Source organism: Microcebus murinus, chromosome X (assembly GCF_040939455.1).
Source record: "Microcebus murinus isolate Inina chromosome X, M.murinus_Inina_mat1.0, whole genome shotgun sequence".
Classification (NCBI taxonomy): domain Eukaryota; kingdom Metazoa; phylum Chordata; class Mammalia; order Primates; family Cheirogaleidae; genus Microcebus; species Microcebus murinus.
The window spans coordinates 21,619,344-22,772,776 of record NC_134136.1 but is presented as its reverse complement, the minus strand read 5'-3'; the positions used below and the strand labels follow the sequence as shown (position 1 = coordinate 22,772,776).

The following is a 1,153,433-nucleotide window of genomic DNA, read 5'->3' as shown; positions in this document are numbered from 1 at the left end:
GCTGGGGAGGAGAAAGAAGAGGGAAACCAGCTCCTGACAGCCAGATCGTAAATCTCAGGTGGCCCACCCCCATAAGCAGATATTCTGGCTTGATGGGACCACTTCAGCCCCTCCCAGGTGACTTTCCCCAGAAGCCTAGGAGCAGACCTTTGACCCCTGTCAAAACAGTTACCTTCCTAGGTTTGTGGAGCCTGAGGGCAGGCTCATTCAACACAGTCCCACCCTGCCTCACTCTCCCAACTGTCTCTGCTGTGGTGGAGAATGTGGAAACACCTGGAAGTTAGAGGACCCCACCCACAACCTAGGACATTTGAGTGCTTCTCCTAAACAGCACTATTGAGTTTTGTGAGTTTCTTATATATTTTGTATACTGACCCCTTTTCAGATACATGGTTTGAAAATACTTTTTTTTTCATACCATTCTTTCTTTTCATTCCAATGTCAAAAATGACATTTTGTTTTATTGATTATTTCCTTTGGTGTGCAGAAGCTTTTTAGTTTGATATAGTCCCACTTGTTTGTTCTTGTTTTTGTTGTCTGTGCTTTTGGTGCTATATAAAAAAAAAAATTGTTAAGACCAATGTCAAGTAGCTTTTCCCCTATATTTTCCTCTAGGAGTTTAATAGTTTCAATTGCTACATTTAAGCCTTTAATCCAATAAACCAGGCACAAAAAGACAAATACTACATGATCTCATACGTGAAACCTAAAACAGTTAAACAGTTGAACTCACTGAAGCAGAGAGAAGAACAGTGGTTGCAAGGACTCGGGGGTTGGGAAGAAGAATTTAACTGTTTTCAAAACACACACACACACACACATACACAAACACACAGGGTAACTATGGGTGGTGATGGATGTGTTAATTAATTTGATTGTGGCAATCAGTACACAATATATACATATATAAAATCATCATGCTGTACACCTTGAATATATAAAATTATATTTGTTAATTCAATATTTTAAAATAAAGAAATAAAAAGAGAAAAGAAATAGGCAATGTGAGACCAGAGTTGTATTTTTTTTAATAGTGTCATCAGGAAAAGCCTTACTAAGAAAGTAGAATTTAGAGCAAAATATCTGAGGGGTAAGCATTTTATCTAAAAGAAAAAGAAAGTACAAGGCAATAGTATGCTTGGTGTATTTAAAAGATCAGTCTGCCTGGAAAGCATGAACAAACCAAAAAGAAGATGAATTTAGAGAGGGGACATAGAATCAAATCTATAGGAGAGAAAGCTTTTGAAGTATGACATGATCTGAATTATATTTTCAACAGATCACTGTATTGATCAAAACTGTATATTGTATTTTAGTAACAAATAATCACTTAGTTTAAACTTATGAAGGAGCTCAGGAAATTTCGCCCCAAAATATGACTCCTTGGTATAAAGAGTATTTGAATTACAGGCCCTTCAAGATAAAAAAGACATCAGAAGGGGCTTTCCCTCTATCTGTGTAAGCCTATCAAAAGAACAATTTACTTTCCTTTCTCTCCCTGGTATGTTAATATACTGTATGAAAGAACTTCAAGAATGCAACCAGACCTAGTCCAAATTATTTTAAATACAATAGGTGACCCTCAAGCTAATTTACAAGTCAATCTGTTTCCCCTACCCATCCACTCTCCCAAGTATCTATTCATCCTCCCTAGTAACTATGTATTGCCCCTAAACAGAATTACCTATCATCTTCATATTCCTCCTCCCTTCTAAAAGGCATGTATAAAAATATCTGGATCCCACTGGGATACTGAGTAATCACTTTGTGATTCTCCCCCCATGTGCATGTGTCCCGGCCCTCGGGACCTTCTGTTACTCGTGGGGTCAAGGGGTACCGTGCCTGAAAGAGATGGACAAGAGAAAGGAAAGAGACTAAGCAAAGGGTTGTCAAGGTCTGCTTTACTTAGATCCTTTGCTGGTTTTATAAGCATACAGAAACAATGAAGTAGGGAGGGGCAGCGGGGGTTAGGGTTGATCAATTACAAACAGCCTCAGGCAGCAAGCCTGGAGTATCTTGCAGTTTTTTCCTGGAATGGTCGTTAAGCACTTTTTGGCAACTCAGGGTATTTTCTGCTCAGGGTATTTCCGGGTTAAGAACTTCAAAGACCTCGGTTCCCAACATGCATGGTAAATAAATTTTCTCCTATTAATCTGTCTTAATTGTGAATTGATCTTTCAGTGAATTTTCAAGGGAAAGGACAAGTTTTCCCTCACCCCTACACCAACATCACACATTTATTGAAAGTCAGCTGAGGACTCTGTTCCACATTGTCCTCACTTCGGGCCCCAGGCCCTGACTGGTGTAGTAGTACTGGTTCCCATGACAGCAAGAGAAGGACTATTCAAACGTGTCAGCCTTTAGAGCTTCCAGTCTGGGAGTTATTGTATCGCTCCCATTAACATTTCATTGGCCAACATAAATGACATGGCTATTTAGGCTTTGACAGGGTGGGGAAGTACAACCTTACCATATGCTGGAAGCAGAACTGGAAGTATCTGGTGGACAACTTTAATGTCTTCCACAATCTCTCTGGCTGCTGCATTGAGAACACACTGGCATCAATGGGCAGGGGCAGATGCAGGAAGTACAATCTATAAGAAGACAAAGGCTTAAATCATAGAGGGAGCAGAAGATGTGGTGATAATTGGTTGGACTCTGAGCCAGCAGGTATCTTTTGATAGATTTGATGTGAGGTGTGAAAGAAAGAAAGGAGGCAAGGATGACTCTGAGGATTTTGGACTGAGCAGCTGGGTAATTAGATGTCATTTACTGTTAAGAACAATGCTGTGGTGGGGTAATCACAAGTTCAGAATTAGACTCTTTTGGCCCTTATAAAATATTTGGAAGCTTCTGTTCATGTCCTTTGCCCATTTATTGACACGGTTGTTTGATTTTTTCTTGTTGATTTTTTTGAGTTCTACTTTCCTATATTAAATCTCTCTTTGAAAACAAACAAAAACCAAAACAATAGGAGATTTGACTTTATCTGTATTTCAGGAGTGTGAAGAGAATCATATGTATCTGATTTCCTATGACAATATTGTATGAAAAGAGAACTCTCTACCAAATTCTAAAATAGACAGTAAAAACAAATTAAAAAACAAAAAACACTAAGGCCACACCTCATAAATATGGAAATTATATTTGTCTTAGTTTGGGTTCCCTAAAAGCAGATCCTGAAATGGGATTCTTTTTAAAGGGAGTGTTAGCAGGAGATGCCTGTAAGGTAGTGAGAGAGGGAGGACAGGGAAGAAAAAGGCTAACACAAAGACGAGGTTTCAGAAGAAGTCCAGCCTTAGTATGATCCCTGCAGCGCTCTGGAATGCAAATTTTACCTCTATGTCAGTCCCACTCTGCCCTGAGGCAAGGGAGTAGATATTTTCAAGTCCTGTGACATAAAATAATGGCTGGCCTGGGGCAAGATATTATCCAGGAGCTGGCTCAAATATTTCAAAGCCAATCTTCCAGTTAAGGTTGTAGATAAGATCTGTTAGCAGCACTGGCAGTAGCTAGGAAAAGGGATTCCCAGGCTATCAACATAGCCTAATACAAAAGTTAGGATAACTTAGTAAAGAGAAAATATATAGAAAAAATGTCTAACTTTATAAGAAAAGAAAGAAAAAAAAAAGGAAATTAACATGATAATATGGTATCGCTGCTTTTCACTAATTACATTAGCATGCATTTGATAATGATAATTTGCATTACTGGAGTGTGAAAAATCAGATATATGCATGCATTGCTGACATAAATTATTAGAAACATTTTGAAACCATATGTATTGTGAATCTTTGAATGTTTAAAACTTTCAACTTGATAATACCACCTTTGGCAAAATATAGACAAGATCATGTGCATGAGGTTGTTCATCACAGTATTATTTATAATAAGGAAAAATGGAAAACACTTTAAGTCTTCAACAACAACAGAGGAATCACTACACGATTTTTTTGTATATTTACTGGGTAGCCTATTTTTAACTGTTAAAAATGCATTTTGTAGATTATTTGGAAAATGGCATGGTGCTTATTCTGCAAAATGAAGTTAAAGAAGCACATAAAATCACAAGTGCATTTTGATTTCCATAATATCAATGATCATGTTGGGTGATTTTATTATGAGTGATCTGTTTTTGTTTCTCAAATTGTCTAAGTAATTCTATTTCTATCATTAAAATAAATTTATTGTAAAATGAAACAAGAATTCTCTTTTAAAAATAAACTAGAGTTCCTAGATGTTTAACTACCTGCACCTTCCAGTGAGAGAGTAAAGATTTGTTTATAAAACATTCCAAGAATGAGTATTCAAAGTAGTTCTTTTGTAAGCACTGTGCTGAGTGATGATGAGAAATAGGATGCTTTCTAGGTCCAATCTAGCACTTAAGGAGTTCCCCCTTCTCTCAATGTTCACATTACTCTTTAGAGCACTTTCATTCATTTAACTATTGAAGCACACTTTTATAGGTCTACTACATGCAATGCATGATGCTCACTGTTAGAAATATAAAGCAAAAATAACAAGAACTTTACCTTGAGGAACTCATTGCTTAGTAGAGTAGAAACAACTAAAATGGGGTAAGTTCTAGAAGAGAATTAGGACTAATTACTACTGAAACAAAGGGAAAAGAAAAAAGGATACACAGATATCATCTCGCTGAATCTCTCCAATTCTATTACCCAGTGTCTCTATCATTGCATGTGTCTGGTACAATGGTACTTTTGGGTGCTCTATCACTTGACAACTGGGGAGGTGAGGGTAAACTTCCCCTTTCCTCACAAAATTCACTGAAAGATCAACTCACAATTAAGGCTGATTAATAAGAGGAATAGGTTTATTTAACATACACACAGGGAGAATCACAGAGTTATTACCCAATATTCCAGTGGGATCCAGATATTTTCATATACTTTTTTTAGAATACAAGGGGCGATGAAGAATATACACTTTGTTTTATTTTGTTTAGGGGCAATAAATGGTTGTTAGGGAGGATGAATGTACCAGGGAAACAGATTGACTTGTAAATTAACCTAAGAGACAGGTATTATGTTAAAAATGATTTGTGCTAATCTGGTTGCATTCTTAATTTATTTTACTGCAATATAGTGAGATAACAGGCAGGGGAAGGGAAGGGAAGGGAAGGGAAGGGAAGGGAAGGGAAGGGAAGGGAAGGGAAGGGAAGGGAAGGGAAGGGAAGGGAAGGGAAGGGAAGGGAAGGGAAGGGAAGGGAAGGGAAGGGAAGGGAAGGGAAGGGAAGGGAAGGGAAGGGAAGGGAAGGGAAGGGAAGGGAAGGGAAAGTCTATTTTTCTTTTGATGGGTCTGTCTGGTTATGCAGATACAGAGAAAGCCCTTTCCAAGGGCCTGTTGATCTCTAAGGGTCTTTAATACAAAATACTCTTTATACCAATGAGTCATACTTTGGGGTTAAATTTCCTGAGCTCCTTCACAACTCTCTGTGTGCATGACTTAATAAATAAGTTTTGTAACCTGAGAGTATTATAATTCTTTCACTTCATAATTTTCATATTAAATTAAGTCCATTTTTTCAATATTCTGTAACTGCTATCAGATGATTCTGACTCTCTATTTAGATTTCTTAAAAATACTTGTGTTTCTATTCACATCTCCCAAAGAAACATGAAATGGCATAAAGATACTGTTACATTAATAGCAATTGAAAGTCTGAGAAACAAAGAGAACAGCTATATAACAGATAGAGTCTTTGGTTTACAAGTAATGGAAAATGCAATTTAAAATTATTTTAAAATTATATTCAAAAATGTCCACTGTGAATGTCAGATTATATTCTTAAGTATTTTATACCTAATTGTAAACTTTTTTTCAGAAGTCTTGTTTTATACTTGTTAAACTGAATATAATTTTTGGATGATGTTTTAACAATACTTTTCATACCTGAAATAAACATTTATTTTTTAAAAATTTTTTTTAAAAAATATATGGTATATGTGGGGTTAGAATTAGCATGGGCTGCATGGTTGGTTAGGTCCACAGATTGATGATTTTATCAGGATTTCATCTAGGTTTTTCTGTAATTCTGTAGACTCTTCCCTGATCTTGGCTTTATTCAGGCTGACTTCTCTCATTACAGTGAGTTAGCTGACAGTAGCTCCCAGGTCTCATGCTTTCTTATTTACATCAAGGGGGAAAGGGAGGAGTTTCACACTTCCAAATATTGAACAAAACTCTTAGATTTCCTTCTCTTTAGACTTTCCCAGTCATGTGCCAACATTGAAAAAATAACATCACAAAGTAACTTACTTAAAAAAAATCAATGCCCATTGTTGGGACTAGTTATAGGGTTAATCCCTCCTAAATAAAATAGCTGTGAAAAAATGAAAAGCGGTAAAACAATACAAATACAAAACCAGCCAAATACAAACTGTCTGTGTGGTAATTGGAGATCCTGGCCCCAATCCCACTCAGGGAGGCTGAAAAAGTTAAACAAACAAATCCATAGGGGACAGGCCACCACCACCACCACCACAACCCCACCCCCAGGAGCCTGGCAGAGAGCATGCTGACCTTTATGGAAAACTGCCCTACCATACCCAGTAGCACACACCATATACCCAAGTTACTGTTTCTTTGTTTCTGTTTGCCTGTATAATCACTTGCTGTTCCTGGGTGTGGTGTGGAGAATCTCATCTGGCCAACTACCACTGGAGCACATAAACCCACTGAATAAACTCATGTCTCTTTTCTATTGTTCTCTCGGTTTATTCTTCCTATCAGTTCATACTTAGATGGAGGCTTTAAAGTCCCTTATCAGCAAAGTACTGACACAGTATGTGATAGGTGCTCAATAAACAGTTGTTTTACTTTGTTTAGTTTCCTTTACATATCTAATGCTTCCAACACTAAGGGGAAAAAAATCCACATGGTTGTTTTGATGCCAAAAAAGAAAAGAAAAATCATCAAGGCAATAAAATCCATTATAATTATACAATAGTGCATAAATAAAAAGTATTAGTTAAAATTCTGTAACTTGATTGATAAATTTAGTGTTCACTTTGTATTCTGAAGCAAATGCATTTTAAGTTCAAGAGAAAAAGATTCTGAAGAAGTGTGGTAAAATAGTGGGTGTCATAGTGTTTCCCAAATGGAACATATTTTTAGTCTCTGCTTTCCACCAGTGTGGAGTGTCTATTTCTGAGCAGTATTTTTCAATTTTCTTTTCAATTTGTGCATTTAACTAATATCTTTTTTACCTTACTACATGAAATCGAAATTTTACATGTTGAAGATTCTGTGTGAAATTTTTCATATTATATCATGGTCCATATAATCATGAACTCTCTGATGATGCACCATAGAAATTTCTGACAACTCTGTATATATGTGAGAATGCTTGTAATACCACATTATAACTCAACAACCATTCCCTTGGAGTTTCCTGCTAATTTACTCTCAAATCATTAAGAAAAGAGTAGTCATCAGTTAGATTGTACTTTTATTTTCTCATTATAATTGCTTAAATGTGTCACTTATGATTTGCTTAAGGGTAAGATCAAATGAAGTAATTTTTTTCACTTTTCCTGATGACACATCTGAAACTTCAAGTCTATGCAAATGTAGCATTTATAACAAATTATTTTAGGTAAGCACCTTCTGAAGAAGATGCAATGAATTTCAGCCTTTGGGAATTTTGAGCTATTAGGAAGTCTAGCATAGCACTAATAAAATACAAACACTTATAGTCAAATCTTATTTCTGATACTGCTAAATGGGAACTTACAGCTTAACATAATAGGCAATTTAGCACATAAATGTGTTCCATAAAAGCAAGATGTTGGCAGTTCAAAACAATAAATGTTAACCTTCAGGCAAGCTGTTACTGAGGTGTTAAAGGACCCTGAAATTTTAATGAACTTGTTTATACTAAGAATTTCCTATACTAAATATCTCGCCTGATTTTATCCACTCCCATTCCCTTGCCCAACTATAAGACATTCAAAAAGTTAAACCTGAGTATCTGACCTTTTCATTAGATTCTTTTTCCAAAAGTTTTAATTCAACCTTTTCCTTATCTTTTATGTTTGCACCTGTCATCTATTCCAATAACTCTCTAAGTACATTCTAGTAGCACTCTATTCCCTAGGACCAAGAGGAGAAATGAAATGTCTTTCTGAACTTGGAGGGCCATTTTCAGTGCAAGCACATCACAGCATTTTTTATAATCCAAATAATACAAGGATGGCTTTATTTCTTTCTCATTCTTCTAAGCAGATATAGATCATGGTCACATCTACCCAAGAGACCTCTTCTAGTTGCTCTAACCCTGGGGAAGATAAAACTATCTTGACAGTAGACTTCATTGAAAGGGAACCCAGTTTAAAATAGATTAAATCAGGTCTCCAGAGGAGATTCTTCCATGTGGATAGAAACTGAAAATTCAAGGGCTTCTGTAATATCAAGCAAAGAATGTCCAGGCTCTTTGCAGCTCTTCATACTGTTGACCAACTCTTTCTTGTAAAACTTTTGTCTTCTTTGTCTAAGTCTACACCATCCTATTAGTTCTCTTAAAAATTTTACTGACATTTTTCTATATCTTCAGCTGTCTCCTTTCTGTGGTCTTCTACTTTGTAAATTTAGATATTCTCCCAATTTCAACCTTATCCCTTTTCCCCTCTCTTTGATTTTTCTTTCTTTTCCTGTGGCTATTCCATTCACTCTCAGAGTGCATCTGTTATCACTATGAAATTGACCTCCAAATGAGTGTATCAAACCACTTTTATAATTCAAGCCTTGGGTACACAACTGTCTGTTGATTCTCATTACCTGGATAGGTAATTACTAAACTCAAAATTTTGAAAACTTAGTATGTTGTCTTTCTTTCATTTTCTTTTTTAAATAGACTTTACTTTTTAGACAAGTTTTAGATTCACAACAAAATTGAGAGGAAAGTACAGAGATTCCCCATATCCCCTCTGCCCCTACACATGCACAGTCTCCTATTATTATCAATATCCTCTACCATAGTGGTACATTTTTTACAATTGATGAACCTACATTGACACATCATTATCACTTAGGATCCACAGTTTACATTAGGGTTCATTTTTGGTTTTGTACATTCTATGAGTTTTAATTAACCTATAATGACATGTATTCATCATTATAGTATTACATAGTTTCACTGCCCTAAAAATTATTTGCACTCTACTTACTCATCTCTCTTTCCCCTCCAAGTTCTGGAAACCACTAAATTGCTTTACTATCTCTGTGATTTTGTCTTTTCCATAATGTCATTTAGTTGAAATCATACAATATGCACACTTTTCATATAGGATTCTTCCACTTAGTACTTTGCATTTAAATTTCTTCCATGTCTCTCTATGGCTTGATGGCTCAACTCGTTTTAGCCCTGGATAATGTGCCAAAGTTTACCTGTCCCACAGTTTATTTATCCATTCACCTACTGCAGGACATCTTGATTGCTTCCAAGTTTTGGCAGTTATGAATAAAGCTGCTATAAGCATTCATGTGCAGGTTTTTGTGTAGACATAAATTTACAGCTCCTTTGGAAAAAATAACAAAGAATGTGATTGCTAGATTGTATTGAAAGAGTATATTTATAGTTTTGTAAGAAATAGCTAAACTGTCTTCCAAAATGGCTTTATCTTTTCACATTTGTGCCAGCAATGAATGAGAGTTCCTGTTGCTCCACATCCTTGCCAACATTTGTTGTTGTCAGTGTTCTGGATTTTGGCTATCTGGTATGTGTCTAGCAGTATCTCATTATTGTTTTAATTTGCCTTTCCTTGATGGTGTATAACATGGAACATCTTTTCATATGTTTATTGGCTATCTGTACATCTTCTTTAGTAAGGTGTCTGTTAAGGTTTTCCTCCATTTTTAATTGAGTCATCTTACTTTTAAAACCAGTAAATAGCTTGGTACAGTGGCTTGTGCCTGTGACCAGCTACTCTGGAGGCTGAGGCAGGAAGATCACTTGAGACCAGGAGTTGGAGAACAGCCTGGGCAACATTGTGAGACCATATCTCAAAAAATAAACAAACAAAAATTTTAACAAAATAATACTGGTAAATAAGAATAAAGTGCCAGGCACTGTTCTAGGTGTTTTACATAAATTCTCACAACAACGTTTTGAGGTTGGTAAGGTACTATTTGTTAACATATTTCCCATTTTAGAGATAAGGAAACTGAGATACAGAAAGTTTTAGTGACTTCCATGATCATGCAGCTAGCTGGTAAATAATAGAGACAGGATTTTAGCTTAAGCAATCTAGCAGAAGAATCCTTAACTACATTTTTTTTGCTGTATCACATGGTTTCCCTTATAATTTTCTATGTATTTTATTGTCATTCTCCTCACATTAACCCTTATAATCATTTTTTTTTTTTTTACTTTTTCCTTTTACCTCTCACTCCACTCCTCACATAAAATCAGTTGTTACATTATCAAGTCTTGTACTTCTACTACTCCAGGGCTTGCTATTTATTTATTTGTTTGTTTGTTTATTGTGAGTTGAGGGACTCAAACTATTTCCTGACTTCATCCTTTCACTATTCTAATTCAAGAATGGGAGGATTAATTATTTTCCTATACACAGCACTACTGGACTTCCTACTTTTTATTTACTCCCTACCCAAAAATACACTTTCAAACTGGAATCCATGGCTCTCCACTATATGGCCCAACCAAGTTTACTTATTATATTTCTAATACATGAGATCCGTATATGAGCCATATTAAACTATTCATTTCTGTGTCACAACTTCCTCATCTAAATCTATCTCTAATCCCATAGCTGTTCATTTTCTAGTTCTTATGCACATAAATATGATCTCTGTTAGTCCCTGACTTTTCTAATTACAATTTAGCCACTAGCACTGGTGGTCTTCAGTGTGCACTCTCAATCTTTATCAGTAAAAGGCAACTATATTCTTCCAGTTGCTCAGATCAAAACCCTAGAGGTCATCTTTGATTTTTTTCCCTCTTTCACATACCACATTCAATTATTCAGCTCTACTTTTGTAATAATCTGACCATACTCATCATCTACAGGTATGCTATGGGCCAAGTCACCATTATTATCTTTTACCTGGATAATATTTTAATGACCTCCCCTAATGCTTCTCTCTGCATCCACACTTGCCCTGCTGCAGTCTATCCACCATATAGCAGCAAGAAGGATCCTTTACAAATATAGGTTAGTCACCTTCTAAAAATCCCCCCTCTCATTCAGCGTAAGAACCAAATTCCTTACAGTGGCTTAAGAGCTCTATAAAGATGTGGCCCTCATTTGCTTTTCAGATCGCATCTCCTATCACTGTCGCTCTTGGCCAGTCCATTCTACCCAAAATATCTTCCATGTTTTATCTCCCCAAATCCCAATTATGTTCATAAAGCAAGGCCTTTCCACTCTCCAATTCTTTTTCCTAAAGATACCTTTATGGCTCACTCTCATTTCCCTCAGGATCCTTCTCAAATACCCTGTCAGAGTGGCCTTCTCTAACCTCCCTATATAAAATAACACCACCTTCACCATATTCTCTATTCCTTTTCCCTGCTTTATTTTTTTTCACCACACTCATCACTTCTTGGAATATATTATTATATATATTTCAGATATTTCATGGGATATTACATATTTATTTTATAAACATATACATGACTTTTCTTTCTAGGATATGGAACACTATAAATAACATATATATTTGTATAATTTCTTGAAAAAAATGTGTGAAAGTGTACATGAAATGATCTCTTCCTGCAATGTGGGAAGAGATCATACACTGATCTTGTTATGTGTATTTCTTTGTTTAGGAACATTATATCTAATGACACTGTGAACACTATATGTCTTCTGGTACACACAGATATGTATTTCTATTGGTTATATACCTCGGTCCACTCATTTACTTTTATAGTGTGGCCCTCTATTCACAGGCTTTAATATTTTTTCCCAGACCAAGTAGTAGTAGATAAGGGTATATTTATTGTTTCAATATGTATTTGATCTTACTTATATCATTTAAATTTGTTCTCTATTCTTATTCTTTCTTGATGTTTTCTGTGGGTTCTCTGTGTTAATATTTGTTCTCATTCTTAAATTTTTAACTTTTCTCAAAACTATAAAATTTGTTTTAAGTGTTGATAATTATATCAGTTACTTTTGTTGGCTACATGCAACAGAAACTGTCTCTTACTAATATGATCAGAATAAGCAATTTGGGGGAAGAGTATCAATGGGATCATAGAACTGATAGGAAGGCTACAGAACCAGAATCTGTTATAACTTCTACTCAAGATAGTACTGAAAGTCCCAGGCAGAGCAATCAGGCATGAGAAAGAGATAAAGGACATCCAAATATGAGAAGAGGAGGCCAAATTATCCTGTTTGCTGACAAGATAATCTTGTATCTGGAAAACCCTAAATATTTCTCCAAAAGACTCCCTGAATTGATAAATAAATTCAGTAAAATCTCAGATGACAAAACTAATGTACACAAATCAGTAGTATTTCTATACACTAACAACAACCAACATGAGAATCAAATCAAGAATTTGACACTATTTACAGTGCCAGGAAAATTGGATAGCCACATGTAGAAAACTGAAACAGGATCTGCACCTCTCACCTGTCAACAAAAATCAACTCATGATGGATAACAAACTTAAACCTAAGGCATGCAACCATAAGAATTCTGGAAGAAAATCCTGGAAAAATTCTTACAGACATTGGCTTAGGGAAAGACTTTATGAAGAAGACCCCAAGGCAATCACAGCAATAAGAAAAATAAATAAATGGGATTTGATAAAATCAAAAAGCTTTCCACAGCCAAGAAATCTATCATGAAAGCAAATAGACAACCTACACAATGGGAGAAAATATTTGCATTCTACACAGCTGACAAAGGGCTGATAACTTCAATGTATACAAGACACAGGAAAATAAGAAAGAAATAATCAAATAATCCCATTAAAAAGTGGGCAAAGTATATGAACAGAAGCTTTTCAAAAAGACAGACTAATGACCAACAAACATATTAAAAAATTCTCAGCATTTCTAATCATCAGAGAAATGCAAATCAAAACCACAGTGAGATATAACTTAACTCCAATGAAGATGGCTTTTATCAAAAAGTCCCAGAACAAATGTCAGCATGGCTGAAGAGAGATAGAAACACTCTTACACTGCTAGTGGGACTATAGACTAGTACAACCTCTATGGAATGTAATATGGAGATACTACAAAGAGCTAAAGGTAGAACTACCGTTTGACCCAACAATCCCATTACTGGGCATCTACCCAAAGAAAAAAAAAAGAAATTCTATGAAAAAGACATCTGCACTCAAATGTTTATAGCAGCACAATTCATTTTCATTATCATCCATTACCCCTCCAACATGTTTCTCTCCACTCTCACCTTACTTCCTGTACAACTGTTTATAAAACTCTCCCCTACACCTCTTCCCTCTGTCCGGACAGTATTCATAGATGGCTCAGAACTCTCATCTAAAGCAGGAATTGCACGGAAAGGCAGTAATTGGAAATATTTATCCACCTTTGGTTTTCCCTCCATTCAACAAGCAGTATTAGGGGAGCTTATATTAGCTTTAAAAACATTTCCATTAGAACCTCTGAACATCATCACTGACTCTCATTATGTATTCTATTCCATTCTCCATATCAAAAATGCTATCATTAAGGATATACCTAATCAAACTTTACTTCAACAATTTCTTGTTCTACAGCACTTATTAGATATCTGACGACACCCCCTCTTTATTTCTCATATTCATGCTCATACCCCTTTACCTGGACCTCCGACAGAAGGAAATAATGCCACTGGCCATCTCGTTTCTGGATAATGAAAAACTGTTTAGTAAGCATTCGAGCATTTTGGTGAAAGAACTGATGGTACATTATGGCAGTTTTAAAGACATTTGTAGAATATACATGGTAGGAAAGAAGCTCGTCACTTAGTACCCGCCTGCTCAGCTTGTCAGGCTATGCAAGGTGTGCCTTTATCACCTGGGGTTAACCCTCACGGCTTAACTACTAACTCTGGCAAATGGATGTTACTCATTTTCCTGCCTTCTGGAGCCTTCATTATCTACATGTAACTGTTGACACTTACTCAGGAATGATCCATGCCACTGCATTATCAGGTGACCATGTCTCCCATGCTATCAATCATTTGTTAAACTCCATTGCTTATCTAGGGCTTCCTCATACTGGAAAGACTGTTACACCACAGATGCCTTTCAGCCCACTTTACAGGACTGAAATATTCACCATATCACTGGCATTCCACATAACCCCACAGGACAAGCAATTTTTGAGCGGACCAACAGTACATTAAAAAGTTATTAGAAAAACAAAAGGGGGAGTCTCGTGCCCACATCCACACAGCAAAGAGTAGCAAAAGTATTATGCACTCTTACTTGTACAGTCTCTAGCTGCCCTCCACCACATTCCTTCATCATTACATCTCCCCTTTCTAGACCTCAACCTAACCCCCTACGGAAGGTATGGGTGCAATCATGGGATTCTGTGGGAACTTAGAATGGCCCGTTTGGTGTATTAACATGGGGAAGAGGATATGTTTGTGTTCAAACCTCTACAGGTCCCAAGTGGATCCCATCCTGATGAATTTGTCTATTTGTAGTTGATCACAATTGCCCATTTTGACAGCGACCAGTTTGTATTATACCATTAACATTACCCCTCCTGTCTGGTTTGTAAATTGTCTTTCCTACCACAATGTGACAACCCGTAATTTGACCTCTGTGCTGCCATTAAGATGACAGGCTCAAATATGGCTTCCAGTTAATCTTACCAGACCCTGGCAGGATTCCTCTGCCATTTATGCCACTCAGCAGGCTTTTGGAAAGCTTCGTGCTCCCCAGTTTCTTGTTTTTCTTTTTCTGTTGTTTGTTTTTTGAGACAGAGACTCACTTTGTTGCCCAGGATAGAGAGAGTGTCATGGCATCAGCCTAGCTCACAGCAACCTCAAACTCCAGGGCTCAAGCAATCTTGCTGCCACAGTCTCCCAAGTAGCTGGGGCTACAGGCATGCGCCACCATGCCCGGCTTACTTTTTCTATATATATTAGTTGGCCAATTGATTTCTTTCTATTTATAGTAGAGACGGAGTCTCACTCTTGCTCAGGCTGGTTTCAAACTCCTGACCTTGAGCAATCATACCCGCCTCAGCCTCCCAGAGTGTTAGGATTATAGGCGTGAGCCACCACGCCCAGGTCCCAGTTTCTGTTTACCTTTATTGCCTTCCTCATTTCAGCTATTGTGATTATAGTCACTGCCACCATTACCTCAGTCTCTTTAGAAGCTGGTATCCATACAGCTAAAGTTGTTAATGAAGTAATGACTAATGTTTACAAAAGAAATGATTCAACAAACAGCCATTGACAAAGGTATTCCCACAGGGCCCCAAGCGCTGGAGGCAGCAGTAGAGTGGTTAGGTGACCAATAGCAAGCTTTGTCTCTCCCACAAACATTGCAATGAGTGATTGAGAACACTCCCACCTTTGTGTAACTCACCAGTCTCAACATTCTAGGGAAAAAATAAAGCTACATCTACATGGTGTTTTCAACACTTTAAAAAATGAGTGTTACTGACTTAACTTCTGAATTATAAAGACAATTAATTACCAATCAAGAGGAAAACCAAGTGTCATATCTTCAGGATCTACAAAGGAATATTTTTAAATTTATTTTTATTTCAGGATACTAGGAGGGTACAAATATTTTGGTTTCATTTTATGATCTTGCCTCACCTGCGCAAGGATTAGAGGCATGCCCTTCCCCTCTACAATGCTCACCACGTCCATTAGTTGTGAGTTTACCATCCATCCCATAATCCCTGAAGAATATTACTACCATGTGAGCACCATAGTGTTGATCAGTTAGTGCCAATTTGATTTCGAGTACACGTGGAGCCTATTCTTCCATTCTTGTGATACCTCACTCAGGAGGATGGGCTCAAGCTCCACTCAGGAAAATATAAAAGGTGCTAGATCACTGTGATTTCTTATAATTGAGTAATATTCCATTGTAAACATATACCAAATTTTAATAATCCACTCATGAATTGACAGGCACTTGGGTTTCTTACACATCTTTGCAATAGTGAATTGTGCTGCCATAAACATTTGGGTGCAGATGTCTTTATTACAGAATGACTTTTGCTCTTTGGGTTCATGCCTAATAGTGCTATTGTGGGATTGAATGGTATTTCTATTTTTAGCTCTTTTAAGGTATCTCCAAATTCTTTTCCACAGAAGTTGCACTAATTTGCAGTCCCACTAGCAGTGTATGAGTGTTTCTGTCTCTCCACATCCTTGCCAGCATTTGTTGTTTTGGGATTTTTTGATAGAGGCCAATGTCACTGGGTTTAGGTGATATCTCACTGTGGTTTGATTTGCATTTTTCTGATGATTAGAGATGTGAGCATTTTTTATATGTTTTCTGGCCATTATTATATCTTCTTTTGAAAAGTTTCTGTTAATTTCTTTTGCCCATTTATTGATAGGGTTGTTTGATTTTTTCTTGTTGATTTTTTTAAGTTCTATACAGATTCTTGTTATCAGCCCTTTATCGGATATGTAGAGAGCAGATATTTTCTCCCATTCTGTTGGCTGTTTATTCGTTCTGATGATAGTTTCTTTGGCTGTACAAAGCTTTTTAATTTGATGAGATCCCATTTATTTATTTTTGTTGCTACTGTAATTGCTTTGGTGATCTTTTTCAAAAATTCTTTGCCTAGGTCAATGTCTGCCAGGGTCTTCCCAACATCTTTCTTCTAGAATTCATAAGGTTTCATGTCTTAGGTTTAAGTCTGTCCTCCATCTTGAATTGATTTTTGTGAGAGGTGAAAAGTGGGGATCCAGTTTCAATCTCCTGCATGTAGCTATCCAGTTTTCCCAGCACCATTTATTGAAAAGAAATTATTTTCCCCAGTGTATATTTTTGTCTGCCTCATCAAAGATTAGAGTACCACATGCAGATGGTTTCAACACTGCATTCTCAGTCCTGTTCCAAAGGTCTGTTTGTCTATTCTTGTGCAAGTGAAATGGTGTTTTAGTTACTGTAGCCTTGTAGTACAGCTTGAACTCTGGTAGACTGATACCTCCCAGTATGTTCTTTTTACTTAAGATTGTTTTGGCTATATGAGGTCTTCTCTGGTTCCATACGAAGTGTAGAATTATTTTTTCTAGATCTGTATAGAATGATCATGGTATTTTGATAAGGATTGCATTAATTCTGTAGATCACTTTAGGTAGTATGGACACTTTAACAATGTTGATTCTACCAATCCATGAGCAAGGTAGATTTTTTCATCTGTTTACATGTTCTACAATTTCTTTTCTTAGTGTTTAAAAGTTATCCCTGTATATGTCTCTCACATCTTTTGTTAAATATATTCCTAAATATTTAATTTTCTTTGAGGCTATTGTAAAAGTTATTTAATTTTTGATTAGAATTTTGACTTTAGTGTTATTTATCAAAAGAATTTTTCCTGGCTAAATCCTAATAATTGGTTTTCAGGCCTCAGTTTACATATGTGGTTTATTGTCCTGGCTGGTCTTGTCACCTTCTGTTTCTTTTGCTTTCTAGAATAAGGGATCTGTCAAATAATACCCCCCCAACACCATCATAGAAACACTCTGGCTGAAGCTTATATCTCTCTTTCTCCTTCTCACACTCTGTCTCTACTTTTAAATAAACAAAAAGGAGGACATGTGTGGGCTGGGCCTAGAAGAAAGAATGGATGGATGGAAATAATGTGAGCAGAGTGAATGAAGGGACAGGCTAAAATGCCTATCTGAAGCTGCTTGCTTGCTGTGTTCAAAGGTCAGCTGAAAACAGCTAACTATGTACAAATGTTGTTAAGGAAATTAGAAAATGGCCCAAGCCTTTGTCCCCTAGCTAAGTCTTTGTTCTAAGAATTATCAGCTGATATGTACGCATCTTGTTCCTTATCTGCAAAGAGCTGTGCTTGCTTGAGTTTCCACATTTTTGTGTACTCTCTGACCCTCTACACTTATCCTTGCTAATAAATATTGGAAAGAACTTAGCTGAGGAGGCCATTTTCTCCTTCAGACTTTGGTCTCTCCCCTTCTCTCTAAACATTATGTGTTTCGAGTATTTATTCTTCCCCTACCAAGCTCCAGAGTGAAGAGCTGCCACTACAGTACTCACCATCAAACTGGTATTAATTGATCAACACTTATGTGAACATATGGTAGTAACATTCATTGGGTGTCAGGAAGGTGGGAGAGGAGAGGGGATGGGTATATTCACACCTAATGGGTGTGGTGCGCACTGTCTGGGGGATGGATGCTCTTGTAGCTCTGACTTGGGCAGGGCAAACGTAATATGTGTAACTTAAACATTTGTACCCCTGTAATATTCTCAGGTAAAAACAAAAAAAGAAGTATATGTTTCTAGAAATTATTAAATGTATATTTATAAAATGTTATATAAAAGACAACTCAAAATTGTTTACTTCCTAAGTTTTTACTAGAAACTACAGTTACTACAAGTTAAAACAATCTAATTAAAATATAAAATAAAAACAGAAGCAATTGTATCCAAAATATAAAAGGAAAGTAAGATTTTATGTGGTGTGAGGATGGGTGTTTTGTTGTTTTTAAGAAAAAGAATAATTTTTGTTGGAGACTAAGACCCTCCACATTCCAACGACTTGTCCTGACTTGTCCTGACTTGTCCTACGCAAGAAAAATAGCCTAAGATGAAAATAGCACCCAGCCCTCCAGCTATAGTTCCGAGAAGAATGCATTACAGCTTTTGGTGCCATTGAGATGCTGATTGGGGCTGATTAGCCCACACCCAAGCCTCATCATCCCCCCCACTCTATTTTTCTGCTTCTACTTCCTTGTTTTCTGTATATAAAACCTACTAAAAATCCAAGTAAAGTAGACCTTGACAACCCTTTGCTTGGTCTCGTTTCTTTCTCTCGCGCCCATCTCTTTCAGGCACAGTCCCCCTCGCCCCTGCGAGTAACAGAAGGTCCCGCGGGCTGGGACAAATTTTGGCTAGTTTAGAGGTTGTTTGATTTCCTTGTGGAATTTCAATATTAGTCCTTTGTCAGATATATAGTTTGTAAATATTTTGTACCATTCTGTAGGTTGCCAGTTTACTCTGTTGATTATTTCTTTTGCTATGTAGAAACTTTTTAGTTTAATTAGGTCCAATTTATTATTTTTTTTGTTGTTGTATTTACTTTGGGAGTCTTAGTCAGAAATTCTTTGCCTAGCCCAATGTCCAGACGAGTTTTTCCTAAATTTTCTTCTAAAATATTTATAGTTTCAGGTCTTAAATTTAAGTCTTTAATGTACCTTCAGTTTAATTTTGTATGTGTTGAGAGATTGGGATACAGTTTCATTTTTCTGCATGTGGCTATCTAGGTTTTCTAGCAGCATTTATGAACTAGGGTATTTTTCCCTAGTGTATATTTTTGTCTGCTTTGTTGAAGATAAGTTTATTGTAGCTGTATGGTTTTAGTTCTGGCTTCTCAATTCTTTCCCATTGGTCTATGTGTCTCCCTTTATACCAGTACCATGTTGTTTGGATTATTTTAGCCTTGTAGTATAATTTGAAGTCAGATAAAGTAAAGCCCCAAGATTTGTTCTTTTTGTTTAGGATTGCTTTGGCTATTTGGGTTCTTCAATACATGAAATATGTCGATATTTTTTTCCCACGAAGACTTTTTTCCACATGGATTACACATCTTAATTCCATGTATGTCCAAGTAATTCTTTGAATATCTTCACATGTGAATGAAAGCTCAACGGGGCTAAAGTTTGTGGGTGACAACTTTTAATCATCAACATTCTCTAATTTTGTACTATGCATAAAATACCTTTACTGTTTTAAAATAACCTATCCGTTTAATGTTATAACCATCCAGCACTATTTTGATGTTAGTGGCTTTATGATACATTTTATATTAAATAGCTACTGAAGCTAGTCCTCACTATTTGCTTTTTCTATTATTTTACTGAATATACTCAGGAATTTATTATCTTATATAAACTTTTAACTAATTTAAATAATTCTAGCCCTAAATAGTTCTACTGAAATGAAAATACATTAAATTTATAAATTAATTTTAGACTTTAGCTAATTTTAGCCTTTAATGAGCATTTGGGCTGTTTCCACTTTTTGGCTGTTGGAAATGTTATGAACATATATGAACATACAAACTGTTGTGAGAAAATATGTTTTTTATTTCTCTTGAGTAAATACCTCAGAGTAGAATTGCTGGGTCATACATGTTTAAGATTATGAGGAACTTTGGACTATTTTCCAAAGTGACTGCATCATTTTACATTCCTACCAACAGTGCATGAGGCTTCTGACTTTTCCAGATGCTACTCAACACTTATCTTTTTTCATTTTTTAAATTATTTATTTTGGCATATTATGGGGGTACAGATTTTAAGGATTCAATAAATGCCCTTTCCCCCCCCCCTTCCCCACAAGTCTGAGTTTCCAGCATGACCATCCCCCAGATGGTGCACATCTCACTCATTATATATATATATATATATATATATATATATATATATATACCCGCCCCCTCCCCCCTGCCCAATACCATATTACTGTAGTATCTATGTGTCCACTTAGGTGCTACTAAGTTAATACCAGTTTGCTGGTGAATATATGTGGTGCTTGTTTTTCCATTCTTGGGATACTTCACTTAGTAGTATGGGTTCCAGCTCTAACCAGGAAAATATAAGATGTGCTATATCACCATTGTTTCTTAGAGCTTAATAGTACTCCATGGTATACATATACCACATTTTATTAATCCATTCTTGGATTGATGGGCACTTGGGCTGTAACCACAGACTTGCAATTATGAATTGTGCTGCTATAAGCATTCGAGTGCAGGTATCTTTTTTGGAGAGACTCATTGGATCTTTTGGGTAGATGTCCAGCAATGGGATTGCTGGATCAAATGGTAGATTCACTTGTATCGCTTTAAGGTATCTCCATATTGCTTTCCACAGAGGTTGAACTAGTTTGCAGTCCCACCAGCAGTGTAGGAGTGATCCTCTCTCTCCACATACAAGCCAGCATTTGTTATTTGGAGACTTTTGGATAAAGGTCATTCTCATTGGAGTTAAGTGATATCTCATTGTAGTTTTGATTTGCAATTCCCTGATGATTAGAGATTATGAGCATTTTTTCATATGTTTGTTGGCCATTCTTATGTCTTCCTGAGAAAAGTTTCTGTTCAAGTCCTTTTTCCACTTTTTAATAGGGTTATTTGATTTTATCTTGCTGATTTTCGTGAGTTCTAAGTATATTCTAGTTATCAGCCCTTTATCGGATGTGTAGGATGCAAAAATTTTCTCCCATTCTGTAGGTTTTCTGTTTATATTCATGACTGTTTCTTTGGCTGTGCAGAAGCTTTGTAGTTTGATCATGTCCCATTTATTTATTTTTGTTGCTGCTGTGATTGCCTTTGGGGACTTCTTCATAAACTCTTTGCCTAGGCCAATGTCTAGGAGTGTGTTTCCAACATTTTCCTCTAGAATTCTAACAGTTTCATACCTTAGGTTTAAGTCTGTTATCCAGCGTGAGTTGATTTTTGTGAGAAGTGAAAGGTGTGGGTCCTGTTTTAGCCTTCTACAGGTGGCTATCCAGTTTTTCCCGCACCATTTATTGAAAAGGGATTCTTTTCCCCAGCGTATGTTTTTGTCTGCTTTGTCAAAGATTAGATGACAACATGAGGATGGTTTTATATCAGGATTCTCAGATCTGTTCCACTGGCCAATATTCCTATTTTTGTGCCAATACCAGATTGTTTTAATTACTACAGCTTTGTAGTATAGATTGATATCTGGTATATTAATACCTCTCATTTTGTTTTTGTTGCCTAGAATTGCTCTTGATATTCGGGGTCTTGTTTGGTTCCATACGAAGCATAAAATTATTTTTTCTATATCTGTGACGAATGCTGATGGGATTTTAATAGGTATTGCATTGAATCTGTAGATCAGTTTGGGTAGTATAGACATTTTAATGATGTTGAGTCTGCCGATCCACAAGCATGGGATGGATTTCCATCTGTTTACATCCTCTGCTATTTCCTTCCTCAGTGTTTCATAGTTCTCCCTGTAGAGGTCTTTTACCTCCTTGGTTAAATATACTCCTAGATACTTTAATTTCTTTGTTGCTATTGTAAAGGGTATTGAGTCTTTAATTTGGTTCTCAATTTGGTTGTTGTTGGCGTATACGAATGCCTCTGATTTCTGTGTATTGATTTTGTATCCTGAGACGTTACTAAATTTATTTATCAGTTCCAGGAGTTTCTTGGTTGAATCTTTGGGGTTTTCTAAATATAATATCATATCATGAGCAAACAGTGAAAGTTTGATATCTTCTGCCCCAATTCGAATACCTTTAATTCCACTTTGCTGTCTGATTACTGAAGCCAGGACTTCCAGCACTATGTTGAATAGAAGTGGAGATAGTGGGCAGCCTTGTCTGGTTTCAGTTTTAAGTGGGAATGCTTTCAGTTTTTCTCCATTCAGTATGATGTTGACTATGGGTCTGTCACATATGGCTTATATCATTTTTAGGTATGTCTCTTCTATGCCTGTTTTCTTAAGTGTTCGTATCATGAAAGGGTGTTGAATTTTGTCAAAAGCTTTTTCTGCATCTATTGAAAGAAACATGTGGTCTTTGTCTTTGCTTCTGTTTATGTGGTGAAATGCATTTATAGATTTACGTATGTTGAACCATCCCTGCATCCCTGGGATGTAGCCCACTTGGTCCTGATGGATTATTTTTTTGATAAGCGTCTGGATTTGGTTAGCTAAGATTTTGTTGAAAATTTTTGATTCTATATTTATTAGGGATATTGGTCTGTAGTTTTCTTTTTTTGTTGCATCCTTTCCTGGTCTTGGTATCAGAGTAATATTCACTTCATAAAAGGTGTCAGGGAGGTTTCCGTTCTTCTCAATGTTGTGGAATAGTTTCTGCAATAGTTTCTTCTACTAGTTATTCTTTGTAAGTGTGGTAAAATTTGGGTGTGAAGCTATCTGGACCAGGACTTTTCTTTTTAGGGAGATTTTTAATTGCTGTTTCTAATTCAGCTGTTGAGATCGGTCTGTTCAGGGAATTTATTTCTTCCTGATTGAGCCTAGGGAGGCTGTGTGTTTCTAGAAATTTGTCCATTTCCTCCACATTTTCCAATTTGTGTGAATAAAGATTTTTGAAGTACTCATAAATTATATCTTGTATCTCTTTGGGATCAGTTGTGCTATCTCCTTTTTGTTCCTCATGGAGCTTATTAGAGATTTCTCTTTTCTGTTTTTCATTAGCTTAGCCAGTGGCATGTCAATTTTGTTTATTTTTTCAAAGAACCAACTTTTTGTTTTATTAATCTCCTGAATAGCTTCCCTGATTTCAATTTCATTTAGTTCTGATTTGATCTTGTTGATTTCACTCCTTCTGCTGGGTTTGGGGCTGGTCTGTTCTTCTTTTTCCAGCTCTTTGAGTCGTTTCATTAGATTGTCTATGTGTGATCTTTTTGACTTTTGGTTATAGGCATTTATGGAGATAAACTTTCCTCTCAGAACTGCTTTAGCTGTGTCCCAGAGGATTTGATAACTTGTCTCTCCATTGTCATTTTCTTCATCAAATTTTTTTTATTTCCATCTTGATTTCTTCATTTATGAAGTAATCATTTAGTAGGAGGTTGTTTAATTTCCACGTTTTTTTGTAGAAATGTGAGGTTATGTTATGGTTGATTTCTACTTTTATTCCACTGTGATCAGAGAAGATACATGGTATGATTTATATTTTTCTAAATTTCTTGAGATTTTCTTTGTGTCCTAGGATATGGTCAATCTTAGAGAATGTCCCGTGAGCTGATGAGAAGAACGTATATTCAGTGGGTTTTGGGTAGAATGTTCTGTAAATGTCAGTCAGACCTAATTTTTCTAGAGTTTTGTTTAAGTCCATTATTTCTTTATTAATTTTCTGTTTGGAGGATCTGTCTTGTGCCATCAGTGGGGTGTTGAAATCTCCGGTGATTATGGAGTTGCTATAAATCCATTTGCTTAGCTCCAGTAAGGTTTGCTTTATGAATCTGGGTGCACCTAAGTTGGGTGCATATATATTTAAAATTGTTATCTCTTCTTGTTGAATTGTGCCCTTCACCATTATATAATGACCCTCTTTGTCTTTTACTACTTTTGTTGGTTTAAAAACTAAATCGTCTGAAATTAGAACCGCCACACCAGCCTCTTTTGGCTTCCATTTGCTTGGAATACTGATCTCCACACTTTTATTTTTAGTGTACATGCATCCTTGCAGGTTAGATGTATTTCCTGAAGACAGCATAGACTTGGCCTGTATTTTCTTATCCATTCAGCCAGCCTATGTCTCTTGAGTGGAGAGTTTAAGCCATTCACATTTATTGAGAGAACTGATAGGTAAGGTAGATTACTGTTCATTTTGTTGGGTTGGGTGTTGTTGCTATAATTTCTGTCTTGAGCCATTGTAATATCTCGTCTTTAATCTTTGGGTTTTGGTTGTTTTTATATTCGTGGGTTATTACTATGATGTTCCGTGCGTAATGCTGTTTTGAGTACTTCTTGTAGGGCTGGTCTTGTCTTGGTGAATTCTCTGAGACTTTTCTTGTCTGAGAATGTCTTTATTTCTCCTTCATATACGATGCTTAGTTTTGCAGGGAATAAGATTCTAGGCTGGGCATTGTTTTGTTTCAAAAGAGTGAAAATGTGGCCCCAGTGTCTCCTTGCTTGTAATGTCTCATTAGAGAAGTCTGGCGTTATTCAAATTGGCTTTCTCTTGTAAGTTACTTGCTTCTTTCTTGTTACACCTCTTAGAAGGGCCTCTTTAGTTGATATTTTGGTCAGTCTGATGACTGGATATCGTGAAGTCTTCCTGTTTACAATGAATCTCCCAGGGGTCCTCTGAGCTTCTTGAACTTGTATATTGAGATTTTTGGCAAGGCCTGGGAAATTTTCCTCTATAATATCTTCAAATAGCTTGTCCAACCCTTGAGTGTTGTCTTCTTCCCCTTCTGGTAACCCTATGATCCTCACTTTAGGTTTCTTCATGTAATCCCACATCTCTTGTAGGCTTTGCTCTTTTCTCTTGTTTCTCTGCTCTATCTGTGACTCTTTTATTTAGTTGGAGGGTGTTATCTTCAATCTCTGAGATTCTTTCTTCTGTTTGATCTACCCTGTTCTTGAGACTTTTCACTGCATTTTGTAGTTCCGTGAATTGATTCTTCATTTCCAGGAGTTCGGTTAAACTTTTCTTCATTGTGTCTATTTCCTTAGTCAACTTTTGTTCTAGGTACTGGAGGCTTTTTGTGGTTTCTTTGTGTTGGTTATTGAGTTGTTCTTGCAGGTCGGTGAGTGTTCTTATGATCCACATATGAAATTCCCCTTCTGTCATTTTGGTTGCCTGTATTTGGTTGGTGTCCGTTTCTAGGGGGCTGGTGCTCCTTTTTGGGGGTGTGTTTTTCGTTTGGTTCTTCATATTTCCTTAGTTCCTTCACTGATTTCTTCCCATGTCGATAAGTTGTTGTTTCTTTTCTTTAGGTTTTTGTTTATGTATTCACATGCCTTGTTTAGTTTCTGAGCCGGTAGGTGGTGTCTGTGTGTAAGATGTGACCACTCCCTATATAATGAGTCAGTAGGTGCCTTGAAAAGGGTGTGCCAGGTACCCTTCCTGTCAGTAGGTGGCACTTGCTTGGAGGGACAGACTACACTGTTGTTTTTGTGTCCTGTTATCAGCTTTCTTCCTGTAGAGAGGCACTCTATTGCCTCAGGTGGTCGATGGGGCCCTGGGACTTCCAAATTGTCCTTTTCTCCCCCTCAGTGAGGGCTGGTCTAGGAGAGAGTCTGGGAAGAGCTAGGTTGGGTAAGCCTGCCCTCAGGCACCACCAATGCCGTTAGCAGGGGTCAAAGTTCTGTTCTATGCTTCCAGGAAAAGCTGTCAGGGAGGGGCTGGAATGGCCCCACTCAATCAGAAAATCTGTGTGTGGGCGTGGGGCTGTCTGATATCCGCTTTCTGGAGCGGGCCTCGCTTCTTTCCACCCTCCCCAACTCTGCAGCTACTCCTGGGCCTCTGCCAGCAGGCCAGATCGCATGGCACTAGGCCTCCCCAGACTATGATGCCGGCGGGGAGGTTCCCTGTGCAGGAACACCATCTGGGTTGGTCATATGGCCTCCTTTTGGGAAGAGGGTTGCCCTCTAGGATGCTGCTCTGCCCCTGGAGGCACACACCCCTCAGTAGGCTGTTCATGTATATCCCTTCTGTGCCCCGGGCAATGTGACACCTTGGTGCAAGGGATCTGGTCTGTAGGTCTGACCTCTGGGTCTCAGAGTTCGAACTGTATCCCCACCAGGGAGAGGAGTGCCAGTTCCAATTCACCCACAGGGAGCTTAAGCTGAGTGTATGTCTCTCAGCCTCAGGGTCTGCACCGTTCTCCTGGGAGGGCTGGCAGGTAGGGAGCTCACAGTCTGAGTCCCCCTTAGTCAGCCGTGGGTTCCCAAAAGGGAAGATCCTGTTCCCTCGAGGTGCCTCTGGCTGGTGGCTATATTGTCTCTTTGGCAGCCACGGGTAGGGTTGGCGGAGGGGAGAAGGAAGTAATATGGCGCCTGCCACGTGGCTCGTGTCTGTGCACACAGAGGTGCCCAGTGGGATTTGGGAGCCTGGTGCCGTGTCTGCTACAGGCTTACCGCTGGCTGGCAGTGGCTGTCTCTGGGCTGATGTCCACAGGTCTCTCCACCTGCTGTGGAGCCCACCAGCAGTCCCAGATGCAGGGGAGGGGAAAGGTGACGAGCCACCTACCCTTCCCGCTGGTCTCTGGGCTGTTTCCACGGTCTAAGCTTCCAGTTCTCCTCCGCAACCTCCTCCCGTGGAGTCTCCCGTGGTCTCAGGTACCCCTCCTTCCGACCCTCGTCTGCTGTATGCTCGTCTTCTTGCTTATTTTTTCTAATTTCTGCTAGAATCTGTCTTTTCTGCAGAGACACTCTGTCTGGCGGTGTTTCTCATCCGCCATCTTGATCCTCCCCCCCCCCATAAATCAGTTTTGATTAAAATTAATTCTGAAAAAAATAGATCATTTTAAATCTGAAATATTAGCTGTTGAATTAAATATATCACCTTCTGTAACAGATACATCATGCATTGATAAGGTATATCATCTTCTGAATTATTAATAAATGTCCTGCATAAATCCGATATATCATCTCTCGAACCAGAAACATAATCTTGTGAATCAAATATATAACCTGCTGAATCTAATATACTATAAACTAAATCAAAGCTACCACCCACTAATTCATGAGTATTGAAATGACTCTATTCTCAGGTTGCATATATCTTTAAAGAACTATATATTTAAAAATGCAGGTCCAGCATCATTCTTATTTCAGATTTTATTGGAGTAAGCCCCTAGATACTTTCATTTTGTTTTATAGCTTTAAGAATTTGATCAATTTTCTTCTACTTGGTGTATCTAATGCCACCAGTTAGAAGAGAGAGGCGATATATCTCTGCATGAATTATGGAAATATATATATATATACTAGATATATAATCATAATATATAATAAATATATGTATATATTCAGTTAAGAAATCTAAACAACTATAATATTTACTGAGTTGTATTTACTGCTGCTGCTCCTATACTATACAAAGGCCATGCCTACAGTGTAGTAAAAAAGGTAGAAATTTGTCAGTTACCTGTTTAATGAGATCTATTTAGACTAGTTTTATTCTGGTGGTCTGTAAAGATCCCCTATATAGGCTTGTCACTGGTGTAAAACTCAGATTGAGTGAAAATGTTGCTATTATTTGATCAATATATTTACATTTATAAATACATTTTAATGTGGTAAAAATAATAATATTTTAAGTAAATTAGGTTGTAAATTAAGACCTACTGCATATGGACAGAATACAATCTATACAATCACACATGATGATCTCTCTGGGTTACTCTTAATGGTCTTCCAATTACATAGACTATTTAGGCTTAGCATGAATCTCAATAACATCCTGTTGTTCTTGTGTGATTTTGGGTAATATATAGGAATTCATTAGAGTATTTAAATAAAATGATTGTGATAAGTGTTTTCCCAAATATATCACCTCATACAATTATTCTGTTGCAGTTTATGTTTTCATGATTTGAGGAGGTTATTTGTAAACTATTTTATATATGATTAACTTTATGGTAAAAATAATTTTAACTCCATTGAAATAATTTTCCCTTCATGTACTGCGTTTTTATTTTTTCTATAAAATTTACTTTTCTATAAAAATAACAATACAAATAAGACACTTTAAAATTAAAATCACCAAAAATCTAGCGACTCAGACATTATCATTGTCATTACCGTTTCCTATACAAATATATGCATTGAATGCATATTCTTAAAGTCATTTTAACAGACATCATTATCTGAGGTTGATTTAAAGAATTAAAACTTTGCATGTTTATATTATTTAGCTTAATTACTTCTCTCAGCAATCTTGTGAGTTAAGATAGGAAGGTCTGCTATTATCTTTTCCATTTTATAGATGAGGAAAAACAGAAACATAGCTTCATGTTGGCATGTTTGCAATATTTTAAGTAGATCATTTGATCTGTTAAAAATAAAACTTTCATAAATGATCAAGGTATAAGAAGTCAAAATGTATCACTCCTATTTCTTTTGTCAAGGTAAATACTGTTTTCCTTAATCAAGTTTTGTGCCTTTTAAAAATATTCTATTTCATTTATTTCTTTACAACAATTGGAAGAATAATGACTTTCCCCTCATCTTTCTTGAATTAATTCAATAGATCAACCTTAATGTTACCATGGCTCTATCTTATCTTCTAATATTCTCCTCAAGTCTATGGGTTCTCTGAACCCTTTTTATATTACTTGAGAAATATAGTACTGGGTTTATATCATGATTAGTGAAAGCCAGTGGCATGAACTATAAGGATATAAAGCACTAGTGGAAATGTTCATCCACTCTTGTAGTGAATTTTTTCCAGGAATGGCAAGAGTAGATAGTAAATAATCTACCTAGAGAAGATATAAATTACAGAAGAGGGCCAATGTAGAAAGAGGTGAATCAGTCAAACTGAAGACAAAAGCAAAATCGGATCCATTACTGGCAATCATCTCTCTCTGTTAACCTTTCTCTTGGAAAAAAAAATCACTGATTTTGATTGAATCAGTTTAATTTATTTTCCCATTATTTAATCTTCAAAGTTAACATTGAAATTGCACATCAACTGGGTGCTTGGAATGTCCTTGAATTCCCAGAATATGAAATAATACAGAATACTTAAACATAATGATGGGTCAGCTGAGAAGGGTATGCAAATAAGAGTAAGAAAACTTGGTTCCCAATGTGGAACTCATAACTATATAGCCTCAAGGATTTCATGTACCTTTTCTGGCATCATCTATTAAATAGAGTTACACATCTATGCATCACAAGCATTGTATAATATAATGAAGATTAATTACTTTCCATTAGTAAAGATTTTGAAGTTCTTAGAAGGGAAGGGGGAGGTATATAAACACAAGGTCTACTTTTAAAAGTCACATGGCAAAAAAAAATAAACAGCATCACAAAGCTACAGTTGAAAATCAAATTTTCATAAATTCTATTCTTCTGTTTTCCGGAACTGTCATAAAAGTCCTCATTTTAATTTGTAAAGGGAGGGAGCATTGATTGAGGGACTGAAAAAACACCTGTGTGAGTAGTGCTCTGAGTTCTAGAAAGGAGGTGAGTGGTAAAAGACAAGGCTGAAGAAATAAGGAGAGATCAATCAAACCGGATATTGGAAACCATACTAAAGTATTTTTCTTTAGATTAGGACACAACTGAAAAGTCATTGAAAAGTTTTAAGCCAAAAAATAAAATGATCAGACTTTTATCTTATAAAGCTCACTCTGTTTGCAGTGTGGAAAGTTTATTTGTGGTAGACAAGAGCAGATACAGTGAAATTAATGAGGACACTACTACAGTAGTTCAGGTAAGAGATGATGGGAAATCTGTCTTGGAGTTTGTTAATGGAAATGAGAGAAGTGGGCCAAATAGTAGTTTCTCTGAATCAAATGAGTCAGAGTGATGAGACAGAGAAGGAATACAAAGAGAGATCAAATGTCAATGTTCTTATATTAGTGTGGGTAGCTGGTTCATATGTGTATTCATGACATTATAAATAAGCAAATAAATTAAAAAGGAATAATACTTAGAACAATGTTGAGAGCTTTTCATGAAACAAAGACTGTGACTAATCTAATACTAAGCAACTGATACCCATAAGAAATAAAAATGTTATTAAATGGAAAATGTGAAATTAAATGACAGAAATATATCCTAATATAACAGCAATTTCAATAAATATAAATGCAATGCTTACTGATGAAAAAACATACAGCTTAGAAAAAAGGAGAAAAAAAGATCCAATTAAGTGTTGTTCAAAGGTACACAGTATAATTGGAAATAAAGGAAAAGGAATGGGAAACACCAACCAATATGAACTAAGGAAAGCTTGAAGACAGGTATTTTATGTCTAGGAAAAAAATAGAATTTAGGCCAAAAATGTAAAGGAAAAAGAAAAATGTTGTGGTAAAAAGAATCAGTGAACAAGAAGCTACATTTATTATAAATATATACTTCTAACAATGCAAACTGTAATTTATTAATTAAAAAGTTACATAGCTTCAAAGAAATGTAGATAAATAAGCAATTTTAATTGGTGAATTTAACATACCATTCTAGAGAATCTAAAAATAAAGCTGTTTTGTATATACTCTGTGTGTGCACATATATCTTTACAAACAACAGAAAATTATTTTCACACATAGAACATTTATAATAAACCATATGTTTTGTCATATAGAAAGCCTCTGTAAATTCTAAAAGATCAGTAAAATAAAATAACATTAGAAATCAATAATAATGAAAGAATAGCTTAAAATTATTGGAAAATGAAATAACATATTCATAAATAACCCATAGTTTTCAGAGAGAAACATAAAAATCATAATAAAGAAATATTCTTAATTGATAGTGAAGACACTAATTGTCAGAATTTGTGGGTCACAGACAAACAATAAAGGTAGATTTTCATTATTTATATTTTATAGGAAAACAAGAATTATTTTAAAATTGCTAAGCATTCAGCTCAGTATTTTGGAAAAATTCCAAGTAACTAAAACCAAAGAAACTAATAGAATAAAAGTGATAATGTGCAGAAATAATACAAACAATAATGAGATAATAAAACATAGATACAATGATTTCTTTAAAAAGCTTAATGAAATTGACAGACATCTCTTAAAACTGTTCAATAAACCAGGAAAAAATAAATAAATAAAATCATGATTTTAAAAAAGCAAGTAGCTACAGATCCAATAGAAGCCTAATAAATAATAAAGACCACAGTTAAAAACTATAACTCATTAATTTGAAAATCTAGATAAAAATATTAAATTTATAAAATAATACAAAATGGCAAAATTGGAAAAATGAGAAAAAGAACTTGAGTATATCTATGGGCATCACAAAATAGAAATAATAGTCAAAAATTTTGTTCTCAAAATCCTAGCGCAGATACTTTTACAGGGGGCTTCTATTCAATTTTCAAGAAACAGTTAATCTAAATGTGAACAAGTATTCCTGAAAATATAAAAAATAATCATAATTTCCCAGCTTTTTCCATATTTCAAGTGTAGCATTTGTTCCTAAAACAGATGTGGACAATTCAAGATTGAAAATATATTGATGATTTAACTTATGCAAAAATTCAAATAAAAGCTTACTGAATCCCATAGTAATAATAATAACAATAATAAAATACATTATTTTTAAATCTTCAATATAATAATAAAATACATTAATGATAATAAATGCATTATTATTAATTCTCAGAAATGCAAGGATATTTTACAGCAGGACATTAATAAATGCTAGGGATGTCAAAATGACAAAATAGACTGAGCCTGGGTATCCAATAGAATGTAGCAACCATCCTGGAATACTTTTGCTCAGACTGTTATTGGAGAGAAAATTAAACCTCTATTTAGTTAATCCACTACATTTTCGTTGTTTGTTACAGAAGCTTAACCTGTATTTCAAACAGCTCCATTTTCTCCAAAATCCTTTTCAATCTGCCTTTAGTGCCAGCTGGCTTCCACTAGCTATATTAATTAGGTTACCCAGACAGATTCTGATCTGGGAATTAGCATGCAGAAAATTTATGGAGGAGTGTTTCATTTATACTGAAGTGAGAAATTCAGAATTGGGTAGGAAGAAAAAGAAAAAATGAGCACAATGCTCTCAAACTGAGTCTTTAACTGATATTTAGGTGGTATACTCAACAGATAGTAGCTCTTTAGCTGGGATGGCCCTTCAGGGTTGCTCCAATTGAAACAAAGGCCTACACTTTTGTATCCCTGCATTGGTCAGTCATTGCCTGCAGGCTGCTTCCTTATAGGAGGCATAACTTTGTGTGAGGCAGTTCCTTATGGACAATTGTAATTCTCCGTGAGAAATGCACCTGAGGCTTGTCAGTATGCAATTTATAAGCAGCTGGGGGATGGGTGCAACAGCCCAGCAGAGGAGATCTGGGCAGAACATCATAATATTCACTACAATGCTCTACCATAACTACCAGGTTCCCATTTAATTATCTTCCCAACTACAAAATATCTCAGTATTGATACACACACACACACACACACACACACACACACACACACATATACAAACATATTCATAACAAAATAAGGAGGAAATATTTGTAACAATTACTGTCCTCATTTCTGTAACTGTTCAAGTGGTCATGATGCAGGGAGTGTCTCAATGAAGGGAGGAAAGCTCCCTGAACTCACCAAGTGGGTTCTTGGCTTCACACAAGAAAGAATTCAAGAGGGAGCCAGCTAGCAACAGGAAGGTTTATTGAAACAGAGACAGACAACAGACCCTACCCCACAGACAGTGGGTATCCTCTCCCAAGCAGGAGGAGAACCCCTTATGGGCCAATGTTAATATTTTTAAATGTTCAAAAGCCCCATAGGGAAACAGCCATATGTGACCAGCATTGTCTTGTTGTCAGGACATAAAGGTTAATCATGAACTGCTATCATAGAAAGGTAATGATAAACAGTTTGTAAGGCCTCCAGTTTAGTAATTCATCCATCTGCAGGGGATCATGGTCCGGCAACTCGCTGGTAACTTCCTTGTTCATGGTTATTAGGGTCTGATATCGGTCAAAATGGCTGCAATTTCTCAACCTTCCTTTTCCGCATTGTCCCTACATTAATCAGAGCATGTATTTATAACTACCTTCTTATACTACCCAGTCTATATTTCCTTTGATTTCAGCAAGTATCTCAGCTGGTCATGGACCTTTACCTGGCGGAGAATGACCCAAACCTTCTTTCCTGCAGAATCTGGGCCGTTAGTAGCTTTGTATGAATTGGGCTGTTGTAGTTTTCCGCTGAACTTAATCACCAGGCACATTATGACTAAGAGATACCGTAAGGGGCTACTGTATTCCAGACATACTCTCCCTTACCTCCATTGTTGAGTAGTAGTCCAATTTCCATTTGATAATCAAGATCAATCACCCTAGCTAGCATAGTAACTCTCTCTTTGCCTGATGATTCAGAGGCATTAAGTGCCCAGCATAGCCAGGCAAAAGTCTTAACTTCCAGTTCAATGGAATCATTGTGTCTCCTAGTGGAAGCATTTCTCCCTCTAGAACTAAGAACTCTAGGCCAGAAAAGGATAAAGTCATGGGAACAAGAATCAAAGCTTTTGTGAGTGGGTCACTATGGGAAATAATGAGTGGTGCTACTTCTGTTTCTACTCCTTGATCCTTGGACCCATGAATCTTGGCTATGGGAGAAATAGCACCATATACTGAACTCTGATTAAGAGCATATACAACTTTCTGGGGGAACCCTGCCTCAGCCCTGAAAGGTATTGCCACCTAGCTGGCACTAAAACTGAATTTTCAAAAGACCATTCCACTTTTCCATCAAGTCATCTAACTTAGGATGGTAGGGAACATGGTAAGACCAGTGAATTTTATGAGAATGGGCCCATTGTCACACTTCTTTGGCTGTGAAGCGAGTTCCTTGATTAGAAACAATGCTCTGTGGAATGCCATAGTGATGAATAAAGCATTCTATAAATCCATCAATAGTAGTTTTGGCAGAAGCATTGTGTGTATAGAAAGCAAATCAGGACTAAGAATCTTCCAGTAAAAACAAAACACTTCTCCTTCCATGATGGAGAGGATCCAATGTAATCAACCTGCCACCAGGAAGCTGGCTGATCACCAAGGGCAATGGTGCTATATCAGGGGCTCAGTGCTGATCTCTGCTGCTGCCAGATTGGGCACTCAGCAGTGGCAATAGTCAAGTTGGCCTTAGTAAGTGAAAGTCCACAGTGCTGAGCCCCTGCATAACCTCCATCCCTGACACCATGGCTATTATTCATGAGCCATTAGATGATGACAGGGGTTGTTGAGAAGAGTAACTCAAATTAAAATAAAAATGAATATAAAGTATGTAGGGCAATAAATAACAGCTTAGTTCTAAGGTAAAAGTTATCTAAAAAAAATTTTAATTTTTTCTTGAGTATGACTATATTTTAAGAGACTCCAATGTACTAGATCTAGAGTAAACCAACTGACTGTAGCCCAATAGGCCAATCCAGCCTACCGTCTGTTTTTGTAATTAAAATTTATTGGAAAACAACCACATCTATTCCTTTATGTATGATTTATGATTTCCTTTTGTTACAGAAGCAGAGTTAGCAGAGTTGTTTAGTTGCTACAGAAACGTACTCTGTGTTTTGAAAGGCTTCAAGTATTTACTATTTGGCTTTGTACAGAAAAAGTTTGCCAAGATTTGTACTAAAATCATCAAGATCTCTAAGGAAGAAATCTTATTCTTGTTGGGAAATCTTGGAAAACCTCTATACTAATAGTTGTTTGGCTTCTTTCTATTCATAGGCAGAAAAATAATTTGCTCAAAGATGCAATGGAATAAAATAGAAAATAAGATATCAGCATGCATCTTCATAAGTTTCTGCTCTGCATAAAATATCTGCATACAATGATTAAGTGAAACCTACAAATAAATATTATCAAACATACATTAAAAGCCATTTATGTACCTATGTATTTTTTGAAACAATAACTTACCTGTGTGTGTTGGTTATTAAAAGATAACTGTAGAGGATATTGCAAGTTGGTCTGAATAGTATTTTTTATGGTCTAGCATCCTTATTATTAGTGTCAAATTTTGAATCTAAATAGAAATTGAACATTCTGTCAATTCTCATAGCCTCCTCAAGAAACTCCCAAGGGATACTCTCAGCATTTTGTCAGAAAACTGTGGTTACATATCAGAACTTTATGTAATATCTATTTCTCCTATTTTTCTTTTCTAAATTTATTTTGGCCTAAGATTGCTTGTTTTTAATTATTTCCACTAAGCTGAACATCAAAATTTATATCTTTTCTTTGGCTTTAGGAGCATACTTTGATACTTCCCATGCTTTTTGAAACTTATTCTGAGGAATCATGTTCTTTGTTTACATACAAATTCAATAAAAATTATGTGCACCAAATTTACTCCTCAAAACAAGCACTACCAGTTTGTCTTTGAGCAATCTAAACCTCCTTATTAAGGAATATAGACCTGAATCTTAGGGTTTCTGGCAACCTGTTTAGCCTTAGTTTCTACCACACTCATATAAAACTTATATTCTAGGCATTCTAAATTATTTGAAGTTTTTGCTCTCACATAAACTCTTTCACATGATTCTACAGTTTTCACTGCCTAGAAAGCATTCTTTTTTGTGCTACTCTTACCCCTTATGAAACTCCTATTCATCCTTCAAACCACAATTCAAGCTTTACTTCCTTCTTCATGAAACTCCCTTTAACCAGGATCCCACTATCCCCAAGTCAGAGTTCGGTGAGTATCTCTATTATGTTCCCATATTTCATGGCACTAATTAATTCATATTTTAAATACCATGATGTCTAATATTTACTTAGTATTAATATACTAGGCTCTACTCTAAATTATTTACATATGGTAATTCATTTATCTTCACAGATCCACAGGGACTAGGTATTATTTATTATCATTTTTTTTTTTTCAGATGACACTGGGTCACAGAGGGCTTAAGAAACTTTCCCAAGAAAATGGAGCTAATTAGTTAGTGACTACACCTCAGTTGGAACCAAAAGAGCCTGCAGTTTGAGTCCATGTTTTTAACTGCTTTTCTATACTGCTGTACTTACTTATCTTTCCCTTTAAAATCTGAGGATAAAGGTATTGTATCTTTTATTCCCAACACACTATAAAGACTGGTACGTAATAGACTTTATATAATTTTATAATTGATCAATGAATGAATGGATAATTGTGAGACTAAGGAAATATCTGGTTTGAGCCTTATGTTATTATAAATTTACACATGCTGAAAAGAAGGTAAAATTTGGCATTGCCTACAAAAGTCATAGGTAGGCCTCACTTGTCTCCTGATTTTAACATCAGAAAAAATGATGAGAGTCCTTAAAAGATATATTTGTAATCTCATGGGAGTAAAATTCTGTTATGCTAGTTTTCTAATTATATCACCAATAAATCTTAAACCCAATATATAAACATAATAACCTCAAGAGCTTTTTAAAAATGAATAGATTCCTAAATCATGATATTGGATTCAGCAATGATGTCTTGGGTATGACACCAAAAGCACAGACAACAAAAGAAAAACTCAATTAGACTTCATCAAACGTAAAAAAAAAAAAAAAAAAAAAATTGTGCCTCAAAACACACTACCAATAGAGTGGAAAGGCAACCCAAAGAATAGAAAAAAATATTTTCAAATCACATATGTGATAAGTGATTAATATCCAGAATATATAAGGAACACCTATAACTCAACAACAGAAAAGCAAACAACTGAATTGAAAAATAGGCAAAGGACTTGAACAAATATTTCTCCAAAGAAGATATACAGGTGGCTATACAGATGGCCATCAAATACACAAAAAAGATGTTCGAAAATCACTGATCCTTAGAAAATCCAATCAAAGCTACAATGATATTCTACTTTACGCCTATTAGGGTAGCTATTATCCAAAAAATAGAAAATAGCAAGTGTGGGTGAGGATGTGAAAAAATTAGATGTCTTGTGCATTTCTGGTGGGAATGTAGAATAATGCAGCTATTGTAGAAAACAGTATGGTGGTTCCTCAAAAAATTCAATTAGTATTACTATATGATCAAGCAATTATACTTCTAGGTATATACCCACAAAATTTGAAAGCAAGGATGAGAACAGATATTTTTACACCCATGCACAGCATTGCCATTCATATTACAGATTATCATTTAAAAATATCTCTATCTTATTTATTAGTAGTCCATCAAATTTCTTTTTTCATTTATTGAGTGCATTGTTATTCAGATGGATCCACATATTTACTTTATTTATTTATTTTTTGGTTAACATTCTTTCTCATCTCTTTTCTTTCTCTGTTCAACTTTCTTTTTCCAGAGGTACGTTTGTCAGTAGGTCTTTAACCAAGGGTCTGTCTCAGTTTTTGTTTAGCTGGGTTTAGAATTCTAAGTCAAACTTATTTCCCCTATAGATACTGTTTTATTGTTATCTGTCCTCTACTTTTGCAGTTGAAAAGGTTATTCTTATTATAGTTGTCCCAGTGTAGTCAATCTTTTATCTATTTTGCTTTTAAGATTTTCCTTTTTTTAAATGTCTCATGGTTTTACTGTGGCATCACATAGCATGGATTTTTAAAAATTTCTCTTGCCTAGAAAGTTGTATGCTTTATTAACCAGAACATTTGTGTACTTCATTATATCTTAAAAAATTCTTGGCCGGGCGCTGTGGCTCACGCCTGTAATCCTAGCTCTTGGGAGGCCGAGGCGGGCGGATTGCTCAAGGTCAGGAGTTCAAAACCAGCCTGAGCAAGAGCGAGACCCCGTCTCTACTATAAATAGAAAGAAATTAATTGGCCAACTGATATATATATAAAAAAAAAAATTAGCCGGGCATGGTGGCGCATGCCTGTAGTCCCAGCTACCCGGGAGGCTGAGGCAGAAGGATCACTCGAGCCCAGGAGTTTGAGGTTGCTGTGAGCTAGGTTGACGCCACGGCACTCACTCAAGCCTGGGCAACAAAGCGAGACTCTGTCTCAAAAAAAAAAAAAAAAATTCTTATCCATTACATTTTTAAATATTACCTATTCTTGCTCAAAAATGATTGTAAATAATAGATCTGTTTATTGGATTCCTATTTGATTCCTCTTTGATTCCCTGGTCAAAGAATGGTTGAAAAAAATGTAGTACATACATAAAATTTAATATTATTCAGCATTGAAAAAGAAGGGAATACTGACACATGCAACAACGTGGATGAATCCTGAAGACATTAGGATTAATGAAGTAAAAAAAATAAAAATTAAAAAAAAGTATAAGTGAAAAAAGCCAGTCACAGGAAGACAAATACTGTGTGATTCCACTCATATGAAGTACCAATAACAGTCAAATTCATACAGACAAAAGTAGAATGGTGGGGTTTCTATGTGTTGGGTGGAAGAAGTAATGGGGATTTAGTGTTTAATAGATACATTGTGTTTGGATTTCTTTATCCTGCCTTATGGGTAATTTTCTTAAATCCATCTTTCAGTTTACTAATTTATCTTTAGCTGTGGCTATCATGCTATATTGATCACCATTAATTTTTCCATAACAACAATTTCCTCTTTTAATGAGTGAGATGTGCACCGTCTGGGGGAGGGTCATGCTGGAGACTCAGACTTGTGGGGGGAGGGGGGAAAGGGCATTTATTGAAACCTTAAAATCTGTACCCCCATCATATGCCAAAATAAAAAAAAAGTAATATTTAGCTTCAATCCTTATTTTTGTTTTATTTTTATTTTATATTACATACAGTGAGATAAGTTTACTGTCTATGTCTATGGTTTTATGAGTTTTAACAAATGCATAGAGTCATGTAACCACCACCACAATCAAGGTATAGAGCAGTCTCATCACTCCAAAAATATCTATTTAGCTGTCCCTTTATAATCAAACACTGTTCTCTCTCACCCCAAACCGATAGTAACCACTAACCTATTCTCTATCTATATCTCTGTTACTTTATCCAGAATATGCTTCTCTTCGCATAAAATTTTTGAGGTTTATCCACATTGTTGAGTGAATCAATAATTTGCAATTCTAGTATATTAGGTGCATCCAGCTTTGATAGTTATATATGAAGCTGATATAAAAATTGTTTTACCTTTGTTTTGCGAACATGTTTTCATTTCTTTTGTGTAAATACTACAAGAGCGGGATTGTTGGGTTTTAAGATGAGTATATGTTTACCTTTATAAAAAAAACTGCCACACTGTTTTCTGTATTGGCTATATGCATTCACATAAGGAATACATGAGAGCCAGTTCTACATCATTGCCAGCAGTAGGTGTTGTCAGTTTTTTTTTTTCCATTCTATTGGATGTATAGTGGTACTTCATTGTGGTTTTAATTTGATTTTACCTAATAAACCACTTTTAAAAAACTGCTATTTAGGCCAGGCGCGGTGGCTCATGCCTGTAATCCTAGCCCTCTGGGAGGCCGAGGCAGGTGGATCGTTTGAGTTTAGGAGTTTGAGACCAGCCTGAGCAAGAGCGAGACCCTATCTCTACAAAAAAACAAAAAACAAAACAAAACAAAAAAACAGAAAGAACTTAACTGGACAACTAAAAATATATAGAGAAAAAATTAGCCAGGCATGGTGGTGTATGCCTGTAATCACAGCTACTTGGGAGGCTGAGGCAGAAGGATTGCTTGAGTTCAGGAGTTTGAGGTTCTGTGAACTAGGCTGATGCCACAGCACTCTAGCCCGGGCAACAGAGTGAGAATCTGTCTCAGAAAAAAAATATGTTATTTATTATGTAATATTTGATACATAAAAATAAACATACGTAACAGAGGTACAATTATAATATACTCAATTTAGAACTTCAAATATTCCCAATATCATTGCACTTTCCTGTGCTGTTTCCTTCATCTGTTTAGTCATACTGAAATTGGTGATTATAATTGCCTCAATTTTTAAATCTTTTTGCCGTCTTTTTTTTTTTTTTTTGGCATATTATGGGGGTACAGATTTTAAGGTTTCAATAAATGCCCATTTCCCCCCCTCCCCCCAAAAGTCTGAGTCTCCATCATGACCATCCCCCAGATGGTGCACATCTCACTCATTATGTATGTATATACCCGCCCCCCTCCCCCCTCCCACCTCCCAAATACCCTATTACTGTAGCACCTGTGTGTCCACTTAGGTGCTACTCAGTTAATACCAGTTTGCTGGAGAATATATCTGGTGCTTGTTTTTCCATTCTTGGGATACTTCACTTAGTAGTATGGGTTCCAGCTCTAACCAGGAAAATATAAGATGTGCTATATCACCGTTGTTTCTTAGAGCTGAATAGTACTCCATGGTATACATATACCACATTTTATTAATCCATTCTTGGATTGATGGGCACTTGGGCTGTTTCCACAGCCTTGCAATTATGAATTGTGCTGCTATAAACATTCGAGTGCAGGTGTCTTTTTTGTAGAGTGTCACTGGATCATTTGGGTAGATGCCCAGCAATGGGATTGCTGGATCAAATGGTAGATTCACTTGTATCGCTTTAAGGTATCTCCATATTGCTTTCCACAGAGGTTGAACTAGTTTGCAGTCCCACCGGCAGTGTAGGAGTGTTCCTCTCTCTCCACAACCACGCCAGCATTTGTTATTTGGAGACTTTTTGATAAAGGCCATTCTCACTGGAGTTAAGTGATATCTCATTGTAGTTTTGATTTGCATTTCCCTGATGATTAGGGATGGTGAGCATTTTTTCATATAGATTCCCTGAACAGACCAATCTCAACAGCTGAAATAGAAACAGCAATTAAAAATCTCCCTAAAAAGAAAAGTCCTGGTCCAGATGGCTTCACACCCGAATTTTACCACACTTACAAAGAAGAACTAGTACCTATCTTGCAGAAACTATTCCACAACATCGAGAAGAATGGAAACCTCCCTGACACCTTTTATGAAGCGAATATTACTCTGATACCAAAACCAGGAAAGAATCCAACAAAAAAAGAAAACTACAGACCAATATCCCTAATGAATATAGATGCAAAAATTTTCAACAAAATCTTAGCTAACCGAATCCAGACGCTTATCAAAAAAATAATCCATCATGACCAAGTGGGCTTCATCCCAGGAATGCAGGGATGGTTCAACATACGTAAATCTATAAATGCAATTCACCACATAAACAGAAGCAAAAACAAAGACCACATGATTCTCTCAATAGATGCAGAAAAAGCTTTTGACAAAATTCAACACCCTTTCATGATACGAACACTCAAGAAAATAGGCATAGAAGGGACATATCTAAAAATGATACAAGCCATTTATGACAGACCCATAGCTAACATCATACTGAATGGGGAAAAACTGAAAGCATTCCCACTTAGAACCGGAACCAGACAAGGCTGCCCACTATCTCCACTTCTATTCAACATAGTACTGGAAGTCCTGGCTACAGCAATCAGACAGGAAAGTGGAATTAAAGGTATCCAAATAGGGGCAGAAGAGATCAAACTTTCACTGTTTGCTGATGATATGATTTTATATCTAGAAAACCCCAAAGATTCAACCAGGAAACTTCTGGAACTGATCAATGAATTTAGCAAAGTCTCAGGATACAAAATCAATACACAGAAATCAGAGGCATTCGTATATGCCAACAACAATCAAATCGAAAACCAAATTAAAGACTCAATACCCTTCACAATAGCAACAAAGAAATTAAAGTACCTAGGAGTATACTTAACCAAGGAGGTAAAAGACCTCTATAGGGAGAACTATGAAACACTGAGGAAGGAAATAGCAGAGGATGTAAACAGATGGAAATCCATTCCATGCTCGTGGATCGGCAGACTCAACATCATTAAAATGTCTATACTACCCAAACTGATCTACAGATTCAATGCAATACCTATTAAAATCCCATCAGCATTCTTCACAGATATAGAAAAAATAATTTTACGCTTTGTATGGAACCAAAGAAGACCCCGAATATCAAGAGCAATTCTAGGCAACAAAAACAAAATGGGAGGCATTAATATGCCAGATATCAAACTATACTACAAAGCTGTAGTAATTAAAACAATCTGGTATTGGCACAAAAATAGGATTATTGACCAGTGGAACAGATGTGAGAATCCTGATATAAAACCATCCTCATATAGCCATCTAATCTTTGACAAAGTAGACAAAAACATACGCTGGGGAAAAGAATCCCTTTTCAATAAATGGTGCTGGGAAAACTGGATAGCCACTTGTAGAAGGTTAAAACAGGACCCACACCTTTCACCTCTCACAAAAATCAACTCACGCTGGATAACAGACTTAAATCTCAGGTATGAAACCATTAGAATTCTAGAGGAAAATGTTGGAATCACTCTCCTAGACATCGGCCTAGGCAAAGAGTTTATGAAGAAATCCCCAAAGGCAACCAAAGCAGCAACAAAAATAAATAAATGGGACATGATGAAACTACAAAGCTTCTGCACAGCCAAAGAAACAGTCATGAAAGTAAACAGACAACCTACAGAATGGGAGAAAATTTTTGCCGTCTTTTAAAAAATAGTTTTAACAGATTTATGTATAGTTTGCTTATACTTGTTTTTAATTACAATTTGTAATTGGTAAAATACACATCACATAAAATCTACCATGTAAACCATTTTAAGTGTATAGTTCAATAGTACTAAGTGCATTCGCATTATTGTGCAACAATCACACTATCAGTCTCCAGAGCCCTTTTTTGTCTTGCAAAACTGAAACTCTGTATCAATTAAACACTAAATTCTCATTACTTCCTCCACCCAGCTCATAGAAACCCCACAATTCTACTTTTCATCTCTATGAATTTGACTATTATTGGTACCTCATATGAGTGAAATCATACAGTACTTTTCTTTTTGTAACTGGCTTATTTCACTAATCCTAATGTCCTCAAGATTCATCCATGTTGTTGCATGTGTCAACATTCCCTTCCTTTTAAATGCTGAATAATATTCCATTTTATGTATGTACTACATTTTGTTTAACCAGTCATTGATCATCGACACAGGTAGCTTCCATCTTTTGGCTATTGTGAATAATGTTGCTATGAAAATAGGAGTACACATATCTCTTTTGGACCCTGCTCTCAATTGTTTTGGATATATAATCAGAAGTGAAATTCCTAGATCATACGGTAATTCTATTTTAATTTTTTGAGGAAATGCCATATTGTTTTTTACAGTGTCTGCACAATATTACATTCTGACCAACAGTGCATGAGTGGTTCAAATTTCCTTACATCCTCTGCAAACCTTATTGTATCTATTTCTTTTTAAAAGTAGCCATCTTAGTGGGTGTGAGTGTGAGGTGGTTTCTCATTATGAGTTTGATTTACATTTACCTAAGGATAAGTGATTTTGAATTTCTTATCATACATTTATTTATGATTTATATATCTTCTTTAGAGAAATCTATTCAAGTCTTTTGCCCATATTTTAAATTGGGTTGTTTGTTTTATTGTTGAGTTATAGAATTTCCTTTTAGGTACTGAATACCAATGTCTTATCAGATACATAATTTGCAACTATTTTCTCTCATTCTACTGGTGGCCTTTTCACTTGTTTTATTTATTCAGAAGGTTTTAATTCTGATGTAATTCAATGTAATTTTTGTCATTTCTAAGATCATTGCCAAATTTGATATCATGAAACTTTTTCCCTATGTTTATTTCTAAGAAATTTATAATTTTAGTTCTTACATTTAAGTATTTGATACATTTTGAGTCAATTTTTGCACATGGTAACTATTAAGGTTCCAACTTTATTCTTTTGCATGAGGATATTCAGTTTTATTAACATTTCATTGAAAAGACTACCCTTTCTCTATTGATTGGCCTTGACATGCTTGTCAAAAATTATTTAACTATGTGTGTGGATATATATATATATATATATATCCTATATATATTGTATCTATTGTATTGTATTGTGTATATATATTTATATACATACAGCATATATATATATATATATATATATATATATATATATATATATCCCTGGGCTTTCTATTCTATTGCATTGGTCCATATGTCTATCTTTGTGCCACTACAACACTATTTCAGTACTATAGCTTTGTAGTAATTTTGAAATCAGGAGGTGTGAGAATTCAACTTTTCTCTTCTTTGTTAAGATTTTTTTTTTTGTATTCAGTGTCCCTTGAGATTCCTTGTGAATTTATGATAGATTTTTCTATTTCTGCAAATAAGAAAATCATTGTAATTTTGATAGGGTTTTAATTGACTGTCTAGATCACTTTGGATAATATTTACATCTTAACAATATTAAGCCTTCCAATATGAGAACATGGACTGTCTTTCCATTTATATGTGTCTACTTAAATATTTTAAGGAACATTTTGTAGAATATAATGTGCAAGTCTTTCACTTCAGTGGCAAAGTTTATTCCTAAGTAGTATATTTTGATGTTATTGAAAGGGGCAATATATTCATAATTTCTTTTTCTGATAGTTCATTGTTAGTTAATAGAAACAACTGCCTTTTATGTGTTTATCTTGTGTTTGCAACTTTGCTAATTTTTTTTATTAGTTCTAACAAGTTTTTTGGTTTTGATGGAATCTTTAGAGTTTTCTATTTATTAGATTGTGTCATCTGTGGACAGAGATAATTTTACCTCTTTTTCCCCCCAATTTCAATCCCCTTTATTTCTTTTTCTTGCCTGATTGTGCTGGCCAGGACTTTCAGTATTTTTTAAAGGAAAATTGAGACACAGTCTTACTCTAGCAACCAGGATGGTCACAAACTCCTGGCCTCAGGTGATTCTCTTTTCTCAGCCTACTGAGTAGCTAGGATTGCAGGTACAAGCCATCACTTCTAACATTCAGTACTATGTCAATGGGATGAAATTAGGCATCCTTGTCTCATTCTTGATATTGGAAGAAATTATTTCATTCTTTCACTATTGAGCATGATATTAGCCCTGGGCTTTCAATATATGGCTTTTATTATATTGAGGTATTTTTCTTCTACTCTTGGTTTGTTGCATGTTTTTTATCATGAAAGGGAGCTGAATTTTGTGAAAATACTTTATTAAATCAATTGAGATGATTATTTTTTCTTCATTCTGTTTATGTCATGTAAAGCAATGATTGATTTTTTGAAAGTTGAACCATCTATGCATAACTAAATTAATCCCACTTGATCACATTGTATAATTCTTCACCTTTGCAACTGAATTTCTATTTGCTTATATTTTGTTGAGGATTTTTGAATCAATAGTTATTTATCAGATATTGGTCTGTAGTTTTTAATTTTTTTTCCTTGTAGTGTCTTTGGCTTAGGTTTCAGGTTAAGGCTGGCCTCATAGAATGAAGTTAGCAATTGCTATAGAATGAATGTTGATGGCCCCCCAAAATTCACATTTTTAAATCAAGTTCCCAACGGGTTTATATTTGGACAAGAGATCTTTGGAAGGTGATTAGAACATGAAGGTGAAGTTCTCATGATTGAAATTGCTTCCCTTATAAAAGAGCTCCAGAAAGCTCTCTTGCCCTTGCTGTCATGCAAAAACACAGCACAATGATGGCTGTGTATGAACCAGGAGGAAGGTCCTCACAAGATATCAATTCTTCAGGTGCTTATATCTTGGCCTTCCCAGCCTCCAGAACTATAAGAAATAAATTTTTGTTGTTTGTAAACCACCCAGTCTATGGTATTCTCTTATAGCAGTCTGAATGGACTAAGACAGAAATGTTTCCTCTTCTTCAATTTTGGGAAGAAGTTGAGAAGGAATAGTGTTAATTCTTCTTAAATGTTGTATAGAATTCACCAATTAAGCAATCTGGTACTGGGTTTTCTTTATTGGAAGTTTGTTATTTTTGCTTAGTTTTGATTATTAATTCAGTCTCTTTACTAATTATAAATCTGTTCAGATTTTCTATTAGTTCATGACTCAGTTTTAAAAGGTTGTGTGTTCTAGGAATTTGTCCATTTAATCTAGAATTTTTGTTGTTGTATAATTATTTATAGTACTCTCTTGTAATTCTTTGTATTTCTGTTGAATCATTTGTAATATTTCTTTCATTTCTCATATTATTTATCTGAGTCTGCTCTTCTATCATAGTCAATCTAACTAAAGGTATGTCAACCTTGCTACTCTTTCTGAAGAACAAATTATTGGTTTTATTTATTATCTCTATTGCTTTTCTGTGCTCTATTTTTATTTAACACTTCTGTCATTTTTATCATTTCTTACCTTTGGCTATTTTTTGATTTAGTTTCTCTAATTTTTCTACTTAATTAAGGTTTGAATTTAGGCTATTCCATTTAAACCTTTCTTCTTTTAAAATATATTTACAAGTGTAAATTTTCTACTTAGCATTGCTCTTGTGCCATCCCATACATTTTGGTATATTGTGTTTTCTTTTTCCACTTGCATCAAAGTATTTTTTAATTTCCTTGTAATTTCTTCTTTGACCCATTGCTTAAGAGTGTGGTTTAATTTCCACAAATATGTGTGGGTTTTCCGGTTTTCCTTTTACTATTGATTTGTAGTTTTACTTCATGTGTTCTTTTCTTGTTAGGTGCAGTGTTCTATATATATCTGGTAGATCCAATTTGTATAGTGTTGTTCAAGTCCTCTTTATTCTTATTGATCTTCTGTCTCATCTTCTATCTATTATTGATAGTAGGATATTAAAGTCTTCTCTTATTATTGTAGAGCTTTCTATTTCTCTGTTTTATTCTTTCAATGTTTGCTTCACATATTTCAGAGCTCTGATGTTTGGTGCCTATGTTTATAATAATTATATCTTGGTGAATTGATTTTTTTATGATTATTTAAAATCCTTCTTTGTATTTTGTAACAGTTTTTGACTTAAAGTATACTTTTTTCTGATGTTTGTATAGATTCCCCTGCTTTAATTTGGTTACAATTCACATAGTATATCTTTTTATGTTATTTACCAATAAAAGTTATCAGATCAAAAGTGAGTCCCCTATAGACAGCATGTATTTGGATTCTGGGTTTTTTGTTTGCTTTCATCTATTCTCCTAATATGTCTTTTGGTTGGCATTGAAAGTAATTTACATTTATGTTTAATGTATATTTAAAGTAATTACTAGTACAAAAGTACTTACATTTAAAATAATTACTAATAGGGAAGGACTTTATTGCCATTTGTTAATTATTTTCTGTATGTCTTATAGCTTTTTTTGTCCCTCATTTTGTCCCTTACTATTTTTCTGTGGGTTTTTTTTTTTATTTTTTGTAGTGCCACATTTTAATTCCCTTCTCATATCTTTTCATGTATATTCTGTAGATATTTTCTCTTTGGTTACCATACGGATTACATAAAACATTTAAAAGTTATAGCAATCAATTTTAAACTGATAATACCTTCACTTCAATTGCATACAAAAAATCTGCTCCTTTACAGCTCCATTTTCCATTTCATTATTTTTTAAATTTACATTTCATTATTGATATCATAAATTACATCTTCATATATCTTCCACCAATTAACACAGTTTCATAGATACTTTATAGTCTTGTGTTTTAAATTCTATACAAGTTTGAAAAGTGGAGTTATAAATCAAAATTATAACATTACTAGTTTCAATATTTGTTTATACATTTACCTTTAATGGGTAACTTTATATTTTTGTATTGCTTCAAGTTGCTCTTTTGTGTTTTGTTTCATTCCAAGTTGAAGGATATCCTTTAGCATTTCTTGTAGAGTAGGTCTAATGGTAATAAACTCTCTTTTTTTGCTTACCTAGAAATGTCTTAAAATCTCTAACAGTTTTGAAGGGCAGTTTTGCAAGATATAGACTTTTCATTTGACTTATTTTGTTTTTAATTTTACCACTTTAAATTTATCATCCCATTGCTTTCTGGCCTGAAAGATTGCTGCTGAGAAATCTACTGATAATCTTATTGATGATCTTGTATGTGATGAGTCTCTTTTCTCTTGCTCCTTTCAAGATGTACTCACCATTAAACTGGTGCTGACTGATCAACACTAAGGTGGTGACACAGTAGTAATATTCTTTAGGGCTAGGGGGATTGGGGGTGGGTAAACTCACAACTAATGGATGTGGTGAACCTTGTAAGGGGGGCAGGTCACGTCTCAAATCATGGTTCAGATATGGCAAAGTCATAACATGTAACCAAAATGTTTGTATCCCTTTTATTTCCTGAAATAAAAAAAGAAGAACAAACCAAACCCCAAACTAGCAGAAAAAAAGGAAATAACAAAGCTCACAGCAGAATTAAACAAATGTAAACAAAAAAACGCAAAGGATCAATGAAACAAAAAGTTTGTTCTTTGAAAAGATAAAGTAAGTTCTAGGGCTATGTTTCTTACGATTGTTTTCTGGATATTTGTTTCTTTCATGAAACATAATTCCCTTTTTATTTTATGCCTTGGGATCTTTCATTGAAAATTGGGCTTTCTAAAAAACATCCATCCTCACAGTGCTTGTGGATTGGCTTGTGGATCTATATAGCAGACACCTTCACCAATAACCCCTACTGTACTGAGGTACAGAATGTTAATGCCTGCTTGGGGTAATATAAGCTTATGGGGCTCAAGGTATGCACCCATTCCATGGAGAAGTTGGCTACTTCTTGAGGGAATGGGAATTGATAGCTCTGAGCTATGTGCCTAGGAATGTTTATCTTAGACTGTCTAGGAATGTTTATTCTGGGCTATCTGAGATAGCCCTATACTTTATCCTAGTTTATCCTAGACTCATGCCCATAGCTGTTAGGTGAGATCAGTGACATACAGGCCCCGACTTCTGGCCAGATCTGGGACCATGCGTGACCAGAGCATACGCCTTTTTTGGCACTGAGCCTTCTTTCTTTGTTCAGATCACTATATAAACAGCATAAGAAGTCCCTGAGCCCCTGTCACTTCTGTCTAACATCTCCGTACACAACCACCTGCCTGCTTGATATCCCAGCATGTTGTTGCCTTTACTGCTGCCTGAGACTTGCCCATAATGATTGACTCCTGGTGCTGATGATGATGAGGTCCTAGTGGTATGATTGATGCTTGTTCTTTGCTTATTTTTCATATTATACTCCGGGTAATCTCCTTACTTTTCCTTGCTCTTTTCCTAATAAATAAACCTAAAACTGATGTGGCTTGTGGTGGTGTGTCCTGCTTAAATTGCAAAAAGTCTGTGCACAGTAATTGATAAAATTAATTATCAATACACCTGCATGAAGGTTCAAGGTCTTCTCCAGTCTCTTCTAATGATATGTCTTCCCTTGGTCTCTGCATATTCTCTATTCCCCAATTCCCCATGGATATGGCTAATTTTAAATGTCTTCATTTCTGTAAAAGCCTCATCTCAGTTTCTTCTCTGGTCCTTAGAGGTTCTATTCTATTCCTCTTCTTGTAATCTCTTGCCATCAGGTATCCACAAGTCCACACTTGCCATGTAGCTTTCACATACTGCTGTGCCTACCACTGCTTTCAGTGCCCCTCAACCTGATATCCAAACTATATCACTGTTTCCTTTCTGTCCTGAAAGAGAAACCAGAAATTAGAGATGCTTCCTTCCAACGATGTCATACCACACCAGAGAGGGGCTAAGGCATGAGAAAGTAAAAGTGGCACAAATTTTACTACTATTTTCAATGAGGCTTTTTCTTGGTTAAAGTTTGATTGATGGTTGCAGCTTCTTAACTGGTTTCTGGAGTTTCAAAGAAGTGACTTTGGTCCATATGTTACTGTATACTTGGTGTTTCCATGGGATAGTGAGCACCTGGATCCTCTTAGTACATCATTTTCTGATATCACTTGCTTGTGCTCATTTTTGAATTACAAAATTGACATATTTGTAGAAGTTGTTTTGAGTGTTTTTCTTTTCAAATTCAAAAGTATGTCTCTAAAATTTATTATTCCTTTGAGGTGTAGTTGTAGTTCCTTACTTGTCACTATTGGATAATATTTTTATTTAGGCTGAATATACCAACACATATATCCGTTATACCATTAAGACATTTATGTTAGTCTGTGTTTTTGCTATTTTAAAATTGGTGCTATACACTTTGTATTCTAGGATTATCTGAGAAATATCTCCTGGTGTAATTTTTTTATGTTATGAACATTTTATAATGGAATTGCTATGTCAAAAATAATGTCAATGTTGAACTTTGGAAGATAATGACCAATTGCTTTTCAAAATGAATTTGCTTACTTAAATACTTCCCAACAGAATATAATATGAGAGTTCCCATGGATCTACATTTCCACTAACATTCCTTTAATTTTTGCTAAATTAATGAATATAAAATGGCATCAGTTTGTATTCTTAATATACATTTCTTTGATTAATGAAATTGAGCACATTTTTCTAATCACATTTGCTTTTGTTGTGTTAAGTGTATTGTGGTGTCAGTCTATTGTTTTATCTTATAGTATATGTTGTTGATTTGTTTTGCAAAGACAAGCATCTCATTCTTGACATCAATAATTTTTTCCTGCATGTCAGATTTTCTTTGTGAAAATGCTAATTAGGAGCCATTCTTTATAATCAGAAACTTTGCAATTCAATACAAATCAATTTTGAAACACAAATTAAATACAGCGAAACATCTATTTTTGGGTAAAAATTTATCTTGTTAAAATGTAAAATTATTTAAACATCATTTACTTTTTACTAAACAATTAATATAGTTTTTAGCAATGGTTGCTAAATGTTGTCCCTCTTAGTGCCCAAAACACTCTCTAGCATTCCATTAACATTATTTAGAATGTAATTTGATATTTTCCATGTGTATTATTCTGTTTACAAATATGTATTTAGGAACATTAATGTAAATTATTTTCTGTATGTGTATTGTCCAAAAAGTATTATATTGATACATATATTCTATATGTTCAAAAAGTTTTAGTATTGGGAAAAAAACATGATATATTTTCTTAGAGAATGTTAAGCAGGGCTAGCATCCTACTGGCTATTTTTCTTTTTTTAGTATTTTTGAAATCTTTCTTCAGATTTTTATAGGAATATGGTACAATTCTATTTCATTTTTAGTTTATTTATCTTTTCAGTGTGATTGTTTTAAAATCTTATCTTTATATTTCTATAGCTTCACTATGACTTTAAGAAAGAAATTATTTTTTTACTGTGTTCACTTTTCCTCTAAATTTGCAGGCTTAAGTCATTTATTCAACAGACATTTATTAATAATTATTACATTTAATGTCAGGCAGACTTTTACATACTGGCAATACAGTAATAAACAAAACACACAAAAACTCCTTATTTTTTGTAGTTTAAATCCTTCCATTCTTTCATCATTTCTGGAAAATTCTCAATTATAGTATCTTTAATTCTCTCATTCATTCTCTCAGTTTTATTTTTGAGATTCTGGTTAGTTATATTTTAGACCTTGTCATTCTATCTTCCACATGTATTTTCTCAAATTTTTCAATTCTTTGAGTTTCTGTACTGCATTCTATGTCTTTAAATCTATCTTTCAGCAAGAAAAAAATCAAACAACCCTATCAAAAAGTGGGCAAAGAACATGAACAGAAACTTTTCAAAAGAATATAGACTAATGGCTAACAAACATATGAAAAAATGCTCAAAATCTCTAATCATCAGGGAAATGCAAATCAAAAGCACGATAAGATATTACTTATAATCTCCAATGAGAATCGCCTTTAACAAAAACTCCCAAAACAATAAATGTTGGCATGGATGCAGAGAGATAGGAACACTCATACACTGCTGGTGGGACTGCAAACTAATTCAACCTCTGTGGAAAGCTACCATGGAGTTCTACTCAGCCACGAAAACAATGGTGATATAGTACATCTTGTATTTTCCTGGATAGAGCTGGAACTCATTCTACTAAGTGAAGTATCCCAATAATGGAAAAACAAGCACCACATGTACTCACCGTCAGATTGGTTTTAACTGATCAACACTTAAGTGCACATATAGTGATAACATTCATCAGGTGTTGGGCATACGGGAAGGGGGAAGAGAGGATGGGTGTGCTGCACAACATCTAGGGGATGGACATGCTCGAGGCTCTGACTCGGGTGGTGCAAGGTCAATATATATAACCTGAACATTTGTACACCCATAATATGCTGAAATAAAAAATAAAAATAAAATAAATCTATCAATTCACCAATTTTCTAGTCAACTGTGTTTAATCTACTTTTTAATAGATCTTTTGGTTTGGTAATTTTTAGTTTTTATTATTATTTATTGAAATAAAACTTAGATAAAATAAATGCATTAATCATAGTTTTTCATTCAGATAAATTTTGACAATTGTATACACATGTGTAACCCCCTCCAAAGGTCAGTTGTACAACATTTCCATGCTTCAGAAAGTTTTGTTACACATCTTCCCAATCAAGTCCCTCCTGAGAAGCATTACCAAAGATAAGTCTTACTTATTCTTATATTTTATAAAACTAGAATAATACAGGGTGTATTTGAGAGAAGGGAGTTTGGGAGTGGTGAGTGTACTTTGGATATGGTAGAATATAAATAATTTATAATTCAAGTGTAGAAAATGGCAAATTAAAAGTGGTCACAGATACATTTTTCACATCTTCCATTATGAGACATAGCCTACTATACCTCCATTTCTATGATCCAGTTCTGGAACTTATTTGACCAATAGACTGAAGAAGAAGAGACATGGCATATCTTAAGAGGCCAAGTGATAAGAAACTTTTGATATGTCAACTTGGCTAAACTGAACTACAGTGCCAATAATTTCCATTTTAGTTTACTTTTGTTTATGGAAAAATATGTTTTTCCATAAATCCATTAGGATTTCTCTTGTGAGGTTTGGAGAATTGAGGGAAAGCAATGGCTATGTCTTAGAATACATGTATCTTCTCTCAGTTCTTCTATGAAACATTATTCCAGGTATTACTATGAAGAGATTGTTTCAGATATGATCAATATTCCTAATCTGTTTGACTTTAACTTCAACAAAAGAGAGATTATCATGGATGGAATTGACTTCATCAGTTGGGAATCCTTTAAAAGTGATCATAGACCTCCTGTTTATGTAAGATTTTAGACACAGAGTCCGAAAGTTCTCTCCTTTCCCCTAAATCTTGCTTTTTGACTGTTACCTGTGAACAAAAATCTTAGCCCATGCCCATGGAGTTCCATCCTGAACATGATCTTCCCTTCTTGATTGTCTGTTCAATTAACTTGAGGCTTGCTTAGCAAATTCCACAGTTGTATGAGATTTTTAGCAAAAATGAATGTGTGTGTGTGTGTGTGTATAATCTACCAATTCTACTTCTCTGGTAGAAGTTTGACTAATGTAGAGTTTAGGGTGCAATAGATAGCTAATATATATTTTGATATCTTTAGTGGGCTGATGCTGTAACAAGGACCTAAAAATATGGAAACAGTTCTAAACAGTGCATTGGGCAGAAGCAAGAAGACTTTTTAAGGGCATGAAAGAAAAAGCTTAAGTCACCATTAACAGTTAGAAATTTAGACTTGGAGGATGTTACTGGTGAGGGCTCAAAAAGTAGGGAGGAACATGTTAATGGAAACTGGAGGAAGGAGGACTACTGTTGCATAGTGGCAGAGAATTCTGCAGAATTGTGAGTTTTAGTAATGTAGAAATAATTTTTAGGTAATAAACTTAGATAATGAAGTGAGGATCTTTTCAAACAAAGTGTTGAATGTATGACATGGTTCTTGTTACTTATAGTAAAATGTGAGATAAAAGAGATAAATTAAAAAGAAGTGTTATATAAAAAGGAAGCAGATTTGATAATTTTGGAAATTCTTAGCCTATCAAGGTGGCAAAAGGCACTAAATTAGGAGATTATCTGTTAGGAAAGAATGTTCATGAGAAAAGTCTGAGCGTGACACTACAACCATTTCTTGAAACTTCAGAAAGATCAAAACATCAGAGTATTCAGTCACACAAAAGATTCTTTTGAACAGATTAAGGGTGTGTCTGACAAATCCTTTCAACCAAATCAGAGGACCACTTGGAAGTTTGAGGGCATTGTCCCTCATCCAACTAGCAGGAGCCAGAATTAGAGAAACGATTATTTCTAAAAGATCAGTGAGTTTTTCTTTTGTCTAATGGAATGAATTTCTATGAAATACATGAAAGGCTCACAAAGATCTTGAGAAATTTATTTTAGCAGAAACTCTGGCAGCTTGTACTAAAAACGAGACAGAGAATTGAAAATAAAAGGTGTCTCTTGGACCCTCAAAATTCTACTGGCAGGAAGCAGACTGAGCAGCAAACACATACTACTTTCCAAGAAAAAGGAAGAATGATTCAGAAGGCAGAAAGAAAAAAACCCAGAGGACAGAGTTAAGAGCCACAAAGTATTATTCCTAGTCTTGGAAACTTGATCTAAGAACTTGGGAGAGTTTTCCAGTCTGTATTTAGTATCTTGTGTGAAGCAGTAACTAGTTTACATCTTTCATTTTCTCCATCATTTGAACTGGAATGTCTATAGCTGTTGTCTTATACCAGTCCCATCATTGTATGTTGGGTGTTGTATTACTCTGGGTTGGCTCACAAGATTATGGAGGGTGAGAAATCCAAGACCTGCAGTTTGTAAGGAGATCTGATTGATATAGTTCCAATCAGAGTCCAAATAGCTCAGAACTAGGAGAACTGATGGTGAAAATTCTAGTCTGAGTTCAAGTCCAAAGATAGAAGAAGTCTGATTTCCCAGGTTGAAGACAGTCAAGCAGAGAGAAAGAATTCTTTCTTATTCAGCTTTTTCTTTTATTCAGGCCTTCAACAGATTTAATGAGGCTCACCCACATTAGGAGGGCTATCTGGTTAACTCAGTCTACCAACTCAAATGTTAATCTGATCCAGAAACACCAACTCAAACACACCCAGAAATAATTTTTAACTAAATATTTGAGTTCCCAAGGTCCAGTTAAGTCAACACATAAATTTAACAATCATAGTTATATCACAGGCAGATAATTTGTGTCTTTACTTTCACAAATCCACAAGATGGAGAGGAAATTTGCCTCAGGAGAAAAATAGATTAAACACATGAACCTGACCTGCACCTGGTCCAGATTTAAATGATAAGAGTTGAAATTTGAGCTGATGTTATAATAGTATAAGAATTTGGGGGATATTTTGATGGGGTGAATATATTTTGCATGTGGGAGAGACATAGATCACTGGAGACCAAAGGAACCTTAGGAAGTTCTTATCAGGCTTTGATAAGAACTTCCTAAGATTATTCTCCCTACCAAAAATTCACGCCTTTTATAATTCCCTCCTATGAAGTATGGCAAAATTTCTGACTTTTTTCTAGCCAATAAAATATGACAAAGTTGATATGGCCGTCATTCACATAATTATGGCATATTATATATGACTCTGTCTTAGCTGAGTGGAAAGATTCTCCTGCTGGCTTTTTATTATAGGAGTAGGTTGGTACATAGCAAAATATTACTGATACTTAGATAGATATAGATAAAGATGTAGATACAGATACTTTTTTAAACACTTGCATTTATCCTGATAGTTCAATTTTTCCACAATTCCTTCCTGAAGATCTGGATTTCTATCTGTTTCCATCTAGTGTCTTTAGAGTGAAAAACTTTAACATTTCCTATAGGGCAGACCACCTGGAGACAAATTGTCTTATATTTTATCTGACTCAAAATGTCTTTAGTTTCTTTTTTATTTTATAAACTGTAGTAACATATAGTATTTATATAATAAAATTCATATATTTAGTTTATAGTTTAATTATTTTGAATATATATACAACCATGTAATGTTTTTCCATAATCAAGATATATAATAATTTGCCATTGTCCCCAAAGTTTCCTATATATCATTTCCCAGTATATATCTGCTCCCTATTCCAGGAAGTAGACAACATCGATCTATTTTCTATCACTGGATTACAGTCATATTTCTTGGAGTTTCACATAAATGAAACCTTATAGCATATTCTCTTTTGTGCTTGGTGTATAGTGATCCTGAGAGTTGTACATGTTGTGTTTATCAAGAGTTTGTTCATTTTTACTACTATGTAGTGTCCTTTGTTTAGATATACCACAATTTTGTATCTATTCTCTTACTGATGAATGTTTGAGTGGTTTCTAGTTTTTATGTGTTATGAATACAACTACTATTAACATTGGTGAACAGGTGTTTGTGACAAAATGGTGGCCCAGATACATCAGCTGCCAGATCATGTCAGAAAGAAGGAAAAATTTTAGAAGAAAAAGGAAAAAATAAAATATATCAGGTGTAATTCCAAGGAAAAAGTGCCAAAACCTACCAGAGATTCCATGGTAAGAAGTTGTGATGGAGAACATGAAGGAGCAAGATATTGGCAGACATCAACCTGCAATAGGCTTGGAGCCTGCTGAATAATGTAGCTGAAGGGGTCTGTTTCTCTTTCCCTCACACCTCTGGCAGTCAGCAAGCTCCCGAGCTTCTGGAGAGCATTCTGCCCTCACAAACCCAAAATCAGCTACTGCTAGTGGATGGGGAGCTTCTTGAGGACAAAGAATCAGGGTGCCAGCCTCCTTAAGGTCACTTCCCAACATCACACACCCAAGCTGAGATGACAGGAAGTATTAGAGCTTCTTCACCCACTGTGCACCTTTGTTGTCCCCATGGAGCTTCAGCTTCCTAATTTTTATCTTGTTCATCCCTACACAAACATTTCCCAACTCTGGCCCAGAATGCAGGAGCCATAGGAGGCCAGTGGCTCCCAGTTAGACAAGTATGACCCCAGAAGTGGACATTCCGGGGTTGCCTTCTGGAGAGAGGGATAGAGACAACCAGAGTGTTACCTTCCTTCCATTCAGACTCTTTCTTCTCTGCCTCTCCATAATCCATGACTGCCAAGAGAGAATTGAGCCAGAGCTCTCAGGATTGGCTACTTCCTCTCTGTGTGTACACTACACCAAGGTATCCACAGAAAGTGGGGCTCAAATCATTCCTCTTAAAAACCTACAGAGGACTAATGGATGCTCAGACTGTGAGCTCTCAGCTTTCTATCTCTTCCTGCTGCTGATGGCCCAGCTCTTACATCAGAGGAGAGCACACCTCAAAGCGGAGGGACATCAAACCTGCTTGAGCTACCAGGACCAGCAACACCTCTTCCTGGCACAGTCAGGGATTGAACTTTGGGAACCCTACAACAGTCGACAGGCTAGATACATGCCCCCAGGACTCAATTCTGTTGCTCTGGGATCCAGAGGGGAAATTTGTGAACTAATCTTGAGAGATAAGAGTGTCCACATAGGCAGAACTGAGATGACAGTGCAGTGGAAATCTGAGCTGCAGCACACTCCTGGAGCACCCTCCTCCACAAGAAAGCCACACTGTCAGACCGGGGTGGGATCCTGGATGGGGAGGCTCCCAGCCCACAGCACCATTGCTGGGGAACTTGACTTGTCTAGGCTCTTACATGTCAGCAGACACTAGAGGAAAACTGTGGAGCAGAGGAAGAGGGAGAAGAGTGAAACCCACTCTAGACAGAGAGATTGATAATCACAGATGGCCCACCCCCACAAGCAGACTATATGGCTTGGTGGGGCACTTCAGCCCTTCCCTAGTGGCTTTTCCCAACAGCCTAGGAGGGACTTTCAACCCCTGCTGAGATAGTTACCTTAGCTTTTGTGGAGCCTGAGTTTCGGCTTACCTGATTCAGTCCCACCCAGCCTCACTCCTCAAGGCACCTCTGTAGTGGTGGAGTATAATAATTCATCTGGAAGTGCCAGGGCCCCACCCACCACCTGGGACATCCAAGTGTTTCTTCTGAGGAGCTACAGCTGGTCACAGGTCTCTAAAACAACACTGTAGCTGGTTCTTTCTGGCAAGTACCACCTACTGGCAGGGAAGTCAATTTGTAAAGCCCTTTCCAACATTTGCTGACATATACAGAATATGGTTGAGCCCTATACATGAGCATCACCTACTGTATCAGAGATCAAACTGGGCATATCAATACAATTCACCCTGTTAAGAAGACCACAGGGCTGAAAAAGAAAGAGGATTTCAAGACCGCTATGCTTCATCATCAACAAGAGACAAGGAATCTGCCCACACACATAGCTCAACACTGCTACAGCTTACAAACCACTAGCATCTGAGAAAACCACAGCACTAAAGATATCTATAACCAAGGCATGCATCCAGAACCTAGACCCCTGTCAAAGCACCCAGAAACAAAGCCAAGGTTCTTACCCAACATATGCTACAGACACTTCCTTTCAAGTGTGTGTGGGGGGATAAGCCCTATCTAAGCAACAGCAAAAAAATCCAAAAATAAGAACTGATAGCTGTACCAGATGAGAAGGAATCTCCCAGGTGTTTCAGAGAAACACAGAGAAAAAAAACTCTGGAAGTATGAAAAATCAGAGTGAAAAGAAACCCCAAAAAAGTCACATGAACTATGTAGCAATGAATCCCAACACAAATGAAAATATTGAAATTACAGATAAAGAATTCCAAATATGGATTGTAAGGAAGCTCGATGAAATTAAAAACCAACTCAAAGAAATAAAAAAAAAATCAGGAAATGAATGAGAAATTGAAAAGGAGGTAGACATATATTAAGAAAACAAAAACGAATAGAACTCTGGAAATGAAAAATTTATTTAAGGAAATAGAAAACACAATGGAAAGCTTTAGGAAGAGATTAGACCAGGCAGAAGGAGGAATTTCAGAGCTTAAAGACAATTCTTTCAAATAACTCAGTTTGTAAAAATAAAGAAGAAAGAATCAAGAGGGATGAACAGAGCCTGTAACATTATGGGATTATGTAAAATGACCAAATATAAGAATCATAGGTATCTCTGATGGCGAAGAAGAAAATACAGAAGGGCTGGAAATATATTTGAGGGAATAATTGAGAAAAAAATTCCCAGGTCTTTCTAGAGATATAGATATCCAGGTACAAGCATCTTAATGAACACCTGGGAGATTCATTGCAAAGAGGCAATCACCAAGACATATAGTCATCAGGCTAGCCTAAGTCAACATGAAAGAGACACTCCTGCAAGCCATGAGGCAAAAATATCAAGTAACTTACAAAGGAAAACCCACCAGGTTATTGGCAAAATTTTCAAAAAAGACCATACAAGCCAGAAAGAATTAGGGCCCCATATTAATCTTCTTAGACAGAACAACTGCCAGCCTAGAATTTTGTATCCTGAAAAATTAACTTTCATATATAAAGGAGAAATAAAGACTTTTACAGACAAGCAAATGCTGAGGGGATTTGTCAAGACCAGTCCTGCTCTGCAGAAAATACTCACAACTGCATTATATTGATACAGACATAAACACAATAGATACCCACCAGTGTAAAACCACCTAAAAGCTAAAGCTCAGAGATCATAGAGAACAATAGCATAAAATGGTAAATAAAACAATAAGGTACCACCCAACAGGGTGAATAGAACAGCATCCCACATATTGATCAACATGATGACCGTAATGCCCCACTCAAGAAACATAGTATGTCTCAATGGATAAAAAAATACATCCTGAGTATCTGCTATCTCTAGGAAACACATGCAACCCACAAAGACTCATCCAGACTCAATGTAAAAGGATGTAAAATAATATTCTATGCAATAAAATACTGTCTAACACGATGAACAGAAAAGAATACCACATATCAATCCTATCAATCAACATGAGTGGTCCAAATGCCCTTCTCAAGAGACATAGGTTAGCAGAATGGATGAAAAAATATAATGACAGTATCTACTGTCTCCATGAAACACATCTAACAAAGACTCATACAGACTCAAGGAGACAGAATGGAAAAATATATTCCACACAAATGAAAACCAAAAGAAATCAGATATAGCGAAATAAGATAAAATTGACATTAAATCAACAATGGTAAATAAAGATAGAGATGCCCCTTACATAATGGAAAAGGGAGCAATGCAACAAGAAGACATAACAATCCTAAATAGTTATGGACCTAACACAGGAGTGCCCAAATGCATAAAGCAAACCATACCAGATCTAAGCAAAGAGATAAACAACAGCATCATAATTTCTGGTGACTGAAACACACAAATTACAGACCTAGGCAGATCTTCCAAGCAGAAAATAAACACTGTATTTAAATGGGACTCTAGCACAAATAGGCCTAAAAGACATTTAACAGAGCATTTTGTCCCAAATGTACTGCAATTACATTCTTTTCATCAGCACATGAAACATTCTCCAAGATTTATCAAATCTTGGCCAAAAAACATGTCTGAACAAATTCAAAAAATAAAAGAAACATACCATATATCTTCTCAGACCACAGTTGAATAAAACTGGAAAACAATTCAAAGAGAAACATTCAATACTACACAAAGTCATGGAAATTAAACAACCAGCTACTGAACAACTATTTGGCAAATAATGAAATTAAGATGGAAATCAATAGATTCCTTAAAGTGAACCACAAAAAGGACAAAATCTACCAAAATGTATGGGATTCAGCAAAAGCAGTCCTAAGGGCAGTTTGAAATGCCTACATAAAAAAGACAGAAAGGTCACAAACTAAAAATCTATTTACACACCTCAACAAAATAGAAAAGAAGACCAAACCAAAACCAAAGCAAGGTGAAGAAAATAAATAAGGTCAGAAAAGAACTAAACAAAATGGAAAACAAACAAACAAAAATATACAAAGAATCAATGAAAGAAAACGTTGGTTCCTTGGAAAGATAAACAAAATTGATAGGCTTCTTGCTAGATTAAATATGAAAAGAATAGAAAGGACCCAAATAAGCTCAATCAGAAATAAAAAAGGGAATATTACAACTGATACCACAGAAATACAAATTATCATTTGGAATATTATGAAAATCTCTATGCATATAAATTAGAAAATGTTGAGGAAATGGACAAATTTCTAGAAATCTATAACTTCCCAAGACTCAAACAGGAAGATACAGAACTCCTGAACAGACCAATAATGTAAATAAAGATAGAAATGGTAATGAACAATTGTTCAACAAAAATAAGACACAGACCAGATAGATTCACAGAATTTTACCAGATATACTAAGAACAGCTGGTATCTATTTTGCAGACATTATTCCATAACATCAAGAAGGAGGGAATCCTCCCCAACTCATTTTTCAAAGCCAATATCACCTTGATATCAAAAGCAGGAAATGACACACCAAAAAGAAAACTACAGACCAATATCCCTTATGAATGTAGATGCAAAAATCCTCATTAAAATACTACCAAACCAAATTCAACATAACAGCAAAAAAGTAATCCACCAAGATCAAGTGGATATGATTCCAGGAATGCAAGGATGGTTCAACATATGTAGTCCATAAATTTAATTCACCACATAAACAGAAGCAAAAACAAAGACCATATGATCATCTTGATAAATGCAAAAAAGCATTTGGCAATATCCAGCACCTTTTCATGATAAAAACCCTCACCAAACTAGGCATAGAAGAAACATATCTCAAAATTATAAAAAAATATACTAGAAACCCACAGCTAATATCATACTGAATGGGGAAAATTTGAAAGAATTCCCCCTAAGAATTGGAATAAGACATGGGTGACCACTGTCTCCACTTCTAATCAGCCTAGCGCTGGAAGTCCAAGCACAAGCAATTAGACAGGAGAAAGAATTAAAGTGCATCCAAACTATTGCTTTTTGTTGATGATATTGTCTTAGATCTAGAAAACCCCCAAAGATCCCACCAAAGTATTCCTAGAATTTATAAATAGATTCAGAAAAGTCTTAGATTACAAAATCAATGTACACAAATCTGTAGCATTCCTACATTCCAACAATAGTCAAGCTGAAAATCAAATCAAACATTCAATACCTTTCACAATAGCAACAAAGAAAATAAAATACCCAGGAATATATTTTACCAATGAGGTGAAAAACCTGAACAAGGAGAACTATGAAACACTGAGGAAGGAAATCACAGAGGATGTAAACAATTGGAAAAATATATCATATCACGCTCCTGAATTGGCAGAATCAACATTGTTAAAATGTTTATACTGTCCAAAGTGATTTATAAATTTAATGTAATCCCCTTTAAAATAACAATGCCATTTATCACAGATCCAGGAAAAAATTTTTATCCTATGTATAGAACAAGAAAAGAGCCTGAATAGCCAAGGCAACCTTAAGCAAGAAGAACAAATCAGGAAGCAGCACTTTGTCAGACTTCAAGGTATGCTAAAAAGCTATAGTAACAGATGTGCTTGCACAAGAACAGAGACATAGACCAGTGGATCAGAACTGAGAACACAAATATAAAACCATACTCATATTACCATCTGATCCGTGACAAAAAAGACAAAAACATACACTGGGGAAAAGAATCCATATTCAATAAATAGTGCTGGGAAAATTGGATAGTCACATGTAGAAAACTAAAACAAGATCCACGCCTCTCACCACTCACAAAAATTAATTCACAATGAATAAAAAGCTTAAACCTAAGGTATGAAACTATGAGAATTATGGAAGAAAATGTTAGAAAAGCACTTTTACATATTGATCTAGGAAAGGAATTTATGAAGAAGGCTTCAAAAGTAGTCATAGCAACAACAAAAAGTAAATAAATGGAGGCATGGGGCCATGACCCAAGGAATGTGAAAGTTATTTAGAAGCTTGAAAATGAGACAAAAATGATTCTTTCTCAGATCTTCTCAAAAAGAATGTATTTCTGCAGACATCCTAATTTTAGCCCAGGTAAACTCATGTCAATTTTTAGTCTACAGAACTGTGAGATAATAAATTTCTGTTTCTTTAAACCACTAAATTTCTGGTAATTTGGTACATAAATAATGAAATCTTAATGTGAGCATATTTCATTTTGCTTGCCATCTATATATCTTTTTTGGTAAAGTGTCTATTAAAATCTTTTATACAAAGATTGAGTTGTTTGAATTTTTATAATTGATTTTTGAACTTGCTAATAATTTGTGAATATATATTCTCTCTCAAATATTTTGCATTTATTTCCTATTGCTGGATAACAAGATGTCACAAACTTAGCAATTTAAATCAATATCGTACAACAGAATGTTATTATCTTACAATAAGCCAGAAATCTATGAATGGTTTAAATGGGTCCTCTGTTCAGGCTGTAATTAAGATGTTGTATGGGACTGTGTTTCTCATATGAGGCTTGATGTTATCTTCCATGTTCATTGGTTGTTGGAAGAATTCATTTCTTTGCAACTATATGACTGAGGTCCCTGATTTATTGCTATATGTTTGCTGAGGATCACACTCTGTGCCTTGAGGCCACCTATAGTCCCTTGCCATACAGCATCCATAGGCAGTTACAAACATATATGTTTGTTTTTTTCTTCCAGGCCAGCAGGAGCACTTCTGCTACTGCTTCTTGTTTCTTATTAGGCCAGACCAATCAAGGTAACCTCCTTTTTGTTTAACTCAAAATTAACAGATTAGTAATGTAATCATGGCCATGATGGCTCATTTTATTTACTTGTCTTTCATACACTTAAGAGGAGGGGATAGTACAAGTTGTGTACACCAGAGAGCAGGAATCTAGGGAATGCATTTTAGAATTCTGCCTATCACACATATACACTGCAAAAACTTACTCCCAATCTATTTCTTCTTTTTTCATTTTAAAATGGTGTCCCTCTAAGAGAGACTATTCTAATTTTATAGTCTATTTTTTCATGTAAGGTTTATATTTTTGTGTACAATCTATAAAATGATTACCTATCCAATGTCATCATTTTTATATTTTTCTCCTAGAAATTTTAGAATGTTAATATTTAGTTTAGATCTGTAAATTATATTGGGCTGACTTTTTTATGGTGCAAGGGAAAGATTGAGGACATGTTTAAAATATGGTTAAGTAGTTATTTCAGCACCATTTATTGAAAAATAAATCATTTCCTCACTTAATTACCTTTATTACTTTGTGGAAAATCAATTGATGTTATATTAATATAAATACTAAACAAAAGAAGACAATATGAAAACACTACATATATTTCAACCATGTGACTTTCTGAATAAGGCAAAACTAGGGGGCCAAAAAATGAATACCAGGGGCTTAGGAGGACTATGTAAGGAGGAACGAGTAGGTCCAGCACAGGGTATTTTTAGGGCATTGAAACTATCCTCTTCTGTATGATAGTGTAATGATGAATATATATATATTAACCATGCATATCTTATGCTTTGATATGTGGGCCTTTGATGACACTGGAGAGACTACCCAACTCAGAACTAGCCAATTACTAGACATAGTAAATGACTCACCTGTGAGCACACCTTCCATATGCAAACTAATCAGTCCAGAGCCTGTACCCCAGCATTACCATTATCAATCCCTCACAGAACCCTCAATCTCTTGGTCATTCTGTACCTACCCCAATCATCTCAGAACTGGGTACCAAAAAACTAGGGACAGCCACTTCACCCCAGAACCTACTGAAGTTATTAAAATTACTCAATACTAAACCTCCTTACCCTGCCTCACCTGTTGCCTCCCATGGAAACCACAATAAAGTCTCTTGCCCATGTTTTCCTCCACTGTCTTCCTCCTAACTGAACCTAGTGCTTCCTGGAGTGGTAACTCTGTGATGTAACATGTCGCCTCTTTTTGGAAACAATGAATCACAAACTATTTTTCAATGGCCGAAAATTACCTCCAGAACTGTTGATCTCACTATACCTGTGTAGTAATAAAATCTACATTTTAAAACAACAGCATGATACATTTGTTAAAGCCCATAGAATGTGAACACAGGGTGAACATTAATGTAGAGACTTTATTAAATAATATTGTGTCAGTATGAACTTATCAATGTAATAAATATATTAATTTAACATTTAAATAATAGGGGAAACTAGGGGGAAGGGGATGAAGGAGTACATAGGAACTGTGTTTTTCAACTCAATTTTTCTGTACATCTAAAATGGCTCTAAAAATAAAATTTATTAATTTTTAAAAATGAGTCCATTTCAGGGCACTTGTATTTGATTATATATATATATATATATATATATATATATATATATATACATATATATATATATATAAAAGAGTATATATATATATACTCTTAAGCTAATACTACATTGGCTTTGCTAGGTAGGTTTATAATAATTCTTGTAATTCATTATTCTATGTATTTTAATTTTGTTCTTCCTTTTCAAAATAGGTCTAGCTAATGTCGCTCCTTAGAATAAAATTTTACAATCAGGAATATCAGTCTTTGGGGAGTGTTGTGCCACTCCAAGGGGTTCCTTGAGCCCTGTTACTTATTTAGATTGGGTGAGATAAGCAGTAAATATCAGGAAGCCTAAGAGAGTATACTTCAGAGGTTGTTTGACCTGTAGTTTGGATCATCTGATAAAATCAGAATACCAGGGCTTGCCCTTGGTAGCCAGGCAGTTGCCAAATTAGATGCTTATGTTCTGGGAAGGAATATCTCAACCAGAATCCCTAGAAATTGCACAAAAAGACACCTCCAACCAGTAACTGCCCCACATAAGCAGTGAAAGATCTTTGAATAACTTTTTAGCATCTCCTCCCAGCCGCATATCAAGCAACATCAGAAATATACTCTCTTAGGCTTGCTGATACCTGTTGCTTATCTTACCCCATCTAAATAAGTAACAGGGCTCAAGGAACCACTGGGAGTGGAATGACACTCCCCAAATACTGAGATTCCTGTTTACCACATTTAGGGGTTTAGAGCTCATTTCAAAGGTATTGGAATAGCTTGATAACTTACCCCCACACACAAGCAACAAAAAAAGAGAATAACCTCATAGCTCATCACAGTGCTTCCCATCTCATACTAGTAGTTTTTAGGGGAGTCGAACACACAAGAGTGGTACAACTCCTGAGAGTCTAAGCAAGGTATCAAACTCACTAATCTCTATTAAAGGATGGTGAAGACAACAGGTTAAAGATAACCCAACAGGCTCAACCTCCTCTAAGACAATACAGAACCAGAGCACATATCCCAAGATCTGCAAAGGACCATCACTCCAGAATCCCAGAGTTTAGCTCATAATCCAGTCCCTGCACCTCTTGTCATCAATAAAGCACCCAGATGAGAAAGAATCAGTGAAAAATCACAGGAAACATGAAAGAGCAGAGAGAAAAGTCACCTCCAAAAGAAAATACTCGATCTTCATCAACTGACACCAACTTACCTGATATGATTAAACTGACGGACGAAGAATTCTGAATATGGATTGTTAGAAAACTCAATGGAATTGAAGAAAAAAGAGAATCCCAACATAGAGAAACCACAAGGACATTTAAGGAAATGAGTGAAAAATTCTCCAAAGAAATTGAAATAACTCAGAAAAAACAAACAGAAATTCTGTCAATGAAGGAAACAATCAAGGAATTTCATAATACAGTGGAAAGCATAAAGAATCGAATGGACCATGCAGAGGAAAGAATCTCAGAGCTTGAAAATTATGTATATGCATTAAACAAATCAGATGAAGAAAGGGAACAGAGAAAACAAGAGACAAGACCAAAGTTTACAGAAGTGTGGGATTATGTAAAAAAGCTGCATCTCATATTGATCGGGATCCCGGAAGGGGAAGAAGAACATTCACAAGGGCTGGAAAACTTATTTGATGGAATACTGGATGGAAATATGCTGGGCCAGACTAGAAATCTTGATATCCAAATACAAGAAGCACACAGAAAGCTGGGGAGACTCAACATGAAAAGGCAATCACCTCAACACATGGTTATTAGGCTGACCAAAGTAGATATGAAAGAAACAATACTCCATGCAGTGATAAAAAAGTAGCAAATAACCTATAAAGGAAAGCCTATCAGATTAACAGCAGACTTCTCTTCTGTAATCTTACAAGCCAGGAGGGATTGGGTGCCTGTCTTTAATCTTCTAAAACAGAATAAAGCCCAACCTAGAATTCTTTATCCAGCAAAATTAAGTTTCATCTATGAGGGATAAATAAAGTCCTTCTCAGACAAGGAATCACTGAAGGAATTTGCAAAGGCCAGACCAGCCCTATATTAAGTTATCAGATCTGCCTTCCACACCAAACAGGGCAATAGACATTCCTCAAAGTAAAATCTTCAAAGAATTTAAGGCTGGAACTTGAACTGCATGATGGCTCAAGGAGTAAGACAAAGCAACAGGACTTCACCCAACAATATAAATGGAAATATTCCTCCAATTTCAATCCTCTCAATAAATGTAAATGGTTTAAACTGTCCTATGGAGAGGCACATACTGGCAGAGTGGATAAAAGTCCATAACCCTAATATGTGCTGTCTACAGGAAACACATCTAACCCACAAAGATGCCTTCTGGCTGAAGGTCAAGGGATTGAAAACTAATATCCAGGAAAACAGAAGTCAAAAGAAGGCAGGAGTAGCTATACTATTTGCAGATAGCATATGCTTTAAAGTAGCAAAAGTAAAAAAGGATAAAGATGGCCACTTAATAATGGTGAAAGGGAAGATCAAACAAGAATATTTAACAATTGTTAATATTTATGCACTCAAGGCTGGAGCACCCAATTACATAAAGCGAAACTTGTATGATCAAAATAGCATGTCAAACAATACTGCCATAGTAGCAGAGGACTTCAACCCTCCACTGAATGAACTGTATAGATAGCTCCTAACAGAAAATAAGCAAAGGAATAATAGGCTTAAACATAACTCTTGTTCAAAAAGGTCTCATAGATCTCTAAAGAACATTCCACCCAAATAATGTGGAATTTACATTCCTCTCAGCTGCCCATGGATCCTTATCACAAATTCACCACATACTAGGCTGCAAATCAGATCTCAAAATATTCAAAAAAATAAAAATTATACTATGTGTCTTCTCTGACCATATGGTATAAAATTAGAGTCAAATCCTATAGAAACACTCAATGCTTCACAAAACCATGGAAACTAAAAAATCTATTATTGAAGAATTATTGGGTCAAGGAGTAAATTCAGATGGAAATCAAGAGTTTTTTTTTTTTGAACAAAATGATAATGAAGATTCATGTTACCAAAACCTGTGGTATACAGCTAAAGTATACCTGAGAAGAAAACTAATAGCATAAATGGTCAACATCCAAAAAACAGAAAGATTAGATACTGACAACCTAATGAATAGACTCAAGGAATTGGAAAAAGAAGAGCGAACCAATTCCAATCCTAGTAGAAGAAAAGTAATAACTAAGATCAAAACAGAACTAAATTAAGTGGAGAACAAGAGAACTATACTAAAGATCAACAGAATCAGAAGCTAGTTTTCAAAAAGATAGACAAAATTGATAGCCCTCTTGCTAGATTGACAAGAACTCAATGGGAAAGGACTCTAATAAACTCAATAAGAAATGAAAAAGGAGAGGTCACAACAGACACCACAGAAATACAAAACATTATCTTGGACTACTGCCCCAAAACTACATAACAAGGAAGAAATGGACAAATTCCTGGATTTATATAACCTCTTTAATTTCACCCAGGAGGTAACAGAATTCCTGAATAGATCAATCTCAAGTGTAGAAATTGGAGCAATAATTAACAAACTCTCCACACAGTAAAGTCCCAGACCAGATGGCTACACGTCAGAGTTTAACCAAACATACAAAGATAAACTCATACATATACTACAGAAATTCATCCACAACATTGAGAAGGATGGTAACCTTTCTAATTCATTGTACGAATCCAATATCACCTTGATACCAAAGCCAGGAAAGGATGCAACAAAAAAATAAAATTACAGACCAATATCCCTCATGAATATAAATGCAAAAATCCTCAACAAAAATTTAGCAAACAGAATTGAACAGCACATACAAAAATAATTCACTATGACCATATGAGCTTTATTGCAGGGATGCAAGGCTGGTTCAACATATGCAAGTCTATAAATGCAATTTGCCTCATAAACAAAAACAAGAACAAAGACCATATGATTCTCTCAATAAATACAGAAAAAGCATTTGACAAAGTCCAACACACCCTTATGATAAAAATTCTTAACAAAATAGGCATAAGCAGCTCATACTTTAAAATGATCAAATCCATTTATGACAAACCCATGGCCGATATCATACTGAATGGGGAAAAACTGAAACCATTCCCACTTTGAACTGGAACTAGACAAGGATTCCCACTATCTCCTCTTCTATTCAACATAGTGCTCGAAGTCCTAGCCACAGCAATCAGGCAAGAGAGGTATTTTAAGGGCATCCAAGTGGGTGCAGATGAGATCAAACACTTGCTCTTCGCTGATGGTATGACATTATACCTAGAAATCTCCATGGAGTCATCCAAGGGACTCCTAGACTTGATAAATTAATTCAGTAAAGTCTCAGGTTACAAAATCAATATACACAAATCAGAGGCATTCATATATGCCAAGAACCATCAAGCCGAAACTCAAATGAAAAATGCAATAAGTTTTATGATAGCTCCCCCAAAATTAAATATATAGAAATATATTTAATGAAAGATACAAAAGACTTATACAAGGAGAACTACCAAACTCTTAAAAAATAAATTGTAGAAGATGTAAACAGATGGAAAAATCTATCTTATTCATGGATTGGTAGAATCAATATGGTTAAAATGTCAGTATTACCTAAAGTCATCTACAGAATTAATACAATCCCTTTCAGAGTACCACCATCATTCTTTACAAATCTAGAAAAAATAATTCTTCACTTTGTATGGAACCAGAAAAAACCTTGTATAGCCAAAGTAATCTTAAGTAAAAAGAACAAACTGGGAGTCATCAGTCTTCCTGACTTCATGCTGTACTATAAAGCAATAATAATTACATAAGCCTGGTATTGGCAGAAGAACAGAAGCATTGATATGTGAAATAGGAATGAGATTCCAGAGATGAAACCATCTGCATATGGTAACCTAATTTTCATAAAGCAAACAAAAATATACAATGGGGAAAAGAATCTCTCTTCAATTAATGATGCTGGGAAAACTGGTTAGCTACATGCAGAAGAATAAATCAGGATCCCTACCTCTAACTTCTCACAAAAATCCAATCAAGATGGATAACAAATTTAAACCTAAGCATGAAACCTTAAGAATTGTAGATGAAGAGGTTGGGAAAACCCTCTCAGACATTTGTCTAGGGAATTAATTCTTAAAGACTTCCAAAGCAATCACCACAGCAACAAAAATAAACAAATAGGATCTGATCAAATTAAAAAGCTCTGTGTAATGAAGGAAACTATCATTAGAGCAAATAGACAACCTACAGAATGGGAGAAAATATTTGCTCTCTACCCTTTCGATAAAAGTCTGATAACAAGAATCTATCTAGAACTCAAAAGAATTAACAAGAAAAAAATCAAGCAATCCCATCAAGAAATGGGCAACGGAAATTAACAGAAACATTTATGAAGAAGACAGAATAATGGCCAGCAAACATATAAAAAATGCTCAACATCACTAATTATTAGAGAAAGGTAAATCAAAACCACAAGGTGATATCACCTAACCCCAGTGAGATTGGCCTGTATCAAGAAATCCCAAAACAATAAATGCTGGTGAGGATATGAAGAGACAGGAACACTTACACTGCTGGTAGGACTGAAAATTAGTGCAAACCTTGTGGAAAAGAATTTGGAGATATCTCAAAGAGCTAAAAATAGAAATAACATTGGACCCAGCAATAGCATTATTAGGCATCTACCCACAAGAGCATAAGACATTCTATAATAAAGATATCTGCACCCAAATGTTTATGGCAACACAATTCAGTATTGCAAGGACATGGAAACAACCCAAGTGTCCATCAATTCATGAATGGATTATTAAAATTTGGTATATGTTCACAATGGAATACTACTCAATTCTAAGAAATGACAGCGAGCTAGCACTGCTTATATTATCCTGGATTGAGCTTAAGCCCATTATCCAAAGGGAGATGACACAAGATCAGAAGAATGGGCTCCACATATGCTCGCCATCAATTTGGTACTGACTGATTAACACTATGGTGCTCAAATGGTGGCGGTGTTCACCAGGGATTCAGGGGTTGTGGGTGTAGTTACACATCTTAGGGATGTGGTGGGCATTGTGAAGGGAAAGGGTGCACCTCTAACCCTTGCTTGGGAGAGGCAAAAATACAAAATGTTACCAAAATGTTAAACAAACAAACAAACAAACAAATATTTATCAGGGGTCGGGTATGTGGGAGGGGGGTGGGGATGAGTATTTACAAATATAGTGAGTGTGATACACCATCTGTGGGATGCACATGCTTGAAGCTCTGACTCGAGGTGGGAGGGGAGGCAAGAACAGTGTACGTAACCTTAACGTTTGTACTCCCCTAATATGCTGAAACAAAAAAATGCAATCATCTTGATGATTAAAAAATGACATCTAAAACTTTTGGAATGTATTAAATGTATAGTTTAACATGGAAAGAATGGATATTGTAAAAAAATACTCAGCTTCTAAGCAATGAAAATAGCATGCCTGCCCATATATATAGGTCACTCTACTCATGGAATTTATTTAGGTTTCTTTGTTTTCTGAGCAATATAATAGGTCAAAAAAGTAAAATTTTTATTTTGTACCTTATCTGAATTTTTCGTATTGTTTTTTGGAACCATAATCTCTCAACTTCACGCTCAGTAACAGAAGTGGAAGAGTCTATTCAGTTAAAAATTTTAAAAAATATACATGGGCGCTTGTGTGTGTATACATACATTTCTAAAATTTTTATTTGATTGTTTTCTAAATATCACGGTATTTTTAAAATTTGTTTTATTTCAAGAAATTATGGGAATACAAACATTTTTTTTACATGTTGTGACTTTGCCACATCCAAACCATGATTTGAGATGTGCCATTTACCCACGACAATGCTCACCACGTCCAATAGGTGTGAATTGACCCACTCCCAAACCCCCTACCCCCAAAGAATATTACTACTGTGTGAGCACCTTAGTGCTGATCAGTCAGTCTCAGTTTGAAGGTGAGTACATGCAGTGCCTATTCTTCCATTCTTGTGATACTTCACCTTGGAGGATATGCTCAAGCTCTATCTAGGAAAATATAAAAGGCACTAGATCACCATCATTTCTTATATTTAAGTAGTATTACATTGTATACATATACCATGTTTTATTAATCCACTCATGGATTTACAGGCACTTCACTTTGATTATTTCCACATCCTTGCTATAGTGAATTGTGCTGCCATAAAAATTCAAGTGCAGAGCAGAGCTTTTCACAAGATGGCGCTGAAGGCAAAGAAGGAAGCTCCTGCCCCTCCCAAAGCCGAAGCTTAAGCAAAGGCTTTGAAGGCCAAGAAGGCAGTGCTAAAAGGCATCCACAGCCACTAAAAAAAGAAGATCCATACATCACCCACCTTCCAGCGGCCAAAGACACTGTGGCTCTTGAGGAAGCCCAAATATCCTCAGAAGAGTGCCCCCAGGAGAAACAAGCTTGACCACTATGCCATCATCAAGTTCCCCTTGACCACTGAGTCTGCCATGAAGAAGATAGAAGACAACAACTCACCTGTGTTCATTGTGGATGTCAAAGCCAATAAGCACCAGATCAAACAGGCTATGACATTGATGTGGCCATGGTCAACACCCTGATCAGGCCTGATGGAGAGAAGAAGGCATATGTTCAACTGGCTCCTGATTATGATGCTTTGGACGTTGCCAACAAAATTGGGATCATCTAAACCGAGTCCAGCTGGCTAATTCTAAATATATATATATTCTCACCTTAAAAAAAATTCAAGTGCAGGTGTCTTTATTATAGAATGACTTTTGTTCCTTTGGATAGATGCCTAATAGTGGCATTGCTGGATAAAATAGTAGTTCTACTTGTAGCTCTTTGAGGTATCTCCAAATTATTTTCCACAGAGGAAACTGGATCCCCACCTCTCAACTCTTACAAAAATCAATTCTAGATGGATAATAGACTTAAACGTAAAGCATGAAACCTTAAGAATCCCACAAGAAAATGTAGGGAAGACTCTTTCAGAAATTGGCCTAAGCAAAGAATTTATGAAGAAGACCCCCAAAACAATCATAGCAGCAACAAAAATAAAAAAATGGGAGCTGATCAAATTAAAAAGCTTTTGTACAGCCAAGGAATCTATCATTAGAGAGAATAGGCAACCTGCAGAATGGGAGAAAATATTTGCTTTCTACACATCCAATATAGAAATTATAACAAGAATCTTCTAGAACTCAAAAAAAATCCACAACAACAACAACAAAATCAAACAGCCCCATCAATAAATGGACAAAGGACATGAACAGAAACTTTTCAAAAGAAGACAGAGTAATGGCCAGAAAACATATATAAAATTGTTCAACATCTCTAATCATTAGGTAAATGCAAATCAAAAGCACAGTGTGATATCCTCTAACTCCAGTAAGATTAGCCTGTATCAGAAAATCCCAAAGCAATAAATGCTGGCGAGGATGTGGAGAGATAGGAACATTGTTACACTGCTTGTGAGACTGTAAATATCACAGTATTTTTGATAGTCTTGTACTGATTTTTTATATTTTGTGTCCATGTCTTATTTTCTTTAACATTTAATAAATAATTTACAGACTGTTTCAGATAATTCCAAGTTTTAGGTATGTAAATCCCTTGTTATTTTGTGATGACTCTCACTTCTGTCAATTTACTTTCTTCATTGTTTAGTAATATTTAATAGTAAATTCATATGTATCTCTGATCTTTTTTTTTTTTTTTTTCAAGACAGAGTCTCACTCTGTTTCCTGGGCTACAGTGCCATAGCATGAGCCTAGCTCACGGGAACCTCAAACTCCTGTACTCAAGCCATATTTCTGCCTCAGCCTCCGAAGTAGCTGGGACTACAGGCATCTGCCACCATGCCTGGCTAATTTTTTTCCACTTTTTTTGGCAGAAATGAGGTCTCGCTCTTGCTCAGACTGGTCTCAAACTCCTGAGCTCAAATGATCTGCCCACCTTGGCCTACCAGAGTGCTAGGATTACAGGCGTGAGCCACTTCATCTGGCCACATCCCTGATCTTTATCTGTGGTAATATAAAGTTCTATATATGGCATGCTTTAATTTTCAGTTGCCTCTCCCTGAGGCCGAAGACACTAATGATCTAGGACTACTTTAAACTCCTTTCAATGCTCTTGACAAAAATGTGATTTCCTCAGGTTCATCTCCCTCCTTTAAGACTCTTTCACATCATAATCTCTAGAATACAGTGCTGATTTTGGCAATTGCTTTTAGAGTAACTCTGCTACTTTGCTTTCAGTGGCTGCTCAGAACTCCGTATTCTGGTTTCACTGCAAGCTCATTCCTTTTTAATTGTCATTGGCGGGGGTGGTAGTAGTTCTTTGAGATTTCTTTCTTTTGCTCATCTAGAAACATATTTTAGTGGGCATGGAGACATGTACTGGTCTAGCCAGCTACTCAGGAAACTGAGGTGGGAGGATCACTTGAGCCCAGGAGTTCAAGTCTACAGTGAGCTATGACTGTGCCGCTGTAATCCAGTTGGATGAAGAGGAAGAGCAGAATCCCATGTCTCTAAAAAGTATTCTTCAGTTTTATTGGTCTTTTGAAGTATCTATTGGAGGTCTATTGAAAGTATTTTGAAGTGTATATTCTCTCCTACTCCTCAAGAATGCATTTTTTCCCATTTCTGCAGAAGGCCTCAGAAATCTCTCATGCCAATAAGATTATAAGACCATTGGTGTCTTATCCCAGTGTCTTAGTCTACTTTCTATTTCTTATAACAGAATATCCAAAAGTGAGTAATATACTTTTAAAAAGGAATTAATGTATTATAGCTATGAAAGATGAGAAGTCCAAGGTCAAGGAGCTGCGTGTGGTGAGAGTTTTATTGCTGCTGGGGACTCTCACAAGTGTCTCAAGGTGGTTCAGGTTACTATGGCAAGGGAGCTGTGTGTGCTCACTCAGGTTTATCTTCTTCCATTTATAAAGCTACTAGTCACACTTCCATGATAACCCATTACTTCTTTAACCCATTAGTTTATTAATTCATTCATGTTTTACCTCTTAAAAGCTCCACCTCTTGATATACCACATTGGAGACCATAAGTTTTCACTAGGAGATATTTTCTTCTTTTTTTCAGGAACTAAAAATACAGAGATGTAGAGTTCCTCAAGGCTTCCCTCTTTAATATTAATACTTTTTCCAATGGTAATTGTGTCTGCCCATTTTAGGAGAAAGAAATGTGAGCTTTGTGGGCTTCCAGTAAATTTAAGCCAATTAAGTGAATGAGAGATGAAGGAACTAATAGAAACCAATGATAGCCCTGGAGTTCCCCATATTGAAAGATTATGGGGAAACAGCCCCTCTCACTGAGGTTTGGAACCCATCCCACTGGTGCAGAGATCTGCTGAGATACACGCCCATCTGAGCCACTGGCACAGTTGTCTGAACTTTGTTCCCTGGGCAGTGCTCCCACACAGTCCCAATGCTTCCCTTGGGTCTTCCTTAGGTCCATCTGATCTAGAAAGTCAGATTAACTTATAAGCCCTCGTAAGACTTGTGGCAAGACTTATGACAGGCCTGGCCATAGAGTTTTCTCTAATGCTGGGGCAGCTGCAGTGATCATAGCCTTAGAGAACACATCAGTCAGTCTGCTTAGAATCCCTAAGAAAGCCCCCTGAGGAAGGACAGGCACAGACAAAAGCGGATTGTGAAGACTAAAATAAATACCTAATCCCTCAATGTGCATATATTATCACATGTCCACAAGCATCAAGAACATTCAGGCAAATATGACTTCACTAAACAGACAAAATAAGGCACTAGAGACTAAACCTAAAGTGATAGAGATGTGTGATCTCTCAGACAAAGAATTCAAAATAAATATTTTAAGGAAACTTAACAAACTTCAATAAAACAGAGAGAATCAATTCAGAAACTTATCAGAGAAATTTAAGAGAGATGGAAATAATAAAAAAATCAAAAAGAAAGTCTCGAGGTTGTCAAGGAAAAAAAATGGTGGAGTAGGGGTGCCCTCCTGGCTCTCTGTTCCCAGAGCGAAAAGTGAAGAAAGCGGATAGCCACACACGAGCGATCTGCACGTCCATGGGACCAGCTTCACAAGCCTGCAGACATCCACCAGGAAATGGAGGGATAAGACCATTTACAGCCTAAAGCAAAGGTGAATCGATTATTCTTCCGCAAAAATCGGGGATTCGGAGGCACACAACAGGGAGGGAGCGAGGTGTGGTCTAAGCTGCTGCCGGCTGGCAGTGGCACCAGCCCTACCCGGTGCTGAGAAACACCCCCTCCTACATCGAGCTCCACTTCCACGTAGGCCGGGAGGTGCCTGAAGTTGGTGAGAAGTGGCAGCACAGGACAAAGCCGTGTGGAGAGGAGACTAGAGCAGGGAACACTCTGAGCTCTCCAGAGCACACAGCAGTGGCAGTATAAGGAGGGGGAGGGTCCGAGCCCAGCAACCACTCTCTGCGCAGCAGGAACCAGAGCCCACTCGGGCATCTCCCTAAAGAACACTCTCAGGTTAGGGTTAAGGGGAGTTTACACAGAAGGAGACTTTGACTTTGGATATAGAGGAGGTTTGGGATAGCACTGAGAGGTCAGAGTGCGCAAAGTTAGACTCCTTGATCCATTAGGACCCCCCTCCCTCTGCCCCTCTGGCACCATTCCTGCCTCCTTATCCCAGTGCTGACTTGGCATTCCAGCGCTGACTTGGGCTTGGGGTTTGGAGGGGAGGCACAGAGAGAGTGCTGGTATGCACCCCTGCTCCACCAATTTGATATTGGACTGTCACTTGATGCACAAGTGGCACTGACTCTGTGCTCAGAGAGTGGACCCTGCCTGGATGGGGCAGTACCACATGGGAGATTGCCCTCGGTGGATTTAAGGCAGAGAAACATTGTCTTCCACACTCTCCTGTGACCCAGAGCCCCTCCCTGGGCTCCAAAGTCTCTGTCCCAGCCTTGGGGGCGGAGCTGAGATAGGAACTGTTCCCATTCCTGCTGCTTATCTCCACCTGTGTAATTAAGGAGACAGAAGACAGGGATTGGTGGGTCCCATTGCCTGCCTGCCCGCTTCTGGTCAGTCTCTCCCTGCACAGGTCTCCCGCAATCTGTGTCCAGAGTGTGGAGCCCACCAGGGCAGAGCCTAACCTCATAGGAGGCTGCCTTTAGTGTTTATAAGGCAGAGATATTTTATGACCCCCACATCTGGGGATTTGGGGCTAGGCCTTTGGCCCCAAAGTTTGTATCCCCACCTTGGGGGCAGAGCCGAGATAGAAACTGTTCCAGTTCCTGCCACTTATCTCCACCTGTGGAAGTAAAGAGACAGAAGACAGGGATGGGTGGGTCTGGCTGCCGGCCTGCCGGCTTCAGGACAATCTCTCCCTGCACAGATCTCCTGTGCTCTGTGTCCAGAGTGCGGAGCCCGCCTGGGCAGGGCTTAGCCTCATAGGAGGCTGTCCTTGGTTGTTATAAGGCAGAGAAACTTTACGTCCACCACGCTCTGGTGTCTTGTGGCTGAGCCTTTGGCTTCAAAGTCTCTGTCCCCACCTTGGGGGAAGAGATAAGATAGAAACTGTTCCCATTGTTGCCGCTTATCTTCACCTGTGTAATTAAAGAGACAGGAGATGGGGATAGGTGGGCATGGCTAACGGCCTGCTGGCTTCAGGACAGTCTCTCCCTGCACAGGTCTCCTGCGCTTGGTATCCAGGCCCTGGAGTTTGCCTGGGCAGGGCCTAGCTTCGTATGAGGATGCCCTTGGTGGTTATAAGGCAAAGAGACTTTACGTTCACCACACTCCGGTGTCTTTTGGCTGAGCCTTTGGCTCCAAAGTCTCTGTCCCCGCCTTGGGGGCAGAGCTGAATAGGAACTGTTCCTATTTCTACCGCTTATCTCCACCTGTGTAATTAAAGAGACAGAAGTTGGGGATAGTTGGGTCTGGCTACTGGCTTGCCAGCTTCAGGACAGTCTCTCCTTGCACAGGTCTACTGCGCTCGGTGTCCAGGCCCTGGAGTTTTCCTGGGCAGGGCCTAGCATCGTAAGAAGCTGCATTAGGTGGATATAAGGCAGAGAGATTTTACGACCCACACACTCTGATGACTTGGGGCTTGGCCTTTGGTGCCAAAGTTTATAGCCCCGCCTTGGGGGTAGAGCTGAGATAGGAACTGTTACCGTTCCTGCCATCTATCTCCATCTGTGTAATTAAGGAGGTAGAAGACAGGAGGCCACCAGAGCAGCCCGTAGACCAGCGGGAAGGGTAGGTGAATTGGCCGTTTCCCCTCCACTGCATCTTGGACTGCTGGTAGGCTCCCCACTGGGTAGAGAGACCTGCAGACACCAGCCCAGTGATGGCCACCGCCAGTGAACAACACCACCTACTGGCTCAGAACTAAACAAGACGTGTGAATACCCAAACAAAAACATAAAGGAGAGAAACAACAACTGAGTGAAATGGGAAGAAATCAGTGAAGGAACTCCAGAAATATGAAGAAACAAACGGAAAACACACCCCCAAAGAGGAGCACCAGCCCCTTAGAAAGAGACAACAACCAAAACCTGGCAACCAAAATGACAAAAGACGAATTTCATATGTGGATCATAAGAACACTCACCGATCTGCAAGAACAACTCAATAACCAACACAAAGAAACCACAAAAAGCCTCAAGGATATGGAACAAAAGGTCACTAAAGAGATCGACACAGTGAAGAAAACTTTAACTGAATTCCTAGAGATGAAGAATAAACTCAGGGAACTACAAAATACAGTGGAAAGTCTCAAGAACAGGATGGATCAAACAGAAGAAACAATCTCAGAGATTGAAGATAACACCTTTCAATTAAATAAATCAGTCACAGAGATAGAGAAGAGAAACAAGAGAAAAGAGAAAAGCCTATAAGAGAAGAGGGATTATGTGAAGAAACCTAATGTGAGGGTCATAGGGTTACCATAAAGGGAAGAAGACATCACTCAAGGGTTGGACACGCTTTTTGAAGATATAATAGAGGAAAATTTCCCAGGCCTTGCTCATAATCTCAATATAAAAGTTCAAGAATCTCAGAGGAACCTTGGGAGATTCAAGGCAAACAGGAAGACGTCACGTCATGCAGTCATCAGAATGATGAAAATATCAACTAAAGAGGTTATTGTAAGAGCTGTAAGAAGAAAGAAGCAAGTAACTTACAAGGGAAAGCCAATTCGAATAACACCAGACTTCTCTAATGAGACTTTACAAGCAAGGAGAGACTGGGGCCCCATTCTCACTCTTCTAAAACAAAACAATGCCGAGCCTAGAATCTTATTCCCTGCAAAACTTGCTTCATATATGAAGGAGAAATAAAGACATTCCCAGACAAGCAAAGCCTCAGAGATTTCACCAGGACAATACCAGCCCTACAAGAAGTACTCCAAACAGTGTTACACACGGAACAACATAATAAAAACTCACGAATATAAAAACAACCAAAACCCAAAGATTAAAGGCCAGATATTACTATGGCTCAAGAGAGAAATCAAAGCAACAACATCCAACCCAACAGAATGAACATTAATCTATCTTACCTATCAGTTTTCTCAATAAACATGAATGGCTTAAACTCTCCACTCAAGAGACATAGGCTGGCTGAATGGATAAGAAAATACAGGCCAAGTATATGCTGTCTTCAGGAAACACATCTAACCTTCAAGGATGCATATAGACTAAAAGTAAAAGGGTGGAGATCAGTATTCCAAGCAAGTGCAAGCCAAAAGAAGGCTGGCATGGCAGTTCTAATTTCAGACGATTTAGTTTTTAAAGCAACAAAAGTAGTGAAAGACAAAGAGGGTCATTATATAATGGTGAAGGGCACAGTTCAACAAGAAGAGATAACAATTTTAAATATATATGCACCAAACTTAGGTGCACCAGGATTCATAAAGCAAACCTTACTGGATCTAAACAAATTGATTAATAGCAATACCATAATCACCAGAGATTTCAACACCCCACTGATAGCATGAGACAGATCCTTCAATCAGAAAATTAACAAAGAAATAATGGACTTAAAAAAAACTCTAGAACAATTGGGACTGACTGACATTTACAGAACATTCTACCCCAAATCCACTGAATATACATTCTTCTCATCAGCTCACGGGACATTCTCTAATATAGACCATATCCTAGGACACAAAGTAAACCTCAAGAAATTTAAAAACATAGAAATCATACCATGTATCTTCTCAGATCACAGTGTAATAAAAGTAGAAATCAAACGTAACAGAAACTAACATTTCCACACAAAAATGTCGAAATTAAAAACCTCCTATTAAATGATTACTTCAAAAATGAGGAAATCAAGATGGAAATAAGAAAATTCTATGAAGAAAATGACATGGAGAGACAAGTTATCAAATCCTCTGGGACACAGCTAAAGCAGTTCTGAGAGGAAAGTTTATCTCCATAAATGCCTATAACCAAAAGTCAAAAAGATCACAAATAGACAATCTAATGAAATGACTCAAAGAGCTGGAAAAAGAAGAACAGACCAGCCCCAAACCCAGCAGAAGGAGTGAAATCAACAAGATCAAATCAGAACTAAACGAAATTGAAAAAAGGGAAGCTATTCAGGAGATTAATAAAACAAAAATTTGGTTCTTTGAAAAAATAAACAAAATAGAGAAGTCATTGGCTAAGTTAATGAAAAACAGAAAAGAGAAATCTCTAATAAGCTCCACCAGGAACAAAAAAGGAGATATAACAGTTGATCCCAAAGAGATACAAGATATAATTTATGAATACTACAAAAATCTTTATGCACACAAACTGAAAAATGTGGAGGAAATGGATAAATTTCTAGAAACACACAGCCTCCCTAGGCTCAAGCAGGAAGAAATAGATTTCCTGAACAGACCAATGTCAACAGCTGAAATATAAATAGCAATTAAAAATCTCCCTAAAAAGAAAATCCTGGTCCAGATGGCTTCACACCCGAATTTTACCACACTTAAAAAGAAGAACTAGTACCTATCTTGCAGAAACTATTCCACAACATCGAGAAGAACGGAAACCTCCCCGACACCTTTTATGAAGTGAATATTACCCTATTACCAAAACCAGGAAAGGATGCAACAAAAAAAGAAAACTACAGACCAATATCCCTAATAAATATAGAATCAAAAATTTTCAACAAAATCTTAGCCAACTGAATCCAGATGCTTTTCAAAAATTAATCCATCACGACCTAGAGGGCTCCATCCCAGGGATGCAGGGATGCTTCAACATAAGTAAATCTATAATGCAATTCACCACATAAACAGAAACAAAAACACAGACCACATGATCATTTCAATAGATGCAGAAAAAGCTTTTGACAAAATTCAACACCCTTTCATGATACGAACACTTAAGAAAATAGCCATAGAAGGGACATACCTAAAAATGATACAAGCCATATATGACAGACCCATGGCCAACATCATACCGAATGGGGAAAAACTGAAAGCATTCCCACTTAGAACTGGAACCAGACAAGGCTGCCCACTATCTCCACTTCTATTCAACATAGTGCTGGAAGTCCACGCTACAGCAATCAGACAGGAAAGTGGAATTAAATGTATACAAATAGGGGCAGAAAAGATCAAACTTTCACTCTTTGCTGATGACATGATATTATATTTAGAAAATGCTAAAGATTCAACCAAGAAACTCCTGTAACTGATAAAAGAATTTAGTAAAGTCTCAGGATACAAAATCAATACACAGAAATCAGAGGCATTCATATATGCCAACAACAATCAAATTGAGAACCAAATCAAAGACTCAATTCCCTTCACAATAGCAACAAAGAAATTAAAGTACCTAGGAATATACTTAACAAAGGAGGTAAAAGACCTCTACAGGGAGAACTATGAAACACTAAATAAGGAAATAGCAGAGGATGTAAACAGATGGAAATCCATTCCAACTTGTGGATTGGCAGACTCAACATCATTAAAATGTCTATACTATCCAAACTGATCTACAGATTCAATGCAATACCTATTAAAATCCCATCAGCATTCTTCACAGATATAGAAAAAATAATTTTACACTTCTTATGGAACCAAAGAAGACCCCGAATATCAAAAGCAATTCTAGGCAACAAAAACAAAGTTGGAGGCATTAATATGCCAGATATCAAACTATACTACAAAGCTGTAGTAATTAAAACAATCTGGTATTGGCACAAAAATAGGAATATTGACCAGTGGAACAGGTCTGAGAATCCTGATATAAAACCATCCTCATATAGCCATCTAATCTTTGACAAAGCAGACAAAAACATACGCTGGGGAAAAGAATCCCTTTTCAATAAATGGTGCTAGGAAAACTGGATAGCCACTTGTAGAAGGCTTAAAGCAGGACCCACACCTTTCACCTCTCACAAAAATCAACTCACGCTGGATAACAGACTTAATCCTAAGGTATGAAATTATTAGAATTCTAGAGAAAAATGTTGAGAACACTCTCCTAGACATCGGCCTAGGCAAAGAGTTTATGAAGAAGTCCCCAAAGGCAATCACAGCAGTAACAAATATAAATAAATGGGACATGATCAAACTAAAAAGCTTCTGCACAGCCAAAGAAACAGTCATGAGAGCAAGCAGACAACCTATAGAGTGTGAGAATATTTTTGCATCCTACGCTTCTAATAAGGGACTGATAACTAGAATATACTTAGAACTCCTGAAAATCAGCGAGAAAAAATCAAATAACTCTACTAAAAAATGGGCAAAAGACTTGAATTGAAACTTTTCTAAAGAAGACATAAGAATGGCCAACAAACATATGAAAAAATGCTCAACATCTCTAATCATCAGATAAATGCAAATGAAAACCTCAATGAGATATCACTTAACTCCAGTGAGCATCGCCTTTATCAAAAAGACCCCGAACAACAAATGACTGGCATGGATGCGGAGAGAGAGGAACACTCCTACACTGCTGGTGGGACTGCAAACTAGTTCAACCTCTGTGGAAAGCAATATGGAGATACCTTAAAGTGATACAAGTGAATCTACCATTTGATCCAGCAATCCCATTACTGGGCATCTACCCAAAATATCCAATGACACTCTACAAAAAAGACACCTGCACTCAAATGTTTATAGCAGCACAATTTATAATTGCAAGGCTGTGGAAACAGCCCAAGTGCCCATCAAACCAAGAATGGATTAATAAAATATGGTATATGTATACCATGAATACTATTCAGCTCTAAGAAACAACGGTGATATAGCACATCTTATATTTTCCTAGTTAGAGCTGGAACTCATACTACTAAGTGAAGTTTCCCAAGAATGGAAAAACAAGAACCACATATACTCACCCGCAAACTGGTATTAAATGAGCAGCACCTAAGTGGACACATAGGTACTACAGTAATAGGGTATTGGGTATGGGGCGGGGTGTGGGTATATACATAGATAATGAGTGAGATGTGCACCATCTGGGGGATGGTAATGCTGGAGACTCAGACTTGTGGGGGGAGGGGGGAAAAGGGAATTTATTGAAACCTTAAAATCTGTACCCCTATCATATGCTGAAATAAAAATAAAAATAATAATAATAATAAAATAGACATTCTCAAGCAGAAAAATAAATGAATGAAATGAAAAATGCAATAGAGAGTATCAACAGAAGAGTTGATTAAACAGAAGAAAGATTCAGTGAGCTTCAAGATAGAATATTTGAAAATAGTCAGGCAAGAGGAAAGAATAAAAAGTGATTACCAAAGTTTATGGGATCTATGAGACAACATCAACATTTTCCAGAATTCTTTGGTTGTAGTTTGGCCCAGTTCAAGAGTTCAAGGCAGGGTTTGTTTTGGGGAGGTTTTCTTTTTTTGGTAAGGTTGCAGGACATTCAGTCAGTTCTTCTCAGAATGGCTTCCCAACTCCATTTTAGAGCTCTGAACATGAGTGATGTCAGTTTTTATATCTCATTTCATAAGCCAAAGTACATAAATTCACATCCCATTACCTTTTCTAATGAATATCTAACTGCTTTGCACAACTGTATTGTGTAATGAAACAAGCACATGTTTGGGATTCAGAAGGTGGACCATTAACAAATCATTTCACCTTTCCAATTGGCTTCCTCATCTGTGAAAGAGGAGTGATAGTAATATATCATAGATTCTGATGAGGATTAAACAAGACAAGATGTGTGAAAGTACTGAGGTTATTAAAAGTTATACAAGTGTTAATTACATATATGTTATATAAAATAGATAAAAGTTATATAAAATAGTTACAATATGACCACTTATATGTAAAATAATGAAAATTATAAAGTTCACATATGTTTAATAAATTATAAACATATGTTAAAAGAGTATATATATTTTCTTTACACAAGTTTTTCAATTCATGCTTGATAATATATACAATAATTTATATTTCAATAAAACACACAAAAAAATTTTAATGTGATTTTTGGAGGAAAAAAATTCAAACAATAGCACCTAGCATTCCATAGCTTACTTGGATACACACACATATAACATTAAATCTTCATCATGATTCTTGTTTATCTATCTATCTATATATATATATACACACACACATATGTGTGTGATACTAAGTTTTGTTAGATTTTACTCTTAAATCACCATATTTCACATAATCATTACCAATTTTTAAAGTTAAAATGTCATAGAAATAGTTTCTTTACAGTCCTCCCCCCAAAGATTTTTAGCAGTATAAACTAAACAATAAAATGAAAACAGAAAGACCCAAAGAATAGTAGTAATTCAATTGTAAATTTGCTGAATTTGGCCCAAATCTTTGTGTGAAATAAAGCAGATTACAAATACAGCAGGTTTAAAATAACTGGTATAATGGATGTAGAACTGAAAAAGTTCGTCCTACATATTTATATCTTATTAAAAGAAATTAAATGTAATTATATTGGTATGCATGTCTCTGTGTTATTGCATGATTAACATGCATCCCTATTATATCAGAAAACACATCAATATAAATACGTTCATTGGCTCAATCTGGTACAAAGCTATGGAAGACAAGAACAAACTAGGATTTAAAGCTCATAAATAACAGAAGTAATATATTAAGTACTTTACCCATAGTCTCTGTTGATTTCTCTTTTCTGTCTAGTTACTTGCTAGAGCCGTCTTCCACAAGCATCATCACTATTTCCTCACACAGATATCTTTCTCAGAAGGAATTCATATTAGAATTTATAGAAGCCAATGATATCTGCCATGGTTCTTTCTACTCATTTTACACTTTCAAGAAATTGAAATTGAGAAAGAATTGAAAGAGAAAGAGACTTATTTCTTGCTATTAGGAGTTCCCAACTTCATACGTTTATTCTTTTTGGAAATGTAACTTCACATTGATGTAATTTCCAATTAAGTAAGATTGTACTTCTTTGAAAACTTTTCAGAGCAGTTCTAAGATATACATTCTTCATATATGGCACAAGTTGTAGAAAAAAATTAAGTAAAATTTTATTAGCACACCATGTTCAGTGAAACTAAATACCTAGAAATAATTAGGAATGGTTGAGATAGTTCTAATACAATAAGGATAGATAAATGGATTATATTATCCAAGCAGAAATATTTCAGCACCATGAAATAATGCAACTTATAAATTTAGAAATAAGGTTATTAAATTCTTTACATAATTAGCAATGTGAAGAAATATGAATTATTAGTAAATAACATTGCATTTTCTTCAAAAGTATAAATAAACACACTTAAAGAAGCACTGAAATAAAAATATATTGGATGACATTTGTTTAAGCCTTTTTTAAGGATATAAAATGCTATATTAAGTATATACTCCTTAATAAATTAAAAAGTGAGAACAACTTTTAGAAATGTAGACAGTTTGAACATAAAATATGATAAATCTGTTTTTTTTACAGACTTCATAACAAAGAACTCACACTTTCTGTGTGGATAGGAGTCTTCTCCACAAACCCAGTTCCTGTCCTGGGGCAGAACTGAGATTTGGGACAGATTTGGGACAGAAATTGATTGCTGAAAGCCAGCAATTAATTTATCTCAAAGACACTGGAAAAGGATACTGTATCTTGACATTAGGGACTTTTCTTTTTTCCAAAGGGGGAAACATTACCCCTGTGTTAGTTGTAGGAAATTAGATGAGAGAAGGTACAAGGAGGAAACAAATTAATCCTATTCCTGTATTAGACACATAGAGAATAGTCTGCACATTTCTCTCAGTCTAATCTGATTCATACTGTCTTCCATGCACTTTATTCTAATAATATGAAATGTAATAAAGTTAAAGGTAATGATTTGTGCTCACTCCAGCCCAAATGACAAACCAAACATATAATGAAATGAATAAATTTATTCATAAAAATTGATTTTATAACAAATTTATAACATTCTCAAAAAGTGCACAAAGATTTACCTTTAACCTTTTCTCTCATATTCATATATATATATATATATATATAACTTCATCTCAACCTTATATAGAGTTACCTTTAGTTAATGTCTCTCTTACCATGACTTCTGGCTATTTACTTAGCTAAGATTTACATTTGCTTCATTTTCTGGTTTTTGGTTTTTATTCTGTTTCAGCCTTTTCTTTAGTACACTATAGCTCTGCACAGACTCTAGAACTCTACTGAATTCTTATTGACTTTACATGTAAAAATAGAAACCAAAACAAACAAAAAACCTATAATGACTGCTTTCGAAATTACGAAGGCATATTATATAAACAAGTGTCTTTACTGGTGTTGCATAACTACGGGATAGTTTTGGAGTCAGATTGAACTGAGAACCACTACTAGATACTACAGAGTGGTAAATTTTGATGTGATCTATAACTAGATGAAATGTCTCAAGAATTAGTAACTATATTCTATCAAAATCCCAGTGGCATTCTTTGCAGAAATAGAAAAAAACATTCTTAAACATGTGGAACCACAATGGACAAAGAAATCTTGAGTAAGAAAAACAAAGTGAGAGGCATCACACTTTCTGCTTTCAAAATAGATTACAAAGATACAGTAACCCAAACAGTATTGTATTGGCATAAAACATAGACATAAGATGAAGGGAACAGAATAGAAAGCCCAGAAATAAATTTACACCAGTATGGTCAATTGATCATCAATAAGGATGCCAGGAACACACAATGGGGAAATATAGTCTCTTAAATTAAAAAGGTGGTACTGGGAAAACTAGACAACCACCTGCAGAAGAATAATATTGGACCTTTCCACTGTATACAAGAATAACTCAAAATCAATTATAGAACTTAATTGTAAAACCTGAAACCATAAAACTACTAGAAGAAAACATAGGAAAAATCCTCCTTGACATTGGTCTGAATGATGATTTTTTTGCATATGACACGAAACACAGGTAACAAAAGTAAAAATAGACAAGTGTGATTGCATCAAATTAAAAAGCTGCTGCACAGTAAAGAAAATAACCAACACAATGAAAAAAAATCTATAGAATGGGAGAAAATATTTGCAAACCACATATTTAGTAAGGGGTTAATATACAAAATAAATAAAGGACTTATGCAAATCAATAGTACAAAAAACATATAACAGAATTTAAAAGTGTGTAAAGGACCTGAATAGACAATTCTCAAAGAAGACATACAAATGGACAATGGGTATATCTAAAAATTTTCAAAATCACTAATTATCATGGAAATGCAAATCAAAACCACAATGAGATATCACATCACACTTATTACAATAGATATTATCAAAAAGTAAAGTGATAATAGGTGTTATTGATTGTGTGGAAAAAGGGGAACCTTTGTACACTGTTACTGAGAATATAAATTGGCACAGGCATTTTGGAAAACAGTATGGAGGTTCCTTAAAAAATTAAAAAATAAAATACCATATCATGTACCAATCCCACTTCTGGGCATATATACAAAGGACATTAAATTAGTATGAAGAAGAAATATCTTCCCTCCCATGGCAATGGCATCATTATTCATAATAGCCATAATATGGAAACAACCTATATGTCCACCAGCAAGTGAATTGATAAAATAAATGTGGGGTGTGTGTGTGTATACGTGTGTGTGTGTGTGTGTGTGTGTGTGTGTGTGGTTGAGGATTATTTAGGCTTATAAAAAGAAGGAAAGCCTGCCATTTGAAACAGCATGAATGAACCCAGAGGACATTATTGTAGATGAAATAAGCCAGATACAGAAAGAAATATTGCATGATTTCACTTATATATGGAATTTAAAATAGTCAAACTCATAGAAGTGGAGTAGAATTGTGATTTTCAGGGGCTCAGAGGGGTGGGGAAAATTGAGAGTTGTTTTTCAGTGGGTACAAAGTTTCAAATATGCAAGATGAATAAGTTCTGGAGATCTGATGTACAGCATTGCAACTATAGTTAACAGTACTGTATTCTATATTTGAAATTTGCAAAGATGGTAGATCTTAAGTGTTCTCACCACACACACACACACATACACACACACTCACACACATAAATGGTATCCTTGTGAGGTGATTGTTATGTTAATTAACTTGATTGTGGTGCTCATTTTACAATGTATACGCATATCAAAATATCAAATTGTACAACTTAAATATATACAATTTTGTCAATTATATAAAAACTAAAAATGAATTAGTTAATATCATTTGATGATAATAACATATAATTAAAGCATCATGTAGATATTAAGACTTGAAGGTTTCTTTCAACCTTGAGATTTCTTGCTATACTTTAAAGTAAACTTCCTCAAGTAAACATTAGTGTGCATACACTATCTGAATACTTACTTTGCAGAACAAATAATAGACAGGTTGGCCAGAAGTCTTGAGATTAGGTGTGGAAGATGAGGTTAAGAAAGGATTTAAGTTTTGGGCAAGCAGAAAGGAGGTAAATCTAGCAAAGTCAACCTTGCCAAGGCAATTGTCATAGAAGATAGTAAAGAACAGAAATGAACAGATGCAAACAACAAACCCAAACGACAGCAACAGAATCAATGCAAATGAGAGATTAGTCCAATTGCGATCAACCAGAATGAAACTGATTCAAAAGTCAGACAGTTCAAAAATAAGTGTAATCATTTTGAGATAATTGCTGTAATCATCATGCGACTTCTCTTGCTTATGTTTATGGAAAGGGGTTGTTCAAATCTCTTAAATTAACAGAAGTGTCCAAGAAGGGCTATATTCTCATATTCTTTAATATGCTTTTTACAAAAACATTGTTATAGAGAAGAGTCTGCTATTACAGCAGTGAATACTGATTATTCACCAATTCCCCTTCTCTTCCTTTAACAAATAGAACTCTCAAGTTTTATCTTAATGCATGACCACATAGCTATTAATAAGAATACATTTCCTAGCCTCCTTTGTGTCTTGGTGTTTTCGTGTGGCCAAGGTGTGTCACTTCTGAGTCATGCACTTGAAAGGAAAATGATTTGCTTCCTTCACCCTTTATTCTTTCTGCAGACTTGAGTACAGGCATAATGGGGATGATTGGAGCAATCATATTAAATAACAGGTTGGAATCCACAATTTTCCACACTTAAGGATGACAGAATAAAAAGATGGAATGATACTTGTTCTCTGTACAAATTTCAGGAAGAAAACTGTGTTACCATATCGAGACTATATATTTCAGAACTATTACATGGGATAACCAATTTTTAAATCTTTTTTCTTTTCTTCACTGATTTTGACCAGGTGTCTTCAAACTACAGCCCGTGGGCCACATGCGGGTGTTTTTGCCCGTTTGTGTTTTTACTTCAAAATAAGATATGTGAGGTGTGCATAGGAATTTGTTCACAGTTTTTTTAAAACTATAGTCCAGCCCTCCAACGGTCTAAGGGACAGTGAACTGGCCCCCTGTTTAAAAAGTTTGAGGGCCCTTGATTTAGACTCTATGCCAATTAATACACTAGGATAATTTTTGTAAAAGAAAAGTTCAATCATGAAAGAAATTTGGAAAGTGTTGGCTGAAAAACAGATAAACATTATATAGACACATACAACAGCCAACATCATACTGAATAGGGAAAAGGTGAAAGCATTCCCACTTAGAACTGGAACCAGGCAAGGTTGCCCACTATCTCCACTTCTATTCAACATAGTGCTGGAAGTCCTGGCTATAACAATTATATAAGAGAGTGAATTTAAGGACATCCATATGGGGACAGAAGAGATCAAACTCTCACTGGTTGCTGATGATATGATATTATATCTAGAAAACCCTAATGATTCAACCAAAAGACTCATGGAAATGATAAATGAATTCAGGAAAGTCTCAGGATACAAAATCAATACACACAAATAGGAGGCATACATATATGCCAATAACAGTCAAACTGAGAATCAAATAAAAGACTCAATATCTTTCACAATAGCAACAAAGAAAATAAAGTACATAGGAATATATTTAACTAAGGAGCTAAAAGACCTCTATAGGGAGAACTATGAAACACTGAGGAGGGTAATAGCAGAGGACATAAACAGGTGGAAAACCATGCCATGTTCATGGGTTGGCAGAATCAACATTGTTAAAATGTGTATACTACTCAAAGTGATCTACAGATTCAATGTAATCCCTATTAAAATACCAACATCATTTTTCATAGATATAGAAAAAACAGTTTTACACTTCCTATGGAACCAGAGAAGACCTCGTATAGCAAAAGCAATCCTAGGCAATAAAATCAAACTGGGAGGTATCAATTTACCAGACTTCAAACTATATTACAAGGCTCCAGTAATTAAAACAGCTTGGGATTAGCACAAGAATAGGGACATTGACCAGTGGAAAAGACCAGAGACCCCAGATAAAAATCATCCTCATATAGGAATCTAATCTTTGAGAAAGCAGACAAAAATATACACTGGGGGAAAAATCCTTATTTAATAAATGATTCTGGGAAAACTGGATAGCCACATGTAGAAGACTGAAACAGGATCCACCGCTTTCACCTCTCAAAAAAATCAACTCATGCTGGTAACAGACTTAAACCTAAGGTGTGAAACTATTAGAATTCTAGGGGAAAACATTGAAAATACACCTCTAGACATTGGCCTAGGCAAAGAATTAATGAAGAAAACCCCAAAGACAATCACAGTAACAATCAAAATAAATAAATGCCACCTGATCAAATTAAAAAAGCTTCTGCAGAGCCAAGGAAACTGTCAAGATAGCAAACAGACAACCTAAAGAATGGGAGAACATTTTCGCATGCTACACCTCTCATAAAGGACTGATAACTATAAACCATTTAGAACTCAGCATAATCAGCAAGAAAAAAATCAAACAACCCCATAAAAAGTGGGCTAAAGACATGAACAGAAACTTTTCAAGAAAAGACAGAATAATGGTCAGCAAACATATGAAAAGATGCTCAACATCTCTAATGATCAGGGAAATGTAAATAAAAACCACAATAAGATATCACTTATCTCCAGTGTGAATGGCCTTTATCAAAAAGTCCCAAAACAATAAATGTTGGCATGATGTGGAGAGATAGGAGCACTCATACACTGCTGGTGGGACTGCACACTAGTACAACCTCTGTGGAAACCAATATGGAGATACCTTAAAGAGATACAAGTAGATCTACCATTTGATTCAGCAATCCCATTACTGGGCATCTACCCAAAAGAACAAAAGACATTTTATAAAAAAGACACCTGCACTCTAATGTTTACAGCAGCACAATTCACAATTGCAAAAATGTTGAAACAACTCAAGTGCCCATCAATACATGAGTGGATTAATAAAATGTGGTGTATGTATAACATGGAATATTATTTAGCTATAAGAAACAACAGTGTATTTTCCTGGATAGAGCTGGAACCCATTCTACTAAGTGAAGTATCCAAAGAATGGAAAAATAAGTACCACATGTACTCACCATCAAATTGGTTTCACTGATCAACACCTAAGTGCACATATAAGAATACTATTTATCGGGCATTGGGCGGAGTGGATGGAGGAGGAGGGGATGGGTATATACATACATAATGAGTGTGATGTGCACCATCTGGGGGATGGACACCCTTGAAGCTTTGACTTGGGGACGGCAAGGAGGGCAAGAGCAATGTACATAACTAAATATTTGTATCCCCATAATATGCTGAAATAAATTGAAAAATTAAAAAATAGATAAAACATTATATATACAAATGCAAAGACATTTTTTATTATGTTAATATGTGCATTCTAATTCTACAATAAAGGAATATAATATGCTGCACCTTTAATATTTCATGAAACACGTAACCCTGTTTTTAACAAATTTTAAAATTTGTTCCATGGAACAGACAAGCAAGTACTGCTCCAGAAAAGGTACATAGCAGAGCCATTCCACTTGACAGGCACATTCAATCTGTCCAGCACAGAAATGGAGAGTAAATTTTTATGGTATAGCAAGGATAGAAAGAGCCACATAAGTATTTACAAAGTGGCTTCAGTGACATTCTACTAAATAACTAAATATTCAGTTTATTGCAGGAAGGAGAAATGGTACTTTCAATTCACTAGACCCTGTGCAAAGGTATATACAGCGGATTCTGCATCCATGGATTCAACCAATTAAGCATCAAAAATATTCAAAAATATGGATGGTTGCATTTGCATTTAACATGTGCAGACTTGTCTCTTGTCATTATTTCATAAACAATACAACTATTTGCATAGCATTTACATTATAATAGGTATTATAAGTAATCTAGAGATGATTTAAAGTATATGGAAGGATGTACATTTGTTAAATGCAAATACTATACCATTTTATATAAAGAACTTGAGTATCCATGGTCCTAAAACCAATCTGGCAAGGATACCAAGGGATAACTATGTGAATATATATAAACACATACGTACATATATACACACACATATATAATCTCATTTTCACAAAACTTATTCCAAGTAGACATTATTGAACCTATTTTACAATTGAGAAAAAAGATTTTTATCTAATTATATGTTAAAAGAATCTTGGGTAACACTACTAGTACAAGTGATAACAATATAATGTATCTACTTGTCGAAGTCATTACATAAAACTCTTAAATATATGTGGCCTGCCTTCCTCTGAAAGAATTATATAAAATTGTGAGCTCCTGAAACCTGACAATAGATATCCTCTTGGATCACCACTCTAATTGATAAAAAAAAAAAAAAAAACAGGAACATAAAGGAATAAAAATAGGCAGCACAATTTTGAGGGAGCACCACTACCACAGGTGGAGTTGGTAGAATGGTCTTGGGAAGCAAGGAAGTGAAGATAGCCCTGGGGTCTTGGAAGATGAGAAAGTAGGAAGTGAGAGGTCAGAGAATATTGTTGCTCTAAAAAGACTAATATCTTCGTCACAATTTTCTTTGACTCAGTCAGAATAGTTACTGGGCTCTATGTACAAATAAAATGCCAGCTATCTGTTAATCCTATTTTTTAGTGTTTTTTGTACTGACTTATTTTAAGAATATAAATTTATACAAAAATAGGTTGTGTCTTTAATATATTGATTTGTTAATTTAAGCACATTGATGTGTTCTCTAACTTACCTGTTTGTGAAAAATTGATTTGCGTGATAAATACATGGACTCCTTCAGGAGTTTGATTTTTTTTTTTTTTGTATAAAACCTATTGGTTGATGATTAGGGAATATTGCTCAGAGTATGTATTCATCTGTGAATACATTTTGTAGGCAGTATCTTATTTATTTATTTTATTTTTTATTTTTTTATTTCAGCATATTATGGGGGTACAAATGTTAAGGTTACATATATTGCCCATGCCCCCCTCTCCCCTCGAGTCAGAGCTTCAAGCGTGACCATCCCCCAAATGTTGTGTATCGCACTCATTATGTTTGTATATACCCATCCCCTCCTCCCCTCTCCCACCCCCGACACCTGATAAATGTTTTTCCTATATGTCCACTGAGGTGTTGATCCATTAATACCAATTTGCTGGTGAGTACATATAATATGTAGGCAATATCTTGTAACTTGCCTTATACATTGGTGCAAAGTACACGAATATTCACATAAACACACATATATCCACCCATGTTTCAGTTTAAATTAATCCATCCATTCAGAAATCACCTGCTACGTTTTTATGCACTGAGATTACAAAATTAAGGTCCAATCCCTGCCTTTACAGTATAGCTGGGGAGTAAATATATAAACACACAACTATATAATGAATAAAACCTGCCATAATAGAAGCATATCCTATGTGATATACTTCTATTTAAGAAAGAGGTAATATTTAAACTGGACCTTAAGAATGACTAAAGAATGACTAAGATTTCAACAAACTTTAAAGTTCATGTAGGTGGAGGAAACAATACTGTTGAACGTCTATATTTATAAAATCACACAAAAAAATCTGATGAACTTAATAACATAAAGAAACTTTGCATTCTTAAAGACAAATAAAATTCTTTAATCGCAAAAATCTTTAGATCACAGTAGGGCCTGCTGATTTTTTTCTTCATAATGTGTTGACTTCTTGGTTAAAATATAGCATCAAATAATGAAACAATAGAAATTGTATACACATTTTAATATAGCGTGATACCCATTATACAATTCTTCAAGTATGATATCTAGAAATAATGGCATATATGTTTACAGTTGTGTCTAATCAAATAAAAATATTTATTGTGCTCTGTTATGCACTCAGAAGTGTGATGGGCATAATGAGGAATTTATAAAGAAAGAAAATTTAAGGAATGGTCTTAGCATCAATAATATGAAAGTTGATTTGCATAATATATATAAAATAATAAAAGAAGATGAATGTCCTAATCCAGTAGTTAGGATTGACTACTATTAGCACTAAGGCTTAGATTCAATTTCAAGACATTTTGAGCAAGAAGAATTATGACATAATAGAAACAGCACCAGATCATATGAAAAGCTTGAGTATAGCCTCAGTTTGTCTGTCGCTACCTATGTGACCTTGGTAAATCATTTGCTATTTCTAGATGTCAGTTCCATCATCTGTAAAGTTCAGAAGCTTCCTTAAATAATTTTTAATTCTCTTTCATATCTAATATAGAAAAGATTTAATGTAGTTATTCTATAAATATATAAAAATAAACAACAATTGATTGTTGTTAAAGTCAGTGTTATATAGTACTAAATCATAATGGGTACTGGCCAACTGAGGAAATAAACTAAACCATGAGAATAGGGAATCCATGATTGGTGTGATGCACAATGGAGTTTGTGTTAGGATCAAAGGTAAGATGAAGTCAGAGGGATGAGTTAAACCCCCAAAATAGAAAAGTATGCTACTTCAAGTAGGGTAGTATTTACCTTGGATTTAAGGTAGAGAGACTGACACAGAGAAACTAGCTAGAATGATATTGTGTGAATCTAGGAATGAGCAATTGAGAGCCTGGACTAGATCACTAGCAGCGGAAGTAGAGAAAAAGGGGTAAATTTGAGACATTTTGAGGGAGAATGAACCGGACAAGACATAAAGGTAAATGAAAAGACAGTCTGCATCCTAAGGTTTTTAGTTTGAGATATTAGGGGAAGAAAGTCACTGCTGACAGAAATAGAATAATTAATGAAGAGTGAAAGTGGAGATTGTCTGCTTTTATACTTATGGATTTTGTTGTAAAAGTGACACAAAACAAAATTCCTGTAGGCAGTTTAAAACATGGACATGGTACACAGATAAGAGAGAAATTAGGGCTATAGATAGATTGAAGAGCTATAAAATAATCAGAATAAAAGTTCTTCTTAAAGCCATAAATTATTAAATTCATTGTGAATAATAATAGCAACTATATATTGAACATACTGCTTTAAGTCTCTTACATGTATTAGTTCATTTAAATGTTACAAAAATGGGGGGAACTATTATCATGACCCACATTATAGAAGAATAAACTAAAGACACGAGGGGTTGAATAACTTGCCCCAGGTCACAAAGAGGCCATCTGGCTCCAGAATCTACACTTTTAAACATGTGGGAGTGATTAAAGTTAGAAAAAAGAAGGAAAGTAAGGAATACTTTAAGGGGGAAGAAAATGAGATACTAAGAAAAAGAGAAAGAATAGTTAAGGGCATAGAAAGTGATCTGCAAAAAATACCATATCACAAAACTGTATCTAGTTGCTAAGAACTTATTATTGCAGGGTCACATGAGATATAAAGAAATCCTTATTTTCAAGAATGTTGCAAAATAATTGAGTATAGACAATTAATACATACATACATATATATGGTAAGTGATATTTCCCAAAGGAGTGATATAGATAGAGCTAAAGGATAACAGTTGTCAAAATCATTTTTTCTATTTTTTTTTGTGATGTTTATTTTACTCAAGGAGAACAATTAACTGCAGGTGAAATTGATCTTTTGGAGGATACTATTGAAAAAATATATTTTTTTATTTCTAATTTTAAAATATTTAATTGACAAAGATTAATCATATTCAAGGTGAACAATGTGAAGATTTTATGTATATAAATATTGTATAATGATTATTAAAAAGGGGGAAATTCTTTATTAGTTGAAGTGATGATAGAAAAGTTCCTAAAGGAGTGGACATTAGTTTGAGTCTTATAAAATGAGTAGATATTTAAGAGATATTTAAATGACTAATGAAATATGAAAAAGAAGACTGTGAATAAAAGTATGGATGTAATATATCAGTTAACTATTGATATAAAAATGGTATGTAACAAAACACCCCAAACCACAGTGGCTTAAAATGGCAATAATTTATTTTCATTCAAGTGTCTGGGGATGAACTGGGGATTGGCTGAAATTAGGCTGAGCTTGACTGGGCTTGGCTTAGTTTAGCTTTGCTGGTCTTGCCCACAAGTTGCATCTTCTTTACATAAGCAGGAAAACTATGGGTCATTAAATATGAAATGCCTGATTTCAAATCAAAAGTATACTTTATTATATTTCAAACAAGAAGTAGTACAATTAGAAGAATAAGTATGCACATAAACTATAGACACAGTTTTGTCATCTTAATGGTAGCTTGCTTATGCCAGCAGCAAAGAAGCTGGAACAGCAAGTGGTGATGAAACCCCAAAAGGCCTTTTCCACAGCTTGTTGAGAATTGAGTATTTTTCCTTGCAATAAGTGGTCCAAAACCTAGAAGACATGGTAGTCAGTTGGTGTAAGGTCTAATGAATACAGTGGATGACAGATAGTTTTGAAATCAAACTTTTGGTAGTTTGAGGAGCATTGTTTGTGCAACATAGGGTCGAACATTGTCTTGCAAGAGGATTGGCCTATCTCTGTTGACCAATCTCGGCTTCTTAATCACAAGCATCTTCGTCATTTCATCTAGTTGGTTGCAAAAATATCCACTGCAATCAATTGACTAGGTTTCATGAAACTGTGGTGGATAATACCATCTCTGGACCACCAAATAGGCACCATTAGCATTTTTGATGAAAATTTGGTTTTGGACTGTGTTTTGGCACTTCATCTTTATCCAGCCATCCTGCCAAATGCTTGAAATGGGCAGAAAGAATCCAATTTTCATCACATGTAACAATACAGTGTAGAAATGGTTCGCTTTTATATTGTGAGAACAAAGAAAGTCAAGTTTCAACATGATTTCTCATCTGATGCTCATTTAATTCATGTGGAACCCATATATCCAGCTTCTTTACCTTGCCGATTTTTTTCAAATGATCCAATATTGTTGAAATAATAATGTCCGACCTTGTGGCTAATTCACACATAGATTGCAATGGATTCACTTCCACTGCAGTGTTTAGCTGATCATTATCCACCTTGGTCTCAGGTAGCCCACGTGTCTCATTTTCAAGAGTAAAATAACCAGAATGGAACTTCTCACATCACCCATGTACTGTACATTCATTACCAACATCCTTCCCAAAAGCTTCATTGATATTTTGAGCTGCATTTGTACCACAACAGAACTCATATTTGAAAATAAAATAAATTTTTGACTAACTATGCTTTCACAAAAATTGCTCTAAAATGAAATTTGAAAGATAATCACAAGCCAAAACATGCATTTGAAATACTGAGGGTGTACCTTCACAATAAACATAAAACAAGAAGTGTTAAAGTGAAATGTCAGATATATCAACTGTCACATTTAGTACTTAAGGAAATTAGACATTTCATCCTTGATAACCTATAACATATCATGGTGATTGTGGATTCACAAGAAGAAATTCCCAGTCTCAGAAGCACATTTCAAGTCCCCAAACAGCAAATGTTTGCTTGGATGCAGACAGATAGAAACACTCATACACTGCCAGTGGGCCTGCAAACTATTGCAACCTCTATGGAAAGTAGTATGGATATACCTTACAGAACTAAAAGTGGAATTATCACTTGATTCAGCAATCCCATTACTGGGTATTTACCTCAAGGAAAAAAGGACAATGTATAAAAAAGACACCTGTACACCAGTAGTTTATAGCAGCACGATTCACATTTGCAAAGATGTGGAAACAACCCAAGTGTCCATCGATACATGAGTAGATTAATAAAATGTGGTATATCTATACCATGGAGCTCTATTCAACCACAGAAAAACAATGGTGATATAGCACCTTATCCTGGATAGAGCTGGAGCCCATTCTATTAAGTGAAATATCCCAAAAATGGAAAAACAAGCACTACATGTACCCACCATCAAATTGGTATTAACTGATCAACACTTAAGTTCACATATAGAAATAACATTCACTGGGTGTAGGGCAGACAGGAGGGGAGAGGAAGGTACACACTTAATGTGTGCAATGCATACCATCTAAGGAATGGACACGCTTGAACCTCAAACTTGGGTGGGGCAAGGACAATATACATAACCTAAATATTTATACCCCCATAATATGTTGAAATAAAAAATAAAATAAATTGAAGAGGACGCAAAAATGAAAAGCCCTCCAATCTCATCACAGTTAAAATGACTTTTATCCAAAGGAAAGGCAATAATGAATGATGGTGAGGATATGGAGAAAGGGAAATTTTTGTATGCTGTTGATGGAAATATATTAATACAACCACTATGGAGAACAGTACAGAGGTTTCTCAAAAAACTAAAAATAGAACTACCATAGGATCCCACAATCCCACCACTATATCCAAAAGAAAGTAAATCAATATTAAAAATATCTGCACTCCTATTTTTATTGTGACACTATTCACAATAGCCAAGATTTGGAATCCACCTGAGTGTCCATCATCAGATGAATGGATAAAAAACTTGTTGCACATATAGACAATGAAATATTATATAGCTATAAGAAAGAATAAAATTCTGCCATTTGCAACAACATGGATGGAACTGAAGAACATTATGCTAAGTGAAATAAGTCAGGCACAGAAAGACAAATTTCGCACATTCTCACTTAGATGTGGGAGCTAAAAAAACAATTGATCTCATGGAGATGGGGAGTTATAATAGGCTGGGAAGGGTACCAGAGCAAGGGGATAAAATGGGGATGGTTAATGGATGCAAAAATATAGTTAGATAAAATGAACAAGATCTAATATTTTATAGCACAACAGGGTAACTATAGTCAACAATAAGTTATTGTATATTTTTAAACAACTAAATTAGTTAAATATAAATGTTCCAAACACAAAAAATGATAAATGCTTGAGGTGGCGGATACCCCAATTACTCTGATTTGATTATTACATGTTGTTTATCTGTACCAACAAATTATTACATGCACCCCATAAATATATACAGCTACTATGTACCCATAATTAAAAATATAAATTAGAAAAACAATACTTTAAAAATGGTTGAAAAAAATCTCTGTTAGATAGGTTATCTTTGAAAAAATGACAGTGAGTCACAGAAATAAAGTCAGGAGTATAACAAATTTGGGTTATGCAACAGTTTCAAGTCATCACCAAATACACACACTAGATTAAAAGGTCCATGAGGGCAGAATTTTGTATTAGTTTTGTTTCTCTTGACTCTGGAACAGAGCCTGACATATATAGTCATTGCTCAACCAATATCTGTTGAATGAATGAATATCACCAAAGTTGAAGCAGAGAAGATATAAGAAAGTCACTGGATTTTCATGGGTGGTCACCAGTGAATTTTGAATCAGTAGTTTAAATTGAATAATGAGTTTGAAATAAATCTATTTTTTATTAAACGATCTTTGAATATTGAATCTACATGGAAAGGAAAGATATGCGTAACATGGATTTCAAGTAGCATGGAGTAAAATGTTCTATATTTTAAGATATCTAATTGGTAAAAAAAAAAAATTAACCTCAAGTGTTGAATAAGAGAAGAACAATTTTTGTCTTCCATATGAAGTTACAGAATGAGTGAAGAAAATTATATGTTCACACTTATAATTACTGTCATAGATTATGAATGCAGTTTGGATTGCAATTATGACAGCTGCAAACCTATGGTTACAAAATTGGTTCCACTGAAAAGACCTTGTAGAGATCCTTTTGTTTAATGCTAAATTGTTTCTAAAACAAGAATTTGTGACACCAAATTTCAGCAGGGCCATATCTGAAGGAAGAGGCAGTTGTGAGTTTTCTATGTGTCTGTAAGTATAGAGAAAATATTACTTAAACAAAACTATAGATTTTAGAAGATTTTACAATTCCAACTGGATTATATATGTAAAGAAAGAAGAAAAGATGAAACAAATAGCAAATGAGGCAGTTTACCTAATTGATGCTTACAGACCTGAAAAAAAAGGGAGGTAGGAAGGGTTATCAGGAGAGATGGTTAAAATCAAGGCTTAAAGACAATTGAATATTTCAATTATCTAAAGTATCTTTGGAACATAGTGAGCTATCAATAAATGTTTCTTTAAGTAAAGAATCAATCAATCAATCTCCAGTATTCCATTCTGGGGGTGGGGGGAACAGAATTGGATGTTGTAAAACAAGAAAAAACACCCTTCTCACTCAACCAAAAAAAGTCATGGTTGTGGGAAATTGTCAATGGTTTAAACTGCAGTACCCAGAAAAATGATCATAAGCCATCAGACAGCTCTTATTTGTTAAAGTCTGAGTTACACTGAAAATAGTGAAAGGGATAGTGGGGTGGTAGGGATTGAGAAAATGTTTCTTCAAAACTAAATTCAGTTTTGTGGGCCTGAATTGACAAATCATGAAAAAGTAAATATTTACATCTTATCAGAAAGAACAGGAAAATAGGAGTAGTATTACTATGAATGAAACACATTAAAATTTATTTACATTTTCAAGTGATATGACAATATTATTAAGATATAAAAATATTGATTTCCTACGGGAATAAAAATATGGATATGATCTCCAAATATTTTAATATAATAAAAACAGTCCCCTACCTGCAAAAGGCCTTTTTTTGTTTGAAAAATAATTTGCTTATTATCATTGCATTTTATGAGCACTAGGCATAATTAGTAAGATACATACTCTGTATGCACAAAGTTCTTGATGTACCCTTTCACATGCTAGGTTAATGTTATTCACATACATTGGAACTATAAAGGTTGCCTTTGCAGAGATGGAATAAAACTTAAAGTAGGTACTTTCATTCCTTTCACAAATTGCTGGAAAATTCCAGGTTCATCTCACCATTTACTATTTTAAGGCAGTGACAAGATAAATGGCACATTCCTGGAGAAATATGTCATCAGTGATAAACAACACCAAACTCAGTCAAGCAAGTAATGCATTGCAGGTCAAAAACTACACCCCTGACAATACTGCACATGAAGGTAATACACCACATGTCATCTTCAAAAGAGAAAATATTTTCTCTACCACTATATCCTCAACAAATTTTACTTACTGACATAGAGATATGAAGGATTTGCAGAGGCAGAGGAGTGCATTTACAAATTTCATGAAATGTAGCACAGCAAAACAGGCATGCAATTAGCAACTGAAACTCATCAGGAATATTAGCCAAACAATAAATCATGATATAATTTAATTATAAACAAGAGAAATGTTCACTATAACTGAAGATAAGGTCTTATGGACAAAAAGACTGAAAATTCAATGTCTATAAAATTGTGCTTATATTAGTTGAAATGGCAGGGAGAGGAGAATCTTCATTCTTGATTTAAGGTTATTCCATTGTCCCTCTATCTATTCAACTGTAGATGAATTAATCATGAATATAATAATATACTTCTACTCCCATCCCATTCAACTAATACAGCTGCAGAAGCAGTGGAGAGGATACTATCTTCTGTGTTTAATTAAGTATTTAAACAAATAGAGCTAAATTACTTGAATAAAAAACCTATTACTAGATATGGAAATTATCTATAACTATTCTTTCCTTTCCAAGCAAAAATCATGGCATTTTACTGAATAGATTGGTGAACTAGATGATGCTATTATTATTTTTTTCATGCAAAGGCCAGGATGCAGCCATATGGAATAATTTCACAGGTTTGGGGCACACCAGATGTTTCCACCTAGCCTCTTTTGGCAGAGTTGCCTTGTAAATTGTCAATCGTGTTCCCATGTTTTTAGAGGCCATACTATTGGTAGGTTTTATCATCCAAAATCTATAAATAAATAGGAAAGATGGCTTCTGCAGAGTTTATGCACGTTTCTTGCAGGAAACTGTGCAACATCCAGGAAATTTTTAGAGCCAACTGCAGGACCAAGAGCAACTTAGAATTAAATGTTAAATTAAGCTTGCATATTATTGCTTGAAGACTCATATTAGAAACAACAGGAGATCAGAATTGTTATACTAATCAGACGATTTGCAAAATTCACCATATTGTAGATATGTTTTAAATGTGCTACATAACTAATTCCTACCTTAAAATGAGACTATGAAATAAATACTATGACTATCCCCAATTTACACTTGAGGGGTCTGAAGCATAGAGAGGTTAAGTATCTTGTTCAAAGTCAAAAGCCCAGTTAATGATGGAGTAATGATTAAAAGCCAGAAAGCTTGATTCCAGAGTCTGCAATTTTAACCATTATGCCATACTGTTAGAAATTAAAATACAGAGGAATGATAGGAAACAGTAGCAGAAAAACAGCAGCATGCAACAGATTCACCACTATAAGAGCAGTTAACTCTACACAGCACAAAAAAATAAACCCTAAGAGTTTCATTGTGTGACCACATGGAAATAATAATAGAGGCAACAGTAGCAGTGTTTTGTTGCACACAAACTACACGTTTTATGCTTTCACAATGTTATTTATCTAATTAATCCTCACAATGGCCACAAAGTGGATTAACACCTTGGTTTTGAAGCTAGGACTGTCTGAATTCTAAAGACATTTTTTATGACTTTTAATAGCTAATGCTGGCCAGTGAAACATAACACTTTAGATTAGGATGGCCATTTGTTTTCAAAAAGAAATAAACTCTTTCTAATCTGTTAATGAAGACAGGATAAGTATAAATGCAGTTTAAATATTGGTTTTCCTAAAATTCTTAAAATGTAATTTAACCTAATTTAGTTCAAAAAGTATTTGCTGGTGCCATGTATACAGATGATCACTGATTTATGATATCTGGACTTATTATTTTTCACCTTTACAATGGTACAGAAGCAGTACACATTCTGTAGAAATTATTAGAAATCATACTTTGAATTTAGACCTTTCCCAGGTTAGCAATGTGTGGGATGAAACTCTGGCAGATATGGGATCACGAGGGTAAGCAATGGATACTCTGCGGCGATGGTCCCCCAAGGGACTGGTTTCATAGAAGACAATTTTTCTAACTGGGAGGAGAGTGTTTTCGGGATGATTCAAGCACATTACATTTATTGTGCACTTTATTTATATTATTATTACATTGTAATATATAACAAAATAATTATATAACTCATCATAATGCAGAATCTAATGCTGTGCCTGATCTGACAGGAGAAGGGGCTCAGACAGTGATGTCGGTGATGCAGAGCAGCTGTAAATACAGATGAAGCTTAGCTCACTTGCCCGCTGCTCTCCTCCTGCTGTGCAGCCTGGTTCCTAACAGGCCACAGACCAGTACTTGTCCACAGCCAGGGGCTTGGGGACTGCAGCTCTACAGTGTACTGTGCAGTGTTGCCATAAGATTTTGCCCAGCTGTAGGCTAATGGTAAGAGTTCTGAGCACCTTTGAGGTAGGCTGGGCTAAAAACTACAATGTTTGTTAGGTTAAGTGTATTAAATGCATTTGCAATTTAGGATAATTTTAACTTGCAAGGGGTTTATCAGGACATAACCCAATCATAAATCATGGATCACCTATATTTAAGGCAGGAGATTGGATTCTCCAAAGGAAACAAAAATAAGTAAGCTATAAGACAACCTATTTTCATAGGACTTATGGTCTACTGAAGGAGCTAGGACACCTGCACACACACCCAAAGAATGCTGCATAAGAGAAGAGCATACACATTTTGAAGAAGGTACAGAATGTAATTAAGGCACATCTAGATTTAGGATGGCAAAACAAAAAGATTTCTACATCTTTATCTTCTGAGAATCACTCCTAAATATTAATAAGAGGAAAAAAGTAACAAAGTGAAAACAAACTCTACATTTGATGAAACCAGGATGTTGCTAAAACAAAAACTCCATTATAGAAGACAGAAAGTAGATGGATGGATTATAATTGACTCAGCATCCTAATAAAAAATCACACACTTGTCTTCTGGGTGGAAAACAGTTCCAGAGGTGGGAAAAGAAATGAGGTAGGCTATGGGGTTATAAGCCTCCATTTGTATTAATGCTTTTGCCTTTGGCCTGCAAATTCTAGGGATAAGTGTGACCTTATGCATATGGAATATTATATTTTGGACACATTAAAAGCTGAGTAATGACTTAATAATAGATACAAAGAAAACTAATTAAAGGAAATGTCATAATTTACTGTTTGAGTCAGTAGTAAATATTTCTTAGTCATAAAAATTTTATTTTTGTATTGTGCAGCCAAGAAGTAAGAAGGGAAAAATACAAAAATAAATTGAGGATTAGCCAAAATGCAGTCTTAAATTGTTAGCTTAAATGACACATTTAATGTGCACATTTTATTGCACACAATTTTTTTCTTATCATCATTATTTTTGTGGTTTATATCAGTAAAGAAACTGAATATAATTCATTTTTATTAACATACTCTTATTATATGCCTTAATGTATTTTGAATATTTTCTCATATAATTAAATATCATTCTTGTGTGTTAAAATATAATTTACATACAAAAATACACAGATCTTACATATTTTGAGTATTGACAATTGTATAAACCACATAACCACTAACCACAAGAAATTATAGAATAGTAGCATTGCCTCAGAAAGTTTTTGCCTGTCCCTTTTCATCTCACCAAACTGACTTCCACCTGGGCAACCACTTTCTTATTTTTGGGGCCATCAGTCAGTTATGCCAATTCCTGTATTTCATATTACTGGAACAATCGTGTATACTCTTAAGTCTGACATCTTTTACTCAGCATAAGGTTTCTAAGTGTCACCATATATTGTTGTATCTGTAATTTGTTCCTTTTAATTGATGAGTGGTATTATTTTATATGAATATATACCAGTCTGTGCATTCACATCTCTTGGAAATATGTACACAATTCAATTGTATGTATTATTTTATTTTCCTTCAAGATCAGAAAGAATCAGTATTATTGTGTTTCCAAGTAACCTCTCAGGCTTACTTCCATATTAACCACTATTATATATTTTTTTTCTTTTTCTATAGTATGGAAATATTACTGATTACAAAGCCTTTAAATTAACTGCTAAAATTATTAAAATAAAATCTGTACCATGCATTCAGTTAAATCAACAAACAGTATCCAGTTCTGATAAAAATATCTATAAAGCAAATATTCCATTATAATCTCCTGTATTAAAATGCATTTTGCTTTGTTCAGAAACTAAACTGAAAGAACTATACCAAAATAAATTAGTATATTTTTTACTCTTCTTAAAATTTTATTTTAAAATTATAACATCACATAGTAAAACTGACTTTGTTTTTCTTTTGATGCACATTTCTATGAATTTTAAGACATATAATGATCTATGTAATTGCCACCACAGTCAGTATACAGATACTTCTATCCTTCAAAAAAACTTCCTTTCTCCCCAGCACTCTAACTTTGTCATCAGTATGACATATAAACAGAATAATACAGTATGTAACCTTTGGAGACTGACTTTTTTCACTTAGCATAATCTCTTTGAGATTCATCCATTTGTTCTGTGTATCAGTAGTTTTGCCCTTTCTATTGCTGAGTAATATTGTGTTATATGAACCCCTGTTTATCCATTAACTGGTAATAGTGCATTTGAGTTGTTTCAGTTTTTGGTCATTATGAATAAACCTATAAAATGTGCTAGGAACTTAGGACAGTTCTTTAACATGTCTGAGTTTCAGATTCCTCATCCATAAGAGAGAAAATGCTAGTAGTCACCTCATAATGCTCTTGAGATAATTAAATTAGAATGTGTTTAAAATATAACATAGTATGTATCCCAAAAAATTCAAATAATTACTAATGTAAGAGAAATAAAATGACAATGTAAATTTCACTGCAAATAAAGTGTCCCCCATATTCTACTTTTGCAGCTGATTTTAAAAAATGACAATTTCAGAATATTCTGTTTATCCCTACATTATATTCATATTATTTCATTAGATTTTGTCTATCAGGCAATTTTGGTTTTCTCATCTGACAACATTAATTATCCATTCATAAGTTAGACTATCTAAAAAATTTGGTAAGTATGCTCTTCATACTTTCAATAATATGCTACACAAGGCACAAATGTAGTAAGGAATGTGGAAATGCATGTAAGAGTTTGAGAGAAATTGCTAAGAAGAATTAAAAAAGACTTGGCAAGGTTTTGCATATAAGGAGTGACAGTCAAAATGGAATAAGTTGAAGCTTTGGGTTTGAGCTCGAAGGTAAGAAATGAAGGAGGGATAATATTCAATTTCAGGCATAAAATTCTCAATGGCCAGATAAATATAGTACTTACTCACATAAGGAGAAAATGTCCTAATGAAGATGAAGGGTTATCAGATTTAGCAAATCAAAATTACATAATCCTCAATTAAATTAGAGATTCAGATAAATAATAAATATTTTATTTAGTATGTGACATACTTTTACTAATATTACATATGGCATATAGTTATACTACAAATTATTCATTGTTTATAAACCTCAAATTTAATAGCATCTCGTATTTAATCTATAAACCTTTGAGTGTTAAGACATTTGTTGAGCTCTGGGTGTCTCTAAAAGATTAAGCAATATCACTGACAAATCTACAACAAAGTAAGAACAAAAGAGAAGTAGAACAGAAGAAAGGAGAAAAGCAAATGGATTTGGAAAAAAAAGAGAAAAATAAAAAAAAACAGAGATTGAAATAAAGTGATATATATATGAGAGTGCTAAAGCATTATGAACCTGGGAGAGGCTTTTCTGGGATCCATTCAGCAAATGTTAAGTAGTCATGAGATGGCTGGTACTTAGCCAATTCTCAGTTGAATTTTATGGGGCTGATCCTTGTAGAGAATTACTTAAAATTTTCAGGCTGCAGATACCAAACTAATTGAATGACTCTATAATGTATTGGCCTCAGTTGGAGTAAATGTCCCCATGGAGTCAATGTCCTGAAGGTCAATGCAGAAGATGAAGAAACTGAGTAGCTGAGACATTCCTAAACTCATATAGTGGATTAAAAAATTAACTAAAACTAGAGTCTAGATTTCCTGATTGCTACCTTTAATTTTTTTTAGCTTAGACTTTGATAACTCAATAGTTTATGAAGGAAAAAAAAACAAAACAATAACAAATAAACAAAAAAACAGAAAGAGAAAATTTGAAATCTCCATCACGTAGATGAGATATAATATAAACCTCAAAGTTTACTTTCTAGTGGCAGGCTATAAATAGTATGGAAAAAAACAAACAAATAAACATTGAGCCAAGATAATGACAAAGTAGAAACCTCTGAAAGAGTAGAAATCATGTTTCAATTCAATTTTGTAGCAAGAGAACTGAGCACATAATCTTGCACTTACTAAGTGCTCAATAACTAATTATTGAAAAAACAAGTAAGTTTTTTTTTTACAGTAGACATTAAAGTTTTCATCAACTTAATAAGACATTTTTACAATAATGGAGACTAACTCAATATATACCACATAAAGGCTCTGAAAGATAAATTTAAATACATAGAGAGAGGATGAAAAAATCAGGGTCCTTATAACATGAGGCTGAACTCTGCCAATTTAACAAGACCTTTGGAAGCTAAGGTGAAAAATATGTCACTGTGAAGCTAAACATGTTTAAAACATTTTTAAAAGATTTAAAATCCAAAATAAAGTGTACAGATTTTTGAGTTATGAACACATGCATTCTTTTTTTTTTCATTTTTTTTATTTTGGTATATTATGGGGGTACAGATTTTAAGGTTTCAATAAATGCCCATTCCCCTCCTCCCCCCACAAGTCTGAGTCTCCAGCATGACCATCCCCCAGATGGTGCACATCTCACTCATTATCTATGTATATACCCGCCCCGCTCCCCCCCCCACGTGCCCAATACCCTATTACTGTAGTACCTATGTGTCCACTTAGGTGCTGCTCGGTTAATACCAGTTTGCTGGTGAGTATATGTGGTGCATGTTTTTCCATTCTTGGGAAACTTCACTTAATAGTATGTGTTCCAGCTCTAACAAGGAAAATATAAGATGTGCTATATCACCATTGTTTCTTAGAGCTGAATAGTACTCCATGGTATACATATACCACATTTTATTAATCCATTCTTGGATTTATGGGCACTTGGGCTGTTTCCACAGCCTTGCAATTATGAATTGTGCAGCTATAAACATTCGAGTGCAGGTGTCTTTTTTGTAGAGTGTCATTGGATCTTTTGGGTAGATGCCCAGCAATGGGATTGCTGGATCAAATGGTAGATTCACTTGTATCGCTTGAGAACCAAATCAAAGACTCAATTCCCTTCACAATAGCAACAAAGAAATTAAAGTACCTAGGAATATACTTAACCAAGGAGGTAAAACACCTCTACAGGGAGAACTATGAAACACTGAGGAAAGAAATAGCAGAGGATGTAAACAGATGAAAATCCATACCATGCACGTGGATCGGCAGACTCAACATCATTAAAATGTCTATACTACCCAAAGTGATCTACATATTCAATGCAATACCTATTAAAATCCCATCAGAATTCTTTACAGATATAGAAAAAATAATTTTACGCTTTGTATGGAACCAAAGAAGACCCTGAATATCAAAAACACATGCATTCTTTCTCACCCATTATCTCTTGTTTTATCCCTGAGACACACAAGATTTTATCCAAAATGGGAACGATTATGAATACTTTGGAAAGAATGGCAGGTCCATTTACAATAATGAACGACTATTTGAAAAACTAAGTATGTCCTTATTATGTCTGAAGCCAAAGACAGACCTGGAGGCATTCTGAAACCTCATTTGTCATACTCAGAAGGTAGTTCTATAAATGAATTTAAGTCCAAATTTCATGCAGTGTGTTTTAAGTGTGTGTTTAAGAATAACTTGGTCAGACAATTCCCTGAAGACAACATGGTAAAAGAAATGGCTGATTTCCACTGAAAATGACATTCAGTTAGCATCCCTTCTCCTCCATAATGGAGTTGGCAATAACCTTTCTGGGTGAACTGTTTATTTGGGGAACATTAAGTGATCAGATGCTATCTCAAAAAAGTAGGTTCACTTGTTAGCACAAGTGAATCTAGTCTAAAAGAGGAAAAATGGCTAAAGGTGCCAATTGGAAAACTTCTTGCTTACTGCTTTTGTAATGCAGCCTTTGGTTTACTTCAGCAACTAAACCAAAAGCGTTTTATCACATTGGAAGTATGAAAAAGCTTGGATCATTTTTTATGGCAGAAACCTAGAAGACTCTTAAGCCAGAATGAGGCAGATGTTGCTTTTATAAAAGCCATATAATCCCATTTATATGAAAAATATAATTGCTGTTCCAAAGATCAAATACTGATTGTTTTACTTCACAGATATATTATGTATATGATATTGAAGATACAGATGCATCTAGTTACTAAAATGTTTCCCACATTCCACATAGGAGAAGGAAATATACATGTCATTGGGAATATGCTTTACCACTAGTGTTATTGACATGGGACAGGCTAGTCAACAAATGGCCATCAAGAAACTCCATACTTAGCAGAGAACTAATTAATACAATGATGCTTTAATACTAGGCAAAGCTATTTGTTAGAAACACCTGTTCAGTATAGCATTTCTCATGCAGAAGTTAGGGCTGTACTACACTGTCAACAGTGAAGCTCGTCAATTATGACTTCTTCACTGCCACATGAGAAAGATAAGGAACTGAATTAGAATGCAATGTTTGAAGGTGTATATCTGTTGATAGCCAAGTTTCGAATCCCAGCCTCACTACTTACTAGCTGCATGAGCTTGGGCCTCATATTCTCTCCATTTCTTCATCTATAAAATACAGAGAATATTGGAATAAATCCATCATGAGGACTATGTGAGGTAGTGCAAGGTAGTACAAGTGAACTATTCAGTACTTTTACGTTCAATTCTTGTTAGTTAATATTAATATTAATAGACACTCATGTGCCATACAATATGCTAGGTATTTTACATTCCTTACCTTATTTTGACACTCACAAGCACCTTGTCAGGACAATATTATAAGTCAGTTTGTTATTTAAACTCTTTGCTTGCAAGCAAAATAAATTGACTTTGGATAACTGAAAGATGTATCCATCTAATCTGCTGATCTGACTACATAAATGACAATGCATAGCCCTCAAAATCAAAAGAACAGCTGAATTACTAGGCACAAAAAGGATAGGAACAAAGACAATTCTAGTGATACACATAGCAGGTATATTATGCTGCTTCTTCTGGGATGAATCAAGTCTAACCATTTTTGTCATTCTTTTCTCATTCTACTCAAGAGAGACCCTAATTAATTAAGCTTGAATTTTTAACCACAATTTGGTTAAATAAGGGAGGGATGTCCTGATTAACTGTCCCCAAAAGATTGATCACAATGGAGAAGAGGCAATCCTATAAAAGAAAATCAAAGTGCTATTACTTTAAAAAGACAATGAATGATAGATAACCAAAGACAGAAAGAATCTCTGTATAAAGCCTCTTTATTATAGAATTAAAAGGAGTCCTTTTGTGATTTTAGTTTTTAAGGAGTAGAAAAGGTTTTGAATGAAGAAATATGGCCCAACTGATCGTGTGGAAGTCCAGAATAGTATCGCTGGTGATACATAAGAACCATTGTAAGAGACTTCCCTGGGGAATTCATTTTCTGAAATTCCTGATAAATTCCTTTAACATTTCCTCTGGATAATGAAGCATCATCCCTAGCAAAAACTTTATGATTATTATGTTGCATACATATAAATACTATTGATATAGGCTCCTCACAACATTTTAGAGTCTGTGAGAACAGAAATCTTGATAGGATAAATTTTATATGGAAATGACAGATGAAGTTTCTTATCCAAAAAAACATTAATTTCATTACTACTCTCAGACTGTAATTGTTCTTGTAACTAATCATGAACCTAATATAGCAAGCTATCAAATTACTGTAAATTTCCTAAAATACCTTCTAAAATCATTAGTGATAGTGATAGTAAGAGAAATTGTCCAAATATACTAACACCTCATAATGTTTTAAAATCTATTGAAGGCATTAATTGGTAAATATGATAATATTACATATGTATTGACATATGTGGAAACATGTAAAGTAAAATTCCTTTAGGGAAATTATTTCAGTTATTTCTATTTTCTCTTGCAAGTAAAGATTATCTTATTAAACATTTGTTTTGAGATTTAGTCAATTTACATAAATACTATCTTAAACACTCATTTTGACAGTAGAATCAGACTAGGCAACTGGACTATAACACTTTCATAGAATAATCAGAGTTTCTGTAGGAACTGGCTTTGGAGACTTTTTTGGTATTCCTTTTTTTCATTTGTTTTGTAGTAAAATAACTGAAGCATGTTTATTGTCTAAGCTATATTCTTTGACTATTGAAACATTCTAAAGTATCAATTTTGATTCTGAGGTTTGCTTATTGCTTGGATTACCTTCCAACCTTTTAGAATGTGTTGTAGTACCCACTTTGCATTTATGGCACATCTATCGCAGTAGGAAGTTTTATGACAAAATTTAGTTCCAACAAACTCTAAGACTGCTGTAACTGTATCTTTTGCACCTGCTTGGAGAGAAATGGAAGGAATCTTCATTCAACTCTGAGGAAGGGAGAAGTTCCTCTAAAGGAAAGTTTCATCCATTTCAATAGTACTTACTCTAAATAGTTATAAAGGAGGAATGATTTTTACAGTTACGTAATATAGTATTACTTTAAATCAGACACAGAGGTTTCAAATTAAAGTGGTCCGTTTATAGAAGCATAAAACCAAAGAAAAATTTTAAATGGTAGAATGACAGACAGCCTACTTATCAATAAGCCTGTTTCAAATGCCCTAGGTGCTCTCCCAGTACAAAAGATAAATCCTTTTCAAATGTATGCACATCATAATATTTCTAAAGATGTAGGGTTCAACACTGCTGTCACTTAATACCACTTGCTTCCAGAAACAAATTCCTGGTTATGCAATAAACCTCCTCTGAGCAATACATTTCAGCTATGCACATAATTAAGATTTAAAGACATTAGATATTCATAAAAATACAAAAATCATGGCATAGTACCATTATCAGTATACTAAAATAGCCCTGTAAGAGAAAACACATTTACACATCTTTAATTGAAGAAGTCAGGCAGCTTCTATAGCCAATAATATTTATCTAACTAGCCCTGCCAGAAATTTTCTCCATTAGTCAATTCTTTGTGTGAAAGCACTATTACACCCGACCACATCAGGCTGCATATTTTATCTGAGAGGGAGTAAAACATTAAGCTATTAAAGGTAAAGATCAGATTGATTCGATTTAAGGAAATGGGACACAGCTAGTTTTTTTTAATTGAGGCAAATTTCACATAAAATAAAATTAACCATTGTAAAATGTATAATTCAGTATCCTTTAGTACATTTACAATGTTGTGCAACTACCATCTCTATCTAATCCTAAACGTTTTCATCACCCTAAAATAATATCATATACTCATTAAGCAATTATTCTCCATTCTTCCTTTCTCCCAGCTCCTTAAAGCCATCAAACTACTTTTTATCTCCATGGATTTAACCCTTCATGATATTCCATATAAAGGGCATCATATAACATGTGACCTTTTGTGTTTTAGCAAATATGTTTTCCAGGTTACAGTATGTATCAGTACTTTATTTCTTTTTATGGCTTAACATTTTTCATTTTATGTATATAATACAATTTGTTTATCCATTCAGCTATGTATGGACATGTGGGCATTTCTACCTTTTGTCAATTGTGAATATGCTACTATGAACAATTTGCGTGAAAGTATTTCTTGAGTACCAGTATTTAATTCTTTTGAGTATATACCTAGAAAAAAATCGCTGGGTCATATGGTAATTTTGTGTTTAACTTTTTAAGGAACTGTTATGCTTCCATAGCAACCTACCAATTTTACATTCTCATTAGCAATATATAAGGATTCCAATTTCTTCACATCCTTGCCAACACTAGTTATTTTTCTATTTTTTTAGTAGCCATCCTAGTGGTAATGAAGTGATATCTCATTGTGACTTTGATTTGCATTGACCTAATGATTCATGATGTTTAACATTCTTTCATGTGCTAGTAGTCCATTTGCGTATCTTTGGAGAAAAATCAATTCAAGTCCTGGGGGGGGGTGTTGTTTGGGGTTGGTTTTTGGATGTTGTTGAAGATGACTTGTGAGAGCTGAATTTGATTGTCATTTTGTTGTTGAGTCATAAGAATTCATTATATATTCTGGATACTAGATTCTTATTAGATATATGATTTGAAAATATTTTCTCTCATTCTGTAAGTTTCTTTTCTCTTCCTTGATAATGTCCTTTGATATGCAAAAGGTTTCTAATTTTGACAATGTCCAATTTATCTGTTTTTTTTTTCTTTCGTTGCTTGTACTTTTGGTGTCAGATCTAAATATCCATTGCTGAATCCAAAATTATGAAGTCAAGAAAAATCCTATTTTCTTCTGAGAGTTTTAGAGTTTTACCTCTTATAATTAGGTCTTTGTTAAAATTTTTAGTTAATTTTTGTATATCTTGTGTGAGGTATAGCTTCAACTTTATTCTCTTACACAATGATATCAAGTTGTATGAGAGCACCATTTGTTGAAGAGAGGAATCTTTATCCATTGAATGATCTTGGCAACCTTGTTTAAAATCAATTGGCCATAGGTATATATAATTATTCCTAGACTCTCAATCTTATTCCAGTGGTGCATATGTCTATTTGTGTGCCAGTGTGACATTGTTTCAAATACTATAGCTTTGTAGTAAGTTTTTAAATCAGAACATGTCAGTCCTCCAATTTTATTCTTCTTTTTCATGATTTTTTTAGATTCATGTACTAAAATTTAATACAATTGTTGAGATGATAAAAAGATAGGTCCACATCATATAGATATGATGATAATTTAAATTCAAATGTTGAATCTAAAAAAAAATCTTATACAGCAATAATAGTTAATTAACACTTATGACTACCAACAAGAATGCTAAGCACTTTTTAGTTATATTTCATGTAATTCTCTTAAAAATGTACAAGGCAGATATTATTGTTATCCTCAATGTACAAATTTAAAAATTGAGGCAAAAAAATTATGTGATCTTTACAAATCTTTTAGCCAGTAAGTGGAAGTAATAGGCTTAAAATCTGGATCTGTCTGACTTGAAAGTCTGTGATTTTAATCTCTATACTGTACTGCCTCCTCCATTGGATATTACACTGGATGAGAAGATCTCAGGTCATACAATTTAACTGATTATAAAGAATTGAGGTCTTACATGATAGCACAATAACCTGCCTCTTCCAGTATCTAATCTACTCAATATTTTTTTCACAGCACTGAAGCAACAGCAGCTTATTAAATAGTTTTCTAATAAATAGTGACCATAATTTAGTATCTTACTAAAACAATACCTAAGTGGTATAAGAAAAGGAATAAAATTTCCTCAGAACTCTATGATCTAAGGGTCAGCTTTAGCCATGAGGAAACATAGCTCAATAATATCCTTTGCTAGTCTGAATTTCCTGTGTGCAAACCCTGCCACATTAATTGCATTGTTTTTTAGATTACATCTTCAGAAACTTGACATTTGTTTCCCTGTGGCGGCATATAATTTTTTTTCTGTGTTCATATAAACAATTGGAAGCAGGGAATAAATTATCCCAGAGAGTACAAGCTGCAATTGAAGCAGTGACATCTGTAGGAATATGTGATACAAAGTTAACTCTGTGATTACCCATTAGGATGTTATAATTTTATTACTATCATTTACTTTCAAAGGTTTTCCTACACAATAATTGTAAATACATTTTTGACAAACTGTTGCTAATGCTGATGAGTGAATTCCAAAGAACATGAGGGACATTTCAAATTTAAGGTATTAACATGATTTCTACTGTAAAGTGTGGCCCAATTAAATGGAAATACAATTTTAATACATATGTAAAGAGTTAACTTGAATATTCTTTTGGTTTTGTTCATATAACAACTCCATGCTTATCTTACATATCTACACAATTTTTTAAAAATATTTTATTGGCTAAAACAAGCAACTGTAGGATTTACAGATAGTGTTCAATGCTAGTACTAGGATTTTATAATTTAGCTAAAACCAAAAGTAACAGAAAATAAAGATATGAAAGCTTGATAGAGACAAGCTAAATTCTCTTAAATAATATATGTAGGTAGATTCACTGGAAAGTAGTACTGTTCATGAGAAGGTTGAGGAATAACTAAGTAGTCAATGGGTAGTTGACCAAAAAAGCTTGTGTTGGGAAGGAAGTGAAGGTGGGAATGGTATATGAACCAGAGGAAACAGATCAGGGTTCTGATATCATATTCTGATGTTGTTAATTAAATCCATTATGAGAATAAGTATAAGCTAACTGATGCCAAAACAATTAGGCAACTCTTGAAAGAAATCATATTCTAGGGTAAAATTTTAAAATACTATTATTGTCACACCTTTAAGCAGTAGTGCTACACAATTCTTTAAGTTATAATGCCATACTGCCGGATATGCTATTATTATTAATATAACATTGGTATTATAATATTGCCATGTTGGTTAGGGTAGAAACAGTTTATTATAATTATAGGAACTGGTTGACATTTCTCAAGTTTAAAATACAGTCAATCGTATTTGCTTGACACATTTGCAAGGCCACTTTATCGGACAGAGGTAATAATAAGATTTGAGGCTATGTGGCCTGTAAAGACTTACAAATCATATTAAGTATCACAATCCAGAGTGTTTTCATTCCAAAAGTAGTCCATATGATCATACAGCCATCAAATTCTAAACCATATGTGAATACTAAGAGTAACTAGTGACCAGAGGAGACTCTCCCATGGACACTACAAACTGGTAGGTGGTGAGGCTGAATGGTATAGAGCAGAAGAAAGGGTAATGGGAAGAAGATATGATCAGGAGAATCACGTGAATGACAGCAATTAAAAGCAATATGAGGCCATTGTCTTGATACTAAAAATTTGAATAGAAGAAAAAATATAGAGATAAAATGTTTGCTCCATGTGGTAAAAAAACCTGTTTATAAAATTTTGGAATATAAGTAAAGATATTTTACAAGGCTGCTAGACAGATGCCTTTATAAGTTCTTTTATAAGGAAGCATGAAAATGGGATGAAGCAGGTAGATTGATCCTGTTCCATTGGTTGTTCAGAGACAGCACAGAAAAAAAAAAATGCCACCCATATTCTACCTTCTCCATATACACAATGGCTTTCTTGAATATTGTTTTATCTAATAACTTCTCAGCAAAATCTTAGGAGTCATTTAACATATTTTAAAATTGTAGACAATTTAGTCACTGGGAATGATCATATTCTTCCTCCTTCCAGCTACATATGTACTGCCAAAGTTTTGGAAGTTCCAGCTATCTATGAGATCCAGAAATATAAATATCCTCTCAGATAAATAAGCCAGGCCTGTATGATACATGGGATTTGGATCTTCCACCAGGAACTACAGAACTCTATAATAGCTGAGGAGTTTACCCAGATCCTTTAATTAACTTTGAAATAATGTGACCCCACAATGTTATTGTGTGTATATATATATATATATATATATATATATATATATATATATATATAAATTTGAGAATATTATGGGGATACAAATGTCTTGGTTATGTCGATTATTTTTGTACTGCTTGAGTCCAAGTTATAAGTGACCCCTTTACACTGATAGTCATACCTCTAAGGTATGATTTTACTCATCCCCTTATGGACCTTCAACTGCTTGATTTCTGCTGTGTTTCACTTTCATCTATGCACAGGAGTGCTGATTGGTTAGTTCTAATTTAATAGTGAGTACATGGAGTGTTTGTTTATCCATTCTTGTAATATTTCACTTAGCAGAATGGTCTCCAGTTCCATCCAGGTTGCTGCAAAAGGTATCAATTCATTTTTTATAGCTTAATAGTACTCCATGGCATACATATACCACATTTTATTAATCTACTCGTGAATTAATGGGCCCTTGGGTTGATTCAACATTTTTGTGATTGTGAACTGGGCTACAATAAACATTCTAGTGCAAGTTTCTTTTTTTTATTAAATTACATTTTTTTTTCCTTTGGGTTAATACTCAGTAGTGGGATTGCTAGAGCAAATGGTAGTTCTACTTTTAATTCTTTGAGGAACCTCCATACTCTTTTCTGTAAAGATTGTAGTAGTTTGCAGTCACACCAAGAATGTAAGTGTTCCTTCCTGTTCACATCCATGCCAGTGTGTTGATTTTCTGGAAACTTTTTAATGAAAACCATTCTCATTGGGATTAAGTGATATCTCTTTAGGGTTTTGTTTTGCATTTCCATGATTATTAGTGATGTTAAGTATTTTCTCAGATGTTTGTTGGCCTTTAGTCTATCTTCTTTTAAAAAGTTACCATTCATGGTTTTTGGTCACTTTCTAATGAGTTGTTTGATTTTTTTTTTCTTGCTGATTTGTTTGAGTTCTTTGTAGATTCTGGTTATTAGCCCTTTATCAGATGTATGTATAACATGTAGATATTTTCTCCCATTCTGTTGGTTGTCTGTTTGCTCTGTTAATGGTTTCCTTAGCTCTGCAGGAGCTTTTTAAATTTATTTAATCAAGTCCCATTTATTATTTCTTTGTTGTTGTTGCTGTAATTGCTTTTGGGGACTTCTTCATAAATTCTTTCCCTAGGCTGGCATCTGGAAGAGTCTTTTCCAATATTTTTTTCAAGGATTCTTATGGTTTCATGTCTTAGATTTAAGTCTGTTACACTTATCTTGGATTAAATTTTGTGAGTGGTGAGAGATTAGAATCCTTTTTCTATGTTCCACATGTGGTTATCCAATTTTTCCTAAGCCATTTATTGAATACGGATTATTTTCCCCAGTGTATACTGCTGCATGCTTTGTCAAAGATCAGCTAGCAATATGTGGATGGTTTTATATCTGGATTCTCTATTCTGTTCCATAGGTCTAAGATTCTATTTTAGTACCATTACCATGGTGTTTTGGTTACTAAAGCCTTGTCGTATAGCTCAAAGTCCGGTATAGGGGTGCCTCTAGATTTACAACTTTTGCTTAAAGTTGTCTTGGCTATTTGGGGTGTCTCCTGGTTCCAAATGAAGTATAGATTATTTTTTTTCTAGATCTTCAAAAATGGTATAATCATTTTGATGGGGACTTCAATGAATCTGTAAATCCCTTTGGGTAGTATGGACATTATAACAATGATGATTTTGGCAATCTAAGAGCATGATATTATTTTCCATTTGTTTACAGAATCAGCAATTTTCTTCCTCAGTGATTTATAGTTCTCTTTGTAGAGATCTTTCACCTCCTTGGTTAAATATATTGCTAGGTATTTTATTTTCTTTGTTGCTATTGTGAAAGGTATTGAGTATTTGATTTTATTCTCAGCTTGACTGTTGCTCGTGTATAGAAATGCTACGGAATTGTGTCCATAGATTTTGTCATCTGAGATTTTTCTGAATTTGTCAATTCCAGGAGTCTCTTCATTAAATTTTTAGGGTTTTCTAGATACATGATCATATCAGAAAAGAGCAATAGCTTCACCTTCTCTTTCCTGACTTGGATATCCTTAATTTCCTTCTCTTGCATGATTTCTCTGGCTAGGACTTCCAGCACTATGTTGAATATAAGTGGTGATGGCAGGTATCCTTGTCTTGTTCCAGTTTTAAGGAACAATGCTTTAAATTTGTGTCCATTCAGTATGATGTTGACTTTGGATTTTTCATATATGGCTTTTATAATTTTGAGATACAATCCCTCGATGTTGATTTTGTTAAGAATTTTTCTCCTAAAAGTGTACCTAATTTAGTGGAATGTTTTTTCTGCATCTGTCGAGATGATCATATGATCAGTGATGTTGCTTTTGTTTATGTTGTGAATTACATTTATGTAATTATATATGTTGTACCATTTTTGCATACTCTGGATGAAGCCAACTTGGTCATTGATGATTAGTTTTTGGATGTGTTGCTGAATTTGGTTTGCTGGAATTTTATTGAGACTTTTTACAGCTATATGCATAAGTGATATTAGTCTATAGTTTACTGTTTTTTGTTTTATGTTGTGTCTTTCCTGGTTTTGACATCAATTTGATACTGGCTTCATAGAACGATTTGGGAAGGATTTCTTCCTTCTCAGTGTTATGAAATAATTTCTGCAGTATAGGTGCTAATTCTCTGTCAGTCTGATAAATTTTGGCTGTGAAACCATCTGATCTAGGGCTTTTTTTATTGGAAGAATTTTTATCGCTGATTCAATTTTGTCGCAATTTATTGGTATGCTCAGAAGTTCTAATTCTTTGTGACTGAGCCTGAGGAGATTATGTGTTTCCAGAATTTTTTTCATATCATCAATATTTTTGAGTTTATGTGCCTAAAGTTATTTATACTATTCACAGATGATATTTTGTATTTCTGTGGTATCAGTTTTAATACATCCTTTTTCTTTTCTGATTGAGCTTTTCTTGGTCCCATTTTCCAATTATAGTTAATCTAGTGACAAGTCTATCAATTTTTTTTATCGTGTCAACTTTTTGTTTTATTAACATTCTTATTTTATTTGTTTCTGATTTCACTTACTTCTGCTCTGGCATAAGTTATTTCTTTTTTTCTGCTGTGTTTATGTTTTCTTTGTTCTTCTATTTCTAGTTCTTTGAGGTGATCCAATATATTCTTGATTTGTGATCTTTCTGATGTATGCATTTAAGGCTATGTATTTTTTCCTTAGTGCTGCTTTTGCTAAATCCCATAGATTTTTGTAACTTGTGACCCCTTTGCCATTTAGTTGAAGGAATTGTTTTATTTCCGTCTCGATTTCTTCTTTGACCCCATAATAATTCAGCAGTAGGTTGTTTAATTGGCATGATTTTATGTAGAATTGAGTGAAACTGTTGGAGTTGATTTTTAGTTTTATTCCACTGTGGTCTGAGAATATACATGGCATTATTTCTATTTTTTTAAAATTTGTTGAGACATGTTTTGTGGCCTAAGATGTGATCAATGTTAGAGAATGTTCCATGTTCTGATGTGAAAAATGTATATTCAGTAGTTTGGGGATAGACTGTTCTGTAAATGTCTGTTAGACTGATTTGCTCTAGAGTCCCATTTACATCCAGTGTTCTTCTGTTTATTTTCTTCTTAGAGGATCTGCCAGTTCTGTCTGTGTGGTTTTGAAATCCCTTACTATGAAGATGCCCCAGTTTATGACTTTGTTTAGCTCTAGTAGGGTTTGCTTTATGAATCCGTGTACACCTCTGTTAGGTACATAAACACTTAGGATTTTTATGTCTTCTTGTCCTCCTTTATTATAATGTAATGACCATCTTCATCTTTTTTTCCTATTGTTGAAGTCTATGTTATATGATATGAGAATGGCTATACCAGCTTTCTTTTGATTTCCATTTGAATGGAATATTTTATCCATCCCTTCACCTTGAGTCTGAATGAGTCTTTGTGTGTTAGGTGTGTTTCCTGGAAATAGCTGATAATTTTTTTTTATCCATTCTGCCACCCATGTTTTTGAGTGGGATATTCAAGGTATTAATATCTATTGAAAGAATTGATAGTGCTATGCATTTCTGTTCATCCTGTTGAGTAGAACCTTATTGCTTTGCTTTACTTTTTGAACCATTATTTTATATGGACCCTGAGCTTTAGCTTTTGGGTGAGTTTACACTGGTCATTGTCTATTGTGCTGATTGATGTAAGATGTAGGTCTGATTACTTCCTGTTGGGCAGGTCTGGTCTTGGCACATTCCTTTAGTGTTTCCTTGTCTGAAAATGTTTTTATTTCTCTCTCATGTAAGAAAATTTGTTTAGCAGGATACAAAATTCTATGCTGGCCATTATTCTGTTTAAGAAAGCTGAGGATGTGGCCACAATCCCTTCTGGCTTGTATGGTCTCAATTGAGAAGTCTGCAGTTAGCCTGATGAGTTTTCCTTTGTACATTACCTGATATTTTTGCCTTAGAGCTCACAGGAGTTCCTAATTCATGTTGATTTTGGCCAATCTGATGACTATGTGTCATAGTGATTGCCTCCTTGGAAAGAATTGTCCAGATGTTGATTGAGCTTCTTGTACCTGGATATCTGAATTTCTAGCAAGACCAGGGAAATTTTCCTCAATTATTTCTCCAGATATTCCTAAATTATTTCCTTCATATATTCTAAGCCTTGTGTGTTTTCTTCTTCACAACAGGTAAACTAAAAAGGAAAACCTATCAGACTAACTGCAGACTTCTCAACTGAAGCCTTACAAGCCAGAAGGGAATGGAGACCCATCCTCAATCTTCTAAAAGAAAATTATGGCCAATCTATAATTCTTGGCAAAATTAAGCTTAATCTAGAAGGTAAAAATGAATACTTTCACAGCCAAGCAATCACTGATGGAATTTGTGAAGACCAGACCTGACCTGAAGGAAGTACTCAGATCTGCATTACACACTGAACAGTGCAATAAACACCCAAGTAAAATAACTCAACAATTAAAGTCAAGGACCTGTATTTCATAATAGCTTGAGAAGTAAAACGAAATAATAAGAATTGATTCAACAATATTAACAGAAATCTACCCAAAATATCAATTCTCTGAATAAATGTGAATGGCTGGAATTGTCCACTGAAGAGAAATAGACTGGCTGAGTGGATAAAATAAATCACAAGCCTAGTATCTTCTGTCTCCAGGAAAAGTATCTAAAGCAAAAACATGATTTTAGACTCAAGGTCAAGGGTTGGAAAACAAACTTTCAGGCAAATGAAAGCCAAAAGAAAGTGGGGGTAACTATTCTTATTTCAGATTACATAAACTTTAAAATATCAAAAGGAAAGAAAGACAAAGATGGTCACTATATAATGCTAAAAGGAATAATCCAACAAGAAGACTTAACAATTCTTGATATTTATGCACCCAACACAATAGCACTCTGATACATAAACCAAACCCTGTTTGATCTAAATAACATGATAAATAGTAATGCTGTGATACCTAGGGATTTAAACACCCCACTGAATGAACTGGACAGATTCTCCAAGCAGAAATAAGCAAAGAAAAAAATGGACATAAACAGAGCTCTAGAACAAATGGGTCTAGCAGACATCTACAGAACATTCCACACAAATAAAGCTGAATATACTTTCTTATCATCAGCTCATGGAATTTTCTCTAAAATTGATCACATCCTAAGTCACAAATCACATCTCAACAAATTCAAAAATATAGAAATTATACCAAGTAACTTCTCAGACCACAATGGTATAAAATTAGAGATCAGTTACAACAGAAACACACCACTTCACAAAGTCATGAAAATTAAACAATCTACTGCTGAATGGCTATTGGGTCAAGGAAGAGATCCAGATGGAAATCAAAAGATTATTTTAACTAAATGATAATGGGGACACAAGTTATCAAAATCCATGGGATACAGCAAAATCATTCCTGAGAAGAAAAATTAATAGCATCAGTACTCACATCCAAAAGATAGAAAGCTCACACATCAACCAACTAATAAGCCATCTCAAGGAACTGGAATAGGAAAAACAAATTGATTCTGAACCTAGGAGAACAAAAGAAATAATTAATATGAGAACTAAATAACAGAACTAAATAACATTTAGAACAAAAGAATTATGTGGAAGATTAATAAAACCAAGGGTTGGTTTTTTAAAAAGATTAAAAAAAAAATTGGCAGCCCTCTTACTTACTTGACAAGAACTGGAAATGACAGGACTGTAATAAACTCAATAAAAAATGAAAAAGGAGAGGTCACTACAGGCATCACAAAAATGTAAAACATTATCTTTGAATACTATAAAAATCTGTATGACCAACACCAACAAAACATGGAGAAATTGGACAAACACTTAAAAACACACAACTTTCCTAGGCTCAATCAGGAAGCAATAGAATTAGTGAACAGACTAATATAAAGCACAGAAATTGAAGCAGCAATTAAAAATCTTCCAACCAAAAAAAGCACTGGATGAGATGGGTTCACGCCTGATTTTTACTAAGCTTACAAAGAAGAACTCATATCTATATGGTAGAAATTATTTCACAACATTGAGAAGGATGGTATCCTTCCAAACTCATTCTATGAAGCCAACATCACTTTGACACCAAAGCCATGAAAGGACACAAACAAAAAAGAAAACTAGAGGCCAATATCCCTCACAAATATATATGCAAAAATCCTCAACAAAATCTTAGCAAATTGAATCCAACAGCACATAAAAAAATAATTCATCATGACCAGGTAGTCTTTACCTCAGAGATGCTAGACAGGTACAACATATGCAAATCTATAAATGAAATTCACCACATAAATAAAAGCAAGAACAAAGACCATATGATTTCCTCAATAGATGAAGAAAAACATTTGACAAAATCCAGTACACCTTTATGATAAAAACTCTTAACAAAATAGGAATAGATGGGACATACCTTAAAATTATTAAGGCCATATACGATAAACCTACAGTCAATATCATACTGAATAGGGAAAAATTGAAAACATTCCCACTTAGAACTGGGACCAGACAAAATTGCCCGCTGTCTCCACTTTTATTCAACATAGAGCTGGAATTCTTTTCCAGAGCAAACAGAAAAGAGAGGAGTGTCCAAATGAGGGCAGAAGAGGTCAAACTCTCACTCTTAGCTGATGATATGCTATTATATCTAGAAAATCCCAAGGATTCAACCAAGAGACTCGTGTAATTGATAAATAAATTCAGTAAGGTCTCAAGACACAAAATTAATGTATACAAATTAGAGACATTCATATACACCAATAACATTCAAGTTGAAAATAAAAGCAAAGGCACAACAGGTTTCACAAGAGCATTGAAGAAAATTAAATATTTAAGAATATATGTAACAAAGGTGAAGAGAGACCAATATTGGTACAACCCCGAAACACTGAGAAAAGAAATTGTAGAGGACATAAAGACGGAAAACACTACCATGCTCATGGATTGGCAGAATCAATATTGTTAAAATGGCAATACTATCTAAAGTGATCTATAGAATTAACAGAATCCCTATCAAAATACCATAATCATTCTTCACAGATCTATAAAAAATAATTCTACACTTTGTATGTAACCATACAAGACCTCAGATAGACAAAGCAATCTTAAGATAAAATAACAAATCGGGAGCCATCAGTCTCCCAGACTCCAAGCTTTACTACAAGGCTATAGTAACTAAAGCACCATGGTACTGGCACAAGAACAGAAATATGGACCTTTGGGACAGGACTGAGAACCTGGATATAAAACCAACCTCATATTGTCCTCTAATATTTGACACAGCAGACAGAAGCATACATTGGAGAAAAAAATCTCTATTCAATAAGTGTTGTTGGGAAAACAGGATAACCATATGCAGAGGATTGAAAGTGGATCCCCACCTCTCACCTCTCACAAAGATCAACCTCTCACAAAGATCAATCATGTGATTAATAACAGAGTTAACCTAAGGCATGAAACCTTAAAAATTTAGAAGAAAATGTTGGGGAAACTCTTATAGACATCAGCCTAGGCAAAGGATTTATGAATAAGACCCTGAAAGCAATTACAGCAGAAACAAAAATAAAGAAATGAGACCTAATGAAATTAAAAGGATTCTGCACAGCCAAGGAAACTATCATTACAGAAAATGGACAGCTTACAGAGTGGGAGCAAATATTTTTATGCTACACATCTGGTAATGGGCTGATAACAAGAATCTACATAGATCTTAAGAAAATTAGCAAGAAAAAAATCAACCAATCCTATCAATAAATGGGCAAAGACTTGAACAGAAACTTTTCAAAAGAAGACATAATAATGGCTAGAAAACATACAAAAAGTGCTTGATATCTCTAATCATTAGAGAAATACAAACAAAAACCACAATGAGATATCACCTGACTGCTGTGAGAATGGCCTTTATCAAAAACTCCCAAAACAACAAAATCTAGTGTGAATGCAGAGAGATAGGAACACTCTAACATTACTGGTGTGACTGAAAATTAGTACAACTTCTGTGGAAATTAATTTGGACATATCTCCAAGAGCTAAAAATAGAAACACCATTTGATCCAACAATCCCAATATTAGGAATCTACCCAAAGGAAAAAAAATTATACTAAAAATATCTACACTTGAATGTTTATAGCAGCACAATTCACAATTGCAAAGATGTGGAAACAACCCAAGTGACCATCAATACATCAGTGGATTAATAAAATGTGGTATATGTTTACCATAGAATATTGCTCAACTACAAAAAAAACAATGGTGAACTATCACCTCTTATATTATCCTGGATAGAATGTTAGCCCATCCTTTAAAATGAAGTATCAAAATGTTGGAAAAATATGCAGCACATGTACTCACCATCAAATTGGTACTAAGTGATCAACACTAAGTTGCTCACATGGTAGTAATATTCATTGGGTGCTGGTCAGGTGGTAGGGGGATGTGGTAAACTCTCAACTAATGGATGCAGAGCACACTGTATAGGGGAAGGACATGCTTGCAGTTCTGGCTTGGGCAAGACAAAGACATTATATGTAAACAAAATATTTGTACCTCCATAATAAACTGAAATAAAAAAAAATGGAAGAGAATATTTCCAAATCATAAAAAAAATAAAAATATATTAGAAAACCTTAACAACAGACAAGATCAAGTATAATAAAGATTTTCAGAGCTTGAAGACAAAGATTTTGAAGTAAAGAATTCAGTAAAAAATGTAGAAAAATATTAATAACAAAGAAGAATGGACAATCACTGTGAGAAATATGGGATTCTTCACAAAAAAACTAATAAATAACTGTAGTTATTCCTGAGAAAGAAGACCTTTTCAGCCAGAAAGGATTGGGGTCCCAATTTTAGTCCTCTTAAAGTGAATAACTGATAGTGAAAAATTTCATATTCTACAAACTTTTTCATAAAAAAAAAACTTTTTCATCAATAGATGCAGAAAAAGCATTTGACAAAGTCCAACACACCTTTATAATAAAAACTCTTAACAAAATAGGCATAGACGGCTCATGCCTTAAATTTATCAAATCCATCTATGACAAACCCACTGCTAATATCATTCTAAACGGGGAAAAATTGAAATCTTTCCTCCTTCGATCCAGAACTAGACGAGGATGCCCACTATCTCCTCTCCTATTGAACATAGTACTTGAAGTCCTAGAGATAGCAATCAGGAAGGAGAAGGGTAATAAGGGCATTCAAGTGGGGGCAGATGAAATCAAACTCTAGCTCTTTGCTGATGACATGATGTTATACCTAGAAAACCCCATGGACTATTCCAAGAGACTCCTAGACTTGATAACTGAATTTGGTAAAGTTTCAGGTTATAAAATCAATAATAAACAAATCAGAAGAATTCATATATGCCAAGAACCATCAAGCAGAAACTCAAATCAAAAATGAATTACCCTTTACTATAGCCCCAAAGAAAATTAAATATCTAGGAGTATACTTAATGAAAGTTACAAAAGATTTATACAAGGAGAACTATGAAATACTAAAAAAAAAGAAATTGCAGAAGATTTAAACAGATGGAAAAATCTACCTTGTTCATGGATTTGTAGAATCAATACAGTTAAAATGTCAACATTACCTAAAGTGAGCTACAGAATCAATGCAATCCCTATCAAAATACCATTAGCGTTCTTTACAGATCTAGAAAAATAATTCTTCATTTCGCATGGAACCAGAAAAAAACCTCGTATAGACAAAGCAATCTTAAATAAAAAGAAAAAACTTGGGGGCATCAGTCTTCCTGACTTCAAGCTGTACTATAAAGCAATAAAGTCAAACCAGCATGGTACTGGCACAAGAACAGAAGCATGGATATCTGGAATAGGTCTGAGACCAGAGATGAAACTATCAGTATACAGTAATATAATCTTTGATAAAGCTGACAAAAATATACAATGGGGAAAAGAATCTCTCTTCAATAAATGTTGCTGGGGAAACTGGTTAGCTACATGCAGAAGAGTGAATCAGCATCCCTACCTCTCACCTCTCACAAAAATTCACTCAAGATGGATAACAGACCTAAACTTAAGGCATGAAACCTTAAGAAGCCTAGAAGAAGATGTTGGGAAAACCCTCTCAGACATTGGTCTAGGCAAAGAATTTTTGAGAAAGACCCCCAAAGCAATCACTGCAGCATCAAAAATAAACAAATGGGATCCGATCAAATTAAAAAGTTTCTGCACAGCCAAGGAAACCATCAGTAGAGCAAATAGACAACCCACAGAGTGGGAGAAAATATTTGCTCTCTACACCTCTGATAAAGGTCTAATGACAAGAATCTATCTAGAACTTAAAAGAATTAACAAGAAAAAATCAAACAATCCCATCAAGAAATGGGCGACGGAAATGAAAAGAAGCTTCTCCAAAGAAGACAGGATAATGGCCTGCAAACATATAAAAAAAATACTCAACATCTCTAATCATCAGAGAAATGCAAATTAAAACCACAATGAGATACCACCTAACCCCAGTAAGAATGGCCTATATCAAGAAATCACAAACAACGAATGCTGGCAAGGATGTGGAGAGACAGGAACACTCTAACACTGCTGGTGGGACTAAAAATTAGTACAACCTTTGTGGAAAAGAATTTGGAGATACCTCAAACAGGTAGAAATAGAAATACCATTCGACCCAGCAATAGCATTATTTGGCATCTACCCAAAAGAGCATAAGTCATTCTATGATAAAGACATCTGCACCCAAATGTTTATGACAGCACAATTCGCTATTTCATGGTCATGGAAACACCCTAAGAGCCCATCAATTCATGAGTGGATAATTAGAATTCGGTATATGCTCATAATGGAATATTACTAACTCCTAAGAAATGACAGTGAGCTAGCACCATTTATGCTATCCTGGATTAAGCTTAAACCCTATATCCAAAGTGAGGTGACACAAGACATGGAAAATGGGCCCCACATCTACTCGCCATCAAATTGGTACTGACTGATTAAAACTATGGTTCTCAAATGGTGGTAATGTTCACCAGCGATTTGGCGGGTAGGGGAGTGGGGACACCCAATCTTAAGGATGTGGTGAGCATTTTGGAGGGGAAGGGCATAACTCTAACCCTCCTTAGGTAGAGGCAAAAATATACAATATCAGAAACAAACAAACAACAAACAAAAAAGAAAAAAAAACTTTTTATCAGGTGGTGGGCAGGTGGGAGGGGGAGGAGGAGAAGGGTGTATATCTACAGATTCAATGCAATACCTATTAAAATCCCATCAGCATTCTTCACAGATGTAGAAAAAATAATTTTACGTTTCGTATGGAACCAAAGAAGACCCCGAATATCAAGAGCAATTCTAGGCAACAAAAATAAAATGGGAGGCATTAATATGCCAGATATCAAACTATACTACAAAGCTGTAGTAATTAAAACAATATGGTATTGGCACAAAAACAGGAATATTGACCAGTGGAACAGATGTGAGAATCCTGATATAAAACCATCCTCATATAGCCATCTAATCTTTGACAAAGCAGACAAAAACATACGCTGGGGAAAAGAATCCCTCTTCAATAAATGGTGCTGGAAAAACTGGATAGCCACCTGTAGAAGGCTAAAACAGGACCCACACCTTTCACCTCTCACAAAAACCAACTCACGCCGGATAACAGACTTAAACCTAAGGTATGAAACTATTAGAACTCTAGAGGAAAAAGTTGGAAACACTCTCCTAGACATCGGCCTAGGCAAAGAGTTTATGAAGAAGTCCCCAAAGGCAATCACAGCAGCAACAAAAATAAATAAATGGGACATGATGAAACTACAAAGCTTCTTCACAGCCAAAGAAATAGTCATGAAAGTAAACAGACAACCTACAGAATGGGAGAAAATTTTTGCATGCTATGCATCCGATAAGGGACTGATAACTAGAATATACTTAGAACTCACGAAAATCAGGAAGAAAACATCAAATAACCCTATTAAAAAGTGGGCAAAGGACTTGAACAGAAACTTTTCTAAAGAAGACAGAAGAATGGCCAACAAACATACGAAAAAATGCTCATCATCTCTAATCATCAGGGAAATGCAAATCAAAACCACAATGAGATATCACTTAACTCCAGTGAGAATGGCCTTTATCAAAAAATCTCCAAACAATAAATGCTGGCGTGGATGCGGAGAGAGAGGGACACTCCTACACTGCTGGTGGGACTGCAAACTATTTCAACCTCTGTGGAAAGCAATATGGAGATACCTTAAAGTGATACAAGTGAATCTACCATTTGATCCAGCAATCCCATTGCTGGGCATCTACCCAAATGATCCAATGACACTCTACAAAAAAGACACCTGCACTCGAATGTTTATAGCAGCACAATTCACAATTGCAAGGCTGTGGAAACAGCCCAAGTGCCCATCAATCCAAGAATGGATTAATAAAATGTGGTATATGTATACCATGGAGTACTATTCAGCTCTAAGAAACAATGGTGATATAGCACATCTTATATTTTCCTTGTTAGAGCTGGAACCCATACTACTAAGTGAAGTATCCCAAGAATGGAAAAACAAGCACCAGATATATTCTCCAGCAAACTGGTATTAACTGAGTAGCACCTAAGTGGACACATAGGTGCTACAGTAATAGGGTATTGGGCAGGTGGGAGGGGGGAGGGGGGCGGGTATATACATACATAGTGAGTGAGATGTGCACCATCTGGGGGATGGTCATGATGGAGACTCAGACTTTTGGGGGGAGGGGGGGAAATGGGCATTTATTGAAACCTTAAAATCTGTACCCCCATAATATGCCAAAATAAAAAAATAATTAAAAAAAAATAAAAAAAAAAACAGCACATTTGCTTAACTATCCTTTTAGATGCTCAGAGTACTCATTACTTCAGAACTATTTTTTCTACAAACAAGATTCAGTATGTTTCTTTTCTCTAAAGTAGGCATTCAGTAATTTTGGCATGGTATTATAAAAATTTACTTTTGAGTTACCTAGCTTCAGAAATCATCTGAAAAAATTTACATCTGAAAAACACATTGAAACTATTGAAGAGAGTCAGCAAAGCATTTCTACTAGCTTTATTTTCTAAAATCAAGCAATAAATTGAAGTTGACAACATGATTAAAAAGCTGCATATAACACTTGTGCTAAGGAAATCACATAGCAGACTTTCGATTACCCATGATAATAGGGTCCAAGGGAGCACACAATTAAACAACACAGATAATCATTGCAGCCATGAGCTTCAACCATCTGAGCTATTAGTAATTAGCCAATTTTTATTTCACTACCACCCCAGTTTTCCTCCCAGAAGCATTGCAAGAAATAGTCAATGTTGAGGAAAAACAGTGAGTTATTAACAACCCCAAATATTCCATAAACTGAATGAATAATCAATATTCATTCCTCTTCAGTGAGAAAGATTTTTCCATTGATAACAAGAGGTAGGAATTGTTGAGAGGACCAAGTTAATACTAACACTTTGCTTGAGAGACAGAGAGGGACTTATGTGAGACTGGCCAGCACACTCATGTAACAAATAGCTAAACATGCCCTTAATGTTTCCCCCAATGAAAACATGCAAATCATTTATAAACATACAGTATTTCCAATGATTGTATAGCCTACAAACATTGTTTTAAATTGTCATTGACCTCTGAAGATTTATAAATAATGACAATTATTATACTTTATGATAAATCTTAAGTGGACAGCCAGTTTTTAGAAATTTTATGTTTTTGTGATATGTACTATAAGGTTATCTTGAAAATTAACAATTTATTCTTGTACATTTATTTTTTGCTTATTAAAACTTCAAATTGGTTATTTTTCTAGTATTTGGTTCATCCCCCAAATTATTACTTAACTTTCATCAGTAGTTTAATTGGTTCATAATAATATGAACCAATTGGCATCTTAATTGGTTTATGATACTATGACAAAAGGTGATTTAAAAATCTTACCTTCTGTGTAAGAAATGGAATAAGGACTGAGGAAGATTATGATAAACTAGATTTTACTTCAAAGATTATGGTTTCATCCCCCAAATGCAACTGCCAATCTACTCCAGTTAATTATTCCCATTCACAAATGTAAGGCCAGGGTTATCATATTTTTTAATATTTCAAGAGAAGTCACTGTAGTATAATTATCATAGTTAAATTTATTCATATTTTTATCATATTTGCGTTCTTTATACTTAAGAAATAAAAGCACATAGCACAGGTAATCTATTCTTTAAATAAGTAATAAAATTTTTCATGCAGACATATAGTTTTCATACCCAGATTCATTAAATAATTGTGTATTTTGAAATGCCCATTCTCATTGTCAATGCCACATTCTGACCACAAAAATAACACCTGTTTATCTTGTTCTGATATACAATTTCTCATTGTTCTGCTATATTCTTCTTTTTGCACAATCTTGACGAGAACTAATGATTAAACATAGAGCAGAAATTTCAAGTTCAGATGAAGCCATGACTTATCTTTCAAATTCTTGCACTTACTCCAAAAATATGCTAGAGAATGTATTTTAACATATTAAAAATACATAGCAGTGTTCAATTTTAGTTGAAAATCCCATGGAACGGAAATAATAATAATTAGCTGCTACACACATACACACCCACAGACACACACACACACATACTCAGTGAATAGTAGGGGCTGATACTACAGGCTAACTGCATGGCAAGACCAGTAGAAAGAAGAAAAGTCTGAAAACTAAACTCCCATGTGTTAATAAGGAACTAAATCATGCCACACATTTTAAAAGACAATACCAGGCTCATTGTATGGGGCTTTGGGTTAAGCAGACCAACTGTACTAATAAATGAAGGCCCAATTCTATCATTATCCGTACTTTCAGATAATATCAAACTTCTCTCTAGAGATGTAGGAGACAGAGAGAGCCCAGAATTGGGACAATGGGCCCACTGTCTTGTGCTTACCATTTATGTCATTCATAGGAAATTAACCTTGGCTCTGTCAATATGTAACTTATTTCTGTGTACCCTCATGAACCTGGTGCATTCAACTATAAAACTGTGAGCTAGGAAGGTATCTCCACTATTTAACAAAAATAACAATACACAAAAGCAAAACTAACAGTGTGAGCAATAGCCAGAAAACACAATAAGTAGATTTTACTTTTGAGAAAGTAGAAATAACAAAGCAATCTGAAAGTGACTTTGAAATGAGTATGTTTGTTATCTGTCATGGAAAATGGAAGGAATACTATTTAAAAATAAATCATTAAACAAAACTCAAATCTCCCTATGACTCATCAGTCCTCTCCTTTATTTAAACCTTTGCTTTTTATGATCCCCTGTGAAAAGCAAATTGAATGTATTTGGGTAACTGTTTTAGCCTTCTACCATTTCCATAACAGGACACCACAGAATAGGTGGCTTAAATAACAGTATTATGGTGTGAATACATACATCCTTCAAAATTCATATGTTAGAAACTAATGCCCAATGTGATAGTATTAAGAGGTGGCGCCATTTAGGAAGGGATTAATTCAAGATTGCTCAACCTTCATGAATGGAATTCATGCTCTTATGAAAGAAATTTAAGGAAGCACCCTACCCACTTTTTGCCTTTCCTTCTTTTATGCCATGTGAGGGCACAGTGTTCAGCCATTTTTACACATCTGCTTCTTTCATCATGTGAGGATATTGAATTCACACCTTTTCAACCATGTGGGGAAGCAACAGCTATGAGGAATGAGTCTTCATCAGACACCAAAACTGCTAGTTACTTAATTTTGGATGTCTCAGCCTCCAGAACTGTGAGAAAGAAGTTTAATAAATGTTGGCATGGATGTGGAGAAATAGGAACACTCATACACTGCTGGTGGGACTGCAAATTAGTGTAACCTCTGTGGAAAGCAATACGGAGATACCTTAAAGTGATACAGGTAGATCTACGGTTTGATTCAGCAATCCCATTATTAGGCATCGACCCAAAAGAACAAAAGACATTCTATAAAAAAAAAAAAATCTGCACTTGAATGTTTATAGCAGCACAATTCACAATTGCAAATATGTGGAAACAACCCAGGTGTTCATCAATACATGAGTGGATTAATAAAATGTAGTATATGTGTACCATGGAGTACTTACTATTCAGCTATAAGAAACAATAGTGACATAGCACCTCTTGTATTTTCCTGGATAGAGCTGGAACTCATTCTACTAAGTGAAGTATCCCAAGAATGGAAAAATAAACACCACATGTTCTTACTATCAGATTCATTTCACTGATCAACACTTAAATGCACATATAGGAATAACATTTATTAGGCGTCAGGCAGATGGGAGGTGGGAGGAGGGCCTGGGTGTGTATGTGTGTGTGTGTGTATGTGTATATATATATATATATATATATATATATATATATATATATATATATATATATTAAGTTCGATGAGCACCATCTGGGGGATGGACATGCTTGAAGTTCTGACTCAGTAAGGCAAGGTATATATACATAACCTAAACATTTGTACCCCCATAATATGTTGAAATTTTTTAAAAAATTCATAATTTACAAATTACCCAGTCGAATTGACTAAGGCAAATAGAAATTTATTTCTTACAGTTTTGGAGGCTAGAAGTCCAAGATCATGGTGCTGGCAGGGTTGATTTCTCCTCAGGCCTCTTTCTTTAGCTAGTAAATGGACATATTTTTCCCTGTATCTTCACATGGACTTAGTGTGTGTGCATTCTATTCCTCTTCTTACAAGAACACTGGTCCTATTGGATTAAAGCCCCACCCTTAGGCCATCATTGAATCTTAATTATCTTTTTTAAGGTCCTATCTCAAAGCATAGTCACATTGAGAATTAGGATTTCAACTTATGAATTTGAGGACAGGGGGCACAATTCAGTTCATAACAATAACTGAGTAACTTGATTGTGTTTCTCACTTAGATTTGTGCCAGTTTCTTTGTCCTGGAATGATGATTGTCATTTTCATAGACATAATTAACTTTGGTCAATGCCAAAATCAATTTTAAAATAATTGTTAGCTATTTTAAATTAATTATTTAATGTACAGGTATAAGTGCTGTTATGGGCTGAATTGGGTCTCTCCAAAATTCATATGTTGAAGTCCTAACCCCCAGTACCTCAGAATGTGACTACATTTGGAGACAGAGCCTAGATAGATGTAACTGAGGTTAAATTATTAATAGGTCATTTGGAAGGGCCATAATCCAATATGACTGGTGCCCCTGTAAGAAGAGGAAATTAGAGAACCTTAGGGAAGATGGCTGACTAGAGACATTGGCTACTAGGTGGCCCCAGAGGGAAAGATGTGTTTCAGATAAGGGAGGAGGGTAAAGGACATAGCCCTGGTGTAGTCCAGGGGAAAGGTACTGGAACCTGCCAGAGATTTCACAGGAAGAGGTTGCAAAGCAAAATAGAAAGAGAAAAAAAAAAAAGATATCAGCAGAGATTAAGCCTGGAGAAGCTTGGAGCCCAGTAAGGAGGGTAGGTGGGGGTTTCGTTTCTCCTTCCCTCACACCTCTGGTAGTCAGTGGGCCTCTGGGCTGCTTAAGACTTTTTCCACTCTCATAAGCCCAATAACTTCTGCAACCACTGAACTGGGAATTTCTTGAAAATAAAATAAGAGGCTTCCAGCCGCTTCATAGTCATTCCCTGTAGCCATGGTCCAGAGCCAATACAGCAGATGCCATACTGGTCCTCCACCCCTAGCATCTCTTTGTCTACCCCAGGGAGATCCATCTCTTCACTTTTTTCATTACCTGTTCTCACACAGACAGTGCCCAATTCCTGCCCACACTGTGGTGGGCCCCAGAAAATTTGTGTGATCCCCGAACTTGGACATTTTGTGGGAGTTTCCTGCCAGGGATAGGGACCAGAAGGGCTAGAGTGCTGGCTCTCTTCCATTCACACTCTTACTTCCCCTACCCCTTCTCTGCCCTCTGTAGCCAAGAGGGACAATAGAGATGAGACTCACAAAAGTAGCTGTCTCTTCTATGTTGGTGTGTGGATAAGTCTGAGGTTTTCACAGAGAGTGGGGCCTACACCTTTCCCCCTGAGGACATGCAATGGACCTAGGGGTGCTCAGTCTGGGTGTTTCCTGTCCACTGGAACTTTTCAAAGACACCTGCTGGTGGGACAGGCATGTAGGCTGGACCACGTACTCCCAGAACTCAATTATGTTGCTTGGGGGCACAGAGGGGAGATTTGAGAACTAAACTTCAGAGGCAAGAGAGCCCACATGGGCAGAACTGACAGGAGAGTACAGTGTGAGTCCAAACCACAGCAATCTGGTGGAGCACCCCTCCCCCCACATGAAAGCTGTGCTTTTAGATTGGGGTGGGTTCTCAGGGAAGTTCCCAATCCCTGGCGACATTGCTGGTGAGCTTAGCAAGTATGAGAACCCATTTGCAAGCAAACACTGGAAGGAGACTTGTAGGGCAGGGGAGGATGGAGAGGAGTGACATACACTCTGGACAGCCAGTCTGTGAAATGCAGACGGCTCCTTCCCCAGGAGCAGACTTTCCCACTTGGAGAGGCCATTTTAGCCTCTTCCCAGTGGCTTTCCCCAGCAGCCTGAGCGCCGACATTGGATCCCTGCTGAGTCAGTTCTAGGGCTTACCTCTGTGGAGGCTAAAGGCAGTCTTGTCTGACCTAGCCCTGCTCAGCCTTGCTCCTCCACCCACTTCTGCTGTGATGGAGAACTAGGAATCCTGTGGGAGCTCCAGGGTGTTTCTCACTGCCTGGAGCATGAAGGTGCTTCTCCTAAGGGGCTAGATCTTGTCACAGGCACCAAAGTACAACACCACAGCTGGCTCTTCCCTGCAAGAACCAATTACTGACAAGGAGAATAAATTGTTTAGCCCGTTACAGCATCTACTGACTCAATCATCACAGTGTGTGGCTGATTCTTATAAGTACCAACTACTATCTCCAAGATGAAGCTTGGTGTCCTAATATAATTCACACTGCTGGTGGGGGGAGGGGAAGACAGCAGAACATAAGCAGCTGGAAAAAAGGGTGCTCCTTTTAAGGAGACAAGTAAAAGTTGCAGGCAGCTCAAGCTGTGAGGGATTCCCTCCACCACTGCTGACCTCTGAACTGATCAGGGAGCTGCTCAGAGTCTGTGCAGAGACATTGCACTGTAGAGCAGGTAAATCAGAGATCTAGTTTCTGCAGCTGATGCCATTCTGAACACTTATATGCATGGCAACAGATCTACTCAGAACTCAGCTTTAGAGCAGTAGCCTTTACATCATTCCTTCCAGGCTGGGGAGGGACCAGAAAGAACAGAGCCCCCCCCTATGCTGTGCCTTGTGCCTGGCAGTTGAGCACCTCTTCCCCCCTGTGGGTGATCTCAGCAGAGGAGGAGCCTCAGCTGCAGGCACCAGCTGGGAAGCCTTGCATTATTGCACCAGTGGGACCTACGCAGGGGGAGAACTTCAGCCCACCAGTGACCTCTGCAGTCACTAAGCAGCTGGGACAAACCCATGCCTGCACAAATTGGCCATCAGCAGTCTCTGTACTAGTGGAACAGCCCGCCATCTGTGTGGCTCTGCCTGCATAATCCCCAGATCAAGCTCTGAGGTTCTTGCTGTGCTGGAGACTGAGGCTCTACCCCTAAAGCTTCAGGCCCCCATCCAGGCCTGTAACACCAACTCCAAGATTCCAGAGTTGTGCCTGGGTGCCATGATCCCAGCCCTGAGGCTACACCACTGCTGTTGGGCTAGCAGGACCACCTCCCCAGCCTTGAGCAGCCATTGCTCCCTCCTAGACCTGATTCATACAAATGCTCACAGCCCAGTCACCCAAAAACATTACCTAGATAGACTCACTCAGATTCTAGTGTCAACTCTGCTGTGTGGCCCTGGGCAGAGAAATCCCCCACAACAACAACCTCAGTGGAAAGGGTCACATCCAGACCCCAACTTGAACTCCCAGCAATAATCTGGGGAACAACCACCACCATGCATGAAGATCATCCAGCACTGGCTCGAATTGAGGCAATCACACAGGCAGAGATCAAAACAGAAAAGCTGTTCTACAGGCTCTCAGTGCACCTGCCACTCCCTTGATAGGTCAACACTATGAAGTAGGACACAAAAGCTCCATCTAGGGCCTTTCCCATACCCTAACTAAATAGCAGAGTTCCCAGCGAAGGATAACAGGTGCCCTGCAATCCTAGTAGCCCAGATCTAAGAGAAGAGGAGTCAGATGAGAAGAAACTACCAAAAGAACCCTGGGAGCATAAAAAAGAAAGAAACAATTCAACATCCCCGAGAAATCACAATGGAGCTATAGTAGTGGACTCCAACTTGAAGGAAATTGCCAAAATGAAAGAAAAGAAATTCAGAATATGGATGAAAAGTGGGAGTAATGGGATTGCAGATAAATTTGAAAACCAACAATAAAAAGGCAAAAATAATTTGGGAGATCAATAAAAAAATGAAAAAGTTGCTAAGATATAGGCAACATAAGAAAAGACATAATATAACTTAAAGAAATGAAAGAGCCATTTAGGTAATTTTAAAACATAGCAAAAACTTTAGGAACAGACTAAATCAAGGATAAAAAAGAATCTATGAGCTTGAAGACTAGGCCCTTGAGCTAACCTCTGCTCAAAGAAGCAGAGAAGAGAATGAAAAAGACTGAACAACCACTGAGAAAAATATGGGACTATGCAAAGTAAACTAACATATGAATTATAGGTATCCCTTAGGAAAAGAAAAGAAGAGTTAAAGCATGGAAAATCTATTTGATGGAATTATTGAGGAAAACTTCCCTGGTATCAACAGAGATTCAGACATCCAGAAACAAGATGATCATTGAACACAAGGAAGATTCGTAGCAAATAGGACATCTACAAGACACATATTAATCAACCTGGCCAAAGTCAAAATGCATGGGAAATTCTGCAAGCATCAAGACAAAAACAGTAACTAAAATAAAAAGGAAAACTTATCAGGCTAACTGCAAATTTCTCTGATGAGACCTTATAAGCCAGAAGGAATTGGGGTCCCATATTTAATCTCCTTAAACAGAACAGCTGCCAGCCTTGATTTTGTACCTTGCAAAACTAAGTTTAGCAATTAATGGGTAAATGTTTTCCAGACAAGCAAATGCAGAAAATCTGTCATAAACAGATATACCCTGACATAAAATACTCAGAACTGCATTATATATGAATCAGCACAATAGATTCCCACCAGTGCAAAGTCACTCAAAAAACCATAAAATTCACAAATATCACAAAAAGGAAAAAAAATCAATAAGATAGCAAACAACATGATGAACAGATCCATATCCCACATATCAATTCTATCACTAAATGTTAATGGTCTGAATGCTCCACTCAGAAAACATACACTGGCTGAATGAATGAAAAAACAAAACCCAAGTATTTTCTATCTCCAGGAAACACATCTAACCCAAGGGGACACACACAGATTCAATGTGAAAGGAGGGAAGAAAATACTCCACACAAATGGAAACTGAAAGAAAGCAGGCATAACCATACATATATCAGATATAGTTGACTTTATATCTACAAAGGTAAAGAAAGACAAAGATGGTCATTATATAATGATAAAGAAATAAATTAAATGACAATACATATCATTCATAATTATATATGCATCTAACACAAGAGTTCCTAGATACATGAAGCAAATTTTACTACAGCTAAGCAAAGAAATAAATAGCACCATCAAAATTGCCAAGGATATCAACATCGTGCTGTCAGAGCTTGAGAAATCATCAAAGCAGAATGTCAATAAAGAAACACTGGACTTAAACAGGACTCTAAATCAAATGCACCTAATAGACATTTACGGAACATTCTACCCCAAACCTACTGAATATACATTCTTCTCAGAAGCACATGGGACATTCTCCAAGATTGATTATATCGTATGACACAAAACAGGTCTCAAGAAATTCAAAAAAATCAAAATCATACCATGTATCTTCTCAGACCACAGTGGAATAAAACTAGAAATAAACCACAAGAGAAACACTCAAATCTACAAAGAGTCATGGAAATTAAACAACCTGCTGCTGAACAATTATTGGGCTAAGGATGGAATTAAGATGTAAATCATAATCAAAATATTTCTTGAACTGAATGACAAAAGGGATAAAAGCTATCAAAATCTATGGGATTCAGCAAAAGCATTTCTTAGTGGACAATTCAAAGCCTTAAATGCCTACATTAAAATGCCCACATAAAAAATGATAAAAAAATTAACAACTTAATGTCACATCTCAAGGAACTAGGAAAGGAAGAACAAATCAAACCCAAACCCAGAAGAAACAAAAAATAACAAAGGTCAGAGCAGAACTAAATGAAACATGAAACAAACAAAAAAATATAAAATATCAATGAAACAAATTGTTGGTTCTATGAAAAGATAAAAAAAGTAAATAGTTCTCTTGTTATATTAACCAAAAATAGAATATAAATGACCCAAATAAGCTCAATCAGAAATGAAAACATAGATATTACCACTGATATTAGAGTAATACAAAATACCATCAGTGAATACTACAAAAATCTTTATGCACATAAACTAGAAAATGTAGAGGAAATGGATAAAAACCTGGAAACACACAATCTCCCAAGAATAAGTCAGGAGGAAATAGAACTCCTGAACAGAAAAATCACCAACACTGAGATTGAAGCAGTAATAAAAAGTTTTCCTACAGCAAAAAGCCCCAGACCAGATGGTTGCACAGCCAAATTCTACCAGACCTACAAAGAAGCAGTGTGCTCATACTACAGAAATTATTCCATAATACTGAGAAGTAGGAAATACTCTGCAATTCATTCTATGAAACCAGTATCACCTTGATGCCAAAGCCAGGAAAAGAAACAATAAAAAAAGAAAACTACAGACCAATATGGTTTAGGGATATAAATGCAAAAACTCTCAATAAAATACTAGCAAACTGCAACCAGCAGCATATCAAAGAATATTTCAACATATCCAAGGGACCTTCAACCCAGGGCTGTAAGGATGGTCAACATAATTAAATCAATAAATGTCATTCACCACATAAACAGAAGCAGAAACAAAGGCCATTTGATTATATAAACATATGTCAAAAAATATTTGACAATATTCAACACACTTTCATGATAAAAACTCTCAGCAAAATATGCATAGAAGGATCATGTTTCAAAATTATAAAAGCCATACATGACAAACCCACAGCCAACCTCATAGTGATTGGGGGAAAGTTGGAAGTATTCTCTCTAAGAACTGGAACAAGACAAGGGTGCCCACTGTCACCACTTCTATTCAACATAGTGATAGAAGTCCTAGCCAGAGAAATCAGGCAAAGGAAAGAAATTAAGAGTATTCAAATCAGGAAAGAGGAGGTCAAACTATTACTTTTCACTGATGATATAATCTTTTATCCAAAAAAATTCCAAAGATTGCACCAAGAGACTCCTGGAATTTATAAATAAATTCAGCAAAATCTCAGGGTACAAATTCAGCGTACACAAATCTGTAGTATTTCCATACACCAACAACAGTCAAGCTGAGGGTCAAATCAAACACTCCACACCATTCACATTAGCTACAAAGAAAATAAAATATTTAGGCATATACCTACCCAAGGAGGTGAGCAATCTCTACAAGGAAAACTACAAAACACTGAGGAAAGAAATCATGGATGACACAAACAAATGGAGAAATATATTATGCTCATGGATTGGTAGAATCAATATAATTAAAATGCCCATGCTACCCAAAGTGATTTACAGATTGAATGTAATTCCAATCCAAATATCAACATCATATTTCCTAGATATAGAAAAAATAAGTATATGCTTTATTTCTAACAAGAAATATGTCCAAATCACCAAAGCGATCTTAAGCAAAGAGATTAAATATGGAGGCATCACATTACCAGAATTCAAACTATACTACAAGGCTATAGTAACCAAAACAGCATGGCATAGGCACAAAAATGGGGACATAGACCAGTGGAACACAATAGAAATGCCAGATATAAAACCATCTACGTACACCCAACTGGTCTTTGACAAAGTTGACAAGAACATACGCTAGGTGAAGAAGCTGGGAAAATTGGATAGCCACATGCAGGAGAATGAATCAGGATTCCTATCTCTCACCACTCACAAAAATTAGTTCGAGATGGATAAAAGATTTAAATGGAAGACATGAAACCTTAAATTTCTAGAAGCAGATGTAGGATACACTTTTCTAGATATGGGCCTAGGCAAAGAATTTATGACTAAAACCCCAAAGGGACTTACAGCAACAACAATAATAAATAAGTGGAACTTGATTAAATTAACAGGCTTCTGCAAACTCAAGGAAATAATCAACAGAACAAATAGATAACCCACAGAGTAGAGGAAACTATTCACAAACTATACATTCAGTAAAAGGCTAATATCCAGAATACACCAAAGAACACAAACGAATCGGCAAGAAAAATATTAATAGTGGACAAAAGACATGAACAGAGGTTTTTCAAAAGAAGATAAATAAATGGCCAAGAAACACATGAAAAAATACTCAATGTCACTAATCATTAGGGAAATGCAAGTTAAAACCACATGAGATATCATCTTATCCTAGTGAGAATGGCTTGTAGAACGAAGTCCCAAAACACTAGATGCCAGCATGGATGCAGAGCAAAAGGAATGCTTATATGCTGTTGTTGGGACTGCAAATTAGTACAACCTCTACGGAAAATAGTATGGGTATTACTGAAAGCACTAATCATAGCCCTACTATTTGATACAGTAATTCAACTACTATTTAATTACCTGAAGGAACAGAAGTCATTTTATCAAAAGGACACCTGCACTCAAATGTTTCTTGTAGCACAATTCACAATTGCAAAGTTGTAGAATCAACCCAAATAATCATAATTTTATTTTTTTATTTATTTTTTTAAGTGAATGAACAGAATTAGATATATGTATACTACAGAGTACTACTCAGCCATAAAAAGGGTGAATTATTGCCTTTTGCAGCAATTTGAATGGAACTGGAGACCATTATCCTAAGTGAAGTATCTCAAGAATGGAAAAACACTACATGTGCTCTCTAATAAATTGGAACTAATTGATGGTCACACATATGCACAGAAGGAAGTAAAAGTCTTTGGGAATCAAACAGGAGGGAGGAAGGGAGTGGGTAAAAACTACCTAATGGATATAATGAACACTATCCTCATGATGGGCAAACTTATAGCCCTGAATCAAGCATTACAAAAGCTATTTTGTAACAATAACATTTGTACAACCTTAATATTTTGAAATAAAATTAAAAATGAAGAAATTAGGACACAGAGACACACAGAGGGTAGAATGTGTGAAGATACAAGAAGATGGCAATTGACAAATCAGAGAGGTACTAAAACAACCCACAACCCTGCCAACATCTTGACCTCAGACTTCTAGCCTTCAGAACTGTAAGATAATACATTTCTATTGTTTATGCCACCCAGTTTGTTATGCTTTGTTATGATCATCCTAGCAAACAAATATAGGTACTCAATTTTAACACTTTTTTCACATCTTACCTAGGCCCCTGTCCTTTTCCTGACCAAAGCTATTAAACATTACCTACAAATTTACCTACTAAGGGATTGGGATTCATATATATTAATCAATCATAAATGATGTTAATCAACTACTCATCTGAGGTGGTTTTCCCACCTTTCAAAACCCCAACTCAAGCATGCTATATTACGTGCAAAATTTAGTGAAATCCTTTCCAATGTATTCCTTTAATACACTGCCCATGCACCCAAAATGTTCTAGTGACGCAGCAACAACTGAAAAATCTCCCAGAAAAACCTCGATTCCACTGTCACTTCCCAGATAGACCTTCTCATTTAAAGTCTTGTTTTGTATTATTGACAATGAAAAGAAACTGTAAAATACATTTTAGAAACTGAAAATCTGCCTCAGTTTTATGCTCACTGAAGTTTTAGCCATTTCCTTTGTACTAGAGTTGTGAATTGCCTCCTCTCTATGTCTAACTGTCCTTTTCCTTTTTAAAATGAGTGTGTATGTGTGCGTGTGTGTGTGTGTGTGTGTGTACATAAAGAACAACCTAGAGACAGTAATGTTAGCAAATTATAAGTGTGTAGATAGATGATTTGGCCATTTACTCATACACACTGTATTGCTTCCAGTACCTAAGCTCTCTTTGTGCCCTATACCTATCACTATTCCCATCCTCCGTTCTAATACTATAAGTTACTTTAACCTGTTTTTCAAATTTGTATCAATTTAATAGTATAGCATAGAGTCTTTTGTGACTGGCTTGTTTTATCATTTACTGTTAAAGTTGTGAAATTTATCCATTCTGTTGCATGTATTAGCATTTCATCCTCTTTAAATTCTTCACAGCATTCCATTGTACGAAACCTCTTGCAAATGAACTTACTCTTTGGCTCATTTCACTGTTAATGGCCATTAGGGCCATTTCTACTCCCTAGATATTAGAAACAGTTGTGGCATAGACAGTTTTATACTTGCTTTCTGGTGCGCATATGTACCCATTTCTGTTGGTCATATAACCATAATTGGAAGTGCTGGTGGTTCAAAGGCTATGCATATGTTCAGTTTTTAAAAGAAGCTCATGGACAATTTTACAAAGTAATTTTGCCAATTTTAGCAATGTAGATATCTTCTTTACAAATTGTCTCAACAAGTCTGTTTCACATTTTCCTATTTGTTTTTCTGTCTTTAATAATTTAAATGTATATATTTATATATTTGGGGGCAGTGTTATTTGATGCATATAGGTTTATAATTACTATATCTTCTTGGAATATTTAACCTTTTTTCTATATATTCTTTTTGTATTTTATAATCTATTTTTAAGTCTATTTTATCTGATAATAATATAGCCACCTCAGATCTCTTTCGATTATCATTGCATGAAAAAATATTTTTCCATTATTTTACTTTCAACCTCTTCTTGCCTTTGTATTCAAAGTGGATCTCTTATAGCTGTAGTATAGATAAATCATGTTTCTTCATCTATTATGTCAATTTCTCCTTTTAATTGGAGAGCTTAATCCATTAGTATTTAAAATAATGATTGATATAGAAGGACTTATCTCTGCCATCTAGTTATTTGTTTTCTGTATGTCATGTGTTTTTGTTCCTTCATTATTGCTTTTTTTAACTTTGTTAATTTTGATAGTAAATTATTATGATGCTCTTCTTTCTTTTTTATACTTTTTAAACTTTTTTATTCATTATTTTGGGAATTGCAATTAGCATCTTGAACTTATAGCAATTTAGTGTGAATAATATCAACTTAATTTCAATAGTATAGAAACACTCTGCTCCTATACATTTCCTTCCCTCTTCCTTTACAATTTACTGTCACAGATTACATTTTTATACATTGTGTGCCCTTTAACATAAGTTTTATAATTAACATTTTATGGGCTTAGTTTTTAAATTGTATAGAAAAAAGTGTCACAAACTAAAAGTATGATAATATTGCCTTTTATATTTACCTATATAGTTATTTTACTAGTGTTTTTTTGTATTATTTCTTCATATGTCTTGAAGTTATTGTCTAGCATCCTTTTATTTCATCCTGAAGGACTCCCTCTAGTATTCTGGTAGGGAAGTTCTACTATTTAACAGACTTCCTCAGCTTTTGCTTATTTGGATATGTCTTAATTCTTCTTCATCCTTGAAGGATAGTTTTATAAGATATACTGTAGAATTCTTTGTTAGCATTTTTTTTCTTTCAGCATTTTAGATACATCATCTTACTTCCTGCTGACCTCTATAGATTATAATCAGAAATTAGTTATAATTCTTATTGAGGATATTTTGTATGTGATTAATCATTGATGTCCTGCCACTTTCAAGAGTTTGCCTTTAGTCTTCAACAATTTGTTTGTGATGTGTCTCAGTATAGATCTCTTTTTGTTTATCATATTTGAAGTTTATTGAGCTTCTTGGATGTGAAGATATTCTTTAAATATTTTCTTTTCTTGTTTCTGCCTTTCTTCTCTTTTTGGGATTCCCATAATGTGTATGTTGATACACAGATGATGTTCAACAGTTCCCTCAGTTTTTGTTTATTTCTTTCATTATATTTTCCTCCTACTCCTCAAACTAGTTAACTTCAATTGCCATATCTTCAATCTTGCAATTTCATTTTTCTGTTTACTCAAATCGGTTGAATGCCTTTAGTGAATTTTTCAGTTCAGCTACTGGACTTTTCATTTCCTGAATTCCTATTTTGCTTATTTTTATAATTTCTCTATTTTTCAAATTTACCACTTTATATAAAGAATATGACATATGATTCAGATGAAAAGATGCATAAGGCAAGAAGATGCATGTAGTTTCCATGCCCTCATCAGGTGTGCCATTCTCCAGGAACCACCATGTGTTCAGCTATCTGGAAGCTCTCAGAATTCTGTCCTTTTGGGTTTTATGGAGGCTTCATTATACAGGTATGATTTATTAAACAATTATCCATTTGTGATCAACTTAATATTTAGTCCCTCTGCCCTTCCTAGAGGTTTGGATTGGGCTTAAATTCACAACCTTCTAATACTGCCTTGGTCTTTTCTGTGATCAGCCCCCATTCTGGAGCTACCTAGGGGCTTCCAGCCATCAATAAACTCATTAGCATTCACAAAGACATGATTTGTATTTTCTAAAGATCTTAGGACTTTAGATGTCAGGAAACAAGGTCAAAGGCCAAATATGTATTTCCTGTCATCACAGTCCAATCCCAGTCTTTGAACCATGATCCCTTTCATCAAAAGGACATACATCTCGGGATATTCCCACATTACTAGAATCCCATTTGATCATTCTTAGTTTAGTTCCATTAAATATTTCATCATTTGTTCAGTGCATCATATTGTATAAATATCTCCCAGGGTGAGGCCACTCAGGTTTGCAGACTTCCATTCAATCTTACAGGTTCCAAAAGCAACAGCAGTCTCAACAAACATAGGTTCACCCTCTCAGGCATCTGGTAGAATTGAGCCAATGAAACCACCTTTTACGAATAAAGGAGTGCAAGATGAGAACTGAGGCAAAGGCCTAGCTAAAAATAATGATAATAATTAGCCACTGTCCCCTTGTTTACTTCCTTATAATTGTCACTCTGGAGTCACAGAGCGAGTGGTCATAAAGATTCTTAGCTTTTTCCATAGATAACATCACCTTTTTGAAACCCAGTGGTCTTTTCTGAGATATCTTTCAGGTCCTGCCTTTTGGTGAAATGGCTTAAGGTGAGAACTATGGTAAGGGCAGTTTTGCAGCCCCTCACAAGTGGTATGGACTTAAAGACATACTCTAGCTGCCACTCAGTTCTCTTGGACTGTAGGCCATCTCCGGTGCCATCCCTACTGGTGGAATTTTGTTGACCCATGGTGCTTGGACCTGTTTATAGCAGAGAAACAGGTTCTGGAACTTGACTTCCTGGTGAGTATTCAAAGTGTGTACAGGATCTTCCTCCTTTTCCAGATTGTTTATGTTCTCTGGAGGCATTTTTGGTTCCTCTGTGAGTCTTGGTTGGCTTTCCTTATATTATTGAAAAAGTCTTCTTTTGGGGAGACTTCTCCCTGTTGGATGGAGACTAGGGAGCCTGTTTATAAGTATACTCTTGAAATTTTTGGAAGGCCTTTTTTGCTTTGATATCCACTTTAAAATAAATACTTCATTAAAAATAAATTCCCAAAATGTATCCTTTAAATTAAAATCTCCTCAATTTAAAAATAGATTTTAGAGATCTCTTATTCTAAATAATTGTCTTATTTGTATTTATGAAAAGATTAGGAGTAAAAGACATGTAACAATTTCATGACTACCCTTAAGTATTCTCTTGACAAAACTGAAGAGCAAATATCTCTTTTGAAACAAAGATAAAAATCCTTTGAACACTGCCCTTGAGGGAAGAATGGCAGAGCCCAATTTATCTTGTAGTCTAATGGTTTAAATTCTATGCATTCACCTCAGAACTTTTGCAGCTTAGGTTTGATTCTTGAGCAGATAATGAACTTGTTCTGGTTTACTATTTGTGTAACATGTGCTGTTTGTTGATGCTAGTGAAATTTCCTCTCTTTGAGCTGTTTCTGTGGCATTTTGGATCTCACAAAAACTGTTTTCTATCCCTCTTGGTTCCTTGATCAAGTTCTAACCTGGGTTAAGGCTCATTGGTTCTACTTAGAAGGGTACTTTAGTTAAAATGTTTGAAAGCAGAAATGTTAGCTATTTTTCCTGGCTAAAGTTGGCTCCATTTACTTTTATTCCTCTCTATTCCATCCTCTTTGCCAATCCACTGAATCTTGGCCAAGGAAAGGCAGCCAGTTGTTCAAGGCAAATGCTGAACTGTATTGTCTATGGATCTTCTCTAACCACATGGCATGGTCTCTCTGAACTTGTTCTAGTCCAGCTGTCCAGTTTGTGGATTGTTCTTTGCCCAATTAAATTCTGTTCAATTTAATTTGTTAGAATAGAGTTCCAAATGAAAGCTTCCAGAGACCCTGCAGGAGCACCAAGTGGACAAGTGAGGTATCAGCCAAGTAATGCCCATTACTAGGGGTTTGTAGATAAGTTCTCTCTCATATTCTGAAGTCGCACAGATTTATGTTTTGAGACCTCCAAGTTTGTTTGAGCCAATTTTTGATTCTGACTGGCTCAAAAGTTGCAATAGAAACTGTCCTGGGTCAGAGATCATATTAGATCTGATTCTTAATGAGCCTAGTGATCCTCCTGCCTCAGCCTCCCAGGTGTCTGGGACTATAGGTATACACCAAAATAGCTGCCTTATTTTTCCCTCTTTTTATTTATTTATTTTTTTTTGTGGAGACATAGGTCCTGCTTTGTTGCTCCAATTGGTCTTGAATTCCTGAGCTTAGATGGTGCTCCCACCTTAGCCTCCAAAGTGCTGGGATTACAGGCATGAACCACTAATCCTGGCCCTTAATGGGATATATTGAAACCCTTTTATATACATAAAAAATCTATATAAAAGAAAATTTCTGTTACTAAAATATCTAAGAGGGAGGACTGAGTCATTAGAAACTCTTACCACTGTCCTAAATTTATATGACAAGTCTTACCTTTGTTTAGGGTACTTATTCTGGCTATTTATCTTAATTGAAACTTTACATACAATCTGTTTTCCTTGATATGAACCAATGATGGTACAATATTTAGGCTAAATTCCTACCTTTGTGCTTTTGAAATATAAATTTTCTGTCTTGTTTCATCTAGAAGTCATCTTTTTAGAAGGAAGATTGTTCCCTAGCTAAAAATTGCATAGAGTGATAAAATAAGCAATTAAGTTATTAATAGCCTGAATAATATATATATTTAAAAGTTGGCAAATAAAATTCTGCTTCTGTCTGTATGTCTATATGCTTGTGTGACTATATATGTTATGCATATGTGATATTTCACTGCCAAAATATATAATAGAGGTCTAATTAATTGGTTTTAATAAAGGGAAGAAATAAATGCTTAAATAAAATAACAGGAAAACAGGAGTGACTTCAAATGCCTTTTAGTTCATGTGACTTTGGTAATTGTTGATTAAAAAAACTAATTTACAAATTGTTATTAAAGTTTAAGTATTTTAAGGTCAAAAAACTTCTGCTTCTGTAATATTTTTAAATTTTGTGGGATTTGATAGTGAGCTTTTGTTTTTGGTTTTGAGCCTCTGAATTCTGGGGTCTGGGTAGGTGACCATGGTGAGCCTTGTGGACATGTTGTCAGTGCCTAGACCAGCAGCTACAAGGCACAACCTAGTCCAAAATGGACCCTTCTTCCTTGCCCCAGCTTTGTCCCCTAGATATTCTGGGAGGAATTAGATATTCTACTAATCCTGTTTTCTATCTTGAATGCTGCACCTGGTAAATGAATTGAGGACACAGAGAGGCCCTGTGCATGATAGGCATCTTTGATCCCACATGGCTACATGAGACCTAGGAGGACCAGGAAAGAAATTAGGGTTGATACCTATGTTTTGTTTTCAAAATTCTTTTCAGTAATTTAAAATCTTAAAGTCATGTTAAGTTAAAGAGAATAATCATAAAATGTCTGAGTGATTCATAAGTTAAAATACTAGAACATTAATTGTTACACATAAGTTTAAATTTATATATTTTGATGTCTTGTTTTATGTGATATAGAAAACTAAATATATTTAGGTGTGTTAATACAAATTGGGAACTGATAGCAGTTCAAAGTTACTTTAACTTCCCAGGTATTTTCTATATGTTGACCTTATGATTAATATATGTAATTAAAACTGCTAGATAGAAGATAAACCATTCTATATAAAATAACATATTTCTTTATAAAAATGGTTATAAAACAGAAATATAGTTATTAAAAATAATAATTTTGTCTATTGGTTTTAAAGTTGCTTTAAATAAAATAAATAAATGATAATTAAAAACTAAGTGAATATAAAAGTAAAAATATAAAAGTTATAAAATGTTTATAAAAATCTTTGCCCCTGGTCATGGTGATTACTTTTTTGAGGTGCTGTTGGATTTGATTTGTTATTGGATTTTATTTGCTAAGATTTTGTGGAGGATTTTTGCATTTATATCCATGAGGGATATCTAAATTTTCAGTTCTGTTCCATTGGTTTATGTCTCTCTTCTTGTGCCAGTCTATGCTGTTTCAGTTACTATAGCCTTGTAATATAGATTGAAGTCTGGTAAATTGATGCCTCTCAATTTGTTCTTTTTGGTTATGATTGCTTTTTCTATACAGGGTCTTCTCTCATTCCAGATGAAGTGTAGAATTGTTTTTTCTAAATCTGCAAAAAATGATGTTGGTATTTTAATAGGGATTGCATTGAATCTCTAGATAATTTTGAGTGTTACACACATTTTAACAATATTTATTCTGCTGACCTATGAGCCTGGTATGGTTTTCTGCGTGTTTACATTTTTTGCCATTTCCTTACTCAGTGTTTTATAGCTCTCCCTGTTGAAGTCTTTTATCTCCTTAGTTAAATATATTCCTAGGTATTTGATTTTATTTGTTGCTATTGTTAAGGGTATTGAGTCTTTGATTTGGTGCTCAGTTTGACTGTTGTTGGCATATAGGAATGCTACTGATTTCTGTACATTGATTTTGTAACCTGAGACTTTGCTGAGTTTGTTTATCAATTCCAGTAGTCTCATGGCCAAATCTTTGGGGTCTAATGTTGTAAAATATTGATACATATTGGTATGTGTTATCAGTAATAATTATGGTTACAATGTTAAATTGTTGTATACCACAAATTAATCAACTTCCTTTGTCAATTATATCTTTAACCATGGCTATTATAAGATTTTTGTCATCTGTAGATAATTATCATCTTAGATGATGATAATTATCATCTCAGATAGTGTTTTGTTTTTTTTTAACTGGCTAAGTCCAAAGTTTGCTTCTTAAAGGAAATTCATGGAAAGGATTGACAAGTTTTCTTGAATATAGACTTCTGATAACTTTGGAGATTATATATCATTGGACTAAAACAAAACAAATGTCTAGGACTTTAATTAGAAAGTTACTGTGTCCATGAGTATAGCTAAGTTGACTTCAAACAGAACAGAAATTAATTGCATGGGATTGAACTAATTTTTTATAACTTTTTGTTTAAAGCATCACTGATTCTTTTGTGTTTTGTTTTTTAGAATTCAAGAAAAACTTTTTTCCTTCTTTTGAGCTATTTATATCTTACAACAAAGTATATATTTGTAATCAAAATTTAAAGCATTTATTTTTCTCTCTACTTGATTTATCCAGAATTTGAAAACTATTTGTAAGTATTTTTAATTTATGGAAATATTGTTATTTGCATAAGTTCAATAAGAGTCTGGTTTTTTCTATAATAGGACACAACGGAAGACACTGGTTATTTTACCAAAGCTTTGACTGTAATGGCCTATTTTCAGAGGAACCCTGACTGCATTAAGAAATGAATGTTGACTTTATAAGGTCAATAAAAAGACCTTTGAAAAAAATGGCCAGGTACCTCATCAATAACGTTTCCTGACCTGTGGGGCTTAAAGAATGTCACTTTCTGTCAGGTCTAGGCCCCCCAAGTTACTTTGGAACCTGGAGAAAAGAAGAATTTACCCATTTCATACAGCTATATAATGACACAGATAAATCGTTGGCTTGAATAGAGAGGCTTTCAAATCTAACCTGAGATTCCTTATGAAAAAGTTCAAGCAAAGCCAATTTTATTAATAAAAGGAAGAATAACCAATATGGCTAACAATTATTCTTGTTGCACTTTATGCAAATAATCAGGCCAAGTATAATAAGAGTAAAGTTTATTTTGGCAAGTAATTTTATCCTACTGTGATTCATCTTTAATAAAAATGGGAAACTAGAGGGAGTAAAATATGGTACAAAAACAAGAAACTATGCTTCACTTGTATTATATTCTAGCCTTGTCTGCCATGCCAACTCATGAAATGAGACACAGCTGTTTAACTAAACTAATCTGTTCACAGAACTAAGAGAATGGTCAACAAGATATTGAATGATATAATTAGATTTGCTCCAATGTTTATTCTTCCTGCTTCTTAGTCCTAAGATAATATCTTGGGTTTTAATATGTAAAACCTTTTAATTTCAAAGTGGGGACTGGAAAAAGTTAGAAATACTTTACCACAAAATACATTTCTTTGACATTTTTGGGATGGCTGCCACAGCATTAACACTGCCAAGCTGTCTTTTATGTGTATTTTGGGGAAGCAGATTTACATTTGTAGAGAATCTCCATTAATACAGCCAGGTCTTTTCATACCTGAGTTAGGAAAGATTGACCAAGAGTCCCCACTCCTATCCCTATAAACCTCTTAAGAGAGGGTTGCTAGAAAGATACCAGGATGCCTGGTAGTAAAAATTGCTGGGAATAATAGTCCCTATCTATGGAATATATGCCAACAGAGACATGATTAGAAATCTATCTGTGACTCCAGGACTGATCACAGAAGAAACTGCACAAAGCCTTACGGCTCAACAAAGCTGCCTCAAATCACTAGCTCAGGTAGTCTTAGAAAATATTGCAGTGCTAGATTTCCTGTTGACTAAGCAATGGGGAGTTTGTGCAGTATTAAACATTACCTGCTGTGTCGATATAAATACCTCAGGAGAAGTTGAAATTCAAATAGAAAAGAATCTCAACAAGCTGTGTGGCTACAAAAGGGCTCTACAAGTGACTCCATATATGATTGGTTTTCAGGGATATTCACTTGGATTCCTCAGAACTTCAGATCAGTTCTACAGGGATCTTTGAAGCTACGACTCACACTCCTCATTCTAGGGCCCATTATGTATTTTATAGTCCACTGTTCACTTAAGTGCTGTGCTAAGGCTGTGAATAAGGGTACTAATATTCTTGTCATGAAAACCTCAGGTCTGAAACCCAGCACCCATACCATCAGTATTTGCAGATGACTGCAAACCAGTTTTTCTCCCCTTCCCCAGGACTGAACACCAACTCCATCCCTTCTCAGCCAGAAGAAGCCAGAGTGGTTGTCTGCCCTTTCCCTTCTCATTTGCCCACACGTCTGGTATGAGATTGGGAAAAAGCCAAGGGAGGAATTGAAAACACCCTTGCTAATTAATAAAGGGGTGCGAGAGGAGGACTATGGTAAATGCCTAGCTAAAAGTAAGGCAAAAGCGCAGCTAAAAATAATAATAATTAGCTACTATCCCGTGTCTGCTACTCTGGAGTCTCATAGCTGGTGGTTATAAAGATTATTTGCTTTCTTAATAGATAACATCAACTTTTTGAAACCTAGGATAGTTTCTGAGATACCTTACAGATCCTGCATTCCAGTGGATTGACTAACACACCCAGACCAGTGGCCCATACCAAGGAGCTGACTCAACTGGTTTTGTGATGGCCATCCAAGAACCTGGTCCTGCATTCCAGTGGATTGGCTGACCCACCCAGGTTAGTTGCCCATAGTAAGGGACTGATGGTTCCACCCCAACCCAGCCAATTAGCACACCTAATTGCCTAATCCTTTGTCAGCCAAACTATCCTTAAAAATTCTGCTTCTCAAATTCTCAGGGAGGTGGATTTGAGAAATTTCTCCCATTTCCCACCTTAGCACTATGTGGATTAAACTTTGCTGCAAATCCTGCTGTCTCAGTGCATTAGCTTCCTCTTGGACAGCAAGAAAATGAGCCTGGTTTGGCAGCAACACTAAGAAACAATACAATCTACTGCTATGAGCCTTTTTCAAGATGTAAAGGTAATATAATATTAGATTTTTCTCAGTTCATAACCCATATATTTATTCCTATATCCTCAGCTACTATGTCTCCTTGTTTCCATTAATACCCAAACTTTTCCATCTCTGGAAAGTACATTAGAACTAGCCATTGTGCTGGTCTAGATTGCAGGCAGCAATACTAATCTAGCAAATACCTCCTTCTCAGTTCATTCCCATAGCTAGGAAATATAGCTGCATTAACTCTTAACACCACCACTCCACACCTGACTGGCACCCAATGAATATTACTAACATATGAGGACCTTAGTGTTAATCAGTTAGTGCCAATTTGATGCCAAGTACATGTGGTACTTATTTTTACATAATTGTGATGCCTCACTTTGAAAGATTGGCTCAAGCTCTATCCAGGATCATATAAGAGGTGTTAGCACACCGTTGTTTTTTGTAGTTGAGCAGTATTGCATAGTATACATATATGATATTTTATTAATCCACTCATGAATTGGTGGACACTTGGGCAGTTTCCACACTTTTACAACTGTGAACTGTGCTGCTATAAACATTTGAGTGCAGATGTTTTTATTATACAATGTTCTTTTTTTTCATTTGGGTAGATGCCTAGTAGTAGGTTTGCTGGATCAAATGATATTTCTGTTTTAAGCTCTTTGAGGTATCTCCAAATTACTTTCCATAAAGGTTGTACTAATTTGCAGTCCCACCAGCAGTGTAAGAGTGTTCCTATCTCTCCATATCCACACCAGCATTTGTTGTTTTGGGACTTTTGACACAGGGCATACTCACTGGAGTATGTTCCAGTTCCTTGAGACAATTTATTAGTTTGTTGATTTCTGAACTTTCTGTCTTTTGGGTATGAGCATTTGATGCTATTAGTTCTCCTCTCAGGAATTCTTTTATTGTTTCCCATATATTTTGATAACTTGTATCCTCATTATCATTTAGTTCGAGGGGTCTTTTGATTTCCATCTGATCTCCTTCTTGACCCAATAGTTGTTCAGCAATAGATTGTTTAATTTCCATGACTTTGTGAAGTGGTGTTTCTGTTGGAATAGATCTCTAATTTTATACTCCTGTGGTCTGAGAAGATACATGGTATAATTTGTATATTTTTTAATTTGTTGATGTCTGATTTGTGACCTAGGATGTGATCAATTTTGGAGAAAGTTCCATGATCTGATGAGAAGAGTATATGTTTGGCTTTATTTGGGTGGAATATTCTGTAGATGTCTGTTAGACCCATTCGTTAGAGAGCTCTGTTTAGTCCATTGTTTCTTTGATTATTTTTTGCTTGGTGGATCTGTCCAGTTCAGTTAATGTGGTGTTGAAATCCCTAGCTACTATAGCATTACTGTAAATTGTGTAATTTAGATCAAACAAGATTTGTTCAATGTATTTGGGCATTCCTGGGTTGGCTGCATAAATATAAGAAATTCTTAAGTATTCTTGTTGGATTTTTCCTTTCACCATTAAATAGTGACCGTTTTTTGTCTTTTTTTTTCCTTTTTTTATTTCAGCATATTATGGGGATACAAATTTTAAGGTTGTGTATAATGCCCTTGTGCCCCCCTCAAGTCTGAGCTTCAAGCGTGACCATCCCTCAGATGGTGCACATCTCACTCATTATGTATGTATATTTTGTCTTTCTTTACATTTGCTGTTTTAAACTTTAGGTAATAAAAAATAATAATAGCTACCCCTGCTTTATTTTGGCTTCCATTTGCTTGAAAGTTTGTTTTCCAACCCTTGACCTTGAATTTGAAATCATCTTTGTGGGTTAGATGAATTTCATGGAGATAGCAGTTACTGGGATTTTTAATTTTTTTACACTCAGCCAGTCTATGTGACTTCATAGGAACATTTAAAGCCATTCACATTTACTGAGAGAATTGATATTTTGAGGTAGATTTCTGTTCATGTTGTTGGGTAAATTCATATTGTTTTGTTTTATCTCTTGAGCCATTGTAGAATTCAGGTTCTGGACTCTAATACTTCAGTTATTTTACTTTGGTGGGTGTCTATTGGGCTGTTCAGTATGCAATACAGGTCTGAGTACTTCCTTCAGGTCAGGTCTAGTCTTCACAAATTCCATCAGTGATTGCTTGTCTGGGAAAGTGTTTATTTCTCCCTCATAGATGAAGCTTAGTTTTGCTGGATAAAGAATTCTAGGTTGGTAATTATTCTGTTTTAGAAGATTGAGGATAGGTGCCCAGGCCCTCGTTTCTGGTAAGGTTTCAGATGACAAGTCTGCAGTTAGTCTGATAGGTTTTCCTTTGTAAGTTATCTGCTGTTTTAATCTTACGGCTCAAAGGATTGCTTTTTTCATGTTTACTTTGGCCAGCCTAATAACTATGTCATGTGGTGATTGCCTTTTTGCATTGAGTCTCCCAGGAGTTTTGTGTGATTCTTGTACCTGCATATCTAGATTTTTTCCCAGGTCAGGCATGTTTTTCTCCAGTAGTCCATGAAATAGTTTTTCCAGCCCTTGTGTATTTTCTTCTTCTCTCTCTAGATGCCTATTGTTTTTATATTTGGTTTCTTTTTACATAATCCCACATTTCTTGTATGTTTTGTTCTTTTCTCTTGCTTCTGTGTTCTTTTTCTCATCTGATTTGTTTAGAACATAGGCATTATCTTCAAGGTCTGAGATTATTTTCTCTACATGATCCATTCTATCCTTAAGGCTTCCCACTGTGTTTTGTAGTTCCTTAAATGCTTCCTTCATTTCCAGTATTTCTGTTTGGTTCTTTCATAATATTTCAATTTATTTAGAGAAATTTTCATTCATTTCCTGTATTTTTCTTGTGGTTTCTTTGTGTTGTATTTCTATTTTCTCTTTAATTCCCTTGAGTTTTCTTACAATCCATATTCAGAATTCTTCCTACATCATTTTAATCATTTTGTTTAAATTGGTATCTGTTGTTGAGGGTCTAATGATTTATTTTGGGGATGACTTTTCTCTCTGATCTTTCATGTTTTGTGCATTCTTTCATTGATTCTTTCTCATCAGGCTACTTGGCCAAGAACTGGGGGTGCCAGAACTGGTTTATGGCCCTACCTCTAGGTCCCAAATATTTTTCTCAACACCCATGATGCTAATGACTGGATTCAGAAATGGTAGTCAAATCACTATTATTGTTGAAACTGCCACTTTCATTAGCAAAACTAAAATTGGGAGGGAGAGGAGGGAATGGATATATACACACCTGGTGGGTGCGATATGCACCATCTGAGGGATGGATACTCTTGAAGATCTGACTCAGGTGGAGTAAGGGCAATACATGTAACCTAAACATATATACTCCTGTAATATGCTGAAATTAAAAAAAATATTTAAAAAGTATAAAAAAGCTAAAAATTGAACAATGATACATCTACAGATATTGTTTGCCAGCCAAAAAACTGCAAAAGTCATCATAGAGGATCTATGTGTAATTTCTGCCTTCCAAATATTATGTGAGTATAACTCACTAGCAAAATTTAGTTTAGCTGTAGTTTTTCATCAATGCATAACAAGTTACCACAAACTTAGTAGTTTAAAACAATGTCCAATTATTAGATCACAGACAATTAGCTCAGAAATCTGGCATATCATGGTTGAGTTCTCTGCTCAACATATCGCAAGACTGACACCAAAGTATTAGGCTGAGTTCTGGTTGGGAAGGTCTGGAAAACTAACTGCTTCTAGTTCATTCAGGTTGTTGGCAAAACTTGGCTCCATCAGGTTGTGGGACTGAGGTCTACATTTCCTTAATGGTCATCAGTCAGGAGTCATTCTTAGCTCCTAGAAGCAAATGTATGGTTCTTCCACATGCTGCTCTTTATCTTCAAAGTCTTCCATAGCAGTCCCAATAAAACTTAGTTAGCTTCAAAGCCTTTTAATATCTCTTTCTGCTATCAGCTAAAGAAAATTTTTGACTTTATGCTAAGTAAAAAATAAGCCAGACACACAAAAAAAATAAATATCGTATGATCTAATCTATATGTGGAATATAAAAAAGTCAAACCTGGAGAGTAGAATAGTGTTTGCCAGGGACTGGTGGTGAGTGAGGGATATGGGAACATCTTGGTCAAAGGGTATAGACTTTCAATTTCAGATGGGCAGGTTCTGGGAATATAATGGACAGAATTGGTGGTGATAGATGTGTTAATTATGATAATCATTACATGATATATACATACATCAAATCATTATGTTTTGTATCTTAAATATATGTTCTCTTTCTCAATTAAATATTTTAAAATAAAAAATAAAGAGCTCACTTGATTTGGTCAGGTTCATCCAGATAATTTCTATGTATTAAAGTCAACTGAATTGAGACTTAAATTATATGTATAAAATATTTCCACAGCCATACCTAAATTAATATTTGATTGAATTACCAGTGATGGGAATCTTTAGGCTAAAGAGAGCAGCTGGAATTCTGTCTACTACAGTCTCCATAACTGCAGCTACAAGGGATTTCTAGATACTGCAGTACTCAAAACCACACATTCATTGGGTATTGGGCAGATGGGAGGGGGGAGGAGGGGATGTGTACATTCACACCTAATGGGTGCAGTGGCCACCGTCTTAGGGATGGACACACTTGAAGCTCTGACTTGGGTGGGGGAAAGGCAATATATGTAACCTAAACATGTGTACCCCTGTAATATTCTGAAAGTAAAGAAAAAGCAAATAAAAATAAAAACACACTAGGAGGAACTTTGAATTGTGTCATTTGAACATATCTAGCCTAGGATTCTAGAAATTAAAAAAAAAGATATTTTTAAAAAGACATACTTAGAAAACTACAAGAAGATCAGTATAGTTACATTAAAGGGCAGGCACATACTGAAAGAATTAGGGAAGAAATTAACCTCTACATGTGGATTGGGGTAAATTGTGAAGAACTATGTATAACTATATAGGGGATTTGGAACTTGTTTTGCAAGGAATGAAAAGTTGTGTAGGATAGAGTTTAAAATAATAAACATTAAAGTAGTATCAAAATCAATAAATATTGGCTCACATCCTGGTTTCACCACTTACTAATGTTAATCTGCTCAAATAACTTGGCTTTTCTATCAGTACCCTTTTACGTAAAAGAGAGTAATAATAGTAATGTATTGTTTGAAATGGATAAAAAATACTACATATGTTAAGTGAATGAGATCCAGGCAAGACTGTAACATGCTAGCTTATATTACCATTAAATATACTGAAAAAGAGAGTTATGTGATCTATTACATGTTTAGAAATAAAACTCCAAAATCAATATGGACAATAGTTTAGATTGGAGAAGGGGTCAGAGGCAGTGAGATAAGTTAGCAAAGGTCCAGATAAGGTATGATAAAAATGACTGTGGGAAGATGATGGACTAGAAGCAGACTGCATGCAACATTCCAAAGGAGCGGATTGAAAGTTGAAGGCAGATGCCAACATAAAGATGGCTCTTCTTGGAAACAATATTGTAAAACTCTGAAGAATCAATGGGGGATATTCAGAGTGAAGGAGAAGGTAAAGGGGTAATTCATTCAGCAAAATCGAAGAGATCTGTGGGGAGGCATATACACATGAAGAATGTCAGAAGGATAGAGACCTGAGGCTCCATGGTCAATATGCAGGCAGTGTAGCCCTAGTGTGAGGGTCCCCCCTCCACCAACATAGACCTCTGTACTGATTTGGGAAGCTGCTTAGATTCTGCATAGGACTTGGGTTCGCAGCAGCAGCCTTTGCATTACCATCCCCGGGCCAAGGAGGAAGTCAGCAGAGTGGACACTCCCCTGTGATGTCTGTACCCTGAGACTGGGAGCTGAGCACCTCTCCCCTCCAGTGCAGGATCTCAGCAGACACCACAGGCACCATGTAGGAAGCCTTGAGTGACTGCCTAAGTGATATCTAGGTAGGGGGAGAACCCCAGTTATCCTACCCATCTCCATGGTACCTAGGCCACTACAATTGACACCCATACACATGTCTTGGCATCCACAGTCCCTATGCCACTGGAACACCTCCCTGATCAAGAGGCTCTTCCTCCACAGTCCCTGATTCTAGCTCCAAGTCTCTTGCTGAATCCGGGCCTGATGCTCAGCTGCTATGGGTCCAGAGCTACTGCTTGGCCTGGAACACTGCCCTTGAGATTCCAGCATTGTGACTATACCCCAAAACACTAACCCCGAGTCTCTGCCACTGCCACCAGGCCTGCACAGTACCCTTGATGTATAACATTCTGCCATGGCTCCCCAGCCTCAAGCTGCCATCACACCTGGACCTAGTTTTATCAAACTCCCACAGCCTGGATACCCATGACTAATGTGTATATAACCTCACTCACCTGCCACTGTCACCTCTGTGGAGACATCTGAGCAGGACAATCCCCCATAGTGCCAGCCACTGCAGACAGGGTCCTACATAAGACAGAAGGGAATGGGACTCCTTCTGTCTTCCTAAACATAACAATTGCCAGTATAGAATTTTGTATCCTGAAAAACTAAGTTGCATAATTGACAGAGAAATAAAGACTTTTCCAGACAAGCAAACACTGAGGGACTTTCACAACCAGACCTGCCCTGCAGGAAATACTCAAAACTGCATTATATATGCAACAACAAAATAGATAACCACCAGCATAAAATCACTCAATAACTAAAGCTCACATATCATATAAAACAATACCACAAGAGGGAAAACAAAACAATAAGGTTATACCCAACGTGATGACTAGATCAGAATCCCATATATCAATACTACCACTCAATGTTAATAGTCTGAATGCTCCACTCAAAATACATAAACTGGCTGAATGGATGAAAAAATACAATCCAGGTATCTTATGTCTACAGGAAACACAACTAACCAAAAAGGAATCAAACAGACTCAATGTTAAAGGATGGACAAAATATTCCATGAAAACAGAAATCAAAAGAGAGCAGGTGCAGCCTTTCTCATATCAGATAAAATTGACGTCAAATTAATAATGGTAAAAAAGGCAAACTAAGTCACTACAATATTAAAGGGAGCAATTCAACAAGAAGACAAAATAATCCTAAATATATATGCAAGTAAGAGAAGAGCTCATAGATTAAATAAATCAAATTCTACTAGATCTAGCAAAGATAAATAGTAGCATCATAATAGCCAGGAACATCAACATCTCAGTGACAAAGCTGGAAATTAATCAAAGCAAAAAAATGAGAAACGAAACACTAAACTTAAACAGAACTTTAGAACAACAGTAACTAATGGACAGTTACAGAATATTTTACCCTCAAACTACCAAGTACACATTCTCATAAGCCCATGGAACATTCTTCAAAATTGATCATATATTAGGCCACAAAATGTGTCTCAAGAAATCCACAAAAAATCTAACTTATACCATGTATCTTCTCAGATCAAAGTGTGATAAAACTAGAAATAAATTGCAAGAGAAAAACTGAAACATACACAAAGTCATGGAAATTAAACAACCTGCTGCTGAACAATTCTTAGGTCAATGATGAAATTAAGATGGAAATCAAAAGATACCTTGAATGACAAAGGGTACACAAGCAATCTAAATCTGTGGATTCAGCAAAAGCACTACTAAGAACAAGATTCATAACCTTAAATGCCTACATCAAAATGACAAAAAATCACAAATTAGCAAACTAAAGTCACATCTCACAAAAATAGAAAGGGAAGAATAAACCAAACATAAAACCAGAAAGAAAGAAATAAAAAAGTTCAGACCAGAACTAAATAAAATGGAATCCATAAAAAAACAAAGGATTAACTAAACAAGAAGTTGGTTATTTGAAATGATAAACAAAATAATAGACCACTTGCTACATTAACCAGATATAGAAGAGAAAGGACTAAAATAAGCTCAATCAGAAATAAAAAAGATGTTACAACTGATACCAGAGAAATACAAAATATTATCCATGTATACTACCCAAATCTCTATCCATATAAACTAGGAAATGTAGAGAAAATGGACAAATTCCTGGAAATACACAATCTTCCAAGACCCAGTCAGGAAGTAATAGAACTCCTGAACAGACCAAAAATTAGTAGCAAGATTGAAGCAATATTATTGGAAAACTCTCAAGAAAAAAAAAAGCCCCAGACTAGATGGATTCGCAGCAGAATAATACCAGACCTACAAAGAGGAGCTGGTACCCATCCTATACAAATCATTTCATAATATTGAGAAGAAGGGAATCTTCATTAACTCATTCTATGAAGCCAGTATCACCTTGATACCAAAGTCAGGAAAGGACAAAAACAAAAACAATAAACCTACAGATCAATATCCATCATGAATATAGATGCAAAAATCCTCAACAAAATACTAGCAAACCAAATTCAACAGCTCATCAAAAAAAAAAAAAATCAATCCATCATTACCAAGTGGGCTTCATTTCAGCAATGCAAAGTTAGTTCAACATGCATAAATCAATAATCATGATTCAACGCATAAACATAAGGAAAAACAAAGATTATATAATCATCTGAATAGATGTAACAAATGCATTTGACAAAATCCAGCACTCACTCATGATAAAAAAACTTCACCACACTAGGCATAAAAGGAACATATCTCAAGAGCATAAAAGCTATATATGACAAAACCACAGCCAACCTCATACTGAATGGGGAAAAGTTGAAAGTATTCCTGCTAAGAACTGGAGCAAGACAAGGGTGTCCACTGTCACCACTTCTATCAGTCCTAGCCAGAGCAATCAGGAAAGAGAAAGAAATAAAGTGTATCCAAATTGGAAAATAACTGGTCAAACTGTCACTCTTTGCTCATGATATGATTTTGTATCTAAAAAATTCCTAAGATTCCACCAAAAGACTTCTAGAATTGATAAATAAATTCAGTCAAATCTCAGGTTACAAAATCAATCTACACAATCGGTAGCATTTCTATACACCAAGAAGAGTCAAGCTGAGAGTCAAATCAAATACTCAATGTCATTTGCTATACATACAAAGAAAATAAAATGCCTAGGAATATACTTAACCAAGCAATTTCAAGATCTCTGTAAGAAGAGTTACTAAACACTGGAAGAAGAAACTGCGGATGACACAAACAAATGGAAAAAACATATCATGCTCATGGATTGTTAGGATAAACATTGTTAAAATGTCCATACTGCCCAAAGTGATTTACAGATTCAATGCAATCCCCATCAAACTAACAACATTACAGTTTTCATATCTCAAAAAAAAAAAACCCACAAAAAACAAAAACAAAACAATTCTATGCTTCATTAGGAATTATAAAGGAGCCTGAATTGCTAAAGCAAGGTTCAGAAAAAAAAAGAACAAATCTGGAGGCATCACCTTACCATACTTCCAACTATAATACAAGGATATAGTAACCAAAACAACATGGTATGGGTACAAAAATAGAGAAATAGACCAAGGAAACAGAAAACAGAACCAAGATGTAAAACCATCTTCCTAAAACCAACTGATATTCAACAAAGCAGACAACACACACTGTGGAAAGGAAGCCCTATGTAATAAATAGTACTTGGAAAATTGAATAGCCACATGTAGAAGAATGAAACACGAACCTTATCACTCACCATTTACAAAAAGTATTTCAATACAGATAAAAAATCAAATATAAGGCACAAAACCCTAAAAAATTCTAGAAGAGAACTATGGAAAAATTCTTCTAGAAATCAGTATAAAGAATGAATTTATGACTAAGACCCCAAAGCCAATTACAGTAACAAAAAAATAAATAAATGGAATTGATTAAATTAAAAGGATTCTACACAGCAAAGGAAACAATAGAGTAAATAGACAACCTACAGAATGGGTAGGTAGATCCAATAAAGGGCTAAAGTCCAGAATCCACAAAGACCTAAAAAAATCAGCAATAATAAAACAACTCCATGAAGAATTGGGCAAAAGACGTGATCAAAAGTGACAAAAACATACACTGGGGAAAATAATTCTTATTCAATAAATGGTGCTGAGAAAACTGAATAGTCACAGGCAGAAGACTGAAATAGGACCCACACCTTTCACCTCTCACACAAATTAACTCACGCTTGGTAATAGACTTGAACATTAGGTGTGCAACTATTAGAATTCTAAAGAAAAATGTTGGAAATACTCTTCTAGACATTGGCCTAGGCAAAGAATTTATGACGAAGACCCCAAATGCAATTACAGCAGTAACAAAAATAAATAAATGGGACCTGATCAAATTAAAAAGCTTCTGCACAGCCAAGAAACTGTCAAGAGAGCAAACAGACAACCCACAGAATAGGAGAAAATTTTCACAAGCTAAACATCCAATAAAGGGCTGATAACCAGAATCTATTTAGAACTCAGGAAAATCAGCAAGAAAAAATCAAGCAACCCTGTCAAAAAATAGGCAAAGGACATGAACAGAAACTTTTCAAAAGAAGACAGAATAATGGCCAACAAACATATGAAGAAATGCTCAACATCTCTAATCATGATGGAAATGCAAATCAAAACCACAATGAGATACCACTTAACTCCAATAAGAATGGCCTTTATCAAAAAGTCCCCAAATAATAAATGTTGGCATGTATGCGGAGAGATAGGAATGATCCTACACTGCTGGTGGGACTTCAAACTAGTTCAACCTCTATGGAAAGCAATATGGAGATACCTTAAAGTGATACAAGTAGATCTACCATTTGATCCAGCAATGCCACTACTGGGCATCTACCCAAAAGATTAAAAGTCACTTTATGAAAAAGACACCTGCAGTCCAATGTTTATAGCAACACAATTCACAATTGCAAAGTTGTAGAAACAACCCAAGTGCCCATCAATTCATGAGTGGATTAACAAAATGTGGTATATGTGTACCATGAAGTACTACTCAGCTTTAAGAAACAATGGGGATATAGCACCTCTTGTATATTCCTGGATAAAGCTTTAACCCATTCTACTAAGTGAAGTATCTCAAGAATGGAAAAACAAGCAGCACATGTACTCACCAGCAAATTGGTATTAACTGATCAACACCTAAGTGGACATATAGGAATAACTTTTATCGCGTGCCAGGCAGGTGGGAGGGGGAGGAGGGGATGAGTGTATACAAACACAACCAGTAAGATGTGCAACTTTTGGGGAATGGTCACGCTTGAGGCTCTGACTCAAGGGGGGTGGGGCGGCATGGGCAATATACATAACCTTAACATATACTCCCATAAATACTAAAATAAAAAAAATAAATTTAAAAAGTGTTTCGAAGAAACGTAGACAACTCACATGGTAGTATTATTCTCCAAGGAGTAGGAGGTTGGGGAGTGGTAAACTCATAACTAATGGACACAGTGAGCATTGTAGAAGGCAAGGGCATGCCTCTAATCCTTGCTTGGGTGAAGCAAAGACATAAAAGGTAACCAAAATGTTTGTCTCCTTATAATATCCTGAAATAAAAATAAATAAGAAAAAAAAGAAAGTAGACAAATGGCCAACGAACATATGAAACATGCTCAACAGCTCAACATCACTAATCATCAGGGAAATGCAAATTAAAACTATAATGAGATGACACTTTACACATTTAGGAATGACTATTATCATAAAGTTAAAAAATATATAGGAAAGGAATGTTTATACACTGTTGGTGGGCCTGCAAATTAGTATAACCTCTATGGAATACAATGTGGAGATTCCTCAAAGAAATAAATAGAGAATTACCATTCTACACAGCAATCCCACTACTAGGTGTCTAACCAGAGGAAAAGAAGTAATTTTATCAAAAAGACACCACATTGAAATGTTTATTGCAATACAATTCACAACACACACATACACACACACACACACACACATACATCATGGAATACTACTCAGCCATAAAAAGTAATGAATTAATGTCTTTTGCAGCAATTTGGATGAAACTGGAGACCACTATCCTAATTAAAATGTCCCAGGAATGGGCAAAATAACACCACGTGTACTCTCTAATAATTTGATACAAATAGATGGGCACACATGTGCACAGAGAGATGTAAAAGTTATAGGCAATTTAGAAGGGAGAGGGGAGAGGAAGAGGAGTACAAACCTTCCTAACAGGTACAATCAACACTATTTTTGTGAGGGACACACAAACATCCCTGACTTATGCATTATAAAAGCTATAGATGTAACCAAACATTTGTACCACCTTAATATTTTGGGGAAAAAAAAAGAAAGAATAAGAAAGTGTAAAGTAAGATACTATTGATGAAAATGAAGAGGAAAAAAACTGAGAATAATTTCAGAGATAGATTTGGTTTGTCTGTGTTAATTAATTTAATTCACATATGTCTTTTTTTTTTTTTTTTTTTTTTTTTTTTTTTTTTTTTTGAGACAGAGTCTCGCTTTGTTGCCCAGGCTAGAGTGAGTGCCGTGGCGTCAGCCTCGCTCACAGCAACCTCAAACTCCTGGGCTCGAGTGATCCTTCTGCCTCAGCCTCCCGAGTAGCTGGGACTACAGGCATGCGCCACCATGCCCGGCTAATTTTTTTATATATATATCAGTTGGCCAATTAATTTATTTCTATTTTATAGTAGAGACGGGGTCTCGCTCTTGCTCAGGCTGGTTTTGAACTCCTGACCTTGAGCAATCCGCCCGCCTCGGCCTCCCAAGAGCTAGGATTACAGGCGTGAGCCACAGCGCCCGGCCCACATATGTCTTAAATTGGCCAATCTACTAAGTCAAAGTCCATTTTATGGATGATTACCCTTACTAAGACCCCTACTGGGTGGCATGACCCCTGGTTGTTTTTTTCATGTTCTATGCATGTGATCTTTTGCTTCATGCTTCTCTACAACCAGTAGTCAAATACAGGGGATTAGAATATGAACCATCACTTGACCAAGAGAATTCAACCCCTAATTTGATCAGCAGGCAAAGGAAGGAAGGAAGGAAGGAAGGAAGGAAGGAAGGAAGGAAGGAAGGAAGGAAGGAAGGAAGGAAGGAAGGAAGGAAGGAAGGAAGGAAGGAAGGAAGGAAGGAAGGAAGGAAGGAAGGAAGGAAGGAAGAAAGAAAGAAAGAAAGAAAGAAAGAAAGAAAGAAAGAAAGAAAGAAAGAAAGAAAGAAAGAAAGAAAGAAAGAAAGAAAGAAAGAAGGGAGGGAGGGAGGGAGGGAGGGAGGGAGGGAGGGAGGGAGGGAGGGAGGGAGGGAGGGAAGGAAGGAAGGAAGGAAGGAAGGAAGGAAGGAAGGAAGGAAGGAAGGAAGGAAGGAAAAGAAAGAAAGAAGGAAAGAAGGAAGGAAAGAAAGAAAGAAAGAAAGAAAGAAAGAAAGAAAGAAAGAAAGAAAGAAAGAAAGAAAGAAAGAAAGAAAGAAAGAGGGAGGGAAGGGAGGGAGGGAGGGAAAACAGTATTTCTGGCCTATAATATATAAAGTGAAACAATCAGTTTCCTTCTTAAGAATCTGAAACCAGGATTTCCAAGAGAATGTTATATTAATAGTTAATAGGGATAGCTGAAGCTGAATGCATACACAGAAAGGTGTAAAAAGGCAAGAAGGACTAGGGGGAACAATGAATGAAGTTCAAAGGTCAGTCAAAATTACAAGCAAGCAAAATATTTGAGTGAATTAGGGTGAATTTTAGAAGACATCACTGTTACAAATAAAGGAAATGAATGATAACATAAATTTTGAGATATTGGGATATAGTGACTTATGCAGAGTAAATGTCATCCACATCAGGTCAGAGAAAAAAAATACACTGAATGGGGCAAAATAGTCAATGCGTGGAAGAAGGAAAATAAATAGACACAAATAAAACATACAAAAATAGAATAGTAGATGAATTATATTAATGGTTAAACACTAAAGTGAAAATTCATGAAAACTGCTACATAGGTTTTTATGACAGTTTTTATAATGTCATGACAGTACATGACATAGTCTCAGAACTATGTTATAGTTCTTGCCTCTGTGAAATATGCCCAGAGCAATGCTTATTTTTTAGGATTTCCATGAAAGTCCTACCACATATTTTTTCCATATGTTTTCTTACATTATGCATATAACTTGAACTAGTTAGTTAGAGACTCTGTTCAGAAGAGACGTATGAAATAAGGAAGCTCTTATTAGCCTCTGTTCTTTGTATGATGTTCCATTTATTAGCCTATTGCTTGAAAATTCTTAACAATACTTGCTAATTGTTTCCTTTGCTGTATAGTAGCATTTTTTTTTAATTTCAGCATATTATAAGGGTACAAATGTTCAGGTTATGTGTGTTGCCTTCCCTCCCTTGCACCCCCACCCGGGAGTCAGAGCTTCAACCGTGTTCATCCCCCAGACGGTGTGCATCACACTCATTATGTATGTATATACCCATTCCCACCTCCCCCCTTCCGTCTGCCCCGTACCCGATAAATGTTATTCCTATATGTGCACTTAGGTGTTGATCAGTGAAACCAGTTTGCTGGTGAGTACATGTGGTGCTTATTTTTCTATTCTTGGGATAATTCACTTAGTAGAATGGGTTACAGCTCTATCCAGGTTATAGCATCCAAGAGATGCTATATCACCATTGTTTCTTAGAGCTGAATATGTACAGTAGCTTTTTAGCTTGATGTGATCCCATTTGTCCAAGTTTGCTTTGGTTGGCTGTGCTTTGGCGGTATTACTCAAGAAATCATTGTCCAGACCAACGTCCTGAAGTGTTTTCTCAGCTTTTGTTTAGTAGTTTCATACTTTCAGGTCTGAAATTTAAGTATTCAATAGATTTTGATTTTTTTTTTTTTGTATATGGAAAGAGATAAGGGTCTCTTTATTGTTCTGCATGTGGATATCCTGTTTTCCCAGCTCCATTTATTGGAGAGGCTGTCCTTTCCCTGCTTTATCTTCTTGGAAACTTTGTCAAAGATAAATTCACTGTAGATGTGTAGATTTATTTCTGAGTTCTCTATCCTGTTTCATTGGGCTATTTGTCTGTTTTTATGTCAGTACTGTACTGTTTTGATTACAACAATTATGTAGTACACATTAAAGTCAGGTAATATGATTCCTCAAATTTTGTTCTTTTTGATCAGGATGGCTTTGGCTATTCTGTGTCTTTTGAGACTCCATATAAATTTTAGGATTATTTTCTCTATTTCTGTGAAGAATGTCATCATTACTTTGATAGGGATGCATTATATATGTTCATTCCTTTGGGTACTATGAATATTTTAACAATATTGATTCATAAATTTCATGAGTATGAAGTATCTTTTCATTTTTTTGTGGTATTCAATTTCTTTCATCAATGTTTTACAGTTTTCATCATAGAAATGTTTCACTTTTTTGGTTAAGTTTATTAATAGGTATTTTATTTTATTTGTAGCTATTGTAAATGGGATTAATTTCTTGGTTTCTTTTTCAGATTGTTTACTGTTGGCATATAAAAATCCCACTGATTCAGTATGTTGATTTTGTATATTGCAACTTTACTAAATTTGTTTATCAGTTCTAATAATTTTTGTGAATTCTTTATGGTTCTCTAGATATATAGTTCTCTAGATATATGGTTCTCTTATCATCTTCAAACAAAGATAATTTGACTTCTTGCTTTCCAATTTGGATGCCCTTTATTTCTTTTTCTTGTCTGGTTGCTCTACCTATAACTTAGAGTGCTATGTTGAATAATAATAGTAGTAAATGTCAGCATCCGTGGCTGGTTCAGATCTTAGAGGAAAATCTTTCACTTTTTGTGTTTTTAGTATAATACTAGCTGTGGGTCTTTCACATATGGCTTTTATCATGTTGAAGTAAATTTCTTCTATACTCAGTTTTTTGAGAGTTTTTATCATGAAGGGATGTTAAATTTTATTGAATGCTTTTTCTGCATCAATTGAAATGATGATATGATTTTTGCCCTTCATTCTATTGATATGGTGTATCACATCAATTGTTTCACAGATATTGAACAATTATTGCAACACTGGGATGAATCCCAATTGATCATAATGAATAATATATAATTTTTAAATGTGTTTTTGAATTCATTTCCCTAGTATTTTGTTGGGAATTTTTGCATCTATGTTCATCAGAGATAATGGCCTATAGTGTTCCTTTATTGTTTTGTCTTTAATTTTGCTATCAAGGTGATAAAGGCCTCATAGAATGAAAATGGGAGTATTGTCTCCTCCTTGGTTTTTTAAAATAGTTTAAGTAGGATTGGTGTTAGTTCTTCTTTGAATCCTTTGTAAAATTCAGCAGTGAAACCATTTGGTCCTGTGCTTTTCTTTGATGGGAGACTTTTTATTACTGCTTCTATCTTGTTTCTTATTGGTGCTTTCAGGATTTGTATTTTTTTCTAATTCAATCTTTTTTTTACTTAATCCTAGTAGAATTTATTACTTTTTGTTTGTTTGTTTGTTTGTTTTGTTTTTTATTTTATTTTATTTTTATTTCAGCATATTATGAGGGTACAGATTTTAAGGTTTCAATAAATGCCCTCCCGCCCCACAAGTCTGAGTTTCCAGCATGACCATCCCTCAGATGGTGCACATCTCACTCATTATGTATGTATATACCAGCCTCCTCCCACCTGCCCAATACCCTAGTACTGCAGTACCTATGTGTCCACTTAGGTGCTACTCAGTTAATACTAGTTTGCTGGAGAATATATCTGGTGCTTGTTTTTCCATTCTTGGGATACTTCACTTAGTAGTATGGGTTCCAGCTCTAACCAGGAAAATATAAGATGTGCTATATCACCATTGTTTCTTGGAGCTGAATAGTACCCCATGGTATACATATACCACATTTTATTAATCCATTCTTGGATTGATGGGCACTTGGGCTGTTACCACAGCCTTGCAATTATGAATTGTGCTGCTATAAACATTCGAGTGCAGGTGTCTTTTTTGTAGAGTGTCATTGGATCTTTTGGGTAGATGCCCAGCAATGGGATTGCTGGATCAAATGGTAGATTCACTTGTATCGCTTTAAGGTATCTCCATATTGCTTTCCACAGAGGTTGAACTAGTTTGAAGTCCCACCAGCAGTGTAGGAGTGTTCCTCTCTCTCCACATCCACACCAGCATTTGTTATTTGGAGACTTTTTGATAAAGGCCATTCTCACTGGAGTTAAGTGATATCTCATTGTAGTTTAGATTTGCATTTCCCTGATGATTAGAGATGATGAGCATTTTTTCATATGTTTGTTGGCCATTATTCTGCCTTCTTGAGAAAAGTTTCTGTTCAAGTCCTTTGCCCACTTTTTAATAGGGTTATTTGATTTTTTCTTCCTGATTTTTGTGAGTTCTAAGTATATTCTAGTTATCAGCCCTTTATCGGATACTTAGGATGCAAAACTTTTCTCCCATTCTGTAGGTTGTCTGTTTACTTTCATGACTATTTCTTTGGCTGTGCAGAAGCTTTGTAGTTTCATCATGTCCCATTTATTTATTTTTGTTGCTGCTTTGATTGCCTTTGGGGACTTCTTCATAAACTCTTTGCCTAGGCCGATGTCTAGAGAGTGTTTCCAACTTTTTCCTCTAGAATTCTAATAGTTTCAAACGTTAGGTTTAAGTCTGTTATCCAGCGTGAGTTGATTTTTGTGAGAGGTGAAAGGTGTGGGTCCGGCTTTAGCCTTCTACAAGTGGCTATCCAGTTTTCCCAGCACCGTTTATTGAAAAGGGATTCTTTTCCCCAGCGTATGTTTTTGTCTGCCTTGTCAAAGATTAGATAGCTATATGAGGATGGTTTTATATCAGGATTCTCAGAGCTGTTCCATTGGTCAATATTCCTATTTTTGTGCCAATACCAGATTGTTTTAATTACTACAGCTTTGAGGTATAGTTTGATATCTGGCATATTAATACCTCCCATTTTTTTTTTTGTTGCCTAGAATTGCTCTTGATATTCGGGGTCTTCTTTGTTCCATATAAAGCGTAAAATAATATTTTCTATCTCTGTGAAGAATGCTGATGGGATTTTAATAGGTATTGCATTGAATCTGTAGATCAGTTTGGGTAGTATAGATATTTTAATGATGTTGAGTCTGCCGATCCATGAGCATGGAATGGATTTCCATCTGTTTACATCCTCTGCTATTTCCTTCCTCAGTGTTTCATAGTTCTCTCTGTAGAGGTCTTTTACCTCCTTGGTTAAGTATACTCCTAGATACTTTAATTTCTTTGTTGCTATTGTGAAGGGTATTGAGTCTTTAATTTGGCTCTTAATTTGATTGTTGTTGGTGTATACGAATGCCTCTGATTTCTGTGTATTGATTTTGTATCCTGAGACATTACTAAATTCATTGATCAGTTCCAGGAGTTTCTTGGTTGAATCTTTGGGGTTTTCTAAATATAATATCATATCATCAGCAAACAGTGAAAGTTTGATCTCTTCTGCCCCTATTTGGATACTTTGATTCCACTTTCCTGTCTCATTGCTGTAGCCAGGACCTCCAGCACTATGTTGAACAGAAGTGGAGATAGTGGGCAGCCTTGTCTGGTTCCAGTTCTGAGTGGGAATGCTTTCAGTTTTTCCCCATTCAGTATAATGTTAGCTATGGGTCTGTCATATATGGCTTGTATCATTTTTAGGTATGTCCCTTCTATACCTATTTTCTTAAGTGTTTGTATCATGAAAGGGTGTTGAATTTTGTCAAAAGCTTTTTCTGCATCTATGGAAAGAATCATGTGGTCTTTGTTTTTGCTTCTGTTTATGTGGTGAATTGCATTTATAGATTTACGTATGTTGAACCATCCATGCATCCCTGGGATGAAGCCCAATTGGTCATGATGGATTATTTTTTTAATAAGCGTCTGGATTCGGTTAGCTAAGATTTTGTTGAAAATTTTTGCATCTATATTCATTAGGGATATTGGTCTTTAGTTTTCTTTTTTTGGTGCATCCTTTCCTGGTTTTGGTATCCGAGTAATATTCGCTTCATAAAAGGTGTCGGGGAGGTTTCCGTTCTTCTCAATGTTGTGGAATAGTTTCTGCAAGATAGGTACTAGTTCTTCTTTGTAAGTGTGGTAAAATTCGGGTGTGAAGCCATCTGGACCGGGACTTTTCTTTTTAGGGAGATTTTTAATTGCTGTTTCTATTTCAGCTGTTGAGATTGGTCTGTTCAGGGAATCTATTTCTTTCTGGTTGAGCCTAGGGAGGCTATGTGTTTCTGGAAATTTGTCCATTTCCTCCACATTTTCTAGTTTGTGTGCATAAAGGTTTTTGTAGTATTCATAAATTGTATCTTGTATCTCTTTGGGATCAGTTGTGATATCTCCTTTTTTATTCCTGACAGAGCTTATTAGAGATTTCTCTTTTCTGCTTTTCATTAGCTTAGCCAATGGTGTGTCTATTTTGTTTATTTTTTCAAAGAACCAACTTTTTGTTTTATTAATCTCCTGAATAGCTTCCCTGTTTTCAATTTCGTTTAGTTCTGATTTGATCTTGTTGATTTCACTCCTTCTGCTGGGTTTGGGGCTGGTCTGTTCTTCTTTGTCGAGCTCTCTGAGTCATTTCATTAGATTGTCTATTTGTGATCGTTTTGACTTTTGGTTATAGGCATTTATGGAGATAAACTTTCCTCGCAGAACTGCTTTAGCTGTGTCCCAGAGGAGTTGATAACTTGTCTCTTCATAGTCATTTTATTCATATTATTTTTTTGTTTCCATCTTGATTTCTTCATTTATGAAGTAATCATTTAGTAGGAGGTTGTTTAATTTCCACGGTTTTGCATAGAAATGTGAGTTTCTGTTATGGTTGATTTCTACTTTTATTCCACTGTGATCTGAGAATATACATGGCATGATTTCTATTTTTTTTAATTTCTTGAGGTTTACTTTGAATCCTAGGATATGGACAATCTTAGAGAATGTCCCATGTGCTGACGAGAAGAACGTATATTCAGTGGGTTTTGGGTAGAATGTTCTGTAAATGTCAGTCAGACCCAATTGTTCCAGAGTTTTGTTTAAGTCCATTATTTCTTTATTAATTTTCTGTTTGGAGGATCTGTCTCGTGCCGTCAGTGGGGTGTTGAAATCTCTGGTGCTTATGGAGTTGCTATTAATCCATTTGCTTAGCTCCAGTAAGGTTTGCTTTATGAATCTGGGAGCACCTAAGTTGGGTGCATATATATTTAAAATTGTTATCTCTTCTTGTTGGGCTGTGCCCTTCACCATTATATAATGACCCTCTTTGTCTTTCACTACTTTTGTTGGTTTAAAAACTAAATCATCTGAAATTAGAACTGCCACACCAGCCTTCCTTTGGCTTCTATTTGCTTGGAATAATCATCTCCACCCTTTTATTTTTAGTCTATATGCATCCTTGCAGGTTAGATGTGTTTCCTGAAGACAGCATATACTTGGCCTGTATTTTCTTATCCATTCAGCCAGCCTATGTCTCTTGAGTGGAGAGTTTAAGCCATTCACATTTACTGAGAGAACTGATAGGTAAGGTAGATTACTGTTCATTCTGTTGGGTTGGATGTTGTTGCCATGATTTCTGTCTTGAGCCATTGTAATATCTGGCCTTTAATATCTTTGGGTTTTGGTTGTTTTTATATTCGTGGGTTATTATTATGATGTTCCGTGCGTAACTCTGTTTTAAGTACTTCTTGTAGGGCTGGTCTTGTCTTGGTGAATTCTCTGAGCCTTTGCTTGTCTGAGAATGTCTTTATTTCTCCTTCATATATGCAGCTTAGTTTTGTAGGGTTAAGGATTCTAGGCTGGGCATTGTTTTGTTTCAAAAGAGTGAGAATGGGGCCCCAGTCTCTCCTTGCTTGTAAAGTCTCATTAGAGAAGTCTGGTGTTATTTGAATTGGCTTTCCTTTGTGTGTTACTTTCTTCTTTTGTCTTACAGCTTTTAGAAGGGCCTGTTTAGTTGATACTTTGGTCAGTCTGATGACTGCATGTCCTGACGTCTTCCTGTTTGCATTGAATCTCTCAGGGGTCCTCTGAGCTTCTTGAACTTGTATATCAAGATTTTGAGCAAGGCCTGGGAAATTTTCCTCTATTATATCTTCAAACAGCTTGCCCAACCCTTGGGTGGTATCTTCTTCCCCTTCTGGTAAGCCTATGACCCTCACGTTAGGTTTCTTCTCATAATCCCACAGCTCTTGTAGCCTTTGCTCTTTTCTCTTGTTTCTCTGCTCTATTTCTGTGACTGATTTATTTAATTGGAAGGTGTTATCTTCAAGCTCTGAGATTCTTTCTTCTGTTTCATCTACCCTGTTCTTGAGACTTTCCACTGTATTTTGTAGTTCCTTGAATTGATTCTTCATTTCCAGGAGTTCAGTTAAACTTTTCTTCATTGTGTCCATTTCTTTTTCCAGATCCTGGAGGCTTTTTGTGGTTTCTTTGTATTGGTTATTGAGTTGTTGTTGCAGCTGGGTGAGTGTTCTTATGATCCACATACGAAATTCCTCTTCTGTCATTTTGGTTGCCTGATTTTGGTTGGTGCCCGTTTCTAGGGGGCTGGGGCTCCTCTTTAGGGGAGAGTTTTCTATTTGGTTCTTCATATTTCCTGAGTTCTTTCGCTGATTTCTTCCCATATCGATCAGTTATTCTTTCTTTTCTTTAGGTTTTTGTTTGGGTATTCACACACCTTGTTTAGTTTCTGAGCCGGAAGGTGGTGTCTGTGGGTGAGATTCGTCCACTCCCTGTCCTGATAAGGGTTTGCAGGATGCTCTCCCTGTCAGTAGGTGGCGCTTGTTTGGAGGAACAGGCTATACTGTTGTTTTTATGCCCTGTTATGAGCTCTTATTCCTGTAGAGAGAACTCTAGTGCCTCAGGTGGTGGGTGGGGCCCTGGGACTTCCAGATATGTCCTTTTCTCCCCTTCAGTGAGGGCTAGTCTAGGATAGAGTCTGGGCAGAGCTGGGTTGAGTAAGCCTGCCCTCAGGCAGCACCAATGTCGTTAGCAGGGGTCACAGTTCTGTTCTCTGCTTCCAGGCAAAGCTTTCAGGAGGGGGCTGGAATGGCCCGGCTCAGTCAGAGAGTCTGTGTGTGGGGATGGGGCTGTCTGAGACTCGCTGTCTGGAGTGGGCCTGGCTTCTTTCCACCGTCCCCAACTCCGCAGCTACTGCTGGGCCTCTGCCCCCAGGCCAGACCACACGCCACCAAACCTCCCCTGGCTGTGCTACCTGCGTGGAGGTTCCCAAGGCAACCTGGGCTGGGTGCAGGGCCTCCCTTTGGGGGGAGGGTGGCCCTCTAGGAGGCTGATCTGCCCCTGAAGGCACACACACCGCAGTAGGCTGTTCACAAATATCCCTTCTGTGCCCCAGGCAATGCGAGGCCTTGGTGCACAGGGATGTGGTCTGCAGGTCTGACCTCTGGGTCCCAGAGTTCAAACTGTATCCCCACCAGGGAGAGGAGTTCCGGTCCCAATTCACCCACAGGGAGCCCAAGCTGCATCTGTGTCTCTCAACCTCAGAGTCTGCCCCGTTCTCCTGGGATCATCGTGCCAGCAGCACCTGGGAGGGCTGGCAGGTAGGGAGCTCACCACCTGAGTTCCCCTTAGTCATCTGTAGGGCCCCAAAAGGGAAGGTCCCGTTGCCTGTAGGTGCCTCTGGCTGGTGGCTATATTGTCTCTCTGTCTCTCTGGGCAGCCGCGGGTAGGGTTGGGGGAGAGGAGGATGAGGCAATATGGCGCCTGCTGCGCGGCTCGGGTCTGTGCACATGGAGGTGCCCTGAGGGAGTTGGGAGCCCGGTGCTGTGTCCACCACTGGCTTACTGCTCACTGGCAGTGGCCATCACTGGGCTGGTGTCCGCAGGTTTCTCCACTCACTGGGGAGTCCACCAGCAGTCTGGGATGCAGGGGAGGGGAAACGGCTGATACTTCCCGCTGGTCTCCGGGCTGCTCTGGCTGTCCCAGCTTCCAATTCTCCTCCGTGACCTCCTCCTGTGGAGTCTCCCGTGGTCTCAGGTACTCCTCCTTCTGACCTTCATCTGATGTAGGCTCGTCTTCTTGCTTCTTTCTTCTGATTTCTGCTAGAATCTATCTTTTCTGCAGAGACACTCTGTCTGGCGGTGTTTCTCATCCGCCATCTTTTTTCGGCCTCAATTTATTACTTTTTTTGTTTCAGCATATTACAAGGGTACAAATGTTTAGGTTACATATATTGCCCTTGCCACACCCGAATAAGAGCTTCAAGCATGTCCATCCCCCAGACGGTGTACATTATATGCCTAATTCAAACTTGCTTGGTTTTATGTATCTAGGAATTCATCCATTTCTAGGTTTTTCAATTTATTGGCATATAGTTGACCATTGTGGTCTCTAACAATCCTGTGAATTTCTGCAGTATCAGTTGCGTTGTGTCCTTTTTTTATTAGCTCTGATTTATGTATTTGGGTCTTCTCTCTTTTGGTCTTGTTTATACTGGCTAAATGTGTGCCAATTTTGTTTATCTTTTCAAAAACCCATTTTTTTTGGTTTAATGATCTTTTGTATTGGTGTGTTTCAATTTCCTTTGTTTCTGTTCTTAACATTATTATTATTCATTTTCTTATGCTAATTTTGGATTTGGTTCACTCTTGTTTTGCTAGTTTGTTTTTTATTTGTTGTATTTTATTTCAAGAAAATATGAGAGTACAAACACTTTGGTTGCATTTTATATCTTTGCCTCTCCCTAGCATGAGTTAGAGGTATGCCCTTCCCCTCCACAATGCTTACCACATCCCTCAGATGTGGGTCTACCCTCTAAGCCCCAAATCCCTGGTGAACACCACCACCACTTGAGCACCATAGTGTTAATCAGTCAATACCAATTTGATGGCAAGTACATGTGGAGCCCATTTTTCTGATCTTGTATCACCTCACTTTGGATAATGGACTTAAGCTTAATCCAGGATGATATAAGCGGTGTTAGCTCACTGTTGTTTCTTAGAATTGAGTAATATTACACTGTAAACATATACCAAATTTTAATAATCCACTCATGAATTAATGGGCACTTGGGTTGTTTCCATGTCCTTGTAATAGTGAAATGTGCTGCCATAAACATTTGGGTGCAGATGTCTTTATAATAGAATGTCTTATGCTCTCTTGGGTAGATACCTAATCATACTATTGCTAGATCAAATGGTATTTATATTTTTAGCTATTTGAGGTATCTCCAAATTCTTTTCCACAAAGGTTGCACTAATTTGCAGTCCCACCAGCAGTGTAAGAGTGTTCCTGTCTCTCCACATCCTTGCCAGCATTTATTGTTTTGTGATTTCTTGATACAGGGCAATCTCACTGGGGTTAGGTTATATCTCATTGTGGTTTTGATTTGCATTTCTGTAATGATTAGAGATGTTGAGTATTTTTTAATATGTTTGCTGGTCATTATTCTGTCTTCTTTGGAAAAGTTTCTATTCATTTCTGTTGTTTTGCTAGTTTTTTGAGATGCATCATTACAGTGTTTTTAAAAAGATTTTCTGCTTTTTGATGTAGGCACTTACTAGAATAAATTTTCTTCCTATTACTGATTTTTTTCCTGTATCCCATAGGTTTTGATATTTGGAGTTTTCATTTTCATTTGTTCCAAACATTTTTTAAATTTCCTTATTATCTTCATTGACCCACTTGTCATTCAGGGGCATATTGCTTAATTTCCATGGGTTTGTATATTTTCCAATGTTTCTCTCTTTATTGATTTCTAGTTTTATTCCATTGTGGTCCTATAAAATACTTGGTATAATTTCATATTTTTTTTTGAATTTTTTGAGACTTGTTATGTGACCTAACATATGCTTTACCCTTGAGAATGATCCAAGAAAAGAGGAGAAGTATGTGAATTCTGCAGCTGTTGGAAGTGACATTCTGTAAATACCTGTTAGGTCCATTTGTTCTAAAGTGCCCATTAAGTCCAATGTTCTATGTTGGTTTTCTGTCTGGATGATCTGTCCAATGCTGAAAATGGAGTTTTGAGGTCTCCAGTGGTTATTCATTGCAGTTTATCTCTTTCTTTATCTCTGATAATGTTTTCTTTAAATATCTGTGTGCTCTAGTGTTGAGAGCATATATATTTGCTATTGTTATATCCTCTTGCTTAATTGACCATTTTATCATTATATGACTTCTTTGTCTTCTTTTATTGTTTTTGTCTTAATATCTCTTTTATCTGATAAAAGTATAGCTACTCTGGCTCTTTTTTATTTTTGTTTTTGCTGTCCATTTGCATAGGATATCTTTTTACATCCCTTTTTTTTTTTTCAGACTATGTGTGTCTTTATAGGTGAGGTATGTTTCTTGCAGAGGACATATGGTTGGCTCCTATTTTTTAAATCCATTCAGTTACTCTATGTCTTTTGATTATAGAGTTTAGTTTATTTACATTCAATGTTATTAATAACAGGTAAGGACTTATTGTTATTTGATTTGTTGTTATTAGTTAATTTTGGGTTGTTTTCTGGGCCTGTCTTTCTTATTCCTTTTCTGTATTCCTTTTTTAAAAGTGATTTTCTCTGGTAGTGTATTTTAATTTTCCACTTTTTATTGTTTTGTGTATCTGTTGTATTTTATTTTTATTTCTCATTACCATGAGGCTTGCAAAATACATTTTATAACCAAATATTTTAAGCATAAGACAACTCTGCTTACAATCAAACAAACAAATAAGTGAACAAAGGGAAATATAACAGAAATTCTGTCTTTAACTCCATCCTACCCCTTTAAAATTTTTGTTGTTTTCATGCATATCTTCTTATACTATCTATGTCTCAAAAATTGTTCTAGTTATTTTGATAGGTTTGTCTTTTAGTCTTCCTACTCATGATATAAGTGGTTTATACACTGCAGTTAGCAAAGCAGAATGTTCTATATTTGTGTACTTACTGTACTTAGTCATTTTTATAATCTGAGATGATTTCTTATTGTTTGTTAACTTCCTTTTCTTTCAGATTAAAAAACTGCATTTATCATGTCTTATAATACAACTCTGGTGTTGATGAAATCCTGAGAATACTTTTGTCCAAGAAGGTCTTTATAAATAACATAATTTTATAATAAATAGGAATATTTTCCAATATAAAATAGTGAGAAGAATGTATTTCCTTAATATTTGATTCAATTAAAGACAAATGGTTTCTGATCTGCTTCTGCACTCAATTGATTGAAATATGGTATTTCTCTTAAAGTGTATGAAGAATGTCTAATCTCACATAGATATGTCATTGAAAAGGGAATATTTCATAGACTTTCTGAAAGGGCATCAGGGACCCCAGTTGTCCTGACATCATCATCATTCTTTAAAAATTGCTGCTGTATAGGAGTTTGCATACATGGCCCCTAAGATATTCAGTTAAGATTGTTCATACCACTGGAGTATGTTCTAGTCAAAATTGAAACCAATCCAAATCTAAGACAAATATGAGAGCAGAATGAATATTCAAATGCCATATAATGACAAACATAGCATAAAGCCTTTTTTTTTTTTTTTTTTTTTTTTTTTTTTTGAGACAGAGTCTCACTTTGTTGCCCAGGCTAGAGTGAGTGCCATGGCGTCAGCCTGGCTCACAGCAACCTCACCGGGGCTCAGCGATCCTTCTGCCTCAGCCTCCCGAGTAGCTGGGACTACAGGCATGCGCCACCATGCCCGGCTAATTTTTTTTTGTATATATATTTTTAGTTGGTCAATTAATTTATTTCTATTTTTGGTAGAGACGGGGTCTCGCTCAGGCTGGTTTCTAACTCCTGACCTTGAGCAATCTGCCCGCCTCGGCCTCCCAAAGTGCTAGGATTACAGGCATGAGCCACCACGCCCAGCCATAAAGCCTTTTTTAATTTCAATGAATTTAGGGGGTACAAGTGGTTTTTGTTACATGGATGAATTATACAGTGCTTAAGTCAGGGCATTTAGTATAGCCATAACCTAAATAGTGTACATTGTACTCAATAGACAGATTTTGACTCCTTTCTCTCCTTCTACACTTCTCCTTTCTGAGTCTTCAAAGTCTATGATACCACTTTGTATTACTATATATACTCATTATTTTGCTCAGACTTATATGTGGGTGTATATGGTATTGTTTTTCCATTCATAATATACTTTACTTAGGATAATGGCTTCCAGTTCCATGAAAGTTGCTGCAAAAGACATTATTTCATTCTTCTTTATGGCTAAGTAGTTTTCTACGGTGTGTATATAATACATTATTTATATACAATCATCAGTTGATGAGCACTTTAGGTTGAATTCATACCTTGCCAATTGTGAATTATTTGTGATAAATATATGAGTGCATGTGTCTTTTGACATAATGACTTATTTTTCTTTGTGTATATACCCACTAGTGAGATCACTGGATTGAATGGTAGGTCTACTTTTAGTTCTTCTAGGTATCTTCATCCTGTTTTCCATAGAGGTTGTACTAATTTACATTCCCACCAACAGTGTATAAATGCTCTATTTTCAACGCTTCCATGCAAACATCTATTGTTTTTTGACTTATTCATAATGATCATTCTAACGTGTAAGGTGATATCTCACTGTGGTTTTAATTTGCATTTCCTTGATGAATAATGATATTGAGCAAATTTTTAATGTTTGTTGGCCATTTGTATATCTTCTTTTGAAAAATGTCTATTCACATCTTTTGCCCACTTTTAGTTGGGGCTATATTTTTTCTTGCTGATTTGTATGAGTTTCTTGTAGATTATGGATATTAGTTCTTTGTTGGATTGTATAATTTGCAAATACTTTTTCCTACTCTTTAGATTGTCTATTAACTCTGTTGTTTTTTGTTTGTTTGTTTGCTTTGCAGAAAGTTTTTAGTTTGCTTAAGTCCCATTTATTTTTTTTTATTTTTTTGTTGTTTTTTTTTTTTGAGACAGAGTCTCGCTTTCTTGCCTAGGCTAGAGTGAGTGCCGTGGCGTCAGCCTAGCTCACAGCAACCTCAGACTCCTGGGCTCAAGCGATCCTCCTGCCTCAGCCTCCCGAGTAGCTGGGACTACAGGCACGAGCCACCATGCCCGGCTGATTTTTTTATATTATATATATTAGTTGGCCAATTAATTTCTTTCTATTTTTTATGGTAGAGACGGGGTCTCACTGAGGCTGGTTTTGAACTCCTGACCTTCAGCAATCCGCCCGCCTCGGCCTCCCAGAGTGCTAGGATTACAGGCGTGAGCCACCGCGCCCAGCCTATTTTTGGTTTTTATAAATTTGTTTTTGGTGTTTTAATCATTAATTCTTTGCCTAAACCAATGTAAAGAAGAGTTTTTACAAAGTTTCCTTATACAATTTTTATGGTTTCAGGTCTTACATTTAAATCTTTAATCCACCTTGAATTAATTTTTGTGTATGATAAGACATAGGGATCCAATTTCATTCTTATGCATGTGACTCTTAAATTTTCCCAGAATCATTTATTATATAGGGCATCCTTTTCCTGATGTATAGTTTTGTCTGCTTAGTAAAAAAAAAAAAAAACCTTCACCTTAGCTGTTGGAATTGCCCATGGCAACTTGGACTGATAGCTATTGGAGATAAGGAGGTCTTGGTGTTCATGGGCACTTTCCTGGTTTTTTTTGTTTTTGTTTTATTCTGGAGTGAAGTAAGGATATAATAAATAAATAATATTAAATAAAAAAAATAGTTGGTTGTAGGAATATGATTTATTTCTAGGTCCTATAGCCTGTTCCATTGGTCTATGTGTCTATTTATACCAATGTTGTGGTGTCTTGGTTGCTATAGCCTTCTAGTATAGTTTGAGATCAGGTAGTGAGCTCCTTCCAGATTTATTCTTTTGTCTTAAAATTTCTTTGGCTATGTGGATTCTTTTTTGGTTCCATGTGAAATTTAGGATTGTTTTTTTCTAGATATGTGAAAAATGCTGGTGTTTTGATAGGAGTTGAATTGAATCTTCAAATGACTTGGGGAAGTATAGACACCTTATCAATATTTATTCTTCCAATCTATGAGAATGGGATATTTTTCCATATGTATGTGCCCTCAGCAATTTCTTTCATCAGTGATGTGTAGACTTTGGAGAGATCTTTTGCCTCCTTGGTTCTTTATAGTTCTAAGCATTTTTTTTTATTTTAGCATATTATGGGGGTACAAGTGTTAAGGTTACTTATATTGCCCATACCCCCCTCCCCTCTCGAGTAAGAGCTTCAAGCATGTCCATCTCCCCATTTTTTGAAGATATTTTAAATGATATTGAGCTCTTGATTTGATTCTCAGACCAGTTCTTATTGTATAGAAATGCTAATGATTTGTGTATATTAATTTAGTAACATCAGAATTTACTGAATTTATTTAACAATTGTAGGAATCTTTTGGTGGAATCTTTAGGTTTTTCTAGATACAAGCTCATATCACTGGAAAACAGGGAAAGTTTGACCTCTTTTCCAATTTGGATGCTCTTTATTTCTTTCTCTTGCCTGATTGTTCTGGCTAGGTCTTCCAGTACCATATACAGTGGAGGCTATGAAAGTGGGCATCCTTGACTTGTTGAAGATCTTAGAGAGAATGCTTTCAACTTCACTCCATTCAGTATAATGTTGACTGTGGGTTTTATTAATATATGGCTTTTATTATTTTGCAGCATGTTCCTTCTCTGTCTAGTTCATTAAGGGCTTTTATTATGAATGGGGCATTAGATTTTATTCAGTGCATTTTTTTGCATCTATTGAGATGATCATATGGTGTTTCTTTTTAAACCTGTGTATATGGTGAATCACATTTATTTATTTGCATATATTGAACCATCCTTGCATCCTTGGGATGAACCCCATGTGATTCATTGTGCTTCTTATTTTTTTTCTTTTCATATACCATTGGATTCATTTGCTAGCATTTTGTTTAGAATTTTTGCACATATATTCATGAGGGATATTGGCCTGTGGTTTTCTTTTTCTGTGTGTTTTGTTCTTCCCTGACCTTAGTATCAGAGTGGTACTGGCTTTGTAGAGTGAATTAGTGATAATTATCTCTTTATCAAGTGGATAAGTGGGCAAAATGGCCAACTAGAGTCATCAGTCACCATATTGTCCCAAATAGAGGAAAAGGTTTGAAGCATAAAAGCATAGCCCAGGTTAAATCCTCATGGAAAGGTGCCAGAACCTACCCCTTCCAGAGATCCCACTGGAATAAGTGGAGAACAAAAAAGAGCAAAATTTTGGCAGAGACAAACCACTGAGGGATTCAGAGCCTGGTAGAAAGTGTAGCTGGAAGTCTTTACTTTTCCTCTCCTCATACCTGTGGCAGTCTAAAAGTTCCTAATCTCTCAGAGAGCACTTCTACTCTGAGAAATCCAGGCACTGCAATCATTGGTGAACTACTAATAAGAGCTTCTTAGAAGCAGAGCTCAAGGCTGTATGCCCATGTAGAGTCATTTGCCCCCACCACAGACTCAAGCCATATTGCCTTTTCACATGCCAGGTGCCTCTATTATGCTGGGGAAGTCACAGCCTCTCAATCTCTCTGCCACTGGATCCCACACGAATATTCTCTAGCATCCACTTGGACTGTGATAAATACAAAGAAGCAGGGAGACACAAGACAGCAAGAGAGCAGCAGTATTCCTGGAGTTCTGACCTCTAGGGTGGGGTTTTCCAAAGGGACTGAGAACTGTCATGAATGTTCTTTAGAACAGAACAGGGTGGATAGCACATTTTCCTACACCAGAAAGCCCCAGCTCATGATCTGAAGTTTTATGCATCCCTCCCAGTGGAGACATGTGTGCAGAGAGGAGGCCCTAGGGTAGGAGAGTATCTCCACCCTGGAGCAGAAGCAGAAGCAGAGCCCAGGAATGATGTGGATATGGGAACCTCCCCTCCCCAAACCACCCAATGCTGTGAACATAGCCACGTCTCTCCCAAGCATGAACATTTTTTTTTATCTTTGAGATCTACTTTATATTTATTTATTTTTATTTCAGCATATAATAAGGGTACAAATGTTTAGGTTATGTGTGTTGCCTTTCCCCCCTCCCTCCCAGAGTCAGAGCTTCAAACATGTTCAACCCCCAGATGGTGCACATCGCACTCATTACCAAGCATAAACTTTTGTCACAGGTGAACTGTGGGCCAGCCAGTTCTAGGATTGTGGGGAAGGAATACACCCCCAATAGTACTCTGCTGATAGAGCCCAGGTTCTACACATAGGGTGTAGTTCATTTCCCTCCCTTCATGAACAGGTAGTGTTTGTGTAGCTATACAGATACAGGAATCTCAGTCCCTGCTCTCTATATCACTGAACCCACAGCCAATGCCCCCTAGCACCCACTCAGACTATAGTAGCCATAGGAAACTCATGGGTCTTGGGGAAACAGTGGTTCTCTCAGAGCTTAGACATTCAGGGATGGCTGCTTCCAGCTAAGAGGAGAGTATAGCATACCATAAAGACCTTTAGGATAAAGAGGATCTGAGCACCCCCCCCCCCAATTTGGGGCCTTCTTCTTCTCCTTGGCTTCCTCCACCCACAGCTGCTAAGGCAGCCACAGCTGAAAGACTGTTTCTGCTAATAACTTACAGGGGATCCACTGGGGACAATTAAGGTAGGGCACTTGGGAGCAACTGCTCAATCTCTGACAAAGTGCCTATCACACCCAGTCTTTCACAAAGCTTGGGGCTCACTCCTTTACCTCTAAAAAGATGCAGCAAGTGCTTTCACATGTCCCAAGTACAAAAGCTACAAAAGTGTCCCCTCAGGGAGATCAGGGATAGCAGTCTTCCCAGAGCTGCTTGTCTTGTCAGGGATGAGCCTATCCTCCCTCAAGTCAAGTCCCTGGAACAACTAGACCTACTTCACTGTATCATTTTAGCCACAGCTCACAGCTAGTGTAGTATGCCTGCATACTACAGGTTGAGCTACCTCTATCATCTCTGCTGCAACTGGGGCAGGGTGGAAGCTGGGAAGTTGGGTGCTTTTGAGCACACAAAATACAAAGCTGTAGTCACTGCCAAGAGAGGAAGGTGTGAGCAACTTGTGCATCCCACAGCTGCTTGTCTCTGATAATCTCATCAAGAGGGGCCTGCCCCTCCAGTTGCAGGCTCTCAATGTATGTGTTCTTCTCTGGCCTGAGCATTCTTCCAGAACAGGAGATCATCCTACCCTTCATTAATTATCACAGCCAGTGCCTGTATTCAGGGAGGCTTGTGGGCAAGTTTGCCATCCTGGTCTCAGTCTGGTTCCCCCAGAATTCAAGCACACCCTCCAGGGACTGGGGAACTAGGTACTACTAAACCTAGTCCAACAATGCTGGCACCTAAACACTCTCCCAGGGGTCTAAGGTCCAGCCAACTTAAGTTGCCAGCAACTTGCTGTGGGTATCTACCTGCATGAGGCAAAAGGCAGTGTACCTCTTCCTCTCTACACTTAGCAGAAGACTTGCCAGCAAAGGAGAAAAGGTGAACTTCAAAGCTATCTTTTTTAATCTGAGAAAAGAGGTTCCATATGAGATGAAATGAGCATAAGAACTCTGACAATATGAAAGAGTAGGCTATTTCATAACTCCCAAAGAATCACGTTAGCTCTCCTGTAATGGACTCCAATCAAAATGAAATTTTGAATGATCAGATATGGAATTCAAAATATAAGTCACACGTAGGCACAATGAAATTTATGAGAAAGATGTATCCCAACACAATGAAACCAAAAAATAATTCAGGACATGAGTGAAAAATTCATAAAGAGATAGAATTTTTAAAGAACATAACAGAACTTCTGGAAATGAAAGAGTCATTTAGGGAATTTCTAATAGAATGGAAAATTTTAACAACAGACTAGACCAAGCAGAATAAAGAATCTTAGAGCTTAAAAGCAAGGTTTTCAAATTAACGCAGTTAAAAGTAAAGAAAAAAGAATAAAAATATAAGACAAAAATTTATGAGAAATATGGAATTGTGTAACATGGCCAAACATAAGAATTATAGATATACATGAGGGAGAAGAAGGAAAAGCAAGAAGCATTCAAACTTAGATGAGGTAAAAATGAAAGCTAAAAACTTACCTGTTTTATTAAAGATTTAGACATGATCAAAGAATACAGGAAAATATAAGATACAAGAAGATCAGTAAACACCTGGAAGATTCATTGCAAATAGGATATCACCAAGGCACACTCTTATCTGTGTGGTTAAAGTAAAAGGGAAGGAGAAAATCCTACAAGCTGCAAGATGAAACCATCAAGTAATTTACAAAGGAACACACATCAGAGTAACAGCAGACTTCTCAGCAGAAACCTCACAAGCCAGAAGGGATTGGGGTCCCATTATTAGTTTTTTTTTCTTTTTTCTTTTTATTTCAGCATATTATGCGGTTACAAATTTTAAGGTTTTGAATAATGCCCTTGCCCCCTCCCCCCACAAATCTGATCTTCAAGTGTGACCATCCCCTAGACAGTGCACATCTTGCTCATTATTTATGTATATGCCCTCCCCCTCATCCCCCCTCACACCTGCTCAATACCCATTTAATGTAATTCCTATGTGTCCACTTAGGTGCTGATCAGTTAATACCAATTTGCTGGTGAGTATATGTGGTGCTTGTTTTTCCATTCATGGGATACTTCACTTCTCTTAAATAGAATAACTGTCAGCCAAAAATCTTGTATCCTGAAAATCTATATTTTATAAATGATAGAGAAATAAAATCTTCCCCACACAAGCAAACACTAAGGGAATTTGTCACCACTATATCTGCCCTTCAAAAAAAATGCTCAAAAGTGTTCTAAACACTGAAAAGAATGGTCTCTACTTACCAGTGTAAAAACACTCAAAAATAAACTTTTCATAGCTCTTATAAAACAGTAGCAAAAGAAGGAATACAAAGCAAGCAACAAGGTAACAATCAACATGATGACTGGAACAATATCTAATTGATCATTAACAATGAATGTATTATATATGGTCTAAATGCCCCACTTAAAAGATGTATATTGACAGAATAGATTGAAAAAACACCATCCAAATATTTGCTGTCCTCCAAAAACCCGCTAGAATTATAGAGTCTCAGACTCAAGGTAAAGGGGTGGAAAAAAAATTCAGTACAAATGGAAAACAAAGCAAGCAAGAGTAGCTATTCTTATGCCAGATAAAATAGGCTTTAAATCAATAATGGTAAAAACAGACAAAGACAATCATTATATAATGATAAAGGAATCAATTGAACAAGAAGATATAATACTTCTTGATATACATTCACATACCACCAGATTTATAAAACAAATACTATACTACTAGATCTAAAAAATAAAATCAATAGCAACATTATAATAGTGAAGGACTTCAACACTCTATTGGCAGAATTAGATCATCAAGGCAAAAAATCAACAAATATACACTGAACTTAAATTGTACTCTAGAACAAATGGACCTAACAGACATTTACAGAACATTCTACCCCCAAAATACAGAAAATACATTCTTCTCATTAGCACATGGATCATTTTTCAAGATAGGCCCTATGATAGGCCACAAGACAAGTTTCAGCAAGTTTCTAAAACTGGAAATAATACCATGTATCTTCTCAGACTACTGTGTAATAAAACTAGTATCAATTACAAGAGGAACTCTCAAAACTATGGAAATTAAACAACCTGCTGTGAATAATCATTGAGTTAATGAAGAAATAAAGATAGAAATAAAAACTATTTGAATTGAATGGCAATGGGGACACAAGCGACCAAAATCTCTATGATAAAGGAAAACTAATGCTAAGAGGGAAGTTCATAGCACTAAAAGTCTGCATCAAAAAGACAGAAAACTCACAAATTAACAACCTAATGTCAGAGTTCAGGGAACTAACAAAATAAGAACAAACCAAACCCCAGCTAGCAGAAGACAATAAAAACAAATATCAGAGCAAAGCTAATTTAAAATGAAACAAAAAGTACAAAGAATCAATGAGGATTCTGAAAAAATGGCAGAGTAGGGATGTCCTCCTGGCTCTCTTTCCCCAGATCGGAAAGTGAAGAAAGCAGACAACCACATGCGAGCGATCTGCACTTCCACAGGACCAGCTTCACAAGCCTGCAGATATTCACCGGGAAACGGAGGGATAAGACAGTCTACAGCAGCAATCAAAGGTGAATCGAATATTCTTCTGCAAAACCAGGGATATCGGAAATATACAACAGGGAGGGAGGCATGGTTTGAGTGGCTGCCTGCCAGCAGTGGCATCAGCTCTACCTGGCATTGGGAGACGCCCCCCCCCCGCCACCGAGCTCCACACCCACACAGGCCGGAAAGTGCTGGAAGTTTGTGGGAAAGGGTAGTGCTGGGAAAGCTTCGTAGAGAGGAGACAAGAGCAGGGAACACTTTGAATTCTCCTTAGTGCCCAACTGAGGCAGTTTCAGGTGGGGGAGGGTCCAAACCCAGCAGTAGCTCCCCCACTCAGCAGGAATGAGAGCCCACTCCAGCATCTTGCTGCAGGATGCTTCCAGGTCCAGGTTGAGGGGAGTATATCCGAAAGGAGGCTTTGACCTTGGATATAGTAGAGGTTTTGACTGACGCTGAGTGGACAGAGAGCACAAAGCTAGGTTCCTTGATCTGTTGGGACTTCGTGAGTTGGGAGAAGTTCCTCTGCACCTCCAACACCACTCCAGTATCCTCATTCCTGTGGTTTGACTTGGACTTGGTGTTTGTAGGAGGGCTGGGGAGAGAGTGGCGATACACACTGCTGCCCCACCAGACTGATATTGGACGGTCTGTCACTACACAAGTAGCACGCTCTCTGTGTTCAGAGAGCAGAGCCTGCCTGGGCAAGGCCGAGTTGCCAATGACCCTGCTTTTCTAGATATAACCTAGAGAGACATTTTCAACCACACCCTCCTGCAACATGGGACCAGGCACTTCATGCCAAATGTTCCAACTCCACCTTGGGGCGGAGCTGAGAAAAAGACAGCTACCATTCCTGCCACTTGTCTTCAATTCTGTATTTAGAAGGCAGAGATTGGTGGGTCCAGTTGTCCCGTCAGTCTGATATTGGACAGTCTCTTGCTGCACAAGTCACCTGTGTTCTGTGTGCAGAGAGCAAAGCCCACCTGCAGAGAGCAAAGCCCACCTGCGCAAGGCCGAGATGTGAAGGAGGCTGCTTTTCTAGATATAACCTGGAGAGGCATTTTCACCCACACCCTCCTGCGACTTGGGACCAGGCGATTCGAGCCAAAGGTTCCAACTCCACCTTGGGGTAGAGCTGAGAAACAGACTGCTCCCATTCCTGCCGCTTGTCTCCAATTCTGTATTTAGGGAGTCAAAAGGTGAAGATTGGCAGGTCCGGTTGTCCCGCCAGTCTGATATTGGACAGTCTCTCACTGCACAAGTCAACCGTGCTCTGTGTGCAGACAGCAAAGCCAGCCTGGGCAAGAAATAGCTGTGAAGGAGGCTGCTTTTCAAGATATAACCTGGAGAGACATTTTCAACCACACCCTCCTGTAACTTGGGACTAGGCGCTTCATGCCAAAGGTTCCAACCCCACCTTGGGATGGAGCTGAGAAAGAGACTGCTCCCATTCCTGCCATTAGTCATGAATTCTGTGTCTAAAGGGGTAGAAGGTGGAGAGTGGTGGCTTGTGTGGCTGAATCTCCAGATTGATCTTGGGCGACCTCTCACTGCACAAGCCACCTGTGCCCTGTGTTCAGAGAGCAGAGCCGGTCTTGGCAAGGTGGGGTGGCAAAGGAGACTACTTTTCCAGATATAAACTGGGGTGACACCAACACCCACACTCTCTTATGACTTGGGTCTGGATGTTTCGAACTAAAGGGTCTGACTCTGTCTCTGGGCAGCGTTGAGAAATGGGCTGTTCAACACAAAACCTGGGTTGTAAGACTGTCACCTCTGCTTCACTTCTACCTCCCTGTTGGTGCTGGCCACAGAAAAGCGGCTCTAACAGCCTATCAGGATAGCCTATCAAACTGTTCCCTTCTTTACCTCTTTACTGTGGCCTGTTATCTGGTGCCTACAGCCAAAGGGGAAGCTCCATTCCCGGGTAATATAGAGGGGTGAGGAAATCTGTTGTCTGGGCTGAGATTTGATTGGGCTGAAGAATAAATACCCTTAGTGGCAACCAACCTACTTGGATTTTGTGCGGAAGGAATTGGCCTCATCCCAGCAGGAGATAAATGATGTGGCAGGTCTCTGTCTGGTTTGGGATTCTCAGATGCCACTGAAAACAAAAGACAGAGTAATCTCAGAGCTTATCATAGTGCCTACCTCTTCAACCTAGGGGTTGAGAGGAAACTCACGATCACAAGAGTTATCTAACCCCTGAATCCCTAATCAAGAGGCCTAAACCTATTAATCTCAATAGACATAAGGAAAGTAAATTAGATAAAAGATTACCCAACAGAATAAAACTCCTCTAAGATGCTACAGGATCAGACGACATACTCCCAGCCCTGCCATAGATCAATCCTTAGGAATCCAAGAATTTAGTTTATATCCCAGTCCCAACACCTCTGGTCCTCAACAAAGCATGCAAATGAGAAAGAGCCAGCAGAAGATCATGTAAAATATGAAGAAGTAGTGAGAAAAGTCACCACCAAAAGATAATACTCGACCTCCATCAACTGACAACTTACATGATATGATTTAACTGACGGAGAAAGAATTTCGAATATGGATTGTCAGAAAACTCAAGGGAATTGAAAAGAAAATAGAATCACAACATAGAGAAAACACAAGAACAATCCAGGAAATGAATGAAAAATTCTCCAAAGATATTGAAATTATACAAAAGAACAAATCATAAGTCTTGGCAATAAAGGAAACAATTAAGGATCTCCGTAATACAGTAGAAAGCATCAAGAACAGGATAGACCATGCAGAGGAAAGAATCTCAGAGCTCAAAGATTATACCTATGTGCTAAACAAATAAGAGGAACAAAGGGAACACAGAAACAAGAGACAAGACCAAAGCTTACCAGAAGTATGAGATTATGTAAAAAAGCTGAATCTCAGAGCAAGCGAGATTCTGGAAGGGGAAGAGGAACAATCACAAAGGTTGGAAAACTTATTTCATGAAATACTCAAGGAAAATATGTCTGGCCTGGCCAGAAATCTTGATTTCCAAATACAAGAATCTCACAGAAATCATGGGAGACTCAACATGAAAAGGCAATCACCTAATCACATGGTCCTTAGGTTGACCAAAGTAAAGGTGAAAGAAGCAATACTCCATTCAGCGAGGTGAAAACAACAATTAATTTATAAAGGAAAACCTATCAGACTAGCAGCAGATTTCTCATCTGAAACCTTGCAATCCAGGAGGGATTGGGTGCCTATCATTAATCTTCTAAAACAGAACAAAGCCAAACCTATAATTCTTTATCCAACAAAATTAAGTTTCATCTATGAGAGAGAAATAAAGTCCTTCTCAGACATCCAATCATTGAAGGAATTTGTAAGGCCAGACCAACCCTACAGGAAGTTCTCAGACCCACATTTCTAACTCAACAGGGCAATAAACACTCAACAAAGTAAAATCATCAAACAATTAAAGTTAAGACCTCAAACCACATGATGGCTAAAGGAGTAAGACAAAGCAACAAGTCTTCACCCAACAATATGAATGATAATCTTCCTCCAATTTCAATCCTCTCAATAAATGTAAATGGCTTAAACTGTCCTCTGGAGAGACATAGACTGGCATAGTGGATAAAAAATCCATAAGCCTAGTATATGCTGTCTACAGAAAACACATCAAACCCACAAAGACACCTTTGGGCTGAAGGTCAAGGGATGGAAAACTATTATCCAGTCAAATGGTAGTCAAAGGAAAGTTGGGGAGCTATACTATTTGTAGATAACATAAGCTTTAAAATAGCAAAAGTAGAAAAGGATAAATAATGCCATTGTGAAATGGTGAAAGGGAAGATCCAACAAGAAGATTGAACAATTCTTAATATCTATGCACCCAATACAGGAGCACCCAATTACATAAAGCAAACCTTATCCAATCTAAATGCCATGTTACACGACACTGCCATAGTAGCAGGGGACTTCAACACTCCACTGATTGATCTGGACAAATCCTCCAAACAGAAAATAAACAAAGAAATAAAGGACCTGAACAGAGCCCTTGTTCAAAGAGGTATGACAGATCTCTATAGAACATTCCATCCAAGTAAAGTTGAATTTACATTCTTCACAGAAACCCATGGATCCTTTTCCAAAATTGATCACATCCTCAGCCACAAATCAGATCTCAAAAAATTCAAGAAAATAGAAGTTATACCTTGTATCTTTTCTGATCATAGTGGTATACAATTACAGTTCAATTCCTAGAGAAGCACTCAATGCCACACAAAATTATGGAAATTAAACAATCTATTATTGAAAAATTATTGGGTCAAAGAAGAAATTCAGAGGGAAATCAAGAGTTTCTTCGAACAAAATGATAACAGTGATACTTGTTACCAAAACCTGTGGGATACAGCAAAAGCTTGCCTGAGAGGAAAACTAATAGCAATTAACGCTCACATCTAAAAAACAGAAAGCTTAGATACTGACATCCTAATGAATAGGCTCAAAGAATTGGAAAAAAGAAGAGCAAACAATTTCCAATCCTAATAGAAATAACAAAGATCAAAGTAGAACTTAATGAAATGGAGAATAAGAGAACTATACTAAAGATTAACAAAACCAGAAGCTGGTTTTTCAAAAAGATAAACAAAATTGATGGCCCTCTGGCTAGATTTACAAGGACTCAAAGGGAAAGGACTCTAATAAACTCAATAAGAAATAAAAAAGGAGAGATCACAATAGACACCACAGAAATACAAAACATTATATTTGACTACAATAAAAAAACTATATCCCCAAAAACTACAGAACGAAGACAAAATGGACAAATTCCTGGATTCATACAACCTCCATAAGTTCACCCAGGAGGTAACAGAATTCCTGAATAGACCAATCTCAAGCTCAGAAATTGGAACAGTGATTAAAAAGCTCCCCAAACGGAAATGTCCTGGGCCAGAAGGCTACACTTCAGAGTTCTACCAAACGTGCAAAATGAACTCATACCTATACTTCAGAAACTATTCCACACCATTGAGAAGGATGGTATCCTTCCAAACTCATTTTATGAAGCCAATATCACCTTGATACCAAAGCCAGAAAACGACATAAAAAAAAAGAAAATCTCAGACAAATATCCCTCATGAATATATATGCGAAAATCCTGAATAAAATTTTACCAAATGTAATTTAGCAGCACACCAAAAAAATAATTCACCATGATGAGATGGGCTTTATTACAGGGATGCAAGTCTATAAATGCAGGGTGCAAGTCTATAAATGCAATTGACTTTGTAAATAAAATCAAGAACAAAGACAATATGATTCTGTCAATAGATGCAGAAATAGCATTTGACAAAGTCCAACATGCCTTTATGATAAAGATTCTTAATAAAATAGGCATAGATGGCTCATACCTTAAATTTATCAAATCTATTTATCACAAACCCACTGCTAATATCATTCTAAATGGGAAAACATTGAAATAATTCCTTCTTCAAACTGGAACTATATAAGAATGTCCACTACCTCCTCTTCTATTCAACATAGTGCTAGAAGTCCTAGCTATAGCAATCAGGCAAGAGAGGGGTATTAAGGGCATCCAGGTGTGGGCAGATGAGGTCAAACTCTCGTTCTTTGCCAACAATATGATATTATACCTAGAAAACCCCATGGATTCATCCAAGAGACTCCTATATTTAATTAATGAATTTGGTAAAGTTTCAGATTATAAAATCAATATACACAAATAAGAAGCATTAAGCATTCATATATGCCAAGAGCCATAAAACAGAAACTCAAATCAAAAATTCAATACCCTTTACTATAGCCCCAAAGAAAATTAAATATCTAGGAATATACTTAACGAAAGATATGAAAAATTTATACAAGGAGAATTATGAAACACTAAAAATATATTGCAGATAATTTATACAGATGGAAAAATCTACCTTGTTCATGGATTGGTAGAATCAATATCATTAAAATGACAATATTACTTAAAGTGGTCTACAGAATTAATACAATCCCCATCAAAGTACCACCAGCATTCTTTACAGATCTAGAAAATATAATTCTTCACTTTGTATGGAACCAGAAAAAACCTCGAATAGCCAAAGCAGTCTTAAGTAAAAACAACAAACTGGGAGGCATCAGTCTTCCTAACTTCAAGTTGTACTAAAACCAATAATACTTAAATCAGCCTGGTACTGGCACAAGAACAGAAGTATCGATATCTGAAATAGACCTGAGATACCAGAGATGAAACCATCAGTACATGGCAACCTAATCTATGATAAAGCAGACAAAAATATACAATGGGGAAAAGAATCTCTCTTCAATAAATGGTGCTGAAAATACTGGTTAAGTACATGCAGGTTTTATCAGGATCCCTACCTCTCACCTCTCACAAAAATTCACTGACGATGGATAACAGATTTAAACCAAAAGCATGAAACCTAAAGAATCCTAGAAGAAGATGTTGAGAAAACCCTATCAGACATTGGTCTAGGCAAAGAATTTTTTTTTTCATAGTACTACGTATCAGTGTAAAGGCAAAGAATTTTTGAGGAGGACCCACAAGGGAATCGCTGAAGCAACAAAAATAAACACATGGGATCTCATCAAATTAAAAAGTTTCTGCACAGCCAAGAAAACTATCATTAGAGCAAATGGACAACACACATAATGGGAGAATATATTTTGTCTCTACACTTATCATAAAGGTATGATAACAAGAATCTATCTAGAACTGAAAAGAATTAACAAGAAAAAATCCAACAACCCCATCAAGAAATGGGCAATGGAAATGAACAGAAACTTCTTGAAGGAAGACAGAATAATGGCCTGCAAACATATAAAAAATGCTCAATATCTCTAATCATCAGAGAAATGCAAATCAAAACCACAATGAGATACCATCTAACCCCAGTGAGAATGGCCTGTATCAAGAAATCCCAAAACAACAAATGCCGGCAAGGATGTGGAGAGACAGGAACACTCTTACACTGTTGGTGGGACTGCAAATTAGTGCAACCTTTTTTGAAAAGAATTTGGAGATACCTCAAACAGCTAGAAATAGAAATTCCATTCGACCCTGCAATAGCTTTGTTGGGCATCTACCCAAAAGAGCATAAGACATTCTATTATAAAGACATCTGCACCCGAATGTTTATGGCAGCACAATTCACTATTTCAAGGTCATGGAAACACCCCAAGTGCCCGTTAATTCAGGAGTAGATAGTTGAAATTTGGTATATGCTCACAATGGAATATTACTCAATTCTAAGAAATGACAGTGAGCTAGCCCCATTTGTGCTAACCTGGATTAAGCTTAAGCCCATTATTCAAAGTGAGGCCACACAAGATCAGGAAAATTGGCTCTACATCTACTCACCATCAAACTGGTACTGACTGATTAAAACTATAGTGCTCAATTGGTGGTAGTATTCACCAGGGATTGGGGGGGGTGGTAAAGTAAATACCTCTAACCCTTCTTAGGGAGAGGCAATGTTATACAATGTAACCAAAATATCAAACACAAACAAAAACTTTTATTGGATGTTAGGCAGGTTGGAGGGGGGAGGAGGGGAATGGAGTATACTTACATAATGGGTGTGATGTGCACCACCTTGGGGGTTGGACATGCTTGAAGCTCTGGCATGGCAGGGGGATGGGTGGCAGGGGCAGTATGTGTAACCCTAACAATATTTGTACCCCCATAATAAAATAACATAAAAGGAAAAAAAGAATCAATTAAACAAAAAGTTAAATCTTTGAAAAGATAAACAAAATCAACATACCACTAGTTATATTAGCCAAAAAAAGAAGATAAACTATTCAAATAAGCTCAATCAAAAATGAAATAGGAGACATTACAACTTATACCAAATAAATACAAAAGATCATCTGATAGTACTATGAAAATTTTTATGCACACAACTAGAAAATCTAGAAGAAATGAATAATTTGTGGAAACACACAACCTCCCAAGCTTGAATCAGGAAGAAATAAAAATCCTGAGCAGACTACTAATGAATAGTGAGATTGAATCAGTAATTTAAAAAAACTCACGTCCCCCCAAAATAAACCCAGAACCAGATGGATTCATAGCTGAATTCTATCAGACCTGCAAATAAGAACCGGCACCTCTTGCTTGAATTTTTAATATCTCCTTGTGTCAGACTTTCCTTCTCTGTCTATAAACATTGTTCAGCTCTCTGTAAACAATAATAATAATAATAATAATAATAATTTACTCACTCCTATTATCAAGATGCTATCTTATCTTATTTTCTTCCACATTTCCACCAGAGAAAATTTCACACCAATTTTCTTCACTTCTTCATCACTCATTCACAATTTTACTTCTTACACTCAGTCTCAACACCACTGCTCTATTGAAACTGCTTTACAAGATACTACATATGGAGTTCTGGTTTCCAAATTCAATCATCTTTGTCACTATTCATTCTTCTTGACATTTTTGCAGTATTTGATGCAATTGATGACTCCATACTCCTAAGAATTCCTCTTTTTTGGTTTCTGTAAAAGTATCTTCTCCTCATTTCTACATGACTTATTCTTCTGTCTACATTATAATTTTTTTTAATTCCAGCCTGCTAAGTATATACAACCCTCTTTTAATACCTAGTTATCACATTTGCTGACAGAATTTACCCCAGTTCTCCTACAATGTCTTCCCTGATGATTTATCACAGAATCTGGGAGGAATAGCTTATGAGTGCTCTATGCCCAATGGATCTTCATTGTGGTATTAGGTGTTATAGTCACCCCTCCCATTCAGCGAGGTACGGTAGTTCTCTATTATGATGGCTGCTGCTCTGCATAGTAAAGCAGGCATTGCTGAAATACCATATATCAGACTGTTGCCACTGATATATCCCTGTTTTTCAGTATACTATAATCTTTCTACTTGATCTGCTAGGCACAACATTTATCTCTTTTAGTTGTCAAAGCCAAAAAGGTTTAGGGGACAGTGTAATGGAGAGTAACTCCCTCTCCTTTATTTTATAATGTGTAATATGAATCCCAAATAATTTTTTATGCATCCATATCTTAAAGAATATTCAGTAAAATACCTCTCCATAGGTCTCAGACAATCCAACTGGAGTAGGACCAGGAGACTAAACATGATATTATAATAGCAAACATTTGTTGAGAACTTGCCAAGTCTCAAGAACTGTTCTATATTAGTGTATTTTAAATTCTTTAATCACTGTAAGAAACTTATGTTGTAGTATTATTTTGGTAATTATACATTTAAAAATACCAAGAAGAAGAGAAGCCACCCAGCCTGTAAGCAGCAGGACAAGAATTCAAACCCTCACACTCTGGCACTAGTGACTGTGTCTTAACCAGTAGGCTTTAAGCACCTTTCAAAGCTCATGCTGTCTACATAATATTTGTCTTAGAGTTTCCTTCTCTAAATTAACTAAACTTTGTTACTGGGTCAAGCACAGTGTTTTTAAGCCTCCCCACCAGGAAACGTATTTTAGAAGAGCTCACCAGTTTGTTGAGCATGCCTAGCTACATCTGAATTGTTTCCTCAAATTCTCCTCACACAAATATACTTTGTGGACCCATAACGTGAATTACTTAGACATTTTCAGATATGGCCTATTGACATTTATCTTCAAGCTGGATCCCACTGTTTTCATATATTCTTTAAGATTTTATTCACATTCATCTGGTCATTTTTTTTTTAAAGAATCTATTCCTCAGAAAATGCATCTACATCCATAGCTTCAAATACTACCTTTATGTAAATGACCCTTACATCCATATCCTCTGCCTTAATATCTCTCTAGGGCAGGAGACTTGCACAACCAACTGCTTCCCTGATTATTTCCACCTTACTGCCACCACAGATTCAAAATTTTCAGAACTGAATTCCTCATTTTTTTTCTTAAGACAATTAATTTTTCTGACATTTAATTTATCACAACAGCCATAATCAGGCTTGAAATCTTTCTATCATCTTTGATTTCTCCCTCTTTCCTATGCCCAAACAGTTGCTAAATTGTACTAAATTTTGTTTCCATTGGATACATTCTATCCACTTTTCCATCTGTTTCCTCTGCTACCACTTAAATTTGTGCTTGATTGACTCAATCTTGTGCTATTGTAAGAGCTTCTTAACTGGTCTCCATGTCTTCAGCCTCCCTACTTACAAATTATCCTACCCTTCTCTCAGAATAATCTTCCTTCAATAAAGCTTTCTATATTTTATTGTCCTAGTCAAAAACATTCATTGCTGCTCACAAGCTAACTATCAAATTAACTTGAAACTACTCAACTATTCATTCAAGACTCTTATCATTTTGTTTCATAATATCTTTTCAGGCTTTTATTTGTTTAATCTGCTAGATCCTCTACAAAATATCACTCCACAGACATGCTAGGCTGCTTACTCTTTCGTGCTTTGCTTCCTTGTTCCCATACCATTTTGTATCTATTTTAATGCCACCTGTCCCACCTTGATTTTTATCTTAGATATTTTTTTACTTATCTACCTTCCACCCCCACCTTACACACCAACCTCCAACTTCATTCCAGCTAGTGTCTGTGCAATTTAAGAACATAGATGATCTTACTTACATTTGTGTTCCCCGTAGTAATTAATGTATTGCTTATACATAGAAACTAGTCAGTAAAATAATTCAGTTGAATTAATTTTTTTTCTTTTCTTTTTTTATTTCAGCATATTATGGGGGTACAAACGTTAAAGTTACATACATTGCCCTTATCTCTCCTCCCCCCTCGAGTCAGAGCTTCAAGTGTGTCCATCCCCCAGACACTGTGCATCACACTATGTATGTATATACCCATCCCTTCCTCCCCCTCCCACTTGCCCCACAGCCAATAAATGTTTTTTTTTCTTTTTTTCTTAACATTTTGGTTACAATTTATCTTTGCCTCTCCCTAGCAAGGGTCAGAAGTATGCCTTTCCCCTCCACAATGTTCACCACATCCCTCAGATGTGGGACTACCCCTCCAACCCCTGAATCCAGGGGTCCTCAAAGTATGATCTGTGGGCCACATGCGACCCACCAAGGACATTTATCCAGTCCACCAGGTGTCTTTGCCACCACTGCCTGTCCTGCTTAGCAGCCGACTCATCCTGGGCCCACAGTGCTCATGGGTGGAATGTGCGCTGCACTCTCCAATGACCCTCCAATGGTCTGAGAGGCAGTGAACTAGCCCCCTGTTTAAAAAGTTTGAGGGCTCTTGCCTGAATCCCTGGTGTGAACAGCACCACCCTTTGAGCACCATAGTGTTAATGAGTCAGTACCAATTTGATGGTGAGTATATGTGGAGCCCATTATTCTAATCTTGTATCACTTCATTTTGGATAATGGGCTTAAGCTCAATCCAGAATAATATAAGCAGTGCTAGCTTGCTATTGTTTTAAATATGTTAGACTTCCTTATGTATGGGCTGGAGGTGTAAAACATCTGTTACTGCACATGGAGGAAGAAGGAAGTCTATTAGTTTCTTAAATAGGGCCAAAGTGGCAACAAATAGAGGTACACCATGGACTACCTTCTAATGCTTATCACAGGACCCCCCAAAAATGCATCAGTGTCTTAGTCAGGGTTCTACAGAGGAACAGAACCAATAGGGGAGATTATAAACATACATGTGTGTGTATAGATATAGATATAAATATAAATAAACAGATACAGTTGGTAATCCCTACTCAAATAAATTCTATACCTAAATACAAAATTGTATTTAAAACTATCACAATTGCAAAAATGTGGCTATTTTAAAATTTTCATTTCACCAAATGTAGAAAAATGGAAAGAGACTCTCTGTGCCAAAGATATCAAAAAAACAAATCAGTGAAACTTTCTAAACAACAGACAAAATAGGAGTTTTGCCTTAGACCATTTATAATTTTCAATGTCATTTATACATTAGCTTTTCTAATGGCATTGAGGAATACACTATATTTTAAAATAAATTTGGAACCTCTAAAATGTACTTTTCAAATATTACAGACAAAAGACATAAACGAATCAAATGTATTCCTTCTATAGAAGACACAAAAATGGTATATCTAAGTTTAAACATGGCATAACCAGGAAATATTACACTATTTTTTGTCAATGGCATCGCTAGACAACTCTTCAGTCAGGGGGAAATGAGTAAGTATATAAATATGTTTAATCCTTTTCATTCTGTGTTGCAAACTATCATTTCAATTTATGTGGATTACTCAAGAGGCAATTTAAATACAAAGTAAAATATGAAGACTCAGAAGTTTTTCTTCCTGAGCAGTCTTTCTAGTTCACATCATGGCTGCTGATGCCACTCTAGAGATGGTGGCACCTATGGGTGCCCTGTGGCACCTTGGGCATGACTTTGTCATGAGTCAGCAGGAGTGCCCTGCTCATTAGGTGTCTGTAGATATGGCAGATGGCACCGCACGGCTTCTGCATGGGGACTGAAGGAAAGAGTTGAAGTTAAAAAGAAAAGAGAGAAGGAGAAGAAGAAAGAAGAATAAAGAAGAAGAAAAGTTGTTTTCATCAAAGATTGAATCTCAGTAATACTGTGACGCAAACTACTTGTTCTTTAGATAAATCAAAGACATATGGAAATATCAGGTTTAAAAAATATCTTTTGGTTTGTTTTAAATAATAAGTGTATTAGTTGTAGGTCAATGGAGAACAGAGAGTAAGAGTAAAGAGTAAAAAAGTAAAAGAACTGATTATTATTTATTTCTTTATTTTCCTTTGTACTTTATCATTTTTATGTTACTATGTAAACACCAATCAACACTATAAATTGAGATTTCTTTGACCTAGGAATTCAGTAGCCATTGCTTTTCCTTTCTGCAAAGAATAAAATAAGCTATGAAAGGCAGCTTTTTATGGTTTATCATAGGCTAGGAAATTATCTAAGTAAAGATATCTTCAGGAACTTTTTTTTTCTATAAAGATGTACCTGGGCAAAAACAAAATTGCCAGTATCATTTTGCCATTATACATGAAAACAAACATCTATGAATACATATCCCCAATAAGGTTTTGATCAAAGAAAGAAGATGAAAATTTCTCAGCTATAGATATCCATTACAACTGAAATGAAGAAAATACAAGAATAAAAATTGCATTTATATTGTATTGAGTATAACTGAATTCCTTTACTTTACCAACTTGCTACGGTAAAACTCTAATATACTTTAAAAATATACTTTAGTTTTTTTCTTCATTACTCCAGGATTTGGCATTAGTATTAATACATGATTTAAAATAGGGAAATTATGTTTTCAGTTTTGCTTTGATTTGAGAGGGCTGTCAAGTCACAGTGAACTCTGTTTTGTTGTATAAATTTAGGGCACACAAAATGTTTTTATATACATATATATATAGTGAAATTATTACCACAGTTAAGAAATTGAACATATCCATCATCTCACAGTTGCCTTTTGTGTGTGAGCAGTAAGAGCACCTAAATTACACTCTCTTAGAAAATTTCTGGTATGCAACATTATTAACTATATTCTTCATATGCATTCCTCTGTTAACTCCTCCCAAAACACCCCCACCTCTGGTAACCACAGTTTTATTGGTTTATCAGAGAATCTGATTCTCTGATTCTATGCATTGGACTTCTTTTATTTTTAGATTCTACATGTAAGTGAGGTTTTGCACTATTTTTCTTTCTGTGCCTGGCTTATTTCAGGTAAATAGTTTCATCCAAGTTGTCTCAAAGGGCAGGATTCCTTCTATTATAAAAGTATATATATGTGTGTGTGTGTGTGTGTGTGTGTGTGTCTGTATGCCACAATTTCTTTATCTATTCAGCCCTCTCTGGCATTAATTTAGTTCCATATATTGGCTATTCTGACTAACACAATGAACAGAATGAACATGGGGGTGCAGATATTTCTATTAGGTGCTGATTTCATTTCCTTTGGATATATACACAGAAGAGGTAATGCTGGATCAGATGTTACTTCTATTTTTAATATTTTGATGAGCCTCCATACTGTTTTCAGTAATGACTCTACCAATTTACATTCTTATAAACAATATACAAGAGTTTCCTTTTCTCCACATCCTCAGCAGCACTTATTACCTCTTGTATATTTTATAATAGCTATCCAAACAGATGTGCTAGCTCATGGTGTTGATTTGCATTTCCCTGATGAAGAATTATGTTGAGCACCTTTTTATGTAGCCAATGGCCATTTGCATGTCTTCTTTGGACAAATGTCCATTCAGGTTCTTTACTCATTTTTTAATCAGGCCATCCATTTTTCGCTATTGAGTTGTGTGAATTTCTTATATATTTTGGATATTAAGCTCTTACCAGATATATGATTTACAAATATTTCTTCCGTTATGTAGGCTGTCTTTCCATTTTATTGATTCTTTCTTTTATTGTGCAATAGCTTTTAGTTTGATGTAGTCCCACCTATTTATTTTTGCTTTTGTTGTGAGTGTTTTTGGTATCCTATTTAAAAAATCATTGCCATGACTAAAGTTAAGATGTTTTTGCCCAAGAGAGGGTGGAGCAAGATGGTGGATGAGAAAAACCGCCAGTCAGCCTGTCTCTGCAAAATAAGACAGATTTTAGAAGAAAGTGGAAGAAATAAGCAAGCAGACAAGCATACATTGGACGAGGGTCAGAAGAAGGGGTACCTGAGACTATGGGAGATTCCAGGGGAGAAGCTTGCAGAGAAGAACTGGAAGAAGAGAGCCCCTGAGAAGCCTGGAGGCCAGTGAAAAGGGTAGCTGAAGTGGTTAACTTTTCCCTCCCTTGCATCTTGGACTGCTGGTGGGATCTCCAGTGGTTGGAGAGACCTAGGGACACCAGCCCAGAGATGGCTGCCGCCAATGAACGGTGAGCTTCTTGTAGATATGGCACCAACCTCCCAATTCCCTCAGGGCATCTCTCTGCACACATACCTGAGCCAATCAGCAGGCGCCACATTGCTCCATTCTCCCCTCCATCTTTGCTATCCCCAGCTACTGAGAGAGACAATTTACCTACCACCCAGAGGCATCTCCAGGGAATGGGATCTTTTCTTTTGTGGCTCTACAGAAAATGAGGGGTACTCAGACTGTGAGGTCCCTACCTACCAGCCATCCCAGGTGCTACTGATCTGGTGACTCCAGGAGAACAGGGCAGACCCTGAGGCTGAGAGACATTGACCCAGCTTGGGCACCCTGTGGATGACTTAGGACCAGTACTCCTCTCCCTGATGTGGTCAGGGATTGAATTCTGGGGCCCAGGGATCAGATCTGCAGACCAGATCCCATGCATCAAGAGTTTGCCCTTGGGCACAGAAGGGATATTTGTGAACAAGCCTAATAAGGTGTGTGTGCCTTCAGGTGTGGATCATCATGTTTAAAGGGCAACCCTCCTACAATGGGAGGGCCGTGTGTCCATCCCAGGCTGCGATCATGTGCAGGGAACCTCCCGGCCCACATCACAGCCAGGGGAGACCCCATGGCATGAGCTCTTGCCTACTGGTAGAAGCACAGGAGAAGCCACAGAGTGGGGGAGGGTGGAAAGGAGAGAACGCCTGCTCCATACTGCAGGTCTTGGAAAGCCCAACCCCACACGCAGATGATTCTGCTGATTGGAGCCATTCCAGTCCCTCCCGGACAGCTTTTCCCAGAAGCAGAGAACAGACCTTTGACTCCTGCAGACAGCATTTGTGGTACTTGAGGGCAGGCTTACCCAACCCAGCTTCACCCACACTCACTCCCAGACCTGCCCTCCATGAGGTGGAGAATAAGGACACACCTGGAAATCCCAGGTCACCACCCAGCACAAGAATGCCTCTCCAGAGGAACAAGAGCTGGTTACAGGACCCAAAAACATCACAGTGACCTGCTCCTCCCAGTTAGTGCTATCTACTAACAGGGAGGTCATTCTTCATATGCTTTTACTGTATCTACTGACTTATCATATAGGGTGTGGTTGAATCTCACCAATAAATACCACCTACTGGCTCAGAAACTAAACAGGGCATGCCATTATCCAAAAGAAAATCTAAAGGCAACAAGCAACAACTGATCCAGATGGGAAGGAATCAGCAAAAGAATTCTGGAAATATGAAGAATCAAATGGAAAGCACATCCCAAAGAGGAACACCAGGTCGTTAGAAATGGACATTAACCAAAGTCAGAACACTAAGGTGACATAAAAAGAATTTTGAACATGGATTGTAAGAAAACTCAATGACATGCACAAAAAAATGGATAACCAACACAGAGAAACCACAAAAAAATCAAGGATCTGGAAGAAAATTTCACTAAAGAAGTGGGAATATTAAAGAAAAATCAAACCAAACCCCTGGAAATGAAGAATTTACTCAGGAAACTACAAAACACAGTGGAAAGTCTCAATAACAGAGTAGAGCAAACAGAAGAAAGAGTCTCAGAGATTGAAAATAACACCTTCCAATTAAATAAGTCAGTCACAGTGATAGAACAGAGAAATAAGAGAAAAGAGCAAAGCCTACAAGACATGTGGGATTATATGAAGAAACCTAATAAGAGGATCATGTGGAATCTGGAACGGGAAGAAGAAAACACAGAAGGGTTAGATAAGCTATTTGAAGATATAATAGAGGAAAATTTACCAGGCAGGCCTCGCTAAAAATCTAGAAATCCAAGAACAAGAAGCTCAAAGACCCCTGGGAGATTTGATGCAAACAGGAAGACACCATGACATGCAGTCATCAGACTGATCAAAATATCAACTAAAGAGGCCCTTCACGAGCTGTAAGGCAAAAGAAGAAAGTAACATACAAAGGAAAGCCAATCTGAATAATGCTAGACTTCTCTACTGAAACCTTACAAGCAAGGAGAGACTGGGGCCCCATTCTCACACTTTTGAAACAGAGCAAAACCCAGCCTAGAATCTTATTCCCTGCAGAAATAAGTTTTGTATATGAAGGAGAAATCAAGACATTCTCAGATAAGCAAAGACCGAGGGAATTCACCAAGACAAGACCAGCCCTTCGAGAAGTACTCAAAACAGTGTTACCCATGGATCAGCACAATCAACACTCACAAATGTAAATCTACTCAAAGCTAAAGATCAAAGCCCAGATACCACAATGGTTCAAGAGATAAAACAAAGCAATAAAGTTCAACCCAACATAATGAACAGAAATCTGCCCCACCTATCAGTTATCTCAATAAATGTGAATGGCTTGAACTCCCCACTCAAGAGACATAGGCTGGCCGAATGGATAAAAAAACACAAGCCAAGTATCTTCTGCCTTCAGCAAACACATCTAACCTGCAAGGATGTGATTAGACTGAAGGTAAAGGGGTGGAGAATGATATTTCAAGCAAAGGGAAGCCAAAAGAAAGCTGGCATGGTGGTGCTGATTACAGATAACTTAGTTTTTAAATCAACAAAAGTAATAAAAGACAAAGAAGGTCACTATATAATGATAAAGGGTACAGTTCAACAAGAAGACATAAAAATTTCAAATATGTATGCACCCAACCTAGGTGCACTCAGATTCATAATGCAAACTCTACTTGATCTATACAAACTGATAATCAACAACACCATAGTAGCCAGAGACATCAACATCCCTCTGAGAGCACAGAACAGATCCTCCAAACAGAAAATTAACAAAGAAATAATGGACTTAAACAGAACGCTATAACAAATGGTCCTCACAGATATTTACAGGACATATTACCCATAAACTACTGAATATATGTTCTTCTCATAAGCTCATGAGACATTCTCTAAGATTGACCATATCCTAGTACACAAAGCATGTCTGAAAGAATTTTTAAAACATAGAAATTATACCATGTGTCTTTTCAGATCACAGTGGAATAAAAGTAGAAATCAACCATAAGAGAAACTTTCATTTCTACACAAAGTTGTGGACACTGAACAACCTTCTGCTGAATGATTATATCATAAATGAGGTAATCAAGATGGAAATCAAAAGATTCTTTGAATTAAATGAAAAAGGAGATACAAGTTATCAAAATCTGTGGGATACAGCTAAAGCAGTCCTGAGAGGAATGTTTATTTCCATAAATACCAATTTCAAAAGTCAGAATGATCACAATTAGACAACCTAATGAACTGACTCAAAGAGCTGGAAAAAGAAGAACAGACTGACCCCAAACCCAGAGGAAAAAGTGAGATCAATCAGATAAAATCAGAACTAAATGAAATTGACAAGAGGAAAACTGTATGGAAGATTAATAAAACAAAAAGTTGCTTCTTTGAAAAAATAAACAAAATTGACACACTTTTGGCTATACTAACAAAAAGAAGAAAAGAAAAAATTCTAATAAGCTCCATCAGGAACAATAAAGGAGAAATCACAACAGATGCCATAAAGATACAAGATATAATTCATGAATACTACAAAAATCTTTATGCACACAAACTGGAAAATGTGGAGGAAATGGAAAAATTCTTAGAAATTTTTGCAAACTACACATCTGATAAAGGGCTGTTAACTAGAATCTGTTTAGAACATGGGAAAATCAGCAAAAAAAAAAAAATCAAACAATCCTATCAAAAATTGGGCAAAGCACATGAACAGAAACTTTCCAAAAGAAGACAGAGTAATATCCAACAAACATATGAAAACATGCTCAACATCTCTAATTATGAGGGCAATGCAAATCAAAACCACAATGAGATATCACTTGTCTCCAGTGAGAATGACCTTTATTAACAAGTCCCAAAACACTAAATGTTGGTGTGGATGTTGAGAGATAGGAACACACCTACATTGCTGATGGGACTGCAAACTAGTTCAATCTCTGTGGAAAGCAATATGGAGATACCTCAAAGCAATACAAGTAGATCTACCATTTGATCCAGCAATCCCATTACTAGGCGTCTACCCCAAAGAACAAAAGATACTCTATAAAAAGACAGCTGCACTTGAATATTTATAGCAGCACAATTCACAATTGCAAAGATGTGGAAACAACCGAAGTGCCTATCAATATATGAGTGGATTAATAAAATATGGTATATGTATACCATGGAGTACCATTCAGTTATAAGAAACATGGTGCTATAGCACCTCTTGTATTTTCATGGATAGAGCTGGAACCCATTCTACTAAGTGAAGTATCCAGCTCATAAGCAGCACACAAACAAGTAGCACATGTACCCACCAGCAAATTGGTTTCACTTATCAACACCTAAGTGGACACATAGGAATAACATTTATTGGGTATTGGTCAAGTGGGGGTGGAGGAGGGGATGGGTATAAACATGCATAATAAGTGTGATGCTTACTGTCTGGGGGATGGACACACTTGAAGCTCTGACCTGAGAGAGGAGGGGGAACAAGGGCAATATATGTAACCTCAACATTTGTACCCCCATAATTGCTTAAATAAAAAAAATATTTTTCCTCAATGTTTTCATCTAGATGTTTTAAAAATTCCAGTATTATATTTAAGTCTTTAATTCATTTCAAGTTAATTTTTCTGTATGGTTTAAGATGAGGATGCAGTTTTATTCTTTTACATGTGGATATTCAGTTTTTCCAAAAAAAATTATTGAAGAGAGTGTCCTCTCCTTTTTGTGTTTTCTTGGGGGCTTTGTTGAAAATTAGTGTACAATATAAGTTTTGGTTTATTTATTTTTAATTATTTTTATTTCAGCATATTATGGGGGTAAAATGGTTTAGGTTATGTATATTGCCTTTGCTCTGCCCAAGTCAGAACTTCAAGCATGTCCATCCCCCAAATGGTGCACACCACACCTTTTAGCTGTACATATACCCATCCACTCTTCCACCCTCCATGTACCCAACTCCTGCTGAATTATTTTGGGGCAACAAAAACTGCACACATATAAGATGGCAAACTTTATCAAAAATGTTGTGTGTTTTCTGAAGTTTTTATTTTTGTATTGCCTTTCATTATCTTGGATAAATATATCAATTTTGTAGCTATTGTGAATAGGATTGCTTTCTTGATTTGTTTTTCAGATAAATTGTGATTAGTGTATAGAAATGCAACTAATTCTGTTTACTTTGCATTCAGAAAATTACTAAATTCATTATTAGGTCTAATCTACTTTTTTCGTGGAGTTTTTGGAGTTTTCTATGTACAAGATTATGTCATCTGCAAATGGGGACCATTTTCCTTTTATTTTATTTTTTTCTAATTAGATACCTTTTAGTTCTTTTTCTTATCTAATTGCTCTTGCTAGTACTTCCTGTACTATATTGAATAGAGATTATGAGAGAGGGCATTTTTTGCTTGTACTGGATCCCAGAAGAAATTGCTTTCCATTTTTTTCCCTATACATTATGATGTTATCTGTGGGCTTCTCATAAATGGTCTTTATTATTTTGAGTTAATTTCCTGCTGTATCTCAATTGTTGAGAGCTTTTATCATCAAAGTCTGTTGAACGGTGTCAAACACTTTTTCTGCATCTTTTGAGATGATCATGAATGTCTGTCTTTCATTCTGTTAATGTCATATATCACAATGATTGATTTCCATATGTTAAACTAAACTTGCATCTCAGAGATAAATCCCAACTGGCCATGATATAAACACTTTTTTATGTATTGTAGAATTAAGTTTGCTAGTATTTCATTGATGATTTTTGGATATATTATCGTCAGAGATATTGGCTGTAGTTTTCTTTTCTTTTGGTGTCTTTGTCTGGCTTTGTTATCAGAGTGATAGTGGCCTCATATAATGAGTTTTGAAATATTACCTCAACTTTTGTATTTCAGAACAGTTTAAGGAAGATTGATATTCCTTCTTTTTAAAATGTTTGGTAGAATTCAGCCATAAATCCATTAGGTCCTTTTTTTTTTAAGAATAATTATTCATTCAATATCATTACTTATTATTACATGATTAAGATTTTTTTATTTTGCTATAATTCAGTCTGTGTAGATTATATGTGCCTAGAAATGTATCAATTTTCTCTAGGTTATCCAATTTGTGGGTATATACTTGTTCATAGTGGTTTCTTATGATCCTTTGTATATCTGTGGTGTTAGTTGTAATGTCTCCACTTTCATCTCTGATATTGTCTTCTCATTTTTTATCTTGGTATAATTAAGGGTTTGCCAATTTTATTTACTTTTTAAAAATAAACTCAGTTTTTTTTTGCTTTTTCTATGTTTTTCTATTCTCTAGTAGATTTACTTCTGCCCTGAGAGTTACAGACATGACTTATTTTATTGTGCTTCACTTTATTGCACTTTACATATTTTGTACATTTTTATAAATTGAAAATTTGTTACAACACTATGTCAAGCAAGTCTCCTAATGCAATTTTTTCAAAAAGTATGTGCTCATTGCAGGTCGCTGTGTCACATTTTGGTAATTCTCACATTATTTCGACCTCTTGAGCATTATTTTATCTGTTATGGTGATCTATTATCAGTGATCTTTGACCGTACTATTGTACGTTGTGTTATTTTGGGACATCACAAACTGCACCCATATAAGATGGCAAACTTTATCACAAATGTTGTGTGTGTTCTGAATGCTCCAATAACCAGCCATCCTCCATCTCTCTCCTACTCCTTGGGCCTTCCTATTCCCTGAGACACACAATATTCAAATAAGGCCAAATAACCCTATAAATGCCTCTAAGTGTTCAAGTGAAAGAAGGGTTGCATGTTTCTCACTTTAAATGAAAAACCAGAAATGATCAAGCTTAGTGACTAAGACATGTTAAAAGCCAAGATAGGCTGAAAATTAGACCTCTTTCAGTGAACAGATAACGAAGTTGTGAAAAAGTTCTTGGAGGAAATTAAAAGTGTTACTCCAGTGAACACAGTAATAACACAAATGCAAAACAGCCTTATTGCTGATATGAAAAAATTTTAGTGGTCTGGATAGAAGACGAAAGCAGCCACAAAACTCACTTAAGACAAAGTCTAGTGCAGAACAAGGCTCTAACTCTCTTCAGTTCTATGAAGGATGAAAGAGGTGAGTAAGCTGCAGAAAGAAGAAAAGTTTGAAGCTAGCAGAATTTGGTTCAAGAGGTTTAAAGAAAGTAGCTGTCTCCATTAAAAAAAGTATAAGATGAAAGAGCAAGTCCTTGTGCAAAAGCTGCAGCAAACTCTCCAGAAGATATAGCTATCTCCAGAAGATAATTGATGAATATGGCTGTACTGAACAACAGGTTTCCAATGTAGAAGGCACAGCCATATATTAAAAGATACCATCTAGAACTTTCATAGCCATAAGGAAATCAACACCTGGCTTCAAAGCTTCAAAGAATAAACTGACTCTTTTGTTCAGGGCTAACGTTAACTGGCCACTTTCAGTTGAAGCCAATGTTCATTTACCATTCTGAAAATCCTAGAACCCTCACAAAATGAAGTTATATCTACTTTGCCTGTGTTCTATAAATAGAACAAAGATTGGATTACAGCACATTTGTTTATGGCATGGTATACTGAATTCTAAGCCCAATTTTGAGACATACTACTCAGAAACAAAATACTTTTTTCAAAATATTACTGCTCTTTGAAAATGCACCTAGTCACCCAAGAGCTCTGGTGGAGATGTACAAGGAGATTAATTTTGTTTTCATGCCTGTTAACACAACATCCATTCTTCAGCCCATGGATCAAGGAATAATTTTAAATTTCAAGTTTTATTTTTTAAGAATCACATTTCAAAAAGGCTTAATAGTTGCCTTAGATAGTGATTCCTCTGATGGATCTGGGAAAAATTGAAAACCTTCTGGAAGAGATTCACCACTCTAGATGCTATTAAGAACATTCGTGATTCATGGGAGGAGGTAAAAATATCATCATTAATAGGAGTTTGGAAGAAGTTGATTCCAATCCTCATGGATGGATTTGAGACTTTCAAAACTTCAGTGGAAAAAGTAACTGCAGACATGTTGGAAATAGCAAGAGAATTAGGAGTGGAGTCTAAAGATGTGACTGAATTGCTGAAATCTCATGATAAAATTTTAATTTAATTTTAATTTTTTCTTATGAATGAACATAGAAAGTGTTTTCTTGAGATTCAATCTACTCCTGGTGAATACATTATGAACATTGTTGAAATAACAGCAGATGATTTAAAATATTACATAAACTTAGTTGATGAAGTAGTGGTAGGGTTTGAGATTATTGACTCCAATTTTGAAAGAAGTTTTACTGTGGATAAAGTCCTATCAAATAGAATTTCAGGCTACAAATAAACTTTTTATGAAAGAAATCAAATAATCAATGTGGCAAACTTTATTTTTTTTTTATTTTAAGGAATTGATACAGCCACTTCAATCGTCAGCAGCAACCACTCTGATTAGTCGTTAGGCATCAACACTGTGGCAAGACCCTTCATGAGCAAAAAGATTGCATTGTTTTGAAGTCTCAGATAATTGTTAGCATTTTTTAGTAATAAAGTACTTTTAATTAAGCTATGTAAAGTGTTTTTAAGACATAATGATTTTCACATTTAGACTACAGTATTGTGTAAACATAACTTTCATATGCACCAGGAAATTTAAAAAAATATAGTGTGACTTGCTTTATTGCAATAGGTACTTATAGGTACTTTATTTCGGTGGTTGGGAATGGAACCCCCAATATCTCTGATGCATGCCTGTATTATTTTTCTTCTGCTACTAATTTTAGATTTACATTTTTCTTTGTATCCTATTTTTTTAAGATGTAATGCTATTTTATTTATTTGAGATCTTTCTTCTTTTTTAATGTTGTCATTTATTGCTATAAACCTTCATCACAGAACTGCTTTTGATGCATGCCAAAGGTTTTTTGTATGTGTTCTCATTTTCCTGTTTTTGAAGATTTTTAAAAACTTCCTTCTTATATCTTCTTTGGCCCATTGGTTGTGAAATTTCCACTCATATGTGATTTCGTTTTGTTTTGTTTTTGTAGCTTTTTTTTTTTTTTTGAGACAGTGTCTCACTCTGTTGCCCAGGCTGGAGTTGAGTGGTATGATCATATTTCACTGTAACCTTGAACTCCTTGATAGAGACAGTCTTTCTATGTTTCCCAGGCTGTTCTTGAACTCCTGGCCTCAAGTAATCCTCCCACATCAGCCTCCCAAAGTGCTAGGATTACAGGTGTGAACCACCACACCTGACTTGATTTATAGTTTTATATTTTTGTGTTTGAAAAAGATACTTGATATTATTTTAATCTTCTTAAATTTATTAAGGTTTGTTTGTGGCCCCACATATGAGTCAGAGTAAACTCTTAACATGTTTAAATCCCTGCTTCACCACTTTCTAAGTTTCTGACTTTGGATGTATTACTTAACCTCTGTAAGCTTCAGTTCCATCATTGATAATAATAGAATCTATTTTTTGAGTTGGTGTGAGTATAAAATGGGATAAATAAATTATATTTATGTACATAGATATTAAACAATCATAAAGATGCCCCATCAGTTGACTTTAATTCCTGATGGCTGAAATTTACATAAAAAGTATTAAAAGTAATCTTCTTCATTAAGAGTTTTTTTTTAAGAAAGTTTATATATTCTAGGTAGTTATATGTTTTTTCTTCTCTGTAAGTATTATTTCTTAGAATGTATAATATTAGACAAGAGATTAATTTAAAGTCTTAAAGTCTCCAACACCCCCATCTATGTATAATATTCATGTTTATCTTCATGAAACACAAATTATTTCACAAGACTTGCCTTTGGAACCCAGCAAAATAGATACATGTCTCCCAGTAATGCTGAATTTAGGCTTTTGTCTCAACAGATTTCAGTTAACTCAAACAGTATATATAGTTCACAATTGTAAAAAGCATAACAGAAAAGAGAAAACACTCATCCTGCCCCAACATGGGAAGATAAAAAACAAAATGATGAAAAATAGTACAAACATAACAAAGATGACCATCAGAATAGTCATTCCTATTTCAAAAGAAGATAGAGATGAATCACAAAATTCAGCAATATGTTGCTACATATAAGAAATACTTTTAGAAAAAAAGGTTAGGTAGACATAATAAAATGTAAGTTTAATATTTATTAAGTAAAATAAGAATCACAGAACAAATTATGATATTTACAAAACAATTTAAAATAAGAAATCATAAACAAGGTGAATAATTTAGTGACACAAAGATAAAAGCCATAGTAAATATTAGTTTTAAATTTTATGTATTTCTTAAACAATACAGCAATACAACATATAAAAAGCTATAGAAATATATGGAGAAAACAATATTAAATAATTCAGTCAGGCATATTTGTATCCCACTAATGACTAGCTAGAGAATATACTTATGTTAAGATAAATAGGAAATTAATAGATAACACAGAGATGTGGTGTGTATGAAATATAAAATAATAAACTTTATTTCTTAGAAAGTAGATCTATATATTTCATTGAAATTATCATGAAATAGGCTGTCATTAGAAGATGTAATTTTTTTAAAAAAATGAGAACTTTACATATAACATTTACAGACTGCTACACAATAAACAAAATAAAACATATTCAAATCATTTAAATATGTGGGCATTTAATCATACTTTTTTTTAATTTCAGCATATTATGGGGGTACAAATGTTTCGGTCACGCATATTGCCCTTGCTCCCTCCCCAGGAGTCAGAGCTTAAAGCGTGTCCATCTCCCAGAAGGTGCTCATCATACTCATTATGTATGTATATACCCATCCCATTTTTGCCCCTCCAATTTGCCTTATGCCTGATGAATGTTATTCCTATATGTGCAATTAGGTGTTGATAAGTGAAACCAATTTGCTGCTGAGTACATGTGGTGCTTATTTTTCCATTCTGGGGATATTTCACTTAGTAGAATGGGTTCCAGCTCTATCCAGGATAGTACTCCATGGTATACATACCATATTTTATTAATCCACTCACATATTGCTGGACACTTGGGTTGTTTCCACATCTTTGCAATTGTGAATTGTGCTGCTATAATTGAATAAACATACTCTCTTAATAATAGTGGCATCAGAAATAAAATCATAATACATTAAAAACATGTTTGTAAATTAAACATTTTGAGAGCCAGTCTTTTTTTAATTTTTTTTTTTATTTTGGCATATTATGGGGGTACAGATGTTAAGGTTTCAATAAATGCCCATTTCCCTCCCCTCCCTCCAAAAGTCTGAGTCTCCATCATGACCATCCCCCAGATGGTGCACATCTCACTCATTATGTATGTATATACCCGCCCCCCTCCCACCTGCCCAATACCCTATTACTGTGGTACCTATGTGTCCACTTAGTTGCTACTCAGTTAATACCAGTTTTCTGGAGAATATATCTGGTGCTTGTTTTTCCATTCTTGGGATACTTCACTTAGTAGTATGGGTTCCAGCTCTAACCAGGAAAATATAAGATGTGCTATATCACCATTGTTTCTTAGAGCTGAATAGTACTCCATGGTATACATATACCACATTTTATTAATCCATTCTTGGATTGATGGGCACTTGGGCTGTTTCCACAGCCTTGCAATTATGAATTGTGCTGCTATAAACATTCGAGTGCAGGTGTCTTTTTTGTAGAGTGTCACTGGATCATTTGGGTAGATGCCCAGCAATGGGATTGCTGGATCAAATGGTAGATTCACTTGTATCGCTTTAAGGTATCTCCATATTGCTTTCCACAGAGGTTGAACTAGTTTGCAGTCCCACCAGCACTGTAGGAGTGTTCCTCTCTCTCCGCAACCACGCCAGCATTTATTGTTTGGAGATTTTTTGATAAAGGCCATTCTCACTGGGGTTAAGTGATATCTCATTGTGGTTTTGATTTGCATTTCCCTGATGATTAGAGATGTTGAGCATTTCTTCATATGTTTGTTGGCCATTCTTCTGTCTTCTTTAGAAAAATTTCTGTTCAAGTCCTTTGCCCACTTTTTAATGGGGTTATTTGATTTTTTCTTCCTGATTTTCGTGAGTTCTAAGTATATTCTAGTTATCAGTCCCTTATCGGATGCATATGATGCAAAAATTTTCTCACATTCTGTAGGTTGTCTGTTTACTTTCATGACTATTTCTTTGGCTGTGCAGAAGCTTTGTAGTTTGATCATGTCCCATTTATTTATTTTTGTTGCTGCTGTGATTGCCTTTGGGGACTTCTTCATAAACTCTTTGCCCAGGCCGATGTCTAGGAGAGTGTTTCCAACTTTTTCCTCTAGAGTTCTAATAGTTTCATATCTTAGGTTTAAGTCTGTTATCCAGCGTGAGTTGGTTTTTGTGAGAGGTGAAAGGTGTGGGTCCTGTTTTAGCCTTCTACAGGTGGCTATCCAGTTTTCCCAGCACCATTTATTGAAGAGAGATTCTTTTCCCCAGCGTATGTTTTTGTCTGCTTTGTCAAAGATGAGATGGCTATATGAGGATGGTTTTATATCAGGATTCTCACATCTGTTCCACTGGTCAATATTCCTGTTTTTGTGCCAATACCATATTGTTTTAATTACTACAGCTTTGTAGTATAGTTTGATATCTGGCATATTAATGCCTCCCATTTTGTTTTTGTTGCCTAGAATTGCTCTTGATATTCGGGGTCTTCTTTGGTTCCATACGAAGCGTAAAATTATTTTTTCTATATCTGTGAAGAATGCTGATGGGATTTTAATAGGTATTGCATTGAATCTGTAGATCAGTTTGGGTAGTATAGACATTTTGATGATGTTGAGTCTGCCGATCCACGAGTATGGTATGGATTTCAATCTGTTTACATCCTCTGCTATTTCCTTCCTCAGTGTTTCATAGTTCTCCCTGTAGAGGTCTTTTACCTCTTTGGTTAAATATATTGCTAGGTACTTTAATTTCTTTGTTGCTATTGTGAAGGGAATTGAGTCTTGGATTTATTTCTCAATTAGATTGTTGTTGGCGTATATGAATGCCTCTGATTTCTGTGTATTGATTTTGTATCCTGAGACTTTACTAAATTCATTGATCAGTTCCAGGAGTTTCTTGGTTGAATCCTTGGGGTTTTCTAGATACAATATCATATCATCAGCAAACAGTGAAAGTTTGATCTCTTCTGCCCCTATTTGGATACCTTTGATTCCATTTTCCTGTCTGATTGCTGTAGCCAAGACTTCCAGCACTATGTTGAACAGAAGTGGAGATAGTGGGCAGCCTTGTCTGGTTCCAGTTCTAAGTGGGAATGATTTCAATCTTTCCCCATTCAGTATGATGTTGGCTATGGGTCTGTCACATATGGCTTGTATCATTTTTAGGTATGTCCCTTCTATGCCTATTTTCTTAAGTGTTCTTATCATGAAAGGGTGTTGAATTTTGTCAAAAGCTTTTTGTGCATCTATTGAAAGAATCATGTGGTCTTTGTTTTTGCTTCTGTTTATGTGGTGAATTCCATTTATAGATTTACGTATGTTGAATCATCCCTGCATCCCTGGGATGAAGCCCACTTGATCGTGGTTGGATTATTTTTTTGATAAGTGTCTGGATTCGGTTAGCTAAGATTTTGTTAAAAACTTTTGCATCTATATTCATTAAGGATATTGGTCTGTAGTTTTCTTTTTTGTTGCATCCTTTCCTGGTTTTGGTATCAGAGTAATATTCGCTTCATAAAAGGTGTCGGGGAGGTTTCCGTTCTTCTCGATGTTGTGGAATAGTTTCTGCAAGATAGGTACTAGTTCTTTTTGTAAGTATGGTAAAATTCAGGTGTGAAGCCATCTGGACCGGGACTTTTCTTTTTAGGGAGATTTTTAATTGCTGTTTCTATTTCAGCTGTTGAGATTGGTCTGTTCAGGGAATCTATTTCTTCCTGGTTGAGCCTAGGGAGGCTGTGTGTTTCTAGAAATTTGTCCATTTCCTCCACATTTTCCAGTTTGTGTGCATAAAGTTTTTTGTAGTATTCATAAATTGTATCTTGTATCTCTTTGGGATCAGTTGTGATATCTCCTTTTTTATTCCTGATGGAGCTTATTAGAGATTTCTCTTTTCTGCTTTACGTTAGCTTAGCCAATGGCGTGTCAATTTTGTTTATTTTTTCAAAGAACCAGCTTTTTGTTTTATTAATCTCCTGAATAGCTTTCCTGTTTTCAATTTCGTTTAGTTCTGATTTGATCTTGTTGATTTCACTTCTTCTGCTGGGTTTGGGGTTGGTCTGTTCTTCTTTTTCCAGCTCGTTGAGTCGTTTCATTAGATTGTCTATTTGTGATCTTCTTGTCTTTTGGTTATAGGCATTTATGGAGATAAACTTTCCTCTCAGAACTGCTTTAGCTGTGTCCCAGAGGAGTTGATAACTTGTCTCTCCATTGTCGTTTTCTTCATAGAATATTTTTATTTCCGTCTTGATTTCTTCATTTACGAAGTAATCATTTAGTAGGAGGTTGTTTAATTTCCACGTTTTTGTGTAGAAATGTGAGTTTCTGTTAGGGTTGATTTCTAGTTTTATTCCACTGTGATCTGAGAAGGTACATGGTATGATTTCTATTTTTTTAAATTTCTTGAGATTTTCTTTGTGTCCTAGGATATGGTCAATCTTAGAGAATGTCCCGTGAGCTGATGAGAAGAACGTATATTCAGTGGATTTTGGGTAGAATATTCTGTAGATGTCTGTCAGACCCAATTGTTCTAGAGTTTTGTTTAAGTCCATTATTTCTTTATTAATTTTCTGTTTGGAGGATCTGTCTCGTGCTGTCAGTGGGGTGTTGAAATCTCCGGCGATTATGGAGTTGCTATTAATCCATTTGCTTAGCTCCAGTAAGGTTTGCTTTATGAATCTGGGTGCACCTAAGTTGGGTGCATATATATGTAAAATTGTTATCTCTTCTTGTTGGGCTGTGCCCTTCACCATTATATAATGACCCTCTTTGTCTTTCACTACTTTTGTTGGTTTAAAAACTAAATCATCTGAAATTAGAACTGCCACACCAGCCTTCTTTTGACTTCTATTTGCTTGGAATATTGATCTCCACCCTTTTATTTTTAGTCTATATGCATCCTTGCAGGTTAGATGTGTTTCCTGAAGACAGCATATACTTGGCCTGTATTTTCTTATCCATTCAGCCAGCCTATGTCTCTTGAGTGGAGAGTTTAAGCCATTCACATTTATTGAGAGAACTGATAGGTAAGGTAAATTACTGATCATGCTGTTGGGTTGGATGTTGTTGCTATGATTTCTGTCCTGAGCCATTGTAATATCTGGCCTTTAATATCTTTGGGTTTTGGTTGTTTTTATATTCGTGGGTTATTATTATGATGTTCCGTGCATAACGCTGTTTTAAGTACTTCTTGTAGGGCTGGTCTTGTCTTGGTGAATTCTCTGAGCCTTTGCTTGTGTGAGAATGTTTTTATTTCTCCTTCATATACGAAGCTTAGTTTTGCAGGGAATAAGATTCTAGGCTGGGCATTGTTTTGTTTCAAAAGAGTGAGAATGGGGCCCCAGTCTCTCCTTGCTTGTAAAGTCTCATTAGAGAAGTCTGATGTTATTCGAATTGGCTTTGCCTTGTATGTTACTTGCTTCTTTTGTCTTACAGCTCTTAGAAGGGCCTCTTTAGTTGATACTTTGGTCAGTCTGATGACTGCATGTCGTGACGTCTTCCTGTTTGCGTTGAATCTCCCAGGGGTCCTCTGAGCTTCTTGAACTTGTATATCAAGATTTTGAGCAAGGCCTGGGAAATTTTCCTCTATTATATCTTCAAACAGCTTGTCCAACCCTTGAGTGTTGTCTTCTTCCCCTTCTGGTAACCCTATGACCCTCACATTAGGTTTCTTCACATAATCCCACAGCTCTTGTAGGCTTTGGTCTTTTCTCTTGTTTCTCTGCTCTATTTCTGTGACTGATTTATTTAATTGGAGGGTGTTATCTTCAAGCTCTGAGATTCTTTCTTCTTTTTGATCTACCCTGTTCTTGAGACTTTCCACTGTATTTTGTAGTTCTTTAAATTGATCCTTCATTTCCAGGAGTTTGGTTACACTTTTCTTCAATGTGTCTATTTCTTTTCCCATATCCTGGAGACTTTTTGTGGTTTCTTTGTATTGGTTATTGAGTTGTTGTTGCAGCTGGGTGAGTGTTCTTATGTTCCACATACGAAATTCCTCTTCTGTCATATTGGTTGCCTGATTTTGGTCGGTGTCCGTTTCTAGGGGGCTGGTACTCCTCTTTGGGGGTTTGTATTCCATTTGGTTCTTCATATTTCCTGAGTTCTTTCGCTGATTTCTTCCCATGTCGATCAGTTGTTGTTTCTTTCCTTAGGTTATTGTTTGGGTATTCACACACCTTGTTTAGTTTCTGAGGCGTTAGGTGGTGTCTGTAGGTGAAATTGGACCACTCCCTGTATATTGAGTCAGTGGGTGCCATGGAAAGGCTGTGCAAGATGCCGTCCCTGTCAGTAGGTGGCGTTTGCTTGGAGGAACAGGCTATGGTGTTGATTTTGAGTCCTGTTATCAGCTCTTGTTCTGGGCGGAGCTGGGTTGGGTAAGCCTGCCCTCAGGCAGTTAGCAGGGGTCAAAGTTCTGTTCTCTGCTTCTACAGAAAGCTGTCAGGGCGGGGCTGGAATGGTCTAGCTCAGCCAGAAAGTCTGGGTGTGGTGGTGGGGCTGTCTGAGACCCGCAGTCCGCAGCAGGCCTCGCTGCTTTCCACCCTCCCCGACTCCACAGCTACTCCTGGGCCTCTGCCAGCAGGCCAGACCACAAGCCACCAGGCCTCCCCAGACTGTGATGCCGGCAGGGAGGTTCCCTGCACAGGAACGCCACCTGGGTTGGGCACATGGCCTCCTCCTGGGAGGAGGGTTTCCCTCTAGGACAACGATCTGCCCCTGGAGGCACACAGACCTCAGTAGGCTGTTCATGTATAACCCTTCTGTGCCCCGGGCAATGCTAGCCCTCGTGCAGGGGATCTGGTCTGCAGGTCCGACCTCTGGGTCCCAGAGTTCAAACTGTATTCCCACCAGGGAGAGGATTTCCGGTCCTAATTCACCCACAGGGAGCCCAAGCTGGGTCTATGTCTCTCAGCCTCTGAGTCGGCACCGTTTTCTTGGGAACACGGTGCCAGCAGTACCTGGGAGGGTGGGCGGTGTCCCAAACGGGAAGGTCCTGTTCCCTTGAGGTGCCTCCGGCTGGTGGCTGTATTGTCTCTCTGGGCAGCCGCGGGTAGGGTCGGCGGAGGGGAGGGGGAGGCAATATGGCGCCTGCCGCGCGGCTCGGGTCCGTGCACACGGAGGTGCCCGGAGGAATTTGGGAACCTGGTGCCACGTCTGCTACAGGCTCACCGTTGTCAGGCGGCGGCAGTCTCTGGGCTGGTGTCCGCAGGTCTCTCCACCCGCTGGGGAGCCCACCAGCAGTCCTGAATGCAGGGGAGGGGAAACAGCAATTCCACCTACCCTTCCCGCTGGTCTCCGGGCTGCTCCGGTGGTCTCAGCCTCCAGTTCTCCTCTGCAACCTCCTCCCGTGGAGTCTCCCGGGGTCTCAGGTACCCCTCCTTCCGGCCCTTGTCCGCTGTATGCTCGTCTTCTTGCTTCTTTCCTCTAGTTTCTGCTAGAATCTGTCTTTTCTGCTGAGACCCTCTGTCTGGCGGTGTTATTCGTCCGCCATCTTGCTCCGCCCCCTGCCAGTCTTTTTTGATTAATCCAGTACATATTTATTCATCAACTTTTTGGTATACTTCCAAGGCTTATTTTGTTGCTATAATTTTAAATATGGAGCTGTAAATTGGGTCTCTTTCACATCACATCACCTGTCTAATCACAGTCATAATACAACCATTACAATTTCTTGTTTGAATTTTCTTAAACTGAAGCAATTTATATTTCTTTGTGAATCATTCTGAATGACCATTCTGAATCATTCTTGTTGGTTTGTTTAATTTGTTTCCCAGCCTTTTCATGTTGTCTCAAATGCACATAATTGATAGCACTTACTTTAGTGTTTTTCTGATATTACCTTTCCAAAGCATTTATCTTAGTTTCTACAGAAAATAATATTTTTGTTTACATAATTTCAATAACAAATGTAAGTAGCATAAATAAGTCAGAAAATAAATTCAATTCACTCTATGGAAAAATATAATTTAAATCCTAATGTGGTCTCAGCCACTTCTGCTCTCCTTCTAAAAGAATCCAGAAAATCTTGCTTGCTGGCAGGGTGGGGGGTTGGTGTGAATTCTGGAGAATGAAAGCCTGAGAACTAAGAGCTCTAATATCCAAGGGCATAAGATAAATGCCCCAGCTCAAGGAAAAAGAATGAATTCACCGTTTTTCCAAGGTCCATTGGCACAGGATCTCTGGACAGGCATACTACAGATAGACTGACACAAACAAAACCAGATAGCAAACACTGAAAAAATACATAATTCTTCAATGTGTAGATATCAACATACACCCATAAAAATCAAGAGTAATCAGGGAACTATGACCTCACCAAATGGAAAAAACAAGATGTCAGTGAGTGACAAAGATGCTAATTACATAAATCCTAGAAATGAAAAATATAGTGAACACAGGGGAAAATGCTATAGAGTGGCTCAAAAGAAGATTTGATCAAGCAAAGGAAAGAAACAGCGAGATTGAAGATAGTCTACTTGAAAATACACAGAGGAGAAAAAATGAAAAAAGAATAAATAGGAATGAAGAAAGCTTATGAGATCTATGGGACAGCAGCAAAAGAGCAAATGTACGAATCATTGGCATTTAAGAGGTAATAAACATGACATATAGAAAGCTTATTAAAAGAAATAACACTACAATTAGCAAATGAAAACAAATAATAAAAATCAGAGCATAGAGACTGGAAATATACACAATATCAAAAAATGAGGAGTTGGTTTTTGAAAAGATAAAAAAATTAGCAAACCTTAATCTAGACTAACTAAAAAATAAATGGAGGATGTAAATAAGGAAAATAAGATGAAAAAGAGTACTATGTGTCCACTTAGGTACTACTCAGTTAATACCAGTTTCTGGTGAATATATGTGGTGCTTGTTTTTCCATTCTTGGGATACTTCACTTAAAAGTATTGGTTCCAGCTCTAACCAGGAAAATATAAGATGTGTTATATCACCATTGTTTCTTACAGCTGAATAGTACTTCATGGTATATATATACCACATTTTATTAATCCATTCTTGTATTCATGGGCACTTGGGCTGTTTCCACAGACTTGCAATTGTGAATTGTGCTGCTATAAACATTCGAGTGCAGGTGTCTTTTTAGTAGAGTGTCATTGGATCTTTTGGGTAGATGCCCAGTAATGGGATTGCTGGATCAAATGGTAGATTCACTTGTATCGCTTTAAGGTATCTCCATAATGCTTTCCACAGGGGTTGAACTAGTTTGCAGTCCCACCAGCAGTGTAGGAGTGTTCCTCTCTCTCCACATCCACACCAGCATTTGTTATTTGGAGACTTTTTGATAAAGGCCATTCTCACTGAGTTAAGTGATATCTCATTGTAGTTTTGATTTGCATTTCCCTGATGATTAGAGATGTTGAGCATTTTTTCATATGTTTGTTGGCCATTCTTCTGTCTTCTTTAGAAAAGTTTCTGTTCAAGTCCTTTGTCCACTTTTTAATAGGGTTATTTGATTTTTTACTTGCTGATTTTCGTGAGTCCTAAGTATATTCTAGTTATCAGCCCTTTCTTGGATACGTAGGATGCAAAAAATTTTCCCATTCTGCAGGTTGTCTGTTTACTTTCATGACTGTTTCTTTGGCTGTGCAGAAGCTTTTTAGTTTCATCATGTCCAATTTATTTGTTTTGTTGCTGCTTTGATTACCTTTGGGGACTTCTTCATAAACTCTTTGCCTAGGCTGATGTCTAGGAGAGTGTTTCCAACATTTTCCTCTAGAATTCTAATAGTTTCATACCTTAATTTAAGTCTGTTATCCAGCGTGAGTTGATTTTTGTGAGAGGTGAAAGGTGTGGGTCCTGCTTTAGCCTTCTACAAGTGGCTATCCAGTTTTCCCAACACCATTTATTGAAGGCAATTCTTTTCCCCATCGTATGTTTCTGTCTTCTTTGTCAAAGATTAGATGGCTATATGAGGATGGTTTTATATCAGGATTCTCAGATCTGTTCCACTGGTCAATATTCCTATTTTTGTGCCAATACAGATTGTTTTAATTACTACAACATTGTATTATAGTTTGATAGCTGGCATATTAATACCTCCAATTTTGTTTTTGTTGCCTAGAATTGCTCTTGATATCTGGGGTCTTCTTTGGTTCCATACAAAGCGTAAAATTATTTTTTCTATAACTGTGAAGAATGCTGATGGGATTTTAATAGGTATGCCATTGAATCTGTAGATCAGTTGGGGTAGTATAGACATTTTAATGATGTTGAGTCTGCCGATCCATCAGCATAGAATGGATTTCCATCTGTTTACATTACATCCTCTGCTATTTCCTTCCTCAGTGTTTCATAGTTCTCCCTGTGGAGGACTTTTACCTCCTTGGTTAAGTATACTCCTAGGTACTTTAATTTCTTTGTTGCTATTGTGAATGGTATTGAGTCTTTAATTTGGTTCTCAATTTGATTGGTGTTGGCGTATACGACTGCCTCTGATTCCTGTGTATTGTTTGTATCCTGAGACTTTACTAAATTCTTTTATCAGTTCCAGGATTTTATTGGTTGAATCTTTGGGGTTTTCTAAATATAATATCATATAATCAGCAAACAGTGAAAGTTTGATATCTTTTGCCCCTATTTGGATACCTTTAATTCCACTTTCCTGTCTCATTGCTGTAGCCAGGACTTCCAGCACTATGTTGAACAGAAGTGGAGATAGTGGGCAGCCTTGTCTGGTTCCAGTTCTAAGTGGGAATGCTTTCAGTTTTTCCCCATTCAGTATGTTGTTGGCTATGGGTCTGTCATATATGGCTTGTATCATTTTTAGGTATGTCCCTTCTATGCCTATTTTCTTAAGTGTTTGTATCATGAAAGGGTGTTGAATTTTGTCAAAACCTTTTTCTGCATCTATTGAAATAGTCATGTGGTGTTTGTTTTTGCTTCTATTTATGTGGTGCATTTATAGATTTACGTATGTTGAACCATACCTGCATCCCTGGGATGAAGCACTTTTGGTCGTGATGGATTACTTTTTTGATAAGCATCTGGATTCGGGTAGCTAAGATTTTGTTGAAAATTTTTGCATCTATATTCATTAAGGATATTGGTCTGTAGTTTTCTTTTTTTGGTGCATCCTTTCCTGGTTTTGGTATCAGAGTAATATTCGCCTCATAAAAGGTGTCGGGGAGGTTTGGGTTCTTCTGGATGTTGTCGAATAGTTTCTGCAAAATAAGTACTAGTTCTTCTTTGTAAGTGTGGTAAAATTCGGGTGTGAAGCCATCTGGACCAGGACTTTTCTTTTTAGGGAGATTTTTAATTGCTGTTTCTATTTCAGCTGTTCAGATTGGTCTGTTCAGGAAATCTATTTCTTCCTGGTTGACCCTAGGGAGGCTGTGTGTTTCTAGAAATTTGTCCATTTCCTCCCCATTTTCCAATTTGTGTGAATAAAGATTTTTGTAGTACTCATAAATTATATCTTGTATCTCTTTGGGATCAGTTGTGATATCTCCTTTTTTGTTCCTGATGGAGCTTATTAGAGATTTCTCTTTTCTGCTTTTCATTAGCTTAGCCAGTGGCATGTCAATTTTGTTTATTTTTTCAAAGAACCAACTTTTTGTATTGTTAATCTTCTGAATAGCTTCCCTGTTTTCAATTTCATTTAGTTCTGATTTGATCTTGTTGATTTCACTTCTTCTGCTGGGTTTGTGGCTGGTCTGTTCTTCTTTTTCCAGCTCTTTGAGTCGTTTCATTAGATTGTCTATTTGTAATCTTTTTGGCTTTTGGTTATAGGCTTTTATGGAGATAAACGTTCCTCTCAGAACTGCTTTAACTGTGTCCCAGAGGATTTGATAACTTGTCTCTCCATTGTCATTTTGTTTATAGATTTTTTTTATTTCCATCTAGATTTCTTCATTTATGAAGCAATCATTTAGTAGGAGGTTGTTTAATTTCCACGTTTTCGTCTAGAAATGTGAGTTTCTGTTAGGGTTGATTTCTACTTTTATTCCACTGTGATCTGAGAATATACATGGTATGATTTCTATTTTTTTAAATTTCTTGAGGTTTACTTTGTGTCCCAGGATATGGTCAATCTTAGAGAATGTCCAGTGTGCTGATGAGAAGAATGTATATTCAGTGGATTTGGGGTAGAATGTTCTTTAAATGTCAGTCAGACCCAATTGTTCTCGAGTTTTGTTTAAGTCCGTTATTTATTAATTTTCTGTTTGGGGGATCTGTCTTGTGCCGTCAGTTGGGTGATGAAATCTCCGGTGATTATGGGGTGGCTATTGATCCATTTGCTTAGCTCCAGTAAGGTTTGTTTTATGAATCTGAGTGCACCTAAGTTGTGTGCATATATATTTAAAATTGTTATCTCTTCTTATTGAACTGTGCCCTTCACCATTATATAATGACCCTCTTTGTCTTTCACTACTTTTGTTCCTTTATAAACTAAATCGTGTGAAATTAGAACTGCCATGCCAGCCTTCTTTTGGCTTCTATTTGCTTGGAATACTGATCTCCACTCTTTTATTTTTAGTCTATATGCATCCTTGCAAGTTAGATGTGTTTCCTGAAGACAGCATATACTTGGCCTGTATTTTCTTTTCCATTCAGCCAGCCTATGACTCTTGAGTGGAGAGTTTAAACCATTCACATTTATTGAGAGAACTGATAGTTAAGGTAGATTACTGTTCATTGTGTTGGGTTGGATGTTGTTCCTTTGATTTCTCTCTTGAGCAATAGTATTATCTGACCTTTAATCCTTGCGTTTTGGTTGTTTTTATATTTGTTTGTTTTTATTATGATGTTCCGTGTGTAACAGTGTTTTGAGTACTTCTTGCAGGGCTGGTCTTGTCTTGGTGAATTCTCTGAGGCTTTGCATGTCCGGGTGTGTCTTTATTTCTCCTTCATATACAAAGTTTAGTTTTGCAGGGAATAAGATTCTAAGCTGGGCATTGTTTTTTTTCAGAAGAGGCAGAATGGGGCCCCAGTCTCTCCTTGCTTGTAAAGTCTCATTAGGGAAGTCTGGTGTTATTCAAATTGGCTTTCCCTTGTAAGTTACTTGCTTCTTTCTTCCTACAGCTCTTAGAATGGCCTCTTTAATTTATATTTTGGTCAGTCTGATGACTGCATGTTGTGACGTCTTCCTGTTTGCATTGAGTCACCCAGGGGTCCTCTGAGCTTCTTGAACTTGTATATTGAGATTTTGAGCAAGGCCTGGGAAATTTTCCTCTATTATATCTTCAAACAGCTTGTCCAACCCTTGAGTGTTGTCTTCTTCCCCTTCTGGTAACCCTATGACCCTCACATTAGGTTTCTTCACATAATCCCACAGCTCTTGTAGGCTTTGCTCTTTTCTCTTGTATCTCTGCTCTATTTCTGTGAGTGATTTATTTAATTGGAGGGTGTTATCTTCAAGCTCTGAGATTCTTTCTTCTTTTTGATCTACCCTGTTCTTGAGACTTTCCACTGTATTTTGTAGTTCCCTGAGTTGATTCTTCATCTCCAGAAGTTCAGTTAAACTTTTCTTCATTGTGTTTGTTTCTTTAGTGAACTTTTTTCCAGATCCTGGAGGCTTTTTTTTGGTTTCTTTGTGTTGGTTATTGAGTTGTTCTTGCAGGTCAGTGAGTGTTCTTATGATCCACATACGAAATTCCTCTTCTGTCTTTTTGGTTGCCTGATTTTTTTTGTGCCCGTTTCTAGGGGGCTGGGCTCCTCTTTGGGGGTTTGTTTTCCGCTTGGTTCTTCATATTTCCTGAGTTCCTTCGCTGATTTCTTCCCATGTTGATCAGTTTTTGTTTCTTTTCTTTAGGTTTTTGTTTGGGTATTCACCCGCTTTCTTTAGTTTCTGGGCCGGTAGGTGGTATCTGTGGGTGAGATTCGACCACTCCCTGTATAATGAGTCAGTAGGTGTCGTGAAAAGGGTGTGCAGGATGCTCTCCCTGTGAGTAGGTGGCGCTTGCTTGGAGGAACAGGCTACGCTGTTGTTTTTATGTCCTGTTATCAGCTCTTTTTCCTGTAGAGAGAACTCTAGTGCCTCAGGTAGTGGGTGGGGACCTGGGACTTCCAGGTGTGTCCTTTTCTCCCCTTCGGTGAGGGTTAGTCTAGGAGAGAGTCTGGGCAGAGCTGGGTTGGCTAAGCCTTCCCTCAGGCACCACCAATGTCGTTGGTGGGGGGGGTGTCAAAGTTCTGTTCTCTGCTTCTAGGCAAAGCTGACAGGTAGGAGCTGGAAGGGCCCTGCTCAGTCAGGGAGTCTGCATGTAGGGTGAGACTATCTGAGACCCGCAGTCTGGAGCTGGCCTGGCTTCCTTCCACTGTCCCCAACTCCACAGCTACTCCTAGGCCTCTGCCAGCAGGCCATACCACAAGCCACCAGGCCTCCCCTGGCTGTGCTGCCAGTGGGGAGGTTCCCTGCACAGGAACGCCACCTGGGCTGGGCACTCGGCCTCCCTTTGGGGGGAGGGTTGCCCTCTAGGACGTTGATCTGCCCCTGAAGGCACACACATCTCAGTAGGCTGTTCACAAATATTCCTTCTGTGCCCCAGGCAATGCGAGGCCTGGGTACACAGGATGTGGTCTGCAGATCTGACCTCTGGGTCCCAGAGTTCAAACTATATCCCTACCAGGGAGAGCAGTGCCAGTCCCAATTCACCCACAGGAAGCTCACGCTAGGTCTATGTTTCTCAACCTCAGGGTCTGCCCCATTCTCCTTGGATCACCTTGCCAACAGCACTTGGGAGGGCTGGCGGGTAGGGAGCTCACAGTCTGAGTTCCCCTTAATCAGCTGTAGGGCCCCAAAAGGGAAGGTCCTGTTCCCTGTAGGTGCCTCCTGCTGGTGGCTATAGTGTCTCTCTATCTCTCTGGGCAGCCGCCGGGGGAGGGGAGGAGGAGGCAATATGGCGTCTGCCGCACAGCTTGGGTCTGTGCACACGGAGGTGCCCTGAGGTAGTTGGGAGCCTGGTGCCGTGTCCACTACTGGCTTACCACTCACCGGCGGTGGCCGTCACTGGGCTGGTGTCCTCAGGTCTCTCCACTTGCTGGGGAGCCCACCATCAGTCTGGGATGCAGGGGAGGGGAAAAGGCTGATCCACCTACACTTCCTGCTGGTCTCTAGGCTGCTCCCGGGGACCCAGCTTCCAGTTCTCCTCTGTGACCTGTCTCCCGTGGTCTCAGGTACTCCTCCTTCCAACCCTCATCTGATGTAGGCTCCTCTTCTTGCTTCTTTCTTCTAATTTCTGCTAGAATCTGTCTTTTCTGCAGAGACACTCTGTGTGGCGGTGTTTCTCATCTACCATCTTCTCTGGATCATTTCTACATAAAATTTTTTTATCAATTAAATCTTAATAAAGTTGAAAAATAAAACAAATAATAAATTAAAGTATATTAAAGGAAAAAAATGGTAATTCACCATGATCAAGTGAAATTCATCCTAGAAATTCAAAGATGGTTCAGCATACAAAAATCAATAAATGTGATATATCACATTAACAAAATAAAGAACAAAATCACATAATCATTTCAATAGATTCAGAAAAAGCATTTGATAAAATTTATTATTCCTTCATGATAAAAAATATTTCAATAGCCATGTATAGGAGAAACACATATTAATATAATAAAATATCATACCGGATGGGGAAAAGCTAAAAGCTTTTTGTCCAAGATCTGGGACAAGGCTAAGATGCCCATTTTCATCATTTACATAGCACTGGATGTTCTCACCAGAACAATTAGGGAAAGAAATAAAGGGCATACAAATTAAAAACAAAACAAAACAAAACAGAAAGTCAATTTGTTCCTGTTTACAGATGGCATAATCTTCTATATAGAAAACCTGACAGACTCCACCAAAAAACTATTAAAACTAATAAATTGAGTAAAGTTGCATAATATAAAATCAACATACAAAATCAGTGGTATTTTTATACTCTAATAACAAATTATCTAAAAAAGAAATTTGAAAATCTCTCATTTATAGTATGTAAAAATATAAAGTAAAATACCTAGGAATAAATTTGATCATGGAGTTAAGAAATGTCTATAATGCAAGCTATAAAACATTGATGAAAGAAATTGAAGAGGACACAAATAAAAGTGATGATAACCCATGTTCACTGAATATAAGAATTTATATTTAAAATGTTTATAATTCCCAAAGAAATCTACAAATTCAATGCCATCTATCTCAAAATACCAATGATATTCTTTACAGACATAGAAAAAATAATCCTAAAATTTATATAGAAGCACAAAAGACCCAGAATAGCTAAAGCTATCCTGAGCAAAAAAAAAAAAAAAAAAAAAAAAAAAAAAAAAACAACTGAAGTAATTACACTACCAGACTCAAAAATATAATATAAAGATATAGCAATTGAAACAGCATGAAACTGGCCTTAAAACAGACACATAGACCAATAGAACAAAACAGAAAGCCCAGAAATAAATTCATACATTTTCATCATGCTTATTATGCTTATTTTTGAGAAAGGCACCAAGAACACACATTGTGGAAAGAACAGTCTCTTCAATAAATAGTCTTAGCAAACCTGGTTATTCACATGAAAAAGAATGAATCTAGACTCCTATTTCTCACCATCTACAAAAATCAGCTCAAAATGGATTAAAGGCTTAAATATAAGATCCCAAACTCCAAAACTACTAGAAGAAAACAGAGGGAAAACACTTCATGACATTGGTCTGGGCAAGATTTTTTTTTTTTTTTTTTGGATATTACCTAAAATACACAGGCAACAGAAGCAACAATAGACAAATGGAATTTTATCAAATTAAAAAGCTTCTGCATAACAAAAGAAACAATCAATAGAGAGACAACCTACACAATGGGAGAAAATATTTATGAACTGTATGCAACAGATAAAAGTTTAATATTTAGAATATTTAAGAAACTCAAGTAAATCAATAACAAAAATCCAAATAAAATGGGAAAAATACATGAATACACATTTCTCAAAAGAAGACACATATATGGCCAGTAAGTATATGAAAAAATGTTCAACATTACTAATGTCATGGAAATGCTAATCAAAATCATAAGGAAGTAATATCTCACCACAGTTAGAAATGCTATTACCAAAAAGACAAAAAAATAACAAGTGCTGATGAGGATTTGGAGAAAAGGGAACTCATACTATTGGTGTGGATATAAATTAGTACAGACATTATGGTCAACAGTATGGAGATTCCTCCAAAAATTAAAACTAGAATCACCATATGACTCAGCAATCTCACTACTGGGTATATATTCAGAGTAAATGCAATCGTTATGTCCAAGAGATAGCTGTAGTCCCAGTTTATTGCAGCACTATTCACAATAGCCAAGATATGGAAGCAACCTAAGTATGCATCAATAGTAGAATGGATAGAAAAGTAGTATATATGCACAATACAATACTATTATGTCTTAAAGAAAGAAATTCTGTCACTTGTGACAGTTGAACCTGGAGGACATCATGTTAAGTGAAACAAGTCAGTCACAGAAGGACAAATAGTGCTTGACTCCACTCATACATAGAATCTAAAAAAGTTGATCTCATTGAAGTAGAGAGTGAAATAGTGATCACCAGAGGCTACAGAAGGTAGGAGGCAGAGGGGATGGAAAAAGATTGGTTAATGGGTACTATGTTACAATTAGGTAGAAGGAATAAGTTCTGGTATTCTATTGCATACAAATGTATCCTATATTTCAAAATAGCTGGAAGAGAGGATTTTGAGTGTTGTTACTATAATGAAATGATAAATGTTTGAGATGATGAATATTCTAATTATCCTGATTTGATCACTACACTATATATATATATATATATATATATATATATATATATGTAGCAAAACATTACAATGCATCTCTATAAATACACATAACTATTACATTCCAATTAAAAATAAAATAGCAAAGAATTGGGCACTGCTTCTAACTAGAGCAATTTAAATTTAAATAATTAAAAAAATTATCCTTGATTCTGCTGTAATAACACTGGGGTTATATAACAAAGAGAAGTGGATCCTACTTCTTTTAAGAGGAGTAGAGGAGAGAGTGGGGAGATAGCCTAAAAAGACTGGCGTTTAGTGATGTGGCAGGATAATTTTAAGACACGTATCCTGCTAGATTGCATGATGCATGGAGACTTAAGTGAAGCTCTCAGATTCTCCTGTATGAGGAATTAAAGATGAGGGCCCAGCTATAGCCAAGGCATTCTTCAAGATGATTTAATATCATAAGTAGGGGCTGCCAGGTGTCTTCAAACTACGGCTCGAGGGCCACATGTGGCCCACTAATGATATTTATCCAGCCTGCCGGTTGTTTTTGCCACCACTGCCTGTCCTGCTTAGCAGCCAACTCATCCCGGGCCCACTGTGCACATGTGTGGAATGTGCACCACACTCTCCAATGGCCCTCTGACGGTCTGAGGGACAGTGAACTGGCCCTTGTTTAAAAAGTTTGAGGACCCTTGGGCTAGACAAATCTATCCAAGAGAAGAAAGCATAAATCATAAGTTTATCTTGCTTGAGGTCAAAGGTGAGAGAATAAGAAGCAGAGGGCTTTGGTTGAATTTCATCCCTTTGCCTAAATGGCTGACATTATTTTAATAGCCTGGTATTGCATGCTTATTTTGAAGTGCCCAGTTAGATGAGTTAGGAATGACTACTTGCTTCTCTCTTTAATCCTTCTAAATAACTATAAAGCCAACTAAAATGGTTAGTAATCAGCATTCTATATAATCTCACATAGATCAGGATTGATTCATATGTACATCTCTGTTTTGACTGAGTAGATAAATTATCTTTGAAATGGAACAATTTTAGCATATCTAATAAGATAAACATGACATTAATTAACATAGTAAGTATCATTCCAAAAAAATGAAAACACAACTACAGATGGATCAGAGAATACCAGAATTCAAGAAATTCTTAGTTTTTGCTGAAACTCTACCATTAACATCAGGTAGGATTATTTTCATCCTAGAAGATGAGAAAGCAGCATTCTGTGGAACAAAGCAAATGATTTAAATTTTGACACCACCAAAGTCACCAGTTTAATCTACAAAACTAAGTTGATTCTTTATATGTTCTTCCTTTTGTCCCTCAGAGATACAGCCTGTTTTTGTGTGATAGTTACACAAATTAATTATATTAAAATTGACTATTTAATGCATTTAAAGATCTTTCCTTTTTCTCTCTCATCTCCACACCAAACCCATCCTTGCCCCAAGAAAATTTCTGTTTGTCTACACCGCTAAGTTCTTGGGACACTGGAAGCAGAATAATGGGTGAATAAAACATGTGAATGAAGTTCAGAAGTGCTACGGTCATCTGTAAAATAATGTGTGAAGGTACAATTGAGAGGGAGAAGAGGAGATAGGAGTTCAAGAGCCTGCAGTAATTCCTGTAATAATTCAAGTGGTAGTGGGTATAGAGGAGTTTGGGAAGAAGCTTTGTGAAAAGTGAGATTTTAAGATAAGAGATGGAACATTTTAGCATATTTGGATGTCTGTAATGTACATTCATGCATCTGAATTATTCAATGATGATATAAATTACTTTTCAAGATCTTGTAGTGACTGATCCTGGGTTCTTACATAATATAACACCATAATAGGGTTGACGAGTGACTCAGAGAAATTATGCATATTTTTATTTGTTATAGTTTTTTATTTCAATCCTTACACTTTCTTTTATTTAATTTTCTTTATTTTTATTATTATTATTTTTTAGTGTATTATGGGGGTACAAGTGTTAAGGTTACATATATTGCCCATGTTCCCCTCCCCCCTAGAGTAAGAGCTTCAAGCGTGTCTATCCCCCAAACGTTGCACATCTTACTAGTTCTGGTTGTATATATTCATCCCTTCCTCCTCACTCCCACCCTCCCAGCACATGATAAACATCACTCCTATATGTCCACTTAGGTTTTGATCTGTTAATACCAATTTGCTGGTGAGTACAAGTGGTGCTGGTTTCTCCATTCTTGAGATACTTCACTTAATAGAATGGGTTCCAGTTCTATCCAGGAAAATACAAGAGGTGCTATATCACCATTGTTTCTCAAAGCTTAATAGTATTCCATGGTGTACATATACCACATTTTATTAATCCACTCATGAATTCATGGGCACTTGGATTGTTTCCACAGCTTTGCAATTGTGAATTGTGCTGCTATAAATATTGGAGTGCAGGTGTCTTTTTCATAAAGTGACTTGGGATCTTTTGGATAGATGCCCAGTAGTGGAATTGCTGGATCAAATGGTAGATCTATTTGTATCGCTTTGAGGTATCTCCATATTGCTTTCCACAGAGGTTGAACTAGTTTGTGGTCCCACCAGCAGTGTAGGAGTGTTCCTCTCTCTCCACATCCATGCCAGCGTTTGTTGTTTGGGGACTTTTTGATAAAGGCCACTTTCACTGGAGTTAAGTGACATCCCATTGTGGTTTTGATTTGCATTTCCCTGATGATTAGAGATGTTGAACATTTTTTCATATGTTTGTTGGCCATTATTCTGTCTTCTTTTGAGAAGTTTCTGTTCATGTCCTTTGCTCATTTTTTGATAGGGTTGTTTGACTTTTTCTTGCTCATTTACCTGAGTTCTAAATAGATTCTAGTTATCAGCCCTTTATCAGATGTGTGGCTTGCAAAAATTTTGTCCCATTCTATGAGTTGTCTGTTTGCTCTCTTGACTGTTTCTTTGGCTGTGCAGAAGCTTTTTAATTTGATCAGGTCCCATTTGTTTATTTTTGTTGCTGTTGTGATTGCCTTTGGAGTCTTCTTCATAAATTCTTTGCTTAGGCCAATGTCTAGAAGAGTATTTCCAATATTTTCCTCTAGAATTCTAATAGTTTCACACCTAAGGTTCAAGTCTGTTACCCAGAGTGAATTGATTTTTGTGAGAGGTGAAAGGTGTGGGGCTTGTTTCAGTCTTCTACATGTGGCTATTCAGTCTTCCCAGCACCATTTATTGAATAAAGATTCTTTTCCCCTGTGTATGTTTTTGTTTGCTTTGTCGAAGATTAGTTGGCTATATGAGGATGGTTTTATATCTTGGTTCTCTGTTCTGTTCCACTGGTCAATATCCTTGTTCTTGTACCAATAAAAAGCTGTTTTTATGACTATAGCCTTATAGTATAGTTTGAAGTCTGGTAAATTGATACCTCCTAATTTTTTTTTTTTTTTTTTTTTTTTGCCTAGGATTGATTTTGCTATACGGGGTCTTCTCTGGTTCCATAAGAAGCATAACATTATTTTTTCTATATCTGTGAAAAATGATGATGGTATTTTGATAGGGACTGCGTTGACTCTGTAGGTCACTTTGGGTAGTATAGACATTTTAACAATGTTGATTCTGCCGACCCATGAGCATGGTATATTCTTCCATCTGTTTACGTCATTTCTTTGTTTTTGTTGCAATCTTTCCTGGTTTTGGTATCAGGGTGATGTTGGCTTCATAAAATATGTTGGGGAGAATTCCATCCTTCTCGATGTTGTGAAATAATTTCTGCAGGATAGGCTCCAGTTCTTCTTTGTAGGTGTGCTAAAATTGTGGTGTGAAATCATCTGGTCTAGGACTTTTCTTTTTAGAAAGGTTTTTGATTGCTGTTTCAATTTCAGTACTTGATATTGGTCTGTTCAGGAATTCTCTTTCTTCCTGGTTGAGCCTAGGGAGGATGTGTGTTTCTAAGAAATTGTCCATTTCCTTCACATTTTCCAATTTGTGTGCATAGAGGTTTTTGTATTATTCATAAATTATATCTTGTATCTCCGTGGCGTAAGTTGTGATTTCGCCTTTATTGTTCCTGACGGAGCTTATTAAAAATTTTTCTTTTCTGCTTCTTGTTAGTCTAGCCAATGGTGTGTCAATATTGTTTATTTTTTTCAAAGAATCAACTTTATTTTATTAATATTCTGTATAGTTTTCCTGTTGTCAATTTCATTTAGTTCTGATTTGACCTTAATGATTTCACTTCTTCTGCTGGGTTTGGGGTCAGTCTGTTCTTCTTTTTACAGCTCTTTGAGAAGATTCATTAAGTTGTCTATTTGTGATATTTTCAACTTTTGGATATAGGCATTTATGAAAATAAACTTTCTTCTCAGGACTGCTTTAGCTGTGTCCCACAGATTTTGGTAACTTGTGTCACCTTTGTCGTTTAGTTCAAAGAATCTTTTGATTTACATCTTGATTTCCTCCTTTATGAAATGATCATTCAGCAGAAGGTTGCTTAGTTGCCATGACTTTGTGTACAAATGAGGACTCCTGTTAAGATCTATTTCTACCTTTATTCCATTGTGGTCTGAAAAGATACATGGTATAATTTCTATTTTTTTAAATTGTGTGAGACCTGCTTTGTGTCCTAGGATATGGTCAATCTTAGAGAATGACCCATGAGCTGATGAGAAGAATGTATATTCAGTGGTTTGGGGGTAGAATGTCCTGTAAATGTCAGTCAGGCCCATTTGTTCTAGGGTTCTGTTTAAGTCCATTATATCTTTGTTGATTTTCTGTTTGAAGGATCTGTCCTGTGCTGTCAGTGGGGTGTTAATGTCTTCAACTATTATGATGTTGTTGTTTGTCCATTTGTTTAGATCAAGTAGAGTTTGCTTTATGAAGCAGAGTGCACCAAGTTTGGGTGCATATATATTTAGAATTGTTATGTCTTCTTGTTGAACTGTACCCTTCACCATTATATAGTGACCTTCTTTGTCTTTTATTACTTTTGTTGATTTAAAAACTAAGTTATCTGTAATCAGCACCGCCACGCCAGCTTTCTTTTGGCTTCCGTTTGCTTGAAATATCGTTCTCCACCCCTTTACCTTCAGTCTAATCGCATCCTTGCAGGTTAGATGTGTTTGCTGAAGGCAGAAGATACTTGGCTTGTGTTTTTTTATCCATTCGGCCAGCCTATGTCTCTTGAGTGGGGAGTTCAAGCCATTCACATTTATTGAGATAACTGATAGGTGGGGCAGATTTCTGTTCATTATGTTGGGTTGAACTTTATTGCTTTGTTTTATCTCTTGAACCATTGTGGTATCTGGGCTTTGATCTTTAGCTTTGAGTAGATTTACATTTGTGAGTGTTGATTGTGCTGATCCATGGGTAACACTGTTTTGAGTACTTCTCAAAGGGCTGGTCTTGTCTTGGTGAATTCCCTCGGTCTTTGCTTATCTGAGAATGTCTTGATTTCTCCTTCATATACAAAACTTATTTATGCAGGGAATAAGATTCTAGGCTGGGTTTTGCTCTGTTTCAAAAGTGTGAGAATGGGGCCCCAGTCTCTACTTGCTTGTTAAGTCTCAGTAGAGATGTACGGTGTTATTCAGATTGGCTTACCCTTGTATGTCACTTGCTTCTTTCATCTTACAGCTCTTAAAAGGTCCTCTCTAGTTGATATTTTGGTCATTCTGATGACTGCATGTCTTGATGTCTTCCTGTTTGCATTGAATCTCCCAGGGGTCCTCTGAGTTTCTTGAACTTGTATATTGAGATTTTTTAGGAAGGCCTGCTAAATTTTCCTCTATTATATCTTCAAATAGCTTGTCCAACCCTTGAGTATTTTCTTCTTCCACTTCTGGTAACCCTATGACCCTCACATTAGGTTTCTTCACATAATCCCACATCTCTTGTAGGCTTTGCTCTTTTCTCTTGTTTCTCTGCTCTATCTCTGTGACTGATTTATTTAATTGGAAGGTGTTATCTTCAGTCTCTGATATTCTTTCTTCTCTTTGATCTACCCTGTTCTTGAGGCTTTCCACTGTATTTTGTAGTTCCCTGAATTGATTCTTCATTTCCAGGAGTTCAGTTAAACTCTTTGTCATTGTATCAATTTCTTTAGTTAATTTTTTTCCAGGTTCTGGAGGCTTTTCATGATTTCTTTGTGTTGGTTATCAAGTTGTTCTTGCAGGTCATTGAATTTTCTTATCATCCAGATTCGAAATTCCTCTTCTGTCATTTTCATTGCCTGATTTTGGTTGGTGTCCGTTTCTAAGGGGCTGGTGCTCCTCTTTAGGGGTGTGTTTTCCGCTTGGTTCTTCATATTTCCAGAATTCCTTCACTGATTTCTTCTCATGTCGATCAGTTGTTGCTTCTTTCCTTTAGGTTTTCGTTTGGGTATTCACTTGCCTTGTTTAGTTTCTGCGCTGGTAGGTGGTGTCTGTGGGTGAGATTTTACCACTTCCTGTATTATGAGTCAGTAGGTGCTGTGAAAAGGGTGCGCAGAATGTCCTCCCTGTCAGTAGGTGGTGCTTTCTTGAAGGAACAGGCTACACTATTGTGTTTGTGACCTGTAACCAGCTCTTGTTCTTGTTGAGAGGCACTCTAGTGCCTCAGGTGGTCGGTGGGGCCCTGGGACTTCCAGGTGTGTCCTTTTCTCCCCCTCAGTGAGGGCTGGTCTGGCAGTGTGTCTGGGTGGAGCTGGGTTGGATAAGCCTTCCCTCAGGCACCACCAATGCTGTTAGCAGGGGTCAAAGTTCTGTTGTCTGCTTCTGTCCTAAGCTGCCAGGGAAGGGTTGGAATGGCCCTGCTCAGTCAGAATATCTACATGTGGTGTGGGGCTGTCTGAGACCTCTAGTCTGGAGCAGGCCTCTCTTCTTTCCACCCTCTCCAACTTAGCAGCTACTCCTTGGCCTCTGCCAGCAGACCAGACCTCATGCCACCGGGCCTCCCCTGGCTGTGATGCTGGCAGGGAGGTTCCCTGCACAGGAGCTCCTCCTGGGCTGGGCACATGGCCTCCTTTTGGGAGGAGGGTTGCCCTCTAGGATGCTGATCTGCCCCTGAAGGCACACACACCTCAATAGGCTATTGGCGTATATCCCTTCTGTGCCCCGGGCAATATGATACCTGGGTGCACAGGATCTGGTCTGTAGGTCGGACATCTGGTCCTCAGAGTTCAAACTATATCCCCATCAGGGAGAGGAGTGCCAGTCCCAATTCACCCACAGGAAGCCCAAGCTGGGTCTATGTCTCTAAGCCTCAGGGTCTGCCCCGTTCTCCTGGGATCATCGTGCTAGCAGCACCTGGGAGGGCTGGTGGGTAAGGAGCTCACTGTCTGTGTTCCCCTCAGTCAGCTGTAGGGCCCCAAAAGAGAAGGTCCTATTTCCAGCTAGTGACTATATTGTCTCTCTAGGCAGCCATTGATAGGGTCGGGGGAGGGGAGAATGAGGCAATATGGCGCCTGCTGCGTGGCTCGGGTCTGTGCACAGCGAAGTACCCTGTGGGAGTTGGGAGCCTGGTGCCGCATCCACTTCAGGCTTACCACTCACTGGCAGTGGCTGTCTCTGGGCTGGTGTCTGTAGGTCTCTACCTGCTGGGGACCCCACCAGCAGTCCAAGATGCAAGGGAGGGAAAAGTTAACTGCTCTACCTACCCTTTCCACTGGTCTCCAGGCTGCTCTGGAGGTCTTTGCTTCCAGTTCTCCTCTGCAACCTCCTCCTGTGGAGTCTTCCGTGGTCTCAGGTACCTCTCCTTCCAACCCTCATCTGATGTATGCTCGTCTGCTTGCTTCTTTCTTCTAATTTCTGCTAGAATCTGTCTTTTCTGCAGAGACACTGTCTGTATGTGTTTCTCATCCGCCATCTTGATTCCTATCTATTTGTTATAGTTTTTTTTAATCTTTTTGTCAGTATGGAAATCATACCTGCTGATTTGTCTAAATGAAAATAATACATAAATTTAGAAAGTCAGAGTTGAAAGAAGTATGTGTTCTTATACAATTCTGATAGGAGTATAAAATGTTAAGAATACCTTATAAATCTTCCTAGCATAATGGAAATGGCTACATAAATTGTACTATACAATTCTTAAAATGATTAAATGATATATTGACATATATAAATCAATAGAGCATGATGTAGAACTTAAAAGGTTGCAAAAATTGTGTAACTGTGATAAACAGCCAGTGAGATGGCCTCTAATGATTCTCACTTCCTAGCATTTATGTCCGTGAATAATCCCTCCCCTTGAGTGTAGTCTGAATCTAGTGACTTGCTTCAAATGAATAGAATATGGCAAAATTAATGAGATATTACTTCTCAGAGCAGATTACAAAATATCTCTGGCTTTAGTTTTTCTCACCTGATAAAAGTCAGCTGCCACGTAGTGAGCTATTCTGTAGAGAAGCCAATGTGGCAAAAATCTTAGGGAGGCTGCTGGTTAACAAGCAGTAAAGAACTAAGTTCCTTAGTTCAACAACTCACAAAGAGTAAGATCTTGCTAACAACCATGTGAGTGAGATTGGAAGAAGATTTTTCCTCTGTTGAACCTTCAGATTAAACTGCAGGTTTAATCAGTATCTTGATTGAAGCTTGGTGAGAGGCTTTGAGTAAAACTCACCCATTCAAACCACACCTGGATTCTTGCCCCAGACAAAGTGTGAGATAATAAATATTTGTTCTTTTAAGTCACTATGTTTTGAGATACTTTGGGAACAACTTGATATACAGCAATAGATAACCAATGCACAATATAGTATTATACAATTTTATACAATGCCATTTGTGTAAAATTTAAAGGCAAATTAGATTATATTGTTTATGGAAAGATATGTATGACACGTGAGAAAAAAACATCAATAGGAATGATAATACCAACTTTTGGATAAGGTTTATTTTGTGGAAGAGAGAAAAGAAAAAGTGATTTGTGGGGTCATTGGCAAGATGTGAGTTTCAACTGTGCCTTTACCTTTTATTACTTAAAAAGTGTTATCCTCGATAGAGCTGGAACCCATTCTACTAAGTGAAGTATCCCAAGAATGGAAAAACAAGCACCACATGTACTCACCATCAAATTGGTTTTAACTGATCAACACTTAAGTGCACATATAATAATAGCATTCATCAGGTGTTGGGCAGACAGGAGGGAGAAGAGGGGATGGGTATAGTCACACCTACTGGGGGATGAACATACCTGAAGCTCTGACTTGGGTGGGGCAAAGGCAATATATGTAACCTAAATATTTGTACTCCCATAATATGCTGAAATTAAAAAAAAATTAAAAAGTGTTAGAAGCAGATATATTAAATCTGAGTGATAGGTAATTGGGTATTATCACATTCTCTGTTTTTCTACATTTTGGAAATATTTTGTAAGTTAAAGTAACAATAGCAATAATAATAATGCAAAAATTATATTTATTAGTTTTTGATTAACATATTATATGCACTACCCTTTTGTCTGACACATATATTTATAAATGTATTTCCCTGTTTACTTGTTCTCTAAATTTGTTTATAATGTCTTTTGTCACACAGATTAAAAAAATCTGGTTTCAAACCTGCCTGAATTTCCTTTTTAAATGTTTAAACTTTGAATCATGTTTATGTTCATATTTTCTTTTAAGACCATTTCTGTTTTTATGACTCTTGCTTTACCCTTAAATCTTTCCCCTATCTGAAATCTATTTATGTTAATGGCAGTGTGAGCTAAACATCTAGCTGTATTCTTACTTTAGGAATAATTATTCTCACACAATTTATTGAATAATTCATTCTTTCCAATTACTTGAAACACTGTGTATTCCATATAAATGCTCACATATATTTTTTTCTGTTTCTGGATGCTATTTCAATAATCGATTTGTCTCCATCAGTTCAACACTCTTGAATTGTATGGCTTTAAAATAAATTTTGACATATTTTAGTATAAGTCCTAAAAAATTTTCCCCCAAATTAATTATTTATTAATACCTTTTCATTAAGCAATTAATTCAATAAATATTCTAGTACCTAATATGTAACAGGCACTGTGTTAGATATTGGAAATAAAATATAGAAAATGCTACATTTGGAAATTTTAATATAGTTCTTTGTTTAACATAGCATTAGCTAATAATTTATTTTGGATTTTGGTACTAGCACAGTGCCTTACACATAGTAGAGAGTGAAGTACTCATAAAGTAAAGATGGAATTTCTATTCATACATGAGGCAAAGCTATTGTCAATTATTTTTTTCCAAATATATCATGTTTTATTACCAGTGTTATTTTAGATCAATAAATTAACTCAGGTGGTTTCCCTCTATGTCTATGCTATGCACTGGTTTAAATAACATGAATTATGTGTTACTCGAAAGTTTGTGATATATTATACACTATATTGAAAATAATCTGGCCTTTGGGTAGAATGCTCTGTGAATGTCTGTCAGGTCCATTTGTGCTAGAGTTCTGTTTAAGTCCATTGTGTCTTTGTTTATTTTCTGTTTGGAGGATCTGTCCTATTCTTTCAGAGGGATGTTGAAGTCCCTGGCTATAATGGTGCTCCTGTTTATCATTCTGTTTAGATCAATCAGAATTCCCTTTCTGAATCTGGGTGCACCTGATTTAGGTGAATAAATATTTACACTTGTTATGTCTTCTTGTTGAATTGTGCTCTTCACCATTATACAGTGACCGTCTTTGTCTTTCATTATATTTGTTGATTTGAAGACTCAGTTAAATTCAACTTCATATAAATTAATACAAAATTTCTGTTTCAAAGGACATCTTTAAGAAAATGAAAGGCAACCCAGAAAAAATAATTGCAAATTACATGTCTCATAATGATTTCGTATCTAGAGTATATTAGTAACTCTTACAACTCAACAATAAAAATTCAAATAATCCAATTAAAATCAGCAGAGAATTTGAACAGAAATGTATCCACAGAAAATGTACAAATAGCCAATAAGCACATAAAAGTATGCTCAGTACTATTAGTAGGGAAATGAAAATCAAAACCACAGTGAGGTATTACTTCACACCCACTAGAATGGCTAAAACTCAAGAAGAGTGATAATAACATGTTAGTGAGGATGTGGAAAAATTAGAACCCTTGTTCATTGTTGGTTAGAATGTATAATGACACAGCCATTTGAGAAAACAATGTTTGGCAGTTCTTCAAAGAATAAACCTGAAATTACTATTTGAGCCAGCTATTGTACTCCTAGGCATGCACCTAAGAGAATTAAATATATATGTCCACACAAAAAACTTATACTTGGATATTCATAGCAGTATTATTGATGATGAACAAAAAGTGGAAATAAACCAAATTTTCTCCAAGAGATGAATGGGTAAACAAAATGCTGTTAATTCACGCAATGAAATATTATTTAGCCATAATAATGATGGAATACTAATACATACTACAATATGAATTAACCTTGTAAACATTACAGTAAGTGAAATAAGTTAATCACAAAAGACCACATATTATATGATTACATTTATCTGAAATATCATCAATAGGTAAATCTATGGATACAGAAAGATTATTGGTTGCCTAGGGCTTAATACAGGGGGATGGGAGGTAATGAGTGCTTATTGGCATGCAGTTTCTTTTTGAGATGAAAAAAATGTTCCGGAATTATATAGTAGTAATGGTTGTATAAGTTTTTGAAAACACTAAAACCACTGAGTTGTTTACCTTAAACAGGTAAATTTTATGGTATGCGAATTATATCTCAAAAAAATCAAATTGTATGAAACAAAAAAAGCAAGCTTGGGGACAGCTAGAACAGTAGGAAAAGTAATATGATATGGTTGTAGGGCAGCATTAAGTTTCACTTGAGGTGAGAAAACATTAACTCACAGTTCTGAAATTTAAAAGAATCAAATATTCACATTTTGTTGAGATTATGTCCTTTAAATCCTATAAAATTATTCTTACTATTTCCTCTATCTATATCCTTTCCTTCTCCCTCTCAAGTCATCATATTGTTGCCTCTTTTTTATCATCCATATCTCATCTTATCTCAAATGTCTTCTTAAAAAGTCCTTTTAAAGTGGATATTCCATTTGATTACATCAAATCTATTCAATTAGCATAAAAATGTGCAATTATTTTTGCTAATTAAAAATTATTAATGGCACTCAATTCACTTTAACAGTAATTGGTTTTGATAAGGGCATGTGACCTCATTATGGCCAATAAATTAGTCAGCTGGAAGACTCCTGAGAAATATATTTTTCATTTTTAAAAAGTGTTATCGTCTCTTCTTTACAAGGATGTTGTTGTGTCTAGGTGCCACAATGAAACTGCAGCAGTATTCTTACTACCAGCCTTACGATAAAGTCAACAAAAAACAATAGGTAAAACCAATGACAATACAGAAAAACAAAGTCAGAGCCTGTATGTACCATGCCTGAAACTTCTTTACCTCAGGATATTGTGTAAAATAAAATAATGATATTTCTCATTTTGAAGCTATGTGAGTCACTGTTTTTCTGTTATTTGGAGATAAATCCATTGCAATTGATATACATCTTAGATCAAATAGCCTCTATCACATTGTCTTGTATTATTTTCCTCACTCATTTGTCACTATCAGATATTCTCTTACAAGTGTATGTGCATTCTTGTTTGTTGTATTCTATCCTCTTCGTATCATTAGATCATAAGCTCCACAAGAAAAGAGATTCTGTTTTTATTGTTATTATATTTTCAATGCCTATTACAGTGCTTGCCTTATCATAGGCATTTGTTAAATACTCATCAAATACATGAATATTCTCTTTCAGGCTTCTCTTATTTCCTTCCTTCCCTCACTAGCTCACCCCTGAAATATTTCCCTATGTTCATTCCTTGACAGCATCCTTTGTGGCTAATAATGTGAAAGCTATGGTCAGGTAAGGTATTTATTATTATTATTATTATTTCAGGAAATTATGAGGGTACAAACATTTTGATTACATGTTGTGACTTTGCCACATGTCAACCATTATTTGAGATGCGCTCTTTCCTCTCCTAAGACGCTCATTGCGTCCATTAGTTGTGAGTTTACCCACCCCCAACCCCCCCTACTCCCAAAGAATATTACTACTGTATGAGCACCTGAGTGTTGTTGAACAGTGAGTGCCAGTTTGATGGCCAGTACATGTGGTGCTTATTCTTCCATTCTTGTGATACCTCACTTTGGAGGATAGACTCAAGCTTTATCCAGGAAAATATAAGAGGTGCTAGATCACTGTTTTTTTATAATTGAGTAGTATTCCATTGTGTGTATATATATATATATATATATATATATATATATATATATATATATATCATATTTTATTAATCCACTCATGGATTGACAGGCACTTGGGTTGTTTCCACATCCTTGCTATAGTGAATTGTGCTGCCATAAATATTTGAGTGCAGATGTCTTTATTATAGAATAACTTTAGTTCCTTTAGATGGATGCCTAATAGTGATATTGCTATATCAAATGGTAGTTCTACTTGTATCTCTTTGAGTTATCTCCATATTGCTTTCCAAAGAGGTTGTACTAATTTGCAGTCCCACCAGCAGTGTAAGAGTGTTCCTATCTCTCCACATCCTCGCCAGCATTTGTTGCTTTGGGATTTTTTGATAAAGGCCAGTCTTACTGGAGTTAGGTGATAGCTCATTGTGGTTTTGATTTGTATTTCTCTAATGATTAGAGATGTTGAGCATTTTCTTATATGTTTGCTGGCCATTATTCTGTCTTCTTTTGACCAGTTTCTGTTCATGTCCTTTGCCCATTTATTGGTGGGGTTGTTTGATTTTTTTCTTGTTAATTTTTTTGAGTTCTAGATAGATTCTTGTTATCAGGCCTGTATCGGATATGCAAAGAGCCAATATTTTATCCCATTCTGTAGGCTGTCTATTTGCTATAATGACAGTTTCCTTGGCTCTACAAACGCTTTTTAATTTGTTCAGGTCTCATTTATTTATTTTTGTAGCTATTTGAACATGCTCATAAGCATTGCTTCAAGGCTCATGGGATGAGAAATGCTTTTGATTTTTAGGCGAGTGGTATGATCTTAATGGTTGTGTACCCCCAAAAAATATATGTTAAAAACTAACCATCAATGCTATGGTTTTAAAATCTGAGGCCTTTAGGAAGTAATTAGGTCATGAAGGCTCGGCTCTCATGAATGAGATTAATGACCTTATAAAAGGTGTCTGAGGGAGGCTTTTTGCCCCTTCTGCCATGACACACAGAAGGTGTCATTCATGAGGAACAGATTCTCACCGGACACAGAATCTGATAGTGCCTTGATTTTGGACCCTGTAGCCTTCAGAACTATGAGCAATAAATTTTTGTTCTTTATAAATTACATAATCTAAGATATTTTGTTATAGCAGCCCAAACAAAGACAGGTGACCAGCACAGCTTATCAGATGGTTACATTTCAGGTATCTCGGGCCCAAGGCAACCTCTCCAAGGACAGAGTAAGGAGGACTAGTTTGTTTTCTTCATCTCACTCCTCATTTAATGGCGAAAGGTGATATCCTAATGAGGTCAATTATATATAGATCTCACTCCAGAGGAAAGCTTTTCTCACTTTCTTCTTCAACACAAATTCCACCCCTCTCCAACCAAGGTTCAAAAATCACACATTGCCATTATTCCTCACAGTATACTGAATATCAGCCTTATTTTATACATGAGAAAAAGGAGTCTCAAAAGTTAAAAATTGTCCCATGGTAATCTAGCTTCAAGTGAAAGAACTGGAATTTGAATCGATCCATATGATTTTAGAGCCTTAGAACTTAATCACTAAGTGAAACTGGAATTCTAGTTAAACCACTATATACTGAAAGAATACACCTCTCAGAAGTAGAATACTAGATGGAACAGTACCTCATTAGGCCTGATATTGTTTGAAAAATATCTGTTAAGACATTTCACTATTTTTTTATTGATACCTATATTAGTTAGGGTTTGAGAGAAAGAGAGATTTTAAAGAATTGTTTCACAATTGTTGAGGCTGGCAAGTCCATAATTTAAAGGGTAGGCCAGCAGGCTGGAGACCCAGGAAAAAGTTGTTGTCTGAAGGCAATCTGCTGGCAAACTTTTCTTTTTCTTGTAGGAGGTCAGTCTTTTTTCTCTTAAGGCCTTTAATTGATTAGATGAGGCTCACCCACATTATAGAGGGTGATATGCTTTACTCAAAGACTATTGATTTAAAAGTTAATGTCATCTAAAAAATACTTTGACAATGACATCCAGACCAGTGGTTGAGCAAGTATCTGACACTGTGGCCTACCTCAGTGGACACATAAAATTACCCATCACAGAATCTCAATAGCCTTCCTTAGTTATCTATCAATTCTAATTGCTGCAGTTGACTCTACTATGAATGCTAGTGAATTTTTAATCCCAGATAGAGATAGTAAGATTTTGCTAATAAACAGTATATTTCCTGGACTTCTCCATTTATTCAGTAGTATACACAGATAAGCATTATTAGGCTGATTGGATGTTTCCTTCATTTGGAGGCTGGCAAGGCAAGTACTTTGTATCCTTACTCTTTATGGTTAAAATCCAACTTATTTCAGTTTCACTCCTGGGCAAGAAACAGGCCTGTGTGTACTAAAATTTTTCTTGACACCTTACTGAATACAACTGGGTGAAATAAAGTTTTCCTGGCAGTTAATGGCTGAACCATTATACACTTTCTCCCTTCTAGGTATTTAAATGAACTGTAATCTGTAGAAAGATGACTTTTGCTAGTGAGAAATGAGCAGCATATGACTTAGGGTTTTAGTTTTGTTGTTTCTGACCACATGAATGCTTTCTCAAGAAAATATACAGTGACGTGCATTATTATATTTGCACCTAAAAGGCATTTACCTGTGTCATTCAGAAATTAATTTTTTCTATTCTTATCAACAAGGAATGCAGTGGAAAAAAATTTACATTAGCTTTTTTCAGTGTAATTTGCTCTATAAGTTTGAACTGTTCTTATAGAAGCATTCTAAACTGAAGGCCACGACTATTTTTTTTTTTTTTTTAGTTCATGAAAAAATCAATTCTCCCTCCCACCTTCAGTGTATTATTTGGTAATAAGTGTGTGTAACTTTCATATGTGTTGTGCCAAATAGCCAATTGGTTTAGGTGTAAAATTAAAAAAAATTAATTAAGGATCAGGCCAATGGTTTCTCTCATTAGACACATCTTCAACAGCATTTCTTTCTTGAAGATATCTCGCAAATATACCCCTGAACTTGAAGATATCAGTCTATCATATAATAATTTTTGCACAACTCTGAAACAAGTAGAACATAAGAATCCATTGGTTTTTGTGCCCAATCACAGAAATAATAAAAATTTACTTCTTGGATTATATTTATCTTCTGTGTCACTAGGTTCTCTGAATCTCTCTCTAGTTGTCATGATTTCAGAAATTTTCATCATTAGTGAGATACTACCATAGCACTCATTTCCTAGGAAATGTAGGAAGGGAAGTACAGTGCAGATATTGATTCTCAGATACTTGAAATGGCTCTGGAGTTTGTTACCCAAAATACAGAAATAAAACTCTGAACCTAATTGCCTGCTTTAGGGTTGTTTTTATTTTGATTTTTGTTTTGAAGCAATTGCCATTCCACTATCAACAATTTATATTATAAATCAATGTGACAAGTTCTGACAATAAGAGCAATAACTTCAATGTTTTTAATCAAACTAAATGTTATCTCACTCATTTTTCCATTTGTTGAAATGTTAGAAGAAATTTTCAACACTCTTTTCCAGAGGTGTATTTTTCTCCCACTCAGAGTATGTTTTCATCATATTCACTTTCTCAGGTTTCTAGAGTTCTTGGCAAAGTTATCACAATAATGTTCATAGGTAACCTGGTGATTCTTAATCTGCTTCACAAATTAGTCACAACAGCTTTTTGTTTTTCCCAAAAGGGCTACAGGCAGGATTAGAAATAACAAAAATTACCGTTCATTTTTAAAATTCAACATATTAACACAATATGATATTGTCCCTGTAGAGTTTCACTTCACATGATAAAAGAACCAAGACGTGTCTGATCAATAAACAGAAAATCAAGTTAAAAAAAGAAATAAATATACTCCTAGATATTTAATTTTCTTTGGAGCTATGGTAAAAAGGTATTGCGTTTTTGATTGGCTTGATGGTTCCTAGCATATATGAATGCTTCTTATTTCTGTATATTGATTTTATAACCTGAAACTTTACCAAATGAATTTATCAAATCTAGGAGTCTCTTGGATGAATCCATGGGGTTTTCTAGATATAATATCATGTCATCTGCGAACAGTGAGAGGTTGATCTCATCTGCCCCCACTTGGATGCCCTTAATACCCCTCTCTTGCCTGATTGCTATAGCTAGGACTTCGAGCACTATGTTGAATAGAAGAGGAGATAGTGGGCATACTTGTATAGTTCCAGTTTGAAGAGGGAATGGTTTCAATTTTTCCCCATTCAGTATGATATTGGCAGTGGGTTTGTCATAAATGGATTTGAAAAATTTAAGGTATGAGCCACCTATGCCTATTTGTTAAGAGTTTTTATCATAAAGGTGTGTTGTACTTTGTCAAATGCCTTTCCTGCATCTATTGAGAGAAACATATGGTCTTTGTTCTTGTTTTTATTTATGAAGTGAACTGCATTTATAGACTTGCGGTATGTTGTACCAGCCCTGCATCCCTGGAATAAAGCCCACCTGGTCATGATGAATTATTTTTTTGATGTGCTGTTGAATTCTATTTGCTAAAATTTTGTTGAGGATTTTTGCATCTATATTCATTAGGGATATTGGTCTATAATTTTCTTTTTTTGTTGCGTCCTTTCCTAGCTTTGGTATAAAGGTGATATTGACTTCATAGAATGAGTTAGGAAGGTTACCATCCTTCTCACTGTTGTGGAATAACATCTATGGTATAGGCATGAGTTCACCTTTGTATGTTTGGTAAAGCTCTGAAGTGTAGCCATTTGGTCCGGGACTTCTCTGATTGGGGAGGTTATTAATTACTGCTCCAATTTCTGAGCTTGACATAGGTCTTCTCAGGAACTCTGTTACCTCCAAGACTTATACAAGGAGAACCTCAAAATGCTAAAAAAAGAAACTGTAGAAGATGTAAACAGATGGAAAAATCTACCTTGTTCATGGATTGGTAGAATCAATATTGTTAAAATGTCAATATTACCTAAAGTGATCTACAGAATTAATGCAATCCCCATCAAAGTACCACCATCATTATTTACAGATCTAGAAAAAATAATACTTAATTGTATATGGAACCAGAAAAAAACTTGTATAGCCAAAGCAATCTTAAGTAAAAAGAACAAAATGGGAGGCATCAGTCTTCCTGACTTCATGCTGTACTATAAAGCAATAATATTTAAATCAGCCTGGTATTGGCACAAGAACAGAAGCATCGATATTTGGAATCGAACTGAGATTCCAGAGATGAAATCATTTGCATATGGTAAACTAATCTTTGATAAAGCAGACAAAAATAGACAATGGAGAAAAGAATGGTGCTGGGAAAACTGCATAGCTACATGCAGAAGACTGAATCAGGATCCCTCCCTCTCACCTCTCACAAAAATCCACTCAAGATGGATAACAGGTTTAAACCTAAGGCATGAAACCTTAAGAATCCTAGAAGATGTTGGGAAAACCCTATCAGACATTAACCACATTAACCTAGGCAAGAAATTCTTGAAGAAGACCCCCAAAGCAATCACTGCAGCAACAAAAATAAACAAGTGGGATCTGATCAAATTAAAAAGTTTCTTCGCAGCCAAGGAAACTATCATTAGAGCCAATGGATAACCTACAGAATGGGAGAAAATATTTGCTCTCTACATTTCTGATAAAGGTCTAATAATAAGAATCTATCTAGAACTCAAAAGAATTAACAGGAAAAAATCAAACAACCCCATCAAGAAATGGGCAACATAAATGAACAGAAACTTCTCCAAAGAAGACAGAATACTGGCCAGCAAACATATAAAAAATGCTCAATATCTCTAATCATTAGAGAAATACAAATCAAAACCATAATGAGATACCACCTAACCCCAGTGAGAATGGCCTGTATCAAGAATTCCCCAAACAACAAATGCTGGTGAGGATGTGGAGAGACAGGAACACTCTTACACTGCTGGTGGGACTGCAAATTAGTGCAACCTTTGTGGAAAAGAATTTGGAGATATCTCAAACAGCTAAAAATAGAAATACCATTTGACCCAGTAATAGCATTATTAGGCATCTACCCAAAAGAGCATAAGACATTCTATTATAAAGACATCTGCACCAAAATGTTTATGGCAACACAATTCACTATTGCAAGGACATGGGAACACCCCAAGTCAATTCATGAGTGGATAATTAAAATTTGGTATATGTTCACAATGGAATATTACTGAATTCTAAGAAATGACAGCAAGCTAGCACCACTTATACTATCCTGGATTAAGCTTAAGCCCATTATCCAAAGTGAGGCAACAGAAGATCAGGAAAATGGGCTCCACATGTACTCGCCATCAAATTGGTACTGACTGATTTAAACTATGGTGCTCAAATGGTGGTAGTGTTCACCAGGGATTCAGGGGTTGAGGAAGGAGACCTACATCTTAGGGATGTGGTGAGCATTGCAGAGGGGAAGGGCATACCTCTAACCCTTGCTAGGGAGAGGCAAAGATATAAAATGTAACCAAAATGTCAAAAAAAAAAATAAAACATTTATTGAGTGTCGAGCAGGTGGGAGGAGGTGATCGGTGTATACTTACATAATGAGTGCGATGTGCATCACCTGGAGGATGGACACGCTTGGAGCTCTGACTTGAGTGAGGAGGGGTGGCAAGGGCAATCAATATATGTAACCTTAACAACATTTGTACCCCTATAATATGATGAATTAGAAAAAAATTTATAAAAGGAAATAACACAAATCAACATCCACATATATTATAATTCTTCTAAAACTCCAATCTTCTTTTGCCAGAGGTTAAAATGTTGTTTGATTTAAATTTTCTTTTTTTGTTCCTTCTCCAGCTAACCCTTAGTGAGAATGAATAAATTATAATAATATCACAATGAACAAAGATAGGTGAGAAAAGAAAAAATGATGTAAAGCACTAGACTATGCACTCTGTAATTCTTAATCAAACTTTTGGGCTAATAAAAATGCCAAATACAATTACATAGTTAGTGATACTGTGCAGTTTGAGAGGTTTCAGTGTACTGGAATTGTTTTTATTTAATCTAAGTGAAAGTGAAGCCAGAAATAAGGTAACTGTGTTTCATAAGTGTTAGCAACAACCTCGAGAAACTTATTTCACTGAGATTTCCTACAGTTGTACAGAAAAATCCTTATGTGGCTTTTACCTTAAATGATGTAATAGGCATAATCTAATGTAAATATCTATTAAGTTTGTCTTAAAAGATGCAACATAAATGTTCAGAAACACTACAATATTGTTCACCAGCTTTGAAAAGTGATTGGAATTATGTTTAATTCAAAGAATTATATTGAAGGAGCTATCAGAGTAAACAAGAAAGTAAGCTAATTCATAGAACTGTACCACCAAAAAAGTGTATTTTACTCTATATAAATTTTAAAATCAATTTAAAATTAAATAAAAAATCTGACTTTTGAATTAACACACAATAAAAATGCATTTTTATTTTTCATAACTACTTTATTAATATCTATATTAATGAATAATAAAACATGCAATACAGACCCTGAAATAGAGCAATTAATACACATTTGCCACTGGACTACATACTGCCATCCTGGGCCATACAATATCCAACCTTCTCACTTCCAAAGCATGGCTAGAACTGCTTTGGGTACTGTTCACTTTCAGATGCTGTATGATGTCACAGAGGAGGAAACTTTCCAAAATACAAACATAAATACATATTTCATAAAATTCCAAATATTTTAAGCAGGGGTAGCATAAATTTCACACATTTTATTTCTAAAAATATCACATAAAATCACTAAACAATTGCCTTCATTTTTTTCATTTGTGCACACACATTTTCCTGAGCAGCATTTTCATTAATACTCTTGCTGTTATCAACTTGTGCTGCTTTTAAAAATCATTTACTGAAAGCACATTGGATGGTTAGTGTAAGAAAGCTACTGTGAATCAATATTTTAAGGCCTCTGCATAAAATTCCTCTGGTGTGGTAATTGGCAAATGATATAGAAAGGTTCCTGTCCACATATATTTCAGCTTCTCTTGCTCCCATATTTTCCAGGCCAATTGGGCCGGGTAGAAATAGTCAAAATACTGCCTAATAATTGTGATGAAAAGTTTATCTAAGCATGACTATAAATTTGTTTTGTAAAAAATATGAAAGAAGAAAGACAAAATGGTAACTAATAGGGAAGATATAAATAAGAATGTAAATAAACCAAAGCCTAAACAAGTACAGTTTCCTAAATGTATATTAGGAGATATACGCACCTTCAGCCTTAATATAGAAAACAAAAACAGTAATGTTGAAATATGCATGTGAGTAAAACTCACTTAATTTTTCAAGGATTGAAAAGGATTTCTTTTGCTGTGAAATGATTACATTTTAAGGACTATACAATTTGAGATTGTTTTAAATGTATTTTTCCTATTTTAATTAAAGTGTGTGACAAATATTAGTTTGGAAGGCAGAGGCTCTTCATAACTGTCACCATTACACAATAGCACTAACCATTTAACAATCATTTTTTTCTAACCAAATTTACTTAATTAAACATAAAACATTAAATAACTAAATGAGACTACACAAAATGTACTCTCTAAATATATTACATTGGTGGTATCATAGGTAAAAGCTAGCTTTTAATACACTGACACAGTATTAGTTAAAATTTGAAGATAAAGCTCAAGAAAATGATGTGTATGTACTTAGCATATAAGATACACAGTGTTTTAATACATACTTACAAATGTGATATATGAACACTATAGCTAGAAAATTAATAATCACAATATAATTCAATATGGCCACAGAATAGAATAACCCATCAGATTGAACATGTTATTATCATACAAATCATTCAATTTGAAGTTCTCATTTCAAACATAATCAAATCTTTCCTTTTTCAAGGGAAACATTTTTTAGTAAAGTAAGACATTTTGCAGTTCCAGGACTACAATTTTTTCACATCAAAAGAGCCACCTGTGAGGTTTGTCATCCTATAGCTCTCTTCATCCATTCCAAGAAAGATTTTGTAATGTGATGAGAAAGATCTCATCGAATCTGAAACCCTGGAAGTTACAGGTTTCCAAGGCCAGACCTAATGGAAGCTTAGAAAGAGAATGCATAGGGGAGAATAACTGGGCTCACACCCCTTGCCTCTTTGGCTACTCCAAGCCTGCTTCCAGTCCAAGCCTCTCTGGTACAAACCCAGAAGAGGGTGCCCAGTCATTTTATATTCTAAACACAGTCTAAATCTGATTATAAAATCAGAGTTAGAAAGGGCAATAAAAGCGTATTTGTTCATTCCTATGTCTCTAGGAAAGGTATCAAAACTTTGCCAATTTTTAGATATCAGGATTTAAGAGCCTCCCTAATAACTCAATAAATCATACTATCAGAAAAAAATCCCTAAACATCTAATTTTGGTTCCTAGTCTGATTTTCCATTAACATAGATAATAACCATTCAGATTATTGACAAATTATTTAATAATCTTTTACTTTCTCCTTTTTATCTCCTTTAAATTTGTGCATGTGTGTTTATGTGTGTAGATCATAACTAAAGGTGTGGAAAGGAAAAATGTTGAAATAATTTAAATAGAAGAAAAAATTCTCGCTCACATAATCTTTGCAAGTTTTTTGAGAACAAAAACATTCACAAGCTACTGGAAGCACTGATTTTGTCATTCTGGGTTTCTTTGTCATCCCCAGGTTTAAAATCTTCATCAACAACAATAATAGCAACAATAGCAATACATATACATAATCATATTTCAATAAACTGTCAAACATCATCAGTCCTTCAAGATTCACATGCACCTGGAAAACCAGTGTGCTCCAAATCCCTTATAATATTAACAACATTAACAAACAAAAAAGATTTTTAAAAAACATTAATTAATTTGAAATTTCACAAATTAAACAGTAGTAGTAAAAAGTTAAGAATTTATTCTACACACCAAATGAAATATGATTTAAAGAGCTTTACAATGAATGGGAACAATATCTTCTCAAAACGCTACTTAACCTGCTGGGCACATGAAGAGAAGCTTTCTTAACATTCAGTGGAAACCTTCACCAATGAAATTATACAATTACCACAGTGTATATTACAACATTTATACACAATTTAATCATAAATTACATATCTTCAAGTTACACATTGCAAAGTCTACATCTAATTTAATCGATAAGAAATATTCACCCCCCCAACCCCAAAACATCAATGGTCTCTTGGTTTAGTGTAATACTGAAACAAGACATTTTTTTTTTTAGTTTTCCTATGGAGGAAACTTAAGTTGGTGGTGTTTTATAAATTTATGAAATGTGCACATAGAAAATAATGGCCAGTTGAGAGGATAAAAGCAGAAAATGAACAGACAACAGAAGGAAACTAATGTTTCCTATGAATACTATTGTATTCTTTTCTTAGAAGGACATATTTTGTTTCATATGTGAGATTTTATTGGTTTTTTTTTGCTGTGTGGTATTGGAGTATTTCTTATTAACCCCAAGAAGCAGTCATGAACCTTATTTCTCCCTCTACACATCTCCTTGAAATTCAACACTATAATACATTTGATGTACATTATAATTATGTCTCTTGAAAAGTTTCTTCCTGACTTTAATCTTGTTATAAGTGGTTTTCTTCAGTAAGTTTTCTTCAGTAAGCTACAATGACAAAAATCCCTTAGTCTTATAGGTTAGGTATATGGTTTATTTACAGTTATATTTATTTGTTTGTTCTTTTACTGAACGTCTTTCAGTAACAGCCTATTGAACTATCAAATCAACATTAAAATATTCTTGATTTTCTCTAGAAAATAGCAGTTTACAGTCATAGCTGTAAATGAGCCATGTGTTGAATGCATCCACATTCCTTGTGATTTTCTAGGCTATTACATACAAATTCTAGAAGATAAAGCCCTGATAAATAGTGGAATATAGGCTTAAAATGGCACATACAATTTTATTTCTGATGTACTTTATAATAAACTACAAAGATTTTTTTTTTTTTAAAAAAAGAGGCCCTTTTTAGCAAATAGTTGACTAATTTGGGCACAGCTATTGCACATCAGTGTCTCGAACTCTACTAAAGAGTAGAGAAATAGGTTATAGACCTTGATCTGTACAGTTTATATATGTTTTTATTGAAATGCATATATAAATAATATGAACAATATATTCTTAGAATAAAGGTAGAAAACATAAAAAATAGGAACAGAGACAGAAACTGTAAGAGTTATTTACACTTCCTACTGTGCAGTTTTGAAGGCAAAAACGCTAACAACAAAAATACTAGAGACAAATAATAAACAAAAATGAAACAAAAAGACAAAAAAATGCTACAGTACTTATGTCTTCTAATGTTATCTGAACAAAAGTGTAGATAAACTAAAGGTAAATCTGGAAAATCAGATATCTATATGCTTTCCATTTGCTATGGACTGGGTCCACAAAAATCAAAATGGAAAAATAATCAGTAATATTGCACATGGTCATACAAACATAAAATAAATGTATAGTACATCAGAAATAGTATATACTACATGCTAATTTCTGCCATGATAAGCCTTTCTGTACAAGGGAATGTGATTTTTAAAATTTCTTTTCTTTTTTAATATATATTCTGAATTAAACCAAATTGTAAATCTATTTTTAACCTTTGACTAAGGATTTAGCTCTAGAATTATTCTGGTATCTGTTTCTATTTACATAACTATTTACAAACCTAACAATTTGGAATATTCACTGAAATTGGATCTTACAGTTTGACTATATACATAGTGTGTGAAAATGTGAAATAGCCATTTTAGCTTTACAAGGGATGTTCTTCCATAATGGGGGAATCACCCCTAGAGGATCTAGCCTTTTGGCCCGGTTTGAAGGTTGTCAAGGGAATGACTTTAATTGAATCATTACTGGAATGAAGTCTTTCAGACATGGTGTAAAACTGGGATCTTGCACTACCTTGCACCCCCTGATCAACAGAGCATAGTTCATCAGCTCCAACACTTTGCATCCAACCTTGCTGCAAACCCATTGGTGGCTGGGCCTGGCTGCGATGGAGGGCAGCAGCCTGTGCCAAGGGAGGGCTATACTGGAGAGGTGAGGCCTGTGCTGGTGGTGGGCTGTGGCAAAGTGCGGTAGCCTGTACTAGAGGAGGACTGTGGTGGAGAACAGAGGCCTGCACCGGTGGAGGGCTGTGGCACAGTGCAATAGCATGGGTCACTGGAGGGCTGTGGCAGAGAGCAATGGTCTGTGTCACTGGCGGGCTGCGGCGGCGAACAGAGGTCTGTGTCAGGGGTGGACTGTGGCATAGAATGGAGGCCTGTGCCTGAGGAGGGCTAGAGTGGGTCAGAGATGCTGGCATCCAGCAGGCATCAGAATGGCCCAAGATGAGACATTCTTGAGTGCAGTTGTCAGAGGCCTCTTCCACAGTTGGTTGAATAGTTATTTCTGCAGCTGTTGGGGTGGAGAAACAAATAATAAAATTTATATTCTAAAGGTATAATTCATTATCTACTTAAAATAAATCATATGATTACAAGAAAAGTTAACAATCTATATATAATAGAGACTTCCTGTATTCTCACAGTTGGTATTTGATTTGTTAAGAAATAATTCCTAGGAAAGCATAAACAACCAGGAGCAGGTGGATGAGGTCTCATTTTTATAATAAAGATAGTATGGCCTAGTATCCCAAATGTAGATATTTTTAATTGTATTTTTGACTATAAATGGAAACTATGGTTATTGATCTATACATCCAAGTCAGTTGAAATATGGCTCCTAACTAGCACAGAGAGAGGACATAAAAGTAAAATGAATGGGAAAACAAATCATAGGAACATATAATGAACTAACCAATTACAGCTAACAAAATGGTTAGCTATGAACAAATTACATAAATTTGGAAATATAGTTTATTGGACTCTAGGATATGTTTCTTAGTTTCAAAACTGAAATATAGACATTTCAAAGATAATTGATTTCTGTACTATTCATTTTCTGCAATCATGATAAATTAGGTATTAGCAACATAACAAACTACAGATCCAAAGTACTTATCTGTAAACTATAGTAGTTTCTAAAACTCTTTTATAAGATTTCTTTAAAGTCTTCAAATATCAGTAGATATTAAATATCAATATGTATGCCATACAAAGTCTAGCAAAATAATAGAGTTACTATATCTATATAAAAGTTGACTTCAGAGCAAGGAATGTTATGGATATAAATAAGAACATTATATAATGATAGAAAGATCAGTTCTCCAAGAAGACATATCAACCCAGAGTGTATATGCACCTAACAGAGCTTCAAAACACAAGAAGTAAAAACAGCTAGAAAAGAAAGAAGTAGATATACCTATAATTGTATTTTGAGACTACAATCCTCCTCAGAACTTGATGAAGCAAATCAAAAATCAGTAAGCAGAGGGTGGAGCAAGATGACAGACAAATAACACCGCCAGACAGAGTGTCTCTGCAGAAAAGACAGATTCTAGCAGAAATTAGAGGAAAGAAGCAAGAAGACGAGCATACAGCGGACAAGGGCCGGAAAGAGGGGTACCTGAGACCCCAGGAGACTCCACGGGAGGAGGCTGTGGAGGAGAACTAGAGGCTGAGACCACCGGACCTGCCCAGAGACCAGCGGCAAGGTTAGGTGGATTTGCTGTTTCCCCTCCCCTGCATTTGGGACTGCTGGTGGGCTCCCCAGCGGGTGGAGAGACCTGCGGACACCAGCCAAGAGACCGCCGCCGCCAACCAGCAGTGAACCTGTAGCAGACGTGGCACCAGGTTCCCAACTTCCTCCGGGCAACTCCGTGTGCACAGATCCGAGCCTCGCAGCAGGCGCCATATTGCCTCCCCCTCCCCTCCGCCGACCATACCCGTGGCTGCCCAGAGAGACAATACAGCCACCAGCCAGACGCACCTCCAGGGAAAGGGACCTTCCTGTTAGGGACCCTACAGCTGACTCAGGGGAACTCAGACTGTGAGCTCCCTACCCGCCCGCCCTCCCAGGTGCTGCTGGCACGGTGTTCCCAAGAGAACGGTACCGACTCAGAGGCTGAGAGACATAGACCCAGCTTGGGCTTCCTGTGGGTGAATTGGGACCGGAACTCCTCTTCCTGGTGGAGATACAGTTTGAACTCTGGGACCCAGAGGTCGGACCTGCAGACCAGATCCCCTGCACCGAGGGCTAGCATTGCCTAGGGCACAGAAGAGTTATACGTGAACAGCCTACTGAGGTGTGTGTGCCTCCAGGGGCGGATCGGTGCCCTAGAGAGCAACCCTCCTCCCAGGAGGAGGCCGTGCACCCAACCCAGGTGGCATTCCTGTGCAGTGAACATCCCCGCCGGCATCACAGTCCGGGGAGGCCTGGTGGCTTGTGGTCTGGCCTGCTGGCAGAGGTCCAGGAGTAGCTGTGGGGTTGGGGAGGGTGGAAAGAAGCAAGGCCCGCTCCAGACTGCTGGTCTCAGACAGCCCCACCCCCACACGCAGACTTTCTGGCTGAGCGGGGCCATTCCAGCCCCGCCCTGACAGCTTTCTGTAGAAGCAGAGAACAGAACTTTGACCCCTGCTAACGGCCTGAGGGCAGGCTTACCCAACCCAGCTCCGCCCAGAACAAAAGCAGATAACAGGACACAAAATCAACAGCATAGCCTGTTCCTCCAAGCAAACGCCACCTACTGACAGGGACAGCATCTTGCACAGCCTTTCAACGGCACCCACTGACTCAATATACAGGGAGTGGTCCAATTTCACCCACAGACACCACCTAACGACTCAGAAACTAAACAAGGTATGTGAATACCCAAACAATAACTTAAGGAAAGAAACAACAACTGATCGACATGAGAAGAAATCAGCGAAAGAACTCAGGAAATATGAAGAACCAAATGGAAAACAAACCCCCAAAGAGGAGCACCAGCCCCCTAGAAACAGACACCAACCAAAATCAGGCAACCAATATGACAGAAGAGGAATTTCCTATGTGGATCATAAGAACACTCACCCAGCTGCAACAACAACTCAATAACCAATACAAAGAAACCACAAAAAGCCTCCAGGATATGGGAAAAGAAATAGACACAATGAAGAAAAGTGTAACTGAACTCCTGGAAATGAAGAATCAATTCAAGGAACTACAAAATACAGTGGAAAGTCTCAAGAACAGGGTAGATCAAACAGAAGAAAGAATCTCAGAGCTTGAAGATAACACCCTCCAATTAAATAAATCAGTCACAGAAATAGAGCAGAGAAACAAGAGAAAAGAGCAAAGCCTACAAGAGCTGTGGGATTATGTGAAGAAACCTAATGTGAGGGTCATAGGCTTACAAGAAGGGGAAGAAGACAACACTCAAGGGTTGGACAAGCTATTTGAAGATATAATAGAGGAAAATTTCCCAGGCCTTGCTCAAAATCTTGATATACAAGTTCAAGAAGCTCAGAGGACCCCTGGGAGATTCAACGCAAACAGGAAGACGTCACGACATGCAGTCATCAGACTGACCAAAGTATCAACTAAAGAGGCCCTTCTAAGAGCTGTAAGACAAAAGAAGCAAGTAACATACAAGGGAAAGCCAATTCGAATAACATCAGACTTCTCTAGTGAGACTTTACAAGCAAGGAGAGACTGGGGCCCCATTCTCACTCTTTTGAAACAAAACAATGCCCAGCCAAGAATATTATTCCCTGCAAAACTAAGCTTCGTGTATGTAGGAGAAATGAACATTCTCAGACAAGCAAAGACTCAGAGAATTCACCAAGACAAGACTAGCCCTACAAGAAGTACTTAAAACAGCGTTACACACGGAATATCATAATAATAACCCACGAATATAAAAACAACCCAAACCCAAAGATATTAAAGGCCAGATATTACAATGGCTCAAGACAGATATCATAGCAACAACATCCAACCCAACAGAATGATCAGTAATCTACCTTACCTATCAGTTCTCTCAATAAATGTGAATGGCTTAAACTCTCCACTCAAGAGACATAGGCTGGCTGAATGGATAAGAAAATACAGGCCAAGTATATGCTGTCTTCAGGAAACACATCTAATGCAAGGATGCATGTAGACTAAAAATAAAAGGGTGGAGATCAATATTCCAAGCAAATAGGAGCCAAAGGAAGGCTGGTGTGGCAGTTCTAATTTCAGACAATTTAGTTTTTAAACTAACAAAAGTAGTGAAAGACAAAGAGGGTCATTATATAATGGTGAAGGGCACAGTTCAACAAGAAGAGATAATAGTTTTAAATATATATGCACCCAAATCAGGTGCACCCAGATTCATAAAGCAAACCTTACTGGAGCTAAGCAAATGGATTAATAGCAACTCCATAATCGCCGGAGATTTCAACACCCCACTGATGGCACGAGACAGATCCTCCAAACAGAAAATTAATAAAGAAAGTATGGACTTAAACAAAACTCTAGAACAATTGGGTCTGACTGACATTTACAGAACATTCTACCCAAAATCCACTGAATATACGTTCTTCTCATCAGCTCCCGGGACATCCTCTAAGATTGACCATATCCTAGGACACAAAGAAAATCTCAAGAAATTTAAAAAAATAGAAATCATACCATGTACCTTCTCAGATCACAGTGGAATAAAAGTAGAAGTCAACCATAACAGAAACTCACATTTCTACACAAAAACGTGGAAATTAAACAACCTCCTACTAAATGATTACTTCGTAAATGAAGAAATTAAGACGGAAATAAAAATATTCTATGAAGAAAACGACAATGGAGAGACAAGTTATCAACTCCTCTGGGACACAGCTAAAGCAGTTCTGAGAGGAAAGTTTATCTCCATAAATGCCTATAACCAAAAGACAAGAAGATCACAAATAGACAATCTAATGAAACGACTCAAAGAGCTGGAAAAAGAAGAACAGACCAACCCCAAACCCAGCAGAAGAAGTGAAATCAACAAGATCAAATCAGAACTAAACGAAATCGAAAACAGGGAAGCTATTCAGGAGATTAATAAAACAAAAAGTTGGTTCTTTGAAAAAATAAACAAAACTGACACACCATTGGCTAAGCTAACGAAAAGCAGAAAAGATAAATCTCTAATAAGCTCCATCAGGAATAAAAAAGGATATATCACAACTGATCCCAAAGAGATACAAGATATAATTTATGAATACTACAAAAATGTTTATGCACACAAACTGGAAAATGTGGAGGAAAGGGACAAATTTCTAGAAACACACAGCCTCCCTAGGCTCAACCAGGAAGAAATAGATTCCCTGAACAGACCAATCTCAACAGCTGAAATAGGAACAGCAATTAAAAATCTCCCTAAAAAGAAAAGTCCCGGTCCAGATGGCTTCACACCTGAATTTTACCATACTTACAAAGAAGAACTAGTACCTATCTTGCAGAAACTATTCCACAACATCGAGAAGAACGGAAACCTCCCCGACACCTTTTATGAAGCGAATATTACTCTGATACCAAAACCAGGAAAGGATGCAACAACAAAAAAAAAAACTACAGACCAATATCCCTAATGAATATAGATGCAAAAATTCTCAACAAAATCTTAGCTAACCGAATCCAGACACTTCTCAAAAAATAATCCACCACGACCAAGTGGGCTTCATCCCAGGGATGCAGGGATGGTTCAACATACGTAAATCTATAAATGCAATTCACCACATAAACAGAGGCAAAAACAAAGACCACATGATTCTTTCCATAGATGCAGAAAAAGCTTTTGGCAAAATTCATCACCCTTTCATGATACGAACACTTAAGAAAATAGGCATAGAAGGGACATACCTAAAAATGATACAAGCCATATATGACAGACCCATAGCCAACATCATACTGAATGGGGAAAGATTGAAATCATTCCCACTTAGAACTGGAACCAGACAAGGCTGCCCACTATCTCCACTTCTGTTCAACATAGTGCTGGAAGTCTTGGCTACAGCAATCAGACAGGAAAATGGAATCAAAGTATCCAAATAGGGGCAGAAGAGATCAAACTTTCACTGTTTGCTGATGATATGATATTGTATTTAGAAAACCCCAAGTATTCAACCAAGAACTCCTGGAACTGATCAATGAATTTAGTAAAGTCTCAGGATACAAAATCAGTACACAGATCAGAGGCATTCGTATACGCCAACAACAATCTAATTGAGAACCAAATCAAAGACTCAATTCCCTTCACAATAGCAACAAAGAAATTAAAGTACCTAGGAATATAGTTAACCAATGAAGTAAAAGACCTCTACAGGGAGAACTATGAAACACTGAGAAAGGAAATAGCAGAGGATGTAAACAGATGGAAATCCATACCATGCTCGTGGATCGGCAGACTCAATATCATCAAAATGTCTATACTACCCAAACTGATCTACAGATTCAATGCAATACCTATTAAAATCCCATCAGCATTCTTCACAAATATAGAAAAAATAATTTTATGCTTCGTATGGAACCAAAGAATACCCCAAATATCAAGAGCAATTCTAGGCAACAAAAACAAAATGGGAGGCATTAATATGCCAGATATCAAACTATACTACAAAGCTGTAGTAATTAAAACAATATTGTATTGGCACAAAAATAGGAATATGGACCAGTGGAACAGATGTGACAATCCTGATATAAAACCATCCTCATATAGCCATCTAATCTTTGATAAAGCAGACAAAAACATACGCTGGGGAAAAGAATCCCTTTTCAATAAATGGTGCTGGGAAAACTGGATAGCCACCTGCAGAAGGCTAAAACAGGACCCACACCTTTCACCTCTCACAAAAACCAACTCACGCTGGATAACAGACTTAAACCTAAGGTATGAAACTTTTAGAACTCTAGAGGAAAAAGTTGGAAACACTCTCCTAGACATCGGCCTGGGAAAAGAGTTTATGAAGAAGTCCCCAAAGGCAATCACAGCAGCAGCAAAAATAAATAAATGTGACATGATCAAACTACAAAACTTCTGCACAGCCAAAGAAATAGTCATGAAAGTAAACAGACAACCTACAGAATGGGAGATAATTTTTGCATCCTATGCATCCAATAAGGGACTGATAACTAGAATATACTTAGAACTCACGAAAATCTGGAAGAAAAAATCAAATAACCCCATTAAAAAGTGGGCAAAGGACTTGAACAGAAACTTTTCTAAAGAAGACAGAAGAATGGCCAACAAACATATGAAAAAATGCTCATCATCTCTAATCATCAGGGAAATGCAAATCAAAACCACAATGAGATATCACTTAACCCCAGTGAGAATGGCCTTTATCAAAAAATCTCCAAACAATAAATGCTGGCGTGGTTGCGGAGAGAGAGGAACACTCCTACACTGCTGGTGGGACTGCAAACTAGTTCAACCTCTGTGGAAAGCAATATGTAGATACCTTAAAGCGATACAAGTGATTCTACCATTTGATCCAGCAATCCCATTGCTGGGCATCTACCCAAATGATCCAATGATACTCTACAAAAAAGACACCTGCACTCGAATGTTTATAGCAGCACAATTCGTAATTGCAAGGCTGTGGAAACAGCCCAAGTGCCCATCAATCCAAGAATGGATTAATAAAATGTGGTATATGTATACCATGGAGTACTATTCAGCTCTAAGAAACAATGGTGATATAGCACATCTTATATTTTCCTGGTTAGAGCTGGAACCCATACTACTAAGTGAAGTATCCCAAGAATGGAAAAACAAGCACCAGATATATTCTCCAGCAAACTGGTATTAACTGAGTAGCACCTAAGTGGACACATAGGTACTACAGTAATAGGGTATTGGGCAGGTGGGAGGGAGGAGGGGGGCTGGTATATACATACATAATAAGTGAGATGTGCATCATCTGGGGGATGGGCATGATGGAGACTCAGACTTTTGGGGGGTGGGGGGAAATGGGCATTTATTGAAACCTTAAAATCTGTACCCCCATAATATGCTGAAATAAAAAATATCAGTAAGCACACAGAAGACTTGAACACTATCATCAATCAATTAGATCAAAATTGACATTTGTAGAACATTTCACTCTCAGAAAACTGGAAATAAGAGAACATCCTCAACTTGACATAGAGCATCTACAAAAAGATAACAGCTAAAAGGTGTGAAATTGAATACTTTCCCCCTAAAATCAGGTACACAGGAAAGTTGACACAACTCCTGTTCAACATAGTATTATAGAGTCTAGCTAATGCAATAAAGTAAGAAAAAGAAATGAAATGCATACAAATTTGGAAGAAAGAAACTAAAATCTCTATTCCCATACCTAAGTATTAATCTAACAAAATGTGTGCAACATCTATGTGCTGAAAATAAAATACAGAAGAAAGAAATTAAGGAAGATCTAAATGGAGAAACACATCATGTTCATGGTTTTTATTTATTTTTGGTAGATATCAACAAGTTGATACTATAATTTGTATGGGAAGGCAAAGAAATTATAATAGCCAAACAATTTTGAGAATGGAGAAAGAATTTTGCAGATTCATATGATCTGGTTTCAATATTTGCTATAAAGTAGTCCAATCATGACAGTATAATATTAGCAAAATGATAGACACATAGATCAATAAAAAAATACTCAGTCCAGAAATAGATCCACACAAATATACTCAAGTGATTTTTGACTAAGTTATTAATTCAATGAATAAAATATAGGCTTTTCAACAAATGGTGATGACACAATCATAGGTCATAAGCAAAAAATTTTAACGTGACCCACACTTTTCATCCTATAAAAGAATTAACTCAGAATCAATGAAAGATCTAAATGTAAAATGTAAAACTGTAAAACTTCTATTAGAAAATATTGAAGAAAATCTTTGTGACTTTGGGTTAGAAAGCATTCTTATTTATGACATCAAAAGCACAATATATTTAAAAATGATTAATTGGGGTTTTTGTAAATTAAAAATTTTGTTCTCCAAAAGGCTATGTAAGGCCAGGCACGGCGGCTCACGCCTGTAATCCTAGCACTCTGGGAGGCCGAGGCAGGCGGATTGCTCGAGGTCAGGAGTTTGAAACCAGCCTGAGCAAGAGCGAGACTCCATCTCTACTATAAATAGAAAGAAATTAATTGGCCAACTAATACATATAGAAAAAATTAGCCGGGCATGGTGGTGCGTGCCTGTAATCCCAGCTACTCAGGAGGCTGAGGCAGCAGGATTGCTTGAGCCCAGGAGATTGAGGTTGCTGTGAGCTAGGCTGATGCTATGGCACTCACTCTAGCCTGGGCGACAAAGCCAGCGACTCTGTCTCAAAAAAAAAAAAAAAAAAAAAAGGCAATGTAAAAGAATGAAAAAGCAAGCTGCAGACTGGGTGAAAATATTTGCAAATCACATTTGTGAGAATGGAGTTGTATATATAAAGGACTCAAAAACTCAACAATAAGAAAACAAAGGATTATCAATGTGCAAAAGATCTGAAAAGACACTTCACCTGGAAATAAGCAAATATGTTAAATAAGCATATAAAAAGAAGCTAAGCACTATCAGACATCAAGGAAATGCAAATTTAAACTACAAAAAAAAATACCATTCTATTAGAGTGATTAAAAGAAGAAACCCAAAATACCAAGTGCTCACAAGTATTCCTATCAACTGGAATCTTCAAAGAATGCTTGTGATAATCCAGAATAGCATAGGGAGTTTGGAGAACAGCTTATCAGTTTCTTATAAAGGTAAAGATACACTTGCCAAAAAACCCAGCAGTCCCAGTCCTGCATATTTGCCCCAAATAATCAAAAGCTTATGTTAACATATAAATCTATTTGTGCAAGTTTAAACAGCTTGATTAATTAATAATCACCCAAAACTAGAAACAATCCTGACTGTCCTTTAACTGATAAAGGGCTAAATTGTGGCAAACCCGTACAATAAAATACTACTCAACAATAAAAAGAAACGTATTAATGATTCCCAGAAAAGCATAGTTGAATCTCAAATAAATTTTGTTAAGTAAAAGAAGCTAGAACCAACAGTTTGCATTACATATGGTTCCTTTTATATTACATTCTGGAAATGGCAAAACAAGGATTAAAAACAGATCAGTGTTTACTGGAAGTTAGGAATGGAGGAAGTATTGACTAACAGGAGGAGTAAAAGGAAATTTTGGAGGTGATGAAAGTGATTTGATCATGAAAATGGTGGTGGATACATGATTGTATGCATTTGTCAAAACTGATAGCACTGTACAATATGAATGAATTTTATTGTATGTAAATATAAAAAGCAGTGAGTGCTTGGGAAATTATATATTTTATATATCATCTCTTACCTTCTATATTCAGTTCAGAATTTTTTACAAAAAAGTATTCTGATCAAATTAAATAGTATTGAGTACAAATATTATATATTCCTTTCATGGATTCACTGTTAGGAATATTTTTAATGCATAATTATGAAATTATAATATAATTTTTGAAAATAATGGGTAGAAATATAATACTAAAAAGGTAAACAACATGAGATTTGTTTATACGCAAAAAGTATAGCAAAAGAACTATAATTCAAAGGTTTTATAAGACATTTAGCCTGATATATTTTCTACTTTCACAAAGCTAAAAAAATGACATAGTGATTTTGTTTTTGTGCATGTTATTGAGAGACAAGTAGTAGGGCAGGAAGGATGAATTTCTTTTAGAGAAAGAAACTGTCTATTTAGATCTCTTTCTTTTCTTTTTTTTTTTTTTACTTTACAAGGATTTATTAAGAATAACAATTTTTTACCACCTTTGTGAGGTATTAAATATTTATTTATTTTTATTTCAGAATATCATGGGGATACAAACTTAAGGGATACAATGCACACTATCTGGGCGATGTACACACTTATAACTTGACTCAAATGATACAAAAGATCTCATTTTCTTAATTTTTAGTTACAACTAACAGTTAGCTATATTTGGATAGTAATACTTATATAATAATAATTAGATAGTAATAGTTAATTACATTCAACTAATAGTTAATTATAAATAACTATTATTAAAATTATAATAGTTAATTATAAGTAATATTAGAAACTATTGGTATAATTTGCATTCAAACTTAGGTTTCCAGAAAAAAAATCCTTATTCTCTTTTTCTCTCTTTGAACATGTGTACTTGCCGAGTCATAATGGCAATTCAGGTTTTGTGCACAGTTTTAAAAATCAAATTGGTATTAACTGATCAACACCTAAGTGGACATATGGGAATAACATTTATTGGGTGTCTGGCAGGTGAGGGGGGAGGGAATGGGTATATACATACATAATGAATGCTATGTGTACCAACTGGGGGATGGACACGCTTGAAGCTCTGACTCGAGGGGGGAGGGGGACAAGGGCAATATATGTAACCTTAACATTTGTACCCCCGCAATATGCTGGAAAAAAATTTTAAAAAAAGATTAAAAAAAATTTTAAAATAGAGGTTCAAATTCTCCTAAATCTTCAACAGAATATAGAGTCCAGGTAATGTCATTGTCCCATAGTGCTTAAAACCAAAAAATAGGACATAAAAGAACTGACTTTCATTAAGGCTAATACTAAGTGAAGTATCACAAGAATGGAAAAACAAGCACCACATGTACTCACGAGCAAATTGGTATTAATGGATCAACACCGCAGTGGACATATAGGAATAACATTTATCGGGTGTCAGGCAGGTAGGAGGAGGGAGGAGGGGATGGATATATACATACATAATGAGAGAGATGTGCAATGTTTGGGGGATGGTCACACTTGAGGTTCTGTCTCGAGGGGGAAGGAGGGCATGAGCAATATACGTAACCTTAACACTTGTACCCCCATAAAATACGCTAAAATAAAAAAAAAATAAAATGAAAAAATAAAAAAAAAATTTTAAAAAGACTATGTTGTCTGTTATATTATAACCATTTATTTTTCTTCATTCAGAGCAACTTAAAAAAGTGTCCCTATGAGATTCACATTTAAAATGTCCTATATGTTCTGTACAATTATTTTTAGAAATAGTTGGTAAGGTAGAGTTTTATATTTTAATGATTAATTATAAAAGCAGACATAGAAATATGAATATATGAACACACATGTAACTATGCTTTAAAACAAAATTAATGTCCTGGTGATCAATCAGAAAGTAATTCATATGGTAGCCTTAAATTTCACAACAAAATAACACATCATAGTGTGAACATTCAGCTACTTGCCTATTTATGATAAGGAAGTTGATACAAAGTCATTTTCACTGGAAAAGGATATGAGTTAGAGTCATTCTTTTTTAACGACTTTATTGAGATAAAATTCAGACCTTAAAATTCATTCATTTAAAGTGAACAATTCAATGGTTTTTAGTATATTCACAGAGTTGTGCAACCATCACCACAGTCAATTTTGGGACGTCATCAGTACCTTAAAAAGAAACCTGGTATCCGTTTACAGTCACTACCTATTTCCCTCCAAACTCCACACCCCTAAGCAACCACTAATCTACTGTTTATCTCTATAGATTTGCCTATACTGGACATGTAATACAAATGGAATCTTTTATACACTCTCTCTGGTGACTGGCATCTTGTATTTAACGTAATGTTTTCAAGGCTCATCCATGTTGTAGTATGTATCAGAATTTCAGTTCTTTTTTATTGCCCAAGGTTATTCTTTATATGGATATGTGACATTTCATTTATAAGTGATGGACATTTGGGTTGGTTTCATTCATCAGTTGATGGACATTTGGGTGATTTTCACTTTTTGGCTATCATGAATAATGCTGCTATGAACATTTGTGTGAAAACTTTTGTTCTGGGTCATATGATACTGTTTAACTTTTGAGGAACTGCCAAACTATTTTCAAAGTTGGCTGTGTCACTTTACATAAGCACTAGAAATGCATGAATGTTAAAACTCATCTACATACTTGGCAAAACTTGTCATTATCTTTTTTAATATAGACATCCTAGTGAGTAAGAAATGATATATCATTGTGATTTTGCTTTGTATTTCTCTAACTGCTAATGAAACTGATTAGCTTTTCATGTGCTGATTGGTAATCTATTTATCTTCTTTGAGAAAATGTCTATTTATATCCTTTACCCATTTTAAATTAGGTTGTATGTGTTTTTATTGTTGAGTTGTATAATTTCTTTATATGGTCTATATATAAGTCCTTTATAAGATATGTGATTTACAAATATTTTCTCCCATTCTCTGGTTTGTTTCACTTTCTTGATGATGTTCCTTGAAGCAGAAAAGTTTTGAAGTTGACAAAGCCTAATTTATCTATTGTTTTTGTTTTTGCTTGTACTTTTAGTATCAGATCTAAAATAATTTGCTTATTTTTTTATTTCAACATATTATGGAGGTACAAATTTTAAGATTATGTATAATGCCCTTGCCCCTCCTCACCCCTCAAATCAGAGCTTCAAGAGTGACCATCCCCCAGACAGTGCACATCTCACTCATTATGTATGTATATACCCATCCTCTCCTCCCCCCCTCCCACCTGCCCAACACCCAATAAATGTTATTCCTATATGTCCACTTAGGTGTTGATCAGTTAATATCAATTTGCTGGTGAGTGTATGTGGTGCTTGTTTTTCCATTCTTGGGATACTTCACTTAATAGAATGGGTTCCAGCTCTATCCAGGAAAATACAAGAGGTGCTATATCACCATTGTTTCTTACAGCTGAATAGTACTCCATGGTATAAATATACCACATTTTATTAATCCACTCATGTATTGATGGGCACTTGGGTTGTTTCCACAACTTTGCAATTGTGAATTGTGCTGCTATAAACATTTGTGTGCAGGTGTCTCTTTGTAGTATCATTTGATATTTTGGGTAGATGTCCGTAGTGGGATTGCTGGATCAAATGGTAGATCCATTTGTATCGCTTCAAGGTATCTCAATGCCAAGGCTATAAAAATTTACTCCTATGTTTTCTTCTAATAGTTTTATAGTTTCAGTTCTTATATTAAGGTTAATGATCCATTTGGAGTGATTTTTTTTTTTCAGCATGCTCTAAGGAAGGGCTCTAAAATCATTCTTTTGCATGTGGATATCCATTTATCCCAGTGCCATTTGTTGAAAGACTATTCATTCTCCATTGACTTTAATCAGCATGCTTGTTGAAAATCAATTGATCATAAATATGAGGGCTGATGTTTGGATTGTTAATTCTATTACACTTATATCCTTAGATTAGTATCACACTTAGTTGCTATAACTTTGCAGCAAGTTTTGAAATCTCAAAGGCTCAGTCATCCTACTTTGTTATTTTTCATATTATTTTGGCTATTCTAGTTCCCATGAATTCCCATGGTTTTAGGATCAGCTTTTCACTTTCTGCAAAAATCCAGATGGAATTTTGATAGAGATTGTTTTCAATTTAAAAATCAATTTGTAAAGTATTGCATCTTATAATATTGTCTTCCAACCTATGAACATGGGATGTCTTTCCACTTATTTAGACCATTAATTTCTTCAAGGTTTCAAAATTTCAGAGTACAAGATTTGCACATCTTTTGTTAAATTTATTGCTAATTATTTCATTCTATTGCAAATTGGTTAGTTTCTTTATAGGAATGTTTATTGCTACAGTATATAAATTTTTTTAATATATTGTTCTTATATACTGCAACCCTGCTGAAATAATTTAGTAGTTTTAATAGGATTTTAGTGGATTTCTTAAGATTTTCTGTATACAGGATCATATAAGCCATATGCAGTGGTTTACACCAGCTCCTCTGGAGACTGAAGTGGGAAGATCACTTGAGCTCAGGTGTTTAAGGCTGCAGGGAACTATGATTGTACCACACTGCTCTCCAGCCTGGGCAGCAGAGCAAGACTCTGCCTCTGATAAATAAAAAAATTAAAAAATCATATTATCTGCAAATGCAAACAGTTTTACTCCTTTCTTTGCAATCTGGATAGTTTTTATATATTTTTCTTGCCTAATTACCTGGCCAAGACCTCCAGGAAAATGTTTAATAGAAGTGGTGAGAGTGGACATCCTATGTCTTGTTCCTGATCTTAGGGGAATACCATTGAATATTTCTTCATTAAATATTTTCAAATTTCTCTTGTGATTTTTTTTCTTTGAGCAATTTACTATTCAGGACCATCTTGTTTAATTTCCACATACTTGTTAATTTTCCAAATTTCTCTTTGTTACTCATTTCTAATTTCCTTTTATTGTAGTCAAAGAACACATTATGGATGATTTCAATTTTTTCAATATATTGAGGCTTGTTTTATAGCCTCGCATATAGTCTAGCCTGGAAAATCTTGCATGGGTACTTGCAGAAAATACCTATTCTTCTCTAGTTGGATAGATATCTGTTAGGTATAGTTGGTTTAGAGTGATGTTCAAGTCTTCTATTTCTGTACTGATTTACTGCCTAGTTGTTCTATCTATTAATGAAAGTGATATAGAAATCTCCAACTATTATTTGTCTATTTCTCTCTTCAATTTTGCCAGTTTTTGCTTTATAATTTTTGGGGCATTGGTGTTAGCTGCATATATCTTGATAATTGTTATACCTTCCCAATATTTTGACCCTTTTATCAGGATAAAATGTTTTTCTTTATCTCTAGTAATATTTTTTAAAGTCCTTTTTTTGTACAATATTAGTGTAGTCACTTCAGCTTTCTCATGGTTGCACAGTATACCTTTTTCTATAATTTTACATTCAATTCATTTGTATCTTTGACTCTAAGGTGTATGTCCAATGGGCATATATTTGGATCTTATTTTTTTATTCAGGATGGCAATTTCTTCCTTTTTTTTTTTAATCCATTCATTTTTAATGTTATTATTGATATAGTGAACATGTCTGCCAGGTTTCTTTTGCATTAGGTGAATACATTCCAAGGTAATATCTTAATTCTTTTAATGATCTTTTACTATATATGTGTTAGTATATATGTGTGTGTGCAGGTGTGCACGTGCATGTATTATTCTCTTATTGGTTTCTAGTGCTTGCAATCTTAATTTATTGGAATTGCTTTACATTGATCATAAGTTAATTTAAGGTAGATATGGAAATATTACTCCTACATATATGTATTCCCTCTTTTGTTCCTTGTAACATATATATGCCCAAACTTCAACAATACATTGTTATTATTATTACTTTATGTATTATTTGTGTTAATGAACCTGAGAGAGGAAATGGGAAGTAGTACATAATTACAGATTTTATTAACCTTTCTATTTGTCATTTCTGGTTGTTTTCATTTGTTCCTGTGCATTTGATTTACCTTCTGTTGTCATTTCCTTACTCTAATACTTTGCTTCTACCCAACTTTTGTGTAATTATTGTTATTATATTAAATATAATAATCATTATTATATATGATATTATATATGTTATAGACACAATAATGAAATTATGTATATATATTATATATATAGAAGAGGGAATACAGATATGTAGGATTTTAAAAACTGTATATAAGCTGGAACCCATACTATTAAGTGAAGTTTCCCAAGAATGGAAAAACAAGCACCACATATACTCACCAGCAAATTGGTATTAACTGAGCAGCACCTAAGTGGACACATAGGTACTACAGTAATAGGGTATTGGGCAGGTGGGAGGGGAGCGGGGGCGGCTATATACATATATAATGAGTGAGATGTGCACCATCTAGGGGATGGTCATGCTGGAGACTCAGACTTGTGGGGGGAGGGGGGAAATGGGAATTTATTGAAACCTTAAAATCTGTACCCCCATAATATGCCAAATTAAAAATAAAAACTGTATATATACAGTTTTTTAAAAAAATCCATTAAGAGAAGAAAGGAGAAAAAGGTTGAAATAACACTCTCTTAAAATTACTTACATAATTACTTTTACTGCCAATCTTTTTTTTTTATTATTATTATTATAGATTAAAGCTACTGTCTTGGGTCTCTTGCTTTTAGCCTAAAGAATTTTCTTTAGTATTTCATGTAACATAGATATGCTAGCAATAAATTTTCTCAATTTTTATTTTATCCAGGAAGGTTTCATTTTCATTTTTTACATATAGTATTACTGGATACAAAATTATTGTTTAACATATTTCCCTTTCTTATATTGCTTTGAATATATCATTCCACTGCCTTCTGGTATCCATTGGTAGTCATTATTTTCTTGCTCACTCCAAAATTTTATCTTTGTCTTTGTCTTTAAGTATTTTTACTAGGATATGTCTATGTGTTGACCTGTATGTTTATCATATTTGGAATTTGTTGAATTTATTATGTGAGATATTATTTTTCATCAAACTCGGGAGATTTTAAATCATTATTTCTCCTGACATTATTTTTTCTGTTTTGCCTTTCCTTCTGATACTCCCTTTCTTCATAAATCAGTGTATCTAATGGTGTCCCATCTTTCTCATTTTTCTTTTTTTCCCTTGTCTTTTCTTTAGACTGTATTATGTCTATAAGCATAAATTCAAGTTTTCTGATTCTTTCTTCTACTGGTTAAAATCTCCTGTTGATCTCTGTTAGTCATTTTTTGTTCATTTTGGTTTTGTACTTTTCAACTCCAGAGTTTCTATTTGATATTTATTTTTATGTGATTCATTTATTTATTGATATTCTATATTTGATGGGATATTGGCATGTTACCATCCTTCACCCATTTAAGCACAGTTTCCTTTAGATCTTTGAACATATTTCTAATGGCTTCTTTGAAGTTTTTGTAAAATCTGACATAAGTGCCTTCTCACAGCCTTTGTCACTTGCTTTTTCCATGAATGTGTCACAGTTTTTGTTTCTTAGCATACTATATAATTTTGTCAATCCTAGCCATTTTACATAATATATCACATCAACTGTGGATACTGATACTCCTTCCTTCCCTGGGACTTGATTTAATTGTTGTTTACTTACTTTTTATTGTTGTTGTTATTGTTACTTGGCTGGACTATTTTAGTGATATCTATTTGTGAAGCTTCTGATATCACAACTCAGAGGGTGCAACCTTAGACATGCACATACCCTAAGATATTGGTAGGTTTATCTTGGCTCCCTTTGACAGTCTCTTTCCATGATCTCTCAGTTAAAGTATCTACTTCATTTGGTATCATACTCAGCCTGTTAAGCTCCACTCATTACTGGCTGATTGTAAAATTGTTTTTGTCAATGTCCCAGGGCACAAATTGCTCAGTAGTCGGATCCAATTAATCCCTTTACAGGGATATTCTTTGAGGCAGGACTTTAATATTTGTTCTGACACCAGAACACTTTTTCTGTATGTATTTTTTTCCTGGTTCTCTCTGCTAAACTTAGAGCTGCTCTACAGTCATCTCTTTTTTCCTTGATTTTTAAATTTTTGTTCTCATGGAGCTACTGGCCTCTTCTTAATGGCTTATACCAAAATCTTCATTGTTTTTGACAATTCTCTTAGCTTGAAGTTCCCATGCTTTGTTCCAAATAAAGTCCCTTCTCTTGATGACAGTTTTGGAGCTCTCTGTTTTTATGGCCTACCTCTCTACTCTCGGCAAAATCTGTGAGCCACTCCCTTGGAGCTAGAATGGGGACAGCAGCCAGTTTCTTCTAGATTGACACTCCTAATTTTGAGCAGGGTTCTGGACAGGTAAAGTAACCTCTGGTCTTCTTAGCTTGTCTCACCCAGAATAAGATTTTCACTCTATAAGTGAATTGGAGTATGGGCATTTGGGGTACAGTATTATTAACCACTCTTGTCAGTAATAGAGCTTCTGCAACATAGGGATGGGAGGGATAAGAAATCCTGGAAGCCTGTCCTTCCCTGTAGACACCTTAACCCTAGACTGGAAGTTGAACAGAGAAAGAGACTTGTGTTCTTGGATGTCCTTGCTAAGGACACACTCAACTATGAGTAGCAATATGGATCATGGCTCAAATGCCACAGCATCTCATTATTTTTGCAGATTATTAGATTTTCTTGAATAAGTACTTCTCCATTTGTTGTTTACTCTTAAGATAATTTCTAAAAACTTTAAACTGTTGTTTTTTAAAAGTAATTTTCACCTATTATGGTTATTTTCTTGGGGGAAAAAAGAGCCATACAGTTACTCATGCCACCATTCCTGAAACTGTATCTTGCCTATAGTTTCTTTTTTTTTTTCTATTGTGGTAAAATACACATAGCATAAAATTTTCCATTTTTAAATGTATAGTTTTAGTTGTACGTCAAATGTATTCACATTGTTGTGCAATGATCATCACCATACATTTCCAGAATTTTTATCTTCCCCAACCAAAACTCTTTATCAATTTGAAACTAACTCACCCTTCCCTCAAACCCCTGGCAACTACCATTCCTCGTTATGTTTCTATGAATTTGACAACTCTAGTAACCCATTGGAAACCTCTAGGAATCATACAATATTTGTCTTTGTGTGACTGGCTTATTTCACTTAGTATAAAGTCTTTGAAGTTCATCCATGTGGTAGCATGTGTCAGAATTGTTTTACTTCTTGAGGCTGAATAATATTCCTTGTTATGTTTATCCATTTTGTTTATCTTTTCCATCAATTGACACTTAGGTAGCTTCCACCTTTTGGCTATTGTAAATAATGCTGCTATGAACATGGGTATAGATATCTATTTGAGTCTCTTTTTATACTTCTTTTGGTTACATACCCAGAGGTGGAACTGCTGAGTTTCTTTCTTCTTTTCTAATTCCTTTCTTGATAGTAGTCATCCTAATGGGTGTGAAGTGATATCTCATGGTCTCATGGTGGTTTTCATTAGCATTTCTGTAAGTATGAGCGTTATGTAGCATCTTTTCATGTGTTTGCTGGTCATTTGCATATCTTCCTTGAAGAAATCTCTCTTTAAGTCCTTTGCCCATTTTTTAATCATTTTGTGTGTCTTTTTTTTTTTTATTGGTGAGTTGCAGGAGTTGTATATATATTCTGGATATCAATCCCTTATCAGATGTATGATTTGCTAATGTTTTCTCCCATGTTGTAGATTGCATTTTCACTCTATTGATCAACAAATTTTTAAATTTTGATGCAGTCCAAATTATGTATTTTTCCTTTATTGCTTGTGCTTTTGGTGTCATATCCAAGAAATCATTACCAAATCCAATATCATGAAGTTTTTTTCCATAAGTTTTCTTCTATGAATTTTATAGTTTTAACTCTTAAATTTAGGTATTTGATCTATTGTTAGCTGATTATTGTATACAGTGTGTGTAGTAAAGGCCTAACTTCAGCCTTTTTCATGTGGATATCCAGTTTTCCCAGTACCATTTGGGTTTTTTTGTTTGTTTTAACTTCTATGAAAATTTTATTAACCATCCATCTGGGCATATGGACACATACTTAAATATATGCAATTTTGCATACATGGCAATGTATAGTGTATATACTCCCCTATAGTCTTCTTTTCCACTCAATAACCACTATGGACATCTTTATAGTTCAACAAATATTGGTCTAATTTAATAATTAGTTTTAATGCCTACATAATATTCTTTTGCATGTAACTACCATGTCCCTACTGGTAAGCAACTGGTGTCCTAAATTTTCACTATCATAAATAATACTGTAATTAACATTTGAATATACACCTTTACAAAGCTCAACATTGATATTGTCTCAAAGGTGTATATTCAATATTTCCTATGTAATGACAGCTTTCTTAGGCACCAGAGCTTCACAGAGTACATTACACATAGATCTACCTGTGGGAAGAGTGTGAACAGAAAATAGAATAAAATATGATTGTCATGGAAATACGAGGTGGAAATGATGGCAAAAGATGGAGAAATAACTGATTGGAAGAGGTCAGGGATGTCTTCACAAACATGGGCCTAGAAAGAGGCAGAATAACAGTTGGCCTCAGCTCCTCCTTCTTCAACTATAGTACTTATAACAATCATTAGTTTAAGTGCCTATTTCCCTGTGTCTCCTGCTCCCTGTGTGTAGGCCAGGGCAAGGTTTACCTCTTCTTCTTTTTTATTTCATTTGTTTCACAATGTTATAGGGGTACAAACATTTTTGTTACATAAATTTCTTTTGTACAATTTGTATAAAAGTTGTGAGTATGCATATACACTGGATAGGGTGCCCTGTACCCAGTGGTGTGAATTTACTCATCTCCTCCTTTCCCTTCCCACCTATTTAATTTCCCATGAATGTTATAATCATATGTGCACATTAAGTGTTGATCAATTAGTTCCAATTTAATGGTGAGTACATATGATGGTTGTTTTTCCACTTTTATGACATTTGACTTAGAAGAATGAGATGCAGCTGTGTATTAGTTCACCATTTTTTTATGGTTGAGTAATACCCTATGGAATACATATACCACATTTTATTAATCCACTTATGTATTGATGGGCACTTGGGTTGTTTCCACATCTTTGGAGTTATAAATTGTGCTGTTATAAATATTAGAGTTTTTTTTTTTTTTTTTTTTTTTTATAGAATGTCTTTTTCTCCCCCTCCCCCTTTTGGTAAATACCCAGTAATGGGATTGCTGGATCCAATGACAGATCTAATTTTAGTTCTTTGAGGTATCTCTATACTACTTACCACAGAGGTGTTACTAGTTTGAAGTGCTATCAACAGTGTATGAGTGTTCCTATTTCTCCACATCCACGGCCCCATTTGCGGTTTTGAGACTTTTTCGTGACGGCCATTTTCACTGGAGTTAAGTGATATCTCATTGTGGTTTTGATTTGCATTTCCCTGATTATTAAAGATGTTGAGCATTTTTTCATATGTTTGTTGGCCATTAATCTATCTTCTTTTGAAAATTTCTGTTCATGCCTTTTGCCCAGTTTTTAATGGGGATGTTGGATTTTTTCTTGCCAATGTGCTTGAGTTCTTTATAGATTCTAAAGTGCTTTATAGATTCTATAGTTCTTTATAGATCAGCCCTTTATCAGATGTATAGCAGGCAAATATTTTCTCCCATTCTGTAGGTTGTCTAATCACTCTAATTATTGTTTCCTTGGCTGTGGAGAAACTTTTTTAATTTGATCAGGTACCATTTATTTATTTTCATTTTTGCTGTGATTGCTTTTAAAGTCTTCTTCATAAATTATTTGCCTAGGCTGATGCATATAAGATTTTTCCAAGATTTTCTTCTAGAATTCTTATAGTTTCATGCCTTAGGTTTAAGTCTGTTATCCATCATGAGTTAATTTTTGAGAGTGGTGAGAAGTGCGGGTCCTTACTAAGTCTTCTACATGTGGCTATCCAACTTCCCCAGCACCATTTATTGAATAGGGATTCTTTTCCCTAGTGTATGTTTTTGTCTGTTTTGTCAAAAATCTGATGGCTATATGAGAATGGTATTATATCTAGGTTCTTTGCTCTGATCCATTGGTCTAGGTATGTGTTCTTGCTCCAGTACCATGCTTTTGTGGTTACTATTGCCTTGTAGTATAGCTTAAAGTTTGATAAATTGATGCCTCCCAATTTTTTTTTCTTTTTTAGCCTTATGTTGCTTTTGCTATACAGGATCTTCTCTGGTTCCATACAAAGCAAATAATTTTTTCTAAATCTGCATAAATTATGTTGGTATTTCAATAAGGATTGCATTGAATCTGTAGATCACTTTGGGTAGTATAGACATTTTAACAATATTGAATAATATAAAAATTCTGATGATCCCTGACCATGATATGTTTTTCCATGTGTTTGTGTCCTCTGTTATTTCCTTCCTCAATATTTCATAGTTCTTCCTATAGAAGTCTTACACTTCCTTAGTTATAGTCCTAGATTTTTTTTATTTTCTTTGCTGCTATTGTGAAAGGTGTTGAGTCTTTCATTTGGTTCTCAGTTTGAATGTTGTTGGTGTATATGAATGCTACTGATATGTGTATGTTGGATTTGTAACCTGAGGCTTTTCTGAATATATTTACTCATTTGAGGAGTATCTTGGCAAAATATCAGGAGTTTTCTAAATAGAAGTATGAAATCGTATCATCAGCACTTCTTCCCCAATTGGATACCATCAATTTCCTTCTCTTCTCTTATTTCTCTGGCTAGGATTTCCAGCACTATGTTGAATAGAACTGGTAATAGTGGGAAACCTTGTCTGGTTCAAGTTCTAAGTGGGAATGTTTTCATTTTTTCCCCATTTAGTATGATGTTGGCTGTGGGTTTGTTATGCATGGCTTTTATAACTTTGAGGTATCTCCCATCTATGCCTATTTTGTTAAGAGTTTTTGTCATAAAGGGTGCCAAATTTTGTCAAATGCTTTTTTTGTATACATTGAGAGAATTCTATGGTCTTTGTTTTTACTTCTATTTATGTAGTGAATTACATTTATAGATTTGTGTGTGTTGAACCATCCTTGCATCTCAGGAATGAAGCCTACTTGGTCATGATGGATTGTTTTTTTTTTATGTGAAGGTGAATTTGGTTTGCTAGAATTTTATTGAGAATTTTTGCATATATTTTTCTAATGGATGTTGGTCTGTAGTTTTCTTTTTATTTTGTTGTTGTTGTTGTTGTTGAATCCTTTCCTGGCTTTGCTATCAGGGTGATATTGGCTTCATAAAATGTGTTGTGCAGGATTCCTTCCTTTTCTATGTTCTGGAATAATTTCTACAAGATATGTATTAGTTATTTGTAGATCTGGTAAAATTCAGGAGTATAACCATCTTGTGCAGAACATTTTTTGGTTGGAAAAATTTTTTATTGGTGCTTCAATTTCAGTAATTGATATTGGTCTGTTTAGGAATTGTATTTCTTCCTTATTAAGCCTAGGAAGCCTGTGTGTTTCTAAAAATTTGACCATTTCTTCCACTTTTTCAAGTTTATGTGCATTGAGATTTTTGTAGTATTGAGAGATGATGTTTTGTATTTCCATGATATCAGCTGAAATTTCTCTTTTTTCATTCCTGATTGAGTTTATTAGGGTCCTTTCTTTTCTGCTTCCAGTTAATCTAGTTAGAGGCTTGCCATTTTTGTGTATCTTTCAAAGAAAGATAAGAACCAACTTTTTGTTTCAATATAATCTTCGGTGTAGTTCTTTTATTATCAATTTCATTTAGTACTGCTTTGATCTTGTTTATTACTTTTATTTTCCTGGGTTTGGAATTGTTTTTCTCTTCTCTTTCCTGTTCCTTGAGAGAATTCATTAGATTAGTTATCTGTGATCTTTCTGTCTTTTGGATGTGGCCATTTATGGCTATTAAAATTATGTCCCCTCCATCATTTAGTTTGAGTATCTTTTTATTTCCATCTTAATTTCCTCCTTGACTGAACTATCATTCATCAATAGGTTGTTTAGTTTTCATGACTTTGTGTAATAACTAGTATTTCTGTTGAAGTTTTCTAATTTATTTCCACTGTGTTCTGAGAAGATGAATGTTATGATTTCTATTTTTTTTAATTTTTTGAGACATGTTTTGTTGTCTATGATGTTATCAACTTTAGAATATGTTCTATGAGTTGATGACCTATTTGTTAATAGCAGTTAATCTTATTTCACTTCTTTTCATAATTATTTCTATGTATTTATATAAGCATCTGGCAAGTTTTGTAAGTCTGATTAATTAGGAACCATGCATCTTTTGACTTCACTTGCTGTCACTCCATCTCTTTTTAAGCAGTAGTATTACCAAGTGACATCAGTAATTTCCTACTATATAGTGTTAGTCTTTAAAGAATAAAGTAAAACATGCAAAGGAATGAATTAAAATACTAATTTATGTATTATCAATGTTATAGACATCTTGAAGACTTGGTAAATTAAGTAATAAACACACACTGAATTAAAGAAAAACAAACCTAGAAGCTATGCTATAAAATTTCATGCTACATGCAACATATTGTAATGATTTTCATAATTTTACATGTTTTCTTGTAAAATTTGAAACTAGTTGATGCACAATATTTTAGATGGACAGATGACACTTCACACATAAGTAGTAATTAAATATAACCTCTATCAGTTTGATAGCAAAGTTTTGATAATAAATAAGCTGAATCTTATTGATATTATTTGTCCTAAAATCCTCTTATCCTTAAATAATAAGTATTAATTAGTAAAATTTGTGATTTTAAAATAAATCCTATTCACCAGCTATCAGAAGATAAAATCATATGTCTAGAGATACTAAATGTGATTCTCATACCTAGATTGGTGGAGGTGAGATTGTCCACAACATATATTTACATCTTTAACTTGTATAAAAATCATGTCTTTAGCTAAATGTGTTTAATCTCAGTAATTCAGAATACTTAGGTGAAAATCCTAGTTTTAATTACAATTATTTTTATAATAAATTACTGCTGTGTGTGCGTGTGTGTATCCACCAACTGCTAGTAAATCAATTTTAAAAGAATGCATAAAAGACAGAAGTATAATTAACATTCTAAGGACTTCTATGTGAATTAATGCTGCTAAAATATTCTTTTAAACATATTTTCTTTAGTGGACTGTACTATCTATCTTAATAATGTTGACACCATTAAATTAGCCTAAAAAATGATTTCTCAAAGAGAAAGTATGAGACTAGCACATATTAACACAGTGCAAGTTCAAAATAACTTGCATTGTGTTGGGCCAGGCACGATGGCTCACACCTGTAATTCTAGCACTCTAGGATGCTGATGCAGGAGGATTGCTCGAGGTGAAGAGTTGGAGATCAGCCTGAGCAAGAGCAAGACCCTGTCTCTACTAAAAATAGAAAGAAATTAGCTGAACAAGTAAAAATATATAGAAAAAATTAGCTGGGCATGGTGGTGCATGCCTGTAGTCCCAGCTACTCAGGAGGCTGAGGCAGAAAGGATTGCTTAAGCCTAGGAGTTTGAGGTTGCTGTAATCTAGGCTGACTCCACAGCGCTCTAGCCTGAGCAACAGAGAGAGATTCTGTCTCAAAAAATAATTAAATAAAATAACTTACATTGTAAATTAGTAGAGTTCAAATTAATTATACTTAAAACAACATTCTCTGAGGGATTCTGTAACTTATTAATAACAGTTAACATTGATGAAACAAATATTCTTCTTAGGGAATTATATTATCCTTATATGGCACCAAATGGCCTCTGGACATCACAGTAGTTCTTCTATAGAGAAACTGTAATGTAGTCAGATATTTGATCATTTTATCATGTTGAAAAGAAAACTTGAACTAAAGTTATGATTTAATTATTCCAACATGCACATCAATGGAGTATACTGGGAAGATGGAGTATACAGCAGGGTAATAAAAATAGCTCTCCACAAAGAATTTATTGCAGAGAAGACTGCCCTAATATCTCTCCTTGGAAACCATTTACAAGTGAACTGTTACCATCTGCAGTTTTTGAGAAGGAGTGAGGAAAAATGACAGTATTTGAAATGTAATTTTAGCACAATGAAATGAATATCACTGTCAGAGTATAATTTATCTGTTTTCTCTCAGAGAGAAAATATGTTCTTATGATGTTAAACAAATTCATTTGGATGAAGCTTTTCCTTCATTTGAAATGAATACACTTATTTGAACTCTAAATTGATTTTGATAACTATTAAGTCATATCTTTAATTAGCTGTTATAGAATATGTATTTTAAGAAATAGAGGAGCATATTTGAGGATTTAAAAATCCACATATTAAATTCATAGACCAGATTAAATGTACTCTGGTGATGCTCCCTATCATTCTCTAACCTGTATCAATTTGAGAAAAAGTATATATTTTATTTACATTTTCCTTAGTGTTATCCCAAAGGAGAATTCAGTTTTCATTATACAGATATTTCCAAACTATTCCATTTACCACTTAACGTATCTGTTAATCTCTGATAGCAAATTTCACATGATAGGGGTCTTATACAGACCATTTGATTAATGTTCAAAGCTGAACTCACATGAGTAGGAATAAGATATTGTTGTAAATTTGCTTTTGATCCCTCTTTTTGATCTCTCTTTCTCTTGCTCATTCAGTAGCTTCCCAATTGCACCAGTGAAGATTTTCAAAGTTGTGTTTCAGGGCAACATCAAGTTGCAACTGTAACTAATGTTACAAAAAAAAAAAAAATTACTTCCCTTAAGAGTTTATCATCTGGTCTTTCCAATCCAATCACAGAAATAAATGATTTGCCTAATGAATTCACACATCAGACTTTGGTTTAATGTAGTCCAAATGAATGGAGGCATTTGAAACAGTGTAGACTTTAACTTTTTATTTATTAATATATATCTATGTGACTCAAAATTGCGCTAATATGGTTGAGGATAATATGTGCAAGTTGATAACTTCAACCTATTCATGTAAACCAGCCATAGAAGCCAAAGGATACACTAGAAAAAAAAAACTACTATAGGATGGATGACCCTATTTTCATCTAATATTTCCCCAATATATACTGGGATTTTCTTGGAATAATTTGAATGAAGTGACCCTCACTAAGTTAGTAATTTTGAACCTACATGTGTAGTCAAACATCAGGAATTTAATGGGTTGGAGGTTTTCAAAGAAAATATAAAATCCCACATAGCTATAATTACAACTATAGTTGATGTTAATAAAGAAGGCTTATTCCATACTAGGCCTTTAACCAAGGCATGGTTGAAAATCATATTTTAGGATCAATTGTTAAAGTCTCCAAAGTTTTATTTCTATATAACATAAAGTCTAAATTAAACAAGTTACCTAGCTTAACGAATATCAGCTTTGAGCACATTCTAAGTTTTAACAATCTGGGATGTTAATGATGAAAGAAGCACACTTCTCACACAATATAAAAACTGTCCATATTGCAGTGGGATATTTTTCATGTTTCAAAACACTGCCCATACATGAATGCAAAGGTTATGATATCTTTCATTTGCTGTAGCATTTCTAAAAAACCAACAAGTGTAGTATTTTCTCTATTATCAGATTATTGGAACTTCAGTAAAATAATGGCGATGACAACCTTACACTGGTTCAGTTAGCAATAGCTACTAAGAAAAGTCTCTTTTTCCCTTTAAAGGTAGTATTTGATGATAATAGCAATTAAGCCCTGGTATTTTTAAAAAGCCTCTGAATTACTTCCACAACCAAAAATAACCCCATGGATAACATTATTGAATATCCTCTGACATATTTTTTTGTATCATGTGACTGTAAAATATTTTTAAACACTCAAATCTATCCAAAATTAAAACACATAATGACAAAATTTTAATTCCTTTATCATTTTATATTTTATGATATTATGAGTATTGTTGAAACAGCACACACAACTTTGATGAAGAGACAATGGAAATATGGTGCAAAATACTATCATGATGTATTTTTCTGAGTGGAGCTGGAGCCCATTCTTGTAAGTGAGCTGTCACAAGAATGGAAAAACAAACACCACATGTACTCACTAAACTGGCACTAATCCATCAACACTTACATGCACATATGGAAGTAACATTCATCGGGTGTCAGGCATGTGGGAGTGGGAGGAGGGGATGGGTAAATTCACACCTTATGGGTGTAGTGCTCACTGTGTGGGTGATGGGTACACTTGTAACTTTGACTCAGGTGGTGCAAAGGCAATTTATGTAACAAAAGCATTTATGCCATAATATTCTCAAATAAAAAATAAATAAAAATAAATAAAAATGCCAATGATCACTATCAATACAAAGAAAAACAAAGCCATTGTTAAAGGTATTAAGTTATGAAGGTTTTACCCTTCTTCCTCAAAAAAAAAAAACAAAAAACAATTATCATGCTAAGTGTATAGTGATTCAAAGTATTCTCCAGAATGTATTACTTGTGTTTGCCTTTTGAAATTGGAAAGGACAATGTTTTTCTTCTTTGTGGTGGGGGCACACACATTTTTAAAATATCTTTGGAAAGTTTGATTTATAGGCTGTACATAACATTTACTGATCTCCAAAGCAGAACAGAGCCATTTCCTTTGTTATATCTTTCAACTTCTATATTTTTGTAATTGGAGAGTCTATCAGAATGAAGTCTTCTTTTGGGAGATGAAGAAAGTGTTTTGGCATTGGTTGCAAATACTATAAAAACATATAGAGTTATTAATGACCAATAAATGTAGCCAATGCCATTTTTCCAATAATCCTGGCCACTTTGTGCTAATGAGGTAGGTTAGGTAATAATTATTGATACTCTGTGAAGCAGGAAATGGTATTTTATTTACATTGGAAAACTGGTACATAGCTGCCTTAGGCAAGAGATCATTTGACTACATCTCCACACTTAAGTTTTAACCCACTCCCCTCTTTTGAACATACTTTATGAGAAATAAATTATTCTCTCCACTTAAAAATTAAGAATTCTACATTTTTAAACTTGTCATTTTATAAATCCTTGGAGTCTCTTGCAAGCATATTAGGTTTTAAATAATGAGTTGTTTTAGAACCCCTACATCATCAATAAGAAATATTCAGCTACAAGAAATAATGGTGATACAGAACCTCTTGTATTATCCTGGATAGAACTGGAACCCATTAAACTAAGTGAAGTATCCCAAGAATGGAAAAATAAGCATCACATGTACTCACCATTAAATTGTTTTTAACTGATCAACACCTAAGTGCACATATAGGAATAACATTCATCGGGTGTTGGGCAGATGGGTGGGGGAGGAGGGGATGGCTATATACATATATAATGAGTGCAATGCGCATCGTCTGGGGGATGGACATACTTGAAGCTCTGACTGGGGGGGTGGCAAGGGCAATATACTCTACTGGGAGGGCAAGAGCAATATATGCAACCTAAATATTTGTACCCCCATAATGTGCTGAAATAAAATAAAGAAAGTCGCCATCAACACCCTGAACCTAATTCATATTTATAGAGAGCTACACCCATCAGCATCAGAATATATATTCTTTTCATATACATATATATTATATGGTTGATCATAAAACAATTATTAATAAATTATAAGGGATTGAGAAATAAAAAGAAATATGTCCAGTTTATATATTAGAAAAGGCTATTCCAGTTAAAACATGTTAATGCATGTTATTTCAGAAACTCATAGGTGACTATAAATATAAAATCATTCATATTTAAGTTATTCTTTTAGGAAAACATTTATTCACTAGTTTACTATCAGTTACTTACAAGAGAACTATATTTGGCAAAAGCAAGAGTTAATTTTCATGAATATGGAACCAGAGAAGACCCCGTATAGCAAAAGCAATCTTAAGCAAAAAGAACAAATTGGATGACATCAATTTACCAGAATTCAATTTATACTGTAAAGCTAGTGACTAAAACAGCATGATACTGGCACAAGAAGACAGAAATGGACCAATGGAAGACAACTGAAAACTCAGATATAAAACCATCCTCATATAACCATCTAATCTTTGACAAGGCAGACAAAAACATACACTGGGGAAGAGAATCCTTATTCAATAAATGGTGCTGGGAAAACTAGATAGCCACATGTAGAAGACTGAAATGGAATCTGCACCTTTCATCTCTCACAAAAATCAACTCACGGTGGAAAACAGACTTAAACCTAAGGCATGAAACCATAAGAATTCTAGAAGAAAATGTTGGAAAGACTCTTATAGACATTGGCCTGGGCAAAGAATTTATGAAGAAAACCCCAAAGGCAATCACAGCAACAACAAAAATAAGTAAATGGGACCTGATCAAATTAAAAAGCTTCTCCACAGCCAAGGAAACTATCATGAGAGCAAACAGATAGCCTACAGAATGGGAGAAAATATTTGCATGTTACACATCCAATAAATGGCTGATAAATAGAATCTATATAGAACTCAGGGAAATCAGTAAGAAAAAAATCAAACCACCCCATAAAAAAATGGACAAAGGAACAAAAATACTTGGGAATTTAGAAAGTAGTATTTCCCCATAGTACTGGCAAGAGTAATATCAATAAGATAGGAATTATTACCATGAAGAGCAGGACACAAATCTTGGACCTCAATGCTGGAATTGAAATGCCGGGTGAGTCTACTCTGTCACAAACAATATAGAAATAAATATACTTACTAGAGACTCAGAAGTACAAGACCCAGGGTTTCCATTAAAAGAAATTAACTCCCTCATTGCAAATCTACACACACACACACACACACACACACACACACACACAAATACATACATATTCACATGGACTGATCTCAAAGAAATAATATTGAGCATGAAAAGCATGTAACAGAAAAATATGTAGCATGATTTCATGTACATAAATATATACTATATTTTGCTTATGGATATATACATGTATATAAGAAAATTAAAAGGGGATTGAAAAAATACCAAAAAAAGTGGGCAAAGGACATGAACAGAAACTTTTTGAAACAAGACAGACTAATGGCCAATAAACATCTGAAAAAATTCTCAACATCTTTAATCATCATAAAAATACAAATCAAAAAGACAATGAGATGTCACTTAACACCACTAAGAATGGCCTTTGTTAACAAGTCCCAAAACACTAAATGTTGGCATGGATGCAGTGAAATAGGAACATTCATACACTGCTGGTGAGACTGCAAACTAGTACAACCTCTTTGGAAAGCAATATGGAGATACCTCAAAGAGATACAAGTAGAACCGCCATTTGATCCAGCAATCCTATTACTGTGCATCTACCCAAAGAAACAAAAGACATTCTATAAAAAAGACATCTGCACTCCAATTGTTTATAGCAGCACAATTCACAATTGCAAAGTTGTGGAAACAACCCAACTATCCATCAATATGTGAGTGGATTAATAAAATGTGGTATATGTATACCATGGAGTTATCTTTAATAATATCTTTAAAAAATCAGTGGTGCTCTAGCACCTCCTGTATTATCCTGGATAGAGCTGGAACCCATTCTACTAAGTGAAGTATCCCAAGAATGGAAAAAAAAACACCACATGTACTCACCATCAAATTGGCATTAACTAATCAACACTTAAGTACATATATAGTAATAACATTCATCGGGGGTTGGGCAGATGGGAGGGGGGAGGATGGGATGGGTATATACACACGTAATGGGTGCAGTGCACACCATCTGGGTGATGGACATGCTTGAAGCTCTGACTTAAGGTGGGGCAAGGACAGTATATACAACCTAAACATTTGTACCCCTGCAATATGCTGAAATGAAAAAAAATTTAAAAAAGAATAAATGAATAAAGAGATCCATAATTAATTAAATTTATTTTGTAATTTTAAATATATGCCATTTAATTGTGTCTTTCAACATAATATACATTATGAGAATCTTTGAGTGTGACATAAAAAATAAGAATTATAAAATATTCATTCAAAGATTCTGAAAATGTAGCATTTGATATTTATGAAAATATATGAAGTATATCATATAAATACTGTGAAATGTTAGAAAAGAAATACATAAAAAATATATATCTAAATTACTTTGGACCTTCCATTTAAATAATTTTATTTAGATAAAATTGATTTTATTCTAAAATATATATGACATATGCATCGAAGAAAGTATTAGCTATCACAATGTTCATTGCTAACTACTTATGAAGTTAAGAAAGAGAAAAAAATATTTCCTCTAAGGATACACTCTGAAAAGGGCACCAGTAAGAAAAAGGTTAAACAGGAGGGGCATAAGATATTCCCATCACTAGGGTTAACAGTAAGTTTCTCAAAGCTAGGATTTGGAGGTGCAAAAGGATACAATGAAACAAATATGAAAGCATTTATTCCAAAGTGACTTAGAATTGGTCCAGTTGTGAGAGAAGTAATGAAAATTCTCTTCAATGGCAATATTCTTCTTCCCATTGCAATATTTGTGAACTATATTCCAGACCACATGTGTATAGGACTTAACCATTTGGTTTTAAGTGTTTTATATTGTTTGAATTCAGTATGTAATAAATTCTGATTGAATTTAGCCAAACATCATGTACACGAGCTTTTCTTCACTATTTAGTATTTTAATTAGTCAAACTAATTATGCTCCTGGTCTCAATAGGCTGGTTGCCTTGAAAGAAGAGAGAAAAAATAATATTGTTTTTTCTTTTTTAATCAGGGAATGCCTAGTACTTGTTTGCTTACTTGTATTGATTTGCATACATTTTAGGGATATTTAATTCAAAAAATAATATTTTATATAATTTTATACTAGTAAGTACATTTTAATTGGTCAAAAGATCAAGCTAGTTGCTTGCATTTATTAATGCAGACCTCATATGTGGATATAAATGTCACATGAAGTTTTTTTTCTTTCAAATTAGTTTTTCAGAAATGACAGTATGTGTTCTGAGCGTATTAGTCATATTATGTATTCAATATGCTATCTGAAGTTTTGTAATGAGGAGATATTAGAGTGTCTGAACATATATAAGATGGACAAGAAATGAATCAAGTTCAGCCTAAACCCATAACTTTGATGCTTGCACTGAAGACAACTTTTATTGTAATTATCCTATATAAGATATCAACAGCAAGTGTGTGCCATAAAAGTAGAGAGAATTATGGAGTACAGTCTTCACTGAAACAAACTCTTTCTTCATACAAAGCTAAAATGTTAATTAATTATCTAGATAAACTGTCACATTGTAATTGACAAATCATATGTTACTTAAAAATGGATGAAGAGAAGTTTAAGAAAAAATGTGATTTCTTAAAAATTTGCTCAATTCAAAGATTTGTTTGCAACTTATGAATAACAACAAAGTTAACTACTCCACACAAGAAAATGATGGTGAATGAGGCATTGGTATGTGCTAACAAAAGTAAAAGACTGTGTGTGTGTGTCTGTGTGTGTGTTTGTGTGTGTACCTGTGCGTAAAGATAGAGAGGATGTAATTTTAGTGGGCATGATAGAGAGAGTGCAACATCCACAGAGGACTGGAAATAATGGAAAAAAGTGAGAGAAAGGAGAGAAATAGTTATGGGGAGATTTGTGCAAGCTAGTGTGAACAGTCTTTTGGACAGTTAATTGGGACCTTAACCGAAGAGAAAGTCCCAGAGGCAGTATTCATTCTCAATTGAGGGAAATGAACCAAATATGATTTTTGATAAATGTGCACAGAAATAGATGAAACGTGAATTGTGGCCTGGCAGATTAAAATAGAATATAAGGAAACTTCCCCTAAATTGAGCAGAATACTTTTTTAATACATCTTTTTCCTTAAGGTGTCTTTTCTCATTATTAAAATGTATCTTCCTTCCCGATAATGAATTTTATTATATATACACACATACATATGCAACTTAAGTGCAAGTTAGTACAGACACAATTTGGAGATACTGTAGGTTTGATTCCAGACCACAACATAAAGCAAATATCACAATGGAGAGAGTCACATAAAATGTTCAGTTTCCCAGTACATATAAAAGTTTTGTTTATAATATACTATAGTCTATTAAGTATACAATAACATCATGTCTAGAAAAATGATATATTACTTAAAAATACTTTATTACTAAAACTTGCTAACAATAATCTGAGACTTCAGTGAGTCATAATTTTTTTGCCAGTAGAAGGTCTTGCCTAGATGTTGATGACTGCTGACTGATCAGGATGGTGGTTGCTGAAGATGGTGGGGCGGGACTATAGCAATTTCTTAAAACAAGACAACAATGAAGTTTGCTGCATATACCAACTCTTCCTTTTAAGAAAGATTTCTCTACAGCATGCAGTGTCATTTGATAGCATTTTACCCATTTTACCCTTCAAAATTGAAGTCAATCCTTTCAAACTCTGTCACTGCTTTGTTAATTAAGTTTATGTAATATTTTAAATCCTTTGTTGTCATTTTAACAGTGTTCACAGCATCTTCACCAGGCATAAATTCCATCTCAAGAACCACTTTCTTTGCTCATCCATAAGAAAAAAAATCTCCTCATCTCTTCAAATTTTATCCTGAGATTACAGCAATTCAGTCACATTATCAGGCCCCACTTCTAATTCTAGTCCTCTTGCTATTTCCAGAATATCTGGAATTATTTCCTCCACTGATTGGTGAACTCCTCAAAGTCATCCATGAAGGTTGGAATCAACTTCTTACAAACTCCTATTAATGGTGATATTTTGACTTCCTCTCATGAGTCACAAATACTCTTAATGACATTCAGAATGGTAAACTCCTTCCAGAAGGTTTCAATTCACTTTGCCCAGATACATCAGAGGAATCATTATCTATGGTAGCTATAGCCTTATGAAATGTCTTTCTTAAATAATAATATTTGAAAGTAAAAATTACTCCTTGATCTATGGGCTGAATAATGTTTTTTTGTGTGTGTTAGTAGGTATGAAAGTAACTTTAATAACCTTGTACATTTCCATCAGAGCTTTTGGATGACTAGGCACAAAATAAACAAGTAGTAATATTTTGAAAGAAAATTTTTCCTGAGCAGCAGGTTGCTACAGTGGACTTAAAATATTTAGTAAACCACATTGCAAACAGATGTTCTGCCAGCCAGGCTTTGTTGTTTCACTTTAGAGCACCAATGTAGCCAATTTAACATAATTCTTAAGGGCCCTAGGATTTTTGGAATGGTCTGAGCATTGGCTTCAACTTAAAGTCATCAGCTGCTTTGGCTTGTAACAAGAATGTCAGCCTGTCCTTTTAAGCTTGGAAACCAGGCATTAACTTCTCTTTAGCTATGTTAAGTCTTAGCTGGCATCTTCTAATATATGGTTGTTTCTTCTACATTGAAAATTTGTCTAGTGTAGCCACCTTCATCAATTATCTTAGATAGATCTTCTGGACACCTTCCTGAAGGTTCTCCATTAGCACTTTCTATTTCACCTTGTACTGTTATGTTATGGAGGTGACTACTTTCCTTAAACCTCATAAAGAGGAATTTGTCAACCTCTGCCAGCCTCAAACTTTTCTTCTGCAGCTTCCTCAACCATCTCAGCCTTCATAGAATTGAAGAGAATTGGGACCTTTCTCTGTGTTAGGCTTTGGCTGAAGGAAATGTGGCTAGTTTGATATTCTATCCAGACCACTAAACATTTCTCTGTATCAGCAATAGGGTGTTTTGCTTTCTCATCATTTGTGTGATCATTGAAGCAGCACTAATTTTCTTCAAGAACTTTTCCTTTGTATATACAACTTGGATATCTGTTTGGCACAAGAGGCGTAGTTTTTAGCCTATCTCAGCCTTCAACATTTCTTCTTCACTAAACTTAATTACTTCTAGCTTATGATTTAACATGAGAGATGTGAGTTTTCCTTTCACTTGAACACTTAGAGGCCATCTTCGTGTTATTAATTGGCCTAATACTAATATTGTTGATTCTCAGGTAATAAGGAGGTCCAAGGAGAGAGAGGGAGAGATGTGAGAGCAGCCAGTCAGTGGAGCAGTCAGAACACACACATTTACCAATTAACTTTGCCATCTAATTTGAGAATGCAAAATATGTTCATCAATTTTAATGGAATTAAATTGTAAATGATAATAAGATGTACAGGAAAAAAATACAATATTTGGAAATCAAGCAACATATTTCTGTGAGCTGAAGAAGAAATCAAAAAGCAAGAAAATATTTTAAACTGAATTGTAATGAAAATACCCTATATCAAAATTTATGAGATGCAACTAACTGAAACTGTGCTCAGAGGAAAACTTACAGCACAATTCCTGGTGCCTCCTAACAATTACAATAGTAATAACAAAGATCACTCTACATTAATTCCTAATATTGGTGATTTTTGTTTCCATATCTTTTTTTGATTTTGATCAGTCTAGATAGGGATATATCAGTTTTATTAAAGATTATAAGGGAAGAACATTTGGATAGTTAAATTTATAAAATATTTATTTTCTATTTTGTTCAGTTATGCTTTTGTCTTTATAATTTCTTTCTCTTTGCTTTGGGTTTACTTTGCACTTATTTTTCTAGCTTCTTAAGGTAGAATCTTAGAGCATTAATTTTAGACTTCCTCTTTTTGCTAACAGAAGCATCTAAAGCAGGGGGCCTCAAACTTTTTAAACAGGGGGTCAGTTCACTGTCCCTCAGACCGTTGGAGGGCCGTTGGAGAGTGCGGCACACATTCCACACATGTGCACTGTGGGTCTTGGACTGGTCGGCTGCTAAGCAGGACAGGCAATGGCGGCAAAAACACCTAGGGGTCAGATAAATGTCCTTGGTGGGCCACATGTGGCCTGTGGGCTGTAGTTTGAGGACCTTTGATCTAAAGCTACAGTTTTTCCTCTGAGCACAGCTTTAGCTAGTTGAATCCCATAAGATCTGATATACTGTATTTTCATTACAATTCAGTTTAAAATATTTTCTTACTTTTTGATTTCTTCACTGTCTTATGGAAACATGTTATGTTGGGAGCTGTCCCAAACATGGGAGAGTTAAAGTGTGGTTGCTGCCCGGAACACTGAGGTCCTTGAGACACAGCACCTGGCGCCTTAACTCATAGCTCTGACATTCTTGGCCTTTCTTCTAGCTCACGGAGGGTGCTGGAGATAGCAGTAGCAGTTATAAAAGGTCACTGAAGTAATCCTGTGCACACAGCCCTCGTAGCTTATAGTCCCCCCAAGGCCCTGCACACTCCTTTCTCAGAATTGTTAATTACACTTGGGTGCTCTTTCCTTGAACTGTCTGAGTGATCATAGTTGAGTATTTGTAGCTTTTTTGATATCAGAAGAAAGTTAAGTTGTAGATTAGAAAACTGCTTAAGCGAGAGAAAGGGCTATCAAAGTGACGTAAGGTTGAAAGAAACAAGAACTGTTTTGTTTTCTGGTTTAATGAAGATATGTACCACCTGTTCCTTTGCATTTTGCTTCTCCTTTGTTCTTATCTGTATAAATACAGCAACTGAAATAAATGAGGCGCGGCAGTCACCAAGGACTCCATCCTCCCGTCCCCATCTTTTTGTTGTCTCTTCATTTCTCAGCCTCGCCCCCTAACTCCAGGTGCCACCCGTCGCCAGCTGGCTCCGGCAATGTTAATTTCCAAATGCTGTGATTTTTTTTCCTAGACATCTTATTGTTAATATAAAATAATTTCATTAAGGGCAATGGACCTTTATGAATTAAAGGTACTTACAAGCCTTTGAATTCATTGAGATTTGTTTTATGGCCCAACAAATAGTCTATCTTGGTGAATGTACCATGTCCACCTGAAAAATAATGCATATCCTGCAGCTTTGAGATGTAGTGCTCTATATGGGGGTATCAAGTAGGTCAGGGTGGGTGATTATATTGTTTGTATCCTCTATTTCTTACCAATTTTTTTGTCTAATTATTCTATCATTTTCAAAGTGAATCATGTTAAAAATTTCCTATTATTTGTGGAATTGTCCATTTATCACTTTAATTCTGTCAGTTTTGATTTGTGTATTTTGAAGCCATCAGCTGCATACACATTTATGATTGATATGTCTTCTTAATGGATTCACATCTGTATCATTATTAAATATTTCTCTTTACCTTTTGTAATACTATTTATAGTGAACTCTATTTTCATAACACTATGTAGTCACTCTGGCCCTTTTAATATTTATTGTTGGATATATTAATATCTTTTTTCATTCATTCATATTCAAGCTGTGTCTTTATATTTAAACTGCATCTCAAATCAAAACCACAATGAGATATCACTTAACTCCAGTGAGAATGGCTTTTATCAAAAAGTCCCAAAACAACAGATATCAGTGTGGATGCAGAGTGATAGGAACTCTCATACACTGCTGTTGGAATTGCAAACTAGTACAACCTCTATGGAAAGTAATATGGAAATACCCCAAAGAACTAAAAGTATAACTACCATTTCATCCAGCAATCTTGCTACTGGGCATCTACCCAACGGAATAAAAGATATTCTATAATAAACATCTGCACTTGAATGTTTATAGCAGCACTATTCACAGTTGTAAAGATGTGAAAACAACCCAAGTGCCCATCAATACATGAGTGGATGAATAAAATGTGCTATATGTACACCATGGAGTACTACTCGGCCACAAAAAACAGTGGTAATCTAGCACTTATTGTATTATCCAGGATGGAGCTAGAGCTAGGTGGAGTTGGGGCCAAGCAGGTGGCAGGCTGTTCCGCAGGCTCAAGGACTAGATGCCAGGTTAAGTGGGCAGAGGTCAGTTCCAGCAGCCAGGGACTTCAGAGTTCTCCCACATACACCCCTAGGACACACTGAAGCAGTCACCTAAAGCCTCCCAGGTTGAAGACCGTGTGCTCAGATCCTGTCTTGCTATTGGGGAGGGACACTTGGCTTCCAGTCTCCAAGTACAGCTTAGAGGAGGCTCCCACTGGTCCACTCCCCCCAGCCCAGTGGGGCAATATGAAGGCTATAGCCACAAAGCTGAGTCCTGTTCCAACCTGGCTTTGTGCGCCTGATAGCTCAGGATGGTTTTAGCTTCTGCTCAATCCACACCACATCTGTTGTCTGGTGCAATGACTGCACAGACTCCAGGCAGGTCCCCTTCTGTGACAGCAGAAAGATTGCTCTTGCAACTATGCATAGGACCTGCAGGGTGAGCACAGTGCCCCAGCTCTCTATCCCACTAATCTTCCCCACATGTACTTTGATATTATCAAATATATTTCCCCGTCACTTTTTTCCCCCTACACTGAGAGTGCCGTGCTGCTTCTCTGTGGTTTCACTATGTTCCTTCTGAGAATGGTTGTCCAGAGGTAGGCATCTGCTTCCTATTTACTCTTCTTTCCTTGGGAGATGTGGGATCGCAGAATGCTTCTAATCCACCATTTTCCTGATGTCTCCTTCTGATGGTGCCCTCAGGATAAATTCCTCTAGTGGTGGTGGCTAGTGTTTGGGAATCTGCAGTATAAACTGGCTGCAGCAGCGCTTGCTCAGGGGTGAGGCTGGGGTTAGGGCTTGGGCTCAGGTGGCCTCACATGGCTTTGCTCTGGATTGCTGGGAGGCTCCACTGTGGGTCGCTGGGCGCTGGATTCGTCCTGCAGGCTGGAGACCCCCCCCCCATACCAGCAGCAGCTTTTCTGCCAAACTCCGAGCCTCCTAGGGATTGATTTCTAGCGAGATCTTGCTCCTTCTTGTTCTACTCCACAAGTTCTTCCTGTGGAATCTGTGGTAGGCTCTGGAAATTTTCCCCCAGAGTTACATCTGGGTTATTTTTTTTTTTTTTTCCCAACTAAAACTTTTTCTTCTTTCTGAGACAATTTGGTGACTGGTATCTCTAGTCAGCCATATTGTCTCTCTCCCCACTCCGTCTCATTAGAACTACCTTGTTAATATTAAATCCTTTAAATTCTCATGCCTTGACAAACATTGTCTTATTTTTTAACTTATCAAATTGGACTAGCCCCCTTCTCTATCCTCAGAAATATGCTGTGCGTTTCCTGGGAGATATATTATTTTAGCAAAGACATATTGAGTAAGTAATATTTATTTGGTTCTAATATTTCTGATATTTGTGTAGGCTATACCTTACAGACAAATTTTGGTAAATCTGTTGCTTTTTATTTTGTGGTCCAATATACTTCAGGTCTTCTCTGAGATAAGGTGTTTTAGAACATTAAGTTACTCTGGTCATCTTAAACCCAACAAATAAATTATTCTTCATTTATGAAAATTATTCTACTGATTCAAAGTTAACAGGGAGATAATTTAAGAGCTTTTCTGAGAGCAATCATGAATTATACTGAGATATTCACACTTTCTTGCTTGGCCTTGCCTATGACCAAGAATCCAAATTTGCAAGAAAAGATTGACTAAATTTTGAGTGTTTATTCATTGTATGTTAATAAACTGCAGGAAGATTTTAGAGCTTTTGCACAATGAAATGTATTTTAGACACAAGTGATAGTATATTCCTATATCATTTTTTCTTACCAAAGCCATTAAAAGTAAAATTGCATCTAAACAAGTCAATACATATAAAGTTTGTCTATGGTTTTGTATTTATTCCTAAAGTGTTTCAATTTCAACCAATAATATATTTTTCCTGAGGTTTGAATCATCTGTCAATTTCACAGAGCAATCATTACATAATTTAAATATGCAGATTTTTGAATTAGACATTTCATGATATTGTGTAGGTTTCACAAGCTGTAAAATGAAATTCACTATTAAACTACTTAAAATATTTTATCAAATCAATTTAAGACATAGGCAATATAGTACTCTTTTTGAAAATATTCTTTATACCCCAATGATAGCATATTAAGAAGTTTATTATAGTTTTGTGGTAATGCATGCTGTTTACTAAGATAAAAAATATATATGTTTTTCAAAGTCTAAATTGCCCTGATAATACTGTACCTCTAGGAGGAATATAAAGCAGACAGTTTTCAGTACTCAAATATTATGTTTATTCCCAGCTAATCTTGCCAATTATTTATAATATTGTAGAGTTAGTAAAATATAATTGAAATCTATTTTGTGTTTCATAACTGAGTACATTTTGGATACCATATAATTTAGAAAATTTTATTAGATTCCATTATTTTCCAAAGAATATAAGCACAACTAACATAAAACATGAATACTTAGCACTTACACCACCAGTGCATGACATTTATACCATTCAAAATAATGATGGGATGGATATCATACATACACATTTGCGTACATGCATATGTGTGCCCACAATATTTTATAGTTAACATATGATTATCATGGGCTTCTTAAAGTCTGTTTTATATGCATTTTAAATGTTAGCTACCCATATTATCAACTATAGGAATAACTTCTTTGCATTTAAAACAAATACACTTTGTTTTTCACAAAAATTAAATCATTCTGTTCTAAATTATGAGCAAATCATCAAAGTTTATTTATTATTTATATAGGAATATAAGTATAAATAGGTGTAAGTAGGTATAAATACTGCCTTTATTAATATAGCAGTGTGAGTATAAATGGGAATAGGTAGGTATGAATGTTTTAAAATGTATGGTAATGACTTATACAATAAAAAAGTAAAAAGCGATGACATATTTCTCTTATTAGGTAGTGGCACCAGAAATTATTAACGTAAAATAAAACAGTCTTTGAAACAGCTATGTAGTATTTTATTTTTTTACTTATTTTTAATGTTTTTTATTTCAGCATATTATGGGGGTACAAATGTTTAGGTTGCGTTCATTGCCCTTGGCCCACCCGAGTCAGAGCTTCAAGCATGTCCAACCCCCACACAGTGCACACTGCACCCATTAGGTGTTTATATACCCATCCCCTCCTCCCCTTCCCACCTGCCTGACACTTGATGAATATTATTACTATATGTGCACTTAAGTGTTGATCAGTTAATACCATTTTGATGGTGAGTACGTGTGGTGCTTGTTTTTCCATTCTTGGGATACTTCACTTAGAATAGGCTACAGCTCTATCCATGACAATATAAGAGGTGCTAGATCACCATTGCTTTTTGTGGCTGAGTAGAACTCCATGGTATACATATTTATTTATTTATTTTAGAGATAATGTCTCACTCTGTTGCCCAGGCTGGAATACACTGGCACAATCATAGCTCACTGCAGCCTCCAGCTCCTAGGCTCAAGTATGGCTCCTGCCTGAGCCTCCCAAGTAGCTGGGACTGCACCACCATGCTAGCTAATTTTTAAATTTTATTAGAGACAAAGTCTCGCTATTTTGTCCAGGCTGGTCTTGATCTCCTGTGCTCAAGCAATCCTCCCAGCTCATTTTCCCAAAGTGCTAGTATTATAGATGTGTTCCACCACACCCAGCCATGATTTAGCATTTTAAATGAAGGAAAATTTTCTAGTCAAATTGACAAATGAAAATAATATGAGCACTACAATTTTCATCAATTTGAGTTATAGTCATTTTGACCCTATTTGATAAGGAAAATTATTTCACACATGTAATAATTTTGAATTGTGTAATCTAGATTTTCTTATTCACCTATCAAATGCAATGATGTAAAAGTAGGTTTCCAAGTAATATATATCATCTAGCATTTCTACATAACAGTTTAAATGTTTTGTTTTAGAACAGTGGATCATGGCATATTTTTATTTGATTGCTTACTTGCAACCTTATAATCAAGCTCTAAAGAGTAAAAATAACTTTTTACAAGATAGTTACCACTTAACACTTCAAACATATTTTGTCAGGTATAAGGGGTAAACAGTTTGGTCCTACAATAATACATATGCTACAGAATAAGCAGTAATAACAAATGCATAAGTTTAACATACCTCTGTTCTTGTAAAATGTATAAACAGAGATTCTGCTTATGTATGTAATGGCAGAAGTTGACCAAAAGTTATTATATGGTCTCCCAAGGCAATCTACAAAATTCTATTCTAAGGAGATCAACTAGTTCATGTCAGTGCATGATACTAGGAGTCACAACTTTCAATATATTGATTGAAATGATGGGACAAGATTAAGAACTATAAATCAGGTTCAATAAGAGGACATATAATTTACCTGTGGGGATTGTTTCTTTTTCATACAGATACTAGCAAATCACTCAGAGGAGGCTTATTTCTTAATTGTGTTCTGAAAATATGTATGTAGGAATTTGGGGAGTAGGACGAGGTAGAGTTATTAAGTGAATATGGTAACAATTTAAATTGTATTTAGGTTGGAGATGCAAGATTATCAATCATTTCAGTCATAACTACATAAACAAATAGTAGACATCAGTTTTCTGAATAGTAAGCACATAATCTAGTCATGAATGTATGCTAATGTGTTATTCTATAAAGTCAACTGTAGCCTAAGGTAAAAGAATAAAATGTAAAAGATTACAATGTCTAATTTTTGTAGATCACCTTATTTTCAATAATTTATAATATTTTTTCATCTTATAAAATAATTAGAAATTTAAAATAAACCCTAAAAAGTGTTAAAATGTTTTGGTGGAAGTATAGAATTTAATTTATAACAAAGAGAAATAAAATATAGCCCATGATATTAATTAGTTAATGGATATAGATAAGATAGTTTATATAAACTAGGTATGAAATATTCAAACTATGCATTCATTTACTTACATACATATATATCATAATGTATTCCTGGAAAATTATTTTCTACATACATATGCCCAAATTTATGTAACCTAAATTTATATAGTATGCTTGATTATTTATAAATAAAATAATGTATCAAATTAAATAAAATGATGCAGTGATGACAAATTATATATCTTCCTTTGAATATTTTAAGCATTCTAGAATATTTAAGTTAGGTAAAATGTGAAAAAAACTTTTGCAGTAATATTAGTGGTGTTACCATATGCTTGAAGACATTTTTCTCAATACTTCACCAGTTGTGAAGTAAGTAATTATTAATATGTTAGCCTGCTAAACCAAACTTCCAAGGGTTAAGCAAAATAACTACCAAATACTGGGTAATCTTATAATAATCTTCAAATATAGAAAATCTGCCTATCATGGTATCTAATATAATAGACTACATGTCAAAAACAAACTTTTGTGAATTTATATACAATCACTGAAATCATACAACTATTTAGACTAGTAGTAAATCTAATCACTTCATGCCTGTGCACTTGATATGAGGGAAGAACAATTAAATCAATTCCATCAGATGATGATATTAAAAAGTCTTGAAGAGCATTTCAATAATTTAAAATTAATTGAGGAGTTTACTATATTAGTTTAAGAAGATGGGTTAATACTCTCCTGTCTCCTATATATCCTGTTCATGAGTTGAGGGAAATATAAGAGGATCCTAAAAACTTAATTTAAATTTTGGCTAAGGATTTTCATATCCCCACTCCATGCAACCCCAATAACTACATTAATTAACTTGGCACTAGGGTATTATCAGGCTGAGGTAATATGACATAATGAAGACATTTCATATTTATTCATCTTGATAAATTGAATATAAATCATCACAGTAAGGAACTTCTATATTATATAAAGGGAATGTAACTATTTCTCCCCAAAATAACTTGGAGATGAGTTAGTCAGATCATCATTCACTAATTTCACTGAAACTTTCATAACTGAATTTAAGAAAAAGTAGCCTCTCCACTTTCAGCATAATAGGGTACTTAATAGCATTGGAAATTTACTTCCCAGGGCATGACAAGAATGTTTTTAGCACTTAAAAGTGAACCATTTTACCAAAGAAAAGAGAACTCTATTTACCTAACTCCCCACATTGTGATGGAAATAATTTAGAAGTTATTCCTATCCTACAAAGTTGGTATGGATTACACTGTATTTGCAATGTGGAAAAAGATTTATACACCTTAAATACTATGATTTTGTAAGGAACATGTATTTAAACTGTAGTTTTCTCTTTGGAATACGGAATGCTCAATTCTAACTAAGACAATCTGCATAAAAAGGACATATATGTATTATCGTGACTATTTCTGTTATTCTCTTCTTAAGCACATATTTATAATCATGGAAAGCCTACATAATTTCCTTTGTATTAGAATCCTGCAAAACTTTACCTTAGTCCCATATTACACTTTATTATTATTTGAAATTGACAAAATTTAAAGACAAAATTGGGCATTTGTAAAATAGTTATGGTGGTTTCTATGTAATTGAATTTATTTAAAGGATCTTGGTGAAAATGTCTTTTTTATTTCTTTACAAGAATAACTAAAAATATCAGAGTTCCTTTTCGACTGCATTGTGTTGCAAATTTATACCATTATCATACCGTAGATACTGCATGTGATTCACACACATTGAATAAATGCCTTTCCAGAGCTGAAAGATGAGTTTGTCAATTTTTAGTTGACACTATAGAGGGAGTTACACTGAATAATGACTTTTTTTTGGTATTGTTTTGCTTTATTGTGAATTGTTCAATAAATGTCAGGTCAATTTCCTTCCTCCAACACCCATTCCCTTAAACAGAATGGTGGGTTTTTCTTTTTTGTAAAGAATTAAAGACACATTAAAGATCATCTAGTCATATTACTGAATAGAAACTAAAGCAAATTCAAGACAACTCCCCAATTGCACAAAGCTAGTTAGTGATAGAGGTAGGCCTAGAACCTCATTCTCCTCATTCCCAATTCAATGTTTTTCTAACTACCCTTTGTTCTTGTGGAGTAATAAACATAACATGCACTGTGCTATATTCTCCATCTAAAACCATTCAATTTACATTTGAAAGGGAGAATGATTTTTAGGATCCACATTAGAATATAGTGTTTCAGAATTGCATCACAGGTTGCATTCAAATCATTTCTGGAAAACAATGTGAATTCATTCTCTATATTTCTGAACTTTTTGTTTAAAAATTGCATTTCACTTTTCTAATTTACTTTTTACTATTTGATGAGATTAAATGATAATTAAGATACTGTAAAAATAATAATAATAATATTTAAGTTGCCAAAAAAATGCACTCCTATATTTTAGATACAAATTCATAAAATGTAAACAGTCTTGAAGTTGGTAATCAGCAATCTGACTGTAAAGCAGCTTATTGCCTCTTTTCCTTTTCTTTAGAATATAAGCCCTAGTCAGTCAATTTTCAGTTGTATTTGCTAGTTCTCTCCTGATCATGTCCACTATGCAAGAGGTATCTACTAAGAACTGATCTCAACTCTCATAATATCAAGAAATATGGCACACAAACTTCTCATTTATAATTTGAAATAAGATGTTTAATAGTGAGATGACTTAGTTTTTAAGCTTATTTCTAATACCAGTACACAGTGACCAAAAGCTGATTTGCATCAGAATGTGGAGGATGGCATTTTAAGTCACATTTCAAAGTATTATTTACATATTCACTCTGAATTTTATCTACACTTATAAAGCCAAGTTTAATTTGAAATCTTAATTTAGTTTCTTTTTTCACATGATATCAAATGCTATTTGACATAGAATTTTATTGTTTCATGTTTCATTTGTTTGTTATCATGGTTTTCAAATATTCTATTTAACCCAACCTATTTAATATTGGCCCCATCCCACATTTTCCATTTCTCTATACTTCCTGCTGAACATATTAAGGTGGTGGTGGTGGTGGATAAGAGGTTAAGCCTGCAATATATACAGGCAATTTCTCAATAGGAATTCTTACTAAACTTAGCCTAAATCAAATAAAATTGCTAGATCATATACAGTGCCATTTTTTCTTCTAAAATAGTAATTGTTCTGACTCATCATGGCAATTTTTATATCTAGAACCTTAAGTAAGTCCACAGTATTTATAACACCAAGTAGTTAATGAAGAACACAGACTACTTTTTTTTTCATACGATTTTGAGTTATGGTCCAACAGACTCCACACAATTTCATTATATCTTATTTTAATACCAAATATCAACTCTATGCTTTTCCACCAAATAATTTCCCTTAATACTAACTTAATATTTAATTACTAAATATTATTTTATATTTTAGTTTTATTTTAAATTTATGATTGAATTTAAATTTAATAAAATAGTAATGCAATAGCATTTCAATATTTAATGGGGAATAATACTAAGTTTGTGTATCCTGGCCAAAGTCACAGACAAAAACTAAACAGATCAGTCATACATTGCTCCTTACAATATGTCAATTGAAATTGTGAGCATGTGATTAAACTCTCCCAAAAAGAACCACCATGGGAACAAATAGAAGCTAATTTACAACATTTATTCTGTGCTTCAGTCACCATATGTGCCCAGGAAGTAAGTAAAGTAAAGATGAATTCTTTTTTTACAAAACCTTTAAATTAAGTCTGATCAATCTGAAAAAATGTGAGATAATTCCCATAATTCTGAAAATTTGTCAGAGATAGTCTTTGTTATCTTTACTATTCAACTTAAAAATGCCAATTTTTAAAAAGGACACCTTTGAAGGAATGTTATCTACCTGTTTATTATTCGTTCTCTCCTCTTATTTACTTTCTATATAACTTCTCCCCAAAATACCACTCATCCATCTACAATCAATTAATTATAGCCCAGTGCTTCCATTCAAGCTCAAGTTAGCAGAATATATTCATCAAAAATGATCAAATTTGAAAGATAGATTTAGACTCTGACAGGGAATAATTTATCATGGTTATGAACAAGTTTCTTACAAACAAGACTGTTGATAGTTGGCAGATTAAAATGTTACACTGGAGTACTATGGGGTAGTGGCAATTAGAAAATGAGGCAGAAATGAGGTTAAAATATAGAGGTTTTCTAATATTTAATATAATCACCTTAAAAAAATTCTCCTCTTTCTCCCTCTGCCCATAAGGCTATAATGATCAGTAAGGTCACTGAATTACTTTTGCATACAGTGAAGAATTATAGTTTTGTAATGACACCTCAAATAAGTAACTTAATTGACAATGAGTCATTTAGCTATTCAAGAATACCACTGATTCATAGAGAAGTACAAGTTGTTAATCAATATACTAACATAGTCAAGTGATTCATGTTAGACAGTACGTCTTTTGTTCTCTTGATATATAATCTATAATTGTATTTCATAAAATATAGACTAACATAGTTCCAAAATATAGCAATTATGACTATTAAGTTTTCCAGCAAGACACGCACATAAAAATGTACATGTACATTTCTGTGGAGAAAATAATTTTATTGCATGTGGTAAATCTTAAACTCCATCATTTAAAAACAACAGAGTGCATAAATGTAAGTTCATTGATGTACTATACTTCTTGCAAATCTTAAATGATTACCACTAGAGTTAAACTGATGTTGAACATGTGAAAATACCACAACCTATTGTAACATATTTCAATGAATACACAACTTCAATTGTTAATTACTCAAAAAGAATCAAAATACAATGGAGGGCATACAATGAAATAGACAACTAAAACTAAGAATTTCAAAGAATAATAATGAAATTAAATGAGCTCATGGTATTATGTTTAATTTTTTAAAAAATGAACACATGAAATATAACCAAACCAAAGAAAGTATATATTCTGAGCTTTTAAATTATTGTAAGAAATCATAGTATCATACCAATATTTTAATGGTAATTATGCCTAAGTGATTTTTATATTTAATGTTTTCTAAAGGTTTAATAATTTCTATAATTTTACCTATGAGCATGCATTAATTCATGTACAAAATAAATAAAATTTTAGTACACATATGTGTTTTATGAAGTGTGGCACAGTATTCAACATGCAATTGGCCCTCAATAAAAGATTAATAACATTTATTAAGAACCAATGAAATGTCAAACACAGTGTCTGGTACATTTCTTGCAAAATTTTATTTAATTATTACAGCAAGTAGGTATTGTATTTTTCAATGTATTGGATGAGGAAACTAAAAGTCAAAAGGTTAAATAAATTTCCAAGGCCAAACAGCTAATTAAGTGACAGAAAAAGGACTTAAAATTCATTGCCTATGACTCAAAATCTTGTACTCTTTACATTTTAGCACAATGCCTCCCAATAATTACTGAGTGAATTGTTTTATGACTATATGGCATTTCATCAATCCTTTCCTTCAAAATTAAAGATCAATAATGAACCAGGAAGACAAATTTTAGCTAGTGGAGACTCCTTGAGCACAGTTGAGGGAAAGGTTAAAATACTCTATTTTGTATTTTCATTACCTTCCAACATGACAGAGTGAGCAAATCACTGAAAATCTTATATAAATCTAAACTTTTATTTATTTATTTATTTTTATTTCAGCATATTATGGGGGTACAAATGTTAAGGTTATGTATATTGCCTTGCGCCCCCTCCCCCCACGATTCAGAGCTTCAAGCCTGTCTATCCCCTAGATAGTGCACATTGCACTCATTATGTATGTATATACCCACCCTTTGCTCCCCCCTCCCACCTGCCTGACACCCGATAAATGTTATTCCTATATGTCCACTTAGGTGTTGACCAGTGAAACCAATTTGCTGGTGAGTACACGTGCTGCTTATTTTTTCATTCTTGGGATACTTCACTTTGCACAATGGGTTCCAGTTCTATTAAGGAAAATACAAGAGGTGCTATATCCCCGTTGTTTCTTATAGCTGAATAGTACTCCATGGTATACATATACCACATTTTATTAATCCACTCATGTTTTGATGGCCACTTCAGCTGTTTCCACATCTTTGCAATTGTGAATTGTGCTGCTATAAACATTCAAGTGCAGGTGTCTTTTTATAGAGTGTCTTTTGTTCTTTTGGGTAGATGCCCAGTAATGGAATTTCTGGATCAAATAAATATTGCTATTACATAGTCATTTAAAATGATAAATAAGTTTGTAAATTATTATCGGATTGGGAATTCGGAAATTGATTACCAGCCAGGAACATATTTAAAAGACTGATAAAATAACATTTCCTATAACTTGCCAGGTTTCTTTGAAGAGTTAATTATTTACTCTTTCTCAGTTTTGTTATAAAATATTTTGCACAATTATGATGCTTTAGTTTGTGTGCTACTTCCAGAATTCATAATAAAATAGTACTTGCAGTGAAGAAATCATATTCAAAGATTCTGGGTATTTGAATATAGCCTTTAAATAGTTTTGGAGATATTTAAATATCAGTATATCACTCAGAAAGGCAAGATTCTTTCTGGAACTGACCTATGGTTTGCTCTATTATTCTTAATGGATACTTCTTAGCCCTGGTAAATGTGGATTTCCAAGTTTGCCTTTGGATACTCTACAGTAACTCTACTCATTTTTAAAATATTGTTGAAATTTATCAAATATATGACATTTTGAGAAACATCAGGAAATCCAATATTAGTGGGGTATGACAAGTCAAAAAAAAAGTTGAAATCAATTTTTTTAAATAGTAAGAAGGGGAATATTTAAGGTTAAATAGAAATTAAATTCACAGTTACATTCATATATTTAGTACTTTTAAAATATACAACAATAAAGTGAAAGTAGTTGTTTAACAGTTGAAATGTAGGCACATTTTGGAGAGTATAAAACAGTTTCATCAAGCACTAGTTTTACCACATTCCTCTATTTAACAATGCATGTTTTAAAGTGTAGAAAAACATTCATTCAGGTTGCTCTTCAGAGCCTGGCTTTCTAAATTTGGATTTAATTCATTTAAATATGCTTAGACAGATGTGTATGCATATGCTTGCTTAATAACTAAGTATTTATTTGTAATTGTATTTTCCCATTTCTTTCTGTATTAATTAAAATTCTAAAAGAGATCAAGGTAACTCACTTTTTTCCAATGAAATATCAGTAATACAAATTCATTTATCATGCTTTAATATTGATATTTGGTCCTTACACAATATATTTGTCCCTCAAATATATTTCATCTCACCATCTAATATTTCAATGATACAAAATTATAGTTATAGTTTAATATTCTACTTTCTTATATCTATTAGAGTTTAAATAAATTTATTAGATTAATATGGTTTGGTGGATTAATTTGAATTTTATATAGCTGACTATTTGGTAATGTTTAAGCCATAACAAAAAGAACCACAAAATGTCCACTTGCGTTTTCAATTGGACATTTCCTGTGGAATCCTGTTGATATTATTTGGATATAGACTTTGTGTACAAAGTCACATTCATCAGGTTAGCTTTTTCAAAGATACTTGATATATCTAAAATTTATGTCCATCCTTGGTTAATATGACGAAGTGAATTCTTTGTATTTTTTAAATGACACATTTAACAAGGAACACTATTTGATTAGTCATAAACATTTAAGAACATAGATCATATTATGGGGCATTTCAATTCTTGTTTCTTTGTCCTGCATAGGATATTTTTCATAAATTTATCAATGCACTTATCCCAATAAACAAGAGTGTAGTTGTCAGACATTTTGTTGATATCTCTTTTTTCATGCAAAAACTTTTGAGTTCGTAGCAAAATACCCAATGTCCTCTCATACATCTCCTAAGTAGCTGCTCATTAATTAAATCAATGACAACCAAAATAAACTACATGCCTAGTGGAAAATTTGACAAAGATTATTCAATTTGGATTTTACTTGGGACCTTAAATATTAAATTTAAAAGGTATTCATATAGCCTAGATTTTAAAGTAAATTTAATTATTTGATATAGTTGCTCAAAAATTTAATGCTTGAAATAAATTTCAAAACCCAGCAAAGATAATTATGTGTGACTGTTATTTGACATGGCAATGAATAACTAAAACATAAACATAATTACATAATCAAGAACTATTAATTAAGTTAAGCTATCACCAAATTCTCCTGAAGCTATCTATAGTTTTTTAATCACTAAAACACATACAAAGAAAACACAGGTCTATGGAAAAGCAAACAAATGTTTTCATAGGAAGTTAATCATCTCGAATTGGTTCCCATCTTTTCCAATTATACTTTGAAACAATATTTTTCTCATGAGTGTTCAGTATGGTTTCTAAAACTTTAAAAGTCATTGATCTTATCTGCTTAGTCCTGTAAAGCATGCCAAGTCACTCATAAGTTAAGTGCAATGATAAATGGCTTTAATTTTTTTTTCCTGTTTCTATACAGTACTTCAAGTACCTTAAGCCTTGGCAAGGCGTAGTGACTCACACCTGTAATCCTAGCACTCAGGGATGCCAAGGTGGGAAGGATTGCTTGAGGCCAGGAGTTTGAGACCAGTCTCAGCAAGACCCTGTCTCTACAAAAAATAGATAAATTAGCCTGGGGCATGGTGGTACACACCTGTGGTACTATTTAGGTAAGAAGACCTTCCAGGAGCCTCTAACATAATAGCTTATGAATTAAAATATCTTATTAATAATTATTTTAACTATTAGAAGAAACTTGCTAAAACTGAATAAAAGTTATGGTAATTAAAATGGTGTGCAAATACCAAGCAGCTGTTTAGTAAGGGAAATTATGGCTTTGGAAATTCAGTAGTACTACTTATCTAAAGTCATAAATATTTTAGTTTAAAACCTCAGACTTCTCCAAACATCAAGCGCTGCCTAGAGTGGATTCTAAAATATTCTATTGAAGTCTCTAATCTGTACAATTAATATTTCCTTTGGTTGTATCAGAATTATAGTACTATCATATTCACAAAAATATTAGGCATTTATCTTTCAAAATTTCAAGTCACTTGGGAAATGGGTAAAGTTAAAAAATAATTTCCTCATCATAAACCTAACGTTTTCATCTGAATGTTTAGATGCAATCATGATAGATCCTATGTAAGTATCTAAAACAGATGCTGAAAGTAAAATATTTACTCTATATTTTAGACTATACACTTGAATTAAAGGCTCTCTTCCAGTCTAAACAAGGTCTTAATCTTAAAAACTTGGCAAATCACTGCTGCTGTTTAGGCCGCAATTTTCTTTTCTTTCAAAATGAAGATGTAGAACTGGATGATCTACAAGTTCCTTTCCAATATTAACATTATGGATTTATTATATATTATATAATATATATTTATTATATTATGGATTTTAAAAGTTATGAGGCTCCTATCTTGAGTTAGGTATTGTGCTAAGCATTGCAGAAACAAATATAAGCATGCCATGAACCCTGCTTATTAAGGCTCTGATATCCTTACGGAGAATACACATATGTGAACAAGTAATTACATTAGAAAGTGCTATTTTGAGAATGAGATACTTTTGAGAGCTAAGAGAACAAAGGATGTTCTACAGTATGGAAGGTTTAGTGGAAAGTGAGATGGCAGTGGGAAGGACTAGCCTGTATAAAACACACAGGCAAGAAAGCAAGGCTCCTTTGCAGGACTATTCCTAGTTTACAGTGGGAAGAGAATAGGGCACCATGGGAGAGACAAGGAAAGTTGGAAATCACAGAGCACAGGGAACAGATTATCAAACCCATGAAGGTACTTCAATAATTTCTTGTAAGTATTAAGGAATAAATAAAAAATTAAGAGCAGAAAAATATTTAATTGAAAAATTAGTGAAATAATATATTAATTTAAAAATTAAGAGCAACGATGTGCAATAGGGTAAAAAATAGTCAATTTATCTGAAATAAAGGGTTATTGAATAGATGATAGTTAGATATATATGTTTGAACTGTGTAATTGATATAGTGGCTCTAATTCTAAAGGTTTATAAGGCTTTAAGTAGTCCAGGCTCAGATCTTAGAGGTCCTGGAATGTAGGCTAAATTTTAGTATTTAGTTGTAAATAATGAAAGGACTTTAATGGATTCTAATTTAAGGAATGGCATGCATAAAATATGACATAAAATATATGGCATTAAAAAATTGTATTTATTCTTCTTAATGTATATAAAATAAAACATTGAAGAGTAGAATTTAGAATGTCTTTTTCAACAATTAAAACACGATACTTGAATATTATGTTTTGGAGAATTTCTAGGTCATTAGAGAGGCCAGTTCCCTCTCCTCTGTTGATGGGTTGCTTTGTTGCAAAATGTTGAGAAGAATCAAGGTAGCTGATGTCTAAGGTATATTCTACCTTTAGCATAGATTGCTCTATGATTACAGGACTCCTTTGTAGTTTAACAGTACAGATATACTGCTCTTCCCAGTGGGGTAAAAATCCTTTCTAGTAATGGCGGAATGAGATATTAAATTTCCCAAACTCATACTATTTATTCTTTGTCACTTCTGAAACACATTCATAATCTCTACTCTGAGTAACGTTGTTTTAGAAGTTTATATAGAATTAAAAAAAATATATTCTATTTATTGTATTCAAAAAATACTAAAGTAGTCATGCACCTTCTTTATAACTATAAATCAGAGAAAGCTTAGATAGTCAAGAAAGATATTTATTATGTTACAATAGGAAAAATGCCAACCTCTTATTTAATAGCACATTTAATATGCTTTTTAAAAATATATATCCTCACTTGGATGAGCCTGGAGGATATTATATTAAGTGAAATAAGCCAGGCACAGAAAGACAAATACTACATGTCTACATGTCTAACTTATATGTGGAAACTAAAAAAGTTGATCCCATATAAGTAGAAAGTAGAATAGTGGTTACTAGAGGCTGGGAAGGGGAGAAGGTTAGGAGGGGAAGGAAAAGATTGGTTAAGGGATACAAAATTACAGCTAGATAGTAGGAATAAGTTCTAGCATTCTATAGCACTGTAGGATGACTATAGTTAACAATAATTTGTTATTTATTTTCAAATATCTAAAAGATAAGATTTTGAATGTTCCCATTACAAAAAGTAATAAATGTTTGAAGTGATGGAATGCCAAATATTTGGATTTGATCACTGTACATTGTATGTATTGAAACATCACTATGTATCTCATAAATATGTACAATTGTATATGTTGTATTAGTAATAGTATCCTTGGGTGGGTCCCTTTTCATTGATATTTCAGTGAGATGATTTTATTTTATTTATTCTAAAGCACAGATATTCTTTGTCTCTTTTGTTATCATAAGAAGAATTTCAGGGAAAAATTGAATGAATCAAGTTGGATTTAGAATAGATACACCACAGGAAAAAAAGGCACCAAGTGTGAGGAATACGTTTTTTCTTAAAGAGCATTTTATAAAGGAACTCAAAGAATGTGAATTTAGTTATCACAAATTTGAAAATGTTCATCATTTTACATGAAATTTCTCCTTTTATCTATCATTTCAGAACTCATTTGCACACATCAAGAAACTAGGTAGAAGGACAATATAAGCACTGGACAGAGACACTGAATTTCAGATAGAACAGTATTGATCCCGAACCATGATACTAAGTAAGCAGCAGGAAATGAAAATTAATTTTATGTTCAAGATAAAATAAGATAATATACACAAGTATCTTTATAAACTATAAATAATTTATCTAAAATAAAGTAATGCAAAGTATTAAATTAAAACTAATTAGAAAAAAATAAAATCAAACATATGTAAACACATATATGTACATATTATATATATGTAATTTCTGAATTGCATATTACTGTGAGATTTAGCAATTATAGCTTTGCAACCCTCATAAAGTACTTAAAGCAATATTTTGTACCTTTATAATGTGCCTTGTAGAAATAAATAATGAGTCTTTTCTTAGTATAGTATCTAATTATATTGGGGTCAGATGTACCTGGTGTATGCTTTAAAATACTTAATAGAACACTTTCAGCCTGATTTTAATAAATGACAATTGAACTTTGTTTTTCCACAAATTAATGAAATGTATTATACATTTCTTAAAAATCTGCTGATCTTTTGGTTTATATTTTGACTATTTCATCTAACATGGTCTTAATAACCCTAGTAATATTTATAATATTATCTAATAATGGATTGAGCAAGTCACAGAAAAGGAGTGTACATTTTTTATTTAATCCTACTAGCAAATATTTTCAATAGAATTTATGTTATTTGACGTTGGCTCTGTCGTCTTTTAAGGTGACTACTGACAGCATTCTGGGAGACAAGGGAAAAATAGTTGAAAGCGAAACTTGACATTGCAGTATTGAATTTGGCTTACAATCAGGTAGATACTAGTGTCAAGTGAAATTAATTTGGGGATGCTCATTGTGTTATCACAAATCTGACAATATCAGAAAGCATCATTTCAGACTCTGATGATAAGATGCCAGAAGGCTAGATAAAAGGATTTTTTTTAAGTTTGCTGCATTTTTTTTTAATTTCAGGAAAATTATGAGAGTACAAACATTTTGGTTACATTTTATATCTTTGCCTCACCCTAGCAAAGGTTAGAAGCATGCCTTTCCCTTCTACAATGCTCACCGTGTCCTTTAGTTGTGAGTTTACCCTCCAACCCCCTAATCCCTGGAGAATATTACTACCATGTGAGCATGCTAGTGTTAATCAGTCAGTACCAATTTGATGGCAAGTAAATGTGGAGCCTATTCTTCCAATCTTGTGTTACCTCACTTTGGATAATGGGCTCAAGCTCAATCCAGGAAAATATGAGCAGTGCTAGATCACTGTCATTTCTTATAATGAGTAATATTCCATTGTTAGATAAAATAATTTTAAAAATGAAACTGCAGGAAGGGACCGAACTTTTTCCTTTAAGAGTATTTTATAGGTGGCACTGCACAATTTAAACTTAATTGAGTAAGGAGGAAAAAAGCAGATCGTCTTCTTTTAACAAAGACTTTTGGTTTTTATCACCTTTTACATATACTGAAACTACTGGCACTATATACAAATAGAATGGATGTTAATGTAATTTCTGCATTGCCAAAATGACATTTTGAAAGATGCTTAAAATCTTGCAAACAGTACACTGTCTATACAATTATGGTGAAATAGAATATTTTTACAAGGTCCCATGTAATTTTTCTCATTATTTGTAGATGGAAATGATAAAACCATACAGCAAAAGATGATCCATTTGTTAATAATATTAAGAAAAAGTTCATTAGAAATAAAATGACCAACTATCTTTTTACTCAAGGTAAGTGTGTACCTTCTAAAAACATTGATAGGAAACAGCAATGCTAAATATGAATCTTCATAATAGTATAAGGAAAGTAACTGGCAACATTCACAATGTTAAGAGAGAAAGGAAGAAAGAAGGAGATAGAGAAGGAGGGACAGAGGAAGACAGGAAGAGAGGGAGAGAGATTTTCATTCACATTTATTACCAAGATTACAACTTAATCTTCTAGAAACCCTAGTAGAATCTACATTTAAATAGCATTTTTCCAAATGACAAATAATGCCTTAAGCAACATTAATAAAAAAAGATCTGTTGTTATTTTACCATGTTTTATTTTATAACCAATTCCTTTTATCACTAATCTCTCACCTTTTATGTCATGTTCTAAACAGTTTATCCAGGAATCTTGACAGTTATGAGCCAATAAAGAAATCAATCATCAATTTTCACAGCTCTTGCTAAATCACCACGATGCTACTCTAATTTACAGAAAGAGTTAACCCTTCCTTAAAAGGGTATTTATGTAGAATTTCTGGTGATAATAGTGTTTTCTAACAGGACTATCCAGAAGCTACTTCTTTTTGCTAGTCTTCCCTATAGGTGCTATAAATATGTTCACCCTGAGGAGGAAAATTTTTCCTCCCACAGCAGTGAGTGATTTTAGTGCACCAGGGAGGACAATAAGACATTGCACTGAGGAGCGTTGCAAAGACACAGTGAAGACAGCAGCAGATCAGCATTTTGAGCAACATGCTCCTGTAATATACCAAATGATGACTAAATTAGGTGTGGTTTGTGTGCCTCTGCAGGCACAGGTCCAATATTAAGGGCAGTATCTAAAGCCCACATTCAGATATTCTAATTTGATATTCTAATTATGATAAAAGAATATACTCGTTCAAATGGCGAGCAGAGAAAATAATTGTGTGGTTTGAAATGCCATGAGGAAATGCACAATTTCATCAGTCACCTACACATTTATTAATATATAGTTCCTACTATGAACATAAACTTGGCTTTTTTTCTCCATTTAAATGGATTATTACTACAGAGCAAGTTAATTTAGACTTAAGTAGCATCTGTAATTTGTAAGAAAGAAAAATGGGGAATTGGCGTTACCTTATTTTTTTCCTTATGTAACATGTAACTATTATTTTCCAATTGTTTGCCATCAACTCTCAAAATAAGAACTGATAACAAGGAAAAAATGTAACTAATATAATTTAAAAAATTCATTGAAAAAAACAGTTCTCATATGTACAGGGGGATGAGAATTCTAATATTCCTCCTACATGTGTGTTGATGGAAAATAACATTATTTTTTTATTTTAAAACAATGCAGTCTTCTCTGATAGTACGTGGTTTTCTGATTTTAACCCCATTCCAGTCAGACTCAAATAGCTGTTTATTATTTGTCCAATAATTCTTCTTTCAAGTTCTATTCTTTGTTCTACAACTAAACAAGCGTGTGATCCTGCATCCACTCTAGGACTCAGTTTTTTCATCTATAAAGTAAAGAATTTGAACTCTATGATCCTTAAGTCTCTTTCAGATGTAAAATTCACTGATTTTTCTTAAGAAAGGAGAAAGGCTTTCAGTTGTGTAAGGATCTGCCTAGAGCATAATAACTTAAATTGAATATTCAGAAGTTCGTCATCTGGTGCATACTTTTAAAATAAAAGGAGCAGATACACATCAATAGTACCTGAAGGCTAATGCTAATACTTCCTCTACTCTCTATCATATAATTTAGGAGAAAATGATATCAGAGAAAATGCTATATTTAAACCAAAGGCATTAAATGTGACTGTAATTTCATATTCTTAACCTAAAATGTTGGATCTAAACTCATCCTACCAATGTTTCTATGAGATTCTGATGCAAGAGCCTTATTTAAATTTATATTCATGAATAGTGAACCATAAGGATAGCAGTGGATTAATTATCAATTCAGGAATTTAACTCTTAAAGTCAGTGAAAGATACTAAAAACACAGTTTTATAAATCTCCTTATCTGATAGACTGCATATCTCTGGCGTAGTAAGTTATTATTGGTCTTTGGAACCAATAAAGGCTCTAAATTATAAATCACTCTGGTAAAAATTGAAAAATATGCACTAAAGTAAATTCTTATAGGTCCCTTTAATGGTCATACCAATAACAAAAGTCTAAGAAATCCTATTTTCATTTTAGTTGAACATATAAAATCATATGATTGGGTTAAATGTTAGGATGTCTCCAGTGGTACCTGTTCATGAAGGCAAGATAAAGGGGAGTAAGACAAAACAAAATAAAACAGAAGCAAAAAAAAAAAAAAAATCAAAGCAAAATCCACCTCATACTGACTTCTCAATGTACTTTATTGGCTAACTAAATCTAACTTATCTGCAAACGTTTTTCTAGTTCCACTATTTAAAGAAAAAATTAAAGGGCAAAATACTTTGTTACACTTTTTGTTAAATATAATGAGTAATTTCTCTTCTATACTCCAAAAGCTGTGTTCATCATAAAACCTATTTTGGAAAAAAATATAATTATATTTTCTCCAAGAGTAAATTATGACCCTAAGAAAAAACCTAGTTCCTTAAAATGGTGCACTCCTTTAAGGCATTTTTGCTGTCCTACTTAACTTGTTTATGGGCAAATGTGAAGTATGTAGAATCATTCTGAAGAAGATAAATTCAATAAAGAAATTTTACCTGCTTTAAACTTATGATTTTATTCCAATTACTTATAGAATCCACAGTGAGGAAGGTGTTTAACAACTGCCCCACATTAACCATGGAACATACCAGTTTTATCCAATAGGGAAACTAAAATGTCTAAAGGCCACTGATTTTTTAATTTCCTCCCTTCTATTCTTCCTTCTGTTATCTATTACCCGTGTTGCTTACAAAGTTTTGTGGATTTTTAAAAAAATATGTTAGCATCTCTATATTCTTATTTTTCTTTCACATGCTTGGAAAATAAAACTGGCTTTTGATGACTTCCTTTAGGTGATTTCAGTATAACTTCTCCTTCTGTTCTCCTAGACTATGTGCTATGACAAAACTTCTTTTCTAAATAATGACCTGACTCTGATTTATGAACTCAGATGACAGCTTATAGCATATTTTAAAAGTTTTAAAAATAAGTTAGCTAGAGAATTCTTTCTACTTTCTGATTAGCAGGGACTATGAGAAAGGTAGGATTGAAAACAATGTCTTGTACCATGTGTATTCTTAACATGTCTATTCTCTTAGAATAGTTGGGCCAAAAATGTTGATTTGAGTAATAATTTAATGTCATGTTAAAAACTATAAATCATCTTGATATTATGCAAGTGAACTTCGTGTAATAACTGCCTTCAATCAGGATTTGAGAATTTACATGTATCTGTAGGAAATCATGATAATATTTAAAAACATACTTTCAAGAGTTATTAAAAGCCAACTTTTTATTTTATTTATTTATTTATTTTTTTTTGAGACAGAGTCTCACTTTATTGCCCAGGCTAGAGTAAGTGCCGTGGCGTCAGTCTAGCTCACAGCAACCTCAAACTCCTGGCTCAAGCAATCCTCCTGCCTCAGCCTCCCAAGTAGCTGGGACTACAGGCATTCACCACCATGCCCGGCTAATTTTTTGTATATATATATTAGTTGGCCAATTAATTTCTTTCTATTTATAGTAGAGACGGGGTCTCGCTCTTGCTCAGGCTGGTTTCGAACTCCTGACCTCGAGCAATCGGCCCGCCTCGGCCTCCCAGAGAGCTAGGATTACAGGCGTGAGCCACCACGCCCGGCCCAAAAGCCAACTTTTTAAAGATTGCATATTATTGTCGATGGATCAAGTATTGCAGTGTGTCCTGATATTCAGGAGACATTACACTGAGTAGTGATTTTAGAATATTGTTTTAAAAAAGAAACATAACCCTTTTAAATAGTTGTAGAAATAAGATAATCTCACGAGTTCCTTGAATTCTAAATGGAGAGGTGGAAGTGAGTAGTTTTATAATCCAGATAAAGAAGCACTTTTTTTGAAAGATGAAATTGTGTGCTGAGGAATCTTGATGTCTTATGATGAATAATCCTGTTCAGGATCATTAATAAGAGAATTGGTTGAAACATTTCATTTTTCTTCTATACTATGAAATATCTAGAAAATGGCTCTCAAGAGACTAAAATGATATTTTCTTTATTGTATTTTTTAAAAAGATCATGTATTCTTTTTATTAGAACTGCATTGAACTTTGTAGATTTCTCCCACTAGAGAGGCTTTAGATTTTTCATAGTACACGAGTCACCAGAAAAGAAATGACAATCTTTTTTTAATGGTAAAAAATATTTCATTTTTTGAAGTTATTTTGCCTACTTTCACAGAAAATAATGTTTTATTCTTTCTTCTAAAAGGAGAATTTTATGTATCTCATATATTAGTTGAATTCAAATCATTCTCTTCTTCTAGATTCGTTTTTAAGAAACATACATTGATAATGTAGTACTGTTACTCCCACAAAACTTTGTCTTTTATTGTAAGCTCTAAATAAATAAAAATATTATAAAAACATTTGTATTGTAATTTTATTGTAATTCATGGACATTTTGAAAGACCTATCATTCCAACAATGTAATATATAATATGATAATACAGAAAACTTTTAAAGTCAAAATAAAAGTTTATAAATTATTGGAATTAAGATTTGTATTTGTAGGCAGAACTGCAGGCAACTCACAGAGCTTCTTTATCTCCTAATGAGCAATGATATATTCAGAGGTCCTAATATCGATGCAAAATTGATATTAATGAATTCTTTCAAATGGGGGATTTATCTCTGCAATGCTAAAATAGTCATTAGAAAAAGGACAATTACATGGAATAGGTGTTGAATTTCACTTTATTCAATTATTTTAAGCTAAATTTAATTACATTTACATATGTCATCATAATTATGTAGTATGGTAATACACTATACAATATAATTATGTAAAACACATTTAAAATAAACTTATATCTCTCTAAGGAAGAGGTAAATACATGAGAATTGTGTGAACTAGAAAACGTATGTATTAGCAATATGGAGATACCCTAAAGAGATACAAGTATATCTACCATTTGATGCAGCAATCCCATTACTGTGCATCTACCCAAAAGAACAAAAGACATTCTATAAAAAAGACATCTGCACTCGAATGTTTATAGCAACACAATTCACAATTGCAAAGTTGTGGAAACAACCCAAATGTTGAATTACATGAGTGGATTAATAAAATGTATATGTATACCATGGAGTACTATTCAGCTATAATAAACAACGGGGATATAGCTCCTCTTGTATTTTCCTGGATAGAGCTGGAACCTGTTCTACTAAGTGAAGTATCCCAAGAATGGAAAAATAAACACCATATGTAATCACCAGTGAATCGATTTCACTGCTTAACACCTAAGTGTGCATATAGAAATAACATTTATCGGGCGTCGGGCAGATGGGAAGGGGGAAGAGGGTATGGGTATACACATACCTAATGAGTGTGATGTGTACCATCTGGGGGATGGACACACTTGAAGCTCTAACTCGAGAGGGGAGGGACGCAAGGAAAATATATGTAACCTTAACATTTGTACCCCCATAGTATGCTGAAATTAAAAAAATAAAATAAAAAAGAAAACGTATGTATTAAAATAATTTTAAGTGTAACATTATATAACCTTTTCATGGTGAAAAGGGGTAGTTATTCTTTTTTTTAACTCATTCCTTTTTAAAAATCTTTTTTAAAAGAAGTAAAAAGCTTAGAAAAAATCTGAGAAAAAAGCTCTGGCAGAGCGGGGTGGGGAGGGGGGCAGGGGCAAGATATGTAACCCTAACAATATTTGTACCCACAGAATTTGGGAAAAAATAAATAAATTAATTTTAAAAAATCTGAGAAACAATGAAACACTGAAGGTTTCATATTTAAAAACGGCTTTGCATGTGAATAATAAGCACCATCACAAGAATGACAAGAAGACCTACAAATGTATCTGACACCAAGCCACATATTATTTTTACTACAGATGTTCAGTACAAGTCTGACTGTGTTCAAATAAAATTGCAATGGGAATTATACATGTGCCACAAAATTTTGTCTTGTATTGTTGGTGTATAATTCCCATAGGGTAATTTAGTTTCAATAAATAAAAATATGAAGATGTAAATTAAATTAGATTGTAGAATAAGATATTAGTTAATTAGAAATTGAGGCAAAGATAGGAATAGAATAACAGGATACACATTTGAGAACATTACATTAATTTAAATAGAATGACCTTAAGTTCACAAAAATATCTTCTCAATTCTTTTCTAGCACAAAACTGTTGTGTATGGAACTGAAAAAGGATTTTAATAGGCTCACTTTCTTTCTCAAGGCTTTTGCATTGGCTGAGTGAATAAGATACTTTCCAGAGTTTGTCTTTTTAACTTGATATTCAGTTACTATAAAGTAGTTTGTTTTATAGGGTTTGATATGTTCTTTCTCTAGTGAGCTTTTGCTCCTCATAATCCTTATGTTAATGTTAATTCTCCCAGAAAAGTTTCATCTCAATGGATCTCATTAGTAGTAAAGTTAAAGCAGCTGTGTCGCATTTTTTAAAAATTTTCTTTTATTTCAGCATTTTATGGGGGTACAAATGTTTAGGTTACGTGTGTTGCCTTTCCTCCCTTTCCCCCCAGAGTCAGAGCTTCAGGCGTGTCCATTCCCCAAATGGTGTGCATCACACATTTTTAAAAATATAGAAAAATAGAATGTGATTGTTTACTAGTTTCAACAAAGAATTTCGATAGTCCCACCAATTCACCTCAATAGCAGTACTTAATTTTTTTCTCAAATTATCTGAACAAATAAAAATATTCACATAACACTATTTAACAAAGATTCCTAACACAGTCTGTTGTTAATATAAATAAATCACACTCCTTCTATAATCCAACTAATACGAATGTGGAAACTATGATAGCTATCATAATATAAATCTTTATCTTCACAAAATTGCAAGGCGTCATATTAGTATTATTCACTATAAATCTCAAGAGTTGTCATCATTTTTGTATATCTTAATATTTTTGCTTAACAGGAATTTGACATTTGCTACACAGCTTAATAATGAAAAGATATCTGCACTGTAGTCTTTTGACCAAAGATTCAATTAACAATTAATAATAAATTTCTCATAAAGGAATACCTACTTAAACTAGCTAAAGTTTTTCTCTTTAAACATTACTGTCCTACAAAATAGCTTCTAAGAAGCATGTACAATCTTTATAATTATATTATGTAAACTATTACACTATTTGTCTTAAGGAGCTTCTAAAAAGTTCAGGAAAGTTTGGAAATATAGTATTAGCATCTTTGTTTGCAAATCAGTTATAAAAGTTCTAACATCAGAATCTGATGACGGAGACATAATTTCCTTTTGCCTACTACAGATGATAAAGGTTCTAAAACAAGATAATTTATTTCCAGTTACATAGACCAAAGAAATATCAAATTTATATAGTGCAATTAGTAAATATGGTCACCAACCTCAGGTCTTGCAAAATTATCACCTTTTTAAGAGGCCTACCCCAGCAAGATAACACTATTTACAATTATGATCTGATGTGCTCCTAAAAAATTCAAAGCACAATCCCCCTACCTCTGCACAAATATTTTCCATAGCACTTAATGCCTTCTAATGTATTATAAAATTTACTTATTTCTTTTATTTATTATCTCCTTTTCACTATTAAAATGTAAGTTCATAGAGGGCAGTGCATTTTTTTTTCTGGTGTGTCCTCCGATAGAACTCAACAACCTAGATCAGGGCCTGGTATACAGCATTCAATAAACATTTATCAAGGAAATTTTTATTAGACATATAAAAGTATTTGATAGCATCACAAATATTATAGTTATATTTTACTATTATTTATCTTTTTTCTTTTCCCTCTCAAAGGCATTTCATTTGCATTTTATCTTGACTATGATATAGTTCTGAAGGCTTCTGAACACCCTGTTCTGTTTTAATTGGTTCTCAATGTTTAAAATTTTTAAAAATGAAGAAATTGAACTTTATTCTTATTAGATACATTACTCCTCAACTTATCCTGAGTTCCCTTTAATATATTCTTTTTTTTTGTAATTTTCTTCTCAGATTGTTCATTGTCAGTGAATAGAAACATAGAAACATAGAAACACAGAACATAGAAACACAACTGAGTTTTATATGTTGATTTTCATATTCTGCAACTTTGCTGAATTTTTTAATTAGATCTTATTTTTTTCCTGGAATCTGTACAATTTTCTGCATATAAGACATTACTTCTTCCTTTCTTATTTGGGTACCTTTTATTTCTTGCTTAATTGTTCTAGCCAGGAATTCCAGCACTATGTGAAATAGAAGTTGTGAAAGTAGGCAACCTTATCTTGTTCTTGATCTTAGAGGAAAGGAGTTCAGCCTTTCACCATTGGGTATGATGTTAGCTGTGGGTTTTTCATATATTGAATTTATGATGTTGAGGTAGTTTTTTTATCTAGTTAATTGAGTGTTTAATCACGAAAGTGTATTGAATTGTGTCAGATTTTTTTTGCAGCAGTTGAGATGGTTATGTGGATATATTTAATATATATTACATTATATTAATATATAATATATTCTTAAACCTCACTGCATCCAATTCTGAACATCTTTTCACTTTTTAATGTTTTTTTTTACTTAAACCTAATATGCATACTTTCTTCCATTTTTCTTCCCTAATTTATTCTTATCAATCCAACTAAACACATCTTGTCTCTACTGTCTTGTTTCTTGTATGCTTAAGTGTAGTATAAACTTAGTTGATGATAATGATAGTATAGTGTCCATTTGTATACTGCATTTAGTAAAGACAATTTTCATTAGGAATTAGAGGTGAGTTAGAGCTACTCCTAGTATTTGAATAATAAAGATACAATTATATATCTAATTTCTTAGGGAGAAAATAAGTGTAATAGAAATTTAGGTTAATTTGATAATCTCAGTCTTAAAAGAGTTTCTTACTGATATCCTCCCTCTACTTCTCTTGCCCACTCTGGGAGAATGAGCACTGTACTCATCAGCAGCCAATCTTTATATATTAGCTAAATAATGAAATAGAAATAAAACTTGAAATAGAAAAATGCAGACCAGATCCTCTCAAGGCACCATAGATTCTACTACAATTAAAACATATATCTATTGGAAGGAGGCAAGATGGCAGATGAGAAAAACCACCAGCCACAGTGTGTCGGCAAGAAAGATAGATTTTAGATGAAAGTGAAAAAAAAAAAAAAAAACAGTCATACAAACTTAAATTGGATGAAGGTCAGAATAAAGGGTGCCTGAAACTACATGGGAAGAAGTCGTGGAGTAGAACTGGAAGGAGAAAGGCATCAGCAGGGTTGAAACCCCAAGAGGCTTGAAGAACAGTGACAAAGGTGGGTGGAGTGGTTAAATTTCCCTTCCCTGCCATCTCAGGCTGCTGGTGGCCTCCTGAGATGCTAGAGAGACTTGCCAATGACAGCTCAGAGAAGGCTGCTGCCAGTGAGCCATGAGCTTCTTGCAGACAGGAAACCAGGCTCCCAACTCACTCAGGGCACATCCTGCCTAACAGACCCGAGTGAATCACAGGTGCCATATTGCTTCATTCTCCCCTTTCCTACCCATGGCTGCTGAGAGAGACAATTTAGCTACCACCCAGAGGCATCTGTAGGAACAAGACCTTTCCTTTTAGGGCCACACAGCAGACTGAGGGGTACTCGAACTGTGAGCTCCCTACCCACCAGCCCTCCCAGGTGTTGCTTGCTTGGCTACTCCAGCAGACCTGGGCAAATCCTGAGGTGGAGAGACATTGATCTAGATTGGGCACCCCATGGGTGACTGGAGACCAGGACTCTTCTCCCTGGCAGGGTCAGGGATTGATCTCTGGGGCCCCAGGGGACAGGCTTGCAGGCCAGATCCCATACACCCAGGTCTCAATTGCATTGCCCAGTGGCACAGAAGGGATATTTGTGATCGAGTCTAGTGAGGCGTGTGTACCTTCAGGGACAGATCAGAGTGGGTACTAGATACAGCGTGCTTGAGGGGCAACCCTCCTCCCAGAGTGGGGCTGTGCTCTGAGCACAGGCTGTGATCCTGGGAAGGGAACCTACCAGCTTGCATCACAGTCAGGGGAGATGTGCTTGCTTGAGGTCTTGCCTGCTGGCAGAGGCCTGGGAGAAACTGCAGAATAGGGAAAGCTGGAAAGGAGTGAGACCTGCACCAGACTGCAAGGCTCAGACAGCCCCACTCCCACACACAGATTTTTGGCTGAGTGGGGCCATTTCAGCCCCTCCCTGGCTGTTTTGGCCAGAAGCAGAGAATAGAACTTTGACCCTTGCTAACAGCATTTGTGGATCTTGAGGGCAGGCTCACCTAACCCAGCTTCACCCAACCTCACTCCCCAACCTGCCCCCACTTAGATGGAGAATAAGGACACACTTGGAAGTCCCAGGGCCCCACCAGAACCTGAGACACTAGGGTACCTCTCCAGAGGAATGAGAGCTGATTACAGGACCCAAAAACAATACTGCATCTTGCTCCTTCCAACAAATGCCACCTACTGACAGAGAGATCAATTTGCACACCCTTTTACTGCATCTACTGACTCATCGTACAGGTTATGGTCGAATCTCACCTACAAACATCACCTACTGTCTGAGAGACTAAACTGGGGCTGTCATTAGCTAAATGAAACTCTAAAGGTAAGAAGCAACAGCTGCCCCAGATGGGAAGGAATCAGCAAAAGAACTCTGGAAGTATCAAGCATCAAACAGAAACAAACCCCTAAAGGGAACACAAGTTGTCTACAATTGATATCAACCAAACTCAGAGCACTAAAATGACAGATAAATTTTGAACATGGATTGTAAGAAAACTCAATGAAATGCAAGAGATAATGCATACCCAACACAAAGAAACCACACATACATACACACAAAAAAAATCCAGAATGTGGAAGAACAATTCACTAAATAAATTGAATTATTAAAGAGAAATCAAACAGAACTTCTGAAAATGAAGAATTTATTCAAGTAATTATAAAACACAGTCGAAAGCCTCAAGAATAGGGTAGATCAAACAGAAGAAAGAATCTCTGGGATTGAAGATAACAACTTTCGATTAAATAAGTCAGTTGGAGAGATAAAGCAGAGAAATAGGAGAAAAGAGCAAAGCCTACAAGAAATGTAGAATTATGTGAAGAGGCCTAAAATGATAATTATAGGCATCCCTGAGGGAAAAGAAGAAAATACGCAAGGGTGGGATAAACTATTTGAGGATATAATGGAGAAAAATTTATCTGGCCTTGCTAAAAATCTAACATCCAGGTACAAGAAGCTCAAAGGATTCCTAGGAGATTCCTTGCAAACAGGAAGACACCATGGCACATAGTCATCTGACTGGCCAAAATAATCACAGAAGAGGCCCTTCTACAAGCTTTAAGGTGAAGGAATCAGGTAATCTACAAAAAAACACAAACAAACAAACAAACAAAAAAACCCACAGGGCTAATTATGGATTTCTCAGCTGAGATCTTGCAAGCCAGTAGGGACTGGGGCCCTATTATCACTCTTCTCAAACAGAATTATGCCCATCCTAGAATCTTGCACCCTACAAAATTAAGTTTCCTATACAAAAGAGAAATAAACACCTTCTCGGACAAGCAAAGACTGAGGAAATTCATGTCAAGACCAGCCCTCTAAGAAGTACTCAGACCAGTGTTACACATGGATCAGCACACTAAACAATCACCAATGTAAAATCATCCCAAAAATAAAGATCAAAGACTACATATCACAATGGCTCAAGAGAAAAACAAAGCAACAAAGTTCAAATCAACAGGATGAACAGAAATCTGCCCCACTTATCAATTATTTCAATAAATGTGAATAGCCTGAACTACCCACTAAAGAGACATATGCTGGCCAAATGGATAAATATACACAAGCCAACTATTTTCTGGCTTCAAGAAACACATATAACCCACAATGATACATTCAGACTCAAGGACAAGGGTTTAAAAACAATATTTTATGCAAATGGAAGACAAAAGAGAGTTGGTATAGCAATTTTGATTTCAGATAACTTAGCTTTCAAATGAACTAAAGTAATGAAAGACAAAGATGGTCACTATATAATGGTGAAAGGTACAATTTAACAAGAAGACATAACAATTCTAAATATTTATGCACCTAACTCAGATGTACCTAGATTCATAAAGCAAATCCAACTTGATCTAAACAAAATGATAAACAACAGCACCATAATAGCCAGGGACTTAAACACCCATCTGACAGAACAGAACAGATCCTCCAAACAGAAAATAAATAAAGAACCAATGGATTTAAACAGAACTCTAGAAAAAATGGACATCACAGATATTTACAGAACAGTCTACTCCCAAACAACTGAATATATGTTTTTCTCATAGCTCATGGGACATTCTCTAAGATTGACCATATCCTAGGCCACAAAACATGTCTCAATTAATTTAAAAAAATAAATATTGCACCATACATCTTCTCAGCCTACAGTGGAAGAAAATTAGAAATCAACTCCAATAGAAACACTTGTCTATAAACAAAGTCATGGAAACTAAACAACATTCTGCTGAATGATTCTTGCATTAAGGAGGAAATCAAGATGGAAATCAAAAGATTTTTTGAACTAAATGATAAAGGAGACATAAGTTATCAAAATCTGTGGGACACAGCTAATGCAGTTCTGAGAAGAAAATTAGTTTACATAAATGCCTACATCCAAAAGACCAAAAATACACAAATCAACAATCTAATGAATCATCTGAAGAACTGAAAAAGAATGAGCAAACCAAGAAGAAGAAGAAATGAGCAAACCCAGAAGAAGAAAAGAAATAACAAAGATCAGAGCAGAAATAAATAAAATCAATATAAAAAAAACCATCAGGAAAATAAATAAAAGAAATGTTGGACCTTTGAAAAAATAAACAAAATTGACATGCCTCTTGCTAGATTAATGAGAAGCAGAAAAGAAAGAACTCTAATAAGCTCCACCTAGAATAAAAAAGGAGAAATTGCAACTAATACAACAGAAACACAAAATATCATCCATAAATACCACAATAACTTCTATGCACATAAACTTGAAAAAGTGGAGAAAATGGACAAATCCTTAGAAACACACAGCCTCCCTGTTCTCTAACAGGAAGAAATAGAATTCATGAACAGAGCAATATCAAGTACCAAAATTAAAGCAGCAGTAATAAAAAGCCTTCCTAACCTGAAAAGTCCCAGACCAGATGGTTTCACACCCAAATTTTACCAGATCTACAAAGAAGAATTGGTACCTATTCTGCAGAAATTATTCCACAACATCATTTAGTAGGAAGGAATCATTCCCAATACATTTTATGAAGCCAACATCATCCTGATACCAAAACCAGGAAAGGACACAACAAGAAAAGAAAACTACAGACCAATATCCATTACGAATATAGATACAAAAATTCTCAACAAAATTTTAGCAAACTGAATTCAGGTACTTATCAAAAAAATAATCCATAATGAGGAACTAGACTTTGTCTCAGAGATGCAGGGATGGTTCAAATTATGCAAATCAATAAATGGAATTCATGACACAGATAGAAGTAGAAACAAATACCATATGATCCTCTCCATAGATGCAGAAAAAGCATTCGACAAAATTCAGCATGCTTTTATTATAAGGACACTTAACAAAATAGGCATATATGAGACTTACCTAAAAATGACAAAAGCCATATATGACAAAGCCAAAGCCAACATCATACTGAATAGGTAAAAATTGAAAGCATTCCCACTTAGAACTGTAACCATAAGGTGCCCGTTGTCACTGCTTCTATATCAAGTACCAAAATTAAAGCAGCAGTAATAAAAAGCCTTCCTAACCTGAAAAGTCCCAGACTAGATGGTTTCACACCCAAATTTTACCAGACCTACTTAGTGCTGAAAGTCCTAGCAGAATAATCAGACAAAAGAAGGAAATCAAGGGCATCCGAATGGAGGCAAAAGAGGTAAAATTTTGCTCTTTGCTGATAATATGATCTTATATATAGAAAACCCCAAAGATTCTTCCATGATACTACTGGAATTAATAAACAAATTCAGCAAAGTCTCAGGTTACAAAATCAATATACAGAAAATAAATAGCATTCCTATATGCAACTGACACTCAAATTGAAAACCAAATCAAAGACTCAATACCCTTCACAATAGCAACAAAGAAGATAAAATATCTAGTAATATATTTAACTAAGGAGGTAAAAGACCTCTCCAGGGAGAACTATGATACTCTAAAGAAGGAAATACCAGAGGATGTAAACAGGTGGAAAACCATATCACACTCAAGGGTTGGCAGAATCAACATTGTTGAATGTCTGTACTATCCAAAGTGATTTACAGATTCGATGGAATCCCTATTAAAATATAAACATCATTTTTTGCTGATCTAAAAAAAATAATTCTTTCCCTCATATGGCACCAGAAAAGATCCCATATAACAAAAGCAATCTTAAGCAAAAAGAAAAAATTGTGAGGCATCAATTTACCAGACTTCAAGCTACACTATAAGGCTATAATAACTAAAACAGCATTTCACAGGCACAAGAACAGAGACATAGACCAATGGAACAGAACTGAAAACCCAGATATAAAACCATCCTCATATAGCCATCTAATCTTTGACAAGGCAGACAAAAGCATACACTGGGGAATAGAATCCTTATTCAATAAATGGTGCTGGGAAAATCAGATAGTCACAAGTAGAAGACTGAAACATTATCCACACCTTTCATGTCTCACAAAACTCAACTCACAGTGGTTAAAATACTTAAATCTAAGGCATGAAACTATAAGAATTCTAGAAGAAAATGTTGGAAAAACTCTTATAGACATTGACCTAGGCAAAGAATTTATAAAGAATACTACAAAGGCAATGACAGCAACAACAAAAATAAGTAAATGGAACCTGAAAATATTAAATAGCTTCTGCACAGCAAAAGAAACTATTACAAGAGCAAACAGACAGCACACAGAATGGGAGAAAATATTTGCATGCTACACATTCAGTAAAGTTCTAATAACTAGAATCTTTATAAAATACAAGAATATTAGCAAGAAAAAATCAACCCTATGAACAAGTGACAACAGGACATGAACAGAAATGTTTCAGAAGATAGAATAATGGCCAACAAACATATGAAAATATGCTCAACATCTCCAATCATCAGGGAAATGCAAATCTAAACCACAATGAGACATCACTTATCTCCCATGAGAATGGCCTTTATCAAAAAGGCCCAAATAGATACAATATCATATCATCAGCAAACAGTGAAAGTTTGATCTCTTCTGCCCCTATTTGGATACCTTTGATTCCATTTTCCTGTCTGATTGCTGTAGCCAAGAATTCCAGCACTATGTTGAACAGAAGTGGAGATAGTGGGCAGCCTTGTCTGGTTCCAGTTCTAAGTGGGAATGATTTCAATCTTTCCCCATTCAGTATGATGTTGGCTATGGGTCTGTCATATATGGCTTGTATCATTTTTAGGTATGTCCCTTCTATGCCTATTTTCTTCAGTGTTCGTATCATGAAAGGGTGTTGAATTTTGTCAAAAGCTTTTTCTGCATCTATTGAAAGAATCATGTGGTCTTTGTTTTTGCTTCTGTTTATGTTATGAATTGCATTTATAGATTTATGTATGTTGAACCATCCCTGCATCCCTGGGATGAAGCCCACTTGGTCGTGGTGGATTATTTTTTTGAGAAGTGTCTGGATTCGGTTAGCTAAGATTATGTTGAGAATTTTTGCATCTATATTCATTAGGAATATTGGTCTTTAGTTTTCTTTTTTTGTTGCATCCTTTTCTGGTTTTGGTATCAGAGTAATATTTGCTTCATAAAAGGTGTCGGGGAGGTTTCCGTTCTTCTCGATGTTGTGGAATAGTTTCTGCAAGATAGGTACTAGTTCTTCTTTGTAAGTATGGTAAAATTCAGGTGTGAAGCCATCTGGACCGGGACTTTTCTTTTTAGGGAGATTTTTAATTGCTGTTTCTATTTCAGCTGTTGAGATTGGTCTGTTCAGGGAATCTATTTCTTCCTGGTTGAGCCTAGGGAGGCTGTGTGTTTCTAGAAATTTGTCCATTTCCTCCACATTTTCCAGTTTGTGTGCATAAAGATTTTTGTAGTATTCATAAATTGTATCTTGTATCTCTTTGGGATCAGTTGTGATATCTCCTTTTTTGTTCCTGATGGAGCTTATTAGAGATTTCTCTTTTCTGCTTTTTGTTAGCTTAGCCAATGGTGTGTCAATTTTGTTTATTTTTTCAAAGAACCAACTTTTTGTTTTATTAATCTCCTGAATAGCTTCCCTGTTTTAAAGATTCAACCAAGAAACTCCTGGAATTGATCAATGAATTTAGTAAAGTCTCAGGATACAAAATCAATACACAGAAATCAGAGGCATTCATATATGCCAACAACAATCTAATTGAGAACAAAATCAAAGACTCAATTCCCTTCACAATAGCAACAAAGAAATTAAAGTACCTAGGAATATACTTAACCAAGGAGGTAAAAGACCTCTACAGGGAGAACTATGAAACACTGAGGAAGGAAATAGCAGAGGATGTAAACAGATGGAAATCCATACCATGCTCGTGGATAGGTAGACTGAATATCATCAAAATGTCTATACTACCCAAACTGATCTACAGATTCAATGCAATACTTATTAAAATCCCATCAGCATTCTTTACAGATATAGAAAAAATAATTTTATGCTTCGTATGGAACCAAAGAAGACCCCGAATATCAAGAGCAATTCTAGGCAACAAAAACAAAATGGGAGGTATTAATATGCCAGATATCAAACTGTACTACGAAGCTGTAGTGATTAAATCAATATGGTACTGGCACAAAAATAGGAATATTGACCAGTGGAACAGATGTGAGAATCCTGATATAAAACTATCCTCATATACCCATCTAATCTTTGACAAAGCAGACAAAAATATATGCTGGGGAAAAGAATCTCTTTTCAATAAATGGTGCTGGGAAAACTGGATAGCCACCTGTAGAAGGCTAAAACAGGACCCACACCTTTCACCTCTCACAAAAACCAACTCATGCTGGATAACAGACTTAAACCTAGTATGAAACTATTAGAACTCTAGAGGCAAAAGTTGGAAACACTCTCCTAGACATTGGCCTGGACAAAGAGTTTATGAAGAGGTCCCCAAAGGCAATCACAGCAGGAACAAAAATAAATAAATGGGACATGATCAAACTACAAAGCTTCTGCACAGCCAAAGAAATAGTCATGAAAGTAAACAGACAACCTACAGAATGGGAGAAAATTTTTGCATCCTATGCATCCGAAAAGGGACTGATAACTAGAATATACTTAGAACTCACGAAAATCAGGAAGAAAAAATCAAATAACCCCATTAAAAAGTGGGCCAAGGACTTGAACAGAAACTTTTCTAAAGAAGACAGAAGAATGGCCAACAAACATATGAAAAAATGCTCAACATCTCTAATCATCAGGGAAATGCAAATCAAAACCACAATGAGGTCTATGGCCACACCACCCTGAACGCGCCCGATCTCGTCTGATCTCGGAAGCTAAGCAGGGTCGGGCCTGGTTAGTACTTGGATGGGAGACCGCCTGGGAATACCGGGTGCTGTAGGCTTGCCTGTAATCCTAGCTCTTGGGAGGCCGAGGCGGGCGGATTGCTCAAGGTCAGGAGTTCAAAACCAGCCTGAGCAAGAGTGAGACCCCGTCTCTACTATAAATAGAAAGAAATTAATTGGTCAACTGATATATATATAAAAAATTAGCCGGGCATGGTGGCGCATGCCTGTAGTCCCAGCTACCCGGGAGGCTGAGGCAGAAGGATCACTCGAGCCCAGGAGTTTGAGGTTGCTGTGAGCTAGACTGACGCCACGGCACTCACTCTAGCCTGGGCAACAAAGCGAGACTCTGTCTCAAAAAAAAAAAAAAAAAAAAAAAACCACAATGAGATATCACTTAACCCCAGTGAGAATGGCCTTTATCCAAAAATCTCTAAACAATAAGTGCTGTCGTGGTTGCGGAGAGAGAGGAACACTCCTACACTGCTGGTGGGACTGCAAACTAGTTCAACCTCTTTGGAAAGCAATATGGAGATATCTTAAAGTGATACAAGTGATTCTACCATTTGATCCAGCAATCCCATTGCTGGGCATCTACCCAAAAGATCCAATGACACTCTACAAAAAAGACACCTGCACTCTAATGTTTATAGCAGCACAATTCATAATTGCAAGTCTGTGGAGACAGCCCAAGTGTCCATCAATCCAAGAATGGATTAATAAAATGTGGTATATGTATACCATGGAGTACTATTCAGCTCTAAGAAACAATGGTGACATAGCACATCTTATATTTTCCTGGTTAGAGCTGGAACCCATACTATTAAGTGAAGTTTCCCAAGAATGGAAAAACAAGCACCAGCAAATTGGTATTAACTGAACAGCACCTAAGTGGTCACATAGGTACTACAGTAATAGGGTATTGGGCAGGTGGGAGGGGGAGGGGGGCGGGTATATACATACATAATGAGTGAGATGTGCACCATCTGGGGGATGGTAATGATGGAGACTCAGACTTGTGGGGGGAGTGGGGAATTGGGCATTTATTGAAACCTTAATACCTGTACCCCCATAATATGCCGAAATAATAAAAAAAAAAGTCCCAAATAATAAATGTTGTGTAGATGCAGACAGGTAGGAACAGTCATACACTGTGGTGGGGCTGCAAACTAGTACAATCTCTGTTGAGTGTAATATGGAGATACTTTGTAGAGCTACAAGTAGAACTACCATTTGATCCAGTAATCCCAATTGCTGGGCATCTACCCAAAGGAAAAAAAGATATTCTATAAAAAAGACACCTGCACTCAAATGTTTATAGCAGCAAAATTCAGAATTGCAAAGATGTGGAAACGACCCAAGTGCCTATCAATGCATGCATGGATTAATAAAATGGGCTACATGTATACCATGGAATTCTAATGAGCCACAAAAAACAATGGTGATCTAGCGCTTCTTGTATTATCCTGCATAAAGCTGGAGCCCATTCTACTAAGTGAAGTATCACAAAAATGGAAAAACAAGCACCAATTGTAGTCACCATCAAATTGGTATTAACTGATCAACACTTAAGTGCACATATAGTAGTAACATTCATTGGGTGTCAGGCAGATGGGGGGGAGGAGGAGATGGGTATATACACACATAATGGGTGTGGTGAGCACTGTCTGGGTGATGTACATGCTTGAATCTCTGACATGGGTGGGCAAAGGCAATATTTATATGTAACCTAAGCATTTGTACCCCCATAATATGCTGAAATAAAAAATAAAAATAACAAAAAATATATATTGTCATATCTTTCTTTCAGAAATTCCATTTATTAGATTTTATTTTCTCCAGTGTCAGCTTTGTCTCTGTGATATAGTATCATGATTTTTGAGGTGGTTGTGTGGTATCATTACTAATACATTACAGCAATGTTACATAAAATCTCATTTTTCCTCATAACACCAACGAAACATAGGCATTATATTATCCACATTAATGAAATTAATGAACTCAAAAAATCTTTTCATTTCCAGTCCCTCAGGCACACTGTTAGGCCATGATCTTTCATGATTTCCTGTCTGAAAAAGATAATTTGCTATACTTTTTCAACAATATAAGATACACTCTAAACTCAGGAAAGCTCAGAGCAAAGGAAGACTATGTAAATAGGTCTATCACTCAAAATTAATGTTTTCATGTCAAGTTCTCTGATATAGCAAATATTGTCTGAATTATATTTTTTCAGTCTTAGAATAAACATTTACTTGCTTATTTAATATATTCATAAAAACCTTCCCATGTCACTTTTTCATAAAATCTGATTGAGCAAATTTTCAGAGCATGATATATAATGCTAATGACCAATATGATGGCTTAAGCAAATAATATGTGGAATATATTTATGAATTAAACAAGTAAATTCTCTAAGGGTATGTACACAGAGTTCAAATCTTCAAAAAAACAGTACACTTCAGCTAATGGTTTACATTAGAGGAAATTTAATTCACTTATGGGGCAAATAACTTTCACGTCTAAAACTTTAAAAAAAAAATTGGGACACTGACATTCTCCTGAAAGGGATAGCTTTGGCATTTTTGATAGTACCTATGTATGCCTTACCCTTTGTTCTTGGTACACTGGGGATAGAGTTTTATTTATAGAGTTAATGTTAATTTAAGACATTTCATTTATTCTTAAATCCTTAGAAGAAACCTAAGAGGTGTTGATATGACTTTATGTGTGCAGACACACATGTACTTTTTAATTAATGCTTTACTCTTACTAAATTTATTTTTTGTTCAGCTTAAGGAAGCCTTTTCATTTTTAATGTTTTTCTCACATGTAGGAGTACCACAGAAGTGTTTCTCCCAATAAAGAGAAATAGTTTTGGAGATTATGCTTGACAATTTTTTAAAAACCACCACATTCCAATAACTTGGAAATTTAAAACACACACATTCTGTATTTGCCACCAATATACTTTAAGCCCAACTAAAATTGTCTTCATTTATATTAGTTTCCATCTATGAAAAGAGGATTTTAAATGCTTGGAATTTTGTGACCAACCTGATGACTAAGTCAGATGACTTCATGACTAATAAAGTTGTTCCTATGGTAAGCAGTTTTAAGAGAGATGGTGAAAAAAAAAACAACACAAAATTTGAGCTAAAAACAGGTGATTCAGATATTCATCACCCAAGTGATATCATATTCTATCGTTGGAATATTTGTGGCTGAGGCATTCCTTGTACACCTTTTTAAAGATCTGCAATCTTTTTCTTAAAGCACAGAACTATTGCAAAGCATTACTGTAACATACTAAGAGGCCAGAGGATATTTGAAAGGGGCACGCATGACAAGGTATTAGGAAAATGCTAACCATGCTGGTAGCATCATTAGAACCTATCTCTTGGATTTCTCCTGCCTGAGCTGTAGATTAGATCTATCACTGGGAAAAAGCTTTATGCTCTTTATAATTGGTACAACCACCTTACAAGGCCTCTTTTGGTGAGGGTGAATGCTTTCCCGCATCCTTTCATAGACATCTTGCATTTGTACAGTTTATAGGTAAAAGGGGAAGTGATACTCAAGCTAAGTTTGCAAAATAGTCAATATGCAAATGATTTTGAATATTGTTGGAACAATTTTTACTCCCTATACAGATGAAGACTATTTAGAAAGGCTATGGCACACCTTGAATTTTGGAGTTAAAGAACAATAAAGAAAAGAAAAACACTAATCTCTTTAAAATAGTTTTTCTCTTTTTATCACCATTTAAACTAAAAGCTAATTTTTAGGTTCAAAGGTTTATTTTCTTTTTAAAAATATTTTCTTTTTAAAAGTGTTTATAAGAATACATTGTTTCAGAGTATTTTCAATCACTTGTTTTAATATCCATAAATCTATTACATATTTTTGTGACAAAACTCTGTCACAAAAAAAGAGGTCAGTGGTTTTTAAGGAATGATATCTTATAGACAAGGCCTTTGAGTGTATATTCCCAGTAAATACTTACATAAGGTAACTTTCAATCATTATTTCCACCAAACCCAGAAAATACTAATCATCAATGATAAGCCAAATTTTTGACTCAAGGTATAGATAATTCTAGTTTTCTGTTTTAAGTCCCCAACATAATGGACCATAGCATTTTTATTTATTTATTTTTGCTTTTAAAAGTATTTCTCTATATTAATGTTTCTTAGAATATATATTAGGAAATGCTTGTCTAGGCTTACCAGACTTCGAGTGAGCTAATCATTTTTTGTTTGTTTGTTTTCCTTCAGCCAGTGAAATCTATCAAACAGATGTGTGATCCGTTCTTGACTATTTATATCTAACTATTCACAATTTTAAATTCCTTAATCCTCTGCACATTCACTGCCATCCCAATGCCACTCTGGGCTAGATTGAATATTGCTCCTGTATTTTCTCTTTATCTTCATAGTGTAAAGGCTATAATGCTTAATCAAGATCTATGAATACAAATAAATAACAGAAAAATAAAAATGTAGAAAGCTCTAGGAGTGGTGATGGCACTAAATAATACCTATAGATTCCATGGACTGTGATTAGCATTTCTCTGAAAGGTATCACAGACACATTGTTAGAAAACAATTTCAGTGGTGGAATAAATCTAAATTAACACTGGAAACCTTGACTTATGCATCTAGCATTCATAACCCATCCAGAAACAAGTAATAGTGTTTTGCTTGTTACATCAACACAGATTGCACAGTAATCACTACATATTCTGTAAACATCAATCCTACTGTGTTTTTCCCCTGATCTTCTTTTAAAAAAGGTTCATTCTCCAAACTCATAAAAAGGGTAGCTTTCCACAATGTAAAATATAATGCTTCAGGAAAAAGTGGTGAATTAAAAAGTTCTACCCTTTAGTTCAGCCAAAAATCTAAATCTAACATAGGGTTGGATTTTTGTGAAGGTATGTGGATCTGATTATCTCATCTAGTGATTGATTCCCTGTGTCACCCTTATCATTCCTACACTTATCTTTCACCAATTAATAATGCACCAAATCCCAGGGCTTAAATTAGACTTGATTTCCTAGGTCTCAATGCTGATACTCTTATTTTACCATGAGAGCTATAGTATACATTTGTAGGTAGCGTTTTATGGCTAAAGACAACTGAATGATCTTTCTTTGACCCTCTAAACGTTTGTAAAAACATCGACTTTTCTTTTCTCAGAAATTTTGACATAATAATTCAAATTCTTATCAAAACAGAGAGAACTATAGACTTTTTAAGGTTATATGGAAATGGGTTTAACTGGAATTTTTCTAAGGATTCCTGTTTCAACTTATGACTCACTAAATACATGTGGAGTGTGCATGTGTGTGTGTGTGCATATAAACGTTTAATTTCCTTAAAGGAAAACTTCTCTTTAACATTATGTAACTTCCTCTTCCTGAAAAACTAATCAAATTCTTTTAACTAACCAAAGAGACCACTTTTACCACTAGTTTCCCAGTTATCAATTTCATTTTGCTTTTGATTAGTGTCTAGGGCTAGAAATTTATTTACAGATAGTTCTAACAATTCATCTAAAAATGGAGAATGCCTGTCACAGTAAAAGAACTACCTGGAAATCTGCCAAATCATAGTCTATTTTATTCACTCATGTACTCTTTCATTCATAATAAATCAGTAATTTGTTTTAAAATATATTTGATATTGGTGAGTGAAAGAAAGGAAGCTAGTTCTATAACTTAAGTACAATTCAGATATTTAGGTTAAACAATTTAATTGGGTCTTAAAAGAATGAATGAATGTCCTTCCCAGGAAGAGTTAATTATATTAGATACCTTCTCATAGGCAGGAATCTTGAGTAGGGGAATATATTTTATGTATCATTCTTTTCAAAAGAGTGTTCTTTTAAGTTTAGGGTCTGATAATTTTTTTTAAGTAAATTGATTTAGGGCTGATTTTTCAGCTTATATTAAATAAACCTAGTCCATTTGTGAAAGTTCCCATAGCTTAAAAATATGTTATAAACTTTCAAAAGATATAATAATACTACTATGTGTAATTAAAAAAAAGAAAGATAATGTGTCCAGTAATTTCAAATATCCTTCATGGGACTTGTACTCAAAATACTTTTAAATAGAGATACCGATTTAACTTTTTATATATTATATTAGTTTTTAAAATGGCATCTTTATGTCACTGTGAGAGATATTTCTATGATTTATAATTATGACAGAAATACTTCAATCTTGTATTCTGTCACTAAATGAAACACTAAATGAAATCCCTTTCTAAGCTTTACACTCATCAAAGACATTACATCAGATATTAACACTGCTTGTTTAGGTAAATACACAAAGATTTCAATAATAATACTGTAAATATTTAGAAATTTTGTTTGTCAAATTAGTCGCAACCAAAAATTAAAAAGTTCATTTTCTACTAGTATAATAAAACATACTTTGTTTTTACTCTGAATCTAAATATACATGTGCATTGATTTTCTCTCTGTGTAAAATCAACTCAACTTGAATTTTTGTCATATGACTTCAGGATTTTCCAGTAAAAATGTTTTCCACTCTCTCACCAATTTCATAGAATAAAAGGTCTAGTTTTCAGGAAATGAAAGCTTTGTTTTGAAGGGTTACTGTATATGTTCATGAACTAGAATAAGGAAGAATAGACCAAAACAATGACTTTTCCATGTAAGCATAAGCTATCAAGAAAGCAAGTGGAGCAGAGCTCATAAAAACTCAATTCACCTAAAGTTTTAGTTTTGTGGAAAAATTACAGACTTCTTCTTTTCCTCATTTTTCCTCACTTGGCTTCTTCCATCTACAGTGCAAAAGCTGGTAATGATCATAGAACTGGAACCATATTTCAAAAGTTGTACGTGGTAAATGAAGAAAGAAGGAAATGCTAAAGTCAGCCTATAAGGACCTAAACCTCCTGTGATGAATTAAGAATGACATTTATTTCAAGGACAGATACTCTATTCAAAGTTCATATGTTGACCTATTGTATCGTGACACTGGAGAAATATTTCACTACAGAAAACAGCAGGGAATCTGCAACCCAAGTACTGAGTTCTATTTCTTAGTCTTGTATCCCAATTAATTCTTAGGTTACTTTGTAGCACTCTGTGCTTTACCTACTCATTTTAAAAAAATGGAACAAAAAATTTGGAAATTACCTAATGAATGAATTCTATGCCCTCCCTAAAGTTGAATTATCATTGAAATATTTTTCTTTTAAATAGTTATCAATTAAAACTTAACAGAATAGCTTCAAGAAAGGATGTCATTATGATGTTTGTAAGGGCAGATTGATAAAGGAGGCATTAACTTTTTGACTAGAGCCAAGATGGCGGGCTAGAAGCAGCCCACACTCGCTGCTCCCAAGGAGAGGGTAGAAAGTTGCAGGTAGATGTTCACCTACAAATGGACTGTCTTGGAGAGTGCATTGTGAATCAACAGAGAAGCAACTGGAGACATTCAAAGTAAAGTAGGGGGAGGCAGGATGAGCCACAGAGCAAGATCAGAATGTGCCTGGCAAAAGAGCCCATATGTGGGGAAGTGTCAGGGGAGAGACCCCTAGGGGTCCATGCTCACGAGTGCAGACACTGCAACACAAGCTTTGAGGGGAGCCCACCACCACCACCACAACAGGCTTCCAGACTGGTCAGAGAGCTGCTTGGAAACTGTGCAGTATCAGTGCACCAGAAAACAGGCACAGCTGGGTCCCACTGGCTTCTGATCTTGGATGGCTGCAACTGACACCATTCTGAGCTATCAGCCCCATAGCACCTGGTATATGTAAGGGCTGACTCCACTGCAGCCACCTTCCCATTGACTCTGCCAGGCCAAGGAAGGACAAGGGATGACAGGTGCTCTCACACACACCATCACTGGAACTTGCCACCTCATTCGCTTCCCTCCACCAGCAACAAGGGATATAAGCAGAGCAGGAGCTCATGGACCCCTGAATCTGGCAGTGCCGTCTGGATAGCACCATCACTGCCATCTTACTAACACTGCAGCTGCTTTCACAGTCAGACCTGGTAAGAAGGAGAGCTTCAGCCACTGCAACTCACCTGCTATGCACCATATATCTCCCCAGCCACACAAGTTTTAGGCCACCCAACTACTGAGGCCCAGTGAGCCATTGAGCTACCAGCCAAAGTTGCATGACTTCACCCAGCAGTCAGCCAAGGTCCCACAAACTGCCCAGATGCCTCCATACCCACATGCCATAGAAGCCCTGCTTGCACTGTGCACCTTGGCAATCCCACCCACAATGTGCACCACCCAGCTGTCACAGCACTGCCCCTCAACACTGCCTCAGACCTCCTCACCAGGAGCTGCCTTTTGCTACATTCTTCCACTGCTTCTGGACCTGGGTGGAGCAAATGACCACAGCCCTGACACCTGTGACCACTGTCTAAATAGCCTCAACTAGTTGCCACTGCCACTGCTGTGGGGAGGCACAAGCATAGCAAATTCCCACACTAACTACCTCCATGAAGAGGTACTGATGAACTCTGCCTTAGCTTCTAAAAGTGGCCTGGTGGCCAACCTACCACTCTGCCTGAATATCCCCAGCACTAGTTCAGACTATGACAACTGCAAGAGAATGGGATGACACAGGAGAACAGCTACAATATAGGCTTATAGTACATTAACCCCTCTTCTGCTGGGACAACCCGCTGGAGTAAGACACAAGTGCACCATCCAGTGACCACTCCTCCTTTTCACTAAGTGGGAGAGTTCCCAGCAGAGAATAGGTATACCACACACTTTTCTGCCTTGAGCTGAAATAAGAGGTTTCACATGAGAAGGAAGCAGCATAAGAACTCTGGCAACATAAAAAACAAGCTGTTTTGACATCCCAAATGAATCACAATAGGTCTCCAGCAATGGGCCCCAACCTAAAGGAAGTTGTCAAAATGTCAGATACGGAATTCAGAAAATGGATAGCAAATAAGATGAATAGGATTGATGAGAAAATTGAAAACTGACATGAATGAAATATTCTCTAAAGAGAGAGATAACATAAAAAAGACATAACAGAACTTAAAGAAAATAATCATTTAGAGAATTTCAAAATACAGTAGAAAACTTTAACAATAGACTAGACCATGCTGAAGAAAAAATCTCAGATCTTCAAGACAAGGTTTTCAAATTAATCCCGTCAGTCAAAAATGGATAAAAAAGAAGGGGACAGAGAAAGATGGCTAAATAGAAATCTACAATGTTAATCTCTCTAAATAAACAACAAATTCAAAAACTATCCATATAAGCAAAGGAACCAAATATCAAGTCAGTTACCATATATAGTTTTAACATTAAAGCAAGGAATGAGGCATTGAAGACAGCAGAAAAGACAATATTGCATTGTCTATACTACTCCTCCCCCATCTTCCAGCAGTGTCACACCACAATACCCAGTGAAGAGAGAATCTGTGTGCTCAGGGAGTGGATAATAAAGTAACTGTGGGAGTACATTGACACTCAGACCTACCCTGGCACAGAGGAACACAGCACAGGGCAGAATTATACTGGGGCCCCCTGAGGGAACATTTAGACTAGGACAGCCAGAGGGAAATCCTCTGCCCCAAAACCCAAGTTCCACCTATACCCACCATCAGCTGACAAAAAGCAACCTGGAGCATAGACTAAATTCATAAATCAGTAAGACCATAAAGGCTGCAGCCATTGGGTAATTCCTGTGGCTGTACTGGCTTGGAAATAGTGCATTTGAGGTGCACATGACCCAGTGAGACACTAGTGGCAATGGCCAAGTCAGTGCCTGTGTCAACCCTCTCCTAACTACAAGCAGCATAGCTCAGGGAGAGTCTTTTTCCACTTGAGGAAAGGAAAATGAAGAGCTCAGATGACTTTGTTTTGCAAAATGAGTAGCAGTTCAGCCACAGTAAAATGAAGTACCAAGCAGATGCCTGAAGCCCCTGAATCCAGGTCTTAGTTTCTGGACAAGACTTCTGGATGCACCTTGGGCCAGAAAGAAACATGCTACCCTGAAGGAAAAAAACTCAATCCTGGCAGGATTCACTACCTGCTGAACAAATAGCCCTAGGGCTTTGAATAAACATCGTAGGTAGCCAGAGATAAGTCACCACAAGCTTCAGGTGAGACTGGGCTGCCTTCAGGTATGACCTGACATTGGCCATGAGGGAGTACCCACATCACTCCTCCCCTCATTTCAGCAGCACAGCACAGAAAGCAAGGGAAGAGAATAAGAGCCTTTGCCTGGTAATACAGGGAATTCTCCCATATCTTATCCAAGGTGGTACAACTAGGAGTCTGCAACAGTCACAACATAGCTGAGGTGGGAGCAACCCCAGTGCTGATATAGCTACAGTCAGCAAACCCTTAGAACACAACACTCAATTCATTTTGAATATCTGGAAAAGCATTTAAAGAACTATGGGTTCAAAGAAGCTCAGATTGCAAAGATTAAAATAAATACCTACTCTTCAATGCCCAGACATTGATGAACATCTAATACAATCAAAAACACCCTGAAACACACAACTTCACCAGGTAAATTAAATAAGGTAGCAGTGTTCAATTCTGGAGCAATGGAGATATGTGACTTTTCAGGTAAAGAATTCAAAATAGTAGTTCTGAAAAAGGTCAATGAACTTCAAGACAGCACAGAGAAGGAATTCAGAAGTCCAATCAGAGAAATTTAACAGATATTGAAATAGTAAAAACAAATCAAACAAAAATTCTGGAGCTTAAGGATTCAATTCACAAACTGAGAAAAGCATCAAAGACTCTCTACGGCAGAATTGACCAAGCAGAAGAGACAATTTGTGAGATTGAAGACAGGATATTTGAAAACACACAGTCAGGAGAGAAAAAAGAAAAGGAATGAAAAGAATGAAGCATGCTTACAAGATCTAGAAAATAGCCTCAAACAGGAGAATCTAAGAGTTATTGGCTATAAAGAAGAGGTAGAGAGACTGGGATATAAAGTATATTAAAAGAAATAATAACAGAGAACTATCCAAACCTAGAAAAAGACATCAATATTCAGGTACAAGAACATCATAGCAAACCAAGTATTTGAGGAACCTCCATACTGTTTTCCATAATGGCTATACTAATTTACATTCACACCAACAGTGTATAAGGGTTCGACTCATTTTACATCCTTACCAGCATTTGTCATTTTTTGTCTTCTTTATAACAGCCATTCTAACTGGAGTGAGATGATATATCATTGTGGATTTGATTTGCATTTACCTGATGATTAGTGATGTTGAGCATTTTTTCATATTCCTGTTGGCCATTTGTATGTCTTCTTTTTTTATTCTATCATATTATGGGGCTACAAATATTGTTAGGGTTACATATATTGCCCCTGTGTATGTCTTCTTTTGAGAGATGTCTTTTCAGTTCATTTGCCTATTTATTAAATTGGATTATTATTATTACTATTTTGCTACTGAGTTGTGTTAGTACCTTGTATAGTCTGGATATTAATCCCTTGTCAAATGAATGGTTTGAAAATATTTTCTGCCATTCTGCAGAATTATCATATGATACAGCAATCCCACTACTGGATATATATCCCAAAATAAATTAAATCAGTACATCAAAGGGATATCTGTATTTTTATGTTTATTACATCACTATTCACAATGGCCAAGATATGGAATCAACCCAAGTGTCAATCAACAGATGAATGGATGAAGAAAATATAATATATTAATATATGCACAATGGAATACTATTTGGCTATGAAAAGAACAAAATATTGTCATTCATAGCAACATGCATGAGCTTGGAGAACATTATGTTAAGTGAAATAAGCTAAGCACAGAGAGATAAATACTGCATATTCTCACTCATACATGGACGCTATTTAATAAAAACTATGATGTCATAGATATAGAGAGTAGAATAGTGGTTACTAGAAGTTACTGGATTGCTTAATGGATACAAAAGTACAGCTAGACAGGAGGAATAGGTTCTAGTGTTCTGTAGCACTGCAGGGTGACTATAACTAAAAACGATTTTGTATATTTGCAAATAGCTAGAAGAGTGGAGTTTGAATGCTTCCAGCACAAAGAAATGATAAATGTTAGAGGTGATAAATATGCTGATTACCTTAATTTGATTATTACACATTGCATGCATGTATTGAAATATCAAATGTATCCCATAAATATGTACTATTAAAAATTTGTGATCAGATTCAAAAAAAATAAAAAATAAAATCTAGTAGAATTAACCCAAACAAGACTACCTCAAGGCATTTAATAATCAAGCTCTTAAAGGTCACAGATAAAGAAAAGTTATTAGGAGAAGCAAGACAAAAAAGACTAGCATATAAAGGAGCTCCAATATATTTGGTAGCATATTTCTCAGTGGAAACTTTTCAGGCCACAAGAGGGAGGCATAACATATTCAAAGCTGAAGGAAAAATAGCCTTAACCTAAGAATATTATATCCTGCAAAAATATGCTTTAAGCATGAAAGAGAAATAAAGACTTTTTAGACAAACAAAAGCTGAGGGATTTCATCAACACCAGATCTGTCCTAAAAGAAATGCTAAAAGGTATATACCATCTGAAAGAAAATAATATTAATGAACAGTAACAAATCATCTGAAGGTGCACAAATCACCTGTAATAGTAAGTACACAAACACATTATACTCTACTGCTGTAATTTCATTGTATAAACCACTTATACCTTGAGTTGGAAGATCAAAAGTCAAACCTATGAAAGCTAACTACAAGGACTTTTTCAGAGATAGATACTACAAAAATATATGGATGGAAAGAAAAAAAATAAAAAGCAGAGGTGATGGAATTAAAAGGTGGGATTTCTGTTAGGTTTCTCTATGGTGGTATATTTGTTTGTTTGTTCAGGAGCAGAGTTGCCATATGTTTAAAAATTTGCTTAAAATATTTCTTACATGTCTCATTATAACATCAAATGAAATAACAGCATGGCTGTAGTAAGTCCTTACCTATCAGTAATAACATTGAATGAGAATAGATTAAACTCTCCAATCAAAATACAAAGTGACTGAACGGATTAGGAAAAGAAAAAAGTATGGAAAAATGGATTATAAAAAGTATGCTGTCTGCAAGAAACTCACTTCACTTGTAAAGACACATATAGATTAAAAATAAAGGGATAGAAAAAGATATTCCATGCAAATGACAACCATAAAAGAGTGGAAGAGGCTATACTTCTATCAGATGAAATAGATCTCAAGAAAAATCTGTAAAAAGAGAAAAAGAAGGTCATTATATATTTATAAAGGTATTAATTCAGCAAGAGGATATAACAAATCTAAATATGCACCCCAAACTGAAGCACCCAGACATATAAAATATTATCAGAGACTGAAGAGAGTGATAGGTTCCAATAAAATAATATTTGGAGACCTGAAAATTCTACATTCACCGTTAGACAGATCATAAAGTCATAAAATGAGCAAGTAAACATTGGACTTAGTATGTACTGTAGACCAAATGGAATGAATAGATGTTTATGCAACATTTTATACAACTGCTGTGGAATATAGAGTCTTCTCCTCAACCCCTATATCATTATCAAGGATAAACCAAATGTTAGGTCACAGAAAAAGTCCTAAAATATTAAAAAAATTGAGAACATAGCAAGTATTTTCTCTGATCATAATGGAATAAAACTAGATATCAATAACAAGAGGAATATGGAAAAATATACAAATGCAGAGACATTAAACAATATGCTCCTGAATTACCAGTGGGTTAATAAAGTAATTAAGAAAGAGTTTAAAAAATTCTCAAAACAAATGAAAATGGAAACACAACATCAAAACTTGTGGGATACATGGTAGCAGTAATGAGAAGAATGTTTGTAGTAATAAGTGCCTACATCAAAAAAGTAGAAGAGCTTCAAATAAAAAACATAATGATATGTCCCAAATAGAGAAACAAAAGCAAACCAAACCCAAAATTAGGAGTAGAAAATAAATAATAAAAATCAGAGCATAAATAAATGAAATTGAAATATAAAAATGAAAACTACAAAAGATCAATGAAACAAAAGTTCAGATTTTTAAAAGTTAAACAAAATTGACACACCTTTAGCCACACAATATAAGAAAAAATGAGAGTAGACTCAAATAAAATTAGGTTTAAAAAAGAAGACATTATAACTGATACTATGGAAATCAAAAGGATCATTAAAGATTACTATGAACAGCCATTTGTCAATAAATTGGAAAATCTAGAAGAAATGGATAAATTCTTACACATATACAATCTACCAAGATTGAACTGGGAAGAAATCCAAAATCCAAATAAACAAAAAACAAGTAATGAGAAAGAAGCATTAATAAAGAGTCTCCCATCAAAGAAAAGCCCAGGACTTGATGGCTTCACTGCTATATTCTACCAAGCATTTACAGAACAAGTAACACCAATCCTCTTGAACTATTCCTAAAAAATGAGAATTATTTCAAACTCATTCCACAAGGCTTGTACAATCTTGATACCAAAACCAGACAAAGACAGAACAAAAAAAGAAAACTATAGGCCAATATCTCCAATGAACATCAGTGCAAAAATCCACAGCAAAATACAAACTGAGTTCAATAACACATTAAAAGATTATTCAACATAATAAAATGGTATCCATCCCAGGGATGACAGAATGATTCCACAACACGCAAATCTATAGATGTGATACATCATATCAATAAAACAAAGCACAAAAGCCTTATGATCATTTAAATAGATGCTGAAAAACCATTTGATATAATTCAATATCACTTCATGACAAAAATTCTCAAAAAAACTGGGTATAGAAGAAATGTACCTCAACACAATAAATGCCATATGTGAAAGACAGCTAGTATTATACTGAAAAGGGAACAACTGAAAGCTTTTTCTCTAAAATTTAGAACAAGACAAGGATGTTGACATTCACTACTGTTATTCAACTTAGGAGCTTCTAGCTAGTGCAATCAGACAAAAGAAAGAAATAAAAGGTATCCAATTGGAAAGGAAGAAGTCAAATTATCCTTGTCTACAGGTGATGTGATATTATATCTAAAGAAACCTAATAACAACCCCAAATCTTTTAGAACTGATAAACAAATTCAGCAAAGTTGTAGGACACAAAATCAACATACAAAAATCAGTAGCATTTCTATATGCCAATAGTAAGCAATCTGGAAAAGAAGCCAAGAAAGTAATTCCACTTACAATAGCTACAAATAAAATAAAATACCTAGGAATAAACTTAACCAAATAATTGAAAGGTCTCTATAATGAAAGCTATAAAACATTGATGAAAGAAATTGAAAAGGACACAAAAGTGTGGAAAGATATTCCATGCTCCTGGATTGGAAGAATCAATACCATTAAAATATCCATACTACCCATAGCAATCTACAGATTCAATGCAATCCCCATAAAATCATTAAATACATTCTTCACAGAAATATAAAAAAATATTAAAATTTATATGGAACCACAAAAGACCCAGAATAGCCAAAGCCATCCTGAGCAAAAAGAACAAAACTGAAGGAATCACATTACCTGATTTCAAATTATACTACAGAGCTATACTAACCAGAACATCAAGATATTGGCATAAAACCAGACATATAGTCCAATGGAACAGAATAGACATCCCAGAAATAAATCCACATATCTATGGTGAATTTATCTTGACAAAGATTTCAAGAACATACAGTGAGAAAAGGACAGTCTCTTCACTAAATGGTTCTGGGAAAACTGGATATCCATATACGGAAGGATGAAGGTAGACCTTATTTCACACCACATACAAAAATCAAATAAAAATAGATGAAAGATTTACATCTAATACTGAAACTATGAAACTATTAAAATAAAACATTGGGGAAATGATTCTGGGCATTGCTGTGGGCAGTGATTTCTTGAGTAATAATGTCAAAGTACAAGCAACCAAAGCAAAATTGGACAAATGGGATCACATCAAGATAAAAATCTTCTGCCAAGCAAAGGAAACAATCAACAAAGTGAAGAAATAACCAACAGAATGGGAGAAAATATTTGCAAGCTACTCATATGGCAAGGGATTAATAACTAGTATATTTAAGGAGCCACAGTTGTTCAATAGGAAAATATAAAATAACACGATTAAAAAACAGGCAAAGCATCTGAATACACATTTCTCAAAAGAAGACATACACATGGCAAACAGATATGTGAAAAAATGCTCAACATCATTAGTCAGCGAAGAAATACAAATCAAAACTACAGTGAAATATCATCTCACTCCAGTTAAAAGGATTTTTATAAAAATGACAGGCAATAATGAATGCTTACCAGAATGTGGTGAAAAAGGAATGATCACACATTGTTGGAGTACATATAAATAAGTGAAACCATTATGGAGAACAGAATGATGACTACTCAAAAACTAAAAATAGAAATACTATATGATCCAGGAACCCCTCTGCTGGTTATGTATCCAAAGGAGAGGAATTCAGTATATTGAAAAGTTATCTGCACTCCCACATGTAATGTAGCACTATTCACAATAGCCAAGATTTGGAATCAACCTAAATGTCCATCAGTGGGTGAACGGATTAAGAAATTGTGGTACATGGAAGAAAAATAATGGTAGATTAGTGGTGACCTCCTAGCTCTCTTCTCCCAGAGAAGGAGGTGAAGAACTCCTACAGCTACATATGAGTGGATTGCTCCCCATCAAAAACAGTGTTGTGAATCTGCATAGAAACAGCATGAGACATGCAGGGTAGGAAAAAAAAAAGTGACTGGGAGATACTATCCTAAAGATAAAAGAGTGCAAGATACACAATAGGGAATAGAGCAGGGGATGGCTGTGCCCATCCAGCCAGCCAGCATAGTGTGATCTGACCTACAGGAGGATTCCCGGCTCCTCCACTGACCTCCACACCCACCTCAGACAGGGAGGCTCCTGAGGTCAGTGCAGTTGTGGCATGGAACAACAGGCTCTGTGGAGAGGAGAAAAGAGCGGAAAAGATTTTGAACTCCACTGTACTCTGTGCTGGGACTGCACTGGGTGGAGAAGGGGCTGGTCTGAGTGGTTACTTCCCATGACTGCGTGAGGGAGTTTGGAGACAGGCACCACAGAACAAAGGAGATGAACACTGAAAAGGGGGCAATGCCCTTGGAAACTGGTGGCGATTTGGCCAGCTCAGAACAGGACAGAAAGAGCAAGATTCTCTGATAGGCAGAAATAAGACCATGGGACTGTGATGCAGAGGGGATGACTGGCAACCTGTTGACTCAGCCTGCCAAACTGGCATCTGCCAAATAGTGAATGATCACCTCCAGTGCTAGCTGCTGGGATTTGGGGAAGCAGCCCTCCCACAGCCCAGGGACTTTGATGCTGGATGTGAAGAGAAGTGAGTAAAACTGCTTTTGCTGTGTGTCTGGAATGAATTTGTGCAAAAATAGTCTGGGACCTGTTGATTCAGCTAGCAGGGCTGGTGACAGTGGGAGAATATTGAGTGCCACCCCCCCAATGCTAGTTCTCCAGGAGGAGCAAAAGACCATCTATGGGATTCACAGCCTTGAGACACTGGGGTGGATGGCGGTGGTCTTGGGCAACAACCTTTCCAGCCTGGGGACTTTTGCCCAAGCACAATGGGCTCTATCTTTGGAAGTGATAAGAACCGAGAAAAGCTGAATTCTCTGTATGACTGGCACTAATCTTCAGGGCCTTGGTGCTGAATAATCATTCACAGCCTGTTGATTTGGCCTGCTGTACTGGCTAAGGTCATCTAATAAGATCATAAATATAGAGCTTGCTCTTCCCATCTGGGCAGCTGCCAGCATTGGGGTTTGTGGATAGGGAAGGAAATACCTGGCTAGATACCTCAGCAATTGCACCAATTAACCCCTCCCATTAGGAGCAGGCTCCAAAGTGTAGTGAAAGAGCCCTGAATTACATATTACTGGCTACACCTAGCAGCAGATAAAGCAACCATAGAAGCACACACACACAGACTTGCAGGCACCAGCTGTGATCTGCCTTGCCCTTATTTCTACCTTAAGGGGTAACAGGGTCCAAGTAACCCTCAGGAGTAGCAAGACCTTTCCCAAAGGTAAGGGCATTCATATACCCCATTTGGGGGGCCAGAGCCTAACACAGAGAGGACAGATTACCTTGATATCTGGCTCCTCCAAGCAAACTACAATCAACAACAGAGAGGGTAAAACATAGCTTAACACAGTGCCTTCCATCTGAAACTTTTAGAGGGCATTGGAATCATACACACAAGTGTGATTCACCACCTGGGAGCTTAAGCTAGGGAACCAAACTCACTAATCTACACTGGCAAGAGGTGAAGACAACAGGTCAGAGATAACAGAACTTGTTAAATACCTCTAAGGCAATACTAGACTAGGGCACCTCTCCATAACACTATCAAGGAACTACTTTTGAGGACTTAGAGCTAGGGCCGTGAACCAGTCCTAGCAACCCCAGATCTTATACAAGTAGCTTGATGAGAAAGAACCAGTGAAAGAACGAAGGAAACATGAAAGATCAGAGAGAAAAATCACCCCCAAAAGAAATTAGATCCTCAAAAACAGATACCAAATTAAACAAAATTATTAAAATAACAAAGGAAGAATTCTGAATATGGATTGTAAGAAAACTCAATGGAATTGAAGAGAAAATAGAAGCCCAGCAAAAAGAAGCCAGGAGAACAATATAGGAAATGAATAAAAAATTCTCTAAAGAAATTGAAACATTGCAAAAGAACCAAACAGAAATACTGGAAATGAAAGAGGCATTCAAGGAACTACAAAACACAGTGGAAAGCCTTAATTATAGTATGATGACACAAAGGAAAGAATCTCAAAGTGGGAAAATAATGCCTATGTGCTAAACAAATCAGATGAAGAAAAAGCACACAGAAGCAAGATACAAGAACAAAACATACAAAAAATGTGGGATTATGTAAGGAAATCAAATATAAGTATTATAGGCATCCTGGAGAGAAAAGAAGAAAATACATAAGGAATAATTCAATCAAATCTAACCAATAAATAAACAATAGCATTGTAATACTCAGGTACTTAAACATTCCACAGACAAAATAGGACTAATCATCAAGGTAGAAAATGAAGAAGTAATGGACTTAATCTGGACTTTAGTTCTAATTGACATGACAGACACTTACAGAACAATCTATCCCAAATTGTAAAATAAACATTTTTCTAATTAGCTCGTGGAATATATTTCAAGATAGATCATATGTTAGGACACAAAAGAAGTCCCAGCAAATATTTAAAAAGTCAAAATCATACCATGTATCTTTTCAGAACACAGTAGAATAAAACTAGAAATAAATTACAACAGAAAGTCTCAAATCTACACAAAGTCATGAAAATGATCCAACCTACTGCAGAAAGACCTTTGGGTCAATGACAAAATGAAGGTGGAAATCAAAAGATTTTTCAAACTGAACAATAAAAATGATGGAAGCTTCCAAAATCTATGTGATATTTTTAATTGCATAGATTAGGGGGAAGTACATAGTCTTAAATGCTTACCTCAAAAATACAGAAATATCACAAATTAACACCATCATGTTACACCTAAAGGAACTATAAAAAAGAAAGAATAAACCAAACCCACAGCAGGCAGAAAAAAGTTGTTAATATGAAATGTACTAAGTTTGATAGTTGATATCTTTGATATTTTACTTTGACACTTCTTGTTTTATTTTTATTATGAAGGTACATCATTAGTCTTTCTTTTTCTTTTTTTTCTTTCTTTTTTTAAGACAGAGTCTCACTTTGTTGCCCTGGCTAGAGTGCCCTGGCATCAGCTTAGCTCACAGCAACCTCAAACTCCTGGGCTCAATTGATCCTTCTGCCTCAGCCTCTCGAGTAGCTGGGACTACCGGCATATGCCACCATGCCCGGCTAATATTTTCTTCTTTTTTATATGTATTTTGAGTTGACCAATTAATTTCTTTCTATTTTTAGTAGAGACTGGGCCTTGCTCTTGCTCAGGCTGGTTTCCAATTCCTGACCTTGAGTGATCCGCCCGCCTAGGCCTCCCAGAGTGCTAGGATTACAGGTGTGAGCCACCGCACCTGGCCCATTCTCAGTCTTTCAAATGCATATTTTGGCTTATAATTATCTTTCAAAATATTTTAGAGCAATTTTTGTGAAACCATGGCTATGTCAAAAATTCTTTTGTGAGAGGTGAAAGGTGTGGGTCCTGTTTCAGTCTTCTAAATATGGCTATCCAGTTTTCCCAGCACCATTAATTGAATAAGGATTCTTTTCCCCAGTGTATGTTTTTGTCTGCTTTCTGAAAGATTAGATGGCTATATGAGGATGGTTTCATATCTGGGTTCTCTGTTCTCTTCCACTAGTCAATGTCCTTGTTCTTGTGCCAGTCCCAAGCTATTTTTAATTACTATAGCCTTATAGTATAGTTTGAAGTCTGGTAAATTGATACCTCCCATTTTCTTTTTATTGTCTAGAATTGCTTTTGCTATACAGGGTCTTCTCTGGTTCCATACGAAGTGTAAAATTATTTTTTCTATATCTGTGAAAAATGATGATGGTATTTTAATAGGGATTGCATTGACTCTGTAGATCATTTTGAGTAGTATAAGACATTTTAACAATGTTGATTCTGCTGACCCATGAGCATGGTATGGTTCTTCTGCCTGTTTACATACTCCACTATTTCCTTCTTCAGTGTTTCATAGTTCTCCCTGTAGAGGTCTTTTACCTCCTTAGTTAAATATATTCTTAGGTACTTTATTCTCTTTGTTGCTATTTTGAAGGGAATTAAGTCTTTTATTTGGTTCTCACTTTGACTGTTGTTGGTGTATATGAATACCTCTGATTTGTGTGTATTGATTTTGTATCCTGAGACTTTACTGAATTCATTTATCAATTCAAGGAGGCCCTTGGTTGAATTTTTGGTGTTTGAAACTATTAGAATTGTAGAGGAAAACATTGGAAATACTCTTCCAGACATTGGTCTCGGCAAAGAATTTAGGAAGAAGATCCCAAAGGCAATCACAGAATCAACAACAACAAAAAAATAAATGGAACTTGATCAAATTAAAAAGCTTCTGCATAGCCAAAGAAACTGTCAAGAGAGCAAACAGACAACACACAGAATGGGAGAGAATTTTCACAAGCTACATATGGAATACAGGGCTGATAACTAGAATCTATTTAGAACTCAGGAAAATCAGCAAGGAAAAATCAAACAACCCTATCAAAAGTAGGCAAAGAACATGAACAGAAACTTTTCAAAAGAAGACAAAATAATGACCAACAAACATATGAAGAAATACTCAACATTTCTAATCATGAGGGAAATGCAAATCAAAACCACAAAGAGATATTACTTATCTCCAGTGATAATGACCTTTATTAACAAGTCCCAAAACAATAAATATTGGTGTGGATGTGGAGAGATAGGAACACTCTTATATTGCTGGTGGGACTTCAAACTAGTTTAGCCTCTGTGGAAAGCAATATGGATATACCCCAAATTGATATAATTGCATCTACCATTTGATCCAGTAATCCCATTACTGGGCATCTATCCAAAAGTACAAAAGTCACTCTATGAAAAAGACATCTACACTCGAAGATGTTTATAGCAGCACAATTCACAATTGCAAAGATGTGGAAACAATCCAAGTGTCCATCAATACATGAGTGGATTAATAAAATGTGGTATATTTATACCATGGAGTACTATTCAAGTATAAGAAACAATGGTGATATAGCACCTCTTGTATTTTCTTGGATAGAGCTGGAACCCATTCTACTAAGTGAAGTATCCCAAGAATGAAACAAACAAGCACCACATGTACTCACCAGCAAATTGTTATTAATGGATCATCACCTAAGTGGACATACAGGAATACCATTTATCAGGTGTCGGGCAGGTGGGAGGGGGAGGAGAGGATGGGTATACACAAACATAATGAGTGAGATTTCCAACATTTGGGGGATGGTCACGCTTGAAGCTCTTACTCGAGGGGGGAGGCAGGCATGGGCAATATACGTAACTTTAATATTTGTACCCCTATAATATGATGAAATAAAAAATAAGTGATCCATATAACCTAAAACATTTGTATCCCCTCAATATTTTGAAATAAAAAAGATTCTGCACAGGAAGTGAAATAACCAGCAGAGTGAATAGACAAAATACAAAATGGGAGAAAATATTCACAAACTATAGATCTGACAAAGAATTAACATCCAGAACCTCAAAGAACTCAAACTAATCACCATAAAAGACAATTAACTTCATTAAAAAATGGCAAAAGTCCTGAATTGAGTATTTTCAAAAGAAGATAGACAAATGGCCAACAAACACATGAAAAAATGTTCAACATCGCTAATCATCAAGGAAATGTAAATTAAAACCACAATAAGATGTCACCTTACCCCTATCAGAATGACCATTTTTAAAAAATTAAAAAACAATAGATTTTAGTGTGGATGCAGTGAAGAAGGACCACTTATACACTGTTGTTGGGATGTAAATTAGTACAACCTCTATGGAAAGCAGTATGAAGATTCCCCAAAGAAATAAAAATAAACCCACCACAATTCACAATTGCATAGATATTGAATCAACATAAGTGTCCATCAACTTATGAGTGGTTAAAAAAATATAGTATATATTTACCATAGAATGCTACTCAGCCACAAAAAGCAGTGAAATATTGTATTTTGCAGCAACTTGGATGGAACTGGAGAAAATTATCCTTAGTGGAATATCTCAGGAATGGGAAAACAAACACCTCATGTTCTCACTAATAAGTTGGAACTAAATAATGGGTATATATACTCATATAGTGGTGTAAATAACACTAGAAATTATGAAAAGGGGAGAATATGAGATAAAAATATATCTATGTGGTACAATGATACAATGTAATGGTGATGGGCACACTCAAAGCCCTTAGTTCAGTATTATACTCTCCAACTATGTAGGAAAAACACATGTACTCTTTTAATACTTCAAAATTGAAAAGAAATGCATTAGCTTTTTAATAAACAGTTGGCTACCTCATTGGCCAAGAATTGATAAGATAATGACTCTATGTTCAAAAACAAAATCAGTCTTATTTTGGCAATTTCATGCAGAACCGCTTGTGTGAATTCACTGAATTATTTTTACCTTTTTCTTGACATTATGCCTATGTCTATAAAGTATAAAAACAGGTAGCTTCTAATAAAATTGCAATGGTAGACCTAATTCAGGAAGAAAAAGTCAGCAGTTATCAACAGACTTTAAAATGTATAATAAGGATATGCTAATATTAATCATAACATCACATAGGTACTAAGTTTAAGTTTATTTTTATGGGTTGATTGAAGACATGTAATAGTTTATAAATATTCTCCTAAATTTCCATTTAAGGACTCTTTTCTGGCACTGTTTTATACTAACTGAGTAAGAAAAAACTTTAGAGGGTTGTTTCCCACTGTCAGCTTTATTTTTTGAGTAGGTTGAGTATTAACTATCAGATGCCATAGAATTCCTCATAGCAAAAAAAGAAGGTCCTGGTTAGAGATATGAGCACAAATCCTGTACTGCATTCCAGGCATTTCTATATGCACTTGTAAAGATGATGATGCTCTCTGAACTTTTTATCCTGCCATTAAGTTAACTTTAGTCAGTTATTGGATCCCAGGGGAAGAGTAAGCCAAAAAATATCAAGAGATTGAAGCAAGTGTCTGATGCAGGATAGAAAATGGAATACCAGAGGATAAATTTAATGAGTATTTAGTTCTAAAAAAGAAAGGATCAAATTCACCCTGAAAACTACTGCTCCAATGAAAACTAAACACAAATATTTTTGTAGCAGTACAAAAACATCCAGAATGAGGTAACTGGTAGCTGGAAATGGATAGCAATGAAAAGATAACATCAGAGGATAAACCAGAAATATATTATTTTCTCATCAGTTTTATCATAACTTGCATTTACATGAGCCCCTTTTGAAAAATGAATAGAGAAATAATTTAGATTTGGGATAAAAGACATAGAGCAGGATTTGGACATCTGGATTTACCCCTATTAATTCAACCTGATCTATGGTTTGATGTGTTTGCTTCATATTATAAAACCTGATTCACAACTTCAGAGCAACTTAGAGAAGATGGGAAAGATATCTTAAGAGGGTAAAAATTGGTTAAAATCAAGGAAAATAAAGGGAGAAGCTGGGTACTGAAGTATCATGGTATTTAAAATATAACTCCATATAATATCTAAAAAATGAGATTTTTACCCAATATGTTTGTATTTGAAGCCCTCTTAAAAATGTCATAGAACACCAAACCGTTGTTGTCTTCTGTGCTGTTTACTCACATGCTTTCTATTCTCCCTAGCACTGAACACTAAAAAATATCTGATATGTTGTCTGAAAGAACTCACCTTAATTGGAAAACTGGTCCATAAAAAAAGAATAACAAAAAAGGGCCCATTTCACTTGAAAAACACTAATTTAAAAAATCACGAAAAATAAATGTACAATGAATTGTGAGGTGAAGGATAATAAAAAGAAAACAACCAAAAAGGGGAAAGCATCGAAAGCAGTGGAAGTAAGAAAAGTGATTGTGAGTAAATAAAAGAAAGAACTTCATGACAATATGAGCTGTTAAGTATCAGACAGGCTTACTAATTCACTGGTGCAAAATCTCTGTCTCTGGAATTTTTTAAAAGGGAAGGTAAATGTTCATTAGGGTGTCAGATTCCTACCTTAGGAAGGCCCAATGAACTATATGGGGGAGAGTGACCAACGTAGAGAAGGAGAGCTATGGAGAAGATCTGAGCCTGGAAATTAATTTTGGTGATCACATAGTTAAGACTGCAATAGCACTAGTTAATGTCAAATTTAAATCTTCATACAATATATCTGAGATATAGGAAATGTCTAACATTACTCTTTCTATTTATAGAAAGAAAATGTAGCTCACAGCTATCTAGCACATTATGAGGAAAAATAATGAGGAGATGTGTAGATAAAAAATTTTTGGACCAATTTAATACTATGAAATTTTAGAGCTAAACCAAGTGTAATTCCATGTATATCTAGAAAGGGATTCAAAAGAGCCTGTGGGCAGAGTAGTAAGCAAAAGAGGTGACTCTTCCAAATTAATAAATATCATCATTTTGGTCGAAAAGCAGTGTATCATTGAGGAAAGTTGATATGACATTGGACAGCAACAACAAAATGAATTGCCGGTTGCTGTGATGTTATTCTGGGGGAAAAGACTTTAAAATGAATCACTTTTTAAATGGTGTACATATTTATACAATGTATACATGAACTGAACAATACTGCAAATCAAATCATCTCCAACCAAATTTACAGTTTTCTAAAACAGTATGAGAAGTTTTGTTTCACTACTTTCAGCAGTTTTGCCCCAAACACAACATTTAATTGGTAATCATTAAAATAGTTCAGAAGGCCTGGCCTCTTATTTCTTTTCCCTTATATTTAGCTCACACTCTGAATGGCCTATCTATGGCTAATAATAATAAGTCTTATTTTCCAAATGGCCAAATCTTAACTCCTGAGAATAACTCTTGGATACATTTCATCTAAGTGGTGTCAAGTTCTGGGAAAAGCATTAGTATTAGTGTCAAACAGACTTGGGTTTGATTCTGTGTTTTGGGACTTTACAATTTTTTGATCTTGGGAAAGTTAATTAGCTCTCTCGGAGTCTTTTACCCCTTATTTCCTTTTTCTTAAGCTACAGAGTGAGTTTGCAACTCCTATTCCACAGAAAATTTGGAAAATTAGCTTATAAATTACTCAACACAGAACCTTATAAATATAATAAAATAACATTTTATGATGCTTTGCTTTATTGTGAGCCCCAGATATTCTGATTTTTTTTTATAATTTGAAGGTTTGTGGCAACCCTGCATCAAGCAATTCTATTGACATCATTTTTTGTAACATCTTGTGCTCGCTTCATGTCTCTGTGTCACATTTTGGTATATCTCACAATATCCCAATTTTTTTTCATTATTATTATATCTGTTATGTTTATCTGTGATTAGTGATCTTTGATGTTACTATTGTGATTGCTTTGGGGTTAATGAATCTTGCCCACATAAGATAGAAAATTTAAGTGTTGTGTGTGTTCTGATTATTCCACCAACTGGCCATTTCCCCATCTCTCTCCCTGTCCTCGGGTCTCACTATTCCCTGATACATAACAATATTGAAATTAGGCCAGGTAATAACCCTACAATGGCTCTAAATGTTCAAATGAAAGAAAAGTTGATTAAGCTTGGTAAGGAAGGCAGGTCCAAAGCTGAGATAGGCAGAAAGCTAGGCCTTTTGTGCCAAGCAATTAGCTAAGCTGTGAATGCAAAGGAAAAATTTTTGAAGGAAATTAAAAGCTAGTCCTATGAACACAGGAAAGATATGAAAGCAAAACAGCCTTATTACTGATATGGTGAAAGTATTTGTAATCTACATAGAGGATCAAATCAGCTACAGCATTCCCTAAGCGAAAGCCTAATACAGAGCAAGGCCCTAACTCTCTTTAATGTTGTGAAGCCTAAGAGAGACAAAAAAGCTGCAGAAGAAAAGTTTGAAGCTGGCAGAAGTTGGATCATGGTGTTGAAGAAAAGAAGCTGCCTCTATAACATAAAAGTGGAAGGTGAAGCAGCAAGTGCCAATGGAAAAGCTTCTGAAAGTTATCCAGAAGATCTAGCTAAGATCACTGATAATGCCTATACTCAATAACAGATTTTCAATGTATGCAAAACAGCCACATATTAAAAGATATCATTGAATTTTCATAGCTAGAGAGAAGTCAATGTCTGGCTTCAAAGCTTTAAAGGACAGGCTGACTCTCTTGTTAGGGGCTAATGCAGCTGGTGACTTTAAGTTGAAGGCAACACTTGCTGACCATTCCAAAAATCCTAGGACTCTTAAGAGTTGCCCTATGTCTACTCAGCCAATGATCTATAATTGGAAAAACAAAGCCTGGGTGACAGCACATAGGTTTACAGCATGGTTCACTGAATATTTTAAGCCCACTGTGGAGCCCTACTGCTCAGAAAAAAATATTCTTTTCAAAATATTTTTGCTCATTGACAATGCAGGTTGTCACCCAAGAGCACTTATGGAAATGCACAAGGGGATTAATGTTGATTTTATGCCTGCTAACAGATCCCTTCTGCAGCACATGGATCAAGGAGTAATTTAGAATTTCAAATCTTATTATTTAAGTAATACATTTCATAAGGCTGTAGCTGCCATAAATAGTGCTTCCTCTGACGCATATGGGCAAAGTAAATTGAAAACCTTCTGGAAAGGATTCACCATGGTATCCTCCATGAAGAACATTCGTGATTCATGGCAGGAGGTCAAAGTATCAACATTAACAGAAGTTTGGAACAAGTTGGTTCCAATCCTTATGGATAACTTTGAGGGATTTAATACTTAAGTGAAGTGAGTAACTGCAGATGTGTTGGAAATAGGAAGAGAACTATTAATAGAATTAGAGGTAGAGCCTGAAGATATGACTGAATTGCTGCAATCTCTTGATAAAACTTTAATAGATGAGGAGTTGCTTCTGATGGATGACCAAAGAAAGTGGTTTCTTGAGATGGAATCTATGTCTAGGGAAGATGCTGTGAACACTGTTGAAATGACAACAAAGGATGTAGAATATTACCTAGACTTAGTTGATACATCAGGTTTAGAGAAAATTAACCCCAATTTCAAAAGAAGTTATACTGGGGATAAAATGCTATCAAACAGCACCATATGTTACAGAGAAATCTTTTATGAAAGGAATAGTCAATTGATGCAGCAAACTTCATTGTTGTCATATTTAAGAAATTACTATAGCCACCCCAACATTCAGTAACCACCACTCTGATCAGTCAGTAGCCATAAAAACTAAGGCAAAATCATCACTTTTGTGATTGTAGATAGCAAAAAGATTACAATTCACTGAAATATCAGATTACCATTAGCAATTTTAGTAAGAAAGTATTTTTAATTAAGGCATGTATGTACATTTTTATTATAGACATAATGTTATTGCATATTTAATACACTACAGTATAGTGTAAACATAACTTTCATGTGCACTGTGAAACCAAAAATTTGTGTCGCTCACATTATTATCATATTCACTTTACTGCAATGGTCTGAAAATGAACTCACAATATATATGAAGTATGCCTATACTAAAAATGCCATAAATGTTAATGTTGATTCCTTTTCATTTCTCTTCCTCATCCCCAAGACATTTGTATTCATTAGCATTTTTTCTATACTTAGCATCATTTTTACAAATGATGTCCACTTATCCTATCTCCTCTGTAACTCATAGAATTAGAAGCCAATCAATTGTTTTTTTTCCCCCACTCTATTGCAGAAGGCAAATAAAGAAATGCTTAGTACTTGTAAGTATCATTCCCCAACAATTATGGTATAAATGCAATATGCAATACCTATAAAGGCATAGCTATTGATATTGTCTTCTCTGGTCAGTAACCCTCAAAATCCCCCTCAAAATGCAAAGGAACAAGCATTTACTATTAAAAGGTACCTTAAGGTGTCATATGAAAGCAAAAAGAAAGCATGAGAGGGATAGAGCGAAAGTATATCATTGTAAATATGACGTGCTGAAGAAAAGAGGTATATATTTGAATGTACTGGGACTATTAAAAATTAAAAAATGATAAAATATATACTTCTGATTTATTTCCCTGTCACAAATCAAAAAACAAAGAATGTGATGTCACTATGGTATTTCTGCTTCCCAATCCCTACAATAAATTGAACTAATTGCAGCTCATACGTTAATACTCCTTTGGATAGATGAGTCTACAGTCACTAATGATATATTTTTATCTCTAGTGATGAAAGAGTAATAATTAATTATACTTAAACATCTTGCAAGGCAGAGAATGGTACTAGATTAATCATAAAGTAAGATAAAGACAAGGCACATATTAACTGAAATTAGGGGGAAGGAGAAGGCCAATATTTTTATCGTGTTTTGATGAAGATGATAAAGAAATCTATTTCAACTATAATAGGGGGATAAATACAGTTTGGTTTCAATTATTAATGAGCTAACTCCCACTTCCACTATTCCCTATCTGTGTTAGCTTGAGTGAGTTACCCAACTTCTCTGTATATATATCTTCATCTGCCAATATATTGTATGAAGTACTAGACATGTGCCATTTTATGTATTATCACAAAAAATTAAGTAGTTACCATTCTGGTCCTCATTTTACATCTGATAAATGGGGTTCACAGTGTCTAATAACTTGTCAAAGGCCACATAGTTCATAGGCAGCAGAACCAGAACTTGAAAGATTTTTATCAGTGACCCATACTGCATGTTACTTGCAAGATTTGCTTTGTATCTAGCAAAGTCTTCTAAGTTATTAATAAGATGCTAACAGAAGGTCTTCAATATGCCAAGTTAGAATATAATCCTAAAGGCTCTGATTATTCTAGCTTTTGTGAAATTGAAGAAATAGACCTTATACAAGCAAGTCAAGTAGGTGTTTGGACCAAGTGGAGAATATAAAACATAAGCTCCTTTTCGTAGTTATGAAGGGTACATTGTGATGTCCTCTCAAAAAGAGGATTGGCTCTTTTGAATTGGCTCTTTTAAATTGGCTCAATTGAATTGATCCAAATTAGACTCCATAGCAAATACTGGACTGAGTTTATAGAGTATGTGCATACTTTTCATATACATGTGCATGAATGCAAACACACAGAGTTGTGATTATTGTTGCTAAGGAAACTGTAATAATAATACCCACATGGTAGGTAAAGAGAAAATAAACAAAAGTCATTTGAAGCTTTTGACAAACATAGAAAGGAAGGCATTTCAAAAAGATACAATATATCAGTGCATTTTATTTCTCAATTTGGATAAAATTTTTCAAGATAAAAATGTCCAGTTAAACTCAAAGATTTACAACAAACAGCATTAGGAAAGAAATTCATCTTTGTTTTCTGAAAATATTGAAATGATGTGACAGCTTTCACATACTAGTTTGTTTAAAACAATCAGTACCATGAAAGAGAGAGAGAGAGAGAGAGAGAGAGAGAGAGAGAGAGAGAGAGAGAAACATAGGATTAGCTTGTCATTTTAGTTCAAGCAATTTTCATAAAAAGAAGATAGATCTGAGCCCCAGATAATAGAAACGTTGTCATTGCACTATAACATCTTCTTAAAAATAATCATAGAAATCAATGATGTTAAAGTGTAGTTTAATGGATTTAGTATAAGAAAAGAATAACATTTTTTACAAATAGAGAAGGAACTCCATGCAATCAAGTATCATTTCTCTAAGTTGTTTGTCCAAAGTTTCATGGCTGTAACCTTTCATGGTGGAAAGTGGAGATGGGAAGAAAAGATGGAAGGAGAAGCATGTTTCAAAGAAATGTCTGAATTAAGTGAATACTTTGGAAAGTAAATTTAGTTTTATTAATTTTCATATATATATATATATTCAGGCATTAGAAATAAAAGTCCTATAGATGTAATTTAATAAAGACACAAATTAACACTTACAATGAGCAGTTCTTTTTATACAGTTAGTTATTTTCTAATGTTATATATTTGGGACTAGTGTGCTGGAGCACTGCATTTTCCTTGAAAGCTAGTTTGCATTATTAATTTTCTTGTCTCAAATTTTTTTTTTCATTGAGCATAAAGCAACTCATGTTTAAATTATCACAAAGTCTATGGAAAGTTTATACCACTACTAGCTTTAAAAAAGATGGTAATAATGTAGTGTATCTATGTCATGACTAACTGTCTACTTTTTTCTCAAGGGCCTCAATTAATCTTCACAGAGATCTCTGATGCTATTCCAATTCACTTTTGAAATTTGGCTCACACACACATGCACTCACACACATATGCACTCTAACTCTCTTGTTTTAATTTTGTAGGTTGTTTTTGAAATATAGGGATAATTAAAAGCAGGGAGGAGAAAAGTTGTGGGATAGACAGGGTAAGAATAAGAAAGTTCAAATCATTCCAATGACTGTTATTGGTTCTCCAATTTTCCCTCAATAGGAAACACAGTTAATAGAATCTTGGATATTATGAGACGTTATTTACTTCATACTCAGCTTGGACAATACCTCACATAAATCAATCTCAGCTTAGGTTCCATTCTCCCCTCTTCCGTGAAAGGTCATTCACTTATTCAGCAAGAGACATTGTCAGAAAACATCTAGTCATGCCTAACATAGATCACCTTATCTTTCATTTATCTTGCAAGGTCATCCCCTTTTCTCTCCATTGATCCTGAAGGTAGCAGCTGCCAAATGTTAGAAATTGCCATTCTCTGAAATGAACCTTCATATCTAGATGGTTGTGTTTCTGGTTTAGTTTATTGTCATCATTTGATGTTGTTGTATGTTTTATTTATACCATAGGAGGGAATTAAGAAAAGAGTTGGAAAATATAAGTGTTTATAAGACAGATTAATAATCTCTATAAATAGAATGCAAATGCATACTTTGGAAAATGAAACTAATAAAATTTGAAATACTAAATTATTTGTAATTAACCTGTATATAAATCATAGTTTAATTAAATGATTCAGTAATGTTTTTGTCCCCTCGGATTTTTTTTTTACCAATATCAGCATTGTTTATTTAAAAAAATCTGTTGTTAAACTATGTGAACTAGAAGACATTTTTCAAAATACTTTTCTCCCTTAGAAGATAAATCTTATTCTCTTGTGTTCCGTTTCTGTTACCAAAAACAAACAAAAACCAACCAAACAAAAAAATCCTCATAAGTCAAACTCCAATCAAGTTGAAAAATCTTAATTTTATTTCTTCATCTCCCCTAGGGTGCACCAGTACATTTCACAGAATCTTTTATTTTCTAAGCTTCTCATATCAAACCTTTTGTTTAGTCCTGTTCTTTTTTCATTTGGAATCACCATCTTCTCCCTGTTCCTTTTCTAAAATCCACATGCTTTTTCATCCTCTTGTGACTGTAAATATTCTGAGCTCAGCAATCAAGCTGGCACAAACATGATTGCCAGGGATTAACAACCCCTCAATTCAATAGACAGAATTATGTTCACACAGCTGAGAAGATATGAATCAGTCACTTCTGTACTTATGCTATAAGGCTTAAGGAATTCTTAAGACTTCATCTAGTAAAAAGATAAATTTACAGGGAGATATAGGCCTATGAGTCCTTCCGCTTTATTTGAACATGATGTAAGCTATACACATTTAGTGAATGATGAACAGTACAACATTGCAAGACAACAATTAACAATTCTTTTTTCATTTAGTCTGTTGCTTCCCTAGATATATTTGCAAGTGAAACGAATATTCCAATGGAAATTATCAGACCTATCTATACAAGCACTTGTTAATAATGCTAAATTTATAATATTTACTAGGAACAAAGGATTATTATTATTGCTGTTGTACAGAAAAATTGTCATTGCTTTCAACATGGTGGGTAACTTCTTCAAGTAAGGAGATTTCAATTTAACTACTCTTTCTTTGAATTTACATTAGAACATTTGCACATTGAATTGTGGATTTATTAACTTATGGTATTTGCAAAGATCTTCTTTATGAAATAGTAAGAAGTGAGGACTAAAATAGTAAAAATATTTTAAAAATATGTTCATTATGTGTTTCAAGGAAACACATAATGGATGGATTTTTTCATTAATTGATAAGATTGGTCTGATAATATCATTTGAAAACTCATTTTTTTCCTGTAAGATAAAACTATGTCTGTGGCAAGAGTTAAAATTAATTTTGAAGAACAAGGGTGATTTATAAGTGTTAATTTTTGTCACCTCAAACTGTTAAAGCAAATGGTCTTAAATAATTATAACTAAAACTGATTTGATAATACTAAAGCTTATCTGATCTTATTCAAACTCTTTACTCACAAAACGCTGGTGGGAATGTAAAATGGTACAACGACTTGGAAAGCAGTTTGGCAGTTCCTCAAAATACTAACCAAAGAGTTATGATATGACCCAGGCATTTCACCAAAGTATATACCAAAGAGAAAAAAAATCATATGTTTCTGTACACAAAAACTTGTTCATGAATGATTATACCAGCGTTACTCATAATAACCAAGAAGTGGAAACAATTCAAAAATCAATCAACTGATGAATAGATAAACCAAATGTGATATGACCATACAATGGGATATCTCTCTAAGATAAAAAAAATGAAGTACTGCTACAGGATACATCATAGATGACCCTTAGAAACATTATGCCAGGTGAAGCTAGATCATATATTGGTTGATTTCAATTATATTAATTGTCCACAATTGAACTATACAGACAGAAAGCTACTTAGTGGTTGCCCAGATAGGAGTGCACAAAAAGAATCATTTGAGGGTAATGAAAATGTTCTATAATTGGATCATGGGAAAGGGAGATGCCAAGATGGCCAACTAGAGAAATTGCTTCTTGGACCCTGCCAGCAGGAAGATAGGAACTCTAAAAAATGAGAGAAGAGAAGAGACACAGAGTGGGTGTGGATCATAGAGAGAAGTGCCAGAACCTGCCAGGGATCTCACAGAGGAAAATTGCAAAGCAGAAAGGATAGAAAATAAAGGAGAAAATATATCAGTGAGGATCAAACCCAGAGAAGCTCCAAGCCCAGTGAAAGGGTAAGGGGGTATTCCTCTCAGCCTTCCACAGGCATTTGGCAGCCAGTGGGCTACCAAATTTCTTGGAGGTTTCTCCACCCCCACTAGCCCTTATGTGGTGGCAGACTCAGTACAATGGGGAGCACGTGTGAGTCCAGAGCCTGGATACTCCGTGTGGGGCTCCGCATCAAGAAAAGTGTCACAAGAAGCCAGAGAGCTAGCTTTCTTCATTCGGATGCTTCCTTTCCCACCCCTACCCCACCCACTGCAACAGGGAAAGCAGTTTGGGCTAAAAATTTGGTGAGTGGATGCCTCCCCAGTGGAAGTGTGCTACAGGTTGAGGCTCCCATGGAAAGTGGGACCCACATCTTTCTTTTTTGCCACCTGAAGAGGATCCAGAGTGCCCGATTGGGGACCTCCTTGCCCAAAGGCATTTCCCAGAGTTGCACACCAGCATGTCAGAGAACCAAGCCAGACCCCATTTACCTGGACTCAAGTGAGTTGCTAGAGACACAGGGGGTGGTCTATGAGTTTGACTCAGGTGATGAGGAAGCCCATGCGCAGAGGTCTGACTATAGAGTACTGTGGGGTTCTGAGATGTATCAAGCCAAGAGAGCGTCCACCCCACCCCCCGACACACACACACACACACAGAGAGAGAGAGAGAGAGAGAGAGAGAGAGAGAGAGAGAGAGAGAGAGAGAGAGAGAGAGAAACCTCCCTGTTTGATTAGAGCAGATTTGATGCAGATCTGAGTGAGTGCCATGGCAACCAGATGTGGCTCATTCAGGCACTGAGGTTGACCATGAATGGTGGCCCCTCCCCTACCCATTCCAGCAGGAAGAGCAGTTTTCATTGAGAAGTAGGTGAGCAGCTCCCAATCTCCAGTGGGTGCACATTCCAGGCTGAGGGATCCACAGAGAGTGGGGCCCATGCCTCTTTCCCTGTGGACTTGTTGTGGACCCAGGGTACCCAATTTGGGAGGTCCTTCCCACTGGTGTTTCACAGAGATGCATGCTAGCAGGACAGATACAGAGACTGGGGGGAGATGTAAGATACTGACAGTCAGATTGTGAATCTCAGATGACCCTATCACCACAAGCAAACTTCCTGACTCGGGGGGGGGGGATATTTCAGCTCCTCCTGGGTGGCTTTCCCCAAAGCTGAGAGCAGACCTTTCAACCCTGCCAAAACACCTACCTTACCAGCTTTTGTGGAGCCTGAGGACAAGCCCACGCAACCCAGCCCTGCCCAGCCTCACTCCCCACCAGCCTCTGTCTTCACTGAGGCAGAGAATAAGAACACAATGAAATATCCAGGGCACAATCCACTACATAGAGTATTTGAATGCTCCACCTCAGGGACTAGAGACAGTCACTGAAAGAACACTAAAACCTGTTCATTCTAGCAAATGCAACCTACTGACAGGGAGGTCAATTTGCACAACCCTTTCAACATTTACAGACTCAGTCTTACAAGGGGAGGTTGTTTCTCACCCACAAGCACCACCTACTGTCTTAGAGATTAAACTGCATGTGCCAATACAATTCACATTGCTAAGAAGACCACAAGGCCGGGGAGAGAGAAATGATTTCAAATGCCTTCATCCTCTCTCATCAAAGAGAGACAGAGAATCTGCCCCAACAAATAGTTTACCACTGCCGCAGCATGCAAACAACCAGCAACTGAGAAAGCATCACAGTAACGATATCCATTACTAAGGCATCTATCTGAAACCTAGATCACCATCAAGCACCCACAAACTAAGCCAAAAGTTTTACTCAACATAAGATACAAACACCCTTGGATGAGTGAGTGAGGAAAAAAAGCCCCAACAAAGCTAAAGAAAATCCAAAATTAAGAAGCCACAGCAGCTCCAGATGAGAAGGAATTGGCAAAAGAACCCTGGAAGTATGAAAAATCAAAACAAAAGGTCTCCCCCAAAGGGAAACACCAGCACTCTAGCAAGGAATACTAACCAAAATGACAATACTAAATGACAGATAAAGAATTCCAAATACGGATTATAAGAAAGCTCAACAAAATCCAAGAGAAAATGTAAAATCAACTCAAAGGAATCAGAAAAACAATTCAGGATCAATGCAAAATTCACTAAAGCAATTGACATATTAAAACATATTGAAGAAAAATCAGATATAACTTCTGGAAATGAAAAATTCATTTCTGGAAATACAAAACATAGTGAAAAGTTTTTAGAATAGACCAGGCAGAGGAAAGAATCTCAGTGCTTGAAGACAACTATTTCAAATTAAATCAGTCAAAAGTAATGAAAAGAGTATTGAGAGGAATGAACAAAGCTTATGAGAAATATGAGATTATGTAAAAATTCCCTAATATAAGAATCATAAGCCTCACAGAGGGAGACAAAGAAAATGCATAAGAGCTGTAAAACCTATCTGAGGGAATAATTGAGGAAAACTTCCTTGGTCTTGTTAGAGATTTAGATATCCAGGTACAAGAAGCTCAACAAACACCTGGGGAATTCATCACAAAGAGGCAATCAGCAAGACATATAGTCATCAGATGGCCAAAGTAAACATAAGGAGGAACTCCTGTGAGCCAATAGAATAAAATGCCAAGTAACCTACAAAGAGAAACTCATCAGGCTACTACAGACTTCTCAACTAAGAGATTACAAGACAGAAGGGATTGAAGACCCACCTTCAGTCTTCATAAACAGAACAACTGCCAGCCTAGAATTTTGAATCCTGCAAAACTAAGTTACATAAACAAAGGAGAAATAAAGACCTTTCCAGAGAAGCAAACACTAAGTGAATTTATCAAGACCAAATCTGCCCTGCAGGAAATACTCAGAACTGCATTATACACAGAGCAACACAGTGGTCATCCTCCAGTGTAAAATCACCCATCACCCAAAAGCTCAAGCTCAGAGCTCAAACATGCAATAATACAAAAAGTAAAACAAAGCAAAGAGGTGCTAACCAAAAGGATGAACAGAAAAGCATCCCACATATCAATTCTATCAATCAACATAAATGGTTTGAAATCCCCACTCAATAGACACAGGCTGGCTGAATAGATTAAAAAATATATGAGCCAAGTATTTTCTATCTCCAGGAAATACATATTACCCACAAGGACTCTTACAGACTAAAGGTCAAGGGGTAGAAAAAGTATTCCATGCAAATGGAAACCAGAAGAAAGTAAGTTTAGACATTCTAGTATCAGGCAAAATTGATGTTAAATCAACAATAGTAAAGAAAGACAAAGATGGCCATTATATAATGGTAAAGAGAACAATTACCAAGAAGACAAAACATTCCTAAATATCTATGCACCCAACTCAGGAGCACCCAGATTCATAAAGCAAACCCTACTATTAATAGACTTAAGTAGAGAGATAAACAGCAACATTGTAATTTCTGGGGACCACAACACCTCACTGACAGAACTGGAGAGATGAATCAAGCAGAAAATAGAGAAGCACCAGACTGAAATTGGACTATAGAACAATTGGGTCCAACAGACCCAGAACATTTTACCCAAAAGCTACTGAGGGTACATTCTATCTCATAAACACATCGAATATTATCTAAGATTGATCATATTTTAGGCCATAAAATGTGTCTCAACAAATTAAAAAAAATGAAATCATACTATGTATCTTCTCAAACCACAGTGGAATAAAACTAGAAATCAATTCCAAGACAAACACCCAATTCTATACAAAGTCATGGGAAAAAAAACAACCTGCTGCTGAATGATTACTGGATCAAAGATGAAATTAATATGGGAAATAAAAGATTCTTTAAACTGAATGACAAAGAGGACACAAACTATCAAAATCTATGAGATACAACAAAAGTAGTCCTAAGGGGAAATTCATAGCCTTAAATTTCCCTAAGGGGAAATTCATAGCCTTAAATGCCTACGAAAAATACAGAAAAATTACAAATTAACAATCTAATGACACATTTCAAGGAACTAAAAAAGGAAGAGCAAACCAAGTCCAAATCCAGCAGAATAAAATAAATAACTGAGGTCAGAGCTGAACTAAATGAAATCAAAACCAGGAAAATTACATAGAAAATCAGTGAAACAAAAAGTTGCTTCTTTGAAAATATAAACAGAGTTGATAGATCTCTTGCTAGATTAACCAGGAATAGAAGAGAAAGGACTCAAAGAAGCTCAATTAGAAATGAAAAAGGAGATATTACAACTGATACCATTGAAATACAATATATTACCTGTGAATACTATGAAAATCTCTATGTACATAAACTTAAAAAGATAGAGAAAATGGATGAATTTCTTGAAACACATAACTCAGTCTGGAAGAAATAGAACTCCTCAACAGAGCAATAAGAGCAATGTTAGAAGCATCAGTAAAATGGCTTCCAACAACAACAACAAAAAGCCTCAGACCAAATGGTGTCACAGATGAATTTTATCAGGCCTACAAAGAAGACTTGATTCCCAGTCAACCAGAAATTATTCCATAATATCCAGAAAGAGTGAATACTTTTAATCACATCTACAAAGGCAGTATCACTTTGATACCAAAGCCAGGAAAGGACACTACAAAATAAGAAAACTGCAGACCAATCTCCCTTATGCATATAGATGCAAAAATCCTCAATAAAATACTAGCAAACTGAATTCAACAGCATATCAAAAAATAATAATAATAATCCACAATGACCAAATGGGCTTCATCCCAGGGATGCAAGAATGGTTCAACATATGCAAATCAATAAATGTGATTCACCACATAAACAGAAACAAATAAAAAGTTCATATAATCATCTCTAAGAATGCAGAAAAAGCATTCAACAAAATTCAGTATCCTTTCATGATAAAAAGCACTCAACAAACTAGGCATAGAAGGAACATATCTCACAATTATAAAAGCTGCATATGACAACCCCACAGCCAGTATCATATTTAATAGGGAAAAAATGAAATTATTCCACTAAGAACTGGAATATGAAAAGGATGTCCACTATCACCATGTCTATTTAACATAGTGCTGGAAGTCCTAGCTAGAGCAATCTGGCAAGAGAATGAAATTAAAGGTATCCAAATAGAGAGAGAAGAGGTCAAACTGTCACTTTTTACAGATGATATGATTTTATACCTAGAAAATACCAAATATTTCACCAAGAGACTCCTAGAATTGATAAATAAATTTAGCAAAGTCTCAGATTATAAAATGAAGGTACACAAATCAGTAGCATTCCTATACTACAATAATAGTCAAGCTGAGAATCAAATCAGAGACTCAATAACCTTCACAATATGTAGAAAAAATAAAATACCTAGGGACGTATTGAAATAAGGAAGTGAAATATGTCTATGAGAAGAATTATGAAACGCTGAGGAAATAAATTTCAGATGATACAAACAAATGGAAAAAATTTATCATGGTTATGGATCAGTAGAATCACGATTGTTACAATGTCCATACTACCCAACGTTATTTGCAGATTCACTGCAATTCCCATGAAAATACCAATATTGTATTTCACAGATCTAGAAAAAAATAATTCTATGCTTTTTTTGGAACCAGAAAAGAACACAAATAGCCAAAGAATCTTAAGCAAAAGGAACAAATCGGGAGGCATCACATCCCCAGACTTCAAACTATATTACAAGACTATATTATTTAAATAAGCATGGTGTTGGCACAAAAATAGAGACAGAGACCAATGGGACAGAACAGACAACCCAAATATAAAACAATCCACATACAACCATCTGATGTTTGACAAAGCATACCTCAAATTACACTGGGGAAAAGAATCCCCATTCAATAAATGGTGCTGGGAAAATTGGATGGTCACATGCAGAAGAATGTAAGAGTATCCATATCTCTCACCACTTAAAATTAATTCAAAATTGATAAAGGACTTAAATGTAAGACATGAAACCATAAAAATTCTAGAGGAAAATATTGGAAAAATTCTTCTAGATATCAACCTAGGCAAAGAATTTATGAAGAAGACCCTAAAGGCAAACACAGCAACAACAAAAATAAATAAATAAGACTTGATTAAATTAAAAAGCTTTTGCACAGCCAAGTGAACAATTTACAGAGAAAATAGATAACCTACAATATGTGAGAAAATATTCACAAGCTATAAATCTGATAAAGAACTAATAACCAGAAACTATGAAGAACTCAAGCAAATCAGCAAGAAAAAAATCTAACAACTCCATTAAAAAGTGGTCAAAAGACATGAATAGAAGCTTATAACCCCATTAAAAAGTGGGCAAAAGGCATGAACAGAAGCTTATAAAAAATAGACAGATGGCCAATAAACATATGAAAAAATGCTCAACATCAGTAATCATCACGGAAATGCAAATTAAAAACACAATGAGATATTATCTTACTCAAGTCAGATTGGCTTTTATTAAAATGTCCAAAAACAAAAGATGCTGGTATGACTGCAGAGAGAAAGGAATTCTTATACACTGTTGGTGGGACTGCAAATTAGTGCAACCTTTTTGGAAAACAGTATGAAGATTCTGGAAAGAACTCAAAGTTGGCCTATCACTTGATGCTGCAATCCCACTACAGGTATTTACCAAAATGAAAAGAAGTCATTTTATAAAAAAGACACCTGCACCCAAATGTTTACTGTAGCTCAATTCACAATTGCAAAGATTTGGAATCAACCCATGTGCCCATCAATTCATGAGTAGACTAACAAAATGTGCTATATGTATACCATGGAGAACTATTCAGCTATAAAAAAGCAGTAATTAATGCCTTTTGCAACAATTTCAATGGAACTGAAGACCATCATCCTAAGTGAAGTATCTACAAAATGAAGAAACAAATACTACATGCACTCACTACTAAATTGGAACTAACCGGTGAGCACACATGTGCATAAATGGAATTAAAACTCAATGGAAATCAACCGGGAGGGGGGGCGAGGAGAGGACCAATGAAAACCTACCTAATGAGTACAATGAACAATATCTGGATGATGGACACTTTTATAACCATGACTCAAGCATTATAAAAGCAATTCATGTAATCAAAATTATTTGTGTCCCATAATACTTAGAAATTTAAAAAATGGAAAACCAAAATAAAATAAAATAAACAAAACAAACTTGGATCCTGGTGATTGTCGCACAACTTTGTAAATTTGCTAAAAATCATTGTACACTTAAAATGAATGAATTTCCTCATATGTGAATTACACTTTAATGAATCTCTACAAAATATAGAGTAAATTATTAAAAAGTAAACATGAAGAACTTTATGAAATAACAATACAAAGGAGAAAAAAGTGCTTTTCAAATTGAAAAGCTCAAGTGAAAAAATTAAAATGTTGAAATAGATGAATCTTCAGAAGCTTAAGTTTATTCTCATTTCAAGTTTGAATGTTTAAGATCTTCAACAGAAATAATAATTATATATTGAAATATTTATGTCCACATAAATCCTTATGAAATTTTACATTATGTGGTGGCCAGATTTCTAATATTCTCATTCTGTGTAATGCAAAACATTGAGTCTCCACTTTTTTTTATTTTCTTGAAGTTTAATAATAGTAAATATGGGCATATAGCACTTGTATATTTTACAACTATAAGAGAACTAACATACTGAAAAAACACCATCCTAAGTGCTTTATAATCATTCTCTCTCAATTAATATTCATAGTAAATATAGCTGACACTTACTGAAGACAATATATGCCACACACTTTTCTAAACATGTTACATATGTCATCCCTCATTTAGTCCTCAAAGTATTCCCTTGAAGTAGGTTCTCCACTTGACCGATGAGAAAACTGCGGCACAATTAAATACCTTGCCCATGACCACACAGCTAATAATTTTAGAGCTGAGAGTAAAAATTCAGTAGTCTGACTGCAGAATTATGGACTTAACCACTACACAATGTTGCCTCCCACTTTGTATGAAATTTTCAAGCTCACATTTCAAAATAATCCAAAATGCTTTAATTTAATAAATTTACTAAAAAAATCATTATTCCCATTGTGCTTCAGCACTCCGTATACTGACTGTGAGGTACTGTCTCAGTTTTATGGCCTATAGATACAAAGATACTAACTATGGAGTTAATTAATCATCTTTCTTTTTTTCATATATCATCCTTTAAACATTCTCCTAGTAATATCATCCTGGCTAAATAATTTAGATTTTAGGAGAAACTCATTTCAGTTTCATAGTTCATAAACCCTGTCTCCTCAACACATTTTAGTTGTCTTTCTAAAAATGTTTTAACTTGAGGAAGAGCATTCTGATGAATTTATTATAGCTATATTTAGTATCCACATAGTTCCCACTGTTAATACGCAAGCTACCATCTACTGATCTTGGAAATGTTGCAGTCAGCAAAAGCTGTTGCACTTCTAGTGCTGTGTCTATCTTTTCAGAAGAGGAAGCAGTGATTCAATTCAATGAACCATATAGATAATATTATTTTGCTTTCTGAAGCACAGATTTAAGTATAGGTATCTGCAAGAATGTGCTGATGCCTTAGAGAAATAGACTATTATGTCAGTATATCCTTCATATGGTATGTGAAATCAGCTTCTTAGATGAGGAGGCTTCTAAATCTTCTGATTTGTAATCCATTGCTTTAACACCAAGTAACAACACACATTTGAGGAAAAGGTTCTCCATAGAATCATTTCTAAATGATCCATATTTCAAGGAATATCATTAAGCAGAAGCATAGACAAGCAATAGGCATTACTATGTGATGCAACAGGTAAAGGCTTTGTTGAATTTCTGCTAAGTTTGCCATCAAGAAGCTAGAACTGTCATACTTGTAGGCACCTCCTCATCTTCTGGGAGTGTGTAAGTTCCTTTATAGCTTTTGATAACAGTATGCATACATCACAAAGCAAAGAATGTAATGTGGAATTTCAGGGCTTTTCCTTCTATGCTAAGTTATTTGCTAGAATATAGGGAAATCTGATCATAAAAAGTGTCTTGCCTCTATTCTCTAAAATCCACCAAGGTAGAAATGTACTGAATTATGACTGAGTTTTCAACTCATCTATTGCAGTTAACTTCTCTGTGCATCATTTTGTCTATCCACAGAATAATAACACTAACAGCAACAATAACAACAACAGTTAAAATAAATTTAGAAAACTGTCTTTGACAGGCACAGCACTTAGTGTATTAATGCACATTATTTCATTAAGGTTGATATAATAGAATTACATTCATTTTAGAATACAATAATCAAACTCAGACTCACTCTTCCAAAGCTGCACTTTCCCAACCACATTAATATTCCCTATTTGTTCCTCTTAACTACCTACGAATTGGATTGTGAGGTTTAAAGAGTCTCTGTTGTCCCTTGTGATGTAAGTAATTGCCAGCCATGTGTTTTAATGATACCATGCAACTGTCTCTTCCTGGGATCAATATAGTTTACTGGGAATCCTAAAATTACACAACTGTCATAGAAATGCCTCTCAAAACTATATCACAGATAGCAGAAATTTTCAGGTGTACTCATCTCTCTTATGAGATTGCACAGGAATGTGTATTGCCCACATACAAAGACACAACATCCAGTGAGAAATGGGAATCACTACAGACCACCCTTTTCTGCTTCTAAATTACATCTGGGAAAACTACAGGTGGCTACAGCAACATCAACCACATTTAGTGTTGCTGTCTACAGTCTAAACATTCAGCAACTCTAAGAAGTATTGCTAAATGTATATTTCCCAGAGATAAACACTTAAGATAATTGAATGCCTGAGAATAGATTTCCATAATTTAAGAAGACTTTTTATGCACAGTAACTGAAAAGCAGAGTGAATCTGATGTGTTTGTGAAAGCTGAACCTAAAAAATCCAGAGATGAGTAAGGATAATACTAACTGAATTTCTTAATAACATAATAAAATGCACCAGCAGAAGCAGTCTATTAAGAGCATATGTACCTTATAGAACTACCTACCAAGATACATTCCGTTAATACAGGGAGGCTTTGTTAGGAATACTAAGTTAGATCCACCTCAAAACCTGAATCATTCCCAGGTAAGAAGTTAGGCTTATCTGGCAATTTAGCCCACTTTTCAAGGCCTCTTTGGAACAATTTAGTGCTTTGGAAACTGGCAGTAATGCACTAAATGACCTCAGGTTGCATCTTCATAGGTTAAGCAGAGTAGAGATTTGAAGCAATTATTACATCAGAACAATTCAAACAAAAACACTTTCCCCAAATTTATAGGGACAGTTACTTTAAGAGATTTGGAGGCTGGCATTTGCAAGATTGCTGCCCTTTTATTTGTGATAATTCTTTTAACCATGTTGACACAGCTCAAGTGCTTATCTTATCTCGAAGTTGTTATTCAGAAGAGGAGAGAACACACTTCATTATACATCACTAAAGGGATGAAATACAATACTCAGCTTAGGATACCTCTGTAGACAAGATGTTATAGCCTGGTGATGGTCCCTGTCAGTTAAATATTTCAGTGTTGCCCTTAATAAGTTATTAATTCTGATTATATCAAAATTTAGGTTTGTTCTTAATCAAGGAAATATTAATTATTCATTTCACCCACCCTCAAATTATATAATACATGTTTATTTTCACACAAGCATTACAATTATAACCTTACAAATTAAAATGCCTAAAAGGAAAACATATTGTCACATTATTAAATATGCTATAATTTTGAAGCTATAACTTTCTGAGCACACCATTATTTATTTTAAATGTTGGTATATTTCAATATGAGTCTCAAAAATAAAAAGGAAGAGATTGTAAATCTCCAGTGAATATATGAATATAGAAAATTAACAGTCTATTTCAAAGATCAGTAGTTATTTTTTTCCTACTAATGTTTTCCTATGTTGCACAAAACAAGATTTTATAAACTTTATCTTTGGTTAGCCAAATGATTCTTTACCCAGAAGGGAGGAGGAAAACTAAGAGCTATTAAGCAACTCCTATATACCAGGATTTAGGCTACAAACCATGTCACCTAACTCCCAGCACTGTGTTTTCCCCCTATATGTCATGTTACCATTCATGAATCAAGGACGAAACAAATAAGCATATGGATGGAACTGGCGACCATTATCCTAAGTGAAGTGTCTAAAGCATAGAAAAACAAATACCACATGTACTCACTATTAAATTGGAACTAACCAATGAACAGACACGTGCACAGAGGGAAGTATAACTCAATGGAAATCAATTGGGGATGAGGGAGAAGGAGATGGCCAAAAACCTACCTAACTGGTACAAGGAACACTGTCTGGGTGACAGGCATACTTATAACCCTGACTTGAGCATTACAAAAGCATTCCTTGTAACCAAAAACATTTGTACCCCTGTAATACTTTGAAATAAAATTTTAAAAAGAACACACACAAAATATTGCTGAGGCAATATTAGCTCTTATAATGAACAACTGGGAAGCTGTCATCAATAAGAATGTAGACTGCTCTCAAATAATACTTATTTCAAAAAAGATGAGAATGTGAAACAGAAATCATTTTATAGAATTATAATAAAATGTCTCAAAAACAGGAAAAGTAAATATTTCTTGTCAATATTAATAGCACCTTCTTTGTATCTGACCTTTTTGTCCTTAAAGAATCAGAATATCCAGACTCTCAAGTTATAATTTATTTGAAGAAGCTCTATGTCTAGTGTCAAATTGTCAAGTATTGTAGGGCTTAACACATGGGCCAATCTGATATACCCATTCTTCCCCACTCCCACCCAAATCTCATATACACTGCACAATTTCCATCCCATCATATCAGCTAAGAAGCAAATCTGACAATTTATTACAGCCCTTCTGCACCAGATAATAGTCCAATTGATGGTATGTGACAGAGCAGCTTAACTTCAAGAGCTACTGCCTCTTTCTATAACTGCTGTCACTTTTGCTTTCCTCAGCTTCACTTTCATAAACAATTTCCTTGTTGCTGTTTTAATTTTGAGATATCTTGCTTCTCTGGGAAATTTCTATTAAAGTGAGTAAAGATAGGTGGCTGTGAAGTACTTTTTTCCAATATGAACACTAATTTTGTCTAACATTATCATAATAGCAAAGCAGTGGCTAACACTGGATCTATTTTTTCTAGCCAATATGAATAAATGACCAATGTCTCATCTTGGCAAAACTCTTTACTTTTCCAATGATATATAATAATCCATTGAAGCAGGAAGAAAGTTTAAAAAAATTCACTGCTTTGATCTTAATATCAAATAAGAAAATTATATGTGCTTCATGCAATTTAGAAATGTTCTGTTTCAATTCCTTTTTCTATACAAAATTATTTTCAGGCACATGTTAAAATTACAGGTGAATTTCTGTTCCAAATGCTATTTTTAATTTTACTATCACTCTAGTTACTTTACTCTTATATTGATTTATAATAATGGGTTTTAAGTCTTAGCTTTTTATATTTTGTAAAATATCACTCAAGTATTATGCATTCTGAGAGAGGTGATATGTGTTGGTGGGGAAGGAAGTCCTGTAGTTCAATGTTAGTATTCATGTTTCTTTTGGAAGTTCTCTTCCTGTTTAGTTTCTTTTGAATACACATGTTCTTAGGAACATGCTAGCTCAAGGCAGTGCTCCCTCAGAAATGTTTTTGAAGTCTTGCCTATTCACTGCAAGGCCATCAGTTATATATCAATTTACATGTAAGAATTTTTCTGTAGGCACCAATCAAATATTTAATATCTACATATAAAGCTAGATGATTCAGCTGAATTTTATACTGGGTATTTTGATTTTAAATAAATAAAATGCCAGTTTCTAAAGAATGTATCATGGTTAAAACTGCATGTTTTCCAGGTTGTTACAAAAGGCATTCTCCTAAGTGAAATATTGCAAGAATGGAAAAACCACTACACATGTACTCACTATTAATATGTTGTCACAAGTTTCTGACATTGCCTCTTCTACTTGTTGGATCTCACTTTAGATCATTCCTGATGGTAAACAAAAGGTTTTTGCTATGTTTCTTAAAAGAAAACCAAGTAGCAATATATTCACTCTTTCCATTATATTTTGTACCTTTACGGATAATGGATAGAAATTGATGTTGTGGAAAATATAATAAAAAATAGGGAAAATCACTTGCTTTTTATAGATACAGGTCCTTTTTCTCAAAATTAAATAACCATTAACAAGGGATATATACAATAGAATCCTGATTCCTGGAGTATAATCCTTTGAAAAATAAATTGATAGACTATGAAAAAGTGGAATGCAAGCACTTTAAAACATTTTATAACTTGATTGCATTTTAAAATTAATTTTTACTCCATGTCTGAAAATGTGTCAGGTGAGTATCAATTGTAAGAACAGTTGCACATGCCAAAGAAATTTTTATCAGTAAATAATCTCTATGAAGATATATCTGCATTAGACATGTGTTACAAAGGAAATACAATGAAGAGCTGGATTCACAGTTGAAGAAAAGTATACACATTAGAGTGACCAGAACTAGCATTAGAAAGGCCAGAGGAAAATTGGAATTACTTGTTGCCTGTTTTTGAAGTTATTTCTAAAGTACCTTACTGATGGTGGTGGCAATAACTATCCACTGGCTTTTGAAACTACAAATGATGAGAGGTATTAATACTTTCATTTATTTTTGTTCTTGCCTTTATTTTAATCTACAACCTCTGCCCAGGCAAATATTACTACAAAAATTGTATGAATTCAGAGTAAGACATTCTATCATTTTATATTTCTTTGTATAAACTAAAGAGAAACAAATCTAAATTAATTTAGGTATCATATTAATTTAGGTATAATATTGATAATGACTAAATTTTTCTTATAGGTAAATGGCTATCGACATTGAGACAAAAATCAGAGAACTTCTATATTCTAATTTCTAAAAAGTTTGTTTTTCAGTGTATTGAAGTTATTTATATTTTACTGAAAAGATAAGATACAGAAAGAAATAGAGTGAATATTAGGAGATATAATAGATTTAGGAATTATTTTCAATGTAGTAAAGAAATGTGTCTGTGGACTTCTTTTCAGGAAGATTTTAAAAAATCAGCCAAATAATTATGCTGATTTGCAACTTCTCAAGTTATCTAAGAATATATTTCAAGTTTTTCTACAATTATCTAACATATTGCTGATGATAATATAAGCAAAATAATAAATAGGCTTATGTTCAAGTTAAGGAATTTATCGTCCATTGAAAATTTTTGAAGCACTACATCATGTTATATTTGTCATTGCTTATTTTAAAGTTACATTTTATATATGAGTGTGATCTTTACTTTTAAACATTTTATAAGTTTTAAGTGTTATATATTTTACAAGATACAATATACTTACAGTTTACAATAGCTTCATAATTGCTACATTGATGGATTGACTTAACAATATGTCAAGTCAATTTAACACTATATGTTAGTCACATATATTAAGGTGAACTATATAGCTAATGTAATAAACTGGCTTGAAGCTTCATTCTTGCTCCATAGCTTTTTTATTTTTAACAAACTGGAAAGCAGGATATTTGAAGAAAAAAAAAAACCTCTACTATAAAAATGCAGCATATTTGTTTTAAAGTATCAAATGTCTGTATATTTAGTGATAATCCAGCACATTCTGTTAGTAAACCACAGGTGTCTATAAAGAATGAGTAATTTGGCATACCATATGTGATGCCATGCTGTTTCAATAGGACAGCATCTTTGCTATAGAAACTTTGTAATTCATCATTATGCATTTGTTACTTCTGTAGGTGGACTAATTTTACTCAACTTAAGGCAAGCTAGATTCTCTCATTTAAAGAACACACATTCATAACATAACTTTAAAAGAGATAAAAGGAAAAGTTGCAGGGTATGTTTAATTGTGGATATCTGAAATAATGGTATAATTATGGGATTGCCATTGTACTCTATGCAAATGCTTGCTATATTTTATAGTTTAAACCAACAAAGAATGTGTCTTTACATATTAAAAAAACAATAAACATATTTTAAAAATTAATCTACTGGGTATCTGACTTTCCACCTACTAAACAAATTAATCAGACATTTTGTCATCATATAGATATTATTCTTAAATGTAGCAACATTGACAATAGCATATCAGACAAAATTTTGATAACTTGAATATTAATATATTTGACAAATAACTTGAGACATCTGTTTCATCTATATTAGCCTTGTTTCTAATGTAAACAGGACTTTTTTATTATGATGATTATTTGAAACAAAGCAATACTAAATGTTTTAGTGATAGATCAGTCAATTAAATTAAGCAGTTTATTTTTGTAGTTACTATATATAAACACTTCAATCAAAGATTTGTACATTTGAAGGATTTATCATTTGATTGTAGACTTTCAGTGTCTAATTCCCAATGAATATGTCACACTAAAGAATAATTTTTTAAAATAGTAGCTTACAGTTATGCTCTGTGCTTTAAAAGTTAATTTCAATTAAGGAAACATTTATTAATTGCATTGCCAAGAATTGTACTATTTGTGAGCAATATGATATTCAATACAGACTGATCTCTATCTTTCTAAAGCTTACAGTCTAGTGGAGAACATGTAAAAAACTTCTTAAAAAGATATTTTAGTGCAGTGTGATGAATGTTGTGATAGTTAACAAAGACTCTTAACTTGACCAAACTTTAACCAGGCTCCTTTTAAGTCCTTTTCTCCATTAGACCTTGACATTAGGCCTTGTTTTCAAGCCTGCTTGAAGAGTACATATCTCTGAATAAAAAAACTTGCACAGCCCCCTTGACCAATTTGGTTGCTGGCTTCCATCCATGATACAACCTATGGTTTATTAATTGATGCTCTGAATCTTACAAATTGATTTTCTTTAAATAGTTAATTCCTAGATGACCTAATGACAAGGATCGTTTGATGTTCACCACCACATTTTCATATTACAAAGTTATTGTATAATTAACGAAATTCCATTCTAAGTCTGTTTAAAAAACACTAAACTTCAGCTAAGACTAAACTGCTGAGTGGAATTTTGAAGGAATTACCAGTTCTTAAATGTAGGAGAAATAAGTGAACAATTTGCCTCCTATGTGTCCTAATTTTTAGAGATTCTCATATAAATTTTCTATTTTTAAGTATTAAAACCAATCTAACCTATATCATCAACAATGAAACTCTATATTATATATATTACAAAATTATTTTGCCTATAGAAGTTATTTTAGTCAACATATATTTACTAATTAACTGCTAGAATCTAAGATGGCAGTCAAAGCAGTAGGTGCTGGTAGCATGAAGAAACTACTAGGGATAATAAATATATTTGCTATTTTGATTGTGGGGATGATTTTGATTATGTACAGGTATGTCAAAACTTACCAAATTGCAGGCTTTACATATGGACAATTTGTAATTTTTCAATTATTTCTCAACAAAGTTGTTAAAATACGCAATAAATAATCTTAGCTGTTGTGACAGGAGTTCATGTATAGCAGGGTCACAGAGGAGAGAGTGCTCAATTCTACCTACAGGAGGGGTCATGGAAAGCATTACAAAGAAATTGACTCCTACTGTTTGTTGAAAAATGAGAAATATTCTCAAAGCAGACATTCAAACAGAGTGGTATATAAGCAAATTCATGAAGCTTAGTGAATCATTAAGTGTGAACTTCAAATTATTTGGATCGTTTAAAGTATTGGCATTGTGGGGCAAGTGTAGAAACATGTATGGAGAAGCAGCCACAGATTCATGGAGGATTTGTTATGCTAAGCAGTTTTCATAGGTTGATGAAAGAGAATAGCAACTCAAGTAAAGGGTTGCATCAGGCTGGGCGCGGTGGCTCCCGCCTGTAATCCTAGCTCTCTGGGAGGCCGAGGCGGGCGGATTGTTGGAGGTCAGGAGTTCGAAACCAGCCTGAGCAAGAGCGAGACCCCGTCTCTACTATAAATAGAAAGAAATTAATTGGCCAACTAATATATATAGAAAAAATTATCCAGGCATGGTGGCGCATGCCTGTAGTCCCAGCTACTTGGGAGACTGAGGCAGAAGGATTGCTTGAGCCCAGGAGTTTGAGGTTGCTGTGAGCTAGGCTGACGTCACGGCACTCACTCTAGCCTAGGCAACAAAGTGAGACTCTGTCTCAAAAAAAAAAAAAAAAAGGGTTGCGCATCACTTCTGATGCTGAATGAGCTCTTTGTAAAAAAATTAAAATATAGAATAAAATAATTTAAAAGATTTTTAAAATAAAGAAAAAAATTAAAAAAGGGTTGCATCACTATATAAAGATTTTATACAAATATTGAAGAAACTCACCATTAAATGCAATGTGGTGTAATGAAAAAAGTACTGAAATAGAAATTGACAAATCAAGGTTTAAATATCAATTCTTCTGTTTAATAACTATGTGACTTATGAGGAAGTTATTTAACATCTTTCACCCTCAGTTTATATAATATGAAGTTAAATTACTTAGTTATAGGGGACAGAATACCAGTGTAATGGTATTTTTAATCTGGAGCAGAGTCATCTACTGAAGAATGGTACCCTGTATTCTGTAAAATTAGCACACAGCAATGCAAATGATTATGATCAGTTGTACAGACAATACTGGTAAACCATTCATAAGTCTTATGCATTTACTGATATCCAAGTTAGAGAAAAAAGCTCCCACCATTATTCAGCCACTGTTGCCTTATTCCAAAAAGAGGGCAGAGCTGCAGATCAATGCATTTTTCTTGAATGCATTATGTAAATTTGGTATTGTCAGTGAGAAATGATGGATTACAGTGTTGCTGGTCTATAATATTCACTGGAGAAAACAAGGCTGAGTAAAAAAAGAAAATCAAATGTCAGCCTCTCTTTCCTGAAACAAAGTGAAAGGTGAACAGTTTATACATTTGGCATGACAGCCTTACTAACATACACTTCATTTTTCATAGGATAAACTGACAGTGACATTTAATACTCCTAACAGGGGCTAGATGTTCTGATCTGTGAAACTGCTTGGCAGTTCATGTGGAGAAGACTAAAGTGCACTGATATCCTATTGAGAGGCCAGGGCAAAATACATCTCTTGAATCACAAATGACATGAAAAGGACCTAGGAACAACCATATTTGTATGATTTTCAGGTTGTTTTATAATACAAGGTTCTGAACAAACTCTTTACTCTTCTATGTCCAATACTTTGACCCCAATTTTGTTTAAGGGAATTATTGAATTGTGTATGAGTTCAGGATGTGGCTGTCTAAACTCCCTTTAGAATAGATAATGTGTAAAATAGCAAATGTTAAGGGTATATGTTTAACTCTTCAGCAGATGCTTCTCATTTTTCTTTATGTTACATTACTTAGCCTTGTGAAGGGAAAGAAAATACCCTTTTTTAAAAAAAATCTATTGGTAAAACAGGGTAATATAAATCAAGAGAGAATACATTGTGTAAGTTGTATTATATTTAACACTATTTAAGTTCTCTAGTTATATATTTCATAGAATCTAAGTTTTGGATAAAAGTTTCTCATCTTTTTGGTCCTAAAAATAAATTTTGTATTGGAAATGAGCACATTACAGTATTATTGGCTTCTAATGCGACTAAAACAGATAGATGTATGAACTGCCTTATTTATTACATTGGAATGCCAATGATATCACTTATTTATGACAGTTTTTTAAAAAATAATTTTATTATATTGAGAACACTTAACATGAAATCTACCTTCTTAACAAATTTTATGCATGCAATGTGGTATAATTGATTATAGGTACAATGTTGTACAGCAGATAAAGTTTATTTATCTTGCTTTGATGTTCTTACTAAAATGAGACTTTAGAGGTTTTTTTTTAAATTAATTTTGCAACCAAAGTAAAATATCTCCCTTGAACTCTATTTCAGTCTCATCCATATAGCTACACCACAAAAATATTTTAAATAGATGCTTAGAAAGTATTTGTTTGTTTCACATTCTGATTTTAAAAGATGAGAACATTACAAATCAATTATTTGCTTACATTTAGAGAAATCACACACTATTGAATATCAAATAATGGGCTCTCCAGTGTGTTTTACAAATATATTTATGTATTCTAGAACTTTTTCTCAGTTTTAAACTATGGCTCAGTAATATGGTAGATAAGTATAAAAAATGCACAGCAGGCCTGTTGGAAAAGGAAAGAAGAGATTGTCATAAGAAATAGAAATAGGAAGCATAGGAAATTTTATTCTGATTATTTATGCAAATTAGTCCCCCTAAGACTTGTCTCAAAATTTAATTTATAACCCAGCACCTATGCCTTCTGGATTTTTGTGTTCAATCTTTAAAAAATTGTATACAGAGAAGCTCCAAGATGGCAGAACAGAGACACCAACAGCCAGAGCATCTCGGTAAGAAGAAGTTTTAAATGAAAGAGAAAAAACAGACAAAAAAACATAGATCAGATGAGGGTCTGAAGGAAGGGTGCCAGAGCCTTTAGGAGACTCCACAGGAAGAGGTTGAAGGGTAGAACTGCTAGGAGGCCTCAGAGACCAATTAGAAGGATAGATGGAGCAGTTAGTTTCTCCCTCCCTCACATCTTGAACAATTGGTGGGCTCCTGAGCTGCTGGAGAGACCTTCTTCCCACAGGAGCCCAGAGACTACTGCTGCTAATGAGCTGGGAGCTTCTTGCAGACAGGGCACCAGGCTCCCAGCACCCCCGGGCATTTCCTATCCCACAGATCAGAGCCCAGATGGCAGGCACCATATTGCTTCTCTAACCACCATGCACTTTTGTCCTCTCCAGGGGGGCTTCAATTCCTCAGGTTTCATTTTATTTGTCCCCACACAGATATTTCTCAACTCCAGCCCAGACTATAGGAGCCACAGGGGTTCAGGGGGTCCTGGGTGATCTGCATGACTCCAGAGCCCTGTCTTTCTGGGCAGACTGCTTCCAGAGAGAGGGTCAGAGATTACCAGAGTGCTGGCTTTCCTACACCCAAACTCTTTTTCTCCCCTTCCACTCCCCCATCTGTGGCTACTGAGAAAGGCAATTGAGCCACCACAGGTAGGCTCCTACAGAGAACAGGACTCAGACATCTCCTTTTGGGGTCCTGAGGACTGAGGGGTTCTCAGATTGTGAGCTCCCTGCCCAGCAGCCCCCATCAGAGCAGAGCATACTGCAAGCCAGAGGGACATTGAACCAGCTTGGGCACCCTGTGGGTGACTCAAGACCAGCAAGCTTCTCAGTGGAATGGTCAGGAATTGATCTTCAGAAACCTGGGGATGGCTCTGTAAGCCAGACCCTGTAGCCCCAGATCTCGATTGCATTGCCCAGAGCTATAGAGGGGGTATTTGTAAGTTAATCTCAGGGTGTGTGGGTGCCTGTGGGGGTGGATCTGGAGGTAGGGATCAGAGTGGATCCTAGCTGCAGCATGCTTGTGGGACACCCCTTCTCCCACAGGTGGGCCATGCTCCTAGCTGTAGCTAGGATCCTGGGCAGGGAACCTACTAGCCTTCATCATAGTTGTAGAGGAGCTCAGCTGGTTTGAGGTCCTGCCTGCAAGCATAAGCCTGAGAGAAACCACAGAAAAGGGAGGGTGGAAAGGAGCAATGCCTGCTCCAGATCTGCCTGTGACTCACAGACAGTACCACCTCTACTCACAAACTTTCTGGTTGAGTGGGGCCACATTGGCCCCTCCATGGCAGCTTTGCCCAGAGTCTGAGAGCAAACCATTGACCCCAGCAGAAGTAGTTCCGTTGCCAGCATTTGTGGAGCTGGAGGGCAGGCTCACCCAACGCAGCCCTGCCCAGCTTCACTCTTCCACATGTCTTTATTGTGGTCAGGAATAAGTTCTCATCTTGAAGTTCCGGGGCCCCACCCACCATCTGGGCCATTTGAGTACTTCTCCTGAGGAACTAAAGCTGGTCACAGGACCCAAAAACAGCATTGCAACTTGTTCCTTTTGGGAAGTGCTACCTACTGTCAGGGGGGGTCAATTTGCACTCCCATTATAACATTTACTTAATCTTACAGCATGTGTTTGATTCTTACCCACAAGCACCGGCAACTGACTCAGAGAGTAAATTGGGCACGTCATTATCTAAACAAATAAAAGAAAATCCAAAGGTAAGAAGAAACAGCTGCTCCAGATGAGAAAGAATCAGTGAAATAACTCTCAAAGTATGAAAAATCAGAGCGAAAGGACAACCCCAAAAGGGCACACCAGATCTCTAGCAATGGATACCAAACAAAGCACCTTATTGAAATAACAGAAAAAGAAGTTCAAACATGGATTGTAAGGAAACTCAATGAAATACAAGAGAAAATAGAAACACAACACACACAAAAAATACAAAAACTATGCAGAAAATGAGTGAAAATTTCCCTAAATAAAATTAATATTAAAGGAAAATCAAACAGAACTTCTAGAAATGAAAAATTCATTCAAAGAAACACAATACATAGTGGAAAGAATATGTTAGGTCAGGCAGAAGAAAGAATCTCAGAGTTTGAATATAACACCTTCAAGTTAAACAAGTCAGTCAAAGAGATAGAGCAGAGACATAAGAAGATGAACAAAGCCTAAAAGAAATACAAGATTATGTAAAGACGTCTAATGTAAGAATCATAAGCATCTCTGAAGGCAAAGAAGAAACTACACAAGGGTTGGAATAATTGAGGAAAATTTCCCTGGCCTTGCTAGACATCTAGATATCTACGTATTAAAAGCTCAAAGACTACTGGGGGATTCATTGCAAACATGCAAACACCATAACACATAGTCATCAGACTGGCCAAAATAAAAAGGAAAGAGGCACTCCTTTAAAAGGCATAAGGAAAAAGCTTCAGATAACCTACCAAATAAAAACCCATCAAAAGTGGGTTTTTATTCTGAAATAAAGATTTCTCAACTGAGACCATATAAGCCAGAAGGGATTGGGGCCCCATTCTCAGTCTTTTCAAACACAATAATGGCCAGCCTAGAATTATGTATATTGCAAAACTAAGCTTCTTACATGAGGGGAAATGAAGACTTTCTCAGACAAGCAAACGCTGAGGAAATTTGTCAAGATAAGACTTCCTCTGCAGGAAGTACTCAGAACTACATTATATTCAGATCAGCACAATAGATACCCACCAGTGTAAACTCACCCAAAAGCTAAAGGCCAAAGTGTCAACACATAAAAGACTCAACACATAAAACAAAGCAACAATGTTCTACTCAACAGGATAAACAGAAATCCACTCCACTTATTAATTCTTTCAATAAATGTGAATGGCTTGAACTTGCCACAGAAGACACAGAGGCTGGCTAAACAGATAGAATAACTATAAGACAAGTATCAGCTATCTCCAGGAAACACATCTGCCTCACAAGGATGCATTCAGACTCAAGTAAGGGATTCAAAAAAATATTCTGTACAAATGGAAACTAAATAAAAGCTGGTGTAGCAATTCTGATATCTGATAACATAGACTTCAAATCAGCAAAAGTAATGCAAGATAAAGAAGAAGAAAAAAATCAGGAAGAAAAAAATCAAAGAACCCCATTAAAATGTGAGTGGAAGATATGAATAGAAGCTTTTCAAAAGAAGATAGACTAATAGCCAACAAACATATGAAAAATGCTCACCATCTCTAGTCATCAAGGAAATGCAAACCAAAACCATAATGAGATATCACTTAACTCCAGTGAGAATGGCTTTTATCCAATAGTCTCAAAACAACAAATGCTGATGTAGCTGTAGAGAGATAGGAACACTCATACACTATTGGTGTTACTGCAATATAGTACAACCTCTATAGAAATTTGTATGGAGATACCTCAAAGAACTGAAAGTAGGATACCATCTGATCCAGCAATCCCACTACTGGATATTTACCCAGAGAGGGGGGGGAAACATTTGTACTCTAATGTTTATAATAGCACAATTCAAAACTGCAAAGTAGTGGAAACAAACCAAGTGCCCATCAATACATGAGTGAATGAATAAAATGTGATATATGTATACCATGGAGTACAACTCAGCCATTAAAAATATGGTGAACTAATACCTCTTGTATTAACCTGTATGGGATTGAGACCATTATCCTAAGTGAAGTATCACAAGAATGGAAAAACAAACTCCACATGTACTTACCATTAAATTGGAACTAACTGATCAATGCTTATCTGCACATATGGAAATAACATTAATCAGAAATCAAGCAGGAGTGAGAGAGGAGAAGTGGATGGGTAATTTCACACCTACTGCGTACAATGCACAGTAGCTAGAGGTTGGAAACACAACTTTGACTCAAGTGCCATGAAAGTAATTTATGTAACTAAAATATTTGTACCCCTCTATTATTCTGAAATTTAAAAAAACAATTTATAAGTTGATAAATGCATATTCTGTGATTTATATCTACACATGTACATGGTGATATGATGTATAAAATGTTATTGTTAAGTTCCTTAATTAATGAAATCCTGCAGGTTCATTTTCCAGGTGAAACTCAACAAGGTTAAGGACCTTACATAAGAGCACACATACACATTCTAATACTTGGGATTTAAATATTTAAATTCTGCTTAGCCCACTAAGCTATGCTGGCTCCCCAGGAAGCAACTTCTGGAATACTATTAATACTTGTTGAAGGACTCAAGGTAGATATATGCAGATGATTTTCAGAAGGCATAGCTGTATTCTGAGTATGTTGAAACCTAGTGGTTGGTCCCTATCTTTGTGTTAATGAACCAGCTCCTGTACTCCTATGGTGTGCCAATGTATAAAGTGAGCTGAAAATCCAAAAATGTGAGGAGTTAGAAACAGCCTGAATAACTATATAGCTGAGTCATCTGTGAAATACAGCTAAGTTTATAATGCTTTAAACTTCCCTAATGAGTCTCATACTTCCGATCTGAGTCTCATAACAACAATCTAGAAAATGAGGCAGGGTAAGGGGTGATACTCCCCATCTAACAGAAGAGCAGTTTAATTGTATACAATCTGTAACACTTTTCTCAAAGTAATTGTCAGAAAAAGAGCTAGAACTAGAATGCATATCTCTAGGTTCCCAGCCCCAGGCACATTGAAGATTCTGAAAAGCTGATGTAGTGATCTTGACAATCTGTTACTAGGGCTAAAAGAAGAAATTAACTTAAATTATATAGTTACTTTCAATCATCAAAACATATTTGTTTACTTTCACCAGAACTGCTGAATGGATGTTAAACAAGAGTAAAGTTCATAGTTAAATTAAAACACTGATTGATTGATTTGGTCATTATCTGTTACGTTTTCGGTGGAAAGGATTTAAAAGAAGGTGTGATGTCTCCCTAGCAGTGTTAGCTTGTGCAGCTCACTCTAATGATCTGAACAAAGTGCTTTCTCTTCCTTTTTAAGCACAGAGTTAGATCTGAAACACACTTTCCCTCAATTATGCACCCAGTTGGGAAATATTGCTACCTGAATTTGCAATCATTGACACAATGATAGTTTGGATTCAGCTCACCAATGCACAGAAAAGGCAGTTTTCTGCAAAAAATATGTTTTACTCTGAAAAATTGTGAGAGAGAGCAAAATAAAATGATTATCTGAAGTGAAAAAATATACATAGAAATTCGTTTGGTTACTTGGAATCTAGCCATTCTGAAGGGAAGATAATATCACAATAAAGGTTATTATGCTTGCAAATGGAAATTCAAAGTAATTGAATTATAGCAACTTGTTTGTGTTGCAACTGCCAATGTAAAAGTACTGTGTCCTAATATGTTATGTTGCCTTAATGTTTAAGTGCTTATTATTTTATTGTAGAAATGTAAGTAGTTTCTAATCCTTTGAGTTGTACTCAGAGGCTTAGAAGCAATTAGCAAAGAAAAAATTAATAAATACAGAACATTAAAAAATTTAAACTTTTATTCATCACAGCTCATGTAATTCTTACAAGCAGCTAAAATAATGTGAATTTGAAGATAAAACATAAACTTAGAGCATGACTTGTCACTGTTAAAGAACACAATTTTCCAATTGCTGCATATTTTCCTATACTAAATTCAAAACTGGTAAGTTTCCTGACATATGGGTACAGAAACGGCCAGCCTAAGCCATATTTTTGCTCTACATTCCCAGCAGTCTGATTATTAATAAGTAATTAAGACATTTAATGTTATTCTATAGTATTATTCAGCCTTATAAAAAGATATACTGCCATTGTGACAACAGGGATGAGCTGGAAGGCATTATCCTAAATGAAAAAAAGCCAGATACAAAAAGAAAAATGCTGCATGATCTCATTTATATGTGAATTCTAAAAATAAGTCAAGTACTTACAAAGAAAGAGTAGAACAGTTGTTTCCAAAGTTGGGGAGTGGGAGGAAATGGGGGGAGGTAGGTCACAGGATACAAAGTGCCGTTGTGTAGTGTGACTAAGTCTAGTGATATAATGCAGCATTCCCTAACATTTTTGACACCAGGGATGGGTTTCATGGGAGACAGTTTTTCCATGAACAGTGGGTGGGGAATGGGTGGACAGCATACAAGCCTAGGACAGCATACAGCATACTGAAAATTTGCTAAGAGAGTAGATTTTAGGTACACACACAATGAAAGGTAACTATCGTATGTGATGGATAAGTTATTTTTTTTGACTCACTATAGTAATCATTTCACTACATATGTGTATATCAGAACATCATGTTGTACACGTTAAATACATACAAAAATAAATAAATAAATACAGACTACAAGAGAATAGATAAATCACATATCTTGTGTTAAGTCATTTGAACTATACAACATAGTCCTAGAAATGCAACACTTGGAAGAATGCCCAATACTTGCTCCATTTCATTTCTTGATAATATTAAGCTAGAAGGACCCTGGAATTTTCAACGTGCAATTTATTATGTAGCATGCATTCCTGTTGCTCTCTTTTTACTCTTGCTTACTTTTCTTAATTTTTAATTTTTTTTCAGCATATTATGGGGGTACAAAGGTTAAGGCTATGTATATTGCCCTTGCCCCCCCCCTCAAGCCAGAGCTTCAAGCCTATCTATCCCCTAGATGGTGCACATTGCACTCATTTCCATCCTGTTTCCTTTTATAAGAGTTTCAATGAAATTGGAATTAGGATTCTGGAAATAACTGATATGTCAAATTTTAAATTAATTTGAATAGACAAAATATGCTCCCTTATACTTTACTCAACCCTTTCTTCCTTCTGAAAGTAAGACCTGTTTCAGTTCATGCAAAAATTGATCACAAAAAAAGCTTCACAAGAACCTCCTGAAGCCTTTGCTTGTTTTCTCAATTGATATTTTTGTAATGATAGTCATTCAGTGTCAAAATTCCCAGCTTATAATTCCCTAAGACTGTGCCTCAAAAATTACAGTTGTCATTAATTTCTCTCTTAGTTGTCATTTCAGTAAATGTGCCAAAGACCAAATGTGTCAACAAAGACCTAATTTCTTTCTTTCTCCTAGAGGGGGTCTCCAGGACAAGTATGGTAGTGAGACAGGGCACAGAAGTTCAGTGTCACAGTACATGCCATACTGTGTATTAAGTAGAGAACCATGGTCTCTGGGCTCCCTCTCTCTGACATCTGGCTTAAGTTCTATTAATGAAGGGCTCATTATAAATACATGAATCTTTAATAATCATTGATAAAGAATGTAGCATTTTACTTCCTAGAAGCGGGTAATTTCAACCTGCATTAAGCTTCACACTGGAGGTTTTATTAATTGCTGATACCTCTTTCTGACATAGACCTAACAGGTTCATCACAACAAATGCACGGAGGAAGAATATTCCAGAATATATGAGATAAAAGTATATGGGGGGAAATCTACAGAAGTTTAGGAAATACAAATTATATTTAAAGTTCTATTGCTATAAATTATGTGATTCACTGATCTACTCCAAAGATAATCCTGTCCTTTCCTTTCTACTAATTTGTCTTTGGTGTTCTTAGAGGACAAGGATCTCTCCTATCTCTTTTGTACAAGTTCTTTGCACTAGAAGTACTAGGAATGTATTGACTAATCTTTTATCTATTAACATGTTATTTTTATTTATTTATTTTGCTTCATTCATTTTTCTTTATTTCTGCATATCATGGGGATGCAAATGTTTTGGTTCCATGGATTGCTTTTGTACTTCTTGAGTCAAAGTTACAAGTGTGCCCATCACCCACATAGTGTACATTGTATATGCTAGGTATTATTTCACCCATCCCTTCTCAACCCTCTTATCTGTATATGATTTCCAATGAATTTTACTTCCATCTGTGTACATGAATGCTGATTGGTTAGTCCCAACTTAATCATGAGTACACGTGGTATTTGTTTTTCTATTCCTTAGATATTTTACTTAGGATAATGGTCTCCATTGTCATCCAGATTGTTGCAAAAGGTGTTAATTCATTTTTTATGGCTGAGTAGTACTCCAGTGTATATACATCTCCAGTATATATATGTATATATATATATATATATATATATATATATATACTACATTTTATTAATCCACTTATGAATTGGTATGCACTTGGGTTGATTTCACTTCTTTGCGATTGTGAATTGTGCTGCCATAAACATTCTAGTGCCGTTTTCCTGATTAAGTGACTTTTTTTCCTTTGGGTAAATACCCAGTAGTGGAATTACTGGATCAAATGCTATGTTTACTTTTAGTTCTTTGATGAATCTCTATACTATTTTCCATAGAGGTTGCACTAGTTTATAGTCCCACTAGCAGTGTATGAGTGTTCCTGTCTCTCTGTATCTATGCCAAAATTTGTTGTTTGGGAACTTTTGGATAAAAGCCATTCTCACTGGGGTTAGATAATACCTCATTGTGGTTTTAATTTGCATTTTTCTGATGATTAGTGAAGTTGAGCATTTTCTCATATGTTTATGGGCCATTAATCTATCTTCTTTTGAAAAATTGCTGTTCATGTCTTTTGCCCACTTTTTAATGGGGTTGTTGGATTTTTTTCTTGCTGATTTGCTTGAGTTCTTTGTAGATCCTGGTTATTAGCCCTTTGTAAGATGTATAGCATGCAAATATTTTCTCCCATTCTGTAGATTGACTGTTTGCTCTGTTGATTGTTTCCTTGGCTATGCAGAAACTTTTTAATTTAGTCAGTACCATTCATAAAAATTTTATTATGTTTATGTATCAGGAAAACCTTTTTATGCATTTGTGTGAGTCCCAGGATAATGTCACTTTACCATGCTCACAAAGTTGTTTTATATCTGCCTTGAAATCAATTTTACTTAAAAGCTATTATATTATTATTCTTATAACATTACTAGTGCTTTTCTTATTATTACAGAATTATAGATGTTAAAAAATAGCATGCCAAAATTAATACTTATTGGGTCCAAGTAATATCATGTTGTTTAGTACAGCAACTTTTGTGATAATATTAGCAATTGGAAGGATTAGATAATATATAAAATCTTGCAGCATAATTCCTATTTCAGTAAATGAAATGGGCCAGAGTAGAGATTAAAAGGGTGGAGATATAGATGGTATAGGAATATTTTTGATAGTAAGAACAGAAGGGAGTCAAAAAAAAGAGGTATATTATTCTGTCTTCAGTTTATCTGCAAGAGGATCACAAGAAAAAAAAAAGGAGTAGAGATACATGCAGAAATTGCCTAACTCACAAAATTCCACGTAACAAGAAAAATAAAGGATTATCATGGCAGAAGAGATAAGGGACAAATAAATTCTGTGTTAATTCAACATGCAGGTGTAAATCTTTCAGGTTTTCTGGATGGAGGTCTCTGAGAAGCCATCTTCTTTCTCAAGCATAACTACTCATTTAAGCCTGTGGCAACCATTCTTTGGCTCAGAGATGATGGTAGGTGCTTTTCTTCTGCCTCTCATGCCAGAAACATCTCATCTTCATGCCTTTTTTCTCAGACATAGGAATAAACCAGCAGAGGCCAAAAATGAGTGAAATATCTCATTCACATTTAGATTTCCAGTAGTATGATACCACCATCTCTTTACTGAAAAACAGGTATTTTATTATGATGCTAAAATTAAATTAACATAGCTCTGGTGCTTATAGGCTAGAAGCCTGAGTCAAATCATCAGTTTGGATATAAAACTATGCCATTGGACAGTATATGTAAAAATGCTCAGTGAATGTGGGTATGTACCCACATTCAGGGTATGGATGCATCTGGCCATTTGGAACAGGTACAAATTGTTTGTGTATGGAACCACCCCCACAGAGCTGCAGGTGTCACTTTTTGGAAAGTTGAGCTCGAATAAGTGATTCCAAATCACCATCTTAAAAGTCGGTTATATCATCCTGGCTTATTCTTTCTTCTCTTCCCATTCTTGTAATGATAGAATCCAGAGGAACTCATATTTCATGGCTTTTGAAAGAACTGGAATTCCTGCAGATCAGATTTTGCATGGTATAAACCTACTCTTTGGCAAAAAGGGTTTTGTTGTACCTAAATTTAGACTGATTTGGCCTTTTCTTCAGACCAGATTGAAAGTAATCTGAATATAAAATTTAAAAGACAAACAACAGCTTTCTCAAGCCTGCCTGAGTCTAATAGATGCAGATATAGATATATGTATATACAAATATATAATATAGAGTTATATAATAAAAATATATATAATTTTCTGTTGTTTTTGTTTTGTCATCTCCCTCTGATCAGTAAGTCTTCACTACCCTGCTCTTTTCCTCTACAACAGCATTGTCCAATAAAAATATAATGAGCACCACATATGCAAGCAACATATGCAATTTAAAATTCTGTTGTAACTGAATCAAATAAAGTAAAATAAGCAGGCAAAATTATTTTTAATATTAGGCTTTATTTAACATACTCTATCCAAAATATTATCATTACATTTAATCATATAAAATTACTAATAATATGTTTTAAATTCTTATTTTAGAACTAAGTCTTTTAAATCCCATATGTATTTTATACTTAAAGAACATATCAATTTGGGCTAGCCATATTTTAAGGAATAAGTAGCTGCATATGGCTAGTGGTTATTACACAGGACAGGCAGACCTGTATAATGAAACCTGACTTAAATTTGCCTATGAAGGCCAGGAGAAAGAGAGAGGGGAAAACCAGAAATCATCGTGGTATTGTCACTATTAACAAGTTTTAGTGGTTCCTTCCTAACCTGTTTTCTGTGACTCTTTTATAAGTGCTATACCTAGAAACATAAGTTTTTTTTCTTAGGGCGTTTTTAGGTAAATAGTGTAATATTATGAAATAATCTGGAATTTTTTTGTTGTAGAATTTGAAGAAAGTTAGAACTGGCACAATTATACAGAACGATCTTTCAAGACATCTTTAGGTAATGGAAGCCAGAGATATTAACTAAACAAACAGGATCTGAGTCTTAGGTCTGTAAAGGCCATAAAGTAACAACATTGACTACTATCTCTGCAATCCTTTTTTTTTTCTTACATCCTTTTTGAAATGTTTCATAGTCTAACCCAATCGGGAAGTTGCATGTGTGTTTTGTTTTTAAGTTCAAGTTAAATATAAAAGTAGAAAACATATTTCTCAGAGTTGTAAAACTAAATATTTGTCATGTCACTGAAGCTTTGCTAAGTAAGGAAAGTACTTTATCTACAATCATGGAGCTCTGCAGCTTCACAATGTAATATGTCAATTTACAATTTAACACAGTATTATATGACATTCGGAAAACTGCAATACAGTATCTCTGAGGAGATATAGTAAAATCTTTCTTTGACAAGATGATGATCTTACCACTGTTTAAAGACATGACAAAAATGTTGTTGTCAATTATACACTTTATTGGGTGAATGATGATAAAAAGATCAGCAATTTTTGGTAAGTTTATTTGCTCATATCAATACTTTTTCATAGCAAAATAGTTCCCCTGGAAAAAATGAAATGGATACAACAGAGAAAAATAATGAATTATTAATTATTATGCAATTGTGCTTAGAGCGTACTGCCTAAAATTAATATATTTTCTTCTAAAAATAAATTTGAATATAGCAGCATATAGATATTTTAACTTGAGATTTGTGAAAGTAAGTTTACTTTTTAATGGCTTTGTATTGTATGTCCATGATCTGTACTTTTTATGATTCTGCATACATTTATTGCAATAAACAACTAATATATATTGAACTTTTATGATATGAATGTTTTATAAGTATTAGTTCTAGCATACTACTATACCACATTTTCAGATGAGCAAATCAAAACTATTAGAGTTTCAAACTATAAAGACTAATAAGAAATAACTAAGAGTCACAAATGTCCTACTTATTATTCGATATGGTATTATTTTGATGAAACCCTTATGTTTCAATCACAGTGCAGATGTTTATAAATAATATTTTAATAAATTTACAATGCTTGCAATGTTAAATATAATGCACCTTGCATCATTTATCAATGAATATTGTCCACCTCCACAGTCTAGTTTAGTTAACAGCTAAAATAGGTAATTTATGTTTTCTTATACTTTGAGTATTTTGGGAAGTTAATGTCACTTCACATAGTGTTAATATCAATTAAAATACTTCATTTTCCTTACTGTCAAATGGGTGAAAATGCATCTAGATAGTTAGCACTTGATGTCTGTACTCTGTTCTGCATTCTGACAGTATTCTTCAATCAAGTAATCTGGTACAAGGAAAGGCAGTGCCAGAAGGCAAGCTTTGGCCTGTGTTCTACTATTAATTCATAAGAATTAACCCACAGCCTTCCCATTGAAACCAGCTTTAATCAAGCTACTTAAATCCTTTTGGCTGACTCTTTGGCAGGGTGGTATCAATCAAAATACCCGATTTTGTATTTGTGAATTCAATAGGCAGCCTGAAAAGGCTTTTGACTCTGCATTTAATGAGATAAAAATGCTTTTCACATATTTTCGATTTTTGCTGTGTTGACAGAAAAAAATGAGTTTTGAGAAATACCAGACTTTCTTTTCTCATAATAAATGCTCTTCTATGTTTAATATAACTTATCATTTCATCGATCTTTCTATTATTATGCAAGTTTATATTTTAGGGGAAAATATCACCTTTATTATCAAAAGTAATTGAAACGTCATTGATTATTAAAAATAATAGATCAAATCAGGTAGATAGCATGTGTTTTCAGGCCTTAAAAATAGCTTCTAATTGTGAAGACTAATTATGTCATCCTGTTACCTTATTAAAACTTCTCTTATTATTAAAGACACAATTCTTAATTTTAAATATGCTCTCATGATATGTTAAAAAAAGCACATTTTTATATAATAGATGAAACCTTCCTGATCTTTTTCAAAATAATTATATGAATCACTAATTTTTCTAGGGTAAATGTACTTCTATATACTTATGTCACTTATCTTTTTAAATATTCTTAACAATTTAAACATATGACCAATGAAAAATTGCTCGAATATGATTGTCTATAATATCTATAATTTACTCTATAATAATTATAAAATAACTATGAAAATTTATTTTTATTTGAAAAATCTCAGCCATAATTTCATAAATAAATACATATTAAGAATTTTTTTTAAAAAATTTTGAAAATTTATATTGGCCTTTGATGAAAATCAGGTGGTTTTAATATAGTTCAAGGGTGATCATTTAAAATATTAAATTATGCTTTTTAAATAAGATGTTCCCACTTCATTTTATAAAGCAACTTCTTTTTAAAGTACTAAGTTATGAAAATTTATGAAATTTCTCTATATATACTATTTATATATGTATCAAAACAAACAACACTTTCAAAATTTTAAACTTCACTAATCTTAGAAGTTTGGTCCAAAATTGAACTTTATTAGTAAATAAAAATAAAAAGTGTACCATGGAGTACTATTCAGCTATAAGAAACAATGGTGATAATAGTACCTCTTGTATTTTCCTGGCTAGAGCTGGAACCCATTCTATTAAGTGAAGTATCCCAAGAATGGAAAAATAAGCACCACATGTACTCACCAACAAATTGGTATTAAGTGATCAACACCTAAGTGGACATATAGAAATAGCATTTATCATGTGTCGGGCAGGTGGGGGGGATGGTTATATACATACATAATGAATGCAATGCACACCAACTGAGGGATGGACACACTTGAGGCTCTGACTCGAAAGGGGAAGGGGGCAAGGGCAATATACGTAACCTTAACATTTTTACCCTCACAGTATGCTGAGAAAAAAAAAAGATAAAGATCCACATTCTTATCGTAGTTAAAAAAAAAAAAAGTGTATGAAAACTGTACTATAGTGTTATAGCTAAACATATCTATGAATTTGACTGTGATGGCCAAGGTAAAAGTCAACTATTAAATAAAACTGATATCCATTACCTTAACACCAGTTACTTATAGTATGAAATACAGATTTGGCATCATGTAGACACAGCTTATAAGTGAATCAAGATAAATATCACCAATTCAGATTATCACCAAAGAACTAATCCTTCTGGTTTTAAGAAAAACTGGTTATTACCATGCAATATATATGGAAAAAAATTAAAAACAAAACAAAACAAAAAACAAAGGGATTATTCTAATATCAAAATACTGCTCTACCTTACTTGGACATGGTAAAAACTTGTCTAACAAAATATTAATACTTTTAAATCAGTAATCTTTAATTCGATACATTGAAATGGTGCTTTGTGGTACAAATGCATGCTCAGATAATTCAAATGTCTTAATTTTGCACATAGCCACAATCTCTGAGGTCAAGTTTAGTATTCTTTTGATTTAACCATGCTCCTTTCTTAGAAGCAATGTTTATACTGCTTCCTTAGCAGTTCACATTCTCTAGCAGAAATAATATAAAATCAGAAACAATATCATACTGAAATAGATGTGTCAAATGCAAAATGTTGCTTAAATGTTTAAACCGATTATCTATAAAGATGTAGTTTCTCTTATGGAGAAGATTATGAAAAAATAAAACAACAGATAAGCTTGGAGGGGCTGAGCTAAAGTGGCAGACTAGAGACATGGCTTGTCAGACTGTCCTGTCTGAAGGGTATAAGGTTGGGCTGAGGAGAGCAAAGAACAATTGTGGCTCAGATGTGTACCACAAGGAGAGATAGCAGAGGCATCTGGGAACCCCCTTAAGAAGGGCTGCAAAGCTGAGAAAGAAGAAGGAGAGAGAGGACAATGGTGCAGACTGAATCCAGAGAGGCCCAGAGACCAGTGAAAAGGTAAGGGGGCTCCTCTCCCCAACTTGGGTTACTCTGGCCAGCAGCAGAATGCACAATCCTCACCCCCAAGAGAATGCAATGAGAGACCAGAAAGCTGGCATTCTTAAACCTAGACATCTCCACCCCTGCACCTCCTCCATTCCTGGCACCACAGAAAGTAATTTTTGCTCAAGCTGGCTTGTAGCCGTGACCCTCCCACACCTATAGCGACCACAAGAAGGCTTGGTGCTGATAGGGGCCTATTTCATTGCATAGGGGGCACATTCACAGCAGAACCCACTACTGAGAGCAGAGCTGTCATAAGGGGTAACTCAAGAGGTTCATAAAAGCTGCTAGAATACCCTGAAGATAATTCAAGAGCAGCACTCCTCTGTCTTGCATGATCAAGGACACATCTTTGGGGACTCAGAGACAGATCCATAAGCCAGCCCTAGCACCCTGAGCTCTTGATTGAGAGGCCAAATGAGAAGGAACCAGTAAAAGAACTCCAGAAATATGAAAAATCAAAGTTAAAGATACCCCCAAAAGAAACGATAACTCTGTGTGAAAGGATACCAACCCTAACAAAAAAAAGTAAGATAAAGAATTTTGAATATGGATTGTAAGGAAGCTCAATAAAATATAAGAGAAAATGGAAACCCAACACAAAGAAGTCACAAACACAATGTAGGAACTGAATGAAAAATTATATAAAGAAATAGAATTAGAATAGAATTACTAAAGAAAAACCAAACAGAACTTCTAGAAATGAAAAATTCATTCAAGGAATTTAAAAACATAATGAAAAGCCTGAAGAGTAGGCTGTATCAGGCAGAAGAAAGAATCTCAGAGCTTGAAGATAAAAAGTCAAATAAACAACTCAGTCAAAGAGAAAGAACAGAGAAACAAGAGGAACAAAGTCTACAAGAAATGTAGTATTATGTAAAGAGGCCAAATAGAATAAACATAAGAATCTCTGAGGGCAAAGAAGAAAATATACAGGGGTTGGAAAATCTATTTGAAGGCATAATTGAAAAAACTTTCCCTGGCATTCCTAGAAATCTAGATAACCTGATAAAAGAAGCCCAAAGGACTCCAGGGAGAATCATCACAAAGAGGCAATCACCATAACACATAGTCATCAGATTGGCCAAAGTAAATACAAAGGAGGCACTCCTATAAGCAGTGAGGTGAAAAAATCAGATAACTTACAAAGGAAAATCCATAAAACTAACGATAGACTTCTCAACCGAGACCGTAAAAGCCAGAATGGACTGGGGCCCCATTCTCAGTCTGGTCAAACAGAATAATAACCAGCCTAGAATTTTGAATCCTGAAAAACTAAGTTTTTTATGTGAGGAAGAAATAAAGACTTTCTCAGACAAGCAAACACTGAGAGAGTGTGTTGAGACCAGACCTGCCCTGCAAGAAGTACTCAGAACTTTGACTCAAACTGCACAAAAGCAAAACATGTAATCAAATCATTTGTACCCTTAAATATTCTGAAATAAATAATAAAAATAAAAGCTTGCTCTTTCTTCTCACAGGGATTTAAACTTAACTGATGCTTATTGCACACAGGGCTAAGGATAATGCAACAAGGAGTTTGAACTTCCAACTAATTGCACATTTCCAAGATTTTACTATGCATGCCTACTCGATTTTAACAAGAACATTTAGAGGTAGGCAAACAATGCAGATCAATTTCACAAAAATATTTAAATGTCAGTTCTCTGACAGATCTCATATACAAATATAACAACTTTTTACACAAATCATGACATATAATACTATAACTGAAAAGAGAGGTTATTAAGACATTATCTGCATAACCAGTAAACTTTTAACAAGAGACATTATTTTCCCAATAAACAAAAAGAAGTTATTGCCTGTTAGGCTCATTCAGGCACCCTAAGTTAAATTCTGATACTACTGATATTCTGAAAATATTAAATAAAAACCTCTCAAGGGGTGGAGAAAACTCTACCTTCCTCTAAATAAAAAATAAAATTAGCGTTACATGGAAAGAAACTCTTTTAAGTTAAAAGCTGTGTTCTCCATCTATGTCAAAGTTTCAAAAGAACATAAGATTTTCAGAGATATTCTTTAAAGTTCATGTTACCAAGTGAAAATAAAATGAATAAAAATATGTGTATAAATATGTATTGAATTATATTGTGATAAAGTGGAAGTGAAATATCTAAATATTTTATGACAAATTCTTGTTTGAAATATGCTGTTGTAAAATGTGAGTAGCATTGAACTCATAAAAAATTTAGATTCTTAGTCTAAATCATCTATAGGTGAAGCTTTCATGCAATCACTAACATATTCATTTTTAAAACTATTAAATGCAAATTTTAATGTTAGTGATAACCTGTGATTACAACAAAGAACTACTTCTAACTGTATATTAGCTTTCATACCTACTCTTCTCTATACCCAGTCCTAGATTTCTAGTGCAGTTCCTGGAAGAGACTTGTTTCAGATATTCTCATTATTTGTCCAAAGAACTGTGGTGCTACTTTAAAGTCAGAATATATTCAGTTGTCACCCACTTATAATATGGCTTCACAGTAGTATAGTCATCTAACCAACTCTTCTAACTCTTACTCAGAATTTCCACTTGGCATGTGAGTTCAGAGGAAATCATAAATTAGAAACAGTAAAAATAACTCATTCTTTTTTATCTCAAACTACAGGCAATGATAAAATGCATATATCAAATGTATTTGTAACATTGCATGTGATAACTGTATTTATTCAAAGAAGTTCTTGTGTGATATAACAGAATCCATAATTTCTCAGTTTCAAACTGATTAAAATTATGTGAAATAATTTTAAAATCATGTGTTTATATTTTTTAGAAAATGGCATTGTAAATTATTACATTATTTACATTCCATCTGTCTTTTGGTGTTATCTTTGTATCTTTTGGGCAGAGTATAATAGAATGGGAAAGGGAGTTATAATAAAGGAGACTGAGTTTGAACTAGGAGACTGCCACTTAAAGGCTGGAGGCATAGAGTGATTAAGTGAGTCATCCCCAGAAAAAAAACTGTAAGTAGCATTATCTATTAATTATCATTGCTAATAACCTCTACAAGTCACAGAATTGTATTTTTACTATTAATATATGATTGATCTAGTGAAAATTAATAGATAATATGTCATTCTCTGTAAAATGTCTAATATCTACCTCACACTTTGAAAAACATTATATTCATGTATTCAGAATATGAAATTATGCAAACCATACAGCAAAGTACCTGGAAGATAGAAAGAGTTAAAAAATGCTAGATACTATGGTATTGTATAGAAAGTTGGACTATATTAAGATTTCTGATCTGTAAGTAAAGAATAGAGCAAAAGGAAATGAGTGCAATTCTTGATTTGGGGGTTGGTTAGGTTATAGGGTAAAATCATTTGCTCCTAATGTCACTGCAAGATAACAGATGAAAATCTCACTAAAATTTACTGGGCCCTCCCCTGCATAATGCCCCAGAGTAACAGGTACAATAATTGTTCAGTCCTGATTGTTTTTAAAGCAAGAACCCACTCTTATGTATATATTTTCATGGCCCTTTCCAACTCAATTACCATTCAAATCCAGTATTATCAGCCTCAAATTTCTACAACTGACCAATAATATTAATAAAACTTGAAATAGAATGCAGAAGATTTTGTAAAAAATTAATCTATAAGTATATTTTAAAGCATAATGTTATGCCAATACAATTCAATTGGCTAATGAATAATAGTCTTCAACAAATTCTGCTGGGACAACTAGACATACACATAGAAAAGAATGAAAATGGACCCCTACCTTACACCATATACAAAATGAACTCAAAGTATATCACAGACCTAAATGTAAAATCTAAAACAATAAATCCCTTAGAAGAAAACATAGGAGCAAATTGTCATGTTAGGTTTTGTGTATATAAAATGCCAAAATCACAAAAGAAAAAAGATAAAAAGGATTGGACTTCATCAAATTTAAGTACTTTTATCTGAGAAAAGATCTATTAAGAGAATAAAAAAGATAAACTACAGACTTGGAGAAAATATTTGCAATCATATACCTGATAAGGGAATGTATCTAGAATATAGAGAAAAATCTTGCAACTCAAAAATAAAAAGACAACCCAATTAACCATGAACAAAGGATTTAAGTAGATATTTATCCAAGAAAATATGCAAATGGCTAGACATACATAAAAGATGCTCAACATCATGAATCATTAGGAAAATTGAAATTAAAATTTCAATGAGATCCCACTTCACATCCACTATCAAGGTTATAATAAAGAAGACAAAAGTAAGTGTTGGTTAGGATGTTGAGCAACTGGAACCCTCACGCAGTGCTGGTGGAAATGTAAAATGTAAAATGCTGCTTTCGAAAACAGTTTGGCATTCCTCAAAAAGTTAAGCATAGAGTTACCATGTGATCCAATAATTCCACTCATGGATATATATCAAAGATGGTTGACAATATATGCCCACACAAAAACATGTACAATTGCTAATAGCAGTGCTATTCATACTAGCCAAAAAATGGTAAAAAACTCATATCTATCAATTGACCACTGGCTAAACAATATGTGGTATATACTATTCATCAACAAAAAATACCACTCAATTGTATACTTAAAAATGACTAAGGAAGTTTATTTTACGTTATGTTTTTTACCACAATTAAAAAGAAAAAACTATGGAATCTAAATACTGATAAATGCTACAAGAGGGAGGAACCTTGAAAGCATTGTGTTAATTGAAAGAGGACATGCGCACACATTTCAAATGAATGATTTCATTTATATTACATGTCCAGAGTTGGAAATCAATAGTCACAGAAGGTAGATTAATAGTTGCCTGCAGCAGTAGTTGGGGGAAGTGGAGAAACCGGTGGTAACTAGTTTCTCTAGTGGGTATGTAGTTTATTTAGGGGGTGACAAAAATGTCCTAAAATTAGATTGTGGTAATGATTGCACAACTCCGTGAATATACTAATAGCTACTGAATTGTGTACACTAAATGGGTACATTTTACAGTGTGCAAATTATATCCCAGTGAAACTGCTAATTATCTATCTACCTATCTATGTGTCATTTGTCTATATATCACATTTAGAAACTTGCTTCCAAATAATTGAGAAAAGAAAGGGAAAAATGGCAACTTTGTAGGGTAGATACCTGGCAGAAATTACCTGAACCAAGCATGCGAAAGTAACATTACCAGTGATGTCATATGGACATTGTCTTTCTCAAATATAATGTGCCAAGAAAAGCATTTCCCTCTCTGTTACACTTCCCCAAAATTCATAACCCCAGTCTAATCATGAGACAAACATCAGACAAACACAAACTGAGAGATGTTTTAGAATATACCCAACCAGTAATCTTCAAAAGTACCAAGTTCATGAGAAATTGTCACAGATTAGAAAAGACAAAGGAAATATGACAAACAACTAAATGCAATGTGGTATCATGGATTGGATTCTGGAACACAGAAAGAACATTATTAGAAAAACTGGTTTAATTTGAATAGAGTTTGTAGTTAAGTTTGCAGTGTTAATTTCTTAGTTATGATAAATATACCATAGCTTAATTCTAGGGGAATCTGGGTTAACAGGAACTCTGTACCATCTTTACAGATATTCTTTAAATCTAAAATTGTTCCAAAATAATAAAAAAAGGTTAACTATATAATATTAAATACAGTGCATGTGACCCTCACATTTCCAATTTACAAATCATTTAATTAAACAAAACCAAAATGAATCCGATTTCAATGGTAAAATTATAGATAGTAAAATATGACTTTTGATATTAAAATAAAATGTGCATAAATGACAAAATTATTTTTTTCTTTTATGTTTTCCCTTTTCCATAATGAAACATATTTATGTTAAATTAATGGGATCTCAGAGTACCAAATCTAGAAGAAACAATATTGTTTTTTTTATAATTGGTATAATGAATTTTAGCAATATGTTGGACATAATTTTATGAATAAAATAAATTGTATAATTTACAACGTTGCAATATATAACTTATGTAAATTAAGTGAAAGACTGTAGACCTTATTCAGAGTGTATTATTGGCTCTCCAGTGTTTTTAGGCTACATAAACTAACTGTAGGTACAGATATTATGATCTTAAAGAACTACTTCCCTATTTATGTTCTCTCATTCTCCCTTTCAATGCAAAACTATTCATGTGTATAGTAATCATTAAAAAAAACAATACCTGAATCACATATGGAAAAGCTGACGTGCTTTTCCTATGCCAAGGTACAGTCTGTTTGTCAAGTGGTAATACACCCACATTCCCCACTACAAGAATTGCGTCTTTGAGTAATAATTCAAATTCCAAAGCATGGAGAAAATGCATTTTCCCAGCAATCCTTCACTACCTCTGACTACAGTCTATGTAAAAGGTAATAAATTCTTTAGCTGCAAGGAGTGTCAAATAAGCCATGTGCTGCAATTGTAAGGCTTCTCTTTGTCTTCATGAAATTATGGTAATACATGTCTCTGTTAATTTATAAATTCATCCCATCACTTTTTCTGAAGAACAGAATATGGATTATCATAATGTCATACATAAAGCCTACATGAACCAGAGAATTTAGTTTAACTTTAGCTGTGTGTCATATGGCTTCAGGGAATTTAATAAATACCCTAATTATCACTGACGGGTAAAAAAGACAAATCATTTACGTGTTTCACATCTTTCCTCAAAATACCTAATAGACTAAAAATTATCAAAGGATCAGATAAGAAAGGAAATGTTATTTTTAGTGTTTGGTGTCAAATACTTAAATTAGACACGATATACTGCTCCCACGAATGTTAAAATGCAAATACTATTGCCTGATTCTTAAAATGATATTCTCTCTTTATTACTAACAATCAGGTTGAGACTATTTATGAGGAGTGTACACATAAAAGCTTAAAGACTAAAACAAGACAGAGTTAAGGAAGAATGTGCCCAATTATTTTAATAAAACATATGATTAAGAGATACTATAACCATAGATTGATGTGCATATATCTATTTACATCAAGACTTTGTTTAGATTTAAAAATATGTTAAAATTTCCAAATTAAATATTGCTACCTGGCTTATCATCCTTATGCTTAGACATTAATTAACAGAGAAGTTAGCTTAAAGGTAAAGGCCAAACTGGACTTAGTTATGAGAATAGAGGGCTCAAAACATTTTTAACAATTATAAGCTTCTTTGATAAATTCATAAAAAAGTATATCCTGTTTCTTAAGATATAGACTGATGAAAATACTAATGATAATAAGAGAATAGAATTACATACACAGCTTTATTTTTTAAATTCATAGAAAAATATTTCACAGGTAAATGAAAACAAGTAGCACTCCTCTTACTTATATTTGGAATAAAAATAAAATAAAATTGGCTTTGCCTAAAGGCTAATTAAACATCCAGTAAAATTTCTATCTAGATAAATAATAATAACGGGAAAATAATAATGCTATTAATATATATTGCATAATGTTGTACATCTACAATGTCTGAAGGACAATGCTAAATTCTTTCCATGTATTAATCCCTCAATTCTTCACTATGCTCTATGAGATAGCTGCTATTGGTATATATGTTTTACAAATGAGGAACTGAGACTTTAAGAGGTTAAATGAGTCCTTGCTAAAGGTGAGTATATATCTATAATTAGAAATGCAAAAGCAAGGAAATATTTTTACAGCAAGTCAGACTGTAACTTGTTCTAAAGAGTCATTTAAATTTGACCAGGGTTTGATAGCCTAAAACCTTGAAGAAACTGAAATGTCAGAAAGCACAGTAATCTGTAAGGTCGTTCTGGGTTTCTTGGCTATATCTCAAAAATCAAAGCTATTTAAATTCCTCAATAAACATATGTTTAGAAAACTTTTAAGCATGGTTACAGTATTAAGAGTTGATTTTTCAAAGAGTAAAAGATGGTGTGGTAGGTAGAATTCCCCCTCTCCCAAAGAGTCTAAATCTTATCCCTGGAATCTTTAAATATGTTGTTACAACATGCCAAGGTGAAATTAAGAAGGTGGATGAAATTAAGACTGCTAATCAGATCTTATAAAAAGGAAATTACTTTGAATTGCCTCAGTGGATCAAATGCCGTCAAAATGGTCCTTAAATGGGAAAGGGAGGGGAAGAAGAGTCACAACCAAATAGATGCAGAAAAGTGAAAGTGGATCCTTACCTCACACCAAATACAAAAATTAACTCAACATGGATCAATGACCTAAGTGTAGAACTAAAACTATACAATTCTTAGAAGAAAACATGAGTGTGAATCTTGATAACCTTATACTAGACAATTATTTCTTGATATGAAGCCTAAAACATAGGCAACCAAATTAAAAATAGATGAATTAGAAATAATCAAAATAAAATCAAAATAAAAATTTTTGTACTTCATAGGACACTATCAAGAAAGTAAAAAGACAATGTGCAGAATGAGAGAAATTATTTCCAAATCATATAAGGAACTAGTATGCAGACTATACAAAGAACTCCTGCAACTCAATAATAATAAAAAAATAACCCAAATAAGAAATGAGCAAAGTATTTACATGAACTTTTTCTCTAAAGAAGATATACAAATAGCCATTAAGCATATATAAAGCTGCTCAACATTGTTATATAGGGAAATACAAATCAAAGCCACAATGATATAACACTTCATACCAACTTGGGTGGCTACAATTAAAAAGATAGATATTAGTGAATGTTGGTGAAAATGAGGAGAAATTGTAAGCCTCATACAGTGCTGATGGGAATGTAAAGCAGTGTAGTCACTTTGAAAAGCAATTTGACCATTCCTCAAAATATTAAACATAATGTTACCATAGTCCCCAACAGTTCTACTCTTAAACATACTCTGAAGAGAATTGAAAATATATGCCCTCACAAAAATGTGTACATGAATGATCATAGCATTATTACTTGTAATAGCCAAAAGGCGGAAACACTCAAATCTTTATCAATTGATAAATGGGTAAACAAAATGTGGCATATCATGAAATAGTATGTGAAGTTTGCACAAATTTTTGAATATTCTAAAAACCAATGAACCGAACATTTTAAAAGGGTGAATTGTGTAGTATGTGAAGTATATCTCAATAAAACACTAAATAAAAATATTATAGTTCTACTATATAAGCTTTCAAAGAGAAAAACATTTAAAAGGATTGTATTGAAGGAAAAACAGAGAAAAGTTGAATAAATTGCAATTAACACTATAGATAAATCACACGAGAACACAACAAACCCTAAAAAAGTTAAGAGTTTTAAATTAATTAGTAGAAAAGAATTTCACAACATCCAGTAAAGGGTAAAGTGTCTTTTTAAGTATTACTTAACTCAATTAATTGGACAGTATTTGTTAATTAAATCTGAAAAGCGAGCAAATGTTTCATGGTATAATTTTAAATTACCATTTGACTGAAAATAAGAATTATTACATTATTATCATAAGTAAAATGCAAATCCAGAGTTCTTATATGGAAACCCAAGGGAACATATGGGATAAATAAAAGAAAGTATTTTCCCTTCATAGCTATGCTGCTTGGGGGAGCATTAAGTAACTATAGTAAAATATTAAGTTTAGGAGAGTCATAGCACTAACTTCAAAAAATAAATTAGACAGAACAGTTACTGATGACTAAGGAAAGTAAATGCTTTTATACTTAAGTGATTAGATTATCAGGTTAAGTAGTTCTATTATCTGACTCTCAAATCCTGATGGTTTTAGGGACCTGAAAACTATGAAAGGATACACTAGAGTATATATGATTAAAAAGTACTTGTGTTTCTACAGTGTTAAATAAATTGCAATAATATTATTTTCCATGAAGGAGCTACTTATATGCTATTTTTAGTTTTTAACTGAGTATATAATCTTAGGCATGCAAGAGTGCATTCTCAAAGTGGCCCACTTAAGCAGACTCTAATATACCTTCTGCCTCTGAATGTTTTGAGGGAATGTTGAAAATGATGATGTAGTTTTGCTAGAAATCCTGTTCAAGATTTCTCTCTATGTTATCCTGAAGCAAGGTCATAATATATCAAATCTTCCTACACAGAATATTATGGAACAATAATATTAAAATTTTATTTTCACCTATTTATGAAAAATATCTCTAACTCTACCTTACTTTCACCTCCACTACTATTTTATCCCTGTTATCCCTTTCCTATGTGGAGAGATTAGAGGATGAAGGATGGGAACTTCATGTAGCAGGTACTCAGCAAACATTGTTGAATAAAAGGAAGTGAAGGGAAGAAGAGATGTTAAGAGGCCTGTAAGAGTGAGGGCTGGGGAGGGAAAGGCCTGTGGAAACTCTTTACACTCTTTACAAGCCAATTTGATCAAATATTGTTAGAAGAAATCATGCAAACACCTATTTAAAAATAACCTGCTGTTGAAAGTGACTGATTTGCCCTGTTGATGCTTTATGTGAACAATGAGTAATGTTTTATACCTGCTCATTGAAAGGTGATAATGGTTATTATCATCATCAATACAAACTAAATAAAATAAATATTACTCAATTCAATATATCTAGACATTTTTAGTCATCTTCTTTCAAGAGCTATATCTAAATTAATGACATAAGAACCACTCTAGAATTTAAACTTTTGGCAAAACCAGAGCAGTAATTTCCATAGTGCTACCATGAGAACTAATTTTAGTAATTCACTTCAATTCAATATTTTTATTAGAAGTGTTCTTGAATAGTTTTGGCACTTATTATGTTGATTTTCAAAAAGTAAAATTAAAATGTGGCATAGCCTTTTGATTGGTTAATATTCACTTCTAAATCATATGCTCACAGGTCTATAGTCAGTTCTTTAATTTACTATATTTTTCTTGGATCTGTATTTTGGAGTGATGATCTTTTTCCAAATATTTTGTCAACCTTCCCAACTCTATTTGTCTAATAATTCATAATGTTATCTTGTGTTTTGATTATTCTAAAAACATGTATTTTTAGTTTTTAGTTTGGTGATATTTTGGACCAGTAATAAATAATTAATGAGTGAAAAGTAAATACTTAGTTGTCTCTGACACACAGCACTATTTAGAATCATTGTTAGTAGGTCTATGAAATACACGCTGTGAGCATGAGCATATATAGACATCTATTACGTAAATATTTTAGATTTAAGATGTTATAGGCCCTCATTTAATATTCTTAGAAATTCACATTCTTAACATGTTAAGTTATATTGCTAACCTTTTAAAATTGAGGTAGCATATTTCATATAAACTGGAGGATAGAAATTTTCCAGTCTTCTGGCTCCAGTTCTGGTAATGATACATATAGACTATTATAAAACATTTACACAGCACACTTTCTAAAATCATCCATGCTTGTGTAGCTTCCAGATTAAATACTGCCAATCAGTGTTGTCTACTGAGAGCTCCTCTTGAAAACTACACAAGAATTTCAAGGATAGCAAAATGCAATGAACTATAGTCCTTAAGAGCTCAAACATATGACATAAAGTCTGCAACTGAAAGCGTCAACTTTGATCTATACAGCAGGCAATTTGCTACATCACATTCAACATTTTTTCACCATCAACCATGGCAGTAAAAATAAACCACAGTAATTTTCCCAAATGTTTCCCCCCCACCTTTGGACTTTGGTGAAACAGAGGGAAAATGTTCTGAGAAAAGCAAGCATAAATTCAAGGGTTTCAGGGGATTTTTTGTGTTTATTTTTCTTCAAGGTATACTATCAAACTAATATATATGTAGCCCAAACTCACTAGTTAACCATTAGTCTTTGAGAAGGCTCTAAGGTTGATACAGTAGCCAGTAGCCACCAGCCACACATAGCTATTTGAGCAGTTGAAATGCGGCTACTTGTAATTGAGATGTGCAGTATATATAAAATATATACTAGATTTCAAGGCCCACTATGAAAAGATATGTGAACTATCTCGTTAATAATTTTCATATTAATTACATATTGTAATAATAATATTTTGGATGTATTGTGTTAAATAAAATATATTACTAAACTTAATTTCACCTGTTTCTTTTTTTTTAAAAAAATATGGCAACTGGACAATTTAAAATTACATACATAGCTCTCATCATATTTTTATTTGAAAGTGCTGATCAAAATCAGTGATAATAAATGAAGAAGGAAGGTTAGAATTAGATTGATAAGTAAGCACTGAATTATTTTCCAATTACAAAAAATTTAAATATTCTTGAAAAGCAATTTATGCACAACTTTACCATGAATGCAGACAATCCAATTAAGTCTTTAGGAAAGCTCAAGGTGGATATTTGTTTTTGTTGTTTTGTTTTAGTTCATTAGTTTTGATTATATAGATACAGCCAAAATTCAGAACTTATGATTTATCTCTTGATTTTTGTCCAGGTTTTGTGCTCTTGTTTGTGACTATATTTGACTTTAATGCTTTAATTTTATAAGAACAAAAAGTATCATTATAAAATAGAATTATAAGTCTCTAAAGCCATCCATGGAAAAACTTTCAAAAAGAGTAAACAAATATAGCCAGGCAAAGTGATGTGTGCCTGTAGTCCTAGCTACTCAAGAGGCTGAGGTGGAAGATGGCTTGAGCCCAGAAGTTTGAGTTCAGCATGGGCAAAATAGCAATATTCCATCTCTAAAATAATGATAATAATAATAATGTGAAAATTTTTAAACAAAGAATAAAAAAATATAGTAACTAAATATGTCTCACAATTGCATTAGTTTATTGAAATGTCTCAAATTAAGACTTGTATGTGGAAGCAAAATGGCAGATTAGCGGTGACCTCCTGGCTCTCTGTTCCCAGAAAGGGAGATGAAGAACTCAGATGGATACACAGGGTGGATCGCTTCCCCACAAAAACAGTGTTGTTAAACTGCAGGGAAATAGCATGAGACAAACAATGCAGAGAAAAAAAGGTGAATGGGAGATACAAACACATAGTCTGAAGAGTGCAAGATAAACAATAGAGAATAGAGCATGGGACAGCCATGCACTCCCAGCCAGCCAGGGCAATGGGATCTGACCTTCAAGAGGATGTCCAGCTCCTCCATTGACCTCCACACCCACTCAGACAAGGATATGCCTAAAATTGGTACAAAGCCGTGGCACGAGACCACAGGCTCTGTGGAGAGGGAAAAAAGTAAGAAATATTTTGAACTCCCTAGTACTCTGTGCTAGGACTGCACTGGGCAGGGGAGGGACTGATCTGAGTGGTCACTTCTTGTGACCCTGGGAGGGAGTTTGGAGACAGGCGCCTCACCTCTGGTGATCAGCGGGACCAAAACAAAGAAGGTGAATGCTGAAAAGGGGACTCTGCCTCTGGAAACCGCTGATGATTCAGCCTGCTCAGGGTAGTACAGAAAGAGCAGGACCCTCTGCCAGATAGACATGAGACTGCAGGACTGTGATGTACAGGGGACAGCTGGCAGCCTGTGATGTACAGGGGACAGCTGGCAGCCTGCTCAACCGGCTTCTGCTGACTCCTGAGGGGTTGCCCCCAGCACTAGCTCTCCATGGGTGGGCGGCTGCCACTTTGGGGGTCCACAGCCCGGAGATGCTGCTGCACACTATGAATTAGGGAAGCTCCCCTCCCCTAGCCTGGAGATTTTTGGGCTGGGTGCAGCAGGCTCCACCCTTGGAGGTGGTGAGAAGTGAATAAAGACACTTTCTCTGTGTGGAGGGCGTGAATCTGCAGGACTTTGGTGCTGAAAATAGTAAGGGACCTGTTGATTTGGCTAGTTGGGCCTCTCTGTGGGTGGGCAAATCTTGAATGCTTTCCCCCAACACTAGTTCTCCAGAGGTGGGCGGCCACCATCTGTGGGATCCACAGCCGGGAGATGCTGGGGCATGTGGCCGTCTCAGGCAACACCCCTCTCTCAGTCCAGCGACTTTCATTCTGGGTGTGGTGGGCTCTGCCCTTGGAGGTAGGGAGAAGCTATAAAAGCCACTTCCTCTGTGTAACTGGTGTGAATCTGCAGGGCCTTGGTGCTGAACAATAATTGACAGCCTGTTGATTTGGCCTGCCAGGCCAGCTTAAGTCATCTAATAAGAACATAACTTTAGGGCTTGCTCTCTGCACCCCGGAGGCTGCTAGCGGTGGGGTTTGTGTACAGGGAAGGAAAATCCTGGCCAGAGACCTCAGTGATTGCAACAATTGCCCCTCCCATCAGGAGAAGACTCCCAAGTGTGGTAAAAAAAAGCCCAGAATAACATATTAGAGGCTCCTCCTAGTGGCAGATCAAGCCCATAGAAGCACACACACCCAGACTTGCAGGCACAGCTGCGCTCTATCTTGCCCTTACCCCCACCTTGTTTAGTATTTAGACTTTCTTGTTTGATATTATATAATGTGATGAAACTAATATCAGTAGCAAACTGTGATTGTGTCTCCATAGTAGTGGATCTTCTTTTATGGACTTGACTAGTTAATTTTTCTGGGAACATTTATTCACTCCACAAATATTTATTGAGTGCTTAAGAGAAATAAACAAGTGTAAGGAATGGTCTCCAATTTAGTTTTGCATCTTGAATGTACACAAATAAATAATATGAAATCATATATGAAATACAACATATAAGTTGGAAATATAGTACATGTAATTTACACTTACAGCTAGATATCACTTCAGCTGGGTAATCATGGATGTTTTCCTGGACTAGGCCATGAAAACTGTGCAGGATTTCAATGGGGATGGAGAAACAAGATGTCAATACATGGAGAGGTATAATGATCAGTAAACGTAACTTCTTATAGTGAACAAAGCGCTTAGACTATCCATGGGTCAGCAGATAGGCCAGATTTTTAAAATTTATCTGCTTTATTGTACTTTATTTTGGTATATTACAAATACGGATACATACTAGTTGATTCAAAAAAATCATGTTGATTTTTTGTTTACTCTACTTCACTGCTTATATTATTAACATAGATTGTCATGTAATAATACTAAGAGTACTATTTAACTAGTCTAAACAAATTTTATGAGGATGTATGTATCTTATAATAAATTATATCAGAAGTATTTCTTTATGTTAAAGGCTGTCATTCAGTAATGACACTTCAATATTTTTCTCACATAGGTGATATATTGAGATATAATACACAATTTTTCTTGCTATTTGTAATTGAATAAACATATTTTTATGTAATATCTAATAATAAAACTAAAAAAAATAATATTTGTTCTTTCTGCTCTGTCAGTCAAATAGAGGCAATATAATGATAATGTAAGAGGAAAAGAGAATCCTAGTACACTGTTGGTGGGAATGTAAATTAGTGCAATCACTATGAAAAATGACATGGAGTTTCCTCAAAAACCTAAAAATAGAACTATCATATGGCCCAGAAATTCCACTGCTAGGTATATAGCCAAAGGAGAGGAATTCAGTATATCAAAAAGATCTGCTTTCCCATGTTTATTGCAGCAGTATTCACACTAACCAAGATATGGAATCAACCTAAGTGTCCATCAATGGATGAATGCATAAAGAAATTGTGGTACATATACATAATGGAATATTATATAGCCCAAAAAAGAATGAAATCCTGCCATTTGCAATAACGTGTGAAACTGGAGAACATTATGTTAAGTGAAATAAGCTAAGCAGAGAAAGACAAATCTTGCATATTCTCATTCATATATGGGAGCTAAATATTAAAAACAATTGATCTTATGCAGACAGAGAGTAGAATGAAGGTTTCCAGAGGGTAGGAAGTATAGTGGGGAGGGGGAATAATGTGAGGATCTTATGTGGGTGCAAAAATATAGTTAGATAGAATGCACAACATTTGATAGCTCAACAAAGTGACTATAATCAACAAGTTAGGGTATAATTTAAAATAACCCAAAGATTGGAACTGGAATGTTCCTAACACAGAGAAAAAATGTTAAATACCTGAGGTAATGGATATCCCAATTACTCTGATTTGATTAATTTACATTGTATGCCTGAATCAAACACCCCATGTACCCTATAAAGATATACAATTATGTACCTATAATAATTAAAAATATGTACTTAAACATTATGCTTTTTGAAATGAGGATTATCATTCTAATTAGCTATAGCAAAAATAAGTACTTGAACTTTCATAATGTTTATGACTCATTTAAACTTTTGTGTCACATTTTGCTAATAAGTAGTTGAGTAATATGTCACTTAGCAATGCCATTTATTTCACCTACATGTATTAAAAAATAAATAATGTAAACCTAGAACATGAAGTTTAAAGAATGCATTTTCTTTTCACAGATTATATATTGTTCTAAGGCTATTAATATACCAAAAGTTCATAACAGAATGGCAGCATTGCAGTACTATAGTCATTTTCTAACTCTAACAACACTATTTTGCCTCAAAAACATACTGATTTTACTTCTATAGTCTATTTTTGCATGATAAATAATATCAATTTTGCTTATTTTTTCCTTGATTGTGAAGAAAACATTGAAAAGCAATAAATTACATTTTATTTTAAGGCACATTTTTTCTAGCTCCATGTGTCATCACTTAATATATAATGAGTATGGCAAAATAAATTTGTCATGTTACCTGAAGAAGACAATTTTAGATGCTAAAATATCCAAATGATAATGCTTCATAAGACAATCCTTTCCACAAATATTTTTCTATGACATGTTAGAGTCTATTAGTAATCTAAAACAAAACTAACAAAACCTCATATTGATTTAATCCTTTGGTCTGAGAATTTAGGGAGATATTAAATTAGCATAAAGGGATTAATGTTGTGCCCTGTGCCATAAATTTGTCACTTGGTACTAAACACATGCATTTTCATTAACTTCTGCCTATGAAAAAATATATGCTGTGAGAATACATTACTTTTCTCACTAATTGACACATGAAAAATTCCACATCTCTCACGCATAACGATGAATTATGTTTTATATCCACAAACTCTTATTAACTAAGTAGTAGGTGAGGTGATTCATTTGGCTGAGAGAGAACCCATTTCCCAAGTCTTTCCTAGATACTTCTGCCTTAACCTAATTCTCCCCTATATCCTCGTCCCTAAATAGTTATCCCTGGCTCATATTCAACATTTCAAGTCTAAAGTATGAATTCCTAAATTATTATAGCTAATCTTTGAATACTAACAAGAACTATGGAAGCCCAGCTCAAGAATGTACCCTTGAATGTTATTAATTAAGGACCAAAAGGGTAAACGTTGCCTTATAAAATACTGTAAGCATGTGCCGAGAGACAGCTTGTATAACTGAAGCATTACTATAGACAACTGACAAATAACTACACATAAACAAACGAGTTGACATTCTACTGGTTACAAACCCTAGACTTCAATGACAGCAGAAAATGTAATTGATGCAGCTGAGACTTGTGCTTTTATATTAATATTAAAACATATTCAAAAAAGAAGGAAGTGCACTTGCAAACAAATACAATGAAAAGTATTAATTTATCAATGTGTATTTTCCTCAGGAGTAAGTACAGAAGAATTTGACCTGAATGGATCTACAAGCATATATTTGCAATTTCTTTTTTGATGACAAGTAGGGCATCTCCAGAAGTAGAAATAATTTTCTTACTACTAAGTTCTTGCCTGCATATATCTAATTTACCATGAGAGGAAAAGCCTACATATTTTAGAAAATGCCATCCATGGAAATCAGTCAGCCCTCAATAGAAAAGTTGACTGAATGAAATGATCCTAGTTTCATTAATTTATTATTAGAGTAACAGAGAGCTATTTCTTCGTATGCAGGAACATTTAATTATGTGAAATATGCCCAAGAATGTATACCATGTGAGGTAAATAATAGTAAGTATACTCAAATGAGCTGGTAATGGAAAGTGGACATACAAAATGTGATATGAACATTGTCATAAAATATAATAAAAGGTACTATGATTTTTCAGTGTAGTTTAGAGTCAGATCCCAACTGCATTATGAATATACTAAATAAATATTTAATAAGACCAAAATTTCAAATATGAATCTAATTGCAATTATCCTTACTTAACGGTGCTCTAATGAAGGTTCAAATAATCTAAGGAATGGTAATGTCTAACAAAGGCATAGTGCTTTAGAGTTTATCAAATGAATTCCTGTATTATTTAACTTTTATTTGCCTCAGTTTCCACCACTGATAAAAGGGGAATAATAATAGATCCTACACATAGAAGTGTTGTAAATATTTAAAAACTTGCAAATTAATCATAAGGAAAAGTGTCTAGAACACAATACATACTCAAATACTAGCTATTGTTGGGTTTTGTTATTGTTATATTATCATGCTTCAGAAATGCTCAATTATTGCAATTTTTAAATGAGGAAAACAAAGAAAGTGGAGATTCTATGAGATTAAATGACTTGGCTAAGTATATACATATAGTCAAGTATAGGACTGTCATCAGATCTCAAGATACCATGACTCATATTCAAATACTCTTTTCACTATACTTCTGAAGAGTTATGATCAAAACACCTTGACTTTGTATGACAAACACAAAATGAGTACCCACAATTATTAGATATTTGTAATTCCTTAATACTATCAGGGGATACCTAAAAACCAACAAGAAGGAAAGAGACAAAATGAAAAGCACCTGCAATGCATCTACTTTTACCTAAATTACCCAGTTAAAAGTTGAATACTCAAGACTTTCAAGGGGGATAAATCATTCAACTTGAAATTCTATTATTTAGATGATGGTAAAATATGTATCATGAATATTAGAACTAATTATATAAGATCACAAGAGAACTACTCCAGTGCAATGTAAAAAGTCCAAAGTAACATATGACAACATTTGCAAAACAAAAAATAATGAAGTATATGCTGTTAGTGTTGCTGATATGTCAAAATTAAAGATTAAATCTTTTTATATAACAATATAGATTTATGGCTAATTGCAAAAATATTTATTCTTTAAGTGCTATTTCTATTTCATCAAAGTTTTAATGGATTATAAATTATAGTTTAAAATAAAAATGTATGAAGTGAAATAAATTATTATTATAAATAGCAATGAAGCAATATGACAGAGCCATCCCCAAGTATATAGTAAACAACAAAGAAAAGTGTGCAAATACACAATGAGTGCAAATATGTTTTGAAAATTAAAATATTCTGTAGCATTTTAAAATTTTACCAACACAAAAAAATTATACATTTTAACTGATTGCTTATACAAAAAGAAATTTGTTGTCTATCAACCTTAACATAGTATATTCACATGTAGTACATACAATGTAATTTGCCAAAGAAAATGCATCTTACATATTATTTTCAAAGCATGTAAACTTGGATTATTTTGTTAGAAATTTATATAGCATATATGGTTTATAGAATAAATTGAAATAAAAGTACAGAAAAGTACAATTATATCTTTAATGTCTCCTCAGACAAAATGTTGAAAATGCTTACACTGTCAGAGGAAAAAAATAGACAATTAAATTCATAAGTAATTTGAAAACAACTACTATAAGCCAAATAAATTATTTTAGGGTCATATTAATTTTTCTGTCTAAAGATTGATGATACACAATTTAGAAAAAGCAGCTGTGTATAAAAGATATCTAACTAACTGAATGTCCTTTCTAGATACTAGTTCATTTTAAACATATTAAAAATGTATTCAAAGCAAACAGTTGAAATTTCGATGTTTGATGAGAAGCAAAATGGGAAAAAATTTCTTAAAATAAACACAAATCAGCAATTCATTTTAAGATGGAACATGCATCATGGTTATGATTTGTGTTGATTTTTACTGTACCTTTCTTTAGTCCAGGAATGAAAGCTAAAAAGAGATTTTAATAAAGTTAAACACAATAAATATTTTCTCTTATTTCCAATATATTATATTAGCATCTTTAAATAAACGTAAATTACAATGCATTTTCAACTTCATTTTATAGAGAATGTGATGAACGAGATGCATAAGGACTGAAAGTCCATAAACTTGTCTTCTGTAACATGTTTTTCTAGAATCAGACCATGCCTATGCAATATGTTGGCCTCTTAGGAAGTCATGATTGGTCCATTCCATATAGGCAATGTGTTTTTGAATTCAGCATTTTGCAAGAACTCAGATTTTCTAGCTTCATTGACTGTGATGGCAAAGTACAGTCCTCTACTGAAAACCCAGTTGCTCTCATGGAACCTCTTACTGGAAATGTACTATAAGGAAAAATATTGTTTTTGTGTTAACAGCTTGCTCTGCCCCTGAATTCTGATGTGAAAATAGTAATGGGAAAGACAAAAAATCAATAGACTCTAGCATGAGAATAGTCCAATAGGATTATTCTTACCAATGTTTAAGAAACTTTTTCTATGCTACAACTGTCTTCACAACTAAAATTTCTTATTTTTTCATACAATTAGAACATGGGGGATTAGAGACCATTATCAACATTTTCTAAATAAATTTAGGCCTTACATTATTAACTGACATCCTTCACAACACTATGAAATCATGATTAATCTGGAACAAGTAGTAAAGTCTATATTTAATCAAAATAATTATGTTTACTATAAAAGCCTAAATATGTATTGATCTTGATAAATGACTTTCAAGTTTATTTTTGTTAAATTTTAAAGCCAACAGGAAAATAATTTTCTGGTCACTAGTGTATTTTAAGATATATTTAATAATATGCATTAAAGATAAAAGATTAAAAAATAAACATATTGAACTTGTTTAAAAATCTATTTTGAATAAAACTAGAATATAAAAAAACAAAGACATAATGGGAGGCATTAACATGCCAGATATCAAACTATACTACAAAGCTGTAGTAATTAAATCAATATGGTATTGGCACAAAAATAGGAATATTGACCAGTGGAACAGATGTGAGAATCCCGATATAAAACCATCCTCATATAGCCATCTAATCTTTGACAAAGCAGACAAAAACATACGCTGGGGAAAAGAATCCCTCTTCAATAAATGGTGCTGGGAAAACTGGATAGCCACCTGTAGAAGGCTAAAATAGGACCCACACCTTTCACCTCTCACAAAAATCAACTCACGCTGGATAACAGACTTAAACCTAAGGTATGAAACTATTAGAAATCTAGAGGGAAAAGTTGGAAACACTCTCCTAGACATCGGCCTGGGAAAAGAGTTTATGAAGAAGTCCCCAAAGGCAATCACAGCAGCAACAAAAATAAATAAATGGGCCATGATCAAACTACAAAGCTTCTGCACAGCCAAAGAAATAGTCATGAAAGTAAACAGACAACCTACAGAATGGGAGAAAATTTTTGCATCCTATGCATCCGATAAGGGACTGATAACTAGAATATACTTAGAACTCACGAAAATCAGGAAGAAAAAATCAAATAACCCCATTAAAAATTGGGCAAAGGACTTGAACAGAAACTTTTCTAAAGAATACAGAAGAATGGCCAACAAACATATGAAAAAATGCTCAACATCTCTAATCATCGGGGAAATGCAAATCAAAACCACAATGAGATATCACTTAACCCCAGTGAGAATGGCCTTTATCAAAAAATCTCCAAACAATAAGTGCTGTCGTGGTTGCGGAGAGAGAGGAACACTCCTACACTGCTGGTGGGACTGCAAACTAGTTCAACCTCTGTGGAAAGCAATATGGAGATAAGTTAAAGAGATAAAAGTAGACCTACCATTTGATCCAGCAATCCCATTGCTGGGCATCTACCCAAAAGATCCAATGACACTCTACAAAAAAGACTCCTGCACTTGAATATTTATAGCAGCATAATTCATAATTGCAAGGCTGTGGAAACAGCCCAAGTGCTCATCAATCCAAGAATGGATTAATAAAATATTCAGCTCTAAGAAACAATGGTGACATAGCACATCTTATATTTTCCTGGTTAGAGCTGGAACCCATACTATTAAGTGAAGTTTCCCAAGAATGGAAAAACAAGCACCACATATACTCACCAGCAAATTGGTATTAACTGAACAGCACCTAAGTGGTCACATAGGTACTACAGTAATAGGGTATTGGGCAGGTGGGAGGGGGAGGGGGACGTGTATATACATACATAATGAGTGAGATGTGCACCATCTGGGGGATGGTCATGATGGAGACTCAGACTTGTGGGGGGAGGGGGGGAAATGGGCATTTATTGAAACCTTAAAATCTGTACCCCCATAATATGCCGAAATAAAAAAAAAATTTAACAATGACATGCTCACTTAGAAGAACAAAATGACCCTCATAATCTGGGGTAGATGGTAGCGCCCAAAACAACTGGGTAAAGTCTCTGTGTGACAGACCTCATGGCACAGCTTACAGCTAGCTAAAAATCTGTCCCAACAGAGCTCAGAAAGAGCATATTTTTAAAGAGGTCTCTCACAACTGAACCTCGAGCAGGCCCAACTGGCAGAGTTTTAAAAAAAAAAAAAACAAAGACATGAAATGCTTAGAGAGAAGTAGTGGGTGAGAAATAAACAGAAAAATGGAGGTGAAAGTAATGTTTCTATGCAGTAATAAGGATTAATGAGAGAGCATTGTGCAATATTTTTGTGTCATTGACATATACACAGGACATTTATTTTTCATCATAAGGAACTTCATCTATAAGCAATGTAATTTAATGGTAATACAAGCTGAAGTATAAAATATGAAAAAAACAGTGCTTTTACAAGATACTTTATGTAGGATTGATCTTCTAAATAGAATTCTATAACTCTCCACCCCTCAAATGATGATTCTACTTCAATGATAAGAATCACATACACACAAAATATTCTAATTTATTATTAAAATAAATAATAAACTTGTAATATTTAAATGCAGCATTTTGAAACATACCAAGTGAAAAGAGTAAGATTGTGTTAGGAAGAGAAGTAATAAAATACTTGCTTTGCATCTTAAAGAACTGCAATTTCAGTGTGATCTAGACCTTCATGATCAAATTTCTTTCTAATTTGGTTACTGAAAAGGTAAAAAAAAAAAAAAAAAGAAACATGATGGGTGGGGGCTTATTTGTAAGGGTATGGAAGTGAACGTAAAAGTAGAAAAACAAGTGACAAGTGGTATGACAACAATAAAAAAGAAAACAAATACACTTTAACAATCAATTGGAGACCTTCAGTTCCCAAACTGAAAAGTGAAAATTGTTTTATAAACAACCAAGGTCAAAAATTGATCAATTTTAGTTAAAATTCAGGACAATAAGCAGATTCTGCACAATATTTAAAGACTGACTCTAAAGGAACTCTTGAATTCATCACATAAAATATAGTCAAAAAAGGGAAACATTTTTCCATTCTGAGGCAGTATATATATTATTAAATGTTAACAGCAATTAAGAGATACATTCAATATAATTATTAGGATTTGTGATAAGATAAGGGATCATCTCCAAATGTTTCTCTAAATTTCAATGTTTCTTAATTAAGGCTTAAATGTTTATTGACATTTTTAAGCATCCACATTGCTCAAGATTTTTGCAGTATCAAGATAAACACAGTCCTTATCCTTTGAGGTACTAGAGTGTATGTGAATCATTACGACTGAAATGAAGTTTTTACTAATTAATACAACAAAATATTATATTATTAATGATTATGTACATAATATGATTTATGTGTACCTTAAAACATACTTTTAATAATATAGAAGAATGCATCTAACAAGTTAAATTAATTTTTAACAAGAAAATTATTTACATGTTATTAAATATGCTGTGATTAAATTTACTAATTAATACATTTAAACACAATTAATAGCCCTGATATCATTATGTACAATATATTCAATAATAATATAGAAATTTATGTTTGCATAAATGCTTATTTTGAGTATAATTGAGTTTTTAAGATTAATTTTCTAAATTTATGACCTCAGAAAATATCTAAATTGATAAATTCAAACAATAGAAATAACTGGGTATCTTTTACTACAAAATGAAGGAAACACATATTTTAAGGTATAAAACTATTTGGATTGCATAGATATTACTGAAATGTATCATGAGAACAATATAAAACATGTTATATTATCCCATACACACATATTTCAATATCTCCATTATAATCCCAACGCAAATATTTAACTACTCAATATGCATTAGAAATACATGGTTAAGAGAATTACCAATAAATACATAATGCTTGAAGAGCTTAAAGATCAACAGAGTTCACCACAACATAGAGAGTGTTGGCATAATGTATGTTGATTAAGTATCATACACCAATCTATAATTGCCATTTACTTCAATAAAGAAGTAAGAGTTGCAGTTGTTTTATCATGTATGATTTTTAAAGTCATATAATAAAGCTACTTTAATGAAGCCATTATGAAATAAAAGTCATAATTTCTTAGGGCAAATAAGAATTGAAAACATTTTAAAGACATTTGTTTAGAAATAACCAATTATGTGATCCATCAATCCCATTACTGGGCATCTACCGAAAAGAACAAAAGTCACTCTATGAAAAAGACACCTGCACTCGAATGTTTATAGCAGCACAATTCACAATTGCAAAGATGTGGAAACAACCCAAGTGCTCGTCAATATACGAGTGGATTAATAAAATGTGGTATATGTATAGCATCAAGTACTATTCAACTACAAAAGACAATGGTGATGTAGCACCTCTTGTATTATCCTGGATGGAGCTGGAGCTCATTCTATTAAGTGAAGTATCCCAAGAATGGAAAAATAAGCACCACATGTACTCACCAGTAAACTGGTTTGAACTGATCAACACCTAAGTACACATATAGGAATAACATTCATCTGGTGTTGGGCAGATGGGGACAAGGGGATGGGTATATAACATACATAATGAGTGTAATGCACACCGTCAGGGGGATGGACATGCTTGAAGCTCTGACTCAGGGTGCGGAGGGCAAGGCCAATATACACAACCTAAACATTTGTACCTCCATAAATATGCTGAAATAAAAAAAGATAAAAATAAAAAAACAAAATAAAAAATAACCAAATATCTTTGCCATTAGAGTCAATTGAAAGTTAATAATTATATAAACATTTATCACTATACATATATCTCTTCCTTAATGATATACATTAAAATGTTTATAACACTTCCTAATATGGAGAAAAATCTAAGAAATCAAGGTTCAATTAATCTAAAACCTGACACATATTCTAAGTTATTATTGGCTAACTGTTGAGAACAAGTTCCTCATTTATTTTCTTGTGCCAAGCCACACAGCAGTTTATACTGAAGGTCACAGAATATAGCAGAATTGGTATGAAAAAAAATAAAAGCAATGCACTTGAAGACTGTAATGCCAAATTAATAGACCAATACCTAGTTTTCTTTGAGTAATGCTAATTTTAAAACATTCTACAAAATATGTCAAAAAATCTAATTCTTCTTGTTGTATAATTCAAATCACCCTAGTGCATCTCCTATTGATTGCAAAAGTAATAAGCTGTGGTGTTATTGTACTTACGTAGATTGCATAGAGTCTGAATCACAAAAATAGTGAAGCTCAAATTAAATTTTCTATTCAAATTTTGTGAAAGGTTAAGACTACAAACACAAAAGCTGCAAGGTGATTAATATAATGAGCATCTTATTTACAGTGAAAGAAATGTTCCAAATATAAAATAAATTCTTCATCCCAGTATATTAAATTTTCCATCTATATTCCTCTGTGTCTTGAGTTTCAATAAAAGTTAGGCTACTACTATGTCAAAGAAATATTCACATCAAAACTGAGAACAGCTAAAGTCATAGGGTTGGCTTTATTATAGAAATACCTAAAACCTTAAAAATTAAAACATTTTCATTCAATATCAAATCGCCATTTTCTACATTAACAGAATTTATTTTAACCAAACTCAGGCTGTGCCATAATACCAAATGGCTCATTTTCCTTCATAGTCTGGAATTGTATATCTTCTTCAATTTCTGAAATTAATTCATTTTTCCAATTCATCATAAAATCTTTCTATTTTACAAGCCATTGGCTGTATTTTCTGCCCTTTTATTTAGAGGAAATATTTGGGAGCACTATAATAAATAGCACTTTCATAGGTCATTTTTTGTTAATAGTGTCCATGCACTTCAAAGAGCATGGAGGCACAATGTAAATTTTATCTAGGATAAAATAAATGGACAGGCCAATGACCAGGGCTCTTAGAAAATCATCTGATTCAATATCCTCAGTATACATATGCAGAAATGAGGTCAAGAGAAATGGAACGACTTGCCTAAGGCTCACACAACTTGTTAGAGGAAGAAGTAGAATTAGAATTCATGTTTTTATTACCAAATAATTCATACACTATGAAATGCTACCATTTATTGATTATTTCCAAGATATGGAAACAGTACGTGTACCCAAAGCTGTGTGCTCAAGGAAAAGTGTTATTGCAGGGAGTATCAAAAGATCAGTGTTTTTAGAATATAATTTTGGAAAATTCCAACTTAGATATATCAAATGTAATTTGCCTCTTCATGTACACACTAACTGACAAGGGCAGAATAATAAAAAAGATTAAATTTTAAAACTTAAAATCTTGCTTTGGCTGGTCTAAAAAAATACCTATTGAAAATAGTAATTAGTAATTTAGCTTTTTTTATGAAGAGAAAAAGGCAAAAATTTCCATCTCACAATCTATTCTTACTGTTTTAAATGGTTCAAAACAATACAAAGCAAATGTAGCCAATCATAATAATTATTTTGCCAGATACAATTAAGAGAAGAAAAACTCTGATATGTACAGAACTGGATATCTTAGACAAAATGACTTACATGATTACATTATTTTGTACCTGTTTTTCTCCAGACAATCTGAACTCACTAATCACATTGTCCAACTGTTCTAAGAACACAAATGTTAATTTCAAATCCTTCTGAGTTAGTTTCGGTATTAAAGAGAAAAGATATATTTATTTTTACTTTAAAATATTACAGGTGTACAAAAGTTTTTGGCTACAAGAATCACTTTTGTAAGGCTTCAGTCAAGGATAAAAGTGTGCCTGTCACCCAGATAGTGTTCATTGTCACTATTCATTAGGCAGGTTTTCATCCATCCCCTCCTCTGCCCGATCCCCTGCTTAATGTCCATTGAGTATTACTCCCCTGTATGTAGATGCGTACTCATCAGTAAGTTCCAATTTAATTGTGAGTGCATGTGGTGTTTGTTTTTCCATTCTTTAGATACTTCTCTTAGGATAAGGGTCTCCAGTTCCATCCAAATTGTTGCAAAAGGCATTAAGCCATCATTCTTCATGGCTAGGTAGTATTCCATGGTACACATATAGCACATTGTGTTAGTCCACTCATAAATTGATGGACATTTGGTTAGATTGCACATTTGTAATTATGAATTGTGCTTCAATAAACATTTGAATGCAGGTATATTCTTGGTAAAATGACTTATTTTCCTTTGGATAAATATCTAGTAGTGGGATTGCTATATCAAATGGCAGGTCAACTTTTAGTTATTTGAGGAATCTCCATACTGTTTTTCATAGAGGTTGTACTAATTTGAAGTCCCACCAACAGCGTTTAGGCATTCTTTTCTCTCTGTATCCACATAAGCATGTATTATTTTTCAAATTTTTCATAAAGGCCATTCTGACTGGGGTAAAGTGATATTACATTTTAGTTTTGATTTGCATCTCCCTGATGATTAGTGACATTGAGCGATTTCTCATATGTTTATTGACCATTTGTCTATCTTCTTATTTATTTATTTATTTATTTTTTATTTCAGCATATGGGGGTACACATGTTTAAGTTACATATGTTGCCCTTGCCCCCTATCTCTCTATTTTCTTTTGAGAAGCTTTTGTTCGTATTTTTCCCCATTTCTTAATGGGACTATTTGATTTTTTCTTGCTGATTTGCTTGAGTTCTTTATAGATTCTCGGTATTAGTCTTTTATTGGTTGTATAACTTGTGAATATTTTCTCCCATTCTGTAGGTTTTCTATTTTCTCTGTTGATTATTTTCTTAGCTGCACAGAAGCTTTTTAATTCAATCAAGTCCCACTTATTTATTTTTGTTGTTGCTATGATTGCCATTGGGGTCTTCTTCATAAATTCTTTGCCTAGGAGAATATATAGAAGAGTTTTTACAACATTTTCTTCTAGAATTCTTTTTTTTTTCAACTTTTTATTAGTAATTTTATATAAGCAAAGATAGAGAAAGCAGTATCAAGAACCCATTTGCTCATGAAACAACTTTGAATAATGAATCCACCCATGACTGAAATAAATTTCAGATAATCATATTTCTTCCATAAATATTTCAACATGTATTTCTAAAACATAAAGTTTATTTTTGATATACAACCACAATTACATTATTATATCTATAAATTAAAGATTCCTTAGTATCATTAAATATCTAATCAGTTCTTAAAGTTTTCCCAACTATCTCATAAATTATTTTTTACACTTCATTTATTAAATTAAAATAGAAATCAGGCCCATACAGTAAAATTAGTTGACATATCTCATAAATGTCTATTAATTTCTTCTAGAATTCTTATGGCTTCATGCCTTACATTTAGGTCTTTAATCCATTTTGAATTAATTTTCATGAAGGGTGAGAGATATAGATGCTATATCATTCTTCTGCATGTGGCTATCCAATTTTCCCAGCACCATTTATTGAATAAGGATTTTTCCCCAGTGTATATAATTGTCTACTTTATCAATGATCAGTTGGTTGTATATGGGTGGTTTTAGATGTGGGTTTTCTATCCTGTTCCATTGGTCTATGTATCCATTTTTGTGCCAATACTATACTGTTATTGTTACCATAGCCTTGTAGTATAATTTGAAGTCTGTTAATATGATTCCTCCCAATGTGTTCCTTTTGCTTAAGTTTGCTGTGGCTCTTCAGGCTTTATTCTGGTTCCAAACAAAGCATAGAATTATTTCTTCTAGATCTGTGAAATATGACGTTGGTATTTTGATGAGGATTCTCTTGAATCTGTAAATCACTTTGGGTAGTATGCACGTTTTTAACAATGCTAATTTTACCAATCCATCAGCATGATATGTTTATTCCACTTGTTTGTATCATCAGTAATTTCTTTCTCCAGTGTTTTGTAATTCTTTTTGTAGAGATCTTTCACCTTCTTGATTGAGTATATTCCTAGGTATTTTCGTTTCTTTACAGGTATTGTAAATAGCATTGAGTTTTTTTATTTGACTCTCAGCTTGGCTGTTAGTGGTATATAGGAATGCTACTGGTTTGTGTACATTGATTTTATAACCTGATATTTTGCTGAATTTATTTATCAATTCCAAGAATCTCTTGAAGGACACTTTGAGGTTTTCTAGACATAAGATCATAATGTCTGCAAATAGTGATAATTTGACCTCATACTTCCAAATTTGGATTCCCTTTATTTCTTTCTCTTGCCTGATTGCTCTGGCTGGACTTCCAGCACTATGTTGAATAGAAATGGTGATAGTGAGCATCCTTTTCACTGTCTTGCTCCAGTTCTTAGTGGGAATGCTTCCAACTTTACCCCATTCAGTATGATGCTGGCTGTGGTTTTGCCATATATGGCTTTTATAATTTTGAGATATGTTTCTTCTATGCCTTGTTTGTTGAGGGTTTTTATTAGGAAAGATTATGACTGTCAAATGCTTTTTCTTCATCTATTGAGGTGATCATATGATGTTTGTTTTTACTTCTGCTTATGTGACGAATCACATTTATTGATTTACATATGTTGTACCATACTTGCATCCCTGGGATGAAGCCTATATGGTCAGGGTGGATTATCTTTTTGATATACTGTTAAATTCAGTTTGCTACTATTTAATTCAGGATGTTTTCAACTATATTCATGCAGAATATTGGTCTATACTTTTCTTCTTTTCTTGTATCTTTTCCTGGCTTTGGTATCAAGGTGATACTGGCTTTGTAGAATGAATTAGGGAGGATTTCCTCCTTCTCAATGTTATAGAATTATTTCTTCAGAATAGGTATCAACTCTCATGTATACGTCTGGTAAAATTTGGCTGTGAATCCATCTGTTCCATGGCTATTTTTTTGTTGGAATATTTTTTTATTGCTGCTTCAATTTCATTGCTGATTATTGGTTTGTTCAGGAGTTCTATTTCTTCCTAATTGAATCTTGGGAGACTGTGTGTTTCAAGAAATTTGTCCATTTCCTCTGTGTTTTAAAACTTATGTGCATATAGATTTTCATAGTATTCACAGATGAGATTTTCATAGTATTCACAGATGATATTTTGTCTTTCTGTGGTACTAGTTGTACCTTCCTTTGTATCTTCCTTTTCATTTCTGATTGAGCTTATTTGGCCTTTATCTTCCAAATCCTAGTTTATCTTGCAAGATGTTTATCAATTTTGTTTATGTTTTCAAAAAACAACTTTCTCTTTATTAACTTTCTTTTTTATTATTATTTTCTTATTTTCAATTTCATTTAGTTTTGCTCTGACCTTAGTTTTTCTTTTCTTCTGCTGGCTTTCAATTTGGTTTGCTCTTCCTTTTCTAGTTCCTTGAGACACGTCATTAGATTGTTAGTTAGTGAACTTTCTATCTTTTTGATGTAGGCATTTAAGAATATGAATTTTCCCCATAGGACTGCTTTTGTTCAATCCTATAGATTTTGATGGCTCGTGTCTCCTTTGTCATTCAGGTCAAAAAATCTTTTAATTCCCATCTTAATTTCCTTATTGATCCAATAATCATTGAGCAGCAGTTGTTTAATTTTTATGACTTTGTCTAGAACTGTTTCTCCTGGAGTTGATTTTTAATTTTATTCCACTATTGTCTGAGATGATACATGGTATGATTTCAATTTTTTTGCATTTGTTGAGCCATTTTTTCTGGCCTAAAATATGATCAATCTTGGAGAATGTTCCATGTGCTAATGAGAAGAATGTATATTTGGTAGTTTCTGGGTAATGTTCTGTACATGTCTCTTAGACCCATTTGTTCTCGAGGTTCATTTAAGGTCAGTGTTTCTTTCTTTATTTTTTGCTTGGATGATCTGTCCAGTTCTGTCAGTGGAGTGTTGAAATCCCTAGTAATTACAATGTTGCTGTTTATCTGTTTGCTTAGATCTAGTAGAATTTGCTTTATGAATTTGGGTGCTCCTGTGTTCGGTGCATAAATATTTATTATTTTATATTATCTTGTTGAATTGTTCCCTTTATCATTATATAATGACTATCCTTTCCTTTCTGTACTGTTACTGATTTAAAGTCAATTTTATCTGATATGATAATGGCTACACCTGCTTTCCTTTGCTTTTCATTTGCATGGAATATATTTTCCATTCCTTCATTTTGAGTCTGTATGAGTCCTTGTGCATTAGATGTTTTTCTTTGAGACAGCATATAATTGGCTTGTATTTTTTTTATCCATTAATCCAGCCTGTCTTTCCTGAGTGGGAAATTCAAACCATTGTTATTATTTGATAGAATTGATATATGGGATGCTGTTCTTTTCATCCTGTTGGGTAGTACCTTATTGCTTTGTTTTAACTCTTGTGCTGTTGATTTATATCATCTCTGAGCATTAGCTTTTGGGTGGCTTTACTCGGGTGGGTGACTATTATGCTGATCCATGTATAATGAAGTTCTGAGTATTTCCTGCAGGGCACATCTGGTTTTGACAAATTCCTTCAGTGTTTGCTTGTCTGTAAGTCTTTATTTCTCCTTCATTTATGAAACTTAGTTTTACAGGATACAAAATCCTAGGCTCTAGGTTGTTCTGGTTAAGAAGACTTCAGATGGGACCCCAATACTTTCTGGCTTGTAAGGTCTCAGTTGAGAAGTCTGCAGTTAGCCTACTGTTACAAAGTAACTTCCTTTGCAAGTTACTTGATGTTTTCACCTTGTGGCTCACAGAAGTTCCTCCTTCATGTTGAGTTTGGCCATTCAGATGTGTCTTATTGATTGCCTCTTTGTGATGAATCTGCAAGTTATTCTTTGAGCTTCTTGTACCTGAATGTCTATATCTCTAGCAAAACCAGGGAAGTTTTCCTCAATTAGTTCCTCAAATAGGTTTTCCAACCCTTGTGCATTTCCTTCTTCACCACCAGGGATGCCTATGATTCTTATATTTGTCCATTTTACATAATCCTATATTTCGTGTAGATTTTGATCATTGTTCTTCATTCTCTATCCTTTATTTTTGAGTGCCTGACAACTCAAAAGAGTTGTTTTCAAGCTCGGAGACTCTTTCTTCTGCCTGGTCTAGTTTATTTTCAAAACTTTCCACTGTGATTTGCATTATCTTAAATGAATTTTTCATTTCCAGAAGTTCCATTTTTTTTAATGTTTATCTCTTTTGTGAATTTTTCATTCATTTCCTGAATTGTTTTTCCAGTTTCTTTCAGTTGGTTTTCCATTTTTGATTGTATTTTTTTGAGATTCTTTAACATCTATATTTGAAATTCTTTATCTGTCATTTCAATATTTTCATTTTAGTTGGTGCCCATTACTAGAGAGATGGTGTTCCCTTTTGGGGTGTCCTTTTGCTCTGATCCTTCATATTTTCATAGCTCTTTTACTAATTCCTTCTCATCTGGAGCAGCTGTTGCTTCTTATTTGGGGGTTTTCTTTTGTTTAGATTGGACTTCCCTCCCCGACACACTCCTATGAGTGTGTTTGTAGCATATGTTTCTTAAGAACCTTTGGCTTTTGTTATGAGTGCCTTTATGGCAATCTGGGTTCTGGATGGATTCCTTGGTTATGGATACCCTTACTGTGCTGTTTTTTTTAATTGTTACTAATAGCTGTTTGTAGGTTGTAGCAGTGGTGAGCTATGTGAGTGGACAGATTGCCTGTCTCTCTTTGATGAGGGAGGGTGGAGGTCTTTCAAATCCTTTCTCTATCCCCAGACCTGGGGCCTTCTTAACAGTATGAATTGTATTGACATGCCCAATGTAATCTCTGAGATAGTAGGTGCTGCTTATGGGTGATAATCAATCATGCCTTGTATGACTGAGTCAGTAAATGCCATAAAACTCATGGAAATTGGCCTCCCTTTCAGTAGGTGTCACTTGCCAGAAGGAATAAGCGGCAATGTCATTTTTGGGACCTGTGACCAGCTCTGGTCCCTCAAGAGGAGCCCTCAAATGCTCCGGGTGGTGGGTAAGGCCCTGGGACTTCCAGTTGAGACTTTATTCTCTCCCACAGCAATGGCAGGTGGGGGAGTGAGAATGGGCATGGCAAGGTTGTGTGAGCTTGCCCTCAGGCTCCACAAAAGCTGTTAAGGTAGCTGTTTTGCTCAGGTCAAAGGTCTGCTCCTAGTTTCTATATAAAGCTGTCAGGGGAGGAGCTGAAGTGGCCCCACCCAACCAGAAAGTCTCCTTGTGGAGGCATGACTGGCTGTCAGGAGTGTGTTGTGTTCTTCTTCCCACTCCTCTACTCTGTTGTTTCCCTCTGACAACTCCTGGAAGGTGGGAGCTCAAACTACCTGAGCTCCCCCACAATTGTGCTATGTACTAAGGAGCTTCCCTGCCCACAATCCCAGACTGGGCTGCAAGTGTGGCTTTCCTATGGGAGGAAGGGTGCTCCACCAGTGTGCAGGGGCTAGGACTCACACTGCAATCTCCACTCAGTCCTGCTATAGGGTGGGGTCCCTTACCTACAGAAGTTATTCACAAATCTCTCCTCTGTGCACCCAAGCAACATGAGTAAAACCTGAGGGTACAGGATCTGGCCTGTGGTCCCGTTCCCAGGTCCCTAAAGTTCAATCCCTGACCAGGCCAGGCAGAAGCATGCTGGTCCCAGTTGTCTATGAGGTGCTTAATCAGGTTTAATGCCCCTCCACTTCAGGGTATGCCCTGCTCTGATGGAGGTGCTGTGCAAGCAGCACGAGGGAGGGATGGTGAGCAGGGATCTCATAGTCTCAGCAACCTTCAGTCTGCTGTAGGACCTTAAGAGGTAAGGTTTGAGCCCCACTATCTGTGGAAGCCTTGGTGTGGTGATTCAATCGTCTGTCTGAGCATCTGTAGGTGGAGGGAGGGGAAAGAGAGGAAAAGAGTCTGGATGGAAGCAAGCTAGCACTCTGGACATCTCTGTCCTTCCTGTCATAAGGCAGCCTGCCTGGAATGTCTAGGCTCTGGAATCACTCAGATTCCCTGGGACCCACTGGACTCCTATGGCTCCCACAGTCTGGCCCAGACTTGGGAAATGTTTGTATGGGAATAAGCAAGACAAAACCTGGGGAACTGAAACCTGCTGGGGAGAACAAAGGCTCACAGTGGGCAGAAAAGCAATATGGCACCCACCATCCTGGCTCACATCTGTGATGATAGGAAGCACCACAGGGGGGCTGGGATCCTGGTGCTTTGTCCTCAAGAAACTCTCAGTTCACTGGTGGCAGCAGGCTTTAGGCTCAGGAGGGTAGAAAGTCTCTCCAGGAGCTCAGGAACTTGCTGTCAGAGATGTGAGGGAGGGAGAAACAAACTGCTCCTCCTACCATTTTTGTTGGACTCCAAACCTCTCAGGGGTTGATCTTTGCTGATATTTTGTTCTTTCTTATTCTGCTCTGCAACTTCTTCCCATGGAGTGTCTTATAGGTTCTGGTACCCTTTCCTCAGAATTACATCCAATCTATATGTGTTTGTTTGTTTGTTCTCTTTCATCTAAAACTTTTCCTTCTTACTGAGACAATCTGGCAGCTGGTATCTCTGGTCAGCCATCTTGAATCCTCACAAGAGAGAAGATTACTTTTTAAAAATTATGCTGACTCCCAAAGGGTAATTCAAATTAGTGAATCATGAAGGACTGTGAACTTTTCGCAAGAGTAAACATGGCAATAAAAATGGTTTTATGGTCCATTGAAAATTCATACTATGGCCCTTATGACAGTGCTTTGAGAGGTACATGAAGCATATATGATAATATACAAATTTAATGACATTGAGAAATTCCAAAAGCAAAATCTTGAGGGCTGACTCCATTATTTTTTTCAGTTTGGCAAAGAAAATACTAAGAAATCAATATTTCTGAAATCTGCTTCTGAGCTATCCAAAATGTTTAAAACAATTGCAGATCTCAAATATTTCACACCATTTAATACTCAACCTGTTCTTGAGTGGATGAATTCTAAATTCAGTCCATTTTGAAATAGGACTTCATGGTGTATCTAGTCTTGGATTTATAGAGCAATTGATTTTTAAAGCATGTCCTTTTACATGATTTAATGCAGACGAAATACATGCCTTCAAGATAATAGTGTACAATCCTTACTATTAAAAGATTTAAATGTTTTAATCTCTTCTTTGTGAAGTTTAATATGAGTTTCTTTTAATAAGTTTACTCCATTTTTTTTTTTAGTCAGGGTTTCGCTCTGTCACCTGGGCTATGATGCAGTGGCATGATCATAGCTCCCTGCAACCTTTAACTCTTAGGCACAAGTGATCCTACTAGCTTCAGCCTCCAGAGTAGATACGACTACAAGCCTGTGCCACTACGACTGGCTAAGTGCAGTTTATTCAATTTTCTAAGCTTTGGCTGCCTTGTCAGCAAAACTTTTTGAGCTGTGCACATAGAAAAATAATAGATATAAAACTTAATTATATCTAGAGACATGGACTATGATATAATAAAACTTTCTTTCAAAAAGACTTTTTTCTTTTTCTTTTCTTTTGTTTTTTTTTTTTTTTTTTTTTTTTTTGAGATGAAGTCTTACTCTGTTGCCTTGGCTAGAGTGCCATGGCATCAGCCTAGCTCACAGCAACCTCAAACTCCTGGGCTCAAGCAATCCTTCTGCCTCAGCCTTTCAAGTAGTTGGGACTACAAGCATGTACCACCATGCCTGGCTAATTTTTTCTATATATTTTTAGTTGGCCAATTAATTTCTTTCTATTTTTAGTGGATATGGGTCTTGCTCTTGCTCAGGCTGGTTTGGAACTCCGGACCTTGAGCTATCTGCCCTCCTCTGCCTCCCAGAGTCCTAGGATTACAGGCGTGAACCACTGCGCCCAGCCAAGAAGATTCTTTATAGAATAAAAATCTTTTGATTTTTCCCTCACATTTTCACCAACCTGTTGGCTCTACTATAAATTAATTTAAAAATCCACTACAGTGTAAAGAAAAGCAAAGGTAATTAAATTCTCTGTATAGCATAAGTTGACATGATATCAGGAAATGATTGTTACTGAAACACTTGAAATTATTATTTCATGAGTGTAAATCAGTTTTGTGAGTGTCATAGGGTATTTTTTTCTTGTGTATATTTATATGCCTTGATAAAAATATTAGTCTTTGCATGCAACTTGGGGCATATCCTGGAGACAAGGAGATTTCATTTGAGAATGATTAATATGTATAATATATTATATGCGTATCTATATTTATATTAAAACTGCATTATATGAGGTGTCTTCAGAAAGTTTATGAAAAATGTCTATTATATGAAAAAACTATACGAGTATTTCAAATTTTTATACCAAAATAAATCATACTAACTTGTTATAAAATGTTTGAACAGGATCTACTTTGAGACACTAAGAAGAAAATGATATCAGTTTGAAAAGAGCTACTCTCAAAGTAACTTGAATTCTGTTAAAATTAAAGCAAGGACAAACATGAAATTTACGGTGAACCTTCAGAAGAATGGTGAAATCACTGATGTTTTAAGGAAACTTTATGGGAACAATGCCCCAAAGAAATCAGCAGTTTACAAATGTATAACTTGTTTTCAGAGATTATGTTGATGGTAAAGCTCACAGAGGCAGACTCTTCACATTAGTTTGCAAGGAAAAAATTAACCTTGTTTGTACCCTCATTGAAGAGGACTGATGATTAGCAATAGAAACAGTAGCCAACACCACAGGCATCTCAATTGGTTCAGCTTACACAATTCTGACTGAAAAATCAAAGCTGAGCAAACTTTCCACTCAATGAGTGCCAAACCATTGTACCCAGATCAGTTGCAGACAAGATCAGAGCTTTCAATAGAAATTATAAACAAATAGGAACACGACCTGGAAGCATTTCTTCAAAGGATTGTAACAGGAGATGAAACATGGTTTTATCAGTACAATCCTGAAAACAAAACACAATGCAAGCAATGACTACCAAGAGGAGGAAGTGGTCCAGTCAAAACAAAAGTGGACTGAGAACAAAGACAGTTTTTTTGGATGCTCAAGTCATTTTGCTTGTTAACTTTCTGAAGGGCCTAGGAACGATGACATCTGCTTATTATGAGTGTTTTTAAAATGTCAGTCAAAGACTTAGCAGAAAATTGCCCTGGAAAGCTTCACCAGAGAGTACTTCACCACGACAATGCTTCTACTTTATTCTTCTCATCAAACAAAGACAATTTTGTGAGAGTTTTTATGAGAAATTATTAGGCATCCACCTTACAGTCCTGATTTGGGTCATACTCACTTCTTTTTGTTTGCTAATCTTTAAAAACCTGGAAAGGTATCCATCGTTCTTCAGCTAATAATGTAAAAAAAGTCTACATTGACATAGTTAAATTCCTAGGCCCTTAAGTTCTTTGGAGATGAACTAAATGGCTGGTATCATTGTGTACAAAAGTGTCTTGAACTTCATGGAGCTTATGTTGAGAAATAAAATTTATTTATTTATTTTTATCTTTTATGCCATCTATCCATGAACTTTTCTGAAGTCCCCTCATTTATATTTCCTATTACAAGTAGTATATGTAATAGGAATCCAGAAAAGGAAGTAGACCATATCATAACCGTTTCAAAAATATCTTTCTCAAGTTTATTTTGGGCAGAGGTTGATATGTTTTTCTACATGAAAGAATATTTTTCTAAAAAAATCCAAGAAATATAAACTAATTTCAATAACTTTCACTATCATAAATATTATATAGATCTCCAAAAGCAATGCTGTATTAATTTCACTTTAAAATTCTCTACAGAATGATAAAAATAGTGAAGTTTATTTATTGACAGTATTTTTTCTCTTATTGTTTCAATTTAGAGAGATGCATCTGGATGGACAACTCATAAAATTCCAAATAATTTGATTGTTTTATAATATACATATTAATATTTATATATCACATGTTTTTGTAGATAAAATATTTGAAAGAGAATGTATGTTGTTGGAAATGCAATCTGACTTGATAATTTTCTTTACGAATATGTTTTCATATTTTCATATGCTATGCTAATGCCTGCTAAAGTTGTGATTCCTTATAATCACAGTGAATTGATGCCAGTTTAATGGTAGTACCACACTAGCAATTTGAAAGGATTGGAGACTTGATTTAACTTCTATATTTTATATTCTGTCTCTAATGTATTTTTATTGGGACTTTTGTGACAAAGAATGAACACAAGTTTTGGCAGAAATTTTCATTCTTAGAACCAACTAGTTATTAATATGTTGTACTTTAATATTTGGGGAAAGGAATGAACTTTGAAATTATAGGCCATATCTAAAAACAATAGTCCCAAGACAATGTTATTCTTTTAAGTATTTAGGACATAATATTGAAGAAAAATGAAAAAATAACTGTATCTGAACACCTATTTTTCCATTATGACAAAAGAATGAAATAAAACCCAAATCCATGTTTGCTTGATATGGAATGAACTATGATTACTTTTTAGTTTAGATTATTTTAAAATTTAGTATTTAATGGCAGCATCCATACATAATTGCTACCCACAGAAATATTTAGTTTTACATTTCAAATATCAATAGATAAACCTGACATATGGGAATCTGGCTATAGAGTTTAGGAATAAACAAGAAGAGACATTTTCCATGTGGTGCAACATATTGGGTATCTGCTGTGGAGAACCAATCTTCTTAGATGATATGTTGATAAATATTTTATGTCAGCAAAGAACAAAGCATGAAAGGCAGTACCACAAATATGAAGAGGAAATGCAAAGCAGAAGCAAGCTATTTCAAATTTAATTAAATAAAAGCTTATATGTACAGGAAGAGGAGCAGGAGTATGAGGGACTTATTTTATCAGTGTGACAGATTAACTCACTGCACAAGACATGTTAAAAGGTTTTTTGAATAAACCGAATGCTGTCTGCCTTAGAAATCATTTGTGCTTCATGATTAGAAGACACAGATTCAAGGTAATGGCTCTTTGGATACTCAAAATATAAATATTACATTTTGAGTATAAAGGAGAACATACCACTAAGAGATGAAATATTACCTAAGTTCTACTTTTTACATAACAAGAAAGGAAATATAAATCTTTAATACACTATAAATTTGATTCTGCATTTTCTTGAAGTCCTAAGTATTAATCTCTTCCTTTACTTCCTTAGTTTCTTCAAATATAAAATGATAATATTTTTGCTAGTCAGGTTGGGGAATCCATACAGAAATTAGTTCAAATATTCAGATTAGCTTAAGAGAATTTAAACCATGATCAACCAAGACATTTATTGAAAATGTATGTCAGTCCTATCCGGTGCTCTAATGCTCATTGCACTCAGATGAAACATTCTGACTTGAGGATGTGTCCCCTGATCCCTAAGTAGCAATATTTTCATATTCTGTTTCAATCTTAGTACAATATGTATCATGCAAAGAAGTGATAAGTGTTCATTTATTTTACATGGTCATAAGTCACTGAAAAACTTTCCCAAGTGATTCTATATTTTTAAGTAGAATTAAGTTCAAGTCTATAAGTACTTTTGTTTGTGAAAATTGAAGGACATTTTTAATAATTGACTTAAATTCCCAAAACTCAATGTGAGTTTCCTAAAATACAAAAATCAATTATTCTGATCTTTCCCCTGTAATTTGAAATCTTATTCGAGGATTTGAAGTCAAGAGAGAGAGAAATATATTCATATTGGCAATAATGAATATTCTTTGGTTAAATAATATCTAAGAATAGTGGATTGTTTTTCCTATTAGATGAGATTTTTTTTAGAATATAAATTATCCCCATAAATTGACTAAGTTAAAAGAAGAATTGTTTTCCTGGTTAGAGCTGGAACCCATACTACTAAGTGAAGTATCCCAAGAATGGAAAAACAAGTACCACATATACTCACCAGCAAACTGGTATTAACTGAGCAGCACCTAAGTGAACACATAGGAACTACAGTAATAGGTATTGGCAGGTGGGAGGGGGGAGGGGGCGGCTATACATATACATAATGAGCGAGATATGCACCATCTAGGGGATGGTCACGCTGGAAACTCAGACTTGTGGGGGGAGGGGGGAAAGGGCATTATTTGAAACCTTAAAATTTGTACCCCCATAATATGCTGAAATAAAAAAAAATAAAGTCAGAAAAATCTGAAAAAAAAGATTGACTATGTAGTTTTGAACTAGATATGAATGAACTTGCTAATTATTTTTTCATTAAATTTTTGATATTTCCTATAAACAGTTATTTGAATGACATCAAACAGCACCAAAGCCAATGTATTATTATTCTTTCAACATAAAACTATACAAAAGTATCACTAAACTCTGAGGACCTATCATAAAATCCCTTCATTTTGAAAAATGGGCACCATCATGAAGGGACAAATAATATTGCCTTTGGTTCAAATAATTTGAATGAGATAGGAAAGAAGATATTATTTACAGTTAATTGTATAATATAAATCATGGATTTAGGATCATAAAGATATAATAGAATGTAGCATTAATACTAATCAAGAAACATGGTACCACTAAAACTAAAAATGTTAATATGTGAAACTCCCTGGCAAGAAAAGTCACTAATAACACATTCTTTACATAGGGAAAACTATTCAGGCCATATATAATCAAATTTTGACCATGTATAATCAAATTTTGATCATGTATAATCAAAACTTGGTCATAGTATGGGGATAATAGACACACTACATACAGGAGCATACAATTCATTAATAAATTCTCTTACAATAATTTTGCCATAATTTTTTTCAAGATCAATATAGTCTAATATATTTAGGAAAAGTTTACATAAAAAATAAGATAAATATATTTACCAATTCCTGGATTCTCTTGGTGGAGTCTTTGGAGTTTTCTAGATATAATATCATATCATCAGAAAAGCAATAGTTTGACCTTCTGTTTCCTGATTTGGATACGCGTATTTCTTTCTCTTGCCTGATTGCTCTGGTTAGAACTTCCAGCACTATGTTGAATAGAAGTGGTGACAGTGGGCACCCTTGTCTTGTTCCACTTCTTAGTGGGAATGCTTTCAACTTTTCCCCATTCAGTATGATGTTGGCTGGGAGTTTGTCATATATGGTTTTTATAATTTTGAGATATATTTTTATTAAAAAGTCCAAAAACAATAGATGCTGGCATGGATGCAGAGAGAAAGGAATGCTTATACACTGTTAGAAGGACTGCAAATTAGTACAACTTCTATAGAAAATAGTATGGAGATTCCTCAAAGAACTAAAAGTAGATCTACCATTTAATTCAGCTATCCCACTACTGGATATTAACCCAAAGGAAAATACATGATTTTATCAAAAAGACACCTGCACTCAAATGTTTATTGTAAAACAATTCACAATTGCAAGGTGTGGAATCAACCCAAGTGCCAAGCAATTCATGAGCGAATTAACAAAATGTGGTATATGTACACTAACTAAAGAATACTACTCCACCATGGAAAAGGATGAATTAAGGCCTTTTGCAAGAATTAGGATGGAACTGGAGACCATTATCCTAAGTGAAGTATCTAAAGAATGGAAAAACAAACAGCACATGTACTTGCTGTTAAATTGGAACTAACCAATAAGCACAGATGTTCATAAAGGGAAGCAAAACTGAGTGGAAATCAAGTGGGAAGTGGGCTGAGGAGGGAATGGTACAAAACCTACCAAACAGGTATAATGCACACTATCTGGGTGATGGGCACACTTATAACCCTGACTTAAGCATAGCAAAAGCAATTTCATGTAACCAAAAACATTTGTACCCTCATATTTTGAAATAATAAAAAAAAGAATAACCTAAAATTATGTCTGGCACTATTCAACACTTGATAAATATGTGTTGAGTAAATGAAAACATGTTGAATATTTGAAGATCAATATGCCACAATTACCCTGTGACATTCATTCCAGCTCAGTGAAAAGGAACAAAACCAAAACTAAGGATCAAAGGAAAAAAGTCTTTAATGCATGCCCATATCTAATCTATTTCTCATCCTTTTAAGACAAATTTCCTAAATGGATTTTTTGTCAGACTTTTGTGCAACCCATTTATTTTATAATGACATCATTACTTTGGTCTGCCAAGCCATGAATTCTCTACCAATAAGAGCTTCTTGGACCCTGTACTGTTCATGTCTTCTAAAGTTAAAAGAAGAATGAATACTTTTGCTAACTATATCTTGTTTGGGTAGAATTCCCAAATCTAAAACACCAAAAGAAAACATTTCTGACATTCATTGAACCAAACCATCTTTATTGGATATTTATTGTGTTTCAGGTCTTACTATGTACTAAGATCACTGTGGTGAATAAAGGACATATTCCTAGACCCCACTTGACACTATACTATAGATAGACAGACTGATATAGACATAGAAACAGATATATGGACTTATAGATATGAAGGCATGCTAATTTACATTCCTCTATTTAGCAATTTTGAACAGTCTTGTTATTCTGTCATTACTATTCTGTTTAAATGGTGTTCCTTCAGTGAATCAATTCTTTAAAATCAGCAGATGAGGAGCCATTTTCCTATAGGTGGTTGATCCAAGCTAATTATCTCTATACAAGTCCAGATACAGATTATGGAACATCAGCCCAGTGGAACTATTACTGATATTTTATATTTTAGAATATGATCAAACAGTTTACTTATGCGCACACGCGCACACACACACACATGCAAAAAGCAATTAGGTAAATCTGTCATTGAAAATGTCATTAATATAATAAGGGTCAAAAGACCATACAAATTTCACTGGATTTGCAGATATCCACAATCACTTTATAAACCCTAACTTTAAGAATGCAAATATTTTAAAGACTATTACAAATTGAAGAAATGCCTTCTTTGGTTTTCAAAAGACAAATTGATCATAGACTGTTTCAGCAGAAAGAATTATTTTTCAAAATTTATTAGATAATAGAGAAAAGGCTAAAACACAACACTATACAGTACCATAAAATCGAAAAAGAATTTCATTTTGTTCCCCAAATAGTTGGGGAGAATTCCATTTATACGGTTTTTGAATTTGATAGTATTTTTGTATTTTTTAGTTATTTAAATAGATTTAAAGAGTACAGGTGATTTTTTGTTACATGACTGAATTGCATAGCAGAGAAGTCAAATATTTTAATATACCTATGATTTGAATAGTGTATGTTGTACCAAATTGGTAGTTTTTTATCCAACACCTCCCCCCCATCTTCCTTCTTCTGAGTCCCCAATGTCCATTAAGTCACTCTGTATGGTCATAGATACCCATTGCTTAGCTCCCACTTGTGAGAATATGTGATATTTGGTTTTTGGTTCCTGGTTTACTTCATTCAGAATAATGGCCTCCAGTTCCATCCAAGTTGCTACGAAAGACATTATTTCATTCTTTTTGATGCCTGAGTAGTATTTAATGGTATATATGTACCACATTTTCTTTACCCATTCATCCGTTGGTGGATACTTAGGTTGGTTCCATATCTTTGCAATTGTGAATTATGCTACAATAAACACATAGGTGTAGGTATCTTTTATTAAATGACTTCTTCTCCTTTGGATAGATCCCCAGTAGTGAGGTTGCTGGATTGAATAGCCAATCTACTTTTAGTTTTTGAGAAATTTCCATACTATTTTCCATAGAGGTTATAGTAACATTCCCATCAACAGTGTATAAGCATTCTCTTTTCACCACATGCACACCAGCATCTATTGTTTTTTGACTTTATGATAATGGCTATCTGACAGGGTTAAGGTGGTATCTCTTTATAATTTTAATTTGCATTTCCCCAGTGATTAGTGATGTGGAACAATTTTTCATATGTTTGTTGGCCATTTGCTTCTCTTGGGTTGAAAAACGTCTGTTCATAACTTTTGCCCACTTTTTAATGGGGTTAATTTTTTTATTGCTGATTTGTTTGAGTTCCATATATTGTATTAATAGATTCTGGTTATTAGGTCTTTGTCAGATTTATAGATTGTGAGAATTTTCTCCCATTCTGTAGGTTGTCTATTTACTTTGTTTATTATATCTTTTTTGTTATATAGTTTTTTCTGATTCATATTATTTATTTTCTTTTTATTCTTTTTTATTTATTTCAGCATATTATGGGGGTACAAATGTTTAGGTTACATATATTACCTTTGCCTCACCCAAGTCAGAACTTCAAGCATGGCCATCCCCCATTGCACCCATTAGGTGTGAATATACACATCCTCTTCTCCCTCCTCCCACCTGCCCAACACCCAATGAATGTTACTACTACATGTGCACATAAGTGTTGATCAGTTAATACAAATTTGATAGTGAGTACATGTTGTGCTTGTTCTTATGATACTTCACTTAGTAGAATGGGCTCCAGTTTTATCCAGGATAATACAAATAGTGCTAGATCACCACTGATTTTTGTGGCTGAGTAGAACTCCATGGTATACGTATATATACCACATTTTATTGATCCACTCATATATCGATGGGCACTTGGGTTGTACAGAATGTTTATTATACCTTATGCTATGCAGAAGCTCTTTAGCTTACTTAAGTCCCATTTATTTATTATTGCTTTTGTTGTATTTGCTTTTGGGGTCTTATTCATAAATTATTTACCTAGGCCAATATCAAGGATAGTTTTTCCAAAGTTTTCTTCTAATATTTTTATGGTTTCAGATCTTAAATTTAAGTCTTTTTTGTTTTTATTTTTTATGTGGTGAGAGATAGAGATACAATTTCATTGTTCTGCATGATGCTATTCCATTTTCCCAGTACCATTTATTGAATAGGGTGTCTTTTCTTTAGTGTATTCTTTTGTCTGTGATACCATTTTTTTAAGTGTCTTGATTTGCCTACTAATTAGAAAGATAACTGACAGTTTTCAAATCTCTACCATTACATTGCTAACTTGGTATGTAGCTTCCATTGACTTATGTACTTTGCAATATCAGTGCATGTTTATATTTCATATATTTAAGACAGAAATTCAATTCACTTTTTTGTATTTTTATAAGGTGATATTAATTAGGATCAAATTCAGAATAGATACTTATGACCATAATATTTTCTATACTCTTCTACATTGTCATTCTATGTGATGTGGGGGTTAAAATGAAATATTTATCATAGGGTAAAATAACAAAATAAACCACATCACTAGTTCACATTGACTTAGCAATCAAGGAAGTCACTTGGCATATATCATTAATATATAATCCCAAATTAATATTTAATAGTGCATAAATTGTATCATTACCGGTCACATTTATAAGATAGATTTCGGAGAGGAACTTGTCTACCTCAAACACTGTTATAAATATTGACATATCCATAAAAAGGCAACGTAATTATAATTCTATACGGGTCATTGACTAAGTATGTAAGGGAACTTTTAGAGAAGGACAGAAGAAAATATAACAAAAAATAAGAGTATAGAAGTTAAAGAAGGAAGACATACTCTAACTTTTGTATCATATCATATTTAATATTAAGTAATAATGTATATACTATTATATATGTAATTTTTCTTTGGTTTTTAGATCATTTCAGGTTTCCACCATAGTGCTCAAATATCATTTCTATACTCATGCTTCAGGATGGGTTCATCCTCTTTCTTAAAGGGAGTTCAAAATTCTTTTTACTCTTACAGGAAGTTTTCATTGTAGATGGTAGAAAACTCAGAAAACGAGTGGGTAAACTTTCTTAAGTTTACAAAGCTAATAATATTTGGATTCAGACCATCTAGCTCTTATGACTATATTTTTTCTTTTGATAATTATTTTGTTTTGATAAATGAGTCTATACATGTATAAATACAGAAAGCATTTATTCTAAATATATGTATATCTATCTCTATCATCTATCTAATGTATCTATCCACATCCATGTACAGATAATATTAAATACAACAAAAATCACACATTCATATGCACTAAAATATCACTTCTAACAGTTCTTCAGTTTTTATATAAGTTCTGTGAGTACTCTCAGATTAATAAAATATTATGACATAACTCACAAATGAAACTTTAATCTCTGTTTGAATAATTACCAATCACCTTCCTGTTTCCCACATTTTGATCATTAAAAATTACTAAATTTAGCCTAAGAAGAATTTGAAATGATTAAAGGACATTTTTCATTTCTATCTATCTACTGAAGTATTTTCTTATCATCAAAGAAATACTGTTAAATCATCAACTACAAAGTGGAATGCCAGAAGTCCGTGGCTCTTTACTAAATCAGCTGCTATTAATCAGTTTTCTTTGCTTGTCTTATCATGAAGCCTTTTCTGTGTTACATTCAGCCGAAGGAAGTTTTGAGAATTTGTCTACTTAGCAAACACGTTTTCTTCCCCTGTGACAAAAACAATTGATAGAATTAAAGATACAACTTTACTTTTGCTTTCATCAGAACTCATGGGGAATGACTGGAAGATATTTTAAATCTTTCCACTTAAATCAGTGGTTCTCTAATTTGCTTACACATAGAATCAACTGAATAACTTTATAAAAATATAATTGCCAGGTTCCACTCCCAGAGTGAATGATCATATTGGTAGGACATGTCATTAATATATCTTTTTGCCTTTTTATTGTGGCAAAATATACATACCATAAAGTTTACTGAGTCACAATCTACATTTTAATAAGATCCCAGAGATGATAAATATGCACATTAAAGTTTGAGGTGTACTTATTTTAATTATTTTTAATAATCAAGCATATGTACTTCTTGTATTCAAAAATTTGTGTCCATTTTATATTATATAGAATAAGATGCACACCATAACCAAGTGTCTTTTTGCACCCTTCCTTTTGCTCTCCCTTTGCTGCAACTATGGATCTGGTCATTATCCTTGGCATATGTATCATGCTCTGTAAACCTATATCTTGCTCTTCCACTACAATCCTATCTTTCTATCCTCAATAAACTTCATTTTCCTGCGTGTCTAAAAAAAGAAAAAAAATTGTGTCCATGATTTAAGGCTGGTGCTTCTGTCATGTCAGTTAACTATGAAGGTATGTGTAAACTACAAACTTCTTGAGATAATTAGAATGATCACAAATTCAGTTTAGGTTTATAAATAGAGTGCTAAGTTAGTGAAATTTTCCACAATTGGATGTGCTACTTTGACGTAGCAAATGCCTATCGATAAATTGAAAACTTTTTCAATAGACCTCTACTTAACCAACTCATTAGAGTAAACAAAGCTCATTATTCTCACAATGAATAAAACATATTTTTTTTATTTCGGCATATTATGGGGGTACAGATTTTAAGGTTTCAATAAATGCCCATTTCCCCCCCTCCCCCCAAAAGTCTGAGTCTCCATCATGACCATCCCCTAGATGGTGCACATCTCACTCATTATGTAAGTATATAGCCGCCCCCTCCCTACTCCCACCTGCCCAATACCCTATTACTGTAGTACCTATGTGTCCACTTAGGTGCTACTCAGTTAATACCAGTTTGCTGGAGAATATATCTGGTGCTTGTTTTTCCATTCTTGGGATACTTCACTTAGTAGTATGGGTTCCAGCTCTAACCAGGAAAATATAAGATGTGCTATATCACCACTGTTTCTTAGAGCTGAATAGTACTCCATGGTATACATATATCACATTTTATTAATCCATTCTTGGATTGATGGGCACTTGGGCTGTTTCCACAGCCTTGCAATTACGAATTGTGCTGCTATAAACATTCGAGTGCAGGTGTCTTTTTTGTAGAGTGTCATTGGATCATTTGGGTAGATGCCCAGCAAAGGGATTGCTGGATCAAATGGTAGATTCACTTGTATCGCTTTAAGGTATCTCCATATTGCTTTCCACAGAGGTTGAACTAGTTTGCAGTCCCACCAGCAGTGTAGGAGTGTTCCTCTCTCTCTCCGCAACCACGACAGCACTTATTGTTTGGAGATTTTTTGATAAAGGCCATTCTCACTGAGGTTAAGTGATATCTCATTGTGGTTTTGATTTGCATTTCCCTGATGATTAGAGATGTTGAGCATTTTTTCATATGTTTGTTGGCCATTCTTCTGTCTTCTTTAGAAAAATTTCTGTTCAAGTCCTTTGCCCACTTTTTAATGGGGTTATTTGATTTTTTCTTCCTGATTTTCGTGAGTTCTAAGTATATTCTAGTTATCAGTCCCTTATCGGATGCATAGGATGCAAAAATTTTCTCCCATTCTGTAGGTTGTCTGTTTACTTTCATGACTATTTCTTTGGCTGTGCAGAAGCTTTGTAGTTTGATCATGGCCCATTTATTTATTTTTATTGCTGCTGTGATTGCCTTTGGGGACTTCTTCATAAACTCTTTGCCCAGGCCAATGTCTAGGAGAGTGTTTCCAACTTTTTCCTCTAGAGTTCTAATAGCTTCAAACCTTAGGTTATCCAGCGTGAGTTAGTTTTTGTGAGAGGTGAAAGGTGTGGGTACTGCTTTAGCCTTCTACAGGTGGCTATCCAGTTTTCCCAGCACGATTTATTGAAGAAGGATTCTGAACCCCAGCGTATGTTTTTGTCTGCTTTGTCAAAGATTAGATGGCTATATGAGGATGGATTTATATCAGGATTCTCACATCTGTTCCACTGGTCAATATTCCTGTTTTTGTGCCAATACCATATTGTTTTAATTACTACAGCTTTGTAGTATAGTTTGATATCTGGCATATTAATGCCTCCCATTTTGTTTTGGTTGCCTAGAATTGCTCTTGATATTCGGGGTCTTCTTTGGTTCCATACGAAGCGTAAAATTATTTTTTCTATATCTGTGAAGAATGCTGATGGGATTTTAATAGGTATTGCATTGAATCTGTAGATCAGTTTGGGTAGTATAGACATTTTGATGATGTTGAGTCTGCCGATCCATGAGCATGGTATGGATTTCCATCTGTTTACATCCTCTGCTATTTCCTTCCTCAGTGTTTCATAGTTCTCCCTGTAGAGGTCTTTCACGTCCTTGGTTAAGTATATTCCTAGGTACTTTAATTTCTTTGTTGCTATTGTGAAGGGAATTGAGTCTTTGATTTGGTTCTCAATTAGATTGTTGTTGGCGTATATGAATGCCTCTGATTTCTGTGTATTAATTTTGTATCCTGAGACTTTACTAAATTCATTGATCAGTTCCGGGAGTTTCTTGGTTGAATCCTTGGGATTTTCTAGATACAATATCATATCATCAGCAAATAGTGAAAGTTTGATCTCTTCTGCCCCTATTTGGATACCTTTGATTCCATTTTCCTGTCTGATTGCTGTAGCCAAGACTTCTAGTACTATGTTGAACAGAAGTGGAGATAGTGGGCAGCCTTGTCTGGTTCCACCTCTAAGTGGGAATGATTTCAATTTTTCCCCATTCAGTATGATGTTGGCTATGGGTCTGTCATATATGGCTTGTATCATTTTTAGGTATGTCCCTTCTATGCTTATTTTCTTAAGTGTTCGTATCATGACAGGGTGTTGCATTTTGTCAAAAGCTTTTTCTGCATCTATTGAAAGAATCATGTGGTCTTTGTTTTTGCTTCTGTTTATGTGGTGAATTGCATTTATAGATTTACGTATGTTGAACCATCCCTGCATCCCTGGGATGAAGCCCACTTGGTCGTGGTGGATTATTTTTTTGATAAGTGTCTGGATTCGCTTAGCTAAGATTTTGTTGAAAATTTTTGCATCTATATTCATTAGGGATATTGGTCTTTAGTTTTCTTTTTTAGTTGCATCCTTTCCTGGTTTGGGTATCAGAGTAATATTCACTTCATAAAAGGAGTTGGGGAGGTTTCCATTCTTCTCGATGTTGTGGAATAGTTTCTGCAAGATAGGTACTAGTTCTTCTTGGTAAGTATGGTAAAATTCAGGTGTGAAGCCATCTGGACTGGGACTTTTCTTTTTAGGGAGATTTTTAATTGCTGTTTCTATTTCAGCTGTTGAGATTGGTCTGTTCAGGGAATCTATTTCTTCCTGGTTGAGCCTAGGGAAGCTGTGTGTTTCTAGAAATTTGTCCATTTCCTCCACATTTTCTAGTTTGCATGCATAAAGATTTTTGTAGTATTCATAAATTGTATCTTGTATCTCTTTGGGATCAGTTGTGATATCTCCTTTTTTATTCCTGATGGAGCTTATTAGAGATTTCTCTTTTCTGCTTTTCGTTAGCTTAGCCAATGGTGTGTCAATTTTGTTTATTTTTTCAAAGAACCAACTTTTTGTTTTATTAATCTCCTGAATAGCTTCCCTGTTTTCAATTTCATTTAGTTCTGATTTGATCTTGTTGATTTCACTTCTTCTGCTGCGTTTGGGGTTGGTCTGTTCTTTTTTTCCAGCTCTTTGAGTCGTTTCATTAGATTGTCTATTTGTGATCTTCTTGTCTTTTGGTTATAGGCATTTATGGAGATAAACTTTCCTCTCAGAACTGCTTTAGCTGTGTCCCAGAGGAGTGGATAACTTGTCTCTCCATTGTCGTTTTCTTCATAGAACTTTTTTATTTCCGTCTTGATTTCTTCATTTACGAAGTAATCGTTTAGTAGGAGGTGTTTAATTTCCACGTTTTTGTGTAGAAATGTGAGTTTCTGTTAGGGTTGATTTCTAGTTTTATTCCACTGTGATCTGAGAAGGTACATGGTATGATTTCTATTTTTTTAAATTTCTTGAGATTTTCTTTGTGTCTTAGGATATGGTCAATCTTAGAGAATGTCCCGTGAGCTGATGAGAAGAACGTATATTCAGTGGATTTTGGGTAGAATGTTCTGTAAATGTCAGTCAGACCCAATTGTTCTAGAGTTTTGTTTAAGTCCATTATTTCTTTATTAATTTTCTGTTTGGAGGATCTGTCTCGTGCCGTCAGTGGGGTGTTGAAATCTCCGGCGATTATGGAGTTGCTATTAATCCATTTGCTTAGCTCCAGTAAGGTTTGCTTTATGAATCTGGGTGCACCTAAGTTGGGTGCATATATATTTAAAATTGTTATCTCTTCTTTTTGGACTGTGCCCTTCACCATTATATAATGACCCTCTTTGTCTTTTACTACTTTTGTTGGTTTAAAAACTAAATCGACTGAAATTAGAACTGCCACACCAACCTTCTTTTGGCTTCTATTTGCTTGGAATATTGATCTCCACCCTTTTATTTTTAGTCTATATGCATCCTTGCAGGTTAGATGTGTTTCCTGAAGACAGCATATACTTGGCCTGTATTTTCTTATCCATTCAGCCAGCCTATGTCTCTTGAGTGGAGAGTTTAAGTCATTCACATTTATTGAGAGAACTGATCGGTAAGGTAGATTACTGATCATTCTGTTGGGTTGGATGTTGTTGCTATGATTTCTGTCTTGAGCCATTGTAATATCTGGCCTTTAATATCTTTTGGTTTTTGTTGTTTTTATATTCGTGGGTTATTATTATGTTGTTCCGTGCGTAACGCTGTTTTAAGTACTTCTTGTAGTGCTGGTCTTGTCTTGGTGAATTCTCTGAGCCTTTGCTTGTCTGAGAATGTTTTTATTTCTCCTTCATATATGAAGCTTAGTTTTGCAGGGAATAATATTCTAGGCTGGGCATTGTTTTGTTTCAAAAGAGTGAGAATGGGGCCCCAGTCTCTCCTTGCTTGTAAAGTCTCATTAGAGAAGTCTGATGTTATTCAAATTGGCTTTCCCTTGTATGTTACTTGCTTCTTTTGTCTTACAGCTCTTAGAAGGGCCTCTTTAGTTGATACTTTGGTCAATCTGATGACTGCATGTCGTGACGTCTTCCTGTTTGTGTTGAATCTCCCAGGGCTCCTCTGAGCTTCTTGAACTTGTATATCAAGATTTTGAGCAAGGCCTGGGAAATTTTCCTCTATTATATCTTCAAACAGCTTGTCCAACCCTTGAATGTTGTCTTCTCCCCCTTCTTGTAACCCTATGACCCTCACATTAGGTTTCTTCACATAATCCCACAGGTCTTGTAGGCTTTGCTCTTTTCTCTTATTTCTCTGCTCTATTTCTGTGACTGATTTATTTAATTGGAGGGTGTTATCTTCAAGCTCTGAGATTCTTTCTTCTGTTTGATCTACCCTGTTCTTCAGACTTTCCACTGTATTTTGCAGTTCCTTGTATTGATTCTTCATTTCTAGGAGTTCGGTTACACTTTTCTTCATTGTGTCTATTTCTTTTCCCATATCCTGGAGGCTTTTTGTGGTTTCTTTGTGTTGGTTATTGAGTTGTTGTTTCAGCTCGGTGAGTGTTCTTATGATCCACATACGAAATTCCTCTTCTGTCATATTGGTTGCCTGATTTTGGTTGGTGTCCGTTTCTAGGCGGCTGGTGCTCCTCTTTGGGGGTGTGTTTTCCGTTTGGTTCTTCATATTTCCTGAGTTCTTTCGCTGATTTCTTCTCATGTCGATCAGTTGTTGTTTCTTTCCTTAAGTTATTGTTTGGGTATTCACACATCTTGTTTAGTTTCTGAGTCGTTAGGTGGTGTCTGTGGGTGAAATTGGACCACTCCCTGTATATTGAGTCAGTGGGTGCCGTGGAAAGGCTGTGCAAGATGCCGTCCCTGTCAGTAAGTGGCGTTTGCTTGGAGGAACAGGCTATGCTGTTGATTTTGTGTCCTGTTGTCAGCTCTTGTTCTGTTCGGAGATGGTTTGGGTAAGCCTGCCCTCAGGCCGTTAGCAGGGGTCAAAGTTCTGTTCTCTGCTTCTAAGGAAAGCTGTCAGGGCGGGGCTGGAATGGTCCCGCTCAGCCAGAAAGTCTGTGTGTGGGCGTGGGGCTGTCTGAGACCAGCAGTCTGGAGCGGGCTTCGCTTCTTTCCACCCTCCCCAACCCCACAGCTACTCCTGGGCCTCTGCCAGCAGGCCAGACCACAAGCCACCAGGCCTCCCCGGACTGTGATGCCGGCGGGGAGTTTCACTGCACAGGAATGCCACCTGGGTTGGGCGCACGGCCTCCTCCTGGGAGGAGGGTTGCCCTCTAGGAGGCCGATCCGGCCCTGGAGGCACACACACCTCTGTAGGCTGTTCACGTATAACCCTTCTGTGCCCCGGGCAATGCTAGCCCTCGGTGCAGGGGATCTGGTCTGCAGGTCCGACCTCTTGGTCCCAGAGTTCAAACTGTATCCCCACCAGGGAGAGGAGTTCCGGTCCCAATTCACCCACAGGGAGCCCAAGCTGGGTCTTTGTCTCTCAGCCTCTTAGTCGGCACCGTTCTCCTGGGAACACCGTGCCAGCAGCACCTGGGAGGGCGGGTGGGTAGGGAACTCACAGTCTGAGTTCCCCTGAGTCAGCTGTAGGGTCCCAAAAGGGAAGGTCCCTTTCCCTGGAGTTGCCTCTGGCTGGTGGCTGTATTGTCTCTCTGGGCAGCCACGGGTATGGTCGGCAGAGGGGAGGGGGAAGTAATATGGCGCCTGCTGCGCGGCTCGGGTCTGTGCACATGGAGGTGCCCGGAGGAAGTTGGGAACCTGGTGCCATGTCTGCTACAGGCTCACTGCTGGCTGGTGGTGGCGGTCTCTGGGCTGGTGTCCGCAGGTCTCTCCACCCGCTGGGGAGCCCACCTGCAGTCCCAAATGCAGGGGAGGGGAAACAGCAAATCCACCTACCCTTGCCGCTGGTCTCCGGGCTGCTCCGGTGGTCTCAGCCTCCAGTTCTCCTCCGCAGCATCCTCCCGTGGAGTCTCCCAGGGTCTCAGGTACCCCTCCTTCCGGCCCTTGTCCGCTGTATGCTCGTCTTCTTGCTTCTTTCCTCTAATTTCTGCTAGAATCTGTCTTTTTTGCAGAGACACTCTGTCTGGCGGTGTTATTCATCCGCCATCTTGCTCTGCCCCCCCCCCAAAACATATTGATTCATTGACCTCAGTAAGCCATTTTCCTGAGCTAGTATGGTACTTTACAGTATGCCTACTCACTTTTGCTAACAAAATAAATTTTATGCTTAGGAAAAGTCAAGTGTATATCATGGATATATTTATATCAGCTGCACTTGCTATGGCAACTATTTAATTTACTCAAAATCTTATGTGAGCCAATGAAATATGAATATAAAATAATTGCTTCAAACAAGATGAAATTGAACTTTTCAGAAAACTTGTAAAGGACAAGGTGATGTAAAGATATCATAGAATTATGTCTGAACAAGAGAACTACAGAAGATTTAGGTAAAGCATCTTATAAATCAGGAAACATTCCATGCCCAAAAGCTTTTCAAAAGTGTTTAAATACACACTCCATCTTATGGGAACCAAAACTGGAAATAACAGGCTATGTATTTTGGGTGTGGTTTGTGTAATAAAGATAGTGTATGGTGCTAATCAGTTAACATATATTCAAAAGAAAGGCAAAGGCCCTACATTAAATAATGGAAGATAAATATACACTTCTTATTTTTGTGCACTTCTTTGTTTCAAGTATTTATGTGTCATATATATTATATATAAGGTATGTATAAATTTTTTAATGATTTACTTCTTCATCTTATATCTTTGATGAACCATCCTATTACTTGTTCTGACTGTATGTGTTAAAAGGGAACCTATTAAAATTGTATGGGGTTATATGCTTATGGATAAAATCCTGATGTCCTATAACCTTCTAACCAAAGATATGTTAGTCTTAGGGGTAAAATTCACTTCCAATATCTGGTCTCTGAGGATACACTTTTAGTGTGTATGTATGAGTGCATATTTGTATGAGGAAAATTTTCCCAATGATATGGGATAGATACACTTAAATAGACTTTATCTTTGCCATTTCATGAACTCTATAATAAATATTATTTTATTCAATATGATATGAAATGTTAAGTTTTAAAATTCACAATTTTTGCTCCAAATATTTTAAAGGAAAACATTAAATGCACTAATATTTGTTACACATACCATGTGTCAAAAACTGTCTTTTGGCATGCATTTTATCTTTTCAACAATTCTCTGACATAAATATTATTTGCATTCCTATTTAATAGATGAGGAGACTGAGGTTCATATAGAAAGGTAAGGGACAGAGCTGATTCATACAAGAAGCTCTTACCCTAGAGCTTTTTGTGTGCTTACCTGCCACATGACAATGACCCTCTAGAAGGTTCCCTGGCAGAATGGGCAGAGCACAAGGTAAACTGAGCTCTCATGTAAGATTCAAACATAATTTTGAGACCGTGAGTTTCAATCCATGCTCTATCATTATATTTTTGTGTAAATTTGTGCAAATAATCTATCCTTCTTCAGCCTCAATTTACACATCTGTAAAATAGTGTATTTGTGAATATTATTCTAAATGTGCAATTTAGCATTGAAAGATTTTTTTACACTCTCATACAGAGGCTAAATTTTGAAATAGTAGGTTGACTAGAAATCCAGTTTCTCTTTCACCTCTTACTTGATGCGATGAGAATGAATAGCTACCCAAGGACAGTATAGAAACAAGCAAAAACTATTCAATTTAATAGTTTAGAAAAATCTGTAGTAGAGAAGATTGAAGCTACTGTATCAGAAGTTAAACTGAAAGTGCATACTTTAAAAATATCTGCTTCGCCATAATTCTGTTTAGTTGATTCTGATCTTGTGTTCATACAATCTACACAATAAAAATGCTACACTATTTGCTGAGACTTTTCTACACCCTACTTGTAGGTTAATGTTTGTAGTCCATCAAGAATGAGCAAAATGCTTCTGTTCATTTCCGTTGCCCATTTCTTGATGGGGTTATTTGATATTTTTCTTGTTAATTCTTTTGAGTTCTAGATAGATTTTTTTTAAAATATATTTCATCATATTATGGAGGTACAAATATTGTTAGGGTTACAAATATAGCCCCTTTCCCCCTTCATCCCCCCCGACGTGTCCAATCCCATGGTGGTGTGCATCACACACGTTATGGAAGCATACACCCCTTTCCTCTCCCCCCTCCCGCCTGCCCACCACCCAATAAAAAGTTTCGTTTTGTTTTGTTGACATTTTGGTTACATTGTATATCTTTGCCTCTCCCTAAGAAGGGTTAGAGTTATGCTCTTCCCCTCCAAAATACTCGCCACCTCCCTAAGATTGGGTCCCCCCCCCCCGAATCCCTGGTAGCATTGCCACCATTTGAAAACCATAGTTTTAATCAGTCAGTACCAATTTGATGGTGAGTAGATGTAGAGCCCATTTTCCATGTCTTGTGTCGCCTCACTTTGGATAACGGGCTTAAGCTTAATCCAGGATAGCATAAACGGTGCTAGCTCACCGTCATTTAGGATTGAGTAATATTCCATTGTGAGGATATACCACATTTTAATTATCCACTCATGAATTGATGGGCTCTTGGGTTGTTTCTATGACCGTGCAATAGTGAATTGTGCTGCTATAAACATTTGGGTGCAGATGTCTTTATAATAGAATGTCTTATGCTCCTTTGGGTAGATGCCCAACAATGCTATTGCAGGGTCGAACGGTATTTCTATTTCTAGCTGTTTGAAGTATCTCCAAATTCTTTTCAACAAAGGTTGAACTAATTTGCAGTCCCACCAGCAGTATAGGAGTGTTCCTGTCTCTCCGCATCCTCGCCAGCATTTGTTGTTTTGGGATTTCTTGATATAGGCCATTCTTACTGGGGTTAGGTGGTATCTCATTGTGGTTTTGATTTGCGTTTCTCTAATAATTAGAGAAGTTGAGCATTTCTTTATATGTTTGCATGCCATTCTGTCTTCTTTGGAGAAGTTTCTTTTCATTTCTGTTGCCCATTTCTTGATGGGGCTGTTGGATTTTTTCTTGTTAATTATTTTAAGTTCTAGATAAATTCTTGTTATTAGACCTTTATCAGAGGTGTAGAGAGGAAATATTTTCTCCCACTCTGTGGGTTGTCTATTTGCTCTACTGATGATTTCCTTGGCTGTGCAGAAACTTTTTAATTTGATCAGATCCCATTTGTTTATTTTTGATGCTGCAGTGATTGCCTTGAGGGTCTTCTTCAAGAACTCTTTGCCTAGGCCAATGTCTAATAGGGTTTTACCAACATCTTCTTCTAGGATTCTTAAGGTTTCATGCCTTAGGTTTAAATCTGTTATCCATCTTGAGTGGATTTTTGTGAGAGGTGAGAGGTAGGGATCCTGATTCATTCTTCTGCATATAGCTATCCAGTTTTCCCAGCACCATTTACTGAAGACAGATTCTTTTGCCAATTGTATATTTTTGTCTGCTTTATCAAACAACCACATCAAGAAATGGGCAATGGAAATGAACAGAAACTTCTCCAAAGAAAACAGAATAATGGCCTGCAAACATATAAAAAAACTGCTCAACATCTCTAATCATTAGAGAAATGCAAATCAAAACCACAATGAGATGCCTCTTAACCCCAGTGAGAATTGCCTGTATCAAGAAATCTCAAAACAACAAATGCTGGCGTGGATGTGGAGAGACAGGAACACTCTTACACTGCTGGTGGGACTGCAAAGTAGTGCAACCTTTGTGAAAAAGAATTTGGAGATACCTCAAAGAACTAAAAATATAAATACCATTTGACCCAGCAATAGCATTATTGGGCATCTACCCAAAAGAACATAAGACATTCTATTATAAAGACATCTGCACCCAAATGTTTATGGCAGCACAATTCACTATTGCAAAGACATGGAAACAACCCACGTGCCTGTCAATTCATGACTGGATTATTAAAATTTTGTACATGTTTACAATGGAATATTACTCAATTCTAGGAAATGACAGTGAGCTAGCACCATTTATACTATTCTGGATTAAGCTTAAGTCCATTATCCAAAGTGAGGTGACACAAGATCAAGAAAACGGGCTCCACAAGTACTCGCCATCAAATTGGTACCTACTGATTAAAACTATGGTGCTCAAATGGTGGTAGTGTTCACCAGGGATCTGGGGGTGGGGGAAGTAGACTCACATCTTAGGGATGTGGTGAACATTGTGGAGAGGAAGGGCATACCTCTAACCCTTGCCAGAGAGAGGCAAAGATATAAAATGTAACCAAAATGTCAAAAAAAAAAATTATCGGGTGGGAGGGGGTAGGAGGGAAAGGGTGTATACTTACATAATGAGTGTGATGCGCACCACCTGGGGGATGGACGTGCTTGAAGCGCTGACTCGAGGGGGAGAGGGGAGGCAAGGGCAATATGTGTAACTTTAACAACATTTGTATCCCCATAATATGATGAAATAAAAAAATAAAAATAAATTTAAAAAAAGAATGAGCAAAAAATTCTGACTATGCCTATGTTGATCTTTCTGTTCTCAATCAATTTAGGAGCTGACTAACATGAAACATTTATTTGTTAAGCTTGGCAAATAGAAGTAATGACTTATGTTTCATTTGAAGAGGAGTTTACAAAAGCCTTATCTACTACATCGCATTTACTTATGTGAGTAATTAAAAAATATATGAAAATCTGCTGCTATATATTTTGAACAACAAAATTTAGGCTATAAGAAGTTACAAAAACTATCAAAATTACTTAAGCCAATACTATATACACTATGCAGAAACAAAATTTTCAAATTGTAAACAGTTAAATTCCTCCTCGCCCCTCTCCCCGGCCAAACACACATATTTTTGTGACTGATATGCCCGGTCTCTTTAGTTCTCATTTTAAAAGTATAAATTGAGTATGATAAATTCAAGGCAATGTTATATAATATTCTAGATTGTACCTACTCCCTGCTGAGTCTATTTAATCTGAAAAGAAATTCATTATTTGCACACTACATAGAAAAGAGGCTGCAATTGATCTAGAGTCATTTAAATGGTTGATATTCAGGAAGATAAAAATTATTCTTTCATGTACTTACTTTTGTTAATTATGCTTCATGATGCCTTGAAGATTAAAATATAAGTGTTACTAAGTAATAATAAGGAATTTAAAATCTGATCTGGCTTTGGTGAAATACTGAGCTATGACAAAAAAAAGATAATATGAGGTTAAATTAAGAACTTCACTTAAGTTGAAGGCATTTGATATTTAATAACATGTTTTACCCTTTCAGATCATCATGGAATCAAAGAGTAGGAACAAAAGAATAATTTTCCTAATCCAGTCTGCTTCTTCATTGCAAGACAGAATTTTAGTCATTTGTGACAGTGCTTCAAATCCTACTCTAAATTATATTCAAGAGAGATGACTATAATTTCTCAATTTTTTTTTTACTGGTCTGTCTTACTATAAAGAAAAGATTTCTTAGATCTAGCATGATCTTTAATTATAATTTATTTCAACTTCCTCTCCTACATTTAGTGAAAATAAAGAACACTTGATCTTTAAATGCTCGTTTCATTAAATACTTACAATATTGAAAATAGTTTTTAAATCACATTTCTGTCTTTTCTTCTCTGGATTCCTTTAAACTTTTCTCATGGGTTATTTTTCCTCACTGTAGTTGTTTTCTTGACCTCCTCTGAATACTAGTTTTTGGTGTTTTTTTTAAAACAGAACTTATAATTTATGATGCCAAAAACTCATGAGTAGTAATATTCTAAGATTCGTAATAGTCTCATGATAAAGGATGATGTCAAAGCTTTTCTGTTTCCCATGTACTGTTATTTATAAGGTTTATACTTTTCTAACTTGATCCAAGGAATATCTTACTTCTTGTTGAAAATTGAATTTTGGGCATCATTCAAATCTGTGCTGTAAATTGGTGATACTTAAATCATTTTTTTCTAAAAAATTGTTGATTTTATCACATAATGAAATAGAAATTAGATTTATTATATGACTAGTGGATGAGAAAATCACATTAGTTGCTGTCTCTTATATTGTGCTTAAAAATAAAAATTCCCTGAATTGCATCATATCTAACTTCACCTTTTTCTTTATGTAAGTTTCTTATGTAAGTTTCTGAATAGTCAGTATGTTAAAGACACCTTTAATGATAAGTACTTTGAAAAACTCTATCCAAGATCTGAATATTATATCTTTCATTTTAGTATTCTCTAAAATGTCACCTAGTAAATCTACCACTAAAAATTAATTCCTTTAGAATGCATATTATCCAACTTTATAAATGGCTTCCAAACAATTCTTTCATTGAAACACCTTGAAGTGAAAGCTCAGAATCATTCCTGATGTGAATTATTGAAATCCATGTCAGAATTAATTTGTATTTTGTATCATTATTTTTCAAGCAAGTTGTGATACTTAAAAATATAAGATCTCACAAATTATAAGAGATCTTTGGAAAAATAGTTTATGAAAGAAAAGTTAATCTTTAACATTTAATATTAAAAATGAGACTTGCACTAAGGAATCCAAAGGGGAAAAGAATGTTAGCACTGTATAATAAAAGAGAATGAAATTATTTTTTTAAAAAAACTAGCTATCACAGTATTGTGATTAAGTATAATTACTAAGTAGAAATGGCTCTGAAAGGTAACTTTATACTACATACTCATGTGTAGTATCCTGTAATTTGCAACATCTTTTGGCTTATTGTTTTTAAAAAGTCTTTAGTCTTCCAAGATAGTGAGTGTAGTGTTCTCTTGGTTATCATTTTTGCTTAAAATGTCTCTAATGTATATGCAGTTTTACATTGATACCTCTTTACATACCTAAACTTGGACCCTAAAGAGATTCACAAAATGTTTAAAATTATTCAAAGAGTGATCAGTTAAATAGCGTGTGTCTTTAGATTTAGATAAGAAAAACCTTTTTTATCAAGTTTTTATTTTTAAACTCAAGCATTTTTTAAATAGTTTTCCAGATATATGCTTCTAAACTATGATGGTTTTTATACTACATGTAAACTGACTTGATCCACAGCCATCCAGAAAAGATGCATTTTTGGTCATCAGATGGAGGAAGATCCTATGGTTGTGATTCAGTCCATTATCTGGCCATACTCTTAAAAGGTTAGGCCACATATTATTGTCCTTTTAAACTCTGGCCTCCTACTTCAAAATAATAGAAGTGCCCACAGTCCAAGGTGATTGCTAGGACAATACACAAGCTAAACTGGTTTTATTATTGCAGCCCACTTGGTATTATTCCCTTCAAAAGTGTGATCTCAGAGACATTCCTCTTTCCTTCCTCATTTTTATGACAGTTCATAACCTCAATTTAATCACATAAGTGCCATTAATCCCCAATAGCACTAAAGAAGCCCGTATGAATTCTGGGTTATATATTTATGCATAGTCTGATATTCATTGAAATGCCAGGTATCTCCTGTGTATTTTACTAACACAAAACTATTAAAAATCTCATGCCTGTATACTTGTAGTGTCATGACATATTAAGTCCAAGTGTATGAAGTTTACCCTATATAGGAGGAGAAATCTTTTTCTCACTCATCCTAAGATTATGGCTGAGGCACATGTAACAAAAGACTAAAAAGAGAAAAGCATACAAATTTATTTAATAAAAGTTTTATGTGACATGGGAACCTTTATAAACAAATGAAGACCCATAGAAACAGGTAAACTTGTATATTTTGATACTTATGTTTGATGAAGAGCAGACAGTCATGGAGAAATATGATTGGGCAAAGGGGATAGATCTAATGGTAATAAATTAGAGGAAAGTTAGCAAGTCATGTTTGTTCAGATTCTTTTCTGTGATGCTTCATCTTCAGAAATAAGGATGTTATTTTCTTCTGGGTATAAGAAGGACAATTCTCTAATGAGTGTCTTATGACCTGCTTCAGGGAAAGGTCAGAAAACCCTTCCTGGTTTTATGGCCTGCTTCAGGGAACACAAGGGGGGAGGGGAGGAGGGGAGAATGACCTTCCTGCTTCTGCTGTTTTCTCAAATTTCTTCAGTTTAAAATATTCAGTATGCCAAAGTACCATATTTTGGAGTAGAATGTCCTTCATCAACCCCAAAGAATATTTGATAAGTAATTCACTTTTAAAACTTCAATACAGCAAAATTGTCATTCCCCTTAACAATAACTGCATTAGGTGAAAGTAATAGCACTTCGGTACAGTTTATAAGATATTGTGTATCATAAGTTTTTTAAAATATGTGCTTAGCAGTATACATGCAATTTTTAAGGCAATGATTTTTAAGGTTGTGATTCAACTAGTTTTGTCATTAGAGTAGAATTATGGAAAGGACAATACGTAGGCTAGGTTGCTTGACTAAGTATGAAGATGGAATATATGACTCTAAATTTACATACAACACCACATTTCTATAGACTCTAACATGTTGACTTTTGCTTATGTATGTCTCACTACCTATCAGATTAAGTTCAAACCACACAGGGCACTATTCATGGTGACACCCAATTTTCTATGAAATCTATCTTCCATTACTTAGCAGTAGTTCCCTTATTGTTTCCAATACACTTAAATCATACTACCATACAACCTGTTACCTATACCTGTAATTTATACCTTTCTAATCCTTTTTTCTGTAAGCTAAACTTTAAAGCTTAGAACAGGGTCCTTTACCACTTATGAGATCTTTCAGACTAATTCTAATTTCTGTAGTACAGGAATCCCTTAAGAGGGAAATATATATTACATAGCACCTATGAAAAATTCTCTACGTGTTGCAGGACTTCTGTTTCCATTTAAAACTGTGGGACATTCCATGTGAGAAATCTTCTCTTTTGCTTCTTTAAAAGACTTAAAGGCAATAATAGCACAGTGCCAGAACACATGATACATTTAATAGAAGCCAGTGAAATTAATTAATCAGCAGATGCTCAGTTTAAAGAGAGAAAGGAAGGCACACATGGACAATTAACAAATTAATTATAGTCATATTTATACCTATATTATAAGATCAATTATGTTTTTAAGTAAGGTGATTTATCCTTAATTATCAGTATCTGACTTTCCAAACTTACTTTTACCTTTCAAATACATTTTGCTTTTCTTAGTAGAGATTCATAAAAGCTCAGACTACAAAATTTTACTGGCACCGCTAGAAAAAAGTATGACATTTTATGAAAATCATTATGTGATTATCTTTAATTAGAATTATGAACAAAATCTTGACTTACTATTTTGCTAACTACTGATTCCTACCGTTGATGTTAATCTTCAGCCATAATACAAAACATATACATAACCACTATATTTGCCTCTTTTTGTTTTTAAATGTGATGTATGTATTTTAGGTTACTTGGTGCTTTATTTATAAGGGCATTATAAATTTTTCAAAGTCCATCTTTGAAGTCTAAAGATTCTCATCTAAAGCCTCATATTTTCAACCCATACTGCCTACTTATTCCTAACAATGGTCAAGTTATTAATTTTACTCAACACCTTTTTTTAGGTGGGCTGGCTTTACACTCAATCTCATGTGCACATACTCTATGGAAGTTAAATGTAACTATGGGTCCTAAATGTTAATATATTAACAACCTGAATAAAACACTTGCCAACACATATCACCCCATTTGATGATTGCCCTCTTCTCAATCAGAAAATGGTAGGTTCAGGATCAAATTATTTTACACTTAAAAAGAGAAGATATAAAGTCTCATGTCTCAGTCATTTTAACCAGATCCAATGATTTTAACATTAATTTTTAATAGGTAAACAGTTGATGCTTCCCTCAGAGACTAAAAGTTCACAGTATTCAGATTTTTCTTTGTTAAAAATATCTACACTGGGATAGCTGGGTCATATGGTAGCTCCATTTTTAGTTTTCTTGAGGAACCAGTATACCATTCTCCTAGTGGTTGAACTAATTTATATTCTCATCAACAATGTACGAGGGTTCTCCTTTCTCCATATCCTCATCAGCATTGATTATTATGTGTCTTTTTGATGAAAGCCATTTTAACTGGGATGAGGTATCTCATTTTAGTTTTGATTTGCATTTCTCTGATGACTAATGATGTTGAGCATTTTTTCATATACATGTTGGCCATTTGCATATCTTCTTTTGAGAAATGTCTATTTTGACCCTTTGCCCATTTTAAATTGGACTATCTGATTTATTTCTATTGAATTTATGGAGATTCTTATACATTCTAGTTATTGATCCCTTATCAGACAGGTAGTTTGCAAATATTCTCTCCCATTCTGTGAGTTGTCTGTTCACTTTTTTGATGGTTTCCTTTGCTGGGCAGAAACATTTTAGCTTGATGTGATTCTCTTTGTCCAATTTTGCTTTGCTTGCCTGTGCTTTGGGGGTATTATTCAAGAAATCATTGTCCAGACCAATGTCCTGAAGCATTTCTCCAACCTTTTCTTTTAGTACCTTCATACTTTCAGGTCTTAGATTTAAGATGGGTATATATACAAATCAGGGGAAATCAGCATATGGAAAAGATATTTGCACTCCCATGTTTACTGCAGCACTGTTCACAATAACTAAGATTTGGAATCAATCTAAGTATTTATCAACAGAGGAATGAATAAAGAAATTGTGGTACATATACAATGAAGTATTATATAGCCACAAGAATGAAATCCTGCCATTTGCAACAACATGAATGGAACTGTAGAACATTATGTTAAGTGAAATAAGCCAAGCACAGAAATACAAATCTCACATATTCTACTCATATGTGGGAGTTAAATATTAATATTAAAAAATTGATCTCATGGACAGAGAGTATATTGATGGTTACCAGAGGTTGGGAAGGGTAGCAGAAAGGGAGGATAAAGTGAGGATGGCTAATTGGTGCAAAAGTATATATAGTTAGATAAAATGAACAATATTTGACAGCACCACAAAATGACTATAATCAACAATAAATTAGGGTATACTTTAAAATAACTAAAAGAGTGGAATTGGAATGTTCCTAATACAAAGAAATGATAAATGCCTGAGATGATGTATACCTCAATTACCCTGACTTGATTAATTTACACTGTATGCCTATATCAAAACATCACAGGTACCCTATAAAGATATACAACTATTATGTACTAATAATAATTAAAAATAAAAATAATATTTTAAATTAAAAAATGCCTACATGTAGACTCTTCATACTCATAGGTAGGCAACAATAAATGCGCCAAGATGCAATTTTGAAAAAAATCAGAGTATATTATACCCTGTGCCTCTTTAGTTTTCCTATGATGAGATACTACTATGAAGGGCCACAGTGGACAAACACACTGTTGCTGGTAGCTTCTAAGTTGGTCAACATGGATACATTGTTGATTTTTTTATAATTATGGAAAAAGATAAAAGACTACACTTAGTGCTTATACTTTAACTCCCTGAATAGTGTACTCACAAGTCTGTGGAAGCAAGGTGATTGATTGTAAGATATAACCATATAGACATACCAGATATTTAATCAGGAGAAAGGATTCTATGTGTATTTCTAGTTTCTGGAACTATTAATTTTTGTCTAACTTTTTTAAAAATACATTAAATTCATATTTTGTAAAGGATAGTTTTCAACTACATTTATATACTCTACTGGACAATATGTCAGCTATATATCTACTATAGTTTCTATTTTCTTTTGCTCATTTGTTTAAAATTTATACATTTTCTGTCATTCAGCTTTCTCCATGCAGATTTCATCTGAATTAACATTGGAGGTTTTCTTTATGCATTGCTTTAAATTACCTACAATTTAAAATTTCAAACAGCTTTACTTCTTTGATGTAAAGAAGTAAAAAATTAACTGATACTGTTAATTTTTTTCAAATTGTTGAAGATCCTTTAATTTTGCCTTCAAGTGAGCATCTAAGTTACTTTCACTCTGAATTAATGAATTTTCATGTGAGTCTTAAATGATGCTGATCATTTTTCCTAAATTAGCACTAGATAACCTATTGAAAACTAAGGAAATTTAAGTTTTGAGTATGAATGTACACCAATATAGTATCCATTAAGTGAATATATGTTTTTAAAAATTCACTCTAATTTTTTATCATTTAAATTTCCTTCACTGGGGTAAAGATATATTTAACATAAACATAGTCTGCTAAAGACTGATACTTATGTTTTGTGTTTTTTTTTCCTCTTAAGCTATGCTAATGAAAAAAGTAGTGTCATCTAATTATGGAATCTTGCTATGAGTTTTAAAAAATAGATATGAAATATGTTGTAGATATGAAATATGGTTCATTCATGTTCTTTCATTCAGCTTCTTTTTGTTAAACCAAGTGAAGCAGCATACAGGAAAATTACAAGTCTTTACACATCATGGCATGAATATATAAATGGAAAAATAGATCAGATAAAGAAAAGATAGATAGTAAAAACTTTACATTAAAATACATGTAGAAGAATCCTTTCCTTATGCAGTGTGATCTTAGAAAAGGAAATATAAATGATGTAACAGATTCTCCTTGGATCCCAAACATGAAGCAAACTCTAGACAAAATGAGTTTGTTTTGGGTATTCTCTGGCTTCCAGGAAGCTTTCTTTTCTCTCTGTTTTACCACAACTCACATCACTAATGCTATTTGATCATGAAAGGACTTGTACATGTTAAGTTGACCTATATTCCTAAGTCTTGATATATCAACAAAAATGAAGACAAAAACAATGTTATAATTTTTGTTCAGCTAAAGAGTTTCAAGCACTGTTCTAGGAGCTTTACATACATTATGTCCTTTACATACATTATGTCCTTTGATCTGCATATCTATCCTCTGAGGTAGGCATCATTATATCCATTTCACTTTCAAGACTGGTTCCAAAATTCATGTTTTCTTCACTATTCTACACTGAAGATCATGTTTGGAATCAATTACAAATTTCCATAAAACTGACATTTTGGCAATACTGTGTGAACTCTACTCTTAACATAGATGTTCTCAAAGTATAAAATCTAAGTAAAATGAAGAACGCATATGGGACATCTTCCAGCTGCTGTGCATCTCCTTAATATGTTCATAAGACTTTATGTTAATCATGCTAAAGGGTGAGTGTTCTACAGTGTGAATGTACGCCTCTAAAAATGCGCCTCAAAAATGTAGGAGCAATTAAGAAAGAAGGTTGAATATTATTCATTGTTATATTACTATAAATAATACGTATTATTTATATGCTGAATAGTAATTTTCTCACTATTTTTGTTTTCTGTGTCAGGCCAACTGCGGGAAGGAGATATTGAAAGTTCAAAACAGGAAATGATTTATAAAACTTTGTTCAAATAAGTTTGTTGTTGGCTTATAGTCCCTAGTAGCAATTATGATGACAGCTTTTTAAAAACAAAGAAACAAAAAGCAAAACAAACAACAAAAATACCACTACAAATCCCTCCCTCACCATTTTCTACTGAGAAAATTAAGGTAGTTCATTTATTGTCTATTCTTTATTAAACTAAACTATATTTGCCATATCCAAATCCATATTAATAATTTACAATATGCTTGGGAGTAATATAACATGCGTTATTATATTTCAGTCAAAATTGTGTTGAGGATGATTTAATTCAAAACTAAGTTTTAATTGACTTAAAGCATAAAAAATGAAAAATATAAATTTTGAAAACTTATTAAAGTTTGCTCAGCAGGTTTTCCTGTGGATTTCCCTATGATGCAGAGCTATAATTATAAAACTTCGTAGCCAGTAATAATAGAACAACTGTAATGATTATGTCAATATAGTGAGTAGTTATTTTTGTTAAATAATTATAACTTTACTTAGCTATCACATTTCTGGATAAATAAATATCTACCTCTCCCCTTTTTAGCATGAAATGTCCATAACAATCACAGTTCTTTTATGGCAACATTTCTTTAGCATATTCTACAAGTATTTATTCACTTCTATTTGACATCAAGTATTAAAATATGTACCAAGGGAAATGCAGAAAAATATGGAAAAGAAAGTATTTTGAGCTATATTACTTTTATTAACCCATCTGATAGAATTTTTCAGTTCTAAACAAGTGGTTTTGATGCCACTCATATCTAGTAATACTGCATCCTGGGGAATAAAAATATTTATAAATAATATAATAAAATAAATAATATAATAAAAATATCACCTATTTTCTATATAGGTGATACACAAAGAGATAATATGCAGCTTCCCAAATGCTTGCCTTTACTTTATATTGTAAGGTACTGATTTTCAAGTCAAGAAGGAGATGGAAAGATTGGTAATTTTTTCTCACACCATGTGAAGATAATGTGATTAAGATTACTGAGTGTTGTATTACTACATATTAATACATATCTTAGACATGTTAGACAATAATAGCTTGATGATAATGCCCCCATCTCTTCCTGCTCCCCAAAACATATATATATACATACATATATATACATATGTATGTATGTATATATATATATACCTTTAGGTTCTGTACATTTCCAAATACTTTGGTTACTTGTAACTACATTATTTTCCCCTTACCTCCTTATGAGTGTTAGTAAACCTGTCAAAAACAGAGACTGAATTCTCTTTTAAGTCTTAAACTCAGGTGAAATTCTGCTAAATGATTAATAATATTGTCTTTTAGAAATAAAATTGAAAGTATAGGATTTCCCTGAAGAAAACTGATAGAAATCCTACACTTTCAATTTTATTTCTAAAAGACAATATTATTATATATTATTACATATAATAAAGTTGAGGTTGGCTTTTTATTACATTATAAAAGAAAAGAAATAATGTATCATGCAGGTAAATCTACACTTTTTAAACTCAGTAGACTAAGTACAAGGGAATTCACTTAAGCTTGCACATAATAACTTAAGCATTAATTTCTATCAGCAATGAGATTTTGAAGTCAAAATTTTGAGAATAAAAAGATGTATTATCTTAATAGCACTATAAATCATATGCTATCATATATTACAGATGAATGCAAACAAAGTTGTAAACCTGACTTATTTTGATTTAAGATACCTCATTCTTGGACATAATTAGTGTAAAAATATTGACATTTTCCCAGAAAATGAACACTCTAAAATATAATGAATAAATGGCTCAATTGACATTGGAAAATTAAAATTTTAGTTAAGCAACTGTGCCAAACTGAATAAACATGTAGTCAATTGCCATGGGAAATTATATAGTATTAATTCTTAACTGTTATTTTTTATATTTAATACTTTTCTTCTGAATATTAGTTGGCATTTTTTGCATCCTGAAGATAAAAATAGAGCACAAAAGTTCAAAAACAGAATCAGAACAGAAATATTATGCATATTAGGATGAACTGTCACAAAATTTCACTAGAAAGCCTAAAATTTGGCAGAATGCCATTTAGAAGATATTTTCACAATAGCTGAAATCCTAAAGATTCTTGCAGTACAATGGGCTCAAGTCTATTAATATTAACCCTGGGAGATAGTCATTGATAACTGTTCTCCAAAGACATTAAAGCAGATGGTAAGTCTCATATTCCCATATGAAACACACTTTATGCTTCTAAACAGAAGCTCCTAAAATTTTACTTCTTTCTCTCGTTTAACAATATAATGGAAGTCTGAAGAAAACTTCCTGTGTTGGAAAAAAAGTTATCAATTACTTCTCATTCTTTCTTCCACATCAACAAACCTGAGCATGTTATTTGTCAGCCAGGCTCACTAGGCAGTGATTCTCATCAAGGTTATGCACTGCACCATTAGGGCTTCAGAGAATCTGGGCAACGAGGAGCTATAAGAGCATCCCCACCCATTCACCCTCCTTTAAAATCACTCTTCTCTTTTCCTCCTATAAGGCATAGAATACTACAACAAAGGGCCCGAATCCAAAGCATTTAAAACACTACCTAATCTAATTTTTGATTAGCCAAGTATATTGTTTCAAAATTTCATTAATTCTCTGACCTTGGCTTTCAAAAATGGCCTATTTAATTTCTAAAGGGGGTATATGGCAGATACAACTAAAAGACAATAAAGTAATCTGTAACATTGATGATCAGACTGCTAGCTGCAACATCTGTGCTATCTGGTCAGGGTGATTCTGTAGGTGGGTCTCTGCCTTTCTAGGTTTGACAGACTTCTCAAGCTGTTCCTTTTTTATATGGTGATTGATATTATAACAACTGTTACTTGCAGGTCTTAGTTTGCTTCCTATGCCCTAGGAGTTTCTTTTCAAATACTGTAGGATTTCTCATTGGTTATTGTAAGCTTTATCACATAGGTAAAAGGGGGAAACCATATGACATTCTGAATTACCTTCTCCTAAATACATGCAAAAGGCTATTTGTGCTAGTTCAAATCACTGATCATTGCTAAGAAAATTATTTATTATTTTCCATCTAAGTTAACATCTTTATTTTCATTATAAAATGCAGGACCAAATAAAAACAGCTTTGAGGCACTTAAAATGAATTTGTTCACACCCAGGTGTCACATCTCGTGCAGGATACATTCAATTCAGTACTTTGGATACAGTGGTACCTGGGCTTTATGCAGTATTATCCCCTCTTGCCTTATTGCAAACCAGAGTATATGAGTCCATCTGCTCCAGATTGACCTTACCATATGTGTTATGAAAGCTTTTCTGCCTCAGAAGAGAGGGTGAAACTATAAATACCCAGGTGCCTTGACAGCTGTGGTACAAGCTGGATTTATTTAGTTCGTGTTAATTATACTATTAAAGAAGCTAAAAGGCTAAATTTTCAAATGGCACAACAGTATCAGCATGATCACTGAAAGAAAATAAATAAGTAAATGTATGAGAGCTCGCAATACTGAAAAAAATAAAGAAAAAAAAAAGAAAAAGAAATGGTATGTTAATAAACTTATATGAAAAAAAGATCATGGTGTGCTAGGCTTTCAACCTCATGTACTATCTGTAGGTTGGGAGGGGCATACCATGAAGTGTTGTAAAAGAGTTTGGCCTAGAGTATCAAAGGCAAAGAAAGTAATAAAGAGGGACACGAGAAAAGGGCAACTATGAAAAAAGGAATAATACTTTTGCCTTGCACATGCTCCTGCCTTCCTCCATTATCTACAAACAGGAAAGTGGGGAAAGGAAGACTTCATTTTCACCTGGGTGGGCTGGAAGAGAGAATAACACACAGCAGGACAAACCAAAGGAAAAGCAAAGGAATGTGTACAAAGCAATCCACATCATTCAGCCAGTTATGGACACAGATGTACAATTCCATTCATTCTAATAAAGGCTATCAGTTCCCAGAGAAAAATCATTGTCATATTCTTTATATTCTACAAGAGTTTTGTAATGAATCTGAATGTAGCACCTGCAAGAGATGCTGCTGTATCATTTGTATGCGTGTATGAGAAATTATAATGACATCAGTAAATGCTCATTTGAGGCTCAGAAATAAAATTTTCCATATCACTTTTAGTCAACTCATTTCAATAATACAGTTAATCTAATAACAAGTTCGATTCAATTACAATTATTAGAATTAGATTTCTTAGGATGGAATATGGACATATTTCAAAAGTCTCAAAGCAAAGATAATATTAATATTAATTCAGATTATATATCATGTTTTTATTTATTGATGATATCACCAACTGAATTTTAAGTGGACTAGCACCATAATACTTTATAGGTTCAACTTGTGACTAATTTCTGAAACAGTGACTATTAATATGTTTATGAGTTTTCAGACAGATCTTTTTCCAATAAGAGAGTGATATTAATAGTAATAATATAAATAATAATAACAAAATAATTAACACTTAACACTAGACCAGACATACCATTTATAACTAGCGAAAGCTTTATAAAATAGGCATTATTATTATCCCTATTTTCTGGATTAGCAAAGTGAGTATCAGAGGTGTCAAATTGTTTGCAAACTTTAAAAAAATGGTAACTATGAAAAGTGGAGTTCAAAACCATGCCTGTCGGCACTCATAAACCACTAACTTTGGGCTATATTAGTCAATAGCTCAGAGAAAAGAGAAATCTCAGAACATGACTAATCATGAAATAAATCCTTAGGGTTACTGTAATTTCTTTCTGTCCCTGGATATATGGGCTATTATAGTCTATGAAATATTAGGGGTTATTTTTAAACTGCAAAGAATTTTAAATCTTAGAGCTTTTAGGATTATGTCTTTCAAATGGCTTTAGGGATGCACGTGTGCATTTGTGTGCATGTGTACATGCACAAAGGTGAAGAATTATAGTGGAGAGTACTAAAATAATTATTCTTGTTTCTCAATCTTCTCCCACTTCATTAAACACTTGTCTTCCTTTATTAAAGGAGAGGAATAATTTCAAAAATAAAAGCTAAAAGGGAGCAGAGAGAAAAGAAGGAGAGAAGAAAAGTAAAAAAGCAAATAGTGAAGGAGCAGAGAGAGGAAAGAAGAGAAGGTAACGTTTTCCTAATATGTTTCAATTGCTTCTCCAGTGTGATTCTGAACAGTAAAATGACAAGAGTACTGAAAACTACAGAATACCATTTTCCACATTAGCTGTCTTACCTTGGACAAATGACTGTATACCCTGTAACTAAATTTATATATCTGAGTGTATCTAAATGCAGAACCTTGGATTAGATCACCTCCCAGGCCCATTTCAAATAACATTATATTATTTTCCCTAATATTTTCAACTTAGAATATGAGATAAAATATTGATAAAAGGCATGTTAAAGATAAACAATATCCTGTTTTCACCATTTCATATTTTCAACTTCACTAATGTAAATGAATTTTTTTTTTTTGTATTTTTTTGGAGACAGAGTCTTGCTCTGTTTCCTGGGCTACCATGTTGAGGTGTCAGCCTAGCTCACAGCAACCTCAAAGTCATGGGCTCAAGCTATCCTTCTGCTTCAGCCTCCCAAGTAGCTGGCACTACAGGCATGCACCACCATGCCCTGCTAATTTTTTTGTTTCTATTTTCTGTTACTCAGCTAATTTTATCTATTTTTAGTAGAGACGGAGTCTTGCTCTTGCTCATGCTGGTCTCAAACTCCTGACCTAAAGTAATCCCCCCATCTCGGCCTCCCAGGCTGCTAGGATTATAGGCCTCCCACTGCGCCCAGCCTGTAAATGAATCATATTTTGCTGGGGAATAGTTGAGGCAGGTCCATGAGGAGATTAGCTACTTCTCCCCACAGAGCCAAGTCCCTAAGATAGCGGTCGCCACAGAGGATAAGGAAATTGATAGGCATCAGAGAGAAATAAAAGAATACACAAAGACTAAGGTATAGTTTATAGTTTCATATATATAAAAAGATCAGATATAACCCAGCGGAGGTACTTAGGAGACTGGCGTATCTCCATAAATGCCAGAAATATGGTTACATTCATACAGGTTTTTTTTTTTTACATTTATTTATTTATTTATTTCTATTTCAGCATATTATGGGTGTACAAATGTTAAGGTTACATATATTGCCCCTGACCCCCCCCCTCGAGTCAGAGCTTCAAACATGACCATCCCCCAAACATTGCACATCTCACTCATTGTGTTTGTATATACCCATTCCCTTGCCCGCCCTCTCACCTGCCCGACACCCAATGTTATTCTTATATCACAGACATCGATTACCAGTTGTCAGGGTAACATATTTGCATATCAGGGAATTCAGTTGCTAGGGGATACAGGTAGTGGGTTAGAGTCAAAAGTCCTCTCCAGGGGCTTCTAATCTATCTAGGTGAACAAACAGGTACAAAGTCTTTCAGGGGCTAACTTCTCAGTTATAAGAAGTAGTTGTCAATTAACAAAGGTATAACAAAAGAGGTATAGTGACTCTATATTTCTTTGATTAGTTATGGTAGATTTAAAGGTAGACAGTCAGGAGTGAGCAGGAAGCCCATCACTAATAAACAGGTTGTCTATAACCACCAGGGAGCATCTCTGGGCAAAGTGCACTCATTGTCTCTGGCTCCCATCCTGTGGGCCATATTTGCCCTGTCTTGTCTTTCAAGACACAGGGAAGCTCACAGATTTTGAGATACCAGGAAGCTTTCCTGGAAAATATCCCCATCGGAGATTAGAGAACTTCCCATGATAGCAGCCTCTAATAAGTGAACCATTGAGTCCACACATTCCTTCAGGGCAAAACCCTGCAAACTCCTGTTTCTTTCTTTAATATAGTAATATTGGGTTATACAATAGAAGAATGATCTTATGAGCCACATTTCATTAATTCCTCAATCATATTTTCCCAACAATATTTAATAATTTTCCAAAATAGTATTATTTTATGTAATAATAAGTATTGATATTAGGTATGATAGTGCTACAATTGAGCTTTTAATTCATTCATTATTCATATTTTTGTCATCTACATGAAAATATATTTTGATGCAAATTTTTCCTCATTTTGAAACATACATATCAGTACTAAATATATAATCCAAAAATAATGCAAGCCAAATTATAACTACAATATTCATGAAATTGATGAAAATTCATCTTTTAGTCAATTACAGTTACTCTCTTTCTCCACTTTACATTGTCCTTTTATGACAGGACAGTACTGTTTCAAATTGCTTGTAGCAATGCCTGAAGTCTAGAACTACTGAAATGTCCTTCTAGCTCTATAAATACTACTTACGCTCTATTTATGAGGAGTAAAACATTTTGGTCAATTCCATTATACTTTGAGGCTAATAAGTATTTATTGATTATCTAATAGCTTAATATTAAAAATGCAACAGCTGAAAGAAGCAACATATTAATAAAATATTTTATCAAAATAAAAACATTCTACATTTGTTCTTTGAAAATTCCTTCCCTGAGCCCATGCAATTTCTGTGATTCCCTTTGTGCTAACTCTTCAAAATAATTGTTTATCCTGGCTGAATCCAATTTCTCTCCTCTCATTCTATCTTAGACCTACTCAATCCAGACTTTCACTCCTATTACTACATTGAAAATTCTCTGATCAAGGTCACAAATAGCCTTCATGGTGCCTAAGTGAAATAGTTATCTCTCACATCTATTTTATTTGACAAATCTCATTTTCTTGACTTTACATTTGACATTGTTGATTATGCTTTCCATTTCTTGAAATATTTTTTCACATAGCTTCCGGTCTGCCACTGATTCTTAGTTTTTCACTTATATCATGCTAACCTTTTCTCAGTCTACTTTGCTGATTTCTTCTTACCTTTGCCACCTCTAAAGGTTGGAATATTTCAACCTTCAGATTTCACTTCTTCTCCATGTATACTCCTTCCCTAGGTGATCTCATCCATTCTTATGTTTTTAAATCCCAAATACATACTCTTAATCCAAAACCAATACATCTTTTTGAAATCCATCCTTGTATATCTAGGTGCCTGCATAATATCTCTATTTGCATGTGAAAGAGGCAGTATAAACTGAATGTGCTTTCCAAAAACTTTTACTTTTAACCCCAAACTTTCATCTCAGATGGTCTTTACTATCTCAATTTAAAAAATGCAAATTCTATTTTCGGGTCAAAATATTGGAGTCACCCTTGTTCTCTCCATTATTCTCAAACTGTGTGTCTAATATATTAGGAAACCTTGCTGACTGTATCTTCAGAATACATTTATAATCTGATAACTATTCTCCATATCTACTGCTACTATGCTGATATAAAAATGGTCTCCTTTTTGCTACAGTCCCATTCATTATTTTCCAAATAGCAAGCAAAGTGATCATCCTAAAGAGTACATTAGATCATGCCACTTCTCTGCTTAAAATTCTCCTATAGGAGTCATCCCAGCCCAGACTCTTTTCATCATGCTGGCAACAATAGTTTGTCCTAGGAGCCACTGCTGAAACCAGCTTGCAGTTTTGCAACACTTATAAAACCAGCCAGATGATAGCCCCCCCACAGATACCAATAACAATTGACCAGCATCCCCTTCTCAGAGGTCTGTGTCTCAGGCCCAGAGAATTGCCCTCTGTGCTTGTAGATATAAGCAGCAGCTAGGATGTACCTCCTTTTCAGAGGGTTCCAGTTCTATCCAAAATGTAGTAAGCCCAGAATAGCCTTTATTTCTACCATTGAGTGTTACTAAAATCTGGAAAATATTTTTTAAAAGCTACTCCCTGTGGACTCTGAAATATAAACAAAAAGAGGACTTATTGTGGAAAGGAGTCAAAATATAGAGAAGCAACATATTCGGGGATGAGATCTCCCATACATTTTCCCCTTTTATCTCATTCAGCTGCCCATCTAGTGGGCCCCAGTTGCGAAGATTGGCAGAGGGTTAGAGCTGGCAGCCAAAACTCCAATTGAAACTTAATCTTTTCTCGTGGAAGAACCAGAAAGGGGTCTGAGAATGTGGAGGAAATCCTAGCCTAGAAACAGAAATGTTAAATAAAGGCATCTCCTAATTCTATGTATGAGCCCACACAAATACCAGTGTCATCTCTGAACTACATCAGTTGAAGACAGACCCAAAGCAGAATAACATGGGGTTTTGAGAATTGAATTATTATGTAAACTGCAATCTAAATCTCAGATTAACTCCTGAGTTATAAATATATTGGATTAATCCAAACATCATAGGAAAGCCTTTCAAAATTAAACTGAGATTAAAACAACTGTGGGTTAGCAAATAAGTTTAAAAAAATCAACATTATCCAGATAATTAAAATAGAATCCAGAATCTATACTACATACCATTTGACATTAAAAAACTCAGGAAAATATGATCAATTCTCATGGGAAAAGAAAATTAACATTATGCCACTCCTGAGATGACCCATATATGAGAATTATCAAAGATTTCAAAGCAGTTTCTACAACTATATACCAGCACGATGAAATAAATAAATAATAGAAGTTCTATTTCTCTCATAGAAATAGAAACTATAAAAAGATAAATGAAATTTTAGAACTGAGAATTCAATATCTAAAATAAACAATTCACTTTATGTGATCACTACTAAGAGTCAACAAACATAAAGAAAGATTAATAGAAATTATTCAATCTAAGAACAAAGGGAAGAAAGATAGATAAAAGAAAGAAGAGAGCCTTAGAGAACAGTGAGACAATCTCCAAAGTTTGGAAATAAATGTCATTGGAATCTCAGAGGGGAAAGAGAAAGTGATCAGTGCAGAAAAAAAATATTTCAAGAAATAAGGACCAAAAATTTCCATATTTGATGAAAGACATTAAATTACAGATTCATGAAGCTCAGCAACCCCCAACCATGATAAACTCTAAGAAATCAATGCCAACCACATCATAATCAAACTGCTAAAAGCAATAGAAAAAGAAAAAAAATCATCAAAGCAGCTAGAAAAAAACAACTCATTACAATTATGGGAACAATAGTTGAAATTACCGTTGATTTCTCATTAAAAACCATACGGGCCAGAAAAGAGTGAGAAGGCATATTAAAGTGATGAAAGAAAAGAACTAGCTGCCAATCTAAAACTTTATATCCATTGAAAAACGTCCTTCAGGGTGAAGGATAAAGGCATTTTCAGATGAAGGGAAACTCAGAGAAGTCACTGCTGGGAGAACTTAGGCTAAAGGGAAATGACATAAAGTTGAATTTGTTAACTCTTTTCTTCAAAGAAAAAAAATTTTTAAATATTCTATTTCATTATTATAAGTAATAAAAGATTTGTCTGAAGGCCAGTAGAGAGGATTTTCAGAATGTCAGAAGAGCAAGAGAAATAGTGAATATATGGGTAATATAAAACTTGATTTTTTCTTCTTCTTTAAATTACATATGATCATTACAGTCAATGTATGTAGATGTAATTCTTATGGTAACTATAACAAAAAGGTTGGTGGGGAAGGGTAAAAGGACCATATATAATTATAAAACTTCTATATTTTTATTGTAGTGGTAAAATATAACTCTGAGTATATAGTGAAAAATTATGTATGTATATTATGATGGATGGAGAAAGCACTAAGAAGTAATTCAAGAGACAGTCAAAATCTACAAATATAATAAGGTAAAATATGAAAAAATATATTCAAAACTCTAAAACAAGCAAGAAAGGGGAGACAGGAATAGAAAAGAGAAGGAACAAATAGAAAACAAATAATAAAATGGTACAATTAAGAGCAATCATATTAACAAACATATTAAAATAGCACATATATTGCAAGATTGTCAGGTTGGATTAAAAATAAACAAAACAAAATAAAAAGGCCCAACTATATCTGTCAATAAGAAAGCTACAAAGCTACTTTAACTAAAGACATAGGTAGGTTAAAAGTTAAAAGGTAGGAAAAAATATACCATGTAAACCATAATCAAAAGAAAATTGAAATGGTTACATTAATATCAGAAGAAGTAGATTTCAGAACAAGGAATATAACCAGGGATAAAGAAGGAAATTACATAATGACAAAAAGATCAATTCATCAAGAAGACTTAACAATCATATACAAATATACACACCTTACAATAGAGGTTTGAAATATATGAGACAAACACTAACTGAATTGGAAGAGACAATAAGCAAAACACTCCTAAATAATACATAGGCCAAAATGTAGTTGCAGTTGAATGAAAACGAAACAAAGCATACCACAATTTGTAAGGTGCAGTGAAAACAGAGGTAAAGGGAAAATGGCATTAAATATTATATATTAGTAAAGAAGAGAGTTTTCAGTTCCATGTTGGAAATTTCTACCTTAAGAAACTAGAAGAATAGCAAATAACTCTCAAAGCAAGTAAAAAGAAGAAAATAGTAAAGAAAAAATAGAAATCAATGAAATTAAAATAGAAAAATAATAGGAAAATGATGAAATCAAAAGCTGATTCTTTGAACAGTACAAAGTGGGAGAAAATAAAAAGAAGCAATACACAGCATTCAGTAAATATGGCATTTACTTGTAATGATATTTTTTGTTCTTGGCAAAGTAAATCTGTGGACAAGATGATCATGGCTTCAGCTTTCTTATGCTTTCATTTTATGCTTTGATTTTAGTTTATTCTATTTCTGTAGAATTGATGAAAATCACTATAATTACATAAGCCAAGTACTAGATGAGGCATGATCATGGATGCTGTATGTATTGGCTTATCATAACTGTATGATCTAGTACTGTGTAGCAGAGAAATACACACAAAATTTTGGAAACTAGAGGATTTTATTCTCTAGTGTTTTTATATCTTAAAGCATATTTGGTTCAAAACTAAGTATTACTGGTGTCTTCCTAATATGGAGCTGAAGCTAGAAGAGACCCAATATGAACCCAGTGAAAAATTTAGATTAGTCTTCCTGACTTCAAGCTGTACTATAAAGCAATAATAGTTAAATCAGCTGGATACTGTCACAAGAACAGAAGCATAGATATCTGGAATAGATCTGAGATACCAGAGATGAAACCATCAGTATATGGTAATCTAATCTTTGATAAAGCTGACAAAAATATACATTGGGGAAAAGAATCTCTCTTCAATAAATGGTGCTGGGAAAAGTGGCTAGTTACCTGCAGAAGAGCAAATCAGGATCCCTACCTCTCACCTCTCACAAAAATTCAATCGAGATGGATAACAAACCTAAGGCATGAAACCTTAAGAATCCTAGAAGAAGATGTTGGGAAAACCCTATCAGACATTGGCCTAGGCAAAGAATTTTTGAGGAAGACCTCCAAGGCAATCACTGCAGCATCAAAAATAAACAAATGGGATCTTATCAAATTAAAAAGTTTCTGCACAGCCAAGGAAACCATCAGTAGAGCAAATAGACAACCCATAGAGTGGGAGAAAATATTTGCTCTCTACACCTCTGATAAAGGTCTAATGACAAGAATCTATCTAGAACTTAAAACAATTAACAAGAAAAAATCAAACAATCCCATCAAGAAATGGGCGACGCGACAGAAATGAAAAGAAACTTCTCCAAAGAAGACAGAATAATGGCATGCAAACATATAAAGAAATGCTCAACTTCTCTAATTATTAGAGAAATGCAAATCAAAACCGCAATGAGATACCACCTAACCCCAGTAAGAATGGCCTATATCAAGAAATCCCAAAACAACAAATGCTGGCGAGGATGCGGAGAGACAGGAACACTCCTACACTGCTGGTGGGACTGCAAATTAGTGCAACTTTTGTGGAAAAGAATTTGGAGATACCTCAAACAGCTAGAAATAGAAATACCGTTGGACCCTGCAATAGCATTGTTGGGCATCTACCCAAAAGAGCATAAGACATTCTATTATAAAGACATCTGCACCCGAATGTTTATAGCAGCACAATTCACTATTGCATGGACATGGAAACAACCCAAGAGCCCATCAATTCATGAGTGGATAATTAAAATGTGGCATATGCTCACAATGGAATATTACTCAACCCTAAAAATTGACGGTGAGCTAGCACCGTTTATGCTATCCTGGATTAAGCTTAAGCCCGTTATCCAAAGTGAGGGGACACAAGACATGGAAAATGGGCTCTACATCTACTCACCATCAAATTGGTACTGACTGATTAAAACTATGGTTTTCAAATGGTGGCAATGGTACCAGGGATTCGGGGGGGGGGACCCAATCTTAGGGAGGTGGCGAGTATTTTGGAGGGGAAGAGCATAACTCTAACCCTTCTTAGGGAGAGGCAAAGATATACAATGTAACCAAAATGTCAACAAAACAAAACAAAACTTTTTATCGGGTGGTGGGCAGGCGGGACGGGGGAGAGGAAGGGGGTGTATGCTTCCATAACTTGTATGATGCACACCACCATGGGATTGGACACATAAGGGGGAGGGAGGAGGGCAGGGGCAATATTTGTAAACCTAACAATATTTGTACCTCCATAATATGATGAAATAAAAACAATTTGTATTGTATTAATGATAAATCCCTATCTGTAGGAATGCTATATGTATTCCAAAACAGATGACATATTTGGTCTTAATTTTTTTCTGAAAGAATCAAAATATGATGAAGATAATCACAAATAATAGATATGAAATTCTTACAAATATCTGGAAAGCTATTATAAATAAATATGATTTTAATTTAGTAAAGAGATGATACTTGTAAAAACCTTGGTCACACATGCTTTGGTGACTTAAATATTAATCATACCATCTCTGGGTAACCATAATAGAGTCTTTTCATAAAAAGTCTCCAAAAGTTAATGGAGGAAAGAAAAATGTCATATATATTTTACCAGAAAAAAATCTAAATAAAATGATAAGCTTATTTATTTAGTATATTTTGTTTGGTTTCTTCTTTTGTTCCTCTCACCACTGTATTGGATGTCATTTCAACAGGAACTTTCCTCTAAAAATGGAATTTGCTCTGTGTTTGTCATTGAATACTCACACTGCAATTGCAGAGCTCCTCTTAAATTTATCTGGTTTTGCATAGAGAGCTGGATAGTTGTACTGATTAGACTTTGACTTGTTCTATGGATATAGAAACCTATATCCATATCCACGAAATAGCATTTGTCTGCCAATTTTCCCCCAGCAAACAAATTATTAAATGAATTATAACAGAAAGGGAATACGGAAAAATGACAGTGGGAAAGCAAATGGTAAACTGTGAACTTCCTGCTAAATAGATCATAAAATTTTGTCCCCTGGTGCCATTTTCTCACTATTCTAAATATGCCACATTGCACTACCAATGAAATTTACATAGCTATCATTTCCGTTGAAGTCCCTTATACAGACAGCACAAGGTAATTTAACGTCATTCTAGTCAGATAATACAAATAATTTATGAAAAATCTTACGGGGACTAACTTAAGTTATTCAAGGTTAAGAAATATTTTCTCCCTTCCTTCCAATGTTTATTGGCCTGATTATTTAAAGAACCCCTTGATCTTAGTGACTACTGCAAAAATAGCAACATCTACATTATTTTACAAATTGATATTTACAAAATCAGCAAATGATATATATTTGGTAAACATTCTATCACTTGAATGCAAGTTGTATGCCACAAGAATTATTTCCTTTTCCAACAATAAAATGATTTCCTTTATGTTTTGAAAAGGCAAAAAAGAGAGTAAGAATAAAGTACTTTATAGTACCCAAAAGTACATAAAGTGCTTGGCAAGTTCCTAAAAGTTGCATTACTCTATAACTTTCTCCAGATGAATAATTCATGTTTATCAAAGGATAGGAGATACCTAGTTTTTTGTCAAAGCCCCAAGATATGGATTACCTATCATTTAAATATCATAGCAAACCTCACACTAAAATATTATCCAGAGGGGAAAAAAACAAGAAATTATATCTCCTGCTGCCTTAAGGAAAAAAAAATACATACAATACTTTTGAAATGCAGGCATGCTTTTTGGGGTTACGTGGCCATTTATACAATATGATTATCTGCTGTTATAGATAATCAAGAATTTGCTCTATTTTGACAGTTTTATCTCAGTAAGCAACAAACCTGAATATTAATTATTATGCATTCCTAAACTAGTAGAAACTACTAGTAATATTAAGGGTGTTAAACTGAATAACTAACAAAAACATTAGAACTAGTAGGTAGGAAAAGACCTGGCTTGAAGCAATGTTAAGTATGCGGGAAATCTGGTGGTGCTAAGTAGTAGTTAGTTCAGGTATATGCTATTGTATTTCAGTGGAAGATTAGTTGAATGTTATTCAACATCATATTGAAAACATAAAAAAATTAATCTGGTTAAGTGAAAGGCCTATATTAAAAATGAGCAAACTGATTACATCTTAATGCAGTAAATCAGTCTGTTAGGAGTGGGCTACTCAAGGCTTAACTTTCCAGAATATGAAATAAGAATGGGCTTTTTGCACAAGAGAGAAAAGTGACTAAAAAAGGAACAGAAGAAAAGAAGAAAGCAAAAGTGTGTGACCATGGTTATAAGCCAAAGTGATCTGACAATTGTTCAATACTAATTAAACACATTAGGCAACCAGCTAAGCCTCTACAATATTCGTAGCCTATAATGGTTTCACAGTCTCCTTAACCAGTCATTTTTGCCTTTAAATTTAGAATGAGCAAGAAGTGGTATAGTTTAACAAAAATTACATGTATACATTAGGACTCCCTGAACATTGAAATATGCTTCTCAAATTCATATTGAGTAGTCTCTAAGTGTCTTTTTTGAAAGAAAATTAGGAAAACATTCTATTTCAAAATTTCAAGTAATAAAAAATGTGTTTGAAGGCTAATATAGAAGATCCATAGTGCAATTACTGACACATTTGGGAGCCACGCCAACTGTGACCAAGGCATAACACATATCTTTTGTTCTAATACTGACTGAATTTAAAAGAATAGTAGTATTTTTATTTGGCAGCTATATACCTGGTAAGCCATTAGCACTGTATTAAAAAATAGACATGGGCCGGGCGCTGTGGCTCACGCCTGTAATCCTAGCTCTTGGGAGGCCGAGGCGGGCGGATTGCTCAAGGTCAGGAGTTCGAAACCAGCCTGAGCAAGAGCGAGACCCTGTCTCTACTAGAAATAGAAAGAAATTAATTGGCCAACTAATATATATACAAAAAAAATTAGCCGGGCATGGTGGTGCATGCCTGTAGTCCCAGCTACTCGGGAGGCTGAGGCAGGAGGATTGCTTGAGCCCAGGAGTCTGAGGTTGCTGTGAGCTAGGCTGACGCCACGGCACTCACTCTAGCCTGGACAACAAAGTGAGACTCTGTCTCAAAAAAAAAAAAAAAAAAAAAAAAAAATAGACATGAAAGGGAAATGAGTGATACTTTTGAAATATATACTCATATAAAAGGTAAAAACTAATATTTCCTTGAATTTTAAAGTTCAACTATTAAATTCTATTTGGGTTTTTATTTATCGTTATCTTTTAACAAATCATTAATTTGTCTATGGATGGTATTTATTCAACACATAATGCACACTATACCATCACTCAGGAAAGGACTACAATAGCTTAAAAAAAAAAAAAAAAAACTCTGTCAGCCACTCACCTCTGTCATTGCTAAAACCAATAAGATGCATTTATATGCAGTGAAGTAATTGTCCAGTATACCAAAGCTATAATTATGAGAGGATGTTAAACTAAAAAAAAAAAAAAAAAGAAAAGGATGTCTCTAAAGTGGCTTGAATCCTGAAAACATGATAAATTATGTACAACTTTGATTCCTATTTAACACATATTTAGTTACTAGAATAAACAGAAGCACTAGGTTTAATGCTCCCAAAGAAAATATTACAAATTTAAATTTTAATAAAAGGGGGAATCACTTTTTTTAATTTCCATTCTTAATTAAGCCCAGATCTTCTTTATAAATATGTGTCTTCTCTCTCTTCTCTTTTTAATTGAATATACAGGAGTTTTGTACAATAAATATTGATGACTTAAGAAAAATAATCCTCTGTATTACTTAGTGATTTATTACTTTTCTTGGTGAAAAATTAGGGGTGCTTTTAAATGGTGGGACTTGTCTTGTTGTTCTTGCTAGATGAGAGGGAAAATCCTCTAATCTGGTTGATTATCAACAAAGTAATTAGGCCGGGCACGGTGGCTCACGCCTGCAATCCTAGCATTCTGGGAGGCCGAGGCGGGCAGATCGCTCAAGGTCAGGAGTTCCAAACCAGCATGAGCAAGAGTGAGACCCCGTGTCTACTACAAATAGAAAGAAATTAGTTGGCCAACTAATACATATAGAAAAATAATTAGCCGGGCATGGTGGCACATGCCTGTAGTCCCAACTACTCAGGAGGCTGAGACAGAAGGATTGCTTGAGTCCAGGAGTTTGAGGTTGCTGTGAGCTAGGCTGATGTCACAGCACTCACTCTAGCCTGGGCAACAAAGTGAGAGTCTGTCTCAAAGAAAAAAATAAGTAATTATGCATAGTTGGTGGCATGATAAAACACAGTGTGAAAAATCCCCCTAATGACATCTGATGATTGTAATTATGGCATGCATATATTATTATTTAAAGATTCAATTATCCAATTATGAATGGCTCTTACGCTCAAAAGAGTGAAGAATCCCTGTTTTCTGGATGTGAATACTATCAGGTATCTACTGTTGATTTGTCTGTTTTTATACCTAGGACCTAACAAAATTCTTCTCACCACCATCAATCAAAATCAAATAGGTAAGAAAGAAACTAATGTACAACAAAATGAAATGAATTAAAAAGTTAAACAAAGAAAGGTGAAAACAAAAGCACATTTAAATAAATCTAAGTATAATAGCAATGCAACAATTACACACTAACTCCTTGGTTTATATGGGCTATAATTTGGCTCTGTGTTTTACAGAAAACAACAGAAAGAAAAAAACATAATCAGCTAAATTATATGCAGTCTAAAAGAGAAGGACAAATTAGTATCTTAGAAGAAAGGGAACCACCTTACATTTGTACATATATAGCCTCTAGCTGCCTGTCTTAAATGCAGTGAATATGCCTACTTTTTTCTCTACCTAAAAATAAATTTACACAGAGAGAGAGAGAGAGAGAGAGAGAGAGAGAGAGAGAGAGAGAGATTGAGAGAAACAGTTCATTGAACTGTAAGAAATTTATGTCAATAGGCAATAATTAATTAATTAATATAAAAAGAATTTTGAACTTCTAACCAAACAAATCGTGTCATGGTAATAAGAGTTAAACTCTAAGAGCATGAACATGTTGATTTAAAAAAAATCATACATATATACCATATCTATCTATATCTATATCTACTACTTTATTTTAAACATCAAATTTTTACATTTAGAAATTAAATTGTCAATAATTAAAGCCCCATATGAAGGTGCAGCACTTCAATAGGTTCTCAGACAGACAACTGTGTGACTACATCACACTTTAAAGACTCCAGTCCTGGCACCACGGTTACAGGTGCCTTTAGAGTGAGTGTAAAGTCTCTCTTTAAGAAAGCCAACAGAGAGAACTACCACAGGAAGACATGTTACAAAGAACTATTACACACCCCCCCCTAAAGAAAGACTTTCAGGTTAGGAAGTAGAACGTAAAGCAGTAGAAGGTAAAGAAGGATGCTTACTTTGGCAACAGGGAATTAAGACTGCACCTTCTCTCTCTCTCTCTCTCTCTCTCTCTCTCTCTCTCTCTCTCTCTCTCTCTCTCTCTCTCTCTCTCTCTCTCTCCCCCTCTCTCCCTCTCCATCTCTCTCTCTCTCTCTCTCTCTCTCTCTATCCATAAATTTAACAATAGGGGGATCATTTCTTTACCCTCAGTTTATCTGATTATTCCTCTCTGAAATAACATGTGCAAAATACATATCCTGTTAACTCTTACTGCTGCTTAAAAAAGCACAACCACAAAAATCTCTAGCCACATAAACTTGAAAACATGGGGGAAATGGACCAATTCTTAGACATGCACATACTCCCTAGGCTCAATCAGGAAGAAATAGAATTCCTGAATAGACAAATACCAAGTACCGAAATTGAAGCAGTAATAAAAAAAGAAAAGCTTCCTAAAAAAAAACAAGTCCTGGAGGAGATGGTTTCACACTCTAGTTTTACAAGACCTGCAAAGAAGAACTGGTGCCAATCCTGCAGAAATTATTCCACAACATCAAGAATGAAGGAATCCCACCCAACACGTTTTATGAAGCCTAATATCAAACCAGGAATAGACTCAAAAAAAAAAAAAAAGAAAACTATCACATCAATATTCCCTATGAATATAGATGTGAAAATTCTCAATAAAATGCTAGAAAACAAAATTCAGGTGCTTATCCAAAAAATAATACATCATGACCAAGTAGGGTTCTTTCCAGAGATGCAGGGATGGTTCAACATATGCAAATCTATAAATGTAAAGATTTATATACCACATAAATACAAGTAAAACTAAAGACCATATGATCCTCTCAAAAGACACAGAAAAAGGATAGACAAAATTCAGCACCCTTTTATGACGAGAACACTTAACAAAATAGATATAAATGAGACTTACCCCAAATAGATAAAAGCCATACACAACAAACCCACAGTGAACATATTTAATGGGGAAAAATTGAAAGCATTCCTGCTTAGAACTGGAACCAAACAAGGTTGCCTTCTATCACCACTTCTATTCAACATAGTGCAGGAAGTCCTAGCCAGAGCAATCAGACAAGAGAAGGAAATCAAGGGCATCCAAATGAAGGCAGAAGAAGTCAAACTATCACTCTTTGTTGATGATATGATCTGATATCTAGAAAACCCCAAAGATTCTGCCAACAGATCCCTGGAATTGATAAGTAAATTCAACAAAGTCTCAGGTTACAAAGTCAACGTACACAAATCATTAGCATTCCTATACACCAACAATAGCCAAACTGAGAACTCAAAAGACTCAGTACCTCTCACAATAGCTATGAAGAAAACAAAATAGCTAGAAATATATTTAACTAAAGAGGTGAAAGACCTCTACAGGGAGAATTATAAAACACTGAGGAAGGAAATAGCAGAGAACATAAACATGTGAAAAACATACAGTCTTCATGGATCAGCAGAATCCACAATGTGATATAGAGATTCAATGCAATCCTTATTAAAATACCAGCATCATTTTTCACAAATGTAAAAAAATATATAACTCTATGCTTCCTAAGGAATCAGAGAAGACCCTGTATAGCAAAAGCAATCTTAAGCAAAAAGATCAATTGGGAGGCCTCTATTTACCAGACTTCAAGTTACACTACAAGGCTATCAGTAACCAAAACAGCATGATATTGGCACAAGAACAGACACATAGACCAATGAAACAAAAATGAGAACCCAGATATAAAACCATCCTCGTCTAACCATCTGATATTTGAAAAAGCAGGCCAAAGCATACACTGCCAAAAAGAATCCTTATTCAGTAAATGGTGCTGGAGAAATCAGATAGCCATATGTGGAAGACTGAAACAGGATCTGTACCTCTCACCTCTCAAAAAATAACTCAAGATGGATAACAGACTTAAACCTAAGGCATGTAACTACAAGAATTCTAGAATAAAATGTTGGAAAACCTCTTGTAGACATCAGCCTAAGGAAAGAATTTATGAAGAAGATCCAAAAGGTAATCACAGCAACAACAAAAATAAATAAATGGGACATGATCAAATAAAAAAGCTTCTGGACAGCAAAGGAAACTCATCAGAGCAAATAGACAACCTACAGAATGGGAGAAAATATCCACATGCTACACATCTTATAAAGAGCTGATAGCTAGAATCTATATAGAACTCAGGAAAATCAACAAGAAAAAATTAAACAATGCCATTAAAAAGTGGGCAAAAGACATGAACAGAAACTTTTCAAAAGAAGACAGACAAATGACCAAGAAATATATATATGAAAATATGCTCAACATCTCTAATCATCAGGGAAATGCAAATTAAAATTACAATGACATATCACCTAACTCCAGTGAGAATGGCTTTTATTAATATCAAAAAGTCCCAAAATGACAAATGTTGGCGGCATGCATGTGTAGAGATAGGAAGACACATACACTGCTGATGGGACTGCAAACAAGTACAACCTCTATGGAAAGTAATATGGAGACACCTCAAAGAGCTACAAGTAGAACTACCATTTGATTTAGCAATCCCATTCCTGGACATCTACCCAAAAGAACAAAAGACATTCTATTAAAAAGACATCTGCTCTAGAATGTTTATAGCAGCACAATTCACAATTGCAAAATGTGGAAACAACCCAAGTGCCCATCAATACATGAGTGGATTAGTAAAATGTAGTATATGTATACCATGAAGTTCTACTCAGTCACAAAAAAAACAATGGAGATCTAGCACCTCTTGTATTATCCTAGATAGAGCTGGAGTCCATTCTACTAATTGAAGTATCACAAGAGTTGAAAAACAAGCACCACATGTTCTCACCATCAAATTGGTATTAATTGATCAACACTTATGTTCACATATGGTTGTAACATTCATCAGGTGTCAGGCATGAGTGAATGGGGAGGAGGGATTGAGTATATTTAAGCCTAATGTGCGCAGTGCACACTGTCTGGAGGATGGGCATGATTGTAGCTCTGACCCGGGCAGGACAAAGGCAATACATGTCCTAAATATTTGTACCCCTGCAATATTCTGAAATAAAATAGAATTAGAAAAACACTCAGAAAAACAACTCAGGAACCTAAAAGAAAAATGTATAACCACATCATCTAGCTAATTTATTCAACTTGTAGAGAAATATAAGTCTAATGTGTCTTTATAGCATTGACTTACTCAAACTTTATCTGACAATCTTTTGCAATATATTTGCATTTTAAAATCATTCTTCTTCAAATTTTATATTATGTTAAAAATTAGTGATACAAAATAACCAGGAATAGAGAAAAAAGAGTTTATTTTAAATGCAATACGCTGGGTTTACTTTCAAAGCTAATATTGGAAAGTAAATGGATTTTTTTGAATTAAGCATTTTTCTTAGTGACTGATACCACATGAATCTACCTTGATTTTTAGAGAGTTTGCAGATACATTTTTCTTACCCTCAAGACACAGATTGCTTTCCTTAATAGAAGACCAGTATCTTTTGATGTCATGAAACATCAGGTTACCCTCAGAAATCCCTCAAGAAAAAAGTCCTTAACTACTTATTCAGATTCTCTATTTTCCCCTACAACATTTTGGCATTGCTAATTCAAAATATGAGCTTCTAAAATTATAACATTGCTTACTATATTTTACAATAATACATTTTATGTTTGGGTTTCTGTATTTATAGGCAATTAAGCCCTTTAAGCCAATTAGACAAAATAATTATAATCACAAATTAGATTTTCCTTTGCACCTCGAAGGAATCTACTACCTCTCCTAAAAGCTATTTTATCTTCACTCTCTCTTTTTCTCCCTTGCATACAGGTGCAACACCTTTTCCTTGGTACCACAGGGACGTTTATGCATGAAGAGTAGCACTCCGACCAATTTTACCTTGAAAATATCACAAAAATAAACCTTTTCCTGCTGTGCAGCTTATTTTCAACATTGATATTGTGTCTCCAAGCAAAGCCAATTCCTATATGCACTAAGAAAAGTGATTCCCTTTATCTCCAGCTAAACACCTGGAGGGATGCCTACCAGAAAGCTATGGGGGAGGTGGGGAGAAGAGATAATCATGCTTGTAATTCCAAAGTGTGATTTTCCTTCCTTAATTATGTTACTTCCTACCAATTTACTCAATGACAATGATAGGGGAAAAAACTGAAATGCATTACGGATGTCTCTTTAAAAATTAATTATACTGATGGCACTGGAGGAGGTGGGGAGCCTTTATTCCCACAGGGGCACATTCTTCTAAATTCCTTAGAAAGTAATTAAAGCTATTATTACTACAGTCATATTTTTATTTTAAATTTTGCTATCACCAGTCCTATGTATAAACATATGTTTATTTTAAAATGGTAAAAGATAGGCTTATAAAGTGTTTGGGAAAGATAAATATTTCACACTTTAAAGCATAGTTCTAAAATAAGCAATTTCTTGGCATTGATTTTTCAGTAAATACAAATGTTAAAAGTCCACTAATTGAAATAGAATAAGCACAAGCAAAATGAAGTAAAGCAATTAACTAAGAGCAATGTGAATCAAATACACTTAAGAACAAAATCTTCACTTGAGTTTAGCCATTGTTACTTTTTCATCCAATTATTAGCAAACCATGATCTCAATAAAATACTCCTTTTGTAATTTTATGGACCGCAAAATTTGAAACTTTATTCCACAGCTAGGGGGCAAAAAAAAAACAAAAAACATTCCACACCTCTATTAATTCAACCAAACCACATTTTCTCCCATTTTCATCTATTTGACATATCTATGCTTTAACTCCATTAATATACATACTTCAGATGGCTTATGCATCAGCATAGATTTTTTCATAGAATGAAATGGTTATAGCAACAGGAAAAACAGTGCTTTATCATTCTTCTCCCTCTTAAACTCTAACAAAGCAATTAAGAGAGCAGAAAGTTAACCATGTTCTCGATTTAATGTGTGGTATATTTAATGTCTATATGACAGAGCTGTAACACAAGTAAGGGTCTGAAAAAGGGCAAAATATTTTATGAGTTGTCTCTTTAAAACCCCTCACCCTTTCTGAGAAATTAAAACCTGAATTCCTTCCCGAGGCCAGTAATCAGAGGGGCAGAAGAGTGTTCTTTGTTCTTTGTTTTCTAATATCTTAAAACCACAGGAGATGGCTCAGCAGAATTATTGAAACAGAGGTCACAAGATCATCTTCACTGGAGATGCTATGGTTAAACAGCAATAGCCTGAAGCTGAACACCCCCTTTTGAAACCCTGTGTTTCTGCTTAAAGGGGGGAACTTTGGTTCTTTAAGACAAGAGTCTACCATTCTCCTCATTTGCTTGCAAATTAATAAACTTCTCTTTCCTTTTCCCCAAACCACTTGTCTTTGTTCTTCATTTGGCCTCCATACTTGTCAGCACCAAACTTTTGGTAACAGGGCTACTATTTAAGATTGTCCTCTGCTAAACTTTGACAACATGAAGCATATTACTAGATAACACAAAATTTATGTTAATTCTAAAAATCCATTTGATACTGTAAATAACATCTCACAAATTTGTCCTGCATGATTAAAATAAGTATAGCCACAATCAAAGGAAGTCATGTTGGCAAAATAAATTCCACCAAAATACTTTAAAACCTATTTCAAATTAGCAATCAATGTCTTTCCTACCCTCTTCCCTAGTTCTCAGGAAATATATAATAAACCACATATTAACATAATGTGTGTTGGCATTTCCCAGCTTAAATTGTATCACTCTAAATATAATTAGCTACTTATCTTTTTAAAAAGTAGGTTATTTGTTTTCTTTTTTCTTTAATTTCTTTTTTGTTTTTACCTTTCTGTTGCCCATACTCATGGGCAAAAGTGGGTTAATTGAAGATGCTTTTATATAGAAAAAAATCTATACAGATTTGTATAAAATATAATTCTGTAAAAATTAGTAATAAATGAGGCATTTCTCATAATTACAGTGAAGGAGCTCAGAGAATTTAACCCCAAAATATTACTCCTTGGTATAAAGAATATTTTGAATTAAAGGCCCGTAGGCATTTAATCAACAGCTCTAGGAAGGGGCTTCCCTCTATCTCCATAAAGACCAGAGAGACCCATCTAGAAGAACAATTGTTTTTCCTTCCCCACCATATATTCTCAGTATCTATTGCAGGAAAGAACATTAAGAATGCAACTTGACCTTGCCCAAACCATTTTAAAATAATACCTGTCTCTCAAGTTGATTCAATTTACAAAGAGAATAATTTATAAGTAAATCTGTTTCCCCCATCCATTCATTCTCCCAACTATGTATTCAAATTCAACCTTCCCAATAATCATTTATTGAAGCACAGTAGAATTACCTATATTCCTTGTCTTCTCTCCCCAAAATGAGGGTATATAAGCATCTGGACTCCATTGGGATATTGGACAATCACTCTCATTCTCCCTACCATAGTAAATAAATTTGTAATCTTTTTCTATTATTAATCTGCCATATTGTGAGTTGATCTTTCAGTGAACCTTCTGGGGGTGAAGGGGAAGTTTCCCTTCTCCTCCATAGCATGCATTCCAGTCAACTGTTGCAAACACTAACATTCTGGGTGTTTCTTCCCCCTTGTATATGAGCTTGACAATGCAAATTAATTTCAGAGGCACACAGCTTTATGAAATGGAGAATTTTGAGAATTTACTTTTTAAAAAAACTTCAATAATTTGTAAAAATCTTATATTTTTCAAAGTAATGAAAAAGTAAATTTTTATAGTTGAAATTAATATTGTGGTACATACACATTAGGACATACTAAGATGGTCTTAGTTATAAATATGAAAAATTATATATAGACATCAGTGAGACTTTTTTCATCTATTATTTGAAAAAAATTAAAACACTTTAATAATATCCAGTGTCTACAAGAGTATAGAAGAAGAGCAAACTCATACACACTGAGTGGGATTGTAAACTAGATTATCCTTTATTTCAGGCAGCTTAGCAATATCAACTGATATGTATTTTTAATGCATATGCAAAGGAGATGAATAGGAGATGGAAGATACATGCCATAAACATATCTGATAATTTTTATCAAGACTAATATGAACATGTTTAAGTAAAAGATAATCCAACTTGAAAAGTGGCTATGTTTAGGAAAAGATAAGAAAAAATCACAGTAACTCATAAATGTTTAAAAAGATATTCAACCTTATTAATAAACTAGAAAATGCACAGAAAAGACAAAGTGATCTTGTATTTTACACACATCAGATTTGAAAAATTAAAATTAAAAAATTAAAATACCAAGTGTCATATGGCTATGGAATTTTTAGCAACTGGAACTCTCATGTACTACTGAGAGACTCCAGATAAGTTGAAGATGTTTATATGCTATAACCGAACAATTCTAATCATAGATAAATACCCAAGAGCGACTTTTAAACAAGAGCAGTAAGAAACATGTATAAGGATGTTCTTTACAGCAGTTTTGTAATGATCAAGAATTATAAACAACATAACTTGAAAATATCAACAGAGAACTAAACTGTGAAATGTTCATGCAATATAACACTACACAATAGTTGGAGTGAAGAAACTGGGCTTACATATATCAATAAATAAGACCATGCAAAAAGTCTAAGCAGTAGAAAGATATGCACATGATGACACTATTTATAATGTACATGTAAGAAAAATATTTTTAAAAATTGAGAGTAATAAATATCAAATTCAGAATTTTAGGTTACTCTGGAGTGAGAGGAAGGGAATTAAGAACAGAGGAGTACTCAACGGGATAAAATAGGATCTCTAATGTTTTAATTTTTAAGAATAAAGAGAATGATGTGATATAATCATGGCAGAATGGTACGTTTTGAAAATACAAGAGGGAGGATAAAATGATGTTTTATTATTCTCTCATTTTTTCTTAATGATTCAAAAAATTAATGATAAAAATTGCACATGCTCTTTCACCTAACAATTGCATTGTTTCCTGACAGATAGATTAGTGATAGAATATTGTAAAGTCTTTTCAAGAATATTCATTGCAGCATTGTCTGTTTTAGCAAAAACCTGGACACTATCTAAATGATGTCAGAAGTTTAAATCAATTATGGTCCATAAAGTCATTAGAATACCCTGGCACCATTAAAAATGAGTGAGATCTGTTCTTTTTAATGTAGAAAATTCTGCAAGACATATTTTAAGTAGAAAAAAAAATACTTACACTTGTGTATGTCATTTCTCATTTAGATGATATTTTAAAAATTATTTATATATATGAATAAATGTTAGAATAAGGATTTTGGAGGGAAGAAACCAGAAAAAAACTTTTAACAGAAGTTTTCTGTAGTAAGAGGCAATTCCTAAGAAGTGTTGGGAGGAATAACAGCACGAATATAGAATATTATTTGCATGCACTGAGAATTAATCTGACACAGAAAATAATTTGTGCCCCTTAAAATTCTTTAGTTATATATTGGCTTAGACCTAGTGGCAGAGACCAGAGCTGGCTCCATAATATATAGTCAAGTACATTCTCCAATACCTGCCTATCTTGCCTATGTATTGCATGGCGTGGAATTTAGTGATTAGGCTCAAAGACCAATTTATTGCCTACCCACTCACTGTTCTTCAACTCTGCTCCAAAAGCTCCAAAAGTATGTAAGCAGGAAGAATATAAGTCATAAGCTATTTGGACCTCTACTATATATTTTTTCCTTAAGAAACAAAATTTCCTTTTTAGAAAAGAATATAGTCTCTATCTCCATACATATATTTTTAAGATAAATAACAAACTGCAGGATATTTTTACTGTACATCAAAACTTGAAGGTACAGTAAGGCTAAATGTCCTGTATAGATTTTTCTGATTTAGTGATCAGAGTACATATGATTGAAATCTTCACTCTACATTACTATGTGCTCCAGCAAAAGACTTAACTTCCCTCTATAGATTATTTGAGCATGAGTAAGGATAGAGTGAAAACTCATTCATTCATTTCATAATGGACATAATACATAAGATCATAATCTGTCCTTACCACACTAAAACTCCCAAAATATTTCTATATGTCCCTTAAAATCCAAGGTATTAGAGATTGGGAACTGGGGGGTAAACTCACAATTAAAAGACACGGTGTGCATTGTGGAAGGGAAAGGCAGGCCTCTCACCCCCACTAGGGAGAGGCAATGATATAAAATGTAATCAAAATGTTTGTACCCTCATAATACCCTGAAATAATAATTTAAAAAACCCAAAGTATTGAAGGAGCTCAAGAAATTTCTGCACCAGAATGTTTATGGCAGCACAATTCACTATTGCAAGGACGTGGAAACAACCCAAGTGCCCGTCAATTCATGAGTGGATTATTAAAATTTGGTATATGTTTACAATGGACTATTACTTAATTCTAAGAAACGACAGTGAGCTAGCACCTCTTATATTATCCTGGGTTGAGCTTAAGCCCATTATCCAAAGTGAGGTGACACAAGATCAGAAGAATGGGCTGCACATGTCCTCGACATCAAATTGGTACTGACTGAGTAACACTATGGTGTTCAGATGGTGGTGATGTTCTCCAGGGATTTGGGGATTGGGGGTGGTAGTCCCACATCTGAGGGATGCGGTGAACATTGTGGAGGGGAAGGGCATACCTCTAACCCTTGCTAGGGAGAGGCAAAGATATAGAATGCAACCAAAATGTTTGTACTCTCATATTTTCTTGAAAGAAAAAAAAAAAGAAATTTCACCCCTAAATATGACTCTTTAGTATAAAGAGTATTTTGAATTAAAGGCCTTTAGGGATCAACAGGCCTTGAAAGGGGCTTTTCCTATTTCTTCATTAAAAACAAAACAAAACAAAATAAAACAGATTCATCAGGCCCAGTGCAGTGGCTCATGGCTGTAATCCTAGCACTTTGGGAGGATGTGGTGGGAGGATTGCTTGAGGTCAGGAGTTAGAGATCAGCCTGACAAAGAGTGAGACCCTGTCTCTATGAAAAATAGAAAATCTGCCTGGCATGGTGGCCTCTGCCCTAGTCACAGCTACTTGGGAGACTGACCCAGGAGGATCCCTTCAGCTCAGGAGTTTGAGGTTGTAGTGACCTATCACGAAGCCAATGCACTCTAGCCCTGGGATCACAGAGCAAGACCCTGTCTCAAAATTAAAGAAAAAAAAAAAAAAGAGCCATCAAAAAACAAAAGAACTTCCCTTCCCTGTTATCTCAATGTATTACAGGAAAGAAGATCAACAATGTAACCAGACCTGGCCCAGATCATTTTAATATAGTATCTGTCTCTCAGGTTTAGTTTCCAAAGAGAATCATTTACAAGTCAATGTGTTTCCCCCCATCCATTCATTCTCCCAAGTATCTATTCATACTCCCTAGAAATTATTTATTGCCCCTAAACAGAATTACCTATATTCTGCATGGCCCCCTCCCCTCTAAAATGAGGATATATAAACTTCTGGACTCAATTGGAAAATTAGACAATCACTTTGTGATTCTTCCTGTGCTCATGGTAAATAAACCTCTTTCTCTTATTAATCTGCCATATTGAGAGTTCATCTTTCAGCAAAACTTCCAGGACAAAAGGGAAGTTTCCTCTCACTCCACACAGTATGCATTTCTATTTTTGCTACCTATCATCATTCTCTGTAGACAAACAATGTTGAGGGTACTTCATGTTGGAAGAAAACATATTATGCAAATATTTTAAAATCTGTTTCTATCTTCTTTCATAACTCTGGATTCCTGTGTAGGTAGACACATAGTTGTGTTAGATTTTCAGTTTAAATATTTATAAAAATTAGGTTAGTACGAAAATGTACAATTGTCACATGGCCTTTGTAATTTTTATAAAATCTCTTTTATCCAAAGGAATTATGCTTTTAATATTAAACAGTGAAACTTCAGTGACGTCTTCTTACCTAAATTCTGCCAGTATCACAATTTTGCAGAATTAATTCCAATCGTCTTCTTAAGATAAGATAGCGATTCAAATCAAATGAATTACTTAGTCCTATTTACCATTTTCGAAAATGGAAACCTAAACTAGGAAAATTAAATACTACAAAAGAAACTTGAAAATGTGAGTCACTTTGAGGTTTTGTTGTTGTTGTTTATGTCAGATTTTATCTAGGAGACAAAGCTTTGGTTATCATGGAGTCTTCTATTTTCCTGATTGCAATCTCATTTCATTTGCCCTTGATAAGACATGTTTGCAGTGACCTCCAGCTTGTTAAATATTCAGCAGAAAGTTTATGGACTTTCCCATAACCTTGATTAAAAGCCTTTTGGGAAACTAAATGCTGAAACAAGAACTTTTTTTGAAAAGCAACTTGAGTGCTCCATGCTGATTTCTGTTTCACTAATAGTACTTATAATCAGCAGTCACTGACATAAGATGAGACCAGAGGTAAAATATGGTAAGCAACGTTTCTCTTTTTATGAGTTACTGTAGTAGCAGACTAAATGAGGTATTTACAACTTGATCTAGCAACCAGAAGAGATTTATTTTTAAACCCATAGGAGAAATGCATAAAGTGATTTAAAATTCACATTCTACAAAACAAATACTAAGTAAATATCGGACACATATCCTCTAACACACATATAAACAGATACTCAGTACACATAGCAACAACTCATGATGTTTTGAACCTAAATAAGAAGGAGCTTTGCAGATTTTAAAGTAGAAGATCCAAATGTGTAAACTAAAAATCTTAAGGCTGAATACCCCACCAGGTGACTGAGCGGACCTCCTCGTGACAAAAGGAATAGCCTAAAACTAAATTGCCCACCAGGAGGAGGGAGGTCAGACCTGCCTGATCATGTCCCCCCTCCCTTCTTGGGGACTTCCTTTGTAACCCATTAACAGGCCTAAGGGTATGCAAGACAAACCTGCAGATCCTCAATTTGCACAACAAATATATGTCAGGTGGCTTATCTCTGATAAACCGCTCTTTATGTTGAAACATTCCAAGCCTTTAGACAAAGCTTCATGTCTTTAACCAATTAAAAATCAAAGAATGTTTAAACCTACTTATAACCTGTAAGCCTCCCCCACCCCCCATTTGAGATGGCCCACCTTTTCGAGCCAAACCAAAGTATGCCTCCCACATATTGATTTATGACTTTACCCATAACCACCATCTCCCTGAAATGTATAAAACCAAACTGTAACCCAACCATAGCGAGTCCACTTGCTCAAGGCTTCTTGGGTGTGGCTCTGGGTCATGGTCCTCAAATTTGGCTCAGAGTAAATCTCTTTAAAATTATTTTACAGAGTTTGGCTTTTTTCTGTTAACAAGTAGAAATTAATAATTCAGACTGATTTGAGTTCATATGAAACCCAGGAAATGTTTGAAGATATGGGAAGCTTCATTATCTCAAGACAGTAATCCTCTGCCTAAATGTCTCAGTAAATCATCTTCATTGTAAATTGCACAAAGATGAACTTGTTATATTTTATTAGTGATTTATGGCTTATCATTTCTTTGCTGTATTACTTTGTTCTGGAAATTCTTCATTATCAGTAATTCAAGAGACATTATAGTGAGATTTCTTAAATTTAAATGCACTATTCATCTTTAATTAGAATCTATGGAAATCTAGTATATTTAGTTTTTAACCTGCTTCATTTTGATCCTGTTTTCTTTTGTTTTTGTGCGTGAAAAATGTCACCAAAATCATTCATCATCACTAGATTTCTGCTTTCAATAAATAGTTGGGTTGGAAAAGGTAATACAGAATCTCAGAAGAAAATTTAGCTATCAAATAACATTTAAAAATTAGAAGTCAACTCCATAGGTTGATCTTCTTAAGGTATATATATTTTAACTATGATTTCTGTTTCCTTTATTAATCTTTCCTTTTAAAAATAAGCTTCCTTTTCAAGATATTTATTTCTTACATTATTTATGAATGATCTTTGGCAAGTCAGGATTCTAATACAAAACCTGACATTAATTTTCAATACAGTTATAACATAAGCAGAACAGGAAAAATGATTTACATATCATGGGCTTTAAGGCATTGTTGTATTTTTTTTTTATATCTTTTTTTTTTCCGGCATATTATGGGGGTACAGATTTTAAGGTTTCAATAAATGCCCTTTCCCCCCTCCCCCCACAAGTCTGATTCTCCAGCATGACCATCCCTCAGATGGTGCACATCTCACTCATTATGTATGTATATGCCCGTCCCCTTCTCCCCTCTCCCCTCCCCAATACTCTGTTACTGTAGTACCTATGTGTCCACTTAGGTGCTACTCAGCTAATACCAGTTTGCTGGTGAGTATATGTGGTGCTTGTTTTTCCATTCTTGGGATACTTCACTTAGTAGTATGGGTTCCAGCTCTAACCAGGAAAATATAAGATGTGCTATATCACCGTCTCCGGCCACACCACCCTGAACGCGCCCGATCTCGTCTCATTGTTGTATTTTTTAAAGTCCTATGACATACCATTCATTTGTTATCCCTGAAAATTATGTTGGCATCAGAATTAAGCCATACTCTCAGAGAAAAATGTGACTTTGTTGTTTAATACTGAGTTATTAGAAAATAACAACAGCCAAATAAACATTTCATAGTGCAGATAAAAAGTAGAAGACATTATATGAAACCAATTTTTTTTCACAGACTTAAGAACCCTATTATCATATGAAAGCTACCACCATTTCTATAGAAAACTTCAAAATGCTTTCAGATTTGAATATGATGAATGACCCAATTTGAAATAAAGCTCCAAGACCTTTGAGTACATAAATTAACAGATGATCCATTAAACCAAAGCAATGGCAATGGGAATAACCTCTATTGTTTCTTTGTATGATAGATGTTGGAGGTATCAGAAACTATATTTGAAACTCTGGTAAGAAGTCACCATATTGAATAAGCTCAGGAAATTTCATGCCAAAATATGACTGCTTGGTGTACAGTATTTCTCTTGGAAATAAAGAGTATTATAAAGAGAATTCAAGGCCCTTAAAGATCAACAGGCTTTAGAAAGGGCTTTCTCTCTATCTGGACAACCAGATCCATTGAAAAGAACAATTGACTTCCCTTCCTCTCCCTGTTTTCTCAATATAGTGCAGGAAAGAAGATCAACAATGCAACCAGACCTGGCACAAACAATTTTAAGATAATACCTGATTCTCAGATTAATTTAATCTCCAAAGAGAATAATTTACAAGTCAATGTGTTTTCCTCTATCCATCCATTCATTCTCCCAAGTATCTATTCATACTCCCTAGAAATTATTTATTGCCTCTAAACAGAATTACCTATATTCTGCATGGCCCCCTCCCCTCTAAAATCAGGATATATAAACGTCTGGACTCAAATGGAAAATTGGACAATCACTCTGTGATTCTCCCTGTGCTCATGGTAAATAAACCTCTTTCTCTTATCTGCCATATTGAGAGTTGATCTTTCAGAAACCTTCCATGGTTTAGGGGAAGTTTCCCCTCACCCCCACAATATCATCATCATATTAATAGCATGAGAAGAAAATATGAGTTTTAGGAACATACTCTATATGTTATATTTCTCAGCAACTCTATTTTAATTGATTTTAAGATATATTAAAGCTTTCTGGCTTCAGGAATTTAAAAACATAAGTCTTTAATATACATTTCCATGGGCTCTTATGAAATTTCTTTATGAATCATTCCAGAAATACTACAGAATACACATTATTGAAAAAAAAAATATTTTTCTTTGTATTATGTTGTATAAATAGAGTCCCTAATTATTCCCAATGAGATACTATGTTCACGTGAGGGTATTCATTACTTTTTCTTACCTATGTTATATCCTCTACCAAAAATACAATCATTAAACATTATTACTTATCCTGTACTAAATGAAGCAAGTCTTCTCATAGTGTATTTTTTCTAAAAATGTACTATGTAATTAACTTTGCCTTTAACCATATGCATCTTCCCTCTCCACCACCAATGAAATATAATAAAATAATTATCTCTATTCACCAATCTACAGGTGGGAGAAAGGTTTATCCTTGACCCATAGAAAACATAAGCCATCAGTAGGTTTTTTTAATAAGGGGGAAAAAGAATATAATTTTAATCCTGATATTTGGTTAGATGATATTTCTCCAACTAATTAAAGAAAACCATCTCTGAATGATATATATGTCTGTATATACTTTTCACAAATATATGGAATTATAAACACATATAAAAGAACAAATGCAACAGAATCAGTTGAAAATACAATGTTAATTGTTCATCTTGTATTTGCCTAAGGAGCAATTGTGAAAGTTAGGGGTTTTATGGAAAGTTCAATGGAAAGCTATGTGGTGAAAATATCCAAAGAAAAAGCCATAAAAAGGTTCGGACATTTTTTATAAGATAGTGGACAGTGGTGTAATGCATGCTTCATGAACCAACTCTATGTGGCACATAATGGAGATAGACTATTTGTTTAGCATTTCACCAACAACTCCTTACTCCATTCTTAAAACAGCATCAATCAGAATCCCCTACATTTTAAATGAATTAAATAGTACATGAAAATAACAATTATTTTTATATCATGTAAGTTACCCTTTAAAAAGTTAAAATAGAAAGGGAGGATGGTCACGCTTGAAGCTCTGACTCGAGGGGGGAGGGGGCATGGGCAATATATGTAACCTTAACATTTGTATCCCCATAATATGCTGAAATTAAAAAAATGCAAAAAAAAAAAAGAAAAGAAACAAGCATTACTCAAATTATAAAAATTCTCCTTAGGTTATACTTCTTACCTCAAGCACTCTGTGTTTTATAAGAATTTTGCAGGAAATTTTCTACTATCTTTCCAAACTTATAAATAATTGATTCAGCACTTATGAATCACTGACACTGAATCAACATGTATAGTAGAGTACTTTAATGGTATTTTTGAAAAAAATATGTTTTATTAATGCTTATGATCATTTAAAATGTATCTTCTCTATATCATACCTCTTTTCTACAAGAATTTCTCTTGAGGCTTAAACTGGGTATGTTATTCCCCTAGGTATTTGACTGATGAGTTTTTTTAGATATTCTAAGGTTTTCACCTTCATCTGTAAGTTATTGTATTTTTAACACTACACCATTAGCTCAAAGAGAAGATTCAGAGTCAATCGTTTGGCATGAATAACAGGTATTAGTGACAGTTATTATTCAACATTAACAAATTAATGTAATATAGAAGAAAATGTAGAGAATTGTTATTTGAGTGCTATATTATGTTTTATATGAGAAAATTGAACCAGAAAACAATAAGAGCTATTCCCAGGTTGTTATATTTTAAGTGTGTAACATGTGCTTAAAAAGAATCACTGAATTCTCCAAGGTCACAGAGTCATTGACAGAACTTAAACTATATCTTAGGTCCCTTTATTCCTAATCATGTTCTTTCTACTGAATATACAGTGCCAAGTAGATGTATATGTATTAATTTGATAACAAAATTAATCTTTCCTTCAAAACCAAGAAGCAGTAACTTCAAAACGACACTAAGAATTAATTCATGTATCCATCTAAGGGCCATTTACTTTTCCACACAAACAATTATTTCTCTTAAAAGCCATTTCTATATTTGCTTAAAGTAAAGATGTAGATTTAAGAATGAAGGAAAAGAATATAAATGAGGCATTATCATTTGATCTACAGTAATTTTTCAAAACTGCAAATGATTGTTTTAAGAACTCTCATACCTGCCTAACACTATCTTCATTAGAAAATTACTTGTTATAAATCAGTACAGGCTGAAGTCTGATAGGGCATTCAGCATTCCAGATGTACAGCACTATCTTTACCAACTCAAGATAAAATACTTTAAAACAAATTTCATTGATTGCAAACATATTTTTGTGCTCACCTATACATATTTTAGGAAGAAATGGAATTTTGACATGGAATTACTGGCAATAAATCACCTTATATATTACAATGAAATAGCTTGATCTCATATAATATAGCCATTGTAAAGAGAATTATAGACTTAAAATTATATACTTAAAATTTATAATGAAACGCTCATGTGATGGAGCAAAAAAATTGGGCTACCATGACTATACAATAAAAACATAATATTAATAGTGGTTTATTTCTATAAAAATTTGAAGAATGTATAAAAATACCACTATTCTTATTATTCCTTCTTGGTGAGAAGTTAAGTTACTTTGCCTCATCTTTAATATACCCAATCCCCAACTTAAGAAAGTTTATTTTCACTTATGCCTATGGAGTAAGAGGGTAAACTTGATTTATAAATTAGCAATAACACATTATCAATCTACCCCTTCTAACATATCAATATACCCATTTATAAAGAAAAGTAGTTTGTAAATTTAAATATGAACATTTTGTTTATGACTATATGATAATTATAGCTGCTGCTCTTTTAAGATCTTAAACTATTCGTCTCTGGGGAAAGTTCTGATGGCTAATTTGAGAATACTAAAATAATTTGAAATAAACAAAATAATAAATTTTAAACTATATAAAGTTTTATTTGAAATAATCCACAATGTTGAATAGAACTTGGCTATCTTTGATTCTTACTATGGAATAGAAAACGCCACATACCATGAGAGATGAAAGCACATCTGCCTACAATTTCCCTAAGCATCTATATTCAGAAAACATCATGCATACTAAAAACACAGACATCCTTTCATTTTATGTCCATTAGACTGGAGGCACAGAGCTTCCTAAAACATACAGAGAGGGGGAGATTGCAAAGAAAATGAATGATGATAATAAAACAAGATGCAAGAACAAATAATCAGTCAATAATTCCTCACTCTTTGGAACTAAACTAGGATATATTAGTAAGCAATGAGATAAAGAAAGAAATAAAACTCACACATAATCAGCAGTTACCCAATTAAAGTTCCTATCATAGAATAGATCCACATTGAATTGCTAAGCAAATATGCTTCCCAAAACAATTAGGACTTTAACAACAGGACATTTCTTTTTTTATGACTCAATAGGCATACACAAAAATAGATTCTTCTGGATACATGCAAAAGTAGTCAAATCAAATAGTCCAGTACCCTGCATTCAATAGGAAACTTATCTGTCTCTTTTCATCTATTAATACTTTCTGTGACTTTCTTGGGTTTCTTTGTTCACCTTCCCCATCCTGATAATTGTTTGCAGAAATCAGAACTTCAACACTGGCAGTGATCCAGAAGGCTTCTTAATCAGCTTGTGTGTAATGGGAATCATAATGACTTCATATGTGTAGAAGATCTTTGCCAACTTGATTAGTTGATAGTGCAGCTAGTACTGTACTTTGCTAATGCTCTATCCATCCTATTGTTTTCTTGACTAGATTCCTAGAAATGAAGAATTTGTGCATAGTTGTACACCTATAATAAAAGCAGCATTTACCTTAACCTAGATAACATGTGGGATGTAAAACTTAAATGCATTGTTTTTCAAATAAAAGTTGTAAGAAAAAATAAGATTCGTGCATTTAGGCTTGCTTGTGCACATATATGTGTGGGATTAGGGAGACAGAAAGGAGAGAAAGTATCTTTAGTGAAGAATCAAGTGAGTATACAATGACCCTTTGAAACTCTCTATAATATTTTTCTACACTTCGGTATGAGACTTATCTCTAAGTGTCTATAATATAAACTCCAGTGGTAAAATCTGATATATCTTAAAATATAAAATAATGTCTTGAGAATTTAAGACAGATCATCATAAATTATTTTAATGCTTTAATTCATCATAACCAACTGTTGCTCTGCTTTCCCTCATCTTTACTTTAGTCAACTGCTGAACACATTTGTTAGAACTTTGCTAACAATGTGTGGCCCCCAGATCAGCAGCATTGACATCTCCTGGGGGCTTGTTAGAAGTGAAGAATTTCTGATTCCCACAACAGACTGCTGATTTTGCATTTTAAAAAGATCTCCAGGTGGTTTCTATATATGTGAAACTAAAAAGTACTATGTGAGAATCTACATTAACCCAAGGAAAATATTTTTAAGTGCTATAAGTATATGTATATATTCAGACAGGTACATGTACATGCATTTATTTAATGCAACAGTGCTATGAGGCAGCTGCTATTATTATCGCCATTTGAAGGATTAAGTAAACTGAGGGACAGGAAGCTTAAATGTCTTTCCAAATGTCATATCTCTACAAAGAACAGAGCTGAGATTCTAATCCAGACAATCTGGAACCACTCCATTATAATGCTTCTCTTGTATCCAATGATTTAATTATATAGTTTACAACAGCAACTAGACTCTCTTTTGTAGATATGAGACTAAGACAAAAGTAGGGAGAATGAACTATATCTGCACCTCCTATATCTTATTGTATTTTTAATTTTATGAGGGTTAAATTCTCTAATTTCAGAAAAAAATTTTCTGGGAGTAGACAAAGAAATTCAAGGTCTTTTAAAAACAATGTCTCTTAAGGTCTTAGCTTAAATTTGCTACACCTTTCTTTTCCTTCTGCAAAAATAGTACTGCTAAAGCAGCTCTGAAAATTCAGTTTAAAGTGTGTGATAATTTCACCTATGCAGTGGTCTTTCATTCTCTTTCCTGAACGCAGTCTGCTTTTACCTTATATTGAGTGATAATGTATAGACAGATTCACTTCTGACTATTGGGCATTATAGGATCTTTCTAGATGAAAGGTTTTTTACTTAGTCACAGTTCATATCCTTTGAAACCCTGAGGGGATATTTCAAAAAGTTACATGGGTATTGAATTGGGCTTAGTGTGTTTAAGATCTTTCCCCACGATATTTGGATTCCAGATATTATATTTGAGAAGTTAAGCTTTTCTGCAAAAATGTAATGGCTAGTTCTTTCAGAAGGGAAGACTTAATAGTTCAACACGATGGTACTTTTAATTGGAATTTCAATATTTGGATTTAATTCTGGTTGAATCCTGAAACTCCAATTTTCTACTTGAATAAAAACAGACATTTTTGTGACATTTTCCAATATATCCTATTCTCCTGTCCAATTCAATTCAAAATCAACACTGAGAAGGGGGAAAAACATTAGAAAACACCGGTACTGCAGTGTTTGCAATAGTTTTAAATTAGTAAAAGTAGCTTTTATAGAAAATTATCTGTGGAAAAAAACAAACACAAGCAGCTGAATAAAAAGTATGATGATTGATGCAACAATTGAGAAGGCCTTTGGTATATTTATATTTCAAAAATATCCTTAATGAATACTATATCCTTATAACTACAGCCTGAATTAGGCAAAAAAATCCCTGAATTACTTCTTAGTATTTTAACTTAGTCTTAAAAAATAAGATTAATTTGGAACATTCTTTAAAAGGACTTAGACTACATGTATTAATATTTGCCTCTGTAAAATTGACTCCACTCTCAAATGAAAGCAAAGAGATATTTATGTATTATGAGGACACACATTTTCCAAAGAACTAGGTAGTATGCAGTTAATTAGAACTATCAATTAGGAAATAATTGTAGTTTAGTTTTAGATTAAGTAACATTAAGTAACATAAATCTCAGGGAATCATAGTCTAATCCCAACCTTGGATAACTACATCATTAAAATAAATATTATAGTGAGTCAGTGAGCCTTGCAATGCACTATTGATAAAGCAAACAGTAAAAGTAGAATCTTCTATCAGTCCCTTATCGGATGCATAGGATGCAAAAATTTTCTCCCATTCTGTAGGTTGTCTGTTTACTTTCATGACTATTTCTTTGGCTGTGCAGAAGCTTTGTAGTTTGATCATGTCCCATTTATTTATTTTTGTTGCAGCTGTGATTGCCTTTGGGGACTTCTTCATAAACTCTTTGCCCAGGCCGATGTCTAGGAGAGTGTTTCCAACTTTTTCCTCTAGAGTTCTAATAGTTTCATATCTTAGGTTTAAGTCTGTTATCCAGCGTGAGTTGGTTTTTGTGAGAGGTGAAAGGTGTGGGTCCTGTTTTAGCCTTCTACAGGTGGCTATCCAGTTTTCCCAGCACCATTTATTGAAGAGGGATTCTTTTCCCCAGCGTATGTTTTTGTCTGCTTTGTCAAAGATTAGATGGCTATATGAGGATGGTTTTATATCAGGATTCTCACATCTGTTCCACTGGTCAATATTCCTGTTTTTGTGCCAATACCATATTGTTTTAATTACTACAGCTTTGTAGTATAGTTTGATATCTGGCATATTAATGCCTCCCATTTTGTTTTTGTTGCCTAGAATTGCTCTTGATATTCGGGGTCTTCTTTGGTTCCATACAAAGCGTAAAATTATTTTTTCTATATCTGTGAAGAATGCTGATGGGATTTTAATAGGTATTGCATTGAATCTGTAGATCAGTTTGGGTAGTATAGACATTTTGATGATATTGAGTCTGCCGATCCACGAGCATGGTATGGATTTCCATCTGTTTACATCCTCTGCTATTTCCTTCCTCAGTGTTTCATAGTTCTCCCTGTAGAGGTCTTTTACCTCTTTGGTTAAATATATTCCTAGGTACTTTAATTTCTTTGTTGCTATTGTGAAGGGAATTGAGTCTTTGATTTGGTTCTCAATTAGATTGTTGTTGGCGTATATGAATGCCTCTGATTTCTGTGTATTAATTTTGTATCCTGAGACTTTACTAAATTCATTGATCAGTTCCAGGAGTTTCTTGGTTGAATCCTTGGGGTTTTCTAGATACAATATCATATCATCAGCAAACAGTGAAAGTTTGATCTCTTCTGCCCCTATTTGGATACCTTTGATTCACGAAAATTAGGAAGAAAAAATCAAATAACCCCATTAAAAAGTGGGCAAAGGACTTGAACAGAAATTTTTCTAAAGAAGACAGAAGAATGTCCAACAAACATATGAAGAAATGCTCAACATCTCTAATCATCAGGGAAATGCAAATCAAAACCACAATGAGATATCACTTAACCCCAGTGAGAATGGCCTTTATCAAAAAATCTCCAAACAATAAATGCTGGCGTGGTTGCGGAGAGAGAGGAACACTCCTACACTGCTGGTGGGACTGCAAACTAGTTCAACCTCTGTGGAAAGCAATATGGAGATACCTTAAAGCGATACAAGTGAATCTACCGTTTGATCCAGCAATCCCATTGCTGGGCATCTACCCAAATGATCCAGTGACACTCTACAAAAAAGACACCTGCACTCGAATGTTTATAGCAGCACAATTCATAATTGCAAGGCTGTGGAAACAGCCCAAGTGCCCATCAATCAAAGAATGGATTAATAAAATGTGGTATATGTACACCATGGAGTACTATTCAGCTCTAAGAAACAATGGTGATATAGCACACCTTATATTTTCCTGGTTAGAGCTGGAACCCATACTACTAAGTGAAGTATCCCAAGAATGGAAAAACAAGCACCAGATATATTCTCCAGCAAACTGGTATTAACTGAGTAGCACCTAAGTGGACACATAGGTGCTACAGTAATAGGGTATTGGGCAGGTGGGAGGGGGGAGGGGGGCGGGTATATACATACATAGTGAGTGAGATGTGCACCATCTGGGGGATGGTCATGATGGAGACTCAGACTTTTGGGGGGACGGGGGGAAATGGGCATTTATTGAAACCTTAAAATCTGTACCCCCATAATATACCAAAATAAAAAAAATAATTAAAACACCAAAAAAAAAAAAAAAAAAAGTAGAATCTTCTAAAAGTCAATTAAAACTCACTGTTTTTCACATGCTTAGATAATTTTGTCCCATAAAAGTAAAGGTATTGTCAAGATTAAGTATTTTTCTCAAAATATTTTTATTTCAGCATGAATTTATTAATCCAGAGTATCAACTTCCATGATGTCACTGATTAGTATAAATAAAAGCTAACAGATTTTTATATGTAAGACAAACTTCTTTACATAATTTATTGGTTTAGCAGAATGCAAATCCTTTTTATCTCCTATAGTTATTGTGCTTTCATTCCCAGTACTAATCATTGTCCATAAAAGACTATTATTATAATGTTTACTCCAAACATTTTGAATATATGGCACACTATTAACTCCATCGAGTTAAGTCTATCAAAATCAATTTCCTGTTAACTGTAACTTTATTATTCACTAGAAAGTGGAAGTAGCATAGAATGACACAGGAATTTCAGAATAGAGGAAGATCTGAGTTTACAGTAAAATGGATGAAGGATTTATTTATGTGTCCTGTATCTCTCCTCCTTGAGATTCTTTTTATGTACTTTTCACTATATTCAAAGGAAATTTGCTTTGTAAAATCCATTTTTAAATTCCAAGTTGCTAAGTAAGTAGTATACACACACGTACTGACAATTCAACTACCTTAGATAACAATAGTGAGAAGTAGTATGCTTTCCTGGCATAGTGATCATTATCCTTCAGCATGTTTATAGTTTTTCTTGTAAAACTTTCACTAGTCAGCACTACTAGTAATTTTAGAAGTCATTAGTCCATATTGCTCAAAAATGCCCTTTCAGTTGCAAAAGATGCTAAATGGTAACCTTTTTAAATGGCCTGATCACATATATAAAAAGTTTTCTGTATGGATATATTATAACAATTCCCTTTGGGCAATGATAACTATTTTAATTTATACTAGTTTACTCTCAATGTATTGCTTCATTTCAATTGCAAAAGGTAACTGCCTACCAACATTAGTAACTCACCTATTTTATTAATAGAACATCATAAATGTCAAATCTTGGTTTAGGACATTAAGCTATTGTTTAAAAGGGCCAAATCTCAGTTATCTCATTTGAATAACGAAGGAGTTGGACTAGATGACATTCAAGGTCCTTTAGAGCTCTAAAATTCAAAGACAATATAAAAGGCAACATCTGTATATGTACATTTTGGAGTCTTAATAGCTAAAAAATTATGGCTCTAGAAGGGGAATTAGAGATTAGTACAATCCCTTCATTTTACAACTAAGGAAAAGGAGACACAATAAGGTTAAAAGGCCTATCCAAGGTCACAGAGCTAGTTAATTGCAATGTGTGGATTAGAATCTGTAATATATAAAGTGATGGCCTAAGAGAGATTATCAGCATTGGTCTGTGGTGAAAAGATTTCATGAATAGTGATTACAAAATGGAGTATTATAATAAAAATTACTAGCCAATGACCAAATCTTTTTCCAGTATAGTTAAATAGGTACCCAAAGATAATATTTAAAATCACCATCTTTCTCATAGTTTTTGAGGACTACACAAATTATAAAAGAAGAATTTTCTAAGAAAAAATAAACTTTTAATGGCTAATTGATTTACACTACTTAGAAGAACTTTTTTTCTTGATAACCTACAAATTTTTCAAATACAAGACTGATAAAAATAAAGTGCCATATGAAGACTATGTACCTAGTGGAACTGGGACAACAATTTCTAAGATTATTAATTATAACAGAGGAAAAATTGGCCCAGCAAACACTGTCATTTCTATTCTATTCTCTATTGGGAATCTTCAACATTCAATAAAGATGTAAATTAACAAATTGAAGAAATCAAAGTAAGACAGATTGTCCATAGTTATTCATCATTTAATTAGTTCCTTGATATATTCACTAGCTGTTGAATGTTCTGTTGATGCAAGCAATTATGAGACTTGCCAGTATTGTATAATTTAAAAATTGTCATGGGGATTAAAAATATATTGCTACAATACTCTTCATCCATTAAAATTTACAAACTATTTTAAAATAAGATATTGACATGTGGCTAACACTACTAAATATTCTAAGACACCCAAAAGCTACATCTTGCATGACTGATTATATTGACTTTCAAAGAGCCACCAAAAAGAACAAATGGCAGATAATATTTTCTTACAGGCAAAAAAAAAAAAGTGAGAAGTGAGAGTAAGATAAAAGAAGCAGAAGAAAGACAGAAGAAGGTCATAGAATGAATTGCCTCATGGTTCATAAATAATAGAAACATAAATGTCAAATGAATTATTGTATGATGCAGGTAGCTTAATAAAAATTTAGAAGCAACTTATTGTAAAGTGAAGGCCACCTATTCTTTGTCACTGAAAGTGGTTATTCAAGCTTACTGACATTCCAGACCTTATGGTGTTGGCTTTCAATTGGCAGCTTGTGCCAAGCTCCTAGTGTTTGTCATTTTCAAATAGAAAAGACAGGATAGATTTCTTTACTTAAAGTGGCCTGCTTTTGAGTGATAAACCTCTATCGAATCCATATTAAATTTAAGATACTAAAGACATACTCATCTTAGAGACTGTTGCCCAAATGGAATCCTATAAATGTTTTCAAGTTTCTAACTTTAAACATATATTTCTCATTTTGATTCATAACCTCTGTGACTTCTTAAAGATTGTCTCTAATATAAATTCTTTATTGCTTTTAAAAAGCCTAGATATTCCAAATTATTCCATTTTTAATTGGGTCTACATTGTGATTGCATTTCCTGTATAGGGAAGTTGGATATGATAGGATGGTACTGTAAGATTCGTTTTACCCACTTTCTTATTATGATCTATTTTTAAACTTTCATAAGCTTGAATAAAGGAAGATTGACTTTTCAAAAGCATGTCAGTTTAAGTGGTAAAATTAATATACATCACAGAGCATCTGCCACTAGATCACTGTTTACATCTGTCTAAGCACATTTATTATGCAGACTACTATCACTATCAAATTTTCCTTATTCTCTCTCAAGCAATGGCAGACCCTGAACTCTTGGGTAGAACCATTTTTTATAATCTATTGATATACAGATATTTTTCTAACACTATTATTTACATAATGTATCAGGGAATAAAATTGGTAATCATAGATAGTATTAATGACTGCACTGATTTTCCTTTGGAAAAAATAAAAATGACTTTGATATTGTTACCTTAAATATATTACTATATGTAAATGAAGCATTTTTTAATTTATAGAAATATAAAACTATATATTTGTTCCTATTGGAAAGGCAATGAAATATAATTCGCATTTGTCCTATACCTCCAGAATCCAGGAGTATTCATTCCAATCCCTTTCTCCAAATAGACCATAACTAATATCATTGATAATCATATCACTCCTTGCAAATATTGATTAATTGATTTTTTTCCAAAGTTGATGATTTCAGGTTTGTTGAGCTGATTTAAATTATTTTACTTTCTCCCAAATGGACTGACACTATTATGCAGGCTAAGAATGAACACGGTTTTAAGAAACAATCTTTCAGATACACAGCCAGTAGAGACAGTATTCTTAAGTGGAATATAATTCCTATCTGTTTAATACAACAATATTAAAAAAAAAGATGGCATTCAATTTCATTTTATTGTAATACAGGAATTGATGTATCTTCCCTCAAGAATGCATTTTAAAGGAACATTAGGGGACCTAGGAAGTCAAATTTTACTGCAAACAAAAACAATTTACAGTTATATGGGTAACATTAGCTAAGCCATGGATTCAGATGATTTTCTGTGACATGAGAAGTCTCCTCTGGAAGAGTAAATGCTACTGTCCCTTTAAATATATAAACCATTATTACTCATTTTTATAACTAATTGTATCATATTTTCTCCTTGAATTTTTTAGATAAATAATTAGCACAATCTCTATAGACCACTGCTTTACCTATAGTACTAGTATATCAAAATTTGCCAGGAAAAATATTTGGGTGGTTTTATTTTACTTTTAGATAACTGACTTCTAAGGGTCTTAACTATGAAGGGCTGGGCTATAATGACCCATTATTAGGTGATTCTTTTAAAGTTTCAGTTTTTTTGTTTTTAATTTTACCAGTTGTTTACCTTTAGGATTAGATTTTCAACTAAAAAAACTAATAATTACCCTAGTATTACTCGTGTCAACATACTTGGCAGATCAAAACAAAATTTGGCGTTTCTCTAAGTAGCACTCTAGTCAATGAAATTGGTCTCCCACTTTTTTTTACCAATTAATTAGATTATTGATACTATATCAGTTAAAGTATATTGCCAAGAAAAGATAAATTACCTTTTTTGTGTGTGAATTAATTAGTACTGCATTGAGGTGCTAAGAAACCCTGATCTAGTGAAAGAAAAATGAATGCCAAACAGACGTGCTAGCCAGAGATCTACTCTAGCAGATTTATAATTGTTAAGTCAATGACAAAATATATTCCTCTTTATTTTAAATATAGAATTTCTTTAGCCCTACATGCTCTTGGAACTCTATTTTTTTTCTAGCACAGAAATGAGTATGGCATACAAAAAATAAAAGAAAAGCATTAATAATTTTTGAAGATTGATGAAATTTTACACATAAGTATTTTGTTACTTTAAGCTCAAATGTTAGACACTAGACCAGTTATAACATTTTCAGATACAGTGACTTCATGTGTGAAATGACCATATTCAATGAAGAGGTTTTAAAAACTGCAGATAGCATAACCTTTCAGTTGAAGAAAATTAAAATACTAATCCTTTCTCCTTCATTTTAGGAGGATTTTTATCTACATTTAAACTGATTTATGGCTGGTACACTAAAGACTGATTTGAGTCTCTTTAGAAACTTCCTATTTCACCATTTCTCTTCCAAAGAAGCATGGCTATTATCTACGATAAGTCAAATCATAATATGCCAGCAGATCAGTAGAAATTTAAAAACAGTTACCTTTTTCTCTTCAACTAACCTATAGTGAAAGAATAGCAATTCATTTAAGGAAAAAAACACACAAACACTGGCTTCATATGGATGGACTATTCAAAAATCTCTGAAGTTTAATATGGTAGACATTTGTTAATATTTATGTGTGTCTCAGAACTCAGTCTGAATTATAATAACAGAACAAAGATTTACAAAAGAAATTGGAAAGTATTTTTAAATCTTCTCTTCATAAATTATATTTTACTTGGGACTACTTACAAATAAGTAGATATGAATATAGGGCCACACTAAACATATGTAGTGTGTTTAGTCCCAAGAGGAACTCACTGTCCACAAATTTCTCAATTAACATTACATCTGAACATGTAACATTTCCAACAGGACAGTCACACTCTGTTCTTTACCAGGGCCATACACTGTGTGTCTCCATGAATATGTCTCTAGAAGATTCTTTGAAAATGCAAGCATTACATGTTATAGTATCTACAGTAACCCAACAGTAATCAATAATGCTATCATTCTGTTTCGTTTGGTTTTTACCAAATTGACTAGCTTCAAAGAACAGCGTCCATTGGAAATGGTATGCATAATTTGATGGGGCTATGGTAGGAGGAAAGATCTGGAATATAGACTGTCAACCAAGGAAGACAGAACTTCATAGAATGGCATTAAGTGACCATTATATCAAAGGCTAAAAGTAAAGACATTGCAATTGTGAAATTTAAAAATTCACAAAGCATCAGACAGGATATTTTATTAAACTTGTCTCCTGAAAAAGTAATAATTGAATTGAATTTGCTTATTTCTTCTTTACCTTAAAAAGGAAAGTTAATATTCCTGGCAAAAGACTCATGATAATAGATTGTATAATTTCTTCATTTAATCAGCAGATTTTTTATCAACCAAGGAGCTATATTTTTAAAGTAGTATTAATAAATCCCTCTAGCAAATCTTATGGAAAAATCTTATTCATAAAAGTTGTATTCCTGTTTTTGTGAACTTACAATGGATTTTCAAAATGATATGCTATTTTAGGCAATTTATTAGCTGGAAAGAAAGCAGATTGGGGATATAATAAATTTTAAAATATGAAATGGGAACTGCATAAATTAATTCTATTGCTTAAGGACATCATTTACTTCCTCTAACACTTCACATTCCTATTTGTGCTGCTATTGACTAACACTGCACAGTTTATTGGCATCTGCTCCATATCACAAAACCCACTGTTGTGTAGCGTTTCAGAGCTATGGACTTTCATTTTAAAGAATCGAAGTACCTTATCATCAGTATTAGCCTAAAGAGATTACTTTGATATGGAAAATTCTGCATCAGCTATTTTTTTCTTTTTAATTAAAACAAAACACACACACACAATGTTAAAAATCTCACTAGTATGCCATATTAAGATAATATAACTTCATTTTAAGTGAGTTATTGTGCTTCTTGCACTTGTAGTAAGGTATCTTATTGTCCAAAAATGGAACACCTAACCAAGAAATTATCGTGGGACATGATTTTGGGGGAGGTTTCAGGTTTAGCAGGAAAGCAGGGTGTTAACATTATTCATAGACATTGACTCAACTTTTAGACATTGACTCAACAATATTGTTAGACTTGTACTGAAATAGACATTCATTTTTAATTATCTCTACACTTTGAATAAGTTTGTTAAAATAACAAGGAGCAAAATGTATTATTTGCCTTATTATTATTATTGCCTACAACCACCCCAATTTTAAATAAAGCCAATTTAGCAACAAACTTTGTTAATGCAGAATTTGTGATTGCTTCATCCTATAATTATGAGCAAAATAGTTAATGGTCAAAATAATGATGTCAATGTGATTTAAGGAGAGGAACTTTTAGTTCCTAGTAAAAACAAGCTTTTTATAAAAAGCCTTTAGGCATATCACTATATGTGATACTAAGGGCATATCACTATTTGTGATATAGGCATATCACAATATATTGTTACTATCACTTATATCCTTAGCTATAAATAAAATCAGTTCCTGTAAAGAATTCTGCATTTAAATATTTTTAAAACAACTATTTATTACTAGGTATACTTGGGATTAATAAAGCTATATTTAATTTTATTTTTTAATAATTTTTAGTGCATACCAATTCTTCTGTTATTACTATCAATAATACGCTGTCTTAGTCTCATGCAGTTGAAAGTTTATTTCAGTGTTAGACATTCACTGTGGATGCTTACATTAAGCTTACTCTTTAATTGTTGCTATGCAATCTTCTGGAATGGGCTTAGTATCATGCTTCATGTGCAAAGGAATCAATTCTTCTAGTTTATCTTCCATTTCTATATTCTTATCCATTAACTGGACATGATAGGCCCACAATTAAAATAATAATTTATGAAGTGTAAAAGATCAAGGATACCTTTGCTTAATGCATATTTATTACTTATGATCATATTCCTCCTAGAGATTGACTCTGAGTTCATTATAGCAACGAATATAATCACAACTATATATTTCTACCAGAAGTTATTGTGCTGTGCTGTACAAAGTAAATGGCAGATAGATTAGTGATATAGGTTAGAGGAAAATTTTTCATCCTCAGAACAAATGTTGATCATTCGCTCTAAGTAAAAAATTAAAAATGGTGATAGCAGATTGGGAATTTCTGAACTTGGTGATTCAAAAGTCTCTAATATTTTTTATATTGAAAACATCCTTAATATTCAGCATCTACATGTGTGGAGAGAAAAAGGTTGATGTTATGTTGTTATTTGTTATGTTTGTTTAGCCTTAGATCATATCTTGATATTTAACCAATCCATTTTCCTCTTTTTTTTGAAGTTTCAAAAATAGATTAAAACACAATGTGAAGAAGCCATTTTGTTCTAAAGCCTAGTGCTTTATTTAGATTATGTATCCATGCAATCCATTATGTTCAAAATAGCATTTCAAAATTTCTAGTTTATATTACTTTATGTTTATACTAGTTATTTGGCCCATTTTTTCATTTTTTATTCCTATTAGTTTTTTCTCTCACATATATGGTATTCTCTTTGTACCTTCACACTTTTATGTTTATAACACACATCTGAAGAAAACTATAGCTTGTTAGAATTTCAAGAGTCTTCCAAGATATATATACCTTATCAAATTTTGTATTTCCCAAAATTATTAAGAAGCAAGGATGGTCACTACATATTCAAGATAATAAATATCATCAATTTTTTATTTAGTATCAACTTCATGATCCATTTAAGAGTTCAACATCTTCAGAATTTGCAAAACAGCTTTTGTGCCTTCTCTTTGGAAACCAAATCTGAATACCTTTCTAACCAATAATATGACACAACTATATGATTATTTTACATACTGAAAACCTGAAACCAACTCCTCTGCATTGAAGTCAGGATCTCTTATTTCCCCAGAAAGAAAATAATTGTCAATGGCTCTTATCTCTATTAAAAATAAAAATAAAATTTATAAAATAAATTAAATAAATTATATAATTTATATAAATTAGATAAAATTATATTTGCACAAATAAATTAATAAATAAAATAAACAGCTGGTATTATACATATATAAATATATATGTATACTATAAATAGAAATCCTACCTATTCCTAAACAAAGTAACTATAATAAATTTCATTCAGAGTAGCTATGATCACACATTTCAAACATTATCAACTGCTGCATATATGCCATACACCTAATTCTGTATGTTTACCTTTTAAAAATGTGTTACTATTCATAGTAACAAAATAAATTGGCCCATGTTATTATGGCTATGATAGCTTGACTTGCAAAGTAAATCTATTTATATTAAGGGACTAAGGAGATAACACTCACTAGATTCAGGATCAGAGTTGCCATCCCCTTCAGTGCGATTGTTGGGTGCAGCATGATCAAAGTACTCCTCCTGAGGATAGCCAAGGGGCAGGACATGGGATGTGCTGGGAAGGCCGCCTGCATCATGGTCTCCCAGTCCACCATCACTACTGCTTTCCTGAGAGCCTTCCGGTAGGTGAAATGTGACTCGCCGCTGGGACTGAAAAGAAGAAAGAAAATTATAGGGTTTCAGCTATGACTTGAATAATTGCTTAATACATACAATTTAGAAAATATATTGTAGCTATCTGGTGAAGCCACATTAACATTATCTTGAGTTGTGAACAATTTCAGGCTTTTGTGAACAGCTCTGTGTTGAAACCTACTTCACCTGGTGGCAGAGTTGCTTCCATTATATTTCTAAACAAGGTACATCCAGATACAGATTGAAAGTCAATTTGCTCTAAAGCAAGAGGCTGTAGCCTTTATAGCATATGTGAGTACATTTGAAATTCTGATCATCATTTAAACATGGATTTATTTAGCTATTATTTGACAATAACTTATTTTTTGAATAATAAGCATGGATAAATATAACCAAATTTTATATGCAAGATTCTTGTGGGCTGAAACAATAAATAATAACACAAATTTATTCAATCATGTAGGCATACAAAAATTAAAAGTATAAATCATCTTTTAGAAGAATCTTAGGGGCAAGATTTTGAATTGAAATTCATTCAAATTGATTCTACTCTCTAATAAAAATACATGCTATGGATAAAAGTTGATGGTAATTATAAAAACAAAGTATAGGTATCATGGTAAAGGGTAATTATAGTGCAATATAAAAATATATATCCAAGTCAAAATATAAAAATGAAACATTTGGTTTCCAAAACAGTTTTGTGACACCCAGTAGGGGCAATATCTTCACAAGATGTAGCAGCATTTTTGTTTGCTGCATTGCTATACTATATGTAGCAGCTACTCTCCAAAGATATTCTCCTCAATAAATATCACCTGTTGGTATTCAGACCCTTATGTAGTCCAGAACCACAGTAAATCTGGGCAGGCTCTGTGTAATCAAACCTTGCAGCTACAGTTACAGTTTTGAACCATTGGAATACCTTGGGGAAAATCAGCTGCACTGAAAGAAGTCTGACTACTGGGAGCTGTCATACTGCGAGGAAACTGAAGCTAGTCATGTGGAAAGACTGCATAAAAAGAGATTGCAGTGCCCAGAGAGACCCAGCTGTTGCAGCTACTCCAGTTCAGGTGCCAGATATGTATGTGAAGAATCCAATTTGGACATTCCAGCCGATGGCCTCATCAGTGCCATCCCAGCCATCTCCAGACATTTGATCCCCCCACCGATTTGAGGCACCAGTCATTGTTGAGGAGAGATAACTATCTCTACTGTGCACTACCCAAATTCCTGATATAAAAATAGAGAAGGACAATTAGTTTTTACATATTTGGGATGATTTTCTATGTAACAATAGATCAACCAAAACACTAAACTACTGGCAGCTTGAAAGATGAAAATTAGAGATCATTTATTTAAGAGATTTATATACATCAAAGGTCAAAAGAATTTAGGTACTAGGTTCTTGCACGACAAAATTCATATGCTTCCACAAATTCAGATTTGACATCCATTTCTTAAGATGGAGATCTGAAAAGATTTGAATATTATACTTCAATCTTATAAGAAGTAATATGGAAATATGATAGATGTATATAAATTTAAGTAGCTCATTTGAATCCTCTTTAATTTGATAGCTATTGTCTATATAATAAAGTCTCAATAAAATATGAAGAAATGACTAATATCATAACATAATATATCTTATGGAATATATTTATGATCATAGAATTACTCATTTTAATGAGGAGTCTCTTAATTTTTTAAATGTAAAAACCCTTTGGACCTGGTATAAGGAGTAGCTGGTGGTGTTAGTTAAGGTAATTCTTAGCAGAATTAGACTAAGTTGAATAAAAGAAAAGCTTGCTGGAAGGGAGTAATATTGAGGAGTTCAGAAGGCAGGGCTTTTTTGTTTGGGGTTTTTGTTTTTGTTTTTTTTGGTATGTATGTTGGCTTGCAAGAAAACTATGGAGAGTGAAACTGACTGTATTATATGATTAAGCTACAGTGTATCTTCTAGGATATAAACAAAGCATTGATCAGGCGAATAATATAACTGAGATCAATCTCTTTTTCTGTGCTTTTGCTTGCTCAATTTCTCTCTTTCTGTTAGTCTTTGTATCTAGAACCCATGGTGAAATGAGTAAAACAACCTCTATTACACAGACATCATCTGAATGTCATACTGATTTTTGCATTTACATTCACGCAATCACGCAAGCAATTCATCAAGTTAGAGGGAATTGAAATACATGGATTACCTAGCCTGTCAGTCCCTTTATTGTTTATTAGAACTAAAGATATATAGCACAGGGCCACAGAAATAAGCATCAGTGCTGTATTCTTCAAAAGCAGAGAGTTTCATAAAGCTTTAGAAAAAGTTTAGCTGCTTAGAGATTAAAATTTAAAAGCAACTAAATAAGCCCTTCCATTCTTGTAAATAACCTAATTAAAACATTGCTAATAGCTTGATGGCTCTATAAAGACTTTTTTTTTTTTTGAGACAGAGTCTCATTCTGTTCCCCAGGCTAGAGTGCCCTGGTATCAGCCTAGCTCACAGCAACCTCAAACTCCTGGGCTCAGCAATCCTCCTGCCTCAGCTTCCTGAGTAGCTGGGACTATAGGCATGGGCCACCATGCCCTGCTAATTTTTTCTATATATATTTTTAGTTGTCCAGCTAATTTATTTATTTATTTATTATTTTTTATTTGTTTTTAGTACAGACGGGGTCTGGCTCTTGCTCAGGCTGGTCTCAAACTCCTGAACTCAAATGATATGCCCACCTCGGCCTTCTAGAATGCTAGGACTACAGGCGTGAGCCACCACACCTGGCCTATAAAGAAGTTCTTAATATAAAAAATGCGTAAGTTTGTCTATGATTTTGAGAATGATCAACTAATTGTCCTCTAGGACCCCTCTTACAATCATCTAGTGAAGGGATCAGCAAATTTTTTTCTTTAAAGAGTCAGATAGTAAATATTTTCAGCTTTGTGGGCCATACAATGTGATCTCTGTCCACTACTCAACCCTGAAGTTATAGTGAAAAACAGCCATAGGCAAATGCACTTAAGAATATTAACATTTAAAATTTAGATATTTTTATGTGTCACTAAATACTTTCCTTTGTTTCAACTTTTTCAATCATTTGGCTCTAGGAGCCATAGTTTTCAGACCCCTGGATATAGAAGGCTAAGTTTGACAATCCAGCAAAGCTGGATTTGACTGTTCTCTTTCTAAGCCAAAGTTTAGTTATAGATTAAAGCTCATTTATTGCCCAAAATTATTTATGGTTGTTAATATATTTTCAGCTACTTCAAGTAAAATATAAACAATTATGCTCATAAACTTTTTAAAAATGCAAGACCTGGAAAAACTACATTTAAAAATGCTTGATACATTACACTGTAGACATTTATCTACAATTAACTATTGCATATAACTTAAAGTGAAAATGATACTTAATGCATAGATCAAAAATCATTGTATGTAAAATAAGCCAGTTTGGCATGAGACTAATTTATAATTGCTTTCATCATAATGCCTATTAAGGGATATTTTAATTTTCTATTAAGACCCATGTAAACTATTTCGAGCATATATGTATTATAGATAGGTAATATGTGTATTATGTGCCCTGTGTGTGTATGTGTGTGTATATATATGTTTATGTACATGTATAGTGTATTTTTATCATTTGAAGTCTTTTAAAGTATTTGACCTAGATAATAGAATCTGTGAATAAGAAAACTCTGCTGACAAAAACAAATGAGTCTAGAATTTAACATGTGCTGGTTAAGCATACAGTCATATATCCTAACAGAATCGAAATTGCCAGTGCATGGCAGCTAGGCTAGTGTCAAATGATGGAAGTAGGAGCTATGTAGTTAGCTTCTGATGTAAAGGAAATGGAGTTTTGTGTTCACTTGCTTATCTACACAGAAAATAGCAAGACAATTTAAGTTAAAAAAATATTATCACATCCTAAGACACCTGTGCTAGTAACTTACTAAAAGCCATCACAAAGGGATGCCCTAGAATGAATCTGTAATTAGCCTGGCCACGTACTCACCTCCAACCATCTTGACACTCATAAATTGAATTCCTTTAGGGGTAAATAAAAGAGAATGGGTGGATTTGTAAGGACCTCCCTTAGTGAATGGAACTCACTGCTTTTAGTCCTTTCCTGAAAGCATAAAAAAATACACTGCCATTGCTAACACCACTTCGTTCCTGAAATGTGGTTCTTACATTTGACAATTTCACATATACATTTCTGAATGTTCAAATGTAGAACGTATATTTTAATAAACCCTTGTGTTTTAGTTAGTTTTACCAATTATCAGAATGTTTCAATTGTAGAGCATGGTGCATTATTTATTTGGTCATTAAGGATCCTATATCATGGTAAAATAGCCTAATGTTCAGCCATATATTGGGGACTTGATTTCTTTCTCAATTGCCAGTTTCAAAGTTTAAAGTTTGAAACACTGTTCTATTACTATAATCCATAGCAGGCAAATTAAATGGACTTAATCATCTATTTCTTTATTCAGTGAATCCACAAGAGGCTCTATATTTGTATATATGTCATTATTTAGATTGTGCATTGTTTTATAAAATTTCCATGAATTCTTTTCTTTTTTTTTTTTTCCTTAGGAGGTCTCAGATTGAAAACTTGAGATCATGCACTATCACACCCATGACTGCCACTCGTCAATCTCCTATGTGCCTGGTTCTGTTGGATTTGAAATATTTTCTTAAGTGAAATTATTAATACTTAATTTTTAAAGAATTGTTTTAAAGGCTCTTTAAAACTTAACTTTTGATGGGATAAGAACGTTTAGTTATGCTTTTCTATTATTACTTTAATTATTTCTACTTAAAGTTGCCTTTTATAATCTGTGGTTTTCCAGATAAAACTGAACAAAAAACAATTATATGAACTTTAACAATTTCAATTCTTTGTAGTAAATATTGGAAACTTATTTTAAATTCCTTGTACTTTACTTTTTAATGTTTGAAACCTTAATCTCTGGTGGCTCTTTTCTGCTCAGATTCATAATACAGGGGTATTCAAAATATAGAGGTATTTTTCTTATCCAATATATGTTGAAGTACTAACTATTTCATGAAAATCATTCCTAAGTCTCTCAGGAAGACAGATAATTTTCTTTTTTCAGTTGCTAAATATGATTATTGTGCAATATAAAAGGACATTAATGCTAATGTCATAATTTGTCTATGACAAATTTCTCTCTCCAAACCCTTCAAAGAAGCTGTGGCATAGAAATTGAAACAAATCTTTTGACTGAATGGTGACTTTATGGGATGGAAATAAAGCCTGCTGTTTTCATGAATAAATGTCTGCCCTGAATAGCTAGTTATTTTCTTCCAGTAACAGACAGAAATAGCACAGGATGCCTCTCCCTAAAATCTACATTACTCATTTTTAGCTCAAATCAATCAAAATTTCAGAATATATGAATAATCAGAAATGATATTGGTGTCACTTAGATAAATCATTTACTGGCAAAATATCAACTCCCCCCCATTCTTATGTCCATTAGACATCATGAAGGCTTAATTCCATACTAAACATCAGGTGAATATCGTTACATTCCATAACATGATGCAAGTGGCATTTTAAAAGGTTAATCTGGCACTAGAGAGGCTGCATGCAGATAGGCCACCCTATGATTCTCATTATGAAGTGCTTGAGTATCATGTTCTAGAAGGCTCATTAGAATTATCTGTCAAAGTTTTCAAACTTATTGTACAACTTGCACTCCCCTTGACTTCAATTGTAATATACCCTGACTCAAGCTTCCTTTAGATTCACTGTCACCACTAGTAACTGATTAGAAAGGATAATCGTAGGTAGACTTATGATTTTTAAGGATTACCATATGCAGGGGGTTGTCTGATTCATATATAAAACATTTTGAATATCAAACTATTAAGCATATTTTAAGTTTCTGAGTTCTCACATTCTATAATAATCAACAGCTTTATTCTAGATGTCAGAGGATTTCTGCATTTTCTCACAGGTACTGTCTCTTAGCAAAATAATTTATAATTACTCAATATGCCATTAAATAAGATGTAAAAATAGCTTAGTTAGAAACCCAATTTGAAATTTTCATCTGCATTATATGGCCAGCACATATATCCCACTTGCAGATCATAATTCCCAGTGTAAAAACTCCCAGATGACATAGCAGGCCTTTTTATTTTATAGCAGGCCCTTACCATTTGACCCTACAATTTTTAGTCATAAAACTTCCTACTTTTCCAATTCAAGTCATTTTTTAGGATAGATCAGTTTTCCACTGTTCCATTTCATAAAATTTGAATAGTCTCATTTCTCATTCTCCCTTTCACAATCTGTCCCTGAAGTTTATATCCTTCAAGGCTCTTTTCCCCTCAAATACCAGAAGCATGTTAGCAGCATGTGTAGGAAGTTGTACATGATGCTCAATGGTACTAGAATCAGGTATCCTAGTTCAGACTATTCTGCCATTACATTTATCATGGTACTTGGCTTCTTTTTTGCAGGAGTCAGACATATCTTTTGATGGTTAGAAGACCACATGGCACACATGAGGACATTTTTCCTTGAGTGATGGTTCATATCAGTTCAATCAGATTGGAAATAATCTATTTGTAGATAGGCAGGATGCAGGATGAAGCCTTTTTCAGGAATGTTGTGGACTATAAATTGTTAAATTAGCAATTATCATAGTTGTATGAACTTTGAAAATGAAATGGCAATATTGCAAATGTTTGAGAAGCTACTATTGTTTGAATAACAATGAAAATACCACAAAACTGTAAATTAACTTGCTTTGAAACTGGAATGTGTCCAAAAATGCCATTAAGTAATATTAAAACCAAATATTAAAACTAAAATAGACCATGGTCTCAATGAAAAACCCAAGTATCCATCAAAAATGCATAGAAGAAATGTTTATATTGTTTTTGGTGCTAATCACACCTGTTTACCAACTTAACATTTAATTTTACGAATTGCCAAAGCACCTTGATTATCCAGAAACAGTTATCTGGTAGCCTCAATTATTCAAGAAACAGCCACATATCAGAAAGTAAGGGAGGATAAGGCATGGTAATTGCTAAAGTATTCATCAAAAAGTTCATGCTCAGAATCATATTTACCTTACCCTATTTTAGTACTTAACTTTGACAACCTCGTTTATCTGGTTCTCAAGCTCATGGTAGATTAGGAGGGTTGGGAGCTGCTATAAATGAAATATTGACAGAAGAAGAAATTTCCACCAATAATCCCTAGATCTACCTTCTATAGCTACATAGAATACATGTGACTCTTCTTCTACATGGCAAGGCTTCCAGTGTTTGAAGATAGTTAAGCCTAATGTACAAATCTTTCTATTCCAGGCTAAAATTCCCACCTTAATTTGACATGGCTTTCAAAACTTTTACCATCCTGCTAATCCTTTTCTTTTTTGCCCATGTAATCTATTTGCATGATCAATAACAAGGTCAGACTTAAACTATTTAACTCTCTATTGTCAGTGATAAAACGGGTTTGAGAGATGATAGAATCATACCTCATATATGATCTAAATAATCATTTTATTTTTTCAGGATGTTAGTCAATAGTTTTTATAGTTGTTAAATTATTTGAAAATTTGTTTCCATGAAATAGTTTTGTTTTCAATGATGCTTTGTCTCTAGTGTCACTTCTTTGTATTTGCAAAATAATTCTCCCATTGCCTTAGTTACACAACATGTCTAATTGATGCATTTTAAACAAACCAAATGTCAGTCAAGCAACAGATGATTTCTGACTTGAATTATATAAATTGGAATAATTATGCAGCATACAATGAAAGAGGAAAAACCTGGCATTGTCATTAATTGCATAAATACTTGGATCAAAATATTATCTTATTTAATGTTAGCAGAAATCACACAAAAAAGTATATAATGGTAAACAAATACGAGTTGAAAAATAATAATGATTAGAATATTTCCCTAATAAAATTGAAGACTGAACACATCAGCTAATATGCTAGTAATCTCTTCAGTGTATTGAGTTAATGAACATTGATAACCTGTTTGCTTTTGATCCATTCTGGTGTACATGAAACATATTTATTTCATCTTTTTTACCTGGTGTTCATCAGCACATGAAAAACAACTGCTACTCATGTAAAATGTGTCACTTCCTGGGAATTAATATGAGATGAAAAGATCAATGTTTCCTTTGAACTCTTCTTACATTTTAAGAAATATTTAAAGTTCTAAAATCCCCATAGGTAATCAAAGAGTGAATTCAAATAGCTGCATCTTCCAGCAATAACATTTGCCAAAGGCAGAAGGTAGAAGCAAGCAATGTTGGGGTAAATATAATTGAGAGTGGAAGAAGGAGGAATTACAACCAACTAGTGTTTCTAGTACCACTGTAGTCTTTTACCTGTGGAGTTGTCTATATAGATGTATTTTTGTAAAAGTAGACCTCCCTCTACTTATTTTACATACAAACAAGAATATCCCTATACACCATCTACCACACCCATGTACCCTGCACACACACACACACACACACACACACACACACACAGAGAGAGAGATGGTATTAAAAATAACCTAAAAGTGATTAAAAAAAATTAAAGAGTTAAAAAAATCCAAATTATCATTATGCTATGGTCTTAGGAATAAATTGATACGACATTATCCTTTTCATTGCTTTTAAAAAGTTATATATGTGTACTTCTTAAAGTATCTCTAAATTGAGGATGGCAATAGAAACTAGTAGAAAGATTTAGGCTCCAACCCTAAAACCCTCAAATCAATCTCATATGATTACTTCAAATACATTATTTGGACCTTTTATAATATTACTTTTGTTGCCTTTCATAACAATTGGGAATTAGAAAGGAAAAAGCGTGTAATTTTGGTTAAAATTGATAGCTACTGTAATCAGTATCTATCCAGTGGTTTTCAAAACACTGGCTGCATATAAATGATCCAGTTGTTTTGTTAATAATGGAGATTCCTAGGTTTCAACATTCAAATATTCTGATTTAGTAGGTCTGAGGTAAGATTCAGGTGATTTGAGGAATATAGTTTGCCATAAAGTGAATGTTTGTATCCCCCTGAAATTCATATTTTGAAACGTAATCCCTAATGTGATGTTTGGAGACAGGGCCCTTGAATAGTGCTTAAGTCATGAGGGCAGAGCACTCATGAATGGTATTAGTAGGTTTTATAAAAGAGATCCCAGAGACCCCTTGCTACTTCTCCTACATGAGGACATAGAAGATGCCTGTCTATGAACCAGGAAGTAGGCCCTCACCAGACAATAACTATGCCAACACCTTGATCTAGGACTTCCAAACCTCTAAAACTGTGAGAAATAATTTTTCTGTTGTTTAAAAGCTGCCCAGTCTATAGTATTTTGTTACAGCAACTTGAAAAAACTAACACATGGTTCTTTGACAACAATTGCAGAGGAAAAAAAGAATATATATATATATATATATATATATATATATATATATATAAAACCAGGCATACTGATTAAGTTTTCTAAATATGTTTTAATAGGCCATGTTATTCTTGGCATTTTAAAATAAATTGACCACATTAGAGTCATGGAATTCTAATAATGTCTGACTGTATTCTGATTAGAAAAAATTTAAGAAATAATTATTTCATAATTTTTATATAATAGACATCTCTTTTTTCCCACAATATTCTGTTTAATCACATCCCCTACCCTGAAACACATAAAGGGATAATAAACCAAAACAACTTATAGTGAAACTATGAAATGAAGACTAAAACTTAAATCATTATTTTTCCTATCAGTCAAAAAATATCTTTCTAACATTATATTAGTCATTCCAAGGCATTTGAAAGCATTAGGGGCAACATTTTTGGTATTCTATTACCCGTAGCCTCTCTTTGTAGATCACAAATGCATTATATTGATCAGAAAAATAAGGGTTACAATTTATTGTCTACTAAGAAATTTAAGTTCTATACCATTCAAAAATCATAGTATTATATTAAAAATCAGAGACTAATTCTGAAACATGAAAACATTCACTTTTATTTAACAAGGTCGATGAATTATACTTGTATATATTTATAGTGTCACAATTTCAAGCCACTACATCTACTTACCTACATAGTTTTAACAGTTCATTTTTTATTCAATTCAATTAGCTATCGCTAGAATGAGTTAGCATTTCCTAAGTTTTCCTGCTCACTTTTGATGAATGATACATAAAATATAGTTATGACATTATTAATATAGAGGTGACCATGGAATAATATGATGAGAAAGTGTGTGGGGAAGAGCAGTAAACTTCACAGATATGAAATCATCTCTCTATAACTTAATCATACTAACATATGCTGTTCTGAAGAAAAACAAAGGTAATTGCAATGGTACTATATAAATTAAAATAAAATCATTAAAATATTTTTTCAGATTATATGATTGTGTGAATGATAGAATAACACATTTTCTATTTTATAAAGATTCTTGTTTGGTACAACCTTCAGAATACAAAAATCTGCTTTGGGGGATGAGTGGAAGCTGCCAAGCATCCCAGCTTCCAAAAGGCTCTTGCAGGCACCTGACACGTGCCCTCCCCACCACCAAGATGCCTAAGAGGAAGGTCAGCTCAGCTAGAGGAGCGGTGAAGGAAGAGCCCAACAGGCGCCATTGTCAGCTAAACCTGCTCCTGCAAAAGTGGAAACGAAGACAAAAAGGGGAGCAGGAAAGGATAAATCTTCAGATAAAAAAGTGAGAACAAAAGAGAAAAGGGGAGCAAAGAGAAAACAAGCCCAAGTGGCTAACCCAGAAGCTAAAGAAGATTTACCTGCAGAAAATGGAGAAAATAAAACTAAGAAGAGAGTCCAGCCTCTGATGAAGTAGGAGCGAAAAAAGCCAAGCCTGATTAACATCATATACTTTGTCTTATCAGTGGTCCCTTGTCTCCCTTCTGGTACAATCCAGAGGAATATTTTTATTAACTATTTTGTAAATGGAAGTTTTTTAGTGGCTCTACAAACATTTTTAAGGAGGGAATCCTACCTCATCCCATTTTTAAAGTATAAATACTTTTTTAAAGAGGTAAAATCATTTGTGGGTTGTTTATTTTTTGTTACAACCAGAAAAGAGTGTGGCATATAGAATTACAGGAGGCTTTGATTATCTTGGGTGTCAGCTTAACATTCTGTAGATGGGGAGTTGGTTTTTATATCCTATAATACAAAGCATATTAAATATGGAGTCACAGTCTGCATTTAATATCTTGACAGTTTAAATTACTTCTATTCCCTTGTAGTTTTCTCGAATTGTTTCCTAAAGAAAACTACTCCTTGGTCATGACTCTCCCTGTCAGAGTTTATTATACTCTGTAACATCTTTGGTCATGGTAGTACTGTTTTCCCAATAACTTTGTTAATGTGCTGTGAATGATTGAAAATTTGAGTATGTAGTATATATGATAATGAATTGTGAATTGGTAGGACTTATGAAACAGCTTATCAACATTTGAAGATATTGGTACATGATATCCTCTTAAGAAAAATCTGCCTCCAGATTTTAAGCTGGAAAGTCACCGGAATAATATGGAGATACCTCAAAGAACTAAATGTAGAACTACCATTTGATCCAACAATCCCACTATTGGTATCTAGCCAAAGGAAAAAAAAAAGACATTCTTTAAAAAAAACAAACAAACAAAAAAAAAAACAAAAAACATCTGCACTCAAAGTTTATAGCAGCACATTCACAATTACAAAGATGTAGCAACAACCCAAGTGCCCATGAACACATGAGTGGATTCATAAATGTGGTATATGTATACCATGGAGCATTACTTAGCCATAAAAATGGTGAACTAATAACACCTATATTATCCTGGATGGAACTGAAGACTATTCTTCTAAGTGAAGTATCACAAGAATGAAAAAACCAACATCACATGTACTCACCATAAAATTGGAACTACTCTATCAACACCTATGTGCATATATGGAAATAACATTCATCAGAAATCAAGCAGGTGGGAGGGAAGAGGAGAAGATGAGTAAAAACACACCTAACAGATACAATGCACACTATCTGGGGGGTGGGCACTGTACAAGAGCAATTTATGTAACTAAATTGTTTTGTACCCTTGTAATATTCTGAAATAATTAGAAAATAAAAGAAAATCCATTCCATCTTATAATTTTTCAATGAAAGTATATGCACAAAAATAAAAGAATCATGAAAGATAGCTTTTTAGATTTTCAGTATGTGTGTTAAGAATTGTGTATAAATTGAAATGTCTGTACCAATCCTAAACCCAACTAATAAAGTCTCAATTACAAATGGAAAAAAAAAATCTGCTTTTACTGACACTGAAGACAAGTTCAATCATAGGACTGCTAAAAATGGAGCTATAAATCTGAGGGCATTAAAGAAAAAAAATGTTGCTGACAGACATTTGTGCTTACAAGCTCTATAAACTTTCCAGTATTGTGACACCTTCATTTATAACCACTCTGAACTAAATATAATGACTCCAGGTCCAATACTGAGTTCAACTAATTTTAAATTCAATGACTCTTCCAAAAGTTCTGTTTTCTAAAGTGCAATCAATGGTTTTGTTTAAGATACATCAATTGAAAAGATTAGGTCCTACAAAATACAATAGATCATATCGTACAATTTTAAAAGTAATGTTATCTCTAGACCTCTGAAGTTCCTATTAGATTTAAAAATAATGTCTTTGAGTGTTTTCCACTGACACCTTGACAATTATTCAGTAAGTGACCAATACATAGAATCAATATAATTGTACCTAGCAATTATATGAAATATTTCCTTGGATGTCTGAAAATGTTTTTAGTATTACTGATTCCTTGCATTACTGAAAAATGATCTATTTTGAAAAGAAATATTTTGAAGAATTTTCTAAATCTTAGTGTAAAGCACAAGTCACTCAATAAGTGATGCAAGGATCAGGAGTTAGAACTGGTGGTACTTTGGAAAATGCCGTTGTCTAATAATGTTTAAGTTTGGAGAATGTTAGAGTGTTAAAATTAAAGATATTAAACATTAAATTATTGCTACAAATAAACACAGAGTCTTTTTGTTTTTACAAACAGTAATACCGAAAAGAGGTAGGAAGAACCAGAGCTATTTCTTTTACTGACAGAAAGACAATGTAGCAGACCCCTAAAATTTGCTTCCATTTTGACATCAGCCTCTAGAAAATATTTTCCTAATCACAATTTCACCTTCACTTAGCAACCACAGGCAACTAGGCAACTTAAAATCCTTTTCAGCTTCCTGATAGGAATATGGCACAAAAGCATTAATGTAGCTCTGTTGTTGAAAGTTGAAAGATGAATTTGCTGTGTACTAGTGCTGCTGGATATTTTTTGGTTCAATAGCTTCATGGAAATGCAAATCTTCAAATCTGTTCAATGTGTTTAGGTTAAATTAGGTTTGTTTTCATGCTCTTCTAAAATTGCCTATCCATGAAACTATTAAAATTTGGTTGTATAATAAAGCAAAAAAATAAGTACACTGCTTTGAGAAAATAACACAAGTAATTTGATGGTCAAAGGGTGAACTCTAAGTTTGGAAATCAGTTGTAAGAGATGGGATATATTCAAATTAAAGACAATTGCTCACCCCACAATTGATTGTTTAAAACAAATTTGAAATGCTGATTTGTAGTTCATTTTATGAAAAAGATTTTATTCTGATCTAAATGGTAGCAAAATATGTTGTGATATATAAATTTAGAACTATGATCTTGGACCTAACAGTGGAGAGAAGGGCAAAAAGGAGATATCTTGGCATTACCAAGGATGCACATATACACACACAAAAAAATGTTTTTCAAAAATCTAAGCATATCTATATTTCTTATTTTTTTCTGGGGTTATTTGAAAAATCATCTATAGCAAACAAGCATATTAAAAGTCACTTAAACAAATACAAACCTCAAATTGAGACTATTCTTTAACTAGATACTAACTACTAGCAGATATTGTTTAAAGTAATAATTTAAAATAAATATAAATACAAGCTATTTCTTTAAAATATAAACTAATGGAATGATTCAAAAGTAGCTGATATAAACTCTTAAAAATGTGCATGTTAAACTTGATATTTAATAATTCCAAGTATTTAGAGGAATTTTTATTTATTAACTACTCTTTTTAAAAATTTTGCCAAGATTTAATGAAGAAATCACATCTAAGTTTGCTTATCCATGTACTCAGATCATATCACCAAAAATCACTAATATACTTCAAACTAATAATTTCAAGGTAGTTACTAATAATTCAATTTGATAATCACTTTGGAAAATGTTATAAATTTTATACATAAAATTTAAATATGAATAAACAAGATCTGAATCACCTGTTACACATGGTGATATGAATTATCATTTTAAATTCCCATTCAATTAAATTCTAAAGACATTTGTAAAATGTCAACAATGTAGGAGCTACCGTGTTTTGTGCAAGGGACAGAAGCATGAATAAATGTCTTTCTGGTCCCTGCATGTCAAAGCATTATAGAAGTCTAGATTTCACACTGAGGTTGCTCACATAAATTATCTCACTTGAAAACATCTCAGATCCAAAGGATCTTTCTATGATTCTCAACTGAGCCAAGAAAAGTTTCACTTTACAGGAGAATCATTCTTCAATTAAACAAATGGAGTCAATTATAAAACTAGAAATGTAACATACTATGAAGTTTCCACATCCAATATTAAGTCATTAATAGAAAAAAATACTTTTCATTGATCTTCTAAAGTGCACACACACGTGAATATATGCACACATACATAAAATGTTTTTCAAAAATATAAGCACATCAGTATTTCTCATTTTCCTTCTGGGGTTATGTTAAAAATTATCTTTAGCAAACAAGCATATTGGTAAAGGTCTTCCTGATTGTTACTCTCTTAAGAGCAAATATTTGGAGATAAGGAGTGAGCAATGTCTGTGAGGCAATGGATAAACCATTTTTGGATAAAATAGAGAGATTAAGATAATGGACTTGTAGAAACCTGAGTAATGGGGGGAGGAGAAAAACATGACTTATAGATTATTCAACTGATAATGATCTTCAGAAATTTAGAATTTGGTATATATAATTTAAAAGAGTTGAATTTATTTCATTTTTAAAATATATATTATAAAAAACGAAATAGCCAAGAAAATGTACTTATTCCATGATTCATTTCTGAAGAAAAAGTTTGACAAATACAAAAATGAGGTTTTGAAAACTCAATAAAGAAACAACATAAAGACTATATGAAAACATTCCATAAAATTATAACTTCGGTTGCTTGGTTAAATAAAACTATATCTAAAAAGTTCAAAAAATAATCTCATTGTAGGGACATGCATCCTTGTTCTTTAAAATGTCTAATTTTGTAACACAAGATCTATAAACAAAAAATTATTATTTTTCCAATTACCACACAACTTAGAGGTGCAAAATGGATTGTTGGAATAGGATGAGTGCTGTGAAGACTTAGAAAAATAGTACACAATTTCATTTAGATGAATAAAAGTAAATGAATCCATTTCACTTACTGTGTTTGAACATTGTCTTATGTTTAAAAATTCAGTTGAATTAATAAAACATTACCCCTTAGCTTTAAAATATACAGGCATACTTTTAAGAATCAAAAATAATCTTTTATATATGATTATTTGATTACTGATGAGCTGTTAGAAAAAAAAAAAAACCAAGTGGTTAGTAACTCTTAGCCCCATTCAACAAAAAGCCTACTTCGTAATTTCTGTCAGAGATTTTAAGATTCACAAGCATCCCTTTAAGAGTCATATTTTGATCTTTTCTTATTTGAAATCTAATGCAGTGAAGGAGTTCAGAACACACCACTCCAAAATATGCCACTTTGGCATAGGAATTATTTTGAGCTAAAGGCACTTGAAAAACAACAGGTACAAGATCACTCTGACCTTCATTCTATGTCTTAAAAGCAGATGAAATTCCCCTGTGAAAGATGCTCTCCCTGTACTGCAAGTACAGGAAATTGAGGCTGAGGGAAACCTGTGCAAGGAAACTTTGCTATACTAATCCTTATCTTCCTAGTCACTTCTCTACCCAGTTAACTACCCAAGCCCCTTTGCCATGTCACATTTTCACAATTTATTAATCTTTTTCCAACTCAGCACGTAAGTTTTCAATTCCAAATACATCTTTGGATCTTCATTTCTCTATGAAGGCTCCCACTCCATGTAAGATTTGTATTGAATAAATTTGCATGACTTTCTCCTGTTGATCTCTCCTATGTCAGTTTAATTCTCAGGTTCAGCTGAAAAACCCTAAAGAATAAAGATACAATTTTGCCTCCCTTAGATCAGTCTCCAAAACATATTTTTTTATCTCCCATTATGAATGTGTAAATATATAATTACTAAAAAACCCTCAAAATCCATCTGATTGACTTATACCAGCTTGAATCAGATTATTCAATCTGGTTATTGAATGGTCAGTTATGGTGTAAGTTTTTAAAAATTCAATAATCAAATCTAAGTGTTATGAATTATTGCTGCTCTATTTTTCTTCAATTTGGCTGAATTTAAATGTCCTGTTAGTATTATAGTCTTTAAAGAATGTACAATATCTTAATAATATTATAGTGATTGCATGTTGAAATGTTGTATACATTAGGTTAAATGAAACATCATTAAAATTAATTTTAAGCATTTAAAAACATATAGTTTTAATATTCTATTAATAGTACATGCTTAAAATTAGTGAATTTCAAACTTTATACAAATATAATCATATAATAATCTATAAAATAATCATTGATTGCTTAGAAGTCATCTCTAACCAATTTAAAACACACAATATAAATCAGGAAACCTAACATGGTCAGTTCAAGCTAAATGAATTCGATGTTCATAGAATTCTATCAATTATGCATGACCTCACTTATTAGGTAATAATTTGATTTTATCTAGTAAATACACATCTTTAAAAATTCCATCAAATGTGGTGGTATAATAAATTATGAAATGGTCACATAACCAACTTAATATTTATTTCCTATTTAATCATGATACATAAACATAAAATAAAGAATGTGCTACTTTTAATAATATAATCTGGTGATTCCAAATTACCGCTGCTCTCTCAATATCAGATGATGTTGCCTAAAAATGGAAAATCAATCTGATTTTAGAGATTTTTTATGTAAAGATGAGAGAGAGGGTATCAGATCAATAATAAAACAGAAGAATGTTTAAGAATTGGGTGAGAAAATGTGTACTGAATATTTTAAACATAAATTGGAGAAAGTTTGCAATTTTAACTTAAAATTGCTTCCCTGATTTAACTTAAATGGAATAGGAATCTCCAGAATTTCATTGCATTTGCAAGCCATTCCCTATGATAATAGTGCCATCAGAAAAGCGAGGCTTTTTTCTCAGCTCTATACATAATTAAGAAGAGGATTTCCTAATTTTTGCTGTTGTCTGCCATTCCCATGCAAATTACATGGTATGTACTTCCCTTTAAAAGTATTAGAATCAGTTAATTTCAATATGTTATCAACGAATCCATATATATGGCATTACAAGTAAATATAGCTGCAATAAGTATAATTAAAAATGAATTAGAAACATATTGGGAATTAAGTCTAAAAACAACACAATGCATTAGGAAATATTTTCATGTGTTAAACTACAGAAACTATGTTTTAAATTGAGAGAACACACATTTATTGATACTTAAAGCTAATGTTTTATCATTACACCTTTATTATTTGATTTACTATTTATTTACATTTTTTCTCTAGCTGTAAACTTCTTGTTGACAAGAATAGCACCAGTGCATGGTGCCTAGCACGTAATCAATATTTAGTGAGAGTTTTCAAAATAAATGAGTGTCATTGCTTTCATAGTGACAATTAAAACAGTTCAAGGAACACTACATTTTCATTATATCATCTTTGAGATCACTAATTAGACAACACCTTGCTTGAATTTAATTCTAACCAACACTGATTGTCATCCCAGGAGAATATTTGTGTACTCCTGATGTCATTCTTACTTTCTGTGATGGATGTGTGTGCCATTACCAGGGGTTGAATTTCCCTTATTTCACAGTCCCACATATGGCCTGTTTATCTCTTGAATCTGTAGACTCAGTAACAATTTTAATATCATTCTAATTTCATTTTACAGAAAGATATTGCAAAAAAGTATATAATTTTAATCCTGACATTTGGTTAGATGATATTTCTCCAATGAATTAAATTGTAATATTACAAAATAAATGATAGCCCAAGCTGTATATGATCAGATGCAGAGCTTAAAGCTGACTGAAAATTAATGGTAAATTACCGAGAGTGAAAGACGTCAGTCTCATAGCATACCAGAATTAATGGAGATACTGAAGTATCTATGACAGCTTTTGTGTAACTCTCCTACAACTCACTTCATATAAATACTTCTAAGAATGAACACAAGCATTCAACGTGTTTTTTACACAACAGTTTTGACTTAATTTGTCTGAGTTCTAGCAGAAACAGTGTCTCCCACTCTAACAATTGGAAAGTAAATGATAGTTGGTCTGGATAAAGGTTGTTAACATCTTAATCAATAGATACCATGTTTTAAATGGACATATATTTTATAGTTCTTTCAAAAAGCTTAGACAGAATCTAGTGAGAAAGTTGAAGCAATTCTTGAAAAAAAGCTGCACATGGGAAAAAAAAAAGTCTGAACAAATCTGTAAGTAACAACCAATAGAAATCATTTAAGATCTGAGTTACTGAAAAAAAAATTATCATTTACTTTCCAATACTTCTAAGAATTATAAGTGTAATTTTGAGTTATTTTGTTTCTGCTGCAAATAAGATGTGATTAAAGTGTTTTTTTAATTCTTTCTGCTATTAGTAAGCCATGCAATGTTTAAAGTGGAAAAGAAGAGTCTATTGGTGAATTCATTTTTTGTATTGTATTTGTTCAGTTCCTTTTAACAGATGTTCTTCAAAACAGTTTAAAATTGAGGGACAGATTATTGTCCTATATCTATCAAAAGGAAGCAACAAGATTTATGTATATCTAATTTAGATAAGCTCAATTCATAGAAAAGAGTATTATATTTATTTATCTCATGTGCAATATACTCCACAAATTCAAAATATTTTGAGCACGTTTCAAATGTTGTAGAGATAGAAATGATGCTATTATCCTAAAATATTTTTTCCAGTGTAAGGTAAAAGTAATATCAGAAAAGCAAAAGATAAAGCTATATTTCACTTTCACAAAGTGATAAAAAATATGGTACAAGCACTTCTAAAAAAAGGAAACAATTCAAATTGATGTAGTTTTTAAATGAGTTATATGTGAAGCTTTATAAAACTTTCGTATCTTTCATCAGATAATTTGTAAAAAAAATGATTTCCTGAGGAAATACATATGTTAGCAATGAAACTCAATAGAGGGATTAATTTATGCTTAGACACATAGGTTTGTTTGCTCTACAGAAAACTCATTTAAAAAGACATATGAAGTACCTGTTTGGTACAAGGCACTGAGGAGGAACAAAATGAATATTCTTAATAGAGCAATATTGTGTTTTAAGAAATATTTATAAAGTTAACAGAAGCATCAAATGATTCTATCTTCCATAGAATATCCTATCTATGATAGTCTATGTATAATAGAATCATTCAGTTGACAAGATCCTATTAGGTAATGACTTTGTTTGCTTGTTCTAGTATGATCTAGTCACTAAACACATAGCCCAAAATGCAATGATGAAGAGGTCGTTTAGATTTCATATACTTGCAGCTACTGGATGTTACATATTTTAAGTTCATTTGCTGGCTCCGTATATCTTAAATAGCAGAGCCAATCAAATGTATTGTGTACTGAAATGAATCAGATGTCAAGTCAACTAAAAACACTGTTTTTTATTCACTGAATTTTATCATAAAGACATGAACTTTGCTTTAAATTAAAATTTTAATTCCATTAGTTTGGCTTTTACTGTGCTGTGTAAGAAATTGAATATGACAATCCAAGCTGTTCATTGTGTATGTGTACCAAGGGATACATTTACCCTTAATTATTGTCAGAAATCTATTCAGATGTTTTAAGCTAATACAGTGCCCAATAGACATTTAATTATTATTAGTTCTCACAGTGCTTTTTCTTTCCTTCTGATCAATAAGTTTAAATAAAGAGTTACCAAATTTTACTATATTGGTAGTGATCATAAATAACTAATCTCTTCTGATCATCTCAAAAGGTGGAGGTAACTCACACACACAAAAAATGCATATCCATCCCCCTCCATTTCCAAACTAATCAAGTGAATATATCAAATATATTTTTCTAACAAAGGGAAGCTTAGCATAAAAGAACACAAATGAGATGAGATGGAAAAATAGAAATGCCTGCCCCAGGCATGAGTCATCACCACTGAACAATGTGTCACAATTAATTTCTAGGGAAAATATATACTATAGTTACTGCCTTCTGATGACAGCTTTTCACATGAATCAGGCTGAAGGACTGCAGATTAGTGAGAATTGATGAGACCATAAATGTCCCTACTTTATTAAGATTATACAGCCTGAAGTACGAACTTCCTATAGGACTAATAGCAAGCCCCCTATGAGCAGAATTTGTAATAAATAAAAATAAGAACCTACAGATCTCAATTCTAGATGCTAAAAGAAAGACAGACAAACTAACAGAAGTGGGATAAAATGTTATTCTGTTTGCCCAAGATCATATTTTTGTCTCCATCTGTGAGCATAACAATAGATGGAGGATTTTTTTAATGTCTGTGGGTTCCTAAGTGGTGTCATTGGTAACTTTCACACTAGAAGGAATATGAAGTTTTTTAAGTCACAACATAAATCATGGGTTATTACAGACAGAAAAAGAAATATGCAATAATCAAATTTCTGTGCTAGAAGAAAATCCAGCAAGGCAAAAAACTTTAAACAACTTACCAGAAATAGCATTTTTTCACAAAACCCTAAAAAGCATAAATCTAGGACCTAAAAGGATCTGGCAATGGCCAAAAATGCAGATTCTACATTAAATAAATGCCCTTCAACACCTTTGTATTTTCAATAACAAGAATGTTATCCCCTCTAACCATTATGAATGTGGCACATAACAAGCACACAAAATTATTTATTGAACACATGAGTGAATATGTATGTTAAGAGGCTCTACGATCACTCTCTACTTCACATCTTCAATTACCATCTCTATACAATGATTTCCAATTATTTACCATCAGCTTCCTCAGATGCCTCTTCTGAGATTTAGACTTGTATTTTTTCCTTCTATGTACTGGAGATCTCCAGTACAGATTGTTTATACATATTTTAAATCAAAATATCCCAAACCAGAATCCATATTGCCCTTTTCTCAGCTTTTTCCTATAATTCCTGTTTTATGTCCCTTGTGGTTCCTTGTCCTCAGCCCCATAGACATCACCAATTCTTGTTCATTCTATCCTGTAAATATACCTCAACTTTCCCCTTTCACCACCCTCTAGATCTCTTATTTTATTCCTACAGTCATTACCTATGATAAAAATTTTATCTCCATGTAAAAAAAAAAGGTAAAATAGATCCCCAAAAATTAACTTTCAACATCTTTAATTCTCTTAAGTACTAAAAAACAGACAAAAAACTATAAAATAAATGAAAATAGATTTATAGTTAATGAGATTGATACAGATAAGAAAGTGTGTCTTAGTCTGTTTGGGCTCCTATAACAAAATACCATAGTCTACGCAGGCTTATAAATTACAGATATTTATTTTGCACAGCCCTGGCCATTGGGAGGTCCAAGATCAAGGTGCTGATAGATTCACTGTCTAGTAATAGCCTGCTTTCTGGTTCATAAAAGGCTCATTCCCACTGTATCTTCACATGGTAGAAGAGGTGAAGGGTCCCTCTCAGGCCTCCTTTATAAGGACACTGATGCCATCCATGAGGGTTCCACCCCATGACCTAATCACCTCCTATAGTCTCCTCCTCCTAATCCTATTACCTTAGGGATGAGGATTTCAACATAAATTTTGAGAAGACACATTCAAACCACAGCCTAGAGTAAGAGAAACACTATTTTATTTTATTTTTTTCCAAATTGGGTAGTTGAGATAAATAATTGTATCCTCAATTGTAAGAATTAATGGCAAAGACAATATTAGGACATCAATATGTGTTTTTTTCAAATTGATCCTGATTCTCAATTTCGGTAACCCCAATCAATTGCATTTTTAGAATGAAGCAAAAGACAAACCAGAAATTCTAACTAATGGCTAGTATTTTCTGTTTTCAGAAAAATATAAGTTTTCAGTCTTTTATGAAAAAAAGAGGTTCAGTGATTTATTTAGCAAAAAAGAAATGACCCTTCTCTACTGAGAATCAAGAAGTGAGTTTTCAAACTTTGTTCCATCTTGAGTCACTTGCTTTTGGCATTCAATGCTTGCTGCATTTTTACTGTTTCATAGGAGCCACATTCCTTTCAAAGAGGACCATTTCCTGTTGCCTTTTACAATGCCAGTCTCCATTATGGCCCCTGAATCACCTAGAGTGGGCATCTTTATGTGGCCCATCTCTGGAAAATAGCAATTGCTGTGTAAAGGTGACATTCACTTTTAACTAGACAACTAGGGGAACTGACCAAAGACAAGGCCAAAGACTCTACTCCAAAGATCACAGCAATTTCCTAGTAGGATACTCTGCGCCACATTCCTTAATAGTTTGGCTATATTTATCCTATTAAGGCTGAAACATATATGATTTAAGCTATTTCATTTTCTTACTCAGTGATTATGGAAACAATAATAAAATGATAATAAAATAAACAAATTTGATTACCTCATTCATAAAAGGCAATTCCTCCCCCTCACCTATGAAACTTGTTTTCTACTTTCACTTATGCTATTATATTCATGCTGCATTTGTTGTTCACTGTATCAAGAGGCAAGTATATTGGTTTTTAACTTTATTATTGCAAGGTGATTCTACTATAATTATGCTGTAACTATAGAGAAAATATTTTGAAAAGAAAGTCACTTAATAGTTTTAAAGCTTGGGATAAATAGTTAATGGAATTTATATGACATAGAGCCAGGCATATTAGAGCTAAATTTAGTATTCTTTTTTTCTTCTTTAAAGAACTCAATATTAGGTAATTACTCACCACATTTTTAGAGACATGAAACATTTTAATATTGTTAATGGATCCTTTTTCTAAACCAATATAAATTGTAGTTTCTTTGCTGGCAAAGCAAGGCCAGTCTGTGAAGATAGAAAATGAATTCTCAGTGCATTAAGAAACGGAGGAAAAAATGTTTCAACTTTTGCTTTGCTCTCCAAATTATCTCCCAGGGTTTCCTCTAGGGAACAGAAGTTGAAGCATTTACCAGGAACACTGACATAGAAGGAGCTCCTGCCGATCTATTTATTCTATATACACACTGCTCAGCCAGCTGAAATACGAGGCTATAGAAGTAGTAATGCTCAGGTATATTTAAAGCAACATTTAAAGTATTTTTTAAAAATTCACAGTGATTATATCAAGGTTTATGAAACAGTGTATATTTACACAGTCTCAAGATCAGATTTGTCTTGAAACTTTGTCTTGAGACATTTCTCTTATGGAGTGATCATTTAAAAATGTGTAAAAAATATATTGTAATATAAATCTGTACTCCTTCCATATCTTTACAATTGGAACCTTAGGGTGCTAATGCTTTCTCATGATCAAAACTAGGTATGATGAGCCAGATATAGAACATGGAAAATCTACATTAGATCATATGGTATTTGCAAAAACTACAAGCATTCTCAGAAATTTATCATGATAATTTAAACTACAGTTAATACAGAACTGATTCACAACGTCACATTTTAATAATATATCATTGTAATAAAATTCATAAGTGTATTTTACCTGTACCTTTCAGATATAGTAAAGAGTATTGTTTTATTTTTGCATTATTTTTAATAAGGGAGATTCTCCTTCAGCAACTTTTCTTCTAAAAGGTAATCAGACTAGATTTTATCAGATGCCAAAGAAGATAAAGATTACGAGAATAGCAGTTACTTTTAGAACGTGAAATCAATAAAAATTACTAATTAATTAGAACTCTGATTACAGACTAGCATAAATTGGATACTATTTGTTTCAATGATGGTGCTATTCACAACATCTTGCTATTTCTTTTTCAGATTGATCTTCAGTGATATTTTATGGCCACATAAGACCATTGTCATTATTTTATTGATTAGCCTCACATTTATCAAGGCTTTTGTATCTCTATCATGCTGAACTCCTCTCTTTCAGTGATGACCTACTAATGCTTGAAAATCTTTCTTGGTGCTTTTAGTATAACTTCAGCTAATATCAAATATTTTATTTTCTCCTTGACCATGTTTAGGTCAATATCAACACTTGTCTTAGTGATGAAAAAAAAAATCCTTCATTGAATCATTTATTCATTGTAAAATTTGCAAGAAATAATTCAAAATGAAAGAAGTTTAATGGAATAGAAAGAGCCTTAGGTTGTGAATTGAGAGACCTAAGTTCTAGTTAATGTAAATCCAGGTAATTCAAAACTCACTTGCTATCAGTTTTCTCCTCTGTCAAATGAGAGGGTTGGGTATATAATTTCTTTCTAATATCATTTTCCTCTCTATAATTCTACAGCTGTTGTAGAAACATATTAATTCTAGGCACAAACTCAAACCCATTTAAAATGCAAGGTCAACAGAGTATAAAAATAATATACCATGTTTTCAAAATTAGTATTTTTCATTACATAATATAGAAAATCATGATGATAATTTTAAAAAGTTATTGTCAGTGGTAGGGCAACTGGAAATATTACTCTCCAACTGATTGTGTGGTCAAATAATCAACTGAGTTACTCCTAATTTCCCACTGCTTCAAAATAACAGAGGTTTACATTTAAACCCTTCATGGCTCTTCTTCATAATCTATATAATGCTTCATAGGCAGGGTCTAGGAGTGGATGGTGATTTTAAATAGCCATAACATCCTTTCAGTCAGTCAATAGTTGCTATACCAGTAAATCAGCTTGAAGAAATCTCTCCTGTACTCAAAAGAGAGGAAGTTCAATTTGAGGCAATTTGTCCAGGTGAAGGGAAAAATCAGATACAGTAGAGAATTATGAAGGGAGTTGAAGAAAAATGTATTTCAGCTCATCTATCTGTGACTAGTATGATATTTGCAGTGAATGAACATGCAATGTTTAATCAGTGTGTTAAAAATTTGGTCTAAGTCCAGTGTATTCTATTCAAATGTATAAGTAATAGTATTATACTATAAATAACATTGATAGCAGTGAAGATGAAATTGAATTTAGCATAGTCACAGATTTTAGAAAATTATTCATCTTGGATTTTAAAGATAGCTAAAGAAATGGAAAGAAAATATACTATTAAATGTATTACATAGATTTAGTTGATAGAAAATATTTTTAAATGAAATTGAATATTATTAATTTACATGAAATTAAATTAGGTCATGCTTTAGTAAAACCAAGTCTAAGTTATTCTTCGGTGATTTATTCTGAAGGCAAGGAAATTTGAAATTATTTATTTGTGAACCAACACAAAAGAGCTCTGTGGGAGCAGAATATAGTTCAAAGGATGGTTCAAAACAAGTGAGTCTTGTAAAATAGAGGTAATTTTAGTTTCTCAAACAGATGTACCTGATTAGGGATTATTGTCTCTGAGGACTGAGTAACAATAGACCTGTGATCACAGTAAGTAAACATCATGCTGAACAGAGGTTACTCAGAAGTTTGAGTTAATTCACAAGTCCTTTCTTCCCCTTTAAATTGCAAAGTAGTCTATATAACTTCAAAAGCTGCCAGCAGTGAAATGGAAAACCTAGAGAAACATGCCAATTTTTCTTGTCTATCAGTGCACAAATATTTCATGACAAAAGAAGAGAATAATGGATTATATGGGTGGAATGGATATGTTTTGAAGTACAATAGCATAAAAATAAATATAACAACTGAATAAATGTTCAGAGATCCACAATTTTTACACACATACTGATAAGCTGTTGTACTTGATTTGTATTCAAGTTATAAAAGTAGGTCTCCAGGAATATAAATAAAGAACAGTTTTTTTCTAAAGTTAGCATAGAGATAGCAAAGATTTTTAGACATTAGTAAAACCATTATATAGGTACATAAATTACATTTGTCAAGCAGGATAGGGACTGGTTCCAATTTTAACATAATCTTTTGAGTCAATTTTCAAATTTCCTTATCTAATTAACTTAATTATCAGCTAGAAACCATAAAAAGTTTATTCATATTCATCCAAAAATGTTTATTAAACATATACTGTATGTTAACAACTGTCTACACAGTGAGCATGCATCAGTAAAAAAACAAAACTCACAAAAATAAGATTTTCTGATCTGATAAAACTGATATTATAGTGGAAAAAGACAAACAATGAATATCAGTATATGTCTTCACATCTATATCAATATAGATATAGATATACAATAGATAGTGGCAAGTGCTATGGGAAAAAAATAAAGCAAAGAAGAATGTAAGGAACATTAGAGGGTAAAATTTAAAATAGAATCAATCAGATAGATCTTTCTGAAAATGTGACATTGAGTGACGAACTAAAATGGATGCGGGTAGCGTATTAGTTTCCTGTAACTCCTGTAAAACATGGCCACAAACAAGGTGGCTGAAAACAACACAAATTTATGATATTACAGGTCTATAGGTCAGAAGTTTGGCATGGGTCTCACTGGCCAAAATCAACGACGTTAGCAGGACTGTGATCCTTTCTGGAAGCTTTATGGGAAAATTATTTTCCTCTACTCTTCCAGCTTCTAGAGGCTCTCTGCAATCCTTGGCTTCTGGCCCCTTCCTCCATCTTCAAATCCAACATTTCATTTCTTTGAAATTCCTTCCATCCTATTCTGACTGCATCTAGAAAAGTTTCTCTACTTATATGGACTTCTGAGATTCTACAGGGCCTACCCAGATTCTTTGGTTTGAATGTTTGTCCTCTTCCAAATTCATGTTGAAAATTAATTGCTATTGTAATAGTATTAAGAGTGGGGACCTTTAAGAGGTGATTAGGCCATAAAGGATCTGCCTTTAGGAATGGATTAATGTCATTATCATGGGAGCGGGTTTCTTATGTCAGGAGTGGATTCACCTTCTCATGCGTGTGTGCACATGCTTTCTCTCTCTCTCTATTTTATTCTTTCTCTTTCTCTTCCCTTCTACTCCCTTGCACCATGTGATAATACAGCAAGAAGCTCCCTGATCAGATGCTGGCCCCTTGATCTTGAACCTCTTAGCCTCCAGAAGAGTGAATTAATAAATTTCTATCTATTATGTTAATAAATTGCCCAGGCTCTGGTATTCTGTTATAGCAGACAAAACAGACTAACACCCATACAAACCAGGATAATCTCCCCATATCAAGGCCCATAAACTTAATCACAACTGCAAAGTCCATTTGCTATGTAAAAAAATCATATTTATAAGTTCCAGGGAATAGGATTCAGACATGTTTGAGGGCATATTATCCTAACTATCCCAGGAATAGCCATGCATTTAGCTGGGGGATAAGGCATACTTGAGAGAGTGAATACAAAGAACAAAGGCTCTGAAATTATAGTAGGTATATTCAAGGAATAGCAAGCAGGCCAGTGTAGCTAAACCCAAGCAAGATCAGGAGAGACTACATATACTCCTCAATTTACTATGGGGCCATATCCTGACAAATCCATCATAAGTCAAGGAACATCAAAGTTGAAAATGTCATAAATTGAAAATGCATTTAATACACCTAGACTACGGAACATCATAGCTCAGCCTACTTTACCTTAAATGTGGTCAAAAGGCTTACATTAGCATACAATTGGGCAAAATTATCTAACACAAAGCCTATTATATAATAAAGTGTTGCATATAGCATGTAATTTATTGAATACTGAACTGAAAGTGAAAAACAGAATGGTTTTACAGATAATGTATGTACAGATTCTACTGAATACATATCACTTTTGCACCATTGTAAAATCAAAAATATTGAACTGTCATAAGTCAGCAACCATCTATAATAGGAAAAGAGGTCAGAGAAGGGATGCAAAGAGGAAGAAGCAAATAGTAAAGGGCCTTGTAAAACATGGTAAATATTTTAACTTTCTTTGAGAGGGATGGGAAGCAATTAGTAGGTCATGAATGGAAAAGTAATGTGATCTAATTTTGATTTTGAAAGGGTGACTGCAGCAGCATTATTGAGAAATGACTAAAGAAGGCATGATTAGAATCACTGAGGTTATTCTTGTATAAATATGTCAACATACATTTACGGTTAGGTAAACAATGGACTTCAAGAAGGAAAATATATATTTTTAGTATGCCTATATTGAAATAAATTTTATTAATTTGCATGTAAAATGATCATTTTTTCACAAAAAGCTAAACATTATTTGTCAGACATGTATAAAAGAAAGAATATTTTAGATAATTTTTCACAATTTTTAAAAATTAAATATCCAAACAAGAATTTGTCATTATTTACAATTGCCTTTATATACTTAAACCTGGGTATAAATGGTTTAGAGTGTTCTGAAGGTCAGCTGCTATCCATAACATGCAAGCATACTTAGGGAATTCATTTCTTCCCAGAGTCTCTTGGATTTTGAATTATAATTTCAAGTGTTCTTTATTTGTTACAGACTATATTTCATTCTTTGCCTTCTAACATCAGTATTTTGGTTGCATTAGAAGACTGTAAGAGCACTTGAAGGAGCAAAAAAATCTTCTTTAGTAACTCTTAATGTCATGTTTAACATCAAACATTTCATTAAATCAAACTATATGAATGTATAATGAAATATAATTTTCTACAGTTCCTTAAACTAGGTAATGGGTTACTCATCAATGAATAAGTTATATGATTATTGATTAATTTAAAATTTATCACTAATAGTGATATGGTTTATGGCTGAGTTTGGACACATATGCAATATGTCCACATATATAAATAATTTAAAAATGTATTTGATATAGCAAGGTACAGCTGTATTTCAGTGCATACTTAAGGTTATAAAAGGGAATTTTAAACATATATGAAAACATGGGAAAGACTATTTTAGCACAAAAGATACATAAGATCTATAATTCAAATGAATGACTTGAAAGTGATTTAATAAAACCTAGTTCTTCTTACCCCTAATTAACAGAAAATTAGTATGAAACCAATTAGATAGAATCACATCTTACTGGACAGCACACAAAACATTTTACAAAGTATGCTACAGGTAATCTTCTTTAAGATTTGATTACCTGTAGAAAGATGCATATTGAAAACTGAGGCATAGCAGTAAATTAGAACATTATCTATTCACATAATAACTAAATATCTATGGCAGTCACCATGAGGGTAGACTAAGATAGGCTGCTTTAATTGGAATAAACTATTGAATATTAAGTAAAAAAAAACCTAATATTACCTTTTTTTTGCAATATCTAATTTTTTTGTAAGGAACCAAGATATTCATTTTTTATTAAATGTTGATTGTAGTCTGATAAATATGTCTGTATTTTAACTTAAATATATAAATCTATGTGTCACTGGTAAAATTTTAATCCAAAGCTTTACTCTCTTAAAAACTGTAAGGTAAGGTTCAGGTTCTTAGATTTGTACAGGTTTTATTTATAGTATGGGAGAAAGAGGCTTAGAAAGGGGAAATATAATAATTTATCTCACATAGAGGATCCATTTAGTAAGTGACTGAGTATTCTATTATTGCAAAGTTTAAAGGATTATAAGCCTTGAGACATAAAATGAGTCAAAGATGCTTAGCTCCAACAAAAAATCCTTGAATCCCCATCTGAGTTGTTCACTGACATTAAACAGACATTTCTATTTTGCAGGACAATATGACTAACTGATAAGAATTCTATGACCTTTCCCTTTCCTTTTTCTTTCTTCCATAACAAAAATGTTCTACTTATAAATGTCATGGAAGGTATGAGAACTTAATCTTGAATCTGTCATATGAGTTCATAGATTCATTGCCAATATAGCACTGGCAGTCTTTAATGTACATGCAGATATCTCATCCATATTTGATGCTTTAATTAAATAAAGAAAAAGATCCAAAACCTAGCATTGGAAATTTAAAACAACAACATTTTATTTTAAAAATGGGATTCTATGTATTTTCTCCTTAGATTTCATTTTTAGGATTCTTTTGATATTATCTACTCACATGTTAGAAGCTAGACATTTTGTCAGAAAAAAATATATATAGGTAACTAAGCTTTTGCTACTATTCTGATATGTGCCCAGGATTGTCAAATTTGGTATCAATACCATGTTTCCTATGTTCACATATTCCATAAAATAATGAATGAATTTATTGTGGTGAGTTGCAGAATAACTCCTAATAACAGATGCAGATGACAGAAACAATTGTTGAATTCCTATAATGTGGGAAAGAAGATAAATAACTATCAAGACTATAAGTTTATAATGCAAAATTTTTTGAGATTACTTCTGAGATTACCACAGTTCTTGAAATTAATATAATATAAAAATAATAAAGTAACAGCATTATGGCTTTAATAAAATCACATTCAAGCATCCTTTTTTTTTTTATTTTGGCATACTATGGGGGTACAGATGTTAAGGTTTCAATCAAGCATCCTTTAAAACATTTCTTTAAAATGCTTAAGGAATTTTTTAATATTCTGATTGTGTTGTGAATAGCTACAGTGTAGAGTTGGGGACAGTGGGGGAAATAGTATAAAGTTTCATATCCTAAGTGAGTTTTTCTGTGGTTTTATCTTTGTAATCCCTCCAAACTTACTGTTTTCAAGCTAGCAGGAACTGCTATGTATCTAACCCAAAGTGGCTTTTGATAATATGTTTATGTGCCCTGTTTATATGTGATAGTAACCATAGTTAAATTCTTTTATGTTACTGAAAAGAAAATAGCCTAAATATAACAGCAAAATCATGTACAAAACTGAGAAGAAGTGTTTTTTTCTATCCTCTTCAACTCTCTTCAATTAAAGTTATATCATTGTATCTTCATATTCCATTTTGTTTTGGTTAATAAGATTTATAAACTCCCCATCCTTCAAAAGTTCGAAAACCACACCAAGTGGAACAGACCTACTAAACATTCTGAAATATATGGAAAAATCAAAATAAGGAAGGAAGAAAAGTAGAAAAATAATATTTTTAAAAAAAGGAATGATGAAGGGCAATCATTCCCACCTATTCATCATATTAGCTAACAACAATTTCTAGGAGGATATTGTCCCACTCCTGCTTAGTGAAGAGATGGTAGACAACATTATGTTAGGTTTCTGAATTCTGTTATGAGATATACCATCATTATTTTATTTTTTATTTCTATTCAACATTATAAATTTTAATAATCTTTGCTGCTATTCCTTCTGCCATTTGCCTTTTTTTTATTTCTTATTCAAAATTGAGTTTATTTTGAAGACTTTAATGTTAAAAGAGAACACAGCGGTAGCTTACAATGAAAATGTTGACGAATGAATTCATTTTATTTCCTTATCAAATGTTTTTAACTTTTCTGCCTTTATGATATACTTATAAAATCTATAAAAGTTATTATGATCAATAACATTTTTACAATATAATTCTATAGTACAATTGTGGAAAATGTAAAGGATAAGATTTTATTTTTACAAATGTTTAGCACTACTATAACATTGTTGTGAAATATTTCCCCCACAACCCATCCCAGAAAGTGGAGGAGAAGAGCAGCCTACTGTAAGGGAGAACTTAGGCTGAGAAAGAAAATATAGATTATGTTTCTCTCTCTGCCTTTACTTGCTATCTGACCTTGATAAAATAATGTAATAGCCATATTGTTAATTGGTTTATAAAATAGTTAATAACACATTCTTTCTTCCCTGCTAATAATTAATTAAATAATACCTTTAATTTGCTTCTATAAGCATGAGGAAAGGGTTAGATGTATATAATATCCAAATATTATTATTCATTAGTTTCATATTCTTTTAAGTCACAAATTATTCATTTATTGATTTCCTACTATGTGCAAAACGATATACCAAAACTTGAGGTGTCAAAGAACCTACGGATCAGGACAAAAACTAGAAAAAGTTGTATAGCCAGCATTCATTCATCAAGACAGGCCTGGCTAGTTGACCATAGGTCGTGTAAGGGTGGAGCTTGTTGCCAGAGTCCCAGGGCTGGGGGAAGGGAGCTGCCTGACACTGTATCACACCACAACGGCTGGGTTATGGACCCTGAAAATGGTGCTTGCTTGTTCACAGAGTGCTAGCACTGGGGGCGAGACTGCTAAGGAGATGGCAGGTGCCGGATTGGGGAGCTGGGTCATCAAGATGTTCCATTGTCTCTTTTATGTCACCCTCCCACAATCTCACACCTGTCTAGCAGGAGGTCTCACTCTTACTGACCCACACTGAGCAGGCCTATTTGCCCACAGCAGCTTCCAGGTTAGAGTCCCCTACTTAGTGATCACCTCCTTTGATCTGGACCCACTGGATGCCAGAGGCAAGCTTCCTGTCTCCTAAATACCTCCAGCAATAGCTCAGACCAGTCACTCCCCTGCCTAGTGCAGTCCTGGCACAGAGCTCCAGGGAGTTCAAGATGTTTCCCGCTATTGTCTCCTCTCCACATAGCCCCACGTCTCCTACTGTAATTTTGCACCAACTTCAGGCAGGTCCCTGTCTGAGTGGGTGTGGAGGTCAGTGGGGAAGCAAAAAGTTCTCCTGTAGGTCTGATCTCACTTCCTTCACTGGCCAGGCTGACACAGTCATCCCATGCTCTATTTGTTATTGTTTGATTCACACTCTCCAGATTTCGCCATCCTATCTCCCGTTCACCTTTTATTTGTTCCTGTTTTGTGTGTCCCACACTGATTCTCTACCAATTCACAATGCTTTATTCCACCATTTTTCTTGTTGATTGATATTTTCTTAACTGCAACATTATATTCCACCTGTTAGGTCTATATTTCCATACCTCATAACTTGAAATCTTTTTACCTACATAGTTTATTTTAAAAATGTTTTAAAATGAAAAAAATATATTCACGGAAAGAAGGCAAGAATCAATTTTTTGAAGAAATAATAGAGGGAAATTTTCCTGACCTTGCTAAAAATCTAGATATCCAAGTAAACGAAGCTCAAAGGACCCTTGGGGGATTCAATGCACACAGGAAGACACTACAACATGCAATCATCAGGCTGACCAAAATACCCACTAAACAGGCCCTTCTACAAGCTGTAAGGTGAAAGAAATAAGTAACAGACAAAGTAAAGATCATGCAAATAACGCCAGACTTCTCAACTTAAACCTTACAAGCAAGAAGAGACTGGGGCCCCTTTCTCACTCTTATAAACAGCATAATGTCCAGCCTAGAACCTTGTACCCTGCAAAACAAAGTTTTGTGTATGAAGGAGAAATAAAGACATTCTCAGATAACCAAAGACTTAGGGAATTCACCAAGACAAGACCAGCCCTCCAAGAAGTACTCAAAACAGTGTTACACACGGATCAGCACAATAAACACTCAGAATGTAAAATCCCTCAAAAGCTAAAGATCAAAGGCCAGATATAACGGTGGCTCAAGACAGAAAACAAAGCAACAAAGTTCAACCAAAAGGATGAACAGAAATTTGCCCCACCTATCAGTTCTCTCAATAAACGTGAACAGCTTTAACTTCCCACTCAAGAGACATAGGCTGACTGAATGGATAAAAAAATACAAGCCAAGCATCTGCTGTCTTTAGGAAATGCATCTAAGCTGCAAGGATGCATATAGACTAAAGGTAAAGGGATGGAAATCAGTATTTCAAGCAAACAGAACCCAAAAGAAGGCTGGCTTGGCAGTTTTGATTTCAGATAACTTACTTTTTAAACAACAAAAGGAACAAAACACAAAGAGGGTCACTATATAATGGTGAAGGGTACAGTTCAACAAGAAGACATAACAAGTCTAAATATGCATGCATCCAACTTAAGTACACCCGGATTCATAAAGCAAATTCTACTTGATCTAAACAAATGGATAAAAAGCAGCACCATGATAGCCAGAGACTTCAATAACCTGCTGACAGCACAGGACAGATCCTCCAAAAAGAAAATTAACAAAGAAATAATGGACTTAAACAGAACTCTATAACAAATGGTCCTGACTTAAATTTACAGGACATTCTACTCAAAAACCACTGAAGATACATTCTTCTCATCAGCTCATGGGACATTCTCTAAGATTGGCCATATCCTAGGACACAAAGCATGTCTCAAAAATTTTTTAAAAATAGAAATTATACCATGTATCTTCTCAGATCACAGTGGAATAAAAGTAGAAATCAACGCTGACAGAAACTCTCATTTCTCACAAAATTGTGAAATTACACAACCTTCTGCTGAATGATTACTTCATAAATGAGGAAATTAAGATGGAAATCAAAAGATTCTTTGAACTAAATGACAAAGGGACACAAGTTATCAAAATCTGTGGGACACAGCTAAAGCAGTCCTGAGAGGAAAATTTATTTCCATAAATGTCTATATACAAAAACAGAAAGATCACAAATAGACAATCTAATCAATTGACTCAAAGAACTGGAAGAAGAAGAACAGACTGACCCCAAAGCCAGCAGAAGAAGTGAAATTAATAAGAACAAATCATAACTAGATGAAATTGACACCAGGAAAACTATATGGAAGATTACTTAAACAAAAAGTTGGTTCTTTGAAAAAATATACAAATTGACATGTATTTGGCTAAACTAAAGAAAAGCAGAAAAGAAATATCTCTAATAAGCTTCATCAGGAAGAAAAAATGAGATATTACAACCGATGCCATGGAGATACAAGATGTAACCTATGAATACTACAAAAAACTTTATGCACACAAACTAGAAAATGTGGAGGAAATGGACAAATTCTTAGAACACACAGCCTCCCTAGGCACAACCAGGAAGAAATATAATTCCTGAACAGACCAATATCAAGTACTGAAATTGAACCAGCAATGAAAAACCTTCCTCAAAAGAAAAGTCCCAGCCCAGATGATTTCACACCTGAATTTTACCAGATGTACAAGGAAGAACTGGTGCCTATCTTGCAGAAATTATTCCACAATATCTAGAATGATGGAATCCTCCCCAACTCATTTTATAGAGCCAACATAACCCTGATACCAAAACAAGAAAAAACACAACAAAAAGAGAAAACTACAGACCAATATACCTTATGAATATAGATGAAAAAATTCTCAACAAAATCCTAGCTAACCAAATCCAGGTTCTTATCAACAAAATAATCCATCACAAGCCAGTGGGCTTCATCCCAGAGATGCAGGGATGCTTCAACATACACAGATCTATAAATTTAATTCTCCACATAAAGACCATATGATCCTCTCAACAAACACAGAAAAAGCATTTGACAAAATTCAACACCCTTTTATGATAAGACTGCTTAAAAAAATAGTCATAGACAGGGCTTACCTAAAAATCATACAAGTCATATATGACAAACCCCAAACCAACATCATACTGAATGAGGAAAAATTAAAAGCATTCCCACTTAGAACTGGAACTAGGCAAGGTTGCCCACTATCTCCACTTCTATTCCACATAGTGCTGGACATCCTGGATGGATGTCCTGGCTGGAAGTCCTGGCTATAACAATTAGATAAGAGAGTGGGATTAGGGGTGTCCTAATGGGGACAGATGAGATCAAGCTCTCACTGTTTGCTGATGATATGATATTATATATAGAAAACTCTAAGGATTCAACCAACAGACTCCTGGAATTCATTAATGAATTCAGTAAAGCCTAAGGATACAAAATCAATATACAGAAATCAGAGGCATTCATATATGCCAATAACAGTCAAACTGAGAAACAAATCAAAGACTCCATACCCTTCACAATAGCAACAAAGAAAATAAAGTACCTAGGAATATATTTAAATAAGGAGGTAAAAGACCACTACAGGGAGAACTATGAAACACTAAGGAATGAAATAGCAGGGGATGTAACCAGGAGGAAAACTATAGCATGCTTGTGGGTTGGCAGAATCAACATTCTTAAAATGTCCATATTACCCAAAGTGATGTAGAGATTCAATACAATCCCTATTAAAATACTAACATCATTTTTCATAAATACAGAAAAAATAATTTTCCACTTTGTATGGAACCAGAGAAAACCCATATACTAAAAGCAATTCTAGGCAATAAAAAAAAATGGGAGGTATCAATTTACCAGACTTCAAACTATACTACAAGGCTATAGTAATTAAATCAGCTTGAGAATAGCACAAGAACAAGGACATTCATGAGTAGAACTGAACTGAGAATCCAGATATAAAACCATCCTCATATAGCCATCTAATCTTTGACAAAGCAGACAAGAACATATATTGAGGAAAAGAATCCTTATTCAATAAATGCTGCTGGGAAAACTGGATAGCCACATGTAGAAGACTGAATAAACGGGATCCACACCTTTCACCTCTGACAAAAATCAACTCATGCTAGGTAACAGACTTGAATCTTAGGTGTGAAACTATTAGAATTCTAGAGGAAAACATTGGAAATACTCTTCTGGACATTGGCCTAGGCAAAGAATGTATGAAGAAGACTCCAAAGGCAATCATAGCAACAACAAAAATAAATAAACAAGACCTAATCAAATTAAAAAGATTCTGGACATACAAAGAAACTGTCACGAGAGCAAACAGACACCCTACACAATGGGAAAAAATTTTTGCATGCTACACATCTGATAAAAGGCTGATAACTAGAATATATTTACTACTGAGGAAAATCAGCAAGAAAAAATCAAACAACTCAATCAAAAAGTGGACCAAGGACATGAACAGAAACTTTTCAAAAGAAGACAGAATAATGGCCAACAAACATATGAAAAAATGTTCAACATCTCTAATCATCAAGGAAATGCAAATCAAAATAACAATAAGATATCACTTGTCTCCAATGAGAATGGCCTTTATCAAAAAGTCCCAAAACAATAAATGTTGGTGTGGATGCAGAGAGATAGGAATACTCATACACTGCTGGTGGGACTGTAAACTAGTACAACCTCTGTGGAAAGCAATATGGAGATAACTTAAAGAGACAAAAGTAGACCTACCATTTGATCCAGCAATCCCATTACTGGGCATCTACCCAAAATAACAAAAGACATTCCATAAAAAAGACACCTGCACTCGAGTGTTTATAGCAGCACAATTCATAATTGCAAAGATGTGGAAACAACCCAAGTGTCCATCAATACATGAGTGGATTAATAAAATGTGGTATATGTACACGATGGAGTACTATTCAGCTAGAGAAAACAACAGTGATTGTATTGTCAATGTCAAATATGTTACAGTTTATGTAGGATCAAATTCATTATTTGTCCAAAGGCTGAGGAATACCTTCACATCTCCATTTATTTTTGGAAAAACTGTCACTTGGAGTGGGACATCAAGTATTTTCAGCCTATCAACCACTCCATATGTAGATATAAATCTAGGAGACAACACTGAGAGGAACTGAATACAAAATTTTATTGTTTGAGTTGTTTGGAAGGGTTGAATTAAGGAACCCTCAGACTCTGACTATTTTCTTAAAACAACTTATGTTGCATACCACACTGTGAACTAATCGGCTCAAACATCTTGCTAGAAGACACACAGCTGCAAAGAGCTAAGTATGTTAATGAGTACATGGACACATTCATGTGTGTCTCATAAATGTGATAAATGTGTAGAAATGTTTTGAAAACTTTGAGTAAATTTGAGATAAAATAATTGTGCAGTATACAGTTTCCACTACAACGTATATGGCAAAAGTCAATGGATTAACAGCTTAACCAAAAAACGCCCTCACAAAAATAAATTTAAACACATATTATTTAATTTAGTGAAAGTTTTCATACATTGTCAGAATTTAGATTTTAATATTTATAAGGCCAACATTATGTGAATGATTAGTTATTAATTAATGAAAGGCTCTGTATATATTTTTCATGAATATGGGATAAACTATTTTATATATTTGTTTTCAGAATCCTGGAGTACCTATGGTTTTCATGGATAGATGTCAACTATTTCAACATTACAATTAAAACATGCAAATATCCCAAGATTAAATTTTATTATGATCTTGAAAGTACCTTTGTTTCCAGATAATTTTGTGTGTGCATGTTCTTGAAAGATTTAATTTGAAAGAGGACCTTCTCTGCATGTTAAAAATAACATAAGAATAAATAGAATTATTTTTCTTATAATAATTTTAACTATATAATTTTGACTTATATTTATATGACAGCTTCCTTATAACTGTAATATAATGACCACAAACAAATTCACTAACATAATTACTACAGTTGCTCTCTTGTGGTAGGTGTTCCCTATAAGCATTTAAAATACAGCTCACTAATTAATTCCCAAATGTTCACTATTGGCACATATGGGGATTCTAATCTTGTTGTCATACTACCAACTGCAGAAAGGTAGGTCAATTAAAGCAAAACTTAGATATTAAATATAGAGGTTAGATATTAACTGTCAAATCATAATCACTATTGTAAATGTTTCATAATCATACACACCCATATCCATCTAAACACATACATGTATAAACATTTATAAGACACTGACTAGAAATAAATGACCTCATTATTGTAAATTCTCGGCCTTACCAACAAAGTACATTTAAAGAAACTTTCTGCACAATGTTTCTAGTAGATGCTTTTTGTTACTCATTGTAAGTGTGATTTTCACACAGTTTGGAAAACTCAGGAGTGTTGGCCTGCTCCATTAACAGACAGAGTGTTATTGATCTGATACTTGCAGATTAGAGAAGAGCTCATTTTCACTCTTAAGATTTGTTATCATTTAGTTGCTTGTAGTCCAACAATGGATAGGAAAACATGCCTATGCATGCAAAGCCCGTTTAAGATGAATACATTTCGATTTCCTACAAATGCCTTAATTTTCACTTATTTTCAGACAACTTTCAGGAATCAAAGCCTGGAGCACATTACTTTCAGATTACTGATTATAGATGCAAGTGTGATTTGAACATAAGAAACTACTTACAAGTGAACTGAATAGAAAAGCAATCTCTTATGTTGGATCAAGAGTCACTCAAGGTCTAAAATTATGGACCTTAGTGCTCATTTGGAATTGAAAGTAGTTATTTCTATGCCTTGGGCTCAGAAAAATATTGATTTTACACAGAATCAAGGTGGTTACATGTATCCAATATTGGGAAAATGATTTCATGTCTTCAAACTGAAAAAAGAAAAGGGGGGTTTTGGCATGTCAGGCATATAGTGAATTTTGCTTTCTCCTTATCTACAACTGATTGACCCTAAGCCCTAGACTCCAAGAGATAGAACAAAATACAGTTGACTATTGGACAATGAAGGGATTAGGGGGTTGGGACACCAACCCCCAGCATAGTTGAAAATCTGCATGTAACTTTTTGTTTTTCTTTTTTTATTATTTCAGAATATTATGGCTTTTAACTTCCTCAAACTTAACTACTAATAGCCTACTGTTGGCCAAAGCCTTATTGACAACATAAACAGTCCATTAATACATACTTTGTATGTTATATGCATTACATACTGTATTCTTACAATAAAGTAGGCTACAGGAAAGAAAAACATTACTAAGATTTTCATAAGGAAGAGAAAATACATTTACAGTACTGTACTGCCTTTATTGATACCATAAGTTTAGGTTGTCTGTTTACAAGATGAATCATCTATCTGAAATGGCAGGCAACCACAGCTGCAGACCTCAATCTATGATATAAATCAAACAATTCAGTTTTTTCTTATAATGTCATGACTTTTCTCTGCTTCTTGGGAGCACTTCCAACATCACTAGTGGCACTTTGTATTGGTCCCATGGTGTTATTCAAGCTTTATGGTGTTGCACTTAACACGATGAAAAATACGTGAGAACCATGAAAGATCACTTTTTACTGCAACATGAAATTTACTGGAGAGAAACTCCTCACACAAAGATGATTAGCATCACACAGGGCTTTAAGCAGATACTCACAACATTTGAGCTCACCACAACAGTGGGAGGTGGCTATAAAATTATTGCAGTTGTACAGTATGTACTACAGTTATTTTATATAGTTATGATTTAATACTGCATCTTTATGTTTGTTTACATTTCTCTCAAACGTGGATGATTCCATGTATGGTTTGTAAGTCTTTGTGTAAATTTTCACATATTTTAACTTTTTATATTAGATTTGTGTATATTTTATGGAAACAAATAACAGAATAGACTAGCATCTACATATAATTTATGATTCATGACATACCTTTTTATTAATTTTTTCAATATTTCTAGACTACACAGTCTGTGAGGTTTTTCAAATTGTTGTAAATCTCAAAACATTTTCCAATGTATTTATTGAAAAAAAATCTGAGTATATATAATAGGACCCACAGAGTTCAAACCTGCATTATTCAAGGATCAACTGTAGTCTGAAAGTAAATGCTATTTCCAGAGCCTAAAATGCAAATTGAGACTTTTGAAGGCAGCTGAACTTCAAAAGCACAAAATTAAAAGTAGACCCCAAGTCAAACTTTGAACACTGATAATAATTTGCTGCTTTTCTATGAAAGGAAAATATGTTATGGTTTTTCTGTCATTAAAGATGTTAGCAAACATGTTTTGCTTAATTGAACTTTACTTTCTAGAAATATCAAAGATAATTTATAAATGTGAAATTGGTATCAAATGACTTAATGGAATAGACAGTATATAAAAATACTGGGCAAATTGTCAGCTGAACACAAACAAGTAATCTGTGCTAGTTGGCTACAGCCTCTGTTCAGACTATAAAATCTCCTGTATGACCACCTTTCCTCAGGAAAGGCCTCAAAGGAGTTCTTTCAGTATGTTGACTTATGTTGCAGCACATACTCCTGTAGCAATCTAAACAGTGAAAAATATTTCCAAAACAATTTCTTGAAGACTGAATGCTTGATAAAACATTAGATCTTCAGAATGCTTTCTCAAACAGGTAGGAAAATTTTAATTACTCCATGACTCAAGCAGACATTGATTACCATCTCTATAACATAAGCCACAAAAAAAGCAAAGACAAAATGTCCTCTCATGCAAGAGGATTTAAATCTCCTCCAATTCAAATATTTCATATGTGTTAATCCATTTAATTCTCACAACAATGCTATTCATCAGGTGCCAATATCATCATGCTCGTTTTGCAGACATGAAAATTAAGTAACAAAAGTTTTACATAACTTGCTTAATACTATTTCATGGTGAAGGTGGGTATTAAACTCTAGCAGTTTTAAGCAAAGGCAAGGGCACTGAAGGAATACCCTATGCTGCCTCCCATGTACATGTTGCATAGATGCTTCTACCATCACTGTCTGTTACCTGGGATTTAATATGACAGTCTTTCTTATTTGCTAACCCCTCTGAATGCCCAGAAACAAACCTAAGTCATTAAGTTTCCATTTGGTCTAACGCAAGGTTTCGCCCTTGTTCTCAACTTTAACGTGCATCAGAATAAGGTAGTAGTCAATTAAAACACTCATTGATGAGGCCCATCCTTGGAGCTTTTGATTCAGGAGATCTGGGGTGGGCCTCAGAATGTGCATTTTCAACCAGTTCCCAGCTGTTGCTGATGCTGTGCCAAAAAACTACAGTTTGAGGACCATTGGTCAACTAACTGAATTCATTGCCTGTTAATAAGCACAATACTTTGTAAAAGCATATGATGAGGATAAACTATAATATTTAGCCCTTGAGTTTGTAAATTAAAGCCAATAATTGCTGTTACTGATTTATTTTCCTTTATCAAAAGACTATAGGTGTCAGGAGTGAGTGGTGACAGTGGTGCTTTAAGAAACACACAGGAGCTCAAATTAAAAACCCAGAGATACCATATCTTATGTTCTTCTCAGACATTTAACCTTTACATCCCAGAGGCTTGCATGGGCATGCACGTGCGTGCACACACACACACACACACACACACACACACACACACACACACACACACACACAGGTTTAGGAAAGTAAAGTAAAAGTATAATCTGAACATTCTTAAGAGTGAAGTTGCCCTGTGATACCAATCAATAAGTGCCTTTGTCAAAAGTAATTAAATACTCATTAGAAAACTATTTACCTGCTTGCTTAATTTTTCTTGTTTATGTCTCACTACACTGAATGTTAATGCCACTTTCTATAAGACATTTAAGTGACCTTAGCTATTAGATGTTCAGCAGACAATACTCACATAGTAGTAGTAATTCCAGTGCAACTATATTAACAGGAAATTTTTTAAACAATCTATAATTGTAGATTTCAAATTGTGAATAGAAACACTAACTATGACATGTATTATAATTAATGTGTGCCAAATAATGCTACTTATTTGGATGCTCATTATTCATGGAACACTGAGTTAAGCAAGGAGGGGTAAGAAAGAGATGGAAAATAAGGTTCTTGACCACAATTAAATTATAGTTGTAACAATGTAACAAAACAAATTATTTTAGAAAAACTGAGCTCAACACACTTGGGATGTTATATATTAAAGCCCAGTGATAAAGGATAGAGATTAATAAGGGAAGGCTTTGTAAAGGAGGTGGTTTAAAAAACAGGTTTTTCCTTTTATATTTTATTATTTTTTGTTTTTTATTTAATTCAGAATATTACAGTGGTAGAAATATTTTGATTGCATACATGGATTCCTTTTGTAATGCTTGAGTCAAAAATATAAATATGCCCATTACCCAGGTAGTGTACATTATATCCGTTAGGTATGATTTCAACCATTCCCTCCTCCACCTTCTCATCTGCTTGATTTCTGTTGAGTTTTACTTACATTTGTTCATATGAGTGTTGTTTGGTTGGTTCCAATTTAATAGTGAATACACGTGGTGCTTGTTTTTTCTATTCTTGTGACTTCACTAAGGAGAATGGACTCTGGTTCAATCCAGATTATTACTAAAGAAATTAATTCATTTTTTATTGCCGAGCAAAAACCCATGATATACATATACCACATTTTATTCATCCACTCTTGAATTGATGGATACTCGGGTTGATTCCACATCTTTGTGATTGTGAATTGGGCTGCAATAAACATTTGAGTATAAGTGTCTTTTTGATAAAATTATTTCTTTTCCTTTAGGTAAATACCCAGTAGTGGCATTGCTGAATAAAATGGTAGGTATACTTTTAGTTCTTTGAGGAACCTCCATATTCTTCTCCATAGAGGATGTACTAGTTTGCAGTCCCACCAACAGTGTATAAGTGTTCCTGTCTCTTCACACCCATGCCAGCATCTATTGTTTGGGGACTTTTTGATAAAAGCTATTCGCATTGGGTTAGGTGATATATTACTGTGGTTTCATTTACATTTCTCTGATGATTAGTGACTGTGAGTATTTTTTCATATGTTTATTGGCCATTAGTCTATCTTCTTTGAAAAGATTCTGTTCATGTTCTTGCCCACATTTTAATGGGGTTGCTATATGTTTTCTTGCTGATTTGCTTGAATTCTTCATAGATTCTGATTATTAGCTCTTTATCAGATATATAGCAGGTGAATACATTCTCCCATTCTGGAGGTTGTCTATTTGCTCTATTGATTGTTTCCTTGGCTGTGCAGAAACTTTTTAATTTGATAAGTCCCATTAAGTAATTTTTGTTGTTGCTGAGATTGCCCTTGGTGTCTTCTTCATAAATTATTTTTCTAGGCTGACAGCTAGAAAAGTTTTCCCAACATTTTCTTCTAGAATTATTATGGTTTTATGTCTTAGATGTAAGTCTGTGATTAATCTTGAATTACTTTTTGTGATTAGTGAGAGATATGGATCCTGTTTCAATCTTCTACATGTGGCTATCCAATTATACTAGTACCATTTATTGAATAGGGATTCTATTCCCCAGTATATATTACTGTCTACTTTGTCAAAGATCAAATGGCAATAGCTGGATGGTTTTATACCTGGGTTTTCTGTTCTGATAAATGGGTTTATGTCTCTATTTTTGTGCCAGTACCTTGCTATGTTGATTAACATAGTCTTGTAGTATAAAATCTGATAAAGTGATGCCTCCAGATTTGTTCATTTTGCTTACAATTGCATTAGCTATTTGAGCTCCTTTCTGGTTCCAAACAAAGCATAAAATTATTTTTTCTAGATCTGCTAAAAATGTCATTGGTATTTTGATGGGGATTGCATTGAATCTGTAAATAACTTTGGGTAGTATGGATATTTTAATAATGTTGATTATGATATATTTTCCCATTTGTTTACATCATCTGTCATTTCCTTCCTCAGTAATTCATAGTTATCTTTGTAGAGGTTTCACCTCCATGGTTAAATATATTCCTAGGTATTTTATTTTCTTTGTAGCTAATATTGTGAAAGTATTGGATCTTTGATTTGATTCTCAGTTTGACTGTTATTGGTATATAGGAATGCTACTGATTTTTATGCATTGATTTTGTAACCTGACACTTTGGTAAATTTATTTATTTATTAATTACAGGAGTCTCTTGGCAGAATTTTGGGGGTTTTCTAGATATGAAATCATATCGGCAGCAAAGAGTGATAGTTTGATCTCCTCTTTCCCCATTCGGATACCCTTAATTTCCTTCTTTTTCTTGGTTGTTGAGGCTAGGACTTCCAGCATGATCTTGAATAGAAGTGTTAACAGTGGACATATTTGTCTTGTTAGTTCTTCCTGGGAATGCTTTCAACATTTCCTGAATCAGTATGATGTTGGCTTTGTGTTTGTCATATATGGCTGTTATAATTTTGAGATATGTTCTATCTATGACTATTTTGTTAACAGTTCTTATCATAAAAGGGTGTTGAATTTTGTCAAACGCTTTTTCTACATCTATTGAGATGATCATATGATCTTTGTTTTTGCTTCTGTTTATACAGCAAATCACATTTATTGATTTATATATTTTGAACCATCCTTCTATTCCTGGGATGAAACCTACTTAGTCCTGGTGGATGATTTGTTTGTTTTTTTGTTTGTTTGTTTTTTTTTTTTTGATGTGCCACTGAATTCAGTCTGCTAGAATTGTATTGATGATTTTTGCATCTATACTCACAAGATATATTGGTCTATAGATTTCTTTTTTGTTGTTGGATCCTTTCCTTGCTTTGCTATCAACATAATCCTGGCTTCATAGAATGATTTGGGGAGGATTCCTTCCTTCTCAATGTTATGAAATAATTTCCGCAGTATGTGTATAAATTCTCCTGTGTAGTTCTGATAAAATTCGGCTATGAAACCAACTGGCACAGCACTTTTCTGTTGTTGTTGTTGGAAGATTTTTTATCATTGCTTCAATGTTATTGCTCATAATTTTACTGTTCAGAAATTCTATTTCAACCTAATTTCTTCCTGAAGCTTAGGAGGTTGTGTTTCCAGGAAATTGTCCATTTTCTAAATATTTTTGAATTTGTGTGCATAGAGATTTTTATAGTATTCGCAGATGATATTTTATATATGTTGTATCAGTCATAATAACTCTTTTCTCAATTCTTTTTTTTTTCAATTTAAATTTATTTACTTTATTTTATTTTGTGTATGTGTTTATTCTTTTTTTTTTATTTTGGCATATTATGGGGGTACAGATTTTAAGGTTTTAATAAATGCCCTTCCCCCCCCACAAGTCTGAGTTTCCAGCATGACCATCCCCCAGATGGTGCACATCTCACTCATTATGTATGTATATACCTGTCCCCCTCCCCCCTGGCAATACCCTATTACTGTAGTACCTATGTGTCCAGTTAGGTGCTACTCAGTTAATACAAGTTTGCTGGTGAATATATGTGGTGCTTGTTTTTCCATTCTTGGGATACTTCACTTAGTAGTATGGGTTCCAGCTCTAACCAGGAAAATATAAGATGTGCTATGTCACCGTTGTTTCTTAGAGCTGAATAGTACTCCATGGTATACATATACCACATTATATTGATCCATTCTTGGATTGATGGGCACTTGGGCTGTTTCCACAGCCTTGCAATTATGAATTGTGCTGCTATAAACATTCGAGTGCAGGTGTCTTTTTTGTAGAGTGTCATTGGATCTTTTGGGTAGATGCCCAGCAATGGGATTGCTGGATCAACTGGTAGATTCATTTGTATCGCTTTAAGGTATCTCCATATTGCTTTCCACAAAGGTTGAACTAGTTTGCAGTCCCACCAGCAGTTAAGAGTGTTCCTCTCTCTCTGCATCCATGCCAGCATTTGTTATTTGGAGACTTTTTGATAAAGGCCATTCTCACTGGAGTTAAGTGATATCTCATTGTACTTTTGATTTGCATTTCCCTGATGATTAGAGATGATGAGCATTTTTTCATGTGTTTGTTGGCCATTCTTCTGTCTTCTTTAGAAAAGTTTCTGTTCAAGTACTTTGCCCACTTTTTAATAGGGTTATTTGACTTTTTTCTTGCTGATTTTCGTGAGTTCTAAGTATATTCTAGTTATCAGCCCTTTATCAGATACGTAAGATGTAAAAATTTTCTCCCATTCTGTAGGTTGTCTGTTTACTTTAATGACTGTTTCTTTAGCTGTGCAGAAGCTTTTTAGTTTCATCATGTCCCATTTATTTATTTTTGTTGCTGCTTTGATTGCCTTTGGGGACTTATTCATAAACTCTTTGCCTAGGCCGATGTCTAGGAGAGTGTTTCCAATATTTTCCTCTAGAATTCTAATAGTCTCATACCTTAGGTTTAAGTCTGTTATCCAGAGTGAGTTGATTTTTGTGAGAGATGAAAGGTGTGGGTCATGTTTTACCGTTCTACAAGTGGCTATCCAGTTTTCCCAGCACCATTTATTGAAAAGGGATTCTTTTCCCCAGTATTTGTTTTTGTCTGCTTTATCAAAGATTAGATGGCTATATGAGGATGGTTTTATATCAGGATTCTCACATCTGTTCCACTGGTCAATATTCCTATTTTTGTGCCAATACCAGATTGCTTTAATTACAACAGCTTTGTAGTATAGTTTGATATCTGCCATATTAATACCTCCTATTTTGTTTTTGTTGCCTAGAATTGCTCTTGATATTCAGGGTCTTCTTTTGTTACATACAAAGCGTAAAATTATTTTTTCTATATTTGTGAAGAATGCTGGTGGGATTTTAATAGGTATTGCATTGAATCTGTAGATCAGTTTGGGTAGTATAGACATTTTAATGATGTTGAGTCTGCCAATCCACCAGCATGGTATGGATTTCCATCTGTTTACATCCTCTGCTATTTCCTTCCTCAGTGGTTCATAGTTCTCCCTGTAGAGGTCTGTTATCTCCTTGGTTAAATATACTCCTAGGTACATTAATTTCTTTGTTGCTATTGTGAAGGGTATTGAGTCTTTAATTGGGTTCTCAATTTGATTGTTGTTGGTGTATATGAATGTCTCTGATTTCTGTGTATTGATTTTGTATCCTGAGACTTTACTAAATTCATTGATCAGTTCCCGGAGGTTCTTGGTTGAATCTTTGGGGTTTTCTAAAAATAATATCATATCATCAGCAAACAGTGAAAGTTTGATCTCTTCTGCCCCTATTTGGATACCTTTAATTCCATTTTCCTGTCTGATTGCTGTAGCCGGGACTTCCAGCACTATGTTGAATAGAAGTGGAGATAGTGGGCAGCCTTGTCTGGTTCCAGTTCTAAGTGGGAATGCTTTCAATTTTTCTCCATTCAGTATGATGTTGGCTATAGGTCTGTCATATATGGCTTGTATCATTTTTAGGTATTTCCCTTCTATGCCTATTTTCTTAAGTGTTCGTATCATGAAAGGGTGTTGAATTTTGTCAAAAGCTTTTTCAGCATCTATTGAAAGAATCACGTGGTCTTTGTTTTTGCTTCTGTTTATGTGGTGAATTGCATTTATAGATTTACGTATGTTGAACCATCCCTGCATCCCTGGGATGAAGCCCACTTGGTCGTGGTGGATTATTTTTTTTGATAAGTGTCTGGATTAGGTTAGCTAAGATTTTGTTGAAAATTTTTGCATCTATATTCATTAGGGATATTGGTCTGTAGTTTTCTTTTTTTGTTGCATCCTTTCCTGGTTTTGGTATCAGAGTAATATTCGCTTCATAAAAGGTGTCGGGGAGGTTTCCGTTCTTCTCGATGTTGTGGAATAGTTTCTACAAGATAGGTACTAGTTTTTCTTTATAGGTGTGGTAAAATTCGGGTGTGAAGCCATCTGGACTGGGACTTTTCTTTTTAGAGAGATTTTTAATTGCTGTTTCTATTTCAGCTCTTGAGATTGGTCTGTTCAAGGAATCTATTTCTTCCTGATTGAGCCTAGGGAGGCTGTGTGTTTCTAGAAAATTGTCCATTTCCTCCACATTTTCTAGTTTGTGTGAATAAAGATTTTTGTAGTACTCATAAATTATATCTTGTATCTTTTTGGGATCAGTTGTGATAATTCCTTTTTTTTTTCCTGGTGGAGCTTATTAGAGATTTCTCTTTTCTGCTTTCTGTTAGCTTAGCCAGTGGCCTGTCAATTTTGTTTATTTTTTCAAAGAACCAACTTTTTGTTATTTTAATCTCCTGAATAGCTTCCCTATTTTCAATTTCGTTTAGTTCTGATTTGATCTTGTTGATTTCACTTCTTCTGCTGGTTTCGGGGCTGGTCTGTTCTTCTTTTTTCAGTTCTTTGAGTCTTTTCATTAGATTGTCTATTTGTGATCATTTTGACTTTTGGTTATAGGCATTTATTGAGATAAACTTTCCTCTCAGAACTGCTTTAGCTGTGTCCCAGAGGAGTTGATAACTTGTCTCTCCATTGTCATTTTCTTCATAGAATGTTTTTATTTCCATATTGATTTCTTCATTTATGAAGTGATAATTTAGTAGGAGGTTGTTTAATTTCCACGTTTTTGTGTAGAAATGTAAGTTTCTTTTACGGTTGATTTCTACTTTTATTCCACTGTGCTCTGAGAAGGTACATGGTATGATTTCTATTTTTTTAAATTTCTTGAGGTTTACTTTGTGTCCTAGGATATGGTCAATCTTAGAGAAAATCCTGTGTGCTGATGAGAAGAACGTATATTCAGTGGATTTTGGTTAGATGGTTCTGTAAATGTCAGTCAGACCCAATTGTTCCAGAGTTTTGTTTAAGTCCATTATTTCCTTATTAATTTTCTGTTTGGAGGATCTGTCTTGTGCCATAAGTGGGGTGTTGATCTCCTGTGATTATGGAGTTGCTATTAATCCATTTGCTTAGCTCCAGTAAGGTTTGCTTTATGAATCTGGGGGCACCTAAGTTGGGTGCATATATATTATAATTGTTATCTCTTCTTGTTGAACTGTGCCCTTCACCATTATATAATGACCCTCTTTGTCTTTCACTACTTTTGTTGGTTTAAAAACTAAATCGTCTGAAATTAGACCTGCCACGCCAGCTTTCTTTTGGCTTCCATTTGCTTGGAATACTGATCTCCACCCTTTTATTTTTAGTCTATATGTATCCTTGCAGGTTAGATGTGTTTCATGTAGACAGCATATACTTGGCCTGTATTTTCTTATCCATTCAGCCAGCCTATGTCTCTTTAGTAGAGAGTTTAAGCCATTCATGTTTATTGAGAGAGCTGATAGGTAAGTTAGATTACTGTTCATTCTGTGGGGTTAGATATCGTTGCTATGATTTCTGTCTTGAGCCATTATGATACCTGGCCTTTCATTTTTGGGTTTTGGTTGTTTTTATATTCGTGGGTTATTATTATGATGTTCCGTGCGTAACGCTGTTTTAAGTACTTCTTGTAGGGCTGGTCTTGTCTTGGTGAATTCTCTGGGCCTTTGCTTGTCTGAGAATGTCTTTATTTCTCCTTCATATACGAAGCTTAGTTTTGCAGGGAATAAGATTCTAGGCTGGGCATTGTTTTGTTTCAAAAGAGTGAGAATGGGGCCCCAGTCTCTCCTGGCTTGTAGAGTCTCATTAGAGAAGTCTGGTGTTATTCGAATTGGCTTTCCTTTGTATGTTACTTGCTTCTTTCGTCTTACAGCTCTGAGAAGGGCCTCTTTAGTTGATATTTTGGTCAGTCTGATCACTGCTTGTCTTGACGTCTTCCTATTTGCATTGAATCTCTCAGGGGTCCTCTGGGCTTCTTGAACTTGTATATCGAGATTTTGAGCAAGGCCTGGGAAATTTTCCTCTATTATATCTTCAAATAGCTTGTCCAACCGGTGAGTGTTGTCATCTTCCCCTTCTTGTATCCCTATGACGCTCACATTAGGTTTCTTCACATAATCCCACATTTCTTGTAGGCTTTGCTCTTTTCTCTTGTTTCTCTGCTCTATTTCTGTGATTGATTTATTTAATTGGAGGGTGTTATCTTTAATCTCTGAGATTCTTTCTTCTGTTTGATCTACCCTGTTCTTGAGACTTTCCACTGTATTTTGTAATTCTCTGAATTGATTCTTCATTCCAGGAGTTTGGTTAAACTTTTCTTCATTGTGTCTATTTCTTTAGTGAACGTTTTTTCCAGATCCTGGAGGCTTTTTGTGGTTTCTTTGTGTTGGTTATTGAGTTGTTCTTGCAGGTCGGTGAGTGTTCTTATGATCCACATACGAAATTCCTCTTCTGTTATTTTGGTTGCCTGATTTGGGTTGGTGCCTGTTTCTAGAGGTCTGGTGCTCATCTTTGGGGGTCTGTTTTCCGTTTGGTTCTTCATATTTCCTGAGTTCCTTCACTGATTTCTTCCCATGTCGATCAGTTATTGTTTCTTTTCTTTAGGTTTTTGTTTGGGTATTCACATGCCTTGTTTAGTTTCTGAGCCAGTAGGTGGTGTCTTTGGGTGAGATTTTACCACTCCCTGTATAATTAGTCAGTAGGTGTCGTGAAAAGGGTGTGCAGGATGCTCTCCCTGTCAATAGGTGGCGCTTGCTTGGAGGAACAGGCTATGCTGTTGTTTTTATGTCCTGTTATCAGCTCTTGTTCCTGTAGAGAGAACTCTAGTGCCTCAGGTGGTGGGTGGGGCCCTGGGACTTCTGGGTGTGTCCTTTTTCCCCCTTTGTGAGGGCTAATCTAGGAGAGAGTCTGAGCGGAGCTGGGTTGGGTAAGCCTGCCCTCAGGCACCACCAATGTGGTTAGCAGGGGTCAGAGTTCTCTTCTCTGCTTCCAGGCAAAGCTGAGAGGGATGGGCTGGAATGGTCGGCTCAGTCATAGAGTGTGGGGGTTGGGGTGGGGCTGTCTGAGACCCACAGTCTGGAGCGGGCCTGGCTTCTTTCTACCATCTTCAACTCTGCGGCTACTCCTGGGCCTCTGCCAGCAGGCCAGACCACACGCCACCAGGCCTCCCCTGGCTGTGCTGCTGGCGGGGAGCTTCCCTGAGCAGGAACGCCACGTGGGCTGGGCACTCGGCCTCCCTTTGGGGGGAGGGTTGACCTCTAGGATGCTGATCTGCCCCTGACGGCACACACACCTCAGTAGGCTGTTCACAAATATCCCTTTTGTGCCCCATGTAATGCCAGGCCTTGGTGCATGGGATGTGGTCTGCAGTTTTGACCTCTGGGTCCCCGAGTTCAAACTATATCCCCACCAGGGAGAGCAGTGCCAGTCCCAATTCACCCACAGGGAGCCCATGCTGGGTCTATGTCTCTCAACCTCACGGTCTGCCCCGTTCTCCTGGGATCACCATGCCAGCAGCACCTCGGAGGGCTGGCGGGTAGGGAGCTCACAGTCTGAGTTCCCCTTAGTCAGCTGTAGGGCCCCAAAAGGGAAGGTCCCGTTCCCTGTAGGTGCCTCTGGCTGGTGGCTATATTGTCTCTGTGTCTCTTTGGGCAGCCGCGGGTATGGTCGGGGGAGGGGAGGAGGAGGCAATATGGCGTCTGCTGGGTGGCTCGGGTCTGTGCACATGGAGGTGCCCTGAGGGAGTTGGGAGCCTGGTGCTGCATCCACTACTGGCTTACCGCTCACTGGCAGCGGCCGTCACTGGGCTGGTGTCTACAGGTCTCTCCACTCGATGGGGAGCCCACCAGCAGTCTGGGATGCAGGGGAGGGGAAACAGCCGATCCACCTACACTTCCCGCTGGTCTCCGGGCTGTTCTGGGGGTCCCAGCTTCCAGTTCTCCTCTGTGACCTCCTCCTGTGGAATCTCCCGTGGTTTCAGGTACTCCTTCCAACCCTCATCCGATGTAGGCTTGTCTTCTTGCTTCTTTCTTCTAATTTCTGCTAGAATCTGTCTTTTCTGCAGAGACACTCTGTCTGGCAGTGTTTCTCATCCGCCATCTTCTGGGCGCCCCCAATTTTCTCTCATTTGTGATTGAATTTGTTTGGCTCCTTTCTTGTCTATTTATGGTTAATCTAGCCAGAGGACTATCAATTTGTTTATCTTTTCAAAGAAGCAACTTTTTGTTTTATTAATATTCTGTATTATTTTTTTGTTTTCTATTTCATTTAGTTCTGTTCTGACCTTACTTATTTCTTTTCATCTGCTGGGTTTGGGTTTGGTTTTCTCTTCCTTTTCTAGATCCTTGACACGATTCATTAGTTTGTTGATTTGTGATCTTACTTTCTTTTTAATGTAGATATTTTAGACTATGATTTTCCCCTTAGTACTGCTTTTTCTGAGTCCTACAGATTTTGATAACTATGTCCCATTTGTCACTTAGTTTGAGAAATCTTTGGACTCTCAACTTAATGTTCTCCTTGATCCAGTGATTGTTCAGGGTAGGTTGTTTAATTTCCATGACTTTTGTAGAATTGAGTGTTTCTGTTAGAGTTGATTTCTAATTTTATTCCACTATGGTCTGAAAAGATATATGGTATAAATACTATTTTATTCAATTTTATGGAACATACTCTGTGGCCTAAAATGTGATCAATCTTAGAGAATGTTCCATTTGCAGATCAGAAGCATGTATATTCAGTAACTTTAGGGTAGAATGCTCTGTAAATGCCTATTAGGCCCATTTGCTATAAAGTCCCATTTAAGTTCCGTGTTTATTTTCTGCTTGGAGGATATGATCAGTTCTGTGAGTAGGGTGTTAAAGTCTCTGGCAATTACAGTGTGGGTTGTGTTATAAATGAGATCTGAGTACTTAAACGTTTTTTCAACATTTTCTCAGAGTTTCTGTAGAATTGTTCTTATTTAGTCCTTAGCATTTGGTAGAATTATTCCCTAGTCAAGCCACCTGGGCTTGGAATATCCTTTCTCAGAAGATTCAATTTAAATATAAATTAAATTTCTTCCATTGACATAGAACTACTTAGGTTTTCTATTTCTTCCTAAGTGGACTTTGGTGTGTGATTTGTTTCAAGTAATTTTCATAGTTCATCAAAGTTATCAAATGTATGAATATTAATATTCCCCTTTTATAATTTCAGTATCTGTAGAGTCTGCAGTAATGTCTTCTCTCTCATTCCAAATACTAGTAATTTGTGTCTTTTCTCTTTTTTGAGATCAGTCTGCTAGAGTTTTGCCAATTTTATTAATCACCTCAAAGAACTAGCTTTTTGGTTTCTCCATTGTTTTTTTGTTTTTCATTTCATTGATTTGTGCTCTAATTTGATTACTTTCTTCTGTTTACTTTGTTTTTCTTTTGCTCTTCTCTTGCTAATGTCTCATTGTGGGACTTTAGATAATTAATTTAAGAACTTTCTTCTTTTCTGATATAGCAATTTTATGCCATAAATGTCCCTATAATCACTACCTTGGGACCCTGGCCACCTTCACCTCCCTGGACTAACAATTCCAGGAAAAGAGTTGACTTCAAGAGTCCATTTTGCTCTGCTTGGGTCTCCTCTCCCTGTGCTACAGACTAGAAACTTTATCCAGACAATGAAGTAAGGCAATAGTAGGTATTACTATGTTTTTTTTTTAATTTCTTAAGTATTAGTATCCTTGGAATTTTATGTATAATATACTGAGAAGCATTGTTTCATACATTTTGTTTGGTTTATTTGTTGTTTCAGGTGGAGAATAAATTCACTCCCTGTTACTTAATCTTGGCAAGAGACTGAAGTCTGAAATGATTTTATTGTTTGTTTTTATTTAAACATAATTTTTACCTCAAGTGTCTGGGTTTCTGAAAAATTTAAGAACAAAACATTTTTAGTAACACATTCTATGATTCACAATAATCTAAGTTATGTCTCAGATTATATGTTGTATTTGTGAAGAAAAAAGCATTTATAAGCATAATCTTATTTACATCTTAATTACCAATACTTAAGTTACACAAAAGAAGAAGTTTTACTGTCAGAGAAAATGTTACCCAAGAAAATCCAAAATTTCTTTTGATGATGTATCCAAGTTGAACAGAAAAATCATGTGTAGTAATATCAAGTGTATACCATATGAACAGTTTGAGCTGTCTTCAATAATTTAATTCTGAAGAAGTCAAGATCAATAGCTGCCAGGACTCAAAATAAAATAGTGAAATCAATTATTTCTTTCCAGAATGATAATTATTACTTCTTACATAATTAATGCTATTATCTCAAGCAGCAAAAAGCACAGGTAAGCCTTGCAGGTAGTCTAAAGAAAGCCTTTTTATGAGTTCTTTTTAATAAACTCCCTTAAAGCTTCAGAATATAGATCAATATGCATTCACCTAGACTGCCCAAGTACAGATGAAAAATGAGAATTTGACAGTAACTAAGCAGTGAAAAACCTTACAATGGATCAACACAAGGTTGTTTATTATAGTTGCTTTTGAAACAATATATAATTCAAATATTCAAAATGTTCAAGGGCTTCCAAGTCCATTCTTTGACCCTCTTTAGTGTAAGGTTTTCAGATCTAATGTTAATCTCTTTATTTCTACACTATAATGATTTCCTTAAGATATGGCCCTTGAAAGCATGTCATTATGGGCTGAAGATATATGGCATATACAAGCTTTAGTTTTTCCGACCATTAAAACCGATACCTAAGAAGACTGAGATACTTAATATTGGAATGCGTTACAATTCTTCATTGTATTACATTTGCAAATTGTTCGATGAATGCTTGGTATTTCTAATAATGTCCCTACATGTTTCTTGTATTTTTAAAAGAGATTCTGAATTTTCAAATATTGATATAGTTAACAACATCTTCATTAAATATGGAAAAACTAGGAATTTACATGTTTTTAGGTAGTCTTTATGAGGAAAAAAATGGAAAAATAAATTGAAAATTTCTAAGTGGCATATAATAAATTCTCCTATCATTTTATTTTCTATTATATGCATATTAATAAATATCTATTAAAATAACTAAAAATAACATTTTATAGAGTAGCATAATAAATGGTACAAAATACCCATATTACTCATTTTGGCAGATTGTATTTTGCAAAGATGGCTAGAAAAATATCTCCTATCCTACATGTTCTTCTAGAACCTTGCCACTTTACCATCAAAATATAGAGTCTGTGTTCCCACCCTTTTAACCTCAGTGGGCTTCCACTAACAGACTACAACAGAAATGATGCTATATGAATTCCATTGCTAGGTCATAAAAATGCCATGTACTTTCACCTGCTTCTCTGGGAATGCTCATCTCGGATCCTTCAGTCTCACTATAAGCAAACTGAATACCCTGAGGTGAGGCTACCGTGATGCAAGGAAGCCCAAACTACTCCACATGGAGAGGCCTGAAATCTACACATACAGAATGCTGCCCTGCCACTTGCTGTTCCAGCTCTAGCCAGTTTCTGAATTCTACCACAGGAGAAACCCCAAGCCAAAACTGCCCAGTTAAGCTCTTCTTTAACATGTATGCCGTCATCAGTCATTAACACTTTGACATTAATTTCTCTGAGAAGGAAGTAATGGGAGATTAATGTTGATAGGAAAGTGGAGTTCAGGAAAATTCTGGAACAATGGTAAAACTAATATAAGACAGCTTTGGGCAACCAGAGTACAACATGTGTACAAGTGCTAGATTAAGTGATGTATTAGAGGCAGAGACAAGCTTTGTCTGCTGAATCAAGGGGTTATTAAAGTATAAGTCAGTCTTGTACTGACTGTGGCATTTGATATAGCTGTAAAGCCACTCAGGGCACAGTTATAATCTTCCTTCTATGCTGTACAAGGAAGAAATCAGAACAATATGAAAAAAAATGGTGAGTTTCTTTTTCTCTCATTTAGCTGAAACCATCATTTAAAATAAATTTTACTACTTAAATTGGAGTGACGGATTTCTTGAAATTTATTTGTTAAAGTATTATTCTCCTTGACATCAGCATTATTTCATGCAGAGAGACTGTCTTAATGTTATATTTGATTGCTACTTATCATTACTGCTTTTTGAAATATATATTATATTAATATAATGTCTGTGAGAAAATCAAGAGTTGTTTACTATTTCTATCATTTCCTTTTGGTTTTCATTTATTTGATTTAAGATCAGAAATATGTGGTAAATAAGAGTGAGAGTCATTACTTCTAGAATTCTTATCCATAGAATGTATCCAAGTTTGAGAACATACAAGGCCATCGCTACAGATGTTGGTTGCTTGGTTTCTATCCTTTCCAACTAGATATCCCTTTATCCAAAAGAATTGCAGTATGTTGATGATGGCACTCAAAGTGGTGATGACAAATAATATTATCATGTATTACATTGCTATTTTTTCCATGGTAGGATCTTAACTCTACAATAAATTTTATATAAACATTACTCAAGATAGTCTATCTCTATGGTACTTGAAGACATTAAAGAAAAATAGAAGAATGTCACCAAGTTATTTTGACAATTATATAGAGTGCTGTGAAGCTCTACAACTATAAGTGAAGGGATATTTTTCTGATCTATGAAGTCAGATTGTTCACTCTACTGACACAGCAGAAAGGGGTTGCCAAGTCGATTTATAACTACTGTGGACACCACTATATTAACTTACTGCCTTCCAGCAACAGGCTGTTAGGTTTACACTGAAGACCATGTGCACTGGGATGGCCTCATACATGACGTGAGCACTCTAGCCAACCCAGTAGGGCAGGCATCAGTAACTTTAGCACATCGTGTCAAAACCCGTGACTATAGTAGAAATGTCATACTCCTACTCATCAAAAAGGTACATGAGCAGTTTTTTTGTTTTTTTATGTCTCCACCATTTATAAGCCAGAAGATTCTCTCCCAATACCAGTCCTACCCTAACCTTCCAGCTTAAAGCAGAACCACACTAATCTGGATTCTCAAGAAAATTTTAATAAATCAATAGAGAATATATGAGCTATGATTAGATCATGACCTAAAACTACCTCTGGAATACTGACTGAATTTTATTTTTAACATAATTAACTTGTCCTGTATTAGTAATAAGTATGTTATTAAAACCTAGAAAAACTGAAAAATGTATATAATAATCCCATTTTATTTCTATTATTGAAATAGAGAGAAATCTAGATATTTAACAGAAAAGGCTTTGACACTTTTTAAAAAGAAGGTAAGTTTGATGATGACAAATGTAGCAGGGAGAGGTGGTCTTGGAGAATGATTATTAACCTCCTTCATATAGAGACACTTAGCTGTGTTACTAGTAAAATGCCAGTATCTGAAAGTCAAGGAAAATGAGTTATATACCAAATTAAACACAGAACACTCTCTTATACAGGGGCTCATGAGGTCACCAGTGAAGAGACATGTATGAAAGCCAGGGTTCAAAATTGATCTGTGGATTTATTGCTTCCATATTTATCTTATGGTGGGAGATAAATGACAATTCCTATAGTTACCCCTCTTTATAGTCTTGTAACAGTTTGCCTACCAGCCTAAGTAGTATAACAGCTGAGATAAAAACAAATCACAGCCTGATAGCTTTTTGGATCAGTTTTTATAATGTGTCATACTTTTAATTTTGACTATATTAGAAGGACCTTATTTCCATTTTAAAACAAAAGCCTTAATATTTTTTTGTTCACATAAGCATAATGATAGCATTAAATGGAAAGAAATAGGCTTTTCCTCCATGAAACCTTTATGAAGTATTTGTTTATTATGATTTACTTGCTTGTTAATTGGTTAGTTTCTTGCTTAGGCAAGCAGAAAACCTAGAAAGGATAGTGTCATTACTCAGTAACTAAATGAAGTAGCTGTAAACATATCATCAATTTCCAGTTAATAGTCTTTTCTGGTGGTTCCAATGACTGGACAATTTGAAACTTGAGAAAGGAAACAAAACTGATTTGACAGATCCAAATGACATAATACCACTTAAAAAGAGTTGAAACTCTTATTAAAATAAAACAGTATTAGTAAGTATACTCTTCATCATTTCAGTGGTGCTATCGTTCTTTGATTTGAAGTTATTTTCTCTAGCCTCTGTTATTCTTTTGTCCTTAGAATGGCAATATTCCCCCTGTAATAGGCTTTATTCATGTTATTATATATTGTTAAATTAGCCATTAGAGAATATCAATTGAAAGTTATGTAGATATTAATTATAATTTAAAAGGATATATACCAGCAAAGTATCTCCACATATTTCTGCTACAAAAGCTTTAAAAAATAGAAAATAGCTTGTATACTATGTGTGCAATTATGTGAAAGCTACATGTTTATATAGCCAAAAACTGAAACAGGAAAACATTATGGTTGATAATGGCTATAACAAGATTGTCAAAATTTTTTATCCTTTCATCCAGTATCCTCAGATATTGGTATAATAGACTATATGCAATGAATCCTATTAACAAATTTAAGAAATCCTTGCTAGTGGTATCAGTAAGCCTAGCGATTTATGGGTCATATATTCTTCATACTGTTGATTTCATTGAAAAACCTGTGTTTGTGTGTGTATCAGAGAGAGAGAGAGAAAGAGAGAGAGAGAGAGAGAGAGAGAGAGAGAGAGAAATAAATCCTTGTCTTTTTGTTAAATCTGCCCACTTTAGCTCTGTACTACGAGTTCCACAACAGGAGCAGGGCACAGGAATGTAAATTTCAGAAGAATTCTATAGATATATGCAAAAGTCAGAGGAATGTAAGTCAGAACTTTTGTCTACTACAGTGATTGCTCAGATTTTTAGTTTTTCTCACTGGCCAATTGCCACAGACATATGCTGCATTTGCATACTGTGCATGAAACTGAACAGTATTAAGAGCAGAAAGAATGAAATGCTATTGTCTTTGTTTCAATGCATAGAAGAATATCATATCACAGAGGATATTTGTAATCAACCCCAAACCCATTGACTGTGATAACAATTGTGGCAGAATGTGGAAACTTTAATTCATTTACCGAATACACATGAACATTGATCAGAATTATGCCTCATGCTTAGCAAATGAGAAAGAAAACTGTGTAATATCTTAAGAAAGCATAGGCAGTAGTATAAATAAATAGTGATATTAATATTTCAAAATGTATTCTGTATCTGCTAGCAGACAAATTGAAAATGCCTTGTTTTATGATTCAGTATTATTTTACATTTACAAATTTTATTTTATCATTGATAATAACAGCAGCTTTCTCAACTACCAAGTGTTCATTATGTGCTAGGCCTTAAGTTAAGTACTTGACATATAAAACTCATTTCATTCTCTTGATAATCATCTCTGAGCTAGGTAGGATTATCTACACTTAACATAGAAAATTATGAAGGCACATAAAACTTAATTCTGTGGCCATGATCTTATTATTTCAAGTAAGCAGAAGACCTAGGTCTTAAAGTTCAATCCAAATTATTTAATATTACAATTTTTCTCTCTCTGAATGTCTAAGATCCCAAGTTCAAAGTATTCAGGTATGATCTTTGTTTATCATGAACAATCAAAAATTAAATCAGCAATTTTACACAATACTTTCAGGACATATACTGTAGACACATACATATAATAAATAACCAACTGATAGAAGCTAGACTCTACTAACCACTCTCAAGATAATCAGGAGCCCTGCTCAAAGTTCTATAATATCACACATGGAGATAATGAGAGAAAATTCAAGTGGTTATCTAAGTTATCTAAATATTTCCACAAAATATTTTGATAGTTAATGAAATATTTTGGTTTACTTTACAGCTGCGTCCACATAGCAATGAGGCTGCTTGCAAAATGTTTGCAAAATTAGATTATTTTTAGATAGAATTTGCATTCTTATGATAAAGTAGGCCTACTTCATCCTGTGAGGAAAAGTTGCTATATAAAACAATCATGGCTAGTTCCAATGAATAGGACTTTTTCATGTTATAGTGCCTGTAAAGTCTTTAAAGCACTATGGATTCCCTTTATGCTTTTAAAAGGTGTTAACAGTTTCCTTGCCCTCTAAACAATCAGTAAAACTGATACAAAAGTGACAATTATAGAATTATTTACCTTTACCTTGGATGGTATTCTTTTCATTTTGTTCTAGAAAAGCCAATTTTCCTATAACTAGAGAGATAGTGGAAGACTGACTGAGATTTTAGGTAATCAGACATTAAACCAACCTAATTCCTAACAAGATACTTTGAAATAATAAAAGCACTGCCCTACACCCATGAAGATGATGTCAAACAATAACCTCATACCAGTGCAAGAGTAAAAGGTATGCCAAAAAAGAAACAAAAAGGTTTATGCAATTGTGAGCTGTAGTTTTTCATCACAAATCTCAACTACCAAGTCTCTCTATTTCAAAAGACAAACTCTGAGCTTGGCTATGCAATTGCAAAGAAGAAATTTCTGGGCAAAACTGCTTCCTATTGACTATTTCTATTTTTGTACTTGTGCTTGCATGTGGGTTTTGATTGCTGGATTGCACGAGCAAGACTTTTCTGGTTGACAACTGTCAAAAAGCATGGATAAATCAAGCTTAGCTACAAAATATGGAATTCTCAGGAATGTGGCAAATCCTACATCAAAGGATAAAAACAGAATAATTTTGAAATGCAGATAGGCAATAAAGACATGAGGAAAGCATTTTCATCCAGATGGTGTATTTTGATAGAATGATTTTATTCAAAGAGGGTTTTATCCAAGGGAATTGTGGTACAAATGTGATTGCCCTCATTTTTTCTTGGGACCAAATAAATACAGCATTAGAAAATACTATGCATTTAAAGATGAAAGATGCTAAGAAAGGCCAAAAATAAGTGAATGATAAACTTCTATTTTTTGAGATATTGCACTACTGTACTACTACTACTTCTCCTACCAGTACTATTAATAATAAATAACATTTAGCAAGATTTATTGTGTATTTAGGTTTTTATGTCTATTATTACATTTAATGCTAACAGTAACCTGAGGAAGTAATTATTATTCTTCTCATTTCTAGTTGGGAATACTAAGTTTTAGTGAAGGTATGTAACTTGCTAAATTTCAAACAGCTAGTAAATGGGGTATCTGGGGTCTAACCTCATGTATTTGTAACTCCAAATTTCTGAGCTTGTCTCCTACACCAAACTGCTTTTACACTGAAGTATTAAAAAAAGAAAAAGAAAAAAAGATCTGATAGAACTTCTTAGATTTGCTTTGGATTTTAAATCTTGGTTCAAAGTACTCTACAGATGTTTATTCCCTACTTTTTTACCAAGCCAATCATCCCAGCTGAGAAATAGTTAAAATATTTTATGGACCACTGGAAAATATTCTCAGTAATTCTTGCCAATTCTATGACTTTGCCCCAATTTCAAGATATACTGTACACTGAGGAGCAGCATTAGAAAAAGATAGAGAGAGAGAGATTTTTAAAAAGAGTTATTCAAAGAACTATTCTTTTAACAAACAGATATGTCCCTTTTCATATAGTCTAGAATTTTGAGGCTGCTAAATTAGCAGAATGATGAAGAAATCTGAGCAAGTAATGTGGAAACATACATTATAGATTAAAATAGGATGAAGAAGGACCCTTTAAAGACAAATCAAACTATTTTTTTTTCTATCAGTATGTCTTCATTCAAATTTCATGCAAATGTTACTCCTGGGGGGTGTTGGAAGGAACAATTTCAAAACAAGTGAGAACAACATATGCTTTCAATTAGCATTTCTTCACTCTTGTCCCTATCATATTTCCACTCTTCAATTCCAAAATTTAAAAACTAACAGTTTTACAAATGACTTTTTGTTTTTCCTTCCTTGACTGCAATTGTTTATGAAAGTATGTATTTGGCTGTCTTTGAGACATGAACATTTTAATTCTATTTTTGGCACTGAAGTCTTGAATTAAACTTTTCAATGTAGAAAGGCACAATGAATAAATTGTGCCTATCAGAGACTCATTCTTTAATGACTACAAGGACATTGTGAGATTAAAAGTTCAGAAAGGAAATTACTTGGTTTAGTAGAATTAGGTGGAGAAGTTTCCAAAATCTAACAATTGTAAATGCCTTAGAACTTGAAATACAAAGTAAAATCACTCTTCTCAAAATTCTTTCTGATATCAGTCTCAGAGAAGTTTTGGCCCTAGTAGATTCTTTTTAGAGTCCTAAATTAAAGACACTAATAATATAAGGTCAATAAGAAACAAAATTCCCAACATCACTGTTTTCATAAGGACTTTTCACAATGACACTAAAATTCCTAATAATGTTTAAACTTCTACACTAATGAATTATTAGGTATATAATCACAGATAATGCCTTTTCATGAAAAAAGTTTCTAGTTATTTTAAGAAGGGAAAAATATTACATAAAATTTTGGGTTATCTTGGATATTAAAATGAAGCTAATTTGAAAACTTCTTTTGAAAGATAAGTTTTGGCTAACTGCTTAATCAAATTCAGCATTTACTGTTCTATTTAGAGAGATCACTAGATATCTTTGCAGCTTAAGCAATTTTCTGATGGGATTATAAAAGCTAGTTTCTTTTAATGTGTCAGCAGAGATAAAGAATGATATATAATAATCCTATGATTTTTTGGTTTATATGGCATTTCTTTAAAATAAAATCAGACACACTACTGGAAATGAATAAACTCTTCAAAGATATGATCTAGTTGCACAATGTTCAAATCACAATTTCTACAAAGATGGCTTAGAATTAACATAATTATTCTAGAGCAATTAAAGAGATCATTTCATAACACATAACTTTGAGTATGCATATAGACATGTGTATATATACTGTGTGTGAATGTGTGTGTGTGTGTGTGTGTGTAGAGACACTGAGAGACAAAGAGACATGGAGAGACTGACAGAGAAATTTTCTGTCTCCATCAACTCTCCTTACAATCTACCTATATGACTACCAAGTGAGCAAGTCAAGGCACACACTTATATCTAATGATTATTTGGTAAATACAAAATATTTAACTCTACTAAAAAGCCTTTAGTATAACTATCTTTAACTCCCCCCTATGAAAAGGTAACTTACTCTGTTATAGTAAAACTAAAACCTGTATCTTTTCTTTCCTCTACCTATTTAAATATCTCTACTTTTACCTACCCTGCTTTCATCCCATAGATGCCTCAAAAAAAAAGGATATTGCTCCTTTCTTCACTTCCCTCACTCCCTATGTACATCTGTATATGACCTCAACTCCTGCTAAATAAAATTCTAATCAATTCCAGAGTAAATTATGTGCTATTATCTCTCTATGAATACTTCTTGCCCTTTAATGTACTTCCCTCCTTCCACAATGATTTTCCCAGACAGAGTCATTCCCACAGTATTATTTTCCTAACACTTGGTAAATTCTAGGAAAAAACATTAAATATGGTCCTTGCCTGTGAGAGTGGCCACTGTGTTGGTGCTCTGGGGCTTGGACCCTGGCTAGCCAGAAAATAAACCTCCTCTTGTGTGATTGCGTCCTCGTTGTCTCTGCTTTTCTGTGCGGTGGGGCTGTGGAAGGTCGGTCCCTAATATTTGGGGGCTCGTCCGGGATCTGCCTTCCCCACAGACTACCGGACAGAATTCAGGGCTGAGGGAAGAGTGTGAAAATCCATCCCCGGACTAGCCGGGTGTGGTGTTGGGCAAGGGACGTGGAATCCCCTTGCAGGACCCCGAATCAAGACGCCGGCACAGGACCTAGGCGGACGCGCTGGTGGGTCGCTGGTCGGAGCCAGGCGGAGACGTCCTCTGGCCCCGTTTGGACTCCGGAGCTGACCTTGTAGCCTAGGGCTCGGTCAGGAGGAGCTGGAGCTGACCTTGTAGCCAAGGGCTCGGTCACGTCCTCTGGCTCCGTTGGGACTCCGGAGCTGACCTTGTAGCCAAGGGCTCGGTCAGGAGGAGACCAGGGAGTAGGTCCGGACCAGGTTAGGTTGTCTGTTTACCTCACTGTCCACTTGTCTGTTGTCTGCTTTGTTTGTTGCCGGCTTTCTGTGTGTGTGTGTGAGTGAGTGTGACATCTCTCATTGGCTTGTTGGAGTCTCTGGGTTCTGTGGTTTCAGCCCGAGAACCCATCAGGGTTGCATGGGTTTTCGGGCTGGGGCCATGGAATCAGGGGACCCACGAAAAGATCCACAGGGGCGACTGGAACCTCCAGGTGAGTATTCCCCTGCATGGGCTGGCAGCACACAGTGTATCTCCTGCCGCCCGTGCCAGGAGTGGCTAGTGCGGGAGGGGCACGGCCGTTACCTCCGTAGGGAGTGTGAAAGGCTAGGGATTCAGATCCTTGTCCCCAGGGCCCCAACTGCAGAATATCGGTTTGCACATCTGCCTATTATCAACTAGCCATGGGACAGGCTTTAACAACGCTGTTGTCCATCCTGGTGAGCCATGTTAAGGATGTCAGGGCAAGGGCACACAACCTGCCCCTGGAGGTCAAGAAGGGAAAGTTTGTTACCCTTTGTAAGGCCGAGTGACCCACATTTGGAGTGGGGTGGCCCAGGGAGGGCTTGTTTGATGCCTCCTTGATCAAAAAGGTAAAAGGGGTGGTATTTGGCCACCACGGCCACAGTGATCAGATCCCCTATATTGTGATCTGGCAAGACTTGGTTCTAGACCCACTACCCTGGCTAAAGGCCCTCCTACCTGCCCCTAGGGGAAAGGCGGAAGTTCTGGCAGTTAAAGAGGTCAGAAAGGAGAGGGCACGCAGTCCACAGTCCGTTGGGACACCAGTGTTGCCAGACTCCAATCTCCGAGAATCTGAGAGACCTAATTAATCTTTTAGACTCTGTTCTTTTTATTCATCAGCCCACCTGAGATGATTTCCAGCAGTTGCTTAAGGTGGCTCTTCACAACGGAGGAAAGAGAAAGAATTCAGGAGGAGGCACAGAAGCTGCTTCCAGGGGAGAAGGGAAGACCTACTACAAACCCGAGAACCATCAACCGAACTTTTCCCCTTGAACTGCCACTTTGGGACTACAATGAGGCTGAAGGTAGGGAGCGTCTCCGGGTCTACTGCCAGACTCTGATGGCCGGGCTCCATATGGCGGCGCGAAAGCCGACCAATTTGGCCAAGGTAGGAGATGTTTGTCAGGGGCCGGAGAGCCTGGCAGCATACTTAGAGAGGATCATAGAGGCCTTCCAGCAGTACACCCCCATAGATCCCACAATGGAGGAGAATAAGCCGCTGTTATGATGGCGTTTTTCTATCAGGCAGCCCCCGACATTAGGTGCAATGTGCCGAGAATAGATAGATTGGGCGAGAAGACTCTGCAGGACCTGTTAGAGGTGGCGGAGAAGGTCTATAACAATAGAGAGACACCAGAAGAGAGGTTAGAGAGGATCGGGATAGAAGATAGGAAATTCCAAGCTGGGGAAGCACGGAAAGCAAACAGAGAGATGGCTAAAATCCTGCTAGCCGCCACAAGAGGGGGGCAGATAGGGTCAGAGGATAGGGAAAGGCCCCGGCGGGAAAGGCTAGGAAAGATCAATGTGCCAATTGCAAGGAGCATGGGCATTGGGCCCGAGAGTGCCCCAAAAAGAAAGGGGGGCGAAGACTTGGAGGTCCTGAAAAAGTCATGGTTGCAGGACAGGTGACAGACGAATAGGAAAGACGGGGTTCGGTCCCTCTCCCCGAACCTAGGGTAACTTTGCAAGTGGAGGGGAACCCAGTGAGCTTCCTCATAGATACAGGAGCAGAACATTCGGTACTAATGGAAGACACAGAAAAATTGTCCAGTAAGACCAATTGGGTGCAGGGGGCAACAGGAGCCAAACTATATCGGTGGACCACATGGTGGAGATTGGATTTGGGTTCAGGACAAGTGAGTCATGCCTTTATGGTCATCCCTGAGTGCTCCACGCCGCTAAGGGGAAGAGATATCCTTACCAAGCTTAAGGCTCGACCTCTGTATGAAGGGCGTAAGGCGGGGCGAGCATGGGAGTGGACTGTGCAAATGGAAGACACTTTTCAGGCCCTGAGGGCAGCCATGCTGGAAGCCCTGGCCCTAGCACTCCCTGATCCTACAAAAGAGTTTCACCTGTTCATAGACAAGAAGAGGGGAATAGCCAAGGGGGTACTCACGCAGGCCCTGGGACCCTGGAAGAGACTCGTGGCGTACTTGTCAAAAAAACTAGATCTGGTGGCGGCAGGGTGGCCAGCATGCTTGCGAATCATCGCAGCCATGGCCCTGTTGGTCAAAGACGCTGATAAGCTCACCCTAGGGCAGCGGCTGCAGATCACCACCCCGCACGCCATAGAGGGGGTTCTGAAGCAGCCACCGGGACGGTGGATCACAAATGCCAGGCTGACTCGTTACCAAGGGCTTTTGCTGGACACACCCCGCATCGAGTTCTAGACCCCTGCCGCCTTGAATCCAGCTACGCTTCTGCCAACCCCCAATGCAGCCGCACCTGAACATGATTGTCTTGCGATCCTAGCCGAGACCCAGACAACCCGTAGAGACTTGAAGGATCGCCCCCTTCCAGGTAGCGACCTGACCTGGTTCACAGACGGAAGCAGATTCATCTGGGACGGACACAGGTACGCAGGGGCAGCCATAGTAGATGACCAAGGTAAACTTGTCTGGGCGGCATGCCTTCCGCAAGGGACATCTGCCCAGAAGGCAGAACTAATAGCGCTGACGGAGGCTCTTAGCCGGGCCCGAGGAAAAGGGCTGACGGTGTACACTGACAGCCGCTATGCCTTTGGGACTGTGCACATTCATGGGGCCCTCTACAGGGAAAGGGGCTTCATCACGGCAGAGGGAAAGGAAATTAAACACAAGCCTGAAATACTCCACCTACTGGAGGCTGTTTTGCTGCCAAAGGCAGTGGCGGTAGTCCATACCCCCAGACACCAGAGCGGGGATTCCGTAGAAGCACGGGGCAATCGGAGAGCGGACCCTGAAGCTAAGAAGGCTGCAGAAGACACTCCGCAGCCAAACATCCTGCACTTTAGCCTGCCACCCCCAGGCATGGGACAGTTGCCTCCTCTGCCAGACTATTCCAGTGTAGATGAGGTCTGGGCCTCAGAGCAGCTACATGTAAGCAAAAGTGAAGATGGCTGGCTATGGGACGAAGGGCATCGTCTAATAGTGCCATAACTCTTAGGACGCCACCTGTTAGAACACCTGCATCAGACCACACATCTAGGGAAGAGAAAGATGCTGCAACTTCTGGACACTGCTCAACTGAGGTTCAGGTCACAAGGACGGTTGCAGATGACATCGTCAGAAGCTGCCGAGCCTGTCAGGTTATGCAGCCGAGGAGGACCAGAGGGACCCACGCAGGGACGAGGGAAAGGGGGAGGCAGCCAGGACTATTTTGGGAAGTGGATTTCACAGAGGTCAAGCCTGTGAAGTATGGGTATCGTTATTTACTAGTCATGGTAGATACGTTTTCCAGATGGGTAGAAGCCTTCCTTACGAAAGGAGAAACAGCTTTTACAGTAGCTAAGAAAATATTAGAAAAAATAGTCCCCAGGTATGGACTGCTGAAAGGGATAGGATCAAATAATGGACCTGCGTTTGTTTGTCAAGTTAGTCAAGGGCTGGCCCAGGGTATGGGGATAGATTGGAAATTACATTGTGCATATAATCCCCAGAGCTCTGGGCAGGTAGAGCGAATAAATAGAACAATAAAGGAGACCCTGACTAAATTGGCCCTAGAGACTGGCGGAGACTGGGTGACCCTCCTTCCCTTCACCCTGTTTCGAGCCCGGAACACCCATTATCACTTGGGTTTAACCCCTTTTGGAAATCATGTACGGCACACCCCCTCCAGTAGTTCCTAGGATGAGCCCTGAGGCTCTTCCAGGACATCCCAAAGAAGTGTTACAAGCGGCGCAGGCTCTGCAACGTGTCCACAGTCAAGTATGGCCGGGCCTCCGTGCTATCTACCGGCCTGAGGAGGAGGGTGCCGGACACCCGTTTCACCCACACCAGACAGGGGACTGGGTGTGGGTGAAACGGCATAACAGCAGAACCGTCGAGCTGAGGTGGAAGGGCCCCTATCAAATTATTCTTGTTACCCCCACTGCTCTTAAGGTCGATAGAATAGTAGTAACCTGGATACACCACTCCCACGTGAGACCTGCTAATAAAAAAGACCAGGAGCGGTGCCAGGACCAGTATAGAAAGCAACTGCAGACCTGAAGAATCCTCTGAAGACCAGACTGACCCGAGTGGCGACGACAGCCCAGGACTGCTGACACAGACTTGGACTGGGGTTGTGGCATCTAAGGATTGACTGGGTGACAAACATGGACAGGTCGAGGTGGGGGTTGGTTTTTGTGTTTTGGGGATGTTGTGTTTTTGGTCTAATGTTTTTGGGGTAGAGACCTACAGCTGTACTTACCGCCCTGAACCCCCACCAACCCCATAACCTTACATGGGTCTAAAGATTACTGTATAATGGTGTTAGTGTTCCCAAAAATAATATACCACACTGAGGAGACAATGTATGAGGGCATAGTAGGGCGAAGAGTCACCAACCTAATTTTTGAAAGAAAAAGAGAGCCCTTCACAGCCATAACCTGGCTACTCTTTTTGGCTTAGGGGCAATAGAAGCAGGAACTAGTATCTCTTCTCTGGCAATGCAGCAAAGAGGGTTTAATACTCTGAGGGCAGCTGTTGATAAAGATATTGCAAGGATAAAAGATTCAATCTCACACCTAAAAAAGTCACTAACCTCCCTATCCGAGGTAGTGCTCCAGAACCGGAGGGGGTTAGATCTAGTATTCCTCCAGCAAGGAGGACTGTGTGCTGCCCTCAAAGAAGAATGTCGTTCTATGCAGACCATACGGGAGTTGTTAGAGAAGCTATAGCTAAGGTCAGGGAAGGGCTTGCCCACCGCAAATGGGAATATGAACAGCAAGCAGGTTGGTTTGAGTATTGGTTTAACAGTTCCCCCTGGTTAACAACGCTACTATCCACCCTACTAGGCCCACTCATTATGCTAATCTTAGTCCTTACTTTCACGCCATGTGTAATTAATAGACTAGTAGCTTTTGTGAAAGAACGGATAAACACTGTCCAGCTACTAGTATTGCAACAATATCAGCAGCTACAGTCAAGTGCTATAGAACTAGAGCACCTAAGAGACCTTGAGGACGAGCAAGAGTGCTCGTCTGCTACCTAGAGAAAGGGGGGAATGTAGGGCAGAGAAATTTGTAGGACAGAGGAAGGGCAGAAGAATTCTTCCAACTGTAGGAAATTTACTTGGGTGGGGCAATGAGCTAACCGCAAACTTTTGCTTCAGGTCATTGCTTGCTTGCTACACCGCTGTAGGGGGAATTATGGGATGAGGTAATTGAAGCACGGGAGACTGGCCCATCAGGCAATAGAAGGCAACCAACCCGCCAATTATTTCAAAAGGCAATAGTGGGCAACCAATCATTTTAAATGCCAACGCATGGTCCATGCATAGTCAGCTTGTGTGTAGCTTGTGCACCATGGGGATAAAAGGCATGACGTTGTTCCAGTCGGGGTCCTTGCCTGCGAGAGTGGCCACTGCGTTGGTGCTCTGGGGCTTGGGCTCTGGCTAGCCAGAAAATAAACCTCCCCTTGTGTGATTGCAAAAAAAAAAAAAAAAAAAAAAAAAAAAAAAAAAAACATTAAATATATTGTTTTACAATCTATAGTTTCTTTGTCTTCTTCCCACATTAAACTGTGAGTTTGTCTAAAGCAAGCCACCATGACCTGCTCCTTTTGCATCCAGCACAATTGCAGGCACAAAAAGTGTTCAGAAAATTTGATGATTAAAGCATATAGGGTTCAATGCTTCCCTCTACTTTAGCAGGGCACTATAATTTGTTATATTAATGAAAGCAATACTCAGGTGTATTCACTTGCCAAGTCTGAGTATAAATACAAAAAAAAAGTATATTCTTGTTTTTGGTTATTATACTTTTATTCATTAAGTAATATTCTCAAAACTCCATTTGTCATTTGGCTAAAAAGATACAGCAATAATCAGTGAAGAAAAATGCTCCAAAATTAAATAATTCAACTATTTCTATCAAACATTTCATGGCTTAAGTTCACTTGTCTGAGGCCAGATCTATGAAACTGAAATTATTCAGACAACCCCAATTAAAAAATAAACAAGCAATCTAGCTAGCAGATAAAATAAACAACTAAAAAGCAGCATAATTCACAATTGCAAAGATGTGGAAACAACCCAAGTACCCATTAATACAAGTGTGGATTAATAAAATGTGGTATATGTATACCATGGAGTTCTACTCAGCCACAAAAAACAATGGTGATCTGGCACCTCTTGTATTATCCTGGATAGAGCTGGAGCCCATTCAACTACATGAAGTAACTCAAGAATAGAAAAACAAGCACCACATGTATTCAACATCAAATTGGTATTAAGTGATCAACATTTACATGCATATTTAGTAATAACATTCATTGGGTGTCAGGCAGATAAGAGGGGGAGGAGGGGATGGGTATATTCACACCTAATGAGTGTGGTATGCACCATCTGGGGGATGGACATGCTTGAAGCTCTGACTCGAGTGAAGCAAAGGCAATATATGTAACCTAAACATTTGTATCCTGGTAATATGCTGAAATAAAAAAAAATAAATTAAAAAATTAAAAACAGCTATTAAGAAAATAAAATTTGAAATATCTAAACTGGCTCTCTGTTAATTAAAATTAAATAGGTAGATGTCAATCCTCCACTGCACTTCATGCTATATAGGTCTGGCATGAGTAAACAGTACATGTTACAGAATATCTTAGTATGGCATAGAGTATGTGGTTACTATCACTGTGCAGCCATATGCATCTTTAAAAGTTTAAATATTTGAAACGTGTTTAGCGATTCAACTTGTTCAGGACTCTCTGAGAGGTGCACATATTGATTGGACTCTTCCTGTGCATCTACTTCCCAGGGGCATGGATAGAGATTCTCAAAAAAATCATGCTAGTACTTGAAAGGAAATGATATTAAATGGAAACTAAAATCATGGCATATTATAAGGCATCCAAATTTAAACATATTAAAATCCAGACCTGTAGAGGCTTTCATGGTAATATTAATTTAATGTGGTCTCCAAACATTAGAATTTTAAATCTTCATAGACTAGTAAACAGTCTTACTGCCCTATGTACTTAACTAATGCTTACCCAATATCTCAATGTTTCTTAAGTATTGCACAAAACTTGCAAAAATAACTCAGTGATCTGTTTTGATATATAGTCATGCTCTTCATAATGACGTTCCAGTCAACAATGGACCACATATACAATGGTGGTCCAATAAGAGTATAATGGAACTGAAAAATTCCTATCACCTAGTGACTTTATAGCCATTTTAACATTGTAGTACAACACATTACTCACGTATCTGTTGTGATGCTGGTGTAAACAAACCTGCTGCATTGGCAGTTATGTAAAAATATAGTACATACAATTATGTACAATACATAATACTTCACTTGATAATAAATGACTATGTTATTGGTTTATGTATTTACTGTACTATATTTTTATAGTTATTTTAGATAATTTCTACTTATAAAAAAAGTTAACTGTAAAACAATCTCAAGCAGATCCTTCAGGAAGTATTCCATAAAAAGGCATTGTTATCATAGGAGATAACAGTTCTATACATGTTATTGCCCCTGAAGACCTTTCAGTGGGACAAGATGTGGAGGTGGAAGACAGTGATATTGATGATCCTGACCTTGTGTAGGATGAAAGCAAAAAGTTTAAAAAGTTTAAAAAGTTTAAAAAATTAAAAATAGAAAATATCTTATAGAAATGTAAACAAAAATTATTTTTATAGGGCTGTACAATATGGTTGTGTTTTAATCTAAGTATTATAAAAAGTGATAAAAGTTTAAAAGATTAAAAAGTTTATAAAGTAACAAAGTTATAGTAAACTAAGGTTAATTTATTATGGAAGAAAGATTTTTTTTTTAGAAATTTAATGTAGTCTAAGTGTACAGTGTTTATAGAGGCTATAGTAGTACAAAGTAATGTTTTAGGCTTTCACACTCATTTGCCACTCACTCACTAATTCACCCAGAACAACTTCTAGTCCTGCAAGCTCCATTCATGGTATGTGCTCTAGTGGGTGTACCATTTTTATCTTTTATACTGCATTTTTATTTTATCTTTTCTATATTTAGATATATTTAGGTATACAAATAGTGACCATTGTGTTACAATTGCCTACTGTATTCAGTATAGTAACATAATGTACAGGTTTGTAGTCTAGGAGCTGTAGACTGTATATCATACAGCGTAGGTGTGTTATAGGCTAATGCATCTAGATTTGTGTAAGTACACTATATTATCTTCCTACAATAATGAAATAGCCTAACAACACATTTCTTAGAATGTATCTTCATTGTTAAGCAACACATGACTATTTAATAATCCTGTGCAAGGAACACTATTGGGTCTGTGTGAGTCAGTACAATTTAAATGAAAATCATATAATTATATTTTGTTCAAGAAAAAAATTACACAGCAGATATTCAAGTGTAAGAACTGTACTTCAGAAACCCAGAGTGTAGGGAAAAATGGTGGAGTAGGGGTGCTCTCCTGGCTCTATGCTCCCAGAGCGAAAACTGAAGAAAGCGGATAGCCACACTCGAGCGATCTGCACTTCCACGAGACCAGCTTTACAAGCCTGCAGACATCCAACAGGAAACCAAGGGATAAGACCATTTACAGTCTAAAGCAAAGGTGAACTGATCATTCTTTCTCAAAACTCAGGGATTTGGAGGCACACATCAGGGAGGGAGAGAGGCGCAGTGGCGCCAGCCTTATCCGGTGCTGAGAAACACCCCCTCCCACACCGAGCTCCACTTCCACGTAGGCCGGGAAGTGCCTGAAGTTGGTGAGAAGTGGCAGCGCAGGACTAAGCCGTGTGGAGAGGAGACTAGAGCAGGGAACGCGCTGAGTTCGCCAGAGCACACAATGGCCACAGTTTAAGGTGGGAGAAGGTCCAAGCGCAGCAGGAACCAGAGCCCACTCGGGCATCTCCCTGCAGAACACTCCCAGGTCAAGGTTAAGGGGAATTTACACAGAAGGAGGCTTTGACTTTGGATATAGAGGAGGTTTGGGATAGCACTGAGAGGTCAGAGTGCGCAAAGTTAGACTCCTCAATCCATTAGGACCCCCCTCCCTTTGCCCCTCCGGAACCGCTCCCGCCCCTACATTCCGGCGCTGACTTGGCATTCCAGCGCTGACTTGGGCTCAGGGTTTGGAGAGAAGGTGCAGAGAAATCGCTGGTACGCGCTACTACTCCACCAATTTGATATTGAACCATCACTTGCTGCACAAGGGGCACTGACTCTGTGCTCAGAGAGTGGACCCTGTCTGGACGGGGTAGTGCTACAGGGGAGATTGCCTTTGGCGGATTTAAGGCAGAGAAACATTGCCTTCCACACTCTCCTGCGACCCGGAGCCCCGCCCTGGGCTCCAAAGTCTCTGTCCCAGCATTAGGGGGGGAGCTGAGATAGGAACTGTTCTCATTCCTGCCGCTTATCTCCACCTGGGTAATTCAAGAGACAAAAGGCAGGGATAGGTGGGTCCCATTGACTGCCTGCCTGCTTTTGGTCAGTCTCTCCCTGCACAGGTCTCCCGCGCTGTGCCCAGAGTGTGGAGCCCGCCTGGGCAGAGCTGGGCCTTGCAGGAGGAAGCCATCAGTGGGTATAAGGCAGAGATATTTTACGACCCCCACATCCGGGGATTTGGGGCTAGGCCTTTGGATCCAAAGTTTGTAACCCCGCCTTGGGGGCGGAGCTGAGATAGAAACTGCTCCCGTTCCTGCCGCTTATCTCCATGTGTGGAATTAAAGAGACAGAACACGGGGCCTGGTGGGCCTGGCTTCAGAATAATCTCTCACTGCACAGGTCTCCCGTGCTCTGTGTCCAGAGTGCCGAGCCCGCCTGGACAGGGCCTACTATAGAAAGAGGCTGCCCTTAGCGGCTATAAGGTAGAGAGACTTTACGTCTACCACCGTCCCATGTCTTCTGGCTGAGCCTTAGGCTCCAAAGTCTCTGTCCCCGCCTAGGGGGCGGAGCTGTGATAGGAACTGATCTCATTCCTGCCGCTTATCTCCACCTGGGTAATTAAAGAGACAAAAGGCTGGGATAGGTGGGTCCCATTGACTACCTGCCTGCCTCTGGTCAGTCTCTCCTTGCACAGGTCTCCTGCGCTCTGTGTCCAGAGTGCGGAGCCCTCCTGGGCAGGGCTGAGCCTCGTGGGAGAGAGACTGCCCTTAGTGGCTATAAGGCAGAGAGACTTTACGTCCACCATGCTCCAGTGTCTTGTGGCTGAGCCTTTGGCTCCAAAGTCTCTGTCCCCGCCTTGGAGGCAGAGCTGAGATAGGAACTGTTCCCATTCCTACCGCTTATCTCCACCTGTGCAATTAAAGGGACAGAAAACTGGATTCCTTGGGATTGGCTACAGGCCTGCCGGCTTCAGGCCAGTCTCTATCTGCACAGGTCTTCTGCATTCAGTGTCCAGACCCTGGAGTTTTCCTGGGCCGGGCTTAGCCTAGTAGGAAGCAGCCTTTGGTGAATACAAGTCAGAGAGTCTTTACGACCCACACACTCTGGTGACTTGGGGCTGGGCCTTTGGTTCCAAAGTTTCTAGCCCCGCCTTGGGGGTGGAGCTGAGATAGGAACTGCTCGCATTGCTGCCATCTATCTCCCACCTGTGTAATTAAGGAGACAGAAGACGGGAGGCCGCCGGAACAGCCCAGAAACCCGCAAGAAGGGTAGGGTAACTGGCTGTTTCCCCTCCACTACATCTCGGACTGCTGGCTCCCCAGTGGGTAGAGAGACCTGCAGACAACACCCCAGCGACAGCTGCTGCCAGAGAGCAAACCCACCTACTGGCTCAGAAACTAAACAAGATGTGTGAATTCCCAAACAAAAACCTAAGGAAAGAAACAACAACTGAGCAATATGGGAAGAAATCAGCGAGGGAACTCCAGAAATATGAAGAAACAAACGGAAAACACACCCCGAAAGAGGAGCACCAGCCCCTTAGAAACAGACAACAACCAAAACCTGGCAACTAAAATGACAGAAGAGGAATTTCAAATGTGGATCATAAGAACACTCACCGACCTGCAACAACAACTCAATAACCAGCACAAAGAAACCACAAAAAGCCTCCAGGATATGGAACAAAGGTTCACTAAAGAGATCAACACAGCGAAGAAAACTTTAACCGAAATCCTGGAGATGAAGAATCAACTCAGGGAATTACAAAATACTGTGGAAAGTCTCAAGAACAGGGTAGATCAAACAGAAGAAAGAATCTCAGGGATTGAAGATAACATCTTCCATTAAATAAATCAGTCACAGAGATAGAGGAGAGAAAAAAGACAAAAGAGCAAAGCCTACAAGAGCTGTGGGATTATGTGAAAAAACCTAACGTGAGGGTCATAGGGTTAGCAGAAGGGGAAGAAGACAACACTCAAGGGCTGGACAAGCTTTTTGAAGATATAATAGAGGAAAATTTCCCAGGCTTTGCTCAAAATCTCAATATACAAGTTCAAGAAGCCCAGAGGACCCCTGAGAAATTCAAAGCAAACAGGAAGACGTCACGTCATGCAGTCATCAGACTGAACAAAGTATCAACTAAAGAGGCCCTTCTAAGAGCTGTAAGAAGAAACAAGCAAGTAACCTACAAGGGAAAGCCAATACGAATAACATCAGACTTCTCTAATGAGACTTTACAAGCAAGGAGAGACTGGGGCCCCATTCTCACTCTTCTGAAACAAAACAATGCCCAGCCTAGAATCTTATTCCCTGCAAAACTAAGCTTCATATATGAAGGATAAATAAAGATATTCCCAGACAAGCAAAGACTCAGAGAATTCACCAAGACAAGACCAGCCCTACAAGAAGTACTCAAAACAGTGTTACACACGGAACACCATAATATAAACTCACAAATATAAAAAAAAAAAAACCCAACACCCAAAGATTAAAGGCCAGATATCTCTATGGATAAAGAGAGAAATCAAAGCAACAACATCCAACCCAACAGAATGAACAGTAATCTACCTTTCCTATCAGTTCTCCCAGTAAACATGAATGGCTTAAACTCTCCACTCAAAAGACATAGGCTGGCTGAATGGATAAGAAAATACAGGCCAAGTATATGCTGTCTTCAGGAAACACATTTAACCTGCAAGGATGCATATAGACTAAAAGTAAAAGGGTGGAGATCAGTATTCCAGGCAAGTGGAAGCCAAAAGAAGGCTGGTGTGGCAGTTCTAATTTCAGACGATTTAGTTTTTAAACCAACAAAAGTTGTGAAAGACAAAGAGGGTCATTATATAATGGTGAAGGGCACAGATCAACAAGAAGAGATAACAATTTTAAATATATATGCACCCAACTTAGGTGCACCCAGTTTCATAAAGCAAACCTTACTGGATCTAAAAAAATGGATTAATAGCAACTCCATAATCGCCGGAGATTTCAACACCCCACTGATGGCTCAAGACATATCCTCCAAACAGAAAATTAACAAAGTAATAATGGACTTAAACATAACTATAGAACAATTGGGTCTGATTGATATTTACAAGACATTCTCCCCCAAATCCACTGAATATACGTTCTTCTCCTCAGCTCACGGGACATTCTCTAAGATTGACCATATCCTAGGACACAAAGAAAATCTCAAGAAATTTAAAAAAATAGAAATCATACCATGTACCTTCTCAGATCACAGTGGAATAAAACTAGTAATCAACCCTAACAGAAACTCACATTTCTACACAAAAACGTGGAAATTAAACAACCTCCTGCTAAATGATTACTTCATAAATGAAGAAATCAAGACAGAAATAAAAAAATTCTATGAAGAAAATGACAATGGAGACACAAGTTATCAAGTCCTCTGGGACACAGCTAAAGCAGTTCTGAGAGGAAAGTTTATCTCCATAAATGCCTATAACCAAAAGTCAAAATGATCACAAATAGACAATCTAATGAAACGACTCAAAGAGCTAGAAAAAGAAGAACAGATCAGCCCCAAACCCAGCAGAAGGAATGAAATCAATAAGATCAAATCAGAACTAAATGAAATTGAAAACAGGGAAGCTATTCAGGAGATTAACAAAACAAAAAGTTGGTTCTTTGAAAAAATAAACAAAATTGACAGGCCACTGGCTAAGCTAACGAAAAGCAGAAAAGTGAAATCTCTAATAAGCTCCATCAGGAACAAAAAAGTAGATATCACAATTGATCCCAAAGAGATACAAGATCTAATTTATGAATACTACAAAAATATTTATGCACACAAACTAGAAAATGCGGAGGAAATGGACAAATTTCTAGAAACACACAGCCTCCCTAGGCTCAACCAGGAAGAAATAGATTCCCTGAACAGACCAATCTCAACAGCTGAAATAGAAACAGCAATTAAAAATCTCCCGAAAAAGAAAAGTCCCGGTCCAGATGGCTTCACACCCAAATTTTAGCACACTTACAAAGAAGAACTAGTACCTATCTTGCAAAAACTATTCCACAACATCAAGAAGAACGGAAACCTCCCTGACACCTTTTATGAAGCGAATATTACTCTGGTACCAAAACCAGGAAAGGATGCAACAAAAAAAGAAAACTACAGACCAATATCCCTAATGAATATAGATGTAAAAATTTTCAACAAAATCTTAGCTAACCTAATCCAGACACTTATCAAAAAAATAATCCACCACGACCAAGTGGGCTTCATCACAGGGATGCAGGGATGGTTCAACATACGTAAATCTATAAATGCAATTCACCACATAAACAGAAGCAAAAACAAAGACCACATGATTCTTTCAATAGATGCAGAAAAAGCTTTTGACAAAATTCAACACCCTTTCATGATATGAACACTTAAGAAAATAGGCATAGAAGGGACATACCTAAAAATGATACAAGCCATATATGACAGACCCATAGCCAACATCATACTGAATGGGGAAAAATTGAAAGCATTCCCACTTAGAACTGGAACCAGACAAGGCTGCCCACTATCTCCACTTCTGTTCAACATAGTGCTGGAAGTCTTGGCTACAGCAATCAGACAGGAAAATGGAATTAAAGGTATCCAAATAGGGGCAGAAGAGATCAAACTTTCACTGTTTGCTGATGATATGATATTATATCTAGAAAACCCCTAAGATTCAACCAAGAAACTCCTGGAACTGATCAATGAATTTAGTAAAGTCTCAGGATACAAAATCAATACACAGAAATCACAGGCATTCATATACGCCAACAACAATCTAATTGAGAACCAAATCAAAGACTCAATTCCCTTCACAATAGCAACAAAGAAATTAAAGTACCTAGGAATATACTTAACCAAGGAGGTAAAAGACCTCTACAGGGAGAACTATGAAACACTGAGGAAGGAAATAGCAGAGGATGTAAACAGATGGAAATCCATACCATGCTCGTGGATCGGCAGACTCAATATCATCAAAATGTCTATACTACCCAAACTGATCTACAGATTCAACGCAATACCTATTAAAATCCCATCAGCATTCTTCACAGATATAGAAAAAAATAATTTTGCGCTTTGTATGGAACCAAAGAAGACCCCGAATATCAAGAGCAATTCTAGGCAACAAAAACAAAATGGGAAGTATTAATATGCCAGATATCAAACTATACTACAAAGCTGTTGTAATTAAAACAATCTGGTATTGGCACAAAAATAGGATTATTGACCAGTGGAACAGATCTGAGAATCCCGATATAAAAACATCCTCATATAGCCATCTAATCTTTGACAAAACAGACAAAAACATACACTGGGGAAAAGAATCCCTTCTCAATAAATGGTGCTGGGAAAACTGGATAGCCACTTGTAGAAGGCTAAAACAGGACCCACACCTTTCACCTCTCACAAAAATCAACTCACGCTGGATAACAGACTTAAACCTAAGGTATGAAACCATTAGAATTCCAGAGGAAAATGTTGGAAACACTCTCCTAGACATCAGCCTAGGCAAAGAGTTTATGAAGAAGTCCCCAAAGGCAATCAAAGCAGCAACAAAAATAAATAAATGGGACATGATGAAACTAAAAAGCTTCTACACAGCCAATGAAACAGTCATGAAAGTAAACAGACAACCTACAGAATGGGAGAAAATTTTTGCATCCTACGTATCCGATAAAGGGCTGATAACTAGAATATACTTAGAACTCACGAAAATCAGTAAGAAAAAATCAAATAACCCTATTAAAAAGTGGGCAAAGGACTTGAACAGAAACTTTTCTAAAGAAGACAGAAGAATGGCCAACAAATATATGAAAAAATGCTCATCATCTCTAATCACCAGGGAAATGCAAATCAAAACTACAATGAGATATCACTTAACTCCAGTGAGAATGGCCTTTATCAAAAAGTCTCCAAATAACAAATGCTGGCGTGGATGTGATGAGAGAGGAACACTCCTACACTGCTGGTGGGACTGCAAACTAGTCCAACCTCTGTGGAAAGCAATATGGAGATACCTTAAAGCGATACAAGTGAATCTACCATTTGATCCAGCAATCCCATTGCTGGGCATCTACCCCAAAGTTCCAATGACACTCTACAAAAAAAGACACCTGCACTCGAATGTTTATAGCAGCACAATTCATTATTGCAAGGCTGTGGAAACAGCCCAAGTGTCCATCAATCCAAGAATGGATTAATAAAATGTAGTATATGTATACCATGCAGTACTATTCAGCTCTAAGAAACAACGGTGATATACCACATCTTATATTTTCCTGGTTAGAGCTGGAACCCATACTACTAAGTGAATTATCCCAAGAATGGAAAAACAATAACTACATATACTCACCAGCAAACTGGTATTAGCTGAGTAGCACCTAAGTGGACACATGGGTACTACAGTAACAGGGTATTGGGGAGGGGGGAGGGGAGAAGGGGATGAGCATATACATACATAATGAGTGAGATGTGCACCATCTGAGGGTTGGTCATGTTGGAGAATCAGACTTGTGCGGGGAGGGGGGAAAGGGCATTTATTGAAACCTTAAAATCTGTACCCCCGTAATATGCCGAAATAAAAAAAAAAAAAGAACTGTACTTCACATTAAAGAACTTCTTTAATGTGAAGGCAATCTGTAATGATGAAAAGAACACTGGCTTTTTGCCAGGTAGATGTAGGTTTGTCTTCTCTAACAGCCATTGATTAACTGTGTGACCTTGGCCAAGTTACTTAACCTCTCTAAGGCTCTTTTATTTCATCTGCAAACAAGGCTAAAAATACCTACCTTCATGTAAAGTATATTTTAATGTCTCTATCACATAGCAGGTACTCAATAAATGTTGGCTACTTTCTTTCTTACAAAAAAATGCACATTTTGTGGAATCCAATACTCCAGAGGTACTATATTTGTCCCTGCTTTGCTGCTGTCACTGAGACTGTTTGCTCCTCTTAAATTAAAACTAATGAAACACTCCTACTACTAGGAAAATATAGGCCATAACAATCCAGCCATTAACAAAGAGTTCATTATATAGGGAATAACAGCATCAGGGAAATCAAGCAATTTGTTCATCATTAATAGTTTTAGGTATTTGACTAAATAACTACATATCTCCAAAACACACTAGAGTAAGCCTCCATTCCTGAACAAGAGTTAGTCATTTCAGGCCTTAGATGTATATTGCTTAATTGTTTTCATTCAAGGATACATGGCTCATGCCTCCCTATAATCCTAGCACTTGGAAAAGCAAAGGCAGGAGGATCACTTGAGGCCAGGAGTTTAAGACCAGCCTGAGCAAGAGCAAGAACCTGTCTCTACAAAAAATAGAAAAATTAGCTGGGCATGTTGGCACATGCCTGCAGTCCCAGCTACTAGGGAGGCTGAGGCAGGAGGGTCTCTTGAGTCCAGGAGTTCAAGATTGCAGTGAGCTATGATGATGCCATTGCACTCCAGGCTGGGCAACAGAGTGAAATCCTGCCTCAAAAAAGGAAAAAAAAAAAAAAAGGATACATATTAATAAAAAAAAGAACTCATGTTATTAGGGAAAATGATCTAAAATAAAGTAGTAAGTTCAAGCAGTGGGGAATGACAGTTTTTGAAGCCAAAATAATCCACTTGAATGTAAATTTAAAAACTGTTGAGATGATTTGTGACTGGTAAAAAACTCATTCAAATTCTAAGATTTTACTAACTGTTTGCTATTCCTACAAATGAAAAACTATTTGAGGTAGGCACTTCTCTCTCTCTCTCTCTCTCTCTCTCTCTCTCTCTCTCTCTCTCTCTCTCTCTGTGTGTGTGTGTGTGTGTGTGTGTGTTTACTATTCTTGTGTAGCAAATTTTCTGCAAATAATACAGAATATGTGTCAGTGATATTAATTTGGGTAATGGATTAGTCAAAACATTTTTCCCAGGGGACCAAATCTCTAACTTTAACATGTAAGTTTGCATAAAAATAAGATTCAATTCAACAACTTTAATTTAAAGAAATGTTGCACAAGAATGAGTTTGTTTAATTAAATAGGAAATATCTATGCTAATAAATTTTTTTCATACTACATACAAAACCCCTTTGAACTTATTTGACAGTGATATTAGATGTCTCTCAATTTTCCTTATTTTTCTCTGCAATTTCTCTAAAAACTATAACTATTCCACTACATCATTTAAAAATATAAACAACTATGCTTTATGAGAGAAAATAAAATAGAAAAAATTAGTTTATCAAGTAACCATTTCATAACAGTTTCTAATGGAAAACTTGGTGCCTTGACAGGTTTGCCCATGGCATTATTTTGCATGGCAATGATGCTGAATTTGGTTATGCTAAATAATTTAAAACCAACAGTTTACTTGACAAAGCTAAGATTATTTACTCTACACAATCCATATACTTAATTATCAAAAGATGACTTTTTTCTTACTCTATTTTCTCAACAATAGTTTCTAATAATTCTTTTTTATGCTAGAAAGGCAAAGAAAACTGTCCTCTTCTATGAAAAAATTGTTAATATCCTGCTGCTTCCTAATAGCATATTTCTTACATCTTATCTATATGTAATATACAAAGAGGGAAAAGGGCAATATCTTTTTATTTCCATTTAATAAAAATCATGGTAGTTAAAAAACTTGAATGTCCCATGTTAAAATTATAAAACTGAATGTTAGGGACAAAAATGTGCCACAAACACTGTAATTACTTACTTTCTAGAGTGCAGGAAGCAAACACTAGTAGTAATGGGAGATAAGTCCTGTGAGCCACTGTGAAAAAACATTTAATTACATGGCTTTCCTTGAGAATTTGCTTTCAATTTCCAAATATGCTGGCTCCTTATTTTAACTGAACAATGTCAATCTGATATATTTAAGTACTAGCATTTTCTTTTAGCTTTTTTTCTCTTTTATTTGAAGAACTAAATATTTAAACATATTTTTTTCTGCTGATGGCACATCGAGTAAGATTACAAAGTAATTATAAAAAGACAAGAAATATTAAATGCAAATATTTGCCACTACTTAAAGAACACTGACTATTAACTAATGTAGAACACCTCTGTTTTAGAAAGCTAACTCTACCTTGAAATGGATTGAAGGTGAAAAATAAAACTGACTTGAAAGCAGAAAAAAGCCTACCATCATTGAATATCTACTTTGTATCATGTGAGTTTTATGCATTATCATATTTCTTTCTTTATAAAACTTTGAAAGATTAGTATCATTCCCATTTTATATTTCTATTGTTCTTAAAAGTTTCACATATCAAAGTTTACTCTCCATCTATTTTTCATATAATAGAAATCAGAAAAACTGGAAGTTTAGTGAGGTAAAAGTCACTATACATTAAATCATTTGGGCTACCCAGAAAACTCAGAGCTTGAGAAATCCATTATTTGACTCATTCATTGATCTAACACCCTTTTAGACCTAAAACCGCTCAGATTATTGTATTCATAGTTTCAGGTGAACTAAGACTTGAGAATACAATTTACAATATACTAGATTTTACAGAAAAAAACCCTACATTAACCACTTCTTGAAAGTTTGTAAATGTATTATATTGGAAAGGAATTCATATATTCTTGAAATTACATTTATCTTCATTGTTTTTGCTTTTCACTCATACAAGGCAGAGAATTGATGGAATAAATTTTTTAAGAATTCCTAATAAGAAAAAAATGAGATCAACACAAAGAAAACCAAGTAGGGATACATGTTTCTGAAGGAAAAAGGTATTTTAGAATGTGATGTTGACAATATTGAAAAGTTCTATTTCCAAATTTAATTAAACATAATTTTCTCTGCCCAATCTCTTTATTGCTCTGCATTTAAACCTGAACAGAAGAGTAAAACCTAAGGGAATATTGTAGATGGTAGAGAAAGTTGTGTAGAGTCAGGTCATAAAGGAAAGTTAAAGAGAGTAGCACATATGAAACTAAAAGGCCCAACAAAGAAGGACCAGAGTGAACTGGGTGATGAAAAACAGCACATGGACTCCAAGTAAGAAAACAGGAATGGTGGTTAAACTGAGGGACTAATAGAGGCTGGACTGTGTGTCAACTGAGCCATACTTTTCTTTCTCTTAAAAAAACCCAAAGTATTAAAAGTGTAATTCTGTACAATCAAGGAAAAGGTATTTGGTAAGTGGAAGAAAGTAAATGTAGGTCAGTATTAAGTAGAAAATTGCTGCTATACAGGCAGCTGCATTTTGTCCCAGCTGTCACGGCTTGGGGAAATTTATCTGAGAGTGAGAGATGCACTGTGAGTAAGTGCTTTCCTTTGTTTCCTTGGTTGAGGGAAAGTTCCATTTAATTTCAGACATGGTAGGAGTTACAGGTTTGAGTTTTGTTTCAGTTTCCTTTGAATTTGTTTCTTTTATTTTGGGAAAATATACATAACATAAAATTTACAATTTAAATTTCATTATACATGCCAGTTTTAACACAAGTGGATACAGAACCTTCCATTCTTTAGTCATTCCAGGTGGATCTGAGTTTTATATTCAAACATTTAATACAGTTTTTGAGTTTTGTGTGACTTGAATTTTTAATCTTTCTATAAAATATGTAACTTAAATGAACATATTAAATGTATATCTTTTCTTCAGATACCAGATTTGATATAAATGTTGTAACATAGGTGTGTAGATAGTGGATCCTGGATGGAACTGGCTTCTTTATCAAGAAGAATATAATTCTGCATGAAGGCTTAATGAATCCAAACCTGTGTCATGCCTGTGTGCATACCCAATTAAACACTGGAAATAAAAAAAATTGTTTTGGTGAAAAAAAATTTACAATTTTAACCATTTTTATTATGGCAAAATATGTATAACATTAAATTTACCATTTTAACCATTTTTGTGTATACAATTCAGTAGCACTAAGTACATGCAGATTGTTGTGCAATTCTCACCACCATCCGTCTCCAGATTTTTTTCCACCTTCCCAAACAAAAAGTCCTTACCCATTAAACAATAACACCACATTCTTTCCTTCCTCCAGCTCCTAGGGACTAATTTGGGCACCTCATAAGGTAGACAAAATGGAACCACGCTGCATTTATCCTTGTGTGAATTACTTACTTCACTTAGCATAATGTCCTCAAGATTCATCCATGTTGTAACATATTACAGAATTTCCTTCATTTTTAAGGTTGACCAATATTCCATTGACTTTATATGCCACATTTTATTTATTCATCCACCAATAGGCACCTAGGTTTCTTTCATCTTTTGGCTATTATGAAAATGCTGCTATGCATATGGGTATACAAATATCAGAAATATCTGTTCGAGTCCTTGCTTTCATTTCTTTAGAGTTTATATCTAGAAGTGATACTGTTGGATCATATGTTGATTATAAGTTTAATTTTATGAGTAATGCCTATATCAGTTTCACAGCAGCTACACCATTTTACATTCCCAGCAGCAATGCATATGGCTTCCAATTTCTCCACATTGTCACCAACACTTGTTACTTCATTTTCTTTTTTCTTTTATTGATGATAGCTTTCCTAATGGGCATGAAGTGTTTTCTCATTATGATATTGATTTGTATTTTTCTAATGATTAGTAATATTGAGCATCTTTTCAGGTGCTTGTTGGCAATTTCTATATTATCTTTAGAGAGATATTTATTCAAATTCTTTATCCACTAAAATCTTAATCAGATTGTTTAGTTTTGTTGTTGTTGAGTTGTAGAGGTTCTTTCAATATTCTGAATATCGACTCCTTGTTAGATATATAATTTGTAAATATCTTCTCTCATTCTGTGAGTTGTATTTTCAGTCTGTTTATAGTGTCCTTTAATGCGCAATTTTTTAAAAATTTTAATGTATTCTTACATTTGTTGCCTGTGTTATTGGTTTCATTTCCAAAAAATCATTGTCAAATCCAATGTCAAAAAGCCTTTTCCTTATGTTTTACTCTAACAGCTTTATGCATTACCTCTTATAGTTAGATCTTTAATTATTTTGAGTTGATTTTTGTATATGGTACAAGGTAAGAGTCCAACTTCATTCTATCCGGTATTTCTAACACGATTTGTTTTTGAAAAGATTTTCATTTCCCCATTGACTGGTATTGGCACCCTTGGTGAAAATCGTTCGACCATATTTATGAGTTTCTTATTGGGATCTCTATTCTATTCCATTGGTCTACATAGCTATCTTTATACAACAGAGTTTGATCATTACAGCTTTGTAGAAAGTTTTGAAATCAGAAAGTGTGGGATCACCAATTTTGTTCTTTTCCAAGATTATTTTGGCTGTTGGAGGTCCTTTGAGATTCCATATCATTCTTAGGATGTATTTTTCTATTCTTGCAAAAATACACCATTAATATTTTTATACAGATTCCATAGAATCTGCAGATAGATAGCTTTGGGGAGTAATGCCATCTTAACAATATTAAGTCCTCCAATCCATGAACACAGGATGTCTTTCAATTTATTGTCTTCTTCCTTAATTTCTTTCAGCAAAATTGCATACTTTTTCATCTACACATCTTTCGTCTCCTTGTTAAGTTCATTCCTCAGTATTTTATCCTTTTATATGTTATTTTAAGTGCTTTTGATTTTTCAAATTCCTTTTCATATGTTCATATTTAATGTATAGAAACATAACTAATTTTGTATTAGTTTTATATCTTGTAAATTTGCCAAACTCATTCTTAGGTCTAAGAGTTTTTTGTGGAATCTTTAAGGTTTTCTACAAAAAAGATCATGTTATGCACAAATTGAGATAGTTTAATATATATTTTTTCAAATCCAGATGCCTTTTGTTGCACTTTCTTTTCAAATTGATCTGGATAGGACTTCTATTATAATATTAAATAGAAGCAGTTAGAGCAGCCATTCTTGTCTTGTTCCTGGTCTTAGAGGAAAAGCATATAGACTTTCACATAATGATGTTAGTTGTGTGTTTTTATATGTAACCTTTATTCTGGTGAGAGAGTTTCCTTCTATTCTAGTTTGTTGATTATTTTTTATCATGAAAGGGGGTGTTGAATTTTGCAAGTGTTTTTTCTACATTGAGATGATCATGATTTTTTTTTTCTTATTCTGTTTTTGTTTCTTCATTCTGTTCATGTGGTGTATTATATAGTTTGATTTCCATATGTGGAAACACCTTTGCGATTCTAGTAATAAATCCCTATTGGCCATGGCTGTGTAATCCCTTCAATATGCTGCTGAATTTAGTTTGCTAGTATTTCTTGAGAATTTTCCCCCAATATTCACTGTGGATATCAGTCTATAGTTTTCTTTTTCTTTTTTTTTTTTTGCAATGCCTTCATCTGACTTTGGGGTCAGTGTAATGCTGTCCTCAAAGAATAAGTTGGTCTCTTCCTTTTCAATTTTTTTGGAAGAGTTTGAGGAGGATTGGTATTAATTCTTCTTTAAATATTTGATAGAATTCATCAGTAAAGGCATCTGGTCCTGAGCTTTTCTTTGGGGGAAGCTTTTTTAATTACTGATTTGATCTTTGTTAATTATAGTCTTATTCAATTGTTTCATCTTTCATTCTTGATATTCATTATTCGAGTCTTCCCTTTCTCTTCTTAGTAAATTTAGACAAAACTTTGTCAATTTTGTTTATCTTTTCAAAGAACCAACTTTTACTTTCATGGGCATTCTCTGTTGTTTTTATATTTTCTATTTTATTTATCTCTGGTCTAATTTTTATTTCTTTTCTTCTGCTCACTTTGGATTTAGTTTGTTCTTTTTCTATTTATTTATAGTATAAAGTTAAGTTGTTGATTTGAGATGTTTTTTCTTTTTAAAGTAATTGTTTATAGCTATAAATTAACATTTTAGACTGTTTTCAATGCATGCTATGTGTTTTGCTATGTTATTTCATTTTCATTTGTCTCAAGAAATTTTATAATTTCCCTTGGGACTTCTTCTTTGACCCATTGGTTATTTAAGAAGTTTCCAGTATTTTGGATTACTGTTGATTTCTAGTTTCATTCTGATTGAAAAATATACTCTGTATAATTTGAACTTTTTAAAATTGATTACACAGAATCCAACAGCACATCAGAAAGATAATTCACCAAGACCGAGTTTCATCCCACAGATGCAAGGATGGTTCAACATAGGCAAATCAATAAACGTGTTCCACCACATAAACAAAATTAAAAACAAAAACCCCATGAGCATCTCAATAGATGCAGAAAAAGGATTTGATAAAGTCCAGCACCTTTTCAGGATAAAAACCCTCAACAAACTAGGCATAGAAGGAACATACTTCAAAAGAATAAAAGCCATATATGACAAACCCACAGCCAACATCATACTGAATGGGGAAAAGTTGAAAGCATTCCCCCAGAGAACTGGAACAAGATAGGGGTGCTTACTGCCACCAGTTCTATTTAACATAGTACTGGAAGTCCTAACCAGAGGAATCAGGCAAGAGAAAGTAATAAGAGTATCCAAACTGGGAACAAGGAGGTAAAATTTTCCCTGTTTATTGAAGATATTATCTTGCATCTAGAAAACCCTAAAGATTCATTCAAAAGACTCATAGAATTGATAAATAAGTTCAGTGAAGTCTCATGTTACAAAATTAATGTACATAAATCAATAGCATTCCTATATCCTAATAACACTAAGCTGAGAGTCAAAGAATTCTGACCTCAACACCATTTACAATAGCTGAAAAGAAAAGAAAATACCTAGGAATATACTTAACCAAGAAGGTAAAAGATCCCTAAAAGGAGAACTACAAAACGCCGATGAAAGAAATCATAGATTACAGAAACAAATGTAAATCATCCCATGTTCATGGATTGGAAGAAATAAATATTGTTAAAATGTCCATACAGCCCTAAGTGATTTGCAGAGGGAATGCAATTCCCATCAAAATATAAACATAATTTTTCTTAGAATTAGAATTCTAAATTTTATATGGAATTAAAAAAACTCAAATAGCCAAAGCAATCCTAAGCAAAAAGAACAAATCTAGAGACATCACACTACCCAACTTCAAATTATGATAAAAGGCTATAGTAACCAAAATTACATGGTGCTGGACACATAGATCAATGGAACAGAATAGAGAACCCAGGAATAAAACCATATACATACAATGAACTGATTTTTGAACAAAGCAGACAAAAACATACACTGGAGAAAGGATGCTCTATTAAATAAATGCTGCTAAGAAAATTGGATAGTCATATGAAGAAGAAGGAAACTGGATCTCTATGTCTCACCACACCAAAAAATCAACTCAAGATGGATTAAAGACTTAAATGTAAGACCTGAAATCATAAAAATATTAGAAGAAAACCTTGGAATAACTACCCTTGTCATTGGCCTAGGTAAAGAAATTATGACTAAGACCCCAAAAGAAAATACAACAAAAAGAGAAATAAATAAATAGGACTTAATTAAACTAAAATGCTTCTACACAGCAAAAGATACAATCAACAAAGTAAACAGAAAACCTACAGAATGGGAGAAAATATTCATAAGCTATACATCTGACAGAGACCTAATAACCAGAATCTAGAAGGAACTCAAACAAATCAGCAAGAAAAAAAATAACTCCATTAAATGTGGGCAAAATACATGAATAGACATTTTTCAAATGAAGAGAAACAAATGGCCAACAAGCATGAAAAAATACTCAACATCACTAATCATCAGGGAAATCCAAATTAAAACCACAATGAGATACCACGTTACCCCTGTCAGAATGGCTATTAATAAAAATTTAAAAAAAAATAGATACTGGTGCAAATGGAGTAAGAAGGGAATGTTTATACACTGTTGGTGAAATGATGTAAATTATTACAACCTCTATGGCGAACAGTATAGGAATTCCTCAAAGAACTAAAAGTAGATCTACCATTCAATACAACAATCCCACTACTGGATATTTACCCAAAAGAAAATAAGTTATTATATCAAGAATATACCTGTATCTCAATATTTATCACAACACAATTCACAATTATAAAAATATGGAACCAACCTAAGTGGCCATTAGCTGAGGAGTAGATAAAGAAAATATGGAATATATATACAATGGAGTACTACTCAACTATAAAAAGCAATAAAATAATGTCTTTGCAGCAACTTGAATGGAACTAGAGATCATTATCCTAAGTGAAGTATTTCAGGAACAAAAAAAACAAATACTACATCTTCTCACTTATAAGTGGAAGCTAAATGATAGGCACATATTGTCACACAAAGTGGAATAATGAATATTGGAAATTAGTAAGAGGGGAAGGTGGGAGGCTGTTAAGGATCAAAAACCACCTATTGGGTGCAATGTACACTATTTGAGAATTGGATACACTAATATCCTTGATTTCTCCACTATAAAATTAATTCTTGTTACAACAAACACTTTTACCCATATCTTTTGAATAAAAAAAAGACTTGTTTGTGGCTGACATAGGGTCTACCTTGGAGAGTGTTCCATGTGTACTTTAAAAAAAATTGTATTCTGCTATTGTTGAGTGGAGTGTTCTGTATATATCTCTTAGGTCCAATTTTTCTATGGTGGTATTCAAGTTCTCTATTTCCACATTGATCTTCTGCCTGGTTGTTCCAGGTTTACATTTTTAAATTTCTTATTCTTACTAGGTAATTTGGCAAGAGCTATTTATATATCTTAAACCAGGAATACATTACGCAAAACATTAAAAAATGTATTCACACATTGAAGGTGATCCATTCTTCCATTATTACTTATGTAATTGTGACTTATCCTCTACTATAAGCTTTCTGCATTTAATTATACATAGTCTTCTCCTTATTAGCATTGAAATATCTAATCAGTACTATGGTACACTGACATGATGCCACACTAGGATGCTAAACATAAGTACTGATTTGAAATTGCAATATTTTTGTATTCACTCACTCCACACATGCACGCATGTACGTGTGTGTACGTGTGTGTGCAGTCTGTCTCTGTTTCTGTCTCTCTTTCTCCAGAAAAAATTTCCTTTCAAACAGCCATAAATCTGTGCTTCTCCATCACTCAAAAAACCCAAATACCTTCTTCTTTAGAAACTGGAATGCAAACATTCTGAATAATATATATACTTATTGCTTCACATTTAAATAAAAGTAGAATGCAAAGACAACATTTAACTGTAGTTTCAAGAGGGCTTCTTTATAAAAGTATGGGATCATATCTCTACCCAAATGGAAAGCCCTTGATTCTACTGTGCTGCAAATGATCACAACATATGAAGTTTATGAAATATTGACAAGAAAGCAATACTCACTTTAGAACAATCTTACAAATAATTCTTCAAAAATCTACAAAACCTTTCCACTACCATTGTCACCCATTTTACATTGGTTCGAAAATTTTCAGAGAAAAAAATCCAATCACATTTCACTGTATTAGTGACACATAGGCATGTGACAGCTCTTCCACTAGGTAGATTCCACTTTAAAAGTTTGTGAATAGCAAAGGTGTTATGATGACATAACAGCAAATTGATATGTCTAACAAGTGTTACAAACTGAATTGCTTCCCCTCAAAGTTGTATGCTGAAGCTCTCACCCCCAATGTGACTCTATTTGGAAATAGGGCCTTTAAAGAGGCAATTAAGGTTCAATGGGGTCATAAGGGTGGGTTCCTAATTTGATAAGAGCGGTGTTCTTTTAAGAAGAGAAAGAGACACCAGACATCTCTCTTTCACTCCGCATGCACACAGAAAAGAGGTCACATGAGGTTAAAGCAGGAAGATGGATATCAATAGACCATAAAGAGCAGCTTCACCAGAAACCAACCCTAATGGAACCTTGATCTTGTGCTTGTACCTTCTAAAACTGTAAGAAAATAAATTCCTATTGTTTAAGTTACCTAGTCAGGGGTATTTTGTTATGGCAGCTCTAGCAGATTGTTACAATAAATTTTAGGTTGTGTCTATGTGTGACACCATTATCAATAATTTTAAGATTTATTTCGAGATTTTTTGCTGAGTATCTGATTTAAAATGCTACTAAGTGCAATCTTAGTAAAATATACCAATTCAACAAGAAATATTTCATTTAGTTGGCTATGGGTAGACAGATGAGTGTAACAGATTGCTTTCAAATATTCCTGTTTCCTAGATTATCTCTCGGGAAACATAAAAAATGGGCTGCACAATTATATTCATTGCAATCATAGCTAATTTAAGAGGGCAAGAAAGCTGTCATTTTTCTAAGTTTATCTCAATTCAACATCATCCTATTTTCATCTCAAATTCATAAAGTAATTGGTCAATGTAATAGTTTTATTATACTATTCTTTGAACAAAGTTTATTATGATTTTTAATATAAGGAGTAGTATAGCAGATTGGAAAGAATATTGGACAGGGTAGAAAGAGGTCAGAACATAAGGATGGTAGTCTAGTTTATGGGACAATAAGACATTTTTTGAGTTAAGGAATATCACTGAATGTCCCTGAACTTCATTTTCAACATCTGAAAAACAGAGTGACTGGGTGAACTAGATAATTCCTAAGGATTCCCCTAGCTCTGATAACATATTATTAATATCTTAATATCAATGTTTTTCTTACTTAATGTGCTCTCTTTATTTTACTTTGAATTACATCAATCATTAATGAACATATCTCACATAGATATGGACATAAGTGTCCATATTTATACTGTAAAAAGAAAATCACAATCTTAGGGCCATCACTTCCCCCTACCACTTTATGCAAAAGAGAAGGTAAAGGTCTAAGGCACCTATGAAGAATTCTCCCCATAGATCATTCATTAAGGAAATTACCCAGTGACCTTCCATAAGCAAGGACATGCAAAGTCTAACACATATCTAGCACCAAAAATTAAGTCTGTCCAATTTCCCACTAAAAATGAATTAATTTCAAGTTTACCTTTCAGGTAACAGAGCTGAATTCACATAGAATCAGACATTCTTCCACCTACCTACGGATATCTACATAATTGATGCTTCTTTCACCCCTTTTGCTCTTCTAATATTCTCTTAAAGGAATGTAATCACTTTGACTTTGCCTCATCAGCTCCTCCCCCTTTTAAAATTATGAAGGTCCCAAGTTCCCCATCAGAAAAACAGCCACAGCTTTGCCTGCAGTTCCTGTTTTTCCCTAGGTACATCCTCAACTTTGGCTTAATAAACTTCCATTGACTGAGATTTTTGCCTCAGTCACTTATTTGGGTCAACACTATCATTAGAGGTTTTTTGACAATGTCGTGAATATATACAAATTAAAAATAAAACTATTATATCTATGTAACATTTTGTCAATTTAATAAATTGCAGTAAACTTGAATCAGTTTGTGCTTTTACTTAATACTGTAGATTTGAAGGCCTATCTACATCAAAGGAAGATAACTATATTTTTTAATGAATATAGTAAAAACCTTCAGTAAAAACAAATTTTATTTAATTATTTTGATCAATGTTAAGTCTATAGATAAATTAGGAAACACAAATAAAGGATGAATTTTGTAGATATCTGATTAGTATTATCAATATAACTTGCCAGCCTGGATGACCCTGAGGAGACATAAGCTAAACATGACACACAGGAAGAAAAATGTTTTTTTACTTACCCTTAGGTATTATACTTGTTTGTTTTCTCTAAACATCATTGCCAACAGAATTTCCAATTCCACTGGGAATTAAGAGTTATGCTTCCAACATAAAATATCTCAACTTGGTCATTTAAAACTCATGTTGCAATGCAATAAATATCTGCACTCATTTAAGCACTGTTTATCTTGTGAGGAATGATTGTAAAACACCAGTTACCAGTGGCATTACAAGGGACTGTCTTGGATTGTAATGCAATGATTAGTGTTAGTTGTATTCTTCATGGGAGAGAAAAGTAGTTTCTTAGTATGGAAATTGCTATGTAAATTGATCTTTTAAAAATGAGAATGGAATTTTCACTTTTAAAGGTTTGACAGATATGGCTTCTTAAACATCTGGAAGACTCAGAAACATTTAAACACATATTTGCAGGTGCCAAACAGATGCAGATGTATTCATGGTTTGTGATACGAAATGAGACCTTTATACAAAACATACAGTTACTTAGCACAGTTTTTGTCAGGTAGTATTTCTTTAAATTATATGGACGTACATTCTGTCAAGAATGCTCCTCTTGTTTAGATTTAAGTTGGAGGTTTTCTAGGACACTACATAAATAATTATATTAGAGAAGGATATATAAAAACCCACTGAATTTTAGAATTCTATATAGAAAGGGTGACCACACTTTTCTTCTTGAAATTCTGCCAGCCGTTTGCTCTGCAATGCTGTTATTTTCCTCTGTTCCATCTTATCTTTCTCCCTAAGAGGAGAATTTTCTGGATTCTCTTCTTCCAACCATGCCACTAAAAGTATAGTATGCCAAGATATCACCTTCAGGACTGTTATTTTCTTCTTCTATGTGTTCTTCTTGGATAATGTCACCCACTCCAATGACTTCAAATACTATATATCCTATCATTACTCCCATCTTTGTATCTCCAAGTTCAAATGCTCTCATACCTCAGAAGCCATATTTCTAGCTGCCTCCTAAATATGTTCATCATGATATCCTACAGTCACATCAAAACAATATCTCTAAAACCATACTAAATACCTTCTGCTTCAAGTTTGTTCAACCCCCTATGTATCTACCTCTGTTGAAATCAGAATTTAGCTACAAACTATTGTTCCATTATCAAATTTTCACTTGCCTTCTAATCAATTTAAATATTCAATCAATAATTTTCCAACTTTCTATCTCTTATAGTTCCCTTGAATTTATTCTCTACCTGTTCTTACTCTTGGAATTATGGTTTAAGTTCTCAAGACATTTAATATGTGCATCTTGGCTTAGCTTAGACCAATTTTCCTTCCATACCACTGCTAGAATTATTCCTTAAAGCCTCAAATCTGGTCATATCACTCAGGTTCTTAGAAGGTACAAGGGTGTTGCATTGATTAAAGGATAATTTTCAAATTTCTTAGCGTGATATACAAGCCCTTTAACAATCTATGGTAGCTCATACCTTAAATTTGGCCTTTAAAAAAAAACCTGCTCTTGGGAGGGGGGAGGGGGGCGGGTATATACATACATAATGAGTGAGATGTGCACCATCTGGGGGATGGTCATGATGGAGACTCACACTTTTGGGGGGAGGGGGGGAAATGGGCATTTATTGAAACCTTAAAATCTGTACCCCCATAATATGCCAAAATAAAAAAAAAATTAAAAAAAAATAAAAATAAAAAAAAATAAAAAAAAACCCTGCTCTATCCAACAAACTCTGATCTTATTTCTTTATATTAAAATGATAGGGTGAAAATTGACTACCAGCATGACATCTGAGGAACTCCATGGACATGCTCCTGAGTAAAATTGGTAAGAATTAAAAAAAAATAGACATTTAAAGTGTCAGGAAATGGTACTAGGGCACCCAGCAAATGAATATTGTTCAAGAAAATTTGCTAAAACTGTAAGAGTCTGTGGTATTTACATGAAGACATGTGCCCTCCTTTCCCCTCCCAGCTCAACAAGATTAAAACTCCATTGCAATCTGAGCAGCAGAGACCATAGGGCTCCCTTTAGCCCAGCTCCGAGTTGGAGTACTACCTTTCTGAGGAGATCATAATGTTAGCAATTCTCATCCTGCCCCCAGTTGTCAGTTGCTGAGGTTAAGTTCCAGGAGAATTCAGCTGAGAGGTGGGGGCTCCCTTCTTCCAGCCAACTTCTACTCAAGTAATAGAGGATCTACTTTGGAGGAGATGCCACTGAGAATACTAGGGCCCCAAATTTGGCTTGCCTCAACTTGTCAGGAAATGCTTCCATGGCCAGAGGAAAGCCAAGAGGACCTGAAGCTATTGTTACTGCCTATCCCTACCACCTCCACCAAGCACTCAGCTTCTAAAGTAGGTGGATTACTCAGAGAGAAGTGAGCATGTCCAGGACCCAGTGGCTTCATTGTCGAATTCTACCAAACATTTAAATGAGAATTAACACCAATTCTTCACAAACTCTCCCCAAAAATAAAACAGCCAGGGAACACTTTCTAACTCATTCTATGAGACCAGTATTTCCCTGATACCAAATCCAGACAAGGACATCTCAAGGAAAACAAAACAAAACAAAACAACAACAACAAAAAACTACAGACCAATATCTCTTATGAATATGGACACAAAAATTCTCAAAAAATACTAGCAAACCAAATTCAGCAACATATAAAAGTAATTATACACCATGATCAAGTGGGATTTATCCCAGGCTTGCAAGACTGGTTCAACATAGGAAAATTAATTGTACATGATAAAATAGGAGATAAAATAAATACACATGGTCATTTTAATAGACACACAAACATCACTTGACAAAATTAAACACCTTTTCATGGCAAAAATGTTCAATAAACTGGTAATAGAGGGGAACTTCCTCAACCTAATGAAGGACATTTTTAAAACTCCCACAGCTGACATCATAGTTAATTGTGAAAGACTAGATGCTTTCTCACTAAGACTAAGAACACAACAATGATGTCTGTTCTTGCCACTTCCATTCAAAATTATTTCGGATGATATATCCAGTACATTTATGCAAAAATAATAACAATTATAATTTAAAAAATTCATCCACATTGGAGAGGAAGAAGTGACATTATTTTCATTTGGAGATGACATGATCTTATTTATATAAAATCCTGAGGAATTCACTAAAAAATTATTGGAAATAATTAAAAAGTTCAGCAAAGTTGCAAGATATAAAATCAATATATAAAATCAACTGTATTGTATAATTTATTTAAGTTTCATTCACTTTTAGATATGAAAAATATAAATAATACCAGACATTTAACTTTTGGACTGATTTCTATAATTTGTAATGTTTTCTGAATTCTATGATTACTTGTTGTCCAGTAGTTATTTTAACATTTTCTTTATGGGTCATATTTTGCTTGCATTTATCCCTTGTAAAATTTTTTTTTTATTTCAGCATATTATGGGGGTACAGATTTTAAGGTTTTAATAAATGCTCATTTCCTCCCCTCCCCCCATAAGTCTGAGTCTCCATCATGACCATCCCCCAGATGGTGCACATCTCACTCATTATGTACGTATATACCCGCCCCCCTCCCCCCTCCCACCTGCCCAATACCCTATTATTGTAGTACCTATGTGTCCACTTAGGTGCTACTCAGCTAACACCAGTTTTCTGGAGAATATATTTGGTGCTTGTTTTTCCATTCTTGGGATACTTCACTTAGTAGTATGGGTTCCAGCTCCAACCAGGAAAATATAAGATGTGCTATATCACCACTGTTTCTTAGAGCTGAATAGTACTCCATGGTATACATATACCACATTTTATTAATCCATTCTTGGATTGATGGGCACTTGGGCTGTTTCCACAGCCTTGCAATTACGAATTGTGCTGCTATAAACATTCGAGTGCAGGTGTCTTTTTTGTAGAGTGTCATTGGATCATTTGGGTAGATGCCTAGCAATGGGATTGCTGGATCAAATGGTAGATTCACTTGTATCGCTTTAAGGTATCTCCATATTGCTTTCCACAGAGGTTGAACTAGTTTGCAGTCCCACCAGCAGTGTAGGACTGTTCTTCTTTCTCCGCAACCACGCCAGCATTTATTGTTTGGAGATTTTTTGTTAAAGGCCATGCTCACTGGGGTTAAGTGATATCTCATTGTGGTTTTGATTTGCATTTCCCTGATGATTAGAGATGTTGAGCATTTTTTCATATGTTTGTTGGCCATTCTTCTGTCTTCTTTAGAAAAGTTTCTGTTCAAGTCCTTTGCCCACTTTTGAATGGGGTTATTTGATTTTTTCTTCCTGATTTTCGTGAGTTCTAAGTATATTCTAGTTATCAGTCCTTATCGGATGCATAGGATGCAAAAATTTTCTCCCATTCTGTAGGTTGTCTGTTTACTTTCATGACTATTTCTTTGGCTGTGCAGAAGCTTTGTAGTTTGATCATGTCCCATTTATTTATTTTTGTTGCTGCTGTGATTACCTTTGGGGACTTCTTCATAAACTCTTTGCCCAGGCCGATGTCTAGGAGAGTGTTTTCAACTTTTCCTCCAGAGTTCTAAAAGTTTCATGCCTTAGGTTTAAGTCTTTTATCCAGAATGAGTTGGTTTTTGTGAGAGGTGAACGGTGTGGGTTCTGTTTTAGCCTTCTACAGGTGGCTATCCAGTTTTCCCAGCTCCATTTATTGAAAAGGGATTCTTTTTCCCAGCGTATGTTTTTGTCTGTTTTGTCAAAGATTAGATGGCTATATGAGGATGGTTTTATATCAGGATTCTCACATCTGTTCCACTGGTCAATATTCCTATTTTTGTGCCAATACCATATTGATTTAATTACTACAGCTTTGTAGTATAGTTTGATATCTGGCATATTAATGCCTCCCATTTTGTTTTTGTTGCCTAGAATTGCTCTTGATATGCGGGGTCTTCTTTGGTTCCATACGAAGCATAAAATTATTTTTTCTATATCTGTGAAGAATGCTGATGGGATTTTAATAGGCATTGCATTGAATCTGTAGATCAGTTTGGGTAGTATAGACATTATGATGATATTGAGTCTGCCGATCCACGAGCATGGTATGGATTTCCATCTGTTTACATCCTCTGCTATTTCCTTCCTCAGTGTTTCATAGTTCTCCCTGTAGAGGTCTTTTACGTCCTTGGTTAAGTATATTCCTAGGTAATTTAATTTCTTTGTTGCTATTGTGAAGGAAATTGAGTCTTTGATTTGATTCTCAATTAGATTGTTGTTGGCATATATGAATGCCTCTGATTTCTGTGTATTGATTTTGTGTCCTGAGACTTTACTAAATTCATTGATCAGTTCCAGGAGTTTCTTGGTTGAATCTTTGGGGTTTTCTAGATACAATATCATATCATCAGCAAACAGTGACAGTTTGATCTCTTCTGCCCCTATTTAGATCCCTTTGATTCCATTTTCCTGTCTGATTGCTGTAGCCAAGACTTCCAGCACTATGTTGAACAGAAGTGGAGATAGTGGGCAGCCTTGTCTGGTTCCAGTTCTTAATGGGAATGATTTCAATTTTTCCCCATTCAGTATGATGTTGGCTATGGGTCTGTCATATATGGCTTGTATCATTTTTAGGTATGTCCCTTCTATGCCTATTTTCCTAAGTGTTCCTATCATGAAAGGGTGTTGAATTTTGTCAAAAGCTTTTTGTGCATCTATTGAAAGAATCATGTGGTCTTTGTTTTTGCTTCTGTTTATGTGGTGAATTGCATTTATAGATTTACGTATGTTGAACCATTCCTGCATCCCTGGGATGAAGCCCACTTGGTCGTGGTGGATTATTTTTTTGATAAGTGTCTTGATTCGGTTAGCTAAGATTTTGTTGAAAATTTTTGCATCTATATTCATTAGGGATATTGGTCTGTAGTTTTCTTTTTTTGTTGCATCCTTTTCTGGTTTTGGTATCAGAGTAATATTCGCTTCATAAAAGGTGTCGGGGAGGTTTCCGTTCTTCTCCATCTTGTGGAATAGTTTCTGCAAGATATGTACTAGTTCTTCTTTGTAAGTGTGGTAAAATTCAGGTGTGAAGCCATCTGGACTGGGACTTTTCTTTTCAGGCAGATTTTTAATTGCTGTTTCTATTTCAGCTGTTGAGATTGGTCTGTTCAGGGAATCTATTTCTTCCTGGTTGAGCCTAGGGAGGCTGTGTGTTTCTAGAAATTTGTCCATTTCCTCCACATTTTCCAGTTTGTGTGCATAAAGATTTTTGTAGTATTCATAAATTGTATCTTGTATCTCTTTGGGATCAGTTGTGATATCTCCTTTTTTATTCCTGATGGAGCTTATTAGAGATTTCTCTTTTCTGCTTTTCGTTAGCTTAGCCAGTGGCCTGTCAATTTTGTTTATTTTTTCAAAGAACCAACTTTTTGTTTTATTAATCTCCTGCATAGCTTCCCTGTTTTCAATTTCATTTAGTTCTGATTTGATCTTTTTTATTTCACTTCTTCTGCTGGCTTTGGGGTTGGTCTGTTCTTCTTTTTCTAGCTGTTTGAGTCGTTTCATTAGATTGTCTATTCGTGATCTTCTTGTCTTTTGGTTATAGGCATTTATGGAGATAAACTTTCCTCTCAGAACTGCTTTAGCTGTGTCCCAGAGGAATTGATAACTTGTCTCTCCATTGTCGTTTTCTTCATAGAATTTTTTTATTTCTGTGTTTATTTCTTCATTTATGAAGTAATCATTTAGTAAGAGGTTGTTTAATTTCCACGTTTTTGTGTAGAAATGTGAGTTTCTTTTACGGTTGATTTCTACTTTTATTCCACTGTGATCTGAGAAGGTACATGGTATGATTTCTATTTTTTTAAATGTCTTCAGATTTACTTTGTGTCCTAGGATATGGTCAATCTTAGAGAATGTCCCGTGAGCTGAGGAGAAGAACGTATATTCAGTGGATTTTGGGTAGAATGTTCTGTGAATGTCAGTCAGACCAAATTGTTCTAGAGTTTTGTTTAAGTCCATACTTTCTTTATTAATTTTCTGTTTGGAGGATCTGTCTCGTGCCGTCAGTTGGGTGTTGAAATCTCCGGTGATTATGGAGTTGCTATTAATCCATTTGCTTAGCTCCAATAAGGTTTGCTTTATGAATCTGGGTGCACCTAAGTTGGGTGCATATATATTTAAAATTGTTATCTTTTCTTGTTGAACTGTGCCCTTCACCATTATATAATGACCCTCTTTGTCTTTCACTACTTTTGTTGGTTTAAAAACTAAAACATCTGAAATTAGAACTGCCACACCAGCCTTCTTTTGGCTTCTATTTGCTTGGAATATTGATCTCCACCCTTTTATTTTTAGTCTATATGCATCCTTGCAGGTTAGATGTGTTTCCTGAAGACAGCATATACTTGGCCTGTATTTTCTTATCCATTCAGCCAGCCTATGTCTCTTGAGTGGAGAGTTTAAGCCATTCACATTTATTGGGAGAACTGATAGGTAAGGTAGATTACTGTTCATTCTGTTGGGTTGGATGTTGTTGCCATGATTTCTGTCTTGAGCCATTGTAATATCTGGCCTTTAATATCTTTGGATTTTGGTTGTTTTTATATTCGTGAGCTATTATTATGATGTTCGGTACGTAACGCTGTTTTAAGTACTTTTTGTAGGGCTGATCTTGTCTTGGTGAATTCTCTGAGCCTTTGCTTGTCTGAGAATGTTTTTATTTCTCCTTCATATATGAAGCTTAGTTTTGCAGGGAATAATATTCTACGCTGGGCATTTTTTGTTTCAAAAGAGTGAGAATGGGGCCCCAGTCTCTCCTTGCTTGTAAAGTCTCATTAGAGAAGTCTGATGTTATTCGAATTGGCTTTCCCTTGTATGTTACTTGCTTCTTTTGTCTTACAGTTCTTAGAAGGGCCTCCTTAGTTGATACTTTGGTCAGTCTGATGACTGCATGTTGTGACGTCCTCCTGTTTGCATTGAATCTCCCAGGGGTCCTCTGAGCTTCTTGAACTTGTATATCAAGAGTTTGAGCAAGGCCTGGGAAATTTTCCTCTATTATATCTGCAAACACCTTGTCCAACCCTTGAGTGTTGTCTTCTTCCCCTTCTTGTAACCCTATGACACTCACATTAGGTTTCTGCACATAATCCCACATTTCTTGTAGGCTTTGCTCTTTTCTCTTTTCTGCTCTATTTCTGTGACTGATTTATTTAATTGGAGGGTGTTATCTTCAAGCTCTGTGATTCTTTCATCTGTTTCATCTACCCTGTTCTTGAGACTTTCCACTGTATTTTGTAGTTCCTTGAATTGATTCTTCATTTCCAGGAGTTTGGTTACACTTTTCTTCATTGTGTCTATTTTTCCATATCCTGGAGGCTTTTTGTGGTTTCTTTGTGTTGGTTATTGAGTTGTTGTTGCAGCTGGGTGAGTGTTCTTATGATCCACATACGAAATTCCTCTTCTGTCATATTGGTTGCCTGATTTTGGTTGGTGTCCGTTTCTAGGGGGCTGGTGCTCCTCTTTGGGGGTGTGTTTTCCGTTTGGTTCTTCATATTTCCTGAGTTCTTTCGCTGATTTCCTCCCATGTCGATCAGTTGTTGTTTCCTTCCTTTAGGTTATTGTTTGGGTATTCACACACCTTGTTTAGTTTCTGGGGCGTTAGGTGGTGTCTGTGGGTGAGATTGGCCACTCCCTGTATACTGAGTCAGTGGGTGCCGTGGAAAGGCTGTGCAAGATGCCATCCCTGTCAGTAGGTGGCGTTTGCTTGGAGGAACAGGCTATGCTGTTGATTTTGTGTCCTGTTGTCAGCTCTTGTTCTGTTTGGAGCTGGTTTGGGTAAGCCTGCCCTCAGGCAGTTAGCAGGGGTCAAAGTTCTGTTCTCTGCTTCCAGGCAAAGCTGTCAGGGAGGGGCTGGAATGGTCCCGCTCAGCCAGAAAGTCTGGGTGTGGGGGTGGGGCTGTCTGAGACTCGCAGTCTGGAGCAGGCCTCGCTTCTTTCCACCCTCCCCAACTCCGAAGCTACTCCTGGGTCTCTGCCAGCAGGCCAGACCACAAGCCACCAGGCCTTCCCTGACTGTGATGACGGCGGGGAGGTTCCCTGCACAAGAACGCCACCTGGGCTGGGCGCATGGCCTCCTCCTGGGAGGAGGGTTGCCCTCTAGGATGCTGATATGCCCCTGGAGGCACACACACCTCAGTAGGCTGTTCACGTATAACCCTTCTGTGCCCCGGGCAATGCTAGCCCTCGGTGTAAGGGATCTGGTCTGCAGATCTGAGCTCTGGGTCCCAGAGTTCAAACTGTATCCCCATCAGGGAGAGGAGTTCTGGTCCCAATTCACCCACAGGGAGCCCAAGCTGGGTCTATGTCTCTCAGCCTCTGAGTCGGCACCGTTCTCCTGGTAACACCGTGCTAGCAGCACCTGGGATAGCTGGCGGGTAGGGAGCTCACAGTCTGAGTTCCCCTGAATCAGCTGTATGGTCCCAAAAGGGAAGGTCCCGTTCCCTGGAGGTGCCTCTGGCTGGTGGCTGTATTGTCTCTCTGGGCAGCCGCAGGTAGGGTCGGCGGATGGGAGGAGGAGGCAATATGGCGCCTGCTGCGTGGCTCGGGTCTGTGCACATGGAGGTGCCCAGAGGAAATTGGGAACCTGGTGCCACGTCTGCTACAGGCTCACTGCTGGCTGGCGGCGGCTGTCTCTGGGCTTGTGTCCGCAGGTCTCTCCACCCGCTGGGGAGCCCACCAGTAGTCCCGAATGCAGGGGAGGGGAAACAGAAAATCCACCTACCCTTGCCACTGGTCTCCAGGCTGCTCCGGTGGTCTCAGCCTCCAGTTCTCCTTCGCAGCCTCCTCCCGTGGAGTCTCCTGGGGTTTCAGGTACCCCTCCTTCCGGCCCTCATCCGCTGTATGCTCGTCTTCTTGCTTCTTTTTTCTAATTTTTGCTAGAATCTGTCTTTTCTGCAGAGACACTCTGTCTGGTGGTGTTATTCGTCCGCCATCTTGCTCCACCCCCCACTTGCAAAATTTAAGTCATGCTGATTTTCTCAATCTTTTTGGTTTCAGTAAAAGTTTCCTTACCCATTCGTGAAACTACATTTATCTATTTATTCCAACCAATTAAGAAACACAATAGATGACTTCTTTTTAAGTATTTACTATTTTGGCTTCCAGAGGATGGTTTAAAATAGCTGAAGTAGAAATAGATAACTTCAAAACTTCTATGACTTCCTTAGCTTATTACAATGTGAGATTCATCACTGTATAAAATTCAAGATAATAATAGCATCCTGCTCACCAAAGTTGATACGCATATGTTTCTCTTGGGCCTTGAATCTAATAATTGCAATCTATTTTTATGTATCTCCAAACAGTAGTTCTGTGTGAAAATGCCCTTGTTTTGCAAGTGAAATACTAAGATATTCCTGATGAGAACTGACATAGAGCAATTGCAGACTAATAGTTTGTGAAAATTTCTCTCTGTAGTCACTTTGGGTCTGCTTGTTTTTCCCCAAGACCACAGCTCCAAAATTAAAATGTCCATTACGCTTGAATATTGGAATATTTGGAGTACCTGTATTCTTAAGTAATGGGCATATTCCAAGAGGATTATAAGATCGATTGGAGTAAAAACCATTAATACTTCTAGAGTTCATACCAGGGCAAAATGCTCTAATATTTTTTAAATAAATTTTTATTTTAGAATTGTTTTAGATCTCTAGAATAGTTGCAAAGTTAGTACAGATAGTTCTTCTATACTGGACACCAATTTTTCCCTATTAACGTTTTATATTAGTATTATACATTTTGCCACAACTAATGAACCAATATATCTATACACTATTATTAACTAATTTGTACTTTGCTTCTATTTCCTTAATGTCTTTTTTTTTTTTTTTGAGACAGAGTCTCGCTTTGTTGCCCAGGCTAGAGTGAGTGCCATGGCGTCAGCCTAGCTCACAGCAACCTCAAACTCCTGGGCTCAAGCAATCCTCCTGCCTCAGCCTCCCAAGTAGCTGGGACTACAGGCATGCACCACCATGCCTAGCTAATTTTTTCTATATATATTAGTTGGCCAATTAATTTCTTTCTATTTATAGTAGAGACGGGGTCTCGCTCTTGGTCAGGCTGGTTTCGAACTCCTGACCTGGAGCAATCCTCCCGCCTCAGCCTTCCAGAGAGCTAGGATTACAGGCGTGAGCCACCGCGCCCGGCCAATTTCCTTAATGTTTTTTTTCTGAGCCAAGATCCCATCCAGGGTTCCACATTACATTTAGTCACCTTGTCTCCTCTTAGCTGTGGCAGTTTGTCAGACTTTCCTTGTATTTGATGGCCTTTATAGTTTTTAGGATTACTGGTCAGGTATTTTGTAAAACATTCTTCTATTTGGGAAAAGCCCAAGACTTTTTAATTCAGGTTTCATAGCAGAAGACACAAAAATATGCTTCTACATGCCAATATAATCTTTGAATGTGTTTACAGTTTTAGTTTTATGTTTGATGGAGACCAGATAAGTGATATAAATCTTCAACCTTCAATTCTTGGCCTGCATATGTCAACATTTACTGATTAGACCTAATTTTCTGATTAATCAATTAACTGATTAGACTTAATTTTCTAAAGCAGATAAAAATCTGGGCATTTTATGTCTTCACTGTGTTCGATTTTTTTATTAGATTGCCATATCAAGTGTCTTCTTACCAGAAAGTTTCATGTATTTACTTTTTCTCTGCTTTTAATTCTCCTTTTTTATTTTTTACAACATGATTGACAAATGATCTTGGCTTAAAGATATGTTGTAACTAGAAATATGAGAATTGTATAAAAGAATGAAAAATGTTGACCCAAATTGCCAACCTATTCAAACTTGTTTTTATGTCCTTGGTATTCTAAGAGAAATATATAAATCACAATGAAAATAAACTTATAGCAGGGGTGTATCTCCCAAATAACTTCCAGGTTGTTTATGTTCTAAACCATAGGGGTTTGTCTCAAATTCCTATACTCTGTATGCACCTACTTCACCAATATTTACCCTGTTTGGTTTGGCCATGTTAACTTTGATATCAATAATATTTTCGTATGTTTATAGTTATAATTATATTTTGTTAATAACTAAATGACTAACTTAAATCATCAAAAATGTATCATATTATTTATTTATGTTATTTTATGCAAAAATTTTGGGCACTAAATTTAATGCTTCAAGTGTTATTGATTTAGTATTATTCTACACAAAATGATAGCAGTGGCATCAGGATAAAAAAATATTAAAGGCTCAAAGGTACCTGCCTGACTCTTTCTAATTAATTCACAAGATATTTTAGTGCAAGTGCAACTAAGTAATTTATCAACTAATTAATGAAATTCTGAATATCAAGAAAAATTAGTTAACCTCTGTATTTGGATTTTCTCATTTTCAAAGTAAATGTAACATCTTCCCTTGTGCATCTAGTGAGGGTAGCAAGAACTGGCCAAACAGGGGGCTCTAAATTCCTTAGAACAAAATACCTGCATACATATATATATGAAATAATAAAATAAGATATTTAAACCCATACTATAACTAGACTAGAAATGAAATATTATGTTTAGAAAAGTGATTATTTCCATTATAATTCTAAAGTGATTCATTAAATTTAATCAATGTTACATTAAGCTTTACTTTTAGTCACACTGGAATATTTTATTTAAGTGAAAAAATGATTGGATGCCATTCCCCACACACAATATTTTCTTAAACTTGGCATCAACAAATGGCATTTTGATGTCACTGAGATCTGCCTGTTACTTCATTTTTCTCCTCACTTTATTTTCCATAGAGTAATTTTTCATGTAATAAAATCTTAGCTGGTGGAAGCTTATGGACAATCACAGCTTTGGTCATTTTTAACTCCTTAAGGACATGGAAAAATGCAATAGACATATGCAAAAACTTGTGGAATGTAATATATGATGTGTATTTAAAATTTTTTTTTCCTATCAGGTCAACTTTTTCCGTACAAGTGGACACATAATGTTGTTCTTTCCTGAGAATGCTTAGCCATGAGATGTGATAACTATAATGCAAAAAGCCATACAGTTTTTCACAAATCCTTAAAGGAAATGTAAATTGTAATTTGATTAGCTCCCTAAAATTGTTTAGCAATAGTTATTGCAGACGCATCAGAGATATGCATTGGCTGTAATTATGGTACTGGACAGTTTAACAAATTAAGTATTATGTTTACCAAGCATTTTCTCTTTCCTTTCTTTCAAGGGATAAATATAAAAATCCTTGCACAGATCCACACATGACATGACAGCTGCCTTCGCAAAAGTCTCTTTGTTTTCCTGAATGGTTCCATTATCATCTTCAGTTACTGGCTGTTATTGATTCCTGAAACAAATATGATTCTTTCTTGGTTTTATTGGGCAGACTCTCTCTTGTTAATTACTTCTAGTTCAAATCACTTTGTATTTCATTAGGGTCAACAAATTGAAGGAATTGAATAATTCATGCTGGACTCTTACTCTAGTTCTCTTTCCTCTACTTCTCAGTTCTTTGAATACCAATAAATAATAAAGTGATTTTCTTCTTTGTCTATTGTTCCCAATAGTGACTGCATGTGGTTCTGTGTGTGCGCTGTTGGGGAGATGTATAGTGGTGTGGGGCACCAACAGTAAAGATTAGATAGCAAAAGGTAGGAACACGCTACCTTCCTTGAATAATTTCTTTTTTATTTTTCCTGTTTTCTTTCTCAGGAAGTTGTTGCTCCGGTAAATGATAGTTTCATTTGACTGGAAAGAGAGGAATTTTTAAAAATCATCCTCTCTATGACTAACTGTAAGAGGTCTCCTGAATTTTTTCAACTAAAATAGAACAAGAGGTAACCTGACCTGGCAGAGAGTATGTAGAAATGACTTATATGAAAAAAAAATGCATAAATAGAAATAAAATGAGAGTGGGAACACTTAAAGGACAGTGTGCAGGTAAAATGCTCCAGCAACATGCAAATCCAAATAGAATATTTCCAATTTATAAATTCTTTGTTGTCTGCAGTAAAAATTACCTACTGAATGTTATAGCACTCAAAATAAGTTCTCCAAAGTGTAAATTCTTTTTTCTGCAGCAGAATCTGAGAAGACTTTGCACATTGATAAAGCAATATCAGATACTTCCTTAGCTCTAAAATATAAATAATTATTTGAATCCATAATCTAGAAGGATGAGATTAAATTACATATTTTATACATATATTCATAATATGTTATAACTATTTTATGTAATATCCAGTATAATAAATAATGGTATATGTTTCTTGGAATGTATGTGGCCACCTGCTAATGCTTAAACAAAGAGATAGACTTCCCGCTTTATATTCTTTCAATTCAGTGTTGACTTTCCAAATAATCTCCAAAGTAGATAGTTAAAGAAAATGAATTATTTTTGCTTTTATTGATGTTCATACTTTTTAGAATAACAAAACATACAAGGCCTGCATCATTGTTGTTTGTTTGCTTCTAAAAAGAGCAATGCCCTTCTTTCCTCAGGTGTACTTTCTCTTGAGATTATAGGTCAGAGAACTTGATTACTTGAGTATTGGTTAAAATGAATTTGACTGGCAGTTCTAAAAACAAATTAACATTATAACCTCTAATATGATAAACAATACCTCATAATTTTGTCTTTTATGACTCTAAATCAGTAACTACATTTTCAAATGAACACATTCTCAAGGATGAGTTGTTTTACACAAAATTGTGAAACAATCAGACTCACATAAAGATTTCCAAATCTATCTTAAAGTAGATACAACTTTATATATATCTACATATTCCCAATATATACACATATCTGACAATCAGAAATATTCAAGAGGAAAAATAAAAGAACTTTCTATCTTATGAAAGAACAAAACAATGTATTCCTAGAAGATCATGTCATGTTGTCATCTAAAACAACCTCCAATATACAATTTTATTTGATGTTTTCTCTATAGCAATATTATCTTCATATTTCTGAACATTTAATAAACTAAAAACCAGTAGTTTTTACAACATCCTTGTAACCACAAGTATAATAAATTGAAAGGGAGAATTATGCTTTCAGATGCCTTTATCTATGACCTAGCTGTCAGGCAAGCTATGTTTTCCATCTAGTTCCAATCACTAATGGACATGCCAAAGGACATCCTTTTCTTTACTTTCTAGGTTTCCTCCTCATATTCAATTGTTTTTCCATAACCCTTCAGTAATTTCCCTTAGGAAAAATTCAGCCTAAGAGCTAACATGATAAAGTAGAAGATAATCTCTATATTACTTGATTTCTCCTGCCAGATGGTCTAAGTCATTTCTCTGAGCATAATGTGAATAAAATTTCTGATCCAAATTGCAAATAGCAACTTCCTGCATTCAGTACTTAGGACCAGTTTTACATATAGGAGGCAATGGACACATAAATGATATACTGGAGGAATGTAGGGGGAAAACCCAACTTCCCAAATAACCACCGTCTCTTCCTGTATCCTTCCATACCCACACTGTCCCATAACAATTACTGTATGTAGTTATTAGAGATTCATTCTTTCACTCAATTCACTGCATTTACAGCAATTTCTGAACACAATGTAATTTCCCATGAAGGAGGAAAATTTAAGCCCAAATATGAGGAGTGGGACCAAAATGAAGAAAGCTAAACAACCTGAATCTCATGAGACACAATGCATATGGGTGAGATAAAGGCTATTATAAAAGATTTCAGGGGAGGGGGTTACCCAACCTAGTTTAAACCTTGTATCATCTTCCTGAGAGGAAATATCACTGAGCTTCCAGTAAATAGATTTTGGGTGTAGACTTGCCTCAGATATAAACCAGCTGTCACTTCCCCTTCCTAGGCCTTAATTTCCTCATCTATGAAACAATGAAGGTGGAGCAGATGATCTTCTCCCATCTATAATCCAAATCCAAAAATCATAGTAGCTCTACTGGAGAAATTGTGATTAATAGAGACTTGCAGTAGACAGAATTATAGGTGAGCAGCATTTACTATAAATTTCATCCATAAGTATTGGAAAGTGTATCTTCCTTAGTTACATTTTTATTTATTTGTCTTTATTTCATCATATTATGGGGGTACAAATGTTTAGGTTACATATATTGCCTTTGCCCCAACCGAGTCAGAGCTCCAAGCATGTCCATCCCCGAGTAGGTGCACACCGCACTCATTAGGTGTGCATATACCCATCTCCTCCTCCTCTCTCCCACCTGCCTGACACCCTATGAATGTTACTACTACAAGTGCACTTAAGTGTTGATCAGTTAATACCAATTTGACAGTGAGTACATATGGTGCTTGTTTTTTTTCATTTTTGGATACTTCACTTAGTAGAATGGGTTCCAACCCTATCCAGGATAATACAAGTGGTGCTATATCACTATTGTTTTTTGTGGTTCAGTATAACTCCACGGTATACATATACCACATTTTATTAATTCACTCATGTATTAATGGGCATTTGGGTTATTTGCACATCTTTGCAATTGTGAATTGTGCTGCTATAAACATTTGAGTGCAGATGTCTTTTTTCCCCTTGGGTAGATGCCCAGTAATGGGATTGCTGGACCAAATGGTAGCTTTACTGTTAGCTCTTTGACATATCTCCATAATACTTTCCACTGAGGTTGTACTAGTTTGCAGTCCCACTAACAGTATATGCATGTTCCTACCTCTCCACATCAATGACATTTTTTGTTTTGGGACTGTGTGGTAAAAGCCTTTCTGACAGGACTTAAGAGATATTTCACTGTGGTATTGGTATGCATTTACCTGATGATTTAGAGATGTTGAGCAATTTTTCATATATTTTTTGCCCATTAGCTTGTCTTCTTTTGAAATGTTTCTGTTCTTTTTCTTTGCCCACATTCTAATGGGGGTCATTGACTTTTTTTCTTGTTAATTTTCCTGAGTCCTATATAGTTTCTCATTACCAGCCCATTATCAGATGGGTAGCATGCAAAACTTTTCTCCCATTCTGTAGGTTTTCTCTTTGCCCTAGTGATAGTTTCCTTGGCTGTGCAGAAGCTTTTTAATTTGATCAGGTCTCATTTATTTATTTTTATTGTTGCTATGATTGCCTATGGGGTCTTCTTCATAAATTCTTTCCCTAGGCCAATGTCTATAAGAGTTTTTCCAACATTTTCTTCTAGAATTTTTATAGTTTCATGCACTAGGTTGAAGTCTGGTAACAACTGCGAGTTGATTTTTGTGAGAGATGAGAGGTGCAGATCCTGTTTCAGTGTTCTACATGTAGCTATCCAATTTTCCCAGCAGAATTTATAGAATAGGGATTCTTTTCCCCAGTTTATGTTTTTTTCTGCTTTGTCAAAGATTAGATGGCTATATGTGGATGGTTTTATATCTGTGTTCTCAGTTCCGCCCAATTGGTCTATGTCTCTGTTCTTGTGCCAGTACAATGATGTTTTAGTTACTATAGTCTCAGATCACAGTAGAATAATATTACAAATCAACTCCAACAGAAACTCTCATCTCCACACATCTTGGAAACTAAACAACCCTCTACTGAACAATTATTGGGTTAAGGAGGAAATTAAGATGGAAATCAAAAGATTCTTTGAACTAAATGATAAAGGAAAGATAAGTTATCAAAATCTGTGGTACACAGCTCAAGCATCCCCGAGAGGAAATTTTATATGCATAAATGCCTACATCCAAAAGACGGAAAGATCACAAATCAATAATCTAATGAATCATCTCAAAGTACTGGAAAAGGATGAGCAAACCAACCCCAAATCCAGGGGAAGAAAAGAAATAACAAAGATCAGAACAGAACTAAATGAAATTGATAACAAAAAACCTATATGAAATATTAACATGACAAAAATTTGGTTCTTTGAATAATTAAACAAAATTGAAACACCTATTGCTAGATTAATGAGACTCAGAAAAAAAAGGACTCTAATAAGCCCCATCAGAAATGAAAAAGGAGAAATTACAACTGATACCACAGAACTACAAAACATCATCTATCAATATTATAAAAATCTCTATGAACATAAAATTGAAAACATGGAAGAAATGGAGAAATTCTTAGAAACACACAGCCTCTCTAGACTCAATCAGGAATAAATAGAATTCCTGAACACACCAATACCAAGTAGCAAAATTAAAGCAGCAATAAAAATAAAAGTAAAATAAAATAAAAAACTTCTTTAAAAAAAGTCCCAGATGAGATGGTTTCACACCTGAGTTTTACAAGGCCTGCAAAGAAGAAGCAGTGGCTATCCTGCAGAATTTATTCCACAACATCAAGAAGGAAGCAATCCTGCCCAACACATTTTACAAAGCCAACATTACCCTGATATCAAAACCAGGAAAGGATACAACAAAAAAAGAAAACTACAGACCAATATCCTTTATGAATATAGATGCAAAAATTCTCAACAAAATCCTGGCAAGCCAAATTCAGGTGCTTATCAATAACATAATCCATCACAATCAAGCAGGCTTCATACCAGAGATGCGGGTATGGTTCAACATATGCAAATCTATAAATGTAATTCCACAGGTAAATAGAAGTAAGAATAAAGACCATATGATCCTCTCAATAGATGCAGAAGAAGCATTTGACAACATTCAGCACCCTTTTATGATAAGAAAACTTAACAAAAAAGGCATAGATGGGACTTAGCTAAAAAGGACAAAAGCCACATATAACAAACCCACAGCCAACATCATAGTGAACAGGGAAAAATTGAACATATTCCAGATTAGAACTGGAACCAGACAAGTTTGCCCTCTATCACCACTTATGTTCAACATAGTGCTGAAAGTCCTAGCCAGAGTAATCAGACAAGAGAAGGAAATCAAGGGAATCCAAATAGGGGCATAAGAGGTCAAACTATTGCTCTTTGCTGACCACATGATCTTATATCTAGAAAACCTCAAAGATACTGCCATGAGACTACTGGAATTGAAAAATTCAGCAAGTCTCGGGTGACAAAATCAATGTACAGAAATCAGTAGCATTCCTATACATTTTTTTAGTTCTGAAGGAAAAACAGGCAGCAAAGCTTCATCATGAAAAACAATCATGGTAATTTATAGTCATACGAAGGCCAGAAGTTGAAAGTAGCCTTTCCTCACATTTTCAACCTGAGATCTATAGATGGGATTGCTTCTTATTAAAGGAAAAGATACTTTTTTCATTTTGTAAAGAGAATCTCTGACATCATTTCAATCCAACTGTTCAAGATTCCCTTCCCTGCCATTCCCCTTTCCTAACCTGTTCCCTACATTTCAGATTGAAATGTGAGAAAAGAAAGATTCTTTCCACCTTTAGTCTTTGTATAACTCTAAAATATCACCATCTTTTTCCATGATGAATCTTTGTTGCTTACTCTTCCCTCAGCACTGAAAACTGGAAACAAAGAAGAGATATTTGCCAACACTTGAATACAATTTTTATTAAATGCTGTTTGCCTACAATTCTGTCTACCACAAAACTCTATTAAACACAATTTATCTATTTTGCCAGTAGAGAGATGATTGATATGCATAATGATTCCTCTCAATTACTGATATCCACATGGACATTTTGAATCATTTAGGAAAAATGTTTAAATGGATATTTGGTATGGTTTTAGCAAATGCTACATTGTCAATTGCTATAGATTATAATCTATTACTTTAAGAAATGACTATCAAAGAATGACATATATAATTATTAAGTTTACCTAACTGGAACTCCCTTTTTCCTCATTCTGATAAAAATAATAAATTAAAAAAAAAAAACAGCCTGGGCAACGTAGTGAAACCCCATTTCTAAAAACAATTTAAAAATTTGCTGGACATGGCGGTGAACTCTTATTGTCCCAATTACTCATGAGGCTGAGAGGAGAAGATTGCTTGAGCCTAGGGGTTTGAAGTTGCAGTGAACTATGACTGTGCCACTGCACTCCAACCTGGGGAAAACTTGTCTCTTAAAAAAACAAAATAAAACAAACAACCCCCCCCCCAAAAAAAACTATTATTTTACAAAATCAGTATATTGTTGCAAGTCAGTCTAAAACAACAGGGACCAATAGCAGACAATAGCTGTATCTTTCAATATCCAATAGCCAAAGAATAGCACTGTTGAATGCATGACTTCAGATCTATTTTTCAAATAGATCTTTTCTATTTTCAAACATTTATTATTGACAGAAATAACTAGTGCAGTATAATTGTACTTGCTAGGAGTTGAATATGGATAAAGAAAAGGAGACTGAGTTACAGACTGTTTTTAATTTAGAAAACTATCTTTTGTTGCCTGAAAAGTGTTGATATTCTGTGAAGTCTTATATACAGTCGGCTTTCTGTATCTGTGGGTTCTGCATGAGTGGATGAGTAACCAATGACAGATTGAAAATATTTGAAATTAAAAAATAATAAAATATAACCATACAACAGTAAAAAATGCAAATTTGAAAATACAGTATATCATCTATTTACATAACATTTACATTATATTAGGTATTAAAGTAATCTAGAGATGATGTAAACTAACAAGAGGATATACCAAGAATATATGCAAATACTATGCTATTTTATATCAAGGACTTGAGCATCCTGAATTTTGGCATCCAAGGGGTTCCTGGAACCAGCACCACCATGGATACCAAGAGATGACTATATACTATTTTCAGTGATTTACATTTTCATAATGCCACACAGTAAACTAAGACATGATTTTCAAGTACTTGCAAAATCATAAATCATGTCTCTGATGCTTTTGTCCAAGATAAGATTTTTCTACTTCTGGGTATTCAGGTATATAAATACTATTTGGTTCATTTCCAAAGATGAAAAAGGAAAGCAAGCATATAATTTTAGTAATATTATATAGAATTTGTTCAAAAGGAGGAAACACACTCCAGAACTAAAAACTAATTATCCATAATATATTATTAAGCAACACAGAGTAATGAGATAGTTAATTTGCTAGCTAAAGACCCCATAACCATTTTTATCCTATGTTGTTTGCATGCATAGACTTAAAAAAGTGAGAATTGGGTTACAGCAGATGTGTGTTATATTGCACTGGACATACAAAGTTACAAATGTGGTATAACCATCTGTGAGGTCCCTTTATATGGTAGGAGGGTAAAACTACTGCAATTTTAACAAATTGGAGCATTCTATTTTCTGAAACTGTTTTTAATCATTTAAAGCTACCAAATATGCATATAGGGCACAGGATATATGCCTCTCCTCCTTAAATACATACACAGACTTTTTATTATTCTGTAAGAAAAGAATCTTTGGAAAAAAAATGTTGTACCAGTATGTTTTAACAAATGAAAATTGTCTTTCTCAGTTCATCTCTCATCCACTAATTATTAATACATACTCTACGTAAATTACTTTGTCACTCTAAAAGTATAAATCTTATAATTCATAAATACATGATGGTATGTTGTTATTAATAACCAAGTGCAAATGCTATATAATAACTTTTCATACTGTAATAATGTGACTGATAAAAAAGGTCCAATAATTTCAATTTGATTTACTTATTTTAGAAATGTTTGTGCATTTAATTATGCCACTTGTTAATCCTTGAAAAATATTACACATATTTCAAACAAACATGACAACATACATAGGAGGACAGTTTCTTCAAATGCTTGATTTTCTGCTTTTACAAATATTGAATTTGATTGAGAAATTAATATGGTTTCTATAAAATTGCTGGAAGTGTCTTTGCAATGACTACTCTTGATGATTCTGAAATGATAGGATGTGCTATTTAGGAATTGGAATGTGGTTAAAATACGGGCTTGTGGAGCCAAATGTTAGGAGTCAATTATTCCTTTTTAGTTATTTCATTGACTAGCCTTGACGATGTGTTTGAACCACCCCTCCAAGTGAATCTGAGGTTGTAGTATGCTAATTCTAACCTCTTTCTAATCACAGTGTAAGAAATAACCACTTATATGTAACAGGTTGTAAAAATTAGCAAATTTTATGACTAATCATCTCTAATATACATATGTGCAAATGGAAGGTAAGTAAGAAATGAGAGTGTAGTTAACACTCACTAATTGGATTCATTAATGGTTTTATTAGATATCAAACAAATGAGAAAGCTTTCATTGATCATTATGAAATTATAACTGCTAAAAATTTAATCAGTCAAAATTGCAACTATAATTAATGATTTTAAATGTCATCTCTATCATTGACACTACTACCCTTATATAAAAGAGGTGTTTTAGACTAACATACTTCAAATTCCTGACTATGACTTAATTCCTTTAAAAGTATGTTAAAACTAAATATGATTTAAGAAAGTATAAACAAATAGTAAACATCTCTGGGAAATATTTCTATGCAACTTTTCATATAAAAATTATGATGCGTATTAATTAGTTAAAAGAAAAATAAAAGAAAAAAGTAAATAGGTGTCTGTGTAATAAATTATGCTGTCGGGCAATGTTGTCCCCACAATTACTGAGTCTACGCACTATAAAAACATAGTTGCATTTGACTGAATCTAAGTATCTGATCTAGTCATAACAATTGTTTGCTGTTTCTTTCTATGTGAATGAACATCTTCAGAAATTTATTTTTCCTCTCATTCTAACCCAATAGTACTCAGCCCTTAATTCACTAAAATGTATCAAAATAATATTTACTTTTTCTATTTTAAGTACATTGTTTTAATTCATCAGTACATAAGTACTCATTTATAATTAAAGGCCAAAGTAAATGGAGCTGTCATTTAAAACATGGAAATACAGTTATTTAATTTAGTGATGCTTCAGAAGCTGTATTTGAGCCCTTGCTATAGCGTGTTGGAAAAACTGAATCTCATTTCCAACAGAAGAAACAACTTTAATAAACATTCAATCTCAGTAATGTATATTGCATTCATTGAAAAGATGGCAGACATATGATTCCACAAATGATTTTAAATATATGGTATGAAATTCTCTGTAATTGTTCATAACAGATGCAATACTAGTAATTTATATTTTAATATATTTTAATCACATGAATAAAAACTCAGTAATAAATCTTGAAGGAATTTCAGTAAATACAACTGAGTTATGCAGTGGATAAAGAGCAGCTATAAAAATTGAATCAGGTTCAGATTAAGTGGTAACTCTATTTAATAGTTTCTGCACAAAATTCACTAAATAACAAAAAACACATAGTCTATTATGAAGACAAATGGTTTTGGTATTTGAGTTGATGATTCATAGTTCTCAAACAAATAAAAATTATAGTGGGATCAAGTGCTGACTAATTACCTTTCAATGCAGCATTCATTTATATCGTTTACATTATAAAAATGTTGACAGATTATAAAATTAAGAAAATATGTTCATTTCCATTATACCCTCTTATAAACATCTTGAAATTCATGCTGAATTATTTGCTAGGACTATAAAACCTGGTATATGCTTTTGAAAGAATCACATCAGGATTAAAATCCAGGATCAAATTCATAAAGCAAACCACAGAGCTGTTTAATACATTTCCTGTGAATTTTATTTTTCTACACTGATAATAAAATTTAACTGATAAAATACCAAGGCATGTACAAAGAAACGATGGACTACCTTGATCAATTGTAAAAATGAGTAAGTCTGGAATTTATAGATACAACCATATCTTCTAGTGACTTAGGAAGATCTTTTCATAATAACAGAGCATTCCTTCCTAAAGTTAATATAGAAACTTACTGGTTACCTGAAAGGAAAAACTATCAAAGTCCTCTCAAACAGGCCTAAAATTCTCACAAATAGTCATTAATTTTTGTCTTTGCAATTGTCCCATCTAGAAAGAAATGTATTTCTGACAGTAATTACACATTATGTCCAATAGCATGGATCTATTTTAGTAGAGTTAGCTATCTGTCAGTTTATTAGATAGAGAACAAAGCCTACGGAAATAAGATATTATGTAAAAAAAAATTGGTTTAGGAAAATTTAAAGGGAGAGACAAGATAGAAAAATTATAGATTCCAGGATATTGTCCAGATAGCATTGAACCATATAGGACAGTACAACACTATCAACACTATAGCATCAGTGCTGCTAGTTAATTGAATGAGGACATTCAGTGATGGAATGGGAAAACAGAATGCAGATGGCAGATACTGAAAGGGTGATACTGAAAGGTAAACAAAAGCCCTATTTTCACATTCTACTTTTTACTGACAGTCAATTCCAAAAACAGGCTACTAGTTTGTCACCCATTGTCTTAAATTCATGTAAATAGAATGTATTGAATCCTACTATTGCCACCACTAATAATAATGATAATAGCTAAAACTTGCATAGCACTTCTCTGTGCTAGGCATTGTTGAAATTATTTTTAGATATGTGAATTTATTTACTATATATGTACCTTACAATTATCCAGTAAAATAACTACGATTATTATCCTCATTTTACAAACTAGAAAAAGACCTTGTTTGATTACTTAAAATACTTTCATGTTTGTGGATGTGTGATGGTTTTAGGGGAACCTCTGTCTGTAGATGATAATCCCTTCTTGCTACGTAATTCCATTGCAGATTTTCAGTTGTTGCTACTTTGTTCTTTTTTCATCTTTCCATAGCATTAAAAAGTAAACTAAATTCTTTAATATAGAATCTCCAAAATTGGAAACTAGTGATCATTTAGTAGAACTCACCTTGTCTAAGCATTAAGTGAAAGTATCGAAGCCCATTTCATTTAGAATAAGATAAATGATCTCTTTTAAGGAAGAGATCTGCACTGTCTCCGTTTGCTTTTCCTTTCCTTTTATTTTATTTTACTGTTTGAATTTTATTTAAAACATTAAGAAGAACAGGCCTAATTCCCACTCCAATTTTCAAAATGTCTTGTGGACTCTGTTACTGTCAATACCCCTTAATTAAGAGATGATTCTGAATCTTCTGCGAAATGCTGAAATATTTTTGTGCAAAAACAGTAAAATTTTTCTGGGCTTTTTAACAAGAAGCAAAGCAAAAACAACCTAACATAGGGATGAATTTTTTTTCTAATGAATATTCCACATGTATCAAGAGAAAGGCAATTTATGTCAGCATATTTCCTTATTTTAAATTTTAGTTTCCTGACAAAACTCAAACCTAAAGCATAAAGATACATTATTACACATATAAATTGACTTACTACTTTTATTAAATTACGTTGCAATCTGTCAGAAAATCCATACTCTCTAACAATGTGGGACCACTGTCATAGATTTTGCTAGCACATATACATCATATTACACACTAATATCCTAACAATAATAATAGTAATAATAAACTGGGCACTGAATAAATGCCATCTTTCATCATAATAAAAAGCATCTGTACTTGTATCTTCATTGCAACATCAGTATAGATTGCCTATATGCCATCTGCAGTTATTTGGAGTGAGAAAGCAAAGGGAAAAAAGCAAAGAAAAGTGCTTTTAGGTTCTATGGGCCTCCAGATACCACAGTTCACTAGCTACCCAAATTGTTTTCAGGCAGTTTGGCATATCTCATCAGGTCCTTCAGATTAAATTTGAAATGCGATCCCAGATGTAAAAAGATAGTGTTTTATGCACTAGACCCCAGAGTTCCAGCTCATTTTTACACAAGTTTCTGCAAAAAGCCATTGAGAGTTGACACCAGATTTTCTTCCCAATAAAATCTATATATTACATTAGGAAATATCTTATTCAAACATAAAAATAAACTATGATTTGTGGGCAATAGAAAAATTATTGTACACAAACAATTTTAGCTTCTTTAAAAGCTTCTGGAAAAAAGTAGCCTGGCCTCTCAGCAAAAATTGTTCTCATACTGTGTTTGTTGGCAGTCATTTGGTGTACCTATGTGGAAGAGGTTCAGTAATATCAATTTTCCCCAGTCTCAGAACTATCCTAAATCTTGATGATTCATGGTTGATTAAAATATGTTGTTTTGTCTTTTAGTTTAGTAAACAGAACAGAGGAAAGTTTACAGCAGGTATTAGCACAACTCGTTATTGTTAAAATATTGAATTGCTTAAAAAGCAAATAGTAATTTACAATGTATAATAAATAAATATAGTCTTACACACATTTCATTCCATATATACTACTTTGAATTTTGTATCTTTCTAATAAAACAATTAGGAAGCACAACTTTAGAGCTAGCAGGAATAAATATGAGCCAATGTTAATGTCAATAAATATAATGGTTAACATTAACTTGACTAAGTTTCTCCAAAGTATAGTAAAAGATGACAATATTGTATTTTATATTGGTCACAGAATTTATATAAATAGGTTGATTTATATTGACAATAATTGACTAAATTGATTATCATCAGAACTCTAAATAAAATTAACATATGCTTAATTTGAACATTATTAGGAAAAATTAACTGCAACAATCAGTTTACAATGGCAAACTCAGTTTATGCTTGTATAGAGCATCTGAAATTTTGAAGATGCTAAAAGAAACATGGGTAATTTAGTCAATTAGTAAAAAAATAAGCAGCTTAAAGCAGTTAATATACAATGCATAATGTTCATCAAGAAAGAAAAAATGATAAAGAGAAATGTTTCTTCCTTCACTCCATAGTCAACTTAATATAAAAGGAAAAATTTACTCTAATGACTCCAAAATATATACCTTAAATAAAATAATTTAGATGAGCCTCTATAGCTAGTGAAAAATGAATGACTGGAATAAATATGCTTAGAAACACTAGATGTTTTATGTGATGATACAGCATTTTATATGCAAAATTGTTCATCAAATCGTGAAAAGCGCTAATCCCTTTGCGTTAGAAAATCATTATGATTTGTGGAACTTGATATAAAATCATGTGGGAAAAAAATAAGGCATTAAAAACCTAAACATAATTATAAATAGCAAAAGTAAAGTTAAATAAAACCCTCAGTAAATCACTGACTCATCAATATTGGGCATGAAATGAAAGTTGGATTAAAAGAAGACATTCCATAAAAAAGACATCTGCACTCCAATGTTTATAGCAGCACAATTGACAATTGCAAAGATGTGGAAATAACCCAAGTGCCCATCAATACATGAGTAGATTAATAAAATGTGGCATATGTATACCATGGAGTACTAATCAGCCATAAAAATGAATGATGAACTACCGCTTGTATTATTCTAGATGGAACTGGAGCCCATTCTTCTAAGTACCAAAAGAATGGAAAAACAAACACCACATGTACTCACCATTAAATTGGAACTAATCGATCAACACTAATGTGTACATATGGGAAGTAACTTTCATAGTGTGTCAGATAGGTGGCAGGGAGGAGGGTATGGGTAAACTGACACCTAATGGGTGTGGTGCATGCTATCTGGGACATGCTTGTAGCTCTGACTCAGGCAGTGCAAAGGCAATTTATGTAACCAAAACATTTGTACCCCCATAATACTCTGAAATAATAATAATAATAAAAGAAAACCTTCAATCATAATAGGGAAAAGCCATCAGTCAGAAGTTTAGTGAATCCTGCTATAATCATACTGCAACACTGTATACTCAAATGAGTAGGGGCTTACTAGCAATAATAAAGGAAGATCAATTCTATAAAAACTGTAAAGAAATCCTAATTAACATAGTCTTTCATGTTAATTAGGAAGGACAGGAGTAAGCAAGTTAATAACTGTTTCCCATACACCCAAATACAGCATAACTTGGTTAATCTGTTCAGTTTAAAATATGTTTTGGTATGATACTAACTATTGCCATACGTGCTGCTAAAATGATTAATCCTAATTGGAATTATGATGTAGTGATCTGGAAATGCTGATTATCTTATCCAGTCAATTTAATTTTTTGCTTAGGAGATCTGGTTCTAGAATATATAATACTAAGGCTTCAAATACTGCTTGGCACATGACATGAACTCAATAAATTTGAGCAATGATAACCTATAAATAGATAAATATTTCTGAATTTTGGTCTACTTTTTCTAATATCAAGAAAGTATGACTTTATTTTATGTGTCTTTTTATAATGTTGTAACATAGTTCCAAAACTTCAGTATTATGAAAAATAGCATTCATAATCTTCCAATAATAAAAAATCTCTGAGTAGTCTGTCTGTGCCTTCCTGTCAGAAATAGTGAAGCTATTATAACATACACAAGGGAAGACCCCATTCTAATTATTCACTGTGGTCAAAGTATGTTTGCTGGTAGTAAAATTGTGTTCAGATTTGATCACAAAATTAGTCTGCTATGTATCATTAAAAAAGTCTAGCTCATAAATATCTAGTATTGACCAAAACAGCATAAATGCTATTTTTATTTTAGCTTAATCCATTGCAAAGAGTTTAACATATCATATATTTTGTTTATATGTTTAATAGCGTCTGTGCTACTCATACTATCACTTTAGTTTTGGAACATTTACTATGGTATACTATTCTTAACTTCTTAGCTTATTGTATTAATTGTCATAAATACAATATTTTCTACCCCCAGTATGTTATATAATTGAATGATATAAGCTTTCTAAAGAATACTGAACCATGTCCTCTTTCATCCTCTATATTATACTAAATTCTATAATTTAAAATTCTATATATTTTTCAAAAATTAAACTAGGGTATTATTTTGAGAAGACATTAAGTATGTGAGGGTTAAAATGCTCCAAGTTCTGGGGGTTTTTTAATCCATTTTTTAAGAAAAAATTTGAATATAAACACTATCAAATTTGAATTGCAAGGTCCAAAATAAATTTTTAATTTAGTAATGTATTAACTATTTTGCACATAATTATTTGCTAGACAGCTTCTATGGAATTAAACGATAATTCCAAAACATTATTTTACAATCTCTCATTCCCCCCACTCTCTCCTCTCCTTATTATCCTTCTTTAATTTCTCCTCCTCATCTTTCCTTCCCTGCTTTTCCTCTTCTTTCTCCCTGTCCTTCTCCAACTCTTGGTTTTCTTCTTCATTCTTTTTAAACTCAAGTCTAAAAAGGTTAAATGACTTGTGTAAGGTCCATATCTGCATGCATATATCACAAGCTAACAACTAGTTCAGTTCCTGCTACAAGGTGGGCCTTCCATATATGTTTGCTCAGTGAATGGATCAATGGATGGATATCACACACCATAATGTGCTTATTCTTCCACCAGATTAGTCTAAGAAGGGTTTGAGGTCCTCATATCAGATCCAGATGAGTTGAAAATACAGAACTATTATCATGCCAATATCCACAATTCACTTGTTCTCAGTTTGGACTCTTACTAATTGAAAAGAGCCATGTGGCAAGGGAGGCATAAAATCCAATTACCAGAGATTATAATTCCATACTTCATAATTTAAGATAGTTAAGATTAATTGATATTAATTTTCTCTATAAATTATATATCACTAAATCACATTGATTTTTGTTCTTATTATAAATTGGCTATTCTATTAATCATGTTTTCAGGTCCAATTTAGTAATGATAATCTGCAATACATATCCTTTTAATGTCAGCTGACTAAGTGTGCTTTTGTTTTCCTTTTCAACCACTTATTCTTTTCCCCAGTCTATACATGTGAACACACAAAGTCAGATAAATGGAAATATAGATAAAATCTTCTGAATGCTTGCCTTTATGAAAACAGCAGTTGTCTGTATGTTTGTATATGTGCTTTTGTGCATGCATGCATGTTTATAAGAAGGATCAAACTAAAATGTAAAATAAGAAAAATGATTTAATATCGCTCTTGATTCAGAAATGGAAAGGAGGTTAACTTGCTGTGGAGATATGCAGCAGTATAGCTAATGTGCAGTGCATAAATGGTCTTCATCCACCATTACCATCCAACTGCCATCATTACCACAGAGACACTTAAGATTCAGCTAGTTAAAACACAGATGCTTATGCTTAGAATATTCTAGAAGAAACTCATTCCGAACTTTAACATATGCTTTGGCAGTTGCTTGGTTCATTTGCTGAAAACAATTTTTATCCTTCCTATCTCATAGATTTATTTTGGCAGTGACATTAGACTAGATTCCAAGTTTTCCCCACATTTAATACTACACCTGAAAAATAAAGAGCTATTTCTTATTATAATGTCAAAAATTTTAAAAATTCTATTAGATTAATTACTTTATGCTTCAAAGGATTTGCTTGTTCAAAGTAACTCAATTGCTTTCCCATTTTCTACCTAGTCTTTAGTTCTACAGCATTGCATGTTTGTATGTCATTTAATTTGAAACAAAATTATCTTTGAGTTTAAATGTGAAAAATTCAGAACTGGACAATAAAATACAGTCATGCATCACTTAATGGGAATACATTCTGAGAAATGTGTTGTTAGGTGATTTGATCGTTGTGTAAACATCAAGAGGGCACACCTACACAAACTTATATTGCATATAGCCTACACATCTAGGCTACAAGATATAGCTAGCCTATTCCTCCTAGGAAGCAAACACATAAACCATGTTACTGTATTGAATACTGTAGGCAACTGTAACACAATCATATGTATTTGTGTATCTAAACATATATAAACATAAAAAGATACAGTAAAAATATGGTGTTAAAATCTTATGGGACCACAGTCATATACACAGTTCATTGTTGACCAAAACATCATTATGCAGCACACAACTATATTGTAAAAATTTACTTAAGTGAAATGTAATGATGGCTTCCTATTTGACATCTTAGATCTGTATGATCTGCAGTGAATATACTTGAAATTTCAATTTTTTTTAAATTTTTTAAATTTCAGAGTATTATAGGGGTACAAATATTTTGGTTACATATAATGCCTTTGTCTTTCCCAAGCCAGGGCTAAAAGATTGCCCTTCCCACATACGGTACACAGCACATCCATTAGTTGTGAGTTTACCCACTTCCACCAACCCCCTACCTCCTGACCAGCACCCAGTGAATATTACTTCCACGTGAGCACCTTATTGTTGATCAGTTAGTAACAATTTGATGGCGAGTACATATGGTGCTTGTTTTTCCATTCTTGTGATACCTCACTTCGAAGGATAGACTCAAGCTCTATCCAGGATAATATAAGAGGTGCTAGTTAATGGTTGCTTTTTGTAGTTGAGTAGTATTCCATGGTATACATATACCACATTTTATTAATCCATCCATGTATTTATGGGCACTTGAGTTGTTTCCACATCTTTGCAATTGTGAATTGTGCTGCCATAAACAGTCAAGTGTAGATGTCTTTATTATAGAATGTCTTTTTTTTTTACCTTTGGGTAGATACCTAGTAATGGAATTTCTGGATCAAATGATAATTCTATTTTTATCTCCTTGAGATATCTCCAAATTAATTTCCACAGGGGTTGTACTAATTTGCAGTCCCACTAGCAGTGTATGAGTGTTCCTATCTCTCCACATCCACACCAGCATTTGTTGTTTGGGGACTTTTTGATAAATACCATTCCACTGGAGTTAGGTGATATCTCACTGTGGTTTTGATTTGCATTTCCCTGAGGATTAGAGATCTTGGGCACTTTTTTCTATAATTGCTGGCCATTATTCTGTCTTCTTTGGAAAAGTTTTGGTTCATGTCCTTTGCTCATTTTTTGATGGGACTGTTTGATTTGTTTTCTTGTTAATTTTCTTAAGTTCTATATAGATTCTTGTTATCAGCCCTTTATCAGATGTGTAGCATGCAAATATTTTCTCCCATTCTGTAGGTTATCTATTTGCTCTAATGATAGTTTCCTTGGCTGTGCAGAAGCTTTTTAATTTGATCAAGTCACATTTTGTTTTTATTTTTATTGCTGCTGTGATGGCTTTGGGTGTCTTCTTCATAAATTCTTTGCCAAGGCTGATGTCTATAAGAGTTTTCTCAATATTTTCTTCTTGAATTCTTAAGATTTCACACCTTTGGTTTAAGTCTATTATCCATGCTGAGTTGATATTTTGTGAGAGGTGACAGATGGGGATCCAGTTTCAATCTTCTGCATATGGTTATCCAGTTTTCCCAGAATCATATATTGATTAGGGATTTTTTTCCCCAATGTATATTTTTGTCTGTTTTATTAAAGCTTAGATGACAATAGGAGGATAGTTCTGTATGTGGGTTCTCAGTCATGTTTCAAAGGTCTATATCTCTATTCTTATGCCATTACCATGCTATTTTGGTTACTATAGCCTTGTAGTAAAGCTTGAGGAAAAAATGATGGATTAGTGGTGGCCTCTTGCGTCTCTGCTCCAGAGAAGAAGGCGAAGAACTCAGACAGCTACACACTAGTGGAAATTTCAATATTTTGAACCTTTAAAAATGTGATAAAAAAGCTGGAAAATAACCATTCATATATTGACAAATGTATGTCAGCTAATATATATGCCATAATATATTGCCAAGTATAAGTTACTTCACTACTCTATGCTTATCAAGATACAAATCAGTCTTGAAGGTAAGCAAAGTGATAAGTTAATTATCTTTGCTATTATTCATCTGCCCTAGAGTTGAAGAGAGGGACAGCAAGCTAATTAGCATATTTTACTATACCTTTCATTTTGTTCAATAAATCATAGCAAATATAACGTGATTAGAATTCTGAAGGCCTGGGCTTTGTTGCTAAACCTTTTATTAGGGCATATGACTGAGAAAGTTAATTAATGTGAAGGGCCTCAGTTTACCCATGTGTAAAATAAAATGATTGGATTTTATTGTCTAAAGATGTTTTCAATTATTAAATGTTATTATTCTATTAGGAACCCAGGCAACTAGATATCAATATTCAAGTTTTATACTTTTCTATTAATTTATTGAGACATGATTTCAAATTCTTCAACATATTTTCAGCTTAGTCAAAACATTGAGTATGTAAATATTATTAAAGCACTATCCATAATGTACTCAAAATATAGGTAAGCAAAGAGACTGCTGGTCAAGAAGCTATATGCAATAATGACTTGCATTTACATGATACAGAATATGTAAACAATAAACTGATCAATTACTGACTCAAACATTGCCAAATAGCCATGTTATTGACACCTTGTCTAAGTTAACATCACAATTACTTGGTGATTTTTCCACTTTCCAGAAAAATAATATTTGATATGATATAAGCATAGTCTTACTGATTTAAGAATGGATAACATGAGAATGTGCCATTTGAAAAGATAAAGGCTAGTGAAGAGAACTATCAGAAGCAAAAAGAGAAGATTAAAGTGCTAGAATAACTGAAAAACTGCTTCAATTAGTTCATTTTAAAATATTGTTAAATAGGAAATCACATAGTTAACAGATCCTAGATTTTCTGATTTCTGGCCTAGGATAATCATACTTACATGTTACTGCCTCAAAAATATAAAAAGAGTCAAACTGTCAGTGAGTATAGATACAGTCATAAACCAAAGACTAAAAGGAATTGTACATTTAAAATTGCATTGAAAATATTTTACTATTAATATAATATGTAGGTGGACCTATTACTTTCAATGATAACAGATATATCTTTTCCAGTTTCTATTAAGTTAAACTGTCACTTTGAAATGTCACAATTACATTCAAATTATATCTGCTTTTAGTTTAGATACTTTCTACAAGATAAATGTGAAAATCTAACTTATTATAAGCCTTGAAAATATTATATATATATATATATATGAAGTTTCATTTGACAATGACAAGTCATCTGAATTTGGTAGTAGGTATATGGTCTTATAAATTGTGTTATTTCTATCTAATTACAGTGATCACTTCAATGTTCGTTATTGGCACATTGTTTTAAATGAAATAATGTATTAAATAACATATCCTGAAATACAGAAATCTAGGTAGAAATCCAATACATTGAATTCAAACAGGAAATTTGCTGTGTATTATACTAAGCTGATTTTTCTACTTTGGAAAAAAAAGACTTCTTAGGAAGAAAAATACATTTGCATTAACATGGCAAAGTATAAATTAAGGCAAATGGTATTGTCTACAATGCCTTAGGATGATTCATTCCCAGTGGACTAAAAATTCTCAACTAAGAAATTATTCTATTATACATGAGTTTTCTTCCTCTTGACTTGAGAAAATATGGGTTAATTTATGCCCAAAAAGGTGTTCAGTGAACTAAGCTGTGACAGTTTTCCAATGGCCAATGTCCAAATTGTGTCTCCAATGTGAGAAAATGTTTGAGTCTATTCTTGAGCACTTTCTCAAAATAGTTATGACCTGCACTTGAAAAGTTGCATGGATGTCAAGTTACATAACTCCACAGAACATGTTTAGAGTTGGAGGTAAGCTCTTACAAATCTGAACAATATTTCTTCTTTCCCTACTTCTAATCTCTTATGCCACAATCTCTGACAGTTCAATGAACAGATAACAAAATTACTTAACAAAAGCCTTTACCTATTTTAAATAAAACAAGTTGAAGTAATTCCAAATAGTTAGGGTACAGCATGGAATAGAAAACAATACAATGTTACATTTATGATACTATAGATTCTATCTATTGAGAATATTCTTATCTAGAATGAAACATACCAAAAACTAGCTTAAACAAAAGCACTTAATATATAAAATAACATGACATTGTCTGCTTTCTCTTGATAGTGCACATGAGTTAAATATGATTAGTAGATAGTATAAAGTGTTCCAGTGAGGTTGAATTTCTGGTGTTCTGCTATTAAATTATCAATGTAAATTCTAAAAATGTAGTAATATTATCTGTCAGCAAACGTATTTATAATGGAGAATTGTCACAACCCAATGAACAATAAATACATTGCTTAAAAATATTGATTTATATGTATCATGTAAAATGTTTTTATATATTAAATAGTATGTCCCGGAAAGATAATGACATTTATTTTAAAAGGTTCTATGTGTAAAGTTTTCTAATCCTTCTAATATACTACAAAGAATATATCAAATATTTTTAGGGTGATGTTCGTTTTTAAATTTATACAGATTTCTTGATAACAGACCCTTGAAAAAATGATTGCAAAGTAAAATATCAAGGATTCACAGTTCACACTCTTCAGGTCAGAGCAATATAACTTTGCCTTTTTGCACATTTTCTAATGGGTCAAAAAGTACTTACATCTATTATCAGTCCATGAAGGTTTATCTCCTGCATGACAAATATTACATTGACATCGGTTTCCTACCTTTTTCTCTTATTACTACTGCCTTGAATTTACCCCCATTATCCATTTGTCTTCCAATTTCAGCTGGCTACCTCCTACTCTGATCATTTCCCTTCAATCTTTCCTGTCCATAAAACCTTTCATTTACGTAACAGTCCTGCAATATAGCCCCAGGCAGAAAGGAAATGTTATTTAGCTATTATGTATTTATAGATTTCACATAAGTATACTTAATACACTATTATCTTGAATTGGGAGAGTGTCATGAAGCAACAGTATTTCCGTGTCTCATTCAATAACAACAAAACATACAAAATTTTGCATATCATTGTTGTTATTTAGATCAATATTAATGAATTAATTACTATCCTTACTCAATACCTAGACTTGAAATCTAATCTGCTAAAAATCATCATAAAATCTTTATTACTAAATTGTAAGAATGGGGAAAAATCTAATTTTGCTCTATTTACCAGGCATTGCATAAACATTCAAGGTATGTGCTACATTTTTGGAATATTTTATATCATTTACAGTTACATATGTATATTTTCAGTTGGATAGATTAACCTCATTGACAATTACCCACTTCCCTGGTCATTGCTTGCCTTTTCTGTGGCACCTGGTTGTAGAATGACATGTGAACTATATTTTACATCAGAATAGAAGTATCGCATTATTTGATTAAAATTCATAAAAAAAAAACCAATCTGATTTTTTTCTGTGAAACTTTGATTTCATATAGAGGTTTGCTACAGAAACAAATAAATAATATCTACAAAATCCAAATTAAAGACAGTAAAAATTAAATAATGTAGTTCTCAAATTTGATTATGCATTTAAAAGACCTAGGGAGTCTAAGAAATTACCAATACCTGTGTCATACCCTAGGGATTATGCTGTAATTGGTCCAGGATTCAAACTAGTCATAGTAACTTTTCAAAGGTCCCTGAGTGATTTTAATATGCAGCCAGATTTGAGAAGTAGTACTGAAACTATCTCTCCACTTGACAATCATTGTGCAGTGAGCAATGTTAACTGACAGGTGTAAGGCCATGGGAAAAGCAATTGCACTAATTGAGAATTTGCTATCTACTTGTTTCGCAAAACCCAACAAAAGCCAGAAAACCCTTCCTACTAAAAGCTTTTGTTTAATAAATTTAACTGTGTTAGTTTTTGTCATGAGTTGCAAATTTTTTTCCTATTGAAGGTAGCTTCTTTGCTCAAATTTCTAATAGGATTTCCTGTTTTGCAATAGCCCCTGCATTTTATGGCTAACCTAAAGCATAATGTACTAAATCAATTTGACACCCAGCTAACTTTACACAGGCATTACATAGATGATATCTTTTCATCAATAAAAATGATACACAACCTGTTCCAGAATTACACAGCAAACAATTGCCAGCAATCACCTTTATTCCAAAATATGACACAGATCTCAGGAACAGTACCTTTAATGCTAGAGATTTATGGCATCACATTCAGAACTGCTTACTATAGAAATACTGAAGGTCAGTATTTGAGCTTTGCTTCACTACACATCTTGTTTTCAGGACAAAAAGGAGGGTAGTCTGTCACGTTAGTAAAGAGATACACTGTTTGAAGCATTATGCACTTCAAGGAGAAAAACCAAACACTTAAATCAATGTTTAAAGTATATTTGTATAGCAATAGCTCCCATTCATAAATAATTAAACAAGGTGTTAAAGGGTATCTGATAAATACTGTAGGGCAAGAGGAGTCAAATATAATGGGAAGGAGGATACCATTTGAACAGAATAAAAATGCAATGACCTATATGAGTAACATAAACTAAAAAGAGACCAAAATAGGTGTTCCAACACATGAACATAAACAAGAAGATAATATATTTTAAACAAAGATTAGTGGATTTATGGAAGCCTTTACCTCTAAATAAGTAGGTCTAACTGAGAACCCAAGTATATGTAAGTAGAATTTAGTTTTATTCCAGAAGAATATTCTATAAGAGGTTATGATAGTAAATTAAGCTAGTTATATCAAATTGAATTTTTGGTTTACATACCTCTTTTCCTTGCTAGATAATGGGGTCCTTGAGGTCAAATAGCCTATCTCATTCACTTAGATACTTCCATCAACAAGCACCAGGTCTGATATATAGAAACCATTCCATATATGTTTGATAAATAAAAGACAACAAATATTCATTAAGCATTTATTAGGTTTCAAATGGTTTGTTAGTCATAGGTTACAGGAACTTAGACGCGTTGAATTAGTGATTCTCTATATACCAACATTAAACTACAGAATTTACCACTTTAATGTCTCTAATTTAAAACACAAAAAATAATTCTAGAAATGTCTTTTAAGCAATAAAGAAATAAATCAATTCAATTAAATGAGGAAGACTACTCTTATGATCCTCAAAGAATGGGCTAGAAAATCAACTAGTATATTTATAAAATTCCATCTCATAATTAATTGCCAGAGGCTTCCTTGTGAATTCCCTGAGTTAAGTAGGAGATTTGCCCACCTTAAAAATTAAATGCATACCCTGACTTAAATATTATAAAAGGTATCCATGTGACAAATACATTTGTATCCCCTGAATATTTTGGAAAATAAAGCAAATATATGATGAGGGACAAATATATGAGAAGAAAATGTACAGGAAAATATGCCAAAGGTGACATATATAACTTAATGGTTACAAGATATGAGATTTTAAAATCATAGTGTTTTTTCTTTGATGTTGAAAAGTAGGTTTAATTAAAGAGTTTTTAATTTTTACTAACAATAGAAAATACAGTCAAGATGTGGAATCTTTGGACCTTTTGTTTTATACAGTAGAATAATTGCACCAGATGAAAGAACATATATATATATATATATTATATTATATATACAAAATATGCACATATAAATTTTAGAAAATAAAGTTTTTTGGACCTCCATTCTAGATAAAATTGAAAATGTGAGGAGCAAGGTGCACCAATATCTATATATTTTTAAGATTTTCATGTCATTCTTTAAGTTGCTACATTAATAAGAAGAATGAATGAACTATAGGAATAATTTTTTTTTAGCACCTAGGAATTAAATAGATCTCCTTCTGCATTTATTTGAAGTAGATGTGTGTTATTTCATTCATATCTAATTCTTTTCTCTTCTCTTTAGACCTCTTCCTCTTAATAATTTCTGTGTTACCATTTCCAACCCTGGGGTTTTTCTTCTCAGTAGAAAAGATGGAAAGATTAATTAATTCATTAATTTTTTCCTTTTTTCTTTTTTAAATTTCAGAATATTACAGAGGTACAAATGTTTTGGCTACATGAATTGCTTTTGTACAGTTTGAGTCAAAGTTATAAGTGTGTCCATCACCCATATAGTGTGCATTGCAACCATTAGGTATGAAAATCACATTTCTTTTTAATAAATATCTTAATATCTGACCTAGAAACCTCCGCTATTTCCATTGGAGAAATACATGTTCAGAAGAAAACTTCTTAACTTTCCAATATAAATATGCTTGATAGAAAAAAGAGGCCTCTAAGTCACCACTACTGAGTACTCCATTTATATTGCACTTTTACATTCAGATATTTTCTTATGGAAACAGACAAAATATTTGAATCAGTACTGTCATGTAATCATCAAACTTCATCAAGTCTCCATGAGTCTAATCTATTTTTACCATTTCTGTGGATATTAATGTATGCTTCTTCTAATATTCAACCATAATACGTAAGGGACATACATGTAATAAATTGTCTTAAAGAAGAGTTCTTCATGCTTGAAAGACTCAAAAAAAATCCTAGTATGTTATTACTAAAAAGCTTGAACAATTATGAATATAAGAATACTATGAAAAGCTGGCATCATTACAAAAGAGCATGATAATGGTGTTCAGGACATGCTGCCCCAAAATGTGACCATAAGAAATCAACATATAGCACTCCAAAATATGCCTCATTGAATAAAGGTTATTTTGAGCCATTATTTTGAGAAACTGCAGCACATGGGACATTCTCTAAGATTGATCAAACCTTAGGCCAAAAAACATGTCTCAACAAATTCAAAAGAATCAAAAATCATATAATGCCTTTTCTCAGACTACAGTGGAATAAAATTAGAAATCAATTCCAAGAGAAACACTCAAATATACACAAACTCTTGGAACTTAAACAACTGTTACTGAATGATTATTAGATTGATAATGAAATTAAGATGGAAATCAAAAGATTCCTTGAACTTAATGACAAAGTGGGCACAAGATATCAAAATCTATGGCATTCAACAAAAGCAATACTAAGGGGAAAGTTTCATAGCCTTAAATGGCTACATCAAAGACAGAAAGACCAAAAATTAACAATGTAATGTCACATCCCAAAGAACTAAAAAAGGATGAGCAAACCAAAGCCAAAACCATCAGAAGAAAAGAAATAACAAAGGACAGAGCATAACTAAACAAAATGGAAAACAATAAAAGAATGCAAAGATCAATAAAACAACAAAGTTTGTTCTTTGAAAAGATAAACAAAACTCACAGATTTCTTGCTAGATTGATCAGAGAACTTACCCACTTAAGCTAAGTCAGAAACAAACAAACAAAAAAGGAGATATCACAACTGGTACCACAGTAACAAAACAAAACAAAACAAAACAAAAATCCATGAATACTATGCACCTAAACTAGAAAATGTAGAGGAAATGGACAAATTCCTGAAAGTGCACAACCTCCCCTGACTCAACTAGGAAGAGATAGAAGTCCTGAACAGAACAGTAACAAGCATAGAGATCTGAGCAGTACTAAAAAAAAAAAAAAAAAAAAAAAAAAAAAAAAAAAAATGCTCCAGATGGATTCACAGCTGAATTCTACCAGACCTACAATAAGAACTTGTATCCATATTGCAGAAATTACTCCATAAAATCAAGAGGTAGGGAATCATCCCCAACTCATTCTATGAAACCAGTATCACCTTGATACCAAAGCCAGGAAAGGGCACAACAAAAAAAGAAAACTGTAGACCAATATCCCTCATGATTATAGATGCAAAAATCCTAAATAAAATACTAGCAAACCAAATTCCACAGCACATACAAAAAAAAAAAAAAAGAAAACTAATCCACTACGACCAAGTGAATTTCATCCCAGAGATGCAAGGATGGTTCAACATAATAAATCAATAAATGTGATTTGCCATGTAAATAGAAGCAAAAACAAAGACTATATGATCATCTCAAAAGATGCAGAAAAAGCATTTGCCAAAATCCAGTGCTTTTTTGTTATACAAACTCTCAACAAACCAGGCATAGAAAAATCATAACACAAGATTATAAAAGCCATATATAACAAACCCACAGCCAACATCATATTGAATGGGGAAAAGTTGAAAGCATTCCCCCTAAGTACTGGAAAAAACAAGGGTGCCCACAGTCACTATTTCTATTCGACATAGTGCTGGGAATCCCAGCCAGAATCATCAGACCAGAGAAAGAAATAAAGGGTATTCAAATCAGGAAAGAGGAGGTTAAACTATAGGTTTTTGCTGACAATAGGATCTTGTATCTAGTAAACCCCAAAGACTCCACCAAGAGACTCCTATAATTGATAAATAAATTTAGAAGTCTCTGGTTACAATATCAATGTATACAAATCAGTAGCATTTCTATATACCAATAACAGTTAAGCTGAAAATCAAATCAAAGACCCAATACCATTCACAATAGCTACAAAGAAAATAAAATACTTAGGAAGGTATTGAACCCAGGAGGAAAAAGATCTCCACAAAGAGAACTATGAAACACTAAGTAAAGAAATCACATATGAAACAAACAACTGGAAAAACATATCATGCTCAGGGATAAGTATAATCAACATTGTTAAAATTTCCATACTGCCCAAAGTGACGTAGGGATTCAATTCAATTCCCTTCAAAATACCAACATAATATTTAAAAGATCTAGAAAAAATAAATCTACTGTTTATTTGGAACCAGAAAAGAGCCTGAATAGCCAAAGCAATCTTAAGGAAAAAAAAAAAAAAAAAAAAAAGAGGCATCACATTACCAGACTTCAAACTATACTACAAGGCTATGGGAACAAAAACAACATGTTACTAGCAGAAAAATAGACACATAGACCAATGGAACAAACAGAAAACCCAGATATAAAACCAGCCACATACAGCCAACTGATATTTGACAAAGCAGACAACAGTATACACTGGGGTAAAGAATCCCTATTCAATAAATGGTGCTGGGAAAACCGGATAGTTACATACAGAAAAATAAAACAGGACCCCTATCTCTCACTACTTACAAGAATTAATTCAAGATAGATAAAAGACTTAAGTGTAAGGCATAAAACCATAAATATTCTAGAAGAAAATGTAGGAAAAACTCTTCTACACATTGGCCTAGGCAAAGAATTTATGACTAAGACCCCAAAGGCAATTACAGCAGCAACAAAAGTAAATAAATGGTACTTGATTAAATGAAAATCCTTCTGCACAGCAAAGAAAATAAACAACAGAGCACATAGACAACCTATGGAATGAAAGAAAATATTCATAAACTCTACATTTGATAAAAGGCTAATATCTAGAATCTACAAATAGCTCAAACAAATTAGCAGGAAAAACACCAAACAACCTCATTGAAAAGTGGGCAAAAGACATGAACAGGAACTTTTCAAACAAGGTAGATGAATGGCCAGGAAACGTATGAAAAAATACTCAATGTCTGTAACCATCAGGGAAATGCAAAATAAAACCAAAATGACATACCACCTTATCACTGTCAGATTGACTATTATTAAAAAGCCCCAAAACAATAGATGCTGTTGTGGATGCAGAGAGAAAGGAACACTTATACAATGCTGCTGGTACTTCAAGTTAGTACAACCTCTAGGAGAACAGTATGGAGATTCATCAAAGAACTAAAAGTAGACCTATTTTTCAATCCATCAGTCTCACTACTGGGTGTCTACCCAAAGGAAAATAAGTCATTTTATTAAAAAGACCCTTACAATTAAATGTTTATTGAAGAACAATTTACAATCACTAAGAGGTGAAATCAACCTAAGTGCCCATCAATTCATGAATTAATTAACAAAATGTGGTATATATATACATACATACACACACACACACACACATATACACATGCTCTATGGAGCACTACTCAGCCATAAAACGAAATAAATTAATGTCTTTTGCATCAATTTGAATGGAACTGGAGACCATTATCCTAAGTGAAGTATCTCAAGTATGAAAAAAACAAACACCATAGGTGCTCTCTAATAATAAACTTGACAGCAGACAGATTAACAGGAGAAAATGCTTACAAATTTATTATGTGAATATGCATGGGGGTTCTCCAAAATATTAATCTCAGAGAAAGTCCAAATGGTTGAAGCTTAAATAGCATTTTGAGCCAAGAAAGAAACAGGGGTTTGGATCCTTCTGCAACGTGGTAGCAACAAGCTACATGAAAATGAGGGGAGGAACTGCACTGCGAAAAAAGATTGTTTTATTATGCAAATAAAGTCTCTCAGGGAGCAGCCTTCAGAAGAACAAGCTAAAAGTTGTCTAGGCATGGTGTCCTGGGTATGGAGACCTTTAGTTTCCTCTCCTAAGTATGAATTAATCTTCTCTGGTTAATGGAGATTCCAAGGTGGTGTTCACAACAATTGGATTCCTTCTGGAGGAACGTCCCTTAATCAGATAAGGGAAACTTCAGAGAAAGTCCCTCATTGAATTTAAGGAGAGCTTCTGGAAAGAAAGAGGTGCAAGAGGCAGAGGAGGAGAAGAGGTTATGAAGACCTTGATTCTCCTTTAGTTCAAAGAATTCAGCACACTAAACTGTCATGCTTTGGTGCATTGTTTCTTGAGCCCCAACACCTGCTAGTTATGTTCACAAATCAAAAGATAAGTATTAAGGAGGTGAAAGTAAAATAATTTGTTATCTTAGATAGAGGAGCTGAATTTTGCATTGCACAGGTATCATTAATTTAGCAGTAAGGGCAAGACATCTATGTTATTGCTTCTGATATTAAAATCTTAGTATATAATTGATAATTTTTTTAATTGTTTGGTTGAGAACAGAGATATAAATTCTAACCATAGGTTTATAGTTTGTTTTTTAATCTTTTTTTTTCTTTTTTTTCTTTTTATGAATTTCAACATATTATAGGGATACAAATGTTTAGGTTACATATATTGTCTTTGCCCCTCCCCAAGTCAGAGCTTCAAGCTGGTCCATCCCCCAGACAGTGTACACAGCATCCATTAGGTGTGTATATACCCATCCCTTTTCCCTCATCTGTCTGATATCCAATGAATGTTATTACTATATGTGCACTTAAGTACTGGTCAGTTAATACAAATTTGATGGTGAGTACATGTGGTGCTTGTTTTTCCATTCTTGGGATACTTCACTTAGCAGAATGAGTTCCAGTATCCTCTATCCAGGATAATACAAGAGGTGCTACATCACCATATTTTTTATGGCTGACTAGAACTCCATGGTATACATATACCACATTTTATTAATCCACTCATGTATTGATGGGCACTTGGGTTGTCTCCACATCTTTGCAATTGTGAATTGTGCTGCTATAAACATTCGAGTGCAGATGTCTTTTTTATAGAATATCTTTTGTTCTTTCGAGTAGATACCCAGTAATTGGATTGCTGGATCAAAGGGTAGTTCTACTTGTGTCTGTTTGAGGTATCTCTGGAGTACTAATTTCAATGTATCAGTTCTTGAGTTAGTCATAGATAGCACCAGAGAAGCCTTCTAAATTATCTACTGACTTAGATGGCATTGAATGAATAGAAGCAACGACTGACAACAGTTGCTAGAAAAAAACAAATGGAAAACTATCTGATCTCTAAGAATAAACAAAACATATATGCAAAAGGCTGAATTTGTAACTACACATAACACTATTGTAAAGCTAAAAACCTGGGAATAGTATATTTAATATATATTAAAGTGCTGTGCAAATAAACCTTTAAAATGCTTTTCTCATCTCTACTTCTTTCAACAAAATAAAGTTTCAAAGACTTTTAAAACCTTGACTTATTTTACTTAATGTTTCACTGTCTATTGTTTCTTGTACATTCAGAATAGGGTATAGAGCTAAAATAAATATGGATGATTTTACTTAAGTATGTCCTCAATACTATGCCACACAGATGGAAAACATCTGTTTCTCAGAGATATAATGGATGGATTTTGATGCTACAAAATGAGATAATGGTAGCTATGAGAGTTTAGAACATTTTGATCATGTTGTTTCCATCCCTCTTTTTGCATAAAATCAAATAAAAGAAATAAATATCTTGAAAGAAAATAAATATTTTGAAAGAAATAAAAAGAGTCCAGAGTGGAAAATTCAGTCATTTAGGACCTTATAGAAAATAACTTGAAAAAAATATTTAGAGCATCAGGATTTTAAAAAGAAAATAATGCTAAGCATTGATTTTCCCAGAATACTTTTATACACACCAAAACTAGATTATACCCACCTGATTTAAGGCTAAAGAGTTCACCGTTCATGATACATATTTCTTTCTCTTTTACATGAATCCACAGGACCCTAGAAGGACTATTTCTAAAATACTTGTATAATTAGCATTTGCTATAACATTGTTAGAATACTTAACATTTTATCCTGGAAAATTGTAAATCAGTATTCTTTGGATGAAGCCAGTTCTGTTAAACTCTTATCAAAATTTGACAATTAAAAATAAAACAAATGTACTAAGCATTTATAAAAGTGAAGTGTGATACTGTGCCGGGAATTGAGAATATACAGAAGAAATATGGACTTAACATAAAGTCCACAATCCAGGTGTGAATGTTATATGTAGAAATGAGTACAGAGACCACAGAAGACTTTATGAAAGAAAGGTTTCCAGAAAAATTGAGAGAGAAGCAGTGGTTAAGATATCAAATATAACAGAAATTCCTGTATGTAGCAGCAGAAAATCTTGCCTGAATGATAAAAGGGTTTTACTTTAATCAGAGGGAAAGATAATTTATTATAGCAAAGAATGTGTGGTGAGAAAATGTAGTTAATAGGTAGAAATATTTCCCTCAGATTTGTAGTAAATTTACACCGATATCTGACAAGGGCAACTGACTTAAGAGAGGTACTTTTTATATTATTATTTTTTTGACAAATGACATTTACATATTTTTAAAGGTAAAAGTGCAGTGGCATGGAGAAAGAGACTAAAGAGCTAGATATTTCAAGAGTTGAAAGGGAATAAATGAGAGATGATAAAGGAACTCAGAGATATATTGGGATTACAAAGACCATTAGGATGGTATAATTTAAAATAATTTGCTGACAATTCAGGGCTGGAGATTGTGGAAAGTATTTGAAGATGGTTGAAAATATTTGGACCGTCATTCAAAGTATGGGGAAGAAAGTTAATGAGAGGAGAATCAAAATAACTCTAAACAACATCTAGAGCCTAACTGAAGCTTAGTACCACTAGTGTGTAGTAATCTAAATCTTCAGCACAATTTTATGGTTTTTTTCCCCAAAACAGTGCTCAGTGGTCTATCGAGAATACAATCTGCAAGGGTAATATACACTTGGCAACTGGAACTGCAAACAAAATGAAAAGCCTAAAATGGCAATGATGAGATAGGGCAATAATTGTAACCAGGAAAAATTTTATAAAGTGGATAAAATGGAGATAAACTGAATGATCGGAGAACTGAGAATGAAAGGAAATCTCAAGTTAACCAGACAGGGCAATATAAGGTAAACAATATAGTTGTGATCACAAAAGGGACAACTATGTTCAAAATCTTGGAGCCCTTGTAGTCAAATGAAAATAAGGTCCAGGTTATGCACATATGCACAAATAAGGACCATAAAAATCAACAAAAAACACTATATAAAAATGTAACACAAAATTGACATTTACCTATAATGATGGCTACATTAATAGTTGAAACACTGAATGTCAGGTATAAGCATAAGTCTTGAATAGGCATAGATTAAGCATGGAAGGGGAATGCAAAAATATCAAAGTGTCCTTCAAAATCATCTGCCATTTTTTGCCACTGATCAGATTTTCAGTCAATATCCATTGAGGTGAATAAAAAATTTATTCAAAAAAAATTATATGCTGTTAAAAGACCCTAAAAAGGCCTCACAGTACAATGTCCCTAGAATAGCATATCTATGGAACATATGTAGGATGAACCTAAATGAGTTTCCTTCTTTTTTTCCTCCTTATTTTTATTATTTTATTTATTTCAGAATATTATGAGAGTACTAATGCTTTAGTTACATGGATCACTTTTGTACTGCTTGAGTCAAAGTGATAAGTGAGCCCATCACCCAGATAGTGTACATTGTACCCGTTAGAGATGATTTCATTCAGCCCCTCCTCACCTCTCCCTGCTGCACAATGTTTATTGAGTTTTACTTCCATCTGTGCACATGAGTTGTGATCAGTTAGTTCCAATTTAATAGTGAGTACATGCGGTGCTCATTTTTCCATTCTTTAGATATTTCACTTAGGAGAATGGTCTCCAGTTCCATCCAGATTGTTGCAAAAGGTATTAATTCATTTTCTCATGGCTGAGTTGTACTGCACGTTATACACATAACACATTTTATTAATCTACTTATGAATTGATGGGCACTTGAGTTGATTCCACATCTTTGCAATTGTGAATTGTGCTGTGATAAACACTGTAGTACAGTTGTCTTTTTGATAAAATGACTTTTTTTCTTTGGGTAAATAACCAGTAATGCATCCACACTAGTATCTATTATTTTGGGACTTTTTGAAAAAAGCCATCCTCACAGGGGTTTAGGTGATATCTTATTGTGGTTTTAATTTGTATTTCTCTGATGATTAGGATATTGAGCATTTTTTCATACGTTTATAAGCCATTAGTCTATCTTCTTTTGAAACACTACTGTTCATGTCCTTTGCCCACCTTTTAATGTGTTTGCTATATATTTTCTTGTTGATTTGCTTGAGTTCTTTGTAGATTCTGGTTATCAGCACTTTATCATATGTATAGCATGCAAATATTTTCTCCTGTTCTGTAGGTTGTCTATTTGCTCTGCAGATTGTGTCCTTGGCTTTGTACAAGCTTTTTAATTTAATCCAGTCACATGTATTTATTTTTATTGTTGCTGTGATTGCCCTGGGGTCATCTTCCAAAGTTTTCTTTTTTACCTAGACCAATATCTACAAGAATTATTCCAATATTTTCTTCTAGAATTCTTATGGTCTCATGTCTTAGATTTAAGTCTGAGATCAATCTTGAATTAATTTTTGTGAGTAGTGAGTGAATGGATCCTGTTTCAAGCTTCTACATGTGGGTATCCAATTTTCTGAGCACCATTTATTGAATAGGGATCTTTTCCCACAGTGTATATTGCTGTCTACTTTGTCAAAGATCAGATGGTGATGTGTGGATGGTTTTTTATCTGGGTTCTCTGTTCTGTTCCATTGGTCTATAGCTCTATTTTTGTGCCAATACAATGTTGTTTTAGTTACTATATGCTTGTAGTATAGCTTAAAGTCTGGTAAAGTGATGCCTCCAGATTTGTTCCTTTTGCTTAAGGTTGCTTTAGCTATTTAGTCTCTTCTCTGGTTCCAAATGAAGCATATAATTCTTTTTTTAAAATCTGTGAAAAATGACATTTATATTTTCATAGGGATTGCATTGAGTCTTTAAATCACGTTGAGTACTATGGGCATTTAACAGTGTTGATTCTGTAACCCATGAGTATGATGTGTTTTTCCATTTGTTTACATCATCTGCAATTTCCTTCCTCAGTGATTCATGGTTCTCTTTATAGAGATCTTTTACCTCCTTAGCTAAATATATTTCTAGGTATATCATTTTCTTTGTAGCTTTTGTGAAAGGTATTGAGTTTCTTATTTGATTCTCAGTTTGGCTGTTGATGTTGTATAAGAATGCTACCAATTTGTATACATTGATAGTGTGACCTGAGAGAGTATTGAATTTATTTGTCACTCCAGGGTATCTTGGAGTAATATTTGAGGTTTTCTGGATATAAGATCATATCATCAGCAAAGAATGATAGTTTGGCCTCCTCTTTCCCTGTTTGGATATACTTAATTTCCTTCTCTTGCCTGGTTGCTGTGGCTAGCACTTCTGGCACTGTGTTATACAGAAGTGTTAACAGTGGGCATCCTTGTCTTGTTTCAGTTCTTAGTGGAAATGCTTTCAACATTTCCCATTCAGCATGATGTTGGCTTTGTGTTTGTCATATATGGCTATTATAATTTTGAGATATGTTCCATCTATGCTTATTTCGTTAAGAGTTCTTGTCATAAAAGGGTGCTGAATTTTGTCAAATGCTTTTTCTGTATCTATTGAGAAGATCATATGATCTTTGTCTTGGCTTCTGTTTATGTGGTGAATCACATTTATGGATTTACATATGTTGAAATATCTTTGCATTTCTGGGATGAAGCCCATTTGGTCATGATGGCTTGCTTTTTGTTGTTGTTGTTGTTTTCTTTTGTTTTCTATGTGAACCTGAATTTGATCTGCTAGAATTTTATTGAATATTTTTACATCTATATTCATAACTTATATTGGTCTATAGTTTTTGTTTTTTATTATATCCTTTCCTGGCTTTGGTATCAAGGTGACACTGGCTTTGTAGAATGAATTGGGGAGGATTCCTTCCTTCTGAATGTAATAAAATAATTTCTGCAGTATGAGTATCAATTCTTCTTTGTAGGACTGATAAAATTTGACTGTGAACCCATTTGGCCCAGGGCATTTTGGGACTGGAAGATTTTTTATTTTTGCTTCAATTTTGTTGCTTATAATTGGTCTTTTCAGGAGTTCTTTTTCTTTCTAATTGAGGGTTGGGAGGTTGTGTTTTCCAGGAATTTGTCCATTTCCTCAACATTTTGGAGTTTATATACATAGAGATTTTCATAGCATTCAGATATATTTTGTATTTTTGTGGTATCAGTTGTAATATCTCCTTTTTCATTTCTGATTGAGTTTATTAGGGTCCTTTATATTATGTTTGTGGTTAATCTGGTGTGAGGTCTATCAGTATTGTTTATCTTTTCAAAAACCAACTTTTTTCATTAATCTTCTCTATTATTATTTCTTTATGATTTCATTTAGTTCTCCTCCAACATTAGTTATTTCTTTTCATCTGCGGGTTTGGATATTGTTTTCTCTTCCTTTCCTTGTTCCTTGAGACAATCCATTAGATTGCTGATTTGTGATCTTTCTGTCTTTTTGATGTAGGCATTTAAGGCTTTAAATTTTTTCTTTAGTACTGCTTTTGCTGAGTCCCACCGATTTTGAAAATTGGTATTCCCTTTGTAATTTAGTTTAAGGAATCTTTTGATTTCCACCTTAATTTCCTCCTTGACCCAATAATCATTCAGCAGTATGTTTTTTTAATTTCCATGACATTGTGTAGAATTGAATGTTTTTGTTGCAGTTGATTTCTAAATTTGTTCCACTGGGATCTGAGAAGATACATAGTATAATTTTTTTTTTTTTTAATTTGTTGAGACATGCTTTGTGGCCTAAGATGTGATCTTTCTTAAAGAATGCTTCATATGGTTATGAGAAGAATGTATATTTGATAGTTTTGGGATAGAATGTTCTGTAAAAGTCTGTTAGGCACATTTGCTGTAAAGTCCCATTTAAGTCCCAGGTTTATTTATTTTCTGCTTGGAAGATATGCCCAGTTCTGTCATTTGGGAGGTGAAGTCTCTGGAAATTATGATGTTGCTGTTTATCTTTTTGTTTAAATCTAGTAGGGTTTGCTTTACGAATCTCTGCACATCTGTGTTCGGTACATAAATATTAAGGATTATTATGTGTTCTTGACAAATTGCTCCCTTTACCATTATATAATGGTCGTCTTTGCCTTTCTTTACTATTGTTGATTTGAAGTCTATGTTATCTGATATCTGATATAAATACGGCTACAACTTCTTTATGTTGATTTCCATTTGTGTGAAATATTTTTATACACCACCTCACCTTGAGTCTGAATGAGTCCTTGTGGGTTAGATGTGTTTCCTAGAGGAAGTAGATATTTGGTTTGTAAATATATATATATATATATATATATATATATATATATATATATATATATATATATATATATATAGTCCAATCAGCCAGCCTGTGTCTCTTAAGTGGGGAATAAAGCCATTAACATTTATTGAAAGGATTGATAAGTGAGATTCACTTCTGTTTCTCCTGTTGAGAAGAATCTTTTTTTTTTTTTTTTTTTTGAGTACTGCTCGAATCATTTTTTTATATGAGGTCTCAGCTTTAGCTTTTAGGTAATTTTTCACTGGTGGGTTTCTATTGTACTGACTGATGTATAATGCAGATATGAGAACCTCCTGCAGGGTGGATCAGGTCTCAAACAATTCTCTCATTATTTGCTTGTCTAAAAAGTCTTCATTTCTCCCTCATACAAGACATTTAGTTTTGCAAGATGCAAAATTCTATACTGGCCATTGTTATGTTCAGGAAGACTGAAGATGGGGCCCCAATACTTTCTGGCTTGTATGGTCTCACTTGAGAAGTATGCAGTTAGCCTGACGGGTTTCTCCTTTTAAGTTACCTGATATTTTCACCTTATGACTCTCAGGAGTTTCTCTTCCATGTTAACTTTGGCCAGTATGATGACTATGTGTTGTGGTGATTGCCTCTGTGCAATGAATCTTCCAGGTGTCCTTTGAGCTTTTTGTATCTGGATATCTACAGTTCTAGCAAGACCAGGGAAGTTTCTATCTATTATTTCCTCAAACAGTTTTCCAACCTTTCTGTGTTTTCTTCTTCACCGTCAAGGATGCCTATAACTCTTATATTGGCATCTTTACACAATCCCATATTTCTTATGGGCATTTTTCCTTCCTCTTAATTCTCTATTCTTTATCTTTGACTGACTTGTTTAGTTTGAAGCTGTTGTCTTCAGGCTCTGAGAGATCCTTTCTTCTGCCTGGTCTAGTCTATTCTTAATACTTTTCACTGTGTTCTGCATTTCTTTGAATTTTTCATTTCCAGAAATTCTGCTTGATTTTTTAAATAGTTCAATTTCTTTAGTGAATTTTTCATTCAAATTTTCCATCCATTTTAATCCATCAAAAAATAAATTTTTTTGAATTTTATTTGTGATTTCTTTTTGTTGTTTTTCCATTTTCTCTTGTATTTCATGGAGCTTACTAAAAATCCATATTTGGAATTCTTTCTCTCTCATTTCAATATTCTGATTTTGGTTGGCATCCAGAGCTGGTGTTCCCTTTTGGAGTTGAACTTTCTCTCTGATTCTGCATACTTCCAGAATTCTGTTTACTGATTCCTTCTCATCTGGAACAGCTGTTGCTTCTTATATTTTGATTTGATATTTAGTGTCATGCCCAGTTTAATCTCTGAGATAGTAGGTGGTACTCATGGGTGAGAATCAACCACACCTAGTATGAGTGAGTCAGAACATGCTGTAAATGGCATGTAAATTGACCTACCTTGTATGAGTGAGTCAGAACATGCTGTAAATGGCATGTAAATTGACCTTCCTGTCAGTGGGTGGTGCTTTCTGGAAGGAACAAGCTACAGTGTTGTTTTTGGGTCTTGTGACTAGCTATCATCCCTGAGGAGAAGCACTTGAATGCCCCAGGTGTTGGATGTGGTCCTAGAACTTCAGTGGAGTCCTAATTCTCTGCCACAGCAGTGGAAGGTGGGGGAGTGCAGCTGGGCAAGGCTGGGTTGGGTGAGCTTTCCCTCAGGGTCCTGAAAAGCTGGCAAGGTATCTGTTTCAGCAGGGATCAAAGGTCTGCTCCCAGCTTCTGGCCAAAGCCACAAGGGAAGGGATGAAGTGGCCCCACCCAACTAGGCAATCTGCTTTTGAAGGCAGAGCCATTGAGTGTCACAATCTGACAATCTGAAGCAGTCCTCACTCTTCTCTGCCCTCCCTTGCTCTGAGGTTTTATGGTGTTGGCACCTGCCAGCAGGCAGGACTTCAAACCAGTTGGGCATCCCAATGACTGCGATGAAGGCCAGGCAGTTCCCTGTCCAGGATTCTGGTCTGAGCTGAAAGTGTGGCCCTCCTATTGTGGGAGGGGTGCCCTGCACGCACACCAAACTTCCTCCCAGATCTGCCCATGTGGGGTCCCTCACCACCTGAAACTAATTCACAAATCTCCCCTCCCTGCCCCCAAACAACATGATTGAGACTGGGGTTAGGGGATCTGCCCTGAAGGCCCCCCCCATCCCCAAGATCAATCCCTGACCATGGAGGAATGCTAGCACTCTGGTCATCTTTGACCCTCTCTCCAGGAGGCAGTCCACCCAGAATACCCAGGCTCTGGAGTCACACAGATCACCTAGTACTCACTGGATCCCTGTGGCTCCTACAGTCTGGGCCACAGTTGTAAAATATCTGTGTGAGAACAATCAAGATGGAACTTGAGTTGAAGCTCCCTGGGAAGGACAAAGGTGCACAGTGTGTAGAGAAGGAATATGGCACCTTCATCCTGTCTCAGTTCTGTGGGGGTGGGAAGAGCCTCAGGGGGCTGGGAGATTGGTGCCCTGTCCACAGGAAGCTTCCAGGTCACTGGTACCTGCAGCCTCTTGGCTCATGTGGGCAGAAGGTCTCTCCAGTGGCTGAGGAACAGATGTGAGAAGAGGAGAAACAAACTGCTCCACCTACCCTTTTCATTGGACTCCAAGCCTCTTGGGGCTTGATCTCTGACAATACCTTGCTCCTTCTTACTCTGCTCTTCAACTTCTACCATGGAGTATCTAGTAGGTTCTGGAATGTTTCCATCAGACTTATATCTGATCTATGTTTGTTTGTTTGTTCTTTTTCATCTAAAACTTTTCCTTCTTTCTGAGATGATCTAGCAGCTGGTGTCTCTGGTCTGCCATCTTGACTCCACCCTCATCATAATCTTAGAACACTTTTTTTTTAAAAAAAGGTCATGGAATCTTGTTCTCAATGAAAGCTGTTGTAAAGCAAATTAGATTGTTCTGCCTAAAATAGTGGTAATGGGACTAAAGTCTCAACTACTTGGCAACCCTCCCTCCCTTCCAGTGGTCCCTCTAGAAATTGTCATAAATGAGTGTCTTTATGTGGTAATGCTAAATTACATCTCTTAGTGTGATTTAATTTTCTCTTAACACTAGTAGCACCTAAGTGTATGTTTAATAAGAAAAACTGGTTAGAAAGAGAGAGAGAGGGAAGCAATAGCATTCCTAATTGCTGCAGATTTAGCCTTATGCGTTTGCAAGAGCCTAATGCTCCAAAAAGTAATGTAGGAAAATAATGGTTCACTAAAAGCAAGACATGCAGACATATCATTTCAGAATCATGCCATTATAATTTGTTTCCTTTGGAGATAAGCTTTAAAAATCATCTCAATGTTATTGTTATGGTTTGAATGCACACACCCCCACCACCACCAAATTTCATATGTTGGAAACTCAATCCTCAAATTCATATGTTGATTGAAGGTGGGGCCTTTGGGAGGTAATTAGGATTATATAAAGTCATCAGGGTGGAGCTGCCATGATGGCACTAGTGGCTTTATAAGGAGAGGAAGAAAGACCTGAGCTGATATACACACTCTTGCCCTTTCATGCTGTGAGCCCTGTGCCATGTTATGATGCAAGAAGGCCTTCACCAGATGCTAACACCTTGATATTGGACTTCACAGCTTCCAAAACTGTAAGAAATATATTTATTTTCTTGATAAATTACCCAGTCTATGGTATTATGTTACAGCAACAGAAAATGAACTAAAACAATTCCTTTCCATATTCAAACTCCTAAATTACACCTTCAGGAGAGTTTCTGAAGAAAGAACTTCCAAAGATTTCTGGATGGCTGAACAAAATAGGGGATGAACAAGTACCTTGGAGACACTAGCAAAATGAGTATTTTAATATATGTTTGCTCAAACATTCATCTTGCTCTCCTTGTCTTCATGTAGCCTTGGAGTAAATGACTACACAAATGTCAGGAGTCAGGGGGAAGATATACCAATAACAAAGAATAGCTTTTGCTTGAATTGCTACTATGGCTACTTTTTCTGTTATCTATTATGCTAGTCTGAAAGAAGCCACTTTGTAAATTCTCCTCAGGCAGATATAAAAAAATCAGAAATATATTCCTTTGAGAATCTCAGTGAGTTCTGTTTCTGTCATCTTCAGTTTAGCACTTTGGTGAACATACTCTTTAACAAGCCCGGCCATTTGTGCAAACCCTAAGGGTAATTTAGACTCAGGCTTAGCCAAACGGGAAAGACATCTTGAAAAAAAAATCTACATGGAAATTTTCAGGTTAATGTTAAGTAAGGGAAAGCAAGTAGATCAAATTGACAAACCAGTTTATGTTTATAACAGGAATATTTTTCTAACTATTGCCTGGGTTCAAAACATTCCTCTTCATTATTTTTAGTTGAAAATAAATATTGCTTACACTATTTATTCAATCACCAGTAGCTATGTGTTGAAATGTGTTTTTCCCCTAAGAAGCTATTAGACAGATGAATTACTAACTGGTTAAAGAATGAATGATCTCTGGAGTGTGGCATTTGCTTTTATTCCCTATTTGAATACCACCAGCTTCTTTGTGAAATATAAACTTTTAAGAGGTGGTAGAAAAGGTGTCTATCTTTGTAAATTAAACCTATGATCTGGAATCTAAAAATAGGCCCTGTTTGGTGAGACCTTTGAAGTCATTTAAATTTAAATCTGGAGGAGTCATTGAGAAATTCTCCTGTCCTTTGATGTTTTAAAATCTAAAAGATAATAAAGCATTCATCTAGATATTTCATTCTTGGCTAAGATAATGTGTTGCCTTACTTTTTTACAAATGCAGGATCCTTAAATTTTTTACTCTGAATTAAACTTAACATAAAAGCTGTATTGTATAATTCAAAAAAAAAAAAACTAAACAGGTAAAGTTCAGGAGTTCAAGAGATTAATTCAACATTTTATGGAAACATTTGCAATAAATCCAAAGTTAATGAATATTCTGACACTTAATATATTTGAGGTTTATAGCTTCTTGAATTTAATATCCAAAATACCCTTCAAAAGGTATACATAAATGCAATGAACCAAAAATAAAGGGCATAAGAGGACAGACCAAATCTCCATGGTGTATGTTAACCACTTCTATGAGGCTAGGTATGGAATATGTATAGACTAGTGAAAACAACTTGATAGCTTCATAGCATCATCATAGTTGAGAGAAATAAAATGTTTTAAAAAATTACTCCTCTAGAAACATCATATATTAAATGTTATTAATAAAATATAATAAAAATAATTATTTTGAGACAAAAGTATTTATTATATGGTTCTACTCTCTTTTTTAAAAGAGGGATTCTCAAGGCAGACTGGTAGAATGGAAAAACAAGCACCACATACACTCACCATCAAATGGGTACTAACTAATTGATCAACACTTATGTGCACATATGGAAGCAATATTTATCAAGTGTTGGGCAGGTGGGGGGAGGAGGGGATGGGTATATTCACACCAAATCGGTGCAGCATACACTGTCTGGAAGATGCACATGCTTATAGCTCTGACTCAGGCAGTCCAAAGGCAATATATGTAACCTAAACGTTTGTACCCCCATAATATGCTGAAATTTTACAAAATGTTTTCCATAAAAAAAAAAACAAGCTGGCTCTTCTATTTGTTAGCTCTGTAACTTTAATCAAATCACCTAAGCTCTCTGTACCACCATTTCCTCCTCTGTTAAAGAGTTTATGAGAATACTGTGGGGATTAACTATGTATATCAGTATACAAGAATATGTATTACTATATGCATACCAATACACACACACATGTATATATATGTATGAATGTATACACAAATGTGTGCACATTCAGTGCTTAGAATAGAGTAAGTGGATTAGTAGGTTATTTTTTTTTCCCAGCATGTGTCAGTACTTTGTACCTTTTAATGGCTGAATAATACTCCATTGCATGAATCTACCATATTTGGTTATTTTTATTATGCTTACTTTGGTATAGAAAGCTTATGGAAAAAATTGATCAACTATTCACAATTGCCCATTTTTAACCCTCTGCTTTGTCTCAACCAAACTTTAGACAGGTTTCTGTCCCTTCCACAGGCCACTAAACTTGGCTTGGCACCCCAAGCCTGAGCAAGCATTAAGAAAGTGGAATGTGTCCGCACCATTAGCTTGTCCTGGAATCAACTGACCACAGCAAGACATTTTTCCTCTAGGACCCCACTGAACATTTCTCTTGCGTGTCCAGCCTCTTCTTAAAAGATCCTGCTTATCTGTGCTTACCATTCCTGACCATATAAAAAAAAAAAAACATTTTTGAATTTTGAGGCCCTTGTGGAGTTCTAAGATCAGAGCCTTCTCCCTATTGAAATATTCTTCCTTCTGAACATTCTCTCCGTAAGTCTAGATTTTTTCCCATTTTTTAAATTTCAGCATCTTATGGGGGTACAAATGTTAAGGTTACGTATATTGCCCATGCCCCCCCTCCTCCCGCGAGTCAGAGCTTCAGGCGTGACCATCCCCCAAACGTTGCAAATCTTACTCATTATGTTTGTATATACCTATCACCCCTCCTCCCCCCTCCCACCCGCCTGACACCTGACAAATGTTATTCCTATATGTTTTTATTTGATAAAATGTCTTTCTCATTGGTCCTTATATTGTGATTATATTGATGTTTCACAATCTACTATTGAAGTGCTTTATGTTGAAATGTCATGACATATGTGTTTTCTGAACTGGAACATGGGTTCACCTCTGAACGCTGGATACAGAATCATAATATTTTTAAACAAAGATATGTCCTTATTACAGGGTCACTACATTAGGTAAAATGTCCCAATATTTCTGTTCTTCAAATGCCAACTTGTTTTTGGGTTTTTTTTTTTTTTTTTTTTTTTTGGTTTTTTTGTTTTGTTTTGTTTTTGTTTTTTGAGACATAATCTCACTTTGTTGCCTGGGCTAGAGTAAGTATCGTGACATCAGCCTAGCTCACAGCAACCTGAAAGTCCTGGATTCAAGCACTCCTCCTGCCTCAGCATCCTGAGTAACTGGGACTACAGGCATAAGCCACCATGCCTGGCTAATCTTTTCTCTACATATTTTTAGTTGTCCAGCTAATTTCTTTTTATTTTTAGTAGAGATGAGGTCTTGTTCTTCCTCAGGCTGATCCTGAACAAAATGCCAACTTCTTTTTTTTAGCGTATTATGGGGGTACAAGTGTTAAGGTTACATATATTGCCTTTTAAATAACTGAGCAAGAGGTCAATTTTCAAATTTACTAGAATGATTAAGAATGTTAAAACACTTAAAATATGTAGCTTCTCTCTCATTCTCTCTGTCTCTGTGTCTATGTATATATGTGTGTATATATATATATATATATATATATATATATATATATATAATACCAGAGTACACAGTAACAGCCAGAGACATTTTACTACCCTTGCTTCCCTCTTTTCAACTGGAAAACTTTTCTATAAACTTTCACCTTCTGGGAGGAGCTGACTTGCAAAAATTCATCATTCCAAGGCCACAGTGATACTCAAGATAACTCAGAGAAGCATTTGAAATCTCTCAGAAAGGTATATTGATTTAAAAACTCAGTGATGCTGTTATTTTAGTTTGTCTCTCAAGCATTAACAAAAATTTATTTTGGCATTCTAGTGAAACTCCATTTTCAGGTAATTCTCATACTTGATAAAGACATCCAAGGCTAACAGATTGCTTTCTGGCATAACCTAGACCACTCTCTGGCAAGTTCCTTTTCAAACATAAAATTTAGTTTCTCAAATTAGAATAATATAATTCCTGTTAAAGATTATACATATTTAACCTAGTAACAATAATGGTAATATATTATGGGCCTAATATATATAGATAGCATTTAAAGCTTATTGAATTTAATTTCCAATATATCTTCCATAAGAAATTTAAGTATAACTCATTTCTTTCAACCTCAAACATGGTAAGGAAACCGAGGCATAAATGCTAGGAAAGAAATGTCAGTGAACAACTGGAAAACAGTTTATTTTTAGTGGTAGTGCAGTTTAACTAGTGAGGTCATTAACATTTAACAATATGTGAGATAGTTCACTTTTTAAACAGTAAAAAACAACTTTTTCTAGAAGACTACACTATTCATATATATTTGAGAAGAACTAAAAATGTCCACATTGAAAGATAACATTCCAAAGTCCAGTTTCTCTGAGAATATCATTTTGCTGATTAACCATGTTTAGTTATAGTATTCTTCCCTGTGATCCTATCAGACATCTTCATGATTCATATTCACTAACTTTTGCTGTCACTGCTAAAATGTGAAATGACACTAAAATGGTTCCTTTTTTATTGCTAAAATTTATCATACAATAACTGTATTACTAGAACATTCGCAAAATGATGCTGTCAACAGTATGTTCTTTTGGCACAGTGGGAAAAGAAAGTATTGGTGAAAAATAAAATAAAATAAGACTTGAAAAATGCTTCCAGTACTGTGTATGTGATACAAAATGTGAAGACAGCTTAGCTTGAATCTCTTTTAAGGCAGAAACATAACATATGTCATCTTAAATACTTACAGTTTTAACTCCATGGAGTAACTATTGTAGCTTCAGGAATTTAAGAAAAAACAACAACATATTTTGAAATCAATTTTCTTTAAAATTTACAATCTTACCTTTCCTGCCTTTTTCCCCTCGGATTTCCGCTGATTTAGGATTAAATGGAGGCAAGGGAAGCAAAGAAAAACAAAACAAAAGAAAAAGAAAAATCAGCTCCAATTCATTTACTGCAAATATATTTTTTTAAAAAGCATGTCAATATTCCCAGTGTGATAGTACACAATTTTCTTCTTATGCAGAAACTGCTTTCATCTGCTCATCTGATACATTCTTCAGTGGTGTCAGTAAAGGGATATAACAGCATTGTAAATCTTGTGCAACAATATGAAAAGCCATATAAAAATTTCAGTTGGCATGAAAAAATTAAGTTATATGCTTAGCCCACTTAGGCATTAACCAAGAAAAGGCACCTTTACAATTAGACATTCATTCTCTTATGATATCATTTTATTTTCTATCCATTTTTAAATGAATGAGCCTTTATGTCAAGCATGAACACATTTCTTAATTAAAACAAGAACTAGGCTGGTGGGAAATTCATGAATTGGGAGCAAACGTAAGAAATATTTATACAGCATCACCATAGTATCTCCAAATGCTAAGTCAATGATTTTGGTGGTTCTTAGGGGCATCTTAACTCAACTCTGTTCAACTAAATCCTTTTTAAACCATCATGATGAAGTCATTCTGTTCATGTTATTTAAGACTTTTTTCCCCCTCAAACACCCTCAGGAGACAGGCTAATTTACTTTTTAAGACTCTGGAAACATTTAGGCCACTTGTCCTTTTAGGTTCATTCTCCTTTTCAGAGGATGAAAATATCATGTAATCCTAGCACTTTGGGAGGCTGAGGTGGGAAGATGGCTTGAGGCCTGAACAAGAGCGTGACCCTGTCTCTACAAAAAATAGAAAACTCAACCAGGTGTGGTGGCGCACAACTACTGTTCCAGCTACTCAGAAGGCTTAGGCAAAAGAATCGCTTGAGCCCAGGAGTTTGAAGTTGCAATGAGCTATGATGGTGCCACTGCACTCTAGCCCGGGAGACAGAGCAAGACCCTATTTCAAAAAAAAAAAAAAAAGTAAAAAAGTGGATCAAATGTTCACACTTTTTATCTAACAATTTTCCCAAAAGTCCTTTCTCCTCAATTTTGTTTCATTTTTTTGACATTTCTACAATTATGTAAAAGTTTCTTAGAGAGCGTTCCTAAATACAAAGAATCACAGAAAATTAAGGGTAGGGTTGATTCTGAAATAACAGTAAATACAAAGGAAAATACAGTCCATATTGTAAGAGGATGAATGCTCTATATTTTCTAGTCAATGCCTTATTACCAGACCAAGAAAGTATATTTTTTGGGTCATTTTAATGTAATTTGAGCTTCCAAAATTGGAATTGAGGTAAGCATCCAGATATAAGCACAATTCTATTATTCAAGAAAATAAAAGTGTGCTTTTTGTCCTTCCACACTGGATATTTATTTTTAGACTAAGATATTCATATTATCTGTCTGCATCGATCAAATTTGACAATCAATGGCTCAATGTTAGAATTCAATTTGCCTGTGAAATCATAGCCTGAGGATAATGCCTGGAGTAATCTCTTCCAAGAAAGTGTCCTTGGATTTTACTGTTCTTAAACAATCAGTATTTACATCTCTTTTTATTATGATAGATAATGTTTATATAATAGATTAAATTTTTTAACTTTCCAAAAGAGATAATCACAAGGACTAAACAATCTCAAAATTTTAATAATATTTAAGAATATAACATTAAAAAACACTATTCCTTATTTTGTGGAATCACAATGGATCTTTTCATGTTTGTTCCATTAGAAGTTACTTTCCAGAACATAGATTTTAGTTAGATGTTTTACTACTTATTGAACAATGTAAAAGCATTAAAATTTTTAGTTGGCCAAGTGAAGATATAAAAATATTAATAATATCTATCTTGATTTAATTAAGTTAATTAATTATTGAAAAGTTAACTAGTTAACCAATATTTAAGGCTAATGCATATTTTGAGGTAAAGCATTTCCTCACCATTGCAATGAAAAAGGACAATTCTATCATTTTCCTAATTTATGTATTTTAATTAATAGCATTGCCTATGCTGTGCTACTTTTGTCCTTATTTCAGAATTTCCATTCAGCAAAGTTTAAAATAGATAATGTTGGATATTAATATTAAAATGATAGTCTTTGCATTTATCCACACCACACAGACACAACAAAATCTGTCACCATGTGTGGGTTCTAGTGTATGACTACTAGGCAAGCGTTAGAATTAAAAGAAAGCACAGAAATATATTGGCAGGCATGCAAGTAGGTTGGCAAATTGATATCAGATTTGATGATAGAAACTTTTTTTTTTAAATCGATGTTGGAAGGGAAACAAACATGTTGAAAAGCGACTTCTATTTTAATGGAGACATGGATTTGTATGCCCTTATTTAAAAACTAGACCCCAAATGACCAAGATTAAATCAACAAAATCATTGTCCATACTACATTATATAAAGGAGGGGAGAAAAGTTAACCAGTCTGAGTGTTTATTGGCTCAGATTTTTGCATAATGTGCATTAGTTATATAGTTTCATATGGTCTTATTAAGCCCTGGGTGTGAATAAATTCTAACACCAGCAATAGATGATTATTTCTCTTACAACATCAAAATTTCTAGATTGCCAGAGCTAATTGAATGCAACTAGTGAGAGAGAGGAACAGAAGACAGTGTTCATAAAAGGTAACAAAGTTCGTTAATGCCAAGGATATGATCCAACTGGAAAAACATCCTAAATATTTAGTCAGTTATCTTCTAAATCACATAGTATTATTCAGTACAGTAGAAAATGGTGTCAGGTAAGTCATCACAGTAAAGAGCTATTCGTGTATACACTGAGGCTGTAGCTTTATTGGTGTAGTTGAAAGAAACAAGATCAAATAATTTTGGTATTCCTCAATATCTATGATTTTGTGATTAGTGAGAACCAGGTGCATTAGCTTTGTCTGTTTCAGATCTGTGCATTCAGCCCACAAGCACAGAGGATGAGGTCTACAAAAGATCTATAACCTAAAAGCATATTGCTTTTGTACAGTCTCTATATAATATTAACTCCTTCTTTTTCCCACCTTCAGGTATGCGACTTCTCTTTTTATTTTCTTGCCTGTATGAAGTACAGCTGTTACATTCGCTCTGGCTTCAAGTAGGGCATTCTTGTGTATTGCTGCTGCTTACAGAGTGGCTCTCCTCCTGAATACAAGTATTAGGAATTTTTGACCACTAAGATTAATGATAGAGTAAAGGGGATAAGACTGGAGTCAGAAGTCAAGGAAGCCACATCTCTACACACAGGTAACAGAAAGAGGAAGAGACCTACTGGAGGATAAAGACACTAAAGCTTATCCTAAGTCACTACCCTGTCTGCTGATTAGGAATGGAGTGGAATAGAACATGTTCTGGAGACAAGGCACTTGGTGAGCACAGATTTCTTTTGAAAGCTGACTACAATCTCACCCAATAAAACACCAGTCATCACTAAATATTTGTCCACTGGATCAGGTGCAACATCAACTTGAGATGTCCAATAATGGTCAATATTTAACAACAAAAAAATACTTATCAGAAGACTGCTGACAGTGTTATACAGTACAGGCAATGTAATGATGATACCTTTTCTAAATGCCATGACCAAAATGAAAATATTTATCACTATGAACACATAATAGATCCTCAATAAATATTTGTCTAATGGATAGATGAAACTGGAGGTTTTTTATTCCTGTATGTGTGTGTGTGTGCATTTGTAACATAACAAACTAGAAGCCTGTGAAGCTATATGGTAACTTTATGTTTAATTGTTTGAGAGACTATCAGACTGTTTTCCAACGCAGATACACCACTTTCATTCCTTCCAGTAATGCCTGAGAGTTCCAATTTTTTCCAAATCCTTGTCAACAATTTATGTTTAACCTCTTAACTTTATAATTAAACATTAACTATTTCTGTCCAAATATTTTTAAATACTATATACTAGTATCCAAACTTAGTTTAGTTATATTAATAAAATTTTGTAGCATAACTATTCTACTAGATGAGCTGATACCTGTTAAGAAAGTGTCAAACTCATCCTTCCAGAGGTTGAAAATTTACCCATTTCCTGATATGAATTTATTCATCATTTGAAGTACATGTTTTAAATAAGGAAATTCCCTTTGTTAAAGTAAATGACACTTTGAAAAAATGTTAGCAAATTGTTATTTATTAAAATCTACACTTTACATCACTGTTAAAATCTGAAAGAAAAGGCAGTTGGAAGAAGAGATACAATATATGGGACAATAACATTGCAGTTGCTGGACAAGAACTAAATAAATATTAGAGAGTACTGGATTAAATCCAGTTGAAATTATTTTTTATGAATACTATGACTTGGAACATGCAGAGATAATATAAAGCATCAGAATAAGAGTCAAATTAAAAAGAATACAAAGCAACATTTTATTCAAAATGGTTGCTAGCATTGATTTAACAAAGCTAAACAAGAATAAAATATTCTCAAGATGACCTAGAAGCAGAATATTACAGATGATACCAAATTCTCAGCTTCTTATCAGGAGCCACAGTTGAGTTAGAGCACAATTGCACCTTGTTTCACATAATCCTTTTGGTTTATTCAAATCTCTACTCTTGCCCTGAAACATACTATGACAATAACAAAAGCAATGTGACAGACACATCTGCTTTCTGAAAATATTGCATGTCAGTTGAAACAATGTTTCATTTTTAATTGTTTGAATTTTGCATAAAGATACCTTTGTTTGCTGCTAAAGATGTATGCAAATATATCCAATATCACTTTAAATTACAGATCATCTTAACATGCCATTCGTGTGAAATGTGAAAATCTGACTGAGAATGTTGCATTGTGTCTATTAAAGCTTGTAGATGTTTGCAAAATGAACATCAAAGCAATAAAGTGATTATGAGAATAAACAACAGAATACAAATGATCTTTCTTATTTACTAGCAAGAAAGCATTTTTTAAAATGAAATAGCTTCAGAACTGCTTAATTCTGTGAATACCTGGTTTTCATATTAGATGAAAGCATAACAAACTATATCTATGATAACAAATAAAAGTTACAATGCCAACTATAAGCTTGCCTTTATATCAAATTCCAAGATAGACTAAAGTGTATTTTAAAATAGTATTACTAAGACTTATTCCTTCAATCTGTGTTATATAGCACAGTATGGTGACTATAGTTAACAATAATTTATTATGCATTTGAACATAGCTGGAAGATTTGGAATATTCCCAAAACAAAGAAATGATAAATGTCTGAGGTGATAGATATCCAAATTACCCTAATTTGATCATTATACATTCTATGCATGTATTAAAATATTGAATGCACCCTATATAATATACAATTATTATATATCAATTTAAAAAAGAAAATAGCAGTATGAGTTCATTAGCATGAGTCTCTCAAGTGAAAGCTAAATGCTAATATAGTCATCCTAAATAAAAACTAGTTATCTATATAATTTTCTGATAGTAACTCAAACCTAGATTATGGTTTCACTCCATTCAATTTATCCCTAAAGTTTTAGTTTCAGTGTAATATTTCCTAGATTGTAACAGTTTGAGAATTTATTATAATTATCTGCCTACTTGGTGCCATCTCTTGCTTATTTCCTAGGTGAGAAAAATATTATCTTTTGGGATTATCATATAGTTTCCCTGAGTTCTTAGTTGACATTAGTATATTCTTCCTTTTTAAAACTCCTCTAACAATTCCATGCTGAACTTCCACTTTCAGTGCATTTTCTGGAGAATTTTGAACTTTATTTCAAAACATCTAAGAAAACTGAAGGTCAAGATAAAGCCATTAAATTTTTTTTCAGTTGAATTATTTTTTTTAGGTTTGTTTCACTAAGCCTGTCTCAACACTATCAACTCAAATAAAGCACAATACAAAGCTACAGAGGGCAAAATAGTGTCCTCCAAAAATTGATGTCCACTCATACCTCAGGTTTTAACTAACCAGATAGAGGCTACAGTCCTAGATCACTCATTCATTAGTGAAACATTTAGCCAAAGTCTATTTAGTACTATGTACAAGTTTTCTAGGTCTTAGAAAAATGAATGGGATAAGGCTTCTGCCCTAGAGGAACTTATGGTTTAATAGACTCACATTTTAATAGAAATAGCTAATTACAATATAATGTTTTAAGTGTTGTAAGGAGCAGAAAAATAAAATACTATCATACTGCAAGGTACCAAAAATAGTGTGACACTGAGCAAGTCCCTTGACCTCTCTGACTTTCAGATGATTAATCTGTAATATGGGGATAACAATGACAATCCATATCCTTTCTATCTTTAGAGACTATTTTGAAGGTCAAATAAGCTCTTCTTTCTCCCCATCCCTCCTTTCTTCTTTCTTGTCCTTCAACTATTTTTGGCATCTACTATTTTTAAGTGTCCTCTGAATCAGACACTCACTTAGATATTTAATATACATCTTTAAATATTTATAATGGTAAATAACACTATTCTATTTTTACATTTGTGGAAAATGAGACACAGATTTTGATTTGACAAAATCACATAGACTATAAGGATGTAAATCTCTTTTTACCACAGCCTGCTATATACCTTAGAAATAACTATATTATACTACTAAGAGTTCATGTGCAATGTGCCTCAATACCTACCAATAAATAAATTAGATGATTAATAATATTGCAAATATGCATGTATAAATATGAATAGATGAACATTATATAACCTCTATAGTACTTTAATTCCTAACTAAATTATTACCTATGCTAGAGAAAGAACATTCCCATGTGTTTTTACAGTGTAGCCATTGTCATTGATTTTCATGTTAGGCAACTACATTTGTAATTATCTACTGGAGTTCTTTAAGTTACTTTTCCATCAAAAATTTACAGTTACATTTTAGCTATTAGAATATTCAGTAATTTTACACATGCAGGTAACATAGCCTGTTCCATAACATGGAGCTTTGAGTATTAATCAGCTTATTTTTTATAATGTAGACAAACTATTAAATAGCACAATTAACAAATATTTCAGTTCAACATTTTTAAGTCTCTTCCCAGTTTCCAAATGGTTAATTTTGGTGCATCATATGTAAAGAGAACATCCTATGTATGGAGAAAAGAACAAGGATCAACAATCTAGCTTGCCTTCTGGTAGGAAGGACTGCACAGTGTGTCAAAGCTGGGAAATCTATAGCCTAGTATGAATTTTTGTATCCCGCACCATTTCTAATTCATTCATTCATTCACCAGGCTAGCTCTTAAGTATACAGTGATTGCCAATATAGACATATGTGCTCGTCTTTGCCCCCCGTAAGGGAATAGAAACAAGAGTATAGTAGAATGAAAATATTAATAGTTTGGCAGCTTTTTCTTTGTTAATAGAGGTATCATTGTAAAACTTTATCTCTGAGAAAAATTTTCTAAATATTTAATTATAGCCTCAGAAGAGATAAAAAAATAACATTAATTAAGGGCACAACTTAATATTTACCACAGCTCAATTACAATATCTGTGATTCTGCCAGATTTCCATAGTACAGAAATAAAAGCACTCCTCCTGAGTGATCCAGTCTTGAATTATCAAAGGCTTACATTAAAACTGTATAAGACAGGGTCTGAGATTTATTTTAAAAAGGTATTTCATTTCCCTAGAGGCTCATCTGCCTCAGGCATCTTCCCAGTATTTAGCTCTTAAAGTATATAAAATATTTTAAGCTTGTACACTTTTTACTGCTTTGTGAATCTATCATGTAGATTTTCTTTTTTTCCCCCAATTTACCATATTGAAGTTGCTATTTTCAGCTTCCAGTTCAACATAAAACAGTCAATGATTCCATTTATCTCTCTGACTGAGTTTATTCTCAGCAGAGCTCTGTATTCAGGACAGTTTTATTTTTATTATTGGTTATTTATTGTTGGTATTTTTGGAAGAATGAGACAGTTGTAATTCTTTGGGAGCTTTAACTACATAATTTTATCAATCAACATATATTATTGAGCATCTACTATATGACAGGCACAGCATTTAAGATCACAGGCTCTGGAAGTAGACTGGCTCAAATCCCACCACTTAACTCTAAGACTTCCTGTAAGATCCTTAGTTACTCTAACTACTGTCTGCCTGAGTCTATTCAACTGTAAAACACCAACAATAATAGTAACTACATGATAGGGTGACTATCAGGGCTAATTGACTTCATACAGTAAAGTGCTAATATACAGTCCTGCAGTACACACTCAACACTGGCCAGTATTATTATATCATTATTTTATCCAAGCACTGAGTGAAACCTTGAAAATACTATGAGAAACAAGGAAAAATTTTACAATCCACTGATTAAGTCAACTACTAAAAATTACTTAGGATGATCAATTAATTGCTGATATGTATAAAAGTACCTTGAGTAGTAGTAAAATATTGTGAGTGGGGAAACCACTGCTTTGGGGTCCCAAGTGCACCACTACCTCATGAAAATGAATTATAGAAAATTGTATAATACTGATCTAGTGGTATGCCTGAAGCATATAAAATATATTTTAAAAAATCAAACATTTTATTCAGCTAGTGACTATGGTCCAAAAGTAAAAAGCTAAGTTTATTAAGGGCTTTAAACATTTATAAATCTCCAGAGCCACACAACTTAATGCATGGCCCTTAATGTTAAATCAGTAGTGAAATACTGGTTTCTATCTTAGACCCCTGGGATCAGAATCTTGGTCCAGATGATGAGCTTTTTATCATATTCACTTTAATTGTGGCTCATCTTGAAATGATTAGATCTATTGTTAGAAAGTGGCCTTGTCACCACTAAGGATGCAGTGATTAATAGAAAATTGAAAATAATTTCTCTGGATAGATGTCTAAAGTCTCAATTGAGCCATGGGCCCAAATTATTAAGTGATTAAAGAAATTAAAATTACTATTCTTTATTCACATTCATAACCTGGCTAAGAAGTAATCATTGTAAACAAAGAATGACAGAAAGCAAAATATTTTATAATATAACTAGTAATCTACAGAGAGATAGCAAAACTTGAAATGGACTATAGGAAAAATTTCCAATATAATAAGCCAGAACAAAGGTACATCATTAGAAATGCTCTAACAAAATGTGGCTTAATTTAGATGAAGGTCAATCTTACCCTTGGGCGCATCAAGACCTTTTTTTCTTTTTTTTTAGTATTATGGCAAACTTAGTTATTTTCTTTTATTCCGAGAAAGGGCAGAAAATGAATCTCAGTGAGCCCTGGCTGATTATCTCAAAAGTTTTACCCTAATAGCATTGGTGCTATTCTCAAGTGAGTTACCACTCTGATTTTTTGGTTCATCATAATACATGTTTCTATGTAGTAGCATATTCAACATTAAAATATAAAGACTGTCCCACCGTTTCTTTAAATAAAGTCATGAGTAAAATAAGCAGAATTTAATGTGGATACATTAGCTTGGAATGATTTACTATCAAAATAAGAGTCAAGTGAAAGGGAAAGTTATACTAGGTGGAAAATTATAGTGGTACATATTTTGCTAATTGCATTTGTTTTCCTTTAAAACTAACTAATGTAATACAACTTCAGGATATTAAAGAAAAAAAAAAGATTATAGGCTGGGCGTGGTGGCTCAAGCCTCTCATCCTAGGACTCTGTGAGGCTGAGGTGGGCGGATCATTTGATCTCAGGAATTCCAGACTAGCCTGAGCAAGAGTGATTCCCCATCTCTATAAAAATTAGAAAAAATTAGCTGGGCATGGTGGCCCATGCTTGTAGTCCCAGCTACTTGGGAGGCTGAGGCAGGAGGATCACCTGAGCCCAGGAGTTTGTGAGCTAGGCTGAGGCCACGGCACTGTAGCCCTGACAACAGAGTGAGACTCTGTCTCAAAAAAAAAAAAAAAAAAAAAAAAAGATCGTACACAAGGCAAATGTAGAAAGGCATATATGTAACAACTTTTAAAAAGCCCTTTTATACTTATCTGGCATTAGAGATACCATGATCACGAAGGTGGATTTTCCAGGGGGCATCTTATCTATTGCCTCTGGATGTGCTGACTCCTACAATTTCCCCAAATTTTAAAAATGAGGAACATAAAGGGATTTAAATGGAAGTGAGGTTTCTACACTTCACTTGAGTGGATTTCAAGTAAAGTCACAGCAACCTCTAGGAAAGGCACACAAAAAGATATACTAAAAATACTGTACATAAATCAAGTAAAAATCCTAAAAAATGCTTAAATAACCCACAGGAAGGCAAGAAAATGAACTAGAAAAATGAGATCCAAAGGAAACAAACAGAAAACAAATAATAAAATGGCAGACTTATGAGCTGACCTATCAATAAATACCTTAAAAGTAAATAGTTTGACTACACCAATCCAAAGACAGAGATTGGTAGAATGGATAAAAGTGAAAACCACATACACAACCCAAATATACACTACTTACAAGAAACTCACTTGAAATCATTGACTTAGATCAGAACTAAAAGGATGAAAAAAAGATATACCATGCAAACATTAATCTAAGAAAAGCAGGTGTGGCTATGCTAGTAATAGATGAAATGACTTCACACAAAAGAAAATTATTAGAACCAAAGAAAAATGTTAGTTAATAAGAAAAAATCAATCTAGTAGAAGGACTCAAAATGTGTATGTAATAAACAAGAGAGCTTTAAAATACATGAAACAAAAGAACTGACAGAGCTGAGGAATGGTGAGAAGGAGATGAGTATGGTTTTAAAACGGCAACAGGAAGGATCATATTGGTGATGGAACTGTTCAATATCTTGACTGTGGTGGTGGAAACATGAACATAAACATATGACAAAATTGTACAGAGCTGAATATACACACACACACAAATGAATGTATATGAAACTGGTGAAATCTTAATGAGGTTAGTGGATTGTTTCAATGTCAATATCTGGCTATGATATTGTATTATACTATAATTTTGTGAAATGTTAGACAATAAGTAAAGGACCTGGGGGATCTTTTTGTATTTTCCCTTAAAACTTCATGAAAATATAGTATCATCTCAATAAAAATTACAATTTAGAAAACAAAGTCATTTGAATTCAAAATAAACTAACCAAGGAAAAGCAGAATTTTAAGGTGCCAACAAGTTGCCATATCTGAGGCTGGTGCAACAAACACCTACTGAGAGGGATGTCCACTTTTTACAGTTTTAAAAATGTTTAGCTTTTAGTAACTATATTTTATTTTTTTTTAATGCTCAGGGGTTTTAAGGAAATTATAAAGGATAATAAAAAAGTGGAAAATAAAATAAGATCCAACCAAGAAACTGGAAAGATCTCATCAGGAGAAAGATTACATTTGGACTTCATTGTAGCATACTCTTCATGTGTGCCATTAGTGACAAGGTTAGATATATTAAGAAGAATGTATTGTTTTTCATAAGTCATTGCACATCATTTCTTTGTTGATGCATTCATTCCATTCTTTCTAATTTTATTTAGCAGTTTGTTTAAGAAAAAATCATATGATATGTATCACCACATTTTTAAAAGAACTATAGTCACTTGTATTTGTCCTCAATAAACATCAAAGCCAACAGGTCCTCTTGATTATTTCTTGCAAGGTGACCCTAATTTATAATAGCTCTGTTTCAAATATGATGGAATTTATTTGGACCATTATTCTCATTTATATTTAAATATATACCATTAAAATCAGTGCAACTTTATCATTACTATTTTAATATCAGCCCCTGTGTATCATCACATGAATATATACTAAGCAACATTCTTCTGAGACAGTGTAACCTGCATTAAAAATGTATATATAAACCATCTTCTCACTTATAATTTCATTATTTTGCTGAGATTAATAAAAAAAGTACCTAGGACAGCATTAAACTGCAGTTTTCTGACCTGGGGACAGTTCTAATAATTATCAGTCAAACTTTAAATGATTGATCAAGTTAACTGCCAAAAAAAATAGGAGTTTATTCTAGAGCAATTTCTGAAAACAGACTTGTACAATTTCCTATTAGCATAGCCACATATTTGGCCGTTATACTAACATTATGATTGGGAAAGTTGACCAAATAATTATTAACAATGTAATTGTTTTAAATGCAAGCTTTGAAATTTAAGATTGTAGGTAAATTTTATCATATGTCTAATTATACTTTAGTGAAGCTGTGAAGAATGTTAATGACAGAATATAGATGATGGGTTGCAGTAGGCAGAATTCTAAGATGGTCCCCAATGATCCCCACTCTTGTATAACCCTGTGTACTTTGAATGTGAGTAGAATCTATTAATATGATGAGGTATTACACCTCTGATTATGTGACATATTATAATATGGCATAAAGGGTGATTATACTGGTTAGGTCTCCTAATCAGGTGAGCCTTTTAAAAGTAAAGAGTTCTTTCCAACTGGTCAAAGAAAACAGTCAGAGAGATGTAGAACAGGTGTTCTAGAAGAAAACAAGCATCCATGTTGTGGACTGCCTATGTTGAAGGCCATATGTCAAGGAACTCCAGGTGGCTTCTAGGAGCCGAGAGTTGTTCCCGGACTATCGCCAGCAGGTAAATGGGGCCCCAGTCCTACAGTGGCAAATAAATGAATTTTGAAAACAACCAGTGTGTTTGTAATAAAACTTTGATCCCAAATGAGAACTGTAGTCCTGGTGGATGCCTTGAATTCAGTCCAGTGAGACCTTGAACACAGATTCCAGTTTCCAGTGATGCTGTGCCTGGCCTTCAGACCTGCAGAAACTGTGAGATGATAAGTGTGTGTATGTGTGCGTGTGTGCATGTGTGTGTGTGTGTGTGTGTGTGTGTGTGTTTAAGCCACTATATGTTAACTAGCAATAGAAAACTAATAAACAGGTATACAAATATTCACTAGAAAAATATTTTAACTTTGTTGTATGTTTGAACATTCCCTTAATTAAATGTTGAGATAGAAAGGAAAAGATCCATAATGGGTGACCAGTATCAGAAAAGGGGCTTATTTATCTTCACAACAATAAGCTTTGGTCTCAGTTGAAAAACAAAGGTCCCCACATACTAATCTTAGGCATAATTCATCTCAGCATGTTCCAGAAGATTCAGAAATGTGTAATGGAGGATAATAAATAACTACAGTGTATATCGCATGATGAAGTAGAAATATAGAGTGCTCCAAGTTACATCGCAATGTTCAATCATACAGTCAGGTCAGTTAATGTATGAGCACAAAGGTTGGCATGTCAATATCCATAGTTGTCTAGAAAGAGAGTAATGTGTATTGTCAGTAATATAGAGTTGCTTGCTTTAATAAAAATCTTTTTGAAGTCTTACAGACAAAAAAATATTTCAATTGTAGTTCCTCTGCTTTGGTACTCAAGTTAATTTTCATGGTGAAGCATATTTAAATAGATAGAAAATTAAATTTACCATAGATACTACAAACCATCTGTGATTCCCATTTGAAACCAGTTTATTTCTCTGTAGAATGGATTTTTAATTTGACATCTGAATATCACTGACCATCTATGTTAGCTTTAAGTCTATGCCTGGTAGACTCCAAAACAACAATCTATATGTGAATTAACTAAACAAGAAAAAGAAATGGCCAAATATTGATGAACAGAACACTTTTTAGATAATAAATCACACATTAAATACAACATACACAGACTTCACCTTCTTGCTTTTTGAATCAACATTTAAGGAGTGATCCACTCATTTTATAAACTTTTGTTCTAAATTCCAATATATGAGACATACATGGAAAATAAATATAAGAGGAATGATGGATGAAAATAAAGGCAGATGATATCTGGTAAGAGGAAGTGAAATGACTTACAAGTAAAATAGATAAAGCACATATTTCAAAGACATATAGAAGGGTAACAGATATATATCTATGGATGATAAAGAAATATGAAAAACTGACTAACTTGTTTTAGTAGAATAATGACTAAAAAGATTTGTTGTGAGTATATGTGATTCACCAGCCTCATATTGGATGTGTCACTACCAATAGCTGCTGAAGACTGTACGTGTGTAAGTAATGTACAGTATTCATAATTTTTAAGATACAGGTTATTGAGCACTTACTATTTATTAGGCACTGTTGCTTTACATGTATTTTATATGAATTATTCATGTAATTCTATGAGTTAGGTACAACTATTTTCCCAGTCTAAATAGCTGTATACTACCTAGTTGTGTGGATAGATAACAGCAACAGTGAGAATTTATGAGTTTAGAAGAGTCAGATAGGGGGTGGCGTGGGGAGAAAAAAGTAAAAATAAAATAAAAATAGAAGAGTCAGACATTAATATGAGACCTGGTGTTGACTGTATTATCTCATTTAATCTTTTCAACAACACAAAGAAATAATTGTTTTTTTAAACTTCCACTATATAGATGAAGAAAGTGTAGCTCAGAGATGTTATGGAATGTACCTCAAATTAGTCACCTTCTAAATGGCAGAAATAGGACTTCCATGTACATCTGTTTAATATCATGCATAATGCCATCCTACCTATAGAATATGATACTGTCTACAAATGATAATGTTACATAAATGTAATCCTAGGCAATTAGAGGTCTATGTGAAATATTCACAGTATACACATACACAAGACATATATACACACACATTAAAATTATTGACCTTTATTTTAATCTTATAATCCCCAAGAAACACAAATAGCCGATGCTTTCAATGTGACAAGGTACGTTTTTAAATTTTTTAGTTTTTAAAAATTTCTGAAAATTTTGAAAGCATCCATGACTCTCAGAAACATAATATTTTGGCTAAGTTTTTGTTTTCTTCCAAAAATGTGGAAAATCTATCTTGTTGTAGAAAAGGCACTGTTAAAACGATCTGTGAGTTTTCTGTGGATAAAATACTGATATAGCCCAGGCCCAGTGGCTCACTCCTATAACCCTAGCACACTGAGAGGCCAAGGCAGCAGGATCACTTAAGGCCAGGAGTTCAAGACCAGGCTGAGCAAGAGTGAGACCCCGTCTCTACTAAAAATAGAAAAAATTAGCCTGGCACAGTAGTGCGTGTCTGTAGGCCCAGCTACTTGGGAGGCTAAGGCAGGAGGACTGCTTGAGCCCAGAAGTTTGAGATTACAGTGAGCTATGATGATGTCACTGCACTCTAGCCAGAATGACAGAGCAAAACTCTGTCTCAAAAAAAAAAAGAAAAAAAAAACTGAGATAAACTTGCTTTGTTTATGACCGATGAGAACATGAAAACATATAGGTAGAGCACTCTATTACAGATTAATGCTGTCAATAGGTAAATTCAGTGCTTCTCTGAGGCTGTAAACAATTGTGTATAAGTGGTTTTAAAAATGATGGACTTCTTTTATCATCTGTAATTAAATTTAGATACAGAGACCGAGGAAAACAACAACAAAATCAGAACAACAAAACACTAAAGATTGAAGAGTCACCACTGTGGAACTTTAAGATGGTAAAGCAAGACAAGGGAGTACTCATTATATATACTTAGTGAGCATTGATAATCTCCTAAAGGGAATTTGTGACTTCTTTTGAATTTATATCCTTATACTGACGATTGGACTACAGCAATAATAGAAAGAAAATTCATTACAAATAAGAACTATCTTTAATTGAGAGTTTACTATCTGTCAGACATTATGCTAAAGCCTTACATGCATCATCTTTTTAAATTCTTCAAATACACTTCTGCCTCTGGAAATGTTTCTATCCCATTTTACAGATTAGTTAACTGAAACATACTGAATTTGAGTGATTAAATGGCATAAAAGGAATATATAAACTGATCACAGTGACAGGGCTAGAATTGGCAGAAATAGGATTCCAACCTAAATCCATCTGATTCCAAAGGCTGCTAAACTGACAATATAAAAGTAATGGATAAAGTTATTGATCCTTAGGGATTTCATTTTCTCCCATCTAAATCTTATAAATTTCAGCTAAATAGCAAAAAAATAGTTTGCTACATTAACCAATGTTAGAAATATACCTTTTAAAAATCAAATACCTCCTCCTATAGAAGACCATATTTACCTCTGTAGTAGAACAATGAAAAAGGAATGCCACTTTTGAAATAAGTGGCAGAAAACTAAAAATAGAAGAAAATATTAAATACCACGAACTTATTTAATCTGGAAAATAGGAAAAAATAGGGAATGAACTATCACAATATTTAAGAACAGTGGAGTCCTTTCAAAATATCTCACTATTTTGTTAAATAATGCTACTATTTAAATTATAATTCCATAAAAAATCTACTGAAATATCTGATCCCTGGTAAAGGAACTCTCTCCTCTACATTCACAACAACAATCATCTTGAGTGGATTTATGCTTAACAAAATAAAATAATACATTATTTGTGAAAATTATCCACTTGCCAATAATAGAAGTGAAAAGAAACAGTGGAGTGTTAGCTGATCTCTACATATAAAAGAGAGAATCAGTTGAAAACAGAGTTCTCTTTCCACGCAAACTCCAATCTAGCAGATAAATTGTGATAGGTGTCTTTTTTTCTTCAACAACTTAGGAAATTGAAACCACAGTCCAAGTTGGATATAAAATTTTCATTTACTTGGCAAAAGGTTTCACTAGTCCAATTGTCTTCACTGAAGAAGAAAAAATAAATAGCTACCCTCATTGATAGTCTCAGTGAGCATCAAGCTGTCTAAATCAATATTTCATTTGTATATTATTTGTATATTGTGGGCAATTTCTAATAAGGCTATGTAATGGAATTTTTTTTTCATTGTGGGCCTATTAAACAGTACTAACATATTAACCAGATAAAAGATTTTATCTGGAAATATTTCCATATTTTTATAATAAATAGAAAATGTTTTTCTAGATCTCTATATACAGTGACTTAATGAGTAACAATGGCCAGAATTACCAGAAGCACCCTACCAATACATGCCAGGCATTTCTTCTTTGCTGGCTTGATTCATATTAGGTCCCTGGGAAGTGAATTTTAGCCTTTTGTAAAAAATATGTTTTCCTTTATCTTTTATACATTCTCCTTATCATTAACTCATTCTTGTGGGGTATCAGGACAGTCAGGTGAAATTTAGAAACAGAAAATTATGTCAATGAGTTATGAAAGGAACTGGTTAAGAGGTTAAGATATTAAGGAAAACATACAAAATAATTATTATTTGCTTTCATGTTATCTATTTGTTCTCTCATCATGCAAATTAATAGAATTCATCTCCAAAATTATTTTTCATTTTAAAAAACCTGCCTATCTCTGAGTATCCAATTTCATTCATTAGTTCTACTTGGTCAAGACTTAAGGTAGAGGATCTGGAATGGTTTCTCAGATGGCAGATGACCATACCTTCACTTGATTAATCTCCACAGTACCTGAATTCTTTGATCTTCAGGTGTTCAAAGTAGTTACAGTAATCAAATCTATTTAACATACACTTGGCTAAGCAAATTTTCATATTTCTTTGATGAAAATGTGACAAATAAAATATATTTAATATAGGTTATTAGTTTATTAATATCTAAAAATAGAGGAATTTTTATTAAAATTATATTAGCATGTGGAAATATCAGCATGAAACCGTCCTTCAGACCAACCTGAGCAAAAGCAAGACGCCATCTCTACTATAAATAGAAAGAAATTAGCCAAACAACTAAATATAGAAATAATTAGCCAGGCACTGTGGTGCTTGCCTGTAGTCCCAGCTACTTGGGAGGCTGAGGCAGGAGGATCGTTTGAGCCCAGGAGTTTGACATTGCTATGAGCTAGGCTGACGCCAGGGCACTCTAGCCTAGGCAACAGAGTGAGACTCTGTCTCAAAAAAACACAAAAAACAGAAACCATCCTTCACAAAAATCAATAATGGGGTACAAGGAAAAAATATGATAAAGGTCTGGCTAAAAATAATGATAATAATTAGTTGCTGTCCTCCTGTTTGCTTCTCTATAATTGACACTATGGAACCACACAACTGGTGGTCATAAAGATTCTTAACTTCTCCCCATAGCTGGTGTCCATACAGATTCTTACCTTTCTCCATAGTTAATAGCACCTCCTAGAAATCTGAGAGTAGTTTTTGAAATAACTTCCAAGTCCTGCATTCCAGTGGAATGGCTGACCCACCCAGACCAGCAGCCCATACCAAGGAATGGACTCAACTGGTCTTGTGTCCCTCACCCAAGAACCTGGTCAGCAAAGAAGACAATTTCTACAATCCTATGGTTCTGCCCCAAAACTCAGTCAATTAGCAAATTCAATTGCCTATGTCAAACTCTCTTTAAAAACTCTGTCTCCCAAATTCTCAGGGAGGCAGTTTTGAGAAATTTCTTCCATCTTCCTTCCTAGTGCTATGCAGTATAAAACTCTTTTTCTCATTGTAAAACCTGCTGACTCAGCGTATTGGTTTCTTCTTAGGCAGTGGGCAAATTAATCTGCTTGGATGGCAACAAGTGTATTGTAATATGGTGGTAGTTAGTTAGGTCATCTAAGCTAGTATTATCTGTCTTTCTTAAGAAAACCTCAATCCAATCCTGAGTTGACAAGTTTTTCAGATGAAGAAAGCCAAAATCTTGACCATAGCTGTACATGAGGGGTGACAGGCCATCCTGAGGTGCATTGTAAGCTATTGTTTGATCAGCAATCCTTAGGTTTTGAGTTGCAGTTCAAGCAAGTGAAAAGCTGGATTTCTTGCAACATGATCTCACTGCATAGGCTTCTAAATTGGTTCTTTGAAAAATGACTCTACTGTTTCTTCTTCCCCTTATGAAAAGAATGAAATATAAAGACAGCTTTGAATGGTGGAGTGTTGCTCTGCAGGCTTTATCAAAGCTCTATAGTTGCAAACCAACATTATAATTTTCTATAGTAATGATAATTAAAAAAACAAGTCCATCTGCAGACAACTTTGTGGTAACACACCAGCTACAAAAAACAAAATTAGAACACCTGTGTTTAAAAAGAGAGCATGTTTTCAGGCTTATGTTTGGTTTTCTATTAGTATTTACACTATACCACTTTTATTGGAAAATATTTGTGTTAAGATTAAGGAGCACTATTTGTCAAGACTCTTACAAAATTGGTAAGAATTAACATTGTCAATGAAATCATAACCCAGACCTGGCAGCTAGAATTCAACACAACCCAATCGTGCAAAGCCTTCATTGATTTTAGGGTTACTTTTGAAAACCTAAGAATATAGCCAAGAATCATCTTTATCAGTTAGGTACTGAATTCATGGAATATAATATAGCTATATATTAAAAAAGGAAAATATTTTGTCCTTATATTTCTTTCTTTTTTATTGTAGTCATAGACACTTTCAATTTTTTAAAAATTCTATCCTTCTGAAGCTTCTTTCTAGATAAGTAGCTTCTTCATCTTGTATATTTTTTCTTTTTTATTGTGTTCATATGGACTTAGCATTTTTTTAAAATTCCCTGCTTCTGAAGCTTCTTCCCTGAAATGTATATTAAAATACATTTCGGAGACATCATACAATTTATAAAGAATATTTTTTGTCCTTTACAATTAAAATAACACATGGGAGAAGGAATTATCATATTATCTTTTAATGCACAGCATCTTAATAAAAACATGGCTTAAATGATGATAAAACTTCTTCCTTTTGATAATGTGGAATAAAATGCATCAGCTTATCCAAGTCTCACGTAAGAAAATGACAATTGTCTCCATATGTAAATGCCCACAATAGAAAGAAAAAGAGAAAGGATTTGGAGCTATGAGTAGTACAATAATCCTTTATATTATTTATTTTTCATTTCTATCAAACAATGTGGTTTTATAAGTAATCTGTAAGCTTTTTCATAAAGTGCTACATATATATATATGTGTGTGTGTGTGTGTGTGTGTGTGTGTGTGTGTGTGTGTGTGTGTTCCCTGTCCCTTGGAAAAGAGTTTAAAATGAAAAAATCTGATGGGTTTGTTGGATGCCAATATCAAGATGTGTAATAAAACTAACTTATATGTCAAATTTTATATGTCTGGTTTTAAAAAGCACATTGGGTACATGCAGTCATGCCTTAATAATGCATAACTTTGCCTACAGACATTGCCCTCTACATCTCTTCTGGTACGGTTGTGAGGGCCCCTTCATTTGCCACCCTTGGCACCAACTGCTGCCTCAGACCTCAGACCACTTTGTTTATGCAGTTTCTGAGGAGTTGCATATTAAATATTATGTAGAGTATTACACAATGCTTTCTATATTATTAAACAAGAGGGAAAGGAATATGTGTTACTAAGTATAACAATAGAAGAAGAAATAAACATAATCAATGAGATCATAGGTTATTACTATATTATAATATTACTAATTACTAATATAAGAAAGTGATCCATAATGGGAATTATTACCTAAGAGAATACAATTGGGTGAGGCTTTAGGAGGCATTAGGTGGGATTTAGAGTGCATGGAAGCAAAAGAAGCAATGCGTAGGGACAGGTGAGGAGTTGAGGTGTAGTCAAATTTTACTACTGAATTATATTTAGGGCGTACCTGAAGGTCAGGACTAGCAACTTTTCTCCTAGTTGTAAGAATCTAAATTCACCCTTAGAGTCATTGTCTATCTTTATATGATCTGAGAGGGGGTGGAAGGCAAGCACATGTGTAAATCCCCCAGAGGCAACATAATCACATTAGTTGGTGAGAGAGATATATGCACTAAGCCTTTACAGAGTTATTAGTAAGATATTCCACATTTATAATACATTTTAGAAGGAATGTTTAAATATTTTATATACACAAGGAATTTGGCGTATTTTTCAAAATTTGGGAAACTATGAAATCCACAAAGTTGCAGAGTGCACCATCTAGTGGTTCAGCATAGTACATAACAGTATACTATAGTCTTGACTGTTAGACTGCATAGGGTTCTTGTTACACTAATTTTGGCTCACAGAATGCCTTCTCTTTGCCTCTGTTGTCATTGACCATTGTATCCCATTCTTTTGAGGAGAAATGAACATAGCAAGGATGGCTTTTATAACATACACTGCCATAAATCTGTTCTATTCCATTGCTCATGGAAAACCAGAGAAACTTTGTATCAAAGAATTACTCAACACCTAATTCATACAATAATAATGGCTGCAATATATATATCATGGTCAAAGAATGGATGAATCTGAAATGTATTCATCTATCTTTCCTCATAAAGTTGATGTAACTTTCAGAGCGCTATGTGGACACTTGCCCTACTGGTAGTTCCTCAAATTTCCAAATAGTGGCCAAAGTTGGAATTTACTCGACACAGTTACATTGGCTTGAAATGATTCTTTTCTGTTCTCTGCAGCCCAAAGATGTATTCAACAGATTTTCATGGTGCCCCCATGAGCCTTTGCATAATACACCGCTACCAACAGGGACATCTCATGGCCAAGGGGCATTCTTGGGGAGTCATGTACCTTACTAGTCTATGTCCATAAGAATTTAAAATTGACAAATAAATGCCTTGTTATCTCCTATTATATATACCTGTTCATATACTAGATGATCCTTTTTGTACTTGTGAGATTCTCATTCAACTAATTGTTAATGACTAGAGAACAGAAACTACATGCTTAACTGTACTTGTATACCATTACATCTCTACATTACTGAAAAGGGCAAAAACAATCATATTAAAGGCTCTGCAGGTCTACTACAAACAATAATCTTCCTAGCACTTTGTTTCCTTTTCAAGCATCCCTATACCACAGTTCACCCACTTATCCTCCAATTGACATTTTGTATTGCCATTATTATAACTGTTTAAAATGCTGGAAAAAAATGGAACTTTTCACATATGGCCTTTCTTCCAAATGATTTGACAATTTTTCTCTTAGATCTCAGCTGTAGAATATCACATCTTACACATAAGAATTACAGAATTTAAAATGACTAATGTTTTTGCCCACTAGCTTACATTTTAAATTAGTAAACAATGAAAAAGAGCTTATTTTTAATTCGGTTCTGATACCTCAAAATGGACACATTTTGGGAAACAAACCCAAAAACAATGTTCTCCACTACTAAGACAGACTATATAAAAATAATTTAAAGTTCTCTTTCCATTTCTAGTCTGGATGAAGTTACCTATAATACAAAGACAAATTCTCTACTAGAAAGTGATGTATCTATTGAAAACTGCCTACAGCTGCTGTCTTCACTCTCCATACTTGCAGATGTTACTGAAGAATTGAGGTGATTTTACTGCTACTTCCCTGGTGCCATATTCTGTACCTTGAGACTATATTCTATGTCTGTGGCAGATTGAAAATAAGGAGGCTCTGAAACAGTGACTAATGTTTTTCACTGCCATATTCTCCTGTGGTATGGCCAGCAATGGAGATTCAAATTGGAACTTCCCTATAGCATATGGATTCTCTGGAATATTTGCTGACAGTGGCAGAACATTTATCAACAGCCCTGGCAAATTGTACAGCAACATTTTCCTGTTGTCTTTTCATCCCTGAAAAGTAAAGAACAAGTTCCCAGGACACTAACTCCATTGGTCACTCTAACAACAAACATCCCTATTCACCAAACCAAGAGGATTTCTGTGCAGAGAAAGGCACTTGCCTTCCAACAGGAGATATATATGTTCATATTTATAGATAGAAACTCTTTAGGATAAAATTGAGATATACAAAACAAAAATAAGACAATGAGAAAACAACTTGCGTCCTAGGAGATACTGTAAGTATATATGTCCAAATTATCTTAAAGTTAAGTTTTTACTTCATCTGGTATACAAATTATAGGACAAAAAGAGCTCATGTTTCCTGAACATTGGTATTCTTCTAATACAAATTTCCTTATACTAAAAAAAGTTTTAAAATACTTTTAGCATAAATATATTTCAGAATATTACAAAGATTTTTGCCATACAAAGATGGAATATTATCTTACTTTAAGATTACCCAACTGTCTAATGATTGCCCTCCATTGACTTTAATTACACAGTCTAATCCACAGTACATTAGTTCAAAGCAATAAAGTCATCAACATTTCTGGGTTTCTAAATGTGAAAATGATTTTAATGCATTTTATAAGGTATTATAAACTGTATCTAGATAGGGATTTGTTTTTTAGAAGCCTTTTCTCAGGGTGGTAAGAAAGCTATTCTTCGAAATGTGAGATTGTAAGCCCAAATCACATACTTTTTCTCACAATATCAGGGCTTAGGCTGCATAGTAACTGAGGTCATGGTTTCAGAAATAAATAAGCTTGTAAGTTTCCTTCTTTACTTTGATTTTAATTTATTCAGAATAAATATTAAAATCTTATTTTAGACTTGTCAATGGCCTGAATGGCTAATGACTTAATATAATATTGGAAAAGTTATAATATAATTATACTCAGAAAAAACTCATGTCAACTCTGCCACTCCTTTGATATTAGCTAATTTATTTCAGGTGCTGTCGTGAAAGTTTTAAGTCTAGCGTTTTTCTTCTGTCTAGGCTGTTAATGCATTCTGACTTTATTAATGACTCCCTTATGGAATCACACAGTAAGCTGAAAGCTCAACTCTCTAGGCATTAGCATTTATATTTCAGAATCACTTAGCAGGAAAGAAAACAAATTTAAACTATTCTTTGTCAAGCATTCCTACCATTCAGTCATCTTTGGGAATTGTCTGAGAAGAAAAATGAGACTTTGGCAAAATGAGGGGAGACATGATGGCTACCACATACTGTCTTTATAGTCTGATTGTTACTCCCACATTCTTAAATACCACTTTTGTTTCCCCCTGCTACCCTTTTGCTTATGCTGCCAATTCTCCCACTTTACAGCCCAATGGAATATTCTCCCATCCAAGTCACATCCATTTCTAAAGGCCCAGCTCAAATCTCACCTTTTCCAGCAAGTGTTTTTTGAGTACTACAAACTATATCAACCTGATTGGTCTTTAATTCCTATGGTACCTAAAGTCTGAAATGCGCAATTTAGCACTTCATTAAAGTATATTTGTGATTTTTAACAGGAAGCTTTTCTCCCAAACCAAGGCGTAGGTTTGTTGGAAGAAAATGTGAAATAAAATAAAATTTTAGGGCTCACTCCCCCCACCGGCTGACTAAATGGACCCTCTTGTGGACAAAGGAATATCTTAAAATTAAATTGTCTGCCAGGAGGAGGAGGGAGGTCAGACATGCCTCATCAAGCCCCCCTCCCTTCTTGGGGACTTCCTTTGTAACCCATTAACAGGCCTAAGGGTATGCAAGACATACCTACAGGTCCTCAATTTACATAACAAATCTATGTCTGGTGACTTATCTCTGATAACAGCTCCTTATGTTAAAACATTCCAAGCCTTTAGACAAAGCTTCAAGTCTTTAACGAATTATAAGCCAAAGAATCTTTAAACCCACCTATAACCTGTAAGCCCTCCCCCCCTTCAAGATGTCCCACCTTTTTGGGCCAAACCAATGTATGTCTCCCACATATTGATTGATGACTTTACCTGTAACCCCCTTCTCCCTAAAATATATAAAAACCAAACTGTAACCCAACCACAAGGAGTCCACTTGCCCGAGGCCTCTTGAGAGTGGCTCCGGGTCATGGTCCTCAAATTTGGTTCAGAATAAATGTCTTTAAAATTATTTTACAGAGTTTGGCTTTTTTCCGTTGACAAAAGAGATGGTTTTCTTTCTTTAAACATCTATACAAGATACACCTGGAAATCTGATCAATTGCTTTGGATGAGATGTCCTTAAGGGAAGATAGGGTCTTACATAGTGAAGAAGTTAATGTCAATGGGAAAAAAAAGCCAAACTCTGTAAAATAATTTTAAAGAGATTTATTCTGAGCCAAATTGGAGGACCATGACCCGGAGCCACAGCCAAGAGGCCTTGGGCAAGTGGACTCGATGTGACTGGGTTACAGTTTAGTTTTTATACATTTCAGGGAATCGGAGGTTACAGGTAAAGTCATCAATCAATATGTGGGAGACATACATTGGTTTGGCCCAAAAAGGTGGGACATCTCAAAGCGGGGACCTACAGGTTGGCTATAGGTGGGTTTAAAGATTTTTTGGCTTGTAATTGGCTAAAGACATGAAGCTTTGTCTAAAGGCTTGGAATGTTTTAACATAAGGAGCTGTTATCAGAGATAAGTCACCAGACATAGATTTGTTGTATAAATTGAGGACCTGCAGGTTTGTCTTGTATACCCTTAGGCCTGTTGATGTGTTACAAAGGAAGTCCCCAAGAAGGGAGGGGACTTGATGAGGCATGTCTGACCTCCCTTCTCCTGGCAGATGATTTAATTTTAGGATATTCCTTTGTCCACAAGGGGGTCCATTTAGTAGGCTGGTGTGGGGGGGTGAGCCCTAAAATGTTATTTTAGTTCACATTAATCACTATTTTCCAGTGGGAGGGAAAAGGGCTATTGTTAGTGTTTGAAGATAAATAGTGCAAGGATCCCAGATCATTTCTTATATGTCAAAAAAAAAAATCAAGGAATAATAACAGCTTCCTCTTTTAGTATAGGGAGAAAAGGCTTTTGCCCCTTTAAGATTCACTGAAAAAATCACTGACAAGAGGCAGATTGATTAATAGGAGGAAAGAGATACAAATTTCTATTTTAGCATGTATACAAGGGAACCCTCAGAATAAAGATTCAACTTCTCATTGAGGTAGAGATTTTTAAAGAATGGGGGCTTGACAGGCATTTGAGGCTGCAGTGAGCTAAAATGATGCCACTGCATTCTAGTCCTGGTGACAGAGCAAGACCCAGTCTCTCTAAAAAAAAAAAAGAGAGAGAGAGAGAGAGAGAGAGAGAAAGTGGGGGCTTGAAAGCAGAAAAATAGGTTTTGGGTAGGTGGCGTGAGGAAGAGGATTAAGTAGATAACAATGGTGGTTTTGTTATGTAAATAAGAGAAAATAGATAGTAAATGTTTCTTTTCAGACCTTTAAAAAGTGTCAGACTCTTAGTTTATCTTTCCTAGATTAGGTAAGAATAGACCTAGCTGTCTTAATGCAGACTCTCTACAGATGTAAATTTCTCTCCGCAAAAGACTGCTTGGCAGTGTTACTTCTATCTGTGAGACTCATGGCTGCCATCTCAAAATGTGTCAAAGAAATATATTTTGGGGTAAAATATTTCTAATTTCCTTTAGTAGCTTTGGCTATGTCTTAGCACTGGCCTAATTGCTTCACTTGAATTATTGAATTTAATCTTTCCAACAGCTGTATGCAGCAGGTATGGTAGTATCATCTCCATTTTACTGATAAGAAAACCAAGATTTAGAGAAATTAACTAGTTTGTCCATTGTTGTATAGTTAGTAAGCACCCAACTAAGATTGAAGCCCAGGTTTGCCTGTTCTCAAAGCCCATGTTTTTTTAAGCACTGAGTGTGTTCTATTGCCTCCCCAAAAGAGAAATTGAATTCAACGGAGAGGAATCAAATGCAGGTTCTTACTGCCAAATTTGAAAGTAGATAGAATAACATGGACAAGACGTTAGGAATACCCTGTGGTCTTAACCTCCAAAATTTAAGCACCCATTTTCTCCATCTTGCCAGGACTTAAAATACTCCCTAAGTCTATGTCAGGAGAACATATGAAACATCAGTATGCTCTTTTAGGTCACTAAGTCATTCAATTAATCAATATACATATACTGCTTGAGTATTCTAGGATAATGGAATATAATCTGTTAGATTTTTAACACAAGTTTCAATGGCCAACTAACTAGCAGACATCTGAAAACAAAAATCCAGATCTACATATTTGTGAAAGGACAGTGGGTCTTGTGAGCAAAATAAACCAGCTCTCTGCTCTCCCTCCCTCTCCACCTAGCTAATAGGTGTCCTAGGAGCTCTGTTTTCACATCTCAAAGGAACCCAGAACACAAAAAGGAAGTGTAATTTTTTTTACAGTTGCTAGGCCTATTGACTAAAACTGCCTTTTAGCATCTGTTTCTATAGGCTGGAGTAGTTCTTGAGAAGTTCCTAGATGACAGCATGGGGGAAAATCTCCTGACTTGAGCCCAGCCCAAAATCATATATTGAGGACAAGGTCACTTTATCCCTAACACAAAGGGAACAGATACCGCAATTTCACACAGCAGATTCCATTATCTGCTTGCAGTTAAGAAGAAGAAAAGGAGCCAATATGGCAATTCACAATAATTATTTTTCTCTTTGTCCCCATAAAAGCAGTAAGCCACTTGGCCTGGCTGCTGGCATCTCCTTTCCCTTTATTTGGGATGCCACGCCATCTCCCTGCTCTTCCTCCCTCTTCTTTCTTTCTCTTGCTCTGTCCTTCTGAAAGGTAAAATAAACTTATTTTTACTTTTATATCTTAATTTCTACATGAGAAATCTTTCTCCACTTCACTGTGAGCACCTACTAGGTTTTCTACCCTAACAGTTTGTGTTTTGGTAAGACCACCATCCCTTAAACACTGTGAATACAAGAATGGGAGGGTAAATGAATTGATGCTCTTTCAGGAGCAGGTGTAACACAGTTTCTCCTGTTTGTTTGCAATTAATTTATATTTCATTTTATTGTAGTATAATCTTAATTGTCAAACTATAACTGCTTATTAAATGCATGTTTCACTTTCAGAGACAGTCTTTTTGATAAAGTATATACATCTATTTTTCACTTTTGATAGGACAATATTCCTCACATTTATTGTTAAATGATATGCTTGTTTAGTTCTAAATTATATTGTTCTAAATTATAATGGTTTGCATAATTTTTCTGTAGTCTACTATATCTTTATAGTTTCTATATCATAGTGTCTATGAAAGTATAAAATCAAATGTAACTCTTTCATGGTCCGAATCATTAAATTTCCACAAATTGACAAATCCAGTTTCTCTCTCCAAAGAAAACAGAAACTCAGAAACATAACAATTGTAATTATAGATTTCATTTTTTAAAGGGCCACAGGGATACTATTTAAGTTTGAGTGTTAAAACAGACTAATCACAAGGGGATTTTATTTCAATGAACAGAAGACACAAATTTGTTTTTTGAACATTACAAAAAAAAAATATGCCAGGAAACCTAAAGGCTTTAGGATAATTTGACATAGCCAGAATCATTGTCACATTATGTTGAAGAATATATTTCTGAACAGAAAATAAAGTTGGGTGAATATAAATGACTGGAATTTATTGAAATTTGCATCACGCTAAAAGATCTTGACACACTAAGGAATTCCAAAAAAAAAATCCAGAAAGGAGTTAAAACTAGCATATCTCATAGGATCAGTGTAGGGATCAAGTGTTTCAATTGGCAATGAAATAAAAGAGGTGAGGGATAGCTGGGGGAAAGCCAAAGACTAAAATTTAGATGTAGGAGTTATAAGTGCACTTGTTAAAGGAAAGTTGGTATTCTTTGTGGGTCAGTATGTGTGAATGACATGACAATGATACACAATCACTCTCAAACTTGCTAATGCTCAGAATGTATACCTTATCTATTCATTATTAAAACTGAAGTGCCCTCAAATTATATTCACAGTATAGATTAACTGAGGGTATTTCCTTAATCTGTTTCAAAATTTCCTCTAAGGATTAAGTTTTTTAAAAATCCAAGTAAACAGGCCATTTGAAAGTTCACCTACTTTGACCTCTTTATCTCTGAAACCTTTTATGTTTTTCCATGATAAAAAGCTCAGAATCAAAGAATTGTAAGTGTTGGGTCTCAGAGAAAAAAAAGGGTATCCTAAAGTGAAGGCCTCAGAAGCAGCCTCAGAAGCAAAGTTTTTCTCTGCCCTTCTGCCCTTCTGTCTCTCACCCTTCATTCTCCCCCAAGGCTAGCCATAGAGACTAGAATCCCAGTTCCCCAAGGTGGGCCATTAGAAAGCCTTTTCCCTAAAGCCAGCCATAAAAGCTAAAAATATTATTCTAACTTTCCCCCTCCTTTCTTTGTAAGAGCTAACCATAAAGAAATTCGATAACCTACCTTGTTTGATAGTAGGTCATAAGACCCTCCATTCCAGAAAGAGTCTTGCCTCATATCTGGAAGGAAGGAATGCTACACAGAGAGTCCAAGAAGAATCTGAACAGACAGGCCTTGCTGAGTTTCCCCACTCAGTCTATTAACATTAGATTATATTATTTTTGCCCAATCACAGTTCTACATGGCTGTCCATTCTTCACTGAACATAACATAAAAATGGATAGTTTTCTCTGTATCTTTGGGTCTTCGTCTGAATGTTGCCATGTCACCTAAAACTATGATCGAATATATCTGTCACACTTTTTTCTTGTTAACCTGTTTCTGTTATGTGGACATTAGCTGAAACCTTTACAATGGGGAAGGCAGGAGGCATCCTCTTTCTGCTCTTACATAAGGGATACAAATTGTGTGTGTGTGTGTGTGTGTGTGTGTGTGTGTGTCTGTGTGTGTCTGTGTCTGTGTCTGTGTGTGTCTGTGTGTATTTTAATATTCCCAAAAGATTATCTGGTAATTTTCTGAATTTTATGTTCAAATAACCTTTCAATACCTGACAATCACAAATGTTTTTTGATATTTAATGTTTCTCTCCTGTACATGTTTCCCAAAATGGAGTTCTCAAGATGATCCAATTCAATCTAAAATTTGTCTAGTTCAATTTAAGACTTTCTGACAGATATTGAGACAACTCTATTAATCAGGACATGTTAGGTAGATAGTGAGGGATTCCAGGTCTCCTAGGGACAACAGTGGGTGCTGTTGCCCCCATCTTGGTCCTGCCCACCCAAATTCTCCATACCCGGGAGAGAAGGGAATACCCTACGAATCCGTCAGTCAGAAGTTGGCTCGCCAGCTTCAAAAGAATATAGAGAACTCTCTAGCCCCTAGGCCAAGTAGCATGGGTACCATAAAGTCTGAAAAGTAGCCTAGAACCCACATGCATAGTTAAGACTTAGGTCCTGTGACTCCCAACTGTCCAATCAAAGTGGTTCCATGGTGATCTCTGAACCTCAAGGGAGGTCCCTATCTGGGCACTATAAAATAGGATGCAGACCATAGCCAACCTGTCTTTGCCCTTCCTTTTGCTTGTCCTGCTGAGACAATGGGTCCAGTTGTCATCTGTGGCATATGTACCATGCTCTGTAAAACTATGTCTTGCTCTTGCCCTATAATCCTATCTTTCTGTCCTCAATAAACCTCATTTTCATGCTTGCCTTACTTTGGTGTGTCTGGTCATTCTTTGGCCATGAGCATGCCAAGAACTGACAGTTTCAGACTAAAACCTGACAGACATAATTTCTTTAAGGAGAGAAAAATGTTATACAAAGGGAAATATCACATAAACCAGGGAATATGGTTTCTAACTCACTGACTACTTATGTGACCTTGGGAAATAATAAATATTACTGTTGATTGAAGGTCTGCTAAGTATTCTGCTTTATTTTTTAATTTTACAAAATGTTATGCCATTTATCTTAACCCCATCCTCACCATTCCAATCTTTGAATTTCAGTTCCAATGCCATTTGCCAACAAGAAATCTTTCCCAATCTCCACTCTCAGTCAAATGTAATCACTTCTTTTGCATAGTCACAGCATGTTATTTATTCAACCATTTAGCACCTCTTTATTTCCATCTTGTTTTATAATTGGTGGCTGGCCAAAACATTTTTTCTCAGTAAACTGTGAGTTACTGGAAGACAGACCCTGTATTTTTTTTTTTCTTTTTCGTGATTATATTTCCAGTATTTGCCTCAGGATTTAGCACAAACTAAGCACTCAGTAAATGCTTTTTTGAATTATTGTGTTAAGTGACAATAAAGCAAGGGAGAAATACTACAAACAACTTACTCTAAAAAATGGGACATATGGCACAAATAATTTATTTACCTCCATTTAGAGCAAAATGCATTTTGTACAGGTGTAAATTATATCGCCTCAGAAGAGCTAATTCCCAAAGACATTTTTATTAGAATATTAAAAGAAAAAATTTGCCTTTGACATGTTGTAAAACTCCCTTTTAAGCTAACAATGATGGGAGCCTTTAAAAGTTGTTGCAATAGAAAAAATATCAACAGAAGCCAAATATGTTTCTATGCTATGCATTAACAACAGTGTCAAACACTCAAAGGTGATGCAAGGGAGAAAAGGAAGAAAAGCAATTGTGTTGGTGGAAGACGCGAATTCTTAAAGTACACCCAATTTGCCAAGATATGATCATTTTAGAGCAAAGGTAAATGACACCTAGGGTGATGTTTGATGATTAAGAATGAATTTTAGGAGGTTACTGCAGTTGTTTTTCTTTCAGTTATTTTCTTATAGAAGTCATTGAAAGAAAACCCTTAGGCAAATTAAATTTAGTGGAGTTTAATTGAGCAAAGAACCATTAAGGAAGAGGTCAGTCCTCAGAATCAGCAGAGGTTCAGAAAGCTTCACTCCACAACATGGGTGGGCAGCATTTATGGACAAAAAACAGAAACAGTTTGATTAGTTATAGTTCAGTATTTGCCTTATTTGAACATGGTCTGATCAGTTGGCAGCTTGTGATTGGCTGAGTTTGGCTGCTGTTATTGGCTAAGAATACTCAGGCTTTCAATTTGTTTATGTATTAAGTTAAGTTGCAGTTTATTACTTAGAAACTCAAGATACAGAGGCATCTTCAGGTCAAATTTAATTTAACAAAATGCATGTGTTAGACACCCTCAAGGATCAAAAAGTTTGCAATCAAATTTGTCCCATAAACATTCTATACTACTATTTCCATAAGAGATCAAGGGGAAGATGTTCTCTGCTGATAAAATGACTCCAGTGTAGCCTTCAGTGGCATCAGCCTAAATAAGCATCACTGCCTCAAAGAAGAGTCAGCACAGCTACATGAATGAATATTCATTTTGCCTTAACTCTCAACATATCTTAATCAGATATGAAACCACCCTTCAACAACAATAACGGGGTGCAAGTTGACAACTGTGGTAAGCATCTAGCTAAAAATAATGCACAGGCCTAGCTAAAAATAATGATAATAATTAGTAACTGTCCCCCTGTAATTGCCACTCTGGAGCCACACAGCTGGTGGTCATAAAGATTCTCAACTTCTCCCCATTGCTGATGTCCATAAAGATTCTTAACTGTCTCCGTAGATAACATCACCTTTTTAAAACCTAAAAGTAGTTGTTAAGATATCTTCCAGGCTCAGCATTCTAATGGATGGATTGGCCCACCCAGACCAGTGGCCTATACCTTGCCCTTATTAACAAACCTAATTGACTAATCCCTTGCCTGTTAAACTACCCTTAGAAACCCTGTCTCCCAAATTCTCTGGGAGGCAGATTTGAGAAACTTTTCCCATCTTCCTGCTTAGCTCTATGTGGAATAAAGACTCTCTGCCTTGTAAACCCTGCTGACTCAGTGTATTGGCTTCCTCTTGGGCAGCAGGCATATGAACTTGGTTGGGTGGCAACAGATATTTCTTCTGAATGCCCCATGGACAGTGGGGTAGGTAGATTTAGGGGTGGAAGGTAGGGGTGTTACAGTTCTTATTCCTTGCATCAGAATACTTAAGGCACTCCTTTATAGGAACTGATTGCTTCTACACGCACAAAGGCAAATGGCCAAAGAGATCTTCAATGGTGTCTCTCATGGTACATATGACAGACATGTGTATTAAAAAGTTAAGGCAGATCACTAAACCTCCTATTTGTGTAACTTTAGTATTTATGCCTTGCAAGCAGGTTCTCATTTATGTATTATAAATACAGAAAATAAAAAAGTAGCTCACATATTAGCAGGTACATTAGAAATAACACACATCCCTAAATAGTTTTATAGAGTATTTTAAGAAGTGACTTGATGGTCTTGAGAAAATTAGTTATAGTTGATTTTTTTAAATGCAGCTTGAGTTAGGATGTCAATTATAGAGGCTTGCAAGCAGCAGACTTCATTTGACCATGTATCAGATTTAGCCTGCATGTACTAAGAACATTAATAGAATTCTGGAAGGCAGCAATGACAATAGATGGCAAAGTAAAATAGTCAGCTTTATTTTTTGAGTCTCTTGTTCTATCAAGTCCTACCATTCTACCTTTGCCAAAGAAGGAAAAGGGGTTTAATGAATTAATTATTTCAGAGGCTAAGTAATATTCCTTTTTGTAGACTTTAAAGTAAAGATGGAAGCCTATTTGTGAGAAGACATAGATATAAAGACAGGGCAAGCATGCACTTTTTTTTGAGAATGAATGAATAAAAAAATGAATAAAACTGCATTAAATTTTATAAAACACTGATTTGTGGCCCAGAGCTCAATAGGCAAAACAGTATATATACCTACATATAAATATCTGCATGTGTGTATGTACATGGTGTGATATTTATTGAATATTTACTATGTGCCAAGCCAAGTGCTTCATATAGGTTATGTAATATAATCCACATAAATTCTTTATAAAATAAGTCAAATTATTATTGTTATGAGGAATGATGAAAATAAAACTCAAAGCTATTAAATAATTTGGCAAAGATTGCATAGCAAGTCAATGGTAACACTGGCATTTAAACTTAGAATTATCTGATTCCAAAGTCCAAGCTCTTATCCAACATGATATAAAAAAACAAAGTGTAGGTGAATATCAGTGCTTAAAGAAGAATGTCATATCTGACATTGAAGAGCACCTAGTGAGTATTAGATACTATGCTAAGTGTGAAGTCATGAGTCAAAAATCATCTAGGCCCTCAGGATCTCACAGTGTAGTGGGGGAATAAGGCATGAGCATAGATGCTTGCAATGTAAGCCCGTATGTGAGAAAAACTTGAAAGGTATAGACACAGTGTTAGAGGAACTCAAAAAGATCAGTAAGAAACCGATGGTTCAGCACATAAGGGAAGAGCATTGTTTGAAAAGGGGGAAATATATACAAATAAAATAGTGAGGAATGGATAGGAAAAATTAAAGAAAGAGCAAATAATCTAGTTTGATTAGAACATAAGTATGCATGAAAAGATTAACAAATGATAAGACCAGAAAGAAAAGTGTAAGCCAAAACATGAAGAAGTAGGAATGTAACCAAACTTCTTCCAATAAGCAGTGAGAAATAACTGAAAACTTTTGAAGCTAGAATAATCCATAATCAGTGCTAGAATGTAGAATGAAAAATAAGGTAGTTCTTTGACAATGGACTGATAGAAGCCTAGGAGAGGAAAGAGGAGTTGGAGTTTGACAGCAGTAGTCCACAGTAATGTGTTTTGCAGCCTTACTGTAAAGACTATGCTAATGAAATACATTTGAAAACCCACTCTTGTGAATTCTTTCTAAGTCAAACCTGACCAAAGATCTTTCTCTCAGAAACCTGGTGAGAGTATCAACGAGTGGAAGGCCTTCAGTTGTCCTATCCTGTTTTCAATAACTTTAAGTTAAGAAAAAAGAGCTCTATATCATAGAGAAGGGCTGACAACTACAGGGAGATCAGGATGCTCTACCATGTATGCTAATAGGAATTATCAGCAGGAAATAACAGCAGGAGAGAAGAACTATCTAGTATAAGGTCAAAGAAAACAGAAAACAAAACAAAACAGAAAAATCTTTGAAGTCACAGAGGCTGCAACTTGCTAAATTGTTCCAGCATTTCTTCTCTGACATTTGGGCACTAATATTAAACAGAAAACATTGGCATTGCTACATGTGAGAGAGAATGTCTTCTAAAGAAACAAGCAAGCAAATCTGGTACTTGCAAGCAGCAGACTTCATTTGATCATGTATCAGATTTAGCCTGCATGTACCAAGAACATTGATGGAATTCTGGAGGGCAGCAGTGACAATAGATAGCAAAGTAAAATAGTCAGCTTTACTTTTTGGGTCTCTTATTCTGCCAAGTCCTACCACTCTATCTTTTCTAAAGAAGGGAAGGAAATATGTAATGACAGATTCAATATTCAGATTGAGTAATCTGCCAAAATCATGAGGCGAAATCCTTTTATATCACACCAAGGAGCACCCAGCAAGCAGCGGGCAGTTTGCTCTATCATTATACTGGAAATCAACAATCCATCTAATGGTTATATGACAGACCTATAGATGAGATTTTGAAATGGTTCATTTGTATTTTTACTATGTTTAAATTTAGCTCTTGTTTACTTCAGCAGGTGTATCAAAACAAGTAGCATTTGCTGCTACAGATCTGAGCAAACTCAGCGGTGTGTCTTCCAAGAGAATCTTTTTAATTTGCTTATAATAGTTCTAGATTAGCCCAAATGAAGTATTTTCAGCATATAATTTCATGCTGATTAAGGAAACTGACACATAAACTTGAATCAACTGGATTTGTGTTTCCTTCAGGAAAACTCCTGACAAAATTAACAAAGAGGCAAAGACATGTGATGTCTCTGGCATTTATCTAGTCTCCCTCTATAGGTACTTCTAACAGTTCTCAACCTGCTCAACTGCAGGAGTTGAAAGACAACTCTACCTTGGGCCAGAACCAATCTGAATCATACCTGATAGTATTTTCAGATGCTCAGTCTCACTACCTAAGTGCAGAATTTACTGCACTAGGGTGGCCATGAACACCTGAATGTCCATGTTTGCTAAGCCAATTTCACTTGCCCAGTTCAAATGCCTTGGATGTTTTCCTACTTCCTGATTTTCATTCTGATTTTTAGATGGGATGAGAAGAAAAAAAGAATTGAAAACCTGCTTATTGAACACCTACTGTCTTCCTACTTTAGAGTCTTTATTGTGTTAACTTTTAAAGCTAGTCTATGAGAATGATATAAATATCCCCAAGACAGAAACACATGTAGAAACATTCAAATAATTTGTCACTTGTCTCAGGCTCAATATATAGTTAATGGGATAGTCACTGGCTAGAGTCTTACTACAGGAGAACCAAATAATATGGTTGCCTGATCACGAGTATCAGCATTGCCTACATATTTTTTCTACAGACTCATTTTCTCCAGATCAGAAACTTTGGCTTCTGAAAGTTTATCCAAATATATCATATTCCCTCTTGGGAATTCTGATGCACCCTGCTGGCAACTCTTCTTTGAGGATATCTTCACCCCAAATGATACCCCCAGCTCTAGCCTCACCTATTCCTGGTGTTTACTCCTCACTCAGGTGGCCTCCATTTCACTACCAATGTGCCCACACGATAAACCAAACGATCAACTTTTAACACTTTGATTTCAGTGTCATCAACAAGGTTCCCTCTGTGATTACAAATACGATTTGTTTTCCTTTGGTGCTAGGCATTGCTAGAAGACTCATGCACAGATTTATGAGTGATAATCCAAAACTCTCTGTAAACAAATGATTCATATAATAAAAGTATATTCATCCTTCATTTCTTCCATATGTTTGAAAACTGAGAATCTATATTTTATTCATTTGAAGATTAGTCTTTAAATTCTATATTTTCCAAAGTCTCATAACCAGGAGATGTGGACATCATAGTTAGAAACCTGTTTTCAAAGTTGGTTGTCAATATTTTGTGGTCCAAGAGCTCCAGAAAAATGATCCCTATCTCTTCTGTTGTGCATTCATCTGCTGTTGGTGCTCACAAGCCTTTTGTTTGTGGATATGGCACCCATCTGCTATGCTACTGAGATTCATTAACATGGCATGAGAATCATGGGATGTCAGGTCACACCTGGAATACATGTTCACTGAGGAGCAATTCTGTATGAAAATGATAAAAATGGGAGACAGTGTATCATGGGCAAAGAGTGTGCACTTTACAATCAGAACATTTATGTTTGAATCCCCCTATCTAACACCTGCAAGCTGTGTAACCTTAGGCACATTATTTAACCTCTCTGAGCCTCAGTTTCTTCAACTAAAGGGATATTAATAGCTACACCTCAACAAAGGTGCTGTAAAGACTGAAGAAAAGGAAATAATTACTGTAAATCACTTAGCATGATGCTTTTACTAATCACTTAAAAGTAAAAGTTATTAATGATTAAAAGTATAATACTCATCCTCCTAAAGGTCAAGGACCATGACAAAATCTTAAGTCTCTAATCGGAGAACAATGGTATTTTCCATTTGTCTAAAAATAAAACCCTACACTTATAAATACTGTTGTCACATCACAGCAATTTTTTAAATTTAATTAGGCTTCCTACTGTGTAAAGAATTACATTTAAACTTGGCTTAGTATTAATATTTAAGGCCTTCCGCAACATACCTCTTGAAGGTGAAAATAACTCTCCAAAGTTCCCAGATTAAGCTTTGAAAATATTCTGATCTCAAATCCTTTTATGATAATAATTAGCTTACATTCCCAAACATATACTTTTACATACAACATAGAGAAATCATAACAAAGAAGTAAATCCTGAATTTCCAACTAAAATATAAGTAGGTTGGGCTTTGAGGAAAACATTGAATTAAGAAGTATGTGGTTCAAAAAAGTTTTGTTTTTTTTACATAAGTGGTGATCTTAAAGACATTATCAAATTTATCATGTGATATGAAACTATGTCTAGCAAATAAAAGAAGTTAAATGGTATGTGCACCTTGGAAACTGTTGTGTGGTTTTATGACCCCAAGGAGTTTCTTTTTAAATATTTCTGCTGCTAATGAAAAAGCATTCCAAGTGGCCCTACCGAGTAAACACATATTGAAATGAATACAAAATGTTGCCCAAGTGTAGTTTAACATTTGATGATTTAATTATGCATAGTCTAGGAAGGCTGTTTTCTTGAATATATTTTTCCTTGCAAAAGAAACACAGACACTAGTGTTGACCCTTAACCTGAGCATCTAAACTTCCCTGTAGGGTGTTTTATTTATAAACAAAACAAAACAAAAAAGCTTCAAACTTGTGTGACTCATTCTGTCAGCAATTGTAGGCCATTTAGAATATGAAAGAATTTTATAAGAGCTGATTTTATTTTATGAATACTAATCAGCCCTACTCCTGTGGATTCCCTAGCTGTACTGTGGTAAATTATAAGATTAGTATAACAATTCCTTCAACAAATGAATTTTACTACTAACATACTGAATCATTGCTCCCGTTAGCCATTCTTCCAAGATTAGTAGGTAATTCTTCAAAACTGTAGAAATTCTCACATTCTATCACTGTTAACTAGCTTTTCTCATCCTTCAAAAAGGTTTTTATAGGCCGGGTGCGGTGGCTCACGCCTGTAACCCTAGCACTCCGGGAGGCCGGGGCAGTTGGATCACTTGAGCTCAAGAGTTCGAGACCAGCCTGAGCAAGAGTGAGACCCAGTCTCTACCAAAAATAGAAAGAAGTTAATAGGACAGCTAAATATATATAAAAAAAATTAGCCGGGCATTGTGGCGCATGGCTGTAGTCCCAGCTACTCGGGAGGCTGAGGCAGTAATATGGCTTGGGCCCAGGAGTTTGAGGTTGCTGTGAGCTCGGCTGATGCCATGGCACTCTAGCCCAGGCAGCAGAGGGAGACTCTGTCTCAAAAAAAAAAAAAAGGTTTTTATTAAGAATTATCATAGTAGATTTAATATTTCTAAAATTTGTATTTTTTTATTATTTCAACACCTTATATTCTTTATGGTCTGCATGTCTTATTGTTCTTTTCTTTTTACTCCAGCATCACTAAGGGGTCATGTTACTTTATCATATGCAAATATGGGCAGATGTTCTTTCAGCTGAATAGAAAATTATATTGGTTTAACACCAGAAAGAGCCTATTTTGGAAATATTTCTTGTTCCAGGGACAACCTTCCATTCTTGCTGTTCATTCTTGTTGAGAAATTATAACAGTGGCTAAGAAAATGAGCTTTGGAGTCAGAACCAGAAAGTTTGTATCTTGTCTTTGGTACTTACTTGCATCTTTCTGTGCCCCAATTTCCTCATCTATAAAATAGGGAAAATAATAACAGATTTAGTAATAGTTATAACTTTGTAATGAGTATAAAATGAGTTAATGTTTTAATTGCTTAGAAAACTGCCTGGTACATAGTAAATTTATAAAAGTTTTGTTATATAAAAGAAATAAATTCTATTGCCACATTTTACTTCCATCATCTTTCTCGAGTTTTCATTCTTTCTACTTTCCTTATTTCTCTTGTATCCCCTCCCAGTGTTGGCACTATTTTATTTACTTTCTGTACTAGAATTCAGTAATGTTCTTTGTGGGAGACTTATGAATTATTAGCCATTAAGATTTGGGGAGTTAACGTCAAACAATAGTTCCATTATTCACTCCCACACATTCTACAGCAGTTGTCCAGTACTGTTTTTCTGAGATACTTATTTCTCAATTAAGACATGATTCGAAAATATTTGTTTTTAATAAAGTACAGCGGTAGCCAAGATATTGTCTATGTTAATAATGAGAAGAATGCCACCTTAGTAAAAGAGTTTTTTCACAAGCAAGGCAATTGCTATTGAAAGTCATAGAAAAACATGAAAAGACCCCAAGAAATATACCAGTTTTATTTTGTTTCAGTTTTGACAATAGTATTCAGTTTAGACTTGAGCATTACCATTGCTATGAATCAGGGGCAGGAAAGGTGAAAGGAGAGCTTATTATGGAAGGGCAAAAGATCAAGTCATTATAAAATGCCACATTACAAAAATAAGAACTCTACCCTAATATTTGTATACAGCATGTGCAAAGCTGATCAACCACAATTTTTTAGGTAGCTCTCTATTGCCTGTAAGTACTGCACAGATGCAAGCATGTTTGCTATAAAGCAAATGCTTATGAACCCATTAGCCCCTGTACATTGAAAAGGTCCTCTGGGCATTTGATTTATTTTCTGATTAAAATTCATGTTAATTTTTGAAAATCTAATTTAGAACATCAAGATCTGTACCCCAGTTGTGTATCTAAATATTTCTAAAGATTCTAACAAATGTGTTATTTTTCCTTATGAAGAAATGGAAATGGACACTCTCATTTGATTTTCTTCACCTAAAGAATTTCATGATTCAAATGTTACTTTCATTAGTTGAATAGTTGGTTTTTACAAGTAGGAACCATTCTGTTTTACGAGACACCATTATAGCACTTGCCCGTTTTTTAAAAAAATAAACTCTCAAATTCACAATCTGTATTATGAATTTTAATTAATTGACATCCAAATGGTTGAGTGGGGCATTATCAAAATATTTAAAGATTTCAGTGGAGTAACATAAATAATTTAATTTTGAGATTGCACTCTAGTTTCCATATTTCCAATTTTCAGGAAGTTGCTTTTTAAACCACCAAAGGAATAATGGATATTTTGTTAAAGATATTTCATAAGGAATCATAAAAGCTTATTCATAAAGCAAGTATTTTCCTTAAACATTTCAAAGGTAAGCACAATGTTTATCAAGAACAAGACTGAAAAGTCCCTATCTGTACATGGTAATACTATATATGCAGCTGGTGTATCTTAAATTGCAATTGAAGCCTTAGGCAGTAAGGACAATTAAGACTGTCAGATACTTACAAAAAAGAGCCTCAAGTAAAAAGCACCCACTATATAAGAAAGGATTGTGTCTCTAACAAGATTTTAACTTTGTTAACAAATGAAAGACTAAGTAATTGGTAAGAAATTAGTAGTGTTAATTATATGGCACTCCATTTCGTAGAATACAATCAGAAATAACTAATTGGCTAGATAAAATATTGCTGAGTATCTTCTTATTCATGAAGGATAAGTGTTATATAACAACATCTAATTCCATCTGATATCTAACTATGTATCTCAATTATACCTTATTTTATACTGGTAGGTCAAATTTTTGGACTTTGAGGTACATATTTTTAAGTTGTATGTTTTTCTTCAAAAGTGCAGTCTGAAGACTGCTGCAATAGCTTTTTAATCAAAGAGTCATTAAATCCCGAGATGCTTCTTGGATACCGATGTAGATGAGGCTATTATATTATGCTCACCTTGTACTCTACATCCTCACCAGTTTTCTTGAGAACGAATTAGAGGGGCATGAATTGAAAGTCAGAATTTGAAATTTGGAAAAACTTCACTAATTCAGACTTGAGTAATTTAAAACTTGTGACAATTTGGACAGGTCCTGGATTGCAATTTACCCTTACAAAATTAATCACTTATTCCCACAGTGCATTAATTCTGTAACTCTCCCTAAAAAGCATAAATTAGCTCTATGAAATATTGTAGGGTGTTATTATTGTAGAAAACGTGGCTTTCATTAAATGCAAAAGCACACATGAAATAATAATAAATGTGACTCTCCTTCCATTCCATTTGGATTGTTTATCTAATGCAATAGATCTGTACTTATGAGTCTACGTTTTCTGAAGTTATTTCTCTCCTAACATATAAAAGACGTTTAAAAATAACTAGGTAAAGGAACATTTATGGTTATTAATTTGGCACCCAAGGGGTCAGATTCAGGACCTTTTCCTTATTAACAACAGTATATTAACCAATCACAGAATACCAAATAACCAATACCAGTGAACTAAAAATAAAATCCTAAGCCCTCTACCAACTGAATGGACCACTCTTGGCCAAGGGGACATCAGAAAAACCTTAAAACTGAGTTCCTGGCCATGAAGGGAAGATAAGTCAGATACACCTTGTATTTTTTCTCTTTTGGAGTTTAGATACAAAAATAGACCAACATTAATGTTAAAACAAAGATCATAAGACTGAAAAAACAGACTTTTTGTGACGACAAGATGCTAAATTTTTAACAGGACCTGAGGCCATGCAAGGCAAAGGTTAAATGACACCTGCAGGCCATCAATTTGCCTAACAGATCACTTTAGTCTGTATATTGTGGCTTGTCTCTGATTAACAGACATTCTTAAAAACAGTCCAAGCCTTTAGACAAAGCTTTATTTCTTTAACCAATTACAAATCAAAGAATCTCTGCACCCACCTCAGCCCCCCAGATGTCCCTCCTTTGTTCCAGAGAAACCAATGTATACCGTCCATGTATTGATTTACGATTTTACCTACAATTCTAGTCTCTTTAAAATATATAAAAACAGCCTGTATCCCAACCACCTTTAGAGTCACTTAAGCCTTCTTTGCTATGAATCCCCCACAGTCACACATTTTTAGCTCAGAATAAACCTCTTTAAATTATTTTACAGACTTTGAGTTTTTTTCAGCTAGCACATAATAAATGTTTAGAAATTGGTGTCCTCACTCTCTTTTAAAAGTCCCATTAAAGCCTATACTAGGAAAACAAATTTCAACAGATTTGTCAGTCACATTTTGAGCTGTCCTGATTTGAATAAGTAAAAGTGGCTTCTTCAAAAATATACCTTACAAATTAATTTTTTAAAAACAAATTCATACTGGCCAGACACAGTGGCTCCCACCTATAATCCTAACACTTTGAGAGGCTGGGGCGAGAGGATCACTTGAGCTCAGGAGTTCGAGACCCCAGCCTGAGCAAGAGTGATATCCTGCCTCTATTAAATATAGTAAAAATTAGCCAGTCATGGTGGTGCACGCCTGTAGTGCCAGCTACTCATGAGGCTGAGGCAGGAGGATTGCTTGAGCCCAGGAGTTTGAGGTTGCTGTGAGCTAGGCTGACGCCATGGCACTCTAGCCCAGGCAACAGAGTGAGACTTTGTCTCAAAAACAAAAAAGACAACAATAACAAAAAAAATCAAACAGGTTTTCCCCAGAACTAATTTGTTTTAGCAAATTTTACTAAACTTTGCCTGATTGGCATAGATTGCACTATATGCAATTTGTGATAAACTAAATTATGATAAACTTAAATTTAAGTCATATTATGAAATAGCAATTCTTAACTTTTTTCAATCCATGATCCTAGAATTAGGTTTAATAATCAGTGGAATAAATGATCATTTAGAAGATGCTTTTATAGGAATGACTGTACCTGATCCAACAAATTAACTTCACTATTACTACCAAACCACACTAGAAACAAACATTTACTGTCTTATTTTCAACACTAGAGTTCAACACAAAATCACCTGAAGAAACTTCATGGAACACATATTGCATACACTACTTAGGAGTATTTATTATAAATTCATAAAACTTATTTTTTTAAAAGAGGGAGGGAAAATCAAATTTTTCTGTCATACCTGTGGCTGGGGATGAATCCAGATCTCCACAGTTGTTGTTGACTCTTTCATGGGGGTATGAGATCGCACAGCCTCCATCATTGACTTTAGAAGAGAAAAACAAAATAGAAGTATTTTTAAGCTGTTTATTAAAAGTAAGAAACACAGTGCATTTCACACAAACAGGAAGCTAAATTAGTGCCAGGGGAAATCATCTCTTTCTAGATATCATAGTTTATTTATTCAAGAAATAGCTGTTGAGGGTTTACAATGTGCCAGGCACAGCTCTAGGTACTGAAAATAAAAAAAAAAAAGAGAGAGAGAGAGAAACAAAAAAACAAAAAGAAAAAAAAAAGAAATCCCTTTTCTCATGGAGTTTGCATTTCAGTGTTCTATTAAACATATGAGTGGAATTATGGAGAAAATTTAAAATATTTAATGGATGAAGTTTAAGTGTGAGAAACTATCAGTCCAATGCTTTTACAACTCAATGGCCTCAAGAGCTGTATTTGTGAATGCCCCATTTTTTTTCAAATTAAAATCTATTCTGGGTATGCCACCACAACACAAATTTATTATCTGCCATAAAAAGATATTTAATAGATGTGATAAATGCCAAAGAATTTATGAACCAATACACAGTTGTTATCCTACCAACCCAGAGCAATTATCAAAGTCTCAGAAAGATGATGTCTGTTTTCATTTAATTTGCCTCAGGAGTATGTTCTCTGTTTTTAAAATATTGAATATATATGATACTCATTTTCTGTGTATGTGATTTTAACTTATGAGGTAAAGGATTTGGTAAAAAGTTATCATCTGTGAAAGGGGAAGATTTTTCAAAGAAGCTGGGAAAACTAAACTCAGTGACTATTTTAACAGAATAGTCACTCCTCCTCCCATAGATATGGAAGGAAATATTTACAGTGGGGAATATGTAACAGAGGGCAAAGCCTGAAAAAAATGGTAAAAATATTTTCTGTCTCTTTAAAACATCCTCCATTCCTTTTTGAGAACTAAAACCTGCATCCCTGCGTCAGGCGAGTGATTAGAAGAGTCAGAGTAATGTCTTTTGTTCTTCATGCTACAGATGGTTCAGCCCGGACCTGGCTGAGGGAGGTCCTGGGTGGAGGTCACAGGATTGTCTTCAGTGAGATGTGACGGAGATGGGACATCAGGATCATCAATTGTAGTTGAACAGCAATTGCCCGAAGCTGAGAACCCACCCTTTAAAAGTTCTGTATTTCTGATTATTATTAGGACGATAGCATTTCAGACAGGAGTCTCCATCCCCCTCCTCATTTGTCAGCAAATTAATAAAACTCCTCTTTCCTTCTCCTCAAACCACTTGTCCTTGTTCTTCTGATGTGGCCTTGTGGACAAGTGCCGAGCTTTCAGTAACACTATCAGATGCTTTTGTGCAACAATAGCAGAGTTGAGTAGCTGTAGCGAAGACCTTATGTCACATTCTCATGATTTTGCACTGCTATTTGGTGCACTACAAATTGCAGTGATGCAGTTATAACTTGACAGGATTTTAAGTGCCACATGTATTGCCTTACCATGACAGTTTATTTCATTTATTTATTTTTATTACCAGTGCATGCTCTTTATGACAAAACAAGAAAAGAAGAGAAAATCAGATTTGGAACAACACATTTTAAAGGCAAATGAGTAAGAATTATTTTGTTATTGAATTAAATAGCAAATCATATTTATTATGCAATGACGCTAAGCTATGACAAAAAGAACTCAATGCACATTGACATTATGAGACTGAGCCCTTATCACAATATTCCAATTCACAGGAAAGCATGTCAGAAACATTAGAAAATTAAAAAGAAACATCTCATCACAGCAGAATTTCTTCACAAAATAAAAAAAAATGAAAATGAGGCTAGGACAAAAGTAAGTTTCTGATAGGCTCATTTGTTAGCCAAGCAAAGAAAGACACCTACCAATGGTGAGTGAATTAAATCATGTTTGCCTACAACACTTGAAGAAATGTGTCCAGAAAAAATAAACTTAAGACTATTAGCCTTTTGGCAAATATAGTAACTGAAAAACCGAGGACATTGAAAGCTGTATTAATAATGAATTAAAAAAACAAGGGCAAATAATTTTGAGTAGATTCCTTCTTTTTGTAATAAGTTAACAAATGTTACCAACATTGCTCAGTTGTTATTATGTGACGAAGGAATGCCAAGTTTGAAGTTACTGAAGAATTAGCCTCTATGAATAGTCTGTGAACAGAACACACGGAACTAACTTCCAAGAAGTTAAGAAAAAGCTAATTCAGTAAAACTTGAAGTGGGATTTGCTAAGAAGTGTTACTACTGATGGTGGGTAAAATATGTATGAGGCCGAAAGAAGCTTAGTTTAACAAAACAAAGCTTGTGAAAACATAAAATGTTCAAAGTCTATGGCTATTTATTGTATTATACATCAACGAGGTACTTTGTGGAAAATATTTGAATCTATCATGTGTTATGGAACCAGTCAAATCAATAGTAAACTTCATTCACTGTTGTGAACTGAATTATTGTAATTCTGTGAACTTTTGTCAAAAATGCAAGCTGAATATTTTGACTTGCCCTACCAAATAAGTAGTTGAATGGCTTAGCTATGACAAAGTTTTATGAAGATATTTTGAGCTTGGGCTCAAGACTGCAATTTTACTGAAATAGACACAGCACCTTCAATCACTATCATTAGTGAATCACTTTGGAAATTGAGCTTGCTGCAGTCTTGATAATGTCTCATAATAAATAAACCTACAATTACAAGGCAAAACAGTACTTATATGTGAAACTTAAACTAAAGTCAATTTGACAACTAAAGTTGTTTGAATCACAAGTAATATCAAGCTGCTTTACACACTCCAGCACTTCAAAAATTAAAATAAGAAACAAAATTTCCATTTTCACACAAATTTGCAATGAGTTGTGACTAATATGCAATTGAGCAGATTTACCTAACCTTCAATTAGAAATGTTAATTTTCAATATAGTGGTATGCTAAGTGGCAAATTAAGAAAAGAATCTAATACAATTCTTCAAATGCAGATATCTAATTTCCTTTGTTTGGATACATATGCAGCAGTGGAATTGCTGGATCATATGGTAGACCTATTTTTAGTTTTTTGAGGAACCTCCATACTGTTTTCTAGTGACTGTGCTAATTTACATTCCCGCTAACAGTGTACTTGTGTTCTCCTATCTCCACATCCTTGCAAGCATCTGTTACTTTTTTTCTTTTTGATAATAGCCATTTTAACTGGTGTGAGATGATATCTTATTGTGGTTTTAATTTGCATTTCCCTGATGATTAGTGATGTTGAGCACTTTAGGGATTAATAAGCAGAATATATAAGAAATGCACACAACTCAATAGCACAAAACAAAGAAACTGATTTTTAAAATGAGCAAAAGATATGAATAGATATTTCTAAAAAGACATACAAACGGCCAACAGTTACCTTTAACCCTTTTTAAATCCAAGTCTATTTGAATTGCATTTCCCATCACATTTTAAGCATCTAATTTAAACATTCTCTGTCATCTGTGAGCAGTTCCATGGCTGCTGGGCTACCCTCTGTCACACACATAATGCTGCTACCACCCAACCAGGTTGATTGCTTGCCGTCCAAGAGGAAGCCAATACACGGAAACAGCAGTTGTTACAGCAGAGAAAGGATTTAATTCTGTATAGCACTAAATGGGGAGATGGGAGGAATTTCTCAAATCTGCCTCCCCAAGGATTTGGGAGACAAAGTTTTTAAAAACAGTTTGGTTAGCCAAGGATTAGGCAATTAGGTTTGCTAATAGTCTAGGTTCAGGGCAAAATTATAGGGGTTTAGAAATTATGCTTCATTTCCTGGGGTCATAATTCCAGCTGAGTCAATTTCTTGGATTGGGCTGCTGGTCTGGGTGGGACAGCCAATTCACTGGAATGCAGGACCTGAAAGATATCTCAGAATCTACCTTTAGGTTTCAAAAAGGCTTATCTACGGAGAGAGTTAAGAATCTTTATGACTACCAGCTATGGGACTCCAGATTAGCAATTATGGAGGTGACTAATTATTATTTTTAGCCAGGCCTGTTCCTTCACAGTTTTGTGACTCCTACCCCAGTTTTCACCTTGTACCCCTTTATTGATTTGTGTAAAGGGCCATTTCAATGCTGCATTCAAATGTCCATTGAATTAAGTAGGGATGGTATGTTAGGTGGTAAAAGGTTTAAAGCTATGTAGATGTACCTTGTCCATTTAAATTTGGCCACTAAATATTTCTGCCTTATAACATCCTTCATTATTCAAATATTAGAAAAAAAATTATTATAATTTGTCTTGTACAAAAATAAGAACTTAAAGGTAAAATAATACTCCCATCTATGCCAACATTCTCCTTATCACTCCTCCACCTCCTACTGAAATCCCACAGTTAAAAGACTAAGAACTAATCTAATAGAAGATCTACAATATACAGAACTGCTGAGGATTAACTATAATGCAAGTGAAAGAAATGACAATTGCAGGAAATCTTAGTGCTCAAATACATTATGCCTGATTGCTTTAAGAAAATGAAATACGGTTCATCAGCAAACACCTGAGAAATAAAATGTAGATCTGCATTTCTGTTTCCTTACATGTACTATACACTGCACCAAACTGTATCTTCCCTTTTATGGAATTAGATGTCAAGCTGTCAAGAAAAGAGTAAAATGCTTTATAATAATCACAGTCTTTGTAGATTTAAGCCTCATTTTAATCCAGTTGATATTAAGACAGTGCTCAGTGCCAAAAAGTGAGAAGTGCGTCTTACCAATGATCTTAAAGAGTTTTGAGAAATGTCATTGGCATTATTGCTAATAATAAAAATAATTCTTCCAAGGGAAGGATGGATAGATATCGGATCTTATTATTATTCCTGAGTTAGAGATTATTAGTTCATAGTTTAGACATTGGAAGGGAGTTTGACATTGTTTAAAATTGTATTAACTCCTTCAAGCACAAATTCACTATTTCACCAGTGATTCCTTGTTGGCCTGAAGAAATAGACATATGTAAAAGAAAAGGTGTTAATTTATATTATTTCCTACTTTTTAGAATTTAGAAATTTCATGACTTAAAAATTTTCTATAATCTGCTTGAATGATTTTATTTATGGAGGAGGTGGGAAGAGACTGGCTTATAAGGAGCATTGCTTCAGAGTAAATGTCCTACATTCTATTAAATCTCCCCCAATGTTTTGTACAAAGCAAGAAAAAGATTTTAAGCCAAATTTTCATTCACAGAAATGTGAAATATAGCTCAAAATATATGCAGTGATATAGCCTTGTGATAAATGAGAAAAGAAAAATATTTTCAGCTTCCAAAGGACTTAATCTTTCATAAAAATAATAAGAAACTATTACAGGTGACCTAAAAGAGTAAAATTCACTTCCCAAAATATAACGGCCTTGTTTAAAAAAAGGCTTATGAAGCAAGATAATTTGATTGAACTTTCTAAATCTGGCAGGTCCCTCTTTGCTGTTCTTCTCAAATGTTTTCCTGACAGTGTCACACAGAATCTTAGCTTTAGAGACTTGATGCATTAACTGCTTTCTTTAACCTGACTAATCCCAAAGTTGCTGGACAAGGTAAACCCAGACTGATTCTGAGAATGTTTTAAGGAGAAATGTGAATGTATCCTTTTCTTCTCACAATCAGAAATTGTATTGCAACTCAAACCTAATAGTAAGAAAATCATCCTTAGAACAAGATCATGCTATTTCTGATTACAGCCTCAATGTTACATTTTTGTTCCAAAATCTAGCAAAAAGAGAATCCAGAGAAGCTTCAGTGTATTCAACAATTACATTTCTTTCTCAAATGCAACAGATTTTCCACTAGAAATGGGAGTATGCTGCCATTTTCCAGGTAATCATACCCACCCCAGTAATCTCAAGTTTTATAGAGATGTAACATTCTAAATCATCACAGTCATCACATTATTTTGGCTACCAAAGGCTACAAGTGAGTTTAACTTATAGATTATTGTTATTTTACTGCTGTATAGTTGGTATATTTATGGGTTAAGGGAAAAGAAAGTATTCTCAAACAAGCATGTGAGACATTTGTTTTTGAGAGTCCTATGTAATATCTAGCACAATGATAATGTGCCTGAAGACATGTAAGTACGTGGGTGATGCTTCTAGTGATTACATTTATAAAAGCTTTCCCTCATTCTCATTTCCTGCCTTATAAGAAATCAAGATTCTTACTATGGAAATAATATTCATCAAAGCTATGGCAAAGTTTATAAATATGAAGTGTAACTGGATGCTTATTTTTGCCCATGACATATATAGATGAATAATTTCCATTAAAAGCCTGGATACAATATCAACTTTTAATTTTTATAATAAATTACAGGATACATTTCCAATTGCAGTGAATATACTCCAGAGATTTTTTGAAATAGGAGAAACTCTGTTAATTCCTACTCTCCTTAATGTTTCCTAATTTCCTCCTGGCATACCTTTCTGCCATATATTTAGTAAAGTGGTAGGCAATATTTAAGTAAGAAAAGATAGATGTTTAAAAGAAACTAAAGTCTACTCAACAATATGGTGCAACAGTGGAAAGTACAGGACCTTTGGAATCTGGCTGTACAGTCTACTAGTTTTGTGAATTCTATCAAGTTATTTAAGATGATTCTCAGTTTCATCATCTGTGAAATGAGTATAATAATATGAGCCTCATAGGATCATTGTATGATACTGGGTTACTATAATAAAGTGCTTGGCACTTTATAATTATCCTCTTGACTTGCACTATTATGGCTGTATCTTCTCTAACAATATGAAACAGAAGCCTTCTAGAGCCATCCATCACATAATTCATTCATATTCTCCCTGTCTCTTCTCTCTCTTTCTCTCTCTCTCTCTCTCTCTTTCTCTCTCTCTCTCTCTCTCTCTCTCTCTCTCTCTCTCTCTCTCTCTCTCTTATTCTCTCTCTCCTAAGTTAAACTATCACTTCAATACAAAATAAAGGACCTGAGCAGCCCTGCTGGTGGTGGAGAAAGCTGGCCCTACAATCTTTTATTCTTATTCACAATTGAGCCTCAATTCTCAAGAGTAAGGCACTATGAAGCACCTCAAAATTTTTGAAACTGGAAATTCTAAACTTACATGTTTTTTTTTTTTTTTTTTTGTATATCTGAAAAATAAAAATTTACCACTGTTGCAGTAAATAGCACAGGAATGTGATGGATGAAGGTGGTGGGAACGGGGAAAGTGGACATTAATTATCCTTCACTTTTTCCAAATATTACATAACCTCTAATGGGGAGAAGCCTCTTTTGATTAAAGATAAATTCCTCCTACACAGGTAAAAATAAGCTTTTTTTGTGAATTTCATTGAAATTTCAAAAAATATGTTGGTTTTTAAAACTGGAGATCCTTGAGAATGTAAAATTTGAGGACCAAGATGAATTATATGTATGAATGTGTATAGTAAGGATAAATAAAGAATACATTTTGACTCAAATTGAAAGAAACATTGACTATTGAAAGTTTAAAATGAATTGTCTAGTTAAACTGTTATAAAATGCTCCTAAATTTTCTTAAAAATTAAGACAATTTGGGGGGTAGAGGCAAGAAGGAGAGGACTTGGATTAAACCATTTTAAACATGAAGCTTGATATTTGGTATTTGGCTTAAATTTTCAAGTATCCTTAAGATATTCTGTTTCCTAAAAGTACTATATAGGTTACATGCTTGAAGAAATACAACTTTAAGCTTTTTAAAAAAGTCACACAGAGTAAAGCGTTCCCATATAAACTCACAAACTGAATTTTTACCATGTATTTTGTCAATGAGGCCAGGCCAAAAAATACACAATTTACTAATGTTTCCTGTCCACAAGGTAATTGGTACACATTCGTCAGAATTAAAGGGACATGCAAATCTATGTTTATCAGCATTCAGGCACAGACAGGAACATTGTGAATCTGAAATATTTTGTGTCCTATGATTAATCCTCCTTATTGTTTGTATGTTTTTGTTTTGTTTTGTTTGTTTTGTGTTTTATTTGCAGAATGGAGTCAAGAGACGTGGATTTCTAAATACAGAGCATAATTTGATAGCCATGAATGGAATGTTGAAAAATAATTTAATACCAGTTTATTATATAAAATTTAAGACTACATTTTTTCTAAGATAACTGCCATCATCAAAGCTACAATGATAAAGTCTTAAGGAAAAAACTGTTACATTATTCCATAGGCTTATCCAGTATTTTCTAGATTGATCTGAGTCCCTCTGAAGTGGTTTAGCATCACAAGAAAATGTGGATCCTCCTTCTGGATGTCCTTAGACCCAAGGAAAATGTGGCAAAAAGAGAGGAGTAATTTGGAAGGGATACATTCATTTATCCATAAAGATTCCAAGGGTTCTGCCAAAAGTAAACAGCTATTTTGAAATTGTCTTCAAGGGTGACAAATCACCAGGTGGAAAAATCAACAAGCTGGGAGCACTTAATTAGATCTTTTATGGTAATCATTAAGTCAAGTGTGTGCCTGTGTGTTTAGGGAAGAGGGAATGTTATACAATAGGGATGAATTAACACTTAGAAAGCTCAGAGGTTTAACAAAACCTGACATGAGATTTGCCAGATGGTTTGGTACCGGATTGTAAAACTTGAAACTAATCTTCGTTTAAGAGTTTTAATGGTTGTATCTCTCTTATAAAGCCTCTTGCTCTTCTGCTAGGGTGATTCTGCAAAATTATAGATCAGGCTTTAAAGAACAGCTTCTATGAACAGTCTCCTTAAATCTCAGCTAAACTGAGCAAGAAGATTACATGTTATTATGATGTAGCACAGGAGGATTTTCCCCCAGCAAACATAATGATGTGAAAAAGGATAAAGCTATCATTCTGCACGAAGAGGTCATCCATAGAAACACAGAAGACAATGCTTTTCACACAGATTATCTTGACATGTTGAAATGTTCACATTGCAAAAGCTCTTTCTTAATGTTTCTGTGAAGAACTCTGATCCTGACTGGCCTCCAAGACCTAGTGATCATATATCTCTATGAGGTAACCTGCCACAGGGCATCTGGGAGAGATTATAGCTGCCCTGGACATTACTGAAAAAAAAAGTAATATAGTTATTTCTCAGGTGATTTATATTTAGTCCTAGCTTATCAATTTTATTTCAAAGAGAAGATATTTTCTCATTTTTTCATAATTAAGTTTATTAAACTTAAAAAACACACATTATTATTAGCATGTAAAAGAAGAAAAAAAGCACAGAACTATAATTCTGTGTATATTTTCATATTTCAATATTCTTATTGAAAGCCATTAACATATATGTTGTGAAAATGAAACTGTATTAAATTTATTGGCTTCAAATATTCAGTAGATTAGTTATAAGCAGATGAGTTAAATCCATCAGCTTATTTAACATCAGATCAATTGAAATTTCATATTTTAAATATCAAAACTTAACAGGAAATGTCAATAATTATATTTAATACCTTAAAAGAATAATTTATGTTTGCTTATTCATTAGATTATTTCTTATTTTCACCTCTCTGAGAATGACTCACGATTACTTCTTAATGTAGACATAGGCGTTTCAAACTAATAGCTGCCAATTATTTTTTAAGACCTAGACACAAATAAAGACAAATGCATACCCCTCCACATGCACACAATACTATAAACTTCATTTAATTCTTATTTTCAAAGTAATTATTGTGATTGCTGTTACCATAAGTTCCTAAAAATATGCTGTTAGTAGCACCTGGGTTAATCTCTTGACAGGTTTCTAATTCTTTAAAGGTGCCTATGAATGCTTTAAAAGCTATTTTAAATTTATAATTCAGAAATAACACTTATATACTTTCAAATATTTTATAAGTTGTTAGAGTAGTGGTAAAAAGTGGTGGTAAACCATTTCATAGAAATATTTTTTTCTAGTAAGAATTTAGAAAGTTCAAAATAGTGAGATCAATTGATTATGCAGCAGCTAAATGTAGGGTGATTTTTATACAAACATTTATTTTAAAATTTTTCTAAGAGGTGTGAGAGTAGAAATAATTCATGGATTTATTGTACACTTTTAAAAGTATATCTTTCACTTGGAAACATTTCCATGCATAAATCTCTTTAATGGGAAAATATATGATAATTTATTATATGTTATAGCAACATTTGATTTGAAATATAAAACATTATTTTGATATTGGAAAGAAGCATACAGCAATAGTTTGGCCAAATTTATGCTCAAAATATTAAATGTTATTGTAATTAGTCAAAAATTATAATGTTCCTATTATTCATGGAGATAAATAAACTGCAGATGAAGCTAAACTCTTAAAGATTTAACTACCCCTGCAATGAAAAGTATGATATAATGAAGACAGTTTAGGTTATCGGTGTCATTCTTGTCTTCACTGAAAAAAAAATCATAAAGAGAGTCTACTATTAATATATGTAAAGTGGATGCCATCATGAAAAGAATATGATATGTATAAATAGTACTGAGATAATTCACCACCACCACCCTCAACCTATGGTAAAAAGGGATGGATCTTTCAGATTCACTAGAATATACACACAAAGTAATGTCTTTATCACTACCATCAGTCTGTAATCTTGCTTGCAAGAAGTCTTCCTAATGATTATGTGAAAGGAAAAATCTCTTTTTCAGTTACATCCTAAATGTTAAACAGGTTAGCCCTTAACTATAAATGAATTATAATTATATAATCTGGGTCTACTCTAAGTTGCCATAATTCAGATATCAGAATGATGTGATGGCACCAATTATTTAAAAAGAGAATGGAATCAGGGACTTATAGTTTTGTCTTCTATGCTTTCCAATGTGAACACAAAATATGTGCAAAAATGTCAGAAAGCTGGTAACTATAACAATTATTATTTTTTTTTTTACAAAAGCCAATTACAAGTCAAGAACTGAAGAATTACACAACTTTTTGCCTCATAATATTAAGCCCAAGTGTAGGGCAGGGAGAGGGAAATGTTCTATTTTATTACAGAAATTATGATTTTACATCAAGATTCATATCATAAGGCATAAAAAGGCATTTCTTCCCAACCTTGAATATTTGATAAAGGAACATTAAAATTTCAGAAAATCTATGTGTTACCCTCAATCAAGATTCACATAATGGGTAGAAAGAAAGTCTCACTAAATTTCTTATCCAAAAGAAAACTATTCTGGGAAGTTGCTGTCCTGAAAGTCTTCTGAGTTCTTCGAAGTTGCTATTTATATTCAATTATTTGGCAACATAAACATGGACAAATAGGGGCCTGAATTGTTACCATGAGAAGTTGACTTTGTAAGTTTAAATTCAGTATTAAAAAATCAGAAATAATGCATGTAAATATACTAAACTATTAGTTAAAATTAATTTTCAGTGCAAAAGTACCTTACTAATTCACTATGTTTGAAACATTCATTAGTATTGCTGGATAAACATAAATAACTGCAATTCCTAGGTTGATATTAATAAGCCAGTAATGAACTGAGGTAAGCTGATTTCTACAGTTAAAAAACATGCTAGACTAAGGTATTGGAAATTTAATTTCTTTTTGTAAGAACCTGCAGAATATGCATAATCATTATATTAAAGCTTTCCATGTAATAATGACATTTCTTATTCCACAAGAGATCCTTCTAGGAATCTCAAGTGATATACCAAGAAAATATTTTGATCTGAATTGGTCTACAGTTTACTTCAATTAACTAAGAACCGTAACAAACAATAGAAGGAGGAATAGAGAGCAAATCCTAATACGTAATAATGGAAAAATAACAATTATAACTAGTAGGAAAAGAAGGAAGTTAGCTGTCTGAAATATGACTGGAAAAAAAAAAGATAAAAAAGAGATGTGGCCTATATAGGTGCACCCCAATACTAAACAATTATCTATTGAATTTAAAATGCTAGTTGGGGAAAGGGCCAATATTTCAATGTCAATGACAACAGCAAAATAATCCATGTTAGCTTAATAAGAGCAAATTTTCCTTGACCAAAACAAAAAAAGAATGATCAGCAAATACAAAAATGGAATTTTAGAATTGGAGTTAACTTACACAAAAGTAAAAAAATTAGCAGTGGTTATTTTTGCATTTGGGCATTGGGAAAGATTTGCATATTATATTATGATCAAAAATATTAAAAGCATCAGCAAAATACCAACAATGATCAGGATCTTTTTATACTAGATTTTCTAAACTTTAAAAACTGGATCAAAAGCTCTTCAGTTTATTTCACAGCAAATTTTATAATAAGCAGTCCCTAAGGACTAATTAAAATGGGGAAAAATGTAAAGGACTAGTTAAAAAGGAGGAAAAATGTAAAGGTGATTTCTATTTTTGAGAAAGCAAACATTTCACAAGTCAAATACTTACAATCATTATTCTATGTTATTACTTTCCCATCAAGTATATTGAGAAAATATTAATTTATTTATTTACTAGACTCATTGAAATTTTTCTTAAAAAGAAATGCACACCCATTATATACCTGTATAGGAAGAATATTGAGACTGATGAAAAGGACAAGAATATTGAAATCATTTTGAACTCAAGGAAATATGCAGTTGTTTGGCAGTGTTGACTAGGTGCAATGTTTGCAGAAATACACAAAATTAATAACAAAGGTTTTAAGCTATTCTTTCTTAAACCTCTAACTTTACCGTAAGCCTGACACGATCAAATAATATGTCAAACAGGGGTTTTTAAAGAGCATAAGAACATAAATGTTCTTTTAGTTCAAGATCTATGGATGGTATTCTAAGTTTTAAATATCTAATCAGTTTGAATTTTTCTTTATAAGGATTTTTTGTAGATAAATAAAAATAACATAAAATTATGAACACAGGTTTGGAAGCCACATAGACCTGAATTCAAATGCCATTTGTGTAAAGTATTCTAAAGTATTCACGGCTTATTCTAAAGCCTTGTGCAAGTTATTTACCTTACCTGAATCTCAGTTTACTCATCCTTAAAAGAGAGAATAATAATACCATTCTGATGGGATTAGCGGGAGAATGAAACAGATCTGTGTGCACAGCAATTAGAATAGTACCGGGAACATATCATTAGTATTTAATAAATGGTAACATTTATTTCATGTCAGTCCAAAGCAAATATAATCACCTTGATTGACAATAAACATTTGGGTATAAGAGGTTCTATTTTAGCTTCTTATGGATACCATGAAGAAAATAAAATCATATTCACTTTGATCCCTGGAGTAGCAACTGGTATTGGTAATTCATTTGTTAAAGATGAGCAAGCTGATTTAAAGACTGTAGGGTAAGGAGAAATAAAAGCTTAAAAAATTATTCTGAGATTCTTTCTTCTGTTTGATCTAAGTCAGACAAAGAGATAAAGAAAGGAAATAAGAGAAAATAACAAAGCCTACAAGAGATGTGGGATTATGTGAAGAAACCTAATGTGAGGGTTATAGGGATACCAAAAGGGGAAGAAGAAAACACTCAAGGGTTGGATAAGCTATTTGAAGATATAATAGAGGAAAATTTCCCAAGCCTTGCAAAAAATCTAGATATACAAGTTCAAGAAGCTCAGACGACCCTGGGAGATTAAAAGCAAACAGGAAGAAATCACAACATGCAGTCATCGGACTGACCAAAATATCAACTAAAGAGGCCCTTCTACAAGCTGTAAGGTGAAAGAAGCAAGTAACATACAAAAGAAAGCCAATCCAAATAATGCCAGACTTCTCTACTGAAACCTTACAAACAAGGAGAGATTGGGGCCCCATTCTCACTCTTCTGAAACAGAATAATGCCTAGCCTAGAATCTTGTACCCTGCAAAACTAAGTTTTGTATATGAAAGAGAAATAAAGACATTCTCAGATAAGTAAAAACAGAAGGAATTCACTAAGACAAGACCAGCCCTCCAAGAAGTACTCAAAACAGTGTTACCTAGAGATCAGCACATTAAACACTCACGAATATAAATTCACTCAAAAGCTAAAGATAAAATGACAGACAACCCAATGGCTCAAGAGAGAAAACAAAGCAACAAAGTTCAACCTGACAAAATGAACAGAAATCTTTCCCACCTATCAGTTATCTCAATAAATGTGAATTGCTTGAACTCCCCACTCAAGAGACATAGGCTGGCTGAATGGATAAAAAAATATAAGCCAAGTATCTGATTCCTTCAGGAAACATATCTAACCTGCAAGGATGCATTTAGACTGAAGGTAAAGGGGTGGAGAACAATATTGCATACAAACAGAAGCCAAAAGAAGGCTGGCATGGCAGTGTTGACTTCAGATAACTTAGTTTTTAAATCAACAAAAGTAATAAAAGACAAAGAAGGTAACTATATAATGGTGCAGAGTACAGTTTAACAAGAAGGCATAACAATTCAAAATATGTATGCACCCAACTTAGGTGGACTCAGATTCATAAAGCAAACTCTACTTGATCTAAACAAATGGATAAACAACATAACCATAATAGCCAGAGGTTTTAAAACCCCACTGACAGCACAGGACAGATCCTTCAAACAGAAAATTATCAAAGAAATAATGGGCTTAAACTAACCTCTAGAACACATGGGCCTGACTGACATTTACAGGTCATTCTATACCCAAACCACTGAATATATGTTCTTCTCATCAGCTCATGGGACATTCTCTAAGATTGATCATATCCTAGGACACAAAGCATATGTCAAAAAATTTTTTAAAAATTAGAAATTATGCCATGAATTTTTTCAGATCACAATGGAATAAGTGTAGAAATCAACGCTAACAGGAACTCTCATTTATACACAAATTCATGGAAACTAAACAACCTTCTGCTGAATGATCACTTCATAAATAAGGAAATCAAGATGGAAATCAAAAGATTATTTGAACTAAATGACAAAGGAGACACAAGTTATCAAAACCTGAAGGACACAGCTAAAGCAGTCCTGAGAGGAAAGTTTATTTCCATAAATGCCTATATACAAAAGTCAAAAAGATCACAAATAGACAACCTAATGTATCATCTCAAAGAGCTGGAAAAAGAATAACAGACCAACCCCAAACCTAGCAGAAGAAGTGAAATCATTAACATCAAATCAGACCTAAATGAAATTTACAACACAGAAGCTATACAGAAGATTAATAAAACAAAAAGTTGGTTCTTTGAAAAAATTAACAAAATTGACACACCTTTGGCTAGACTAACAAAAAGCAGAAAAGAAAAATATTAAGTTCCATCAGGAAAAATAAAGGAGAAATTACAACTGATGCCATGGAGATAATTTATGAATACTACAAAAACATTTATGCACACAAACTGGAAAATGTGGAGGAAATGGATAAATTCTTAGAAACACACAGCCTCCCTAGGCTCAACCAGGAAGAAATAGAATTCATGAACAGACCAATATTGAGTACTGAAATTGAAACATCAAAAAAAAAAATGTTCCTAAGAAAGAAAAGCCCTGGACCAGACAGTTTCACACCCAAATTTTACCACACCTACAAAGAAGATCTGGTGCCTATTCTGCAGAAATTATTCCACCACATGGAGAAGGATGGAATCCTCCACAACACATTTTATGAAGCCAATATAACCCTGATACCAAAACCAGGAAAGGATGCAATGAAAAAAAAAAAAACTACAGACGAATATTCTTTATGAATATAGATGAAAAAATTCTCAACAAAATCCTAGCCAATTGAATCCAGGTACTTATCAAGAAAATAATCCATCACGACTAAGTGGGCTTAATCCCAGGGATGTAGGGATGGTTCAACATATGCAAGTCTATAAAGGTAATTCACCATATAAACAGAAGAAAAACAAAGACCATATGATCCTCTCAATAGATGCAGAAAAAGCATTTGACAAAATTCAACACCCTTTTATTATAAGAACGCTTAACAAAATAGGCATAGATAGGCCTTACCCAAAAATGATACAAGCCATATATGACAAACCCACAACCAATATCATACTGAATGGGGAAAAATTGAAAGCATTCCCACTTAGAACTGGAATAAGGCAAGGTTGCCTACTATATCCACTTCTATTCAACATTGTGCTGGAAGTCCTTGCTATAGCAATCAGAAAAGAGAGTGCAATTAAGTGTGTCCAAATGAGAGCAGAAGAGATCACTCACTCTTTGCTGATGATATAATATTATACCTAGAAAACCCCAAGGATTCAACGAAAAGACTCCTTGAATTGGTAAATGAATTCAGTAAAGTCTCAGGATACAAAATCAATACACACAAATCAGAGGCATTCATATACGCCAACAACAGTCAAAGTAAGAACCAAATCAAAGACTCAATTCCCTTCACAATAGTAACAAAGAAAATAAAGTACCTGGGAATATATTTAACTAAGGAGGTAAAAGACCTCTACTGGGAAAACTATGAAACACTGAAGAAGGAAATCACAGAATATGTAAACAAGTGGAAGAGCAAACCATGCTCATGGTTTGACAGAATCAACATTGTTAAAATGTCTATACTACCCAAAGTGATTTACAGAGTCAATGAAATCCCTATTAAAATACCATCATCATTTTTCACAGATATAGAAAAAATAATTTTATTCTTTGTATGGAACCAGAGAAGACCCTGTATAGCAAAACCAACCCTAGGCAATCAAAACAAAATAGGAGGTATCAATTTACCAGACTTCAAACTATACTACAAGGCTGTAGTAATTAAAATAGCTTGGGATTAGCACAAGAACAGGGGCATTGACCAGTGGAATAGAACAGAAAACCCAGATATAAAACCATCCTCACATAGCCATCTAATCTTTAACAAAGCAGAGAAAAACATACACTGGGGAAAAAAATCCTCATTCAATAAATAGTGCTGGGAAAACTGGATAGCCACATGTAGAAGACTGCAACAAAATCCACACCTTTCACCCCTCACAAAAATCAACTCATGCTTGATAACAGACTTGAACCTTAGGTGTGAAACTATTAGAATTCTAGAGGAAAACATTGGAAAGACTTCTAGACATTGGCCTAGGCAAAGAATTTATGAAGAAGTCCCCAAAGGCAATCACAGTAGCAACAAAAATAAATAAATGGGACCTGATCAAATTAAAAAGCTTCTGCACAGCCAAAGAAACTGTCAAGAGAGTAAACAGACAACTCACAGAATGGGAGAAAATTTTTGCAATCTACACATCTGATAAAGGGCTGAAAACTAGACTCTATTTAGAATTCAGGAAAATCAGCCAGAAAAAAAATCAAACAACTCTATCAATAAGTAGGCAAAGGACACGAACAAAAATTTTCCAAAAGAAGACAGAATAATGGCCAAGAAGCATGAAAAAATGCTCAAAATCTCTCATCATCAGAGAAATGCAAATCAAAACACAATGAGATATAGTATCTCAAATGAGAATGTCCTTTATTAACAAGTCCCAAAACAATAAATGTTGGTGTGGGTGTGGAGAGATAGGAACACTCCTGCATTGCTGATTGGACTGCAAACTAGTTCAACCTCTTTGGAAAGCAATATGGAGATACCTTAGAGGGATACAAGTGGATCTACCATTTGATCCAGCAATTCCATTACTGGGCATCTACCCAAAAGAACAAAAGTCACTCTATGAAAAAGACACCTGCACTCAAATGTTTATAGCAGCACAATTCACAATTGCAAAGTTGTGGAAACAACCCAAGTGCCCATCAATCCATGAGTGAATTAATAAAATGTGATATATGTATACCATTGAGTACTATTCAGCTATAAGTAACAATGGTGATATTAGTACCTCTTCTATTTTCCTTGATAGAGTTGGAACACATTCTATTAAGTGAAGTATCCCAAGAATTGAAAAATGAGCACCCCATGTACTCATCAGCAAATTGGCATTAACTGATCAACACCTAAGTGGACATATAGGAATAACATTTATCCAGTGTCAGGCAGGTGGGGAGAAGGAGACGGGTATATACATACACAATGAGTGTGATGCACACCAGCTGGGGGATGGACACGCTTGAAGCTCTGACTGGGGGGGGGGCAAGGGAAGTATATATAACCTTAACATTTGTACCCCCATAATATGCTGGAAAAAAATTACTCAGCAAACATTTTCTGAGCACCTACTATGTGCCAGATAGAGTTATAGGATATAGAGTAAAAGAGGATAGCTGTCTGAATTTGGGACATATGACATACATATGATGTTGAATGTGTTTCCATTGAATATCATAGTATCAAAGATCTAGGGACACTGAAAAACTGACTAATGTATCCTCCTACACGTTTTCATTGAGATATTCATTATTTTATAGATACAGCTAAAACACTAAGTGTGAAGAATAAAAGGTGAAAATAAATATGTTAGCTTGGGGAGATGATCATACTAAAAAGCATGACAGATATAAAAACATTAGGTAAAATTTTCACTACCAAGTGATATATTAAAAAGAAAATAATACATTTAGTAATATATACTTTTAAGAATGGTTGACATAAAAAAACGCATCTGCTAATTAAATAAGACATATTTTCTAGACCAAGGAGTTCACCAACAGAGGAATTTGCTACAGAATTACACTGAGCTAATACACAAAATGTAACCATTGTTATCTCAGCATCTCAGCATAGATTTGCATAAATATTAAAACCAATTTTACTGTCATATTTAAATTATAAATATGTCCCCCAATACCATTTACATAGAAACTTAAGGCAAATCACATTTTTCTGCCAAGTGCTAAGGTAACTAATGTAAAAACACTACATTTAAGACTGCCCATAGGTTTTAGAATTTTAATCACACTGCTAGATTAAAATTAGCTTGTATTTCTGGCTTTATGTCAATCAAATTTCACAACACTAAATTATACTCCAAGAATACATAATCATGGTAAAAATCACATAATTCTTTGATTGCACTGAAGTCACATATTACTGCAAAGAAAGATTTTCAAGTTTCTTCCCTGTAATGTCATCAAATCAATGCCTTTGGGATCATCTTTGAGATCACTTTCTTGTATAAACTGAATAAATGTCAATGTCCTAATAAGTTGTCTGAAAGTAGAGACTTGCAAAGATGCTTTACTTAACTTACTTTCTTCAGACTTTTAAGATTCTCAGAATTCTTTTCAGGTTCATCTCATCCATCCTCTCTCATGGTCAAATATGAAGAATGAATGAAATAGAGGGAAAAATTAATAGACGATGCCCTCCTTCTATGCAATATGCTCTACCTACTTTTCATGGTCATTTCCTTCTAATCACAACAAAAACTGCTTGAGTATCTGCCCCAGATTCCTCTTATCTAGCTATAATTTTGTATCCTTTAACCAACATTTCCCTATTCCCCCATTCCTCTTCACCCTTCACAGCCTCTACCCTCTACTTCCATAAGATCAACTTTTTTAACTTACACATATGAGTGAGAACATTCAATATATATCTTTCTGTGTATGGCTTATTTCAGTTATCATAATGTCCTCCAAAGCTCATCCATGTTGCCACAAATGATAAGGTTTCCTTCTTTAGTGTAGTTAAGTAGTGTTGCATTGTGTATACACACCAATATTTTTTATGCAATCACCTGTTAATGGACACAAGTTTATTCCATAATGTGGCTATTGCAAATATTATTGCAAAAAATATGGAGGGGTGCAGATATCTCTTTGATATTTCCTTTCCTTTGGGTATATATCTAGTAGTAGGATTGCTGCATCATATGGTAGCTCTATTTGTAGTTTTCTGAGAAATTTCCATACCGCTTTACATAATGGTCATACGGATTTATATCCTGGCCAACAGTTGTTAAGAGTTCCCCTTTTTTTGCATCCTCACCATCATTTGTTGTATTTCACCTTTTTGATAATAGCCATTTTAACTGGGATGAGATGATATATCTCATTATGGTTTTAATTTGCATTTCCCTGATAATTAGTAATGTTGAACATTTTTTCATATACTTGTTTGCCATTTTTATGTCTTCCTTTGGCAAATATCTATTCAGATTATTTTCCCATTTTAAATTAATATTTTTTTGCTGTTCAGTACCTTGTATTATTAATATATTCTGGGTATTAATCCCTTGTCAGTGAATAGTTTGAAATACTTTCTCCCATTCTGCAAGTGGTCTCTTCACTCTGTTGATTGTTTCTTTTGCTGTTCAGAAGATTTTTGTTTTATGTATTTTCATGTATCTACTTTTGCTTTTGTTGCCTGTGCTTTTAAGGTCTTATTCATGAAATCTTTTCCCATACCAATGTCCTGAAGCATTTCCCCTAGGTTTTCTTCTAATATTTTTATAGTTTTGGGTCTTACATTTAATTCTTTAATCCATTTGGATTTGATTTTTGTATAGGGTGAGGGATAGGGATCAAGTTATTCTTCTGCATATAATTATACAGTTTTCCAGCACCATTTGTTAAAGAGAGTCTTCTTTCCCCAATGAATATGCTTGCTGCCTTTATTGAAAATCAGTTGGCTGTAAATACATGGATTTATTTCTGTGTGCTCCATTGGTTTGTGTGTCTGTTTTTATGCTTGTATCGTGCTGTTTTGGTTACAATAGTTTTGCAGTGTATTTTGAAGTCAGGTAGTGTGATGCCTCCAGCTTTATTCTTTTTGTTTATGATTGCTTTGGCTATTCAGTGTCTTTTCTTGTTCCACACAAATTTTAGGATTTTTTTTCTATTTCTGTAAAGAATGTCATTGGTATTTTGATAAGGATTGCATAAAATCTATTGAATGCTTTGGGAAGTATGATCATTTTAATATTAGTTATTCTTAACCCATGAATATAGGATACTTCTCCATTTGTTTTTGTAGACACAGAACATTTTAAATGGCAATGACATCTTTGAAATCACTGGCTGGTGATGAGTGAGGATATGTCAGGATCTAAGTCAGTGGTTTTGGCAATATCTACATCTTTACCAAGGCCCCCAAATATATAAAATATCATGAGAGTAGATCATCAGTGAAATGTGTACAACATAAAAAAACAAGGGTACCTCAAATGAACACTCATTCACTTATTTATTCAATATTATTCAATATTCTATAGGGGGTATAAATGACAATAAACAAAAAATATAAACAAAGTACATAGTCTGCTATATAGTGCCCAGTGCTGTGGGAAAAATTTTAAGATAAAGAAGAGGAATAGAAATATCTGAAGAATGAGGTTGCTATTTTACATAGAGTGATCAAGGAAGGACTCATCAAAGAGCTGACATTAAGCAGATATCTAAAGAAGGCAAAAAAGCAAATCATATGGATATCTGGGGAAAGAGAATCTCAGGCAGACAGAAGAACAAAAACGAAGTTGTGGACACAGGAGCATGTTTGCTGTGCTTGGTGTGTCCACTGAATAGCAAGAAAATCAGTGTAGCTAGAGCAGAGGGATCATGGTAGATAGAAGCATGTGGGATCAGAGAAGAGGCACAAGCCCTGTCATATCATATAGGGTCTTTCAGACCATTATAAAGATATTGGCATTTACTCTGAGTAAGATGGTATGGAATTGAAACATTTTGAGCAAAGAAGTGACATGATATGACTTGAATTCTTAAAAAGCTTCTCTAGATGGTATGTAAATAGGTTGGAGAAAAATGGAAAATGTAGTGATACCTGCTAGGAAACTATTTTAATAATCTGGGAGTCAGAAGATGATGGCTTAGACAAGAATAGGTAACAGCGGAGGTACTCAAAACTGGCTGGATGCTATATATTTTAAAGATAATGCCCATAGGATTTGTTGAAGGATTGGGTGTGTGCTGTGGCAGAAACAGAGTCAAGAATGATCCCAAAGTTTTTGCAGGAGCAACTGAGATGGAAAAGACTCAGGAAGAACAGGTTTGGAAGAAGGTAATCTGGAGTTGAGTCTTGGGAATGTTAAGTTAAAAGTGCTGATTGGACATCTAAGTGGAGACTTTGAAGTTTAGGGGAGAGATATGATATGGGGATATAAATTTGGAATTCAACAGTATATGGATAGTATTGAAAACTATGAGACTGTATGAACTTACCAAGAGGATGAGATAAAATAGAAAAGATAAGTTAAGGACTAAGCCCAGGGGCACTGCAATGAGTGCCCCTCATTAGGGTCTGGGAAGATGGAAAGGATGAGGAAGATTTAATAAAGGAGACTGACAATGAATGGCATTGGGATTAAAGAAACAAGAGAGAAGCCAACTGAAGAAAGTAATTTATGTAGGAATAATCAACTGATTCAAATGCTACAGGCAGGTCAAGTAAGATAAGACCTTAGAATTGATCATTGAATATAGCAACACAGAGGCAAGTATCGATCTGCTGAATGCAGTTTCAGTAGAGTCGTAGGACAAAGTCCTGATTATAGGAATTAAAAGATGTTCTACCAGGATCTCCAAACACTTTTTAGATTCCTACAATTGTATTATCTCTAATTGCCTTTTGGGAAAGCTGAAAAAGACTCTGATACAGGCACAGAATTCATTTTTAACATTCCCCATTTCATTAAGTTAATTATAAACAAAGAAATAAGCCCTTCCCTGATTAAAAACTGTATTTTTATACCAAAGCCTTTTCAATGAAACTAAACTTTTTATTTCACTTCCTTTCTCCATATTATTCAAATATATGGTTGAGCACTTTAAACGAATGTCTTTGTTATACACATGTTCATATGGTCCATGGTAATATGAATTTTATATTCATTTCTTGAAATTCAGTTGGGTTGAAATTTTCAAATGTTTGTGTTTTCCTTGGTGATGGATATTTAAAGTAACATTAAGGAAAAGAGGGTGACTTCAAGTATTCTGTCTTCTGGAAAATTAAACCTGATGCCATTATGTCTTTATGAGGGCTGTCCAAAAGTATCGAGCCATGTAACCATTTTCATTATATTAACAATAGCTGGATACTTTCTGGATAGCACTTGTATATCCATCATCAATGTCATACTATAATTAGTAACATTCACTTGCTTTAAATTATCTATATTATATTGTTTTCATGTACAAAGAGAAATGGAAAATTAAAGTAATAATTTGGATGATTTAAGATCAAAATAGCCAGCTTTTGCTTCAGTTAATTATAAATTTCAGAAAATGTGATCATTTGACTTGGATTAGTCAAATTGTTTCAACCTTCTGCCTTCTTGGTACCTGTCAGGTTACATAAGGGTTATTGATTAGGAAACTAGTGGTCTAATTAATTAATTAACTACATAAATCTATGGATTTTCATACATGCTGGGAAAGCCTGATAAAAAAGTAGTTATTATTTAAAAACATTTCATCTGAATCCATGTGTTTAGACATTATTAATAATGGCAGTGAATAATATTGCTGCCCACTTTTTATATAAGTTTTCATTTAGTCTTGAAATAGTTTCTGAATTAGATTTGAAATAAGCAACCTTTTTATTTATAGCCTTTATTCTTAATGAATTTTGTTTGACAAAATTAAGTGGTAAAATGCAATATTTAAATTATTAGATAAAAGCTTTTTAAACTTGGAAAATGTCTGTATATACAAAGGAATATTCTCCCTCTACCCTTGATAAATTAAAACAAATGTCAGTTCTCTGCTTCTGGGCAAAGCTGTCAGGGAGGGGCTGAAATGGCCCCACTCAGTCAAAAATTCTGCGTGTGGGGGTGGGGCTGTCTGAGACTTGCAGTCTGGAGCAAGCCTTGCTCCTTTGCACCCTCCCCTATTTCGCAGTTTCTTTCAGGACTCTGCCAGCAGGCAGGACCTCAAGCAAGCAGATCTCTCCTAGCTGTGATGTGGGCTGGGAGGTTCCCTGCCCAGGATCTCAGCCTGAGCTCAGGTCAAGGCCCTCCTGTGGGAGGATAGTTGCCCTCAAGTTGATCTAACCTTGAAGGCACACACACCTCAGTAGGCTCTTTCACAAATATCCCTTCAGTACCCTGAGGCAATGTGATTGAGACCTGGGTGTACCGGATCTGGCCTGCAGGCCTGTCCCCTGGGCCCCGGAGATCAATCCCTGACCCTGACAGGGAGAGGAGTTCTGGTCTTAAGTCACCCACGGAGTGCCCAAGCTAGATTGATGTCTCTCCACCTCGGTATTTGTCCCTCTCTTGTAGTCACCAGGCAAGTGGCACCTGAGAGGGCTGGCAGGTAGGGAGTTCACAGTCTGAGTACCCCTCAGTCCACTGTAGGGCCCCAGAAGGAAAGGCCCCATTCCCTGCCGATGCCTCTGTGTGGTAGCTAAATTGTCTCTCTCTGCAGCTTCAGGTAGGGAAGGGGGAGGGGAGAATGAAGCAAAATGGTGCCTGCCAAGCAACTCGCTAGAGTCTGGGGGCGGGGAAGTGCCCCAAGGGAGCTGGGAGCCCGGTGCCCTGTCCGCAAGGGGCTCACCGCTCACTGGCTCCTGACATCTCTGGGCTGCTGTTGGCAGGTCTCTCCAACCACTCAGGAGCCCACCAGCAGTCCAAAATGCAAGAGAGGGGAAATTTAACCACTTCCCTACCCTTGTTGCTGGTCTCCAAGCCTCTCAGAGGCCTTTCTCCTTCCAGTTCTCTTCTGCAACTTCTTCCTGTGGAATCTCCTGTAGTTTCAGGCACCCTTTCTTCCGACTTTCATCCAATTTATGTTTGTCTGCCTGTTTATTTATTTTGATTTTCATTTTCTTCTAAAAATCTGTCTTTCTTGCAGAGATACTCTGGCTGGCTGTTTTTCTCATCTGCCATCTTGCCTCTCCTCCTCCCATACACTGGTGGGACTGCAAACTAGTACAACCTTTGAGGAAAGCATTATGGAGAAACCTCAAAGAGATACAAGTAGATCTACCATTTGATCCAGCAATCCCATTACTGGGTATCTACCCAGAAGAACAAAAGACATTCTATAAAAAGACATCTGCACTAGAATGTTTATAGCAGCACAATTCACAATTGCAAAGATGTGGAAACAACCCAAGTGCCCATCAATACATGAGTGGGTTAATAAAATGTGGTATATATATAGCATGGAGTTCTACTCAGCCACAGAAAACAATGGTGATCTAGCACCTCTTGTATTATCCTGAATAGAGCTGGAGCCCATTCAACTAATTGAAGTATCCCAAGAATGGAAAAACAAGCACCACATATACTCACCTCAGCTTGGTGTTAACTGATCCACACTTCAGTGCACATATAGGAATAACATTCATCAGGCTTTGGGCAAATGGGAGGGGAGAGGAGGGAATGGGTATATACACACCTAATGGATGTGGTGTACACCATCTGGGGGATAGACAAGCTTGAAGCTCTGACTTGGGTGGGGCAAGGGCAATATATATAACCTAAACATTTACCCTCCAATAATATGTTGAAATAAAAAAATAAAAAAAATAAGTAAATACAAAAAAAATGTGAATAATATGTGAATTATTGAATAAGTTTTACAACATGGAAACCTTGTAATACAGGCCATGGGAAGTGGAAGGCACATAATTATCTGTTAAATTTTAAGTAGTTTAAATAATCAATTTAGAGATGATAAATTTCAATGTGTACATTTTCTAAATTGCCTACAGTATTCACTATAATATTTTCTATTTTCAAAATTTTTGAAGTATGGAGATATACTATTGCTTTGAATAATACAGAATAACATCACAAGAATATGAACATCAAATAAATTCAACTTTTAATTCTTGAGTCATGTCAGTAATTAGCTGAGATTTTACACTTATACTGTCTTAAGCAGAAAAGAATGAATGGAAATAATGTGCATAAATTGGACATATGTAGCCATCCTACTTTACTGAACAATATTCATTGTTCTGTGTTTACAATAAGCTGCAAGACCAGACGTTATTCTTCAATTTTCATTATTTTGAAAGTCACTGAAGGCCTTTGGGGTTACAGCAAGAATTTAAGTGCTTTTGTTTTACCTAGAGTTCCTGCTGTACACAAAATAGATTCCAAATTATTTCTATTAAAATGTCTTTGTTCTGTACTTGTGAATTTTTATCTTTAAAATGAAGAGAAAACAAATGAAACTGAATTCCTCTAATAACTCATTTATCCAAGGCTTCTAATCCTTCTCTGAAACAAATAAAGACTCCATGGAAGGAAATTCATGGGTAAAAAGTGAGTGATGGTAGTGGTGGTTTGTAGAAAATCAAAACAAAACAAATAGAACCAGGTACAGTGGCTCATACCTGTAATCCCAACTACTCTGAGGTTTAGATAGGAGGATTGCTTGACCCCAGGATTTCCAGACTAACTTGGGCAATATAGCAAGACCCATCTCTAAAGAACGAAAGAAACCAATTAGCCAGAGGGAGGCTTAGGTGGGAGGATTCCTTGTGTTTACGAGTTAGAGGCTGCAGTGAACTGTGATCATGCCATTACAATCCAGCCTGGCTGACAAAGCAAGACCCTGCTCCTCCAAAAACCAAAAACAAAATGAAACAAACAAAAACACTTCAATACTAACACATATAAAATATATAATATTTTCTAAATACTGTGTGTATATATACATATATGATATAATCTATAATTAATACATAATTTTCAAAATTTTATGTATAATTGTGCATAAATGCACATTATATATATACATTCATAAATATGAATCTTCAAGTGATTGTGAAAATATAATCCTTACATACCACCTAAAAACATGTACCAAAAAATTAATTCAACTAAATTGTTTTAGGTTTTATTTGAATGTTGCACTATAATTCAGGAATTCGACTCACAAAATGACTATTACTTTTGCACATGTTCCAGTACTTAAACACATTAAAATATAATTCCAAAATTCATATGTGCAGGCCCCAAGGGAAAAAATTTATTTAGCTAAATCATTACAAACTTTAAAATGGCCCCATCATTCAACTGACTTGTAAGTTTTACTGCCTGTTAGGAAATGGTCCACCTCAAGAGTAAGAGACTTACAGACCATTTAAATTTCTGATTCTAGCCCCAAAGAATCTTTTGTGATAAAAACAGAATGTGCTACTATTTGCTGAGCTTTTGACTTCTGCTCTTTAATAGCTAGGGTCATTGTGGTACAAGAACTTCTCCACAGAAATTTAAACATAGAGCAGCATGCCCCAAACTAAGTTTGTTTTAATAATCACAGCTGTGTAGTTTAAAGCTTAAAATAACTGCTATAGTGAGATCTTTGTCCCTCATTCCCCTCCCCCAAAAAGTGTGGAAACCTATTCTTAGGATCTGTAATGTGTATCCTAGAGAACATTAAAGAACATGGAAGAAGGTGCTAACCCAGGTAGGAATGTTGTAATATCTCCATGTATATAAATTTTCTCTTCTTCTACTCCCATGTGAAAGGAAATTTTCTCTCTCAAGTTCTAGATGAGCTTGGTTTTAAATGTTTCCTGAGTGTATGTTTATAGTATTCTGGGAAATTTATTTTTGTATGTTTCTCAGTGCTGAGATATCCTTATATGAAGGAGGCACTTAATATTTTAAATTATCTAGTTCATTAGCAGACAGCTTGAATTACAGAACTGCAAATGGTTTTCTGAGCAAGGATATAAAGGTTAACTTTAAAAATTGACAAATGCTCTGCATGTTGAATCTGTATCTTATTCTTGAAATAATATTCCCTACTATATTGCACACTGAATGAATGTATGCATTGGCAAGTGTCGTAGGAGTAGAAGAAAGTTAAACTTGGAAGATTAAGGAAGCTTTACTTTTAAAGCAACTCAGCACATTGCCTGAAAATATATACAAGCCTGTGATTTGACTAATCCATTAAATTCCTGTGGTATTTTCAGTGAGGCTTTTAAAGCCCCAATGAAGTCCATTACAATGAATAATAAGAATCAAATCAAAAGCATCTTCAAATCCAGTCATTTTTGTTCAGATCTAATCTGAGAAGTCAGTTTCTAGGTACATCCTAAATTTTTGGAAACCAAGGTGGCACTCCAATGATGAACCATATGTCAGCTGCTCTTGTTCACTTTGCTTCATTCTGCCAAGCTCATAATGAGGCAGTGCATTGTAGTGAAAAAAATGACCTAAAGAATCAGGAGTTTGGGTTCTGGTTTCATTGTTGCCATTATTTTCTTCTGTGGTTTTAAGACAGTTACTTTGACTATTAAATGAAAAAATTGTAATATTTTGCTAAAAGAGGAAACAAATCTTAATAAATTGCCTTTATGGAATTATAGATTAGAAAGTTTTTATTATTTGGGGAATTTTAGGTTATCACAAGGTGTGTGACCACCTAGGGAATACATGTAATTATTGTGTTTGTGCTTGTGTGTGTGTGTATATATATATATATATATATATCCTTTTAAAGGGAGACTATATCAGTTAGCAGTAATTTCAATATATCATTCATACCTGCTTCAAAACTTTAGAAATTTTCTACTAAAGGTGCCTAACATTCAAATCTTATATACTCACTGAGGCTATTTAATTACTCAGCCAATATTATGAATTACGTTCTATGGCTTTCCTACAAAATTAGACTTTTTTCCCCTATAAATTGAACTTTATCATAGGCTGTGGCCGTTTTCAGGGAAGCTGCAGATGTATAATATTTTTCTTCTCCCGGAATGATTAACTGACAGTTTAAAAGTTTTATATATTTTAGATATTTTTATGCTGGTACTAAGTTTCTTTGGATTATTCTGTTGTGGCTAACCACGTTTAACAACTGCAGGGAAACTCATTTTTCGTTACTGAAGTACAAGGAGCTATAGAGTTATAATTTTGCATACTTTGTAGAACAAAATATGGTTGAGCTTCTAGATCTTAACATGAAGTAGTAATATTTATTTTGTATAGTTTACAACTTAACTATCTGTATTCAATAGACCTCTGAAATATAGGTGAAAGATGGATAGTATACAGACTTATACATTGTAAGTATCATATATTTGGGGGATATAGAAAAGCTGCCATTAATTGACAACTGAGCTCCTTTCTTTTAAAATCAAATATTCTCATAGCTTCAGTATGCAATCTTCTCCAATCTATACTCCCAGTTATGACTTAGCTCTTTAGACAGCATTTGATCATCTACATTTTTCTGATTCTCACATGTGTGTGATGTTGATATCCATGATCTGATAAAAACTGAACACATCACAGTCCCTCAATACTCAGCTATTCTCTTTTTCTCCATAGCCATCATGATCAATATCCTCAGCAAACAGTAGAAAAGCAACTTTGGTTGTCTCCATTCCAAGACCATGAACTCAATGCCAAAAAAGACTCTAGTATAAACTTATCACATTATCCTTTAAGTCAACCAGCAACATTTTCACCTTTTCTCTTTTACCCTTCTTTGCCTATTTAAAACTGTTTTATGAGTTTATTACCTTTTTATATTATTCTTTTTAATCACTCTTGTCTGTGGTCTTTTTTCTGATGATGACCTTTGATATTAAAAATAAAAGTAGTTTCTTCTTTGCTCCAATTTCCTTCCAAGATTCTGTGGATCTTTGTATCTGTCCCCTTCCCTAATAGGTCTCCTTTGATACTTACTGTAATATTACCAAATCCTCTTGTTTAGGTGAACAATTGGTTTCCTGATTTCTGTTTCTCATTACATTTTTAAATATAGAATTGCAAAATACATTTGGAGGTCACAGCCTTTAAAATCAGACTTGCCAGGAAAAAAAAAATCATTTATACCAATTAAGTAGAAAAGTAGGATCTCTATATTCCTTTTTCTGTGTGACTATTTTTCTGGTATGTGTTGAAATCATCAATAATATGTGACCTGATCAATTCTAGCTACTTACCGGTATTTTCAAGAAGGTGCTAAATGGTATTATTTGCCTTGTCAGATTATATCATTATCTACTTTTAAGAAACTGAGAAGCTACAATAAGAAATTGAAAGCAATGATTGCCTCAAATAACAGCAACAACAAAAAATGAATGACTCTTTTCATCTTTTTTATTTTATAAAACCACATAGTAGGAGCAAATTTGTGGTTGAGCAAGCCTTTATCACTAAATAAAGTTTAGTGATTTAAAGCAATAAAAAATAAAGTTTTCAAGAACAGATATAGCCCCAATAAGTCGTAGACTCTTACAGTATGTCGTCTAAAAGTCAATATCCTGCATTGATTGATGGTTTAGGACTCCTAAAAAGAAAGACTAATGTCTTTCCTGGCATTATTTAGGTAAAGAAGTTCTTCAATGACAACCTAAAGGCATGAAATATAATTTGAGAATGTTTTATCTAGTCATGAAAGATTAAGACAATGGAATAATTCCTGCTTGCCACTTTGCATTGATATTATAAAAATAAACAAAATTCTATGAAAAATTTCATTTGGACATTTTATGGAAAACAGTCTTAGAAAGGGGGCTGTGACCATAATTATATGGATGGTTTCCTTAAATACTTTAGGAATAACCATCAGTGTCCAGTAACTGTGATATTTCCATATATGTAAAGATAACATTCATTCATTTTAAGGATAGGAAAAAATCTATATTACTTTAAGAGTAATCTCAGGCTTTTTCTAAGTAACTGTGTTTCCTTGGAGCCCATCTACCACCCCAGATCAATGTTCTACACGTAACCAGTAGCACGTATTTGCGGATATGCGCATGACTAAGCATTTAGCTCATAAGGTTTATGTTGTCTTTGCTCTGCTTCTCTTCTACTGAGTTTTGAGCAATGGAACACATAGTTTTACTACTAGTATAATGTCAATTAAAAATTTTAACTAAAAACACAATGAACCCAACACACCTTGGTGATAAAAACAATAAATATAAAGAAAATTCCCCAACCTGATAAAGGACATCTATGAAATAACCACAGCTAACATCATACTTAATGGTGAAAAACTAAATGCTTCCTTACTAAGATCAGGAACAAGAGGGGGATGTCCATTCTGACACTTAATTCAACATTACACAGGAAGTTCTAGCTAGGATAATTAGGCAAGAACTAAAAATAAATAGCGTCCATATTGAAAAGGAAGAAGACTATTTCTATTTGAAGATGATAGAATCTTTTATATAGAAAATTCTAATTGAATTTCTATGCAGTAGCAATTAATAATACAAAAATGAAATTAAAAAAACTTAATAGCATCTAAAAGGGTATAATTCTTAGAGATGAATTTAATAAAAGCAGTGCAAAACTTGTACACTGGAAATTCTAAACATTGCCAAAATAAATTAATGAACTCTTAAATAAATGGAAAGACATCCATATTAATGGATCAGAGGACTTAATGTTGTTAAGAGGGCAAAACTATTCAAACTCATACACGGATTCAGTGTAGTGCCTATCAAAATTCGAACTGCTTTTTTTCCCTTTTTGCAAAAATTGACAAGCTGATCTTGGAATTCATGTGGAAATACAAGTAACTCAGATTAGCAAAAGCAATCTTGAAAAAGATGAATTCTCTTAAAATTTCTGGGGTAAGAGCAAAGTATCAGTATTTTTAAAGATTTTGGGAAAATACCATGTATATCCAAGGCTGGGAAATACACTGTTAATGTAAAGAACTGTGCTGGACACTTGACTAGTAAATAGCTCTGAATCTCAGTTTCCTTATTTGTAAAATGAGCATAATAATTCATGTCCTTGGTATTAGAAATCAGTATTTGTATGAGAAAGGGCTTTTAGACCACAAAGAGTCATCCTCAAAAATCCAGTTTTCAAGTGAAATGTTAGTGGAAGAATCTAGGGGCTGGTTATACGATTGTTCACTGTTAAATTCTTCAACTTTCCTGTATGCTTGAAAATTTTCTTCTCTCCATACCTGGAATAAGGTTTGAGAACTGATTCTATCATAAGAACTACCATATTTTCTCATTTGTTTTCACTGTTATTTGAACTCTCCTTTAGTAATCTTAGACTTTCTATTCTTCAACAATAGAACTAAACTTCTGCAGATACAGAATTCATAATTATATGTTTTAAATACATAATAGTATTTAGCTAGAAAAGTATAGATTAGTCATAAAATATTCATAAAATTAATATTTTCTCTTAAATTTGTATTTAATATTAGGTGGACAAAGATGGTGAAATAGTTTATTCATGCTAGCCTTGAGTATTTTGAGATAATTATAAATACAACTATCAGTTAGAAATTGAGAGGGAAGTTGTAGATTTATAGCAATGAAATATGTATATGGAAGTATTTTTATTTTCTTTTTATGTCCATATTTCCATGCAAAATATATCTTATCCTAAGTAATGTGATGTCAGTCATAGAATAATTAGACTGGAAATTACTTAGCAGGAATTTTTCCAGCCTAAGTTAATTGCTACTACTTCTGGGTCTCCACTGCCCTCTGTTAACACGTGGATGCTATAAATAGTAACAATTACAATTAATTATATGTAGGTATGCTTATTTCCTGACAAGACTGTGAAGTCCTTGAAGGTAGGAACTGTGTCTTATTTGTTATTGTATCACCAGTTCATAAAAATTTTCTGAGTGTTATTATGCACAAATATAGTGCTAGGTGGTAGTAATTCAATGTAATTAATGTTTAGCACAGTTAGTGGCTTATAGTAAGCATTCAATAAATGTTTGTGGAACTTGAAGAAGGAAAAAATATAATATATTCCACTACCTCAATAATACAATATAGGAGAAAGAAGTTAGACTAAGAAATCATTCATTCATTTTATTCAAGAAATTGGCTAGGCTAATTCCAGGGAATGGATGATATAGTGTCTTTCTAAAGTTATTGGTACTGAAACTATATGGGAGAGCCATATAATAATAGTTACCATTTGAATTAAAATCTAAATACAAGAACACTAGCTCTTTTCCTATAAAATTGAAAGTGTCTTGTGTTTCATTCTCCATCTGTCGTGAGAAGGATTGTCGATGAAAACATTCAGAAGAGTAAGGACGCCTCTAAAATTCATTCTTAGCTCTACTATTATGTTGCTGTATAAATTTGGAGAAAAAGCATTATTTTGCAAACTCTGAAAAATGGGGATTATATTTATTTTTACTTACTGGAAAGTTATATAGCTCTATTGAGGTCCATACTTCTCACAGTGCTCCAAGGCATTGAACTAAGTTTAGATCTACATTGGAAATGATTGTAACTGATTTCTCTAATAGAAAGAAGAGAGACACAGAGATAAGAATAAGGTAAAGAAGAGAGAGTACAACGATGCTTCCCTAATTTTGCCACTGTATACTCTAGCTGCTTTACAACCCAAAACGTGAATTCAAGCACATGCAGTTTTTGTCCCCAGAAACAATTTTCTTCCTAGAAATGATAGCATCTAAGAAGTCTTTTTCTCCTCATTCAGCTTGAGAAAGTATTTACGTCTATATTCTCTTCAATCTGAAGAAAAAACATGGTTTTCTGGGTTTCTATTAGTAAGAGAGTCCTTCAAATTGGTATGTCATATGATTTAAATAATAATCTCATGAAACAAACACACACGTACACACACACCTTTTAGGGAAGATACTATTACCAAACTTTAAAAATTTGAGAGAAAATTGTCACACCAATGAAGGTAGCTCCAAGGCTGACTTTTTAATAGCCAGAAACTAAACCTGATGGAACTGTGATTCTATTCCTAGTTCAACTATGTCCAAGTGTTTGAACTTAGAAAAATAACTTCTTTTTGAGCCTAATTTGTCTTCTCTTGAAAAATGAGGTTTTTGGACAGATGATGTCTAAAATAACTTTCAAAAGTACAACTCAATGATTATAGAGTAAATAATGGAAAACTGAGCACACTCACAGGCTTTTTAAAATTAAGTTTCTGCCAACATTTTGGCATTTCTATAGTTTAAGGGATTACTGTGCACTCTAAATTTTGGGGGAAAGTAAAGCATTAGTTAACCTCTGCATCGGAAGCTGAAGTATTTCTCATCTCAGCAAGCCTAACTTGTTTTCTTTCTTTGAGAATCTCCATCAGGACTCATATAATAAGTACTTAAACATTTTCTATTATACCATGAACAATTCCCTTTAAACATACATTTATGAGATCATGGTGATATCACACTCTCCAAATTTTGCCAATTGTCCCATTTTTAGGACAAGAAGAAAATATGTGACCAGGAATTTCAGTAAGAAGACACAAAATAACAAAATAGGCAACAAGATCTTTCCACGAGTTTAACTAGATGGTCAAAGAAATCTACTATTGAAAAGTAAAGAATCATCTCTAACCATATTCTGTGACTTGGTTTTTGTTTTCACCCTAAAACAACATGGGGAATTAATAGTTACAGAGACAATATGGATAAGAGGCAAGATCTGGCACATGAATTTTGGTTTGGCTCTTCTAAGATCCACACAATTGCCTGAAATTAAATATTAGATACTTGCCTATAGAATGGACACTTATGAAAAATTGTACTAAAATAAATCACTATTATATAACTATTTTCAATTGAAACAAGAATAAATATTTCTTTTAATGATTCTATAATTTGATAGCCCCTATGTTGCTTATTTTCTGGACTAGACTCAAATTGTTCATCTGCAGTATCTTTCATTGTGTATTTTTAAAGATCTTCACAGAAGATTCCTTGTCGGCAATATACTTCCAATTTTAGTTTTTATATAATCTCTTTAAAAGATATTTTAAGAATTAATACAGCACTTCATATTGAGTGAGGAAAAAGAAGCAAAAATTAGCAGGTAAAACTGCAGTATACAACTGAGGTTGGGGTGTTTTAGCAAAGAAAAATGCAGGTGCAGGTTTAAATTATAGGAAAGTAATAATGTTAGTGTTCATAATAAGGAGAATTGTCAACATGATAATGAGTAGAATCATCAGTTTACAGCCATTGGTGACATTTCCTGTTGTCATTCAGCAAACTAATTGCCTGTTTTGTCAGGATGAATTTCTTAAAACAGACATGTTATAGAAAATTTTGTGTTTGCTAAAAAATGTTCTGATATTTAAAAACTTCTACTTAGATTATTTGTTTTGATATGGATACTGCTTAGATGATTGAAATGGGAATTATTAGCAAGAGCTCCATGTAAAATATTATGGTTGGTACAGGATTGTGAAGTCTGTGGAAAACCCACATATTAAATATATGTTGATAATATTAGAAACAATTTTCTGATATTCAAAGGGGTATTTCTTACTATATATACTCAAAAATATTACACATCAGAAATAACATCAAAGTATAATTAGAATATCATTTTATAAAAATAAAATTACAGTAGATTGATATGAGAATTACTTTAACAAACAAAAGCAAAGTGTATGTATTTTTTGAACATATAAACATATAAGTATGAATAGATACTTATGAGAACTAGTTTTTTCTCTTTTAAAGTATTGAAAATGCGTTTCATTATTGTGTGATGAAGTAAAGCAATACAGTGGTTAGCTTCACAGCTTTAACAAAAATAGGTGATATACACAAGAACGATTGGAAACATTTTAAATTTAATATTAATATTACGATAAATTATATTTAACTAAATATACATTATTAAGACTGATTTTCCTAAGTTTACACCATAAAAATAAAGTCATTCTCAAATCCTATCAACATGTAACTAAAAGAATAAGGTAAATACCCTTTGGCTAGTGTTGATTGTTCCAGCTGTTATGCAATGCAAATACTATTTCTTTATTGGTTTTACTTTTTTGGCCAAATTCCTCTTGCAAATCCTGTGTATCTTGTAATAGTCATGTGATACTTTTAGGAATTTCATGAAAATTATTTCTTGCCATGACAAATGCATTTATAACAGGAAGTACTAGAAAGGCAAAAGTGCAAACAATGATTTTTCATTAGCTGGAAAGCCATTCTTAAGCTTTTAAATATAGCACACACGCATTACCGAAGCAATTACAGTGAACATAGCTACTCAAATCTAAACATGGACCAGTTCTAAATTGCTTTAAAATCAATAACATATATCATTGGTCATAATTACCGAACATCAGAAGCAATGTAGGGTAGTATATAATTATGGTACATCCATGGCACTTTACAACAAAGCCAATGACCTCTGGAAGTGAGTCTCTTTCACTTGTGCTGCCTAATTCTGTTCAAGGGGGGAGTTATATATGTAATAGAGCAAAGAAAAAAAGATAGGTTTTGTGATGACAAATGCCCTGTACAGACATCAAAATCCCATAGGCAAAATGGCTTGAGAATACATTAAGACTATTGCAGAAGCTGCTTTATTTGAGTGGGTCCATGAGCTTTCACAACAGTATCAACAAAATAGGAAAACCAAATTGTTAACTCAACTCATTCTCACCTTTCAAAATATACATAGAGGTTGCTGCTTATCAAAGCATCTTCTGGTGTTAAGTATATGTAGGAATGATCTTTGTTATATCTATTTATGGCATATTAAAATTATTACTTTATTTTTATTGAGTCAATGAATTAATTAGTCTTAATCCTATAAATAATAAGAATAATTTGCCAAGCAGCTACCATGTATGGAGTTCTTGCATCAGAGTAACAGAAAAGGACATATTTTAACTCAAGGATTCTTTGTGGTGAAATGTGTTAGTGTTTGCTTTAAGCAATAGCTTTTGTTTTCAATTTTATTCACATTTTTATTGTGTGTCTATATATGTTCACACTCTTCTTTAAACCTTGCATTCAAGAACATTCATAAATACATGTAATTCCTGGCATATCTCAGACCATTTCTAATGAAACATTTCTAATGAAACTATGACAAGAAAAGTAACCTAGAGTAAACTGATGCTAACCAATCCACTTTTTAAATTAATCTATTTTCTTGTTCACACCTTAAAAAAAACACTGTTCTGCCATGCCCAGTGGAGCACTCGTTCTATTTTATAGAATGAGGTGCTGTCTGATTCTAGAATTGTTAATAAGAGCTAACTGGATCTTTAAACTAAATTTATTGTTTTTTTTTTTTTTCGGCACTCCTAAATTGCCTTCTCTTATGTTCTCAAAGAGGTTAAGTAAGTTTACCACCAATTCCCTTTTTATTAATATTTGTTCTAGAAAATTCCCCTTTATACTATAAAACATACAGACACTTTTTATTTTTATTCTTTTTATTCTTCTTTTTATTCTTTGGAGCAACAAGACCCTTCCTATGTAGTTTTGTAACACTAAACTATACTGGCTGTTAAATAAACTATGGAAACTTAAAAAAATTTTTTTTCAGAGACAGTCTTGCACTGTCTCACAGATTGGAGTGCAATGGTGCAATCATAGTTTACTGTAATTTGAACTCCTGGGTTCAAGGGATACTCCTCCCTCAACCTCCTGAGTAGATAGGACTAAAAGCATGTGCCTCCCTGCCTAATTTGTGATGTCTCTATGTTGCCCATGCTGGTCTTGAACTCCTGGCCTCAAGTGATCCTCCCACATCAATCTCCTGAGTCGCTGATAATACAAGAGTGAGCCATCATGCCCAGTATGTGGAAACTTTTAAAAGTGATGATCAGATGAGTTAATTCTATACAAACAAAAAATTCATAGATGTGATTCTTCTCTGCTATGTAGGCTGTTTTCCTGCATTAAACACATTGCATCTTTTGCAGTGGGTCTTGTGAGAAAGAACACAGCAAACTGCCTTATATCCACATCTAAAAGTAAAGCAGACTGGGAGATTCTATCTACACATGGATTCACTAACTAGCATTTTCAAACTTGATTCATTATTACTTCATGTGTTCCTCCATGTTATTTAGCTTATACTCCTGTGAAAGTTTCTGTACTATTTAATATTTATATTAGAAGAGAAAAAAATTGGTTATTAGTATGTTAATTTCATAACAGTTATAAAATCCATGAGATATTAAATTCTTTATAAAATGTATACTTGTTTTTGTCCTCAAAATCTCAGAGGCATTCAGTGCAGGAACAGTATATTAAACCAAGTGAGTGTAGTTTGCTAAATATGAAAATTATCTATCTATAGGAAAGACTAGAAAACATTATCATTCAGGTAGTCTTAAAATTCAAGTTAATGATCACAAAGAAAAATGAGATGAACAAAGTCTACTATCTATAAAATACATTTTTATGAAGTATAATACAGTGTGCTAGAATTTTAAAATAAGAAATATTAAAAGTATCTTGATATTCCCTAACACAGAACAGAGAGGCTTTGATGAACTGACATTAAATGTATAACTGATTCTTTTCCATGTTATAAGGAACATGATTAAGTACTATAATCGATATTACTCAAGTATTTATTGATATTGTAAAAATTAACATAAAAAATTCTGGAAGAAAATTTGTATGATAAAAGTACAAACCTTGTAAGAGTAAAATGTGGTTAAGTTAAAATTGAACTTCTGAGTTGATGCTGATTACAGGACCAAAAGCAAAGTGTATATTTGAGTCTATTGGCAACTATTTATACATTTTAATGTAAGTATCATTTTAACAAAAATAAGCACATTGTCAAAACAGTGTCATATTTAATGCTACCCTGATGCATTTTTAAATAGTTTTATTGCAGCAATTGACCATGTATTGTAACAACTTTCCTTTATACTCTGTCATTTTTATTTGGTTTATGGATCAATGATTTTAGCCTTTTGCCATTAAATAGATTTAAATCCTTCACTTTCACCCTTGTCCAATAATTAAAAGCAAACTGCATTAATTCTCACTAGAGAAAAAAAAATCATAGACTATTTATAGGTCATTGATGGTACAATTAAACCAGTATCTACCATGAGCACCAGAGGAATAGTAGAAGACAAACCATTTGATAAATTTAATGTGAGGGAGGACAGAGCCTTGATCGCACTAATAGGAAACTGTTCTAACTCAGACATTTGTAAAAACCACTATCCTACACACCAGAAAGATGCTTTAATGTATGGTTCCCAAAGCCAAGGGACATTGGGTAAAAGGCCTTTGCTAAATTTTTGGTTTGACAAATGTGCTATTATGGTCTTCTAAATAAAACTATGCATTGATATAGAATGCACTGCAACCATTGGATTTTGTATTCCAGAGACAGATTTTTGGAAGTGGTAATGGATTAGCTAAATAAAGCACCTGCCTTAGTTAATCTAAAGTGTATTCAAATCTCTATTATGGAGCCATTACAGACCCATACGAGAAGAAGTTAAATCTAAGTAAAACTGCTGTGTTTTGACTTCTTATGCAGAAAGCATTTGAGGATGTTCATTGAACTGATTCTTTGTATGTGATTTTAGCCATTCAAATCCACATATATACAAAAACATAATGGGTATATAAGTGGTAAATATGTCAAATTAAACTATGCAAGGAATAGAAATTCCTACAGGAATGAAAAAAACAACTCTAATATGCTAGAAATATGAGAACAAGGGGTAAATTACACTTTTCCATTCAAGAAATATTTATTGACCACCTATTATAGGCCATTTACTGTACTAGGGTACTAGGTGCTGGCAATACAGAAAAAGGTTGCCTTCATGGTGATTTTAGTTTGAGGGAGGGAATGAAACACATAAGTTAAAATTACTAAATTCTATAGTATTTTAGATGATGATAGTGCTATGAAAAAAATCAGGAAAAGATTATGAGGATTGCTATGGGTCTGTGTGTATTGAGCAGGGAGGGCATTTACAATTTTAATTAGGATGGTCAGGGAAGGTCTCACTTAAAAGGTGTCATTTAAGCAAAGATTTCAAGGGGCAAGGGATTGCATCATATAAATATCTTATGCTATTTATGCAATAGAATCAGTCAGTCCAAAAGTTTTAAAGTGGGATCATATCGAACATCTTCAAGAAACAAGGGGCTTAGGGTCGTTGACACTACATGAACAAGGAAAAGAGAGGTCAGATATGAATTTCAAGAGGTAACGGGAGAGGGGGTAGGTTGAGTAGACCCACCAACATCTTGAAGGCTGTTTTAAGCACTTTATTCTTCACTGTGTGAGCTGAGAAATCATAAGATTGCTCCTAAATTAGGAAGGGTATTATCGCAGTTACATTTAACAGAGTCACTCTGGCTGCTGTGTTGAGAATTGACAGGGAGAGGCCAGGAGTTAGAAGTAGAAAGACTGGTTAGGAAACTATTGGAGTAATCCAGATGAAAGTCAGTGGAGGCTTGAAGTGATCCAGGTGACAGTCAATAGTGATAGAGGTGATAAGAAGTGAGAGATTTGTAGGTATATTTTGAAAAAAAAAAGACCCAAAAGTATTTTTGATGGACTGAATGTAAGTATAAAAGAAAGGGTGACATCAAGGGTTTTGGCCTTACCAATTAGAAACATGTTGTTGACATTTGCTGAGGTAGAGAAGACTGTTAAAGGACCAAGCTTGATGGTAAAATGTTAATTTGAATAGCAATAGAATCATTGCACCTCAGTTTAATGTAGAGTTAAGCCTTTTTGACATGGTAGATCTTTGAGTCCTCCCCTGCAGCATTCTTTATGAGAAAGTAATAGATAAAGAGACCATAGTATCAATCATCCAACAAGTATACTCTTGAAAGTAAAAGGTGACAACAATGTGCATAAACCAGACTGGCCCAGGAAAATTGGCAAAAATAGATTACAACAAAAAGTAACTATTTAAAATTTAACTTTCATTCATCATGTATCAAACTGAATTTTTCTTAATGGCATAGAAGAGTTCTCTATAGGAATGCTTTAAATATTTTATCTTGAAATATCTTAAATCAATTAAACTACTTAATATCATTACATAATTATATAATAGATCATTATATAATAGATAAATAATAGAATAAAACCTAAGAAAGCTGGTGGTAAAATTTCCTACTTCCCAATCAATAGATAGGTAAATAAATTTCCATTTACAAATATATATCTCATCATAGCAGAGTTTGTTCATCAAAACTGAATAACAAATTTACAGTTTAGCTCTTATATAGTTTCCTCAACCTAACCATTTTTGTGCTATATCTATATTTAGACTGCATATTTATGTCTCATCTTTTTTTTATTTCCATAGTCATTAATTTTTGGTGTTTTTCCCCCAGTAGAATTACTTTTTTGTTGTTTGTGTTTCATTTTTTTTATCATAAAAGAATAAAGACATTTATAATAAATCAGCTTTACAGACAAGAACACTTGGTTCCCATCATTACTTCTGCTATGTCTGTTGTTTCTTGTAAAACTAGTGTTGATATTAAAAATATAAGTCCCGATCAACAAACTACTGAGAAGACTAATGCCAAGGGGAGCTACAGCCACTGGTGTGCCGGAGTGCAGGGCAGACTGGGGAGCTACTTCCTCCCTTAGCCTGCATCACTTCTGCCAAAAGTGGTAGGTTCCACCGCTGGAGGCAGGGTGAGACAAGAAAACTCACTCTCCCCCAGATCTAGGGAGAATCTGCTGGGCCTGTGTGCAGTTCAAAATTGGGCAGTATAAAAGACTTTCCTTCCCAGAACAGTTTAGGTCACGCAGTTGATCAAAATGCTGGGGCTGGATCTCCTCCCCCTGTCAGGGCCGTAGTCAAGGAACAAATCTCCAGAGAGTGGCCACAATAGACTCCACAAGTAAATCCTCCCATCAGGGGTACCTTCCAAGTGTGGTGGAAGGGCTCCCCCAAGTGGCAGATAAAGAAACTACAGAAGAGAGGATCCCTGGGCAACATCAGCTGATTCAGATGGGGAGAGCTCAGTGTAAGAATTCTGGACCTTCGAAATATCAAACCAAAAACACTCCCCTCTAGAGATACACCAGCTCTCAAGAAATGGAGACTGAACAAACCCAAAACACTAAAATGACAGAAGAAGAATTCCAAAATTGGATTATAAGAAAACTCAATGACATGTAAGAAAAAATGGATAACCAACACAAAGAAAACACAAAGAAATCTCAGAACTTGGAACAAAAATTCACTAAGGAAATTGAGATCTTAAAGAAAAATCAGTCCAATCTCCTGGAAATGGAGAATTTATTCAGGGAAACACAAAACACAGTGGAAAGATTCAAAAATAGGGTGGACCAAACAGAAGAAAGAATCTCAGAGATTCAAGATAACACTTTCCAATTAAATAAATCAGTCACACAAATAGAGCAGAGAAACAAGAGAAAAAGCAATGCCTACATGAGATGTGGGATTATGTGAAGAAACCTAATGTGAGGGTCATAGGGTTACCAGAAGGGGAAGAAGAAAACATTCAAGGGTTGGACAAGCTATTTGAAGATATAATAGAGGAAAATTTCCCAGGCCTTGCTAAAACTTTCCAGATATAAGTGCAAGAAGCTCAAAGGACCCGTGGGAGATTCAAAGCAAACAGGGAAACATCACAACATGCAATCATCAGACAGACCAAAATATCAACTAAAGAGGCCCTAAACGAGCTGTAAGATGAAAAAAGCAAGTTATATACAAAGAAAAACTGATCAGAATAATGCCAGATTTCTCAACTGAAACATTACAAGCAAGGAGATACTGGGGCTCCATTCTCATTCTTTTGAAACACAATAATGCCCAGTATAGAATCTCATACCCTGCAAAACTAAGCTTTATATATGAAGGAGAAATTAAGACATTCTAAGATAAGCAAAGTCTGAGGGAATTAACCAAGACAAGACCAGCCCTAAAAGAAGTATTCAAAACAGTGTTACTCATGGAACAGCATAATAAAAAACTCACGAACATAAAAACACCTAAAACCTAAAGATTAAAGGCCAGATATCACAATGGCTCAAGAGAGACATCAAAGCAACGATGTCCAACCCAAAAGAATGAACAGTAATCTGCCTCACCTATAAGTTCTCTCAATAAATGTGAATGGCTTGAACTCCCCACTCAAGAGACATAGGCTGGCTGAATGGATAAGAAAATACAAGCCAAGTATCTGCTGCCTTCAGGAAACACATCTAACCTGAAAGGATGCATATAGACTAAAAGTAAAGGGGTGGATATCGGTATTTCAAGCAAGTAGAAACCAAAAGAAGGCTGGCATGGCAGTTCTGATCTCAGATGATTTAGTTTTTTTAAAAAAAACAAAAGTAGTGAAAGACAAAGATGGTCATTATATAATGGTGAAGGGTACAGTTCAACAAGAAGATATAACAATCTTAAATATATATGCACCCAACTTAGGCACACCCAGATTCATAAAGAAAACCTTACTTGATCTTATCAAATTGATTAACAGCTACTCCATAATAACCAGAGACTTCAACACCCCACTGACTACACAGGACAGATCCACCAAACAGAAAATTAATAAAGAAATAATGGTAAAACTCTAGAACAATTTGGTCTGACTGACATTTACAGGATATTCTGCTTCAAATCCACTGAATATACGTTCTTCTCATCAGCTCACAGGACATTCTCTATGATTGACCATATCCTAGGAAACAAAATAAGTCTCAAAAAATTTAAAAAATAAATAGACATCATGCCATGTATCTTCTCAGATCACAGTGGAATAAAAATAGAAATGAACCCTAACAGAAACCCACATTTCTACACAAAAATGTGGAAATTAAACAACCATCTTGTAAATGATTACTTCATAAATGAAGAAATCAAGATGTAAATAAAAAAAAATTCTTCGAACAAAATGACAATGAAGAGACAAGTTATCAAATACTCTGGGACACAGCTAAAGCAGTACTGAGAGGAAAGTTTACTTCCATAAATGCCTAAAACCAAAAGTCAGAAAGATCACAAATAGACAATTTAATGAATTGACTCAAGAGCTGGAAATAGAAGAACGGCCAACACCAAACCCAGCAGAAGAAGTGAAATTTACAAGATAAAATCAGAACGTAACAAATTGATAACAGGGAAGCTATGCAGAAGATTAATAAAACAAAAAGTTGGTTATTTGAAAAAATAAACAAATTTGACATGCTTTTGGCTAGGCTACCAGAAAGCAAAAAAGAGAAATCTCTAATAAGCTCCATCAGAAACAAAAAAGGAGATATTACATCTGATCCCAAGGAGATACGAGATATAATTTACAAATACTACAAAACCCTTTATGCACACAAACTGGAAAATATGGAGGAAATGGACAAATTTCTAGAAACACACAGCCTCCCTAGGCTCAACCAGGAAGAAATAGAATTCATGAACAGACCAATATTAAGTACTGAAATTGAAACATAAAAAAAAAATCTTCCTAAAAAGAAAAGTCCTGGCCCAGATGGTTTCACACCTGAATTTTACCACACTTACAAAGAACTGGTGACTATCTTGCAGAAATTATTCCACAACATCGACAAGAATGGAACCCTCCCCCCAACACCTTCTATGAAGCGAACATAATTCTGATACCAAAGCCAGGAAAGGATGCAACAAAAAAAGAAAACTACAGACCAATATCCCTTATGAATATAGATGAAAAATTTTTCAACAAAATCCTAGCTAACTGAATCCAGATGCTTATCAAAAAAATAATCCATCACGACCAAGTGGGCTTCATCCCAGGGATGCAGAGATAGTTCAACATACCTAAATCTATAAATGTAATTCACCACATAAACAGAAGCTAAAACAAAGACCACATGATTCTTTCAATAGATGCAGAAAAAGTTTTTGACAAAATTCAACAATCTTTCATGGTACGAACACTTAAGAAAATAGGCATAGAAGGGATATACCTAAAAATGATACAAGCCATATATGACAGACCCATAGCCAACATCATACTGAATGGGGAAAAATTGAAAGCATTCCCACTTAGAACTGGAACCAGGCAAGGCTGCCCACTATCTTCACTTCTATTCCACATAGTGCTCTAAGTGCTAGCTATAGCAATCCAATATGAAAGTAGAATTAAAGGTATCCGAATTGGGGCACAAGAGATCAAACTTTCACTGTTTGCTGATGATATGATAGTATATTTAGAAAACCCCTAAGATTCAACCAAGACACTCCAGGAATTGATAAATGAATTTAGTAAAGTCTCAGGATACAAAGTGAATACATAGAAATCAGAGGCATTCATATACACCAACAAAAATAAAATTGAGACCAAATCAAAGGCTCAATTCCCTTCACAGTAGCAACAAAGAAAATAAAGTACCTAGGAATATACTTAACCAAGGAGGTAAAAGACCTCTATAGGGAGAACTATGAAACACTGAGGAAGAGAATAGCAGAGGATGTAAACAGACGGAAATCCATTCCATGCTCGTGGGTTGGCAGACTCAACATTGTTTTTTTTGTTTGTTTGTTTGTTTTTGAGACAGAGTCTCGCTTTGTTGTCCAGGCTAGAGTGAGTGCCGTGACGTCAGCCTAGCTCACAGCAACCTCAAACTCCTGGGCTCCAGCGATCCTTCTGCCTCAGCCTCCCGAGTAGCTGGGACTACAGGCATGTGCCACCATGCCCGGCTAATTTTTTTTTTATATATATATATCAGTTGGCCAATTAATTTCTTTCTATTTATAGTAGAGACGGGGTCTCGCTCTAGCTCAGGCTGGTTTTGAACTCCTGACCTTGAGCAATCCGCCCGCCTCGGCCTCCCAGAGAGCTAGGATTACAGGCGTGAGCCACCGCGCCCGGCCTCAACATTGTTAAAATGTCTATACTACCCTAACTGATCCACAGATTCAATGCAATACATATTAAAATTCCAACATTATTCTTCACAGATATGGAAAACATAATTTTACACTTCGTTTGGACCCTGAGAAAACTCCCCATATCAAAAGCAATTCTAGGCAATAAAAAAAATAGGAGATATTAGTATGCCAGATATCAAATTATACTACAAAGCTGTAGTAATTAAATTAATCTGGTTTTGGCACAAAAATAGGAATATTGACCAGTGGAACAGATCTGAGAATCCTGATGTAAAACCATCCTGATATAGCCATCTAATCTTTGACAAAGCAGACAAAAACATATGCTGGGGAAAAGAATCCCTTTTCAATAAATGGTGCTGGGAAAACTGGATAGCCACTTGTAGAAGGCTGAAGCAGGATCCACACCTTTTACCTCTCACAAAAATCAACTCAAGCTGGATAACAGACTTAAACCTAAGGTACGAAACTATTAGAATTCTAGAGTTAAATGTTGGAAACACTCTCCTAGACATTGGCCTAGGCAAAGAATTTATGAAGAAGACCCCAAAGGCAATCACAGCAGCAACAAAAATAAATAAATGGGACATGATCAAACTAAAAGGCTTCTGCACATCTAAAGAAATAGTCATAAAAATAAACAGACATCCTACAAAATGGGAGAAAATTATCACATCCTACACATCTGATAAGGGGCTGATAACTAGAATATACTTAGAACTCACAAAAATCAGCAAGAAAAAATCAAACAACCCTATCAAAAAGTCGGCAAAGTACATGGACAGAAACTTTTCTAAAGAAGAAAGAAAAATGGCTAACAAATGTGAAAAAATGCTCAACATCTGTAATCATTAGGGAAGTGCAAATCAAAACACCATGAGATATGACTATCTCCAGTGAGAATGGCCTTTATTAACAAGTCCCAAAACAATAAATGTTGCTGTGGATGTGGAGAGATAGGAACACTCCTACACTGCTGGTGGGACTGCAAACTAGTTCAACCTCTGTGGAAAGCAATATGGAGATACCTTAAAGTGATACAAGTAGATCTACCATTTGATCCAGCAATCCCATTACTAGGCATCTACCCAAAAGAACAAAAGTCACTCTATGAAAAAGACACCTGAACTTGAATGTTTATAGCAGTACAATTCATAATTGCAAAGCTGTGGAAACAACCCATGTGCCCATCAATCCATGAGTGGATTAATAAAATGTGGTATATGTATACCATGGAGTACTATTGAGCTCTAAAAAACAACAGTAATATAGCACATCTTGTATTTTCCTGGATAGAGCTGGAACCCATAGTACTTAGTGAAGTATCAGTATCCCAAGAATGGAAAAATAAGCACCAAATATACTCACCAGAAAACTGGTATTAACTGAGCAGCACCTAAGTGGACACATAGGAACTACATTAATTGGGTATTGGGTGGGTCTGAGGGGGCGAGGGGGGCAGGTATATACATACATAATAGTTGAGTCATGCACCATCTGGGGGATGGTCACGCTTGAAGCTCAGACTTGTGAGGGGATGGGGGCAAGGGCATTATTTGAAACAGTAAAATTTGTACCCTCATAATATGCTGAAATTAAAGAAAAAATTATGCTTAAATGCAAATGACCTAGAATAATTCACAGACTTCATAAATTCTTTAAACTCAAGACCTACTATAAAGCTGCAGTAATCAAAAGAATTGATTAAGAATGAAAAGATATACATGTAGATCAATAGAACAGATGAGAGAGTTTAGAAATATACCTACATAAATATAGTCAATTGATTTTTGACAAAGGTGCTAAGGCAATTCAATGGGGAAAAGAGTCTCTCAACAGATGGTATTGAATCAATATGGATAACTGTATACATTTTTAAATAAATAACATCAATCCTAACCTCAGAGCACACACAAAAATTAAATCAAAGGGATCCCAGACTGTAATGTAGAATCCGAAATTATTAAACATTTAGAAAAAAATTATAGGAGAAAATCTATGTGGCCTTGGGATAGGCAAAGTTTTCTTAGAGTACACACACAAAAAGAAGAATCATAAAAAAATTATACATTAACTTCTTCAAAATTTTAAAATGTTACTTTTTAAAATGTACCACTGCTAAAATGAAAAATCAAACCACTGAGATAATGACTGGGAAGAAATATTCACTGCATACATATTGACCCAAAGATTTGTATAATATATGAAGAACTTGCTCAATTCAATAAGACAAATAACTCAATAAAAAATGGGAAAATAATCAAACAGACACCTCACAAAAGAAGACATACTGGATGACAAAAAGGTGCAAGATTCTTAACATCTGAAGTTAATTAGGCAAATGTAAATTTAAGCCACATTGTCATACTAATTACACAACCAATAGAATGGCTAAAATTAAAAAGACAAGCATATCAAATGTTGGTGAGGATATGAGGTAACTGAAACTCACACACACTGATGGTGAGAATGCAAAATTTAATAACCACTCTGGAAAAGAATTTGGCAGTTTGTCAATTAGTTGTACGTAAACCTACCGTATGTCCCAGCCATCCCAATTTTACACATTTTTCCAAGAGAAAAGAAATGGCACATCCACATAAAAACTTTTACATCAATGCTCATAGCATAAATTATTCATAATAAACAAAAAGAAAATAACACAAAGGTCCATTAACTGATGAATGGATAAATAAAATGTGGTTATCCATACAATACAATATTATTCAGTAATAAAAAGGAATGAAGTAAATGCTACAATGTGGATAAACCTTGAAAACATTCCAATAAGTGAAAGAAGCCAGGCCTTAAAAACACATATTATATGATTCCACTGATATGAAAGTCTTGAAAATGTAAACTAATACATGATGACAAGAAGCAGATCTGTGATTGTTTGGGTCAGGGTGGAGTGAATGAAGAAATTTGGGGTTATGATAGATATGTTAGTTATCTTGACTGTGGCAATACTTTCACATATGTGAAAACTGATCAAATTGTACATTTTGAATTTTAAATATGTATAGTTTACTGTGCTTTAGTTATTCTTCAATAGACAAACTTTATGCAACATTCCTGGAATTTTGTTTGTGAGTATACATTTAAAAAAATCTACATAGATCTCTCCTTCCAATATGTAACATTGGCACAAAATGGATTGCCTGAATTTTAAGAAAAGTATGGATATAGTTCTTATGGCACTAATCTTTCTCTGATATAAACACAATAAGTTGAACCAAATATGTACATTTAGTCTTTATCTATATTTGAACAGAAAATAGACATTAACACCCAAAAGCTGCTTCAGTTGCTATTCCAGATCCAGCCTTCATAACTGTAATAGACCACTGCGGAGACATTGAGCTCAGTTATCCATAGCCATAATTAGGAATGGCAGGGGAAAAGAGTACCCATCTGCTTTGCCAGGCAGCTTTCCGATCCACACTTATTGGTTCTGTATTTTGCAATATAGAGTCCTTCCTATTTCTGGACGATGGGAGTGGCAAAGTTGAAATATATTTTATTAATTTAAATGTCATATTTTATACATCCAATGATATTCAGCAATGTAAAAGACTATAAAGCATACAAAAATATGATGTGAGGAAAAGCATCTATGGCTGCCATGTACCTATGACACCCAGGTCAATATATTGCACTTGCTAATCATTCCTCAAATCAATTATTTATTTATTTATTTCTCTTTCTTTCTTTCTTTCTTTCTTTCTTTCTTTCTTTCTTTCTTTCTTCCTTCCTTCCTTCCTTCCTTCCTTCCTTCCTTCCTTCCTTCCTTCCTTCCTTCCTTCCTTCCTTCCTTCCTTCCTTCTTTCTTTCTTTCTTTCTTTCTTTCTTTCTTTCTTTCTTTCTTTCTTTCTTTCTTTCTTTCTTTCTTTCTTTCTGCTTTCTTGCTTTCTTATTTCAGTATATTATGGCAGTACAAATGTTGCAGTTACATATATTGCCTTAGCACCACCTGAGTCAGAGCTTGAAGTGTGTCCATTCCCCAGATTGTGTGCACTTCAAACATTAGGTGTGTATATACCCATATCCTACCCCCCTCCCATCTGCCCAACACCTAATGAATGTTATTGCTATATGTTCACTTAAGTGTTGATCAGTTTATACCAATTTGATGGTGAGTACATGTGGTGCTTGTTTTTCCATTCTTGGGACACTTCACTTAGTAGAATGAGCTCCAGCTCTATCCAGAATAATACAGGAGGTGCTAGATCACCATTGTTTTTTGTCACTGAGCATAACTCTATGGTATACTATCCCACATTTTCTTAATCCACTCATGTATTAATGAACAGTTGGGTTGTTTCCACAACTTTGCAATTGTGAATTGTGCTGCTATAAACATTCTAGTGCAGATGTCTTTTTTATAGAATGTCTTTTGTTCCTTTGGGTTCCTTAGGTAAGCCCAGAAATGGGATTGCTGGATCAAATGGTAGTTCTACCTGTATCTCTTTGGGGTATTTCCATATTGCTTTCCACTGGGGTTGTACTAATTTGCAATCCCTGAAGCAATGTATGAGTGTTTCTATCTATCCGCATCCCTGCCAACATTTATTGTTTGGGGACTTTTTGATAAAGGCCATTCCCACTGGAGATAAGTGATAGTTCTTTGTGGTTTTGATTTGCATTTCCCTAATGATTAGAAAACTTGAGCAGTTTTTTTAAATATATTTGTTGGCCATTAGTCTATCTTCTTTGGAAACATTTCTGTTCCTTTTCTTTGCCGACTTTTTTTAAAATTTCAGCATATTAGGGGGTAAAAATGTTTAGGTTACGTATATTTCCCTTGCTCCTACCCCCCCCCCCCCGAGTTAGAGCTTCAAGTGTGTCCATCCCCCAGATGGGGCACATGGCACTTATAAGGTATGTATATACCCATCCCTTCCTACCTGCTCCCAACTGCCCGATGAACACTAAATGTTAATTCCTATATGTGCACTTAGGTGTTGATCAGTGAAACCAATTTGCTGGTGAGTGCATGTGGTGCTTATTTTTCCATTCTTGGGATACTTCACTTAGTAGAATGGGTTCCAGCTCTATCCGGGAAAATACAAGAGGTGCTATATCAACATTGTTTATTATAGCTGAATACTACTTCATGGTATACATATACCACATTTTATTAATCCACTCATGTAATGATGGGCACTTGAGTTGTTTCCACATCTTTGCAATTGTGAGTTGCACTGCTATAAACATTCAAGTGCAGATGTCTTTTTTATAGAATGTCTTTTTTTCTTCTGGGTGGATGCCCAGTAATGGTATTGCTGGATCAAATGGTAGATCTATTGTATTTCTTTGAGGTATCTCCATATTTCTTTCCACAGAGGTTGCACTAGTTTGGAGTCCCACCAGCAGTGTATGAGTGTTCCTATCTCTCTGCATCCATGCCAATATTTGTTGTTTTGGGACTTTTTGATAAAGGCTATTCTCCATGGAGATAAATCATATCTCATTTGTGGTTTTGATTTGCATTTCCCTGATGATTAGAGATGTTGAGCATTTTTTCATATGTTTGTCGGCCATTATTCTGTCTTCTTTAGAAAAGTTTCTGTTCATGTCCTTTGCCCACTTTTTGATAAGGTTGTTTGATTTTTTTTCTTGCTGATTTTCTTGAGTTCTATATACATTTCCAGTTATCAGCCTTTTATCAAATGAATAGCATGTGAATATTTTCACCCATTTTGTAGATTGTATGTTTGCTCTTGTGATAGTTTCCTTGACTGTGTAGAAGCTTTTTAATTTGATCAGATCCCATTTATTTATTTTTGTTGTTGCTGTGATTGCCATTGGGGTTGTCTTTATAAATTCCTTGCCTAGGCCAATGTCTATAAGAATTTTTCATACACATTCTTCTGGAATTCTCATAAGTTTCATGCCTTAGGTTTCAGTCTGTTATCTACCATGAGGTGATTTTTGTGAGAGGTGAAAAGTACAGGTCCTGTTTCATTCTTCTACATGGGGCTCTCCAATTTTCCCAGCGCCATTTATTGAATAAGGTTTACTTTCCCCAATGTATGTTTTTGTCTGCTTTGTCAAAGATTAGATGATTATATGAGGATGATTTTATACCTGATTTCTCAGTTCTGTCCTATTGGTCATTGTCTCTGTTCTTGTATCACTGGAATGATGTTTTAGTTACTATAGCCTTGTAGTATATCTTGAAGTCTGGTAAATGGATGCCTTGTTCTTTTTGCTTAAGATTGCTTTTGCTATACGGGGTCTTCTCTGGTTCCATATGAAGTATAGAATTATTTTCTGTAGACTTGCAAAAAATGATGTTGGTATTTTAATAGGGATTGAATTGAATATGTAGATCACTTTGTGTAGTATAGATATTTTAACAATGTTGATTCTGCCAACCCATGAGCATGGCATGATTTTCCAGCTGTTTATGTCCTCTGCTATTTTCTTCCACTCTCTTTCGTAGTTCTCCCTATAGAGATCTTTTACCTCCTTAGTTAAATATATTCTTAGGTATTTTATTTTCTTTGTTGGTATTGTGAAGGGGACTGAATCTTTGATTTGGCTCTCAGTGTTACTGTTGTTGGGGTTTAGGAATGCTACTGATTTGTGTTTATTGATTTTGTCACCTGAGACTTTGCTGAATTTGTTTATCAATTCCAGTAGTCTCATGGCAGAATCTTTGAGGTTTTCTAGATATAAGATAATACTGTCAGCAGAGTGCAAAAGTGTGACTAATTCTGCCCCCATTTGGATGCCCTTGATTTCCTTCTTTTGCTTGTTTGTTCTGGCTAGGACTTCCAGCACTAAGTTGAATGGAAGCAGTGATAGAAGGCAAACTTGTCTAGTTCCAATTCTAAGTGGGAATGCTTTTAATTTTTCCCTGTTCTGTATGATGTTGGCTGTAGTTTTGTCATATATGGCATTTGTCCTCTTTAGGTAAGTCCCTTCTGTACCTATTTTGTTAAGTGTTCTTATCATAAGAGGATCCCGAATTTTGTTGAATACTTTTTTTTGCTTCTACTGAGAGGATCACATGGTTTTGGTTTTTGTTTCTATTTATGTGGTGAATTACATTCATAGATTTGTGTATGTTAAATCATCCCTGCATCGCTGGGATGAAGTCCACTTTGCGATGATTGATTATTTTTTTGATAAGCACCTGAATTTGGTTTGGTAGGATATTGTTGAGAACTTTTGCATCTATATTGATAAGGGATACTGGTCTGTAGTTTTCTATTTTCGTTGCATACTTTCCTGGTTTTTTTATCAATGTGATGTTGGCTTCATAAAACATATTGGGGAGGATTTCTTCCTGCTAGATGTTGTATAACAATTTCTGCAGTATTAGCATCAGTTCTTTTTTGTAGATCTGGTAAAACTTCAGGTATGAAACCATCTAGTCTAGTACTTTTCTTTTTAGGAAGGTTTTTTTTTTATCTCTGGTTCAATTTTGGTACTTGATTATTGATCTGTTCAGGAATTCTATTTCTTCCTGATTGAGCCTAGGAAGTCTGTGCATTTCTATGAATTTGTCCATTTCCTCCACGTTTTCATTTTTATGTACATAGAGGATTTTGTAGTATTCATATGTGATATCTTGTATTTCCATGATATCAGTTGTAATTTCTCCTTTTTTATTCCTTATGAGGCTTATTAGAGTCCTTTTTTTTCTGCTTATCATTAATCTAGCAGGAGGCTTGTCAATTTTGTTGATTTCTTTTTTACCAACCAACTTTTTGTTTTATTAATCTTCTTTGCAGTTTTTTTTTTGTTGTTGTTGTTATTGATTTCATTTAGTTCTTCTCTGATCTTTGTTATTTCTTTTCTTCTGCTGGGTTTAGGGTTGGTGTGTTCATCCTTTTCCAGTTCTTTCAGAGGATTCATTAGATTGCTTATTTGTGATATTTCTGTCGTTTGGGTGCAGGCATTTATGGATATAAATTTTCCTCTCAGGGCTGCATTAGCTACATCCCACAGATTTTTGATAACTTACGCCTCCTTTATCATTTAGTTCAAAGGGTCCTTTGATTTCCATCTTAATATCTCCTGAATGCCATAATCATTCAGCAAAAAGTTGTTTAGGTTCCATGACTTTGTGTAGAGATGTCTGTTGGAGTTGATTTCTAATTTTATTCCACTGTGGTCTGATAAAGTGCATGATATAATTTTTTTTTTAATTTCTTGAGACAGCTTTGTGGTCTAGGATATGGTCAATCTTAGAGAATGTCCCATGAGCTGATGAGAAGAATGTACATTCAGTGGTTTGGGGGAAGAATGTTATGTAAATATCAGTCAGGCCCATTTGTTCTAGAGTTCTATTTAAGTCCATTGTTTCTTTGTTTACTTTCTGTTTGGAGGATCTATCCTGTTCTGTCAGAGGGATGTTGAAATCCCTGGCTATTACAGAGTTAATGTTTACTATTTTGTTTAGATCAAGTAGGATTTGCTTTAGAAATATGGGTGCACTTGAGTTAGGTACATAAAATTTAAAATTGTTATGTCTTGTTGAATTATACACTTCACCATTATATAGTGACCATCTTTCATTTTTATTACTTTTGTTAGTTGGTAGACTAAGTTACCTGAAATCAGAGGTGCCACACAAGATTTATTTTAGCTTTCGTTTGCTAGAAATGTATTTTCTATCCCTTCGTCTTGAGTCTGAATGCATCCTTGTGGGTTAGATGTGTTTCCTGAATACAGCAGATACTTGGCTTATCTATATTTGTCCACTAGGCCAGCCTATGTCTCTTTAAGTGGGCAGTTGAAGCCATTCACATTTGTTGAGAGAATTGATAAGTGGAGTAGATTTCTGTTCATCCTGTTGAGGTGTACTTTGTTGCATTGTTTTCTCTCTTGAGCCATTGCGGTATCTGGCCTTTGACTTTTAGCTTTTGGATGATTTTACATTGGTGAGTGTATATTGTGCTGATCTGTGTTTAACACTTTTGAGTACTTCCTTGAGGGTAGGTCTTGTCTTGATGAATTCCCTCAGTCTTTGCTTATATGAGAAGGTCTTTATTTCTCCTTCACATAAGAAAATTAGGCTTTAGTTCCTGTCTGCTTGCAGAGGCCTGGGAGAAACCTCGGAATAGGAAAGGGTGGAAACCAGTGAGGACTGCTCTAGACAGCAGGGCTCAGACAGTCCCACCCCCATAGGCACACTTTTTGGCTTAGTGCTGCCATTTCAGCCTCTCCCTGGCAGCTTTGCCTAGAAGCAGAAAACAGACCTTTGATCCCTGCTAACAGAATTTGTGGAGCTTGAGGGTAGGTTCCCCAACCCAGCTCTGCCCAGACTCACTCCCTCAGCTACATTCCCTGAGGTGGAGAATAATGACACACCCAGAAGTCTCAGGGCTGCACCCACCACTGAGGCACTAGAGTGCCTCACCAGAGGTATGAGAGCTGGTTACAGGACCCAAAAACGACACTGCAGCTTGCTCCTCCCAGCAAGCACCACCTATTGACAGGAAGATCAATTTGCACACACTTTTACAACATCTACTGACTCATCACATGGGGTGTGATGAAATCTTACCCACAAACACACCTACTGGCTCAAAGACTATACCGGGCATGTCATTATCTAAATGAAATTTTAAGGTAAGAAGCAACAGCTGCTCCAGTTGGGAAGGAATCAGTGAAAGAACTCTGGAAGTATGATGAATCAAATGGAAAGCACACCCCCAAAGGGGAATGGCAGCTCACTACCCATGAATATCAAGCAAATTCAGAACACTAACATGATAGAAGAAGAATTTCAAACATGGATTGTAAGAAAACTCAATGATATGTAAGAGAAAATGGATACCCAACACAAAGAAGCCACACAAAAAAAAAGAAAATCCAGGACTTGGAAGAAAAATTCACTAAACAAATCGAAATATTAAATAAAAATCAAATGGAATTTCTGGAAATGAAGAATTTATTCAAGGAATTACAAAACACATTGGAAAGCCTCAAGACCAGGGTAGATCAAATAGAAGAAAGAATCTCAGGGGTTGAAGATAACACCTTTCAATTAAATAAGTCAGTCACAGAGATAGAGCAGAGAAAAGAATAAAGCCTACAAGAAATGTGAGATGTTAAGCAAAGAGGCTGAACATACAAATCATAGGAATCCCTGAGGGTGCAGAGGAAAATACACAAGGGTTGGATAAGCTATTTGAGGATACAATAGAGGAAAATTTCCCAGGTCTTGATAAAATCTAGATTTCTAGGTACAAGAAGTTCAAAGTACTCTAGAGAGATTCATGACAAACAGGAAGACATTACGACACACAGTCATCAGATTGACCAAAATAACCACCAAAGAGGCCCTCCTATGAGCTCTAAGGCAAAAGAAGCAGGTAAACTACAAAGGAAAACCCATCAGAGTAAGGGCACACTTCTCAACTGTGACCTTACAAGCAAGAAGGGACTTGGACCCTATACCCACTCTTTTCAAACAGAATATTGCCCAGCCTATAATCTTGTACCCTTACATTGTTGAAGATAAATTCTCTTGTCAAATAGAGTATGCAATATACCCAAAGCCAGATGTAGCAGTTAGTTTCCAGAGTCTAAATTTTTCATACAAAAAGAAAACATTTAAAAATATATGTGTGTGTCAGTTTACGCAAGGCAAACTCCAGCAATTATGTTTGCATATGATATTGTAAAGAAAAAAATTGATTTTTAAGTGGCTGAATAACATATATTGGAAATAAAATAATAATTTCCTGATGTATATTTTATGTATATCTAGATGTAAGTACAGTTTGCTATGTATATGGTTCTTATGTATTCTATCATAGCTGCTATTTCTGTACATTAAAAAGAAATTCAGTAAATGAGAAGCGTGACTACACAACAAGAGAAAAAATCTTGATAGTGTTTATGCTAGGGGATCATATATCATTTTAAAGTAAATTATTACAAATTGGTTTATATAATATTATCTAATGTTTTAACATAACAAAGGTATTCCATAGTCATTTTTAGTGTTAATGAAAAACTATTTGGCCTGTCTTCAAGAGAATTAAATAAGTAAGCCTCCCATACAAATTGCTGACTTTCTTCTGTAAGTTAAAGAGAAAATAGGAACATAAAATCTTGCTCAACCAATATATAATGGTGCAAAAAATGGTAAACATACACTTCAAAATGTGAAATTTAAATTATAAAGTGCTTCAAATTTCATTACAATTTGGGCATTTATGTGGCCTGATTCCAGTAGCTGTTTAGACCATAGATTCAATATTTTTTAAGGTAAGTTGAATTTCTGAGATTTATATTTCTAAAATAACCTCTTACCTAAGTTGCCTTTTGGGGAAGAATGTTTGGTTCTGTCAATGAGGGTCACAACAATTTCCCAAGCCACTAGCACCTACCTGCCTCCATTCCTGCTTGCCTATTTGTATGTTTTCACATCTCCTTTTGCCTTCTTTATTTTATAAAGCATCCAAAAAGATTTCCTGATATCTAAGGTCATCCTAACCTTCCCTTCATTAGAAGTTTTATCATCTTAGCAAAATTACTCTGTTTCTGCCTTTAGATCAGCACTGTAGGACAGAAATATAATGTAAACCTTAAATTCAAGCCACATACATAATTCTAAATTTACTATTAGCCACATTTTAAAAAGTAAAAAGAGGTCGGGGAGGCCAATGAGACTAGGAGTTGAAGACCAAACCGAGTAACATAGCAAGACCCTGTCTCTGCAAAAAATAGAAAAATTATCTGCATGTGGTGGTGTGTGCCTGTACTCCCAGCTACTCAGGAGGCGGAGGCAGGAGGATCTCTTGAGCCCCAGTGTTTGAGGTTGCAGTAAACTATGATGATGCCCCTGCACTCTAGCCCAGGCAACAGAGACCCAGTCCCCCTCCAAAAAAAAAAAGAAAAAAAAGAAAAAAGGAAAAAGAAGCAAGTGAAATTAATTTTAATAATATATTTTCATTTAACTCAGTGTATGTAAAATATTATTTTAACATGTAATCAATATCAAAATTATTAATGAGATATTTTGCATCTTCTTATTAAGTGTATGATATCTGGCATGTATTTTACACTTTTATAGCACATCTCAGTGGAGTCTATCCTCATTTCAAATGCTCAGTAAATAGCCACATGTAGGTAGTGGCTTCAATACTGCACAAGTTTAAAAGGTTTTAAGATGCCTTCTTGTCCTAAGGACCCTGAAATATATTAGAGCATTTACTGTGTGATTAGGTGCTACAAGGAAAATATTAGTAGCTACAGAAAAAAACAGACATAGAGGTTAGAATTCAGTAGAGAGGACTAAAAAAACTTTCTATTTTAGACCATCGGCTTATAAAAACTTGTATTTGCTTATATTTATCTTAAATCTTCTATGATTCATTGACTATGGCAAGAGTTAAAATTTTTATTTATGTTGTGTGAAAATCAGGATAGAAAATGAGAGTCATTGTTTTCAGCTATAAGTCAGGCACTTCTCCAATGTTCTGCTCCAAAGTTGTACACTTGCCTTTGGCAATCTTGTAATTTCCCTCTTAATACATAGGTGTGTAGCAAATTAATCACTGATTTATTGTTGGAAGAAGTTAAACCACAATCATGTTCTCTGCTGGATATTAGAAAGACCTGAGAACATCCTGGCAATTGACTAAACAATAGTAGTATTTGCAAGAAAAGTCTCTCCTTTTGCTTTTCCTCAGCCCTTATTTATTTTTCACTGCACTATTAAGCATTGCTGGCTCAAATCAATGCCAAAGTCTTTCTTTCAAATATACATTAGAGTGGTCAGTGAAAAAAAGGCCTCAGAGAATGAAATTTGAAAACATTTTCCAAAAATATCTGAAGACATAATATTAAGTCATATTGTGGGAATATACTGAGAAAATATTATTAATACAAGTAGAGATTGTGATCAAATAAGAGAAATATATTTGTCAGGTTATGTCTTTATTTAAAAAGATAAATAATTACTTTAAATCTAATGTAGTTCAATAGTCCCATTCTTGCTTTTGTTACAGCTGATGGTCATAAAAATTAATCATTCCACACTCCAATTCCCTCCTTCTCAAAGTAATACAATAATAATTATACAGCTTCTACTGAGCTGGTTATCTCTTTCCCATTTCATAGAAATCAAAATGTATTCTCATATCATATCCTGTTATAGATATTAGTTCCATTCTCTGAATATTTATTACTAAAGTTATATATTAACCTCCAAATTATCCAAACCACAAATTCTATGTGGCATTTGTAGATACAGCAAATAGGTCTTTTATCATTTTAAGAGTGGCTTTAAGCATCAAACAAAGCATTACCAGGGGAATTCTCCAATGTTGAGTAGCTCATAGATACCCCAAAAGTCCACTCAAAAATGCCTACTGTTGTGCAGAAAAAGGAAAGATGCATTTGTAGAAAATAAAGACATTAATTAGTGGGAGAAAAATTTAATATTCCATATTTTCCTTCTTAGGAGGCATTTTGACTCCTAGCTATTGCACAAGTTGCACATATAGAAGGGTTGTAGGCTGTCCCTCACACCCATGCCCCCAAAACAAGCAGTTGTATGCAGCAGCACAGCTTTCCAGTTTAATAGACTCCCATGGTGAAATAAATGATTGTTGTACCTGACTGGAATGTCTTTAAGGATTCTTAGTTGTCAAAATTAAATTTCAAAATAATAGTTCAGTTTTTATTAGACTATTCTTTGTCATAGGCAGAAAGACAAGAGGAGTATGGTAAAAAAAAAAACACCTTATAAATGTGATGTTCATGAAAAAATATTATTTATTGCAGTTCTATAGAATGTTTTCTAGGTTTTATGATTTTGATAAAAAAATATATCCAGGGGTGGTCTCTTATGTGCAAAGCACATTTGCAAGGCAGTAGACCAGAGGCAGTGCAACAATTTAATGCATTTGCATTCTCCAAATGGGTGTATTATACATTAAAACAAACTTTGGAACAACTTGACACTTTTATTTAAAAAATAGTTTCTAAGCATGTGGAACTGAAACATCTTTCTAGAGACTATAAAACTGCTGAAAAACATCATCAAGTAATCATGAAGTATACTTAATAGTCCAAGGGGGTGGGAAAATTCTGGAACTTTACAAAATTAAATTTGACTTTCATGTCTCTAATTTTTAAAGGAAATCAGTGTATTCTTTAAGAGTAGTTTAATTGAATCAGATCAGTTTATTCATCTATGTGTTTATAAATTTTGAGTGCCTGCATGTGTCAGGCACTGATTGGGACTAAGAGTTTTGGTACTGTTACAATGGACAATAATGAAAAGAAGTTTCAATCTGCCACCTCACCACAATTATATATTGTTTTAATAAAATAATTTAGCTATCTTTTACATGCACCATTTATAAAGGAAAGGAATCTTATTTGCTGCAAGAACCTTTGTAAGTATATTTTTAAGTCTCTGGAAAATATTTCTTTTGCATGAACTGTCAGGTGATTTCCTCAAAGCCTAAATTCTGTCTTATGGTTTTCTGCTCACAGAGCATAAAAAGCAAAATAAATAATAAAATATCAAAATATCAGCTGTGTATATTTTGGCTGATAAATATTCACCATGTGACTATAGCAACACTTCTCTGAAAGTTCCAACTCTTTTTAATGTGTTCTAAAGCTGTCCTCACATTTTTCGCATTCTCTTTGTTTACATTTAATAAATATATAATTAGAGCCATTGTGTATGTATTTGAGTTAAATACAAGCAGCTTATTTACTTTGCACAATCATCTCACTGTCTACAGGTTATGTTCATTTGAAAGCCAAGCTTATTGCCTAAACAGACACTATGGGGATTATGCAATGTTTTAATAGATAAAATAATCGAAACAGATGGATCAATATTACTTAAAAGAATAAATATTGAATAGGATGGTAACACTGGCAGCTCCCCAGAGACATTTATATATCATCAAATGTCACAATGTCATTTGGATTTTGTACATGCAACAAGCAATTTTGTAGATCCAGTTCAAAGGCCAGACATTTAAATCAATTGGACAAAGTCATACATAGAAAATTAACAATGCTTACACTTCTAATACATATGAATTATTTCTTCATCCCTTTCCATTGATTTCCTGAAGAATATAGAAAAATTCAGAACTAAATTAAGTAATCCTTTGACAGCCTAGTACTAATGACATGAGGATGGCTGGTCATTCAGGACTGTAGTATATAGAAGGAAAGCAAATCTGGAAGTTAAGTGTTAGGTGAAATGGTCTGAAAAATGTCAAAGTATGAACTGCAAAATAACTAAAACAGAGTAGCAGCCAAGGATAATTATAAATTTTTCATGATATTTTAAAAGATCACATATTTATTTGTGCATACAACTAATAGAGCTACAATAATTCTTGAAATGAGCCCTATAGAGTGCATGTCCTATATTTTTTCTTTCTTTTTCTTTCCTTCATTTTGATTAATTGGACTTCTTTGAGCATTTTGACATACTCTGTAATTCTATCTCTTACTGGTTAAAGTAATCCACACTTTTTGTGCACTTTAGTGTCCTGGACTGTAAAAGGAGATGAAAATAAAATCTAAAGTTTGTTCTAGCTGAAACAAGCTTTCCATGGCTCTAGATTACAAGAGGGAAGATTTTTTCCAATGAGAATGATAGTCATTGAGTTCTTAGTTTACTGGCCCCCATGAAAGTAGCCACAATTGGTGTGAGCATAAGCAGGATGTCATAACAAGGATTTATGTATCAAATGGAGATTAGACATGATGAATACCAAGGATCATTTGAACTCTGACATTGTATGATTTTGTTAATATTTTACTTTTAAAATTGGGCTCAGTGATCATATTATGCTATTTAAACTGCCTGTGGAAAACAAACTCCTGCAAACAAACTGACAGCATGGTCAAGTAATATCTTCAAACAAGTCTTTCATTTCACTTGTCTCCTCTAGGTAATTCTTTCTATATTATGAAAAGTCTGGAAGACCAACCTTCCTTACAGCACAAGGAAATTTAAAAATTAACTTGATTTGGTTTTTGCATGAATAATGATGATCAGCAATATCCTTGTACAAATAAAATGTGACCTGAACAATCTTCTTTATATTCATTTACATAAACATCTGAAAACTCCTCCTACATGTAGATTACTGCAAGTGTTCATAAATGTATATATAAATAAAACCACTGTATATACACACAACAGTGATTATTAAAGTGTAGGTCTTAGTATGTAGTTCCTTTCGATTTCTAAGTTTTACTTACTATTTTCTGTGCAAAAGTATACATTCTTACAAATGATATTAGCAAACTAAATGTAGTAATTTACGTAAGCAGCGGTATTCTTTTTCTCTGCATCATTTCAAAAGGAGAATTCTAAAATATGAATTCTGTGTTATTATACCTAAGTGATTCTTAAGATTATGTTCTAACTAGTATTTTTTTTTTTAGTAGATTCAAATTATCTTGGCTTTTGGAACAAAATGAAAATTCTAGGAAATTGTTTTTCCTTTCCTACTACAGAAAAGAAAAATGGTTGTCAATTGAAATGTTCTCTATGGAGTTTGTTGTGTGAATCCACTGGAATCACTGTTAAAATAATGAGGCCAGAACAGAAATTTGAAAACTTAATAGGAGTATTCACGGAAATCACTTATTTTCATTGTCAGTGTGTAGTTTGCACTTTGAGATCAGTGTGACATCAGGTAGCCATCAGTTTCTTGATTTAAAAATGTTATAATTCCTTAAAGATCTAGAAAAAATAATTCTTTGCTTCATATGGAACCAGAGAAGACCTCATACAGCCAAAGCAAATTAAAGCAAAAAGAACAAATTGGGAGGCATCAGTCTACCAGATTTTAAGCTTTCATAAAAGGCTATAGTAACCAAAACAGCATGGTTGCATGGTACTTGCACAGGAATGGAGATATAGACCTTTGAAACAGGACTGAGAACCCAGATATAAAACCATCTTCATACTGTCATCTAGTCTTGGACAAAGCGACAAAAATATACATTGGGGAAAATAATCCCTATTCAATAAATGGTGCTGGGAAAACTGGATACCCACATGTAGAAGATTGAAAGTGGATCTCCACCTCTTACCTCTCACAAAAATCAACTCAGGATGAATAACAGACTTAAAGCTAAGGTGTGAAACCTTAAGAATTCTATAAGAAAATATTGGGAAAACTCTTATAGACATCAGCCTAGGCATAGAATTTATGAAGAAGATCCCAAAGGCAATCACAGCAGCAACAAAAATAAATAAATGGGACCTGATCAAATTAAAAAGCTTCTGCACAGCCAAGGAAACTATGATGAAAATGGACAACCTACAGAATGGGACAAAATATTTGTATGCTACACATCCGATACAGGGCTATAACTAGACTCTATATAGAACTCAGGAAAATCAGCAAGAACAAATCAAACAGCCCCATCAAAAAGTGGGCAAAGGACATGAACCAAAACTTTTCACAATAAGACAGAATAATGGCCAGCAAACATATAAAAAAGTGTTCAACATCTCTAATCATTAGGGAAATGCAAATAAAAAAATGAGATATCACCTAACTCCAGTGAGAATGGCCTTTGCCAAAAAGTCCCCAAACAACAAACTGTGGCATGGATGTGGAGAGATAGGAACACTTGTATACTGCTGGTAGGACTGCAAATTAGTACAACCCCTGTGCAAAGTAATTTGGAGACATCTCAAAGAACTAAAAATAGAAATACCATTTGATCCAGCAATCCCACTACTAGGCATCTACCCAAAGGAAAAAAAGACATTCTATAATAAAGACATCTACACTCGACTGTTTATGTATAGCAGCACAATTCACAATTGCAAAGATGTGGAAACAACCTAAGTGCCCATTAATACATGAGTGGATTAATAAAATGTGGCATATACATACCATGGAATACTACTCAGTTACAAAAAACAACCATTAACTAGCACCTCTTATATTATCCTGGATAGAGCTTGAGCCCATCCTTCAAAGTGAGGTATTACAAGAAAGAAAAAACAAGCACCACATGTACCAACCATCAAATTGGTGCTAACTGATCAACACTAAGGTGCTCACATGGAAGTAATTTACATTGGGTGCCCATCAGGTGGGAGGCAGGTGGTGGGGGTGGGTAAACTCATATCTAATGGAAGTATGGAAGTGGTGCACACTGTATGGGGGAAGGGCAAGCTTGCAGCCCTGGCTTGGGCGAGGCAAAGGCATGATATGTAACCAAAATATTTGTACCCCCATAATATTCTTAAATTTAAAAAAATTATATAGTGGTACTAAATTTTCTTCCATTTTCAGAATAATAATTTAAAAATGCTCATAATATTAGAAGGCATATGTGGATGAGCATTTTAAACTTATACAAATGAGTCTTCTCATGTGGAAAAAAGCAAAGACAAACATTTAGTATTATAATTCTTATACATCTTACAAAATAACCGGTAGTGATCTTTAAGCCATAAAGTTAATGTATAATATGTAATATTTGAAATAATTTATAACACTGGTATATCATATTTTTTCAAATATTTGGAACCTGTGAGAGAGGAAGAAAGAAAAAGGAAAACTGAAGAATTAAAAAAAGTAGGATGGGGAAAATAATATGTTGAATAGCATTTTATATATATGTATGTGTTTATATGCAAATATGTGTGTATATATATGTGTGGGTGTGTATGTGTATATAATTGTATTCAAACATATATATTATATATATATATATATAATTTAGAATAAAATTTCACAATAAAGATTGAAACCATCCTATAAAGGCTGCTAAAATTAAGACATTAAGGCACAGTAAATAAAGATGGTAGATGATCCAGTAATTCAATGCAGAAAAAAATACAAGAAGTTATCCGTATCTGTAAATTGGATAAAATATGTTGAAAGGGTGTGCGTGTGCAAGTGTATATCTAATTCATAAGTAACTTAACCCAAGTGCTTCGGTTAAGTGCTAAAACTATAAAATACTTAGGTTACCAATTTGTGTTTGGCTATTTTACTCTTTATAATAGACCCATTCAATCTCTATCTCTGGTTTGACCTGCAAAGAATTTAGCACTTGATTATCTGAAGCACCTAATCTACCTGGCGATGTTAGGACAGGATATTTCACAATTATCTGGTGAATTTGAGATAATCTCTAAAATTTATTTGACTATACTCATACAACTTGTATTTAGCTTATAATTTTATAAATTGTCTGCTAAGATTTACCCAAATAATAACAAACACAGAGCAATATTTAACAATGATGCAGAACTTTATGGAGTGAATAGTCCCATCTTAAAACTTGCATGTGGTATTAGGACAAATGGAATATCCAAATTACAAGCAAACAGAAACATATTCTTAAATATAGGCTGTAGTTGGGAATTAATTCTGTGGAATTCTCCTAGAATATCTATTTCTGCTGTATAACTGAGCAGCCATGACTACTGTACACATGTATCGTAAAAGGGTAGCATTTGAAATAATTACAAAGTAAGCATTGTTAATTTATTTACCTAAAGCACATGGCTATATTATCAATATAAAAAAATAGTAACATAACTGTGGTGACGAAAAAAACAGCATTTGAAAACAATTAGCTTTAAATGTAGCTTTTTGCTGCATTAAGCATCTTACTAACAATATGGAATTTAAAGTGGGGAAGGGAAAGCTTCATCTTTAATGTGGTCTGTAGCTTTCCTTTTTAAAATTAAAACACTGTCTTTGCCTGGTTCAAATTGATACGTGATATCCCTTAACATCATTCACTTGTTTTGTTTTTTGGTTTTTATGTTTTTAAAATAAAGTTAGTAATTTATCATGTTCCACTTTCCACTTGCTGATGCAGCAGTCAGTCAAGGTGTGGTACCCTAGTAATCTGACATACTAATTTGCAATCTTAACACTTTGGTAAATGGCATAAACAATGAAAACTGGGATATAGAATTTAAAAGAAAAACTATGTAACATTCAATATTACCAATACCAATAAAATCCTGTGTGCCATGCATATCAAACTTTTATTAATTAAATGAACTTCTGTGAGAGGAATGTTAAGAAAAATGAACTAAGTTAAATCAAGTCAGTATAGTTTTCTATTCTCCACGGGTTTCCCCTTTGAATAACAACAATTAGAATCTTACAGAGGGTGGCATTGAGTACACACAAAAATGAAACAGAATGATGATGTCTCATTCTCATGTAAAATTAATGACAGAATATTAATGAATAAAAATGTATATTACCCTTGTAAACAATTCTTACAGATTTATTTATGTACTCATCAACTTTTTCTCTGTAACCATAAAAACAAAATACATATTTTACTGATATGTCTTTATTTCATGTAAATCCTCACCTGTTAGATTTAATGTTAAGTGAGTAGATGAATCACAAGTTACATGCATATCCTAACTCTAAATAAACATTTTTGGGGGCAACAAGTCTTTACAGACCAGAGCTGGTTGTCTTTATAAACTTTACTCATAGATGGGTTGACAGGGAGAAATTCACAGGAAAAATAATTTGTTAAAAATATAATTTATCCTGTAAATTTATATTTAAATGTTTTTATTTCTCAAGATTTGTGATTTTCATGGATGGGTGTTTTTAATACAAGAAAAAAGCATTAAAAGGCCTTCACGTAAATATTAGGAAAAAGTGATATAAAAGCACAACCATAATTTTATTCTTATATACAGGCAGTCTCCTTGTTATGGGCCACTCTACTTACAGCATTCTGGACTTACAAACAGGCTCCCAAGACTCCCCATCAGGATAATTTATAATTAAATAATTAAATTAATATTAATAATTTGAGAACTCATTTCTTCTGCGCATGTGAACAAATCTGCATGGTGTAAGCAGTTGTTGGCACAGCATTTTTATGCTAATGGCTAGTCTCATTGTTTATACCATGGCTTAAGCACAGCATCACTTTTCTCTTATCTTTTATTTGATTTTGTGAGTCTGTGTCTACCATTATGACCATGCCTCCAAAGCAAAAGTCCACTGCAAGTCCAGGTGAACCTGCAGCAAAGAGAAAGATGATTACAATGGAAAGGAAAGTAGAAATAAGCGCTCAGAGGCAGGCCAGATGTCATCATTCATTGGGAAAGCATTAGGCTTCAGTTGGACAATTGGTACAATTATAAAGGGTAAAGTGAGATTAATGGAACATGTGAAAGGCAGTGCTCCAATGAAAATATCGATTATTGCTAAGAAGCATAGTGAGTTAATTATTGAAATGGAAAGGTTATCATTGATTTGGTTAGAAGATCAAAATATCTGTAACATTCCTATTAGCTTAGCATTGAAGCAACACTAGGTGAGTGTTAAACTTTAATATTCTTTTTTGAAATTTCTCCTATCTCCTACTTAAATTTTTTATACTAGTTTATTTTTATGTTCTGTTTGTTTGAATTAAAATGAAGAACACAGTAGTTTCTGTAACCTATTATTACAGTACAGGGGTATTATTATTATAATATTACACCATATTATTATTACTACATATGAGCCATTATAGTATTGTTAATATTAATATTATTATCATATATGAACTATTTTATGGATCTGAGTTACCTACAAATTTGACCTAAAGACATTTCCAGGAACGTATCCCTTCTGTAATTCAAGGACCTCCTGTACTGCTTTATTTCTATTATTCTTGAGTAAATTACACAAGAGCTTTGAAAGGCATCTCTTTTAGTGTGTCTTTCCTAAATAAAATCTCCAGCTAGTAAAGTGTTATACAAATAATCTCTCCTAAAGGTAACCATATTCTACTGATACAACACAGCCTAGTAAATATTTTAATATGTTTTTGAACAGAGATTAAATTAGAAGTCTACTTAGATGTCAAACTAAACATAGATACTGATGAAATAGCTTTTGAAATAATTATTAAACTCATAAATACCTCATCCTGTTTAATAAATACATATGTATTATAAATATATAGGTATATATAAAAACATGTGCATACACACAAACACATATAGTTTTTGTCATGTACACATATATATGTGGACACACTTCAAAATTCAACTTTTAAAATATATTAAGAAATTTAGAAAATATTGTATATGTATGTCTGTACTTTAAAAGTTATTTTCTTTACAGTATCCATTCATTCTGATCCTTACCTACTTCCACATTTTCTCTTTGAGGTCAAAAAAATGTGAAAGGAAGCCAGCTGCTGTGGCTCACACCTGTAATCCTAGCACTCTGGGAGGCTAAGGTAGGCATATCCTTGGAGCTCAGGAGTTCGAGACCAGCCTGAGCAAAAGATCCTGTCTCTACCAAAAAATAGAAAAAATAGCCAGGCATGGTGGCACATGCCTGTAGTCCCAGCGACTTGGGAGGCTGAGGCAGAAGAATTGCTTGAGCCCAGGAATTTGAGGTTGCTGTGAGCTAGGTTGACGCCACAGCACTCTAGCCCAGGCAACAGAGTGAGAATCTGTCTCAAAAAAAAAAAAAAAAAGAAAGAAAGAAAAAAGAAAAAGGAGTATAAAGGCATGGACAATAGGTAATTTTAATCCATTCTTAAAAGTGATTCTATTAATGTTTTAGGTTAAAAAATATAAATAACTGGGCAGAATATAGACAAATTATCTCCTTTTTACTGGTAAATCTTAGACACTATAATTACATTTTAGTAATGAAGGTATATATGGCACATTCCTTGCTGAATCATGCCACATAAATACTAGTTTGAACATTATCTTTAATTATTAATTACTAAATAATTATCAAAACATTTCTGAAATGACTCTCACAGCAACAATGCATGGATTAACTATCTTTCTGATAAAAGTTTCCTATTGTTGTCTCATGAATAAATAGTTCATAAAGAATAACAGGTTTTATTTGAGTAATGTACATGTGCCTGCAGCTACTGTTATTTTGATTAAACATTTTTTATAAAGTAAAATTGACTTTTTTTCCAAAAACTATTGAATTGTATCTGTAGATAATCTTAATACCTGATATTTGCAAAAGAAAAAAAAGCTGAATTTTCATGAAAATCAAAATGTTTATTTGCTATCTCTACATTACCAATCAAAAGAGGAAAGGTGAAAATAATCTCTATGTAAATGCATTTTCAAGGACATTCGCCCTGCTATTGCCTTTAAGAATTAGCCAAAACATTTGCATCCAGATTGAACATTCTCCTCTGTCCAATAAAATTTAAATGTGTTATGCATATGTAAGAAGCCTAGGTAAGTTGTTGGTAAACAATAATGTTGATGATAGGCCTCGCTCTGAGATTTCTTTTTGAACACTCTCCTGAAAGTATTACAAAATTAAAATCTTGATATAGCTATTTTTGTATATAAATGTTGTTCCATACTTTATGCATATGACTTTAAGAAACAAATTAAGTAGAATAATATGAAGCTACATATTTAGATATGAGTATAATACTATAAATGATTGTCCATTACATATCATAATTATCTGGAATGCTCGTTTAATTTCAAGGTTGTGATACATTGAACACTGCTTTAAGCCAAGATTGGGAGAAGAACTAATAATTGCAATGTGCTCTGATACTCAAGGCTGCTATAATATTTAGCGAATATGTTATATACTACATCTAATACTATATTTCCAATGCACATATTGCATAGTTGAGGGAAAATATCCTTTACTTTTTAAATTTTTATTTTATTTTTAATTGAATTTTAACATAAAGTATTTTAATGCTTCAATTTTTAAATTTTATAGTTTTAATGCTGCAACAATTTATAGAAATGAAAATAAATTCTGATGCTAGAGTAAAAGTGAGGGCATGCCACTTTTTATAACCTGTCATTAAATATTATGCTAAATGAAAGAAGCCAGTAACAAAAGACCACATATTGCATGATTCCATTTATAATAAATGTCCAGAATAGGCTAATCCATAAAGACAGAAAGTATTTAGTAGTTGCTGTTAGCTGAGGGTGTAGGAGTGGAATGGAAGGATTAGGGGGTGACTTTTAACACGTATAGTGTTTCTTTTGGGGTGAAAGATATATTCTAAAATTAATTGTGGTGATGGTTGCATAACTCTGTGAAATACTAAAAGCCATTGAATTGTACACTTTAAATGGGTGAATTATACAGTGTGTGATTTAGATCTCAATAAATCCGTTACCAAAAAAGGATTTCGCATACCAAAGCATATAAGAAAACGTTTTCTTATTAATACTTTAATGGCATCTTAAAAGAAGCTTGTATGCTTCATTACTTGCTGGAGCTAAGGACAACATGATACTTTGCAACCATTAAAGTTGCTTAAAGTTAATGTTTGCTACTATACACATTCTTCGACTTGAATTGCAAGCTCGCCAAGGTGACTTTAAAAAAAAAAAAGAATATGCTTCCATCATTCTATAGTTTAACAAAAATCAATTAAGTGCATTTTATAATCATACTTAGTACTATGTGTACTATTGGTATGCATATGTGTGTATACACAGATGTCTATGTATTTATTTGCTTATAGTGTAAGAGAAAATGACCAGTAGAGGAAAAAGGGAGACCTATTATGCTTCTTGTTGTGAAGATAAACATTTTTAGGGAAAATTAAAATAGAAAGCCACTCATAGCACCCCTCCCCCAATTATCAACATAGTATATAGCAGAAAAAGTGATCCTGTTTAAAAAGGAAATAAGCTGATATCATTCCTCTGCTCAAAAAACCTCATTTCCCAACCTACTCTGATTAAAAGTTAGTCTTTAATATTGCCTGCAAGGATTTACAACAGAGGTCAGTGGGCAAACAGTTTCTGTAATGAGACATATAGTAAATATCTCAGGCTTTGGGGGAATGCCCACCATGTCTGTTGCAACTGTTCAATTCTACCCTTGTGAGATGAAAGCAGCCATAGACAGTATGAAAAAGAATGAACATAGCTGTGTTCCAATAAACCTTTATTTATGAAACTGAAATTTGAATTTAAGGTGATTTTCACATGTGAAGTAATATTAATGTTATTTTGGGGGTGATTTTTTTAAACTATTTAATAAATGTAAAAATTATTCTTAGCTCTTGGGCTGTCCCCAAACAGACATAGTTTGCTGACTCCAGCTCTACAAGATCTGCTCCCCTGTTGTATCTTTGACCTTGTCTCCTACTCTTCTTTCCCTTACTCTATGGAATCCAGAGATATTGGCCTTCCTACTGTCTAGTGCCTTTGTATTTTTGTTCCTTCCATTTGGAATAGGCTTCCCCCAAATAGTCACATAGTTTACTCCCTCATGTCTTTCAAACCTGTACTCAGATGTCATCTACAATATCCACAACAAGATGTTTGACTTTTATTTCTTTGCTTTGCTAATGAATAGTGCTTAACAGCTAATGTGGGACTAATTAACATTCCAATGTCTTAATTTGAACATATAAGAATACTTCCTTGCCATGCGCTTGTAATTTGCAAATGAAAACCAATTATTGACTGAATAATTACAAGTGAGCAACCTATCACTGCTCCCAAATATTTTTGTTTAGAGCTAAAGACATTTTTTGCATATGTCATCTTCAAATTACAGTACCCGTGTTCTTGGCTCTGTTATTACTTTCTCATTACCAAAGATTGACAGCACAAATTTTCTTCACCGAGATTGTAATTTTCATTCCAATTATTATACACAAAAGGCAGATCCTCTAATTGACTTCATTTATTCCACTATATACACACCCCCACACACCCTATATACTTAACAACCATAGGACTAAAGTCTAAGCTATGGAGTAATATACAGTTTGTTTTTCACTAGTATATTATTCTCTCCAAGAGGACATATGATAATTTCCTTGGGCAGTATTCAAAATAATATTTATATTGAAACATAAACCCTGCTCTTGCACCAGCACTTGAAGTACATATTATATCACTCTTATTGGAATAATAAAACAGAATATTAATGAGGTATAGTGCCTTCCTTGCCAAAAAAAAATAAAATAAAAATTCAACCTTTTCACACAGGACTTTTTACTGCACAAAATCAAAGCCCATATAGTCAAGAGCACTGTTAATATACTTGAAGAAATTATTCATTCTTGGATAAGATATTCATTGCTTAGAAATAATGCACTTAATTATGTTATCATTGTGACAAATTGGATGTGATGAGAAAGTGAATGATGTTAATCTCCCTTTTAGTTAAGAGCCATTGAAAAGAAGGACAGAAGATAGGATGATAAACTCTGGACTCAGGACCAATAACACAATTCCACTGTAAAATCCATTAAAGCTGCTGTTTTATTAGTTCATAGTGAAATGGAGAACTAAAATGCAACCAGACGAGCATTTTTTAATACAATGAAAACTCACTCAGGTATATTATTTTTATTTCCAAATATTTATTTCTTTGTAATATCTAGAAATGTCCCTTCCTCTGACAAAACATGTATTTCCTCTTTTCTTTTTGCTTTTTTCCTGAAACACATTGTCAGAATAATCAGTTTTATTATACAGAAAGTATCATCCACTTGCAGAGTGTATATTATGTTCCCCCTTTCAAATAGTCTGCCCATCACTATGCACAGACCACTTGTATTATCCTTGTATTCTAAGGTATAAAAATATAGCATTTATAAATTTATTATGCTAATAAAAATAAAGCATTTAACAAAATAAACAGCAAAAACTTCACATCTGCCTATAATACCAGGCATCTGAAAAGTTTCAAAATAATTTTCTGAAAGTATCTGAATTTTATCAAGATTAACCTGAAGAAAACACTCAGACTTAATAGTAGCAAAATGTAAATAATCATTCACAATTCATAGAGGAAGTCAGAGCTAGTCATCATAATGACATTAGACATCTTTGTAAGCTAATTACCATATGATTTTTAAAGTCTAAAATCTACTTCATGTGATTATATTCTCTCATATATAAATCAATGTGTAATGTCATTAATTGTGAAATTATTTTACATAAAATTTAACAAAATGTTTTTCCTTGTAAGAAACCCTCAGAAAACCAAAGTCATGAATATTGAATTTGTGTTGTTTTGTTTCTAAACATGCGTGCACTTGATGGCATTTTTGAATGTTAGGAAATGTCAGATTTTTAAATTATTAATTGAAAAGGATATGAATTCTTTTTAATCCAAAAGTGTTTATTTTTTCTATTAATACTCTAGATTAGAGCAAACTGTAAATGAAGCTGGAAATTAAACATATAAACATTATTCCATGTCATACTATGTCATTTTTTCATTTTCTCACCAGACTGAAGAGGAAGTTTATAACACTTGCTGTATCTCAGGTAAGTAAATCCTCCTTAACCTTTATTTATTTTTTCTGTCATTTGATTTAACATTCAAATCTATAAAAAATTTAGTCTGACCTTAGGACTTTGAAAGATAATATGAACACTGTACATATTTTTAAGCAGAATAAATATCAATCACAAGTTAGCACAATAGAATAAAACTATTTATTTTTTAAATGGTATGATCTAAGACATTAGAAAATAATCTTGTCCAGGCAATGATTCAGTAAGGTATATTGAATTATACATCATGATTTAGTGCATATTGTTTTTAACATTATGAGAAAATTCTGTTAAGTTGTAATGCATTTGGTACCCATAACTTTAATTTTCCCAGGAAGTTATTAAAAGCATACAAAGTATTCTAACTTGATAGTTGAACACGTAAATTGTTTTAGCTCTAAAATCTAAAAATGATCTCAATTTCTCCAGTTCAAACACTACTCCTGGGTTGATATATGAAACATTTTATACTTTTGAAGATAAAATTTATTTTCCTAAATCTCCATGGAAGTAATGTAATCATTCATTCAGTCAGTCATATGCCAGGCACTCTGATCATCCTTACAGATTTAGGGTTAAACAAGGTAGACATTGTCCTAAAGAAATAGTTCCTGTAAAACAAGGAAGTCCATTTATTTACATTAGAATAGGAGAATGCATTCCAACATACAGCATAAAATAAGCATATTTGTGTATTTCTTTTACATATTTCCATAGATAAATATACTCTTCAAGTAGTAGCAGGGCATCTGTGTGCTAAATGAGTTAGCATCATTTTTCTAGGTCATTGTATCTACCGTACCAAAAAAGGAATGTTCACTATATCAAACAATAATGATGTAATATAGGTTTCATCAACATAAATATACATATTCTGATCAAAAAGCACTGGGCATGCTAATTATAATTAATGTGATACAGATATAAAATTAAGCATACCAAGGAAAATTTAATAGCCTACTTTTTTCTTTAATAATATTAAAACCGATCCAATAAGAAATTTTTTTAAAAGGGAAACGCTTTACGATAATAATACTGAAGAATCTTGCCAACATGTGCAACATTTTGATTTAATGAATAGATTAGCAATCTTCAAAATTTTTTCTTGTTTTTCTAATGCTACATATATGCGTATGTTACATGTATTTTATATGTGCATATATTACATGTATTTTATATATACACTTATAGAGATTTATAATAAGTAAATCAGATTTTAAATTTGAAAATGTGTATGTGTATGTGTGTGTGTGTATATATATATATATATATGACATTTACTCATGAAAAGATTACACTCCAACATTACAAACTATCTAACAGAATGATGTTGTTGGGGTTAAGAACACACTACCCCAAAATATGGCACCTTGGCATATTGTGTATTTTAAGGTGAAGGACTTTGAGGAACAACACACGCAGGAAGAACTCTCTGTCCTTCCCTTCTCCCATGGAGCAGGACATAAGACACTCATGTGACAGGTGTGCCCTCCCTACACTGAGAAGAAAGGAGCATCCCATCTTCTAAGACAGAGGGATGCCAAGAGGAATCTGAACAAGCAGGCCTTTCTAGGCACACCCACACACACACCTTGTTTACTATTCATAGCTCATACTTCTTTTGTTCTATCACATATTTCCATGACATTCTACTCTTCATCAAATCTAGTATAAAAATGTTTAGGCTTAACTCTTCTTCAGTTTTCATTTCCTCATGAAGGCTACCTTGTCATATAAAACTAAATTAAAATTTTATTTGCTTTTCTCTTGTTAATTTGTCTTCTATTAGTTTAGTTTACAGGGCCCCAGCCAACATACCTAAAATGAGTAGAAGAAAAAGATTTTTTTCCTCCCCTACAATGTGAAGGGATTAATTACAAATATGCATTACTTGTGGTATTCACTTCCAGGTGAAAACTGAATAAAAATAAAAATTCATTATTTTTATTTACTTATTTTCTTGATATATATGACAAACATCAATTTCAACAATAATAGCAATAATAATTATAATGGCCTGTTTATGTTTGCACTCTTAGATATGTATGTTCATAACATTTTGTTCTTCTAGCACTGATTATATCACCTGCAAAAATGTTTCATTAATAGTAAATAATTATATTAGAAAATGTGAAATGAATTAATTTTGACACATAATCTGCCTTCTGTTCAATTATTTGTTTAATTTGTGAAAAAATAGTTTCTTATTAGCCAGGAATCATCTTATAAAACTAATACTGAGAGATTGTAGGTAAGTATCCTATTTTTAGTTATCTGTCTCTTCCTTCTCTACCCAAGGCACAATTCCTAAAACATTATTTCTTCATCAACTATGTTTCTTACTGACTGAAACCCCAGGAGAATGAATTCAGAGATGTCAGATCAATTATTTCTTTTCTCTTTCAATAAATACTAGTTAGCTCATACTCCCATTAGAATAATGTTTTACATTTGTATAGCATTTAATAGTATCTCAAATTGCTTCCACATTCATTATAATTAACTATAACACCCTACTTGATAGTTCCATTGGTGTAAGAGTTAGAAGCACAGAGATTTTGAGTATCTACTTAAAAATCCTCATGTCCCAAATAGAGAATCAATCCTAATTCTAATCAAAATTCCTCTCCTGAGATAAAATTACTGTTTTGGTTATTTACTCTTTTCTAATAATCAGCTCCTCATTTCAACCTGATTGTAACTTATTCAATAATCACCATAACAGTAGCATAAAAACCAATAGCTCTGAATTGACTTGATATTTTAAATTAGGGTAGAGTAATGCATCCCTTAGAAAGGGGAATGGTAACTGTGTGACTGCTCCTGATGTAACATTTTAATTATTTATCTTAACCTTGTCTAATTTCAAAAAGGATTTAAAACTGGTGTTTCAATTCTCAAAATACAATTGCAGCGTAACTATAACCAAATATTGTAAAGTTAATAAATCCCTCAACAGTGGATGGGAATAAAAACAATGAATCCAGAAACTGGGAGATTCAAATTTTTTCATTGTAAGTAAATCGCTCAGCACCAATTTCCATATTAGAGGAAAACAAAAACATAAGAAATTATATGAAATTTAGAGGTACTTAATATTTATAATATATAACTTAATAACTATAATTTTAATAATATATGTAGGGATTGGCAATGAATATATTACATAAAACATATATGTTTACTAGTAGTAATAATTAGATCTATATATCTCATTTTTTCACATCATCTTGAAAGTATAAAAGGAAAGACTTGTCTTGGATTAGAACTGAATCAATAATGCATTTAATAAAAATTTTGCTACATGGCAACAAAATTCAGCTTCCATTGCTTGAAATACTGACAATAAAACTTTTCTTTAACATATTCCAAACAAAAGAAAGAAATATATATTCCCTACAGAGCATCAATTTTAAGATATTAGTTTTAAAATTAGATTCTCTCATACTTTAGATTTTTTTCCCTTAAAATCTAATCCAACACACACATACGCATACACACATACACACACACACACACATACACACACACACATCTTTAACCTGGTAAAATTTCTATTTCAAATAAAAGAGAGAATATTTATATTTTCAGTGTTTAATTAAAACATCTGTAACTATCAGGATGTGTTTAATGAAATGTAAGAGTTTTTATTAAACAGTAATAGAATAAAAATGCAGATGTGTTTAGAAAAAAAGTATCCCCCTTTAATTGTTAAGAATTAATTTCATGCCTTCTTGAACTAATCAATAAGGTTGTAACCTGCTCCATGAACCTCTACGTGTTTTTTTTTATAATCTTCTCCCTTAACTACTTGATGCTTTGAGTTGTTTCCTAGTAAGGATGGACTCGAACTTATGACCTCAAGTGATCCTCCCACCTTGGCATCCCAAAGTGCTGGGATTATAGGTACTGAGCTATAAGTCCAGCCTGAAAGGATGGATTTTCTACAAGACAAAAGAGTTGAGATTCTGAAGGCCCCAGGGCAGACTTCTTCTTACCAAAATTCACCATCCCCCATAACCTGATCCCATGCATTTGTGAGATACACCATGACCTGCCTCCAAGGCACACCACCTCTCCTTTAAAGACGGATTTGAGGCATCTTCTACCCATAAGACATCCATCTTATCATTTTTGGCTGGGCTGTAAGGATTTGAGCTCAGAAGTTGGAGGTTGCAATGAGCTATGATGATGCCACTGCATTCTAGCCCTGGAGACAGAGTGAGACCCTGTCTCAAAAAAAAAGGAAAAAAAAAAAACCCAAATGCAAAAAAACTCATTTCTTCCTTGGCAATCTTTATTGTCTCAATAATTGGACTTTTGTGTGAAGAGTAGTTGGACTGACCCCCTTGTGATTTTGACAAAGTCATTTTATAATCTAGCTCACTTTTTAAAACAACTAGCAATTGTCCTATAAATATTAGTTTATTGTAACATCTTTTGTAAAAAGCAGGCATTTATCATCAGGTTAATAATAGTTTAGTTCATTCCAAAAAAGCTCCATTTAAGATGCTCACAATAACCACTGTTGCCTGCTGTTATATAATGTGCCTATGAAGCAATGAGACAAATTTTAACAACTAAGTCATCAAAACCAATCCCATTACTTTTAGTTAGACTCTGTGTAATAATAACAAACAGAACTCTCCCCTTTGTTTTCAGATACTGATCAGTATGCCTATGGCAATGTCAACTTTTTGAGACATTTATAGAATGTAAAACACATGCAACCAATATGAATAACTTTCTTGGTTGCATACATCATTGTAATTTTACTAATTACACTGTTTTGATTAAAAAGGAACAATATAGCTTATGTTGAAGATATATTTATAAGCATTATCATGTTAATATATTTTCATATTTGATTGGAACCATCCATAATGGATAAAGAAACTACCATGGCTCCTGTAGGACATGAATTTTAGCCACTGAAGTATATCTTAATTATAATGTGTGACACATACAATAGATAAAAAGAAGAATGAGACAGCCCAACAGGATCTGCTTAGTAGATAGTTGATGGTATGTACAGAACCCATGAGGAAGTGAATGTAAAGCTGAAACCTGAAGTATGAGAAGGATGATAAGTGTGGCAGTGTCCTAGCGAGCATAGTAAGGGTAAAAACAATAAGGCAGGACAGAGCTTATTTAATAAAAATTAAAAATGGGGGCCAGAATATATAGTAGCAAGGAGGAAAATGGAATGAAATGACATAGTCAAGGGTCAAATTAGGTAGGATATTGTAGGTCGTGGTAAAGATTTGGGTTTTATTCTAAATCCACTGGAAAGACATTGTAATATGACTTATGTTTTGAATATCACTCTAGCTGTTCTGAGAAGAACGTAGTTGAAAGATGTGAGAATGGAAGCTAGGGAAACTGTTTAAGAGACTGGTACAAGAGTGTGGTGGATAGGCAATGGTTTGGTTTAGTGTGGTATCAGTGGAAATGGAGAGAAGCTGATGAGTAAGACAGAGTTTGGAGGCAGAATCAATTGGGTTTGGTGAGGGAGTGAATAGAGGTGGTGCATGGCAAATAAAGAGAAAAGCTGAGCTGGTATTAGTACCATTTATTGAGAGAGAGATAAAGAAGAAGGACCTAGGTTTGGTGCAGCAGGAAAGCAGTTAAATTTTAGGATACCTGTGACTTATGTCAGTGTAGGCAGAATTTGTATATCTACAGATAGAAGGAGAGTCATCAGCATATAGGTGGTATTTAATGCCAGAGGGAATGATAACGCCAACAGAAAGAGTTTAGAGGAAAAAAAAGTCCATGGCCTTGTGCTGAGCTCTGAGAAACTATAACATTTACAGGTTGAGTAGATATCGTGACAATGATATATTGTATGGGTCCTACCTATAGAGAATTTATAATCTAATTATATGTATAAAAATCACTGGATTGTAATAAACTGAGTAGCAGCAACAGCATGCTGTGGGAGGTAAGAGGAGGGAAGAAATATTTTTTTTAGGTAGGGAAAATCAAAGACACCTTGGTAAAGAAAGTTGGTTTGACATTAAAGAAAAAAATTACATAGGTCAATATGCAAGGAGTGAGGATTGAGGAGGACAGGGAAGGAATTTCAGTTAAAGAAAAGACTTTTACCAAAATGAGGATACGGGAGAATGTTCATGTTCCAGGAATCATAAGTCACCCAACTGGTTAAAGCTTAGGGTGAATGAAGGGCAATAGTTTGAAATTTTCTTAAATGTAAACATTAAGTACTCAAGATTATAGCTTGGCCTTCATTCTCACTATACCAATATACAAGATGACTTCTGTGGATTCCTTTTATTTCTTTTCCTTGCAGAGGAATTTCTAGCAAGTTTCACAAATACAATAGGCATGTTAAGTACAATAGAAAAAACAAAACAGAAGATTATGATCTAGAGACTTCTTACAGAAACCATTTTGAAACTAGTTACAGGCAGGTCACGAAAACACCTACCAGTTTGTGGTTTAATAATTTCAAAAATTGTTTCCCAAACGGTCCCATTATGCTTATTTCAAGGATAAGAATAAGGAAGTGGTTAGCATTATGATTGGATTTGGCTTTTCAAGAGGTAATTGCTTCTTTTACATTAATTTACCCTTTGAAAACTGATGCTGTTAGGTAGTTAGCAAGTGATTCCGGGTCTCCTAGGGATGAATGTGGGTGCTTTGCTTTGGACAGTTGCCTCACCTGGGAAGAAGGACAAGGGTGGAGCCCAGGCCCCCATCTTGATCCTGCTCCCCCTTAATCCTTTCCCTCATCAACAGCCATACTTGGGGTAGGAGGGACACCCTGTGAGTCTGCCAATCAGAACTTAGTGCACCAACTGTAAAAGAATGCATTAGATATGCGGGGTCTTCTTTGGTTCCAAACGAAGCATAAAATTATTTTTTCTATATCTGTGAAGAATGATGATGGGATTTTAATAGGTATTGCATTGAATCTGTAGATCAGTTTGGGTAGTATAGACATTTTGATGATGATGAGTCTGCCAACCCATGAGCATGGTATGGATTTCCATCTGTTTACATCCTCTGCTATTTCCTTCCTCAGTGTTTCATAGTTCTCCCTGTAGAGGTTTTTTACCTCCTTGGTTAAGCATATTCCTAAGTACTTTAATTTCTTTGTTGCTACTGTGATGGGAATTGAGCCTTTGATTTGGTTCTCAATTTGATTGTTGTTGGAGTATATGAATGCCTCTGATTTCTATGTATTGATTTTGTATCCTGAGACTTTACTAAATTCACTGATCAGTTCCAGGAGTTTCTTGGTTGAATCTTTGGGGTTTTCTAAATATAATATCATATCATCAGCAAACAGTGAAAGTTTGATCTCTTCTGCCCCTATTTGGATACCTTTAATTCCACTTTCCTGTCTGATTGTTGTAGCCAGGACTTCCAGTACTATATTGAATAGAAGTGGAGATAGCGGGCACCCTTGCCTGGTTCCAGTTCTAAGTGGGAATGCTTTCAATTTTTCCCCATTCAGTATGATGTTGGCTATGGGTCTTATTAATATGCCAGATATCAAACTATACTACAAAGCTGTAGTAATTAAATCAATCTGGTTTGGGCACAAAAATAGGAATATTGACCAGTGGAATAGTTCTGAGAATCCTGATATAAGACCATCCTCATATAGCCATCTAATATTTGACAAAGCAGACAAAAACATACACTGGGAAAAGAATCCCTTTTCAATAAATGGTGCTGGGAAAACTGGATAGCCACTTGTAGAAGGCTGAAGCAGGACCCACATCTTTCACCTCTCACAAAAATCAACTCACGCTGGATAACAGACTTAAACCTAAGGTATGAAACTATTAGAATTCTAGAGGAAAATGTTGGAAACACTCTCCTAGACATCGGCCTAGGCAAAGAATTTATGAAGAAGACTCCAAAGGCAATCACAGCAGCAACAAAAATAAATAAATGGGATATGATCAAACTAAAAGGCTTCTGCACAGCCAAAGAAATAGTCATGAAAGTAAACAGACAACCTACAGAATGGGAGAAAATTTTCGCCTCCTACACATCTGATAAGGGCCTGATAACTAGAATCTATTTAGAACTCACGAAAAACAGCAGAAAAAATTCCAACAACCCTATCAAAAAGTGGGCGAAGGACTTGAACAGAAACTTTTCTAAAGAAGACAGAAGAATGGCCAACAAACATATGGAAAAATGCTCAACATCTCTAATCATCAGGGAAATGCAAATCAAAACCACAATGAGATATCACTTAACCCCAGTGAGAATGGCCTTTATCAAAAAATCTCCAAACAATAAATGCTGGCGTGGTTGCGGAGAGAGAGGAACACTCCTACACTGCTGGTGGGACTGCAAACTAGTTCAACCTCTGTGGAAAGCAATATGGAGATACCTTAAAGCGATACAAGTGGATCTACGATTTGATCCAGCAATCCCGTTACTGGGCATCTACCCAAAAGTTCCAATGACACTCTACAAAAAAGACATCTGCACTTGAATGTTTATAGCAGCACAATTCATAATTGCAAGGCTGTGGAAACAGCCCGAGTGCCCATCAATCCAAGAGTGGATTAATAAAATGGGGTATATGTATACCATGGAATACTATTCAGCTCTAAGAAACAATGGTGATATAGCATTTTGTATTTTCCTGGATAGAGCTGGAAGCCATACTACTAAGTGAAGTATCCCAAGAATGGAAAAACAAGAACCACATATACTCACCAGCAAACTGGTATTAACCGAGCAGTGCCTAAGTGGACACATAGGAACTACAGTAATTGGATATTGGGCAGGTGGGAGGGGGCGGGGGGCGGGTGTATACATGCATAATGAGTGAGATGTGCACCATCTGGGGAATGGTCACGCTGGAAACTCAGACTTGTGGTGGGAGGGGGGAAAGGGCATTATTTGAAACCTTAAAATTTGTATCCCCATAATATGCTGAACTAAAAAAAAAAGTTAAAAACAAAAAGAATGCAGAGGACTCTCTAGTCCATGGGTCAAGAGCATAGGTACCACAGAGGTTGGAAAGTGACCTAAAACAACCCACATGCTTACTAAGACTCAGGTCATGCAACTCCCAACTGTCCAATCAAAGTGGTTCCCTTATGACCTCTGAACTACAAGGGAGGCCCCACTCCGGACACTATAAAACAAGACGCAGACCACAACGAGGCCCTATTTTTCTTTGACTCCTTCTTTTTGCTCTCCCTTTGCTGCAACAATGGGTCTGGTCATCATCTGTGGCATGTGTATCACGCTTTATAAACCTATATCTTACTCTTGCCCTATAATCTTACCTTTCTCTCCTCAATAAACCTCATTTGTGAGCTTGCCTTACTTTGGGGCATGTGGTCATTCTTCAGCCATGAGCCTGCTAAGAATCAATTTCAGAGTGAAACCTGACAATGCCATAGATTGCCTTCCTACTTCCATTAAAACATTTTCATTTGTCTATAAATTTAACATTTTTTCTTAATTTGTTTATTTTTTTCTGGTAGGGAGAGGTGGTAGGTTATTAAAGTATATACTACTTGTCTTTTCCTCTTATAATTAAAAATTATAAATATATCTATAGAAACTAAATTGAGAAAAAAATATTTCCTTCTAAATACATATAACCTCCATCCAAAAGTTAATATTCAGCTTTCTTTTATTAAATATTTATAAACATTTGAGGACAGATATGAGTAAAAAAAAGTAAAATAACAAACATTGAACAATTGATGTCATCTTTGTTTGCATAAAGAAATTATATTTTGCTTCAACTATTCAATCATTCCTAAAGAGGTCCAATACATAAGAAAAGCACTGGGTGATAGAGTATACACATATGAAATTAGGACAAATGTACATTGATGATGCAAGGTACCCCAGTGACTTGATGTTGTTAAATTAAGTTTAGCCTTAAGCTGCCTTCTTACATATTTTAACTTCACTCTAAAGATTTCTCTGTACATAGTGAACTGTAATCTAACTGAATGTGTAACAGCCTACAACCTACTCTTGTGCCAGTCACTGAGTTTGGGCCAGTTAAAGGAGGCCAACTGCTCAAATTGTGTTTAAATAAGACAAACGCTGAGTTGAAACCAATTGGCTGTTTCTGTATCTCACTTCTGTTTTCTGTATGTTACTTTCCTTTTTCTGTTCATAAATGTTCAACCATGTAGCAGCACTGGATTCTCTCTGAATCTATTCTGATGAATCATTCCTCGCCCAATTAAACTCTGCTAAATTTAATTTGTATAAGGTTTTTGTTTTAACAGATAGCATATGAGGTGGGAAACAAAGTAGAGCTCACATGAAACCGTCTTTATGAATTAATAAAGGGGTGCAAGGTGAGAACTGGGGTAAGGATCTTGCTAACAATAAGGCACAGGCCCAGCTAAAAATAACGATAATAATTAGCCCCTTTAACACTGTCTGCTACTCTGGAGTCACATATCTGATGATCATAAAGATTCTTAGCTTTCTCCATAGATAACATCAACTTTTCGAAACATAGGGATATTTCCTGAGCTATCTTCCAAGTCTCGCATAACAGTGGAATGACTGACCCACCCAGACAGGCAGCCCATACCAGGGAACTGATGGTTTTGCCCTGAACCCAGCCAATTAGCAAACCTAATTGTCTAATCCTTTGCTGCACTAAACTATCCTTAAAATCCCTGTCCTCCAAATTCTCAGGGAGGATTTGAGGAATTTCTCCCCTCTCCCCACTTGGCACTATGTAGAATTAAGCTTTCTTTGCTGTAAACCCAGCTGTCCCAGTGTATTGGCTTCCTTTTGGGCAGCAGACAAATGAACCTGGTTGGGCAGCAACACCCAGTGACCCGAGGCAGCATCAAGTCCCTAAGCCAGGTACCCTCTGGACTCATTTTTGTCCATTGTTCTCTGGCAGCAACTGCGAATCATGGATAAATTATTCTCTTTCTGATTCCAAAGCTCCACAAATTGTCTTTTGAGCTATCTGAGTTTGTTTGAACAAATGTTTTATCTGAACTGGATTTAGAAGTCATGACAGAGACAGGACTGGGTCCTGGATCAGATTGGATTTGCTCTGATAATTAACTGGATTCCATCTAGTCAGAGGCCTCAGATATCTGACTGGGTCAGATAGACACTGGCAATTAAATGGCAAGACTAGAGGGAGTGTGAACTTCCACTTTTGGAAATTCTTAAGGATTTTCTTTTTAATTCTATCACCTTCATTTTTTGGTTTTATTTTGTTTTTGTTTTTTCGCACACTTAGATAGGGGAAATGTCATTGGCTAAGTTGATGGATCTGAGAGCCAAAGTTAAAATTCAAGGTAAAACTGGGATCTTTAGTTTCTAAAGAACTGAATAATTTATTTTCTGGCTATGCCTATCTGTAACTATATAAGTATTGTCAATAGAAAAGAAGGCAAACTCTGCAAAATAATTTAATGAGGTTTATTCTGTGCCAAATTTAAGGACCATGGCCCAAGTCATGCCCAAGAAGCCTTGAGCAAGTGGACTCTCTGTGGTTCAGTTACAGTTTGGCTTTATACATGTCAAGGAAACAGGAATTGCGTGTAAAATCATAAGTCAATACATGGAAGGAGTACATTGGTTTGGCCTGAAAACATGGGACATCTTAAAGGTGGGGGCTGGCATACAAGATATAGGTGGGTTTGAAGACTCTTTAATTTGTAATTGACTAAAGAAATGAAGTTTTGTATAAAGGCTTGGAATGTTTTAAGTTAAGATAAGGAAGTCAGTTAATCAGAGACAAGCCACCAGCCATACACACAGACTCAAGTGATTTGTTACGTAAATTGAGGACCTGTAGGTATGATCTAAACATTGTTTTGCATAGTCTTAGGCTTGTTAATGAATTATCTGCAAGAAAGGAGGGGTCATAATAAGGCATGTCTGAACTCCTTTTTCAGGACCAGCAACTCAGCTTTAGGTTATTTCTGGTGTTCCCTTGGCCAAGAAGGGTACATTAAGTCAGCTGGGGAGGGCTTAATATTTCATTTGATTTCACAGTATTAGGCCCCAGAAGCAGCAAATGCTTACAGAAATGGTGAAATCTTACAAAAGGTAATTTAAAGTTACAGAGGAATGTTCCAAATGAACAACACTGCACTTTAAGTAGTGCATTTAAAAATGAAAACTCCCAAATTGTTCTCATCCAGGGATGCCTATTGATGTGCAGAAGCTTCTAAAAAGATTTCAATATTTTTATTACTTTTTTTAAGGGTCTCTTTACAGAAGGCAAATAAAAACTTTAGTGACTAATTGATAAGAAAAATTGAATGTGCTAGTATTTTGGCTTAGTTACTATCCTGCCCTGAAGGAGAAAAGAAAGCTATCCTGGATAAAGTGTTTGTAAAACGTAGGCCCTCAAGTAAAGTAACATTGCTTCTTTTTCAGATCTATCCATGCTGAGTCCAGGCTTAAAGAAAGCTTTCTTTGCCCTATTCTTTAATGAACTCCATCCTGAATTCAGTAATTTTAGTTAAGAAACACCCCCATAATATACCAAAATAAAAAATAATAATTAAAAAAAAAAAAAAAGAAACAGTAGCTAAGTTAAAAACCACCTATGGAACTAAAATACACCTTTCTGGCATTTCACATGCTATCTTACTTAACACTTTTATAAAGTAACTTTATATCATAAAGAAAATTCCATTTATAAGGGTGTCTGAGAGGGAGGGAGCACTGGATCACTACAAACTCTTACCTTTGTTTTAAATTTACATAACAAGTCTTATTTTCCTTTAAGGTGCTTTTCCAGTCTGTCTTTTTTTTTTTTTTTTTTTTTTTTTTTTTTTTTTTTTTTTTTTTTTTTTTGAGACAGAGTCTCACTGTTTTGCCTGCGCTAGAGTGCCCTGGCATCAGCCTAGCTCACAGCAGCCTCAAACTCCTGGGCTCAAGCAATCCTCCTGCCTCACCCTCACTAGTAGCTGGGACTACAGGCATGTGCCACCATCCCTGGCTAATTTTTTTTCTATATATATTTTTAGTTGTCCAGCTAATTTCTTTCTTTCTTTCTTTCTTTCTTTCTTTCTTTCTTTCTTTCTTTCTTTCTTTCTTTCTTTCTTTCTTTCTTTCTTTCTTTCTTTCTTTCTTTCTTTCTTTCTTTCTTTTTCTTTCTTTCTTTCTTTCTCCTTTCTTTTTCTTTCTTTCTTTCTTTTTCTTTCTTTCTTTCTTCTTTCTTTCCTTTTTTTTTTGTAGAGATGGGGTCTCACTCTTGCTCAGGCTAGTCTCAAACACCTGAGCTCAAATGATATGCCTGCCTCAGCCTCTCAAAGTGCTAGGGTTACAGGTGTAAGTCCACTGTGCCGGGCCTGGCTATGTTGTCTTCATTGGGCCTTTACATACGACCTTTTTTTCCTTGGTTGGAACAAATGATGGTACAATAATTAGGTCTAAAGTCTTAGCTCTGTGCTTTTGAGATATAAATTTTCTACCTCGTTTCACCTAAGAGTCATCTTTTTAAAAGGCAAATTGTTGCCAAGCTAGTAATTACTTAGGGCAATAAAATAGGTCATTGGAAGATTGATAGTCTGAATGGGGAAAAGAAAAGCTATTTACAAGCTGAAAAAGGAAAATTCTGCATAAAGGCTGTAAGATCAGCTTCTGTTTCTATGTCTATGTATCTACATGTTTATATTTGTCATGTGTATGGGATATTTCACTACTAAAATATATAAAAGAGCTCTAATTAGTCGACTTACAGGTAAGTGCTTAAATAAAATATTTTACCAGGAAAATAAAAACTAACCCAAATGCCTTTTAGTTCATGTGACTTTAGTAACCTTTGGTTAAAAAAACAAACAAACAAAAAACCTAGTTTTAAAATCATTGTTAAATTCTAGATGTTTTAGGATCATAAAACTGCTGCTTCTATAATATTTTTGATGCTTGATTTGACTTTTAGCTTATTTTGTTGGTTTTGAGCCTCTGAAAACAAGGCTCTGGATGAGTGACCATGGTGAGTCCTGAGGACATGTTCTCAGTGCCTAGACCAACAGCTACAAAGTAGAATCAAGCTGAATATGGCCCCTTCTTCTTTGCCCCAGCTTTGCCTCCTGGCTATTCTGGGAGGGGTTCAATCCTCCAGGCACTATTTTCACAACTCTGTCTTCTGTCCTGAGCTCTACACCTGGTATGTAAATTCAGGACTGAGACTACCTAACCTTCGCAGATATAGTGGGTGCTACTTGGCTGCTCAAGATCCAGGATAACTGGGGAAGACATTAGGAGGGATACCTGTGTCATAGTTTCAAAATTATTTTCAGTAATTTAAAATCTTAAAGACGTGTTATGTTAAATAAAATAAATAAAATATCTCAGTCATTTGTAAGTTAAAATACTAAAATATTAATTATTAAATATAAAGTCAAGTTTATATACTTTGGTGTCTTATCTTTATATGGTATAGAAAAACTATATATATATATATATATATATATATATATATATTTCCCCCCAAGGCAGAATATCACTCTTTTGCCCCGGGTAGAGTGCAGTGGCATCATTAAAGCTCACTGCAACCTTCAAACTCCTGAGCTCTAGCGATTCTCCTGCCTCAGCCTCCTGAGTAGCTGGGACTACAGGAGCGCTACAATGACTGGCTAATTTTTCTATTTTTAGTAGAGACTGGGTCTTGCTCTTGCTCAGGCTTGTCTTGTTGCTGCCCAGTCAGGTTCATATGCCTGCTGCCAATATGCTGGAAGAGGAAGCCAATATGCTGAGTCAGTAGGGTTTACAAAGCAGAGAAAGACTATAGCGCTAAGTGGGGAGATGGGAGAAATTTCATGAATCTGCCTACCTGAGAATTTGGGAGTCAGGGTTTTTAAGGGTAGTTTGACAGGCAAGGGCTTAGGCAACCAGATTTGTTAATTAGGGCAAAATTATAGGGATGTAGAAATCATCTTCTTGTGTTGTTTCAGTCCCTGGGGTCACAATTCAAGTTGAGTAGGTTTCTTGGTATGGGCCATTGGTCCATTGGGTGAGTCAACCAATCTATTGGAATTCAGGGCTTGGAAGGTATCTTCTTAAAAACTACTTTTAGGTTTCAAAAAGATGATGTTATCTATGGAGAAAGTTAAGAATCTTTATGGACACCAGCTATGGGGAGAAGTTAAGAATTCTGATGACCACCGGTGGCCTGGCTCCGGAGTGGCAATTATAGATAAGCAAGAAGGGGGACAGTTAGTAATTACTGCCATTATTTTTAGCTAGGTCCTTCCACAGTTCTGGCCTTGCACCCCGTTATTGATTTGTGAAAAAGGCGGTTTCAGTGTCAAACTCCTGAGCTCAAGCAATCCTCCCTTCTTGGCCTCCCAGAGTGCTAAGATTATAGGCGTGAGTCACTGCACCTGGCCTAAATATATTTAGATCTGTTAATAAATGATTTGAAAAACCATCTTCCTTAAAAATTATAAAATGGTTTTTATCTACAAATAGTGATTATAAAACAGTTCTAGGTTACTTTCTAAGCTTTTCACTAGAAATTAGGATTACTAAGAATTAGAATTATAGTTAATATATATAATTAAAACTACTGGATATAAGAGAAACAATTCTATACATAGAACATATAAACAAGAGCAAGATATGCTTTTGGTGAGGAAAGTTGTAAAAGCATGAAAATGTGTTTTTGTTAAAAAAACTAATTTTGTCTGGTTTTAAAGTTACTTAAGTGTTGTTGCAAATTGAAGGAATAAAAATGTACTGATAAAATTAAATAAATATAAAAATTTGGGAAGAGAAAAAATTTAAAAATAGGAGATTATAAAAGTTTTTGGAACTCTGGTGTTTCAAAAGCTGATTGAGATTGGATGAATTTGTTTATAACATTAGCTTTAGTATTCATAATATGTTAATAAAAAGTAAAATTTGGGTTTCTCTTTTATTTTTTATTTTTTATTTTTTTTATTTTCTAACTCGTACCACCTCTATGGAATGGGTTTCTCTTTTAAACAAAAATTTTGTGTAGTATTAAGACAGTAAAATATTTTTGTTTACCTTTTGAGTAAACTACAAAAAAAAAGAGAGTGGAGGGGCAATTCTGTCTTATGCTTTCTCAGGTCTTTTCATTGTTTGGAAAACAGAATCTCCTTTCTATCAAAGAGTAAAAGTTCTTTGCTCAGTTTAACTCTGTTAAATGTAATTTGTCTAAGTTTTTTTCTTTTAACAATGTAATGTGTTTATGAAGACCCAATTATTTACTGGGAGTTTCAGAGCTAATTAAAAACAATTTTAGAAGCTATTTTTGAAAAGAAATATCATGTTACTAAAATTTAAGAATACATTACACATAATTAACAATAAAAATAATAGATATGTTTTCTTATTAGACCCTGATACATGTTTATACTATTAAATAATATAGTATAGTCATATAACTTAATAATTGACTAGAACTTAAAAAAAATCATGAGTATATACTAGAATTCTGAAATAATTTTTTTAATATGAAAGACTTTGTGACTAAAAGGTGTCAAAATCCATAGTGCATACATTATAGATAATAAATGTTTATGGAGAGCCTTAAGCTATTAATTTTGCTCAAACTAAATCATTTTATGCTTGAGAAGACTAAACCATGTTCAAATAAGTTTTATTTTCACCCACTATCATAGTCATGTTATAATTGTTACTTTGTGAAAGGCAAGCTGTTTTCTGCACCAAGACATTAGCTTTCAACTATATATGGGTCTGCTTTCATTTATGAGTCGAAAAGGAATCACTGTTTCATTACAATGTCAAAATAAAAATATATGGCTTATGATCAAAAACTGTAAAGTATGAATTTGATAATTAGCATCTAAAATTACTTATCAAAAATTAAATTCTAACCATCTTAATCTTCATTTTAACTATATTTATCTCTTTTTTTATCTACACATCTTAGAAAAGTTAGAAAATGGTGCCATTCACTCTATCAGTCATCATCTTTACTACATAATGTATATATGATTGATGGCACAGGAATGATTCTGTACAATTTGAAATATATAGCATACCCCTCTTGTACCTTTTCATTTTACTCCATTCTGACAGTGTATATTGAAGCTATTAAGAAAATCATGTTAATATACTTGGCAATATGTATCAAGACTACAAAGTTATTTCTTCTCTCAAAAAGTACAAGTAGATAAAAATAATATTTTATGTAAGTTTCTTGTTTAATTTTGCAAAAAATTAAAAATGTTATTTGCCTCACAGGTAAACAAATATATAAAAAATAGAAAATACACAAATATATCTTAGATATTCAATATGCATTTAAGAGCATACACTATTTGCCAAGCAATGTGCTAGCTATTCAATTTGGCTTGAATACATGTATTCTTTTAATAAGCTTATTTGGAAAAAATAGAAAATGGAATTAATAATGGAAAACAATAGGCTCTACTACTGATGAGTTAACTTCATTTGGGGAAATTATTGAATTGATTTGGGCCTCCCGCAATTCCATCTCCCTTTTTCTAATTTCCAATTTTTCTAACAAAGTACTTTTGGTTAATGTACAATATCTATACCTAATACTGTACCCCAAAAAGTATGCCATATAGGTAATCTGCTGCTGCTCAGCTTTGATTTTTAAAATAATTCATCAGATTATCTCAAGATTACATTACAACCAAACCTATAAATAAACATTTCTGATTTGCATACAAAAATGTAATAAGTTTTGGAATGCAACAAATTTGAAAGAAAATGTTTATGGAACTATTTTAAAAGAGATATATGTAATTCATACTCTAAAACACATGTATAGGAGATCTGTGAGGGTGGGCTGGTTAGGCAAGACTTCCTAGAAATGGAGGAGAAAGCTGACATGTTAATGTCATTGTTTTCTGGTTTTAAAGTCTTTAAGGATGCTTTGGAATGAATAAATAAATGTGTATATTCCAGCCTCTTCCCTTCTTGTGGGCTTGGAGATTTTATGGTGAGAAGATCTCATGCTGCTAATAAAGCAGAAAGCCATATTTTAATTCTAGCACTTAGAGTCTCGTTTAGTTACATATTAGCTGGATTTTTTTTTCTGACATTTTGGTTTGCTACCTTTACATGAAAGATTTTTATGAAACATTAGGATAATGTACATTATTATGTCAGGAAAACCAAAATTGTATTGTTTCTGAAGGGCATATGGCTTCATAAAACTGTTGGTGATAGATCTTTGTTGTAGGTTGGAAATCTATAGCAAAAGTAATCTTTGGCTCAAGAAATAAGGTAGGTGCCAACTACCTGCATATAAATGGGACATTTGTGGCTGTTAAGAGACTACTGTTTTAAAACAGCAGTATGCATGACCATAAATCCATTTGACATTTATATAGCCCAGCTCTAATCTCAATGTTCCCTGCATGTGGAACAGCAAGAGCCATAAATGTTATTACACATTGCTCATTAATATGCAAAGGTGAACCTGTATACTCAGTGCATATTGCTTCAGCTTGTTAATGAGCATTTCATGGACTGTGTAACTGCTGAACTACATTTTGATAGAAACATTGAGTTGTTTCTTCAGGCCTTATGTTTCAGCATGCTTGTTCTCACTTTGATGTATAAATTAGAGCACTACATTGAAGGGACCCAGGGGTTACTAGAGATGTTGAATCTTTCCTGTGAAATTGAATATAGCTCTCTTAAAATGCACTTCTGAGGCATTTTTTCCTTCCTCTATTTAGTGCATGGAAGAATTTCTACTGCCACAGAAATAAACCTCTATATTTAAAATTACTTTTATTTTCTTTCTTTAACAAAAAGTTTATTACCTTTCCCATGCATTAAGGAGAAATAAGAATGAATTTCGAAAGAAAACTTGTACTAGTATATACAGATCATTTTGTACTTGTTCTTCTAGAGAATATTTGTGTAAATATAGTATTACTTTTTGAGATCCTTTCCCTACCTTTTACAAGTCTAAATACATAAAAGGATTGAACTAGAGGAAATCTTAGAAATCACCAAATTCTGAACCTACATTTCATAGAAAAGACAAAGTTCAGGTGCACATAGGAAAAGAGGTCCCAAAGCCACATAGCTAATTCCTACTCATATTTCCTAATCCACAGGATAGTATTCTATGTACTATATAACACTACTTTCCTAACATTGATATTTTTAATTATAAGATACATTTACTGAAAGAAGAAAACTGCCAGAACAATTTTCTAAGAATTTGATTTTCTTGTAGCTTTCTACATCTGTCTACAACTGCATTAATGCTAATGTATTAATATTGGTTTTATCCTCCATAGCTATTAAAGTTGTAATGGATCAATCTGATAATCAAAGATCATAGAAAGAACTGCTTCTCTTTGTTTCTGTATTCTCTATTGAATTCAGTAACTTAATCTGCGTATGGGACCACTATAGACAACTAGAGTTATGACATTACATGATGGAGGCTTGGTTGAAAACTCTCCTTCTTATTAAATACATATTTTTCATTATTTTTTTCTGCTTGAAACTAAAACAATACAATTAAATTTTATTACTCTTGCAAAACGGTAGTCCCTGAGCACCTCACTTTTCATTCAACACATATTTATTGACAGCCTAAATAAAGAAATTTTGAATTAGTCTACATAGATAATTGCAATATAAAGCAGTGATAAGAATGAGAAATAATTGGTATTGAAGTTCAGTGGATGGAGGGGTCACTTCCAGTTGTTATGATTTAGAAAACTCCATGGGAGAAGTTTAACTTCAAAACTTGAAGAGACAAAAATGTCCTTTTGATATGAAAGGTGGTAGACAGTAGGAAATGGGAGCTTCCAAGATGGAGATTGCAAGTTTCTGCAAGGCAGAAAGTGAGAAAACCACAAGGTAAGTTTAGATAATGTTCAGGAAATAAGTTTGGATGAAACAAAGTGTTTGCTTAGGCAGGGGTGGGAAACCTGCAGCCTTCTAACTCTAAGATTGTTCTTTTTTAAGCACCGAAGGAGGCAAGAAAAGCTTCATCTTTTGCTGATGCACCCCTTTTAATAAAAGGATTTATTCTGTCAAATTTGGATTCAGTCAAAATGCCTCACTTAAGGACCTAGAAGACCACATGTGGTCTTAAGGCCACAGAAGAAGCAGAAAATATAACTAGGATGTGGAGAACCTTGAATAACTTTGATCTTTGCCTTTAGGCAAGTGATTCTCAAAAATTGGAAGATTTTAGGCCAGGCGTGGTGGCTCACGCCTGTAATTCTAGCAGCACAGTGGGAGGCTGAGGTGGGAGGATCATTCGAGGTCAGGAGTTCCAGATCAGCCTGAGCATGAGTGAGACCCCATCTCTATTAAAAGTAGAAAGAAATTAGCTGGACAACTAAAAATATATAGAAAAAAAATTAGCCGGTCATAGTGACCCATGCCTGTAGTCCCAGCTACTCAGGAGGGTGAGGCAGGAGGATTGCTTAAGCCTAGGAGTTTGAGAATGGTGTGAACTAAGCTGACGCCACGGCACTCTAGCCTGGGCAACAGAGGGAGATCCTGTCTCCAGATAAATAAATAAGTAAATAATTTGAAAATTATAAACTTTAAACTATAGTACAGACCTCCCCACTTTTTAAATTTAAACTTAACAGAACCAAAGCCACAAAATATAGAAATTAGATAAAAATGTAGCTATTTTGGTTGATGGAGGAGGACTATTCTCTCCTCAAACATTCAGGGTCTGCAAACAGTTTTAAAATGTCTGCTTAAGCTAAAAGGTATCATTATAGATTCTTGTGCAGGGAAATTGAGCAATAAAATAAATGCTTCAGATAAAAATAATCTACCACTGTATTAATCTCTTGCACCAAAAATACAAAATATAAATCATTGTCTTCTTTAAAGTTAACTAATTTACAGTGAAATAACTTGAGTAATTTTTCAAGGACTCACCAAATGATCAACTTTAACAATTAATTTAATTAGGACTCAGATTTCATGATTAAAAAATAGTTGAAAACAGCCGAACAAATTAATACCAAAGATTTTCTTAATTATAAATGCATTATTAGGAGCCTAGTAATAATGAATTAAATCCATGAATAGAATATCATGGTGGAATAAAAAAGAAATGAATAATTTTTTAAATAATATAAGCAAACAACATGATGATATCAAAATGGCATATGAAAGCATTATAATAAATCTTCTTAACTAAAAAATGAACATGCTTATTGAAATGATTCACACAAATGACAGTAAGTAGCAATTATGTGATGAAAATCATTAATATTCTAATTCACCTGCACTTTCCATTAAGAGAAAATACCAAAATATCAAACATTTCTTGAACTCTTTGGGAAATGATTTATTTCAAAATTTTAAAACAGTATGACACTATGACAACTATATAGTATTATTTCTATCACAACCTCACACTACCCCAGATACTACCAGTTTGCCAAGCCTCTACCAATCTCACAAGCCTGCCATGGCCTATCTGTCATCTGGAGAAATGGTGTATATCGTGCCTGTCCTGATTATATGCAGTTGTCATCTTGTATGTATCTCTCATTAAATTATTAGGTCCATAAAGGCAAAGATTATAGCTTGTATTATTTTTTTGGCATTCCTCATAATGATTGGTTGGGTGATAATCAGTGCAAATTTAGTGAAATGAGCATTAGAGTGTGAGTTGTGAGATGGGTGTTAGCCCTAGTTCTGTCACTATACGATTTGGGAAAACTATTTTATCTTTTAGAATTTCAATCTTCCCTTTTGAAGTAAAAGACCTCTACAGGGAGAACTATGAAACACTAAGGAAGGAAATAGCAGAGGATGTAAACAGATGGAAATCCATTCCATGCTCGTGGATCGGCAGACTCAACATCATTAAAATGTCTATACTACCCAAACTGATCTACAGATTCAATGCAATACTAAAATCCCATCAACATTCTTCACAGATATAGAAAAAATAATTTTACGCTTCATATGGAACCAAAGAAGACCCTGAATATCAAAAGCAATTCTAGGCAACAAAAACAAAATGGGAGGCATTAATATGCCAGATATCAAACTATACTACAAGGCTGTAGTAATTAAAACAGTCTGGTATTGGCATAAAAATAGGAATATTGGCCAATAGAACAGAACTGAGAATCCTGATATAAAACCATCCTCATATAGCCATCTAATCTTTGACAAAGCAGACAAAAACATACACTGGGAAAAGAATCCCCGCAGGACCCACACCTTTCACCTCTCACAAAAATCAACTCACGCTGGATAACAGACTTAAACCTAAGGTACGAAACTATTAGAATTTTAGAGGAAAATGTTGGAAACACTCTCCTAGACATGGGCCTAGGCAAAGAGTTTATGAAGAAGTCCCCAAAGACAATCACAGCAGCAACAAAAATAAATAAATGGGACATGATTAAACTAAAAAGCTTCTGCACAGCCAAAGAAACAGTCATGAGAGTAAACAGACAACCTACAGAGTGGGAGAAAATTTTTGCATCCTATGCATCCGATAAGAGGTTGATAACTAGAATATACTTAGAACTCATGAAAATCAGCAAGAAAAAAAATCAAATAACCCTATTAAAAATGGCAAAGGACTTGAACAGAAACTTTTCTAAAGAAGACAGAAGAATGGCCAACAAACATATGAAGAAATGCTCAACATGTCTACTCATCAGGGAAATGCAAATCAAAACCACAATGAGATATCACTTAACTCCAGTGAGAATGGCCTTTATCAAAAAGACCCCGAACAACAAATGCTGGCCTGGATGCAGAGAGAGAGGAACACTCCTACACTGTTGGTGGGACTGCAAACTAGTTCAACCTCTGTGGAAAGCAATTTGGAGATACCTTAAAGCGATACAAGTGAATCTACCATTTGATCCAGCAATCCCATTACTGGGCATCTACCCAAAAGTTCCAATGACACTGTACAAAAAAGACACCTGCACTCGAATGTTTACATCAGCACAATTCATAATTGCAAGATTGTGGAAGCAGCCCAAGTGCCCATCAATCCAAGAATGGATTAATAAAATGTGGTATATGTATACCATGGAGTACTATTCAGTTCTAAGAAACAATGGTGATATAGCACATCTTATATTTTCCTGGTTAGAGCTGGAACCCATACTACTAAGTGAAGTATCCCAAGAATGGAAAAACAAGCACCACCTGTACTCACCAGCAAACTGGTATTAACTGAGCAGCACCTAAGTGGACACATAGGTACTACAGTAATAGGGTATTGGGCAGGGGGGCGGGGGGTGGGTATATATATATGCATAATGAGTGAGATGTGCACAGTCTGTGGGATGGTCATGCTGGAGACTCAGATTTGTGGGGGGAGGGGGGAAAGGGCATTTATTGAAACCTTAAAATCTGTACCCCCATCATATGCCGAAATAAAAAAAAAAAATCTTCCCTTTTGTAAAATGATGACATTGGACTACATACTCCAGGGTCTTTCAACTTTGTGATTGTATGACTAACACTGGGTAAATATATGATGATTTTTTTCTTTCCTATACATTTTCCCCCTGCTATATGCTACTTTAAAATTAAATATACAGAATATTAATTATAATTTAAGGAAATTTACTTCCATCAATTAGAATGAAATTTTTGTTTTGAGACTAGTAAATACAGCTCATATGAACAGTTTCTAATAGAGTGCAACTACATTTTCATGAAAAAATCATTTGTTATTAATAACTAAAAGCATTAAGGTAGGATATGAAATTTCTAGGCAGATAGTGTCTTGGGAAAATGTATACTTAGAAAGCAGTTAAAGCAAGGAGAATTTTTTTTTAAATTTACTCTTAAGTGATTCAAATCCAGCTCACAAAGTTTAAGGCTAATATAGAGCTTACTTTCGTATCCTGCAAGTCTACAGAGAATGCTAGTAATAAAATATCACCGATGCAGATTAAACTAAATCAGACTCATAATAATCTTTCTTTTGCAAAGAAGTGTAAGGATTTAGAAGCTTTCTCCAGGTGAAAATATTTGTTGTTCATAGAGCTACCGAAGGCCCAGAATATCCCAAAACCTGGCTGGATTTTCAGATTAACCTACCTCAAAAAACGTTATCTACATACTCTGGTTTGCCTAAGAAAAACAAAGGCGAACATGATAGGGATATTTGAAGCTGGCAGGAATATGGTCTTTTGAAATTCAAAATTTTTTCTGCAGTATTTTAGATACCTGGTCTATACTGGCATTTGTACTGTGAAATCTTAATCTAGGAAGATCCTAAAATTTACTTATCCCAACTAAATTACTTAGGCTATGTGAAAAAACAACAACTTCTTTTTCAATAAGCTGAAACTTTCTTAGTACTTCCAGTTTGTTTTATCCACAATTTTTCAAGTGGTAATTTAAAATAAAAGCCCTTATAAACATATGATTGATTTATATTTAGGGACTAATTAATCTATAAAAATAGTTATTTCAATTACAAAATAACTTATAGAAAAGATTAACTGTTGAGAAGAATTGCAACTCTATTGTCCTACGGTTGAATTAGTGTTTTATTCAATAAATGGATCTTCAAAGAATAACTTCATAATATTACAAAACTTATAATGATAATAAAACATTTTATATAGTATTATTCAATGCTTATAAATACACATTTTAGGTTAATCTTAGATAATTCTGGCCATAATTACCTAGGCATTTTAATTCTGTGTCCCTATCTCTTATGGCTTATTCAAAGCCAAAAGGAATTACATATCCTCTCCCAAGGTTAATATTTAGTAGTTCAAAGGATAAGAGGTTATGTTTACAATGCATTATTGGAATTCTATTTAAAAAGTATTTCCTCCCACACTCTGCTATAAAAAAAACAGTTTTGTGGTAAAGGTCACAATGGAAAACAGAACAGTTTGCGTTATATTCATACTATAATGGTGAAACATTAATCTATATTGATAGATTGAGGGAAAACATTTATCATATTGAGGTATGGAAGGTAAAACTCAACACAGCAGAAAACTAACCTCAGGATGATAGTGTTTTATATTTTTATAAGCCTCTACTAAAAATTTATTTCATTTTCTTACTTAATATTCAAAATGGATGGATGGTGATTTGAATTACAATGTCTTCCCAAGGCAGGCAACCTTGGAAATACTAAATTCCTTTTATTTATTTATTTTTATCATAGTGTTAAATTCTCCTGAGTGAATCACAAGTCCAAGGTGGCTGAATACATTTGCCAGTCTATTGACATTGCAGGACCTTAATGAAAAAAGGAAAATAAACCAATGAACATCATCATACATTTCCTTTAATACTGATGTAGACACTTTGAAGAAATTTATATATTTTTTTTTTTTTGAGACAGAGTCTCACTTTGTTGTCCAGGCTAGAGTGAGTGCCGTGGCGTCAGCCTAGCTCACAGCAACCTCAAACTCCTGGGCTCAAGCGATCCTCCTGCCTCAGCCTCCCAAGTAGCTGGGACTACAGGCATGCGCCACCATGCCCGGCTAATTTTTTCTATATATATCAGTTGGCCAATTAATTTCTTTCTATTTATAGTAGAGACGGGGTCTCGCTCTTGCTCAGGCTGGTTTTGAACTCCTGACCTTGAGCAATCCGCCCGCCTCGGCCTCCCAAGAGCTAGGATTACAGGCGTGAGCCACAGCGCCCGGCGAAATTTATATTTTGAACCAGATGTATTTTCAGAGATCTTGGACTACATAATACTTACAAACTAAATAACATCCAGAAATCCTTCATTATTAAGTACTTTTCACTCTGGACTTGTCAAAGAACTCTGCTTCCTAATATCAGAGCTTTATTTTTCTTGATCAGTTCATATTGCTTTTACACAAAGACATTTTGCAAACTATCAAATAACACTAATAAATTACCTTGACTAGTGATTTCCTATGCATATTATACTGGTTACTAGCTCAAGCAAGTTATACTTTTGAAATCTGATAATATGTAATTCTGTCTATATCTATCTTCTATATAGCTATCTAAATATAATACTTTATATCTCTTATTTTAGCTACCATACTCCCCCTTCTAAAAATTCTATTTTTTTATTTCAGTATATTATGGGGGTACAAATGTTTAGGTTATGTATATTGCCCTTGCCCTCTCCCCAGTCAGAGCTTCAAGTGTGTCCATCCCCCAGACCGTGCACATCGCACCCATTACGTGTGTATATATCCATCCCCTCCTTCCCCCTCCCATTTGCCCGATGCCTGATGAATGTTATTCCTATATGTGCACTCAGGTGTTGATTAGTTAAAACCAATTTGATGGTGAGTACATGTGGTGCTTATAAAAATTCTATTTTTTTAAAGATTTACTCCTGCTTCCAAGTTTTGTGGAATAAGTTGTTAATAACAACCAAAATAAAGCTAAAATTATAATTTATATTGTGAAAGATATGAAATGACATTCTTTTCAAAAATGCTTTAAAATTGTGCAGGACCCACTCAAACTGGAGAGGGTTTGAGTTGTTCTATAACAAGAACTGAGAAAGAAATAAAAGAAAGTGGTAAGAAAAACAGCAAGTCCAATGATATCTAGGGTAGCTTGTGGGCTAGGCAGTTGAGAGCAAAAGTGTTGCTTCACATTGCAAGGTTCTTGCACTAATTTTCTGCTTCAAGTTTTCACTTCTGACTTGGTCTATACCTAGAGCCAACAAGAGTGCAGTTCAAATATCCACCTTTTCTTTTACTTTTGTGAATTACCTCAATATTTTACTGTCCTTCAGCTAATGTAAAGACAAAATTATTTTCCCTTATAGAGGCTTCAGATTTCATGAGTTAATCTTGCAAAAATGCTTTAAAGATGAAAAGTGCTTAATATTACTGTTACATGATTGTCTGAGTGTATAGAGATATGTGTAAGAAAGAAATAAAGTGAATAAGAAAACTGAAAAATACAGCGTCTGTGACATTACTGCCCCACAGACATATTAAATTTCCAAGCTGCTCATGGAGATTTAGGCAATGGATCCCATTAACATCAAAGGTGTCACACAGCTAAATCCCAGTGAACAGCTTAGAAAATGTAAGTGATATCTTGTTAACTACAGAGTTAATTCAGTATTTGAATTTTTTAAAAGAGATAAATCACTAAATGACAAAATGCTGTTTTAAAATTTTCCCCAATTAGGAAATTTTTATGATAATATATTAATCAGCAGATGTTTGAGGAATCCTCACTCCTGTGCTAGGTATTATGAACTTAGTAAGATAAATAATTATTAATTAAATATTAACACAAATAAAATATTTGGATTGGCAAAAAATTTGATAAAATATACTGTGTGTTACCTCCAATTTTGCTTAATATCCTCATTTATTTTACATATGCAATAATTGCTTTATTAAGATGGCAAGGACATTTATAATAGCTACAATGAAAAAGATAAAATATCTATGAATAAACATAGCCATAAATGTGCAATTGTCATAAGAAAAATCTTTAAAATAATTTAGGACACAAATATAGAATGGAAGGAAGGAAAAGACATGATATAATCTTGGATAGGAAGGCTCAACCTTATAAACCTGATGATTCTCCCTAAGTTAATATCAAATTTATTGTGATTCCAATAACAAAAGCAACATTTTTGGAGCTAGATAAATTAACTCTAGAGTTTATTTGACGCAACAATCACACTTCTAGGAATATAGATACATGATATGTGTGCAAAATTTTTCATTACAGCACTGTTTACCATTATAAAATTGAAAATAACTCCCAGAATCCATCTTTAAAGGACTATTTATAACAACTAGGAGACACCCTATGAATATTTACTTGTATCTACACAAAGAAACTCTGGAAGCATATACAAGAAACTAGTGAGAGTGATTCCCTGTACAGGGAAGGATATATGGAACAAATAGAAACAGTCATGGGAGAACAGCTTCCTCATGTGTACCTTATTATATGGTTTTTATTTTTGAATGATTTGAATACATAGCCTATTTATAATCCACCCAAAATACATATTTAAAATGAAAAACCTGAAAGAAAAAACATGTAAGGGAAAACATACAAACTACACATTCTGCTAAATGCTATAAATCCTAGTCTTTTTGATATGGTGGAAATTTTTTTAAAACCCAATATCTTTAACCAGAATTTGAATTAATCTGAGTTCAGCCATCATTCATCCTTAGCTGCTTGAAACTTGGTGTTAATTTTCAGAGAAATTATAGAGAAGACCATGTCTTTCCACTTAAACATCATACCATATGCACATTGGTTTTGATTACTATCAAAAGTATTACAAGTTCCCAGACCATTTTTAGCATGTAAATACAAATTTTCACTGAATGACAGCAGGACTACATTTTTGAGTTTCATGTAAAAGTATGGCTCTGGCTCCTGCTTTCAAGGTGCTAACACTAAATTTACTCAAAACCTGTATGCCTGCTTTCTATGGGCCAAAAATTATGTCTTATTCTTTCTCTGTTTCAGGCAGAAGATGTAACAGAATTCAGGAATGAGAGAAACAAAGAACTTCTCAGCAACCAAAGCTTCACTGAGGTTAAGGTTATGAAATTTTGGAGAATTTTATTCAAAAGATTAAAATGATTAATATAGCTCAGCATATGACCTGCAATTTAAGACACCTGGCTCACAGCTTGCTATACGTTTGATACATGAGATTCTTCGACGTTTACTGCCATGAAATTTGAAGGAAGCATACTGAAAAGAAGACACAGCAATAAACTTTTGGCAATAACTTCCCTCTCATAGTTTCTGCCAATCTGGAAAGAAATGTCATGTATATTTCTTAATTAGATTCATTTCCAAACAAATACAGACTTTCAGTAAAAGTTTCTAAACAGCTGTACACATGGAATTAATAACACAAAGCCAAGTTGTGAACAAACAATTCTAGCAGAGAAATGACAAATAAAGCCAAGATCAAAAATTTAAGATAGAAGAGCAGTTCGTAGAGATGTTGTGGTAAAATAGATATGAATTACAAGACAGTATTTTGTGAACATGCTTCATGTGGCCAATATGGCATGGAATTACCTTTTTAGGAACACACAGATTCTAATGTATTTGCAATCATTAAATAAAAAACAGCATTTGGATCTTCACTGGACAAGCACAGCCAGCTCAGTGGATTTCTGGAAATACTAAGAACATTTTGAGAATCATGCCTGTGCTTTAACCACTGATGAGATTTTAGCTAGTGTCCCAAGGGAAGAAAAAAGTGATGAGTAAATTCAAACATGATGTTTCAGTTTAGCCTTTTGGTTTAAAAGACCAACTGCATGTTTATTTAAAGGAGTCTATAATATTTAATGAAAACAATATAGAAAAGAAGGTATATGGTATCTTAATAATTTTCCTTATTAGTCCTGTGTGACTTGCTGTAGGCATTTACTGAGCGCTTATTATCAGAATTGAATCTAAATCTACCTTAATTTGTTCCTGTGCTCAATTCCTGATCACATGACCTCACAATATAAGGTGTAGTTTTGACTACATAGATTAGTGTAGGTCAGGAAATGCTGGAGCAAGAAGAAAAGAGACCTTTTGTATCTGCAAGTTGTGAATCCTAAGATTTAAGTAACCAAGGATTAAAAATATTCGGAAAAAAACCCAATAACAATAATAATACAACAATAAAAATAATACAAATAAAAAACAGTATAACAACTATTTACATAGCATTTATATTGTATTAGGTATTATAAGTAATCTAGAGATGATTTAATTTATATGGGAGGATGTGCATAGGTTATATGCAAATACTATGCCATTTTATATCAGGGACTTGAGCATCTGTGAATTTTGGTATCTGCGAGGGTCCTGGAACCAGCCTCCCACAGATACCAAAGGAGGACTGTGTATGCTATACACATATATATATAGCACAGACATAAAATGAAGATGCATGTGTTGAAATTCTGTGGAGTTCTGTATAACTCATAATTCATTTTTAGCTATCAAATTATAATCTATAGCTTTATATACTGAGTATCAAATCTTCTAAATAATGAATTTTCTGTATGAATATACACCATCATTAGAGATGCAAAAGCTTAGACAGTAATCAAAAAGAAAAAAAGAAAATATATTGGTGTTGGTGGAATGGTGCAATGAAAGGACTGTATTTCCTTGCTTTTTCCCTAAGGACTTTTTCAAATTTGATTTCTCCTCTGAGAGGAGAAAATAAACCAAATTAATGAGAGATGTAAACAGGTTCATCAATATTTTACACCTTCTTATTAGCTAAAATGTTATCACAAGAATATCTTTGTGTAGTAGAGATTGACACATATTGGGCCAATCTATTAGATTCAGTTCCATATTAATTCCAACTTTTCCAAGACACAATACATACACATAATTCATACATAATTTTATATAATGTGTATATATGATATATTTATATGTATATATTCATATATGGTGTGTGTATATATATATATATGTATATACAATATTAGGTTATCAAGTATGAAATGTTTGATTTCCTTAAATGCTAAGTTCCACAGTTAACATCTCTGACATTTCCTTTCAGCACTTAGTTTTCTTTTTATTGTAAAGGTACATCCTCAGTCTTTCAATGCACATTTTGGCTTGTGATTATCTTTCAAATTTTTTTTAGAACAATTTTTGTGAGACCATGGATAAGTCAAAACTTAGTGCTATTTTCGAACATGAGTTCCGTTGTGGAACCAATGCAGTACAAACAGCTCCAAATATCAACAGACTGTTTAGGAAGGATGTGGCTAATTAACACACAATATGTAGATGATTTGAGAAGTTCCATTCTGGTGATTTTAATCTTGAAAATGAACCACATGGGAAACCTGAGATCAAGGTGAATAATGGTGAGCCAGAAGCTGTAGTGCAAACAAATCCATCTCAACCTATGTGTTAATTAGCAGCAAGGTTTGACGTTATTATTCCAACAATATTGGACCATTTGAAACAAATCAGCAAGGTAAAGAAGCTGGATGGATAGGTATCGCATAAATGAAAGGAACATCAGAAGAGAAACCGTATTGAAGCTTGCCTTTCTTTGCTGTCATAACATAAAGGACAACCATTTCTACACATTCTTGTTATATGTGACAAAAAGTGGATTCTTTTTGACAATCACAAGCATTAGGCACAATGGTTGTATAAAGACTAAGTGCCAAAACACAGTACAAAATTGAGTATTTATCAAGAAAAGCTAATGGCGTCTGTTTGGTGGTCCAGCACTGGTATTACCCACTACAGCTTCATTACACCTAGTCAATTAAGTAGAGTCAATGTCTACTGCAACCAATTGAATGGAATGATGAGGATGCTTGTGATTAAGCAGCTGAGATTGGTCAAGAGAGACAGGCCAATCCTCTTGGAAGACAGCGCTCAGCCACATGTCACACAAACAATGCTGCTCAAACTACAGCAGCTGGACTTGTAATCTCTCTGTCATCTACTCTATTCACCAGACCTTGAAACAACTGACTATCACTTTTTCCAGGCTTTGGACCACTTCTTGCAAGGAAACATATTCAATTCTCAACAAGCTGTGGAAAACGCCTTTTAGTGATTTAATCGCCATTTACTCTCCAGGCTTCTTTGCTGCTGGCATAAACAAGCTACCATAGGATGGCAAAACTGTGTTGATAGTTTAGGAACATACTTTGATTAATTGTATTGCTTCATGTTTCAGATATTATAAACTATACTTTTGATTCAAAATTGGTCATTTTGTATTTAATGACCTTAATTTATACATATGTGAGGATGCATACACACATACATACTCTACTCAGGGCCCTCTAACTATGCTTAAACTTACTATTCATTCAGTCCTCTCATACACTTTCTGTGAGAGCATGTGAATATAATGTCCCATGTTTTCAAAGTGTTCGTAAAAGTGAAAGGAGCCTTCATATTTCATTCAGAATGAATCTCCACTTCTTCAGTCTGTGAATGAGATGGACACTTCCTTGATTATGGTAAATTTAAACTAAGATTAATGTACTAACAAGTTACTTGCACTTCATTTTGTGAAACAAAATTAAAACAACATTTCAATTCTGTCTTATTTTACTTTTGAAATGTATGTAAGAGAAATATCTTGTCCTTGATGCTCTCTGTGATAATGAATGTAGTGGCTAATTCTATTATTTGAAATTTTTAAAATTGTAATATTGCTTTCAAGAACTTGCCCAAAGATGTAGAACACTTTAACTTTTTTTCTGAAAAAACATGCATAATGGTTGGCTTAAAAATACTAAATGATCCTCTTTGTCCAGGAAATTGAATAGCAAAAAATAATTCTGTGTAAACTCTGTTTTCATGTTAAGAACATCTCAAAGATTTTTCTAGGAAAATAGAATATTTCCCAATGTGAAGATTTTTGGCTTGTCAATATTCATAAATAATTACACTGTATAAAAATTTAATTATTAAAAAAGCACAAAGTCACTACATTGATATGTAGGACATGAAGTTTAAATGGCACATCTTTTTTATATTATGGATAGTTTAAATTTCAAACTTAGAGCATAGTTTAACTCCAAAGTTTCTTTGTTGATTTTTATCCTGGAATAGTATTTTTCATTGTTTTAGGCTTTGAAATAGACTAAGTTTAGGCCTATAGTGATAGCAACATGAAAGAGATTACTCCTAAATAAGAAACCCAACAAAACTTACAATGTGAAGGTGAAATGCAAATTTCTTCCCTTGGCAATGTGCCAGAATAAAATATTTTTATTTTATTAAATATATATTAAAATGTATGACCTATTTAGGGGTATGTACTTTTAAACAACAACCTAGGATATTCTGAAGAAAGTAAGAAAAATATTTTTGTAGAACAAAAGACAAATTTGGTATTAGGAATAGAATTCTGATGACATGTTATACAACCTTTCATAAAAGTAACCAGAGAATAAAAAACAGGTGAAAACTGATCAACACTATGGTGCTCACATGGTGGTAGTGTTCTCCAGGCATAAGGAGGTTGGAGGGGATAGTCTCACAATTGAGGGATGTGGTGAGCATTGTAGAGGGGAAGAGCATGCCTCTAACCTTTGCTAGGGAGAGGCAAAGATATAAAATGTAACCAAAATGTTTGTACTCTCATAATTTCCTGAAATAAAAAAAAAAACAGGTGAAGAGGTAAAGAGAGGATATGAAATGCAAAAAAAGCCTGAAAAACAATGGGCAATGGAAAAGTAAATGCATTAGCTTTATTGACACACTAATGACAATCTAGAAATTTCTGTGATGAAAATGTCATTGTGGTGGTAGATGAGGGTTTGGGAGGTAGGGGGATGCAGATTTAGGATTTGGTCTTGAATTTTTCACGAGATGAAATCACTACAGAATTCACTTATCCCTTTATGTTCATTAGGTGATACTGCGTATGTTATCATGTATACTACAATTAATAGGCTTTGTTCTCGGATATTGTATCTATAACGTATTTAAGTATTGATAGTAATATGTGTGTTTGTGATAGAGCATTGTAAGTATTCAAATTAAATCAAGGGAGCAAAGGAGCATTTTATCTTTTTTTTAATCTCTAGATATTAGAAATTACTATGTTGCTTATTTCAAAACATTCTCTAAGCAAATAAAAAGCAATACACATTTTTACCCCTTAAAACCAGAAGGTATTCATGATGGCATAACACTTTGTTCTAGTGAATTCTTTCAGTAAAATGAAACCATCCTAAATGCTGAATTACTAGGGCTAGGAGAATTGAAAAGTATGATCATCTAATTTGCAGACAGTCTAGGAATGGACATGATAGAGCAGTTGGATATTAGCACAGGAGCCTTAAATTGTCCTAGGATATAAAATGAGGGAGAAATAAGAGATTTTTCCACACCCTGATCTTTTCTATATTCCTTTAGGAAGAGAGAAACAATTGGGTTTGTACTCAGATATGCCCATATATCCTTAAAGATAGAGATAAGCAATAAAATCTGAATAACACTTGCATATCATAGGGTATTAAAAGAGTTTTTATGAATTGTGCTGCTATAAACATTCGAGTGCAGGTGTCTTTTTTGTAGAGTGTCATTGAGGAGGGGGGAGGGAAGAGGGGGGCGGGTATATACATACATAATGAGTGACATGTGCACCATCTGAGGGATGGTCATGCTGGAGAATCAGACTTGTGGGGGGAGGGGGGAAAGGGCATTTATTGAAACCTTAAAATCTGTACCCCCATAATATGCCAAAATGAAAAAAAAATTTTTTTTAAATTTACAAAAAAGAGTTTTTAACAAAGGATTATTGTTCAAAATCAATTTTTCATTTCTAATATCTACTAGAGACAGATTACATATTGATTACTTTATCTCTACTTATTTAATTAATATTCTATAATTCAAATGTTTTTTAAAGGAAATCCTGATAAAATGCTACTGTCCATTTTTTCAGTTATTCAAACCAATGTGCATGGATGTTAACCAAACAACCATACTGGATATTTTTGAGTAGCAAAATATAGATAGGTGAAAAGAAATGAAGCTTTATGAATAAAGAGTTCACATGTAATTTATGTTTTATCAAAACAGGTATATTTAGGACAAAAACAAGTCATGAGTTTAGGCAAATATGTGTTAAATTATTTATACCAGATAATAACCTAACTAAATAAGAAATGTGAACATTTTACTATACTTGACTAAAGTGACTCTTTGAGATGTTTAGAGAGTTAATCTCTTGCGTATCACTATATATTGGTTCTACAAATGCTGATACACTACAAAATTAAGTTGCTTTCTCTGGTGAATCTGAGGATGTCCTATGCCTCCTTTCTACTCCACTAGACATTTATCATTCTTGGTGGCAAATCTGCCACTAATTTTCCCAGGCTACTGATTTTCATACAGATACATTCCTGAAGAATTGGGAGCAAAAGAGCTGAGTGCCCATAGATGAATCTCTAAAGGGAACAGTGATTAGGGCTGAAATCATATGAGGCATTTGTATCTATTCACTTTTTACAAGGGGAAGTCTATTCCAAGCATAAGCGTAGTTTCACTTACGAAATTCTTACCACCACTATGGAGCTCTTTGTTTATATGTTAAATAATCTATTTAAATATGGTCCAGCTCACGTTGACATAGTATTATAATAAATATCTTCTATGGTTCAAACTGTACACAAAACTATCATAATTAATAATGCTTTCTCTCTTACTAAAATGGTTACCTGGTTTAAAATGTGCAAATTATACTGAAAGAGAAAAACATTGAAATGATATCTATGCATCAAAACACATTCTCAAATGAATTTCTTGTCTCACTTTTCAGCATGTGAAGATGAACACCTACCCCCTTGCTACACAATAGTCACAGTTCTCTGTATGCATGGAGATCACTACTATATCCATTTGTGCTCCTTAGAGAAAGACTGGTGTCTTCAGCACGTTATCTTGTCAGGTTCTGGAGGCTATAAATTACATTTTCTTCCCAGCTGACATATTGGGCAATTATATAACCAAATCGACTTACCTAGATTTGAGAATAATTATGTATAGAGTTGAAAAATGCAAAGACAGACATATCTGACAACACAGAAGACAAGAAGTCTGAGAAGAAATCCATACTGGCAGCCAAATCTGGGAATTTAAATGGAATATGCAAACAGTTGTATGGATGTACTTCACAGCCTTCTGCTATCATTGTAGTTGGATTCATAACTCTGCAGTCTTCTAAATTGACTTCCTGTTTTAAGAACTAGAAATCCCTGAACAACTTGATCGAAGACTACAGAACAGAAAAGAAAGAGGAAAAAAAAAACCTCACTAAAGCATTGCTACTTATGTTAATATGATAGCAACTCAATTTATTCAAGTGCTGATCAATGCCAAACAATCAGAGGAGTTCATGAATTATGTATTTCAAAAGAACCTGGTGCTTTTTAGTGAAATGTCACAAGGTTAACCAACTGGTAGACATGGGTTCCCTTGGGCACAATTTCAGCTACAGTGCTTACTACTGTAGTCGATAGAAGAACAATAGCAAAATAGAGCTTTGTTTGAAATACATAATGAACTGTTCTCATAAACCTCAACCTTCAGAAGTCATTATACATGATAGTTTGATCCTGCAGACAATTACTGGACCTCCATTTGTCTGGCAATATCATCTCTTGCTGCTTTGTCTATTCCTTAACCATGTCTCAGGAATTATTGATAGCACAATTGTCATAGATTGTCCTGTTAAAGCAAATGCATTAGCAATTAAAACAACTTGTTATGTATTTCCTTCTTCAGGCTTCTCCAGTCTGTTTCATGTCTGTCTCCATCTCTCAGTTATTTTTGTAAAACTTTAAGGCTTACCCTCCGTTTTCCCATGTCTGACTCATTCATGCAACTATCTCTCCAATTTTCATTTTTATTAAAATTTATGTCAGTATCCCTTTACCCTACCATTTTAAAATTGAAAACAATTACATTTGAAATTAAAGTTTTAATATCAATAAATCAAAACTGATGTTTTCCTAAGTGTTTGTAAAAGGCAGAAAGCTGTCTACACTAATTTTTTTTCTTTTATTTCATCATATTATGGAGGTACAAATATTGTTAGGGTTACAAATATTGCCCCTGCCTCCTTCCCTCCCCCCGATGTGTCCAATCCCCCGGTGGTGTGCACCACACATGTTATGGAAGCATACACCCGTTTCCTCCTAATGAGGTTAGAAACTTAATCAACTTCAAGACCATTTGGAACCTGTATTTGACAGGGGATCGTATCATGTTGTCCTTGTTACTAAAAATCTTATCATTATTCAGAACTCCTAAAAAAATTGTGTTATCATCACTTTATCATGCACTCAATAAAAAGGTGGCAATATATCTAAACTGTATCTGAAAGTATTCAATTCTATGTATAGCTCTTTATACATGCAATGGTGTATCTTGACATTTCCAATATCTACAACTCTTAGCAGTGTCATACAATCATAAGTCCTTACGAAAAGAGTCTATTCTTTCAAAATGTGTTCAAAATCGAGACCAGAAAAATTAATTGAAGTATCTATATGATTTAACTAACATTAAAATAGGTATGCTTATTTTAGGGAAAAATGGGAGCAAATTGCAAAAGTTTTATTACAATAACATTAAAATGCTGAATCAGGCTCTGAGCAGTCTGTCAGTTCATTTAATCAAACTTCAAACCACCTGCTGCGATGGAGATTTCTTTCTAAACAAGCAGGAAAAGGCTTATAAAAACAATTTACTTAAAGTAGTTTATCCCCATTGCCCCACAGAAGTGTAGAATGTGGGCTTTTATTTTATTTCAGATGTACTCTCCCTACCAGCTAAATGCAAGAGACCATGAAAGAATGACTTAAAAATTTAATGACATTGACAGCATACAATTGTATATGCCCATGTGAGCAATAATGATTTAACATCTTCACGGACTGGGTTGTTCAGAAATCAAATTAATATATAATACTTAAATTGTTCATTATGTGGAAAGATTATACTATCTCAGTTTTAATGAATGAACACCATTTTAATTCTCTTTATATTAATATTAATTAAAGCATATTATTGTCTCCTATGTGTATAGTTATACCACAGCTTAGAATTGTCTTGCAAAGGTTTTTATTCAAGTTGTAAAATTAGTAATGTGTCTATGCTTTTTATGAACATTAGATATAACATATCTGTAGATATCTGAAAGAATTGTTGTATACTGCATAGTAATAAGAAATTGACTTCAGATGTACAGATGAGATATTTCCTTATCCCAAGGGCAATTTTATCTCCTTTCTTTCCTGGAGTAAAACAATCTGTCTTGGGTTTTGTTTTGTTTTTGGTAATTTCTTCTTTTCTGTTATCTCATTATAACAATGTGAAAATATTAGGAGACTAATATATGAATGTGTTACCTTGAAGATGGTAGTATTTTGTGGGCACTATAGTAATCTCCAAAACTGGTGGATATGCCAAACAATAAATTGTCTGAAGGCCATAGAGGGAAGGACACACCAATTCTGATAGAATTGGAGAAATACAATGATAAAAAAGATTGTTGGGGGATTTTTCACTCATTCCACAGAAATAAACATACTTTACACTAGGGAAATCCCATCACTCTCTCTCTATTTTGGCATTCTGATTTGAATTTATAAGATATTTCCCAGATGTATGTTGGCTCCTCCAATCACAGTCTAGCTAATAAATCGAAAGTGTCTTTGAGCTTTAGAGTATAATTTTAGTGAACTGTAATAAGAAAAAGTAATTTCTCTTCTTATAACCCATTTCCTGCTTATTTAAAATAAAAATTGTCAGATAATTCAAGGACTAACTAAATGAATAGACGTGCAGAAGACTTTCTCATGATTTCCCAGGACATGGATCAAAACATTGACAAAAGGAGAATTCCTAAAAGGAGGGCTATCTAATACTTGATTTAAAATAGTGACATAATTGTTACTATGTTCTTAAAATTTTTTCTAACAAAAATGAGGATAAACTGCTACAACTATTAAGACAATTGAAAAAATATTCAAGGGAAAAAATGAGTTGCTCAGAATCATGTACCCTAAATATCCTATCACAATGTAAATTCATTAAATCTATTTAATCTCTACATTCTAAATGCAATTTTATAGTGATATATATATTTCCTTATTTAATTCCACTAAATATAGCTGTGATGACTTCAAATTTCTAGGAATGTAGTCAAGCTAGAAGTCTCATACTCATAAAGATTGGGGCTTTAAGATAACCAAAGTGATCAAGACTTTATTTATGTACTTAAACTGTTTATTAAATAACTAAATAATTTTGAAACTAGCTAATTAAAATTAACATGTTTAACTCCCATTCATTAATTATCCAGTATAAAGCATTGTTTGCCATTGCAAGTACATACTTGGAGGCCAAAAGGATATCAGACATGATATACAATGAATTACTTTTTTAGCTTTCTGGGTCGTAATTCCAACATTAAATAATGAAGGAAAAGTTAAGCAAACAATTGAAAATGATTATCATGATTTGATTAGATGTGAAATCCTGTGCAAATCTGTCACAAAATATACTTAATATATTAAAATAAAGAAATGTGTGTGGTTTCCTTTCTCATAATTCAGAAATACCTTAAAAAGCTTTTGTACAATTGATTGCAGGAAAATGTAAAATACAAGGGCATAAAATGAGTATATCCTCTATTGCAAAATACATAAACTTTATGGTACTTATATCTATTTTCCATTTAGTATTGTTCATTTATATAACCTATGTTATTCAGTTTATTTACTTTTTTGAGGTTCAGATAGTTTCTTATCAATAGATGAACTTCATAAATATTATCAATTAGACAGTTATCACCATTTCTGAGGCCCAAAGTATAATCCTACTTCACAGATGTTGTAAAGAGAGGTGGAATCCCTAATTAAGTTCCAAGTTTCTGGATTGTTAAAGCATTAAGAAAGTCAAATGTGTTGGTATCAATTAACTTTCCCACAAAAATCTTCCTTACCACTTTAAGTATAAATGAGAAGTGTTCAACAAAAATGTTAGACAAGCTATACATGTGTAATTTCTGGTAGCCACAGTAAAAATGGCCAAAAGAAACAGGTGAAAATTAATTTAATAATATATTTTATTTAACCCAAATATTGAAAATACTCTCATTTCTATATGCAATCAATATGAAATTATCAATGAGATGTTTTATATTCTTGTATTCACAGTAAAGTAATCAAAACCCATTAGGTACTTACTGTTATGTTACTTACAACACAACTCCATTCAGACTAGCCAAATTTCAGGTTCTCTATAGTCCCACATAGCTATCAGCTACTGTACTAAACAGCACAGGTATAGATATTTCTGCAATGGTATTTTACTTTTGATAGATACAGTGAATTAAGCCCATAAAGTCCCAACTCTGTGATATTTTTGTTTTCTTTCTTTCTTGCATAGGTGCAATTTAGGAAGAAAAAAACATTCTGACCATAACTTAACTTTCCTTCTTTAGTTGTCAAAGTCTCAATATGCCAGATGGTAGAATTTCTTTGGACGTGCGTGCGTGCGTGCGTGCGTGCGTGTGTGTGTGTGTGTGTTTGTGTCTACAATATGAGAGTGGGGGCTGTAAAAGATTTAACATAGCTGAGCACATACTGTTAAGTAATGGCAGAATTCCAGGGTAAGAGAACACAAGCAGACATGGCATGGGTGTGGCTTTTTTTTTTCTTGCTTTATTTATTTATGCTTTTTGCAACCAAGTTAAGAAGAGATTTTTAGAGAATGAATTTCTAACACAAGAAGAGTCAGACAGAGGAATGGAGGTTTAAGTTGAGACTTCAGGACTCAGCGAAAGGAGTTTAATTTGGTTAAATTAAATAAGCAAGAGGCCATTGGCCTGGGTCTGTCTCCATACTTTGAGCTCCTACATAACAAACCACAATCTAACTTAGGATATAAACAAACACAAACCTAACTTAGATGTACATTTTGTAACAGATGGCCAAGCTGTAGCCAATCACAAAGACCTGAACTTCAGCCAGTCACAGGCAGCCAACTGATCAGACCATGCCCAAATAAGGCAATGGCCTAGCTGTAACCAATCATGTTATTTCTCTATTTTGCTTTTGTGTTGAACCTATAAAAATTTTCTGTTCACACTGTTAGGCTGAGTTCTCTGAACTTCTGGTTCTGAGTGCTGCTACATTCATGAATCCTTCTTTGCTCAAACTCTGTTAAATTTAAATTGTCTAAAGTTTTTTTCTGAACAATTTTAATTCTAACCAATTAGAGTTACATGTTACATATCATATTTATCTTATATCAATAAAGAAACCTACGACAAAATGAATAATTGACTCAGATGGTATTAAAGAAAGTAGCCTAAGATCATTTATAATCATAACTATGGCTACAAACAATTATATAGCTACATCCGCTAATGCAACATTGTATAATAACCACTCTTCTAAAAGCCCTCTAAGGTTAAGAGGTAGTCTAACTGTAGTAGTCCAACCAAGTGCTTGTTACCCTCCAGAGGTACAATTACTACATACTATCTATACCCACAAAGTTTTTTATAACAATAATAAAATCTCTTTCAATTTTATGCATAAATATTTAAGTGAAACTTATTATCTCTTGGAAGTGTTAGTTTATATTAGACAATTTCAATGAAGCAAGATACTCAGAAATTTATTCAATCATTATTAATTGAATTCCTTCTGAATTCTCAAAAAACTAGACTATTTTAATTCAAAAAAGGATAGCTTAAGAAGAATGTTGTAGTGGACAATATAAATAAAGTGAGCTACTCAATAGTTTTTAATTTTTTATTTCAGAAAAATATGAGAGTACAAATATTTTGGTTACATTTTATATATTTGCCTCTCCCTAGCAAAGGTTGGAGGTATGTCCCTTCCCTCCACAATGCTCACCAAATCCCTCAGATATGGGTCTACCCCCTCAACCCCCGAATCCCTGGTGAACACCACCACTATGTGTGAGCACAATAGTGTTTATCAGTCAGCATCAATTTGATGGCAAGTACATGTGGAGCCCATTCTTCTGATCTTGTCACCTCACTTTGGATAATGGGCTCAAGCTCAATCCAGGAAAATATAAGCGGTGATAACTTGCTGTCGTTTCTTAGAATTGAGTAATGTTCCATTGTAAACATATACCAAATTTTAATAATCCACTCATGAATTGACGGGCCCTTGTTTCCACATCCTTGCAATAGTGAATTGTGCTGCCATAAATATTCGGGTGCAGATGTCTTTATAATAGAATGTCTTATGCTCTTTTGGGTAGATGCCTAATAATGCTATTGCTGGATCGAATGATATTTCTATTTTCAGCTCTTTGAGGTATCTTCAAATTCTTTTCCACAAAGGTTGCACTAATTTGCAGTCCCACCAGCAGTGTAAGAGTGTTCCTGTCTCTCCACATCCTCTCCAGCATTTGTTGTTTTGGGATTTTTTGATACAAGCCATTCTCACTGGGGTTAGGTGATATCTCATTGTGGTTTTGATTTGCATTTTTCTAATAATTAGAGATGTTGAACATTTTTTATGTTTGCTGACCATTATTCTGTCTTCTTTGGAAAAGATTCTGTTCATTTCCATTGTCCATTTCTTGATGGGGTTGATTTTTTCTTGTTAATTCTTTCAAGTTCTAGATAGATTATTGTTATTAGACCTTTATTGAATGTGTAGAGAGCAAATATTTTCTCCCATTCTGTGAGTTGTCTATTTGCTCTAATGATAGTTTCCTTGACTGTGCAGAAGCTTTTTAATTTGACCAGATCTCGTTTGCTTATTTTTGTTGCTGCTGTGATTACTTTGGGGGTCTTCTTCAAAAATTCTTTGCCTAGGACAATGTCTAAAAGGGTCTTCCCAACATCTTCCTCTAGGATTCTTAAGGTTTCATGCCTTAGGTTTAAATCTGTTATCCATCTTGAGTGGACTTTTGTGAGAGGTGAGAGGTAGGGATCCAGTTTCATTCTTCTGCATGTAGCTATCCAGTTTCCCTAGCACCATTTATTAAAAAGAGATTCTTTTCCCCATTGTATATTTTTGTCTGCTTTAGCAAAGATTAGATTATCACATACAGATAGTTTCATCTCTGGAATCTCAGTCCTGTTCCAAAGATCAATGTCTCTGCACATGTGCCAGTCCCAGGATGCTTTAATTATTATTGCTTTGTAGTACAGCTTGAAGTCTGGAAGACTGATGCCTCCCAGTTTGTTCTTTTTACTTAACATTGCTTCTGCTATATGAGGTCTTTTCTGATTCCATACAAAGTGAATAATTATTTTTTCTATGTCTGTAAAGAATGATAATGATACTTTGAAGGGAATTGCATTAATTCTGTAGATCACTTTAGGTCATCAATATGACCCAAATCAATATCATTTTAATGATATTGATTCTACCAGTCCATGCACAAGGTAGATTTTTCCATCTGTGTATATCTTCTACAGTTTCTTTTTTTAGCATTTCATAATTCTCCTTGTATAAGTCTTTCATATCTTTCATTAAATATATTCCTAGATATTTAATTTTCTTTGGGGCTATAGTTAAAGGTATTGCATTTTTGACTTGAGTTTTGGCTTGACTGTTATTTGCGTATATGAATGCCCCTGATTTGTGTATATTGATTTTGTAACCTGAGACTTTACTGATTTATCAAATGTAGGTGTCTCTTGGACTAATCCATGGGGTTTTCAAGATATAATATCATATCATCGGCAAAGAGCAAGAGTTTGATCTCATCTGCCCCCAGTTGGATGCCCTTAATACCCTTCTCTTGCCTGATTTCTATAGCTAGGACTTCGAGCACTATGTTGAATACAAGTGTATATAGTGGACATCCTTGTCTAGTTCTGGTTCGAAGTGGGAATGGTTTCAATTTGTCCCAATTCAGTATGATATTGGTCATGGGTTTGTCATAAATGGACTTGATAATTTTAAAGTATGAGCCGCCTATGCCTATTTTGTTAAGAGTTTTTATCACAAAGGTGTGTTGGACTTTGTCAAATCCCTTTTCTGTACCTATTGAGAGAATCATATGGTCTTTGTACTTGCTTTTATTTATGAGGCAAATTGCATGTATAGATTTGTGGATGTTGAACCAGCCTTGCATCCCTGGAATAAAGCCCACCTGGTAATGGTGAATTATTTTTTTAATGTGCTGCTGAATTCTATTTGCTAAAATTTTGTTGAGGATTTTTGCATCTATATTCATGAGGGATATTGGTCTGTAATTTTCTTTTTGTGTTGTGTCCTTTCCTGGCTTTGGTATCAAGGTGATATTGGCTTCATAGAATGAGTTAGGAATGATACCATCCTTCTTAATGTTGTGGAATATTTTCTGTGTATAGGTTATGAGTTGATCTTTGTATGTTTGGTAGAACTCTGAAGTATAGCCATCTGGTCCTGGACTTTTCCATTTTGGGAGGCTTTTAATGGCTGCTCCAATTTCTGAGCTTAAGACTGGTCTATTCAGAAATTCTGTTACCTCCTGCGTGAACTTAGGGAGGTTATATGTTTTTAGGAATTTGTCCATTTCTTCCTCTTTATGTAGTTTTTGGGCATATAGTTTTTTATAGTAATCAAAAATAATGTTTTGTATTTTTGTGGTGTCTATTGTGACCTCTCCTTTTTCATTTCTAATTGACTTTATTAGAGTCCTTTCCCTTTGAGTTCTTGTCAGTCTAGCAAGAGGGCTGTCAATTTTGTTTATCTTTTCAAAAAACAAGCTTCTGGTTTTGTTTATCTTCTGTATAGTTCTCTTGTTCTCAATTTCATTTAGGTCTTCTTTGATCTTCGTTATTTCTTTTCTTCTACTAGGAGTGGAATTGGTTTCCTCTTCCTTTTCCAATTCCTTGAGTCTATCCATTAGGTTGTCAGTATCTAAGCTTTCTGTTTTTTGGATGTGAGCATTCATTGCTGTTAGTTTGCCTCTCAGGTGTGCTTCTGCTGTGTCCCACAGGTTTTGATAACTTGTATCTCCATTATCATTTAGTTCAAAGAAACTCTTAATTTTCCTCTGAATTTCTTCCTTGACCCAATAATTTTTCAATAATAGATTGTTTAGTTTCCATGACTTTGTGAAGTGGTGAGTATTTCTGTAGGAATTGAACTCTAATTTTATACCACTATGGTCAGAGAAGACACACGGTATAATTTCTATTTTTTGAATTTGTTGAGATCTGATTTGCAGCCTAGTATGTGATCAAATTTGGAGAAGGTTTCATGGGCTGCTGAGAAGAATGTAAATACAACTTTATTTGGGTGGAATGTTCTGTAGAGATGTCTCAGACATTTTTCTCCAAAAGCTCTGTTTAAGTCCATTATTTCTTTGCTTATTTTATGTTTGTAGGATCTATCCAATTCATTCCGTGAAGTATTGAAGTCCCCTACTATGGCATTATTGTTTAACATGCTATTTAGAGCAGACAAGGCGTGCTTTATGTAACTGGGTGCTCCTGCATTGGGTGCATAAATGTTAAGAATTGTTAAGTCTTCTTGTTGGATCTTCCCTTTAGCCATTATAAAGTGGCCATCTTTATCCTTTTTTACTTTTGCTATTTTAAAGCTTATGTTATCTACAAATAGTATAGCTATCCCTGATTTCTTTTGACTTCCATTTGCCTGGATGATGGTTTTTCATCCCTTGACTTTCAGCCAGAAGGCATCTTTGTGGGTTAGATGTGTTTCCTGTAGACAGCAGATACTAGGCTCATGGATTTTTATCTACTCTTCCAGTCTATGTCACTTCAGAGGACAGTTTAAGCCATTTACATTTATTGAGAGGATTGAAATTTGAGGAAGATTTCCATTCGTATTGTTGGGTGAAGTCCTGTCGCTTTATTTTACTCCTTGAACCATCATGAGGTTCAAGTACTAGCCTTTAACTCTTTAATGATTTTACTTTGAGGAGTGCTTATTGCCCTGTTAGGTGTGTAAGGCAGGTCTGAGTACTTTCTGCAGGTCTGGTCTGGTCTTTGCAAATTCCTTCAGTGATTACTTGTCTAAGAAGCATTTTATTTCTTCCTCATAGATGAAACTTAATTTTGCCAGATAAAGAATTCTAGATTGGGCTTTATTCTGTTTTAGAAGATTAAGGATAGACACCCAATCCCTTCTGGCTTGTAAGGTTTCAGTTGAGAAGTCTGCAGTTAGTCTGATAGACTTTCCTTTGTAGTTTATCAAATAGCTTTTTTGACCAAATATTCCTGTCTTCTGCAAGATACCTTTCATAAAGTGTGATTATGATATATTGAGATTTAAAAATTATTCACTAAGTAAACAAAATTTAATTTGGTTCTTAAAAAGGAAGACTTACAAGTTTAAAAAGGAGGTAATGTCTAACACAATCCAAAATAATGGCAAAATAAACTTTTAGAGGTCTTTTGACATTTATTAATGCAGATATAAGAAAGTGCTGTGTAAGGAAACTGTATACTTAAAACTGGTACATTTTCTAGTTTGTGGTTTATGTGACTATGTATTTTAAAATTCTCCCCATATTTAAAACAGACAATGCACTGTAATTTTTTAATGAAGTCTAAAAAATGCAGAGAGAGTGTTATTTAACCTCATTTTTAAAGCCATGAATTTCTTGAAATTGCAATAAGTTTGCTTCAATTTATTTCTTGAGTATATTCTGTACTGTTTTAAAATTGGCACACTCCTTATGTTTTACATGCAGGTTTCAAGGTTGAAATACACTCCTCTTAACCAGCAGGGTGAGCCAAGATACCATTACAGTAGAGTTTTCATGAAACACAGTGTCAGCACTTAGTAAAATTTGAAAATAAATAAAATATAGTAAACTAAAGAATTGCATGCTTTACATGAATTTCTGATGACTTCTGCTTGCTCTGACACAGTTCCATCCAACCATATATTTCCTAAATAAATGTATTATCCCTGACAAGATACTAATTTCTAATCTCACAGTATTACAGTGTTAACTGTGATCATCCATAGTCTTAATATGATGTAGGCCTTCAACCATAACCAGGGCTTGTCATCTAAGTACTGCTGTGGTTCTGACACAATGGACATTTTAAATTTCCATTCCTCTATAATTGGTTAGAATATAAAATATTATGTCACTTAGCATTTCAGGACTGAATATTTTAGGTAGCTAATGATCTCTATTATTTCCCCTTTGTTTCTTCTTGCAATCATTAGTTCATAATTTCTAAGAACATTAAATATCTGAGAAAAGTATCCACTTTTACCAGCATATAAGAAATCTATGTGTCCATTTTACCTTTCATATATAGCCAACAGAATTTTATAGTTTTTTTTTCAAATGTGCAATAGCTTGATATCAGCCAATGTCAACAAAATCAAAGAACCTTAAAATTATAGACGAGAAATACAGTGGATAAAAATCTAACCAACCACCTTACTCTATAGATTAGGAAATACAGTTCCCAGAAGTGAGAAATCCATTTTTCAAGGTCACATTACTTACAAGCTGTGGCTGTACTAGGGAACAAACATCCTGATTCTAAAATCAAGATACAACACTGGTTGTTTATATTATTCTGAAATTAGCCAAACTTGATGGTGCATACCAATTACCTTACTTAAATATAATAGTTACATTTTTCCAAAGTGATTTCCTATCACATGGAAACAAACAAAAAATTAACAGTTTCTTTCCTCATTTACAAAGCAACACTAGTGCTCTTGAAGATTGATACAACGTCTAATATTTAATGTACTTCATTTATTTGCTTATTTTGCACTCAATTTCATCACACATCAAGCTTTATATATTCATAGTTATTATATATTTTGAACATATTATAAATTCCTATTGCATCTTCTTTCAATCCTGTAATAATCGTGTTACTAAAATTTGAATATTTGTGGAATTAATGCTTATTTTGTTTAAGGAGAATGAAGCAAAAGTTGGAAAGCCAAGAGAAGCTGCTTGTTGTCAAAATACATTTGTTTCTTCCAAATATTGTCAGCCTGAGAATGATAGTACACACCATCACCTGTTAATGCTTCTATAATTATTAACAAACTTAATGGGACTTGGTATACTATTCTGAAATATTTCTTATTTATTTATTTATTTATTTAGAGACAGAGTCTCGCTCTGTTACCCAGGATAGAGTGCAGTGGCATCATCATAGCTCATAGTAACCTCAAACTCCTCCTGTTATCCTCCTGCCTCAGCCTCCCAAGTAGCTGGGGCTACAAGTGCATGCCATCACACCTGGCTATTTTTTTTCTTTATATTTTTAGTAGTGATGGGATCTCACTCTTGCTCAGACTGGTCTCAACCTCCTGACCTCAAGAGATCCTCCCACCGTGGCCTGCCAGAGTACTAGGATTACAGACATGAGCCATCATGCCTGGCCTAAACATTTCATATTTAATATTTAAAGAATAATTCAGGTTTTTGAAGGCTCTTAGTCATGTACTAGGTTTAATATGCAGTAAAATGACTCCAAGTCATCTGCCTTTTGCTTTAAGAATCACTGATTGACATTTCTTTGTTTCTTACAAAAACATATTTACCATCCTTTTAGTATGACTTATAAAGTATTTAATTTAATACAACTATCCTTTCATATCATATATTTTGAAATACTCCATATTATCATTGTGGCAATGAGAGCAAAGCTCACCACACCATTAACTTCATTTCCATGACATTCAGACAAATGATTTCAGATGTTAATGCATGCTTCAGCAATTTATATAGGTATGCCAAAGAAATATGGAAGCCCCCTGGAGAGTGGTAGTTTAATCTGTTGAAGAAATAATAAATTCTCAAGGGTTAGGTGTATATATATATATATATATATATATATATATGCAAGTATATGCTTCATATGGAAGTATGCTTACCTATAAACTAAAGCCTTTGTTAAGTGTTTGAAATCTATCTGATTTTATTCTTTCTACATCCCAACTTCTCAAGTGCATAAATGTATAAACTGTGGTGTTAGGAAAGTCTGGGTTTCAGTCTTGGCTTTGTCACATAATAGATCTGTGACCTGGGGAAAATTGTTAAACCATTCTAAGTCTCAGTCTCTCCATCACTGAAACAAAGATAATAAATTTTACCTATCCCAGAGAATTGTTCCAAAGATAAATTGAAATGAATGGTATAAGGCACTTATCATGTCAGGTACTTTTATCTTTTCTAATAAAGCCATTCCATTTGGTATTTATAAAACAACTTACAGTTTTTGTCTATTGTGCCATTATTTGAGCCACTGCTGCAAATTAAATAGCCATCGTATAACAGTCATGCCTTGAGTCCAAGCCCAGATCTCACTTCTACTATGAAACCGATATCCAACCCTGTGTGTGTTTCTTATTGGCTCAGCTAAAGTTGTATTTTATTATGTTATTCTCTAATTTCCAGTGCCTTACTTATTAGTGCTTAATTATATATTACATCATACTAATGATGATGTCTGTGTGCATTTTATCTTCCCAATTAGACTGCAAGTTATTAGTGAAATTGGAGTGAGTCATAGATCTCTCTTGTAGCCCACAAGGATTACCCACATAGTAAGTGCTTAATTGATCAACACTAAATGAATTATGTATTTGGTACTAGTTCCCTATCTTTGTCTCACTCCTCATATATCATTGTCATTTGAACCCCCTCAATAAAAAATGTGTTTGGGGAGGAAAACATGTACAGATGCACATGAGACACAGGTGTTTCATTTTGCTGACATTTTTTGGGTCAGATTTCTCTTTCTCTCTCTCTCTATCTCTTTACTGAAAATGTATTCAATACTCAAGCAGGGGTGAATCTAGGCTTTCTGGGCCCTGAAAATTATGTATTATGAGGGGAACTCTTTAGTATCTTAGTATTATTATTTTACTAATAATATTTTTTGGAATTTTACAAAATCATATAACCCATTTGATGCATTGGTAGGAAATCCAAGCCCTTCTGGAAATATGTGGTATGCATTTTATTGGTATTGAAGGAGTTCAGATTGCATCACTCAAAAATATGCCACTTTGGCATAAAAATTATTTTGAGCTAAAGGCACTTGAAAAGCAGCAGGTGGAAGAAGATCATTCTGACGTTCATTCTATTTCTTAAAAGCAGGAGATGAAAATTTCCATGTGAAAAATGTTCTCCATGTACTAGAAGGAAAATAATATTCTTATCACCAAGGACAGAAAATTGAGGCTAAGGAAAACCTGCACAAATAAACTTTGTTAAACTAACCCTTATCTTCCTATTCATTTCTTTATCCACTTAACTACCCTAGCTCAAGCCCCTTTGCCTTGTCACATTTTCACCATTTCTTTGTCCAATTCAGCAAACAAGTGTTTAACTCTAACTGTGTCTTTGGGTCTTCATTTCCTTTGAAGGCTCCCGTGCCAGGTAAAACTTGTGTTGAATAAATTTGTATACTTTTCTCCTGTTAATATGTTTTATGTCGGTTTTGTTCTCAGGCCCAGAGGAAAAGCCCTAAGAGGATAAAGGTAAAAGTTTGCCTCTCCTACCGTATCAAGGTAAATCCTCTTCTGCATGCAATAGTTGCTCCTGGTAAACTTCCCAATTTGTGTTGTCATTTCCAGACTTTTTTACCCCATGATGACAAATGATATTGAAGGGAATAATTTTTCAGCTGAAATGTTGTTCTCTTTTAACTCTTTTATACTACAAGTTAATTTTTACACATTGTGACTAAAGCAATATCAATAATAGCAAAAAAATCAACTTATTATTTAAAGACATCTATATTTGTTTCCTATTGCTATAAAGTTACTACAAACCTGGTGGCATAAGACAACACAAATTTCTTAGTTTACAATTCCAGAGATCAGAAATCTGAAATGAATCTCATTGAGATAAAATCAAGGTGTCAGCAGGACTGCTTTCCTTCCTGGAAGCTCTAGACAAGAATCTATTTCCCTGCCTCCCCACATCCTCTTCTAGAGGTCACTTACATTCTTTGAATCATGGTCGCTTTACATAATAGAGCCAGTAGTGTAATGTTGGAACAAGTTTTTGTCACGCTGCAATCTCTCATTCACCCTCTTCTACTTTTAAGGATCCTTGTGATCACATTAGGCTCACTAGAATAATCCAAGATAATCTTCTTACTTTAAGGTTAACTAAATAGCAACATTAATTATATCTGCAACCATAATCCTCCTTTGCCGTGTAATCTAACATATTCCCAGGTTCCAGAGATAAGAATGTGGACATCTGTGGAGGGGGCTATTATTCTGCCTACCACAACATCCTTTCAGAAATCATTGAACAATGATTATCATTCATGCATGTGAAATGATCATAAAATAAATAATAAGAATTATTTCTGGGTCAATGACACATTTCTTTATTCAACAAATGTAGTAGGTCATCATCACTTGCAGTAGATAGTTGTGAACTATCTACAAAGTAGTTGTGAACACTGAATTAGCTAATACTGAAGCATTGTTCCTAGGGGAAATATGGGTATATATGCACATATCTCACATAGGTTATCACCTTAAAGCCCCCAAACAACTCATCCTGAGAGAGTCTATTTTCTTTACTTTACAAAAAAGAAAATGATTATAAGTTTTAAGTGACTTGCCTGCCCAATAACAGATAGCAGAGTTGGGAATTAAACCCTATTCAGGAGTCTCCCCACCTTCTCCACCCCAACCTCATCTCCATCAGAGCTGCTTGCACTACACTGCACTGCCCTCTGACATCTTGGTCCTCTGGTCATTTCCATATATTAGAGCTGGAACAGGGCAGAATAGGAGCCTTGATAGACCTCAGCTGGAAAGCCAAGCAACTCAGATTTGTTGTTGATCTGACCATGTCAATGAATGACACTGAATGTTTCCTGAGTATGTATTTTGGGATTACAAATAAATTTTAGTGAGTAAGCGTATTCACAGATACAGAATCCTCAAATAATTAGGGTCAACTCTATTTTTTGAGCACCTACTATGTACCATGCATTGTTCTAGGTTCTGAGGAGAGAAGGAGATTCCTTGGTTTCTCATGACTTAAGGAGTTGAACAATAAACAAGTATTTAGATAGATAGATATCCATGATAGTTCCATATAGGAGAGAGAGAGAGAGAGAGAATATGTGTGTCTGAGCTAGAATCAGACCAAGATCTCCAGAGAAGTAAACATACAAAAATACAACTGACAATACCAATGAAGCAACCGTGTGATCTCATTTTCACTGACCTTGAAAATTTTCATTTTCTCGTGCTATTCCTGGCAAGTAGGCTTAGGAAAAAAATGAGTAAGGCTTAACACAACTCTGAAGAATTAGCATAGTCAGCTGCTCAGCTGAGCAAAACTTTTAATGTAAAGTACTGTTAATCGAGAGAGTGGTACCACGCTATACAGAGAGTGTTGCTGTTCCTTTTTATAACTGCCCTCATTCTGCCAAAAATCCTAAGAATCACTCATTAGCATCCTTAAAACAACTTGAAGATGGTACCCCCTGCAAATATTATAAGCATGTCTCAAGAAAACTTACCTAAATCAACAACAGTTCTATACACATATCTAATGTTGAATTTCAAAAACTAGACCAAAAGGTGTCTGAAATGCATGTACTTTCTGTACAAGTAAAAGATGAAGAAGAAACATGAAGAAGGATTTAAGCTTTCTGTACTATTGGGATTTAATTGCATTAGATACAACATTTTATAAATATTTTTCAACGTGGGCAGATCCTTTGGAATGCTTAAACTGAAATATTGTAAGGATGCCAAGTCTTCTAGTATCATTTAAAAGAAAAAAAAAAGACCCTGAAGTTCAATTTTCAGTAAATGAGACAAATTTATTCATAACTGACTATAGTTATTATAAAATTAAAATAAATTAAGGTGAAAATGTAGTGATATATATATTTCTGCTAAATATCAGATGAGAATATTAAATTTAAAAAATGTGTAGGAAAGAGACAAAATAGTTTTAATAATCTATTGAGTCCACAGGGAAACACTATTTTGTTTCCAGGAACAAGCATAGTGCTAATGCTAACAGTAATAATAATATTTATAAAGCACTCATTTTCCCTACTGAGGCATTCAAGATGTGACAGTTTAAATATGATCATAAATAATGACTTAACCTTTTTTATTACGACAATGAACAAATTATGAAAGTATTCACTTACATTTTTGGAGGTCAAAAGTACTAACATAAATAAATCTATTCCTGAATTTGCCAAACTAGAAGTATTTAGATCTGAGTTTTAGTTTAAGCTCCCTTCAGGAAACTATCACAGAAATACCCCTATATGTTTCTTATATTTTAGGAGTTTATGTACTGTATATTAAAGTGGGATTTATGTGATGAGTTTGTTTTTACTTTTCTTCCCCTCCTCCCTTTCCTTCCTTCCTTTTTGTTTTATGAAACATTTACTATAAGCAGCCAAAAGGAATAAGGCCTGCTGTGAAAGCAATCAGAAATACCTTCATTCAAACATTTAAAAATGATACTCTCAGTATTATATGGTTATATATTTGTGGAATTAGAGGGAAATAAATGTCATGAAGTCAACTACTCTGAATTTACAGTTAAGGAAACTGAAGTCCATGATATGGAAACAATTTTGCATATACCACATGGTGACTCAACAATAGAGTTAAAGCTAGAATTGATATTTCCTTATGTCTGCTCAGGTGTTTCTTCAACTATACTGTGCAACAGGTATGCTCTGATTATCTACTATGTTCCAGGTATCATGTGAAGGCTATGGAAAAAAGTGCATGGATTATCTACAAAGTTTACTATGATTATGGGGCTGACTTTCCTCTTTGTCCTCAAAGTTTATATAAACTATTTGAAGGTCAATACCATTTTGTCTTGCTCACCATTTTTCCCTTGCACCTAGCACAATGCTTGGCCCATGGTAGATGCTAAACAGTTTTGTTATATAAATGATGTGGGTAAAAGACGTATTAGTAAAAGAAATGAAAGATGATAAGCCTATTTCATTGAACATAAATGCTTTGGAATTCAAAGGGACTTTATAAAATTATTTTTAATATTTCAAGTGAAAGGGGCTTTGTTTATCAAATAAGTATTAATACATTCCTCCCAAATGATTTTTAGCACATAATTCTAGCATGCTAGGTCTAACTTAATGTCTAAGAGATCATTTGAATGCACAAAAAAAGATTTTTGTGTATTTTTGGTGCCAGAAAATAAAAACTCAGATCTAGAAATTTTGAGTAAACCCAGCTGGGCTGATGTCAATTTTATTGTATTTATGTGTTCAGCTCAGAATATTATGTTAGCTGGCAGGAAACAAAAAATTCAAATGTCGATAAAAATAAATGACTCAATTTGGGTTTTATTGAAATAACATAACTTGAGAATTTTACATATTTGATGAGGGAGCCCTCAGTCCCAGAAAAGTTATGGGGCTTCGGTTATTTGTCCCTTTTAGTGTAATCATGCCTTTATAATTCCAATCCATTTCCAACCCTTTTAAAACGTCTGTTCCACATTGTGAGCATCGAAGTTTAATATCACTAAAAACCAACAGTGGAACCACTTAATTGATCATGGACCTTACTGGAAACATTCCCAAACAAACTATAGCTGAGTCCTTTGCTTCCCTTTCTGGGTGATAAACATTGGCTTCTCACTGCATTGTACTAGAAATGATCTCTAAGTTTGGCTCATCTTCATTTGATTATGATAATTATAAACAATTGCTGTGGTGTCTCATTGGTTTTCTCTCAGAGACAGGCAAAATATTAGAAAAAGAATTCAAGTAAAATAATGCATGATCTTTTTTAGAGCCTATAAACCTGTTGTCTTTTGAACAATATCTGGGCTGGTAGCTAACATATTTCCTTACACAGACTTCCTTTCTTTTCATCTTTTACTACCAAGTCTCTCTAGCACTCTGATGCCCATTCAGATAAATAGTTGCAATTACAAGGACACTGTAAGCATGTTTTCTAACTGAATTAATTTCACTGAAACCTTACTGTGCCTTCATAATATAGCCTGGTATACCAACAGGAAGTCACTCATATCTTTCCACAGCCTGTGGTTATTATATTCCGTGTCTTTGAACACTAATGCCTAGCACAGTAGAAAGAAAAAGCCAAGGTCCAAAATGCATATATTTGAAGTATGGATTCGTGTTTGCTAAATGCATATGTTGTAGAAACGGATCATACTGGAGCCCAATTTCCACATTTGTGAAATGAGAAAGTGATAGTTAACTCTCATTGAATTTTTATGAGGATTAAATCAGATAAAAAGTATGGTTGAAACTTGTTCAATTCTTACAAGTCCATTTCATGGATCTGGATGATTTTTCCTTTGAAGAAACAGAATAACTTTGGAACAGAAACTTTATTTAAAGTCCAAGAAAACTGAAATACCCTTGAACAAAGTGAAGGTTGCTGAAAAGTTTTTTTAAACCACTTAAGTAATATCCACTCTGAGTCACTTTATGAAAGTTTATTTTGCTTTTTTGTTTCAAATCAACACACTATTTGTTCACATTGTGGCACAATATGCCACAGAGGTAAATATAATTTGTTCATTCATGCAGAAATCCCATACAAAGTATTGGCTCAGGGTAGGGATAACCTAAATCATTGCTTCTCAAAGCTAAGTCCAAGAGCCACTTGCATTTAAAGATGCTGAAGGTATAAACATTCTAGTGCTAACAGTCATTGGGTGTCAGGCAGATAAGAGTGAGGAGGAAGGGATGGGTATATACACACCTAATGAGTGTGGTGTGCACCATCTGGGGGATGGTCATGCTTGAAGCTCTGACTCGGGTAGGGCAAAGGCAATATACATAACCTAAACATTTGTACCCTCATAATATGCTAAAAAGAAAAAGAAAAAGAAAAAAAAGATGCTGAAGGTACCTGTTGATAGTGCAGTTCTCCTGAACTTTACCTCTGACCTACCAAATTACTGTTTCTGGGTGTGGAGGCTTGAAATCAATATGCTATCAAGAATCTCAGGTGATTTTTCTGAACACTAAAAGTTTGAGACTCATTAAGGAAACGACATAGCTGGTTACTATACAATTCCAATTTAGGCCTATGTAAAACCTGGGTGCAAATTAGAAAAAGCATTTCAAGTATCTTTGAATCTAGAATACACCATCAGATGAAGGAGAACATAATCCTGTGTAATCACTATCAGGAATGGAAATATCTCCATGCAAATATTGTGCAACTTTGCTTTGGCTTCATTACTTATATTGATTTTTACCCACAAGCCTTATATCCATTGAGTGGTTAGTTATAGAGATAGGATTGGGAAAGGCTTACTAATCTGTGTCTATGATGTAACACATACATTGTTTTTAACCCCAGGATAAATAGAATTATGAGTAATAGAATAATATTAAGAAAAGAAAACAAGAAAGAAGGAAGGAAAGGTAATTTTTATGAATACTAAAAATAAAATGACAATTTCACCTGGAATTAATGGCCTTCCACACTAGTAGATGATTCATTACTCATGAGATTAAATATTGGGTAGGAAATATTTTCAAAGGTGCATTATATGAAAAAAATAGCAACTGTTAAGAAATGATCTATTGCCTTGTTTCCATCCTGATTTATGTCTCTATAACTGCAGCTTCACACAAAGAGATATGTTTTCCAATAAACTAAATTGAGTGTTCAATATGTGAATAAATAGAACAATTTTTTAAGTAACATAAAGATTTACAAGTAGTGGAGAATAAGCACCCCCCCAAATAATCCTATTATTAAGGATATACTAATGCATTTATGTAACAGTTTTTAAAACTAGATCAGTGTATAAAATAAGAAACATGGAGGTTTGTTTTTCCTTTTCAGGTTCAGACATAAATAAGTTAATTTAAATTTTCTGAAAATGTCAGACTTTACTACCAGAAGCTTTACTTTCTCTCTGAAACTAAATTGCATCTTTTAATCTGGCCTCATTTTAACTTCATTTTATTGGAATACAGAAAAATTGCCATCATTTCTGTTCTTTTCCAAGGCCCAATATCATAGTTTCTTTTAAAAATGTCTTTCATTACAGGAGAAATATTACATTTAATTGATAACAAGAGAAAGAGATTAATACAAAGTAGCATGGTGGCAAAAGAGAATCAAAGAGGTAGATGTTTCTTGTGGATTCAAAAACCACATGAATCAACATTTTAGTTTACCATGCTCCCCAGGTAATTATACTTCAGATTATTATAAGATCATGCTTTGAGAAATATGTCTAATGGAAATAAAACAGGTTTGAATGAGCAGGTATAAATGACTCATCATAAGAATATAAAAAAAGATATAAAATAAATTATTGGGCATCAAATTATATTCTATTATACACACAGGAAATACTTAGAAATAATAACTCAGCATTGTCCCATGCATGTTTATAGCCTGCTTTTAGGATTGGTCTACATCATACTTACCTGTCACAATTCCAAAATGGGCACAACATCTCAGTACTCTAGTCATTTAACTGTTTTTTTGTTGTTGTTGTTGTTGTACAAAACAAACCACTCCCACCTTTCTTGAACCAGCTTGATTAACTGTCCTATCATTAATGAGGCTACCTGCCTTATCTAGATTGCACCTAATCTATTGCACCTAAAAAACTGACCCCCCACTCTGAGAATGAGCCTCAGATACCTGCTGATCTCACATTCTATCCTGCATATGTTCACATAGATAAATATTTTGCTTTTCCATCACCTACAGGTTCCTCTATAACTGCTGTGCAGTTACTTAGAAAATAAAAAGTAGATAAGGTGGATGAAACATGGTAAGATATCCTACTTTATTCTCACTCCTTTTACCAGTTGATTTTCCAGTCTCCTCATTATATTAGATGCGGAATGAAAAATGTCTGCCTCATTTTCAGCATAGGCTCAACATAAAAGCAGCGTGTTACACACTTTTCTTCAAGTGTATTACCACTTTTGCCAATCTCAGTGGACATTCTACCTGGTCCTATATAATCACTCCTGTATGGCCTAAATTTTATTTCTGAAAAAGGTTCTGATAATTTATCTCATATCAGTGATTTTTATTTTGAATAGTCAAAGCACATTTTAGACCTGAAAATTTATAATAAACTAGACTTTGCAAATTTTATAAACCATTGTCCTTAGGCATGTCTGACTGTATGTAAGACAATTCTTCATGTCACTCCAACATCTATAGCTGCCAATTAATCTTCTTAGACACTGTGAACTAATTTTTCAAACTATATGCATAAGAAATTGATTTTGAAGAAAGTGTGGCAATTTAGATTTAAACCTCTGTAGTTTTAATATGCCTTTAGGGTCTCAAAGACTGAACAGACAAATGGTGACTAAAGTAAGCATTACTTTTAAAATGCTTGGAAAAGGAAACAAGTTTTATTCATAGCAGTAGCAGTTAGGATTGCAGTAACAACTGTACTGATTAACATTAGAAAAACAACTTCTATTCCATGGGAGAATAACTGATATAGATAATCACAGGGATGATATTAAATGAAATTGAGTCCAATGTACTTTTCTAAGAACAGTAAGTTTACATTATTTTCTACTGATTAAACTTTTTCAGTGCAGGTGTATACTAAATTAAATGTATCCATTATGGAATTGAGTTAATCATCACCAATTTTAAGACAATTAAGAAGTTTTTTTTTTCTTTTTAAGTAAGTATTCAGATAGGGTCTTCTGGATAAGAAGAGGGAAAGAACAAGAGTTCTAGCATATTCAAGCTTTGAGAATATTAATAATATTATCATAGGTATGTGGATATACTTTCTCATACATAATTGAACTCAATGCTAAGAACAAACTACTGAATGGTGATTAAGTTATTACTTTAACCCTTAAAACAGATGAAGTCCAGAGGTTAAGTTAATGGTTCAAGGACATGGCAAATGATGGACTCAGGACTATAACTGTAGCCCTTAAGAGGCATCAATACATATTTACTATTTCCAAACATGATCCATTTTAGTTTGTTTTCTTTCTACTAAATATTTTCTAAATTAGTCTAAACTATTATCTGATAAATAATACTAAATATTTCAACAGTATTCTAGGAAATATTTGAGATTTTCTATCACATCAAGATTATATTTTCCTAGGCCAGGCAGGGGGCTCACGCCTGTAATCCTAGTACTCTGGGAGGCCGAGGGGGGTGGATCACTCAAGATCAGGAGTTCAAAACCAGCCTGAGCAGGAGTGAGACCCCGTCTCTACTATAAATAGAAAGAAATTAATTGGCCAACTAATATATATAGAAAAAATTAGCCAGGAATGGTGGCTGTAGTCCCAGCACTCGGGAGGCTGAGGCAGGAGGATTGCTTGAGCCCAGAAGTTTGAGGTTGCTATGAGCTAGGCTGACGCCATGGGACTCACTCTAGCCTGGGCAACAAAGTGAGATTCTGTCTCAAAAAAAAAATAGGTGCTTTTGAAGAGACTGTCATTATAAGCACAAATATACATAGAGTATCTACTATCAGTCATAATATCTTTAATGCATCTAGTGGGGGAAAAAGGTCTATGGACTATGTTCCATAGACCTTAAGAAATTTAATATTTCTTCTTCAGGCCAGATTTAATCCTTTTCAGAAATTTCATACTTGATAATTTTTCCCCAAATTTCTTATGATAGCATCTGCATTTGATACTAATGATGTTTATATCAAATAATGTGTGGTATAGTCCTTGAAAATTCATAGGATATCAACATTTTTATTTGAATACATAGTATACTCATTTTTTTCAAATTTAATACTAATTATTGTATCAATGGATGTAGAAGCTATAAAATAACTATTATCCTTTAGTACCTTGAAGTACTACTACTTGTTTGTTTACAGTGGATACTTTTATGCTGCAGAGTCTTCAACATAAAGCAGAGCACTGAAAGATCACTCAGTTTGGAAGTTTGAATAGACATGTACTTTACATGACATCTTCAGTCTTTGTTACAGACTATTGGTACTAGAATTCCACAAACCGCCAAAAAAATGCAATTTATGATGTCAAACATCCTCAGCTATTAGGATTTCACGTTACTAAACCTCAGGAGTAATTTCCCTTTTAAACATTAGTGTACAGTTTCATTTAAAACTAGTAAGTTCCTTAATTATCATATAATCACAAATCTATAATACACTCTGATTCCATTTATATGAAATTCTAGAATAGACAAAACTAGGCTATAGTGGCAGAAAGACTGGTAGTTGCCATTGAATAGGAAAGGGGAAAGATTGACTGCAAAGTGACATGAGAGAACTATTAGTTAGGTTTGATGAAAATGTTCCATGCCTTGAATATAGTGGCAGTTACATAAGTGAGTACATTTTCTGAACATGTCAAACTATAGAATCAAAATTGGTGCATTGCATTTTATCTAAATTACATCTAAATAAGTTTAGATTTTTAGAAGAATAAAAATAGTGTACGGTATTAGGTACTTCAAAAAGTTTATAACTAAGATGACCATAAAATTATAAAGTCATCTGAAACTTAGAGAAACTGTTTCATTTCATATGGAATTCTTTTTTATTTTACTTTTAGACACACAGAAGAGAATAAAAGCAGAAATTTTTATTTTAAATCTTTTTTTGTTTGGTATTTTAAAACGGGCAGTTAATCAGATTATAGTTGAAATTGTCTCAAAGTGCCAAGTAATTAGCTAATCTATGTTTTTAGAGGCAAACATTTTTTTTATGGGTGTAATTTTAGTACTTTCAACAATCTGTACCTATGAATAAAACAGAAGAGCCTAACTGGATCAAGGAAAACACTTACATATTCTATTAGTTGCACATATCATACCGCATATGCAAGCAGAGTAGATGCATTTAGCTGTGGTTAAAATATATGTAATGTTTTTCAAATGGTGAGTAAGTGGACATTAAATACCTTTGAAATTGGTAAGCAGCAGAGTTAACTAGTACCTATCCCCAGGCTTTCAGTGTTATCATAAAATTATTATATCGAGGAGGTCTAAATTATAGGATTGTAATTCCAGGATGAAAAGTCTGGCTTTCTTACCCATCGTAAAAATCAGTGTGTCATACCTTCTTATGTGCGCTTATGATATAGATATACATTTCTTCCCAAATGTGACATTTATGTAATTTTGTAGATGTTGAAAATAGATAAGGAACCAAGGTAAGACATTTAGTTGCTGGAATTCCTTTGATTTAGAATTCATTAAATATATACAATCCTTTTCTCACTATTGAGCCTTCATATATACATGCATATTTTAAAGATATATAGGCCTTTGACAATTGTTACAATAAAAAATGAGATTCTGAATACTCAGAAGCAATGTGGTACACTGAAAATATCACTAGACCAAAATTTGCATCCTAGAAAAGTCAAATACCTCCTGAAATTCAGTTTGCTCATCTTTAAATTGAAATTAATGAACCCTTTCCTACCTAACTCACAGTTATGAGGATCAAATAATGTAATACATGACAAAGTACTGTAAAATATGAGGTATTGTCATTATACCTAGGTTTTCTTGATATAATATTTATTGTCAAGAAGCACATTTAACAAATTCCTATTATGTTTATATATTAGTTAAACTTCAACTCATTCATCTTGCTTTTAAGCACAAAATGAATGCACTCATGTCCTACAGCCAAATATTTATTAGACACACAGAATCACCAATTTAATAGCTTTTAATACCTCTATAGCAGCACCATATCACAAGCTTCAGTTTAAGTTAGATCCAAAACTTAATTCAATTGCTTTGGATTGTTATTTTATAGAAACCCTTAGGAATGTATATTTTCCTTACCCCTCCAAGAGCCTGCTACTATTAATAAATAATGTAAACTATTCAGAGAAGAAATGAATCTATGCACCTGAATGGCAATATCAAATTCTATTACACATCATCATTTCTGAAAATTATAAATCACAGGAAAAATATAGCATTGAAATAAAGAACAATATTTTGAATCTGAATACTTATAACATTTGTGGTTTTTTACTTTAAATCTGAATTCTGATCAGCATTCATCAACATAAACATTTATGTATTAGTGTACATGAATGATGAAATATGTTATCAATATCAACAATTAAGTATAATGTCTGTTACTTAGTCCAAAATTTTTTATAACAGTATGTTTCCTGAGCACATAACAATTTTCCTGGTACTCACTGTATAAATGCTGTGACCTGTACTTCCATGTAGAAATGAATTAGACACACTTTGAGGAATAAACAGACACATACATGCACATATGTTTTTACATATGTATAATTGATTGTACTCATAGCATTTGCAACCTCTTATGGCCCATAGAGGCAGGTTTACAAAATATACCTCAGAAATAATTTCTAGAACCCATGTCATTTCTACTACCAGCCCTTCCCCTTTTAGGTATTAGTTGCACTAATAAAAAACAGAAAGGTGTCTTGGGAGGCCGAGGCGGGCGGATTGCTCAAGGTCAGGAGTTCGAAACCAGCCTGAGCAAGAGCGAGACCCCGTCTCTACTATAAATAGAAAGAAATTAATTGGCCAACTGATATATATATAAAAAATTAGCCGGGCATGGTGGCGCATGCCTGTAGTCCCAGCTACCCGGGAGGCTGAGGCAGAAGGATCACTCGAGCCCAGGAGTTTGAGGTTGCTGTGAGCTAGGCTGACGCCACGGCACTCACTCTAGCCTGGGCAACAAAGCGAGACTCTGTCTCAAAAAAAAAAAAAAATAAAAATAAAAAAAAAAAAAAAAAAATAAAAAAAAAAAAAAACCAGAAAGGTGGATATCTTAGCTAATTTCGATACATCCAGCCATATGACTATCTCCATTAGCCATGAGGATGTAATAGGATGTAGACAAGTAGACAGAGATTGTTGGGAGGTTATGTCCCAAGAACTGAGGATCCAAGATAGACACTGAAATATGGAGAAGAGCAACATAAAAAGGGAAGGAATTAAAGGCAAATTAAGTAGACTTTGCAATTTTATTATATGTGGCTGTGAAATCATCCATTAGCATCATGATTAAAATAAATAACTTCAACTCTAATGGCAAAATAACTGGCCTCAGAATTGAAAAAACAATATCATGAACAAAATGTTTATTATCTAAAGAGAGAAAGCATACTAGAATCACTTATCTATAAAGATAAGCAATAAATTTCGTCCTCAAGTTATATGAATGGTATAATTTTATAAAAACGAGCTATCCTATATAAGTTCAAGTTGAACACATGCCAAACAGAATGTAAATTCAGAATTGAAAAAACAATTTGCAAAACTTATACTATGCTAGTATTGTGATAACTGAGCTAAGGATCATTAATGTTCTCTATTTCATTTATTTTATTTGTGCTTTGGAACTTTTAGTCCCAGTTCAATAATAAAATGAAAACTTGGCTTAAATTGAAAAATATCTTGAAATACGTAAAAGATATTAAGATAACACAAGTACCAATTGTCAAAGTAAAACAAACTTCAGTATCAGATGCTTAGTGCTAAAGGCTGTGAGATTCACTGTAGTGTTTTTGATATATTGTATATTATATTTGATCACAGTATGCAGAAAACTCTTATGACAGGATTCTGCGCCACTTAATGGTCAATACACCAGCTATCAACCATATCTCCAATTTGGCTGGAACAAAAGGAAACCTCATTATAAAAACCAGGCATTTGCCCTCCAAACTGATTCAAAACAGAAAATTCATAGGCCATCTTTATAATTATGGTGGCCAGTATGCCTCATATAGTCCCCCATTCATATTTTCCTTTAATCTTGGCTGATTTCTTAAATCAACTCAATTTTGCATAATAGATCATCATATGTTCCTGCTACTCACTTCAATGTCTGTTTTGTTGTTTTGAAGATTCAATTTATTGTATTGGACTATAACTTTATACCTAAAGACATAACTAGCTACCTTTGGCCAGAATGAAGTGTAAGGTCATAACCTAGTACTTATAAAACAATATAAATGCATATGAAAGCAAAAATGAATTATGTTATCTCTCTAAACACAAAAAGTCAAAATTTTTTTCCATATAAATGAAGGGTAGTAAATTACTGCCTGGGGTTTATGTGTGTTATTTCTTTAGAAGTAAAAATAAAAAAAAAAAAAGTTAAGCAGCTTAAAATTTAGAATAAGAATATAAATTTCAAACGCTAAATCTAAATAGGTGAATATCACTTTAAATAATTGCTAACATGGTTCCAATGTAAAGCTCCCAAAATATGTGATAGAAATATTTTCAGCAAAAATAAAATGTATTTGCTAACATTTCAAGTAGTACATATAAGCTTCAACTAAAGATTCATAGTCTCTCTTCCATTCTAGAATTGTCTTATAAGCAACTTTCCCCAGTGTCTGTTTTTTTCAATATTGACTTTCTGTTTACAGATAAAATTCAAAATTGACTGTTATTGGTTGGTTCTTGAATTGGTCTTTTTCTGAGAGAAACATAGTAATGAAATAGTCCTGCAACCTATAGGTCATTAAATATGAAATATCTGATTTCAAATCAAAAGTATAGTTTATTATATCTCAAAGAAGAAGTAGCACAAAGTGTGCTCCTAAACTATCGACACAGTTTTGTCATCTTAAGGATAGCTTATTTCAAACAGCAGTGAAGAGGAGCCTGGAGAGCAAGTGGCAATGAAATCACAAAAAGGCGTTTTCCACATCTTGTTGAGAATTGAATATTTTTCCTTGCAAGAAATGGTCTAAAGCCTGAAAGAAGTGGTAGTAAGTTGGTAAAAGGTCTAGTGAATACCGTGGATGACAGAGAGTTTCCAAGTCCAGCTTCTATAGTTTGAGCAGCCTTGTTTGTGTGACATGTGGTTGAGCGCTGTCTTGCAAGAGGATTGGCCTGTTTCTGTTGACTAGTCTTGGATGCTTAATGACAAGCATCCTCACCATTTCATCCAATTGGTTGCAGTAGACATCTGCTGTAATCAACTGACCAGGTTTCATGAAGCTGTAGTGAGTAATACCAGCGCTGGACCACCAAACAGACACCATTAGCTTTTTTTTGATGAATATTTGGTTTTGCATTGTGTTCTGGCACTTCGTCTTTATCTAACCATTGTCCTAAACACTCATGATTGTCAAAAATAATCCATTTTTCATCACAAATAGCAATAAGGTGTAGAAATGGCTGTCCTTTATGTTTTGACAGCAAAGAAAGGCAAGCTTTGAGATGATTTCTCTTCTGATGCTCATTTCATTCATGTGGTACCTATCCATCCAGCTTCTTTACCTTGCTCATTTGTTCCAAATGGTCCAATATTGTTGAAATCGTAACCTCAAACCTTGCTGCTAATTTGTGCATAGGTTAAGATGGATTTGCTTGCACTACAGCTTTCAGCTCATCATTACTCACCTTGGTCTCAGGTTGCTCACGTGGTTCATTTTCAAGATTAAAATCATCAGAATGGAACTTCTCAAACCATTGATGTACTTTGTGTTCATTATCCACATCTTTCCCAAACACTTCATTGATATTTTGAGCTGTCTGCGCTGCATTGGTTTCACAACAGAACTCACATCCGAAAATAGCATGAATTTTTGATTTATCCATGGTTTCACAAAAATTGTTCTATAAAAAATTTTGAAAGTCAATCACAAGCCAATATATGCATTTGAAAAACTGAGGATGTACCTTCACAATAAAAATAAAACTAGAAATGTCAAAGTGAAATGTCAGAGATAACAACTGTCAATACTTAAGGGAATCAGACATTTCATACTTAACAATTATATGCATCAAGGAGCAGTATAAATCAAAGTAAAATGTAGGAACCCAGTTCAAATTTTATTCAGGCACATTTACTAGGACATCTCATGACAACATATCGCTGTAGGTCTGCTTTCTCTTCATGTATATATACTTTCCTCTGGGAAAAGTTAAGGTGATGAGTACTTCAAAAATTCCACTTTGCCTTTTCCAAAATAGGACGTTTAAACTTTCAGGATACCAGGTAAGTGCTCTTGATAACCATACAACAGGTATTCCATATTCACTGAAAGGCCAATTACTTTTCTCTAAAGTATACACTTATAAACTTGGATAATTTCTTTTGAGCAACCAGTTTTCATTAAAGACTGTCACGCTTCGTTTTGTTTTCAGTTTCAAAGACTAAATTGAAAATTACATTGTGGCTACTCTTTAATCCCAAATACTTCTCCTTGAACTTCTGGAGAAGGAGCAATTACTACATTAAACATGAAATAAAACAAAAATTTCTTACTGATGAAACTTTGAACAAGGAAGTGAAAGTTTTCACATGAAATATCTCATTAGATTCCCACAAAACTTTGTGAGTTGGGCTTCTATCATTCCCATGGGCCACTTCAATAGATAAAGTGACTTTTAAAAGGTTACACAATTGGGAAGTGACAAGAACATTGACTTGTCCATTTCTTCATAAATTTATAGTGCTTTGCTTCTAGGTCCAAAATAGACACAGGAAATAAACCTAAGCCGAATTTACAACTTGTAAATGATTTAACAACTAATGAGGCATTTATGTAAGTTCTGGGCCCAATTCAAATTATCCTCATAGCAATGTTGGGTGTTGAAAGTTTAGACATTTTCGGCTGGGCGTGGTGGCTCACGCCTGTAATCCCAGCACTCTGGGAGGCTGATGCGGGCGGATTGCTCGAGGTCAGGAGTTCGAAACTAGCCTGAGCGAAAACTCATCTCTACTAAAATAGAAAGAAATTAATTGATGAACTAAAAATATATATACAAAAAATTAGCAGGGCATGGTGGCACATGCCTGTAGTCCCAGGTACTCGGGAGGCTGAGGCAGTAGGATCTCTTGAGCCCAGGAGATTGAGGTTGCTGTGAACTAGGCTGATGCCATGGCACTCACTCTAGCCTGGGCAACAAAGTGATACTCTGTCTCAAAAAAAAAAAAAAGTTTAGATATTTTCAATTAAATGGTTGTCTGTGAAATGGAATCAGGAATACATGAGCATGAGCTCAGGACCTACTAAGTATGAGTTCTGTGATCTTAGCCAAGTTTCTTATTATTTCTGAGCCTTCATTTCCTCATTTAGAAAATGGGGATAGCAGTACTGAACTCAACCAACTATTCTGAAAATTGAATGACATAGCAAGTACAGATGAAAACACTCAACATATTTAAAAGATACTAGTCTTTCAATTCAATGTTATTTCCGCCTCTGCTTCTTATTTGAAAAATTATAGCTATAACATGATAGTTTTAACCTGTTAGGATTCGATGATTTTCAGAACATCCTTAATCATAATATCGTGAAAGTTTTTATAATTACAGAAGGTATAGATAGGTAATTATCAATTACACTTACTAAGATGCAAAATCTTAAAAATCTGATTTAAGGTCAATTTTATAGCTATTTTTAAAACAAATAGATTGACACCCTGGGATTTATCATCATACTGTTTTCTGTTGAGCTAACATGTTCTGAGGCCCTATGCCTTATGATGCACCTACAGTATGCATTCATATGCCAACAAAATATAAATTGTCTTCTGCTAATGCAATATAGCACACTCAGAAGATTTGAGAAACACCTGAAATGTAATAAAGTAGTTTCTAATAACTTCCTAAATTCCTATGAGAACTTAAATATGTAAATACATGAATATTACTATAATTAACATTAGTACACATGAAATAAGGACTTTCATGAATAAAAAATGTATTTAGCATTAAATAAACATTTATTAATAAACTAAATATTTACGTATCTTTTTTTCACAGTGGGGAAATACTTCTGCATCTAATTCCAGCAGTAAAAATATAATAATTTTATTTTTAGAATTTATTATTTGACTTTAATTCAACGAAAAGTCAATAATAAATAATAAAATTTTCTTACTTCATAAAGTTTTGATAGCTTGTACCTCAGAGAGCCTGGATAGAGAGGCAAAAGCTAGGAATTCTAGAGAAAGTGATATATTTTCAGGGATTAAAAATTATAAATATGAAGCTCAAACACATCACAAGTATACAGATTACACCTGAAAACTGATGCTGTTAACATAATGTTTGCTGTGGTTTGGAAAGAAAGAAATTAAATTTGGTAAATTGTAGGCAAATCTATATTTACCAGATTGATTAGAATTTTATAGAATGTGTGTGTCTGGAAATTTAGTTTCTACTCTGTGTAAGCATCCTTAGTATAAATGCAGAAGTAAGTTGACAGAGGGAAAGAACCAATTGGAGAATTATAACTGTGCTATATATATATATAATACTTTTTAATATATTTTTCCAGAACTTAATATTATCTTCACCATGATTTTTGTTCCTCTGTGATATATAATACATTAAAAAGAGAAAATCAATCAATACAGACTTGAAAATCAACACAAGTTATATATACCCTTTGTGAAACAAATGATTTCAATGACTTAGTATCACCCTTTCTCATCCCATTCCAATAAAACTCACTTACATATAAAGATAATTTAAAACTTGGATTTTGTAAATATTATCTTCATTTTTCTCTGAAATACTCAATAATTTTGAAAAGTACTGTGCTTACTGTAGTTTCTTTAATCATAAGAAATGTAAATTCCAAACCAATGGTCAGATTATACTAACTAAACATGTAAATGGGGATGGGACATTCATTCCAACTCCTCTGTGTTCCTAAGGGGATAAAAATGATTTGAGGAGCAAATTGGGGAGAAAATAGAAACAGAATTTTACCTTTTTGTTATTTCTCAGTTTGCATGTGGTGGCTTTCTCTGGAACTGGATGAAGACCAAAGAATATATTAATACACTATATGATAGTTAAATTGAACGTGCTCAGAATGGTGTTTACATTTTTAAAATTATTTGTATGTGTGTTTTGCCAGCTTTGTTGAGATATAATTCAAGTACCATAAAGTCCACCTTTTAAAATGTACGATTCCTTAGTTTTTAGTATATTCAGAGTTGTGCAACCATTAATACTATCTACCTACCCAGCACTCTGGGAGGCAGAGGCAGGAGGACCACTTAAGGTCAGGAGTTCAAGACTAGCCTGAGCAAGAGCAAGACCCCCTTCTCTACTAAAAATAGAAAGAAGTTAGCCAGACAACTAAAAATATATAGAAAAAATTATCTGGGCATGGTGGCGCATGCCTGTAGGCCCAGCTACTCTGGAGGCTGAGGCAGAAGGATCGCTTGAGCTGAGGAGTTTGAGGTTGCTGTGAGCTAGGCTGATGCCATGGCAGTCTAGCGCGGGCAACAGAGCGAGACTTTGTCTCAAAAAAAAAAAAAACAAGAAAAAAAAGAAAGAAAATAAATAAAACACTATCAAACATGTTCTTTTTGTTATTAACCCAAATGATGCCTAGAGTTATTTACCCAGGCTCTCTCTAACACTTTAAAAAATTTTAATATACTTTAGCTTTAAAAACTTTTACCCTAACAGCCATCTGATTCTTTGGGGATTTATTGAAACCAATATTGTATAATCTTAGTAGCGAAACTCCATACACCCTCACATCTTCTCATACAGCTAGATAAAGAAATGTAGATTTGTATGTTTTTCACTGTATTATTACTAGTACAATAAAAATAAGAATGTCACCTACACATATATATGTATCTAATGATTCATGATATCTCATTTCTGGCCATAAATAATAAACATCTAATTAACATATAGGTACAGTTCTACCAGCTTGAAATTTAGAGCATTCTGTATTTAAAATTATTGCTGGATCATTTCTCATATCACAAACATAGGAGAAAAATTTTCTCTTTTGAAGTATCAATGTCTTTTAACATTAAAGTTTTAAAAACAATTCTAGCAGTGAAAAGGAGTAATGATAATTGTAAACAAACACTGGGGAATTAGAAATGAGAGAGACATTAGGGCAGGAAGATTTATCATATGCTGATGAAGGAAAGGGGAAGAACTGGAAAAAATTATTACCAGCTTATTGCTTGGAAATTAATGGGTAATGTTTTCAAATTATATTCCATATGACGTATATGTTCATCTATCCTTCTATCCATCATCTGTCCATTCCTCCATCCATCCTTTAACTCATGATTTGATTCTATGGAATCTGAGGAATGTGAATTTTAATGCTATAGAAATTTGTATAAATAAACTTTTAAATATTATTTTATTCAAAAAAGAATATTATCTAATAAGGTTGATACATTGATACTAACAAACAAAAAGGGGGCACCATGCTATACAGTTCTTTCAAAATGTATTTATTGCATTGAGATGTGAACCAGCAGACGTAGTCCAACTTGATACCACATAGGATTTGAGTGTAAACTGGACCAGAAATTGCAAGAGAATTATAATTAACTTCCAACATGTAATAGAACATTTGGTTTTATTCAAAATATCTATCATTTGCTTACTATGTCTGATAGGCACTATCTAGGTATTGAGAATATAAAGATGTATATGCCACAATACATATTATATTCGAGAGGCTTTACAGTCTACTTTTCTGGTACTTAGGTTAACTACTCTATGTAATAAGTTCTATAATTAATATCTTCATTTAAAAAGATGAGGAAACCAAAGCATAGAATGATTAGTTGACTTTTCCAAGGTCACACATCTATTATAGAAAGTATCAAGAAGTAAGGTTTCCAAACCCAGACAGTCTAACTCCAGAGTCCATACTCTTTAAAAGTATACTGTATATGTAATGTGTTATATAGTAAATAATGAATGAATTAAAAAAAATGAAAATATGCTTACAGAAAATTATGAATTTCATGCTGGGAAGTAATTCTACCATCTTTCCTATTCATGCTAATAAGATGACATGAAATACAAGAAAAAACAAACCTTTAATTTATATCGAGTTGTATGCTCTAAAAATATTTTTCTTGAAATATGAATACCAGTTTCACTAGGAAATAAAGGTATTTTATTGTCCTAAATCTATAACACTTAAGTTGTACCACTAACTGAAAGAACAGAAAATGAATCAATGTATATTTCTCTGTCATCAAAACATTGATATGTATATATCAATAGAATCTGTTTTTAAGCTAATGTTTTTGTTAAATTTGGAAATTAAATCACACTTAAATCATTGGTGGTAGGATAAATTTTGTATGATAAAGTATAAAATAGATACAATAAACATGGCAAGGGATAATGACTTGATTAATATAAAATATTGATTATGTATTTATTTTAATAACAAATATTTATTTATCTAGAGATTTTGTTTGTTTCCTAACTATAAATGCAATTTGAATCCTTTAAAGGTTCAATTCAACGTTACTAAAATTTAAATTTTCAAATTAAAATTATGTGAATCTCCTTAAATTTCACAGGAGATCTTTTAAAACTGTATTGAGCATGAAATCTGAGCTGATAATGCCACAGAATGAATTTATTTTCTAATAGATGTTTTACATACAACACTTTTAACTAAACAAGTGTTACTTTTTATTTAAAATAAGCACGTCTTCTGATTAAAATTCAGGCCATTTTTCACATTTGCCTTCTTTGGGTAAGTATGCAAAAAGAACAAAGTATATTCTTTTTCAGTAACTAATGTAACTAAGTTTTGAATTGTTCGGTAATTAATTATCTGGCTTATCAATGTTAGGTGCCTTGTATTTACTCATTGACACTAGATAGCTTATTCTCCAAAAAGAGTCTTTTGTTTCATTTACTTTGAGTTGCATCCTATAAAATGGAGGTCTTCTAGTCTCAAAGTTTTAAAGTGCAAGTATGAAAGGACATTTTGAACATAAAGTGAGAAGGTAGATATTGAGAAAGAGAAAAGCATTTTTCTTGAAAAAGAAAGCTTCATATCATTTGGCAAGCAATAACAACCTGTATTTTCAAATGATGCATTATCAGAAGATTGTAGGTCTCCTCCAAACCTCAGTAAGGTAGACTGTTTCTTCTTTCATTTCTCCTGAACTACGAAAGTCCTGCATTTTAAAGGGATTCACAAACTTGGTATTTAACTAAGTAAGAACCTACTGATGCTGATACAAATGACATTACTTTAGTCTAACCTGAAAAATTTGTCAGCAAGTATTCTTTTCCCTCCCAGACATCTGAATATAAATACTTTTTTCCCTCCCATACAACCCTCCATCGTGCTCTTAAGGCTCATCCATAAAAGGAGTGGATAACCCAAAGTGGCTCCTGTACATACAGCTACTTTGATTCATTGAGCTGGATAATGCTAGCTTTTTTTTTTTTTCTGGGATGTTAAAACCTTCTCACTGCTTAAAAATACATCATGTGCATGTTCCTAAATTAGACTTCCAAAAATCTGTCTCCATATCTTACCACAATGGATTTCAAATTACTGACTGAAAGATGAGAAGACAGGGGAAGCTATTACCTCTGACTTCTTAGAAACAACAACAAAAAATAGAAAATGCTGTTCACCCCCTATATGTAACCTGGAAATTTAGCTATAAATATACTGTTTAGATTTCACTGTGCCATATATCAGCTTCCAGTATACAGCACAATAGCATCACATCCCAGACAATGTGAATACAAAGCTGAGCAAAGAGCCAAAGTTAAAGTACACGAAGAACAAAGTCATCTTAAATGTATTGATTATAAAAAAGAGCTGAAGGCTATATCAATCCAAAGGCCTAGTAGTGACTTAGTCCTTGTCTATAAAATAAGGTTAATCGAGACATAATGAGAATGACTGGGATAGAATCCTAGTTTTACAGGACATACTCATAGAAAATAGACCAAAAATGTTTATGTTTCAAGGAACATAAGAAAAGAGGAGAAGAGTGAAAGAGATAGTAAATTATTTCCAAATGTAAATTGTACAATATTGTCACTATAATCATTTCAGTATATTTTCTATATCCTGACACTTCATATTATAACAGAGGATATATCATGCCAAGGATATAGCGTGTGTTTAAAAGCCAGTAAAATATATGGTATCATTACAAAGATATCTTACTACTCTCAAGATACACCCTAAAGAAGAAAAAATCAATCATTGCCTTTTGTCTTTCTTCTATTTTAGATTTTATTTTTTCCATGCATGCATGTGTGTATATAGATGGGATAGTTATAGTTTCCCCTTTGTTATTATTTTATCTTAATTTTGTGAGCTCAAGGGGAAAGCTATATAAGTTTTATAAGTTTGAAATGTGATGGTAACACCACTTAATCCGATGAGAAAGTATGTTGGAGGCAACTATATTTGCAAAATCCTTGAATGAAGATTTAAAAAAAGAAAGTTTTTGTATTTGTAATTGCAATGACTATGTTTTGCTAAAATTGACTATAACATGTATCTTCTATAAATATGATACTATTTTCAGTAAAACAGTTTAATATTAATAAAATATTTGAATTGTCCCCCTAGTAATTCTCTAGGCATTTATCTTGCTCCTTCAATCATATCAGAAAAAAATATATATAGTTCTTATTTTCATTGGCACCCCTGTCATGCTTATTTTGTTTGGATCAACCAACATGGAATATCTGGAGCAACAATAAAAAGAATCTGCAACACTACCAATACCAATGTAAAACAAACAACATAGTATTTTTAGCTAACTTCCTCCAAGGAATTGATGGCGCTTTCCAAAGTTTAAAATTTCAAGGGGTTTAATTCCTTAGAGGATGAAAGTATAATTCTGTGTTCAGAAAATTATCATTTCCCTCTTGTATTAAAGTAACAATATACTCTTCCTATATTCTGTCAAAAGTCTGTTGTTAGTTTGAAAGGTCTAACATAGAGAGTGTTGTGTCCATCCAGTGGTGTATGGGTCAAAATTTAATGATCAGTTCTCAGAAAGGGCAAAAAACATCCTGTTGCAGGATGTGCCAATTTCTGAAGCTTAAATACTCCCAGTATTGCCTATTTCAAGCTAATCAACCAATAACACTGGATGGAGTTAGAAAGAGATGTGCACAATTGGTTCTCACAAGTGAGTACTGGATGGCTCCAGTACACCACTGACAGTCTGTCTTTAGTAGCAGTGGTTAGAAATATAGTGAAGCATATTAGAGACAGATTCTTTACTAGAACCCCTGCCAGTATACGGTTCTGAAAGTGTTGCTCTGACTTTCCAGCCTCAAAATTATAAATGTCAACTGAGTTCTTTCACCTGGCATCCAATACTCAAACCTAGCATTTCAAATTTTCATCCAACAACTCTGCTTCATACATTTATCCCAATGAAATTAAACTATTCCATATGTATGAGTGCACACCAGAGATTTCTTGTATTTGTGCTTGTAATAGTATTGTTCTTACTTCTGCAATACCTTTTTGCTGAAGACCCACATGTCTAAACTTGGTCTTTCAAAGACCAGCTTAAGCACCAACTGCATTAGGAATCCTTCTCTTGTCTGAATAGATCCTTCCTTCTTTTGGTTTCCTGTGGCTTAGACTCTATATCTACTTTCTGGAATCAATCAGTTTCTCTCTTGATTTATGATTATCCACCTATATTTCTTATCTCCCTTGATTTGACTGTGAGCTCTCTAAAGGCAGGCATCAGGCATAATTCATCTTTCCAACTCCCAAAGCTTCTAGGGCACCATGAACTTCTTGAAATCCATATATGTGCCTAATTCATTTATTGGAGCAGAAGGAAAGAGAAATAAATCTATGTTGTCATTTTAGAAAGAGCATTATCAGTTTTATCAAGATTTAATTTAAAACTCATCTTTCTTAGTAATTGCTAATTATGAATTTAGGAACTATATGGCTTTCTCCCTAAGAATCTCTTCTGTAATTCTGTGAAAGAAATAATGGGTATGAGAGGGCTGAGAACATAACCATATATATGTGGTTACATATCATGCACATTATTTGATGCAAATAAAGGACTTCTCCAAATAACTCATTTTCATACTCAGTGTTTTGACTTCTAGCTCCATTATACCTACATTAATAAGAAAACAGTGTAGTAGTAACTACTTACTGAGTCTAAAGACATTTCTCTTAATAACAAGAATTCATTACTTTGGTCTTGACCATACACTTCTTAGGATCACACTCAAGATTTTAAGATTTGACATCTCAAAAGAATAGTTGCAAACATGGCTGTGAGCAAGTAGGTAACTTACATATGGAGAACAACAACAACAAAACTGTGAAATCAGAAAGAATGAGGGGGGTAAAAACAAAGACAGAAGGTCAGATGCTAAAGTTTTACATATTTAATATTGCCATATATTTATGCTTTGAAAATCTGTGCTTACTTATAAATATAATAAATTAATATAAAAATTCTACCTTCTTTTACCTATATCATTAATTATTTATTAAGAAATACAGGCATTCCTTTGTGAACGTTTTGTTATTATGCTCATTAAATATACAGATATATGGTCTCATTTATCTGTAAAGGGAAATACTGGCAAGATCATAGAGTGTTTAAAACTGTGTATTCTTCTGGAAAATAAATCACACCAAAAAATCCTCTAAACAGCAGTGAATATATTCATTTCAATTGAGCTTTCAATGCCTATCAGTGAAAACTTTAGTAGAGAACATAGTCATCAGAATTACTTTGTCACAACTCTACAGAGATTTTGTTAATTCTTTTCAAGTCCATTTCATTAGTTGAAAAAAATAAATATCTTAAAAAGTCAAATCCTAATTTAATAAGCGAGGGATTTAAATTATTACATCCTTTCAATGTTCAATGAACTTTAAATGAATTTCACTACAATCCATTGCTAGGCAACTGGACTATATCCTTAGGAATTTTAACAACATACTCATATTAAATTGACAAATTGAACAAATAGTGTACTGAGTATTTCAGTCTTGCAAGATTATAAGGCAGTCAGAATTTTTCTCATTAACTCTATCAATAATCTATAAATGCAAGATTATACCTAATACATTAATGTTGCTACTTTAAACCTCAAGAAAGATATGCCTATAATAGTATGTTTGTCAATGAAGTTCAAACCATTTAAAGGCAAATTAAAATTTTATATTAGGATTTGTCACAATGGAATATTACTCAATTCTAAGAAATGACAGTGAGCTAGCACTGCTTATACTATCCTAGATTAAGCTTAAACTCATTATCCAAAGTGAGGCGACACAAGATCAAGAAAATGGGCTCCACATGTACTCGCCATCAAATTGGTACTGACTGATTAAAACTATGGTGCTTAAATGGTGGTAGTGTTCAACAGGGATGGGGCGAGTAGACCCACATCTTAGGGATGTGGTGAGCATTGTGGAGGGGAAGGGCATACTTCTAACCCTTCCTAGGGAGAGGCAAAGATATAAAATGTAACCAAAATGTCAAAAAAAAAAATTATTAGGTGGTGGGCAGGTAGGAGGGGGGAGGAGGGGATGGGTGTATACTTACATAATGAGTGCGATGTGCACCACCTGGAGGATGGACAAGCTTGAAGCTCTGACTCGGGGGGGGGGGTGGCAAGGGCAATATATGTAGCCTTAACAATATTTGTACCCACATAATATGATGAAATAAAAAAAAATTATATTAGAATTTGTATATGATTGAACTTCAGTTGGGATTATATGTCATTTTGACTAATATATTGGCAACTTACTATTTCTGTGAAGGTATTTTCATACAGTGAATATTTGCTTATAGATTATAGTAGCCAAAGGATTATCTTTCTGCATTTCATTTTCTTTTTCTAGCCCCAGGTTTTAGCTCCATCACTATGAACCAATAGGCCATGAAAGCTTGAAAGGCAAAGATCATTTAGTATTCTGATGAAAGACTAAGAGAGTATCAGCATATTCATTTTACAAAAATGTTTATTCCTAAACATAAACTTTGAAATAATGTATAAATTGAGCCTTATGGGATAACAACCCTGACAATCTACTAGAGATGTTTTAGGACCTCAGCTATGGATACATTCAATGATTTATAGCCCATCCTATACATTTTACCCAACCACTACTTACTTAAAATGAAGAAAAAAGATTGAGCAATAATAACTAATCACAGAAATTATAATGCAACTTCAACTGAAATGAAGCTAAGAGAAGTAAAATACGTCAAAGAAAGTATTTGCATTATTAAGTGATGATGTTCTTATGTGCCAATATCCCAAAGAGGCAAAATTTAATTTATGGAAAATATTCTCTCTCACATTTAAAACACATATATTTTAATATACAAGTATTATCCCTTTCAAGAAGAAAGCTATGGTATTTTTCTTTAATAATAATATCAAAATATCTAATATATCGAAAATGCATAATTATTTATAGATTACTTACAATGGTATAATAAACTGAAAATCACCGAAATGTGCTCTTAAAAAATGAGCAATGACTTTATAGCTTCTTGAACTACAGTCTTTCTTCAAAGAGTTATTTATGGAAGAGTTATATTTGGAAGTGGCCACTCAGTAACTAAATGTGGTTCATTGAGAGAAAACTAATGTATGTATATTACTATAAAAATTCCATGGTAGGTGTTCATTAGAAAAATATATAGTATTTGTCAAAAGTTTTTGTAACCTGAAATGGTAGATTTTGTAAAGTATGTGTTATAATCTGAGTCATGTGATATTTGATTTACAGAAATATTAAGAAAGATTCATTTAACACAAATTAATGTTCTGCTAACATTTATGTGTGTTTTTTAAAAAAGTAAATGAGTTTAGTTGATAATTTAAGACAAAATTATCTGGTTGTTCACTGAAAAATGTGATTATTTCCTCCATAATATATTTTAACTCAATAATTTAATATCTTAAGATATTTTAGGCTATTTATATATAGAAAGTGTTTCTTAATTTTGACCATTAAATTCTGAGGAATCGCATGGTAAATATTTGCACTCATGTTCTTATCACATAATACTATAATTTAAAAAATTATATTTAGATATCCTATTTGTCTTAAGATTTCCTTCTATTTATTAATATTAAAATTGATTTATTAATATCACATGTCACTTTGGGATCAAAATGAGTGTAGAGACTATTTCTTAAACTGTAATACTTATGTGGTATTCATTTATCCTTTTGCAAGTGTGAAATATATACATGGTGTATTAAAATTCATAGAAGTTCAAAGAATGGAACCTAGAATTATTTACTCCTTTTGATCTAATTACCAAAATATGTCACCTTACATTGCCTTTTTTTTAATATAAAAATTTAGGGAGAAGCAGATATCCTGGGCTGTGATTTCAAAATCCCACGTTTGTATCATCAATTTATGTTGTTATGGTTTGCACTGAATTATTAGAAGGCAAAATATCAAGATCAAAACATGAAAATACTCTTATCATAGAATAGTACAAAACCTTACCAATTCGGTGGCCATATAAGAAAATATTTTTAATTAGGTCTTATAATTTGTAGACAAGTGTATGAATATGCCTACTTTTCAAACAGACATTTTCTTAAAGCCACTGTTCTACACTTTGTTGAATGGGAAATGACCAAGTTAAAATAAGAAGCCTTATGTCTCCTTTTTCTCTATACATATTTACTGGGATTTTAGGAATAATAAATAACATAATCACTAATTTCTAAAACATCCAAAATACTGACCATAGTTCTGTCTTAATGGCAAAATTCTGAAAATATTGATTGAGGAAATGTTTCTCTAATCAAAATACATTAATTGGTTTTTGGTAAAATCTCTGGCCCATTAGAAAACATTATAAAGATATAAAATACTCAGTTATTATTTTAGAAATATAGCTGTACTAAAAGATTAAAATCTACTTATTGTTCCTCTTTGTGTTGTGTTGGCATGATTGTCCAATATTGATCAGGACACCAGTCTGAAATGGACAAACAAATCAGGTAAGATTTCTCTTTATATAATAAGTGATATAATAAGGTTCTAAGCCATGAAAAATTATAGTGAATCAAATTTTCATTAAGCAGCATTTCTAAAATCCAAAAGGCCTCTTTATTTACAGAAATATTTAATGCTACCTAAAGTCAAAACAGTTTTGAAATGTACTCCTTCTCTTCCATTTCTTTGCAAATAAGATTCCTAACCTAGCATATGCCACTATAAATCTAAAGTACAGCTCACCTGTAGTAAGATTGAATTGGTAAACTAAAGGAAGTAGATATGGTAATTCCTCATATATGGTAGATTTGGACAAATTATGACAAAAGAATCTGAATGATAGTAGGAGCTCCACAATGTCACATTCATTGTAAGTACCTGATTTCCTCAAACTTCTGATGATATCACATATTTTATGTTTCAGCTAGAAAGAGTGAGAAATTTCAGCCTGACTTCACTGCCCAAAGTGAAGTGAAGACTGGTAGTAATCCAGTGAACTGGGATGGCAGGGTAGTTAACAGCAAGTGGAGGAGGAGTCAAGCATTTAAAATAATGTTGATTATGTTCATTTAACTACCTGAGGGAGGGAGTGATAAAAAAATCAGGAAACTTACTCTGATAGTGCTCTCCTAAGGACCGGAGCCACTCAAGTCTCTTTTAATCACCAGTTATCCCTATCTTGTCCTGTACCAGATGTACATTTTACCAAAAAACTGATCCAGGTTCTCTTAATGCATAAGCTACTCCTGGGGAGTGTAATAAGCATTTCTGGAAGCTACATTAAGTCTTTCAAGCTCTTAAGCACTAATTTTCAATGGTCCCCTTCTGGCGCACCAAAAAGATAAGAAAATGTCAAAACCAACAGTGTGTGTAGGTTGCTCACAATGGCTCATTGATTCTCCATTCCAACTAGGCATAATTTGTAGTTTAAGCAAAAATCTCAGAGTGAGAACAAAGACAGCTTGCTGTTGCTGTCGCTGTTATTGCTGTGTTTTTGGCCTCCTTTATACCATTGTTTACACCTGTTGAGTCCTAGAGAAATCATTCAGAGGGCAACCAAGTAAAAAGTAATTCATGAGTATCTCAGCTTCATGGTATTTTAAAAAGGAAATGTAGTAATTACTTATAAATGCCAATTCATAGAAAAGAGCAAAGAGGCTAGTTTGAGTTAGGGAGAGAGTAGTTAAAGATGAGATTAAATGGAAGAAATACATTCACATTGGTACACCTGAGAGAAGATTTTATAAGGCCTTGTAGACCATTGTAAAGAACTTGGATTTTACTCTAAATGAGAAGGGAAACCATTGGAAATTTGAACAGAGGAATTAGCTGGCTTCCTTTTAATAGAATATCTCTGGCTGCTATGTTGAGAATAAGGTGTGAGAAAGTAAGTGTGAAATCAGGGAAACAATTATAGAGACTATTGGAATAATTCAGGTGAGAGATAATGGTAGCTTGGACCAGGGTAGAAGTAGTGGAAGTGGTGAGAAACGGTTGGCTAATGAACTCTAGGTCTGACTTCGATTCATAAACAAAAAGCTTAAAAATAAACATCAAATGTTTAAATCTACCCTAATCCTTACTGTCACTACCTTATTTAATATAAGGTATGTAATACTACCCATAGTTATATTTTGGAGAAATTTCAGCCACTTTTTAGAGACTTCCCTCACTATGTGATCTTTAAATAAATTTTAACATTTACTTTTGTTTCTTCTAATTAGTTGATAAGCTTTTGATGACAATGATTGTGCAGGGAGCATTACACTAGACACTATGAGAAATTAAATAATAATATTTAGAAAACTCTGAACATAGACTAGAGATGTAATGTTAGATGTTGAGATATCTGGCACAAGAAATATTAAGAAATTTAATAAAAAAGAGACAGCACAGTCAGGACTCATGTATGACAAATTATAAGACAAAATAAAGTCAAATGGTAAGAGCTTATAAATATTTTTTAGCAAGAAAACATCAAATATTAAATATGCATAATTCAAATGGTAATAAAATTATATAGTGAAGTGAAGTTTCTTGCAATTTAATGACATGGCAATGGTTAAACACGCATTTATAACAATAACTTAGATCTCATATTCTGGCTGGAACATTGAATGTTAAGTCAGTTCCCACTGGATTATTATAGTTTGGTTTACATAAATGAGTGTCAGATACTTAACTATATTTTCACAGCTATATTGTAGTATTATATGGATTTTATAATGCCTATTTCATGCATGGACTAACTATTAAGCATAATTCATAAATATAATATTCATGGATGAATGAAAAGGGGAGAGATATGGCTTCACTTTCTTGTTTCTCTTGCTATACCATATACAAGATCTAAAAAACCTAATTTATGACTCACATTTCTGTCTTTCTTGGCCATAATGCACGTAGTCCCTAGAGCTATTTAACTTGTTCTGAGTATCTCCTATCCATCAGCTAAGAAGCAATCAGTGAAAATTGCTTTGGCCCCTATGTTCTATATTATTTAGCATCTGTGTAGCTAGTAGATGGAAATTTAGGTACCGTGAGGGCATTTAGATACCAATTAGGAGTTTTCTTACCCAGATCATCAAGCCCCTTGGAAATTGTATGCCAATGAAATACGAAAGCCAAATTTATGAGTTTATACCTCAAATTATGGTGATATAGCAATGACACTATCATTGGGAAACATACATGCATAAATATAATATGCAAATAACACACATATGTATGCATATACTATGTTTGTGTACTGTATGTATTATACTCACACACAAACACTGAAGATTTTAGTGCAAGGAAAACATTCAGGCATATATCTCAACAAAATAATAGACATGGTCATTAAAATGGCAATATGTAATTCTGATGATCATGTAGAATAAACAATATTCACAGTTGCATTTCTATAAAAGAAAAGGCAAAGTCTGAAGAAACTTGGGCTAAATTCGAAGTGATTGCAATTCTCCCCTTTGAGCCTAGAAGTGTTCCTTTATGGCTTCATAATAGCCATTTTCCTCCTTGCACCTACCTTCTAGTCAGGAAATAGGGAATAGGCCCTCCAGGTAATAACTATGCTCATTTTGAAGGTGATACAGCTTCAACTTTCACATGAAGAATAGAGAGGAAATCAGCTAACAGAGTAGAATCATATGTTATCTTTTGTTGTTTCTATCCATGCTCTACCTTTATGCAATGTTTGACATAAGAGCCATAGTACTCAGAAACACATGGTCACAGTGGTTTAATGCTTAAAATTGGAAAATTAGGAAATTTGGAGGAAAATTGTCTTCCTCCAAATCCCAAGGGGCAACATATAAAAATATTATTTTAGTTCATTCATATCACTTGTTAAATCTCTATACTTTTCTCTCAAGCCTGGATAATGAATGTCCTTGAGTCCTGGGGGAAATGTATCTCCTCTAATTGCACTCACATTCTTCCAATGAGTGTGATCTATAGTAGGGGCAGCATTTTCTTTTTCTGTAAAGGGCCAGATAGTAAATAATTTATGCTTATTGAACCATATAGTTTCTATTGCAACTACCAAACTCTGCCATTGTAGCATGAAAGCAGCAATAGGCAATACATAAATGAATGTTTGTGGCTGTATTCCAAGAAAACTTCATTTATGGATACTGAAATTTGAATTTAATACAATTTTCATATATCACAAAACATTGTCTTTCTTTTGATTTTTTCAACATTTAAAAATGTAAAAAACATTTATAGCTCATGGGCAGGCTGAATGTGGCCAGGAGTCAGTCATAATTTACCAACCCCAGATTTATAGCATGAGATCCTTTCTCACACATGTAAGATTATGAATAAAGGTATAGTGGAAATGGAAAACAGTCAGCAAGATTCTTTTTCATTTATAACAGGGCACTGCATGTGTATCTGTGTGCACACACATGCACATACGCACATGGCCTTGCACACACAACACAATTAGATGCTACATGAGGCATGGCTGGACATTAATATTGGGTTGGTGCAAAAGTAATTGCTGTTTTGGACCATGAATTTTAAATCATTATAACCAGGCTCAAACGTATCTTTATTAATCAAAATAGGAACCATTACAGTCAACACATTGTTGCCAGTGAGAAATAAGTTTGTTGATTCCTGCAGCATAAAAATCCCTGCTTTGGGATTTGACGAACTCTTGGAAGGCATTTTCTGCATCCTGCTAGTAATGGAAGCATTCTCCCTACAAAATGTAGTCTAGATGTGTGAAGAAGTGGTAGTCAGTTGGCAAAAGGTCAGGTGAATATGGTGGATGAGGCGAAACTTTATAGCCCAATTCGTTCAACTTTTGAAGTGTTGGTTGTGCAATGTGTGGTCAGGCATTGTCCTGCAGAAGAATTGGGCCCTTTCTGTTGACCAATGCTGGCTTTGAACATTGCAGTTTTTGGTGCATCTCATCAATATGCTGAGCATACTTCTCGGATGTAATGGTTTCACCGGGATTTAGAAAGCTGTAGTCAATCAGACCAGCAACAGACCACGAAACAGTGACCATGACATTTTTTGTGTGCAAGTTTGGCTTTGGGAAGTGTTTTGGAGCTTCTTCTTGCTACAACCACTGAGCTGGTCATCACTGCTTGTCATATAAAATCCACTTTTCATAATACGTCACAATCCCATGGAGAAATGATTCATTGTTGTTGCGTACAATAAGAGAAGATGACACTTCAAAAGGATGATATATATATATATAATTTGATGTTTGGTCAGCTCTCAAGGCACTCACTTACTTACTGAGCATTTTCACCTTTCCAAATTGCTTCAAATGCCTTTCTGGAAAGGATTTACCATGCTAGACGCCATTAAGAACATTCATGATTAATGGGAGGAGCTCAAAATGTCAGTATCAACAGGAGTTTGGAAGAAGTTAATTCTAACCCTCATGGATGACTTTGAAAGGTTCAAGACTTCAGTGCAGGAAGTACCTGAAGAGGTGGTAGAAACAGCAAGAGAACTTGAAATTCCTAACCCTAAATATCTGACTGAATTGCAGTTTCATGATAAAACTTGAATGGATAAGGAGAGTTGCCTCTTATGGACAAGCAAAGAAAGTGGCTTCTTGAGATGTAATCTACTTCTGATGAAGGTGCTGTGATCATTTTTGAAATGACAACAAACATAAACTTAATTGATAAAGTGGAGTCAGGGTTTGAGAGGATTAACTTCAATTTCGAAAGAAATTCTACTGTGGGTAAAATGCTATCAAATAGCATCACATGCTACAGAATAATTTTTCATGAAAAGAAGAATAAATCAATGTGGCAGACTTCCCTGTTATCTTATTTTAAGAAATTGCCACTGGCACCCTAACCTTCAGCAATCATCACTCTGATCAGTCGGCAGTCATTAACATGCAAGACCCTCCGTAAGCAAAAAGGTTTAGATTCTCTGAAGACTCAGATGATTGTTAGCATTTTTTAGCAATAAAGTATTTTTAAATTAAGGTATGTACATTGTTTTATAAACATGATGCTATTCCATGCTTAATAAGCTACAATATAGCATAAGCATAGCTTTTATATACATTGGGAAAACAAAACAATTGTATGACTTGCTTTATTGTGACTATTCACCATTTTACAGTGGTCTGGAACTGAACTCATGATATCTCTGGGGTAGCATTGTATAATATTTTTACTAAACCTGAGGGACTTTTTCCCAATGAGACCATAGACCTGACACAAGTATACCTTTATAAACTCACAAGTGAATTTAGGCAGGGATTTTATAAAGTAAGACACATACACTAATTTATTTGTTTAACACGAATTCTACCTAGCTCTGTTCAAATATATTTATACTGGTATAAATTTATACTTTCGAGAAGAACACACTTGCAAAAGTTGCCTTTTAAGTCCTCTTTCCAATTATTAAAAATATCTTATACAAATTCAGTTTTCTACATTTTATTTTCAAGGGAAAAAATCCTCTTATAGAAGCCAATTACAAAGAGAATACGGTTCCTAAAGCAGCACAGATGTGGAGAACAATTTTACATATGGGATAACTTCTCTTTGCCCATTTAAGGAAGTATCATATAGTCACAGCTGGAATTCTCTAGTAAGAGGTCTTCTAGGGTAAAACCAGCTGCCATTTTACTGTCTCCTAAAGACAAGCCACTCAGCAGCACATCAAAACATTACTACATTAAACAAAAATAACACATGTTCCTTATGAACACACAGCTGTTCTATGTATTTGCCACCACTTCATTATTTTCATATAAAGTGAAGAATCAAGTTGTGTCTAAAGTTTTTAAGTAAAAAGGATATGTGCTAGAGTTGCCTATTAGGTTATTGTAATGGCCACATATGTCAAGACTGACTTTTCTTTATGCTATTGCCAAAAACAAGAATTGTCTTTTAGATATTAGAAGATTCACTAGGGTTACTTAAAAATGTATTGGGACTACTATATGGGAACAAAAGGCCTAATCTAAGACTGGATCTAATGCTAACAAGATTTTAGAGGTTAGGCACATCACTGTTCTTCTCTGGATTTCAGTGGCTTCATCTGTAAGACTATGGTTTCCACTAAATGATTTTCAGGGGCCCTTCTAGTGCTCATTCTAAAAACTAAGTAGTATTATTATTCCTGTTTTATAAATAAATCTATCTATCTATCTATCTGTCTAATTTACATTATATAATAAGCAGTCATATCATGGGGATAGGAAAATGAGAAGTGATATCTATGAAGAAAAAGTTTTTTGGTGTTTGTACTTTCTTCAGTTTTAAAAAATTCTTTCAAGGCCATAAACTTTCTACTCTATATACTATTGTAGACTTCATGTATTGGATTTGCCTCTTGAAAAAAGGAAGTTGGTCAAGCAAGTTAGAATCCATTTGCTGTCAAAAATATCTGCCTTCTCAAAATTGAAGTAGATTATATATTCTGTTAAGTGATAGACTGTAAAACCAGGGCCCTTTGACAAAAATAGTGACTGCTGTTTTTTCACTAACTTACGGTTTCTCTAGTATTCTTCTAAAAATCAGAGATGATAACTGTACATATCAACCTTGAAGAATTATTTTATTAAATATTTTGAACAAATAAGACCAAACTGTACTGTACACATGGGAAAATATGTGGGTCATAAATTAATGAGGTTATGAAAGAACTCTGGGAGGGTAAAACATTACTTATATATCAGTCATTGTGATGAATTTATAATATTTCTGGGAAGAAAAACCACGTTATTGGCTATGTCTATAAGCACAGAATGAGTAAGAAGAGAAATAAGAGATATAACCATTTAAGATATTTTAATGATCACCCAAGATGACATGTATGTTGACAGATCTCTGTAAATTGGTTTTAATGTTCAAAATATGAAGGCTCATTTACATTTAGGGAGTAATGCAACTTACACACTATTTTAAGTGACAGTTGATAATTTTCAAAAATATTTCTTTTGTTCCACATAGTTCCTTATGAGTAGGTATTTGCTTATTTTGATGAAAGGGAACATTATTTTTAATCACTTTAGAATAATATTTCCATTATAGAATTCTTTTGTGAGAAATTTCAAGATACAGTATATTTAAAACACTAAAGTACTTGGGAATTTATTTTAGTCACATTGTTATTTTCATTTCTTAAATGCATCATAAAAGATCAATGGGAAATGTTTCTGATAACTCTTAAAGTATTCTGCCATAAAATACAGTTTGTATCACTTTAAACATTAAATAAAAATCATAGTCTAAACACTATTAAATATTATTCAAATATCTTATAAATTTATATCCTTAAAAATTATTTTTTCTGTAAGAATATTTTATAATATTACTTGTGAGATAAAAAATGAATTTTTTCAATAAAGAATTGCTTAATCTAAAATATATAATGAATTATAATGAATCAGAATATAATCATTTAGTTTTGTAGAAAACTTTAATCTTTCAGTCAATGATTTAAAATAACTACATTAGAACTACTAATACTAAAATAGAAGCAAAATAAATAGGAAATATCAAAGCAAAAAATTAATAATAAAAATCTTCCATTTTGTTTTTAGCATGATGATGGCATTGCCTCAGTATTTCACATGTAAGAAGCCACAACCTTTTCATTATTCCCAAGGTTTCTTTAACACTGTTCTTATTCTATGCCACTGTGTTATTAAAGAATATATTTAAGCTTTAGGATAGAGAATTTTGTTAAAAATTTAAAGTTCAAAGACATAAAAATATGTTCTTAATAATTCTAGAACTTTACCACAAAATGCCCTGTATAATTACAGCAAACAATAATTGTATTTTAATATTTCCATTATTCTTACCTGGAAGCTAGGAAAGTTGAGCTAGAATATTTCTTTTGAAGAAAAATGCAACCATGACTATGTCCAATTTTAATAATGGGAATAAACTTAGATTTTTATAATATAGTTACTAAAAAGCAGCACTTGTAAAATTTGCCAGTTATCCTGAAAATGCAACTATATATACTGTATTCACATTCAGCTTAAAGTATCATTTGTATAAAATACATTATCTGTGGGATTTGTCTGCTTATTTTTGAGGGAGTTTATTTGCTTTGATTTCTTTATCAGTACCTAACATAAACACATCAAATGGACTAAGTAGAGTTTTGCTAAAGTTCACCTGTTATTTAAAGAAGACATATTGGTATCCCTTTGCCATTAATATATATCTTTACTTTTGATCAGTACAATTAGTCTGTGTCAGTCCTAAGTAAGAATGCAAACTTAGTTCATTGAGAAGGGTATAATAAGGAAAACTAACATATCAATTAATATAACTTTAAATATAAAACCTGAATATATCATATACTAAAATAGTATATGATATATTTAGTATATGATATCATTTAGTATGTAATATATTTATTATATGATATATATTTATTTCACTGTCTACAGTTACACCCCAGTTAACTAGAACCCAGTCCACAGGCATCTTGGCAACTCTTTATGTGAAAATGGAACAAGTGGATTAATATAAATCCAGAAGAAATAAAGATTTGGACTCAAATGTGGTCTATTTGAAATCATCAGGCAAAATATTTAATTCACACTTAAAGTCATGATATTCATTAATTACATTAATTAAGGAATACAACTTTAGGGTAATCTATGTATGAGTTAGCCCTGGTCATATATAATCATTACTTTCTTACCTGGTGAGAGTAAAACCTGTTTGCCTACCAGTTTGCCCTATGTTTTTAAACCTTACATACATAGAGAAAAAACATTTTTTCAGTCACTAACCTAGGGTTAGTTTATCAGCTAAGTCATATACAGCCACTGTTAGATTTCTGTTTTTCGGGTTTTTTTTTTTTCTTATTAATTAGACTTCTATTTTAATGCTGTCACAGTAAACTTGCTTACTCTGAACTACTGAGAGCTGAGTAGCTACTCTCATGGCCTTAATCCAAGAATATACAGATTTGATAGGGATAAAGAAGAAATAATAAAAGAGAAAAACATGCCATTCTGGATTGTAGGAATCAACACCAACAATGAGATCATAGTAATCACCAACGGGTCACTTTTCTATCCCTATGATTCTATGAGTACCTTTCAGTCTTTCCATCTTCTATTATAGTAGAACCAGTACTAGATTTTTATTTTTCAGTTAAAAAGTATGAAGCTGTCATTTTTTTTTTTTTTTTTTTTGAGACAGAGTCTCGCTTTGTTGCCCAGGCTACAGTGAGTGCCGTGGCGTCAGCCTAGCTCACAGCAACCTCAGACTCCTGGGCTCGAGTGATCCTGCTGCCTCAGCCTCCCGAGTAGCTGGGACTACAGGCATGCGCCACCGTGCCCGGCTAATTTTTTATATATATATCAGTTGGCCAATTAATTTCTTTCTATTTATAGTAGAGACGGGGTCTCGCTCTTGCTCAGGCTGGTTTTGAACTCCTGACCTTGAGCAATCCGCCCGCCTCGGCCTCCCAAGAGCTAGGATTACAGGCGTGAGCCACAGCGCCCGGCCTTGTCATTTTTTTTTATTTCAAGAAAATATGAGAATAGAAACGTATTGGTTGCACTTTATATCTTTGTCTCTCCCCAGCAAGGGTTAGAGGTATGCCCTTCCCCTCCACAATGCTCACCACATCCCTCAGATGTGGGTCTACCCCCTCAACCCCCGAATCCCTGGTGAACACCACCACCATTTGAGCACCATAGTGTTAGTCAGCACCAATTTGATGGCGAGTACATGTGAAGTCCATTTTTCTGATTTTGTGTCACCTCACTTTGGATAATGGGCTTAAGCTTAATCCAGGATAATATAAAGACATTCTATTATAAAGACACCTGCACCTGAATGTTTATGGCAGCACAATTCACTATTACAAGGACATGGAAACAACCCAAGTGCCCGTCAATTCATGAGTGGATTATTAAAATTTGGTATATGTTTACAAAGGAATATTACTCAATTCTAAGAAGCTGTCATTTTTAATAAAGCTCATTTTTAATAAAGTCTCTATCCTTCTAAGCCATCTGAATTTTGGAGTAAATACTTTATTTTGTCTTCTAAGTTTATGCTGTTTATGTAACATTTTTAGTAACAATTTTGAATGTTTTAATGTGGCTTCTTTCCAAACATATTGCTCTGGTTGAAGTTTCATGAGAAACATAGATGTCTTACAAAAAAAAAAAAAGAAAGAAAAAGAAAAGATAATTAAGAGTGTAAACAAATATCAATGCACAGATTTAAGAGTTCTGTAGTTGATCCCAATATTTTATGCAGGGGATATCCCATCTTAAAGAATTACACTGAACAAAATTATGAAAACCATTAAATGGAAAATCCATTAATCAAAATATACTTGTTGCTAACACACCAGTTAACTGAAGTGTTACTGTATTATTATTTTATAGAAATGTGCTATCAAGCAACAGATTTACTGAATACCTATTGAATGTTCAGTACTATATTAGGCATAGTGATAATACAGAAAAATCAGAAACATAAGACCTGCACCATTAGCTGCTTATAATTTAGATGCAGAGGGAAAATTACATAAAAGGATAATTAAATATATACATATATATAAAATACAAAATGGTATAATCTATACCACAAAGAAATAATAAGTTTTGATAGGCTAAGACTAGAGTTAAGATACAGCAGAAATGTATGAGACTTTTTAATATTAACAAATACAACCATAGCCATACAAAAACAATAATAGAGATGATAGAAAAAATAATTATAAAAATCATTTAAAATATGTATTGTTTATAATCATAGAACAAATGAAAAGCAATATGTCAATGGCCTCTGTTCCTTAGGAGCTTTCATTCTATTAATAAAACACAACAGTATACAGGATAAGTATATAATATACATATGTTATGTTTTTATTTTGATAAAATATGCATAACACAAAATTACCAATTTAAATTTTATAATTCAGTGATATTCAATACATTCACAATGTTCTGTAGTCATTACCATTATCTAATTCCAGAACTGTTTCCTGCCTTCAAATGGAAACCCCCATATCTATTAAGTAGTCATCCCCATCCTACCTCCTTCAAGCCCCTGGAAACCACTAATCTGCATTCTGTTTCTATGAATTTACCTATTTTTGGATATTTCACATCAATAAAATCATACATTATGGGAGCTCTTGTGATTGGCTTCTTTCATTTGGTGTAATGCTGTCAAGGTTCATCCATGTGGTAGCATGTATCAATACTTCATTGCTTTTTATGGTGAATAATATTCTACTGTATGAATATACCACATTTTGCTTATCCATTCATCAGCTGATGGACATTTGAGTTATTCTCACCTTTTGACCATTGTGCATAGCATATATGATATGTCAATCAATGCACTGGATGCATATGATAAATATACACAATCACAAACACATTCCATTATTTCTACTTTAATTAATCATTAGTCTTTTATTAAGGCAATCTTGATAAAGAAGTAATGGGGAAACCTAACTGCTTAGTATGAATGTTTGGGAGAATCATCAGGCCATTTTCTTGCATGACTTGGCATCTGAGGCACCTTGTAGGTATAGTAATATTATATAATACATTAGAATATGTACTTATTCAGTGTCTTAAATATATCCTACATGGACTAAAAGAATAGTTTATCATTTAATGCAAGACTCTTTTGTCCAAGACAAATAATATTACCAGCCAGGATGGGTGGAAATAAAGGAAAAGGAAGAGTAAACCAGGACTCTTTTGAGAACACTAGGACATAGGTTTAAATGGACACTCCTGAGGCATATTAATGTAGTATTTTTGCTTATAATCAATGCATATCAAAGTTAGACAACACATCATCTACTACATTGAATTATACCTAAGGTAAAATAGAGGTCTCATATTCCTTTGTGCAAAAGTTTTCTCTCCTTATGCATTTTTTTCTAATAGATATTAGTTTAATTATAGCATATAAAAAGTTCATCTGTTTGTAATTTTATTTTACTTCATATAAACTCTAGAGCTTTTAACAACCTTAGTTCATGTTTCTCTCTTTTCTTATTAGAAGTTAATATTTTTGAGGCAAGTCTCAAGTAGTAAAAAAATAGTTAAATTTAAACTAATATACAAAATAAAAAATCTATAAATAAGTAAAAGAGTGACATCAGCAAGATGGCAGAATAAGAATTTTCTATCATCATCTCCCCACAGAAGTACTGATGCTAACAATCACCCATCAATAAGACTCCCATCTTCATGGGAGTCTGGGAGTCCAGTAGAGAAGTTTCAGCACATTGGTTGAGCAAAAACTTCCAAGAATAGACACAATGAAGAGGGTAAGAAGAACAGTTTCATTTTACCCATGTCACCTCTTCTCCAAGGTGGCACAGCTTAATGCCAAGAGACATGTCCTCAGCCTGAAATTTTTCCCATGGAAGACAGTGAGTGTGTAGTGAGTGAGTGAGTGCTCAGTTTTCACAGCTGTGTGGTATGCTGCCTAACAAGCCCATTACTTTCTCACTCCACCTAAAGTACTGAGAACATTAACATGAGTTGAGAGAGATTGAAAAAAGGCAAGAGAGGTAGGAACTCACAGAAACCACAACCCAAAACTCAACAAAAAGCTACAGAGCCTACTAACTGCTTCAAAGACTTCAAAAGAAAGCTCACCAATGAGCTATTCAGGATACTTAAACTATGAGTCTCTCAGTGGGCTCACAGGTATTCTCAACACTCAGCATGGCTTATCAACACCACCACATGGCAGGATTCTCACATGCACTCCTGTGGATAGCAGCCTGCTCCTGACATATGGACAGCTGGCCCAACTCTGGAGGACTGGGAAAAGATCCACAAATGTGAGCATTTTGGGGCACTGTCCTAAGAATGACAAACAAGAGCCTCTCCAGTTTGGCCAGGTTTGTGGGACCAAGAAATGGCATGCAATCTTATGAATTTCTTCCCTTCAAGAAGGAAAAGGAGGTGTGGCATGGACACATCCATAGAAAAGGCCCCAAAGAGCCTCAGAATCCCTAATTGATCTGACTGTGAAGGTGTTTCTTTCCTGAAGCCAGTCAGTAAAGACTGGAGAATGTGATTGCTTCTTTAAATATGAAGACAGCAACACAAAACTTCAAGGAGCATGAACAAAACTCAAGAAAACATGGCATCACCAAAGCAACACAATAATTTTCCAGTAACTAAATCCAAGGAAATAGAGATATTTGAACTGTCTGACAAAAAATTCAAAATAATTGTTGTAAGAAAGCTCAGGTACAAGAAAAAAAATAGACAACTCAACAAAAATCAGGAAAATAATGCATAAATAAAATTAATAGTCCAAGAAAGAAATATAAATAAAAAATAGAAATTTTGAAGTTGAAGAATAAAATAAATGAAATAAATAAAGCAATAGGCAACAGCAACATAGACTTCATCAATTAGGAGAAAGAATCTTTGAACTTGAGACCAGTCATTTGAAATTATCAAGTCAGATGAGAAAAAAAAAAAAAAAGAATGAAAGCTAATGAAGAGAGCCCACAGGATTTAGGGGACATTATCAAGACAAATAATATATGGCTAATGGAATTCCCAGAAAAAAAATAAGAGAGAGAAGGGACAGAAAGTTTATTTTAAAAAATGCTAGCTGAAAATTTTCTAAATCTGAGAAAAGCTATGGATATTGAAGTACATGAAATTCAAATGTTTTAAAACAGCTTCAACCCAAAGAGGACTTCACTGAGACATATTATAATCAAGCTGTCAAAAATTGATGACAAATAGAATTCTTAAAGTAATAAGAGAACACACTCTTATCACATAAAAAGAAGCCCATATAAGTCAATCAGTGGATTTCTCAGCAGAAACTATGTGGGCCAGAAGAGAATGGAGTGATGTATTGCAGGTACTGAAAAAGAAACATGCCAACCAAGAATACTTTGCCCAGATAAGCTGTCTTTCAGAAATAAAGAAAATACAAAGGTTTTTCCAAACAACTAAAAGCTGAAAGAGTTCATCCCCAATAGACCTGCCTTACAAGAAATGCTAAAGGCAGTTATTTAAGCTAAAATGAAATAATGCTAACTTATAATATGAAAGCATGAAAGTATAAAACTAACTGTGTCAAGATAAGTATATAGTAAAATTCAAAATTCTTTAATACTGTAATGGTGGGTATAAAATCCTTTTAACTCTAGTATAAAAATTAAAAACAAAAGTATTCAAATAATTAGAGCCACAATAACTTTTTAATGTATATACTATTTAAGAGATGTAAATTTGATGTTTTATGTTTAATCAAAAACATAAAATATGAAGGGAAGATTAAAATTGTAGAATTTTTGTATGCAACCAAAGGTAAGCTGTTACCAGCTTAAAATATACCATTATAACTATAAGGTGTTTTAAGTAAGCTTCATAGTAACCACAAAGCAGAAATCTGTAAAAAGGTGAAGGAAAAGTAAATAGAAGTAATCAATGTATAGCAGTACACAAAGGTAGACAGGAAGAGAGGAAGAAAGGAATAAAGGAACTAAAAAAGAGCTAGAAAACAATTAAAAATATTGTGATGGTAAGTCCTTATCTATCAATAATTACTTTAAATGTAAATAGATTAAATTATCTAATCAAAAGACATAGAAGGGCTACATGTACATTAAAAAAACAAGACTCAAACATAGGATCCCTACAAAAGATTCACTTCAGTTTTAAGGACATGTACACAGACTGAAAATGAAAGTATGGAAAAAGATATTTCATGTAAATGGAAAACAAAAGAGAACAGAAATAGCTATACTTGCCACACAAAGAAGACTTTAAGTGAGTTTCGGTCACAAAAGACAAATATATAATGATACAGGGGTCAATCAAAAGTGTAAAAATATATACATGAACATCAGAACACATAGATACATAAAGCAAATATTAATAGATCTGAAAGGAGAGACAGATAGCAATACAATAATAGTACAAGATTTCAATATTCCGGAGGAGGATTAAGATGGCGGACGAGAAACACCGCCAGAAAGAGTGTCTCTGCAGAAAAGACAGATTCTAGCAGAAATTAGAAAAAATAAGCAAGAAGGAGAGCATACAGCAGACGAGGGACAGAAGGAGGGGTACCTGAGACCCCGGGAGACTCTACGGGAGGAGACTCTGGAGGAGAACTGGAAGCTGAGACCGCCGGAGCAGCCCGGAGACCAGCAGGAAGGGTAGGTGGATAAATCACCTTTTCCCTCCCCTGCATTTGGGACTGCTGGTGGGCTCCCCAGTGGGTGGAGAGACCTGTGGACACCAGCCCAGAGACAGCCGCCGCCAGCTAGCGGTGAGCCTGTAGGGGACACGGCACCAGACTCCCAAATCCCTCGGGGCATCTCCATGTGCACAGACCCGAGCCACGCAGCAGGCGCCATATTGCCTCCTTCTCCCCTCCGCCAACCCTACCCGCGGCTGCCCAGAGAGACCGTACAGCCACAAGCCAGAGGCACCTCCAGGGAACAGGACCTTCCCTTTTGGGACCCTACAGCTGACTAAGGGGAACTCAGACTGTGAGCTCCCTAACCGCCAGCCCTCCCAGGTGCTGCTGGAATGGTGTTCCCAGGAGAACGGTGCCGACTCAGAGGCTGAGAGACACAGACACAGCATGGGCTCCCTGTGGGTGAATTGGGACCGGAACTCCTCTCCCTGGTGGGGATACAGTTTGAACTCTGGGACCCAGAGGTCGGACCTGCAGACCAGATCCCGTGCACCGAGGTCTAGCATTGCCCAGGGCACAGAAGGGATATTTGTGAACAGCCTGCTGAGGTGTGTGTGCCTCCAGAGGCAGATCAGCATCCTAGAGGGCAACCCTCCCCTCAAAGGGAGGCTGTGCACCCAGCCGAGGCAGCGTTTCTGTGCAGGGAACCTCCCTGCCGGCATCACAATCCGGGGAGGCCTGGTGGCTTGTGGTCTGGCCTGCTGGCAGAGGCCCAGGAGTAGCTGTGGAGTTGGGGACGGTGGAAAAGAGCGAGGCCTGCTCCAGACTGCAGGTCTCAGATAGCCCCAGCCCCACAAGCAGACTTTCTGGCTGAGCGGGACCATTCCAGCCCCCCCTCCAACAGCTTTTCCTGGAAGCAGAGAACAGAACTTTGACCCCTGCTAAAGGCATTGGTGGTGCCTGAGGGCAGGCTTACCAAACCCAGCTCCACCCAGAACAAGAGCTGATAAGAGGACACAAAAACAACAGCATAGCCTGTTCCTCCAAGCAAACACCACCTACTGACAGGGACGGCATCCTGCACAGCCGTTTCACAGCACCCACTGACTCACTATACAGGGAGTGGTCGAATCTCACCCACAGACACCATCTAACGGCTCAGAAACTAAACAAGGCATGTGAATACCCAAACAAAAACCTAAAATAAAGAAACAACAACTGATTGACATGGGAAGAAATCAGCGAAGGAACACAGGAAATATGAAGAACCAAACAGAAAACACACCCCCAAAGATGAGCACCAGCCCCCTAGAAACGGACACCAACCCAAATCAGGCAACGAAAATGACAGAAGAGGAATTTCCTATGTGGATCATAAGAACACTCACCGACCTACAACAACAACTCAATAACCAACACAAAGAAACCACAAAAAGCCTCCAGGACCTAGAACAAAAGTTCACTAAAGAAATAGACACAATGAAGAAAAGTTTAACTGAACTCCTGGAAATGAAGAATCAATTCAGGGAACTACAAAATACAGTGGAAAGTCTCAAGAACAGGGTAGATCAAACAGAAGAAAGAATCTCAGAGATTGAAGATAACACCCTCCAACTAAATAAAACCATCACAGAGATAGAGCAGAGAAACAAGAGAAAAGAGAAAAGCCTACAAGAAATGTGGGATTATGTGAAGAAACCTAATGTGAGGGTCATAGGGTTACCAGAAGGGGAAGAGGACAACACCCAAGGGTTGGACAAGCTGTCTGCAGATATAATAGAGGAAAATTTCCCAGGCCTTGCTCAAAATCTCGATATACAAGTTCAAGAAGCTCAGAGGACCCCTGGGAGATTCAATGCAAACAGGAAGACGTCACGACATGCAGTCATCAGACTGACCAAAGTATCAACTAAAGAGGCCCTTCTAAGAGCTGTAAGAGGAAAGAAGAGGGTGACATACAAGGGAAAGCCAATTCAAATAACACCAGACTTCCCTAATAAGACTTTACAAGCAAGAAGAGACTGGGGCCCCATTCTCACTCTTCTGAAAGAAAACAATGCCCACTCTAGAATCTTATTCCCTGCAAAACTAAGCTTCATATATGAAGGAGAAATAAAGACATTCTCAGACAAGCAAAGTCTCAGAGAATTCACCAAGACAAGACCAGCCCTACAAGAAGTACTCAAAACATTGTTACGCACGGAACACCATAATAAAAACTCACAGATATAAAAACAACCAAAACCCAAAGATTAAAGGCCAGATAATACAATGGCTCAAGAGAGAAATCAAAGCAACAACATCCAACCCAACAGAATGAACAGTAATCTACCTTACCTATCAGTTCTCTCAATAAATGTGAATGGCTTAAACTCTCCACTCAAGAGACATAGGCTGACTGAATGGATAAGAAAATACAGGCCAAGTATATGCTGTCTTCAGGAAACACATCTAACCTGCAAGGATGCATATAGACTAAAAGTAAAAGGGTAGAGATCAGTATTCTAGGCAAGTGGAAGCCAAAAGAAGGCTGGCGTGGCAGTTCTAACTTCAGACGATTTAGTTTTTAAACCAACAGAAGTAGTGAAAGAGAAAGAGGGTCATTATATAATGGTGAAGGGCACACTTCAACAAGAAGAGATAACAATTTTAAATATATATGGACCCAACTTAGATGCACCCAGTTTCATAAAGCAAACCTTACTGGAGCAAAGCAAATGGATTAATAGCAACTCCATAATCCCCGAAGATTTCAACACCCCACTGACGGCACAAGACAGATCCTCCAAACAGAAAATTAATAAAGAAATAATGGACTTAAACAAAACCTTGGAACAAATGGGTCTGACTGACATCTACAGGACATTCTACCCAAAATCCACTGAATATACATTCTTCTCATCAGCTCACGAGACATTCTCTAAGATTGACCATATCCTAGGACACAAAGTAAATCTGAAGAAATTTAAAAAAATAGAAATCATACCATGTACCTTCTCAGATCACAGTGGAATAAAAGTAGAACTCAACCCTAACAGAAACTCACATTTCTACACAAAAACGTGGAAATTAAACAACCTCCTACTAAATGATTACTTCATAAATGAAGAAATCAAGATGGAAATAAAAAAATTCTATACTCCTACACTGCTGGTGGGACTGCAAATTAGTTCAACCTCTGTGGAAAGCAATATGGAGATACCTTAAAGCGATACAAGTAAATCTACCATTTGATCCAGCAATCCCATTGCTGGGCATCTACCCAAATGATCCAATGACACTCTACAAAAAAGACACCTGCACTCGAATGTTTATAGCAGCACAATTCATAATTGCAAGGCTGTGGAAACAGCCCAGGTCCCCATCAATCCAAGAATGGATTAATAAAATGTGGTATATGTATACCATGGGCTACTATTCAGCTCTAAGAAACAACGGTGATATAGCACATCTTATATTTTCCTGGTTAGAGCTGGAACCCACACTGTTAAGTGAAGTTTCCCAAGAATGGAAAAACAAGCACCACATATACTCACCGGCAAATTGATATTAACTGAGCAGCACCTAAGTGGACACATAGGTACTACAATAATAGGGTATTGGGCAGGTGGGAGGGGGGAGGGGGGCGGGTATATACATATATAATGAGTGAGATGTGCACCATCTGGAGGATGGTCATGCTGGAGACTCAGACTTGTGGGGCGAGGGGGGGAATGGGCATTTATTGAAACCTTAAAATCTGTACCCCCATAATATGCCAAAAAAAAGAGAGAATGATTTCAATATTCCACTTACAACAATGGGTAGATTATCCAGACAAAAAAAAAAAAAAAACTTTGGAATTGAACTACTCTTTATTGCAAATGAACCTAATGGACATACACATAATATTTCATCCAACAGCAGTAGAATTCTCAAGTGAACATTAATATTCTTGGGGATAGATAATATTTTAGTTCATAAAATAAGTCTCAACGAATTTATGGAGATTAAAGTCATTTCAAATATCTTCTCTGAACACAACTGTATGAAACCAGAAATCAATAACATGAGGAAAACTAGAAAATTCATAAAAATGTGTGCTATGGTTTGAATGTGTCCCCTAAATTTTGCATGTTGGAAACTTAATCTGCAATACAACAATGTTGAGAGGCAGAACTTTTAAGATATAATATGTCATGAGAGTAGAGTTCCCATGAAGGGATTAATGCTATTATCACATTAATAGCATTAATCTATTATTGTAGGAGTGGGTCAGTTATTTGGGGAGTGGATTCCTGATAAAAGTATGAGTTTAGTTCCCATTTTCTCTCATCGGCACATGTGCTGTCTTGTCCTTCCTCTTTATGCCATGGAATGATATATCATGAAGCCCCTCACTAGATGCTCTTGCCACGCTCTTTTACTTCCCAGCTTCCAGAATCATGAGCCAAATAATTTTTTATATATTATAAATTACCCAGTCTATGGTATTCTGTTCTACAAAGATAAAATGGATGAAGACAATATAGAAATTAAACAATGCACTCCTGAATAACCAACAAGACAAAGAAGAAATCAGAAGAGAAATCAAAAAGATTTTGAGACAAATGGAAATGAAAATGCAGCACATCAAAACTTATGGGATGCAGCAAAAATCACATTAAAAGGAAATTTATAGTTATAAATACCTATATTAAGAAAAAAGAAAATATCTTGTATAAACAACCTAGCTTTACACCTCAAAGCCCTAGAAAAAGAAGAATAAGCCAAGCCCCAAATTAGCAGAAGGGGAAAAAAAAAGATCAGAACAGAAATAAATGAAATTAAAATAAACAATAGTAAAGATAAAAAGTTGAGTGTTTTAAAAAAATAAATGAAACTCATGATACTAGAATAAGAAGAAAAGAAGACAGATAAATAAAATAAGAAATGAAAGAGTTGGCATCATAACTGCAAAGGACCATGAGACTACTATGAAAAATTATGAATCAACAATTGGATAACTTGGAAGAAATGGATTAAGTCCTAAAAATGTAAAACTTACCAAGACTAAATTATGAAGAAACAGAAAATCTGAGTAGACTAATAACAAGTAAGGTTATTCGATCAGTAATCAAAAATCTCCAACAAATAAAACACTAGGAACTAATAACTTTACTGGTCAATTCTACCAAACATTTAATGAAAAAATATAACAGAACTTACTCAAACTATTGTAAAAAGTTGAACACTTCCAAAATTATTTGATGAGGCTAGCAATGTCCTGATACCAAAACCAGACAAGGACAATATAAAGAAAAAAAAATACAGGTCAGTATCCCTGATGAACATTGATGCAAATATCCTCAACAAAACACTAGCAAATTGAATTGAGCACCATATGAGAAGTATCATATACCATGTCCAAGTGGGATTAATCTATGGGATAAATCAACATAAGTGAACAATAAATGTGATATACAACATTAACAGAATAAAGGACAAAAATCAAATGGTTATCTCAATAGATGTAGAAAAAGCATTTCACAAAATTCAGCATACATTCATGATAAAAACTCTTAAAACATTAGGTATGGAAGGAATATACCTCAATATAATAAAGGACATATATGACAAACCCACAGCTAGCATCATATATTCAACACTGAAAATTTGAAACTTTTCCGCTAAGGTAAGGAATAAGACAAGGATGCTCCCTCTTGACACTTCTGAAATCCAAGCCAGGGAAATTAGTCATGAAAAAGAAATAAAAGACATCTAAATCAGAAAAGAAAACGTAAACTTTTCTGCTTTTGTAGATGAAATTATCTTACATATAAAAAACCCTAAAGATTCCACCAAAAAACTGTTAGAAATAATAAATGAATTCAATAAAGTTGCAAGATACAAAATCAACATATAAAAATCAGTAGTGATTTTAAACACTAACAACAAACTAACCAAAAATAAATTAAGTAGACAACCCAATATATAATAGCTCAAAAAATACAGTTGATCCTTCAACTGGTTAGGGGTGCCAACCCACTATGCTGTTAAAAATCCAGGTATAAGTTAATTGCTAATAACCTACTATTGAACAGAAGCCTAATTGATAACATAAACAATTGATGAACACATATTTTGTATATGTATTAATATGCAGTATTCTTATAATAAAGAAAACCAGGCAAAAGAAAATGTTATTGAGAATGCCATAAAAAAGAGAAAATATATTTACTATTCATTAAGCGGAAGTAGAACAGCATAAAGGTCTTCATCCTCACTGTCTTCATGCTGAGTTGGTGGAGCAAAAGGAGGAAGAATAAAGGTTGGTTGTGCTCTCTGAGGGGTGGCAGAGAATGAAGAAAATCCTCATTTAAGTGGACCCATGCATTTCAAACCTGGATTGTTCAAGAGCCAGCTGTACTTCGGAGTACATTAACCACAAAATTAAAAGATTTGTATATTGAAAACCAAGAAAACATTGATGAAAGAAATAAATGAAGACATTAATAAATGAAGGACATTTCTTATACATGGATTAGAAGAATTAATACTGTTACAATGTCCATACTACCTAAAGGGATCTACAGATTTAAATTTCAATACCATTTTTCACAGAAATAGAAAAACAATCCTAAAATTCATATGGAACTACAAAAGACTCTGAATAGCTAAAGCAATCTTAAGCAAGAAGAACAAAGCTGGAGGCATCACACTTCCTGATTTCAAACTACAATACAAAGCTATAGTAATCAAAACATACTGTTTTTGATACTGATATAGAAACAGACACATAGACCAATGCAAACAAATAGGGAATCCAGACATAAACCCACCCATACACAATTAACTTATTTTCAAGAAATTATTTTCCCAATGGGGAAAAGATAGTTTCTTCAATAAGTGGTGTTAGAAAAACTGGATCTTCATATCCAAAAGAATGAAAATGGACCTTTATCTTATGCCATATAAAAAATCAACTCAAAATTGAATCAAGACATAAATGTGAGTAATGAAACTGTAAAACTCCTAGAAGAAAACAGGGGAAAGCCCCCTGACATTGGACATTGGTCTTAGCAATGATTTTCTATTTTTACGGTCAACCATTTATTGGACATTTCCATTCTTATTTTTAACAAGCACCTACATTAAGTAAGTACAAAGCAGAAAATAATTTCCATCTGTCCCCTCAAAATAATCTGTATTTTTAAAATCTTTGAATGACATAAACAACCATCTAGTCTTCTAAAAAGCAATGATTTTTTTTTTAATTTGACACTGAAAGCATAAGCAACAAAAGCAAAAATAAGCAAGTTGGACTACATCAAACTAAAAAGTTTCTGCACAATAATAGAAACAATCAAGTAAGATATTCTTTCACACTTTGGGAATTTCATAATATAGCAAGGAGTTCTACAGGCTCTATAACACATTGTGGTATTACTAATCAAATACAAACTATTTTTATGTCTTGAGTAGTGTCAATGTGAAGAGATATATCAGATTTCTTACAATCATCATTAGCATATTTCTTAATTAAATCATAGACATTTTAAATAAGATTATTCATTATTGCTTCAGCAATGAGTTATATTAGCATTATGTTCTATATGCTTATAACAGAAAGGTGTGGAATAGAATGAAGCTTCTTTGAATGGTACATCATCTAAGAATTCATTTGAGAAATGTACCATTATCTATAAAATTTCTGCAGATACTCTCATCTATTCAAAATTGAGCCTTTTTATTGTTTCATTAATTCATCCATTCATTCATCGGTATGTTGATTCATGTACCAAGCTATGCCTCAGTCCTAGGCATTAAAAGAAAAAACAACATGGCCCATGTTCTCAAATAGCTCAGTTTCTTAAGTTGATCTAGCCATCTAAACTCCTATTTCTAAAATCACAGCACTTCTGAAAGTTTTCACAGTAGTAGTATCCAATCAAGCAGTCCGGGACAAAGATTTAAAGAAGAATAAGAAGTCCCACTATAGGAAAGAAATAGGTGATAAGAGCCAGATCCCTCATCTCCTTGATAGCCCATTGACAGTGCCACGTAAATATTATACAGTGATAGTAGAAGAGGAAGACCGGTCTAGGGATTTCCCTTAATCTCCAAATCATTACTTTACAAAGCAGCTTATTTGATTTTCTAAAACCATCTTCAACTTGTTTATTCCTACTTCCTACAAATATAATGTGTTTTCTCAGGTTCCCTCTAACTAGCATGATATTTAGGGGAATATGAAAAATAGAAGACTTAGTCAATTAGGTATGATTGATTCAATGCAAAATACGTGGCTTACTGAGAGGTTTTAAATTTTTCAAAATTTTTAATTATTATGGGCACATAATAGTTGTATATATTTATGGGGTACATTCAAGCACATAAAATGACATAGCATTGAGCTTCTTTCTTTTTTAAAAAAAAGTAATTGTAGAATTTGCTTTTAAAAGTTTTTGTTTATATCTATAACTAAATTCTAACATTTTTGTCCATAAAAGAAGTCATAAAGGCCGGGCGCTGTGGCTCACGCCTGTAATCCTAGCTCTTGGGAGGCCGAGGCGGGCGGATTGCTCAAGGTCAGGAGTTCAAAACCAGCCTGAGCAAGAGCGAGACCCCGTCTCTACTATAAATAGAAAGAAATTAATTGGCCAACTGATATATATATAAAAAAATTAGCCGGGCATGGTGGCGCATGCCTGTAGTCCCAGCTACTCGGGAGGCTGAGGCAGAAGGATCACTCGAGCCCAGGAGTTTGAGGTTGCTGTGAGCTAGGCTGACGCCACGGCACTCACTCTAGCCTGGGCAACAAAGCGAGACTCTGTCTCAAAAAAAAAAAAAAAAAAAAGAAGTCATAAAGATGATTGCTTCTGTGTGAGCATTTTAAATTGAATCACCATATAATAAATATTTCAATTAAATATTTGGCTTAGATTTTAACAATTTAACTAATTTTAAAAAACTCAGCTCTATTTACTCACCATGTTTATATTTCTTATATTTTCTTCTGCATCTGTAGGCAGTTTTCTTAAATGTAATTTCTTAAATATGAATGTTGTCTTCTTATAACCATCTAACACATACATATTTCTTTTCTGAATAAGTTATTTATTTCCTAAAATGATGTTATTAATGTTCATGTACCCCACAAATGAAAAGGCAACCTACAGAATGGGAGAAAATATATGTAAATCATATATCTCATATGGCATTAATATCCTTAAACAACTCAATAGTAAAAACAAAAACAAAATACCAAATAACATGATTAAAAAATAGGCAAAGAACCTGCGTGACAGTCATTTTACCAAAGACAATATAATGATGGTCAACAGGTATGTGAAAAGATGCTCAACATCACAAATCATTAGGGAAATGCAAATTAAAACCATAATGAGATATTACTTCATACCTGCTAGATTGGCTATTATAAAAAAGACAAAAGATAAAATGCTAGTGAGGATGTGGAGGAAAGGGATCCTAGTACTTTGTCAGTGGGAATGCAAATTGCTACAGTCATTACATTATGGAAAACAGCATGGAGCCTCCTCAAAAAATTAGAAATAGAACTACGATAAATAAAATCACTATGCTAAAGGAATATCTGCATTTCTGTGTTCTCTGCAGCATTATTCACAAAAGCTATGATATGGAAACAACCTAAGTGTCTGTCAATATAAAAATGAACAAAGAAAATGTGGTATGTATATAAAATGGAATATTTTTCAACCTTAAAAAAGATAGAGATCCTGCTATTTGTGACAACATGGATGAACCTAGAGGATATGATGCTAAGTAATCTAGATACACATAGAGAAATACTGCATGGTCTCTCTAAATGTGAAATCTAAAAAGTTGAACTCAGAAACAGATTGTATAATAGAATGGTGGTTACTAAGGTTTGGGAGGGTTGGGGAGATAGAGAGATGTTGGCCAAAGAGTACAAACTTCCAGTTTTAGGAGGAATAAATTCTGGAGACCTAATGTACAGTATGGTGACAATAATTAATGATAATGTATTATATACTTGAAATTTCCTAAGAGAGTAGATCCAAATGTTTTTTCATTAATTAGCTTTATCATAGGAATCATTTCACAATGTGTGTATCAAAACACAACATTGTGTACTTTAAATATATATAATTTTTATTTGTTAGCCATATCTCAATAAAATTGGAAAAAAGAAAGACAAGAGGAAGTAGTTATCGTCATAAAATATTTTATTATTCCACTGCCTGCTTCACCAAAAGAAACTGACAAATAAAAGCACTTCACAATAATTGGGCCAAATGCTGTACAGTATCAGTTTACACAGAACAAGGACAGCAGCAGAAAATTTTATTCTTGACATTAATAATAAATATAAGTGTAAATGAAGTCAGGGCAATTACCAGAAAGAAGCATTCCACAGCCAAGGAAAAGAGACGAAGACTCTAATAGGCCCATTTCTTTATACTTCCTGAAAGTAGCCTTGTTAAGTAGTTTTGTCAGTCTTCCTGCAGATTTTCAGGTTCTAAGGAAATTGGATTTTTCTAATTTCATCAGTTCTACATTTATCAATTCATAGGAATACAACTTTAATGTAGTGGAATCCCTAGCCCCCAACCTCTTTTTTTAAAAAGTGGAGAGAGTAGAAAAAGATTCTAATCTGAATTTTAGTAGAATTCATAGATTAGAGTTTTTAAAAATCATGTACAGTATTCATTTAACCTGCAGCTTCCCATCTGTAAAAGGATAATTTAAAATAATGGTAGCCATAGCAACTTTTTTCTAATCTTTGAAATAAATCACAGTCCTTATAGGTGAGGAAAAAGTTAATAGAGGATATACTGTTCTAATTTCTGTTTGGGTGATAAAAGCACTAGGTAATATATGTTCAAAATTACTTTTCATAAAATACAAAGCAGTCTACTGTTAACACATCACATTGTGAAACTAATTAACAAGAACAAAACTTGACAAACTTGTTAATCTGAAAAGACTCTAAACTTCAACAAATTTCACCTTTGTGTGCTCTGTATGTTCATCTTTGCAAATAGATCTAAGCTGGTTTGAAAATGTTTAGTTATGTCTGCAAATGAACATTGGTACAACCTATGTGGCCAGTATCATTTCCAGATTTAATGATTTCTATTGCTTTTTGATAACAAGGACCTCGCCACTAATTTTTAACTCTTGCATTTCCAGGGCTAAGATCAATAGCTTGCATATTACAGGTGCTCATTAAATGTTTGATGTAAGGATAAATTATTTAATGAAAAAACATAGGTCATTACTCCCAAGCTCTATCCCAAACTAGATCCCCATTTACTCCAGTAGCAAAGTAGTATCTATAATAGTTAAGAGCATGGGATTTAATGTCTACCAGACCTAGGATGAGTGCTTGATCTACTATTTATTAGCTGTTAATTTAATTAAGTTTATTACTTAAACTTACTCAGCCTCAGTCACCTCATATAAAATATAGAGATAATAATAATACTTGCCTCATAAGGCTGTTGTGAGTTCAAAACAAGGTAATCTTTCTCAAGCTATGAGCACAGAGTAAGTATAACAAAAGATGATTCTGGGAAGATGATGGTGGTAGCTATTTTTGATACTTCCAGAATACCCCTAGAAAACAGAGCAACTAGATAGTAAAACCAAAAAGCAGGGACAATATCTACAACTACACTAGGTGACAAGGTTTTCCTATGATTCTGAAAATACCAGAGGTTGAGAGAAAAACACCCACAGCCACAAGACAAGCATGTTATCAAGGTCTGTGTAGAAAGAAGTAGAGAGAAGCAATAGTGTGGCTGATGGACCTGATGACATGAGAATGCCAAAAATAGCAAAGGGGTGTTCACAGGGAAGTGCAGTGGGCAAAACTGTGAAAGTAATTGAAGTTGAGAGAGGTTTGGACCCCTCCAAAAGTGACTGAATTCAAGGGGCCAGAATTTATAACTAAAGGGACTAAAGTAGTGTAGCCTGATAAACTTAAAAATGACTGCCTAGGGCTCTCTTCTGGAACAAGGCACTAGACCAAGACAAAAACTTCTGGGCATGTAATAAAATTTGAGCTGGATAAAAACAATAGGAAAGACAAAATCCAGACAAAGTAGGGGAGGGGAAGAGCATCTTAAAATCTCAGAAGGCAAATCAACATTTTTTTTTCTTACACAACAGAAAAGAGAGCTCTGTGAAGTTGCAGGTACTTGTGAAAGCAGCTCCCATGAGCTTCCCTCATTCTTGACTATAAGTAAAAGTTTAGGAAATCTAATTCCACATAAGAATGAATAATGGAATATTATTATTGGACTATATTGTATTAGCTTAAACAAAGCTATTATAAGATAAAAGAAAATAAGAGCAGAATAGCATCTCTACAGATCATTAAAATGGATTAAAATTAGAACATACTATTTAAAAATAAGCCAAAATATATTAAGAAAATAAGACATTGAAGATGAATATAAAGCAGAGTTAGATATTGTAAAAAAATAAGGTGATAACTCAGGAAAATATTAGAAATAAAAGAAAAAATTCATTTCAAAAATGTTCCTTCTAAATTCAAAGTAATAGAAAAATAAAAATCCAGACAATTTAATATCAAAGGAAAAGTCCTAAGAAGGAAAAAATATTTAAAAAAGAGATGATGATTTAATAAATGTGTCAAATATTGAAGGCAGGTAAGCAATACCCAACATATAAAAAAAAGAGTCACTGAGGAAGAAAACAAAGTAACAAAATACAAACTGAACAACAAAATTGAAACTACATATTGAAAGAACACACCAAGCACTTGAAAATATCAACTCATAGATCTAAGCTGGTTTGCAAAATGTTTAGTTATGCCTGGAAATGAACATTGGTACAACCTTATGTGACCAATATCATTTTCATATTTAATGATTTCTATTGCTTCTTGATAACAAGGACCTCACCACTACTTTATAACTCTTTCATTTCCATGGCTGAGGCCAATAGCTAGCATATTGCAAGTGATAATTAAATGTTTGATGTGAGGATAAATTAATTAATGAAAAAGCATAGGTTATTACTCCCAAGCTATACCCCAAACTAGATCCTCATTTACTTCAGTATCAAAAAGTGATCAACATCAATAAATATTCTAAAATATTCTTAGAATTAATAAAAAAAGAAAAATACTTGGAATAGCTAAGAAAAAGTGATTTTTTTAGGTGAATGAAATATTATTATAGACTTTTCAGTAGTCACTATGCCAGAAGAAAATGGAATGTCTGAGGATTTTATATCCAGCAAAACTGACCTTCAAGTTTACAAACTATCATTGATATGAAAGAATTTGAAAGTATTGTTCTCATAAGTGATCCCTGAAGAATACATTGGAGAATGAACTTCAGACAACCAAAATAGGGTGAGAGATATAAAAAAACTAACAGTAGTATTAAGAATTAAACATATAGTTATTTTAGAATGAAGACTAAAATAGTACTAAAACTAAAAGAATGTAAAAAGTATATTTATAAAGCCAACTTAGATACAGCACAACTATTTATAAAAGAGTGCACACTGGGAGTACAGAGGCAAAAATATTTTTAGATTTTTTAATGGTTATATTGGTCATATTAGTATATGTATTATTATTATTTTAAAATTATTGAAGGTGTAATATGGGATGAAACAAATAATAATCATGCACTATTCTGATTCTTTCATACTTTATGTCCTTGAGAACCAGAATTATACATGTGAAAGAGAGAAGGTATAGATATAATACAGAAGACATTAGATAAAAACTTTCTTAGTTCTGAATTTGAATTGAAGTATCAGGATGAGTATATAAAGTATTTTATCTTTAAATTATATATATATATATAAAGATACATATATGTGTGTATATATATATATATATATATATATATATATATATAATATCTCTGGCCACATAAAAGGCCTATAAACAGTGACTGACCCATCCAGTAGCAATGAACATCCATAGCACCTAGGTTATGGTTTCAAAACATCATTGCTCACCAAAAGAAAAGAGATATTGTTGGAATAAAGATAGATTCAAGGCCTTAGCCAGAAAATATATAAAGTGACCCTTGATCATCTTATCTTACCAGATAGCAAGTAAGCTGTCAAGACTAATAGAATCTTGTCAAAAGGACTCAGGAGCCAACTTGAGGAGGTTCTCATTGGCCCAAAATTGGACAATATGGGCTTCAATAAGGATAAGAATTGTAATGGATTAAAACACACCAAATATGTTTAAATTTATAAATTCATAATGATGTGAAAATAATGTACATGATCTCTCTTTTAGAAGACACAATTCATTATCTTAGAAACTGTTAAGCAGATAGAAAGAATCAAGCATTTGTCTTGTTTTTCCTATATGAAATGTACCACTGGGTAATCAAATCGTAAATGAAGGAAAACATCTCTTTATGAAAGTGTCATAACTAAGAAATGAAAAGATATGATAGAATTGGAGTACTACTATGTTGTAACCATCAGTATTTTAATGTATCTGGCACTTAGCATCAAAATTTGTTATATCATGAAAAATATATAACCAAAATACAGAGTAGATGTTATTTTCCCTATTCCTTCTGTTAAGTACAGCTAAAAACTTGGACATGGAATATAAAAGAAACATAAGAAGATTTTGAAAGGTGGAGAGAAGACATACCAGTGACCAGGGACCTTAAAACTAAGAAAAGACATGATGAGTTCCCTGGGTTTTCTTTTTGCTTCATGTATCCCAGACTGGGTACTAGAGAAGCCAGTAACTTGGAAACCCCAATAGACAGAGACCAAAAAAAGTCCCAACAAAATCTTGTTTTCACTACCCAAAGGTCCTAGGAAGGGAAAGCTCAGCAGGGAAGAAAATATTAGATGATAATTTCTTGACACCAGCTAAACACCACAGAAAAAATGTGGCCTCACTCCAACACACACCAGCTTAGTAGAGGGCCTAGACTTCCACCCTTGCCAGGCTGTAACAAAGAATCTTAACTCATGCCTCTCTCCTCCCCACCTAATCATACCCAGCAGTAAGTAGAAGCTCCTCTATCTCTTGGGTGTGAACAAAAGCTTCACCCTACTGCTTCAAAAAAACATATGAATGTTTTTATAATCCAAGATGCTAACAAATTCAGTGTCCTAATGAAAATTTCTTATGCTTTCAATACTTTCCTCCATCTTAAGATAGTTTAAAAGAATGACAAATGGCTTACTTTGAAAAAGAAGTTAGTGAAAAATAAGTTTATTGACTATTTTACTGAAGTAAATATGTTATCTAACTCTGTAGATACATCTTACATCTTTATTCTCTGATATTTTACACGGAGATATTAGAAGGAACATTTTTGAGGAAATTCGCATTATATAAATAAGCTATAGAGATAAACAAATCTATAAAGATAAAAAATCTATAAAGATAAAATGAATACGATGTTCTAATTTAGATTTATTATAAGTACCTTATATTTTGTAGATAAAAAGTAATTGCAAAATCTCCAAGCAGTTCATTTAATCAAATGCCGCCTATTCTCTGATCACTTAAACACATAATCAGTTTCACACTTTTGTCCACTTGAGAATTATTGATTCTTTTTAGGCGGGGGGGGGGGGGAGGAGGGGATGGGCAAATACAAACACAATGAGTGAGATGTGCAAAGTTTGGGGGATCGTCATGCTTGAGGCTCTGACTTGAGGGGGAAGAGGGGCATGGGCAATATACGTAACTTAACACTTGTACCCCCATAATACTCTAAAATAAAAAAAAAGTTACTGATACTAAAAAAAAAATACAGGTCCAGGTGAAACATAATATAATTATCACATCTAATGTGATTATTGTATGTAAATTGACTACTATAATTAGGTTATTTATTTATTTTTTTGTATGAGAGAAGTAAATTGTGAGGTTTTTGGAGAAAAGAAAGATTAAGACAACATATCTCTCAGCAACCAAATAAAGGGGAAAATGCATTAAGTTAACATTATAAGACACTATTACATATGTTTTAAGATCTAATAACTGGGCAATTTCCAGTAGCAGATTTTGAACGACTTTAGTGTGAGGAGCAGGGAGGAGGACTAGATGTGGGAAAGAGAGGAAGATAAGATACAGGATACAAGGAGAGGAACAGAAAGAAGGGAAAGAAAAAGAAGGAAAAGAGAATAGAAGTAGAAAGAAAGAAAAGGGAAGACAAAGTAAATAGCAGTCTTCAGACAGAATATTAATCTAATGTTATAATCACAGTGCTATCTCACATTATTGCTACTCAAAAGAACTATGCTAATAGAATTCTTTTTTTAGGAGAAGGTAATATTATTCTAATATTTAAATATGAAAAATTCTACTTATAATTAAATAGTAACATATCTTGTGTAAGATGCCATTCTTGTCTTTCATTCATTAACATGTGGTCTTCCTTCAATTTTTAAAAAAAAATTTTTAATTTCAGAATACTACAGGGGTATGAGCATTTTGCTTACATAAATTGCTTTTGCACCATTTGAGTCAAAGTTATAAGTGTTCCCATTCCCAGATAGTATGCATTGTACCCATTAGATATGAATTTACGCAACCCTGCCCACCCCACACCTGCTTGATTTCCAATGAATTTTATTTCCATATGTTCACATAAGTGTTGATCAATTAGTTCCTATTTAATGGTGAGTACATATGGTGCTTTTTATTCCATTTTTGTGATACTTCACTTAGAAGAATGCGCTCCAGTTCCACCCAGGTTAATACAAGAGGCACTAGTTCACCAATTTTTATAGCTGAGTAGTACTCCATGGTATATATATACCACATTGTGTTAATCCACTCATATATTGATGAGCACTTGGATTGTTCCCACATCTTTGCACTTGTGAATTGTGCTGCTATAAACATTTGAGTGCAGATATCTTTTTTTTTTAGAATGTCTTTTATTCCTTTGGGTAAATACCCAGTGGTCGGATTGCTGGATCAAATGATAGATCTACTTTTAATTCTTTGAGGTATCTCCATACTACTTCCCATAGAAGTTGTACTAGTTTGTAATCCCACCAAGAGTGTATGAGTGTTCCTTTCTGCCTGCATTCATGCCAGCATTTGTTGTTTTGGGACTTTTTGATAAAGGCAATTCTCACTGGAGTTAAGTGATATCTAATTGTGGTTTTTATTTGTGTTTCCCTGATGATTAAAGATGTTGAGCATTTTTTCCTATGTTTGTTGGCCATTAGGCTATCTTCTTTTGAAAAGTTTCTGTTCATGTCTTTTGCTCACTTTTTAATGGGATTGTTTGATTTTTTTCTTCATTAGAGCAAATAGAAAACCTACAGAATGGGACAAAAAACTTGTATGCATCCAATAAAGGGATGATAATTAGAATCTATAATAGTGGAATTCTATTCCAAGAGTTTTTCTCTGTGTTTTAAAATTTTAACTTCTGGAAAACAATTGGCTTCGATATTCTCTAGCTCATGAATTAAACAATAACAATAACAACAGAATCACCATCATATAATGGGAAATGCAAAGTTGAATAAGACATGGTTTTTCTCCAAAGGAAATTATATTTTCATTTGTGATAGTTTTTTTACATACCATGGAGTGTTTCAAAATGTTTCAATTCTTGGCCGGGCGCTGTGGCTCACGCCTGTAATCCTAGCTCTTGGGAGGCCGAGGCGGGCGGATTGCTCAAGGTCAGGAGTTCAAAACCAGCCTGAGCAAGAGCGAGACCCCGTCTCTACTATAAATAGAAAGAAATTAATTGGCCAACTGATATATATATATAAAATTAGCCGGGCATGGTGGCGCATGCCTGTAGTCCCAGCTACTCGGGAGGCTGAGGCAGAAGGATCACTTGAGCCCAGGAGTTTGAGGTTGCTGTGAGCTAGGCTGACGCCACGGCACTCACTCTAGCCTGGACAACAAAGCGAGACTCTGTCTCAAAAAAAAAAAAAAATGTTTCAATTCTTAAACCTCATTGAAATATGAGCTAATTAATTCTTAAACAGTTTAAGTTGATAAAACTTAACAGAAACAAAAAACAAACTGCATCGTTGGCTGAGTACCACAATATTTTATTTTGGTATATAATGTCTGATTCTGAATATAGAATAATTTACTAGATTAAGTCATAAAGTAGGCCTTTCTCACAAATTCTATGTATTTATGAGATGTAAAAAAGGTCACTTTATGATAATATTTGTTTCAAATATCTTTTGTTTCTGTTTCAAATATTTTGTGTCTCTTTTTTCTCAGTATTGTATTTTTTGAAATGAAAATGAGTTTTACTGTAGAATTCCTAATATTTAGTATGAGCAAATTACCAATGAAGTCTGTCCCTTTTTCATCATACAATGTAAAATATTCATAGTGAGCAGTATGAATAATTTATAATAAAGCTTCATAAATACAAAACTTCACAAACATACCAACCTGAGAAGTTTTAAAGCTTTTATATAAATAATTACAACATTTAGTGTCATGGCCCGCTTGCAGGACGGGGGATGACCAACATAAAGACATAGACATAAAACGCAGACACAAGAGAATTGGCTGCAGTCCCAGAAAAAAAAGCACACAGACACAAAGACGGTTCAAGACTGCAGCACTTAAAGCACCAGTCGTTTTATTTTTATACTGTTTAATTGGGCTAGCATCCCGCAGCTATTTTCTCATGCCAGCTATTTTCCCAGCTACTTTCTGGTAGTTGACTTCCCACCGGCCAACAGTACCTTTTCCTCCACACATAGCACAAGAGATGCCCTTCAACACTTGATACCATTTGCAGATAACAAGACGCCTGGCTTGGTTGCATAGCACAAGAGAAGAAGATGTTTACATTCTCTCTTCTACTGTCTGGTACCGCGTGTGGATAATAGACAAACTTGGCTTGGGTGCAAAACCACAGGTCCTTGGCCGCCTGCAATGTCTGGTCCCATGTGCAGGATAACAGACAACCTTGGCTTGCATGTGAAACCACAGGTCCTTGGCCATTTGCCCGGAGGAACAGTTCTCTCTGCTGGTCAACAAGTCACATCTTGCTAATTGTGGGAACAAGCAATGTGCTCCTATTCTGCTGACTTTGGGTCTCGGCCAATCTGACCCAGGGTCATCTCCTTTATTTAGAATATATAAGTACTTGTCCATTGTAATCTAAATACAAGATAAACAGTAGATACTCATTAAGTTTAATAATGTCTAACCTAATTTAAGTTTATTTGGATAAGAAGAAATATGTCTGGTACATTATAGGTGCTTAACAAATACTTGTTGAATATTCAGGTCATTTCTTTTGTAGGAGACAGTTTTCATTTTAAGTCTGGCTCTATCTAAAATATTTCAGTTAAATTTTTAACATGATGATATTGGTGACTGAATTCATTTGCCCAGGCAAACTTTTATATAGCTGGCAGTAAGATTTTAATTGCACACACTGTGGTAAGGTAGAATGTTCCCCAAAGATGTTCATGCTCCAATTCTGGAAGCTGTGACTATGTTATCTCACACGGCAGAAGGGGCTTTGCAGATGTGGTTAAGGTTAAGGTTAAGGTCCATGAGATGGAGAGATTATCCTGGATTATGTGAGTGGGCCCAATATGATCACATGAGTGCTTAAAAGAGGAAAACATTTAAGAAGGGTGAGAGAAATGCAAAGTTGCTTTGAAGATGGAGGAAGGGGTCATGAGCCAAAGAAGGTGGGTGGTGTCTAAAAGCTAGAAAAGGCAAGGAATACAGCTTCTCCCCTAGAGCCTCCGGAAAGGAATAGAATCCTATTTCCATGTGATTTTAGTTCACTCAGATCTGTTTTGGGCTTCTAACCTTCAGAACTGTAAAATAATAGATTTGTGTTGTTTTTCAGCTACTAAATTTGAGATAATATGTTACAGCAATTACAGAAAACTAATATAAATGTGGCTCAGTTGCTACATATTGACATTATATCAGTGAAATACATAAAGAATGATTTTTAAAATAATTGATTCATACATAATTTAATAGAAAGTTCACATATTTGTGATTCAACTAATTTAAATCTTTAACTTTATTTCTCTAAAGGAATTTAAATTCTTAGATATTTACTTTTTGGTGAATATAATTTACAATGACACCCAAAGAAAAATTAGCAGTTGAAACTGCCAGAATTGTTAAATAAATTGATCCATTTCTTCCTTTCTTCATCCCACAAAACCTACGTTCAAGAAGAAGCTGAGGTTAACTGTGCTGAAATAAGCTTATTTGAGCTAATCACTGAAAGAAATAGATTCATAAGGAATGAAGACAGATATGAAAGTGGGAGAAGAGGCATCTGCTGTCCTCACTGTGATGGTATATATCCCTGTGGGAGGCTGAAAAACATCTGTGTTTCATGAAACCCTTTCGTGAAAGAATTATGCTTCTCCACCAGACATTTCAGGCTCTTCAAAAAAGATGCATTTTAAAAAGACAGTTTTCCATACTAGCATTTAGCTTATTTTTATTCTGAATTAATTTAAATTTTCCTATAAAGTAGAATTCGAGCTAGATATGGATTTTTGCTAATTTTATAAAGCATTCCTTTTCCTTCTGAAATCATAACTATATGAACTTGGAAGACAGGAAAGACAAGAAGGATGTATTTAAAACTTAAGTACACATATAAGCAAAACAAATCAATATCTCAGCTAAATCCCTAAGTTTCTGTTGTAATATGGCAGTATCCTAGGAAGAATGCAAGCACTCAGGGTGAAAAATTGGTTTTTAATATGTCTTTCCCTGCATATCACAAATGAAACGTTTAAGAGTATAAAATATAGTAGATTTCCATTTCTAGTAATGAGGAAGAAGATATCACCTGAAAACTCCCCTGCTACAAAACTGATAGAATTGCTAGATAAAATACAACAACACACCTTTAAGAGTATTACTTAGACCACAATAAAAAGAAAGTAATTCCCAGAGGAACAAAACAAAGACAGACCTGGCCTGGAGGTGATGTTGGGGGAGGGAGAATTTACTGGTTTTCAAACCAAGGGGCTTGTGATTCAATTATAAGGAAAGGGCAAGAGGCTAAGCGTTAGGTTCCCTTAAGGTGGAAAGTTGGATGTGAGATCCCTGAACAAAGCCAAGACTTCGAAAAACTATACACAGGTTGGATTAAACAAATTACCCATCAGAACAGTGTGATTTCAAGGAACTATGCTTATTTTAGTCTGGTTTCTGGGTAGGGAAAAAAAAGTCTCTCCTCAAATTTATAAATGCAGATCTGCATTTTAACAAGTTGTGTTCTGAATTTATATTACTCACATAGTCTAAAGATACCCAAAGTAAAAAGTTAAAGTAAAAAGTGGTCGTCAGCAGGTAATACTCTTCAGTTGCCTGGCAGTGGTAAACTCAAAACTTGTCTTGCGAGGGTGTCTTGCCAGGGTGGACGAATAACACCGCCAGACAGAGTATCTCTGCAGAAAAGACAGATTCTAGCAGAAATTAGAGGAAAGAAGCAAGAAGACAAGCATACAGCGGACGAGGCCCGGAAAGAGGGGTACCTGAGACCCCAGGAGACTCCACGGGAGGAGGCTGCGGAGGAGAACTGGAGGCTGAGACCACCAGAGCAGCCCGGAGACCAGCAGCAAGGGTGGGTGGATTTGCTGTTTCCCCTCCCCTGCATTCGGGACTGCTGGTGGGATCCCCAGTGGGTGGAGAGGCCTGCGGACATGAGCCCAGAGACAACCGCCGACAGCCAGCAGTGAGCCTGTAGCAGACGTGGCACAAGGTTCCCAACTTCCTCCGAGCACCTCCATGTGCACAGACCCGAGCCACGCGGCAGGCGCCATATTGCCTCCTCCTCCCCTCCGTCGACCCTACCCGTGGCTGCCCAGAGAGACAATACAGCCACCAGCCAGAGGCACCTCCAGGGAACGGGACCTTCCCCTTTGGGACCCTACACCTGACTCAGGGGAACTCAGACTGTGAGCTCCCTACCCGCCCGCCCTCCCAGGTGTTGCTGGCACTGTGTTCCCAGGAGAACGGTGCCGACTCAGAGGCTGAGAGACATAGACCCAGCTTTGGCTCCCTGTAGGTGAATTGGGACCGGAAATCCTCTCCCTGGTGGGGATACAGTTTGAACTCTGGGACCCGGAGGTTGGACCTGCAGACCAGATCCCCTGCACCGAGGGCTAGCAGTGCACGGGGCACAGAAGGATTATAAGTGAACAGCCTACTGAGGTGTGTGTGCCTCCAGGGGCAGATCAGCGTCCTAGAGGGCAACCCTCTCCCAGGAGGAGGCCGTGCGCCCAACCCAGGTGGCGTTCCTGTGCAGGGAACCTCCCCACCAGCATCACAGTCCGGGGAGGCCTGGTGGCTTGTGGTCTGGCCTGCTGGCAGAGGCCCAGGAGTAGCTGCGGAGTTGGGGAGGGTGGAAAGAAGCGAGGCCCACTACAGACTGAGGGTCTCAGACAGCCCCACCCCGACACACAGACTTTCTGACTGAGCGGGACCATTCCAGCCCCTCCCTGACAGCTTTGCCTGGAAGCAGAGAACAGAACTTTGACCCCTGCTAATGGCCTGAGGGCAGGCTTACCCATCTCAGCTCCGACCAGAACAAGAGCTGATAACAGGACACAAAATCAACAGTATAGCCTGTTCCTCCAAGCAAACGCCACCTACTGACAGGGACAGCATCTTGCACAGCCTTTCCAAGGCACCCACTGACTCAATATACAGGGAGTGGTCCAATTTCACCCACAGACACCACCTAACACCTCAGAAAGTAAACAAGGTGTGTGAATACCCAAACAATAAGTTAAGGAAGGAAACAACAACTGAACGACATGGGAAGAAATCAGCGAAAGAACTCAGGAAATATGAAGAACCAAACGGCAACCACAACCCCAAAGAGGAGCACCAGCCCCCTAGAAACGGACACCAACCCCAATCAATCAACCAATATGACAGAAGAGGAATTTCGTATGTGGATCATAAGAACACTCACCCAGCTGCAACAACAACTCAATAACAAACACAAAGAAACCACAAAAAGCCTCCAGGATATGGAAAAAGAAATAGACACAATGAAGAAAAGTGTAACCGAACTCCTGGAAATGAAGAATCAATACAAGGAACTACAAAATACAGTGGAAAGTCTCAAGAACAGGGTAGATCAAACAGAAGAAAGAATCTCAGAGCTTGAAGATAACACCCTCCAATTAAATATATCAGTCATAGAAATAGAGCAGAGAAACAAGAGAAAAGAGCAAAGCCTATAAGAACTGAGGGATTATGTGAAGAAACCTAATGTGAGGGTCATAGGGTTACCAGAAGGGGAAGAAGACAACACTAAAGGGTTGGACAAGCTGTTTGAAGATATAATAGAGGAAAATTTCCCAAGCCTTGCTCAAAATCTTAATATACAAGTCCAAGAAGCTCAGAGGACCCCTGGAAGATTCAATGCAAACAGGAAGACGTCACGACATGCAGTCATCAGACTGACCAAAGTATCAACTAAAGAGGCCCTTCTAAGAGCTGTAAGACAAAAGAAGCAAGTAACATACAAGGGAAAGCCAATTCAAATAACATCAGACTTACCTAATGAGACTTTACAAGCAAGGAGAGACTGGGGCCCCATTCTCACTCTTTTGAAACAAAACAATGCCCAGCCTAGAATAGTGTCCCTGCAAAACTAAGCTTTGTATATGAAGGAGAAATTAAAACATTCTCAGACAAGCAAAGGCTCAGAGAATTCACCAAGACAAGACCAGCCCTACAAGAAGTACTTAAAACAGCGTTATGCACGGAACATCATAATAATAACCCACGAATATAAAAACAACCAAAACCCAAAGATATTAAAGGCCAGATATTACAATGGCTCAAGACAGAAATCATAGCAACAACATCCAACCCAACAGAATGATCAGTAATCTACCTTACCTATCAGTTCTCTCAATAAATGTGAATGGCTTAAACTCTCCACTCAATAGACATAGGCTGGCTGAATGGATAAGAAAATACAGGCCAAGTATATGCTGTCTTCAGGAAACACATCTAACCTGCAAGGATGCATATAGACTAAAAATAAAAGGGTGGAGATCAATATTCCAAGCAAATAGAAGCCAAAAGGAGGCTGGTGTGGCAGTTCTAATTTCAGACGATTTAGTTTTTAAACCAACAAACGTAGTGAAAGACAAAGAGGGTCATTATATAATGGTGAAGGGCACTGTTCAAAAAGAAAAGATAACAATTTTAAATATACATGCACCCACCTTAGGTGCACCCAGATTCATAAAGCAAACCTTACTGGAGCTAAGCAAATGGATTAATAGCAACTCCATAATCACTGGAGATTTCAACACCCCACTGACGGCACGAGACAGATCCTCCAAACAGAAAATTAATAAACAAATAATGGACTTAAACAAAACTCTAGAACAATTGCGTCTGACTGACATTTACAGAACATTCTACCCAAAATCCACTGAATATACGTTCTTCTCATCAGCTCACGGGACATTCTCTAAGATTGACCATATCCTAGGACACAAAGAAAATCTCAAGGAATTTAAAAAAATAGAAATCATACCATGTACCTTCTCAGATCACACTGGAATAAAACTAGAAATCATCCCTAACAGAAACTCACATTTCCACACAAAAACGTGGAAATTAAACAACCTCCTACTAAATGATTACTTCATAAATGAAGAAATCAAGACGGAAATAAAAAAATTCTATGAAGAAAACCACAATGGAGAGACAAGTTATCAACTTCTCTGGGACACAGCTAAAGCAGTTCTGAGAGGAAAGTTTATCTCCATAAATGCCTATAACCAAAAGAAAAGAAGATCACAAATAAACAATCTAATGAAACGACTCAAAGAGCTGGAAACAGAAGAGCAGATCAACCCCAAACCCAGCAGAAGAAGTGAAATCAACAAAATCAAATCAGAACTAAACAAAATTGAAAACAGGGAAGCTATTCAGGACATTAATAAAACAAAAAGTTGGTTCTTTGAAAAAATGAACAAAATTGACACACCGTTGGCTAAGCTAACGAAAAGCAGAAAAGAGAAATCTCTAATAAGCTCCATCAGGAATAAAAAAGGAGATATCACAACTGATCCCAAAGAGATACAAGATACAATTCATGAATACTACAAAAATCTTTATGGACACAAACTGGAAAATGTGGAGGAAATGGACAAATTTCTAGAAACACACAGCCTCCCTAGGCTCAACCAGGAAGAAATAGATTCCCTGAACAGACCAATCTCAACAGCTGAAATAGAAACAGCAATTAAAAATCTCCCTAAAAAGAAAAGTCCCAGTCCAGATGGCTTCACACCTGAATTTTACCACACTTACAAAGAAAAACTAGTACCTATCTTGCAGAAACCATTCCACAACATCGAGAAGAACGGAAACCTCCCCGACACCTTTTATGAAGTGAATATTACTCTGATACCAAAACCAGGATAGGATGCAACAAAAAAAGAAAACTACAGACCAATATCCCTAATGTATATAGATGCAAAAATTTTCAACAAAATCTTAGCTAACCCAATAAAAACACTTATCAAAAAAATAATCAACCACGACCAAGTGGGCTTCATCCCAGGGATGCAGGGATGCTTCAATATACATAAATCTATAAATGCAATTCACCACATAAACAGAAGCAAAAACAAAGACCACATGATTCTTTCAATAGATGCAGAAAAAGCTTTTGACAAAATTCAACACCCTTTCATGATACGAACACTTCAGAAAATAGGCATAGAAGGGACATACCTAAAAATGATACAAGCCATATATGACAGACCCATAGCCAACATCATACTGAATGGGGAAAAATTGAAATCATTCCCACTTAGAACTGGAACCAGACAAGGCTGCCCACTATCTCCACTTCTGTTCAACATAGTGCTGGAAGTCTTGGCTACAGCAATCAGACAGGAAAATGGAATCAAATGTATCCAAATAGAGGCAGAAGAGATCAAACTTTCACTGTTTGCTGATGATATGATATTGTATCTAGAAAACCCCAAGGATTCAACCAAGAAACTCCTGGAACTGATCAATGAATTTAGTAAAGTCTCAGGATACAAAATCAATACACAGAAATCAGAGGCATTCATATACGCCAAGAACAATCTAATTGAGAACCAAATCAAAGACTCAATTCCCTTCACAATAGCAACAAAGAAATTAAAGTACCTAGGAATATACTTAACCAAGGACATAAAAGACCTCTACAGGGAGAACTATGAAACACTGAGGAAGGAAATAGCAGAGGATGTAAACAGATGGAAATCCATACCATGCTCGTGGATCGGCAGACTCAATATCATCAAAATGTCTATACTACCCAAACTGATCTACAGATTCATTGCAATACCTATTAAAATCCCATCAGCATTCTTCACAGATATAGAAAAAATAATTTTACGCTTCGTATGGAACCAAAGAAGAGCCCGAATATCAAGAGCAATTCTAGGCAACAAAAAAAAAAAATGGGAGGCATTAATATGCCACATATCAAACTATACTACAAAGCTGTAGTAATTAAAACAATATGGTATTGGCACAAAAATAGGAATGTTGACCAGTGGAACAGATATGCGAATCCTGATATAAAACCATCCTCATATAGCCATCTAATCTTTGACAAAGCAGACAAAAACATACGCTGGGGAAAAGAATCCCTTTTTAATAAATGGTGCTGGGAAAACTGGATAGCCACCTGCAGAAGGCTAAAACAGGACCCACACCTTTCACCTCTCACAAAAACCAACTCACACTGGATAACAGACTTAAACCTAAGGTATGAAACTATTAGAACTCTAGAGGAAAAAGTTGGAAACACTCTCCTAGACATTGGCCTGGGCATAGAGTTCATGAAGAAGTCCCCAAAGGCAATCACAGCAGCAACAAAAATTAATAAATGGGACATGGTCAAACTACAAAGCTTCTGCACAGCCAAAGAAATAGTCATGAAAGTTAACAGAAAACCTACAGAATGGGAGAAAATTTTTGCATCCTATGCATCCGATAAGGGACTGATAACTAGAATATACTTAGAACTCACGAAAATCAGGAAGAAAAAAATCAAATAACCCCATTAAAAAGTGGGCAAAGGACTTGAACAGAAACTTTTCTAAAGAAGACAGAAGAATGGCCAACAAACATATGAAGAAATGCTCAACATCTCTAATCATCAGGGAAATGTAAATCAAAACCACTATGAGATATCACTTAACCCCAGTGAGAATGGCCTTTATCAAAAAGTCTCCAAACAATAAATGCTGGCGTGGTTGCAGAGAGAGAGGAACACTCCTACACTGCTGGTGGGACTGCAAACTAGTTCAACCTCTGTGGAAAGCAATATGGAGATACTTTAAAGAGATACAACTGAATCTACCATTTGATCTAGCAATCCCATTGCTGGGCATCTACCCAAATGATCCAATGACACTCTACAAAAAAGACACCTGCACTCAAATGTTTATAGCAGCACAATTCATAATTGCAAGGCTGTGGAAACAGCCCAAGTGCCCATCAATCCAAGAATGGATTAATAAAATGTGGTATATGTATACCATGGAGTGCCATTCAGCTGTAAGAAACAATGGTGATATAGCACATCTTATATTTTCCTAGTTAGAGCTGGAACCCATACTACTAAGTGAAGTATCCCAAGAATGGAAAAACATGCACCAGATATATTCTCCAGCAATCTGGTATTAACTGAGTAGCACCTAAGTGGACACATAGGTACTACAGTAATAGGGTATTGGGCAGGTGGGAGGGGGGAGGGTGGCGGGTATATACATACATAATGAGTGAGATGTGCACCATCTAGGGGATGGTCATGATGGAGACTCAGACTTTTGGGGGGAGGGGGGCAATGGGCATTTATTGAAACCTTAAAATCTGTACCCCCATAATATGCCGAAAAAAAAAAAGCTTGTCTTGCAGGATGAATGCTCAATTTATGTAGAAGAGGATTCCTACAGATAAATCATTTCCAAAGATTAGTTCAGAGTTTAAAATTTTACCATAGAAAAGAGTCAGCAGCCATAACAAACAGCCCTGTTGTTACCTCAGTAAATTTTAAGAATCATTAGCTAGATGAAAGGAATATCTTTAAATTGATTAAAGAAGCAGTAACAAAAAAATTTTTTTAACTAAGAAATGAGTGTTATCAAAAACTCCACACATATTTTAAAGGAAATTAAACTAGTAAAAATGAATAAATATATATGTATTGAAATTAAAATCTAGCAGACTATTTATTCAAAAAGTGAAAATCTCCAGAGTAATATGATTCTAATGAGTAAAAAACTATTAAAATATTTTTAATTAGGTAATATAGTAAAAATTAGGACAGTCATGCCACATGGATTACACCTTATTTTAAAATGTCCCCTGATTTTAAAATAATACTATCATAATCCCAAGATTTACAAATATCAGTGACTTACAGAAATTCTGATGCATATTTTGAAATTTTTAAAAAAATGAAGTTTCCATATGAAGTATGTAATAATAAATTGGGATGATTTTCAAACTTCAATGTAAATTGAAGACTTCAAATGTCACTTAAAATGCTAATAAATAAAAACATCAGTCTACATATTTATACAATAAATATTTTCATAAATATGTTATAAGCAATTTTCTATGATACTTTCTGCCATATGTAGTTTATAACATATGGTATGTTTTTTTTACATGCATATATATTCTTCATTTCATTAAATTGGCTTTATAGGTCGTATAAAATGTTAAGTGGTAGATACAGAAATAGAACCTATAATTTCCAGTACAAAATCATTTTTTTCTAATTAATGAACCATTTCGTGCAACAACAGCAGGCAGAGGAGGAATTATCAGGTAGCCATTTATGCATTTTATCGGATCTTGCATCATTGTAGACTTCCAGACCACTTAAGAAACCACAGCTATAAGTCCCTGTTGCATATTTGATTTCTACAAGGACAAGTCAAGTTTCTCTTGAATGATTAAAAAAAAAGTTGAGTTAGTGATCAGTTTGATGTAACTTGATTCTCCTTCATTTTTCCCTTATACAATTCCTCATTCAGGGATCAAGTAAGAAAGTAGATAGAATCAAAACAACCTATCAGTCATAGGACTATACTGTTAGCTATTAAACATTTGCATAATGTAAGATCATCACTATACTGTGAGCTTCTTGAGGACAGGGAACAATTCTTGCCCACTATATAGATACAGAGCCTCACACAGAACTTCAAAAATAGTAGGCACTCAGTGGTATTTGCTGAATTAACAAATGAACCAATTTCAACTGTTATTCCTTATTTCCTTCCTTTTTAATATAAAATAAGTAGTAATGTAGTTTATTATTTTTAATACATATCCTTCATCAAAGCAACACAAAATACTCTATAAAATCTCCAGCTTTTTAAAATTGTCACTTGCTACAATTACTTTCCTAAGATATCCATCACAAGATATAATTATAGAGCTAGACAGAACCTTGAATACTGTTGCAAAATCATTAAAATGGGGTATGATTGGTCAAGGAAACATTCCTGCTGTTGGTCAGCTTGAATCATTGCTTTGAAAGAAGTTCTGGATGTCACTGGTAGAGAAGCGTACAGAAGGCAGTGCAGAAAGGAGGAATGGCCTGATCTAGAGTTCCAAGACTATTTTAGGAAGATATATAGTCTGGTTCAGGTTAGAGCCGTCTGTGTTTAAAATGCTAAAATTTCTACTCCACTTCTTGCTTTCATTCAATTCAATTTTGTCCTAAACTTAGGGTAAACAGCCACAGCTGTCTTTACTGCTCAGTAATTAAAGACCAAGCATATTCTTGCTAATTTTAAACCAGGGCAACTCAGGACAAGATATATCATTTGGTAATCTCCTCAATGCCTGCCCAATTTCTGATGTAATCCTCAAAATGCTGATTTTTGAAACTTTCAATTTGTGTTTGATGAGTCACAATTTGGAAAATTGTATTAACTCACTGCTTCTTAAAATGCTTGCCTTCGGATAGAGCATTGAACAATTACATAGGTTGCTATGTGACTGTTTTGTTGTTCAGTAATTACCATTTGGTTATACTTTCATTGGCATGGAAGATAAGGCATTTTCAATATTTTGCATTTCAATTATTTGTAGGAACAACTATGATGACTGTAGTTCCACACAATTTTTAATCACTTTATAGAGAAATAGTCCATGTTTTGTGTGTGGTAAATAAAACTACACACTCTATGGGAAAAAAAATGTCAAATGAAGGAGAACAGTATAAAATAAGGTTAAGGTCCTTAATCTAGGAGTGAGGTGACATTAATTTTAGTCCTAGCCCTGTTACTGACTAGTTGTATGTCTTTGAGTAAGCCATTTTGATTCCCTGAGTTTCTGTTTCCTTATGTATAAAATTATATGCCATATTTTCACTGTAAAAAGAATACTATATTAATGATGTTCATAAGAAAGAGAAGCAGAAATGTATTAAAGAAGATGCTATAAAGAGTAACATCATGCCATTATTCTTTCTTGTCTTGCACTTACACTTTGGCAAAAGTATTGATTGCCTTTAATATTTTTAAGCAATGCAAATTATTATACATTAATTTAATCCCCGGAAGTCTAATTTTGTCAGTTTCATATTTCATATCTCACCAAACAGCAGATTTGCCTGATCTCACTCTCAAGAATAAGCTACTGGTTATTTATTAACAACTGATACCCTGTTCATGTTTGTTACAAATGTATAAACATGATGTCATTAGTAAACTGTGCTTTCAGTCTCAATTTTATCTGAATGCTATTCAAATAGTTTTACAACAATGTATTCAGACATACAGAAAATTCTATGTCTTTGATTCGTTGTTAAATTTTAAACAGATAAAAATGCCCTTATGGAAGTCTCATACCATATAATAAAATGCAGATATGAAGTACTGAATTACACATACTATAAGCCTCAAATCATCAGGAATAGCTCTAGAATTAGACTATGCCCTGAGGTATTGGAAGAAATCCTAGAAATGGAGAAAAATGATGGCAGCTGCTGTCACTAATGTTGGCGCCAAACCAAACTGCAATGTCTACATGTAATCAATCACAGAGCCTTGGCCCCTATCTTTATCACCATCTCCTAAATCAGAGGCTATAGATGTAGGATGAATAAGAAAAATGCTATGAGGAAGTTTAAGAGGTGACAAGACGAAGAGATTGAGAAGCAGGAAAACAGCAAGGGGATGATAGCAGCTGCCCACAGAACATAAGTAAGGGTAAATAGGGAGATCAATTTTTCACCTATTCAAGAAACATCCTTGTGCACCTATGATCTGCTAGAACTGCTGGGTGCTGATGATATAAAAATGTATTAGACACAACCTTGCTTATCACAGAGCTCCCTGTACAGCAAAGTGAAGCAGGGATACATAAATCTTAAAACACATTGTGGTAAGTGTTATAATAAATGATGTGCAAAATGTGATTGGTAGCCCAGAAAAAGAATCAACTGCCCGGAAACTCAGGAAACTTCACAAAGGAATTATATGAGTTGGGGCTTAGTAGAAAGAATAGGAATTATCTGGGTGGGGAAGGAAGTCAAAGGGAGTAAAGGCAGAGAAAAATACAGGTGAAAGAAAGGGACATGAAAGAGCACTCCGGCTAAAGGGACTAGGTGTAGCCTTGCTTAGCTGCAGCTCTTGGTGTATACTGTGGAGGCAAAAGGTTAGGAAAAAGTGGAAGTGAAGGAACTGGAAAAAGTAGATTGGAACCATGTGGTGCAACTTCTCATCTGCCATGCTAGGGTTTGGATCTTATGCCGCATGCAATAGGGAAGCCAACAGAATTTACAAAGCAGGGCAGTAGGATCATAAGTGTGTTTTTAGAATGCTGTATCTGGGGAAGGGTGAAGAGTTAATCTGATAGGGAAGATTGAAGGCTTGAAGGAGAAAATACCAATTAGAAGACTGGGTTGCAAGAGTCTAGAGAAGGGTTACAAATCCAAATGCATTCAAAATCATCACAAATCATGCAAATGTGTAGTTGAACCCACCCCACACTCCACTGCCCCAGGCATTAAATTTAAGGGAAAAAAGGTAAACAAACAAATTATGCTGGCCAAGCATCACTTAAGACAGAATTTGATTTAAGGATGCCAGTTTTTTAAACCATATGTAGGAGAAAGGATGATAATGTTTTGAATTAGGGAATGAAGAAATGAGGAGAGAAAAAGAGAAGATGAATTCTAGATCTGTTTGAGTGGTGAATGGGACTATTCTGCTATTTCTGAAGCACTACGAAATCAGGATATTCACTACCAATTTTATAACATGTCGTCACTGACTCCATCCAGTAACAGCTAAGGAGAAAGCAAGAGAGAAATCTCTGCCCGTTATACACTGCCATTGAAAAAGAAATTCTGTGCAGATAAGGTTATAAGTCAACACAGATTTTAGGGTTTTTTTTAACATATTGAAACTACAGGTTGGCCCTAACAATTAAAAAAAAATCGTTGCCCTTAATCAGAAGCTAGTTAATTTTTTACAGTTATCTATTTTTATAAGGTGTACAATGGTGGGATTAAGCAGTGAAACAAACACATGAACAAAACTGTGATGTACCAGTAAAAGAGACCAAAATGACTATATAATTAAAAGTGATTTTCAGTTGCAACTCTGCTATAACTTTGTACAATTAATCTTCTTACTCCTGCAATCTATATCTAAATAGACATATTATCTTCAACTGTAGTGTGGCAGGAAAGTTTGCAGACATGGTGCCCACTTAGACTTGGAGTGAAGGAAACATAAATGAGGAAATACAGAGACTTGATTCTAAGGGTTGAATAATTTCTGGACAAAAGAGGAATTCTAATGGATAATAAGAATAATGGATTGAATACAGGTGGTTATCGCAAAACCAAAGTGGAACATCAATATGGCCTTTCTCCACTTAAGCTAACCTGATCATAAATTATTACTGAGGTGATATGGATAAATATAATCTTTAAAACTACTGTATGTGATAAAAAGCAGCATATGCTATTCTGATACATTTAAGCACACAATTTAAGTGCATTTCCTGGTTTCAAATATGGCTGCAATTTATATGTATTACTGGCATAAACATACTAGGCTTCATATATACATGATTAATGAGTAAGTTAATTGAACAAGTGGCTAGATAGCATAATAGAAAGAGCAGTAAACTTCTTGACAGAAGACCGATGTAGAATTTAGAGTCTTAATCATATCACAGGTGGCCATTTGCTGTGCAACCTTAAACAAGGCACTTAACCTCTGTGTTCAGATCCCTCTTTTGTGAAGAGGGATCGGGAAAGGCCAAATTGCAAACCAAGAGTTCCTTCTAACAAAAAAGTCTATCATTCAATGACCTTATAAAAAGAGAAAAAGTATGTCTAGCCCTCAACTTCTGGTTACCATCATTTCTGTTAATTTTACTTTTAAAATATATCTTATATGTAGATACCATTTTATCTATTGCTGATATAAAGTAATATTTTAAAAGTATACAAGAAACAGTAAAACAAATTTTCTCCCAGTTTTATCTAAGCTTTCAATGCTTAAAATTGAGATCAACTACTAGAAGAAATATCAAGGCCTTGTTTGACAGCTTCTATTCACTGTCAGAATTCTGCCAACTAGTTTTTAGAACAGGCAAAAAATTTGTCACTTAAAAGGCTAATGCATTAAGTTTAAAAGATAAATTGTTCACTACAGGTGAGGTAACTGTTTTGAAGAAGAAACAGCTGTGTTATCACTAGAGTTAAAGCTCTCACGATCATGTGGCCACTTATATCAGAAATTCAGCAACCTTACCCTCAGTGAACAATTTATCTTCCAGACTGGATTCATTGTCTGTGTAACTGACGAACTTCCCTGCGCTAGAGCCTTTCCAATCGTGCTGGAACACTAAGATGCGCTGAGTAAACTTAGTTGAATTATTTTCTTTTAACGAAGTATGCAAAGTTGTTCAGTTTCTTCTTTTCTGGTAATAATCATGACCCCAGGCCCACATAAATGAATTGTCTGCTCCCTTTGAAGAAAAAGATCCAGAAAAATTCCCCAAGTGTCAAATCCAAAAGTAAAGAAAACATTCTTTGCTATCTTGAACTATACATCTTTTCTTAATATTTATTTAATGTTTTCTTAAATAAGGAAAATAAGCAAAGAACAGGTAATTATACTTTTTTTCTTACCCATTCTTTTAAGGGAACATGTTTATAAAATTTCAATGTATTTTTAAATTATGTTAATAGTAAATATTATCTCCAAGACACTACAGTTGACAATGCCTTCCATCTTCACTTGCATTTGGACTTCACAATTCATTGAAAATCTGAAAGTAAGTGGCAGTCATTTGAAGCTTATGAAGTCAAACACTGTGTTAGATGCTTCACCATATCACATCTCAGTGAGGTAGGTATCACTATATTTCAATTTTTAAATGAGGAAACTGAAAGTCAAGTAAATCACATGGGACCACACAACTAATAAGAGAAAGAACTAGTATTCATACCCTCGTAGGCCTATGCTGCCAGGCTCTGAAAGGTATTCTCAATGGCACTTATAAATTATGCACATTCTCCTATTTGGTGAATTCTGATCATCAGAACTAACTTTATTCTGTGCCTACTAGGTATTACACTATGAACTTTTTACCTTATTGCTAACTTTCAATACAGCCATGCAAGATAGGTATTAAGCCTATTTTACAGATGAGGAAGTTGAGCTTCAGTGAGATTTAATAAATTATCACAGGTTACATAGCAGGAACTGGCTGAATCAAGATTCCAGGCCACACTCTCCACCAATCCATTCTGCCAACATGACGACCCTACTTTGATCATCCTCACTATCTGGATGCTTAGTGAATTCTAAACAATCACATTTTACTAATGTGATGCTACTTGTTAAACAATCACAACAGGTTTTTTCAATCTAACAAGACACTATTTTCAAAGTAATCCACATAAAATGAGCAAAGTCTTGTTTGGTTACTAATTTTATAGTGCAAATTGGTACAGGGAAAGCTGCTTTGACATGTGGTTATATTTGTAAATGTTGCCCTCAGGCTTGCAAAGTATTCTTCTCTAGAGTCAACAAAATGCTAATATAATTAAGCTACTCTTTCTGAGATGGCCACTTTTTAACCAACTATTTTTTATACCAACTACATTCCTTTGGGTAATAATAGGAGATCTGGTATTATAGTGTCATGCTGTATGGTATTTTAATTTAAAAAAGGTATCACTGAATACTTAAACATCCAGAATCTATAATCATTATGCAAATGGAAAGGAACTGAAAAGAAAATATAAATCTTTCCTGTTTATATTTCCATTACAATGTGAAGGTTCATTGCTGAAACTGAAGATCTCACATTTTCTATCAGACATAAAAAATTAAGATGTGCCCGTTTTTAGTTCTCAGCTGCATTGAATTCTATCAAAATTAAAGTATAATAATTTCATGTTATACAAATATGTTGCATTTGAACCCACAGAGTACAATTGAATTAGGTTGCCCATTTTTAGATTTATAACAATATAGTGCCATGAATCACAATGTTTTATTGTAATATTTCAATGTGGCATGGTGAACTAGATCCTTCCAAATTAATAAGCTCTTCTCGAGTTGAAAATAAGACTTCTTAAAAGGTACACACATATTTTTCAGGTCATCAGTTTATTTAATAATAACATATAATGATATATGGTTAAGCATGCCTGAAACATATTATTATAAAGTCCTATTAGCCTCAGGACAATTGAGCTAAGACTGAAAGGGGGAACATTTACAAGAGAAATAAAAAATAACTTTTTCTGTCAAAAGAGCTCTGTCCTAAAATCACAAACTTGAAATTTCTGCTGTACACAAACTGGCTGTGAGAATTTGGGCAGCACTCTGTATTTGCTTGTGATTCGCTTGCTTTAACTGTTAAATAGGATAACATAGTGAAGAAAAAATAAAATAACAGATATGGTGGTGTTTTGAGAGTGGATAAATACTATTTATAAATTTAAGGTATTTCTATAGCTATTTTACTGTTTATATTGTAGATTGATTGAATATAAATACTTAGCAGTGTGAGACTATTGAAAATATATTAAAATAGCATAGAAGGGAATATAAAGGAAACTGAATCCACTGTCCTAAATCCACTCTGCAGAAAAAATCATTACTAAAAATTCTGTTATCAGGCTTTAATAAATCAATGGCAAGGTTTTCTATTAAAGTTAAGAGTTATATTTTTTAAATCAGCTAATACTTGAAGGCTTGCTTTTTCAATCCACTGTACTACTCAAAACTCTGATTCACTTTGTAGATCAAAGATAAAAGAAAAGCAAATGGATTGCCGTCAGAAGACCTTTTTCAAGTCCTGGCATTACTCTGTATTAGCTGAGTGCAAAGGGGAAATCTCTGAGAATGAATTTCTTCTTACTAAAATCAGAATAATAATATTTCCTCTCAGGCTTGTTTATGAAAGAAGAGAACATGTCTTCTAAACTATAAAGAAAAATACTAGTTCAGGGATGGAAAACCTGTGGCCTTCTACGTCCTTAAGTGCAGCCTTTTGACTGAATCCAAATTTGACAGAACACATCCTTTTATTTTTATTAATACATTTTTTCATCTGTTATATTTTTATTTGTTTTTAAATGAACATATTTAAAATACCAAAGAATAAAATAAGTTTCAATGAAATAATCCTCCTAGATTGACTGGAACAATTATTAATAGAACATTAGTAAGTCATAAGGGCTAAATTGATGGCTGCTAAATTCATGATTTCGTTCTAGACTTTCCCCACCTGACCTGCACCACTACCACACGAGGCTGATTGGCAAGAGTTTACGGGGTCAAGTACGCCAGTCTGTTATCAGCTTTTGACAATGATGTACTGTGTTTCTGTTTGAAGTGGAATTTGTTAATAGTTACATAGCTTGATGGTATTTGTTAATTCTGTCTGCTTAACAGCCCATCATGTCAAGGAAGACCAAGAGAACTCTGAAGAAAGAAAAAATATTTTTAAATGAAGATTGGTAATTACAATATTATCTTGTTTCTGCTAAAGATAAGGTGATTTGCTTGCTTTGTGAAACTACAATATCAACATTAAAAAAATTCAGTGCTCATCAGCATTATAACACTCATAGGGGCCACATATATTTTAAATTAGAGGGAGAGGCACAAAAGGTTTTATTTCAGAAATTAAAAGATGAAAAGCAAAAGCAAAGATAATTCTTTCAAGCAGCAATAAGGCCTGGAAATAATGCCACTGAAGCAACTTATAAAGTAGCTTACATACTCGGGGAAAAAAGAAAAACCATTCAGTGATGTAGAAATTGTGGAAGAATGCATTGTCGAAGTTATAGGGTGTTTAGACCCTGATAATGTTTCAAAGTATAAACAACTGCCTTTTTCAAGGAGAACCATAACTGACTGGCAGCATGAATTAGCCTTCAACTTAACAGAACAACTTCATGCAATACTTCAAAAGGAAAATATATATTATTCAGTCATTTTGGATGAATGAACTGATACTACTGACTTGTCACGAGTTTTATACTTCATTGGGATCATAATAGAAGATTTTCTTGTCTAGGAAGAGTTACTCACTTTGGGCGCTCTTACAAACAGAACACGGGGAATAGCTATCTTCAACAACTTTCAAGATAAATGTGAAGTTGGACTGAATTTGGTAAATTCAGTTAGTGTATATACAGATGGTGCACCTTCCATGACAGGAAAACATGAACAGTTTATTCCACAGATAAAATATTAACAGGTCTAGGTGTTCTCATTTCTTTTCATTGTATCTTGCATCAGAAAAATCTCTGTGCTAAAGCTACTATTTTAAGTGACACTTTGCAGCAAGTTATAAGTATTGTTAACTATATTTGTGAGAGATGCAACATGGCATCATCAGTTTTATAGCATGCTAAACTTGAATGATGAGGTATTCAGTGTGGATTTGGCATATCATTCCAGTGTGTTGGCTATCACAGGAACAGCTGTTAGCCAAAATTTTATCTCCGTGAGAACAGATAGTTAAAATTTTATGAAGAACAGAATCAGCAATGTGAATTATTGAAAGATTTCTATAGGAATGCAGCATTTCTGTGTGATATCGTGTCAAATCAAAATGACTTGAATTGTTTTGCAAGTTAAAACTAAGTCTATATATGATATGTGGCAAATAAAATCAAAGCATTTTGAAAAAAAGCTTTTTTCAAAACACTTCTTCTTCAAAAGGAAATTTCAGATGAACATTTTCCCCAGTTAGCAAAGGATGATATATGCGATGAGTGTGATGATATATGTGAATCATTTGAAGAATATGCAGTTGTTATAGACCTACTAATTGGAGAATACAATGAAAGTTTCACTGACTGAGAATCATGACATCACACTCAAATTAGCAGTTCAGTTTCACCTAGTCGATATCTCCAAGGCACCTAAAGAACTATAGATGGAATTGACTGAGCTTTTAGTAGATGACATTTTAAAGTCATTGTTTGATGTTAAGAAAGATCTAATCGCAATATGGAAAAATGTAGTAGAATACCCATACTTTCAGCAACACACCTGAAAAATGCTTTCTTGCTTTTCAACAACTTATTGCTGTGAATCTACATTCTCTTACCTAACCCAAATCAAGATGCCCTTAAGGTCACAAATGACTGATACCCATCTAGAGGATCAACTGACACTGTGGACCTCCATGCTGCAACCAAATATTCAAATGCTTTCCAACAAAAAGCATACACAACAAAGTCATTAAAAGGTTAGTTAACTTTAAAATTAACAAATAGTTTTCAGTTTTTGAAATCATTAAGTACATAGTAGCTGGATTTTTACAAAGTAATGTACATTTTTAGGTATATCTGAATTTTCTTGAATGTGGCCTTATTTGATTACAGTTAAATTAATGGGGTCTTCCAACATGAAAAGGTCCCCCAGCTCTGTACTAGTTCAAGAAATCTATTGTACAACATGATGACTATAGCTAGTAATGGTGTACATTTGAAAATTCCTAGGAGTAGATTTTAAGTGTTTTTACCACAAATAAATATGTGGTGTAATGCATATGTTAATTAGTCTTATTTAGCCATTCCACAATGTACATGCATTTCAAAACATCATCTTTTACAATGTAAATACATATAATTTTTGTCAACTAAAAATATGAATAATATGGAAAAAACCCAAAACCAACCAAACAAACAAAAATGAAAAAGGGAAATACTAAGTTGTTCCTGTTGATATAGTTTTTAAAAGGTTAAATATTTATCTGTCTAGATAGAGACAACAGAAATAAGTAATGCTAAATTCACAATGCCTACTCATGGCAAATTCCTAGGGGGTTCTGTGTCTTTTCTACTTTGTCAGCTCTCTGGGAATATTAAAAGCTGACTTCAAAACAAAGAACTATTTGTGCTTATCTCCTTCTCTCACAGCATTCTTACCCATAGAGCCTGTTCACACCCTTTCAATAACCACACACAGGTAACTGAGAATACAAAGAAAAGGGAAGAAAAGTCTGCCACAAAAAGAGTTCCTTCTAACATTTCTCCTTTAAATTTAATTTCCCTTCACCCAACAAACAGTCAAAAGCAATAGGAAAGAAACACAATAGGATAAAATCTTCAGGTGAATAACACGTCTCCTTTATATTCTAGGAGATAATATTCTAAGTTAATTTACCTCCAAAATCATCAAATATTCATGCATTCAACTCACAGAATGTGGCCTTCTAAAAACTACAGAGAACCAAAAGTATGGTTTTATAGCCTCCCCTTCTTTTACAGTCAGTATGTCTAACTTCTCAAAGATATAACTAACAATTGCTTAAAGAATTTTATTAATTGAAGCAAGACTTTTATTAAGAGATAGATATAAAGAAATATAAATGGAGAATACATTCATCCTAAACTAGAACAAGGAAATCAGATTTGACAAATTGTGAAATGGACCCTGTGTTCTCTGTCAAGTCCTTTAATTGTTTGTTCCCTCACCTACTCAACTATAAATTCAGTTTAACTCACAGGTGTGTCTGGAAGTCATTCCACCTAATGCCTGCTTTCTACAAAATCAGAGCTGAGAATTGCACATCTGATGTACATGGCCTCTAATTGTTATTTTGGCTGTGGATGCATAGAAAAAGGAAGTTGTCAAAAACTGGGTTTGCAAAGGCTCATCAGCATGCTTGACATATAAAAATGATAAATTGTATTTGTGTGAATGAATTCAATTTCTATTCTTGTGTGCTCTTAAATGTAACTTACTCTTACAAATAGCATAAAATTAAGAACAATCTTCCTAACTATTATAATTTTGCTTATTGTTCCACTCCTTTCTCATGTACTGTCTTTCATTTTAGATTATCTCCCACTCTCATTATAACTCCTTAAAATAGAAGATTGTCATAACTTTGCTTCATGTTCATTTCCTATATTTGCAATAACTTAAACATTATCATTTGTTTTTTTTTAATAATCGAATTACTCCCATCCCCTGCTCACCCCTCTGACCTTCCCACCACCCAATAAAAGTTTTTGGTTTTTTTTGACATTTTGGTTACATTTTATATTTTTGCCTCTCCCTAAGAAGGGTTAGAGGTAAGCCCTTCTCCTCCACAATGCTGTATAACTTACAGAATGAATGTGATGCGCACCACCTGGAGGATGGACACACTTGAAGCTCTGACACGTCGGGTTGGGGAGAGGTGGCAAGGGCAATATATGTAACCTTAACAATATTTGTACCCCCATAATATGATGAAATAAAAAGAAAAAAAGAACTGAATCACTTCAAACTACTGAAAACAAAAGTAAATGCATCATTATAATGTTAAGGCTATTACAAATTATCTGTCACTGTTATGCAAAAAAATCTGTAAAAAAGATAGAAACTCAGTGACCCACAAATGATAGCAAGATTTGGCACCATTTAAATTAAATATAAGCAATTTCCTTCAGTTCTGCCATTATCTATTTCTCTTGTTTTCAAGAGCTGTCTACTGTTTCCTGAAGATGTTGAGGATCTAAGTCTATACCCTAGTCATTATAGGTCATCTCACATTGCACGTTGCTAGGCCAGAAGGCACAGATTAAGAGATGGAGTATGCTCTAGTACAATCTGTCAGTTCTCTAACAAAGCATGCATAAATCCTGATGATGGAATAAAGTCTGGAAGAAAAACTATACTTTAGCAGAAGCACGTTCAAGTAGAAACGATGATTTTAAAATGTTATTTAAATTCAATGAGAATGCAGCTTGATAGTATAATGTTACATCATGATTCTGTTCTAAGTGATCTTCATGCAGCCATGATAACTAAGTTTTCAAATAAAAGTGATATTGTTGATTAATATATAACATATCCTTATCATATTAATACCTGATATGCATCCTCTCTGGCTAAACAGCTGGATAATACATTGCAATTCAAATAAGAGTCTAAGGCAAGACTCCAATGATATTTTAGCTGACCTGTTAACAAAATAATGTTTCTCAAGAATGCTTTGGCTATGCTGGGTCTCTTGGAGTTCCATATGAATTTAAGGATTGCTTTTTATATTTCTGTGAAAAATGCCATTGGTATTTTGATTATGATTGCATCAAATCTGTAGATTATTTTGGGTAGTATGGGCATTTTGACAGTATTAATTCTTCCAATCCAAGAACACAAGATATCTTTTTGTTTATTTGTGTCCTTTTCAATTTCTCTCATCGATGTCTTATAATTTTCAGTGTACAGATCTTTCACCACCCTAGATAAATTTATTCCTAAGTTTATTATTTTCATGCTATTGGATATAGTATTGCTTTCTTTTTAATTTCAAAATATTAAAGGACTTAAAATGTTTTAGGTTACATGGATCATTTTTGTAATGCTTGATTCCTGGCTATAGTTGTGCCTGTCACCTAAATAGTGTTTATTGTACACATTAGGTTGGTTTATTCTACTCCTCTAATTCCCCCTGACCTCTGGTTGCTTTCCACTGAGTTTTGCTTCCCTCAGTGCACTTGTGTGCTCATCAGTTAGTTCCAATTTAATAGTGCATTCATGTGCTGCTTGTTTTTTCATTCTTGTGATACTTAGGAGAATGGTCTCCAGTTCTATCCAGATTGTTGCAAAAGGTATTAATTCATCTTTTTTTTATGGTGGAATAGTAGTCCATGGTGTACATATGCCACATTTTATTAATCCACTCTTGAATTGATGTGCACTTGGGTTGATTCCACATCTTTGCAATTGTGAATTGTGCTGCTATAAACATTCGAGTGCAGGTGTCTTTTTGATAAGATGACTCCTTTTCCTTTGTGTAAATACCCAGTAGTGGAATTGCTGGATTTAATGGTAGGTCTATTTTTAGTTCTTTGACGAATGTCCATAGTGTTTTCCATAGAGGCTGCACTAATTTGCAGTCCTACAAACAGTGTATAAGCATTCCTTTCTCTCAGCATCCATGCCAGCATCTATAGTTCTCAATTTTTTTTAATAAAAGCCAATCTAACTGGGGAAAAGTGAGCTCTCATTGTGGTTTTAATTTGTATTTCCCTGATGATTAGTGACATTGAGCATGTTTTCATGTTTCTTGGCCATTTGTCCTTCTTCTTTTGAGAAACATCTGTTCATGTCTTCTGTCTATTTTTTAATAGGGTTATTTCTTTTCTTCTTGATAATTTTTTGTGTTCTTTGTAAATTGTGGTTATTAGCCCTTTTTTATTTCAGCATATTATGGGGTTACAAATGTTTAGGCTACATATATCGCCTTTGCCCCACCCTAGTCAGAGCTTCAAGTATGTCCATCCCCCAGATGGTGTGCACTGTACCCATTAGGTGTGCACAGATCTATTCTCCATCCCCCCTCCCACTTACCTGACACCAGATGAATGTTACAACTATATGCCCATTATTGGATATGTAGCTTGCAAATATTTTCTTCCATTCTGTAGGTTGGTTATTTGCTCTGTTCATTGTTTCCTTAGCTCTGCAGAAACTTTTTAGTTTACTCAAATCCCATTTATTAATTTTTATTGTTGCCATGATTGTCATTGGGATCTTTTTCATAAATACTTTGACTAGGCCAATATCTGTAAGAGTTTTTCCTACATTTTCCTATAGACTTATTATGGTTTCATGTCTTACATTTAAGTGCTTTATCTATCTTGAATTAATTTTTGTGAATGGTGAGAGATAGATGTTCTGTTTCATTTTCACATGACTATCCAATTTTCCCAGCACCATTTACTGAATAGGGCTTCTTTTCTCCAGTTTGTATTGCTGTCTGCTTTGTCAAAGATCAGCTGGTTGTAAGCAGATGGTTTTATGTCTGGGTTCTCTGTTCTGTTTCATTGATCTATGTCTCTATTTTTATACCAATGCTATGCTGTTTTGTTTACTATAGCCTTGTAATATAGTTTGAAGTTTGATAATGTAATGCCTCTAATGTTCTTTTTGCTTGAGATTGCTTTGGCTCTTTGGGCTATTTTCTTATTTGTATAGTTGGAACAGTTCCATTTTGTACTGAGGTCCATCTTATTAACATTTCTCTTAATATTCTTCATTATTAGTATCAAAATATATGCCAAGACTGAGAGCTAAACCAATGTCCCTAACACTGTGAGCATTACAATAATATGGTGTTATTCATACTATAATAGACCTTAATCTTATGTTCTTATAGCTGTCAACATGGCTCATATTACCAAAACTACATACTAGAACTTCATAAGAAGAAATTTGACTTCTAAACCTCATTCCCACATAACAGCAATATAGCAAACTGATTTTACCTGGTTCCTAGTCTAATTAGAGAATATTAAAACAATATATAAAGATCTGAATACATGGATCTAGGTCTTATAAAAAAAACCTGCAGGTAAGATACTAAAATGTATGGAGGAACAAGATCTAAATGTCAAAAGTAAATGGCAATTTGTGGTTAGACTTCTAATGAGAATTAGCAATAATAAGAAATTACTGGTGAATGCTGAATTTCCAATTTTTTCAGCCTTGTGACAACTTGCTTTGAAATAAAAAGGGCAGAACTATAACTCAGGTACCCTGGTAATTATTTGTTACCAGATATGCTTGTTCATTTTATTCATACTTTAGTTAAAATATCAGTCTGATACTTCTCCAAGGTCTGTCTACATCTCCTCAGTTTAGATTGTGATTAGATTCTCTACTGATTAATATGTCCCAAAGCAAACATTTTTCTCCTTCCAATATGGTTATACAAACAATGCACTAAAAGAGATAGTGTATCCAACTTTATTCATATTTTTGGAGTTTTATAGATTTTCAAAGTTCAAAAATGCAACTTCTTTTCAGTGAAAATTAAAAATCTTCAAACTGACCCAAGAAAAGGTACAAACAGAAAAATAATTGATTATTGCTAAAATTTAATAGTAAAGAAAAAGCCATTCAAGTGCTTTTGTTCAACTTACTTCAAACATGTCCCAATGTAGAACTCAAGTGTTATTACTTTTACATTGAAGGAAGTCCTGATTAATCAAATCTACTGTCAAATCAACTTTAATCTGCAATAAATAACTAATTCATCTGTCTTATAGGTATTCTTAAAAGCAAAAGCAATAAGTATTGTAAAGTATGTTTTTAATGCATATATTCTTTGATGCAGGACAGATATGCAGGAAAGTTTGCTGTAATGTGACCTTCCACAAAGCTCATTTTCTTATAGAAAGAAGTGGCAGAGAGGTAAAGAATGTTGTTGGAGTACTTAGGGAAGTTTTCTCTTTGGCATCTGGATCTGATGACCATTAGCATTTGTAAAAAGTATGGAAGAACCAGGTACCTTACCCATGATACTGCATAGTAGGTCTAAGCTTTGCTCCCACAACTTACTCTACAACTTCAGCAGGCAAGGACTCACTCCTGACAGAGCAACTGGGAGTTTTCCTTCCTATCAGTGCTAATGGATAATTCCTCATTTTTAATAATGAAAATGTAATATTTCTAAATCTGTAGCTGAGAATCATCAGAAAATGTAATTTGCTCCATGGCTTTATTAATTCAATAGGAGAAAAACTTATGCATGTTGGTTTACTGCTTATTATGTGATTGTTGGACTGGGGCAATTATTAAAACAAATATGAAGTTGTCAGAGTCACACTAATTTCACTGACAATTGTTTGGCTAAAACTGAATTTCAGGCAATTGGAATATTTGATGAACCAAGGAGGAAAAGATTCAAAACCAGTAACATTTCTTTACAATGGAAATTCAATACACGGAAAGGCCAAATTTAGTAATTCTCTATGATACAAATTTGTGTCCAAAGACTGTCCCTTTCTTCTTAATGTATTTCACTATGAAAATAATTTTTAGATTATCAATGTTTAGATATTAGAATTATGACGCTAAAAATCACTTGAGAGAACAGAAAGACTACTCTCAAAGCCTGCAGAAAATGAAGTCCACATAAATTCTGTTACTATCAGTAGACTTGCTGTCCTGCTGTTGGACATTATTTCAAATAGTATTCTTGCACAGTGTTCCATAGCAAATAGTAGTTGTAGTGTGTTAGAGGCAAAGACCCTCAAAGACCCTCAACTCCCCTATGACTCGTCCTACGCACGGACTTCACCCTGGAAAATTCCAGCTATAGCTCTGAGAAGAATGCATCCCATGACGTGCTGACCACGGGATGCTCCAGGGTATGCTGACTGCAATTGTTCCCGACCACCTGCCAAGTTGGAGATGAGTAACCAGTCAAAAACAGGATACTGATAAGACGCTGATTGGGGCTGATTAACCCAGACCCAAGCCTCATCGTCGCCACTCTATTTTTTTGTTTCTACTTCCTTGTTTCTGTATGCTTATAAAACCTACTAAGAATCTAAGTAAAGCAGACCTTGACAACCATTTGCTTGGTCTCGTTTCTTTCTCTCGCTCATCTCTTTCAGGCAAGGTCCCCTTGACCCCGCGAGTAACAAAAGGTCCCGCCAGTCGAGACAGTAGTGTGCTGACTTTCAAATAACTTTCACTCTAGTGGTAGAGGTTCTTTTATAGTGTAAGTACACTCACTTTTAACACAGGGTCTCGAGAGAAAAATAATAAACCATGGATGGCTAGTTACCATTTCTACCTGAAAAATGAAGATCCATTATTTACTAATACTTAGGATGTAGTCATCAATGCCTTTAGCTCAAAAACCATAAAAAGGCCTAGTTCTCCACTTGAAAACTTAAGGTTGCTCATAGCAATTATATCTTCCTTATGTCTCTCTATACATGGAAATGATTTTGCAAGATTCCTTTAAAATACAATCTTATTTTCCAAGATGTAAAAACCAATTCTGACTAATTTAAAGCAAACTTTAACATGGGCAAAATGTATTCATTTTCAGCCACTATTTTAAATGCTAGGAATACAGAAGGAGCAAAGCAGACAATAATCGCATAGAGCTTATGCCTTAAAGGTGAGAGCAAAATGCTCCACTTCATGACCGTGTATTTCAAAATATTTTGTGTTTTTAAATGTATTTTGAAATGTTAAAATATTCTTTCATGTTGAAATACATCCTATGAGAACTTAACATGCTGGTACAAATCATTAAATCACACGGTCCCTATCTGATGTGTCCTTTCCTACTCTCTACTTTTGTCAAGGTAGTTTCTTCATTGGCCCATCTAAAAAAAAAAACTCTTCTTCTCCTCCTCAATTGCTATTCTTCCTACCAGAATTCTCCTTTTTCTCCCCCCTTTTCTGTCTGCCTATGAAAATGTCAGCCAACTTTTTAAGCAACTGTAATCTATATAGTTTAAATTCTATCTCCTCCCTAAATCCTCCTAATCACTCTAAATTTTGCTTATATCTTTCTTCTCTGAACTTTTATAGTACTAACTAATTAAGTAATTATAGTTATTTTATGATTAAATTCTCAAATATAAAACCATTAAAATATATCTGGAATGGATTTTAAAGATAATCTAATCTAGATTCATTTTATAGCAGGGAAAACTAAGTCCTAAAAGCTGAGTGATTTACTCATAGTCACCCAGGTTACAAATAAAGTATTTTTCCACTCCATCAAACTGCTTGTACAAATTTCATTTCATATTTTTCCTGGTCACTAATCTTTATTTTACAGTGATAAGTGTAATGAAATTCCAAATGCTTTAGCCTATGACAACATTATGTCTCCAGGTTATCTCATCTATTTAGAAGCCACAGTACTTTCTTTTGTAAATTCCCCCCTCTGCACACCTATGCCTCCCTAAAAAATCATTGGAAATTTTAAGCTGATTAATTATAAATTTGTTGCTTTAGAGGATCATTTTTCACAGATATAGAAAAAAAATTTTACACTTCGTATGGAACCAGAGAAGACCCTGTATAGCAAAAGCAATCCTAGGCAATAAAAACAAAATGGGAGGTATCAATTTGCCAGACTTTAAACTGCAGTACAAGGCTACAGTAATTAAAACATGTTGGGACTGGCACAGCCATCTGATCTTTGACAACAAAGACAAAAATATACACTGGGGAAAAGAATCCTTATTCAATAAATGGTTCTAGGAAAACTGGATAGCCACATGTAGAAGACTGAAGCACAATCCACACCTTTCAGCGCTCACAAAAATCAACTCACATTGGGTAACAGACTTAAGGTGTGAAACTATTAGAATTCTAGAGGAAAACATTGAAAGACTCTTCTAGACATTGGCCTAGGCAAAGAATTTATGAAGAAGACCCCAAAGGCAATCACAGCATCAACAAAAATAAATAAATGGGACCTGGTCAAATTAAAAAGCTTCTTCAGAGCCAAAGAAACTGTCACAAGAGCAAAAACAGACAACATACAAAAGGGGAGAAAATTTTCTCAGGCTACACATCTGATAAAGGGCTGATAACTAGAATCTATTTAAAACTCAGGAAATCAACAAGGAAAAATTAAACAACCCTATCAAAAAGTGGGCAAAGGACATGAACAGAAACTTTTCTAAAGAAGACAGAATAATGGCTAACAAACATATGAAAATATGCTCAACATCTCTAATCATCAGGGAAATGCAAATCAAAATAACAATGAAATATCACTTGTCTGCAGTGAGAATGGCCTTTATTAACAAGTCCCAAAACAATAAATGCTGGTGTGGATGCAGAGAGATAGGAACACTCCTACATTTGATCCAGCAATTCCATTACTGGGCATCTACCCAAAAGAACAAAAGACACTGTATAAAAAAGACACTGTATAAAAAAGGCACTCGAATGCTTATAGCAGCATAATTCACAGTTGCAAAGTTGTGGAAACAACCGAAGTGCCCATCAATTCATGAGTGGATTTATAAAATGTGGTATGTGTACACCATGGAGTACTATTCAGCTTTAAGAAACAATGGTGATATGGCACCTCTTGTATATTTCTGGATAGAGCTGGAACCCATACTACTAAGTGAAGTATCCCAAGAATGGAAAAACAAGCACCACATGTACTCACCTGTAAATTGATATTAACTGATCAACACCTAAGTGGACATAAAGGAATAACATTTATCGGGTGTTGGGCAGGTGGGAGAGGGGAGGAGGGGATGGGTATATACATACATAATGAGTGCGATGCGCACCGTCTGGGGGATGAACATGCTTGAAGCTCTGACCTGAGGGGTGAGGGAGGGCAAGGGCAATATACATAACCTTAACATTTGTACCCCCATAATATGCTGAAATAATAAAAAGTAAATTAAAAATTTTGCTGCTTTAGTCTTCTGTACTTGTTAAGTTACTATTGCTTCAACTCATCTTTGTAAGAATCTTCCTTGAGATAATCAATCCCCAGTGATCATAATACTTTCTTACTATTCCCTCCATGTACTTTAGTCTTCAATATGACAGATTCATTCCATGATAATCTTTTCTCTGTGGCCTTAATAACATGGAAAGTGCTGAGCTACTAAGTGTGACTTAGTGTATGTTGTGTTTGTATGGTGTGTGTGTATGTGTATGTTTTGACAAAGATTTTGTCCTTGAATCAACTTTAATTAGGCTCCTCTAAGCCTCATGCTCTACCATACCTGATCTTGGGTTTCTCCCTCTCCTCTTATAAAATTCAGTTTGAGCAAGAATCTCTCTAAGTCAGTTTAAAGAAAATCCTGGCCCCTTGTTGTCTCTCCTCATCTCCATCCTCTGTATCTTATCATCCTGGCCTGCTTTCAGCAAGAATTCTGTTGAGCTGCTCTAGCAAGAATCCACCTTATTCCTGACCTTTCCTCTAAATAATTTTCCATCCACTGACCTTGCTCCTTGGCTCTAAATCCCCATTTGTCTTTGTTGGAGTCAGAATCAAGCCCAATCTCCCTCCCCCACTGCAAGACCCCCATTTCAGTGGTCCCTATACCTATTGCGATGCTTCCACCCCTTTAGATTCTTCCTCTTGTTATTTAACAAGTGTCATGAATATTTTTTTCTTTAACAGTTGTCACATATTCAACTAGTATAAAGATATTAACTGGGCTGGGTGCCATGGCTCAGGCCTGTAATCCTAACACTCTGGTAGGCCGAGGTGGCAGGATTGCTTGAGCTCAGGAGTTCAAGACCAGCCTGAGCAAGAGTGAGACACCATCCCTACTATAAATAGAAAGAAATTAGCCAAACAACTAAAAATAGAAAAAAATAGCCAGGCATGGTGGCACGTGTCTGTAGTCCCACCTACCCTGGGATTCTGAGGCAGGAGGATTGCTTGAGTACAGGAGTTTGAGGTTTCTGTGAGCTAGGCTGACGCCAGGGCACTCTAGCCCAAGCAAGAGAGTGAGATTCTGTCTCAAAAAAAAAAAAAGATATTAACTGATTGCAACGTTTTAGCATAGGACAAAACACAGTAGATATAATCATAGCATCTATTGTACTGAATTCCAAACCCAATGTACATTTTCAGAGCAACCGTGGAATCCTACATTTCTTCTGCACATGCCATCACTTATCCTGCAATCAAGTGCTTTTACCACTCCAAGATAAGCTGCATGTGTTCAGTTGCTTCTTTTTGAGCTGCCAATTAACATGAAGTTGGAAATAATGTGGTGGGTAGAATTGCCAACTATTATTTAAACAACTTTTTCCTTTTGTTTTGCCTACTGTTTTTATTGTGGCTATTTTTCACTGGCATTTCTTTTTATTTAATGGATAATTTTTGTTTAAGCTTCCCTTTGTAAAAAAATTAAGGATTTTGTTTTAAAATATTTTAATTATATTTATAATGTAAAACTCTTAGTTAAAGCACAGCAAAGAATCCAAGAATGGTAAGACTGTTTGCATGAGAATAAAGTATAAACAGAGCAAATGCCTTAAGTTTGCTTCTAGGAAATCCTAAAACATAGGATGTTATATGGCATATAGCAAAATTTAAAACACTTCAGAGGCCTCAGGAGCCTAGATTAGGAAGGAGATATGGGTGGAGTGGAATGACTAACAATAGAATGCCTAGAAGGCATTTCCATCCTAGTGATTGGGTTTGCTTTTAAAAATAGAAATAGGATTGGCTTCTGATTCCAGAAGTTTGGATAATTGGGAAGATACCAGCATGTTGCCCAAGCTACTAGAAGTGTGTACCTAGAGAGAATATGGTTTGAGGCAACTATATCCCACACACGAATCGGTGAATTGAAAATGACTAGACTCACTGATTTTGGTGCATTTCCCATGCCAAGGCCAGGGGCAAAATTACTCTCTATGAGCCCAGGAGAGTGGTAGAGAAAAGAATTGCTAACAAAGAGCCTCATCCTGTAGTCCTCATGAGAAAAATATTTATGGGTATTTCCTCCTCCCTAAGATTTTTCTTTTAAGTCTTGAACTGCAAATTTTGTCAATCTTAGCTGCAAAATTATATTAGAGTGTCTCAAATAACCATATAGAATATGAGTATCAAACATAAAACTTCCTCCAATTACTAATGTATCTTAAAAAATAATGACATTTTTGAACAAGGTATTCATGCAAAACACATCACACAAATGCGCATATGTTCCCTAAATGTGAATACAGAGAAACGGATGATTTCTGTACTCCCCATTCTTAGATTTTTTCTTACCTACAGTTTCATGTATTTCATTTACATCAAGATTTACATCTGGGTGAAGTTGAAAACAATGATTTTCTTGGAATCAATTAACAAAAATTTTTAGACTGCTACACCCCTCCCAAACACATACATTCCCCTAGCTGGTGTGCTTAAGTGTACACACACGTGTTAAAACTTTGGTCTAGGCCTGCGCGGTGGCTCACGCCTGTAATCCTAGCTCTCTGGGAGGCTGAGGCGGGAGGATTGCTCGAGGTCAGGAGTCCTAAACCAGCCTGAGCAAGAGCGAGACCCTGTCTCTACTATAAATAGAAAGAAATTAATTGGCCAACTAATATATATATAAAAAATTAGCCGAGCATGGTGGTAAATGCCTGTAGTCCCAGTTACTCGGGAGGCTGAGGCAGAAGGATTGCTTGAGCCCAGGAGTTTGAGGTTGCTGTGAGCCAGGCTGACGCCACGGCACTCACTCTAGCCTGGGCAACAAAGCGAGACTCTGTCTCAAAACAAAAAACAAAAACAAAAAACTTTTGTGTAAATTTTTGTAGCAAGTCCCAGAATAAGTATAGGGTTTCCTGGAGAATTTTTTGATAACATACTTTTGATGGTTACTGCACCCCCTGGTTGACCACTACTAAGAATCAGTTTTGTGCTACAAGCACCTGGGGTTTATCATTCTCTAGGAATCGCTGTACATTAGTTGTTCCAGAGTTAAATTATTAATACATGCTCTCAACTGGATAATTGAAGCATGTATTTAGGTGCAAAAACTTATGTGCTCACTAACTAAAATAAACATTGTATTGAGGTTTATCGTCAGGAATTTTTAACCTGATCTGCTTTAATTTGAATACCTCCAAGTATACCTTACTGAACTGTTTTTCCTTATATTTTTCATGTTCATTTACAATACTTGCAAGTCAAATATATTTTTTTATTAACATTGCATGGGATTATGTTTTACAATTCAAAAACTATGTGTTATGAATAAGATCATATTGCTGAAAAAGCTTCTTCAGCATCGATAATTTAATAGTATAATGTTTAAAGTATAAATTATAATATCCCCAACAATAGGAGTGTGAACAAAACAAAATTTAACATCTAGTTAAAGCAAAATAAAGTTAATGTGCACTTCCAAAGTGCCTCATAGATACATGATTATGGGATGATAGTTTATCCTACTTGTACTTGCTTTTCTGTAAAATGGGGATCACCATAATATCTATATCTAAAGGGGTATTGTGAGTGGTACAGTCAACATAAAATACACCCTAGCATACTAAACAAAATGGCTCCAAGTATTTAATTTTTCCATGGAGAGGATTTAGCATGTGTATGTATGTGCGTGTATAAAATCTTCCTCATCCATTCTATTTGTTGTATGTTCCAATTAAAAATATAATGTAGTTATAACACGTACACACTGAAATCTATCTAGCTATTGCCTGAATTATTGATTTATCCCAAAAGTAATTCATACTAAATGTCTAAATTGAAATCTGGTGACACAACTGGGAACAGAGCTGAGAGGTAGGGTATAGAAAATTCAAGATGGGTTTGGAAACATTAGCAATTTAAAAATGGCTAATTTTTAGCAATTTAATATGTCTGTGTAACAGACATATAAATTTGCCATTATTCTGTATTTATAAGATGCACCAATTAGGCTGCATATTTACAACAAATCCAAGAGTGCTAGGATTATAGGCATGAGTCACTGTACCCTGCCTCAGTTTTGACTGCCAACACTTTAGCAAAGTGAATTCACTTATTCACTTGGTACTCTAATACTATCTTACTATTTACTTGCATATTTTAATGATAAATTTTAAAGATTTAGTCCTGAAAGAGTGTAAAGTTTAAATAAAATTAGTTGCTTCATATAGCTTTTTGTTTTGTTTTGTTTTGGTTTTGGTATGACTTATTTATTTATTTGAATGTTTGTATGTTTGTTTACTTATTTCCTTTTATTTCAGCTTATTCCAGAAAGACTCTAAGATGGTTTACAGGGATCTTTCAGAATAACTTTAATGAAAGTAGGTAGAAGAAATAAAAGCAAAGTGGGACTGAAGATAACTAATTACACTAAACATGCATACTGTTAATATAATAATCTACACATGGACTCTCAGCAAGCCACAAATTTGCCTCTAATATTTCAATGTGTATAAGATATAAACAATCCAACTGCTTAAGAGACGTACTAGTACTGAGACTGCACATGAATTTCTCCAAAAGAACCTCATAAAGAGGGAGGAACACTGTTTTAGGCAACAACAGCAAGTTTCAAAGGGCATTTTTTTGGTTTCCTTTTGTTTTCTTTTTTTTATTTCATCATATTATGTGGGTACAAATATTGTTAAGGTTACATATATTGCCCTTGCGACCCCCCTCTCGCCGAGTCAGAGCTTCTAGTGTGTCCATCCTTCAGGTGGTGCGCCTCGCACTCATGTAAGTATACACCGTTCCCCTACTCCCCCCTCCCACCTGCCCACCACCCAATAAATGATTTTATTTTTCTGACATTTCGGTTACAATATATCTCTTTGCCTCTCCCTAGGAAGGGTTAGAGGTATGCCGTTTCCCCCCAGAATGCTCATCACATCCCTCAGATGTGGGTGTACCCCCCCCAAATCCGTGGTGAACACTACCACCATTTGAGCACCATAGTTTTAATCAGTCAGTACCAATTTGATGGCAAGTACACGTGGAGCCCATTTTCCTGATCTTGTGTCGCCTCACTTTGGATAACGGGCTTAAGCTTAATCCAGGATAGCATAAGCGGTGCTAGCTCACTGTCATTTCTTAGAATTGAGTAATATTCCATTGTGAACATATACCAAATTTTAATTATTCACTCATGAATTGACAGCACTTGGGTTGTTTCCACGTCCTTGCAATAGTGAATTTTGCTGTCATAAACATTCGGGTGCAGACGTCTTTATAATAGAATGTCTTATGCTCTTTTGGGTAGATGCCTAATAATGCAATTGCTGGGTCGAATGGTATTTCTATTTGTAGCTGTTTGCGGTATCTCCAAATTCTTTTCCGCAAAGGTTGCACTAATTTTCAGTCCCACCAGCAGTGTAAGAGTGTTCCTGTCTCACATACACCTGAATTGCATTTTTCCTCAATCTCAACTTCCAGAAATTAATTTTTCGTATGAACAATATATTTTTTAAAAATCTGATCATATCCAATGTATCCAATGTATATGAAAACAGTGCCCTCATTCTGACATTTAAGAAGGTATACACGATGTCTCCAAAGACTTGGAGAAAAATAAGTGAGACAGCTGCAATTGTAAGCAGTTAATATATAGACTTACAGAGAAGAGAGATTTTAAGTATGATCTTATATTATGTGTCATGTGATTATTTTGACCTAATTATTGATGTCACCACACTTAATGGATTGATGTACTTGATTTGTGTTTTGAAAACTGTTCTTTTTTAATGGTATGAAATGTCTTCAAAATAAGTTCTACAAAAGGATTTTCTGTCAACTAATGATAATATTATGCTAAATGATAAATATCTTAGATTCATCTTACATGGTTTCATTAAATGTGTAAGTCCATTTCAAAAGTAAACCCATACATAATTCCTTGACTATTACTGAAGGATTTGAGGGATCAACTAAAACAAACTATTCCAATTTGCATCCTATAAGAATATTTCCCTTCCAATCTATTTTCTACAGATAGCCAGTATATAAAAATCCAAGAAAAATGAGGAAAATCAAAGGATTATTTGATGTTACATAATGATGCACTACAAGATTCATCGGAAAAATTACTTCCTTCATGTATTTTTTGTTTCTTAATTTTTTTTGCCAAGTAAGCACACAACATCTTTTAGATTTATTATAAAAACAGACTTTTAAAAATCATAGATCATTTTTACATATGTATAAGCAGGGAAGCATAAGTGAAATAAATTGGATAAAGTACTAAAACATTTTTGTATTCAGAATCTGACATTTCTTTTTTTAATTTTTTAATTTTTTAATTTATTTCATCATATTATGGAGGTACAAATATTGTTAGGGTTACAAAAATTGCCCCTGCCCCCCCTCCCTCCCCCCGATGTGTCCAATCCCCCAGTGGTGTGCACCACACACGTTATGGAAGCATACACCCCTTTACTCCTCCCCCTGTTTCTTAATTTTTAAATAATGATTTATGTATAGATTTTTCGTGAGAATATCCCTATTGTGTTAAGTCAGATGCAAGCATCTTTAGCAGATTTTCATGTGCGAAAGACCACTAGCTTTCATCACAACAGTTTTGATGTAGCTGTGTTTTTATAAAGAACAGACAAATGTAATGAAATCTAACAGTGCCCAAATTCTCTTTATCAGATTTTCAAACTAAACTAATTGTTTTTGTGAGTACTGTTGCCAATTAAACTCAGTCACTTTTACTCATTTCACACATTACTATCAATTTCCTCTTTTGTGTGTGCAGTTGTTAATCCTAATTCTAGCATGATATGATCAAGGACATCTAATTGTATATTAAAAGGGCAAAGCTGTATTAAGTCTGTGATTAAGCAATGAACAAGATCAACCACACACACACACACACACACACACACACACACATATACACACACAAAAAAATCCAGAAAGAGATACAGCTTTGGGACATGCACTTATGAAAGGAGAAAATCAGTTAATCGAGCTAAGGTGAAATCACAGATGGTTCTCCTTGAGTGTATCAGATGTTTTAATGGTTTTATCAAAATATGGTAATAAGCCTGTGGCATGTTGTTGTTTATTTTTCAGTCTGAAAGAAATGCAGAGTATCATGATTAACAGAATTTATGTGTTTTCTCTTAACTGCCAGGGCTGTTTTCAAATGTCAGCTCTGAGTACTAACAGATAAATTAAAGACTGCATTGTTAGTCTCTAATACAATAGTTGCTTAATAATTGCATGTCTTGCTGTTGATATCTAGTGGAAAGTGTTCCGTTTTTCACCATTATTATGATGCTAGCTATAAGTTTTCCATAGATGCTCTATATCAGGTTGTGGAAGTTCTTTTCTATTCCTACCTCACTGAGAATTTTTATTAAGATTGGAGGATGGATTATATTGAATGCTTTTTCTGCATTTGCTATAATTATCATGTGCTTTTTCTTTCTAGTTTTTTAATATGGTAAAATATATTAATTGATTTGTTTTAACAAACTGTATTTTTTAGAACAGTTTTAGGTTCATAGCCAAATTGAAAGGAAGGCATAGAGAATTCCCATGTACTGTCTACCACCACACATGCATAGCCTCTTCCATCATCAGTTATCCCCATCAGAGTGGTACCATTTACAATGACGAACCCACATTGACACATCGATATCAACTAAAGTCCACAGTTTATAACAGGGTACATTCTTAGTGTTGTACAATTTATGAGTTTAGACAAATGTATCATGACATGTATAGACCATTATAGTATCATACAGAGTAGATTCACTGCCTTGAAAATTCTCTATGTTCTGCCTATTCATCACCCCCTCCATGCTTCAACTATTCACTTCCCCTTCACAACCCCCACCCCCCACATACACACACAACTGCTGGCATCTACTGATTTTTTTTTCTGTTTTTAGAGAGGCTGGGTCTCATCATATTGCCCAGGCTGGTCTCAAACTCTTAGCCTCAAACAATCCCCTTGCCTTGGCCTCTCAAAAGTGCTGGGATTATGGAAGGGAGCCATCACTTCCAGTCTTTTTTTTCTTTTTGTAGTCTTCATAATTTTGCCTTTTCCAGAATGTCATATAGTTGAAATCATACAGTATGTAAACTTTACAGATTGGCTTCTTTCACTTAACATTAATAATACATATTTAAGTTTCCTCCATGACTTTTCATGTCTTATAGTTCACTTCTTTTAAGTGCTAAATACTATTCATAGATTATTAAGAATTAAACCATCCTTGCATTCTAGAACAATACACATCATATTGGATTATTAAGTATGAAATGTCTGATTTCCTTAAGTACTAAGTTTGACAGTTGACATCTCTGATATTTCTCTTTGACACTTCTTGTTTTATGTTTATTGTGAAGGTAAATCTTCAGTCTTTTAAATGCATGTTTTGGGTTCTGATTATCTTTTAAATTTTTTTGGAGCAATTTTTGTGAAGCTATGAATAAGTCAAAGCTATGAATAAGTCAAAAACTCATATTTTTGAATATGAGTTCTCTTGTGGAACCAATGCAGTACAGCTTGAAATATCAATGAAGTGTTTGAGAAAGATGTGGCTAATGAACACACAATAGGTTGATGGTTTGAGAAGTTTCCTTGTGGTGATTTTAATCTGGAAAATGAGCCACATGGGCAACCTGAGACCAAGGTGGATAATGATGATCTGAAAGCTGTAGTGGAAGCAAATCCATCTCATCCTTAGCAGGAAGGTTTTACATTACTATTCCAATAAAATTGAACCATTTGAAACAAATCGACAAGGTAAAGAAGCTGGATAGATGGGTTATGCATGAATGAAACGAACATCAGAAGAGAATTTGTCTGGAAGTTTGCCTTCCTTTGCTGTCATGACATAAAGGTGAACCATTTCTACACTTTATTGTTATCTTTAATGAAAAATGAATTCTTTTTGACACTCGCAAGTGTTCAACACAATTATTGGATAAAGATGAAGTGCTGAAACACAGTCTAAAACTGCATATTCATCAAAAAAAGCTAATAGTATCTGTTTGGTCGTCCAGTGCCTGTATTATCCATTACAGTCTCATGAAACCTGGTCAATCACAGCATATGTCAATGCAACCAACTGGATGAAATGATGATGCTTGAGATTAAGCAGCTAAGATTGGTCAATAGAGATAGGCCAATTCCCTTGCAAGACAACACATGTTACACACACAACACTGCTCAAACTACAGTAGTTGGACTTGGAAACTCTCTGTCACCCACCATATTCAACAGACCTTGCACCAACTGACCACCACTTCTTCCAGGCTTTGGACCACTTCATGCAAGAAAAAATATTCAGTTCTCAACAAGCTGTGGAAAATGCTTTCATGATTACATCACTGTTCACTCTCCAGGCTTCTTAGCGTCTGGCATAAACAAGTTGTCATTAAGATGGCAAAACTGTGTGGATAGTTTAGGCACATACATTGATTAATTGTACTGCTTTTTGTTTGAGTTATAATAAGCTACATTTTTTATTTAAAATTGGATATTTCATATTCAATGACAAATATATTCATTGAGGATATTGGTCTTTAGTTTTCTTTTGTTGGTGCTGTTTGGTTTCTATATGAGGGTAATGCTGGCCTGATAGAAAATGGGAAGTGTTCTTTCCACTTGAACTTTCTCAAAAAGTTTTTCTGGAATTAGTATTGTCTTCCTTAAATACTTTGTAGAATTGACAAGTGAAGCCATCTGGGCTTGTAATTTTCTTTGTGGGAAGATTTTTAACCAGAAATTCAGTTTCCTTAATAGATATAGGGCTATTTAGCTTTTTTTATTTCTCCTTTAGTGAGTTCTGGTTGTTCATATTTTTCAAGTAATTTGTATGTTTCCTCAAAGATGTTGAATATGTATACATAAAGTCATTCAGAATATTCCTCTTTTATCCTTTTAATATTTAGAGTCTATAGTGATGTCCCCTCCCTTGTTGCTGATATTAGAAAGTTATATCTTCTCTCTTCTTTTTTGTAAGTCTGGCTAGAAATTTATGAATTTTCTTTGCTTTTCTTTTGAGATTTGTCAATTTTTTTTACTGATTTTCTCAAAGAGAATGCGCTTTTGGTTTGATTAACTTTCTCTGTTGTTTTTATTTTTTGTTTTCAATTTCATTGGCTTTGGCTTTGATCTTTACTATTTCCTTTGTGTGATATCTTTTTGAGTTTAACTTGTTCTTTTTTTCCAACATTTTAAAATGAATGCTGAGTTCATTGATTTTACACCTTGCTTCTTTCTTAATGAAAGCACTATGAATTTCTCCCTAATTCCTAGATTAGGGGCTCCCTGCAAATTCTGATAAACTCATGCTTTTATTTTAATTCAGTTCAAAATATTTCCTTTCTTGGACCTATGCTTTATTTAGAAGTGTGTAGTGTTCAATAATTGAAGATTTTTCCATATACCTTTCCCTTATTGATGTATACCTAAATTCTATTGTGGTTATTGAACATACTTTCTATGACTTGAATTCTTTTAAATTTGTTGAGACTTGTTTTATAGTCCAGAATAGAGTCTATTTTAGTAAATTCTGTGTGCATTTGAAAACATCTATTCTGCTGTTGGTGGGTAGAATGTTCAAAAAATGTAAATTATGTCAAGTTAGTTGATAGTGGTGGTCAAGTCTAATTATGTCCTTTTTTATTTTCCCTGTATTTGATGAATCAATTAATGAAAGGCTATTGAAATCCCCCACTATAATTGTTAACTTTTCTATTTATCCCTGCAGTTCTACCAGTTTTTGCTTCATGTATTTTGAAGTTCCATTATTAGCTACATAAACATGAATGATAAGTATCTCTTCTTGATGAATTTTTGCTTTTATTATGAAATATCTTCATTGACTTCTATTAATATTCCTTTGAAGTCTATTTCCCTGATATTAAATAGCCATTTCAACTTCTTTTCATTACTGTTTGCATAATATATAATTTTCTCTCATTTTACCTTTAACCTACTTGTGTTTTTATCTTTACAGTGCATTTTTTACAGAGTATATAGTAAAGTCTTGTTTATTTTTATAAAATCTGATAATTCTTACATTTTAATTGAAGTGTTTAGACCCTTTACATTTAATATGATCACTGATATGTCTAATTTGAACATTTTGCTATTTGTTTATTTGTCCTATGTTGTTCCTATTTTCCTCTTTCTTTCTGCCTTCTTTTGGATTGAATATTTTTTATAATCCAATTTTTCTCTTTTGTTGTCTTTTTAGATACAACTTTCTTTGTTATTTTATTCATTGCTTTAGTGCTAGTAGTATATACATTTAACTTACCACAGATTGCGTTCATGTATAATATAAAAACCTTGTAATAATATATTTTCATATTTCCTCTTCCAAACCTTTAGGCTATTGTTGGAATACATCTTATATATGTTGTAAGCTCCACAATATATTGTCATTAATTTTGTATAAATAGGCAAGTTACTTTAAAAGAGAGTTTAATGATACAAATATATATTATATATTTACCCCGTGGTTAATATTTCTAGTGCTCTTCATTCTTTTGTGTATGTCCACATTTCCAACTGATATATTTTTTTTCTGCCTGATGGATTTCCTTTAACATTTCTTTCTGCTGGTGACAAATTCTTTTTTTTTTTTTTAATTTTTTTTCTTTATATTCAGTCCCCATAGTGACTGTCAAAAATTGCCAATGCCAACTATATTGCAAGTCATCATGGTGGGGTATTGGTAAATGTTTTTAATTAGCCGACAAATTCCTTCATATTTTGTATGTTAGAAATATCTTTATTCTGCCCTCAGTTTTGAAATATATTTTCATTGAATATAAAATTCTAGGTTGACTTTTTTTTCAGCACTTTAAAGAAGTTCATTCACTATCTTTTTACTTGCCTTGTTTCAGACAAGAAGTCTTCTGTCATCTTAGTTTCTCTTTACATATTATGTCTTGTTTTTCTGACTTTTCTTTAGCACTGACTTTGAGCAACTTGGTTATGATGAGCCGTGTGTGTAGTTTTCTTCATGTTTCATGTGCTTGGGGTTCATTAACCTCTTCACTTTGTGAGTTCACATTTGTCATTAAATTTGAAAAATGTTTGCCATTATCAATTCAAATATTTTTCTGCCTGTTCTATACCTTCTCTCCTTTTTGGACTTCCATTCTACTTATACAAGGCTACTTGAAATTGACCCAGAGCTCAGTTACTTTTTTCATCATTTAAAAAATATATTTTCTGTATTTCTTTCATTTTTCTTTTTCTTATTTTTTTTTTCTTTTGAGACAGAATCTCACTGTGTCACCTGAGCTAGAGTGCAATGGCATCATCATAGCTCACTGCAACCTGAAACTCCTGGGCTCAAACAATCCTCCTGCCTAATCCTTCTGAGTAGCTAGAATACAGGTGCGTGCCACCACACCCAACTAATTTTTTAATTTTAGGTAGAGACAGGGACTCATTCTTTTCTTTTTTATGTAGAGGCTGGTCTCAAACTCCTGGCCTTAAGCAATCCTCCCACCTTAGCCACCCAAAGTGCTAGGATTACAGGAATGAACTACCCTGCCCAGCCTATATTCTGTATTTCATTCTAGGTAGTTTGTATTGCTATGTATCCATATTCACTAATCTTTTTCTTCTTCCATGTCTCATCTGACTTTAATCTCATTCTGTGTACTTTTCTACCTCATATATTAAAGCTTTCATCTATGGAAGTTTGATTTGAATCTTTTTAATATCTTACATATCTCAAAATTTTGAACATATAGAACACAATTACAATAACATTTTAAGAAACCATTAATTCTAATATTTGTTAATTCTAATATTTGTTTCAGTTTTGAGTCAGTTTCTATTGACTGATATCCTATCCTACTCATTATAGGTTACGCTTCCTTGTTTATTTTGTAAGTTCAATAACCTTTGTTTACATGCCTTTCATTGTGAATTTTACTTTTTTGGCTTCCAGATATTTTTCTATTTTTATAAATATCATCAAGATATTATCTGGAGTGCATTTATGTTACTTGAAAACAGTTTGATCCTTTCTGGCCTTCCTTTGTTATTTGTTAGCAGATCCAGAGTAATGTTCCACCTAGGGCTAATTATTCTTCACCACTCAGCAAGATCTTCCTGAGTATTCTACTCAATGCCTTCAAAGTATGATTTTTTGCCATACTGGCTGTTAGAAATAGGTAATATTCCCAGCCTTTTGTAAGCACCAGGCAACCAGTAATACTACTGGATGATTTTTTACTGACTTCAGATGTTTTCCTTACAAATGCACTGATCAATAAGCTGAGGAACAATCAAGGGAGACCCTCTGCTGATCCCCAGGATTTCCTCTCTGTGTAGCTCTTTTCTCTTTAGTACACTGTCCCAGAAACTCTAGCCATCTCTTTCTCTTTAACTCAGGAAGTTCTCCAGGCTCCATCTGGATTACCTCTTCCTGCATTGTGCCCTGGCAACTCCCTCAAGATTGTAAACTATGGAAATCTTAGGTTTACCTCACTTGTTTCTTATCTCTCAGAGATCACTGTCCTTCATTGCCTGAGATCTATAGTTTAAAATATGTCATTTTAGATTCTCTCTCTGTCTTTCTTGTTTCAGACAATAGAGAAAATTTGACCTCTGTTATGCCAACTTGGACAGATCAGAAGTTTTCAAGCACTTTTTAAAGCCAAGAATATGCTTCTGAGGGTTTATCTTGTAAAAACACACAGGCTCCAATTTAGAAGTTTCAGGCTACTTTGACTCTTGCAACCTTCAGCTATTAAAGGGAAGTTGTAGCAACTTTGGATTCAAAACAATAGTTAATCATGCATATTACCCTTCTTTTGGAAATATGGTATGAATGTGTATACATAATAGAAGCTTATACATTTTTAAAAGGAATTGGAATTGTTTCATTATGTCATGTTCTAGCATTAGTTTTCTCAATATGAGAAAAATTGCATAATTACAAATGGTCAGTTTAAGATTAATGGTGACTTTATTGGCCCAACTAAATAAATAGGAATACATTGTGAATTTAATTCAATTGCATGAGATATAAAGGTCAGATTTGCATGAATTAAAATTCAACTTAATTTTAAAAATTTGATGAAGAAGAGAAAAATGGTTGAAACTATATCATATGTTGAAATTACACTATGAATAAAGGAATATCTTGTACAGTCACTAAAAATGGAGAGAGATAGTGCAATGATGTTTTGAACTAATGTGACTTAGCTGATAAATCTAATCATTATCTTACACATACAGTAAAAGCTATGCATATCAGAATCATAACTAGAAATTAGATGATTATGGATTATTGAAAGTAAAATGATCACCAAATATGTTTTCTCTTATTATTATTTTTAGGTTTATAGGAATTTGGAAAAAATGAATTAGTAAAATTGATAGCAGTCATTTTATAGGCAACCAGTAGCCAGACCTCCTAAATTTTGTTGCATTTATTTGAACTATGTTTCACTAGTTTCACAGAGTGAAACTATGTTTCACTCTTTTTATTAATGAACAAACTTTTCCTCTTTAACATTTGTCCCAATGTTTGATGCACTGAAAAATTATTCTGGGTTTTCTCTTTAGATGTATTTCCTTTAGAAACTACATAAGAAAATTAGAGCAAAAAATGTTTTAAAAGCAAAGCAAAGAATTTTTAAAAACTAGATAGGAAAAAATTAATTCAACTATGCTTTTGAAACTATAACAGCATGTTACTGATGTGTATTATTATTTAAAAGGAAAGATAGTCATGTTTACTGAGTTATAGACATAAAGTGCTCATTTTATCATCTTCCTTCTCATATACATGGATAGTTGAATGAAAATAGTCAATGAGTCTAAAACTCCCCTCACTCACAGAATCTACATATAAGGTTAGAAAGGCAGATTCATATTAAGTGGCACTTACCTAAATGGTTAATGCAGCATTTCAATCCAGATTCTAAAAGCCTATTATAGTTTAATAAAAGTGATTCTTTGTCAGTTGCAACTTTGAATTAAACTATTTGAGTTATTATCTAAATAATTATAAAATATAACATATTTAAACTTATTGAGATAATATAGTTAAATCTAACAAAATGAGAAGGTAGTAAGCAACCTCATTGAATATTCTCAAAAAAAGAAAAGATAAAATGTTTTCTTCTTATTATTATTACCTCATATTATGGAGGTACAAATATTTTTAGGGTTACATATCTTGCCCCTGCCCTCCCTCCCCCACCCCACTATGCCAGAGCTTCAAGTGTGTCCAGCCTCCAGGTGGTGTGCACCAAACCCACCATGTAAGTACATACCCTTTCCCTCCTCCCCCCTTCCACCTGCCCACCTCCTGATTACAGATTTTATTTTTTAGACATTTTGGTTCCAGTGTATATCTTTGCCTCTCCCTGAAAAGGGATAGAGGTAATCCCTTCCCCCCCCACAATGCTCGCCAAATCCTTAAGATGTGGGTCTCCCCCGCAAATCCCTGTTGAACACTACCATCTATGGGGAAAAGATTCTCTCTTCAATAAATGGGGTTGTGAAAACTGGTTAGCAACATGCAGAAGAGCGAATCAGTATCCCAACCTCACACCTCTCACAAAAATTCATTCAAGATGGATAACAGACCTAAACCTAAGGCATGAAACTTTAAGAATCCTAGAAGATGTTGGTAAAACCCTATCAGACATTGGTCTAGGCAAAGAATTTATGAGGAAGACCCCCAAGGCAATCACTGCCGCATCAAAAATAAACAAATGGGATCTGATCAAATTAAAAAATTTCTGCACTGCCAAGGAAATGATCATTAGAGCAAATAGACAACCCACAGAGTGGGAGAAAATATTCACTCTCTATACTTCTAATAAAGGTCTAATAACAAGAATCTATCTAAAACTTAAAAGAATAAACAAGAAAAAATCAAACAACCCTATCAAGAAATAGGCAATGGAAATGAACAGAAACTTCTCCAAAGAAGACAGAATAATGGCCTGCAAACATATAAGAAAAGATAAAATGTTAAGCCTATCAAATTATGATCATTTCCTTAATAATGCTGATGCAGATAAGGAATAAACTTAACTTATATATGACTTGATGCTATGATAATACAAATATTTAGTCTATAACTGAACTTAAATCATAAATCCATCATAGATCATTCCTTTTGGGATTCTCACAAACCAAAATCAAATAAATAAACACCTTCAGAGGGGGCAGAGCAAGATGGCGGACGAATAACACCACTAGACAGAGGTCTCCGCAGAAAAGACAGATTCTAGCAGAAATTAGAGGAAAGAAGCAAGAAGACGAGCATACAGCAGACAAGGGCCGGAAGAAGGGGTACCTGAGACCCCGGGAGACTCCACGGGAGGAGGGTGTGGAGGAGAACTGGAGGCTGAGACCACCGGAGTAGCCCGGAGACCAGCGGCAAGGGTAGGTGGATTTGCTGTTTCCCCTCCCCTGCATTCGGGACTGCTGGTGGGCTCCCCAGCGGGTGGAGAGACCTGCGGACACCAGCCCAGAGAACGCAGCCACCTGCCAACGGTGAGCCTGTAGCAGACGTGGCACAAGGTTCCCAAGATCCTCCGGGAACCTCCGTGTGCACAGACCCGAGCCGTGCGGCAGGCGCCATATTGCCTCATCCTCCCCTCCGCCAACCCTACCCGCGGCTACCCAGAGAGACAATACAGCCGCCAGCCAGAGGCACCTCCAGGGAACGGGACCTTCCCCTTTGGGACCCTACACCTGACTCAGGGGAACTCAGACTGTGAGCTCCCTACACTCCCGCCTTCCCAGGTGCTGCTGGCACCGTGTTCCCAGGAGAACAGTGCCAACTCAGAGGCTGAGAGACATAGACCCAGCTTGGGCTCCCTGTGGGTGAATTGGGACCGGAAATCCTCTCCCTGGTGGGGATACAGTTTGAACTCTGGGACCCAGAGGTCGGACCTGCGGACCAGATCCCATGCACCGAGGGCTAGCATTGCCCGGGGCACAGAAGGGTTATACCTGAACAGCCTACTGAGGTGTGTGTTCCTCCAGGGGTGGATCGGCATCGTAGAGGGCAACCCTCCTCCCAGGAGGAGGCTGTGCTCCCAACCCTGTTGGCGTTCCTGTGCAGGGAAACTCCCCACCGGCATCACAGTCCAGGGAGGCCTGGTGGCTTGTGGTCTGGCCTGCTGGCAGAGGCCCAGGAGTAGCTGCGGAGTTGGGGAGGGTGGAAAGAAGCGAGGCTCGCTCCAGACTGAGGGTCTCAGACAGCCCCACCCCCACACACAGATTTTCTGGCTGAGCAGGACCATTCCAGCCCCGCCCTGACAGCTTACCCTAGAAGCAGAGTACAGAACTTTGACCCCTGCTAACGGCCTGAGGGCAGGTTTACTCAACCCAGCTCCGACCAGAACAAGAGCTGTTAACAGGACACAAAATCAAAAGTATAGCCTGTTCCTCCAAACAAACGCCACCTACTGACAGGGACGGCATCTTGCACAGCCTTTCCACGGCACCCACTGACTCAATATACAGGGAGTGGTCCAATTTCACCCACAGGCACCACCTAACGCCTCAGAAACTAAACAAGGTGTGTGAATACCCAAACAATAACCTAAGGAAAGAAACAACAACTGATCGACATGGGAAGAAATCAGCGAAAGAACTCAGGAAATATGAAGAACCAAAAGGAAAACATACCCCCAAAGAGGAGCACCAGCCCCCAAGAAACGGACACCGACCAAAATCAGGCATCCAATATGACAGAAGAGGAATTTCGTATATGGATCATAAGAACACTCACCCAGCTGCAACAACAACTCAATAACCAACACAAAGAAACCACAAAAAGCCTCCAGGATAAGGAAAAAGAAATAGACACAATGAAGAAAAGTTTAACTGAACTCCTGGAAATGAAGAATCAATTCAAGGAACTACAAAATACAGTGGAAAGTCTCAAGAACAGGGTAGATCAAACAGAAGAAAGAATCTCAGAGCTTGAAGATAACACCCTCCAATTAAATAAATCAGTCACAGAAATAGAGCAGAGAAACAAGAGAAAAGAGCAAAGCCTACAAGAGCTGTGGGATTATGTGAACAAACCTAATGTGAGGGTTATAGGCTTACCAGAAGGGTAAGAAGACAACACTCAAGGGTTGGACAAGCTGTTTGAAGATATAATAGAGGAAAATTTCCCAGGCCTTGCTCAAAATCTTGATATACAAGTTCAAGAAGCTCAGAGGACCCCTGGGAGATTCAACGCAAACAGGAAGACGTCACGACATGCAGTCATCAGACTGACCAAAGTATCAACTAAAGAGGCCCTTCTAAGAGCTGTAAGACAAAAGAAGCAAGTGACATACAAGGGAAAGCCAATTCGAATAACATCAGACTTCTCTAATGAGACTTTACAAGCAAGGAGAGACTGGGGCCCCATTCTCACTCTTCTGAAACAAAACAATGCCCAGCCTAGAATATTATTTCCTGCAAAACTAAGCTTCGTATATGAAGGAGAAATGAAAACATTCTCAGACAAGCAAAGGCTCAGAGAATTCACCAAGACAAGACCAGCCCTACAAGAAGTACTTAAAACAGCGTTATGCACGGAACATTATAATAATAACCCACGAATATAAAAACAACCAAAACCCAAAGATATTAAAGGCCAGATATTACAATGGCTCAAGACAGAAATCATAGCAACAACATCCAACCCAACAGAATGATCAGTAATCTACCTTACCTATCAGTTCTCTCAATAAATGTGAATGGCTTAAACTCTCCACTCAAGAGACATAGGCTGGCTGAATGGATAAGAAAATACAGGTCAAGTATATGCTGTCTTCAGGAAACACATCTAACCTGCAAGGATGCATATAGACTAAAAATAAAAGGGTGGAGATCAATATTCCAAGCAAATAGAAGCCAAAAGAAGGCTGGTGTGGCAGTTCTAATTTCAGACGATTTAGTTTTTAAACCAACAAAAGTAGTAAAAGACAAAGAGGGTCATTATATAATGGTGAAGGGCACAGTCCAACAAGAAGAGGTAACAATTTTAAATATCTATGCACCCAACTTAGGTGCACCCAGATTCATAAAGGAAAAATTACTGGAGCTAAGCAAATGGATTAATAGCAACTCCATAATCGCCGGAGATTTCAACACCCCACTGACGGCACGAGACAGATCCTCCAAACAGAAAATTAATAAAGAAATAATGGACTTAAACAAAACTCTAGAACAATTGGGTCTGACAGACATCTACAGAACATTCTACCCAAAATCCACTGAATATAAGTTCTTCTCATCAGCTCACGGGACATTCTCTAAGATTGACCATATCCTAGGACACAAAGAAAATCACAAAAAATTTAAAAAAATAGAAATCCTACCATGTACCTTCTCAGATCACAGTGGAATAAAAGTAGAAATCAACCCTAACAGAAACTCACATTTCTACACTAAAACGTGGAAATTAAACAACCTCCTACTAAATGATTACATGGTAAATGAAGAAATCAAGACGGAAATAAAAAAGTTCTATGAAGAAAACGACAATGGAGAGACAAGTTATCAACTCCTCTGGGACACAGCTAAACCGGTCTGAGAGGAAAGTTTATCTCGATAAATGCCTATAACCAAAAGACAAGAAGATCAAAAACAGACAATCTAATGAAACGACTCAAAGAGCTGGAAAAAGAAGAACAGACCAACCCCAAACCCAGCAGAAGAAGTGAAATCAACAAGATCAAATCAGAATTAAATGAAATTGAAAACAGGGAAGCTATTCAGGAGATTAATAAAACAAAAAGTTGGTTCTTTGAAAAAATGAACAAAATTGACACACCATTGGCTAAGCTAACGAAAAGCAGAAAAGAGAAATCTCTAATAAGCTCCATCAGGAATAAAAAAGGAGATATCACAACTCATCCCAAGGAGATACAAGATACAATTTATGAATACTACAAAAATCTTTATGCACACAAACTAGAAAATGTGGAGGAAATGGACAAATTTCTAGAAACACACAGCCTCCCTAGGCTCAACCAGGAAGAAATAGATTCCCTGAACAGACCAATCTCAACAGCTGAAATAGAAACAGCAATTAAAAATCTCCCTAAAAAGAAAAGTCCCGGTCCAGATGACTTCACACCTGGATTTTACCACACTTACAAAGAACTAGTACCTATCTTGCAGAAACTATTCCACAACATCGAGAAGAACAGAAACCTCCCCGACACCTTTTATGAAGCAAATATTACTCTGATACCAAAACCAGGATAGGATGCAACAAAAAAAGAAAACTACAGACCAATATCCCTAATGTATATAGATGCAAAAATTTTCAACAAAATCTTAGCTAACCCAATAAAAACACTAATCAAAAAAATAATCAACCACGACCAAGTGGGCTTCATCCCAGGGATGCAGGGATGCTTCAATATACGTAAATCTATAAATGCAATTCACCACATAAACAGAAGCAAAAACAAAGACCACATGATTCTTTCAATAGATGCAGAAAAAGCTTTTGACAAAATTCAACACCCTTTCATGATACGAACACTTCAGAAAATAGGCATAGAAGGGACATACCTAAAAATGATACAAGCCATATATGACAGACCCATAGCCAACATCATACTGAATGGGGAAAAATTGAAATCATTCCCACTTAGAACTGGAACCAGACAAGGCTGCCCACTATCTCCACTTCTGTTCAACATAGTACTGGAAGTCTTGGCTACAGCAATCAGACAGGAAAATGGAATCAAAGGTATCCAAATAGGGGCAGAAGAGATCAAACTTTCACTGTTTGCTGATGATATGATATTGTATCTAGAAAACCCCAAGGATTCAACCAAGATACTCCTGGAACTGATCAATGAATTTAGTAAAGTCTCAGGATACAAAATCAATACACAGAAATCAGAGGCATTCATATACGCCAAGAACAATCTAATTGAGAACCAAATCAAAGACTCAATTCCCTTCACAATAGCAACAAAGAAATTAAAGTACCTAGGAATATACTTAACCAAGGACGTAAAAGACCTCTACAGGGAGAACTATGAAACACTGAGGAAGGAAATAGCAGAGGATGTAAACAGATTGAAATCCATACCATGCTCGTGGATCGGCAGACTCAATATCATCAAAATGTCTATACTACCCAAACTGATCTACAGATTCATTGCAATACCTATTAAAATCCCATCAGCATTCTTCACAGATATAGAAAAAATAATTTTACACTTCGTATGGAACCAAAGAAGACCCCGAATATCAAGAGCAATTCTAGGCAACAAAAACAAAATGGGAGGCATTAATATGCCAGATATCAAACTATACTACAAAGCTGTAGTAATTAAAACAATATGGCATTGGCACAAAAATAGGATATTGACCAGTGGAACAGATGTGAGAATCCTGATATAAAACCATCTACATATAGCCATCTCATCTTTGACAAAGCAGACAAAAACATACGCTGGGGAAAAGAATCTCTCTTCAACAAATGGTGCTGGGAAAACTGGATAGCCACCTGTAGAAGGCTAAAACAGGACCCACACCTTTCACCTCTCACAAAAACCAACTCACGCTGGATAACAGACTTAAACCTAAGGTATGAAACTATTAGAACTCTAGAGGAAAAAGTTGGAAACACTCTCCTAGACATGGGCCTGGGCAAAGAGTTTATGAAGAAGTCCCCAAAGGCAATCACAGCAGCAACAAAAATAAATAAATGGGACATGATCAAACTACAAAGCTTCTGCACAGCCAAAGAAATAGTCATGAAAGTAAACAGAAAACCTACAGAATGGGAGAAAATATTTGCATCCTATGCATCCGATAAGGGACTGATAACTAGAATATACTTAGAACTCATGAAAATCAGGAAGAAAAAACCATATAACCCCATTAAAAAGTGGGCAAAGGACTTGAACAGAAACTTTTCTAAAGAAGACAGAAGAATGGCCAACAAACATATGAAGAAATGCTCAACATCTCTAATCATCAGGGAAATGCAAATCAAAACCACAATGAGATATCACTTAACTCCAGTGAGAATGGCCTTTATCAAAAAATCTCCAAACAATAAATGCTGGCGTGGTTGCGGAGAGAGAGGAACACTCCTACACTGCTGGTGGGACTGCAAACTAGTTCAACCTCTGTGGAAAGCAATATGGAGATAGCTTAAAGCGATACAACTGAATCTACCATTTGATCCAGCAATCCCATTGCTGGGCATCTACCCAAAAGATCCAATGACACTCTACAAAAAAGACACCTGCACGCGAATGTTTATAGCAGCACAATTCATAATTGCAAGGCTGTGGAAACAGCCCAAGTGCCCATCAATCCAAGAATGGATTAATAAAATGTGGTATATGTATATCATGGAGTACTATTCAGCTCTAAGAAACAACGGTGATATAGCATATCTTATATTTTCCTGGTTAGAGCTAGAACCCATACTACTAAGTGAAGTATCCCAAGAATGGAAAAACAAGCACCAGATATATTCTTCAGCAAACTGGTATTAACTGAGTAGCACCTAAGTGGACACATAGGTACTACAGTAATAGGGTATTGGGCAGGTGGGAGGGGGGAGGGGGGCGGGTATATACATACATAATGAGTGAGATGTGCACCATCTGGGGGATGGTCATGATGGAGACTCAGACTTTTGGGGGGAGGGGGAGAAATGGGCATTTATTGAAACCTTAAATTCTGTACCCCCATAATATGCCGAAATTAAAAAGAAATAAAAAAAAATAAACACCTTCAAATGTTACATTCAAGTTAATAGCAAATGACAAAAATCATTTTAGATAAGAAACTATTCCCAATACTACCTGAATTATACCGTATAAGTAGCAGGCTAATGTTTTGATTGCAAAAAGAGCCAGTTGTATGTTTCAGAGAGGAGCAAGTTAAGAATAAAAATGCAATTGTAATTGGTAAGGGTTTGAGAAAATTATAAGGGGTCAAATGTGCATCTATCTGCGTATGCATGAGCTAAATGTTAAGAAGGCTAACATTACTCAGGCAAATCAAATTTTAATTTCACAAAACAACCAATTGCAGTTTAACTTTATATTCACTTTCCAATTCTTTGGGCACTATTAAGTGAGTACTGAGGAGAAATATTGCCCCAGTAGAGCCCATCATAAGGAAACATTCCATTTCCTTCTGGATTATATATAATTTGGTTGAAGAACATAAGGTACTTTGATAACACAAAGAAATTTATGCTTCTCTAAAAGAAGAGGCAGTTACGAAAAATGTGACAGTAGTAGATCTAGTAATCACAGTAGTGGGTCACTATGCACATTTAATGCTACCTCATAAAATTAACTGAAGCTTACTGATATAAAATAGCAATAAATTCACAAATAAATGTTGCTTATGAGACATAATTTATCTTTAGGATAAGTGACAATATGAAGTCAGGAAATTTCAGTGTAAGGAGTTGTACAAAATTATAAATTATAAGAAAATAATTTAGCTGTCCATGAAAACCAATCATTTAAAAACTATGAAAACAAATATTTTCATCAATCTCTCTCTTATTTTATGATTTTCTCTTTGGAAACAGTCCTTCTCTTAATATCTGAAGCTTATTGTATGAGGTCTTCTCCAATAAAAGACATTTTTTATCTCTATAGCCATGACAAACTGAAAACATATTCCAATTGTCAAGGGAACAGAAGCCAAACTCTGTAAAATAACTTAAAATGGTTTATTTTTAGTCAAATTTCAGGATGATGGCTGGGAGCCATGTCCAAGAAGTCGTGAATAAGTGGACTCATTGTGGTTAGCTTATAGTTTGGTTTTATGCACTTTAGGGAGACAGGAATTATATATAGGTAAAGTCATAAATCAATACATGGGAGTCATATAATGGTTTGGCCCCAAAAGTTATGCCATCTTGAAGAGTGGGCTTACAGGTTATAGGTGGGTTTAAATATTTTCTGATTTGTAACAGGACAAAGAAATGAAGCTTTGTCTAAAGGCTTGGAATATCTTAAAATAAGGAAATTTGTTAATCAGTGACAAGCCACAGGAAGTATACCCAGACTCAAGTGATTTGCTGTATAAATTGAGGACCTGTAGGTTTGTCGTCTAGAGCCTTAGGCCTGTTAATGAGTTACAAAAGATATTCATAAGAAGGGGGGCCATGGTGAGGCATGCCTGACCTCACTACACATGGCCATGACTCAGGTTTAGGATATTTCTGGGGTCCCCTTGGCCAAAGAGGGTGTTCATTTAGTCAGTTGGGGGGAGCTTGAGATTTTACTTTAGTTCACATAATATTCTCCTTCATTTATGTATTTCATCTTTCTAAACAATGGCTTTTAAAAAATGAATTTTCTGGGCTTGATATATAATTAGGATAGCAAGTCATACTGAGGTATTTCCTTTCTCTTTTTTTTTTGCTGAGATATTTTCTACCTAATACATATCAGCATATATATTAGCATACATTGAAAAATATTATACTTGTTTCCTTTTCAAATTTCTGACCTTCATTAAGCTGTGTGCATTGAATTATATTGCTTTGTGACTTGGTGAGTTGCATCTTATAAAATTAACTGCTCTCCTAACTACCCAATAACTGACATCTGTTTATCTTCTAGCTTTGAGTGGCTTATTTTAGACACAGATTATTTCATTTTAAATACATGAATGTAAATACAGTGGATTACAGTCTAATTTCCATAATTTCTCTAGGACTGCCAGGCAAGAGAGGCAAAACTCTATCTTCTTTTAAATCAGTGAATAACAACAACAACAACAACAACAGGCCTTCATTGAGGAAAGTGAAGATGGCCTCAGTTGCAATTGCTAATATATAAGGCATATGAATATCAATAATTTGGTGGGTACAGCAAAGTTACTAGCATTTTGGGAAAGCATTAATTGAATTAATGTAGTCTCAAGTGAAAATTTAAAATAATATATTGACTCAAAATCTAATTTAAACTGTTTCTATATAGTTCTAAAGAACTGGATAAGGTCTCTCAAATCCATTTTAGAGTATCCCAGAGAGACACACAGAGGGCATCCCAGAACCTCAGTACAGTCAGAAAAAAAAATCTAGCTAACAGTGGAGTGTTGTGCCAAGGATTTCCAATTTTAGCAAGAACCAAAGGGTGACCTATAAATCTAAAAAAAAAAAAAAAAAGGTATTCTCTCAAAACAGCAGATTATTTTGAGAAAAGTTTTTAGGAAAAAGGTTAAGGCTAGAAGCATAACAGCAGTTGACAGACATCATTAATTATGGGTGGTATTCTAACCCAAGCCTGAAAAGCTAAGTTTTTTGGTGCTGGTAAAATTTGAATGCCACTTATCGATAATTCTTATTGCTTGGGCTGTGAAATTCTTCTATAATAACATTCCCATGGTTAAGAACAATTAACAAATGGAACAGCCAAGAGAAAGACAAAGACAAAGCCCATTTTAAAAGGAAATAAAGATTTCAATAGCTGTGGTCAAATATTTAGCTATCTTTTAAGAAAAGAATAATGTGCCTGGGTGTCTGGTATGTTAGTTCTATTGCTGTCCTAATTAACAGGCTATATTTTCTTTGGATGGAGACATATCCTTAACCATAACTCTGCTATCTCCCTTTCTCTAAAACACACTTGACAAAGGGGCCATTGAGAGTGTCTCTACTTGGAAACTTGATTTTTGTTAATTGTTCATGTTATGACTGTTATTACTTCTCACTTGAAACTTTTTGAGAGGTAGACTTTAACACTGATTGAAGCAAAAATGAGATTTGCTTAGGCATGTCTGACACCTAAAATATTCACTTATTCACACCAACTATCCCATTCAGCAGTTCTTCTTCACTGACAAATTTAGAAATAATTGCTTACTACCTAAGCAGTTCATAAAAATGCATTGATTTTAACAACAAACTAAGAAAACAGATATTTTAATAAAAATATAATATTTTATATTTTTAATATTTATATTTATATAAATATATTTAATATTATGTTTTAATAAAATATAATAAAAATAAAAATATAATAAAGTATAAATAAAAATAAAAAAGATATTTTATATTTTAATAAAAAATCATCTATGTATATCAGGATTACTAGATAGCATTGATATTTTTCCTATAAGAGCTGCATTGTTTTTCCTTAGTAAAAGAAATTTGCTTTAAAATTCATCAACGGTGGAAACATCTTCAAATATTTGCATAGAGAACTGTGCTAAATCATGTTTAAAGGTTGAAATAATGCAATGTAGGTATTTGAATTGCTTATTTGACAACAAAAATTCACTAGCATAAAAGAATATTATACATAAAACAGTGTCTAATATTATATTAAGGTAATTCACTCTTTCTTTAAGATGATCTGGCCAGTAAGCAAGCCCATTCTGTTTCCCAAGGCTAATAGTAGCAAAGAAGGATATAATTTTCTCTGGCTGTGTCTAAACTTTATGACTACAGCTTGACCTGTTATTTACTGCGGTCTTTCAATTGGCAATAATCAGGAATTAAGAAGTAGCAACAGCTTTGCAAGGCATAGGAGTACTTTTAACATTTAGGGTACATTTTTAAAATAGGCCCAGCTTGATTATTCTAAAATAATCTCTTTATTTAAATAGCGGTATATAAGAAGTCAAGAACTTAAATAATGTTTTTCATAATAAAATTTTTCATGACATTTGCAGCAGAAACATCGTTTCAGTATTTGGACATTAAAGGTGGATTTTCCATTCAAACGTAAAAGAATCAGTGTTAGCTAAAAGTAGGTAATTTCCGAGACTTATATGCCTATAAGATTTGTGGGAAGAAAGGTTGGTATCATAAGTGCCAGTAGTCTCTACTTTTTATTTTAAATGCTATTTGTAATAAAATCATGAATTTAGAAACAAACAACTTCTAAACCCCATTGAGGCTGTGCAAAGCCTTTCAGGATACCGCAACCTAGCCACAAATTGCCTTGCTCTACCTGCAACCTCAATGGTGGTGGAAATCAAGAAACACTGAGAACTACAGGGTCCCTCCTAAAGTTTGGGGCACTCAAGTGCTCCATCTGGGGGACCAGAGTCTACCATGGGCACAAGAGAACATCTTGTCAGCTGGCTCTTTCACAAAAGCATCAATCAATGACAGGAAGAACAACTATATAGCTCACTTGTAGTGTTTTCCACCTCAAGCAAACAGGCTGTGGCTGACTCATACCTACAAGTACCACCCACCATATCAAAGATTAAGCTGGCAGACCCAACATAATTCATACTGTTGGGAAGAGGTGAAAACAGCAGGACACAGGCAAACTGAGAGGATCATCAATCCTCCTTGAACACCCCATGGGAAAGTCAGGACCAACACTCTTCCTCAGGGGTTGATTTCTCAGGTCCCACAATGACACATAGTCATCAGACTAGCCAAAGTTAACATGAAAGAGGAACTTTTATAAGCCATAAGGCAAACACATCAGGTAACTTATAAAAGAACACCCATCAGATAAACTGCAGCCTTCTCAACTGGGACTTTGCAAGCCAGAAGAGATTGGGGACCCATTAACAGCCTTCTCAAACAGAATAATGGCCAGCGTAGAATTTTGTATCTTACAAAACTAAGTGTTTTGTGTGAGGGAGAAATACAGACTTTCTCAGATGGGCAAACAATAAATTTGTTAAGACCAGACCTGCGCAACAGAAAATACTCAGACCTACATTATATATTGATCAGCCTGACAGACACCCACCAGAGTAAAATCACTCAAAAGCTAAAGCTCAAAACCCATCTAAGATAATGGCTCAAAAGGTAAAATAAACCAATAGGGTTCTACTAAACAGGATAAACAGAAATCCACCATTATTAATTATTTCAATAAATATGAATGGCTTGAATTCCCCACTCACGAGAAACAGGCTAGCTAAATGGATAAAAAAAAACACAAGCCAAGTATCTGCTGTCACCAGGAAACACTTCTAATCTATAAGGACTCATTCAGACTCAAGATGAAGGATGGAAAACAATATTCCATGCAAATAGAAACCAAAAGAAAGCTGATGTAGCCATTCTCATATCAGATAACATGGACTTCAAATCAACAGCAGTAAAGAAGGACAAAGATGGCTATTATATAATGGTAAAGGCAGAAATTGAACAAGAAGACATAACAATCCCAGATATTAATGCACCTAACACAAGTCGGCCCAGATTTGTAAAGCAAAACCTACTAGATCTAAACACAGTAATAAACAGCAGAATTATAATGGCCAGGGACATCAACACCCCACTGACAGAAGTGGATAGGTCCTCCAAGAAGAAAATAAACAAATAAACACTGGACTTAAATGGTACTGTAGGACTAATGAGCCTAACAGAAATTTATAGAAAATTCTACCACAAAACTGCTGAATATATATTCTTCTCATCAGCACATGGAACATTCTCTAAGATTGATCACATCTTAGGACACAAAAATATCTCAACAAATTACAAAAAAGAAATTATACCATGCATATTCTCAGGCCATACAGGAATAACATTAGAAATCAATTCCAAAAGAAACACTCAACTCCACACAATGTCATGAAAATTAAACAACCAACTGTGAATGATTATTGAGTCAAGGAGGAAATTAAGATAGAAATCAAAAGATTTCCCAAACTAAATGACACAGGGGGCAAAAGTTATCAAAATCTGTGGGATTCAGCAAAAGCAGTGCAAAGAGAAAAATTCATAGCCTTATTCCCACATCAAAAAGACAGAAAGGTAACAAATCAACAATCTCATTAATTCACTCAAAGAATAGGAAAAGGAAGAACAAAGCAATCCCAAACCAAGCAGAAGAAAATAAATAACAAAGGTAAGAGCAGAAGTAAATGAAATAGATAATCAAAGAATTATATAAAACATTAATGAAACAAAAATTTGGTTATTTGAAAAGAGAAACAAAATCAATAGACCTCTTACTAGATTAACCAGAAACAGAAAAGAAAGGGCCCTAATAAGCTCAATCAGAAATGAAAAAGGATATGTTACAACTGATATTACAGAAATACAAAATATCATCTCTGAATACTATAAAAATTTCTTTGCACATAAAATTGAAAATGTTGGGCAAATGGACAAATTCTTGGAAACACACAACCTCCCTAGGCTCAATCAGGAAAAAATAGAACTCCTGAACAGACCAATATTGAACAATGAAATTGAAACAGCAATAAAAAATCTTCCAGCAAAAAAAAGTACCAAACCAGATGGTCTCACAGCTGAATATTACCAGATCTACAAAGAAGAACTGATACCCATACTGCAGAAAATATTTCACAACATCAAGAAGGAAGGAAACCTCCCCAACCCATTCCATGAAGCCAATATCACCTTGATACTCAAACCAGGAAAGGACATATATCCCTTATGAATATAGATGCAAAAATTCTTGGTAAAATTCTAGCAAACTGAATTCAGCAGCACATCAAAAAAATAATCCATTATGACCAAGTGTGCTTCATCCCAGGGATGCAAGGATGGTTCAACATAGGTAAATATATAAATATTCTTCACCACATAAACAGAAGCAAAAACAAAGATCATATGATCATCTCAATAGATGCAGGAAAAGTATTTGACAAAATTCAGCACCATTTTATAACAATAACTCTCAACAAAATAGGGATAGATGAAACATATCTAAAAATGATAAAAGCCATATATGACAAATCCACAACCAACATCATACTGAATGGGGAAAAATTGAATGCATTTCCACTTAAAACTGAAACTAGACAAGGTTGACCAATGTCAAGACTTTTATTCAACATTGGACTGTAACTCCTTCCCAGAACAATCAGGCAAGAGAAAGAAACCAAGGGTATTCAAATGAGGAAAGAAGAGTTCAAACTCTCTCTCTTTGCTGATGATATGATTCTATCAAGAAAACTCCAGATACTCTCCCAAGAAACTCCTTGAAATGATATTCAAATTTGGCAAAATCTTGGGCTACAAAAACAATATACACAAATCAGTAACATTTCTATGCACCAACAACAGTCAAGAGGAGAATCAAATCAAAAACTCAATACCTTTCACAATAACAACAAAGAAAATAAAGTATCAATAAATATATTTAACCAATGAGGTAAAAAACCTCTACTAGGAGAATTACAAATCACTGAGGAAGGAAATTGAAGAGGCTATAAACAGATGGAAAATTATATCATGCTTATGGATAGGCAGAATCAACATTGTTAAAATGTCCATACTACCCAAAGTAATTTGCAGATTCAGTGAAATCACCATCAAATTTACCAATATAATTTTTCCTTAATAGAGGAAAAATAATTCTTTGCTTCTTTTGGAAACAGAAATGAGCCCAAATAGCCAAAGCAACCTTAAGCAAAAGGAAAAATTCTGGAGGTGTCACTCTACCAGACTTTAAGCTATACTATAAGGCTACAGTAACCCAAACAGCATTACATTGGCACAAAAATAGAGATATAGACCTGTGGAACAGAACAGAAAACACAGATATAAAAAACTCCACATATTGCCATCTTGTCTTTGGCAAAGCAAACAACAATATACACTGTGGGAAAGAATCCCTATTTAATAAATGGTGCTGGGAAAATTGGAGAGTCACATGTAGAAGATCAAAACAGAATCCATATTTCTCACCACTCTTAAAATTAATTTAAGATGGATAACAGACTTAAAGTTAAAGCATGAAACCATAAGAATTCTAGAAGAAAATTTTGAAGAAACTCTTATAGATATTGGCCTAGGCAAAGAATTTATGAAGAAGACCTCAATGGCAATCACAGCAACAACAAAAATAAATAAATAAATAAATAAGACTTTATTAAATTAAAAAAAAAAACTTCTGCACAGCTAAGGAAACAATCAACAGAGCAAATAGAAAACCTACAGAATAGGAGACAATATTTGCATGCTATATATCTGATCAAGGGCTGATAAGTAGACTCGATAAAGAACTCAAGCAAATCAGCAAGAAAAAAATCTAACAACCCCATTAAAAAGTGAGCAAAGACATGAACAGAAGCTTTTCAAGAGAAAATAGGCTAATGGCCAATGAACATATAAAAATATGCTCAATGTCATTAATCATCAGGGAAATGGAAATTAAAATCAAAATGAGATATCACTTGACTGCATTGAGAATTACTTTTGTCAAAAAGTTCCAAAACGACAAATGCTGGCATGGATGCAGAGAGATAGAAACACTGTTGCACTATTGGTGGGATTGCAAACTAGTACAACCTCTATGAGAATCAGCATAGAGATACCTCCAAAAGTAAAACTAGAACTAGCATTTGATCTGGCAATACCACTACTGAGTATTTACCCAAAGGAAAAAATGTCATGTTATCAAAAAGACACCTGCACTTGAGTGTTCATTTCAGCTCAATTCACCATCGCAAAGATGTGGAATCAACCCAAGTGCCCATCAATTCATGAGTGGATTAATAAAATGTTGTGTGTGTTAATATATACCATAGAGTACTACTCTGCCATTAAAAATGGATTAATACCTTTTGCAACAATCTGGATGGAACTTGATTGTAAGATGCAAATAAAACAGTTTTTACATTATTAAGTAGGTACTTCCTATTAATGGGTACATTTTAGTACACAGTAAGTGTAGAAATTATCTTTGTCAGTCTCACCCCCTCAACACATACACATACATGGAGATGCAGTCACGTTTCTTCATACCACTCCTCGTTATCCATTCTCTTCTTCTCTCCCCTCTTCTTCCCTTTTCTCTCTTGCTAATTCTGTTTGCATCTCTTCATTCCTTCAATATTTTCTCTCTACCTCTCACATTCTCTTTGAACTTTCCCTCTCTCCCTCCCCTTTCCCTCTATGTTTCTCTACTTCCTCTTACTGCACTCTCTCCCAATTATTACCCCCTTTTTCTGTCAAACCTCTCCCCTTGTCTGAATTAGTACTCTCTTTCCTTCTCTTTCTTTTCTCACCATTTCTCTCTTCAAAAATCACAAAGCAGTATGCAAGTTTTTTGTCCTTTCCTTTCCTTTGTTTTTCTTTCATACACAAATAATCCTGTACAGTGTTCCACAGCCATTTTTTTTTTTCCGGTCAGGTTTTGTCAGACCCAGGCCATAAAGAAACATAATGATGTTTTTTTCTGCTGACTGGAGAATGTCTAACTCCTTAAAATATGACTTCTCTGTGGGACTCAAGGAAAAATATTCTTTTAAACATCTTGTATTGACCCAACCCTTAGCAAAAGACTAGAAAATGGACATCTACAAGTGTTGTGTCTCTTTTACAGATAGAAGTGTTTAAATTAATCATAAAATTACAAAAAACACAGAAGTGAAAGTGGACTTATTCCATTTCATACAGTACAAACCTCATATGAAGCCCTTCAACAAAGTCTTCTGTCCGTGGCCATCCATCCCTTGCTTTTTCAATTTCTATGTTGGAAATCTTGCTGTCTCATTAGACAGCTCACCCATTTTATCAATATTAGAAAATGATGCCTTCTAATGAAATAAAATATGTTTAAACTCCACTCATTAGGTTACCACTAATTACTCTTAGTACATTAGCAGACTATTTCCAACATAATTAATTTGTCTTTCATTATGTTTTTCTGGCAGCACAACATGCACATAGTTTTATTGCCCCTTATTGCATAAAAGTTAATTGGAGCAAGCTTAAAACTTTCAAAGAGGTTTTCTATGATGTCAACATATGTTGACAGTTAATTCAAGATTAATGATCACACACATACACATACCCATCCGCACACACACACATTAACTCTTATTGAAAAAGGGAAATAAATGAAAAATTTACCTATAATGAACCTCCAAATGCCAAATTCACCTTAGCTCCCTTGCTTGAACACTGTTTTGAAATATTCCTTCTATGATTACTTGCACTTTTAAATCTCATATATTTTGAGATATAAATCTATTTAAGACTAACCGAGAAGCAAGATGGCCAACTACAGTCAAGGCTTGTTGGACTTTCCTGGTAAATGAGTTGAGGTTTGGACTGAGGGGAGCAGAGGGTGATAGCTGATCTGGGGTGGATCACAGGCTCTGACACCGGTGGAGCCCAGGACACCACCAAAAGGAACTGAACAGCAGAGAGAGAGAGAGAGAGAGAGAGAGAGAGAGAGAGAGAGAGAAGGGACAAATCAGCTATCAGCTCAAACCAAATCAGGGCATTTCGGGAACCCAGGGAAAGGGTAACGGTTTTGTTTCCCCTTCTCCCACTTGGGTGGCTCAGGCCTACAGTGGGAAACAGGGCTTTCATCCCATGAGGGAATGCCACAAGAAATCAGAGAGCTCCCTGTGCTGAATGACTGAGCCTGCCTCAGGAAATGGTGAACACACTCCCAACCAAGCCCACGCTGAGTGATTGAGCATACCTTGGGCAACAGAGAGATCACTCCTGGCCAAGCCCATGCTGAGTGACTGAACATGCCTTGGGTGTTGGGAAGCACACTCCCAACCAAGCCTGTCTCAGACAGAGTGGCCTCCACTGTGCCCTGGAGAGGATGAGGGTGTGCAGGTATGGAGAGGAGGAGGGAAGTCCAGTGCTCCACTACTCAGCATGAGAGGGGTACAGGAAGACCATGGCCCCTTCCCCCCACCATAGCAGCTGCTAAAGTTCTCTGTGCTGATTGGCCCCCTTTCAGGGCCAGGAGCATGTTTCTACCCAGAGCAAGCAAGGGAGCCCCAGTTGGTGACCTTCCTTCTCATAGGCATTTGGTGTATCAGGTCAGGCAGGCATGGGGGAGAGGTCCCAGTTACAGGGTCAGGTGGCCAGTCTATGCTCATGGAGAGGGTGTGGAGGAGCACAGGAGAGCAGGGGTCTGTAAGTGTATCCCCTCTCTCTTCCCCCAGAGAACAACCATATTGGAGTTTACTGAACCTGGAAGACCCAATTTGCATAAGTACTAGTTCCCATGGCAACCAAATGCCTCTGGTGCCTCAGGCTGAATTGGAGCAGCTGCCCCCCCCCCACTCACTTTAATAGGAAGTTCAACTTGATTCAAGAGTTACTTGAGCTGCCACTATTTTTCTGGTGGGAGTGTAACCCTGGAGGAGTGTGCTGGGGTTAGAGAACATAGTCTCTGGTTGAGTGGTGCCACTTTAGTGACTCCCAGACAGCTTATCCTATAGACAAAGAATTTTGAACATGGATTGTAAGGAAGCTTAATAAAATAAAATATAAAATACAAACTCAACAAAAATAAATCACAAAAACAATGCTGGAAATGAATGAAAAAAATCACTAAAGAAATTGAATTCTTAAAGAAAAATCAAACAGAACTTCTCAAAATGAAAAATTCATTCAAGGAATTACAAAACACAGTGGAAATCCTTAAAATAGGATGTATCGGGCAGAAGAAAGAATCTCAGAACTTGAAGACAATACTTTTCAATTAAATGAGCCAGTCACAGAAATAGAGCAGAGAAATAAGAAGAACAAGCCAGGCCTAAAAGAAATTATGGATTATGTAGAGAGACCTAACATAAGTATCATAAACATCCCTGGTGGTAAAGAAGAAAATACACAAGAGTTGAATGGTGTATTTGAGAAAATAATTGAGGAAAATTTCCGTGGCCTTGCTAGAAATGTAGATATCCAGGTAAAGGAAGCTCATAGAACTCCTGGGAAATTCATCACCCAGAGGAATAAACCATGACACATAATCATAATAATGGCCAAAATAAACATGAAAGAGGTACTCCTATGAGCTGTAAGGTGAAACCAGAAGGTAACTTACAAAGGAAAATCCATCCATCTAATTTCAGACTTCTCACCTGAGGCCTTACAAGCCAGAAGGGATTGGGGCCCCATTCTCAGTCTTCTCAAATAGAATAATGCCCAGCCTGGAATTTGGTATCCTGCAAAACTAAGTTTCATTAATGAAAAGGAATAAACTCTTTCTCACACAAGCAAACACTGAGGGAATTTGTCAAGACTTGACCTGCCCTGCAGGAAGTACTCAGAACTGTATTATCCATGGATCAGCACAATAAACACTTATTAATGTAAAATTACCCAAAAGTTAAATGTCAATAGCAAGATACTACAATGGCTCAAGAGATAAAACAAAGCAACAAAGTACAACTCAACAAGATGAACTGAAATCCACCCCACTTATCAATTCTTTCAATTAATTGGAATGGCTTGAACTGCCCACTGAAGAGACATAGGCTGCCCAAATGGATTAGGATAAACAAGCCAAATATCTACAGTCTCCATGAAACATATCTAACCCCCAAGGACACATCCACACTCAAGATGAAAGGATGGAAAACAATATTCCATGCTAATAGAAACCAAAAGAATGTTGGCGTGGCAGTACTTATATTAGATTACTTAGTCTTCAAACCAACAAAGGTAATTAAAGACAAAGACAGTTATTTTATAATAGTAAAGGGAATAATTCACCAAGAAGACATAACAATCTTAAATATTTACACACCTAACACAGGAGCACCTAAATTCATCAAGCAAATCCTACTTGATCTAAACAAAATGACAGAAAGTCCATTCAATAGCCAGGGATTTCAACACCTTGAAGACAAAATTGGACAAATCCTCCAAGGAGAATATAAACAAAGAAACAGGGACTTAAATAGAACACTAGAACATATGGGCCTAACAGACATTTACAGAACATTCTACCCCCAAACTACCAAATATATGTTCCTCTCTTAAGCTCATGGGACATTCTCCAAGACTGATCACATCCTAGGCCACAAAACATGTCTCAAAAAATTTTAAAATATTAGAAATTATATCATGCATCTTCTCAGACCACAGTGGAATAAAATCAGAAATCAACACCAACAGAAACACTCATCAACGCACTGGTGAATGATTGTCAGGTTAAGGAGGAAATTGAGATGGAAATCTAAAGATTCTTTGAACTAAAAGATAAAAGAGACACAAGGTATCAAAATCTGTGAGACACAGCTAAAGCAGTCTAGAGAGGGAAATTCATAGCCATAAATACCTACATTCAAAAGACAGATCACAAATCAACGATCTAATGAATCATCTAAAAATACTGGAAAATGATGGGCAAACCAATCCCAAACTCCACAAAAAAAAAGAAATAATATCAGAACAAAACCAATGAAATTGATAAGAGAACTATACAAAAGATTAATAAAAGAGAAAGTTGGTTATTTAAAAAGATAAACAAGCCAGGCGTGGTGGCTCACACCTGTAATCCTAGCACTTTGGGAGGCCGAGGCGGGTGATTGCTCAAGGTCAGGAGTTCGAAACCAGCCTGAGCGAGACCCCGTCTCTACCAAAAATAGAAATAAATTAATTGACCAACTAAAAATATATATACAAAAAATTAGCCGGGCATGGTGGCACATGCCTGTAGTCCCAGTTACTCGGGAGGCTGAGGCTGTAGGATCGCTGAGCCCCGGAGATTGAGGTTGCTGTGAGCCAGGCTGACGCCATGGCACTCACTCTAGCCTGGGCAACAAAGTGAGACTCTGTCTCAAAAAAAAAAAAAAAAAGATAAATAAAATCAACAAAGCTATTGCTATATTAACCAGAAGCAGAAAAGAAAGGGCTCTAATAAGCTCAAGTAAGAACAAAAAAGAAAAAAATACGTATGATACCACAGAAATATAAAATATCATATCTGAATACTATAAAAATATCTATGCACATGAACTTAAATACATGGAGGAAATGGACAAATTCTTAGAAACACACAGCCTCTCTAGGCTCAATCAGGAAGATATAGAATTCCTGAACAGAATACTATAAGTACTGAAATTGAAGCAGTAGTAAAAAAAAAACCTTCCTAGAAATAATGCCTGTACCAGATGGATTCATACCAGAATTCTACCTGATTTATAAAGATGAATTGTTACCTATCCTGCAGAAATTATTCCACAATTTTGAGAAGGAAAGTATCCACCCCAACAATTTTTACAAAGCCAACATCACCCTGATTCCAAAGCCAGGAATCAAAAAAAAAAAAAAAAAAGAAAAAGAAAAAAAAGAAAAGAAAACTATAGACCAATATCACTTATGAATATACATGCAAAAATCTCAATAAAATCCTAGCAAACTGAATTCAGTTGCTCATCACAAAAATCATCCATCATGACCAAATGGGCTTTTTCCCAGAAATGCAGGGATGCTTCAACATATGTAAAACTATAAATACAATTTGCCACATAAATAGAAGTAAAAACAAAAACCATACGATCCTCTCAATAGATGCAGAAAAAGCATTTGACAAAGTTCAGCACCCTTTCATAAGACCACTTAACAAAATAGGCATAGATGGGACTTACCTAAAGAATAAAACCCATATATGACAAATCCACATCCAACATCATACTGAACAGGGAAAAAATTGAATACCTTCTGGGAACTGGTACCCAACAAGGTCTCCCTCTATTACCACTTCTATAAAATATAGTGCTGAAAGTCCTAGTAAGAGCAATTACACAAGAGAAGGAAATCAAGGCCATCCAAATGGAGGTAGAAGAGATCAAACTATCACTCCTTGAAGATGATATGATCTTATACCTAGAAAACCCTAAAGATTCTGCCATGAGACTTCTGGAATTGATAAATAAGCTCAGCAAAGTCCCAGGTTACAAAATCAGTGGACACAAATCAGTAGGATTCCTATATGCCAACAACAGTCACACTGAGAACCAAATCAAAGACTCAATACCTTTCACAATTATCAACAAAGAAAATAAAATACCTAGGAATATATTAGTATTTAACTAAGGAGGTGAAGGACCTCTACAGAGAGAGCTATGAAACACTAAAGAAGGAAATAGCAGAGGATGTAAACAGTTGGAAAACCATACCATGCTCTTGGATCAGCAGAATCAACATTGTTGAAATGTCTTCACTATGCAAAGTGATCTACAGATTCAATGCAATCCCTATTAAAATACCAACATCATTTTGTATATCTAGAAAAAATAATTCTACTCTTTATATGGAACCAGAGAATACCCTGTATAGCCAAAGCAACCTTAAGCAAAAAGAAAGAAAAAATTAGGAGGCATCAATATACCACACTTCAAGCTTTACTACAAGGCTATAATAACCAAAAACACATGGGACTAGCACAAGAATAGAGCCATTGAGTAATGGAACAGTACTGAGAACCCAGACATAAAACCATCCTCACATAGCCATCTGACCTTTGACAAAGTGAAGAAAATCATACCCTGCAGAAAATAATTTCTATTCAATAAATGGTGCTGTGTAAATTGGATAGCCACTTGTAGAAGACTGAAACAGGCACCATGCCTCTCACCTATCACAGAAATCAACTCACAATGGATAACAGACTTAAGCCTAGGATATGAAACCATAAGAATCCTAGATCAAAATGTTGGAAAAACTCTTATGGACATCAGCCTAGGCAAAGAATGGATGAAGAAGACCCCAAAAGCAATCACAGCAGCAACAAAAATAAATAAGTGGGATTTATTAACCCACTCATGTATTGATGGGCACTTGGGTTGTTTTCATATCTTTGCAATTGTTAATTGTGCTGCTATAAACATTTGAGAGCAGCTGTCTTTTTTATAGAATGTCTTTTGTTCTTTTGGGTAGATGCCCAGTAATGAGATTGCTGGATCAAATATTAGATCTACTTGTATCTCTTTGAGGCATCAGGCATCTCATATCATGGAGTACTATGCAGCTATAAGAAACAATGGTGACATAGCACCTCTTGTATTTTCCTGGATAGAGCTGGAACCCATTCTACTAAGTGAAGTATCCCAAGAATGGAAAAATAAGCACCACATGTACTCACCAGCAAATTGGTTTTTACTGATCAACACTTGAGTGCACATATTAGAATAACACTCATTGGGTGTCAGGCAGATGTGAGGGGGGAGGAGATGAGTGTGATGTGCCCTATCTGGGGGATGCACACGCTGGAAGCTCTGACTTCAGGGGGCATGGACAAGGGCAATATATGTAACCTAAACATTTGTACCCCCATAATATGCTGAAATAAATAAAATAAACACATTAATGGGACTTGATCAAATTAAAAAGCTTCTGCACAGCCAAAGAAACCATCACAAGAGCGAATAGACAACCTACAGAATGGTAGAAAATATTTCAATGCTATACAACTGACAAAGGGCTAATACCTAGAATCTATATAGAACTCAGGAAAATCAGCAAGAAATAATCAACCAACCACCTTAAAAAGTGGACAAAACATGAACAGAATAGTTTCAAAGGAAAATAGACTTATGGCAAAGAAACATAAAAAATACTCAACACCTATAATCATTAGAGAAATGCAAATCAAAACCACAATGAGATATCACTTAATTCCAGTGAGAATGGCTTTGATAATATCAAATATCCCAAAACAACAAATGTTGGTGTGGATATGGAGACATAGGAATGCTCATACACTGCTGGTGGTACTGAAAACTAGTACAACCTCTATGGAAAGCAATATGGAGATTCCTCAAAGAACTAAAAGTAGAACTACCATTTGATCCAGCAATCCTGCTACTGGGTATCTACCCAAAGGAAAGAAAATATATTCTATAAAAAAGACATCTGCACTAGAAAGTTTATAGCAGCACAATTCACAATTGCATACATGTGGAAACAACCCAAGTGCCCATCAATATGTGTGTAGAGGATGTAAACAGATGGAAGAATATACCATGCTCATGGGTCGACAGAATCAACATTGTTAAAATGTCTATACTATCCAAAGTGACCTACAGAGTCAATGCAATCCCTATCAAAATACCATCATCATTTTTCACAGATATAAAAAAATAATTTTATGCTTCATATGGAACCAGAGAAGACCCCGTATAGCAAAATCAATCCTAGGCAATAAAAACAAAATAGGAGGTATCAATTACCAGACTTCAAACTATACTACAAGGCTATAGTCATTAAAATAGCTTGCCACTGGCACAAGAACAGGGACATTGACCAGATGAACAGAATAGAGAACCCAGATATAAAACCATCTTCATATAGCCAACTAATTTTTGACAAAGCAGACAAAAACATACACTGGGAAAAAGAATCCTTATTCAGTAAATGGTGCTTGGAAAACTGTATATCCACATGTAGAAGATTGAAACAAGACCCACACCTTTCACCTCTCACAAAAGTCAACTCATGCTGGGTAACAGACTTGAACCTTAGGCATGAAACTATTAGAATTCTAGAGGAAAATGTTTGAAATACTCTTCTAGACATTGGCCTAGGAAAAGAATTTATCAAGAAGATCCCAAGGCAATTACGGCAGCAACAAAGATAACTAAATGTGACCTGATCAAATTAAAAAGCTTCTGCACAGCCAAAGAAACTGTCAAGAGAGCAAACAGATAACCCACAGAATGGAAGACAATTTTTGCAAGCTACACATCTGATAAAAGGCTTATAACTAGAATCTATTTAGAACTCAAGAAAATCAGCCAGAAAAAATCAAACAATCCCATCAAAAAATGGGCAAAGGACATGAACAGAAACTTTTCAAAAGACAGAATAATGGCCAACAAACATATGAAGAAATTCTCAACATCTCTAATCATGAGGGAAATGCATATCAAAACTACAATGAGATATCACTTAACTCCAGTGAGAATGGCCTTTATCAAAAAGTCCCCAAACAATAAATGTTGGCGTAGATGCGGAGAGATAGGAACACTCCTACACTGCTGGTGGGACTTCAAACTAGTTCAACCTCTGTGGAAAGCAATATGGAGATACCTTAAAGCGATACAAGTAGATCTACCATTTGATCCAGTAATTCCACTACTGGGCATCTACCCAAAAGATCAAATGACATTCTACAAAATGGACACCTGCACTCGAATGTTTATAGCAGCACAGTTGACAATCGCAAAGGTGTGGAAACAACCCAAGTACCTATCAATTCATGAGTGGATTAATAAAATGTGGTATATGTATACCATGGAGTACTACTTGGCTTTAAGAAACAATGGTGATATAACACCTCTTGTATATTCCTGGATAGAGCTGGAACCCATTCTACTAAGTGAAGTATCTCAAGAATGGAAAAACAAGCACCACATGTACTCACCAGCAAATTGGTATTAACAGATCAACACCTAAGTGGACATATAGGAATAACATTTATCGGGTGTCGGGCAGGTGGGGGGAGAGGGGATGGGTATATACAAACACAATGAGTAAGACGTGCAACATTTGAGGGATGGACACACTTGAAGCTCTTACTCGAGGGGGTGGGGGGCATGGGCAATATACGTAACTTTAACACTTGTACCCCCATAATATGCCAAAATTTAAAAAAAAAACTTTAAAAAATATGTGTGTGGATTAATAAAATGTGATATATGGATACTACGGAATACTATTCATTCACAAAAAAAAAAAAACAGTGGTCAACTAGCACCTCTTGTATTATCCTGGATGGAGCTGGAGCCCATTCCACTAAGTGAAGTACCACCAGAATGGAAAAGCCAGCACCACATGTACTTATCTTCAAATTGTTACTAATTGATCAACACTTATGTGCACATACAGAAGTAAAATTCATCCCTTTGGGTATTAAACAGGTGGGAGGGAGTTGAGGGGATGGGTATATACTAATGTGTGCAGTGTGGACTGTCTGTGGGATGGGCACCCTTGTAGCTCTGAGTCGGGTGGTGCAAACGCAATACATGTAACCTCTTTGTACCTTCATAATATTCTGAAATTAAAGAAACATTTTTAAAAAGAAATAGGGAAAAAATAAAGTTTTCTGGTTGAATTGCAAAAAATAACTAACTAAATAATTATTTTTTAAAAAGAAAAAAGGATAAGTCATAAAAACTATCATACTAGGATTGATAAGACAACTGAATTAGATACAAAGAAAGATGAGAAATAAAAGCAACAGTTCTTTCAATCTGTGTGATGAAATGTATTGGAAAATTTTTCTAACATCATTTCATGCTTGTGTTCTTGAAATGAATCTTGCTGTTCCATAATTTGCTATTCTTTTACTATGCAATATTTTTATAATAAAATTATTGATATTTTAATAGGACAAAAAAAGACTAACCATGGGAGTGGCCACATAGTATTTCTCCATCTACATATATATTTTATGTTTGGATGTGAAGGTTGAAAGACACACTCACAATGAAATTTACACTTTAATGTCCAACTCTGATAGGACCCCAGGCCAACTTCAAAGCTTACTCACCATGTCCTCTAGTTTCAGCAAAAAGGGCCAAATTATGCCATCAAGTTTAGTTCTAAGTCAACATAAATAGCTGTCATTGTATTGGAAATTCTACCAAAAACTAAGTCCTAAATGGGCTAAAGCTTGTGGCAGGGACGCCAGCTCTGTTACATTTGAGAGCTAAGGGCAGTTTCCTTACTTCTTGCTTTTGGTGACCACAAGTTGTACCCCAAAGTTTTCCCTTTTTACTGATGAAGGAGTAAAAAATGTCTGCTTGAAGAGGATTTTCTTTTCTTTTCTTTTCTTTTGTCCCACTCTTACTATTTTTGGCTAAAAATCTTTCCCTCATGCCTTGGCTAGTCTATTATTCTACAGAATTATATGACCATATATCGCTCCATAGTTTCATAGGACAGATGATTTTATTTTATTCTCTCACAAATATTTATTACACATGCACAGACACACACAAGTTTGCACGCACACAGCAATTTACCACTTTCAGACATGTTCCCAAATTTTGGTCACTTTTTTACATTTAAAGTGGATTTATACCTATTTCTACCAATTTTTTTTCTATCACTTTAAGCCACTGAATATTATATATTTCAGGACTATCTACAGCCATTTGGCTGATCTAAAACCTCTTAAAGAGTGTTCTGGCTCTATGACACTTCTATTATTTGGGCCCATTTCTTTTTATTGTTTTTCTGATCTCTGGATTTATTCTGAGAGATCATGTATTTATACTAATATATTTTTAATAAATTTTCTTACCACCTTATGGATTTCAACTTGCTTTCTGTCATTTCTGACATCTTCTTTTTAAGTAAATCACTCCACTGTTCTCCTCAATAGAGGTTTTTTGTGAGCCTGACAAGTATCTGAAGAATACATAATCTCCAACATATCATAAATTTGCATAACATTGCTAAAAGTAAAGTAATTATAAAAACTACCCAAATTTCTGGGAATCAGACTAGCTAGAGTTGACTAAATCTTTACCATATATCTTTCCATATAAATTGTTGGAATGTTTGAACAATGGAATTAAACATGCTAATTTCCATTTCACTTCCTTCACATTTTCTGTACAAAGTAGTTAATTTCCCTCAGATTTCTACTTATAATATCCTGTCTAAATCTTTTATAAATATCTGATTTGCTGATCAACATGGCCATGGTAATCAGTAGAGATAGTTAAAACAAGATTCCTGGAGCCAGACTGCCTGGACTTGAATCCTAGCTCTATTGCTTTCTAGGTTGGTGATCTTGAACAATTTACTTAGCATTTCTGGGCTTTGATCTCCTTACCTGAATAACGAAAATATAAAGAAATGTATTTCACAGGGCTCTTATGTTATGTTCAAGGGCTTCAACTAGTTCGTGGCACATAGTAAGAAGTCAGGAAAACTGGTTTATCCTCTTACTTATTAGACATTCTATATTCATCACTGGCAGGTGGACTGTAAATGTAATATGCTATCTGTAACTAAATATAGACCAAATAATTCACACTATCAAAATGGTTGAAATAATTTTTCTAAATATATGAAGAGTAACTTTTCAGATATTTTTTAATTTTTAATTTTTCAGAAAAAAATAAAATTGATTTTCTCAGAATTTAAATTTATTACTTCATTTTTTAATTCAAATTTACTAAACTGTATAAAACACAGACTGTTCATTAGCACCTAAGGTAGGCAGCATTTAATCATATTCAGTTTATGGTTTTTAAGGTCTCTAACTTGCAAAATCATTTTTAAAGGCCCCTAAGACATCTATATATAGAGGATTATCTATAGGAAAGCAAAAATTTATGTACTCACACTACACCTAAAGATTTGATGCCTTTGCTCCTATTTAATGTTTGTTCACATTCTTATGCAATTAATCTGTTCCCCTAATCTACTCATAGCATTTGATTAATTCTATGATATCTTTTTTTTTTTTTTTTTTTTTTTTTGAGACAGAGTCTCGCTTTGTTGCCCAGGCTAGAGTGAGTGCCGTGGCGTCAGCCTAGCTCACAGCAACCTCAAACTCCTGGGCTCGAGTGATCCTTCTGCCTCAGCCTCCCGGGTAGCTGGGACTACAGGCATGCGCCACCATGCCCGGCTTATTTTTTATATATATATCAGTTGGCCAATTAATTTCTTTCTATTTATAGTAGAGACGGGGTCTCGCTCTTGCTCAGGCTGGTTTTGAACTCCTGACCTTGAGCAATCCGCCCGCCTCGGCCTCCCAAGAGCTAGGATTACAGGCGTGAGCCACAGCTCCCGGCCCAATTCTATGATATCTTAAAGCAGTGAATTCTATAAGTTAAAGTCCCCAAAGACAATCACAGCAGCAACAAAAATAAATAAATGGGACATGATCAAACAAAAAAGCTTCTGCACAGCCAAAGAAACAGTCATGAAAGTAAACAGACAACCTACAGAATGGGAGAATATTTTTGCATCCTACGCATCTGATAAGGGGCTGATAACTATAATATACTTAGAACTCACAAAAATCAGCAAGAAAAAAAATCAAATAACCCTATTAAAAAGTGGGCAAAGGACTTGAACAGAAACTTTTCTAAAGAAGACAGAAAAATGGCCAACAAACATATGAAAAAATGCTCAACATCTCTAATCATCAGAGAAATGCAAATCAAAACCACAATGAGATAGATATCACTTAAATCCAGTGAGAATGGCCTTTATCAAAAAGTCTCCAAACAATAAATGCTGGCATGGATGCAGAGAGTGAGGAACACTCCTACACTGCTGGTGGGACTGCAAAATAGTTCAACCTTTGTGGAAAGCAATATGGAGATACCTTAAAGCGATATAAGTGGATCTACCATTTGATCCAGCAATCCCATTACTGGGCATCTACCCAAAAGAGCCAATGACACTGTACAAAAAAGACACCTGCACTCGAATGTTTATAGCAGCACAATTCATAATTGCAAGGCTGTGGAAACAGCCCAAGTGCCCATCAATCCAAGAATGGATTAATAAAATGTGGTATATGTATACCATGGAGTACTATTCAGCTCTAAGAAACAATGGTGATATAGCCCATCTTATATTTTCCTGGTTAGAGCTAGAACCCATACTACTAAATGAAGTATCCCAAGAAAGGAAAAACAAGCACCACATATACTCACCAGCAGACTGATATTAACTGAGCAGCACCTAAGTGGACACATAGATACTACAGTAATAGGGTATTGGGCAGGTGGGAGGGGGGAGGGGGTTGGGTATATACATACATAATGAGTGAGATGTGCACCATCTGGGGGATGGTCATGCTGGAAACTCAGACTTCTTGGGGGAGAGGGGGAAGGGCATTTATTGAAACCTTAACATTTGTACCCCCATAATATGCCAAAATAAAATAAATAAATAGAAAAAAAAGTGTAAAAATATGCTATATAATGTGATTTGTAAGGATATTATATCAGGTCAAAACACTTGAAAAAATCAAAATCCATCTGTATCATTTTCAGGGAATGTATTATTCATTATGAACTCTTACCCATGACATTTACATTCTCAGCCGGGCTATATCAGCTATTAATTTCCCTCTATAAAGAAATTTGCTCACATACCAAACCACTAATTGTTGAATTATAATTTGAAGGTATCTGAAAGTTTGCTATCTGGGCAAACTGCTATTAAATTTAAAGTTAAATAAATGTGATAAAATCCTTATTTCCTTCCTCTCACAGTAATATCCACATTCGATTTAGACTTCAAATTTATTTCTTGATTTATAGTAATTATTTTTATATCTCATCATGTCTGATAAATTTAATCAGAGCAGTTTAAATATCTTCTTTATTCAAAGCAACCACTCTTTTTCATAATATATATGAATAAATGATGCTCCTCAGCATGATATAAGGTTATATTTTTACTATGGGTGCCTACAAAGAATAAAAACCACAAGAGCCGAATTTGATTAGGTTGTTCATTTTACAAAACCCCAAGATAAATAGCTTAGTCTTTTTTATATGCATGGTGAGGGAAGTGTTACTTCATGCAGCAGTCAAGAACATCTTCACAGCCTGCTGTCAGTAGTAAGTACAGATGAGGTGAATCACTAGAATAAACTTTGAAACTTAATTTCCAAGCTAGGTATCTGTCTCAACTTTTTTTTTAACTGAAAAATAGGTGTAGAGAAATATATGAACTTTTATCTGGCTATTTTTTCGACTACAAATTAGACTGTCTACTTTTGGACTATAAATCAGACTGTCTACTTTTAGTATTAGGCAGACTATTAATACTCCCCTAGTAAACTATGAAACCCTAAATATGATCCTTTCTCCTTCACACCTTTGTGAATTATGAAGCCAACTCATGTCTGAGCCAACACTTAATTAAGTAGCAGATCAGAAGCTGGAAACAGATTCTGTGTGTGTTATATTACCTCCTTCAGAATTATTTTTCTTGCTCCCCTATCTGCCATCACCCTTCTGCAATGAGAATACATGTGGTGCTTGTTTTTCCATTCTTGGGATACTTCACTTAAGAGAATGGGCTCCAGTTACATCCAGTATGGACATACCTTAAAGAACTAAAAGTAGAACTACCATTGGATTCAGCAATCCTACTACTGGGTATTTACTGAAAGGAAAAAAAGACATTCTATGAAAAAAAAAATCTGCATTCAAATGCTTATAGCAGCACAATTCACAATTGCAAAGGTGTGGAAACACTCAAGTCCCCATCAATCCATGAGTGGAGTAATAAAATGTGGTATATGTATACCATAGAGTTCTACTTAGCCACAAAAAACAATGGTGATCTAGCACCTCTTGTATTATTCTAGATAGAGTCCATTCTACTAAGTGAAGTATCATAAGAATAGAAAAACAAGCACCACATGTACTCACCATCAAATTGGTATTAACTGATCAACACTTATGTGCACATATAGTGGTAACATTCACTCGATGTCAGGCAGGTGGGAGAGGGAAGGAGGGGATCTGTATATTCATACCTAATGGGTGCAGTGCACATTGTCTGGGGGATGTACACACTAGGAGCTCTGACTCGGGTGGGGCAAAGGCAATGTACGTAACCTAAACATTTGTACCCCTATAATATGCTGAAATAAAAAAAATAAAAATACAGAAAATAAATTTGGAAGCTATCCATCTAAAACGTCTAATTTAATAAAATATATTGCTAACATTAATGCTAATATAACTTGTCTGATTTCACAACTACTAAATATATAATAGAATGAAGACATTTAAAAATGAAATTTTATATATACATCTGTAATACCGAATATTAACTAAAATAAAGGCCATTTCTACATGATAAAAAAAAAAACACTGATCTGTAAAGTGGCTGAGACATTATATGCTGCCATTTTCAAAATGAAAGGGGATCTACAGCCACTTTGAAAGACAGTTTGGCAGTTTTTTATAAAACTAGACCTGATATTAACCATACCACTCAGTAACAGCATTCCTTGGTATCTACTCAAATGAGTTGAAAAATTATGCGAACACAGAAACCTGCAAATGGATGTTTATATAGCAACTTTACTCATAATTGCCAGAACTTGGAAGCAACCAAGATGTCCTTCAGTAAGTGAATGGATAAATAAATGGTGGTAGATCCAGAAATGGAATATGATAGCTCACAGAAATGAACTGTGAAAAGCAAAAGCCATGAAAAGACATGGAGGAGCCTTAAATGCATATTACTAAATGAAAGAAGCCAATCTGTAAAGGCTATATACCATATGATTACATGACATTCCGGAAAAGGCAATACTATGGGCGCAGATCTAGGGTTTTTCAACTCTGTGCTTTCTGCAAGCACTCACTCAGATTATGAAATTATAGACTAGTTAGTACAACTAGCAATATGAATCTCAATTGAGGTTTACCTAAAATTATGGGTCTGCTAATTAGCAAGTAAAAAGGAATTCACATGATTCCAAGATTTCTTAAGGCTTAGAATTTTTCAAATTATGAACATATTAACATAATAGTAAAATTATAGTTAGTGGGAGAAAAAATTAAAAGGAAAGCAAGCTAAATTCAGGGACTTTTTCCTAAATAAATATATTTTTTCTCATCACAGTTATCTTCATGTAAAGTGCAAATCATAAATGCAGTATACGCTGTCTCATTGTTCAAGAAAGCATTATAAATAAATTATAACAACAACAATAAAGACAAAAACCGTGTGTGTGTGTGTGCGTGTGTGTGTGTGTGTGTGTGTGTGTGTGTGTGTGTGTTTATAGATTGCCAGATTTCTCTGCCTTGACTCTTACTCCCTAGCAATTGAGTAGGCCATTTGGGATCATTTTACACATTTGCCTCCCTTTTTAAATTGAAAACAATATACTGATTGAGCAAAACTCCTTTTTAAAACTTCATTGCCTTTTGTTTTCAACTGTTTACTGAATGCAAAATGTGTGTTTGAATTATTTAGCATAGAAGGGACTTATCCAGGACTATAGAGAAAATGCCTCTGGTACAGTACAGTGCAGGCCTATTTTATCCACCATTGCACAGAACATCTATAAATGGCCCCAGTGTTTACACAGTGCTATAGGGATCACTCCCATTATCCCTGAGCTGTGGTTACTTCAAATGCTCTGCTAATCATTCTGTGCTGCAACATGCTCTGGAGGAAAATCTAAATGTTCCCTCAAAGTCAAAGAAAAGTCCCACTAATGAAATTAAGTGAAGGGAATAAAACGTGTTTTTGTCAATGTAGGTCCCTTAAGCTAAATTTTGGAAGGTGATGTACATGGATTATTCAGTAGAAAAGCTTTTAATTAGTGTTACTCTACATTTACTCCTTAAAGGGCAAAAATAATCAAAATAGTCCATCAGGCTTGTTGAATGTATAACTAAGCAAATTTTCAACATGCTGAGTTCCCATAAGTTATCTATTTGAAAAATATCTGAAAGTTAATTTAAGCGTCACAAGGAATAGGTATCAAGTTCTTTCAGAGGAATCATACTTTGTTACTTTAATACTTACAAGTAACTTTTATCAAATTCAAACTTCGTTCTTTTTCTTTCTAATGCTTATTTCTTTCTCTTCCTGATAGGACTCTCTTTTTCTCAGGATCTTTATGTCCTTGTTGTAGAGTGTAAAGTGCATTGAAAACAACAATTTCCAAAAGCTTTGGTGAGGATGTAAAGACAGAGAAAAATATGCAAATATTCTGACTCTGCCTCAATATTGATTTCTAACCAGCCTGATGTGTTAATGTATTGCTTTAATTGGCAATTGTCTCAGCCTTGTAAATTTGAATCAACTCACATCATTCTTACTGCAGTGCCAAAAACATTATTGATTCAAATATTGTCTCTAGTAACAAAGCTAGTTCTTTTTTGAGACTTAAGATTTAATTTATAGACTGTGTGTGTAAGTGACACTAAGTCAGTGTTGCCATCAGCTGAACACCAACTGACCTTGACAGCTCTGACATTTTAAACAGGCAGTTGGTAGTGATTGACTCACCAGAGAACAGCTCATTATTTATGGTGCTGTCTCTTACTGAAACAACTTGGTTCTGACCTGAGTAGTTTTCATCTGCACCTGAGCAGTGGTGAATCACAGACCCCCTACTGAATTAAATAGTAATCTGTTCCTTTGTATTCCCTAATTTTATGGCTTTCATTTTTTTTCCATCTCCCTGCATGGTATGTATCCCCTCCTGTGGGTAACATCCTATGTAGGCTCTCCCAGTGGGAAGTACTGCTGTTACATGCATTTTGCTTTCGTTTATATTGTACTGAATTCTATTCTGTGGATTAGAATTCTTCATGGTATTTTAAAAGAGAGAGAACTAGAACACCAGAGGTTGTTTGAAGATGCATTTGTCATGTGCCCATAATAAATTTTAAAAAGAAAATTGCATACATGGATCCATAAAAATCAGTTTGATTTACCAGGAGGTTTTATAAAGTAAAAAAATTCCCTTAGGTAATTGAGAACTTACCTTGATTAAAAGTGGAAAATCCACCATTAGTACAAAATGTGAGCAAACATTTTTGCACTAAATATCACCATAGGAATATTCTCCAAATATGTTTCAGACCCAGTGGAATGTCACTTGATCAACTATATCTTGATCATAATTATCTGTCATTATCTAGATGTCATCCTCCTCTTATCTTCCAATATTTAGGTGCTAAATAAACTTATATTATTCCTGAAAGATTAGCACATATACACTGTGTTGGGAAAATTATGTTTAAGATAAGCATTTGAAACAGAATTTCAATTAAAAATATATGGCATTCTGCTTGTGCTATCTATCACAGAGTAAATGCAAAAACACTTTTATACTTGATCTCTTCAAGATCAAAACAACAGAGTGAAAAGTTACAATAAATATTAAAAAACACTTTTCTCCTCAAGAAAGCAACCTCAGTCTAGGAGATTAAAAGACTTGACCAAATTCACAGTGCTCTTAGCGGCAGAGTCAGAACTAAAATCATTCTTAATAGGCTCTAAATACAATGCTCTCTTTTGTATACGACCCTCCAAATTAAGGGGAACTGTGGTGCCATGCACATTGAAATTTTAAGCAACAGTAATCATTAGAAGAATAATAACAATGACATGTCCCTTAACTCCACCCCAACTCCTCAGATGCACACATGCACAAACACACACACAATTATAAGGAGACTTAAGAGTGACTATTTACTAACTAGTAATTTCCTTGAGAAAACCTAAAAGCTGACTAAAATGTGGTAACAATATATCAAAACAAAAGCAATTTAATAAAAGGTAAGTAAATAGTAAAAAAAAAATCAGAGCAGAGAAGTGACTAACAATTATGAATGAATCACAAATTTAGCTTCAAATATATCTAAGAATTAATTAATCAAATATCTCAAGGCAACTCTCTGCCAAACATCTAACTCCAGACCTTAGTGGTGACTCTCCTTATTGAAAGACCAGGTCTCTGGGCCAAGGTTCTATGCTCAATAATATTCAAAAGATACCTTCTTCTCCACACCAGGTAAGTTTAGGAACAACCATTTTATATTTGCTAATACATCAAAGAATAATGAAAAAAATCAAACAAAATAAAAGTATGATGCCAAGGCAAACTATAATTTTGAATTTAATAATCTATAACAAAAATGAATTCATAGGTCTTTAACTCACTAGAGTTATCTGGATGAGGAACTCAGGTGACTATGTGATTCACACAGTGAACTAAAGAAACTTTGTAGGTTTGCTGATGATAATATGTGAATTCCAAGAATTCTAGAAAATATATTGTGTTTTATAGACAGAATTATTTCACTAATTATATACTTCTTTCCAAGATTAATGTATTTAATAATTCTAATGGGAAGTTTTATAGAATTACTACATAACATATATATTAAATATACACATTTTATAAAAGAGATTCCCATAAGTTTAAATTATATGATTTATCTCCTTCTTTGTGCAATGTACCAAGATTTTTGAATATGAAATACTATTATGAAATAAATGTGCTGCCTCAAATTGTTATTACATCATACAGCTTAAAGATTATCTATAAATGTCTTAAATTTTTTCATTATAAATTAGTTGCTGTAGAGTGACAGACTTTGGAGACTCAGAAGGGGAAGGGTGAAAGGGGTAAGAAGGATGAAAAATTACCTACTGGGTACAAGGTACATTATTGAAGAGACAGGTACACTAAAAGCCCAGACTTTAACATTATACAATTCATCCATGTAACAAAAACAATTTGTACCCCCTAAATCTATGGAAATTAATTAATTAATTATCTGTTGCAATCCTAAAATCAAATTCTAAAATCTGTAACTTCTATAGAAAAAACTTGGTGAGTAATTTTAATTTTCATTTGTGTCTAGGTTGAACATATTTTATAGACTACATCTATTAGTTAGGTTTTGTGTTATAGAACACATGGTAATTTTGAGATTCAACTAGAAACCAGATCATGAAGTATCTTAGTCACAAGACAAGGAAATTTGAACCCTCTTCAGTAAATGATATGAAGTTTGGAGAAAAGGTTGACATTATTAAAATATAGGAAAATTCTGAAACCAGTTGGTTTTATAGGTGAAGATGACACATCTTGGAGCCAGGAAACCATTTAGGAAGTCATTTTAATAGTTAAGGTGAAAGGTAATGCAAGTGTATATTTTACTTCCATACCAAAAATTTACAAAAACCAAAAATAAGAAAGCTGGGGACTGAATTAATGTAGTAGTACTGGTAATGGAAACACATGAGTTATTTTGGAGTTAGAATCAATAGAACTTGGTACTTTAGTGGATAGACAGATGGAGACTGATGTTTGCCACCAACAGTTATTGCTATTTTTTAGTACTAATTCATGGATATCAGAAACCCATTAAGTTTATGATTAAATTTCTATAAATGAAATAAAATTAAATAAACAAACACACCAACACACTTTAACAAAAGTGAAACATATGTAGGTATCCCAAATTAACTTTCTTTCTTCATACAAATAAATGTATCTTGACTATATGACTGTCATGCTTTCCAGACTCCTACTTGTAAATAATTCACATAATTTTTAAGATGTTAAATTAAAAACTACAAGATAACTTCCTATACTTAATTCAAGGATGCTTTTTAATTCAATGCTAATTTCAGAAATTTATTATCAAGGTATTTATTTTACTAAAAAACAACTTCAATAAGAATTGAAAGAACAAGTTGCAGGAAATCAAGATTAAAAGAAATTTCATTGGTCTAATTGTATACATTTTATTACTTTACAGAAATCTATAATGTTAACTATTAGTGGTGAAGAAATTCTTTTTAGGAGAACAAAAAAATTATTTAGCAAATATAAACAATAGATGACTGCAGCTTGAATTCAGATAGTTATTTGCATAACATAATTTATGGCTTGATTGGAGAGAAACAATATTTGAATATGTTTAATACTTTACCAGTTGAACATAAATTTATTTATAAATACACATATACATATTAGGATCCCTAAATTCTAATTACTTATCCTCAACGATGTTTATTTTTACAAATTATGTCATTAAAATGATAATTTATTTGATCATAATTTTAGCATATTTCAATGGAATTTCTAGAGTTTTTATGTAATTTGTTTTATCATGTCTTCTAGCTTTATTTTATTAAATTTTAACCCATGGCATAGCTTTAGAACTTTATTCATAACAGTTGTGGCCTCCAAATATCCTTGCCCTCTCCTCTTGCTATCAAACCCAGCTATATAAGTTTTCAAAATAATTAGCATCATTAACTGAATATTAAAATCCATAAAATCATTTTTAAAGCTGCTATATATAAAAGAAAAAATCCACTAAACTAATGGATATTACACCTGATAATTGTTTACTGAACTGGTAACTCACCCAAAAGGAACATAATTTATACTTTTTTGTTTTCCAAGCACACAGCACATTATTTGGTATATGACAGATCCTCAATAGTTCTTTTGAATGTTCTATAACAATCCAAGTAATTTAATTCAAAAGAATATACAAGTTAAGACAAAAAACATTCCATTATTCTTTCTGTGGGGTAGATTTCTCTCTAGAAAGTTACCAAACAACCAACAGGGATATGAAAATTGTAAAGTGCCATAAATATCTTGAGGTTATTTTGAGAATGTTGATTGTAATCACTGACAATTTCTAAATGATTTGATTAGAAGATTTAAAAATTTCACATTGCTAAGTTAAATAATTCCAAAAATGTATTGCATTTTCCAAATCATTTTGCACATTAGTTTTGGTGTGACATTGTTTACAGAACTAGAAAAGATATTACTATCTAAAAATCAATGATTAAAATATCACCTTATGAAAACGATAGTCACTTCTTTAAAATTATTATGTTAGAACATTTAATTTCATTATTTTAATAGTGCTTTTTATCTTTTTATTTTCTTGATAGCTTAATAAGTATTATAAATACAGTAGTTAAATTACAAAAGTATGTAAAATTAGTTTCTGATAATAATACACTAAATTCTTTTAACTTATTATCTATCATATTTAAATAGAACACACTAAATGAAAATGACAGGAAGACTTAGCAAAAACTATTGAAAATAAATATACCAGTGGAAAAGAAAATAGTAAATACTAGTATATTTTAAAAATACTTTTATGTTTATTTTTTTATTTCAGCATATTACAGGGGTACAAATGTTTAGGTTACATACATTGCCTTTGCCCTATCCAAGTCAGAGTTTCAAACATGTCCATCCCCCAGGTGGTGCACACCGCACACATTAGGTGTGAATATACCCATCTCCTCCTCTCCCCTCCCACCTGCCCAACACCAGGTGAATGTTACTACTATATGTGCACATAAGTATTGATCAGTTAATACCAATTTGATGGTGAGTACATGTAGTGCTTAATTTTCCATTCTTGTGATACTTCATTTAGTAGAATGGACTCCAGTTCTATTCAGCATAATATAAGAGGTGCTAGATCCCCATTGGTTTTTGTGGCTGAGTAGAACTCCATGGTATACAAATACCATATTTTATTACTCCATTTATGTATTATGGGCACTTGGGTTTCCACACCTTTGCAATTGTGAATTGTGCTGCTACAAACATTCGAGTGCAGATGTCTTTTTTATAGAATGTCTTTTTTTCCCTTTGGATAGATGCCCAGTGATGGGATTGCTGGATGAAATGATAGTTCTACTTGTAGCTCTTTGAGCTATCTCCATATTACTTTCCACAGAGGTTGTACCAGTTTTCAGTCTCACCAGCAGTGTATGAGTGTTCCTATCTCACTGTATCCACACCAACATTTATTGTTTTGGGACTTTTTGATAAAGGCCATTGTTTCTGGAGTTAAGTAATATCTCATTGTGGTTTTGATTTGCATTTCCCTGATGATTAGAGATGTTGAGCATTTTTTCATGTTTATAAGCCATTAGTCTATCTTTTTTTGAAAGTTTCTATTCATGTCCTTTGCCCACTTTTTGATAAAATGGTTGATAGGGTTGATGGTATGACCTTATATCTAGAAAACCTCAAGGATTGTGCCATGATACTACTGGAATTGATAAACAAATTCAGCAAAGTCTCAGTTGACAAAATCAACCTATAGAAATTAGTAGCATTCCTATATGCCAACAATAGTCAAACTCAGAACCAAATCAAAGACTCAATACCCTTCACAATAGCAACAAAGAAAATATAATATCTAGGAATATATTTAACTCAGGAGGTAAAAGACCTCTACAATGAAAACTATGAAACACTGGGGAAGGAAATAGCAGAGGACATAAACAGGTGGAAAACCATGCCATGCTCAAGGGTTGGCAGAATCAACATTGATAAAATATCTATACTACCCAAAGTGATCTACAGATTCAATGCAATCCCTATTAAAATATCAACATCATTGTTTGCAGATCTATAAAAATAATTCTACTCTTTGTATGGAATCAGAGAAGACCCCATATAGCAAAAGCAATCTTAAGCAAAAAGAACAATTTGGAAGGCATCAATTTACCAGACTTCAAGCTCTACGACAAGGCTAGAGTAATTAAAACTAAATGGTGCTGGCACAAGAACAGAGATGTAGACCATTGGAGTAGAACTGAGAACCCAGACATAAAATCATCTTCATATAACCATCTGATCTTTGACAAAACAGATAAAAACATACACTGGGGAAAAGAATCCTTATTAAATGGTGCTATGAAAATTGGATAGCCACATGTAGAAGACTGAAAGAGGATCCGCATCTTTCACTTCTCACAAATATCAGTTCACGGTGGATAACAGAATTAAACCTAAGGCATCAAACTATAAGAATTCTAGAAGAAAATGTTGGGGAAACTCTTATAGATATTGGTCTAAAGAATTTATGAAGAATACCCCAAATGCAATCACAGAAACAAACAAACAAAATACATAAATGGGACCTGATCAAATTAAATACCTTCTGCACATCTAAGGAAACTATCACAAAAGCAAACAGACAACCTACAGAATAGGAGAAAATATTCCTATGCTACACATCTGATAAAGGGCTGATAACTAGAATCTATATAGAACTCAGGAGAATAAGCAAGAAAAAATCAAGCATATTTTTTTAAACAGAAATGTTCTATAGCATTAGAATCTCATAAAATGAAATGAACATTTCAAAGTCCATGATAAAATATGTTCATCTAATGCAATTTTATGTAATTTTGGTTAAACAGTGTTACCAGAGAAACTCTTATTTTACATGTAATCAAGTATATCAAACCATATTGGAAAACATATGATTCTATACTCTGCCTAGGTAATACTACAAAACATTTGAAAATTATATTTCATCTTTCTATAGTATATAAAAAATCTGGATGCTTAGAGACATCAAGAAGTTTAGCATCCCACTGATGAAACATCATTCATCCAACCTACTATATGATATATGTTGAGGATATAGAATCATGTGACATAAAATCATGAGACCCATAGATGAATGTGACTAACACCAGGCTTAACACAAATGGGATGCTTCTCCTTTTCTCTTTTTCCTTTTAGGAATAATTATTTCACAGATTGTAATTTATTTTTGAATAGGCAGCCTTATCTTTTGGGTAGGTCTGAAACTTCTGTTCATTACTAATGTACTGTTACTACCTCTTGCGGAGTTATCTCTGGGACTAAATCTCTCATTAACATAGCCAGAGAAAACAGAATGATATATATTTTTTCTTTCATCACCTGAGATAGAAATAAAATGGAAAACCCCTGAAAAATTAATGGTACATGTAATGAATTATCCACCATCCCCTTTACTTCCAGAGACCAGATTGGTTAATATCAGAATATTTAGAACCAAATAGATCATTTTTATCCAATTCCTTTGCGATTGGCAGAACTCTAAAATGCTCCTCCTCCCCCAATATCCATCCATATTTCTGAGACTGTGACTACTGAGATGCCTGTGATTATGCTGCATTAAATGGCAAAAGGAATTTTGCAGATGCAATTAAGTTACTAATCAGTTGACTTAGAGATCATCAAAAAAGGAGATTATTTGGATACACCTAATAATAATTACACAAGCTCTCTAAAAACAGTATTTTTCTCTGGCTGGTGGCAGAAGAGAGTGTCACAGAGATTTCAAGTTTGAGAGAGATTCAACATTCGGGAGGTGTCACTATTGCTGATATGAAGGGAGCCGTGGTCCAAGGGCATGAGAGTGACCTCTAGAAACTAAGAGTGGCCCCTGGCTGACAGCCAAGAAGAAAAAGGGGACCTCAGTTCAGGAAGTAAATTTTGCCAATAACCTGAATGAGCTTGGAAGCAGAGTCTTTCCCAGAGACATCAGATAAAAGCCAACCTAGACCACATCTCCATTGGCCTAAGCAAAGAGTACATCCACGCTTGTCTAGACTTCTGACTTACAGAATTGTGAGGAAAGAAATGAGTAGTTTTAAGCTGCTTAGTTAGTCCATTACACAACTACAAAAACTAATACAGCATTCATTCTTTCTATATAGATAAGGAAACTGAGCCCCAGAGAGGTCAATAAACAGAGAATCTTCTGTCGCTCTTTTCAACCTTTACATACCATCTGGTGCATGAGGGCAACTGTCTATGGATCCCAAATGGCAAAAATAACTATTTTTAAATCATCAAATATCCATAAAACTAAACAAACTAGCAGGGAAGTAAACATGAATTACTGAGTTATCAAATGTACTAATACGGAAATTGTTATAAATCTCTATACCCTAGTTAATTAAAACTACTTCCTTTTTAGCCTTGGAAATAATCAAATGATTAGACTCTCCATTTTAATAGGTCTAGAATCTTTGGGTAGCCATAATAGTTTTTCTATGTATACATTCAATTAATTACTTAAAAACAACCTCTAGAGATAAGCTTAATTATGATGACTTAGCTAGTTTAATTATTTGATACTGAGTGAACATGCAAAAGTTGCTATGTGTTTGCAAATTTTAGAAATAAATATAAAATCAACTATCTTTTCATAAACCTAAATGAACTTTAAAAATACATCATATCAAATTAACGGAGTTTTAGAAATCCTATTAAAGAAGAGAGAAACTGCTGATGTGACTCTGGGATCTGTCATTTGTTTGAGTTAGAAAGTGTTCGTTCTCAACAGCTTGTCAGGGATAAGAAAAATATCAAATTATGGCTATATTAGGATCCTACAGTTAAAGAAAATGGAAAAATTTAAGTAAGTCTTCAGAATGTGCTCAAATACCAGGTTATTTGGCATCAAGTGTGTATGTGTTTGCGTGTATGCATGCATGTTTATGTATGTCTTTTACAATTATTACTGGTAAAAGGAAGGTGAATTAAATGATATGAATTGAGGAGGCAAGTCAGTGTCTTAGAAAAATTACTAAAGTTGGTAACAGTAGATTTGACTAGTCTCTCATGAACCCTATTTCCAAGTCTGCTGGCTATTAGATAGTCTATGATGCCCCTTCCACTTTCTGCATACATTTTAGGGGTGGGCCTAAAAGCTGCATTTGTATATATGTGGGATTTTTTCCTTTCAACTATAAGTCCTATTCCTCCTCTGTAATTATAACATTTCTAATGATTATAATGTGATAATGATGCCTGAGATTATAAAAATGCACCTGTAATTTTTAATCAATGGAATTTAAGTCTGATTGATTAGGTTATTAATTATGAAATGTCTGATTTCCTTAAGTACTAAGTTTGACAGTTGATATCTCTGACATTTCACTTTGACACTTCCTGGTTTTTTTCTTTTTTTTTCTTTTGTGAAGGTACATCCTCAGTCTTTCAAATTCACATTGTGGCTTGTGATTATCTTTCAAAAAATTTTTAGAGCAATTTTTGTGAAACCAAGTTATTTTTGAATATGAGTTCTGTCCTGGAACCAATGAATGCAGCACAGACAGCTCCAAATATCAGTGAAGGGTTTAGGAAGGATGTAGCTAATGAACACAGAGTACATCAATTGTTTGAGTTCTGTTCTAGTGATTTTAATCTTGAAATAAGCTGTAGTGGAAGCAAATCCATATCAACCTTAGCAGCAAGGTTTCATGTTACTATTCCAACAACATTGGACCATTTGAAACAAATGGGAAAGGTAAAGAAGCGGGATAGGTGGGTTCTGTATGAATTAAAAGAGCATCAGCAGAGAAATCATCTCGAAGCTTGCCTTTCTTTGCTGTCATGACCTAAAGGACAATCATTTCTATATTGTATTGTTACGTGTGATGAAAAATGGATTCTCTTTGAGAATAACAAACATTTGGTACAATGGTTGGATAAAGATGAAGTGCCGAAATACAGTCCAAAAAAACTGAATATTCATCAAAAAAAGCTAATGGTGTCTGTTTGGTGGTCCAGAGATGGTATCATCCACTACAGCTTCATGAAACCTGGTCAATCAATTACAGCAGATGTCTACTGCAACTAGTTGAACAAAATGATGGGGATGCTTGTGATTAAGCAGCTGAGATTGGTCAAGAGAGACTAGCCAATCCTCTTGGAAGACAGTGCTCAACCACATGTCACACAAACAAGGCTGCTCAAACTATAGAAGCTGGACTTGGAAACTCTCCGTCAGACACCGTATTCTCCAGACCTTGCACCAATTGACTACTACTTCTTCCAGGCTTTGGACCACTTCTTCCAAGGAAAAATATTCAATTCTCAACAAGCTGTGGAAAACGTCTTTTTGCTATTTCATCACCACTTGCTCTACAGACTTCTTTGCTGCTGGTATAAACAAGCTACCATTAAGATGGCAGAACTGCATTAATAGTTTAGGTGCATACTTTGATTAATTGTACTGCTCCTTGTTTGAGATATAATAAACTACACTTTTGATTTGAAACCAGACATTTCTTATTTAATGACCTAAATGTCTTCCTTTTGATTCTATACTCTTTGCCACAAATCGTTTTTATTTATTCAAATTGTTCAGGTTCTCTGTTCATCTTTAGGATATTGAATTTCCACTATTATGACCCATGGCACACAAGGGTTTAATTTTTATAAAAATATGTCATTATTTTTGAGAAAATGCTTTCTACTTTTATGTGCATCTGTATTTTAGTGCTTGGCACACATGAATATGCCAAGTACACACTTGGTATACTTTGTGCCAAGTGTGTTCATTATATATCCTCTATATTCTCACTTTGTTAGGTCAAGTAAGAGCATTTTCTCTGACAAGATTAAAATTATTTTTAAGTGATGCAATAAAATTAGTTAATTTTGTACATGTATGCTTCAATATACCAGGGCCAGGACCACAGTGAGACAGGAAACTTCTCTATTAGGATACTTTCATTACCTTGAAAGTGAATCCCTCTTAATTTTGTGCTCTAGGTGCCTTGATCACTTCAACCTAGTTCTAGCCCTGTAAGATACTGTGTAATTATTTTTATATTATATTTTTGCATCATTTTTCTGTTCATATGCTATGTTGCATGTCAATTTCAGTTATATAAAATGGTGCATGTTTGCATTTTTAATATTTGGACAAAAAAGAACAAAAATGTGATATCTTTTTAATTTTTTTTTAATTTTTAAATTTCAGAATATTATGGGGGTACAAACATTTTGGTTACATATGTTGCCTTTGTACTGCCCAAGCCAGAGCTACAAGCATACCCATCCCCAAGACAGTACCCTCCACATCCATTAGTTGTGAATTTATCCATTCCTTCCACCCCCTCCCACCTGCCCAGCCCCAGTGAATATTACTTCCATGTGTGCACCTAAGTGTTGATTAGTTAGTAACAATTTGATGGTGAGAACATGTGGTGCTTGTTTTTCCATTCTTGGGATACTTCACTTTGAAGAATGCGCTCTAGCTCCATCCAGGATACTACAAGAAGTCCAAGTTCACCACTGTTTTATGGCTGAGGAGTGCTCCATGGCATACATATAACACAAAAAATGTGATATCTTATACAAAATGTATTTGAATGGACCAATAAGTATGCTCACTAAACACCTTCTTTAAAATGATGGAGCATTTTTTTCCTAAAAAATAGGGGAATAGATGGAAGTAGATTTAACTGAGTATAATTATGGCCAGGCATATGTAGTAGCAACAAAGAAAGGACCTAATACTTACCAGATTGAATTAGCTTCATAGTACCTTTGGCATTTTGTGATTTTTCTTCCAAATAAATATCCTTAAAAATTATAAAGTTATAAAAAGTTGTGCTTGAAATTCAGATAATTTAGATTATTTTAAATTTCTGAAACAAATTATAGTTTTAATATCTTCCAAATTATGCCAGCTTTTGTTCTGTTTTTAGATTTCCTAAAATAAGTTACAAATTAGTAATAATAATCTGAGGTTAATATTGAATTATTTTGATAAGTCTTTTTGAATTTTATCTCATAATGATGTATGATGTAAAAAAAAGCTAGCCAACCTGCTTTATATATCATTAATTGAACCAATTATAATTATGATTTAGGGAATAAGGTGAGACTGACATTTTAAGTAAAGGTCAGATACTTTCACAGAAAACAAAATGTGTATTTGAAACTGTTGAACTTTACAAACTAGACAATGATACTGGTAAATATGATCTTTCCAAACTTTTCTTCTTAAACATTTTTCTATACTTGCAGATCATCTTGCAATGTCCTGTGTGAGGTTTATAAGTGCCAATTTTAGGATGTAACTTATTTTAAGACGTAAAATGGTGTATATCTAAAGCTAGAGAAAACAGTCCTTTTTGTGAATATTTGTATGAGGCCTTTATCAGAAAGTCCCCAAACAATAAATGTTGGCATGAATGTGGAGAGATAGGAACACTCCTACACTGCTGGTAGGACTGCAAACTAGTTCAACCTCTGTGGAAAACAATATGGAGATACCTTAAAGCGATACAAGTGGATCTACCATTCGATCCAGCAATTCTACTACTGGGCATCTACCCGAAAGATCAAAAAGTCATCTTTATGAAAAAGACACCTGCATTTGAATGTTTATAGCAGCACAATTAACAATTGCAAAGTTGTGGAAACAACCCAAGTGCCCATCAATTCGTGAGTGGATTAATAAAATGTGGTATATGTATACCATGAAGTACTATTCGGCTTTAAGAAACAATGGTGATATAGCAACCTCTTGCATTTTTCTGGATAGAGCTGGAACCCATTCTACTAAGTGAAGTATCTCAAGAATGGAAAAACAAGCACCACATATACTCGCCAACAAATTGGTTTTAACAGATCAACACCTCAGTGGACATATAGGAATAACATTTATTAGGTGTTGGGCAGGTGGGAGGGGGGAGAAGGGGATGGGTATATACAAACACAATGAGTGAGATGTGCAACCTTTGGGGGATGGTCATGCTTGAGGCTCTGACTCGAGGGGGGAGGGGGGCATGGGCAATATACGTAACCTTAACGCTTGTACCTCCATAATACTCTGAAATAAAAAAAAATAAAAATAAAACAAACATCAAAAAAAAGAATTATAAACTTGCTTAAATATTTGGATGACAACTGGAGCTTCTTATAGTAACATTTCACTGCATATGCAAATGACCAAGTTCAAATAGCAAGATATATTTGCTGGGCATATAAATGGAATGCATATTTCTTCTCTTCCTGCCATAGGTAGCCTTTGCTGGGAACTAAGAAGGCTCCACAATTGATACACAAGTGTTATTATTTTCATTCCTTCACATAAAGTGAAATCTTATCATTGTGATATCTGTAGGGAAACCAGAGATAGAAAGGCTGCTCAGGTTTAAAAATTATACTAGTATAAATAGTGAGGTAGTACACGTGATTTTTAGACTTCCACTTGCTATATTATTTTATTTCATTTTGAAGACAGAATTATATACTATACATTTTCTGTGTTGTCATTGAGTTAGCAGAGTTACCTGAAATTTATACCTTGAGCAACGAATAGTGTATCCATTACCACATTATTGGTGAAAATGTCTTTCTAGCAAAATTATTATTGATATTCCTCAAGGACTTATCATTCTTAGAAAAAGGAATAAAAGAAGAACCTTAATGTTTGTTCCAAAAGTAGTTTTGTGTTTAATATTTAAATAGAAATTTCACATTTTTTTTGTCACTGTATATGAATCTAACCAATGGCATGACTCTTCATTGACTTAATGAGTTGATATGACTACATTTAATTAAATAATTAATTACTTTTCTTGAGTACCTATGCTCTGAAAACTAAGCTAGTTATTGGGTATACAAAGCTAATAAGAGCATTGTGTCTGCCTTTGAAATCCTCAGTCTAGTGAGTATAACCTTATTAGGGAGCAATGATTCAAATATGTGGATGAGGACTCAACTAATGGATATATGTTTGTGCTCAATATTTATTATCCCTTTTTACCCATCCAAATCAACTGTAAAGCTGATAAAAAATAAATATAGCTAGGCTTCAACTCAGACCTACACTATCAGAATCTCATGGGATTCTGCCCTCCACATGCAATTTTACTGCATAGCCAGTTTTGTGAATCACTGATCTAGACAATGATCAAATAAAAGATTACTTTTATCAAAGTGGTTAATATACTGAGCCACTGATGATTCAACTTGTTTGCTTTGTTCTAATAGTAGAGGAATGTGAAGTCCTCTTTAAACTTTTTAAAAATGAGAAAATGCTGGATAATCTTGAAAATATAATTGTGTATTAGATAGTTTAACTGCTCATGTCTAGCACAGAAAACAAATATTTCAATATACTGAATTTTATTAACAGAAAATTTAAAGTTATCTCTACACATTTGTAATAAGTCAGTGTCAACTTCTAGATCTATTTGTAAGCTAAAAATGTCTCCTCTATCACAATATTCAATATATGGGTCAACTGCATTATGACTTTTCAATCTTTCAATATGGCCCAACAATTTGCAGATACTGTATGCACATAGAAATCATAGGTTGTACGATACTCCTACATGGATTCTCTGAATTGGTAATTTTGAAGTTTATAAATTACAAGTGACTAGAGACATGTATGAAGACTAAGAACAAATAAATAGTAAACATGCTTAATTTACATAGAATTTATACAAAAAGAGCCACCCCAAACTAGGCAGACTTTTTTTCTTTTCTTAATGGTATCATGGCACAGTTAAACACATAGAAAAAGGCACAAATAAGATTTTTTAAGATTTTTTAAAGTTTAAAATCTTGACAAAATTGATGTGTTATTTTATATCCTTGAGTGAAAAATGTATAGAGTTGACCCAAAGGAAAAAATAACAAAAAGAAAAATGAAAATATCATTTGTTTTAAAAAACATTTTATTAATTATGCATTATTTTCCAATTAAGTCATGAAAATATAATAAATACAAAAATATATAAATCTAAACTTTGTAAACTGAGTTTCTCTATAAAACTTAATTTTGTACAAAAAGTAGCTATTGTATAAGAAACAGAAAAGTATTTAATAATGACATATTATCTATTAGAGCAATTGATAACTGATGGGACGGTATATAAAAATCTTTAAAGTTCAGTCATTTTTTTTTTTTTTTTTTTTTTTTTTTTTTTTTTTTTTTTTGAGACAGAGTCTCGCTTGTTGCCCAGGCTAGAGTGAGTGCCGTGGCGTTAGCCTAGCTCACAGGAACCTCAAACTCCTGGGCTCAAGCAATCCTTCTGCCTCAGCCTCTCGAGTAGCTGGGACTACAGGCATGCACCACCATGCCCGGCTAATTTTATATATATATATTAGTTGGCCAATTAATTTCTTTCTATTTATAGTAGAGACGGGGTCTTGCTCTTGCTCAGGCTGGTTTCGAACTCCTGACCTCGAGCAATCTGCCCGCCTCGGCCTCCCAGAGTGCTAGGATTATAGGCTTGAGCCACCGTGCCCGGCCTCAGTCATTTTAATATATTTTTCTTATTTAACTGTACAATAAATTTATGGAAGTGGAATTACTGACTTTTAGTACACAACACCAAAGTTTACTTCTAAAAGCTATTCCTCTTTATACTACCAGAAGTTTTTCTTGGTAGATGATCATCATAAACAACAAATATTAATAGCACTTTATTTTCCTTTTGAATAATTATTTTCCTTGTACTATTATTTTAAATGGAATGTCCAAAAAAATTTTAAACAAATAGTGATCTTAGCTTATTACTGATTATAATGGAATTGCCTCCAGAGTTTCTCTGTGAATTATAATGTTGGCTATTGGTTCAGTGCACAAAGAAATTTATGTTCAAGAAGGTTCATTATAGCATTGATTATAATAGCATAAAAATGGAAACATCCAACAATATTGGATAACTAAATATATTATGGAATATCAATATAATTCAATATTATATAGCTATCAAAAATCTTATTTTAGAAGAGTATTTAATAAAGTAGGAACAAATCATGAGAAAAAGAGGAAGAATATGCACTAAAGTAATATTATTATTGAGTTGTTAGGAGTATAGGTAATTTTTATTTTTCTTCTCTATTTTATTTATTTATTCATCTGTGTTTTTCAAACTGTCTACAATTAATGCATGCTATTTTATAGTTTAAAAAGAATCAATTACCAACAAGTACAAATTATTTTGGGAAAACAGTGATATTTGTAATCAAGAACACATCATTTTCAGTGTCTTGTGAAGGAGGAAACTTGATTGTAGAACAGTTTTAAAGGCATTTTTAGTTACATAGTATTGATAACAATTATCTTTATATAGATATTTCATTTTTCAAAATGATTTTTAAAAAATCACCTAATTTGAGGCTCTAACATATCATCTTCGTATTACACATGATGAAAATGAGTCTCAGAGAGGGTGAGTCATCTTCCAAGATCACACTAAATACATTAGATAGGAAAGCTAAACCTTAACAATGAACTGACTCCCATAACAGTTTTATTTTTGTTAGCTTCACTTTTTGTTAATTTTAATACTACTCAATGTCATTTCATACAGTTGTTATTGAGGACACAGAGTTGTCACATAGTATATAGGTTGTGTATGCAGTGGAGGAATCCTGAACTGAAAGTCAGGAGATTAACACTCATCACTTGATTCTTTTAAAATCCAACTGTATGGCATTAGGCAAATCACTCACATTCTGAGTCTTCATCTGCCATTTTATGATTCTACAACTAAGTCAGCTTTGTCAATAGTTTTCACAATCATCAGAATACAAAATTTTATTTAAATCAGCTGTATTTAAAAAATCATCCACCCACAACTGAAAGTGTTTTAAAGTTAATATTACTGCTCAGAGCAATACTCACATTTCTACTCAGGCTTCTATAAAGGACACACATGGCAGGGTTCAAGAGGCATCCATCCTACCATGTGGGTGAATTCTAATTAAGCAGTAAATAAAATAGGATTGCCTATATTCTTGAACTGAGACAGCTGGGGTACAGGACAACTATGCATTTAAATTGGTTAAATCAGCCCTGGGAAAATTATTGAAGCTGAGACCCAGTTTTTTTGTGTGTTTTTTAATCTTTAATATGGGTATGATACCAATAATATCTAGTTCATAATATTATAAGAAGATTAGATAACTTCATCAAAGTAGAAGAAAACTGAAATTTAGTGTCTATTTTATGCTGTGCTATGCACATTTTTATGTGTTATCTCATTTAATCCTTATTTACAATCCTGTTAATTTGACATCTTGATATCACAGAAAAGATAGAGATCCTAAGGTTCAAAGAGGATAAAGGCCATGTACCTAAAACCTACAAATCCAGATTTGAAGAAAAGGTTTCTCTGACTCTAAAGCCCCATGATGTCCCACCACACCTTGCTGCCCAGTGTGTCTAGCACTATGCCTGGCACCTAGCAGGTACTCACAAAATTTTCCTTGAATTCATTCTTCTTTCTTTTCCTTCTTTTTACAAAGAAGTCCCTTATTTTCAGAACTTAATGTAGCATAGGCATTTAATGTATGTTCCATAAGGAATCATAAGGAGTTAATGCAGCTTCCTAAATAAGTGCTGAATCTTGCTTATTTGGAACCAAATGTATTGTATGGTATTGTATAGTATATATTAGACAAAATTAAAAATTAATGTTTCAATTGCTACATATAAATTGAATAGTTCGATTAGGAAGCACAATCCAGAAACAAAATATTCTTCCAATTTCTGCTATGTAATCAAAAGTTAGTAATTCTAAATGACTAAAATGGCAATTGATATTGCACTTGAATTAGTGACTTTCAAAAATTTTATAGATATCTAGTGATCCATATTTGATATATATTTCTGGTTATTAGTAATGTATCTAATGAGATTAATTAGAAATTATTAACTATATGGAATGTGTTAAAATACTCATTTTTATTATACTGATGTAGAAATTACATTTAGATTTGGTGATACACATATATACCCTTTTCTGTCAAACTCATCTTCTGGTTTACCAAACTGCAGGATAGTAGAATCATATTACATTTTAAATATTGCAAAGACAGAATGGAAATAAGAGGTGGGGCTTGAAACAGAAAGTTCTGCAGAAAGTTCAAGTAAACACTTTTTGAATAGCCATTATGTTCAAAGTTTGTCCCAAGGTTCATATATTGGCAGTGGAATGGGGGTAGATGGAAGAGGAAAAAACATTCTTGTCTATGTTATTTGCATTTTTCCAACTGGCCTATTTATAGGGAATTATGCTCCATGACAAATATCTGCTAATTGCAATAGCTTCCCAAATTAACATAGTGCTGGCAAACTTTATGAAAATCTAATAAAAAAGAATCATATAGCTGAGTAGAAATCTATGGTATACATATACAACATTTTATTAATCCACTTATGTATTGATGGGCACTTGAGTTGTTTCCATATCTTTGCAATTGTGAATTGTGCTGCTATGAACATTTGAGTGTAGATGTCTTTTTATAGAATGTATTTTTTTCTTTTGGGTAGATGCCCAGTAATGGGACTGCAGGATCAAATGGTAGTTCTACTTGTATCTCTTTGAGGTATCTCCATGTTACTTTCCACAGAGGTTGTACATAACACCTCTTGTATTATCCTGGACTGAGCTGGAACCCATTCTTCTAACTGAAATATCACAAGAATGGAAAAACAAGCACAACATGTACTCACCATAAAATTGGTTTTAATGAATCAACACTTAAATGCACATATAGAATAACATGGGGTGTGGGGCAGATGGGAGCGGGGAGGGAGGATGAGGATATTTACACCTAATGGGCGTAGTGCACACTATCTGGGGAATCAACACGCTTGAGGCTCTGACTTGGGTGGGGAAAAGGCAATATATGTAACCTAAACATCTGTACCCCCGAAATATGCTGAAATTAAAAACATTAAAAAATAATCATATACAAGATTATCTGCCTGAGCTTAAATGGAAGAGAATTAGTCTAGGGAGGTGCAAAGAGGGCTGGGAAAATCTAATTGAACTGGGTGTTGGTTTATAGACTAGTGGAGAAATTTAATAGGAATGCGTTAAAAGTGAAGGGCCTATGGACTTCAAATTAGGAGATTTGGGAGCTATAGATCTGCCAGAATTGTGATGTGGTGTAGTGGAAGGAGAACTTGAGACTCAATCAGACTTAGCCATAGAGCTTTCCTCTGCCACTTACTAATTTTACAACTTCTCTCAGATAAAGAACAAACATATGTAACGTGCCTACTAGCACAGTACCTGACATAAAATAGGAGCTCAATAAAGGTCATTTTTTTATCTGGGTCTTGGTTCCACCATTTTTTAAACAATAGAGGCAGACTAGGACACTGCATGATGTTTAAGGTTCCTTTCCATCTCTAAAATAGAAGTAGATGACAGGTAAAACAAATCTCGTAAAGATTACAGGAAATAATACAGACCTGAGAATTAGATCAGTCAGTATAATATAACCAGAAGACTATAGAGCATTCTCAATATGAATCAAGTAAAATGTTTCTCCAAATCCAAGACAAAAATTCATCTTCAATAATCTTCACCATCTTAGTTTTTCTATTTAAATTGGACCTAAATTTAAGTTCACTCTATTAGCTCTCTTTTAGATATATATATATTATATACAATATTCATATGTATATATACATGTATATGTCTATAATTTATAATGTATATTAGATCATACTATATAGTATACAATATAGTATATGTTATATAAATATATGTAATATGTAATGCAATGTTACATGTCATATACATATATGCATGCATATAATTACATTCACATATTGCATGTTATATTATATAATATATACATTATATATAAATATGTGTAATATGCAGTATAATATATATAATACACATATAAAAGGTATACATATATTTAATATATAATATGTATTATATATACTATTAGTGCTATATAAATCTGTATGGCATTGGAATCTATATAGACATCTTTCTGAACTGTTATATTTGTTTGGGTAAGGGGAAACCTCAGGGGGACTACATATGATTATTTGATGTTTCTGCCAGAGAAGAGAGAAGGGGTGATATTTTGAGGAATGAATACATGAACCGTCAGTAATGATCACTTCTACAAGGGTCAATACTAGGCATTACTAGAGAGAGACAAACTAAGAAAGATAAAGGTTGATGGAAATGAAGAAATGTTAGACAGAATCCATGGTTTTAACCTTTTGGATCCTAACATTTCTTTTTTCCTGTTAGGCTTTTGATGTTTTCAGCACTAGACCCTCTCCCTGTCTCAACCTCTTGTTCCCAAGACTTAACCAAATTAATACTTTAGTTAGCTATACAAACTATACTTCTCTCAATGTGATAAATGTATTTTCAGAATAGCAGGTGATATGGGTAAATAAACTTTACTCTCCACACAGTGCATATCTATGGTGTGATGACTACAATGACCACTGCTCAGGGAATGAGAATGTTCAGGTGATTGGACTGAACTATATCAGGGAGTGATATTGATTTCTAGGAAAGATTCATAAAAATGTATTTTAAGGGAGGATGGTCAGAGAACCATTTCCCAAAGTAAAAGTGGTCACCTTATCCAGAAAGTGTTTGGTGACCAAAGCTTTTTCTTCTGTTGGATTAACAGAGATTAGATAAGAGACAAAGTACATGTTCCTGTGTGAACATGGGGTCACAAAGGTTGCCCAGAGAGTAAGTAGGTCTGACCTATAGCATGTTTCTTTTATTGTTAAGAAAACAAGGCTTTACTTGCTGGTATTTCCAATATTTTCCATGCCCATATGTGGTAGCCAATCTGGGGTTCTAACACATTTCACATACTAGAGTAACCTAAGGAAGACAGGGTATATGGACAATCCATTTTCAGAGTTTGCTCTTGGGATTTCATACCAGAAGGGGTATGGTATTTTTCTCTATGAAACCAAAAATTCACCACGAAATTTGAAATTTCACATACAAGCACAAAGAGAGTTAAGATAGGAATAGAGTTAATGCAGATTTGGTATACAGTTATGGCACTTTTGACTCATTTTAGATAGAATTGTTTCTAAGCAATCAATCAGAGTAAAAATACTTTTTAGCTCTATCAGATTAAAAAAGAATAAGAGGGATGTGTTTTATGAATAATAATCCTCCCGCTACCCTGATGAAAGCACTTCCAAAAACTATAAAACACCACACAAATATAAGGGGAAAGTTTGTTCGCTAGATTATGTGGCAATGTGCTGCTCTTGCTATGTTTTTCATGCTACTGAGCCCTTAACCTTGTCTTTATATTTAATCTTCCACTTTATTGCTCCTTTATAATGGCTCTCTATTCTCAAGGTATATGCACTGAAGAAAATAGCCACTGATATTAACTCTAATAATCTTAATAGCTGCTTTGACTTTATGTGGGATGGCTAGAAAATTCTCAATAACTGAGCTAAAAAAATATTATTTTTCTACTCATGATGGTGTTCATTCCCTTTACAGAAAGAGATGAAATAAGTGATGAATTTTTGTAAAACACCATGTACCATGGAAATGTTTTATACTAAAGTTGGTGTTCCAATATCCTAATGTAAGACTGCCTAGCAAAGATATAAAAGAGAAACTAACCAAAACAAAACTTATATGCAGGATATTTCCTGCATATAATTTAAAAAGACTTCTTCTGTCATAATAAGGACAAAAGAAAAAAGGGCTAATTTAAGAACTAGGTGGTTTATTTTCATTGCTTCTATTTCTAGGAAGCAGGTGGTATATTTGCTTTCAATATTCATGCCAAGAAGAGCATTCCTTAAAATGATATATATATATATGTATATATATATATATATATAATTTATGTAAGAATTATATATACATACTCTCTCAGTTTCAAGTAGTAATACGTAATTTACGAATTTTCAGAATAAATTTATCATGTTATAATTTGGATATTATGTATATTTGACATTCTGTGGTTTTCTCCATCTGTTCCTATTTTCTCACAATTGATAACTTTGATTTTCAGCATTGGAAGAAGACAGACAAAATGATTTCTATTTGGAGTGACCATTTCATCTCAGTACTTCAGTAATAGGATTTATGTATATAAAAGCACATTCGAACCAGAGTTGTCAATATCTATTTGTGATGATTCACCATGGAAAATGTTTCTATTGAAGACAAAAACACCTTTTCTTGCTATACAGCGTTCAGGCAATACTTTTCTTTGAAGAAATCCCACACTTAGATGCTGCTTAAATGCTAAAATGCTTAAACAGTATGTGGCTCTCTCACCTCTTTGTATATCCAGATAAACAAATGGGTAAGTTTTTCCTTTGATACTCTTTATTTTGAGTACACCTCATGGACAGGGAAATATAACAAACATCAAAATATCTGAAATAACTATTTAAAAATCTTTCTAAAATTAATGAAGAAAAGTGATGTAACAAATTTTCTGGGAATAGTTTCCAGAAACTAGTGTTTACAGGTTATATGATGAAGACATTTATTTGAGGGGTTTTAATTTTTTAAAAATTATGTAAGATTGATGCTAATAAATTGGAAAGATATCAAAGGAAAGGATACCATCCAGCCTTCTTTCACTTTTGATAACATCACAGGTAGCATTCCTTCATTTTTCGTCATATTGTCACTGGTATTAAAATTATTTGTGTTCTTGTCTTATAGCCACAGTTGTACTTCTACTTCGCTGACCACAGCTTAGTTATTTTGATTGTCCCCATGGCAGTATCTTAACCAAAGCAAGGACTCAATATAGTTCTGGCAAACTGTGCAGATTTTTGGAGGCATCAAAGTGCATGGCATGGTCAGAGAACAGAAGGTAGTAGACAAAGTGACAAAAACATGGGGTTCATGCAGTGGGAGGAGATAGGATGAACACGTAGACCTGATTAATATTGCAAACTCCTTTGAAAAATATAGTAATTGAAGCTTTATTCTACATGCAATGGGGAAAGACTTAGAAGCTCTTGTCATAGGGTTCACTTGATCTGATCTGTGTTTCAGAAAGAATATGCTGGATACAGGGTAGAAAATTGGACAGATGAAAGTAGGAAGTAAGACAACCTGATAGTAGTGAAACAGGTAATTTATGATGAGGACCTGAAAAAGAGAACTGGCAAAGGGACCAACGTCAGAAGTATTTTAGAGATATTGTCAACATGATTTAGTTGCTGCTTGGATGTAACTGAGAAAAGTGATGCTGATTTTAAAATACTTCCTGACATGGGTTAGGTACATGTGTGCTTATACCCAATACATACTTGTGAAGTGATTTACTAGCGATATTCAAACACACACACACACACACACACACACACACTCACACATATACACTCTCCTAATTATTATAATAAAAACTGAAGTTTTATATTTTGTCACTTTGATATGCTTTTGATTTTACTCTTTTCAAAACCTGATATACTCAGGGATTTTCTGCACAGAAAAAAATGAAAGTTTATTTTAACACAGTTGTATTTTGACTCCATAGGCAGGGGGCTTTTTACACTAATCGCAATCAGGGGAGAACCTCAGTTGTCCTGAATCCGCATCCTTGTTGCACTATATCCCAACCCTCACACTCACCACTGATATCCTCCATATTGCCTTACAGTTGGAGTTTGACAAATATTTACTAATCTTGTTTGAATTCGTGGCAAAATCCATTATCTAGCATGTTTTCTCAAATACAATGTCTAATAAATTATACCATAATACCAATATTCAAAGAATCTGAGTACAATAAAATGCACAAAATTAAACTTTAGTAAATGTTATTTACTTCAATCTACTTCATTGCTTTGAGTTAATTGAAAAAGATCAGTTATCTCACAATGGTGGTGAATAGGAATGCCAATATATGAAGTTCTGGTTAATACCATGCATATAATGAGTCATACCATGATGAATGTAAGATGTTATTGCACCAAAAATATTTTAGGATTCTTGATGATGTTAATGAAATTTGTGGTCCCGGCTGACAACAAGCGCTTCAAAAAATATCAGAAGATGTGGTATTGCAATGAAGAAACAACTTTATTTATGGGTATTTAACTTAATACAGGTCAAGCACACTGTATGCACTGAAATTACATCAAATACAACCAAGTGTTCATATATTTTACATGTATTCCAGTTGAAAAATGTTCTATAATATTCATTCTAATATATTCACACAAAAACTTGTTTATTCTTTTTTTAAATTACAGCTACAAAGTACAAAGAACAACTAAAGTTTTAAAGTGACTATTATGAATCCTCTTGTATTTTAAATCTTCATAATTTTATGTTACACTGTTTTTCTTCAATTGCTATTCTTAGTACTATCTGCACTCAAAAACAGAAGTGATAATAAATTGTACATATTGCCCAATCAGAAAACAGGGCCTGTCCTTATAAATATTCCTACGATTTATGTCAATCCATAGTCCACACTGAGCTGTTTATAAAAATGTATGTGTGCGTATATAGATTATGGTGGTAGGTATATGTGCGTGTATACGATTATGGTAAATCCATGCCATAGCTTTTTGATGAAAACATAAATAAAACCCATAAAATTGCAGGCATATGAAACTGCAAATCTGACATCACACAGAGCACTAACAGAAAACTACTTATCTCCTTTTTGTTTTCATAGGCATTAAAATTAAGTAAGATATTAATGCAAAATAAAGAGGATTGTTTTAATGGTCTTTTATTTGGATTTGTTTTAGTTATACCAACTGAGCAGAAGTTGACTATTATTTAAGGCAAATTTATCTTTTTTATGTGTGTATGCAGGAGAAGCAAAACCTATACTAGTACTTAGACAACAAATATTTTAATTATTTTCATATATACTTCAATATCATTGGATCTGTGATCATTCAGAAAACAAGGAAACTTTATAGTGAGAAGTACTGTGGTTACATTAGAGCCAAATAATTTGAATAAAAGGAAAAAAACACATGAGAACATATCCAGAATGCACTGAATACGATGGCAAGTTTACTGAATGAAAGATGATATATAGGATGATGTAGGGGGTACAGGATGATTATAGTTTGGAAATGTGGCATAACAGTATAAAGGGAAACAATAACATTGTAAATGTAGATGTATAATTGATCTGAATGAGCTGTCTTTAGGTTGAAGTTTATATTATGTTTTTTTCTGCTATAAACATAAACATGCACACATATATGCAAACATATGTGTGCTTATACATACACTAATCCATTTTAATCTCACTATATTAGATTTAAACATCAAGTTAATTTGAATTATCCTCTAAACACAAAATTAGGTGTATTAATTTCTAGACATGAGTTTGTCATGTATATCTTTCAAGTCTCAAACCTAAAAGGACTTAATTGTATGTTCTTTATCATTTATAAAATTCGTGTGCATTTTGAAATGTGTGCACAGCCTCATAAACAATTCTAAAATTTATGTATGTAAAGTTGTATTGTAGCACCATGTGGAATTTTGTTGTTAAATATTATCAATTACTCTAGATTCAGATAATGATAAATTTATATAGCATGTCAAACTCTTTTCTATCTAAAATGAAGCTATTGTAATATTAATTTGTAGTATTAAAGTCAGTATCTTTATAAAGTCAAATAACTGTCAGGTTAATAATATACCTCCCTGTATGATGACAAATTGTACTTTGCAGATGTTTTGGTATCATGTAGACATAGCCATGATATCTATATGGAACTGAATTTGTGTGAAAAAAGGTAATTATTTACTCTGAACATCATAAGTAATGTATACAATTTACAAAAAAGGCACCCAATACATAATTTTGAATAGCAATGATCAAGTGAATAAAAATAATAATAAATATATTTTCTCATTTAGGAGCTCATAAACTAGTTTTTCAGAGTTCATGCAATTCCACTTCTGTGTATTCGTTCCATCTTTGAATATGACACTATGTCTGTGTTTACTTGACAAAAGAGCTGGTCAAATTTGTTTTTTGAAAATTTTAATTTTTTCAAGGTTGTGACACTGAACAACTATTCTGGCTGCATGTTGGTATTACTGGAAATATATTTGTATAAGGTAACAATGTTTATGATCAATTCTCTTTAGTTATAATGTATAATTGAAATGGTGATCTATATTGATTTTGTAATTGAGGTTAGAACTGTTATGTAAGTTAAATACATTTTAAAATTTATTTTATGGAATTTTGTAAATAATATTGTTCATCAGAATTGCATATTTGTTTACATTTATCTACCACTGAATAGAGTAAAAGCAGTAATATTTAAACTTTTCTCTATTTAAGTATGTAAAACATTATTTAGTTATCTAATTTTTTGTCAAATTTTAAGACAAAAATAATGAAAAATCAATTGTATTTCAAAGAGAATAACATTTTATGAAGTAAATCAATGAATAATAAATAAATATATGGTTTTAGGATATGGAAGAAAAGTGAAAATATTTCTAGAGAATCCATTGAAATACTTCATTTTCGCAATTATGCAAATTTGACTATAGCCTAATGAAATGTGATTTTCTCTTCACTTGACAAAAAGTTTATTACTAATTGAATATTCCTGTAATTGTGTGAACAATTAAATATAACTCACTGCCAAAAAGGAAAAATTAGAGCAATTTCAATTGAAAATATCTAGATAATATGGAACAGGCAAAAGAGTCAGTTATGAGAATTCTTGGAAATAATTATATAACTAGGTTATTTGTTCTAAGGGAACTTTTGGGAAACACTTAGATGGCATTCTTTTAAATTCTATTTTCCTTGAGGGCAAGTGAGTCTTATGGTGGAGATATGTAGCATGCGTCTGTATTACACTATCAACTAATCAAGCTATGTTATTACATGAATTTGTCCAATCATACATCTATAAAAATAAGCAATATGTATAATAAATAAGTCAATCTTCAATACATGTAAAAAATGCTGCATGTATAGTTTATAATATAAAACAAAGAGAATAATTCTGTAATTTTAAAATGCTTCACTTGCAAAAGTTATAGAGCCTTCAAGCATAATTACCAAGTAAGTTATAAAGCACTTACTGATATAGCTTGAAATGAAAACAAATAATCTTAAAATTCTTCATCTAAAATCGATATACAATTTTCTAAATTTTTCTACGGCAAATGTGCATTACATATACGATAAAAATAAAAACCTATGGCTATTCTAGAATTTAAAAAGTGTACTCGTAATTTTAAATATCACATTAAACCACGGATGTCATGAATCAACACCCATAATGCATGATAAAAACAAATTGCACAATATTTTTTAAAAACATTAACTATATACAACACATATAGCTTTATATTATCACAGCACCTTTGAATATGCTAGAAACTTCAATCTAATATTTAAAATAAACAAACAAAATTAAGCTTCACAAAATCTAGGAAAATATGTCTGTTACACAAAAGCACCTATAGGAAGCATTTACAGAGTATAGTTTAAGTTCATACAAGATTTCTTAAAGTCTGTTTATCCTGTAGCATTTCTGTTGAGATCAGGCTTTACATCACACCTAGTTAGACACACAGTTACAACATCTAATTAAACAGTGAGGAGTGTAGGTGACGAAATAGTAAAATGAGGCACTCGTATTTCCTAGTAAAATGAAAAGGTTAGTACATATTGTACAAAATAGTGGTTGACTGATTGAATATAAATTCAACTTTTAAAAGTTATTCTAAAGCATATGAATTTTCACTGATAATGTGGACAGGGTCATCAACATAGAAAACAGAAGACACATGCATAAAAGATTAATTAATGGATGAAATTAAAATTCTTTTGTAATTTTAATATTTAAATCATTGAAAATAAAAATAATGTAAATGTAATTGCTTAACATCTTACCTTTTAAAAATAAACTTTTACATTAAAAGTAAAATGAGGAAATATATTTCAATGGTTTTTGTTCAATTTATGCACTATAGATTTTGATCAAAAGAAAACAATGCTTCTTTGAGTGCTTGCAGGGGGGAAATATATAATACATTGTAGCTCATCAATCACTCTACTTTATTATTCAATAGACTAAGTTCACTAAAAGTTCCTTTTCTTTATTTATGAGGAATAATCTTAAGATTTGCTATTCTTCTTTCTCTTCACTGACTAGAATAGGAACCAGACAGACCCTCAAGGACACTACATTGAAAATATTTCACGAGTCTATTAATACCAACACAAGAGGTTGGATGATACCTGAGACCTTGTAAGACAACATGTAATAATAATGACAATTAAATTAAAGGTGCCACCAAATCAACTGGTAAGAAGGAATGAAGTAGGAAAATAGATATTTTTGTCCTCTTTGGCTTTTGTCAAAAACTAGTTCAAATGTCTTTTATGTTGTTCTCCAGCGGAAATACTAGTCCTTCAAATACAAGCAAAGGATAGATCAAGGATTGTTAATAGTCAAATTAGAATGCATTTTCATCTGTGGTCCAAATTTAAATACTGTTAAGTGCCAGTCATCATTGTCTCATATGAGTAAATATTTTAGCTCAAAGAGTAGGAAAGAAATCAATTTAAATTTCCTTTCTCACAGAAGCTGCATTCTGAGACAGAGTTATAACTTTAAAAATAAAGTTTCTATTTTCATCTTCTGAAAAACAACACTCATAAAACTATTGAAAAATGTTTTTTTAAGGGATTCAGGATAACTATTTCAAATCATTTTCATCTTCACACACACAAAAAAGTGATTAGGAGTTTTTCTCAATACAGTTATTAAGGAAAGGGTCACAGAAGAAAAATAAAGGTTTCTCCTTAGTTTACAGTGTGCAGAAAAGGAGAGACCAGGGTAGTTAAGATGCAAGCATTTAAAACACATTTATATAATAATTACATATGCAATGGTCATGAAGACATGGTAGTTTGTTATGGGACATTTGAACTCCCGATCCACTTTCTTGGGCGTCATGTTATTTAAAATTAAATTGAGATTTTGGAAACCCTCACTTTTAGTGTATCTTGGTACCTTCAGGGCACTGATTTTAGTGTTATATTAAATTGGTTCAATTTTGACATTCCTTGGAATGATTTGAATTACTGAAATATTTAATTTATCAAGAAAAAATGAGGAGGAACTAAAGTTGTTCTATGTGAATAAGTTGTACAAAGGTAAATTTCAATTTCCAGCATATTTCTGCAACAGTTGTTTGTAAGTGTATAATGTAATATTGTAACATTTCTCATTACCAGTAAAAGTAGTTACACTGGTAGTCATTGTAATCAACTAAGTAATGTTTAAATAAACAGATAGCAGGTATGCTCAAGGAACTTGACATTATCGAAGGTACAAAGGATTCTGTATTGAGTCAATGGGAACACTAAGTTTTAACTGAAACTTGTTTAAAATATTACCTATGTTTTAACATCCAAGAATTACACTAATTTAAAATGCTAAATAGAGCATAAATTTCTAAATATCTTTACACCAAAGAACACCTCAAATAACACACTAATTTTAATGTACATACATAACAGACCAAATACTATTCACACTTTTCAAGATAAAATGATACAAAATTAAGCATTTAAATGAAGATCAAGGAAGCATATGTTATGCAGGGATTATAAGGGTCCTTTATACTCCCTTTTTATCCTAAGAAACCATGAATTGTTTTTTAAAAAATTCTGTTAGTAGTGTTAGTTGGTCATAAACAGTTTAAAGAACATGGCATAAAATTGGACCATGTCATTCCTTCTTTAATAAAATATAATGTACAACCAATTTCAGGCATTCACTCATTTGCGTAGGAAATGAGTTAATCAGTCTATTGTGAAAAGTGAGTTAATTTTAAAGGGCAAATTATTCAAAGCAATGATATATATTTAGTAATTTAATGGCAAACAAATAAAATAAATCGATTTAAATGTGTACCTTATATTTCTTCCTAGGTAGTTTCAAAATTAAGGTGAAATCTTTTTGAAATATCCTATGCAAATCCTTGTTTTTTATCCTCATGTGACTGGAATTAGTTTTCATAATACAAGAAATATCAATATACTTTCTTCAAAATATTAGGGAGTATAAAGAACTTTACATTCCTTTTGATAGATAAATTAGAAAGAACTTTCTTTTTAAGTGTTTATAGAAAAAGAAAACATGATTACAACAAAATAATTTTTAATGATTAAAGTAGTGGAACAACATGATTATAATCAACATGAAAACCCAGTATAATTATTTTCTATAATCCAACTTTTAAGCATAGTAGTGGGTAATTATAATGATTTTCTCAGCAACATTATGTTAGTGAATATTTTCAAAACACTGTACTAAAGATTTTTTGATTTTGTTTATTTCTTTGTTTTGGAGGTCTTAAAAAAAACCTCTTGCCCTGGATACCTTTCAGAAGGTAGCTTGGATAGTTCAGCTTCACTTCCAAACTCACGGAGATGATGTTTAAACTTCTCAGTAATCACACAGGGCAAGTAATTCCATGTTTCAAGATTGATATATTAACCATCAGTTTGTACATCAAGACAGCATTATATTACATCACAATTATTGACATTCAGAGCAAGAAAACAGAGAAACAACATGACAGAACTCTGTTATTATACTATACTGTTTCTTTCATAAATTTTAGATTTCCATTGCCAGATTACAGCTAACGAAAGCACAAGGTTCACTGGGACATAATTTTTAATGTGGTTTTTGTTTTGCTTGCTATTATAATAGGAAATCCAGATTACAAAATTAATGATGTTAGCCAAATTTTGAAATCACAAATCATTGAAATTTTTTGAAAGGGGAAAAGAATTATGTTGTTCCTAGAAAGTTATATCTCACTGCAGATTTCAATAGTTGATGTCCTGGAATCAGTCTAGGACAAGAAAAATAACATGTTATCAAAATGAGATGGCTGTATTCTAGGAGTCTTTTTTGCCAAGCATGCTACATAGTTAAAATTAACATTACCAAAATATAGATGCACAGAATCAAAGCTACTGAATTTAACAGTAGTGAATATCAATCCTATTCCAAGCTAACTCAGACTGTTATTATTTTGAATCCATGTATCATATCTATAGCCTGGTTTCATCCATGAATTATAACTATCCAAACCTTTCACCATTCTTTTCTACTCATTTCCAAAACTGCAATACTATTTCAACTCAAGTCACAGAAATTCATAAAGCTTTTGTTTGTTTGTTTTGGGGAAATGATGTACCTCAAATACATATCTTAAGTGACTTGTATATAGAAGCCCCCTCCCCAAAAATGATGCTTTCTTTTTATTCCCCTCTCTATTTTTCAAATGTATAGTCTTCACAACCTACTAATGGGGGAGTTGTGTTAAGTAAGACTTGATTTTGGCAGTTTATTTCTTTCTTATGACTATTATCAAAACTGATTCTAAAATAGTTATTTATATTTATTCTTTTTCTAGGGACATACCAACCAAATGCTATCGGCTTGCTCTGAAAAGTGTTAAAAGAAGGTAATATTTAGACTCAACTTCTTAAATTTCATGCTTTCCATTTCTACTACAATATATACAAAAATACCTTCCATGATACATGTATAAATTTATGCCAAAGAGGAACATCATATTCCCCTACTATAGATGGCTTTATGCAATAGATGCATTCCTGTCTAATATATCAGTCCATAATATTTTAGAACATCAGAGCCAGAAAAACAATCTATAGAAAGTATTTGATTCTCTTTTTAAAACATCACATTTTGGACCAAGACCCTTGTATCTTACAGGGTCTTGGGATACTGGAACTATTTTACTAGAACTAGAATCATTTTATTCCTCTACTTTCATGTTTCTATTCAGATGAGTAATTAACTAAATGTAAATATCACTCTAAATCATCCTTTTGAAATGTGTTTCTCACTGTATTTAAAATAAATTGGAATATTTCTGCCTTCTGTTAACAGTAATATTTTATTCTACTTTCAGTATTTCATTAAGGAAAAATGAATTTTTATTGTATTGTCTGACACTTTTCCCCATTTTGTATGTTTCTTTAAAAGGAAGACACTTACTATATTTGAATTTTTAAATACATAATTTTTTTCAGTGCTCACTTATCTTGTTAGCATTCTGCAACATCAGTGAATATAAAATGCCTCTCCTGGCACTAATCACAAATTGAACTGCATATAAAAAGGGTAAAGAACATTGCAAATGTAGCACAAAATGTAAAGATTCAAATTATTTTTAGTATCATATTAGTCTGCCTAAGTTCACCAATTCATGTCCAGAAGATATTTAGTAATGAATATGAAATAACTGTGAACCAATGACAGACATAAAATATATAATTACTTTTTTAAGATGTAAAATAAATCAGATAAGTCATTTGACAACTCATTGATCCTAAGATAGTCCTTTTGGTTGGTAAAAATCTAATGATAACCAATAACTCATTCTCATTAGCATTTACTTTTCATAATTTGCCTAATTCATGAAGCCATGTGTCCTACGTTCATAAAAAAGTCTGTTAGCTATCCAATATAAAATACCATAACAGGAAAAAGTTATTCATTTTACTGACTTTTTAAGAATTACAAAATACAAAAAATAAAACAAAAGGTGAGGATATTTGGAAAATACTTTAATTTTTTTCCTTCATCCATGCCTTGCTTACTGAATGTTCATATACTCAAGTAAAATTAGTCTAGCTCATAACATATCTCAGTACCTTCTAAAATATTTGAAGCCATAACTTGCTCTATTAACTAAATTCATGAGCCAATCTATTAAAAATGACGATCTACCAACGTAATTCACAAATCCCACCCTTTGTATAATTTTTTAAGAGAGTCACAAATTAAGACCAGGAAAAAATGCTATTAGGATATGCAGCACACATAGTGTTATTCATAAAAGATACTTTTCCATTGAGAAATGTTTCCAATAAGCAGAATAAAGATAATAATTAGAAAATGAGAGTGCCCTTTTGAATGCTTAAATATAAACAAAAACACACCTTGTGGAGATGTTAGACATCAATTATGTTTGTTGCCCATCAAAGATCCACCATGAGAAACATGACACTCATCCAAACTGTAGAAATAACCACTGCCCTGTAAATTCACTCAAAGCCTAATGGAAACTCTCTACATAGAGACTAGGATTATATTTTACCTTTTGCAATAGCATTTAATTGTGGAACTATGTAAAAAAATTGCACCCACAACTGAATTAGTACATTACCTTCACTGCGTGATTCAGAAAGGTTAATGTTACTGTGCTATTTAACTGTGCACATCCTTGAATGACTTCCATTCTTAACCCATTTCCAAAATTATGGTAAATTTTTACACTATTATCTTGAATCAGATAGATTTCTTTAATATCTCTAACTTTTGGTGAGAGGGAATCTATTTTGACTTTCACATTGCTACCATTTTTTTAAAGCCTGAATAGGTGTTCAAAACACTTTATTCATTGAAACTGAGCTTAAGACCTTTTAAGAGTTACACAGACAAAATAATAAAGTCAACATGTGGGATGACTTCGAGAGGAAAAAACGTAGATAAATTCCATTGATTAAATTTATTAAGGATAGATATATGCATCTTTAAATCATTTAATTTACTTATGAATTTCTAGATATATTTGTATTAATTTCTCCATGGAATACAGACAAAAGGCACTATATAAACTCTTGATTTCATAAATGTATTGGTTTTTAAATTATTGTTCACATATTTCTTATGTCTTAACATGTCCATAATTTCCTTTCTGCCCATTAGAGAAAGCAAACATATTTCATTTTCCAAAAGTCATTATCTTTTAAAAATGTTTTATGAAGGGCTCAAAATACCTTGCATAAATATGCAAATATTTAAATGGATATCTAAAATAGAGATCTAATAGATATTTCATTCTCTGGCTCGAAGATGAGAGTGAACATTACTTCATTCTTGTTAATCCCATTATTGTTACATTGTGTGAATATAAATTTGATGAGCCAGAATATTGTTTTAGTTTCTAATCTGAAAATGACACATATTTTTGAGAAGACTTTGAGGTGTGGTGGGGCATGGCAGGGAGGATATTTTGGTGCCATTTAATTACCTTGGGCAGCCACAGATTTTCCAAAGTGAAGCTGGGATTCTCAGCACCATTAAAATTAAGAACTTCTTATGAGATTCTGAAAAGCTTTACTGTAATGTATCTAGCCCAAATTGTTCTGAACCTCATGCACACAATGGTACTGAGGACAGTGCTACAACCCTTTGTTCTGGTGTTTTTCCAGTATATTCTCTAGCAAGAAGTGTCATACTGCCATCTACAGACAAAATTGCCCTTATTATAATCAACATTCTGTGCCCAATTTTCCTACAATCAGCAGTCATTTTGTTCTGATTGTCTATCAAACTTAAATGAATCCATATTTCTATTTGGAGACTTATGGAGAATGTGATTGTCTTGATCTCTCTTTGAAGTCAGTAGATTCTGTAAAGTTCTACATAAACTGGAAATAATTTAAATAATAAAGATAGAAAGTTTAGTTAGAAATTTGGATTACCTACCGGTCTGGTGTGTACAGACACAGGAGTCTTGAAAGTTGTCACTGGATAGCTGCACTCAGAAACGCTGTAGGGATCAGAACTGCTGGAGGAACACTTGGAGATGGAATCACAGGCCACAAAGGTGTTATCAAGTGGCAGTTCCTGGATGATGTGGTGCTTCGAATTCAGGGGAGTTTCAGGCTGGATCTGGAAGGCAGGCTGTGGAGAGGCAGATTTGTAGTGCCGGGCCAAATCAGGGCTGTCGGGCTTGAAAGTAGTAGGTGTGGTGCCCCAGTTGTACTTGCCCATGGTTTGATCTTCCAGCTCAATGGGAAGGTCTAGTGTGACACTGTTTCCATCATTGTCAGCATCATCTGCCTTGGTTTCTTCAATAGTGACAAAGTTAAGCAGTAGGTTCTTAGGGGCATGCTTCTTCTTCTTCTTCTTCTTTTTCTTCATCATTATCATCTGCCTGTTTTCTGGGTTTGGAGTAGCCCATTCAGAATTCTGCTTGTTTTTCTGAGAAGCCTTAAGGTGTGGTGAATGGTGACATCTTACTACAGCAGTAATAAAAATAACGAGGATGACAGTTATGGTCCCAGCAACAATGGCAACCATGATCTTGACATAGTCACTGGTTGGTGAGGATGCATCAGCTGTCTCAATATTCTGGGTCACTGGTGTTTCAATGCTTTTGCGTACCAGTTCATGAATCAGTGTAGCATTGGTCGCTGACTCATTCACAAACAGATTGACAATTACAACATTGAAGAGAGAATCAGGTTGTCCTAAGTCTTCAGCTTTGACTATCACTCTGTGTAAACCAAGATCTGCAGCAACACATTTCTCCTGCAGTGTGATGTTGCCTGTTGTTTGGTCAATTATAAACAGATCTCTTGTGTTTCCTCCTACAATGCTGTAACGAAGCTCTGCATTCATGCCAGTGTCATTGTCAACAGCAACAACCTTGAAGACCACTGTGCCTGGATTAGTAGATGGTAGAACCAATTCATAGGAGTAGTTGGAAGGAGGGACAACAAAAACTGGTTTGTTGTCATTGACATCAACCACATTTATGGTTACTTTGGCAGTTGTAGAACGTGATACCCTACCACCATCCTCAGCCTTTACATAAAAAGTGTAAGATTCTTGTTTTTCTCTATCAAATGAAATATTTGGTCGGATGACACCAGTCTGTGGGTCAATGGTGAAGTCATCATTCACATCTAAAATGGAGAGAGTTACTGCAGAATTCTCTCCATAATCAGGATCGGTTACAGTGATTAGTCCTACTGTGCCATGTCTTGGAAGATTTTCTGGGACATAGAAGTTGTATTCATTGTGAGTGAAAATTGGGCTGTTGTCATTCTGATCAAGAACCGTCACAAAGACCGTGGCATTGGCTATTAAGGGTGGCACTCCATTATCTTTTGCCAGAGCTGTGAAGAAATATTTTTCCTGTTGTTCTCTATCTAGTTTCTTCACTGCAGTCAAAATGCCTGTACGTCGATCCACATTGAATTCAGGTGGAGCATCAATGTCAAGCAGGTAATTGATCTCAGCATTACGCCCACTGTCTGCATCTGTTGCACTTATTTTTGTCAACTGGGAGCCAGGAAAATTATTCTCAGGAACAGAAAGACTTATGAAAGATTGGGTGAAAACTGGAGCATTGTCATTTTCATCTTTCACTTTGATGAGGAGCATGGATGATTGATTCAAAGGAGGTTTGCCAGCATCTGCGGCCAATAATTTAATGGCATATTCTTTTGTGGACTCATAGTCAAGATATGCAGCAGTCTCCAGGAGGAACTGATTACTGAACACTGGCCTTAATCTGAAAGGGACCTCATGATCTGTGAAGCATGTCACCCTACCATTATGGTCAGCATCCTTATCTGTCACAGTTATGAGAGCAACTTTCGTGTTGAGTGGAGCATTTTCTGAAAGAACTACAGTGCCATTGATTGGATTTATGATGTATCTTATGTCAATTGATGGGACATTATCATTGATATCTGTTACATTTACCAGCACCATTGCTCTTGCTGGCATTGACCCGCCATCACTTGCCAAAACCAGTAACTTGTGGTTTGGTGATTCTTCCCTATCCAGTGGTTCTTTGATTGTGATAAGTCCAGTGGTGGTGTTGAGGTGAAATAGTCTCTTGGCGATGCTAGAGACTAGATTGCTGAAATAGAAGTGAATCTTGGCATTTTCACCTATGTCAGCATCTGTGGCATGGAGTTGTGTCACTGAAGTACCTACAGGAGCATTTTCTGGTATACTGACTTCAATCTCCTCCTCCTTAAAGACTGGGTGGTTGTCATTTGTGTCGGTAACACTTACTTGCAAAATAGCGGTACTGGATCTTTGAGGAAAGCCACCATCTTCAACCTTTACTTTCATCACATAGGTATCCTTCTCTTCCCTATCTAACTCTTTTTGAACAATCAGTTGTGGCATCTTGTCTCCTTCCGGTGTTTCAATGACATCTAGCCCAAAAATGTTTTGACCCTGGAAAACATGGAATGAAATATATTTTAGCTTCTGCTAACATAAATTAATACATTAATTATGTTAATTTATGTAATGAGAAAAATTTCTTGGAGCCACATTACGAGTTCAGAAATACGTACCAAAAGACTTGGGTTCTAAGTCTCAATTCTGCCTGTAACTAATATTAAGACCACACTCAAGTTGCTTAACATCTCTAAGTATTTTTAAAATTAGAGAATTGTACTAGAATTGTTCTGGGGGAGGGGGGAAGGGAGGTTTAGACATTGCATTTTAAAATAATTAACATATTTATGTACATTATTAAAGTTTGCAGAAGGAAGAATTTTAAAAAATAATTGTCATTAAATTTTACAAGATAAATGAAGCTATAAGCAAATTACTCAGGATTACTTATTCAAAATTAATTACAATATTTTTACTGTAGATTTCAGTTGTCTAAGATGCATTTTCCCCACCAAAAGTAAGCAGCAATATAAAATATTGATATAAGACAACAGAATAAATATCACTTCTAATAAATATCTTTGGCAGATAGAGAAAATACACAAAATCTGATTGAAACATAAACTTGTGTGAAATAAACAGAATTTCCACTTTTTCCTATATGAACATATGATCAAAATGAAATTATCTTGGAGATTAAAACATTATTTTATTAACTTTTTTTTTAATGTTCAAGCACAATGAAATAAAACACATGCTGAAATGTCAAATTGAAAAAGATAGCTTGGGATAGCAACTGTTTTCTCTTCGTTACCATGAAGTCACAGTACGGAAATGTTTAATAAACAGTCCTGAGCTACAAAAAGATGAGCCCTATACAGATAAATGGTGATCTTGTCAGCTAACTGAGAAGTAGTGTTGACTGGCTCTCAGGGGAAGTCTTGCCCAGTGTTACTTGTAGCATTTTGACAGAAATGAATAAGATAAAAAGGAATTGGAGGTGTAAAGAAAAGATCAGAAGGGACCTTAAGATATCTATTCATGGGTGACTTATGAATATATATACACACATACCACATATATAATCTAAATAATTTTTAATTTTCTAATATATTTTTACATAAATGTTGCTGACATGTGGAGAGGATCAGTTATTGATCTCTCATTTATGTGCTGTATCATAAAATGACAACATTTGAGATTATAGTTTTGTCATTCCAATGTCTAAAAACAAGATTCTAAAAATTAAAAACTAGTAAATAATATCAGGCTTTCAGGAATTACTAGACTACATGGTCAGTTTATAAATATATTTCATATCATATTATCTTTTGTAAATTTATCCATTTAATAATTGGCTATATATAACCTTATACAATACCCTAGTATATCTATCTTTTTCCTCTTATGAATTACTTGAAGATATTTCTGCAAACTTTTGGATTTTTTTTGCACTGAGATTTACTTATACTTTAATTCAAATGCAGAGCTATAATATATCTTCATAGAAGAATTAGATGTTTATTATGAAATTTAAGGTGACATTTCTCAAAAAATAACTAAAACCATTAATTTGCTCCAATGTGATTTTAAAAAATTTTTCATATGCGCTAACCAATGTGTACTGGTGATCTCTTTTTTAATTCATGCAATAAAATGAGCATTCCATTCAGATAAACCAATAAACAATCTGGCTATTCTTTGAGTCTATAGTAAGGGAAATATTTCTCATGTTGTACTTATTTACAGTTTAAAAATTAGCAATCTGAAATCTATTATTTTGTAAAATGCATATTTTTAAGAGAAAAACAGAATTTTTATGACAATGATATTGAATATAAATACAGTATATACCATTATAATTTGATCTAAATAAATTTAGTGATTAATGATAATTTTATATTTGTAATGATATTCTAAAAGGTTTTTAGGAAGGTTCAAATCTAGAATGTCTCATTTATGGGAAGAAAAAATAATTTATAAATTATATTTCATAAAATTCTGGGCATCCCAAAATTGAGTGGCTAATATGATCAGAGCATTCTCCTAGGCACTGGGGATATGGTGGCGAGTAAACATATTTTACTTATGTAATAGTAATTAAGTTCTAATCAATGTCGAAGTACTTAATGATGGTATTGATAATAACAGACTAACATTAATTGAAAGAATAAGTACATTCTTAATAAGAACTATAGAGGGAAATTATAAGCTATTATTAGAGGTTATATAAAGGAAAACTAATATATATATAATATGGTATAAAAAGAACAAGTAAATGTTCTGAAGTTCTTGAGTTTCCAACTCAATTATCCAATTTATGAGTATAATACACTTGGAAAAGAATATGCTAGTTTTAATCTTTAAATTTATGTATACTTGTGCATTTCATGTTTATAGTTAGTGTTCAGTCTTATGTGTTTGTCTGAATTTTGAATTGGCTTTTGCTTTCTCAAGCAAATTAAGGCAAGTTTATGTCAGTTGAAAAATCCAAGATCAGCATACTCACTGTCTTTTAATTATTTTTATGTGAAATGGCAGTAATCTTAAAAATAGATTTTTTTTAATTATCAAAGTGATAATGAAATATCTGTACCAGCTAATGGATAATGTCCCTATTCCTCTTCTGTCTTCTGCAACTGTTCTGTTCAATATGATACTGATTAGCCTCAAAGGGGTATTTAAATTTTAATTAATTAAAATTGGATAAAATTTCAAAATCAGTTCATAGTCACACTAGCCACATTTTAAATTCTCAATAGCTTCACATGGCTAGTGGCTACTGTGTTGGACACTGCAGATATATGACAGAACATTTCCATTATTGCACAGTTCTATTGGACCGTAGAGTTCTAAGGTATCATAATATTTTACTTTAACAAAAAAATCTATGTTCAGTCAGGTGATTGTATGTGTAGCCTCCCTTCCCCTAGATATTTGGAGCTCTACATATGACTTGCTGTTTTACATATTTAAACTTCATATTGTCCAAGGAATTTGAACAGGAATTGTCCACATGTAAGACATAAATAATTTTCAACAACGTTTTGGTAAGGTATCTAAATTTGATGTCAGAGTGTGGTGCCAAGATGAGCTTCTCATCATTATTGAATTATTATTCCAAGGCTGCTTCCTGTCCAATCTCCTTCAGGAATAAAGAATGACTAAGGCATGGATCTAACATTGGTCCTACCTTAGTGCAGTTAGCTCAACTGATGTTCACACCTGCATGAGCAATAAAAAAACCTGAAATCCCTTGCCATATATTCGACTATGACATGAAAAGAGTGATTAAAAGTTTGAGAGAATTGACTTGCAGTACTCCATATTCCAAAACTACTTAAAAATCACTTACCTTGCTTATAGGGACAAACTCTGTATGTGTGTATCTCTAGGTAATTTATTTAAGCCTTAATACACTAACAGATGTGAGTGTAGGGTCATGTGGCATGAAATTTGTTTATATGTATAATCTCTAAGGACATAGCACCTGGCATATATAAACACATTCAGTAAGCATTTGTTAGATAAATAAATGCATGAATTAAAACTGTAGTTCTTATGTTAAAATATAAAAGGAGAATAGCAGTTTGTTTCTAGTTCTGTCTGTGTAGGCATAGGAATACTCTATAACTGTTGACTTAGGTTTTTCTTTGTTTGTTTCATTTTACTTTAATAAAACCCTCCAGAAAATAATGTAAGTATTATTTCCTAAAATAACTACTTTTTTCTTTTCAAAAATGGAATAAAAGCCAAAGTTTCAATTGTTAGTAAAATTTTACAACTTAGCTGTAAACTTTTATTTTCAGAAGAAACTATGACAAAGATTAACTGTGGTATATAGCCAGTGCATTACTTAAAAATGCTTGAAGCTCTGACCCGGGTGGGGCAAGTGCAATATACATAACCTAAATATTTGTACCCCCATAATATGCTGAAATAAAAAAGAAAAAAATACAAAACCTTGCATCTGTCCCCCACACATATGTACAATCAAAAATGAAAACAAAAAGTCAAATAAGAAAATAGCATATATAAACTGGGTGCAAGAATCATTTGCACATGATATGTTGATTTTGGATTCTGCTATCTTTAATGGCTTTCATCTCAAGTACACAAAATTGCCAATTCAGGTTTAGGTCAAGAAACATTTATGGACTTTCTAATAACCTCATATAATACAAAAGACTTCATTTCATTTGTGAGTGATATTTCTTTCTAGATTCGAAAATAAGGGTTGCAACCCCTAAAGGTTTGCAAACTCAAGACAAAAACTGCTGAAATAAGCAAGATGTTAAGCCATTCTAGACTTTAATTCTTTGTGGAGATTTGTAAAATCAAAGAAGAGAAAGTTGGTGTTAGATATGAAACTCCAAAGAGAAGTATTTTTTGCTTTTGAAAAAAAATGAAAGGATACGTATTGCCAAAAAAAGCTGTATGTTTTGTCTATTGTTTTGGGAAATAATTAATAGAACCACCATAGAAAACTTCAACATTTTTGACATATGCATGTGTAAGACTCCACTCCATTGCCTACTGGAAGATAATAAATAACAGGGCACTTTCAGAGCTATAAATCCGGTACAGTTGCCCAGAATTGTGTAGAATGCCAGTAAGAACTAAAAATAGTTCCAAAGAGATTGAATTCTAAAACTGATTAAATAAAAGCTGTTTACTCTGTAGATTGAGGAATGCTGGTGGAAATAATAAAATTTATTTCTGAGCTTTACCACTGCTGATGTATCAAAAAGCAACCTGAGTTTAAATATTTTTTCATTTTTTTCTTACTGATTCATCTACGGGCCATAGAAATGTAAGGACATAGTTTCAGATGGATAAAACCACAATGATATGGCTATTTTAGAAAAGAGTAGGGAAATACCTTTAATGTTCTCAATACAAATGTAATGTATACTATCATAAATTTACTTTCATTCCACTAAAATTTCTTGGTTTGCTTTAGGCTGTCTGAAATTATTAGAGAGAATTCCAACTGTTGCTTATATATTTAATATTGTGGTGCCATTTAGATTCTATGCACTATTTCTGGAACATTTCTTTCAGCATTAATTTGTAGCATTGTTAACGAAAACTCAATAAAAAAATGGATTACAAGTAAAAAGACTGAGCTGTTAGTCACATATTTGCCAATAACCCTAAAGTAACCAATTCTCTTCCAACTTTAAAGTTATATTAGGGGATGTAGAGTAATGTGTAAGAAAACATAAACTCTCTTTGGAAGAAATATTTAACATTAAAATATTAATAGTAGTGGTGTTAATTTTGGTGAAGCCACACACAGTGCTTAAAATATCATACATGCATAATTTATCTACTGGAATGTAGCAATGCCTATTTAGTAGAACAATATTATTCATAGCCTATGGTTCTTTTTTAATGTTAGTCCAAAGAAAAGGAATTTCTTTCATTGACTTTTTTTCTCTATTTTATCAGATTTCAATACTAGGAACAGTCTGTTTGTTTTTCCCTTTTGATAAAAGGGTAAGCACTCAGGAAGGTTGTTGAAAATGATCGTTTTTATACAAAGTTCTGTCAATGTGTTCTCCCCCTTACTTTGAATTTTTAAAAAATAAATACTATTTCCTTTTTTATAGCCATGTGTAACTATCACTACCCTGTTTCCACCATCTGACAGAATATTTAAAGCATTTTATTATATTATTTGGAATACACACTCAGACTGAAATATCTTAAAGTGTTAAGCGTAAATTCACAACGTTATGAGCTGGAACAAAGGATATTTAATTGAAGATATCAGGGTTGTTATATTCATAAAAACAGATTAATAAGTGAAGCAAATCCATTCGTCAGATTTCCATTTGGATTTTTTTAGTCTATTCTTCACTTAGTTTTGAAAAGCCAGATTTTAACTTTCAGAAAATAAGGAACAATCTTAAACCAATGACTGAATATGAAATAAATGAAATAAAAGACAATGTGATTCATTCTGTGAACTTTTTAGGAGAAAATCCATCATTTTGTACCAGTATATATAATAATTCAACATTCTTTTCCTTATTTGTTCCATTTGCTTATGCTTGAGCACTCTCTCTCTCACTCTGTCTCCTTCTAAAACTTGCAAAAGTTAAGCATGCCTTATACCATAGAAAAATTCTTTAAAACTATACAAATGTTTAAAATACAAATTGGACTTGATCTAGAGATTTTAATGTTTTACATTTTATTGGAAAATATTTCCTTTTAAATAATATATTTTTTAGCATGTGATTTTAATCACTAACTGCTTTTAATTGAGAAGACATGCGAAACAAATGAAATGTCATTCCGAATAGGTGCTAATCAGCTTTATTTAGCAGCTGCTCCTTTGTGCTCAAGTTAGATAAGTTGGATTCATAAGAAAACAAGAATGCAGTAGAGTATATTCAATTACTGAATACTAGTACTAGAACAGACTTCAGATATCATCTAGCCTTCCTTCTCCTTTTGCAAAATGAGCACTGGGATTCAGTGAGGTTTGGTGACTAGCCCAGGATCACACAGCTAGTTTATTGCAGAACTGGGTTTGAAAGCCAAATCTCTTGACTTTGAATTCAATGGTTTTTCCTCTAAACTGTGGTTACCTCTCAAAAGGGAGGTCTTTTTGATGCTAGCAAGAACTCTGCACTCTAGAGAGCTCTCAGCATGAGATAATCATCAGGAAATTACTATCCAAAAGGAGCAAAAACAAAACAATAAAACTGCTTCCAGATCCCAAAACATTGAGCCACTGACAAAAAGGTTTCTTCCCTGCCCTCTTCAAAACTATTCTATCACCCTTAAGGAGTAATATTTAGTGAAAGAAAGAAACCAAAGAAATACCATTTACAAACAAGCACCACATGTACTCACCAGCAAATTGGTATTAACGAATCAACACCTAAGTGGACATATAGGAATAACATTTATCGGGTGTCGGGCAGGTGGGAGGGGGGAGGAGGGGATGGGTATATACAAACATAATGAGTGAGATGTGCAACGTTTGGGGGATGGACACGCTTGAAGCTCTGACTCGAGGGCGGCGAGGGGCATTGGCAATATACGTAACCTTAACATTTGTACCCCCATAATGTGCTGAAATAAAAATAAATAAATAAATAAAATAAAATACTAAGGGTACATAAATATATAAAATTTTAATTACCAACTTAAAACATATAAACAAATATTAAGGGTACCATTATTTCTATGTATAAACTGAGTCAAATTCTCAAAATGGAATTTACCATCGCTATTCTTTAATAGCTAATATAAAGTATTTTATATTTCATGAAAGATTTTCTTTAAAAAAGATTTTCTTAAATATTTCTAAGAAAAGTGCAAAAGCATTTTATGTTGTTATATACTGTATAGTTGCTATATATTAAACTACTGTTTAACAGAAGTAAGGTAGTGATCTAATGGTTAATTTTAATTAAAATTCATGATTATGTCAAATCTTATCAAAAATTTAGTTTCAACAACATGAAAAATATGATCCTTTACTAATAGACACTGCTACAAATCTAACTGATTGCTTATTTATAATAGGAAGACAAAATTCAATATGCTTCTGGACCAGTGTGTCTGAGAAAACTTCAAGGAAAGAAAGTCAGTACATAAGATAAGTTCCAGGAAGGGAAAAACAATGTTAAATATCTAAAGTCTTATGAAGGCATATCTTTTAAGTCTCAAGGCTTCTTGAGTGTTTCTGTCTATGATTGGTTCTACCTTCTGAATTGTTAACAAGTCTTAACCAATTTATGTTGAAATTAATATCCTCAAAGCCTAAAAAACTCCTTTTTCTAAAAAAGAATTTCAGTTTCTATAGCACATGAGAAAGCCATTCCTTCTGTGCCATGGCCTCTGACTACCAATTAAATGGATGTCATGATAAATGGTGGCAAATTTTCTTGAGAGAAATCAATGACAAATTTGTCCATGGATCACATTGTTTTGGAAATGGAAAGTCATTGTAAGAATAGTTCAAATCCTTTGCTCTTTGAAGCAAATGGAGTTTCAAGTAGCCAATAACTAACCAGATAGCTTATTCTAATCAAGGCCTTAATGAATAATTGAAAGTCAATAATGCCATCATGGGTGAACAGCCGAATCTTGTGGTTGTTCCAGCCACAAAAACTGTACCAACAATTATTTTGTGTTGTTGATCACTAAACATCGTTCACATATATGTGAAAGTCCCATATTTCTCAGTGATCTGGTTTTTGAGGTATAGGATATAGTCCAACAAGTAGAGTCAGATCACAGGTGGGGGTGGAGGGGATGAAAAGGTCGGCAAACCTGGGTCTTTTTTTCCCCTGCACATTTCAAACAGACCAAAAGAGTATTTTTCCCCCTAGTGGAAGTGAATGATTGGGAATCCTAGCTGTCTTTTTATAAATCTGTATTTTAACTAAAATGTACATTCTTCTTTGCTAGAGGTAAGACTGGTCAAGAATGGGGTGCATGGGATAGTCGTGACATGCACCTGGGATAAGAGATACCTGAAGTAAAGAGAGAAGTGTTTAGGGCAGACAATATTAGACCACACACAGAGAGGAGTCCTTTGTCCACTAAATCAGAGAAAGCTTCAGGTATGTCCATTTATAGTCAGAGTTATTTTCATAATCACAGGCCTATCCAGTTGGCTCTGATCCCATAAGAGATATCTGGACATATTAAAAGGGTCTTATCCAACCCATGTTTTTCTGCTTTAACTTTGAGAGAAGTGGAACTCATCCCTGTTTGCCCAAATGTTTTCTGATTCTGTTTTATAAGGAAGTAACACATCTTCTGAGATGATATCTGACTCTTCATTATCTCTGACTCCTCTTAAAACAATTCCTTGATAGAAAAAAAAAGCCATCAGTGTTCTACAAGCATGACTACTCTTTATATATTTAAGAAGTCTTAACCTACTCAAATTTACTAGAAGTATTTTATATCAGCAAATACCATGCCCCATAGCACTGATGCTAGGAGTGATTTAAATTATGTTTGGTTGGGATCAATTTGAATTAAGAGAGACAATGATATTTTCAGACTACTAGTAATTTATTTTCCTCAGATGCAATGAATAACACTCTTTAATCAGGGCATCAACTATGATATCTAACCTCTATCCAGAGACTAGTAATGTGCATGCAATTTCTCTAAAATTAATTAAAATGTTATCTTGAAAGGCAGAACCAGTATTTTTTTATTGTGCAACAACCAGCAACTATGCAAATCAATCAAACAACTAAAACTTCTATTCATATAATCAACTCTTTACAAACCCAGCCAATGATATGCTTCACCAAATTGGTCCCAATTTTGCTCACTAAAGAACAGACATTTTCAACTAATAGCATTTTAGATAAAAATGATTATGGTATGGATGTATGATCAAAAATATATTTTCATGTGCCACACTGCTAAAATAAAAATACTATAAAATTCAACTACTAAGAACAATTTTTCATAAATACATTGAAATATTAGCATAATGAAGGCTTATTATAACAAGATAGCCATATAAAATCTATTATACAGTAGTATTAATTTTGTGTTCCATTCATATACCAAATCTTCAGTTTTTAATTTGCCTAATTCTAGAAGGTGTTAATTTTTATCTTTCATTATCCATATTATCAATTAGCAAATAATTTTTTCAAAGGCTACTATTTTAACATTACTAACAACTCTTATATGATTATTAAATAAAATTAAAAATGATTTTATTAATGAAAGCAACGAACTTTATTAGCTGAGCTCTAATCATTTATAACACATATAGAAACGAGTACACTTATATATCAATTTTCTCCTTGCAGTTTTTTTTCTAAGGTTGGAAATTAGGTTGTCAAAGGACAGTCATATTTGATTAATTTAAATACTCAATTTATGAAATGGGTTCATTATATAAGTTAAAATTTTGTTAGTGCTAATAATAAAAGTGCTTTCTATATATATGATAAGACAGAATAAATATTGAAAAAACTGTGTAATTAATGACATGTAAATCAGGCCTAAAATTAGAAGAATAAACCATCTCTCAAGCTACATTGCTCTATCATTTAGCATTGTGTTCCCTTTAGTTACATAAATATGAAAATAACTTCTACATTTAAAATTATCATAACATGTTACAAACTTTAAAAAAGCACTATCACTTCGTGAAATCTCTTCCTATCGAAAACTTGCTATATGTGCTAATACTATTCTGCCTATGACCCCTATGGTATGAGTTATTCAAATTGCATTTATTGTTTCATCTGTGAAATATTTTCTTATCTGGAAATGCTCATCATTTGAAGGTTTTTGGAGGTTTTCAAAACAACCTGACTTCTCTGTGGAGTTATTAAAATTTTTCTACAAAAGACAAAATCTGCTCCTACAAAGATGTGTAAGGATGGGCTAAAGCAATAGTTCTCTACAGGAAAAATTCCTCCCCCACTCAGAGGATATTTAGCAATCTCTGGAGACTTTTTTGTTGTTGTTGTTACAACTGGGCAAGAGAGTGCTACTGGGATCTAGTTGGTAGAGACCAGTGATACTGCTAAACTTTCTACAATGTACTGGGCAGCCTCTGTCACACACCACAAGAAAGAATTATCCAGCCCTAAATGTCAATCATGTCAAAGTTGATAAACCCTGGGCCAACATAATGAGAATTACAATCCTAGAAGAAAAAGATTGAATTGTATCCAAATACAAATTTTACTCTGAAATCAACATAACCGGATTTATAGGAGGCCAGTACCTTATCCATTAGGTGAATGGGGCAGCTACCATAACTGGAATTATAAATCAGAAAAGACCTTCAGAAATATAAATGGAGACATTCGAGTGCAGGTGTCTTTTTTGTAGAGTGTCATTGCATCTTTTGGGTAGATGCCCAGCAATGGGATTGCTGGATCAAATGGTAGATTCACTTGTATCGCTTTAAGGTATCTCCATATTGCTTTCCACAGAGGTTGAACTAGTTTGCAGTCCCACCAGCAGTGTAGGAGTGTTCCTCTCTCTCCACATTCACGCCAGCATTTATTATTTGGAGACTTTTTGATAAAGGCCATTCTCACTAGAGTTAAGTGACATCTCATTGTAGTTTTGATTTGCATTTCCCTGATGATTAGAGATGTTGAGCATTTTTTCATATGTTTGTTGGCCATTCACCTGTCTTCTTTAGAAAAGTTTCTGTTCAAGTCCTTTGCCCACTTTTTAATAGGGTTATTTGATTTTTTCTTACTGATTTTCGTGAGTTCTAAGTATATTCTAGTTATCAGCCCTTTATCGGATACGTAGGATGCAAAAATTTTCTCCCATTCTGTAGGTTGTCTGTTTGCTTTCATGACTGTTTCTTTGGCTGTGCAGAAGCTTTTTAGTTTAATCATGTCCCATTTATTTATTTTTGTTGCTGCTGTGATTGCCTTTGGGGACTTCTTCATAAACTGTTTGCCTAGGCCGATGTCTAGGAGAGTGTTTCCAACATTTTCCTCTAGAATTCTAATGGTTTCATACCTTAGGTTTAAGTCTGTTATCCAGCGTGAGTTGATTTTTGTGAGAGGTGAAAGGAGTGGGTCCTGTTTTAGCCTTCTACAGGTGGCTATCCAGTTTTCCCAGCACCATTTATTGAAAAGGGATTCTTTCCCCCAGTGTATGTTTTTGTCTGCTTTGTCAAATATTAGATGGCTATATGAGGATGGTTTTATATCAGGATTCTCACATCTGTTCCACTGGTCAATAATCCTATTTTTGTGCCAATACCAGATTGTTTTAATTACAACAGCTTTGTAGTATAGTTTGATATCTGGCATATTAATACCTCCCATTTTGTTTTTGTTGCCTAGAATTGCTCTTGATATTTGGGGTCTTTTTTGGTTCCATACAAAGCGTAAAATTATTTTTTCTATATCTGTGAAGAATGCTGATGGGATTTTAATAGGTATTGCGTTGAATCTGTAGATCAGTGTGGGTAGTATAGACATTTTAATGATGTTGAGTCTGCCGATCTGTTTATAGCTGCACAATTCATAATTGCAAGGCTGTGGAAACAGCCCAAGTGTCCATCAATCCAAGAATGGATTAATAAAATGTGGTATATGTATACCATGGAGTACTATTCAGCTCTAAGAAACAACGGTGATATAGCATATCTTATATTTTCCTGGTTAGAGCTGGAACCCATACTACTAAGTGAAGTATCCCAAGAATGGAAAAACAAGCACCACATATACTCACCAGCAAACTGGTATTAGCTGAGTAGCACCTAAGTGGACACATAGGTACTACAGTAACAGGGTATTGAGGAGGGGGGAGGGGAGAGGGGGACGGGTATATACATACATAATGAGTGACATGTGCACCATCTGAGGGATGGTCATGCTGGAGAATCAGACTTGTGGGGGGAGGGAGGAAAGGGCATTTATTGAAACCTTAAAATCTGTACCCCCATAATATGCCGAAATAAAAAAAAAGAAAAAAAAGGAGTAAAAGGAAAAGAAAAAAGAAATATAAATGGAGAGAAACTGATAACATTTTGCATTTGAATCATTTGTGCAAACATCACTTTTTTAAGGGTAGTAAGCTGATTATAACAAAATATATTTTTATTTAGACCTTTTAATCTTGTGTGGTTAATCATACATTTAAAATATCCTGAAGTCAACTACAAATAATACCTAATTTTATGAAAATATGAATGGATTAAATACTTTGAGGAGAATAAGTTTTTTACTTAGATTATTTGCATGGTAGGGCAGAATAGCAGCAAACTAGTTTCTATTTGTGACCAATAGAGGTATTGCCTAAAAGTTTCAAGATTTATACATAGTTTGAAAACAAAAGTGGTAAACATCAATGCACGTGTAAAACATAATACTTGAATTAAAGGAAATCCAACCACTCTACTCATCAGACCACCTGACTATTAGAACTGGAGATATCTTGATTTCCTCAACTGACCTTTGGATTTCAACTAAAATTTTAAAATCAAATTTGATTCAGGTTCCAGACAGGTTCTTATTCAATCAATCAGAGGTAAAACCATAAATGACAAGAAAGAACTGAAAATATGGGAAAGAGTATTCATACACAGAAGACATTAGTCTATTTATCTGATATGAATAAATGTCCAATGTTTTATTTTATATTTATTTAAAGTTAAATCTAATATTGGTCATTATTTCTTAAATGAAAGTGGTGAATGTATTTGATCTGTGACAATTTCATTTGAAAAACTACAGTGGTTTAAATATCTAGGTTCTACAGGTATTTTTGCATAATATTTTAACATAATTTTTAGAATTGCATTTATTGCTTACTGGTTTACTAATGTAAAGTAGTAAACAGAAGTTTAAGATAAAATATGGAAAATTTTCCATAGCTCATTACATCTCTATCAATTTGCATCATATTGAGCAATAATATACAATGCAGTGGATAGTGCAGAAAAATAAATAGCATGACAATAGAATTATCGTTGTTTTGTAATCTACTAAGTCGCTGATCAAATTCATCCTTTACTTATTATAATAATGCCTCTCCTTTATTCTACTAAAAGAGCTGTCACTAATGTGAAAAGATGTTACAATTCTTGACAAGTAAGGGTTATAAAATAAATGTTTCAACAGTACAAAGTTGGCAGAGGGAGATTTTAGTTTTAATTCTCTTTTTAATTGAGACTTTATGGGGGGTGTGTCTCCTTCTCTTATGATCTACTTTGAATAAAGTTTACCAGTTTAAGGTCATAAATAAGCACACCTATTTTCAATCTATGGATAGCCATATGTCTTAGTTCAAAAGGGTGAAAAACAAAGACAAATATAGGTTTAATTATAATAGGAAAATGTATGTTATATTTGGAAAGTCACATATTTTGATAAAAACTTTAATAAATAAAATATTCTCAAAATTGAGTCCCAAACTATAATGCCTATAAAATATTTTATAGTATTGATCAATTACTATGATTAAAAGATGACAATTGGGCAATGTGGCAAAAATATATGTTAATAAAACCTTTTACCTTGACTAAAAATTAATGTAAAGGACTTACATGTCAGAGCCAGTATACTATTTATACTTTTCCTCTGAACATCAAAGCCGAAGTTAAAATTGTAGGTCCACGGTCTCCATATATTATCACATTATTGGTAAGAAGCCAATAGTTGTAAGAAAAATGGTTTAAAGCTGTGGTCCCTAATCTCTAGGCTGCAGACCAGTATCAGTCCCTGGCCTGTTAGGAACTGGGCTGCACAGCAGGAAGTGAGTGGCATGCAAGTGAGTGAAGCTTCACCTGTTTTTACAGCTACTTCCTATTACTCACCATCCCCCCAGCCCCAGGTCTGTGGAAAAATTGTCTACCATGAAACTGTTTCCTGAAGTCAAAAAGGTGGTGGACCACTAGTAAAGAAATGCATGCAACACTACCAAAAGAAATCTTCAAAGGGAATATAACTCCACCAAAATAAACTGTTAAAAAAGGAATCTCTTTATCAATGATGCCTAGTACACTGAAGTTTGTGATACCTACAAATCCAATTTTAAATTTCCTTTAAACATCAATACTATTTTAAATAAACACACCTATTTGCTTTGACCCAGAGCCAAGATGCTGTTCCTTGTAAGACACTCTATATGTAATGGAAACCAATAACAATAGTACTACAACACTGACCTGAACCAAAGAGGGGAGATTACTAATAACAGGAAAGAGCATCTAATAGAGATTTGAGTTGATCTAATCCTATGAATAATTCTAGATTTAAAAACATGCTTTCCAAGAATTTTGATATGCATTGGCTGAAGTAAAGAGTTTCTAGGAAGTATTTTTAAAGTACTGTGAAGGAAAATAAAATATAATGGGGAGGGATATGATTCACTGAAATTTTATTATTTACTGCTGAATAATAAAGTATTGATTATAGTTTTAAGTGAATGAGTTATATGGAATTATGCTAAATTACTTTCATGAACATAATAGCATGAGCAAAGAAGCCTGGATATTAAATAAAACAGCACTCAGGTAATAGACTTTGAAGTTATGCTTTGATTACCAAGCTCTAATTTAAAGACATCACAATTTCTCAAAAATTTGACAACACTAGGATATATATTTTGAAATATAGCAAACCCTATCAATGACAGGAGACTGGTAAACATGTATTAAATACTGATTTTTAACTTCTGAAAAAGACATTTTTCTCTGATCAAAATCGTTTGTAATTTGGCAAATTGCCAGAAGTAGAAGAAAAGCAATTAATATAAAGTTAAGGAAACTATTAATAAGCAATTTGCATTTTATAACTTCATTGCTCTAAAATAGAATGTATACTATTAAACCACGATGTTGTTAATCTAACTGAACTCTATACAACATTTTTTATTTAAATTGATTTTTATTATCACCAGAATTATTGAGGTTTGTAGTAATTGCTATTAACTCTACTAATTACTTACTTGAGTCTAATTCAATTATTTTTATTAGGAACTATGCTAAAATATTCAACCTATCTCAAGGAATTAAATGCAAGTTTCAAAATAAACATACTTGGAATGTGTTTTATAATTCATCTATTTGCTTCTTTTCATGAATAATGTCATATAAGAGAAATGAGTGATCTGGATATGCACAGTTGACTTGTAAAACAGAAATTATTAGCTACATTAAAATAGTATACAAGCACTTAAGTCAGTATCAGAAGATACACGCATATATAATCTATAATGTTCAAAACCCTTAGTGAAAAATCTAGGCAAATCCATGAGAAAACAAAAACATATTACACAAAAATAATTAAATGATTATTGGTAATATCACATTTTGTAATGCTGATAAATGGAAGAAAACAACAAAATACAAATTTGATCATTCATTGGTGGTGTAAATTATCCTCAAAAAAGTTTAATAAAGGAAATAAAACTACTCTGTTATGAATATTTATGAAGAATATTTCCATGCAGACAAAGTCACTATTGTTCTTTAACAAAAATCACTCAAAGCTTTGGATCTACAATCTAAAACCTTATTTTGGAAAGATGCTCCAGATGTAACTCATTCTCTCTTCAGACTATACTAAAATGAACTCCACAAAAATAGATATTTAGGGAAAAATGTAAAGAGAATGAGAAAGTCAGTAACACATTTAGCTTCTGAAAACTTTGTTTAGAAACTTGGCCTGAGGTCTGTACCCTCCCACTTTTTGTGGGTCAGTTCATAGAAGCAAACAACAATAGTCTTCATATATTTGAATAATGACAAAGGAAGTGGAAATCCTATGTTCAAAAGCAAAGGAAGTATTTCTACACAAAAATGTGGAAATTAAACAACCTTTTGCTAAATGATTACTTCATAAATGAAGAAATCAAGATGGAAAAAAAAATTCTTTGAACTTAATGACAATAGAGAGACAAGTTATCAAATCCTCTGGGACACAGCTAAAGCAATACTGAGAGGAAAGTTTATTTCCATAAATGTCTATAACCAAAAGTCAAAAAGATCACAAATAGACAGCCTAATGAATCGACTCAAAGAGCTGGAAAAAGTAGAACAGACCAACCCCAAACCCAGCAGAAGTGAAATTAACAAGATAAAATCAGAACCAAACGAAATTGACAATAGGGAAACTATACAGAAGATTAATATAAAAAAAAGTAGGTTCTTCGAAAAAATAAACAAAATTGACATGCCTCTGGCTAGACTAATGAAAAGCAGAAAAATCTCTAATAAGTTCCATCAGGAACAAAAACGGAGATATCACAACGGATCGCATGGAGATACAAGATATAATCTACAAATACTACAAAAACCTTTATGCAAGCAAACTGGAAAGTGAGGAGGAAATGGACAAATTTCTAGAAACACACAGCCTCCCTAGGCGCAACCAGGAAGAAATAGAATTCCTGAACAGACCAATATCATGAGCCAAAATAGAAACAGCAATTAAACATCTTCCTAAAAAGAAAAGTCCTGGCCCAGACAGTTTCACACCCAAATTTTTCCACACTTACAAAGAAGAACTGGTGCCTATATTGCAGAAATTATTCCTCAACATTGAGAAGAATGAGATATTCCCAGAGTGATATTACCAAGCCAACATCACCTTGATCCCCAAACCAGGAAAGGATGCAACAAAGAAAGAAAACTACAGACCAACATCACTTATGAATATACATGCAAAAATTTTCAACAACATCCTAGCTAACCAAATCCAGACGCTTATCAAAAAAATAATCCATCACGACCAAGTGGGCTTCATCCCAGGGATGCAGGGATGGTTCAACATACGTAAATCTATAAATGCAATTCACCACATAAACAGAAGCAAAAACAAAGACCAAACGATTCTTTCAATATATGCAGAAAAAGCTTTTGACAAAATTCAACACCCTTTCATGATATGAACACTTAAGAAAATAGGCATAGAAGGGACATACCTAAAAATGATACAAGCCATATATGACAGACCCATAGCCAACATCATACTGAATGGGGAAAAATTGAAATCATTCCCACTTAAAACTGGAACCAGACAAGGCTGCCCACTATCTCCACTTCTGTTCAACATAGTGCTTGAAGTCTTGGCTACAGCAATCAGACAGGAAAATGGAATCAAAGGTATCCAAATAGGGGCAGAAGAGATCAAACTTTCACTGTGTTTGCTGATGATATGATATTGTATCTAGAAAACTCCAAAGATTCAACCAAGAAACTCCTGGAACTGATCAATGAATTTAGTAAAGTCTCAGGATACAAAATCAATACACAGAAATCAGAGGCATTCATATACGCCAAAAACAATCTAATTGAGAACCAAATCAAAGACTCAATTCCCTTCACAATAGCAACAAAGAAATTAAAGTACCTAGGAATATACTTAACCAAGGATGTAAAAGACCTCTACAGGGAGAACTATGAAACACTGAGGAAGGAAATAGCAGAGGATGTAAACAGATGGAAATCCATACCATGATCGTGGATCGGTAGACTCAATATCATCAAAATGTCTATACTACCCAAACTGATCTACAGATTCAATGCAATACCTATTAAAATCCCATCAGCATTCTTCACAGATATAGAAAAAATAATTTTACGCTTCATATGGAACCAAAGAAGACCCCAAATATCAAGAGCAATTCTAGGCAACAAAAACAAAATGGGAGGAATTAACATGCCAGATATGAAACTATACTACAAAGCTGTAGTAATCAAATCAATATGGTATTGGCACAAAAATAGGAATATTGACCAGTAGAACAGATGTGAGAATCCTGATATAAAACCATCCTCATATAGCCATCTAATCTTTGACAAAGCAGACAAAAACATACGCTGGGGAAAAGAATCCCTCTTCAATAAATGGTGCTGGGAAAACTGGATAGCCACGTGTAGAAGGCTAAAACAGGACCCACTCCTTTCACCTCTCACAAAAACCAACTCACGCTGGATAACAGACTTAAACCTAAGGTATGAAACTATTAGAACTCTAGAGGAAAAAGTTGGAAACACTCTCCTAGACATTAGCCTGGGCAAAGAGTTTATGAAGAAGTCCCCAAAGGCAATCACAGCAGCAACAAAAATAAATAAATGGGACATGATCAAACTACAAGCTTCTGCACAGCCAAAGAAATAGTCATGAAAGTAAACAGACAACCTACAGAATGGGAGAAAATTATTGCATCCTATGCATCCGATAAGGGACTGATAACTAGAATATACTTAGAACTCACGAAAATCAGGAAGAAAAAATCAAATAACCCCATTAAAAAGTGGGCAAAGGACTTGAACAGAAACTTTTCTAAAGAAGACAGGTGAATGGCCAACAAACATATGAAAAAATGCTCAACATGTCTAATCATCAGGGAAATGCAAATCAAAACCACAATGAGATATCACTTAACTCCAGTGAGAATGGCCTTTATCAAAAAATCTCCAAACAATAAATGCTGGCGTGGTTGCAGAGAGAGAGGAACACTCCTACACTGCTGGTGGGACTGCAAACTAGTTCAACCTCTGTGGAAAGCAATATGGAGATATCTTAAAGCGATACAAGTGATTCCACCATTTGATCCAGCAATCCCATTGCTGGGCATCTACCCAAAAGATCCAATGACACTCTACAAAAAAGACACCTGCACTCGAATGTTTATAGCAGCACAATTCATAATTGGAAGGCTGTGGAAACAGCCCAAGTGTCCATCAATCCAAGAATGGATTAATAAAATGTGGTATATGTATACCATGGAGTACTATTCAGCTCTAAGAAACAATGGTGACATAGCACATCTTATATTTTGCTGGTTAGAGCTGGAACCCATAGTATTAAGTGAAGTTTCCCAAGAATGGAAAAACAAGCACCACATATACTCACCAGCAAATTGGTATTAACTGACCAGCACCTAAGTGGTCACATAGGTACTACAATAATAGGGTATTGGGAAGGTGGGAGGGGGGCGGGTGTATACATACATAATGAGTGAGATGTGCACCATCTGGGGGATGGTCATGATGGAGACTCAGACTTGTGGGGGGAGGGGGGGAAATGGGCATTTCTTGAAACCTTAAAATCTGTACCCCCATAATATGCCAAAATAAAAAAAAAAAAAGAATAGAAAAAAAAATAATAATCCATCACGGCCAAGTTGACTTCATCCCAGGGATGCAGGGAAGGTTCAACATACGTAAATCTATAAATGTAATTCACCACATAAACAGAAGCACAAACAAAGACCATATGATCCTTTCAATAGATGCAAAAAAAAGCATTTGACAAAATTCAACACCCATTCATGATAAGGACACTTAATAAAATAGGCATAGAAGGGGCATACCTAAAAATGATACAAGCCATATATGACAGACCCATAGCCAACATCATACTAAATAGGGAAAAATTGAAAGCATTCTCAATTAGAACTGGAATAAGGCAAGTTTGCCCACTATCTCCACTTCTATTCAACATAGTGCTGGAAGTCCTGGCTATATCAATTAGACATGAAAGTGGAATTCAAGTCATCCAAATGGAGGCAGAAGAGATCAAACTTTCGCTGTTTGCTGATGATATGATATTATATTTAGAAAACCCCAAGGATTCAACCAAGAGACACCTGGAATTGATAAATGAACTTAGTAAAGTCTCAGGATACAAAATCTATACACAGAAATCAGAGGCATTCATATATGCCAATAACAGTCAAATTGAGAACCAAATCAAAGATTCAATACCCTTCACAATAGCAACAAAGAAATTAAAGTCCTAGGAATATACTTAACCAAAGAGGTAAAAGACCTCTGCAGGGAGAACTATGATTGCTGAGGAAGGAAGTAGCAGAGGATGTAAACAGATGGAAATCCATACCATCCTCTTGGGTCGGCAGACATAACATTGTTAAAATGTCTATAGTACCCAAATTGATCTACAAATTCAATGCAATCCCTATTAAAATTCCAACATAATTTTCCACAGATATAGAACAAATAATTTTACGCTTCTTTTGGAACCAGAGAAGACTCCGTATATCAAAAGCAATTCTAGGCAATAAAAACAAAATGGGATGTATCAATATGCCAGATTTCAAACTATACTACAAAGCTGTAGTAATTAAAAATCAATTTGGTATTGGCACAAAACAGGAATATTGACCAGTGGAACAGAACTGAGAACTCTGATATAAAACCATTCTCATATAGCCATCTAATCTTCAACAAAGCAGACAAAAATATCCACTGGGGAAAAGAATCCCTATTCAATAAATGGTGCTGGGAAAACTGGATAGCCACTTGTAGAAGGCTGAAGCAGGACCCACACCTTTCACCTCTCACAAAAATCAACTCACTCTGGGTAACAGACTTAAACCTAAGGTATGAAACTATTAGAATTCTAGAGGAAAATGTTGGAAACACTCTCCTACACATTGGCCTAGGCAAAGAATTTATGAAGAAGACCCCAAGGGCAATCACAGCAGCAACAAAAATAAATAAATGGGACCTGATCAAACTAAAAAGCTTCTGCACAGCCAAAGAAACAGTCATGAAAGCAAACAGACAACCTACAGAATGGGAGAGAATTTTTACATCCTACACAGCTGATAAGGGGCTGATAAATAGAATCTAATTCGAACTCATGAAAATCAGCAAGAAAAAATCAAACAACCCTATCAAAAAGTGTGCAAAGGACAGGAAAAGAAGAACTTTTCAAAAGAAGACAGAATAATGGCTAACAAACATATGAAAAAATGCTCAACATGTCTAATCATCAGGGAAATGCAAATCAAACGACAATGAGATATCACTTATCTCCAATAATAATGGCCTTTATCAAAATGTCCCAAAACAATAGATGTTGGTGTGGATATGGAGAGATAGGAACACTACTACACTATTGGTGGGACTGCAAACTAGTTCAACCTCTGTGGAAGCAATATGGAGATACCTTAAAGTGATACAAGTAGATCTACCATTTGATCCACTACTGGGCATCTACCCAAAAGATCAAATGACACTTTTAAAAAAAGACACCTGCCCTCGAATGTTTATAGCAGCACGATTCACAATTACAAAGTTGTGGAAACAACCCAAGAGCTCATCAATACATGAGTGGATTAATAAAATGTGGTATATGTATACCATGGAGTCCTATTCAGCTCTAAGAAACAGTGGTGATATAGCACATCTTGTATTTTCCTGGATAGAGCCAGAAGCCATACTACTAAGTGAAGTATTCCAAGAATGGAAAAACAAGCACCACATATACTCACCAGCCAATTGGTATTAACTGATCAGCACCTAAGTGGACACACAGGAATTACATTTATTGGATATTGGGCAGGTGGGAGGGGGGAGGTGGGCGGGTATATACATACATAATGAGTGAGATGTGTACCTTCTGGGGGATGGTCACTCTTGAAGCTCAGACTTGTGGGGGTAGGGGGGCAAGGGCATTATTCAAAACCTTAAAATTTGTATCCCCATAATATGCTGAAATAAAAAAACAGAAGAAAAACCTTAAAATTTGTACCCCCATTATATGCTGAAATATAAAAAACAAAAACAAAGGAATTCATAATGCAATTATGTCTGCTTTCCATGCCTTTTTCTTGTCTATTTAGCTTTCGTGAACACTGCATAAGATGGACAATGCCAGCTCAGAAACAGATTCACCCTATATAAATTTGATGACAGTATGTCTGTTGCCAGATAATTCTTCAAAAACTAATCTTTTGCCAACTGAGCTAACTCAGCCTGATAGTTGTTTAGCTAAAATAAAATAGGAGTGTAGTTTGAGTTTGTGCAATAGTTGACTCCATTAATGTTATGTAGGAAGTGGCAGCTCTCTGGCTCATCACAGACCTGACCTTCAGGAAGAAAAGTTTAAAATGGTATAGAAAGAAATAGTTTAAAATTTGGGGGTGTTAGATATTGCGACTATGTATTTTGATTGTCCCTGTTTAATTTTAAGGTAATAATTGTCCTGGTTTGGAGGATAAATTATATGGTCATCCTAGCTTTATACAATGAAAGTAGACAACAGAAAATCAGATGAGGATAAAATAGAGGTATAAAAAGTATACACATATACATACATAATGAGTGAGATGTGCACCATCTGGGGGATGGTCATGATGGAGACTCAGACTTTTGGGGGGAGAGGGGGAAATGGGCATTTATTGAAACCTTAAAATCTGTACCCCCATAATATGCCAAAATAAAAAAAAATTAAAAAAAAAAAAGTATACACAAAGACTGCTCATGCACAGTGACATGAGCCTGCAGTCCCAGCTACTCGGGAGGCTGAGGCAGGAGTATCGTTTGAGCCCAAGATATCATCTGTAGTGCACTATGATCACACCTTTGAATAGTCACTGCACTTTAGCCTGGGTAATATATATATATATATATTTTGTATATAATATGTGTGTGTATATATATATATATACACACACACATATATATACATATATATATAGAGAGAGAGAGATAGAAAAGATATAGATATATAAAGAGAGAGAAAGAGAGAGAGATAACAGAGCATAAAAAGATAATTCTTTCTTTAAGCTACAAATTGAATCTGAATTCTACAAGTCAAACCATTTAGCCACTACTTCTATGGAAAATCCTTTGAGAAAGCAATACTTAAAATAACAATAAATATTGCCTAAACAATCATCAAAACAAGCAGTTATCTTTTTAAGCAACTATTGATTACTGAAAATAGGGGAACAATTCTGGTTATTTATGAAACAGTATTGTTAGCCATGTGGGAAAGCACAGTTATGCAGTCAGTTATTTGCGAGAAAACACAACAACAAAAATCTTTCAATATCACATTGAAAACATGAAACACAAAAGCTGTTGTCAGAAAAAAGAACTGTTGATAATTCATTGCAGCAATGCACTGCAAATATGGGTCAATCAACTATCACTAAGCAATCACAAATTTAAGAAAGCTTAACACCAGTATTAGATGAAACAAATGTCAATAAGCTGCGTTAAGCTTTGTTAAGCATGGACACACTTAGGAATAGCTTTTGAGGTTCTATAAGAACACAGTTTATGCTTCCTTACAGCTGCATATAATCTAATTAAGATATTATTCTTTAAGATGGAAAAAATACAAAAATAATTGTTTTACTAAATTTTACAGTTGGTAACAAGAAGAGGTTATTTGGTATGATATTTTTATATTTGTCAATATGCAAATAAGGCCAGTCACTAGGGTATGTATAACATTATCTCAGAGAGGAGTCAATTTTTTACATTGAACCTTTATAATCTACATTATAGAACACTAGGCATAGTTAGAATGTGATTACTACCATATTTATAAAACAACCACAAAACAAGTGGAGAAAAATTTTAAATTACTTAGATTTCCCATAGTATAATTATATTTGTGTAGAGAAATATAACTTAAGAAGTCTTGTATATTAGATTTTTAAAAAGCAGATTTCTATTTTAATTAATTAATTAATTAATTTTGTTGTTTTTTTTTTTTTCCTTTGATAGAGTCTCGCTCTGTTGCACTGGCTAGAGTGCGATGGTGTAAGCCTAGCTCACAGCAACCTCAAACCCTTGGGCTTAAACAATCATTCTGCCTCAGTTTCCTGAGTAGCTGAGACTACAGGCATGCGCCACCATGCCTGGCTAATTTTTTTTTATATGTTTTTAGTTGTTCAGATAATTTCTTTCTATTTTTAGTAGAGCTGGGGTCTCGGTATTGTTCAGGCTGGTCTCGAACTCCCGACCTCGAGCAATCTTCCCGCCTTGGCCTCCCAGAGCGCTAGGATTATAGGCGTGAGCCACCGCCGCAAGACCAAAATCGGATTTCTAATAGTTAAAGAGAGTAAAATCTCAATTTTATTAATCTGGTCATTTCACATATAAGCTAGTTTTTTGTATGAAAGCTCTAGCTATATAAAGATCCTGTCATTATACTAGTTAGGTATTTGATCTCAAACATCATTCAAAGGACTAAGGCAATCCTTCTAGCACCTAAATAAATATACCTGAAAACTCATGAAAGGATTTCTGGAGAAAATAGATTTCAGAGAAATGTTTAGAATCCTAAAAGCTACAAATAAATAAACTCTTTTAGCTTAGACAGAAGTCAGCCAACAATGTTCCAACTAAGTAAGGGTCATATGTCCCCAACCCCATTTTCACTTTTCCAGGCCCATGAGTACTTCTAATTAAAAGTGCATTTCCAAATCATTAGTATGGTTTCCAAAGAATTAAACATGATAGTATGGTTATTGATACTTCTTTAACTTTGAGTGTTCTATACAGGGTTTGGAATCTAGGAAAATGATGCATCTGATGGAGCAATATGGCTATCTGGAGCTGATCCCTGAAGAATAACTTTCCTTACAATAAAATGATAAGATTTAAATACCTCCTGAAATGCACAGAATCTATTAAATACTTAAGTCTTCAGCGAAAAAGCAGTATGAGGCTACTAGAGAATGAAATAATCATTAGAGTCTTACAATCTTATTGTGAATTCAACCAATGTGAGTAGTATTCATTTTATATTTATATATTTCTTCAAGGTAGTTGAATTTCTGGGAGTTAATTGAATATTCATTAATTTATAACTAAACATAATTATATTTTCAAGCTTTTTGGTATCTATATGCAATCTCATATTCTTCCACGTAATAATTCAGTGACTCAAATAAAGTACTATGTTCAACTAAAAGTAATCCATAAAGTTCCACACATTTTAATTTATTTATAATCCATTAAATTGTTTTTCTAAAATTTATGCATCCCTAGATTATTTAGAGTACCACTTTGTTCTTCTGTTAACCATTTACTTCATTGTTTTCATTGCTGGCAGCAAAGGCCTTCTTGCTCCACTGTCCTTAGAGTTCAGGCTATATATTCTGTTATGTTTCTCTACTCAAACTATTTTAAATGGATTCTTCTAAGCAAACTCTTGTCCTTTCATAAGCCAAGAAAACATACTATCATCCAGGCTTGGTCTAGCAAATCTCCTGCTTGAAAAATGATATTTAAAACCTATTTAATTTCAGATAATTAAAAATAAAACATTCAAATGTATTATTACTTAGCTCTTCTACAAAATCCACTGCAAAAAGACAATTGTAATTGACTTAGAAAAGGGATAGGGAAATAGAAAAAGTTCTCAGTGTAAAAAAAGAAAAGACAAGAGAGGATATCTGATTTTTTAAATAGCATATGAATGAGATGTAAATAAAGCAATTCCAGATGGTAGAAGCAGTATATAAGAATCTACTCTTATTAGCAGTATCACAGTCATATGGAGGGCCAGAAGGAGGCAAAGACAAATGAAGAGAAGGAGACATTTGATTCAAGAGAAAACCTGAAGAGGGTAAATGGAAGACATTTTTTAAAAAATTGAACTAGGCCCAGAAATAAATATGGAGCCAGTGGCATTGATTGAGAAAGAGAATAATGCTGTCATATTGTTCTCTGTTTACATTCATAAAATATGTATGAAAAACAAAGTTTAAGTTGTAAAGTAAGCTTTTTAAAGAGTATAAAGCATGCAATCTTAAAAAACTAGGGAAGACTAACCTTTTTTTCCCCCTCTTTTTCATAGCTATCAGTCTTACTGGAGGAAAGACTAATCTTAAACTATAGAATAAAACCAAAAACTATTTTTTATAGAACACTTTTCTTCAAGGCACTCAGCAAATTTTATAGATTTTTCTTATTTCATTAACTCTTATAATATCACTGCATGTTAGATAAAGATAATTTTAATTTTCTTCATTATACAGGAGAGGAATTGGAGGCATATATAACAAGGTTTAGAATTAAGATAATAGAAAGACTCATGTAGTTACCACCACTAGCCACCACTAGGAACTACCATCGTCATCAAAAAGGTTTTATTTATCTCCAATCTCAAAATGATTTTGCAGATAAATGTTAGCAAAAAGCATCACTGTCATAATTTCAGACCTAGTAATGAAATAAAATATAAATTAATGAACGTGCTTGGGGAAAATCTACAAAGAGTAGATTTGAAAATTTTAACTTTTCTGAGATAATAAGGACTTAAAACAATTCCATGTTCTTAGTGGCAGCATAACCAGTGAAGACAAAAATGTTCCTTTAATGTAATAAATATGTTTTTATCCTTACTATCATTAATGTAAAAACATAATTTCTATAATGTCTACTATTAAGCTTTTTGGGGAAGTAACTATTTTTCAAACTTATTTTTATCCCTCAAAATTCTACATTGGACACTCATTAAATATGTGTTAAATTTATATGACTGGAATTAGACTAAGATATTAATTAGTAGTCAGTTACTGTTACAACTAAGATAAAATTTAATAGAACAGTTTTCCATTCTTTAGAATTTTACTTCATTCTATTGAAAAAGCTTAAAATAATGGACTTCTATGCATAAAATTAGCAAAAGGATGAAAAATGTTCACGACAATACCCTACATAAAATAAAATTCCAGATTAAATGAGATCCCAAGGACAAATTTATGTTAGGCTAGATAATCCATATATTCACAATATTCAACATTTATAGCTTTTAATTGTATTATTATTATTATTATTTTTCAAGACAGGGTCTCCCTCTGCTTCCAGGCTGGAATACAGTGACGTATGTCATCATAGCTCACTGCAGCCTCCATCTCCTGGTCTGAAGTGATTCTTCTGCCTCAGCCTCCCTAGTAGCTGGGACTACAGGCACATGCCACAATGCCAGGCTAATTTTTCTATTTTAGTAGAGACAGCATCTCCTTGCTCTTGCTCAGACTGGTCTCGAACTCCTGACCTCAAGCAATCCTCCACCTCAGCCTCCCAGAGTGCTGGGATTACAGGCATGAGCCACCATGCCCGGTCTGATAAATTCTTTGTTTTAAATTCCTTGTTTTGTTTAATGAAAGAAAGTTCACAGTTACTTTTTAAAATAGGTCTTTTCTTTATATTTCCTATTATATTATATATGTTTTATGCTATTTTTCTTAGTTTACCTGCAAGTGTAGTGATGTGTACATGTAGGAATTAAAACATAATAATACAATGAGTGAGATGTGCAACGTTTGGGGGATGGTCACTCTTGAAGCTCTGACTCCGGGGGTGGGAGGGAAAGGGCAATATATGTAACCTTAACATTTATAACCCTATAATATGCTGAAATTAAAAAAAAATAATACAACTAAACATTCTTCCAATGTATTAAAAAATAAGCAATAGGTTTCTTATGACTGGTCATCTAGAATTACCCCTTACATTTCACACCAAATAAAAAATATATGAAAGCTATATTTTTGTCATTTTAATTGCCAAAACATGTGTGTATATGTCCACATATATTCTATTTGATGCCCTTAGCTCTCAAGTAATGAATATTTTCATGGATAAAACACTTTATCGCTTGGCATGCTTGTCAGGCGGTGCAAAGGCAATTTATGTAACCAAAGCATCTGTACCTCCGTAACACTCTGAAATTAAAAACACACACACACATTTGTAAGATGGTTCAACAAATGAAAAGGCATGTTTTTATGACAATGAACTGAGAATCAGAATAACGCAGCAAAAAGAGCTCAGTCTTTTAGATCAGGTAGACCTGATTTCAATCTTGGCTCTGAAATTTATTAGTTGGGTAACTTTGTGCAAGTAACTCAACTTCTCTGAGAATCTGCTTCTTTAGCCATAAACTGAAATAATATATGCTCCAAGGGGTTTAATTTACTCGTCTATTCAACAAGGAACATTGAATTCATATTGTATGCCAGGAACTGGCTGTACATTTTGAAAACAACACTTATATCCAGAACATACAAAGAATTCATACAACTCAACAATAAAAAGACAAACTACCCTACTTAAAAATAGGCAAAGGCTTGAACGGACACTTCAGAGGTGGAGAGTGGATAAAAGGAACCCCAGAATAAATGCTAGTTAGTGGGCTTTTCCAGTAGTTTGTGGTGGAGATGATCTTATTTTGAAATAGAGGAATGGCAGTGAAACAAGAGAGATGCAGATTGACTCTAGAAATACTTGACAAGTAAAATTCATAGAACATGGTGTGAATTGGATAGAAAAACATGAAAAAGGAGGCCACAAAGGTGTTTGTTGCCTATCCAACAGGACAGATGCTGGTACCCTCCACTGAGAGAAGAAATGCTGCTAAGGGACCAGATTTGGTAGTTTTTGAGATAAATGTAGAAAGAGCATGTCATGATGACTGGCCGAGAGTGGGCACTCAATGAATGGAACCTATTATGGAATGGTGCAAAGCTAACTAACTCATGTGTGCATCAGACCTGCAAATTTAATTTCAGCAACTGTTCAAAAATAAAGTTTTTTTAAAAAGCAAAAAAAATGTACTTTATCACATATTTGTAGAATGATTGGTGAAGATATAATTTCTGCAAGCAAATGACAAATACATAAAGAACATTTCAAAAATAGTAAAGAAAATTAAGCTCTGTGTTATTTAGTTAAATTGAAACCAACACTTTCCTTCATCCAATACTTCTACCTGCATTTAGAAACTAAAAGACCCTTTAACAAAGATCTACTAAAGGCTGGGCGTGGTGGCTCACGCCTGTAATCCTAGCACTTTGGGAGGCCGAGGCGGGCGGATTGCTCAAGGTCAGGAGTTCGAAACCAGCCTGAGCGAGACCCTGTCTCTACCAAAAATAGAAATAAATTAATTGACCAACTAAAAAATATATATACAAAAAATTAGCCGGGCATAGTGGCGCATGCCTGTAGTCCCAGCTACTTGGGAGGCTGAGGCAGTAGGATCGCTGAGCCCCGGAGACTGAGGTTGTTGTGAGCCAGGCTGACGCCACGGCACTCACTCTAGCCTGGGCAACAAAGTGAGACTCTGTCTAAAAAAAAAAAAAAAAAAAAAGATCTACTAAAATAAAATTTTGGCCAAAGCAATTAATTTGATCTATTATGCTACCAGGTTATTTAATTATTCACACTTCCTGATTTATTTTGTGAAGATGACTATAAACTAATAAATACAAAGGGAGAATGTTAATTTCCTTAGTATTTAATTTTTAAGTGAGATTCATTTTTCCGGTGCATTTTATATTTTTTGCTAAAGAAAAATTTATTCAAAAAATAGTTCAAACTCACATATCTCGGTCAAAGCATAAAGCTATATAAATTATTTTATGGATCAAATTTAAAGAAAATCAGAAAGTTTTCCCTGTATTGACCTTATTACTTTTATCATAACTTCTCATATAAGGTATCATTACCTCTGATACACTTTACCAATCCCTCAATTTTTTTAAATTTAAGATTGAAAGATCATACTTCAGTTCACTAAGAGGGTGTCTTCATAACACACTGTTGTTATACAGTCAATATAAAGCAGTATACACAAAAAGAATAATTTGTGCCAAGCAAACTATTTACACTGGGACATTTATTATCTTAGATTATTAGCATTAATCAGAACTATGAAAGCCAATTAGATCTATGTAACCCAACCTCATGTTTTCATTAAAGAGTTATACACCAAATACCTTTGTCTTATATAAATATATTTTTACCTTAAGTTTTAAGTCATTTCCTTCTGCAGGCATAAAATTAAGTGTCAAATTGGTTTTCATTTAGATATAATGAAGAATTGAATAACAGATCAATAAATCTGCATCCATCAAATAATAACAAAATTTAGTGTTGCTGCTCGTAGTTGGCAATGTTAGGTTAATGGGGCATGATGTGAATAAATTAATCAGATTTGGAAATACATTTGTTCTTCAGAGTCTCAATTTATAAATTCTAGAATTGAACTATCTAAAATGCCCAGCATGTGGGACTATTAATAACAGTTGTATTTAACAAAAGGCATTAGGTGGACTGGGAATACTAACCAGGACTCAGACAATAGTAATAAAGTCCAAAGTTACTTAATCTTATTAGTGGCAAACTCTCATTTTAATAAGACCTGACAGCATTAATAAAGATCCATTTATGAAGAGAATGAGTTTTATGTTGTCATTTTTCCCCACTGGTGGTATACTTTGATAATAACCCCAGATTTCAGGGACCTACTAGTCATTAGTGTTTGATCGTGATCTCTTTTGCTTTTTAGCACAGATCAAAAATGTTAATCTGCACATCACAGAATTCAGAGCATATAAAATCAAGTAATCTTAAAGCTGGAAGGATGAATTTCTAAGTAAACCTTCATTTAATAGTTGAAAACTCCTCTGAGCCTCTTGGAGGCAAATAAACTAAGTAAGCTTTATAAAAGAGATATGCGTTGTTTGCTGCAACATATTCTGCCTGCAAGGGCATTAATGAATTCTTTTACTCCTCCAGATGTTACACAACATTTTTGAGTTACATAAGGTAATGGAATAGTACTTTCTTTAGAATAATAAAGTTTTCTTGCTCCTTGTCTCCACAACAGATTATTCAGTGCCTCGTTTTCAGCAATTTGAATCAAGATTACTAAATCTAGTGGTAGATGAAATTTTCACAATTTGGATTTTCTAACCCCAGATTTCAAAATAAATCTGCCTCTCACCTTAGTTTCATAAATCCAAGACCAGCTCTTGATTAATGAGGAAGATATTTAATTAAAATAGAAACAAGGGCTCAAAGGCCTTGACTATGAGAAAATACTCTAGATTAAATTATCCTTTGAGATTAATGGAAAAGATAAGGATGCCTCATGCGATAGGCAGAAACAGTTGAGGGCTTTGAGTGGGATCGCTGATCCGAGAAAAAGATGATCTTCATGCTCCATCAACACAAACTGTCAACCTTTGAAACACAGTCATGCCTCCCTCAAGGGAACCAATCAGCACACTGTCATTGGACTAATATAGAAATTTTACTGCTGATATACGCCAGGGAAGATGGAAATCTGAAGCAGAAAATGAAGACATATGTGACATCATTATACAAACTAATTTCTCCTGAGTTCCAACCATGGGGAGAAGTAGGTCTCTGTGGTTTATATACATATCCTGAGTCAGATTGGGTGCTTGAAGGATATTTTTGTGTGTGTGAAAATGTTGGCTTCTCTGTCAATAGACTTAGAAGATGAAGAAGAGCTTTTTAAATAACAGGCCATCAGAATTAAAAAGTGAAAGTTAAAGGAATACTGTGATTTCCTACTCCTGGCCAACAGCTCTTTCAAATACTTCAATATATGATATGGTGCTTGGTTTGTGTGTGTGTGTGTGTGTGTGTGTGCATGTACTTATATATGTATATTTACATATATAAGTGTATATGTATATTTATATAGTTATGTATATAGATATAAATCTTTAACATAGTCCAAATTAAGGGGAAATTATATCAAAATATCATGGGAAATTATCATTGAAGTATGACTTTACTTGAATCATAGAAAAAAGAGAAGATTTCACATCTGGATTGTTTTTTAAGTTGCAACCATAAAACTCTTATAGATAAGTCTTTTGTCTTTGTAGAGTAACATGATCTCTTAAGAAGTTGAAAATTAACCTTACCAAAGTCACATAGATAAGTTTTAACTTACTTTTCTTTTTATCAAGCAGAATTACTTGGTAATCACTTCATTCTTTCATTCCCCAATTCCTTCTTTTTAAAATTATTTCACTCTCTTCTTGATTCATGAACTTGCTGTTCATAAGCTCTGAAGGTTATCTGTCTATCTATTCATCTATCTGTGTTGATCAAATCTAAGAGTCAGAAACCAGTTCCCACCTCTATCACCAGTCATAAAATCATAAGCAAAATACATTATCATTCTGAAACCCATTTTTCAAATATTTAAAATGCAGAATAATACTTTCACTGTTTATGCAAAAGCATACCAAAACTCACAATAAAACAGCATATACTAAATTAAAACATTTATATATTAATCAAAGTTGTAGAAATAAATATACTAAGGGTTTTTTTTTTGTTTTTTGTTTTTTTTTTTTTTGAGACAGGGTTTCATTCTGTTGCCCAGGCTAAAGTGTAACAGCATGATTATAGCTCACTACAACCTCAAACTCCTAGGTTTAAGTGATCCTCCTAGCTCAGCCTCCCAAGTAGCTGAGACTACAGGTGTGTGCCATAATTTACAGTTAATGTTCTTTTTTTTTTAATTTTTTTGTAGAAACAGGGTTTTACTATGCTGCCCAGACTGGTCTTGAACTCCTGGCCTCAAGCAATCCTCCCAGCTTGGCCACTCAAAGTTCTGGGATTACAGATGTGAGGCCACCATGCCTGGCCAATATTCTAAGTCTTACAGCACTTTATTTATATACATTTTTATATATTTAATAAATCTTTCCCATCATGTCTTTCATTTCATATAAAATTCTCAATAACAGGACCCCTTTATTTATAAATTGACCTATTTTTCCCTAGAATTTTTCTCTGCATTCTGCTTTTTCTCCCTTTGTTATTTGAACTTTTCATATACATTTTATATTACCCTAGTTAGGATAAACTAACTGTGCTTTTGCTATTCTTGTCTATTTAACAAAAGTAGAGCAAATTAATATTAATTAAATTCTCATCCAATTCTGCGGGACAGAGGGTATTTTAAAAGAAAGTATTATGGTTGGCCTACATATTTCAAATTGTAAAATTTATTAAAGTTTATAGAAGAATCAAAACACTTTTCTTTCTTTTTCTTTAACCCCCATTACTCACAGCATACATGCCACTTTCACGACAGGGCCTTTTTGCAAGTCAAAGTGCATTCAGTTAAAGTCACCCATGTCATGGCCCTCTGCATGCCTGGTGCTATGCTTTGTGTTCCATTCTCATTATTTTTAACAAGAAGTCAAAACAGTATTTGTCCATGGGGCCATAAAAATGCCCCAGTACTTTAGGTACATCATATAGTTACTCTAGGCTTATCACACTTTCTAAAGTAGAAAGAAATTTTAGAGCATTTGTATTTCTAAGACTCACCTAAGAACCTCTAGTGAGCATGTGTTTTTGTCACTTGTTGGCAATCTTTCAAAGAATGTCAAATGAAAATACATTTTAACAAAGCTAAAATTATGCCAGTGGGTTTATTTGTTTTATTTGAATTTCTTCAGCAGCTTTCAAGACAAATCAGAAATTTCTTGTGAGTTCATTAAGCTGCCCTAAGGGAGACATGAAGAAACTATTCCTTGGATAAAGCATGGTGTTTTAAAGCAACACATTTGTCAGGAAGGTGGAGGGAAGAGGCCCTATTGCTAATACCTGATTTAAATTTGGTAAGGTCTTATTTTGATTTTACCTATTAATTTTTATTTTCCAAATAAACTCTTTTTCTATGTTTAGGCTTTGCTATCCAATATGGTAGCCACTGACCACATGTGGCTTTTAAATTTAAACTTAATTAATTAAAAATTCATTTCTTTAGTAGCAGTAGCCAAGTTTCATGTACTTAATAGCCACGTGTGGCTGTGGCTACTGTATTGATATGACAGATTATAGAACTTCTGTCTTTACAGAAAATGCTATTAGACAGTGTTACTTTAGAGAAAGTATCCATTCTTCCACACAATTTACTATTTAAGCCTCACATTTTTATAGAGTCAAATGTTTTAAAACATCTCCAAAAATCTTCTATGCAGGTATATCTTCTCTATGCTATACTTAGTGCTTATTCTTCCCAATTCTACCCCTGTGATATTTATATCAACATCCTCATATTATGATTTAAAAAATTAAAAGTCAGAAAGATTAAGCTGGAGGTAATATGTGTAGTAAGAGGTAAGCACAGAACTGTGATCCGTATCTTTCTGACTCCTGCCTATGTTTTCCATTTCCCCAGATAAGGAGATGTCATTGCAAATACCTCACCTCTAAATGCTCATTTATAAATAATCTAACTCTTCTCTTTTTGTCTTTACTTCATATACTCAAACATATCTGTATTTCACTTGAATTTACACAAGAGATCTATAGCCTTTGACTTTTGAATGAAATTATAAACAAATATGTCTTTACAATAGCTTGGCCACAATTGAGCGCTTTTCTCATATTATATGCTGTCCAGACCAAAATCTTCAGATGATATATATCAGAATACCTTATTTATGTGTTTTTTGTATACTATTTTTTTCCTTTTATTTCATCATATTATGGAGGTACAAATATTGTTAGGGTTACAAATATTGCCCTGCCCCCCTCCTTCCCCCCAATGTGTCCAATCCCCCGGTGGTGTGCACCACACACTATGAAAGCATACACCCCTTTCCTCCCCCCCCTCCCGCCTGCCCACCACCCGATAAAAAGTTTTTTGGTTTTTTTTTCTGACATTTTGGTTACATTGTATATCTTTGGCTCTCCCTAAGAAGGGTTAGAGTTATGCTCTTCCCCTCCGAAGTGCTCTCCACATCCCTAAGATTGGGTCCCCCTCCCCGCAAATCCCTGGTGAGCATTGCCACCATTTGAAAACCATAGTTTTAATCAGTCAGTACCAATTTGATGGTGAGTAGATGTGGGGCCCATTTTCCATGTCTTGTGTCACCTCTGCAAATTAGTGCAACCTTTGTGGAAAAGAATTTGGAGATACCTCAAACAGCAAGAAATAGAAATACCATTCGACCCTGCAATAGCATTGTTGGGCATCTACCTGAAAGAGCATAAGACATTCTATTATAAAGATATCTGTTTTTTTGTATACTTTAAACATTAATCATTATGTGAATTATAGTCTGACAGTAAATAATCAGAAAATATTTACAAAAGTTTGAAAATTCCCTGGCCATATCTATCTGTTATCTTCACATTTGTTCTTTTATATATTTTCCAAAATCACTCAAGTGCACTGTACTATTTCACATACCCAAATCTGAATATTCCATTACTCTATATACCATATAGATAATTTAAAGGAATCATTCATTCACTTGATAAAAGTGTTCCCTCTGCACATATTTCGAAGAATAGCAAATATTCCAACTATTCTTCCCTCTGGCTTCCCCATCTCAAGAGTCAAATCAAGCCAGAATAAATTTTCTTTAAATTAAATGATTCTTTATGGTTAAAAGGCTTACTTACCCTTTACAGCAAATGACTACTCTGTCTTCAAAGAATTGGTACAAAATGAAAATATTTAACATTAAGAGCACATTGACTAAAATTTAATCTCACTTTGATGATTCAGAATATGCATAAAGATCTTGCCTTTATGTCAAATCATCATGAAAAAAATATTTATCATTAATTTGGATATGTTCAAAAATGCTAGTCATAAATAGTTCTAGTCATCCCTCAAATAAATGTATTTGGCATCTTTTCAAGTAGCAAGGTAAAGCTTTCTACTTAAAATAATCACCAAAAAATTTGAGAGTCAGGTTCATAGATTCATTCTTAACATTTAGGTCAAGTCTGTGGCAGAGTCATAACTAGACAGATTAAAAGATATATTTGTCAAGCTACTGATGTTTAAGTAGCAAGGCTGAGTTCCTTGTTTGACCTCTATAATAGATTAAGGGAAATACAACTATTTGAAAATAAATACACATTCAAGGAAGGTTCATAAACCCCATGTAATTACAAAAATTGTACTGATGAATTTACTCCACTATGCTTTGCTTAAACTTTGTAAAATTGGCCTAACGGTTTACTCAAAATTTGAAGTACACTAAGATTTTTTTTTCTCCTTAAAAATATGAGATAATGTCGTTCACAGTATCTTAAAAACGCACCTTAATTAGATGGTAGTTTTGAACTCCGTTTATTCCTATGTCAGGATCAATGGCCGCTGGGAGAGCATATCGAGAGTTTATAGCCGAGTTCTCTGGAATTGAAATGTTGATAACCGTTGTCGGGAATAATGGTGCATTATCATTTATGTCTTCTATCAGAAAACGTATCTTAATCAGTCTAAATATTTCATCTGGCAAAATGGCAACCTCCACTTCATAAAAGCATTGGCCATCCATCAAGATACCGGCACATAATTTCTCACGATCAATGCGAGCTCCAGTAGTGAAGATCTCACCAGTATCCTCTTCAATTCGAATCAGTGGTACTTCCCCAGTCTTGTACACTAGCTTAAACTTCATGGGCGATGTTAAGGACTTGTCTGGAACCAGCGACAAATTTAGGTCTTTCCATAAGTCGCCTATCAGGACGTTTTCTGGCATTTCTTCTCGGATGGTATAGTTCTTCTCCTGGGCGCCAGACTGAAACACGACGCATGCTAACAGGACCGCAAATATATACGTCCCGGACAACAAGTCCATAACAGTTACGATTATGGCGGTTCTCTGTTTCACCCCACAGAAAACTGTCAAAGAGAAAATAAGAAAAAAGAAAAGAAGAAAGAAGAGAGGAGAAGAGAAAGAAGAAATTATTAAGAAGCCAACCGTAAACATGCATGTTAACTAAATATTAAGTTTTAACTTAAAATCATTAAATGAACTATAGCATAATTGGCACTGTTAAATAAATTAATAAAAAATATGTTTTGAATCACATATTATGCATTTCTACATTAATATGAAAGAAAATAAGATACCAACAGTAATTAAAAGAGACAGTATTTATAAAAGTGTCCAGCATTGATAAAATATATGAAAGATAATATTTAATATATCAAGATAGTTAAAGGTAATACAAATAATTAAAACCATTTAATTCACAAAGGATCTGAGTAGACATTTCTCTAAAGAAGATATACAAATGGCCAATAAGCACATGAAAAGATGTTCAACATCATTAGTTATCATGGAAATGAAAATCAAAATAGCATGAGTATTATAATATTGCATGAGTTATAATATTGTTATATCCTGGACATTTGCTAAAAGAATAGATTTTAGGTATTCTTACCACACACACACACACACACACACACAGACATATCCACACACATACATACACACACATAACTATGGCTAATTGAGAGAATGGATATGTTAATTTGCTTATAGTAATCATTTCACTATGTATATCAAAATATCATGATGTACACCTTAAATATAGGCATATATTATATAGGCATATATTATTAAATATAGGCATATATATTTCTTATAGATGGGTCTTAAAAAAGAAAGAAAAAATAATAAAAAATAAATAAAACTATTTAATTCAATAGTTAAGGAAAAGTAAAGGGATATTTGTTACCAACTGCAAATATAATCATATTCTTTGTTATAAATTTCAAATGTGATTATTCTATTGACAATGAATATTTTATACAATCTTCTATATCTTCAGTTCTGGGCATTAAAGTGTAAAAAACAATGTGGACAAAAGAGGAGACAAATAATCATGACAAATAAGGGACTCAGAAAGTTTGATTTGAAGAAGAAAAGTCTTTTGGGAGAGGAAAGGGGTGGATGTGACAAATGCCTAAATGTGAGAAGAACTATCATGTGGAAAGGGGATTAGAGTTTTCTTTCTTTGGATGAGAAAAACAAGAATAGTTATAAATTATAGGGAGACAACTCTCAGATCAACATAAACAACTGCTTATTTAAGCATTCTGGAAAATAAAAACATTTTCAGGAGATAGTGAGTTCCATATATTTGGAGATATTGATATAGCAGCTGGACCACCAGTTGAGATTTACGTATTTGGTTTACATATAGTTTGGTAAATTATGTCCAAATATTCAATGGAAGAGTTGGACCAGAAGACATCCTAACCCTAAGAATTTGTTTAGAGATTGCAGAAGGTAGCCCATATGAAAATGGGTTTTCACATTTAAAAGCTGAGATAGGAATTACCTAACTCTAAAGAACAACTAAACTAGAGTTTAAAAATAAGAAAGGAATTTGAAACCACTTTACCATGTTAAAAAAATTAGTCAAAAAACAATCTCCATGGCTACTTTCCACGCCCTTTTGTATTATTTTTCACTCACTGAAATATTACAAAGTACTTCAGTTCTCTAGTTCTGATAAAATTTAATAAGAAATTGTGATTTCATTATATTCTGCAAAATTTTTTCTTCAGTTTCCTTTCTTAATTCTCAATTTAATTTGTTTGATATAGTCTCACTTTGCTACATTAAATATCTTTTAATCTCTAAATCAATCTAGTATCTAGTATCAAAACATTCTAATGTGCTTCTAGATATTATTTGTAGGTAATATGAAACACGAAATGAAATTTGTATCACACTGCACTAAATTCTATTAGGTGTTATATATTTTATAATTAAATAAAGGTTAATGTAGCTATCAAGGCATTTGGCAGTTTTAAAAGATCGGAGGGCAGATGGTTATTTAAAATTCCATTACAGAAAAGTATTAATGCATGTAGATATCTAATTAAGGAAATTCTCTATATTTATTGGTAATCAATAACATTAACAAAGTTTTAGTAATGGTTCTAAAAACAAAAGGGCTTAGGACATATAAATAACTTGCTGGATATTGTGCTCTGATTATTCCAGACAATGTATTATATGAAATAATTGTCCCACTGCATAGCTGCATGTCTGAATTTTTTTAAATATGCATATGCAAATATTAGAAGATGCAAAATGGGGAAAATGATATCTTCAAATTTGCAATCAGTAATAAAACAAATGCACTTATTACAACAATTGAGATGATTTAGGTTATGAATACAACCAATAGGTGAATTGGATAAACTAAACATCTCATTTTATAAGTTCCGATCACAAAATAAAAATATATATTATGGGTCCAACCACCTTCCTGTGTTGAGTAGTTGCAGCAATTTGTAAAATATATTAAGTATAACAATAAGTAATTCTGAAGACATAATATAGAAAAATTACTATATTATTTTAGTAAAGAATATAAAAAGATTATTGTATGTGGTATTATATTTTTAACATCATTTGCTCAATGATAAGCATGAAGATTACATAATATGGAAACCTGCTCAAGATTCAAGATTAGGTCTCATGAATTATTGGCCTTATGCTCTGTTTTGAATGTGAGATTAAAAATATCCCATTCACACTATGGGCTAATATGCACATATATATGCGTGTCTAATACATTGTAATCTAGGACATCTAAGAAAATTTGAGTGTCTGCCTGTGTGATTTTTTTAAATACCATGCAAACATAAGCAAAAATAAAAATGGGGCAGTGACAATTGGAATTAAAACTGCTATTCTATTCTTATCTTACCCTTAGGTATTACACATTATTACAACTGGCAGAATACTATAGACCGTTTTTAAAAATATTGCATACACGTTGCAATATCTCTACAACAGAGAAAGAATTAAGAAAGTGACCTGATTCTGAGAAGTCCCCCTCTCCCAATCCATTCTGAATCTGTTCTACTCTACCTTTAATACTATCGTCATATAAAACATTTCAAAATGTTTCATGACTTGAAATACTTTCAGAGGTTTTAAAAGCCAGGGAAAACCACTGGGGAAAAAGGCAATATCATTTCTAAAGCATAACTGAATATACATATTGCCAACCTAGAAGGGATATTTACCCTCTAGTTAGTTGTTAGTTTCAACATCTATTCAATATATATTCATTCAACAAATATCTATTAAACCATTTTTATATGCCAAGCACTGTTCTAGGCACTGAGAGTACTTCAGTGAACAAAACGGACAAAAATCCCTTCCCTCATAGAGTTTATATTTGATAATATTAATATTCCAGCATGTCTTAAATTCAGTGTTCAACAACTGTATATTGAACTCAACCCTAACTCTACCAGGATATGAATATGCATGTTTAAGTAATCTCAATCACCAGATTTTGATTTCAATCCTTACATTTGAAAATTTATTATCTTTAAACGTAAAACGTTTTCCTTGAAAATGCTTAGTTTAATTCCTTGAGACCAGTACAGAAATTTAGCTATTAATACTAAATATGGACAGAAATAGTCGCTGCTAGTTTTATGGAAGTATGGTAAATTTAACCCAGATATTCAAGAAAAATATGCTTACATGCTTATCTTTATTTTGCTCTAATTTTTCTGTTGCTAATGAAATAATGATAAGATAACCTTAAAGTTATTTACCCTTCCCCCACAACCCACTCCTACTGTAGACCAGGATTAGTTTGGAAATTGATAGGGGAAGCACAACAAAAGCAGATATAAAGAATAAAACTTTTCTACATGTTCCAGTAGTCCCCAAACTATTTAAGTGATGCCCTTTATTGGCAATACATAGTGAGTGGTTGGGTAGACAACAGTTGTATTTAGGGAGACAGAATCATGACAATCAGAGAAAGCAAATGTAGAAACAAAATAAGCACCTTTGAAAATCTAAATATTTGAAAAGCCAGAAAGCAAATTCATTTTATAAAGACTTATTTTATAGCCTCTGAGCAATTTAGTTCTAAAAAGGTAAGTATGTAAGGGAACTGGGCCTCTAATATATGCGATTCTAGAAATTTCTAACCACAAAAGTGATGTTCAAAGGTTTGTCAGAAGAATTCCAAGGCATAATTTCCTTTATATTCTTGTTACATCTTCCTTCATTATAGTGCTCGTTTCATTTGTGACATATTTAAATTAATTCTAGGTGAATGACTGGTTTACATGCTACAGTAAATTGCTAAAATTGTACAAATTTATGTAATACATAAAAATAAGAAATATCTACATGCCGCCATTATCCTAACATCACTTGGCTCTCATTCTAATTATTTTAATGTCTCATGAAGTCAAAAATACGCCATTCAACAACCATGATGTATTGTGTAGTCACTTCTATGTTCTTGTTCACAAGCACAAGCAAAGTTTTTTTTTTTTCACAGCCTGAGTAAAAACAAGAAAGTTCTTGAGGTCGACAAGAACCTGGGATACTGTGAGAAAAGTAGCCACATTGGAAGAAAGATAAACTAGAGCAAGTGATGGACCTGTTACTTTCAAAGGGATTGACTAGAGCTGGTGTTCTCAAACTACGGCCAGCAGGCCACATATGGGCCGCCTAGCACATTTATCCAGCCTTCTGGGTGGTTTTGCCACCACTGCCTGTCCTGCTTAGCAGCCACTTGTCCCAGGCCCACAGTGCACACTCACCAACTGTCTGAGGGACAGTGAACTGGCCCCTGTTTATAAGTTTGAGGACCCCTGGACTAGAGCAAGCAGAGGGAGCAGGTGGACTGGCTGCTCTATTTGACATAACTATTTCCTGTGTATTCTGAAACTTGAGATGTAAAAATAAAAGATTTAATAAAGTACTTTCATTATATAAAACTGGAATTTGCATTAAGTTTTATTCCACAAAGGGCTCATTTAGTGTACTCCTTTTTGTACATGTTTAATTTTCACATTTAGGTCTAAACTTCTCTGAGATGTGGATTCCATCAATGCTGCTTCCTTTTCTAAAATTAATATCATTTTTTAAAATCATTCTAATAGGCCAGGCACAGTGGCTCACGCCTGTAATCCTAGCACTCTGAGAGGCCGAGGGGGGCGGATTGCTCAAGGTCAGGAGTTCGAAACCAGCCTGAGAAAAAGCGAGACCCCGTCTCTACTATAAATAGAAAGAAACTAATTGGCCAACTAATATATATAGAAAAAAATCAGCAGGGTATGGTGGCGCGTGCCTGTAGTCCCAGCTATCTGGGAGGCTGAGGCAGGAGGATCGCTTGAGCCCAGGAGTCTGAGGTTGCTGTGAGCTAGGCTGACGCCATGGCACTCACTCTAGCCTGGGCAACAAAGTGAGACTCTGTCTCAAAAAAAAAAAAAAATCATTCTAATACTCAAATAATAGCGAAGTGTTCTCTAACAGAACTTTAAAATCTGTTAATAATCAATGCTCAAACAGCACTTATAAGACAAATTGCGAAGGTTGCTTTTTTATATTAATTGTTCTGCATTTTTGATATGTGACTTTAGGAAGCATTTGAAATATGACTTTATAGATTAATCAAGAAAGAGACATATTCTATATGGCAAAAATTCAATTATCTTCCATCATCACACATCCTTTCATCATCTTGGGGTGAATGTAATCATGATTATTTCAATATCCAATAATCATTTTAATGTATTTTGTCAATAAGCACCAGATTATCATAATAAATAAATCCTAAAGTCACCAAAGTTCAAAAGATAATTTCCATTTGGTGCAGCATTTTAGTTGCTCTAGACGGTTTCAAATCAGTTATTTCATTTAATCTTTATTAAAACTATGTGACATATATGAATATCTGTAGGCACTATTTTATATATTAAATATTTGTGTCAAATAGGCATTAATTTCACACTTTATAAATCCTCTAGATAATCATGTTTTAAGAAGGTGGCCAAAGTTCCCCCATGTGAAAAGAAAAAGTGCTTGCAAAGTAAAGGAGAGAGAGAGACAGAAAGCAATGGATTTGCCATCCATTACTTAAGTGTGAAATGATGGACATGCTATGGCATCATAAAATCAAAGAAATTGAGGGGTAGGGAGAAGTGCTGTTTAATAGCAGAAGGTTGAGGCATGACAATTTTAGTCATTTGTTAACAAAATATGGTTTGTGAAATATATCTATATATGTGTGTATATATATCTGGGATAAATTTATGACTTCACTGGATATTTGTTGAATAGCCTATTTTGAGTTTTAGATATGAAAGAATAAGTTAAAACTTTTATTAATTTCTCTTCTCATGAATTAATAATACAGTACAGGTCTAACCAGAAAAAACAGATGGCATTATATTTATCATACTAATGTTTAAATTATTTAGGAAGACCAATTAATATTTTACAATTGATTTCCCAGCTCCTTAAACTTAAGTACTAATTGCAATATCTGCTCAAAGCATTTTATCAGATTATTCCCCTATATACATGACTTAGTTTTAATTTTCATTAGTGTTAAGCAACTAAGTTTTCAGAATTATGATATAATAAATTCAACAGTTAAAAGCAAATTAGGTATATCATCAGGATTTTGGAGATGGTGGTTAAAAACAAGACCCCAGTAGATAGTCTGAAAAACAAATCAAGGTAAGATATTAGTTATCAGAAAGTGAAGTCTGAAGAGAGTGAAAATGGTCAACTAGAGACACAGCTTGTCAGATTGTCCTGGCAGAAGAGTAGAGTATTGAATTGAGGAGAGCAGAGAACAATTACTGCATGGATGAGGACCACGGGAAGAGATAGCAGAGGAGTCTGGGGACCCCATCAAGAGAAGCTGGGAAGCTAAGAGAGAAAAGGATAGAAAAGAAATATCGGTGGCATGAACCAAATCCAGAGAGGCCCAGGTCCCAGTGAAAGGGTAAGAGGGGGCCCCCTTCCCCAAATGGGGTGCCTCAGGGAAGCAGGGAGACACAAGGCCCTCATCCCACAGGGGATTGTCACCAGGGATCAGAAAGCCAGCATTCCTGCATTCGGATGCCTCCTCCTCTGCACCTCTTCCACGCTTGGCATCCCAAAAAGTAGTTTTGGTTCAAGCTGGCTTGTAGCCATCGCCCCTCCCTTCCCATAACAACCACAAAAGTGCTCCCTGCTGAAGGACTTATCTCCCTGCAAGGGGGTGGATTCGGAGCTGAACCTGCCTCAGAGAGAGTAGCCACAGTGGAAGTGGCTCAGACAGGTGGGCAGGACTTTATGACTCCCCCAAACATGAGAGTGGTCTCGATAAATCACAGTCCCTCCCCCCACAAGAGTGGCCACTAGAACACTCTGTGCTTAGAGATCTGCTTTTCAGTGCAGGGGGCCGCTCCCACTCCCATACCTCCACTCCCACTGGCAGGACAGCTGTAGTTTACAATCTTCCTGAACACAGGCGTTTGTCGTGCTCACCCTTTGGCGGCTCAGAAAGATGGCTGAACCTAACTCCCCCTGGTCAAGAGGGCGGGACAGGGAGACAGGGAAGAGATCACGGTTCCAGGCTCCGGTGGCAAGAGAGCCCCTGTGTCCATAGCCAGTAGGAGGGTATGGGGGGGCTGTGCACCCCCTGCTGGAGAATCGCCATACTGCAGAAAGCTGTAACACTGGGTCTGAATTAGCATAGCCCTTGGTTCCCCTCACAACTGAATGCCTCTGGTGTGAAGACTGAACCAGCAGCAGCCCCTCTCACCATTCTGATCAATAGGGATCCAAGAGACTCAGGAGCCGCCACTACTCTCCTGGGGGGAGCGTGCCTCTGGCAGGGATCTCTGTAGATAGAGAGGCCTACCTCCATCACATTGGGGTTTAGTGGTAGAAAAGGGGTGCACGATTGGAGATAACCCTACCTACCAGTGTCACGTGGATATACATGCCAGAGGGTCAGACACATGAACTGCGGGGTGGCTCAAGAACCAGTCTTGAGCAGAGAGGGAATGCACATGGACAAATCAGAGGGCAGAGTGCTGTGGAGCTCCAGGGAAAAAATAGGGAGGATGCATGCTCCACCCCACAGAGAAACTGGGCTAGTGGACAGGGAAAGAAAAAACCCGGCTAGGAACCTTAGCAATCACATGATTAGGCCCCTCTCATCATAAATAGCTCTCCCAGCTTGGAGATAGAGCCCTGGACTCCATATCAGCAGATGTCCTAGCAGCCTGATAAGCAACATCTGAGCCCTGCTGAGGTTTAGCCAACCTCCTCACTGAGACTCTCAAATTCCAGCCACAGTCTATCTTGCTCTGCCCATTATCTCAGGAGGACTAGGGACCAAGAAACCCCCTGGGGGCTACAGGGCCCCTCCTAAAGCTTGGGACATTTGTATACCCACCTGGGGGACCAGAGCCTAAAATGGGCTCAAAAGATTTCCTTGATAAGTACCTCCTACACACAAACTACAATCAACGACAGTGGGAACAACCCCATAGCTAAACATACTGCCTTCCAGTTCAAGCAATTAGGAAGGATTGTACCCTCAAGTATAATCTATCAGATTGGAGATTCAGTTAGGGGAATAAACTCACTATACTCCATTGAGAAGAGGTAAAGACAATAGGTTGGAGCTAACCTTAGGGGTTCATCAAACCTGCTAAAACACCCCAAAGGCAACCCAGGACCAGCACTCCTCTCCCTGGCACAATCAGGGATCAATTTTGGGGGACTAGGGGACAGGACCGTAAGCAGGTCTCAGACAGCCCCACCTCCACATGCAGACTTTCTGATTGAATGGGGCCAGGTGTCTCTTGCCCCACAGACCCTAGCCAATCAGCAGGTATAATATTGCTTCTCAAACATCCAGGCAACTTTGTCCTCCCCACGGGTCTTCAACTCCTCAGGTTGCATCTTGCTCATGCCCACACAGACATTTCTCAACTCCTACCCAGACTACAGGAGCCACAGGGGTCCAGTGGGTCCCAGGGAATTCTGTGTGACTACAGAAACAAGTCATTCTGGGAAGACTGCCTTCTGGAGAGAGGGTCAGAGAAGACCTGATTGCTGACTTTCCTTCACCTAATCTCTTTTTCTCCCCTGCCCCTACCACACCCAGGGCTATAGAGAGAAACAATTGAGCTGCCACATGGATACTTCCACAAGGAGGGGGGACCAGACCTCTCCTTTTTTGGTCCTGCGGTGGCCTGAGGGATGCTTGGACTGGGAGCTCACTGCCCACCAGCTGTGCCTGATACTGCTTACCTGGCAGCCCCATTAGAACAAGACAGGCCCCAAGGTAGAGGGCCATCAAACCACATTGGGCACCCCATGAGTAACTAGCATCCTGATCCAGGAACAGCATCCCGATCAGGACCAGCATCCTGATCCCTGGTATGGTCAGAGATTAATCTCTTGGTCCTGGATATGGGCATGCAGACAGCATACCATACACCTAGGCCTCAAGTGCAGTACCCGGCAGCACAGAGAGGATATTTGTGAGGATATTCATAATCTAGTCTTGGAAGGTGTGGATGCCTATAGGGGCAGATCCAGGGGGAGAGCGCAGGGTGGATACTAGCTGCAATATGCTACTGGGGCACCCCTCCTTCCACAGGAGGGCCTTGCATATAGGTCAGGACAGGATCTTGGGCAGGGAACCTCCCTGCCTACATCACAGTCATACTTTGTAAGATTTCAGTCGTAGGAGCACTTGGCTGGCTTGAGGTTCTGCCTACTGGCAGAGGCCCAAGAGAAATCTAGGAATAGGGGAGGGTTGAAAGGAGCAAGACCTCCTCTAGACTGCCAGACTGTGGGTCTCAGACAGCCCCTCCTCCACATGCAGACTTTCTGATTGAATGGGGCCACTTAAGCCCCTCTTCAGCAGCTTTTCCCAGAGGTGGGATATGAACTTTTAACCTTTGTATATACCTTGCCAGCATTTGTGGAGCTTGAGGGCAGGCTCAGCGAATCTAACCCCACTCATCCTCACTCCCCCACCCACCTATGCTGTGGTGGAGAATATAAAACTCACCTAGAAGTTCCAGGGCCCCACCAACCAATTGGGGCATTAAAGTGCTTCACCTGAGGAGCTAGAACCTGTCACAGGATCCAAAAACAACAGTGCAGCTTGTTACCTCCAGGAAACACCACCTACTGGCAGGGAGGTCAATTTGCATGCCCTTTAACCAGCTCTGTATGGTGCTTACCGGCCACAAAACCTTGCCTATGGCCGGCACTCATAGTCCCCACGATAGTTTGTGCTGTGCACTGATGACAAATCCGTTTTGCTCTTGTGTGACAAGGAAAGCTTTAAAGCACTGAAAGCTTGTTTTACTTTATAGGCAGCTTTACTTGTAATGTAAATCAGAATAGGTAACATATACATATATGTTTTCATTATGTTATTTTTAAATATTCACAATTTAATTTTGATAAATGAAAAATTAGAAAAGTCATATCACAGCTGTCGGCCAAAGTCGATGCTCTGCTGTGCGCCTTCATATCATGGCTGCCGGCTAAAGTTGATGTGTGCGTTCATCTGTGGCTATTGACTATACTCGATGCTCATACCGAAATGGTTAAACATTTACTGACTCAATTATAGAGGTTGTGCCTGAGTCACACCCACAAGCAGCATCTACTGACTTCGAGATTAAACTAGGCATGTCATTAACTAAACAAAAGAAAATCCAAAGCTAAGAAGTAACAGCTGCTCCAGATGAGAAGGAATCAGTGAAAGAACTCTGGAAGTATGATGAATCAAAGTGAAAGGTCACCTCAAAAGGGAACACCAGCTCCCTAGCAATCAATAGCAACCAAAAGCACAATATTGAAATGACAGATGAAGAATTTTGAGCATGTATTGTAAGGAAGCTTAATGAAATACAAGATAAAACAGAAATCCAACCAACACAAGCACAAAACAATGCAGAAAATGAATGAAAAATTCACTAAAGAAATTAAATTATTAAAGAAAAATCAAACAGAACTGCTGAAAAAAAAAATCATTCAAGAAACTACAAAACCCAGTGAAAAGCCTTGATAACAGGATAGATCAGGCAGAAGGAAGAATCTCAGAGGTTGGAGACAACAATTTTCAATTTAAAAAGTAAGTGACAGAGATAGAGCAGAGAAATAACAGAAAAGAGGAAAGACTACAGGATATATCAAACTACATAAAGAGGACTAACATAAGAATCATAGGCATGCCTGAGGATAAAGAAGAAAATACACAAGGGTTGGATAATTTATTTGAAGGAAAAATTGAGGAAAATTTCCCTGGCTTTGCTAGAAATCTAGATATACACATACAAGGAGCTCAAAGGACTCCTGGAAGATTCATCACAAAGTGACAAACATCACAACACATAATCATCAGACCAGCCAAAGTAAAACATGAAAGAGGTGCTCCTATGAGCACTAAGATGAAAGTAGCAGATAACTTACAAAGGAAAACCCATCAGACTAACTACTGGCTTCTCATATGGAGACTATGCAAGACAGAAGGGATTTGGTTCCTATTCTCAGTCTTCTCAAACAGACTAATGCCAAGCCTAGTATTCTGTATCCTGCAAAACTAAGTTTCATATATGAAGGTGACATAAAATCTTTCTCAGAAGCAAACACCAAGGGAATTTGTCAACACAAGACCTCCCTTGCTGGATGTACTCATAGCTGCATTATTCATAGACCAATACAATAAACACTAACCAGTGTAAAATCACCAAAAAGCTAAAGATCAAGAGCCAGATACCACAATGGCTCAAGAGATAAAAAAGGCAACAAAGTTCAACTCAACAGGATGAAAAGAAATCTACCCCACTGATCAATTATTTCAATAAATGTGAATGGCTTGAATTTCCCACTGAAGAGACATAGGCTGGCTTAGTGAATAAATATACAGAAACTAAATATTTGCTGTCTCCAGGAAACATATCTAACCCACCAGGGCTTATTCAGACTCAAGGTAAAATGATGGGAATAATATTCCATGCTAAGGGAAAACACAAGAAAGCTGGAGTAGCAGTACTCATATCAGATAACGTAGGCTTCAAATCAACAAAAGTAATGAAAGACAATGATGGTTATTATATAAAGGTAAAGGGAATAATTCAACAAGAAGACATACAAATTCTAAATATTTGCACAACTTACACAGGTGTGTCCAGATTCATAAAGCAAATCCTACTTGATCTAAACAAAATAATAAACAGCATGTATGTAATAGCTAGTGACTTCAACACCCCTCTGACAGAACAGGACAGATTCTGAAAACAGAAAATAAACAAAGAAACAATGCATTTAAACAGAACTCTAGAACAAATGGGCCAACAGACATTTACAAAACATTCTATCCAAAAACCACTCAATATATACATTCTTCTCATCAGCTCATGGGACATTATTTAAGACTGACCACAAAGTAGGCCCCAAAACATGTCTGAACAAGTTTAAAAAAATAGAAATTTATTCCATGCATCTTTTCAGACCATAGTGGAATAAAATTAGAAATCAACTCCAAAATAAACACTCATATATATATACAAAGTCATGGAAACTAAACAACCTACTTCTGAATGATATTCACATCAAAGAGGAAATTAAGTTGGAAATGAAAACATTCTTTGAACTTCATGAAAAAGGGACTCAAGATATCAAAATCTGTGGGCCACAGTGAAAGCAGTTCTGAGAGGAAAACTCATAGCCATAAATGCCAACATCCAAAAGACAGATCACAAATCAACAATATAATGAATCAAGTCAAATAATTGGAAAAGGAGGAGCAAAGCAACTACAAATCCAGGGAAGAAAAAAAATAACCATGATAAAACCACAGCTAAATGAAATCAGTAACAAAACAATTATATGAAAGATGAATGAACCAAAAAGTTGGTTCTTTGAGAATATAAACAAAATTGATGTTCCTTTTGCTAGATTAACCAGAAGCAGAAAAGAAAGGAATCTAATAAGCTCAATCAGGAAGGAAAAGGAGCAATTACAACTGATACCTTGGAAATACAAAATATTATCTCTGAATACTATAAAATCTCTATGTATGTAAACTTGATTTTCAAGTTTGATTAGAAACACACAGCCTCCTGAGACTCAATCATGAAGAAATAGAATTCCTGAACTGACCAATATCAAGCACTGAAATTGAAGCAATAATAAAAAGCCTTCTTATAAAAAAGAAAATTGTGGACCAGACGATTCACACCTGAATACTACCAGAACTACAAAGAACTGGTGACCATCCTGCAGAAATTACTCCACAACAGAGAGAAGGAAGGAATCCTTCCCAGTAAGTTATATGAAGCCAACATCACCCTGATACAAAAGCCAGAAAAGGACTAAAAAAAAAAAAAACAAAAAAAAAACTACAGACAAATATCCCTTATGAATATAGATGCAAAAATTCTCAATAAAACCCTATCAAATTAAAATCAGCTGCTCATCAAAAAAATAATCCATCAAGACCAAGTGAGCCTCACCTCAGGGATGCAGGGGTGGTTCAACATATGAAAATCTATAAATGTAATTCACCACATAAATAGAAGTAAAAACAAAGATCATATGATCCTCTCAATAGATGCAGAAAAATCACTCAACAAAATTCAGCACTCTTTTATGGTAAGAACACTTAACAAAATAGGCATGGAAGGGTCTTACCTCAAGTAACATAAGACATATATGACAGACCACATCATACTGAAAAATTGAAAGCATTCCTACTTAGAAATGGAACCAAAGTTGCCCTCTATCACCACTTCTGTTCAGCATAGCGGTGGAAGTCCTACACAGAGCAATAAGAGAAGAGAAGGAAATCAAGGGCATCCATATAGGTCCAACTATTGCTCTTTGCTGATATATGATCTTATGTCCAGAAAACCCAAAAGATTCTGCCATGAGACCACTGGAATTGATAAACAAATTCAGTAAAGTCTCAAGTTACAAAATAAATGTACACACATTACTAGCATTCATACATATCAAGAACATGCAAACTGAGAACCAAATCAAAGGCTCAATACCTTTCACAATAGCAACAAAAAAAATAAAATAACCAGGAACATATTTAACTAAGGAGGTGAAAGATGTCTATAGAGAGAACTGTGAAACACTGAGGAAGGAAATAGCAGAGGACATAAACAGATGGAAAATCATACTACACACAAGAGCAGCAGAATCAACATTCTTAAAATTCCCATACTACCCAAAGTGATCTACAGATTCAATGCAATCCCTATTAAAATACCAACATCATTTCTCGCACATCTAGAAAAAATAATTCTATGCTGAATATGGAAGCAGACAAGACCCCATATAGATAAAGCAACCTTAATCAAAAAGAACAAATTTGTAGGCATTAATTTACCAGACTTCAAGCTATACTACAAGACTGTAAGTAACCAAAATATCCTGGTACTGGCAGAAAAACAGAAACATAGACAATGGAACAGAATTGAGAATCGAGATATAAATCTGCACTCATATAGCCATATGATCTTTGACAAAGCAGACAAAAACATGTACTGAGGGAAAAAATCTCTAATCAATAAATGGTGCTGTGAAAATTGGATAACAACATGTGGAAGATTGAGACAGGATCCGTAGCTCTCACTTCTCAAAAAATCAACTCACAATGAATAACAGGTTTAAACTTAAGGCATGAAATTATAAGAATTTTAGGAGAAAACATTAGAAAAACTCTTGTAGATATTGATCTAGGCAACAAATTTATGAAGAAAATGGCAAAAGCAATCACAGCAACAACAAAAATAAATAAATGTGACCAATCAAATTAAAAGGCTTCTGCACAGCCGAAGAAACTATTAATAGAGTGAACAGAAAACATGCATAATGGGAGAACATATTTGCTTGTGACACATCTGATAAAGGGCTGATACTAGAACCTGTATAGAACTTAGGAAAATTAGCAAGAAAAAAATGAACCCCATGAAAATTTGGCAAAGAAAAAGAATAGAATCTTTTGAAAAGAAGACAGACTAATGGCAACAAATATATGAAAACTTTCTCAACATCTCGAATCATCAGGGAAATGCAAATCAAAATCACAAAGCAATATCATTTATCTCCAGTGAAAATGACCTTTATCAAAAAGTCCCCCCAAAATAAATGTTGGCATGGATGCAGAGAGGAAGGAACACTAAGACACTGCTGGTGGGACTGCAAACTAGTATAACCTCTGTGGAAAGTAATAGGGAGATACCTCAAAGAACTACAAGTAGAACTAACATTTGATCCAGCAATATCATTACTGGGCATCTACCCAAAAGAACAAAAGACATTCCATAAAAAAGACATCTGCACTAGAATGTTTATAGCAGTACAATTCACAATTGCAAAGATGTGGAAACAACCCAAATGCTCAATAATACATGAGTGGATTAATAATATGTGATATATGGATACCATGGAGTTCTACTCAGCCACAGAAAACAATGGGGATCTAGCACCTCTCGTATTATCCTGGATAGAGCTGGAGCCTATTCTACTAAATGAAGTATCCCAAGAATGGAAAAACAAGCACCATATGTACTCACCATCTAATTGGTATTAATTGATCAACATTTCATTGCACATACAGTAATAACTTTCATCGGGTGTCAGGCAGGTGGGAAGGAGGTGGAGGGGATGGGTTTATACACACCTAATGGGTTCTGTGCACACTGGTGGATGGATACCCTTGAAGCTCTGAATCAGGTGAGGCAAAAGCAATATATGTAAACTAAACATTTATATCCCCATAATATGCTGAAATAAAAAAAAAAATTTTACAAAACTCAACATCTCCAATCATCAAGGAAATGCAAATCAAAACCACGATGAGATATCACCTAACTACAGTGAGAATTTTTTTTTCAAAGAGTCCCAAAACAACAGATGGTGCTGTGGATGTGGAGAGAAAGGTATAGTTATACACTGTTGGCAGTACTCCAAATTAGTACAGCCCCTATGGAAAGTAGTTTGGGGACACCTCGAAGAACTAAAAGTACACCTATCATTTGATCTACAATCCCACTACTAGGTATCTACCCAAAGGGGAAAAAAAAGACATTTATAAAAAGACACCTTCAGTTGAATGCTTATAGCAGCACAATTCACAATTGCAAAGATATGGAAACAACCCAAGTGTTCATCAATACTTTAGTGGATTAATAAAATGCGGTATATGTATAACATGGAGCCCTACTTAAACATAAAAAAATGGTAATCTAGCATCCTGTGTAACAACCTGTATGGAAGTAGAGATCATTCTTCTTAGTGAAGTATTGCTAGAATGGAAAAACAAATGGCACATGCACTCGATACTAAATTAACTATTCGATCAACACTTATATGTACACATACAAGTTAAACTCAAGGGAAATCATGTAGGTGGGAGGGAAGGGGATGGGTAAATTCACACCTAACAGGTACAGCGAATACTAACTGGGTAAAGGGCACACTCGTAACTTTTACTCAAATTGTACAAAAGTAAATTATAGAAAGAAAATGTGTGTAACCCCATAAAACTCTGAAATAAAAAACAAAAATTAAAAAAAATAAAGTGAATTTTATCTATCAACGCCTTGTTCCAAGGAAAAAGGAGATGACTTTCCTCTTTAATAGCTGCGTGTATCCACCCAGAAAGACAATGAAGCTGTTCCTGGTAAGAAGACTTTGAAGTGACATAATCCACAATCAGTAGCTACACATTCTAGCAAAAATTACACAGAAACTTTTTTAAACCAATCTTGCTGTTTAGTTTGTCAACCGCCTAATATCATGTGTGTCAGCCTAAAGACTTGGCAATATTCCTTCTCTTTTTAATTCTTATTCTTTTATATACACTTTAATATTATTCCTGTGATTTTTGTTTGATGTCACCACAAAACTAAACCAAAATGGATGACAAATTAAAAATGACAACATTAATAAATGAATAGAAAAACAATGGAACTATACATGGGATATACCTACAGGCCACATTTTTGGATCTTAAGTTATGATACATTGAATTTAGAGCAGAAAAATAATGATGCAGAATTCTGTCTTTTAAAATGGAGATAGAATTTATGAATTAAATTAAACACTATTTATTGTCTATTCTTTATTTGTACAGTAAATCAATATACTGGCTTCAGTCTGGATTTCATGAAGATAATAGGATTTTTAACAAATACAATTTAAATGTATTTACAAGTTGCTAATATAAAGACAAGTCATAAATGTTAGTATTTCTACTGATTTTCCTTTCTCTTCTTCTAGTTTAATACATAAGAAAATAATTTGTTCATTTAGCAATATTCCTCAAACTTATAGTGAGTTATTATTTCAACTTTGTCTTAACACATTTTAATTCCAAATATATTTGTAATCTTAACCACTCAAACTTCAATTTGGGCATTCAAAAACACCTTGTTAATTTTGAGAAATCCTAATTTTAGAGAAGGCCTGTTGAGTTCTGCTTCAATAATATCAATACATTTGAAATTGTACAAAGATGAGCCGTAAAAACAGAATGCTTTTCAAAACTCTCTTTACCACATGTAAAAACCTACATAAAGCAGAAGATTTAGCTCTTGAAAAATAACAATTTAGGTATAAAATTTCTTGTCCATAAATACTAGTTTACAAAAATTGGAGAAAATTACATAGATCCATAATATTCTATACAATAATTCTCCACTCAATGTAAATTAATCATTTCAAATCTAAGCAAAAATTAATAATCCTTTATATTTAATTTAGAAGTGCAATGGACACTGTGCCAAATACATAAATGTTTAAGAAATGTTTGCTGGAATTTTGGGTCATCAATTCTTTTGTTTTAAGCTCTTTTTTATCTCCAAAATTATACCACTGCAAGGACTGGCAATGATTTCAAGAAACAATAGGAGTGATGTACAATAACTTGTAGTGTTTATTATTTTTTATATTCTATTATATTCAAAGACTTAAATTTTTCCAATAGGAGTATATTTTGTGTAATACCTTTACCAGCTGCTATTTTCATTACAAATTACACTAACTTGTTCTTGAGAAATCGGTTTTCCAAACTATCAGTAAATATTTTTCCTTTTTATGATGTTTCCAACTTTGGACAACCACAAACCCCACTTGTTTTCATAAAAGAATTAAAAGTAATTTATTTTATCATTAGCCTCCATTAAGCATACTCCATGCTTTCTCACTATAAGTAAGAGCCAGTCTTCCCTCTGTGTGGTAATATAGTAGCATATTGGAAGAAGAATTATATGCTGCTTTTTAAATAAATCAAGTAGTGTATTAAACTCAAATGACTTTAAGTAACTGTCAAATGAAAAATCAATAATATATTAATATTATTTTTGCCTCCTCAGAGTTGGATACAGTATTGTTCTTTGGACTAGCAAACACTAGCCAAACCATAATTGTGGAATACTCATGAGATGTTTCATTTTTATGTTTAAAATAATAATATTTGTTTTTCACTGTGAACATATCCCCCTGTGTGTGTGCATGCATAGACATATAATTTCAAGGAAAATTGCCAATTGAAATGCGATGATATTAAACCATAGTTGAAACACAAGTGGTTACTCTCACATTAAGACAGCCCCAAAATGCAGTACTTTAACTATGTTCTATACCAATGCATTTTCAAGTAAGTAATATATATAGATCAAAAAGATATTTTTATTTTGGCATTTGCAGTCACTGCTATTTTATTAATTTAGTTATTAAACTGCTATGAAAAACATAATCATAATTTGAACTTTGCTTATTTATGAATGTTTGCAAAAACATTTAAATTTATCTTCTCAAAATTTGATTTGACATAGGTTGAAAAAGAAATTATGAAATAAATAATATTAATAAAAGACATCATTCTTTTAATTAGATACTAGAGACTGAAATTATTTGTGAAACTTTACTTCCCAAAATATTTTTGATTTTTAGAATTATAACTTACACTATAATGATTTCAATTTGAAAAAGAGTACAAACTATGTGAAAAATAAACATTCTCTCATTTTAGTTAAATTATACAATTTCTATCTAGCTGATAAACATACAATATTATCCTCAAATTTTCTTATTATTTCAAGAAATATAAGAAATACTGAAATATTTGATTGTTTTTTTCTTTTCGGACATATCCAATTCCTTCATGGAGATCATAGAATAAGCTATCTCAACCAGCACTATTTTACAATTCCTCTAACTGTATCTCACTCTAGAAAATTGTGATCACATGGTATATTAATTCTTCCTATAAAATGGCAATCCCGGAAAATGAAGACCAGTGCTCTTCATGATAAAATTGCTTTGCATCAGGACTTGATATTATAGATGGCACAATAACAAAAATTTAGAATCAAAGATGATTATGTCCTAAAAAAACAGAATTCTCCTTCCCATACTATAGTCATATTTAGGCTATAAGCATCTAGAGCTATGTAGTCCAATCTGCCAGCCCTTGTCATATTTAACTATTAAAATTAAGTTAAATTAAAAATTTAATTCCTTAGCTGCACATATTAAGTGTTCAGTAGTCAAATGTGGCTAAGGGCTACAATATTAGAAAACACGGATTATAGAACATTTCCTTCACTGCAGAAAGTTCTATTGGACAGTGCGGATCTAGATCAAGAGATTAATAATATTGAGCTATGTATGCACCAAGGACAGTGAAATGATGGCTGGGGTATCCAATTTATAGTCAGGGGACAAAAAACGTATAAAATGAAATGGTGCAGTAAAATGTATTATTGAATAATTTAGGAATGAGTACTATTTTATGATATTAAATCTTGAAACTATTAGGTAGTAAATAATTTTAAGAGATTGGTTACCTTGTTAATTCAAGAAGAAACAATCAAATTCCCTCTCATGTTAAGTTAGAAATCATACTGCTTGAGATCCTCTGAGAGAACAAAAATGTACAGTTTTATAGTCATAAGTAAATAGTATCTTAAAATAGAATTATTTTCATAAAACATTATATGATCCCAATAAAACCTATGAGAGATGTTATATAAATAAACGTAGTGTATCTGAGACATAAATATTATAAAGAGGTAATATACCAATACATCTATCCACTTGATAGTTTTTAGTGTATTGGGTAGGGTCAATAGAAGTGTGGGATACTCACCATATTCTTCTATTTAACACCATCATAATCCTTACATGGATAGTATGAAGAATGTGATGCATGATAAAATCATTAATTCTTCAAAAACTTCAGACAGGAAACTGAAGGGTATAGTGCAAATACTGTAATAGACAGCTATGTAAGTTTGTCACTATCTTGCTCTATGTAATATCAGAAATGCATGCATATTATAAATAAGTACCTGTGATAGAGAATCATGCAATGCAAGCCACTGTTTGCTATCATATCCAATTATCATTTCACTCTTAATCCTTCTCTATTGTCTACCAGCTCACGTTGCCTCTTTCTTCTCTGAATATATGGCCAGAGCACTGATGTACATTGGCTACTACAGTTTGTAAATTTCTTCATATTTCTATTTTTGTGCAGACTTAACCTTTGACCTCCAACTTCTCCACAGTGCTGGATATAGTCTTGTTGGATACAGTCTTACTGATTGCTGATGATTTATTATTTTTATGTGTTATCATATGCAAATATGTTTCATAAAGAAATAATATTTAATTAAGACAAAGGTTTTGAAAGTTTTAAAATGTAGACAAAATCACTGAAGCCACTAGTAAAACCCATTAAGCACTGAAATGGAAATGGAATGTTTTAGTGTTCCCTACACAATATCGAGTCTTGCTCCTAATTCCTTCATTTCTTCATTAAAAAGAGAAAAAAATGGTTTAATTCTTATTTCTTATGAGTCAGTTATTCTCCATTTTAATTTGTCTTTGAATTCTATTTGAAAATAAATGAACAAATAGAGGCAATGCATAGAAGATATAATATTCTAATATTTTAACATGTGATAATTTTTAGAGTTTATTACATCATTGTACATAAAACAATAAATTTATGTGGACATTTTGTTTCTTACCTTTCCCATATCCACCATATAATGATGCTCTAATTCTGCGGTCCCATATCCCCAGCCAAGGACCAGTACTGGTCTGTGGCCTGTTAGGAACTGGGCCGTACAGCAGGAGGTGAGCTACAGGCAAGTGAGCAAAGCTTCATCTGTATTACAGCTGCTTCTCATAGCTCCTATCACCACATAAGCTCTGCCTCCTGCCAGATCAGCAGTGGCTGATCTTAGATTCTCATAGAAGCACAAACCCTACTGTAAACTATGGATGTGAAGGATCTAGGTTATGTGCTCTTTTTGAGAATCTAAAGCCTGATGATCTGTTGTGGAGCCGAGGCAGTGATGCTAGTGCTGGGTAGTGGCTGCAAATACAGATTATCATTAGCAGAGAGGTTTGATCGCACAATAAATGTAATGTACTTGAATCATCCCCAAACCATTCCCCAACCGCCACCGACCATGGAAAAATTGTCTTCCATGAAATCGGTCCCTGGTGCCAAAAATGTTGGGTACCACTGCTCTAACTGGTTTTCATTTACAGTTACCTATTTCTTTACCATGTGTCAGTATATTAGCATTTCAGTGTGTCAAAATATGTTCTTTCTTATAAGGTATGATTTTACCCAATATTACTTTCAAACTAGTAATTGAGTCCACAGATTAAAACAAGCTAGAAAAAAATAGGGCTTTTATTTCTATGTTGTGTGCTACATTAATGAGAAAATGTAAAATCAATTTTACTTATATAGTTATTATTAAGTGTATGAAAAAATAATTAGTTGATAGCTAATTCTACCATGCTCACAGAAAAAAGCCATTCCATAAAGGCATTATTTAAATATACTTTTGGTTTGATATTCCAGTTTTTAAAATAAATGACAATTTTTCCATATACAGAATGAACTGAAGGACTACATAAAGATAATTTTTGTTACCATCTTAATGAACAATATTCATGATTAAACAAACATTTCATTCAGGGATCCACATACATTGTAGCACGACCATTCATTTAAAGTTATTGCTAAATGTATTTGATAAGTAAATTGAGACAATCATTAATTTCTGGTACTAAAATACCAGTCATAAAATGTTATTATATCCTACTTCAAAATCAAAGTCATAAAATGTTGTATCCAAATATAACCTGCCCTGGTAAGATGACATTTATATATATATATATATATATATTTTTTTTTTTTTTTTTTTTTGAGACACAGTCTCACTTTGTTGCCCAGGCTAGAGTGAGTGCCGTGGCATCAACCTAGCTCACAGCAACCTCAAACTCCTGGGCTCAGGCAATCCTACTGCCTCAGCCTCCCGAGTAGCTGGGACTACAGGCATGCACCACCATGCCAAGCTAATTTTTTCTATATATATTAGTTGGCCAATTAATTTCTTTCTATTTATAGTAGAGATGTGGTCTCGCTCTTGCTCAGGCTGGTTTGGAACTCCTGACCTTGAGCAATCCACCCGCCTTGGCCTCCCAGAGAGGTAGGATTACAGGTGTGAGCCACCGTGCCCAGCCAACATTTATATTTTTTAATTTCAGATTTTGTAACATGGGTTATGGAGCTGTATTCCCTGGTTTTGAATCCAAGATCCACCACTACCTGTGTTGACTTTATGCAAGTTACTTAAATTCTGTGTCTCTGTATAAAATGGGTATAATAATATTTACCTCCTACTGTTATTGTGTAGACTAAATAAATTAATATATATAAAGCACCTGGAATATAGTAAGCGTTGTATGTGTTTGTAATTGTTGCTGTTATTATTAAACTAAAAAATTAAAGTGTTTGTATATACTATACTTACAAAGACAATTCTAATCCTATGGGAAAAAATAATTGGACTTGAGTTGTAGTATTAATTCTCCCTTTAAGTAGCTATGACTTTGGACAAGTCATTTAATCACTCTGTGCTTAGTTTTTCTCATTGAAGGTGAGTAGGGTTGGAGTTCATCTTTAAAATTCTTTCTTTTTCTAGCAGCCTATGATTGAAATAAGCTTTAATCATAAATCAATAATTATTTGCATAATGGATCTCAATTATGAGCAATGCTATAGCTTTAAAATATTTTGTATCACAACCCACATACAAATCCAAAGTATTAATAACTTGTCAACTGTATATTTCATATAATTTTAACTCACTTAAAATTATATTTATGAAGTTAAAAACTGTGTGCTTTGCTTTTGATAGGTAGTGATTTTATAGTTGTTTCTACCTTGGCAACAAATAATTTTTTCATGTAATTTAGAATTAAAAGCTTGTTTTAAGAGTATTTTAATGATTATTTTCCACTTTCAAGGTATGTTTGGTAATATTTGGTAATAAAATTTCTCTTCAAAATTGTATAATTCTTGATAACCTTAAAGAAGGACATATCCCAACAACATTTATCTTTAGATATTATGATGATTGGCTTTCAAATGCTTAACTTGAGCAATTTATTCTTTTGATAAAATAGGAAATGTATTGACTCATTGTATTAATTTAAATGATATTTAAATTTTTCAAGAACAAGTATAAATTAGAGAAAGTGGGGGGTTGTTTTAATTGGATAATTGTAATGTATCTTGAAGCCATGTAATCCAGCACTGTGTTGAAAATATTAAAACAAACACATTTTATAAAATAAATTGATTTTTGAAATAGTATTTGCAACTGAAATATGTGAACTATGTCATCATGATTTTGTACTGGAAATAACAAAAATTCAACTTCTCTAGGTTGATCACTTTAAAATAAAAAGGATAATTAAAACCTGTTATTGCTGACAACTACAACATTACACCTTCAAAATTTTCCACGAATTACAGCTGCTAATTTTCAAGAGGAACTGTTAAAGTGAGTCAGATTTGACATTAAGGATAGCTTTTCCACCTCTTTTTTTTTTAATTCAGAAGAAAAGTTTTTCTTAAAGAAACATTTCTAAATATATCATCTATCCAACCAGTGCTTTATTTTGTGGATGACTTTTACTTTTTTATGGTGTTGGAAAATAAATACTATTTTGAAAAACATTATATACAAAAACTAAAACAAAACAACAACAACAAAAACAAAATGAAAAACTACATTTGTTACCTATTGAAATCCATAGAATGTAAACTATGAGGCCTAACACTCAAGGTCCTTAATTAGCTTCCAACGAATGTCCTTCTATTTAATTTATAACTCATGACCTTCCCTCTTCAGCCAAGCCAACACCTACTCTCTAGCTATAACATTTTACACATCTTATTTGGTCACCCGGGGTCATCATCTGCTTCAAGAAAATTCAAAACTCATTTACTCTAAGAAACTTTCACAACATGGCATCACACAGGGAATATCAGAATAAGGATAAGGTTAAATATAAGTGCTTAAGGGATTTGTAGTTAAAACATGACAACTATGGTGAAGGCAATCAGCAATAAAACAAATCTTAGAGCAGTGAGTTTTTCTGTTAACTTTAATTTGGAAACAAAATCTTATTAATAGTTACTATGTGTCATGTGCATTCAAATAACATTTCCCCTTACTTATCTATTCTTTCTCCTTCAGTCTTTAAAAAGTGTATAGAGTATTCTTTTGAGTTTAATGTCTTGTTGAATAGAAAATTTTACTTGGTTTAATTTGGCTTTTCTCTCTTAATGGTAAACTACTAAGAAACCTGGGACTGTGTCTCCTAATTTTTTGTAATTCTGCTCTATTATCTCCAGTTCTCCTGAATGCAAGCCTGGTAAAAATATAAAGTCTGTAAAATGTTGTGTGCATTTTAAGCTACAGTAAAGAATAAAATTAAATCAACCTGCCAATGCCTAAGCTACAAACTATCTTACTAGTGGCAGTTTGTAAATTCAAGCTGTTTCTAAATATAGAAATAATGTGATGAGTTATGTTCCAACTACCTGTAAGGGGCTTAAATACCTTTGGAAGGACTGTGAGGCACTGGGAGAAATTGGGAGCAGGATATGGAAGGGACTGTGGAGAAAACTTGGAAAAAACGGAGGTACTAAGAAGAGGCAAGAAATGATTGAGAGACAAGAAATGATTTTGAGCATTGGGAGGGACTAAGAAAATATGAAGTATCCATAGAGTCTAGGCAGTACATGTTAGGATGAAAACTCACCTGGGGGAAATTGAGGTGACAGAGAAAATAGAAAATTTACGGATTGGGTAGAAACTTGGAAGAATTATAGACACTCAAAAATAACAGGGAAGAATTTGGGGAAACTAATGGGACTGAAAATGACTTCAATGAATGGGAGAGTTGAAGGACTGAAAGGTACAAGGAAGGGATGGGGAGATGCTGGCTTTGGGAAGTCCTGGGCACAATACAGTGTGGATTTGAGAACCAGCAAAGAATGGGGGAAGTAAACAGGAAGTAATGGAGGGAATGGAAGGGAACAATAAAAAGAATGACATAAAAAGTAAAAGATGATTGTTTAAATCTTTTCTTCCATAAATAAAGTTTAAAGTGCCTGAGAAATTTAGCATTGATTAGAATTTTTAAAGAGATTGCTTCTTTCAGCAATGCTAGTAGTACATATTCCACTCTTCTGCCACATGGATGAGGGAAACTGAGAATGAGTTTTTGTGACAAAAAACTTAAATACATTATTTTAAAGTATACTGTATTATTATATCAGGTATATTGTGACAAGGTTGAGGGGCTGCACTGGAGGACACACTAATCACTATGTCTACACAGAGAAATTGGTTTTGAAGAAATGAAAACCTCCATGGCAAAAACATTACATCTAAAATTGGCTTAATTAAATAGAATCCTAAATATGTTTTATTTACTTAAATGGAGATTTGGAAAGATACACTACTCGTTTATTAAATTAAATCATACTCCTTTGAGTGCAAGAAAGTCTATATATTTATTCATTAGAATACTCTCTTCTTTGTTAGATTGGTGTCCATTTGCTGTATATGTTGTATGAACCAGGCATTGGAAATGCAAAAATGAGGAAGAACAGTTCATCTACTCAGAGTGCTCATAGTCTACAGAAAAAGTATTTGTTCTGAAAATAGGCACTTCTGGAATTTATCAGTACATGGATAACTAATGGTCCTATAGACATCTCTGCATGATCCAAAAGCGCTTTTACATCTTCAGAGTTTACCATCAGTAGGGCTTTAGTGTTATATCTTTTCTCATAATGAATTCTTTAGAAATTCCAATCCATTAATGACATATGTAATCATATAGGCCAATAGAGATTTTTTGAGGGATTTTTGTTGCTGTTGTTTTACATCTCTCCTCACATGAGAGCAATCCGTATATTGAAATATGGACTTTCTTTTGTCTCATCCTATCTCACTGTTAACATTTTAAACTTGAAACAAATCTTTTAAGAAAAAGGTTCAAGAAAGGTTCAAACGTGAAAAATGGGAGTTCAGATAAAGTTAGTATTCGTGAATAGACCCAGAGGAAGGAAGACTTATGTGGTATTTAACATAGATAAAACTCACCTTGAAATATCTGAATTAAAACCCACTTTCGTACAGTCCTCATAGTGTTCTGCAATCAGCTGTGGGGTGGAGGATAAAAAGAAGGAGGGGAAGAAAAGGTCTGTGCCTCCAATACAAAGTAATCAGTTGAAACCTAAATAAAAGAGATGCACTGAAAAGATAGGGCTTCAATAACCCAAATGCTGCACTAGATAGTAGGTTCCACGGCTGGACCTCCAAGGTCCTTTTAGTTTCAGGGATGCAATGATTTGGTATTCCCTCATGGATAAAACGCTATTAGCAGCAAGTCATCCAGGATTCTGAAAATGCAGGCACAAAATATTCCATGAATTTAAACTGGAGTGAAGTCTCCACCATCCTTATTTGTCTGCTAAGGAAAGCTTAAATAAAAATGCCCTATTTACTAATTGGGCTTTAATCCTTAGATCATTGCAACAGTTTTATAAACCTAACACATAGAATTAGGAATCTGTAGTAGATTTTTCAAACAGTAGAAATAATAGATTCAAGGTACTGTATATATGAACTAGGTGTGATCCTACTCTCTTTAGCTAGTAGTATTTATTTCCTGACTATGAGGAAAATGGTCATGCCTTCCTTGAATACTAATCACATATTATGTTATTAAGAATTTTTAATTACCTATATATCAATTTCAATATTTTCCAGTTATGAAACTGATCTTAACTATAATGCCTATTGATATCAATTCATACTATCATAGAGGGGAATTTCTAATTCTATAAGGAGAATAGCAAAATGTTGTCTCACCCAAGTTTGTCAGCTTCTTCACAAGATTACAAAGTTGAGAGCAGCTGAAGCAAGACCTCTCTGGCATGTGATCTGTGGAATCTTTCTTACTCACAAAATGATTTTCCTGTGGTAGGTCAAACACTTTGAGTTGGATTTCAAAAAAACCACAAATCTAAATTCAACAAGTAGATAACACATGACAGAGGTCCATTATTATATGGCAGGATCCTCTGATTTGCTGTAATGGCTACAAATCAAGAAAAAATTAAACATTTTTGCATGATTTTAGATTTTGGAAAAGGGAAAGCAAGGAACATAAAGACTGTGTTTTTAATATGATTTTATGGATCTCTCTTGGATTAAAAAACAAAAAATCCACAAACTTTTGAAGGTATTTCTATGCTTAAACGGGGAATAACCTTTTAAAATTTTTGAAAATCGAGCCTATACTCTTGCATTCTGAATTCTAATTAAGCCAGATTTATTAAATAGTTTAATGCACATTTGTACGAAAATTACAACTGCCTACCTATTTAAATTATATTTTGAGTTTTATATTATTGGTGTTGCAAAACCTATAGATTAAATTAAAAAGTGACAATAATGATCTACTGATATAAATGTTCTTCTTTGGGGGATAATTGCTTATATTGCAAATGGCTACAAATCATAATTTTTAGTGTGGGAAATAGGAATACTATGCCTTATTATTTTTGTGATTATGACCTTCCCAGAGTTCCATAGCACTATAATAGGAAATGGCCTGGAAAGACAAAAAAAGATTTTCTGTCTCTTTAAAACTTCCCCCACTCTTTTTGGGACCTGCAGCCTGGCCTGTATCCTTGAGGCAAGTTAAATCTTTTCTTAAAAGAAATAACTCCCAGGTGGTGCCAGCTCCCTAGGTGGGGGAGGAGAGGCTGGCAGAGTGCACATGCTTTGTCTTTGGCAGAGGCCTTTGGCAGAGATGGGATGATTAGAATAGTTAACCACAGTATTTGCCTGAAGCTGAGAATCCATCCTTTTAAAGCTCTGTATTCTGCTTATGTTCAGGAAAAATTTGGCATCTGAGAGGATAGTCTGCTTTTTCCTCCCCAAAAACACTTGCCACATTCTTCTGGTTCAGACTAATGGACAAATGTCAAGTTGTCAGTAACAGAAGTCTGTTTCTCTCATTTATTTCTCCATCAAAAATGTCTAGAGAAGTGCTGTCCAATAGAACTTTGTGCAATGATAAAAATATTCTATAACTACACAGTCCAACATAATAGCCACATGTGCCTATTTACCACTTGAAATGTGGCTAGTGTAACTGAGGAGGGAAATTCTTAATTTTATTTAATTGTAATTAATTTAAACTAAATAACCACATTATAGCTAATAGCTACCAAATTGGACAGCACAGTTCAGAGGTACTTCATATTCTGTACTTAATTTGGGGTATGCATGAATTTACTTAAGGAAAATGTGTTTTGTTAGGATACCCCGCTCTCCTCCATCTATCCATCCTTCTAGCTGATCTGTACTTTTTAAATACTCCCTGTGTGTAAAGCACTATGTCAAGTTTATGTGCTGGGAGAGATAAGATTTGTATAAGATAAATAATACACTGAGTAGGCTAAGTGACAAAGGAAAGAGCAAAGTGATATGAGAGAACCAAAGAATGAGAATATTTTGAGGTAATGGAATTAGGAAGAGACTCATGGAGGAAGTAGTTCTTTAAATATTTTTGAGAACTGGCGGCAAGTTATATTAAGAAAGATTAAAAGGGAAAGAGACTGTAAGATAGAAAAGTCTGGAATGTGGGTATAAGGAAGAGGGAATAGGCCAAGGCTTTGTAAGTGTGAGTGACTAAAGAGGTTAGTCCCAAGAACAGATAAGATAGAGTCAGGATAATGAATATGTTTTGGAAGAAAATGTTGAGACTAAGTAAGAGGATATGTTATAGAGTAGTCGCCCCTCCTCCCATAGATATGGAAGGGAAATATTGAGAGTGGGGAATTTGTTACAGGGAATGGCGTGGGGAAAAAAACCTCTTTATAGCTTCCTCAACTGTTTTTGGGAACTGCAACCAGCCCTGCATCCCTGAGGCAAGTTAAGTCTTTTGTTGAAACTCCCAGGTGGTGCTAGCACTACAGGTGGGTGGATGGCAGAGTTCAAAGGCTTTGCCTTTGGTGGAAATGGGATGATTAGAATAGTGAATCAGACTAATTTCCTGAAGCCAAGAATCCTCCCTTTAAAAGCTCTGTTATTTCTGCCTATGTTCAGGAAATTTGGGATTTTGAGAGGAGAAGGTCTACCATTTTTCCTCCTTAGCAAAGTAAACTCTCTCTTCCCTTCCTCCTCAAACTTCACTCTTGTGATTCGGCCTCTGGTGGACAAGTGGCTGAGCTTTCAGTAACAGATTTTGGCATCCCTGGGTGGACCCATTGGCCTCCAGGTAGAATGGCACCCTGCAACTGCTGGAAGAGGGAGGGAGCAGCTCAGGGAAAAGCTGTGGGTAAAGGGCATTGTCTCTTTGGGTAGGAAAGAAATGGATTTCCAGCAGCTGCAGGGTTGACTTTGCTCCAGGAAGTCCCATCTCTTTCTTTCTGAATAGATGAATGGACGAAGCTCTGACCAAACTGAATCTGATTTGAGGGGAAGGAAACAAATCTGGGAAGCATTGCGACAGCCATGGTCATTTGTAAGTAAAGCCCCCCAGGATGATGAAACCTTGTTTCCACCCACTTGTGGTGGCTTTTCAGCCCTCTTTGTTGGTTTAGAGGCACCGATTTGATTGTGGGTGGAAATGTACCAGTTTAGGAGGCATTGAACCTGGAGCTCTTTTGCGGTTCCCAGGAAGTGGGGGAGACTGGGCCACCATTTGGGGAAGGTTTGAACATTCCAGCCCTATGGCAGTGCAATTTGGGTGGGATTGTCCCTTTTGGTTGTCCCATTTGTTTGTTAGACCTGGCATTTTGTGTTGAGAATTCGCTGTATTGTATGTGTTTGTTTGTAAAGTTTTGTTGCAACATAGGAAAGTTATGTCTAAAAGTTCCTTGGGAAAAATTTTGGCTGGATGGCAAACTTAGAGCTGTCAACCTATGTCTAAGGAAAATGGTTTTATCATAATCCAATGTATGCGGTGGAGTGTGAGGAAAAGTGGCTGTTAAATGAAACTTTAGATTGTACTGTCTTGTAACCAAAAATATTTTGTCAAAGGTCAGGTAAATATCCTATATGTGTTGGCCTATTGGGTAGGAAATATCTGATTTATTCAAGGTTGGACGTTTCATGTTTAATGACCTAATGTTATCTTGAAGGCCTGCGACGAAGTTAATGCTTTTAACCGTTGAATTTCCTCAGCAGAAGGAGAAACCGGTGGGCACAGCTGACCACTACCACGTAGTGAGGGGGTTAGGGGAGAGGATGCCTGTTGCCCCCACCCCTGGGCGTGCTGGCTCCCCGGTAGGGGGTCGGAGTGACTGGGGTGCCCACAGCTCGAGAAGACAATGCAGGTTCTGATCTACCCTGCACCAGAGGCTGGTATCAGGTAGCCAATTGGGCAAACAGCCCAGTGCAGGTCCAGCCTTGGGCAACCAACACTGGCCACAGCCATTTTGACACTGAGGGAGAGGAATGGAGTAGGACAGAGGGATAAAAACACCTACAACGCCCGCCCCCTGCTGGTGCATGGTATTATGCCCAGTAGAATTTCTAGCTGCCTTTGGTGTTTGCCTAGAACAGGAGCAGGGTACTTAAAAAAGAAAATTCCTTATCTACCTGCCACCACCAGTACCTCATGGGCCATCTGTGACCAACATAATGAAAGCAGGCTCAGGGAATCAGGGAGCACATGTGCTTTCTGCACTTCTTCCCCCTACCCCGCACCCCCAGTGAGGGTGGTAAATGCAGAATGGCATGACCCTGGGAGAGCCATAGCAGCCCATTGTTGTGTGGGAGAAGGGTGGACAGCCTTGGCTCCAACCTGCTGAGTGCCCTGCCACTGTGAGGGGCAGGGGAGGCCAGGACTGAAACTAACTTGGGTAGAAACGGTCTCTCCCTCTAAGCAGAAAACTCAATTTTGCCAGGGGACATTCTGTAATCAGAAGGGGACGAATTATGTATGCTTTTTGTAAAAAGAAAGGACATTAAAAAGATCTTTGCTCAATAGTTACAAAGGCCTCCAGATGGTAAAGAAGACCCCAGGAGAGAAAAAGGTTTTTGTTTTTGTTTTTTTTAAATCCAGGACTCAGACAAGCATGGGAGGTGGAGAGCCCCTGCATCCAAACATCTCCACAGGAGCCCTGGGAGAAATTGAGTGGTGATTCAACTGGTGTCCACCTGAATGGACAGAAGCTGTCCAATGCAAGACCCTACACAACCCTCCCCCCACAGCCACAAGGCATCAGCCATGCACAGCACTCAATGAGCCAAGAAGAGAGTGGTGGGGGAGGGGCCAAACAACAGTGAGGCAGCTATAGACAAGCTGCAGAACTTGAATGGTATGAAAGCTGAGCAGGGGATTTGTGAACCTGCAATCAGACAGAAATTATCTGGGGTTCCTGTCTGGATCCCAGACGTTGGACTGATGGTAAAGTCCTTGTATGAGACCCTTAAGGAAACAGCTTCTGGGTTTTCCTGACTTGTAAATAATATGAAAAACAAGGAATGAGCCTTAGAGTCTTAGTAAGGATGCTGAGAGACATCCCACAGTCAATGACATGTTAAAGCAATCGTAAGATTGCCTCCTTGATAAATTGTTATTACAAACTCTCTCTATTCTCAGTCCTGCCACCTTTTTGCCTTTGCAACATGACTGTTCAAAGGTTCTGGAGACTGTATTCTACACAGCATGGATCTGTCAGATCAGCCGATGCCAGAACAAGATTGGGATTTTCTCACTGGTGGAACAGCTTCATGGACAATGAGGGATTGAATAAGAGAAAGGTGAGCACAGCAATGACACTGCCACCTGGGACTTTAGCCCAGGAAACTGAGTTGCAGTTATCAAGGAAAAGGTAAACATTTCCACGCTTCTGCCATTTGAAAGGTGTCTCCTCACAGCAGGAGATAAGAATATTAAGTGTGCCACTGAAATAAATAATGGCCTTTAAATACAGGCCATGGCTGAGCCCAGGCAGGTGGCCAACATGGCAAAACGAAGTCAAGCCCCTGACAGAGCTGCTAAGAAGGCCACTCTGGAGGCGATCAGTTATCTGAAAGCCACTGGAGGTAATCTGTTCTCTGGGACCAATCATTCCCCAGATAGATTTAGATCCCCTTTAAGCTAAAGACTGGGACTCTGTGCCATTTGGGATGGCATAGCTAAGTGGAGACAAATTTATCATTGACTTGTTCTCCTACTTGGAACTTCGGTCTGGCCTCTTTTGAGGCACCTACACATATTAGAGGTGTGATGCTTTAATGGATTTGGGGAATCCCATTTGGGAAAACCCCACTTACAATGGACTGTTTATGTGTTTGCCTTAATGGATTTGGTGAGGCTTCACTTGGAAAGATCCTGTATACAAAAACTGTTTATATGTGCGAGGTGGTCCAAGGACAGAAAGGTGACCCACTGCACAGGGAGCCCAACATGTAGGGGTCTAACCATTTCGATGATTGACAGTTTTACTTGGTGTTAGTAGATATCATTTCAGGATGGAAAGAGCACCTAAAGCTCCAAAATGGACTCCTACCAGGAGCTACTGGCCCAGGACATGGCCTTTGCTGAGTTCCTATATGCATGTATGAAGGCTTGGAGGACAAAGGATGACAGACGTCAGCAGTCCAGAGAAAGAGGCCAAGTGAGTATAAAATGGTATACTGATGATGTACACCATGGACAGGCAGCTGTAGAGATTGCTCCTCCTTCTACGGGGAGGTCAACAAGCTCTACAGCCAAGAAGGAAGGGACTTGGAAACCAAAAGGCTCAGACAGCACCATTGTCGACAGGGCCCAGGAGCCAAAGGAGCCCTGGGCATTTCACAAGGTGACTAGCAGTATTGCTTCCTGTGATCTAACTAACATATCAGCTAAGGGAAACATACAGGTCTTCAAAAGTCTCCATAGATAACTGTCTGTATTGGTTGATTCAGGCTTATGAAACTAATTTATCAAGTCTAGTCTTTATCTGCCTTAATTATTCATTCTCCCTGTTCATCTTTCCATCAATAAGGTTTAGAAAGACATTCCTATTAAAAGTTAAACTATTTGAACTTTGTTCTATAAGGGAAAACCACAAGGAATACAGACATTAGCCCCTGTCGACAGCAAGAAAGTTTCTGAAAATGCTGTTGTTTTTCCTGCTTTCCAGTAAGTGTGGTCAAGTGTCAAATTCCAGATTGCTAATTATCCCTCCACAAGTTTAGGCCTAAGCTTGAATTGTTACTTGTGTATGCAAATTTAATTTGCAGAGAGAAATTTAGTTTTTCAGTGAGATTAAAATTACCATAACCTGGTTGCCTTATTAGTTGAAAAGTAATAGGAAAAGAAATTCCCACAGATGGGGTAACTGAAATTTATACTCCTTGTGACTTATCATCTTGAGAAAAGTTTCTTTTGTAGTTTCAGATTTCTGTGGGCTGCGATTTTTAAACAGGTGTACTGTGGAGATTATGACAAATCTCCACCAAGAGAATTTAAGATATCTAAGAGAATTGTCACAACCATGAAAGGTGAGAAACATCAAGTGCCCATTGTCCCCTTTTAAAACAAAACAACTTTTTCTATTGGAAATCAAACTCTAAGTGGCTGTGTTTTAGCACACACGAGACATTCCCTCACTTTCATTCTCTTTATTCTTCTAACAAGTTTTACTTTTGGCATACTTCAAGATAGGAAAAAAACTTGAGTATTTCTTCTCAATTTTCAAAAATTTGTAAATTCTTAGAATATTCATTATAAATAGATCAAAACATTCAACCACATGCCATCAAAAAGACAATCGATTTAAACCAAGATGACTAGCAATCTTTTTCTCCCCCCTCAACTTTTACAGTACTGCTGATCTCCCCACTTCATAGTCCTTTAAATTATTCACATAAAATATATTAAATTATTCAAGAAAAAAGTTCTAGGCACTGCACTCATCCAATGTCACTTTCATATTAACAAATCTTGTTTTCTTTTTTATTTTGGAGGGTACGAATTCCATCTATTTTGCCCTATATTGTTGTTGCAAATCATTTATTTTAGTGTGAAATTGTTCTATATACATGTAACCAATATGCATTATTGTGGTGAATATTATGTTTCTATATTAATATTACAGCCTTAGAATATTGGAAATTCCTTTTTGATATGTTACTATAAATACTGATTTTAAAATACACATATATGCATATATGTATATATGTGTATGTATGTATATATATATATATGAAATATGCAATATCTAGATCAAAAGATTCTAGTGTCTAGTTTAAAGAATTCCAGGACACTGGATAAGGGAATTACATTTGGAGGAGCAACACATCTCTGGGTCTCAAAAATGTATCTTCTATGCATATTTCTTTATCTTGGGGAGCTAACGTTCCACAAAATCGCTATTACATTTAAATATGTTGTAATAGCATTGTTTAAGTAGATCAAATGAATAGAAATAGAGGTGGTGGTAGAAACATACTTAAATTGTATTCTTATCATTTATATTCACAAAAAAGTCTTTGTTAGAATAATTGATATTGAAGGAGCTCAGGAAATTTCATCCCACAGTATGACTCCTTGGTATAAAGAATATTTTGAATTAAAGGACCTTAGAGGCCAGTCGCAGTGGCTCACGCCTGTAATCCTAGCACTCTGGGAGGCCGAGGCGGGCGGATTGCTCCAGGTCAGGAGTTCAAAACCAGCCTGAGCAAGAGTGAGACTCCATCTCTACTATAAATAGAAAGAAATTAATTGTCCAACTAATATATATATAGAAAAAAATAGCCGGGCATGGTGGCGCATGCCTGTAGTCCCAGCTACTCGGGAGGCTGAAGCTGTAGGATTACTTGAGCCCAGGAGTTTTAGGTTGCTGTGAGCTAGGCTGATGCCACGGCACTCACTCTAGCCTGGGCAACAAAGTGAGACTCTGTCTCAAAATTTTTTTTTTTTTTTTAATAAAGGACCTTAGAGATCAACAGGCTTTGTAAAGGGCTTTCCCTCTATTAGCATAACCAGGGGGACTTATCCAAAGAACAGTTGACTTCCCTTCCCCTCCCTGTTACCTCACTATATTGTAGGAAAGAATATCAAGAATACAACCAGACCTGGCCCAAATCATTCTAAATATAATACCTATTTTTCAAGGTCAATTTAATTTGTAAAGAGAATCATTTAGAAGTCAATCTATTTCTCCCATCCATTCATCCTCCCTAGCAACCATTTTTGCCCCTAAACAAAATTACCTATATTCCTCATCTCCTTCTTTCCTCTAAAACGAGTGTATGAAAATATCTGGATCGTACTGGGATATTGGGTAGTCACTCTGTGATTGTCACCCTGTGCATGGTAAATAAACCTCTTCCTCTTATTAATCTGCCTTAATTGTGAGTTGATCTTTTAGCCAAATTTTGGGGGAAAGGGGAAGTTTCCCCTCCCACCAATAGTATGTTCATTATTTTTAATGTATCACAAAGGGAAACTGCAACTTCTGGGCATAATGTTAGTAAGTGATTTTATCAGTCTTTTTGTTGCTTCAGTTATCATAAGTGAAAACTGAATATTTTTCTTAGCCATTTTATGTAGGTCATATTTTCTAGTTTGCAACACTCTCTGACTTTATCATGTTGAAAAAAAGAAAAACATTTTTCTTGGATTCTCTCTAAGTAAAGTTCCTTTGGAAAATTAGTCTTTCTGAGTAGGATCAACTAATATATCTTTGGTTGTCTTTTACTGTGACATTTTATAGTATACCTATTATTATTACATGAATCCTTTTAAAACTTACATACTTAGGTTACTTAAATATCTGGTGATTCAAAACAAAAATATTTGTGAGTATACAGTTTAAATGATTACACTTTAAAGTATGTCCGTTTTGACCAGATAAAGTGATAAGCTTAGAAATAAAATATGTGAACTAAAATAAAATCTTAAGGCCCAACACCCCACCAGCTGACTGAATGGACACCCTGGTGGCCAAAGGAATATCCTAAAACTAAATTGCCTGCCAGGAGGAAGGAGGTCAGGCAAGCCTTATCAGGAGCCCTCCCCTCTTGGGGACATCCTTTGTAACCCATTAACAGGCCTAAGGGTATGTAAGACAAACCTGCAGGTCCTCAATTTATACAACAAATATATGTCTGGTGGCTTATATCTGATAACAGCTCCTTATGTTGAAACATTCCAAGTCTTTAGACAAAGCTTCATGTCTTTAACCAATTCCAAATCCAAGAATCTTTAAACCCATCTATAACCTGTAAGTGACCCCCCCCCCCCGCCGCTTTGAGATGGCCCACCTTTTCAGGCCAAACCAATGTATGCCTCCCGCGTATTGATTTATGACTTTACCTGTAACCCCTGTCTCCCTGACATATATAAAAACAAATTGTAACCCAGACACAGCGAGTCCACTTGCTCAAGGTTTCTTGCGAGTGGCTCAGGGTCATGGTCTTCAAATTTGGCTCAGAGTAAATTTCTTTAAAATTATTTTACAGAGTTTGGCTTTTTTTCCATTGACAAATATAATTTTTGGTATTAAAATAAAAAAGAAATCCACAACCTTATACGTAATGACTGAGTAGTCATTTGAGGATGATGCAGCAACATTTATTTTAAAATAGAATTTTCTCAGATATGCCAATAAATACATTACTTTACTAAAGACTGTATAGACAATAAGTTAAAAATAAATTAAAATTTTAATCTATTGAATTAATGATATTTTTAAATAGTCCTTTTTTTTTCTTACTTCCTCACTGGTTAAATAGAAATGACAAGAACCACTTGAAATTTAACACTTCCATTTCATGTTCTGTGGCATTCTTATAAATAAATAATAATCTTATTCTAAGTCACCACAAAAATCTCAATTAAAATGGCATAGTTTAATGATATATCTTTTAAAATAATTTTGATGAATTTCTTTAAAAAGAACCAAGATTGATTTTGCTAAGAGTTTCAAAAGCCTTACACTTGGTAAAAGGGAGAATGTATCACATTGATACTGCTTAAGCTTTCGGGAAAGAATATTCTTTGTTTGTACTGACTATCGTTGCCAGCAATGGCACCAATTCAATTAGTGTAAAATTTCCACTATTTAGCATACAGTAGGTTTTATCATTAATCATACTATCTATATGTGATTGAAAAAAACTGGGGAAATGTGATAGCTTTCCACTCAGGCTATTTGAACTCCTGCTGCCAAGATTATTTACACACTGGCAAATTCCTGCAAGTCCTAATCCTATTAAAACAAATATAAAGGAAATGAAGATACATGTTTCTGCAAATTACTACACTGAAAAATACTGTGATAAATTCAGCAGTTGCATTCATCTTAATGCAATTTCCAAAGTATGTACAGTTATTAAAACAATGGTAGCTACCATTATTTGAGGTCTTATTATGTGCCAAACACTGTGCTAAGTGCGTTTAATACAACAATATTATGATATATGTACTGTTATTGTCAATTCCATTTACGTATGAGGACATTGAGGCTCTAAGTGTTTAAATAACTTGTCCAAAGTCAAAGAGCTATTAAGGTATGCAGCTGGAATATAAAAGCAGATTTATCTGACTCCAAAGCTTAAGTTCTTAGCTACCACACAGACTTTATACAAGATGAAATATGTTTATTTGTTCACTTATACTAAAACAAACCAACAAACTTTAGTAATGTTTTGGAATCAGAATCTAGATTGAAATCAAGGTCATCAGACAGTAAAGAGCTGTTCTGTATGAAAATGTAACTTTAGGAAAAATAAGAAAGATAGTTGATGACAAATGGTTTTGTTAATTTAACTTTTTCTCAGGAATCAATTTTCTGAACTTTCTGATAATGGGATAAACAATTATATGTAGGCCTTATTCCATGTGTTTCTACAATTCATATTAAATTGCAAACAATAAATCTTCTGTAGAAAGAACTAAACACTATCTTTTGATCCAAATGCTTATCTTCTCATTAGAAAAATGTCTACTCATTCAATAAGCAATTGAATTGGAAAATAGATTTACTTGATGCTACATTTCATTCAAATTGATGTTGCATAATTGGGTAATTTGCACTAAGGACATTTAATGGAACTATGTTTCATTTTTCGGGAACTCATGCTAAAATTAGATCAAAAGTCTCAACTTTACAAATCTCATTTTCTCCAGAAATATACATTATTCATAAAGACTTCTCCAACACTAATTTTTACTTAAGCCTTATGTAATGGTCTTGACAAATCTGCATGTGTGAGGAAGATTTCATGAAATATTTCTACTGATAATTTACCATAATTTAGGAGTTATTAACAGTAAAAGTATGCTTTTCTCCCTTTCAGTAAATCTCCTAGACCATACCAGTGATTATTAGGTTGAACAATATGAAATTTCTGATATTCAATTAATTTTGACCTGAAAAACAGCAATCTTATATGGTCCAACCTCATATATTCTGTGGGTATTTAGTCAGACTTTCCACTAATATTTAATTCTCCATATAAATCACTATCTCAATAAGAAACAATTTATTCCAAATAACTAGGGAATCTATAAACTAGGTGTGCAGGAAGACATTTCATGCAGGAAGACATTAATAAATATGTGGAAATTATTAAAAATGTGTAGGCTTTCTTAATAATGTAACTTTGATGTGGGATGAGCAGTATGATGCTTAAATAAGACTAATTTCTTATTCAAGTGCTGTTAAAGGCACAACAGACAAAACAGAAGGTGTAGCAGTGAAAAGTAGGAAATAAAAGGAGATCAAAAAATTGTGTTTTAGTATACAGAATTAATTGATATAAACTATGTACAGTATACTGTACTAGCATAGGTAATTATAAAGAAAAGATTATAAAGACAGTACAAACACAAGCTGTAATAGAATCCCTGTCTGGTATCTACGTAAAGAAAATTGTCTATATTTAGTTTGGAAGGTTTCCACTAAGGTGGAACACAGACTGCCAATAACCACTTGGACAGACATGTTATTCCATCTTTTCTAATGTATGCAGGGATAATATTTCCATGTGTATGATTGTTGGCATTGCTCCTTAATCATATAGAATCTATGAAAGACAGGAAGAGTATCTGCCCAACTTAAAGAAGACCAGTTTTCTGAATTCCCTCAGTGAAATAGTTGCTCTAGTGACCAATTCTTCAAGAAAGCACAGTGTTAATGCATCAGTGTGGTTTCAAATCAATCAGGATTTTATTGTTTCATTTAAATAAATGAAGTTCTTTAATATATTTTGGCCTCCTAGACTCTTGCCTTTCCTAAACATGTTTCACTTACATTGCCATCCAAGCACGACTATTAGTCATATGTAACACCTGGAGTACTGATAACAAATGCCTTTTTTAATACAGTATGGGAGCGTGATATTTAGTAATGATGAATCCATTTACACAATGAAGATAATTTATGAATATAAATGTATAACATTTAAAGCCTCACACTTAAAGACACAATAAAGTCTTTTTGCAAAATAAGTCATTGATATTTAATGGTCTATATTGTATAAAATTATCTATAATTTTAGTTGTATTTAATGTCAATATTTTTAGTTTTAAAATACACAATTTTTCTGTATGAATGCACTTTGTAGATAAAGTTTTATAGTATTTATATCACTCCAAATGACAGTAAAATGTGACTCACTAACGAAAGTTTATTTTATTTTGGAAAATCATGCTTGGCTATTTTCTTCCCCCTGAAAATAATCAAGGTAAATCTATTATTTCTATGCAAACGTTTTTCAATCAGTTTATGTTGAAGATATATCCACTATTCAGGTACAATATGTTGCCCATTTTATCTTTTGTTAATAAATTTAAAGAGAAGAAGTCCTCATTCTGACTTAAGAGCTTCTTTTTCATTGACTAACAAAGAAAATCAATACTTCTTTCTATAACCCTATATGCTTTATTTCTTTAAAATTCTTCCGTGTTGAACAAGTAACAGTCTGACTTAAAAGTCATTTTGTTGGAAACCCAGATGAGATAATAAACTTTAAAAAATATTTCTATTTTTAATTAAAAATGAATGACTTTTGAATTTAAACAATATATTTCTAATACTAAATGCAAGCCATCATGTGCCTTGAATCGAATAATGAACTGAATATATTCATTTGCTAGGATTAATTTGCTTTTGGTTTTGCCCTTTTTTAAGTCAATGATAACAGGAAGGGTCTTAAGTTTTCAAAAGAAAGCAACTGCTGACTCAAATGCTAGATGAAAAAAATGGGTACATAAACATTAAGTTACACCTAGAAAATCATTTTAATTACAGCAAAATCATCTATTTTGTATTACCTTTGTTCAAAGGCTAATCAAAAATGTGTTTTTATGTGTTCACTTTATCAGACAACATTTAGATATATTGTATATCAAAGCCTTATTTTCTTGGGCATAAATGCTTGATTGTGCATCTCCAAGACAACTGAGAGCAAGCAAGAAGGCCAAATTTAGAGTATGGGGCAAACAGTTGCCTTGAAAAACCCAAGCACATATTTCTAATTGTACATCTTTTTCTACTTTTAGAAAAAGAGATACTTAAAAGCAGAATAATAAAGAGATTTTCAAACTAATTTTTTGTGGCATAGAGCGTGTAGAAAAACAGAAGAACAGTGTGACTTGCAGTAAAATATTTACCCTTTCAGCATCTCACTTTATGAAGAAAGAGTAGTGAAAATTCAAAGAAAGAAGGAAAAATACAGTAGAAGGAAAAGAGAAGGAGATGGAAAATGGAAGAGTATGAAAAGTGTTGAGCAAAACCCCTAATGAGGTATCAGGTTAATCTTTCTATACGTGAAATCGGCAACTCTTTTTGGCCTTTTAACTCCCCTGACCAGGAATGTGATAGGGCTTATTTCTAAGGGGTCAAAATGCTACTAGTGTGGAGGCAATAAAAAAATTTTGGAATTGGTTCTGCAGATGAAAACTTAAATGATCTAGTTTGTTTTTCCTTGATTAGTATATATGATAATTGCAAAATTTTATTTAGGAACATGTGTCTAACCATTATATTGCCATTTGTCTAAGCAAAAATATATGGGTATATGTATCCACATATGCCTCTCAATAAATATTAATGTCTGATATATGAATAATATACATGTTATAACTACAAATGTACTTGCAAAAATGTTTAGAAAAATACATAACTTAGTTATGTGCCATCTCATCTTTTTTTTTTTTTTTTTCTTTTAAGACAGAGTCTCAATTTGTAGCCCTGGGTAGATTGCAGTGGCATCATAGCTCACTGCATCCTCAAACTCCTGGCTTTAAGGGATCCTCCTGCCTCAGCCTCCAGAGTAGCTGGTACTACAGATGCATGCCATGACGCCTGGCTAACTTTTTCTATTTTTAGCAGAGAAGGGATCTCACTCTTGCTCAGTCTGGTTGGTCTTGAACTCCTGAGCTCAAGCAAATCCTCCCACCTCGGCCTCCCAGAGTGCTAGGATTACAGGTGTGAGCCACTGTGCCCAGCCTCTCATCTGGTTTTATAACAAATTATATGTAACACCTAATTTTAAAAACTTATTTATTTATGAACACATATCAGTGTTCAGTGTTTGTGATAATTTATTAATATAAATGTATAACATTTAAAGCCTCACACCTTTCAGTTCTATTCTTCTGAATAATACAATTTTTTTCATGTTTTATAGCTTATTTGCACAGTCTCTCAGAAAAATTGTTAAATGGCCATTATTTTCATTTCAAATCCAGAAAAATGTTTGAGTAGTTACACAGAAATTCATAGTAAATCAAGTAAAAGGCCAGAAATCAACTTTCTCTTATGAATCTTTAGACAACCTTATCAGGCTCATTTATATAATTTATCACACTATACAAAAGAAGTTTTATGTTTCACTCCTCATAACAGTCTTTTAGTACCATTTTACATTCACGTTTGTGAGTCTAGCATGATGCCCCAATAGAAATGGGATCTTTTACTTCACAGAACTACAGATGCTTGTGATTTATTATTAACTGAAGAATAATAGAAATTTCAGATGTAGATATACTATCTTTTAGTATCAGAAAACACAATGATCCGTGTTTAGGAGGTCATAAATTTAGTTCATATCTCTTTACAAATGTTTGGAATATTCTTCTAAAATTTTAATTTCAAGTACCCATTGATGTAAGAAGTTTTTCAAAACATAATTCAGGAAAATATAAAAACTAGAGTAGGTAAAAAATAAACTAGTCAAAATCTCTGGAGAAGGGTAGGGCTTGATTAAGTATTAGTTGGTGATATTTGAGAAGGAAACTATAAATTGGGCCTAAATATTTTTAAAATTCTGTTTGGAAGATATATATTTTATTATTTATTACATACTTACAGATATTATATTATGTATATTAGAGGAATAAATAATTCATGTCTGAGTAAAATACATTCCAACAGCAACTAAATTCTGAAACCACCACTGCTATCTGGTGACAATATAGCCTAACATCAGGAAGACAACCTAAGTCCTACAAAATATATTCCTTTCTGTGAAAACAAGAATTCTCAAATAACAGTAGTATTGAAAAATAGTAACAGAAATATGATTTTTAAGCCTTATTAAAAACAAATTTCTATTTGTCTATATCTAACTTGAAGGCCATTACACTATCATAAATTTTTTAAAGTGTGTGTGTGCTTCGATTTTAGAAAAGTTATTCTACTGATTCTATTTTTTCAAGATTTTAAAATATCAAGACAAGGAAAAAAGCATAATGCTTAGCTACTAGAATGAAAGTCTACTTGGGCAATATTCTACCCTGCTAAGTTTCCCCATTTGTACGTACCAAGCAGAGGCATCTGTGTTCATTTGTGTTTTATATCTATACTGCATTTGCATCATTATTGCATGATAATGTTAATTATTAACAAAATAAATACGAAAAAAGATATTTTAACTTTTGACTGATCTTTGATCAATATCCTTGACTCACAATTTTCCATTCTGGATGATAAGCCCTAAGGGTATGATTGAAGAATAACGAATGGCTGTATTTTACTTGCCTTAAATAGAAATATAGAGTGAGTTATTTGGACAATAAGGCTAATGTCCACATAAAAATAAAATCAGCAGTTAATGTGGAAGAAAATCAGTTAAAATAATTGATTGAATCAACTAGATGTGGTACTATGCAGACGGTTTATAAATAAGCTAAATACTCCCTTTCTTGTTCAAGAGAATGTTAGTTATTTAGTTATTTAATGTTGTGCGGCATTTTATCCCTCCAGTATTTTTCCCAGTATTATGTATCAGGATTTCTGAACAGAGACTAGCATTGAAAGCTATTATTTAAACCTGAGATTGTCCAAGCAAATCCATTGAAAATCAAAACTGCTACATGCCTCTAGATCAAACCTGTCACATTTGTAATACAAATGAAATAAAAATGCAATCATCTTTGATGAGATAGATCACAAGCCATCTATAATTTTAATTTGCTTAAATTTATTATATAATCTACACTAAAAATATAGTTATCAAAGGATAAATTCTAGGTTTTAAATTAGACACTTAGGGATAGGGGGTCATGGGCAATATATGTAACCTTAACACTTGTACCCCCATAATACGCTAAAATAAAAAAAAATTAGACACTTAAAGCATGCATGTCCACATTTTCCAGGCTGTAAATGAATTGCTAATGATAGGTGATTTTAGAGATAGAATATTTCTCCTAGAATTAAGATGTCCAAAATACAAAAGAAAAACCTTAATATTCAGTTTAACACATATAGCTTTTTATTTCCTCAAGGCATGGTGTTCTACAGTCCTAACACAGTTAATGCAGCTGAGAAATAAATGTAATATGAAACACTTGTTTATAGAGAAATAAAAATACAATGTGTATATGTATAGTCATTATTAATATAGTTAAATATATATTTCAAAAATATAGACCAAAATAAATTTATATTTTTCCTTCTGGTTAAAAACTTGTACTGTGAAGTGAAAAAATATGAATGTGATTCCTGACATGGCCGTTTACTATCTTTGTACCTTCAGGTAAATCTCAATTTCCATATTTATAACATGGAGTTAATTAGAATACCTCCTACTTCAGAGGGGTACAGATGTGGACATGTAAGATATAGATAGTTAAAGAACACCAGAAGCTTTTGAGTAATTTGGACCAACTAAAAAAATATATAAATAATGATTATCAAGTTTGCAAAAAGTAATTGTTTTTGGTAAATTTGACGTAGATATTTTAACATAATCTTTGTTTTAATAATGAACTTTGGGTCTTTCAGTTATTGGGAATTTGTTCATTTTGAAAATCAGCTTATCAAGCAAACCATTTCTAGAAGAAGAGCTAAGAAAATGCTAATGATGATTTTTGTCCTCTCTTAGTCATTTAGCAGTTTCCAACTTTACCTGTTTGTCTTCAGTAGCTTCTGAAATAAGATTCTTTCCCATTGATTTTTTTCACTGCATAGCTAAATTTCAAAGTTTATCTCTATAGTAGTTCCAAAACGGTCATGTAATTAAAAAAAAATAACTATACCTAGAAATTTTTTCTGAAAATTATATTAAGTTAAAGACATTCAAATTGTTTCTTAAAAGAATTTATTATAAAAATTAGTCTATACAGAAAGAATATATGGCTCTGGTAGAAAAGAAAGAAAAAGAAAAGAAAAAAATTTTAAACCAATAACTATGCCAGATAAAATGCTGACTGTTCACAGTGAAAACTCTTTAAATTTGGAGAAAAAAATATATATATTTCAGTTAAGTAAGATAAATTTTCATTCAAAATACAACTAGAGTAATATATAACTGAGGTTGCTGGCTTTTAGACTATTTTCTTGCATCTAACCAAAACTTGTTAATTTATATTTTGAAAGCAGCATGACCTTTGAAAGTGTGTTTGCTGTGCAAAAGTTTGCAACTCTATGCCATTAATCTATTAAAAGCCTAATGTGTTAGACATTTTTAGCAGGAGAGCAAACACCTTTAAAATAAACAGGGCAAATATTTAATTTTCTGTAAATAAGCAAAACATAAGTTCCATAAATTGCATGATTAGTAGTGTTTAAGGAACATTAAAACTTTAAATTAATGTATTTTTTCAGAGGGACATGCTATTAATGTTATGAGGACTATAAAATTGTTTTTACAGTATTTCTTCAAAACAAATTTCTTGGATTCAAGACAGAGTATGCTGCAATAGAGCAGAGAATTATGGTGAAATTTCAGTAAAGTTTAGTTGTAGCATAAAGCCTCATGTAGATGTATCTAATATTTAAGATGGCAAATGTTATAAAATATGTAACATTACCTTATAAAATTTAGGTTTTATTCAGAAAATGAGTTAATATTTTTTTAACAGAATAGTCATCCCACCTCCCATAGATATATCAGCATAAAATTGAGAATGGGGAATATGTAATAGAAAATGACCTGAAAATAGAAAGGCAAAAATTATTTTCTGCCTCTTTGATACTTCCCCCACTCTTTTTGAGAACTGAAACTTGCATACCTGCCTCAGGCCAGTGGTTGGGAGAAGCAGGGAGAAAGCCTTTTATTCTTGCATTCCAGGGCTGTGCTGGCCCCCCAGGTGGGGCTTAGTCTTTGGCCGAGATGGGACAATTAGAATAGTTAACCACAATAGCCTAGAACTAAGGGGCCCTCCTTTTAAAAGCTCTGTTTTTCTGCTTATGTTCAGGAAATTTGAATTTTGAGACAACAAGTTCTGCCATTTCCCTCTTTTGCCAGCAAAATAATAAAAATCCTCTTTCCTCCTCTCGAAACTGCTTGTTCTTGTTCTTCTAATGCAGCCTTCAGGACAAGTGCCGAATTTTCGGTAACATTTATAAGTTCTTAATTTTTTCAAAAAATGTCACCATTTTGCTACTAAATATACTTTTGTTTGGTATTTACTATTCAAATCTATAACAAAAATTAGTTTTAGTATTTTGGAACATTTCAGGGTATATGATAATTATACACTTATTTTTTTTAATTTACATATAGCCCTTTTACTATGGTAAAAGATGTGACAGCATGGTGGAGTGAAAAGCACACTGACCATGGAGACCTCAATTCTATTCCAGACTGTCACTAAACAGCTTTTGTTACCTTGGGCAAGTCACTTCAAAAGTAATGAAACCTTCTGGAAAAGAACACACCATAAGTAGGTAGGTATAACTGATCACAGTTCATACTTAAACCATATTTGTGTTTTATTAAGTCACTTCAGGAAAAGCACAAGTTATGCACAAAGACAAAAAATCCCAAAGAGTGACCTTCCTAAGTAAAAAAAGAAAAATCAAATAGATATTCCAGGATATCATAGAAAGCCTAGGAATATGCATTTCACTGAAATAATGCCTACTTTTTCCATTTGGAGCCATTAATAATGAGAACAGAAAGAAAACCCTAACAGCAAAAATAACAAGCATATTTCCATCGAAACATTGCTAGTTATGAGTTATCTCAGCATACTGCTAATTCATCAAACCTGAGTATCTCATCACAGTTTGTACTTTTTCTTCAGAGAAATGTTAACCCTAACCTAGATTCTATATTTAAGAACCATCTCCCTTCTCTTCCTTCCTTTTTTAAAAATCTCAAATGACTACATCATTCCCAGGATAAGTTATCTACAATCAGTAACCCAATCTATATGACATGGTGAAAAGCTCATGGAATTTGAAGTTACTGATAACTAACTTGGTTACCTTAGGCAAGCCATTTAGCAAATCTGGACTAGCCTGATTCTTCATTTGAGAAAAAGAAATGGAAAAAACAAAAAAGAGGAGCATAAAAATGTCTGCCCCAGGTAACTCACAGGGTTGTTTGAATTGTTAAATGATTATATGTGAAGTCTTTTGTCAAGCACAAATTCACAAATATCAATTGTATGTACAGGAACTATAGTTTTAAGGAAGTTTTATAATATAGTGTTTGTCTTGTATTCAGTGGCGCTTTGGCAGAATATGTGTTATCGTTTATCCTTTTAGGTCTACTAATTATCTCATGAGATTCATTAAGGAAACTAAACAGGGTTTGCTTCTCTGACAACAAAAGTTATTTTTGTAATACCTTCTAATAATCTAGTCCTTCCTGGGGAAAACGAAGTGTGATCTCCCAGTGGGTAAAACTATTCACCTCACATGGTTAACTACTATTACAAAAATCTATCTTAAGGAAATGCTTGAATGTAATTCAAATACAATGAGAAACCTGAAACCTCCCAAAGTTCTGGGTTGCAAGCATTGCCAGGACTCAGCCAGAGCAATACACCTTAGTTTATTATTTAACAGTCTATATCTAAGATAACTCATAGCCATAATAGACTTTCCTTTTTGCTCTCAAATACTCTTAATCCAGGCCTATTTTCTCAAATATTTTTATCTTCACAGAGAAGAAAATTATTTGGAGCCTGACTCTGATTTCTGAACCTATTTTAAATTAGAACTAAATCCTAATCTTTTTCCAACCTTGTACTCTTTTTCTGTTCAATCTAATCACATCCTTATTTCCTAGTCCACTATGACTATTGTATCATTGTATATTTATTTTGTCATATGTTTTAAATCACTAAGATCAGGGATGTTATCATTAATTGTGCCTAATAAGATTCAATGAGTGCTCACCAAAACTTTCTGAAACAATTAAAAAGTCCTAAAAGATTAAATATAATACAAGTTAAATATTTTTAATAAATACCCTTAATCATATTTGGGCCTAAAAAATTTGTGCACACATTAGTTGATGGAATGAATATTATACCAGGAATCGTAAGAATAAGGATCTAGTGCTACTTCTGACACTTAAAATGTACCTGACCTTAAGAAAAAATAAACTTGTCTATGCCTCTTTTTTCATATGTCAAAAAAGTATGATATTTGCAATATTTGCTTCACAAGGCTGTAGATTCAGATGAGATAAAATCTGCAATAATACCATAAAATGCAAGGAAAACAATTTAAAATTTATAATGCAATCATTTGCATAGTAAAACTGGTGGTATCAGTGGTATTGTCTTTAGTAGTTACTAAGAGGTGGTATTTCAGATTTTTTTTGTAGATTTAATGAAAGTTTCATAACAAATCTACTTTGTTTTTTCAGTTTATATGTTTTAAAAACTGAGTAGTTTCAATTACCACCATAGCATGTTCTTGGTTGATCTAGTTGCTATCATTGGAGTAGGGTGTAAAGAAGGTATAAAGTACAATGATATTTTTAAAGGAAATATTAAATATTATGTTCTCAGAGTATCTTATATTTCTTTGAATCATTATGCTTACTTGAGTTGTCAGCCTCGTCCTGGAACCTAATCATAACCTGGGATTTTAATTTTTTTCCTAATGAATATAATCAGCCCAAGTCCTTAGTAATGCTATTACTAAATTTTTGCAATTGCATCATATTATTAGCAATTTTAAGTACTTCAGCACTTAGTGTACTTTATAAGGTTATCTTCTGTTTAATTTTGTTCAACCTTCACTGCCCTCTATTTAAAATATATACTAAGTATGTGATTTATGATTAAAATTTTGTCCAGTTAAACAATATTTTCCCCTAGTTAAAAAAAAATTCATTCTATTAAAATGTACTCTAATTCACTATGAAGAAGTAAAAAGAAAATTGACTTAAATTATGAAGCTGAATTGGAGTACTCTAAATGACACCATTAAAAATTATTTTTGGCATTTCTATACTTGTTAGATTAGTCCAAAATATTATCTCATATTTTTCCAGTTATGACCTTGAGGCAGTCTGTATTCTGAAGATGTTTTGTTATTTTTATGTTTCTTTTGTTTCTCATATTTCTTTTCTTTTTAGTATATTTTGTAATTTCTCCTTCAAAAAAATAAAAAATGATATATGGTATTATATTTTGGTTGTTATATGTGTCTCCTCAGGCATATGGATGCAGTCTATGCTTAACATTATTAAATAATGTTAAGAGGAATGAAATTCAAGGCATTTTGGCAGATGCCCAAGTTCATTTAGCACTTAGAAAAAACATTTTAATCCAATTGGTGCTTTAGTTCATTGGGATCCTCAAGTTGCCATCAAACTCTGCTATTGCTTTAAGTATCAGTTTAGAAAAGACTAATACAGTTTCATTGGGAAGGTGATAGCTTCTGAATCTCAATGCCACAATTAAGGCAGGAATCCCAGCTTTGAAGTGACAATTTTTTCAGTTGTTTTCCCAACCCTGCCAAAACCACATTTTGCTTCCTAACAAACACTGTTTAAATATTTACACTTGACTTATTGCAATAGCTGCTTTGGATGTTTATTTTAATTTGACACTGATTCTATACCAAGATGAGTTGCATGTAAAGAAATGGAACTATGGAAGCTTTCCTAAACTGATTATGAATGAAAGGTTTACTTAGATTAAGGGACTATTCTGCTGTATTGTAAGATAAAAGTCTAGGAGTGATAAAAGCAGTTACCCTGGTGTCTAATTCTCCATTTTTTCTCGCCTTGAGTGGGTTTTTGGAGATAACAAATACAAAATAAGTTTTACCAAGTCTCCTTCATTGTTGTTTTTGTTGTTGCTCTGCAAAATGTCACACACTAATAAGAAAATAAAAAGAAGGTCTTCAAATTAGGTAAATGAGAATGTAATTGGCTATTTTATTCTGAAATATGAAGGATTAACTGATATGTTAATTTTCAATATTGTACAAACTAACATCTTCTAGGATCTATACTATTCTAAAACTGCTCAGAGCTTTTGGATCTCTTTGGGAAAAAATGTTAAATAAGTGTAAACTATTGACACTGTATTGCCAATGGTTTTCATTTTTGAAATGGTTTAATTGTATGTATATAGTGCCTGTAAAATAGATTTGACAGTAAAACGAACAAGCAAGTGGTTTTTATTCTGAACTGCAGTTTCAACCGATGTAGTTGCACCAAAGGTTAAAATATAATATCTAAATGCAAATAATTGTATATTTATTTTAGTTTAAATGTTTCAACCTTTGCAAAATACCTCAATTGAATGATTTTTTTAAAAATCTGTTACCCTTGGCTTACTTCACCTTTGTAATACTTGTTTACCAGGCTATGAATTAGTTCCTTTCTGTTAAGTGTGGTCTAAGGGGCAGCAGCATCTATATGCCCAGGGAGCTTGTTAGAAATGCAAAATATCAGACTCACCTAGAATCTACTGCATCAGGATCTGCATTTTAATAAGATTTCAGGATGACTGGTCTGCACATTAAAGTTTGAGAAGCACAGGAATAGAATGTAACTTCCTAGAAACTGAAGTTTAAAATAACAAGTCATTAGCAGTGATGATAATTGATTTGAACTTGTGTATTGGCTCTATTTCTTTCTAAAGTGCCTTGATTCTGTGATAGCCACCTAACTGCTGAGCATTAGCATTTATTTACTCTGGTATAATTCTGAGACTTTCAGAATGTCTGTGACTTTCAAATGGATTCAAATGCCCTCCCCCTTTGTACTCATGACCTTTATAAAATGGCCAATATATATTGCAACTGCTTTATTTCATGGATGCTAAAACTGAGTTCCTGGACTAAGAAAAGTTGCAGACAAGGAGTGCTATAAGAACTGTGGAGGTAGACTGAAGTAGAAAAATGAAAGGGCGGCCTTGGAAACACCACAGGAAAACATCTAATCCCACAATTTCCCCAATAACAGCTAAAGATCAATCCTATGAGTTCTCTCTTCCTATGAGTTTCTCTTCCTAGCTGACAGGCACCTTGCCGGGTTCCATGAAAACAGCCTGACAGAAAGGAAATGTAAATCTTTGTCTTTATATTTGCCAGAAACTATTTTTTATTTTTTAGAATTTGTTTTACAGCCTTGAAGTCCTGAACAAACAGCAGGATACAAGCTTCAGGCTTCAGCCCTATCTTGAGGGCAGAGTCACATCTCCTGCTTCTCCAAGGAAGGGCAGGAGAGCCAACACTTGGACTTTGACATCTTGCTGCTTCTGTTATAATCTTGCCCCAAGAAGAGAAGAAAGAAAAAGAGCGGATGCAGCAGTTTCCCAGGGCAATCACTATTTTTTCCCTTTCTCTTTGTCCCTATAAAATCAGTAAGCCATTTGGTCTCAGGGCTGGCACTTCCCTTTTCTTTCTTTGGGATGCCAGGCCATCTATTTCCATGCTCTCTTTTCTCCCTCTGTTTCCCTTCTTTCTCTCAATTTCTCACTCTTTCTCTTTTTCTAAGTAGGTAAAATAAACTTTTTTACTTTTATATATCCTAATCTATGCCTTATAAATCTTTCTTTCCCTGTACTGTGAGCAACTAGTGAGCTTTCCACTCTAAAAAAAAAAAAAATGTCAGTGTTAAACTGAGCAAATTATTTCCCTATTTAAAGAGAAAAACAAGACAATAGAAATCCTGCCTGATGACCACAGAGCAAGATCCCATGTAAAGGTTTTGTCCTGTTAGTTTGCATGTGTTTATGTGTGTGTTTTATTATGTATTCTTAAGCCTCTCTTCGTAAAAAAATAAATAAATAAATAAATAAATAACGTATTCACATATTTTTGGAAGATTTTTGATCCTAGAAAACTAGAATAAACCATCAAATAACACCTGAGATATTCTAACTACACAATATTGCAAGTGAGAGAGAGAAGCTAACCTAAGCAGTTTCAGAAAGGTTGCATATTTCACACTAAACTGAAAACCAAGCCCTGTCACCTGACACTCTAGCAGTTATCTATCCTCTCCATTTGATTTTGTTTTCCCTCCCCACTTCTCCTCTGCCACAAAGTAAAATAAAGCAACTTAACGTTATTCAGGAAAGAAAGGAAAGCTTTGCTTTGGCATATTTTGCCTGCTTACTTTTGCCTGACACATATTCCCTAACAAATGCACCTATACCCTGGCATAGGGAATGAGATCATCCAGTAAATAGATTGAATTTTAGAAAATTCACTCAAAATCTTCCCCAACTGATATTTATTAAAACTTCAAAGAAATATGCATTTAAGTCCTTAGGGTAAATATGCATTTATAAAAATAAAAACATCCTTCCAGAATTGTGTATTTCTAGCCATCTTAAGTAAATGGGCTTTTCCAGTCATTTTTAAAAAGTTAAAATATTTATATAATTTAATGCATTGATATTTTAGTATATTCACTTGGTCTCCATATCAAGATATCATTTTTTATGTTTTATAACATAAAATGCATAATACAGGTGCATAATAATCTCAGTTCAAAACAAAGTGCAGAAAGCAATATTTTCTATATCTGAATAATAGTGGGACATTGTCCACTTTAATAAAAAGAACAAGGAAATAGGCTGAGTACAGTGGTTCATGCCTGTAACCTGAGTGCTTTGGGAGGCCAAGGTGGGAGGATCACTTGAGGCCAGGAGTTCAAGACCAGCCTGGGTAACATAGGGAGACCCATTCTCTACAATAAATTGTTTTAAAAAATTAGCTGGGCATGGTAGCACACACTTGTAGTCCTAGAAACTTGGGAGGCTGAGGCGAGGGAGGAGGATCACTTGAGCCCAGGAGTTCACTCCAGCCTGGGTGACAGATCAAGACCCCATCTTAAAAAAAAATAAAAATAAATAAAATAAAGAAACAAGTTTTACATACATTTAACTTTCTGACAATATAAAAAACTATTATTAAATTTGAGCAAAGGTTATTAAAAACTCATGCATGATGTTTTAAAATTCTAAACACATTGGAAAGTAGGGAACATGGACTCTTCCTGCAGAGTAAATTAATTAATGCTATCACCCAGTACCTTACATGAACTTTTGTAGCACTCATTTCACAACTCCGAGGCTTAGTTTTCTTATCTGTAAATCGAAGGGGTTGGACTAAATGATCTTTCATTCCCTTCTACTTTCAGTGTCTATAAAACCTGTACCATGCATGGTGTACTATAATGTACAGATTGGCACTTAATTAATATTTGTTGAATTCAATTTAATGTGACTATATATTATTTTGTTGTTGTTGTACATTGCCTTAACCCTATCAGCAGGTAAGTTTCTCAAAGAAAGTAGTCTCTTGAATTTCTTTAAGGGCCCCTCTTCACATCTAAAGTATTCTAATGCTAGAAAAGCCATAGGTTTTTAGTTACTGATGGTTAATGAATCAGTGCACTGAAACTGGTAATACCTGCCGAGCCAAGGGACAAAGAAAAAATGCCTTGTATGTTTACTGCATTTTGTAGAACATCACTGGATTTTTTTTCATTGGGATAGGCTGAAATAATTTACAACTACTTTATTTTACTTTTGGAGAAATTGTAGTCTAGGAAGGTGAAGTTATTTGCCCAAGGTCATTCTTTAGATACTAATAAAATATAAATCATAAAATACCTTATGCTCTCACAATTTCAATAAACACTTGTTCTCACTTACCCTACCCAAAGCCATGGGAAAAAAAAATTATAAGCCGAAGACAACAAACAATGATTTGTATTTTGGCAGCTTACTTTCCGTTTGGTTGATGTGATATAAACCTACACTCAATTAATTACCAAAGACATGTTGCTTGAAAGATGACATGTCAGGCCAGATGGGGTGGCTTATGCCTGTAATCCCAGCACTCTGAGAGGCCAAGGCGGGAGGACTGCTTGACCTCAGAAGTTCAAGACCAGACTGAGCAAGAGTGAGACCTAGTCTCTACTAAAAATAGCAAAAAATTAGCTGGGCATCGTAGCATGCACCTATAGTCTCAGCTACTAGGGAGGCTGAGGCAGGAGGATCACTTGAGCCCAGGAGTTGGAGGTCACAGTGAGCTACCGTGATGCCAGATGCCATCTACCCAGAGTGACAGAGGAAGACTGTCTCAACAACAAACAAAAAAAAAAAAAAAAAGAAAAGATGACATGTTAGAAAAAAGACACTATTTAAAACTCACTGGGATAGGTCCCCTAAAATAAATCTCATCATACGTCTTAAAAGAAAAAGAAAAATGGTAGTAGGATAGTGGAATATGGCACTAAATATTTGCCATATTAAATAAACTCAAACTTTATGGAGTGTCATGATGGGTCATAATTTGAATTGTTCATATAAATAAAATGGAGCGAGTGTGTGAGTATGTACTATTAACATTTCAATAGTCCTATTTTATTACATAATTTTTACAAAGACACCGATGAGGAGGAAAATATAATGCAAGTAGTCAGTTGACAAACATATTTTAATATACTTGAATATATTCATGTATGAAATTTTTATGTTTTAATCCAAGACTTTTTTTTTTTTTTTTGCTTTTTGCATTCAGAACTTTGCAAAAGTATACTCACAGAAATGAGAAAGCCAAGATGGGGTGTTAGGAAAAGTCCTAACTTGGAGAAGGAAGACTAGCAATTCTGTTGAGGCTTCTGCTCTTAGTAACCAAAAAGCCTTACGGAGCAGATTTTACCCACCAGACCTACAATCTCCTCACTGATAAAATAGGCATGACCATGCTTTTTGTCTATCCAAATTGTTTTATGGGACTAAAACAATATAATTACTTTTTAAATGGTATAAAAATATAGAATACTGTACATATTGAGGGAGTTAACTAGGAGAATGAATCAAAAGCGTGGCAGAAAACAATGTTTTAATCTCATTTTATGTGATAATAACTAAAGTATAAAATCAGTTCAAATTTAAATCTCAATTTGTATTATAAACACTTAAAGATTTTAAAAATAAATGAATTTTTCTTTTGTTTAATTAAAATCCATCAGCAAATTAGTTTTATTGTCATACTAAGAAATATGTTAGATTATTAAAACAGTTTTCATTGAATAGAGAAAAATTCTTTGCAAGAATTTCTTCTCTTCTTTCTTTTTTATTTCCCCTTTTTGTTTACCCAAATCTACACATTCAAGATGAGCAGATTACGTAGACAAAAATCATTCTTTTTGATTTGGGCTGGAAATGACAAGTACAGCCACTGTCATTCTTAGTTTCAAAATTTATTATAATGATTCCATGCTTAACACATTAGAGACAATTAAAAAGGCAGTTTAAATCCTTGAACTGTTGAGTTTTAGAGTGCAAAAGATAATAGTGTTCATATTTCTGGCAAGTCACTCTTCTAATTTAAAAGAGTAATTGAAAAAGATTCTTTTTTCCATTTTTTAACTCTTTGATAATGCAGTCTTTTCCCAGATGAAAATGAATCTCAAAAGACACTTTTTACCCTAAGATAGCTTTCTCTATGTGATAAACCTTTGCTTTACAATTAATGTTGTGCAGGGCATGAATCTTGAGAGACCATGGTATATGGGTCATTTGATGTTTCCTCCTAACAAAGTATTACCACGTTTTAGGGACAATGCCTTTGTGATAAAATTCTATTGAAAAAAAATATGATATTTAAATATGAATAAATTAATTTGAACATTACAAGCCAGTCTGGAATATCTAGTCATCTTACTTAGTTTTCTTCATTCTGGATACTGAATGATCAATAAAGTCTTCAGATAATAGAACTCAGCTCAGACAATGACATGTAATTTGGAATGTTATAATATAAAGTCAATCTAATTAAATGTACTTATATATTTTATTTTTCCCAAAGGTAAAATTTACATATGTCTTTGATGAAAGAATGTATCAGCTATTTTATAGCATGCTCTTCTCTTTCATCTCTCCTCAATTCCCAAGGATGTTAAGTCAATCCCACTGAACATAGAGAAAAGGACGATGAGAATCGCCTCCTTTCCATGCACACACACACACAAAAATAAGAATGCAATTTAAAAAACAAACAAAAACAAGGGTTCCTTTGCCTCTGAAGATTGGCATGGTAACTGTGTATATAAATATGAATATACATTGACAAAGGCCTTAAAATCCTGTGTTTGACTGGGGGAGGGGTGCCCACTGAGGGGGACACCCTCTCAAAATATTTAAACTTGAGCCACTATAACAATCCCACAAAACAAAAAAAGATAACGGAATAAAAATGAGAAAGAATTTTTACTGAAAACATAAAAGGAATGACCCATGGGAAGAGAACACACCAGAAAGGATGGGATGCAGAAAAATAGCTTCCGAAGTGTGCAGTGAGAAATTCAGAAAAGTTGGAAATACTCCCCAAAGTATAATATTTGAATCCCGAGTTGTAACCAAAGGAAAACAGACATTTGCAGGCATAATAAAAATATATATAACAAATCAGAGGAATTTCACTGAAAGTCTTGTTTGAAATAAAACAGCAAAAGACAAACACAGACAGAAAGAGACCTTCTTGGTTAAGAAAATTTGATAAATCTCTTAGGAAGTCTGAGGTGGAGGTTGCTATTTTTCTCCTTAGTTTCTTCGAGGTCACTAAACAAGAGGAAAATCCAGGGTGACTAGTGGGGAACAGGATGTAAAAGGGGGATGCGAGTGGAGAAATTAGTGGGGTAATTATTACAGCAAACAAGGGGTGACAAGACTGACTTGAGGATGAAAAATAAATGAGAGCATTTGCTGTTAGTGCCCCAGGAGAGTTAAAAGCCAAGATTAAGGGACTCTAAGTGGTGGTAGAAAGGGAGCTGAAGTGGGTAAGGGTCAGAGAGATGATATAGGGTTCAGAGATGATGTAGGGAGGTGTGTGGAAAATGGAGTGGGGTGGGTATGGGTGTGCTTGCAAGTGGTTGAAGGAGTGGAGGTCTCTCCAGGAGAAAAGAAGTTTACTCTGTTGGTGAAAGATGAGTAATTTGGAAGGCTGGCTAGGGAAAGTAAGATGAGTAAAATGATCTAAGTAGATAGATGATAATGAGTACAGAGAATTTTTTTTTCCCAAAGTAGCATTTCTTTCTTTCTTAGTTCTACTGATTTGCTTTAGGCCCTGTTCATTCACTGTCCTCTTTCCCAGATATTACATTATCTTCTTAAATTACTTGTCTCTACTCTCTATTCCAATTCATCAGTTTATTCATTTTTTTTAAAAAAGGTCAAGTATCAACCATAATATTTCTACTGTGCCGCTTACTGCCCAATTTTGTCATGCTGTTTTGTTGTTGCTTTAACCTATGTGCTTCAAAAATCTTCAAAGGTGGCCTTTGTCTACAAAACACACACATAAGTCTTAACTCTGTAATAAGAAATCAGGCTCTCATGCCCTTCCTTCCTTAGTCTGTGTAGGCCATGACCTTCCAGGTTTATTTCCTGGCTAGTCACTGACTACGAATGACTATTTTTTAAAGCCAGAGAGATGCCTTTATGAACTTCTCTCAAGCTCTTAACAAATATTAATTCCTCCCTCTATTATGCTCAATTAGAACATTTATCACATTGTATACTAGTTTTGTAAGAGTCTCCTGGCTCAGGGAGCCCCACACCATGTTTTTCATACTCTCTTTTGTATTCCTGGAGCCTAGCACATTGTCTGGCACAGTAGGTGACTAATTAATATTTGTTCATTCTTTGCCTAATAAATAAACTGATGACACCTCCTTTAAAATATGTGAAGCAAGATTATTGGAGAGAATTAGCTTTCAAATTTTCATCCTCTGGATAATTTTCTCTCTCACTAATAGAAAAACGTGGCAGCCATACATATTTTTTCAATGTAGCTCAAAGCCAGTCTTTTATTTAAACTCTCTTTGACGGTGTGCCTCCTCTCACTCCCGCAAGAATCTTATAAATCCTGGCTAAAGGCTGTTGTGGATGGCTTGCACAGAGAAAAGAATTTTTTGCTTTCTATATCCCTTACCAGATTTCTCCCTGCCACCAGCAGTGTGGAAGCCCTCTATCAGGAATTCTACCTTGCAAAAAACCATAAAGTTTTCAATATCGAGAAAAGGAATAATATAAAACCTGCAATCCCTTCTGCCAGGGCTTCCAGCTGCCGAAAACCAGTATTACCTGGGCGTCCATGAGAATGCATTCGTGGGATAATAAAAAGAGGACGAGAGGGCTACTTTCAAACCTTAGCAAATGATTGTACTCTAGAAAATAAATGTTTTTACGCTTGGTCAGAGTTTCTTTTCCATTCCTGTATTTCAAGCACACAGCAACTTTAAGTTTGCTGCCAGCTATATATCATTTAAGAGAAGCTTTTCATCAAAGGCAAGAAGAAAAAGAACGGAGGAAAAAAAACACTGCGTTTACAAAATGGAAAAATTCTTTGCTCCTTCTCCCTTCTCCCCACATCTCCGACCTGCCTGAAAACCAAAATACAGTAGGTAAGCAGTTTGTAGCGATCCCCTTTGAAGGTAATTTCCTTTGGAAGGTAACTAAGCTAGGCGCCAGTTGCCTCCACACGCCCTGCCTCTGTTTCCTCCCTCTTGCCCTGTGCAACCTTCTCCAAAGGCGCGGTGCATCCTTTCTCCCAGGGCTAACGAAAGAATTGTCCGCAATCAGGGGAAATGGATTAGCCTCAAATTCAGGAGAGCAGAGCCTTGCTCCTCAAAACGAGAAGAGCAAGCTCAGAAGGGAAGCCGCAGCGGGCTTCCGTCTTGTGAAACCTATTCTTGAATATTCCCAATTTGGCGTGTGGGTCTCTAGAAGTGGCTGCACGTCCTTGTAATAAAGAGCACCGTGGCCTCCCCTCTGCAGCAGCAGCGGCTGGAGCCTTTCTCTCCGAGACTCCTAATTTCCAGTCCCTTCTTTCCGTTAAGCGAACTCCCCACCCTGCACTTTGGGCTATGGTTGCCGCCCCACACACACCATTTCCTTGGTAAGACCACCCTACTAGCCTTTCTTGTCTTGCCCTGTGAAAGGCGAAGAGACGGCCATGGAATTTTAAAGAAGCCAGTTTTCACATCCTCCTTCCTTATCACCCAGGGGCAGAGGGGGAGAGAATGCAGCGGAGATTTAGCACTCGAAACTATTATCATTGCATCTGAAAAACTTGCCCTCTTACAGTACTGCCAAATAAGTAAATTCACTGTGAATAGTGAAGGTGTAAACTGAAGAGGGGAGAGAGCGGGACACGGAGGGAATGAGGAAAAAATTGAGGGAAGAGCCCAAATCTGGGTTTGATCCCCGGGTTCAAAACCGGCCGCAGCCTGGCCCCCAGTGGCAGCACCCGCCTCAGGCGCCCCCAAGCGCCTCTGGGGAGCGCGGGACTGGAAGGGGGAGCTGCGAGCGAGAGCGCGGGAAGGGTCGAAGGGAAGCGACGGCGGCTGCGCGCAGGGAGCGCGCGGGGCAGGGCAGCTCGCGCTCCCGGCCGGCCGGGATTCTTCACTGCGCTTCTTCTCCGCCGACCCGCTCCGCAGCTGACATCATTGCCAGAAGGAGGGGCTGCCCGTGCGAAGGCGACTGGAGAACAGGGTTCTCGTGCCTCGCTCGCGGAGGCGCTTCCTCGCCGTTTGGCAAGCGTGGCGCCCTGGCAGAGGGACTCAGCTCGCGGGAGCTGCGCGCGGCGGCGGTTCTTAATTTAGCAGAGGGAGAAAGGTATCTTTAGATCGTAGCGCGTCCACATCTCGATTCTTTCGTCAAAACCGCCCGCGCACCTCCGCTCTGCCTCCGATGAACCAGACAAAGGCAAGAAAGGGGGAAACATGTACATATACTATTACTTCGACTTGCTCTTAAATGCCCCCCCACAGACACACACACACACACACACACACACACACACGCACGTACGCACGCGCGCACACACAAAGGATAGCCCTGACGCAGAGATTTCCCGCCGTGATTGTGTGAGTTTGTTTCAAACAAGATTAAGAGTGGAATTCCATTTAGTCTTTACCAAGTTACGAAAGTGCCCGCTAGTATCTTTTTTTTATCTTTTGAGTCACACCTGTTTTACTTTTGGGGGGGGTAGGGAGACAGTCGCTTTAAGTCACAGAGCTCCACTGCCTTCTCAGGTGTTGTGCTTAGTGTTTGCAATTCTTCTTGGCACGCTCCTCAGGTTGTTTCCGGGTTGCAGCGCTAAGAGCACTCAGTTGGCTCCTCTAACACCACCGCCCCCTCCCCATCTTTTCTGCTCCCTTCCCCTCTACCCCGATTTTCAACGACTTTCTTCCACATAGTTTTCTTCATATAGAAACAGCTCCTAGGCTAGGTTTAAATCCTATCTTGAGATGTTTCCACGCAATGAAAAGCATGTTTTTATTTTGTTTGTTGCGATATAATTCTATTTTTTCTTTTGTCCTAGCCCCTCTTCTCTATGGTTTTTGCTTTACGGGTGTGTGCCGCAGTGGTGCAAGTTTGGATTCCCAGCCCCCAACCCCCACCCCCAGCCAACATTCTGGAAGGGCACCCGAATCCTGGAGACCAGGGCCCGCCCGCAGGCGCGCGTGCGCACACGCGCTCCACACGTGAACCCCAGCGCCCCGCACCCCAAGCCGCAAAGGCAGCCAAAGCACCGAAGCGGAATAAATCATTCTGGAAGCAAAGGGGCCGTCTTCAGCTAAACTGTAAAAGTCTTTCCTTGGGGGAGGCAAGGAGGCGGCTCTTAGTATACATACACTCTGGGAAAGTGACCCCCTGGGAGTCGATTTGCAACCTAGCGCTCACATGCAAGTCGTGTCTCCAACCCAGGGCTGTCTGCCGCTCCTCCACTCTTCTAAAGTCTCTAAAGAAAGGCACCGGTTAGCAGCTACTCGCTTTAAAAAAGTCACCTTTTCCGATAACGCTCTTATTAAAAGGTATTCTTTTTTCGTGAAAAAGGGCCGTTTTATGGCTATGCGCTTTAAGAAAAATAATTCCTTTGTGGAGAGGTGAACGGTTTCTCCGTTCTGTCTTAGAAAACGCCATTTATTTATGGGTTAGGTGGGAGGATTTTTTTGGCAAAGGGATTACAAGTCATTTCTTTAGAGGACGAAAAATGTTATGTTTGGCTACACTATTAGAAAAAGTCATTTTTGTAAATGAGAAAAGGATGCTGTTTTCAGCTACACGATTATAAGAAGTTTTTTAGTTTTTTTTTTTAAATTAAGATAAGGCAGAATTTTCCACACCTACCATCTCCACATCCAGCAGGTGCTGGCTGAGCATAGCCTTAGAAATAGGGCGCGAAGGAAAGGAGCAAAGGCGAGTGCCAAGAGGAACGGCCCGGGGTAAGGAGGTAGGGGAGAATCCTGCGCGCTCCGTGGCGCGCAGCGCTCTCCTTCGCTCTGCGCCAAGGGTCGGATCCCCCTTGGTTTGGAACCAGCCTGGCAGGTATCCAAACCCGAGACCCAGGACAGAGGAGTGCAGCAAGGCTAGAGTCTTGCGAAGTCCGTGGTGGATTCACGGTTGGGGCATTGCCCCTCAGCTCGGACCGCTCTGCCAGGCTAGTCTGGGCGACTGGGGCGTGATCTTTTCTTAGCACCTGCCCCAATCTTAGAGTTTCTCTGCGGCTTCGCTGAAGCTGACTGTATCTGTTAAAGCAAAAGCCAACGTCGAGGAAATTCATGCGCGGACACTTTTCTGACAAAAGTGAGAGTTTTTGCAAAGTAACCAAGCAAAGCACTGGCAATGCCAAAAATGTTTTCTCTCTGCGCTCACCTCTGGGGTTTGCTCTTTCTCTCACCTCCAGGGAAGAGAAGGGGAAAGGGAAGACACCAGAATCATCTCTAACATCACTCTGTGGTGCTAGTCCGGACCCCAGGCTCAGGCATCAGGCAACCTCTGCGCACTAAGTATGGGACTCACGCCTCCCTAGCCACGCTCCTTGCTGGCACCCGCACCCGATGCTTACCTAGTGTATGACGCCTCTTGAGTAGAATGAAGAGGTAAACGAAAAGGAGAAAAAGGCTTTCGCCCGCTCCACGGAGACTGCGAGTGCTGTAGCGGGCTCTACCGCCACAGCTCGCAGTCCGCGGAGCAGCTGGAGTCGCAGAGGATGTTTGTGAGGCTGTTCCGGCCGCCCGGGTGCCTGGGCCGCCTATGCCGCCTGTGTAGCTGCTGCCACTGCCACTCAGCGCACTCTGTTTGGCTTGCCTATCGCTTTGCCGCGCGGACCGCTGCGTGCAGCTCTGGCTCACAGCAACTCCCGCCCTGACAGTTCGCTGACTGCAAGGAGCCAGTGCCGAGCCAGCCCTTTTCAATGGCAAGGGGGAGGGACTAGAAAGAGGGGGAGAAGGGGGAAGGAAGGGGGATGAGCGAGTGGAAGGCGGGGCAGGGAGGTAGGAGGGAGAGAAGTGAACCAGTGCCCGGGCCGCCTGCTGGGAGGGGATGGCGCAGCACCAACTGCTGGGTACCCCCCTCTGGTCCCCACTTCCTGCACCCCACATCCCCCACTGCTTTGGGGGTGGCCCTTCTCCGCTGACGGAGGACCGGGGAGAAGGGCGGGGGCGAAATGGAGGTAAGCTTAGGAAGTTACTGCTTGCCGCCCGGAGAAAGCGGCATAATGGGTGCTGGCAGCACACTCGCATGCGGGACCCGCTGCTGAGGAAACCGCGCAGCTTTCAGGCTGCCCGCTTTTCTGAGTAAAAACGAGGGCATGCGATGCTCCCCTCAGTCTTCCACTAGCTGCTCTCTTGGGCTTCCCTTTAAGTTTCACTCATCCACATTATCTTACAGAAGTTTGATGTTTCTTGTTTTGTGTGCTTTTCTTGTGATCCTCTAGCTGTCCTGACTCCAGCTAGAGAGCAAGCATCGGGCAGCACCATTTTCTCATAGAAAGGATACTTAAGGCAGACTAGTGGAAGTAGGGGGCAGAATCCGGGCAAAGCCGCAGTTGGAGCCGAGAGGGTGTGCCTACATAAATCATACTCAGCTGTGAGCGGAGTCTGGTACCTCGGTTGCCTTTCCGGATTGATCCTCTGAGGGCGGCAAGGCTGGTGTGTGTGTATCAGAGACAGGAGATCTAGCGTTTGGCTACTCCAGAGAACAAATACGAGTGAGCTTTAAGCAAGTCGGTGCTGCTTTAGTCGGGACCCGGCAGCATCGCGGGCGTGGACGGAGCGTTTCCAAGGTAGGAAGGGAAGCAAGAGAGGGAGGAAACCAGCCCGGAGCTACAAGGCTGGAGCTTGTGAGCGCGCTCCAGCTGCCTAGTCGGCGACTCTTGGGCGGACATTGGAGTGCCGGGTCTCCCAAGACCACTAAAGCAACCAGGGGTGATGTGATGTGGCTGGTTTATGACTTAAATGGGTCGTGAGTATCAGGAAGCAGGGGCTAATCCCATAGTCCCTAGCTTTCGATTTAAAAACAAACAGCAAAAACATCAAAACCTCCCCAGCTCGTCTACTCTGATTCTTGTTCCAAGGAGAAGTCCTTAAATTTACCCAGAGGCCAGAGGCTGAAGAAGAACCAGGTGAATTTTCTAAATTCCTCGCTCCACAAATGTGTGCGGTTTTAGGGGGAAATCCACTTTCCGCGCTTAACCTGTACCAAAACTTATCTTTCTGGTGCTCTGCTGTGTTTTTGAAAGCAGGCGGCTCTCTTTCCTGAATTAAAAGGAGAAAAGGTACAGAATGTTTTGGGGTGTCAAGAGAACAGTATTCATTTTTATTGTCTGCTGAATGGAAGGGGAGATAGCATCTGTATAGGGATAGAACATCAAAGAAGAAAAAATTGCCAAATTATAATGAGTTTGGTTCTCTCTAATAGCTTCCTCATGGAAAGTTTTTTATTGAAGGGCAAATCTTTCTGACTTCTTTCCCCAATATGTTCCCCTCTATCTTCTTAACTGCTTCCTTTCCAATTCCTGATATTTTTAAAGGTGAAAACCTTCGTTTAAAATATTACTCACATCACTTTTAAAAAATTTTTTTTTGCGTTTTCCTTACACCTAAAGCCACACTACTGGGAGAAACATCAGCACAGCAGTTCAATGCAGTGCGCTTGAAAGAAAACACAGAAAAGTATTTATTCACACATATCTGAAGAGACACTTTACTATTAATATAGTACTCCTTTTATAGCTCTGCCTCTATTATTTCCAGTGTCCAGCACATGCATTGTCCTCTTCTTACAGTTAGGAAATGTCTGGGAGATAAAATCAGAATCTGTCAAATCGTTATGGCTCTGTCTGTTGGGGTTTGCACTGCTGGATGAAACTCTGTCATAGGAGATACCAGGAACTAAATGCAAATATAATCACTGATTGATCCAGGAACAGTGTGGCAAAGCCATGCCAGGTGGGTACTTTCAGAGCACTAATAATTATTCATAATATCCACATTAGATGCCAGTTAATTGATTACTGAAGATTTCCATTTAAATTCCAGGCAGGGGAAGAGAACTATTTGGTGACTGTTTAAAGCATTTAAAGTTATCATCATGACAAACATATGTGGTTAATACTATTATCCCCATTTTGCAATTCCTGAAAATGAAACTCATAAAGGACAGGTAATTTGCACAAGACCATGAAGCTAAAGAGTGACGGACTCTGGATTTCCATTCAGGGTGTATAACTCCTAATTTCAGCTACATGATTGCTTTATGGTTAATCTGGATTCTTCTATAATATAGAGCACAACATTTAGTTTTAAGTGTACAGTCTAACAGAAAATGATCTCTTTAAAATAGAAACATTACTTAAAGACCAAGGAGACTCTACTAGTAGAACTGAGTAACCCAAAAAATCATCGGAGAAATCGAATTTGTTGAAATGACTGACAGAAATCCACATCTGAAAATAATGATAATTTTTCCCATTTTCTCTTCTCCCGTGTTCTGTCTGATGGTGGCACCAATGAGCAATGGAATAACCAAAAGCTAGGCCACCTGGCAAAAGCTCTAGGACTCTGCTCTACCTACAGAGAGAAGGACTCCCCTTTATTTCATGCCTTTTATGCACCATCTGCATTATATAAATTGTCCTATTAATCCTCAAAACCATTCTGTGAGGTAGGTGTTATTAGCTGCATTTTTTTTTAACAAATAAGGAAACAGAGACTAGGTAAAATGCCCAAGGTTTTATAGCTATAAAATATAGAGTTAGGAAATACAAACCCATATTATTTCTAATCCACTGTGCTGCCCCACAGCATATGTTCTTAAGATTGTGCTAGCATACACTTTCAATATGCGAATTACCTCAAAAATTTTATAATTGACAAAAGCCCTCAAAAGTAAAAGGGGCAATGTGGTAATCTGGTTTTTTGAGGAGATGCCATGAAGGAATTGTGATATTTATTGCATTTTATTTTTCAGTGTTCCAATTAGGAGCCTGAACCAGGGTTTTGCTAGGATCATAAAAGGGAAATTATGACACCCTGTACCCCATAAACATGGAAATATGTCTATTTTCTGAGGGTTAAACTACAAAGCCATTATATGATTATATAATGGATCAGAGGAGAGATTTTAAAAACTTCAGTGAGTGAGGATGTTTCTCAGGCCTGTAAGAATTGATTAAAACTGAGCAATAATGTGTCAGAATGAAGAAGGATTGTTTAGTTATGGAATTCTAGTAAAAGAAGACACAGAGAGATGAGCGTTTTTAATTCCTATACATGTACATTTTCATCTCTCTGGCAAAGCCACCCTTGATATGAGATTGATGAAGCCCATCAAATATTCTGTCATTTCAGTTGCTTTTGCATTGAAACACCCCTTATCAAGCAATCTGCCATCTGATTGTGATTTGTCTTCTGTGCAGAGAGGAAATGTATAGTTCATACAGATAAGAACGAGTACTTTTTATCTATCATGTGACAGTTATTTTGTACCAAATCCCATTCACTTTTGTGTTGTACATAACTTGCACTATATACATTGATGTTATAATCAATAGATCATTATTGTTATTGGGAAAGTAGGTGGGTATGTAGGCATGAAGCAGTAAGACTGGATAAGATAGGTTCTCCATGATATTTTTCATGTTTGATATTAAATCATCAGCAACAATTGCAATTAGTAGGAAGCAGTGATGCCCAGTGGTTAAGAAAATTACTTTGGTTTTAGATCAAATTTGAAGTCCCAGCTCTGCAACATTCTAGTTGTGTGGCAATGGGAACATTAATCTCTAAACTTGTATTGTCCAATAAGGTAACCATCAGCCACATATGGCTATTGAGCACGTCAAATGTGGCTGATCCAAGTTGAGATGTGCTGTAAATCTGAAATACAGACCTGATTTTGAAGGCTTAGTAAAAGAACAGACACACACACACTCAAGTGTGTAAAATATCTCAATATTGTATATCAATTACATGATAAAATGATATTTTAACTTATTGTTTAAATAAATATGTTATTAAAATTAATATCACATTTATTTTAATCTTTTTAATATTGCTGCTATAAAATTTTAAATTACATATGTAGCTTGCATTATATATTTTTGGACAGAGCTGTCCTAAAATCTTTAGTTTCTTCCTCTAAAGTTGGGAATAATATCCTTATCCACCTCAAAATATTATAGTAATATTTAAATAAGATAATGCACTGAAAATGCTTAGCACAGTTTCTGACTGTAAGCTAAAACGTTGTCACTCTGCAAGAGTTAGAAATAAAGATTTTAAGTAAAATTAAAAGATAACTTAACCCTTAATGGGATAGAGACTGCTTAAAGTGAAAGCCTTAGTTAAGAATTCATTTCTTTTCATCCTAAGTGAAATCATTCTACTTTCTAAAACCAACAACAAACATATGTGTGTGGTGGTAGGCGGAGGGACAATATTGTGACATACAAAAATGATAGTGTATATGCAAGTGCTTTGAAAAGTTAAAAGTACTTTCTCAATTTTAAGCATTTTTGCTATCACCATTTGTACAAGCACTTTTACATTTAATTGGCAGATAATTCTAGTGTTCAGGCATTCAAGTCACAAATGAAAATAAGGCTGTAATTGATACAGGTACACACAAGGCAAATGAATGTCTGCAGAAGCTAAAGATATAGAAATAGGAGAAAGGCTGGTAGTTACAGAGCTCTGTGCTGCTGGTAGTTTACTTGCAGATGTACTGTTTCTAGCTGATCACCAAATGCAGTAGCTTAACTGGAGACACTAGAGGGTGCTATTAGTGAAAATTTAGAAAGAATAAAGTCTTCCAACACCTTTCCTCCTCTCCTCCACTATAAATTATAAGAATCTGAAAAGGGCATACCTGTGAAATGAAACTAACACTTCTCCATTCCCTCCAGGACATGACTTGCAAGGTTTTTGTTAGACCTGGGACTGGTCTTGCAACATTACCAAAATAATAAAATAAATATTAGAAGTTCTCTATAGTGCTTGGGCAAATAATTGAGAAAAGTTTGAAATGGTTCCCTGCTCTGAGGAAAACTTTACCAAATGCCCAAGGAGGAGAGAATGAGAAAAAAATATCCAAGAAAGGGCTTTCCATGGAGGAAGATTTTGATAAGAATGCTTGACTACTTCTAGGACCTCTGTAATTAAGTAGAGATGGAGCAATTGTTTGGTAATCAGGTCATATAAGATTTTTTCCCCTCTAGGCTTGAACATCTCCACATTTGCAGTGGATAGAACCTGCAGCTGAGTTTCTTCCATAAGAACCTGGGAATTACATGGCCTTCTGTGTATAGCTGAACTTTGCAGAAGAACTGAGCTCTGGTCAGTGCAATTAAATGAGTAAAAGTACGTGGTATCGTCCTCAAGGTTGTTTCCTAATAAAGAATGCATTTCTCACACTGTACTCTCATTTTTCTATATATGAATAGTTGCAAACCATACCAGATGAGGCTTTTCATCTGTGTGTTATTTGCCTGTATTGTGATGGCAACACATGAACAGGGGGGATTATTGTGTCTTTTAAAGAACAGAAGAATCAGAGTGCTATTAACAGTCTTGATTCTTCTTGTTTCTTTAGGACCGGCTTTGGCTTGAGTTATATAGATGTTGCATGGTGATGTGAAAGATTCCAAGAAATCTGATTGTTGAGAAAAACATAATCCTTTTTTTTTTCTTTTAACATTGAGAATGAATTTTTCCAGCCTACCAAAATTCCTAAGTGGCCATTTCTTCAAGAAGTAGGTGTCAGCTACTGCTCTAAATTTAGGAAATACAAATATGAAAGCAATCACATAATGTTTACAAAACAATATATTGGGATTGATAAAAATATACATTTTTTCAGAATCCTGGACTAATCCTATACCACTCTGAGCCTTCTTTACTTTTTAAGCCTCTTTATTTCTATTATAAGATATGACTGTGAGCTAAGAAGATTAAACTTTTGTATGGTTTGTGAAATCAGCTATATTTTCTGATATGTGATAAGTATACTGTGTATTTCATTGAAACATACAGGAAAACTGCTTTATTTTTCTTTTGAACAACCATGGCTATGATTTAATCAACAAGGTAATGAATGGCTATTTTGAGCTATCTTTCATTGACTGGACTACTACAGACATCCCATTTTAAATGATTTAACATGCTTTTATATAATCAAAATAGGATTTTTGTTTTTCATTTAAGACTGCACAGTTTTTATTTTGTCATTACTAAATCTTAGCCAAATGTCAGTTTTTGTCATTGGATAAAGTATAAAAGCCCAGGATTCTTCTCAATTGCCAAAATGCAGTTTGTCTGAAATATTCCTTCTATATTTTCTTTCATATAAGGTGGAAGATGGTGATTCATTTTCCTTTCATTTAAAAAAATGTCTTGAATTTTTAACTTAATTATTCTGTCTTGACTGATTTCTAAATAAAGTAAAAACACAGATGCAGTTTGGCACACTATTGATCCTATCATGGTTATCTTGAAAGGGAAGGGGTTTAGAGCAGAGAAGTTTTCTCCTTTTAAGGAAAAATATGTAATACGAAATTGGCAATGAAAATAAAATACTGTACCTAGATTCCCAACACTGTGAATGTTGTTATTATTAGCCTCCACCTTCTCTACCCCTGTTGCTGGAGCTGAAAACACTAAAGGAGTTTTTCCTTCAGGCTGAATCTAATCCTATCATAACAAAGAATCCTTCAGAAATCTCCACCTTGTCAACTGACGGGTTTTTAAATTTGATCTCTTTTCAGCCCCAGTATTCAGTGTTGTTTTGATGAATCCAACAAATTTGTCTTTTACTCAAAGTCCAAACCTAGAGGTCTAGTTTATACAATTAGCCTTCTAACTCAGTTATTTGAGGGCACTCTAATACTTGCTGCTAGTACCAGTGCTCAGGCTCTGATACGTAGTCTGAGCATTGGCACCCTGCTTAGTTTCCACCAGTCCCTTTCCTTGGTCCCCTAGGATCAGTGTCAATGACATATTACTTGCTCAGCTGATGATCATGATCCAACAGGACAAACTTTTTAGTGCTATCCTACAACTAACAAAGTTACTTATAATTCTAGCCTTACATGTTATGTTTTCCATCTTTGGAAGATTTATTCTGTGAAAGATGCTGAAGTGGGTAGGCTATGTTAGCCTTTTGCAATTCATCACACTAAGTAATGATATGTTATTCAAGGATGTTTATTATTTTTGAACAGTACAACTGAATTACTTAACACCCACATTTCCACTCATATCAATTATATATTATTCTCAAAAAAATATCCATGGAGATATGATGATCGTTGGAAAATACAAATAAAATATCAGGATTCTGTAATTAACTTTGTCATAAAGTTTTTAAGTGACAGAGGTTTCCAAATTTCCCATGAATTTTTATCACTTTTTTTACAGGGATCATGTGGTCAAGAGTCTGAATCTATTTCTGAAGAGGTTATAATATTTTAAAAGCCCATTTACAAAATAAGATGTGTGGCAACTTTAAAGTATATCTTAATCAGTAACAATGAAATGTATATCATCAAAGTTAGTCAAGCACCTGAAGATTTATATATTTATAATGAAAATGTTGAAGGTATTTAGCTGTACTTTTCAAGTACTGTTATAAACTAACACTTCATGGAGAATTAAATGCTTCTAAAGTCTGTACTAAGTTAACTTTTTAAATTTGTGTCATTCTAGTCTTTTCTTAAAATGTCTCTCTGGGTTAATTACTCAAAAACAATATAAAGTGAAAGTTTCTCTGAAATATAGTGCCTGCTTCTTATACTTTACAGAACCACTTAGGCCATGAGATATACTCTAGACTGGCAAAATTATCAGATAAACAGTACTTTTTTTATTTCATCAAATTATGGGAGTGCAGATTTTGTTAAGGTTACATATATTGCCCCTGCCACCCCTGCCCCCCCCCAAGCCAGAGCTTCAAGCGTGTCCATCCTCCAGGTGGTGCACATCGCACTCATTATGTAAGTATACACCCATCCCCTTTTATTACATCAGATTTGCTCTACCAAGAAGCTATAAATTATAGTTCAATAAACTCTTAACAGAATTAACTTGGTTTAGAGTTCTGTTGAATTAATAATAAATGAAAATAAATCCCTAAACTAGAAAATAGTGTTTTATCTCCAAGGCATGTGTGGGAACTAGTGACCTGAATTGAGTGAAGGAAGAGGAGTGGGGCAGGGAAGGGTAGAAGGTGGGACATGAAGAATAGGCAAACTCAGGGTCCTGAGGGAGGGAAGGCATATTTTAAATGTCTTTTATTTTCTTTCTCCTTCAACGTCACTAAAATCACTTTTTTTTTTTTTTTAGGCTCAAAGACATCTTTATTTATCAATATAGGAACCATTACAATCAACGCATTTTTGCCAACGAGAAGTAAGTTTGTTTATTCCTGTACCATAAAAATCTGTTTTGGGATTCCAGGAACTCTTGGAAAGCACTTTTGCATCCTGCTGGTTGTGGAAGCATTTTTCCTTGCAAAAAGTTGCCAAGATGCTTGAAGAAGTGGTAGTGGGTTGGCGAGAGGTCAGGTGAATATGGCAGATGAAGCAAACCTTTGTAGTCCAATTTGTTCAACTTTTGAAGCCTTGGTTGTGTGACGTGCAGTCAGGTGTTGTCATCGAGAAGAATTGGGCCCTTTCTGTTGACTAATGCCAACTGCAGGTGTTGCAGTTTTCGGAGCAGCTCATTGATTTGCTGAGCGTACTTCTCCAATGTCATGGTTTTGCTGGGATTCAGAAAGCTGCAGTGGATCAGACCAAACAGTGACCAGGACCTTTTATTGGTGCAAGTTTGGCTTTAGGCAGTGCTTTGGAGCTGCTTCTTGGTCCACACACTGAGCTGGTCATTGCCGCTTGTCGTATAAAACTCACTTTTCATCACACATCACAATCCGACCAAGAAATGGTTCATTGTCGCATACAATGAGAGAAAACAAGACTTCAAAACAATGATTTTTTAAATTTTTGGTAAGCTCATGAGGCATCCACTTATCGACTTGTCAACTTCTGATGGCCAGCCACTGCATTCCTCATCTTCAATGCTCTCATGTCCTTTACAAAACTTCTTGAACCACCACTGCACTGTATGTTCATTAGCAGTTCCTGGGCCAATGCGTTGTTGATGTTGCGAGTTGTCTCTGGGCTTTACGACCCGTCTTTTGAAATCGAATAAGAAAATTGCTCGATTTTACTTTTTGTCTAACATCATGTCCTTAGTCTTCGACGGAGAGAAGGCACGCAGGTGGAGCCAAATGGGGCCACAATTCTGAGGTTCCCGGCGCTGTTTCTGACTGAGTGTAAAATCACTTTTAAAACTTATTCTATGTTACTTCTCTTTTAACTTTTCCACAAGTACTTTGGTGGGGTAAAATGCTCATTAGGAGACTAGTGTGAGGAGAAATGATGTTGATAGCAAAAAAAAAAAAAAAAGGAATTGAATTCATCATTCCCTTTGCAATGATTTCCATTCTGAAGACTCTGGAAATAAGGGAAGGGTGTTAGCAGTTAGGAAATGATGGGTAGACACAAATTCGTATTCGAAACCTGTTCCTAAACCCCTAAACTTTGAGCTACACAGGCTTGAGTTTGGGCAGCCTAGTCTGCAATAGAAAGAGGAAGTAGGAGGGGAGAAGGCAGTGATGGTGTGTGTACTGTGGCTGACGCCCTCTAGGGGGCAGTAGAGGAACAACTTGGAGTTGAGGAAGGTAGGGGTGATGCAGAAAGATGGGAACAGGTCTTCTTAGAGGAGAATCTCGTGTGTCTTTTATTTTTCTTCTGTGTCTTTAATATGTAAATATGTGTAATGATTCTCCAGCAGGGGCATATGAAGAGTTTATTCAACCAGGGAACCCTTTTGAAGTAGTATGAAAAATGCTGCTAGGCAGTTGTAAAACTACTCTTGGCTCTTCAAACCTGTCAGTTCATCAGGATAAAGTTACTCACTCTAAATATAGACCAGCCCCAATTTCAAAACTGCAGATATAAAGATCAATCTATGGATATGGAAATGAAAGGGAATAAATTGAAGAAATCTGCACATTGTAATACAGCAGGGGATTCCATTGTAACTATTTTTGACATAATATATTACACTTTTGTCTAGAACTTGTGATATATATAACACAATGCTCATTTAATAAGCTTCTTTTTGGGGCTATGTCTTTACAGCATGGCATGAAGGGAACAAGAAATAGCTATGGTGTATGTTACTTAAGAATCTAGAATGCCTGGATTAAATTTGTGATTCTATGGCCTTCTAGCTGTAGAACATTTGGTACGTTACTTATACTGTCTAAATTCCAATTTCAGTAACTATGTATTGAGAAATAAAATTACCTTGAGAGTTGTTATGAGGAACAAATGAGATAATGAACATTAAAAACTGCTGATGGAGTACTTGACACGATGCGCACCAACTGGGGGATGGACACGCTTGAAGCTCTGACTCGAGGGAGTAGAGGGGCAAGGGCAATATATGCAATATATGTAACCTTAACATTTGCACCCCCATAATATGCTGAAAAAAAAAGTATTTAGACTTCATTAGACATCTAAAGCAGTCGTTGAGATAAGAGAAAAGGGGAAGTAAAGGATAATTGTATTATTCATTCATTCGTTAGTTCATCCATTCATAGACAAATATTTATTGAAGAACAATATATCTCAGACACTTTTTTAGTCATATTATTTCCTTAAATAGTCTTTCTATTTTATGTGTATAAAACACATAACTCGTGTTTTATAAAAACAGATGTGTTTAACTAGATCTGTTTAACTCATCTAGATGATGAGTTATATAATGCTCAGTACATCCCCATTAATTAAGGTGGAGAGAAGGGATTGGTAACCTCAATTTATTTGCTGAAAATAAATATCCCCTCCCCCTACCATCCCTCCACTATCTAACTTGCATCTTCATGAAGAGCTATTACTCTCTTAAATATGGTCCAAAACTAATATTAATGATTTGTATAATTATTTGTATACATATATATGTGTATACATATAGATACAGATAAAGACATATAGTGATACATATTTTGAAAGAGCAAGTTGTTCCTGATTTAGATCTTTTGAATAGCCATACAATTGAGTAACTGATATAAACAAAGGCAGATTTACCATGAAGCTAATGAAGTTTCAGTTTGAGAGCCACTCACTTACACTGGCCTCTGCCAAGGCCTGATATTACAAAATCATTGTCATATGAAGAGGCAATCAAATGATAGGCAGCCAAAAATGTTGGGAAAAAAGTATTATAAATATGCACATATAGGAAAAAACATAGTACATATAGGGTTTTGTATTATTTGCAAAGAATCCCCTGGGGGAGTGTCTTAAAATGTTTTTAACAAAGCACTATAGAAGTGCTTTGTTATTTTTAAAAGTGTACTATTCTTGGATTCTGTAATGTTCATGATATTTGTTAGCTTTTATAAATTTGTCATTTGTTGTGATCTCTCTTTTCTTTATAAATAAATATTTGGTGTATACCAATATTTTGTTTGTATGGTAATTTTGTATTCTTTTCTTAAAAACAGTTCACATGTATAAACATCAAGCTCCCCAAACAAGGACTGACACCATTTATCCATGTCAAAAGACCTGTCTTTTATTCTTCCAGAGGAAATAAAAAATATATTTAAAATTGGAATTTAAGTTATAGATTTGGGCATTTACTAGGTGGATTAATTTAGCCCTACAAAAGAACTTCAATTTTTAGTTCAGAAGAAATTTTAATATTTTCTGTAGCCTTCTGGAATATGATTCTTAGCCACATCAGTGATGATTAAAGGGAAAATAAACACAAAACCTCCATACACTTGTGGAAGAGATTTTAGTCCTTTTATTAAAGCACAGAAAGCATGTAATATGTTAACATATAAAGTTCTGTAAGCTAGGACTGACTATTATCAACTTGGAAATTACAGAATTTGTTCAAGTTTTGGAATTTTGGTCATAAGACATTTTTCTTCTGAGATAATCATCAGTCATGTTTAAAAGTATATGAAATTCCTGAGAAATCTAATGAAATGGATTTTGTATTGAGCATAAAATAGAAAACTATCAAATCAATCTTTCTTTTGAGTTCTATGATGACAATCCTCTCTTGGCTTAGATTTCTTTTTCCACTTTGAACCGCTAAGTATATTATATTTTACACAAAAGGAGCATTAGTCAAACTTTAAAACTTTTCTTCAGACCAGTTGTCGTTTCTGTTATTTTTAAATGACAAGGGATAGGAAGAAATTGTGATGATTTTCTCTATTCCAATTGAAGTTCTGTGATCTTATTTACAATCTTTTCTGAGAATAAAATGGAATCATTTATTTACAGACTACATTAAAATGAATAAAATTACTTTATGAAAATACAGACTAACTAGAATTTAGCAAGTCTAGATTCATAGTCCATCAATCTCGTAATTATTTATATTTGTTGTAATACTGTACAAAGTAAATATTTTTCAATTAAAAATGTTTATACTTATATAAGAAAACAACTTGAAATTTATTAGTTAAAATGGGAGTATTTGTTAGTTAAAAGGTTATCAAGTCTTGAGTATTTCCCCTTGGGAAAGTAAGTTTAAGTAAAGCATGTATTTAGAGATATGGCTAAAAATCTATTAATTAATAAAGATGAACAAGTATGTTGCCCACATATGCATATGATCTTGTTCTCTCCTTTTTTGTTTTTTAGCAGGGATGATGGGTTTCCTTTATGATCAAAAAATAGACATTCGTTAAAGACTTGGTTAATGGCAAAGGGCTCAGTGTGGGTGGAAACAAAATATTTTTTTCTGTACAAAATTAACTGGCCTATGTGTGACTCAAATCCATAGGCTCGGGCTCATTAGCACAATGCTCTAACTAATTAAACTAATGAATCTCAAAATAATGACAAATCATAAGTTTGAAAGAATAAGGTTTTTCTTTAACTTGGCTTGTTAAAACAGATTCAGACTATTAAGCAAGGATGCCAAAAATGTGCTGAAACTTCCTGAAATCACAATGACAATAGGGAAAAAGAATTGTCTTTCTCTCATTTCCTCCTGGTACTTGTTCATAAATGCAGAGAGTGTCATAAATTAGCATTCAGTAGTGTACTTGCCAAGTGTTGATAGTAATAGTCAATGTAAAAGGTGATGGGTGGGACTCAAAAAATAAGGAGGATAGAGATCAGAAATGCTGGATATTGCTAAAGTACTATGTATGCATGTTCACCAATAAAAAAAAGAAAGAAAAAAGGAAAGAAAACTTAAGAAATCTAACACATTTTCTCCTCTGAAACATTTAGTGTTGAATCAGAGACCAAGCCAATGTAGCACCATTCAATTTAGTATTGGGGATCACCAAATCTAAATTGAGCATTTAATTTTGGGGGGGTCATTGACTATTTTGGTAATCCTCATAATAGCCACTGTAAGAGGACTGAAGCAGATCCATTTGTTTCCTTAGCTACCTGAAGGATTCATTCAGACAACCACATAACCCTTGCCAAATACTTATTAGCTAAGTGATGCATTTACTTAAAATGGTGTTCTCTGAAGCATGTTCCTTGGATTTGTAATTAATATTAGCTTTAAAGGCTCTGAGATGTATTACAGCAAAGAAATATGTAACACTTTCTAATCCAGAATTTCCCCAAATTAATTACTTGTGGAGTCATTTTTTTTGTTACCTTTTATCAGTAACTTTTGAACCCACCTTGAGAGATGGTGATTTAGAACATACATACATTCCTAGCGAGACCACGTCTCTACAAAAAATTTAAGATATTAGCTAGTCATGGTGATGCATAGCTGTATCCTAGCTACACAAGAGGCTGAGGCAGGAGAATCACAAGAGTGTGAAGTTGCAGCGAGCTGTGGCCATGCCACTGCACTCCAACCTGGGTGGACAGAGCAAGACCCTGTCTCAAAAAAAAAAAAATAAGGTACATACATGGCAATTACTTGTATATAGTAGAACTATCACAAGAGAGAAATTGAGGCACAATTATATTTAGAATTAATTCTTTATGTCTCTAAATTTTACATTTTTTATATTGCAATGTCTAAAATTATACAATATAATATTTTAAATGGTTAAAATAAGATTAATAGATTCATGTAGCTATTTTTTAAGTTCTGGGCCTTTGGACTAGAGTGTCTTTACTATGCATCAAAATGTTCATAAGTACAAGAGAAGTAATATCAGTTCCTTGGTCAAAGTCCAATTTCTCCTAAATTACATTCTAATTAAAATTCCCTTTATACCATCCATTACATGTAGTTTTCTATCAATTCCTGCCTTAAACCTCTATGTTATATTGTCTTATGTTAAGCTGCACCTCTGAGATGACTGATTCATTGGTTGGTTTGCATAATGACTTTAGATATGTAAGGGAAAAAAATGAAAACCTTTTCCTCTACCCTGTCAACTTTGGGATCTAGAGGCTTGCAGATTAAACTGAGAAAAGACAGATTATCAGGAGAAATGGCATGCAAACTTTATTGGTGCTAATATTTTTAAATGCACTGGGGCTTCACAGAAAAAAAATGAACAACTCAAAGAAGTGGTTAGACCAGGAGGCTTACTTATTATATACCATTTTCACAAAATATGAGAACTTGTAGAGAAGTGACTAAAGAAAAGGGGGTTTGGACTTCTAAGGGGGCAAATTTGGGGAAGGTTACTAGGAAATACCTGTGGAGAACTGATGGTAGATAAGAGTTGTTTATATAGACTCATCTTGGTGCCATCTTCAAAGATAAGATCATTCTCCTCTTTCTGGTACAAGAAGGGAAGGCAGCATTACAAAGGGAAATTGCGTTACAGCTAGAAATTTATTTTACACAATGGCAATTTATGCCTGGATTTTAGTGGGATGAGGGGGGCAGAAAGCTCCTGCTATGTCTGCTGTTTCTCAGTTGTCTTCAGTTCAAAATAGTCCTTATGCCAGCCGAAGAGGTATATTTTAAGGTAGCTTATTATGATCTTCTTCAGATGTTAACCACCATATAAGTGAAACTCATTTTCCTTAGTCATAAATTTCTTTAATTTTCTTTTGTATTTGTTTCTTTTAGAGATTAACTTTTTGTTTACAGACATGAAAGAGAACTACCATGTATTTCCATGTATGTAGTTCATCAGATGAACTCAGTGATCTCTCATAGACCAATTTCACTTTAGAGATTACTGACATACTATGTGATTATAGTGTGGCATATCAATTTTAGATGTTGACAGTCAAACATGGACACTAAAGTTACATATTTAAGTCATTGCTTCTTTTGGTTAAGATTAAAACTATTTTTCACCATAGGAGATATTAAAAGTAAAATACTTATTTTTAGTATTTTTATTAAACTCTTCACAGGAAATAATATACTTAATAGATCAATGACATTTATAATTTTGTTCTGTTAACCAAAGTCATTTTTGAAAAATAATAAAGGAATTTATAGTACCAACTTTACCATTTCTATTTGCATTCTTGTTTAAATCCATTAGACATATTTTCTAAAATTAACCTGAGTCAGATATACATATGCTCTTTCAATTAGTTTAAAAATTATCTTTTTAAATGGATAGCAGAATATTACCTTGTAGCTGTAAGTGGTGGCTCCTGTGGTAAACTTTGTCATATGTTTGAAACAAAGGCAATTCTTTTAGGTGGCATTCTGAATTTGTGAAGTATACATGCTGGATGCACAGGAAGTGCTTTTTTATTAATTATATACCTTGTTTGAATAGTGACACTACCTATTTTGAGCTCACTTATTACCAACTATTTTCCATATCTTTTTCAGAAAAGCATGACAAAGCCATATAATCCCATGATCACAAATTTAGTTTTGGTCATTTGGCAAGAAATAAAATATTGTGTTCTGAAACAGGTCTGCCTAATGAGGTCTGGGACTTTCTATGAGTCTAGTAATATCAGCAGGTTATTGATTTTTCTTGGTATTTACTGGGGAGTTCGTTGGTACTGCTATACAAATTTCACATTCACTTTTGGAGCTGCTAATAACTACTTCTTATGATGAGAGCACTAGAAGTAGTCATTTTAGAATGATATTTTAAATGAAAAATTGATTTATCTGCTTTAATTGCTAACCAATGAAGTAGAAATAGTAAATACATTTTAAGATAATCTTCATTTCATAACTGGGAAGACACTGTGGTCTTTTAAAGTATGGAAATCAAAGAACAAATAACTAAAAGAAAAAAAAGTTACTATGAAAGTTGAATTTTCTTCCTATTCTTTTCTTAGAACTGTCAGTGGAAAAGAAGCCAAACTCTGTAAAATAATTGTAATGAGATTTATTCTGAGCCAAACTTAAGGACCTTGACCCTGAGCCACACACAAGAAGCCTTGAGCAAATGGACTCGGTGTGGCTGTGTTACAGTTTGGTTTTATACATTTCGGGGGACAAGACTTACTGGTAAAGTCATAAATCAGTACGTGGGAGACATACATTGGTTTGGCCCAAAAAGGTGGGCCATCTCAAAGTGGAGGGAGCTTACAGGTTATAGGTGGGTTTGAAGCCCTCTCCTCCCTTAAACCCCACCCAAGATTTTCATACCTTGGTTATTTAGTCAAACATTGGTCTAAATACTATCATGAAGGGATTTTGCTAATGTAATTAATATCCAAATCAGTTAGCTGTAAAATGCAGACATTATGTAAGTGGGCCTGTCCTAATCACATGACTCCTTTAAAAATAGAGAATTTTTTCCTGCTAATCGTGAAAGAGGAGGAGAGAAAGCTGAAAAAAAGGGGATTCAATATAGCTTTACTGACTTTGAAGTTGGAGGGGGCCATGTGAGAAGGAATGAGGGTAAGCATTAAGAGCTGAAAGCAGTCACTAGCTGAGGGCCAGCAAAAGCAAGAGAACAGGAGCCTCACTCCTAATGACTGTGAGAAACTGGATCCTGCCAACAACCAGGTGAGCTTGGAAGCAGGACCTTCCTCAAACTTATTGTAGACTAATAGACTTGCCAGCACTTTGATTTCAACCTTGTGACACCCTGAGCAGCGGACCCCATCTACTCCACGTCCACTTCTGACCTGTGGAACTGTGAGATCATAAATGGTATTGTTTTAAGCCTCTAAGTTTGTGGCAATTTGTTATGATAGCAAGAGAAAATTAGTGCAGGTGCCTTTAAAAACTATAAAGAGGCTTTATGACCTAGTAGCAGCTCCCTCTGCAGCTTTATGACAGAGCTCTTCAAGAAAGCAGAGGAAAGTCTCAGGGGTGACCAATCACACATTTTCCTTTTTGATTCTTTCTCCAACTTGATTCTTACTCCAAGAATTGCTTTCAAGAGCAGTTGTGACAATTGTCAGTGTAACTACTGACCTGATGAACTCAATCAAAGGTAAAGGGTTGTTTGTTCTCATGCATGTTTTCCCTTTCAGTTTCACTTCCTATTTGACCTTTGCTCTCTTCCACAGAACATGATTAAGAATGATTTCATGGTAAACCCATTAATGATGCTAATTATTCCACAAACAGATTTTTGGTAAGATTTTAAATAGTGAATGTCATTAAAAACTTCTTAGAACTAGCATCCTGCTGATTGTAAAGAGGCTATAATTCATCAGGGCTTCAGTTCAGCCATGCGGTATGTTTGGAGGGACCAAAGGGAATAAGATTTGACACCTAACCTTGTCAATGAAAAAGCCAAGTCTTGGAACTAAATAATCTCTGAAATAAGTGAGGATAGAACTCTGTGACTTATTACACAAATGCTTCTTAAATAAGACAATATAAAACAAGAACAAAACTCAAAAGCTCAGAAACATGACTGAGAGGACACTGCTGAAATGTTTTTATTTTAATATTATAAAAATGCAACTTTATCTTTCTACTATGGATGTAAACAACTATAAAATAACTTATACTTTGTATTTTTGTCTCTTTTGGTTCATTCTTAGGCTAGGCTTTCTAGTCTTCACAATCAAAGCGACAAAGTAGATGAAAATGTAAGAAGAAAATTGGAGAAAATTCCAGTTAACTCTATTAATTGGAAAGTTAACTAAAAGTTCCAGTTAACTGTTAGCATCATTTTTGAGGTGAAGTGAAAAATTAAACCAAACCAAATAAAAAAGAGGCACTGTCACATTAAACTTATAAACAAAATTTGCTTTCTTATATAGTGTACTTTATTATATTTATATTTTGTCAGACTTGGAGATTTTAAATTTCACGAGAAAATGCCACTAAGCTGTGAACTCCCAAAATGTCAACTCCTGTGGCTAGCAACATGTTTAACTTATGAACATATTTTAAGATTTCCAGTTGATTTGTTGTTTTATACTAATGTAGCCTGTAGACTAGCCTGCAGTCTAGGAGGAGCATGCAGAGTTTTATTACTTACTGTACTTAATGAACTTAATATACTTAATGACTTAATAAAAAAAAAACTCTGTCACATAAGGCTATAATCTCTAAAGAATTAGATGAAAATGAAAGCATCACATACGCTATTACTAGAGAAGATAACTTTTTTTTAATTTCAGCATATTATCGGGGTACAAATGTTAAGGTTATGTATATTGCCCTTTGCCCCATCCCCCCTTGAATCAGAGCTTAAAGTGTGACCATCCCCTAGATGGTGTGCATCACACTGATTATGTATGTATATACCCATCCACTCCTCCGCCTTCCCATCTGCCCGACACCAGATGGATGTTATTCCTATATGTCCACTTAGGTGTTGATCAGTGAAAGCAATTGGCTGGTGAGTACATGTGGTGTTTGTTTTCCCATTCTTGGGATACTTCACTTAGTAGAATGGGTTCCAGCTCTATCCAGGAACATACAAGAGGTACTAGAGCACCATGTTTCTTATAGCTGAATAGTACTCCACGGTATACATATACCACATTTTATTAATCCCCTCATGTATTGATAGGCACCTGGGTTGTATGCAAAACTTTGTAGCTATGAATTGTGCTGCTATAAACATTCAAGTGCAGGTGTCTTTTTTCTAGAATGTCTTTTGCTCTTTTGGGTAGATGTTCAGTAGTGGGATTGCTGGATCAAATGACAGATCCACTTGTATCGCTTTAAGGTATCTCCATATTGCTTTCCACAGAGGTTGAACTTGTTTGCAGTCCCACCAGCAGTGTAGGAGTGTTCCTATCTCTCCGTATCCCCATCAACATTTATTGTTTAGGGATTTTTTGATAAAGGCCATTCATACTGGAGATAAGTGATATCTCATTGCAGTTTTGATTTGCATTTCCCTCATGATTAGAGTTGTTGAACAGTTTTTCAAATGCTTGTTGGCCATTCTTCTGTCTTCTTTAGAAAAGTTTCTGTTCATGTCCTTTGCCCACTTTTTGATCGGGTTGCTTGATTTTTTTCTTGCTGATTTTCCTGAGTTTTAAATAGACTCTAGGTATCAACCTCTTATGGGATGTGTAGCATGCGAAACTTTTCTCTCATTTAGTAGGTTGCCTGTTTGCTCTCATGCCTGTTTCTTTGGATGTGTAGAAACTTTTTAGTTTGATCAGGTCCCATTTATTTATTTTTGTTGTTTCGGTGATAGCCTTTGGGGTCTTCTTCATAAATTCTTTGCCTAGGCCAGTGTCTAGGAGAGTATTTCCAACGTTTTCTTCTAGAATTCCAATGGTTTAATATCTTAGGTTTAAGTCTGTTACCCAGCATGAGTTGATTTTTGTGAGAGGTGAAAGGTGTGGATCCTGCTTCCGTCTTCTATATGTGGATATCCCGTTTTCCCAGCACCATTTATTGAATAAGGATTCTTTTCCCCAGTGGATATTTTTGCCTACTTTGTCAAAGGTTAGATGGCTATATGAGGATGGTTTTATATCTGGGTTCTTAGTTCTGTTCCACTGGTCCATGTACCTATTTTTGTGACAATCCCAAGCTGATTTAATTACTACATCCTTGTAGTATAGTTTGAAATCTGGCAAACTGATACCTCCCATTTTGTTTATATTGCCTATAATTGCTTTTGCTATAGGGGGTCTTCCCTGGTTCCATACGAAGCATAAAATTATTTTTCTATAGCTGTGAATAATGATGATGGTATTTTAATAAGGATTGCATTGACTCTGTAAATCACTTTGGGTAGTATAGACATTTTAATGATGTTGAGTCTGCTGACTCATGAGCATGGTATGGATTTCTATCTGTTTACATCCTCTGCTATTTCCTTCCTCAGTGTTTCATAGTTCTCCCTGTAGAGGTCTTTTACCTCCCTAGTTACCTTCCTAGGTACTGTGTTTTCTTTGTTGCTATTTTGAAGGGTATTGAGTCTTTGATTTGGTTCTCAATTTGACTGTTATTGGCATATAGGAATGTCTCTGATTTGTGTGTATTGATTTTGTATCCTGAGAGTTTACTAAATTCATTTATCAATTCTAAGAGTCTCTTGGTTGAATCCTTGGGATTTTCTAAATATAATATCATATTATTAGAAAAGAGTTAGAGTTTGATCTCTTCTGCCCCCATTTGAACGTTTTTAATTCCACTTTCATGTCTGACTGATGTAGCCAGGACTTCCAGTACTACGTTGAATAGAAGTGGAGATAGTGAGAAACCTTGCCTGGTTCCAGTTCTAAGTGGGAATGCTTTCAATTTTTCCCCGTTCAGTATGATGTTGGCTGTGGGTCCGTCATATATGGCTTGTATCATTTTTAGGTAAGCCCCTTCTATGCCTATTTTGTTAGGTGTTCTTATCATAAAAGGGTGTTGAATTTTGTCAAATGCTTCTTCTGCATCTATTGAAAGGATCATGCGGTCTTTGTCTTTGGTTCTGTTTATTTGGTGAATTGCATTTATAGATTTGCGTATGTTGAACCATCCCTGCATCCCTGGGATGAAGCCCGAATGGTCATGATGGATTATTTTCTTGACAAGCACCTGGATTCGGTAAACTAGGATTTTGTTGAAATTTTTTTCATGTATATTCATAATTGATGTTGGTCTGTAGTTTTCTTTCTTTGTTGCATCCTTTCCTGGTTTTGGTATCAAAGTGATGTTGGCTTCATAAAATGAATTGGTTACAATTCCATACTTCTCAACGTTGTAGAATAATTTCTGCAGGATAGGCACCAGTTCTTCTTTGGAGGTGTGGTAAAATTCGGCTATGAAACCATCTGGTCTGTGACTTTTCTTTTTAGGAAGGTTTTAATTGCTGTTTCTATTTTGGCACTTGACGTTGGTCTGTTCAGGAATTTTATTTCTTCCTGGTTGAGCCTAGAGAGGCTGTGTGTTTCTAGAAATTTGTCTATTTCCTCCTCATTTTCCAGTTTGTCTGCATAAATGTTTTTGTAGTATTCATAGATTATATCTTGTTTTTCCCTGGCATTAGTTGTAACTTCTCCCTTATTGTTCCTGATGGAGCTTATTAGAGATTTCTCTTTTCTGCTTTTCATTAGTCTAGCCAAAGGAGTGTCAATTTTGTTTATTTTTTCAAAGAACCAATTTTTTGTTTTATTAATCTTCCGTATAGTTTACCTATTGTCAAATTCATTTAGTTTTGAATTGATCTTGTTAATTTCACTTCTTCTGATGGGTTTGGGGTTGGTCTGTCCTTCTTTATCCAGATTTTTGAGTCAATTCATTAGGTTTTCTATTTGTGATCTTTCTGGCTTTTATGGAAATAAACTTTCCTCTCAGGATGGCTTTAGCTGTGTCCCACAGGATTTGGTAACTTGTCTGTCCATTGTCATTAAGCTCAAATAATTTTTTTTATTTTCATCTTGATTTCTTCATTTATGAAGTAATTGTTTAGCAGAAGGTTGTTTAATTTCCACATTTTTGTTTAGAAATGGTAGTTTCTGTTAGGGCTGATTTCTACTTTTATTTCACTGTGATCTGAGAAGTTACATGGTATAATTTCTATTTTTTAAAATTTTTGAGACTTGCTTTGTGTCCTAGGATATTGTCAATCTTAGAGAATGTCCAATGAGCTGATGCAAAGAATGCATATTCACTGGGTTTTGGGTAGAATGTCCTGTAAATGTCAGTCAGTCCCAATTGTTCTAGAGTTTTGTTTAAGTCCTTTATTTCCTTATAATTTTCTGTTCGGAGGATCTGTCCTGTGCAGTCAGCAGGGTGTTGAAATCTCCGGTAATTATGGGGTTGCTGTTTATCAATTTGCTTAGATCAAGTAGGGTTTTTTTTTTATGAATATTGGTGGACCTATGTTGGGTGCATATGTATTTAAAATTGTTATGTCTTCTTGTTGAACTGTACCCTTCACCATTATATAATGACCCTTTTTGTCTTTCATTACTTTGGTTGGTTTAAAAACTAAGGCATTTGAAATCAGAACTGCCACGCCAGCCTTTTCTTGTCTTCTGTTTGCTTGAAATAGTGATTTCCACCCATTTACCTATAGTCTATATGCATCCTTATACTTTCTGTGTGTTTCCTGAAGACAGCAGATACTTGTCTTGTATTTTTTTATCCATTCAGCCAGCCTCTTATTGAGGAGTTTAAGTCATTCACATTTATTGAGAGAATTGACAGGTAGGTCAAATTTCTGTTCATCCTGTTGGGTTGGACTTTGTTGCTTTGTTTTCTCTCTTGAGCCATTGTGGTATATGGCCTTTAATCTTTAGCTTTTGAGTGAATTTACATTTGTGAGTGTTTATTATGCTGATCCATGTGTAACACTGTTTTCAATACTTCTTGGAGTGTTGGTCTTGTCTTGGTGAATTCCCTCAGTCTCTGCTTCTCTGAAAATGTCTTTATTTCTCCTCTGAATACAAAACTCAGTTGTGTAGAGTACAGGATTCTAGGCTGGGCATTATTCTGTTTCAGAAGAGTGAGAATGGGGCTCTAGTCTCTTCTTGCTTGTAAGGTTTCAGTTCAGAAATCTGGTGTTATTCAGATTGGTTTTCCTTTGTATGTTACTGGCTTCTTTCACATTACAGCTTGAAGAAGGGCCTCTTTAGTTGATATTTTGGTCAGTCTGATGACTACATGTTGTGGTGTCTTTCTGTTTGTGTTGAATCTCCCAGGGTTCCTTTGAGCTTCTTGTACTTGGATATCTAGATTTTTAACAAGGCCTTGGAAATTTTCCTCAATTATATCTTCAAATATCTTACCCAATCCTTGCATTTTTTTCTTTTTCCCCTTCCAGAATCCATTACAACCTCAGGTTAGGTTTCTTCATATAATCCCACATGTCTTGTAAGCTTTGCTCTTTTCTCTTATTTCTCTGCTCTATCTCTGTGACTAACTTATTTAATTGGAAGGCATTATCTTCCATCTCTGAGATTCTTTCTTCTGTTTGATCTACCCTGTTCTTGAGGTTTTCCACTGTGTTTTGTAGTTCCATGAATAGATCCTTCATTTCCAGGAGTTTGGTTTGATTTTTCTTTAATTTTTTTAATTTCTCTAGTGAATTTTTCTTCTAAGTCCTGATATTTTTTTTTTGTGTGTGTGTGTGATTCCTTTGTGTTGGTTATCCATTTTTCTCTGGAGTATCATTGAGTGTTCTTACAATCCATGTTTGAAATTTTTCTTCTGTCATTTTAGTGTCCTGAATTTGGTTAATGTCCATTGCTTGAGAGCAAGTGTTCCTCTTTTGGAGAGTGCTTTTCATTAGATTCTTCATACTTCCAGAGTTTATTCACTGGTTTCTTCCCATCTGGATCAGTTGTTGTTTTTTCATTTGAGAAGTAATAGGCCCTGTGTGTCCTCTGTTCTTATAGGTGCTATAGGATCAAGGCATCCTGCATATGTGTATTTCTATGGTTCCTTGATCTGCCACTGGGGGAGCTGCTATTGTGTTGTTCAGAGCTCTTCCACCACAGTTGGGAGGCTACTCCATATGGGAGGGGTTACCTGGGGAGCCTATTGTGGCCTCTTGTGGGGATTCTTGTTCCTTGACCATGGACCTCACTGTTGGCAGATGATCAGAGGCAGAGATCCAGCCCCAGCATTTTGATCTTACTGGGTGACCTAAATCAGTCTGAAGAGCAAAGTCACTGGGCTGTCAAGTATTGATGTGTGCCAAGGCCTGGCGGATTCACCCTAGTTGCAGAGGGAAAGTGGCTTTCCTTGTCTCACCCTACCTCCAGGGGTGGAGCCTACCACTTTCAGCATGAAAGATGCTGGATAGGGATAGTTCTGCAGTCTGCCCAGCGTCCCTCACCTGTAAGTCCTGCAGGTGTTAGCCTCCTCACAACCAGGGAAGTGTTCAGAGTTCATCCTTCAAGACAGGCCTGGCTAGTTGATCATAGATTGTGTAAGGGAGGAGCTGGTTGCGAGAGTCCCTGGGCTGGGAGAAGGGATCTGCCCAACACGCTGTATCACATTACAGTGGCTGGGTTGTGAACCCCAACAATGGCCACTGCCCATGCGCAGAGCTAGCATTGGGGGTGACTATTCAGGAGATGGCGGGTGCCAGATTGGGGAGCTGGGTCATCAGGATCCAGGACCATTAGGATGTCCCATTGTCTCATTTATGTCACTCTCCCACAGTCTCATGCCTGTCCAGTCAGAGCTCTCGCTCTTACTGACCCAACCCTGAACGGTCCTATTTGCCCAAAGCAGGTCCAGATTAGAGTCCCCTACTTAGTGAACGCCTCTGGCACCCACCTTAGGTCTGGATCTGCTGGGTGCCAGAGGCACATTACCTGTCTCCTAACTACCTCCCATAATAGCTCAGAACAGATCCCTTCCTGCTTAGTGTAGTCCTGGCACAGAGCTCCAAGGAGTTCAAGATGCTTCTCCCTATTGTCCCCTCTCCACAGAACCCCACACCTCCTGCCCCGATTTGGCACCAACTTCAGGCAGGTCCCTGTCTGAGTGGGTGTGGTGGTCAGTGGGGAAACAAGAAGTTCTCCTGTGGGTTTGATCCCACTTCACTCGCTGGCTCAGTGGGTGGAGCCCTCCTGCGTTCTATGCTCTATTGTTTGTTTTTCACTCTCCAGAGATCACAATCCTATTTCCCATTCACCTTTTTTTCTTCCTGTTTTGTGTGTCCCACACTGATTCTCTGTCGTTTCACAACACTGTTCTTGTGGGGGAGTGATTCACTCATGTATAGGAGACCAAAATCTATGCCTCTTTCTCTGGGAGCAGGAATCCAGGAGGTTACCTTTACTCTGTCATTTTTTCTCCTCCTAGAAGATAAATTTTATTATAAACAAAATGTTATTATGGCATCAGCAATAGTAGTCCTGCTATGTAGTGACCACTAGTCACCATATCTAAATTGTGGAAATCCTAAAATAGGGGTGATGATACATAAAATATTACATTCAAGCTGAATGGACTATAGCAGCATTTAAAATAACACACTCATATCCTCAGGCATGTAAAGTGCTTGCCCTGAAACTTTTACCCTTCATAAATTCCTGTTTAGATATCACTTCTTATTTCTGGGGTTCAATGACTGGCTTGTTCTCTAAATCAGTCTCATTTATCTACTTCATGAGTCTCTATTTCATTTCCTCCAAACTACTGTTTAGAAATGGAAAATGTAACAACATTCAAGAGAAGATTCTTTATCTCTTTTATAAGAGCTCTCTGAAGAAATGTGATTTTGGATTATGTTTGGTTTGGCCTATAAACATCTGTTATTAATATGACATAATGAAGAAAATTATAATGATCCTTCTTTGTATAAATAGAGAATTAAAGATTCTGGTCTTATTCTTTTATGTTTAGATATACCACTGTGGGGCAGTCACAACAGCTAAAATAGTAAACTGCTTTAAATTAGATGTTTGTGACTTTCAAACAAAACTATATATGCTTGAATTCAAAGAAAATCTACATAATAATTTTTTTCTGAGATCTTGAAAACTATGTAGCTCTTTTTGCTAATGTCTTTTTAGGGGTTTGGTTTATTTATTACCATTTAGTTTATTTTTTGCTTATGCTTACCATTTCTTCTTTCTAAAATTATCTTTAGTTACAACTGAATTGAAATACCAAAGTAATTATTTTGTCATTATTTTTTAAAACTGAAATGCTGATCTGGAAAATGTCAGATAGTGAATGGAAGCCAATCTACATTTTCTAAGTGCTGCATTTACTTTCTTCTTCATCATGTAAGAAAGAAGCTAAGATATTAATAAAGATATTATAATTATTCTCATCAAATTTTTCATAGATTTGGGCTAAAGAGAATTTGTAACACTGGGTTACTACAGTTTTTATGTCAGAGAACTACTTCCACAAGTAGAGATGACAGGATTTTTATGATGAATACTTATTTTGAATGGATTTTTCAGTATAATGACAATGTCAACCTTAGGGACTAGCAGGTAAACCTACAGAAGGGTGGAGAATGAATTGGAAAATCCAAAATAAGGCAATAGTAAGGCAAGTCTGATAGTTAATACAGGAGATAAGTCATAGGATATTAGTGAGCAAGACCTAGGAAGACTAGCAAAAATAACATAATTTCTCAGGTTTTGAGTTACTCAAGACTATGGGAGAATATATAAAGCCTAAATTTTGAGAATGAAGCAAAAACCCAGTTATAAGGGCATAAAATTAGAATTGGATCCCTCCTATACAAAGTTGAGATTGGTCTTAATAACGGGAGCATTGTTAAGCCAGCAGGTACAAGGCAAATAGCCACATCTGAGGAAGAAAGGGGCCTGTAAAGGTTTAGGAATAAGGAAGGGACTAACTTATAGGGTCAATGATTCTAGGCAAGGGTTTCTCAGCCTTAGCACTATTGACATTTTGGATTGAATAATTCCTTCTTTTTGGAGATTATCCTGGGTGGGTTAGGATATTTAGTAGCATCCCTGGCCTCTACTCCACTAGATGCCGATAGCACTTACTCCCCCAAGTTGTGACAGCCAAAAACATCTTTAAACAATGCAAAGCATTTCCTGAGGATCAAAATGCTCCAGACTGAGAACCACTTATTTATGGAAAAGGTTCAGTCTGCTCTAGAGACAAGCCTAACTATATGGCTGAAGAGCTTGAAGTGGAGAGGAAGAGGCAGTTTCTGACCATAAAAAAATAAAAGAGATTTCACTGAAAATGAACTTTAAAATGGAATAGTACCTGTCTTTGAATGAATGTTAACACAATGTTAGTGACCACAATGATTAATTATATCTTACCATAATACTTATTTGTTATGTAAAATATCATTCTCTACAAGGTCAAAGGTAGAAATGCAGTTACCAATTAATTTGATTATCTGGGAAAGTAAATAAACTTCAGTCTATCATCACACAGCAACAATATAAAATAGAGTAGGCTAATATTAATTGTGCACAATTTAAGGAAAGTTACTATGGGGAAAATGTATAATATTCTATAATTGTCCACAAGAAGCTTACAATTTTATAGGGACAGTTAAGTTGTGATCCTATACATTTTTAATAATAATAATATGAGATTCAAAAGGTAAAACACAATTGATTAATTACAAAACTAATGGCAATACATGCTACACATTCAAAGGAGTTACAATTGTAAAAATAGAGGCCAGATTTTGGAGGGTTTTGGAGTCAGATGGCAGAGATTCGCTGAAGAACATAGAGTATAAAAATGATTTGATGAAACTACTCTTCAAGAGATTAATTTAGTAATTATTAGCATAATGAATTCAGAATTGGGTGGGAGAGGCTGCAAGAAAGGCTTGCTAGATGGTTATTGTAGCCATCCCATAGTGAGAAGAAAAGGATCTGAGGTAGTATAATAGCAATGGGCATTAAAAAGCACTAACTAATGAAGGAGACAGTTAAGAATTACTGACAGAACTTTGGAGGGTATAAAGTGTAGAAGTTGACTGAGACTTTGAGTTCAGGTATCTCATTAATGGTAATGCCATTAATGAAATTGGAAAACTCTGGGATAGGAAACTGAATTGGAGGGAAAGGCTCCAATTAGTGTAGGGGAAATATAATAACTCCCATACGTTTTTAGTTGGAACAGACAGATTAACAAGAGAAAAACAGAAGTTTATTTAATATACACATGGGAGACACCCAGCGAATGAATAGTTCTTAAAGAGGCAGCTATGAATTCCAGCGCATATAGCATCTTCAACAAAGAACAGCAAATATTTAGAGAAGTAAGGACTTTCAGTATCTTCTGGTGTTAACTTTAGGGAAGGCAAATAACTAGCAGATGAAGGTTAGAGAAGTTTATTAATATAAATTCCTCTGGTACCATTGCCAGGCTGATAAGGATACAAAGATGCCTTCAGTGGTTAACCTTTGTTCTCCCTGGTAGCTAGGTGGTAGGATACCTTTTGTCTTTGTAAATCTATCTCCTGCATTTAGGAAAATAGTAGCAGGGCAGAGAGCTTTCCTGCATCTGCTTCTTCTTAATTGTCTTCAGCTCAACAATCCTTTATATTTTTGAGAGACATATTCTGGTCTTCAATAGCTAAATATAAGAATAAAGCAGGGGATTTTATGAGGTTGTGTCCAATAAAAATTGGATATGTTAGTTTGGAGCTTGGAAGAATCTTCAGAAAGCCTAGAGATGTAGATTTGGAAAACATTTAAATGTGTTTTTTTGTGTGTGTATGTGCCAGGCAAGTATTGTTCAAAGTAATTTATATGTATTAACTAAATAAAACTTGTTAATAAACCTATAGGGTAGAAAACTTATTATCTCTGTTTTGCATATGAGGAAGTTGAGGCACAGAGATGTTAAGTCATTTGTCCAAGGTCACATAGCAAGATGAGATCTGTGAGGGGAACTACGAAAAGAAATAAGAGCAGAAGAACTGGAGAACACCTATCCTATCCTTTTTCAGGGTTGAAGAAAGAAGATAAACCTGAAAAAAAGTCAATGAACAACTGGTACAAATGGTAAGAGATATTATAAGATAGTGCAACATCACATAAGCTGAGAGGATATCAAAATCAAGACTTTGAAAGTCACATGAAATGCCTTAGCAAGGCCAAGAAGGATTTGTTTTCAAAAAACCTGTCAGACTGTACAAGGTAGTCAACTTTTGAAATTTTCTGTTTTAAACTTTTCACTCTTTTAGATTGGTCAATTATTTAGTTTGAATCAATGAGGTGTTGTTAGTAATAGTAATGAGTCCAAAGTAGTGGTTGACTCAATCATTTTCTTCTATGTATCACGTTAGTGAGTTAGCCACAGAAAGGTATATAAAATGAGATATATAGATGTACATTAAAGTATCAATTTCCTAGCCAATATGTAGAAAATTTGATATCATTATGACTAGCACAAAAAGGTGAGAAGAAAGACAGAAATGAGACAGTTAGGATATTTTTAAATGCAGAAGTAGTATAGTATTTGAAGATAAGACATTTGACATATCTCTAAGTGATCAATAATGATACTTTCATTTGCTTAGTTAGCAATTTTAATCCTTCAGAGCCCTTTCACATCTATTAGCTAAAATAAACAGGAACCAAAATCTGACCTCAAGGTGTTTCTTGTATGTTAAAATAATTGCATTGCAAACTGAAGCCATTATTTACAATTAGAAGAACTTGATTCTTTGTTTGCCTTTCAATAATTGATTGAATAAATATATATTGTGCTTATTTATCCCTGGCTTTAGAGTGGACAAATAACTAGAAAATTTTCAGATGTTGGAAATGGCTGCTGAGTGTGAATGGAAATGAGGAATTCTAGAATTTATCATGGGATAAACTAGATTCTTCCATTGCCAAAATTATTCCCTGGCAATGTCTGTTTGCACTAAAAGAGTAAATCACTAACTTGAGTACAAAAGGCCTGAAGGAATGTTTCAGAGCTCAAATATAATTAATTTAGTCTATGGGAATAGTTTATGCACAATGAAAGACAGCAGAATGCTTGAATTGCTCTTCATCAAAAAAAAAAAAAAAAAAAAAGATTCCCAACATGTTTGTTTTAGATTACTACCATTGGGTAACATGACATGTACATGGCAAGTGATTAATGATATCTTGAAGAAGTGATTTTAACAAATACTTCTTAAACTTTAACATGCACACAAATTAACTGGGTTAGAGATTTTGTTAAATTTAAAATGCAGTTTCTATTCTGCAGGTATGGGGTAAGGCCTGAAATTCTGCACTTCTAACAAGCACTCAGGTGATGCTAATGCTGTTGTTCCACAGACCACAATTAGAGTAAAGATTTCAATTCATTGGTCTTTAATTTCTTCATCCATAAAATAAAGTGTATAGATTGTACAAATCTATGGTTTCTTTTAGCCATAAGCTTTTATTAGCTACAAAGATCTTGAATTAATACATTTTATGTTATTTTTATTTTCATTTACTTTGGGGTAAGAAAGTGTTCTTTTCAAAATCTTACTGATTATTTTTTCTATTTGTTCTCCATATAATTAAATACTATGTTAACTTTTTTTAAAAAAATTATTTATTTGAGATAGAGTCTCCCTCTGTTGCCTCCTCTAGAGTGCAGTGGCATCATCATAACTCACTGCAACCTCAAACTCCTGGGCTCGGGGGATCCTCCTGTTTCAGCCTCCAGAGTAGCTGGTACTACAGGTGCACACCACTGTGCTCAGCTAATTTTTATTTTCCTTCCTTCCTTCCTTCCTTCCTTCCTTCCTTCCTTCCTTCCTTCCTTCCTTCCTTCCTTCCTTCCTTCCTTCCTTCCTTCCTTCCTTCCTTCCTTCCTTCCTTCCTTCCTTCCTTCTTTCTTTCTTGTCATATATGGATGTCATACATGAAGACAGGTTCTCACTCTTGCTCAGGCTGGTCTGTTGAACTTTTGAGCTTACGCGATCCTCCTGCTTCACTCAGCCTCCCAGAATACTAGGATTACAGGTGTGAGCCACCGTGCTTGGCCAAAACTATGATAATTTAAATAAAGAACTTTTCCCCCTACTCTAGCCAGACAGAAACCTGGAAGAAAATATCTTTTGGATAAAGCCTTCAGCATTTTGCTCTAAGACAGTTGGCAAAAAAGCAAGTTTGGATAGTTGACTTTCCAAGGCTACTTTGTATTAATCTGAGTAATAGTTTCTCATATAGTTTGGAAAGGATGAACACAGAATTGGGAAGATGGGTGGCTTTCCAAACTTGATTATTAGAAGAAGAGGTAAGTCAGATTCTTCACAGTGGATTTACAAATTTATGTCCTAAATTTACTCCTATTCAAATCTATCTCCAGACACATCAAACCAAATATTGATGTGTTTTTCAGTATCAACCATTGTGAAATTTCTGTGTGATCATCCCCATCCATTGACATGGATAACAGGAAATTGACTTTGCACATTCAATGTACACTCAATTTGTTTTATGCAAAGACTTTTACTTGTCAGTTTACCATTTTGGAGTGTGATGTCACCCCTCAATTGCAGCTAATTTCCAGTTCTTAAAGAAAAATCTTTATTTTGATTCTTTAGAATACTGTGTCCTTATGTAGAGGTGCATGCATTTTTTACCTTAATTTGGTTAACATGCTAGCACACGCAAATGTACTTCTTTGCTATGCATTACTATTTTCATTTGGGAAGCGGGTAATCTATGTACTGGTATAATCTATGTAATTTAATAATCTCACAATAAAGCTCTCTCATTCACTGTAGCTTTAGTTATGGTAAACCAGATGTTTTTAGATGTGTGTTCACAGCTCCTGTCAACATCAGTGAGTGTCACATGTGTACTGATAAGGGAAGGCTCTGGCTATTTGAACTCTAATGGGTGGCTCTGGATCATAAGAGGTATGCTCTGTATGTAAAATTTCCAAAATATCTTTATAATTCTTATAATCTTTAATCCTCTTTGTTGCCTCTCCAAAAGGATTAAGTTTAATTTTGTTTTAGAAAACTTTTGCTTATTAATTTATTATTTATTTTTCAAATATATGTGGCAGTCATAAGTTTGTAGTAACTACCACATATAGCTAACAAAACAAAACAAGACGAAATAACTATAGAAATATATCTGCCTTCTAGGACATTCAGATCTAGATATAATTCTTAGTCATTTTATGTGGCAGGGAGGGTGGTGAGAGGGAGAGATAATCAATAGTACTTGGGTATAATATAAAAATAGACAATTGGGGAAATTATACAGTTTCCATAATTTTATGGAAACTGTATTTTAGTTCCTGTATTCATTTTCCCTTCTAATGTTTGGAGCAAGAAAGAATGCTAAAAGAAAGAAGGTGCAAATATGATAGGGAAGAGAGCATCACCAAGAAGAGTGAAGGGTGGGGACAGGAATTAAAAGCTTGTCCCAAGGGGCAATAGTACATTATCAGTCATGCCTAGTTTGTGAGATTTCTTGCTCTGTCTTTCTCCCAGTGGATGTCATACATTGACAGGAGAGCAATTTTTTGAAATAAATCTCCTCCCTTTAGTTAGCTAGCTTATCCATTGTAAAAGTTGTGCATTGTATTACTGTTCATTAGTTCAGAACTACTACTTCCATATCCATCTAAATAATGACAATAGAAATCTTGCAGTAAAAAGCATGGTTGGTTTGCTTATGTAAAAACAGTGTCGTCTTCCTATTTTGGACAAATGTCTGCAGGCTATTTCATCAGCAGTTTTATTACATTAACATTTTCATATTTCAAAGTTTGAGTTACCTGACAGGAACTCATTTTTATCAGTGATTTTTTTTGTTGTTGATGATGTTATTGTTGATCTTGTTCATCTGTTTTCTCCTTGATTGCACTGGCTTACCTAACTGGAAAGCTGGAATATGTTAGAGAGCAGACTGCTCAGAGAAACAAATTGTTACTTGTTCACCTCCTATTTTATGTTCATCTCATAAAATCATGGCATGTTTCCTAGTGCTACTATCTAGTGTCATAGTCAAGGACTATGTTTTGCAATAAATCATGTTCAATTCCTTTTGATATCCCTTCCTTTGCCCCAGCCACAGAATCCTGAAAAAGCAAAAGTAGAATAAATCTCTCTTAGAAGGCTTCTCATCGTACAATGTAGTATATCTGACATATACTCAAGTTGTGAGTTCTCAGTCTACCAATTCTAAATCTACCCCAGTGTGGTGTTCTCATCATTTCCTTTACCAAAAAGCAGTTAGAGAGACCAAGAGAGAAGAATGTGATATTTAAGTATATCACATGCTTTTAAGTCTTTGTTTACAATCAAAAGCAATTTTAAATTAGAAAATACTTCCTACGTCACCATCCTCTAGTTTTAACGACCAAGGAATAACTGTGTAATGGCCAGTGTGAGTATGGTCTCATTCTAGATGTGATAGGTTTTACAAAAGGCTTTTTAGACAGTAATAGCCTTTACAAAAAGAACATCCAATGACAGTACAAATGCATTCACACCCTCTCACTAAGAGGAATGAAAATAGTTGACCATTACTAATATTTCTTGCAAAGGTTATGTATATTGCCCTTGCTCCCCCACCCCCCTGGAGTCAGAGCTTCAAGTGTGTCCATCCCCCAAACGGTGTGCATCACACTCATTATGTATGTATATATCCATCCACTCCCCCCTTCCCACCTGCCTGAAACCCGATAAATGTTATTCCTATATGTCCACTTAGGTGTTGATCAGTTAATACCAATTTCCTGGTGAGTACATTTGGTGCTTATTTTTGCATTCTTGGGTTACTTCACTTAATAGAATGGGCTCCGGCTCTATCCAGGAAAATACAAGAAGTGCTATATCACCATTGTTTCTTATAGCTGAATAGTACTCCATGGTATAAAATAGTTGATTATATATTTGAATACATGTTCTTTGTCAGATATATGTACCATAGATATCTTTTAGTGTTTTGTTTGCAATATAAGTTTCTGAACAATGTCTTTCAAATAATAAGGTTTTCATTTTGATGGAAAATATTTTCAGGAGTTACTGAAAGATTTCTAAGACTCTTTCATTTAAAATATACTTGGATTTACATCTAATACAGTCTTTTTTAGATTTCAGCATATTACAGGGGTATAAATGTTTACGCTACATATATTGCCTTTGCCCCACCCAAGTCAGAGTCAGTGAAGTGTGCCCATCCCCCACATGGTGCACAACGCACTTATGTATGTATATACCCATCCCATCCTCCCTCCTCACATCTGCCCAACACCCAGTGAATGTTATCTTATATGTGCACTTAAGTGTTGATTAGTTAACACCAATTTGATGGTGAATACATGTAGTCTTTTATTTGAATTTATTTTCCTTTATCAAGAAGAATGCTCTCTGGAAGCAGATTGATAAATTGGTTACTTTTTCTGTAATGCCTTTGGTGACTACTGAGACCGTGAAAAATACTAAAAATAGTCTAATAAAGAAATTATATTAGATGTGGGACTACCCCTCTAACCCCTGAATCCCTGGTGAAGGCCACCACCCTTTGAGCACCATAGTGTTAATCAGTCAGTACCAATTTGATGGCAAGTATATGTGGAGCCCATTATTCTGATCCTGTGTCACCTCACTTTGGATAATGGCCTTAAGCTCAATCCAGGATAATATAAACTGTGCAAGCTCGCTGTCATTTCTTAGAATTGAGTAATATTCCATGGTAAACATATACCAAAATTTAATAATCCACTCATGAATCTGAGGGATGTGGTGAACATTGTGGAGGGGAAGGGCATACATCTAACCCTTGCTAGGGACAGGCAAAGATATAAAATGTAACCAAGATCTTAAGAAAAACAAACATTTGTCAGGTGTGGGACAGGTGGGAGGGGAGTGGGGATGGGTATATACATACATAGTGAGTGTGATGTACACCATCTGGGGGATGGACACACTTGAAGCTCTGACTTGATGGGGGAGGGGAGACAAGGGCAATGTATGTACCCTTAACGTTCGTACTCCCATAATATGCTGAAATTAAAAAAAAAGAAAAGAGAAAAAATGATATTATTTAAAAAAATTTTCAGAATCTTGAGTATTTTTATAACTGCTTAGGTCTGTTAATCTGGAACTCCTATTTGTGTTTCCTGCCCCCCACGCAAAATAGAAGGTAAGTTCTCAAATAGCATTATCAGGAAATATGTTTGTAAGGCCACAGCCCTGCTGGCAAATAGACCTTTAACTAAGAAGAGAGATGTTTTATATTTTAGGGGAATACTATAAGTCAATGTTAATGGAATTATTTTTTATTTCAGCATATTGTGGGGGTGCAAATGTTAAAGTTACGTATATTGCCCTTACCCCCTTCCCCCTCAAGTCAAAGCTTCAAGCGTGACTATCCCCCAGACGGTGCACATCCCACTCATTAAGTATGTATATACCCATCCACTCCTCCCCCTTCCCATCTGCCCGACACCAGATAGATGTTATTCCTATATGTCCACTTAGGTGTTGATTGGTGAAAACAATTTGCTGGTGAGTACATGTGGTGCTTGTTTTTCCATTCTTGGATACTTCACTTGGTAGAATGGGTTCCAGCTCTATCCAGGAATATACAAGAGGTGCTATATCACCATTGTTTCTTAAAGCTGAATGTTATACATATACCACATTTTATTAATCTACTCATGTATTGATGGGCACTTGGGTTGTTTCCACAACTTTGCAATTGTGAATTGTGCTGCTATAAACATTCGAGTGCAGGTGTCTTTTTTGTAGAGTGTCATTTGTTCTTTTGGGTAGATGCCCAGTAGTGGGATTGCTGGATCAAATGGTAGATCTACTTGTATCACTTTAAGTATCTCCATATTGCTTTCTACAGAGATTGAACTAGTTTGCAGTCCCACCAGCAGTGTAGGAGTGTTCCTATCTCTCCTCATCCACGCCAACATTTATTGTTTTGGGACTTTTTGATAAAGTTCATTCTTACTGGAGATAAGTGATATCTCATTGTGGTTTTGATTTACATATCCCTGATGATTAGAAGTTGAACATTTTTTCATATGTTTGTTAACCATTATTCTGTCTTCTTTTGAAAAGTTTCTGTTCACGTCCTTTGCCCACTTTTTGATAGGGTTGTTGGATTTTTTTCTTGCTGATTTTTGTGAGTTCTAAATAGATTCTAGTTATCAGCCCCTTATCAGATATGTAGCATGGGAAAATTTTCTCCCATTCTGTGGGTTTGTCTGTTTGCTCTCATGACTGTTTCTTTGGGTGTGCAGATGCTTTTTAGTTTGATCAGGTCCCATTTATTTATTTTTGTTGTTTCTGTGATAGCCGTTGGGGTCTTCTTCATAAATTATTTCCCTAGGTCAATGTCTAGAAGAGTATTCCCAACGTTTTCCTCTAGAATTCTAATAGTTTTATTCCGTAGGTTTAAGTCTGTTACCCAGCATAAGTTGATTTTTGTGAGAAGTGAAAGGTGTGGATCCTGCTTCAATCATCTACATGTGGCTATCCAGTTTTCCCAGCACCATTTATTGAATAAGGATTCTTGTTAAAAATAAAGCATGTAACTGTGATGTCTTTTTTAGTTTCATATTTTGCGATGGTGATATTTTAGTGCATTCACTTCAGTCTTGGTAGAGCTAAAAATAGATGCTTAGTAAAACTGATGCTTCCTGAGTTTATGGCATGGCTTACTTATTTGTATTTACTAACATTCATTAAAAACCGATTTCCTTGTTAGAAGCTCTAAAAGCAGATTATTTTATCCCTTTATTGTTTTCTATTTTCTCCTTTACTCAAGAAGTAGGTAAGCTGTTCCTTACTTGTTTAATAATGCTGTTGAAATTTGATATTTACTATTATTTTACACAGTGCCTGAAGAGGAAAGAACAAATTTTATAGTATAACCTCCTGGGGATGTTTTATCCTAACCTCAATAGCTCTGCAACAGAGATTTCCATGAAAATAGCTTACCAGATGCATAGTTTATAACTGTTTGGATAGTTCTTTCTGCCAGCAGTTGCTCTAGGAATCTTAGCTCACATCCTGTTGAGACCATGATTTTTGGTGCCAGGTAGCCATCATGCACCTTTATCACAGATGCCAGTGATTCTTTATACCTAGGCTCTGTAGTATAATATCTCATTACTGATTGGCAGTTGAATCATAGCATACCAGCTTTTGAAAATCTCCTCTTAATAACTGTCATGTATTATTCAATTAGCACTGCTTCATAATTAATGCTCTGTGAACATGCTATCTACTGGTGTCATGATGGTAATTTCCTGCTCGCACATGGCATAATATAGATATTCTCAAAGGAGATTCTATACAATGCTATGGTTTTTAGAGACAGGGTCCTTTTTACTAGTCAAATCTGTGATACAGAGTAAATAATGTTCATGTTTTTATCTTACATCTCTCACCCACCGGGAAAAGAGAGCTTTTTTATTATTTCTGTAAAGCCAGCTGGAAGAGGTATTATGAAATAATTAGACTGTATTTTGTGATCAGCTAGTAGCTTTATAGAATCAAGCATTTAGAGTTATAAAGAGCTCACACGTAACCTTGTACACCATGCAATTTCACAGATGCAAAAACTGAGGTCCAGGAAAAGTTAAGTCTTCCAGTTAGCGTAAGAGGTGGGAGGCAACCCTTTTTACTCCCAATCAAGATTCTTTCAGCACGAAGCTCTTAAGTTTTATCATCACATCTTACAGAGCTATACTGGGTCATCACAAAAGGTGCACCTGCAATATAAAAGCCCATTGAAACATTCACTCTAGTGATTAAAGTGGTGCTTTTAAGTTGTTCCCTTGGCATCTTATGGTGGGCTCAAATTGGGCACAATTTCATTCACCATCAGAATTACAATGTAAAATAAAACTGGAAAGTAATATTGCTAATATTATTATTTTAAATAATTGGGCCCCAGAACAAAAAGATGTCACCTTACACGTGCGAGTGCTTTGAATATAATTGATTCAAAAAATGAATTAATAGCACTGCCTTTTATTATTTAACATAAATAGTTCCCTGGGGGAAAGAGAGCTTCTCCTTTCATTCTCTCCCCCCAAATCTTAGCAATGCAGAGAATATTAGTGCTAGTTATGCCTGTATCATTTAATTGTCGAATGATTGTTTTGATATAAAAGTATCAAGATATATACATGAGTTAGAATAGTGTTTGGTGTGTGATATATTTTATGTCAGTGTTAGCTATTATGCAAAAGTAATGGTTAAGAACCTGGACTCTGGAGTGACATTGCATGGATGCAAATTCTGGTTTTATAATTTACTTTCTGTGTTACTTTGCCCTCAGTTTACTTTCTTTGCCTCCATTCTTGGTATACAAAATGGGAATATCAATAGTAAGTATCACGGGATATGTGGAAGGATATGAGTTAACATATGTAAAGCACTTAGAACAGTGCCTGGCAGACAGAAAACACTTTGTAAGTGCTAATTTTCATTATTATTTTGTGTTTGTTATTTTTCAAGGTTATTCATGTATTCACTCATCCCCAAATACCTTTTGCAACCCCTGTCATTTTCTACATATGATAGGGATAAAGTCCCCATCCTGGGGAAAATAGGCTAATAACAAGCACTCTACAGTGTCATTAATGATATGCTTTGGTGAATGCAGTGTGCTCAGGCAGCACATTTAAAAGCCTCCTACCCTGTGTGTGTATGTGCATGGGTGATGAGGGTGACTGAGAGATGGAGTTGCTCAGGGTGGTAGATGAAAAATCAATGGCTCAAAAAGTCTGCCTGGGGCCAAATGTGGTGACTCATGCCTGTAAATCCAGCACTTTATGAAGCTGAGGCCAGGAATTTGAGACCAGCCTGTGAAACATAGTGAGACCAGCCTGTGAAACATAGCGAGACCTTGTCTCCAAAATAAATAGAAAGAATTAGTCAGGCATAGTGGTTTGTGCCTGTAGTCCCAGGTACTTGGGAGGCTGAGGTGGGAGCATCTCTTGAGTCCAGGAGTTCAAGGATGTAGTGAGCTGTGATGGTGCCACTGCACTCCACCGTGGGTGATATACAGAAACTCTATCTCTTAAAAAATTAAAAAATAAAGAAGAAGGCTTTCTAGAGGAGATTTCATTTAGGCTGAAAGAAAAAGCATGAATAAGAGTTAGGAGGGGATGAGAGGGATGGAAAGAAGAGAGAATTCATGAGAAAATAAAATCTAGATAAAAGAGTAAAATGCAAGGGAATGAAATAACTTCAGAATGGCTGGGACTTAAATTATGAGGTTGGAAGTGAAGAAGAATGAGTCTGGAAAGTGACACAGGTAAGGAATCAAATCATACCAAGGCCCTGTAAGCCATGATAATGTGTTGAAGTCAGAGACTGGAGAGTCAGTTAATGGCTTTAAGAAAGGGAGTAAAGTAGGATTTTTGTTTTGAAAATATTACTTTTGCTGCAGGGTGGAAAAATAATTAAGTTGGGTAAGGCTGAAGATAGGGAGAGCATTTAGAATGCAGTTACAATAGTTAAGGTGACAGGTGATGATATCCTATAATATGGAAGAGGAAAAGAAATTGCACAGAAGCGGATTCCAGAGATATTTAAGAGACCAGATCAAAAGATTTAGACAATAATTTGTATGTAGAGATGGACATAGATGACTACCAAGTTTTGGGCTTGGAAAACTAGATACTTGGTGGTACCATCCACCGATGTAAGACACACACACACACACAAGGACTGGGGGGGAGGAGAAAGATCATTATCTTTCATTTATACCTACTTTGTGATATCTAAGTGGAGGTATGAACTAAGCAGTTGAATATGTGGGTCTGGAGTTTGAAGGAGTGATTAAGGCTAGAGATTTGGGAGTCATCTATGTAGAGATGCCAAACAGAAAAAATGAGATGACCCAGAGAGAATGTGTAAACCTATGAGAGAAAATGGCTTAGAATAGAGACAAGCGTTTTTAACCATTTTTACCCCCATGAACCTCTTCGTTAGTCTAGAGAAGCCTATGGATTCCCTTTTAGAATTATGTTTCCTAACTATATATTAATAGTTGTATGTATATGTGAGCATACATGATATTTATATACATATACATATATTATAATACGTAGTTATATATACCGATTATGTGTAATATAATTTAACATATGCTATTAATAATATAATTACAGAAAAAAATTTATCTTGAAATAAAGTTATAAATTACTTAAAAACACAAAGTTGGTAAAAACAAATATATGTGCTTTTTATTAACATATTAAATAAAAATGTCTACTGTATCTAATAGCTACCTTACTTTCAAAGTAATGGGCATGCTAAATGACACTTTGAGATATGTTTAACTATTATAATGTGATACAAGATGATCTTATTTCTACCAATGATCAAGTTACAGGTATTGTTCATAGTATTTTGATTTTGTGAAGGTAATGCTAACTTTCACTTAGACTCTGCAAGGTTAGTGAAAATTATGATATAATTTTTCCACATCCAAATTACAGCTAATACTATTCATGAACTCTTGTGGGGAGGTCTGTGGCCTCCAGATTAACAGTGGGTTAGAGCCCTGAAAGACAGTGACAGTTAAGGAATGTGCAGAGTAAGAGGAGCTCAAAAGGAGCCACACAAAAGGTGTGGGAGAAGAAGGAGAAAAAACAGGAGAATGTAGTGATATAATGGAAAGCAAGGAAGGAGAGTGATTCAAATAGTGATAGTAACACTGGTACTAACCAGTGTTAATTGTTATAGTGGGTTCAAGTGCGGTAAGGACTGATAAGTGTCCTTCAGGTTTAGCAAGAAAGAGATCTGTGTTAGACTTGACAAGAACAGTTTCAGGGATGAAAGTAGATGTGCTATTGGTGGTAGTGATGTGGTGTGAGGTGAATTCCAGTAGCTTAATGAGTGATTGGTAGATGATTAATGGCAGATAGCAAATGAAAATGTTTTTTTCTGGAAAAGTGATTATATAAAGGGCAATACTAGGATGGGGACACATACTCAAGAAGGATTTTTAATTTTGATTTTTAAGATAGGAGAAAGTTCATCTTGCTTTAATGGTT

The 1,153,433-nt window shown here is 34.7% G+C and overlaps 1 protein-coding gene, 1 non-coding gene and 2 pseudogenes across 2 annotated transcripts; 3 read left to right on the top strand and 1 right to left on the bottom strand.

The window, feature by feature from the left end:
* The first annotated feature begins 72,522 nt into the window (after positions 1 to 72,522).
* Positions 72,523 to 73,001, top strand: LOC105879631 (large ribosomal subunit protein uL23 pseudogene; annotated as a pseudogene).
* A 179,616-nt stretch (positions 73,002 to 252,617) lies between these two features.
* Positions 252,618 to 1,112,507, bottom strand: PCDH11X (protocadherin 11 X-linked). The gene is made up of 8 exons (XM_075999346.1): positions 1,112,210 to 1,112,507; positions 1,049,746 to 1,050,329; positions 1,011,187 to 1,013,682; positions 711,991 to 712,074; positions 669,047 to 669,076; positions 516,766 to 516,964; positions 419,462 to 419,485; positions 252,618 to 257,542 (listed from the first exon to the last, which is right to left on the bottom strand). The coding sequence occupies exons 2-8, from the start codon at positions 1,050,283 to 1,050,285 to the stop codon at positions 256,896 to 256,898; spliced, it is 4,020 nt and encodes a 1,339-aa protein (XP_075855461.1). The 5' UTR covers positions 1,050,286 to 1,050,329; positions 1,112,210 to 1,112,507; the 3' UTR covers positions 252,618 to 256,895.
* Positions 331,813 to 331,931, top strand: LOC142866052 (5S ribosomal RNA). Its single transcript, XR_012916123.1, has one exon. It is a non-coding gene; the product is annotated as a 5S ribosomal RNA (ribosomal RNA).
* Positions 527,549 to 527,849, top strand: LOC105879636 (non-histone chromosomal protein HMG-14 pseudogene; annotated as a pseudogene).
* Positions 1,112,508 to 1,153,433: the final 40,926 nt, after the last annotated feature.

Bases quoted from the DNA above. Each gene is read 5' to 3' on its own strand.
- PCDH11X (XM_075999346.1), bottom strand. From the start codon at position 1,050,285: ATGGACTTGTTGTCCGGGACGTATATATTTGCGGTCCTGTTAGCATGC. The intron at 419,486-516,765 runs GTGAGTGTTATC...ATCTCTTTTTAG, and splicing joins CAACTCTGATCCTGAATCTA to CTTTCATTCCTGGACTAAAG. The intron at 257,543-419,461 runs GTACAGTAAAAA...CCACCCCAACAG, and splicing joins CATTCCTGGACTAAAGAAAG to CTGCAGAAATAACTATTCAA.